The 1,153,433-nt window shown below is 31.7% G+C and overlaps 15 protein-coding genes and 2 long non-coding RNA genes across 46 annotated transcripts; 10 read left to right on the forward strand and 7 right to left on the reverse strand.

Annotated features, from left to right (window-relative positions):
• The first annotated feature begins 214 nt into the window (after positions 1–214).
• Positions 215–182,094, forward strand: LOC142330833 (vesicular glutamate transporter 1-like). Of its 3 annotated transcripts, none has more exons than XM_075376289.1 (11): positions 215–436; positions 9,405–9,482; positions 16,715–16,883; positions 64,246–64,479; positions 67,259–67,433; positions 67,784–67,914; positions 69,819–69,942; positions 70,222–70,355; positions 74,558–74,700; positions 168,101–168,221; positions 171,899–173,924. In XM_075376289.1, the coding sequence occupies exons 2-11, from the start codon at positions 9,418–9,420 to the stop codon at positions 172,115–172,117; spliced, it is 1,515 nt and encodes a 504-aa protein (XP_075232404.1). In that variant the 5' UTR covers positions 215–436; positions 9,405–9,417; the 3' UTR covers positions 172,118–173,924. The 3 variants fall into 3 exon arrangements, with proteins under 3 accessions (XP_075232404.1, XP_075232405.1, XP_075232403.1); XM_075376290.1 differs by lacking the exons at positions 215–436; positions 171,899–173,924 and adding exons at positions 1,636–1,756; positions 181,983–182,094; XM_075376288.1 differs by lacking the exon at positions 215–436 and adding an exon at positions 1,637–1,756 and having other exon boundaries at positions 171,899–173,926.
• On the forward strand, positions 182,004–299,626 carry LOC142330832 (uncharacterized). 11 transcript variants are annotated; one of them, XM_075376276.1, is made up of 15 exons: positions 182,004–182,094; positions 216,627–216,736; positions 222,311–222,462; positions 225,699–225,756; positions 226,919–227,249; positions 228,561–228,831; positions 231,840–231,900; positions 237,859–238,083; positions 239,910–240,173; positions 250,850–251,140; positions 261,160–261,519; positions 275,313–275,488; positions 282,119–282,269; positions 293,045–293,092; positions 297,503–299,626. In XM_075376276.1, the coding sequence occupies exons 1-15, from the start codon at positions 182,019–182,021 to the stop codon at positions 297,545–297,547; spliced, it is 2,619 nt and encodes an 872-aa protein (XP_075232391.1). In that variant the 5' UTR covers positions 182,004–182,018; the 3' UTR covers positions 297,548–299,626. The 11 variants fall into 11 exon arrangements, with proteins under 11 accessions (XP_075232391.1, XP_075232398.1, XP_075232399.1 ...); XM_075376283.1 differs by having other exon boundaries at positions 282,119–282,276; positions 297,503–297,617; XM_075376278.1 differs by lacking the exon at positions 182,004–182,094 and adding an exon at positions 212,420–212,518.
• Positions 299,627–308,999: 9,373 nt separating this feature from the next.
• LOC142331175 (protein argonaute-2-like) lies at positions 309,000–480,383 on the forward strand. 6 transcript variants are annotated; one of them, XM_075376889.1, is made up of 24 exons: positions 309,009–309,122; positions 311,321–311,466; positions 326,511–326,540; positions 347,415–347,536; positions 355,490–355,694; positions 360,992–361,089; positions 364,766–364,997; positions 381,780–381,962; positions 389,639–389,834; positions 394,600–394,705; positions 399,891–400,087; positions 410,831–410,967; positions 413,003–413,228; positions 414,648–414,804; positions 422,247–422,366; positions 424,312–424,431; positions 435,154–435,269; positions 440,660–440,850; positions 453,989–454,148; positions 455,527–455,617; positions 463,523–463,717; positions 475,004–475,240; positions 477,250–477,434; positions 479,926–480,383. In XM_075376889.1, exons 3-24 carry the CDS (start codon positions 326,525–326,527, stop codon positions 480,014–480,016), a joined length of 3,381 nt encoding a protein of 1,126 aa, XP_075233004.1. In that variant the 5' UTR covers positions 309,009–309,122; positions 311,321–311,466; positions 326,511–326,524; the 3' UTR covers positions 480,017–480,383. The 6 variants fall into 6 exon arrangements, with proteins under 6 accessions (XP_075233003.1, XP_075233004.1, XP_075233006.1 ...); XM_075376888.1 differs by lacking the exon at positions 311,321–311,466 and having other exon boundaries at positions 309,000–309,122; XM_075376886.1 differs by lacking the exons at positions 309,009–309,122; positions 311,321–311,466; positions 347,415–347,536 and adding exons at positions 309,676–309,710; positions 316,890–316,983.
• Positions 477,941–514,201, reverse strand: LOC142331176 (protein-lysine N-methyltransferase SMYD4-like). Of its 5 annotated transcripts, none has more exons than XM_075376895.1 (6): positions 513,778–514,198; positions 512,781–512,925; positions 488,794–489,193; positions 488,455–488,656; positions 480,503–480,719; positions 477,941–478,300 (listed from the first exon to the last, which is right to left on the reverse strand). In XM_075376895.1, the coding sequence occupies exons 1-3, from the start codon at positions 514,085–514,087 to the stop codon at positions 489,145–489,147; spliced, it is 504 nt and encodes a 167-aa protein (XP_075233010.1). In that variant the 5' UTR covers positions 514,088–514,198; the 3' UTR covers positions 477,941–478,300; positions 480,503–480,719; positions 488,455–488,656; positions 488,794–489,144. The 5 variants fall into 5 exon arrangements, with proteins under 5 accessions (XP_075233010.1, XP_075233009.1, XP_075233008.1 ...); XM_075376894.1 differs by having other exon boundaries at positions 488,765–489,193; XM_075376893.1 differs by having other exon boundaries at positions 488,455–489,193.
• On the forward strand, positions 498,903–509,146 carry LOC142331177 (uncharacterized). The gene is made up of 4 exons (XM_075376898.1): positions 498,903–499,043; positions 502,532–502,625; positions 506,642–506,865; positions 508,692–509,146. Exons 3-4 carry the CDS (start codon positions 506,785–506,787, stop codon positions 508,989–508,991), a joined length of 381 nt encoding a protein of 126 aa, XP_075233013.1. The 5' UTR covers positions 498,903–499,043; positions 502,532–502,625; positions 506,642–506,784; the 3' UTR covers positions 508,992–509,146.
• A 3,044-nt stretch (positions 514,202–517,245) lies between the features above and the next one.
• LOC142331210 (uncharacterized) lies at positions 517,246–581,092 on the reverse strand. 2 transcript variants are annotated; one of them, XR_012757921.1, is made up of 3 exons: positions 580,960–581,092; positions 520,123–520,312; positions 517,246–517,609 (listed from the first exon to the last, which is right to left on the reverse strand). It is a non-coding gene; the product is annotated as an uncharacterized LOC142331210 (long non-coding RNA). The 2 variants fall into 2 exon arrangements; XR_012757922.1 differs by lacking the exon at positions 580,960–581,092 and adding an exon at positions 526,935–526,949.
• A 1,794-nt stretch (positions 581,093–582,886) lies between these two features.
• On the forward strand, positions 582,887–717,484 carry LOC142331163 (ras-related protein Rab-3-like). Of its 5 annotated transcripts, XR_012757905.1 has the most exons (8): positions 582,887–583,292; positions 613,878–613,966; positions 701,424–701,491; positions 708,591–708,780; positions 709,860–709,926; positions 712,970–713,141; positions 715,460–715,610; positions 717,177–717,484. XR_012757905.1 is itself a non-coding variant. In XM_075376872.1 (7 exons), exons 5-7 carry the CDS (start codon positions 709,868–709,870, stop codon positions 717,201–717,203), a joined length of 258 nt encoding a protein of 85 aa, XP_075232987.1. In that variant the 5' UTR covers positions 582,924–583,292; positions 613,878–613,966; positions 701,424–701,491; positions 708,591–708,780; positions 709,860–709,867; the 3' UTR covers positions 717,204–717,484. The 5 variants fall into 5 exon arrangements, 1 of the variants encoding a protein (XP_075232987.1); XR_012757906.1 differs by lacking the exon at positions 613,878–613,966; XM_075376872.1 differs by lacking the exon at positions 715,460–715,610 and having other exon boundaries at positions 582,924–583,292.
• Positions 717,485–772,526: 55,042 nt separating this feature from the next.
• Positions 772,527–779,560, forward strand: LOC142331625 (uncharacterized). Its single transcript, XM_075377653.1, has 2 exons — positions 772,527–772,762; positions 779,110–779,560. Exons 1-2 carry the CDS (start codon positions 772,742–772,744, stop codon positions 779,515–779,517), a joined length of 429 nt encoding a protein of 142 aa, XP_075233768.1. The 5' UTR covers positions 772,527–772,741; the 3' UTR covers positions 779,518–779,560.
• LOC142331282 (uncharacterized) lies at positions 774,676–778,824 on the reverse strand. Its single transcript, XR_012757950.1, has 2 exons — positions 778,556–778,824; positions 774,676–775,209 (listed from the first exon to the last, which is right to left on the reverse strand). It is a non-coding gene; the product is annotated as an uncharacterized LOC142331282 (long non-coding RNA).
• Positions 779,561–819,964: 40,404 nt separating the features above from the next.
• On the reverse strand, positions 819,965–958,027 carry LOC142331791 (Golgi-associated PDZ and coiled-coil motif-containing protein-like). 3 transcript variants are annotated; one of them, XM_075377904.1, is made up of 10 exons: positions 957,924–958,027; positions 950,648–950,775; positions 858,240–858,441; positions 855,220–855,376; positions 853,280–853,502; positions 850,751–850,867; positions 846,290–846,411; positions 842,129–842,260; positions 838,175–838,835; positions 819,965–822,428 (listed from the first exon to the last, which is right to left on the reverse strand). In XM_075377904.1, the coding sequence occupies exons 1-10, from the start codon at positions 958,009–958,011 to the stop codon at positions 822,369–822,371; spliced, it is 1,890 nt and encodes a 629-aa protein (XP_075234019.1). In that variant the 5' UTR covers positions 958,012–958,027; the 3' UTR covers positions 819,965–822,368. The 3 variants fall into 3 exon arrangements, with proteins under 3 accessions (XP_075234019.1, XP_075234021.1, XP_075234020.1); XM_075377906.1 differs by having other exon boundaries at positions 957,919–958,010; XM_075377905.1 differs by lacking the exon at positions 819,965–822,428 and having other exon boundaries at positions 838,124–838,835.
• On the forward strand, positions 870,295–916,708 carry LOC142331790 (uncharacterized). Its single transcript, XM_075377903.1, has 9 exons — positions 870,295–870,687; positions 888,929–889,090; positions 890,053–890,190; positions 893,106–893,267; positions 902,963–903,196; positions 904,042–904,207; positions 907,487–907,685; positions 911,534–911,732; positions 915,349–916,708. Exons 1-9 carry the CDS (start codon positions 870,442–870,444, stop codon positions 916,636–916,638), a joined length of 2,796 nt encoding a protein of 931 aa, XP_075234018.1. The 5' UTR covers positions 870,295–870,441; the 3' UTR covers positions 916,639–916,708.
• Positions 922,568–924,937, forward strand: LOC142330822 (venom serine carboxypeptidase-like). The gene has a single exon (XM_075376256.1). The coding sequence runs from the start codon at positions 922,607–922,609 to the stop codon at positions 924,026–924,028; it is 1,422 nt and encodes a 473-aa protein (XP_075232371.1). The 5' UTR covers positions 922,568–922,606; the 3' UTR covers positions 924,029–924,937.
• Positions 925,070–926,704, forward strand: LOC142330821 (venom serine carboxypeptidase-like). The gene has a single exon (XM_075376255.1). The coding sequence runs from the start codon at positions 925,215–925,217 to the stop codon at positions 926,634–926,636; it is 1,422 nt and encodes a 473-aa protein (XP_075232370.1). The 5' UTR covers positions 925,070–925,214; the 3' UTR covers positions 926,637–926,704.
• On the reverse strand, positions 929,875–933,317 carry LOC142331792 (venom serine carboxypeptidase-like). Its single transcript, XM_075377907.1, has one exon. It carries the CDS (start codon positions 933,117–933,119, stop codon positions 931,662–931,664), a length of 1,458 nt encoding a protein of 485 aa, XP_075234022.1. The 5' UTR covers positions 933,120–933,317; the 3' UTR covers positions 929,875–931,661.
• A 5,323-nt stretch (positions 958,028–963,350) lies between the features above and the next one.
• hd (humpty dumpty) lies at positions 963,351–986,008 on the forward strand. 2 transcript variants are annotated; one of them, XM_075377274.1, is made up of 8 exons: positions 963,351–963,896; positions 966,566–966,827; positions 972,556–972,754; positions 974,631–974,773; positions 976,221–976,455; positions 981,536–981,686; positions 984,414–985,091; positions 985,622–986,008. In XM_075377274.1, the coding sequence occupies exons 2-8, from the start codon at positions 966,586–966,588 to the stop codon at positions 985,858–985,860; spliced, it is 1,887 nt and encodes a 628-aa protein (XP_075233389.1). In that variant the 5' UTR covers positions 963,351–963,896; positions 966,566–966,585; the 3' UTR covers positions 985,861–986,008. The 2 variants fall into 2 exon arrangements, with proteins under 2 accessions (XP_075233389.1, XP_075233388.1); XM_075377273.1 differs by lacking the exon at positions 963,351–963,896 and adding an exon at positions 963,907–964,298.
• A 5,312-nt stretch (positions 986,009–991,320) lies between these two features.
• Positions 991,321–1,007,932, reverse strand: LOC142331199 (uncharacterized). The gene is made up of 3 exons (XM_075376935.1): positions 1,007,802–1,007,932; positions 997,609–997,918; positions 991,321–993,303 (listed from the first exon to the last, which is right to left on the reverse strand). The coding sequence occupies exons 1-3, from the start codon at positions 1,007,820–1,007,822 to the stop codon at positions 991,616–991,618; spliced, it is 2,019 nt and encodes a 672-aa protein (XP_075233050.1). The 5' UTR covers positions 1,007,823–1,007,932; the 3' UTR covers positions 991,321–991,615.
• A 44,095-nt stretch (positions 1,007,933–1,052,027) lies between these two features.
• Positions 1,052,028–1,055,605, reverse strand: LOC142331200 (uncharacterized). The gene is made up of 2 exons (XM_075376936.1): positions 1,055,138–1,055,605; positions 1,052,028–1,053,302 (listed from the first exon to the last, which is right to left on the reverse strand). The coding sequence occupies exons 1-2, from the start codon at positions 1,055,518–1,055,520 to the stop codon at positions 1,052,105–1,052,107; spliced, it is 1,581 nt and encodes a 526-aa protein (XP_075233051.1). The 5' UTR covers positions 1,055,521–1,055,605; the 3' UTR covers positions 1,052,028–1,052,104.
• Between the last annotated feature and the right edge of the window lie 97,828 nt (positions 1,055,606–1,153,433).

Raw genomic sequence — 1,153,433 nt, forward strand, 5'->3', positions numbered from 1 at the left:
AACATTTCTTAGTGATACTTAATTACGTCAGTAATATCATACTATAAATAATATTGTTATAAAAATGACACTTCAAAAGATATAAAAATCGTTAAGACATTAATTGTATTTGAAATAAAATTTAAGGTTGTGTTAAACCAATATTACCTAAATAAGTGAATGAAAAGATTTTACGTTTTTTTATTTTGTAAATCGTCGGGATATTTTTGTTTTTGCGTATGTAGATTAGGTTATGTGTAAGTACAAAGAATCAAATAGGTGTGTTATTTATTATCATCCAGTTTTTTCTTTTTAAGTATTGAGAAACTGTAATCATATTATCTCTTACACTAAAAATGAAAACGTTGTTGGTTTAGTGGAAAGAGTCGGCAAAGCATTCGCTACACTTTGACAGCTGAGTGCAACAGTTTGTGTGATCAGCAGCTCGTTCAAAACGGTAAGTTTGTTTACATTGTCTGGAATTACTAATGCATTAACAGGTGATTCGTGTGCTGTGGTAGAGTTAATTAGATACACCGATTTGATGGTCTAGGTTTAAGTAACGTAGATAAAATACTTTTTCTTTAGTCATGTGTAGTGCAGGCCTCGTTTGTTACTTATGATAACGTTTTGAAATAACCAATCATTAGAAATATTATCTAACGATTACAAACATAAGATGATATCGACGTTAATGCAGTTTTATTCCCGATCCACCGTCTTGGTTTTTGTATTTTAAATTAAAGAAACAGTGTTACTTGTTTCTTAACGTAAATTTATAAAATGCCATTAATAATTTAACATATGTTAACTTCGTTGTATATTGATCTGTACTGTTCAGATTTCAGCGGTGTAGTTATTCAGTTGGATGTCTGATTTTTTTTTTTTAGTCGTAATAACATATTTTGACCCATGTATTAAAATATCATTGATGAATGAATATTTACTATCTTTAACTTTGGCAACCTTTAACTTTGGTTTTTGTAAAATCATTTGTATGTCCCAGCATTTGATACCCTAGTCATATATGATTGATCATACAGTAGTGTATTATAGTAAATAGTTGATCAGTTTGACAGATTGTGATAATTTTTTTTTTAATAGTCTAATAACTTGCTTTAAAAAAATAAGTAAAATTGTGTTCCAAAAGCTCCTTTTCAGAGCTTGGTTTGCTGCTGTTCTCCATATGGATCTGTTTGGAGCCGTTTGAGTTCACTTTTTCATAAGGAGAGCTTAATATGGACATCCTTCATTGTTTAATTTTTCAGTCTTTGCCTTTCTATATATCACTTCCCTGTGGTGAAACCATGATGTAATCAGTAAAATTGTTTTATTTTTTCATGGGTACTAATCTTTTGTTTGTCATAAAAAAAATTAAATATACTATAGGTCAATTTAAAAAGATGTGATTAATTCTGAACATTCTGATGAACAATAATTCTATGTATACATATTGCAGATATTTACATCTATAATTTATTTGTGTTTCATGTTGCATTATATTGTTTACTTTGCTGTTAAACATTACAGGTTTTAAACACTACAGAATAATTTTAATTCAATAAGTTCTATTTTTTTGCAATCATAAATTTTATTATTTTTAGGTTTATTAATAAAAGTAGAAATGATACTTAAATCAACAAATTTTTTTTATGTTAAATATTTTGACGTTGCCAACAAAACTTAAGTTTCAGTGCTAGCAATCAGTAATGGAGCAGAAACTAGAAGCAATATGTGCGAGTTGATTTATTGATATTCTAATGATTAATGATTTTAGGTGAGATTAAATGTAAAGATATTTGAGAAAATATATTCCATTAATGGATTAATGTAAAGATGTTTCCAAACGTATTCCATATGTCTGAGTAATCATTGAATTAGTGTATTTATTAATGATAAAATGATCTGAACTCTCAAATTTATTAATTTTTTTAGAAGTGTAAAGGAATTGTTTTTGTGCATACTTTCAGATCTATATGAAAAACAGCATAACTGGAAAATAGATATAATTTTTTTTGGAGAAATGTGAGGAATAAAGAGGTTTCTATTTTTATTTATATATATTAATAAATTTTCTATGTATAATTGTCTTAACAGCCAAAATTCTGAATCTTTCATAATTACTTGAGTAATGCTTGCCTAAAATTTGTTGCCCTTAATATGTTTTTGCATTATATTTATTTTTAAAGTTTTTTTAAAGGATGTTTTCCATATTAATTCCATATTGGAATATAGATGGGCATAGATTAAATATTTCATTTTGATAACATCTTAGTCTTTGAGGTTGTTTATTATGTAAAACTGAGTAATATATTTTAACTTTTCATATATTATTAATATGAGTGTATCATTTTTAAGTGTGAAGGGTGAATTCATAATAATGCCTAAATACTTTTAATATTTACTCTTTCTGGTGAGGGACATGGGCAAGTCCCACCTCGGTCTGAGTAATTTGCTGGTCTGATTAGACCTATGTAGTTTGGTGAGTGGATTTTAATACTGTTACAATGGCTTGCTGTAGTGATTGGTTGTCTACTATTTGGAGAAGATGATATATATATATATATATATATATATATATATATATTTTATTTTTATTGTTAGTGTGTGAGAGTTTTTTATTGAGAGTGTGCTGGTCAAGCCATGAATTGACAACTGTGAGTCCTAATTCGGCTAAATGTGTTACATTTGCGCAGGAAGAGACAATAAATATTCTGTCTGTTCAGTATCATTGGCAAAAGAATTAATACTACAACCATTTATATTTAGTTTTAATAAACCATTCTTGTAGATTTAGAATAGAATTGGTGAAAGAACTGTACTGTAAGGTAGCACAAATTAAGTTAGTGTTTTTTTTTTCTGGTTTTCCATTAAGGTTTTGATTTGGGATCTATTTTTTTTTTTTTTAAATAACTCAAAAAGTTTCAATGTTATGCTATGAAAAATGCATAATTTCTTTCAAAAGTTTTATATGAGGAATAGCATGCCACGTCTAAATTCACTGCTAAAAGTTCTATTATGTGATCTTTAACTTAGTTGTTATAGTTTTTACAGCCTTTAGCTCAGTGATAACCTCCCCGGTGCTTCTCTACTGAAAACCAAATTGGTTAATAATTTGGTATTAATTCATATTTTTTATATATCTATTTTGATATAATCTTATTTATATGAAGTTTTATTATTTTTTTCTATGATTTTAGATAAATTATACCTTGTAGGATGATCATTTTTAGGAATTTTTTGATTGCCAGATTTAAGTAATGGAATTAAATCAGAATTTTAAAATTAGTTTGTTGTTGACCTACTTCTAAGTATTGTTTATTATTAATGCTTAGAAAGGTCCGATAGGGCTGCATAGTGAAAGGTCTGATATTTTTTAAACAAACATTTATTTTATCAGTACCAGGAGATGAGTTATTTTTTTTGAAGTATTAATTATTTTAATTAGTTGGCTGCATAAAAACAAATTGCAGGTTTCACGTTTGAGTCCATAAAATTAGAATATTGTGAGTTGTCTAAAATATTATTTAATAGTTTTTCTGCACACTTCTTTCCTACTTGTGCATATTGAGTATTTTTAGTCAATATCTGTATTTGTAAACAAGTTGTATAGAACCGGTATGGTCTGCTTGTCAGTAGTTTGTTTTACAGAAATGTAACTTATGTTATTTCAGTTCTATTGCTTACAAGAATATTCAATAAAGGGAGGAAGATTAAATCTACAAAATTGAGTGCGGGTTTATAAGCCGCAGTATTAGATTTTTTTTTTTAGTCGGGTGAATCCTCAGTAAACTAATTTTACCCTTCTGCTACAATTAATTGACTGTAAAAAAACTTAACATTGATTAACTTCCTTCAACATTCATTTTCCCTAGATATGACTTTATTCTCGTGTTCTTATTTGTAAGAAAAAAAATTATTTTTTGCTTTATTCTAATATACCTTGGATATGTATCTAAATATATTTTAATAAAGTAGATGAGTGGTTGAATAAAAGATGTAAAAGTGCCAGAACTTTGCATAAATTGAACCCTAGATCTGCTGATCAAGAAGAAGTCAGTATGTTATTTTTATACTTAATAGGTGTAATAATGTAGAATTTGTGCATTACCTACACTCATTTCTAAAATTATACAGATTTTCTCGCATCAAATATTAACAGCGCATCAAATATAGAGGGGGGGAGCCCCCCTCTATATCTAATATTTAAATGTGCATTGGGAATAAATCTTCATGAATTTACTCTGTAATAAAGGTGTAATGATTTATTCTTCATAACAAAAGAAAACTATTATAATATACTGCGTACTTCTAAATTAGTTATACAAAATTAATCTTTAATAATGAAAAAAGTAAATAACTTACAGACATGTTTGATACAACACTGAATTCAGTATATCTTCAAGTTTAATTTATAAATCTTCAACATGGCAGATATCCCATATGTAAACAATTTCCTGCCAAAACGTATGAAGCATGTTTTGATCTATTGGCAGCTGTTTGTGTATTCCCTCTCATTAAAGCCCAACAGGGCTATGAACAGGAGGGGTAGCGACTGGAACGTCACTAGGCTTCCCCTGCAGGGTTGGGATGTTTGTGTATTCCAGTGTCGCAGATCTTTAACATTTCCTGGTAGTGGAGGAACAAACACTCTGTCTGTAATGTAAACCCATACAGAGATGTTCATTGGAATTAAATCGGGCGATTCTGGTGGAAATCCAAGTCGGCACTTTGCTATTGAGATATGCAATAACTGCATGATGATAATGTGGTGGCACGCCATCTTCTGGAAAATGAATTTTGTACTCCTATCCTGTTATAATTGTGGCATTAGATAATGTTCAAGCATGCCCAAGTACAATATGCCAGTTACGGTTGACTTACGGCAAAATAGAAAGGACCATACCGACTAAGCCTCCACCCCTAGACTTGCTCCCCCCTTCTGAAACTGCTCATGTTACATTACTTTAGAAGGGGGGGGGGGCTACGCCATCAGGCGCAGTATCCGGAGTATCCACTGCTTCATTGCATCAAGATGATCCCCACGTGCCCGGGGGACCCTCCAGGCACTCGGCCGCGGGCCTGTCCGGCCCCGCACTCTCCGACGTATCCTTCCCCATACGGGACTCTTCTTCTGCTCTCAGTTTCGCCGTCAACTTCCTAGCAAAATTTTACACGGCTTTCCAGCCGTCCACTCAATTAATTAGACCTCACTGAGTGTCTTCGAGCTGGAACGTGGTCTCTCGTCCAAGTGCATTAAACATTACCTTGCGATCTCTTATAAGCCTTGGACACCGGAAAAATACGTGCAGTGGAGTTTCCTCAATCCCGCACTCCGGACAGCTGTCAGTGCAATCTAGATTAATTCAGAAAAGATAAAATTAAAGCCCCCTTGGCCTGCTAGGAACTGTGTAATAAGGCTGTATCCCAGCGAGCCATGGAACCTCCCACACCGTGCTGATGAGCCGGTGCGCCCACCGGCCCTTCGTGTATCGGTCATATCTTCGATGATTGAATGGCAACTCTTCCCATTCAATCATCAGCTCGTCCTTGATTTCCTGGGTTTTTTTCTCCTTTTCAGGTGGTGGCAAAGTCCTCTGTTTCATGAGTTTCTTCCGCATAAGTATCTGCAGATCTATCGGCATGCGCCCAGCCAGGACTTCTGCGGCTTCCCTGGATACTGTTCGATATGTTGATATCATTCTCAAACGGCATCTTTGGTGAATAGACTCCAGCTTGCCTCTGTATATTCCGTATTTCACTACTCCTCCTCAGAGCTTCACACCGTACAATAACGTGGAGTATGCAACTCCCACAAGCAATCTTCTGCGCTACTGAACTGGTCCGCCGGTGTTTGGAAGGAGGCCGGCGGTAAGGCTTAGCGTCCTATCCGCTTTCTCAGATGCTTCGATGGTAGTACAGGCAATTTGTCATCAAAATAGGCTGTATTTGAAATCCATATTGATGTTTTTTCCATATGTTAGGGGTGATGAGGGAAGCTTAACTCGAGATTTTTAACATCCTCCTCCCATAGACTTTTGAAAAACTAAAAACGTTTTTGAAATGAGTTTTTCTCTGAATCTATGCATTTTACAGAAAAGTTTTGCAAACAAAAAATGTAGAGGACATTCTCCTCTACAATTAATGTCTTTGAAGTTATGCAGTATAATTTGAAATTGAAATACTAGGTGGCGCTAAAGTTATAAAAACGTGTTTTTTTTTCGGTTTTTTTCACCGGAAAAAATTGTTTTTCGTCTGTATTGGAAAAGTTGTTATTCTCAAAAAAACAGACAACTTTTATTCAAACAATTTTCTTGTACGACTTAGCATTCCAGAATTATAGCGGTACAATGGGTCCTATTGTTACTGTAGCCGGGGAGATCGGCATTGTTCAGCGACTAGACCGGTTTCGAACACGTGCCCGATTCACAACATTTTCACACTTTCACAGGCTACAGCTCCAAAACGGTAAGTCGTAAGACATTAATTGTAGAGGAGATAGAGCTTTGTGACACTACTTCCTCTTTATCGCTACTTCAGGGGTCCACCAGTGGATGGGTGGCCCCGCTGTCGTATCACTGCGGGAGTTAAAAAAACGTCCTTGAGGCAGCCCGCCATACGGGAAGCCATGTCCTTTGCTGTAGTAGCTCCTTGTATATCCCGTAAGTCGAGAGACTCGGCCAGGGTCTCCGGGTCAAGGTCCGTAGTACTCCGCCCGCAAAACGTACGCGGTCCGCCTCGAACAGGATCAACATCAGACATTGTTATTGTGATATCCTGGTGGTCGTTACCTGTGAACTTCTCAGAGACCCACCGGTCCGGGATCCGCACAGCTAATTCCGTCGAAGCAAATGACAGGTCCTCGACGGATCCCATCAGGCCCCTCCTGAATGTTTATGCTCCTCCTCTGTTGAGGTAGACCATGTCCAGCCCTGCAGCAATGTTCGTGACCAACCTGCCGTGCGCGTCCGTCCTCACAGATCTCCACATAACCGATCAGGTGTTAAAATTGCTGGCCAAAAGTGCTGGCTGGCGTGTGTGGAGATCCCTCGACAGTTTGGCCAGCATTTCCTTGTATCGTTCTATGTGAATGTTGGGCGAGATATAGCACGAATAGTGATACATCCCAACCCCGTAGGGGGAAGACACAAGATACACCCCGCCAACTCTTTCTCTCATATCCGACCCCCCCAATGGATTTCCTGCACTGGCAGGGGCTTGCACAACCAAATTGCGGGGTACATACGGCTAGGGGAAAAGCACAATATCCCCGCCCGCCTCCGAGACGCGCCGCGTCAGCATATCGCGTGCCAACGACGAGTGATTTATATTAAGTTGGGCCATCTTCATCAACATACCGAGGATTGACCAGACCTCCTAGTCTCCTTGGGGCATGTGGCACCACCGTTGCGGTGTCCTTCTACATTACAAGATAGACATTTTGCTGGTGTCTTGCAATCAGCCGCCCGGTTGCCTTCTCCGCCACAGTAGAAGCAGGCCTCCGCCCTACCCTCACCTCTACAATCCTTTGCTATATGTCCAGCCACCAAACATCGGTAGCATCGTCGAGGAAGGTCGACGACGTCCACCCTGCAGAAGACCAGTTCTGTGCGAATTCTACCCATGTTAGTGAGAAGACAAGTGGCGCCGGGAGTCGGCAGGTTGCTACAGTAGTCTGTCCGAAACCTGGTCTTATGTTCACCTTCAGGTTGCCTGGCATTTCTTGCCCGGCCGTCACCGCCAGTCCTTGTACAATCTCCGAGGCTTGAATGGTGCTCTCGAAAGCCCTTATTCTGAGAACGACTGATTTATTCTTTGTGTGGACGCTTCCTTCTTTAACCGTCGATGATGTGGGTTTTTTTAATGCACCAATAGTATCATTGTCTTCTCTCATCTTAACTTACGTCCTGCCCCCACCCTTCCTGATGGGAAGAATTTGTGTGGTCGCCGGGACAACCACTTCTGACCTGCCGTTTTAAATAATTCTGTGTACAATGTATTTGTTTTTACCATAAGTATCTCCGTTTTGTGAGTATCCTGTGTTAGCTCAGCGCTGCTCCTCACAGCAGGCAGTCTACTCATTGGAGCATGAAACCGGCATCCGGTCCTCCTGCCCTTATATTCTAAAATTTTTCGGGTGAATGCCACTCTATCTTGTCCATATAATTCGGTCTGCTGCTGTCTGAAACAGCCTCCGTTATTGTTCTTAATGTTCTGGAAAATATCGATAAGAGCCTGAGCTAAGTCGGTTCCATTGTTAGAATCCACATATGCGATGTGGGAGTTGTTTGCGATAGGTGCCACACCCTCTGCATCACCAATCAATCTGGCCTACACTGTGGCTAACAACACAGTCCTGGGTTTATTCAGAAGCCAGGCCATCGGTGGGTGCCACCTGGCCACCAGGGTCTGGAGCTTGTATCAGTTGTAATTTTTAGGGTTTAAATGACAATCGATTATGCAATATCCTTCATACTTAATGCTAGGAGTATTCAGTTATATGCTGGCGCGTCCCGTTGATTTACTTGAACCTATGAATGATTGTCTGCCGCACTTATTAGATTGCTCTTTCAGAAATTGAAGGTCTATCCTGACCTAGCATCCTATTGATACAACACCTGTTTCAATGAAATGATTGTTCGGTGCAATAACAGACTGTCAATTAGAAGGTTGCTTGCGATATTTAGTGATGAATTGTCTCTGAATAGTAGTAGATCTGGATTTATGAAAATATAATCAACACTGAGCATGCTCTGCACTGGTATATGACTCCATGATGACTGATGGAATTATTCATTCACATGTGTCATCTAGTGAGAAATTTAGGAACTAATGGTGTTAAGTGGGAATGAAACTTGAAGATATACTGTATTCATTGATGTATCAAACAATTCTATAAGTTATTTAATTTTTTCATTATTAAAGGTTAATTTTGCATAATTAATTTATAAATACTCTGTACAAGTATACTATACTGTATGGTAGCATGCTAGCCTCTTGTTGGCTTCTTTTAAGGTTGGAAGTTAAATTTCTTTAAGGATGTGAATATCTGATAAAGGGCCTATTATCTTATCTATGTTATTTTCTTTAATAAAATAATAAAAAAATAAAAGAAAACTTATTTACAAAATTAAGTTTTTTCTGGTGATAAAAAAAGAAGAATTTCTAAAACTAATCTTGCAATTATAATCTTCTAATATGTGTATTATGAATTCTCAGTTATATAATGTTTTTAAAGGAAGAGAAAAGTTCTTCATTAAAGACTAAAACAGGACCAAATAAGTTATTGTATTTTATGATATTATAGTACATTATAATTTGAAGAAATATAATTGTAAGTGCATTCCTGTTAAGCATTAATTGCATTAAGCGTAATTGTTTTATACTTGTTTTATTATATTTAAAAAATGTTGTGTGTGTAACAGGACCAAAAGAACCATGGAACCAGAATCAGAAATAATAGAAGATAGTGGTGATAATAAGTCAGCTGTTGAGTATGCAAGGTTAGGTATTTTTAATTCCTTTTAAAAAATAAAATTTTATGTTTTTTGACTGACAGAATTAATTTTTCTTATTTTGCTACATAGGTTATTTTATTGAGAGAAGAATTGCCTATAGTTTAAGTTATGTAAAGATTTATGTAAAAGGTAGCTAATGTAAGAAACCTTGTAAGTTTGTTGATCAAATTTGGTTGTCTGTTAGTACAGAAGTGTATCGGCATATCGATTTTTTGATTATATTTTTAAAGTATTGTCTGTTTTGAATTTGCTGCCTATATACATGATGTAAACAGATGTCATTTGTGTAGCTCATTATTTCAATCGGTAGTTTGCTATTAACAACAAAAGTTTAATCATTTTGTTAGTTAATATTCTATTTTTAATGAGCGGTATAATTTGCTATCCTGTCGAGTGTGAAGTACAAGGAGTAATATAGTTTTTGATTACAAAAAAAAATTCTCCGGCTGAAATTCACAGACAAATTTATGACTTTTAGAGGCTGAATATTAGAGTGACGCTAAAGCAAGGTGGTAGTGTGATTCATTTCAAGAAGGGCAAAGGAACTTTCACACTGAAGAACAACATAGTGGCCAGGTGTTGATGATAACGGCTGATTTGATTGAAAAAGTCGATGAAAAAATTTGATAAAATCGGAGCTTCACCATGACACATTTGTCTGATGTTTTCTAATATTCATGATCTTTGATTTTTTAAGTTTTGACTGAAAAATTGAGCCATAAAAAATCGGGTGCCGAAGATGTTAACCGACACACATGGAAAAACTTCTTGCTATATTGCATGAATTTTTGCGGTGTTATGAAAATGAAAGTGATGATTGTTTGATCACATTGTTACCGGAAATGAAACTTAGATTTCTTATTTAAACATAGACAAAGCAGCAGTCGATCTTCTAGATCGAAAAAGTTCAACAAGGCAAAGAAACTTTGGCCATTATTTTTTTGGGGACAAAAAGAGTAGTGTCTTGCTTGTTGAGTTTAGAGTGATTGCAGAACTACTGTTAATGCATATATATATACTGCAAAACATTAAAATATCTTAGAAGAGCTATATAATAAACAACGATGTAGGATGCTATTCTGCAGGATTTTGTTTTTGAATGACAATACTTGGTCACATATGGCAAATCAGATGGTGAGGCAATACCCTAACTTAGCTCCCAGTGATGGTTTTCTTTTCCTTCATCCTAAAGTGGATTGCTTCACACCTGTTTGACAATGATACGATCTGAAAAGTGGCCTTACTACATGGTTTAAGTCGTGGCAGTGGAATTTCTTAAAGACGGAATGGAGAAGCTAGTGAAATGCTACGAAAAATGTTGAAGTTGAAGGTAGTTTGAGAAAAGTAGTAAATAAGTATAGGTTTTATGCATAAGCCATAAAATTTGTTCATATTTTTAAGTTTTGTTTTTATTTCATAGTGAAACAATGTTTACTGGTCAGTCAGTTGAATACTTTGAATGGAAACATTAATTGGCCATCGAAATCTTCATACTCAAGTGCATTATTTTTGGGGAGGTTATTTAAAAGTAAACTAGTGGAGGGATTGATAAACAGAATTACTGAGGAAATTAAAACCGTAAATAACAGATTTTTGGAATGTGTTTCATAATTAAAAAAACTGGAGTTAAGTTGTCAACAATGGAGTATATTTTTTAATGTTATTTTTTTAAAACAAGCTAATAAAATAAACCATATTAATTATACTTTTTTTTTATACTTATCACTTTTTAACTTATCCTGCAATTTTTACTTGTGGTTTACTACACACAACTACATACACACGCACGCGCGCGCGTCAGGCATATCCAGAAAGCAAATACAGTTCTGTTATTAAAAAATATGCATAACTTTCAACTGAATAATTGTATTATTACATGGAAGAGCATGGTCTTAAAACTAGTTTTTTTACATAATATCCACCATTATTAAGGTTCTTTTAATATCTTGTAATCAATTTTTTCATTTCTTCATCAAAGAACTCTATCTCTTGGCAAGAAGGCAGTCCTAACAAAACCCCTTTTTTATTTCAGAAAACAGTGCATGTGATTTTTCATGTTAAATGGTGATTTTGAACTTCTATCTTTTCAGAGATGTTTTGTGTCGCCATTCCGTGAAATCTTGTTCTTTGGATTCTGCGGTGATGTGAGAAGCCCAAATAAATCACCAGTCATTATTTGGCTCATAAAATTTCTTAAAGGTTATGGAATTATTCCCAGCTACTCGGCGTAAATGATATTTCAACGATTTAACGGCAGCTTCCCACAGCCCGCCAAAATGTGGTGAGTGGGGAGGTATGAAATGCCATTGACAAGATTCAATCGTTGACCAAGTTGACAGTTCGTTGCCCTTTAGTTTGATAAAATTGTATAACTCCTTTAATTCGTTATGGGCACCGATAAAACTAGAACCGTTATCGCTATAGATATTGGCGCATTTGCCTCTACGAGACATGAAACGACGAAGTGCAGCTATGAAAGCCTCGGTAGTTAAAGCACTGACTAATTCTAGATTAATTGCTCGGGTGACAAGGCACACGAAAACTGCTACGTAAGCCTTAATTTTCGTTTTAGAGTAACGTTTCCGTGTTTTAATGTAGAGGGGATCAGCGTAGTCCACATCAGCATTAAGGAAGGCTCGACATGGGCGAAGTCGAGTAGGCGGTAAATTTCCCATTAATTGAGTGTGATAAGTTGAGTTCAACTTAAAACATGTAATGCATTTATGCAGGACAAGCTTGATTAGACGTCTTATATTTGGAATCCAGTATTTCGTACGAATTGATGCAATCAACAATTGTGGACCTGCGTGAAGTAGTCTGAGATGTTCATGTTCTATGATTAAGCGAGTAAGATGATGTTTAGGTGGCAATATTATTTGATGTTTAGCAGAGAATGGAAGTTCTGATTGCTGAAGGCGTCCTCCCACTCTCAATAAGTTGTTCTTGTCAATAAAGGGATATAAATTTCAAATTTTTGTTTTAAATGGTAATGATTTTCCATTAGACAAAGTTAAAATTTCTGTATTGTAACTTAACCGCTGTGCTAATTGAATCCAGTTATTTAAAGCATTTTCTAACTCGGATGGAGATAACAGTAGATTAGGGGTTAAATTTTTAAATGATTTTCTACAGTTATTTATAAATCTTAAACAATACGCAATAACTCGTTGCAGACGGGATAATTTTGAAAATTTTGAAATAAAATCATTATCTTGTGTAGTAGTCATTAAACTGACTTGTTTACGTTCAGGAATTTCTTGCTGCTCAAGTGATACTTTCGGCACAATTGGCCAGTTCAGTTCATTACTTAGAAGCCAATCTGCACCACACCACCAAAGTGAGTTGCTAATGAGATCTTTAGGCATGACGCCTCTTGAAAGTAGGTCTGCAGGATTGCAGTTTCCAGAAACGTGATACCAGTCTTCAATAGATTTATTTTGTTGAATTATACTTACTCTATTAGCTACAAACGTTTTCCAAGTTGATGAACATTTTTTGATCTAGAAAAGAACTACACTGGAATCTGTCCATGGGTAAATATTGTTAAATTCAATGGAAATTGTTTCTATAATTTTTTTATTAAACGAGAAAGTAGAAGAGCTCCACAGAGCTCTAAACGCGGCAGTGATATTTGCTTTAAATGTGCCACCTTAGATTTTGCAGTTCAACAGTTTAACAGTAACCTTTCTTGATTCGTCAATACACCGAATGTAAACGCAAGCACCATAGGCTCTTTCGGAGGCATCTGAAAAGTCATGGAGTTGGATATTGATAGATTTTTCATGTGATAAAACCAATCTATCACTGACAGTAAATATTCTTCCACGATTCTTCCAATTGTTCTGGTAGTAGATCATCCCAGCCAAGGTTTGCTTGCCAAATGCGTTGCATAAATATTTTACAAACTATAATGGTGGGTGCCAACAATCCTAAAGGATCAAAAATTGATGAAATGATTGCTAAAACGTTTCTTTTAGTAAATTTCTTGTTGTTGGATAAATTTTCGATTCTGAATTCACTAAATATTTGAAATTGATCGTTAGACGGTTGCCAAAATAAACCTAAAGCCTTTACGGTGTCGCTACAATTAAAATTTAAAGAATGAGGCGTCACCCGAAATTCTGGTGGAATAATTTCTAAAAGTTTACTTGAGTTAATTGACCATTTTCTTAACGGAAAACCTCCCGACTCCAATAGTGCTTGAAGGTCTCTTTGAAGAGAAATGGCTTGATGTAAGTCTTCTGCTCCAGATATACAATCATCAATGTAAAAATCACGCTGAAGAATCTTTGCGGCTTGAGGATACTTGTCGGCTTCTTCAAAGGCAAGTTGCCTTAAACATCTGGTCGCTAAAAACGGCGCTGATGCAATCCCATACGTGACAGTAGTTAATTGATACTCACGCACAGGTTCATTGCTAGATTTTCTCCACATAATGCGCTGAAGGTTGTAGTCACCAGGATCTATCCTTATTTGGCGATACATTTTGCTAATATCGGCTATAAATGCGATTTTGTGTGTACGAAACCGTAACATGATAGCGCATAAATCTTGTTGAATCGTAGGACCGACTCTCAGTAGGTCATTTAATGAAATGTTGCTAGTTTTCGAAGATGCGTTAAAAACCACCCGAGTTTTGGTTGAGGTGCTTAAGGTTTTAAAAACGGCATGATGCGGCAAATAGTAACATGATTCATTTTTGTTAGGTGGTTCGGCTAATTTCATATGACCTTAAGAAACATGATTCATATTCGTCAAGAAACTTATGATAATCTTTCTTTAATTGATTGTCACGGTTCAGTTTTTTCTCTAAGAAATTTAGTCTTGATTGAGCTGTAGTTTTTGACTCACCGAGAGCCGAAGGTTCTTTAATTAGCGGTAACTTTACAATAAAGCGGCCAGTTTCATCTCGTAAGGTATTTTCAACAAAATGTTTTTCGCAGACCAAATCTCTGACCAAATAGGTCCGCTGACTTCCTCTATCTGCCAAAATCTCTGCATTTGTTGATCTAGTGATTCTCTTTGTAAAGCAATAAATTGTAATTAGTTGAACTAGACTTATTTGAACCGGGTGAATATTCACCGCTAATATTCGGGTGAATATTCATCCTAATTCGGTATTTTGAAGGACGGGAAAGCTTTCTTCACGAGTAAGTTGCTCCATACGTAGGATTTTCATAAATACTTGAACACCTAACAATAGGTCGATTTTTTGTGGTTTGTTAAAAGTTGGGTCAGCAAGATTAAGATTTGGTGGTATATTCCATAGGTTAAAATCAATTTTAGATGAGGGCTAATTAGTAGTTACTTTTGGTAAAATATTGCAATTTAAATTTATAGCAAAATTAGAATGAAATGATTCTATATGAATAAATACACTATATTTAGATTCTGAGGCAAGTCTGTTAAATGATTGAATTAGGACTGTTTTTTTAAAACTCTTTAATTTTAATTGTTGCATTAGTTGTTCTGTTGCTAACTAAAACTAACTTGAGAGCTACTGTCAATAAGTGCTCGACAAACTTGTAGGTTACCAGACTCACAGTCCAGCAAATAAATTAAATAGTAGGTAAGGAAAGTTTGACATCATAGGAATGAGATTAATGATAGATTAGGAGACGGAACGACTTAGCTGCTAAATATTACGTAAACATCACGTACCAGACAAATTAACAGGCGACAAGAACTGCTACAGTAGACATCCAAACTGGCGCCGACCTTCTGCAAGTGATTTCAAACTGATTGATAATGAATAAAATGCGTTATATTGTCATTGTTTAACGTTATAATACACTGAAATATTAATTTTAAACTGTTCACAATTACGCGATCAAAATATTAAATGTCCGTATCCGGCCCGGAGGACCAAAATGTTTGACTAAATATGGATGTTTCACAATTCGAATAGCGTGAAATAAATAAAGAAACAAATGCTCATAATTCAGTCAAGAATCATATTTATTAAAACAATGAGTGGACTGTAAAAAATTAAAATACGAATTTATACATGTTCATAAAGAGACTTGCGTGAAAGAAAATAAGTTACGTAAAAAATACAACAAATGAGAAATAAAATTGTTAATGATGCCGCTAGACGGGCGAGTTGCGTACACAACTGATATTGTGTGACGACTGACGGTCCAGCAGTCTTGCCCACTACTTGAGTGATGTATGAGCGCAAACAAATATTTCATGCAGAACTCTGTGATAATTCAATGAACTCAGTACACAGTGAAGAAATTTTAAGCTGTAGACTTTCTTTAATCATTTCATCCACTTGCATAACCAAATTTTTACTCATGACGGAATGCTTACCCTTTTGTTCATTATGCACATTACTCCACTCCTTATGAACTTCTGCTTCCACTTTCTAAAATTTTTAGCATTTTCACTATAAAGTTCATTAATTTATCGATGAATATAAACTGGTTTGACATTTCTTCCGTTAAAAAACAGATATTTGCTCTAATTTCACAAAAAGCAGGATCCTTGATGGACTTGAACATTTTAAACAATATTTAATCAAGTGTAAAAAATGTCACTGTAGTTGTAATGGCATTGTCTGTCAAAAGCCAATGAATGAGATAACATTACATGCATGTTCAGAGCTGCAATTGCAGTCCTGAGGCGATGGTAGAAGGAAAAGTACTTACTTTCCAGATACACCTTGTGTTATAAAGAGAATGTAAAGTAGAAGATAATGTATAACAAAATTACAATTATAACATGAATAATAAATAGTTTTATGAATAATTAAAAAATTAATTGGATAATAAGAAATTGTAATAAGAGTTTTTTTGTAATAAACAATACTTATATATAATATGCTACGTATTTTATATAATAAAGTAAAGCCAACATCATGCATGTAAACTACTCTGAAAGTTGTTTAACTGTGTTATGTTTATTAAACGTGGCTTCCACCAATGGAATATTATCATTTAATTATCATTTAATTTTCAATACGTTACACTTTGAGATATTCATTGTTGTTGAACTATTAGGTTATAGAAGTATCATCTTATTAAAGATCTCAAAATTAGGGATAAGGATTTATAATTTTTTTATTTAAATGCATAATAACAATGTATGTACATTGTTACGTGTACATGGTTTTGTATCTTTTATTGTACATTTTTGTACAACTAATCTATTATTATTATTACTACTATTATCATAATCATGTAAACTAACCTGTTTTATTTTTTCTTGTTTAGGGATGTACCAAAAGAATCAATTGTTTGGTTACCTCGCAGGTATTTGGTTGCTATCCTTGGATTTCTTGGTTTTGCTAATATTTATGCTCTAAGGGTAAATCTTAGTGTCGCTATTATTGCTATGACCAGTAATCAGACAGTTATAACTCTCAACAGTACTACAGTAATTGTAAGTAGATCATTTTATTTTATGTCTGTTTTTTGGTATCGATAAAACTGGAACTATTTATTTTTTAACAACAGAACAGAAATGATCTTCAATTCTTCTAATATGTACATGACATAATTATTAAAATAACTGAACTTAATTAAAATATGTTACGTTAAACATTCATTCAATTAATAAAAATGTTTTGAAAAAGGATTTTTAGAACTATTTTTTTTAGAACATTATTTTACAATTTTGACTGACTATTGTTATTAGTGCTATTATTCAGTGATAAATGAAGGTTATTTATAAATTAACATCCAGTTGAGTGATAAAATTAAACAAAATAAATTGAAAAAGATTTACTATATACAAAAATTATGTAACATATTATCTGTTGACATAGTTCTTGCTCAAATTCAAGAACTTATTATATCGTAACATTAGCTTGTCTTTTCCCCCTTTAAATAACAGTACTCTCAAAGTACCATCCATGAGTTCATCATTGGTTTTTGAAATGTTGAGTAACCAACCAATTCCTCAATTTTGTAAACAGTTGAAAATCAGGTGGTGCCAAATCAGGGCTGTAAGGGGGATACTTTTTAGTTCACTATTAGTAACAATATGAGGCCATGTGGTCATGTAAAAAAGTGATTCTCTTCAATAGCATCCCTTACTATTTATACTATGTTGTTATCCTAAACTTTGTCAGTGTTTTACAATAAACATTTGCAATTATTGTTGTTCCTGACTTCATGAAATTTGTCCATAAAATTTCTTTATGGTCCTAAAATATGGTTGCCATCATTTTTTTGTTTGAATTTTTGGGCTCGTTTGGTGAGTGTGTGTGCATCCATTGTTTGGATTATTCTTTTTTGTTAATAATGAACTGAATCCATGAATCATTATCCTCAGTAGCAATATTGTTAAGAAATTTGCATCCTTTTTCTGGTGCCATTGAAGATAACACTGTCTTTCTTTTCATTTTACCTGTTGTACACAGTTCTTACAAAAACTCAATCTGTCTGGAACAATTCTGCAAATAGTGGACCTTGAAACCTGAGTAACATTTTCACTTATTTCAGTAATTGTTAAGCGGCATTTGTCATGAACAGCATCTTTAATTTTTTCAAGTTCATCTCTCACAATTGAATGCCACCCTCTTCCTTCCTTGTGCATGTTAGTTTGCTCTTCCCTGAATTTCTACTACATACATAAAATGCTACTACATATCTCTCGTGGCATGAGCTGCAAAAGTGCTGTTATATTTCATCATGTACTGCTTGAGTGGTACAGAACAAAATGGTGACAGATTGTCTGCGAGACAGTATTTAAGTTTAGCTGATGTCTGCTGTGCATGTATATTACTAATATTACTATGGACACCAGTTTGTTTATAACAACCAACTGGAGGTTAATTTACAAATAGCCTATGTAAATTCTGAATTTTATGGCTTTTCTGAAAACTAAAGTTACAAAGAAATGAAGATTACATTATTTATTTCATTTCCATTTATCAAGCCCAACAACAGTTTATTTTGAATTTCTTATGTGGTAAGGTGACTGGTATACTTGGTGGACTACTATAGCTAATAAATCCTGTATTGGCTTTCATGGTTATATGTGTGTTGATCCTTGATATTGCTTACTGTTTTTCCATTCACTAGTGTCATGGATCATTTTGTTAATGGATCTTATCTCTAACTTAATTTAATTTTTCAATTCTATGGAATTTCATCACTGACATCACATCTTTTATACATCACCATCTCGCTGAAAGTTGGTCTCTCTAGGATCTTGCAGAGGACAAATACTTACATTTCAATCATTGATTGTTGGTTGAGATTCATTCCAAGGAAAAGCATATACTTTTTATAATTAGACTATTTTCACCCTTATAATGCTTGGAGAATACTGTTCATGATAACCAGAGTAATAGGTGGTTATTTTTACATTTAGAAAAATGGAAGCTGTGTGATATAATATCTTGTAATAGATAAACATGAGTAATAATAGGAAAAAAAGAATTATTACTCTAAGTACTTTCTGATTTATCAGTTTTTATCTTTGACGAATAAATTTAAGTGTTTCATTAAAAAAATTTATATTATAAAAATATTTTATAAGTAATAAAATATTAATGTTGTATTATTAAAAAATGCAGTAATTGGAAGAAATAAGAATTTAAATAAATTTTCTTTCCTTAATGACTTAAAAAAAAGGAAGTTACTAATATTCACAAAAAATTATTATATTCAGACTAGGTAACTTGATAATAAATAAGTAGTATAGAAATCTGAGGTTTTGCGTCAGGCCAACCAGTCCTGAGCACGAGCTACTGACGCAAAACCTCAGGTTTTTTTTACGAGTGACCCCTCTTTCTAGTTAAATTTTCACCATGAAAGAGTGTATTTACTACAAAAAGAACAGCAAAACACCACTTTGTCTCCTTCAATAAATCAATACATTAAAGTTGATGCAAAACCTCAGGTTTTTTTTTTTTACAAGAGTGACCCCCTCTTTCTAGTTAAATGTTCACCATGATAGAGTGTAGTAAGCAAAATTCTGTTTCCTTCATAAAATGATACTCATTAATTACAAAAGAATAAAAATAACTGACGTCAGTGGGGGATCCCCAATCTTTTACATGTCTATAACACATGATTAGTAAATGATGTCAATTGGGAATCGTCTCTCTCATCAGCTGTCAATCATTAATTACAAAAAAATAAAAATAGATAGATAAAAAATAATAATAAAAATAAATAATTAAATATTTTATGAAATAATAAAAATAAAATAAATTAATTATGAAGGTTGTTTTATTACTTTGCTGGTTAACGGTGAGTAAACCACTATATTTTCATATATTAATAAACAATACGTGATTGCATTGGGTTTAAAATTCTCTGTTTTTATAATCTGAATATATGTATTGTGAATCAGTCATTTTATAATATGATTGTTTAAATTCCACACACATCTTGTACATCAACATTCGATCCCCCCCTAAAACCTCATATGGATAACAGTTTTAATTTATGAATACTTTACTATTTTTAACATTACATGAATCAAATTTTGACACGTTCTTTGTAGCTTTATTTAATCTATCGGTTTGAAAGTCTACAATAACATATCAAGGTTTGTCTATCTGCGATGATGTTTTTTACGTTCCAGATTATAGATTTTGTTTGTGGGACTGTTGGATTCTGATGAAGTTCCTAACTTCTAAATGGTATACGCAACTCTTCATGTTTTTCTCTCAATTTAGCCAATTCCAATTGATATTGACTCGACACCTTTAAGTATGGTACAAGCCATGCAATATCTGTTATTTCTAGTTTAGATTTATGATCTGAAACTGTGGCCAGTATTGCGTTCACATCATCTCTAGTACCTTCCATTAATAATTCTTGTCTGTTTATAATTATTTTTTTACAGTCTTCAGTGAAACCCAACAACATTGATAATGGTATGTATAAAGAAGTAAAGGCACCGTCATCGTCCATATTAATTTTATTTATACTATTAACCCACCCGGCTTGTTCCAACAATAGAATTTGAATTATTTTTGATTGAAATCACATTTTTCATAATAGAGGTCACCCCTACGTTTCTCGTGCTGGCCACCTTGTGCCCTTTTATTTTATAAACTATCTCATCGAATAGAAAGGCACCCGCAAAATTAACTAATTCTGATTGTGATTTTTTATTGTTTTCACATACAAGTTTCCCACAAATACGTAGACATCTATCACCCGGAACTGTATACTATCGGGTTGATTTATTCTTATTATAATCTTATCACCTGTTTTAAACTTATTTTCAAGTGGGGTGTGTTTATATATTTGTTTATATGTTAACGAATCATCTGTAGATGTGACTTTTTTAACATTTAAATAATTCATCTTTCAATCTATATAATAAAAATTATTTTTTTATTTCAATAATTTATTGGTAGTTTTTAATTTTCTCCCAACAATTCAAATCCTAGAGATTTTAATTTGTTAATGCTTTCCTCTTGTCAATTTATAAGTTTTTTTAACAACCAAAAACTCATCATCACATATATATGGCATTTCTAATAAAAAGAAAAAAAATCAAATTGTAATAATTTATTTACATTCTCTCAATACCAACGACATGCTTACTCGTTCGCTATGTAAATTTAATATGATCTTTTTCATCAGTCAATTTTATTATTAAATTGTTAATTTCTTTTTCATCTATTGGTACAAATGTAATATAAAATGAACATTCTTCAATCATATCACCAGGATCGACACTCAGTGGGAAATCATATAAAATGCTATCTTGTTTCTCGTTTTCATGTCCACCCAAAATAATATTACATTTTACACGTATTATATTTACAGGAGCGATATTTATTATTCGATCTGAATGATGTGTTAGATTTGGTTTGAGAATTCTCTACCCATAACCCAAGAGACTGCCAATACTTGAATCTTTATCTGAAAAATCTATCCACACAGTGCTTTTAACTTCACATTGTAACGTATTGGTGTTTGCTCGCAAGGTGATGGATTTTTTAATTTTTTTCATTTCGTTTTGTATATATTCACCAATATCTTCAATTTCATAACTACCCGTTAGTATTGTTATGTAATATTTTCTTTTTAAATTCATTATTATTTTCATCTTTTTTAACATCCTGGTCGAATGCATAACAATTTATTATATTTGTTCTCTTTAACATTTGGAATAGTGTTGGCTGTCATCAACCATTTTAATTCCAATTCATATTGGTCTTTTGAAAGCTCGATTGGTGGAAAAAATGATTTTTTAATCAACGAATTGTTTCCGTCAATCGATAACAAACACGACATATCCAAAACAAAAAAATCAAAATCAAGAATATATAATTTATTCTGATAAAAATTCTAAACACAATCGACCACAAATTACATCATCATATGCCTATATCTGTTATAATTGTGTTACATTAGATTTTCCAAAATAATTCATCAACTCTGGAGGTGGGTGGATGTTTCCTATACTATCAAAATGATTGACATTTTTATCAATTTTTCTAAAGCAAACCCAATGTGTACCACGACCTTTTGAAGTGTCGAAATTGATTATAGCACGTTCATTTTTTCTAATTTTTTTTGGTAAAGCGTCCAACATAAAAACACCTTTAAATTATGGAATTTTCAATTGTGTTGCATACTCAATCAATTCGTATTCATATAAAGCATGCCTCAGTATTGAATGGATTATTTTTTTCCTTTTAATCTACTCCTGTTTTCTTTAATTTTAATCTACCACCAAATTTAGACTTTAATTTCATCGTGTTTGTTACAGCATAGGCAGCTGCTCTTTCAGTCAAACTACTATCTAGGGCAATTACACGTTCCCAAGCTCGTTCAGAAAGTGCTTTATCAGCTTGTGATCTGGTTCTAGTGTGTGAGTATTTTTAATAGGCTATATCATGCATTTTACATGCATCATCCAATTTAACGCCTTTATCACCACGTTTTAATCTTTTATCTAATTTCGTGCCAGGTCCATAATAATTATAACCTGGTATTTTTGCTTCAATTGGTAATAAATCTATAGCTTTATTCACCACAGAACCAATAATTCCACATCCTCTTTTTTTCACCATATCGCTATATAAAAAACTTTAAATTTCAATTTTAATAAATTATTGATTAATTACTGTTGATATAGTTTTTTCATTTTCATGAATCATTTCGGTTACCATATATTCAATCTCTTGCATTTTATTCTCTGCATGTCTTGATGGTCATTTTTAAGAGATCTTCACTAACGAAACCATGTAGCTCTTCATCTATATATGTATAGATTTTTGTTTGAAGCAATTCAATCGCATCTTTCATAAACTTTTTAGTTTCTTCACCTATCTAAATATTTTATCATCTATATGTTTTTGTATGTACTTATCAAACTTGTGCAATCTTTCAAGACTGACAAAGTGTTCTTCGAGAATGGTTATGTATTCGTTAAACATATGTCTAGTACTTCTCAAATTCAGTGCATCTATATCAGTGATTGCATCACATATGTTACAAATCTATGATGATTTATATGAAAATTTTCATCTGGTGTGAGTGAAAAACCTATCCCTGGTGGGCCTCATTTTCCACAACCTTTGTTACCTAATTTTAATCGTGACATTTCTCTATATAAAAAAATAAAAAATTAATATTAAAAAATCTATTCATATTCAACGTCTTTCAATTCTTTAATTATGGATATGATTTCGTTTGAAACGCTCTTGTTTCCAGCATAATATTCACCCACAAGTGTATACAATCTATCTGTCAACTCGTTTGGATTATCCCAATATAAATATACTGGATTGTATTTAAACTGAGCATGTAACAACCCAGAACCACTAAAAGACATGGATGGTGTTTTATATGGGGAGATTGGGTTAACAGGTTTTTTTGAAGGGAACAGCTTTCTAATCACTTCATTATATTTAAAAGACTTATTCGTTTTTACTGTATCATGTTGCACCATCAAATGGGCACCAGTATGTTTTATCATTTCACTATAAGTTCGCATATCTGCTCTGTGAACTTTCTTCAAGTCTGGATTTTTATAAACTAACTCTAAAAGACCTGGTGTGGCTGGATAAATGTAATCCCCAAAATGAATTTTATCATTCATAAATTCAATTTTAATGTCGCCCAATGTGCAAGTATCTGTATTTTTATTACACATACATCATACACATGATCTAGAGATACTCTTGGACCTGTTTTTAACATTTCCAAATATGGTTTAATTATTTAAGTTGTAGTTTTGTCAATTCAATTTGTATTTTTTATATATTCTAGGTTCTTCATCTTGAGTTTGTTTAGCGTGTAGTGGTAATGTTGTTGTTTATTCAGATAACAATGTTGAAGAGGCTATATCTTCTTCATAATCATCATCATCATCTTGTTCCAACAAACTCTGTTCACACTTATCTTGATGTCTTTCTAAATGAGGTAACAAGCTATCACTCAGTTCACATCCTACTCTATATCAATTTCTCCATCGGTTAGAGGTGGAGGAGGTGGTTTTGGTTTATCTATTTTTTCTTTAATTTCATTTATAGGATTTATTATCGGTTTGAAGCGTTTAGCAAATGAAGCTTCTTCTTCATCTAAAAACATTATAAAGGCTGCATGTGTATGTTTAAAATCTTTATTAAGCTTATCGATTTCAATCATTTATTTCTCCTTCATTGTTCTAAGAAGAAAAAATAAAATTCAAAACGATTATTTTATTAGTAATATTAAACACAACATTTAACGTTATGTTACAACGTTAAACGTTACTTTCAACAATGATGAATTTTCGATACTGTTTCTATATCGACCTTTATTTTTATCGTTCTCTTTATCGATAACTAGAAAACTATATTGGTTTGTGTTCCAAACTTGTTCACACATCGATTTAAAATCATCAAAAGACATGTCAACGTTTATATGATCATCGTAAATGTATTTTAAATTTAAACTCTTCTCTGAATAAAATTAAAAAACTACAATTGTCATGTATGAGTTGTGGTATTTTAGTATATGTTAGTAGATAGAGATGACTGCCTCTGGCACAGCAGGCAATCAGAGAGCAGCATTCTGATCACGTGACCTAAGCCATGCCCACTCACTCTAGATAGAAATTATGCAGCCTTTCACAAGCAAAATTAGTAGTACGGAAATAGGGGTACTGTCGCCATTTGTGACGTTATCCATGACGGGACGCGACCGACTGACGCCTTAAACCAATCGGCTGCGGTGACTCCCTGATGTAATGAGTGAAAAATGTTCTGCGTAAGCTGTGAATTTTAACATCACTTCAGTCTGCACACACATACACACACACACACACACACACACACGCGCGCGGACACATCGATTTAAAATCATCAAAAGACATGTCAACGTTTATATGATCATCGTAAATGTATTTTAAATTTAAACTCTTCTCTGAATAAAATTAAAAAACTACAATTGTCATGTATGAGTTGTGGTATTTTAGTATATGTTAGTAGCTTCCCAAATCAGCTGATTTGGAAGTCGAGAGTTCCAGCGTTCAAGTCCTAGTAAAGCCAGCTATTTTTACACGGACTTGAATACTAGATCGTGGATACCGGTGTTCTTTGGTGGTTGGGTTTCAATTAACCACACATCTCAGGTATGGTCGAACTGAGAATGTACAAGACTACACTTCATTTACATTCATGCATATCATCCTCATTCATCCTCTGAAGTATTATCTAAACGGTAGTTACCGGAGGCTAAACAGAAAAGAAAGAAGAAGTATATGTTAGTAGATAGAGATGACTGCCTCTGGCACAGCAGGCAATCAGAGAGCAGCATTCTGATCACGTGACCTAAGCCATGCCCACTCACTCTAGATAGAAATTATGCAGCCTTTCACAAGCAAAATTAGTAGTACGGAAATAGGGGTACTGTCGCCATTTGTGACGTCATCCATGACGGGACGCGACCGACTGACGCCTTAAACCAATCGGCTGCGGTGACTCCCTGATGTAATGAGTGAAAAATGTTCTGCGTAAGCTGTGAATTTTAACATCACTTCAGTCTGTACACACACACACACACACGCGCGCGCGCGCGCGCACACACACACACACATATACACAAGAGTGAATAAAAAAAATTAGACGCGTACCTCGAGAATGATCCTGGTCGTCCAGGCGATGGCGTCAGGAGGCGTTACCGCGAAGGAGAGAGGTTCTCGTCGTGAATCGTGCACCGGGAGGTGGTGGCGGCGGTGTCTGATGCGCGTGTGTTTGCGTGCGTGCGTCAGCGGAGTGATGCAGAGGTGTTTACTGTGCGAGATGCGGCGCTCGACTGAAGAATTGTGGGACCAACGTGGTCTAAAGTTGTCCGTTTGACCAATCGCAGCGTTGGAATTCGAATCGGCGCATGCGCACTAGTCGTTAGTGCGTACGTGCGAACTGGATCGTCGTCTCTAATAAGAGCGGATGCGATAAAGAAATTTTTTTATAATTATCAGGTCACTAATACAAAAGTGACTTGAGTTGTTGTAACCGGTTAAATCCGGTTGTGTAAAATAAAAAAAGTTATGAAATGAATTTATGTGTTGGAACACTCTCCTCATCATTCGCAAGTGCAACAGATGGTGAATCTGACGTCGGATTACACCGCAGGCCTTGGAACCTTCATCCAGTAATGCCGATCGACTAAATTTTATTTCTAAAAAATAGTTTTACATTACTGTATGGGGGTTTGGAGTGTTGTTGCATTTCCACACCACCTTAGAGGTAGCAACCGAGGTGCGTTGAGATTTTTTTTAGAGTGATATCTCCCCAGTAGGCCTACAAAACACTCGACTATATATATATCTTATGAAACGTCTTCATGATACTTCTTTACAAGACCGGGATGTTATGAACGACAAATGCAGATGATGAGTAATGATAAACTTATACAAGAAAGAACATCTATGTGAAACAAAAAAAAATCCCAAGATAACTCTCTAATTTATGTATGCGAAACTTGCCTTCTTGTGTAAGTTTATCACTACTCATCATCTGCGTTTGTCGTTTATAACATCACGCTCTTGTAAAGAAGTAATGTTTCGCATACATAAACGTAATATTGCAAGCATATGTCTACCGCACCACTTTCTTCTATTTTGAAAATTCTTAAAAAATTTGTTAAACACTCTCCTCACTATTTGTGACAAAATTGATAGTGGATAAATCCAATATCATATCATGTCACGGGCCTTGGAACCATTGCATACAGTAAACGTAAATAAATATAGTTTTTTTTAAAAAAACAATAGTTAGTTACAATTTAGTGTATGGGGGTTTAAAGTGTTTTTTGTTTTGTGTATGTGTGTAATTTTGTGTTGATTGTGTAATGTAGTCTTGTGTAGTCTTGTGTATTGTAGTCCTTAAAAGGACTTATTTAAACATCGTAGAAATAAAAAAATTCGTTGACGGTTTTCTTTATCCTCTTCTTTGCGTTTCGTATTCTTGTATAAAATAAAATAAAGAGAAGCGATGTGACGTCCTTTCATATATCGATTGGTTTTAACGTAATCGAATTCTGAATTTTCATTTGTATCGTACGCCACCAACAGCGGTTGGGTATCATCGTCACAACCATCGGTAGAACAATCTACCTCATCACGACCTCTGAAGAAAAGTCCTCCGTCCGTCGCTACATTAGCTGTTACTCTTCTTCTTTCGTTTGCAGCATACACGTTTACAGCGAGTACGTTATTTTTTCGATGCGACGTATTGAGATTTTTTAACACGGACGCATTCAACTTCATATTCGACGAACGATTTAATTTGAACGCCTTTACGTTACCGTCGTCACCGTAGAATCCAGAAAACAGTACTTCTTTGCTGTGAATAAGTGCGATAGCTTGTTCACCGCATTCAAATTCGCAATAATATTTTCGTCCATATCCAAAATCATCATCATTGAAAACCACTCTTATGGTCAAGTTATCACCGTTTTTATCGAAATCATGTTCAGATAAATCGACAATATATACGTAACTGTATTTTAATTTAAAACACATAGGCGTCAGATGATGGTCACCGACGCGCACACATACATCTTCTTCACTAAACTGATTCATGTTTACACCTCGAACGTTTCTCAACGAATAAACTGCTTCACTCAGTTACACGTTATTTATAAGCTCCTCCCCACCATCACAACTACCACACCCTGCTATCAACGAATCAGAATGTCACAACCTCCCCTTTACAATTCGAAAAAATTCATCTGGTAGGTATGGTGATATCCTGACAAGTGCATTTTGTATGATTTGAAGCTACAATTTTTCTATGATACATTTTCAAAGTGTTATTAATAAACTGTTCTGTTATGTTAATTTCGACTATCACTTTTTCGATACCATTAACATCTGGTTGGCATACGAATTCAGGACTCTGATGACAACAGCCCGAACCTATATCACAACGATGTAGAACGACATAAACCGGTCTGAAAATAAATCTTTGAGAATTTAAATCTTTCGAAAGACTCATTACCGGTACGGATCTTTGTTGCGGTATTTTACACCGAAAAGCTAACGTTTGCATATACGTTTCGTAGAATAACGAATTGAGACACTCTACAGTAATTATAATGTAACACAAAATCTGTACACACAATAAAATATTCATTTTCCCCATGTTCAACCGTTCACGCCGAATGCTTAAGCACAAATAAACTTATTGTCGTTACCAGACGACTAAGACGCTCCTCGCGAGAAGTTTTAAAAACAGAACTAAATCCGTTTTTTGTTAAACACTCTCTTCACCATTTGCAACATAATCCGATAGTAGATAAATCTATTACCAGATCGTGTCGCGGGCCTTGGAACCACTGCATTCAATAAAAGTAACTAAATATCGTTTTCTATCTTGTTTTCTTTAAAAGAAAACATTTTTAAAAAACAATAGTTAATTACAGTTTTTATTGAATGGGGGTTTAAAGTGTTTTTTGTTTTGTGTATGTATGTGTAATTTTGTGTTGTTTGTTTAATGTGTTGTTGTCCAGAAAAGGACAGTTTAAATAGCTACCTTTTAATCATTATTCGAATGCTACATCGAAAGCTTTACCAATTAGTCCTTTATATACGAGTTTTAATTTCATATATACCATTTTTTCTAATTCATCCTCATTAAGCGTTTTGGTAAAACGTCTTGGTAAATAAACGTTAAATGGTTGTTCTTCTTCACCATCTCGTAAACGACATACTATGCTCTTCCCATTACGTGTAGCGATTTTCCTTAACCATACAATTTCATAAGGTTTACCGATAGTGAGATCACCAACGCTTTTTGTTTCGAAGTTGGTAGCAACAAGTCGCTTATTCAATTGATGAATAAAATCTTTTCTGTTGCCGTCAGTCATGATGATGTTGTTTCTCCAAGAGTTAGCTTTAGAATGAGACTAGGGCGATTATAAATGGCTATTTATACCCACGCATCTGCTTATCAACACCCGCAATCGGTATTCCAAGAATCGACAATTAATATTTATTTTAATTGCTTAACAACATCTGGTTGAGCCAATTATTTTTTCTTATCAAAGCCATAAATTATTTTTATTCTTACAGTCAGATAAATAATTCCACGAATCGTATTTATTTTAAGTTCTTATCTACTAATCACATCCGGTCGAGCCAATTATTTCTTATCAACGCTATAAATAATTTTTTATTGTTATCGTCACGATAATTAATTCCACGAATTGAGCCAATTATTTTTTTATCAAAGCCATAAATTATTCTTATCGTCACGATAAATAATTCCAAGAATCGTATTTATTTTAGTTCTTATCTACTATCCACATCCGGTTGAGCCAATTATTTCTTATCAACGCTATATATATTTTTTTTATTGTTATCGTCACGATAAATAATTCCACGAATTGTATCTATTTTAATTTCTTATCTACTACCCACATCCGGTCGTCAATAATTTTTTTTTCTTATCAACGCGACAAATAATTAAAAATAATTTTTTTTCTTTCCAATTAACCGCATACGAACAAGTTTGAAATTTCTTATCTAGAACTTGTATTCGATCATGCCAATTAAAAATTATATTTTCCTTATAAAACAGTAATCACAAATCAACAAACCTTATTACCACCACAAAAAAAATACATTTGTTCGAGTTGCGTTTCCACACCACCCAAGAGGTAGCAACTACAGCGCGTTGAGATTTTTTTTTTATGCGAGTGATATCTCTCCCCAATAGGCCTACAAACACTCGTGCAAAATTTTACAAACTTATTTTAATATCCTCGTTGAACTCGTCAACGTCACCGTTGGCGAGTTTTTTCTTTCCATAATAAGTTAATTTCATCGAATGATTTTTTACAACGTTCAATTCATCGTCGGTAAATCTGTTTGTATACGTCTTTGGTAATAAGGTTTGAAAGCTGTCCGGTTCATCCGATTCGCTGTCGAACAATATTACGCAAATACGGAGTTCGCCGTATTGATTAAATATTTTTCTCATTTCCAACAGTACGTAGCTCACACCGATATCAAGATCGGTCAACCTCTTGAACGGTATCTTCTTTAGAAAACAATATTCATCGTTGAAAACGTTAATAAATGCTACGGTGTCCATCTTAACATTCGCAGTGCTCACACTCGAATGGCAATTGCAAGTGTGATTTACCTTCTTAGAGATAGAGTTCGTTACTATCGATAACTGTACAGGCGAACGGACTTTCCCATAACACTTCGTATTTATTTGCACGTACCATAGCGTCCATTCTTTTCACGTTTTCAATAATCAATTCGCACGAACATAAGTATTCTGGTAGACCACGACCGCAATAGTCGAATTTCTTACAATCGAAAGCATGTATTTCATCATTAACATCGTAGTGGGTGGTAAGCATCATAAAACAATATTTGCAAATATACGATGCAATAAACCTCAATTCGTTACCCGAATTGGTGAAAGACCTCTCCATCATCATTATACTTTACCCCTCCTTATTATAATGAATGTGATGTCTACACATACCGTCTACAGTATCTATTTTTAAACTGTTTAAATATTCTTGGAAACCTTCGTGAAGTTCAGCGTAAGTAGCGTCGTAATTGAAAACCACTCTAACCGTATTGAAACGGTGTATGTCTGCGGTAATACTTGTTGCGTGAGGAAACGCAGCAATTGTAAGTTTCATAAGATGACGCAACGTTCTTACGCGGTGATTCAGAAAAAATCTAATCGTCCACACCGTTGCGGCTATGTCAACGTCCATCGCTAAACTGCGGATGGAATTACACATCGGAAGGTCTTTTAAGGGGGAAAAAAATAGGTTTACTGTAAAACACTCTCCTCACCATTTGTAACACAATTGATAGTGGATAAATCCAATATCATATCGCGTCACGGGTCTTGGAACCACTACATTCAATAAATGTAAATAAATATCGTTTTTATTTAAATTAAGAAAACAATAATTAGTTACAATTTATTGTATGGGGGTTTAAAGTGTTTTTTGTTTTGTCTACGCGTGTAATTTTGTGTTGTTTGTGTAATGTGTTGTCCTGAAAAGGACAGTTTGGGAAAGACGGAGAGGTGACTAGTTGAAATAGATTTTTATATAGCCAGTCACCGCTTGTCTACACATCCCACATGGAAGGTTGTGTTGTATTAAATACCGTACACAATCTATGCAGAATGTGTGACCGCACGGTAGTATCGTTGCTCCTACATGTGCAATCAGACATATTTTACATCGCAGTGTACTGGTCAAATCTTCATCCTGTATAACACCTTGTTCTACTGCACATTTCACATTTCTTAATGCCTCACTAAGCGATTCTAAAAAGGGTACATCTGCACCCTTCACACTTGAGATACTGCGCACCAAGTTTCTAATACTGGTAAACACTCTTGCTTTAGCAAGTTCGAATGATGTCGATGTGCTCTCACCCATGTTCGTCTGATGTGCAGCTGTGTTGTGAAATGAATGTTGTAGTGAGCAGAGCGACAAATATATATACCTTATCAGTGCTATGGACCCTGTACTTCCTGTTATTTCCCGCTTGTTATTTTAAATTAAAAAAAAACGGTTACGTTTCCACACCACCCACGAGGTAGCAACCGTGGCGCGTTGAGATTTTTTTTACATGAGTGAAATCTCTCTCCAATAGGCCTACTGTAAAACACTCGAATCTTTTTTTATATTTTTATTTTTATTTTTTGTAAATGTTTGCAAGTGATTCAGTGCAAGCATAAATAATATTCCTGGCATAAAATTAAGATGGAAGGCAATAACTATAATTGAGATCTCTAACCAAAGATGTTGATTCATCAACATCTTGCAGCAGACTGAGCTCTACAGCGGTATTCGACGTGGAACAACATGTTCAAACGAAAGCGGTACGTTTTCCTTGATGCAGTTTTGACAATGAGTTGAGTGGTGATGCACATCCATCCTTTCGTTACACCAACAACATTTTACACGCAATTCGTTGAAGGAATAGTAATAACCGTTTTTTGCCAATTCCTCATTGTTTTCCGCGTTTGTCTTTGCAAACGATCGCAATCTATCGGCTTCTCTCACCAGATCCAACGGCTTTTTACACATCTTCAACCACTCCATGTAGAAACAACCGGTTTGTAACGCACATTTTCCACTCTCCTTGTCCGTGTGGTACGGACAATTTACGATATAATTTGAATTCGGTTTCGGTGCGCCGTCCGGTATCTGACGATCATCGGTATGAAACCATCGCAAAAATTCCACTTTCTCCAGCCCTTTGGTGTGTATTGTGGCAAACTGCGAACATAACGCCTTCATGATATCGTCGTTTTATACGACTTCGCCGTAATTCCAATCGATTTTGTGAAAATTCCTCTCCAACCATCCGACCATCCGTTTGTATTTAGATGTCAACTCAGACTTTGGGTACGGTGATCGAAAGTGAAGAATCATATAGTTTCTATCACCGACAACAGCAAGTTCTTTAACTATAAACTCACCTCGTTTGCCGAGAAAGCCGTGATAGTCGATAACTCCTTCCATGACGATCGCTCATCCGTGTATGAGGATGGTGATATGTAACCACCGATGATGTCTATGAAATCACAATGTTGGTGGGGGATATCCCTTCGTTCCCCTTATCCGCCTTCTTTTTGTCCTTCTTCTTCTGCTTCTTTTTGGTCTTGGTCTTTGTGATCGTGTGTTCAACTGAAGAAGGTTTATCATAAGATTTTTTACGCGGATTTCTCCTTTTGCGGATCTTCGTTGGTTTCGATTTAACCTCCTTCTCAGTCGGTTTCGTAACTTCAGGATGGTGATCGATGTTATGCAAAGAATCGTTCATGAATAGAAACGATTGAACGTCGTCTGGCGAATAAACACCACTTCCTTCCATGACGGATGCTCAACAACTACTGACTTGTGTACGCAGTCGGATTAAGCCTTTTTATACTTTCAAAGTAGAAGTGGTGGGGGTTACCCCCTCCACCTCTTCTTCTTCCTCGTTTAGAGGACCATCATAGTCATCATCACCAAGTGCATTGTAACGTTATGTTAGGTATTGAGATTTTGGTAGCGTTTACCTTTGGTAACACTGTTGTCCTCGCTGAAGGTAATGATGCCGTTACATTCACTATGTTTTTCCTCTTCAATGCGGTTTTGTCGATGTTTACCTTTGGTAATACTGTTGTCTTCGCTGAAGGTAACGATGTAGTGATGTTGCTAACTACGTCAGCAGACAGGTTTTTTGAAGATGATGGTGGTGATACGGTTGCGTTGTAAAAAATGGACAACACCTCCACAGACGATGAATTACACCATACTAACGGTATGTTAACCGGTGATTGTGTAGTAAAAGTCACTCTACACCGTATCGGTTTGATCGTTGTACAAGATTCATGCGAAAAGTCGCCCAGTAACAGTGTTACGATTATTCCAACTGCAATACCCGTTTTAAATATTCTAAATGTTATCAACCATTTCGTAAACCGTCGCCACGTAGCTAATATTTGCTTTTTACCTTCCTCTCCCCGTCCACCACCTATTTGATCGATCTCAAATACCACCGGCATTACATACGTTTTTTCACTATTCCACGGAGCGGAGTGTACGTGACGATGCTATCATGTATAATGAGACAGTAGGCAGTCGTGTATGCCGGTATATTGTTTTTAGTATCGAAATCGATACGTACATCTACTGTTCCTGTTTTAAGCGATTCGCTCTGACGGGAACAGTCGATAACTATTAACGGTACACTGTTCTTGAAATCCGCCAAACTGTAAGCGGGACATTCGTCCTGCGGTTTGTTATAATAACCGGACCGAAAGCTGGCGAACATTTCATACATCATATTCACATCTCCCTGTAGATTGTCGTACGGATAGTACTGCGAATTCAAATACAGACGAACGTTTACCAACTCGCACATATCGAAGTGCGTCAATGATTTTGTAGCTTTATCCTTTCTGTCGGTCTGTAAACCGAATATCACGTATCTCGGTCTCTCCGTTTGCGCACATGTTTTTACCGTCCATGAATGTATGTTTGTTTGTGGTAGAGCCGGATATTCGTGGATTGGCCATGTACGAAAAGCAATCGCTAACGGTCTATCTCGTTCTACTACCTTCAACAAATGCAATCGCATCGTATCGGCAACGTGAACATACGGAATTTTCCACGCTATCTTAGTCACTTTCAACTTGGAATCAGGCGCCTCTTTGGAAGACACTGATGCGTTCACGTCGCTGGAAGATCTAAGCAAAACCAATTCTTGTTTGACGTTCGATATTATGTATCTGTAGTTTTCGGCGAAACCCATCAGCATACGCAGCGGTACGTAGAAGCAAAATCTTCCCGTGTTTTCTTCCAAATCGAACTTATCCGACGCTTTGAACTTCCACTCGAAATTTTCCAAAATATTTTCTTCGCTTTTACGCAACGAAAGAATATTCTTTATCGTTGTCGTTATTCCTAGCTTTTATACGCGACACATTTCCGTGCCGTTTATCTCGTGTCGTATCTCTTCGAAGAGAAACGGTATCGCGTTGTTTGTTAACCACGATTCCGTTGCCTTTTTATCGCCTGCTTTAGTGGTTAACGCACCTTCAACCATCAAAAGTGTACACATCTTGTTGGTGTATCGGAATCCGGATTTCATCGTTGTTGTTGTAAGTCGACGAAGCGTACGGTAGATGGGTATGATATTCGTACTGTGTGATCGTGTTATCGAACGAAACACTTTCACCGACGTCCGACATATTCGCTCCTGCCATTACGGTTCACCAAAACTGTAAAACCAAATTTTCGAAGAAACAACACGTTACGCGATGTTAACGCTTTGGTGTTTGCACGTCGACTGATCGGTTTGCGCGTCGTTTCGCTACTAGTACCAACGCTGTTGTATATTAACCCCATTTATTGGCTTTCCTTTTACTTCGTTTTCCTTTGTAAATGCAATCTCACCGTAACGGTTTCACCGCGAAAATTAATCGGTTTTCCGTCTTGATCGGTAAACTTTATAGCGATATCGTCTAAGCTCTTCGTATTCACCGGTAGATAGATTATATTCTTCGGCGATTCGATTATTTTGAAACTAGGCGGTACGCTTAGCGTGAATTCGTGCAACACGTGTCCCTCTGATCCGTTCGTATAGGAGCCTCGTATAAGGTTGCATTTGACCCGTACGGTGTTCACGTTGTTAATGGCAACTGGCTTCGATGACTCGTGCCATATATTCGCCGTCAGATTAGTTTTCTCGAACCCCAACTACGGTGCTAAACTATCCGTTGATGTCAAATCGATGGCAGCGCTGCATTTAAGTTCGTATTTTAACGTGTTGTTATTCGGACGCATAAGTAAATCTATTTTGCTTTTTTCTTGAGTTCATCGCTCAAGCGTTTGGCGATATCATCCGCTTCGTACGACCCGGTCGCTAGTGTCAGCTTAATCGGTTTTTGAGGTTTCTTTGTTACAACAGTAAATGTGTTGTTGATTCCCTCTTCGACATTTGGAATCGAGTTGTATGTGGTTAAGTTTATCAACGCCAATTCCCAATCGCCATCAGACAAATCCAGTTGCGGAAAGAATGTAGCGTGTAAGAACGACGTATTTCCACTTATGCAGAACATGTTTACCTGTAGGCTGACGAATCACGACTGAGAAATTCAAGACATAAATGACCGCAGATAACCGTGTTTATACTCTGTCTGGCGTTATAATTGAAATTTATAATCAAATCGAGTGGAAAATAACGCATCAATTCGTTAGGTGGACGCAGATTACCGAAACTATCGAAATAGTCCACCGTCCGTCCACGTTTTCTATAACATACCCAGTGTGTTCCATGACCAGTACTGCGGTCAAGATTAACTATCGCAGTTTCGTTAATCTTCGGTTGTCTAGGTAATGCGTCCAACATGAAGACCCCTCGAAAATCGGTTATATTTATTCTTCTTGCGTACCACATTAGTTCTATGTTCGATAGCGGTCGCACTGGTATTCCCTTTATTGGAGACGACGACGACATTTTTTTTTACCGCCCATCCTCGATCCGGTCAAAGGGTAGGGCTTAAGGTATAATCCCCGCCATGCAGTGCCCGCTTTTCGTTTCATCATTTCGACAAGGCGTTTTATATTATTCCTTTTTGATCGTCTTCTTCGTCTTCGTACTCTTCCACCGCCGAACTTTGCTTTTATCTTCATCGCCTTGTAACCGCCAATGCCGTAGCCTTTTCCGCGATACTCGAGTCCTTAGCTTTAACTCTTTCCCAAGCGCTATCGGCTAATTTACGATCTGCTACCGCTCTTCTTTCGTTATCGGTGTACGTTGCGTATGCGATATCGTGTTCTTTACAAGCGGCGTCCAACTTGTTTACACCGGGATCGCCTGTCTTTAATCGTTTTTTTAAATTCGTTCCCGGTCCGCAGTACTGATATCCCGGAATATGTAACTCTATCGGTAATAAATCGACCCCTTTGTTTACGACCGTACCCACCACCTTTTTGACACCTTTTAATGCTTTATCACCGATATAGGATCCTAACGCTCCTGCAACTCCTGCTGTTAGAGTTGTTAACAGTCCACCGCCTCGTTTAAGACTGGCTATTCGTTTAGATCTTCTCACCTTACCCTTTTGAACGGGAGAACATTTTGACCTCCTCACTCTTGCCATGTCGGATAGACAATGAACTTGTTTACGACATTCTACCATCTTACATTGGATCCATGTTCGGCAATCGTACCATATTTTTATTCACATCATCCGAGACCGGGGGACGTATCATATTTTTATTCACATCCTCATTCTTCAATGTCTTATCAGTGATCGGAGGACGCACCATATTTTTTGTCACATCCTCGTCCTCCGAGACCGGGGGACGTATCATATTTTTATTCATATCGTCATTCTTCATTGTCTTATCAGCGATTGGAGGACGCACCATATTTTTTGTCGAATCCTCGTTCTCCTTTGTATCTTTACTATTTAGATCTGTGTTTGCAGAATCGCTTTGGTGATGATTGTCAGCGGTTAATATACGCATAAGTGATATTTGATTTAAGTTTCTGTTAGCGTTGTCGTTAATGTTTAATAGAAATTTGTAAAACTTAAATAGTGTGTCATCGATATAACCCTTATTCTTAATAAGTAATTTTTGTATATGTAATTGCATATTGTCCACGTAGGACTTTGTAGCGAGATCGGTGCTACTTTTAGGCATGCCAGCGTTAGTGATAACAGATTTTCTAGCGTCAATTATTTGCTTTTCATCGAAAAGTTTTTTCGTAAATAGTTGACAGTAACGACGTCCGTCTTTTCGACAGGATCACCGACTCTACATATTCGCTTATTTTGGATATCCACAACACCGTTTTTAATCGTTAAAATCTCATTTGTCTCTTTGTCTACGTATGACTTTGTAGTGAGTTCCGTGCTATTAATTGGTGCACCAGCATTTGCGATAACGCACCCTCTCGCGTTAATTGTCTCATTTGTACCGAAAAGGTTTTTCCGTAAATAGTCGACAGTTACGGCGTCTGTTTTTACAATTGGATCGGCGATATCGCACAATCGCCTCTTTGAAAAGGAGAGTGCGTTGTTGTCTATCGGTGAAACCGTCGGTAAGTATTTATTATTCAACTCGCTTTGCTTTACGAACATTTTCTTAACGTGACCGATTGTTGCACCATCATCATCTTCAACAGGCGGACCGACGTTGCACAAACGTCTTTTTTTGATATCGAAATCTCCATCGGCGGTTTTGTCAAACGTTTCGACAATCCGACTTGGTGGTGGTTGGGCGGTTGCACTCCCAACGCGAGAACGTCCGAATTTGTCGATACTCATCTTCAGACTGTTTAAAATAAAAGATTCCCTGTACTACCTTCCTTTATGTATCCGCCTTCTTGCAGTTCTTCTAGGATTGAAACTATTTCGTTATTATGACCGGTATGACTCGCACGTTTCGAAGCCAATATAAGTCGCAGTCTATCGCACAGTTCATTCGGATCGTCCCAGTAAACGTAATCCGGTCTAACCGTTTTTTTCGCTCTCATCAACAGACCCGATCCGGTTATTGGACTTTCGTCGTCATGACCGCTTTCCGACGAAGGATGCGTACGAGGAAACAGTCTTTTGATAATATTCTTGTACTTTAACGATCGACTGGAAATTATGCGACCGGTATTTTGACTTTTATGCGCCTCAGTAGTTTCTAATATTTTCTTATAGTTATTTAAATCTTTGGTTGTATAATCTACAGGTTGGTTCAAAAAAATCAATTGATATAAACCTTTGGAACTGCTATACGTCTTGTTGTCGATAACTATTTTATTTCCTTTGAACTGGAGTGGTTTTGTTCCGATCATCCATTGATCGTCAATGTTTTTAACTCCGTAGACGTTGTCTATTTTTTTACCTTTATCCGTTACGGTAAGATCCAAGAAATGTTTTGTACGAAACCCCATCGTTTTCGGTGTCGACGGGTCTACAGGTTTCACGAACTGCTTTTCCGACGTCAGTGTTTTAAAGAGTCTTCTCATAACTGTCGGTGTCTCTTCCACCATCTCCTCCTTTTCAACCACTCCATTTGCATTCTCTTCTTGTTCTTTTTTAACATCGTACTTTTGTTTAAACGATTGATTAAGTTCTCGGAGCGGTTCGACAATAGGCTTAAATTGCTTTTCAATAACTTGTTCCGATTCTGTTATTCCTTGCGTAATAGCGCGATGTTTCCGTTTAATCGAATCTCGTATTCTATCGATTTCCATTACCAACTTCGTAGACGACGACGACGAGGATGGCATATCGACCTCGTTCTTGTTCGACATCGTGGTTACGAATGATCGGAAAACAGTCGATCACATCACCATCCTAGTTCCACCGATCTAAAGAACACAGCATTTTTTTGGTTCTGCGTAGGAAACGTATAACATCGATTAACGAAACATTCATTCTCACCGGACGACGATTGGTATTGCACAATTCGGGGTAATATCGTGTCACACCCTGATCGATAGACGGTATCATTAGTTTCGTGCTTGTGCCTTTAAAGACAACAGCCCTTTTTACATTTCCAACCCACAGCGGAATATCCAAAACCGTTGAGTGATCGTGTTGTGGTACCTTTGTCAAGTACCGTGTGGAAAGTCGTCTGATCGGATGACGGTCACCTTCCGAATGTAAATGCAACAGATAGCTATTCAACAACCAAAATTCGTCCGGTTTCGCTCCTGCATATTCGGACCATTTTCGCAGCAGATCTTCGTTTTGGATTTCAAACAGTTCACGCCGTTCGTTGTACGTCAATCCGATCGAATCGGCGTATAATCGCAACGTAGGTAGCGCTTCGTTTAGAAACTCACCAGAAAAGAGCGTCTGCGCCCTGTTGTTCACGATGTCGAACGGTCATCCTCGTCGTCTGATCGGTAATGTTTCCGGTACGTCGTCGGTAAATTGAACTCCGTAAGCCGTGTCCACAAAACATTTTCTACCGTATGATAACGCTAAGCGGTACAACGTTTTTGGCGACCTGATCGGAATAGTTCGGTCCGTGATCACTATACAGCATCTCGCTCCTTCTAGACGACTACCGTATTCCAACATGTGCATGTAAACGTTTGTGTAGTCCATAGATGCATGCCGGTTTCGAAGTTCCAATAAAGGCTTTTTGTACACGAGCGGAGAGGGTCTAAATCTTGAAAAAAAGTTCCATCCGTGTCGAATTGTGGTGTTGAACTTGTTTTTATCGTATATCACCAGTTTGATTGGCATCTCGTATTTGTCACATTCTTTTAAAAATTTTAAATATATACGCTTATTGAAAATCTTACCTTCGCTAGTAATCATCAACAGAACGACCAACGGATAGTCACGATTCATTCTTTTTACATGTCGCCAGCATCGTCGGTCTTTATTTTCACAGTAGTTCACTTTACGACAGACGTAGTTACCGCAAAACTTCTGACGGTCGCTAAAATATTTGGAACACAAGTTGTTTTGCGGTTTTTGTCTAAATCGTATGGCGTTAGCGTACGGTGTTCCGTCCTCGTAGGTGTGTATGCTTGCCATTGTTACCGACTATCAACTGATCTCTTTTACAAAAACATCAAAGCCTACTCTATATCGTCCACCGTCGATATCGCTCTCCTTATCCACAACCAAAAATCCATGAGGTTTTCTTCATGCAACACCACACAGACTTTTAAACCGATCGAATTTCATATCGGTATTTACATGATCTTGATATATGTGACGTAAGTTGAGATCGTCTTGTTTGAATATAAGAAGGAGATTTGCGTTGTCCCGTACAAGGTGCTTCCCGGCACTGGAATATGTCTGAGTCAAATAAAAGCTATCGATGTTGTTGTGTCGTCCCATCGCAAAGTACTTGCGAATATTATGTTGCTTTTCGCAAGCTACATCGTCGAAAATCATTATCGACTTCGGTTCCGCTTCGTCGGGTGCCATCACATGATCGTTTTCTGAGTATGTAAAAAAGCCGATCTCCGGGACACCAGTCATGACTTGTTCTAAAAACTTATATTTCGGTTGGTACAGCGATTTAGAAAACACGTAAATATTTCTGAATCGTAAACCGTCCGGTAAGAACAGCAAGTTGAATAGGACATTTGTTTTTCCGCAATTAGACGGTCCGCAGATAATATATCTGATTGTATTCGGTAGAAGAGGACCATGACGAGTCCTTTTTCCCTCTCTACACCCGGCTCCTGTATATTCGTCGAAGTTTTCTAGCGTAATATTACCGACCTGTTGACGTTCCAACTTCATGTTTATGACTGATCGATTCACTACACCAAATCCGCCTTATGTATCCAACTGTTGTGTTTTCCATCGATCCCTTGCCACTTTCCAAATAGCCTATCGCCTTTTCTTCGTAAGACTTTCTCGACTAAATACACATTATTTGTAACGTTAGTTTTAGTGAGCTCTTCAGCGTAAAATTTACCACTCACCACCTCACCGTGAACATCGATCAACGTGTAAGTACATGGACGCGTATTATCATGTACCTTATGTACGGTAAATATTTCATTCGTCCAATTCGGTAGATATCCTTTGGCGAATGTCTTTTTAAATTTGCTTATACGCACTCGATCGCCGACATTGTATTTCGGTAAAGTAGGTTTTCGATAGAGTACCGTATTTAACCGCTGTAAAACAGCGGCTTGGTTTCGCCTTTTTACATCTTTCGGTTTCATTCCGATAGTGCGGTGACTGGTGTTGTTGTATTTTGCGATCAATTTCGGTAGTAATTCTAACCGCCTGTAGGTTCCTTGTTCGGTAAATTTTCTCCACATTATCGTTTTCAGTGTTCGATTAAATCGTTCGACTATCGACGCTTTTTTATCCGAATGTGTGGAATAGTGATTTATATTGTACGACTGTAATAGTCGTTTAACCGACGGATTGTAGAACTCTTTACCCAAATCGGTTTGAAAATGTCGCATCTTGTGTTTATCCAATATGGGTTTGAGGGCTTTAGCGATCTCCGTACCGGTTTTGGTTTTAATCGGTACGGCAAATGCTAGTTTAGAAAAACAATTTATCATCGTCAGTATGTAACGATAACCTTTGTTCGATTTAGCATACGGTATCATCTCAACAAGGTCAGCTTGATATAGGTCTGAAATACCTTTAAGTTCAACGCGTGGCCATAACGGCGTATAAATCTTTTTGTTGTTTCTAGTAACCCTGTAAAATGTATGGACTCTATCATAAAAAGAACGTTCCATTATGATTGAGTGTTAACGCAAAAATGAATAAAGTTTCGAATAATATTTTTTTATCTCTTAAAAAATTAACTTGTTTTATTTTCCAATTATTTTTTATCTGAATGCAAGTTCCGAAAATAAAATTTATACAAAGAGTTGACTTTATAACCGCGATTAAATTATCGTATGCAATTTATTTTATTTTCCAATTATTTTTTATCTGAATGCAACTTCCGCTGATAAGTTATTTAAAATTTAATTTATTTAATAATTATTTCTTTAAATTTAGTTTATTTTTATAATTTTATTTATTGTTATGTACAATAATTATTTCTTTATTATGAAATGCATTACGTCTCTCTCTTGTTGATAATAATTATATTTATTTGTTATAAGAAGTTTTATCAAAACCGCATAGTTGTTATCGCTCACACTGCCGTTAAAATTGTATTTTAATAAAATTAATTGGTAACCGGGTACTTTTTATCGCTGACACTGCAATTAAAAACAGTACATAAACTAAATTGATTAGATTGCAATTTACTTAATATTTCTTTTTTGTATAAAATTAATTGGTAACCGCGTATTTGTTATCGCTGACACTGCAATTAAAAAACAGTACATAAACTAAATTGATAAGATTGCAGTTTACTTAATATTTCTTTTTGTATATATATAAGTATCATTCTGCATTCAACGTTTCAAATGTCATCATTTCGTATTCAGCAAGTGTTCAGAATGACATATTATACAGTTCAACACGAGATTGATGAATTAGTGATCTTTTCGGGATGATTAATGAGCTTTTCGGGACCTAATGGAGATAAAGGACCGAATACTCAGAAATATGTATCGGAGGTCGAACACGCGGCGACTGATTTATCAAATACTATATTGAGGGCAAGAAGACGGGCAATGCTTTTAGCCGCTCGTTTTGATGCACCGCCTCCACCGTCATCACCATCTAACCATCATCAACAAGAGGTTGCATAATCCGATGGGTCCGCGACCGATTTCAATCCCAACATCGACGACGATGAGAACAACAATAACAACAATGATGACCAACCACCGTCATCGCAATTACCGGATAATGAATTACACATTATTCAGGAAATTGTCGATGTTGAAAGTGATAACAATGAACATAGTACCAATCACCGTGTTCAACGTGGTCATCAATGTCGTCGTCGACGTATTCGGGTATGTCGTCGTCCCGAGATCACAGACGTGGATAGTAGTTCAACACCACGACCACGACGACTTCATTGTAGTACTCTAAACAGAGTTCTGCAGCAGGTCGTCAACGCTAATTCAAGCCAGTCGGATGAGGTCGATGATGGTAACCCAACAACCGACAGATGTCCGATCCGTTTAACAGAATCGGTTACTGTTGAGTTGTTGGGTTGCGGTCATCGATACTGCGAGGACTGTGTAAGAAAATTAGGAAGATATCGCAGGAATTGTCCCGTCTGTCGACGAGATATGTTGGGATACCATCGGATTAGAGAGGGAGACGACGACAGTAATTGATGTAAGTAATTATAATTTTTTTTTAAAGAAAAGTCATTTATATTATTTCATATTTTTTACATATAATTTTTTTGTGGAAAAAAGTGATTTATATAATTAGATACATACTTTGTCATATTTTTTACAAATAATTTTTTCTCACTTAAAATAAAAAGTCATTTATATTATTAGATATATACTTTATTTCATATTTTTTTACATTAAATTTTTTTTGAAAAAAGTGATTTTTGTAATTAGATATATACTTTGTCCTAATTTTTTTTACAAATAATTTTTTTTTGTTTTTAATAAAAGAAAGGCAATATATATCCGCATGATAAAAAAAATTAACAATAGTCATGGTCCTGAGCTACTAGGTTTACGGTTCTTGGACTACAATAGTCATGACCGTGGGCTATGAGCACTTCGTTTACGGTTCTTGGTCCCTTTTGCTGAGTTTTGTCGTCATTGTTGGGTGGGATTTTACGTTTCTTTTTGTTTATACTGTAATGTCCGTATGGAACTGTACTGATTGTATTTTCTAATATGTAACGTTTATCGTCGTAAGGTGAAAGTGATTTCTTTGACTTGTTAATAGAAAATATATTGTGCAAAGTGCTTATGATTCCGTACGCGCTTGTATACGTTAAGGAATCATAAAAAAAACTTTTTTTGTACAGATTGTCTCTAAGATCCTTTGCAATGGATACTCCAGGAATACCCTTTGCAACGTTCTTCTCCTTGTCGAATTCGAGAATGCTATACATCTTAGCACGAAGTCCGACAAATTCACGAATAGCTTTTCCCTTCATCTCGTCTTTGAAATTACAAAGTCGTTTCTTATTACTATTACTAAAACATACGTGATCGTAATACATAACGTACATAACAAACATAACGTAATCTGAAGTATCGAACCGATCGATATCGTGAAGAATATCGTCGTAAACGTTATCGGTCACGATATGATACATCAGACTGTCCGTATCGGTCATTAGAAGATTTATATTATGACCGTACTTTTTTACCATGTAGTCATAGTGGAATTCGTACATGATCATTTTGCTAATGTCCAATACGGTAAATCCAAAGTAGATCGGACGATTGAGAAATATCTCAGTTTTCTTCAGACTTACCCTGACGACATCCTTTTTATAGATGTACCAAGATTTAACTCTCGGTTTTGCAATCACCTTATCCAATTTACGTTCGTTAGTAACCAGTTGGAAGTCTATCCTGTTTCGTACGTTTTCCAAGGACTTGCCGTACACCGCGTTGTTCATCAATTTAAAAAAGTCCTTTTCAAAACTGTTTCGTGCTTTTGCACGCTTTTCAGTATTGAAGTCGATGTACGTTTTCAACCAAGGCGACTGGGAGAATTCCAGAACTCTGTGAACGTTTTTCACTTTCAGTCCTAGTCGAGTATACAACTTTAGGTTTCTGTAATGTAAAACGTATTTTTGTTTGTCGTACAATGTTGTCATTAATTTCTTTACGGGACATCTCTTTTGTCCTTCAAATAGGGGGACAACATATCATCGGTTGGTACTAACTGTTCTGGTGCGAGAGGGTAATCCTTGTGACGATCGTGCAATTCTTTCGGATACTCAAGATACACTTCCAAGATGTAGCCCTTTTCGCCACGATCGTCATAGCTGTTAATATCGAGATTGTCAATTTCTTCAGTACTCAATCACCTAAAATTATTGTGTGGTAAGGGCTCAACCATGGCTGTTCCGTAAAGGTTGTTGCAATCGTAATATTGACCCCGGATGGGTCATACTGATCTGGAATTTTTGGATTGTTTGCCTTGGCGTGTCTGGTTGAAATCATAGGTACATCGCCTCGTGTACCTCTTTCGACAAACAGATGCATATCTATGTCGGTCAACAGTTCCAATTTTTGTCGGGTAAATTTTAACATGGCATTCTACGTGAAATGGTGGAGTAAAAGTGACAGGGGTCCAAACCGTAATATTGCATATACGTACTTCGGAAATTTTCAAAGACGTCTGCCAACAATAATACGTCTCTAAGAAGATAAAGATCGTAGTAATCGCCTAACGTATTGCAGTCAAACGTTTCCCACACGTTTCGAGCGTGGACGTAATCATCGTCCGTTATGTTCTCTCTTCTTAGCGTACTTTAGAATGCCATCTGCGGTGGAAGTTGGGTTTCGAAAAATCTGTTTATATGGGTCATGTACTCGTACGGGTAAACGCCTTTACGGATTAAACAATCTCTTTTCTCGGGTAGCGGGTAACAGTTTGTGAGACGTTTAAATACGGTGTCTTTGTCCTGACAATCTTTTACTAGATTTTCCACAAGTTTTTCGAGCGACGACGAAAGAAATTGTAAGAGTCCAAGAACCTCAACGGACCGACGGACAGTGACTGTAATCGCTCGGACGTGTTGGCGATAGTGTTTATTTTTACATCGTCCTTATATTTTCCCAAAGCTTGAACTATATGATGGCTATCGTATCCGCGGAGGTTATGAAAAAATGCTGGAATATGCTCGGTGCGCTTACAATTTAAATTGCACTCGTTATGACATGCACCGAGAAACCGTCCTGTGGCATGCGAGTTATGACGTACACGGTCATCGGTCAACTCACAATGACAAAGAAAACACTCGGTAGCTCTTTGAAATGTTTCAGTGTCTTCGGGAGTCATCATCGGTTTTTCGGTAATCATAATTTTGTGCAATCTATCGGCGTGACCGAGCAATTCATCCAGCATCTTTTCAACGATATTTTCACCATCGGTTCTCGCTCGGTAGACTACAGGACCTTCACAAATCTCCCCTTCCTCGTCAACGATTACATAGGCGTAACCGGACAGAAGATGATGGGCTACCTTATCGGTAAAACTAGTGTTTGGTTTAGAGGTGGCAGTGTCCATCGGATGTACAAATGATTCAAAGTCTGCATACACCGTATACGGAACGTGTAGTGTGGACGATTAGTCCCTAAACTTCATCACGCATTCCTTTTCTTTAGCGGGATCGGGTACTCTTATCTTTTGGGCACCGTGTCGCTTACACTCCATCAAATGTTGGTTTAGGTTTTGTGTAGCGACATGTGGGTCTGATGAACTGAAACGGTGCAGACAATACGGACAATATTGACTGCTGCATCGACTCTTTGTTAGACCCGAAAGGAGACGAGATAGCCCGTTCATACCAGGTTTGGTATTTATAAGGCAATAATGGAATTTATCTCTTGTCTCCCCTGCAAGCAGCAATAGGTGTATGGAGTGAATACGATCGCGGTTTTCGGTAACACGCACCGGGTACACGCGATCGTTATCTTCCTCATAGCCGTAGACATTGATGCTCATTGTGGGGTTCAACACCTCGAAGCGATCAATGTCTTTTACCTTTACTGGATATGATATCCCGTTCATGTTAATTTCATGTTCGTACCTTGCATACCAAACCGTTCTTTGGTGTTTGCCAGGTTGATTGTAGAGGTATGCTAGTACGGACCATAGGAAACATTTTTCATCATGCGGATTTTTTACATTAACTATTGCCTTTCTTTTTACAAGTTTTTTGGGTGTTTTTATAAATGAACTGGAGGCGCCATATAACGGACGGTAACGGATAATGTTTAAATCAATATAAATTATTTTACCGATTACCCACCCGCTGCCGTTGTTGATGAATTTCGTTAGTGTCTCTATAATTTTCTCCACAGATTCTATCCACGATTCTTCAACAACGTCCGTGTTATCGTCCAAATTTATCACCGTTCTAGTTTTTCTATGCAAGTATAAATTGGTGAATGTTGTTTCTACCTCGTCTTCGAGATGTGTCTGTTTCATCAACTCAACATTTACAGCAACGTACCTGTAGATACAGAATAATTTTAGTACATATTGACTATTTAAAAAAATAAAAACAGTACATTTACAACAAAATATTAACGTTTTTTTTAATTACCATTTTATGTTGCCATCAAAGCGTCTGCTCTCTTCCTTCAAACGATTCAGGATGTTGGTCTGATACCGCAAAAAGGTAGAATGAAGGTATAATTCCTCAAAGTCAGACAGGTCCCATCGAAGACGGATGACGTTGTTATTTATTGCATGGATAACTACCGGTGATACCAATTTTTTTTTGTAATATCTGAAACAAATTAAAATAACATATCGTAACATTGTTTTTTTGTTTGTTTCATTGAATGACAGAAGAAGAAGACATTTTTTTCATTATATATATTATTTATTTTAATTGTTTAAAAGTATTTTTTATTGTATTTATTTTAAATGTTTAAAAGTATTTTTTTTTAATTTATAAAGTATTTTTTTATCGTATTTATTTTTTTAAATTTAATTAAATAATTTATTTGATTTGATTGAACGTTATTTGATAATACCATACTGTTCCATTAGTATTTATTTTTTAAATTAATTAAAGTAAAACTTACCTTGCTAATTAAGATGAAAATATAATGATCTCTCTGCGATCGATGTATTCACTTTTAATAACAGACTGCAAATGATGAAATCAAATATTCTCTCTGCGATCGATGTATTCACTTTCAATAACAGATTGCGAATGATGAAATCACACAAATTTTTTCACTTATATACAATCACAACTGGATTTAACCGGTTACAACAACTCAAGACACTTTTGTATTAGTGACCCGATAATTATTAAAAAAAACATTTTCCTTATCGCATCCGCTCTTATTAGAGACGACGATCCAGTTCGCACGTACGCACTAACGGCTAGTGCGCATGCGCCGATTCGAATTCCAACGCTGCGATTGGTCAAACGGACAACTTTAGACCACGTCGGTCCCACAATTCTTCAGTCGAGCGCCGCATCTCGCACAGTAAACATCCTGCGTCACTCCGCTGACGCACGCACGCACGCACGCAAACACACGCGCAGTAGACACCGCCGCCACCGCCTCCCGGTGCACGATCTACGACGAGAACCTCTCTCCTTCGCGGTAACGCCTCCTGACGCCATCGCCTGGAAGACCAGGATCATCCTTGAGGTACGTCTAATTTTTTTTTATTCACTCTTGTGTATATATATGTTGTGTGTGTGTGTGAGAGCGCGCGCGCGCGCGTGTGTGTATGTGTGTGTGTGTGTGTGTGTACAGACTGAAGTGACGTTAAAATTCACAGCTTACGTAGAACATTTTTCACTCATTACATCAGGGAGTCACCGCAGCCGATTGGTTTAAGGCGTCAGTCGGTCTCGTCCCGTCATGACCGGGTTCGTATCCTCTAGCCGACAGAATTTTTTTCACTTTAAATATTATTTATTTAATTCAAACCAACCGCCACACAACAGTGCTACCAACCTTTGAAATATTACTTCAATATATAACACTGCCAACACAAATTAAATCAAGTTGGCAACACTGACGGGCTGTTGACACAAAATAAATCAAGTTTGCAACACTGACTGGCTACTGTCGCCAATGACGTCACAATCCAAGATGGCCGACCACCGCCATTTTGAATTAATGACGTCAGTAGTGACGTTTCCAAGATGGCGGCCGTCCGTTATCTTGGATGACGTCACAAATGCCGACTGTACCCCTATTTCCGTACTATTAAATTTCCCATATTTGGCACTTTTTCGCGAGCGTTATTAATGATTCTTTATTGTATATCTTACTGAACAACATTTGCAAATAAAATATATTCATCGTTTTTTATAAATAAACATTATATTCGTTGTTAATGTTTGTTGATGTCCCCAATCTTGCGCAGCAAATGTGCATTTATTATGTAGCCTGTCAATGACGTCAGGGAATTCTTCACATTCATTTTAATAATAATTGTCTTTTTTTATTCAATGAAAAATAGATATTAACAATAGCTTTGTCCTTTGATCACTATTAAATGTATATATAATATTATGCAGTACTTTATTTATTTATTATATAAAAGTAATGTATGGTAAACGTGCGTGTTTAGATAATAATTGCGCAACCGCTAAAAAGCGATCTAGATTAGCTATCTGTGACGCGAATTCTTTTACAATTTTAGAAAAGGCGTTTAAAAAAAGTTTAATATTTTTAAACAGTAAAAGAAACTGCGTTTTTATTATTTTAAAATCGCACGTAACAACGAACGCTGTAAAATATAATCTATTGGAATGTACGTATGAAAAAAGTCGGGGCGACCAAATCGATTGTCAAGACACTGCTTTTAAAATTAAAAATACAGCCATATATAATTGTAATGATTTAGATCAAGTTATAGACGAAGCGCGTGAAAAACTATTAGCCGAAGAATCCGAATTTTAAGGTAAAGGCAGCGGTTTGTCTTTAACCAGTATTGACGGTTTAATGTTGCGTATAAACAAATTTAAACCATTACGCGGTTCTTCATATGTAGATTTACCCGCTAAAATAAAAAACAACGAAAGTCTGTGATTAATGTTAAAAATGATGATGTTTACTGCTTTAGAAAGGGCTATGTTTTCTAAACATGTAACCAGTAATAATCCACAACACTTGATAAACGTTATACTGTTGATTTAGAAAGTAAATATGACTGAAGCATGTTAACGTTTCCACTCGAGCTAAAAGTTATTAAAAAATTTGAATCTGTCAACAATCTTTCTATAAATGTATATACGCTGATAGATTATGATGAAGTTGACCTTTAAAAGCTTGCGTAATTGAAATACCAAACCATTTTGATTTATTATATTTAAAGAATAATGATAATTCACACTATTGCTATATAAACGGTTTTTCACGACTAGTTAGGTTTCAATTAACGAAAACCACTCACGTAATAGATGTATGCAAACGTTGTTTTACATTCTATTATTAAAATAGAAACAGCGAACATAGAATGAAAACTCATTTAAAACGGTGTATTCACAATGAACCGGCACATATAAAAACACCAAAACCGGGTAAAATATAATGAAATTTAAAAGCTACGAAAATCAATTTCCAATGCCTGTTGTAGCATACACTGATTTTGAATGCATATTGAATCCTACGCCTTATCATCCAACGTATACAAAATCATATAGTTATACAATCCATGTGCACGAACCGATGAGTTTGTATTTCACGAATCAGTTTTCGATAAAATAAAACAATTCCTCTTGCAAGAACCTGTACTTTATAGAGGCGAAAAAGCGATTAAAAATTTCATAAGTGCTCTATTCTATCTCGCGAATCAAGTTGCAGATGAAATTATACACGTTGCAATGACACCTCTTTCCGTCGATGAACAAAGAAAATTCGACAACGCTAACCGATGTGAAATGTGTCATGTGAGATTCGTGTTGGATTGTGAAAAAATTCGCGATCATTGTCACTTTACCGGTCGTTATCGAGCCGCGTTATGCAGTAGCTGCAATTTACGTAGACAAGCACAAATATGATACCAATATTCATTCACAATGTAACCGGTTACGATTCGCATTTAATTATAAGACAGCTGGATTACAATAGAGGGGATATAAACATCGTACCTAAAATCACCGAAAAATATACAATGTTTATGAAAATGATGTCTGATGTTTTAAGCGTAAAATTCGTAGACACTTTTCAATTTATGGTCTCGAGTTTGGAAAAATTAGCGTCCAATTTACCAAAACAATCAGTTAATCACGTCAGACAACACTTTACAGTAGTTGATTTACCAATGGTCACAAAAAAGGGCGTGTACCCTTATTAATATACTAACTGACTCATGGTCGAAATTGGATGAAACTCAATTACCAGCGAAAGAAATATTTATAGTTCATTAACTGATTCACATATTACCGACGATGAATATAAACACGCTAAAATACTTTGGGAACACTAAATGTAAAAGGTTGGGCGAATATAGCAATATATATTTAAACTGCGATGTGCTGTTGGCTGACGTTTTTGAGAATTTCAGGTCGTTATGTCTATAAGAATACCGCCTTGATGCTGCACATTATATTTCAGCACCCGGTTTAGCTTTCGACGCCATGCTATATAAAACCGGCATTGAATTGGAACTGTTCACAGACGTCGACATGTACATGTTTATCGAATCAGGCATCAGAGGCGGCATATCGACGTGTATAAAAAAACACGCTGTGGCAAACAATAAATACATCGAAAACTACAACGCCAACGCCCCCAGTAAATATATAGCTTACGTTGACGCCAATAACTTATATGGGTTCAGTATGAGTCAGCCTTTACCATATGGCAACTTTAAATGGTAGGATAAAGATCATTTTAATAAAATTCTAGATTCTATAATGAATAATCCTCACGATGCATATATAGGCTATATATTCGAAGTCGTCGTAACGTATCCGATACGTTTACATGACCGTCATAACGATTTGTCATTTTTACCCGTTTCGATAGCACCGCCCGGTTCAAATTGCAAAAACTTATTGACCACTCGACGATAAAACAAACTACGTCTGCCACTATGTAGTGCTCAAGCAGGCTATAGCAAACGGGTTAATTGTAAAACAAGTGTACAATATATTGCCCTTCAATCAGAAAGCGTGGCTCAAGAGCTATATAGATTTGAATACCGATAACCGCAAGAAAGCCGCAAACGATTTCGAGAAAGACTTTTTCAAACCGATGAACAATTCCGTGTTCGGTAAAAGTATGGAAAACGTGAGAAGCTATAAGAATTTTAAACTGTTGGTCGATGAAATCAAAAACTGTTAATCGCGAAATCCACCTTTATAGACAGGGTAATATTCAAAGAAGTAGTATAGAAACCTCACCTCCTGGTGTAATCACCCCCCACCACTTTACAGTAGGAGTTGAGGTTTCTATTCACGAGCGCTGATTGGTCGAGAGCTTCAGGCCTCTTTCACGACATCGACCGCCACGTACCAGTTAAATTCTCACCAGCAAAGCGACTGTTTACTAAAAAAATCCAAAAATGAAAAAAAGGGGCGTATCTCGAAAACGGTGCATCCTAGCCCAATTCTAACGCGATTTTGAAAGGCTAAGACGAAAGGGTACTTTCTAATTTTTTGAATCGATTGGCACTAGTTTCATCCGGCCTAGTCCACCCGTTCTCGAGTTACGCCCTTTTCACAATATTTTTTGAAATTGATGCTGAAATAAAATGAAAATGTGTTTTTTACCACGCGGTTAACAGTTTTAATCACTTTTAAATTAATTTTAAAATTCGGACATCATTACTTTTAGCGATAGCGGGATCTTTTCTTCAATAATCGATTTCAATAAACTGACGCAGAACCTGCGTAACTTATTTTAAATATATTAAAGAAGATTGAGCCAGTATACGAGTAAATTATTCATTACATTAAAAAAGATTCTGCCGAATTTTAAAAATAGGGCTAACTTGGAAACAGTGCGTTCTTGGCCATTTTTAACGCGATTTTGAAAGGCCTAATCGAAAGGGTACTTTCCAATTTTTTTGAATCGATTGGCACTAGTTTCATCCACCCAAGTCCAGCCGTTCTCGAGATATGCCCTTTTCACAACATTTTTTGAAATTGATGCTGAAATAAAATGAAAATGTGCTCAGTTAACAGGTTTAATCACTTTTAAAATTAATTAAAAAAATCGTATAACGTTTAACGTAACGTATAAACATAACGTTTAATGTAACGTATAAACATAACGCTTAACGTAACGTATAAACATAACGTATAACGTTTACCGTAACGTATAACGTTTAACGTTACGTATAATGTTACGATAAACGTTACGTTCAATAATGATGAATTTATCGAAGTTGTTTCTATTTCGACCTTTATTTTATCCTTTTCTTTGGTACAAATACGGGGTTTTAATGTACCAAAATTATATCATGATGGAGGGAAACGATTTAAAAATTGGTTTCGTAATAAAGATGGAATTAATTGAATTTTACAAGAAAAAGCCGATGCCCACATACGATCCTCGGCTTTTTATGATGTTAAAGGTGATGATAAAGTTGAAATAACTAAAATTATTACCAATACAAGAATCATTACTCTCAACAAGTCAGCCCAAATTCGAGCCGACAAAATATCCTATATATACTGAATTTAAAGGCTACAAATCTATTAGAATCCCAACAAAATTATGTAGAGATGATGGGAAACAATTTTTCATTGATGTGAAAATAAACAAGCCGAAAACTTTGGCTACTCGGAATTCCGATGGGGCAAACACTACAATTAGAAATTTAAAAGTTTTGCGTTAAAAAAATTTTATACTGGAATGGGATTTTCCAACAAGTTCACTAGACGAATATAATTAAATGTGTTTATTATTTTTAACTGCAACTTCACTATATACATATTAAAACCTTGTGGTATATTGAAATTGTACTTGTTTTTATTCATCTCGTTACTTAATTTCGGGTAATTTGTAATGTAGTTAATAAAAATCAATTCTGGTTTGTAGATGAATATTTTAAACTTTTCAATTTGTCGAAAATATTAGACACTTTTACAGATCATATATTAGAATTAATAAAATAATTTGGTAGGCTGAATTCACTCCCTCAAAATAATTCATATAAACTCATTTCAAAGGGTATAAATCCAATAGATTTAGTAATTTCTGGTACTTATTTTGGAATAAAGAACCTAAAAAATTGATAGAGTATTTTGATACAAAATCCATTATATTTAGCAATTTCTAATATTTAAATTTTTCAAATATTAAACATTTTTAAAATTTATATTTATTGTTGTTAAAAAATTAAGTGAAGCCGATGCTTACATACGAGCCTCGGCTTTTTAGTGTTAAACGTGATGATAAAGTTGAAATAACTAAAATTAATACCAATACAAGTATTATTATTCTCAAAAATTAGTCCACTCGAATTCGAGCTGACAAAATATCCTATATTCAAAGGGTACAGATCCATTAGAATCGCTGGAAAACTGCAAAGGTGGTATGCCTACCCAAACCTGTGTAAAGTCTGCTTTTTCTCCAGAATTACAGGCCGATTTCCTTATTACCAGTGTTGTCAAAGCTATTTGAAAGGATTTTCCAGGAGAGACTTAGGCGACATTTGGGAAAAGGAGTACAGCGTGAGCAATTTGGGTTCAGGGAGGGCCACTCGACGACCCTCCAACTGGTTAAAATAATCGACAATCTTGTCGGAGGCCTAAGTAGAAAAGCGGTAACTGCAACCGTTTTTCTAGATGTGGCTAAAGCTTTTGACAAAGTTTGGCATAGGAGCTTGCTGTATGAACTCGTACATACGACGATTGATATGTCAGATGGATACGGTCTTATTTACTAGACCGACAATTTGTTGTACGCGTAGGGGGAACAATCTCCTTTACCAGAGACGTAGCCGCTGGAGTCCCCAAGGAGAAGTGCTTTCGTCGTTCATGTACACGGCCTACGTCAATGATATGCCGCTGTCGGAAGGAGTCAAAACAGCTCTATACGCAGACATCATGGCATATTATTATGAATCCGGAAGTGTAGATTACGCGATCGAGAGACTCCAACGGTAACTGGATCTATTAAAGCCGTGGCTCGATATCTGGAGAATCAAGGTCAACGGTGAAAAATCGGTGGCAGTGATGTTCACATACAAGACACGTGCTCCAGCCAGGCAGCTGGAAATCTCAGGAGAGAAAATCCCCTTTGGGAAAACAGTCAAGTACCTGGGAGTAGTCCTGGACAGACGGATTACCTTAGGAGAACATGTTAGTTAAATATGTGACCCAAAGAGCAAAGGCCGTCAGGGTCTCACTATACCCAGTACTGAACAGTGCCAGCCCATATCCACTGGCAACGAAATTGCTCATTTTTCGGCTATACATCTGGCCAATTCTAACATATGCTTACCCGGCACGGGGAGCTTTGTTGAACTCCACGCTTCAAAAGAAATTAGAAGCCGTCCAAAACAGCGTTGTGGACGATATTTGGAGCACCGTGGTTCGTCAGAAACGTCACTTTTCGCTACGATGCGGGAGTACACACCGTATCCGAGGTGGGAGTGGCGCAGGTACGCAGACTGTTCGGGAGAGCGGCCGTGTCCGAACACGCCTATCTCCGGGACATCTGCCGAGAGGACCGTACTCAACAGGGTATAAGAAAATGCCGTATTAAACGAACCACCGTGAAGAGGCGGTACGAGAGTCAAAAAATACAAACCAGGCTTAGGAGCCTAACCCACCGGGTAGGTCAAGTGGTGAACGCGTCTTCCCAAATCAGCTGATTTGGAAGTCGAGAGTTCCAGCGTTCAAGTCCTAGTAAAGCCAGTTATTTTTACATGGTTTTGAATACCAAATCCTGGATACCGGTGTTCTTTAGCGGTTGGGTTTCAATTAACCACACATCTCAGGAACGGTCGAACTGAGAATGTACAAGACTACACTTCATTTACACTCATACATGTCATCCTCTGAAGTATTATCTAAACGGTAGTTACCGGAGGCTAAACAGGAAAAAGAAGAAGGCTTAGGAGCCTCTATATCGTGTAACCTATAAATGGAAACCGCACAAAACTTCCGGCCGCGAAAGTGACCGTTTTCGCAATTAAATTTTGTTAAAACTATAAAAAGCTAGACATCACCCCACACCGTACCACGAAGAGACCACAATTTCATTTAGTCAGCATATACGACTTCCTCCGGAGAATGGGGCGCATTTCTCGATAGGGACATTTTTCAGCTTTGGTAGGCGCACTCCTGCTAGCCCATAGGAGCTGGTACCGAAAATACTTCAGCGGATGGACTGAAGAGGAATCACGCCGGGATTACTAGGCTCAAAAGCTTAGTCTATCACGGTCAGAACCAATAAATAAATTACACCATGGTCCATACGGATAGGAACGCAAATTACTAAATCTGTCCATAAATAAAACTTAAAATTTATTACCGCCACTAAATAACCGATGAAATCCGCCCGATAATAGAAAGATACAGCAGCAAGGGACATTGTCCAGGCTCTTTGATCTGTAGGGAGAAATATTGAAACTCCTGCTATTCTTGCATTCCGTTCCGTTCAGGGGTAAATTTACCACTTGTGTGAGAGTGATGTCTTACACGAGTCCCAACAATCTCATCTCCACATATAACACATTTAGTATGTTTTTCAAAACTTTTTTGATCTTTTTCAGTCATAATACACTTTATTAGTTGATAATTCCTTTTTGAAATACCCGTATTTTTCATATAAATCAGTGAGAAACTTTTCAACTACCTTATCATCATCTATTGTAGCTCTGTATAATTTTGAATCTACAACACATCGATTTTCATGTAGTATAACATAACAATATCCATATGGTTTATGAGTGTGTGTTTTTGTAGTAGTACTGGTGGCTGGTTCAGGATTCGTAATATTATTTGGAATGATAAACGATTCGAAATCTGCGTATATAACAAATGGCACACGTAAAGTTGAAGAATACTCTTTAAACGATACTATATCTGCCCCCTTCAAGTTAAATATCTGCAATCTGTATCTATCACCGAACATTGAGTTCAGTGCTCTGGATATCTCAAACCTCCTCACACAAATACCATCTCCATCGTTAGTAGTAGGAGACTTCAATACCCACCATGTTTCTTGGGGCTCGACTTTCTGCTCCATTCGGGGAAATATAGTACATAATGTGAGGCAGGACTTGGACCTTTGTTTGCTGAATAATGGATCTCATACATTCATTTCTTTATCATCTGGTACCGTGTCTAACATCGATCTCTCCATATGCTCACCGAATTTACTCCCTCATTTTGATTGGTCTGTTTGTGATGACTTTCATGGCAGTGACCACAAACCAATTGTTATTGGTTTCGGTGTGGACCACGAGATTCGGAGAAGGCCACGGGGATGGATTGTTGGAAAGGCAGATTGGGATGGATATCACACAGCCTTCCAATCGCAGTATAACGTCGGTGCGAACATCCTTGAGCAACTTTCCTCTTTTACGTCCATAATACTTGAAACTGCCAGCAGATATATCCCACAAACATCGGGTAATCCTACACGTCCTTCCGTTCCGTGGTGAAACGGTGATTGCAAATGTGCTATTAAGAATCGACGGCGGGCACTACGCAAATTCAATAATAGACCTACAACTGAACATCTAAATTTGTACCGCAGGACTAGAGCGGTATGTCGTCGGGTCTTCTTGAACGCTAAGAGAAATTTATGGACGAAGTATGTGACCACCATCTCACGTACTACTCGCACGTCTACTGTGTGGAAAAAAATCCATGCAATTTTCAGTTCGCCAGGGCAGTCTATTCTCGGTCTCATCGATGAAGGAGAGCTCCTTACATCATCTTCGGCTGTAGCAAATACTTTAGCAAAATCTTTCCGCTCGGTGTCTCTCACTTCATCATATAGTAACGACTTTCAGAGATACAAAGCACAGATGGAAATGTTGGCGTTAAATATTGGTGTTTCGGTTAGTGAATTGAACACTCCATTCTTTAAAGAACAGATTCTTTAAAGAACTGTTGCACGCTCTTAAGAACTCACGTGACACTTCCCCTGGACCAGACAACGTTCACCTTTGTATGCTTTCACACCTTCCTAACTCAGCACTGCAGCATCTTTTGAGTATTTACAATGGTTTATTCTCCGAACAAGCCTTTCCGCCCGGCTGGTCAGAAGCGTTTGTTATACCAGTACTAAAGCCTGGTAAGGACAAAACCGATCCCTCAAGCTACCGCCCTATTTTTTTAACAAGCGTGTTGTGTAAAGTAATGGAGAGAATGGTAAACCGCAGGCTTGCATGGTACTTGGAGAAACATGGCTTTCTTTCTTCGTAACAGTGTGGTTTCCGACAAGGGAGATCTTCCATTGACCATTTGGTGTCAATGGAGACAGCCATACAAACCGCCTTCCTGAACCGCCAACACCTCGTTTCTATCTTCTTCGATATAAAAAAGGCGTACGACACGGCCTGGGGAAGTGGCATTCTTGACACCCTTAGGAGGTGGGGAATCATTGGCAATATGCTTGCTTTTATCCGGGGGTTCTTAAATCACCGAACGTTTCGTGTTCGTGTAGACGATTCACTTTCAGACAGTGTCGTGTCGGAAAATGGTGTACCTCAAGGTAGTGTATTAAATGCCACCTTGTTTTCTGTGGCCATAAACAGCATTGCCAATTGTGTACAGGCTCCTGTCTCTTGTTCTCTTTTCGTTGATGATTTTGTTATTTACGTTGCGAGCCGCTCCACACCCACTGCGGAGAGACTGATACAGAACACTATATTTCGCCTTGAAGCTTGGTCAAGAACTACTGGTTTCACATTTTCACCCGACAAGACGAAATGTGTAGTCTTTTCTTGGCTACGGAACCCTGATCCGCGGGTTTTTCTGGGCAGAGAGCTTGTTGCTGTCTCTCCTTACGTTAATAAGTTTTTAGGTTTGCTTTTTGATAGCCGTCTTACCTGGGTCTAAAATATACAGGAATTGAGGACAAAATGTTTTAAACTTTTAGATATGATGCGGGTCCTTAGTAACACCAACTGGGGGGCCGATCGGTCATGTATGTTACGTTTTTACTACTCCCTTGTTCGTTCCCGTTTGGATTATGGTTGTGTCGCCTATTCTTCAGCTCGTCAAACCGTGCTTAAAATGCTGGACGGTGAGCATCATGCTTTTCTTCGGCTTGCCACAGGTGCGTTTAGATCGAGCCCTATCGCAAGCTTACTTGTAGACAGTGGCGAGCCATCACTTTGGGATAGACGAGACCAGCTTTTGTTGTCTTATTTTGCCCGTCTCAGCGGACAACCGAATCACCCAGCTTTTGACCCAGTTCTTAAGAATCCTAATTTGAGGAAGTATGAGGACCGTCCACGTTTTACTGCGCCTGTGGGTGTCCGTATACGACGTCTGCTGCAGCATATGAATGTTGACACTCCCTCGTTCTTTCCATCATGTCCGTGCTCGAACCCCCCCGTGGAGAATAAACCATGTAAATTTTACGTTTGATCTTACAACGTACGATAAACGTTCCACGCCACCTATTGTTTTCCGGCAGATGTTTCAGTTTCTCCTCACCAAGTCGAACCCGGTGATATACACTGATGGGTCGAAGCATGACGGTAACGTTGGTTGTGCTTTTGTTATCAATGAACAGACTTATATATTTGGCCTATCCGGTGTTACGAGTTTGTCCACCGCGGAACTACTCGCTGTGGATAGGGCTCTAACTATCGTTGGCCCTAAATATAGGAGCGTTCTTATTTGCAGTGACTCGTACAGTGCTCTCCAGGCGTTGAAAACCTTTATTCCAAACATCCTGTCGTCGTTGACATTTATGATAAAATCGCTGAGTTAGATAAACGCAACAGGGAGGTAGGTTTTTGCTGGATCCCTAGCCACGTTGGAATTCTAGGTAACGAAAGAGCAGATTCTGCTGCCAAGGAAGCGTATATTCAACCTCCTTTCACCACCCGAGTTACTACCTTTGATTTTATCAATCATATAAAACAATCACTGCGAGCAAGGTGGCAAAGTGACTGGACGGCTACCGCCGAAATAAACTCCGACGGATTAAGGATTCAGTGTTGCCATGAGGCTCCTCTTGCAGAAACTCTCGTCGTGAGGAAGTGGTCCTCTGCCGGTTACGCTTGGGATATACGAGGGTCACACACGAATTCCTAATGTCAGAAGACCCACCCCTGTGCACACGATGCAACTGCCGCGTGAATGTGCACCACATTCTCGTGGACTGCATATGTTATGCGGCGTTGCGTCGTCAGTTTAATATACCCAGAGACATCCGTGATATCTTGTGCAACTATAGCGGGATTTTGAAACGGATGTTTCTCTTTTTGCATAGTACCGGGTTACTGCAGAGGATTTAATATGCTCATATATGTTTTTCTGTTAGGAGAGTTTTTTTAATAATTTTAACCTTTATTTTCAATTTGATTTTTTGGTTCTTGTATTTAATTTTACTATCCGGGGAGGGGATTTTTGCACAACCCATCGGAGTTAGGTAAGTTTTATATACTTTCTTTAATCTATTATTTTACCTTTTATATTTTATCAACTTTGTCTGTGGTATTAGTTTTGAGTTTTATTTTGCCTTCTTAGCTTGTTTTAGTAAATTTTATTATATGATTGGTATTACGTTTACGCCTTGTATCATTTATTATTTCGGAGTTATTTTACCCTTTTACTAATAACTACCGGAAGATGATAACGCCCAGGCGTTTTTCGCCCACGAACAAAAAAAAAAAAAAAATACCACGTCTACAGTTCTCTCCTTTACTAATTCATTCGTTTGGCATTCTAATTCTCTGAACCTTTCCTTGCTTACAATCATCAATATGTTATGCAAGCTTTTCTTTCGCTTTGCTTACACTAGTCCAAGATTTAAGACAATACAAACAATAGGGACAATATTCACATTTTTTATGACTTATTATTTCCACTCAACATTCTTGATAAACCATTATGTGTGTTTGTCATATTTATTAGAGTATAATGGGAGCAAATTAATTTAACATCAGTTAATAATAACAATCAAACAACGATTTTTCGATTATTTACACGTTTTAAATATACATTACTAGAATTAAATGATTCTTTATCATCTTCAATATCATAACACAACACATTTACACCAATATTTGGGGTTTGAGCTTCAAATTTAACAATGTGTTTAACAAAAACGGGATATTCTATTCCTTTCATGTTTAAATGATTTTCAAATTGTTTATAGAATGAAACACGATAATTACGATTACTGTTAGGAAATAGATGTGTTAGAATAGACCATAAAAACCTTTTTGATTATCATTTTGTATATTTATTATAGCGCGTTTATTTAATAAAGCTTTTGGTGCTGGTAAATATGTACTGTTACCCCCATAAAGTGGATTGAATTCTGATATTGAAAGATCCAATCTTAGTATTTTATTCATAACCCAATCACTTCCCATTTGAATAAATCTTTCAAAAGATTGGTTAATTATTTCATAGGCTTCTAAATACTGTTCATTCAAGACGCTTGGATTTTCACATACATTTAAGGCAAATCGAGTGCTGCTGTGTAAATTAACTTCACAAAAATCACATTTATCAGCCACGCATTTTTGTAATTCAACAACAACGAAGATATAATATTTAATATTGTCTCCTTTATATTTTTCAACTTGTAATCTCATTATAGCGTTAAACACCCTATCTTTCACACCCATTAAAAATTCATAAATAACTACAAAATTTTTATCGCTAACATTCCACGAGTGTTTTATTAAAAAACCAGCTAACGCTTGTTTTGTATCTGGTATTTGAATATGTAACGTAAATTTAGAAACAGATATATTTTTATTTAGTTTGTGTTTCAATTCAAAATAATGTTCTGTTAAATCACCAAAAGCACTATCAACAGACAATTTATTTTCCACGAAACGTTTTTTTTTTCAATTTGTTTGACTTATAAAGAGTTTTTCAACAAATAAATAAATCTTTATTATATTCACAAATTAATTGTATAGTAAATGGATTAGAAGTGTATTTTTTTTAATAATTGTTCAATATCATCATTTATATTATCTCAAAATGTAATTAAATCGTACTTGTCACACAGATTTTTATAACAAAATACTATTTTACTATCATTATCAATTCGTTTGAATGTCATGATTTTTGCATTCTTATTATAATTTAAATAATTTTAATAATCGTGTGTTATTGATGTTAACATTCACTCTATATATGTAGACATGTGAAAGATTTTGGATTCTTCATGATGTCATTTACTAATTTTAAATAATCATGTGTTAACATTTACTACACACATGTAAAAGAATGGGGATTCCCAATTGACATCATTTACTAATCATGTGTTACAGACATGTCCCCATTGACGTCAGTTATTTTTATTCTTATGTAATTAATGAGGATTGTTTTATGAAGGAAACAGAATTGTGCTTACTACACTCTATCATGGTGAAAATTTAACTAGAAAGAGGGTGTCACTCTCGTTAAAAAAAACCTGAGGTTTTGCGTCAGTCTTTAATGTATTGATTTATTGAAGGAGACAGAGTCATGTTTTGCTGTGCTTTTTGTAGTAAATACACTCTTTCATGGTGAAAATCTAACTAGAAAGAGGGGGGGTCACTCTTGTAAAAAAAAAAACCTGAGGTTTTGCGTCAGGGGCTCGTGCTCAGGACTGGTTGGCCTGACACAAAACCTCAGGTTTCTATACTACTATAATATAAAACAAAGAACGCATGGTTAATTTCTCTAGCTCAAAAATGTAATATGTAGGAAAGTACTGAAACATTCCAGTTGCTGTTTGTGAATAGCTGCTGCATTTCAGTGACTGCAGAAAGATTTGTCAGTATTTAAAATTACAAATCTTTGTGTTCTGGATTTAATGTTAGTTCTTAGGCCTTAATGTACCACAGTAAAATACTAAAATAAGAAAAACAGTGATTTCCTATTCTACAAACTAGCCAAACTACAAATGGACATCTTAATTAAATAGTTTTCTTCCAGTTTGGTAGCATTTAAAGAATGCAAATGGTTATTTTATTTGCTACCTAATTTTTTTTGTTTGTTTTCTTCTTTTTAGATCATATCACAGCTCCTGTTCATCAGATTTCAGTTAATGTTGTATTATTAAAAAAAAAACAGGTAGTACATATCTTTATTTAATTATCCTAGAAAATATAAAAACATTAAAGCTGTATCTGTTTTCAACTATATTTTGTTATATATAGAATGATTCCTAATAGCCCAAACTTACTCATTGAAAATATTCTGTTGGAAATGTTTTCCAATATTCCTCAGCAAACAGTACTACAAAGCAATACTGGATTCATAAGTAGATTTGAGGTGATGAAACAGGATGCTTAGTGTATATGTATGTATATATTTTGCTAAAATCGATCCTTTCGAGAATGGGTAGATCGGATTAATATAATATGTATATATATGAGTCATGTTTTTAAAGTAAGTACCGTTTTGGAGTTAAAAAAAACGAGTACACTATTCTTAACAATTTTATTTTTACGTGAAAGCCTGTACTTTAATCTACTTTTCTACATAATTGCCATCAATATTTAGGCACTTGTATTGTGAAACCAGCTTTTGAACACCGTCGTCATAGAAGTCTGCCGCTTGATTTAATAACCACTGCAACACGGTTGCTTTGACACCATCATTGTCGTCATGGTGCTTTGATTTCGGTGTAATGTAAGCCACCCATGTTTCGTCGTCTGTAACAATTTGGCATAAAAAATCATCACCCTTTACATAGTATCGCCCAAGAAAAGTCAACACACTGCCTAAACGTGTGTTTCGTGTCAGCCATTTTGGTACCCAATGTGAGCACAACTTAAGATAATTTAAGCGTTCGGTCACAATTTCATAGACAGTACTTCTCGAAACCTGAGGAAACCCTTCAGATAGTGAAGAAATCATAAAACGTCTGTTCTCTCATGTTTTTGTCAACTTTCTGTACCAAATCTTCAGTAATGTCAGAAGGTCGTCCATTTCATTCCTCATCATAAACATTCTGGTGGCCATCTTTAAAAACTCTAACCCACTTCTGTACCTTTCCATCGCTCATAATGTTTTCTCCATACACTTCACTGACCTGATGAATTTGAGACTCTTTCATGCCTTTAGCACTAAGAAAGTGAATGGCACTACGTATTTCACAGCCGGCAGGATTCTCGATCAGCAGAGGCATTTTAAATACTTACAAACAAACGTAAACACAGTCGAATATTTCTGTAATAGTGTCTGTGGCTTGCCAACAGATGCAGGTACACAGTGCGCATGTGTGGAATACCGTAGCAGTGGCAGAATTTCAGAATGGGACTATGTTTCTTTTCTTGAGGATTTCATAAAATGCCCAAATAATTGCTGAACTTCTTGTTGGATGAAAGTGGTTCTCTCTTTAATCTGAATCTAAAAGTGATATACTTTAAGGAAGTTTAATTGAATTGTAAAATAATTTTTCAGTCAGTTACTGTATACCTTTTTTTAATATGAAAGTTTTAAAGATTCCAGTAAACAGTGTGTGTGATTTAAAATTGTTTCATTTAGATTGTGGATTTACATGTTTAAAAGTATGTTTTTGTTTTTATTTGTGTACAAGATCTTCATCAAGAAATCTTGTTTTTAATATCAGAGAAATTAAATATTTGAATTTATAAATTATATATTATCCTAAATCAGCATATTATTTTTTATAGGAGCCTGATTTTTCATGGGATCGAAAAACACAAGGTTTGGTGCTTAGCTCATTCTTCTATGGTTATATAGCTACACAAATTCTTGGAGGCTGGTTAGCTTGCTATTATGGTGGAAAATGGTTGTTTGGTTTTGGTGTTGCTGCAACTGCTATTGTCACATTGTTAACTCCTCTTCTTGCTAAACTTAGCGTTTATCTTCTTATAGTAGCAAGAGTTATTGAAGGATTATTTGAGGTTTGTTGTTTACATTATATAATTTATTTAATAAAATTAAAATAATTGTACTGAAAGATCATTTAATTTAAAAAATTAGTATTTCATATTGAGCTTTTAAAAATTGTGAATTATTGTCTCTGCTGTATAAATCTAAGAACTGTTATAACAAATAAAATAAATACAAATTTCAAATAATTAAAATTTTGTTTACGTATTATATTTTATTTGCAAACAGTAAATTTTCATTGAAATATTGGTGTTTTCTCTGATAATCTTTATAAAAATCAAATTTTGCTACAATACATACCTTGGATCTTTGTGGTTGTATTAAAAAGCTATTTTGATAATGAAAAGCTATATTTATAATGCTTTCTAGGGTAATCAATGATACGGATTTTTAAGTACGATTCTGTAGCTGTAATTAAAAAATAAGCATTAATTAATTGGCCTAGCTGAAATTTAAACACATGAGTGATGGGGATATTAAATCAAAGTCTAAACTGTGTAAATATTAAAAATACCAATTTTAATATTAACAAGATGTCAAATATTTAAAATATTCAGATACCTTTAATATCTCTAATATTCAGATCATTATTTATAGACTTGTATATTGAATTTTGTTTTTAATTTGATTTTATTTTTTAGAGCTGTGGGTGGTTGACAGGTGCTGAATAATCATTAGTTATTCTCGTACTAGCACATCAACCCATTCCTTACATATTTTATTCATTGTATATACTTTTATGTGAAGAAAATTCCTAAATTTATTAATTTAGGAAAGCAATGCACAATGAACTTTTACTTATCAAACTGGAGTGTAAGCCTGATGATGTATTTACAAAAAAAATACGTTAGTATAAAAATAAAGCAAAGGCTTTTAAAAAAAAAAAAAAAGAAAAAAGTTACTGCACAAAATGTCCACATGATTATTGAATATTTATTTACTTTAATTTTAGATCTTTGTAATTTACTTTTTCATTTATGGTTTATAGTTTATGGTTACATTAAACTGCATAAAGAGCCATTAGAATTTGATATAGCAGGAAAATCGCATTTGGCAATACCAACATCCTAATTTACATCATTACCAGTTATACAAAATTACCCAAATTACAAAAACAATTGCCTGTTCCATTCCTGATTTTTTGAGGCTTTTCCAATCTTGTGGATGGTTTTTTAAATTTTTTTTTAATGAATGGAGGAAAGAAAAGATTTTTCCCAAATTTAATGATATAGGTTTAGATTTTAAGTAAAGGTTTAGATTTTAGATTTTGAATGTTATTTTGTTTTCCAGTCTTTGTCTAATTATTTACCATAGCTCTTTATTTATATCCAGTTAATTGTAACCAAATAAAAAAAGAAAACTATTAATATTAATATAACTATTGTACTATAATATTATTATAACTATTAACTATTATATAATAAAAAAGAAAAATCTAAAATTAAAGTAAAAATAAAAAACAATATTTAGAAATCATTAATCATTGAGTATTCAGTAATCATTGAGATGAAAATATATATTCTTTGAATACTAGCCTTTTTTATATTTGTAAATACAGTGTAAGGTTTAAATTGCAGTTTGATCAGTTAGTATTTCTTATGTGTTAGTATATATGTTGAATAAAATATGTCAGGAATGAGTTGATGTGCTAGTATGTAGATAAAAAAACAAATTTTCCCAGCATTTGCTTAAAAGGATAAGGGAAATTTGAGAAAGCTCTGATCAGAGTAGTATCACTAAACACAAAGTTAGTAATGATAAAAGGAAAAGTGATTATACGAACTAGTAATGTTTACAAGAATTTGAAAACATTAATTTCAAAGTATACAACTAGAAACTAATAATTTTACTATCTGCTTAAATTTAAATTATTAAACATTACCATTTACTTACAATATTCTCCCTTCTTCTGTTCCATTAATTATTTTTCTGTACACATTTATCCTAAATCGTGTCTTTCAAGCCTCTCCTATCCCTCTTGTCAGTCATCTTTATATACATTGAACTTTTTTAATCTTTTATTCCGGTGGAAATTTTTTGACCGCTATTTTAATCATTCTATTAATTTTTTCAAACGTTTTCTTCTTTTTACTTTTTCTACCTTTATCTTTTTCTTTAGTTTGATTGTTTTTATCTTACCCAAGTCCTGGGCAAGATGTGGCTATTCCAATCAGAGGTAGTATGTCTGTGGATTCATTTTAATTTTTATTTATTTTTTATTTTTGGTTGATCAATTTCACAGAAGCTCTGAAGCTTGTAACTGGAATATGGAATTTTGTTGTAGCATTTTAAAAATTCCATGCCTGACTGGGATTTGAACACTGAACCTCCAGATGAAAGGCAGAGATGCTGCTGCCACTCTGCCATGAAAATTGACCCCTTGATTGATTGTCTACATTTTTTTTATTGAATTCAGGGTGGTTGGTGACTTTGTTTTTGGATATTCCTGGGAATATGTTTCCAATCTGTGTTACACAAAAAGTCAAAGATGCCTGTCAGTTGCAGTTAGGCCTTGTACTCCTAAAATTTAATCTCCTTCTACTCTTCTAGCTGCTACTCTTTTTTCATGTACTCGGTTTAATTTTATTTTTTGCTGCCTGTACTCTTACTTCTTATGTTTCCCTGTCATGGTTACATCTACTGATTTTTTTTCTATTAAAATTATTGGTTTGACAGGACAGCATCTTAATGTGTGTGTTTTTTTTTTAATCAACCAAACTGATTATATTTTATTTGTAAAAATGGACTGTTCAAATTTTAGTTTTAAAACTTATTTTTAAAATTTTACAGGGTGTTACTTATCCAGCAATGCTTGGTGTTTGGAGTCGCTGGGCACCACCTGCAGAACGCAGTCGTTTAGTGACTATAGTATTCTCTGGAAGTTATTTTGGAACAGTAGCTGCATTACCACTGTCTGGAGCTTTAGCAGAAAATCAAGGATGGTCTGCTGTTTTTTATATATTTGGTATGTTACTTGTTCTGATTAATTATTTTTGTTATATTCATGAAACAATATTTTGTATCTATTTGTTTTAAGACTTGTTTATAAATTTTCAACCACTTTTAAACCCCTGTTTGAAAATTTTGGATTTTTTTCACTGCGGCTTTATGTGTCAAATTTAATCTTTTAAGACTTCATGAAATATCCTTTTGGGACAGCGTACAGAGAAATTCATAGTTACATGTTAGAATTTATAATGCATGTTGTTGATAATTATATAGGAAACCTATCAATTTAATTTTTAATTTATACATGTTTGCTAGTTGGAATGTTGAATACACATCGTAAGTTGATTATTGTTTTTTTTTTTTTAGGCATTCTTGCTTTGATGTGGGGAATTGTTTGGCATTTTGTCGTAAGTGAGACACCTCGTACTGATAAAAATATCTCGGAAGCTGAGAGAGATTATATAGAGGATGCGATTGGACCCACTTTTATAAACACTGTATGATTCTTTTTATTATTTATTTTTCTGTTGTTGAAATATGAAAGAATTAAGTACGCCTGCTTACATTTAGTTTGTTTTTATTCCTTGTTGAATAGAAACATACAGTATACATAATATACATTATTTCTCAGTAGAAAAGAGTACATTAATTTTTTTTTCACTATCTGCCCTAGTCTTTCTTGTGGTTTTATGTATGTTATATACAGGGTGATTCAAAGAAACGGGAAATTTTGAAAGTTGTGTTGGTAGCCGTGGGCGATTGGTACCACTTGATAAGTGTCGCCAGCCTCTCTAACCTAACCTGCCATTTAGTTGTCATAGATCCTTGGAGTGGTGTGCAACGTGCATTTGCTATCAAAGCGTTTTACAAAAACAATGACAGTGTGGAGGGAGCGCGTAGAGAATTTCGCCGTCATTTTAATCTGGGACGGCACGACCGTGTTCCATCAGCACATGCAATTAAAACATGAATATCTAATTTTGAGGAAACTGGTTCGGCAATGAAAAAGAAACCTCCAGGCCATGAGTGAACCATCCGTACACCACAGAATGTTCAAGCTTTACAAGATGCTGTCACACAAAGTCCACACCGGTCAATTCGTCATCTCTCAGCATCTTTACAATCGCATAGTCAAGTGTTTGAAGAATGTTAGTGAAGGACTTGCAATACCATCCATACAAGTTGCGGATCGTCTAGGAACTGAAACTGAACGATGCAGTTGTGCGAGCACAATTCTGTAATGTAATGCTTCAGAAGATAAATGATAACGAAGAGTTTGTTCACGAACTGTGGATGTCAGACGAAGCGCATTTCCACCTCAGTGGATTTGTTAACGAGCAAAATTTCAGATACTGGGCACAAGAAAATCCTACACAGCTACACCAGCGTCTGTTGCACAGCCAGAAAGTGACCGTGTGGTGTGCTATGTCATCTTACGGTGTTATAGGCCCTTATTTTTTTGAGGATGACAACGGTCTTGCGATTACAGTGACGTCGGCTCTTTACGTAGCCGTGCTTGAAACTTTTGTTGTGGAACAACAAAAGAGATTTCCACCAATTCTTAACACAGCCTGGTTTCAACGAGACGAAGCAACGTCACATACTGCACGAATATCGATGGCAGCTGTATGCCGATTGTTTGGACAACGTGTCATTTCATGAAATGGTGACATTAGATGGCCTCCCAGATCGCCTGATCTCTCAGCTTGCGATTACTTGTGCTCGTTACAAATATTGTTTTATTTATATTTACAATTAAATAAATATATAAAGCATATAAAAACTAAGGTCTGTTTCTTAAACTTAGTAACATCATGACATCTTTAAATATAAAAAATTAGTAACATTAATGTAAAAATTATGTAATTAATAAAGTAATTAGTTTATTGCTTTTATTTATTTATAAAAACACTTCGCACATAATTATTTATAACAGAATTGTTAATACATTAAAGAAAGAAAGAAAAAAAAATTAAATATAATTTAAGATGCCAAGAGAAGTGTAAAATAGACTTATTTATGTTTAAAATTATTTTTATAGAGTCGACATGTAAAAGATTTTAATTTTTGTTGGAAATTACTCCTGATTATATTCAGAGAAAAAATTGCTGGTGGTTGTTAGATTTGTTTAAAGTTAGTTCAGGTCACCCTTGTATGTTTTAAAAACACTTTAACATTTTGTAAACTTAATTTTTTAAGCAATATTACACTTATAAAAAATAAAACTACAGTTTTGAAATTTTACAGATATTTAAAAAAAATGTGTATAAGTAAGTATAAATATCATTTTGGAATATGATATGTATTAATATATTTGGATTAGATTAACTTTTTAAAGGGTTGATAAGTATTAATGAAAAATAATTAATGTCTTTTTCTTTATGTATTTTATGACTTGCAGAAAGTTGATATTCCATGGCGCAGAATGTTAGTTTCAGCACCTGTATGGGCCATTATTGCTGCACACTTTAGTGAAAATTGGGGGTTTTACACCTTACTTACTGAATTACCTACTTTTATGAATGGTAAATTTACTTTATTAATATTATGTTGGATTCTATTTTTAGATTGCATTTGTAATGATTTTTTTGGTTGTAAGTTTTAAGAATTTTTAATAGCGAGTAATATAACTTATCGATAATGCTACAAAAGTTTATGTTATTAAATATTTCTCTTATGAACAGGAGTGAAATATTTTTTTTTACTTCCTGTACTTTGGTTGTAAATAAATAATAAATGTAATTAATGGATAAATAAATAAACATTTGTTTATTAAATTTGTATTATTTTCTATTATGTTTCAGATAGATTTCATTTTAACATGCACGACGCAGGACTATTATCGGCTTTACCTTATTTAGTTATGGGTATTGTTGTACAGTCTAGTGGTTTTTTAGCCGATTGGCTAAGGGCAAGCGGTCATTTATCCACCATGCAGGTATATTCTCTGTTAATATAAACATTTTATGACTGTTACTACTTTTGAACAAACTTAATCTACCGAATGACTTGATCCTTAAAATATTATTGACGTTAAATGAGAAGTATTCAAGCAAACACAGACATATTCATCATACCACATTTTTCAGGGGAAGTGAAAAATTAATTTTCTGTAAAGAGTGGGCTTATTATTAACTTGCTATCAGTTTTTTTTTAATGAAAAATAAATAGTTAAACCACTGCATATGTATATTTCAAATCATAAACTATTTATTAATTAAATATTTTACTTTAAAATATGGTCATGTTTGGGTTTTGCTTGGTACGAATGGACTTGTCAGTTTTTGTTTGGGTGGTTTTAGGAGATGTTTGACTTTGATTGAACATGGAAGACATTACAGAAACCAATTTTATTTTATTATTGTAAAAAAAAAAATCAAATGTTTTTACATACAATTATAAGATAAACAAAGTAGTATTAACAGTTAAATGATACGTTTATACATTTCATTAAATATGATATCATAGTCATCTCCCAAACAATCACAAAGTTGCTGTTCTTTTTTGTCATATTCAGATCTTGTCATTCTGCCATTTATATTAGCATACCTTAACAGTTGTTCTTCATTTCTCCAACACTCGGGAGACAGATGCTCAGAAAATTATTAGCATCCTTTTTTTTTTGCTGCTTCGATGCCACGATCAAATTTTACAAGTATAAATTAAAAGCAAAACACTTTACTGGAGTCCAATCACAATTCAGTAGGGTCGGCTCATTTGACTGTTCATTTACATCTTAAAATTTGAAACAGTAATGATTGAACCACAACTGAAGTTTTATTTCCAGTTTAACAATCCTAATGCAAAACATTTTTTAAGTTATTAATATTATTAAGATTTTTGAAAATACTAGATAATGATTTTGTATTTAATAAGTGCCAATCCATTCCTAGTTTTTTTACTCGTTCAAAATCACTGTAAAAGCTGTAGTACTCCCCTGGTTTAATGATTGTTGGTTTCTTTCTTAATCTTTTTCCAGTTCTCCCAAATATTCAATCTATTGGTAGGAAACGTTGCCCTCACCTAGGGAAATATATTATGTCATTGATGAATGATTAAATCGTACCGTGTAATGCATCGAGGAATGAAAAACTATATTATTGTGTTCTAAATGCTGCAACTATCACACAAAATGTGTGCATGGTTTTTGTTAGATACATAATTTTTCAGATAATGTAATAAAGCAGATGAAACTTCAGTTGGGCCGCTACCACCCAGTTCCTCAGTCCATATATATAAGAAAGGTTCTTTTCCTTTTAAGCCGATTACATGTAAACTGTAAAACCCAATCTGTCTCACCTACTGTGCTTGTTGAATAGGAGATTTGGGCAAAGGCTGCACTTGCTGCATATCCAAACATAAAATGAATGTTGTATTTCATTCGTAATTTTAGTGTATCAATTTATAGAATCCTGAGCTGAGGCATGCTTCTTATGAATTCTCTTCTCCAGTGTGAAATTAAGTTTTTCTTTTTTGTTTCCAGTTTCTATTTGCCGAATAAGGAGTGTGCTCAAACTACCTATGTCAGACACTGGACTTTTAAACATTGTATTGAATTCATTACAGAAAATTTTTTGAAACATAGATCTAGAAGTCTTTAATTGAATATAAACTGTATCGTTATATGCTTTCCATAATTTAGTAATTATTATCATTTCACTACACACGTGACATAATTTTTTTTTCTGTTATAATGGCTTTCAGAGCTTTTAAGGTTCTTACTTCTCAATGAATTTTCTAATCGATTCTTTTTTGGGAACTGACCGGTGACTGACTCTGTCCCCTTCTCTGCATTCCTGTATTCCTTCCCCAGATTTTACTAACTTACATATATTATAAAGACTGTGTTTTATTCAGACTTAAATGCATAAAATATTTTTTACAAATAAGAATGAATTCACCAGATTTTGATGGAAATGAATAACTAATATGAAAAGCATGAGGTTTTTTCATACATCATCATTTGTATATGATCTATGTTGCTTGACATTTATTATTTGATATCCATCATAGACACAAACTCTAAAACTTAAAACAATGCTGCAAACACTTCAATAATACGAGAGAATGATCGTCATCAGGAATAATTTCAGAATTGAAATATTAATTAATGAATTTGGAGGACTCTGAATCTGAAAGTCTATCTTATTCTATACTATGAGAAATCTTATAGATTAGTATAATAAATTATGTTGTTTTAGATCCATGACCCTCAAAAAGTAAAAAAAAAAAAAAAAAAAAAAAAAAAATATGAATATTTCACGACCCTCCCCCCAACTGCAATCCACTTTCCAATGAAAAAAAAAAAAATGTGCTTTCTAATAACATAGTATCAAGGCGACTGATGATATGGCTGCCAGTATTCATGATCAGATAATCCAGCAAGTGAGTTCAAATGAATTTTTTAGTATTCAATGTGTTTACAGAATAATGAGTATATGTTGGTGTTGGCTTACTTAGCTGATGTATTTTTGCATCAGCTAATAGCATTTTTGCACAGTTTGGATAGCATGATGCATTGGCATGAGCTAAAAATTCATTTTGTGGAGTATTTCTTGGAAGATAAAAATGCTTTCTCAAAGAGATGGGTACTGAATCCATTTGGTGAAAACATTGTTTTATAGCTGCTTACTTAACAATTAACGCTTAAAACCAGCTCATTGAAATGCCTGCCGATAAAATGTTACAACTGCAATTCACATCTGAAGATTTAGATATGTTTTGACTTGTTTGAAGTGAATATGGAAATTAGTCACAGAAGCATTGAAAATATTAATTCCTTTTGCCACATCTTACCTCTGTGAAAAGGATTTTTTGTTTACGGTTGTGCTAAAAACTAAATATATTAATCACCTTTTACCACTTGAAAAATATTTGTTTTTGTTTCTAACATAGATCCATACAAATGGAGAAACTTTTAATTGAAAAGCAAATGCAACCATCTCATTAATTTATTTTCTTTACGTGTGTATTTATTAATGTAATTAAAATATTTATAATAAATGATTTTTTCTCATAAAATGATTTCATTATTGTTTATGTGCAAAGTTATAGGCTAATTTTGTGATCTCCCTTTTCATATCACTGCGATCTCCAGGTTGAGAAATGCGGGTTTTGAAATATTAAATGTTGCATTCTACCAGTGGGTCATTAGATTTAGATTTATTTATGTTATCAAAATATTTTTTGTGGAATTAAATTTTTATTATAGCCAAAAATTCTGAGTGAAGTTTTTCAAAATATCTTTCTGATAAAAATTACAATTATATTTTTTGTGCTTAAACTATTATTAATTCCATATATTGTGTTTAGCTTGTGAAATTTTTCAGGAAGTTCTTAGGGTTGTTTTTAGTGGCTTAGTAACATTTTATCTGGGTCCTTCATCAAGTCAGGAGTCATGTGTTCATTAGTATTAAGTGGTAGATAAAACATCATTACAGATTTGTTTGAGTCTTTGTATTGCACAATGCAGGCACTGAAATTTTGTAAGAGGTGCACATACACATGAAAAAGATTATATATATCTTTATAAAAAAAGCTATTTTTTAATTTTTATAAATAATTTTATTTTTATAAAAAAAGGTAATTTTTTAATATGGTATACATATTTTTTATAAAAAAACTTCAGAATTTTACAATGGATTGTATTCTTGTTTAATTATATCTTAGTATGCCTTGGGGCTAATAAAAATTGTGACTGGGTAAAGTAAGTCTGAGTCTCAGATCGCTAGTGGGACTATCATCAAATTTTTAGCAAGTTAAGAATTTTTAACTAGTTGAAGATTGTTCATCTCAACAGATTGATATTGAGCTGTTGTTTTCTGTGTTCTGGGTTTAGTATGGTCTCTTTGGGAACTTACTTTCCTTTCAAGTGGCTAATAAGCCTGCAACTGAATTAGTTTTTTTTTTTTTACTTAAGTTAGTAGTCCTAATCACTCTCACAACATTACAGTATTGAGCTTTCAAAATAAAATGTATTTTCTTTTACTGAAGTTAGTGCAGTCTGAAATTGTGCTTATTAAATCCTACTAATTATAATGTTTTGTGGAATTATTCCATGTAAAAGAAACCCGATAAATTATTGTACTTTTTTTTATTCTTGTTAAATATTTTAATAATTTTTTTTTATTGTTTTTTTAGGTTAGAAAACTGTTTACTTGTTCTGGATTTGTAAGTCAGATGATATTTTTATTAGCTGCTTCACATTCCAGTTCTCCAGCTGCTGTTGTTGCTACATTAACTGTGGCTGTTGGATTTGGAGGTTTTGCTTGGTCTGGATTTAGGTATGTAATTAAATGTAGTATTAATATCGTGAACCACCAAAATAAATTGTTTTTTCCAAATATCTGTCTAAACTATATTCAGTGTTTGCCATCATCAGAGAACTAGTTACTAAAATCATTAAAGTATTTTTTATAAAAATCTTTTATTATTTAAGTTATTTTTAATTTTTGAAATAATTAAAAAAAAAAATTAATGTGTTTAGTTTACTACTTATTTTACCTATGGGTAATGTAATATATATAAAAAAAGTTTAGTATTTTTGTTGATTATTTTCTTATATTTAATATTTGTTTGGAGAAAAGATATTTATTAAAGACAGTCAAATAATATTTAAAGTTACTGCCTTATAACAAGTTTTTTTTTTATACACTTTTATTTAATTCACTCTTCTTGTCTATGGTGGAATTAATTTATATTTAATACCCGGTTACATAGTAATACAGTGTAGAGACATTGTGTTGACGCTACTCTGTAGAGATGCTGAGGTAACCGTACGCAGTCAGATATACAATTACAAAAACTTTAAACTAAAACTTAGAAACAAAAATAATGATATCATCCAATACAGTCACTTAAGTATTCATCAGTGTGAAATAATCTTAATGAAAGTTCATTCTTCTTATATAACCTTTTCTATCATTTTTTAAAAATAATTCCTTGATACTATACTATTGACATCATGGAACTTTTCTGATAACTTGAATGCACTTCACCAATCAACCAAAACAGTTTTATTTTTAAAAGGAAGTTTATTAAAATAATATACATATCAGTGTATTTATGATTCTTTTTATCAATTTCTTTCTCAATTATATATTATCAATAATTGAATGGATTTATATTTCTTATTAGATAAATTACGAGTATTTATGTAGTTTTACTGTAGCGACTCAAAGATTCTAATGTATACTTTTCAAATCAATTAAGTTATATTTTATATTTTTATTTTATTTTTTAAGAATTTCTCTATTTTGTTATGTTTAGTTTTTAATTGTTTGATTTGTATTAGCTGACCCCAATTCAGTTAAACCATTGCTAACAGTACTTTAATAAATTCCATTCATAATGGTAAATAAATTTTTAACAGTAAAAATGTTGCATAGTGTAGATAATTTGAAAATAAAAGTATATTTTATTTTATTTATTTGAAATTTCACAATCCCTTATGAAATGTTGATCAATGTTAATACCTAAACAGTTGGTATAACATTTTTTTGAACAGATTCATTGCCGAGAACATCATTAAAATCAGTAGGAATACAGTCATAATGATTACCAAAAATTAAACATACAGTTTTACTTACAATTACAGCTAACTTATTAGAATCTAACCACTTACTTTTAACTTACCTTTAACACAGTAAGTTGTTTTTCCAATTTATTATAAACTTGAAACCAAGAATTTCCATAACATCTTGTAACTGTGTCATCAGAATAAGATAAAATTCTGCAATCAGGATTTTATAGTTCAAATATGTCATCAGTATAAATAGTAAATAATAAAGGCCCAAGAATGGTTCCCTGAGGAACACCAGTATCCAAATATAGTTTACTTTTTATTCTATTAATTTTAATATACATGGGTGTTCTGAAACATTTTTGACCTTGACCATAGATTGCAGCACTAGCCACATGTTGGTACAACTGTTAGAAGGAGCCATGTGAAATTTCAAGTCATTCCAACCAGCACTTAGCTGAAGGCAGCTGTCTGAATTTGTTGCAGTACATTTGTTATTAGAAATGGAGAAAATAGAGTATTGTGCAGTGATAAAATTCTTCATAAAAGAAGGTTTGATGCCAATCAAAATTCATTCAAGGATCATAAATGTGTATGGACTGTTCCTCAATTTCTACTGAGAAGAAATGGGCAGCCAAGTTTAAACGTGGCTGTGAAACCATCCAAGATGATTTACCTGAAGGATGTCTGAAAAGTGCAACCACACTGGAAATCATCAAAAAAGTGCACCACAATGTGATTTTGGAAATTGCAATGACTGTAGGGATTTCAAAGAATGTGTTGATTATATTTTGCACATGAAAAAGCTTTGTCCAAGATGGGTGCTGAGTGTGCTCATTACGGATAAAAATACACTCGCATGATACTCTGAACAGTGCTTGGCGTGTTTTATGAAAAACAAGAGTAATTTTCTGAGTGAATACGTCATGAAACATGAATTCAGCATTACACACCAGAATCGAAACAACAATCCATGCAGTAGACAGAAACTGGTTCTTCAGCTCCAAGGTGAAGGTGAAAGTGAAGATGGTGCCATCATCAGGAAAGGTTATAGCATCAGTTTTTTGTGATGAAAAAGGAATTCTATTAATCGACTATCTTGACAAAAGTAAAATAATAACTGGGGAATACTATTCTAACCATTTAATGAAACTGGATGCAAAAATTCAAGAAAACAGATCTGGCTTGCAGAAGAAAAATTCATCTTCCATCAGGACAATGCATTTGCCCACAATAGTGTCTCAGCAATTGGAAAATTGAAGGATTTGCACTATGAAGTGCCAGAATATCCACCCTATTCTCTAGATTTTGCTTTCTCTGACTTCCATCAGTAGTATAGAAACCTCGGGTTCAAACACACCCCCAGCATGAACCACTGTGCTTGAACCCAATGTTTTTTTCACGAGAGCAACCCCTTCTTTCTAATTAAATTTTCACCACAAAACAGTGTATCTACTACAAAAAGCACAGCAAAAGACGACTCTGTCTCCTTCAATAAATCAATACATTAAATAAATTAAAGATTGTGCTTGGACCCGAAGTTTTTTTTTCACGAGAGCGACTCCCTCTTTCTAGGTAAATTTTCACCACAAACGTAAGCACAATTCTGTATTAGAAAAAAAATAAAAATAGGTAGATAAAAAATAATAATAATAAAAATAAACAAATAATTTAAAAGTTCATGAAATAATAATAAAAATAAAATAAACTAATTATGAAGGTTTTTTTATTACTTTGCCGGTTAAACCACTAGTAAACCACTATATTTTCATATATTAATAAACAATATGCGATTGTATTGGGTTTAAAATTCTCTTCAACTTCAATATTAATTTTCAAATCAATAACACCCATTTTTATTGATCCACCTTGTGAACAATCACTCTCATGTAAGGGATATTTGTTTTTATAATCTGAATATGGGTATGGTGAATCAGTTAGTGTATAATATGATCGTTTAAACTCCACAAACATCTTGTACATCAACATTCGAACCCCCTCTAAATCCTCATATGGGTAGCAGGTTGAATTTTTGAATACTTTAATATTTTTAACATTAAACAAATCAATTTCTGATGCGTTCTTTGTAGCTTTATTTAATCTTTCGGTTTGAAAGTCTACAATAACATATCGAGGTTTGTCTATTTGTGATGATTTTTTTACGTTCCACATCATAGATTTTGTTTGTGGGACTGTTGGATTCTGATGAAGTTCCTAACTTCTAAATGGTATACTCTTCATGTTTTTCTCTCAATTTAGCCAATTCCAATTGATATTGAATCGACATCTTTAATTATTGTACAAGCCATGGAATATCTGTTATTTTTAGTTTAGATTTATGATCTGAAACTGTGGCCAGTATTGCGTTCACATCATCTCTAGTACCTTCCAATAATAATTCTTGTCTGTTTATAATTATTTTTTTACAGTCTTCAGTGAAACCTAATAACATTGATAATGGTATGTATAAAGTAAAGGCCCATCATCATCCATATTAATTTTATTTGCACCATTAACCTGAAATCACATTTTAAATGAATTGTGAACTGTGAGTATTATCACTGTGTGAGCTGGGTTTGAACTGAATGATTATGAATATCTATCTATAAACTAGTTTCTAGATTTTTTTTTAAATTCCGAGTTTCAAGGGTAAAAATGAACTTTTGAATATTTTTTTTTGAAACCATGTTATTTTGTTAATTTCTCAGTAACAGATGAAGAAATCAACCTGATTTTTGTAGAGTGTAATCTTCATGGCAATAAACCAATGTCTAGATTTTTGAAATTCGATCTTGAAAGGGAATGAAGAGTAGTTCGGAAATGGGGGTACGGCCGCCGGAAATGAGTCATCCAAGATGGCGACCGTCTGCCATCTTGCAAAATGGCGGAAAAGATGGCGACCAAGATGGCGGTGGTCGGCCATCTTGGATTGTGACGTCGGTGGCGTCGTAGCCCGCAGTCTTTCCGACCTGTTTTTTAAGACTCCTCGAGGATGATCCTGGTCGTCGAGGCGACGATGACAAGGTTCTCGTCGAAGATCGTGCACCGGGAGGCGGCCCGGGTCGTCGTAGTCGTTGCACCAGTAGGCGTCGCACCCCGCTCGAGGTCTTCGTTGTGGCTCTTGCACCGGGAGGTGGTGTGAAAAAAAATTTAGACGTACCTCGAGGATGATCCTGGTTGTCCAGGCGGCGGCCGCCGCGAAGGAGAGAGAAGTTCTCGTCGTAGATCGTGCACCGGGAGGTGGTCGCTTGAGGTCTCTGTTGTGGCTCGTGCACCAGGAGGTGGTGTCAGTATGAATAAAAAAAAATTTAGACGTACCTGGAGGATGATCCTGGTCGTCCAGGCGATGGCGTCGGGAGGCGTCACCGCTCGAGAGGTTGTCGTCGTTGATCGTGCACCGGGAGGCGGTGTCTGCTGCGCGTGTGTTTGCGTGCGTGCGTCAGTGGAGCGACGTAGAGAGAGATGTTTACCGTGCGGGATGCGGCGCTCGACTGACGAACCGTCCGCCCTACGCGTGACGTTTTTCCTTATGAGCAGGAAAGCAGAAATAAATTGTTATTTTTTCCAGAAAACAGCTGCCTATCAACTGCACGAACATGTTTTGACATCCTTATCACCCTCACATCCGCTCGACTCCGATTAAAACAAAAATAATCTTTTCCTTATAAAACAGGAAAACACCTGCTTATATATTGTCTATACATCCGCTCAATTTTTAACAACTATTTTTCCTTATACATATTATCGGTTCACACTTACACACACATATGTGTGTGTGTGTGTGTGTGTGTGTGTGTGTGTGTAGGCAGTTGTAGAGAATTATATACATTACTGTACCCATACAGTAATGTAGGTTTAGAGTGTTGTTGCATTAACACACCACCCAAGAGGTAGTAACCGTGGCGCGTTGAGATTTTTTTAGAGTGAAATCTCTCCCCTGTAGGCCTACAAAACACTCACATACGCACTCACTATAAAACACATTTACAAAAGTATATGATTTAAAAATTACTCCGAACAAAAATAATGAGACTTTTATTCTGTGTATAAAAATGTATGTAAATAAAAAATAAATGGTTGCATTTCCACACCGCCCAGGAGGTAACAACCGCGGCGCATTGAGATTTTTTTAACGAGTGATCTCTCCCCTTGAGGTCTACAAAACACTCGACTATATATCTTAAGAAACGTCTTCATGATACTTCTTTACAAGACCGGGATGTTATGAACGACAAATGCAGACGATGAGTAATGATCAACTTGCACAAGAAAGCACATCTATGTGAAACAAAAAATCCCATTTAATAAAGGTAACTCTCTAATTTATGTATGCGATACCCGCCTTCTTGTGCAAGTTTATCATTACTCATCATCTGCGGTTGTCGTTTATAACATCACGCTCTTTTAAAGAAGTAAAGAAATAATGTTTCGCATACATAAACGTAATATTGCAAACTTGCATACATATGTCTAATTTGAACGCCTTTACGTTACCATCGTCACCGTAGAATCCGGAAAATAGCACTTCTTTACTGTCAATAAGTGCAACAGCTTTATCACCGCATTCAAATTCGCAATAATATTTTCGTCTTCACCCGAAATCGCCATCATTGAAAATTATCTTCACCAATAGGTTATCGCTGATTTATCGAAATCGTGTTCAGTTAAGTCGACAACATATGCGTAACTGTGTTTTAATTTAAAACACATAGGCGTCAGACGTTAATCACAAACACGTACGCGCACATCTTCTTCACTAAATGGAATCATGATGTTAACACCTCGAGTGTCTCCCAAAGAATAAACTACTTCACCCGGTTACACTGTATTTATATGCTACTCCCCACCACACCTACCACGTCCTACTCTCTACCAATCAGAACGACACAGTCTCCCCACCCAACGATGAGGGAAAATCATCTGATATCCTGACAACAGCTTTCTGAAACATTTTCAAAAAATAGAACAATGTATGAAACACTCTCCTCACCATTTGCAACATAATTTGATAGTAGATAAATCTATTACCACATCATATTGCGGGCCTTGAAACCTGCATTCAAAAAATGTAATTAAATATCATTTTCTTTCTTGTTTTCTTTAAAAGAAAACATTAAAAAAAACAATAGTTAGTTACAGCTTTTATAGAATGGAAGTTTAAAGTGTTATTTGTTTTGTGCATGTATGTGTAATTTTGTGTTTGTTTAATGTGTTGTTGTCCTGAACAGGACAGTTTAAATAGCTACCTGTTAATCATTATTCGAATGCTACATCAAAAGCTTTACCAATGAGTCCTTTAAATATGAGTTTTAATTTCATAGATACCATTGTTTCTAATTCATCCTCATTAAGCGTTACGGTAAAACGTCTTGGTAAATATACTTTAAATGGTTGTTCTTCTTTGCCATCTCGTAAACGACATACAAATATGCTCTTCCCATAACGTGTAGCGAATTTCCTTAACCATAGAATTTCATAAGGTTTACCGATAGTGAGATCACCAACGCTTTTGTTTCGAAGTTTGTAGCAATAAGTCGCGTATTCAATTTATGAACATTTTTTCTGTTATTGCCAATCATGATGATGTTTCTATTACAAGAGCTGCTGTTAGAATTATTCTAGCACGGATACGAGTGGCTATTTATACTCCCGGTTCATCCGCTTGTCAACGAACAAGTAGAAGATCGTTATTAATAAATCGTTATTGTTTTCCTTATGATAATGCTAAATTACGACACAATCATGTTTTGACCTGCTTATCTATTGCATACACATCCGTTCAAGTTTTAACAACTATATTTTCCCTATAAACAGGAAAACAGAAATAAATTGTTATTTTTCCCTTTAAAACAGGAAACGCCTATCACCAATCACACCCGCTCAAGTTTTAACAACTATTTTCTTATAAACAGGAAACTCTGCTTATCAACCGCATGAACATGTTTTGACATCCCTATCAACAATCACATCCGCTAGACTCCGATTAAAACGAAAAAATAACCTTTTCCTTATAAAACAGGAAAACACAATCAACCCACCACATCCTACCAATTTTTGTAAATAGTGAAGTTTAACGTACACTTCCACTTCAAAAATGGATCTGTTATCAGATGAAGAATTTGTAGTGTACGTAATTGAGAGCGATACACTTGAAAACTTTCTCCTAATATTGATGAAGTATATGATTATTTTGAATCAGTACGTAATACATATATGTACCAAATCTTTTAAGAAAAAAAAATTATTGAATATGATAAAATATATAAACCTTTACGAAAATAACAATCCTTTTATCCAAAAAATCGGTCCTGTTCAGGACCACCTTAAACTAAATGTATCTGTGTTAAACACTCTCCTCACCATTTGTAACACAATTGATAGTGGATAAATCCAATATCATATCGTGCCACGGGCCTTAGAACCACTACATTTCAATAAGTGCAATAAAATATTGTTTTAAAACAATAATTAGTTACAACTTATTGTATGGAGGTTTACAGTGTTTCTGTTTTGTGTATTTGTGTGCAGTGTGTGTTAAGTGTTGTCGTTAAAAGGACTAGTTACACATTACATGTCCACTACGATCACGTATTCTGCCAATCCACCAAATGTATAATTATCTAATGCCATCGACAAGTCAAATACACCGTCTTCTTCTTCAATATTCGGATAAGACCAAACACAAACGACATAAAACTTATGCGGTACCAACGCACTATATCGTTTTAAAAATTGATACGTTTGATCTTTCTTTATGGTGCTTTCATCCGAATAATAGTAAATTTCTCTACTATGCGTTAGAATAGTATTAAGAGTTGTTTGCCAGCCCAATGCTTGTAACGACTGAACACCAGTTATATATTCCCGTACTTTTCTTTCCTTGATAGACATAACAAACGCTAGTAGTGAACACTGTAAGGTCTGACAAGTGAATGAAAGTTACAATTTCCACACCACCTATGAGGTATGTAACATGGCGCGTTGAGATTTTTTTTAACGAGTAATATCTCTCCCCGAAACGCCTATAAACACTCAACGTATAGTTTTACAATCTTACTTTTAAATCTTCAGTGAAGCCGTCTTCTTTCATTCAGTAATAAGTTATTTTCATCGGATGATATCTTACAACGGTCATTTCGTCAGCGGTAAATCTATTTGTATATTTCGGTGGTAAATAGATTCGAAAGCAACCAAGTTCATTCGCTTCGGTGTCGTACATTATAGCGCAAATACGATACTCATATAAAGGTGTAAATACCTTTCTCATATCCAACAATACGTAGTCTACTCCAATAGGAAGATCGGACAACTTTTTCCACGGTATTTTCTTGAGAAAACAATCTTCATCGTTGAAAGCGTTAACAAATGATATGGCATCCATCATCACACCCGCAGAGCTTACACTCAAATGATTGGTTAACTATGGTTCCGTGTAGATATTTATATCCCCTCCACACCCCTCAGCAATTTTGCAAAGTAAACGGATTTTCCCATAACACTTCGTATTTATTTGCATGTACTATAGCGTACATTCTTTTTACGTTTTCAATAATCAAATCGCAGGAACACTAGTATTCTGGTAGTCCACGTCCGCAATAGTCTAATTTCTTACAATCGATAGCTTGTGTTTTATCATCACCATCACCACAGTGAACAGAATGAGTGACAAGCATCATAAAACAATATTTACAAATATACGATGCAATAAACTTCAATTCGTTAACCGAATCGGTAAAAGTCTTCTTTATCGCTAATACAAATCCGATAATTTTTTACAGAAAAACAATATCTCTTTGTAATCGTTCAAGTTACGATTGGTCTTTGCGATTCTTTCGTTAAGTTTTTTTTTGTCAAAAATATGTATATATCACACTCGCTCACCACAATCCAATCAATCATATCTCAGTTCATTTTCAATATCTTGAATGTGTGTTTTGTACGGTATTCCTAAAAGTACAGTACTTGATAATCTCAGTTTCTGCAATTATTGAAATCGGAAATCGAACCGTTAGTATATCCTTTAAATGCGGCAGATTTGTTATCGGACTAGTCGGTAAGAAAGTCACCATCCATGTGGACACTTCCATCGTTAAGGCTTGAATGATTGTCTACTGCTTTGTGGTTTTATATTATACCTTACCCCTTACTCCAACCACTATAACGAATATAATGTCTACACATTACGTCTACGGTATCAATTTTTAAACTGTGTAAATATTCTTTTAATCCGTTGTAAAGTTCAGCGTAAGTAGCATCGTAATTAAAACCACTCTAATGGTATTGAAGCGGTGTACGTCTGTGGTTATACCTATTGCGTGTGGAAACGCAGCGGTTGTAATTTTCACAAGATGACTCAACGTTCTTACGCGTCGATTCGGAAAAAATCTAATCGTCCACACCGATGCGGCTATATCAACATCCATCGCTACATCGGGAGGTCTTTAAATCTGGTTACGTTTCCACACCACCCACGAGGTAGTAACCGTGGCCCGTTGAATTTTTTTTTACATGAGTGAAATCTCTCTCCAATAGGCCTACTGTAAACCCACGGGGTTGGTCTAGTGGTTAACGCGTCTTCCCAAATCAGCTGATTTGGAAGTCGAGAGTTACAGCGTTCAAGTCCTAGTAAAGCCAGTTATTTTTACACGGATTTGAATACTAGATCGTGGATACCGGTGTTCTTTGGTGGTTGGGTTTCAATTAACCACACATCTCAGGAATGGTCGAACTGAGAATGTACAAGACTACACTTCATTTACACTCATACATATCATCCTCATTCATCCTCTGAAGAATTATCTAAACGGTAGTTACCGGAGGCTAAACAGTAAAAAGAAGAAGAAGGCCTACTGTAAAACACTAGAATCTTTTTTTATATTTTTTCATTTTAAAATTTTTTTTTGCAAGCATAAATAATATTCCTGGCATAAAACCAAGATTGAAGGTTATTACTATAATTGAGATCTCTAACCAAAGATGTTGATTCATCAACATCTTGCAGCAGACTGAGCTCTACAGCGGTTTTCGATATGGAACATGTTCAAACGAAAGCGGTACGTTTTCCGTGATGCAGTCTTGACAACGAGTTGAATGGTGATGCACATCCATCCTTTCGTTACAGCAACAACATTTTACACACAATTCGTTAAAGGAATAGTAATAACTGTTTTTTGCCAATTTCTCTTTGCTTTCTACGTTTGTGTTCACAAACGAACGCAATCGATCGGCTTCCCTAACAAGATCCAACGGCATTTTACACAACTTCAACCACTCCATGTAGAAATAACCAGAATGTAGCGCACATTTTCCAACTCGCCTTGTGCGCGGTGTGGTACGGACAATTTACGATAAAGTTTAATTTCGGTTTCGATGCGTCGTCCGGTATCTGACGGACATCGTTATGAAACCGACGCAAAAATTCCCCTTTCTCCAGCCCTTTGATGTATATCGTGGCAAATTGCGAACATAACGCCTTCATGATATCGTCGTTGTATACGACTTCGCCGTAATTCCAAACGATTTTGTGAAAATTCCTCTCCAACCATCCGGCCATCCGTTTGTATTTAGATGACATCTCGGACTTTGGGTACGTGATCGAAAATGAAAAATCATATTGCATTCATTACCGACAACAGCAAGTGCCTTAACTATAAACTCACTTCGTTTGCACGATGAACGCTCAATCGTGAATGAAGTCTCCGTGATGTGCAACCACCGACGGTGTCTACGAAATCACAATGTTGGTGGTGGGGGATACCTCTCCGTTCTCCTTCCCCTTATCCACCTTTTTGTTCTTCTTTTTCTTGGTCTTTGTGATCGTTTGTTCAACTGAAGAAGCTTTATCATAAGATTTTTACGCGAATTTCTCCTTTTGCCGATTTTCGTTGGTTTCGATTTCACCACCTTCTCAGCCGACTTTGTAACTTCTGGTTGGTTTTTCAGGTTATGTAAAGTTTCTTCCATGAATAGAAAGGATTGAGTGTCGTCTGTCGAATAAGAACCTCCTCCTTCCATGACGGATGGTCAACAACTACTGGTTTGTATGCACGCAGTCGGATTACGCCTTTTTATACTATCAAAGTAGATGTGGTGGGGGTAACCCCCTCAACAGTTTCTTCTTTTAAAAATCCATCATAGTCATCATCATCATTATGTACATGTGACGTTATGTTAGGTAATGAGATATTGGTGTTAGTAGCGTTTACTATTGGTAACACTGTTGCCTTCGGTGATGGCAATGTTGACGTAACGTTCACTTTGGTTTTCTTCAATGCGATTTTGTCGTGTAACGTTACGTTAGATAATGAGAATCTCGTATTAGCAACATGATCCTTTGGTAACCCCTTGCTTTCTCTGAAGGTAGTGATGTAGTGATGTAGCTAACAGTATCAGTAGACTTGTTTTTTTGACGATGATGATACGGAAGTGTTGTAAAAAATGGACAACGCTTCCACGGACGATGAATTACACCATATTAACGGTACCGACGACTGTGACGAAGAAAAAATAATTTTACATCTTATCGGTTTCATATTCGGAAATGGTACCGGGTAGATGTTAAATAATACTGACAAAGGTAATCCGATTAATAAGCCTGTTTTAAAAACTCCCAATGTTACCAACCACCTCTTAAACGACCACCACCACAACCATCGTGATGTTGAACGTTCATCGTTCCCACCTCCCTTTTTTCATCATCAAATGTAACCGTTTCCGTCATTACACAACCTTTTTCACTATTCCCGTAAGCGGAGTGTAGTAACGATGCTATCATGTATAATGAGACAGTAGACGGTCGTGTGGGCGGGTATTTTGGGTTGTTTTTGGTTTCGAAATCGATACGCACATCTACTGTTCCTGTTTTAAGCAATTCGTTCTGACGGGAACAGTCGATAACTATTAATGGTACACTGGCTTTGAAATCTGCCAAATTGTAAGCGGGACACTTGTTCTCCGGTTTGTTGCAATATCCGGACCGAAAGCTGGCGAACATTCCATACATCATATTCACATCACCCTGTAGACTGTCGTACGGATAGTATTGCGAATTCAAATACAGACGAACGTTTACCAATTCGCACATATCGAAGACCGTCAGTGATTATGTAGCTTTATCTTTTCTGTCCGTCTGTAAACCGAATATCACGTATCTCGGTTTCTCCGTTTGCGCACACGTCTTTACCGTCCATGAATGTATGTTTGTTTGTGGTAGTGCCGGATATTCGTGGATTGGCCATGTACGAAAAGCTATCGCTAACGGTCTATCTCGTTCTACTAATTTCAATAACTCCAATCGCATCGTATCGGCAACATGAACATATAAAATTTTCCTCGCTACCTTAGTCACTCTCAGCTTGGAATTGGGTGCTTCTTTGGAAGATATTTTTACGTTACCGTCGTTGGAAGATCTAATTCTTGTTTGACGTTCAATATTATGTGATGTCGTCTTCGGCGAAACTCATCAGCATACGCAGCGGTATGTAGAAGCAAAATCTTCCCGTGTGTTCTTCCACATCGAATTTATCCGACGCTTTGAACTTCCACCGAAGTTTTCCAAAATATTTTCTTCGCTTTTACGCAACGATAAGATGTTTTTTATCGTTGTCGTTATTCCTAACTTTTGTACACGACACATCTCCGTTTCGTTTATCTCGTAACGTATCTCCTCGAAGAGAAACGGTATCGCGTTGTTTGTTTACCACGATTCTGTTGCCTTGTTATCGCCTGCCTTAGTAGTTAGCTTCCCTTCGACCATCAAATAGCTTTTATGCGGTAACGTGTACACATCCTGTTGGTTTATCGGTATACAAGTCGACGAAGCGTACGGTAGATGAGTGTGATATTCGTACTGGGTGATGGTGTTGTCGAAAGAAACACTCACCGACGTTTAACATATTCACTCCTGCCATTACGGTTCACCAAAACTGTAAAACCAAGTTTTCGAAGAAACAACACGTTACGCGATGTTAACGCTTTGGTGTTTACACGTCGACTGATTGGTGTGCGTGTCGTTTCGCTACTACTACTACCACCGCTATTGTATATTAACCCCATCGGTTGGTTTTCCTTTATAAATACAATCTCACCGTTACAGTTTCACTGCGGAAATTATCAGTTTTCCGTCCTGATCAGTAAACTTTATAGCGATCTCGTCTCTAAGTTCTTTGTATTCACCGGTAGATATATTATATTCTTCGGCGAATCGATTGTTTTGAAACCAGGCGGAACGCTTAGCGTAAATTCGTGCAATACGTATCCTGATCCGTTCGTGTAGGAGCCTCGTATATGGTTGCATTCGACCCGTACGGTATCACGTTGTTAAAGGCAACCGGCTTTCATGACTCGTGCCATATATCCGCCGCTTTATTAGATTTTTCAAACCCCCAACAACGGTGCCAGACTATCTTTTGACGTCAGATCCATCACAGCGTTGCATTTAAGTTCGTATTTTAACGTGTTGTTATTCGGACGCATAAGTAAATCTATTTTGCTTTTTTCTTTGAGTTCATCGCTCAAGCGTTTGGCGATATCATCCACTTCGTACGACCCGGTCGCTAGTGTCAGCTTAATCGGTTTTTGAGGTTTCTTTGTTACAACAGTAAATGTGTTGTTGATTCCCTCTTCGACATTTGGAATCGAGTTGTATGTGGTTAAGTTTATCAACGCCAATTCCCAATCGCCATCAGACAAATCCAGTTGCGGAAAGAATGTAGCGTGTAAGAACGACGTATTTCCACTTATGCAGAACATGTTTACCTGTAGGCTGACGAATCACGACTGAGAAATTCAAGACATAAATGTCCGCAGGTAACCGTGTTTACACCCTGCTTTTATAATTGAATTTTATAATCGTTCGGATGGAAAATAATACATCATATTTAATTTACATCCTCCTTCGTCGTATCTGTGATTGATAGACGAACCTCATTCTTAGTCAGATCCTCCTTCCCCTTATCTTCAATGCGTCTTTCTAGATCTGTGTTCGGTTGGTCTTTTTGTAACTCCACTTTAACATTGTCTAAAACATGTTTTCCATTTTCGTCAGATTGTTGTTTGCTTGGCACCCTGACTGTCTAAAAGTTGCATAAAGGCGTCTCGATCATCATTATGATAATTCGGATAATTAGAAAATCATCCTCTAAATATTGCATTATAAATCTGTAAAATCTGAACAGACATTCCACAACGTAATCCTTTGTAGTTAGATCTGATGACTCTACTAGTATTCTAGCGTTGGTAACAACACTTCGTTTGACATCTACCATTCCATCTTTCCTAAACAAACACCTATCATCGATCTATTTTTTATGCGAAACTCCCTTTGATCAACATGCCACCTTGTGACAAGATCCTTTGCTCTTATCGCCTCTCCAGAATTTATCAGGACGCTTCCTTTCATATCAATAATATTTTTTTCACCTAACAAGTTGTTATGTAAATAATTGAGGTTGACGGCATCGCTTTTTTCGATAGGTTCACCATCACACAAACGCTTATTTGAAAAGGAAAGTTCGTTGTTGTTGTTGATCGAAGGTACGGATCGATTTACCAAATCGCTTTGTTTTACGTAAATCTTGTTCGCAAAACGGAAAGTAGTAGCATCATCATTCTCTATCGAACATCCTACGTTGCAAAACCTCCGTTTTCTAATATTGTAATTTCCATCGGTGGTTTTATCAAACGTTTCGATAACCCACGTAGGTGGTGATCTGTTACCGTTCGCTCCTCCACGAAAACGTCCGAACTTGTCGATACTCATCTTTAGACTGATTAAAATAAAATGTTTCCTCTACCCTCCTTTATTTATCCACTTTCTTGCAATTCTTCTACAATGGACACGATTTCGTTATGATGACCAGTATGACCTGCACGCTTAGAGGCTACTAATAGACGAAGTCTATCGCAAAGTTCGTTCGGATCGTCCCAGTACACGTAATCTGGTTTTAGTGTTTTCTTCGCCCTCATAAGTAGTCCTGAACCGGTTATAGGGCTTTCTTTTTCTTGACTACCTAGTCGTCTTGGGTGGGGAAACAACTCTAATAATATTATTGTACTTGAATGATCTACTGGACATTACACGTTCAGTATTTTGCCTTTTATGCGCCTCAGTAGTTTTTATTTTTTTTTATAATTATCCAAGTCTCTAATAGTATAGCCTTTGGGTTCCTTCAAAAATATCAGTTGGAATAAGCCTTCGGATTCGTTATACGATTTCTCACCGATTACAATATTATTTCCTTTAAACACAACATTGTGGTTTCCAATCGTCCATTGGTCATTTATATTTTTTACACCGTATACGTTGTCAATTTGCCTATTTCTATCCGTTACGATTAGATCCAAATAATCTTTTGCACGTTCACCAGATGATGATGGGTGTGTAGGTTTAATGAATCGATGTTTTGGTGTTTTAAAAAGTGCTCATAACTGTTGGTGTAGATATTCCACCCTCATCCTCTTTCTCCTCCTCCTTTATTTCTGCTTCTTGTATTTCATTTTTCTTTTAATTAAATGTTTCCTTAAGCTCCCGTAATAGTTCGACAATCCGTTTAAAGTGCTTTTTTAGCACTTGATCAGTTTCCATTATTCCTTGCGTAATAGCGCGATTGTTTCTTTTAATCGAATCTCGTATTCTATCGATTTCTATTACTAACTTCGCAGACGACGTCGACGACGTCGATTAATCGACCTCATTCATGTTTGACATCGTGGTTACGAATGATCGGAAAACAGTCGATCACTATCCTAATTCGACCGATCTAAAGAACATTGCATGTTTTTTGGTTCTGCGTAAGAAACGTACAACATCGATTAACGAAACATTCATTCTCACCGGACGGCGATTGGTAATGCACAATTCGCGTTAATATTGCGTCACACCCTGATCAATAGACGGTATCAACAGTTTTGTGTTTTTGTCTTTAAAGACGACAGTTGTTTTTTACATTTCCAACCCACAGTGGAATATCCACAACCATTGAGTGATCACGTTGTGGGACCTTTGTCAAGTACCGTGTGGAAAGTCGTCTGATCGGATGACGGTCATCTTCCGAATGTAAAAAGATAGCTATTCAACAACCAAAATTCGTCCAATTTCGCGCCTGCATATTCGCACCATTTTCTCAGTAAATCTTCGTTTTGGATTTCAAACAGTTAGCGTCGTTCGTTGTACCTCAATCCGAACACATCGGCGTATAATCGCAATGTAGGTAGCGCTTCGTTTAGAAACTCACCGAAAAGAGCGCCTGAGCCCTGTTGTGCACGATGTCGAACAGTAATCGTCTTCGTCTTATCGGTAATGTTTCCGGTACTTCGTCGGTAAATTGTATTCATTAAGCCGTGTCCACAAAACATTTTCTAGCGTATGTTAACGCTAAGCGGTACAACGTCTTGGACGATCTTATCGGAATAGTTCGTTCCGTGATCACTATACAGCATCTCGCTCCTTCTAGACGACTACCGTATTCCAACATGTGCATGTAAACTTTTGTGTAGTCCATAGATGCATGATGGTTTCGAAGTTCCAATAAAGGCTTTTTGTACACGAGCCGAGGGGGTCTAAATCTTGAAATAAAGTTCCATCCGTGTCGGACCGTTGTGTTGAACATGTTTTTATCTTAGATCACCAGTTCGATAGGCATCTCGTACTTGTCGCACTCTTCTAAAAATTTTAACCATATACGCTTATTGAAAATCTTACCTTCGCTAGTAATCAACAAAACGACCAATGGATAGTCACGATTCATTCTTTTTACATGTCGCCAACATCGTCGGTCTTTATTTTCACAGTAATTCACTTTACGACAAATGTAGTTGCCGCAAAACCTCTGACGGCCGCTAAAATATTTGGAACACAAGTTGTTTTGTGGTTTGTTGTTTTATGTTTTTATCGCGTTAGCGTACGGTATACCGTCCTCGTGGGTGTGTATGCTTGCCATTGTTACCGGCTATCTACTGATCTCTTTTACAAAAACATCGAAGCCTACTCTATACCGTCCACCGTTGATATCGCTCTCCTTATCTATAACCAAAATGCCGTGTCGTTTCTCCATGCAACACCGCACAGACGTTTAAACCGATCGAATATCATATCGGTATTTACATGATCTTGATTTATGTGACGTACGTTGAGATCGTCTTGTTTGAATATAAGAAGGAGATTTGCGTTGTCCCGTACAAGGTGCTTCCTGGCACTGGAATATGTCTGTGTCAAATAATAGCTATCGAATTTTTTATGTCGTCCCATCGCAAAGTACTTGCGAATATTATGTTGCTTTTCGCAAGCTACATCGTCAAAAATCATTGTCGAATTCGGTTCCGCTTCGTCAGGTGCCATCACATGATCCTTTTCAGAATAGGCAAAATAGCCGATCTCTGGAACACCGGTCATGACATGTTATAGAAATTTGTATTTTGGTTGGTACAGCTATTTGGAAAACACGTAAATATTTTTGAATCTTAATCGGTCGGGGAAGAACAGCAAGTTGAATAGAACATTTATTTTTCCGCAATTAGACGGTCCACAGATAATAGATCTAATTGTATTCGGCAGAAGAGGACCATGACGAGTCCTTTTTCCATCTCCACACACGGCTCCTGTATATTCGTCAAAGTTTTCAAGCGTAATATTACCAGCCTGTTGACATTCCAACCTCATGTTTATGACTGATCAGTTCACCGCACCAAATCCGCCTTTTGTATCCAACTGTTGTGTTTTCCACCAAACCCTTGCCACTTTACAAATAGCTTATCGCCTTTTCTTCGTAAGACTTTCTCGACTAAATATACATTATTTGTAACGTTGGTTTTAGCGAGCTCTTCGCCGTAAAATTTACTGCTCACCACCTCACCATGGATATCAATCAGCGTGTAAGTACACGGTTGCGTATTATCGTGTACCTTATGTACGTTAAATATTTTGTTCGACCAATTCGGTAAATATTTTTTGGCGAATGTCTTTTTAAATTTTCTTATATGCACTCGATTGCCGACATTGTATTTCGGTAAAGTAGGCTTTCAATAGAGTACTGTGTTCAATCGCTGTAAAACAGCAGCTTGGTTTCGTTTATTTACATCTTTCGGTTTCATTCCGATTGTGGGTGTTGTTATATTTCGCGATCAACTTCGGTAGTAATTCTAACCACTTGTAAGTATCTTTTCGGTAAATTTTCTCCACATCATCGTTTTCAGTGTTCGATTAAATCGTTCGACTATCGACGCTTTTTTATCCGAATGTGTAGAATAGTGATTTATATTTCACGAATGTAATAGTCGTTTAACCGACGGATTGTAAAACTTTCCCCAAATCGGTTTTAACATAACGCATCTTGTGTTTATCCAATATGGGTTTGAGAGCCTTAGCGATCTCCGTACTGGTTTTGTTTTTAACCTGAATGGCGAATGCTAGTTTAGAAAAACAATTTATCATCGTCAGTATATAACGATAAACGTTGTTCGATGTAGCATATGGTATCATCTCTACCATATCACTTTGATATAAATCGTTAATTCTCTTCAACTCAACGCTTTTGCGGGGTAGTTTCGTCGTGCCTGACGATGGAGCTCTTTAGCTATTGACGCCTTGACGTTCATTGTTGCACTGACCGTATTTTGTGTGTTTGATTAGGAAGAGAAGAAAAAGGATCTTTATTTCTTTGTTTTACCTGCATGTAGAAGTAAACGTTATATATAGCATTCACTGTTAACACTTCATTGGGACAGCATGGAAAACGAATATTATGAATTATTACTCAAATATCTGCACGGCAATACCAGAGAATTTAATGTACTATTTCTCAGGCATTTGATTAGGAGCTATGTAGGGTATTTTTAATTAAGAAAAATAACACAAAATATAATACGAAAATTTAATTTATTTTTTTTTATATTACAAAAAAAAATTATTTTATATTAAAAAAATTCTTTTTATTTTATATTACATACATAATTTTTTTAGTTATAATAATACATAATGGTTTTTTAAAATAAAAGAAAGGGAATATATATCCGCATGATAAAAAAAATTAACAATAGTCATGGTCGTGGGCTACTAGGGTTTCGTTTACGGTTCTTGGACTACAATAGTCATGACCGTGGGATATGAGCACGGTTCTTGGTCTCTTTTCGGGAGTGTTGTCGTAATTGTTGGGTGGGAGTTTAAGTTACTTTTTTTATACTAAATGCCCGTATGGAACTGTGTTGATTTTATTTTCTAATATGTACCGTTTATCGTCGTAAAGCGAAAGTTATTTTTTTGTCTTGTTAATAGAAAATATATTGTGTAAAGTGATTATGATTCCGTACGCGCTTGTGTACGTAACGGAATCATTAAAAAGACTTTGTACAGATCGTGTCTAAGATCCTTTGCAATGGATACTTTAAGAATACCCTTTGCAACATTCTTCTCCTTCTTGTTGAAATCGAGAATGCTATACATCTTGGCTTGAAGTCCTACAAATTCGCGAATAGCTTTTCCATTCATCTCGTGTTTAATTTACCAAGTCGCTTCTTAAAAGTATTACTAAAACCTACGTGATCGCGAGGGTAATCTGAAGTATTAAACCGATCGATATCGTGAAGAATATCGTTGTAAACGTTATCGGTCACGATATGATACATCAGACTTTTTGTATCGGTTAGAAGATTTATATTATGACCGTACTTTTCCACCATGTAGTCATAGTGGATTTCGTACAGGATCATTTTGCTAATGTCTAATACGGTAAATCCGATGTAGATCGGACGATTGAGGAATATCTCCGTTTTCTTCAGACTTACCCCGACGACATCCTTGTTATAGATGTACCAAGCCTTAACTCTCGGCTTCGCAATCACCTTATCCAGTTTACGTTCGTTAGTGATCAGTTGGAAGTTTATTCTGTTTCTTACGTTTTCCAAGGATTTGCCCTACACCGCGTTGTTCATCAACTTAAAAATTTCCTTTTCAAAACTGTTTCGTCCTTGTGCACGCTTTTAAGTATTGAAGTCGATGTACGGTTTCAACCAAGACGACTGGGAGAATTCCAGAACTCTGTGATCGTTTTTCACTTTCAGTCCTAGTCGAGTGTACAACTTTAGGTTTCTGTAATGTAAAACGTATCGTTCCTTGTCGTACAATGTTGTCATTAATTTTGTTACGGGACATATCTATGTCCTGCAAATAGGGAGATAACATATCATCGGTTGGTACTAATCGTTCTGGTGCCAGAGGCTAATCCTTATGACGATCGTGCAATTCTTGTGGATACTCAAGATCCACTTCCAAGATGTAGCTTTTTTCACCACGATCGTCAACGCTGTTAATATCGAGATTATCAATCTCTTCAGTACTCAACCACCTAAAATTAACGGTGGTAAGGTCTCAACCATGGCTGTCCCGTAAAGGTTGTTGCAATCGTAATATTGAACACATGACGTGGGGTTCGGATGGGTCATGCTGATCTGGAATGTTTGGATTGTTCGCCTTGGCGTATCTGTTTGAAATTATGGCTACACCGCCTCGTGTAGCTTTTTCTACAAACATGCATATTTATGTCGGTCAAAAGTTACAATCTTTTACGGGTAATTTTTAACATGGCATTCTACGAGAAATGGGGGGTGGAGTAAAGTGACAGGGGTCCAAACCGTAATATTGCATAGACGTACTTCGGAAATTTTCAAACACCTCTGCCAACAGTAATACGTCGCTAAGAAGGTAACGATCGTTGTAATCGCCTAACGTATTGCAGTCAAACGGTTCCCACACGTTTTCAGCGTGGACGTAATCATCGTCCGTTATGTTCTCTTTTCTTAGCGTACTGTAGAATGCCGTCAGCGGTGGAAGTTGGGTTTCGAAAAACTTGTTTATATGGGCTATGTTTTTGTACAGGTAAACGCCTTTACGGATTAAAAAATCTCTTTTCTCGGGTTGCGGGTAACGGTGTGAGACGTTTCAATACGGTGTTTTTGTCCTGACAATCTTTTACTAAATTTTTTACAAGTTTTTCGAGGGACGACAAAAGAAATTGTAACCAGTCCAAGAACCTTAATTTACCGACGGACAGTGACTGTAATGCTCGGACGTGTTGGTGATACAGTTTATTTTCACATCGTCTTTATATTTTCCCAAAGCTTGAACTATCTGATGGCTATCGTAACCGCGGAGGTTATGAAAAAATACCGGTATATGCTCGGTGAGCTTACAATTTAAATTGCACTCGTTATGACATGCACCAAGAAACCGTCCTGTGGTATGCGAGCAATGACGTACACGATTGTCGTTCAACTCACAATGACAAAGAAAACACTCGGTTGCCCTGTTGAATGTTTCAGTGTCTTCAGGAGTCATCGGTTTCTCGGTAATCATAATTTTGTGCAATCTATCTGCGTGTAAGAGCAATTCATCCAGCATCTTTTTAACAATATTTTTCCATCGGTTCTCGCTCGGTAGACTACAGGACCTTCGCAAATATGCCCTTCCTCATCAACGATTACATAGGCGTAACCGGACGGAAGATGATGGGCTACCTTATCGGTAAAACTAGTGTTGGGCTTAGGAGTGACCGAGTTGGGTTCTAGACCACCGGGTTGGTCTAGTGGTGAACGCGTCTTCCCAAATCAGCTGATTTGGAAGTCGAGAGTTCTAGCGTTCAAGTCCTAGTAAAGCCAGCTATTTTTACACTCACTTGAATACTAGATTGTGAATACCGGTGTTCTTTGGTAGTTGGGTTTCAATTAACTCCCATCTCAGGAATGGTCGAACTGAGAATGTAAAGACTACACTTCATTTAGACTCACACATATCATCCTCATTCATCCTCTGAAGTATTATCTAAAAGGTAGATAGTTTCCTGTTTAGCCTCTGGCTAAACAGTAACTGTTCAGCCAGAGGCTAAACAGGAAAAATAAAGGAAAAGAAAGAAAAAGTGTCCTTCGGATGTAGAAATGATTCAAAGTCTGCATGTACCATTTATGGAACGCGTAGTGTGGACGACTAGTCCCTAAAGTTCATCATTCATCTCTTTTCTTTAGCGGGATTGGGTACTTTTATCCGTTGTGCAACGTGTCGCTTACACTCGATTAAATGTTGGTTTTAGGTTTTTGTGTAGCGACAAGTGGGTCTGATGAACTAAAATGGTACAAACAGTAAGGGCAATATTGGCTGCTACAGCGATGTTTCATTGACCTGAAAGGTGTTGAGATAGCTCATTTTTACCTGTTTTGGTATTTATAAGCCAATAATGGAATTTATCTCTCGTCTTCCCTGCAAGCAGCAATAGGTGTATGCAGTGGGTACGATCGTGGTTTTCGGTAACACGTACCGGGTACACACGATCGTTTTCTTCGAATTTGGCAAATTGCGAACATAACGCCTTCATGATATCGTCGTTGTATACGACTTCGCCGTAATTCCAAACGATTTTGTGAAAATTCCTCTCCAACCATCCGGCCATCCGTTTGTATTTAGATGACATCTCGGACTATGGGTACGTGATCGAAAATGAAAAATCATATTGCATTCATTACCGACAACAGCAAGTGATTTAACTATAAACTCACTTCGTTTGCACGATGAACGCTCAATCGTGAATGAAGTCTCCGTGATGTGCAACCACCGACGGTGTCTACGAAATCACAATGTTGGTAGTGGGGGATACCTCTCCGTTCTCCTTCCCCTTATCCACCTTTTTGTTCTTCTTTTTCTTGGTCTTTGTGATCGTTTGTTCAATTGAAGAAGCTTTATCATAAGATTTTTACGCGAATTTCTCCTTTTGCCGATTTTCGTTGGTTTCGATTTCACCACCTTCTCAGCCGACTTTGTAACTTCTGGTTGGTTTTTCAGGTTATGTATAGTTTCTTCCATGAATAGAAAGGATTGAGTGTCGTCTGTCGAATAAGAACCTCCTCCTTCCATGACGGATGGTCAACAACTACTGGTTTGTATGCACGCAGTCGGATTACGCCTTTTTATACTATCAAAGTAGATGTGGTGGGGGTAACCCCCTCAACAGTTTCTTCTTTTAAAAATCCATCATAGTCATCATCATCATTATGTACATGTGACGTTATGTTAGGTAATGAGATATTGGTGTTAGTAGCGTTTACTATTGGTAACACTGTTGCCTTCGGTGATGGCAATGTTGACGTAACGTTCACTTTGGTTTTCTTCAATGCGATTTTGTCGTGTAACGTTACGTTAGGTAATGAGAATCTCGTATTAGCAACATGAACCTTTGGTAACCCCTTGCTTTCTCTGAAGGTAGTGATGTAGTGATGTAGCTAACAGTATCAGTAGACTTGTTTTTTTGACGATGATGATACGGAAGTGTTGTAAAAAATGGACAACGCTTCCTTGGACGATGAATTACACCATATTAACGGTACCGACGACTGTGACGAAGAAAAAATAATTTTACATCTTATCGGTTTCATATTCGGAAATGGTACCGGGTAGATGTTAAATAATACTGACAAAGGTAATCCGATTAATAAGCCTGTTTTAAAAACTCCCAATGTTACCAACCACCTCTTAAACGACCACCACCACAACCATCGTGATGTTGAACGTTCATCGTTCCCACCTCCCTTTTTTCATCATCAAATGTAACCGTTTCCGTCATTACACAACCTTTTTCACTATTCCCGTAAGCGGAGTGTAGTAACGATGCTATCATGTATAATGAGACAGTAGACGGTCGTGTGGGCGGGTATTTTGGGTTGTTTTTGGTTTCGAAATCGATACGCACATCTACTGTTCCTGTTTTAAGCAATTCGTTCTGACGGGAACAGTCGATAACTATTAATGGTACACTGGCTTTGAAATCTGCCAAATTGTAAGCGGGACACTTGTTCTCCGGTTTGTTGCAATATCCGGACCGAAAGCTGGCGAACATTCCATACATCATATTCACATCACCCTGTAGACTGTCGTACGGATAGTATTGCGAATTCAAATACAGACGAACGTTTACCAATTCGCACATATCGAAGACCGTCAGTGATTATGTAGCTTTATCTTTTCTGTCCGTCTGTAAACCGAATATCACGTATCTCGGTTTCTCCGTTTGCGCACACGTCTTTACCGTCCATGAATGTATGTTTGTTTGTGGTAGTGCCGGATATTCGTGGATTGGCCATGTACGAAAAGCTATCGCTAACGGTCTATCTCGTTCTACTAATTTCAATAACTCCAATCGCATCGTATCGGCAACATGAACATATAAAATTTTCCTCGCTACCTTAGTCACTCTCAGCTTGGAATTGGGTGCTTCTTTGGAAGATATTTTTACGTTACCGTCGTTGGAAGATCTAATTCTTGTTTGACGTTCAATATTATGTGATGTCGTCTTCGGCGAAACTCATCAGCATACGCAGCGGTATGTAGAAGCAAAATCTTCCCGTGTGTTCTTCCACATCGAATTTATCCGACGCTTTGAACTTCCACCGAAGTTTTCCAAAATATTTTCTTCGCTTTTACGCAACGATAAGATGTTTTTTATCGTTGTCGTTATTCCTAACTTTTGTACACGACACATCTCCGTTTCGTTTATCTCGTAACGTATCTCCTCGAAGAGAAACGGTATCGCGTTGTTTGTTTACCACGATTCTGTTGCCTTGTTATCGCCTGCCTTAGTAGTTAGCTTCCCTTCGACCATCAAATAGCTTTTATGCGGTAACGTGTACACATCCTGTTGGTTTATCGGTATACAAGTCGACGAAGCGTACGGTAGATGAGTGTGATATTCGTACTGGGTGATGGTGTTGTCGAAAGAAACACTCACCGACGTTTAACATATTCACTCCTGCCATTACGGTTCACCAAAACTGTAAAACCAAGTTTTCGAAGAAACAACACGTTACGCGATGTTAACGCTTTGGTGTTTACACGTCGACTGATTGGTGTGCGTGTCGTTTCGCTACTACTACTACCACCGCTATTGTATATTAACCCCATCGGTTGGTTTTCCTTTATAAATACAATCTCACCGTTACAGTTTCACTGCGGAAATTATCAGTTTTCCGTCCTGATCAGTAAACTTTATAGCGATCTCGTCTCTAAGTTCTTTGTATTCACCGGTAGATATATTATATTCTTCGGCGAATCGATTGTTTTGAAACCAGGCGGAACGCTTAGCGTAAATTCGTGCAATACGTATCCTGATCCGTTCGTGTAGGAGCCTCGTATATGGTTGCATTCGACCCGTACGGTATCACGTTGTTAAAGGCAACCGGCTTTCATGACTCGTGCCATATATCCGCCGCTTTATTAGATTTTTCAAACCCCCAACAACGGTGCCAGACTATCTTTTGACGTCAGATCCATCACAGCGTTGCATTTAAGTTCGTATTTTAACGTGTTGTTATTCGGACGCATAAGTAAATCTATTTTGCTTTTTTCTTTGAGTTCATCGCTCAAGCGTTTGGCGATATCATCCACTTCGTACGACCCGGTCGCTAGTGTCAGCTTAATCGGTTTTTGAGGTTTCTTTGTTACAACAGTAAATGTGTTGTTGATTCCCTCTTCGACATTTGGAATCGAGTTGTATGTGGTTAAGTTTATCAACGCCAATTCCCAATCGCCATCAGACAAATCCAGTTGCGGAAAGAATGTAGCGTGTAAGAACGACGTATTTCCACTTATGCAGAACATGTTTACCTGTAGGCTGACGAATCACGACTGAGAAATTCAAGACATAAATGTCCGCAGGTAACCGTGTTTACACCCTGCTTTTATAATTGAATTTTATAATCGTTCGGATGGAAAATAATACATCATATTTAATTTACATCCTCCTTCGTCGTATCTGTGATTGATAGACGAACCTCATTCTTAGTCAGATCCTCCTTCCCCTTATCTTCAATGCGTCTTTCTAGATCTGTGTTCGGTTGGTCTTTTTGTAACTCCACTTTAACATTGTCTAAAACATGTTTTCCATTTTCGTCAGATTGTTGTTTGCTTGGCACCCTGACTGTCTAAAAGTTGCATAAAGGCGTCTCGATCATCATTATGATAATTCGGATAATTAGAAAATCATCCTCTAAATATTGCATTATAAATCTGTAAAATCTGAACAGACATTCCACAACGTAATCCTTTGTAGTTAGATCTGATGACTCTACTAGTATTCTAGCGTTGGTAACAACACTTCGTTTGACATCTACCATTCCATCTTTCCTAAACAAACACCTATCATCGATCTATTTTTTATGCGAAACTCCCTTTGATCAACATGCCACCTTGTGACAAGATCCTTTGCTCTTATCGCCTCTCCAGAATTTATCAGGACGCTTCCTTTCATATCAATAATATTTTTTTCACCTAACAAGTTGTTATGTAAATAATTGAGGTTGACGGCATCGCTTTTTTCGATAGGTTCACCATCACACAAACGCTTATTTGAAAAGGAAAGTTCGTTGTTGTTGTTGATCGAAGGTACGGATCGATTTACCAAATCGCTTTGTTTTACGTAAATCTTGTTCGCAAAACGGAAAGTAGTAGCATCATCATTCTCTATCGAACATCCTACGTTGCAAAACCTCCGTTTTCTAATATTGTAATTTCCATCGGTGGTTTTATCAAACGTTTCGATAACCCACGTAGGTGGTGATCTGTTACCGTTCGCTCCTCCACGAAAACGTCCGAACTTGTCGATACTCATCTTTAGACTGATTAAAATAAAATGTTTCCTCTACCCTCCTTTATTTATCCACTTTCTTGCAATTCTTCTACAATGGACACGATTTCGTTATGATGACCAGTATGACCTGCACGCTTAGAGGCTACTAATAGACGAAGTCTATCGCAAAGTTCGTTCGGATCGTCCCAGTACACGTAATCTGGTTTTAGTGTTTTCTTCGCCCTCATAAGTAGTCCTGAACCGGTTATAGGGCTTTCTTTTTCTTGACTACCTAGTCGTCTTGGGTGGGGAAACAACTCTAATAATATTATTGTACTTGAATGATCTACTGGACATTACACGTTCAGTATTTTGCCTTTTATGCGCCTCAGTAGTTTTTATTTTTTTTTATAATTATCCAAGTCTCTAATAGTATAGCCTTTGGGTTCCTTCAAAAATATCAGTTGGAATAAGCCTTCGGATTCGTTATACGATTTCTCACCGATTACAATATTATTTCCTTTAAACACAACATTGTGGTTTCCAATCGTCCATTGGTCATTTATATTTTTTACACCGTATACGTTGTCAATTTGCCTATTTCTATCCGTTACGATTAGATCCAAATAATCTTTTGCACGTTCACCAGATGATGATGGGTGTGTAGGTTTAATGAATCGATGTTTTGGTGTTTTAAAAAGTGCTCATAACTGTTGGTGTAGATATTCCACCCTCATCCTCTTTCTCCTCCTCCTTTATTTCTGCTTCTTGTATTTCATTTTTCTTTTAATTAAATGTTTCCTTAAGCTCCCGTAATAGTTCGACAATCCGTTTAAAGTGCTTTTTTAGCACTTGATCAGTTTCCATTATTCCTTGCGTAATAGCGCGATTGTTTCTTTTAATCGAATCTCGTATTCTATCGATTTCTATTACTAACTTCGCAGACGACGTCGACGACGTCGATTAATCGACCTCATTCATGTTTGACATCGTGGTTACGAATGATCGGAAAACAGTCGATCACTATCCTAATTCGACCGATCTAAAGAACATTGCATGTTTTTTGGTTCTGCGTAAGAAACGTACAACATCGATTAACGAAACATTCATTCTCACCGGACGGCGATTGGTAATGCACAATTCGCGTTAATATTGCGTCACACCCTGATCAATAGACGGTATCAACAGTTTTGTGTTTTTGTCTTTAAAGACGACAGTTGTTTTTTACATTTCCAACCCACAGTGGAATATCCACAACCATTGAGTGATCACGTTGTGGGACCTTTGTCAAGTACCGTGTGGAAAGTCGTCTGATCGGATGACGGTCATCTTCCGAATGTAAAAAGATAGCTATTCAACAACCAAAATTCGTCCAATTTCGCGCCTGCATATTCGCACCATTTTCTCAGTAAATCTTCGTTTTGGATTTCAAACAGTTAGCGTCGTTCGTTGTACCTCAATCCGAACACATCGGCGTATAATCGCAATGTAGGTAGCGCTTCGTTTAGAAACTCACCGAAAAGAGCGCCTGAGCCCTGTTGTGCACGATGTCGAACAGTAATCGTCTTCGTCTTATCGGTAATGTTTCCGGTACTTCGTCGGTAAATTGTATTCATTAAGCCGTGTCCACAAAACATTTTCTAGCGTATGTTAACGCTAAGCGGTACAACGTCTTGGACGATCTTATCGGAATAGTTCGTTCCGTGATCACTATACAGCATCTCGCTCCTTCTAGACGACTACCGTATTCCAACATGTGCATGTAAACTTTTGTGTAGTCCATAGATGCATGATGGTTTCGAAGTTCCAATAAAGGCTTTTTGTACACGAGCCGAGGGGGTCTAAATCTTGAAATAAAGTTCCATCCGTGTCGGACCGTTGTGTTGAACATGTTTTTATCTTAGATCACCAGTTCGATAGGCATCTCGTACTTGTCGCACTCTTCTAAAAATTTTAACCATATACGCTTATTGAAAATCTTACCTTCGCTAGTAATCAACAAAACGACCAATGGATAGTCACGATTCATTCTTTTTACATGTCGCCAACATCGTCGGTCTTTATTTTCACAGTAATTCACTTTACGACAAATGTAGTTGCCGCAAAACCTCTGACGGCCGCTAAAATATTTGGAACACAAGTTGTTTTGTGGTTTGTTGTTTTATGTTTTTATCGCGTTAGCGTACGGTATACCGTCCTCGTGGGTGTGTATGCTTGCCATTGTTACCGGCTATCTACTGATCTCTTTTACAAAAACATCGAAGCCTACTCTATACCGTCCACCGTTGATATCGCTCTCCTTATCTATAACCAAAATGCCGTGTCGTTTCTCCATGCAACACCGCACAGACGTTTAAACCGATCGAATATCATATCGGTATTTACATGATCTTGATTTATGTGACGTACGTTGAGATCGTCTTGTTTGAATATAAGAAGGAGATTTGCGTTGTCCCGTACAAGGTGCTTCCTGGCACTGGAATATGTCTGTGTCAAATAATAGCTATCGAATTTTTTATGTCGTCCCATCGCAAAGTACTTGCGAATATTATGTTGCTTTTCGCAAGCTACATCGTCAAAAATCATTGTCGAATTCGGTTCCGCTTCGTCAGGTGCCATCACATGATCCTTTTCAGAATAGGCAAAATAGCCGATCTCTGGAACACCGGTCATGACATGTTATAGAAATTTGTATTTTGGTTGGTACAGCTATTTGGAAAACACGTAAATATTTTTGAATCTTAATCGGTCGGGGAAGAACAGCAAGTTGAATAGAACATTTATTTTTCCGCAATTAGACGGTCCACAGATAATAGATCTAATTGTATTCGGCAGAAGAGGACCATGACGAGTCCTTTTTCCATCTCCACACACGGCTCCTGTATATTCGTCAAAGTTTTCAAGCGTAATATTACCAGCCTGTTGACATTCCAACCTCATGTTTATGACTGATCAGTTCACCGCACCAAATCCGCCTTTTGTATCCAACTGTTGTGTTTTCCACCAAACCCTTGCCACTTTACAAATAGCTTATCGCCTTTTCTTCGTAAGACTTTCTCGACTAAATATACATTATTTGTAACGTTGGTTTTAGCGAGCTCTTCGCCGTAAAATTTACTGCTCACCACCTCACCATGGATATCAATCAGCGTGTAAGTACACGGTTGCGTATTATCGTGTACCTTATGTACGTTAAATATTTTGTTCGACCAATTCGGTAAATATTTTTTGGCGAATGTCTTTTTAAATTTTCTTATATGCACTCGATTGCCGACATTGTATTTCGGTAAAGTAGGCTTTCAATAGAGTACTGTGTTCAATCGCTGTAAAACAGCAGCTTGGTTTCGTTTATTTACATCTTTCGGTTTCATTCCGATTGTGGGTGTTGTTATATTTCGCGATCAACTTCGGTAGTAATTCTAACCACTTGTAAGTATCTTTTCGGTAAATTTTCTCCACATCATCGTTTTCAGTGTTCGATTAAATCGTTCGACTATCGACGCTTTTTTATCCGAATGTGTAGAATAGTGATTTATATTTCACGAATGTAATAGTCGTTTAACCGACGGATTGTAAAACTTTCCCCAAATCGGTTTTAACATAACGCATCTTGTGTTTATCCAATATGGGTTTGAGAGCCTTAGCGATCTCCGTACTGGTTTTGTTTTTAACCTGAATGGCGAATGCTAGTTTAGAAAAACAATTTATCATCGTCAGTATATAACGATAAACGTTGTTCGATGTAGCATATGGTATCATCTCTACCATATCACTTTGATATAAATCGTTAATTCTCTTCAACTCAACGCTTTTGCGGGGTAGTTTCGTCGTGCCTGACGATGGAGCTCTTTAGCTATTGACGCCTTGACGTTCATTGTTGCACTGACCGTATTTTGTGTGTTTGATTAGGAAGAGAAGAAAAAGGATCTTTATTTCTTTGTTTTACCTGCATGTAGAAGTAAACGTTATATATAGCATTCACTGTTAACACTTCATTGGGACAGCATGGAAAACGAATATTATGAATTATTACTCAAATATCTGCACGGCAATACCAGAGAATTTAATGTACTATTTCTCAGGCATTTGATTAGGAGCTATGTAGGGTATTTTTAATTAAGAAAAATAACACAAAATATAATACGAAAATTTAATTTATTTTTTTTTATATTACAAAAAAAAATTATTTTATATTAAAAAAATTCTTTTTATTTTATATTACATACATAATTTTTTTAGTTATAATAATACATAATGGTTTTTTAAAATAAAAGAAAGGGAATATATATCCGCATGATAAAAAAAATTAACAATAGTCATGGTCGTGGGCTACTAGGGTTTCGTTTACGGTTCTTGGACTACAATAGTCATGACCGTGGGATATGAGCACGGTTCTTGGTCTCTTTTCGGGAGTGTTGTCGTAATTGTTGGGTGGGAGTTTAAGTTACTTTTTTTATACTAAATGCCCGTATGGAACTGTGTTGATTTTATTTTCTAATATGTACCGTTTATCGTCGTAAAGCGAAAGTTATTTTTTTGTCTTGTTAATAGAAAATATATTGTGTAAAGTGATTATGATTCCGTACGCGCTTGTGTACGTAACGGAATCATTAAAAAGACTTTGTACAGATCGTGTCTAAGATCCTTTGCAATGGATACTTTAAGAATACCCTTTGCAACATTCTTCTCCTTCTTGTTGAAATCGAGAATGCTATACATCTTGGCTTGAAGTCCTACAAATTCGCGAATAGCTTTTCCATTCATCTCGTGTTTAATTTACCAAGTCGCTTCTTAAAAGTATTACTAAAACCTACGTGATCGCGAGGGTAATCTGAAGTATTAAACCGATCGATATCGTGAAGAATATCGTTGTAAACGTTATCGGTCACGATATGATACATCAGACTTTTTGTATCGGTTAGAAGATTTATATTATGACCGTACTTTTCCACCATGTAGTCATAGTGGATTTCGTACAGGATCATTTTGCTAATGTCTAATACGGTAAATCCGATGTAGATCGGACGATTGAGGAATATCTCCGTTTTCTTCAGACTTACCCCGACGACATCCTTGTTATAGATGTACCAAGCCTTAACTCTCGGCTTCGCAATCACCTTATCCAGTTTACGTTCGTTAGTGATCAGTTGGAAGTTTATTCTGTTTCTTACGTTTTCCAAGGATTTGCCCTACACCGCGTTGTTCATCAACTTAAAAATTTCCTTTTCAAAACTGTTTCGTCCTTGTGCACGCTTTTAAGTATTGAAGTCGATGTACGGTTTCAACCAAGACGACTGGGAGAATTCCAGAACTCTGTGATCGTTTTTCACTTTCAGTCCTAGTCGAGTGTACAACTTTAGGTTTCTGTAATGTAAAACGTATCGTTCCTTGTCGTACAATGTTGTCATTAATTTTGTTACGGGACATATCTATGTCCTGCAAATAGGGAGATAACATATCATCGGTTGGTACTAATCGTTCTGGTGCCAGAGGCTAATCCTTATGACGATCGTGCAATTCTTGTGGATACTCAAGATCCACTTCCAAGATGTAGCTTTTTTCACCACGATCGTCAACGCTGTTAATATCGAGATTATCAATCTCTTCAGTACTCAACCACCTAAAATTAACGGTGGTAAGGTCTCAACCATGGCTGTCCCGTAAAGGTTGTTGCAATCGTAATATTGAACACATGACGTGGGGTTCGGATGGGTCATGCTGATCTGGAATGTTTGGATTGTTCGCCTTGGCGTATCTGTTTGAAATTATGGCTACACCGCCTCGTGTAGCTTTTTCTACAAACATGCATATTTATGTCGGTCAAAAGTTACAATCTTTTACGGGTAATTTTTAACATGGCATTCTACGAGAAATGGGGGGTGGAGTAAAGTGACAGGGGTCCAAACCGTAATATTGCATAGACGTACTTCGGAAATTTTCAAACACCTCTGCCAACAGTAATACGTCGCTAAGAAGGTAACGATCGTTGTAATCGCCTAACGTATTGCAGTCAAACGGTTCCCACACGTTTTCAGCGTGGACGTAATCATCGTCCGTTATGTTCTCTTTTCTTAGCGTACTGTAGAATGCCGTCAGCGGTGGAAGTTGGGTTTCGAAAAACTTGTTTATATGGGCTATGTTTTTGTACAGGTAAACGCCTTTACGGATTAAAAAATCTCTTTTCTCGGGTTGCGGGTAACGGTGTGAGACGTTTCAATACGGTGTTTTTGTCCTGACAATCTTTTACTAAATTTTTTACAAGTTTTTCGAGGGACGACAAAAGAAATTGTAACCAGTCCAAGAACCTTAATTTACCGACGGACAGTGACTGTAATGCTCGGACGTGTTGGTGATACAGTTTATTTTCACATCGTCTTTATATTTTCCCAAAGCTTGAACTATCTGATGGCTATCGTAACCGCGGAGGTTATGAAAAAATACCGGTATATGCTCGGTGAGCTTACAATTTAAATTGCACTCGTTATGACATGCACCAAGAAACCGTCCTGTGGTATGCGAGCAATGACGTACACGATTGTCGTTCAACTCACAATGACAAAGAAAACACTCGGTTGCCCTGTTGAATGTTTCAGTGTCTTCAGGAGTCATCGGTTTCTCGGTAATCATAATTTTGTGCAATCTATCTGCGTGTAAGAGCAATTCATCCAGCATCTTTTTAACAATATTTTTCCATCGGTTCTCGCTCGGTAGACTACAGGACCTTCGCAAATATGCCCTTCCTCATCAACGATTACATAGGCGTAACCGGACGGAAGATGATGGGCTACCTTATCGGTAAAACTAGTGTTGGGCTTAGGAGTGACCGAGTTGGGTTCTAGACCACCGGGTTGGTCTAGTGGTGAACGCGTCTTCCCAAATCAGCTGATTTGGAAGTCGAGAGTTCTAGCGTTCAAGTCCTAGTAAAGCCAGCTATTTTTACACTCACTTGAATACTAGATTGTGAATACCGGTGTTCTTTGGTAGTTGGGTTTCAATTAACTCCCATCTCAGGAATGGTCGAACTGAGAATGTAAAGACTACACTTCATTTAGACTCACACATATCATCCTCATTCATCCTCTGAAGTATTATCTAAAAGGTAGATAGTTTCCTGTTTAGCCTCTGGCTAAACAGTAACTGTTCAGCCAGAGGCTAAACAGGAAAAATAAAGGAAAAGAAAGAAAAAGTGTCCTTCGGATGTAGAAATGATTCAAAGTCTGCATGTACCATTTATGGAACGCGTAGTGTGGACGACTAGTCCCTAAAGTTCATCATTCATCTCTTTTCTTTAGCGGGATTGGGTACTTTTATCCGTTGTGCAACGTGTCGCTTACACTCGATTAAATGTTGGTTTTAGGTTTTTGTGTAGCGACAAGTGGGTCTGATGAACTAAAATGGTACAAACAGTAAGGGCAATATTGGCTGCTACAGCGATGTTTCATTGACCTGAAAGGTGTTGAGATAGCTCATTTTTACCTGTTTTGGTATTTATAAGCCAATAATGGAATTTATCTCTCGTCTTCCCTGCAAGCAGCAATAGGTGTATGCAGTGGGTACGATCGTGGTTTTCGGTAACACGTACCGGGTACACACGATCGTTTTCTTCGAATTTGGCAAATTGCGAACATAACGCCTTCATGATATCGTCGTTGTATACGACTTCGCCGTAATTCCAAACGATTTTGTGAAAATTCCTCTCCAACCATCCGGCCATCCGTTTGTATTTAGATGACATCTCGGACTATGGGTACGTGATCGAAAATGAAAAATCATATTGCATTCATTACCGACAACAGCAAGTGATTTAACTATAAACTCACTTCGTTTGCACGATGAACGCTCAATCGTGAATGAAGTCTCCGTGATGTGCAACCACCGACGGTGTCTACGAAATCACAATGTTGGTAGTGGGGGATACCTCTCCGTTCTCCTTCCCCTTATCCACCTTTTTGTTCTTCTTTTTCTTGGTCTTTGTGATCGTTTGTTCAATTGAAGAAGCTTTATCATAAGATTTTTACGCGAATTTCTCCTTTTGCCGATTTTCGTTGGTTTCGATTTCACCACCTTCTCAGCCGACTTTGTAACTTCTGGTTGGTTTTTCAGGTTATGTATAGTTTCTTCCATGAATAGAAAGGATTGAGTGTCGTCTGTCGAATAAGAACCTCCTCCTTCCATGACGGATGGTCAACAACTACTGGTTTGTATGCACGCAGTCGGATTACGCCTTTTTATACTATCAAAGTAGATGTGGTGGGGGTAACCCCCTCAACAGTTTCTTCTTTTAAAAATCCATCATAGTCATCATCATCATTATGTACATGTGACGTTATGTTAGGTAATGAGATATTGGTGTTAGTAGCGTTTACTATTGGTAACACTGTTGCCTTCGGTGATGGCAATGTTGACGTAACGTTCACTTTGGTTTTCTTCAATGCGATTTTGTCGTGTAACGTTACGTTAGGTAATGAGAATCTCGTATTAGCAACATGAACCTTTGGTAACCCCTTGCTTTCTCTGAAGGTAGTGATGTAGTGATGTAGCTAACAGTATCAGTAGACTTGTTTTTTTGACGATGATGATACGGAAGTGTTGTAAAAAATGGACAACGCTTCCTTGGACGATGAATTACACCATATTAACGGTACCGACGACTGTGACGAAGAAAAAATAATTTTACATCTTATCGGTTTCATATTCGGAAATGGTACCGGGTAGATGTTAAATAATACTGACAAAGGTAATCCGATTAATAAGCCTGTTTTAAAAACTCCCAATGTTACCAACCACCTCTTAAACGACCACCACCACAACCATCGTGATGTTGAACGTTCATCGTTCCCACCTCCCTTTTTTCATCATCAAATGTAACCGTTTCCGTCATTACACAACCTTTTTCACTATTCCCGTAAGCGGAGTGTAGTAACGATGCTATCATGTATAATGAGACAGTAGACGGTCGTGTGGGCGGGTATTTTGGGTTGTTTTTGGTTTCGAAATCGATACGCACATCTACTGTTCCTGTTTTAAGCAATTCGTTCTGACGGGAACAGTCGATAACTATTAATGGTACACTGGCTTTGAAATCTGCCAAATTGTAAGCGGGACACTTGTTCTCCGGTTTGTTGCAATATCCGGACCGAAAGCTGGCGAACATTCCATACATCATATTCACATCACCCTGTAGACTGTCGTACGGATAGTATTGCGAATTCAAATACAGACGAACGTTTACCAATTCGCACATATCGAAGACCGTCAGTGATTATGTAGCTTTATCTTTTCTGTCCGTCTGTAAACCGAATATCACGTATCTCGGTTTCTCCGTTTGCGCACACGTCTTTACCGTCCATGAATGTATGTTTGTTTGTGGTAGTGCCGGATATTCGTGGATTGGCCATGTACGAAAAGCTATCGCTAACGGTCTATCTCGTTCTACTAATTTCAATAACTCCAATCGCATCGTATCGGCAACATGAACATATAAAATTTTCCTCGCTACCTTAGTCACTCTCAGCTTGGAATTGGGTGCTTCTTTGGAAGATATTTTTACGTTACCGTCGTTGGAAGATCTAATTCTTGTTTGACGTTCAATATTATGTGATGTCGTCTTCGGCGAAACTCATCAGCATACGCAGCGGTATGTAGAAGCAAAATCTTCCCGTGTGTTCTTCCACATCGAATTTATCCGACGCTTTGAACTTCCACCGAAGTTTTCCAAAATATTTTCTTCGCTTTTACGCAACGATAAGATGTTTTTTATCGTTGTCGTTATTCCTAACTTTTGTACACGACACATCTCCGTTTCGTTTATCTCGTAACGTATCTCCTCGAAGAGAAACGGTATCGCGTTGTTTGTTTACCACGATTCTGTTGCCTTGTTATCGCCTGCCTTAGTAGTTAGCTTCCCTTCGACCATCAAATAGCTTTTATGCGGTAACGTGTACACATCCTGTTGGTTTATCGGTATACAAGTCGACGAAGCGTACGGTAGATGAGTGTGATATTCGTACTGGGTGATGGTGTTGTCGAAAGAAACACTCACCGACGTTTAACATATTCACTCCTGCCATTACGGTTCACCAAAACTGTAAAACCAAGTTTTCGAAGAAACAACACGTTACGCGATGTTAACGCTTTGGTGTTTACACGTCGACTGATTGGTGTGCGTGTCGTTTCGCTACTACTACTACCACCGCTATTGTATATTAACCCCATCGGTTGGTTTTCCTTTATAAATACAATCTCACCGTTACAGTTTCACTGCGGAAATTATCAGTTTTCCGTCCTGATCAGTAAACTTTATAGCGATCTCGTCTCTAAGTTCTTTGTATTCACCGGTAGATATATTATATTCTTCGGCGAATCGATTGTTTTGAAACCAGGCGGAACGCTTAGCGTAAATTCGTGCAATACGTATCCTGATCCGTTCGTGTAGGAGCCTCGTATATGGTTGCATTCGACCCGTACGGTATCACGTTGTTAAAGGCAACCGGCTTTCATGACTCGTGCCATATATCCGCCGCTTTATTAGATTTTTCAAACCCCCAACAACGGTGCCAGACTATCTTTTGACGTCAGATCCATCACAGCGTTGCATTTAAGTTCGTATTTTAACGTGTTGTTATTCGGACGCATAAGTAAATCTATTTTGCTTTTTTCTTTGAGTTCATCGCTCAAGCGTTTGGCGATATCATCCACTTCGTACGACCCGGTCGCTAGTGTCAGCTTAATCGGTTTTTGAGGTTTCTTTGTTACAACAGTAAATGTGTTGTTGATTCCCTCTTCGACATTTGGAATCGAGTTGTATGTGGTTAAGTTTATCAACGCCAATTCCCAATCGCCATCAGACAAATCCAGTTGCGGAAAGAATGTAGCGTGTAAGAACGACGTATTTCCACTTATGCAGAACATGTTTACCTGTAGGCTGACGAATCACGACTGAGAAATTCAAGACATAAATGTCCGCAGGTAACCGTGTTTACACCCTGCTTTTATAATTGAATTTTATAATCGTTCGGATGGAAAATAATACATCATATTTAATTTACATCCTCCTTCGTCGTATCTGTGATTGATAGACGAACCTCATTCTTAGTCAGATCCTCCTTCCCCTTATCTTCAATGCGTCTTTCTAGATCTGTGTTCGGTTGGTCTTTTTGTAACTCCACTTTAACATTGTCTAAAACATGTTTTCCATTTTCGTCAGATTGTTGTTTGCTTGGCACCCTGACTGTCTAAAAGTTGCATAAAGGCGTCTCGATCATCATTATGATAATTCGGATAATTAGAAAATCATCCTCTAAATATTGCATTATAAATCTGTAAAATCTGAACAGACATTCCACAACGTAATCCTTTGTAGTTAGATCTGATGACTCTACTAGTATTCTAGCGTTGGTAACAACACTTCGTTTGACATCTACCATTCCATCTTTCCTAAACAAACACCTATCATCGATCTATTTTTTATGCGAAACTCCCTTTGATCAACATGCCACCTTGTGACAAGATCCTTTGCTCTTATCGCCTCTCCAGAATTTATCAGGACGCTTCCTTTCATATCAATAATATTTTTTTCACCTAACAAGTTGTTATGTAAATAATTGAGGTTGACGGCATCGCTTTTTTCGATAGGTTCACCATCACACAAACGCTTATTTGAAAAGGAAAGTTCGTTGTTGTTGTTGATCGAAGGTACGGATCGATTTACCAAATCGCTTTGTTTTACGTAAATCTTGTTCGCAAAACGGAAAGTAGTAGCATCATCATTCTCTATCGAACATCCTACGTTGCAAAACCTCCGTTTTCTAATATTGTAATTTCCATCGGTGGTTTTATCAAACGTTTCGATAACCCACGTAGGTGGTGATCTGTTACCGTTCGCTCCTCCACGAAAACGTCCGAACTTGTCGATACTCATCTTTAGACTGATTAAAATAAAATGTTTCCTCTACCCTCCTTTATTTATCCACTTTCTTGCAATTCTTCTACAATGGACACGATTTCGTTATGATGACCAGTATGACCTGCACGCTTAGAGGCTACTAATAGACGAAGTCTATCGCAAAGTTCGTTCGGATCGTCCCAGTACACGTAATCTGGTTTTAGTGTTTTCTTCGCCCTCATAAGTAGTCCTGAACCGGTTATAGGGCTTTCTTTTTCTTGACTACCTAGTCGTCTTGGGTGGGGAAACAACTCTAATAATATTATTGTACTTGAATGATCTACTGGACATTACACGTTCAGTATTTTGCCTTTTATGCGCCTCAGTAGTTTTTATTTTTTTTTATAATTATCCAAGTCTCTAATAGTATAGCCTTTGGGTTCCTTCAAAAATATCAGTTGGAATAAGCCTTCGGATTCGTTATACGATTTCTCACCGATTACAATATTATTTCCTTTAAACACAACATTGTGGTTTCCAATCGTCCATTGGTCATTTATATTTTTTACACCGTATACGTTGTCAATTTGCCTATTTCTATCCGTTACGATTAGATCCAAATAATCTTTTGCACGTTCACCAGATGATGATGGGTGTGTAGGTTTAATGAATCGATGTTTTGGTGTTTTAAAAAGTGCTCATAACTGTTGGTGTAGATATTCCACCCTCATCCTCTTTCTCCTCCTCCTTTATTTCTGCTTCTTGTATTTCATTTTTCTTTTAATTAAATGTTTCCTTAAGCTCCCGTAATAGTTCGACAATCCGTTTAAAGTGCTTTTTTAGCACTTGATCAGTTTCCATTATTCCTTGCGTAATAGCGCGATTGTTTCTTTTAATCGAATCTCGTATTCTATCGATTTCTATTACTAACTTCGCAGACGACGTCGACGACGTCGATTAATCGACCTCATTCATGTTTGACATCGTGGTTACGAATGATCGGAAAACAGTCGATCACTATCCTAATTCGACCGATCTAAAGAACATTGCATGTTTTTTGGTTCTGCGTAAGAAACGTACAACATCGATTAACGAAACATTCATTCTCACCGGACGGCGATTGGTAATGCACAATTCGCGTTAATATTGCGTCACACCCTGATCAATAGACGGTATCAACAGTTTTGTGTTTTTGTCTTTAAAGACGACAGTTGTTTTTTACATTTCCAACCCACAGTGGAATATCCACAACCATTGAGTGATCACGTTGTGGGACCTTTGTCAAGTACCGTGTGGAAAGTCGTCTGATCGGATGACGGTCATCTTCCGAATGTAAAAAGATAGCTATTCAACAACCAAAATTCGTCCAATTTCGCGCCTGCATATTCGCACCATTTTCTCAGTAAATCTTCGTTTTGGATTTCAAACAGTTAGCGTCGTTCGTTGTACCTCAATCCGAACACATCGGCGTATAATCGCAATGTAGGTAGCGCTTCGTTTAGAAACTCACCGAAAAGAGCGCCTGAGCCCTGTTGTGCACGATGTCGAACAGTAATCGTCTTCGTCTTATCGGTAATGTTTCCGGTACTTCGTCGGTAAATTGTATTCATTAAGCCGTGTCCACAAAACATTTTCTAGCGTATGTTAACGCTAAGCGGTACAACGTCTTGGACGATCTTATCGGAATAGTTCGTTCCGTGATCACTATACAGCATCTCGCTCCTTCTAGACGACTACCGTATTCCAACATGTGCATGTAAACTTTTGTGTAGTCCATAGATGCATGATGGTTTCGAAGTTCCAATAAAGGCTTTTTGTACACGAGCCGAGGGGGTCTAAATCTTGAAATAAAGTTCCATCCGTGTCGGACCGTTGTGTTGAACATGTTTTTATCTTAGATCACCAGTTCGATAGGCATCTCGTACTTGTCGCACTCTTCTAAAAATTTTAACCATATACGCTTATTGAAAATCTTACCTTCGCTAGTAATCAACAAAACGACCAATGGATAGTCACGATTCATTCTTTTTACATGTCGCCAACATCGTCGGTCTTTATTTTCACAGTAATTCACTTTACGACAAATGTAGTTGCCGCAAAACCTCTGACGGCCGCTAAAATATTTGGAACACAAGTTGTTTTGTGGTTTGTTGTTTTATGTTTTTATCGCGTTAGCGTACGGTATACCGTCCTCGTGGGTGTGTATGCTTGCCATTGTTACCGGCTATCTACTGATCTCTTTTACAAAAACATCGAAGCCTACTCTATACCGTCCACCGTTGATATCGCTCTCCTTATCTATAACCAAAATGCCGTGTCGTTTCTCCATGCAACACCGCACAGACGTTTAAACCGATCGAATATCATATCGGTATTTACATGATCTTGATTTATGTGACGTACGTTGAGATCGTCTTGTTTGAATATAAGAAGGAGATTTGCGTTGTCCCGTACAAGGTGCTTCCTGGCACTGGAATATGTCTGTGTCAAATAATAGCTATCGAATTTTTTATGTCGTCCCATCGCAAAGTACTTGCGAATATTATGTTGCTTTTCGCAAGCTACATCGTCAAAAATCATTGTCGAATTCGGTTCCGCTTCGTCAGGTGCCATCACATGATCCTTTTCAGAATAGGCAAAATAGCCGATCTCTGGAACACCGGTCATGACATGTTATAGAAATTTGTATTTTGGTTGGTACAGCTATTTGGAAAACACGTAAATATTTTTGAATCTTAATCGGTCGGGGAAGAACAGCAAGTTGAATAGAACATTTATTTTTCCGCAATTAGACGGTCCACAGATAATAGATCTAATTGTATTCGGCAGAAGAGGACCATGACGAGTCCTTTTTCCATCTCCACACATTCAAGCGTAATATTACCAGCCTGTTGACATTCCAACCTCATGTTTATGACTGATCAGTTCACCGCACCAAATCCGCCTTTTGTATCCAACTGTTGTGTTTTCCATCAAACCCTTGCCACTTTACAAATAGCTTATCGCCTTTTCTTCGTAAGACTTTCTCGACTAAATATACATTATTTGTAACGTTGGTTTTAGCGAGCTCTTCACCGTAAAATTTACTGCTCACCACCTCACCATGGATATCAATCAGCGTGTAAGTACACGGTTGCGTATTATCGTGTACCTTATGTACGTTAAATATTTTGTTCGACCAATTCGGTAAATATTTTTTGGCGAATGTCTTTTTAAATTTTCTTATATGCACTCGATTGCCGACATTGTATTTCGGTAAAGTAGGCTTTCAATAGAGTACTGTGTTCAATCGCTGTAAAACAGCAGCTTGGTTTCGTTTATTTACATCTTTCGGTTTCATTCCGATTGTGGGTGTTGTTATATTTCGCGATCAACTTCGGTAGTAATTCTAACCACTTGTAAGTATCTTTTCGGTAAATTTTCTCCACATCATCGTTTTCAGTGTTCGATTAAATCGTTCGACTATCGACGCTTTTTTATCCGAATGTGTAGAATAGTGATTTATATTTCACGAATGTAATAGTCGTTTAACCGACGGATTGTAAAACTTTCCCCAAATCGGTTTTAACATAACGCATCTTGTGTTTATCCAATATGGGTTTGAGAGCCTTAGCGATCTCCGTACTGGTTTTGTTTTTAACCTGAATGGCGAATGCTAGTTTAGAAAAACAATTTATCATCGTCAGTATATAACGATAAACGTTGTTCGATGTAGCATATGGTATCATCTCTACCATATCACTTTGATATAAATCGTTAATTCTCTTCAACTCAACGCTTTTGCGGGGTAGTTTCGTCGTGCCTGACGATGGAGCTCTTTAGCTATTGACGCCTTGACGTTCATTGTTGCACTGACCGTATTTTGTGTGTTTGATTAGGAAGAGAAGAAAAAGGATCTTTATTTCTTTGTTTTACCTGCATGTAGAAGTAAACGTTATATATAGCATTCACTGTTAACACTTCATTGGGACAGCATGGAAAACGAATATTATGAATTATTACTCAAATATCTGCACGGCAATACCAGAGAATTTAATGTACTATTTCTCAGGCATTTGATTAGGAGCTATGTAGGGTATTTTTAATTAAGAAAAATAACACAAAATATAATACGAAAATTTAATTTATTTTTTTTTATATTACAAAAAAAAATTATTTTATATTAAAAAAATTCTTTTTATTTTATATTACATACATAATTTTTTTAGTTATAATAATACATAATGGTTTTTTAAAATAAAAGAAAGGGAATATATATCCGCATGATAAAAAAAATTAACAATAGTCATGGTCGTGGGCTACTAGGGTTTCGTTTACGGTTCTTGGACTACAATAGTCATGACCGTGGGATATGAGCACGGTTCTTGGTCTCTTTTCGGGAGTGTTGTCGTAATTGTTGGGTGGGAGTTTAAGTTACTTTTTTTATACTAAATGCCCGTATGGAACTGTGTTGATTTTATTTTCTAATATGTACCGTTTATCGTCGTAAAGCGAAAGTTATTTTTTTGTCTTGTTAATAGAAAATATATTGTGTAAAGTGATTATGATTCCGTACGCGCTTGTGTACGTAACGGAATCATTAAAAAGACTTTGTACAGATCGTGTCTAAGATCCTTTGCAATGGATACTTTAAGAATACCCTTTGCAACATTCTTCTCCTTCTTGTTGAAATCGAGAATGCTATACATCTTGGCTTGAAGTCCTACAAATTCGCGAATAGCTTTTCCATTCATCTCGTGTTTAATTTACCAAGTCGCTTCTTAAAAGTATTACTAAAACCTACGTGATCGCGAGGGTAATCTGAAGTATTAAACCGATCGATATCGTGAAGAATATCGTTGTAAACGTTATCGGTCACGATATGATACATCAGACTTTTTGTATCGGTTAGAAGATTTATATTATGACCGTACTTTTCCACCATGTAGTCATAGTGGATTTCGTACAGGATCATTTTGCTAATGTCTAATACGGTAAATCCGATGTAGATCGGACGATTGAGGAATATCTCCGTTTTCTTCAGACTTACCCCGACGACATCCTTGTTATAGATGTACCAAGCCTTAACTCTCGGCTTCGCAATCACCTTATCCAGTTTACGTTCGTTAGTGATCAGTTGGAAGTTTATTCTGTTTCTTACGTTTTCCAAGGATTTGCCCTACACCGCGTTGTTCATCAACTTAAAAATTTCCTTTTCAAAACTGTTTCGTCCTTGTGCACGCTTTTAAGTATTGAAGTCGATGTACGGTTTCAACCAAGACGACTGGGAGAATTCCAGAACTCTGTGATCGTTTTTCACTTTCAGTCCTAGTCGAGTGTACAACTTTAGGTTTCTGTAATGTAAAACGTATCGTTCCTTGTCGTACAATGTTGTCATTAATTTTGTTACGGGACATATCTATGTCCTGCAAATAGGGAGATAACATATCATCGGTTGGTACTAATCGTTCTGGTGCCAGAGGCTAATCCTTATGACGATCGTGCAATTCTTGTGGATACTCAAGATCCACTTCCAAGATGTAGCTTTTTTCACCACGATCGTCAACGCTGTTAATATCGAGATTATCAATCTCTTCAGTACTCAACCACCTAAAATTAACGGTGGTAAGGTCTCAACCATGGCTGTCCCGTAAAGGTTGTTGCAATCGTAATATTGAACACATGACGTGGGGTTCGGATGGGTCATGCTGATCTGGAATGTTTGGATTGTTCGCCTTGGCGTATCTGTTTGAAATTATGGCTACACCGCCTCGTGTAGCTTTTTCTACAAACATGCATATTTATGTCGGTCAAAAGTTACAATCTTTTACGGGTAATTTTTAACATGGCATTCTACGAGAAATGGGGGGTGGAGTAAAGTGACAGGGGTCCAAACCGTAATATTGCATAGACGTACTTCGGAAATTTTCAAAGACCTCTGCCAACAGTAATACGTCGCTAAGAAGGTAACGATCGTTGTAATCGCCTAACGTATTGCAGTCAAACGGTTCCCACACGTTTTCAGCGTGGACGTAATCATCGTCCGTTATGTTCTCTTTTCTTAGCGTACTGTAGAATGCCGTCAGCGGTGGAAGTTGGGTTTCGAAAAACTTGTTTATATGGGCTATGTTTTTGTACAGGTAAACGCCTTTACGGATTAAAAAATCTCTTTTCTCGGGTTGCGGGTAACGGTGTGAGACGTTTCAATACGGTGTTTTTGTCCTGACAATCTTTTACTAAATTTTTTACAAGTTTTTCGAGGGACGACAAAAGAAATTGTAACCAGTCCAAGAACCTTAATTTACCGACGGACAGTGACTGTAATGCTCGGACGTGTTGGTGATACAGTTTATTTTCACATCGTCTTTATATTTTCCCAAAGCTTGAACTATCTGATGGCTATCGTAACCGCGGAGGTTATGAAAAAATACCGGTATATGCTCGGTGAGCTTACAATTTAAATTGCACTCGTTATGACATGCACCAAGAAACCGTCCTGTGGTATGCGAGCAATGACGTACACGATTGTCGTTCAACTCACAATGACAAAGAAAACACTCGGTTGCCCTGTTGAATGTTTCAGTGTCTTCAGGAGTCATCGGTTTCTCGGTAATCATAATTTTGTGCAATCTATCTGCGTGTAAGAGCAATTCATCCAGCATCTTTTTAACAATATTTTTCCATCGGTTCTCGCTCGGTAGACTACAGGACCTTCGCAAATATGCCCTTCCTCATCAACGATTACATAGGCGTAACCGGACGGAAGATGATGGGCTACCTTATCGGTAAAACTAGTGTTGGGCTTAGGAGTGACCGAGTTGGGTTCTAGACCACCGGGTTGGTCTAGTGGTGAACGCGTCTTCCCAAATCAGCTGATTTGGAAGTCGAGAGTTCTAGCGTTCAAGTCCTAGTAAAGCCAGCTATTTTTACACTCACTTGAATACTAGATTGTGAATACCGGTGTTCTTTGGTAGTTGGGTTTCAATTAACTCCCATCTCAGGAATGGTCGAACTGAGAATGTAAAGACTACACTTCATTTAGACTCACACATATCATCCTCATTCATCCTCTGAAGTATTATCTAAAAGGTAGATAGTTTCCTGTTTAGCCTCTGGCTAAACAGTAACTGTTCAGCCAGAGGCTAAACAGGAAAAATAAAGGAAAAGAAAGAAAAAGTGTCCTTCGGATGTAGAAATGATTCAAAGTCTGCATGTACCATTTATGGAACGCGTAGTGTGGACGACTAGTCCCTAAAGTTCATCATTCATCTCTTTTCTTTAGCGGGATTGGGTACTTTTATCCGTTGTGCAACGTGTCGCTTACACTCGATTAAATGTTGGTTTTAGGTTTTTGTGTAGCGACAAGTGGGTCTGATGAACTAAAATGGTACAAACAGTAAAGGCAATATTGGCTGCTACAGCGATGTTTCATTGACCTGAAAGGTGTTGAGATAGCTCATTTTTACCTGTTTTGGTATTTATAAGCCAATAATGGAATTTATCTCTCGTCTTCCCTGCAAGCAGCAATAGGTGTATGCAGTGGGTACGATCGTGGTTTTCGGTAACACGTACCGGGTACACACGATCGTTTTCTTCGAATTTGGCAAATTGCGAACATAACGCCTTCATGATATCGTCGTTGTATACGACTTCGCCGTAATTCCAAACGATTTTGTGAAAATTCCTCTCCAACCATCCGGCCATCCGTTTGTATTTAGATGACATCTCGGACTTTGGGTACGTGATCGAAAATGAAAAATCATATTGCATTCATTACCGACAACAGCAAGTGATTTAACTATAAACTCACTTCGTTTGCACGATGAACGCTCAATCGTGAATGAAGTCTCCGTGATGTGCAACCACCGACGGTGTCTACGAAATCACAATGTTGGTAGTGGGGGATACCTCTCCGTTCTCCTTCCCCTTATCCACCTTTTTGTTCTTCTTTTTCTTGGTCTTTGTGATCGTTTGTTCAACTGAAGAAGCTTTATCATAAGATTTGTACGCGAATTTCTCCTTTTGCCGATTTTCGTTGGTTTCGATTTCACCACCTTCTCAGCCGACTTTGTAACTTCTGGTTGGTTTTTCAGGTTATGTATAGTTTCTTCCATGAATAGAAAGGATTGAGTGTCGTCTGTCGAATAAGAACCTCCTCCTTCCATGACGGATGGTCAACAACTACTGGTTTGTATGCACGCAGTCGGATTACGCCTTTTTATACTATCAAAGTAGATGTGGTGGGGGTAACCCCCTCAACAGTTTCTTCTTTTAAAAATCCATCATAGTCATCATCATCATTATGTACATGTGACGTTATGTTAGGTAATGAGATATTGGTGTTAGTAGCGTTTACTATTGGTAACACTGATGCCTTCGGTGATGGCAATGTTGACGTAACGTTCACTTTGGTTTTCTTCAATGCGATTTTGTCGTGTAACGTTACGTTAGGTAATGAGAATCTCGTATTAGCAACATGAACCTTTGGTAACCCCTTGCTTTCTCTGAAGGTAGTGATGTAGTGATGTAGCTAACAGTATCAGTAGACTTGTTTTTTTGACGATGATGATACGGAAGTGTTGTAAAAAATGGACAACGCTTCCTTGGACGATGAATTACACCATATTAACGGTACCGACGACTGTGACGAAGAAAAAATAATTTTACATCTTATCGGTTTCATATTCGGAAATGGTACCGGGTAGATGTTAAATAATACTGACAAAGGTAATCCGATTAATAAGCCTGTTTTAAAAACTCCCAATGTTACCAACCACCTCTTAAACGACCACCACCACAACCATCGTGATGTTGAACGTTCATCGTTCCCACCTCCCTTTTTTCATCATCAAATGTAACCGTTTCCGTCATTACACAACCTTTTTCACTATTCCCGTAAGCGGAGTGTAGTAACGATGCTATCATGTATAATGAGACAGTAGACGGTCGTGTGGGCGGGTATTTTGGGTTGTTTTTGGTTTCGAAATCGATACGCACATCTACTGTTCCTGTTTTAAGCAATTCGTTCTGACGGGAACAGTCGATAACTATTAATGGTACACTGGCTTTGAAATCTGCCAAATTGTAAGCGGGACACTTGTTCTCCGGTTTGTTGCAATATCCGGACCGAAAGCTGGCGAACATTCCATACATCATATTCACATCACCCTGTAGACTGTCGTACGGATAGTATTGCGAATTCAAATACAGACGAACGTTTACCAATTCGCACATATCGAAGACCGTCAGTGATTATGTAGCTTTATCTTTTCTGTCCGTCTGTAAACCGAATATCACGTATCTCGGTTTCTCCGTTTGCGCACACGTCTTTACCGTCCATGAATGTATGTTTGTTTGTGGTAGTGCCGGATATTCGTGGATTGGCCATGTACGAAAAGCTATCGCTAACGGTCTATCTCGTTCTACTAATTTCAATAACTCCAATCGCATCGTATCGGCAACATGAACATATAAAATTTTCCTCGCTACCTTAGTCACTCTCAGCTTGGAATTGGGTGCTTCTTTGGAAGATATTTTTACGTTACCGTCGTTGGAAGATCTAATTCTTGTTTGACGTTCAATATTATGTGATGTCGTCTTCGGCGAAACTCATCAGCATACGCAGCGGTATGTAGAAGCAAAATCTTCCCGTGTGTTCTTCCACATCGAATTTATCCGACGCTTTGAACTTCCACCGAAGTTTTCCAAAATATTTTCTTCGCTTTTACGCAACGATAAGATGTTTTTTATCGTTGTCGTTATTCCTAACTTTTGTACACGACACATCTCCGTTTCGTTTATCTCGTAACGTATCTCCTCGAAGAGAAACGGTATCGCGTTGTTTGTTTACCACGATTCTGTTGCCTTGTTATCGCCTGCCTTAGTAGTTAGCTTCCCTTCGACCATCAAATAGCTTTTATGCGGTAACGTGTACACATCCTGTTGGTTTATCGGTATACAAGTCGACGAAGCGTACGGTAGATGAGTGTGATATTCGTACTGGGTGATGGTGTTGTCGAAAGAAACACTCACCGACGTTTAACATATTCACTCCTGCCATTACGGTTCACCAAAACTGTAAAACCAAGTTTTCGAAGAAACAACACGTTACGCGATGTTAACGCTTTGGTGTTTACACGTCGACTGATTGGTGTGCGTGTCGTTTCGCTACTACTACTACCACCGCTATTGTATATTAACCCCATCGGTTGGTTTTCCTTTATAAATACAATCTCACCGTTACAGTTTCACTGCGGAAATTATCAGTTTTCCGTCCTGATCAGTAAACTTTATAGCGATCTCGTCTCTAAGTTCTTTGTATTCACCGGTAGATATATTATATTCTTCGGCGAATCGATTGTTTTGAAACCAGGCGGAACGCTTAGCGTAAATTCGTGCAATACGTATCCTGATCCGTTCGTGTAGGAGCCTCGTATATGGTTGCATTCGACCCGTACGGTATCACGTTGTTAAAGGCAACCGGCTTTCATGACTCGTGCCATATATCCGCCGCTTTATTAGATTTTTCAAACCCCCAACAACGGTGCCAGACTATCTTTTGACGTCAGATCCATCACAGCGTTGCATTTAAGTTCGTATTTTAACGTGTTGTTATTCGGACGCATAAGTAAATCTATTTTGCTTTTTTCTTTGAGTTCATCGCTCAAGCGTTTGGCGATATCATCCACTTCGTACGACCCGGTCGCTAGTGTCAGCTTAATCGGTTTTTGAGGTTTCTTTGTTACAACAGTAAATGTGTTGTTGATTCCCTCTTCGACATTTGGAATCGAGTTGTATGTGGTTAAGTTTATCAACGCCAATTCCCAATCGCCATCAGACAAATCCAGTTGCGGAAAGAATGTAGCGTGTAAGAACGACGTATTTCCACTTATGCAGAACATGTTTACCTGTAGGCTGACGAATCACGACTGAGAAATTCAAGACATAAATGTCCGCAGGTAACCGTGTTTACACCCTGCTTTTATAATTGAATTTTATAATCGTTCGGATGGAAAATAATACATCATATTTAATTTACATCCTCCTTCGTCGTATCTGTGATTGATAGACGAACCTCATTCTTAGTCAGATCCTCCTTCCCCTTATCTTCAATGCGTCTTTCTAGATCTGTGTTCGGTTGGTCTTTTTGTAACTCCACTTTAACATTGTCTAAAACATGTTTTCCATTTTCGTCAGATTGTTGTTTGCTTGGCACCCTGACTGTCTAAAAGTTGCATAAAGGCGTCTCGATCATCATTATGATAATTCGGATAATTAGAAAATCATCCTCTAAATATTGCATTATAAATCTGTAAAATCTGAACAGACATTCCACAACGTAATCCTTTGTAGTTAGATCTGATGACTCTACTAGTATTCTAGCGTTGGTAACAACACTTCGTTTGACATCTACCATTCCATCTTTCCTAAACAAACACCTATCATCGATCTATTTTTTATGCGAAACTCCCTTTGATCAACATGCCACCTTGTGACAAGATCCTTTGCTCTTATCGCCTCTCCAGAATTTATCAGGACGCTTCCTTTCATATCAATAATATTTTTTTCACCTAACAAGTTGTTATGTAAATAATTGAGGTTGACGGCATCGCTTTTTTCGATAGGTTCACCATCACACAAACGCTTATTTGAAAAGGAAAGTTCGTTGTTGTTGTTGATCGAAGGTACGGATCGATTTACCAAATCGCTTTGTTTTACGTAAATCTTGTTCGCAAAACGGAAAGTAGTAGCATCATCATTCTCTATCGAACATCCTACGTTGCAAAACCTCCGTTTTCTAATATTGTAATTTCCATCGGTGGTTTTATCAAACGTTTCGATAACCCACGTAGGTGGTGATCTGTTACCGTTCGCTCCTCCACGAAAACGTCCGAACTTGTCGATACTCATCTTTAGACTGATTAAAATAAAATGTTTCCTCTACCCTCCTTTATTTATCCACTTTCTTGCAATTCTTCTACAATGGACACGATTTCGTTATGATGACCAGTATGACCTGCACGCTTAGAGGCTACTAATAGACGAAGTCTATCGCAAAGTTCGTTCGGATCGTCCCAGTACACGTAATCTGGTTTTAGTGTTTTCTTCGCCCTCATAAGTAGTCCTGAACCGGTTATAGGGCTTTCTTTTTCTTGACTACCTAGTCGTCTTGGGTGGGGAAACAACTCTAATAATATTATTGTACTTGAATGATCTACTGGACATTACACGTTCAGTATTTTGCCTTTTATGCGCCTCAGTAGTTTTTATTTTTTTTTATAATTATCCAAGTCTCTAATAGTATAGCCTTTGGGTTCCTTCAAAAATATCAGTTGGAATAAGCCTTCGGATTCGTTATACGATTTCTCACCGATTACAATATTATTTCCTTTAAACACAACATTGTGGTTTCCAATCGTCCATTGGTCATTTATATTTTTTACACCGTATACGTTGTCAATTTGCCTATTTCTATTCGTTACGATTAGATCCAAATAATCTTTTGCACGTTCACCAGATGATGATGGGTGTGTAGGTTTAATGAATCGATGTTTTGGTGTTTTAAAAAGTGCTCATAACTGTTGGTGTAGATATTCCACCCTCATCCTCTTTCTCCTCCTCCTTTATTTCTGCTTCTTGTATTTCATTTTTCTTTTAATTAAATGTTTCCTTAAGCTCCCGTAATAGTTCGACAATCCGTTTAAAGTGCTTTTTTAGCACTTGATCAGTTTCCATTATTCCTTGCGTAATAGCGCGATTGTTTCTTTTAATCGAATCTCGTATTCTATCGATTTCTATTACTAACTTCGCAGACGACGTCGACGACGTTGATTAATCGACCTCATTCATGTTTGACATCGTGGTTACGAATGATCGGAAAACAGTCGATCACTATCCTAATTCGACCGATCTAAAGAACATTGCATGTTTTTTGGTTCTGCGTAAGAAACGTACAACATCGATTAACGAAACATTCATTCTCACCGGACGGCGATTGGTAATGCACAATTCGCGTTAATATTGCGTCACACCCTGATCAATAGACGGTATCAACAGTTTTGTGTTTTTGTCTTTAAAGACGACAGTTGTTTTTTACATTTCCAACCCACAGTGGAATATCCACAACCATTGAGTGATCACGTTGTGGGACCTTTGTCAAGTACCGTGTGGAAAGTCGTCTGATCGGATGACGGTCATCTTCCGAATGTAAAAAGATAGCTATTCAACAACCAAAATTCGTCCAATTTCGCGCCTGCATATTCGCACCATTTTCTCAGTAAATCTTCGTTTTGGATTTCAAACAGTTAGCGTCGTTCGTTGTACCTCAATCCGAACACATCGGCGTATAATCGCAATGTAGGTAGCGCTTCGTTTAGAAACTCACCGAAAAGAGCGCCTGAGCCCTGTTGTGCACGATGTCGAACAGTAATCGTCTTCGTCTTATCGGTAATGTTTCCGGTACTTCGTCGGTAAATTGTATTCATTAAGCCGTGTCCACAAAACATTTTCTAGCGTATGTTAACGCTAAGCGGTACAACGTCTTGGACGATCTTATCGGAATAGTTCGTTCCGTGATCACTATACAGCATCTCGCTCCTTCTAGACGACTACCGTATTCCAACATGTGCATGTAAACTTTTGTGTAGTCCATAGATGCATGATGGTTTCGAAGTTCCAATAAAGGCTTTTTGTACACGAGCCGAGGGGGTCTAAATCTTGAAATAAAGTTCCATCCGTGTCGGACCGTTGTGTTGAACATGTTTTTATCTTAGATCACCAGTTCGATAGGCATCTCGTACTTGTCGCACTCTTCTAAAAATTTTAACCATATACGCTTATTGAAAATCTTACCTTCGCTAGTAATCAACAAAACGACCAATGGATAGTCACGATTCATTCTTTTTACATGTCGCCAACATCGTCGGTCTTTATTTTCACAGTAATTCACTTTACGACAAATGTAGTTGCCGCAAAACCTCTGACGGCCGCTAAAATATTTGGAACACAAGTTGTTTTGTGGTTTGTTGTTTTATGTTTTTATCGCGTTAGCGTACGGTATACCGTCCTCGTGGGTGTGTATGCTTGCCATTGTTACCGGCTATCTACTGATCTCTTTTACAAAAACATCGAAGCCTACTCTATACCGTCCACCGTTGATATCGCTCTCCTTATCTATAACCAAAATGCCGTGTCGTTTCTCCATGCAACACCGCACAGACGTTTAAACCGATCGAATATCATATCGGTATTTACATGATCTTGATTTATGTGACGTACGTTGAGATCGTCTTGTTTGAATATAAGAAGGAGATTTGCGTTGTCCCGTACAAGGTGCTTCCTGGCACTGGAATATGTCTGTGTCAAATAATAGCTATCGAATTTTTTATGTCGTCCCATCGCAAAGTACTTGCGAATATTATGTTGCTTTTCGCAAGCTACATCGTCAAAAATCATTGTCGAATTCGGTTCCGCTTCGTCAGGTGCCATCACATGATCCTTTTCAGAATAGGCAAAATAGCCGATCTCTGGAACACCGGTCATGACATGTTATAGAAATTTGTATTTTGGTTGGTACAGCTATTTGGAAAACACGTAAATATTTTTGAATCTTAATCGGTCGGGGAAGAACAGCAAGTTGAATAGAACATTTATTTTTCCGCAATTAGACGGTCCACAGATAATAGATCTAATTGTATTCGGCAGAAGAGGACCATGACGAGTCCTTTTTCCATCTCCACACACGGCTCCTGTATATTCGTCAAAGTTTTCAAGCGTAATATTACCAGCCTGTTGACATTCCAACCTCATGTTTATGACTGATCAGTTCACCGCACCAAATCCGCCTTTTGTATCCAACTGTTGTGTTTTCCATCAAACCCTTGCCACTTTACAAATAGCTTATCGCCTTTTCTTCGTAAGACTTTCTCGACTAAATATACATTATTTGTAACGTTGGTTTTAGCGAGCTCTTCACCGTAAAATTTACTGCTCACCACCTCACCATGGATATCAATCAGCGTGTAAGTACACGGTTGCGTATTATCGTGTACCTTATGTACGTTAAATATTTTGTTCGACCAATTCGGTAAATATTTTTTGGCGAATGTCTTTTTAAATTTTCTTATATGCACTCGATTGCCGACATTGTATTTCGGTAAAGTAGGCTTTCAATAGAGTACTGTGTTCAATCGCTGTAAAACAGCAGCTTGGTTTCGTTTATTTACATCTTTCGGTTTCATTCCGATTGTGGGTGTTGTTATATTTCGCGATCAACTTCGGTAGTAATTCTAACCACTTGTAAGTATCTTTTCGGTAAATTTTCTCCACATCATCGTTTTCAGTGTTCGATTAAATCGTTCGACTATCGACGCTTTTTTATCCGAATGTGTAGAATAGTGATTTATATTTCACGAATGTAATAGTCGTTTAACCGACGGATTGTAAAACTTTCCCCAAATCGGTTTTAACATAACGCATCTTGTGTTTATCCAATATGGGTTTGAGAGCCTTAGCGATCTCCGTACTGGTTTTGTTTTTAACCTGAATGGCGAATGCTAGTTTAGAAAAACAATTTATCATCGTCAGTATATAACGATAAACGTTGTTCGATGTAGCATATGGTATCATCTCTACCATATCACTTTGATATAAATCGTTAATTCTCTTCAACTCAACGCTTTTGTGGGGTAGTTTCGTCGTGCCTGACGATGGAGCTCTTTACTGTTTTACTCTTTCACTGTTAACACTTCATTGGGACAACATGGAAAACGAATATTATGAATTATTACTCAAATATCTGCACGGCAATACCAGAGAATTTAATGTACTATTTCTCAGGCATTTGATTAGGAGCTATGTAGGGTATTTTTAATTAAGAAAAATAACACAAAATATAATACGAAAATTTAATTTATTTTTTTTTATATTACAAAAAAAAATTATTTTATATTAAAAAAATTGTTTTTATTTTATATTACATACATAATTTTTTTAGTTATAATAATACATAATGGTTTTTTAAAATAAAAGAAAGGGAATATATATCCGCATGATAAAAAAAATTAACAATAGTCATGGTCGTGGGCTACTAGGGTTTCGTTTACGGTTCTTGGACTACAATAGTCATGACCGTGGGATATGAGCACGGTTCTTGGTCTCTTTTCGGGAGTGTTGTCGTAATTGTTGGGTGGGAGTTTAAGTTACTTTTTTTATACTAAATGCCCGTATGGAACTGTGTTGATTTTATTTTCTAATATGTACCGTTTATCGTCGTAAAGCGAAAGTTATTTTTTTGTCTTGTTAATAGAAAATATATTGTGTAAAGTGATTATGATTCCGTACGCGCTTGTGTACGTAACGGAATCATTAAAAAGACTTTGTACAGATCGTGTCTAAGATCCTTTGCAATGGATACTTTAAGAATACCCTTTGCAACATTCTTCTCCTTCTTGTTGAAATCGAGAATGCTATACATCTTGGCTTGAAGTCCTACAAATTCGCGAATAGCTTTTCCATTCATCTCGTGTTTAATTTACCAAGTCGCTTCTTAAAAGTATTACTAAAACCTACGTGATCGCGAGGGTAATCTGAAGTATTAAACCGATCGATATCGTGAAGAATATCGTTGTAAACGTTATCGGTCACGATATGATACATCAGACTTTTTGTATCGGTTAGAAGATTTATATTATGACTGTACTTTTCCACCATGTAGTCATAGTGGATTTCGTACAGGATCATTTTGCTAATGTCTAATACGGTAAATCCGATGTAGATCGGACGATTGAGGAATATCTCCGTTTTCTTCAGACTTACCCCGATGACATCCTTGTTATAGATGTACCAAGCCTTAACTCTCGGCTTCGCAATCACCTTATCCAGTTTACGTTCGTTAGTGATCAGTTGGAAGTTTATTCTGTTTCTTACGTTTTCCAAGGATTTGCCCTACACCGCGTTGTTCATCAACTTAAAAATTTCCTTTTCAAAACTGTTTCGTCCTTGTGCACGCTTTTAAGTATTGAAGTCGATGTACGGTTTCAACCAAGACGACTGGGAGAATTCCAGAACTCTGTGATCGTTTTTCACTTTCAGTCCTAGTCGAGTGTACAACTTTAGGTTTCTGTAATGTAAAACGTATCGTTCCTTGTCGTACAATGTTGTCATTAATTTTGTTACGGGACATATCTATGTCCTGCAAATAGGGAGATAACATATCATCGGTTGGTACTAATCGTTCTGGTGCCAGAGGCTAATCCTTATGACGATCGTGCAATTCTTGTGGATACTCAAGATCCACTTCCAAGATGTAGCTTTTTTCACCACGATCGTCAACGCTGTTAATATCGAGATTATCAATCTCTTCAGTACTCAACCACCTAAAATTAACGGTGGTAAGGTCTCAACCATGGCTGTCCCGTAAAGGTTGTTGCAATCGTAATATTGAACACATGACGTGGGGTTCGGATGGGTCATGCTGATCTGGAATGTTTGGATTGTTCGCCTTGGCGTATCTGTTTGAAATTATGGCTACACCGCCTCGTGTAGCTTTTTCTACAAACATGCATATTTATGTCGGTCAAAAGTTACAATCTTTTACGGGTAATTTTTAACATGGCATTCTACGAGAAATGGGGGGTGGAGTAAAGTGACAGGGGTCCAAACCGTAATATTGCATAGACGTACTTCGGAAATTTTCAAACACCTCTGCCAACAGTAATACGTCGCTAAGAAGGTAACGATCGTTGTAATCGCCTAACGTATTGCAGTCAAACGGTTCCCACACGTTTTCAGCGTGGACGTAATCATCGTCCGTTATGTTCTCTTTTCTTAGCGTACTGTAGAATGCCGTCAGCGGTGGAAGTTGGGTTTCGAAAAACTTGTTTATATGGGCTATGTTTTTGTACAGGTAAACGCCTTTACGGATTAAAAAATCTCTTTTCTCGGGTTGCGGGTAACGGTGTGAGACGTTTCAATACGGTGTTTTTGTCCTGACAATCTTTTACTAAATTTTTTACAAGTTTTTCGAGGGACGACAAAAGAAATTGTAACCAGTCCAAGAACCTTAATTTACCGACGGACAGTGACTGTAATGCTCGGACGTGTTGGTGATACAGTTTATTTTCACATCGTCTTTATATTTTCCCAAAGCTTGAACTATCTGATGGCTATCGTAACCGCGGAGGTTATGAAAAAATACCGGTATATGCTCGGTGAGCTTACAATTTAAATTGCACTCGTTATGACATGCACCAAGAAACCGTCCTGTGGTATGCGAGCAATGACGTACACGATTGTCGTTCAACTCACAATGACAAAGAAAACACTCGGTTGCCCTGTTGAATGTTTCAGTGTCTTCAGGAGTCATCGGTTTCTCGGTAATCATAATTTTGTGCAATCTATCTGCGTGTAAGAGCAATTCATCCAGCATCTTTTTAACAATATTTTTCCATCGGTTCTCGCTCGGTAGACTACAGGACCTTCGCAAATATGCCCTTCCTCATCAACGATTACATAGGCGTAACCGGACGGAAGATGATGGGCTACCTTATCGGTAAAACTAGTGTTGGGCTTAGGAGTGACCGAGTTGGGTTCTAGACCACCGGGTTGGTCTAGTGGTGAACGCGTCTTCCCAAATCAGCTGATTTGGAAGTCGAGAGTTCTAGCGTTCAAGTCCTAGTAAAGCCAGCTATTTTTACACTCACTTGAATACTAGATTGTGAATACCGGTGTTCTTTGGTAGTTGGGTTTCAATTAACTCCCATCTCAGGAATGGTCGAACTGAGAATGTAAAGACTACACTTCATTTAGACTCACACATATCATCCTCATTCATCCTCTGAAGTATTATCTAAAAGGTAGATAGTTTCCTGTTTAGCCTCTGGCTAAACAGTAACTGTTCAGCCAGAGGCTAAACAGGAAAAATAAAGGAAAAGAAAGAAAAAGTGTCCTTCGGATGTAGAAATGATTCAAAGTCTGCATGTACCATTTATGGAACGCGTAGTGTGGACGACTAGTCCCTAAAGTTCATCATTCATCTCTTTTCTTTAGCGGGATTGGGTACTTTTATCCGTTGTGCAACGTGTCGCTTACACTCGATTAAATGTTGGTTTTAGGTTTTTGTGTAGCGACAAGTGGGTCTGATGAACTAAAATGGTACAAACAGTAAGGGCAATATTGGCTGCTACAGCGATGTTTCATTGACCTGAAAGGTGTTGAGATAGCTCATTTTTACCTGTTTTGGTATTTATAAGCCAATAATGGAATTTATCTCTCGTCTTCCCTGCAAGCAGCAATAGGTGTATGCAGTGGGTACGATCGTGGTTTTCGGTAACACGTACCGGGTACACACGATCGTTTTCTTCGAATTTGGCAAATTGCGAACATAACGCCTTCATGATATCGTCGTTGTATACGACTTCGCCGTAATTCCAAACGATTTTGTGAAAATTCCTCTCCAACCATCCGGCCATCCGTTTGTATTTAGATGACATCTCGGACTATGGGTACGTGATCGAAAATGAAAAATCATATTGCATTCATTACCGACAACAGCAAGTGATTTAACTATAAACTCACTTCGTTTGCACGATGAACGCTCAATCGTGAATGAAGTCTCCGTGATGTGCAACCACCGACGGTGTCTACGAAATCACAATGTTGGTAGTGGGGGATACCTCTCCGTTCTCCTTCCCCTTATCCACCTTTTTGTTCTTCTTTTTCTTGGTCTTTGTGATCGTTTGTTCAATTGAAGAAGCTTTATCATAAGATTTTTACGCGAATTTCTCCTTTTGCCGATTTTCGTTGGTTTCGATTTCACCACCTTCTCAGCCGACTTTGTAACTTCTGGTTGGTTTTTCAGGTTATGTATAGTTTCTTCCATGAATAGAAAGGATTGAGTGTCGTCTGTCGAATAAGAACCTCCTCCTTCCATGACGGATGGTCAACAACTACTGGTTTGTATGCACGCAGTCGGATTACGCCTTTTTATACTATCAAAGTAGATGTGGTGGGGGTAACCCCCTCAACAGTTTCTTCTTTTAAAAATCCATCATAGTCATCATCATCATTATGTACATGTGACGTTATGTTAGGTAATGAGATATTGGTGTTAGTAGCGTTTACTATTGGTAACACTGTTGCCTTCGGTGATGGCAATGTTGACGTAACGTTCACTTTGGTTTTCTTCAATGCGATTTTGTCGTGTAACGTTACGTTAGGTAATGAGAATCTCGTATTAGCAACATGAACCTTTGGTAACCCCTTGCTTTCTCTGAAGGTAGTGATGTAGTGATGTAGCTAACAGTATCAGTAGACTTGTTTTTTTGACGATGATGATACGGAAGTGTTGTAAAAAATGGACAACGCTTCCTTGGACGATGAATTACACCATATTAACGGTACCGACGACTGTGACGAAGAAAAAATAATTTTACATCTTATCGGTTTCATATTCGGAAATGGTACCGGGTAGATGTTAAATAATACTGACAAAGGTAATCCGATTAATAAGCCTGTTTTAAAAACTCCCAATGTTACCAACCACCTCTTAAACGACCACCACCACAACCATCGTGATGTTGAACGTTCATCGTTCCCACCTCCCTTTTTTCATCATCAAATGTAACCGTTTCCGTCATTACACAACCTTTTTCACTATTCCCGTAAGCGGAGTGTAGTAACGATGCTATCATGTATAATGAGACAGTAGACGGTCGTGTGGGCGGGTATTTTGGGTTGTTTTTGGTTTCGAAATCGATACGCACATCTACTGTTCCTGTTTTAAGCAATTCGTTCTGACGGGAACAGTCGATAACTATTAATGGTACACTGGCTTTGAAATCTGCCAAATTGTAAGCGGGACACTTGTTCTCCGGTTTGTTGCAATATCCGGACCGAAAGCTGGCGAACATTCCATACATCATATTCACATCACCCTGTAGACTGTCGTACGGATAGTATTGCGAATTCAAATACAGACGAACGTTTACCAATTCGCACATATCGAAGACCGTCAGTGATTATGTAGCTTTATCTTTTCTGTCCGTCTGTAAACCGAATATCACGTATCTCGGTTTCTCCGTTTGCGCACACGTCTTTACCGTCCATGAATGTATGTTTGTTTGTGGTAGTGCCGGATATTCGTGGATTGGCCATGTACGAAAAGCTATCGCTAACGGTCTATCTCGTTCTACTAATTTCAATAACTCCAATCGCATCGTATCGGCAACATGAACATATAAAATTTTCCTCGCTACCTTAGTCACTCTCAGCTTGGAATTGGGTGCTTCTTTGGAAGATATTTTTACGTTACCGTCGTTGGAAGATCTAATTCTTGTTTGACGTTCAATATTATGTGATGTCGTCTTCGGCGAAACTCATCAGCATACGCAGCGGTATGTAGAAGCAAAATCTTCCCGTGTGTTCTTCCACATCGAATTTATCCGACGCTTTGAACTTCCACCGAAGTTTTCCAAAATATTTTCTTCGCTTTTACGCAACGATAAGATGTTTTTTATCGTTGTCGTTATTCCTAACTTTTGTACACGACACATCTCCGTTTCGTTTATCTCGTAACGTATCTCCTCGAAGAGAAACGGTATCGCGTTGTTTGTTTACCACGATTCTGTTGCCTTGTTATCGCCTGCCTTAGTAGTTAGCTTCCCTTCGACCATCAAATAGCTTTTATGCGGTAACGTGTACACATCCTGTTGGTTTATCGGTATACAAGTCGACGAAGCGTACGGTAGATGAGTGTGATATTCGTACTGGGTGATGGTGTTGTCGAAAGAAACACTCACCGACGTTTAACATATTCACTCCTGCCATTACGGTTCACCAAAACTGTAAAACCAAGTTTTCGAAGAAACAACACGTTACGCGATGTTAACGCTTTGGTGTTTACACGTCGACTGATTGGTGTGCGTGTCGTTTCGCTACTACTACTACCACCGCTATTGTATATTAACCCCATCGGTTGGTTTTCCTTTATAAATACAATCTCACCGTTACAGTTTCACTGCGGAAATTATCAGTTTTCCGTCCTGATCAGTAAACTTTATAGCGATCTCGTCTCTAAGTTCTTTGTATTCACCGGTAGATATATTATATTCTTCGGCGAATCGATTGTTTTGAAACCAGGCGGAACGCTTAGCGTAAATTCGTGCAATACGTATCCTGATCCGTTCGTGTAGGAGCCTCGTATATGGTTGCATTCGACCCGTACGGTATCACGTTGTTAAAGGCAACCGGCTTTCATGACTCGTGCCATATATCCGCCGCTTTATTAGATTTTTCAAACCCCCAACAACGGTGCCAGACTATCTTTTGACGTCAGATCCATCACAGCGTTGCATTTAAGTTCGTATTTTAACGTGTTGTTATTCGGACGCATAAGTAAATCTATTTTGCTTTTTTCTTTGAGTTCATCGCTCAAGCGTTTGGCGATATCATCCACTTCGTACGACCCGGTCGCTAGTGTCAGCTTAATCGGTTTTTGAGGTTTCTTTGTTACAACAGTAAATGTGTTGTTGATTCCCTCTTCGACATTTGGAATCGAGTTGTATGTGGTTAAGTTTATCAACGCCAATTCCCAATCGCCATCAGACAAATCCAGTTGCGGAAAGAATGTAGCGTGTAAGAACGACGTATTTCCACTTATGCAGAACATGTTTACCTGTAGGCTGACGAATCACGACTGAGAAATTCAAGACATAAATGTCCGCAGGTAACCGTGTTTACACCCTGCTTTTATAATTGAATTTTATAATCGTTCGGATGGAAAATAATACATCATATTTAATTTACATCCTCCTTCGTCGTATCTGTGATTGATAGACGAACCTCATTCTTAGTCAGATCCTCCTTCCCCTTATCTTCAATGCGTCTTTCTAGATCTGTGTTCGGTTGGTCTTTTTGTAACTCCACTTTAACATTGTCTAAAACATGTTTTCCATTTTCGTCAGATTGTTGTTTGCTTGGCACCCTGACTGTCTAAAAGTTGCATAAAGGCGTCTCGATCATCATTATGATAATTCGGATAATTAGAAAATCATCCTCTAAATATTGCATTATAAATCTGTAAAATCTGAACAGACATTCCACAACGTAATCCTTTGTAGTTAGATCTGATGACTCTACTAGTATTCTAGCGTTGGTAACAACACTTCGTTTGACATCTACCATTCCATCTTTCCTAAACAAACACCTATCATCGATCTATTTTTTATGCGAAACTCCCTTTGATCAACATGCCACCTTGTGACAAGATCCTTTGCTCTTATCGCCTCTCCAGAATTTATCAGGACGCTTCCTTTCATATCAATAATATTTTTTTCACCTAACAAGTTGTTATGTAAATAATTGAGGTTGACGGCATCGCTTTTTTCGATAGGTTCACCATCACACAAACGCTTATTTGAAAAGGAAAGTTCGTTGTTGTTGTTGATCGAAGGTACGGATCGATTTACCAAATCGCTTTGTTTTACGTAAATCTTGTTCGCAAAACGGAAAGTAGTAGCATCATCATTCTCTATCGAACATCCTACGTTGCAAAACCTCCGTTTTCTAATATTGTAATTTCCATCGGTGGTTTTATCAAACGTTTCGATAACCCACGTAGGTGGTGATCTGTTACCGTTCGCTCCTCCACGAAAACGTCCGAACTTGTCGATACTCATCTTTAGACTGATTAAAATAAAATGTTTCCTCTACCCTCCTTTATTTATCCACTTTCTTGCAATTCTTCTACAATGGACACGATTTCGTTATGATGACCAGTATGACCTGCACGCTTAGAGGCTACTAATAGACGAAGTCTATCGCAAAGTTCGTTCGGATCGTCCCAGTACACGTAATCTGGTTTTAGTGTTTTCTTCGCCCTCATAAGTAGTCCTGAACCGGTTATAGGGCTTTCTTTTTCTTGACTACCTAGTCGTCTTGGGTGGGGAAACAACTCTAATAATATTATTGTACTTGAATGATCTACTGGACATTACACGTTCAGTATTTTGCCTTTTATGCGCCTCAGTAGTTTTTATTTTTTTTTATAATTATCCAAGTCTCTAATAGTATAGCCTTTGGGTTCCTTCAAAAATATCAGTTGGAATAAGCCTTCGGATTCGTTATACGATTTCTCACCGATTACAATATTATTTCCTTTAAACACAACATTGTGGTTTCCAATCGTCCATTGGTCATTTATATTTTTTACACCGTATACGTTGTCAATTTGCCTATTTCTATCCGTTACGATTAGATCCAAATAATCTTTTGCACGTTCACCAGATGATGATGGGTGTGTAGGTTTAATGAATCGATGTTTTGGTGTTTTAAAAAGTGCTCATAACTGTTGGTGTAGATATTCCACCCTCATCCTCTTTCTCCTCCTCCTTTATTTCTGCTTCTTGTATTTCATTTTTCTTTTAATTAAATGTTTCCTTAAGCTCCCGTAATAGTTCGACAATCCGTTTAAAGTGCTTTTTTAGCACTTGATCAGTTTCCATTATTCCTTGCGTAATAGCGCGATTGTTTCTTTTAATCGAATCTCGTATTCTATCGATTTCTATTACTAACTTCGCAGACGACGTCGACGACGTCGATTAATCGACCTCATTCATGTTTGACATCGTGGTTACGAATGATCGGAAAACAGTCGATCACTATCCTAATTCGACCGATCTAAAGAACATTGCATGTTTTTTGGTTCTGCGTAAGAAACGTACAACATCGATTAACGAAACATTCATTCTCACCGGACGGCGATTGGTAATGCACAATTCGCGTTAATATTGCGTCACACCCTGATCAATAGACGGTATCAACAGTTTTGTGTTTTTGTCTTTAAAGACGACAGTTGTTTTTTACATTTCCAACCCACAGTGGAATATCCACAACCATTGAGTGATCACGTTGTGGGACCTTTGTCAAGTACCGTGTGGAAAGTCGTCTGATCGGATGACGGTCATCTTCCGAATGTAAAAAGATAGCTATTCAACAACCAAAATTCGTCCAATTTCGCGCCTGCATATTCGCACCATTTTCTCAGTAAATCTTCGTTTTGGATTTCAAACAGTTAGCGTCGTTCGTTGTACCTCAATCCGAACACATCGGCGTATAATCGCAATGTAGGTAGCGCTTCGTTTAGAAACTCACCGAAAAGAGCGCCTGAGCCCTGTTGTGCACGATGTCGAACAGTAATCGTCTTCGTCTTATCGGTAATGTTTCCGGTACTTCGTCGGTAAATTGTATTCATTAAGCCGTGTCCACAAAACATTTTCTAGCGTATGTTAACGCTAAGCGGTACAACGTCTTGGACGATCTTATCGGAATAGTTCGTTCCGTGATCACTATACAGCATCTCGCTCCTTCTAGACGACTACCGTATTCCAACATGTGCATGTAAACTTTTGTGTAGTCCATAGATGCATGATGGTTTCGAAGTTCCAATAAAGGCTTTTTGTACACGAGCCGAGGGGGTCTAAATCTTGAAATAAAGTTCCATCCGTGTCGGACCGTTGTGTTGAACATGTTTTTATCTTAGATCACCAGTTCGATAGGCATCTCGTACTTGTCGCACTCTTCTAAAAATTTTAACCATATACGCTTATTGAAAATCTTACCTTCGCTAGTAATCAACAAAACGACCAATGGATAGTCACGATTCATTCTTTTTACATGTCGCCAACATCGTCGGTCTTTATTTTCACAGTAATTCACTTTACGACAAATGTAGTTGCCGCAAAACCTCTGACGGCCGCTAAAATATTTGGAACACAAGTTGTTTTGTGGTTTGTTGTTTTATGTTTTTATCGCGTTAGCGTACGGTATACCGTCCTCGTGGGTGTGTATGCTTGCCATTGTTACCGGCTATCTACTGATCTCTTTTACAAAAACATCGAAGCCTACTCTATACCGTCCACCGTTGATATCGCTCTCCTTATCTATAACCAAAATGCCGTGTCGTTTCTCCATGCAACACCGCACAGACGTTTAAACCGATCGAATATCATATCGGTATTTACATGATCTTGATTTATGTGACGTACGTTGAGATCGTCTTGTTTGAATATAAGAAGGAGATTTGCGTTGTCCCGTACAAGGTGCTTCCTGGCACTGGAATATGTCTGTGTCAAATAATAGCTATCGAATTTTTTATGTCGTCCCATCGCAAAGTACTTGCGAATATTATGTTGCTTTTCGCAAGCTACATCGTCAAAAATCATTGTCGAATTCGGTTCCGCTTCGTCAGGTGCCATCACATGATCCTTTTCAGAATAGGCAAAATAGCCGATCTCTGGAACACCGGTCATGACATGTTATAGAAATTTGTATTTTGGTTGGTACAGCTATTTGGAAAACACGTAAATATTTTTGAATCTTAATCGGTCGGGGAAGAACAGCAAGTTGAATAGAACATTTATTTTTCCGCAATTAGACGGTCCACAGATAATAGATCTAATTGTATTCGGCAGAAGAGGACCATGACGAGTCCTTTTTCCATCTCCACACATTCAAGCGTAATATTACCAGCCTGTTGACATTCCAACCTCATGTTTATGACTGATCAGTTCACCGCACCAAATCCGCCTTTTGTATCCAACTGTTGTGTTTTCCATCAAACCCTTGCCACTTTACAAATAGCTTATCGCCTTTTCTTCGTAAGACTTTCTCGACTAAATATACATTATTTGTAACGTTGGTTTTAGCGAGCTCTTCACCGTAAAATTTACTGCTCACCACCTCACCATGGATATCAATCAGCGTGTAAGTACACGGTTGCGTATTATCGTGTACCTTATGTACGTTAAATATTTTGTTCGACCAATTCGGTAAATATTTTTTGGCGAATGTCTTTTTAAATTTTCTTATATGCACTCGATTGCCGACATTGTATTTCGGTAAAGTAGGCTTTCAATAGAGTACTGTGTTCAATCGCTGTAAAACAGCAGCTTGGTTTCGTTTATTTACATCTTTCGGTTTCATTCCGATTGTGGGTGTTGTTATATTTCGCGATCAACTTCGGTAGTAATTCTAACCACTTGTAAGTATCTTTTCGGTAAATTTTCTCCACATCATCGTTTTCAGTGTTCGATTAAATCGTTCGACTATCGACGCTTTTTTATCCGAATGTGTAGAATAGTGATTTATATTTCACGAATGTAATAGTCGTTTAACCGACGGATTGTAAAACTTTCCCCAAATCGGTTTTAACATAACGCATCTTGTGTTTATCCAATATGGGTTTGAGAGCCTTAGCGATCTCCGTACTGGTTTTGTTTTTAACCTGAATGGCGAATGCTAGTTTAGAAAAACAATTTATCATCGTCAGTATATAACGATAAACGTTGTTCGATGTAGCATATGGTATCATCTCTACCATATCACTTTGATATAAATCGTTAATTCTCTTCAACTCAACGCTTTTGCGGGGTAGTTTCGTCGTGCCTGACGATGGAGCTCTTTAGCTATTGACGCCTTGACGTTCATTGTTGCACTGACCGTATTTTGTGTGTTTGATTAGGAAGAGAAGAAAAAGGATCTTTATTTCTTTGTTTTACCTGCATGTAGAAGTAAACGTTATATATAGCATTCACTGTTAACACTTCATTGGGACAGCATGGAAAACGAATATTATGAATTATTACTCAAATATCTGCACGGCAATACCAGAGAATTTAATGTACTATTTCTCAGGCATTTGATTAGGAGCTATGTAGGGTATTTTTAATTAAGAAAAATAACACAAAATATAATACGAAAATTTAATTTATTTTTTTTTATATTACAAAAAAAAATTATTTTATATTAAAAAAATTCTTTTTATTTTATATTACATACATAATTTTTTTAGTTATAATAATACATAATGGTTTTTTAAAATAAAAGAAAGGGAATATATATCCGCATGATAAAAAAAATTAACAATAGTCATGGTCGTGGGCTACTAGGGTTTCGTTTACGGTTCTTGGACTACAATAGTCATGACCGTGGGATATGAGCACGGTTCTTGGTCTCTTTTCGGGAGTGTTGTCGTAATTGTTGGGTGGGAGTTTAAGTTACTTTTTTTATACTAAATGCCCGTATGGAACTGTGTTGATTTTATTTTCTAATATGTACCGTTTATCGTCGTAAAGCGAAAGTTATTTTTTTGTCTTGTTAATAGAAAATATATTGTGTAAAGTGATTATGATTCCGTACGCGCTTGTGTACGTAACGGAATCATTAAAAAGACTTTGTACAGATCGTGTCTAAGATCCTTTGCAATGGATACTTTAAGAATACCCTTTGCAACATTCTTCTCCTTCTTGTTGAAATCGAGAATGCTATACATCTTGGCTTGAAGTCCTACAAATTCGCGAATAGCTTTTCCATTCATCTCGTGTTTAATTTACCAAGTCGCTTCTTAAAAGTATTACTAAAACCTACGTGATCGCGAGGGTAATCTGAAGTATTAAACCGATCGATATCGTGAAGAATATCGTTGTAAACGTTATCGGTCACGATATGATACATCAGACTTTTTGTATCGGTTAGAAGATTTATATTATGACCGTACTTTTCCACCATGTAGTCATAGTGGATTTCGTACAGGATCATTTTGCTAATGTCTAATACGGTAAATCCGATGTAGATCGGACGATTGAGGAATATCTCCGTTTTCTTCAGACTTACCCCGACGACATCCTTGTTATAGATGTACCAAGCCTTAACTCTCGGCTTCGCAATCACCTTATCCAGTTTACGTTCGTTAGTGATCAGTTGGAAGTTTATTCTGTTTCTTACGTTTTCCAAGGATTTGCCCTACACCGCGTTGTTCATCAACTTAAAAATTTCCTTTTCAAAACTGTTTCGTCCTTGTGCACGCTTTTAAGTATTGAAGTCGATGTACGGTTTCAACCAAGACGACTGGGAGAATTCCAGAACTCTGTGATCGTTTTTCACTTTCAGTCCTAGTCGAGTGTACAACTTTAGGTTTCTGTAATGTAAAACGTATCGTTCCTTGTCGTACAATGTTGTCATTAATTTTGTTACGGGACATATCTATGTCCTGCAAATAGGGAGATAACATATCATCGGTTGGTACTAATCGTTCTGGTGCCAGAGGCTAATCCTTATGACGATCGTGCAATTCTTGTGGATACTCAAGATCCACTTCCAAGATGTAGCTTTTTTCACCACGATCGTCAACGCTGTTAATATCGAGATTATCAATCTCTTCAGTACTCAACCACCTAAAATTAACGGTGGTAAGGTCTCAACCATGGCTGTCCCGTAAAGGTTGTTGCAATCGTAATATTGAACACATGACGTGGGGTTCGGATGGGTCATGCTGATCTGGAATGTTTGGATTGTTCGCCTTGGCGTATCTGTTTGAAATTATGGCTACACCGCCTCGTGTAGCTTTTTCTACAAACATGCATATTTATGTCGGTCAAAAGTTACAATCTTTTACGGGTAATTTTTAACATGGCATTCTACGAGAAATGGGGGGTGGAGTAAAGTGACAGGGGTCCAAACCGTAATATTGCATAGACGTACTTCGGAAATTTTCAAAGACCTCTGCCAACAGTAATACGTCGCTAAGAAGGTAACGATCGTTGTAATCGCCTAACGTATTGCAGTCAAACGGTTCCCACACGTTTTCAGCGTGGACGTAATCATCGTCCGTTATGTTCTCTTTTCTTAGCGTACTGTAGAATGCCGTCAGCGGTGGAAGTTGGGTTTCGAAAAACTTGTTTATATGGGCTATGTTTTTGTACAGGTAAACGCCTTTACGGATTAAAAAATCTCTTTTCTCGGGTTGCGGGTAACGGTGTGAGACGTTTCAATACGGTGTTTTTGTCCTGACAATCTTTTACTAAATTTTTTACAAGTTTTTCGAGGGACGACAAAAGAAATTGTAACCAGTCCAAGAACCTTAATTTACCGACGGACAGTGACTGTAATGCTCGGACGTGTTGGTGATACAGTTTATTTTCACATCGTCTTTATATTTTCCCAAAGCTTGAACTATCTGATGGCTATCGTAACCGCGGAGGTTATGAAAAAATACCGGTATATGCTCGGTGAGCTTACAATTTAAATTGCACTCGTTATGACATGCACCAAGAAACCGTCCTGTGGTATGCGAGCAATGACGTACACGATTGTCGTTCAACTCACAATGACAAAGAAAACACTCGGTTGCCCTGTTGAATGTTTCAGTGTCTTCAGGAGTCATCGGTTTCTCGGTAATCATAATTTTGTGCAATCTATCTGCGTGTAAGAGCAATTCATCCAGCATCTTTTTAACAATATTTTTCCATCGGTTCTCGCTCGGTAGACTACAGGACCTTCGCAAATATGCCCTTCCTCATCAACGATTACATAGGCGTAACCGGACGGAAGATGATGGGCTACCTTATCGGTAAAACTAGTGTTGGGCTTAGGAGTGACCGAGTTGGGTTCTAGACCACCGGGTTGGTCTAGTGGTGAACGCGTCTTCCCAAATCAGCTGATTTGGAAGTCGAGAGTTCTAGCGTTCAAGTCCTAGTAAAGCCAGCTATTTTTACACTCACTTGAATACTAGATTGTGAATACCGGTGTTCTTTGGTAGTTGGGTTTCAATTAACTCCCATCTCAGGAATGGTCGAACTGAGAATGTAAAGACTACACTTCATTTAGACTCACACATATCATCCTCATTCATCCTCTGAAGTATTATCTAAAAGGTAGATAGTTTCCTGTTTAGCCTCTGGCTAAACAGTAACTGTTCAGCCAGAGGCTAAACAGGAAAAATAAAGGAAAAGAAAGAAAAAGTGTCCTTCGGATGTAGAAATGATTCAAAGTCTGCATGTACCATTTATGGAACGCGTAGTGTGGACGACTAGTCCCTAAAGTTCATCATTCATCTCTTTTCTTTAGCGGGATTGGGTACTTTTATCCGTTGTGCAACGTGTCGCTTACACTCGATTAAATGTTGGTTTTAGGTTTTTGTGTAGCGACAAGTGGGTCTGATGAACTAAAATGGTACAAACAGTAAAGGCAATATTGGCTGCTACAGCGATGTTTCATTGACCTGAAAGGTGTTGAGATAGCTCATTTTTACCTGTTTTGGTATTTATAAGCCAATAATGGAATTTATCTCTCGTCTTCCCTGCAAGCAGCAATAGGTGTATGCAGTGGGTACGATCGTGGTTTTCGGTAACACGTACCGGGTACACACGATCGTTTTCTTCGAATTTGGCAAATTGCGAACATAACGCCTTCATGATATCGTCGTTGTATACGACTTCGCCGTAATTCCAAACGATTTTGTGAAAATTCCTCTCCAACCATCCGGCCATCCGTTTGTATTTAGATGACATCTCGGACTTTGGGTACGTGATCGAAAATGAAAAATCATATTGCATTCATTACCGACAACAGCAAGTGATTTAACTATAAACTCACTTCGTTTGCACGATGAACGCTCAATCGTGAATGAAGTCTCCGTGATGTGCAACCACCGACGGTGTCTACGAAATCACAATGTTGGTAGTGGGGGATACCTCTCCGTTCTCCTTCCCCTTATCCACCTTTTTGTTCTTCTTTTTCTTGGTCTTTGTGATCGTTTGTTCAACTGAAGAAGCTTTATCATAAGATTTGTACGCGAATTTCTCCTTTTGCCGATTTTCGTTGGTTTCGATTTCACCACCTTCTCAGCCGACTTTGTAACTTCTGGTTGGTTTTTCAGGTTATGTATAGTTTCTTCCATGAATAGAAAGGATTGAGTGTCGTCTGTCGAATAAGAACCTCCTCCTTCCATGACGGATGGTCAACAACTACTGGTTTGTATGCACGCAGTCGGATTACGCCTTTTTATACTATCAAAGTAGATGTGGTGGGGGTAACCCCCTCAACAGTTTCTTCTTTTAAAAATCCATCATAGTCATCATCATCATTATGTACATGTGACGTTATGTTAGGTAATGAGATATTGGTGTTAGTAGCGTTTACTATTGGTAACACTGATGCCTTCGGTGATGGCAATGTTGACGTAACGTTCACTTTGGTTTTCTTCAATGCGATTTTGTCGTGTAACGTTACGTTAGGTAATGAGAATCTCGTATTAGCAACATGAACCTTTGGTAACCCCTTGCTTTCTCTGAAGGTAGTGATGTAGTGATGTAGCTAACAGTATCAGTAGACTTGTTTTTTTGACGATGATGATACGGAAGTGTTGTAAAAAATGGACAACGCTTCCTTGGACGATGAATTACACCATATTAACGGTACCGACGACTGTGACGAAGAAAAAATAATTTTACATCTTATCGGTTTCATATTCGGAAATGGTACCGGGTAGATGTTAAATAATACTGACAAAGGTAATCCGATTAATAAGCCTGTTTTAAAAACTCCCAATGTTACCAACCACCTCTTAAACGACCACCACCACAACCATCGTGATGTTGAACGTTCATCGTTCCCACCTCCCTTTTTTCATCATCAAATGTAACCGTTTCCGTCATTACACAACCTTTTTCACTATTCCCGTAAGCGGAGTGTAGTAACGATGCTATCATGTATAATGAGACAGTAGACGGTCGTGTGGGCGGGTATTTTGGGTTGTTTTTGGTTTCGAAATCGATACGCACATCTACTGTTCCTGTTTTAAGCAATTCGTTCTGACGGGAACAGTCGATAACTATTAATGGTACACTGGCTTTGAAATCTGCCAAATTGTAAGCGGGACACTTGTTCTCCGGTTTGTTGCAATATCCGGACCGAAAGCTGGCGAACATTCCATACATCATATTCACATCACCCTGTAGACTGTCGTACGGATAGTATTGCGAATTCAAATACAGACGAACGTTTACCAATTCGCACATATCGAAGACCGTCAGTGATTATGTAGCTTTATCTTTTCTGTCCGTCTGTAAACCGAATATCACGTATCTCGGTTTCTCCGTTTGCGCACACGTCTTTACCGTCCATGAATGTATGTTTGTTTGTGGTAGTGCCGGATATTCGTGGATTGGCCATGTACGAAAAGCTATCGCTAACGGTCTATCTCGTTCTACTAATTTCAATAACTCCAATCGCATCGTATCGGCAACATGAACATATAAAATTTTCCTCGCTACCTTAGTCACTCTCAGCTTGGAATTGGGTGCTTCTTTGGAAGATATTTTTACGTTACCGTCGTTGGAAGATCTAATTCTTGTTTGACGTTCAATATTATGTGATGTCGTCTTCGGCGAAACTCATCAGCATACGCAGCGGTATGTAGAAGCAAAATCTTCCCGTGTGTTCTTCCACATCGAATTTATCCGACGCTTTGAACTTCCACCGAAGTTTTCCAAAATATTTTCTTCGCTTTTACGCAACGATAAGATGTTTTTTATCGTTGTCGTTATTCCTAACTTTTGTACACGACACATCTCCGTTTCGTTTATCTCGTAACGTATCTCCTCGAAGAGAAACGGTATCGCGTTGTTTGTTTACCACGATTCTGTTGCCTTGTTATCGCCTGCCTTAGTAGTTAGCTTCCCTTCGACCATCAAATAGCTTTTATGCGGTAACGTGTACACATCCTGTTGGTTTATCGGTATACAAGTCGACGAAGCGTACGGTAGATGAGTGTGATATTCGTACTGGGTGATGGTGTTGTCGAAAGAAACACTCACCGACGTTTAACATATTCACTCCTGCCATTACGGTTCACCAAAACTGTAAAACCAAGTTTTCGAAGAAACAACACGTTACGCGATGTTAACGCTTTGGTGTTTACACGTCGACTGATTGGTGTGCGTGTCGTTTCGCTACTACTACTACCACCGCTATTGTATATTAACCCCATCGGTTGGTTTTCCTTTATAAATACAATCTCACCGTTACAGTTTCACTGCGGAAATTATCAGTTTTCCGTCCTGATCAGTAAACTTTATAGCGATCTCGTCTCTAAGTTCTTTGTATTCACCGGTAGATATATTATATTCTTCGGCGAATCGATTGTTTTGAAACCAGGCGGAACGCTTAGCGTAAATTCGTGCAATACGTATCCTGATCCGTTCGTGTAGGAGCCTCGTATATGGTTGCATTCGACCCGTACGGTATCACGTTGTTAAAGGCAACCGGCTTTCATGACTCGTGCCATATATCCGCCGCTTTATTAGATTTTTCAAACCCCCAACAACGGTGCCAGACTATCTTTTGACGTCAGATCCATCACAGCGTTGCATTTAAGTTCGTATTTTAACGTGTTGTTATTCGGACGCATAAGTAAATCTATTTTGCTTTTTTCTTTGAGTTCATCGCTCAAGCGTTTGGCGATATCATCCACTTCGTACGACCCGGTCGCTAGTGTCAGCTTAATCGGTTTTTGAGGTTTCTTTGTTACAACAGTAAATGTGTTGTTGATTCCCTCTTCGACATTTGGAATCGAGTTGTATGTGGTTAAGTTTATCAACGCCAATTCCCAATCGCCATCAGACAAATCCAGTTGCGGAAAGAATGTAGCGTGTAAGAACGACGTATTTCCACTTATGCAGAACATGTTTACCTGTAGGCTGACGAATCACGACTGAGAAATTCAAGACATAAATGTCCGCAGGTAACCGTGTTTACACCCTGCTTTTATAATTGAATTTTATAATCGTTCGGATGGAAAATAATACATCATATTTAATTTACATCCTCCTTCGTCGTATCTGTGATTGATAGACGAACCTCATTCTTAGTCAGATCCTCCTTCCCCTTATCTTCAATGCGTCTTTCTAGATCTGTGTTCGGTTGGTCTTTTTGTAACTCCACTTTAACATTGTCTAAAACATGTTTTCCATTTTCGTCAGATTGTTGTTTGCTTGGCACCCTGACTGTCTAAAAGTTGCATAAAGGCGTCTCGATCATCATTATGATAATTCGGATAATTAGAAAATCATCCTCTAAATATTGCATTATAAATCTGTAAAATCTGAACAGACATTCCACAACGTAATCCTTTGTAGTTAGATCTGATGACTCTACTAGTATTCTAGCGTTGGTAACAACACTTCGTTTGACATCTACCATTCCATCTTTCCTAAACAAACACCTATCATCGATCTATTTTTTATGCGAAACTCCCTTTGATCAACATGCCACCTTGTGACAAGATCCTTTGCTCTTATCGCCTCTCCAGAATTTATCAGGACGCTTCCTTTCATATCAATAATATTTTTTTCACCTAACAAGTTGTTATGTAAATAATTGAGGTTGACGGCATCGCTTTTTTCGATAGGTTCACCATCACACAAACGCTTATTTGAAAAGGAAAGTTCGTTGTTGTTGTTGATCGAAGGTACGGATCGATTTACCAAATCGCTTTGTTTTACGTAAATCTTGTTCGCAAAACGGAAAGTAGTAGCATCATCATTCTCTATCGAACATCCTACGTTGCAAAACCTCCGTTTTCTAATATTGTAATTTCCATCGGTGGTTTTATCAAACGTTTCGATAACCCACGTAGGTGGTGATCTGTTACCGTTCGCTCCTCCACGAAAACGTCCGAACTTGTCGATACTCATCTTTAGACTGATTAAAATAAAATGTTTCCTCTACCCTCCTTTATTTATCCACTTTCTTGCAATTCTTCTACAATGGACACGATTTCGTTATGATGACCAGTATGACCTGCACGCTTAGAGGCTACTAATAGACGAAGTCTATCGCAAAGTTCGTTCGGATCGTCCCAGTACACGTAATCTGGTTTTAGTGTTTTCTTCGCCCTCATAAGTAGTCCTGAACCGGTTATAGGGCTTTCTTTTTCTTGACTACCTAGTCGTCTTGGGTGGGGAAACAACTCTAATAATATTATTGTACTTGAATGATCTACTGGACATTACACGTTCAGTATTTTGCCTTTTATGCGCCTCAGTAGTTTTTATTTTTTTTTATAATTATCCAAGTCTCTAATAGTATAGCCTTTGGGTTCCTTCAAAAATATCAGTTGGAATAAGCCTTCGGATTCGTTATACGATTTCTCACCGATTACAATATTATTTCCTTTAAACACAACATTGTGGTTTCCAATCGTCCATTGGTCATTTATATTTTTTACACCGTATACGTTGTCAATTTGCCTATTTCTATTCGTTACGATTAGATCCAAATAATCTTTTGCACGTTCACCAGATGATGATGGGTGTGTAGGTTTAATGAATCGATGTTTTGGTGTTTTAAAAAGTGCTCATAACTGTTGGTGTAGATATTCCACCCTCATCCTCTTTCTCCTCCTCCTTTATTTCTGCTTCTTGTATTTCATTTTTCTTTTAATTAAATGTTTCCTTAAGCTCCCGTAATAGTTCGACAATCCGTTTAAAGTGCTTTTTTAGCACTTGATCAGTTTCCATTATTCCTTGCGTAATAGCGCGATTGTTTCTTTTAATCGAATCTCGTATTCTATCGATTTCTATTACTAACTTCGCAGACGACGTCGACGACGTTGATTAATCGACCTCATTCATGTTTGACATCGTGGTTACGAATGATCGGAAAACAGTCGATCACTATCCTAATTCGACCGATCTAAAGAACATTGCATGTTTTTTGGTTCTGCGTAAGAAACGTACAACATCGATTAACGAAACATTCATTCTCACCGGACGGCGATTGGTAATGCACAATTCGCGTTAATATTGCGTCACACCCTGATCAATAGACGGTATCAACAGTTTTGTGTTTTTGTCTTTAAAGACGACAGTTGTTTTTTACATTTCCAACCCACAGTGGAATATCCACAACCATTGAGTGATCACGTTGTGGGACCTTTGTCAAGTACCGTGTGGAAAGTCGTCTGATCGGATGACGGTCATCTTCCGAATGTAAAAAGATAGCTATTCAACAACCAAAATTCGTCCAATTTCGCGCCTGCATATTCGCACCATTTTCTCAGTAAATCTTCGTTTTGGATTTCAAACAGTTAGCGTCGTTCGTTGTACCTCAATCCGAACACATCGGCGTATAATCGCAATGTAGGTAGCGCTTCGTTTAGAAACTCACCGAAAAGAGCGCCTGAGCCCTGTTGTGCACGATGTCGAACAGTAATCGTCTTCGTCTTATCGGTAATGTTTCCGGTACTTCGTCGGTAAATTGTATTCATTAAGCCGTGTCCACAAAACATTTTCTAGCGTATGTTAACGCTAAGCGGTACAACGTCTTGGACGATCTTATCGGAATAGTTCGTTCCGTGATCACTATACAGCATCTCGCTCCTTCTAGACGACTACCGTATTCCAACATGTGCATGTAAACTTTTGTGTAGTCCATAGATGCATGATGGTTTCGAAGTTCCAATAAAGGCTTTTTGTACACGAGCCGAGGGGGTCTAAATCTTGAAATAAAGTTCCATCCGTGTCGGACCGTTGTGTTGAACATGTTTTTATCTTAGATCACCAGTTCGATAGGCATCTCGTACTTGTCGCACTCTTCTAAAAATTTTAACCATATACGCTTATTGAAAATCTTACCTTCGCTAGTAATCAACAAAACGACCAATGGATAGTCACGATTCATTCTTTTTACATGTCGCCAACATCGTCGGTCTTTATTTTCACAGTAATTCACTTTACGACAAATGTAGTTGCCGCAAAACCTCTGACGGCCGCTAAAATATTTGGAACACAAGTTGTTTTGTGGTTTGTTGTTTTATGTTTTTATCGCGTTAGCGTACGGTATACCGTCCTCGTGGGTGTGTATGCTTGCCATTGTTACCGGCTATCTACTGATCTCTTTTACAAAAACATCGAAGCCTACTCTATACCGTCCACCGTTGATATCGCTCTCCTTATCTATAACCAAAATGCCGTGTCGTTTCTCCATGCAACACCGCACAGACGTTTAAACCGATCGAATATCATATCGGTATTTACATGATCTTGATTTATGTGACGTACGTTGAGATCGTCTTGTTTGAATATAAGAAGGAGATTTGCGTTGTCCCGTACAAGGTGCTTCCTGGCACTGGAATATGTCTGTGTCAAATAATAGCTATCGAATTTTTTATGTCGTCCCATCGCAAAGTACTTGCGAATATTATGTTGCTTTTCGCAAGCTACATCGTCAAAAATCATTGTCGAATTCGGTTCCGCTTCGTCAGGTGCCATCACATGATCCTTTTCAGAATAGGCAAAATAGCCGATCTCTGGAACACCGGTCATGACATGTTATAGAAATTTGTATTTTGGTTGGTACAGCTATTTGGAAAACACGTAAATATTTTTGAATCTTAATCGGTCGGGGAAGAACAGCAAGTTGAATAGAACATTTATTTTTCCGCAATTAGACGGTCCACAGATAATAGATCTAATTGTATTCGGCAGAAGAGGACCATGACGAGTCCTTTTTCCATCTCCACACATTCAAGCGTAATATTACCAGCCTGTTGACATTCCAACCTCATGTTTATGACTGATCAGTTCACCGCACCAAATCCGCCTTTTGTATCCAACTGTTGTGTTTTCCATCAAACCCTTGCCACTTTACAAATAGCTTATCGCCTTTTCTTCGTAAGACTTTCTCGACTAAATATACATTATTTGTAACGTTGGTTTTAGCGAGCTCTTCACCGTAAAATTTACTGCTCACCACCTCACCATGGATATCAATCAGCGTGTAAGTACACGGTTGCGTATTATCGTGTACCTTATGTACGTTAAATATTTTGTTCGACCAATTCGGTAAATATTTTTTGGCGAATGTCTTTTTAAATTTTCTTATATGCACTCGATTGCCGACATTGTATTTCGGTAAAGTAGGCTTTCAATAGAGTACTGTGTTCAATCGCTGTAAAACAGCAGCTTGGTTTCGTTTATTTACATCTTTCGGTTTCATTCCGATTGTGGGTGTTGTTATATTTCGCGATCAACTTCGGTAGTAATTCTAACCACTTGTAAGTATCTTTTCGGTAAATTTTCTCCACATCATCGTTTTCAGTGTTCGATTAAATCGTTCGACTATCGACGCTTTTTTATCCGAATGTGTAGAATAGTGATTTATATTTCACGAATGTAATAGTCGTTTAACCGACGGATTGTAAAACTTTCCCCAAATCGGTTTTAACATAACGCATCTTGTGTTTATCCAATATGGGTTTGAGAGCCTTAGCGATCTCCGTACTGGTTTTGTTTTTAACCTGAATGGCGAATGCTAGTTTAGAAAAACAATTTATCATCGTCAGTATATAACGATAAACGTTGTTCGATGTAGCATATGGTATCATCTCTACCATATCACTTTGATATAAATCGTTAATTCTCTTCAACTCAACGCTTTTGTGGGGTAGTTTCGTCGTGCCTGACGATGGAGCTCTTTACTGTTTTACTCTTTCACTGTTAACACTTCATTGGGACAACATGGAAAACGAATATTATGAATTATTACTCAAATATCTGCACGGCAATACCAGAGAATTTAATGTACTATTTCTCAGGCATTTGATTAGGAGCTATGTAGGGTATTTTTAATTAAGAAAAATAACACAAAATATAATACGAAAATTTAATTTATTTTTTTTTATATTACAAAAAAAAATTATTTTATATTAAAAAAATTGTTTTTATTTTATATTACATACATAATTTTTTTAGTTATAATAATACATAATGGTTTTTTAAAATAAAAGAAAGGGAATATATATCCGCATGATAAAAAAAATTAACAATAGTCATGGTCGTGGGCTACTAGGGTTTCGTTTACGGTTCTTGGACTACAATAGTCATGACCGTGGGATATGAGCACGGTTCTTGGTCTCTTTTCGGGAGTGTTGTCGTAATTGTTGGGTGGGAGTTTAAGTTACTTTTTTTATACTAAATGCCCGTATGGAACTGTGTTGATTTTATTTTCTAATATGTACCGTTTATCGTCGTAAAGCGAAAGTTATTTTTTTGTCTTGTTAATAGAAAATATATTGTGTAAAGTGATTATGATTCCGTACGCGCTTGTGTACGTAACGGAATCATTAAAAAGACTTTGTACAGATCGTGTCTAAGATCCTTTGCAATGGATACTTTAAGAATACCCTTTGCAACATTCTTCTCCTTCTTGTTGAAATCGAGAATGCTATACATCTTGGCTTGAAGTCCTACAAATTCGCGAATAGCTTTTCCATTCATCTCGTGTTTAATTTACCAAGTCGCTTCTTAAAAGTATTACTAAAACCTACGTGATCGCGAGGGTAATCTGAAGTATTAAACCGATCGATATCGTGAAGAATATCGTTGTAAACGTTATCGGTCACGATATGATACATCAGACTTTTTGTATCGGTTAGAAGATTTATATTATGACTGTACTTTTCCACCATGTAGTCATAGTGGATTTCGTACAGGATCATTTTGCTAATGTCTAATACGGTAAATCCGATGTAGATCGGACGATTGAGGAATATCTCCGTTTTCTTCAGACTTACCCCGATGACATCCTTGTTATAGATGTACCAAGCCTTAACTCTCGGCTTCGCAATCACCTTATCCAGTTTACGTTCGTTAGTGATCAGTTGGAAGTTTATTCTGTTTCTTACGTTTTCCAAGGATTTGCCCTACACCTAGCTTTTTTCACCACGATCGTCAACGCTGTTAATATCGAGATTATCAATCTCTTCAGTACTCAACCACCTAAAATTAACGGTGGTAAGGTCTCAACCATGGCTGTCCCGTAAAGGTTGTTGTAATCGTAATATTGAACACATGACGTGGGGTTCGGATGGGTCATGCTGATCTGGAATGTTTGGATTGTTCGCCTTGGCGTATCTGTTTGAAATTATGGCTACACCGCCTCGTGTAGCTTTTTCTACAAACATGCATATTTATGTCGGTCAAAAGTTACAATCTTTTACGGGTAATTTTTAACATGGCATTCTACGAGAAATGGGGGGTGGAGTAAAGTGACAGGGGTCCAAACCGTAATATTGCATAGACGTACTTCGGAAATTTTCAAAGACCTCTGCCAACAGTAATACGTCGCTAAGAAGGTAACGATCGTTGTAATCGCCTAACGTATTGCAGTCAAACGGTTCCCACACGTTTTCAGCGTGGACGTAATCATCGTCCGTTATGTTCTCTTTTCTTAGCGTACTGTAGAATGCCGTCAGCGGTGGAAGTTGGGTTTCGAAAAACTTGTTTATATGGGCTATGTTTTTGTACAGGTAAACGCCTTTACGGATTAATCAATCTCTTTTCTCGGGTTGCGGGTAACAGTGTGAGACGTTTCAATACGGTGTTTTTGTCCTGACAATCTTTTACTAAATTTTTTACAAGTTTTTCAAGGGACGACAAAAGAAATTGTAACCAGTCCAAGAACCTTAATTTACCGACGGACAGTGACTGTAATGCTCGGACGTGTTGGTGATACAGTTTATTTTCACATCGTCTTTATATTTTCCCAAAGCTTGAACTATCTGATGGCTATCGTAACCGCGGAGGTTATGAAAAAATACCGGTATATGCTCGGTGAGCTTACAATTTAAATTGCACTCGTTATGACATGCACCAAGAAACCGTCCTGTGGTATGCGAGCAATGACGTACACGATTGTCGTTCAACTCACAATGACAAAGAAAACACTCGGTTGCCCTGTTGAATGTTTCAGTGTCTTCAGGAGTCATCGGTTTCTCGGTAATCATAATTTTGTGCAATCTATCTGCGTGTAAGAGCAATTCATCCAGCATCTTTTTAACAATATTTTTCCATCGGTTCTCGCTCGGTAGACTACAGGACCTTCGCAAATATGCCCTTCCTCATCAACGATTACATAGGCGTAACCGGACGGAAGATGATGGGCTACCTTATCGGTAAAACTAGTGTTGGGCTTAGGAGTGACCGAGTTGGGTTCTAGACCACCGGGTTGGTCTAGTGGTGAACGCGTCTTCCCAAATCAGCTGATTTGGAAGTCGAGAGTTCTAGCGTTCAAGTCCTAGTAAAGCCAGCTATTTTTACACTCACTTGAATACTAGATTGTGAATACCGGTGTTCTTTGGTAGTTGGGTTTCAATTAACTCCCATCTCAGGAATGGTCGAACTGAGAATGTAAAGACTACACTTCATTTAGACTCACACATATCATCCTCATTCATCCTCTGAAGTATTATCTAAAAGGTAGATAGTTTCCTGTTTAGCCTCTGGCTAAACAGTAACTGTTCAGCCAGAGGCTAAACAGGAAAAATAAAGGAAAAGAAAGAAACAGTGTCCTTCGGATGTAGAAATGATTCAAAGTCTGCATGTACCATTTATGGAACGCGTAGTGTGGACGACTAGTCCCTAAAGTTCATCATTCATCTCTTTTCTTTAGCGGGATTGGGTACTTTTATCCGTTGTGCAACGTGTCGCTTACACTCGATTAAATGTTGGTTTTAGGGTTTTGTGTAGCGACAAGTGGGTCTGATGAACTAAAATGGTACAAACAGTAAGGGCAATATTGGCTGCTACAGCGATGTTTCATTGACCTGAAAGGTGTTGAGATAGCTCATTTTTACCTGTTTTGGTATTTATAAGCCAATAATGGAATTTATCTCTCGTCTTCCCTGCAAGCAGCAATAGGTGTATGCAGTGGGTACGATCGTGGTTTTCGGTAACACGTACCGGGTACACACGAGCGTTTTCTTCCTCATAGCCGTAGACATTGATGCTTATTGTGGGGTTCAACACCTGGAAGCGATCAATGTCTTTTACTTTTACTGGATATGATATGTAGGTCATGTTAATTTCATGTTCGTACTTTGCATACCAAACCTGTCGTTGGTGTTTGCCAGGTTGATTGTAGCGGTATGCTAGTACGGACCATAGGAAACATTTTTCATCATGTGGATTTTTTACATTAATTATTGCCTCTCTTCTTACAAGTTTTTTTGGTGTAGCAAGGAATGTGCTAGAGGCACCCTGCAGCGGGCGGTAACGAATATAATATTTAAATCTATCTAAATTGTTTTACTCATTACCCACCCGCTGCCGTTGTTGATAAATTGGTCAGTGTCTATGATCTTTTCCACAGATTGTATCTACGATTCTTCAACAACGTCGGTGTTATCGTCCAAATTTATAACGGTTCTAGTCTTTCCGTGCAAATATAGATTAGTGAATGTCGTCTCTACTCCTCTTCGAGACGTGTCTGCTTCATCAATTCAACGTTTTCAGCAACGTACCTGTAGAAATAGAATAATTTTAGTACATATTCACTACTTTTTTTTATAACTGAAAAAACGGATTAAGATAAAAACAGTACATTTACAAAAAAATATTAACGTTTTTCAAAAATACATAAAACATGTATAATTACCATTTTATGTTGCCGTCGAAACGTCTGCCTTCTTCCTTCAAACAGTTCAGGATGTTCTTCTGATACCGCTGAAGGGTTGAATGGAGATACATTTCCTCAAAGCCAGACAAATCCCATCGAAGATGGATGACATTGTTTATTGCACGGATAACTACCAGTGATGCTATTCTAGATGATAACGTCTAAAACAATTGAAAATAACATATAGTAACATTGTTTTTTAAATTTATATAGTAATTATCTTATTTATTTGTATTTATTTTTTTAAATTTATTTAAATTATTTATTTTATTTGTTTGAGTCATTTAATCATACCATAGTCATACTAAAAAACAATAAGTTATATTCAAAATTACCTAGTTGCTTAAGGTGACGAAGAAACTTCACTTAATAGTTTTTTAACTTTAAAATAATACTGTGTTCTCTGATCACAAGTCCGTAAATGAATGAAACAATTTTTCAAAGGGGAGGTATATATATATATTGTATCAACTGTTCGTGTCAGTCGCACGGGAACTCTCACACCATCATCGTTGGTTGTAATTCTCTGCAGCTGCCTACACACACACACACACACACACACACACACACACATATATATATATACACACACAGACAGACACACACACACACATGATCGCGCAGTAGTATGTGTTTGTGAACCGATAATATGTATAAGGAAAAATAGTTGTTAAACTTTGAGCGCATGTGTGGGCAATAAATAAGCAGGTCGAAACATGTTCGTGTGGTTGATAAGCAGAATCAACCGCACTGTGATTGGTCGGTAGAGTGTGACGCTTTCGCCTCTACTACTGTAACGGACGTTCAATATAGGACGCTCATCCTTAAGCCATGTTTTTCAGCTGTTCTTCAGTCCCGCACCACCCCTCGCACTGTCAACAACCCGCGCCGCTACGTCAACGCACACACACGAACACACGAGCCACGTCCGGGTTCTGGAGAGGCGGTTGACGCCTCCCGATGCAACGGCCACGGCGACCAGGATCATCCTGGAGGTACGTCTAAATTTTTATTCACACACACACACACACAAACACACCCGCACTCGCACGCACACCCGCACCCACACGCGCGCACACACACACACACACACACACACACACACACACACATAATATAATTCATTTTTCACAACTATATATTTGTATTAAATTATTGAAATATATTTCAGCTGTTCAACAGTACTACCAACCTTTGAAATATTACTTTAATAATTTAATACAAAAAATATAACCAGGTTGGCAACACTGGCACAAAATAATCCAAGTTGGCAACACTGCCGGGCTACGGCGCCACAAAATCAAGGTAACTGTGGTCGGCCATTTCGTACGTACATTTTTTTATACACAGAAAACGAAACTTTTGTTACTTTGTTCGGAGTAATTTTTATAGTATCCAACTTAATTTTTAAATCATTTACTTATGTATAAGGAAAAATAGTTGTTAAAAATTGAGCGGATGTGTAGACAATAGATAAGCAGGTGTTTTTCTGTTTTATAAGGAAAAGATTATTATTTTTGTTTTAATCGGAGTCGGGCGGAACTGAGGGGTGATAAGGATGTCAAAACATGCTCGTGTAGTTGATAGGCAGCTGTTTTCTGTAAAAAATAACAATTTATTTCTGTTTCCTGTTCATAAGGAAAAAAAGAGTCACGCGTAGGCTGGATGGTTTGTCAGTCGAGCGGCGCATCCCGCACGGTAAACATCTCTTTACGTCGATCCGCTGACGCACGCACGCAAACACACGCGCAGCAGACACCGCCTCCTGGTGCACGATCTACGACAAGAACCTCTCTCTCTTTCGCGGCGGCCGCCGCCTGGACGACCAGGATCATCCTCTAGGTACGTCTTAATTTTTTTTCCACACCACCTCCCGGTGCACCAGCCACAACGAAGACCTCGAGCGGGGCGGGAACGCCTTCTGGTGCAACGACTACGACGACTCGGGCCGCCTCCCGGTGCACGATCTATGACGAGAACCTTGTCATCGTCGCCTCGACGACCAGGATCATCCTCGAGGAACGTCTTAATAAACAGGTTGGAAAGACTGCGGCTACGGTGCCACCGACGTCACAATCCATGATGGCCGACCACTGCCATTTTTTCCGCTTTTTCCGAAGATGGCGGACGGCCACTATCTTGGATGACGTCATTTATGGCGGCCGTAACCCCATTTCCGTACTACTATGAAGAAACGTTAATAAATCCTGAACAATGATTGTAAATTTTCCCTGTCCCGACTATAGTAAATGAGATGTTCAGTAGATTTGGGCCCCCAAATACTCATCAGAAAAATATTTAAAAACCTTTTTCAGGTTTTTTTTAATTGCGATTTTTTTTAAGGAGTGCGAATTTATACAGTGCTGTGGCACAACCACTGCCGCCGTTACAGTATATGTGTGGCTCTGGCTGCATCTGCCTACAGTTACTTGACTGACAAACATAAAATTAAAAGTTCGGCCGCTGCAGGAATCACAAGTAACTATATGATGTGGGTGAAGTTGTGACAGGGAGCTAGTAAAAAATATATATCAGAAAGTAATTAATTTTTACAATTTAAAATTATAAAAATATTAACAGTTTTATATCAGCATAATAAGGGTTGGGGAGATCCACCTCACCCTGGTTAGTCTTGTCCCAAACCTAACATTATTGTTTTACTTTTTCTGTTTTTATTTTATATTTGCTTAAAAAGATTACTTTTCATTTAATTTGTAAATACCTCTTTGTAATACAGTTTTTCTAGGCGGTATAAATTTCCTTTGAGCGCTTGGGTTTTGCTTTAGTTTAGTTCTTCTGAAAGTTTCTTAAACTAACTTTCTTCTTGTTTCCACCAGAATTTAATCGAGCATCTAGTCTCTTTTCATTTTTCTCTTTTTTTGTAACTTTTATGAATTTAATTTCTTCAGTGAAGTGTAAAAAGTTTTCTTTTTTGTCACCTTCTATGTCTCTTAATTTGTTATTATAGATACGTAATACATTTTATACATAACAACCTTTACCATTTTTTCATAACTTCTTGTTTTGTAACAGTTGCCTAATACTAACAATAGTACGTAAGAAATAGATGTAGATTCGCTTCTGTCCATTGTATTTCATCTAAATAAATAATATTTTAATTTATGCACCTTAAAAAGTCAGTATTAGGTTTCAAAATTTTTGGATTGCTAAATTTATAAATTATGCACTCATATTTATTTAATTAAATATTTGAGAATTTTATATATTTTATTTTTGTGAATGCGTTACTTTTGCCAGAAATGTACTTGTTTATTTTGTGTAAATAATGATATCCATTTCTATTAAACTGGATGTGACACAGGAAATTAAATTAATTTTTTTTGCAGTAGAAACATCATCGCTTTATTTTTTCTGAAATAATACTAATTAGGTAAACTTGAATTTTCTGCAGATTCATTTAATGAATTCTTAAATAGTTATCTATATTTATTAATGCCTTTAAAATTTTTGTTTATTTATTTATTTATCAATCTTATCTTCACATATCGATATCAATATTAATGCATATATAACAGTTATATTTACATATTAATTTGGCTTTTATAAACGCTGTTTTTTTTTATTTATTTATTTTTTTTTAAGTTTAAGATACGATATGAATTCATAAACCATTAAGTCAGTCAAGCGTGATCTGGATTACTACTTATTTCTTTCTGAGTGAAAGGAAGTTGTTCTCCCATTCCGCTATCAGAATTTGCTGTAACTTATTATTTTGAATATTACAAAATATTTATTTTGCTTATTAAAGTAAAAGATTGTTCATAAATTTGTTACTGGATAACATATATATGATGAGAAAAAATCACTGTTACCTTTGTTAGTTAGAGAAGGAAAAACTACATTCTACACAATTTATCAATTAAATGGTTATTGACAGATTTATAGGAGCAGTACAACTATATTCTTTTAGAAGAGGAAGAAGGAAGAAGGAAGATGTAATTGAACATTCACAGTAACTAGAAACACATTCTAAAATAACAACAAAAATGATAAGGATTTTAAAGTATTTTTTAAATAATAATATGTTATTTTCTAATTTTGATAATTTATTATAGTGAGAGAATATGATATTAAAATAATATTAAAAAATCTGATATGGTCACCATATGACTTCCTTATACGCCTATTAAATTACATATACACATTTACTTAAAGTGAAAAGTACATAAAATTTTATTACACTAATAACTTCTCATGTTTTTTCATATATATATTTTTTTATTGTTATTACTGAATTATTATTTGTTGCAAAACTTTTTTTACAATCGGAGGTTAATAATTATTAATAAATCAATGTTTATTTAAATTTTAAAAAAAAGTTAAAAAAAGGAGATGAAGTTGGATTCGAACCAATGTGCCTTCCTCTTGTAAGATTCAATATTTCACTAATTAAAATTTTATTTGGCTACCAAATAGTCAAATGAAAATAAGAACCAATGAAAACAAGTACCGCTTATTGTACATCATTGAAAAGCTCTCAGTGAGGGCTTATTACTGCAGTTAAGAAAAAGTCTAAAATCCAAATTTTTTCGATTTTGGGCTTTTTTTTTATACTTTTGGTTCAGTCGATTGCAATCAAAAGGGGAAGTGCACAACTACATGTTACAACAGTCCTAAATCCAAAATTTCAACATCCTATGGCTAATCGTTTATGAGTTATGCAAGATGTACATATGTATGTATGTATGTATGTACGTACAGATGTCACAGTGAAACTAGTCAAAATGGATATTTCCATTGAAATTTTTTGAAAACCGAAATTTTTCCAGATCACAATACTTTCTTTACTTCGTACAAGGAAGTAAAAATTGGAATAATAAAGATAAAATACAATAATCCAGTGAACATTTATACAGATGAAGGAAGAATAAGTAAGAAGGTAATATCCTCTTTTATTGCTGATCCTGACAGAAAACATGATAACAGATGATTAAAAAATAGAAAAAAATATAAAAACTATAAAATACCGATGATTAAGGAAGTGTCTAATAGACAAAAGCAGATATTATACAATAAGATGGAGTTAGAATTAAAGAATGTGTTTGTTTTAGGGCAGGTATCTGATGATAGAGTTTTATAGAAAAAAAGAGATTTAAAAGTCTCTTTATAACAGGAATGCTACCTACTGCCTTTATTCAATTTTATTTTATTATTTTTGTATGTAATTTTAGAAAGGATTCTTGATTAATAAAATTAATTATTTAAATCAGCTCATCGATTTAAATTATATTCTACTTCATCTGAAAATTTTATTGTATTTAATGGCGCGTGTGAATTTTTAGATTTTTTAATTTAAATAAAATGAACTGTTTAGATCACATGTGTCTTAAGGAATCAAGTTCTCAACGAACAGGAGTTAGTAGGCATCAGAACAAACTGATGCCTACCCAAATGCATGTATCAAAATTTGTAAAAAACGAGTCACAAGGTTTTCAAGTGAAGAAATCACAGACTTGCTAGTAGATAACATTTTACATGCATCCCTATTATTTAAATAATTACAATTAAAAAATTGTTATTTATGAAAAGTGTGGCTGTATTTATTGAAAGATAGAAAAAACTTCATTAAATAAATAAAATCATAAATTTGGATTGAACTGAAATCAGATAGTTCAGTACAGTTACCTGTTAATAAAAATAAAAAAAAATAGACGAGTATTATTGAAACGGTACTATACTTTTGAAAATAGGATGAAGGAACCCCATTTGATAACATCATTATAAAATGCAAAAATAATTATTTTTTAGAAAAAAATTAATCACTGAAGTGTACATTAATTTTAATGTAATTTAGAGGAAATGATTGTAGTGGTCGAATGTTGCTGTGTATGCAGAGCTATAACTTTTCAGTTTTTCAAAGCATATGCATAATATAAAAACCAGAAGCATTGTTTAAGAATTATTTTGTCATTATGTTTAGTTACATTTAAAATAAAAAATTGTTTATTTAACTGTTACATTCATTCTGTGATAGGTGATAAGAGTTTAATTTGATTAACAGAATAAGAAAATTAGGAAAATAGTACTATAATCACAATCATCATATAGTTCAGTGCTGCTATCTGGTGAATAAAAGTTAAAAGTAGACTAATTGCTACTAAAGGAGGAGTTAACATTTTTGTGAATTTAACTTTTTTTTTTTGTTTATTTAGAGATGGAATTTTTGTCTTTAAAATTATTTTCACATCAGTAAAATACATACTTACACTAGGGATAAAATTTTAATGAGCTTCATTATTGAAAAAGCGATAATCCCTTCAACAGAGAAATTTCATTAGCATTCTTCTTCTGTTCTTAGTTTGAGCCAGCTAGTGCTGCTCTCTAGTTTTCAATTAGCATTGGCTTGCGAGCCAGTTCATATGTTCATTCAAGTTAAGAATCCCATCTGGTGCGGTCATGTATTTCTTCGTCTAATGTGACTTATGTGGTTTAGTTATCTGTATGTTATTTAGTATCTTTTACAAATTAAATTCAACTATCCTAGAAGAATATTGTTTCATTCGTTCTTCAACAATCAATACAGCCCATCCTAGCTCTAAAAATTTAACATTGCATTTGTGGTCCACCGGCCAGGATTTTGTTATATTTATAAACAGCGTTAAATAGCATTACTTAATTTTTCATAGGAACTGTGAATGTTAATCCTTATTGGACAGTGTATATTCAGGAGTACGAGGGCATTAATATAAAATGTGTAAAATTCAATACATTTTGAATAACTTGTAACATTCAGGACACACATAAGATTATAACAATAGTTGTTATACGCAAATTACCAAACAGTGAATCTTCAATAATAATAAGTTATAATGGTTCAGTCTTCAATAATAATTTTTGTGAACTTCAATGTGTTAGAACTATACTGAGTTACATACGTGCACTCACAGTTGCAAGCAAGCAGTCACAAGCAAGGTCAATGTCAGCAGATAATGTCATATCGAGTATACATTAGAACAACAACTTTATCAACAAGCCTACTCAGAACATAATCATCACGCATACTTATCAACTTAACTTCCGATATCGAAAACAATTTAATAATATTATTTTATAATAACTTAATTATCAATTTACTTAATTTTATTTATTTAATTTCTTATCAATTTATTTAATATCTGTATCAATACTGTAGTTTAAGTAAAAATGGAATTCAAAGATCTAATTAAGAAATGGGGTGTGAAAAACTACAGCAAAATTAAGAAACTTCATTGATAATTTTAATTCCAAATTAGACGATTATGATCTGTTCACTATCAAATTAATAACCTGTTAGAATACAAAAAAACGTGTTTTGAAGTTTAGTGTGAAATAGAATTGCACAAAGATGCACAGATAAAGACTTAGAGGATAGACACATATACGATAATATTTTTGATAAACTTAAAATAAAACATAAAAAACTAGAAAATCCTTTCAAAAAGTCAGATGTAATTGATTCAAATAAAATAATTAACAAACCCAATCGAATTACGTTAAAATCTATACAAATACGCCCTTTCATGGTGATGTGAGAGTTTGGCATAAGTTTTTTGACCTTTTTAGTAGTTTAGTCCATAACCGCAAGGGATTATCTGATGTTGAAAGATTTTACTACCTTACAAATTTCTTAAGGGGTAATGCACTATATGTAATAAAAAATTATCAGTGAAATCTAAAAGTTATGAAACCGCAATAAAATTACTTGAAGTTGGGTATGACAACAAACAGCTAATTGCAGCTAAACATGCTATAGAAATTATTAATCTAAAATCATTAAAAAAGGAAAATTCTGAAAATTTATCCAAATTCATAGATCAAATTAATTCAAATATTAATGCATTAAAGAATCTAAATATTAATCATTTAGAATTTATTACAATAAAATTAATTTAAATTTAAATACTTTAAAAGACTGGGAAGAAACATTAGGAGATAATGAATTCCCGAAGTTAGAACAACTTATTTCTTTCTTAGAATCTAAGCATAAGTTACTTGAATCCACCAACATAATTCAAGGTAGTGAAAAAGCACAGCCATCTAATGTATGCTTTAGCGGCAAAAGATACGATTCTTCCAAACCTAGTTCCAATAAAACTGCATTTTATGTAAATAATTCTAATAATTTTATGTGTGCATTATGTAAAACTAGCAACCAATTGTATCAGTGTGATAAATTTTTAAAATTATTAATAAAAGGAAAAAATTTGTATTTCAGGAAAAATTGTGTCTTAATTGTGTAAGTAAACAGCATATCATAAAAGATTGCCCAAGCAATTGTAAATGTAAAAAATGCTCACAAAAGCATCATTCACTGATTCATTTAGATAAAACACTGCAAGAGGCAGCAAATAAATCTATCAAGCCGAATCAAGCTCCTCCAACTAATAGTTCATTTTGTACCTTAAAATCAGAACCTAACAAATCTGTTTTACTTGCAACAACTGTAGTTAATGTCAAGGATAAACAAGGTAATTTCATTCAAGCCAGGGTTTTACTTGATTCTGCTTCGATGATTTCATTTTGTACTGAAGGGTTTGCTGCTAAACTTGGGCTTCAAACTGAACCTGTCTTAATGCCGATATCAGGTATTAGTAATATTGTTACTGAGTATAAATTAAGTGTTAATTTAAATATTAATTCTAGGTATGAAAATTTTAACTTGAAATGTCATTTACTGCCATTGATTACAGGTTTGTTACCGAATGATTTTGTAGATGTAACTGACTGGGAAATTCCTTGTAACCTTTTCTTGCCGATCCTAATTTTAATGTCCCTGGACAAGTGGATGTGCTTCTAGGTGCTCAATATTATATTTCCTTGCTTAAGCCTGTCCAGTTAAATCATAATTCTAATCATACTATACTTCAAGAAACTCATCTTGGTTTCATAGTCTCTGGTCAAATCCTACTAAACCTATTAAATAAACAAATAATTCAGATTCAATAGCACTTTTTGTCAGTAATGAACAGCTTTCCTAAATGATCATTTACCAACTAAAGAGGAATCTTTCTGCGGAAAACATTTTGCTGAAAATACCTTTTGTGATGACCAAGGCAGATTTGTTGTATCTCTTCCTCATAAGGAAAACTGTACATTAGAAGATTCATATGAGAACGCATGGTTATCCAATCAGCCTATTGTTTTTGTGATCCCGCCAGATTCGCTCAAGGAAGAGAAGCCTAGCAAAACTAATGTGTTTTCAGCTGCTCTTAAAATAACAGAAACTGCAGAACTTTCAAAGCAATTTTCTTTGTTTGTATGAACATTAAACATATTTTCATATTGTCATTGTTTCATTTAAAATTATAAAAAAATAAAAATAATCGTATATTGTCAGATCTTTCACCGGAAGAAATCAATTCCACGAAAATTCTTATTCGTCAAACTCAAGAATTGTATTTTGTCAAGAAATTAATGGACTTAAAGAAAAATACGGCTGTATCGAAGAAAAGCAAATTAGTTTCTCTTAACCCATTTTCAGATCAAAATAGTGGTATTGTTCGTATTGGAGGTAATTTAAATTTTTCAAATTTGTCTTTAAATGTTAAACATCCTGTAATTTTAAGTCCTCATAGTTATCTTATTCAGTTGATTATTTTGTATGAACATTTAAGATTATTGCATGGAGGATTACAATTAATTCATTCGTCACTTAGACAGAAATATTGGATTGTCAATTCTAAAATCATAATTCGTTCTGTTGATAAGTGTGACATGTTTTTGTTTTAGAGCTCATCCTCAGAGTCAGTTACTTGGACAACTGCCAAAGGAAAGGTCACAATTTCCAGACCATTCCAGTCAACTGGTGTTGACTATGCAAGTCCAATACTTATCCATCATTGTAGGCGGTGTACTCGATCTACTAATCCTGTGACTATTAAAGCTTACATTGCATTGTTTGTATGTCTCAGCACGAAGGCAGTACACCTTGAACTTGTGACTGATTTATCTACAGAAAGTTTTAAGCTGCTCTACGAAGATTTGTAGGACGCCGAGGATTGCCTTCTCATATTGTTTCGGATAATGGAAAAAATTTCTGTGGTGCAAATCGTTATCTTCAAGAAATGTATGACTTTCTTAAAATCGATAATGCCAATTCCAAAATTAAATCTTTCTGTACCTCAAACAGCATAAGGTGGTCTTTAATTCCTCTGTACTCTCCTAGTTGGGGTGGTTTGTGGGAAGCTGCTGTGAAGAGCATGAAATTTCACCTATGAAGAGTCATGGGAAATTCTGTTTTAGATTACAAAGAGTTATCCACTTTATTAATTCAGATAGAAGCATGCTTAAACTCCAGACCATTATACTTACTATTAACCGATTCCTTTGATCCAGCTCTACTTACTCCTACACATTTTTTAACCTTTGCTCCGTTAACTTCTTTACCTAATCCTGATTTCTCAGGCATTAATATATATAGACTTACTAGGTGGCAGCTTATACAAAAAATATTGAAAGACTTGGGAAAGATGGTCAAATGACTATTTACATTCCTTGCAGCAGAGGAATAAATGTAAGATCTCCAGTAATAACATTTGTGTTGGCAATGTAGCTATAGTGAAAGAAAGTAATCTCCCTCCACTAATGTGGAAAAATTGTTAAGGTATATCCAGGTGATGATGGACTAGTTAGAGTAGCTGATGTATAAACTAACAACACAATTGTAAAAAGAAATATTAATAGATTAATTATTATTCCAAATTCAGATGTTTGTGACCTAAATGATTCTGAATGTAATGATGAAATTTCTTTAACTTTTATTTTCATGTATTTGTTAATTTTTTTGTAGTTTTTTGCCGTTGGCAATATTGGAATTAGTACTTAAAGTAGCTTCAAATTCTTGTGTACTTTCAAGATTTTTATGTTGATTATTTTCATATATTACATTTTCATTTTGCATATTACTTTTGTATTTTAGAATTATAATTATGTAATTATAATTGGTGGGCGGTATGTTCCGTTCCTAGTTTGAGCCAGCTAGTGCTGCTCTCTAGTTTTCTATTAGTGTTGGCCTGCAAGCCAGTTCATATGTTCATTCGAGTTAAGAATCCCATCTGGGGTGTGGTCATGTATTTCTTTGTCTAATGTGTCTTATGTGGTTTAGTTTTCTAGTATGTAATTTAGTATCTTTTACAAATTAAATTCAACTATCCTAGAAGAATATTGTTTCATTCGTTCATCAACAATCAATACAGTCCATCCTAGCTCTAAAAACTTAACATCCTATAACACTGAAGATTATGCGTATCTTACTACTTTGCCAATAGCTTATATTTCTCACTGTTTTGTTATTTTAAGGAATGTCTAAGTATTGTATAAAAATGTTAAAAATTATGTTTTGTCAAAATAAAGAGATCCATTGCGGTAATTCACAATCTAGATAAATGTTTAATATAAATCTTATTTTGTTTCAGTGTAAATCCATTAGATATTGCTCCACAGTATGCTAGTGTTCTCATGGGATTATCAAATACTGTAGCCACAATACCTGGAATGTTGAGTCCTTTATTAACTGGTTATTTAATTAAAGAAAAGGTATTTATGAATTCTCTTTTTTTTAATCTATGTACAAAATCAAGACACCACCACTGTTTAGTAACATTACTCCTAAATATTATATCTTCCTAGCAATTTTTCCATTTTCTCATTAAAGTGGAACAATCCTCATACATATGTATTAGAGATATAAAGTCTTTATAGCGATACATTCAATTCTAGGCTAAACTTTTCATTTTGTGGATTTTTTTTATCTCAGAATGTATTGTAAGAAATATATGTACTTCCCAAAGCAGAACAGAAGTGACAGTGTGACAGAATGAAAATTAAGCCTGCAGAAAGATTTTCGCTCTATAAACAAAAATTACAGCTACAAATAAATTGCCCGCTGTGTAAATGAAAAATGATTCGGAACAATTTTTTTGTAAATAGTGGAAAAATTTAACAATAGTGAATTTTCAAACTCATTTATTTATTTACCTAGTTATGCATACATGTTTTTTGACTTTAATTTATGTATTCATCTTGTTTCTTTTGGATGTGTATTTAACATATGAAATAATTCTTAAATTTTAACAGTTACACACATACAAAGAAACTTATTTCTTAAGACAGGAGAGCATCATACAGGGTATGTGAACTTCTTTTGTTTTGCTTTTGTCATATACAATCTAAAGTATATATACTTTTACATATCAGCGCTGCTTTTTTATTACACTTATTGTGTGCTATAGAGATGTGTTTTTTTGGTAACCAGTTATTACTTCAATTGAATTGTGACAATTAAAGCTCTTCATGAAAAAGGTAAGTTTAAGAAATTGCATGTCTGAAAAGATTTTTCATTGAGTAAAATATCGTAATTTATTTTACCTTAATTCCAACACTCAACATTGTCATTTATGACTTCATTCATCAGATTTCTTACAAACTCATCGTTTTCTTTTCAGAGTTTGATTTTAAAGCTATGATTGTAAAATTATATCTTTCTAGCAAAAGAATTGTCTTTAAACAATGGCATTCCTGCTTTGTTTGTACTAGAGATACAATAGTTTTTTCTTCTGTGTATAGAATAATCTTTGAAAAAAATCTGATGTGGACATCACATGACTTCCTTGTACACCTATTTAAATTACATATAAACATTTCTTTAAAATGAAAAGTACATAAAATTTTATTTCATTAATAATGTCTGATATTTTTTCATTTTTATTTTTTTTATTGAATTATTATTTATTTTACAAATTTTTTTTACAATCAGAGGTTAATAATTATTAATAAATCAATATATTTAAATTAAAAAAAAAGGAGATGAAGTTAGATTCAAACCAATGTGCCTTCCCCTTATAAGATCTAAATATTTCATTTGGCTACAACTCTGGAACCAATGAAAACAAGCACCACTTATGATATATTGTTGAAAAGCTTTCAATGAGGGCTTATTACGGCAGTTAAGAAAAAGTCCAAAGTCCAAATTTTTTTGGTTTATGACCTTTTTTTGGACACTTGATTCAGTCGATTGCAGTAAAAAGGGGAGGTGCACAACTAGATATTACAACAGTCCTACGGTTAAAATTTTAACATCCTATGGCTAAAAATTTTTCAGTTATGGGAGATACGTACGTATATACAGACGTCATGCCAAAACTAATCAAAATGGATTCAGGAATGGTCAAAATGCATATTTCTATTGAAATCTGAAAACCAAAATTTTTCCTGATCACAATACTTCCTTTACTGCATACAAGGAAGTAAAAATTATGGGAGTTAGTAAGAATAAAATAAAATGTTCACTGAAAATAACAATTTAAAACTTATAAACTAATTATTTCTGAAAATATTTATTCAAGATTTTCAGGCTTTGGTGGTTTAAATTTTATATAATAATAAATTTTATGAGCACAGTGGTCAGTATCTTAATGAATTATCTGAATTTAAAAAAAAAAAAATAAATGAGGGATATCTAAAGTAAAGATCGCTGGGAAATTTCTCTTCTTAAGGTTGGCAAATCTGTGTTGTTCATGGCCATGTCAGTAATGTACACACTGCATTGTTGTCTGTAAGTTGTGTTGTAGTATCTTTGATTACGTGAGTTATTACATTATAAAATTTATAGGAAAATCAATGTTGCTGCCGACTGAAATACATGAAGTCATATGTACATTAAACCACCAAAACATTAAGCCGGCTGAAATTCATAGGCAGTTGGTTGCTGTGTACAGTGATTATGTAATGAATGAAAGAAACGTGGAAAAATGATGTGAAAGATTTAGAAATAACAGAATCAATGTGCACGATGAAGAACATTTGGGGAGGCCTTCGATAATCACCGAGGACTTGTTGAAATGTGTCATTGATGAAATCAGAAAAGATCGTTGCTCAACAATTTCCAACCTGGGCCTTCTTTTTCCTGATGTTTCAAAAGCTGTTGTTATTGGTTTCATTGTTCATGACCATATAGGCTTCAGAAAGATTTGTGCGCTTTGGGTGCCGTACATCTTAACAGAACTTCACAAAAAAAATCCGAATGAGATTTGCTTTGGAATTTTTGATGCGCTACACAGAAAAAGGTGATGAGTTCTTTAATTCAGTCGTTATGGCAATGAAATGTGGATATCGTATTAAATGTCAGAGAGAAAATGGCAGTCAAGTGAATGGTTTCATCTTCAATCACCAACCTAACAGACATAGGTCAGGCTGCAGCCATTTGGACATAAACTGATGGCCAGTCTTTTGGGATTGGTTTGACTTGCTGCTGATTGAATTCATGCCATGTGGAACGACTGTAAATGCAGAAGTCTACTGCGGAACTTTATGTAAGTTATGGTGCGCCATTCAAAATCGGCGATATGGGTGGCTGACCGATGGCGTTGTCTTGCTGCACGATATTGTGCGTTCACATGTTGTGGGTTCGACATGTGATTTAGTGAGAAAATTTGGATGGGAAATTTATGATCACCCACCATATAGTCTGGACTTAGCTCCTTTTGATTACCATTTTTTGGGAAATTGAAAGAATTTTTGAGTGGTAAGCAATTGGTGGGTGATGATGAACTTAAAAGTGCTGTTAATCAGTGGCTAAATGGACTGATGGCAGAAGAATATGACGGGGGTATATTGAAGTTGGTGTATGGCTACAATAAATGTCTTAATTCATGTGGCGATTATATAGAGAAGTTGTATTAGGTATGTAGTTTATGAGAAATAAAAAATATTTATATAGTTTTCAGAATAAATTATTTTACAATGAAACGGTTTTTACTTTAGAGATAACCTCTCATTCTATATATATATTTTTTTTATTAAAATTAATCTTTTTAAGGTTCATATTATTTCTCTGTCCTGATAAATTCTATTAATATAAAATATTGTAATGAACATTTCACATGTGCATGGTTTATTTTACTATGGTTTACTTTTATTGTTAATTTTTTAATATCTTTATTTAATGTGAATTTTAACAAAATGAAGTCTGTCATGACTGAGGATGCAGGACCCCATGAAATGACTATCTTGATAAAATTTAGATAATATATGTCTTATCTCAATATTCAGTACTAGGTGTTTATATTAACAGAATTTTTTATATTTTTTTTAAGATATATGTATATATATATATATATCTTAAAAAATGGTTTAATATGTATGTTTTATGTAAAATGTGCTGCGTGAAAAATAAAATATAATGTTTTAAAGTTTGAATTCATTTTTAAATATAGACAGCAGAGGAGTGGCAGACAGTATTTCATATATCAGCTGTTGTTTATGTTGCTGGTGCTATAATCTATGCTGTTTTTGCATCTGGTAGAAAACAACCATGGGCATCAGTGGATCAGGAACCTAATTTACTCTCAACTGACGAACAGTCGCACACATCTACTGAAGATTTATTACCAGTGTCAAATCCTCAACATTATCAGTCTGCTTCTTCACGTTAATTTATTTTAATTATATTAAAAACTAATCAAAATATTATATTTATTTATATAAATTCTATAATGGTATTAAAGTACGTGGTTATCCAGAGAGTAGTACTTTTATGTACAACACATGTCCATTTCAAAGGCCTATCCACATTCATTTACTAATTGTTGTTGTTTACAAAGTTACTTGTTGGGTTAGTTCCATATTGATTTTTAACACTTTTTTGTGAACTAGGGCTTATCTAAGCCTTTTACTGATAGAAAACCAAGCTTTATTCATCTATTGTATTTTTGATGTTTTTTTATTATTTAAGACTTTTTTTAGAAATAAAAGTCTTGTCAGAAGTCTTGTTTTTAGTCATGCAGTAACAACTATTTACAACTACAAAAGAAATTACAAGAAAATTTGAAATATTTTTGTTCTTGTCATTTAATAGGTTAAAGCAGACAGTATAGAGAATATTGCTAGAGAGTGTAATGATTCTATTAGTAAACAATATCTTTAAAAGAGTTTTAAATTATAAAAATTTATAATCCCCCACAACATGAGGTGCAAGGTATTCAAGTGTAGGGCTTGGAAAATATGTATCTTCAGTTTAATATTACTGTGTTTTTAACATCTTTTCAATAATTGCTTCAATCTTTGGTATCTAAAAAGATTTAAACCATGAATTAAATTAATCATAAAATTATCGGCTAAAATTTTAAATTAAAGATAACAAAATATCTTCATCTAGTGAAGTACTAGTGAAGTCAAAATATGATTTTTCAATAATAAAAATGTACTTCTAAAATATAACAAAATTTAATCTATAAAAAAAATTAAATATATTAATTTATTATTGTACAAATTACATAATTACAAAATTGTATCGGAATAGTCATTTATACATTTTAAAGAAATGTAGAACATCATAAAAATAAAAATGTAGTTGTTTATTTCTTGACTATCCTGGGTTTTAGGATTTCTGTTTTAATATTTATTTACTTACCTTTTGTAAGACAACATAATATCTGTTATAGAAAATAAACTTTAGTTGTAATTATCTTCTTCAGTATCAGAATTAAACCATTGAAATTATTTTTTAGTATATGTAAATTTCTTTATTAATAAAAAAAAAAATCCAATCCAGATTCCTCAGAATTCAGCATTTCATTTATTTTGAATTTAATTTAATAAATAAATTTTTATTACAGTATATTAACAACAGGCTTGTGAATGATGTAATTAATTATTATGCAGATGTAAAAAAAATTCACTAAGGCCAAACAAAACCAAGTAAGATCCATAGATAGCCAAAATTTTACCAAACTTTTAAGCAGTTAGAAAGATCAGATCAGAAAAAGTTAAGTATGTATGCTAAAAGAAAAAAAAAACAAAAAAAGAGATAACTGTGCTTACCAAATATTCCTGAAGCATAGTACAGGGTTTACTGTGTGACAAGGAGTCTAAAGTGTTAGCAACAGACACAAGTGCTTTGTGTACTACCACAGTGGATGTGAATACATATTAAGCAGAGGCTGTGTTCCCTGACTGATCTAATACATTGAACTCCCCTTCCACTGAGTTGGACTTGACTGAAACCTTTGGCAGTAAAACCATCTGCAGCAATGTGTTTTGTGATTACGTTGTTACCAAAGAAAAACTTGTCTGAAGAATTGTACCATATGAAATGTGTGATGGAAAAAATACAGTTTTTTTATTATATTAAATCTTTTTCTTGAGAATTTCAATTTATTTAAAGAATTCTTATAGGAATTATGCATGAAAATCACCTGTTTTTGTAATTATAATTTCAACATTTTAAAATTTGGCCGACTGAAAAAAAAATTGTAATTAGATTTATTTTAGTTTTCATTTTTTAATTATCTTTTCTGATCGCATAGGATCACTATGTCAATTTGATGGGACTGTTTGGGCCATGCGGTCCTCACAGTACTTTTTCATACTTTCCGACTTTGTGCCCTTTCTAGTGTTGAAAATGTTTGGGTTGTGAGTTTTATCTTGTGAGTATAAAGCAAGTGTTTTGGTTTTTGATTTTCTTGTTTAATTTTAACTATCTGTGGTGTTGTTTACTGTAAGGCCAATTTCCTTTAGATGTTCTCTTATTTTTCTGATCCATCTGCATGCTATCTTTGTGTTTTTTGAGTCCAAATTGTTCTGTACTACCTGTTTCAGAAACAGCATTCTCATCTAATCTTGTATTCTCATGATATGTTCAAAGTATCCTAGTCTCCTCTTACACATGGTATCAGTGATGGGTTCTAAATCTTTGTACACGACTTTGTTGGACACAATCCACCACTGCCCGTCTTTCTGGTGCTTTTATTGATGCGGGTTCTTCCAGTTTTTCTTTTGATTTTCTGGAGTCTGTTCTGTCTTTGTTTGTTCAGGTGCAAGATTGTTTCTGCTGCATAGGTGGCTTCTGGTTTTAAAACTCTGTTGTAGTATGTTATTTTTCCATGTATTGATAGACTTTTTCATTGTAAGTGTGCCAGGTTAATTTTTGAGCATCGGCTAGTTTGTTTCTTCTTATTTGGATCGAGGTTTTTTCTTTTAGGTTGTTTGTTATTATTTCTCTTAGGTATCTAAATTGGGTTACAATTTTAATTTTATTTCCGTTTATGTTTACTTCTTTTAATCATATTGGTTTTCAGGACATAATTTCTGTCTTCGATGATATTTTGAGGCCAATTTTATTTGCAATTTGTCATTTAAGAATGTCGTTAATGAATTTAAGAATGTCATGCAATTTACCATTAGTTGTCATTTAAGGATTATAAAATATTTTTTCTGAGCACTTTTAATATGGCATATTTCTACAACAAAATTGCTGTTTTAGTTCTTCGTAAAAATAGGAAACTTTTTGCGTTGAACTATGTACTTTAAAAGTAGTGTTGTTCTAAGAACAATCTTCTTACTATCATTTCATTAAGAAATTATGTAATATCATAATAGCACTGTTTTAACAAATAGTTCAAAAATGTAAGAAGACCAAAAAATAGAGTTTGCTGGAGATCCTAGCTTATGAAAGTTACACTCACTCACTGGTGGCAAGTATTGTGTCTATAAAAATTTCCTTAGCAAGAGGAAAAGATAGACTGTTGTTGTTCTTGCATTTGGTTGTGTCCGTTTCCATGTCAGCAGTTTTGTCTCATAAATAAGATACTGGCAGACCTAGGACTTAGATTACTGTCACTGGAGTAGGTATTTAATTACTCGATTTTATTGTAAAAATTGATTACATTTCATTCAATAATTAGCAAAGTTATTGACTGTTCTTCTAAATGGTTGCAAAAAATAAATATTTCCTTGGTAAAAATATACATGGAACAAAACCAACTGGTAACTCGTGCTGAACCAATCTTTAACAAGAGCCTGTTTAATGACCATTGTGCATAAAAGTACAACCCAATTGTGCATAATTGGGTTGTACTTTTTGGATTGATTACATTAAATGTATATTTATTGTCTTATTGTATCAGTATTATCAGTATTTTAATGATTCTTTAGATTTATGTATTGTGGACCACACTATTTATGTATTAAAATATACATTAATTTTAAAGTGTAGTATACCCTTGACTATCTGAATATTTAATTACTGCTGTAAGACTGCTGCTCTGTTTGTTGTACTATTAATCAATAAATTACAATTTTTCTTTACATCAAGAGTTAAATACATGGATATCTCTTTATGTCAAGTTTAATTTAGTCTAAACTTACCAGAAAACTACTTGTTATATTGAACAGTAACTGTCTGTTTAGATGAACTCATATGACAGTATATTGTCAGGTTTACATGGTGTAAAAATTAAATCATTTAACAATTTTTTTAGCACTTCAGCTTCATTGATGTAGTGTGAAATACTGCTTGCAGGTGAGCTGGACACCTACTTAATCTTTTTACTTTGCTATAATTTACAGTATTATTAACCAACCACATAATAAGTTTTATCATTGTCATCTTCGTCATCTGGTGTCTGCCTGGTAGCAGGTCTGTTACACCGCCAGTATCTCCATCCATTTCTCTCTCAAGCATTATTCTTCATTCCCTTGTAGTTTCAAGACTTTGCCTCATTATTAATTTCATCCTTCTTGCTCACTTCCTTTCTCATTCTACTGACCCTTCTGATGTCTAGATATCAGTAACTCTAACTAATTTCCTAACCGGTTTCCTTTTATTTTGTGTACTTATTGCATATGGGCTTTTTCTTCTTTAATCCTGCTCATTATTTTCTCATTCCTCACTCTCCATCTATCTTACTTTCTTCATACTTTTCCATATTCACATCTCAAAAGCCTCAATCCAGTCCCTCTCCTTCTCCCTCATCGTCCATGTTTCACTTCCATACTACAAGACACTCCATACATAGCATTTGGCTAACCCAACCGCTTCCTTAACTCTTAATTCCAGACTTCTACTACATTGTAATTACCTCTGCTCAGTGAAGACTTTCTTTCTCATTGCTATTCTTTCTTTTATTTTCATTGTGCTTTTCCAGTCTTCTGTCATCATAGTCCCCAAATATCTGTAATTTAAAAATTTTTCCTAATTTCTTTCACTTGTCCTTATCACTAAATCCTCTGTGTTGTTTACTTCCATTACTTAACTTTTTCCTATCAATTATTTTCACTCTGTACTCTTTTATTCCTTCTTCTAGGACTGTTAACAACCTTTGAAGCGCTTGTTTGCCATCAGCTACAGTAGATGGTATACATTTATTTTCTACATTTAATGACATTTATGTTTTAATTATCGCAAGATTATTTAAACTATTGAGTCATGAGAATTTTCTTTATGCTTGTTTACTTAAATGATTTTATACCAAAATTATTCAATGAGATTGACCATGTTTAGACCAACTTTAGAATAAAAACATACCTTGATAAATTTAGTAAAACTTCTCAGTGAATGTAATAACTTTCACTTGTAAAACAATATTATCAACTTCTGGCAAATTTCTTATCAATTTAACATTAAATATCGTTTTAGCACTGATGATATTGTTGCGTAACTATAAATCTCTTTATAATGATGGAATTTATCAGCTACATGTAACAATTTTCTGTTCCACAAATTTCAGCGAAAAAAGTTAATCTTTTTTATTTTGTGTTCGGTTGACCATAGTAGTAAACCTACTACAATATTTGACCATTAGTAAACTAACTTTTATTTACCATGCTATGTAATTATTCTAGAGCTTATCAGAATTTATATTACACACTGAAAACAGAACATTATTGCATCAAACTGAATTGTTTCAAACATAAAAAAGAATTCTTTGACGTTCTGAGCATCATTCAATTTCCTGGTCTCCTGGAGGCCAACCGTAAACACCTAAAAGTGAAATTTACATGCCAGTAATGATACATCTTTGCTTTGAATACTTTACTGACTTGACTGACTTGTGATTTTGAAGATTAATTCACTTTATAATATAATTTAAAAACAATCGGATAGATTTTATTCTCTAATCGATTTTCTTAATCTTTTCAACTGTATTTCATAACTGAAATATGTTGTTAGAAAAACTGAAATAAGTACTTTTTTATCTCTTTTTTAATCACACTAGACCTTATGCTTGTGTGAAGTACACAAAAAATTCTAAGAACAGATTAGAATCACCTACTTAACTGCATAACTAATCTTTTTTGTTTTCGTGTCAGATTGTGACATTTCATGATTGATGTTTTTTCAGTTGTTTTTCATGTTAAAATTAATAGCTGTCTAAGTCAGGAATGGTTTTCGATATTTTATTTTCCTAATGTGTACGTTCAATTAGTGAACAATAAGGAACCTCCCCATGATCTAGTAAGATGAGGATGATATGTATAACATGTAAATGAGATGTGTCTTATACAGACTCAGGCCGACCATTCCTGAGACATGTGGTTAATTGAACCCCAATCACCAAAGTAAATTGGTATCCACTGTCTATATTAATTTTCGTATAAAAGTAACTAGTTTATAATAACTTTTACTAGGATTTGACCTTCAGAACCTTTGACTTTGAAAATTAGTTGTTAAATAACTGATTTGCTATGAGTTAACCACTAGACCAACCTGGTGCGTTCACTTTGATAAGCTAAGAAAATGTATGTTGTAATGAAAAATAATTTTTATGTCAAAAGTAGAGTATGTTTTCAAATAAAAATGTAAAATATCTGGTTTCAGTTAGAGAAGTGTACAATAACTCACAAGAAAATAAATATTGTGTGATGATGAGTAGATCAGCAGCTTGAAGTAAATATTATTATGTGTGGTTGTTTCAATTCTTCTTCCGCTCTTCAGTATTATTTAAAATATATTTTATTTGTAAAGTAGCAGGACCTTTTTTTTGTTACTTTCAGGTAGTTGAAAGAAGAATAGTGTCGTTATAATTGTGACTAATTACGATTTTAATTTTAGATGTATGTTTTTGTAGTTAAATCCAATTTTAATCAAACCCAATTTTTACTTCCACATTATGAGACTATTAATTATAAAATAATGAAATATTTAAAAATAGAATCCAGTCTTATTGTAAAAATAAACAGAGTAAAAATTCTTTTCCCTAGTGTATATAAAATCATTCATTGTAGATGGATTTTAGTGTACATTGTTCTATATATTTAATAGAGCTGATATAATAATTTATTTTTTAATCAGTCTTTGTTAGTATTCTGTTCAGTTAATTAAGGGTACACTAGACTTAAGCCACAAAAGAATTGGCTCTAAGGTTATAGTTGTTATTTCTATGTAGTTAGGTGATTTTAGAATCTGTGATGTTGATTTTAAGCTTTAATTGGTTGTAATATGTTTAAATTATACAGAGTGGGGCAGAAACAGTTAGACAATTTAAAACTTGAAAATGAACACTTTAATTGCAAACGAAATACTAAATACGTACACCATTATAAAGAACAAGAACAAGCATTTAGTTTTCATCTCACATTTTAAAGATAACATCATACAAGTGATCACCATTAGCGGTAAGGAATATCTCTGCACATTGTCTGATATCACCCATGACTTTCCTCAGCCAATCCACTGGAATTGCATGAATTTCTGTACCTGTATAGTGCGAGGTCGATTGGTATAAAACCTTCTCTTTAAAATGGCCCCATAGGAAAAATTGCATACTGTTAAATCAGGTTGGCGGGGAGGCCATACAATGTCTCAAAAATGAGAGATAACATGTTGGGGAAACATTTTTTGGATGACTGCCATGGAATTTTGTGCTGTGCGGGTGGTAGCACCATCCTGTTGGAACCACACCAGGCGAGTGTCAACACAATACTGACGAAGTTCATTGTGGAGAAATGTTTACAAAAGCACAGCATATTGATCTGATGTGACTTTAACAGACTGACCATTAGCATTCTCAAAAAGTATGTCCCAATTAGTTCAAATACACTAACACCACACCACACTGTTCCTTTTTCTCTGTACAGTGGCTTCTCATGCAGCGTGCTTGGGTTCTTTGTGGCCCAATATCTGAAGTTCTACTTGTTAATGTGTCTATTTAGATGAAAATGTGCTTTATCGAACATTAGCAGATAATCTAGTAATTGGAGTGTTTTTTCAAATAGTTGCAGCAATTGCCTGCAAAAGTCTCTGTGATGATTCAAATCATGCAAATTGAGTTGTTTCTTTACTTGCATTTTATAGGATGGGATATCTTCATGTAGGATGTGTCTGATGGTTCTATAGGTTAAGTGTAAAGTGGTTCAATAGTGATGAGTGGAACACTGAGGACTATGCTGAAATGATTCTGCCACCTCAGTACATTTTACAATGTTTGCATAGTTCGAGGGCGACCAGGTGGCTTCTTGTTGACAATGGATGCGTTAGAATTGACTGAACCAATTGTTTGTTGTATGGGAACCTTACTGTTCCTTCTGATTCAAAATGTTGTTGAAAAACTCATTTGATTACAGTAGTGGAAACATTACTTTTGAGGAATGCTTCTGCTGCAAAAGCACGATGCTTTTCCGATCACTGCTGCATAATGAATGAAGACTTTATATGACTTTAATCTATTTGTTTCCCCCGTTAAATACACAGATGTCAGCATGGCACGACTTTTACGTCTAATTATTTCTGCTCCCCTTAGTATATTTTTTATATTGTATGTTTTAGTTATATATATTAATTATATCTAGTCTCTAAATAAGTAGATATGTTAAACTGTTTTATATTATTTTATTCTTTTATATTACTATTATATGTTATATTATTTTATTCTTGCTATTTTATTTGACTTTTATAAAATGTTTACAGTGTTCTTCAGTGTTACTATATATATATATATATATATATATAGACAATATTAAGAAAAACAAATGAGAGCTTAAATAAAATGTTATTTACTAATTATCTTTTTTAAAAGTATTTTTTAATGTTCAAATAATTATATGTTAAAAAAAATATTTATTTATGTAATAATATGAAAAAAAAATCAAAACATTATAGAAACTGTTACCATATCAGGTAGGTATTATGTTATATGAATTATCAAAGTAAAATATTTTTATATTGTATATTATCTTCTAACTTGTTAATCCATTCTGTATGGAAAAAATGGTACACTGTTGGGATTAGTGTTGTGTGGATATGGATTATGGCAGCATATCACATAAAATGTAAAATCATATTTGTATTTTATGTTGTAAGTAGCTGTAAAGTGTAAAATGCTATACATATTTATAATACTAAAGATATAATATATATATATATATATATATATATATCAATCACAGTTCTGACTTCAGTAATAATGTTAATTGTATTGTGCATTTATTAATTTTCTTAAAGAAGAATCCTTATTGCTGATATACTGTCAAACCTTCAAAACCTGAAATTTAAGGGAATAATTGTCTTTTTTGAATTATTGAAATTTTGATCTTGAAAATTTGCATTACTGTATACTGATATATGAGAGTAATTTGTTAGTTAAGAATCATTTTGTCATAAATTGATAGCAGTTTATTGTAAAAGCAAGTCTGAGATGAAAAGACTCGTTTTTACAATAAAAATATGCCCTAAAAATAGTAAAAGGTTTTTACATTTATATCTAAACATTTTGAAATTGGGAGACGAGCTTGATGATTTCCTTCTTGAAGAACACTACCTCCTATTCTGTAAATAATTTGTTAATTTGGTAGATATCATCACCAAGTCTGATGTCAGATCTGGATGGTATATTGGTGGTCCAATACATCCTACTAAAACTTTTCTTCTGTTAAAATGTTTAAATTGTTCTGTCATGTTTTAAACAAAAAGAGGATATATGTTAATATAGAGGAGAATCACCCTTTAATGTGCAGGTACATATCAGTAATTCTATATAGCAGCATTTCTCAACAGGGTCACAACTTCCAAAGAGGTCGTGAAAGTTAGCTTACAACTTTATACATAAACAATAATGAAATCATTTTATGAGAAAAAATAATTTGTTATAACATGTTACTTACATTTATAAGTACACATGTAAAGAAAATAAATTACTGAGATGGTTATGTTTGTTTTTCACTTCTCCATGTGCGGATCTATGTTAGAAACACACAAAATCAGATTGTTTTCAAGTGATAAAAGACAATTCCTATATTTAGTTTTTAGCCCAACCATGGACAAAAAACCCTTTTCACAGAGTAAGATGTGGCAAAAGAGATTAATATTTTCAATACATCTGTGATTAAATTTCCATATTCAGTTCTAAGAGCAAACCAAAATGTATTTAAATTTTCAGATGTGAATAGTTGTTGTAACATTTTGTTGGCAGACATTTCGATGAGCTGGTCATGAATCTTAATCAGTACCTTAGCAGTTACAGCAACATATTCACTAAATGGATTCAGTACCCAACTCTTTGAGAAATCATTTTTATCTTCCAGGAAATACTCCGTCAACTGAAGTTTTAGCTCCTGCAAATGCACCTTCATGCTGACCAAATTGTGGTGAATAATAGAGTCTTCTTTATCCAAGTTCTTCTCAATGTTATCAGAAGTAAGTGGAAATAATAAAAAATTTTGCTTTTAAGGTGAATAATCAAGATATCATCAAGCTTCTTAATGAAAACATGAACTTTTGTCTGTCATTGATAAAATGTTTTTATTATATCCTTGTAAATTCATATTCAAGTCTTGTAAATGCCAAGCTAAATAAGCCAACAGCAATAAATAGTTATTATTATCTAAAAATATTGAGAATGATGTTTGTTTATCCTGAAAAAATATTATTAATCCACCTCACAATTCCAATAACCGGCTTGATAACCATCTGACTTCTGTATGGAAAAGAAGAGATTTTTTCTTTTCGCCCATTTCATTTAAGTGAAGCAGTTTAAGAAACAGCTGCAAGTAAATAGTTGTAACTAGGTTTTATTGGTTTGTGGTTGGTGGAGGGGTCACTAAATATTCATTATATATATGTTTTTCTGTTTGGAGATCGTGGAGCTAAAAAGGTTGAGAAACACTAATACATAGCATGCCGTAACCTTTTTAAGGCGTTAGGTACCTTTCTACATTGATAGTTTTATGTTAAATAATTTGTTCATTGTGTTCAAAATAGCTTAACAGAGGTTTTCAATTCTTCATTATTGACAGATGGGCATCCAGATCTTGTTTCATTATACTTGTCTGTTTCTAACACCGTTTCTGGACATTTGCCTTTTTCTTCACATTTCCATATACTTCATTATAAGCTGTCAATGAATTTCAGCCAGGCCAAAGTTTTTACTTTTCAAAAATGAATTCATGACAATCAGATGATTGATTGAGACAATTCAATTGAAAAATAACATCAGACATACTCAGAAACTTGGAGGCTAGTTGACAGCTTCATAGACAAGTTAAGAAGATATGTTCCTGACCAGGTTACATTCCAAAATGTCAACCTTAGTTGTTAATATTTATGCATTTTCATTTTTAAGGTGATCCCTTGTAGTATTGTTCCTAAAGTTTAATTTTTAATGAAATGAGGTAGTGCAGTATAATTCTTATGTAGTCCTTTGTTCACTGTATATGTCTGTATTTATTATTCTTATGCTTAGTTATTGAGCCGTTCATTAATTACTCATATACTGAAATATAAAAAAAAAATAGATTTAAAATACAGTAGTAAAATAAAAAGACCAGCCAGTGTTATAAGTTGTGTATTTTACTATATTGAATATTCAAGACTATGGAGAGAGATACAGATTAATCAAACAAAGCACTGGATAAGACCTGAACTGAATTGAACTTATAACCATTTTGTAAGACTATTTGTAATCTTCCTATTATTGTTTGCCTATTATTATTACTATTAATTTTTGAGTAGAATTAAGTGACAGTTCCATATAAATTAAATTAGTTACTTATTTTTATAATACAAGTATATAAAGAGGTTTTATCTATGAGAGAAGTAAAAATAAAAATCAAGGTTTTTGAGTTTAAAAAATTCATGTTACTAAGCTTTGACTGCATTATCAAAAACTAAGCAGGGTAAGCAGTAAATATTATTCATAAATCTAAACAGTTAGATTTTTAATATATGCATGTAATTTGTAAGGATTAAATGCAAAATTATGTACAAGGGACGTTCAGTAATTAACTAGACAAATTGAGGTAAAGAAAAAATGATTTATTCAATGACAATAAAACTAATCCTAGTTTTCAACACAGTCTTTTGCAACATTTAGACACTTGTCCCACTGTTCTGTGAGCTTTCTGATTCCTGCAATGTAGAAGTCTTTAGCTTGCTGTTTAAACCATTTGTGTACTGCCTTTTTCACCGCTTTGTTGTCGTCGTACTTCTTGCTGCGTATTAAGTCTTTGAGAAGGCCGAACAAATGAAAATCAGATGGGGGTGAGATCTGGGCTGTAAGGAGGATGTGGCAACATCTCCCATTCCAACTTCTCAAGCGTTTCTTCTGTTCTCTGAGCATTGTGGCGATGCATGTAGTCATGCAAGAGAATCACACCTTTTGAGAAGCACTTAATGTTTTTGCCTTATTGCGAGCCTCACTTTCTGTTTGAGCATGTTAGAATAGTACTTAGTATGTTGTTCTTCTAAATAATCACTAAAAATTGGGCCTTGCAAGTCCCAGAAGACCGTCAACATCACTTTACTGGCTGACACGTGAGTTTTGAATTTTTTTTTGTAGGCGAATCCAGATGTTTCCACTCAAGACTTTGATGTTTGGATTCAGGCTTGAAATGGTATTTCCATGTTTCATCATAGGTTATTATGTGATCTAGAAAGTCATTACTTTCCGCTTAAAACCATTCTTTGAGAACAGAACAAATGCAAATCCAGTTGCCTTTTGGGCTTGAGTCAACTGCCTTGGAACCCATTTCGATCATGTTTTGTGATAATTCAGCACATCATGATTGTGGTTAGTGTGGTTCCAACACTAATATTATACAAACTAGCAGTTTGGGAAATTTTGACTCTCCTTTATTTACAAATAAGATCATTTATGCAATTTTGCATGGTAGTCGAAACTTCAACTGGTCTTCCAGAGTGTTAGAGATCAGTTACACTTGTTCTGACTGAATTAAACCGTTGCACCCACTTATACAAGGTACTGCCATTTAAACCCTTTTCACCATACTGTTTCAACATTCTTGAGTAAGTTTCCATCGGTTTCACACCTGATAGCAAAAATCTTATCGTTAAATGTTGCTTTTCCAGTGTACATGTTTCAAGTAGAACTGATGTTCTGAAATCAAAAAAAGAGGTTATGTTTAGATTAATTATGATCGAACAGCTGATTAAATGTGTCTACAAGATTGCCAACTTGACCCTGAAAAAGTTTCATTGTAATTGAATAAACTGTTTTCTCTACTGTTGTCTTGTTAATTATTGAATGTCCCTCTTTCTAGTAGGTTATGTGAAAGTTATGGAAAGTTTATATTCAGAATAGCATTTTAATTTTAATTAACGTATTGCTTAGCATTATGTTTAAATTATTTAAAAAGAAAATAAATTATATTATTAAAAATGTATTAGACATTACTGGATATCTCTTTTAATGTAATATATCTGGAATGTCTTGCATTTTGGATATAACAGGTTGTAAAATAAGGATAGTGTCGATGATTTGTTTTTAAACTGGATTCTGTAGATCATTAATCGTGAATATCTTTAAATGGGTTCACTGCATCTTGTCATTTTTTTTATGTAGAGAATTGTTACAGGAGGCTAGGGAGAGTTGCATAATAATCACTTGCTTAAATGTTATCTAATCTGATACAGATGAGTTGGAAATGACTTGAAAGTCCAACTGGTAATCAAGGAGCTTCATAAAACTAAATAATTTTTCCCAGTGGTAACTTCTCTGGATAGATTAATGTTGTAAACTTTATGGCTGTTACCGATATATTTTAAGTAATTTAAAGATATCCATCGGATGGTTGTGTGTAAATATGCATGTGGGATATGTAAGTATATATTGACTGCTAAATTTCACTATTTAATTTCAGTGATCTATGGGAACCATAGATCATAGGTCTTTATTAAATATAGGGTTTTTTTTTGTCTGTGTCTGTAGGATTGAGAAAAAAACAGTTTGATGATAATTTTTAAATCATCAAAGATGGTTTAACCATTTCAGATCTGGTTTATGTACTACAGATTCACCACAAAGTATGTGGGTAACTTGATTTCTAATAAAAACACCTTAGAAAATGCTTGAATTTGCCTGAAGAGTTATTTGTCCTTGCTTTGGTTCAGAATGATATGTTGTTTTTTAATCCATTTAGTAACCAGTTGGTATAGTATTCATTCTCATTTATGTACCATTATTTATTCTTATATTTTAATGTAATGATTTGTTATGTATTATTATAATAAATTTAACATTTTTTGTTAGATTTTACTGTTTATATATATAAATTTTATATAAAATTATAGTTTATATATATATTTTATAATTATGTTTACCTGTTAATTTTTTATGGTTAGAAGTTATATATATTTATATTTTAGTTGTTGAAATTGCTATCTTTAGATAAATGTTATATTTGTAGCTTCTTTCAGTTTAACTTTTTTTCAAATTCTGTGATAATAAGATTCAATTATCAATTAAAATTTAAGCAAAAAACTGCCGCTTCAGGATACTTAAATCCATAGATGGATTATTTAGAAATGGGAAATAGGTTTAGTTAAAAAAATGATTTCACATAAATTAAGTATATATAATTATAAGGTTAATCATGTGCCATACATCTTGGTGATTGTAACACCAACATTTTTAATATCAATCTTCTAATTTTAACCTTATGTGTTATGTAATATGAAAAAAAATTACTTTTTATTAATTGAACTAAATTTAAAAATGGTTTTAAGTAAGTTTGATTACATTTTGATAGAACTTCATAAATTTTTGTTGGAATGTTTGTGAAATATTTTCAGTTGATAGAACGGTAAAATTAAATGCTGTGAAGAATGGTAACTAGACTTGCCTCTTGCTGATTGTAAAACATATTTTTACATTTATTTTTGATTCTAATTAGCGTGTTTAATATTGCTATTTGGTTCCTTCATAATTAAGTTAATACTTAGTTTATATTAATTCTGTCCTATCTTGAGTCACTGGCTTAATTTTCATTCAATGTTGTCTTCCTCAAGTTAATATTATATTTACTTAACTATATGTAGTTATTAAGAAAAAAAAATGTTTAGAGTTTATTCATGATATATTTGCTGTAAAATGCCTATGTAAAGAAACTGTTAAGGGCAGGTTGTTAACTTGCTACAGAATTTATTGATGTCCTCTTCCTTTTTTCATGTTGGTAGGAGGCGGAGTCTGGAGTCTGTACTTTAAATCCAAAATGGCAGCTTCCAACTCGGCTCTATTTTGGAGTAAACTCCATTTAAAGATTTCCAAATAGTGCAATTATTTGTATATTATAATATTCACATTCACATCAGTGGTAGTAGTTTAATGGTGAACGTTCCAGTTTCATAATCAAGAGATCTTAGGTTCGAGTCTTTGTATCATTTTTAAAATTTTTACTTCTGTTTACATATACACTAACGCATGATGTTTTTATTATATAATGTTTAGAATAACAATAATATTTATAAGAACCTGGAAAAAAAACTGTTATGAACTATTGTTTCATGTTTTGAATTATTATTTTAAATGAATGTAATAATCATTTACCCAAAAATCTTTATGAACATATAGAAGTAAGAGTCATACTGAGAATGAAGGATTAAAAAATAGAAAACAAACAAATTTTGTATTGTAAAACTATGAAAAATTAAAGTAAATTTATTTATTTTAATAAATAATGCCTATTACAATCTGTAGGTTGATAATGATAAAAAACATGAATTATAAATTTTTTCAGATTGTAACAGCAATCTGAAATTTAAAATAACTGATTTATTTTAATTTTTTCAAGCTTTAATAAACAAAATTTATTTTTTAGATTAATAATTGTTACATTCCGATAAAATAATAATCAGCAAATATGAAATTCATAGTTTTACCCCGATTCTTATAAATATTAATAATATTTTAAATACTTAATAATAAAATGGACAGAAGAAATAAAACCGGTGCATCCCTGGAAAGTGAAGGAGATATGGAAAAGAAGAAAAAAATATTGGCATGGTCCTAGTAGGCTGCTTCAAAATAAAAAAAAAATTTGCATTAGTTTATATGTAAGAAAAGAATGTAAGTTAAAAAAAAGGGATACTTGAATTCTCTATTATGAGACTGGAACACCTGCCATTCGGCTATTGCGCTGCTTTGACTACCGATATACAAATAAGCTACTTGAACCACTTGAAAATCTTTAAATAAAGTTTACTCCAAAATGGAGAAAAGTTGGTAGCTGCCATTTTGGATTTAAGTAGGGACCCCCTTCCTAGGACTATAATGGTCTACAAAACTATTGTAAACTGTCCTTGCGAGCTGCATTTACCAGAGATGGTAGATTTCATGTGACAAATGTTTCAGTATTTACTTGTTCAAGCTAGTTTAATGATTTTTTTTTCTAGAATTGCTTTTATAATTGTTGTTGTGTTAATAATACAGTATTGTGGTATGCATATGCGAAGTGGTACGGATGGTTAGGGCTAGTCTTCCCTTGCTGTAAGTTGATAGTTTGAAATCTGGTCAGACTAGTTATATCTTAATATCAATTGCTCCTCAATTCTGTCACCTATTTACATTCTGTTGTTAGGTTTTAATTAATATAACACTTCCTGGTCTAGAAATCTAAATGAAATAAGGTAGAGGATACACACACACCCATTTATACAAATAGCCAATGATTTTTCATTTATACAAATATTGGGGGCATACAAGCCCCAATTCAAGAAAGGAGACTTCTGGAATAGCAATTTATTAGAAATTATGGTTATAATTTCCATTTGACTATGCTGACATGTTTGTTAGAAGGATCTACTTTTTCTTAAAATGTTATATTGTTATACATATTATAGCATCTGTATTAGTAAATAACAGTATTTTATATATATATATATATATATATATATATATATATACGTACATAATGTAGTAGAATATATATATATATATATATATATATATATATATATATATATATATATATATATATATATATATACGTACATAATGTAGTAGAATATTATTTTTTTCAATCAGAGATTTTTTAGTTATTTTGAAAATGTATTTCGTTTAATAATCTATCTGTAACTGGTAATTTTGCAGCAGACACTAGTAGTATAGAAATTATAACAGAGACAAAAACTAATAGGTATTTATTCTACAGCAAGTATAAAAAACATTTTTTCATTTTCTTACATCATCTATGAGACCTGACAATAAAGTTTTTAAATTTACTGTGATAAAATTTCTACATAAAAGTATGTAGTATATCATCTTGGTTCCTTCAGAGCAATCTCACTAGGCAGCTATGCACTGATAACATGGAGCATCCTTCAAAACATCTTTGAAACTGATTTTGTGGAATTGCCTTAAGTATTATACTGCTTGTGTTATCATTAATATGAGAATTCATTCTTTTCAGTGTTTCCTTTATCTTTGAAGCAAAGAAAAACCACACCAAACCAGTTCTAGAGACTAGGGAGAATTTTCTAACACAGTGGTTTATTTTCCTGATAAAAACACCTTCACAGATAATGCTGTGTGAGCAGGTATGTTGTCATGATAAAAGATCCACGAATTGCTGATGAAAAGTCTGTTGCCTTTTCATGTAGCCTTTTATACAGTTTCACATAGTAGACCTGATTAGTGAATCAGGCCGTGCGTGACTGCTTCTCCAGTCAGTACGAATTCATAGTGAACAATCCTTTTAATATACAAAAAATTCATTATATTTTTTCGTCTACTGTTTTGCATTGACAAAACGTTTTTGGGTGAGGAGACTTGATCTTTCATTCTGAGCTTTGTCATTTCATTTCAAAGTTGTAACAGTATACCCATGACTTATAACTGAACACACTACATTGAAAATGTCAATTTATCTCTCCAAAAGATCTCAGCAATTTTAAATCTGCTCATCAATGAGCTATTTCAGTACAATTTTTGCACATACTCATTTATGATTTTCCTAATTGTTTTCTTATCGATGATGATCAATTGCTCTGTTTTGCTGCTAACAGTTTGTTAATGATTTTCATTCTTAATTAGGCAAACTTTTACTATATTTTCATCACTTTTGTCTGTTGGTCGTCATGGCGCAACCTCTTGTCATTGGCAATACTTTCTTTTCCCTCAGAAAACAGTTTTACTCATTTGTAAACTGATTTTTTTCTTCATGACATTATCTCCATAAACTTTTATTAAGATATCCATAATTCACTTTCACTTCTACGAAGTTTGATGAAAAATTTATTTGGATTAAACTGTATTTGAATATGAAATCAAATATAAAAATATTAACTCTTAAAATTCTGTTGTATCCTACTAAGGTAAACATAACTTAAATAGTAAGATGGAGTGGTAAGATTTTATTTATTTTTGGAGTAGTAAGTAGGTTTTTATTTTTATCCCTTAAGGGTAAGAAATTGCAATTTTATAAATTTTTCATTGAAACATTTCAACCCTCCTGCTAATCAAGAAGAACTGAAAAATAACTTCCTGCAAGTATAAATGTATTCATACCTCATCAATTTTATGTTAATGGTCTCAAGTGCCTGTATTTTTAATGTGGTTTTATTTTCGTAGAATTTTAATCAGTGTTTTGGTTGTGATATAGGTTTTAGTTACTTGTAATTATTATGTTTTAATACTATTATTTTGGTATGTTTTAATACCGTGTTTCTTTTTTTTGCAATTAAATATATTTATTTTGTTTTTCTATTGCTGTTTGTAATGTACATAAAAGATGTTGTAAATGCATTATGTTTATTGTTGATCAAATAACAGAAAATTTCTTCACAACTTTAGACATAGTTCCCATTTTGTATCGCATGAAAAATGTCAAGCTTTTAATTTCAAAATAAATTTTTATTTTTTTATTTCCAATTCAAACATAGCTCTTAAAATATTTAAAAGCACATTCCTAGTTTGTTTACATTAGGTGGTTCTCTGTTGTAAGAACATTTCTTAATATTATTGCAATTTTTTCACTGAATATAAACTTAGAAGCAAGAATTAAGAAAAAAATTGAATATACAATAATGGATGATATCCATTAAATTATAATATCTTAAAATAATGAAGGATTTGAAATATGAAAGATTGTCGACTTAACAAAATTGTTGTATGTGAGGTGGCATTTAATTTTTTAAAAATAAAATTTTAAAAAATGAAATTTTTAATTACGAATTGCGATTTGAAATAAGTTGACTTTTCATAATTTTTTTAAAAACTTTCAGTATTCAGATTTGAATTTTTGAATTGTGACACTTGTAAGTCTTGCTTTTTGTCTTTTAAGTTTTTAAAGCAGAAAAACTTGGAAAAAATATCAAAAAAGGGTGCAAAATAAAGTAGCAAAGTTCCATAATGTTTTGAAACTTGGCCTCTTATTCCTTATAGTAAATATTATATTTTTATATGGTGGTGTATATTTTTTTAGTTGCATGCTTAAAATTTGTATTTGAATATAAACTAAGTAAAGCGAAATATTCAAAATTATATTTTACTGTTTCATATTGTGAAGTTATAGTATACATAAATTCTTAAATACATGTTATTCATATATATACTCTTGAAGTTTTTGTTATATTTATGTTAGTGTTTGTTATATTTATGCCATCTTTTTAATTGGTACAGTTTGTTACATGAATAAATGGCAAAACTTCAGAAAGTGATTTAGGGTATTGAGTTAAGCAAATACAAGTTCCCTTATACATGTGTTTTAAAGAAATTTAATTTTTTACTTGTCTACCTTTTTCATTTTTTAAACTGAATTTCATATCTCAGGAATAAATTTAAATTATAAAATTCAATGCACATATTTAATCAGATTTTCTCTGTTAAATAAAAAATGTTGTAATTTTATATTTTCAAAATTCAAAAAGAAAAATTATTTACTTTAATTTAACTTAATTACTTACTTAATTTACTTAAAGGATTACTTTAATTTTTTTTCAAAGAAAGAAAATCAAACTCAACATTTATACTGATTTTTTTCTGATTTTAAGATTAGCCTGTAAACCTATTGTAATGATTTACATCATAATTTGAGCTCGTATTTAAAAGAGAAAATTGATATTATTTAGAATAACGTTTTTCACATCTCTTCTTGTAAAATATTAACTGTAGTGATGTTAACATAATTTCTGTTAAAGTTGAAGCAGTTTATAATGCATTGTTTTATGACTAAAAGGAATACATTTATTTGTTGCTTTAGCTATCTGCCCCAGTCTTTGCATCTGAGGTACAAGAAGGTCAAGTCAAGAGTAATATTTGTGTTAACAGTAATGTTCATTATACAGATAGTATTTGTGGTGACAGAATGAAGGTGCTACACCTTTAGGGTTGATAACATCTGAATTTCAGTTGGCTTTGCTAACTAATATCCAACTGGAGGTGAAAGGAGAATATCATACTGTTATGAGTTAGAGGAGAAGACAACAGGTAATCATTTCATTCCTCACTTACTGTAGTGTGGTATGGGATTTTGTTATTCTTTGGAATGGCCTTGTCATTTTCAGGAGTGATTCATTTACTGGAACATGAGATTAATTTATTGAAGAGATTGTCAGGTTAAATATATATGTACAATTTTAATAGAATATTTGAAACTTCTTGACGAATGAATTTTAGTTAAAAAACAGTAGATAAATAGGAAATAAATATTTTTGTTCTAACAATTTCAGGAACTTTTTTCTGCTCATTTTAAAATTCCATATAACTTTTCCAAAGTTGTGCTGTTCATTTCTGTTTGTATATATGCTTTTTAAATGATGTAATTTTAGCAATTGTCTAAAAAAACAGCCATTAATAATAATTAGAAGGATTGATTCAAATTTCATTACCTAGCTTTTGGTTCCTGTTTTGTTTTAAAAAGAAAATTATTAATGTTAAAATATGATTCTCCTTTTTCATTTTAACATAATTTTGTATCTAATGAACAGTTCCTTCACCTTTCATTTTTATCTTTACACTATAAATTTCAGTGTCAGTTATTATCAATTAACTTATCACGTGTAACTTTTAAACACTCACAGTAGACAATAATAAGGCCTCTCAAAACAATTCTGGCACTCAGCTTGTTATTAATATTTATCAACATTGAATTGATTTGAGCACCATCTTTGGTTGAATTTTTAAACTATTTCTCTTAGAGTTTATGGATTTTATGTTTGCATATAGAATTATTATATAATTAGGCTAAAGCATTATGCTTGTGAACATACAAAAATAAAAAAAAGAATACAATACAGTTTCAAAAAAGAAACTTTTGGTTCATTAAGAAGTCGGCGAGCATTTTGTCCAAACTGATATGCTGCTACTCGATTTCCTTGGCTTCGATATATTCCTTTATGAAATGGTAGCTTTTGCCAGTGTGTTTGATGTTGGATTTACATGCTTTAGTTTTCACTAGATCAATGGTGCCTTTATTATCCACAGATTTGGTGTAGATACAAATGATAGATTCATTTCGCTGAGATGACTACATAGCCGTTTGGCTTCTTTGCATGACTCAGTTAGAGCCATGTACTCAGCTTCACATGAAGATATTGCAACAGTTTTTTGTTTCCTTGTAGCCAAGGTATGGCTGTTACTTGAAAAACATATCCTTAAAGATAGACCTGTCTGTTTTGTCGTTTCCCCAGTCTCCATCACAGTAACTGAAAATCTGCACTTGATAAAATTCTAATTGCATAGTCTTAGATCCTTGTAAATAATGAAATACTCATTTGAAAGCACTCACACACTTCTTGGTATGATTTTGGTTGAACCTACTTAGTGCACATGCTGAATAACAGACGTCAGGCTTGGCTACTTGGCTGATATATAACATGGATCCTACTTCACTTGGTAGGAAAATTCTTCTTTACTGGATGATTTCTCTTTACTAGGTTATTTCTTTTCTGTTTTTCTGGACAAGTCAGATTTAGACCTACTTCCAATGGTGTGTTTATTAGATTGTATTCATGCATCTTGAATTTTCTTAGTTTTCTGTTGTAATTTTCTTGATTCATGAACAATTTTCCATTTTCTCTGGAGTAAATCTCGAGGTAAATTTTTTGCTTCCAAATTTTTGCTTAATATTTTTATTTTAAAACTAATTTGTAATATTATGTTCTAACTTTTTTATTAAGTCTGTATCAAATTTCATAAGATTACTGTATAATTTCAACTGCATAAGATTACTGTATATTTCTGATATATATATTTTGCAAATTATTTTCTTTACCATCATGTCCCTTTAGACATCATGTCCAGGTGTTAATAGATCAAATTAAATGCAGATTGTGAACCTGGATTTAACTATGTTTCTTCACTATTACTTCTTGAACACATTCTCCAACTCTTCTCTTTTTCAGGTCTTTCTTTATACAATAACCATCTTTCTCTTGTTTTTTCTTTATATCTTTGTCCAATTATATTTAGGTTAAAAGTTTCCTTTGTGTATTTTCTCCTCAGTATTCATACTATTTTTTTAATGACTATTCAGTCAATTTGTCAGACTTACCTCGAGGATTTAAAGGTGATTCTTCAAACTTATTAAAAGTAAGGTAATCTTGGACACCGTTTCTTATTGTTATTACTTGTTTGACACTTTGTCTTTAAATCGGGCAGTTATGGAAAATGACTTGGCTATAAGGCAATTAGAGAATGAAGCAATAATGTGATTTTCTTGACAGCTTCTTTCAGGTTCTTTGTTTTTATACCCATCATGGGTTTCATATAAATTTTAAAGGGAAAAACTTTGACAAAAAGTGGCTTATTATTGCTCAATGATTTCAAACCAACTTCCTTTTTCAAACTGGATGTAACTACTCCAGGTTGAAGTCCTACTTTGAAGGTAGAATTTAAAGGGTGGTTGTTGGTTCAATGGATTGCTCAAGCAATTCTTTTGAACCAATCTATGAATCTGAAGTGTTTTACATTATTTCCTCCCAAAAGCTCATAAAGACCTCTTGATGAAGATATTCCTCCATTTCTTATAAAAAAAATTGATGAATTTATATCAAGTCCTATCACCTCATTAATAAACATTTCATTTAAAATAGAAGTTTTTTAAGATTACTTAAAATTAATAAAATTATTCCAACTTTTAAAAAGAAAAATGTTCAATTAAAATTGAACTATTATTGCCCCATATCAATTTTGTCATCAATTTCTAGAATCTTTGAAAGCGCAGCAATTGGAGTAGTTAATCACCTTTAGGATAATAAACTATTGCCTGATAGCTAGTTTGGTTTTCGTAAAAATAGAAATACCATTGGAGCAATTAATAAATGTATATCTTGCATTGTTGGTGCTTTGAGCAGATCTTGGAGTGCTGTAGATGTATTCTGTGATCTCACCAGGCTTTTGATTGTATGAACCATTCTCTCCTGATTCGGAAGCTCAAGTGTTGAGATACAACCCATTTTAGCGCTGAAGCATTGAAGTCCTATCTGCAAAGGGTGGTTGTTGGTTCAATGAATTACTCAACCTAGTTCAGTAAGGTTGTTGATGGAATTACACAGTTCAATTTTAGGACCATTTCTCTTACTTATTTATATTAATGACCCGCTATACTCAGTTCTGAAGGCTCAGCCAATTAATTTTGCCAATGACACTATGATTTGTATAACTGCGACAGCATATTTAGATGTGGTTGAATATTTAAGTACGGTTCTAAAGATCATAAAAAAATGATTTAATTGTGATGGTTTGGTGAATAACTTAAAACATGTTTAATAAATTTTCATTTAAATCATTACGGTCGTAGGAATCTTTATGCATTTCCAGTAGATCTGGATTTGACACCAGTAAAATTCTCTTCCTCAGTATTGTTGTAGGTGAAGGACCTATGGGGAAAGATCATTCAGCCCAACTTATAAAAATATTGAATAAAGCTTATATTGTAATTCTATTTTTGACTCGCTATTTGAGTATTAGCTCTGTTAAAGGACATTATTGTTGTGTGCATTCATTGTTGATCTATGAAGTAATTTTTTGGGGTTCACCCATGGATAGTCAGAAAGTATTCAGAATACAAAAAAAAAAGGATTCTTCATATCATTAATCATGTCCATCTGTGATGTTTATGCAAGCTCAGCCAGTATGAGGTACTTGGTTTTTCATAATTTTTCTGCATAAAATGATTGTGTCTTGAAATATTTTTTTTTATTCTTTTGTTATACTTATGTCATATTGCCTCAGTTCTTTGGAACCTAAGGTATTATGCGACAACAGAAATTTAATAAATAAATATTTATCTTCCCCCTGATTAGATGTAATATTAGAATAGGTGAATTTTTTGACTTCTGAGAATGATTAAAAATTCACTTGGTCTCTTATGTAGTATCTACTTATATATTTAAGTATACATACTCTGTCTTTCATCTGGAGGTACTGGGTTTTAATCCCTATCAAGCTTGGCATTTTCATATGCTACAAAACCCATCTATCATTAAGAAACTATAATCGGTGTCAACCTATTGTTTTTAATTTCATATACTTACAAATTCTCTTTCAATAATTTTTACATTTAACTGTTAAATATTAGTGTTATTTGTAATTTTGCAGAAAGTGGAATTATTTGTAAAATCTGAGTTATTTGTATAAGCCAGACTGATTTTAAAAAAAAATTAATGATAGTATAAATTCTAACTGCATACATTTTCCATCCATGTTATGAACATATATTCTAAATCTTTGGAATAAGCTCATAAGTGTGTTAAAAAATATAAGAATGAAAGTGTTAAATAGGTAAGTATAGCTTAAGCTTGCTGTTGAGAAACCAAAAAGAAATTAAATGGAATCCAAATTTATGAGGAAAGGTTAAAAATCTGAAATTTTTCTGCATTTAATATTTTTATGTCTCAAAATGTTGGGTGATTATATTTTAAGGAAAAATTAAAATACAAGAAATTGTTTTTATTGTGTTTTTATAAGAGTACAGAAAAAATGTATAATTTTTTAATTTAGTGTTCTTTATCTTTTATGCTTTATTTATTAATTTATTTAAGAAAGATTGATATGACTTTGATAAAATTTCAATTAATAATGACTTCATTATTACTAGAAACTTTGGTGCATTGATTGTGAATTGTAAATGTCTTGGAATTTGTTAATGAATTATTTATTATTGGAAGCTTTAAGGCTTACTCTTGGGAACTTGGGGAATATGATGCATGGAATTTGTAGACTCTGAAAGGTGCTTAGCCTGATCAGGATTTGAACCAGAAACATCTTATGTAAAAGGCAGAAATGCTATATTTTGGTGAAGGAGATTTAAAATTCAACAAAAAATATGTTTTTCATGAAAATTTTTAACCGTTAACAATTTTTTTTCATTGTGAAAAGACTAAGTTATAATGTGAGATAATTATATTTATGAAATATAAGTAATTTAATTTAATAATATTTCAGTTTCATTATCTTTATCAAAGATATTATACCAGCTGCATTAAGTCTAGCTTAGAACCTTGTATCTCATCTACACAAATTCATTGAAACATTTTGGACACTAAGAAACTGGTAATTAAAAAAAAATTTGTCAATTACTCATGACATGAGACATGTACTACATGTAACTTAAAAAATATGCCACAAGAGAAGATATTTAAAAAAAATTTTAATTGTGCCAGTAAGGTTTCAGTTTGACATAATCATTATTGACAGTGTTTGAACTATTTGTCCGAACATTTAATTTATTGGTGGCCAGTTAGTTTAGTAGTTATCATCTGTTTTAGTAGTAGTAGGCATCTGTTGCCTGTACATGGTCTGTGTTTAATTCCTGATAAGGATTTCACTTTTTTTTGTCATACTATTCCATCTGTCTCATCTTCCTTCTTAAAAAACATGCACACCATTTCCAAGATAATAATGAAGTAAATGTTTTTAATTCAGGCAAATTTTTCACAGTATCTCAGTTTTAAACTATTTTATTTTCATGTGTTGTGTTAATTTTCTGATTTGATATTACTCTATTACATGAAGAGATTACAGATGAGATAAGAGAATATATCTGTTCTATTTACCTGGAAGTCTGTTAGAAAAGAAATAGACTCTGCAGCTTGAAAAAGTTAATTGATTGTATTCCCACCTTAAGTCATCATTCAACGTTTACTTTTTTATAGTATCATGACTCAGCTTGAAAGTTATCCTTTAAATTCATCAATTAATGTTATTACCTATTTGTACTGATGTCGGCTCCATCCAAAAAATTCATTTTTCCATGCGTACTTTAGAACTGTACTTGTCAGCTCATTCCTTCATTAATAGATCCATAACCATTGATAATTGTAATAATAATAATTAGTTTTTTACTGAATTTTTCTAATAATTTGAAACATAATTTTTATGAATGATTTACTGTTCAGATTCCTACTTTAATTTACTTTACAACTTAACTTTTTAAGACTGAATTTTTCAATGTAAAAACTACTCGTGTAATATATATTAACCAAAGGGTTGGTTTAGTGGTAAACCATCATAAATCAGCTGATTTTGAAGTTGAAAGTTCTCAGATTCAATTCTTAATAAAGGTTTATAATTCTTAATAAAGGCTTTTATACACATATGAATACTAGATCTTGGATACCGGTGTTATTTGGTGGTTGGGTTTCAATTAACTGCATGTCTCGGGAATGGTCGGTCTGAGTTTCTTCATGACTACATGTTTACCAGTGCAGTTACATTACACTGATAAGTGGCTAATGACTTTAATTGTTGATGTGACTACAAGTAAAAAAAAATTATACAGAGCTTTGTAAACTTTCTTGTGTCAAATAAAAATTAAAAAAAAAAAATGATGCCACTACTAAATTTTTGTGGAATTTTGTTTTCTAAACTGTTAATTTTTCATCAAGTACTTTTTTAGTCTATAAGGAGGTTATCTATAAAGGGGGTTTATGTATCCCCCTTTATTCTCCACAAGTTGATATAGAATTTATTAAAACGCATATTCGAGATTTACCATTTCAGGACCCAAACTCCAACATTTAATGGTAATATACCATAAAGATTTTGGTAAACCTTATGCGTAAAAAGTCAGAATAGAAGGTAAAATTTTAATTTATTGAATAAAAGATATTTTGTTATGGGTCTCAGGAATAAAAAACAGTTTTTTTAAAATGCTGAAACTGAAATCCTTTGCTCTTGAAGGCTGAAACTTTATTGACATATTCAAAAATATTTGAATATATCTCTCTTGATTGGCATTTTCTTCTCAAGTACCATTTCTATACAATAATATAAACTTCGATTTCGTAAGATGGACTATGTGATATAGCAGTTCTTTGTGTAATGAACATTTTACAGATAATTTATCATTAATATGTAACTTTCTAGAGATTGATGTACTGTGTATAAATAGATTTATTTATTTATAAATTGAATGTACATTAAGAAAAAAATTATTTTTAATAACCTCATAATAATTATGGCGGTTGCAATTACCATTAATTTTTTAAACAAATTATATAATTTTGTGTACCATGTTGAATATGTGTGTGTAGTTTATTTGATTGTTTGTTGATGCCAAATCTTTCTTTATTCTGCTATTAATCTTACCTGCTATTATCGATTGAAGAGTAAATATTAAAATTAATTAAAATATTATATATACACAATATGTATATTATATATACATATATATTATATGTACAATATGTAGTGTTCAAAAGATATATGAAAACAAATAAAAAAATTTAAAAAATGTTGTAAAAGAACCTTCTTAGTTGTGGGTTTGAAATTTCTTACTTTATTTATGATTTTATTTTTATTTATTTTACTGTGACTATTCCTTTTTTCCTTTATTGTTGATTTATACTTTTAACATTGTTTTATTCAGATTTTTCTTTATTTTCCAACAAGAAAAAGTTAAAATTTAATTGTATTGTAAAATTTTAAATAATTCTGGTTTGTCAGAGTGAAAAATTATTCTTTACATAGGAAGTATAGAATGTAACAAACTAGACAAAAGTTAGCAAACTTTCTCAATAATTCAGGTGAGAAAATGAAACTTTTTAGTTTATATGCAAAATTACGACCAAAAGACTATCAGTGTGGATCATTTATCATTGCCGTGATGTAGAAACAAATTTTTCATTTTTATGTTGAAAAAGAAAGCATTTAATACAATCACAGACATTTTTTTTTTATTGATTTTCAGACCTTTTATTTTTTACAAAAATCACTGTTAAATTAAAAAAAAATTCCCTTTAGATATCAATAAGAGCTAAGAATATTTTAAGAACTAATATTTTAGAAGTATCTGTATTTAACTATCTAGGGTGTACCTTGAATTATACAAAAGAAATAGCTATAATTATGCATGTTTCAGTCTTATGTGGAACTATACATATTAACCTGAAGGAAAAAGTCCATGTGAGAATGCATTGTTCAAATTTTGTAAGACAATAACTATTTGTCTTAACTTACAGTAGCAAGGTCTGGCTGATAGGTTTATTACAAGGGAGAAATGTAGATTGCAAATGGCTGAAATCAGATCCTTTCGGTGCATTTAATTAGATACACTCTAAAATAAGGAAGTGGTACAGAAATAGCAATCCCAGTTTAAATTGGTAGAATAAAAAGTTCCAGAGAATGGAGAGAACATTTAAGGTAGTCCCACTACAAAGGAAAAAAATAACACTAAAAAGATAAGATCTGGACAAGAACAGGCAGTTTAACTATTCACAAAAAGAAGATAAAGAAGTAGAAGAAAAATGATTCAATGATAATTTTATATACCGTTTCAGTTATTTATGAAGTATTACTGAGTGGATTAAAAAAAGTGAAAATTAATATTAAACTCAGAAATAGAAAAAGTACCTGGCTAGGGAGCACTAAGGGGGTATAAAAATTATACAATATACATTTATAATAATTATACTGTAACATGATAACTGTATGTTACACCATTGACTGCATTTACATCAGTATACTTGCCTTCACTAAACTTCAACTGTCGAGTGCTATCTTTTATTTTCAGATTCATGATGTATATTTTGATTTCATTTATATAAGAACAAACAAAAAAAGTTTTGTGAAATCAGTTGTTGATTGTTTTTACTTTTTAAATCTACACTCTGACTTGATATCTGTCTAGGACCAATTAAAAAGATGAATTGTTGCAGTGATAGCGATACAACAGCATTGTTAACATGGCAACAACTCAATCAGGTCGGAATTAGTCATTTTCCAAGCGTGGTTCATTGTATCATATAATAAAAGATTATGCCTAAAGAGAAGTAGGAGTAAAAATAAATTTATACTAGTAGGAATTCTCGTTTAATTGGGCTGGCAATTGGGCATTTGAACAGGCATGTTTTTTACACTTTTAATGTAGTATTAGAAATTCTATCTGTTAATGGAAAAGATCTTATATTTTTTACTTTTTAATGCATTACATGCCGATGAATGTGGTTAAAATCATGCAGGTCAGATTTTGCTTCACTGTCATTGAAAATTATTACCCATTAAAACTGAATTGATTGTGGTCTTATTCATTTAGTTATGAATGTTTATTAAATGACTGAATCATAACATTTAGGTGACTTCTTGATACTACAAAGTCGTTCCCAAAAATGGTATAACATTTAACAATCATTGTATACCAAGTTTACTACAGAAGATTCGGTAAAAAGTTATTTCCCATTACCTAAGCCGTACCATATTGTAATATATTAGCATGCCAAGCTATAAAAATATAAGTGTTAATGCAGACCAATAAGCAACACCTTCACTTCATAAGAGCCTTACTGTAGGGTATGATGCATAACTTTCAGGAAAGCAATTTGTCTAGTGCCACTTGTATATCGGGTACTTTACATGATACAAAATCATAAGAAAGACAGACAAATGTTGTTAAATCGAGTTAAATTAACTATTCTACAAATTTTAATCGGTTTTAAATATAATTTGAATTGTCAATCTTAAGATTAGAAAGAGATTGAGCTATTAATATAATGAGTGCTCTGCAGTTAATTAAAGTATTGTTAAAGATCTTACTGCAGGTATTGCAATTATTAAAAGATTCGTAACATTAACAATGCTGTTAATTGTAACTTCATTGAAGAAGCTGTCTCATAATTAGGTTTGCAAAAATATTTTAGAATTACAGATTTGAATGATTTTTAGTAATTTTTAACATTTCACAAAAAGTGTCATATTTTGTCATCTTGATTAATGAATTTTGTCACTCGATAAACTTTACTTTCTGTTGAAATTCTCTTGAGTAGTGTCCAGCCAAAATAATTTATAAATCTGATGGAGGGATTATTTTATTTGTCGAATATTTAACCGAGAAGAATCATTATGTTGCATTATAAAAAAAACAGAAAACAAAGAAAAAAGTTTCTTAAGGAAATGCAGGAGTAGTACAATCGCTAACTAGTAAAAAAAAAAATGTCTAATCTACAGATAAAAAAATTAACAATTAGTTAATGAACAATTAACAATCTAATCGAAAAATTCTTTTGCACTGTCAATGCATAATTTTGTTTAAGTTACATATACAGTCTCTGCAGTAATAATATGTCTAATAAAATCCCTCTCCAATAGCTATCATTAGACCGATAACTTTTAAAATGCCAATTTTGCATGCAATTTGTAAATATTTTTTGATAGCCAGTTAATGATTTATTGAAATGGTGCAAAAGTGTTTTTGGAAGATGGTGTTTTTTTTTTTTTTACTGATCTGTAATTATTTCACACATCATAATTATGTTTAATAAAAATAGGCAAACTTTAAGCTTTTTTCTGTCTTCATGAATCATTAACATAAAGCATTAACATCGACTACTGGAAATATGTTTCACTACTGTACAAAAAATTCCTTACTTGTTTCACATTCCCTAATCACAATTTATGTATTCATCATATTCCACGGTTTGCATTTAGTTTATTTCTTTTGAGGCACATGTATGTTTCTCAAATGGCCAACATCTTTTAATCGGGACTATTTGCATTTTCCTGGATCTAGCTTGCTATATTGTCGTTAGATAGCACCTATGGCTATAAAGAAAAAGAATATAGATCGGTCCACAATTTTGATGACGGGTTTTTTTGAGTAATGATGTTATCAAATATTGCCAATCTCAAATATTATATAAAAATAGAAAAATAATGTAACAGTTGTAAATATGTAATATGCATGTATATGTTGTAATATGTTGGTTTTTGGAAGTCATTCAAATAAACAAGTATGGACCGTACAAGTAGCACCATAAAAAAGGATGGGGCGTGGGTTTGTTTGTTTGATGTATATACTCACATTTTTATTTTAGCTGCTATTGGCGGGCAGCGTACGAACGATTCATTCATTTGAACGATGTATATACTTCTTTTTACAAACTATCTATTTAAATTTATATTTGCGTTTTGGGGATAAAAGAAGGAAACCTGTGGGGTTAGAGCTGTCTTAAAAAATCACAATAACAGCTAAAAAGTCTCAAGATTTTGAAGCTTTTCGTCGTAAAAGTTTTGTTGTTGTTAATGCGCTAAATTCATGAACGTTATTTAGTTACAGTTGGCAAAAAAATTTAACAAAATCACCGGTAATGAAACCTAAACCTGGTTAACATTTTCGCGACGAGTCGTAGGCCCGCCTTTTTTTTAGTATCGAATAAAAACAAGTTTTACTTACTTCCACCACATACAATCGCATTAATAAAACTCTTAACGTATATCTTTCTAATACCAGTTATATCGACATTACATTTATTTTTACGATAAAAGTCTGAATAAAATTATTTTGGTATCTCATAAACGTAATAATGTAAAAAATTCAGATCTTACAGACTCTAGAATATTATCATTTTTAATATCATTTACACGGTAAAATACCAATATATAATGGGGTGTTAATCCGCCACCATACTCGTATATACCGTGCGACGTACTGCCAGATTGTTCAGTATAACTACCGTACGGTATATTAATGCTACGAGCTGTATCGACTTTTGGAGAATTAATTTGAACTACACTTGTAAAAGACCTAAAAGATACACCGCTAATGTACTTATTTTTATTACCTAAATGTAAAACAGATTTATCACGTCTGAAAGGAGGGTAACTTTTTAACCAAAATACTGGCGGTCTATATTCACAGGTAATCGGTAAGTTTTATTGTCCGTTATTAAATCCAAATAAACAAACGTCTTTCGTTATTTCACATATCTTGCCCCGAGAGTTTATCATAATGCGCGTAATAAAAATGTAATCGATTACCAAATGAACAAGGTATTTCTGAACAATCGATCGACGATCCGGTAACTTTTTCACCGTTCCATTCGTAATCGTAATTCGGATTTTTTAAATTTATCATTGGATTATCGGCTGCCCGCCTGCATTTTACATTAGTACCTCGATATTTGTTAGTTAAACCGAACGCGGTGTGCGCACATATCATAAACGTTTCATTATTAGCCGGTCGAACAGGTACAGAATTAGCGGTAAAACTTAACCGAAATCCGATAGGAGTACAAACTGTAACAACTCTTTAGCTTCTGCAGCTATCGGTAAATTTGTAAATTCTACGTTTGATAAATACCACGGTACAATATCTACCGGTACATATTCTAATGGAGTAGTACCTTTCTTTGTTTTTCCTATTTAGCCTCCGGTAATTACTCTTTAGATAATACTTCAGAGGATGATATGTATGAGTGTAAATGAAGTGTAGTCTTGTACATTCTCAGTTCGACCGTTCCTGAGATGCGTGTTTAATCGAAACCCGACCACCAAAGAACACCGGTATCCACGATCTAATATCTAAATCCGTGTAAAAATAACCGACTTTACTCGGACTTGAACGCTGGAACTCTCGATTTAGAAATCGGCTGATTTAGGAAGACGCGTTCACCACTGGACCAACCCCGTGGGTAATGGAGTAGTACCTAAATCTAATTTAACGTAAGTAAATATTAGCCGGTACTATTCTTCTTGTTCTTGATTTGTGAAAGAAACTGTTTCTTTTTTTTGTTTCTTCGTTGCAGAATTAATTAAATTTCTTATATCAGACGTCGGTACTTTAGCGTAAACAAAACGTTTTTGTCGATTAGTCTCAGCGATTTTAATAATGCACTGTGTTAAAGGAATACGGATACTTTGTAAAATTTTACTCGCTTTTTTTTGAGGATTTTGAGGTCACAGTGTACCACTTTAGTCGAGTCAGGTTCTTCTTCTTCTTTTTTTTCTCGTTCGCTTCCCAGTATTTCTTCATTCTCTCAGATCTTGCTTTTTTAAGTTCTTCTGAACGAATCCTCGTTGTTGTTTTCTTTTCTTTAATTTTAATTCTGGAGTTTGCTTCTTTTAGTATTTTTATACTGTCAGTTTGGTTTCGTAAATCTTCTACTGTGATTTCTAGTTCTTGCATTTCTTATTTAATTTCGGTTATCCAGGTCGATGTTTTGGACATTTTCCAGTATTTCTCGGTCGGTTTCCTAACGAGCCTGTTCGGTTCTGTTCTTATTATGCGTCCGATATATATTTACTCCCTTTATATATCATTATATACGTACTAGCGATCGACAAAGCCAGCCGGTTACTTGCGGGCGGCAGAGATGCTTCCTTCCTCCGTGCTCGAGCATTGTCGGAACACCTAACGGACGCCCGAAGCATCGAGGCGTAATGTTGAACAACGACCGTAACCAACACTGTGGAGATCGAAACGCTACGTGAAATAAATTACTATTTTAAAGGTCAGTCGCTGGCGCGCGCGTCACATCTCCTGTCAAAGCAAACTATTAACTTTGCAAGCGACTAACTTTGTAAAAATTATTTATTTATTTAAATTACATATTTATAATTCGTTAGCTACGTAACTGCAGATATAGCGAGATGGAGACGTGGAGATAGGAAGCAAACAAATGATTTCCATTTTAATGCGTCTATCTACTAAAAATATGAAAACAGATGATAATGTAGATGCGTACTAAATCTTACCGAGGCGTTTAATGTTTAAACTTTTCTTTCCGAATATCGTCCATTTTCAGCACGAATAACAGCGTACAATCCTTTTCCTCAGCGATTCACAAACTAAATGAAATTACTGAGGTAAAACGGGAGCCGGCAACGTTGTTTGATTCAACACCATTCTCCACTCCATATTAATTTTGAGGCGGCGATTGGGTTTTCAAAGGGCTGTTTTTAATAAGCTCGGTTTTTTGTCGTTCCAAATGACATTTGTAAGCCGTTAAGACATTATTTTGTATCGCCTTTTACATTTAAGTTTTACGACGCGTGGACATTTATCGAGTCCGGACAGCGTCTCAAAACCCGAACGGTCCGACCGAAATTCGGACGCGTGGCAGGAGTAACCGAAAATCGACTTTTACTTTTATAAATTTGGGGTCGTAAAATATTGATAATTGTTGAAAAGGGGATAAATTATGTTTGCCTGTTAGTATCGGTATTTATTTACTTTAATAACTTGGGGTCGGCCAGACCAAAAATATTCAAATTTGGCGCGATGACTTCTACGTGCAGAGTACGGCTATTATGTAGTCAATATCTTAAAGAGTTGGGGAATTTAGAAGCGAATCTCAGGTCGCGTGTCAGGAAGTTTAACGTAGCTGTTGTTGATTTTTATCTTTCTTTATTTTTTCTGTTACGTTATCGTCATGTACTGTGACTTACCTAATAGTGCATGCAACTTTTGAACCGGCTTAATTTGTAGCTTTCCGATATCTGACGTTAGAAGGGTGAAGAATAAAACGTCAGTTTTGTTGTTGTTTTTTGTATTTTTTCTTACCGTAATAAACTTTAATTTGTTGTAGTTGTCATCGTATAACCGATTTAATTTTATTAGAGCAGAATAAGAAAATTAATCGTCTTTTAAGGTCGTAAGGCGATTGTTTATTATTTTTATTTTGAATTTTATATGACATTTATTTAACAATACAGATCGTTACCGGATGATTATGCGCTTGTAAAGGCAATAAATCTGTTTTTGAAATCGATAAATTTATTTATTTCATCTGACTAATATTCATGCGGTAAGTTTTTTCATCGTTTATTTATATTTAATTATTATATTCGCATCTATTATTTTTAACTTACACTTTAAGTTTTAATTTTAGATACCGATTGAATGTCAATGTAAATGGAATTTGACTGATTGCCTAATCAAAGAGCTACTTGCCAATTTTGATTTTATTTGCACAATGCATTCGATGGCATCTTAATCCAATTACCTACCATCTCACCGACTTTTACAAAAACATCGTCGTCGTGCGATTACTCTACAGATTTTTATTTTATCTTTTTCAATGCCGTAAGATAATCTTCTCTTATTGCGTTATACAGTTAACCGTTTTTATAAATTAAGTAAAGTTAACGATCGATGTTATTCGTTAATAAATTTCTCTTTAAATAAATAAGTAAAACAAAAATACGTGTGTATTTAAAATTTATTAATATTTGTAATAATTTTTTTATTTGTGGCCGCATTACGATATCGTTATAATTTTTTTTCATTTTATCTGCAGTTATGTAAATTTTGATCGTACATATCATATTTAAAAAATTGTTTATTTCTGTTTTTCCATTCGTACGCAGTTATCGGTTTGAAGGCTTCTTTGAAATCGACTATCGTCCAAAGCCTAAATATGTTGTAGATGTGTACTATCCTGTGGCCAAAATTATGCAGGATTAAATTATAAGTCAATTCTACTTTTGTCATAAGCATGCATTACTGCGTATTATTATTATTATTAATAATTAAAAAAAATAACAAATAATAAATAGTATTATTTAAGCCGCTTTGAATTATCTACAAGTACTGATAACAACGGCACCTCAATAATGTGACCTATCTTGTAGTACATTGTAATTGTATTGATCAAAGTGAAAACTCCAAAAAATTATTTTCGTTTAAAGAATGTAATGAAATTACTAAATATTAAATGACTTGCGTTCAAAATGTAACCGTATAAAAATCGGATTAAAAAAAATCTATTTAATACTGACGCCTGTGTTAGACTTATCAGAGTTAAGCAATTTATTGACAAAAATAATCGGTTTGATATTTTAATAACGTAGAAATGGTTTTATAAAGAATGAAATAGAAGTAAATTACTCGTAGTTTTGAATAATAATGTCAGGTTGAATTTCAATTATTTAGGATGTTATCCTTCTTTTGATCGGTATAAAATAGGATTTCTTAGACTTTTGGATAGCGGTTCCCTTTAACTTCTAACAATTAGTTGCGCTCTCTTATCTTCACTTATTTATTTATGCAAATCTATTGTACATATTTTACTACAAAGTGAGCTTTCAAATTACATTGTTGTACTTATGAATTTCATTCGTTTAATCGAACGTGTTCAAGAGTTCAAAACGAAGACGCCGCGATACATTTCCTTCAGGAACCTGATATTTTACGTAATCCGAGGAGTGTGATCGTGCTCATGAATGATTTTAAGGTCGTGGATACGAGATCGGTGTACTCGTCCAAAAATAGACTGCAGACAATATAAACGATTAAGAAGCGATATGTTTATAAAGGTTCTAAACTTCCTTTCAGTAACATTATACGTAAAACTGAAAATTTTTGCGCGGAGGAGTTAAACCACAATACTAGGGTAGACCGGGCGAAGTGCTTACGCGAAGTTTGTGCCCGTAATGTTGCAAACGATGAGAATTTAATTGGCGGTCGAGGGTTAAGGTCAAAATAGACGAAACTTATTTTCCCGTACGAAATACAAAGACGGGCGTGTTCTTCCACAACAGCGGGACTCTGGGGGGTATTGTAAAGAGACTAAGGACTGTTTAATGGTTACAGTGGAAAATAGGAGCGCTGAAAGTTTAATTCCGGTAATAAGGCAAAGAGTACGACCGGTTACAACTACAATTTCAGATGAATAGCGCGGTGCGCTTATAGGGGCATTCAAAATTTACCAGAATTACCAAAATTATAAAATTTTAATCGTAAAACTGTAAACCGGACATATAACTTCTTAGACTCGCAAGCAGGGGTCCATACTCAGACGATTGAAAGCACGCGAAGACCTGCAAAGCGGAGAAAATAAGGTAGAATGCGGGACAACAAAGCGCTGTCGGTCGGCTATTTGATGGTGTTTATGTGGCGAAAGGCAGTAGCGTTCATGATCTGTTCTACCAAATACCGGGTGATTCAAAAACGGCTTCAAAATTTTAAAAACATATTGAAATTTATTTAGATAACTTACAGATTCGGTTGAGATCTCATGTCTAACAAAACACATCAACTTTTGACTCGCGTAGTTCATTAGTGCCGAATTCGGCCACCAGGGCTGTAATCAGTGTTGTTAAAAATGGATACATTTACTGGTGCGGAACGTGCTCGCTGTGTGTTTTGGTTTCACGATTTGCAGTAAGCAACTGCAGTTCAAAGTAATTTTCGTAGAGTACAGTAGGGAGCCTCCTAGTAGGCGTCAAACCTTCGTCGAGACAGGTTCTTCTTCTTCGGTGGCGGCTCTTCTTCAGTAGGCATTGTCAACTGCAGCACCCGCTATTTCCACTCGATATTATCGATAACATTTAATATATATAACGAGTCCTTTTTTCTTTAATTCTTTCTTTATACTTGTACAATATATAATTCTTAAGCTTAATGTCAATAGCCATCCCCCGGATTATGAAAAAGATACAAAAATCTTTCTATGGAACTGTGCGCTTCACAGTTTCGGCGGCGTGGTATTTTGCTGTTGTGCGTATGCGCCCATAGGAAGCTGCGAGGGAGAGAGAGAGCACTGTCGCTACCGCAGTGCCGACCCTGGCGTACTGGTAGAAAGTAGTTTTTTTTTTTTTACTCCGCACGTGTAAAAAACTCCTTGTTCGTTCCCTTTTCTAGTTTAGTCGATGGAAGGAATATGAAAGCGGTTTAGTTGTTTTTCAGTAGTGATCAGAAGATGGTGGAAAGCAAGGGCTCTTTGATTGCAAAATCTCTCCAAAAGCACGTTGGAAGGGCGAAAGAGAAGGTAATTAGTAAAAACTAATTATGCATTTGTTTCTGTGTACATAGAAATCTAAATTAAGTTTCGTTGGACTACAGTGTTTTTAAACGGACATTTTATTAAGTTATCTAATAATACTAAAAAATATTATCTGTATTGACATTTTATTATTTATTCGGTTAAACCGTGTACCGTATTCTTGAATGTGATAAAGTGTAGAATTAGATTATTATCCTGCTTCCAGCTATTCTGTTTGATTAATTTTTTTCGGTTCTTTTATTTTACATAAAACTTTAACAATATTTTTATTTTTTGAGATCTTTTTGTGATGTAGTCCATGACAATGTTGAAAAGCAAGGGGCTCAGAGCGGATCCTGCTGGACTCCTACCTTGACCTCAAAACTATCGCTTGTACTCGCTGGTGATACCACTCGTGTTGTTACGTTATTAAACATATCTTGTATGATACTGATGTATTTCTCTGGTATCAGTTGGGTTCTTAGTGCTTGCCGTATGAGCTTGCATGTTATTCGGTCGAAAGCCTTACCCAAGTCGATGAAGATAAGGTGGTGTTTTTTTTTCAGGACTTTATATTTGTCCATCAGTATTCTTTTGCAGTGTAAGGCGTCCGTGGTTCCCACTCTTGTTTGTAAAACCAGTGCGTAGTAAAACCGCACTGGTTTGTGGTTATGGTGGAAAGTTTCTTTAGCTTACCGATAAAATTCTGCTGAAATTTCATCCGGACCGGTGGTTTTACCATTTTTCATACCAGAGATAGCTATTTTCACTTCAGATGGTACGATATCCTCGATAGGGCCAAGTATGTAAAGGAGCGGTACGGGCGGCTCTTGTGGGAACTCCTCATTCAGAAGATGTTGGAAATATTCTTGCCATCTGTTGTTAATTTTATCGTCCGAAGTAATAAGTTTGCTGAAGCATCATTGATTTACTTATTTTGTTTGAAATCCTGCTTTTGTAACGTTGTTTGGCTATTTTGAATATTTCCTTATCTGTTTCTGCATTTTCTAGTCGGGTGATCAGAGTCTTGCTGGCCGAGTCTTTGGCGATGGCAAAGGCTTGTTTAACAGCTTTTTTTTTTGCAATGTTATAAGCATCTTTATCCGTCGCTTTTGTTTCTAGCCATACCTTAAAGCTGTTTTTCTTTTCTCCGAGCTTTTGTTTGACATCATCGGACCACCAGCTGGCATCTTTTTCGGTATTTAATTTCGCTTTAGATACGCCGAGTTCTTCCTTGGCGATCCTTGATTCGGGATGATTTAATTCGGGTGTGGAGCTCGTTCCATGTTGTGTCAGAATCTCGGGTTATCACGACGTCAGTGAGATAATCTTCGACTCTTTTTACGGACCGATCACCCTCCGATATTTTCAAGTCGTACCGTTTAATTCGAGGATAGGGTTTAGCTTTGCGTTTTGTGTTCCGATTGGGCTGTCGCTGACAGGCTACGAGGATTCGATGTTGGCTGGTCAGAGGCTCTTCTGGGGTGACTTTACAGTCCTTAAACAACGTGCGCATCAAACAGTCACTCAAGAAAAAGTCTATCTGAGTCCATAAATACTGTCTAAATATTAAATACATAATACAGATAAAAAAATAATTCTCGCCTCTTTATTAAAGATGCCGATTCTTAAAGATCTCAATTCTTTATTAAAAAATTCTTGGCATTAGTGAAAAAAAAAATAAATCGGAGAATACCAAGAGAAGAACTATGCAGACGATACATTGAAGAGAAAAAATGAGAGAAATTTAAGGTGGTTGTCTAGAATAATAAATCAAGAAATGGCTTTAGGAACTGATGCTTGACGTATAAAGAGAACGGTAACAACGTATATAGATCGATTTACAGGCACTCTTAAAAAACGCACGTTATTCATATCCGTACGTACTAGATGTTTACCATTCCTCTTGGAAAATCAGTTATTATTATTTACACTAAAATCATTCAGACCTCTCCTCCAAATATTCGTGCTTTGATATAATAAATCAAGTTATTTTCTCAAACCTTCTTAAAAAAATAAGATCTCAGCTACCTTAATTCGACTGATATATCAATATTTCATTGATATATCAATACCTCTTTAATAATAGTGCAATTTTTATAGTATAAAAATAATAATTTTTATACTATAATAGTGCAGTGCTGTTAACAATAACATTTAGAAACAATAACCTTCTAGAAATATTGTATCTGTAATTTTTATATTTGAATATTAATAGTTCATGTTATTTTAATGAATTAAAATTGAAATTAAGTTGTGTTTTATAATACTAAATCGATCCGTTAATAAAGCCAGTAAAATATGTTATCAGAAGAAATGGAGCTTATATTTGATTCAAAGTATATTTTTCATATCAGTTTTTATTAAAATTTATATTTCATCAAGCAAGTCACACATAGAAATATCTAGGATAGATTTATTTGTAGGTTGCATATTTATTTTTAAAGAAAGTGTTGGATAATATTTAGTTTAAAACTATTCACCTTATAAAAATGTCACTGTAAGGTGAAACAGTGCTTTCTGAAAAACAGAGTGTAAATTTAGAAAAGTTGTATTTGATGACTCTAAAAACAGTATAAAACTACAATTCATTATAGTAAATGGAGTAGACCAGAAAAATAATTTTATTTTTTAGTTCTGATGTAGGTGTTTATTCGGTTATAATAGTCTCATATTTCAGAATCAGCAAATAACTTTATTTTATTTATTTATATAGACGCATAAAGTGTGTATTTGTTACCTTGAATGAAGTTTCATACTACTATATTCAGTGCAATGTTTTTACAATGAACACGGTTTGATTGATGTAGTTCTATTTCGTCATTAAGCCAAAAGGGTCTTTAGGTCAGTCAGTCATTTAGCGTTTAGTGAATTGTTGTGATCGTGGTATGTTGTACTGGTTTGATAGGTAGTAATTCAGTTCTTATTTTTATTTTATTATCTCGTTAAATAAATTGTGAATTATTTCTTCATTTATTTGTCAGAAACAGATATTTTTTTTACAACAATAATTTTTTTATATTAAAGTATATTTTTTTTAATAAATCGATTACGGTATTGCAGAAATATATTTATCAGCTTAAATACATTAAAATTTTTATAGTTAATATATTTTTTTTAATGTTTTAGTTATTCTTAGGTTTTGATGAACCCTAATGAGGAGTTTTTTCATCTGTTCATCTAACTGAGAATTATAGGTGAATCGCTCAATGCAAATTAAAAATTTGGTACGCCTGTGTAGGTCCATACAGAAAAAGTAGAATTACAAAATTGTTATTTTTTGAAAATACAAATACACAAAAAAGTTAATATTTGAAACTACTGAATGTCGAATCAAATGAAGATAGGTGGCATCTTCTGATTATGCGTATGTTAAAAATTATACAGTAAATTGTAATTTCCAAGGTCGCAGAGTCAGATTAAAAACCTAAATAAAAAACTTAAATCTGAAAAAATGTTTCCTTAATGCTATCAATGACTGTTATCCAACACAATTTCTAATTATAAATTTAAATGAGATTTATTTCGATTTCTTTTTTCTCTTTACTTACTGTCCTTTTTATTTTTGGATCTTTTATATATTATGAAGTTCTATATTATTTTTATTGATAAATTTATTGATTAGTTCCAAAAAATTTCAGCTCTTGTTTAAGGGACAATAAAAATCACCAAAATTACTGTTAATTTTAATTATAAGGATACACAGCATTGTGCCGGTAAACAATTTTTAAATACAATTTTTTTCTCAGTAATAGTGCATTTTCTTGCTCTTGAATCTAAAAATAATCAGTCTTTTAATGAATCTAAAAATTTTTAATTAATTTTGTAATACAAGCTGTACGCCTGTACGCATATCATAATTTTATACTTACATGACAGCTCAAAAATGAGTTAAAATGATTTAAATTACGTTTAGATTCTTCCAACAATGATTCTACTAAAATTAATTTCAAGAATGAAAAATTCATGTATTTTGAGTATTTTTGGTTAAATAATATTTAGAAAAAAATCAGTTTTCAACAAGTAATTATTTTTAAAATAATGCATTCATAGAAAATTTTAGTTGTAAAATTTTTTTAATATTACAGAACCACTGTTGACAATCTAACAAAATTTATATTTATTTTCGTTTATTTTTAAGTTTTCTATAAATCAGCTTATGGTAGGGGATTAGGATAATTAAGTAGTAGGCACTGGCTATGCATAGTAGTGGTTATAGATTATACTAGCATCTAGATCATCTGGTCTTAGGTACAGTTCCTGGCAAAGGTTTAGCAGAGATTCAGTCACTTCCTTTATCTTCTTTTAAATAATAAATATAAATAAAAAGGTTTTTGAATTCAGTTAATAATGGTGAAAAAGGAAACCTTAATGTAATAGATGATTATATGACAAAGTTGTAATAAACGTCTCATCCTTTATTTACTGAAATGGACATTTAAAGAAAGGTACTAACACTTGCAAAAGCAAGTAGGTTTATGTATACATGTAAATTTTTTCTTCGATATGTTATTACACAAAAATTTCAAATTTGACAATAATTGTTTAATTTTTTTATATTTTTATTTTCATATTTACACTTCAATTCTTTAAATTATGATGTATGTTATTAAGAGATTCAGCATGAAAAATGATCTTGTTTAATAATTAATTATGTATTAATGTAAATTTTAAATCAATAATATTTTTCTATTTTTACTTGGCTAATTTACAAGTGAACAATTTGACTGACCTTTGTCTTTTAGAAGGTTAATAAAACATGTATATGTAATATTGAACACACAATCAATTAAAAATCCACTTAAAAAAATTGACTAAAATTTGATTATTTGTCTGGTTAAAAAAAATAAGAAATATTGGAAATAGCAATGTTTTCTGGAAGTAAATTCATTAACCGGTTCAGTAGTGGCAGAAGAAAAATTAATTGTTTAATTACTCCAGTTGTGTTGCACTGAAATGGATGCCACTAAATCTTGAAAACACGTGCATTTACTGTTCTATTTTTTCTATAGAGTTTTAAAATTAAGAAAAAGTAAAAAAAAAAAATGAGTAGCGGCCTTCCATTTATAATATAATGAACTTACACTATTAATACCAAAAATTATCTCACCCAAAAGTTTTTTTTTTGAGAAAGTAGATCTTGTTCATAGGATAAATAGAATAGATTTTCATGGTAACAAAAATAGCTATGCTTTTTTATCTACTTCTTATGTCATTAAAATTTTCGAGACAAGGAATATAAATAATGCAAAACTGTTTTTAAATTGATTGTAATGTATGCTCTAAGATAAATATAATGCATGCTCTAAGATATTGTGCTAAGATAAATATTCTTCTTTATGGAGAATTCAATCACCTTTTTTTTATAACAGGTTATTATTGTAAAGTGAGCAGGAAAGAAACTATTGGTAAAAATTAATAATCGGTGAAGTTATTTGATGGGCATTTTCAATTATTTTGTACCGCAATTAATTAATCAATCAATTGCTTTTTTTTTAAACGGCGATGTAAGATAAGCTTCAGTAGTATTGAATTTTATTTTGGTTAAATAAATCGGTATTAAAATTTATTATATCTCAATGGTCAATCTTGTAAGCCCTCAAACACATAAAGGTTAAACATAATAATGAGATGTTATTATAATGATCTGGAAAACTTCCAGGGGTAACCGGTAATATATATATTTATGGTTACACGAGATTTATTTTACACATAGAATTCTCCATTATCAGTACGTATGTTTCTTTAATATTAAATAGCGATAGAAAAGTTTATTGATTTGTATAGACCAAATTCATACAGATATACGCGCACAGACTTATTTTTTATTGATAAAATATCTGTTTAATTATAGATATCAGAACTTTAATTTATTTTGAATTCATCTTTGTTGTATGTAAATATTAAATTTATCTGTTGATATGGTAACAGTGTAAGTACGTATGTTAAATGTTATAACCGAAAAGGTTGTAGGTGATCTGAAATTAGTCAACGATCTCTCCTGAAATCGGTAGAGCCATTCTCAAGATAAGAATTATCCCATTTCAGACTTAATAAAGAAAATGAGGAATGAAGAGGTTTTGATATCGCCTTCTTTACTGAGAGAAGCTTACTGTTATACACCAGCATGCTGAACCCATCAAAGTGCAGGAGATTTTAAGTCCTGCACGTGAAACTTTCACCCTGTTCAGGGAAATAGTCGTAAACCAAACATCATTACCTCAGAGAAAGGAATGAATCTTGTACTTTGGATACTTTATGTATCACAGACATAAGAAAGATTGAAACATATTGTGAAAAGCATTTTCCCTAATAGGACTGGCACGAGAGCTTGTTATTTATGAGAATGACTCATTTTTTGGAAGTAATGTGTGACTCATGTCAGGTTAACTTGTAACTGAATTCCACTTAACATAAATACATATTTATGATACTTTTTTTTTTCTATCTATATAAATTTGTAGTTAATTGAAGTTAATGGTATGAGTAATATTCTTTTGTTACTATTCACATCTATGCATCACACATTATTTTGGTGGGTCAAGTAAAATTTTTCTCACTTCAAGAACTTAAACATGTAATCCTGGGATCAATCTTTTGAAACTGTCGGTTTTATTTTGCAAAACAATTTAGAATACGCTAGATATGAGCTGATATTGACAATAGTCACTTTTTTGAAAAATATAAAGCTTCATTAATTGTGCAGTTCATAGAGTATAATTAATGACTGGCTCATCACTTGAATGGTACACTTAAATTTCCGTCTTCAGTATCTGTTATAATTGATACTGAAGACTGAAATTTTACAAAATTGACAGATCAGATGGTTAAATGTTCAGACTAAAAGGGATTAAAATTACTGATATTTATAAATGATAGTTATTTCGTTATTTTTTGTTCATAAAATAATCTTATTACATGAACTTGTACAGTTTTATTTTTAACTCTCTGGATTGTTCTTGATGTTATATATAAAACTTATCACTTTTCATAACTAATAGTACTTTTCATTTCAGAGAAAATGTGTGATGAAATTCGTCTTGTGAGATATGACCTAGGTGAAACTCCCTGGGGTTTTCGAATCACTGGTGGAAGAGATTTTGGAACTCCTCTTCTTGTTGTAAAGGTAATTAGAAAAAAAAATTATTTTAAAGTACAATTTTATTATTAAGTATAATTTATTATCAAAAATTTATTTATTTTAAAACTGTAGATATAGTATTTATTGCTATTGCAGTAGAATGGTCTAAATGTTATATTTTGGAAATTCATTCATAAAAATAGGTTTGATTTCAGTTTCAATCCTGTAAAAATGTGTGTAATGTGTGCATTTTTATTAAGGTACGCAAGTAAAATTACTATTTATTGTATTTTATTTTGGCAGCTCTTCTATTCAAACCATAATTTGAAATTATGCAATGAAAATTAAATGTTTTTTGAACAGACTTAAAAAAACAAGGATGTTTGCAATTCAATTATATAAATGCATTCTTTTATTAGAGAGTTTTTTATTATTAATTCTTTTATTATAGAATGTTCAAAAACTAACTATACACCTGTCAAGCACTGATACAACAACTTAACGTAGTACAACACATAACATCAACTTACCTTATAGAAGTTTGTTGGAACGGTCCCTGTGAATATCTATCCAAACATATTTGCATCACTTTCTTCTTATTCTCAAAGACTCTCACAAGTTATTCTGTGGAGTGTTTTTGGTGAAATTGTGAACAGCAGTTTGAAGTTCCTGAAGGCTGTGGGGATTTCCTAGGTAATTACGTTTTGCATAACACCGGAAGTAAAAATCTGCCGGGCTTAAGTTCAGAGAATGAGCTGGGTCCAAGCCCTAAAAATGATTCAATGAATTTGGTTTTTGGTTTTCAGTCAGATTTAATGGTCTGCCTGACTATGTAAAGTTTTGTAGCCTTGTTGAATTCAAGCATTATAATTTCATTCTTGGTTAGCTCTCCCATGAACTACTGAATGATTTCACAATAACAAGCTGAATTTATTGTTTCTGTGAAGGATATGGGTTGACTACTCTTCTCCTTCTTTCTTTCTTTTTTCCTGTTTAGCCTCTGGTAACTACCGTTTAGATAATTCTTCAGAGGATGAATGAGGATGATATGTATGAGTGTAAATGAAGTGTAGTCTTGTACATTCTCAGTTCGACCATTCCTGAGATGTGTGGTTAATTGAAACCCAACCACCAAAGAACACTGGTATCCACAATCTAGTATTCAAATCTGTGTAAAAATAACTGGCTTTACTAGGACTTGAACGCTGGAACTCTCGACTTCCAAATCAGCTGATTTGGGAAGACGCGTTAACCACTAGACCAACCTGGCATTTGACTACTCTTCTCCTGGATATTGCAATCCACACATCAATCTTCTAGTTATGTACAGGAATTTCATGTATTGCATATGTGCTGTTGGTAAACATAAATGTGAGTTCTGTGCATGCAGATACCTTGGTAAATGGAACCATGCCTCATTGGTATAGAAAATGCAGCCCAAAATATCATCAGAATTCTCTGCTAGAAACTGTTGAAATCGTTCACAGTACTGGATTCATTTTCCACAGTCAACGGCCAGTAACTTTCTTTTGAACCGCTTTCATTTTATATGGAATGAGACTGAGTTTCTTACAAATTGCCTGGAGTGCAGTTGCGATAGTGCAGTTGCTAGTGAACATTAGCACTCCAGTTGCCTGGAGTGCTAGTGTTCTTCTCAGGCCAACTTTTAAACACTTTTTGGGACGACCTGCACAGTAGCTGTTATGGCTTTCAGTTTTTCTTCATTGAGTGCTGATGGTTTACTACTGTGTTCATTGTTCATTACTGATCCTGCGGCACTAAATTTCTTGATTAGTGCTGCTACACTTTTTTGATTAGAAACTGTTTACCTAGAAATCTAATGGAAAGGTATTTCACTGTAGGTGTGTACTCATTATCCTCATGGAAGACTTATTCAATGAGGAATATTTCCTGTTGTAAGTTAACACCGTTTGGAACACACACAGAAAGATATGGTCTCAATTTTTTGAAGACGTAAGGTTTTTTATGAGCATAATGAGCAATAAAAAATCAGACATACCTTCTCACCTTAAAATGCCACACCTGTCACCATCCTGACAGGCTCTTGTAAGCAAACTAAGGCTGTCCTTAAGTTGCTCAGCCGGAAAATAATGCAGAAAATTAATTCCTCACAAGAATTTATTTTTTATTTCACATAAAATACTTTTCATCCATCCCCAGATGCAAAAATCTAAAGGTTATTAGATCAGGCAATCTTGGTGGCCAGGAATGTGGACCTCCTCGACCGATCCGTTTCTCAGGGAAATTGTGACTTAAGTGGTGGAAACAGCACAAGAGAAGTGACAAGGCACGCCATCGTCCTGGAAGTATTCTTTGCGTCTCAGCGCTACAGGAACATCTTGAAGAAAGTGCAAGTAGATCTCAACATTTAATCGGCCAAGTAATATGAATAGTCAAACAGCTGATTGTGAAAAAGCCAGCGGCATACATTGACGCTAAATCGGTTTTAAAAATTCCTTCCATCTTTTATGAAGATTTATTTCCGGCCATGTATGCTCATTGCGTAAGTTGTTGGTGCCATAACGAGTGAAATTGGTCCCTTCCGTAAACAAACATACTTATAGAGTTGCCAGTTTGTATTACAGCAGTTGCAGAACTCCAAGCGAAACGGACCGTCTCGTAGGTGAAGATGTTGAACTGGCTCCTTATGATAAGGATAAAGCTTGTTTTGTTTAAGTGTGCTGCAAACCATTGAATGCGAGACTCCGATCAGCTTAGAAAGACATCGTGTACTGACGAAAAATGTTATATAGTGTATATATATACACTACATAACACACTCAGACACATTTACACTCAACATTTACAATCAATAATATGTACAGCTCAGAATACATACACCACAGCTATGCCGGCCTCAGACAACAGGAACGCGTCCCGCGGGAGCCGTTGGTGACGACAATGCCGAGGCATCCCCGCCACCTGCCCCCGAAGGCTGGCGCTCATCGCTGCCCTCAACCGACATCTCCGTTGTTAGCCTCGCGGTCCTCCTCCATCAGTTTCTGTTGTAGCATCCTTTTAAACCACCGGGCACACGCAGTAAATCCCTCACCGGAAGAGAGCATCACCCGCATAACTTCCCCCGGCGAGTTCAAATCGTCACGTGATATTTCCTGTCTCTATCTGGGGCACACAAAGAAGGTTTGCTCTACCGTATCCACTTCATCACAATACTGGCACAGTTCTGTGCGCCTCTTTCCGATCCTGCAGAGGTAGATCCCGAACGATCCATGACCCAACAACCACTGAGCCATCGAAAAGTCCACCTCTCCATGCAGTCTATTGACCCAAACCCCACCTCTGGGATCAAGGTGTAGGTCTAGTGCCCCTCCTTCGCAATCCGCCACCTCTTCTGCCAGTCGCCAGTAAGAGGGCCCTCGCCTCCTCTCTACCATCTGTGGTATCTATCTCTTCTTTCTTTGGCCAGCAGTCCAACGGTGGCATACCAGCCACCACTTATGAGGCATCCAATGATACCGTCCGGTAGAGCCGCGCAACTCTTATCGCCAGCCTCCTATATATGCAATTCAATCCCCGGACATTTCTCAACCTATCCAAAGGCCTCCCACCATGCCGGTGCCGCATACATAATCATCGATACCACGGTAGACGCCAGCATTCTGCGCTTAATTGTCTTAGGACCCCCGGCATTGGCCATAAGCCTGAGAAATTTTTTCCGCCTTCATGGCCACTTGCTGCACTTGAAGTGAGAAACCCCTTGACCTACGGAGCCACACTTCCAAGTATTTTGCCGCTTCCTTTGGGGCGATCATTTCTCCATCGACTTGGATAGCAAAAGGTGGTATTCGCCGCCTCCCCGTCATTGCTATAATTTCAGTTTTTTTAGCTGACAGTTGCAGCCCCTGCGTCTGAAGCCATGATTTGATCTTCTCAACGGTCCTCGTAGCTATCCGTAAGTAGAAACTAAGAGATACTAACTGCCGTTCTCCGTGGCGCGAGTGGTAGCGTCTGGTGTCGGCCTGTATCCGGAGGTCCCGGGTTCGAATCCCGGTCAGGCATGGCATTTTCACACACGCTACAAATCATTCATCTCATCCTCTGAAGCAATGTCTAACGGTGGACTCTGAGGTTAAAAAAAAAGATACTAACTTTGTTAGAAATGAATTAATAGTTGAAAGAATAGTAATATTCATAAGAACGTTCGTTCGAGAGACTTAGTAGACTATTCATTGATAATCAGTTTCTTTTTTATTTTATAATTAATTTTGTGTCTTATATGATGTTGCTGTGATGAAGTTTTTATGACAGTTTCTCTTGGTCCATAGTTCCTTGTTTTCATCCGTTGAATAGTGTATCTACCCGTTCCACAATATATTATCATGTAACGATCAGAATAAATTACAGAAGTCACGCCGAAACCAGAAAACTGGATTCAAGGATGATCAGAATTGATATATTGAAATATGAAAACCGAAATGTTTCGCGATCACAATTCTTCCTTTACTTCGTACAAGGAAGTAAAAACTGAAAGAAAATTAATAAAAAAATTTTTCTTAGCTCACGCTCAGTAGCCGTTTCTTTATAACTTTTTTTCATTCCTTTTATTTTCTTTTAAATGTAGGTTTTTTGTTTTTGCAGCTCTTGTAATTTTTTGTAGGCTAATTAATATATTTTAAAAATAAATATTTTTTTTTAAACAAAAAGTAAAATTAAAAAAAAAGTCCTAAAAATATGAATGATATGATTCTTTAGCTATTTTTATAATAATTAATTGTAGATCAAATTGACATTCTTAGAGCTTCCTCATTTTTTCATCAGCTTATTTATTATTTTTTCAAAAAACTCAGTAATAATAGTAATAGTAGTCAGTAAAAAGTATTTTTCTGAAAAAAAGATTTTATGGGTTATTTTGAAGGAAAATTATATAATTTACAATGTTTTACAAAAAAAAAAAAATAAATAAATAAATGATTTTTCTAATCACAAGTTGTTACAAAGATAATTTTTAGTGATTTACTTGAATTTTAGTTAATTTCAGTTACAACAGAAGATTTATATTTAAAGTAAATTATTACGAATTTTATTATTAATAATTTATTATTTTTTTAATATGTGTGATGTTTGTATTTTGATGATAATTTATATCTCTTCTGTGATTTTTATAACATCATTATTTATTATTACCTTCTTTGCAGATGATATCGCTGTACATGACATAGATTAGAAGATAATTACTTAATAGGATTAGAGAATTCTGCATTAAAAATTTTAAAAAGTCATTATAAGATGAAGTGTAACTAACTTTTATTACGGGGAAAAATAATTGGAGTATTCTTTGATCATAATTGATATCCTTCTCTAGTTAGATGATAAATTTTCATGGAAGCTGAAATGATATTCTGTTGTTTGAATAATATTAATTGATCACTAAGCTTCTCATTATTATTAAATATTTATTTTGGCTGTGTACATCCATGTCTAAAATATATTTCACTGAAATAAAATTAATTAAAAAATAATTTTTTGCTTTGTTGAAATTCAATCTTACTTACTACATTTTATGACCTCTACTTTTTCTTATTGAGCATAAATAGAACATAAAATTTGGAAAATTATTTTAAGTAATTTAATTTCTAGGTAGTAGGAGGAAGTATAGCTGAATTAGCTGGTGTACAAGTTGGTGATCTTGTAAGGGGAATTAATTATGTTCCTACAAATGAATTTACACATTTAGATGCGCAGCGGGCAATCCTAGAATCTGGTGATACACTCATATTGAATTTATTAAAGTAAGTACTGTCAGTTTTTGTTTTGAACTAAAAAAAAGTGGTCTAATATGTAGTTGTTTAAAAATTTTATGTATTATTATTATTGTATTGAAGTAATCATTTTATTTCTACTTTATCTTTGTCTAGTTTTCTTAACGTGAGATTTTTGTTGTTGATCATTAGTCAGTTTAATGAAATCCAAACCTGCCTGAGCCCCAAATGATAGAGAGAAGAACTAATTCTTCATGGCAATTTTCTCACATAGACAACTTCCACTGCAATTTATTAACTTTAAATTTATTGTATTATATAATATATATATATAAATGTATATAAAAAAAAGTTTGACTTTATTATAATAAAAAATATGGCACATTTTATCTATGACTGCTGTCAAACTCATTCTACCAAGCCATCTTAACTGATGTTTCATGTAGCATAAGTAGATTCGATTAATCAGGAACTATAAAAGTTTGCTAAGAATAAGTTTTCTTATAAGCTATACCATTGCTTTTGTTGCTTGTGATTCTTCAATGTCAGCCTGAACAAAATATGTGTTGCAGATATAATGTGATAAATAGCTGGAGGAGAAACGGAATGATCAAAGGAAGCTTATTGATAGGCTTTAATGCATAAATTACAATTGTTTTATATTATGATTTAGGAATTGTACTTCATTAAAATTTTTATTGAAACAATTCCGATAATATTTTAATGCAGAATTTGAAAGATGGTACAACACAAATTATTTTAAGATGAAAGCTATGCTTTTCTTATATCGGAGGTAGCTTTCACTCCAAGTGATGCTCTTCAGAAACTAGTCTAAAGAAACTTAATCCAGTGAAAGCTAGCTCAGATGTCGGTAAAGTTTGTATAATTTCACCTGAAAATAAAATTAACTTTAGTCAATTTAAAGAAATTGTCAATTTTTAAGTGGTACATTATGGATATCATAAATTTGAACTTTGAATGGAATCTTCAACACTTAATTCTAAGCAACATTTATGTTACTTGGTTTATATATTTGAAATTCTGGGTTGATGGAGTAAATGAAACATCGTTTTGATTCTCAAAATGTTCAATGGCAAACTTATTTTGCATTAAGGTAAATTCTGCAATTGTGAGATGTACGAGTATGTCTGTGATTAAAGATTTGTAGTTCTTTTCTATAATCTTTAAATTACCTTTTTACAGTCATCATTCTATAAAGGAACAAATGGACAATTATATCTCCTGGATAACGCTTTAGATTTCTCTTTAAAACTTTCAACACTTTAATTTTTCTAATGAAAAACTTTCTGTTGAAAGTTTTCATTAGAAAAATTTCAACAGTTTTCATTAAACTGAGTTATGAGGATGTTTGTACCTTAGCACCATCATTGCACTTTGATACAAGATTTTGTAATTTAAGTATCTTACAAGGAAGCTGGCTGAAATAAATTCCAGTTGCTTTCTTTTTTCCTAACATCTTGGTCGCTCTGTAATACATACCTGAGCAGAACTGAAATTTCTGTATAAATATTTTGTTACAATTTTACTTACACTATGCAGATATAATAAAATATGTAGTTTACATAAACAAGGTAGGCAAAATAGCGTAAGATATCACAATTTAATAGTGAAAATGATTCCACAGCACTATCTATAAATAATTCATTAATGAAGTAAAAGTTATCCAGAGCAACTGACGTTGCATATCAAGCTAAAATTTACTGGGGACTATATATCTAACTGTAAGCAGTAGTGAATTAAACATTCTTATTAACATGAATATCCTTATTATTTTCAAATGACATCTTGAATTGCCAACTCTGTGGCCATGCTTCTCTCTTAAACTAGTCATAATCAGTCGGAAACACTAGACTCAATCGGAAAAATTCTAATTTATTTTGACATATACCAAGGAAAAGGAAAAAAGCGCAGGTAGGGGGCTGCATTGGATCCATGGCCACATGTCTTTTGGACATAGAATGTAAAGATTGACTGTTGGATGTGTGTTAGAAATAAGTAATCATGTAGAATTTAGGTGTAGAGAATTTATTTATTTTAAACATGTTGCTTGGGTTTCATTTATTGCTTATAGCTTCTCTTATGTTCAGTCTCTGACATTATGGGCTGTTTGATTCCTTTTGACTCATTCTTTTTTTTTGTACATGTTTGCAGTTTGCTTGAACCTTCAAACTTATATAGAGACATTTTGAATATTTTCACAGCCTTCTCAACTGCAAGTATCACACACCTGATCAACACACCCGATCAAGTTTTCTCACAAATATTTCAGATATCGATAGATCTCATATAGATGAAAAGAATGACAACTTGCAGTACGTGCTATTGAAACCAACTGATGTTAAAGTTTTTCCATATGAAAAAACCATTAGTAATACAAAAAAGCCTTTGGTAAACCATAACCCACTCTATTCGACCACATCCACTCTATTCGAGTGGATGTGGTTATGGTTTACCATAACTCATAACTCGCTCCATAACTCATAAAAATATATTTTATTTAAATTGTTTTCATTAAGTCTCTGTAGAAAGAAAGTCTGTATTTCCTGATCATGTCTGACAGTTTGTCTACCTTCCAGAAAGTTCTTAATTTTTTCCTAGTTTCCAACCATCTTCTGCTTTTCTAGATCCTAGTAATTTCCTTTCTAAGGAAGATTTGTTTATTTCTCCCTGGTGTAAGGTTGTGCACAGCATGTAGACCTTGGGTCTTACCTGTGGTGGAAGGCCTTGTTTTCCCCATCCTTGAGATTCTTTTCTTGTTTTTATATATTCTTGGTTATTCTATAGGCTTTTGTGAGATGTATGGTTATGATATTTTTGTTTTCTTTATTTGGCTCAAGGGCTTTATTACTTCTCCAAGTACTTGAAGCTGTTAGCTCTCCTGAATTTACTATACCTTGGCTATATATGTTTGTGTACAGTTTTTTTTGTTTGCTATGAATTCTGTTTTTGCAGACAGTATTCATGTAGGCCCTTTTATCAGCCATTTCACACATACACACACAACACACCCATGCACACATGCATACACACACACACACACACACACACACACACACACACACACACACAGAGAGAGAGAGAGAGAGAGAGAGAGAGAGAGAGAGAGAGAGAGAGAAAAAGTAAATCTTACTTAATATTATATTATTATATGTAATATTATATATGTAAGGATTATGCATCAACTTTTAAGTCTGTGCACATAACACTTGTAAGTTTTATAATTTAATTAATTGTATGTTTTATAGGGGTGGAGAATATGAACTGCTTGAACCTGAGCCTGTACCACTACTACCAGTGCCAACTGTATGTTTGATAAACAGATTTTTTTTACCATATTAAAAATGTATTATAAAGATAGTGTTAATTATTCATTTGAAAATATTGTTATTTAAATTTTTTTTTAAATATCAAGTGCATATAATTATACTTAATATTATTATATTAGTTAATATACTTATTACTTAATATTATTATTATAATTTAAGTGTTCATTTTTTGTCAATTGTTTAATGCTATCGAGGACCATAAGATAATTTGTTATTTACTGAGATGTACTCAGTAACTTAATCATAATACAAGCATATCATACACAGTGGTTTATGTATTATCCTACTGTATAAAGGAAAGTGAGGAGTGAAACGGTTACCTGGTAACTGGTCCCTTCAAAATTTTAATTATTTGTCAATTTTTCATGTCTTTTTTTATATTTAAATCTACTTTTTAAAAACAATGCCTTACATAAAGTACAATAAATATCATCAAATTTACAGCATTTTTTTGAGGGAAATCATAATAGATATTAAAAAGAATGGTAAGAAACAAATCACAGTTCTAAATTATTTATGGAAAATAAATTTTACTTATAATTTTTACATGTATTTTATTATCTTAATAAAATAAGTTTGGTAGATTAGTCAAAATTAGTTCTTTACAAAATTTTTAATCAGATGACCACAATTTGTATTTGGTTTTGAAACATTTATAAAACTTATAACATATTTAAGTGATTAAAAAAAATTGGTGCCTTGAGCAGCAAATGGGTAGCGTAATGCTATTTAATAACTCTTCATAGTAAAAATTGCCATAAAGTTATTTATATATTAAAAAGCACTACTTGCCTTATATTGTCTAACTTTTAATTTTAAAATAAATCTATTTTTTATATATTTTCAAGATTTTTTTTTACAGTGAAAAGAAGGATGATGAAATAGTCATGATTGATTTTACTTTTTTTCAGAATGACAGATTAAGCAAAAAAAAAGATAACTTGACTATGCAGTATATATTCATTCTGTATTACACTAGTTTATTCTTATATTATGTTAAGTAATTTATTTCATTTATATGCTTAATAAAAAATTTGTAAAAGCACACATTTTTAGTTAATAAATCTAATATCCTTTAATTAAAACAAAGAATTTATTTTTAAAACAAAACCAACAGTTTCTTTTTTCATGTTTATTAGATACCTGTTATCGATATACAGTCACCGGAAGATAAAGAAGTTGAGGAAATTGGACAACAAGAAATTTCTGAAGAATTAGAATTATCATTTTTAGTACATCTTGATCGTTCCGGAAGAATTTCAGCCGTTGAAGAAATTCCAACCCCACACTCAACACCACGTTCTACTCCTCGAACTAGGACTTCATCAGCTGGAAGTGAAAAAAGAAGGAAATCTTCCTCTTCAACACATTCTGAGAAAATTTCTGATCAAGAAACTGCCAGTAAACCAAAAATTTCATTAACATTGAATGATAATGGACCGATTAACATTCAACCACCAAGTTATGAAGGTAAGTTATGACATTAAGCACTTACAATGATGAAAGTAAGATTTTCTTAAAACTGTGTGCATTGCTAGATTATCGTTTTAAGTTCTCTAAAATAATTTTTTTTTTTGTCATGCAAACTTAGTATATTGACCCCTGTGGGAAAGTTGTAATTACTGTTTTAAGATTCTAACTGGTAGCGAACATTAAATTAGTCTTATGTGGTTTTAATGTATTGCTGGTAGTGATTTATTGCTAAAAGCTGAATTTCCCGTTCTATGCACGGGTAAATACTGACTTTGTAATCACTATATAGCTCTGCCTTTTTGAGCTCAAGAAAACATTCATTTCTCTTTAACTTTTTAAAAATACTCATTTTTAGCAGTTTTCCACTCTTTTAGCTCTTGTTTGTTATTTGTGGATGTTTCCTTGAAACTAACTTCATGCGTACTACCTGCTAATTCTATTATGATTATGTAGCATGTTCCTGTTTAAAATTAATAATTATTGCCAAAATATGCTTGTGTGCTTATAGTTTAATCATGCATATGCATTTTTTCTTGCTCATATGCCGCTAACTCTGCTTTTCGCATGTGTAGTTTGGATTTTCTGTACTTTCATTTGTTTCATAATTCAATTTAATGTCATCAGATGGGATTAACTGTTTCTATTTGCTTCACTAGGAAAGATGTAGCCTACTTGCTATACCTGCAAGCAAATGCAAAAACGTTTCACAATCTTTCTCAATCTCAAAACATATAATTGTTATTGAACTGTTAATTTTGGTTCTCAGTACCTTAAAACATTAAATAATCCTTCAAAGATAAAATAAATACATTTTTTTGATCGCTAAATACAAATAAAGTGCTGTACAAATATAAAGAGCAAATAAAATATAGATTATTCTAATTGAAATAGATTGGAAAACAAATTTGCACTCAAAAACAATTTATAAAAATTTTAATTAAAATATAAAACTAGGGGGCCATATCAATCGGTTAAGAACCGTTCAATAGATTCAAGGAAGAAGTAAATTTAATAAAAATAGTGTATAAATAAAATAAACAAATGAAAAAAGAAGAAATAATAATAAAAAATGTGACAAATAAACAGTACTTGTGAAACAATTAAAATGAGTATTTTTAGCATAAAATAGAAAAAAAAAAGTTGTCTTTGTCAGTCTCAATTGAAAGTGTAAATTTACTTGAAAACGACTAACCATTGAAACCTTCAATTCAAACTGCCCACCGTGACTTAATTCATGCCTCTTTTGCAGTTGAGAATCCAATTATATAATATTTAAAATAAATTAAACCTAATTTTATTTATTTTTAGATGCTACTAAAAATATGTCTGGAAGTAAAAAAGATAGTTCTAAACAACAAGAAGTCTCTCTTCATGAAGAAATGAGAATGGAAACATCACTTAAAACGATAACGACTGAGATTAAAGAAAGGACAGAAGAGGAATTTATAATGGGTATACGAGAAGGGATAGTTGAACGTGCACGTAAGGAAAATCGGCAGTTAACTGAAGAAGAAATAGCTGAAATGATGGCCGGTGAAGCAGAGGTACTTGAAGGAAAGACAGGAAAAGAAGTTATAGGGTAAGCGACTATAAATTGTTTTGTAAAGTTCTGTTTATTTTGTTATTTATTTTATTTTAGGTGAAATCGCATATTGCAGTTCGTATCTCAAATTAAAAATTACTAATGGTAAATTTATTTTCTCCAAAGTTATAGATCTTGTTTGTTTTAAATTAGAAAATACAAAATACAACTTATCACACAGTATTTTAGACTTACAAATACGCTACTTGTTATCAATAAGTTATTAAAAAGAGAACTTGATCTGTAGCAATAGTAGTAGTAATAATAATAATAATAATAATGGTATACTGATAAACGACAATGATAATGTAATAGACGGCTTAACTTGTCGTTGTAATAAGCTTTTGTTTTATCGGTACGAACAATATTACTGTAAGGTAACTGGAGAATCATTAATTTTATTTGTAAACTAATTTATCAAATGAAATATAAAACCAATGTGTGCAGTTCTCTCTGCAGCTCAGGCCCCCGAATAATATATGTTATGTGTTTGTTTTCTGTTGCTTGTAAACTATTATATCTCAGTGAAATATGTTATTAAAATAATACATACAAATATCTGTAAAATACATAAATTGTTTCATGCAGGAATAGACAGAATTTCAGGACATGTTCTACAAATGAAAATAAAAATAAAAAAAAATTCATACACATATGCGTCTGAAAACACTTTGTTTTCAAGTTATAGCTTGTGAAAAATCATCCTCGTACTTTCTGTTTCACGGGTAAATTGAAGTCATACTGAAATTTTTTAAACTTAATTTAAGTTTCCATAACTTTTCCTGGAAAATATGACCACCCCTCAAGTTTTACCATTATAATGAAACTACTTATTAGACTTCAGACTCATTGACAATAATAAAAATAACAAGCACAGACCTAGTTCCTATTTAACCTAATTTATGTTTTTGTTAGTATGTGTTATGTCGAACAGGATAATTGTAATAATTTTACCTACAGCTGTTGTTTAATTTAACAATATTAAATATGTAGATATCATACTAAAGTATTGATAATTTTAATTATCCTCATGTATGTAGATAGTGAGGTAAAAGAGAGGATGTGGCCATCCTCCCCCACATGTGAATTTACCATACTCTAAATATTATATGTGCGATAGCTTTTCTAATATTATGCAAGTATAAAATCTTGTCATATGTTGTACAGTCGACTCTCGATAATCCGATATTCTTTAGTTGGATAACTCCAGTAAACCGACTCTTTTCTTCCAAATGCTGAGGCAATTACACAATTTATGACTTGTAAAAAAACGGGGTAAAAATATAAAAATTTGTAAAAGATGTCAGTGGTAAAAGCGATCGGAAAACATTCAAATCTGGCGTTCACCGTACGCTTGGTTTTTCCAGGAACATTCCAAACATACTCTTCTTTCTGGCGAAATCATCTAAGAAAAAGCTAGTCTTTTATATAATGAATCGGTGAAGAAAGAAGATTTCCGCGCAAGTGACGGACGGTTTGACAAATTCAAGAAGCGCTATTGAATCCGTTTGCTAACCACCACAGGTGAGAAACTTTCTTGTGATTTTGCTGCCGTTGAGCCATATAAAGAAAACTTTGTAAAGACAGTCCAAGAGTTGGGTCTTGGTCCTGACCAGATTTATAATTCCGATAAAAGCGGGTTATTTTGGAGGCTGCTTCCAAAAAAATATTCGTCCATTGTGCTGAAAAGAGCGCTTCAAGTCGAAAAACAATAAATTAAATATCGAGAAACAAAATTACGTTTGTGTCTTGTTCAAACGCGAGTGGTACCCGTAAATGTGAATTTCTTATCAAAAAATCCTTGGGCTTTTAAAAACGTAAGACTTCCTGTAAAATACAAAAATCTACGTCGAGCGTAGATGACAAGGGAAGTATTTTTTTGAATAGTTTAACGAGAAGTTCGTGTCATCAGTAAAAAAATTTCTTAAACAAAGACGGTTACCAGAAAAAAATCATTGTTATTTTTAGATAACTGTACGGAGAACCCTGATGAGGAAGACTTAGAAAGTAAAGATGGGTTTATCCGTGTCTTATTTGTTTCACTGAATGTTAGGCTATCATTCAACCGTTCGATAAAAATGCGATCCAGATGATTAAAACAAATTTCAAAAAGAGTCTATCGTATAGTGTAATGAGAAAATCGGAAAATACGCCTATTTTAAAATGTTTAAAAGAAATAAATCTTAAAGACGTCGTGTTTGATCGTGTACAAGCACAGTAAAAGAAACCGCCCAAAGTAATAGTGCGCTTTTGGAATAACTTGTACTTGTGGCCAACTCATCCTCTATTAGATTTATACGAAAAATGGAAAAAATAAAAAACAGTGGAAAATGAACAATGAAAAAATACCGACGACATCCGAAAATTTGATTTCAGTCCTGATGCTGAATAAACGACATAAGGAGTCACCAGCTCAACTAGGCAATCAGAAGGACTGACACAAGACTACTTAAGTAAACGGCTGACCGGAATCGAAGATGAAAATTATCAATTGATGACCGACCGGGAGATAATTGAAGATGCGCTAGATCAGGACGAAGACCATGACGACAGTGAAAATGTGTGACACCTTCGTCATCGATCAGTACCGTAGGTCATGAAAGTGCTCCGAGCGGGTTAACGTGTTTATCCAGTGGACTTAAGAAAATGAAATGGCAGCTGTCGATATTTTAACATTAAGATGCTTGTGGGAAAATAATTTTAAACAGTCCATTAAACGAAAATAACGAAAGACTATCGACCAGTATTTTCTGTTAAGTAGTTAATTGTATTGTTATTTTCTTAATAAATTTCATCGGTTATTCAAATTGATAAATGCATATGAATGTACGTAACGTTTTCTGTTGGTTATTCCATGGAAATTAGGGTAATTCCAGTAATCCGACAAATTCCGGTAATCTAACACCAGGGCTGCCCGATACGTATCGGGTTATCGAGAGCCTACTGAATAAATATTTCAGTATAATTTATAAAAAATTAATTAACACTAATTGTTTATTTTTCAGAGTGAACTTTCAGAAATTTATGCCAAAATGTGATTTTATCAAAGATTCTGAAGTTTTTAAGGTAACGGGTAATATCTTTCTAAATATACAAAATATTACTTTTAATTATTTCACAAATTTAAAAATCTTATTTGGACTATAAAATTGTAATTATGTATATAGGCTACTTTACTAAAACCATTTATTTAACAATTATTTTTGGTTTGCCGGTTAGCATGTCTTTAAAAATTAAATTATTCTGCTGTTATCACAATTCTTATTTATCGGTGAATCTAATATTTAATAATAATATTCTATACTATTTGAAACGTTGGTTTTTATTCTAATTTTAAGAAAAATTATTTATATCGCATTTTTTATACGATATGAAGAAAAATAAAACTTATATTAAATGACTGAAGTTTATGTAATCAAATGTTTTGTTTGGAAACGATTTGAACGTTTGCTAAATCTTGAAAATTAATTTATAAAAAGGGCAATTATTGTAATAAAATATATATTATTTATATGTACTTTCCCGGTTGCATTTTGTTGGGATCAGGTATTAAATAAAACTTTGTCTTTCCTTCTAAAACTGCCTTCTCTCTGCTTTTTTTTTGTAGATGCTGCCTTGAATCTTTTCCATGTTACATATGCCCTTCTCGTCTTAAATTTAAATTTTAAGAAACGGCTTGCTTCGATAAGAAGGTACTTTAAACATTAGCTTGTCTATATAACCTTTGTTTAGAATAATAGTTCCCAAACGGTCCAACAGGGAGGGTCACTATCCCATTAAACCTTGATAAAGAACAGGTTGCTTCACTGGATCAACACCAGAAGGTGGCAGCATATAAAAATAAGACTTGGACAGAGGTTGAAAAAATTCCTTCGGTAATTAAAGAAAGATGGGAAGATAAATACAGTGCTTTTGATCAGGGTTGTTTACCGAACCATCTCTTCTTGTCCTGCTCGCAGAAGTTTTCTTCAAGAATAGTATTCCGTATTTACAATTAATTCTATACATGCCACTACTATTGAATTTATCTTGTGATATATTTTTATTAAGATTAAATATTTTATTAAATTATGTACAGTTTAAAATACATAGTACAACTTTCATTATTGCAGACATTATTTCATTTGTATTTTTATTAATGAAGTTATAAACAATATATTTGTTAGGTTTATGTTTTTGATTTTTTTTAAAATGTTATTATTGAAGTACCTATTTATTTTTTATCTTTTAAATATATTTTTATTTACGCTTCTATAAAAATTGCAACAAAAGTAAAATTTGTAGAATGAATTGCAAATGATTGTAAACAAATATATGTAGGAAAAGAATAGGTCCTTTAAACGAAGATTATTGGAACATTTAAGAGCAAACCAAGAATTAAAGAAAGAATTTTAAAAATGTTGCCGATTACACTGGGGAACAAAAAATAATTTTTTTTTGTTTCAGGAAGAAAAATATGTGATTGTGATAGTATTTTTTCTCCTGAATTCAAATATGATGTAGGTTTTCCCCATCACACAAGGTTTCCGAGAGACAGGAATTTATAATGTCAAACATTTTAATATTTTCTGCATTCTTAACTACACAATATCCAAACATTTGACTCACCTAAAAAGTAAGAAATGACGATTTTCTGCTATATTTCGCCTGTGGATATTTCCTAACCGGCCAGCATAACAGGATTCCATTTGGCTTGATACCTTTTTTCCATTGCTGAAATTTCCTGATGAAAGTGTAGCCCGTGTTCATCGGTCACAGGAAGTGTACTTTTAAGGACAAATTACAATCCTAATTTTTACAAGGTATTATAAGACGGTTGACTATATCACGGTAATTTTCTGCCTTTCGATTTCCCAAAAAACTCTGAATAACATTTTTGAATGCTTGCCAAGCTGCTTTCTCTAGTGGATTCAATAGTTCCTCTAAACTTTTCATCGCGCATTAGCGATCGTATTTGTGGACCCACAAATATTCGTTCTTTAATTTTTGAACCGCTAATTTTGGGAAACGTCTGTTTTAAGTAAATGAAACCAGGAGTATAGTCCATGGACTTGACGAAATTCTTCATTAATCCTAGTTGATATGTATCGGAGGTAGATACACATTTTTTAGGATTACACAACGGGTCGTATTTCACATTTTTCTGTTCAGGAATGAGTGATTCGCGTTTAGGCCACTGTTTTCTAATGAAATGATTTTTTCTGTCCCTACTATTCCATTCACACAAAAAACGACAGTGCTTTGTGTAACCAAGAATAAGTGCAATTATCTTCAAATCGCACAAATATACCATTCATATAATGCATATTGAGGCTTTTCGAATATAAATTCAGTTTACATATGTTTGTTTCACGCTAGCAGAGCGAGCCACAGGTACTGATAGGATTTTATTTCCATTATGCAGAAACACAGTTCTTAAACTAACTTTAGAGGAATCGATGAACAAGCGCCATTCTGTTGGGTTATGTTGATTACAAAATGTCTCCATAAGAGAAGAAATGTCATTACAAACCACTAAGCCATTTTCTTTAGAAAAATAGTCTTTAAATTGAGAATGATGATTACGATAAGTACATATTTTTGTATTCTCTTGAAGAAGGTTCCATCCTTTTAGCCGGGAAGCAAGCATTTCAGACTGATTTTTGACTAAATTTAAATCTCTTATGAGATCGTTAAAATTTTCTTGTGTCAGAAATATATTTTATCAAACTCATATTCAGAATATATATTAGTAACGTGAAAATAAATATTTTAGTAAAAAAGTAATAGAAAGGAAAAACGAAAAAGGGTGAAGGGAAAGAGGGGAAAAAGTGAAGATGGGATGGGGTTAAGAAGTGATGAGGGAAAGAGGGAAAAAGAGAAACGTTAAATTTTGTGATGTTCAGTTTTTTAATGTTTTACTAAACTTTCATTTATGTGCATTTAATCTATATATATATATATATATATATATATATATATATATATATATATACTTAAATCTAGCTACGTGCGACATGCTACGTGTTACGTGCAAGCCCTGGGATGTCGATATTGTGTGTCAGGCTGTGCCTGGGTTCACGGCCCGGGTTAAATTTGTGGGAGGCGGTTGACTGGGAGAGCCCAGGCAGGATCAATGATCCGGGGCATGCCCAACCGTCTCTCCGCCTTCACCTTGTGACATCATGACTGGCACAGTTTAGGTTTATGGACAAATTACCATCCACACCTAACGTGGCAGAGGGTCCACGTAAAAATCCTCTTTCTGCAGAGCCTTTGTCTTCACAACCGAAGCGAAGGAAGAGTGTTGAATTCAGCGGTAAGGAAGAGATCATAGAATTAGAACAGAAGAAAAAGGAAACAGTTTAAATCGAAGAACATTGGTTCAGTACCGAAATATTTGGTTATCCAGAGGAAAGACAGTGATTTACGAAAACTAGCCCTTTCGTGATAGCTGATAACATAACGGAAGATGCTGGAGGACCAGTAAAGGAGACGCGAAAAACTGCAATAGGATTGTTTGTAGAAACTGTCAACGACGTCCAATCTCTGCGATTGCTAAAAGACAAGAAAATCGGAGTCATGGACATCGAGGTATCTCCTCATAGTACTTTGAACACCTCAAAGGGCGTTGTAGTGTGCAGGGATTTGTTAAACTGTACAGAAGAGATTGTAGATGAACAGGATAATCAGGGTGTTGTTGCGTGCCGTCGCTTAAACATGCGTCGGAATGGGAAAGTTCAACCCTCCGCAACACATGTGCTTACTTTCAACAAATCAAAGTGTCCAGAGAAGATTTTCACAGGTTGTATGTGCGTCCGTTTATCCCAACACCCTTGCGTTGCGTTGGGTGCCAGCGATTCGGACATACGGCGGCAAGGTACACAAGAAAACAGATATGCGTGTGTGGTGAGCCGTTACTCTCAGATGACCCGTGCAAGGATCAGGGACGTGTCTGCGTCAACTGCCATGGAAACCATTCTGCAAGGTCTAGAAATTGTCCTACTTACAAACAGGAAGTAACTATCCAAGAGATTAAGACAGCTCGAAAGTGAACTACTTTGATGCAAGAAAGATTGTACTTGCCAGGACACCAAAAACAGCTTCGTATGCGCAAGTTGCGACTACTGCAGCTCCTACAGCCTCTATAAAATCACAGGATGTGCTTGCAGAATTGGCACCAGTCTTAGCTACGATGATCGAACGTATCATCGAGGACAAAATGAAGAGCCGTTCATCAAGAGAAAAAAGTCCGAAGCATATGCAGAAGAAAGTAGAAAGATCTATTGAAAGTAGCTGTGTTAAGCTATTGAAAGCCAAAATCTGTTTCTACAATTAAAGCAGTAACTGAAAAGAAAACCGAACCAACTAAAGTAAAGGTAAAGGAAGTAAAACCCCCACCGAGGAATCTGCGAAAATAGAAGTTATGATTCTGGAAAAGGAAGATTTTAAAAAATCGTTAGTTGGACTACCGAAAACAGAGACCGTTAGCGGAAAAGGAGAGACAATCGACCGTCCCACAAACTTTAGCTGTAAGTGCATCCAGTGTGGATTGCGATGTACTTTTGTCTGCGCCAGAGGAGCGGTGTCATCCGACGCTGGAAGCAGGAGATCCTCCGAGACTTATGGCGGGGGAACTGAAGACTCCATCTCGGAGGACTCGGACATAATGGATGTCAACATCGTGGCCTTTCGGAGGACGGAAAAAAGGACTAAAAAAGGATGGCCGAAAGGATAAAATTAAAGGAAAATTGATTCTATATTTCTATGGATAATTTATAGATATGTATTTTTTAAATAATTTTTAGATGTCTTTTTTGATGTGAGACATTAAGTGACAAGAGCCCTTTACACTCGTGTCATAACTTATGTATAATTATATATCGATGTTTTATACATATTTTCGAATGATGATTATAATGGAGTTTTTACTAAATGTAAAATTTGAATTGATCGACAACGTTTCGAAAGAAATGGTTTCTTGTTTTAAGCGGCAAGGACAATTTACACCCTTGCCATTTTGTGTTATTTTGGGTTTTAGTCCTATGATGAGTTAGTGTTTTAGATGATTCTTATCGACAAGACAAGTCAATTGACTATGTTGCTAATGTTTTAATACAGGGAAGCAATAGTATATTATTCTTTTTTGTTGTGGAAGGGGCTAATGACCTAATGACCATAGTAGTCGATGTCCTTAAACTTAAAAAAATAAATAAATAAAAAAATATAATAATAAAAACTTGATTATTTGAAAAAAAAATGTTGAAATATTTTGTAAAAATATATTTAGAATTACAAATAATTGTTTTAATAGCTCACTTAATTGTAAATAATATTTAGTTTTCTTGGATTGTGATAACAGTTAGCTTTTACATGAAATGATGCTGCATTATCTAATGCAGTATTTTTTACTGATGATGAATCTGTGGATTTCAAATATTATTATATAAACATGTGAATTTATATTAAGCTGGCTATTTTGGTGTTTTCATAGGTGATTTTTATTAACAGTGTAATCATTAACTTGCAGATGTAATAAATCCAAAAGGTAATCTCATTTTCCAGTTTGCTAAATTAAGAGAATTGTTTTATTAATAATCTTTTTTTGCGTAGGGATATTTATGTAGTCAATATCATGTGAGATTATCGGTTAGCCTATAGCAGTTTTGGTTTACCGTCTCAGTTAGTTAATATCATATAAGTTCCTGTAGAACAAACTACCTTCCTAATTGATTATAGCAACTCAATAGTTAGAAATTTTATTGCCTCTTACTATAATCTATAATTAAAGAAAATAACAGGAAAGTATCTTAATAAAGTTTTGTTTGTACTGGAAATAACCCTCTTTCTTGTGCTCTCATGGTGAACATTTTTAAATTCTATTTACTTAGAGGAAAAAATAGAATATTACTCAAATACAAATATTTATTTTATGTACTATAGTAAATAATGTAAATATGTACATATTATAAATAGATTTTGATCGATTGTATCTTTGAATCTGCATGTTGTATATACACTGTATGTATTTAATGTAATTCACAGGTACTACAAGAAGAACAAACAAAAAAAGAAACTTCAGAAGAAAAACAATTAGAAAAAGATCCATTAAAAAGATTCTCTAAGTTTCTTGTCAAACCGAACACGACTAAACCGATTCCAAAACCCAAACCGATTCATCCTGAACCTATGCCATGGCAACAGAGACTTAATTCATCTAATGTTCCTGAAAGTGTGATTTCCAATACAGCAGTTGCAAGTTCTGAGAAGGTACTGAACAAACACAAAATTATCAGTTTTTAATTAACATTTTGTTTTTTATTTTTTTACGTTACATCTAGACACTGCAGGATTTTAATTTTGCTATTGTGTTTGTCAATAGGTATTATTTAATGGGTGCAACTCGCAGCATGAAAAACTATAATGACAAAATATATACTAGGCATAATGGAGATAAATTTGAGATAAAATTAGATGAATTCTACTAGGCATAAGTTAATTCTATGCTAAAATTTAAAATAATAACATTTTTTATTTCTTTTATTGATACTATGTATTGAAACTTGGCAAAAATTATTGTGTCCCAAATTTTATTTCAATTAACATGAAATTGTATTTTTAGGGTTAGTTTTTATCTCATCCAATATATAAAATCTTAATCTTTTATACTTAGTTACAATATTTCTTTTTACCTACCAAGAAACAGATATAAACTATTAGATTAAATTTATCATTCATTAGTTTTATTCCTTTTTTGTTATGTTTGTTACTTACATACATAGTAATCTGTATAACCAATTATAGTTTGACTGTTCTCTTTTCTTCTATTCCTAGCAGAAAATTATAGCACTAATTCAACTCTTAAAAACCTAAATATGCCGGTAACATTGGTACTTAGGTTCAATTAAAAATAACTATACCTCCAGTTGAAGTTAAACCCGGTCACCTTATTAAGAGTAGCAGTCCATTGACCTAGTTTCTATTTCTTTTACAATATTAAGAAAATATTTCTAGTTCTCAGGGTAAAGTAATCTATCTCTTTTTAAAATATTAATTTTTGTCGAGTTGTAATTGAATCTCAAAAACTGCTTGTTATAAGACTTCTCTTTTTTAACAATTTTAGATGACTTTATTTCATTTAAAACATTAAGTTATTTATATTTAAAAAAATAAGCTGTATAATCTTTACTTAATTTTGGTTTGTGTTTAACCCCCACAATGGACCCAATTACACTGATGAAAAAAAGTAGGCGCATTCTTGGTGGGCTGTATAGAACAGCATTTTTGCTCTTTTCTGGCAGTTTGTTTCCTGTTGAGAGGTTATTTTTGTGTAAAGCTTTAATAATAAATATTGACTCTTTATCAATATGTTGCATCAGAGTTAGTGTATTTTCTCAATATTTGTAATGCACTCTACAGGGAAACATATTTTACTTCTTATATTTCAGTCATATAATAAATCATCTTATATCATAATCATATATTTTGTCATGATATTTGTAATAAAAAATATAAATTTTTTATTCAATAAACTGAATTAATTTATAAAATTAGAGCTATTTATAAAATCAGGTTTTGTTTATTGTTTTTAAATAATTATTCATTTATTTGCTAGAGATTGATGTTGCGAAATCATGGTTAGTTTTTATGTGTTATTTTACATACAGTATCTGTTTCCAATTGATGGTGGTTTTTAGATTTTACTTTTATCTTTAATTAAATATTAAATATTTTTGCAGTATTTAATTTTGTAAACCGATATTTTTTTTATCCTTTTTTGAAATAAATATTTTTTTAAATATCTTAAATATTATTTATTTTCTAAGTAATTTATGAATGAAGCCATTACTTGATGAAAATCCATCATAACAAAATAAAATAAACAAAATATGTTATTAGATCTTAACAAAGTTTACTTAAAAAATGACAGCAGCTGTTTTGGTACATAGTACCTTCCTAAACCAAAATACTAAAGCTGAAGCTTGTGATTTTTTAATTAAATTTTGTGAAAATCTAATAACATATTTTATTTATTTTCTTTTATTTATTTTTTTATCTTGTTCTGCATTTTTAAAGTTAAATAATTTTAATAACAGACAAATGAAGTTCGCAAAGCAAGTTTGAAAACTGAACAAGAAAGTATTACTACTAAGACAGAGGCACATGTTGAAAAGAAGGAAGTGCAGAGTTATGTTATGACATCTGTACAGGAATCTAATGATAATTTAACATTAACATATGAAGGAAGGAGCCAAAAAGAAGAATATAATGAAGTGACAGGAATTAGAGAAGATGAAATAGAAGGAGATGGTAAAGTAGAAAATGGCGAAACAGAAGAAGAATTGGAGACTATCAATTGGGTAAACTTGATTGATTTAAATTTTTCTTTAATTTGAAGAATAGGGTAATTAACAGATTATTAAAATTGTGGTTTCATATTGTAATTTTGTAATTCCATGCATTTGTGTAAAAAAAAAAATTAATGCATTTAATGTAGTAAAGTACTTGTACATACATCCTTTTTTGTTGTATGGGTGATTTAAAAGAAAAAGGAGTTTATTTTTTATATCCATTGGCATGAATAACATATCAATAATCAAAGCAGTCTTTTCTTTTGATCTTGCATAATTAATTTTGTTTCATACTTTGTTGCTACTAATTCAAATATTAAATTTTTTTTTTCTCATTTGACTTGCATGAAAAAAATTGGTACTGTTGAATGAAAAACTTAAAATAAGTTATTAAATAAAAATAATGTTTTAAGAGAATATCTTAAGATTTACTATATTGAGTTAATTTGTACCAGTTAATTTTTATCAGTTGATGTGTATAGCAACCCAATTTCTTCTAATATTGCCTTCGAAAACAATTTCTAAAAAACACTACTTTTTGTTGAATAAAATTAAAATAGGGATTTAAAAACAACGAGAAAAATTATTTAAAAAATTCCATTAGATTTTTTTCTTCTTTCCTTTAAAGTTATTCTTATTTTTAATTTCTAATATATACTAATTTTAATATTTGTGTTCCTAAAGTGTATGTTGCAATCTGTTCAACTACTGAACAATAAGCAACCTCCTTGTGGCCCAGTCAGATGAGGGTGATATGTGTGATGTGTAAATGAGATGTAGTCTTATACAGACTCAGGCTGACCATTCCTGAGGGCACTGGTATTTACTGCCTAGTATTCAGATCCATATAAAACCAACTAACATTTACTAGGATTTGAACCTCAAAACCTTTGATTTTGAAAATCAGCTGTTAAACAAATGATTTTGCAATGTTGAGTTTACCATTAGACCAGACTGGTGGTATAATTTTAAGTAAATTTAATTTTACTCGTTTTATTGATCAATTAATTTTATTTTTATTTTTAGTAATTTTATTAATTCTGCATTGGAAGATTATTTTCGCTATCTAACAGATAATTTTCAATACTTTTTCTGATAAAATCCATTTTGATGAATTAATTTTTAATTTTATAAAATAGTAAATAAAATAGTTAATTTATATAAATGTAAAAAAAAAAAAAAAACATTAGAAAAAAATCGTAACAAGTATGAGGTATATTTGATTAACTAAATGACTGCTGCAATGAAACAGGTCAGTGAAGTATTTTGAGGTATTTTATGAAGTATTTTTTTTTAATTTAAGTTTATTAGCCTAACAATTAAATAAAATATTACAATTTTTAAGGGATTAGGGGTAGGTATCATAATTAATGTCTCATTGCATCAAAATTGTTGTAAAATTAAAGAATTTGAACACAGCAAAACATTTATACGTCTTTTACCTGTAGCTTCATTTAAAATCATCTCAAATTGTACTAATCTGTTAAAATGCATTACAAGTTGAATATGAGAAAGTAGATGACTTTCTGAGTCTTCTTAAGACTTTTCAAAGAAACAGAAACAGTGTGAATACACAGTAAAATTGTTCTCATTAAAGTAAGTGAATGGGTTAGTAATACCAATTTTCTGAGTCCTCATTTAACATGTACAAATAAAGTGAACTTAAATAATTTCAATTAATGCCTTAAGCACTGAAGAAGTTAGAGGAAGAAGAAGTTAGATATTGAAGAAGCACGGAGAAATCATGGGCCTGGTCTCCGCAAGGTGGGCAGATGATCTCTTCTGCAGCGTGGATATTAAAATAGGTATCCCTGACCTGTGACAGGGTCACAAGGCGATAATGGTCCTAGACTTAAAACAGGACAAGAAAAGCGTGTTTGCCAGGAGAGTATGTGATGATGTCCCAAGATTAGGAAATATGCTTAATGAGGGAAAGTTGGTCCCAGGCAGTGTTCTGAGAGATGCATCGGAAACTGAGATTCAACTTGGAAGACCAAAAGAGGGTGCCAGTGTGGGTGAAACTTTTGTGATCATCATAAATTTGGACATGGAAGATGCCCAGGTTACTAGGAATATTCTGGATGGAATTTTGAAGATAGAGGATTTAGTCAAAAACCCAATCCCTGTGAGCAGAACAGGGCCAAGGTTAGGCGGCTATTAGAATACTTGGCTAGGAGATATGGCAAGGGAAGATCACTCCATATAGCCAAGGAAGAGAGAGTTACACGGATACCAGATAAGGCTGAAGTGACTCCAAAAAAGATGATTATAAACAAAGAAGGATTATCTTATGCTCAACTCTTAAGAGAAGTCAAGGCCGAAGGAGGGGCTTTAACCTAGAATAAAAGATGAGGTTGGTTAGGCTAAGGCCTTATCAGAGCACATTCAGAAGACCCTCCAGGGGGTAAAAAAATCTCTGGTGGTAAGCTAGATAAATAGGCTGCAGAGCATTAAGAAATTTGGAATATGAAGCCAGTAAAGATGAAGTGTTGAGAACAGTCAGGGAGGTCCTTCCACCGGAAGAACAGGCAGAGGTTAAGGTTACCTCCCTTAGACCGGCCTTTGGACAGTAGTAAAATGCAACTGTCACCCTACCTAGGAGATCAGTTAACTACTTGGTGGAGGAAGAATCCGCATAGGGTGGCCGTCCTGTCGGGTGCTACTAAGAGAGGAAGACCCCAGATGTTTCCGGTGTTTCCGGAGCGGGACACAGAGCTTTGACTTGCACCGGGCCTGACAAGCCAAACTTGTGCTTTTCGTATGGGAAGCCTGGACACAGAAGAGAGCAGTGTGTTGAAGTAGCACGCTGTGCATCATGTGGTTTTGAGTGCCACCGAGACACGAGTTTTCCGACCACAAAATGAAATATCTTCTGTTTCATGCTAACAGGTCCAGGGACGCCATGGTCATCTGTTGGGCGATTGGCCAGAGAGAAGCAGTGGATGTTATCCTCGTCTTGGAACCCAATGTGGAGGCGGTCGGGAGACCAAGTTGGCTAGTGGATCAGGCTTCAGGAGCTGCGATCGGTCTCCCGATAATAGACACCATGTTGAAAAGGCCAGTACCGCTTTGAAGCAGTCGCAGGATTCGTGGCAGGGGTCCTGCAAACCAAAGTCCGGGAAGAGAGGAACTGATGGATGCTTCCAGGTGGATCTTCTAGTGAGCACCGCAATACAAAGTTCTCAGATTGAGGCGGAAGAACATGACCGGAAGGTCGGAGGGTGAAAGACAGCTTTCTGCGGAGCCGTCGTTCGTCCACGCGCTTCTGTGGATGGGCGACAGTGATGAAGCACGGAGACTCTGGATCCCTCTGGCTCAAAGGCACCTCCCGGGGAAGTGCAATGCTTAATTGTGAACCCGACTCCGGGAGAGGAGGATCGGTGAAATCCTCCTCCCGAAGTCGGTTGGGCGCAGGCACACATACGGTCTCTTAATAATGTCTAGCGGAACCTGTTAGCGAGTCCGACACTCCGTCCATTGATGGGGTTCCTCAGACTCTTCGGAAACGATTATAAAAAAAATTATTGCCTTAAAAATTTACATTCTAATTTGGACTGATTTTATTTACTTTATCGCATATTTGCTTTACTATTATTTCATAATTTATAGGTTTTTTCACAATTAATCTGTTCAGTTTATGATGTTACGCTGATCAAGATTTTCCTTGAAGTTTAATTTCCTCGAGGTGGTGAATATTAATAATCGCTCTCCAATAAACCAACTTCTGTGCTAAGATAGTTTTCTTTTCTTGGGTATAACACATACCCAAGAAGATTTGTAATCCATTCAGTTTTGAGTTAATGGAACTAACATTGTTTAAGAACATGTACACAGTACATATATATTGTCGTGTGTTTGTGACTCGATCAGGATATTAACAATTAAAAGTGTTTATATAAATACAATTTATTAGTTTAAGAATATAGAAAACAAGACAAATCAATATAATGATGACAATAAAAATATAAAAATAATAAACGGAAATAAATAACGATAAATAATAATAATTATCTTTGTTACTATTTTAGACTGACTTGTTAAGAGTTCACTGTTGTACAGATTCGCAACTGGTTTTTCTTCATTTCCTTTTTCCAAATCAGCAGCAATACTATTTCTGAGACCTCATATACGGTACACTCACATATGAGGTCCTCATTATGGTACACTCTTCCGTTAGATGCTTGACTGTAAGTGCTTTCTTACAAACACCGCACGTCGGTTTATCTTCGCCGGTTAACAAATATGAATTTGTTATTTTCGTGTGACCGATTCTAAGTCTGGTCACTGCCACTTTGTTCTCGGCGAGTCAGCTTCACGTCGCTCTTCCATTTATATGGAGAAGTTTTAACTGAATTTAGTTCGGTATTTAATCTTCTTCACTCATTACTCGACCGGTTTCTTATTGTATTAGTTAGACAATTTTTAACATCTGCCACTCGTACAGAAATTATATCCAGGTGTTATATCACAGACTGTTCGCTTTCTGACAGCTTCGTCTGCACTTCCGTTCCCTGCAATACCAGCATGCCCTGGAGTCCATACAAATACACATCGCTGTTCCCGTTGATTTAAAACGTTCAAAATGGACATGATGTTCGCAATAAGGACGTCCTTAATGTTAGGATGAAAAAACAGAACTTGAGAGTCTACTAAATTTCAGAACTGAAATAAATTACTCGTACAATGTAACTTTCAAAACAGAAGAACTTATGAAAGCGTTGGAGAAAGCCGGCAATGCGGCTACTGGTCTGCGTGAAATTCTTAATCGTGATCAGGCAGCTGAATACTACTGCAAAAAAACATAGATTATTAGAACTATATAATCAGATATGGCGGGATGGAGTGTACCCGCAGCAGTGGAAAAAAACACTTATTGTTCCAGTTCCAAAGAAAGATAGAAATCTAACAGATCCCAATAGTTACCGTCCTATTTTTTTGACGTGGGTTACGGCAAAAAGTTTTGAAATAACGATAAATAATCGACTCGTTTGGAGCAGGTTTCTGACAATACCACTCTACTACTGATCAAATGATTATCTTAGAGAACATCATATATAACAGCTTCATCACAATAAAACATTGTGTCGGAGTCTGCTTTGATCTACAGTAGGCAGTCGTGGAATGTGATTGCCTTCATACAGGCATACATGCCAGCAACGCTACAGCTATGATGTACAAATTGCAACAAGCGATAAACCCCCTCAATGAAGTTTCGAGGAATAATGGTTTCAAATTTTCACCAGAGAAAACGTGCTGTGTGCATTTCTGTACGAAGAGAATTCCTCATCGAAGCCCTGTTTTTACCGTCGATGACCATCGTTTACTATACAAGGACAATGTACGATTTTTAGGTCTATATCTGGATAAATCCATTACATGGGCAGGACTTGAGTGATAGAAGCAAAAAATCCCTAAACATTATAAAATGTTTATCCATCATCGATTGGAGCTCAGGTAAAGAAATACTACTGAGACTGTATAAAGCATTGGTTCGATTGAAATCCGACTACGGATGTATTGTATATTCATCAGCTAGAAAGTCGCATTTACGAAAGTTAGACGTAATACATAACAGCGGAATAAGATTTCCCACAGGCGCTTTCCGTACAACTCCTGCGACTAATCTAATTTCGAAAGCCGGAATAATGCCACTACATTGTAAAAGAGAGATCCTATTGCTAAGATATGCGGGAAATATATGGGCCTTTCATACTCATATAAATAATAAAATATTCAACAGTCATTCTATGGCTGCATTAAACGAACGTCGTGGTGCTACCTATTCCGGATCAGCCGGAATATGGTATTACGAATCGATAAGAAGATTTAAATACGCTCTTCCGGACACATTAGCAATTTTTACAAGAGAAATACCGCCACGGATTTTACCGGTGGTAAATACAGGATCGGATCTCTTCTGTGGAAAAATAAAAGAGAAACCAGCAGTAATCATCCAACAGGAATTTTTATCGACCGTAAGCAGTTACGAAGAATACATTAAAACTTACAGACGGTTCTAAAACCGAACACAGTGCTTGATGCTCCATATATGTAAATGGAGAAGCCCATTTTGGAAAGCCGGTAGGCGGGGAGGCACGTTTGAGTAACCAGACACTCCTCTGGGTAGCGCTATACCTACCGGTTGGACTGACCTGGAGGAGTAGAGCAAAAAAAGGATCGTACAGTTCCTTTTACTGCAAATAGCTTTCCTGCTTACAATAAACCACCCTCACAATTTACGAATGGATTTAATACTGTCATTTTTCATTATCGTCTATCAATAAGTAACCGAACAACTTCTTGCGTTCACCCTTGTCCACACTGGATCGGTTGTGACGTCACTTCACACGTTGTTACTGCACGGTGACTGAATATCGGGTCGAACATACCTCGCAGCACTAGGTTAAACTCGGTTATTAGTGACTTTATCCCTTGTCCGAGCAGTTTTATATACTCTGACCTGCTGAACCGGCTAGAATTATCGTTCGCGCCTTCACATTTTCCCATAAATTCCTACTCTAGTTCAGTAATGCTTCTCATCGAGCAAGGCTGTTGGAAGAATGTAATTGACTATATTACAAAGAACGATTGTTAAACGGACCTGTTGGACCGATAACAAAGTTCCTTTTAGTACCCTTCTGGATTCTTTAATTGTCATTTTCTTCTTAATCGGAAGGTATCCGTTTTTTTCAGGTACATTATACCGGTCTTGTAACAGTATGTATATTTTATGATGGATAAAAACTGAAAGGAAAAAATAATAGTTCTGTAACATTTTTTTGCACGTCTAACTTTTTAATGTAAATTTTGTATCCAGTTAGATAGTAATAAATACTTTTGCATGAATTTATTAAAACTGTTTCAGAAAAATCTTGTGCTGTTATTTTGTTTATTAGGTTGTGATATTTCCTTTTCATTTATACATTTATCTCAAGTAATGCAGTTTTTTGATACTATTAAGTTAAATCTACATATGTACATAATAATGTTTGTCTGTTATAATCTTATTATACTTTTCCTACGTAATGAGTTGTTGATTTCGTTATATTTATTTATTTTTTGCTTGATTAATTAATTCTCCACAGAAGCTTTGAATTGAAGCTTGTACATGGGAATGTGGAAATGAATTTTGTAGTTTTTTGTTAACTTTCTTCAGTTTAGCTGTTTTCTTTGGTCTGTTGTATTTTCTTCGTTTTTAATGATGTTCTAGTAAGTATTATTATTATTTTTTTATTGTAAATTTGAAATGAATACCGTGTCGGTTAAAGTAAAAAAATGATTATTTAAAATAATATGTACAATGTTAATTATTAGTTTCTTCTTAATTTGATGCTTGAATGTACTAATGGATGAGCCGGCTCATTCCATTCATTTGTTGCTTCAAGCGTTTTATCGCCTATACTTTGTTATAGTTCTCTTAACAGAATTAGCTTTGTTATCAAAGTTAAAAAATCAATCTTAATAATCAAAAGTTAACTTTATAATGAAGTTTTCATTTTGAAAATTACTTTTTTGAAGTGAAAATGGTCTGGAGGGTTCTTATTTCAAAAAGCAGTTATGAAAATTATTGTAATGGTGTTTTTATGATTTTTATCATAAGTGCAAGGGATATTCCGTTCATTGACAACTATCTGCGTTGATGGTCCGCCGACTACTAACTCTTCGCTTGCTAGTACAATGGAGGGAGATCCTCATTATGATGGGGGATCATTAAGGTGATACCCACCTCTAGTATTATAGTAATGAAACATAATACTCTCTGGTGATGATCTTTCCTTTTTCCAGATACTCTATGAACACCACGCACCACGCAAAAATCGTAAAAAACTATAGCCATAACCTATTCTGCAGGTGGAATTGTTTTCACTTTCTTTGCCACACTTTTACCTGCCCCACCCACTGTTTTGCGTCTGGCATGTAATGATGAATTTATGTTTTATCTGTTGGTATAAAATGTTGAAGAAACTCAGCTGAATTGTATTTAAATAAGTTTCAACACCTTAATTCTTCTTAATTAAAATAATAATTAACAGTCGGTCTACTGTTAACAAACGCGGCTCCCATCAATCGGAAAGCTTTCTTCTATATCTAAAACACTTAGTAAAATAGGAACATGGTCTATCAAGATGTTTGCAATGTCAACAACCTGTCAATTTACCTTAGTTGGTTATCATTTAATACGGAACTGTGGATTTTTATGATGGTTTTGTCAGTTGTGGTTTTTGGGTGTACTGAGAAGTCATCAATTTGAACTAGTGTACAACCATGTTTAAATTCTACAGCCTACTTTTTTACTGTTGAAATCAAAGGGAAATAATCCTTTAAAATAGAATCCAACTCGTTTCTTTTGTCCGTCGGGGTTAAACCTTTTAAAACAAAATTGTTTATAACAGCTTGAACTACAGTTTTATGTATTTTTCAGAAAATTCAAACCCCGTTTGCTTTACGTGATCGTCACAAACAAACTATAAATGGACGCGTCTGAAACTTCGTAATGCCATCTAAACGATTACACTTGACAAATATCATAATCATTTGGTCGTACTTGCGCCAACTCTGTGTCAGGCTGAGAACAAACGACCAACTTTTTTAGTAAATCTTACCAACTTGAGAACGTCTTCATGGCATTTAACTTCCCGCACTGTAAAATAAAAATTAAAAAAGTCAGAATAAACCTAATAAAACAAATTGTATTAATTTAGTGATTGATAAACTGATAAAATTCATCCCCTTTTAAAAATCTTGAAATATAATTATTTAAAAGCGGCTATAATTTGTGTCATACCTAAATGGTTGTTGGTTCCCTCACCTAAGAAAGAAGTCGCTTTAAAAATGACTTAGTCATTCTAAAAAATAACATGAAACCTACACTAACTAGGGAAAGCAAGAGGAAAATGGTTTCCTGTTGCTTTCTTCACAAAGCCGAATATACGAGGTGTGTGAGAAAAGTAATGAGATTGGTAACACTGCTAGCGATCTGGCAACGCTGTGTCTACCGGGCTGTACTAGACCGGTTTGTTCATCCCTTCCACATGCTCAATACAAGTTTCAACCCCGTTCAGCCAACGCATTATTTTTGATAGCGCCATCAGTAAAGTTGTGTTACGAAAATGGAGCATCGGAATTTAGAGCGACATTGTGCGATCAACTTTTGTGTTAAACTTGGGGAATCCGCGAGTGTAACCTTTGAAAAGTTGAAACAGGCCTATGAGGAATATTGCTTATCAAGAGCGCAAGTTTTCCGCCGGCACAAATCATTTTTGGAAGGCCGAGAACACGTTGAACATCAACTTCGCACAGGGAGACCTTCGACTTCAGAATCTGACGAAAACGTTGAGCGTGTGAGGGTTCTTGTGAGATCCGACCGTCGTTTAACAATAAGGATGATGAGTGAACGGTTAAATTTAAACGCTTTCACCGAACATAAAATTTCGACAGACGATTTGGACATGCGATAGGTAAATCGGTGCCGAAAAACCTCACAACGGAACAGAAGGACAATCGAAGAAACGTGTGCGTGGATCTTCTTGAGAGGAGTGATAATGACCAGAATTCTTCAAACGTGTGATCACAGGTGATGAATCCTGGATATTTGATACGATTCTGTAACAAAGCGAAGAGTGGCACAGTCCGTCATCTCCTCGACCGAAAAAATGTCGATGAGCAAATCAAAGATCAAAACCGTGCTGATTTGCTTTTTTGACAGTAGGGGTATCGTGCATAAAGGATTTGTTCCTCCAGGACAAACTGTGAACCAAATGTTTTACAAAGGTTTCCTTGAAAGGCTCAGGAAAAGAGTAATTCGCGTGAGACTAGACATTGCAGACAAGTGGATGCTTCATCATGACAATGGCCCGTGTCACACGGCCATTTCCATCAGGGAATTTTTTTATCTCAAAACGCATTCCTACGGTTCCTCAACCCTCCTATTCACCTGATTTGAGTCCTTGTGACTTTTTCCTTTTTCCGAAATTGAAACGTGTCCTAAAAGGACGTCATTTTGGAACTCTGGAGAACATTTAAAAGACTGTGACCGACCGGTTAAAAGCCCTACCAGTTGAAGAAGCCTTCCAGCGCTGCTACCAAGAGTGGGAACGACTCCGTTGGTTTATAGCTGCCCAAGGGAACTACTTTGAAGGGGATAATATTGTTGTTTGAAAAAATAAATCTTTGGTAAGTAAAAAGTCAGTCTCATTACTTTTCTCACACGCCTCGTACGTAACGTGGCCAATCAAAATGCGAGTATATTCACCCTTGTAGGTGAATAAGTACAGGAACTGATTGTATTTATCGCCGTATAGAATAGCTATTATTTAGATAAAAAAATAACTAATTCCTTAAGTTGAAAAAAGATGGTTGCATTTTTTTTGTTTTTATTCATAACGGCACTATGATAGTGGAAGAGATGTGAATGGTGGGAGAGAGTAAAAGGTTCACAGAAAAAACAAAACAAAGGTCGGCGTGTTAGTAGATATCACTGTTTTTTTCTCAACACTTTATCTTTGCCATAGAAGAAAGTGTAAAATTTAATTTAATTATTTTATTTGCTTGAGGTGAATCAAGTTTAAATCAAATGTTCCTTTGAGTTACCTTTGGTTTATCTATGAACAAAACGTTTGGTTTGTTTACTATAAAATGAACGATTATTCTTTTTAGATATAAATTAATGGTTTTTATAATTTCAGAAACAGGTAAAAAAAGAAAAGCAAAAAGAGTCTGAAGAAAAATCATCTCGAAGGGGTTCTGAAGAAAAGTCATCCCTTAAAAGAAGTTCATTATCTGAAGAAGGAAGACGTTCAAAAAATAAAAAAGTGGCATTTGTTGGATTAGAATTTAAAGCGGATATTGAAAAGCAGTTGGCAGAGATCCAAAATGAACTGCTTACTTTACAGCGGCTACCGATTGAAATTCAAAATCATCTTTTAATTGTACAGCGATCATTACAAGATATTGTAGCACAACGAAGCCAAACGCAGGTCGGCTGCCGATAAATATTTCTATTAGTTAAAACTACTTTTATAACCTTATTGGCTTTTATTCTGTGAATGTTTAGTAATTTAATTATAATTTTAAGATAACTATTATTTCTTCTAACTTCAGAAATTTACAGAATATGTAAATGTTACGTAATAATTTTAATAAATATGATTTAATATTTATTTTTTTATTTATTTCTTAAATTTATTTGTTTGTTTTCATCGTACAATAATTTTAATTTTTGGAATAATAGATTTATTCACCACAATAAAAAAAAATTTCAGACGATATTGCTATAAAAAATTTACTTTTATTGAAACCTTTTATGATAAATTTATTATTGAAATGAATGAATTTTTGTGTTAACTTAAAATATTTATTGAATTCTTTTTTTAAGTAAGAGAATTACAAATTATCAAAGAAGATTTTCTGTTATATCACGTTTTTAATGGTTTGTTAATAAAAGATAATTTGTCCATTATTAGATCACAACTACTTTTTATTCCATCAATTAGTCATTTCTTACATTTAAATTATTCACATGTAAATTAAAGTGTTTTGCTTTTATGCTGTAGTTGACAAAAGGAGTGTTACTCTTCCCCTGAATGGTTTTGTTATAAATCAGGTGGTTTGTAAAAATTGGTAGAAAATATACAAATTTTACTTATAATTTTTATATTTGGAAACATTGAAATATTAGTTTTTCTTTGAGAATTTATGAATAGCATGGTGCTTTTAAAAGGGTTTTTCAATAATGAAACAGACAAATGATTGTAGAAAAATTATTACTTATTCAATAACAACTCATTCAATATTTTTAACATAATCTCCGTCTATATTTAGATACTTGTCCCATCATTCTGTGAACTTAATTTATCCATCGCTGTCAAACTTGGAGTCATGTTAAAACTCTTTAAGAAGACTGAACAAAAATCTGATTCTGTGAGATGAATGCGACAAGACCTCCTAATCCAGATTTTGAGTAGCTTACTATGTATTTTAAGGGGTATGGGAGTGGGCGTTATCTTGCAGAAGAACTACACTTTTTAAAGAGAATTAGGATATTGCAGGTTTCACTTTATTTTCTATAACGTCACAATATTACTTTCTATGGATTGTATTCTGTTCTCCCAAATAATTACAATAAATTTGGCCTTTATAGTCCTAAGAACTGTTAGCATCACTTTACCGGCTGACGTATAATCTTGAATTTTTTCCTGGTAAGTGAATTTAGACGTTTCCATCCCATAATCTGACATATGGATTCCGGCACAAAATTATGAATACAGGCTTTATCGCAAGTTATTTTGCCATCTATTAAAGCATTACCTTCCGCTAACATTTTTGTTTAAGTTCCATACAAATGTGAATTCATGTGTCTGTGATTTTGGGTCAACCGTCTCAGAACCCAGCTTGAACACGTTTTTTGGTAATTCAGCTTATCACGGGTAATGGAATGGACAGTGCCAATATTCGCACTACAAATTCCAGCAATTTTCCAAATTTTTATGTGCCTGTCCTTGCAAATAAGATCATCATTTTTAAATGTGATTTGGCAAAGCTTCTGTCGAAATGTCCACTGAATTTCAATCTACTTTGTAGAATGAAGAATTTTTAATCTATTTATAAAAATTTTCATGATTAATACACTTTTAACCTTACTGTTTTAACATCCGCAAGTGGATTTGATTCCGATTTAAATCTTCAAAAAATATAAATCTTATCCCAACATTCTGTACTTTTACAGTACACATCTCCAGTGGAACCAACATTTGAAATAAACAAAAGAGGTTATAATAATGGGAACTTTTTTCAAACGGCTAGCATTTTGTTTGTCAGGGATACCAGTTTGAACCTCTGGCGATTTAAGTTGAGTAGTTTTTTGCTGTTGACTTTTGTCTCTTTAATTATTAACTGATCCTCATATAATCAAGGTTATATTTATTGCAGTTTTTATCCATTGCTGATCTTTCATGATGTATTTTATGATTATCAAGTAATTCTTTTTAAGTTGAAATAGTCATTTTTAATACTATCCCCAAAACAGGGCATCGGTATAATGCAATAAAATGTAGACTTAATTACAAAATCTTAAACAGTGAAAAAAAAATTACATTACACAGCTTTTAAGCCTAGTAAAAATTTCCTTAGTTTATTTCTTTAATGTGGACTGCTTATATTATTATCAAACAAATGGAATTGTACATTTGCTGACCAATAATTGTATTTTTCCTCTGGTCTCTTTCAAATCCTTTGAGAATACTTATCACTGATTATACAATTTTCTTTCTTTTGGAGTTATATAACAACAAAAATGTTAAAAACTGATTAGATACACCGAAATGGGTTTACATCTTTGTCTAATCTATTCAAAGGGATTCACCCGTACAGAAGTACCTTTGTTGTGACTAATACTTTTTTTTAAGTTTATTCTTATTTAGCTTTTATTTGTATTTAGCATTTTCTTGTCAAAATATTTGCTTCATATCAAAGGGTGTTCCACAAAGAATGTAAGATTTAAAATTTTAACAAAATTATTAGTTATTAAATACAAATACTTAAATTTTAATGTGAAATGTAATTTGAAATTAATCATGAAACTCTGTTTCTGACAAATGTTGTCCCATGACACCGCTACGACACTCTTCCTCTTTTGTTGAAATTCTTGATGATTGATCTCTCTGTATAATTGTAACTCAATTTTGCTAATACTTCAAATCTTGCACTTGAGCCTAGGAAGTGTTTGTGGTTTGTTAAAATAACATAAACATTCAAAGAAATAAGTCAACGGTATCAAATCACAAGATCTTGAGGTCAGTTTAATCACCACTGGATGGAATGAGGCAGAGAGGAAATTTTTCTCACAATAAATTAATCTTTTCTGTGTAGCGCAACAGCTTGCGCTGACCTCCTAAAACCAGATGTGATTTTTTTTAGGCTATTGAGACAGCAAAAACTTATGTTGTGTAACTAACTGCTTCTCATTAGTCATTCAAAGGTTCTCTAAACTTTGAATACAAAAATTTTGTTTGTTGATGAATCTGTTGATTTGAAAATTTCTCATACCTCATTGCTAAAGGTGATTTTCTTTGAAAAATTGCCACTCGCTATTTGGTTTTCAAATACCCAATTCACAAATTTTTGATGGTTTATGGAATCACTTGGAAACTCCCAAGAGTTTTTGATGGAGTCTCTTGCCTTAAATTCGTATGTCAGTTGAATCATGTATGTGTGCAAATGCAGATTTTTTGGAATTGCTGCATGGTGTTTCTTGGAATGGCCAGTTTACTGTGACCTCCATTAATATTTTCTCTCATGTCAGCAATGTTTTCAACTGACTGACTAGCCTGAGAATAATTGGGTGATGTAATGCTTACAATTGAACCTGTTGATCTCAATTTTTAATTTCTCAATTTCTTGAAATTGTATCTGATCAGGTTCATTTTGCTGACCAAAAATTCCACATAGTTTGCAGTCTCCAAGTAACCTTCTCTACACTTATAATGAATTTTCACTATAACAATGCGTTGTTCTTTCCTGTAATGCATCATAACAATTGATCGCAACACAAAGAGATGTAAAATGAAGTTGGAATACTGCCAACCTAATAGAGTGATAACGGTTCACATTTTAAATCCTACATTCTACATGGGACACTCGGTAGTTCATTTTCCTTCTTATTTTATATTTAGAGTCAAATAGCTTATTCTGTGTTCTTTGTTCTAAAAGATAAAAGATGTGTCAGTAAATCATTGAAAATGATATGATACAAATTATAATTCTTATTGATTTATCATTTCATAATTCATATTTGTGAAGTTGTAAGCTTCCAGGCTGGTAGCCTACCCAACGGTTTGGCCTAATGGTTAAGTCGTCATCGCAAATCAGCTGATTTTGAAGTCGAGAGTTCTAAGGCTCAAATCCTAATAAAGGCAGTTACTTTTATACAGATTTGAATACTAGATTGTGGACACCGGTGTTCTTTGTTGTTTTCATTTAACCACACATCTCAGGAATGATTGACCTGAGACTGTACAAGACTACACTTCATCTACATTCTTACATACCATCCTCATTTATCCTCTGAAGTAATACTTTACGGTGGTTCTGGAGGCTAAACAGAAAAAAAAGTGGTAGGCTGTAGCCTATCTAATTACATTTCATAAATTAAAATACAAAATATAATAATAGTAAATATAAATTTTTCTTGTAAAAAAACAATCTAAATTACAACTCTGCATTTTAAATTCAAAATTGACAAGTTATTTTGCAATATTACAGTAAATCTTTTTTAATAATTACCTTAATTTTTTGTCAAATATTTATTGTTTAACATTTAAATACATTTCTAATCTACTATAATACCTAATACCTTCATAAGAAGGATTCTTTTATAAAGAGCAAATCTGTGGATTGTAATTTTAATTCATTCTTTTTTCTTATAATATAATTATGCTGTAGATTTGGAATTTACATTTTTATGATCATGAAAAAATTTACAAAACTTTATGCAAATGTAATGCTTTAAGTCTAATACTTTAAATATTTATAAAAAAACTTATAGAATCTTTAATAAGGTTTTGCCTGAATGAATTTTTTTGATTTCTTAACAATTTTATTTTTATAAGTTTCTTTTAGAATTTAAAAATAGCAAATGCCTCTTTTGTATTATCCATTGAATAATAATTTATTTGATATAAGAAAAGAAATAACTGTAATAAACAGTCATTCTAGTCTTAGCATCTGTACTTTTTTTTAATTTTCATTATTATTTTTCATTGAGAGCAGTCTTAAAAATATCACTTGGCCAAGAATCCTTGCATAGAGGTAAGGATGTATGTAACCTTACAATTAAGGATACTTGTCTTAAAAAATTACTCATTAAAATTGAAATATATAAAAACAGTCAAAGTAAATTTACAGTTAAATGAAACTGAAGTATTTATTTTAATTTCAAAGTGAATTTATGTAAATAAGTATGAAAATGATTTGAAGTTAAAATTTCTATACTCATCTCAGATCATACTACTTATTCAGATCATAATACTGTTTAAATTTACAGCCATACATTTGAGTATTTAGCCCTTTGGGCTGGTCAAATGGTTAATTCTCCTTCATAAATCAGCTGTTTAGCAGCTGATTTTTGAAGTCGAAGGTTCTGAGGTTCAAATCCTATAAAAGCTATTTGGTTTTATATGGATTTGAATACTAGACATTGGTTACCGGTATACTTTGGTGGTTGGGGTTTAATTAACCACATGTCTCAGGAGTGGTTGGCTGATCTATACAAGATAACATCTCATTTATATGTCATACATATCATCCTCACCTCATTGGGCTGTTGTGCACATTAGGAAGATAAAATAAATAAATATATTATTTATTTAATATTTAATTACTAAGAAAATCTGCTTAGTTGTTTTGTTTATTATTCTGCTTTATTTTAATGTGATTATTTTATTACTACTTTGCAACTGAGTAGAGATTATTTATTCTTAAGGTTCACTGTCATTCTCTAATTATATCATATGATATTTTATGTCTTCCCATTACATTCTATGTCCCATATTTTATTATACTCTTAAATCAGTTTGTAGGCATAATGAAAGATATGAATACACAACAATAGTTTTAAAATATTTATTTAAAAAGATATCTATAACAACCCTAGAATAGAACTGGGAATAAAATTCTTGAACAAGTGGTTTTATTTCTAGGAAGTCTTTTTTAAAATCCTACTGCTTACTGTTTATTGTGCTACATACATATCCTGTGTGCTAGTATAATGTTACAGCTTTTTTTCAAAGTATACTGAAATTAGGTAATTGTTAATTAATTATTGAAAATTATTAATATAAACTGAAGTATTGAGAATTGTTAACTCTCTTAGTCTCCTAGATGATAGGTAATCACAGTATAAATATAAAAACTGTCAGTTACCTGTATTTATAAATTTATCTAATAATGTTATTTTTTTATTAGATGTTTTTGTCTGTATTTATCACAAACTACAATGCTTGTAAGTTTTTTGTCAATTATGAAAAAGGTCAAAATGATAAATAAAACTTAAATAATTACTAATGCTTAGTTAATAATTTTTGTAAAGTTGTAATATCAGCAGTATGAGTAGTGGTATGAGCATCAGCTCATTTTAAAGTACTTTTAGATTTTTTCTTATACTGTTACATACTTTTAATTTTACTTTTTTGTGAATAAATGCTAAGATACCTTTAGTAGTAACATAAGTTACTAGTACCATATGTATTCATATGTATGAATACATACATATCAATACATAATTGCTAATAGATTTTCTCTATATTAAAACGCATCTAATGATTTTTAAATTCATTTTTAATTGTATTCACCTATCTTTGCTTCAGTTTTTAAACAAAATTTTATTTACCGTATGCATCTTTTTAATGGGACATCAGGTAATAAATCTTTTGCTAAACTTTTCTGACCTAAACTGCAGAGACGTGAAAAACCAGCACATCCAGCATATCATTACTGCTAGAGGTGGATAACAATTTTTAAAAAAATAAAATAAGACGAGACAAAAATACACCATTCGAATGCGGTTTTTGAGCATTCGAATACTGTTTACAAATGTGCTGCCTGTAGGCTGAACGATTGGCTGGCGCTGCTACTGAGCCACCAACATTACTGTGGCCCATTACTGAGAACCAAGTAGAGAGATAAGAAATTCGGCAGAGTTGAAACTCCATCTTCAGTTGCCATAGAAAAAATGTCCGCCTTCGAAAATTTCATCAAAACAAAATCATTGATTTCAAATCTAGAAATCATTGATTAGAAATCAGCTATCCCCGGGGTGAGGCTGTTTAATGTTGTTCAATCATGGGAAAATCATCTTTCTCATTATCCACCAGTTTTCCTTAACCTAAATCCTTTTCACATTATTTTCAGTTGTGTGAGTTTAGATCAGATATGTTGAGGCTATAGATACATTGATTGTACAAAATAAGTTTAATTACTCAAATGCCTACCAGGCCTGGTACAAATATCTTCTGAAATTTAATACTATACTAAAATAAGATGTGAAGGTGGTAAATATTACCACAATATCGGCTTAGTCTGTTTAGCTAATCAGGCTGTAGTCAATGGTGCAACTGTCTCTTAGTGGAATGGTGGCTCAACTTATGAGGTCATCTGGGAACTCTTTTTTCCTATCCTGGAGTTGTTGCAAAAAGGCTAGACTCATGATCAGGATGGTTGTAAAATAAACACGACTCTCCTCTTCTTCATATTATATACACGTCTATCTATCCGTAATTCCATTTTGATGTTGGAAATAACAAATCTGAAATATTTTCAACACTGAAGATAATTTTGATTGTGACTATGAAGACTGTAATGACTATGAAGATGAATCTTGTGGAGATTATTTAAACGGAATATCTTCAACCTGTTTCTTTGAAACATTAAGATATACGAGCAAATGGCTATAATAAATAAACGATATCTATTCATTGATATGAATAGAAATAAAAATCTATTGCATTTTGTCAGTGCATTCGTGAATATACAGTTTAAAAATATTTCCCATTCTAGGAACTGCTTGAATGCTCAGTGAATATGGAACATTTGATAGTACATAATTAATTTTGTTGTACGTAACATTAAACTGATAATTTAAAAGTAATTTTTTTTAATGAATTCCAAAATTACTGGTAATTAACTATAAATAGTATGCAATATATAAATGTTAATTATGCATAATATTTGATATTTCATGATATTACTTTATAAAGCTGATGATTAACAGAAGTGTATTTGACAGAATTTGTCAAATACATCTGTTAATCATATAATTATAGATTTTACTTTTACTCATATAATTAATAAATTGATTATTATAACTATTGCTTATACTATTTTTATCTGGTTTTATATTATACTTGAAATATAATTGTCACCAAAAAATAAAATAAAAAAAGCTGAGAATTTAAATGCTGATGTTTCAGGATTAACAGTCATTGTTTTATTAACTGAACAAAATTTTTAAATTTAATAAATTAATTTTTAGAATACTGTGTTTTATGTGTAAATAAAATACCAGTAGTGTTTGTTTTGAAACAAATTTATATTACTTTTAATAAAAGATTCATTTTTAGTTTTTACAATTACTGTTATTATTCATAAAAAAATAATAATATTATTTTGAGTAAATATTACCATGTTATACTAAAAAAAAGTAACAATCCTGTATGATGGATGATTTGTATTGAAGTAAATATTTCATTACTTAATTTGAAGTATTTTATATTCATCTGTGTTACCGTAATTAATAAATGATTCTGATCAAAAATTATGCAGCTGTTTACAAATTTACAATAATCTTTGTATTTTATAAATATACTGAAGTATTTATTTAAATTATAATATCATTTAATTATTTCCTACTTTTTAAAATCAATAGTTAATTTTTTATATCAACAACCATTACAAAGTAGTTATAGTTTGAAATATTCACTTCATTACCTATAATATAAGAATGAAAATATTATTATTATTATTAGTATTAATTTACATATATTTACAATAATTCTTTTGTTATTTATCTATAAGCGTTTTCATTTTGTAGCTGAATTTACTTATCTTTTGTTTTATTTTCTGCACGTAAAGTTATATTTTCATATGTTAGATTAGTTTTTGTTTATAGTAATAACACATTAATTTCATTGTTTTAAAAACCCTCTTAACATAACTTTTAAAACCAGATTTTAACACAGTAATATGGAAAACACTTTTATAATTAATATTGCTTCATCACCTTTTATCCTATGTCTGATTCAGTTCACTACGTGCTGTTTTCACTCATGGTCATGTCTTTTATTTTAGTCATAATCAATGAATCATGTTACATTTATTTTCACAAGTTTGTATCTAATTTCAGAGCACCTGTCATCATTTATGAAAGCTGCCAACTATTTTATTTGTTGTTTTTTATTTATTTTTCTTTTTAGTGTTGATCTGCCATCTCTTTATATCTTTCTGTTTCTTTTTCTCTATCGATCTTCTCAGTAGTAAATGCATTCTTATAGCACATGTCATGATTAATAAAACAAATAAGGTAGAGATTAAATAGTTGTTTCTTATTTCAAGGTTTATTGAAATGCCTGCCGCATTTCAAATAAATGTACTTTTAATTTGATGAAAATTATTCTTTTATTAATCAGACTTCAATTAGGAATATTATTTTTCCTTCTGTAATTATTTCTAGAATTAAAGTAAAGAAATTATTCCTTTTACCTACACAATGTTCTTTAACTTCAATTTTTCTGTTAATTACATTTATTCAGTAGTTTATCTTGACTGCTACTTTATCGCTACTCTTTCATAAGATGCTTTGGATAAAACAAAAATAAAATACTGATTGGCAGATCTTTGAAAACAGAATCCCTTTCTGGACTTTGATGTAATATTTCATTTACAATTTTTGTCCTGTTTTGTTTTGGTTAGAATAAATCATTATGTTTCTAATATTATTCAGAAATTATTCATTCATAATGTAATTAGTTCTGCAGCGTAAGATCAGTGTTAGTAGTCATGTAACCGTTGTTTTGTTTGATTTATTTTGTGGCTCTTATAAACTAATTGACTAATTGCATTGGTTATGTTTATACTTTTCTTTAGACATTTGGTAAATAGTTTTACTATTCTGTCCATTCTCTTTTGTTCATCTTCATATTTTATTAATTTATAATTGTTAGTTATTTGGATTTTATTATTGTTATTGTTTATTTTTATCTTTTTTAGAAGGACAAGACAAGTTTTAATTTTCTTTTTTTTTTCTTTTTTTTTTTTTTATAAAAAAATTGTTTAAAAAATTGTGGCTTAAAAAACAGGTAATCTTTAAAAACCTTGAAAAATAATTTAATTTTTGGTTATACAAATTTACCTGGTAGGGGTTAAGTAGAAATATTAAATATTTTTTCAGATTTTTTTTGGTAGTGTAATGTAAAATTTATACTGATTGTTTATTCTCTCTTTTTAGAGTCCTGTCAATGGTATTGAGAGTATAAAATATAATGAAATAAGTGCTGATGACTCTGAAGATTGTAAAAAAGAAAGAGTTGTAAATGATAATAATTCAGAAGAAAATCACAAAGAATCTGATGATAAAGATATACTTACAATAAAAGAAGTAAACGATAGTGAAGTTAGTTCTGAAGAGCATGTGACAATAAAAAATAATGTAAGCGTTGAAGAATGTAGAACTACTACCAAATCTGAAATAGTAGCTGAAGAAACTGCGAATAAAGCAGTTGGTGACAATACTGAGAAAAAAGAAAGTACCATAATAAAATATGACACTGAAGAAGAATCAAAAAAGGATCTTCCACATGGACAAGAGGTTCAGTTAATTTAATTTAAGTAATTTAATGTTATTTTTAATTATTAATTAAAATTCTAATTATACTTAGGATAATTCCACCAGTCTTTTATTTTCAGTAGAAGGAAATTAGAAAAACTACATATACAGAATTTGTTCTTATAGTTTAAAGGGAGATGCATTACAGCTCTTAATTACACAGTATTCCTGCTTTTTCTCGTTTTGAAATGTCAGTGTCACATTTTAAATTATTAACTCTGTATACTACATTCACTATAAGAGCGATCCAATATACCAGCTTGTTCCGTGGATAAATATTGGATGATTCTTCATTGCAGTCACATAGAAGATGCTACTCAAATGTTCCAAAATTTTAATATTAATAAATTAATATTAAATTAAATATTTTATATGTATATCTCATATATTACATTAATTATTGTAATATGAACTGTTTGTATTGTAATTGTGTTTCCCTACATAGTATAACCTGGACTTCTGCTAGTTAGTCGGTCAAGTGGAGTTATGTAGATCAGTGATTTTATATTTTGTGACTTTGTAATGGTGTGTTTATGTTTCTTTGTAATTCTATGGTGAAGTAAAAGCGAGAGCCATTACAGAGCAACAGATTTGACTAGTTGGCTGTAGAAAATTATCAGACTCTTAAGCAAGCATTTGGGAAACATGCTTTAGGCTAAATACAAGTGTAAATTGGTCCAATATTTTAAAAACAGACTATAGTTTGTGAGCATTCTGCACATTCTTTATTTTAAAACATGCCTCAAACTGTAACAGAAGTGTTTAAAACTATTCTAAAAGACTAAAGGAGGACAATCCACATTATTTGTGAGATTGCAGGTTTATCGTGAGGTGCTTTCAGCGAATTCTTTCATGGAGCTCAACACGCAGCAAATTGGCACAAAATTTGCTTACGTATTACTTTGTGTGTAAATTTTTGTTGCCTATTTACTACTAATAGGCAGTTATCCCACATCTTCCCAACTCATTAGACCCTATGTGATTTCTTTCTCTTTCTGAAGATGAAATTAAAGCCTAAGTCTTGATAAGAGATGACTTCCAGAAGCGTTTCCATTCATGAAAACAATGGTGGAATCATGTTATATATACAGAAGGAGACACTTTCAGGAGGATATAGGAGAGTAATTTTTCTGATTTTTTACCAGCTAATTTTAGGAACTTCTGGATTACTTTTTGTTTAAAAATATTGCTTGTGACTAAGCAAAGTCCTGTAGCCGTAAAGATATAAATTAGGTATTACAGAATTTAGAAATATAAAATATGTATGTATCTTTTATGTATTTTAAGAAACATAAAGCTTGCAGTTTTTAAGTAGTATTAAGATCAATAAGGCATTAAAGTTTTACTGTAAAAATGTATTTTTCAAATGTTCATTTAGATAAGTCTACTGCTAACAGTACTGTTAAGACCTTTCACCTAAACATAGTACATAACAAACAAAAATGTGGAATTCAAAAAACTGCTCTATGAAACCCCCAAGCACTGCATGTTTAACAGAAATTTAAACTTCTCTAATTATAATTTGAGAGGGAATTACTGCAAAACAAGTTGTAAAGGTGGAGAAATGTATTAACAGTTTAGTTTAGAATCTCCATTATTTATATTTTATATTAATGATATGGTTAAGATGGTAGATATTCTTCCAGTAACATCCTTCTTTATACAAATGATGCAATAATTTCAATACAAGGTCAAATCATACACAGCAATTAAACCAATGGTTCTGTGGTTAGATAATGATTCAAAGCAAAGATAAAACAAGTTATTTGTTATTTAATAATAAGCAGATAAATATATATTATATTAATAATATAACAATGTATCTAATACTAATATTGTTTAGTCCAGATATTTATTTGGACTAAACAATATTAGACTTCATACACTTAACATGTTAACTTCATACATGTTAGACTTAACATGTTAACTTCATACATGTTAGACTTAACATGTTAGACTTCATACACTTAACATGTACATACAGTAAATTACATGTATTTTTCAATAATGTAATACAAATTAAGTTAAAATGTGAAACATATAATGATCATTATAACTTATGAAAATATATTCTTTAAATATAACTGAACAATATATTTTATTGACTACTAAATATGAACCAGCAAGGTTAATAGACAAAATAAATACACCTAACCAAGGTATGGCACCAAGGCGGTTTTTATTTGAATATATTTTTGGTACTCCAACTCCAGATATTGAATGTTCTATATTTCAATACTTTAATTTATATTTAATACCAGAAAAAGTAATTTTTGGAGATTCAGACATTATTGAACATTGGAATTGGGCTCGCAACAATTCATATTATTATATCATTTTAATTTATTCATATTTAATTTATCTTTTTTTGGAATGTTAGAAGCTTGAAAAAGGTTGGTAGGCTAGAAAATTTAATAAGGGAAATGGGTAGGATGAAGGTGGATATAGTAGGAATTAGTGAGGTTCGGTGGGAAGAGGAAGGCGACTTTTGGACAGGTAATTTTAGAGTAATTAACTCAGCGTCAAATAATGGGCAGGCAGGAGTAGGTTTTGTGATGAACAAGAAGATAGGGAGGAGAGTGGAGTATTTCAAGACGCATAGCGATAGAATTATTGTGATAAGGATAAAATCAAAACCTAAACCGACAATGATTGTTAATGTCTATATGCCTACAAGCGCCCATGATGATGATGAGGTAGAGTGTGTATACGAAGAGATTGATGAAGCAATTAAACATGTAAAAGGAGATGAAAATTTAATAATAGTTGGAGATTGAAATGCAAGCATTGGAAAAGGCAAGGAAGTAAATATAGTGGGTGAATACGGGCTGGGCAAAAGGAATGAAAGAGGGGACCAACTTATAGAGTTTTGCACGAAGTATAATTTAGTAATTGCCAACACCCAATTTAAAAATCATAATAGAAGAATATACACTTGGAATAAGCCAGGCGATACTGCAAGGTATCAGATAGATTATATCATGGTTAAGCAAGGATTTAGAAATCAACTCGTTGACTGCAAAACTTACCCTGGAGCAGACATTGATAGCGACCATAATTTGGTGATAATGAAATGTAGATTGGGGTTTAAAAACCTGAAGAAAAGGTGTCAGATGAATCGGTGGAATTTAGAGAAGCTTGAGGAAGAGGAGGTAAAGAAGATTTTTGAGGAGGACATCGCAAGAGGTCTGAGTAAAAAAGATAGGCAGAAAATGTATAAGAAGAATGGGAGAATGTTAAAAAGGAAATTCTTAAATCAGCAGAAGCAAACTTAGGCGGAATAAAGAGAACTAGTAGAAAACCTTGGGTTTCAGACGATATATTGCAGCTGATGGATGAACGTAGAAAATATAAGAATGCTAGTGATGAAGAAAGTAAAAGGAACTATCGGCAATTAAGAAATGCTATAAACAGGAAGTGCAAACTGGCGAAAGAAGAGTGGATTAAAGAAAAGTGTTCAGAAGTGGAAAGAGAAATGAACATTGGTAAAATAGACGGAGCATACAGGAAAGTTAAGGAAAATTTTGGGGTACATAAATTAAAATCTAATAATGTGTTAAACAAAGATGGTACACCAATATATAATACGAAAGGTAAAGTCGATAGATGGGTGGAATATATTGAAGAGTTATACGGAGGAAATGAATTAGAATATGGTGTTATAGAGGAAGAAGAGGAAGTTGAGGAGGATGAAATGGGAGAAACAATACTGAGATCTGAATTTAAGAGAGCATTAAAAGATTTAAATGGCAGAAAGGCTCCTGGAATAGACGGAATACCTGTAGAATTACTGCGCAGTGCAGGTGAGGAAGCGATTGATAGATTATACAAACCGGTGTGTAATATTTATGAAAAAGGGGAATTTCCGTCAGACTTCAAAAAAAGTGTTATAGTAATGATACCACAGAAAGCAGGGGCAGATAAATGTAAAGAATACAGAACAATTAGTTTAACTAGTCATGCATCAAAAATCTTAACTAGAATTCTATACAGAAGGATTGGGAGGAGAGTGGAAGAAGTGTTAGGAGAAGACCAATTTGGTTTCAGGAAAAGTATAGGGACAAGGGAAGCAATTTTAGGCCTCAGATTAATAGTAGAAGGAAGATTAAAGAAAAACAAACCAACATACTTGGTGTTTATAGACCTAGAAAAGGCATTCGATAACGGAGACTGGAATAAAATGTTCAGCATTTTTAAAAAATTAGGGTTCAAATACAGAGATAGAAGAACAATTGCTAACATGTATAGGAACCAAACAGCAACAGTAATAATTGAAGAACCTAAGAAAGAAGCTGTAATAAGAAATGGAGTCCGTCAAGGATGTTCCCTATCTCCGTTACTTTTTAATCTTTACATGGAACTAGCAGTTAATGATGTTAAAGAACAATTTAGATTCGGAGTAACAGTACAAGGTGAAAAGATAAAGATGCTATGATTTGCTGATGATATAGTAATTCTAGCTGAGAGTAAAAAGGATCTAGAAGAAACAATGAACGGCATAGATGAGTCCTACGCAAGAACTATCGCATGAAAATAAACAAGAACAAAACAAAAGTAATGAAATGTAGTAGAAATAACAAAGATGGACCACTGAATGTAAAAATAGGAGGAGAAAAGATTATGGAGGTAGAAGAATTTTGTTATTTGGGAAGTAGAATTACTAAAGATGGACAAAGCAGGAGCGATATAAAATGCTGAATAGCACAAGCTAAACGAGCCTTCAGTAAGAAATATAATTTGTTTACATCAAAAATTAATTTAATTGAGGAAAAGATTTTTGAAAGTGTATGTTCGGAGGGTCGCTTTATATGGAAGTGAAACTTGGACAATCGGAGTATCTGAGAAGGAAAGATTAGAAGCTTTTGAAGTGTGGTGCTATAGGAGAATGTTAAAAATCAGACGGGTGGATAAAGTGACAAATGAGGAGGTATTTCGGCAAATAGATGAAGAAAGAAGCATTTGGAAAAATATAGTTAAAAGAAGAGACAGACTTATAGGCCACATACTAAGGCATCCTGGAATAGTTGCTTTAATATTGGAAGGACAGGTAGAAGGGAAAAATTGTGTAGGCAGGCCACGTTTGGAATATGTAAAACAAATTGTTAGGGATGTAGGATGTAGAGGGTATACTGAAATGAAACGACTGGCACTAGATAGAGAATCTTGGAGAGCTGCATCAAACCAGTCAAATGACTGAAGACAAAAAAAAAATTTATCTTTATTAATATTATTATCATCAAAGAGCAATCTATACAGAGAGGTACTTTTCATTACCTTTAATTTAATTGTGAAATAATTTAATTATGATATTATAAAACTTTACATTATTTCAACTATCATATCCAAGTGTTTTTTTGGTATTGTAGAAATAATATTAATAAACTAATGTATAGCAATGCAGGACCAGTGACACCATCAAAGGGATATTTTAAATTAACTCTCCTTTCTACAGTATTAATTTATGCCATCGTAATTATTGCCATGTCAGACATTGTAAAACAGAAACAAATATTTCTTGTTATAGTCACATTAAACAGTAACTCAAAACAAATTAATAGTAACTTACTGGGACAGATTTTCTTGCATGAAACAGAAAGGAACTCAAATCAAAATGAAACCAGGTGTATTGAGAATACACTTAATACAAGGTCACTCAGACAAGGTCATTTCCTTCAAACATTCCATGTTATAATGTTACACCTATTTCAGAATTAAAAACATGGTCTAAATAAAGGGAATAGTTTAGAATTTAAACATTTTGATCAAGATAGGAAAGATCAATTCCAGAGAAGATATTTAGAAATGTTAATGTTGATTCATTGATTTATACATTTAAATTGTCTAATCTGGGTAGTGAGCACAATCATGTATTTGATACTGACAGAAATGCAAAAGGTGGCTGAAATGAATTTATCAAATTTTATTAGTTTAAGAAAAAACTACTATGGAAATTTTAAATGTATTCTATTCATTAACAATAAAGAAAATAATATTTTATCTGTTAAAACTTAATTTAAAGCATATCAGTGTTTTAAGGCATAACAAGTTGTGGCTATGAAATATTTATGAATGATAAATGACAGGAGTATCAATATAGGTCTGCTTATTTTTTAGATAACAATAAAGAAAAAAACATTCTTTTGGAGATTCAATGTGGGTAAAAGAAAACAGTTATAATGAATTAACAATAAGGTCAATAATTAATGATAAAAGACAATTAAGGTTAGAAATTGATCTGAACAGGTATAATCCTGATCTAGAAATAACATTTATTTATGATTTGAGTGAAAGCTATCATTTGTACTGGTACACCAAATAATCATTTGTTAAAATCCGATTTATCACATTCATTGTATGGGTCACAGATCCATGATCTAACAACAAATATACTAATGAATACTACAAGATTTTGTCAGGTTATTTCAGTATTCAACAAAGATTTATAATAGTTTTATTGAAACTATTTTAAATGACTATGAAAAAGTAAAGGAGATGTTCACATCAATGTAAGATTTAAAATTTGAAATAGGCATTGTGTTTGAAGATATAATGTTATTCAAACACAGCTTGAATTGTAATTTAATGATTTTCAGGAAAAATATTGAACATTAAATCAATCCTACATGGGAGTTTAAAGGAGTTAAATATTAAAACAACAGCTTCAAAACCAATGCTTTATTTTGAAACAAATAACACTATTAGATGAAAAATGGATGAAGTTAAAACAAACAAAGCAGTTGTTAATAATACCAAAAAAAATATATACAAGATGGTAGATTTAAATTTATAAAGAATATTTACCCATTTATTAAGCAGTGTAACGTACTCAAGAAATTGAGAATAATAAATAAAAATTATGATTTTGAAACTGGCAATAATACACATCAAGTTGATTATAGAAAATGCAAAGTTATTTAGATCTAAAAGAAAATGTTCATTTTAATAAAGGTTATTTTATTTCAAATATCAGTAAGAATATAAATCCAAATGCATCATTAGATATCAGAGATGAGAATTGATCATCTAATTTGAGTAGATATTTAATAACAAAAAAAGGTTACGCTGTTATTTGTGATAAAAATAACTAGTGAAATGAATTATACAGAATCTCTTTGGGAGAGTTATAGTGGTTTATCTGATAATAATTATCAATGAAAAAGATAAGTTGAATTATAAAAATAATATAGTAGAAAGATCAGGCTAGGTTTATAAATTTATAAGATTTATTTAGATTTATTAATCATTTGTACTACATGTTTAATGTTAATACTCAAATAGATTTCTCAATAGCATAAGCAGAATAAATAAACAAACCATCATCAATACACAAACTGGAATCATTAATAAAACTATTAGCTCAATATTTTGATTGGTTTAAAAACCACAGGCCGAGTGACTACGTCAATCATTTTATTCTCTTTGGACCAGATGTAATAAAATTAGTTACTGAAGATGTCCAGTTGCAGTTTGATGAACATAAACAATTTCTTAATGCTATTGGCAATTCTCAGCTGCTATTGGCAACTATGATGCAACTGAAAGTCATCCCATTGAAATAAATGCTATCAAAGGATTTCTTAATATAATTGTAACATTTATTACAGGACCTAATGGTTTTGTAATAATTCAGGCTACTAGAAATATTTAAGAAAGCTTCCACCAGTTTGTTTGTTCGTTAAAATATCATTGACATCTATAAGTAACATAAAAGAAGAAGAATTTTTTCAAATATCATCTTATTACACTTCAGTTCAGTTCACTCAAGAATCGCCTACCTGATTGTCAATTCTTTCAGTGCCTCTAAAACTTATACGTCAGATGAATACAAAAACAAGTATGATTGTGATCATGTTAGAAATTCATTGACAATATTAACAGAACATTAAATAATTGTAGACTTTAGATTAGAGTTAATGATTAATGGTAAACAATTAAATTGCCAAAAATGATCAAAGAATCTTTAATAATATATAGGTAGCAACAATTTTATAATAAAACTTATAATCTGTCATTATAAATATTATTATATTTCAGTATAAACTGCATTATGATTCTGATGTGTGTAAAATAAAATTGAAAAGTTGGTGTTTTAGTGAATTTGGAGTTTACTAGGTAGTGAAAATAATGAATCTATTGATGATTTCTTGTTTATAAATAATACCATGGTTCAATCTATCCATTGTGATTCCTCATGGCAAGCAGAAATCTGAAACCCAGGTTCAACAACTTGATCAGCTACCACCTTTTAGAGTGATTCCTTACCGAACATTCTCTTCTTGTGCAGTAGATTCATGGCGGTTCAATTATAATTTGTCATGGCTGCTTGCTATGACAAATTATAATACCTAACCTAAACCTTGAGTAAGACTTACCTTATGCTTTATATGTCTTGCTAACAAAGTTATTCATCTGTAATTAGTATATGACTTGACTTCAGTAATTTATCACAACCTTTAAAAGATTAATAACAATTAGGGGTACCCCTTACCCAAATTTTTCTCACAACGGTTCCAACTTCCATTGAGACAAAAATATCGTTCATAATTTATTCATCTTTTAAATTGAGAATCTCTATCATCAGGACACTGTTTCACTAAATGTCCATGCAAATCATTACCTGAACTCAGTTATCAAAAAATTCCAATCAACTGCTTAGGTCATTTGCAACTATTTCAAAATATCATGCAATCTATTTACAGCAATGCTATTTATCACATAACCTTTCTGTTGGAGATTTAGGGTTGATCACCAATGAGAATACTTCGCCATGCATTGGAAGTAAAACATACATCCAGATTGTGCAAATTATCCACAACTACAGTTATCCTATCACGTTATCCACATTGTGCAAGTAACACTGTCAGTTTCTGATAACCTAGTAAGGTTTTTGATTTAGATACTTTAATGGCCAATTTTGAAGACTTGTGCATAAATTGTTTATTACCAATTTCTAATGATTAAGTTTATTCTTTACATACTTTATTGTTATTACAATTTCATTTAATTTATATTTTATAATATGATTGATTTGATAATTATATTCTATTGCTATTATAATTTCCTTGATTTGTTTTCTCAAAAATATGATTATTGATATGTTCATAAATTTTGTATCATTGTATATTTTAAGCTGCATATTCATATTAACTAATTATAATATCATGTTCATATTGCTCTTACACTCTTAGACAGTCTACAGACTAGTTAGTACACTACATATATGCACACATGTATACAACATATACATACATATGCACAACATTGTATACATAAACATTATTTACAAACAGTTCATCAGTGGCATGAGTTGCATATCAGCCACTGGATATACCTTCACTCTGATGGACCCACGAACAACACACTAGAAGAAATCCTAAATTTATAAGATTCTAGTACAATTAATGTGCACTTAATCATTCAGTGATGTGAGTTACATGCCGGCCACGGGATATACCTTCACTCCAATGGACCCACGAACAACACACTAGAAGAAATTCTAGATCTGTGTGATTTTAGGTACAACAGATTATTTTATTCATTTATTATCTAGGTGCAATACGACACTAGAGATTATTTATTCAGTCATTCAATTGAGATTTTTTACACATTAAGAAGATATACATTGTGCTTTATGAGTATTATGCATTATATAATTACATAATTATTATTCTACTATATGTGAAATGAGTATGAATACAATTTTAAGCCAAGTATAGATTCAACAATTTAATTGTAAATTATATTTAACCTATATGCACATTTAAACTTTGTTTATTGTTCTTTAATAAGGCATAATCTATGCAGCACTGTATATTATATTACTGCATTACATTTATAATACATTCATTTACAATTATATTGTTATTATATAATATACTGATATTTTCATATTATTACTATAACATTTCATTACAATATAAAAAAATAATCATATCATTTTTGGCGGGCAGTATGTTCAGACTCATGTATCATTTCCTCTTTATTATTTTATAAATAAGGAAACTAAATACCTTCTTATTCATGTAAAGTATATAAGTTGTTACAATTCAGTTGGCCTTGTTAACATCTGATATTTTATATTAATAATGTAACAATGTATTTAATTCTAAATTTAGTTCAAATTTACACTTAATACAGTTAACATGTACATATAGTAAATAAATATATCTTCAACAATGTAATACAAATTAAATTAAAATTTGAAACATATAATGATCATTACAACTTATGAAAATATATTCTTTCAACATAACTGAACACTGTATTTTATTTACTACTAAATATGAACCAGCAAGGTTAATAGACAAAATAAATACACCTAACCAAGGTATGGCACCAAGGCAGTTTTTATTCAAACAATATAATAATAAAAGTTTTGAATGAAGAGTTTTAAGTATGAGACAGAGTAATTATATATAAGATAACAGGCTTGAACCCTTTTTAATTCGACTAACATAAGACTTTTTTTAAGATTTTTTTTGTTGGATATGATAATTTAACCCATTTGAAGTAATTTCCAAAAAAACATTAATTCACCTCTCGACAACTTTAAAAAAAAAGGTTTTTGTGTAAATTGTATTATTTTTCATTTCAATTATACCCTGCAATGTAAGCTTTTATTATCTTTTAGTAATGGGTTTACTATATAAACTTGTTAATTATTTGAAAATACAATAATTTTTCAGTACAGTTAATACAAATACTAATTGCTTAAAAGATAACAGAGTTCAGTTATTGATGTTAATTGTTCCACAAATAAAATTGCCGGTTAAAAATTTTATGAAAACTCTTTGTTTTGCAATTGTGAAGGTACTGATGTAGTTCTTTGAGTTAAATTATTAATCATTAAGTGCATACTCAATTGGAGTAAGTTAATTATAAGGAGAGAACACTGTTTAAACAACTGTTAGCAACAACAAGGTATTACTCATTTTAAATATTTCTCTGTTATGAAAGTAGTAGGTTATGTGATGAAACACTAATTAGTTTGCATTATAAATATATCAACTGATCGAGAATACATTTATTTTGCATTTGTACAGTAATTTAAAATATTCAGTTCAATTGAAAGTAATATTTACAATTTTTTGACTTCTCAAACATGCAGACTATTATATTTATTCAGATATTTTACAGATTATATTACATTTACTGCTCTTAACTTACACAGGATGAGATGTACTAACTTTTCCCTTATTCCAAATCTATCTGAAATCTGAATGCACTGATTTTCTGGGCTGTTCGCTGTACCCCTTCTGCTAAACCAATGATAATAAGTAGCTTTTTAACTCCTGAATACTTAAATTTATTCACAACAGTGGCATCTCTCTATCTTTTTTGCGGTTTCCATTTTGTTGAATGATCAACTGTACTTTTCACTTGTCCTATTACCTCTTCTGCTTCACTTTGTAAAGACACACATATCTTCATAAATCCTCCACCGCCTCTATACCTATTTTTACTATGACCAAGCACTTCATTACACATCCTTTGTACTTTGGAAAAAAGTTTCATAAAATTTTCAACAGGCAATTTTATTTGTGGGACAATTTACATCAATAATTGAACTCTGGTATCTTTTAAGCAATTAGTATCTGTATTAATTGTATTGAAAAATTAATGTATTTTTGAATAATTAACAGGTTTACATAGTAAATTGATTATTAAAATATTATAACAGCTTATATTATAGGGTATAATTGAAATGAAAAATAATATATGCATAATTCATGTTAAAAAACTTTAAAATGATTTTTTTTTAAAGTTATCAAGAGGTGATTTTTTTGTTTTTGAAATTACTTCTGAAGGGTTGAACTATCATACCTAACAAAAAAATCAGGGTTCTTATGTCTGTCAAACTAAAAAGTAGTTCAAGTCCTCTGTGATAAATGAGATAATATATCAATAAAACAAGTGAAAAAGCTAATCAACAATATCAAAACAAAAGTTCTTTCAATATGTTTTTTGTATTCTTTACATTTCAGCAGATGTCATGGCATAATCTTTATTTTCATCTCAATTAGGGAAAAGACTTGGTCAATGCCCTTCTTTTTACATTTGAAACAAACTATACCAATCTTACTATCTTGTAATAAATATTCAACTTTTTCACATCAGAAACAACACTTTTGATCATTTTGTATAAAAAATTTTGACAAAGAAATTCTGTTGATTAACCTTCAATTTTCCTTGTTTTTTAATCTGTACACTAGATTTTGATATCATTGCTGTAACCACATCTCTTTTATCTCTGTTTGTATATCGAAGTTCATAATTTAGACATTTCTTTTGTAATTTCGCCCTTGTTTTCTCTGCTATAGGTAAATAATGGCAAGTACGTAAATATTATCAAAATCTTTGGGTAGAGTTTGCAGCAATCGAGCACATAAATCATTTTCATCAACTGGATTACCAAGTAACGACAGTTTTGTCTGTATATTATCAAACTTTGCCAAATTAATCTGCACATCACCTACTGATTCCCAATGGATATTATGAAATTGATGTTGAAATAAAAATATATTTTCAGTAGGCTGAATATCATAATTTTCATTCAATTTATTTCAGACATCTTTTGGAGTATCACATGCAGCTCCACAAAGTAATAGTTTCATACGAGAGTTTTAATAATATGTTTCTTTGCTATTACATTTGCCTTTTTCCACGTTTTAAATTTATTTTCATAATTTTTAGAACCTGGTCCAGGTGTAATAAATTTATCACAAACTAGATCAAAAACTGCATCACGTTCTAAAATAGTTTTAATAATAATTTTTGATTTTGCCCAATTTCCTTCACCAATAAATGAGCTTCTCTAATTATCATCATCATCATCATAATAGATGTATTGTTTAAAAACTGCGATCTGCTACCATGTTAGAGGTCCGTAGTTAATATAAGCTATAATGTTATAATAAAACTTTCAATGATAAAACATCTAATTAGTTATGCTGTACTTTATTAACCACAGAGAATATATATCTGAATAAATCATGTGTGAATTACCAATCCATTTTTGATAGTTATTTAATGTGTGTAACTTATATAAATATGAATACTTACTTATATATCTATGACGGAAGAAAGTACAGAGAAGAGGAAATCTGCATTCTCCTCTATCGTGTCTAAAATGCTACACATTTCCATAAGGAGTGTTAAAGGAGTTGGAGCTTGAATAGGCAAAATTTTCCCTTCCTCAAGGTATTACGAACGGTGAATAGAGGAACTTTTAGTTCCAGGCTGGTTTTATGGAACTTTGCCAATCACAGTTTCTTGTACTGCATCATCAGTCCATGATTTTCCCTATCAGGGCAAATCAACAACATTACTTGCCTCTTTAAATTTGCAAAATAATCTTCCCATAGCACTGTGTAATATTGGTTGGGTTTGGGATGATGTCAATTAAACTCATTACTAATATCACAGTGTAAATAACCTTCACGGTCACACAACAGGATGATTTCCACATGTTTCTCTTGTGACAGCATCATTACCTCTAACCCGACAAAATGAAACAGAAATATTAGAATTTCACCTATTGTGGGTGCAGGACTTTCAAACACTTTGTAGATTAAATATATAAAAAGTTGTTTTTAAGGAGATTAATTTTTGTATGAAAATATTTATCCCAAGATTGTGCATTAAAGCAAGAGTGATTTTTTTGAAAACCTATAACATACACCCTATGTATGTCTTACAGTAATTTTTTTTTTAAGCAGATTATCTTTAATATTAACATATATATGATGGTATTAATGAATTTTTATGATTTTCAGGGTGTTGAAGTCTGTGAATCAGCATGTAAAGTGGCACTTCCGTTGACTCCACAGTTACGTCCATTGGTATTACCTGGTGGCCGTAAATGGGTGCAGCCGAGGGATGCATATACTGAAGAATATATTGCTGAAACATTAATTTCACAATCTGAAGTCCTTGTTGGCACTACAATTGGGTAATCAAATCCTGAATTACGTTTTAATAATAAATATTTGTAATTGGTATCTTTCTGTTTTGTGATTTATTAATATTGATCAGAACTGAACAATTTTTTTTGTTCATATTGAACAAAATTGTTAAATATTCTTCCAAAAGAAATTAGATTACCTTATGTTATTGAAAGACTGTTTCCAAGAAGTTAGTGTGTCACTGTTTATGTATATGAATGAATAATCTAGGGTCTGAACCTTTCAGTATTCTGGAAGATTACAAACAACTAGTTTAAATCTTCGTTAGATGTAATATTTTGTCCTATGTCAAATATTTTGTTAATTTCAGTTTTGCTTGTTGTTTATCCATGTCATTTAGATGGGTTTGTTCTTTGCACAACAGTAATAATAATGTCTTTTCCTGATCATAATTAGGTATCACATTTAGAGACAGTGACAGAAAATGCCTTAAAAATGCCCAAATGTGGAACTAATTGAAATAAATTAAGTTTTCAAAAATAAAATAAAAAAAACATTGTTCAGGTGATCCTCAGATACTATATATAGTGTGTGTATATGTTGTGTTTTATGAATCCATTTATTTTGTAAATCTTTCGGATAAATACGAGTAATTTTGATAATTTCTTTTTTGGTTGGATATGTTGCAATAAAAATCTACTATCATTTAAATAAATAAAATTATAGTCTTCTAGAAATGGTATAGCAGCTGAGATAAGATCTGGCAGAGGTGAAGCTTTGTCATGACCCTTAATGTGTTTCCAGGATTGACAGAACAGAATGCCTTCTATACTTTGAAAATTGCTAGTAAAAATTTCTACCTCTAAAAGCTGTAGAGAATGGTTGTAAGTTGTTTGATAACCACTTTTTAATAAAACATTGAAGACCTTTTACCAGTATGAAATCTCAAACAGGTCAGATGCTCTGATACTTGCCTTCTTTTTTCATTTTGTTTGAGGATGTGTAGAATGACCTTTTGATATCTGGTTTCCTTTTTGATATTTTTGATAGTGATTTAGTTGAAGTTGATTTGACAGATTTTTTAGCACATTTTTCATCCTGAACTGATGTTGATAAATGAATGTTAAAACACTTTATCTTCAGGTAGAAATATTTGAGCACCCAATTGTAATTTGGTTAAAGAATTCAATCACCCATGAATCCGATGAAGCTACATCTTCATTGGATGTCTTTAAGCATCTTTTCAGTATCCTCAGATATTGTTTTCTTTTGTGGCTGAATTTTACTTTTGTTTAGGTATTAAAAATTTAGTGGGGGAAATGGTGAGGGGTCTCGCAGACATCCTTGTAACAACAGAGCCTAATAGATTTACAGCGGCCACAAGCGTTTGGTGTTCAGATATGATAGGCGACGTCGCCATCCAGAATCTTAGCGGCAGGTGGGGCTAGCAGTTGTTTTATACAAAAGATGGTGCAGTAGCAGTAGAGTTACCAGAAGTCTTGTTGATTGGGGCCAACGTCAGCCAAAACTGTGAATTTCACGAGTTCGAGGTGTTTATGGGGAGACTACAAGACATCATAGCCGAATTGCCCAAGAAGACAATCTTGATGGGTGACTTGAATTGTAAAACTGCAGTTGCTGGCAGTTCTTATACGATCAGAAGAGGCAAAGTCCTTTTGAAGCTTATGATGAACGGTTTTTATTATCTAAATGAGGCACCAACTTATCACCAACTCACCAACTTATGAGGCAAGAGGGCATACTTTGGTTCTGGACTTGACCACTTTGGACGGTAGGTGGAATCACATCAGATGTAGTTGGAGGGTTCTTCAGGATGAGACTGCAAGCGATCATTTCGCCACGCTTCTTGAAATCGAGGAACCACAGCTTCGGACGGTTGCTTCGCAGAAGCCACCGAGGTTGATGCAGAAACAAGTGGCAACAGTGGTCTCAAACGTGGCAAGACAAATCGGTGCCAAGAGGAGATTATCACTGGAGATCTTCCAGGATCTGATAGTTCATGAGATCTGGCAGATCCCACAGAGCAATTAACACATTTCACCCGGTATATTGGTGGACGGAGGGAATTGCGCAGATGAGGCGGGAACTTCAGTGTTTACGACGCCGAAAGCAGCGGTTAAGAATAGGTCGATTACGAAGAAGCCGCGAGAAGATATGTCGCTGCAAGACGTTCATTGAATTTTGAGATCAAACAATTGAAGATAAACAAATTGCGAGAATTCTGCGGTGAGCTTGACTGTGATCCATGGGGGCGGGCCTATCAGATCGCCATGCCTACCTGTACTCACGGAGGATACTGCAAGACGACAAATAACTAGACTATTCCCTCGGGAAGATAGCGGTGCTTCAGAATATATTGAGTGTGACCGAAAGCGCTTCAGGACGAGGTAATCGCGGCCATCCTCAAACTGAAAGACAAAAAGATTCCTGGGCCTGATGGCATACCGGACGCAGTGATTAAGGGATTAGTCAAAAACGTCTCATGGGAAATAACAAACATTGTCAACTATGGAATTGAGAATAGGTGTTTTCCAGAGTGCTAGAAAAATTCACGATTGGTGTTCCTCCCCAAACAAGGTGGTGACGAACCAGAGTACCGGCGCCTTATGCCTAATAAACAATATGGGCAAGGCCGTGAGAGGATACTTGCGTCCTGTGTGATAGAGGAGCTTAATGCGGTTGTGGGCATCCATGCGAATCATATGGCTTTTGGCGAGGTCGGTCCACAGTGAAGGCAATACGGAAGGTGGTGACTTGGGCTGCCCCTGAGAGACAGGGGACCTGGCGGACTAGAAAAATGCCAATGTTAATTCTGTTAGACGTGCGCAATGCGTTTGGATCACTAACATGGGATTCCATCATGGCTGCCCTTGCAGCAAAAGGGATTAGCGCTTATCTCAGGAGACAGATCGCCGAATACTTGTACGACAGGTGGATTGTTGCGGACACCCAGAGCGGAAGGCTAAGATTTCAGATCTTTGGAGGCATACCGCAGGGGTCGGTTTTGAGGCCCTTGCTCTGACTTCCAGTGCATGATAGTGTGCTCAGTCTACCCTTACCGATGGAAACTGAAACTGTGGCGTACGCCGATGATCTCGCCATCCTGGTCAGCGGCAAAAAGGAGGCTGAGCTACAACAAAGAGGTAACGCGGCTTTAGATACAGTTGGCGATTGTATGCGGAGGCATGTATTAGAGCTGTCTCCACAAAAAAAGCGTTTATATCACATTAACGGGAAGAAGGTCAATTGGCAGAATAAATCTCATGGTGAGGGGGACAGCCATTGCAAAGCAGAAATGAGGTTAAGTACCTGGGCGTACATATTGACAAAGCATGCAAGTTCAGTCAACACATAGTAGAGAGCTGCTCAAACGCAGAGAAGACCTTGAAGTCATTGAATATGTTGATCACTAACCAGGCGGCCCCACGGGCATCCAAACGTAGGCTAATAATGTCGTCTATTACTTCCGTTCTGCTATATGCTGCCCCGGTTTGGGATGCAGCAGTGAGAGTCAGAAGGAACCAGGTACATCTGCAGAGCTTTAATCGGCGCACGTTGTTGGTTGTCATAGCAGGATATAGAACAATGTCATACAGTTCGGCGTGTGTGTTGGCCTCAGTTTTGCCAATCGATCTTCAGATTAGGGAGTGTGAGCTTCGTTATGAGAGCATGGGGAAGAACGAGGTAGAGGCAAATGTGGGGGAAGCATGGCGAGAAAGGTGGACGACAGGAAATGACGCTACTTGGACTAAGAGATTAATTACTGATTTAGATACTTGGACGAAAAGAAGACACGAGGAGATGAACTTCTTTATTACACAAATGCTTTCCGGGTACGGGACGTTCGAATATTACCTCAACAGATTTGGTAGACGTGATTCTTCCTGTTGCATGTTTTGCAGCGGGGAGAACACAGTAGCGCACATCATATTTTAATGTGAAGTATGGCACTTATGGCGAATCCAAGCCAAGGGTATTGAAAGATTAAGACCTGAGAACCTGGTGTCCTTTATGCTGGCCTCAGAGGATAACTGGAGGGCTTTTGACACGTTTTCAATGAAAATGTTACGCGCTAAGGACGCTGAGGGGAGACGTCGTGGTTTTTAGTGTAGGAAAGGGCGGACAGTCCCATACGCGAGGGTCGGCATGCCCAGATGTGCCGGTTCCGGTGAACGGGTGGGGACTCCAAAGGAGGTTACTAGGACTGGGAAATAAAAGACCGAGACCCGGCCGCTGGATGGAGTTCTGGGAACAACATAGTCAGGCCTAGTTCCCTTCCCCCGGCGGTTAAAGGTTGGCACGATTTAAGACCGAGGCCCGGTCCCCGGGGGGGGGGGGACGACATAGTCGGGCCTGGTTGCCCCCTCGTGGGGATTGGAGGCAGGCAAAAAGAGAAAAGATCCAACCGGGGGGGGGGGCCGAACTGCCGGTGGGTGGAGAGGACCCCTTAGAGTTTAAGAATGCTTCCTTCCCTTGGATGAGTTTTACTTAACTGTATGTCCAGCTCATAAGAGTAGGGGGAAAAAAGGGTATTAAAAATTAGATTAAACTGTCAGTGGCCTTTATTGGTTTTGATATCAAAGATATCTTGTGGTAAATTAAATGTGGCACTACATTAAAGCAAAATTGAACCACATTGTTACCCTTAAGTAACGTCACTTAATGAAATAGTCTGTTCTGGGCTCTTGCCAATATCTCATTGACCAAGATGCAGTCAATACCAGCAACTCTTCACTAGACAGCAGAATACTGTCAAGTAAACAACCAGGAAGACCCATGATAAAAGTTACTGAGCTTACAAAACCAGACTGGCTAACAGAATTGAAGGTACTCGCTTAACTTAATGTGTGTTAGTCAAGTCACCTATTGTTGTGTGGTTAGTCCATGAAGCATAAGACTCATTAATAACCACCAATGAAAAATCAATTTTATGAATGAATGGTCTTGTCATACATCTTTTCTTGTGTTAAATCCCACTTAGACTTTTTAATGTTGTATAAAATCATTAATCCCGTATTTGTAAATAATAGAGCCAAATATCTGAGGAAAGACTGTGGTGGCTGCATTTTTCTGTGCAAGATTTGAGCAAGTTTCAGGGGAAGAGTATTTCAGTAATTGACATAATCTATACGGTATAATAATTAGTTCCTTACTATGGCATATTTCTGTTTCATTAGTTATACTGACAATTACCTCAGATCAAGTAATCCCTTTGATAACTATTCATTACAGATACAGATAGAATCACACAGATACAATCATGGTATTAAGTATCAGCTGGCAATAAATTATATGTGACATATGTATGAGGGCAAGTCAAAAAGTAAATGAAATTCAAAAAATCAATATATTTATTTGTACTTACATAAATGATACATGCATTATTTTTCAACATAATCCCCTCCTACTTCTATGCACTTAGTCCGTCTTATAATGAGCTTTTGAATTCCTTCTTGAGGAAAGTTTTCAGTCTGGTGTGCAGAAAATTTTTCACTGCTTCTATAGCTTCTTCATCAGATTCATAATGATTACTCACAACTATTCTTTTAATGGACCAAAAAGATGAAAATTGTTTGCAGCCCGGTATGGACTATATGGAGGATGGTCCAGCAGCTCAAAACCGAGATCTTGAAGGCAAAGGACTGTTTTTTTTATTGTATGAGGTTGAGCGTTATCCTGAAGCAAACTCATGCCTTTACAAAGTTTACCATGTCTTTTGGATTTGATTTTCTGCTTCATTAAACGTAATAGCTCACAGTAGTTGTCACTGTTTCCTAATTCTTTAGGTATGAAGTAAATAAAAAGTGAACCTTCTATAGCCCAGAATATCGTCATAGTCTCCTTTCCAGTAGACATCTGAGTTTTTAACTTTTTTGCTGTGGGAGATAAACTTTGTCACTTACTCTTGGGTTGAAAGTGATGGACCCATGTTTCATCAACAGTTATTATTTATTTAAGAAATGACTCCCTTTCATCTTTGTAATGTTTCAAAAGCTTCTGGGAAATTTTCAAACAATCTCTTTGTGGATACAGGTCAATTGATGTGGAACCCAGTGAGCAAAGCCTTTTTGAAAGTTTAAAGAATCATGGATGAAAGTTTAAAGAATCATGTTACTCTTTGAAGTGAAGGCCTACTTTTCATCACAGAGAGAAATCCTACCGCTTTTAGTGATCAATCCATTTGTAGATCTTGCTCCCACTCAAACAACTCTCTTAGAATTGCTACTGCAGAGGAAATGTATCACTGCTCCCATTTCTTCCTTGGTGCAATCAGACAAAGGAACACTCATTTTAAACAGATTTTTAGAGACAATTACAAATAGCTAACAATGAAACAGTACTTCCAATGAACAGCTGAAAGGGTTATGAGTTATAGCAGAACAATCATTGCTGACATACATATGATTGGGAGGGTAATCAAAATTTCCCTTTACTTTTTTACTTACCCTTATATAATGTGCTATTGACAAATGTGCAATTGTTACTTTTAGTCAGGATTTGTTTGGAAGCACGAGTTGACACAGCCTACTTAATGTGATGTAGAATTAACTGCAGATGATTCAGTATTAAGCATTCCATGGGTTAAAGTTTTTAGTTATTTATCAATAAAAACAATTTTAGGTATTTTAATACATTCAGTTCTCTTCTTCTTCCAGAGTAAATTTCTGTAAATATATACCACCAAAATTTGATACTTCTAATTCTGCAGTTTATAAGTACATAAATGAAATTGAAGAAAGAACAAAAAAAGGTGTATCTGAAAGGCCAGAGAAAGTTTATGGTTTAGATGAATTTTATCATCCTCCTGTAAGTGGTGAGAAAATAATTTTAAAGTCTTTATTTTAATTTTATTAATCATATTCAATGATTACACATTCATATTTAATAAGCAGTCACCAGAATTAGATGAACAACATTCAAGTCTACATATTGGTTATTTTCACTGTTTTCAATAGAAAAGTTGTAGATCTTTACTGCTCAGAAGCATTATTGACAGTCATTTGGAAGGTTTATGTAAATTAAAAAGATACTTTTAATATGAATTATGTAAATCATCTTCAAAAGTTTAATACAATTTCATGAAAGTTGGGAATATACTTGCTTATAGTAAATATATTATTTCAGAAAAAATTGAAATATGTTTGTCTACAGTATAAATAAGATGCTTTTTTAAGTTACCTGAAGGCTATTGCCCTTAAAAGATATTTTTTAATGTCTACTTTACAAACATTATAAATAAAATATAAAATTGAGTTTTTGGAAGACATGAGTACATAAATTTAAATTAATAAATCAAATAAAATAATAAACATAAACAAAAATTTGCATAGAGAAGTTGCTCAAAAGTGTTTTATAAAAAATAAAAATTAAAGTGTAAACACACACTGTGGTAGTTAAATATACATTATATTATATTACTCATATACATTATATTCTTTTACCTAGTATAAAAAATCATGTATATGAGTAACACCACACACTTTACTTCTGAAAATGCTGTGTAAGTATTTCAAAAGATGACTGAAAGCAAACCTTTATTGTTTTCTGAATGTATAACTTATCATAAAATAATTTTGTTTACATTATGAATTATTGTATTTATGTTATTTGTTATTATTTAACATCCATATTTTAAGTTTTTTTTTTAAATTATATTTACAGTATGTTCAACAGATACATTTGAAATATTTATATTGTAAGAAACCATTTTAATACTATAGTTTATATAAATTAATTCATATTCATTATATGCATATATTGTAAATGTATGATGTACTAGCATCCCGTCACAGTCAATATATTTTTATTTTATATTTTTTGTCAAGTAGCCAAAGGCAGGAGCAGCCAGTTGTGTTGCACATGCAGTAACAATGGCCGTAGCTGTGCTGATTTAGCTGGTGCACTGTACACATCATCGCACCCAAAAAAAAATGGTTTTAAGATATTTATCTGAAGAGTATTTTTAAGACCAAATCTACTGAATATCTCGTTACGTATAGTTGGAAATTGGGAAAATTTGCAAACATGTTCAAAATTATTTTATCTTTTTTTACTCCTTTCAAGATTGAATTTCAGAAAATCTTGAAATTAGTTTTTAGATATTCAAAGGAAGATTACATACACCAAAAATCAAATTGATATCTTCATTTGCTACCAAGAAATCAGAAAATAGTACACAAACAAATTATAACAAATTTTGTTTATTACCAGTTGTTGGATTGGTCTATCTTCCCACGAAGTGCTTGCATACCTCATCACTCTAGTCTCATACAGAATCTCCATGGGAAGCCCATTATTATTAAACAGAAATTTTTAAAATTTATTTAATATTATTTTATTTAACGTAAATTTAATTCTATTATTTTTGCAATACTATACATTCGATTGATTTGAACATTCAGTTCAAACCCAGTTCACACAATGATATAGACTTACAGTTCATTAACTCAATTCATTAAAATCTGTGCTTCAACCGGCCCCGGAGATGAAATATATCTAAAAACCTTCTCAGTTATGCGAAGAAACATGGCTAAAAATTTGGTTGCGATTGATAGAGTAGTTTTTTGTTTATCCTGAACAAACAAAAAACCCACTTCCCCTTTACGTAATAGTATAGATTTAATATTTATCTCATACTTTATCTATTATTTTCGAAATAGAATCAGGTTCTGTTTTGGAATTTATGAGTGATCAGAATGGAATTCTAGGTTTTTGGAAGGATTGATTTAATCTAAAATGATAATTTAATTATTTATTATTAAAATGTCTCTCTTGTGATTTATTATGATTTAACTATTTTCAGATATTTGATGTTAATAAAAACTAATATTTCAGCAATTGTATAAGTGCCCACTTTATTAAAGAATTGGAGGATTGTCTCTCACTTTCAATTGAAATAAGTATAAAAAGTGCACCAAAAAATGTGTATATGTAATTTAATAGGAGTGTAAGGAAATAATATGGTGCCCACAACACTTTTTTTTTAGTTTTTTAACTATAAGCATATCACTGTTTTTGTAATATCAAAAACATGATTTCAAATGAATATCACTGTTTTTTGTAATGATTTGAATGGTGTGTTATTGCATTTTTTTGTTTCATCACAGCAACTCACCACCAAAATTGAAAGAAGGCATTTATTTCTGTGGTCTTTTGTAAGGATTAAATAATTTACTATCTAATTAGATGAGCTATCATAAAAAATAAATGCAATGCTTGTACAGTAATACAGCATTCATATAAAGAATTAATTTTATTTATTTATTTTTGAAGCAGGCTAACTTGTTAGTGATTAACAAAAAGCAACTTTTATTTCAACTCAGGTCCTTAAAATAATGTCCTTAAAATTTACATAACAATATTTATCTTTGCATTGATGATAAAGGAAATAAAATTCTATTGTTGTTATTATTTTTAGTTTTAGGATAATTGACTACTGTGGCCATTAGCCCTTTTTTACATAAAAAAAATCTGATGTGGACACTACATGACTTCCTTGTACTCTGATTAAATTACATATACACAGTTTTTTAAAATGAGATGTACATAAAATTTTATTTCATTAATAAATTCCTTTTTTTTAAAATTCTTTTATTGTTAATATTAAATTATTATTTATCGTAAAAAAAATTACAATCAGAGGTTAATAATTATTAATAAATCAATATATTTAAATTGAAAAAAAGTTAAAAAAAAAGATGAAGTCTAATTTTAACCGTTGTGCCTTCCGCTTGTAAGATCCAAATATTTCATTAATTAAAATTTTATTTGGCTATAACAATGGAACCAATGAAAATAATTTTATGATATAAATTCCTTCTCTTCGTTTGTGAAGACAAATGCTCTCCAGAAAGAGGGTTTTTACGTTCACCCTATGCCACGGAAGTTGTGGAAGTAGAATGTTCCATACTCTTAGTTTGCCAGTCAATATGTCACAAGGTGCGAGCGGAGAGCGATTGGACGTGCCCCGGATCATTGATCTTGCCTGTGTCCCCCCTCCAGCCAGCCACCTCTTACATATTAAACCAGGACCGGGGAGGCAGGTACTGCCTGATCCACGATACCGATATCCCAGGGCTCTCACGTTGTAGTAAGGGCTCAGATTCCCTTATCCATGAAACAATCCCTGCCAAGGGTCGAAGAGGGACTGAGTTACACTGGTCGTCGCAAGTCTTCGGCAGAGTAAGCTCACAGCAGCCCACTCCCAACCCGGCTTCATAAACGGGAAGAGGAATGAGCACTTCCTGTCCGCACTCTGCCCAGCATCGGCAAAAACAGATCACGGGACCGCCAATCCCGAATTTCATAGGCAGCAACTGAGCAAAGCCATTGCCTCGTTGGCCAACATAAGTAAAGGTACCGAAGCACCATGTCATTACCCGCCCCGAACATGTGCATAGATGTTATTGCACGGACGTGTGGTTGGGTTTGTCCGGGGCATTATATTACCCACCGGGTTGGTCTAGTGGTTAACGCGTTTTCCCAAATCAGCTGATTTGGAAGTCGAGAGTTACAGCGTTCAAGTCCTAGTAAAGCCAGTTATTTTTACACGGACTTGAATACTAGATCGTGGATACCGGTGTTCTTTGGTGGTTGAGTTTCAATTAACCACACATCTCAGGAATGGTCGAACTGAGAATGTACAAGACTACACTTCATTTACACTCATACATATCATCCTCATCCATCCTCTGAAGAATTATCTAAACGGTAGTTACCGGAGGCTAAATAGGAAAAAGAAAGGGGCATTATATTGTTTCGTAAATCACGGTTATACCCGGTAGTAAAGAAACCCTTATTCACAGTCGGCCAAAGAAGCAAGGCACGGGATAAAAACTTTTGCGTAGGTGATAAAATTTACATATCATACAGTTTCATAATTTCCAGACGTATTTAGCAATCGCATCATGGTATGCATCAGAGCGCAAGGGTCATCATCTACCAAGTTCGGAGATTATATACTTTCTCATCAATGCGCATGTATCCAAAATTACGGTCTTCTTAATTGGCAGGAAGAGGCAAACTTGAAGGCCAATAGTCTTGAGCGACCTGTGAAGTGAGTGTGGAATCTCTCCTAGTGCGCCGATGACGGTGGGCACTGTTATAACTTGTTCCTGATTCCAGATCTCCCTGACTTGATCTACCAAACTCCTGTATTTTAACAGTTTCTCAGCATGCTTCTTCTGGATGTTATAGGCCAGTGGTGTATTCATGTCGATGATCCAGGTAATGTTTTCCTGTTTTTTAGTAACAACGATATCTGGACGATTGTTGGCCACTGTCTTATCCATGAAGACCTTACGATCGTAATAAATCTTATAGCGGTCATTCTGCAATGCGGACGGAGAATCATACCTGTAATAAGGGACGGACACATGAAGAGGTGCCAAGACCAAGGTCAGTCTTTAGTGTAGGATGCGAGCCACGTTATTGAGGTGATGTGTATTCTTTCGGGGCTAGGATCTGGTTGCTGCTAATCACATGTTCCACGCATTCACTTGTACTCACACGATCGGCAGTTGTCTACGAGCACGGTTGGGTCTTTGACTATGCGCCTCCGTAATTGAGCGTGCTGATTAACGAATCCTGAATTGCGAATGCAAATCACTCAGTTTCAACGAACAATTTGGCGTCCTTCAGCTATTCAAAGGAGGCAGCACAATTAATTCCTTCCTCCAACACGGAGGCGGCAAATCTTCCGTGAAGCTCACTCGCCCACCATGCATTCATCTTCTGTTTCTTACTGGGGACCTCGTTCAGGGGGGCATAGTCGGTGTCGCTAAGGCGGAGTGGGGTTAGACCTTCATATCTCCTCACCTCCTCCCATTGAGGCACGCTGCATGTACTACCACCTCTGTACCTAGCCCTTTACCGGAGGTCACCTTCAAAGGTCTTAAGACATATTCCATCTTGCTTCAGTCAGGATGCCATCGCTGTGAATGCCACGCGCGACATTCCCATCGGTGTCAGATGCTTATACAAATCCTACTATTAACACAAGATTTAAAACAAGACCTTACCGATTGAGCTGATTTGCGAAACAGAGAGAACACTGTGTACTACCAACTGTTCCTTGCAACCCCTGTTGCACTTTCGACAGCCCTTCTGCTCTTTCGCGATAATCTGGTGCCGTTTTAGATGGTCAGAAATTTTAGCGCACAGGATAGATATAAAAATTTTACAGATTGTTGGGAGGCAGATAAAGATCGGTATTTTGCAGGGTCGGCTGTAACTGGAACAGTTTTGGGAATCAGGTAGATCACTCTCCGGTGAAATATTTGGGCATAAGACTCATATTCTGTAATTTTGCCGAGTAAAACTAAGCGAGTCGCCCATGTACGGCTGAGAAGTGCTTGAACCAAACGTTCTGCACTCCATTGATCCCGGGTGCCTTCCAATTGTGGGATCGTGTAACAGACCGGATTACATCAGCAGGAGTCACAATAATGTCAACCATAGATGGTATCCAGTTTACTCTTCTCTACTCATGATTCATCCACTATGCCTCACCACGATGTCGTAACGAGCTCGACCAGATTGAAGATCAGTAGTCCAAAACGCCTGTTTTGAAAGGAGCTGCCGAAGACTGGCATTGCTGCTCAGCTGCTGTTTGCAGCCTCTTATAGAACTAGCACTAGTTGGTTTTGAACACATGATTTTGTTCACGTCGCCCATTACTTACTTTGTAAAGCTTGCGCATCTTACAGGATGGATATTACCGCAAGGCGTTTCTTCAATAAATTTAGGATTTCAGAAATTGAGTTGTTTTCCGGGCTCCTATGGGCATTGACAATGGTCTCCGCAGCAGATCGCACTTTCTGACTGGGGTTTTGAGTTGCCATAAATGGGGTCAGACGACCAATTTCTCTCCGCAGCTTGTTGACTTTCCTGTCAAACGAAATTCGGCATCTTATGTCTGTCTCGTTTCATAGCTCCGCCTGTTAGCATTCAATAGCAAATAAGTCGCCGGTTATTTGCTACCGTCACAGTGAGAGCACTGATGCAAATCAGATCATGAAGGCCTTGGATTGTTGCCACGTGTTTAACTTTGCTAGCTAACAACTGATTGATGTGATCGATAATGATTTTCGTGTCGCTTTTTGCCGACAGTTTAGGGTCCCTGATCGTAATGTCGGATTCATTCAATCATAGCGTACCGAATTTTCCGCAAATAGGTCAGCCGTAGGATTGGAGGAACTGGTGCTTCTTCCACCGCGCTATCATCAGAAGATGAGCTGGAGAGCAAACCGAGCTCCCTCGAAACCTCCAATTTGAACGCTCTGACAATATTCCCGGGCACCAAATGCGATGTAAAAACGGACCTGCGTTTGTTCAGAATGTTTTGGACCTTTTACCGTGCAGCTCAGGGAAGCACTCACCCATGATGCGGTGCAGTTCAACGCTGTGTGGTCTCATTTCTATTAGTTGAAGGTAGGAGTGGTAAAGGAAGGTATTTATTTCCGTTGTCCATTTAAACCGCATCCTACCCCGGGATGTAGGGACGGGCTCCTGCAACTCAGGTACAACGTTGCTTGCAGCAACGGATGGTCCAGGCTGCTGCTCACCAAGCGACTGAAGAGAGAGGCAGCTGGCTGCTCTCTTCTCCAGAAGGAGTCCGTCGTCTTAGTGTGCCAGATACAAACTCGTTAACTAGCACACACGAGGCTTTGCTTCTAGTGATTAAAGTAAGCTACATATGACAGATGAGCTGCTAACACACCTGCCGATTACTTTTTTTGGTCCGCAAAACTTCCCACCTACCCAGAAAATCTGCCGAGCATCCCCCTATCTGCCATCTGGGGATGCGTCGGATGAGGGAAAGGTAACCCAGCACGGATTATAATTATTATGTTTCTGCAAAACACGCTCAGGCTTGTTTTTGGGCGTAGATGGTGATTCTTCGATCTCAAATGGAAACGTGTTAATAGGGAGAGGTGTACTACAGTCAAGGTTCCACTATCTCTTACCAAAAGTAATAATAAATTTACTAATTATGAATCCTTGAAAAATCAAGAAAAACCCGATAATGACGAATCAATTAATCTGCACTGGATGATTGTCGGAAATAAAGGGAAAATGTTTTCTGCCAGAAGTGCTGGTCATTCCAAGTTTGTTGATTCTTTAGTTGGAATCTCTAAGAAAAATAATAAGAATTCAATCAGATGTGGTAGTTTGAAAACCAAAACTAATTTGGTCTCTTCTCATACTGAGAAGAAAAAAATCCCTTTCGGCACACCGGAAGACAGAGAGGTTGATTTCACTGCTGCTAATCAGGGAATAAAAAATATTTCCACCTTACAGTGGTTTCTTCTTTTTAAAGAAAAACGGAGATTTTGGGTCGTTATATTTTATGTATAGATTTGAAAAAGTGACTGGCGCAAAATGACGGCAGTTATCGTGTCCAAAAGAAAGTGAAAGATATATATATATATATATATATATATATATAAACTCTTGAACTGACGGTGGTTTTGGTGGCTGGGGGATGTGAAACGCGAAGATATGTCGAAATTTCCCGGAAGTCGGCTCAAAAAACCCATTAAAATAGGTAGCTTTCTTATGAAATCTACCTAAAAGTCCAATATTGCCACAAAATTTAATACTACCGAAACCGTCGATGATGTGAAGGAACTGTTAGATCTGAACCTCGAACATATAAAATACAACAAATTGAGAACTCAATATTCCTCTTACAATTCTTTCCACAGTGAGGTTTACAGCAAAGTCAGTAATAAAAAAAAATAATATTGATATTTGGCCAGAAGGTATTCTAATTTCCCCGTCTTTTGGGGCCTTGAAAACTGATAAGTCTACAATTCACCAGCGAAGAATGGTACTATTGGGACTAATGACAAAGCTCTTGCTATTATATCAAAATGTTCGTGGCCTTCGTACTAAGGATGCCGAGGTTTACGCAACTTTTTTTGATTCTAATTATGATTTTTATTGCACTGACTTAGATTTGGCTTTCTGAAGTCCACAGTAACGTAGATATCTTTCCGGAGTCATATAATGTATTTCGGTCTGACAGAGACTATGAATATTCCGTTCTTGACCGTGGAGGATCTTCAATTACTGTTAAAAACACCAATTGTGTTATATATAAGGATCTGGAGATGACTTCTGAGTCAGTTTGGATCGAGGTACCACGAACTGCGTTCAAAAGCCTGTTAATTGGTGTTCGTTATTTTCTTAAATCTGTGCACCCATCTGCTTTGGAGCTATATTTTGGTATCTTTAATTCTACGAATAAATATTTTGAAATATGATGTAATAATAACTCGTGATTTCAATATCTCCTGTATGGTCTGGCATGATCATGTGTTTGTTTCCGTTTGTAATTACTCTTCTAAACTTTTAGAACCTGGGATTTTATAACCATTATTCTGTACAGGAAACTAACGTAGATCTTGCTATGACTAATGTAGCTGTTTCTACTCTTTCTTCGAATGTGTTGTGTACGCTGATAAGCTGCATCCTCCTTTCTGGATGACCATAAATGACTTTTCGCTTATTCATGCTAATGCTATGAATAATCCCATGTATAATTTTAGAAAGGGAACTTTGAAGCTTTCTTTAAGGTCGTGACCAGTGCTGATTGGGCCAATTTTCTTCTGGGCCACAACCTTGATGAGGCTGTGATGAGTTTCCAGCATGTGATCAGCGAGGCTATCGCCAATAATATTCCTGTTACTCGCCGTCGATCTGCTAGGTTTCCGTCGTAGTTTTCAGTTAATCTTATTCAATTGTTAAAAAGAAAAATCTAGTACATCGACGATTTAAGAGAACGAGACTTGCTTCTGACTACCACACCCTCTCAGAGCTACGGAAGAATGTTTTATTGTTACTTTCAAGAGATAATTCTACCATGCTAAGTTCACTGAAAACGATCTAACGGTTAAGCCTTCAAGTTTTAGGAAGTATGTCTCTAAACATAGATTTATTGCCTCATTATGTAACTGGAGCTTGAAATCAAGTATTTTCCCCAACCTATGGAAGAATGCGATCGTTACTCCCATTCTCAAGCCTGGTATTACCTTATTACTAATTTCTGTCCTATTTCCTTCCTTACCTCTTTTTCTAAAAATATTGAAACAATCCTGTCCTTTCATACATTTCCTAATATCCAACATAAGATCGCCGTTTCTCAACATGGAATCATGCAATACCGTTCCACTACCTCAAACCTTATTTTTTTCTAGATCATTAATTTTTTCTAAATCGGTCTTACTCTTGAGTCAAGATCAGATGGAGGCTATCTGTTTCGAATTTAAAAAAAAAAAAAATATTTGCTAAAATTCCGCATTACCTGCTCTTAAGGAAGTTTCTCGGATTTGAATTTTGTGAGCATCTTAAGTGGATTTCTTCATAATTGAGTAACAGAGCAGTTAGGTATGCTAGATATACTTCCCATCGAAAATTCTCTGCAAAATCTGGAGTTCCACAGAGTTCAAACCTTGGTCCTTTACTGTTTTAACTTTTTGTCAACGACATTGCTTAATTCATCTCTGTTGGACTGAGTATATATCTTGAGCTTAAAATTTTTCTATATATCAGAAACAGAAATGATCACCTTCTTTTGTAACACAATATTAACCCTGTTTTTCTTTGGGCTATTAGAATTCATATGCCATTAATTTTTTCAAAGATAAAACATAGGAGAACAGAATATGTTTATTGTTGCCGACTTTAAAAACACAATAAATTCTCTTCCTAACAGTACGGTAGACTGTGTCACCGATCTAGGAATACTTTCTGACTCTGAACTGTATTTTTCTAAACATGCAGATAAGATGTGAGCAGAGAGAAGTGAAATGGATTGCAAAACCTTTTTGTTAATCCTCCAACTTGCGTCTTACTTTTCAAGTCACTTGTTCGTAGCCATTCGAACATGTTTTGTAACATCTGTATTTTTTGTGCGATATACAAGGCTATATGTACTCTTCTATTGTACAATAAAATAAAAAAATAAATAAAAACTACTATTACTACTGTAATAACTAGGGAAAGCGCTGTCCCCTGACTGCCTCTATTGCCCTGTTGTACGGAACAATGCCAAGCACACCTTATTCAAATGTGCAGATAGAGGGGCACTACATGCAAATCTCTGAGCACTGCGCTCCCATAACGTGGTTCCGATGATTTTCTGGAATCTGAGCAGCTGAGAGAGTGTGGCCCGATTCCTCGGGGGCATTCTCAAGGCCAAGAAAGGCAACCTGAATAATCCTGAGCCAGGTGAAAACTAGGTAGTGGCCTTTTTAGGCAAGGATAGGAAAACTCGGCCTGAAGAAATGTGTAAAACGGTTCCGTCCTGAGTCCTGGTAGAAAGGGTTGTGTTTTTAGCTGGTAGTCTACGGATGGTGGTTTGATAAGATTCAATGGGAGCTTGGCAGTCAGTGCATAAATGCATATCTACCTCCCAAAAAAAATTATTATTACAGCAAACAAAAGAATGATCTTTTTTGTTGTTTATCAAAAGATGAAAGGTGATTAAAAAAAAACAGTGAACATCATTGAAAATTTCTACTCTCATTTTGGTAACGTTTTAACTTTTTGTTTTGTTTGATTCTTTCCTTTTATAGATTGATAAGCGGCATTTTTATGCAGCCCAGCTGGCTCAAAAGAAACATGTAAGTACATTAATATTATTAAATTTTGAAATGCAGTGATACAAATGTATTAATTCATATGGAAATATAAAAAAATTGGTAACTGCTTAGAGATATGTAGCAGGAGTGGTGGTCTTGGTATGACCCTTATGAATCTTTTAACAAAGTCACCCCAAAAGCTCATAATTAATTGTAGATCACACATACACAAATGTAATGAAATGATCTCTATCTTTATATAAAGAGTATAATTAATGACTATTGCTATCACAAATTAGCTCTATTATCATCCCCTATTTAATAAGATCTCATTAACCCAGGTTCAATATATTAAACCTCCTAAGATACTTAATTATATGTGACATATAATATTTGATTGAAAACTAAGCAGTTTTCTCTTGTATTAGGTTTTAATATTACTGGAGTGTTCATCATTCTTGAAAACACATGTACACAACCAAGTTTCAGAAGAATACATTTCAGATATAAAATTTATCACAAATTAAAAGTTAAAATTACACTATACCACAAAATATTGATTAAGACTTTTTTGAAGTCGCCTATTTTTAACATCCTAGCAGAAATCTTTATATAATAATGAGAACGAACACATTCATTGACAAACAACAAACATGATGGTGAAAGATTGTCTTAGTGTAGATTTTTTATATTCTGAAAGACAAAACTAATTTATTTGAATACAGTTCAACAAAGTGCATTGTAAGTTAAACTTCCTGCCTGGACATAAACACAAGATTCATAATGCTCAACTCATGATAAAAACAAAAAATGCAGAAACAATGACAGGCGCATTCATTAACAATTCCAAGACAGATTTCTTAGAACTATGAATCACAGACTGCTGAATATATCACGCTACCTGATTGTAAGTAACTTAATACTATTAAGCAATTAATGTGCATTAATACTTTATAACACATTTATTGATTCACTTGAACAAAATGAAAATTAATGAACTAAAAACCAAAACAAAAAAAAAATACTAATGTAACTGAAGAGGGTAGTAAATGCCATCAATGTTTTGTCGATCATAATGTAAAATGTGCATACAAATACATACAGATGGCAATGCAAAATCTAATAAGCCTCTTTTTTTAAAATGAAAAACCTACTAAAATTACAACACAGGATAAAACTAATAATAGTGGCATATATATAAAATTAATTTTGAATATTGTAAAGAAATATACCAAGGTAAAACTATTACCTTGGTATATTGGTTGGTTAGGTAAAAACTTACAGGCTTTTTGCAGATAAAAAATATGCTAGCCAGTCCATCTAACCAGAACCTGGATGCTTGGAGCTCAGGTCAGTCCTGGAAAATTCCAGAGTCAACTCAGGGGCTCCTGGGGCCAAAGGCCCTACTTGTGACCGCAGAGCTCGCTTCACTTGCCATTCCCAATTTTCCAGAGGAACCGGCTCCCTGGATACCCACACAACTTGCTTTGGTTGCCTATCCCACCTAACCTGAGGGCTCCACCCCCTGGACACATGCACTGTACATTATCCTCATAGTTGTGAGAATAATACTGATAAATAATAATTATACTATTCAAGCTTTATAAAAATCTGAAAAAGAAACTAAATTACAAAAGATAGAATAATAATAACTATTGTAACTAAAGTATGCACACCTTTGATGATGAAAAATTCACAACTTATTTCTTTGCCACAGTGGCAGAAATATAATAATGAAGTAAAAGTAATAAGTGTTTTTTCCTTAATGAAAATCTTCAATTCACAACTTCACCCTCCTTGGGGTGAAGAAATGATGAATATTTTTAATATCTTAACCTTCAAGGGTGCTAAGAACCTTGATTGATGGTTTAAAACCTTCTGTGGGATAACATGGATATTTCCTGCAAATTTGAAAATAATCGACAACTTTTTATATATTTCTGAATAATTGTGATCTGTTAGATCGAAAGTGTACCTGATGCATGCAAAAGTACCTACTAACAAAGTACTGCAAAGTGTATCTTCAACCTACTAACAAATACCCAGTTTGAATTTTGAAAATCCGATGATTGTTTGCAGAGATATTATAAGAGGACCCCCCATTGCACCTCCCAAACAATGCGCTAGGGACCGTTCATTACCAGTTGATGGTGATGATTGGTCTAGCCTTCCAGAAGTTGCTCGCATATCTCACCACTCTAGCTTCACATGCAGTCCCCACAGGAACCCCATTATTGTTAAAACAGACATATTTTTAATTACTTCCTTGTATGAAATAAAGGAAGTATGTGATCATGAAAAATTTTGGTTTTCAGATTTCAACACTAATATACATTTTCAGCATCCCTGAATCCATTTTTAATAGTTTTGGCGTAACGTCTGTATGTACATATGTGCGTTCATATGTATCTCGCATAACTCAAAAATGATTAACCATAGGATGTTGAAATTTTGGATTTAGGACTGTTGTAACATCTAGTTGTGCACCACCCCAAATCAAAAAAAAATTGAATTTTGGTTCGAATTCGACTTCATTTCCTTTTTTTTAACCTAAATATATTGATAATATATAATAATAATAATAATAATAATCAATTATAATAATTATTAACCTGTGATTGTAAAAAAAAATTATAATAAATAATAATTCAGTAATAACAATTAAAAAAATATTTTTAAAAAATCAGAAGTTATTAGTGAAATAAAGTTTTATGTACTTTTAAAAATCTGTATATGTAATTTAAAAGGCGTACAAGGAAGTCATATGATGTTCACATCAGATTTTTTATTTAACGTAAATTTAATTCTATTATTTTAGTAACATTATTGATTTGATTGATCTGAATCATTCTGTCAAACCCAGCTCACACAGTGATAGAGACTCACAGTTCATAGTTGATTAAAGTTTGTGCTTTAGTAAGGGCAAATCTCCACTACTATGTAATATACTTTTTATCGAGATGAAATATGTTTAAAACCCTCAGTTATGCGAAGAAACATGAGTAAAAATTTGGTTGCAATTGATTGATTAGTTTTTTGTTTATCACAAACAAACAAAAACCCTCTTCCTTTTTTTATGTACTAGTATAGATTCCCGAGGTGTGTGAGAAAAGTAATGAGATTTGTAACACTGCGAGCGATCTGGTAACGCTGTGTCTACCGGTCTGTGCCAGGCCGGTTTGTTCATCCCTTCCACATGCTCAGTACGAGTGTCAACTCCGTTCAGACAACTCATTATTTTTGACAGCGCCATCAGTGAAGTTGTGTGTTACGAAAATGGAGCATCGTAATTTAGAGCGACGTTGTGCAATCAAGTTTTGTGTTAAACTTGGGGAATCCGCGAGTATGACTTTGAAAAGTAGAAACAGGCCTATGGGGAACATTGCTTATCAAGAACGCAAGTTTTCCGCTGGCACAAATCATTTTTGGAACGCCAAGAACACGTTGAAGATCAACCTCGCTCAGGGAGACCTTCAACTTCAAAATCTGACGAAAACGTTGAGCGTATGAGGGTTCTTGTGAGATTATAGCGTCGTTTAACAATAAGGATGATGAGTGGAACAGTTAAATTTAAACATTTTCACCGTACATAAAATATTGACAGACGATTTCGACATCCAAAAGGTTTGTGCGAAATTGGTGCCGAAAAACCTCACAACGGATGGGGACAATCGAAGAAACGTGTGCGTTGATCTTCTTGAGAGGACTGACAGTGACCAGGAATTCTTCAATCGTGTGATCACAGATGATGAATCCTGGATATTTGAGTAAGATTCTGTAACAAAGTGAAGAGTGGCACACTCCGTCATCTCCTCGACCGAAAAAATGTCGAATGAGCAAATCAAAGATCAAAACCATGCTGATTTGCTTTTTTGGCAGTAGGGGTATCGTGCATAAAGGATTTGTTCCTCCAGGACAAACCGTCAACCAAGTGTTTTACAAAGGTATCCTTGAAAGTCTCAGGAAAAGAGTGATTCGCGTGAGACCAGACATTGCAGACAAGCGGATGCTTTAACGTGACAACGGCCTCGTGCCACACGGCCATTTCCATCAGGGAATATTTGACCTCAAAACGCATTCCTACGGTTCCTCAACCACCCTATTCACCTGATTTGAGTCAAACGTGTCTTAAAAGGACGTCATTTTGGAACTCTGGAGAACATTCCAAAGTCTGTGACCGACCAGTTAAAAGCCCTACCAGTTGAAGCCTTCCAGCGCTGCTACCAAGAGTGGGAACGACTCCGCCGGTGTATAGCTGCGCAAGGGAACTACTTTGAAGGGGAGATAATATTGTTGTTTGAAAAAAATAAAAACTTTGGTAAGTAAAAAGTCAGTCTCATTACTTTTCTCACACAACTCGTAGAAGACAGGTTCTACTGTATGTATATATTATATATATATATATATAATTTTTATGAACAGTATCTTTAACTGCTACTTCTCCTGTTGCAGGTTGATAATCTATTTTCACAGTCTACTGGACCTACTCATAATTAAAATTTACTACCATTGGATTTTGTTTGTTTTTAAAATTCTTATTTAGTGAGATATAAAGGATTGAACAATTTGTTTATTTTTCTTTTCTTTTTGATGTGGTATATAATTAATTAATAAGAAACATTTTTTTTAAAAACAATATTCTATTAAAAATATTTAAGACCTAAATCAAGAAAGAATTGCTGGGTGTACATTTTCAACTTTTAAATAATTACCAAAAATGTTTATTTTAAGTGAACCTAAACAAATTTATTGTGTTATGAAAGATTTTCACTATGTCAAATCTATTTTTGTTGGTAGAATTTATAACTGAATAATATTGTTAGGTGTTGTCAAAAAACATATTGAATTTGACTTTCTTACAATTTACTTCAAATTCTGTGTTAAGTCTTTTTAACATTAGTGTAGTAAGTTGGATTGGTTGTATTTAAATTTTTTTTTTTGTATTGATTTCTTTGTAGTAATTAGCAAATGTACCTCTTACATTTTTGTTTAGTTTCTTTTACATTCTAAAAGATGAGTGAATGTAAAATGAGTTCATTTTACAGTCTAAAAACTGAACTGTATACCTGATTCAAGTTTTACAGTTTATGCCCTATTCTTTATTAAATGTCTGTAATATGTTGTACTATTCATATCTGTGGTCTGATTACTTATATTTAAGAGTAGGAGTGAGTCAATGAACAAGATATTTGTTGTATTAATTTGTGAATGCCAAGTAATAGTACTGAGTTTTTTCATATGATTCAGTATGAGGCGTGTTTTTAAAGTTAGGTCTGTTTTGAATTTCTTACCAGATACACAATGTAAACAGATGGCACTTGTGTAGCTCAGTTATTTCTATCAATAGTAAGCAGTTTGGTCATTTTGTTTAGTTGTTTATATTCATCAATTTATAATTTGTGATCCTCCAAGTGTGAAGTCCGAGGAGTAATCTGATTTTTATGACAAATAAAATTCTACAATTGAAATTCACAGGAAAATTTGTTACATTTAGGGGCTGAATATTATGTCTGATGATAAAGTTACACAGTGGTGCTGTTTTATTTCAAGAAAGGTGAATGAATGTTCATAATGAAGGACATGGCAGTATTTGACAACAGATGATTTGATTGAAAAAGTTGATGAAAAAATTCAAGAAGGTCAGGGCTTCACCATGTCACAATAGTCTGTGTTATTTCATGATCTCTGTTTTATGAAGTTTTGAGTGATAAATTAGGCTATAAAAAATTGTTACCAGATGGATGCAGAAGGTGTTATGTAAAGAAAAACATCTTGCTGCAGCACATCACATCTTGTTGTGATGTTATGAAAATGGAGGTGATGGATTGTGTGATCACAGTGTTACCTGAGATGAAACATGGATTTCTTATTTCAAGGTCAAGACAAAGCAGACAATGAATGCGATGATGACATTCGTCTTCTCCTAGACCAAAGAAGTTCAAATAAGAATGTTCAGTAAAAAAGCTTATAGCTAAAGTTTTTTGGAATAAAAAGGGTGCCTTGCTTATCAAATTTAGTGATCGTGGAACTACTGTGAATAGCGATGTGTATTGCAAAACGTTAAAAAATTGCAGAAGAGCTATAAAAAACAAACAGCATGGGATGCTATCCCACTCGATTTTGTTTTTATGACAATGCTCGGCTACAAATGGCAAATCAGACAGTCAGTGAATGGAATAATTTTTTTGTAAAATCATCAGTCATCCACCCTGTAGATTTGACTTAGTGCCAAGTGATTATTTTCATTTTCTTTACCTTAAACAGTAGCTTTAATCACAAAGGTTTGATGATGATGACAAATTGAAAAATGACATTACTGCATGGTTTAAGTCACTAGCAATAGCATTTCTTGAAGAGAGAATGATGAAGAATGTGAAATGCTGTGAAAAATGTGTTGAAGTTGAAGACAGCTATGAAAAGAAGTAATAAATAAATGTAGTTTTTACGCATAAGTAATAATGTTTGTTAATTTGTTTCAATTTTGTTTTTATTTGATAAGTGAAAAACACACCAGTAATGTTTTGTTTACTGAATTTTGTTAGTGAGTAATAGAAATTAAAAAAAACTCTTTTTTTATTTATTTTTTTTGTTTTCCTATTATACATTGTAATCTGTTCAACTAGTGAACAATAAGCACCACCCCCCCCCCCCCCCCCACCAATTGGCCTAAGAGATGAGGATGATATGTATGACATATAAGTGAGATGGAGTCTTGTACAGACTCAGGCTGATCATTCCTGAGATGTGTGGTTAATTGAACCCCAACCACCAAAGTACACCGGTCTCCAGTACCTAGTATTCAAATCTATATAAAAACAACTAGCTTTAACTAAGATTTGTACCTCAGACTCCTCGACTAAAAATTAGCTGTTAAACAACTGATTTGCGATGACAAGTTAACTACTAGCCAGCTCGGTGGGCCAGTAGACACTGAAAAAAAATTTAATGTAACAGAAAGTAACAATATTTAAATCACCTTAACTACTATTTCACCTAACTGTCAGCTTTTAAAGCAAATAATTTGTAGATTACTAATTCGAAGTGTAAGAAATCAGTATTACAAAAAAATTACTTTTTCTTGCTTTTTCACAAAGAACAAAAAAATAAAAAAATAGTTACATTAACAAACCAACCAAACATTGCTTACAAATAAAAAACAAGATAAAATAACTTTCAGAATAAAGAAAAAAAAATACTTATACATTATAAAAAATTACTTTGGCTGCATAAACTAACAGAAAGCAGCTTCAAGAAAGGGTATGAAGAGCATAAAAAAGTATTTCATATTGGTTATTTTTATCTGTTGCAGGTAAAAGTTATTTACCTTTTACAGCACAAATACAATAAAAACTGTTTACAGTTATTTATCTGCCTCAGTAAAGTTAAAAATAACCTAGATTTTTTTGTATAAATAATCAAATTTTAAACTCATTTTACGATTATGAAATAAAACGCTAATAACATACACACAGTTTAGATCCATTATTATTTTTGATCATATCTTGGAAGTTGATCAAAAATTATTAAAAATTTTTGATTTAAACAAAAAACTTGAACAGTACTTTTCATGTATGTAAGTATGTAAATTTTACAAAATTCTTCTTCATTGTCACTGACTACTAAATATTTACAAAGTACAATATTCTGATGTAATGTAATGTTTAAATACTGCTGTTCCTTTTTAAGATTCAATAATTATTATTCAAACATTATTTTGTGAAATAAATTTGTAAATCTTTAATATATCATAAAATTCATATTTATGAACTAACATTATTAAAGAAAAATTTTGAAATGATTGATTATTTTAGAATATTATTTGAAACTGTTTACTATGGTGGAACACTAAGATCATAATTAAAATGATAATGAAGAAATGTTTAATACTACTAATAATTTAAAATTATACATATCGTTGCATCAATTATCTTCAGTTAACAAAATTAAATATGATATTTATACAGTAGTTTTGTCAACTCCTGTTTAAATATCAGATGATATTTAAACAGATAGCTGGATTAATCTTGTCAGATGAATCCAGCTACAGAGTTATAAATTGACCTAAACAGGATCTAGGCAGGGTAATCCAATTAGTCTTATCTTCATCATTGATCAAATGGTATATGCATTTGTATGGTTTGGCTCACCTAAGCTGTCAGAGTATATTGACTGCTGAGCTGGATTTCATACTGATAGTCTTTCATTATGGTGAAATTTGATCAACCATATTTTCGTGTACTGTGATTCAGTGAATTTCTAGCATGCATGTTTACTTCTATTCTCAGTAACCACAATACTTTTAATTGTTTCATAACCATGTAGAAATAGCAGTCGATGAATGAACTGATGTAGTAACAAAGAAAGCTTGTGCTTGACCAAGTTTCTTGGAGTATTTCACCCTGTCTCATTATACAAGCTTAGTAAAGTTTTGGCTTAAGACAGTTTGAACAAAAGGCTTGTAATTATTGATAAAAGACTATGATAAAAAAGTTACTTGGTTGTAACTATAGAGAAATATCATGTATATACTATATAATAACTTAGTAAAGTTAATTCTTTTGTTATTGTATTTGTCCAAATCTTCCTCTGTATTAATTAAATCAAAGACAAAAGTAAAACTTAGCTTTCCACCAACAGTACAGAATCTAACAATATCTTATCTTTGATTTTCCAATTTTTACATTAAAAGCGCTTTCAAGGGTTTCCTCATCGTCAGTTAATCAAAAGTTTTATATTATTTAATTTTTTTTAAAAAGTACTCATTAAATTTAAAATTAAAACATTAAAGATTGTCACATATTGTAAAATATGTAGTCAAAAATTAAAATAAATATTCCGGTGGCCAGCCACACATATAGAACTGTACTCTACAGTACAGTATTGTAATCTGAGGGTAGCTTGTATGTTGATCTAACGTCCTGTAAGTTAAGGAGTACGTGGTTGTGCAAAGGTGCTTCAAGTGCTGTCGTTTTGGCCACAGGGCCAAATTCTGTAAGTATGAGTCGGTCTGCGCGCATTGTGGCGAGGAAGGTCACAAGCGCGACGACTGTCCGCAGAAAGCCGAGGCTCCATCGTGCATCAACTGTAAAAGGTTGCGCAGAGTGCAAATATTCGGTCAACAGTAAGGACTGTGGCTGTTACTTACGTGCGGTAAAATTGTATTTCAATTCCTTGGATAGTTAGTATCCTTATTTGAAGCTTGGTGTTTATTGTGGCAGAATTAGATGAATTGGTTTTGTGAGTCTCAGAGTTGTTTTCGCAACGCCCATCACAAGTTGGGTGATCTACCAGGTCATTTGCTGTCTGTTCAGTCATCATAATCCACTTCCTCTCCGATGCAGAGGGCTGTAGATTTTATCTTTTACCATGCCAAATAGCTTTCTTAGCAACAGTCAGGTGACGACTGTGGGCTTCTAGCGTGTTTAGACTCTGTTCGCAGAGTTGCTTCCGCATCGAACCAGAGTGGATCTATCCTTTATCTTCGTTAGTCTCAGTCTTCGACTGAGTTGCCGTACATGTTGATTGTGGGACCTGGTAGAGTTTCAGTTTTCCCCTGCGGTTTTTACCGCTGTTGTTTTACTTGACTAGCTTACTGCTCCTCTAACCTGTGTTGGCGTTGTGGGTACTTTGTCCTGTTTAGGATCTCGGGCAGCTAGGGCTCCGTCCAGGCAGTTAAATTGGCCAGAGGTGTAGGGCGTGCTAGGCATCGTGCCTCGGTTAGATTAGCTAAGTTTCAATGGAGGTCGTGCCTGGGTGAGTTCACTTTCCCGAGTGTGATTACTAACTTTAGCATGGCGATTGGTCGAATTGGAGTGCACACTTATGTGGATAATAAGTTTAAATGTTGGTTGCGGTCAACCTAGTGCTAATCCAAGCGGTCCTCAAAGTTGGAGCTGAAGTGGGAGACTAAGAGGTTATACTCAGCTCCCGAACGGACCAGACCTGAGGTTCTCTGGGACATTAGTTCTTTTATGCTGGATGCACTCCAATTGCTTAATTTAAGGGTATTCCATCGTGGCAATTAAGGCTGAATTTTGCTGTGTTTGATATGCTGTCGTGGCATAACTTGTTTGCATTCGTTTGTAATGTGGGTGCTTACGGTTTTTAGGGCTTATTTTGTAGTGATAGGCGCGGGGTCTTCAATCTTCCACGTGTAGGCTTTTAGTTTAGTTACTGAGGGCTAGGTGGTAGAGTTAAGTGTCTGATGTCTTCTGTGAAGACAAAACTTGACTGGGGCGAAATTACCGATGTAGATGTCTCTCAGGACATCTGCATCAGTGGCATCTCACAAGGCCGGACTGAACGTTGTGGAATGCGGTCAGTTTGGAGGCAAAAAGATGACCTCCGATTAAGCCACTCTTGGCTAGGAACGGAGGGCGAGATGTAGCGACCAGACAAGCTAGGAGGAGGGGGATTGAGATGTGGAGGGCGAAACCAGTCCCAAAGGCGCCTCCTCACGAAATCGAGGGTGGTGAAGGACGGTGATGTGGTTGTCGGGCCTAAGCTGGAGATCTCGGGGGGGAGCCTTTTGTAGAAAGGTCTGGCTCTGGGACTGATGGTTTGGGGAGGATCGAGGAGATGCGGTCCGCATGGACTAAATTCTCCTCAAAGAAGGAGTCTCGGATTTCGGTGGAAGCTCGGCAGGTAGTTGACTTATCTGTCGAGTGTAATTTGATGGTTGCTGAGCTGGGTTTAAAGTGTGAAAGCCTACAGGGCGCCAACTGGGCCCTTGATACAGTTGTGTCAAGGCTCTCGGGCAGGGTTGACAAAGTGGTGGAGGGAGTCAAGTGTTTCAAGCCGATGACGGGTGAAGCTCTTGGCGAACTTCACAAAATTATTTTTGAACGGGTAGAAGAGAATGTTATGAAGCCTATCTCCTTTGCCGCGGTAACTGCCGCTCCTGGGTCTAAGCGGCTTAGCCCACTGCTGCCAGTCCAGGCTCCGGCTACAAAAATTAAGAGGGCCACTGTCAAGGTGGTCCCGATCACACCTGATTCGGGGGCTTCGTCACCAATGACTGAGCTAACCCTGAAAAAGGTCCTGGAGTCGAGAAAAGAAAAGTTCCAAATATCCCAGGTTAAGAAAACAAGGGACAATGGCGTTGTGCTGGAGGTTGTAAACGAGCAGCAGGCGAAACGGCTGCTAGAGGCCGACGTTCTTAAGAAGAACGGGCTGAATGCTCAGTTACTGGCCGAGCGGAGGCCGCAAATATTGGTCTATGATTTGCCGAGGGCAACGAGGGTAGAGAAGCCCAAAATCCTCAGGGCCATACACAACCAAAATCGTGTGTTGGATATGCCTGTCGATTACTTTCTCAAGGGGATTAGAGCAGTCCCGCAGTTGGGGCGGAAAGAGGCCGCAAAGAGCCACTGGATAATTGAGACACTGCCAAAGATCCAGCAGGTCTTGGTGGCCGGTGGTCGGCTGTTCCTTGGGTGGACCTCTTGCAGGGTTGTCGACCATATAAAAGTACCCCGGTGCTTTAAATGTCAGGGCTTTGGTCACATCTCTCCCGCTGTAGAGGGAGAGCTGTATTAGGGCAGCTAATTGCCCTAATAAGACCGCACCTGCGAAGTGCGCTCCCTGTACCTTGGTGAAAGGCTTTATTGCCGGATACCGGGTTGGAGGTGGGCAATGAAGATCGCAAGACATAGCTCGGGCAAAGATCGTTAATAATACGGCGTATGGCGATACCTGAATTGGGGGAAGCTTTCGAGGACGGTCGTCACCATATCGAACGCTTGTCCCTGGGGCAGTTAAACCTGCATTATTCCCAGGCGGCCACCAATGAAGCCATGAGGATCCTTGAGGAGTACAACCTCGAGGTTCTCTTGGTCCAGGAGCCATACAAAGTCGGGGATAGGGTGGGCGGCTTCCACGGAGTTGATGTTATTCACTCTCGTGGGAGACGGCCGCTCTCTGCGATCGTGGTCGGCTCGGTCTCGTTGGGTGTCTTTTGCATACCCCAGTTTTATGATGAGCAATTCACTGTCGTGTAAGTCACGAGGAGTACGCTCGATGTCGTACTATTGTCGGGATACTTCCAGCTGGGATGGAGTATCGACGACTTGCTGGGGAAGTTGGTTCACTCATAGGCTTATAACCTGTGAGAATGCTTACGGAGGCGGTCCAAGAGCTCCAGATTCAGGTCGCTATAAACTAAGGGACCTGGATAAGGACAGGCTGCGGCTGCATTACAGGGGTTGGAATGGCGCATGGAGCACAGGAAGGAGATGGAATTGATGGCTGAACAACTCGGCCGGGTCATAAAGACTGTTTGCGATAGGGTCTACGGAGGCCCTTGGGTAGTAGCCAGCCAATGATCTGCGAGTGCCTGGAGTCGTCATGACCTCCGCTTACGGGGAGCCGTCTGTTAGACGCAGACGAAAACCCGGGAAATAGTGGTGGTCCTCTGACCTGAGCGTGCTGCGCGCTAGAGTTAGGTCTGCTAGGAGAAGATACCAGCGTCGCCTCCAAACTGCGATTATAATTGACGACGTGCGCGCTGAGGGTCTGCGGATCTACCGGCGCGCCCGTAATGAGTACGTTCATGCTATCAATTTTGGCAAGACTATGTGCGAGTAGCAACGCAGCCCCTGGCAGCTTGCTAAGTCATGTTACCGGCCAAAGCCATTGCACGTGCTGTCGAGTGTTCGATGCAGGTTTGGTGGTCGGGACCACACTTTAACATTTCTGGCGACCTACCAGGCGTTCATGGATAATCTGTTTCCAGATGCTCCGGAGGGTGAAGCAGAAATCGGCGTCAGGGTGGGTGAGACACCATTCCCTGGCGTACGGGGTATGGATCTCGTAGATATAGATAGAGTAGTTTCTCGAATGGCACTGAGAAAGGCACCAGGGATTGATTAGCTTGACCTGGACATATTTTATCATCTACTGCCTGTCATAAGAGCCGCTTAGCAAACTGTTTTGAGGTGCCTTAGCTGGGGTTGCTTTCAGACTCGTTGGAAGGTGGCTTTGGTGAGGCTGCTCTTAAAATCAGGAAAGGATCTGAGTGAGGTCAGCAGTTATCGACCCATCAGCCTCTTACCGGTAATCGGCGAGTTGCTTGAAAGGCTGGTTGTGGAACGGCTCTGGGAAAACATTGATATGAACTCATTTCTAAATCAAGGCCAATACGGCTTCATGAAAGTGGTTGGCACCGAGTATTGCATCTTAAATGTTCTTGCCGAGGTGGAAAGCGCCAACTGTAAATATGAGGCAGCATTTCCTTCCTTGTGTTGGAGTTCTGTTCTCTATGAGTTGGAACGCCGCAATGTTACCGTAGCCCTGTAGGCCGTGGTACGTGACTATTTGTCTAACCGTAAGGCTCTATTTAAGGATGCGCATCTAGTTGTGGAAAAATCAGTCACCAGGGGAAGCCCGCAGGGTTCCTTTCTCGGTCCCTTGCTGTGGAACCTGGTATTCGACGGATTTCTGGGATTGACATTCCCAGAAGAGGTCACCACCCAGGCTTTCGCCGATGACTGTCTCCTGTTAGTTCATGGTAATTCACGACCACAGCTAAAAAACCGGGCGCAAGCGGCTTTTTTCAACCACAGAGGCTGGATGGACATTCAAAATTTAAAGATTTCTGTGCCCAAGACGAAGTGTATGCTTCTCAAGGGTGCAGACAAATTATCATACAGTTGTAACACCAATATTTAGTATAAGGGCTATGTAATCAGCCCTTATACTAAATATTCCTATGCAAGAACTACCCCATGAAAATAAACAAGAACAAAATGAAAGTAATGAAATGTAGTAGAAATAATGTAGATCGACTGCTGATTATACAAATAGGACGAGAAAAGACTTCGGAGGTAGAAGAATTTTGTTATTTGGGAAGTAGCGATATAAAATGCCAAATTGCACAAGCGAAACTAGCATTCAGTCAGAAATATCATTTGCTTACATCAAAAATTTATTTAAACGTCAGGAAAACAGTTTTGTTTTGTTTATCAAAAGGTGATTAAAAAAACATTGAACATCATTGAAGATTTCTACTCTAATTTTGGTAATGATCTAACTTTTTATTTTGTTTAATTTTTCCTACAGTTTAATATGTGGCATTTTTATGCAACCCAGCTGGCTCAAAACAAACATGTAAGTACACTAATATTATTAAATTTTGATATGCAATGATACAAATGTATTAATTCAAATGGAAATATAAAAAAAATTGGTAACTATTTAGAGATATGTAGCAAGGTTCTTGGTATGACCCTTATGAACCTTTTAACAGAAGTCATGCTATTTATTTCTCAAAAGTCACCACATAAGCTCATAATTATTTTCCATTTTTCCATTTTTAATGACATGTACAATATTGTTCATATCATAAACTAAATGTATTAATGCTTTTTTGCAATTATTTAATCAGCTACTGATGCACAAACATTTATTGTCCATCTACTCACTGTACTTCGATGAACAGTTTCATCAGTATAGATGACAATGAATGTCACTAGCATCCATTTTTTCTGTAGTTGAAAATTCAATTATGCTTATTGTCTTATATATGTTGATATAGCAGGCTTACCTGACTTCATAACAATGGTGATTAACAGAAACTGGGAGGGCATGGGCCAAGAAGTTTTTAAGTCAGTAGTAGAGGAATAAAACAAGATGGCAGCACCTGTCGCTGTCTGTAACATTTAGTTCTCTTGTTCCAATGAGTATTACATTTTGTTTGCCCTTTGTAACAAAATAATCCTTCCCAAAAATATGCCCAATCCATTTATAAGGTTATCAGAAAACACAAACATAAATATTAACATCATCACAGCACAGACCTCAATCAAACACACCCATAACAGAAGAACTTATTTCAAAATGGACACACAACATTGTTTTAAGATAAAATTACTTTTCATTCAAAAAAAAATTATTACACAATCTGATGACCTTCTTATGGGTTTCTCTGATTCAGCAACCTGGTAGAAATCCTGTACAACTTCGTAGAACAAACTTCCTGACAAATTTAACCTTGTATCTAAACATGAATATATGCACAAATATAAACTTCTTAATCTCAGTCACAAAAACAAACTTTCAAAATTTACTTAGAAACACAATAATGACACGATACTTTAATTCACACCTCAAACTACCTAACCACACAAACTATCTACAGAGACTGTTCACTGCTCTTTAATTGTTGCACAGTAAAAGATAATTTAGACCATTAGGTGAAGTCAGTTGGTCAAAAATGTACAAGCTATTTTAGTATTTCTAGTGTGACCTAATATCATTATTTTAGATTTGTTTTCGGTATTAAAAACACATTACATATGTTTTATTATGTTAAAAAACATTGTCAGTAGAGCCGGATTTTGAAGTACCTTTTAAAACTTATTTTTTATTGATAAATAATTGACAAAATATTCCTGAAATTTGATAAACATAAATATAGAATTCCCTTTTTCTCTTATCCTACATATTTTACAATGTTTTTTTGTCGAAAATTATGGAGCTCATCAAAATTGAGTATATCAACAAATATATGGCGTAAAACATGTTTTACAAAATTATAAAGATGAAATTCTACTCATTTTTTAACCACATTATAACGCCTATTCGAAAAACCCGCTGAAATAATGGTTGTCATAAATGTAATAACATTACAATAATAGTGTGCTAGCTGCCAACACACAAACGATTGTTACCTACGTGTACCCTTCTTTTTTTATGGGTGAAAAGTATTTTAGACTTTTTAATAAACTAATCTACATCATATTTTAAATAGGTTTGCTTAGTTTTAAAAGTATCTCTTAAGTGATTTTTTCTTTTCTTTTAAGAGAAAAAAACATGTTGAATATATAAAAATATTATATAAAGTAAATTTAATGTTTACGTTTCACATTAGCTGAATGAATAAATAAAAATATTCTACTTATTTTCATATCGAATTTGAGGAAAAGTTTTCAAACTGATTTTTTTTTTTTGGTTAATATTATTTAGAGGTTCGTTCACTGCCACAATTTGCTATTCGCAAACCAATTCACCTGTGGTGTTTTATTATACTGTTACGTTGCATAGTGAAGTTAATTTATTTTTGTTGAACGTATAAGTAAGTAATTTTTTTTAAAGATTAATATTTCTAGTCTTAAATTCCATATCGATTCTTGAAACATTCCGTAACAATACATATGTTATTTTTAAAAATTTCAAATTGTGTTTTGTGTTGCTTTTGGATATCATTTATGCAATTTATTTTTTGCCTATAATTAATTTACTTATGTGTTAATATGATTATTTCATTTATGTGGTAGAATAATTAGTTGGTTATGTGTAAGTTCCTACAATTTCTAGTTACTATCGTCCCCAGCTCTAAATAGTAGTTACCTATTATTGTGCAATAGTAATTTTCAAGAAATACATTTTAAACAACATATATTTACGTCGTAGTTGTTGGGATGATTTTAAAAATATAAAGTTGTTTTTAGTTATATATTTATAATTCGATTTGTCTTAAAAAACTGGATTGTTCTTTAGTATTTATATGAGTCTTAAATTTTTAATTTGTGTATGGCCCTTTGAATTTATGGTCACCTCAGCCCTTCCCCCCCTGAATTTATGAGTTTTCGATATTCATTAATTTTCTCAAAAAATTAGACCTGTTACATGATACGGTGTAGATGCCAGCAATATTTACACAGTGAGTATTTAAAGTTATTTACTTAATTTCCAGTAATTACTAAATTAATTTATTTGTCTTAAACAGTACTACAAAGAATGTAATAAAATTAATTATGAGTACTGTGTGGATATTGCTTTGTAACTTATAAGAGTATTAACTCGCATCTTACTCAAAACTAAGTTTTCAAGCATATGGATCATTCCATGTCAAATCAACAAGCCCCACAACTTGACCATCAACAATTTAAACAAAATTCGCAGGATTGATCATGTCTATAAATTATTTTATTATATATCAAAAAAAATTTTTTTCAGTTTTTTCAGTCCCTGTTTGTTGTGCGGGACCCCATAAAAAATTGCTAAAAGGAAGCTTCAGGTAATGACAAAAAATAATTTTTTAGCCCCTATAAGAGTTAGAAAGCCCAATTTATTGATTTTAAAGCTATTTGAATGGGCTTTTATGTGATGTATCACTTGGCAAGATTTTGTGACGTTAATAGTTCAAGGTAACCAAAAGATTTATTTGACCTTGAATATATCCAAAAGTGTTATTTTTTAAATTTGAAAAATAAAATTTTGCTTCCTAATGTGTTGTACATGTGGTAAACATATCATAATGGGATTGCAATATGATCATGGTGAAATAAAATAATGTACCTACTCGCGGATCTTTTTTGGGAATTCCCCCCCAAAAAAAGAAATTTATTTTTTAACCCCATGTATTTTTAATAGCTAATAAGAATTAGGTGAAAATATGCATATTTCAAAATAGCAGAAAATATTGATATTAACAGTAACCAGGTTGGAGAAATAACGCACCAACATGCTCTTTTATACTGGTTATTTTAAGCATTCTCCATATTAACATATTTTACATATTAAAAATATAAGTATTATTGTTTATAATTATAGATATAAATTATAAATATAGTCAACCAAACTTAATCTACACTTACTTTGATCGCTAACCTCAACTAACTAACAGTAATGTTTTGATTATTTAAATATTAAAAAAATAATTGCAATAATTATCAGATTTATTAAAAATGTTTTTTTCTTTCATTTTCCTGTTTAGCCTCTGGTAATTACTGTTCAGACAATACTTAAGAGGATGGTATGTATGAGTGTAGTCTTGTACAGTCTCAATTCGACCATTCCCGAGATGTGTGGTTAATTGAAACCCAACCACCAAAGAACACCTGTATCCACGATTTAGTATTCAAATCTGTGTAAAAGTAACTGACTACTAGGACTTGAATGCATTAACCAAACTTAACCTACACTTGTTTCGGGTGATGATAACGCGTAGGTGTTTTTCGCCCTCAAAAAAAAAAACATGCTTCACTCGCTAACCTTGACCAATTGACAGTAATATTTTGATTATTTAAATAATAAATAATTGCAATAATTACTGAATTTATTATTTAAATATTTAAAACATTACTTTTCACTAACCTTACTAATTAAGATTAGTGAGCATAGTGAGTGTTGATTAAATTTGTTAGTTTATATTTATAAAATAAATATAAATGGTTATAAGAATGGTAATATAAAGGGTTATATCTGTGGTTATTGGGTTATTTCTCCAACCGGGTTATTGCTAATATCAACATTTCTTTCTATTTTCAGTTATCTCCAGGTGAAAAACTTGCAAACTTTTGGGGGAGAGAAATGAAAAAGTACAAATTTTAAAATTAAAATTTTTTATTGCCAGCTAATTCTTATTGGATATTAAAAATACATTGATTTTTGCCCGATTGGTTAAAAATAAAAAGGTAAGCGTTTTTTTATGGAGGAAATTCCAAAAAAGGATCTGTATTCACCACTTAACTGCAGTTCATATAGCTTCCAAAGATATTTAACAGAAGAATTATATAGTGTACACTTCTTTTTACAACTTTTGGTTGGCTTTGTCCACATCTTGCTTTGAAAGGTTATAAACTCTTCCTGTTGGATTTACCCTGAGATCTACTTTTGAAATAACATCACTATTATGTACATTAAGAACCTTGAAGTCTGGGTATTGGAAGGAAGGTGAAGGTCCATTTGGATGTAAGAATTTCATCTTCACTGTTTGATTTTCCTCATTTTAGTCTAGAACAAACCCCAACCACCATGTCCATCATATCTGTAGATCAAGAACCCACCCATATCTGTGAATTCAAGATCACCCTCAATATTTTTTGATTAGTTAGAAAATGAAAACACCTTGCACCTGATTCTTGTTCAGTGGAACAAAAGAGTGGGGTTTGGTATAGTTCTTGCCGTCATTGCTCTACTCTTCAAAGCCTCTTCTCCTTTATGCTGTTCATTTGTACTGCAGTGGAAATGTGTTGACTCAGTATAGTCATGGTCATTGTAGGTCATTTGAAGACTTGCTCTAGCTGCATGTCTTTTAACAGTCACTCCCACAGCATTAAATGCACTTTTACCATAGATGTGGCAAAACAATCCCACTATCCTTTGATCCCAAAATCTTGATTCATGGTAACATAGGTTGAAAAAATTGAGGCTGTTTTTTTTACTGATAGGCAGCACCATCACTGTAGTAATAGATTAGGCTTTGTTTTGTGGTAAAATGTGACTGCATTAAACCAATTAAATATTTCTGAAAAAGATGCATTGCTATTGAGTCATGTGTGAGGTAGTCAGAAATTATGACAAGAGGTGAATGGATCAATGTTTATGTTGTTGATCTTGGAAATAGATTTTGAAGGGGTGAACTGTTGCTTGTGCATTGTTCCGGTGGAAACCTTTGGCTACATCGTGGGGAATGAATGAATAGTTCTCAGCAAAGTCGCAGATTACAAGATATCACCTTTCAAAGATTGCTTCAGATGGGCGAGGTAACACTGGACTGTTGACTAGCAAGAAATGAATGTTGAAGTTTCGGAAGTTTTACAAAAAGTATACTGATGAATTCTTCAGTAGGTTTGACTAATGTCTCAAGAGATGTACTTTTTTCAGTTTTGTATTTGCTGTTTTGGAGGTGATGTTTTCAATGCAGTTGAGCTCGAAAGCTTCCTCAATCCTTTCCTTGGCTTCTTCAAACCCAGGACAATCATAGCAATTTTTTTATGGCTTTTAGTTTTTGTTGCAGTTTAGTCTGATACTCCAAAGTATCAGACTTTTAGGGATTGTTGTCAATATTTGCATCTTGATTCTCTTATGTGTATTAAATTTTCCTTCATTTGGTTCATAATTCCATGGTCAGAGGAGAGAGGAATAGCATGTTGTTCAGAATCTGACTACATGTTCAATATTTTGCTTTTGAACACTACTGCTGCTTTCTTAAGCTTTTTATGAGGGTATTTTCTCTTGCATAGTCTTTTTTTCTGAATAGCTGATTGATTTAAAATGAAACTTTTGTTCAGAGCATTTACAGCTTCATCTTTTTCTGGGGAATACAATGGATCTAATTGTTGAAATTCTTTATCAGAAGTAGATTCTTCATCATTATTTTTTGCAGATGCCTCTAGTAGTTTGTGGCAAGTATCACAAATCTTGTAACCTTGTTTAAGAAAAGTAAATGTTTGCACGAAGTTCTTTCTTACACTTCTCAGGTTTTTCTTACAGGAATTATAAAGTCCATTTATAAAGTCAAGTCATAACTTGACTTTTTAAATGGATTGCAACAGTACATTTTACTTGAAGCTGTAGAAATTAATGGTTCTATGCTGGTCACTGTATTCTGGTCCAAGGCTGTGATGAATTAATAATAAAATTCCAAACCTGTAGATGAAGGTAAAACCTGTAGCTGTTAACAAAGAGTGACAAAAAAATCTGAAAAGAATATTTTTTTGTATCACTTTATATGTATATATATATGATCAATCCTCAATCCTCTTGGGGAGTACACCACTGAACCTTCTGTTCCAAGTGCTGATCCAGACTAACTATTATTTTACTTGTGAGACATGTACATTCTTTAGCTGGCACTAGGAGTGCATGTCATAATATGCTACTCTTCTGCCTCACGTGACCTGTCTGGATGACTGAAAGGGGAGGGTTTTCATTGATTGAATCTCAATTAGCAATTGCCACATAGGGGAACAATGGAATATTCTGCTGTACCTAATTATTACAAAATTGTTTTTTAACATGATCCCATTACAATCCCATTATGAAAACTTTACCACATGCACAACTCATTAGGAAGCAAAAAATATATTTTTTCAAATTTTAAAATAATACACTTGGATATATTCATGGTTAAATAATGTTTGGATGACTTTAAACTATTAATGCCACAAAACCTTGCTAAGTGACATATATGAAAATCCATCCCAAGAGCTTTAAAATGACCCCAAAATGAGCTCTATATATCTTATAGGATGTGAGACATTTATTGTTACCCAAACCTTGAAATTGTTGTTATGGGGTCCTACACATAAAACTGAGTGACTGAAAAATCTGGAAAAAAATATTTTTTTAGATTACTTCATGGGTAGAGCCAAACCTGTAAATTGTATTTAAATTACTGGGCATGAATCTGTAAAGTGCATTTATTTTTGTTGATTTGATGTGTAATGACCCTTATGCTTCATATTTAACCATAATAGTTGTTACGTTTAAAATTTTTAGCTTTTTTCATTTTAATTGGCTAATACCAGTTTGTTTGATATAAATCTTAATGTAATCTTTACTTCATATTTTTTTTTTAAGTTTTACTGGCAACTTTATTGAGAATTTCTTTTAAGTCTTGGCACAGATATGGTAGTAAGGTAGAATAGAATGTAATGTGAAAAAAAACTGTTTCATATCGACCGATAAATAAAAAGCTTATAAGACTTTATTTTATAAAAAAATGACTGCAATAGGAAGATAAAAAAGTAGATGTGATTTTAAGTTGTTTCATGTATCTATCTTGGTGCTCAGTTAATCCTCTTGGCATGATTGCTATTATTGGAAAATAATCATTATTATGAAAATTTGGAAAATTTCTATTATTTGAATGATTCAAAATGCTGTATTTTTCTTTTAAATGTCATTTAGCATTTGATACTGTTTTGATTTCACAGCCAAAATATTTTTTTTTTTAATAATATATTTTATTTTTATATTTTAATTTAAATTTTCGTTACTGAACATTGTGTGATATCAATATAACATAACCAAACAACCTAACACCACTTGCTTTGCTCGCTAAATTAGTGTAATTAACCTTAATAATAATTTGGGTGTGAAATTCTGAAAATTTACCTAGCATTGATAATGTTTATAAAATTTTGATTATCTTGATTTTGTTTGGCTGCTGTAGAGCAAAATTAACTGAGATAATATTTTGAAATATATATCCCCTTTTGAAAATCTGATTTTTAACATTTTTTTTTTTTTTTTATAAAAAAAGTTCATGTTTTATCTTTATTTTTATTAATCTCCTGTTTAAAAATTGCTTGTTTAACAGCGATGGTGTTTTAAATTGATTGTAATTAGATTACTGCTCAATCTTAAAAGGAGTTGAAGGTAAAATTCTAAAAGTGTTTTTTTTTGCATTAGTATCATTGATACTAAACAACGCATTAGTATCATTTGATACTAAGATTAGTATCATATCTGAATCCAAGAAAACAAAAAATCAGATTGTATGGGTGTATGTATTTGGTAATTGTGAGCAATTACTAGATTATCTTCACTTTTTTCACACTTCAATATATCATAGTAGATGTGTTTAGGATCAGGAAAACAGCAAAATCTAAATGTGAGAAAGGAGGTTTGTACAGCGGATGCTGTGCGATATCTACGTCGTGTTTTTCGGTTCTCCAGTCAATTAGCTATACCGGTTTTGTGAGTTAGGTGACATGTTCAGATAGTCAAGGTCAGAGTATTGTGGAGAGAGGAATAAACCATAAATTAATCCTAATAGTTGTCAAGAGTCAGACTCTGAGTTAGGAGTTAGCCCTAATCTGAAGATAGCTGATGATGCTCTTTGTAAGGGATTATACGTCATATATATGACTAATACACAGAACGTGTCTAGTCGCCTCTCTTTCTCACTCCTCTCCCACCCCATTCCCTCCACTTCTCACAACCGTTATCCCCTGCCCACTCACCATTCCCTCCCACTATAACCTCCCACCCTTCCTATACATCCATATATCATATCTATCCAATTCTGTTTAAACATAAATTCAGCCAAGTACTCTCTATGAGATGGTGTTAAGTATTACCGTATTTTTAGTTTATCCCTTACCGCCTTCCACTAAAGTGTAACTTTAACTGCAACCTTAACCTCTCTCTACAGAATGAATTAGCGTCTTCCCTCCACTTCTCACAACCGTTATCCCCTGCCCACTCACCATTCCCTCCCACTATAACCTCCCACCCTTCCTATACATCCATATATCATATCTATCCAATTCTGTTTAAACATAAATTCAGCCAAGTACTCTCTATGAGATGGTGTTAAGTATTGCCGTATTTTTAGTTTATCCCTTACCGCCTTCCACTAAAGTGTAACTTTAACTGCAACCTTAACCTCTCTCTACAGAATGAATTAGCGTCTGATCAGATAGATCTTGATAGCTAATTGACTAATACTGATGATGCAGTGTGTCAGTACTGCGGTGTGGACTTTGATCTTGCAGTGGTCACACCTGCTTTCCGTCATTTAGATCTTGTGATTTCTGATCATAATCATATCTACTATGGTATAACAAAGTATGAACAAAATGTAAGTCGGTCAAGTAATTGCTTAGAATTACCATATGCTTGATTACTCTCGTTTTGTTAATAAATATAAAGTATTTAAAATATGTACATAATGTTGAACTTTTCAAAAAAAAATTTTCATTTATATAAAATAGTTTGTCAAAAAATTTTACTTAATGTAACAAAATTAAAAAAAATCTGGAATAAAAATGTAGAATTTAAATAATTTTATAGAAAATATTTGTTTGTAAAGTGCTGAATACATTGTAATGCTTAAAATAGTAATTATTTCAAATAATGAAATTTAATGTCAAGCTTATAGTTTTGAAATTTCAGGATTTTGGCAATACTTGGCACATTTTATTGTTTCATAAAAATAATCTCTATATTACATATATATACATTTAAAAAAAATAAATATTTATCAATAAAATTATTGATAAATCACATACGAATCACGTGGTTGTTGTTTTATAGCTATTTAAGGTTTAAGTATATAAACTAAATTGGTTGCAGCTTAAATCTTTTTTACCATTAATTCTCTTAGGCCTATATCTACAGAGCTCAGAAACTCAGAAATTTGTCCATCTAATTTTCATCACGATTCATTATTGATCTATGAACCAATAAAAATTATTCATGCAAGTACTTATTTATACTTATATTTTCATTTGTAAGATATCGCATAGTAATATATAGAAAGTAATATTATAGTATAAAGTAATGTGGATGTGATTGGAAAGTTTTAGGACCATCTTTGTAATTTAAAAATTACAGTACTTATAGGTTATAGTGATAATCTTCAAAGTAGTTCCCTACTGACTGAACACATTGACTCCAATGGTGTTTCCACTTTTGCATACATTCCTGGAAATCTTTTTTTCTTAAGGTTGTTAAGAACCGTTTTTGTATTTGCCCAGATATCTTCAGTTGAGTCAGTTGATTCTCTTTCTGAAAAAAATTTCAATTTTGAGGGTATGGAAGCACTGGAATTTGGCCAGAAATTCGGCAATCAAGATTGAATGATGAGCCAGGTAGTTTGTCAAGTTGAGTGCAGGCCTTTTCTTTTTGTAGAATTGAAGAAATCCACCTGCATTGCCCTCACCAATCAACTTTGTCTTGCATTTTTGGTTGTGCTGAATTTTGAGCTTTCCATTGCGATGATTGTGCTTCTATTTCTGGGTCATACCCATAAACCCATGATTTGTCGCCTGCAATAATTACTTTATTTAACAAATAGTGGTCAACTTCATCCCAGTCTGTGTTTCTGCTGATTCTACAACAATTTTGGTAGGAATTTTGCAGACATACGATGTGTGTTCAAATCTTCAGTTAAAATTGACTGAACCAAATAGAAACTTAATTTCAGTTCATCAGCCATCTCCCTAATTGTAAGTTTACAATCAGAGTGCACTAAATCGCTAACTTGCACGCTATTTTTGTTTGTTTTTGAAGTGGAAGGCCAACCTGCAGGGGTCTTATGACTGATTTGTGACCATCTCTGAATCTGATGAATCAGATAAAAAAACATTTAACCAGCCTCAACTTCTTTCTTTCTTTCTTTTTCCTGTTTAGCCCCCGGTAACTTAGTTACCGGAGGGTAACTACCGGAGGCTAATCAGTTTAGATGATTCTTCAGAGGATGAAAATGAGGATGATATGTATGAGTATAAATGAAGTGTAGTCTTGTACATTCTCAGTTCGACCATTTGTGAGATGTGTGGTTAATTGAAACCCAACTGCCAAAGAACATTGGTATCCACGATCTAGTATTCAAATCCGTGTAAAAATAACTGGCTTTACTAGGACTTAAACGCTGTAACTCTCGACTTCCAAATCAGCTGATTTGGGAAGACGCATTAACCACTAGACCAACCCGGTGTGTTTGACCAGCCTCAACTATTTATTCTGAAAGCTACTTTTCATCCATTTTGGGAATCAGTAATCCGCCAAGAACCAAAAACACGTCTTCACTTGCCGGAATGCCATTCTCGACTGAATAAACATAATGCAGTGATCTTTTCAGGATGTTTCAAGGAAAAACAAGTTTCCCTTTTCCACACCCACGAATAAACCTACCCGCTCCTATTGAGCAATGGCAGCATCTGTCTTAAAACTTTCCAATCACACCTTGTATATAGCAGGTAATAAAATGTAGTTGTATAATAGAGTAATATATAGCATGTAATAAAGCAAGCTCTGGTCTAGTGGTTAACTTATCATTGCAAAGCAGCTGATTTTGAAGTCGAGAATTCTAAGGTTCAAATCCTAGTAAAGGCAGTTAGTTACTTTTATATGGATTTGAATACTAGATCATTGATACCAGTGTTCTTTGGTGGTTTGGTTTCAATTAACCACACATCTCGGGAATGGTTGACCTGAGACTACCTTTCATTTATGAAGGACATATCCTCATTTATTTTCTGCAGTACCTTTGCCTTTTGGAGGCTAAATAGAAAAAAGATAGGTAATAAAGTAACTTATAGCAATATATATTACATCCTCGTATGCATTTCAGTAATATAATATAATAGCTGATGATTAAAGCTAGACTTTGAAGTTGCATTTATTTCATGTTCAATGATTTGAAGAAACTGAGGTACTCAGACTGAAATTCCTCTTGGGTTCTATTAGCTATAAAAGAATTTAGAATTTCATATAGACTATTTTATATTTATATATTTATATATATATATATATATATATATTTATATTTAATAGGTCAACCCCAAGTTCAGAATAATTGAAATTGGATGACTTACCTTATTTCATTACATAAACGGAAGCGCTTTCGCGAACTTGATTCTCATCATCAGCTGAATTTTATATATATATATTTCAAAAAACATCATAAATTCTGCAATCCATGATATCATACCACTTATTCACTTATAATTTTATGTTAAAAATATTTTTAAACTAATTCAATTTTATTTAAACTTATAATACTTAAAAAGAATATACAAAAATTAAAAATTGTAATCAAAACAAGATGTAAAATATAAAAAATTGTTTAAAATTATAAAGATTAATTTTAATTAAAATGTGAACAATATGACGTCAATATAAACAAATAAAATTAAAATTAAAATAAAGATATATAAAAATTAAATATAAAAAAAAAAAATATTAACACTTTAAAATAAAAAAAAAACATAAGTAAAGTAAAATTGTCTGCTAGCCATTTCACTGAATTTACTTTACTAACCCTTATAAACGGTTTTTTATTTGTTTATATTGTTGTCTATATTGGTTTATATTGTTGTTGCTCACATATGTAAAAAAAATTACATTTTAATTTGAACTTAACTTTAATTAATTAATCTCTATAATTTTAAACAGTTTTTTTATATTTTATGTCTTGTTTTGATTATAGTATTAAATTTTTAGTTTAAATAAAAGCTTGTAAAGAATGATAAGTTAAATTTAATTTAAACATTTTTAATAAAATTTAATTAGTTTTAAGCATAAAATTATAAGTGAATAAGTGGTATGGTATCATGGATGCAAGTTTGATGTTTTTTTAAAATATACGAGGTCTGTAAATATAGTAATGAGATTAGGTTTTTGGCAGCCAAAGTGGCAACACTGTAAAGTTACTAATAAACATATGGTAATATGAACAGCTGATTTATATTACTAATGTTTTTAGTCTATTGTTGCCATGTGATTCATAAAGAAACTTTTTGTGAAATAAGGTTTGTTTTGCGTTACAAAAATGAGGGATACTAATTATGAATAATGTGCAATCCAAGTTTTGTGTTAAATCTGTTAGAATGCTACTGAAACTTTTTCAAAATTGAAAAGGGCACATGGAGATGATGCTCCGTCAAGAGCCCAAGTTTTTATGTGGTTTAAAGCATTTTCAAATTGCCAGGAATCAGTTACATCCCAAAAAAGCAAAAATGAGCAAATCAGAAATCAAAACCATGCTAATTTGTTTCTTCAATAGTAATGGCATTGCCCATAAGCAGTTTTTGCCTACAGGACAGACTAAATCTGTAATTTCTCAGTAATGTTTACTGAGAAATTCTTGAAAGACTGGAAAAGAGTTGCCCATGTGAGACCAGCCATCAAAGACAACTGGATGCTGCATCCAGTCAATGCACCTTGTTATACTGCACTCTCAATTAATGAGTTTTTGGCAAAGAAAAACATTCCTGTAGTTCCTCAACCACCTTATTCACCAGACTTGAGTCTCTGTGATTTTCCTGTTCCCTACTTTAAAAAAACACCTCAAAGGACACATTTTGGAACAGTAGAAAACATGAAAAAAAAATGTAATTGACCATCTGAATGATATTTTACTATCTGAGTTCCAACACTGCTATGAAGAGTGGGAAAACCGTTTGAAGTGTTGCGTGGCTTCCCAAGGGAACTATTTCAAAAGTGATTGAGTCTACATATAATTGGATTGCAAATAAAAAATTTTTGTGAACCAGTCTCATTACTTTATTTACAGACCTTGTAAATATAAAAACTCCCTTTTGCCATGCCGGAAGGTGGAGGCTGATTTCACCAGTGCTAAGTAGGGGGATAAAAAAGATTTCCATCTTAAACGATGATTCACTTTCACATTCTCCTTTCCCATAACATCTCTCTCAGGTGATATATGCTCTCACTCTCTCTCTCTCTCTCTCTCTCTCGTGCACGCACACACACTCGCTCTCTCTCATGCACGCACACACACACACAACTCTCTCTCTCTCTCTCTCTCTCTCTCTCTCTCTCTCTCTCTCTCGTGCACGCATGCACACACACACTCTCTCTCGTGCATGCATGCACACACACACACACACACTCTCTCTCTCTCTCTCTCTCTCTCTCTCTCTCTCTCGTGCACGCATGCACACACACACTCTCTCTCGTGCATGCATGCACACACACACACACACACTCACACACTCTCTCTCTCTCTCTCTCTCGTACACACACACACACTCTCTCTCTCTCTCGTGCACGCACACACACACACTCTCTCTCTCTCTCTCTCTCTCTCTCTCTCTCTCACACTCACTCTCTTTCTCTCTCTCACTCCCGCTTACTTTTATCCTTCTCCATATTGTGGTTTACATACAATATTTTTCTTTTACATATTTTTTATGGTTACATAAAATGTGGATTTTTATGGCTACATAATATACGTTTTATAAACAAAATACATTATGTGATTTATTTTATTGCTTCCTAAAATGCCAAAATTGTTAGAAACATGAAAATAAACTAAAAAAAATCCAGTGGTGTACTGGAAGTTGAAGGTAGATTTCACCAGTGCCAAGTAGGGGATAAAAAAGATTTCTATCTTAAAGTTAAAAAAACTTTGTTTACTCCATGTGACAATGGCTGCATGTAAAAAAAGTTTCACATGTTTACATATGACAAGCCCCATCTTAACAATTGCAGCAATATTTTGGTCCTATAAAAAATTGTTTCAGACAAAAGTTTTACGTAATTTTAGAGGATTATGACCATTTTAAACAAATTTGATACTGTACCTAATAAGGGAGGTATGATTTTTTTTTTGTCTTTAAAACACCATTTTTCCACCTCCTGGGCCAATGGTTGGTGATAGCAAAAAACTTTATATACTAATAGTACTAACGTTAGTACTAATAGTACTAACTTTAAACGAATTTAATATTTTACTTAAATATCAAATAAGAAAGTAAGTGATAGACTACTTTATATATATGTATAAATTTTTTTTTTAAGACAATTTTTTAATAACTATTCTCCTCTGTACCAATAAATTTATATTTAATAGATCAACCCCTAGTACAGAATAATTGAAATAGGATGACTCTTTAATAAGAAAGTAAGCGATATTTTGTTTTTTTTTTTTTTAAAAACCTTCCCATTTCCACCTTCATAGTCTGATTTTGCCCATTAATGAACTTGACCAAGATTCTGGTCATTATATTTTATGTTCAATTTGAAAGTGATTAGCGCAAAATTATGGCAGTTATTGTGTCCACAAGAAAGTGAAATAATATATATATATATATATATATATATATATATATATATATATAAACTTTTGAACTGAGGTGGTTTTGGGGTCTGGGGATGTGAATTGCGAAGATATTGAAATTTTCTAAAAATTGAATCATGGTATCCATTACAGTAGGTTTCTTTCTTATGAAATATAATATTTCTACCTAATATAATGCAGCTGATGATGCGAATCAAATTGATGGAAGTGCTTCTGCTAATGTAATGAAATAGGTAAGAGTCAGCCTATTTCAATTATTCTGTACTAGGGGTTGATCTATTAAATATAAATTTATTGGTACAGAGGAGAATGGTTATTAAAAAATTGTCTTTAAAAAAATTATAAATATATATATAAGTAGTCTATATGAAATTGTTTAATAAATAATAGAACCTCTTTAATAAATAGTAGAAAGACAAGAAATCCATTTAATAGCTTCGTGTATATAAAACATGAAATTGTATTTTCTGATGATTTCTGTGAAATTCTCAATATAGAACAAATACACTGAAACAACATGCAATTTCTCTTTGATCTAATGACATTTGAAGTTTTTGTTCTAGTGTTGGGTGTGTAAATATGTATGTAAAAGATATTGTATGTGAATGATGACTGCATCAGCTACTAGCACCAAATCTGCAGGAACTATAACTTGCATAAAGATTTTGTTTCTGCAGCAAGTTAACTTGTAAAGAACGTTTTGCTAATTCTTCATTCTTTCCTTTTATGTTAATTTGATTTTGGTGTAGACTGGAGGTACGCTAAGGTTTATGATTCTTATTGAGATACATTGCCAAAAGTTACAGTGAACTTATCAGTTGAACATGGCTATTTGCCCTCGATAAACTATAAATAGATGAATTGAAGAGGATTATAATGAAAGAGGATTTGCAGTCTTAATTCAATTTGGTATTATGATTCCCTAGGTTAAGTAACAAAATTGGGGAGATAATTTTATAATTTAGGAAAATTGTATGGATGTTTTTAATGGGAATTTCTCCACAGATGTTCTAGCTTAATATACTTATTTATTATTATAGAGTTCAAATAGTTATTAACTTGAGGTAGTTGAAAGTTACAGTCACCATTGATACGTTATATAAAGTAACTATATATACTCTTATATTAAATCAAATACAGAATTGAGGCTGAGAAACTTCCTTCTTTGAGAAATTAGCCTATGAAAATTGAATTTTGTTTATTTGCATTTGATAACTTTGGCTACAAAGCGTACATGAATATATTACATGAACATATTGTGTAGATAAATAGAGCTTTGATTTGTAGGCCAGAATGTACTGAACACAATGCAGTTTATTGAAAAGCCTAGGACAACCCAGTGCAAAGGAATTTAGAAAATTGTACATGCCTGTTAACACGAAAAACACCATGGGCATAAAACAAAACTGGCCGCCATTTTTGAATTGGATAAAAATAAAAATTAAAAAAAATTAGTTTTGCACTACCAAAACATTAGGGAATGCAACCTACAAAATAACTAATTTTTTCTGAGATGGTTTGGCAACCATTGGTGGACTACTTAAAATGGAAACTTTTGTTGTGCAATCTTTCAAACTTCTGTGATGCAAGACATTGTATTAAATGGAGGAAAATGTAATAATTGCTAGGTGCGAGGTCAGGAATGTATGGTGGATGTTTGAAAGTTTCCCAGATATCTCTGAACTTTACCTTCATATATAATATTTGGTCCATAAAAGTTACAAATATGTTTTTGGATTTCAGCAGGATGTCTGAAATTGTTGCAAAAAGATAATTTCAAAAAATGATATACTTAAAAAACTGGTAATATTTTAAGTAAATTTTGAATTTATTTTTATTTATACTTAGCATTAAAAAATCATTTCTGCATTCTACATTTATGTAATCTAAGTAGGTTTGTGACATTTTTGGATTATCCAAACTTTGATTCACTGGTTAATTTGAATTTATTAATATTAAGTTGGTAATATAATATAAAGGGTCATTGAAAAAGGTTGGAGCAATTTAAAGAAAATTATATTCCAGAAACTACTAGATATGATCAAATGAGTTTTTTTTTTTAAATTCACCAACTCCAAGTTTTTTTTTTAATGCTTTAGAATATTTCAATATGAGCTTTGTTGGTCGCTCTGCTGACAACCAGCTTATAAGTGACCTCTGCTCAGGTCTGCTGGACCATCGCAGGTATAATTGTGGCAATAGCAGCGGTGATCTGTATCTTAAATATTGTACAGCCCTGATTTTTTATTGTAGATGTTTTTAATGTATCCCCGTAGAAAAAAATCTAGTGTCAAATCTGGGCTTCTCAAAGGCCAGAGCATAGGACCAGCTTTACTGTTCCAACGATTAAGGAATTATTCATTGAGAGCAAGTCGATTGCCTAGGCTGTATAAGGGGACACACACCATCTTCTTGAGACGTTACAGCAATGTTATTTGCTTGTTCAATTTGGCAGCTTAGGGAAAATGTACAACTGTAGCATGTCTAAATAAATATTCCCCGTGATAGTGCTCAAAAAAAAATATTGGGCCAATCACACAATTGGAGATCAAACCACACCACATGTTTATTTTTGGAGAACTCAATAATTTCATTGGGTTGCTGAGATCCCCATATCCTACAATTATACCAGTTGACACAACCATTGACATGGAAAGTCGCTTCATCTGTTAACATAACAAGTTTTAAAAATGTTGTCACCATCAATGTTACTAGTATCAATGTTACTAGTGAATTCAACACATTTAGAATGTTGTGTCGGTTTAATTTGATGTTTATGCTGAATTTTGTAAGCGTGAAGGCATAAACACTTGTGCAACATACTTTGAATAGTTATATTTGTATATCCTAACTGTGAACTTTACTTAGAAATTGATTTTTAGGAGTTCTTAGACAACTTTAGCATATATGCTCAACTGCTTTGTCACTTGTTTTGGTTCATCCGGGTCGTCTGATGTTTGCAAGAGGGGAATCATTGCCATAAAAAAGTTCATTGAACAGTTAACTGATTTATACTTCACTAACCACAAAACGCAGTGTAATTTTTGCTGAACTCTTGCCATTACACTGGTTGACAGTGGCGCAAAGGCATTGTGCAGTTGTGCGCATCAGCTGAAGCAGTTCCAATTAATACTTATCTCAGTTTTATAGTGAGATAATGGTGTTTTGGTTTCTATTGCTGCAACTTTTTCAATGACCTCTATTAATCCTGTATTGTATTAATAAATATTGTTGTAATTAGATGACAGGTCTCATATAAACTTCGGGTAAGATTTATTTAAACAGTTTTTTTATATTGTATTCAGCAAAGTCCTATACTAAATAGAAATTGATTTTTGCCCGTAGGAAATTTCATTGAAAGTCTGTATTATGAGATCATGTAGTAAATTAGTGATTTCATGTGCGTTTCTGCCAAAGACCTTATGAATAATCAGCTTGCTTGATATTTAAACTAGAATTGGAATCCATAAAATTTCTTAAAATGATAAAATGTACTGCATGATAAAATTAACATTAAACCTGGACTTTTATTGGCACAGCAGTGTGATAATGTCCAGTTTACAGCATGACTGAAATTCAGGAAAACTGAACTAACAGCTGAAGCAGATGAAATAATATACCTGTTTTAGGTTTTTCCTCTCATCATAGTATTTAATAATGATTATGATATTTCTACCTTCGCTATGAATGTATAGTTTCTTTGTTTATGGTCTTAACTGTGGCAAAAAAAAAAATATTAAAAGGCAGTAAGGTAGACAGTAAAATAACAAATTTATTAGTGATTACTGAAGATTCTATCAATAAATATGCTTAATATACTTTACAGCTGTAATAGATGCTTGTAACCTGTCTGTACTAGTATGGCTTGTATGACTTTACACGTCTTTTGAGTTAAGATGGCGGTTTAAAAGTTTTTTCCATGCTGTTGTCATGAACATACAAGCAGTGAAAGAATTGTGCAAATATGTAAAAACTAAAAAAAAAAAAAGCTTTTGAGTTCTAGGCTTACCACACTGGACAAACATGAACAAACTAGTGCTTCTGTCGATTGGTGGATCTATTGGCTAGCCTTTGTGTAAACTTGATCTTTACATAATTTAAATAGTTATATAAATAGTTGTAATGATCATAAGAACTTATAATAATTTTATCATTAACGCTTTTTTTTTGTTTCAGAACTTGAATAAATTATGGGAAAGAAGAAGGGTAAGAAAACTTGTTCAATTTAAAGAAACTAATATTTTTTTCATTTGTTGTAAATTTAATCTTGGAGTAGTTTTGAACCAGAATATTTTCACATTGATTATTCTTATATGTGATTAGACATTCTCTCCATTTTGTTTGTAATTTAAGCTGTCTCTCATAACGGTACAGCTTATCACTATGTATCACTTAATTAATTTATGTACGGTTACAGTTTATTGTTCATTAATCATTGCAGAAGTTGATGTTTATTATTTTATTTCTATTAATTTAATTACAGTTAAGCAGGGGAAAAATAGAAATCATAAAATGTTATAACAGAAACAAACCTTAAAAAGATCATAGGATTAAAAGAAAATTTATATTATAAAAAACTGTGTTATCCGATTAGATGAATCCAACAACGCAGTTGAAACTGAAGAAAGCTCATTATACTTTCCCCCTTTAATGTATAATATACATCCCCTTGAATTTTTTTTGTATATGGGTGACCCATGAAGAAACTGAGAATTCTTTGGGGCGTGCTCTGCTAATGAAAATAATGAAAAAAGTTCATATAAACGTAGGTCTGGAAACGCTTTGTGTTTGAGTTATGGCTAGCGAAAGATTTTGCCTGAATTTCAGATTTTCTAGTAAAAAGAAGCCCTACTGTAATTTTTGGGACCCAAATTAAGGAGTTAAGTTGATGGCTATGTAATTTGAGTTGTTTTATATATTTCCCAGCTCAAATTTGAGCTGGGTTTTTTTAAATGATAAAAACGGTCATAAAACCTTTTTTATCATATATTATTTAGAACCCTTTTGTTACAGGTAACAGAACTGCAACTTCAGTAGTTTTTAAGATATCTGATGTAAAACACAAAATTAGGTGTAAAAAATTTTTTTGGTTTGTAGTACAATAGCTTTGTTATGGTTTCCCACAGGCAGGAAAGATTTCATAAAATTTCATTTTTGTTACTAAATTAAATAATGATAGTTATTAATAAAGTATTTTTTAAGTAATACCAAAATATATTTGATATACTTTCCCTGCATTGGAAAGTTGCCACTTACCCCAATGCTCAGCATATAGCAACTACATGCATCAAGCAGCCATTAACATGCCTTGTTCTTATTTAGCTTCCTTAATTATTTTTTTTTATATTAAAGGAGAAATGTTTCAAATTGCAATTCATTTTTTGAGTGATGAAATTTTAACAAAGAGTTACCCTTAAAAAATGTTAAGTTAACTTTTTATGGAATTTCTCTCAAACCACCGTGAAGTTTTTTTTTGTATTTTAAGTAATTAATTGCTTTTAAATGGCATCTAAAAAGACTGTTTTACGACCTGTGGTTAGATACAAACTTTCACCCAAAATTCAGTCGGTTGCGAAGAGGTAGAGATGTGTACCGTGCTTTTTTGTGATGTGTGTAAAAAACCTTTTGGATTGGAAGATATGGGCCGAAAGGCAGTGCTTTCCTTTACTTTGTACAGTAAAGGAAAGCAGCATAATAAAATAATAATTAAGGTAAGGAATTCTTAGTCTTCACTGAAAATGTTTTTATCTTCCGGTGGTACTTCAACTCAGCGAACTAAAACTTTATCAACAGTTGTGAGAACAGTGGTTGTGTTATATATCTGTTTTTGGCTGGATCTTCTGGTCAGAGTAATAGCAATTCAGCAGCAAATGATACATTTGAAACCTCGACTTCATTTACGCAATATGACAACACTACTTATTTTTGATATAAAAATGATGTTTTCTAAGGCAGAGATTATGTGGGTTGTCATTGTTGTAAAGAATAAGTTATTATGTTCATGTGAAGATATTGGTGCAACTTTTTAAATTATATTTTCTGGTAGTTGTATAGCATCAGAATTCCAGCTTAGAGCTATTAAAATGCTCTTATGTCATCATTGTTGGCCTTGCACCATTGATGATATTCTATAAAATCAGTTGTATTCTTGTGTTAATTATGCGGTATAGTTTTTGATGAAGCATTAAATAAAATTGTTCATAGGGGTCTAATGGACTTATTGGTGTAATTTTTTGATTCAAAAACGAATTGCGAACTATATTTTTGAGAAAGTCCACGGCTCAACATCTTTTCAATGGTTTCGTAGATGGTATCTTTCCTCTATATAAAAACAAAATATTACAAATATCTATAGATGGACCAAATGTGAATTTAAGCTTTTTAAAAATGTTAAGCGATCAGGTGATAGAGGAATGCACTAAAGGAAAGCATTTGGTGAGTATTGGTGTTTGCGGTTTGCATATTGTAAATTGAGCCATGAAAACAGGGATTGAATCTGAATCTGTCTGTGGAATATTCGTACCATTTTAAGAGATTTTTACTTCTTGTTTAATGATAGCCTGGCTCAGTATGCTGAATTTACCTCAATATTGTTTAAAATGTTGCAATATTTAAACCAAATTTATTATTTCAAGACTAGACGGTTTAGATAATGTGAAATGCTTAGAACGAGCCTTGCTAATTTTGAATGAAGTAAAGAAATTTATTGACAAATCAGAGAAACTTCAATATAAGTCGTACACCATTGTTTTTGAGCATTGTGAAGACGAATTCCTAAAATGTAAATTGGCATTTTACAAATTGATTCTGCCCGAGTGTGATTTTTTTTTTAAGGCAGTTTCAGAGCCCAGATCCTCTTGCTTCTTATTTATTTTTTTCATATCTTAATGATCTATTAAAAATGTAATGTAACACTTCCTCAAAATTATTTTTTGGTTTATCTTACTGACTATTAAAGAAAATTGATCTTTGATTTCAAACTACTAAATATCTGAAAGAATTAAAAACAACAGAAGGTGATGAATTGAGGTTTCATAAAGAGTGCCAAACTTTATTAGTTAACTCGTCTCAAAGCTTGTTGAACGAAGTCCTTATTTTTAAAGTTGAAGGGTCTATCGTAATTAGATCCAGCTGTGATCCTTCATGAGTGAACTTTGTTGTGACAAAAGTGTTTGTCGATAGCTTTATATAAAGATAATAGACATACTGAAAACGTAGCTACTCTTTGCTGTGCATGGATGCTCAAGGAACTCTGATCAGCGCATTCAAAATATTTTCACCAGATTATCGAAGACGATGATAGCAAAGAATTGAAAGATAAGAAAGATGAAGTTGGATATCATCTGTTTAGCAAAATATTCAAAATATGTGGACCTGTGGGAAATGGTAAAACAGTGTCTAATTTTTTCACTTGGAAACGCCACAGCAAAGAGCTTTTTCATTAACAAATTCTTGTTGTAAAGAATTGCGTGAAGAGAATAATTTATCAATGAAGAAAAGCTTTTGTGCGATTGTAGATTCTGGGGGGCAAGGAGAATTTTTTCATTACCAAAAAAATGCTCACTGCAATGAGAAGCTTTAGAAGATGGTGTGAAGAATGTCTTGTAGAAAAATGAAAAAAATTATCTCAAGAACAGAATAGAGAACCCTGAAAAGGGAAATGCATGCAGGAATTAAAAACTGAAGAAAGAAAGGAAAAGGTTGAGAGCTACAATCTTGGCAGAAGAACTTTTAGCTGCAGAAATTAAACTTTTAGAAAAGGGGCAAACCATTAGGATATTGAAGAAATGTTGCCCTGTTTTTATATGTACATAATAATATGTATATCGGAACTCAGTATTATTTTTTTTTTTAATTTTTTGGTATAAGTTAGAATAATAATGACAAAATATTTTTCAAATAAATGTTCTTAACGTTTATTTTCTGTAACGTTTATTTTCTGTATAAAATAAGTTGTTTTGTTGTAAGTTTCCTTATTTGTATTACTTTTAGTCACAGTGATTTTAGTTTTTCTTTAAGTTGTGATCATACATATATTCTTTGTTAAATTGAAATCTATTTTTTTTTGTTTACTTCGTAAAATAATGTAATATAGGCTGGTTTTTGTAAAAAAATTTTAATTAATCTTAGGTGCGAGCCAGTTACTTTTAAAAATTTCTTTGGTTTATTTTGAATTAGTTTTTATTTCTTATCTGTGTTACTTTTAGTTACAGTGATGTTCATTTCATTTTTATGCAAGATTAAATATAGTTTTTTTTTTCAATGTAATTTACTGGAACAGTTTATAAAAAAAAAATCATTAAAAACTAAAATTCAAAAAGGAATGTAATAATAAATAATAAAAAAGGCGTGAATTGGACAGCAATGGGTATGGTACAGGCTGCAAAATCATAAAATATGTATATATTTTGCAGAGTAAATTGCATTAGCATAACATGAGAGACGGGAAATTTTTACTAAATTGGTCAGGAAAAATGAATGTTAAAATTTGGTATGAACCCTGTTTCTTAAATGATCAATAAATGTGGAAGATTTAGTAACAAAACTTGTAGAGAATTTAATTCTGAGAAAATTAATGTAAATACAGCCAATAAAAAGTAAATGATAACTTTTAAAAATCTGTTTTTTATTGAAGCAAAACAGACAAAAAATAGGCAGAATCGTATCCTCCTTTACCTATAAACATTATTCTTATATAGCAAAACAAAATAATAAAATACATGAAATGATAAATAGTAACAAAATAACAAACCTCAAGTTACAATTGTTTGAAATTACCCTTCTTCACAATGTCCACAGCAATCTGCCAGATGTAAAATATTTCTGGTGGCTTTCTGTATCATCTCAGGATTGTTCGTATAAATTCAATAGCATTTTGTATTTTTGAGTAACCCTTGGTAACTCTTTGTTTATACTGTTGTTTTCATATGGCCTCAGATGAAATCTAGTGGCGTCAGGTGATTGTAGGGGCCAGTCAATTGGTTCACCATCTCCAATCCAGTTGAAGAAATTAACATTCAAGTGATTTGTATAGCTAGTAAAGAAAAATGTGTTGCATCACCGTGCTGGAAAATCATTTGCAATCTAGTTTGTAAAGGTACATCTATGAAAGCCAGCCAATTATTTTTGAAAAAATCTATGCATCTCCTGTAAGATTTTCATTGGAAACAAATGGTCCCAGAATTTTGTCATAAATAATTTGCCTCGCCAAACATTAATGTGAAACCTATGTTGGAAACTAGTTTCCACAGTACTATGTGGATTGTTTTCGCTCCATAAATGACTATTTTTAGAATTGAAGACTCAGTTTCTTGTAAAAATGGCTTCATCAGTAAGTACAATTGAATTTACCTTATTAGGGTAATCTGTTGACTACAAATTTTTAACCTTCTGCAGGTGGAAAGGATAAAGATTTTCTTTCCGTAGGGTGCACCACAGTTTGTTTTTTGACATAACTGTGTGTCAAGAAATTTGCCTTATACTAGTTCCTTAGCTACACTGAATATGCTGCATCTTATGATGATTTACTTGCGTTCAACAGAAAATGAACACATTGAAAATGACCCTTTTATTTGTGAATGTTGATACACCAAAGAAAAAGTTATCAAATTTGGAATCCCCTCCCAAGAAATCTCTCCTGATATTCATGTCGAGCAGCTTCAGAAGTTCTCTTACAAAATCCATAAACAAAAATTATATTGGCATATTCCTTGTTAGAAAATTTAAACGACATCTTTACGCTATGGTATGATGAGTGCAACACTTATAAACACTAATCAGGACAACAGATTCATATGTTCACAATTTTCATTGTTGACCAGCTGTTAGTAATTCCAACCTAAAAAAAAAAAAAAAAAAAAAAAAAAATTTCTAGAGTAGCATACATTTCAGTTTAGTTTTTTTTTTTTACATAATTATCATGTTTTCTGTGTAATTATTGAATTATTGTATAATATACAATTAATTATATATTGTATATTTTAGCTAATATATAATATTAGCTAATATTGTTTTATAAATTTTGTATTTCTTTTAAAATTATTATCAGTTATTAGCATTTTTGTTTTAAAACAGAACTTTTTATCAGGTTCAGAAAGAATAATAATGATTTTTTGACTGTTTTTCATCTGTTTTGCTTCAATAAAAAAAAAAACAATTTTTAAAACTTTTTATTGGCTTTATTTACATTAATTTTCTCAGAATTAAATTCTTTACAAGTTTTGTGGAGAATTTAATATATAATTTGATTGTCACAGTTAATATTCAGGTGAGCAACATAAAACCGAACACGTAACATGTAACCACTGCAGAATATATAGGTTATGTTAGAATTAAATTTTATGAATGATACAGATAAATTAAATGAGAAAAACATAATATGTAATTTAAATGTTACATTTATTTACCTAAGTGTTACAAAAGATGTTCAAAATGATTACCTTGGGCATCGATGCACTTTTGTGCTCGACTGATCTTATTGAGTTGTCTGAAACAAAACATCGTTGCATTGATTTCTCATTGAATGTTCACCTTCAGTTCATCAATATTGTGGGAATTAGATGCTTAACTCTCCTTTAAGTAGCCCCAAAGGAAAAAATCACAAGTAGACAACTCTGGGGAACGTGGAGGCCACTGTCCTTTGCTGACAGCTCATTCATTTGTGAAAGCTACATAAACGCGATTCAGTGAAATATTTTATGTGTGACACGTTGCTCTGTCTTGTTGAAAGAAGTTGTATTCTTTTTCATTATCAGTTAATCACGTGTAGAATTCTTTGAAAATTGTGAGTTAAACTTGTGTATTAACAGTCTGGTCAAAAAATATTGGTCCCACTATTTGTTTACTGGAAACTGAACACCAAACACCAATTTTCTCATCGGTAAGTGGATACACGAATATCTAGTGAGGATTCCTCGCCGTCCAATACTTGGTGTTCTGTGAATTAACATGGGTGGATAAATTGAAACCACGTCTTGTCTGATGTGAAACATGACATTGGGTCTCTGTGTCCATCAATAATGCTTTCAAGAAGCCGGTTGGAATATCTATCTCCTTCAGTTCGAACTGAAGGAGATACGTGGTACGTATTCTATTTCAATTCATGAAGAATTTTATGACAAAATGTGTATTTAACCAGATTGTTGGGATAACTTGTATAGTGATTTTTTTTTTGAACTGGCTGTAATGCTTTCAATATCGGCAATGGCCTGTGGAGTCCTAACAGAAGGTTGCCTATTTTGTTTTGCATTTGAAACCGAACCTGTTGTATGCCACTTTAACTAAATTGTGTATGCTACTTTTCGCTGGGATACAGGAAATTTTTCAATGAATACTTTACGTGATTCTTTAAACGATCCAGAACAAATACTGTCCTCAACTATAGCTTTCCTCTCCTGGATTAATAAGGCAGTTTACACAAACACAACTTTTCTTTCTTTCTTTTTTTCTTTTTCCTGTTTAGCCTCCGGTAACTACCGTTTAGATAATTCTTCAGAGGATGAATGAGGATGATATGTATGAGTGTGAATGAAGTGTAGTCAGTTTTGTACATTCTCAGTTCGACCATACCTGAGATGTGTGGTTAATTGAAACCCAACCACCAAAGAACACCGGTATCCACGATCTAGTATTCAAGTCCGTGTAAAAATAGCTGGCTTTACTAGGACTTGAACGCTGTAACTCTCGACTTCCAAATCAGCTGATTTGGGAAGACGTGTTAACCACTAGACCAACCCAGTGGGTTTACACAAACACAACTGCACTCGCAATACTGCACTGCGACAAAATGTATACTGCATTGATACATAACCACCTGACAAAATGGCAGCAACAATTAGTAGTAACATATACATCCACTAGTCGCGCTAGTTGTGCAAGAGTCATAAAAAGTGTTGGGTAGTGTTTCATTATGGATTTGGACCATTTATGTTGCTCACTCTGTGTAACAACATTTACTGTGAAATTTATTTATTTGTTGTGCTTTATTGAGATTCTTAAACTGGGTATTTTTTAAAAACACATTACTGTTATAAAGTACAGTTTTCTTTAATACAAGGGACAAGTACAAGGATTGCTCAGAGAGTTCTCAGCCTGACAAAGAAAACAAGATTTTTCAGAAATATTTTCTTGGGAAAGGGGTCACCAGAAAATTAAAAAATAATATTCTATGAGTAGGAGTGTGGAATGTTAGAAGTCTAAAAAAGGTTGGTAGGTTAAAAAATTTAAAGAGGGAATTCGATAGCTTAAATGTAGATGTAGGAATTCATGAGGTTTGATGGGAAGAGGAAAATTACTTATGATCAGGTGATTTTATAGTATAATTAACTCAGCTTTAAATAAAGGGCAGGCAGAATTAGGTTTCATAATGAACAAGAAGATAGGGAAAAGAGTAGAGTATTTTAAAATGCATAGCGATAGAATCATTGTAATAAGGATAAAATAAAAATCTAAGCCAACAACGATTGTTAACGTCTATATGCCTACAAGTGCCCATGATGATGATGAGGTAGATTGTGTATATGAAGAAATTGATGAAGCAATTAAAAGGAAAATAAAAAAAATAAAAATTTAATAATAGTTTGAGATTGGAATGCAAGCATTGGAAAAGGCAAGGGCTGGGCAAAAGGAATGAAAGAAGGGATCAACTTACAGAGTTTCAAAGTATAATGTAATAATTGCCAACACCCAGTTTAAAAATCATAGAAGAATATGCACATGGAATAAGTCAGGTGATACTGCAAGGTATCAGATAGATTATATCACGATTAAGCAAAGATGTAGAAATCAACTCACCGACTGTAAAGCTTACCCTGGAGCAGACATTGATAGCGACCATAATTTAGTGATAATGAAATGTAGATTGGAGAACCAAGATTGCAGATTCAAAAACCTGAAGATAAGGTGTCTCGGTGGAATTTAGAGTAGTTTTAGGAAGAAGAAGTAAAGAAGATTTTTGAGCAGAACATCGCAAGAGGTCTGAGTAAAAAAGGATAAGGTAGAAAATGAATGGGAGAATGTTAAATAGGAAATTCTTAAATCAGCAGAAGTGAACTTAGGCAGAACAAAGAGAACTGGTAGAAATCCTTGGTTATCAGAGGATATGTTGCAGCTGTTGGATGAACGTAGAAAGTATAAGAATGCTAGTGATGAAGAAAGTAACAGGAAATATCGACAATTGAGAAATACTATAAACAAGAAGTGCAAACTAGCGAAAGAAGAGTGGATTAAAGAAAAGTGTTCAGAAGGGAAAAGAGAAAGTGATCATTGGTAAAATAGATGGCGCATACAGGAAAGTTTTGTGGTATGTAAATTAAAATTAATAATGTATTAAAAAAAGATGGTACACCGATTTATAATATGAAAGGAAAGGTCGATAGGTGGGTGGAATATTTTGAAGAGTTAAATAGAAGAAATGAATTAGAAAATTGTGTTGTAGAAGAGGAAGTTAAAGAGGATGTAAGGGGAGAAACAATACTGAGATCTGAATTTAAGAGAGCATTAAAAGATTTGAGTGGCAAAAAGTCTCCTGGAATAGATGGAATACCTGTAGAAAACAAACCCAAAATACTTGGAATTTGTAGACTTTGAAAGGGCATTTGATAACGTAGACTGGAATAAAAAGTTCAGCATTTTAAAAAAAATTAGTGTTTAAGTACAGAGATAGAAGAACATTTACAGGAACCGAACAGCAGCAGTAATAATTGAAGAACATAAGAAAGAAGCTGTATTAAAAAAGGGAGTTTGACAAGGATGTTTCCTATCCCGAAAATCTTTACATAGAACTAGCAGTTAATGATGTTAATGAACAATTTAGATCCGGAGTAACAGTGCAAGGTAAAAAGATAAAGATGCTAAGATTTGCTGAAGATATGGAAATTCTAGCTGAGAATAAAAAAGATTTAGAAGTAATGGAGCAGCAAGGCTGAAATCCTACGCAAGAACTACCGCATGAAAGTAAACAAGAACAGAATGAAAGTAATGAAATGTAGAAATAATGTAGATGGACTACTGAATATAAAAATTGAAAGAGAAAAGATTATGGAGATAGAAGAATTGTGTTATTTAAGAAGTAGGATTACTAAAGATGGACAAAGCAGGAGTGATATAAAATTGTGAATAGTGCAGGCGAAATGAGGTTTCAGTCAGAAATATAATTTGTTTACATCAAAAATTAATTAAAACATCAGGAAAACATTTATGAAAGTATATGTTTGGAGGACAATTTTATATGGAAGTGAAACTTGGATGATTGGAGTACCTGAGAAGAAAACATTAGAAGCTTTTGAAATGCAGTGCTATAGGAGAATGTTTAAAATCAGATGGGTGGATAAAGTGATAAATGAAGGGCAAATTGATGAAGAAAGAAGCATTTGGAAAAATATAGTTAAAAGAAGAAAATTTTGGATTGCCTATCATTTCTCCCACTACCACTGATTTGGTCGCCCTAAACCATAAGACTGCCACAAATGGCTACTGAGCCTCAAAACATTTTAGTGACCAGTGTTCTAGCTAGCTCCTAGAGCTAACCCAAAAGCGTAAGCGGAATAAGCGTGGTACCATACACCACTCGCTTGTGTGTCACTGCCCACTTGTCATATATATCACTAAAATGGGTAGGCGTACCACATCAACTACTAAAACATATATAACTGTCAATAATTAAATCTACCTTGTCAAAGACAGCAATTTGTTGCCATGCCTAGGCCGTTGAATGCCAGCAATTACCTATCCACCATTAAAGCGCTTCGGACCTTAATCTGGCTGGTAGCCAGCCATATATCTCTAAGATTCCTACAACAGTGCGGTAGGAGTCTTCTTCCTTAGACAATCTACTGATGTCGGTTGAACAAAGCAACCGCAAGGAACTCCCACACGGCCCGACAATGCAGCTCTCGCCACTTCGATTTTCCGCTTGTGAGTGGCTGATTTTCCCCTTGACCTCTTCAGGGGGCTTGATGTTCCACAGTGGCCTGAGTTCTGGCCCCCCCAAGAGCTGGGGAGTCGAACATCATGTGTTCGTTTGATTGGACCTCCCTGCAGACGCACAGTTCATCAGCTGCCAGGCAGAACCAAAACAAATATTGATTTAAATTTACGTGGTTGGAGAGCACTTTGGCTCCTGTTGCCCTTAAAACAAAGGAGAGGCATACCATTCCCCCAAATCCTGTATAAATCTATACAAGGACCTTCTCTTAGTCGTGGCATGCCATTCTTGCTGCCATGCTTCCATCACAAGGCTGTAAAGCCTTCTCCGCATGTGGGAGATGGGCAACTGTTTGAAATTTAGAACCAGTGCATCGAGATCACTGTTTCATGCTGGTACAGGCCTGGCTCAAAACTGCATTCCAAATATCTCTGCCTCCCTGCCTCTTCTCAATCCCCACATGTTCAACCAAATGTTCACCACTAAATCGATTGGGAGAGCCTTTCGCACACCAGTGGTAGCCTTGTAGGAGGTTGTTTTAAAAACACCAGTGCATACAGTTAAGACTGGGGGCACTCCTTAAATTTCGATTAAGTGGTTGATATCTTTCCAACTTCTGCGGCCAAATGAATGGTGCATAAGAGGTCATGCTTTTGAAGACTCCTCTGTACACCATACTAAATATACTAAATATTGGTGTTACAACTGTATGATAATTTGTCTGCACCCTTGAGAAGCATAAACTTCTTCTTGGGCACAGAAATCTTTAAATTTTGAATATCCATCTAGCTCTCTGTGGTTGACAAAGTCTCCTGCGCTCAGTCTTCTAGCTGAAGTCGTGAGTTTCCATGAACTAACAGGAGACAGTCATCAGCGATAGCCTGGGCCATGACCCCTTTTGGGAATGTCAGTCCTAGAAATCCATTGAATGCCAAGTTCCATAGCAGGGAACCGAGAACGAAACCCTGCAGGCTTCCCCTGGTAACAAATTTTTCCACAACTAAGGGAACATTCTTAAACAGAGCCGTGCGATCAGACAAGTAGTCATGTACTATGGCCTGCAGGGCTATGGGAACATTGCGGTGTTTCAACTCATAGAGGACAGAACTCCAACACAAGGAAGGAAATGCTGCTTCTATATCTATAAAAATTGCCAAAATTTATTTACAGTCTGCGCTTTCCACCTTGGTAAGAGCATTTAAGATGCAATCCTCGGTGCCAACCCCTTTCATGAAGCCATACTGGTCACGATTTAGAAAAGAGTTCATATCGATGTTTTCCCAGAGCCATTCCACAACCAGCCTTTCAAGCAACTTGCCAATTACTGGCAAGAGACTGATAGGTCGATAACTTCACTTGGATTATTTCCTGATTTTAAGAGTGCCTTCACCAAAGTCACCTTTCAAGAAGTCTGAAACCAATTCCAGCTTAGGCACCCTGAGAACACAACCTGCCAAGCAGCTCTCTTAGGTAGCAGATAATAGAAAATATCTGGGTTAAGTTGGTCAATCTATCACTTTGATATTGGAGGGACAGGTAGAAGGAAAAAATTGTACAGGCAGGCAACGTTTGGAATATGTAAAGTAAATTGTTAGGGATGTAGAATGTAGGGGGTATATTGAAGTGAAACGACTAGATAGGGAATTTTGGAGAGCTGCATCAAACCGTCAAATGACTGAAGACAAAAAAAAGAAAAAAAGGCCCTTCCACATTTTTTTTAATGGAAATCTTTTTTCACTCCATTTTTTTACATTATGTTGATAATTATGAAACAATTTATATATCGTTAGTGTTAAAAACAACGTTCTGTTTAAAATCATCTTTTTTTTTTTCATAAAATTAAAATAGTTTTTAAAAAATGCTGTTTTGAAACCAATAATCAGAAAAATTACTAAAAAGAGTTTAACAGGTAAAACCCATGTTATTGTTATTAATGATTTAGTTTACTTTGTTGAGTTAAGCTCATTAAGGAGTTTTCAGGCCCAGAATTTGACAATCACAATTCACACTTTCTTGATCTTTTACTAATTTTATGTTTCTCCCATGCTAAAATTTAAAACTAATATTGTTACTTTAATAGTAACTACTAATTGTTCTCTAAGATTCTGTTGTTTGTTTAAAAGCTTTACTCTGGCAAAAAAAAAGAAAGAAAATTTTAGACTAAAAATCCTAATTACTTCCATCTTGTAGAATATTTCTGTATCAAATTTTTATTATTTGATTTTACATATTTTTTTTTTTCTGTAAAGAAGAAAAAACAAGTTTCTCCTTATTCTTCATCTTTTTATTTTTCATCCAGTGTTTTATGAGGTATAATTTTAAATAAGCTTTTTCATTTATTATACGTAATAAAGTGGTTTATAAAATGAAAGAAAGTTCTGCTAAGCCTTGAAAAAATATTTGCTATGGGAAAAAATGTGTTTCCAGTAAGGTCAAAGTGTTTGTGTGTAATTTGTGCTAAATTTGTAATAACTTATACAGTATAGGAGATGTGGGCTGTGTCAAAACTATTTGGGCTAGGGAAAAAAATTTCTATGAAGCTTGGTGAAAGTAAAACTTTTATTCTGATTGATACATTGTAATAAATTATTATATAGGTCACATAGGGAATGGTTATACATGCTACTCTATGGTAAAAAAAATTCAGAGAAACTGCTCCAGTATTTGGCTGAGTGGGTTAAGACCGTAGTAAAATCTCTATCTGAGCAGCATCATAAAATACAGTATGTACATATACCGTACTATAAGTCAGTAGGGAATTAGGAAAGAATGATTTTGAGAACTGGAAAATATGTACTGTGGTAATTGGCTTTTTTTAAAAGACTCATTTTATTTTAATAAATAAGTTATCAAAATATATAATACAAATTCTTTAGATTTAAATGTGCTGCTTATTGAAATATATTTTTTCTGTCTAAATTTTTCTTTTCTTTTGACATTTGATATTTGACCAAAAGTTTTTGCTATTGAAATTGTGCGTTGAAATTGTATTTGAACAAATATGGTATTGTTTTGCCTTCACGGTAGAATGTTAAAAATTCTAAAAAAAATACTGGGTGTACAAAAAATATTATCAGTTTTAAAACTATTTAATTTCTCTTATCTTTGACTTTACAGTTACGAATTAAATAAAATGAACGATAAATCATTTTTCTCAGTTTTTCATACATGTGTTCCATGTGAGCCTCTTTTGTCACATAGCACAATTTAACCGATAGGAGAATGTCCTGTACTTTAACCGGTATGTCTGGACAATGGAAGCAACAGCCACTTCAATTCTGTACCTCAGATTGGTAGATTAGTAGATAGCAGAGGTACATGCACAAGATCGTAAATTCCAAAGGAAAAAATCAAATGAGGTGTGATCGGATGATCTAGGAGATTGTTGCAAACAAGTTCTGTCATCAGGTATATGCTGACCAATTCATTGGTCAGGGAAAATGTCATTCAACCAATTCTGTGAGAGGTTAAGCCAGTGAAGAGGCACACTATCTTGTTGCCAAATAAAGTTCTTTGGGTACATCTTGGAGTCGACCAAACATTCATGTGTTACTGTATATCCATATAAGCAACTACTACTCTGTGAAAAAAAATTTCCCACAAATTTGACATCAGGATATTGCAAAGAAAACATTTAATTTTGGAAAGTACCTTTTGCATTGTAAGAGTTCATTAAGATTTCTGAGCCTCCAAATAAGAACGTTGTGAGGGTTAATTTTTCCACCAAGATGATATGTTGACTCATGACAACACGATACAATCTAGAAAGTTATCATCATGCTGCAACATTTTGATTGGATTAAGGTTTAATTTTTGTAACATTTAGAAGTGCAATATATGGTCTTTTTTCAAACTACCGTTGCTTTGTCCAAAAGGTATAACAAACAAAACACTTATATATTTTTTTTTATTCACCTGATTTCATTTTACTACAATCGTAGCTCCTGAACTGTTGTTGTAGTATAACTTAATGATGCCTTGCTTTTTAAAATTAAAGACAAGAAATTTCCATGCTTAGTAATATTTTTTAGATTTTGCTATTCTATGTGTTAATTATTGTGTTTAATATAAATACCACTTAGTTTTATATTTGTATACTTACATTAATTAGGATGAGGTTATTGAGTGAAGGTTATGTTTGGTAGGTATGTTGATAAAAACCCCCACCGGGTTGGTCTAGTGGTGAATGGGTCTTTCCCAAATCAGCTGATTTGTAGTCGGGAGTTCCAGGATTCAAGTCCTAATAAAGTCAGTTATTTCTACACTGATTTGAATACTAGATCGTGGATACCAGTGTTCTTTGGTGGTTGGGTTTCGATTAACCTCATATCTCATGAATGGTTGAACTGAAACTGTACAAGACTACATTTTATTTACACTCATACATATCATCCTCATTCATTCTCTGAAGTATTATCTGAATGGTAATTACTAGAGGCTAAAAGGAAAAAGAAAGGAAGGTATGTTGATAAAACCCATTGGGTTTGTCTAGTGGTGAACGCATCTTCCCAAATCAGCCGATCTGGAAGTCGAGAGTTCTAACTTTCAAGTCCTAGTAAAGACAGTTACTTTTATTTTTTTTTTGTCTTCAGTCATTTGACTGGTTTGATGCAGCTCTCCAAGATTCCCTATCTAGCGCTAGTCGTTTCATTTCAGTATACCCTCTACATCCTACATCCCCAACAATTTGTTTTACATACTCCAAACGTGGCCTGCCTACACAATTTTTTCCTTCTACCTGTCCTTCCAATATTAAAGCGACTATTCCAGGATGCCTTAGTATGTGGCCTATAAGTCTGTCTCTTCTTTTAACTATATTTTTCCAAATGCTTCTTTCTTCATCTATTTGCCGAAATACCTCCTCATTTGTCACTTTATCCACCAGTCTGATTTTTAACATTCTCCTATAGCACCACACTTCAAAAGCTTCTAATCTTTCCTTCTCAGATACTCCGATTGTCCAAGTTTCACTTCCATATAAAGAATTGAGAGGAGAGTGGAAGAAGTGTTAGGAGAAGACCAATTCGGTTTCAGGAAAAGTATAGGGACAAGGGAATAATCATAATTTAAACCTACACTTGCTGCACTCGCTAACCTCTTCTAATTCACATTATAAATTATATACAATCTATTCCTAACAAAAGAAAACTGAATACAATAATTAATGTTAAAGTGCTTCCCGCAGTTGACTTTATAGTATCAAAAAAAATTATGGTAGCTTGCTGATTTTTGAAAGGTCAGATTTTGTTTAATGCTGTATTTTTAATCAAATTAAACTTTTATAATTAATTAAAATAAGATAGTTTTACTAATGATAAAAAAAATTAAATTGTTTTAAATGTTACCAACCACCTTGTGATATTTTCTGGATGACTACTTAGCTATAGAAAAATTAATTTAAAATCTTTTTTTTTTATGTAGTCAGTTCTTGTGGTTTGTTTGACATCTGGCTAAGTTTTGGTTCAGTTAAAAAGGTTACAGTTTTCGCAATTACTGAAGTACATGTATATCAATTATGTTAATATATGCAGGTAACATTTGATACTAAACCTAGGGTAAACCACATAAATATTTAAATGACAAAAATATTTCTTAAAAACTATAACCTATTTTTTTCTAAGTAAGAAATATGTCATTCTCTTTTTATGTTGTTCATTATTTAGAAATGTTTGAATCTATGAAGACCACTTGATTTATTTTGGACGCTGTCATAACTTTCATGTAACTTGCAGATTTTTTTATTTTCTGCCTGATTAATGTTTGAACACATGTACTGCTGGTTGGATTCACTTTTGCTGGATAGTCATATAGGATAGTTATTATTATTTTAAGTGTAATTGTAATATTTTTGCATTATTAATAGGCATCTAAAAAAATTAGCAAAAAATGTTTTTGTAGTAATTTCTTATGCACAGTTAATGTGTAATATAGAATCATGTCAACCTCATCCATGTATTTATTACAATGGTTTTTTTTTTTGAAGAGAACTCATAAAAGTGAAGTGTTAACAAAAAAATGAATTTTGTTATAAATACAACATAAAAATAACTAAAAAGATGGGAGGAATAAATGCAACTAAGTCAACTGTCTCAAACTAAAGTTTAAGTTAATACTTTAAGTTTATAATGCATTAAAAGAATAAAAAAAAAAAACTTACAAAAATGTTCTGTATTGCAAATGTTTTTCTTACGTATTCACTAGTTGTTCCAACACTAGATGGTATATTAAGAATATTAACTACTAGTTCTTGGGTTAACAATATTTTTTAGACTATATTAATTCAATTTTTATATTTAATTTTCTTTTTGTTTTTTAAACTTGTGCAGTATTAATTCCTGTTTATTTGTGCCAACAAGTTGCAGTCATCTTCGGGATTGCCTTAATGTTTGATTCAACTTTTTTCCTGTTGTAAAAAAAATAACATTAATTATTAAGAATGAGAGGAATTGCAAAGAAAAATGGTGAATTTTTTTTGTTATTAAAATGTAGCTTCAAATTTCAGCAAGTGTGTGTGTGTATGTGTGTATGTATGTGTGTGCGTCCGCGCGCGCGCGCGCGCGCGCGTGGGTGAGTGTAGCATAGTAGTGTAGCATTGAGTATGGTAAGTGGGTATGGCAGTTTTTTGTGACTATTGGAAGTTATTCATCACAAACTGTCATTCTACCTTTCATAAGCAGTACTACTAAACTTTTAACTACTTGTAAAATGTGGTTTATTGTAGCAATTACAATGTAGACTTATTTGTAATGTTAGCGCATGGGTCAATCCATCTGAGTGACCCCAAGGGTGGTTACTGAGCAATTCAGAAATAATTGAAACTTACCCACTTGTTTCCTACTGTCTCAGGACCTTAAAACTAATAACTTTTAGTTTTTTATTTAAGCAGTTTGCCTGTGGCAGCCGTTTTTGTTACGGTGCGCACATCTATTTTTGTGATAGTAAGGGTTTTCAGAAAAAAATCATAACTAAAAAACTATTGGTCTTGGAAGGATGAAAAAAAAAGCATTTCATATTTTCTGAAGGTAAAAGATTGGTCCAGCAGTTTATTTACCTATCACGCTTCTTTCTATGAGAAAATTACCAATAAAGTTAAACATGAAAAATGGTGTAATTTCACTTTTGGTAATTTTTTCAAGAGGCAGTTGTGGCATGCATACAAAGTTTGAATTATTTTTTACATGTAGGTATATGTTAGTAGTTTTACCATAAATAATATTAATGGTGATTTACTTACCCTTAACGGTTTTAGGGAAACCGTTAAGGGTAAGTAAATCACCTTAAAGGAAGATTTCACAACCACTGAATTATGGGTAGTTTTCGATGTATTCTCAAAAACAAGCTCTGGTGTTTCATTGTATGACATCTCAATCATTGGTCCAACAGTACAATCAAATCTTGTCAGTATTGTATCAAGATTCAGATATTGAAAAAAATGTATCATCAGATTAACGTCCAATCAGCTAAACAAAATCTACAACTAATCTTTTGGAGAGACCAGCCAGAAGAACCTATTGAAACATTTAATTGTAACAAACACATTTAAATTGTTGACAATAACGTATGGCACTGCTAGTGCTCCTTACCTAGCAACAAGAACTCTAAAACAGCTAGCATTGGATGAAGAATCCTTTCCAGTCGCATCCAAGGTAGTCATAGAGGATTTCTGGGTGGACGATGTTATGACTGGAGCCAAGACAATAAAAGGAGCAAAACAACTATGGCGTGATTTAAATGATCTGCTTCATCGAGGTGGTCTTCATCTTAGAAAGTGGAGCACTAACAATCCAGACATTCTATCTGACGTTCCGTTAGAAGATGTGGCTAAGGGTTGCATTGAGATTGATCAAGACACTACGATTAAGACACTGGGTCTTATGTGGAATCCAAGACAAGATGTATTCCAATATTCTTTTTGTAAAGAAAACACAGCTGTAAAAACAACTAAACGCATTATTTTGTTGGCAATCGAAAGGAATTTTGATCTCCTTATAATTATAGGTTCAGTAATTTTGACTGCGAAATTAATCGTGCAAAAATGGTGGTCCTATTCACTAGGATGGGATGAATTACTTAGAGTGGACTCAGTTTCAAGAGTCACTGCATATGCTATCAAATATTTAAGTCCAAAGGGCCATAGTCTAAACAGAACAGTGTTCTGAAGTTAGAGATACATATATTCGCAGATGCTCAGAATCTGCTTATGGTGCCTGTATATATCTCAAGTGTATTGACATTGATGTATCATCACTGTTAATTTAGTCACGTCAAAATCTTGTGTCGCACCATTAAAGAAAATTTCATTATCCAGTTGTGTGGTACTTTGTTGTTATCTGAACTATGCAAATCAGCTATTAATGCATTACATCTTCAAATTGATTCAGTTTCATATTATACTGATTCGACTATAACATTAGCATGGACTAAAGTCCTCATTGGACAATATTTGTTGCTAACAGGGTATCTAAGATACAAACTTAACAGTGACATCACGTGGAAGCATTTGAAGAGTCAAAACAATCTTGCTGACTATCTGTCGATGGGCTTAATGCCAGATAAGATTACAAAGATGGACTTATGTTGGTAGGGGCCTTCATTTTTGTATAGGTCACAGCAATCTCCAGACGAGCCAGTTACTCTACCAATTGACAATCAAATTCCAAAGCGTCATCATACAGTGTAAATATGTGTTACAGCTAAAAACCAAATGATCAATTTAAATAATTTTTCTAGTTTTACAAGGGCTCAACGTGTAATGAGTTACTGTTTACATTTTATTAATAACTCTCAAGCAAAAAATTTGCGCTTTTGCAGTCCATTATCAGCTTCTGAACTTCGACTAGCAGAGCATGCTTTGGTGAAGATTGTGCAAAGGGAATCATTTCCAAGTGAGCTTAACGATTTGCAGCTAGAAAAACCACTAATCAAAATCAGCAAACTCATTTCTCTAAGTCAATTCTTAGACAAAAACGAGTTGGTGGAAGATTACAGCACTCAGATTTAACTCCAGATCAAATTCACCCCATCATCTTACCAAAGAGTCATTCATACATTTACTAATTTGATTGCCAGACATCTTCACATCAAAGTGCTTCATGCAGGGCCACAGTTATTGTTAAACATTATTTGTCAAAAATATTGGCCGATCAATGGCAGGAGTTTAGCTAGTAAAATCTTCTGTCGATCCATCATATGCTTCAGGGTAAATCCAAAACTTCAGACACAAATTATAGGTGATATACCAAGATCAAGAGTTCAAACACCACCTCGTCCTTTCTATATTGTGGGTTTAGACTATTTTGGTCCATTTCATGTTAAATTAACCAAACGAAGAGGAGCTACACCAGTAAAATGTTATATTGCACTTTTCAGTTGCTTTAGTTTTGAACTAGTAGAAGATCTTACTGCAGATTCTTTCTTGGCAGCACCACAAAGATTTATCTCAAGACAGGGCTAATTTTTATTTCAAGACAGGGATTTTTCATGAGCTAATTTGCTGATGATTTTGTTGAGTAGAAATACTGTCCACGGTATAAGAACTCTGTTCTTTAGGACCCATGTTTTTCACAGACAGTGGGTATTTAGATAGTCAGGACACTACAGACATTCATAATTTTTATTGAATCGCCTCTGTATTCAGAACAAACACTTGAGTGTAATTTCAAGACAACAAGTATTTTGAGATTGCTTTGATGCTAAAGCCGACCTAGAAATTATCAAATACATTATGATTTTACAATTGTTATGTGATAGTGCAGCAGAATCAAAATCAAGAGAAAGCTAAGACAAGTTATATGGATTGTGGTGATACTTGTTTGTTAACTACACTGAAACAGGTGGAAATTATTTCCAGCACTTGGGTAAAATTATTTTTATACTCTGTAAGTCCCATAAATAAACTATTCAGATGAACAGTGGCTCATCTTTTTAGGTTGAATTTTCTACACATTTTAAAGTTAAAACACCCAACATTTTTTCTTTTCATTGTATGGATTTCTTTAACACATTCGCCTAAGAATTTTCCTATTTGATGACCAGTTAAAGTTTTTGGGACTAGCCAGAAAATGAACTATTAATCCTGGTATTCTTTTTTTTCTATCCATATTTATACATCTTACCGTATAGAACTCTGTATTAATCTGTCTTCTCTATATAACCAGGTAAGAAGCAGCCCGAGCAACAGTATGCTCCAGAGGAGCAGGGTCCATCCCAACACCCTGCATATCGACAGCCTGCTCAGCAACAGCATCCATCATTAACTACATCAGCCTCATCTCCAGAAGTAAATATTTTTAAAACTGTTGATTTTACTTATTAACCTTACCTATCAAATTATCTTGGATTATTTTCATATTTTGTATGGTATAAAAGCATAAAATTAATATTTCTTTTTACCAAAAATGATCAGCTTGTTTGGGATTTCAATTAGTGTTATTTATCATTGTAGTTTTTTTTACACTAGCAAAAGTTAGCATAGAATACAATATTTATATGCAAAATTTTAATTATATGCATTTTTATACACACAAAGACTGGTAGGAATGGACCAGATCTTTTTTCTCAAAAAATATTTGAATGAAGGTGCAGTAAAATGCATTTGAGTGCAGTACATGTGTGTGTTTTTGTCAATCTCGCAGAGCATGTTAGTTGTTTTTAGCAATTGCTGTCATCATAAAGTCAGCCTTACAAGAGCTTGTTGCATTTTTATTTTATGCATAATGACAGAACAACAGTGTTTCTGCATTAAGCAAAAGCATGGTTTTATTTCTACTGTTGCTGAGTTTTCCATCACGAATATGTTCCAGAAGGCTGAACTGTCCATGAATAGTAATATACTATCTTGAGGTCTAGGTCATCTTTGTGAGGCAGCTTGGCACAATAAAACTGACCTGCGAGAATGATGTGGATGATAGCTACATCATGAAAACATAACATTTAAATCACTAGAGTCATCCCTTGTGATTTGAGTTTCTTCCCTGAGCTGCTATTGCTGAAAGGGTCCCAATTTGGTCCATGTAAGATGAAAACACAGGAAGTAGCCATTCTAAAAGAGAACTATCATGAAAATTGTTCAAGCAATGGAAAAACATCAGAGTTATAATATTGTGGTATTGCAAGGGAATTTCTTCAATAGGATTGAAAGCTCTTAGGTTATTTACCAATGATGTTCAGATTAATCTGGGCTATTAATTTTTAATAAATGTAAAATACACTTATGATAGTAAAAAATACTTTATTTCTTGATGTAATCCACCATCTACATTTATACATTCATCTCAGCAATTCACTAGTGCCTGGATACTCGCAGTGTAAAAAGATTTGTCAAAACCAAACCAAGATAGGATTGACTGCTTCTCCTGATCATTACTGTTGAAATGCTGGCCACCCAGGAACAATTTCTAGACCCTGAACAGGTGAAAATCACTGGGAGCAAGGTCTGAACTGTATAAAGGGTGTGGCAATAACTCCCAGCCAAGATTTTGTAGTGTGCATGTCATATGGTGGGCTGTATGCGGTTGTGCATTCTCCTGCAAAAACAAAATGCCTTTAGTGATTGCACCAGTCCATTTTTTTGTAAGGCCATTATACACGTTTTGAAGAACTTTGTAGTAGTACTTGCTGTTAATATTCACTCCACAGGATAGAAAATCGATGTGAATGATGCCATTTTTATTCCAAAAATCTGAGGCTATAATTTTGGTGGCTCCAAACCACCTTGACCGGGATTGACACTCAATGATGTTCAGCCTTCTCTCAAACGTTTGCATCTCTGAGATGTTTTAATGCGACTAAGTCTCATCACCGTACTGTGCTAGGAGTTGTGAATAAATCTCACCTGGTTTTATGTGTATATTCTCGAGAAATTTCATTACAATGCGCTCTTCCACATAACCATTCATGACATTGGAAACCCTGTTCTTTATGACTAGACTGTTGCTGTTAACGTTGCTTTATGCAACACCATGTAGTAATAGCTGACATTTGTACCTTATGTGTACAACCAACAGAATGGGCAGGAATCTCCATTACACTGTAGTCTAATGAAAGTCCTGGATTGATGTGAACATCCCTTGCATTTATTTCATGGCATACAGTCAGATACATTTTTTATCTATATACAATCTTATGAAGAAACCAAGATAATTTCAAATTGCAATCTACTTGTGAAAATTAAAGTCATGGCTATTGAAAAATTTTACCATTTTCTACCAAGTAAATATGTTATGCTGAAATTCTCAGGACAAAAATGTTGGATTAAAATTTGATGGTTATATGTTTTATGATGTGGGTCTTAGAACTGTGCAACGGTTTCTTAGAAAATTGTTGTAAAGCTCCAAAAAAACTAGAGTAAAAAAATGGTTTTAGATTTTATGTATTACTTTGCCAAATTGACAATAACAAAACTAATTTATAAAATATTAATAAAGAAAATAGAATTTGAGATTTTAAACTTTCTACAAGCGCTGATTAAGGCGCTATTCAATCTAGAATTATTTTAGTGGTTCTCTGTATTTGTACAAACTATTACTATTAGTAAACTTTTAAAATAAAAAAATTATGACTATATAATTTATAATTTTGATGGATGGATTTTCATGTCTTAAAAAATGTTATCAGTGACATCTTAAAACATTCTTTACTTACAAAGTGATGTAGTAGTTACATTATATGAGGCCATATGAATGTGGTATGTTTATGCAACAACCATCTATATGTGTTATAGTTATAGGTTATTATTGCTTTTATAAAGATTGTAGTTTTTATGTATACTGCATTTTGTAAATCTGTTTTGTATTTATAATCTTTCATCACATTTTTATTAAAATTTTTGATAGTTTGAAGCAGTGTTATTCTACTTATGTTTCTCAGGTAATAAATAAACTTTGTGGTTAAATAGTAGGCCAAAAAAAAATATGAACAATTGTGAACAGTACCTTCACTATTTTCTAACCTATATAATAATATTGTATAACAAAGGTCTATATTTATGATCTTATTTGTATTATAGAAGCTCTTCTTCAACTAAGGTAAAAATATATATATATATATATGTATGAGGTCTGTAAATAAAGAATGCAACTAGTTTTTCTTGGCAGCAAAAGTCGCAAGACTGTAAAATTACTAGTAAACATAGGGTTATACGAACAGCTGATTTATATTATTAGGTATTAATATTTTTAGTCTATTGTTGCCATGTGAGGTGTAAACAAACTTTTTGTGAAACGAGTTGTGCATTACAAAAATGAGTGATACTAATTATGAGCAATGTTATGCAATCAATTTTTGTGTTAAATTCTGTGAGAATGCTGCTGAAACTTTTACAAAATTGAAAAGGGTATATTGAGGTGATGCTCTTGTCACGAGCCTAAGTTTTTAGGTGGTTTAAAGATTTTCAAATGGCCAAGAATCAGCAGTTGCGGACGATCCATGCTCTGGAAGACCTTTTAACGAGAAAAAGTTATGACAGTGTTGAGCAAATCAAGACTTGATACGGTATGACTGACGATTAACTGTCAAGTGATTACAGAACAATTGAATTTTAACCGTATCACAGTCCTTCAAATTTTGACAAACAAATTGGACATGAAATAAGTTTGTGCAAAATTGGCTCCAAAACACTTGACTGTTGAACAAAAAAAACAACAGGGTGGAAGTGTGCTGCAATATTCTAGGGCAAATTGAAACTGATCCTGATTTTCTAAAAAATGTTGTTACTGTGATGAATGTTGGATGTTTGAGTACGACCCAGAAACAAATCGCCAGAGCAAGGAATGGCACACTTCAAACTCACCACATCCCAAGAAAGCAAAAATGAGCAAATGGAAAATCCATGCTAATTTGTTTCTTCGATAGTAATGGCATTGTCCATAAGAAGTTTTTGCTTAAAGGACAGTCTGTAAATCAATATGTGTTTAACCAAGAAATTCTCGAAAGACTGTGGAAAAGAGTTGCCTGTGTGAGACCAGCCATCAAAGACAACTGGATGGTGCATCGTGTCGATCCACCTTTTTACATGCTGCAGTCTCAAATATTTTCTGTTCCTGACTAAAAAAGCACCTCAAAGACACCCTTTTGGAACAGTAGAAAACAAAAAAAAATGTAACTGATCATCTGAAGGATATTCTGGTTTTTGAGTTCCAACACTGCTGTGAAGAGTGGGAAAACCATTTGAAGTGTTGTGTGGCATCAAAAGGGAACTACTTCGAAGGTGATAGAGTCCATATATAATTGGATTGTAAATGAAAATTTGAACCAATCTCATTACTTTATTTACAGACCTCATGTATATATATTTTAAATTCTACTAACATAAACCACTAGTACAGAAAATTAAGATAAGACATTTGTTATTTTAGTTTTGTCATAAAGTATTTTCAGGTGATCTGGCATCATCAGTCAAGATTGAATTCATTTTTTTAAAATTGCACATATTTTGTTATTAAAATTAAACCATTTGCTTGGTGTAATTTGTTGGTTGCAGTGCTGTGCAATATAACAAAATCTAACTAATAATTATGTGAATACTGCTTTCTGCTTGCTGTTTTTAATAAGAATGTCTTGCTCAAACACTGGTGGTTTATAAAATTGAAATTCTGTTTATATATATACTTTATAAAAAATATAAAATACTTTATATAAAATATTTAATTATTGATTTTTATTAATTTGCAGTATTTCTAAATTCGAGTATATCAGAAATAGTGTTTACTTGTCTATTAGATGTTTTCCCATATTAGATAAACCAAATTTTTTATTATTTTCATAATCTATAAATCTAGTTTTAGCCCAAAAAATCTAGTTTAAAAGATTTATTTATTTTTCCTATAATAATATCATCACCATCATTACATTTAATTTTATAAATTTCACACAGATTGTTTATTTTTCTATTACAGTTTTGTTTTTTAAATACTTTATTTATTAGGTATGTATGTATGCTGGTGTAAATATTTCTTTATTGTAAATTTTAGTAATGTTTTTGATGATATTAATGTTGTTTTGATAGTTTTTTTTTAATAAATATTATCAGTAGTATCATATCAGTTTTCTATTTCTATGTGTTTTATGATTGCCCTTATTTAATTTTTTTTACATTTTATGTCTACTGGATTGCTCTATATATATATATATATATATATATATATATATATATATATATATATATATATGTATAGCATATATAATATAGCAATATATAGGAATGTTAATTTTATGAGAGCAAGGGTGATTTGATTTTTTATGAATTGTTATATTATTATTATTGGTTGTAGGCTTTCTAAAGGGTGATTCAAAGAAACGGGAAATTTTGAAAGTTGTGTTGGTAGCCGTGGGCGATTGGTACCACTTGATAAGTGGCGCCAGCCTCTCTAACCTAACCTGCCATTTAGTTGTCATGGATCCTTGGAGTGGTACACAACGTGCATTTGCTATCAAAGCATTTTACAAAAACAATGACAGTGTAGAGGGTGCGCGTAGATAATTTCGCCGTCATTTTAATCTGGGACGGCACGACCGTGTTCCATCAGCACATGCAATTAAAACATGGATGTCTAATTTTGAGGAAACCGGTTCGGCAATGAAAAAGAAACCTCCAGGCCGTGAGCGAACCGTCCGTACACCACGGAATGTTCAAGATTTACAAGATGCTATCACACGAAGTCCACATCGGTCAATCCGTCGTCTCTCAGCATCTTTACAATTGCATAGTTCAATGTTCGAAGAATGTTAGTGAAGGACTTGCAATTCCATCCGTACAAGTTGCATATCATCCAGGAACTGAAACTGAACGATGCAATTGTGCGAGGACAATTCTGTAATGTAATGCTTCAGAAGATAAATGATAACGAAGAGTTTGTTCACGAACTGTGGATGTCAGACGAAGCGCATTTCCACCTTAGTGGATTTGTTAACGAGCAAAATTTCAGATACTGGGCACAAGAAAATCCTACGCAGCTACACCAGCGTCCGTTGCACAGCCGGGAAGTGACCGGGTGGTGTGCTATGTCATCTTACGGTGTTATGGCCCTTATTTTTTTGAGGATGACAACGGTCTTGCGATTACAGTGACGTCGGCTCGTTACGTAGCCGTGCTTGAAACCTTTGTTGTGGAACAACAAAAGAGATTTCCACAGATTCTTAACACAGCCTGGTTTCAACAAGACGGAGCAACGTCACGTACTGCTCGAATATCGATGGCAGCTGTACGCCGATTGTTTGGACAACATGTCATTTCACAAAACGGTGACATTAGATGGTCTCCCAGATCGCCTGATCTCTCAGCTTGCGATTACTTTTTGTAGGGTCACCTTAAAAGCAAAGTGTTCCACAGTAGACCTGCAACAACAGAAGAACTGAAGCCAAAGATCCGAGAAGCAATTGCGGAAATTTCAGTCGAGATGTTACGTCAAACCATGAACAGTTTAACGAAGAGACTTCGTGAGTGTTTACGTAGAAGAGGTCACCTGGAAAATGTCATCTTTAAAAAATAAACTAAAATATATGTATCCTAAAATGGCAACATTTGTACAATTACATGAAATAAAATTCATTTTCTAAAAAAAAATTTTCATTAACGTTATTATTTTTTTTAATTTCCAGTTTCTTTGAAATACCTGTATAAGGGACATTCATCCGATTGCGATGAAACTTTGATGAATTGTTGTGCACATACCCGCAAAGGTTGCTGAATTAGTTTGAATCTGCTAGATGGCGCTGGGATTGAGATATTTAAAAAAATTATGCTTGCGGTCTGATTTGTCTCGTTCAGAATATATATTAGTGAACCTGCTAGATGGCGCTGGGGTTGAGATATTTAAAAAAATTGTACGTATGGCCTGATTTGATTCATTCAGAATATATATTAGTTAAGTGGAAAAAAATATTTTTGCAAAAATGGACCTATTAGGTGGTGCTGGGGTTGAGATATTTGGAAAAATTGCATTTATGGTCCTATTTGGCTCGTATTTAGAATATATATTATCTACATGAAAAAAAAAAAACTTTTGAAAAACGATAATACTCTGTAGGTAGCGCCAATGTCGAGATATTTATGAAAGAAACAAACAAATATACAAACAGACTTTCTTCTTCTATATACATTCAAATCTAGCAATGGCGAAGCATTGCCGAGTCTATAATTATATATGTTTGTCTAGAAAAATGAATGTTTGTCTTTTATGCATTACTATACCATTCATCTGATTGCGATGAAACCGGTGAGTTGCTGTGCGCATACCCACAAAGGTTTCTGAATTAGTTTGGACCCGCTAGGTGGCGCTGGGTTTGAGATATTTGGAAAAATTTTATTTATGGTCCGATTGGGCTCATATTCAGAATGTATATTATTTATGTGAAAAGAAACATTTCTGTGAAAAATGTAAAATGTGAAACTTGGAGAAAAAGGAAAGTGAAGAAGGGAAAAAGGGAAAATGTGAAGAAGGGAAAAAGGAAAAGGTTAAATTTTGTGAAGTTCTGTAACGTTTAATTTTTTAATGTTTCATCAAATTTTCATTTGTGTTCATTTAATTTATATATATACTCATATCTAGCGATGGCGAATCATTACCAGGTCAGTTAGTTATTGATAATTATTGATTATTTATAATTTTGATCCTAGAAGTTGATGGTTCTTTATTTCTGAGATAGAAGGCATTTCTGAATATGCATTACTTGAAAATTGTTTTTAAAACTTCATCCGATCGCATAAAGTATAACCACTTCATATAGAAAATCATTATAATATTTAAAAATATGATTATCATTAAGGATTTTTTTTGTTAAAAGGAAACATTTTTGTGGGGTTTATTTTTATAAATTTTGTACTTTTGACTTTTTATTCTTCTACCCGATTTGACTAAAGCGGTTTTCAAAACTATGTTCATAAAAAATATAATTACAGCGCTTAACAACATAAGTGAATACTTTGTTTTTCTTTACTATGTTATATACTACAGCTTAATAACTACTAAAAATATACGGTTTACTATTTTTATGCGATATAAATAAACTAATATTTCTAAATATTCTAACATTTTGTCAGAATTGATTTTATATACTTAAATTCATAAAATTATGCAAACTCAATAAATACATTGATGTATTTATATATTAATTATATTTATGTATTTATATATTTTTCCATTTTATTTATTTTATTGACATTAAAAACACTCGGTTGTTCCTGTAGCAAAATTGTAGATCTTCTTTATTTTATTGCTTTTACTTTTAATTTCAGCTTCAAGAGGGAAGAGGCCGTGGAGGTGGAAGAGGCAGAGAACGAGGTTATGGTAGAGGGCGAGGCAGAGGGAGAGGAGCTGGACCTGAAGCTGAAATGGAGCCGGCTCAAGGTGCAGCAGCTTCTATTTATTCACACCCAGCTAGTGGCGACGGTGATAGTTACCGTTCTGGGTGGAAGACATCACAAGATTTTCCTTCGCTAGGTAATGTGGGATTTACAAGGTTATAAAGGGGTTATCTGATGACTTGAAAAAAATTAAACTATTCATTGTATTTATTCCATATTAATAGTTAAAGATAATAGTTGAAATAATTCAGCATATTGAGAACAATCTGCTTAGTGTATTATAAATTGTGACTATATTATACATATAGAATGTCGTGGGAGGATTCTGCTAAGCTTCATAGGTGTTCTCTTATTAAAATAATGATAAAAGTTCATATAAACATGGGTCTGAAAATGCTTTGTTAGCGAGTCACTATGGCTAGTGAAAGATTTTGTCTCGATTACTGCTCCTCCCTGAAATGAAGCCCTATCGAAATTCAGGGAAGGTAAATTAAAGGGTGAAGTTTGTGGTTTTTGAACCAAAAAATTTTAAAAAGGGTCCTGGAACTGTATTGCCATTATTTTCTATTAAATAGGGTGTAATAAACAAAAAAAATTGAGTTGAAAAACAGTTTTTTTTTAGCTTTGGCATAAAATATTTTTGTTAAATTGACAATAAACAGTAAAAATGATTGGTTAAATTGATAGAGAATTTAATTCTGAGAAAATTGATGTAAATTATCTACCAGCAATATCTCACAACAGCAATTTAGTTGTAATTTCATGTGAAACAATAAAATTAATCATTCTTTAATTATTAGTGCATTAATATTCCCACTAGGGGCACTGTTAAGATGCACAATATTAGTATTCTGTGTTTAATCTCCCAGAGAGCAAAACTCTACAAACAGAATTTTCTAACATTGTTGTGGTTATGATTCAGAAAATTACTTCATTGTGTGCTATATTTTTATTGAGAAGTCAATTTTTAGTATAAAATCTATTTAATTTATGAACTGTGCATTTGTGATTTATGCGTATTTAAGTAGTTCATTAAACGCTTTTTAAAAGCTGTTGATAATAATTAGTAAATGATTTGTTCTGTAGTGAAAGAGAAATGCTGTATAAGTTTACAAATCAGTGATATGACATTAATTCCATTTATTTTTTGTAACAGCAATACTACATGAACTGTTGATGAATATCGTTGCAGATTTCAATTGAAACACTCCTTAACAGCAAGTATTTACAGATACTCTCTGGCACCTAAGGGAAAGTGGAATATCTAATGTAACATATAAACTGAAAGCAAATTTGAAGGAGCAGATTTTACGTATGAGTGAAGTCCAACTACTAGCACTTGTAGATTGTCTGTATGTTTGGTATTCCATGCAACAGTATATGGAGTACATAACACAATGCAGATATCCATATCATCCTCAATCAGTTCAATGTCTTGAAGAAGGTGATTACAGTCTGTGGTTGAATTATTGTCAGTGTTACCACAAAACAATGTGCTTCCATAGTGATGGAAGCACATTTTTAAATAATATCAGTGGATATTATTTACAGAAGAAGGCAACATTTGTGCACAAGGTGGGATGAACAGTATATGAAACAAACATTTTTGAAAACATGGCAGTCCTCGTGAAACCATTGAAATTAATTTCCAGCACCATTTTTCAATAAATGTCTGGTGTGGGAGAATAGGTTCATGTTCTTATGAAACCTTGCATTTTTGATGGTGGACTCACAGGTAGTGGTTACCTGAACCATTTAGAATGAGCTGTCAATACTTCTAGGGAATATTCCATTTAGTACAAGAACTCCATATTTACGTAACTCCATATTTTCATATTTATGTATTTACATCTGCTGCTGGATTAGTTGAGATTGACCTCGCCAACTAGATCGCTTGATATGAATCCCTTTGATTTCTTTTTTGTGAAGATAAATACATCACAAAAAGAAAAGTGTTAGTGCATGTGCAAAAAAGCAGAAAATGCAAATGAACTTTTACAAAGAATTGCACGTGGACCATTGAAGAAGTCAAACACAATCTAAAAATGCTATCTGATCTGCAAGTTGCCATGCTGAAATTTGTTTTTAGGTTGATGGCAGATATTTTGAACATTTGATGTAATGGAAGTGTTAAGACTCAGATTTTTTAAATGAGGTTATTTGAGTTATTTAATTTTTAAATGAAGGTTTCTCACATTTTTCTTACTCCTTTTTAAATCTCTCACTTTTTGTTTTTCTTTAAATCTCACTTTTTTTTGTTACTCCTTTTTAAATGAATTTTTAACTATGGTGTAACGTTTTCGTTGGGTAATCTAGTATCTGCCATCAGAGACTCAACATGTATTTAACAGTTATGTATAACAATGTTACATATATGAAGCATAAGTTTGAATATTATAATAAAAATAATTTGGGATATAATAAAAAAAAAGACTTTTATTTATTTCAATGAACCTGTGAATAAAATAATACTTAGAATAATTTAAACCCAAACGAGGTATTAAACCAAGGCAGCATATTATTTGACAGTAAGAATAATTTTATGTTATTTTAGTTTTAAGAAGTTCAGTTTTCAATTTTATCCAGCATTAAAACAAAGGATCTAGAGAAGTTAATTTTTAACTTCAGAGGGCTGTTAGTTTTAGTCTAAAATTGCAATTGAGTATTTTTCATATAGGTACAGATTGTTTTGCATTAAAGAATACATTATTTTCTTGCACTATTGTTTATTTTTTATTGACTTTATTTACATAAATTTTCTCAGAATTACATTCTCAATTAAGTTTTATTGACAATTAGGTTTATTTATTTATTGACAATTTAACAAAGTTAAATTAAAAAAAAGTTAAGTTATGACAAAGCTAAAAAGTTGTGTTATTCAACTCAATTTATTTTGCTTTTTTACACCCAGTTTTATAGAAAATAATGAGGTACAGTTCTGGGACCCATTTTTAAAAATCTTACAGGTTAAAAACCATAAGAAACCACTATATTTGCTCCTCAATTTCCCAGAATTTCAGTAGAGCTTCAATTCAGCAGAGAAGCAGAAATTGGGGTGAAATCTTCCCATGCATTTTAGGATGGGTGTTTATGTGAATGTTTTTTTCATTCTAATGAGAGAAGTATACCTAGCAGAATATTACCAGGACATATATATATATATATTTTATAATCAAAATCCAACTTGGAACAACCCAAGTACTGAATTATAAAGTAAATGAAATGACATCTTATTTTTTATTTTCTTTATTCCAATAGCACTTTCCCATGATCCCGCATCATCAGTTGTATATAAATTATATAAAATTACATATTAAACAACAATTTTTTTAGATAAAAATTACTATCATATATACAAAACATGAGTCAATTAAATAAAATAACAACATATTTAAATAAGATGTCAATTAAAAATTAAAATTAAATTTAAAAATAAAATAATTATAAAATTTATACCTTGTAACCTAGCCAGCTAATGCTACATTACTGAATGGATGTGAAATTATTTATATACATTCTGATTATATCTATTTTTATCTAAAAACATGCTACCATCTGTTGCTGCTTTTAGAAGTGTCATCTTCATATTCTATCCAAAAGTTGATAAACTTGAAAATTCTTTTGTACTTATATATATAAAATGTTTCCAAAATGTCCTAACTTTTACTATTGTTATTTTAATTAAATTTCTTAATTTGGAAGAAAATAAAAGCTAATGATCAAACATGAATTGAAAATTTATAAGGATATAAGATAACCATAACCAATATCTTTTCTTTTGGTTCCTGGTGTTTTTTGAAGGTTTTTAGATTGTGATGAGATAAATGTTAAACAAATGGTTAGTTTGAAGTTGAGATTCTGATTTGGTCTGGTTCTTGTGTGAAACTAAGAAAAAGAAAAATCTGCTAGAGAAATTTGTACTGCAGAGAATGATTACAATAAAGATGATAAGGTGGATTACAAGCATGGATATAATTTTGTATCCTTATAGTCCATATAGTTTTCATGATGATGCAAAACTCACATACCCTCATTCAGTACCCTTACATCCTAGCAATTATGTAAGGCTGAGTACATCAGTTATACGTTTATAAGTTTTTGATATGTTCTATGACTTCCAGCCATAACATTATCCATAGTTTTTTTAATTGAACTTTATTTTACATCAATTCAAAATTTAGCAACGTTAAATGCCATCAGTTATCGTATTGTTTTAGCTTACTGGGTATTTTTCTTTTTCTTGTTTAGCCTTCGGTAATTACCATTCAGATAATACTTCAAAGGATGAATGAGTATGATATGTATGAGTGTAAATGAAGTGTAGTCTTGTACAGTCTCAGTTCGACCATTCCTGAGATGTGTGGTTAATTGAAATCCAACCACCAAAGAACATCATTATCCATGATCTAGTATTCATATCCGTGAAAAAATAACTGACTTTATTAGGACTTAAACGCTGGAACTCTCGACTTCCAAATCAGCTGATTTGGGGAAGACGCATTCACCACTAGACCAACCCAGTGGGTTAGCTTACTGGGTATTGTAACAAGTTTTCTTTACTCTAAATTAAATAACTAGGTTACTGATGTTAAAGTATCATGGTGTTGATTGACAAGTTAAAGATTAAGATGTGCATTAATTGTTATAATTACATAGTTACTATGTACAATATATAAAAATCCAAATTATTCTGATTTAAAATTGAACATGTTTAAATACAAAAACATAAAACTATCATTTAACAGTACTTTAATTTTTTATGTTCAAACAAAACAAGTATTAGTTATAATTGCTTGGGTTTTACCATAGATAAAAAAAAATATATTTTATTACTTTTTTTCTTGCAATGGTGATGAATTTACAAAATTTCATTTTTTTTCCGTCTGTTTCTTTAATTTATGTGGAAAATTTAATCTAGGGTGGCATCTGTTTGATGTGGGTTTCAGGCTACATTACCCACCAGGTTGGCCTAGTGGTAAACGCGTCTTTCCAAATCAGCTGATTTGGAAGTCAAGACTTCCAGTGTTCAAGTCCTAGTAAAGTCAGTTATTTTTACACGGATATGAATACTAGATCATGGATAATGATGTTCTTTGGTGGTTGGATTTCAATTAACCACACATCTCAGGAATGGTCGAACTGAGACTGTACAAGACTACACTTCATTTACACTCATACATATCATACTCATTCATCCTTTGAAGTATTATCTAAATGGTAATTACCAGATGCTAAACAGGAAAAAGAAAGGGTTTCAGGCTACATAATTCAACATGATGTTCATTCTTAAAAAAGTAAATGTTTGTACTGATCCTGATCTCACCTGTTGAATTATATATATTCTAATGTATTTTATTAATTTTAGTTTTAAAAATATAAAATTATTTGTATTGACAGTATTACAGTATATGTAATATTTTATGTTAAATTTAGGAAAAAGACCTGAATCACATCATGGTCCAGCCAGTATGCAGCATGGTGGTACTTCTCAGTTTGATTTTCCATCGTTATCACAGTCATCATCTTCTGAAGTAATTATATTACAATTTAAAACTGAACTAAGCAAATAAATAATTTTTAATATTTTTACAACTCTAATTACTCTTTTGTTGAATACATAGATGCCAAACTCAGTTTTTTGTGCAATTTAAAGTGGATAATAAAATATGAGACTTGATTTTTTTCTTTTTGATCTAACGACTGTGCAGCCTAATATGATGCCATCTTTAATTTTGCTCTTTCTGCTTCCTCTTTTTGTGTCAGATTTTGTTACAACACTTCAGTAACTTATAGTAAGCTTCAGCAGGCTTTTGAGAATGAAGTTATGTCGAAGTACAAGTTTTATTGTTGGTGTAAGGTGTTTTCTGAAGGCAGAACCGATGTTTAAATCGGTTCCAGCATAATCCTTAATTGTTCCATCATAATGGAAGACACCTAATGTCATTGACAAACAATGACATAACCAAGGTCTGTGAACCAGTATGATAGAGTAGATCGGAAAATGAAGATGATTTTCTGAGATCTGAACTTGATGAATCTGGAATTTTTTTTCCTGGTACTAACAGAAGAACTGGGAATGAGAAAAATTGTTCCCAAAAATCTGTGCAGTCACAACGCAGAGAAATAACGGTGCAGGTCTGTTAAATGAATGGGATTGAATACAGAATTGCTGATAATGAGAGTTGTTTTTTCCAGTTTATGATCCAGAAATTTTACAGCTTGCAGGTGGTTTTCATAGAGACCAAAGAAAGCATGCATATTTAGTCAGATGTGAAATGCTTGTGTGCTTCTTTAGTTTCAAATGCATTGTTCATAAAGAATGGGGTACCTTCTGCAGAGATCAATAAGAAAATGAATCCATTGTGTTCATCTAAACATTGATGACAATTACAAACTTCATCACAGTATTGCATTATCTGTATGGAAGTTATTTTATGTCCAAAGATATTTCACAGCTGCCACAGACTCTGTGTTTTCCTGTCTGTTCAATGTGATTTACTTAAAAACCAAATCGGCTTTGATAAAATACAATTTTGTTTCTAAAACAGTCTCAAGTGTTGGCTATAAAAATATCAACCATAAATTTGTGCATAAGATTTTTTTAAAATTTGAGCTGGTTCAGTTCATTTTCTTACGAGTTCCACCTTGATATAAAGTTTCATAATTCAGTTTTTATTTCTTAGCTTTTATGAAATTTTTCATGATTTTTATATCTGCACAGCTAATAAAGATTACAAAGAAGAAAGGTGCATTGCATGTAAAAGTTATCAAATAGTTGTGTATTATTAATGATTATATACTTTTAAAAGAAATCATAAATTGCATAAAATTTTTATATTCTTATTGCAAATTATTAAGTTGACACTGTCAAGGTGCCGCTATAGAAGTACTTGTGTGGGAGGGACTTCATATCTATTTATAAGTTACTTGAATGTATAAAACAAAACATAGAAAAACAAAAAAGTAGTCAAATTGATATAGTTCTCTATGCTATGTCATTAAAAAAATGATTGTTGTACCGTAATTTTTTTTATGTCCTTTTTGCCTGAAAATTTACACGAAGTCTGGATACAAAGTCATATTTTCTGCTACATATTAGTTAAGAAGTTCCTGTAGATCATTAAACTCAGTGCAGGTAATCATTGATGTTTATCTTTAGCATTTTTAACAAATGACTGGTCTGTTCAAAATATGCTTAATTTTGGATGTCACTATATTAAAGAAATGCTGAAATAATAGTTGTAAAATTAGTATTATGTATATACAAAATTTTTTATTATACTGTTCCAAGGTTTCTTACATTATGAGTACAATCTAGGAATGTTTCACTCTTATTAATTTCTATTGTGTATGATCATATGCGAGTATTTTAACTGTATTGCTTTTGGTTTCTACTTAAAGAAGTGCTTATGAAATCAGTGATACATACTTCAGTTGCAATGTTTTATATACAGTGTCCGTAAAATAATAGTGTGATTTTAAATGGTTATAGCTTCAGAACAAAGCATTGTAGATAGATGACTATATGCTAAATGAAAGAGAAACACTCCAAGATTATGTGTGCGAAAGCTAGTGCATGTGCATTGTGTTTGCAGTACATGAAAGAGCACGTGCACATTAGTCATCATGTTTATATACAGAGGAAGGCCCAGTGTGTGTTGTGGCTTGCTATGTGTGATTCAGTTAGGTGTAAATACAATTGTGTGTTCAATGACCTGCTTCTTCGCATGAAAATAACATTGGGAATGGGACAAATAACTCAAACTGGCAGGCTGCTGAAGCAAACTTGTCTCTGAAGATCATTGAAGGAGTGCGAACAAGTTCTTGGTAAGCCTGAAGAAATCTGTGCAGAAGTGGTTCTAGACAGTTAGGGATTCCTAAAACATCATCCAAGCAACTAAATGAAACTTTTTGGTTGTTTTTGGGTTAGTACATCAGCTTAATGTTCATTCATTGGGTACTGAACTTCCACCTGGTGTTAATTGAAAATTAGCGTGACAGTGAAAAAGTGAATGTGGTGTGCTATTGTATAAGAAGAGTTATTGCCCCCCTTTTTTTTACTGAAAAAACAATAATGGGAAACATCTTCCTGGATATATTAGAAAGGTCCAGTGTCCCATATTATATGCCTATACATATATGCAGCGTTCCAAATTCGCAGCATTCCATTTTCTAGTTAGACGGAGCTCTTCCCACATTTTGCCGCAATCGTGCAGGGTTTTCTTAATGTAACATTTCCTTAGTGCTGACAAAAAGGGTGGATCGACTGGCTCCAAGAGTCTCCAGATCTTACTCGCATGGATTTCTATTTTTGGGGTTGTTTAAAAACACGTGTATACCATTCAAGATCAAAATGTGGATCATTTAAAAAAAATCACTGAAGCTGTTTCTTCTATGATGCTGGATGTTCTCCGTCATGTATGGCAAGAGACTAATATCATCTTAGATGTCTGCAGGGCAACCATGAGTGCACACATTGAAATCTACAGGTAAGAAACGTATGGTGTTTCTTTCATTTAACATATAGTTCATCTCTCTACGCTTGGTTCTAAAGCTGTAACCATTTAAAACCCCATTATTATTTTACAGACACTGCATTATTGTTGTCTTGAACATTGTTTTTGATACCAGATATGCATTTTCACACAATTTTAGGTAAAAATTGAGATGCATGAAAAATGCCAGATCCTTGCTGGAAATTAAACTCATAACCAGATGATCTGGAAGCTAGTGTGTGAACTCTGTGCATCAATTGGCCAACCAGATGCATGTTCACAGTTCTAATATTTTGCTATTTATTACATAAAACTTATTTTATTTTAAGATTAGGAACTAGCTCTGACTGTTCAGTAACAAATATGAAAGTACTCCAGAAAAATGTTGGTGTTCTAATATTATACGATAAAGCGGGTATTATTGCGATTCCGTATTAAATTTAGTTTTTTAATATTTAAAAATATCTTCTATGTTGAAGAATGTAATCACAGATTTCCATTCATAATGGAACCATCAGTTGCTACTCGGGGATATAGTTATCATTTTGTGCTAGCCGTACAGTGTGGGATATGTATTGACTGCGAATATCTTTGCTTCTAAGAATTACAAAAATGAATAAATGAATATGCTACTTGCATTATTTTTAATATAAGTGCTGTTTTTTTGGCTTTTATAATGCTTAATTTTTATTTAGTCTTTTTTCTTGTTCAGTATTTTCAAGGTCAAGGAGCAGATGCCTCTAGAGGTAAAGAGCGTGGCAGAGGTATAGGTAGGGGTAGAGCAAAAGACAGATATGCAGATACAGGAGCAGTTGGTATCCAACATCCGCTATCAGATGAACCTTCCCGAGAAGAAGCTTCATCTGGATTCCGCGGACGTGGCGGTCCAAAAAGGCAACGTGGTGCACATTCTAGTGGAATACCTCCTGATTATAGTTCACAAGGTAATTTTTGGAAAGTAGTACTCTGCCTACCAGTAGTATACTGTGTATTACCGATTTTAGTATTTGTTTACATTTCAGTAGAAGTAGTGAAATATCATTTTTTTCCCAGTTTCATTCAGCTCACTCATTGTAAAAGTATTGTAAAAGAAATAATTTTAATATTAAATCTTTAACAAAATATGTTTTGTTGAGTCATGGCTTTAAGCAGTATCTATGAACTAATATTAAAAAAAAACAATAATTATATTTATGGCGCAGTTATAAACTTTATTTTAATAAAAATAAAAAAGTTTTTTTTAAACAATTTCTTCTTTCTTTTCAATCGCTTCTTTCATCATTGCACAGGCTTCTTTATGCCTTCAGAGAAAAGTTTTTTTTTTTTTTTTTTTTTGTTAAGCAACAAGTCGCACATGCACAAAATCTTTGTAACAAAAAACCAAATTAAATTTTATTATAAAACAGTTTTAACAACTTAATTCATAATGTTTTCAATTGATTTTTGCAACTTTTGTTCTCTTCCCAGTGTCAGCTCATTACTGCTGGCATTTTATTTTATTTTTTTTGTTTTAATTTGGTAGTCATGAAGTCAAGTTTTGTAATCAAGATTGAAGACAAAGTGGATTTGAATTTTGTCTGTTGATGTATGAGGGTTATTTTTTTTTCAAGGTCCGATCGGTCACGAAATTAAAACCACAGTGAAAATAAAAAATCTTTTATTTGTAACAAGTACTTACATAGTTACACCATTTCTCTACATAGTTGCTACTGATTTAGACATTTGTCATAGCATGGTGTACCATCTTTCCAATACCCTCGTCATAGACTGGAGCCGCCTGTGTTTTCAGCCATGTTTCTATGCTGATCTGCAGCTCAGTGTCTGTGCCAAAATGTTGTCCTCCTAGCCAGCGTTTCATGTGAGCAAAGAGGTGAAAATCGGATGAAAATTTACAGAAATTGTGAACCGATGAATTTCTCAAATCGCGTCATCCACTCGCTCAACGAGATCATCGGTTGACACTCGCTTCCTTCCCTGACCGCCTGCATCATGAACATCGGTACGTCCTGCTTTAAAGTTCCTGCACCATTATCGCACTTTGCCGTCACTCATTGAAGTTTCACCGTACACATTACTTATTCGTCTATGAAATTTCAGCTGCATTACACCTCTCAGCCTGAAGAAATTGAATTACCGCATGCACTTCACACTTGGCTGGAGATGCTATTGTTGTAGACATGTTTACGTGCTAGCTGTGTGTTCAGAACTAAACGAAGTGATGCGGCGTGATTGAAGGCCATACTAGAGCCGCTGCACAACACATGCGCAAAGGTTCATCTGATTTTTGCGCGAGTTTTTATTTCGCGACCGATCGGATCTTAAAAAAAAAAATAACCCTCGTAGTATATTGTTATTGCTGGTTTTTTGTGTTTCTTTTATTTTCTCATAGACTTTGTACCTGTGTATTTAATTCTGTTTATTTTATTTTTAATATTTACTTAACAAGCTTAAAAAATTTTTCCTGATTTATTCTTCATCAGATATGAATTAAGTGAAAGTTTCTGTGGTGGTCACAGAGTGAATTTTTTCCGCATAACTTAATAAAAAAAATTATATTTCTTCAGAAACAATTTCAGATACCATTTAATTTTTTGGTTGACTTCATTGCTTAGTATTGTACTCTTACCGTTCAGTGATGATCCCTGATATTTAAACTATTTTCATGTAGAAATTCAAGAACATTAGCTTAAAAACTAAGGTATGAAATGTTACATCTTTTTGCATACCAGACAAGTCTTTGCTGGTGCTTTATTAGTCACAATTCTTTTCTTCACGATTGGTTTCTTCTTTTTTCACCTTTGTGAAAAAATATACTATAGAATCAGCTTCATTGAAAAAAAAACTCGCTTCATCGTTAGTTATAAAAATAAAAAATGGTTAAATTTTTTAATTCAATAAATGGAAGAAAGTTATTGAATTATACAAGTTTATCATCGGGAATATATATATGATGAATAATCTCCAAGTAGTATATGGTAAATGATAAACTTAACCGGATTAGAACCCAGAACCTTTAATATAAAAGACAAAGGATGCTAAAATCTGTTATAGACTGGCCTTTTGTAATTCATTCCTTATTCCTCAAGAGGAATATTTTCAAATGTCATCAGTTTTTTCTTCTAAAATAGTGAATTTTAAAAATTATGAAAAAATAAGAATTATTTGTATAAAATAGGCTATTTTATATAATTAACACAGCTATCTACTCGATGCAGTAATAATTCTACAGTAATTATAAGAAAAGAACTGTTTGTATAGAATAAGAAACTTTTTTATTTTATATTCATTGTTTAACATGGAGTCATTGATAGGCATTATGTTAGGTAAAGCGCCAGCTTCCGTGATGCAAGTGATAGCATCTCGGCCTTTCATCCAGAGGTCCTGGGTTTTAATCCTGGTCAGGCATGGCATTTTCACACAATACAAATCATTCATCTCATCCTCCGAAGCAATACTTTATGAAAGTCTCTGAGGTTAAAGTGCTGGGAATAAAATATTAAAAAAAAGATTTTGTTATGCATTAGCATAATGTATCTTTAAATCTTGAAGGTTTACATGATTTATTACATACTAATATTTATAACATAGTTATGCTATTAATGTAAGTATAATATAATTTTCATTTGTGTTGTGAATTTATTTTTATTCTAACTTTGTATACAATTTTATTACATACTGTAATATTAACTTTGTTAGATAAATAAGGAAAAATGTGTTATTTTGGGAATATGTGGTTTACTGTGTTTTATTTATTATTTTATTCTTTTGTACAACCAAGTCTTAATTTATTAAAGCTGTAATTTTATGATAGTACGGAATGAGGATAATCATCGAGATGTTTTTCCTGATAAGTTAATGATCTTTTACTAGTTACTACAGCCATATTTTCTTAATCCAATGGCTCCCTTTTTTGTAATCCATCTGTTTTTTTTTATTTATTTTAATTAAAATGCATTGAAAATTTTATTTTATTAACAGTATCAATATAAAACAATAAATTTTCAATGTACTTTTAATTTGCAATTTATTTATTTATTTTTATGATTTTCAGTTTAATTTAAAAATAAATTTTATTTATCATCATTATTTCAACCTCCATCTGTGTAAATTTTATATTTAAAATTTTCAGTCCCAATAATGAGTAAAATTAACTGATTTTGAACTATGTTACTTCGATGATATTCTCTTGTTTTAAACTTCAACATGAGTGAGTTAGACACACTAGTTACGTGATTAGTGTTATACTTCTGAGTGATTGCATGCTTTTAACATTTCTTTTTTGTTGTACACAAAAAAATAGCAACTCTTCAAAATAAGACTGCAGTTCTCCCAACATATTTTACCTAAAATTATCATCCTTAACTTAGGTTATATGCTCATGTAGTGTGTTATGGAACAGCTGTTTGGAGAGTAAAAAAAATAAGTAATGCATATACTGTCATTATGAAACTTGGCTTAATTCAGTTGAGGAAAAATTGAAGTGTTGCGCTTGGGCTACAAGCTATCTCAAGCAATGAACCTTTTCAAACTATAAGTATGGTATCTAACAGCTATCATATGTGTTAAGTGATCCCTGTTATCATGTTTGTGGCTATTCAGAGATTATTCTGTTATTTTCACCCGACAAGGTGGTTTGGCTATGTTATAAAAATGCTATAAAACTTTTTTAAGTGATGGTTGGTCTTTTAGAATTGAAATGCGTTTAGCCATCAAGATACCAAATCAGTTATGTTGTGATATTATAGGATACTTGCTAGGAGATCAATGTCAGACAGATTCAAACCAAGTAAACCTTTTTTAAACAATCTGTATCTTGTATAAAAAATGGTGCTGACAAGTGCCGGGCTTCTGTCTTGATATAAATACATTAAAACCATTTAAAAGAAATGAAGTACACTATTAAAAGCCTGGAGTTTTATTATGAAAAGTTACCGCATTGTTGGACTACTGCCAGTCCGTATATCTTATCGAAGCCTGTGTGTCGTACATGGAATGTTTTTAAAGTAAGGTCTGTCTCTATTATATAAGCATAAAAGCGACATAACTGCCTTCAACTTCAACATATTTTTCATAATATTTCGTTAGCTTTTTCATTCCTTCTTCAATAAATTCTGCCGCCAGTGACTAAATATCACGCATAATGTTTTTCAAACAATTATCATTGTCAAACCTTTATGATGCAAGCCAGGTGAAAATTTTAGATTTTAAGGTGAAGAAAATAATTGCTTTGAGGTTTGTAAAGTGGATGATTGAAGATTTTGCAGTGAAATATTTTTTTTTTTTCGTGTGGGTCTGTTACCATCTTCAACACCCATCCGGCACATAGTTTTTTATAGCTTAATTTTTCAGTCAAAACTTTATAAATCAAAGATTGTGAAAACATCAAAGGTGAAGCTCCTGTTTTCTTGAATTTTTTTCAACTTTTTCAGTCAAATCAACTACTATATCCTTCATCGTGAATTTTCATTCGCCCTTCTTGAAATAAACTGTGTCATTTTCTTACTTTAGCATCGCTCATAATGTTCAGTCCGTAACTTCACAAATTTTTGTTGGTGAATTACAGCCGCAGAATTGTTTTTTATCGTTACAAAATCTGGTTGCTTCTTAAACTTCACACTTGGTGACATCACAACTTGTAGCTCTCATTAAAATTGTGTGAATAGAAACATTTAGCGACCAACAAAATGACTAATAAATTATTGTTACCAATAACAACAATTTGATTGTTAGAAATAACTGAGGTGCACAGGGAGCAAATTCAAAACAGTTTTTACTTTAAAACAAGCATCATGTATTGATTTTTTAAGTTTTTGGATTAGTTATATTTTATCTTATTTATTATTTATAGTTTGATTGTAGTTAGATATTGACATGTTTTGAAAGATTTTCAGTTAAAAAAATCACTTTGTGTGATTTATTATCAGTATTTATACAATAAAATATTGCATGTTTTTCACAGCTGAAAAACATTTCATATTTATAAGTGTTTCATTTATTTATAATTCTTTCATTTCAGAATAGTATCTAATGTTTTTAGTGTAGTAATTCCAGGAGGAAGTCTTCAATATAAGTTAAAAATTATTTTATTGTTTTGATTAACTATTACGTGGTTGAACTGAACAAAGATGCCAAAGTGAAAAACTGGAGACTTATAATAATTTTTTTTGGGATATTTGGAATTACTTCAACAGTACACATAATCTTCATTCTTTCGTTCAGAATTTATGTTTTAATTTTAACCAGGCTTGACAAAATTAAAGTTGTACTCGCTAATCCTCTTAAACTTGAAACCCCTGCATTCTAAACTAACTTAAATTCTGATTTTTCCCTTGTAACCATTGGTAAATAGTTAGTCTGGATTTCATAGTACCATTATATTTTGTTACAGGTAGATTTTATTTCTGAAATAAACTAATAATATGTAAAAAAAATACTACCTTTTAAATGGGTCAACAAATTAAGCATAAATTACCTTATTCTCATGGATTTTTCTAAATAATCAAGAAGAATCTTTGGCTCTTGCTAACTAATGGAATCCTTTATAAAAAAAAAAGCTGACAGCACAGTTGTAGGACTTTCTCACCATGCATTTTTTTTCTGAGCATGGCTCACACGTAACTTAATTTAAAATATTATTTTATTTAAGTATAATATTTTTGTTTATTTAATTCAATGATTCTAACTAAGTGTGCGTGCAAACCATATTTTATTCACGCAGGTGCAGGTGTGGCAGTACTAGCGGCCACTTTAAATACTTTTTTACACTGAATTTAATTGTTAATTCTACCGCTCATCTGTGATGTTACAGCATAAAATACTACTACAGCAGCTGTACGTCAGTGCTACACTAGCACTCCTTGTGGTGATAGGGGATAGTAATGACACTAACCCACTTAGCCACTAGTTTATTTAGAGCATTTTTTGTGGTGGAGGTGCGATTTTGCAACATTCTTTTGGAAATATATTTTTTAATTGTCAACAAACGTGCCTAAGAAAAATAAGACCTTAATTAGGTAAAATCTCTGACATACTGAGGATGATCTTGCTCTATAGCTTCACCCCCTTGATCTTTTAAGTTGAAAATTTAATAGCATCAATGCCCCTGTATAGAAGTAGTCTGCTGAAGTTTGGTCAAAATCGTTTGAGTAGTTCTGGAGATATAGGGTGATTTAGGGCGTGACACCAAACGCATGTGCGTGCATACACATACACGCACACACACACACGTGTATGAACATACATTCTAACACTAACATTAGGAAAATTTCCATCCAGTTTTTTGGATTCCTTTGGTGTCAAAATGTAAAGATCCAGTGAAAACCGCATATGCCCAAATTGGACCGATTACCATACTTTTCTTCCTATAGCTCTGCTGTAGCACTAGGCAGAAAGGTAAAAATATACTTTTGGGATTTCCTGCAAAGCATTCTCAAAAAAGGTGTAATTCTAAAAAGATTAACTACTAAATAAAAGGATCTGATAATATGTCTCTGGACTGAGGCTATAGAAATGGAACTAGTGGAAAGCATTGTAATTTGTTGAGAGAAGATTGTGATCAGACAAGATCATTCAGTTTGGATTATTGGTTCATGTTATACATCTATTTTTGAGCCTATTGCTGGGTTTTTGTTATACTTAACTGGCATTAGTTATTTATTGTTGCAAGGGTGGGGTGAAAAGTTCTAGGTCTCACACAAAGATGGTGTTAGTATGCGTAATTTCTCGATGGTGTTGCATGATTCCATTCTTCATTAGTTTACTATGAGTTTCAAGTCACTGCATCGCTAATGTAGTACTTACAGTTCGTCAAGAGTGGAGAATTAGGGCATTTTTTTGGAAAATGGAAAAATAAAATTCATGCAGCGAGTGATAAAAGTGCAAACAAAATAAAGAAGAGCTTGACTAAACATTGGGAGATTCTTCTCCATCAAATACAGCAGTTTAATTAAACGCTCCATCACAGATTTAAAATGGGTCAAACCTGCACTAGCTATGAACCATGCAGTGGATGACCTTCTGAAGTAGTGACTGCAACAGAATTGATAGAAAAATTATGCAATATTTTTTTGGCAGTGAATGAGGTTGCAGAGTCTGTAGACATGTCAACAGAATGCAAGCTCAGCATTTTACACACAACATTTGGGCATGAACATTTATGCTATAGATGGGTGCTGCATATGCCCACACCAGACAAAAAACATCTCAAGTGTGTCAAGCTCTTTTGGTGCAACCCAAAGAAATTTTTAGATCGATTTTTGACTGTTGATGAGACTACACTTCTAAGAGAACAGCAGTCAAAACAATAAGTTGAAAAAGGTCAACCTGCTTCAATAAAAAGCAAAAACACTTTTTGTGCAAAAAAGTTACGGCAACTGTTTTTTGGAATGCATGTGGATTAATTTTCATTGATTATTTAAAAAAGGATAAAACAATAAATGATGAATATTATGTGATCCTATTGCAGTATTTCAGCAATGAAATTAAGGAAAAACAACCTCATTCAGCAAAGAAAGTGCTTTTCCATTAAAACAGTGCTCCAGCTCGCATTTCAATCATTGCAATGACAAAGATCAATGAATTATGTTTTAAATTGTTCTAATATCCTCCATATTCACCTGATCTGGCTGCCAGATACTATTGCTTCTTTTCTAACCTAAAAAATGCTCTGGAGGGAAGAGATTTTTGATCATTAATGAAGTTATTGTCGCCTTAGACAGTTATTTTTAAGCTGGTGTAAGTGCTCTTGTGGAACGCTGAACTAAGTGTATAGAACTTAATGGTGACTATGTTGAAAATAGATTAAAATGTACCCAGAAAATTGTCTTATCCAGGCTCAGAACTTTTCACCCTACCCGTGTGTGTAGTGGAAAAATAATTATCCAAATTTAAAAAAAATTGATATTGTTAAACTTTGGTTCCCCCACCCACAATATTGCCCCCAAAGTATTTCTTTTGGGCCATTTTCACTATTGCATGCATGTACCAAATGTGCTTAAAATAAAGTAAAATCATGTTTTCAAAATTTTGAAAAAATCCCAAAAAGACTATCCCACTCCTTGGAGATATTGACCCCAAATTTTTACCAACAAATTTAACTTGTAAATATACAAGTTTGTGCCAATTTCATTAAAACTGGTTTATCTAGTCATTGTTATTAAGCTTCAAACATGCCAACACATACATATGTATGTACAAACAAAATCCCTATTTAATTTTGTTTATTGGGATCCCTCTTTCTTTTTCCTGTTTAGCCTCTGGTAACTACCGTTTAGATAATACTTCAGAGGATGAATGAGGATGATATGTATGAGTGTGAATGAAGTGTAATGTTCTACATTCTCAGTTCGACCATACCTGAGATGTGTGGTTAATTGAAACCCAACCACCAAAGAACACCGGTATCCACGATCTAGTATTCAAGTGCGTGTAAAAATATTGGGATCCCTAGATCATAAAAACTACACACCATTTTTTGACTGATTACCATACTTTCTTTCTTGCAACATAGCTCTAGAGCTGTGATGCCAGAAAAGTAAAATGGAACAATGAGCAAACATAAAATTTTTTTATATTTTTTTTGCTTGGAAAAAGTACTACAGGAACATTTGAGTTATAAAACGAAGCATATGGTGATGAAGCTATGGCTTGCTTGTTACGTGGCGGTTAGACATTATTAGAAAACTGTAAGAGAGGGGAAGCCAAGTAACTAACTGCAATTATGAAAGCATTGAATACGTGCGTGAATTGCTGCTGTTATTCCAAGACATCCTGATACATCATTTATAGAACTGAATTCATCCATGCGACCACATTTTCTTAAAACCAGAGATTGATTTCTGTTTCACAATAATGTAATGCAGCTCATGTGGCCAACATTGTTTGGCAGTTTTGTTAGTCAAGATTGGTTGAAGTCATGATGTCCATGAAGGGGAGCGGTACAAGTTGATAGAAGACAGTGTTACAGGTTTCAAAGTTTTGGAATTGCCCTTTAGAAGTGCTTTCAAACAGACTTCTCTAGGGCTGTAGGTGATATTTATATCTGATCTAAATGTTGAACTGCTTTAAACTCTTGTTGAAGGGAGACTACGTAGAAGCTTTAAAGCGAATGAATTTTTTCCAATGGTTTTTTTTTGTTGTTTTTATAGCTTTAGTCCTGGAATTTTGTATAGTTAGACTATATTTTTTTAATAATCTAATAGCTACAAAAATTTAACAAAAGCATCATATAAAGGACAAAATGTCATTTTCTAATAATAGTTAGTACTTGCCGTTCGGATAGATTACACAAAATACATATTAATTTGCAAAATGTTTCCTTGATGATAAATAAAGAAGGAAACTTTGAAACTAAGTATTTACCTAAGAGTTCATAATTAAGCTATATTATGTTTTAAGTCTACAACTTAAGCATTGTCATTTAACATATTTGATTTATATATCTTTGTTTTTAAATACCACAGATCGAATAACTAAATGATTAAAAAACTAAATGAACTATAAAGATAGCTTTCTAAATTTTTGATAAGTAATAACCTGGCCGACATTCTCGCCCAGAATAATATAGTATCTAATTTGTTTTAAGAAAAACTATATAATGTGATCTCAAAACTTCAGTGCTGCTGTAGAAATTAAGTAGATAGCAAAATGTTTATTTTAAAAAGGGCAGACCCAATGTATGAGAGATCTCTGAAAGAATTTGTTAGCAATTTGTTACACAGCTGCCATAAGCACATTAAAAAAGAAAAATCATTTAAAAAAAAAATTTGGTAGTTATTGCGCCTCAACTTTTTCTGCGATTACTTTTGTTCTAATGAGCACTTAACCTCCTATTATTTCCATAGTGTTTTATGTATTTTCTTAATATTATTTACTTCCATAATATTTTGTAATTTTAATTTCCTCACATCAATTTTTTTTGGAAGAATCTGGAGTAAACCTTTTTTCCATTTGCATTTTTTATCGAGAATTAAGTTTTTACTTGAATTATTAAGTGGTTGTAAAAAGACATCATTTCTACGGTAAGTTTTTATCATATTCTGTATTTTTGTTAGTAGTTTTTCATTAATCGTATTAATTTTTTTTATAGCTTAGAATTATGACATTGTGATTATTTGTTCTGTTTTTAATGTGATATAAACTAATAACAAAATATATACTCCTGATGAATATTTTTATAATCATAGTAAGTGGACTAATTTTTTAAAAGTAAATGTAAAAGGCATTCTTTACTTAATAAAAGACAGTAGGTTATTGTTTTATATTCGTTTATTGTTTTTGATGTTGCCCACCCTTTGTAAGATGGTCAAATGCATGCACACACACACACACACACACAACAAAGAAAGAATAAGTAGCTTTAATAAGACGATAAAAATTGAAGCTGTGAAAGAATATTGTAGCTTGACAACGTCAGTTAACCTTGTGAATGCTGTATACAAAATGGCTTCTGGAGAGTTGAAAACCAATACTTATCATTCCACCTTAGAAAAACTTATTGGTTCATATATAAACAATATGAAGGAAACAGCAGGCTATATATGATTGAGTATATTATATCTGTCAATGATGAGATGAATGAAAACAAATACTATAAAAATATCAGAAGGCTGTAAATGCAAGCAGTGACAGGGAATTTAGAGAACAAGAAATAACGACAATCTTGTAGAAAATGAATCTCAGAAAAGCATCAGGATAAGATGGTCACCAAGTACAATCCTACTGAATCTTTACAAAGTTACTTATATTTATTACGGTGTTCATAATAAATGCCTTAAAGTTGTCGTTTCCCAAAACAATGGAAAAGAGCCAGAGTTGTACCAATCATAAAGCCTGGAAAAGAGGCTGTTACAGAAGTCTCAAAATTTTGTGGTGTTAATTGGTTAAGTGCAGGAGGGAAAGTAATAAAAACCTCTTATAGATAAAATAATGCATCCTCTATTATTATAAGAGATAATGAAAATCCTATGGTTTCACTCCTCAAAAAAGCATAACAGTTGCGGTTATTAATGTTAAGAATTCATTAAATCTGGTCTTATGGAAAGGAATAAAGTTGAAAGTTGAAAGTGATAGAAATTGGTCTTAATTCCAAATAACACGGCAATCTCTCAGGAGATGATTCTATAAGAAAAAAAGTTCATATAAACTTAGGCCAGAAAACTGTTCGTTAATGAGTTTCAGCTCACGAAACAATCAGCCCTGCTTTCTGGTTTGTGAAATTAAACTATACTAAAATTCTTGGGGTAAAAATCAATAAGTAAATTTGGTGCTTTCTGGCTTTTGATCTAAGAAATTGCATAAAAGTAGCCCCAGACCTGTATCTCACTTAGGTTTTAAGAAAATGAGTGTAAAACAAAAACAAGTTTGTTGGAATATACCTTTTTATAGGTTAGGAACAAAATAACTTTGTTAATTTACCAACAAACAAATAAAAATTTGTAGTTAATTATGCAGAGAATGTAAATTCAATTAAAATGTCCGATAAATAAATGTATTTAATCTTTTTAGAAGCTACTTTGGTAAACAAATAACTGTATTGAGTATGAATAAATTTATTTAGAAAGAACAGTAAGTAAAGGATGTCCTCAGGGATCCTGCCCTGGGCAGGGTTTTGGAATATTTACTACAATTCACTACTTTATTTAGTGAGAAATTCAAAAGTATTTACAGTTGCAGATGTTTTAATAATTCTGACATCACAATATTTGTGGCAGAAAACTTTGCAAATATAGAAATGTAAAATTGCAACCTGGGCAAAAAACAATAAAGTAAGTTTTAATAAACAAAAGTCTTTAACAAAAACTTTAGTTTTATTAATATGTAGAAGAAACATGTCATAAGAAATAAGTATATATCTGAACAATTGAAAACTGGCTCAAGTTATTAATCTTAAATATTTAGGAATAATAATTTATTGCAAATTATTATTTGAAGTGAATATAGAGTATGTAACAGCAATGAGCATGCAGTAATTAACATTTTATCAAAATCAACAAAACTATTTTTGGGTCTCAAAGGTGAAATGCTGAAAACAAGTTACAGTAGAAGTAGCTTATAAAGAGGTAGTTTGTAACAAGAATCCGGTTGTAACAAGCAAAAATTAAAAAAAGATTGGTTGGTTTATTTTATTAATGTAAAGTTTGTTTTAAACGAGCTGATAATGAAGTTAGAAGTCTGTTATGAATATAAAATTTGTTCTCTGAGTAATTAAAAACACAAGTGATTTTAAAATACAAGTACAGACATTAAATGTTAATTGTTAGTACTGTACGTTTATAATATTGAATGCTATAATGGTGTTATTAAATTATTAGGGAGGCAATGACCTCTTCAAAGTAAGTGAAAGTGGGTAATAAGAAATAATCCAGATACAGTAGTAAGCAACATACAGTTTTGAACTGGCTATTTCTTGATTCTGGGAATTTCCACTTCTGCACTATTCTGAAGTTCATACAGGTAGTATGACAATGGGAAGTATGAGTAATTTTGCAGTCTAATACAGAGAGTTTATTCTTAACATGGTTTGTTGCTACTTTGTTCAGTATATTCATGTGTTTTAACTTTGGTTGAAGTCTGTGTATATTCTGTGAGTTTCTTGTGATGGTTTTTGACAAACTTTTATGCACAGAAGTAATTTCTGGTGTTTTCCATGTGCAAAAAATTAAAAATTATTAAGCGATTAGAAAACAGCTGATATAATTTTGATATGTGTTGGACTTTCCATTTTCTCTCTCTCAATGATTTGGAAGAGCCGTGATAAATTTTGATAAGGATAGCTTTTGAAAAAATCAGCCTCAGGTTAAGAAGATAAGACTGAGAAAATAATTTGAACAAAGCTCTTATAAGTGGTTTAATGCAAAGAGAATTAAAAAACATTCTCGTTAGTAGACCCATTTTGAAAATTAAGGCAGAAAAATTTGCTGACCAGCTAGGATACAAAGAGTTTTTTTTGTAGTGGTAGTTGGTTGAATCGATATGAAATTGTTATTTGCAAAAATTAGCAGTGAAAAGACAGTGTAGATAATTCTGATATTAGCAGTGGAGTGGGTTGTAAATGGCCACTTATAAAATTGGATTATGAATGGGAAAATATATTTAATGCTGATGATGAAGGGACTTATTTTATAAATTAACACCGGACTAAACATTTAAATCTAAAGGAGACAAATGTTTATGTGAATTGCATTCAGAAGTAAAGCTTTACTGTTCTGTGTTTAAATGTGACTAGAACAGAAAAAAGAAAACAATTGATCATTGGAAAATCAAGAGATCCCTGTTTTAAGAATGTCAAAAAACTTCCTTCTGGTTAAGTACTTAGTTAAGTCAATACAATTTTTGAAGCTGAAATTCAGAATTGGGATTGCAAACAGAAAAAAAAAGTTTTACTACTAATTGATAACACTGTTGCAAAGCTGCCACCGGCAATTCAAGGCCTATCCTCAGTAAACATCTGTTCGATTGAGATGTTTACTGATATTACAATTACTTGACTGCGTAGAAGGAAAATAAAGATTTTATCGAAATGTTTTAGTTGCCATCAGATTAATCAGCAGAGGATGGGTAATTGTATCTTCAGTTACAATCATAGTTGTTTCAAAAAATCCAATCTTGCTACAGTTGTAATTTTTTGCAATTCTCCGACCGTCGATTCCAAAAAAAGTATTTTAACTGGACTAATGTGGATGATTATGTCTATGCTGACAATAATGTGTTAATTACTGTAAGTCCAGCAGATAAAGAAAAAAATATTGAAGTGAAACAAGGCAAGTTAGCAAAACTGAAAGTGAAAATAAAGATGACTCTATGACTAAGAATCCAGTTATTTCCACTGTGCAGTTCAATATAGTTTAGAATTGCGTACAAAATTTTGTGAAAAAATATGTTGGTAATAAATTTATAAAAAGATTAAATAGTTAAAAAAGTTGTTTTGATGATTTTGGGTATAAAAATAAAAAGTAAGCAAGCAACTAAAGACAATTTTTTTTAAGTTATATTAAAAATATATTAGCCTATATAGTATTGTGTATACTGATCATACGTTATAAGCTGTTAAGGTTACAGTGTTTGAAAATTACCTCTCGCTAACAAGCATCCGGGTTAACGAACACATACTGCCAGGGCCTTGAATCTTGTTAACAGACTTTCACTGTTTAAAGGTATAATTTTACAATTGTTAAATTACACCCTTAAAGCAAGTAATGAATCTTATGGAACACCAGTTTGGGTGGAGGTTCTGTAAATGAGTTAAATTAACAAAGTTCAAATACTAATTAACATAAAATTTCAAAGACATTTAGGATTATTTAATTCGAAGCATTATGCATCTTTACAGGTTAAACGCCAATAATAATTAAAATATAAGAGATGTCTAACGTATATTAAAAAAATTAAAAAGAAAAGGATGCAGGAGCCATATAAAGTTGATTTGGAAACAAGGCTAGACCAGCAGACATAATTTTAAATAAAGAAGTAGATGAGAGTGAAAAGTGCTCAGTAGAAGTATACGCAGGCAGTAGTAAAACTGCAAGTGGTGTTGGTAAAAGACAGAGATGTTTTGAGGCGTATTGGACGGGAGGCCAAGGTTCACATTGGACTGTAGCAAGCAAGCAAGCAGGTAATGACTCGTGAACAATATGAATTCTGTGCAGATGCATCTTTAAACACTTATGTAATGCTGTGCGAGCACTACCAATGGAGAGATCTGACTGGTTAGATAGGTGTACATAATTCTTGGGACTAATATGCAGCTTGCACATTGATCAACTTTTCTGGTGTAGCATTTTCAGTCAACCACTTTTGGCTACTTCTGGCATATTCCCTGTCTCTTGGACCTTGTACAGCTGCTTGATGGAGGACTTGTTTGGTGCATCCGCATCGTACTTTTCTGTGAAGGCATTTTGAATCTGCATATAACTGGCACATGTTAATATATATTGGGAGACAATGAATATTCTTTGCTGTATCATGTAAACCCATTTTTCTTCAATTTAACCTGCAATGAAAGAAGGGAAAATTCTTCCATAAGTTTGTGTCACTTTTTGAACACTGTAGAATAGTATTGCTAGTGAATGTTAACATAATTTTTATTATAAATAAAAAAAATTAGTAGCATCATTTTTTTTTTATTAAGCTAATTTTGTTATATGCATGTAGATTATTTTGGCAAGTTCTGCCATTTTCAAATTGATCCTTTTTGTGTTCATATGCATATTCAAGTATTTAACACTTGATATTTTGAGAATTTAAAACAAATTAACCTGATTATTGAGTAAGTAAAATATATTTAATACTAAGTATTATTAAAATAAGTGTATATAATGTATACAAATGGCTGTTTTAAATTTGTGTGTAAAAATTATATTTTAAATTATGGGATAGGAAACATTTAAGAATTGCATTGTAGTAAGAATTACAGTATATAAAGCATATTTAAACTAGTATAGTTTCAAAAAAAAAGAAAAAAAAATGTATTGTAATGAAACGTGTGGATAAATAAAATTTATACATTACAAGTTTTTCCAAAATTTGTATTTTTGACAGTTGTTATTTGAAGGTTAAAGGAATCTGCTTACTTACTGTAAAACTATGGCATGCACTACCACATCTTTGTTCAGAATTCAGAAATTTTATACGCTATAAAACTATAAAAAGAATATAGATTTATAAAAAATTTTTTAAATATAGACAAACTAACAATGAAATCAACGCAAAATACAAAATAAAGAAACGTAAAAAATAAGGAAAACAGGCACACAAACTATCTGTTATCATCATCCATACAAATATAAACAGATTACTGCGTTAGCAAACTGATTCTGATATCTATTAAGAAAATTTAACAAATAATTTCACAAACATTTTAAGAAACTGACAGAACGTAGTCCCCAGTTTACAGCAGTGTAAATATCTGCCTTTAACAGAAATGAGGATATGACTACTTCACAACTAGTAATATAAAGAACAGTATCATTCAAGACAAGAATTTTATTTAAAATTCTGAGAATGAAATATTATATCTTTGTTCAGAATTAAGAAATTAAAAAAAAAGGCCAGCAAGCGGTTAGTAGTAATTTTCCTTTATAGCATCATTGGAGAATCGTTTTCTGATACGTAAATTTTGAATAATTTAACTTTTCATTCACAGTCTATTTTTGTTTTCATCTGAAGGTTAAAAAATGAAGGTCGTAGAATATGATGTTATATCGACCAGTACATCTGTGCAGCAAGATTGTGTTTTGCCGATCGATTTTGTCATTATATAAAGGATTTAAATGATTACTACCAATAACATTGATGATGCTACTTTAATAGCTTTCTGTTTGTAGTACTGAACTTAAAAACATTAAAGAAACTTATCACTTTGTTAGCTATTGGCTTCTGAGGCCCCTGATTTGACAGCACATGGGTACTGCTGTCATTCCTCTTTGTAATAGATGATTAAAATGTGCATATTTAGTATTCAGGACCTGTAGATTGGCATCGCTATTTAGAGAAAATATGTTTAGAAAGTTGCAGAAGTGTTTGTGCTAAGTATAAAAATTAACTTTCTGATGTTATTGTGAAGGAAGTAAACGTAATTGTTTAATTCTTAACTTGTATATATTTTAGTAACTAAAATTAGTTATAACAATAAATATTTTTAAGATTTCTTTTTTTGTTTCAATAAAAACCTTTCTTAATCTTTTATTTTATTTGTTTAAATATTTTAACTTTTTTTTTTTTGATATTAGTTAAAATTGAACAGCAATCCCGATCACCATCTGTAGTTTCACATTCTTCTTCACAAAGTAGTATCTCTGAACAAGCTAAGAGAACACCATCTGATAAGCAAACACCTCCCCCACAGGCTAGTGGATTTAGTATGCAGTCACAGAGAGTTAGTTCTCAACAGAAGCCACTGGAAAAAGATATTAGTAAGTTGTTTTGGTATCTATATATGTTGTTTTGTTATCAGAAGTTAATGAATATGGAAATCACAATTTTTGTCTGTCATTGAATTGCTTATTAAAAACAGTTTTGTAATTTTACTTGCGCACATTATTACTTCAATTTTCGTACTAAATTTTTGTGTTTTCACTAAGCAATGAAATGAAGCTTAATCATAGTATTAAATAGTAATCATAATATTGAATATGATTTAAAACATTTAATATGTTTTTTAAATGCATGTGCACGTACACAAACAATCAATCACTCACTCACTCTTTCTCACACACACACACACACACACACACACACTCTCACACTCACACTCACACTCACACTCACTCACTCCACTATCTCACTCACTCACATTCGTTTATTTTGTGCGTTTTGTAATTGCTAAAAACAACTTACTAACACCAAAATAACGAGCGTAATATAAGTTTGCTAAATTATATATTAGTAACTGTTTGATGTGTAGGCGTCTGGGTTATGGTTAAATCACAAGGTATTTTTCACAGATATGTTAACAGTTTTTGAAAATAATACTGTACATTCAATTTTTATGTATCTGTATGATAACAATCATACTTACCAAGAAAATCCTGGAGATTCTTGTGGTCTATTTAACTTGATGCATACCAATTTTAAAATTAAAAAAAAAATGTAAGCTTGAATTTTTTAATGTTTTACAAAAAAATTTTAGCACAGATTTAGAAAACTCCCCCAATTTAAATTTGAGGAAAACACATTTATAAAATACACTATTTGTGAACAAAATAAAAAAATGGATCTCTTATATGCATTATTTACAGATCTACGCAGTTCAACTGTTCAACATTTATGTTTAGGAAAATACTCTGCATGGAGCCCCTTGTTATATATGTAGTGCATTACAACTATGTCTGAGGTATTCCTTTTTTCCTTTAACAGTACATACACAGCATCTTCATTACTTTCTTGTAGGAAGTTTTTTTAAACCTGGAGAGTCTTGTGGTTGATCTGGAATATTTTTCAACTGGAACCATTTCTTTGATATCTCTTTGACAATGTCTACAATGTACGCAAACCTGGATTTAATTTTTTGTCCCTCTGCAGATTTATTATGTTTCTTATATAAAATATAAGAATTGAGGACTGTTCTTCCCATGATAAAAACAACTTCCAGCAGTGTAGGGTTCTCCTTTCGTCGAGGTAATAACATGTCAGATGTGTCAAATCTACCCATAAATTGATTATATTTGTGGACAATTTTAACTTTGTTTACAGTTTCTTCTTGCCTGTAACTAAATCTAATTCATATTTTAAATTTACTCATTTTCAGGGATTGTATCACTAGATGGTTTATATTCACTTAAACTATTGTCAAATAAATTTCCAATTTCTTGGTTGTTAAGACCAGAATGTGGTAGAGCCATATTACAAATTATGCACAAAATAAATTAAAACTATGATTAGTGAATCTGTATTATGCAAAATTAAAAAATAACCATTTGAGTAAATTCACATAAAATGATGAATTATCAAAATAAATATTAGAATGAAACTATTATTTTCGCGTGTATATTCGACAACATAACCTGAAATGGTAAATTAGATGTTGAATATTGTTAAAATGTGTGTAGTCTAACCCCATATTCGATTTATCGATTGTATCAAATTAGTTATTCTTTTAGCTTTGTAAAGTATACATATACACTATCTGTTGGTGAAAATAACGACTATGTATTAGTTAGAAAGTAGTAACAGCATGTTAGTATTGTACACATTTTCATAAGCACCGTAGGTAACAATGTATCACGTTACTTTACGCTTACAAGGGTTAAGGTATTCAAATCTACTGATTCATCATCAGTTATAAAATAATCCTCAGATAATATATTACCATTGTTACCATTGTTATGTAGTTGTCATGACCAACTAATTACAAATAATGACTTAATAAGCTACAGCTTAAGTCAAATGTGTGATAATTGATATGTTGCTAATAATTTTTGTTCAAAATTTACCTGTTATTCATAAGCAGGTTTTCGTAAATAAATAATTTTTTCAACATTTATTAAAGCTCATTGTTATTTACTTATTTCTAATATTTCTACATTTTTTTATTATATGTCAGTATATAATTAGGTGCAGCTACTTTTAAAAATCATCAGTTTTTGTAACTGAAAAAAATTCTAAAAACTTACTACTTTTAGCAATGTATATTATTTTCAATTATTGTAATTATTATAAACTCTATAAATATTATTAATGTCATTTCCTTAATGATTAAAATATTTAAAGAAAATGTTTATCAGAGATAAGAAATTATATTACATTATTGCATGTATTAACATTATATTGCATTAAAAATGTGGTTAAGAATGACTAATAATGTTGTCTGTGTATCTTTCCACAGTATTGTTTTAAATACCGTGGTACCTTGAGATACGAATGTCCTAACATACGAATGTTTTGAGATTCAACATGAAATATTCTAAAATTTATACCTCGACATACAACGAAAAATTTGAGATACGAATTTGCGATGTGCGGTAATTGCATAGGTAATCCCTGGATGGCAGAGCGTTCGCTCAGCTTTTCCCCCGTCGCTTCTGCCCGCTATGTCGCTCTGTTTGGTTGTTGAGACCACAGTCCTCTGCATGGCCGCCACGACGTGTTATTTGCTTTGTTTGTGCCTGTTTATCGTGTCATTTTGGATAGTATGTATACTGTACTCTGCTTATTTTGTTATTTTAACCATGGATCCCAAAGTTAAAGACAAAACTGGTGAAAAGAAAAAGCCTAAGAAAATGATGTCGCTGGAAGCGAAACATGAAATTATTGCAAAGCATGAGCGTGGCGTTCGTATCTGGCAAATGAGTATGACCGCAATCCTTCTGCAATATCCATTATCATCAAGCAGAAGGAAGCGATAAAGAAGCTGCAGTCTTCCAAAGGCATCACCATTATTTCAAAGCTATAAATTAATATACATGATGAGATGGAACAGCTACTTTTATTATGGATTAAGGAGAAGCAATTGGCAGGTGACTCTGTTTCTGAAGCGATTATTTGTGAGAAGGCTGGCGCCATCTTCCAAGACCTCAAGTGTGATGTAACCGAGACGGATGGAGAATCATCGCAAGGCGGTGAGGGGTTCAAAGTGGCTGGTTTGACAATTTTAAGAAACGAAGTGGCATTCATTCAGTTATTCGTCATGGAGAAGCATCTAGTGCAGATATTAAGGGGCTGAAAATTTCATTAAGGTTTTTGAAAAAGTCATTAGTGAAGAAGGATACCTACCGCAACAAGTGTTCAATTGTGACGAAACAGGGTTATTTTGGAAAAAAATGCCTAGGCGCATGTTTATCACGGCTAAAGAAAAGAGTCTACCTGGCCACAAGGCTATGAAAGATAGGCTAACGCTATTGGGGACTTCAAAATAAAACCGTTGCTGGTATACTACTCGGAAAACCCAAGGGCCTTCAAAGCTTATAAAGTTATGAAAGAAAAATTACAAGTTCTATGGCATGCAAACAGTAAAGCATGGGTGACCCGTCAGTTTTTTATTGAGTGGATGAACATAGTTTTTGGGCCTTCAGTGAAAAAATACTTAATATATAATGGTCTACCACTTAAGTGTGTCCTTCTGTTGGATAATGCTCCCGCTCACCCTCCTGGCCTTGAGGATGACCTTTTAGATGAATTTAAATTTATCAAAATTGTCTATCTGCCACCCAATACAACGTCTACCCTTCAGCTCATGGATCAACAAGTTATCTCCAATTTTAAGAAACTTTTCACGAAGCATCTTTTCAAGCGTTGCTTCGAAGTTACCAAAAATACGAACCTAACATTGAGGGAGTTTTGGAAGAATCATTACAACATTGTGATCTGTCTTAAGCTTATAGATATTGCCTGGCAAGGTGTTTCCAAAAGAACATTGAACTCAGCTTGGAGAAAATTATGGCCAGATGTTGTTTTAAAACGAGAGGGATTCGAACCTATTGAGGAGGAGATCGTATCCATTGGTCACTCCTTGGGCCTAGAGGTAGACGAGGCAGATGTTGCTGATCTCATTGAGGAGTATGCTGAAGAACTCACGACGGAGGAGCTGAAAGAGTTACAGAAGATTTCCCACTCGGGGGTAATGATGGAACTCAGCAGTGAGGAAGAGGTTGAGCCAGAGAAGAAACTTACTTCACGTGAAATTAGTGATATCCTTGGCAAGTGGCAAGAAGTGTCTGATTTTGTGGAAAAAAGACATCCAGAGAAATTGTCTACGGAGAGAGTGAGTGCCTTATTTGATGATAGGTGTCTCACATTCTTTCGTAACATTTTAAAAAGAAGGCAGAAACAGACCTCTCTTGATCGTTACCTTGTGAAGGTCTCGCGCAGTGAAAGTCAGGAAAGTGAGGCCAAAAAGGCCCGACGTTAAAGTGATAATTAATAAACATTGTGTGTTATTAATATATTAATTAATAAACATTATGTGTGTTATTACTCGTTTATTTATAAACAAATTGTGTATATTATATATAATTTAACTGTGTTTTGGGTTAGTTTCATATCGCTAGAACGCATTAATATATATTACATAATTTTAAATGGGAAAAATTGCTTTGAGATACGATTTTTTTGCCATACGATGATGATCACAGAACGAATTAAATTCGTATCTCAAGGTACCACGGTATATATAAATATATAAATGATAAAATCCTTAAAGAAAGCTTAAAAGGGTAACTATTCTCTTTTCTGTCATATTGCGTTATCCTTGTTTTATTCATGTTTGTTTTAAAACTGAATTTCTTTCAAAGCAATAAGTCTATTTTTATTTATTTATTTTAATTTTTAGTTTCTACTAAAATGTCATTGAATCTTTTACTTTTAATCCTTGAGGGATTTATTCTGTGGTCTCGCTTAGGTCTTTTAATTCCAGTATTATGTTTTCAGGTTTAAGATAAATGGTTATTTATCCTTCACATTTTTTGTAAAAGAAATTATTTTGATCCCGATTACATGATTATTGTATAAATAACTTTCTCAATAATCCATGCCAATTTTCCCTTTGTTATTATTAAATCTTTCTTATATCTATAAAGGTCACAGGAGGTAATTAATACTTTTTTTAAGCTTGCTTTCTATGTATAATTAAATTAGCCTCTATTGATCCCATTTTATTTCTCAAATTAGACTAATCTATATACCTTCTACCACTTGTTCTCTCTTATAGTTAATTTATGTTGTGAATAAGATGTTGAACATGTTCTATGGCAGTTTTACATTTATCTTCTGATTTCTTAAGTATCTTTAATTTTATACTGGAAGAGGTTCACCTCGACCAAGTAGGTGCTTGGCTTGTATAGCCGTTGAACAGAAAACAGTATCTAGCAGCCTCCCATCGCATCAAGGGGTCCGCTTACTTTTCAGTTCTCTCTAGTAGAGTTAGGTCTATGGAAATAAATAATGGGAAATAAGAAAATGAATGTACTGGAATGGCAGAACAAGACAACAGAATCTCTGAAGGCTCCCACCTGCAGTTCTTCAGGAGATTGTTGGAATCTTTACTTAGATGAAAACAGCACATTACTGATGAACAAGTTTGCACTGTAAACATTTTGTGTAAATCTTTTTTCTCCATAAATCAAGAAACTGTGCAAAAATGGGCATAGGGTTTCTAATTGAAACAATTTCAAACATCCAAGAATCGCATGTAGAAGTATCCAATCCCTTATTGCTTTTTACTTGGCCTGGCCATTGCACAAGCTTGTGACGTCACGAGCAGACTGTGTATTACTACTCGGCCTGAAAATATCAACTCTGCATATCAAATTGAAGTATTACTTATTGTATTGTACACGGTAATAACTATCATATTTACATTTACTAATTATAAACAATACATAATTAATTCTTTTATAACCTTTATTTGTACTAAATTATTAATTTTTAATAATAAACAAAACTTACTTGAATTTTCTTCATGCATCTAATTCAAACTTCTAGCAAGTTCACCATCCTTGCTAAACGAATCACTATCACTTTCATTTTCCCTTCCACTATCGGAGTCTACAGATATAATGTAATGCTCTGTCATTTCATCTATCAGTGGTTCCAGGATTTTTCATACTCTTTTTCAGTATTTTTTACTTTTTCAAAATAGGGTTTCCAGTCATTTTCATTCATGGAATTAATTTATCCGTAGTTAATTTTTCAACATTTGTGAGAGAAAATGCTGTGTTATGACTTGCCATATGTCTTTTTACAGCTGACCATACCATCTCGATCGGATTCAAATCAGGTTGTTGGGAGTCTAAGTTATTAACATGTACAATATGACAATAAGTAATATTTTGATTTGATACAAGGAGTTGATGTTTTCAGGCCGAGTGGTAACACTCTGCCTGAAAACAAGAAGATGACTGTTAAACAGTCATCTTTATTAATCGCCAGATGAAGTCCTTCAACAATACCATAAGACCACGACTTCGTCGAACAATGCAAACTTAAAACGTACGTTTCATCCAAATAAACAATTTTCATTGTCATATTCAGTAAATTTGAAGTTTTCTTAACTTTAATGTGGAAATTTTTTTATCCCCTACTTGGCACCAATGAAATCTACCTCCATATCTTCCGGCATGCTCAAAAGGTTTTTTTCCATGGAAGTTCACTTTGCTTTTTTAAGTCAACTTTGAATCTGTGCTACTTAATCCATCCTTTGTAATTTTACTACCTAATCAATAAAATTCTGTAACTTTTTTATTCTTTATTCCCCCCAATTTTATTATTTAATTCTTTGTTATCTTCCTTTCCATCATACTTTATTTTATTAATTAGTTTAATTTATTTGTTTTAGCTTTATTTTTAACCTGAAATTTCTCCTCTAGCAATAAATCCATGTCTGATCCAGTAATCTGTTAACACTTAGTTAAGAGAAATTCAAGTTTGAGTTTTTAAAACTATTTAAAAATTCTTATCTCGGTTTTATTAATAACGTGCGAACTGTCTTAGTTAGAATTTGATTTTACCACTGTGAAATATTTAATTTTAATGAAATTTAATTTTTAAAAGTGTGAACAAAAAAGGGTGATTGCTTGAAGTTAAAAGAAATAATTCTGTAGTCTCCAAATTTCTGTGAAATTTTACCCATTTAATATTATAATTTCAAATTTACATGTACCTTATTCATGTCATAAAAAATACCATAATTTTTTTAAATATTTTTAGTAAAACCTAGAGTTCCAGTAAGCATAAAAACTGTATTATAATATATATCCGGCGAAACCAGTTCAGCTGAAAAATTCACATCTCCCTTCACCAGTCTGTCTGAGGGTGTGAACCTGTTTAAGTTTATGTTGTGGTTAGTTATGTTAAAAGAAAGTAGTAAGTTTTCATAGATGAAAATTTATTGGTATCTTTATTCTTTTGCATCAGTTTTCTTAAAATATACTTTTGTTTGTTTCAGGTTGTAAGAATTTTTCTGCATGGACCTTTTTCTTTGCACCCTTCTCATTTCCTTATCCCTTATCTGATAAAGTTATTAAAAAGTGGTAAGATCTTTTTGTAATAGACTTATGTTAAGAATGTTTAAGCCTTTATATAAAAAGAGGAACAATGTGTGATAAGGTTTTTTTTTTTTAAGAAAAAATTGTAGATAATTTGTTTGATGTTCTAGGTGATATTACAAAAAAAGTAGACAAATTAAGTGTCATACCTTTGAGAAAGAGTCGGGGGACTAATGTTGTAGGAAAAAAAGGAATTCCTATAAACCTGGAAGTAAATCATCTTGCTCTTAATTTAAAAAAAACTAATATGGTTGCTATTCATTACGATGTGTCGTTTAAGCCAGATAAACCAAAACGATTGTACAGGTAATCCTCTTTTATAATAATTTTACACTGTTTACTTTTAGTAAAATTTACTATAAGGCAGTTGTGTCTTGCCCAAACTTTGCTAACCATTCATACCTAGGCCAGGTGTACCAGTAGTTCAGGAACTTCAGATCTAACATATGCTGTGAGGTGGAGTGCTACAACTCCTTCCTATCAGTTTCTATAACAAGCTAATGCAAAACTCATTCCCATTGAATCTTATTAAAAAATTTATTTCACAAATTTTTTATCAGATGAAATTTTTATATTTAATTATAATATAATTTTATTACAGAGGTTTTATTAAAAGAATTGCAATTCTTACAACAGTAATTTATGGCAAACTGGTGTATGGTGATTATTATGCATTATGTAATATTCTAATATAACAAATTTTATTGAATTGAAGTGATATTTATAATATGAAAAAAGCTTATGCTTATTGTTTTCTGAAAAGGGCTTATGTTACCAGCATGTTCATCTCTTGTCATTTGGGTATCTTTTAGTATAAACAGCTTTTTAAGTGTTTACCTGCTTAACTTTTAAATTATGGTAAAAGAGATAATTTTTCTGAAATTTTTTATGTGTATAAGTGTTATTTTTTGTTTCCATTAATTAATATTGTGGCTTCTGGCTACAATTCAGTTAATGAGAATTAACCACACATCCTGGGCAGTGTGATCCGCTGATATAATATTCATTATAGGGATACAACTGTCTAAAGGTCTGAATTCAGCAAAATACCCAGACACCATAGGAATGTCAAATAATCAACCAACCTTTTGCATACTGTACGCTGCTAGTAATAAAATACAATAAATTTTATGTACTTAGTAGGTACATACTTACAAATGATTGTTTATCCTTTAGGTTTAAAAGTTGTATTCTTGTAGCAAATTTTTCTTAAAATTTACCATGCACTATTTAATTTGTTGTTAAAGTTTAACTGAAGAATTATTTATTTTCTACATATCTTTGTTGTATTTTTAATTTTTAATTTTATCTTTTCAATGTATTTAAAAAAAAAATTTAATCTATATAATGTCAAACGTTTCACTCACTCACTCAGTCACTCAATGTAGCATCTAAATATCTGGGTTACATGGTGACATGCAAACAAGCATATAGTTAGAATTAAAAAAAGCTACATTTTCAAAATTTTTTTATTCCAGAATTGAGATCATCAATGCTATCATAAATTAAGCTTTTATCTTGTACTCTTTCTGTCATTTAACATCACTATATCTTGATTGATACTGGAACCGTAGTTACGTTTGTTGATATTTTATGAACCTTAAGAAATTTAATACAAGTAATTAAGGCTGGCGTGAATAAAAAATATTGATTAGATTCTATTTTTAAGGTTTCAGTTTCTAAATTTAAGAAAATGTTAATTAGAATGAATGGTTTGGTATGGTAAAAACTCCATGCCAGATTGATAACCACAGAGCTGGGTTAAAGCATCCAGAGTATTTACAACCATCTTTTTGCCTCAATATTAATAACTGTACTATTAAAGTAGATATTTATTAACACTATTAACAATACAAGAGGAAGTTAATAAGATGTCTTATTGAACTTGTAGAAAAGGATAATGGATTCTCTTAAACAGCAGTGTTGAAAAGAGTTCCCAGTTGCTGTTATAGAAGTAACATTTAATTAGATTTTTTCTCTGAAGGTGGAAAGGATTCCTTAGTTCAAAATGTTTATGGACTGAATGTTAATATTAACCTTTCTGTGAGAGCTTGTTTGTAACTGGCAGTAAATTACACAGTGCAGCAGCATACAGAATATTGCTATTTATTAAAAATTAGATGTTTGGTTAATTGTGTATCTTTCTTACAGTTACAATCAAAAAATGTATAACATGCTTACCTAGATCTGATTAAACAGTGGGTAAAAATTTGAAGTGTTGTTTTTTTTAAAACAAGTTTTATTAGAAATTCAAATTGTTAAAAAGCATTTAGTAAAATTGTTAGATAGTATGTTGATTTTAGATGTAAGATAGTGACCAGCAGGTTATTACAATTAACTTTAGAAGATGAAAAATTATACAAGAAGATAGAAAAGTCTGAAAATAGCGTCATTTACAAAATTGAGGATAGTTAAACAGTGGAAACAGATGCAGTATTATGCATAAAAAGTTTTACTTTTTACAGAAAGTTTGAAATTTGTGTTCATCATCTTAATTTTTACTTCCTTTTACTAAGTAAAGGAAGTATTGTGATCGCAAAAAATTTCGGTTTTCAGATTTCAACAGAAATATCCATTATGCCCATCCCCTGAATCCATTTTTACTAGATTCAGCGTGATGTCTGTATGTACATATGTATGTATCCCACATAACTCAAAAATGATTAGCCGTAGAATGTTGAAATTTTGGATTTAGGACTCTTGTAATATGTAGTTGTGTACGTCCCCTTGTGATTGCAATTGACTGGACCAAAAGTCCAAAATCCAAAAAATTTTGATTTTGGACTTTTAACTGCAGTAATAAGCCTTCATTGTGAGCTTTTCAACAATATGTCAGGTGGTACTTATTTTCATTGGTTCCAGAGTTGTAGCTAAATGAAATTTTAATTAATGAAATATTTAGATCATACAAGGGGGAAGGCATATCTATTTGAATCCGACTTCATATACAAAATATATTTAAAAAAAATTTAAATTACTGATTTATTAATAATTACACTGATTGATAAAAATTTTTAATGTTTGTCTAAGTGTGATACCATTTCTTGAATTGATTTTTTGCATACATTATAGATCTGTAAATACAATTTTTCTATCGCTCTTAGTTTTAAATAAATTTTGCTTAAAAAAATAAGGGCATCACATAACTATTTGAGTGACATGAAACAAATAAACTAATATAAAATACTGATATGGACACCACAAAAAAATGTGATGCATCATGGTGTTGACCTCAATGCAATTGTGTAACTGTCCACTTTATTAAAGAATTAGAGGATCGTATCTCATGTTCAGAAAAAATAAGTTTAAATGAATTGTAGCAAAAAATATGTATATGTGATTTAATAGGTGTACAAGGTAGTCATGTCGTGTCCACATCAGATTAATTGTCCACGTCAGGAATATGATACATTATTTTCATGAAAAATGTGTCAAGAAAAGCAATGTGTCCCTGTTTTTTGATAGCTACGGTTATTTTTTAGATAACCAAACTTTCAAGAAATGAAACTGATAATTGTGCCGTGAGAATTTTTTCATTACGTTTTGCTTAACTTTTGCTTTATGAAGCCCCTTGTTTGTAGGCTTCTTCAACATTCTTTGCATCGATAACAATGTATAGATTTGACAACTGAACATTTTATGTAAACTTGATTTATTATGGTAGCTTTATTGTCCTACTTTATTTATGCCCTTTTTTTAGGTAAGAAGTTTTTAAACTGACAAAAAGAGCTTTGTTTTTTAATTTAACGATATGGAAATATATTTTTGAACCTCTAGCTAGACAAACGTTTCAAAAGAACAGACTTTTATATAATCCATTAATAATTAATTATCTTGTTATAAATTAAGTAAGTGTGAAAAAAGTGTATATGAGTTAATAAGAAAAATATACTGTAAATATGCAGTGTGTCTGTAAAATAATTGTGGGGTTTCAGACATAGTTTTAGTACAAAGCATAACACGAGACATGACATGTAAAGTGAAATGAAACTTTCCAAGAATCTTAACTATTCAGTAAATTTGGATATAAATTCCTTTGGTTGCCTTTCAAATATCAAGATTATATTCAGCCTCTTGCTGTGTGCACAAAGAACATTTCTGTGTGATGAATGAATTGGCTTCAATGATATGCTGTTTTAATTGTCTAAATTTCATATTTGCAAAAAGAAATTGTTTTTTACATAACCCCACAAATAGAAATCCATAGAAGTAATATATAGTGAAGGCTAAGCTATTATCCTCTCTTCTTGTTTGACTCGTTGCTGAGGAATTCTGCATTAATGTGGCAGAAATGTTGAGGTGTCTTAACTGGGAAAACATTTTTCAGTATTTGGATTAGTGCATATACTTTTAAAGTATTCAGTAAGTTCCCCGTTATAGTTCATTCAGGATAAAAGAGGAGACCAATAGCTCTTTTCTTGACTGATTTCTGTACACTAGACGATAACTTTTGGACTGTTCCATAATGATGTGGAGGTTCAATGCAATCTCGTTAAATATTATCCCTATGTTGTACTCATCGTGAAATATAACCGTTGAAAATAAACTTGTTTAAAAACTCTTTATGAAATATCCAGAATATCTAAAACTAAATTGTTTAATCTTGACCTGGGGATGAATTTAATGTACTATCTGGATTTTATAACCAATAACACAGTTATTTTTATTTAAATATGTAGAATCTTGTTTTTGGGATGGCTGATTACAAAACACCTCTAAATTGATATTTTTGGGGCTTTGCAAATTAATAGTTCCCACACCTTTAACATTCTTTTCAGACATTTAATGGTCATCTTGGACTACTGAAGTAGGATGTCCATTCAATAAGTTGAATATCACATTGGTAAATGTTATTATTATGTGGTTTCTCTTCAATGAATATCTGACAATATTTATGTCAATAACCAGCTGCTCACCCAAACACATTCAGACCTTATTTAGAATTAATCATATCATATTTCAAGGTATTTTAGAATTTAATCACCAGCAAATTGTAAAGATTTCCTTAATTAATGATTTTATTTTATATATATGAATAAAAGATATGCACATGCAATAATTTGTTTCTTAGGCTTATAATGCAAGCATTCCAGAGAAGATACTATCCTAATAATTTTCCTGCTTTTGATGGGAAGAAAAACTTATATTCATGCGGTTACCTTCAGGGAGGACAAGTGGTAAGTTGAAAACTACCCTATACTGAAAGCTTTAATGATCATAAAATATTTAAATTTCATTGTTTTTTTTTTTACTGATTGATGACTAATTAGCTAACAAAAAAAGATTAATTAGGTGTATAAGTGTTTTAGCTTAGAAGAAAGAAAATGGTCTAAAGATACTCTGTTAGAGAAAATGTTTTGCTTGCTTTTGAATACACAATATGCTTCTTCAATTACCTCTCTCGATAAACTCCTTCTTTGCTTCCATCTACATTAAGTTTACGAATCATATTTCCTATCCATTCCTAAAGTTGTTTTATAAGCGTTATCAAAGATAAAAATTATTTTACACCTCGATCTTATGAGTAAAGTTACGTATGCAGGCATACTACACTGGATGTACTCATTTGTATTAGCGTAGTCTATATCCTTAAAGCAGTTTACTAATGCTTCTGAAGGCTTTGAGTAAGTATGTAATCTTATTATATACATGAATATTTATTTTCTTGAATCATTTTTAAAAACACATGTAACATTTCATTAGACATTAATAACTTATCTCCATTTGTATAAGTTTCCGTATAGAATTAGTAACTTCATTTTTCTAAATGCTGCTTTTTACCATTGATATAATTTATTTTATGCTGTACAATATAGATTTGCATCTTGTTTCATATTACAAGCCTGTACAGTATGCCTCATTATAGCTCCAGAAAGTATTCAGAGCTTCAGATATTTTTTGTGTGCATGATGATTAGTTGTATGAGGTATTATAATTCAGCTTTAATGAATGTTTACTGATTGTTGTTAACTACTCAGTGAAATTGTGTGTAGACATCATATTAAATCCTGCAATTTTTCAAATTTATTGAAGAAATTAAAAAAAAAGTCATAAGAATTTATAAGCACCATTTGACATTCTCCATCTTAATTTAAGAAGTTTAATGCTTAAGGGTCAGTACATGCAAAACTGTCCGATATAAAATTTATTTTTTGTCATGGAGGCTTTTGCTATAGAGTTGAAAGCAAAATAATTTTATTTAAAGAATCTTTCATTTCTTTTAAGAGGCTATTTTGTATTAGTGCATCTGCCAGTTTTTCACTTTTTTTGGGTTAATATAACTTTAATCATTTCCTTGTTTTTAGAGTCAGTTTCAAACAAAAATGAGATTACTCTTTATAGTAGATAAAATATTTTATATCCAGAGCATATGTTGGTTTATACTGAAGGAAATAGCTACAAAAATAATTAAAAATTTAATTAATAAAAAATTTCAACTTTGGTATTAAATATCTTTGAGAAAAATTGAGTCTCGTCTTGCAATTTGTTTTTTTTTTGGGAGAAGCTACTTTCTAAAAAAGTGAAACTTGGAAAGAAGCCATATCCTTACTTTTTTTAAGAGCCTTCTATTTTTTTTTTGTGACTGTAAATGTAATTGAAGAGTTATTTTAGTACAAAATTTGTGACATGTTAAAACTATGATCAGAAGCAGTAGTGAATTCTAGTAATATTAATTAACGTATCGTACTAATTGGACCCGCAACAGGAGATCTGGAGTGAAGTTCTCTGATTGTGCAGGTGAAAGGAGTGGAAGTTATTGTTTTCTTCGCTTATACCCTTTGTTTTTCATTTAGCATCATAAGTACAGACTTTGATATAATTATTTTGAATGGTAATGACTTAATGTTTGTAAGCTTGATTGTATATTCATCTAATTTCTGTTGGACATAGAGGTATGAAATAAATTATAAGAGAAATCAAATATCTCTTTTAGTTGTCTCTTGAGACATAACCCCTACTCATACATAAAGAAAAATTATTATCCCGGAGATATTGTAACTGGAAAACTTGTATGTGTCTTCTTCTATTAGAATGTGGCTACTTTATGGCCTTGCTGGTTTGTCTTTAGCCACTGATCTTGTCGTAGGTATTTTATCCATAAAAGAAGCGGTAGAGTTCCACTCTGCTGCTTTAATACCAGAGTGGGGGCAGATATTTCCCCTTTTTTTCTTTTACTAGCTTGTATCATCATTGAAATAAATCATGTTCATATCAGAGTCCACATTTTTCACATCTTCAATGAGATGAATTTGAAAGTTCCAATAAAATCTAAAAAGAATTTTTATATTTTTACAAAATGAAAAAATACGTATTTGAAAATGTTTCATGTTAATTATGAAAGTTGACTTAAACAGTTTTTTATGATATTAAAATGTTGATCGAATTTTAGCAAATGTTGCAACATATTTTTATATAGTACAAATAGCCTTTAAATAAAATTATTCAAAAGTTGTTTGAATTGAACTTGTTTTTTTTTTATTATTATTATGCTTTTACGGCCAACATGGGACCACTTATATCAATTTTAGTTGGATCTTTTCTGAGAAAAGCATGTTATTTTACTCTCCGAGCTGCCCAGTATTTCTTCATCCGTTCAGATCTTGCTTTCTTTTCTTCATCCATAAACACCCTCTTCGTTGTATTTTGTCGTTTGTCTGTCTTTTGTTTAAATCTAATGCTTTTGTCTTTTAGCTTTGTAATTTTTCCAGTTTTATTCTGTAGGTCAGTCAGGGAAATTCCCAATTCTTTCATATCTTCTCTAATTTCTTTGATCCATCCTACTTCTAGCTTTTGGAACCGGAGCTTTTCAATGATATTTCTTGACAGTCTTGATTCCGGTGTCGTTATGAGATGACCAAAGAAAGAGATTCTTTTTTTCCGCATAGTATCAGTAACAGGCTCTATTTCTCGATACACCACCTCATTTGGCACAATCCATCATCGGCCTTCTTTTTGGTGTTTTTTATTGATACACGTTCTGACAATTCTCCTCTCTATTTTCAGAATTTTATCAATTTGGTTTTTCTGAGTGATTTTGAAAAGGGTCTCGCTTCCGTAGGTGACTTCTGGCTGAACTACAGTTTTATAATGTTTAAGTTTTGTTTTAGCAGAAAGACATTTTTTGTTATATGTTGACCAAGTTAATTTTTGGTATTTAATCATTTTATTTGTTCTGTTTTACCATGTTACTTTTTCATTTAAATTATAAGTTATTATTTCCCCTAGATATTTAAATTGTTTTACTATTTTAATTTTCTGATTGTTTACCGTAATGGGCGCTATTAACCAGAGGATCTATGGCCATTAGTTCAGTTTTTTCAAAAGAGACTTTTGTGCTAGGTTTTGAAGGCTCATGATTTGTGTTTTGGCTTCTTGAATATTATTTGTTAAAAGAGCGGGGTCATCTGCAAATCCTAGGCAATTTAGTGCGATGGAGTTTTTCTTAGTACCCATTCTATATTTTTGGAATTTATTTCATACCATTTTCTCATGACAAATTCGAGGGCGCAGTTAAAAAGGAGTGGTGAGAGGCCGTCTCCATGCCTCCATCCAGTTTTTATGTAGAAGGGTTGAGAGAGTTCACCTCTGAATTTCACTCGGGACTGGGTATTGGTTAAAGTTAATTTTATCATGTTTACGAGTTTAGGGTGAAGGCCCAGGTTCCTCAGAATATTCAGCATGGATGGTCGATGTATACAATCAGGCTCTTTTAAAGTCGACGAAGGTGATTATTAGTTGTTTTTTCCGTCTTATATAAGTCCATCATAAGTTTTAAGGATATTATTTGCTCCGGGCAACCTCTCCATGACCTAAATTCCCCTTGGTATTCCCCAAGTTCCAGTTAAGTTGGTCTTTACATCGGTTGTATATGATTCTCAACAGGATTTTGTATGTGCAATCCAGGAGAGATATGTCTCTGTAGTTTTCCAGAATAGTTTTATCCCCTTTTTTATGTAATGGATGAATGAGGGAAGTGTTCTTGTAGTTTTTCTTCGTTCCATATTTTCACAAGGCATAGATGTCGGGAAGTTTTGACTAAGTAAACTGATGAGTGTTTCCAGAGTTCTGCAAAAAGCTGGTCTTCTCCGCTTGCTTTGTAGTTTTTTATTTCATTTAAGGCTGCGAGAACTTCTTGAATTGTTGGTGGGTTGATATTTATCGGTGAAGTTTTAACTGGAGTTTCAGTGTCAATCTCAAAGAGCTCTGGGGGGGGGGTCGTCACAGTTGAGGAGTCTATTGAAGGTTTCTGCCAAAATTTCAGTGTTTTCTTTATTGGTGTGGGCCATATTTCCTTTTTTTCCTCTCAGCATAAGGGTGGCTGGTTCATATCTTTGAAGAGCCTGACCAAAAATTTTATAATGGTCTCGGGAGTTAGTTTTCTTGGAACTTTCTTCTATTTGCTGAATTAAGTTTTTTTGGGCTTGTTGTTTGGTTCCTCGTATAATTTGAACTTGTTTTTATTATATGATATAATAATCAAATTTTAGTGGTACAATATAAATTTAATTTCATCGTATTTTAAAGTTATGCCACTCTTACATTATTTAAGTCTTAAGAAGTTAAATTATTAATGCTTGCCTCTCTTTTGACTTATTTCATTTAACAATGAATATAACCCATTTTAAGCAAAGTAGAATAATTACAGGTTTTTAATAGAAGTAAGAATATGACTTCCCAAGAATCTGCTTGTTCAGGAGATGGGTTACATGAATTCTTTGTCCGAAAAAGGAAAATTGGAAGAATGAGGAGTCTGTTTTTATAACTAAATTTTCAATTAGTTCTGTAGCTATTTCCTTAAGTATCTGCTGAAGTATGCCTTGAATGTAAAATATAATATATTTTATGCAGAATGAGGTTTTTGTTTACACTTAATATATCTAAAAACAAGAAAATAAAAATTTTTGCAGACCTAAATAAATTGCAAAAATGGCAGACACATCTATACAAAACAGCGGCTGTTGTAATACATTTATACAATAGCCGCTGTTTTGTATAGATATTATTAAAGGAAATCTTAAGATTTCCTACCAATTACAGAATTATACCTGATGAGGTATAGTTTTGAACACCTGCTGTAATAAAATGATAATGGGAAATGGAATGAAATAACTGTTTGAATGAGAAAACCCCATAAATTTAAGTATTTAAAATGAATGTTTAACATCATATCAAATAACTTGATATAATAATTTAGAAGTAATGTTTTCTATTTAATTTTTTTTTAGCGTTGCTGATAAATCAGGTTCTTTTTCTCTATTTTCCTTAATTTTTTTACTCAATACTTTAATTTTTGTTTTTTAGTTTTATGTGATTGTTGTCTTTTGCTAAATATTGTAAATATTTGGAGTAACATTTTGGCAGATAAATGGTACTGTAACTGTTAAAAATGAAGAACGAGGTGAAGATAAAGGTATAGAGTATGAAGTGACTATCAAGTTTGCTGCTAAAGTTGACATGTCACCGCTTATATCATATATGAACAGTGGTTCATCGACAAGTCCACCACAAGAAGCGATACAAGCAATAGATATTGTATTACGAAATCCAGCTGCAATGAGGTATATAAATGTTTAGATATATTCTCATTTATTCAATAAAGACTATAAATAAAATTCTTATTCATTAAAACAATTACAAATTAGATTACTTGAAAAGTAATTGAATTTAATTTTACTTTATTTTTAATTTAAGAAAAGTTCAGCATTTTAATTAACACACTTTCTTGTATCTATGTTGGTCTAAGCATACAGAGATATTCTATTTTACCACACCCGTGTATAGTCATTTAAAGTCATTACAAATGACCCTCACCTCCTCAACCACATTCAGACTGTCCATTAAGAGAATTGTTAGTGTATACCCTTGCAGATCGTGTGGCTATATGAAGTTTATGCAAGTGTATTTTTGGCATTTGCTAACAAGGATGTTTAACAGAACATGTTGAACAGTGAGCGTTTTATTATCAATTTTTGAAGCGATTCAATATTTGGTTTACAATTATTTCCTAATGACATAGGGAAAAGAATTGTCAACATGTTATAAACTAAAAAGATCTAGTTTACCAGCCTAGTAGAAACAAATTAAGTGTTAACTTAAAATAGTCAGTTAAGGGGGTGCACCCTTACAAGGTTGCTGCCAATAATGTCAGTGTGACATATGAATGACAAGCAATGTACAGTTAGCTTTCAGAACCCTATCAGGTCATAAACTGTTTACAAAGTACCTGTAGCAATACTGGAACTACTATTTAATGCACTCCCGCATCGGCACCAAGGCATGGCTGCTTGTTACCTTGCTAGGGCACAACCTATCCTCCTACTCGCACATGTATACTTCTGTGAACAGCAAAACTTTTTTTTTTTTTTTAGTGCTGCTTATGTGTTGGTTTTTCCAGTTAAAGTCATGTCTAGCAAAGGGATGTGTGAATCGACTGTTGTTCCATGCAATGTATTCTGAGAACAACCAACAGATTTTTGCTGTAGGACAGACTTAGAATTTACTGTATGTTATGTCTCTAGTGGGTCACCTAGCTCCCATTGATATTGGTGAAACTATTCTGCCGATGATAAATTGGTTGCTGGAACCATGCTTTATACATAATAAAAACAAAGATGTAGAATGTGTGTGGTGGTGGGGGGAGGGAACAATAATGCTACCTTCAACTTCAACAAAGTTGGAATGAAAATTTTTTCTTAAATGTTTAAAGATAAGTACAAGAATATGTTAATGTAATACCTCAAACCTAATATTATCATTTTTTGAAAAATAAATATTTCTTTAAAATGATGGCACAATGATGCTACCTTCAACAAAGTTTGAATGAAATTTTTTTCTTAAACTAAAGATAAGTACAAGAATATGTTAATGTAATACCTCAAACCTAATATTAGCATTTTTTGAAAAATAGATATTTTTTTAAAATGGTCTTGGGAGTAGTTAATCAAATGACAGCATATTCATTCAGTAACATATTATCAGCTCTTATGCAACTTCTGAATTGGTTACAACTTTGTTCCTACAGGTTTGACTGATTTGTGTTCATTTTCTTTAAACATTGTTTTTTTCGGTTATATTAGAATAGCTGTTTGATTTAGAGATCAGCCTTTGTTTTGAATTATTTTTAATAAAAAAAAAAAAGAGAAAGGAAACTATACTATTACTTTTGTAGTCTAGATCTAGGATAACATAGGTACAGTGTGCAGTTTTGAAATAACTGTTTGAGGTTTTCTTTTTCTTTGTAAAAGGATGAAAAATGATGGACTGATTTGAATTTAAAATTTACAGTAGCATATTTTTCTGAGATAGATTTATTTATTAAAAAAATTTATTTGCCATCATGATTGACATATTGAAGTTACTTTAAAATGTTAATAAGTGACAATCACATTTTATTAGCAACAGTCCTGATAAGTTACTTTCAGTAAAACAGTTGCTCATAAACATTATGTTTAGTTTATTCTGTTTGTACAAAGTCTATATTTTAAAGTATAATTTAACATATTTCAACCCATAACATGTCTTCAGAAGTTTGTTTTAAGTAGCATGTTTTTACTATTTAAAAAATTATTTTTCTTGTATGTATTTGAGAATAGTATGTATAAAATATATACTTTTAATTTACTTATAACCATTGTGTTAGAAGAAAGCGTATATGTTAACAATAGATTCTACAGTAGTCCGAGGATGGCTTTAGAGAATTTTTTACCATTGTAACCTGTTTGGTGAGTCATTCATTTCGTTTCTTGGTCTGACAAAACTACAGAGGTTCGGATGAGTGCATGAGACTAAGAAATGATGCAGTAATTTGTTGTAGGCTTTTTGGAATAAGAGTTAAAATACTTTTTTGTAGCCAGGAGGAGAATTAGCCATAGCAAGAAGCACATCAGAATAAGAAATGGTTATAATGATGTACATAATTTTTTAAAACTTAACATCTGACAATAAAAATGACATGTTTGATTTCAATTTTATTAATGTTAGGAGAAAATGGAATCTATATTTTTAATAGCTTTGTATTTAGTGATAATGAAGATGAGAATAAGTTAGAATCTGCATTTAACAAGTTTGTAAGAATTATTTTACCCCAAAGAAAAGTTTAGTATGTAAAATATTATATACGAATTTATTGAAAAATAGAAGGCAAATATAATTTGTTTTTCTACGTAGTTTCCTGTCGTAGAAATACATTTTTCCCAGCGAGAACGGAAGTTTTTATTGCAGCATCGTAGAATGAAACTGGTTGTGTCAGGAGCCAATTGCACATGAATCCCTTCATGCCCTTGTCATCTTCAAATCGTTGTCCTCCTAGAAGTTTCTTCAAGTGGCCCAAACAAATTAAAATCGCAGGGCAATAGGTCCGAGCTGTAAGGAGGATGATCAAGCTGAGTCCATGCATTTCTTTAGTTTTGAGACCGTTAGAGCTGCAGTATGGGGCCTGGCATTGTAATAGAGGAGGATGGCCTCCTGAATTGGTTGGTCTCTGTTGTGACGATATGCAGCCCTCACCTTGTTCAACACTCGCAGTAGTAAGCAGCATTGATTGTGCATCACTCGTGTAAAAATCAACAAGCAAAATGCTATGTCGGTTGAAAAAATCTTACCAGCTGACAGTCGAGTCTTGGTTTTCACTGGAGCTGCCTCCCCTTTCCTCCGCCACTCCATACTGGCTTGTTTTAACTGGGGAGTCTAGTGGTAGACCCATGTTTCATCGCTGGTGATGATCCGACTCAAAAATGCATCACCTTCTTTCGCAAATCTCACTGTAAGCCTCTGACATATTCCCAAAGTCTTAACTTCTGATCTGCAGTCAAAAGGCGAGGGACCCCCATCTGGCACACTTTATGGAACTTATTCCGACTGTTCTGGAATTTCGGATACTCTCACCTGTCGATCGTCTTCAAGAATGTCTCGAACCATGAAAATGTTTTCGTCTGTAAGGCTGGTCCAAGGATGGCGATCATGTTCCTGATTTTCCACTCGTTCTTGTCCTTCCTTGAACTTTTTATGCCAGGCAAACACACAAGTCCTTGACAATGTTTGGTCTCCGAACTGTGCAGTCGATCTCTGGAAAATTTCTGTCACTTGAACTCCTTCACAAGCAAGCAATTTTATAATTATGCATTGCACAGTAGATGGATGTACCTGTTGCTCGGACATCATGAGCGTTACTGATGTATAGATTGGGAATTTGGAATGACTGGCTCTTCCCACACCTAATGATAACATCCAAGCACACTAGAAGCACAGGTTCAGTCCTACCATTCGTAGATGCTCGGTAACAAAAATCCCACTTATATTTGATTTACCCTTGTGTGTGTGTGTGTGTATATATATATATATATATATATATATATATATATATACACAAAATTATGTTTTATTTGATCAAACTAAGTATAGAACAATAAACTAGGATGACACTAATATTTTTGCGAATTTCTTGCATCATTTGCATTAGTTTAAAAAAAAATTTTTACATCAAATTAGATATACATAAATATTATTAAAAAAATATTTTTTATACTAGAATAAAAAACTTTGTTAAAATTCCATTATCAGATTTTTTAAATACAAATTTTTAAAATAATGATTTGAAGTTAAGAATCAAAATGAAACATTATCTTTTATTATATATTATACATTTAAAAAAAAAAAATTAATTTTAAATTAAACAAAAATGAATTATTACATATAGAAATATATATTACGTATAGAAATAGGATGTCAATTAATAATTATTAAAATATGTAACCATTAAAATTTTGGCTAAATTAGACTCATTGCGCTTAATTAAGTTGGTGACTTTATTGGTATTTTATAAATTTTTTATTACGTCGACTGATGATTTTAAAATGCAAGCTTGGATGGATTTATTCAGAGAAGACTGATTGTGGATAATCACAGCATGATTCATTTCTTATCGCACGTTCTTTCTAAAAATAAAATGTTATTGTAGTATGACATCATGCTTGCAAATGGAACAAACTTTTCCCCCAGAAAGCATTATGTTAGTGTGCATGCACGCACTCACACAGACTGAGTAATTCTCAGAAATGGTAGTGGGGTTAGACCGGTGAAACCATCGGAAAGACGCAGTTTGTGTTGGGATTCGTCGCAGTGAATATGAGTGCAGTGACGTTGTTCAAATAACTATTCAGGAGGTTTGCAATTTATGTTTTATTCTGGATACAGGTATGTAAAGGCCTCTCCACAAAAATACTTCATGGATCCATTACAAAATTACTAATCGGTTGACTATTTTATAAAAGAACTATTAAAAATGTTACTTATTATAATGATAAAGTAAATTCAAAATTATAACTAAAATTAATTTCAGATTGGCCAATTCCATCTTAGTTTAAGTATTAATAAGATGATTTGTGAAATTCTGGTATGTACAAGTAGATAACTAATAAAAGTTCTACAAATTTCAAGTAGACTAATTATGGGTGTTCTTAGTCAGATGTGCTTATTATTTATTTTTATAAATAATGCATAATTATTCATTGCTGTTAGTAACATTTTTTGATCTGTTGAGATACTGTAATTGGTTTTTTTTAATAAAACTCAAGAGAGCAATCGTAGGATGTAAACTTATCAAGCAGCATAGTCTTAGTACATCGTTTCGCAAATCCCAACATTAGTAATTTAATTTTTTTTTATATTAAAAGTTTTTTAAAAATTAAATTTTTATTTTTGTAAAAAATTTTAATTTGGTGTAGTGTAGAAGCTTACAAAATGGCGTCCGAACTGGGACCATAAGCTTACAAATTTGAAAATTAAATAAAAAAATATCTGAAGAAGTGCTGGCATCTATTGCAGCTTTTATAATCATTCCATCATTGTACTCTGAAGTTTGATCAGATTAAATCTACTTTTATATTTATATCTGTAGAATCTTTCTAAAATGTCTAAATCCCTATTATTTGTATTCATATTATATTTTTTAATATCCAGTATTTCCTAATATGTTTGAATATTATATATTGAATGTGTATTATTAAGAAGATGGTCAGAAACATTACAGAAACACAGTTTTCAATTTTTATAATACCTAAAATGTTCAGAGGATCTAGTGGTTTTCCTGTATGGTCACAATCATTACATTTTATTTTGAGTGGAATTTATAAAAAAGAATTAATGATTGTGACCACATTTATATAGAAAAGATCACAAGATCTTTCAAAACTTTCTATGAGATGTTTATATCATATATATATAAACGTGTGTGTGTGTGTATGTATATATATATATATATATGATATAAAAGTAAATTTAATTTGATCAACCTTCAAACAGGGTATGAGGATGACACGATTATAAAAGCTGCAACAGATGGCAGCACTTCTTCAGACATTGTTAATGTATAATTCACTATATTTCAACTCTGTATAGTAATGTAGCAGTGGCTAACTAGACCACTTTCTTATTTTGTATTTAAACAATTTATTATTCTTTTATTTATTGTGTTCATATTTATCTTTATGTAATTTTTCATTTTTAATATTTAATTTTAAATAAAAGATTTTTTTTTAAGTATATAATATATAAAAGAATAATGTTCAATTATAACTAAATTTTATTCTTTTATAAAAAATATTTTTTTAAAATTATTTTGTAATATTTATGTATAATATATAATTTGATGTGAATAATTTGAAAAAAATGTAATGCAACTGATGATGTGAGAAATTCGTGAAAACGTTTTTGCATGTATAATGGAATAAGGTAAACTTCATCCTACTTTATTTATTTTTCTGTACTTAGATAGATCAAATAAATGTAATTTTGTATATTAGTACAGAGGAATATGATTCTTAAAAGAATAGACATTAGAAAAGTAATGTATATACATACATGAAAAATGTATTTGACATTAATGTTTTACTTACCAACTTCCAGCAAAGTCCATTGATCAGTTTGTTATATATCTGTAAATTAAAAGCAGAAATGGTTAAAGATATTAGTGATTTGTTTATTGAAGATTTTGTTATGTAACATTTTAAATAATGTTACATGAAGATACCCTAAGTTTTGGTCAGGCTTTAGATGTATGTCGTGCTTCTGAAATCGGTATCTGATAAAACTAAGAAAATAATGCTTCACTTCATACGGAATGAAAATTTTCATCTAAACAAGGGTGCATACCCTTCAGAAATATGGAGAGAGTGCACATTATGACAATCGAAGATTTTCAAGATTTGAAATGAAGTATATTATGATACATGTGGTTCCAATCACAATAATAGTTTCCAGTATTTGGTTTCTTTTAAATATAAAAGAAATCATAATGTTAAAATGTACAGTGCCAGTAACAAACTTTAGTTAATTTTGTTAGTGAATTTGATGATTGTAGTTGTAAAACAAATAATTTATTTTTGTGCATAATGTTTATTGCAAATAAACCACTGATGAGAAAACTACAGTTAGTAATTTACATTGCAAGCAGAATGGTGCATTGGAACCCGCACTTATAAGTGCGGGTTTTGAATTAGAAGCAGGGGTCAAATGCATAAATGCATCTCCACACATTTATTTGAAAATTTAGGATTTCATAGGAAAATTTTAGAACTAGTAACAGTTAATGTGTATGCATTTAATGGCCAAAAATTAAAAACTTAGACAAATTTTATTTATTCTGCCCATATTGTAACTGTAATTGTAAGCTTTATTTTTATATTGTTAATTTCCTTAGCGTGTCATTTTTATGTTTTATCTATTCTTAAGAAACCACTTGATGAATTACCGATGAGATTGCAAAGAATATTATTATAGTACAAAAATGTATTATCATTTAGTTCCTAAAAACCTGGCAAAGATTTATATACATCGCATACAGTGCTCTGTTCTTGTAACTCAAATATGTAATTAGCTTAATATGGTTGTGGATTTTAGTAACTTACCTCTTAAATAAAAGATTACAAACAGATATTACATTGCAGGTTAAGACTATAAAATATTCTACATTATTAAAAATGTTAAAAATAAGTGATTTATTGTTAAATCTGTGTATTCTAAGTTTATTGAGCATTTTTTATGACTTAAATAACATTTTTAAAAATAGCTTTCTAAAATGGGTTCCACTGTTAAGCAAATAAGTCTTTATGTTGCTTGAGAGAGTCCGTATCCTTTCTTAGCATTTCTGATGCGATAAGTTGGATTAGTGTGAAAGATTCTTTTAACTCGTCTATGTTATGAGGTCAGTTTCAATGCTTTAAGTATCCTCATAAGTAATTGCATGGTTATAAATAAGAAAAGCACGAAGGCTTTGGCCTTCACCATTATGATAGGCGACACATTCTGGACAGTATTCTGTTCGATCATCAAACAGTCTATATTATGAGTCATGACATGTGAGATATCACACCATCTTGTTAACTATAATGAGCACAAGTCAACATGGGTGCTGTCTTAGTATCAGGAAGAGAAAAAAATCATCCAGCATAGCTGTATAATGTTCAAATAGTATAGTCAACTGCTCTTCCATTGCCTTGCAAAAGGTACTCTCTGAAAATCCAAAATAAACTCACTCCATATAAACCTGTACCTGTTAACTTCCACCAAATTGTTATTTTCTTGTTATGCACCACCGAATTGTTATTTTCTTGTTATGCAAAGGATATTGATATAATAGAGATTTTCTTTGCTATTTATTTGAAATTCTGTTTATCAGTACATCCACTTAGATGAAAATGGGGCTTATCTTACTCTTCTAAATTGAATAATTGTATAATTACAGTTATGCATTATTAATCTCTAAGAGCTTTGTACAAAATTCCATTCACTGATGTGTGCCTGTACATTCTGTTCGCTCAAGGCACAGCAATTCTTGAACCAATGAGTTTTAAACAGGTGAAAATGTAAATCTATGTGTAACATTCTTCTAACACTCCTATCTGCCTCAAGTATCGATACAGAATGTTAACAAAACATCTTGAACTGTGCTGTAGCGTGGTCACTGAATAAACCAACAATGCAAATACTGTGCTGTTCACTGGCATATAATTCAACACCAGTTTTAAATCGTCCAGTCAATTCTACCATACCTTTTATTAAAAATGGATGCCCAGCACCAAATCCTTATAATCGGATTCAATCTTCATTTTTCTTATCTGAAATAAATTAGATATTGGTAATATGAACATTTTTGGAATTTTAAACATGATCTTAATATTTTAAATATTTTTTTTAAGGATAATAAAACTGTAGCAGTCATTCATTAACACGGTATCTCATTTATTCAGTCTATACAATGTTTTGTATTTTAAAGTATAATTTAATATGCTTGAACCCTAAACACATTTAATTTGTACTTAGAAAAAGTAAAATTTTCAGGTAGTAGATTTTATCTCATCATTTGCTGATGTAAAATACTGAAGAGAGAAAAAAAGTTAAAAAACATGTAAGGGTCATTAAGGGACATTAAGTAAAGAGCATTTAGCTATAAACTAATCAAAATATTTGTTATGTAATACAATAGGTAAATCTTTTTTCTACTGTAGCTAAATTTAATCTGTTATTGTCAGTAGCTTTTTTAATACCATTAATGTAGAAATCCACCTGCTAGGCAGCCATGCAACAGCAGCTTAAATTGAAATCACTGGTTTCCGATTAGAAATTTATGAGTATTTCCTGACTAAACTTTATAAGCAGCACTCAGGTTGTTGCACCTAAGGGTAAGCATTACTGTAGCAGTATGCTAGTATGTAGCCAATTAAGTAATGCTGTGGATTTAATGTAGTTCCTTTTTTGACATCAGCAAATAAGATGTGTTGTTTCTAGCTTCAAAAAAGCTTGGTATTACTTATTTGTACTTTTCTTCACGTTTGGTATTTGATAGAACTTTCTATTTTTACTTGCTTTTCTAACTCACAATGTTTTTCTTTCATGTTTCTCCTTAAATCTTGCATCCTTAATATAACATACTTCCTGACATTGCATATTGGTGAAATTTCACATCATTGATGAAATTTGTGATAATAAAGTAAATGAAATATAAACTTCACTATTTTGTTATTTTATGTAGTAAATGCTTGATTGCAAATCTGTTTGATATTTATAGATATACTAGCAGACCCGGCAATGCTTCGCTATTGCCAGATTTGATATTTTATAGATATACTAGCAGATCCGGCAATGCTTCGCTATTGCCAGATTTGAGTATATATATAAAGGAGCGAGAGAGTTTAAATGAACACAATTGAAAATTTGATAAAAAAAATTAAAAAACTGAATATTATGAAACTTCACAAATTTTACCTTTCGCTTATTTTCCTTCCCCTTTCCAACTTCTCTCTTTCACCCTTCTCCCTCAACCCTCTCCCAGTTTCCTGTTTACCCTTTCCCATTTTTCCCTTTTCTCTTTCCACCTTTCCCCTTGTCCCTGTTTTACCTTTTGCCCGAACGTAAATCGGTCCATTAGTTTTTTGGTCTTTAGCGAACACACATACAAACATGTCTTTTGTGTATATATATATATATATATATATATATATAATAAAAAAGTCTGTTTGTTTCGTAAATATTTAGACACCGGCCCCAGCTAGCGGGTATAATTCTTGCAAAAATATTTTTTTTACATAACTAATGTTCATATTCTGAATATGAACCAAATCGGTCAATTAATATAATTTTTCTAAATATCTCAACCCCAGTGCCATCTAGCGGTTTCATTTTTTGCAGAAATAATTCTTTCCGTGTAAGTAACACGTATTGTGAATATGAGGCAAATCGGACTATAAGTACAATTTTTCTAAATATCTCGACGCCAGTGCCACTTAGCTGGTCCAAACATATTCAGAAACTTTCCCTGGGCATGCATCCAACCATTCCCCAAAGTTTCATTGCTATCGGATGAATGGTTTAGGAAGGCATGAGAGACATACAGACAGACAAACAAACATTCATTTTTATATATGTAGATTATAAATTTCAGTAATGATGTTATCTTTTGAAATCAAAATTAACCTACTAATTAAACTCATGCAAAATATATGATAATAATTTGATTAAAATATGACTAAAAAGTATAAATCAATTTTTAAAAATTTTTGTAATATTTTTATAGTTTTGAGGAAGATGTTATAGCATATTTATAGTCTAGGGAATTGGCTGAGATTAAGACAAAATAGAGAAACCAACTGACTTTATTTTTGGCAGAAGGTCACCTGCATTATTGCTACATACAAACATTATCTATTTTGGATAATTATTTCCTGATAATGTCAGTTGAAATATTAACTAATATTAATAAATATTTGATGCTTTATTGTATGTAAAATAAAAAATTATTTTTCTTGTAGATTTGTTGCTGTTGGGCGTTCATTTTTTACTCCACCTCAGCAAGAACAAATTGTTGATCTTGGAGATGGTTTAGAACTATGGTATGGTTTCTACCAAAGTGCGATTCTTGGCTGGAAGCCATTTCTTAATGTTGATGGTAAGGATAAAGTTTTAGTTCATATAAAAAAATTTCAGCCAGGAATATGTTCAACAGGCTTTGTTGTTATGCGATGTTTACAATCCTCTGCAGTTTTCTTGTTATCCGTTCTCAACCCCTTGCTGTGAAACCTGGTATTCGACGGGTTTTTGGGACTGACATTCCCGGAAGGGGTCACAGTTCAGGCTTTCGCAGATGACTGTCTCCTGTTAGTTTGTAGTAACTCTCGACTGCAGCTAGAAGACAGAGCGCAGTTGGCTTTGTCAGCTGCAGAGGGCTGGATGGACATTCAAAATTTAAGGACTTCTGTGCCCAAAACGAAGTTTATGTTTCTCAAGGGTGCAGACAAATTATACAGTTGTAACCCCTGTATTAAGTATAAAGGCTGTGTAATCAGCTGAGTTCGAGTTCATAAGTAACTAGGTGTTTTGTGTGATGAGAAGTTGCTGTTTAGCAGCCACATTAGGCAAGTTACAGCGGACGTCATCTCTGTATGCACAAGCTTAGGAGGATTGCTCGAAAGGATTACGGGCTGTCGTTTGTACATGGTTTACCTAGGTGTCTTTGAAAGTTTGACTTTATATGCGGCATCTGTTCGGGTGCATAGGTTCGAAAGAAATCTAGCACTGATTTAAAATTTAAGGAGTGCTCAGCGCAGAGTGTTAATTGTATGCACTGGTGTTTTTAAAACAGGCCTTCTATGAGGCTACCACTGTACTGGGAAAAGCTCTCCTAATCGATTTAGTGGTGAAAGTTCATTGTCAGACCGTGTGGGAGTTCCTTGATGAGGTTGCTTTGTTCAACTGAATCAGCAGTTTACCTAAGGGAAAAGACTCCTTCCACGCTGCTGTAGGAAGCTAATCGAGAGATATGGCTGGCTACCAGCCAGATTAAGGCTCCAAGTGCTTTAATGGTGAACAGATATGCTGGCATTCAGCGGCCTAGAATTCGCTGTGGCAGCGAATTGCTGTCTTTGACGAGATAAATTAATTATTGATACTCATATATGTTTCAGTAATTGACGGGATACGCCTACCCATTTTAGTGATATATGACAAGTGGGCGGCGGGACATGCAAGCAAGTGCTTTATGGTACCACGCTTATTCCACTCACACTTTTAGGTTAGCACTGACATTCGGTCTTATGCTTTAGGGTGGCCGAATGGGGTGGTGGTGGGAGAAATGCCAAGCAAACCAATATAATGTTTTGTACAGGAAAAGTCTTTTCCTGTACGTTTTCTTTAACGTACAGGAAAAGGATTTTTTTCTTCAAAAAAATTACTTTTTTCTCATGAAATATAAAATAGTAGACAGTTTATTCCTTATTTAAAAATTTTAAAAAATGTTAATAGATTTTTTAACTAAGCTCTGGATTTCAGAGCTTAGTTAGCTTTCTTCCTTTCCTAAAAAGGAAAGAAAAATCTTGGGAAGTGATTGATTTTTGGGTGTTCTTTCTTTTTGAAGGAAACTAAAAAAAGTAAAAAAAAAATTAAAAAAAAAAGTTTTAAGGAAATAATTTCTCTAGAACTTCTGTTTCAAGTAATTTTTTCTTATAACATTTTTTCATGAAAGACTACCTTAAGAAATCCTTTTTTACTTAAGGAGGATGTAAAAAAAACTCAGTATGTTAAAAGAATTATTATAATGAATAATATTTTTTTTTTAATTCTCTCCTAATTCACTAGACTGAAGACAAATCCTATTTTGTAGAATGTTGTGGACAGCATTCTATTTTCTAATCAGTGGCTCCTATTTATTATATTTTTCTATATTTACTTTTACATACGCTAGGTTTTATTTAAAAAATGACTTAAGTGAGCTGATATTGTATGGGAAACTTAGTTCCATAAACATTTGTAAAAATTCAAAACAACATAGGATCTTTATCCCTTGTAACACATTGCAGGACTTATATTCATTGCTGCTGCAGGAACAGGTAAATATTATTCAGTAATATTTATTTACAGACTCATTCATGTTTACTAAGCATTGTTAGCATCGGCATGCAGTAACAAACAACTTATTTTTTTTTCAGTCGCCCACAAAGGTTTTCCGAAACCAGAAAATCTAATAAAAGTAATTAGGGATCAAAATGCAACTATTGGTGATAGAGTATTTGATAAAGAGTTAGATAATTGGCAAAAGGAGAGTTTACAAAAGTATATTGGTGGTCTGAAAGTGGAATATGAAATACCAAACCAACCTGATTCTAAAAGAACTTACAAAGTTAATAGAGTGTTGGGAAGTAGTATCAATCAGAGGTAATTATCTTTGTTTTTTTTTGTTTACTATAGTAATAAATTCTTCATCTGTACTGACCTTTGTTTTGCTGTCACTTTTTTATTTTCTTTCTAATTTAATGTCTGTTAATGCCTTGTTGTTATTTAATAAGTATTGATGAAATATCTGCAATATTTTAAATGAAGTTGTAGATCTTTAATGAAAGTATTCCAAAATTGGTCCTACAAAGTACAGTCCTTAAGGATTCATAAGGTATTTCGCTGCTGGTTGAAATCTCCTTTTAAACTCAGGTCTTGACTTTCAGTTCTATACATTAACGTAGGTATAGTCTTTATAAAATTTTATTCCGTGATCAATCCCTTTGCACTTATTCTTGCACATAGATATTCTTAAGCCACACATAGATTACAAGGTGAAAAGCTTATTTTGAATTCATGGCTGCAGTCAAAAGTAGCATTTCTACCTGTTTAACCTAAATCTAGAGACTTGCTCGACAGGGTGATTAAATTTTACTGTTTTTTTTAGTTTTTCTTTGTTTCTTTAGATGCTATTTTCTGACAGCCATAATTTTTTATTAACTTTTTTATTTTCAAAGTACGTTCCTGTACAATTAAACTTAGTAAATGAAACCATCCTTTGCAAATAATTTTTAGAATCTTTTTATGACTATTGTCCTTCAAGATATTGTAAAAAATTAATCCCTTTAGTTACTACTTTCTGTTTCCTTACCGCTCCAATAAATATTAAATAAGTGTGGTAAACTATAGCCTACTTAAATCCTAATTAATATTGATGAAAATTAATTAAAATTAATTAATTAATTGATTAAAATTAGCTATTGAAAAAATGATAATTCACAGATTAAGCGTAACAATTTTATTTCAAATACCGGTAAAACTATATTTTGCCTTCAGGTAGTTGTAAATTTACTATCTTAACAAACGACTAACAAGCAGTACAAATTATCTTTATTTGTCTGTATCTGATTAAGATAAATGTTAGATCTAGTTTCTTTATTAATTTAATTTCAACAAATTTGAAGTGCTCTTATTAAGCGCAAATTCTTCCATTTTGCAGTCTGCCTTTCTGCTAATCCATGAAAAATCTAGTTATTAAAAGTAATCACCAACAATATACATTAAATAATATTTTAACGTACAGTGAAATATATCTTCCAATAGCTAACCGATTTGGAAAGTGACTGTAGAATAAAGTTTTAAATGACTGTAAATATCAATCACCCCTGTATATACAGCAAATGACACTATCTATCAGAGTAAAGGGTCACATTTTGCCTCAAACACCAGTTAAGTGTTGATATTTTTAATAAGACTGTCTTCTCTAGATTTTCTTTGGAGGGGATTTCTTAAAATGGTTATGGTTATTAATATGATGATTTATTAATTTTTATTTTTACTTGTTTACTTTTTCTACCTTAGATTTGATTTGGTTGAAAAAGTTGGAGATGCTCAAAGAACTAAGAATATTAGTGTCGGACAGTATCTTCATCAGTATAAAAACTTCAGACTTAGATATCCAAATATGCCTTGTTTACATGTCGGACCATCACAAAGAAACATATTTGTTCCAGTTGAGGTAAAAACTTAAACATTTTTAAGGTAATCTGATAGTTGTATATTTTTTGTCAGTTTAATAGATTGAATTGTATACTTTTAATTTCAATTCAAACATTACAGGGATCTTAGTTAAATAATCATTTTTTGTATCTCAGATATCTTAACAAACATCTACTTATCTATTTTTTTTTAGGTCAACCCTCCAAGCAAGTGACTTATAAAATGTTAAGGTAAATGCGTGTTGATATTTTAATCGTTCTATTAACTTTACTCTATATGGTTTTAAAGATCAAACTATCAGATGGAAAGAATAAAGAATCTAAAAAAAAGCATCATATATTTTAAGTAAATTTGTCATTAAAGCAGATACGATTTGGTTAACCTCAATATCATCAACTTTTTTAAATTCACATACTCCATTACTCGATTAATCAAAATCAGATTCATTATTTAGATATTAGAAAGGACACTATAATAAAATAAAATGCTGCAAATTGAGAGCCAAACGTAAAACTTATACATCTATATATAGAAGTGAAGACAGTAGCTACAAATATCAGTCTTTGTTGTCATGTTATTTATTTCTTATAATTATATAGTTTAATGATTTAACTAACATACATATATATATATATATGAAACACAACTATTTATTGTGTTTCTACTATTTGTTTTATATCTATCTTGTGTTTCAACTATTTGTTGTTATCTACCTATGTAGAACAGAACTGTTTTGAAAAATGGACTGATTTACAACTACAGTAATACATGGTATGCCTGTTCAACATCAGATGGAGGAGGGTAGACAGGAAGCATGGAAGAATATTTGTCATCATGCATAGAGCACACGCACAATTTCCAGAATGATGACTCATCACTAAATTATGATATCAACACTGATAAAGTTGTTGAGATGTAAAGTTCTTTGAAATTAGTCATTTTTCTAGAAATTCGTGTATATTCTGTATACAGTGACAAATGTTCTTTCAGATGCCTTCAAAAACTTCAGCTTTACCTATTAATTATGCGTTTATGTCAAATTGCATTAGACCTCCAATTGAAGACGCACCTGACATTTTGACCCTTTAATATGTAAAAAATTGGGCATCTTAAATTTGAAGGAATGTGGTATATATACATAATAATTCAAAACTGTACGACAATCTCTGGGAACTGATTCTATAGCTAAAAATAGCAAAAAAAGTTCATAAAAACATAGGCCTGAAAATGCTTTGTTAGCAATTTACAGCTAGTGAAAACTTTTGTTTGAATTTCAGTTCCCCCGGGAAATGAAGACTTCCTGAAATTCTGGGAAGGTTAAGGGGCAAATTTAATTGGGTTTTTTTAATGGTTTTTGATCTGAAAATATTAAAAAATGGGTGTCAATACTATACCTCCATTAGTTTTAAAGATATCTGATGTAAAACACAAAAATTGGGGATAAATAACGCGTTTTTGGGTTTAATGGAAGAAAACTTTGTTAAGTGGTTAATTAAGGTATATATTTTTTTCAATTAGAAATGTAGAAAAATTAATTTTGAAAAGTGTGTGTGTATGCACATGCACGCACGAATGCACACGATCTTTAATCTGTGAGATTAGATAAAGCCAAAATTTGAAATTAATTGAATGTATACCACCAGATGGTATTTTTTACATCTTACAGACCTTATTTCTTACGCAGTGAGCATTTGATAAAAGGACTTAAAATGACACTATCAGTTTTTTAAAATCTCTGTTGAAATTAGAGGTAATAAAGAGGAGGAAATAATTAAAAAATATAATATTTCTTAAAACACGAATGTTCAGTTTTTTTATTTTTATTTATTTACCATTTTGGATGTATAAAGTATAATATATAATGAAGTATAAAGACTAGATTATTTAAAAATTTAATTTTTATCATTGGAAATGAATAACTTCTTATAGTATTGAATCCAGAGGTCATTATTGTATGCGAGATGTGGCTATTAAATAATGAGACTAATGGTGTAATAAAATATTTTATTTTAAATTTGTACATATTTAGTTATTATCCCCTTCAATCTACACCCTCTTCTCTATCCCTAAAACGCTTAGTGTGTATTTTCTGTTGTTTGAAACAGTGCTGGAAGGCTTCTGTGAACTCTTTCATGACACGTGCCTATTTTTCTTTCACAGCTTCAACAATTTGAAATGCTCCTTTTAATGTAGACTTGACCTTGGGGAACAGATTAAAGTCACATGGTGTCAGGTGAAGCGAATAAGGTGGAGGATCTAACACTGGTATGTTATACTTGGCTAGAAAGATCTTGACAGACAATGCAGTGTAAGCTGGTGCGTTGTCCTGGTGAAGAACCCATGACTTGTTCTTCCGCAATTCGGATAGTTTTTCTTATTTTTTTCGCGGAGCTGAGCAAGGACGTTGAATAAAGACAAGAATAGTTAACAGACGGTCAGATCGGATAAGAACCAATTTTTTCAATATTTCTATCCGTTTTTGAGTTGGAAGGGAGACAATGTTTTATATGACATTTTACGACACTTATTTGCTCTAATAAAACACTTATGTTATCCAAACAAAGACCATGACCAGACTAATATGTCTACAGAAACTGGAGTGGCAACAATCATAAGAGAAGGCTTTACACTAAACAACTGTCGGTCTTATGAATTTGGTGCATGCGCAATTCTTCTGTAGCAGCATTAGTCTTGTTATTTAATAGCTACACCTCGTATACATTTAACATAAATAAAATAGCAATATGATGGTGTATTAAAAAAAAATCAAGCTTCTGTAATAGATCCCAACCGATACATAGAGAGTTTTTCAACAATTGAAATGTAGCAATCGACAACTTTCAGGAACAGTGGTCTTTATTGCATCTTTCCCATTGTTCATTTAGAGCTAACAACAGTTTGAGAAAACTTGTATACTACTGTTGGTTTTTTAATTAAGTGAAAATGAAAGGTCTTAAAGACCTTGGGGATTAAAATGGGGATGTTGGGGATTAAATTTTGCTTAAATTCCGAAAAATGTTTATTTAAGACAGTTAAAATTTTCAGCAATTATTCAGGGAACTATTTGTAACAAATGAACGTCCTCGGACCTTAGATGACCTTCTATGTCAACAAACGATAACATTGATACAGTTCCTGAAGCTAGCCCCGTAACCGTGATAGACATTACTGAGGAAGCGTAGCATCAGGTAATGCAGTTTTAACTGAAAAACTTTTGCATTTGCTGATCAAGGATCAGATAAAATCACAATAACATCAGTAAAAACCTTCTTCATCATATGCTGATGCCAATAAAACCTTTTGATAAACATTATAGCAATGAGAGTTGGATTTATGGCTGTGATATGGAAATTGAAATGTAATCATCTTAATGGTGGGGAAAGAATCGTCCTGACCCAAAAAAAATAGTTCACATGAGCCCATCAAATGTGAATTGAAAGGCTTGGCCCATTTTGAATTTGTTTCTTGTGGTCAGGCACTAAACAAGGAGTTTTACATGGAAGTTTTATGGTATCATTTGAGGTATGCTGTACCCTAAAAGAAGCCTGAACTGAGCGAAAATCATAGTTGTGCAAGTATGTTACACAATGAAAATATACAAGCTCCACTTCTTATCCATCATCTGGCAAAACTAATAATTAAAACTAGGTAATTGTGCCATGCCTCACCACTTTACTCTATAGATCTCTTTTGTCTAAATTGAACAATCTTGAAAGGATGTTGTTTTGAAACTATAAAATGAGACTGAGGAAAACATGATACAACAGCTGCATGCCATCCAAGAAAGTTAAGTTTCCAAGAAATGTTTAAAAAACAGAAGAAAGATTGAAAGCGAAACATCACCAATAATAGGGACTATTTTGAAGGGGACATAGCTATGTAAAGTGGTAAATAAATTGATAAAAGTTTTATTATGCAAGTTCAATATTTTTTACACATCTCATATTTAATAACAATTCAGCTCCTAAGAAGCGTATAAATATTTGGTTTTGTAATTGTAAACTGGATGAAAAGATTAATGTTACACTCTCTTGCACCAACCACTTTAATATTTTTATTTATATCAGTCATATAACATTTCAGAATGTAGGCTTTTGTATATGGTTACATACAGGATGTTGCCTGATTGCAACATAACTACAGGAAAAATAGATTAATTGTCAGATGGTTATAGTCTGTATCTGTGTATCTAATATGAGAATACGGTTCTATGACAAAACAGAACATATCATATTTACTTAGGTCTAATTTCAATTGATTAAAGAAATGCAGTATTTATTTTTTGACCATTGAAGGGAATAATTAGAGAAATACTTATATAATATACTTATTATTAAATTTTCTAATAAAATTTATTTAGAATTCCCTAAATATTTAATTTAGTATTTAGTCATTTATTTTTTGTCATAATCGCAGAATAGGGGAAGAAACAAAATGTTTATTATTAATTTTATTCTTTAATCATACCTACTGTTTAAGTAATGGGATAAAACACTTCGGTTTTAGTATAAATACCAATAGACTCTGTTTGCTTATAAATCCAAAAAAACACTATGTTATAAATTTAAACACTTTTACCTAATCATCAAAAGAATTGTCATAGAATGTTGTAGGTTGAAAAAACTTAACCGTAAGTAAAATTACAAAATTTAAATACTATCAAGCACTAAAAGAGTTTTTAAAATATTTGATCGGTTTTTGAAAAAAATAATACAATAAAATATAGCAGGTAGCTTTCTTAAAATCCTATAAGAAAGATTATGGATTAATAATTACACTAAGCCATTATACGAATTTGAATATGCTTTTCCAAGAAATGAAAAAAAACTACCTGTGATCACATTACAGATTCTCAATTTTAATTTTTAAATTTTCATTTCGTCTTCATAACATAGACAATTGTCAGCATATTAAGTCTAGCCAAAGGAAATCTACTTGTGGCATTTTCACAATTTTTATACCATCGTATTCTATCAACAATTCTGCATAATTAAAACCCACATTTATTAAAATAGGTTGGTAATGAACAAAGTGATTAATAAATATTTGAATAAAGATGTAGCAGTATTGAATATTTTCAGCAATAAGTCTGGCCAAAGATTATTTATTTACAATTTTTATACTGTCGTATTCTATTAACAATTATGCATAATTAAAACCCACATTTATTTATTTGTTATTTAATGACTGCAGATTTGGTTCGCCACATCTTCAGATTTTTTATATTTTAAGTTAGATCTTTGCGTTATAATAAAAAAACAATCTAAAAATAATCATCAGAAGTGAGGAATTATTACAAAAAAACTTCAATTATATAGTTAATAGAAATATTGTTTTTTATAGAATAACTTTTATCAGATTCAGTGAAATGATACTACTGATGATATTTTGTGACCTCAGACCATTAATTTAGTATTTATACAGAAATTAACTAAAATGTCAAAATAAAAATAATGGGTATTTGTTCTCCCCTATTCTGCCATTATGCGATAAATATGAATGATTAAATACAAAATTAATAAATAAATTACTTTACTTTAATAATAAATAGATAATCTGATATTACTTGTTCTTTACTTTATTTAAATGCACGTTTTGTGTCAGGAATTCTAAATAAATTTCACTAGAAAATTTAATTATATTATATGAGTATTATTCCAATTATTCCCTTCAATAGTCAAAAAATAAATAATGTATTTTCTTTAATCAATTGAAATTAGACCAATTTAAATATATGTTCTGCTCTTTTGCCATTCTGTTTTGTCAAGTTCTCTTCTGTTTGGTCATGGAGAATACTATAATGCCAGATATCAGGTGATAGTTTGCATGTAGCTGTGTGATGATGTTTACTTAGGTAGCATAAGAAGTTTCAAATTTAGTATTGTAAATATGTAAGGATGCAAGCAAATAAATATTCATTTTTATGTTTGACTGTTTTTCCAATTGTGAAGCCAGTTTAATTGTAAATGTTAAGAGTTCTAATTTAAAAGTGTTTAAAATTTAAAATAATAACATTTAGAATAGGTAAACAAGCATCAGATAATTAAAATATATAAGAGAAAAACAAATATTTACGTACAAAAGATTGGTGTTATTTATTATATTTTTTCAAAATTGGCATTATAAAAAAAAATTAATTAACATTACAAAAAAATTGGTCCCATTATAGCAAAGTAAGTCACAGAAGTTCAGATGAATAAACTTCAACTCTGTAAGTTGTGCACCTATACCTTCATGTTAATCCCCAAAAAATTGATATAGGTTGACAAAAAAAATAAGTTAGACTTTTGCCATTTTCGTCTTTTGTCATTTTTTTGTCTTGTGGCAGCACGGGTTGTGTTGTCTTCACGCTTCCCCAGCAGCAATTCTGTACGACATTCAGTACATGTGTAGTGTCATCAATATGGGATGTCCTCTAGAGGTTTCGTCCAGCATAGAATATCCAGAAATGGAGGAACAAATGTGAGTGCCAAACTTTATGCTGGGTTTCCCTTTATGGGGCTTGTAATGATGGATCCATGTTTTGTCACCAGTGTCTAAGTGTCTAAGAAGATGTCCCATTCGTTACCATAGCGATCCAAATCTTTTTGGCAGATGTCCAAGCGTGTTTGTTTATGCAACTGTTTGAGTTGTTTTTTGGGACTCATCTTGCACAGACTTTATGAAACCCAATTCTGTTGTGGATGATTTCGTAGGCAGAACCGTGACTAATTTGCAAACGATGTGCCGCTTCATCAATAGTTACTCGTCTGTCAAAGAAAACCATGTCACATGCACATTCAATGTTTTCCTCATTTGTGGTGGTAAACGATCGTGTCTGGCTCCTTTGTCGTAACACTTGTGCGACCATTTTTTAATTTTTCAATCCATTCGTAAACACTTCGTTGTGGCAACACACTGTTCCCATACTGTACCAAAAGTTTTAGATGAATTTTGGCCCCTGATACACCTTCCGACCCAAAAAACAGATCACTGAATGTTGCTCTTCTTTGGTGCAAATAGAAAGCAGAGCAGCCATGGTTAACGGCAGGCAGCATCAAACCTGTACAGACATAACAGCAATTAAACCATGCATGCGTCATCTACGCAACACGACAGTACTACCAATATAAACAAAAATATAAGTAAATTGTGGATAGTAATTGACTTATCCTCGTATGTAACAAAATGTTCAAAAATCTTGCAAAAATATTTGTTACTTATTAATTGCACATTATGTGACCAACATTTAGAGAAGATTAAATCTGCTAATTGTATGTCAGGCTCATCATGACCATAAATATTACTGTTTCCTTGGTGGGTTTTCCAATTCAGAATTTAAATAAAACTTTAAAATTTTTCAGTTTACCTTAAATAAATATATATGAAATCATGCTTTTATATTTACTTTAATTAGATATAAAAACTTGATTTTCATGTTTCTTTTGTTATTTAAAAAAGAATTGTGTTTTTTCCTTTTAGTTATGTACGATTGCTAAAGGTCAGGCTTTAGCAAAAAAACTTAATGAAAAACAAACAGCGTCAATGGTTCGAAGTGCTGCACAACCCGCAGATGTACGAAAAAGAAAGATTCTGGAAGCTGTGAGTATATGATTATGTTGTAATTGATCTGCTAAGACAAAAACAATTATAGTTTTTTTTAATCTTGATTTATATATTTTCTCATTTTTATTTAGAGATAATTTCTAAATATTTTGTAAAATAGATTGTTTAGAGAATTAGCAGTTAAAGTAAATATCTACTTAAATTAAATTTTTTTTATTTTCATTCATATATAATTGAAAATTGAAGCTAAAATTATATATCAATCATTTAATATGAAAATTGTTTCTTGAACAGTCGCTGTCACAGAATGAAATTGCATTCTTGCTATTGTGAAGGAATATTCTTCATTCTAACTTGCTCCAACGACTAGACTAAAGACTAGCCTTCAGTACAGTAATATGTTAAGGTAGTAATGAGTGAATGTTGATTTCTGTCTTTGAGATTAAATTCTTGTAAGAAGAGATTTCATATAAACATACGGTGATCGCTGCAAGCCTAATCATATTGCTATTCCAGAGCACGAAATAGTTTATTAAAAGACATCGGTTCATAAAGCAGATCGATTTTTCCATTACAGGCTTTAGCTCCAACCTGCTGAAACCATGTGGAATTATCATCAGGTAATAGTTTAATTTATTGATCAGTACTAACTGACTTATACGTCTTTATACTATTCTGAAGTCACATTCCCATTTTTGAAAAACTCTGGCCTTATAATTCCATTACAATTTTGATGTGAAAGTGGATTTCATCAATGTCCAAAGATTTTTGAGGGAAGTTTTATTTTTATCACCTTTTACTAAGATTTTATTTAGCAAAAATAAAACTTCCATTACCACTGAATTTTAACAGATGAAATTTGTCAAATCTTAAGTTAATACTCTTGATGCTTAATGGTGGTTTGTTCAACAATTTCTGGCATTCAGATATTTTTTATTAGACCTAGATGCTTTGTAATCGACCCTGAATATGTGGTTTAAAAATATTCAGCCCATGCTCTTAAATGTAAACAATAGAACCTGGATCAAGATTATGAAATTTCTTGTGTAGTCATATCAATGTTTTTATTTGTACTTTGATGCATTCCTGACTGACACATCATTGTGACTAAATAGAATCAGCTGGGGAACAGACCACAGTCCTGACATTAACAGCTTTGCTGTGAACAGTTCAAAATTATCTGTTTTCATATGATATCCTTTACATTTTAACAAAGTAAAGATTATTAATCTTAAATGGTATTAAAAAAGAAGTTCAGCTTTTAATATAATAGACAAAAATTATAATAGAAAAAAAAAATAATAGACAGAAATTTTAAAAGAGGCGGAAAGTAGAGGCTCAAATAGTGTAATCTTTACTGAGAAAAATTTGTTTGTCCATTTCTTAGTTCAAGGAAAATATTTTTTAAAGAATTTTCATATAGCTGCAGTCTTTTTATGTAGTTTTCTACCTGGTAGAATCTGTGGATATATACTGGATGTAACTATTCACCGGCAAAAGGATAAAAATTATGAAAATTGAGAGGATATACAAAATACTTATGTCATGGAAGTTTTATCATGTTACCTTGGGCCGCTGACAAACCTTACATTAATATCTGCAGATAGTGGACAATAGTACATCCTAACTGAATTTGATTTAGGATTGTTGTGTAGTACCGTAACTATTATTTTTTTAAAGTTTATTTACCTGTTGCAGCCTTACACATCGCAATGAAGACTAATATCTGGAAAGTTGTTTATAATTTCTATCCTGTTTTCATACACTTTTTTATAAAGAGAATGTAAAATTTGTTTTGATGGGTCAGATGTGTTAAACATTTTTTCAACATGTTTAATCCATTATAAGGATGAAAATCAAAATGATCATTCATCATATTTTCATTGAATATAAGGAAAAGTTGCAAAAATGCAACTGAATTATCTTTATATGTATAAAATAGTATTTTAGTTATAATAATAATTTAATATTATTTTTACAGATTAGAATGGCTGACTTCAATTCTGACCCGTGTGTTAGAGATTTCGGCATCAGTGTCGCAGATCGTTTTACACCTGTATCTGGAAGGATTTTAAATCCTCCTGTTTTGCTGTATGATAAGGTAAAATATTTTTCTGTATGAAGAACTATTCAGTTGTATAAAGTCTGTAAATAAGTAATGAGATTAGTTTTTTTTTGTAGCCAAAGTGGCAACACTGTAAAGTTACTAATAAACGTATGGTTATATGAACAGCTGATTTATATTAGATATTAATATTTTTAGTCTATTGTTGCCACATGAGACGTAAACAAATTTTTGGTGAAACGAGTTTTTGTTGTGCGTTACAAAAATGAGTGATATTAATTAAGAGCAATGTTGTGCAATCAAGATTTGTGTAAAACTCTGTGTTAATACTACTGAAACTTTTCAAAATTAAAAAGGGCTTATAGTCAATAGCTTTGTCACAAGCCCAAGTTTTTAGGTGGTTAAAGCATTTTCAGATGGCTGGTAGTCAGTTGCAGATGATCCATGCTCTGGAAGACCATTAATGTCAAAAAGTGAGACAATTTTGAGCTAATCAGAGACTTGATATGGTACAATTGGCAATTAACTGTCAGAATGATTGTAGAACAATTAAATTTGAACCATACCACAGTCAATCAAATTTTGACAAATGAATTTAACATGAAAAAATTTATGCACAATTGGTCCCAAAACACCTCACTGTTGAACAGAAAAATAACAGGGTGGAAGTGTGGTGCAATCTTCTAAGGCGAATATAAACTGATTCTGATTTTATAAAAAATGTTATTACTGGTGATGAATCTTGAATATTTGAGTACGGACCAGAAACAAAACGCCAGAGCAAGGAGTGGCATACTTCAAATTCACCACCTACAGCAAAAATGAGCAAATCAGATATCAAAACCATGCTAATTTGTTTCTTTGATAGTAATGATATTGTCCATAAGGAGTTTTTGCCTACAGGAGAGTCTGTACCGAGTAAATACTGACAAGTGAAAGACTGCAGAAAGACTTGCCTGCATCAGACCACCCGCCATCAAAGACAACTGGATGCTGCAAAATGACAGTGCACCTTGTCACATTGCACTTTCAATGTTTTTGGCAAAGAAAAACATTCCTGTAGTTTCTCAACCACCTTATTCACCTGACTTGAGTCCCTGCGATTTTTTCCTGTTCCTAACTTCAAAAAACCACCTTAAAGGACACCAGTTTAAAATTGTAAAATGCATAAAAAAAAGGAACTGACCATCTGAAGGATATTCCGGTTTCTTAATTCCAACAGTCCTATGAATAGTGGGAAAACTGTTTGAAACATTGCATGATTTCTCAAGGGAACTATTTCAAAGGTGATAGTCCATGTATAATTGGATTGTAAATAAAACATTTTTCTGAACCAGTCTCTACTTTATTTACAGACCTCTTATGTAGATTGTTAGGAATTGCTGTTAATTTAATTTTTTTGTTATTTTGAGTCATTTGAAAGAGTGTACATATTGTGATTTGCCTCTAGAAACCTGAATATGAGAAATCTGTTGACATTCTCATATTACATATTCTTTGAATTGTAACATTTAAAAAATATAATAGTTATGATAGATATGGGATCCTGTAGATTACCTCTCTTACTTTCGATATATTCTCTATACTCTACTATCTTCCTACTATCCCATCTACTTAACAATATGCAGTGTATCAGTTCTAAACAAAGGTCATTAAAAATCACAACAGATTTCACATATTTATTTATTAAAATCTTTATTCATTATAGTTGTCGATGTTTATTTTGAGTTTGCTCATACATCAAGTTGAACATTAAAGAAAATGCTTCCTTTGGAATCACATTAGTTCGCTTGTCATAGTTTTCTGTATTGATAAGATATCCTTATATTTCTCATCTCTTTCATCACAGTCTTTATTTTTGGAAAAAAGTTAGCCAGTTCTTGGGCAACAGATTCATCTTTTTACCGAAACAAGGAAATAGAAATTAAAGAATGAGCCAGAACTTTGTCAAGCAGAAGAAACAAGAACCTTTTCTATGAGCTATGGTCTGATGTCTAATTTAGATAATCATATCGTATTATCACTTACACCATTTACTGTTTCCAGTTGACTCATACATGAGGTGCTAACTTTCATTACCTGTTTTGGTTCAGTTTAAAAGATTTCTTTTGTCATTGACCATCCGGCATTTAACATGTTGGTTTTTGTTTCGGCATTAAAAATCAACAAAATGTGTATACTTTGTACTCTTTTTCACGCCTTGTAAAATATTTGTTCTGTTTGTCTTTTGACTCTTGCCATTTCTTCTAACATCTAAACACCAGTTTTATCTACCGCCAAAAAATTTTGAATTTGATTGTCGATTTTAAATGGTTCTAAGAATGGTGAGAGACTGAACAAGGCTGTCTTCTAACACAAGAATAGCTTGTCTGGTCTCTTGCCCTTCTAGCGTATGAAATTTAAAATGTTTCTGTGATTGTTTTCCCCTAAATTTTACAGAAAAATTTAATTATTCGTACATCAGTTATTCTACTTTAAACCTAACACAAACAAAAGTTGAACATTATCATGATTGTAAATCGACTATGTCAACTGAATAGATTAAAACTTGCTTAATGTACAAAAAAATATTCTCTAATTAGTATATTAGATTTTGATAGGTTAATCTATTGCTTATATTTTGATATAATACTATTGTTACATTTGACTAATCTAGATCTTGGACATTATTAAGAATTTTATTTAATGTTAATTCTTATTTTAACTTATCAAACATCTATCTTTTTTCATGTAACTTCCTGTTATTCACCAGTCTTTTTTCTAGAGCAATTTGTAAAGAAAAAATTGTTTTATTTGTGTAATGTTAAAGTTTTACTCTATGGTTGTACTGTTTGTTACTGCTAAATAACTTGAATGGTGATTATTTAAATACAGTTTTGCCCAGTTGATTTTTTAATCTCTTGGTAGCTGAGTGGTTAGAGATACTCATATGAATGCCTGTTTTTAACTAGCATTTGAGTCTCGGAAACATTTTTCTTTGTTTTCTCTCTAGTTCATTATTTTATTTTTTCACTTACAATTTTTTTCAGCGTATTTTTCTTATTTAATTTTTGGATGATTATTTTCCTAATTGATACACTAGGCCTTATTTATATATTAAAAAAATTTTATTTTGTCTTCCTTGACAGGATAAAAAGCACTTTCAGCCACCCTAAACCATGAAATTAATTATTAGTTGTATTTTTTCTTCCTTCTGTTTTAATATTTACTTATTTAAACATTACATATTTTTATTTCTAGTGATTCTTTCTTATTTTTTTTTAAATTTCTTCAGTTTGTAGTTTTTAGGTTATAAATTTTAACTTGTTTAAAAAGACTTTACATTAGTGACCAGTAGTTGTTTCCTATGCACTCTACATTAAGTGCCTTTTTGATAAGCAGAAATTGTTGAAATATTTTATTTGTTTTTAGAGATTGCTTCTTTCATATTAAAAAATTATCAATTACTAATAAAATTTGTGTAAAGAATCTTCCTACAAATGTTTTATGTTCACGAAAATGAGGATTATTTGTAATGAAGATACTATTGTAAGAAGTAAAATTGGGTTCTGCGGTCAGGACTAATAATGTGACAAGGCTGTTGAGTAATATTACAAACTTCAATCTTTTAGATCTTACCAGAGATGAAAATGTTAACCAGTAAAAGTAGAATGGATGATACTTTTGACAATATCAATGAAACCGAACAGATTATGCCAGATATTAAGAGGAATTGGTTCTATAAAATTATCAGAGAGTTGCATGCGTTGATTGACAATTCTGATTTAATTATTAGTAATTTAAGGGTGAGGTTTCAGTGCTAGGAGATGATTTAGCACTGATTGGAAAAGAAAATTTTAAATTAAAAGTTTTTTATTTTTTTTTGTCTTCAGTCATTTGACTGGTTTGATGCAGCTCTCCAAGATTCCCTATCTAGTGCTAGTCGTTTCATTTCAGTATACCCTCTACATCCTACATCCCCAACAATTTGTTTTACATACTCCAAACGTGGCCTGCCTACACAATTTTTTCCTTCTACCTGTCCTTCTAATATTAAAGCAACTATTCCAGGATGCCTTAGTATGTGGCCTATAAGTCTGTCTCTTCTTTTAACTATATTTTTCCAAATGCTTCTTTCTTCATCTATTTGCCGCAATACCTCTTCATTTGTCACTTTATCCACCCATCTGATTTTTAACATTCTCCTATAGCACCACATTTCAAAAGCTTCTAATCTTTTCTTCTCAGATACTCCGATCGTCCAAGTTTCACTTCCATATAAAGCGACACTCCAAACATACACTTTCAAAAATCTTTTCCTGACATTTAAATTAATTTTTGATGTAAACAAATTATATTTCTTACTGAAGGCTAGTTTAGCTTGTGCTATTCGGCATTTTATATCGCTCCTGCTTCGTCCATCTTTAGTAATTTTACTTCCCAAATAACAAAATTCTTCTACCTCCATAATCTTTTCTCCTCCTATTTTCACATTCAGCGGTCCATCTTTGTTATTTCTACTACATTTCATTACTTTTGTTTTCTTCTTGTTTATTTTCATGAGATAGTTCTTGCGTAGGACTTCATCTATGCCGTTCATTGTTTCTTCTAAATCCTTTTTACTCTCGGCTAGAATTACTATATCATCAGCAAATCGTAGCATCTTTATCTTTTCACCTTGTACTGTTACTCCGAATCTAAATTGTTCTTTAACATCATTAACTGCTAGTTCCATGTAAAGATTAAAAAGTAACGGAGATAGGGAACATCCTTGTCGGACTCCCTTTCTTATTAGGGCTTCTTTCTTATGTTCTTCAATTGTTATTGTTGCTGTTTGGTTCCTGTACATGTTAGCAATTGTTCTTCTATCTCTGTATTTGAACCCTAATTTTTTTAAAATGCTGAACATTTTATTCCAGTCTACGTTATCGAAAGCCTTTTCTAGGTCTATAAACGCCAAGTATGTTGGTTTGTTTTTCCAGTTTGCACTTCCTGTTTATAGCATTTCTTAATTTCCGATAGTTCCTTTTACTTTCTTCATCACTAGCATTCTTATATTTTCTACGTTCATCCATCAGCTGCAATATATCGTCTGAAACCCAAGGTTTTCTACCGGTTCTCTTTATTCCACCTAAGTTTGCTTCTGCTGATTTAAGAATTTCCTTTTTAACATTCTCCCATTCTTCTTCTACATTTTCTACCTTATCTTTTTTACTCAGACCTCTTGCGATGTCCTCCTCAAAAATCTTCTTTGCCTCCTCTTCCTCAAGCTTCTCTAAATTCCACCGATTCATCTGACACCTTTTCTTCAGGTTTTTAAACCCCAATCTACATTTCATTATCACCAAATTATGATCGCTATCAATGTCTGCTCCAGGGTAATTTTTGCAGTCAACGAGTTGATTTCTAAATCTTTGCTTAACCATGATATAATCTATCTGATACCTTCCAGTATCGCCTGGCTTTTTCCAAGTGTATATTCTTCTATTATGATTTTTAAATTGGGTGTTGGCAATTACTAAATTATACTTTGTGCAAAATTCTATAAGTGGGTCCCCTCTTTCATTCCTTTTGCCCAGCCCGTATTCACCCACTATATTTCCTTCCTTGCCTTTTCCAATGCTTGCATTCCAATCTCCAACTATTATTAAATTTTCATCTCCTTTTACGTGTTTAATTGCTTCATCAATCTCTTCGTATACACACTCTACCTCATCATCATCATGGGCGCTTGTAGGCATATAGACGTTAACAATCGTTGTCGGTTTAGGTTTTGATTTTATCCTTATTACAATGATTCTATCGCTATGCGTTTTGAAATACTCCACTCTCCTCCCTATCTTCTTGTTCATCACGAAACCTACTCCTGCCTGCCCATTATTTGACGCTGAGTTAATTACTCTAAAATCACCTGACCAAAAGTCGCCTTCCTCTTCCCACCGAACCTCACTAATTCCTACTATATCCACATTTGTCCTACCCATTTCCCTTTTTAAATTTTCTAGCCTACCAACCTTTTTCAAGCTTCTAACATTCCACGCTCCGACTCGTAGAATGTTATTTTTTAATTTTCTGGTGACCCCTTCCTTAGTAGTCCCCACCCGGAGATCCGAACGGGGGACTATTTTACCTCCGGAATATTTTACCAAGGAAGGCGCCTCCATTATTGCTATGTGAAAATGCAGAGAGCCACATTTTCTTGGAAAAAAAGCAGCTGTCGTTTTCCATTGCTTTCAGCTGCGCAGTACTCAGAGGACTGAGTGATGTTGATACGGCCGTTTAAGTCGTCCTGACTCACGCCCCTAACAACTACTGAAAGAGCTGCTGCCCTCTTTCAGGAATCATTCCTTAGTCTGGCTCTCAACAGATACCTCTCCGATATGGTTGCACCTTCGGTCCAGCTACTCTGTATCCCTGAGCACTCAAGCCCCCTCACCAACGGCAAGGTCTCATGATTCATAGAGGAGGAAATTAAAAAATTAAAAGTAACATTCTTAAACAAAATGCTATTGCTAAAAATGTACGATTTTTACTGTAGATATCAAACATAGTTAAAAAAATCCATCTCTTTATTCATCATCGATGAATTGAATGAATCCAAGTTGTACTCAAATGCTGACAACTCTAGTTCCTCCTTTAATAATGTTTATGTAGAGACTGGTTTTAGTTTTAAATTGGGAACTATGATAATAATCCAGTCTTGGATAATAGCTCTACTTCCAGGTTTACAGATGTCAGAAAGAGGAAAAATGTTGAGTCAGTGAAAATGGTTGAAAAGAAATTTAATTCAAGGAAGAATGTAGATGAAAAGTGAAGAAGGTTAAAATCTGTGAAAGCAAAAATGAAAGATTTGTTTATAACTCGCTTCGACCACCTGCAGGTGGTCAAATTATCTCTTCTAATGTTATAGAATCTTTTGAATTCCTAAAACTAAAATCATTGGATTGTACTAAGCAAGATCAAATATGAGGATATAATTCCTTTCACATTTCATCTGCTGATCCTGGGAAATGTCCTGAAGTGTTCTTTTAGCTCTTGTATGGTTCTGTAAAGCAATATTCAGTGTGTGTTGAAAGACTGCCAGCAGAGGATAGCCTGTGGATTGACCCCAAATCAATAATTTGGGGTAATGATAACTTTATCAGAATGTTAAGTGTACCGTATGGTTATATACTGTCAATATGAGGTAATTAAATTTACTGAAACGTGGTTAAGTGATGAATTTAATAGTTGCAATTACTTTTCCAGATGTTACATTGTTTTTAGAGCTGCCCTGTAATTTGTTAATGCGGAAGTGCAGTCCTGGTAGTGGGTAAAAGGAAGTTAACATGCTTCAGAACACAGATTGGAGTCTGTAGAGGGGTTTGTTTTCCCCAATCTAATGTGTTGATTTTCCAATCTAGTTGCTATTGTTATTTCTAACCAACAATAAAGCAGCATCTGCTGTATTGTAAGCAAAGCTGGAGGAACCTTGGATTGATCAAGTGATCATAGGTCGCCGCTTTGGGAGTATCGGTAGTTGCTCTTTGCTGTACAAATCTCTAGCCCAGAGAAACTTCAAATTTTCATCAATAATGTGGAATAGAGAAAGAGCTTACACACACAGCTGATTTCATTGAGAGAATATAACAGAAATTTATCGCTTAGATGGAGAAAAAATTCCCCGATCAATTATTGAACTGTCAACCTTAATAAAATGTCAGATGTTTTATGATATTGTTTTCGAAAAATATTGAAAGGTGAGAGTATCATTCTTATTATGGTTGTTGGCCTGAAAGTACAAGTGCTAGAAATTGTAAGTATAAATTTAGAATTGTAGGCAACTGCACATCTGTTGTCAGATGTCTCAGAATAACTATTGTTAATAAGTATGACATGGTGGAACCTTATTGTAATTTAGCTGTTAAATACTTTATAAATTTTATTCTGTACGTCGGACAACATACAAAAGCATCAAACTGTTTCTACTGCCTTAATTGTTTACTTTCTCACACTGGAGAGTTGCTTTCTGTCTGTGCTGCAGATGGATTGGATGGCTTGGGTTTAAAAAATAATAATTTTTTTAAATACATGGGCATCATCTTTAAGATCTTTAGCCCTCATCACATTGTTTAAAAGTAAAGAAAAATCACCACTAGGATTGTCAGATAAAAGGGTGTATAGGGCCCTGACATTTGAATAAAACACAAAATTAAACATAATATTTAATAAAACTAAGTAAGTTACATTAATTGTCAGAAAAAAAATCTTACACTCAGGTGTAAAGGATCTTTACAAAAATGAACTGCAGTCAAACATAACATAAATATTTTGCTGAAGGCTTACTATAAACAGGTTAGAAATCTGCTGGTATGAAGGTTATTGTTGTTTCTTCTTTACAGTTTTCCAAATCAGCTGTAATATCATTTCTTAATCTCTACCTCTTTTCTGAAGTTTTCATGCATTGTACACTCTTCAAGTAGATGCTTCACATACAATACACATCGGTCTTTCTTTGTCAGTAAGCATATATGAATGCTGAATATTTTATTTGTAGTGACTGATACTCTGTCTTGTCAGTGCCATTGTACCTGATGCCATCGGTTTCATATCGATTTTCAACATAAAAGTAATTTTGATTACATTCAATTTGGTGTTTAATCTTCTCCATTCTTTGTTCCAAGTGTTTGTGATGATATTGGTTAGGCAATTTTTGACATCTGCTACATGAATAGGGATTATATCTGAATTTTGAACTATTTTATGCCATCTAGTTATGTGCTTTCATTTCCTGAAATATCAGCAAGTCACATTATTGCCTAGCTGTACTTGAATTTAATGTATAACAGCTGTTTTACTGCCCTGGATGTGAAACTTAGATTGTATATTTCAGAGAGAGAGAGAGTTTAGCTACATAAGGATATTATTATTATTATTATCTTATTTAAATCTTCATAATTCAGACATTATTAAATGGGTTCAGCTCTTATCACCATACATGTATACTACATTTGCTTGATAAATGGAACTTTGGTCAACAATAATATGTGAATGTCGGTGCATTATTGGTGATGCATTTGCAGTTGTTTTTATGTGATAACATTTCACCAAAAGGCTTTCTTTTTACCCCGTTCTCATCAAATCTAAGACTTATTATTCGTCAAAGCTGTGAGGGTAGCTATTGATAATTTTTTTATAAAAGTGTGTCCTGTGAGGAAATTTATATACTTTAGGAGCATTATAAGTTAAAATAAAAAATGCTTGTAAATACAGGTACAAAAATTTTTTATTTTCCAGTTATTTTTTGTTGCCCAAAGAATTTCTCAAGTTTACCATAAATTGAAATCGTCATATTGCGTTATTGTAATCGCTACTCATAGAACAAATGCTTTTTAAGAGTGTAATATTTTAATTGAAGGATTTCAAAATGTTGGATCTCGCACTATATCCATTATTTTCTGATAAAATTTTTAAAATATTAATAAATATTAATTAAAAATATTAAAATATTTTTAAAAAATATAACTTATAAATATTCATTTTTTTAATATTATTCAATTTAATGAACTGTTTGTCAACTAACTAATAAGTCCTGAAACTGCATCATGACCGTTGGCAGAATAGTGGGAGAATTTGATCTCTTATTACTATTTTCATTTATAAGTATATATTTCAGCCTTACTTCATATCATTGTGTATAATTATGAATTGTAGTGTTAATATAAATTCTGATGAATGTTTATTGTTGAAATAAGAATCAACACTATTCATAAATTCAGCATTACTGTCTTAACCAGTGCTGTCAGGTAGTTACATTCATTTTTTTTTTTTTTTTTTTTTTCATAGCGCTAAGTCAAATTCTATTCAGCATTTGCAAACTTTGTGTTTTTACATTCTAAAAAAAAAAAAGTGATCAATATATGGTTATAATAACATGTATAGAGAAAAAAGATTGTTGTGACATCTACACCTTTAATTTTCTTTATTAAAAATATTCTCAATGGTAGGTTCAACCTGTTAAAAGAAATATAAAATTATGAGAAGTAATAGTATTGAAAAAAATTATAAATATATGAATGTTTGTGAACAGCATGTCTTACTTAACAAAAGGGTATGAAGAACATGGTCGGCATGTTATGCCACTTATGCGTTATCTGTATAAATAAAAATCAGACCCGAATCAGAAAATTGACAAAAATTTGAAATCAAAACCTTTTTTACTTAAACAACAAAATTATTAAACATGCATGTTTTTAGCTATTTATAGACCACATTATTTTGTAGTGCATAGTGTTACTATGCATAATAAATGATGCTGTGACAAAAATGTACTCTTGATTTAGAATAGTGTTTAATATACTCTATTTTTCAGGGTACTTTAAATATCTTAAGAACTTTCAACCCGACGATGTTGATACAAGAAATTTCTATTTTCTAAGTTTAATTTGCAGGAACTGCATAACTTTCTCTTGCACGTGATTCAGTCATAGACTTAGAATAATACTACTACATAAAGGATTACACTGTAAAACATTTTAAATAACATGCATCTAATTTTAATGTGATGTGGAGGTTTAGATAAACTTGTGCATAAAATTTTTCTCAGAGTTGTAAAGAATCAATTAATTAGTTCATCGATCCAAAAGCTTTAAGTGAAAATCCATACATAGTCATTCTGATTTATATACAATGCCATTCACTGAGTAGATTAATTTTAATTTACCCAATTTTTTTTTAAGTAAGAAATATATTGTTTTAAGTGAAATGTTAATGAAATTATATATTTTTCATTGTGAACAGGAAGAAAAAAGACCATTAAAAGGAGTCTGGAGAGCTGGAAAATTTTTGAAAGGCACTTCTTTAAGAAATTGGTGTATTTTGAATTTGGATTTTAGAACAAGAGAAGATTCTTTAATGTAAGCGTATTTGTAATCTTTTTAAGTCAGTGTTTCCCAAAATTTGTAAACACAATTTCATAATTTTATTTCCATTTCAGTTTGTCATGAAATATATACAGTTATTACAATTTTATTTCTATTTTCAATTCATTGTTGTTCAGTTACATTTTCTTTCTGATCTAAAGTGGGTTTTATTTATTTTTACCTATTCCGTGGTAAAATTTGTCAAATTGTAGCAATTTGACATTGGGCACTTTCGTAAAATCTGGATTCAGCAAGGGCGCCAAGAATCAAAAATGTTTGGGAAACCTTGTTTTAAATTATTCATTTTGTTTTATATGATTTTTATCGAGTTAATATTTCAAGTAGATAAGACCTTTGTTTTAACAAATATGTAATATAATTTTTTTTGTAAAACTGTACTGTTTATTCGCTATACTTAATATAAATTCATTATAAAACTGAATATTCAGTTAACAGCTAATCCATTTGGAAAGTATTACTTACTCACTCACTCACTCACTGACTTACTTGCTTACTTACAGTTAAAAGATGTACTTATAAACTTAATATACTCTTACTTTAACTGCAGGTTATAAGTTTCTATTTGTAAATTTTTGAACTGAAAGAAACTGATGAAGATCTTTTAATGGTAGTGTATTTAATCAGAATTAATACTATGACCTGATTTTATTGATAATGTAATTTTAATAAGTTTAACCGTTTAATTTGATTATTAAATATTTTTCTTATAATTATTTTTATCACGACATTAAACATGTTTTTGCAAGTGAGTAATTGTCTTGTTCTTTGCTGCCCAGCTAGAATTTTAAAGGATCTGCCCATTATTTTTAACCAAAAAGAATCATGGTATATTTGTATGGTTATTTTTCACATTGGATTCTGATGGATGTGGATGGTCTTGTAAAATGTTCAGTTGCCATAAATATTAAAAATATTTCAGTGCAAATAGGTAAGTAATGGGCTGGATGTCATAAAAGTTTCAAAAGATAAGTGATATTTTACTTATGTTCAAGATAAGCTGATCGGTGTTTATACTGAGAGATATATAAAAGCCCTGTTTGTGATGTAATAAAATTCATTTTAATGACTTTTGGCATTTAGATCGTTGCAGTACTGTGGTAACTCAGAATTACTGAGTACCACATCATGTTGGAAACAAAGCATTTACTAAATTAGTTTGACACACCCATGATTGTGTACTACTTTATCTAACAACAAAAGTAGTTTTTTAATGAATTATGTAATTAATAATATTGATAGTGGATAAGTTAATTTTATTTATTAATTAAAAATAATATATGTTTGGGTTATAATCAGACACTCAGCGCTGCCTATGGGCAGCTTTAGTATTAAGAACATTCTGTATACGATCAAACAGAGTTCGACAGTGAAAGAGGAAGCATGCACGCCAGTTACGGCCTCTGCATCATAATAATATAGTTTAATATTGTTAATCTTATAAATATAGTATATTTAGTTATCAATCAGTGTGTAATTATTTTATGTATACTACAGTCCATTATTCTGCTACAACGTACAGCCCGTTATCAATATAATTTATACAACAATGAGCATAGGAAATAATGTTACATACATGTATATCTGTTTACAAGTAAATTATTTAATATATTTTAAAATGAAAAGACTAAATTGGAATATGAGGCTACATGCATATGAAAATTGCATAAGTGATTAGGTCGTTCTGTTACTTTCTGCCTGCATAATTAATTTTATAGAAAATATCTCACAGAATTTCATTGTTATTCATAGTTTTCAATAAAATCATGTATTTTATGTTACGTAAGTTTTCTATGTAATAATTTTATTACTAACTTCATGTTTTGTAACCTAAAATTAAATTAAACTAAATTACTACATGACGTGGCCTTATTATATAAACTTAAACGCTTTGTAATTTAAAAGTTACATAATGTTCGATATAAATTCAAATAACAGATAACACGATGCTGTAGAAGTTGTGATAGGATTAAATGTAGAAGAAAATTGAAAGCAGCGTTTGATTTTTGGATTTACATAGCTTTGAATTAAAGCCATTTGAGTTAAAATCCTATCTGTTTCCGTTTTCAAAATATCACTAAAATTTTTTATTGTATTTTATCACTTAAAGTTGGGCAAACAAACGGACATGTGCGTATGATTTTAATTTTATTACTTTTAAATCTGATACAGAGGGTTTATAAAATGTTGGGCTGGGTATATTTTTCAGATTCTACTTGTAAAAATAAACCAAAAAAAAAATATATTCTTAGCAAAAATGGCATTTTTTCTTTCACTCCTTTCCCTGTCTGCCATTTTGTTATTTTTGTATAAAAATTTTATTTCTCAAGTTCGGATAGACAAAATCACATTAATATTTGGTAAATGTTTTGGTAATGAAGTTTTAAAATTAGCAAAAAATCAGGTCTTATTTTTATTTTTTCAACCGTTGTATCTCCATAAATATTAGTTTTATCAAAATGTATGTTATTTGTTCAAATTTTATTATTTTGTTCAAAATTTTGAACAAAATTACATTTTATTTTTTTAAATCTGTTAACAAATAGCCAAGTTATAGCAGAAAATTGTTGCAATTTTGTGTCCATTTTCATATCCTTTACATTCAATTCAGTTAAATATCATTGTTTTTATTTATTGTTAGTTCTGGTATTGTAAATTATTATCAAATTAAGTAATAATTCTCGCAATAAAATTTAATTTAAAATGATAGTAAAACAGCTAATTTTAATTTTTACTTTTGAATAATTTTTCACAATGACTATTACTGCTGACGATCATGTCAATAATGTTAAAACGCATGCACATTATTTAAAAATAAAACCATATAATTTTAAAGTAATTTAAACTCGTTGTTTACTTGTGAGTGTTTTGTTTAAAATTCAGTGTTTTGTTGGTTTATTTTTTAAGTTGCGTTGTTTTATCATCATGGAGTTTGAATATCCTTTTATGGAAATGTGTGACATGCATTTAATGTATGGTTTAGCAAACTGCAACAGGGCAGAAGCAAAAAAACTATATGAAAACAGGTTTCCTTATAGACGTTTGGACATCTCTTATAACTTTTAACAATAGTTAACTGTTTATTTAAAAAAAAATTACACCTAATGTTCTACAATAATTAACATAAGATTATACAGAGAGTTGTTTTATTTTTATAATTATTAGATCTAATATTGTGAGAAAATTATTACTTAATTTGATACTAATTTACAATAGCAAAATTAACAATAAATAAAAACAATATTTAATCGAATTGAACGTAAAGTGGAGGACATGAAAATAGATAGAAAATTACATCATTTTCTGCCATACTCTGCTATTTATTAACTGATTTTTAAAAATTAAATGTCATTTTGTTCAAAATAAAGGGTTTAATATTTTAGCAAACATGCATTTTGATAAAATTAATATTTATGAAGCTATAATGGATTGAAAAATAAACATGGCTGCCATGAGTAAGATGTTTCATCCAGCAGATTTATTTTGTACTTTCTCCAATAATTTTCTGTGGACCGATTCATTAGAATCCGAGAGAGTATGTGCAGAAATACAAATTGAAAGGTTGGAACAACAGGTCATAAAAGTGTGCTAATGAGTGTTAATAGATTGATTTTTATTGTGGGTAGTTCTTCATATAAAAGACAACATTAAATTGCCATTCAAATTGACTAACATAAACAACATTTCATTCAAGTTTGTATTGGATATCAAAATTTTAATCACAGTCAGTGTTTAGCAAACAGCAACAGCAATCTTTTCATGCCCTTATTGTTTCATTTAATTGAGTGAATTGTAACATCAGTATTTTGTTCCGTGAGCAAAAATAAAAATGTTGCTAAGTTTTGCCACAACATTACTAATCCATCATTATTTGACAAGCATGATAGCATTTATGTTATTCAGAAATGTATTATTCCTAAACTACATATTTTACAAGGGAATATAAATCATTTGTTTTGGAATGTTTGGTTCTTCTTGTAAGTTGTGAAAAGGCTTTGGTGTATCTGTCTTAAGTTAAAGCTCATTCCGTAATTATAAGGAAGACGTTTTTGAAGGAAATGCCTTCAGAGTATTACTGAATGAGGCCGATAAACGTTTTGCTGTGGAGATCTATGGTGACTTTGGGCCTTTGAGATTGTTGTATGTTTCAGCAGTCAAAGCAATATACAGAATTATGAGCAGTTTCTTTTGTACAAAGAAAGTTTCTTCTACAGATACTAAAGAGCTAGATAAGCACATAAACAAACTACACAAAGCATTTGAAGCTACAGATGTCTTGAAATCCTTAAAAATCTACATAGTTCTAGATCACTACTAATAAAACTTTATTTATTAGTAAGATAAATTAGTTATTATATTTGTTGTCATATTGACAATAATTACTTATATAATTCATATTAATACAAAGATTTTACAGTAATACAATCGGTCCAGTCATATTTGCATATCCATTCGCTATTCCAACTGCAAGTGATAAAATGCGAAAAAAAGGTTTTTGTGATATTTTGAAAAAGGGAACCGGTAGGATTTTAATTCAAACTGAATTTGAGCTATGCAAATGCTCGATTGAAATGCTGCTTTCTGTTTTTTTCTCCATTTTAGTTAAACAGCTTCTACAACACTGTGAACAAATTAGTTATGAAAATTCTATTCTTGAATATGTAGAAATATCTACATAATTGATTTCTTTTATGTTATGGTGTAAAATTTGTTTTAATTGCCTTTTATATAAAGTAATTGTCAATTTTTTTTTTTTGTTAAAAATACTGTAAGATTTATAATATAAAAAAAATTATTTTATCAAAATATGAATTACGTAAATAAATATTGAAATAATTTTAGTATTAACTCTATTTTGATTTCATCCTTTTTTAAATGAGAATTTTTGTAACGCTATATTGTAGCTTGATATATTGCCATAATATAAAATTGCTGGTATTATTAATAAATATGTGGTTAGTGAATGGATTTTTAAATTATAAATATGAATCATGAAAAATTAAAAAACAATACTCATTAAAGAGTAATCAGGAGCAACATCTACTACAATGTGGTCTGCTTTTCATCAGTTTTCTGACTTGCAAAACATTTCTGAGGTTTGACTCTGAAAAGAAACGCCATTATCTGAGATTTTGACTCTTCTGACCTGGCCCTCAGTGAAGTGTTGGTGCTAACTCAACTTACAGTTTTAGCACCAGTGTGATTCCTCCTATCGCTTTACTTCAAGCTCTACACAGAATATCCTTGAGAGTTTTAGTAAAGAAAACCTTACCATTATCAAAATTTAAATTTCTAATCATTAATTTATTGACTTAATTTTTAAAGTAATCAAGGGTAAATGTTGATCTTTGACTTGTACTTCACAGGAAATTTGCTCGTGAAATGGAAAAAATAGGAAGGGAAGTTGGAGTTTCCATTCATCCTCAACCAAATATAAAACATTTGGTGAGAAAACCTTCTGCGAGGAAAGAAGAAATTGTTAAAGAACTAGAAGTCTATAAAGAATTTGGAGCGGAATTGGTAGTAGTTGTTATTCCTGATAATGGAGAAACTTACGGTAATAAATGATATTTTTATGTAAATACAAAAATATATTAAAAAAAAGAATCATGTTTACTTTTTCTATGCTATGCAGTAGTATTGATTAGTGTGCAACCATTAGCTGCTAAATCGCAAGTGAATAACATTTTAATAGCTTTTATTTAATAACAGCTTTTCAAAAGTCTTATGGTAAATTAAGAGACAGTTATTGTTTAATCTGTTAAACAACAATAATTTTGACCGATAAGTAAAAAAATAAATTATAAATATTTATCATATTTTATAATATGGTTTCCTTTAATTATATTTTATGCCACCAGAATTCACCATATTATCTTCATTATACTGTTGACATTCTAACAGTCATGACTGTATTCTCATTTTAATTTTTGATATATAATAATATTTTTAATCTCCTGATGATGGTTTGAAAAAATCTGAAAGATCTTGAGAAAATAAATCTTTTTGCTAAGGTGATTAAAAAAATTGTTTATTATTTAAATATATCAGCAGAAACCATGTATAAGAAATCTAAAAAAAACGTTTCTTGGATGGAGTGAATAATTTGAGTTTGGTAGTTAAGTTTTAAGATGTTCAGAAGTAAAAAAGACAATAAGGTGAATGATGTGTTCCATTTGTAGGTAGTGCCAAATATTTTTATTATTTCAGTTACAGGAAAGTGTTTTTCAAATTTTCTTTGTTATTTCTGTTGTACATTATTTTCCTTTGATACAGATATGAATGATGTTATGTATTGTACATTTCTGATGATTCCTGGTGTTAGTCGGTTCATATTGAATCATCAGGATAAATCTTTCAATTTCAGCATATTCTTTCAATAACCAGACCTAATGATTCTGTGTAACAGTATTTGGTCAGTGGGTGGCATAATGTTAATCTCCTATACAATTTTTTACATGTTGCATCTATTTCTAGCAGCTGTATCACAGGGTTAAGATTGATCTGAATGTTTTATTATTTCTTGAGATATTTGTAAGTTGTCTTTAATTGTAATTGCTTAAATAAAGCCATTATTACCTTTTACTCTTGGTCTAGCTGTGTTCTGGTGGTCTCAAATAGCTACTGATAGTCAGTATGAAAAATATAATTGAGGGTATAGAGAACTGTTTCAAGAGCTGTCTTGACTGGGTTAATGCCAGGCAAAACCACAAGAAATCACCTTGAAAATGCTCTGTTTAATATCAGTTTCATCAGTCATCACTTTTTGTGAAGAAGAAATTCTGGGATTTCCAAGTGGACATAGCTGTTGGTAGAAGTTTGATAACTAGGAGAGTTTAACTGGTGGGTACACCAGTTAAACAAAAAGTAAAGTAAAGAAAGGTAAAGTTATTTACAAAAAGGGGAAGTTCTGTCAGACTTCAAAAGAGTGTTACTGTCATGATACCTAAGAAAGCTGGAGCAGATAAATGTGAAGAATACAAAAAAGTTAACTTAACTGCTTGTGCATCATAAATCTTAACTAGAATTCTGTACAGAAGAATTGAGAGGAGAGTGGAAGAAGTGTGTTAGGAGAAGACTAATTTGGTTTCAGAAAACGTATAGGGACAAGGGAAGCAATTTTAGTGCTTAGATTAATAGTAGGAAAATTAAAGAAAAAAACTGACATAAATGGCATTTATAGACTTAGAAAAGACATTTGATAATGTAGACTGGAGAAAATGTTAAGCACTTCAAAAATTTTAGGGTTCAAGTATAGAGATAGAACAATCGCTAACATTTACAGGAACCAAATTGCAACAGTAATAATCATAGAGCATAAGAAAGAAGCGGTAATAAAAATAGGGAGTCTGACAAGGATGTTCCCTATCCTGTTACTTTTTAATCTTTACATAGAACTAGCAGTTAATGATGTTAAATAACAATTTAGATCTGGAGTAACAGTGCAAGATGAAAAGATAAAAATGCTAAGATTTGCTGATAATATAATAATTCTAGCCGAGAGAAAAAAGATTTAGAAGAAACAATGATTGGCATGGATGAACTCATATGCAAGAACTACTGCATGAAAATAAACAAGAACAAAATGAAAGTAATGAAATGTAGTAGAAATAAAGTAGATGGACCACTGAGGATAAAAATAGGATGTGAAAAGACTATGGAGGTAGAAGGATTTTGTTATTTAGGAAGTAGAATTACTAAAGATGGATGAAATAGGAACAATATAAAATGCCAAATTTCACATGTGTAATGAGCTTTCAGTCAGAAATTAATTTAAACATCAGGAAAACATTTTTAAAAGTGTATGTTTGAAGCTTAGCTTTATATGGAAGTGAAACTTGGATGATCGGAGATCCGAGAAGAAAAGAAAAGGTGTTGCGGCAGATTGATGAAGAAAGAAGCATGTGGAAAAATATAGTTAAGCTGTAGGCGCTTTGATATTGCAGGGACAGGTAGACGAGAAAAATTGTTTAGGCAGGCAACATTTGGAATATGTAAAACAAAGTTTTAGGGATGTAGGATGTAGGGGGTATACTGAAATGAAACAACTGACACTCTAGATAGGGAATCTTGGAGAACTGTATCAAACCAGTCGAATGACTGAAGATAAAAAACTAGGAGATTATTTTTATAGTATGTCAAATAGCCTGTAATGGAATGGAATCAAATGGTTGGAGCTAGCCTATAAAGCCAATGTTTAGATTTCTTAGCGTCTTTTTGGCTTGTTCCAGAATTATCTTATCCATAATCATTGTCCTTACATCTCTGTATGTTCTGTTGCATTTATTTTTTATTGTGTGCTTGGATGTTGAGAGTTGCTGTCAGATGTAATGACGGAGTAATGATTTTTGTAGAATGTTGGTAAGTATGTAAAATCATACTGCAATTTGCCAGATTCTGCATCATGCTTTTACCTAATGAATTTTGATACTTGTAAATAAAATGTATATGTTTACTACTAATATATGTGGGTACTTGCAGTTAGTTGGCTGGCTATGTTATCATTACTGATGAAGATGTAATTACCAATAATTGTGAATTTTATCTGACCGTGGCACCTTTCAATTGCTAGTCTACTTTACAGTTCTCTTAAGTTTCTTATGTTGCTGATTTCTGGTTTTATTTGTTTGTATTGTACAACCGTAATATTTGTTCTGTCAAAAATCCATTTATTGCATAATAGCTTTTCTCTTTTATAAATTTCAACAGATATTTTTGAAATTGTTAATAAAATCAATGTTTTAGAAGTTTATTATATATTTTAGCAGCAGTTCTGTGCAGTGGAAATGAAAATTCATCTCTACGGCAGTTGTGATTTCCCGATAAAGTTATAAATTTAGGTGGATTGGACTTGAAAAAAAATTGTAATTATATAAATAAATACTAGGAAATGTTAGTATATTTAATGTCTACAGCTGGATTTTTCACGAATGTCATGGATGGACACGAAAAATCTTTCTTTGTATTCTGACTGTTTGTGGTTGAACTCCAAAAAATTACTTGCATTAACAATGAATATACATAACTGTAATACATCAGATAAGGAGATAATACTTAAATAGCGGGACAAAGATAAAATTACAAATTAAGCCTTAGTCATTCTCTTTAATTTGGGCTGTAATGATACTTTCACATCAGTCAATCACCAACAGCAACATTTCTCAACCTGAGAATCACTATTATATGAAAGGGATCATGGAATTTGCCTAAAACTACATGTAAGCAATAATGAAACCATTTTATGAGAAAAAAGTTCATTTATTATAAACGTTACTATTATTTACACGTATACTTATAAGTTCGCATTTAAAACAAATTAATTAGATGGTTGTGTTTGTTTTTCACTTAACAGTTTCTTCGTACGTGGATCTATGTGAGAAACACACAAAAGGAAATTGTTTTCAAGTGATAAAAGACGATCCCTTTATTTAGTTTTAGCGCAACCATAGACAAAAAACTTTTTTCATATAGGTAAGACATGGCCAAAAGGGATTAATATTTTTAATGCTTCTGTGACTAAATTTCCATAATCACTTTGACCAGCAAGCCAAAATGTATCTAAATTTTCAGATGTGAATTGTAGTTGTAACATTTTATCGGCAGACATTTCAATGAGCTGGTGGTGAATCCCAACTGATAACTTAGCAGCTGCAACGTTTTCACTAAATAGATTCAGTACCCTTTTTGAAAATACATTTTTATCTTTCAGGAAATACTCCGCCAAATGAATTTTTAGTTCATGCAAATGCATCTTCTTGGTATCTGTGATGAATAATAGTGTCTTTGTCTCAATATAATCGAGTGAGTTGAAATATAACAAAATGTTTGCTTTGAAGGTGAATAATCCAGATATTAAGCTTCCTAATTAAAGCATGAACTTTGTCAGTAAAATGTTTTATCATGTCCTTGTAAATTCACATTTAAGTTGTTTAAATGCAAAAAATACATCAGCTATGTAAGCCAACAGCAACTTAAACTGATATCTAAAACCATTGAGAATGGGGTGTGTTTATCCTGGAAAAATAATTCATTTTGCAATTCCAAGAACCGGGTTAACACTTCCCTCTATGATAACCATCTGAATTCTGTATGGAAAAGAAGGAACTTTTTTCTTTTCGCCCATTTCATCACATAGTTTAGCCTATTCTGTTGTGATCAACTTTTAACAAAACTAACCATTTTTACCACTTTACAGAGAATCTGTTTGAGATTTTCCACATATTTATATACTTCCTTGTACGAAAAATCCTGGTTTTCAGATTTCAATGAAAATATTCATTTTGACCATCTCTGAATCATTTTGAAACAGTATCAGCATGATATCTGTATATACGTACATGTGAATATATGTATGTATGTATCTCGCATAACTCAAAACGATTAGCCATAGAATATTGAAATTTTGTATTTGGGACTGTTGTAACATCTAGTTATGCACATCCCCTTTTGATTGCAATCAACTAGGCCAAAAATGTGTATGCAGGATGTTTCAGTTTTGTAACATAAGGATTTTGGACTTTTCTTAACTGCAGTAATGAATAAACCCTTGTTGAGAAATTTTCAACAATATATCTACCATAAGTGGTGGTTATGTTCATTCATTTCAGTTATAGCCAGATAAAATTTTAATTAATGAAATATTTGGATCTTACAAGGTGGGAAGGCACATCGGTTCGAATCAGATTTCGTATACTTATTTTATTTTTAATTTAAATATATTGATGTTTTAATAATTATTAACCTCTGACTATAAAAAAAAATAGAAAAAAAATATGACGTTATTAATGAAATAAAATTTTATATACTTTTCATTTTAATTAAAAATTTATACAGTTAAAGGTTAATAATTATTAATAAATCAATATATTTAAATTAAAAAAAATATATGCATGAGGTCTGTAAATTGGGTAATGAGACTGGTTCAGAAAAATTCTTTATTTACAATCCAATTATACATTATCACCTTCGAAATAGTTCCCTTGGGAAGCCACTCAATGCTTCAAATGGTTTTCCCACTTGTCACAGCAGTGTTGGATCTCAGAAACTGGAATTTTTTTCAGATGGTCAGTTATGTTTTTTTTTTTAATGTTTTCCACTGTTCCAAAATGGTGTCCTTTGAGGTGTTTTTTTTTTAATTCAGTAACAGGAAAAGGTCGGCCTCAATTCAGGTGAATAAGGTGGTTGAGGAACTACAGGAATGTTTTTCTTTGTCAAAAACTCGTTAATTGAGATTGCAGTATGACAAGGTGCATTTTTATAATCCAGTTGTTTTTGATGGCTGGTCTCACGTGAAGAATTCTTTTCTGCAATCTTTTAAGAATTTCTCTGTAAACATATTGATTTACAGTTTGTCCTGTAGACAAACACTACAAAAGTCTCTGATTTGCTCAACATTGTCGTTGCTTTTTGATGTTAACAGTCTTCCAGAGTGTGGTCGTCTGCAACTCCTTCCCAGCCATATGAAAATGCATTAAACCACTTATAAACTTGGGCTTGTGACAGAGCATCATCTCCATACGCCCTTTTCAATTTTGAAAAAGTTTCAGTAGCACTCACAGAGTTTAATACAAAACTGAATTGCACAATGTTGCTTATAATTAGTATCAATCATTTTTGTAATGTACAACAAAAACTCGTTTCACGAAAAGTTTGTTAACGTCTCACGTGGCAACAATAGACTAAAAATATTAATACCTAATATAAATCAGCTGTTCATATAAACATATGTTTACTAGTAACTTTACAGTGTTGCCATTTTGGCTGCCAAAAAAAAATCTCATTATATACAGACCTCATATATGAAGTCAGATTTTAACTGATGTGTCCATGGTAGCAGATTCGACACATTCTCACTTACACCGCAAAACTACTTGAGCAACGTGAAACAAAATTAATATAAAATGTTTAAGGAAATTTTTAGGGCCATTTTTATTGGGAATAAGTGAATATTGCATGTTAGTATTTTGTGATGAAGACTCATAAACAGTGAACTATTCACACACGCAATATGGTTCAAATCGGTGTTTCTAAGCCCCGTGCCTTCCCCTTGTTAGCTGCAGTAATATGGATCTTAGACTACAGTAATGTGGTGCCTTATACTGATTAGATACATTTATTTTATTTTTAAATTTATTTAAAGAATAATAGAGGGACTCTAACCTAATATTTCACATAAGATTGTTGAATTAATAATTGTATAAATATTTGGTTTATAAAAATGAATATTTTAGCCATTTTTTTTTATTTGTCCACTTTATTAAAGAATTGGAGGATCGTATTTCACTTTTAAATAAAATAAGTTATAATGAAGTGCAGCCAAAAATGTGTATATGTAATTTAATTGGTATATAAAGAAGTCATGTGGTGTTCACATCATTTTTTTGTGGCAAGAACATATCTGTGAAGGAAGCAGAGTATGTCCATTCCGTCCTTGGTGTAAGATGATTTTTTAATTTTTTCAGAAATCCACTATTCTTTTCAGTTATCGCCTTTGCTCCATTACTACATAACTGCAATAGATTTTATCCAATCTATGTTATAATTTTTAGTAGCTTCTTAAAAAAAATCTAAAAGTCATTGGCCTGTTGAATGACAATGTACTGATTTTCAAAATAACATATTTTCTTTGATTGATCTGTCCCTATCACCTTCATATCTCCCAAAACGTAAGAAATGAGAAATGTTTGCCACATCCGTTAATTCATCAAATAGAATATTAAAAAATTCACCTGAATTCACTTGCTGAATTATCTGTTTGCAAACAATGCAATATCAAATTCGCTTTGATATTGCGTTGTTAGAAAGTGGAATTTTTTTATTCTTCCATGCCCATTAAAACATTGACCATATCAACTGCAGCAGGCAAAATGAAGTTTTCTGTGATTGAATTGGATTTACACCTTAGCTTACTTAACCCTTTAAACCCTAGGTGCCGATATATTTTCGCTGAAGTATTCTGTTAAACCCCACGGTGATGTTACATCATTGCCATTAGTTGTATCAAAAATACCAGGTGATGATATATTGTCTCCGAGGTATTTTTGCTTTAAAAGTGATTATTTTTATATTTTTTTGAAAATAGTTCATGTTTGTTAAATGAAGTATTTATTAAGGAGGTGGTAGGATTTGTTATAAATTTAGGACATTTTTCTTTTATAAGAAATGGAAGGAGGGAGGAATATCATCATTGTCAAGAGTTCTTTATGAGCTTTGCGGGAAATAATGTTAATAATTCAGATTCTTAGATCAGTTTGAAAGAAGCCAGCAGTTAGTTTTTTCTAATTTGAAAGAAACCATAATGTAAGATCATGATTAATTTTAGCTTATAGATTTTTGCAATCAGATGTAAAAAAGGCATTAAATATTTGCAAATTCTCATTAACAGGTTTAATGAACAACAAGAGTTGAGAAATTCCATCATTTTTTCCAAGTAGGATGGTTATGTCCTTCACAGTGCTTCAGGCAGCTTTCTGCAACTGTGCAGACCATAATATAACTTTTTAGCATTACAGATACACTTTAAAATTTGTTTATATAACTCTACCTAATTTATGAAGAAAGATTTTCAGATTATTTTCATAATTATAGGGTTTTCTTTTTTTATTACGAGAGAGATGGATTGCAGTCATGACACAACCTTTATCACCTTTTAGCGATGTATGTTTTTTATGGAATAAGAGAAAAAGCGATAGTAAAATATTTAAATTTTGTTAAAAAGCTACAAAATAAAATATTAAACATCACTTGTTTTCTTTAAATTAAATAATAAGTCTCATTCTGGAAGTATGAATTAATGCATGTAATATTATTTTTTTTAAATACTTATTTTATAAAATTTACCTGTTACAACTTTTATCCTGAAGATTTGAACCAATATAAAGTTTTATTTTAAGTAGTAGTGCTGTGTGGTCTGAATTACTGCTCTTGATTGTTTCAATTTCACAATTAGATGGGTCAAAACCGAGTATAAAATTATACCTTGCATAAATAGAGTGAATCCTCTATGAATCATGAGACCTTGCCGTTGGTGAGGGGGCTTGAGTGCTCAGGGATACAGAGTAGCTGGACCGAAGGTGCAACCATATCGAAGAGGTATCTGTTGAGAGCCAGACTAAGGAATGATTCCTGAAAGAGGGCAGCAGCTCTTTCAGTAGTTGTTAGGGGCGTGAGTCAGGACGACTTAAACGGCCGTATCAACATCACTCAGTCCTCTGAGTACTGCGCAGCTGAAAGCAATGGAAAACTACAGCTGCTTTTTTTCCAAGAAAATGTGGCTCTCTGCATTTTCACATAGCAATAATGGAGGCGCATTCCTTGGTAAAATATTCCGGAGGTAAAATAGTTCCCCCGTTCGGATCTCCGGGTGGGGACTACTAAGGAAGGGGTCACCAGAAAATTAAAAAATAACATTCTACGAGTCGGAGCGTGGAATGTTAGAAGCTTAAAAAAGGTTGGTAGGCTAGAAAATTTAAAAAAGGAAATGGGTAGGACAAATGTGGATATAGTAGGAATTAGTGAGGTTCGGTGGGAAGGGGAAGGTGACTTTTGGTCAGGTGATTTTAGAGTAATTAACTCAGCGTCAAATAATGGGCAGGCAGGAGTAGGTTTCGTGATGAACAAGAAGATAGGGAGGAGAGTGGAGTATTTCAAAACGCATAGCGATAGAATCATTGTAATAAGGATAAAATCAAAACCTAAACCGACAACGATTGTTAACGTCTATATGCCTACAAGCGCCCATGATGATGATGATGATGATGATGATGAGGTAGAGTGTGTATATGAAGAGATGGATGAAGCAATTAAACACGTAAAAGGAGATGAAAATTTAATAATAGTTGGAGATTGGAATGCAAGCATTGGAGAAGGCAAGGAAGGAAATATAGTGGGTGAATACGGGCTGGGCAAAAGGAATGAAAGAGGGGACCAACTTACAGAGTTTTGCACGAAGTATAATTTAATAATTGCCAACACCCAATTTAAAAATCATAATAGAAGAATATACACTTGGAAAAAGCCAGGCGATACTGCAAGGTATCAGATAGATTATATCATGGTTAAGCAAAGATTTAGAAATCAACTCGTTGACTGCAAAACTTACCCTGGAGCAGACATTGATAGCGACCATAATTTGGTGATAATGAAATGTAGATTGGGGTTTAAAAACCTGAAGAAAAGGTGTCAGATGAATCGGTGGAATTTAGAGAAGCTTGAGGAAGAGGAGGTAAAGAAGATTTTTGAGGAGGACATCGCAAGAGGATGGATGAACGTAGAAAATATAAGAATGCTAGTGATGAAGAAAGTAAAAGGAACTATCGGCAATTAAGAAATGCTATAAACAGGAAGTGCAAACTGGCGAAAGAAGAGTGGATTAAAGAAAAGTGTTCAGAAGTGGAAAGAGAAATGAACATTGGTAAAATAGACGGAGCATACAGGAAAGCTAAGGAAAATTTTGGGGTACATAAATTAAAATCTAATAATGTGTTAAACAAAGATGGTACACCAATATATAATACGAAAGGTAAAGTCGATAGATGGGTGGAATATATTGAAGAGTTATACGGAGGAAATGAATTAGAAAATGGTGTTATAGAGGAAGAAGAGGAAGTTGAGGAGGATGAAATGGGAGAAACAATACTGAGATCTGAATTTAAGAGAGCATTAAAAGATTTAAATGGCAGAAAGGCTCCTGGAATAGACGGAATACCTGTAGAATTACTGCGCAGTGCTGGTGAGGAAGCGATTGATAGATTATACAAACTGGTGTGTAATATTTATGAAAATGGGGAATTTCCATCAGACTTCAAAAAAGTGTTATAGTTATGATACCAAAGAAAGCAGGGGCAGATAAATGTGAAGAATACAGAACAATTAGTTTAACTAGTCATGCATCAAAAATCTTAACTAGAATTTTATACAGAAGAATTGAGAGGAGAGTGGAAGAAGTGTTAGGAGAAGACCAATTTGGTTTCAGGAAAAGTATAGGGACAAGGGAAGCAATTTTAGGCCTCAGATTAATAGTAGAAGGAAGATTAAAGAAAAACAAACCAACATACTTGGCGTTTATAGACCTAGAAAAGGCTTTCGATAACGTAGACTGGAATAAAATGTTCAGCATTTTAAAAAAAATAGGGTTCAAATACAGAGATAGAAGAACAATTGCTAACATGTACAGGAACCAAACAGCAACAATAACAATTGAAGAACATAAGAAAGAAGCCCTAATAAGAAAGGGAGTCCGACAAGGATGTTCCCTATCGCCGTTACTTTTTAATCTTTACATGGAACTAGCAGTTAATGATGTTAAAGAACAATTTAGATTCGGAGTAACAGTACAAGGTGAAAAGATAAAGATGCTACGATTTGCTGATGATATAGTAATTCTAGCCGAGAGTAAAAAGGATTTAGAAGAAACAATGAACGCATAGATGATGAAGTCCTACGCAAGAACTATCGCATGAAAATAAACAAGAAAAAAACAAAAGTAATGAAATGTAGTAGAAATAACAAAGATGGACCACTGAATGTGAAAATAGGAGGAGAAAAGATTATGGAGGTAGAAGAATTGTGTTATTTAAGAAGTAGGATAACTAAAGATGGACAAAGCAGGAGTGATATAAAATGGCGAATAGTGCAGGCGAAATGAGGTTTCAGTCAGAAATATAATTTGTTTACATCAAAAATTAATTTAAACATCAGGAAAACATTTTTGAAAGTGTATGTTTGGAGTGTCGCTTTATATGGAAGTGAAACTTGGACGATCGGAGTATCTGAGCAGAAAAGATTAGAAGCTTTTGAAATGTGGTGCTGTAGGAGAATGTTAAAAATCAGATGGGTGGATAAAGTGACAAATGAAGAGGTATTGCGGCAAATAGATGAAGAAAGTAGCATTTGGAAAAATATAGTTAAAAGAAGAGACAGACTTATAGGCCACATACTAAGGCATCCTGGAATAGTCGCTTTAATATTGGAAGGACAGGTAGAAGGGAAAAATTGTGTAGGCAGGCCACGTTTGGAGTATGTAAAACAAATTGTTGGGGATGTAGGATGTAGAGGGTATACTGAAATGAAACGACTAGCACTAGATAGGGAATCTTGGAGAGCTGCATCAAACCAGTCAAATGACTGAAGACAAAAAAAAAAAATAGAGTGGTGCTTGATCCTAGTCATATAATTTAAGTGAACCCAGTAAGCATCTGTTACATCCACATGTAAAAATTCAGCACAAGTTGGATTGCATTTTGAATTTGTAATCTTTACCTAAATAATATGTTATGAAGGATACTTAATTTTGCACAACTATAGGAAGAAATCTAGTTTTTAAAAATATATCTAAGTTTTTTTTTCATTATCAGGAGTCCCACAGGTAAACTATATAAATTTGTTTTACAATAATACTGTAATATTTAAAGACAGACTCATACAATACCCTTTAAAATTGCCAATCTTTGTGGCTGAGTGGTAGTGTCTTGGCCTTTCATCTGGAAGAACCAGGTTCAAATTTTGGTCAGGCGTGGTATTTTTGATATGTTATAAATATTCCAGTTCCCAGGCACAAGTTTCAAACTTATGTGGCAAAATCAAGCCAAAAAAAATATTCCTTGTAACATTAGCGCCCTTTCTCATCTGCATACAAGTTCCACCCCACCCCTTTTCTTATAAAATAACTTGCTTTGTGATGTATAAAAGACTATATCTTCCTTGGACCAGTGTTCAGTTAAACATATCGCATCTGGTAATTCATGTAATTGTAAAAGGAATATATTGAATTCATATTAGTTTAAATCAACTCGCCGTATTATTTTCAAACTATAAACTTCATGTTTGAGACCAGGAGAACCAGAAATGGATGCAGCCCCATCTAGTTTCAGTTTTTTCACTAAATTATCTTCTAGTTTTTTAAGGTTATTAATTAAACAAATTTTACATGCATAAGGTGATAAGAATCTCAGAAAAGATGATGAAGTAGAGACCAGCGCTCTTGGAGATGAATCATCACTCACTGACAGATAATCAGAAGAGCAAATATCTTCACTCAGTGTTATGTACATTATTTTTAGTGGTAGAACAGTTTCAAAAGGATAAGTTCAAAGAAGATGTCGATGAAACTGTCGAGCAATAAATGAGTAAATTTTTGTCTAAGAAATTCTTTCCTTTTGAAATTTATATGAAATCCATGACGAGTTTGAAAACAGCAGTATAGAGCAAGTAGCTCACAAGAAAACTCATGTTTTAGTACTCATACAGCAGCTGTTGTATAGCTCCATTAATCTCTCAATTTAAAGATTAAACTACCCAGTTTAAAGATAAACATCAAACAAGTCATGTGCTGAAATGTCACTTTCAAATCTACGAGATGTCTGGCCACAGAATTATCTCCTCTAAAGTTCATCATATACCTTGATTTTCTATATATTTGAAAGTGTACAAATCCTTAACATTAAGAAACTGTTGAAGTAAGAGTTTAGTTAGTTCCCTTTTTTTTTTTACTATTTGTGCTATTTGCTGTTCATTTGAACTCTGTACCTATGTATATAGTAATAAAATATGCTGTGTCAACCAATTTAAATATCATACGAATAAGCTTGTGGTTTACATTAACTTGTACATGATTGAAGACATATTATATATTGAAATGAATAATTATTATGATTATTTATATTAAATGCTACTCATATATTTCATTTTATTTTTAGGTCGGGTGAAACAGGCTGCTGAGTTAGTTGTTGGAATCCTCACACAATGTGTTAAAGCTAAAACTATATACAGGCTAAGTGTTGCAACAGTTTCAAATATATTATTGAAAGTAAATTCAAAATTAAACGGGGTCAATCATACAATTGGAGGTCCTGAAAAGTAAGTTTATTCTGAAGTATTTTAATTAGCGTTTAGAAATTATAATATGTAATTAATATTTGTATCTGATGGTGTTTATATTCATTATTTAAATGTTTAATAAGGAAGTATTTGAATATTTAATAAGCGCATAACAAAAGTACTTTGACAATTTTTTTCCTGCTATCGACTGCTCGGCTATCAAGAAGGGCTTTTGACTTCAAAAACATGAATATTGGTCACCGATTAGGATGTCCATGTTACCAGTGTACGTTTTCATTGGTGTTTTACTGATGATATTGTAATTTGGCTTGTTAGAGTCTACATAAAACTTAAATTTCTGTGGCAACTTATTTAATCCTTCGGAGACGTAGGATCAAGCATTTTGTTGAAGTTACCGATTAACATGTTTACTGCTCTGTCTAATTTGTGGCATGGTGTTTAATGTATCTCATTCCTTTGACTACATACAGGCAGAATCCATAATTCTTTTATCGTTAAAGGTTAGCACTCAAAAAATAAGTACACACTGTATTAACTTATATATAAGTAAATATATATATATTTTAAATTAGAAATCAAGAAATAAGTTGTTACAGTGCAGTATATGTGAATGTAATATATATTTATAATTTTAAGTTAGAAATTAAGATTATTTAATTTAATGAGATATTTATTTGTTTGCATTTAATGCTTTTGTTATTCAGGAATTCTCTGGTATTTTCTATATGTTTAATATAAAGTCTATTAAAATTAGACTGGTATGAGTAAAAATAAAAGTTACTTTAGTATATTTCAAAGTAATTACAAATACTATATTGGTTGTTTTTATTATTTCCATCACCACCACCATAAATATTACTCATCTTTGACCATTTGACCAGAAAATATTTATCGGCTTTTTTTTTGTTGGAGAAAGTCTTATCAGTGTATAAACCCGTACTGCATTTTCTTATATTGCAATGACTTATCTGGCCTAAATTATACCATTATTTTCTTCAGAAAATAGAGATTGGATCAAATAGTATTTTAGAGAGTGTACAAAGAAGCAGTAACAAAATAATTTATATTTAAATAAAAAAGATTTATAAAAACTGTATTACTGTTGTATTTTGTAGAGTAAAATATACCCATTATAACAGCAAAAACATTTTCATAGCAAACCACAATACTTCTCTCCATTCTTTGAATAATATTACCAGTTAGGGTAAGTTAGATTAATCTAGAGAAGCCTACATACTCCTTCAAATTGCAAATCTACTTGTTGGGCAGACGCTCAAAACCAACACAACAGATTGTATTTTATGAAAATCTGCTTAAAGCGCTATTTCAGTTGTTAGTTTATGTATATTCGATCTAACTAATGACAAATGAATATTTTGATTGCTTTTTTGTTTAGGCCGATGGTTTTGAAAAGACCTGTTATGATAGTAGGTGCTGATGTTACTCATCCTTCACCTGATCAAAATCATATTCCTTCTGTTGCAGCAGTGAGTATATATATTATATTTATATGTATGATGTAGTAAAGAAAATCACCAAAAACAATTATATAAACATTTAATAAACTCCTAAGAGTTTAACTTTTGGGACTCTCCTGCATCGTCAGTTTGTGATTAATATTATGATTATATGAAAAATGATTAAATAAATAGATTATTAAATGTTTATATAACTGTGTTTGGTGTTTTGGTGGTGATCTTTACAACTATATCATATTAAGGTCAATTAACACGGTGATAACTATAATAATAAAATATTTGACAATTCAAAAAATAATGTTTGTGTAAATTGTTGATCTGTTGAGTACATATTTTTTAAAGCGAGAGAAAGTAACCTGTTCTTTCTTTTATCCATTTATTTATAAAACATAAAAAAACAGCTTCTTGTTGACATAATGGAACAGGGGTTTACTTTAACCACATATACATTTTTAATGTTATTACCATAATAATTTTTAGTACTCCTCTATGAATAATGAGACCTTGCCGATGTGGAGGGGGCTTGAGTGCTCAGTGATACAGAGTAGCTGGACTGAAGATGCAACCATATTGGAGAGGTTGCATCTCTCCATTCCTAAGTTGAGAGCCAGACTAAGGAATGATTCCTGAAAGAGGGCAGCAGCTCTTTTTCAGTATTTGTTAAGGCCGTAGGTCAGGACGACTTAAACGGCCATATTAACATCACTTAATCCTCTGAGTACTGCGCAGCTGAAAGCAATGGAAAACTACAGCTGCTTTTTTTTTTTTTTTTAAATGTAGCTGCATTTTTATATAATGAAGTTGGAAGCACCTTCCTTGGTAAAATATTCTGGAGGTATACTAGTCCCCTGTTCGGATCTCCAGGTGGGGACTACTAAGTAAGGAATCACCAGAAAATTAAAAAATAACATTCTACGAGTCAGAGCATGAAATGTTAGAAGTCTGAAAAAGGTTGGTAGGTTAGAAAATTTAAAGAGGGAAATGGGTAAGATAAATGTAGATGTAGTAGGAATTAACGAGGTTCGGTAAGAAGAGGTAAATGACTTTTGGTCAGGTGATTTTAGAGTAATTAACTCGGCTTCAAATAATGGCAGGCAGGAGTAGGTTTTGTAATGAACAAGAAGAGAGTAGAGTGTTTCAAAATGCATAGCGATAGAATCATTGTAATAAGGATGAAATCAAATTATGATTTCATTAGTTTAGACATTAGTAATCGTCATAGACGATTTTTAATGTCTATATGCCTGCAAGGCCCATGATGAGGAGGTAGAGTGTGTATACGAAGAAATTGACAAAGCAATTAAACACATAAAAGGGGATGAAAATTTAATAATAGTTGGAGATTGGAATCCAAGCATTGGAAAAGGTAAGGAAGGAAATATAGTGGGTGAATAAGGGCTGAGCAAAACGAATGAAAGAGGAGACTGACTTATAGAGTTTTGCATGAAGTATAATTTAGTAATTATAACACCAACACCCAGTTTAAAAATCATAATAGAAGAATATACACATACAAAAAGCCTAGTGATACTGCAAGGTATCAAATAGATTACATCATGGTTAAGAAAAGATTTAGAAATCAACTCGTCGACTGCAAAGCTTACCCTGGTGCAGACATTAATAGCGACCATAATTTAGTGATAATGATATGTAGATTGGGATTTAAAAACCTGAAGAAAAGGTGTCAGACGAATCTGTGAAATTTAGAGAAGCTTGAGGAAGAGGAGGTGAAGAAGATTTTTGTGGAGAACATCGCAAGAGGTCTGAGTAAAAAATATAAGGTAGAAAATGTAGAAGAGTGTGACAATGTTAAAATGGAAATTCTTAAATCAGCAGAAGCAAACTTAGGCAGATCAAAGAGAATGGTAGAAAACCTTGAATTTCAGACGATATATTGCAGCTAGCTGATGGATGAACGTGGAGAATATAAGAATGCTAATGATGAAGAAAGTAAAAGGCACTATCGACAGTTAAGAAATACTATAAATAGGAAGTGCAAACTAGCGAAAGAAGAGTGGATTAAAGAAAACTGTTGAGAAGTGGAAAGAGAAATGAGCATTGGTAAAATAGACAGAGCGTACAGGAAAGTTAAGGAAAATTTTGGGATACATAAATTAAAATCTAATACGTGTTAAACAAAGATGGTACACCGATTTATAACACAAAAGGCAAAGTGAATAGGTGGGTGGAATATATTGACGAAATTATACGGAGGATATGAACTAGAAAATGGTGTTATAGAGGAAGAAGAGGATGAAAGAAGATAAACAATACTGAGATCTGAATTTAAGAGGGCATTAAAAGATTTGAATGCCAGAAAGGCTCCTGGAATAGACGGAATACCTGTAGAATTACTGCGCAGTGCAGGTAAGGAAGCGATTGATAGATTATACAAACTGGTGTGTAATTTTTATAAAAACAGGAAGTTCCATCGGAGACTTCAAAATGAGTGTTATAGTCATGATACTAAAGAAAGCAGGAGCAGGTAAATGTGAAGAATACAGAACAATTAGCTTAACTAGCCATGCATCAAAATTCTTAACTAGAATTTTGTACAGAAGAATTTGAGAGGAGAGTGAAAGAAGTGTTAGGAGCAGACCAATTTGGTTTCAGGAAAAATATAGGGACAAGGCAAGCAATTTTAGGGCTCAGATTAATAGTGAAGGAAGATTAAAGAAGAACAAACCAACGCTCTTGGCATTTGTAGATATAGAAAATGCACTTGATAATGTAGACTGGAATAAAATGTTCAGCATTTTAAAAATATTAGGGTTCAGATACAGAGATAGAAGAATGACTGCTAACATTTACAGGAACCAAACAGTAACAGTAATAATTGAAGAACATAAGAAAGAAGCTGTAAAAAGAATGGGAGTCTGACAAGGATGTTCCTTATCTCCATTACTTTTTAATGTTAACATAGAACTAGCAGTTAATTGATGTTAAAGAACAATTTATATCTGGAGTAACAGTATAAGGTGAAAAGGTAAAGATGCTACATTTGCTGAGGATAATAATTCTAGCTGAGAGTAAAAAGGATTTAGAAGAAACAATGAACGGCATAGATGATGAAGTCCTACGCAAGAACTATCGCATGAAAATAAACAAGAAAAAAACAAAAGTAATGAAATGTAGTAGAAATAACAAAGATGGACCACTGAATGTGAAAATAGGAGGAGAAAAGATTATGGAGGTAGAAGAATTGTGTTATTTAAGAAGTAGGATAACTAAAGATGGACAAAGCAGGAGTGATATAAAATGGCGAATAGTGCAGGCGAAATGAGGTTTCAGTCGGAAATATAATTTGTTTACATCAAAAATTAATTTAAACATCAGGAAAACATTTTTGAAAGTGTATGTTTGGAGTGTCGCTTTATATGGAAGTGAAACTTGGACGATCGGAGTATCTGAGAAGAAAAGATTAGAAGCTTTTGAAATGTGGTGCCACAGGAAAATGAAAAATCAGATGGGTGGGATAAAGTGACAAATGAAGAGGTGTTGCGGCAAATCTATGAAGAAAGAAGCATTTGGAAAATTCAGTTAAAAGAAGAGATAGACTTATACGCCATATATTAAGGCATCCTGGAATAGTTGCTTTAATATTGGAAGGACAGGTAGAAGGAAAAAATTGTGCAGGCAGGCAACATTTGGAATGTGTAAAACAAATTGTTAGGGATGTAGGATGTAGGGGGTATACCGAAATGAAATGACTAGCACTAGATAGGGAATCTTGGAGAGCTGCATCAAACCAGTCAAATGACTGAAGACAAAAAAAAACTTATAGTAGTTTATGAATTTGCTATTTCCTAATAACCAAATTGTACAATCAGCTGACAGTTACAAACCAGCCATGTACTGTTCAAGTTTGTTTACATGCATTTGAAGCATTACTTTGATTAGTCTTTAATCATATTGATATTTATTATTTTGAAGTGAAATACTTGATTGTAGACATAATAGCATGTTTTTTATTTTTCACTTCTTAGTTCTGGAACTTAACTTAGCATAAGGAACTGAAAATGGGAGTAATATCATATAAATTGAACAAGGAATTTAACCGTTTCAAACATAGGGGTTTTGTGCTTCATCATCTGAATTTCAGCTCCCATCCACAGGCACCTAAAATTATATTGGTTGTGTTACTTGTCTGCTGATGAGTTTGAAATGTTGTAACAAACTTGCTTCATCGTAATAAAAAAATCATATGTGGTCTCATTTTACATTCCAAACAGTATTGTAAAATAAGAATAAGTCTGTATCATCTTTAAAATAAAGAACTTTTGGAAAGTTTACACTATCAGTTTTAAAATTAAAATGTAAAGACATATTGAATCAAAATTCTGTAATAGTAATTATGTACTGGAAAATTTGATTGTATATTTTTTCATATAACTTAAAAAATTCTAAAATTTTTAATCACTATTGGAACAGTCTCACTATGCTTGTCAAAAATAAAAGATCCTATATCAATATTAGACTGAATTCATGTTTAGGCCACTACTTTGTAGTCATCGATTAAAAGTTTTTTGTTTTACCATGTAAGCGTGTACAATTTATCAGCAAACAACACTTGATAATGATACGGAAATATATATTTAGAAAGTAGCTTTCTGTTTAGGGTAGGGAAGGTATGTTTTAATGATATTAGGTAAAAAGTGTTTCATAGAAAACAATAGCAAAGCTCAACAATGATTTAGTTACATGGTCAGTATACGCTGAATCTTATATATTTTTTGGCTGCTGATTCCAAATATGAAGGCAGAATTGTCCTGTCAGCCTTAGATTTTTTTAAATAAGCCTTCCTATTTTCCAGCAAGTACATGTGCATTAATAGTGCAAGTATATAGTATGTTGTTTATATATTGCAGCAGTTAAGTTGCTAAATAAATCATAATGTATTTAAGTTGATAAATCACCATGAAAAATAAGTATTGTTATTTACACAGTAATTAAAATGATTCATATCACTTTTTCTTGGAAATGTAATTAAGTCGCCCATTAACCACATGTAGTGTAGCATATATGAACTTTGTTTTATTGAGATGTGATACTGTAAACAGTATTAATGCAGTTAACATTAATGTTAATGCTGTTGCATTAATCATCCAAACAGTTACTGCTACATTTGTAGTGAGGCAACATTAAACTCTGAGAATAACTATTATGCACTGATAAAAAAATTGTATGAATTATTTTTTTAATTTAAATAGATGATCAGGATAAGTACTAGCCTTCTCATTTATTGAGAATGATTATGAAGCTGCAGTTCATGTTTAACACTGTGTTAACCGGTCAGGTGAATGAATCTCATCACATGACATTTTCATTTCCAACGGCTTGAGAGAACCAAAGGATCACTTATAGACTGCTATTTTTGTAACAAAAATATCAGGGATGACAGCTAAGACTAGACACATTAAATATCCCCTCTGCTATAAGACCAGTGCCCTACAGTAGACAGTTTCCAATTCCAGTACCACCAAACATTGTAATTAGACGAAGATGAAGTTGTTTATGTTGAAGGTTGTGCATATTTATCAGGTGATTAATAAAACACTTTTTAGAAACAAACCCAGACTTTAAAAAGTAGAAATATTGAGCCACACTTAATTAATCAGACAGAACTAAATGATCTTGTTCATGATCTAAATTTAGCCAAGAATCAAGCAGAAATTCTCTCATGACTTGAAAGGGTAACTATTACAGTTATTAAAATACGCGCTTTCCATGACAGAAATGTGAATTTGAATGTTTCTTTTTCTAGTAAGAGGACTTTGTTTACTGTAATGATGTGAAATCTACTAGACAGTTTGGACATATGCACCATCCAGATGAATAGCATCTTATAGACTCCTCAAAAAGTAGTTTGTAAGCAGTTCTTCATATTGAAAATAATATTCCATTGACCCCTTTAGCTCATTCAGTTCATGTTAAGTCATATGAAAATATGAATTTGGATGTGATTCAGTGTGAGAAACATTTGTTGTAGAGACCTGAAAGTGATAGTATTGTTACTTGGTTTACTAAATTTTGTTGCTTTTCGTGCAAGTGAGAGAGCAGGAATAGGAAAAGCACTATGTTAAAAAAAATATCCTAAAAGAGAAACATTGACTGGAGGAGAGAAGAACATTATGAGCCTGCACTAGTAAAACCTTCCGCCACTACACGTTAGGCTAGGTTTAATGAAAAATTTTGTTAAAGCAATGAATTGTAATGGGATTGGATTTCACTTTCTAAAAAACAAGTTCCCCAATATAAGTAATGCTAAAATAATTGAAATATTTGTTGGACCACAAAGAAGAAAACTAATGGATGATATTGAATTTGAAGACAGTTTGAATGAGTATGAGGTTGCTGTGTGGAAGTCTTTTAGGAAGGTTATTAACAACTTCCTTAGAAATCATAAGCAAATAACTACAACTGATATTCTTAAAACTATAAAACGATATATGTGACTAAAGATTCATTTCTTAAATTCTCATCTGGATTTTTTCCTACCTATCTTGGCGCCGTGAATGATGAATAAGGAGAATGCTTTTTATCAGGAAATATCCACCAAGGAAAATCAAACCCAGAATGCTCACTACTTCTAGAATCTAAAGAGGGACTGATACATGTAGCAAAATACATCAGAAAATTCAAAAGAAGCAGATTTTAGGCATGTAGAAATTGCATGTATAATATTGTATACAGTCACATTGCTTTTTTCGTACAATAAAAAGTGGTAATTACCAAAACACTATGCCTGATATAGAATGAAACCACATACATATTTGAAATCAGTATCAAAAATATAATAAGATTTAGCTATTAACTTTCTTGTACCAAACAAAAAATTAAATTTTGTTGTCCAGTGTAACAGAATTTATAAAGAGGAATAATTTAAAATAATAATTTCGTTATTTTTTCTAAATGAATAATTTTGAAAAAATTAATTAAATCTGTTGTTAATTCTTGAAGTCTATATAGACTATATAGGTGATAAATTACCCACCTTACTTGCTTATATTATAGTTTATGGGGATGATAAAATGCGAGGTATACAAGCAAAATGTTGACTGTTCGTTTGCATTCTTATTGCTGCTGCTTTCATCAAGGAACACAAAGATATTAACCACCGTGTTGATATCAGTGTAGAACTCTGTAAATTAATACAGTACTTTATTAAATTAATAGATGTAAGTAAAAGTATTTTAACTTTTAAAGGTCTAAATTTATTGTAATAAAATTAGATGTTTTAATTTTTACAAAAAAAAACATTTTTCTGTTTTGTTTTTAATAATAAAGATTTATTTTTTATTCATAAACTTTATTTCATCAGTTTTCTCTGAATTAAATTAACTTCAATTTTTGATAATAAAATTTACACATTTCATTTAACAAAGTTATTTTACTTCAAACCTAAAGCAAAAAAAATGCGATTTGCTTCCCTGAATTTTTCTGTTTTACATTTAATATGAAAACAACAGGAGATACAGTTCTGGGTCCTGTTTTATTCATTTTTTCAAATCAAAAACATGGGAAAACATCAAGTTTACCCTTATAACGTCTTCAAATTTCAGTATGACCTCATTTTACCAGGGGAATGAAGTCCAGGTGAATAATTTCGCCAGCCATAACTTTATAACAAAATGTTTTTGGGCATATGTTTGTGTGAACTAATTCCTTATATCAAGCTGTAGAATCAGTTTCAAAATTATTTCTCTTCCCTCCTGAATCACTCTGTACATAATATTTATATAAAAAACACATTTTACGAGTCTAAAGATAAAAAAACATATTTTACTTAGTTGTTTTGTTGGAAGTTATTATTAAGCCGATAAAAGTATTTAGAAATTATATATTTTCCTGAAAATATATACAGTTTGTTTTTTGCTTGTGTTGTTATTAGTAAAATAACTTTTATTCTTTTAGGTTGCAGCCAGTCATGATCCTAAAGCTTTTCAATATAATATGTTGTGGCGTCTTCAGCCTGCTAGAAAAGAAATAATTGAAGACTTGGAGAACATCATGAGGAAGCAATTACTTTTTTTCTTAAAAAGAACTAACCATAAACCTGAAAAGATATTCTTTTATAGAGATGGTGTTAGCGAAGGGCAATTTTCACAGGTAGCCAATCTCCTTAAAAACATTTTTGTATAATGTGCATTTTGTTTGGCAAGACATGCATTTTTAATAGTCATAGTTTTTACCTGTGATCAGTACAAATTAACTATAGATAATAAATCTATTTTAATCGACTCTTATCAGAAAATCTCATTTGCCTTACCCTGACTGTGAGCAGGAATAATAAGGATCATGATTTTTCAACCATTATAAAGCAAACCCAATTTTTGAAGTATAAAAACTTCTTTATTTATGTGCGACTATATAGTGCAGAAAAATCTCACAAAAATATTCATTTGATTTATATTAGAGTTCCTTTTTGGAAGCTTTTGCTTAATTAAATGTGTCTACTTGTTTGTTTAGTCTATTAAGGATATTCTTCTAGTAAGAAAATATGCCTAATTCCATTGTTTTATCATATCTTTATAAAATTAAAATTTTATAATCTACTTTTATGTAATTCTTTAAATGTGTACTGTATAACACTGGTTTATTCCGTTTTTAAAAGAGAAGATACCTAATGAATGTTTTATAAAGTACCATCTTTTATGCTAAAATGCTGTTATCATGTCACGTTCCTGAGTTACCTTAGTTTAAAAACCCTATTATGTCATTTTTTTATGCATAATAGAAACATGTTATCTTGTATGACCAAGAGTGTAAGTAATTTCAGAATATAAAACCCTCATCATTGTAAGATATCATCCCAACCACAATTCAACTGAGTCATCCTAGAATAATATTTATCTCTTTCAGTACTCCTAACACTTCTGATTGTTAAATTTTGTGAGTTGTTAGCTTTCCAGTTAATGAATTACAGTTTATTTCATAAATTGATTAAATGTCAAAATAGTATAGGCTTATATTTACATAATGAGCTGGCAAACATATTTGTGTAAAAAATTTTGTTGTATCTGGTGAGTTTACTACAAAGAATTAGCAAAGGCCAATTTTGAAATTGATGAAACTGATTAGGAGCTTTAGTTCGGTTGTTCGCCGGGAGCCCTGCGTATAATGTGTATTAGGTGTTATGTTAAGCGCAAGTGATGGTTACAAGGGAAGGCTATACCTATGGTTTCGGCACAAACTAACAAATCGACAAACAACTGCTACTTATATTTAATAAATTTCACCGGGTTTTCTTCAAAAAAATAATGTTCCATCACAAAAATAAAAGTCCAATTGCTCGTGGAAATATTTTACATATTCCAGAGGCCCCAACTTCCTGGCAGGAGATTTCAGATTCTTAAGAAAATTGTTCTGAAAATACTGCAGCGGCACATCAGGAGAGTGTGATTTCACACCAGAAAAATCAGAGTGAACTGCATCTCATTTCATGAGTGGAACTCAGCAATTTGGTTTGAATTTTTCAAAACAACAAGCAGAACTTCTAGATCAACATTTAAAGGTGTGGAATTTATTGACTACCAAAATTTCATATTTTAGAAAAAAAGAAATAATGACTTTAATTATTTTGTTGTAAAGATCTGTTGTGTCTGATCTGGGTATCACTTACAATGCTGATATCGGTGGTGGTTATTCATTGATGTATTAAAAACCAGTTTAAAAGCAATGCTACTGCATAATACAAACAAGAATCCTATACAGCAGCATTAACTGTTAAAATAAAAGAGACATGGATGTGTCATTTTATATATATATATATATATATACACACACACACACACACACACACACACACACACATATATGTGGTCTGTAAATAAAGTAATAAGACTAGTTTTCTTTTTTGGCAACCAAAATGACAACACTGTAAAGTTACTAATAAACATATGGTTATTTGAACAGCTAATTTATATTAGGTATTAATAATTTTACTCTATTGTTGCCAAGTGAGATGTAAACAAACGTTTCGTGAAACGAGTTTTTGTTTTGTGTTACAAAAAGAGTGATATTAATTATAAGCAACATTTTTGCAATCAAGTTTTGTGTTAAACTCTGTGAGAATGACACTGAAACTTTTTCAAAATTGAAAAGGGCGTATGGGGATGACGCTCTGTCATGAGCCCAGGTTTATAGGTGGTTTAAAGCATTTTCAGATGGCTGGGAATCGGTTACATCCCAAAAAAAAAAAAAAGAGCAAATAAAAACCATGCTAATTTGCTTCTTCGGTATTAATGGCATTGTCCATAAGGAAGTATTTCCTGCAGGACAGATTGTTGATCAATATGTTTACCGATAAATTTTTTTGTGAAAAAGAGTTGTTCATGTGAGATCAGCCATCAAAGACAACTGGATGCTGTATCATGACAATGCACCTTGTCACACTGCATTCTCAATTAATGAGTTTTTGGCAAAGAAAAATATTCCTGTAGTTCCTCAACCACCTTATTCACCTGAATTGAGGCCCTGTGACTTTTTCTGTTCCCAATTCTACAAAAAACATTTCAAAGGACACCACTTTTGGAACAGTAGAAAATATTAAAAAAAGTGTAACCAACCATCTGAAAAAATTCTGGTTTCTGAGTTGCAACACTGCTATGAAGAGTGGAAAAACCATTTGAAGCGTTGCGTGCCTTCCCAAGGGAACTATTTCAAAGGTGATAATGTATAATTGGATTGTAAGTAAAAGGTTTTTCTGAACCAGTCTCATTACTTTATTTACAGGCCTTGTATGAAAGTATGAGAGTGAGTTACGATGCTTACTTATAAAGCATCTGTGGCTACCTCAAAGTTATTGGTCTTCTTCTTGGTCTGCAAGATGGCTTTACTAAATACAGCTGTTTCTTTTGATGGGACAGTTATTTTACAAGTGAATATTTTGTGGTTAAAATTAGTGCCCTAAAAGAGATGATTGGTATCTGCATGAAAGTCATTTAAGGGTGTAATCCATGGTTTTCTTTGAAATTAAACAGAAAATAGTGATCTTTTATTGCAGAATTTTTGTTGAACTATTTAAATTCAGATTGCCAGATGTCATTACTGCGAGTGGTGTACAAGGGAATGCTTCCAACAGAATATATTGCAAATGGAGAGCAGTATTACCAAGATAGATGGGATGGAATGAATTGATGAATGACTAGGTGGATTTTACAAAGAGGAAGATCCTACTTTACTCAAAAGTTAGAAGTAAATTATTATTTCACAGACTCCAGTTATTAAAACATATCATTATCGTTCTGTTATAGTTACATTCTACAGAATTTTTTAAAAATTTAATTAACAAAATTAAACATAAGTTGAAAATATATATATTTATTTTTCATCTTTTATGATGCATAGGATCGCTTCAGTCAGTCCATTATCTATGTCTCATTGAAGGGACTGTTCGGGCCTTGCGATCCTTACAGTACTTTTTCTTACATTCTGATCTCCATGCCCTTTCTGGTGTTGAAAATGTGCTGAGAGTTTCTTGAGTGTGAAGCGAGTATTTTTATACTTGATTTTTTTTGTTTAATTTTATCTTGCCCATAGTGCTCTGGTGTATTCAGCTCCACTTATTTCTCTGATCCATATGCATTCTGTCTTCTTGTTTTTCGAGTCGAGATTGTTGCTATACCAGCTGTTTCAGAAGTCTCAAATCTTGCATCCTGATTGTGTGTCTAAAGAATCCTAGCCTTCTCTTACGCGTAGTGTGAGTGATGAGGGTTGTAACTTTTTGTACACGACTTTGTTGAGCACAATCCACACTGCACTTCACATTTTTCTGGTACTTTTTATTGATGCAGGTTCTTCCATTCTTTCAATTTACTGGAGCCTGTTTGTCTTTAATTATTCACTCAGATGGAAGAGTGTTTCTGCTTTGCTTGATTTTATAACTGTATTGTAGTATCTTCTTATTGCATTTAGTAAAGATATATCTAATATCTTTACTGTAGATGTACCAGGTTAATTTTTGTGCTTTAGCTAATTTGTTTGTTCTTGTTTTAATTGAGATTTTTCCTTTTAGGTGGTTTGTTATTATTCTGAGGTACTTAAATTTGGTTACTATTTTGATTATTACTGTTTTTTTTTACTTCTTTTAATTGTGTTTGTTTTTGGGGCATAATTTCTGTCTTTTCAAATGATTTTTTTTTAGGCCAATATTATAAGCAATGTTTTGAAGTTCTGATATCAGTGTTTTAGCTTATCATTCCCAGAGCGCAGTTTGAATAGAAGCAATGATCAGTCACCTTGGTACAGTCCCGTTTTAGTTTCAAATGATTCCTAGAGTTTGCCTCCAAATTTCACTTTTGAGATGTGTTTATGAAGGTCAGTTTTATCGTGTTTATTATTAATTTGGGATTTAGTTGGAGTGCATGATTCCAGATTTCTACAAAGATCTGATCTGCTGCTGCTTTGGAATTCTTCATCTCATCCAGTGTTTGGTGTACTTCTCTTATTGTGGGACGGTTCCTTTCTGGTGGTGGTGTATTATTGGGGTGCTGGTGTCAAAGTTTTTTGGTTCTTCGCAACGTAAGAGTTTGTTGAAATATTTAGCTAGGATTTCCGTATTGTCTATATTGTTATGGGCCAGATTATGGTTTTCATCCTTTAATAGGGTTGGGGGTTTGTATTTTTGGAGTTGTTTTTTGAAGGTTTTGTGGTAGCCTCAATTGCTTCTTTTGAATTCTTCTATTGATTTCAGTTTGTCTTTGTGGTTTTGTCTTTTTATTTTTTTGGTAATAGTTCTTGATTAGTTGCATAGGGTCTATTTTTGTTTTAATTTTAGGAGCTTAGTTTTGTTACTTTCTTTGGGAAATGAATTTAATTTTAATTTTGACTACATAATGATCTGAGGCTGTGTTTACTTCTGAGAGGACTTTTACAATGTTGATCTCTTTCTAGTGGTGTTTATCCATGAAGACATGATCTAGTTTCCATTCTCCTTTACTATGTAGTCTGGATGTTTCCAGGTTTTGAGCTTTGAGGTATCCTATTGAAATATATGGATTTTGCAGTTAGGTTGTGGTTTCTGCAGAGATCAGTGAGTCTCAGTCTGTTTTCATTTGTTCTTTTTTGGGTGGCTATTTTCGAATAACATCACAGTATCTTCTTTCTTTGTCTAGTTGAGCGTTGAAGTCTCTGATTATCTGTTTAACATAATTTTTGGGGATATTATTTATGGTCTGGCCAAGTAGGTCTCGGACACCGGTAGTACAAGTAGTATCAGACACCGGTTGACAGAGCTGAATACACCAGCTCTGTCTAATTTATTAGAGGATCTAATAGAGATGGTGACAGAGGAGTGCACACATTCAAGTGTGACTGTTTAATCACCAGAGAAATGCCATACCTTCTGGTGAAACAAGGAGCTGCATCAGTTATGTAGAAAGGTTTAGTCACTGAAAAGGGGCTTCCAGCAAGCTAATAGACATGAAGATGTGGATCACCGCAAATGTGAGCCAAGCAACAGTATATCACGGCCAGAGACTAATACAAGGGAGCAATGGAAGAAACTGAAAGAAGTTATGTGCCAGTGTGGACAAAGATCCCTGGAATAAGAGTTTTCAAATTGTTGCTGACAGATTTGGAATGAGACTCCCAGCATTGTCAGAGGGTCAAGTTCGTGATTGTTTCAAGGATCTGTTTCCAGCAGGAAGAGAACCACATACAGAGGAAATTTCGGCATATGGACTTGAGTTGTTCACCGTGAATGAGCTCTTAGGGGTTGGGAGGAAAATGAAACTTCACAAGAGTGCCAGCCCTGACAGAATACCAGTGGAAGTGGTGAAATTGATGGTGGATCTGCATATTGAATCATGTGCTGATATACCATCGTCATGTGACGAATATATACCAACAGACTGGAAGAGAGCGAGGCTGGTACTGATCCAGAAGCTGGGAGCTGAAGATACGCCTTGATCGTACAGAACTGTATGTTTGATTAACAACTTCTGCAAACTCTTTGAAAGGATGTTGGAAGCTAGGCTCTGGATTAGTTAGAAAACCATGGAGGACTAAGTGAGCACCAACACTGGTTTAGAACTGGGCATTCGACCATCAATGTGGTTGGGGAGGTTATGAAGATAGTGAGAGAAGCAGCGACAGGAACATTGAGAATGCGTAATATAACGGCAGTCATAATGCTAGACGTGAAAAATGCATTCAATTCACTAAGGTGGGATTCTTATTTTTGTGGCACTTCATGTACACAGGATAGAAGGCTATCTAAGAAGAATGATTCAAAAATATTTGCAAGAAGATAGATACCTCATCTGTCAATAAGGAGTGGCAGACAGAGATAGTGGAAACATTTTGAGAGTTCCACAGGACTCTATCCTGGGGCCGCTGCTGTGGTGTGCTTAGTTTACAATAAAATACTAAAGTGTGAGTTCCTGATGGGATTAGTACCAGTCGCATTCGCCAACGACTTAGCCCTTGATAGTGAGGGCCAGGACAGGAAAAGGTGTCCGAAGCAGGAAACGAAGCAATAAGGATGATATTGGCAAAGGTGACAGAAAAGGGACTCCAACTCTCAGAGAACAAATCAAGGGTGGTGTTAATGACTGGCAAGAGACAAATAGAACCGGTAACAATCAAAGTAGGTGATAGCCCAGTACAGCAGGTTGATGAAGCAAAGTATCTGGGGATATGGATCAGTAAGAGACATATGCAGGAAACTAGTAAGGGTGAGCAGAATGGTTAAGAGCCTAAGCGGGCTGTTAACGAACGTGAACAGACTTTGGTCAGCTAAAAGGAAGCTATTTGCACTTGTGGCAAATTCTATGATTCTGTATGGTGCAACAGTTTGGGGGGAGGGCAGTAGTGGTCGAACAATACCACCAAAGTTTACAGGATCTTCAGAGACAGATGGCCCTTAGGGTAGCATCAGCCTATAGCTCTGTGTCCCTGGAAGCTGTACTTGTGATAGTGAGGATCCCTGATACAACAATTGGCCCAGATGCAGATGAGAGTAGTGGAAAGGTGGCAAAGAACACAGCCTGGGGAGGTATGATATCAGAATGGCAAGCATGGTGGGATGTGTCTTCAAAAGGCTGGTGGACACATCGCCCTATTAGAATGGTGAAACCATAGGTCGGGAGGGAATTCGGTTAAGTCAATTATTGGTTGGCCCAATTCCTGACTGGCCACAGGGGATTTAGGGCATACCTGCATGTAGGTATGCCCTATTTTCATTTTCAACAGAAGGCCGAAAATGAAAAATGTTGTATTGCGGGGATACGGATACCTCTGAACGTGTAGAATTTAGATGCCATAGATAGGAAACAGAGACAAGGAGTCCAGAGAAGTGTTGGCCAGCTTACAGGAGACAACATAATCCAAAAAATGTCAATCCGGTCAGCATGTGTGTATGACGATAGCAGGGTTTATCTCTGACATTATATAGCAGGGAGGAGGTGGAGATGGAGGCATGAGGGTGAGTGACTGCCCCTCAAGGAGTCGCTGTCCATCCAGGCTTGCCCAGGTGGGTGATGGTGAGGAAATGGGGGGACTCAATAACCGGGTTTCCCAGGATCCAGGGATCACTGCAGAGGGTTGGGTAAGCAATGAAAAGACCTGAACCAGTGGGGGAGTCAAAAATGGCTGCCTTTCACTAGAGTGGGCAAGTAAAGAGTAAGAAAATACTGAAACTGGTGGGGAAACCAGAAGTGGTGTACCCCATTAGAGTGGGCAAGTAAAAGAAAGAAAAGATCCAACTGGCGGCCCAACCTGTCTTGCTAGACTGGTGGGCGGGTCTTGCTGGTCTTGCTGTCTTGCTGGTGGGCGGTTAGGACCGTTTGAGTTTGACACCCCTGCACTAAATAATAATGCAGAGATTGCTTTGGGATTGTGACTTGTTACGAAGTTTATTATTTTGAGGTGACCAAAAAGCCTGTTCCAAACTGTGGGTTCTTTTCATCACTCCCTTTCCAGGTTTACCTTTAAAGAGCCTATATCTTCAAGATTCCATCGTGTCCTGGGTGGTATTTCTTATTTCTTGCAATCCCATGACGGAAATTTTGTGTTGGTCCGTTACATCAGTTACTTTTAGTTTACCAGTCTGCATGAGTGAGTTTACATTGTGTGCACTGGGTGGAGGTGATTTGCTGTGGTTTGATTTTGAATTTCGTATTCTTGTTCATGTGTACGATGTTACAGCTTATTCCTATGCTTCCAATTGCATGTTATCTTCTAAATGGCAGCCCACTGTATCAGAGAGCTATGAACTCTGGTGTTACTTTGTTCAACCAGTGAAATATTCCTTAAAAAAGACCTTTCATGATTGACTTTCTGGAGGTCATCTGTGGTGGGACTAGGTTCCTGAGTTACAATTCTAGATGTGGTCTAGTGGGGTATGGATACAGATAGTGGGGTGGTTGTGTGAAGTTTGTTTAGATTCAGCTCACCAGATAAATTTCTTCTATTTGTTTCCTGATACATCCAGGCTTGTCTTGTGGAGGCTCGATCTGACTTTTAAAGTTATTTTGGAGAAAAGTTAAAAAGTCCAATTCAAATTGACAATATACGAGGTCTGTAAATAAAGTAATGAGACTGGTTCAGAAAAATGTTTTATTTACAATCCAATTATATATGGATACCTTCAAAATAGTTCCCTTGGCAAGTCATGCAACGCTTCAAACGGTTTTCCCACTCCTCATAGCACTTTTGGAACTGAGAAACCAGAATATCCTTCAAATGATTAGTTACATTTTTTTTTTTTTGTTTTCTACTGTTCCAAAATGGTGTCCTTTGAGGTGTTTTTTTAAAGTCGCGAACAGGAAAACGTCACAGGGACTCAAGTCAGGTGAATAAGGTGGTTGAGGAACTACAGGAATGTTTTTCTTTGCCAAAAACTCATTAATTGAGAGTACAGTGTGACAAGGTGCATTGTCATGATACAGCATCCAGTTGTCTTTGATGGCTGGTCTCATGCGGGCAACTCTTTTCGACATCTTTCAAGGATTTCTCTGTAAACATATTGATTTACGGTCTGTCCTGCAGGCAAAAACTGCTTATGGACAATGTCATTAGTATCGAAGAAACAAATTAGTATGGTTTTGATTTGCTCATTTCTGCTATTTTGGGACATGAGGAGTTTGAAGTGTGTCACTCTCTGCTCTGGCATTTTGTTTCTGGGTTGTACTCAAATATCCAAGATTCATTACCAGCAATAACATTTTTTTTAGAAAATCAGGATCAGTTACAATTTGCCCTTGAAGATTGCGGCACACTTACCCCTGTTGTTTTTCTGTTTAACGGTGAGGTTTTTTGGGACCAATTTTGCATAAACTTTAGTCATGTCCAATTCATTTGTCTAAATTTGATGGACTGTGGTACGGTTCAAATTCAATTGTTCTGCCATCATTCTGACAGTTAATCGCCGGTCTACTGTATCAAGTCTGATTCGCTCAACATGGTCGTCACTTTTTGACGTTAATGGACTTCCAGAGAGTGGATCATCCGCAACTGATTTCCGGCCATCTGAAAATGCTTTAAATCTTCTAAAGACTTGGGCTCGTGACAGAACGTAATCTCCATATACTCTTCAATTTTGAAAAAATTTCAGTAGCATTCTCACCAAGTTTTAACACAAAACTTCATTGCACAATGTTGCATGTAATTAGTATCACTCATTTTTGTAATGCACAACAAAAACTCATTTCACAAAAAGTTTGTTTACATCTCATGTGGCAACAATAAACTAAAATTATTAATATCTAATATAAATCAGCTGTTTACTAGTAACCTACAGTGTTGCCAGTTTGGCTGCCAAAGAAAAAACTAGTCTCATTACTTTATTTACAGACCTCGTATATAATACAACAAAATTTATTCTATTTATAAACTATGCTGCTTTCAAAGGTACTATTATTTAGCAATTTCTGAAGTGCGGTAAAAAAATGTGATAGATGATGAGAAAACTGGACTTATTGAGGATAAACTTCACTTTCAGGGTTTCTGTTCAGAAAAAATATTTCTAATTTGTAGTTCATTGTAATTATTCTCTGTTGTACATTATGATCCAATTAAAAATTTTGTGACCTTAGTATACATACATATATATATATATATATATATATATATATATATATATATATATTTATTTGTGAAGTCAATTCTTTTAAAAATCATATTCCTCTGTACTAACATACAAAATTATATTTATTTGATCAACCTAAGTACAAAACAATAAATAAAGTAGGATGACACTTAACCTTATTCCATGATACATGCAAAAACGTTTTCGTGAATTTCTCGCATCATTAGTTGCATTTCATTTTTTTCAAATTGTTCTCATCAAATTACATATTATACATAAATATTACAAAATAATATAAATTTTGTTGTTCCTTAAAGAATATAACTTTGTTAAAATTTCATTATTTTAGGTTTTTTAAATATAAATGTAAATATAAAATTCAATGATTCAAAGTTAAACATGATTCAAAAATTTAAAATTAAACATTAAAAATCACATTTAGAAATATGACATCAATTAATAAATTTAATTTAATTTTATTAATTGACATCATATTTCTATATATGCAGTTTTTTAATTTTTAACCTTTCATGTTTAATTTAAAATTTTTAATTTTTACTAATTTTTTAAATATATAAAATATAGTGTTTAATTTTAATTCTTAACTTTGAATCATTGAATTTTATATAATTCATACCTAAAAATCTAATAATGAAATTTTAACAAAGTTTTATTCTTTTATAAGAAATAACAAAGTTTTTATTATTTTGTAATATTTATTTATATGTAATTTGAAAAAATGTTATGTAACTGATGCGAGAAATTTGCAGAAACGTTTTTCCGTGTATAATGGAAGAAGGTCATCCTACTTTATTGTTCTGTACTTCGGTTGATCAAATAATGTTAGTTTTGGTTGTTTTTTTCTGAGACTTATAATTCCAGTATTTGATTTCATGTTTTTTTATTGAATTTATTCATTCAGAATTTGTAATTGAATTTAATTCCAGATGTAATCACTTTTTTAACTAAATTGATGTAAATAATAAAATATCAGCTTGTTAAAATAAATCCAAATAATAATTATATTAATAAAATTAATATAAAATAAATGTTAAAAACTAATATTAGGAAACAAAAATAAAAAATGATAAATTACAACTTTGATTGTTAACTGTTCTTTTATATTTTGTTTAATGCATAATTTTAAGAATTGAAGCATTAATGATAAAATGATCACTGATCATTAATGCTGTTATAAATTTGATTATAATTTTGCATTAGTTAACATCATTATCAAGTACTTAAAATTAACTTGTTTTTATTTATATGTTATTGAATGAAGTGAACATTACATTGTAAAAGTTTAATGAGCTGGTTTTTTTAATGAAAATTACATTCTTAAAAATTATTTGTTGTGCTAATAGGTGTTAGGGTCTGAATTACAAGCAATTCGTAGAGCTTGCAAAGGCCTAGAAGAAGGATACGAACCGAAAATAACATTCTTGGTAGTGCAAAAACGACATCACACTCGATTTTTCCCAACTCGTAGAGAAGATGAAGACGGTAAGAATAAAAATGTTCCAGCTGGAACAATTGTAGACACAACTATTACACATCCAACAGAATTTGATTTCTATCTAGTCAGTCATGCTAGTATTCAGGTATGTAAACTGTTTTTTGTATATATAATTATTTCTATTGAATTAGACATCTTTTCTCTTGATTTCAGTTCTTATAATTTTACCCAAAAGGGAACATGGAACATTCAACAAAATACTTAATTTGATTTACATCTTTTCTTTTTTAATAGTCTCCTAAATTTTTTTAATTAAAATGCTTCTAAGCATTTTAATAAAAAGATTAATAATAATAAGATGTCTAAATCAGAGTGGCGACTATGTAGAGAAATAGCGCAACTATGTAAGTACTTGTTACAAATAAAATTTTTTTTAATTTTCTGACCGATCGGACCTTGAAAAAAAATAACCCTCATATTTTTTAAGACTTCTATAAAGAGAGAAAAAAAAATTTCTCCAAATTGATTGTGACGAATGAGGTTTCAAAAGTATTTCTTACTTCTCCCATTATGTCTGCTGTGTTTGTACAGAGTGATCATATGCTTCGTGCAACCAGAGTAGCCTGCATATTAATTTTATCAAAGGATTATTATTACTCTATCAAATGTACAAATTAAATTTTTTCTTGTAACATTTAGAAATGCTTGCTACATGCATTGTTATAAATTGTAAGAACGCAAATTTGAGTATTATTCTCTACTTCACCAATTGAATGGGATTGATTATTTAAGTAGACAAGATCCCAAAGAGAATTGTACGATACAGATCATTGAGTTTGTTCATCAGATGGAGGATAATATAAATTTCATTAATTGATGAAGTTTAGATGTTACTGGCTGTGGAGAAAGTTATATTTCACAGAATCAGGTGACTGCTCATATAAGGAATGCACAGATTCTCAGAACTCCAAATTCTGTTTGACTGTTTATTTAGCCATTGAAGTAAAATCAGATTCATCAGTAAAATAAACATGAAATGCCTAACTACTGGTAGTGCTATAATGATTTTTCCTTGACAAGCTTTTGTTTTGATGCACAAATTACATTGATACAGCTTCACTAGTTTTTCACTTTCTGAACAATTTTATTGAAGATAATCCATTTAGTCAAGAAAGTCTTTGAATTTCTTGTAAAATGTGTACCCGTGATTCAGAATCTTGAAAAAAAATTGTCTGTAAAAAGACATACAGCCTTGAACATTAACATCTGTTTTTGAGAAACAAAATATTAAGTAGCAGTTGAAGGATTTAGATGATTTTGTATCTCTGACAACACAAGAAAATCCCTTCATGTTGTTTGTACACAATTAATTGCTAGTTTAAATAATGATCAATGATATGCAAACACCAGATTTGCATGAAAGACACATTTCATTAATGCCCAGCCAAGTGAGTAATATAGGATATCTCTAAAGTAAAGACCGCTGGGAAATTTCTCTCCTTAAGGTTGGAACCTGTGTCGTTCATGACCACGTTAGTAATGTACACACTGCATTATTGTCTGTAAGTTGTTACATTGTAGTATCTCTGATTATGTGGGATTTATTACGTAATAAAATGAATAGGAAAATCAATGCTGCATAATAATGCACATCCATATGTTGTGGGTCTGACTCATGATTTACTGAGAACATTTAGATGGGAAATTTACAATCACCCACCATATAGTCTGGACTGAGCTCCTTCTGATTACCATTTATTTGGGAAATTGAAAGAATTTTTGAGTGGTAAGCAATTTGCAGGTGACAATGAACTTTAAAATACTGTTAATCAGTGGTTAAATGGACTAGCGGCAGAAGAATACAAGGAGAGTATAAAGCTGGTGTATCGTTACGATAAATTTCATAATTCCATGTAATAATTATATAGATAAAAAAATGTATAAAGTTTTCAGAATAAATTTTTTTACAATGAAATGGCTTTAAATTGGCATAACTGACCTTGGAAAAATGTGACATTTATCCCCAGTTTCTTTTAAGTGTGAATATTGGATTGTAAGAGTTTGCAATAACCTTAATGTATTACTTTTTATCAGTTAATATTTTGTAAGGTGTATTATTTTGTTCATTTAGGTAACTATGTAATTTAATTTTAGGGTACTTCAAGGCCAACAAAGTACCATTTGTTATGGGATGATAATGACATGGTAGAAGATGACTTAGAAGAATTGACCTATTACTTGTGTCATCTATTTTCTCGTTGTACAAGATCTGTATCATATCCTGCTCCAACTTATTACGCACATTTAGCTGCTTTCAGAGCTAGAGTTTACTTAGAGGGGTATGTAATAAGTTTTTCTTTTGTGTACATATCTTTTCATTTAAAATTTTTGAGAAACATGAAAATGAACTGTTAAATAATAAAAAGTTATTTTTATGTACAGCTTAAAAATCTATATGAAATATTTCCAATTTTATTATGACAGAGAATTACCATTGATTGATCTGAGCCAATATGAAGTAAAAATTGCAAATGCTGTGGCTTAGCGTATAAAATTATTAATTAAACAAAATAAAATTTTAAAAAACTGGCTAAAAAAAATTATATCTGCAATTAATTAAAATAGTTTGTTAATGTTGTCGATTGAGAATAGCCAAGAACAGATAGATTTTAGATTATTGAAATTACTAATTTTCTACTTATATTTATTATTTAATCTTTATTTTCTATTTTCTTCTTATTTATTATTTGTGTTTATGTCTTGGATAAATCAATTACTTGCTTTTTTAGTTCAAAATTCCACTTGATTTCAGGAGGAAAAAAAATGGGAAACAAAACTTGTTTTTTAGAATGAGTTTATTTTAAATAATAATTTTTACTCTAAAAAATAAACCTTAAATCAATTATCTAGTACAAAAACAAAAAAAAATTGAATTATTTTTTACATATTTTTAAAACTATACTACAAAATCAGAAAATTACCTGTAACAAACTTAAAGAACATATTTGAATAAGCAGTTGACACTAAAAGTGCAGTATGTTATGGTATGTAGGAACCATTTAGTTTATTCATGCTCTTTCATTAATCGATCAGTTCGGTAGTTATATGTTTAGTAACTCTTCATTATAGTTTATCAAACCATCTAATTTTCAATATCCACGTAGTGTTTCAACATCATACTTTTATTTTTAAGTCCTCTATTTTCCTTTTTGTTTTTCATTACCAAAAAAAAAAAAAACAATGTATCAGCATGAATATTTTAACAGTTAATTACACATTTTTAGATATTTTAAAAAATAAATTATGCGATTCATTATTTCTTCTGAACTATTTCTGCCAAAAGAACAATTTCATCGTAAGATGATGTAGTTCTTAATATCTTTGTTTAAACATCTGGGGTGATGTTTAAACAATGAATTAAATTAATTCATTTATTAAATTTATGAATTAATGAATTAAATTTTTTAAAAATAGCAAAAATAAAAAAATTGCTATTACCGATGTGTTTAAGAAAAATTAGTATGCAAAAAATTATTAATTTATGTTGGGTGAAAATTAAAGGTTATAGACCTGAATAGAATATATATAGTGAATGTAAGATTAAACCTGGGTCATTCATTTAAAGTTGACAAGGGTTTCTTTTTTGACATTTTTGAAATATTTTAAAAAAATGAATATTATAACCTTTTTTAATTTGTTCTCTTCATTTAGTCTTTTCTAATATTTTACTAACAAAATGGACTTAAAATGACTAATGTGAATATAAATATTTATATATATTCCTGATAAAAGTTAAAAAAAACTTGGTTTTTTGAAGTCGTACCATAACTAAATTAAATTTTTCTAGTAAAAACTAATAACCTAAACTAAAAGTTTAGATATTAAATTTTTTCCAAGTCAAATTTTAAAATCCAAGTCTGCTTTTGTTTTATTGCCATATTTCTTTAAAAATGAGTAATAAGTTTTGTAAATCTAAAAAATAAATATGAAATATAACAAACTTATTTGATATATATAGTATAGTTATCCATTGAACTCATGCCCAAACTAATAAATGTAAATGTGAGGACCAGATCATTGTGGCAGCTCTCAGTAATGTCAGTAGTTACGCAAGTACCCTAGTGCAGTAACTTCTGTAACTGTCTGCCATACTCGTATTCAAAATCTGTTTGAAAAATAGCCAAATTTTTTCTCTATTATTCAGGCATTTTAAATGCGGGTGAGAATTTACTGAAGATAATATCAATAAACATCTTTGAAGATGCTGCAAATATTCAATAACAGTTTTTTTTCCATTTTTTTTATATATATATAGTAAAATTAGGCTTTTTTAACAGGCCTCGTATGCAGATCATTCAAGGCTAGCACTGACCTTTAACTTCAGCTTGCAAGTCTACTACATTTTTGTGATTAACATAATCAGGTCAAGCTTATACAGACTTATACATTAACTGCCAATGCAGAATTTTTGTAATATTGAAAAGATAATTTTCGATTCTAATTATCAGGCAAATTTTCAGTTCATCATATTTTGCTTATTTTACTTTTTTATTATTTTATTATTTTATATCTGCCATCAGGAGTTGATAAATACCAATTGACATACAGTCCAAATTGTATATTCGTATAATTACAGTAATTTTACTGACTAAGTAATACATTTAAAGGATTAAAGTCCTTTTAATGAAGGGCTTTCATTCAGTTTAACTTAAACTTTGTTCAAAACTTACTTTCTATATAACGTTTGTGGTATATTTAAGAAACAATTTGAGAACATTTAAAATATTATGTATTGTAACAAAAAATTTCTTTTGCTTATATGTTTAATAGTTCAAGAACTTCACAAAATCTAGTACATGAACAAGAAATGAGAGAGATACGTTCGGTTATAACTGATGGTTCACCGATGTTCTTCATTTAAATCTAAATCAGTTTATATAATAAGTTTATCATGATATGAATGTAATTATTTTTATATTTATAATTACAGAAAATTAAGACTAAATGTATTTGTATGCTGTATAATTACGGTTATTTGAAGTTAAGGAATGCTTTACAAATTGTTTTATGTTACTGATATTTTAAAAAGCAATCTTCATTAATATGTTTTACTTATATATTCATAATATTGGGATGTTTTTGTGTATTTGTTTGCATAGTTAAATTTTACATTTTGTAAAACTGTAAATAAATAATTTTTCATTTATTAGTCTAAGTAGATGACTTACTAAAAATCTAACAACAAAGTGTACTTTTAAAAGAAATATTAAAAGAAAGATTACTTTAAAGATTCTTTGTATATTTTTCCCACACGCAATCCTAAATGTTCAGTTCTGTTAATAAAAATTTTCCTGTGATAAGATTTTAATTTTACATGTCTTTAGTACTAAAGTGTTATCAAATTCACCTGTTAAAAGTTTACTTATAATTCCTTGAGTAGAATAAATACCAAACTGAGCAAGTAATGTCTAACTGTATGTGGATTCCACAATTTATTTATCTGCATCATTTTATTCAAAATGCCAAAAGTCAAACTTTTGACTTTGTGCTTTCATTTATAGTGATTGAGAATATGAACGTGTTTCCACTGGTTTAGGAAATTTATTTCAAAGGTGATTCTAAAGCTGAAAATAAGAAAGTCATATTAAACATATGCCATAAGTGTTTTATTTAAACATAAATTAAGGCTGAAAGATAATCCTGATTTTTGCTCTAGGCCAAATTCTGTTTAAAAAAAAGATTTATTTTAATACTTTTTCACTATAATAATTGTTATCTAAGATAGTCAAAACAAAAATAACTTTTATTAAATCATTGTTTTACAAAACTTTATAACGAATTTTGTACAGAATTAAATTTGAGAAATTTGAATTAAATTGGGAGTAAAAATTGAGATTTGTGAAAAAATAAAGAATTTTTATTGACTTAACGTTGAAGATACGGTTAAAAATTAGTATACTAAATTGAAAGTAATGAATTTTAAAAATTTCCATCGTTAAAATCTATGTACCAATCTCAAAAATATACCTAATGTTCCTTTGAGAGCAGAATTAGTTAAAAATTAGATGGTTGGTTAAACTTATAGTGTGTTTATAAACGTCACTTTTCATCTGATCCTGTAAGCAATATATGGAGTGAGGCCTGGAGGCCTTAGTGAACCGATCCATTTTCTGGTAAACAGACATATAAGGACATAGACATTTATTCTGTAAAAATTCCAGGTAAATTTGCGTATAAAAGCTGTGTTCTTATATGAAATCGCCAATAATTAGAATCTTCTGAAGAATATTTTCATGTCCAAGTCTACAGTGAATGTAATAAAATACATTCAGAAAGTGCACTGGAATTATTCATGTATAATTATAAAACTTTCTTAATTAGTACTTTGTATTTTTATTTCATTGTTTTATAGAAATGGATGTTACAACTGGAATAGTTTATAAAAGGTGTTGAAAATAACTACCTCCAACATCAGTACAACACTGCATTTGTTTCAATTTGTTTTCAAACTCTTTAACTGGCCACTTTGTCTCATATGTATGCCATTATTGCAGTTTTTAGTTTATCAATCATGTGTGGTCTGTTACAGTACACTGCTTATTACACTGTCCCCCATAGAAAGTAATCTAGGGGAGTCGGATCAGGCAAATTGTGCAGGCCACAAACTCCTCAAGTGATTCATTTGCCAAGGATGTTTTGTAAAAGTTATTGACTTTTACACTTTGTGTGCTGTGGCACCAACTTTTAACCAACCGTAACTGATTTCCACTTCTGTTAACCGATTAATGAGGTTTTTTTAAAACAGTACAAATAATTATTACTATTAACTGTATTTTCAGAAAAGATTGTACCCAAAATGCACACTCTACTACTGCTGATCCAGATTCAAATTTTCATTTCGTGTAATTCATATGGTTTAGTTGTCGGCCACAGCGTGGGAGAATAATAATACACTCTTTTGTGCATGATCTGGGTTTCAGTTCTTGAACACACAAGTTTTACTTCTTTTCTTACAGCTTTATATGCAGTAATAAGTCCACTTTCTTGCTGCTGTGCTAACTTATGGATTGACTTTGATGGACTTTCAGCCATAGCATTTGAAATATGAAGCAACTATTATTCAATTAGTTCAGGTGGTCTTTTACTTCAAAAATAATAATTCAAATAGCAGAGTGTGTAAATAGCTGTATGAAAATAAATTTTTGTAAATTTAATTTAATTTACATTAAATTTAATTTAAATTTGAAAATTTAATCAACTAATTGGTCAAAATAATAAAAAAGAATAGAAAATGTTTTGTAATAATTAGCTAATTTGTAAATGAAAGCTGTATTAAATTGCATTCTGACATCACCTCTTTTTCTCTAGCTTGACATTTGTTATTTTAATTGAATGAAGCAAATTTATGAAAAATAGTATCTTTTTTACTGACTTAATTTACATCAATTGAAGCTCAGTATCAAAACTGCCAATCTCCACTTAACCAGTTTTCTGGCAGAAAGCAAAAAACTATAACTATGTAAAAAATTAAATATAATTATGAAAATAATTCTCAGCGATTGATATTATTAAACAGAATTAGTGTGCCTAATGTTAGAAACCTTGTAGATAATTTTATATTAATAAAGCAAGATTGGAGATTGGCGCTTTTGATTCTTAATGTTTGATGTATGGGCTGTTTTGTTTCTGAAATTTTGGATTTAGGTTGTTATATTTTCAAAACACCAATCATCAACATACAAACAGTTCTATTTTTTAAATATGAACATTTTAACTAATTTCTTGACCAAAATAAAAATAATTAAAAATCTACTGTATAAATACTAGCACTTCTTCAACAGGTTCATAACAAATGTCTTGAAAATTTATATTTTCTTCAATTAAATGCTGAATATTTTTTTCAGGAAAAAATTTTGTGTATTACTGCAAATTATGTTTTATCAAACACGTACTTATATCTTTAATTTTCAGATTATTGACAGAAATTCCTGCCAAAATAATATCAGGCTTGCATTCTTATTTTTTGAAACTGTCTGAAAATTACCCATATTAGTTTGATAAAGAGCTTCACCCCTCACCATTACATCAGAAACTTTTGGACTAGGTGCGGGGTCTGTGGTTTCGATTAGTTGGGTTGAGGGAATCATGTTAGGTTGGATTTGAAGATGGCCATTTTGAGGCCTATGTGAAGGAAAAATTTGATTTGTATTTTACTGATTCAAATGTCTACCGAGGCATTTACATCGATGGCATCTCAACAGAGATGTATTCAGTTAGAGGGTCTAAAGACAAACTTCGGTAAAGCCCTTCAGGGCTCAGAATGGAGGGGGTAGTGTGGCAACTGGCAACGTCACAAGGTGGGTGTCTTACCTCTACAGGGTTGGGATGTGAATTGAGTAAAAACCTAGGAATTCTGGCATTTGTTTAGGTTTACAAAAAAATTTAATAAAGAATAATAATGTTAAATGGTGCAAACATAAAGAAAATAGTTTAAAAGAATAAATTTATGAAGTTAAAATTAGAATGATTGTTTGTTTGACAAACAATAACAACAATATTGTCAAGACAATAACACTATATGTCAAAATAAAAATAAAACTGGCCATCAATAATCACAAATTTTATATTAAGTGATAAATCTCGACACATCCAAATAAGATGTTTATTGTTCCAAATAGGATGTTTACATCCAAATCAGCACTAGGTAGTCCTAATGTCAATTTTTCATCTAAATAATGAAAATTAAACTACAGCTAACCTGCTACCTTTTTCTTAAATTTTGTAAATCAGGATGAATGAAACCTCAAGTAATAATAGCAATCAATTGGGGCATGCCTATGTGGATGAAATCTTTTTAAATGCCTGACAAAATGTTTTGGGGTATTTAGAATATAACCTTAAACTTATTATAAAACGAAGACTAAATTTATAACTAAAATTGTAAAATTAAAAATTTTATAGCTAGCATGCTTACCCTGCTGAGTTTCTGTGCTTTCCATTCACTCTCATTTCTTATTCTTTTTAGGCGAAACTAGAGTAACATTTACTGTAATTATAAGTTATATCCTTTAAAAAAAATCTTTTAATGAAATAACTTTAACAAGAATATAACTCAATTACGTGTTAAAAGAAAATACGTAACCTACTAGATCAACAATCAGTTGTCCATACTACTCTGATCGTTTAGTTTGTAGATAGGCAGTTTTGAATCTAAAAGCAGGACATTATAATACATAGTTTTGTTGTTTTGACTGAATTTCAAAGAAAAATTTTGTCAGTTAAAGGCAGTTTTGATTAAAAAGACTCCATTATTAGATTTATCACTAAGAATGGATTAAAACCTGAAAACGGCAAAAAATTGGTGATTGACAGTACTGATACAGAGGTACCCAATTTACTCATGATGAAATTCTATATCAAATTATTACATTTTTATTTATTAATTTGTAATTTAACACTTATTTTAACCAAATCTAAAAAATAGTGATTCAAGTTTTTACATCTCTAAAAAAAAAAAGTGTAGTTCTCTTTATTTTCAGGTCAGTTAAAAATTATACTGATTTGTTACCAAAACTAGTGTTCAGAAGATTTTGGTACTGCATTATATCCGACCAAAAATTTGAGTGAAATCTTTCAGCAGTTGTAACTCGAAGATAAATCATTTCTGGACCTACGTTTTTGTCTTTTTCTTATTTTTAGCTCTAAAAAATTTTTTCCTGCCAAAACTGTTTTCCTTTACTAGTGGAGAAATGTATGTGTTTTATAGTAGATTGAGTTATGATTATTATGGTCCTTTTCTTAATATAGAGTTAGGTATATGTAGGACAGCAGGTAGAGAAGTGGCTAGTGCATAAAGTATTTGTAATTGGACTACTCTGTTAATTATATTTTATATAATTTATTTTACTCACTTAACATGGTATTGATTACGTATAAAAGTAACCTTATCCATATCTGATTGGCAAAAATAAAATATCCGAGTAATACTGTTAATGATAATTTGTATAATTTCATTCAGGTCAAATTGCATTTATTTATTTTTTTTTAGACTTTTTTTTTGTTTGTTATTCTCAGCTTTTACTTTTTATGTACTTTCTACTCTGATTCAATCGGTTAATTGTAAGGTTACTTTTATTGGATTTCAATGCACGTGTTAGTATAGCCCTTTAAGATCTGACTATTTTTTTAAAAAATAAACCTTTCTCCAGTGAATATTATGATAATTAGGTACCAAAATTGTAGGAAAAAATAATTTTAAAAATGTACTCCTCTCCACAACCCATGTAACATACACTCACGATTGTGATGCTCAGGCTTTATTGAGGATCTACCTGATAAAAATGACCATCACGAATGCGATGGTTAGGCATTAACCATTGACTGTATTATTATAAATAGGTAAAATTACACAAATTTTTCTGGTTCAAAAAATGTATTTTTGTATATAAAAAATAATATAAAATTATATTATGTAATATTTTAATAGTATAAAATTACTATAATGGCGATTTTAAAGACAATGTTTACTAACAACGACAATATTACTATTACTAAACAATAACTATTACTGCTATTACTATTGCTATACTATTACAATTTCTATTTCTATTAACATTTTCAGATCATGTGGCCATTAAACTGGCTATATTCGGTGTCAGTTTTAAAGCGCTGTTACAAAATCATTTTATATGGCATCAAGTCGGGTATTTTGTTTTGTATTCACAACGGAATCAGTTTTATTACACAATTTGAACGAGGTTTATACGATGTAAAATGTTTTATATAGACTAGAAAGAATATAACCATTTTTTCGCAGAAATGTGCTTGTGTGTGTGTGTGTGTTTGACTTGTGTATTATAATTGCTATGAGGGTTACGGATTTATTTATTATTTTCAAAAATAGCTTATTATATTAGTAACATATCGATGTATTGTAACACATAATAAATTAAGTTATATGGCCACAAACAAAAAAAAAGAAGGAATTTGTGGCCTTAAATATGTCACTTTTACTTGAGGTCTAAAATATCTTTTCTGACAAAAGATATCAGTAAATATGAAACACATAATTCGTAATGAATAACAGTATACAGTAAAAATTGTTTTTTGTCGATCTGAATAGCCTTTTAAGTGGTGGGAATTTTTATAAAACGTAGTTTTCTGAATCTACTTTCACTTATACTAACATATGTGATTTATGACACTGGTTTTTCATCATATTTTGCCCAATTTTCAACCGATTTGCTTGAAAGTATTATTTTTAAAATCAGCAAACTATGTTTCATAAAGACAAAACAAAAAAAAAATTTCGCTAATAAAAAACACTGTAGAAATGCGCAAAAAAAAAATCCTGCAATTAAATTATCGTAATTTCTGAACTGTTTCAATTTTTTTTTGTTACAGACATAAAAAATATTCAATCGTAACGGTTTTTTTTTTGTCAGAATCTCTTTAATATACTGAAATTTTTTCATTAGAGGGAAGCATAAGAATATGAAGGGAGGTAATCAGATACCAACATATTTTCACGGAGCGCTAATCAACCACGGATCATTGTGATGAAAAAAGGTTAAATACAGTATTACTGAGGAATTATTGACTCTTCATTTTCAATTCTTCATATGAAATGACTTAAAACAGTTGTTTTTCTTAGTGAAACATAGATACACTTTACATTTTTCACATTTTATCTTATTCCTACTATTACAAATTTCGATCCTACATTTTCTAGGTGCATCTATATCATCTACGGCTGGAAAATGGTCATATCCATCACACTGTTTATTATTGCCTGGAATTTTAGCCGGAGGGTTGTTGTAGAATTTAGACTGTTTGATAGGAACCTTTTCTTCACTATCATCTTCACTTAAAACTCTCCTACTTTTCGCAGGTGCTGTCCATAACCATTCAGCAATTGACAAACAAAATGTCAACAGGTCTTTCCTACGTCTTTTTGGAATGTTGTGACTCTTACAATCACGCATGTATAATAACCGTGAATTAGCAGTAGCAAAATCAATAAAATGTGCTATGATGTTCCAGTCTTCAATTTCTTAGTCTTAAACCAGGTACGATAGTATTCAATCAACTGATTTAGAGTGTCAACACCACCCGTACATTGGTTGTACCAATAAATAATGGCAGGACAAGGGACTTCAGTATGTTTATTATCAACCTTAGACCATTGGGATACAGTTCCTTGAGGATGGGCTCCTACACAGTTTGAGGGCATCATTACTTTATTAGTGTCTTGCCATATTACAAGCACTTTTTTCCCATCAGTTGAAGTGTATTCAACATTCTCTCCACGTTTAAGTGGTTTTTCTTGGTTGTTGTCATCACAAAGAGTAACACGGTTTCCAGTTATCGTTCCAGAACCGTGAATTCCAAGAGATGACAATTTATCTAGAAGAGGAACAGATGTAAAATATCTGTCGAAAAAACAAAACTGTTTCTAGGAATGGTTTGTACCAATGTAACTACGACCGATGGACCAAGGCCAAGTTCAGGATTTACTAACCTTGTTGATGCTCCTTGATAAATAAAAAAATCCAACACTAACCCATTGGATGCAGTAATGATAAAATTCTTTAACCCCACCGGTCTAGGTTTATTATTTACATACTGCCTCACAGGACATTTACCAGTAAATGGGATCATCTGTTCATCGATACTGTTAGTTATGTTTTCCCGTGGCAACTGGAGGCAGATATTTCATACAGCATTGATAATAGGTTGCACCTTCCAAAACAAATTTTTTTCATTTTCAGAAGGTGGTTTTGTAGTATCCACCAGACGAAAAGCATTTCTCAATTGAAGGAATCTATCTCTACTAATGTATTCAGTTATACAAGGCATATTATATCCCTTTTGCCTGTACATGCGTAGGTGAGGATACATCCCATAATTAAATTTATTCCAAAAAACTTTTTCAATTCAGTTGAATCTGTATTTATTGACTTGCCTGTTTTTAGAACCGAATACATATTTGTATGTATTGCAGCCTGGACAAAAAATTCTTCATTGAAATAATCAGAAAAATACTGGGAAGGTAATCTTACTTCTTCAGGATTCTGCATGAACAAAAGAGAACCCCAACTATTAGATCCAGTAACAAAATTACACGCAATTTATTGTTGTATAAATTTTAACTATAATTGCATAGCAATACTTATTAAAGTGATTCTTTCAGTAGGCCTATTTACAGTTAGCACTTGCAGTATAAACTCTCTTGTAAGTACTGTACAAGTAGACTTTGTTAAATTAATAAAACGATGCATCTATTAACAGGAGTGAATGTGGATGCAACATTATTGTATACAATTTACATAAAAATAATTAAGTGATATTTATACTTACTGTAATTTTTGAAGGAGCTAAAGGCCCAGGATCTGGGCTTTGCTTTTGGATTAAAACACCCAAAGTTCCATAACTTCTTATCTTCTGCTTTCTTTGCAGTTTTGTTATCAATTTTCTTCTTACTCCTAGATTTTTCTCTAGCTGCATTCTTCCCTTTCTGTTTTATTCCTGTTTTCTTGCATATTACTTTCTTCTGTTTACCCTGAAAATAAAATTAGGATTCCCAAAGATTTTAAATTTCTGCAGAAAGTAAGAGAGAGATTAAAGCAAGCGTAAGCATTTCTTGTGACTGCTATTAACATTATATTACATTTTGTTGTTTTAAGTTGACTTTCTCACCCCGGTCATGACCCGATGTTGAAGGTATATTATTTTCAAATACTAAATCAGAATTATTGATGCTATCATCGACTTTTTGATAAAAATTTGACTGTATATCAATGTAAGGCCCATTTGTGTCAGTAGTGACTTCATCTTGACTTTTCTCAAAACTGACATTGGAAGAAGATATATCTACCAAATTATAGTCACTGTGAGGTTCAACTGAAACATCTTCATTTTCCTCTGAATTGACAGGCTGTATAAAAAATTCTCTGTTAATGAAATTGCACTTGCATCAACGTCAGCCAAACTAATACCATCATCGTCTGGAAGGTCACTCGGATTTGATGAGTCTTTTTGTTAGCATATCTAAAATTTGATGGTCATGGGCCAACTGCAGTCTGTATTTTTTAGACATCTGAAAAAAACAAATTACAAATTATTGTAAATGTTTACTAATGATTGTATTTTTTTTAAAATTAAAAAGAAAACAGTGAACCTGGGTATAATACTAAACGGTACAAAGATAGAAATAAATAACTTTAATTTCAGGATTTTTTTGAAATCATTGCAAATATTATTATAATCATATTGTGTATAATCGGAATACTACTGTGTAAAATTTGTTAAAATTAGCTTTATCAATTAGAAAAAATTCTCACATTTACTACAAAAAAATTATAAAACTTCAATATCTATTTAATGTAAAGCCTAACCATCACCAAAGTGACGGTTTGAAAACAGCGAGCGCGATGTAACCAGTAAAGCTGGACCTTCACATTCATGACACTTGACAGTTTTCCAATGCTCGGACAAATAAAAAATAAATAATTAGATTTGTCTTAAAATCTACTACTATATTATCCTTATCTGAGGATAATTAGATCCAAGCAATTGTTTAAAGCACCAAATTATAAAATTTACGATAGTACTTACTGTAACATGTATGTTGTAAATGTATACAGTAAATTGCATCAATTTACTGCTTCACGTTCAATGGCTGACTACGTTCGCAAGCATGATCAGAACTTCGATCTAGCGACCTCATGTCAAACTACTAACTCTTCTTTAACCCTCATGATCATTGCTGGCCAGTTTAACATTAGTATACAGTTTCTGCCACCTTTTTTTTCATTGAAATGCAGACCATCACGATCGTGATAGTCAGGTCCAAAAGGGATAGTGCTTAACTCATTGGGATTTAATTAAACATTGAATATGTGCAAGTCATCACAAATGTGACTGTTACTTTTACTCATTTTGTTGGTCATCTTAAATTGAATTTTTGCAGATAAAATATTAATAATAGTAACATTCAAAGTATAGAATTAAGTGCTTGTATTGCACGTCAAAGTTTACAATGTACAGGATGGGGATGGATTGCTGGACTAGCGACTAACATCTTGCTACTTAACATTGTCCTGTTGCGGAACAATATTTCCCTCCATTGTAGTATTAACAGTCCCAACACTAGCTCCTGGTGGAACTGCTGTGCATGAGTATGTGTGTAATTTCAAAATTTGGCAAATAGTGAATTTAACAAAATTTAATAGGACAAAGAAATAAGATTTCTGTATATACATTAAGTCCAGTATTGTAACGCAATTTATTATTAAAAAAGATTATACCTAAATTTAAAAGAAAAGGTTTTACAGAGAATTGTGTAGAATTTTTTCAATTGATAATCATTCTGAGGCCAGATCTTTCAGGTATGGCAGTTCACAAATGAACTGCCATACCATTTTTTTTTTGTCAACTACAACCACTGAAAACCAATTTAAAATATACCAAGAGGGTGACCACCCTTACTATAACTAAAATCAGTTTCATAAGAAGTGAAATTATTTTTTGGTTATTTACTTTTTTAATTAAAGATGAAATGTGTAATATATGAAAATTAATACAAAATGTAATTTATAAGCAATATTCATATTACATTATTAATGTTGCACCGTGTGCTGATTTCCTGTAACCTAACACAGGGCACACTGCAGTGGTGCAATGCACATGATTTCTTCCCCATTTCCAAAAGATTTTAGAACTGCAGCTTGTAACACCACTATTAAGGAACGAGGCACGTTTATTCTTAATAACATTACATTGTAGGAATTGATATTTATTAAAAAGTTACTGAAAATACCAAATTTTTACTGTACATAAAACTTAGTGAAGTAGACAACGGTTAATAAATTTTTTACATTAGGCAACTCAAAATACTAATTTTAATTTTAACAGTTAAAAAATTAGTCTTCCTCATCCTCAGATGATTGATCAACACCTCGCCCTTTTGTTTTATTATAATTTTTCCTACAATCATTATTGCAGGCTTTCTGGTTTCTGACTATATCATTGTCATCGTGCATTGTTGACAATAATAGGATTTTTTCCCCCTTCGGTATGTGTGTCACAAGTGTCTTGTCATATTAGAATCAAGAAAATGCTTCAACCAACAGTGCGAGAGGGATCCACGAGAAATTCAGAGGGAATTTACTTTTTGTTTTTTTTTTCAATGTTACTAAAATTGTCAGACCTTGTTGAAGCAAACAGCCAACTCAATATTATTGTTGTGGTATAATATTTTGGTTTGATTTTTCTTTGGGAGTAATCAAATTTTTTACAACAGTTTTGTTTGAAACTTTGTATGGAACGTTTTTTTCCTTACCACCGTATATTTTCAAGTTTAAAGTAAAATGTTTTACAATCGCATAATGCATAAGATGTTATGCCATTCTTGGCTGGTTTTGGTAGCATGTATTGTTCTACTCCAGAGTGATGCATTTTGTCTGTTGTACATATCCACACTGTAGCTACCTTGGCATTTACTAACAAAATTAGAATGATATCCCTAATTGCTGCCAATTGTCTGTTTTTCAATACTTTCTGGTTCTGACATTATCAAAACCAAGGAGCTGCTAAAATTATCCTGCAGGATCATCATTCCAATACCATCACTTTCTCACAGTTCCAAAACATTAGAGTGGTTTCCTTTTTTTTTATTAATATAAAAAATAATGCTCCCATAAAAGGTCATAATTTCAGATTGAGAAGTTTCTTGAATTTTCCTGGTTTACTTTGAGCTTTTTCCTTCACAGTTGTGATGTATATATTTGTGTATGTTATTGATATTGTGAATTATGTCTAGTTATAATTTTTAGGAATGCACAGATAGGTTTAGGGATGTCATGCTGGCCCCTTGGTTCCTGGAAGTGTTTTAAAATTTTTTTTATCTAGCCTACAATTACATAAAACTAAAATTATCTTCATCCATCCCTTCTCCATCATCTTCCATCTTTTCTCATTGCAGCATCTTCTGCAATTGATTGATCAGAATCACTGGGTTGATCATTCTTAATTGATACATTCTTGATACATTCTTAATCGAGGCTCGTAATCAATATCATCTTCTGAATCAATTCTTATACTCTCATATTTTGCATATGGTATTAGAATCACTCAACTGTATGCTCAGGAGCAACATCTGTTCCCAGACTTGCTTTTCATAGACAAGTTACAACACTGTCTTGTGAGGAAAGATGTAGTTAAGCATTTCTGTTGTCATTCATAGCCACAAGTAATAGCCAAGAGATGATGCAGGCAAAAATAATGCAAGTATGGTCCAAACCGCCTGTGTGTGCGATCCAACAAGCATTATTGTGTATCTTTTATGTTTTACCTTAAATAAATTTACAGACTGTTAATAAACTGCCATTACAATGAACTATTGTAATGATATAATGAACTACTAGTACTATTGCAAATTAAAATAATTTCATTTATAGAGTTAACATTTATTAAAAAGCTTAATTTGGTTAATAAGTGGTAGTAAATAATAAAAATTAGAGGCATTATTAAAATGAAAATAATGGTTGTTATTCAAGGCAAAATAATTTATTACAATTATATTACATGAAACAACAAAAGCGACTGAAGACGCTTGTTTAATTAATGCCGTAGTAACTTTAATAAAAATTTTTTTTAAACAAAAATAATGGCTTAACTTTAAAGAACGGTTCATTTTGTATATTAACAGTTAAATTAAAGGCAATTTTTTTAAACATTGGAAATTGTGTATATTTAAGAAGCGGATTTTATGTACATTTGTAAATTGTACAAATAAACCAAATGTGTTAAAATTTCAAATTTGATTAACTGAGATTATGATTGAAATGTCATGCCCCACGTCATATCAAACACTATGGAAGAGCAGAGAGAACAATTATAGTTGAATTATTACAGTTGTTGAAGAATTGTAATAATCAGTAAGTGGAAAGTTCAGCAAAAAATATAAGATATTATACAGCTGTTGGATAACTTTAATAAATACGAGACCAGATTATATGCAACATAAAAAGCTTAAAATATGCAACTTTAAATACTAAAAAAAAATAAATTTTAGTTTTTTTTATTTCAAAATCAGCATACAATTGGTAAGTAGTGTTGTCAAATCGATAAATTTGTTAATTAACAGTTATTTTTAACATTTTGTTAGTTTTTCAAATGTTCAGTAGTTAGATTGTGTCTTCAATCATTGAGGATAGGCTATGTTTTTCTGCTACAATCTTTTTTTTTTTTTTTTTTTTTTTTTTTTTTTTTTTTTTTTTTTTTGGTATTTATTTGTTTATTGGAAACTCAAAATATTTTTATAATTGGAAATGGATTGCCTACATCCACTGAGGTAATTTGGCTGCTGTGTTAGCACTTATTGTTTCTGGCAAAATCTTACCCGTCCCATTAACAAAACTATCAATTGGACACAAAGCCTGGATTATGTCAAAAGTATTTTGAAATTTTTCTTTAAGTTTACACGGGAATACCTCTGGGAATGTGGAGGTTATTTATCAAATTTCATTCATTAACTGAATAAATTCAGGCAACTTCAAACTTTGAGTTTCAAGCTTTTTAATACTTGCAGGTATGTGAGAAAAGTGAGTGCTAATTGTCACAGCTGTTTTTTTATACTAGAGTCGTTAAATGCTTCCTTGGACTGACAAACTGCTGCAGCCTCTGCACTATTGAAGTCATTTACTACACCATTGATGGCCTCGAAATATTCATTGTAAAACAGTATAGCTTCAATCCACATTCCCCATTGAGTAACCACTGGTTTGGAGGTAAAGGCACATTCGGCAGGTCTTCTTTATAGGCCTTATTGCGAGCAGGTGCCTTAAGAAACACTTTCTTTGTTGATGAAGTCTGGTTATTTACATTTCCAAACATGGATCGTACTTCTTCAGAGAGTTTATGTACTCCATCAGCAAAGCATGTCACATGAATCAAATTGGGATGAATACTTAGATGGCTTTGGCTTCCTTGTTCATATAGGGAGCAACACCTGAGAAAAATATATATTCAGGAAATATTTTTTTAATGCCCTCATACACAAATTGCGATCGTAGATTGATTTGTTTTTTCAAGGTCTTTGCAGGCCACCAAATAAGAAGAATGCCCTGAAAATTAAATTCGCAATTAAACGGCCATAACTGTTGGTAGTTCCGTCAGCTGAAATCCAAATAATGCTATCCTTGAGTTCATTGAGTATTTCTCCCAGAACATGTAGGTAAATTGTCGGTGTAATTTTTACGCAATTTTGATTCGAACAATATTTTTGCAGAAAATTTGTGAAGGTAGATTTGTAAGTTTGTGAAGCAGAATATTACTTGCAAGCAATGCTTCACATAAATTCATGCTAAAGTGGTTTTTTTTTTCCTTTGGAAGTGAAATCACTGCTACTTGCTGCTGTTATAAATAGTTGTTGTGGCCTTTCTTTTGCAATTCTGCCATACGAAAACTTGTCTTGACATGCTGGTTATTTGAAACTTATTGTGCACAAAATATTTTTCTCATAAACTCAACAATATAAAACATTTCCGTCTTATGTAAATGTTCCAGGATAGTCAGCTATCCAGGAAGAGACACTTTTTTTTGGGAGGCATGGTACACATTAAATGTTGCACAAATTAAAAAACTAAACTGGTGCAATGAACGCATCAACAATAACATGCGTAATTTAATTGCCTAGCAGGAGGAGTGCAGCAGTAGCTATGCACGATGCAGAACGGTATTATCCGCCCTTGTCCAGCGCGAGTTTGTGTTTTATTTAAGTTCATAATAATATTATCCTCCCAGTACAATAGACATCCACCTGCTAAGATCGATGCGGCTGACAAGTTTGGCCAGCTACAACATAAGATTTCATTTATTAACTAGGAACCCTACTGAAAAATATTGAAAATGTGCATCATCACTAGATTTTAAGGAAAATGTGCAATAACCGCTGAGAATAGGCTTAATATGCAAATGCAAATAATCCGGTCTCTATTAATAAAATTTGTAATGAAATATGATGACACAATACATATGTTGAAGCTGTAACTGGATGAACATTGCAAACCACAAAAAGGATACCAAATGTTTGGTGAAATTTAAAAAATAAATCAATTAAATAAACATTGAATACTCTTGATTAAAGAAGTTTATTTGTCAAATAAAAACTACATATAAATTTAAGTGAATCTTGATTTTAGAAATTTAGAAAACACTTTGACCAGTAGTACTAATAGAGAGATTGTTCTGAACATCTTGCGAAAAAGCAAATAAATTTTATTTTATGAAAGATTTTGTACATATGGGGCAATAAAGAGATAAAAATGGCTGCTCCTGATTTTGAACTGGCTTACTGTACAGAAATTGTTGGACAGTGACCATTTGTTTTTATGGTGTTGAAATTGATATCTACTACATAGAAGAAGAAATAGCATGAGTGTTTTGATGATAGCATGACTTAAATTTATTAAGACTGAATATCATAATTGTTAATTTAAAGATCATTCCAGTCATTAAGAATTCTCAATTCCATTTTAGATCATAAGGTAATGAGAATGAGTAAAATTAAAAATGTTAAATTACTCTTATTTTATAGAAATGTGATAATGTAAAAGTGATTATGTAAAATTGTTGCATAAATCACTTTGATTTTTATGTTTGTAAACAGTTCCTTTTATTATTGTAATATTCAAAACTTAATATTTGAAAGTAGCTGTGGAAAACTTTTTATGTAACTTTCTAATATCTTGTTATATTTTATCATTCTAATTGAATAAAGTTGTATTTATAAATTTGCTTTTGATTTTTTTAATGTTGGTTGTATAATAAAAAAATATTTTAAATATATACATTTTTTGTTCATTTGTGGTTCCAAATCATTTTTTCAGAATTAAATATAAACTAGTTGCGTATATCCACTTTTATTGTGAGAGTATTCAGAATTTTCATCTGAGGTGTGAACTTGAGTCTTTAAAATATATATTTTTTTATAAAATTATTTAGAAATATGATTTTGTGCAGTTTTTAAAACAAAAAAAAAAAAAAAACAAGAAAAGCTGTAATGTAATCTGATTCCACTACTATAATTCAAATTACAATAGTGTAATTTGAATATAATGAAAATGTCATACATTTACAGAGTAAAGAATAAACAAACATTGTCTTTGTATGAGTGAGCTTGTCATGATTCTGCTGAGTCATGAACCGTGCATCAGTGCCGATTCACAATGTGACCATATCAATATACAACACTGTAATCGTTATTCATATAGTCAGCATATAATTAATTTATCATATAGTAACCAAACGTTTAAACAATGTTATGTATTCTCATATGTTATGATCTTTTCATATGATCCCTCTTATGTTCTCATGTTCAATATTTATGTTTCTGCTACTTATTTATTTACTCTGATATTATTTAAGGTTAATATAATGCAATTTTTTAAGTTTATTGGAACATGAATGTAGTGTATTGATAGATTTGTGTTTGTACAACTTTATTATTTTGACACCTTGTCTGATACAGATTCAACTGATAATAATGGACAATTACTGACTTCCCCTCCAAAAAAAGGCTGCAGAGAAACACATTTTAAATGCTTACAAAAGCGAATTATAGAGTAATCCATAGCATTGATTTCGGATGTCGTTAATAAACTGCTAACATAAGTGGATGTTGTGCTTCTTCAGTGTACAACGTGATTCATGAAAAAGAAAAACAGAATCCCACAGATCAATTGAAGAAAATAAAAACAATTCGTAAAAAAGTACATGAATTTTATTTCTTAAGAAACAGTTTAGCCACCTCCCACCTCCTGTGGGAGATAATTCAGTTAAAAAATGTCCCTTATCAATCATGTAAAAAGGAAAGAATTCCAGCCACGTCTTAGAAAAAGAATGATATCAAAATGTGGTTTAGGAGTTATTTTTTGAAGACTTTGAACCTAAGGTCCGATTACTGCAGAGTTTAACATATTAAAAGTAATTTTAATGTGAATAAAATTGATGATTTATCAAGATCTAGTGGCAAAACTGTGCTTCAATTATATCCTTATCATTGTGTACTCAACCCAATTGAGTTAATTTGGGGACAAATCAAAAGGTACGTAGCATCAGAAAATATGGCTTTTAAAATACCTGATGTTAAGATTAAAGCTATCTATAAAACAGGCCAGCAGGAATGGAAAAACCGTACAAAACATGTAATGGATACTATTGAACCAAATTATTGGGAACTGGATATTGTAATAGAAAACAAAATTGAGCCTCCCATTGTACCTTAATACTGACAACACTATGTATTTTTTGCAATCAGATAACAAAAACTGAATTGAATTTACTATTTGTTTATTATCATAGAAATTTAAGGTATTAGTGAAATTTTACTGTTGTGGGACAATTTAAAATTTCATAACTCTTAAAAAGCTCAAGTAAAATGTCTTTATTTAAATTAAAAATATAATAGTGTGTGGTTACTGAGTAATAATGTCGCATAGTTTCTTTTATATGCATCAGCATTTACAGGAGATGCTTGTGAATCTGCTGCCTGAATATTTACATGCGCAGTTTTTACTTGAACTCTATAAGCTAACTGATTAGGATATAAGTTAATATTTTTTATTTAAAAAAAAAAAAATAAAATGATAGTCCCCCTACTGTGAATTGGGGTCTGTAATCTCCAAAGTTTGCAACATTTTTACTGTTTTAGATTTGTTTTTCTTTATGGTCATAATACATTTCATTGTTTTAACATAACTTTAATAATCAGATCTTAACACATTATGGAAACCATCTCTATAATTAGTTTTTATAACTTTTATTGTACATTTGATTTAATTTAAAATGTGTTTCATTCATGGCCATGTTTAAGTCACAATCACCGAATCCATTTATATGTATTTATTTTCACAAGATTTGTAACAAATTTCAGAGCACCTGTCATTTATGGAAATTGCAAACTACTGTTTGTTATTCCTTTGTTGTTCATCTATTATTTATTTATTTATTCATTACTTAAATTTACCAGTGAAAAATTATACGTTACAACTAGTATTTCATAAAAAATATACAAAATGAATTACAGTGACGATGACATGCATAATAAAAAGCTGTATATATGATAGAAAGTAAAAGCATACAAATTGATGCAAGAGTATACATTAATTTCATACATCTTTTTATATATGCGATAAAGATTGCAAACATAAATGTTATAAAAAAATTAAAATCCCAACCAAATATTTACTCTTAACATTAATGGAATAGATAGATACCTTAAAGGGGAAAAAACTTAGAGCTGAGATAGCATCACTTAATAAAAAATATTTGAAAATACAGCAATTGAATGTTTGCTTTTAATTACTGACAATAACTTTTAAGCTTATATTTGGATTCACTTCCTTTTTTGCAAAGTAATGTAATTACCGACTATTCTGTGAGTTTCATTCATAGGAAATTAAGCATTTTTTTTTATGAAAACCATTTTTAAGTGTTTATTATTATATTACAATATATATATATATATGTATATATAAATCTCTTATGCAACACCATAAGTCACTTTTTGTAAACTGAGTTTACCATAGTATCAAAATATGAATTAATATACTCCGCTTAGTTATGAAACAACTCAAATCCATTGCCTAATACCTCAGTTACACATGATGATGCATTTTGTTTATTAATAAATCAACATGTCACTGACTTATGTGGTTTCAGAAATAAACACTAGAATGCAGAACTGTAATCATCTGTGTCTAACCTTTTATTTCTTTATGTTATTGTGGCTTACATTTTCTTGTCGGTTGAAAAGAAAATGGAAAATAATTTATAAACAAAATAGTTATTCAGTATTTTGCATATAAATTGTATTATTAATAAATACAAATTAAATCTGTTATTAGTAAATTATAAAATGAGTGATATTGAAAGTGATTGCAAAGGTAATATTCTTAATTTATCTCAATATGTTAATGATGACAGTGGAAAAATAAAACAGAAAGGTGTTCACAATCCAGGCCCACACAAAGTTAATAAAATTAAAAAAGCTCGGTTAATTGGTGATGATTATGTTAATTTGGATGATTATGTTTTTTTTATGATAATTATGTTAATTAATGTGAAGCACTTTTATGCATGTGATAGTGCATACTGGTTTCTAAAATTACTAAAACTAAATCAAAGCCAGTTTCCAAATTTTATTACAAATATGGTAAATGGTAACAATTGATTTTACCATTTTATTTGTTGCAATGCTTTTCTGTAAAATTTTTAATAAGGTTATTGACAAAAATAACTGTTAATCTCCACGCATCGTATTTCTTTTGTATCATGTTACCATGCATTCGTGCATTTCAAAGTAAAAATGAACAGGATTTACTCCTGCAAAGGCTAATACTTGCTGTTAAAATCACAAAACATTGCGTGAGAACCTGTTTTTTTAACCACCATTAGGTATTGCTTCAGAGGATGAGATGAATGACAATATTTGTAGCTTGTGAAAATGCCATGCCTGACTGGGATTCGAACCCGGGACTTAAAAATGAAATGCCGAGATGCTACCACTCGCTACGGAGGCCAGTTGCATGAGAAACTCGGCTGACAGAAAATATCAGCAACGAGAGCATTCTTCAAATTTCCAATATCATGTCATTGATAAAAATGATGTAAAAATTCAAGTTTGTTGATGGACTTTTATTAGTTTACGTTCTATTTCTGCAGAAAGAATCCAATGTTTACAAAAACTATTTTTACAAGGTGTTTCTCCTCATGATTTAGACGAGGTCAACAAGGAAATAAAAAAAATATATCTGTCGATAGCATATCCACTGTCATGAACCATATTCAATCATTTCCTCTCAAAATTAGTCACTACTCCAGCAAAGAAATCAAATATATTGATGTATCACTTAATGTTAAGGTTATGTTTGAATTATTTAAGAAAAAAATATTCCGAAGTCAAATATTTGTTTTTTATTACAAAACCCTGATTACCACTTTGGTCGTTCACAGATAGATATGTGTGAATGTGAAAGACTGACTTTAAAATTAAAAGATAATAATCTTAATGCTGTAGTGAAACATGTTGCAACTGTTTAGATTTTAGTCCATAAAAGAATTTTATTCTTCTTTGTGTCAGTCTACTGAACTTAGCAAAACTGAAGAAAGCATCTCGTGCTTAACTTTTGACTGCATGCAAAAAATTTCTTTGCCATGTATTCCTATTCAGGAAATGTATTACTTGCATCAAATATCAGCTGTTCCTTTTTCTGTTCATAACACAAAGAATAACAACGCAATGTTCTTTTTGCATCATGAAGGAGAAGCCTGGAAAGGTCCAAATGAAGTATCTTCATTCCTTTATGAGTACATTAACTTTGAGGTTCTAAAGAACATTACTGAATTGCACTTGTACAGTAATAAATGTGCAGGCCAAAATATGAACCATTCAGTTCTTTGGTGTTCTCTTTTTGACAGACGGTGAGCAATTCAAAAAAATTATATTTACAATAATAGAACTCACAGAAGAAAAATAAATTTTTTATCAATAGAGTTTAAACAAAAAAATTATAGATTTAAAAAATTGGTGGCTGTGGTATTTTAAAACAACCAAAAAAGGACTTGTTTAAAATTTCTGATTATCATCAATTTAATTTTGATTCGCAAAAATAGGGAGTTATCAGAGTAGATTTGTGAATGGGTATAATAAAAGTACCTTAAATTAAATTAGATTTCCAGTATAAATATACTAGAAGAACCATCAAACAAAGCTTATGAAGCTTTAAGTATGTGCCATACTTAAAGATAAAATCAATTCTTTACAAAAATACATGCAGTACATGCCAGAAGATAGAAAAAGATTTTTTGATAATACAAAATTGGCCAATAAAAGCAAGAACCGTAAAGAAGAAGATTAATTAAAATAATTGATATACTTTAAATTTATCAAATTTTGTTGTTATGTATCATTCATTTTTGTTTAAAGTAATACTGACTCTTTTGTATCATTAGTTGATCCTGGTTTTTCTTTATAATCATAAAGTTATTTTTTTTAATGTTAACTCTGTAAATCATAATCTAAGAGTTTTGTGCACTTTGGACAATTTAAATACCTTTAATAACAATATGAACTGTAAGTATTAAATAATTAACTGTTATCCAATGATTTTTGTTCTTTAAAAATATGTTACAACTAATGTGTTTATTTTTGAAACTCCATTAATCACCAATATTTAAAATGTTATTAAAACACCAAGGAACAATTTTTTTAATAGGCAAGTACATAGTTAAAAAAGGCTTCTACAATAGATTTTACATGATTTTTTTTTAATACTTTTTAAGAAAAACAGTTTTTGTCTCCTGAAAAATTTGCACTGAATGATGTATGGTGTTTAATTAAACGAAAAAAGTTGTACAGAGTGTTCCATAAGTTTCTATACGTACAATACGTAAAAAAATATATAACTTATATTATTAAATATTTTACATATAAATAACTAACAAAAGAATTTAGCTCGAGTGAAAAAAGATAGTCAAGAAATTAAAATAACGATTCTCTTGAATAATGCAGAGATTTACTCATTGCCATACTTTTCTTAATAAACTGGCAATTTTTTATAGGTCTTAGGAATGAAATAACAAAAATTCCTTTGAAACATTTCACTTCTGCTATAAATTGTAAATTAAGTCTTGAAGAGATTGAATCGAATCTGTTCTGAATCTATTAGAACCCTAATAGGACTGGCACGAGAGCTTGTTATTTATGAGAATGACTCATTTTTTGGAAGTAATGTGTGACTCATGTCAGGTAACTGAATTCCACTTAACATAAATACATATTTATGATACTTTTTTTTTCTATCTATATAAATTTGTAGTTAATTGAAGTTAATGGTATGAGTAATACTCTTTTGTTACTATTCACATCTATGCATCACACATTATTTTGGTGGGTCAAGTAAAATTTTTCTCACTTCAAGAACTTAAACATGTATTCCTGGGATTAATCTTTTGAAACTGTCGGTTTTATTTTGCAAAACAATTTAGAATACGCTAGATATGAGCTGATATTGACAATAGTCACTTTTTGGAAAAATATAAAGCTTCATTAATTGTGCAGTTCATAGAATATAATTAATGACTGGCTCATCACTTGAATGGTACACTTAAATTTCCGTCTTCAGTATCTGTTATAATTGATACTGAAGACTGAAATTTTACAAAATTGACAGATCAGATGGTTAAATGTTCAGACTAAAAGGGATTAAAATTACTGATATTTATAAATGATAGTTATTTCGTTATTTTTTGTTCATAAAATAATCTTATTACAGGAACTTGTACAGTTTTATTTTTAACTCTCTGGATTGTTCTTGATGTTATATATAAAACTTATCACTTTTCATAACTAATAGTACTTTTCATTTCATAGAAAATTTCTTGTGAGATATGACCTAGGTGAAACTCCCTGGGGTTTTCGAATCACTGGTGGAAGAGATTTTGGAACTCCTCTTCTTGTTGTAAAGGTAATTAGAAAATAGAACAATTAAAAAAAAAAATTATTTTAAAGTACAATTTTATTATTAAGTATAATTTATTATCAAAAATTTATTTATTTTAAAACTGTAGATACAGTATTTATTGCTATTGCAGTAGAATGGTCTAAATGTTATATTTTGGAAATTCATTCATAAAAATAGGTTTGATTTCAGTTTCAATCCTGTAAAAATGTGTGCATTTTTATTAAGGTACGCAAGTAAAATTACTATTTATTGTATTTTATTTTGGCAGCTCTTCTATTCAAACCATAATTTGAAATTATGCAATGAAAATTAAATGTTTTTTGAACAGACTTAAAAAAACAAGGATGTTTGCAATTCAATTATATAAATGCATTCTTTTATTAGAGAGTTTTTTATTATTAATTCTTTTATTATAGAATGTTCAAAAACTAACTATACACCTGTCAAGCACTGATACAACAACTTAACGTAGTACAACACATAACATCAACTTACCTTATAGAAGTTTGTTGGAACGGTCCCTGTGAATATCCATCCAAACATATTTGCATGCCTTTCTTCTTATTCTCAAAGACTCTCACAAGTTATTCTGTGGAGTGTTTTTGGTGAAATTGTGAATAGCAGTTTGAAGTTCCTGAAGGCTGTGGGGATTTCCTAGGTAATTACGTTTTGCATAACACCGGAAGTAAAAATCTGCCGGGCTTAAGTTCAGAGAATGAGCTGGGTCCAAGCCCTAAAAATGATTCAATGAATTTGGTTTTTGGTTTTCAGTCAGATTTAATGGTCGCCTGACTATGTAAAGTTTTGTAGCCTTGTTGAATTCAAGCATTATAATTTCATTCTTGGTTAGCTCTCCCATGAACTACTGAATGATTTCACAATAACAAGCTGAATTTATTGTTTCTGTGAAGGATATGGGTTGACTACTCTTCTCCTTCTTTCTTTCTTTTTTCCTGTTTAACCTCTGGTAACTACCGTTTAGATAATTCTTCAGAGGATGAATGAGGATGGTATGTATGAGTGTAAATGAAGTGTAGTCTTGTACATTCTCAGTTCGACCATTCCTGAGATGTGTGGTTAATTGAAACCCAACCACCAAAGAACACTGGTATCCACAATCTAGTATTAAAATCTGTGTAAAAATAACTGGCTTTACTAGGACTTGAACGCTGGAACTCTCGACTTCCAAATCAGCTGATTTGGGAAGACGCGTTAACCACTAGACCAACCTGGCATTTGACTACTCTTCTCCTGGATATTGCAATCCACACATCAATCTTCTAGTTATGTACAGGAATTTCATGTATTGCATATGTGCTGTTGGTAAACATAAATGTGAGTTCTGTGCATGCAGATACCTTGGTAAATGGAACCATGCCTCATTGGTATAGAAAATACAGCCCAAAATATCATCAGAATTCTCTGCTAGAAACTGTTGAAATCGTTCACAGTATTGGATTCATTTTCCACAGTCAACGGCCAGTAACTTTCTTTTGAACCGCTTTCATTTTATATGGAATGAGACTGAGTTTCTTACAAATTGCCTGGAGTGCAGTTGCGATAGTGCAGTTGCTAGTGAACATTAGCACTCCAGTTGCCTGGAGTGCTAGTGTTCTTCTCAGGCCAACTTTTAAACACTTTTTGGGACGACCTGCACAGTAGCTGTTATGGCTTTCAGTTTTTCTTCATTGAGTGCTGATGGTTTACTACTGTGTTCATTGTTCATTACTGATCCTGCGGCACTAAATTTCTTGATTAGTGCTTCTAAACTTTTTTGATTAGAAACTGTTTACCTAGAAATCTAATGGAAAGGTATTTCACTGTAGGTGTGTACTCATTATCCTCATGGAAGGCTTATTCAATGAGGAATATTTCCTGTTGTAAGTTAACACCGTTTAGAACACACACAGAAAGATATGGTCTCAATTTTTTGAAGACGTAAGGTTTTTTATGAGCATAATTAGCAATAAAAAATCAGACATACCTTCTCACCTCAAAACGCCACACCTGTCACCATCCTGACAGGCTCTTGTAATAAAAATAAGGCTGTCCTTAAGTTGCTCAGCTGGAAAATAATGCAGAAAATTAATTCCTCACAAGAATTTATTTTTTATTTCACATAAAATACTTTTCATCCATCCCCAGATGCAAAAATCTAAAGGTTATTAGATCAGGCAATCTTGGTGGCCAGGAATGTGGACCTCCTCGACCGATCCGTTTCTCAGGGAAATTGTGACTTAAGTGGTGGAAACAGCACAAGAGAAGTGACAAGGCACGCCATCGTCCTGGAAGTATTCTTTGCGTCTCAGCGCTACAGGAACATCTTGAAGAAAGTGCAAGTAGATCTCAACATTTAATCGGCCAAGTAATATGAATAGTCAAACAGCTGATTATGAAAAAGCCAGCGGCATACATTGACGCTAAATCGGTTTTAAAAATTCCTTCCATCTTTTATGAAGATTTATTTCCGGCCATGTATGCTCATTGCGTAAGTTGTTGGTGCCATAACGAGTGAAATTGGTCCCTTCCGTAAACAAACATACTTATAGAGTTGCAAGTTTGTATTCCTGCAGTTCCAGAACTCCAAGCGAAACGGACCGTCTCGTAGGTGAAGATGTTGAACTGGCTCCTTATGATAAGGATAAAGCTTGTTTTGTTTAAGTGTGCTGCAAACCATTGAATGCGAGACTCCGATCAGCTTAGAAAGATATCGTGTACTGACGAAAAATGTAATATAGTATATATATATATATACACTACATAACACACTCAGACACATTTACACTCAACATTTACAATCAATAATATGTACAGCTCAGAATACATACACCACAGCTATGCCGGCCTCAGACAACAGGAACGCGTCCCGCGGGAGCCGTTGGTGACGACAATGCCGAGGCATCCCCGCCACCTGCCCCCGAAGGCTGGCGCTCATCGCTGCCCTCAACCGACATCTCCGTTGTTAGCCTCGCGATCCTCCTCCATCAGTTTCTGTTGTAGTATCCTTTTAAACCACCGGGCACACGCAGTTTGCCCGGTCGTGTTGCAAACACGCAGTTTGCAACAAGTCAATTGACTATGTTGCTAATGTTTTAATACAGGGAAGGAATAGTATATTATTCTTTTTTGTTGTGGAAGGGGCTAATGACCATAGTAGTCGATGTCCCTAAACTTAAAAAAAAAAATAAATAAAAAAATATAATAATAAAAACTTGATTATTTGAAAAAAAATGTTGAAATATTTTGTAAAAATATATTTAGAATTACAAATAATTGTTTTAATAGCTCACTTAATTGTAAATAATATTTAGTTTTCTTGGATTGTGATAACAGTTAGCTTTTACATGAAATGATGCTGCATTATCTAATGCAGTATTTTTTACTGATGATGAATCTGTGGATTTCAAATATTATTATATAAACATGTGAATTTATATTAAGCTGGCTATTTTGGTGTTTTCATAGGTGATTTTTATTAACAGTGTAATCATTAACTTGCAGATGTAATAAATCCAAAAGGTAATCTCATTTTCCAGTTTGCTAAATTAAGAGAATTGTATTATTAATAATCTTTTTTTGCGTAGGGATATTTATTTATGTAGTCAATATCATGTGAGATTATCGGTTAGCCTATAGCAGTTTTGGTTTACCGTCTCAGTTAGTTAATATCATATAAGTTCCTGTAGAACAAACTACCTTCCTAATTGATTATAGCAACTCAATAGTTAGAAATTTTATTGCCTCTTACTATAATCTATAATTAAAGAAAATAACAGGAAAGTATCTTAATAAAGTTTTGTTTGTACTGGAAATAACCCTCTTTCTTGTGCTCTCATGGTGAACATTTTAAATTCTATTTACTTAGAGGAAAAAATAGAATATTCCTCAAAAACAAATATTTATTTTATGTACTATAGTAAATATTGTAAATATGTACATATTATAAATAGATTTTGATCGATTGTATCTTTGAATCTGCATGTTGTATATACACTGTATGTATTTAATGTAATTCACAGGTACTACAAGAAGAACAAACAAAAAAAGAAACTTCAGAAGAAAAACAATTAGAAAAAGATCCATTAAAAAGATTCTCTAAGTTTCTTGTCAAACCGAACACGACTAAACCGATTCCAAAACCCAAACCGATTCATCCTGAACTATGCCATGGCAACAGAGACTTAATTCATCTAATGTTCCTGAAAGTGTGATTTCCAATACAGCAGTTGCGAGTTCTGAGAAGGTACTGAACAAACACAAAATTATCAGTTTTTAATTAACATTTTGTTTTTTATTTTTTTACGTTACATATAGACACTGCAGGATTTTAATTTTGCTATTGTGTTTGTCAATAGGTATTATTTAATGGGTGCAACTCGCAGCATGAAAAACTATAATGACAAAATATATACTAGGCATAATGGAGATAAATTTGAGATAAAATTAGATGAATTCTACTAGGCATAAATTCTATGCTAAAATTTAAAATAATAACATTTTTTATTTTTTTATTGATACTATGTATTGAAACTTGGCAAAAATTATTGTGTTCCAAATTTTATTTCAATTAACATGAAATTGTATTTTTAGGAATAGTTTTTATCTCATCCAATATATAAAATCTTAATCTTTTATACTTAGTTGCAATATTTCTTTTTACCTACCAAGAAACAGATATAAACTATTAGATTAAATTTATCATTCATTAGTTTTATTCCTTTTTTGTTATGTTTGTTTCTTACATACATAGTAATCTGTATAACCAATTATAGTTTGACTGTTCTCTTTTCTTCTATTCCTAGCAGAAAATTATGGCACTAATTCAACTCTTAAAAACCTAAATATGCCGGTAACATTGGTACTTAGTTTCAATTAAAAATAACTATACCTCCAGTTGAAGTTAAACCCGGTCACTTTATTAAGAGTAGCAGTCCATTGACCTGGTTTCTATTTCTTTTACAATATTAAGAAAATATTTCTAGTTCTCAGGGTAAAGTAATCTATCTCTTTTTAAAATATTAAATTTTGTCGAGTTGTAATTGAATCTCAAAAACTGCTTGTTATAAGACTTCTTTTTTAACAATTTTAGATGACTTTATTACATTTAAAACATTAAGTTATTTATATCTATATTTAAAAAAATAAGCTGTATAATCTTTACTTAATTTTGGTTTGTGTTTAACACCCACAATGGACCCAATTACACTAATGAAAAAAAGTAGGCGCATTCTTGGTGGGCTGTATAGAACAGCATTTTTGCTCTTTTCTGGCAGTTTGTTTCCTGTTGAGAGGTTATTTTTGTGTAAAGCTTTAATAATAAATATTGACTCTTTATCAATATGTTGCATCAGAGTTAGTGTATTTTCTCAATATTTGTAATGTATTCTACAGGGAAACATATTTTACTTCTTATAATTCAGTCATATAATAAATCATCTTATATCATAATCATATATTTTGTCATGATATTTGTAATAAAAAATATAAATTTTTTATTCAATAAACTGAATTAATTTATAAAATTAGAGCTATTTATAAAATCAGGTTTTGTTTATTGTTTTTAAATAATTATTCATTTATTTGCTAGAGATTGATGTTGCGAAATCATGATTAGTTTTTTATGTGTTATTTTACATACAGTATCTGTTTCCAATTGATGGTGGTTTTTAGATTTTACTTTTATCTTTAATTAAATATTAAATATTTTTGCAGTATTTAATTTTGTAAACCGATATTTTTTTTATCCTTTTTTGAAATAAATATTTTTTTAAATATCTTAAATATTATTTATTTTCTAAGTAATTTATGAATGAAGCCATTACTTGATGAAAATCCATCATAACAAAATAAAATAAACAAAATATGTTATTAGATCTTAACAAAGTTTACTTAAAAAATGACAGCAGCTGTTTTGGTACATAGTACCTTCCTAAACCAAAATACTAAAGCTGAAGCTTGTGATTTTTTAATTAAATTTTGTGAAAATCTAATAACATATTTTATTTATTTTCTTTTATTTATTTTTTTATCTTGTTCTGCATTTTTAAAGTTAAATAATTTTAATAACAGACAAATGAAGTTCGCAAAGCAAGTTTGAAAACTGAACAAGAAAGTATTACTACTAAGACAGAGGCACATGTTGAAAAGAAGGAAGTGCAGAGTTATGTTATGACATCTGTACAGGAATCTAATGATAATTTAACATTAACATATGAAGAAAGGAGCCAAAAAGAAGAATATAATGAAATGACAGGAATTAGAGAAGATGAAATAGAAGGAGATGGTAAAGTAGAAAATGGCGAAACAGAAGAAGAATTGAAGACTATCAATTGGGTAAACTTGATTGATTTAAATTTTTCTTTAATTTGAAGAATAGGGTAATTAACAGATTATTAAAATTGTAGTTTCATATTGTAATTTTGTAATTCCATGCATTTGTGTAAAAAAAAAAATTAATGCATTTAATGTAGTAAAGTACTTGTACATACATCCTTTTTTGTTGTATGGGTGATTTAAAAGAAAAAGGAGTTTATTTTTTATATCCATTGGCATGAATAACATATCAATAATCAAAGCAGTCTTTTCTTTTGATCTTGCATAATTAATTTTGTTTCATACTTTGTTGCTACTAATTCAAATATTTAAATTTTTTTTTCTCATTTGACTTGCATGAAATTAATTGGTACTGTTGAATGAAAAACTTAAAATAAGTTATTAAATAAAAATAATGTTTTAAGAGAATATCTTAAGATTTACTATATTGAGTTAATTTGTACCAGTTAATTTTTATCAGTTGATGTGTATAGCAACCCAATTTCTTCTAATATTGCCTTCGAAAACAATTTCTAAAAAACACTACTTTTTGTTGAATAAAATTAAAATAGGGATTTAAAAACAACAAGAAAAATTATTTAAAAAATTCTATTAGATTTTTTCTTCTTTCCTTTAAAGTTATTCTTATTTTTAATTTCTAATATATACTAATTTTGATATATTTGTGTTCCTAAAGTGTATGTTGCAATCTGTTCAACTACTGAGCAATAAGCAACCTCCTTGTGGCCCAGTCAGATGAGGGTGATATGTGTGATGTGTAAATGAGATGTAGTCTTATACAGACTCAGGCTGACCATTCCTGAGGGTACTGGTATTTACTGCCTAGTATTCAGATCCATATAAAACCAACTAACATTTACTAGGATTTGAACCTCAAAACCTTTGATTTTGAAAATCAGCTGTTAAACAAATGATTTTGCAATGTTGAGTTTACCATTAGACCAGACTGGTGGTATAATTTTAAGTAAATTTAATTTTACTCATTTTATTGATCAATTAATTTTATTTTTATTTTTAGTAATTTTATTAATTCTGCATTGGAATATGAACTATTTTCAGTTTATTTAGTAATTGCATTACAGTTTTTTTTGGTAGATTTCCGCATTAAGTGTTTTCAAAGAAAATGAAGCCAGTTAGTTATTCTTCACCTTTCTTTCTTTTTCCTGTTCAGCCTTCGATAACTACCGTTCAGATAATACTTCAGAGGATGAATGATGATGATATGTATAAATGTAAATGAAGTGTGGTCTTGGCAGTCTCAGGTCGATCATTCTTAACCCATCAGGTTGGTCTAGTAGTGAACACATCTTCCCAAATCAGCTGATTTGGAAGTCGAGAGTTCCAGCGTTCAAGTCCTAGTAAAGTCAGTTATTTTTACATGGATTTGAATACTAGATACTGGTGTATCTAGTATCTACTAGATATGTAGATATGTATCTACTGGTGTAGAGACTTGTAAATACTGGTGTTCTTTGGTGGTTGGGTTTCAATTAACCACACATCTTAGAAATGGTTGAACTGAGACTGTATAAGGCTACACTTCATTTACACTCATACATATCACCCTCATTCATCCTCTGAAGTATTATCTGAAAGGTAATTACCGGAGGCTAAACAGGAAAAAGAAAGTTTTGACAATTTGTGTAAACTTTTATCAGAAATAAATATATGCAAATTTTGCCAAGGCCCTCTAAAAATTATTTGTTGCTGAAGTAAAAACTTTTATGGTTTAGCTATTTTTAGGAACACCAGTAATGTTAATGACGTAAGATGTGCTAATTGGACTGACTATTTCCACTTGTCATCTACTAATGAAGGACCTATTCAAGGTTTGTGTCACAGACTGATGACATATAGTGTAAATACGTACAGGCTCGGCTCATTTAGCCTGTGCTCATATGACAATAAACATATATACCCACCAAAAGCAGTAATGCAGGAAATTAAACCAATATTTGAAGATCTTCCAAATCCAGTCCTGCTGCAAAAGTATCTGAGGGAGTGTTTGGACAATATTATTTAGTCAAGGATACCAAAAAATATGTTTGTATGTAGGAATACTCTGGAATTTGGCGTTAATGAGGCTATGAGCTCCTACAATGCTGGGAATATGACAAAATGTTTAATGTTTGAAAAGGTAGGGTTAAATCCTGGGTAGAACTGTGTCAAAGTTTCCAAACATTTTGATGAAACTTGCATCAGGGAGGCTGATAAGGATATATAAGAAATTAATAAATGCAAAGTCTTAAGCAGAAAAGAAAAAAGCTGGAACACTTTGAGGAGTAGGAGGATTCGGACAACCCATCTTATAGTGCTGGTAGGCACTGACACTTTGTTCATTCTCATGTGGGTCCCCAGTACAATCTTTAAAGTTGATTTCCCAAAAATCTTGTATTTTAATTTTTAGGTACACTTTTCTCAACAACCAGAAATGATATTTGAACAATTCTGTTAACGTTTTAAAAAAAAAACATCTCTTTAACACTACAGAAAGTTAATTTTCAAAGAACACATTACAAAATTTAAAAATTGATAATTTCTCTTTTGAGGCACAGGAAAACCTCAAGTAATTATGGTAAAATTTAAAAAAATGTGAAATAATGATACTAAAGTAAAAAACCAAATCCATAGTGTTGAACAAAACCCTGAAAAAATGAAGTAAAAAAATTCTATACCTTTATCTTCTCTGGTTTTCTGTAAAAGTGCACCAAAACAGACAAAATTAACATTATATGTTTAGGACTGTGCAAATGCCCTTATCTGTCACTAGAATAAAATATTTTCCTGACGTTTGTGTTAAATAACCATTGAAGAATGACTCTTTCTTTTTTTTTTGCTTTTCTTAAAGAGTCTGTTCACTAAACTACTCAGTTGATGAATTCTACAAACACGTAAGAAACTGATGCCATTAAATCTTCAAGTAACTTCACTTTTCTATGATTTGACATAATCACCCATGCAAAAGATGTTTCAATTTGCAAGATAGTATCAATAAGCTTTAAAATGAGACCAACTTTATCACCTTAATAGTTACCAAAGTTATCTTGACCTAGCACTACTTTTTTTTTGAGGATGATATGTATGAGTGTAAGTGTATCTCAGGTTGACCATTCCTGAGATGTGTGGTTAATTGAAACCCAACCACCAAAGAACACCAGTATCCATGATCTAGTATTCAAATTCCGATAAACATAATTGCCTTTACAAGGATTTGAACCTTAGAACTCTCAACTTGAAATCAGGTGATTTGCGAAGATCTGTTCACCATTAGACCAACCCGATAGGTTAACTTGATGGGTCTGACCTACTACTACTGCAAGTAAAAATTTTCCATTTTCTAATAAATTTGAAGGGCTCTAAAAACGAAACAGTTAATGATCGAGATCTGGAATTCAGTATTTTCGCATAACTCTATCAGTAGTTAATTCATACCAATTTTCATGAAAATCCTAGTTGGTCAGGTTGTGGACATTGTTGATTTAACATGGAATGACCCATATAGAACATATTCATTATGTGTTTTTTGTTATTTAATTTGAAATTTAAGTTAGTTTCCAAAAATGTTAACTGCTACAGTTGTATACTAATGATCTCTTAAAATTATTTTAATGTACCATACTGACTTGTATTTATTATTTAAATAACCAATTTCTTTTCTTTGTAGCTAACTTGTGATAATAATTGCATAAGATTTCAGTAAACTAGACATTTGAACATGGCAGTTCAGATAAACTTTATATGTACTGTAATTTAAACATGAATGTTTGAAATTTGTACACATTAATTATTTTTTAAATATAGAATTATGTAAAAAAACAAACTAACCGATCGTACACTTTATAGTATAACGAAGAAGGGTAACCAGATTCAAAAGCTGCATTGATGTTGTCAAGCGCCTTTTGATGTTCTCCAATATGATAAAATACAGCAGACCTGTTAGCTAATACTATTGCCAGTTCCTGTAATGATTCTGTATTAAAATAAAACTCAAATTGTAAATTATTAAAACAATATTAACAGTATAGGTAATCACTATTAACACCTATTGTTAACTGAATGCTACTAACTTAAAAAGTCTTTGCAGTTAAAAATAAGTATACAACTGCATAAGTAATGCAGTTAAAACATCTACAGTCCTGTAAGTAACAACCTGCAACATTAGTGATTATTCACATATCAATATGTAAAAAATATGTTGACTTTACTATTTTCAAACTGGTTCATTTGCATATTAGAAATAGTACAAAAATTAAGATAAACAACTTTCCAAAAAAATTAAAAGAATTTCAACTTTAAGAAAAAGTTTTACAACTTTTTAAAAAAACATTACTAATTGAATAAAAGATGTCAAAAGAGATTGTTATTTCATAATAATTTAAAAAATTATGAAAACCCAGCGGATAGTAGAATTTATTTTGAACATCTGTGTTCACCTCAGGAGAATTTAAAAAATTCAAAATTAATTCTAAGATGACGTACTTTTTTTATTTTATTTAAATCCATAAATTGTAAAATTAAAAATCAAAAGGATGAATCATTGACCACTGTTACACTGAACGACAGTTTACATTAAGCAACTCCTGTAATTATTGTCACATTTAATGATACTTTACTGAAATTAAATAAAAAACACTTAAATTTACTTGAATATTAACAGTGATTTCACTATAATTTTAAAAACTTATAACTAATATAAAATAAAAAATTAAGATTAATTAAAAATTAAAGATAATCTTAATTTTTTTTTCGATAACGATTTTTTTAACGTAAACTGTGAACAAACATAAGTAAAAACAATACACAGAAAGAGCTAAATACTCACCACCATTATCTTGAGGACATTTTAATACTGATTTTGAATATTTGAATAATGCATTACTGTAATCATTAGCTTGAAATGCTTTATTTCCATCACTTTTAAGTTGTTTAGCAACATTTAAATTTTTATCATTGGTTAATTTTGATATTTGATTAGATCTTACAAATGAATTAATACAAACAAATTTAAATTTATCTTCATTATTATTTAACAAAGAGAAGTTATTTAAATCATTTTCTTCAAGTGAACTATATAACTGTAGATGTTGTTTTTTAAAAAATCCACCAATATTATTTTCTAATGTATTCAACATTTTTCTAATGAACACTACTAGTACAAAAATACGAGAGAACCATGTGCTTAGTATACTGTATGTGTATGAAACACTAGCATAGTATATGAAGTTAGATTTATTTTTAGAACATTTACTGTGTCATTGTAGGGATCTATTAATAGATCAGAATGCAACCATTACCAGTCAAGTGCATTTTCAAGATAATATGTAGCTATAATATTTTTTAATTTTTTTTTTTAAATATCTAAAACATCTACATTTATTGATTACAGTCAGTCTGTGTTGTGATCAATCTTCTTGTTCATCTTATCTAATCCTGGGTTCAGGTCCTAAAAAGTATCTGGCTGTTTTCCATTAACAAAAAAAAAAGAAGTTAAATTATGTGTGTATTTGATCTACCATTCTCACCCTAGTGTCAATTATTACTACTGATAGCAGTTATTATTTTTTTTAATTTAGGCAGATACATGTTTAAAATGTGGTCAAAAAGTGTATTGAATATGAACTATTTTCAGTTTATTTAGTAATTGCATTACAGTTTTTTTTGGTAGATTTCCGCATTAAGTGTTTTCAAAGAAAATGAAGCCAGTTAGTTATTCTTCACCTTTCTTTCTTTTTCCTGTTTAGCCTTCGATAACTACCGTTCAGATAATACTTCAGAGGATGAATGATGATGATATGTATAAATGTAAATGAAGTGTGGTCTCGTACATTCTTCACACATTCAGTTATTTTTCACCTTGAAATTGCATACCACACATAAATTTTCTGTTGGTGTAGAGGTTGTGAATGGATGATGTGAGGATTTTTGGAGCTCCAGTAACAATCATTCTGATTATTAACATAACTATTGTATATAGTTATTAACTTAAATGAAACAAAGTCTCTAATGTAAAAAATACATATCCAATACTAACGCTCTCCTGAACAAACTGATTAAACCACTGACAATAGTGAAGCCTAGCAGCATGATCATCTGCAAATATAAAGCTTCTTGGAACAAAAGAAAAGATTTAATTGTTAAATAATTTTCCTCAATAAAAATTCTTTCTTCGTGTTCAAAACCATGTCTTCTTAATAACAAACACAGATAACTATAAATAGCTAACTGTTCACAAAAAATAAATAAAAACTTATATAGGCTGATTATAAAACAACAATACATAATGGTACCAATCTGTTCATAGAAAATTATTGTATTGACTTTTCTAAAAATAATTTGCTTGGGTTGTGTTTTAAAACCAACACCCACTAAATGTTGCTTTCTTTATTATTGATTACAATACTTATCAATAAATAAATAGAAAACTAATAAAAAATGACAAAAAATTTTAAATCCCTCACCAAAAGTCAAAAATTATATTTAATTCTGTTGATCATGCACATACCAATAAGCACTTTCTAAAAATTAAAAACTACTTTATACAATAATTCAGGATAAATATAATTAAACACCACCTTTGATATTACAATCGTCGCAAAACTGGTTCAGGGTCAACAGTGAATTCAACACTTAACAGATTGCAGACACCTGAATATGCCTGAATACAAGGTTGAAAGCATCTTACCATATGGGCCAACTATCAATGTATGCTTAGATTGTTTCGGCAATACTATGAATGAACACAGTCAATAATTCTGGTCATATTTCATATGTAAAAGAACAATTGATTGCATCACCAAGCTGAATGCTCTCTGAATGTTGCATTGTTGCAATGTTACATTGGCCATAGCTCCAAATTTGCTGCCAATTATTAAATGCTCAATGAAATGATTATTCTCTTTTGTTAAGTATGGTTAAATGATAGGAAATTTTACACCGTTTAGTCAGAACATATGAAAGTGCCAACCTAAAATTACTCCAGCCAGTTTCACTGATTATTTCATAATTCATATTTAAACAGGCAAATATATACGTACTCAAATATCTGTTTTACTTAAATTTTAAACCAGCCACTTAAATATACATTAATTTGTTTTAATGATATGTAGCTTTTGCCAGTGCATATTACCTTCTAGCTATTGGATAACCTTAAACTAAAGATGCTTTTACACCTAATTATGCTCATCTACATCTAAAGGCTGGACTGAATCTTCCTAATTCAGCCCATTAACAAATGTTATAAAAAATGAGTTTATAATACAAATTTGATTTATGAGATTAATGAATGATTTCTTTCATTTTGTCACATATTATTGGATAATGTTTTGAATTGAGACAAAAGCATGCTAGTAAATCAATAAAAATTTACTTTTTATTTATCAAGTCAAATAACCGTAACGGTTAATGACGATCTGATATGAGTCACAATATGCTCCTGAAAATGGCACAACTATTCTTAAGAATAACAAACATCATCATATTGATTACAAAATAAATATAAAGGGCTACACTCTCATCTGGCTAAACGCTGAAACAGAAGGGCTGATGGATGATGTTTATTGGTTGCATTCCTGGTAGTTGTTTTTTTAAGGAGGGTGTGCAAAAGCTCTTCTTAAGAAAATTCAGTAATAATTTATTACGTTTTTTTTCTTATAATAATTCAAATTTTGGTAACAGAATAATTTTTTAGTAAAAATTTTCCACATCAACTCCATAAATGTTAATTTGGTTTAAATTATTTCATTAATTTTGTAGGAAAGATATCAGAGAACTATGATGGGTGACGACTCCTTTCTTCATACTAAGCATTAATCTAATCTAGAAAATGACTTAATGACTTTTTTGAGTCACAATGACATGTTCAGAAAATCCACTGATAAATTTCTACTGACCACTACTTTTTCCATAAACAAGATACAGCTCTGTACTTCAGATTTATCAGGATATATTTTTAAAGTATACCCACACATTTTAAAAATGCATTACTTATGAATAATTAACCACAATCACTCTGTATACTGGCAAAAAAAGGAGTTGCATCTGAAAATTAATATCAATATAACACACTCTGCATAACAGCATTTCCCTAACTAAAGATCAAGAGGTAATGTAGGTATTTGAACATGTATAACACAATGGACAAAGATAAGAGAGAAAGATATTAGAAAAGTTTGATAAGAACAGAATAAGAAAAGGAAACTGAGGTCGTAAATTATTGGCAACCAAATGGACCTAGAAAGAGGAGATTTAGGTAATAAAAATAGATAAAAAAGGAAATCTTAAAATAAAACAATTTATAATTTTTTTAAATTATTTTATTCAAATAATAAGGTATTGAAATACATCAACATTTAATTTTAAATAACAATTAATAAAAAACCAGATAAAAGTTTTAAATTGTCCAATAATAATAAATCATACTCTTAAATAAAATTATTTACACAGCATAGCTGCTCTGTTTTGATGATAAAAATTATTAAAATTTTAAAATTCTATTCATTTTACATACTAGTAAGAAAACTATATGAGAAAGTCAGAAAATATATGTAGTATATAAACTGAGATGATCTTGGTTGAGTTTAGAGTTTGATCACTTGTATTAACACTTATCAAGCTCAACCATGTCTTTGTTCTGCAGTAGGAAATTCACATTGGTCCTGTCCAAAAAAAAGAAAGATATGCAATCAGTTATTTGGTTTTCATAGATAAAAAACTTAGTTTGAAATTGTTTATGATCTTAACACAATATTTGTGTAGCATATGTGAAAATGTCATGAATTTTGTTACGATAAAATAAATAAGTTAGACAATGGAAGTGGATCTAAAGAGAGGTTAACTAAGAGTATTGAAACTAGTGTAAGGTTGAAGTTTTTAGAAACTAAATAAATACTTAAAATAAATAAACTATGTCAATAAAAACACTAGTCAACACAAAATTTGTGTCTTAACATGTTACACAACTTTTCTCATTGAAATTTTGGTTCTGATTTCAAATATGCTATTGAAATTGCATTATCATGAAACGGTTTTATGTAAATCATAAATTTGTAAATGTTTTTGTAATACTCATTTTGATCAACTTCTGATTACAATTATGAATAGTTTCTGTATTTTTACTTTTAAACAAAATGCATAAATGCTTAATAAATAAATAAATAAATATATATATATATACACTGTATCATGAGAAGTAGAAACATACAAACATGTCTGTATGATGATATCATACAGATATCTGTTGATGCCTACTTCAGAGCTTAAAATCTTATTCAGTGAAGCTTCACTTGTCTAAACTGTGTTTTGTTTTAACAGAGTTATTACTGTTTTGTTATATTTTCATCAACTCTTTATTTTACAAAAGTGATTTTTCTCATTTTTATTTGCCACAACATGGCTTCTGCAAAAGTTTGTGGATCTTCAAATCAACCAGACAGTTTTTATTACGTCTGTGGTAAATTATGCCTAAATCTCAAAGAAAGACTATTTCTGAATTGATAAAAACAGCTTATAAATTTTATTTTAGTTGTGCACTCGGGGATCAAAATTAAATCTCGACGCCTCATGTTACTTGCATATTGTGCTCAGTAACTCTAACTGAATGTTTCAAGGGGAAACAACAAGCTATGCCGTTTGCTGTACCGATAGTTTGGCATGAACCTAAGTACCACTTCGGTGACTGCTACTTTTGTATGACAGATATATTTGGATTTTCATTCAAAAGTAGAAAGTTCATAAAATATCCAAATTAATTCTCAGTTCTAAAGCCAGTACCACACAAAGAGGAGATACCTGTACCTGTACCACCTTCTGATGAGAAATCTCCTCATTTAATTCAACAACATTAATTTAATCATTTATTTTGCGATTTAAAGTTATTAAAGCACCAAGCTGAACTTCTGGGGTCTAGACTGCAACAGTGGAAAAAACAAAAGTTACTACATTTAGAACACAAACTAAAAGTCTTCAACTTATTTTACTATGAAAAATTCATTACACGTTTGTACTGATGTTGATGGCCTGATGAAACAGCTTGGAATTTAGCATATTCCTGAAGAATGGTGTCTTTTTACTGACTCTTCTAAAATTAGCATGAAAGTAGTTTTGTTGCATAATAGTAACAGCCATTCATTCTATCAGTTCATGTAGTCAACATGAAAGAAACATATGAAACTACGGCATCAATATTAGAAGTAATAAAATACAAAGAGTATATGTGGTAAGTTTGCAGTAAAAGTTGTTGCATTACAGTAGTTCTTAGTTTACAAGGTGGCTTTATGGAATAAAGCCACCTTGTAAACTATATTAGATTTTTAATTTAGATTATTAAATCTACTTTGAAAATTACAATTTTTAAAGTAGAATTTTATATACTGTATAATACATAATAGATTTTAAGTTAACTTTATTTATTCTTTTAGAACGACCACTTCATATATATTTTTTTTAATTTTAAAACTTTTTAGAGCAGCATTAATTTATATATAAAATGATTCAGGAGGAAAAGGAGAAAATTTGGGAACCGATTCTAGATCTTGAAATAAAGAAGATATATTGTTAAAAAGCTCTCAATGAGGGCTTATTACTGCAGTTAGTTCAAAATCCTCATTTTTTGGATTTGGGCTTTTTTGGAGACTTTTAGTCCAGTCAATTGCAATCAAAAGGGGAGATGCACGACTACATGTTACAACAGTCCTAAATCCAAAATTTCAACATCCTACACCTAATCGTTTTTGAGTTATGCGAGATAAATACGTAAGTATTTACAGACATCATGCCAAAACTGGTCAAAATGGATTCAAGGATGGTCAAAATTGAAATTTCCATTGAAATCTGAAAACCAAAATTTTTCGCGATCACATACTTTCTTTACTTTGCACAAGGAAGTAAAAATTTTATTAAACAAAGTTATCAAAATTCATTTCTGATGAGATAAACTTGAAACCTTTTAAAAAATTAAGTCAATGACTAACTTTTAGGTCTTATTTTTATAATTGAATCCGATTGTGAATGGCTAATCTGAAGTAAAATTAGTTCATGGGTTTTGGTCTCTCAGTCACACTTGGCATATTTCACAATACATTTTCACAATATATTTCTACAATCAGGTTCTAAATTTATTTAGTGAATTCATAAAATAATGAATATTAAGACTAAATAAAAAATTACTTACAAGACTTGGTGCATCAAGAGACTTCAAAAAGAACACATAGACTCGACATGAGACTATTAAAGGCCCACCATTAGGATTTAAGGGCCTTACCTGTAGATCATAATGATCTACATGGGTAAGTGTTTTAATAGCATCTGTACTTGACAATAGATGTATTTTATTAGCTGTATTATTTAAAACATCAGCATGCCTGAAACAAAAATATTGAATTAAATAAACTTAGATTTAAAAAAAGAATAAAACAGGTGTTTGTTTATGTCATGGCTTAAATTAAAATATTCCAAAAGATTTCAGTTTTATTACAATTCAAACAAAAGTAAAAGATTATCTTTTTGACATGGTGGTTAAAAGTTTGTTTCCCAATAATAAGAAAATAATCAATAAAACAATAAGAAACAACAACAAATTTACAAGAAAACATTTATTAAAAAAAGGTAAATAAAAAATAAGTTGTTACTACACATTTAATTCATATCAGATGAACTGTTCAAAATGTCATCTTTCTACTTTTATGCATTCATGACAGTTTAGCATATTTTTCCAGTGAAGTTTGATTAAGATGTATAAAATTAATTGTTTTCAATTGATAGCTTGAGATGTTTCAGATCATTTTGATTTGCAGAAAATACTATTTCTGACAATTCCTGAAATAAATGAAAAATTGCAAGGTATCAAATTACATGAAATGGTGCCTATTCAATCATTTCTCATTGCCATTTTCATTCTGAAGCAGCTTATCAAGAAAGTTTCAAAACTGAAGAACATAGTGAGAAGATACTGTATCTTACTGTCAAATGTCAAACACGGAGTTATTTAAAAACTCAGGAATAAGATCTCATAATGTCTCAAGATATGAATTACATGTTATGTTTTCATCAAAGAAAAAAGGTCCCAGACTTTTATGTAATCCCATACTAAACATTAGCTTTAAATTCATTAAATTTCTTCTCCTTAATCAAACGAGGATTTTCATCAAATCAGTAAAAACAATTGCTGTGTAGAAAAATGAGGATCTGCTTCACAAGATTTAATAAACTCCTTACAAAATATAAATCTCCCCTTTACTCAAGGAATTTTGGCCTATAAGACTTCTACTTAAATTCCTTAAGAATACTTGGTAAACTTATTCTAGGTGTTATACAAGTTATACGCAAAATGGTGTAAAATCAATACATATCCAATTTTTAAGGAACCTAATGAACTCTTGAGGCATTTATATTTTTATAAAGTGCTTTGTATTTATTGATTTTGGTGTTTTGATAGGATTAATACCCAAGTTGAGTGGGCATTGAGGAATTAAGGAACCTTCATGTTACCTAAGCTGAGGTTTTAAAAGATTTTATTTGTATCATCAAATGTTTTTAACAGCTTAGTTAGTTGTTTGAAAAATTATAACAATATTTTACAATTGAACTGCAACAAAGTGTTACAAACAATTGAAAAATTGTTTCAGTATAAGAGTACAGAGAGTTCATTTTGATAAACAAAATAAAATTACTTTATTAATGAATTACACAACTAAAAAGAGTGTACATTTGATTTTGTTTTTAAAATATAATTTCTTTTATTGTAGTTAACAATAAAAAAATTTAATTATAAATAGTAGAGTAAAATAATTACGTAGTCAAGGGTTGCTGATTTGAAGAAAACATCTAAAATGAAAAATAAACCTTTTAGTACAAAGTTAGTTTTATTTGCTAATAATTAGAAAGCAAACAGAAATAAATGCTATTGCCACTGCTGTACCACTAACTATTTCCTAAATAGTTTACCTGAAAGTAATTGTTCGGAATTTAGTTAAGTAAAGAAGTGTTAAAAAACTTATTTTCAAGGGTTGTCTAATTTTCCAAAATGTCTTTTTCTCACTCTTGTTAATGATTAGTTGTATTACTATTTATATCTTTAAGTATGTTAAGATGGTATATTAATTATGTTAAATCTATCTAATACATTTAAAGTATTTATTTATGTATTATTATATTTATGTACTTATGTATTACTTATATACTTATTTATGCAGTTGCAATTATTTATGTATTTATTAATTAATAGTTATGTACATCATCAATGAATGTTTGAAAAATAAATGTTATTATTTCTTATCTAATGAAAGCATTTCTGACTTTCTGGTTTGATAGCTCTCAATTTATCTGCAAAAACTGTTTGTTTGCCACCAATAATTTTAAATTTTATATTTAGATTATGGAAATGTTGGCAGGTTAGTTATGGGGAATTAGAAAATATTATATGGAATTCTTCATGAATGGCAGCAGTATGCACTTTTTATTTTTCTACTAACACAAAAGTAAAATTTTTTTCTTGATTGTGTAATTAAAAGCCATTAGTCTAAATAAAGATAGACGAATAAAATGAACAATTACATAGCAAATTTTGTTAAGTGAATACTACCAATTAAAAATTGAAACTTCCCCAACTATTCCAGAATGTTATAGTATTTAAATCTGAATGCATGGCAAATTGACTTATCATGTTTATTAAAATAAATTGAAAAATATGAGAAAATGTTACAACAGTGTAGAATTACTAAAATTTATAAAGAAAGATGTTTATAATTTTTCAACAATTAAAAAAGATGATATGTAATTGCATTAGTGTTGTTAACTACTACTGAAAAATAAGTTTTTTTATTAATATGTTAATTGAAGTTTTCAGAAAGTTAAATATTATCTCTTGTCAAATTTTTAATAAATTCTGGTTTCAACATAATCAAAAATACAACTAATGTAGAAAAAACATACATCATCCAACAATCTTACAACATTGTCACTTTCAAAACCACAAACAAAAGACATAAAATCTGAGTATGATTAGTTTCCAGATTCATATAAGAAATACAAGATTAATAAATAAGAAATTAAATTTGAATAAAAGTTTATTAATCTACAATACAAAAAAAGGGTACTAAAACAGTTGGTGTACACCTACCCAGGAGTATGCAAACACATAAAAAAGTAACAAAAACACTAATACTATCAATTCATAGAAACTGGGCACATACAGTCAAAGATATTAATGACAAACTTACAAGAAAAAAAAACTTTTTTCTTTTAGCAACTAAAACCCAACACCCAGTTACAATTATGTAAGAGAGACAAATTTTTTTAAGATCATGAAAAGTGATAATTAAGTCTGATCATGATTCTATGTTGGAATCTTCTGTATGAAAGATAGAAATGCAACTTAAAGATAGAAATGGGTTTCACAGACTTATCAACAAACAAGCACAGCACAGATCAAATATATTACTCAACCACACACTGTAGTATTTCCTAAATATTTTAAGACTGATGTCATTAATAGCAGCACAACTAGAGACTCAACTACTGCCAGCATATGCAACTCCCTCCAGAAAGTTGAGCGAATTGTATCCTCCCAACACTAAGGCTCCCAAAAGGCGCATTCCTGCTAGGTTGGAAGACTCTAGAAGCGAAAGGACTTCAGGAGAAGGAATGAAATGGAATCATGCCAAGAGAAAGAAGCTCATATGCAGCTAGTCTCCCTTGGCCAGCCCGGTCAAATAATTTCTCGCTGGTCTAAAGGATTGGAATGCAGCAAATAATTCTGTCCATAAATAAAACAAAATAAATACAACCACACTACTTGTAAATAAATAATTACCGCCCGATAAAAGAAAGACACAGCAGCAAGGGAGTTTTGTTCAGGTTCTGCAATTAGTATGGAGATACAAATTCTTCTTCTATCCTTGCATTCCATTCCAACTCAACTAATGAGGGAGCTCAATAATTAATTACGAAAAGATTTACAAAATTTCTGCATAAAGTAATCATTAAAAGTTAAATAATTTTTAAAAAGTGTTACCACATATTATCATGGCGACTAGCAAATCAAGTGTTAATTGAGTGCTGATTCAGGCAACATCCTGAAGTTATATTCTTATAACTTCTGGAAATTAAAACGTATGAAGGTAACTTTACCAACAACGAAAGCCAAATTTAATAAACTGTTTGCCAGCTGCATTATTATTATTGTTCATTAATTTATATAGCAACAACAGGTTAGAAATCTAATAACAGTTATTGATGAATAATAATAATTAATATTTCAATATGAAGAATGCCATATCTGACCAGGACTCAAACATGGAACTGTGGATGAAAGACGAGAGATGCTACCACTCTACCATGAAGGTGATATTTAGTATTTAAAAAAAATAGTTTTCTTCTGTTGGGAAGAATGGCAAATGAGTTGAGTTCAAAAATATGAGAAATACAAATATCAGAATCTAAAAGTTCCCATACATATTTTTCCTTTCAAATTTAAATAACAAAAACAAATATTTATACAAATTGTATATATGTAAGAACAATTTTTATAACATGAAATTATTGTGATTTAAAATGAATATCTGACACTGTGCAGCTTTGTTAGTTACATACATAATTTCAAGGATAATAATTGTTTGTGATTCCACGTAATTTAATCTTAAATAACTGTATGAGCAACTACTACTACTAGTGTTAATATTCTCTTTAAAAAAGTAATTTAAATTGCAAATGATAATTCTTTGTTTTGAAAAAAAAACAGTCTTCAGATCATATAACAAGTACAAGATTAAGAAATAAGAAATGAAATGTGAATAAAAGTTTATTAATCTACAAAACAAAGAAGCGGTACTTTAAAAACTCTACAATTAAATAATGAATAAAGTTCACAGAGAAATGAATATAAATGTACTTAATTTATTAAATTACACCACCTGTAATGTTAATTAACTTCGATAGAGAATGTAACATGTATAACAATGAATCAAAATAGTATTTGTAATTACTGTATAAATCAAAATGTACATTTAATACTGAGCAAATATACACCATCAATAAACATTAAATTAGTGAATAAAGTCAACTGGTTAGAGTTAATAACTTAAACAAAGATTTACAAATGTTGTATTTTAGACGTAGAAGAATGTTTTAATATTACAGAAAAACTAAAGAATATAGAAAAATCAAATCACAATTTTTATTTCTGCCTTTTTCTCTTTAAGTATATTACGAAAACTTGATAATGTATGTAAAATTCCCTTCTCATCTCCCACCTGCAAATTAAGCTCAATGGTGGAACAGCCATCTCTAAGCCCTCAAACATGCATAGTTTTCATTTAGACATTTCCTTACCTTCCTTACCTTCTAGGGTCTATCATTTTCTTCTACTTTAAGGAAATAAATCCTACTTTATTTACTGATAATGATAGCCAGTTTTCATTTGTCATCCTTTGCAGAGTTTATAACTGGCTACTACAATTTAAAGTTCGATGCAATAAAAGTATGTTCAGAGTTGGGAATGAGTTATAGTGTAGTGATTATAATGGTAACGGGGAAAAAATTTATCCACAATTATATATGTTTCAAGAAGACACCAAACAGTCAATATAATTTGAACAAATTTTATATAAGGTAGTGTAACACTAAATATGACAATTATTTTTATTATTATTGATAACAAGTAAAATTATGAACTTGAAGGAAAGATTAAATGCTAAATTTACTTTATTTTGGTATTGTGACTCAAAATATTTAATATGAACTTTAGCAAGTACGATAAAATGAAGGAAAGGTACTCAGGAAGTTTTTTTATTATTTTGGGATAATACAGATGAGAGTAAGAAAGAAGTAATGGAGATTGCCAAGAGAAATGTACTGGCCCAGATGTAGTAGCACATAAAGAGTGCTGATTACTTGAACTGGTAAAATCCTCTGAAAACCAGAGAATGAAATAATAAAGAGAGAATGGCAGGATTAACAAAAGGAAACTACTGTTCCATTGTAGTGGTGGGATGTTGTGAGAGAGCTCATACAAATGCTGAATGTTAGGAAGGTAGATGCATTTTTTAAAGGAGTCAGAAAATCTAATTTTACTTATAAGCTCTTTGACCATTAGGGCTATTGTGCAGCCACAGGGCAGAAAAGGAGTCCCTGGATCGGTCTGCAGGCATCCTGCTAACAGATACCAGAAATTCTCAAACTTACAATCTCAACATCATCAGTAGGAAGAACATAACATAACTATAGAATAGATCATGGAACAGAAGGGTTGATAGATAAAGAAACAAGGTGAGTGGTGACAATAAATAATCTCCCAATCAGGGTAGATCACATTAATTTGTTATCTTGTGTGGACCCACTGGAAAAAAACCATGAAAGAAATGGAGGTAGCTGATAATACAAGATCACAGATGAAATGTGATTTGAAGACCCATGGAAATATCATGAGATGGATGAAATGATATATATATATATATATATATATATATATATATATATATATATATATATATATATATAGAAAAAAAAAGAAGTTGCAAATTGTACTATAACAAAATAATCTAAAAGCCAGCATGCTAACCACTACTCCAACTGATTGGAAATTTATATTAAATAAGTAATACTTGAGAAATTAAATTAATTTAAGTAGATTGCTGCTTTTCTTAAGTCTTTGTTAGTGGTTTAAAATCAAAGAAAAGAAATACATATTAATGTTCAGTAGAATTAGAAAAAGAATTGCAAGTCATTATATTGCAAGAAACAACAATAGTAATAAAGTTGTGTCCTAGTAATAAATGGGTATTGAAAAAAGAAGGACCTGAAAGCGATAAAAACAGCAGAATGACGCTGTCTAACCTCAAAGTAATCGAGAATGGTGCATCTTTATACCTTAGGTATATTATGAATCACAGCAAAAATAAAAAAAGAAAAAAAAACAGAAACAAATATTGTAAATCAGTAAATTAATGCATTTAATTTATGCCTTTAAAAAAAACAATCAATACATACACTGCCTCAATTCAGTACAGCAACATTAGGTTCTTTATATTCTATCAATAAATTTAAAAAAAATAATAATAAAAAGTTTTTAGCTATTTTCTGAACAGATAAACACGTCATAAATAACATGAAAAATTTAAGGAAATTGTTATCGCCAAAAAATAAAATTGTTTGTTAGGTACATTATTTTATTACAATGATAAGATAAATTTGTTTTATATATTACAATACGGTTAATAATAAGAGCTTAACTTAGAATATTATGAATAACAGTTTGATAAATAGAACATAAGTTAAACTTCCATATCAAAGAAAAAAAAATTATGAAAAATATAAAATGCAAAACATAAGATACCACATAAACATTAGCGTAACTGAAAAAACAGCAAAGGTATTACTAAAAGTTACTTTTCTCTTTTACCTAGAAATGTTTCAGGCTCTATTAATACATTTTGATGAGGATTTTAAAAGTACAAAGTACAAAATTATAAAAGATATTCTAAATGTTGCCTACCAGGAAACCTACTAACATTTTGTTAATACACATAAAAAGTAATAAGTTAGAATATATCAACAGAATACAACAAAGTAACAGGAGTGTTTTGTAGCTCCTAAAAAAGATCCAAAAATACTAGTGCAGAGTTAATGAATTACCATCGTCTGTGTTAGCTCATATTTACCAGTAAAATAATATAAAATATTTAAATTCAAATGAATGCATCAAATATAGAAATTTTGATTTTTAAAATCAAATTTTTTTACACATCAACCTGATGTGTAGATTTATCTCATACCATTCATTTAACCTTTGCAACCATCCTAACTTCAAACTTTTATGACTACCTTTTACAAAAGACATATCATCTTCAATGTAGTGTAGTTTCCATCAGAATGGGGCAACAGCTCACACTACCAGAACATTCATGGCAATTGTTCAAGATATGTTTCCAGTCCACAAAATTTCCCAAGGGTAAGATAATCCACAGATGGCACATACTCCATATCTCTCTTTTTCTGTTTCGCCTCTGGACCACCATAAAGTATTACTTCGAGGAAGAATGAGAATGATATGTATGAATATAAATGAAGTGTAGTCTTGTACAGTCTCAGGTCGACCATTCCTGAGATGTATGGTTAATTGAAATTCAACCACCAAAGAACACCGGTATCCATGATCTAGTACTCAAATCCATATAAAAAACTGCCTTTACTAGGACTTGAACCTTAGAACTCTTGACTTTGAAACCAACTGATCTGCAATGATGAGTTCACCACTAGACCAACCTGGTGGGATTGGGGGCATGCTTATCCAGATGAAAGCACTGCATCAATGCATTATGAAAGCATCATTGATCAATAATCAATGATTTTGCATCTCTAAACTTTTAATATATGATCAAAATAAAACTCTTTTTTTCTGTAATAAACAGAAATCAAAGAATAGAAATAGAGTTTATAAAGCAACAACCATGCCATCCCTGAGATTGTGCGGTTGTAAAAGTATAAACTGAATTATACATTGTTTGGCCAGACCTTTACTAGAGGTTTTATTTCTATTAAGAAATGTTTATTATATCTTGCCTTATTTATTTAAATTATGCAAATATCAGTTTATAGTATACTAAATCAATTCAATACGAACATAAAACATGAATAATACATAAAAGTCTAAATTCATTGTTTTACATAATTTTTATAAGGTAATTTACAATTGGTGCTTGATGTATTTTTTCTTAGAAAACGAAATATATTATTTTTTTTTTAATAACAGCTAAATTTTTTAATTAGCTAAATTTTCAATTATAGTTTATTTCATTTTGCTGACTAATGCAAAACATACTATACTTCAACATTTCACTTGCACATAAATGAAAAAAGAATTATTCATTCTATAAATGTAATTATAATTAAATTTTTATAAATATTGTAGTAATCTTGAAAATTATCATACATACAATAATACTAGTAATCTTTCATTATATGATGTAATTCATATATGATGTAATTTAATTCATTATATGATGTAATTTCAGTATATGATGCAAATGTAATTGTTTTTTCCCAATCAGTTATAAAATGCAATGTAAATTACCTGAACAGTAAAGCAAATGCATTATTACATTTTTAGTTATATATGTTGTAGGCAAATTGAAAAAATCAGGTTTATGCAATGCACCTGGCAATTTGTAAATTATAATTTTAATCTAACCAAACTTAATCTATGTTAGCTAACCTTTGTTCTCTAGTTAAGTTAGCAAGCAAAGTGAGTGTAGTTTGGTTAGATTATATTTCTAATTATAAGCAATAATGCAGATATATTATATTTCATTTTCCATTTAGCCGAGCACATTGCAATAAGCCTGATTTTTCAATTTGGCCATTTGGGTTTGTGTACTGGGATGCTCTTAAAACATATACTGTAAGGTTCATCCAATTTTCACAATTCAAACAGGGAATGTGATAGTGCATTGAGGCTAACTATTATATACATTAGGTATGCTGTAGATCAACCAGATCGTGGCTATTTGGAAACCATATCAGATGAGAACCAACCAGACTGATTGCTTTAAAATTTGTAGGATACATTCTTGTTATCCCGAGCAAGGTTTTAAGTCATAGACCAAGACCATAGACTCCTTAGAGGTGTAGTTTTGAAGTAAAAATATTTATTAAAGAAAAAAAAAAGATTAATCCTTTTACTTCATTATTATATTATTTCTGTCACCATCGCAATAGAAATAATATGAATTTTTTTGGCATCAAAGGTACATGAACTTTAGTTTCTTTTTCAGGTTTTTATGAAGTCTGAATACTTTAATTGTTATTTATCAGTATTATTCTCCTAACCATGAGGGTAACGAACAGGGTGGGGATCCAGGAGGATCTGTCCCTTACTAGATGGGAGTGGCGAGCAAGGCAAGCTCTGTAACCCTGGGTTGGCTCCAGGGCTCACTTGGGCTGACCTAGGCCATGGGGGTCTAAGTGGCTCCATCTCTTGGCTAGACTAGTGTTCATATATATAATTAATTTAAAAGTAATATACATATTAATTTGAAATTTAAACTTTTTGTAAAAAATACACTTTACTGAATTGAATAATAAAACATTTCTAAAAAACTAACTTCAGAACATTTTCAGTTATCTTTGTTTTCAATCAAGGATACTGTACTTTATTTGTTGTTTAGTTTATGTGAGGTTTTGCTAACCAAACCCCACAAACATTGACAACAACCTTGATATTCTACACATGCACAAAATTTTACTTCTTAACAGACTTGAACATTAGGAAATATACAAACATATAGCAATTTTTATACTAAATGAACAGATCCATTCTAAATTCAACACACTTTAATAGGGCCTGCCTAATAAAAAAGAAGAAAAGTCAGCAGTAACATCAGTAAAAATTCACGAGCATTTTACCCCATTTATACAGGAAATAGACCCACCTACCATGCTGAGTCCGTATTCTGTTTAGCGTTGACCATGTCTTACGTAGCAAGTCAAAACCCGGCGGCCTTTGAGTAGTACATGGGATTTGGTTATTCTGCTTTGTGGTCCATTCTCGACACCAGGCGTCAGTTAAGTCAAATCCGTCCTCTGTGACACCAATTGCTGTTTTGATAGGTGGCTTTCTAGACCGAAGGCGACCCCGATTGGCATCCTCAATGTCCTCATGTATTGGCAGGTTTTGATTATCCATAATCTTCTTGTGCTCTCTTACAAGAGCGTTCATACGGCGCAGGTTCGGGGGTGGTATGTGGCTCAATACCGAGAGCCATTCCACGGGAGTAGACCTGATAACCCCGGCAATCATTCTCATAGTGTCATTAAGTTGATCATCAATTCTATGAAAATAAGGGCTGTTAAGCAGCCGAGAAGACCAGGCTCCAAGCCGATGTGCGCAAAGTGGAAGCCGATGCTCCCCACGTCATTCCACAGAGCTTATGTATGATGTTGTTTCTCGCTCTCAATTTCCCTACAGCTTTCATTAGGTGCTCCTTAAATGAAAGCGTTCTATCAAGTGTCACCTAGGTATTTCGGTGTGCTATTGTGAAAGAGCCACGTATCCTCAAATAGAATTTTAAGCTCCCTATTAGCAAACTTGTTACTCAGATGGAAGCATGACACCTCTGTTTTACTAGCATTCGGTTGGAGGCGCCATCTCCAGAAGTACCTCCCCAGTTTCTCCAGGTCAGCCATCAGGACCTCCTCCGACTCTTCAAATGATCTACATTTTATTGTTAGCACCCAGTCATCGGCGTAGCCATGCTTTTTTAGATCTCGACTCTGGCATGTCCGCAACATAGAGGCTGAAAAGGAGAGGCGCAAGTACCGACCCTTGTGGCAGGCCATTCTTGAGTTTCCTAGGTGAGCTTATATCGGATCCCATGATAACAGAACATTCTGTCGTTCAACATGTTATTAAGGAGGAGAACTGTTAGTTTGCATGGGATTACACCGAGGAACTTACAAATCATGCCTTCTATCCAGACAGTGTCGTAAGCAGCTGATAAATCAACGAACGCAGCAGAGGTTGTAACATTTCTTTGGAACCCCGCTTCAATGTACGTTGTGAGCGAGAGAACCTGGTCGGTGCAACTTCGTTTTGGCCTAAAACCTGCTTGTTCAATCGGTATAACATCATATATCCTCTGACAGATTCTGTTGTAGATAAGCCTTTCTAGTAATTTACATGTCACTGATAGCAATGCTATAGACCTATAGCTCTTAGGTAAGTTTGCTGGTTTCCCCTGTTTCAAAATGGCTACTACTTTCGATCGCTTGAACTCTCTAGGCACGCTACAGGTCTGCATTATGTCAGTGAAGAATCTGGCCAGCCAAAGTTTTGCGTATTTTCCGCAGTTTAATAAAAATTCCGGATTGATACCATCGAACCCTGGTGCTTTCCCTGGAGCAACACCTTTGAGCGCCGACTCAATCTCTTCAAGCGTAAAAGGGCGAGCATACTCAGTCTCTCCTGCCTTCCTCCTCAAGTTCCTTAGTTCGCGTTTTATCTCAACTGTGTGCGCCCTGTCTCTTGGTGCTCTGGATGTTGCCACTATGTGGGATGCCACGGTGTTTGGGAGACACCTGCTTTTGGTCTCTGAATAGGAGATCCGCTTCCTAATTTTCCTAACAGAGTCCATGCACGACGACTCGAAGCCTGAAAGTTCAGGCTTCCCACCGTTTCCGACCATTTCTGTTGTCTTGCAGCATCGAGGCTATGGAGAAGCTCGTCTGCCACCTCTTAATCGCCCGTCTCGAGGAAGCTTCGGTAGAGAACTTCGCTATTTTGGGACCACCCTGGGATATATTCTCTGCGAAACCCTCTAGGGATGCACTTCTTAGCGGTACTTGTTACCGCTCCAATAAATCTGCTATAGTTTTTGCCTATCGGTGGTTTCCAGCCTAGGCATTTATCCAGATTCCTAGAAAAATTTTCCCAATTAGCCTTTTTGAAGTTCCATCTAGGGCGGGGTACAGAGATCACGAGAGAAATCCGACTACCTGCCTCTATAATAACTGGACGGTGCTGGCTGTGGGGAAAGTTGCAGAGATCTTTTCGGGTGACTAGCAGCGGCTGACTTGTGCTGTCATTCGAGGTGAAACATAGATCCGGGTTATACTCCCGCCTCCAAGCCGCTGATTTAAAAGTAAATCGGTCTTTAGCATCAAAGACAAGACCAAAATTCTCATCCTCAGCCCATCTCACCAGAGCCTCACCGTTCGCATCACAATCCTTATATTTCCATTGCTCTTGGTGGCTATTAAAATCACCAAGTAGACCGCAGGATGAGGTCGTATTTGGATTACCGACGTTGGCTATGATACAGCTGGTGGTTTATAGATATTGGACACTGTTATACCTCCGATTTTAACTACAACATTATGAATCTCTTCATTTTTTCATTTGTAGAACGTCGTAATGTGTGCCATTAAGTTCTTGTTCGACGTAAAGCATCATAGCCACATAAAAAACCTTTTCTAATTCCGTATGCTGTTCTGTTCAATGGCGGCTCGGAGCTAAAATTAGTTGGGGGGTGCTACACAAGAAAATGTTTTGCTGAGCCTTTTCAAGGCCACAGTTAAAGTTTTCTGTAAAATAAAAGAACCGAAAAAATGAATCGATACAATAGCTGGAGGCAGGATGATAATTTGGTTCTACATTTTATCACATTAAAAAATATGGTACACGGTTTGTGACATTGCACTTAAAAACTGTATTCGGTTCAACCGAAAAAATAATATATGTCAATACAGATAATATTTTTAATAAAATGTCCGCTTAAAAACTCTATACTCCAATGTTACTTAATTTAAATTTTTATGTACACAGAAACAAATACATAATTAGTTTTTACTAATTATCTTCTCTTTCGCCCTTCCAGCGTGTTTTTTGAACAGATTTGGCAAAGAGCCTTTTGCTTCCGTCATCTTTTGATCACTACTGAAAAAAAAAACAACTAAACCACTTTTATATTCTTTCCACCGACTAAACTAGAAAAGGGAACGAACAAGGAACGTTCCATACACACACGGAGTAAGAAAAATGTACCTTCCACCAGCACGCCAGGGTCGGCACTGCGGGAGTGACAGTGCCTTTTCCCTCGCAGCCTCGCGTGCAGCTTCCTATGTGCACATTCGCAGAACAGCTAACACCACGCCGTTGGAAATGTGAAGCGCACAGTTCCATACTAAGATTTTAGTAGCTTTTTCATAAACTGGGGGATGGGTAGTGGCATTAAGCTTAAGGATTATATATTGTACAAGTATAAAGAAAGAATTAAAGAAAAAAGGACTCATATTAAATGTTATCGATAATATCAAGTTTAAATATGGGATGCTGCAGTTCCAGTGCCTATACGCGACCCGCCACTGGTTTTGTTGTATCGTCTTCGTCTACATGCCATTCTTCTTCTTCGTCTTCCTCATTAGGTTGCTTTTCTCTTGTTAAAACTTCAATAATATCATCGTCGTTAATAATTTCGTTCTCTCGTCACTGCATATACATTCGTTCACGTCATTCGTATCTAATAACGCTGCACTTTCCATGTTTAGCTCCCTCAAATCGTTTAAAATTTCCAATATCTTCAGGATCAGGATTATACGTCTCATCCGCATCACTACTGCTACACGCGCCATGAATTTCTGTAGACGTTTCCAGCCCTTACTTATTGTCGCGGATAATATTTCATTCCGGCAACGGCTACGTTGTAAACTGCGTCACTAATTTTAATTTTTTAAATTAAATTAGGCAAAGTTACATTAGCGTCTTCTTTTTCTTCTACAATTAAAGATAAAAATCTCTTCCGGTACCGCCTCTTTAATAATTCTATAACCCCTTGATCAAGAGGTCAACGGTGTTACACTAGGCAATAGAAACTGAGCCTTAAAGTTATTTCTGCAAGCTCGTCGTAAGAAAGATGACACAAAGTATCGATCGTCTAGGAATAGCATAGCTTTTTAGGTAAATTTAATTTTCTTATTTGTCGTTTTACTTTAGAAACGAATTCGTGATGAAACCATTCTTTAAATAACGAAGAACTCATCCGTGCATTTTTTTGTGCTGTATAATACACTGGTAACGTCTTTTTATTAATGTTTTTCAGCGCTCTCGGATTTTTAGACTATCCTACTAAAAAAGTGGTAATTTACGAGTACCACTTGCATTACAGCAGGCAGCTATCCGGTCTTTTGATTTCTTATATCCTGGAGCAACGTGTTCATCACGAACGGCCATCGTTTTATTGGGCAGCAACTTATATAAAGTCCCGCCTCATTGACTTTTTTTTCTTCATCTATGAATTCTTTTTTATGAGTTCATAAATTTTTCTGCTGCGGCGTGGTCTGCAGATAATTTTTCACCAAATTTGACCAACAATTTATGTTTTACCAACGATGTAACCATCCTTCACTTGCTGTAAAGTAGTACTGCTGCTGCCAGAACCGTTCGGTGAAACGATTTTTCCATTCAGAATAATAATGGCTTTTTCTTTTAACAGAGGTCCACCGATAGATGTTCCTTTTTCTTGAAGGAACCGCATCCAAAGCGCCTCGTCTAGTAAATCTAAGACAAGTTTATTAAGGTGCACCTCGACTGAAGAGCCACTTGACTGGCCTTGCTGCGTGCAATAAGCTTCGATCTGTTAACGGGTTTTACCAGATCTTTAACCGTTGTTTCACCAACACCTAAACCTAATGCCACTGATTTTACCGATTGACCTTTATCTAATTGTTCTAACGCTTTCAGTTTAATTTCAATCGAAACTACCACACGTTTTCTTTCACAACTCATAACTGCAAGTACAAATAAAAAGTAAACTGTACGGAATTTTAAAGGTTACCTGAAACTAAAAAAATTGCAGCTATCGGTACGTAAGAAACATTACATTATACTGAGTAGACACAAAAATAGACGAAAATAAAAAGGAATCTTAAAAATTACTGTACTGTACTGAATTTAAACTAAAATTTAATGTACGCGTACTAAATAACCTACGCACTGTAAGTCCGTTACTTAAAAGACGGTTATTTTTCGCAATCGCTATAATAACTTTTCACTATATAGACGCCACTTTACATCATACCATTCAAAACTACACCGATGTGATGATTTATGCAAGATTATAACGCAGTTATGTTATCATCATACTGAAAAGGTTTTTAAATAAAACCGCTTAACGCTGTGCTTCCCAAACTTTTCCGAGTCGCGGCGCCCTTTTTCAATTAAAATTTTTCCATGGCGCCCTATCCTAAGTATGACTATTCGTAAGTAAGAAGTAAAAATAAATAAAATTCGTGTATGTTCATTATTTTTTTCTTTATTAACATTAAATTAATAATTAATATAAATGTCTCGGTTCAATTAATTATGAAGCTTTTACAATATTTCGCGGCGCCCTGTGAAGAGACCACGGCTGTCCGGGGCGCCGCGGCGCACAGTTTGGGAATCACTGGGTTAATGTATCGATGTTGTGAAATTAATGCGAGAGTTAACAGCGTAAATTGTCTGTTTATGTTTAGGCTAGCTGAGGAAATATACGAGTCAGACACGATGTCATACAGTAGTGTATAAAGTCTACTTGTGTACCGCATTTTACATTTCATAAAAATGTTTCCTCTGCATGCAGGCCTAATTATTATCCCGCATAACCAATACAGTACTGTACTTGTGTAGGAGCTAATTACATTAAATCATACAAATAAAATTATAAAAAATAAGTTGGAAAATTAATTATTTTATAAAAAATTAGAGGGTCGTTAAACAGCAATTTTAAAGGGTTCGACGGTTAACCCGAAAAGTCGGTTAAACGGGGGACGGATAACAGGGGGACTACTGTATATATCATCTATAACCAAGATGATCTGAGATATAAGTATGAAGGTAGTGAGAAAAATACGTGGAAGTATAATGCAAATATCGCCTAGACATTCATCAGTCAATAATGATATCGTTCCTGGAAATAGTAACTATTATATTTTCTCTTACGTACTGGCTAAACCTTCCGCAAACAAGTCGATCGTGAAAGGTTATTGTGAATGTCGAATTGTCGACCGATCGACAAGTCGACTTTCAGTCGGAAATGAATGTCTGCTGCTTACAAAATCACTAATTTATTTATTTTTTAATTTTAGTATTATGATCTCGGATATGCTGTACACGTATTTTTAATGTATTTAACAAAGTAAATAGGAAGAATGAAAGTTAAAAAAAAATACAACCCCTTACCAGGAATCGAACCAGAGACATATAATCTAAAAGTAGTACGCTAATAATACTGTAATAACTAGCTGACCTTCAATTCTTACTTCTGTTATAGACCCGTACCGATCATTTATACGTTACAGATTTCTCATCCTATCTGTACGGTTGCTGACCGTGGAAGGTGGTCCGGTCCGGATCGATGAATTGCAACTATAAATGCCTCCCGCTGTTAGACATTGGTTTTAAGGTAAGGTAAAAGTCGAAAGGTCAAAGAATGATGTTAAATTTATATTTTATAAATAATTTTTTGCCAACATACATTATAAAAAGAGTTTTATTTCGACATCTTTCAGCCGATTGGCAAATATGATGCGATTCTCAATAACCGATACCTGTTAATCTTTAACAGTAATTGTTCATTTCAACATAACTGTTAGAATCCATACAAACTAATTGTCGTCTTAAATATCTGATAAGTGATTATATTTCATTATAAAAGAAGTCTCTAAGAAAATAAAATTATTTTTAACAATTTCAAAAAAAAAGAGCTACTCTGTAAGCGAGTAGCATAAAAAAGTAGGTGGAATTATTGGTCCCAAGTTTGAAAAATACATGTCAAACGCGACTCAAGCGATGTGATGCGAGCTTTAAAATTCTCATAAACTTTGTTCAGCTCGTCTTCTTTTGACTTTTAAAGAAATAAAAATTTTTACAAAGTTTTCTCTGGTTCTGAAACAATAAAAATATATAATCTAAACTATTAAGTCAGGACAACTAAAAAAAATCCTTGATTGCGCGCTAGTATCGATTGTAAGGCATTCTGCGTTTCCGCCTTCAACCACCGTGTCTTCAGTCATTTGACTGGTTTGATGCAGCTCTCCAAGATTCCCTATCTAGTGCTAGTCGTTTCATTTCAGTATACCCTCTACATCCTACATCCCCAACAATTTGTTTTACATACTCCAAACGTGGCCTGCCTACACAATTTTTCCCTTCTACCTGTCCTTCCAATATTAAAGCGACTATTCCAGGATGCCTTAGTATGTGGCCTATAAGTCTGTCTCTTCTTTTAACTATATTTTTCCAAATGCTACTTTCTTCATCTATTTGCCGCAATACCTCTTCATTTGTCACCATATGTCTCTATTACGGTTAATTACTTAATAACTTCCACGCATTCGTACGCCACTATATCATATAAAAACGCGCAAAAAAGAGCTGCTACTATTATTACTATTACACCAATAAAGCTAGACATTATCATTGTTTACTGTAATTAACGTCAGTATTATGTAGAGTCGAATTAAACTAACAAATCATGCCAGTGAATACCGGCCAGTGTCGGATTTTGATAGCCGGCACGTCCAGTTGGAAAAACCAGCGTCTCTGGCGTCACACCCACCTTCTATTCATCATTGAACCCTCGATTCTTCCGCTGTTCCCGTACTGAAATTTTCAATCTACCGTTTCTTCTCGTGATTCTTCTACGTTTTTTGTGCGTTTATCAAGTTTTTTTATCTTACTAAAGAATTTCTAAGTAGTTTAAAATACTTTGCAATCAAATTATTTTTCTGGGCATTATCATTGCGAATTACTTTAACAAATATCTCCATGTCAAAATTTTTCATTACTTTTTTCAAGATGACTAACCAATCTGTTCGTTTTTTAAATAATTTTTTAAAACTATGTAAACATTATAAATAAGATAAAATGGAACTCATAAATAGTAAGTAAAAAATAAAGTATACAAAAAAAAAAAAGTAAAAAATGAAATTGTGGCGCGCAACATATACAGATGTTCAAAAAGCGCCGCAACCTTATGGCCTCCGTAGCGCGAGTGGTAGCGTCTCGGCCTTTTATCCGGAGGTCCCGGGTTCGAATCCCGGTCAGGCATGCAATTTTTCATACACGCTACAAATCATTCATCTCATCTTCTGAAGAATGCCTAACTGTGGATCCGGAGGTAAAAAAAGCTCTTAAACACGTTGTAACGTTTGCTGAGGAATAGTAGCTACACATCATTCAATTTCATTTAGCAATTCAGGAATGGTGTGAGGATGAGTTTTGCAAGCAGCATCCTTAAGGTATCCCACAAGAAACAGAAAGAAGGGGATAATTCAGGAGACAGAAGGGGCCACAGCCCCTTTGAAATCACTTGTTCATGAAAACACTGATTTAAGAAAGTCATAGTGTTATTGGTTGTATGAGCCGTAACATTGTCTTGCTGAAACCACGTGCACTCTAGCCGGTCTGCAGGTATAGTGCAGACAGACTCAGAGGAGACTCGTACAACTGATGCGGAATTCCGTGCACCAAACAAGTGAATTCTGTGCATCAAGGTGGAAACATGCCTCGTCAGACTAAAACCGATCATCGAGTTCTATCACATCTGGTATTACAGATGACATGAACCGTTGACAGAAAGATACACGTTTTCCAGGTAACAACTCGTGAACAACACGAATTCTGTACGGATGCATCTCTAAACACTTGCGCAATGCCGTGTGGGCATTACCAACGAAGTACAGAGTTAGATACCATATCTGTCAGACTATACTTATCTACCGCCTACCTACCAGATTGGCTACATAGGCGTCACACGTATTTCTTGGGAATAACAGAATATGCAGCTTGCGATCAACCTTTCTGGTGTTAACACTTCGGTCGACCACTTTTGGCTGCATCTGCTACATTCCCTGCCTCTTGAAACTTGTCATACAGTAGCTTGATGGAGAACTTGTTTGGTGCACCCACGCGATAATTTTCTATGAAGGCATTCTGGGTCTGGGCATAACACATCTAATATATTGAGAGACAATGAATATTTTCTGCTGTATTGTGTAATCCATTTTCCTCAATTCAACTTGCTACAAAAGGAAACATTCTTCCATAAGGCTGTGTCATCTTTTGAACACACTGTATATCGTCTGTTTATTCCTACTGAACTGGCTACCCTTGTGGAATACCATATACTATTTTGTGAACCAGCTTCTTTAAAAATGTGAAGATACTGGGGAGACACCGTAGAGCCACATAATTCTGTACTGCATTACACGGAATCTCCCTCTGTTAACACTAACCTTAGTATAGCAAACGTCCCATATACCTGTCTGTGTGTCAACACATGCCTCTGTATCACATTATTTAAGACGTTTCTTAAATAAGAGTTATAGAAGGTTACCCCTTCTATTAAATTGTGTCCATGGCAAGGGGATATCCTTTTTGATCGATTAAAAATCTATCTCGAGGGTTATTCAATCGCTAGGCAGCGTGCATTACGTCGTAATGGACAACGTTTCAACGGTTATTCTCTTTTTGAGATAACTTTACTCTTTCGACTGGGATTGCCCAAAACTACAATGCACAGCTTTTAATCTAGAATTTAATTAACGGATACTTTTTTTTCATAGTAAATATATATATTAGATAACTGAGAAACTTGCTTTATCGAAAATTGCACCGAAACTTTATTGTTGAATAACATACGAGACCTATCTTTCTGTAAAAGTTTTCTATTGTATATGAATACTAAACAGTTATTTATTTGAGCGGTTAGAGTTTCATGCATCTAGGTTTATGCATTTTTTACGGTAAACTTTTATCTTATTTAACTCTACATAAGGGGACGTGTTTAAGCCACGGTGGGCAATCCTAGTAGAGAGTTTGAGTGGTTTGACCTGTTTTTTTTTCATTTACAATAAAGATCTTCTAAAACGATACAACAATAGTTTTAGTCAACAAGAATTTTTATTTTATAGAAACAGAAACAATGGAATGTTTTGTAAAGAATATTTTGTTTATTATTATTATTCATTTGTAATTCATCTTTTATTTCTATTGTTTGGGCTTTTAAAAATTAATTTTCGGTATCTAACAATGATGATTGATTAAAATAAAAATTTTCATAGAGTTTTAGAGGACGTCGGTCAGTTGTGTCCGCCTGAAAAAGAACCAGGTCAATTGCGTCCCTCATAGTAAAAATTTAATTCAAATCCATTTTAAAAAAAAATTTCCTTTTTTTTATACATTAATATCACTTTACTAACATAAATTAATCTCATTCAATTTGGAACTGTCTTGCATTGATTAATATAAGATTGGTTGATTAAGAACAATTATCAAAAGAATAACTCAGTTTTGTAACTCAACTTGTAATTTATTAAGGGACAGTACTAATCAAACAAATTCCACTAAACATTTTATTATAACTGTTTTAGTTACGCTTAAAAAAAACTTCTTTTTGTGGAAATTAAAGAGTTGACAATTTACAACTGGGAGTGTAAAGTAAATGATAATTAATAATTCAGTTGATAATAAATACAGAATTTGCATGTTGACATTAATTAGTTCCTTTTTTGAGCTTAGTGAACTCAAGACAAAAAATAAATCTTGACATCATAGAAGGTGATAAAATGAATTTAAATAAAAGAAAATAAAAGTCTAAAAAGTTAAGTAAAAGTCACCACTGTTATGATGTTACCTATCTTAAAAGTGGTCTGGAACCCCCTTAATATGTAGTCAAATAGTTTATTTAGTCCGCATTATGTCACTTTGTATAATATGTTGTATTTGTTAAAATTAGTGCAATTTTAAATTCCATTCTGTTCCATCATATTTGCAATTACAATAACATTCTATTTGTTAAGTTTCCTGTTACGGTTAATATCTTTGTTCATTAGTTTTGAACCTGTAATACGTGATTTTCAACGTTTGATCCTGATGTTAAATGTAATGTTTTTTAAACAAGTGGTCCTGTTTTAACTTTTTGATATCTTGTCAGCATGTTTGTGATAGATTTATGTTCAACATGTTTATGATGTTTAAGAAATTTTGAATGTTTCTTTACTGTTTAGGCAAAACAAATTTTCATATTTTCTCCTTATCATAAAAAATTATTATTTATTGGTTTTTCAAAATAAAACAGAATAACTTAATAATTTATAAATCATTTAACACAACAGAACAAAAAAAAATTTGGAACTGAGATAAAAGTAGGTGAATTAGAATGTATTTTTATGCTGAATCTTAAAAATGAAATCAGTTTTTCTTCATCACCCTCAGATTTTTAGTTATGACTTTTCAAATATTGAGAAACTTCTTAAATAACACAAGCCTGCAAAATTTGGGTTGTGTAATGTTTTCTTAACATTTTAATGACTGATTTCTATGTATATTTTAGCACTGAATCAGAAAATAACCTTCACTTTTTTCCATCACGTCAGAATTTTTTGCAAATCGCAAATTTCAAAATTTGTAAAATGTTGAAAAATTGTGAAACTGTGATACTATAACATAGACATAAAACGTTTTTTAATAATAAATTCACTTTCTTGGCTTATACTGTCCATTCTTATAACTAAACTGTTGAATGGTCAGAAGAGGTGGGTCAGGAAGTGGTTTGGGTTGATGGCGATGAGATGGTGGGAGGAGCTCGGTTGACAGGTTGTGACAAGACTTAACAACATGTAACATGTTTATTGGCAGCTATCTGCACCACTCATGCACTATGCATCTACTATCAGTGCTGTTTCAACCATCAGTGAGCTCAAATCAAGTTTTTTCCATCCTCCATGATTATAAATGTGTTTTTGTTAACGGAAAACATAGTTTCAGGCCATAAAGCAAATTTCTGTTTTCAAAAAAGCTTCAACAGACTGCAAAAATTCTGCAGATTCTTTTTCTTAATTTGTAGCGAGTTAATGGTGGAAAAAAGATATAAAAAGTTTCTTTCGACAAGTGTACCTCACATAATTCGGAGTGAAAATAAGAGATCAAGACAAAACTTGAGCATCCCATTATGTTTGCTACCCATGTGTTTAAGGACTTAGATGGTGGTCAAAGGGTGAAAAAGAAGTGTTCAGATTTCGAGTTCCAATGGTATGGTAGGAGCCAGAGCCATGAAATCACACCAATGATTTTTACTTCTGTTTGACTGGTGTTCACAGTTTTAATTTGAAGAATAAAAAAAGAATCATCTATCCAAATATGCCATTTGCTTTACACCCGGTTCCTTATGGTCTAGACGTACCAGTGTCAATTCCACCAGAAAATTTACCTGAAATAGATGGTTCCATAACTGATTTAAATTAAGATAACATTGAAGAGTACAAATCTGGAGATAGCTGCACACCATAGCTTTATTCACAGTCTATGTATACATCTGATCAAAGAAAATTCAGAATTGCTTGGTTTGATGCTTAAAGAGAAGAACCTGCTAGCAGTCAGCACCTCGTTTTCCTGATTCACGTACAGAAAAAAGGATTTTCTACCATATGTTTTGGAAGAAGGAAAATTAGTCTTCTGCATTGATATAGTGAACTTTTAATTTATGTAACATTCCTTACAAAAGTAGTGGTTGGAGAGTGTTCATAGATTCATCCAAAAGAAGCTTCAAAGTTATCTTTCCTCACAATGTGAATACGTGTCCGTCAATACCAGTCAAACGTTCTGTCCATTTAAAAGAGGATTACAATGATTTGGAATTCATTTTCAATAAAATTAAATGATTGTGTTTGTGTTAAGGATTACGTGCGACAATCTCAAAATAATATCGATGCTCTTACAACAGCAAGGAGGATACACAAAGTTTCCTTGTTTTATGTGTGAATAGGGTAGCAAAGACAATGAAAATGATTGGATAAGGGAAGATTGGTCAAATAGAACTTCATTAGAACCTGGAACCAAAATTTGCTCTGAAAAGTTTTCATATATCTGAATAGAGTTCTTCTTCAATCTCTGCATATCAAGTTAAGGTTGATGAAGCAATTTGTCAACGCCTTACCAAAAGAAGGTAAATGTTTTAAATATATCTGTGACAAATTTACAGTCCATCAACCGCCAAACTAAGAGAGGGTGTGTTTACTTGTCCTGACATTAGAAAACTTCTTAAAGATGGTAATTTGAGAAACAAATGAAAGTTGCAGATAAAGAAACCTGTGGAGCCTTTAAAGATGTAGTAATCAAGTCTCCGGGCAATAAGAAGAATTTGAACTTCAAATCAATCATTGAAAACTTGCTGTAGAAGTACAAAAATTTAGGATGTTCCATGAGCTTGAAGTTTCACTTCCTGAATTCACTTGTGGACTAGGACTATTTTCCTAAAAAGCTGGGTGTCGTTAGTGAAGCGATGGGTGAGAGATTTCATCAGGACATGAAAGAAATTGAAAGAAGGTATCAAGGAAAGTATTACTACGATGATGGCAGACTATTGCTCGATGTTATACAGGGATGAACCCTACAGGGAACATAGAAGGAAAAGTGCCAAGCAAAGTGTAAGCCATCCAAATAAACTTCGACACATGGAATAGAAATGTAAGTATTTTACATACTTCATTATTAAGGGAGGGTGAATAGAAGGAATAGTGTATACTTCATCATTAACAGTGTGGGTGATGAGGGGGGAATATTTTCCAAAGGCATGAGTTACCTCATAAAAATGAATTAAATAAACAAATAAAAATAAATTAATTTAAAATGAACTATAATAGAAATTAGGCTTATTTTGTGGAAATTTTCATTAGAAACAAAGGGGTCAGTGACTGCCCTACCAACCTCTTCAACCACTCAATTGCTCAACTATAAGAATGCATAGTATAAGCCATAAAAGTGAATATATTACATTAATTTATTATAAAAAAAAAAGTTTTATATCTATTTTCTTGTATCACATTTTCACAATTTGTCAACTTTTTACAAATCTTGAAATTCACGATTTGCAAAAAAGCCAGACGTTATGGGAAAAAAGAAGGTTATTTTCGGATTCAGCGGTAGAAAATACATAAGAATCAATTATTAAAAACTAAAAACATAACTCATCGCTGGCTTGTGTAATAGAATACAAAAATAATTATAATTACAATTAAAATAGGAATTAGTGAGGTTCGGTGGGAAGAGGAAGGCGACTTTTGGTCAGGCGATTTTCGAATAATTAACTCAGCTTCAAATAATTGGTAGGCAGGAGTAGGTTTGATAATGAACAAGAAGGTAGGGAAGAGAGTAGAGTATTTCAAAACGCATAGCGATAGAATCATTGTAATAAGGATAAAATCAAAACCTAAACCGACAACGATTGTTAACGTCTATATGCCTACAAGCGCCCATGATGATGATGATGAGGTACAGTGTGTATACGAAGAGATTGATGAAGCAATTAAACACGTAAAAGGAGATGAAAATTTAATAATAGTTGGAGATTGGAATGCAAGCATTGGAAAAAGCAAGGAAGGAAATATAGTGGGTGAATACGGGCTGGGCAAAAGGAATGAAAGAGGGGACCGACTAATAGAGTTTTGCACAAAGTATAATTAGCAATTGCCAACACCTGATTTAAAAATCATAATAGAAGAATACACACATGGAAAAAGCAAGGTGATACCGGAAGGTATCAGATAGATTATATCACGGTTAAACAAAGATTTAGAAATCGACTCGTCGATTGCAAAACTTACCCTGGAACAGACATTGATAGCGACCGTAAATTAGTTAAAATGAAATGTAGATTGGGGGTTTAAAAACCTGAAGAAAAGGTGTCAGATGATCAGTGGAATTTAGAGAAGCTTGATGAAGACGGCGGTAAAGATTTTTGAGGAGAATATCGCAAGAGGTCTGAGCAAAAAATTTCGGGTAGAAAATGTAGAAGAAGAATGGAAGAATGTTACAAAGGAAATTCTTAAATCGGCAGAAGCGAACTAAGGCGGAACAAAGAGAACTGGTAGAAAACCTTGGATTTCAGACGATATATTGCAGCTGATGGATGAACGTACAAAATATAAGAACGCTAGTGATGATGAAATTAAAAGGAACTATCGACAATTAACAAATACTATAAACAGGAAGTGCAAACTAGCAAAAGAAGAGTGAATTAAAGAAAAGTGTTCAAAAGTGGAAAGAAAAATGAAAATTCATAAAATAGACAGAGCATACAGGAAAGTTTTAGGGTACATCAATTAAAATCTAATAATGTGTTAAACAAAGATGGTACACCGATATATAATACGAAAGGCATAGTCGATAGGTGGGTGGAATATATTGAAGAGTTATATGGACGAAATGAATTATATAGGGAGAAGAAGAAGTCGGGAGAAACAATACTGAGTTCTGAATTTAAGAGAGCATTAAAAGATTTGAATGGCAGAAAGACTCCTAAAACAGATGGAATTGTGAATTACTGCGCAGTGCAGGCGAGGAAGCGATAGATAGATTATAAAAACTGGTGTGTAATATTATCGAAAAAAGGGAAATTCCGTCAGACTTCAAAAAGAGTGTTATAGTTATGATACCAAAGAAAGCAGGAGCAGATAAATTTTAAGAATACAGAACAATTAGTTTAACTAGTCACGCATCAAAAATCTTAACTAGAAATCTATACAGAATTGAGTGGAGAGTGGAAGAAGTGTTAGGAGAAGAGCAATTTGGTTTCAGGAAAAGTACAGGGACAAGGGAAGCAATTTTAGCGCTCAGATTAATAGTGGAAGGAAGATTAAAGAAAAAAATCCAAAATACTTGGCATTTATAGACAAGAAAATGCATTCGATAACGTAGACTGGAATAAAATCTTCAGCATTTTAAAAAAATTAGGGTTCAAATACAGAGATAGAAGAATGATTGCAAACACTTACAGGAACCAAACAGCAACAGTAATAATGGACAGAAGAAAGAAGCCGTAGTAAGAAAGGGAGTCCGACAAAGATGTTCGCTATCCCCGTTACTTTGTAATCTTTACGTGGGACTAGCAGTTAATGATGTTAAAGAACAATTTAGATCCGGAGTAACAGTATAAGGTGAAAAGATAAAGATGCTACAATCTGCTGATGATATACTAATTCTAGCCGAGAGTAAAAAGAATTTAGAAGGAACGATGAACGGCATGGATGAACTCCTACGCAAAAGTCCTGACGATTTAGATGTGATAGCGCGGTGATTCGTGTGTCTGCGTTTAGAGTTTTTCGAGATAGATCGATTTATGTAATAATAAGTGTATTTTGGACAATATTAACGTGTAAAAAAGTACAAAAATTCAATATGTCAGCCTCAGCCCGCGCAAAAGCCAGTCGGAAATATAAATTACGCATATCGTCGGAAAGGTACCGCGCACAGGTACCCCAGTGTCCGGTACTGAGAAAGCTAAACTGTTTCGGGAACGTCGCAAAGCCGACACGGCGCGCTCAGTGAACGACGCCGACGGCGCGAGCACCTCTACCGCTGCTTATTATACGTTATGCTTCTTACTTCTCATATCACACACCGATGTTGAACAAAATTGTCGTCGAATATTAATCGAAATAAATATCGTGTAACATTTAGCGTCTGTTTCATGTTAAAATTCAATTTAGTACGCAATCGATGTCTCCTCGTTTTTGTTTCGATCCGATACACTAAAAGCGACTCGCTGACATACAGACCGACTAATTTATCTGTAGAGTCGGCCAAACGAAGGGACTAAAATTTTCCATCGGAGTCTTTCAGTTTTATTCAAAAGATACGACGGTGGCTCTCCTATCGGTCGGTCTGTAACTCGGAGGAACTTCATCCAAGGTCTGTAATGTTTCACATTAAACCAACAGCCGTACGCCCCGACTCAGCTCCACCCGATTTTTTTTAAAGACTTTATATCTAGGGGTGACTTTATCCCCTTCCTAAAAAAAAATATAAAAAAATTAGATTTTTTTTTCAAAATTTTTCTTTGGATATTTGACGTACATTACGATGATGATAAAATCTAGCATAACTGACGTAACCGGTGAAATTCGTCGCGTCTCACCGCACTTAAAATATTTTTCACGATTTTCAGCTTAGGAATACATCTTATAAGATATTTTTTATAATAATAATTAAATTACATTATAAATATAACTTTAATTTTTGTACTTTTTTACGCGGTACCGTTACGAGAAAATTAAAATGTAAAAAAGAGAAAAAGTATTTAATAAATAAATAATTTACATTTTATGCCAAAGTATAAACTCGGCATTTGGCAAAGTACAAACTTGTTGCAAACTTTCTCGCGACATTTTTATCGGAATAAAAAACATCATATCGCATATATATATATCAGGGAAATTACGAGGGAGCTGGGGAGAAAAAAGTGAATCTGTTAAAATAACGTAGTCCATTATGTCCAAAACAAAAACAAAGAGGTACAATGAAATGTAACGATTGATATTCACATTAATAAATATCATATACATCTTACAATCTTGTTTAATCGGCTGTTATTTAATCCCTCTCAGCTTTCTTGTAAGAATACACTTTTATTACAGTATATTAAAATGATTATACGGCTGTTATAAAAATACTAATAAAAAGAAATTAACTATGAATAATCGTATTAAAAAATTTCTAAAATATTAATCTAAATAAAAAAATTGTTTAATGGATAACCGAATAGTTAAATCGATTTTTAACGTTTATAACTTATTTTAAGATTATTTCTTATTACAGGTAAGAAAAAAGTACCCACCGGGTCGGTCTAGTGGTGAACGCGTCTTCCCAAATCAGCTGATTTGGAAGTCGAGAGTTCCAGCGTTCAAGTCCTAGTAAAGCCAGTTATTTTTACACGGATTTGAATACTAGATCGTGGATACCGGTGTTCTTTGGCGGTCGGGTTTCAAAATTAACCACACATCTCAGGAATAGTCGAACTGAGAATGTACAAGACTTACACTTCCTTTACACTCGTACATATCATCCTCATTCATCCTCTGAAGAATTATCTAAACGGTAGTTACCGGAGGCTAAACAGGAAAAAGAAAGAAAGGTAAGAAAAAAGTACGTAAGACCGGTTTAAAACTTATATATTACAGGTAATAAGTTTTCTTATTAAAGGTTTTTAACATTCGTAATTTATTTTAGTTTTATCGTATAATTACTACAAAATTTAGTTTCATTTTCTCTCTTTTTATAGATCGATTGCTACAAAAATATTGTTACAGTACTAAAATGTTGGTCAACGAAGCAAAGAAGTCGGCTTTAAATGTATCATCAGATGTTATGCGACAAGTATACCGTAATTTCTGACTCGTCAGACACAAAATGTACAGAAAACGTTTTACAACTTTAATCGGCGTGATTATACATTTACACCGATTAAATGTACTTTGCCGCGATTATTAATTACTACTTCTTTGGTTATTATACAGTAATATTTTACAATAAAATTAAAATAAATTACAAACGTTAAAAACTCTTTAACAACTGTAAAAATTAATTTTCTAATTTTATTTAATTTACTCGACCGGTTGTATAAAAAAAAAAAAAAACTGTAACCGGAAGAGAGACATTAAAGCAATGTATCGATCTCTTTTTATAGTAGACAAAACAATGACAGTTGTCCAGTGTAATATTAAAAAAAGTCAAGGTTAAAAGTTTCGTATATCACGTACATGTGTCATACGTTTTAATAAATATATCTGTAGAGAGAAAGAGAGAGGAGTGAGAGCGCTGTTTCTCGACATAAAGGATTTATTACATATAACTAAGAAATCTGTTCTCTTATTTTATTCTTCCCTTTCGGTTTTGTCTATGCGATCTAATTGTGTGTCATTCTGCTTCAATACAAACACACGCACGCGCGTAAGCAAAGCAAATAAAATGTTTAGACAACTGAGTTTAAAGGAAAGGACTATTATAATTATTTTAATACTATACGAATATAATTTTATAAATGTGTCTTGATTAAATCTTTTTAAAAATTTCGCATTTCCAAGCGTACAACGTAGAAGGGATAAAATATTAAAAACCGCTAATTTTAATTAATTTACTCTTATTATTTTTTATTAACAATATTTATTACGTTTAATTGAGGAAACAAAAACAAGCAAAAGTTATCACCTTGCATTACGGTGCAAATGTGTACGTATATCGGGTTACTTGTTTGCAATAACTCGATTGTTTGTCAACGGAGTTTTAAAAATGGGGTATCATTTTGTTCAACATAAAATCCTTAATAAATCTTTTAATAATTAAACATTTTATCAAAGAAATAATTACAGACATTGAAGAATAAATAATTAAAATAGCCTCCGTTTTGGAATTTTTGACGTGACGTTTTCAGAATAATTTATTTTTTAGAATAAAAAATTAAGTTTTCTAAATTTAATTAATGCAGGTTTACCGCTCCTGAAAAATAATTTTTTTGTTGAAAATCACAGAATGGCGTCCAGAAGGCAAACAAGGCAATATAGGACTTGTGTCGACATGAACGTTTTTGCTCCTTTTGGCGCCACTGAATCGGTTCTAGAGTTCGGCGATTACGTCCCCCAGCACCGTACGTATGATCTAATTATAAATATAATAGAGAGCTGTATATTTGTTATTTCAGTAGCCGATAAAAAATGAACTGACCTGTGCTCATAATTAATTTACGAATTTTTATATTCCACTGAATATTTTACATTCAATTTATACCGACGTGAATACATTTTTCAAATAAAATACATTTAACTAATTATAAAATCGATTTTAAAACTAAAAAAATAATAATAATAATAATAATAATAATTAAAAAACCGGTAAAATAATTAATAATGAATCTTAATTCTAATATATTTAAATTATATGTAATGTTTAAAAAATATAATTTGAAGACAAAAATTATTAAAAAAAAAAAACGATATAACAAATAAACCGTTTTTAGAATCATTTACAGAATTGTTGAAAATGAAATAATATAAATAAATATATATATATATATATATATATATTCCGACACATTAGGAAAAAAATAATTACCTACTTTGAAGTAAAATATCAAGGAAATTTTTAAATAAATAGCAAAAAATTAAAATTCTTTACTGTTGAAAAATATAAATAAAAGAAAAAAAACTAACCACAATTCTATTATATTGACGGCATTTTTTTCGTTAGTTCCCGATAACCGCAAAATTGCTGAACCGGAATAAAAAAATTTTACCTTAACTTTTTTATGACACCTGGAAAGTTAACCGCAGTTAAAATCTCATCTATCTCACTACTATGTAAATCGTATAATAAAAAAGCTTATAAATAAAAATGTCGTTGTCTATGTTAATATCGACTTCGTCAGAAAACAATTATGTTTTTTACTAAATTTAATTCATCGTCTATAAAATATTATTTTATATCGATATCATAATATAGGTAAAAATAAATTAATTTAAAATAAAATTATAGGAAATGACGACTGTGACCGTTTACAAATTTACGACTGTACAGAGTAAGACTGAATATTTTTAGTTCCTGAACTAAAAATTTATATCAGGGTAAGCCATACCCGTAATCGGCATAGATTCGACTTTCAATAACGCCTACGTCACAAATAGAAAAAAACTTGTAGGGCTACTAAAATTTAAAATCGCAGGCAACGTAAAATCTACGCAAGAACGTTCTCAAAGACTTGAAATGCAACGCATACGCTCGGCTCAAAATCAAATGCAAGCTTTGAGAAATATATTAAGTTTAAATCGGTTTTTGAGTTCTTGAATAACTTCAACGTCGTTCAGAACGCATTAAAAATTTGAATTCGGGAATCTGAATCTTACCTAACATTTTACTTTATCAGGAAATTTGAACGGCGATAAATCTTGAGATCAACAGCCCACACATAATTACTAAGAAACTATTCCAAATTTTTCAAGTTCTCTACGCATACAAATAAAATTTGAACATGATGAATCTTTTAAAGAAACAGTAATACTTATAAAATATTCTGACGAAGCAGATACGTCCGTGAAAATACTAACACCGAAGAAAAAAAAGTAAATTTGAATACCTTTAACTTCGGAGTCAAGAAATACGAGAAAAAAGTACGGGATGGTGGCTAGCTACTAAAATAATATTACATTTCAGATATATATTTGAATATTTGAGTCGAGCCGATATTTTTCTTTAATATATATATCTCGGTTCAGTTAAACGTATCGCTAATTTTAAAGTTATTTTTGCTGTTGATTTGCAGAAATGGAATTCAGTAACTTTTACAGGCACTTAAATTATGAATTTCTTTTTTCTTTTTCCCTGTTTAGCCTCCGGTAACTACCGTTTAGATAATTCTTCAGATTATGAATGAGGATGATATGCATGAGTGTAAATGAAGTGTAATCTTGTACAATCTCAGTTCGACCGTTCCTGAGATGTGTGGTTAATTGAAACCCAACCGTCAAAGAACACCGGTATCCACGATCTAGTATTCAAATCCGTATATAAGTAACCGCCTTTACCAAGACTTGAACGCTGGAACTCTCGACTTCCACGCCGGTAAGAGTCCGCAGACGACGAAGTCGACGAACTACGTTTACGGTTCTAAACGTGACCTGACCTAAAAGCGAAGTAAAAACGGGGGGAAAAATTAAAAAATAAGCACGAAAACATTATATTTCAGTTCAATTAGATTTATAACAAAGAATACTTTCAAAATGTACCTCGAATTTTGTCAGACAATTTATTTTTTCATTTGACAACCGCCGCGGGACTCGATATGTCATTTTTTTCATTTTTTAAGGTGACTTTACAATCGCGCCGTTATATAGCAGTACTTGATAGTACTAGATAGCGTACAAAAACTTGACAATGTACTGGAAAAAATAAAATTTAAAAGAAAATATACTACAGCTTGTTTTAATAGTAAATGCTGTTACTTTAATGAAAGTACTGAAGGTGAAACAATTTTTATAATTCCAATCGCTTCTTTAAAAAAAAAGTATAAGTTTACGAGAGATTATACAAATTTTATTAAAAAAGGAAAAATACGGTATGAAGTGTAAAAAAAAAAATTGGCCGAGAAAATCAATAAATGTATATTGTTCTAGAAAGGCGATCAATTTTAATAATGAACCCGTTAGATAATAATAGTAATTCGTAAAAATAATAAAAGAATAATCTTAACAAAACGCAGTGATATCCCAAAAAAATTACAATTTTATTGTAAACCGTACGGTAAGAGTCTCGCAGATACCATTTATTCCGCTCAAAAAAGAAAAATTTCTGTAATATAAATAAAACTGTTTTTAACAAAACGATACCGATATCAAAAAAGGTAACACGCTACATTTCTATTATCAAAATCTGTTATTAATTTAGAATTTTGTTTTAAAAAAAGTTAAATATTTGTAATAGACGACAGATATACACAATAGATAACAAACAATGTTTAAGCGTTCTATATAATAAGCAAAAAATAGAACAATTTGTTAGAAAACTCTTACCGGCCCGATTTTATTTATTAAACAACGAATAATACATATCACATTTAGAGAAATTATACAATCAATATCGGTATCGTTTTGTTAAAAACAATTTTATTTATATTTCAGAAATTTTTGTTTTTTTAGGCGGAAGAAATGGTATCTGCGAGACTCTTACCGTACGGTTTATAATTTAATTGTTTTTTTTTCGTATTTTGCTTTTACTCAGGTTTCATTAGAGCTATTTATTTTTGTATTTTGTTGTACAATTTAATATTTTTATTTTGTACTTTTGTAGGCCTACAAAGCTCAAAAGAATATTAGGTTTTTGGAATAGGAAATTAAAAAAAAAAAAACACTTAACCTATATAAACGAGAAAAAAAAATCGTACACACCTCTAATATGAACAGAAATAAACATTTCGTCATAAAAATATTTACTTTAAAACAACAGAAATTTCATTGTCATATGACATTAAAACTCTTACGTAAAATTAATTACGATTAAAATCCTTTACTATCACGAGAACTATGGCTGTCATTTCATCTACATTCGGTATAAAAGGTTGTACGTCACTCAGTTACGACATATTCGTCAAGTGCTGCTCGTGGAGTTTTTCGGCACGATTAATATACTTTTTCCAGCCTCAAACGGTAATATTTTTTTAACGCGTTTAATACCGATTCTTTTACGTCTTTAACCGTAAACCTTTTTACGTTTGATGCCACCTTATCTCTTTCTTTCTTTTTCCTGTTTAGCCTCCGGTAACTACCGTTTAGATAATACTTCAGAGGGTGATATGTATCAGTGTGAATGAAGTGTAGTCTTGTACATTCTCAGTTCGACTGTTCCTGAGATGTGTGGTTAATTGAAACCCGACCGCCAAAGAACACCGGTATCTACGAACTGTTCAAATCCGTATAAAAATAACTGGCTTTACTAGGACTTGAACGCTGGAACTATCGACTTCGAATTTTGTAATCTTGCCGGTTTTTTCCTAGGTCGATAATAAAAACAACTCGTTAACTAGAAAGCTTGTTTGTAAATCTGAATAAAAAACGGAAAACTCTATAGCATGTGAAATATACTGTATTTAATCAGGATTTGAATCAGGGACGTCCCAGGGTCCTGCCGTGAATATCATCGGTTTGGTATTTGCTTCATGTATTCTGGTCGTGCGATCGTCTAAGGTTTTTACCTTCGATATTTACTTACAATATAAATTACCGATTCTGGGAACCTTAAACGGAAAGTCGACCGTTTTTGCTCAAAAATTACTATCGGCTTCTTTCATCTTCGATTTATTTTATATCGCTTTCTTTCGCATTTAGTCGAACCGGTTAATTTTCAATTCATTTTCTAACACAATTTAAAAACGATATTTTTGGCTTACTTGCTTTCTTATTGTCAATGTTTGTGCCCACGCCACCTTACATCCTTTCACCGGTTGAAATTTTACTGTCCAAATAATATATATATATAAAATGAGTGTTTTATTATTTTTTTTATAAAAGTACTGGAGATGGACACTGCATTCTCGTCTCGCTTCTTAACTGTTTTGCAGATTTTCTTTTCGGTCTTTTATTTTAAACCCAAGCTACCTGAGTTTTGTTCAGATTATAAATAATTTTAAATTCTCTATATTTTAACTTTATATTCTTTACAAGTTTTTCAGTCTTCTTCCAAGGAATATTTCCAAATACCTACTTAACAAATTCCATGTACGTTGCTTTACTTATATTTATCCTTCTTTACTAGATAGATTTCAATAATTAAAATCGTCTTTCTCTTTTTTCAAACTAAATAAATTTTCATCAAACATCGCATCGATTGTAAATATTTGACGTCTGCTTTAAGTAAATATAAAGTATAAAATAATAAATATTATCAGAAATGTATACGCGATTTTACGTGAAATAAAAATCATCGCTGAAACAATCATTATCAAGATAATAAGGTGTGAAGTAGTTTCCGGTTGCTTTATCGAATAGAAAAAAAAGCCTTTACCTGCAGTCCTCAGACTCAGACTTTTCGTGTTGTGGCACTTACCACGCTACATGTTCCCCCTTCCGTTATAACTTATCCGAATCGACCTCTAGTAGAGGGAAAAGTCGGTTTTCAAGCGTATCGAGACACGTTGTTCCCACAAAAGTGTTCTCTAAGAAAAAAATATTGACCGTACACCTTTTCCCCCGAAACCGCACAAAAAATATAACTTTGGAAGAGTCTCTCTCATGCTGTCCAAATTCACGCGGCATCTTTCCGTACCCCGTCATTCTAATATCGATCGTAGCGGTTCACCTTCCCGCTTAAATGAAAAGTAGCATCGTCATTAAACACTAAGCGCGTTACAAAATAGTCATCTTCTTCCTCAGCCTTATTAAGGACGAATTCACAAAATTCGGTGTTTTTGGTGTCACCTCCATAAAGAGATTGCGCTAACCGAATCCTGTACGGTTTCGTAAGCAAACGACACACAAAACAAACCGGATAGACTTTCTGAGAACGTTTACTTTTCTACCGGCACGGCGAGTTTATTTTCGGGGGCTGCTTGAGAAAGTCAGACGGATTCGTTCCATATATTGGTCTGACACACGGAGTAGTCCGCTTGATTTCCCTTACGTAGACAACCCGTGTCTTTAAATCGTCTATACGAGCCTAATTCTCTTAGCGGAAGGACGTTCAGCGCCGTACTCGCTATGGAAATCACACCGAACAGTAAATACGAACTCACGCTGTGCGAGAACAAGCGTGATTTCTGTCGTGAAGTCGCCATTTTTTCTAACGTTGAAGCGAACGAAGTTCTGGAGCTACCCGGCGGCAACCTCGTGAAATTCGAGAGTTCCCGCTTTCTAACGGTACTTTGCTCGATCAAAACGGACTAAAAGCTAAATAGTTATGAAATTTCAAAATCGGATGATCTTTTAGAAACACGCACATTATTTAACAGAAACTGTACTTACGTAAGAAGATATTAGAGTTATAGAAGCATCATATGTAAAGTTATGTTTGGAGTATGCGTAAGTACGGATGAAACACCGAGACTAAGAAAAAAAAAAGAAAAGGGCAGCAGCTCTTTCAGTAGTTGTTAGGGGCGTGAGTCAGGACGACTTAAACGTCCATATCAACATCACTCAGTCCTCTGAGTACTGCGCAGCTGAAAGCAATGGGAAACTACAGCCGCTTTTTTTCCAAGAAAATGTAACTTTCTGCATTTTCATGTGCAATGATGGAGGCGCCTTCCTTAATAAAATATTCCGGAGGTAAACTAGTCCCCCGTTCGGATCTCCGGGTGGGGACTACTAAGGAAAAGGTCACCAGAAAATTAAAAAATAACATTCTATGAGTCGGAGCTTGGAATGTTAGAAGTTTAAAAAAGGTTGGTAGGCTAGAGAATTTAAAAAGGGAAATGGATAGGGTAAACGTGGATATAGTAGGAATTAGTGAGGTTCGGTGGGATGAGGAAGGCGACTTTAGGTCAGGTGATTTTGGAATAATTAACTCAAAACTTAAAAAGGATAAAATCAAAACTTAAACCGACAACGATTGTTAACGTCTATATGCCTACAAGCGCCCATGATGATGATGATGAGGTACAGTGTGTATACGAAGAGATTGATGAAGCAATTAAACACGTAAAAGGAGATGAAAATTTAATAATAGTTGGAGATTGGAATGCAAGCATTGGAAAAAGCAAGGAAGGAAATATAATGGGTGAATACGGGCTGGGCAAAAGGAATGAAAGAGGGGACCGACTAATAGAGTTTTGCACAAAGTATAATTTAGTAATTGCCAACACCCAATTTAAAAATCATAATAGAAGAATATACACTTGGAAAAATCCAGGCGATACTGCAAGGTATCAGATAGATTATATCATGGTTAAGCAAAGATTTAGGAATCAACTCGTTGACTGCAAAACATACCCGGGAGCAGACAATGATAGCGACCATAGTATGGTGTTAATGAAATGTAGATTGGGGTTTAAAAACCTGAAGAAAAGGTGTCAGATGAATCGGTGGAATTTAGAGAAGCTTGAGGAAGAGGAGGTAAAGAAGATTTTGAGGAGGACATCGCAAGAGGTCTGAGTAAAAAAGATAAGGTAGAAAATGTAGAAGAAGAATGGGAGAATGTTAAAAGGGAAATTCTTAAATCAGCAGAAGCAAACTTAGGCGGAATAAAGAGAACTGGTAGAAAACCTTGGGTTTCAGACGATATATTGCAGCTGATGGATGAACGTAGAAAATATAAGAATGCTAGTGATGAAGAAAGTAAAAGGAACTATCGGCAATTAAGAAATGCTATTCACAGGAAGTGCAAACTGGCGAAAGAAGAGTGGATTAAAGAAAAGTGTTCAGAAGTGGAAAGAGAAATGAACATTGGTAAAATAGACGGAGCATACAGGAAAGTTAAGGAAAATTTTGGGGTACATAAATTAAAATCTAATAATGTGTTAAACAAAGATGGTACACCAATATATAATACAAAAGGTAAAATCGATAGATGGGTGGAATATATTGAAGAGTTATACGGAGGAAATGAATTAGAAAATGGTGTTATAGAGGAAGAAGAGGAAGTTGAGGAGGATGAAATGGGAGAAACAATACTGAGATCTGAATTTAAGAGAGCATTAAACGATTTAAATGGCAGAAAGGCTCCTGGAATAGACGGAATAGCTGTAGAATTACTGCGCAGTGCAGGTGAGGAAGCGATTGATAGATTATACAAACTGGTGTGTAATATTTATGATTCATGATACCAAAGAAAACAGGGGCAGATAAATGTGAAGAATACAGAACAATTAGTTTAACTAGTCATGCATCAAAAATCTTAACTAGAATTCTATACAGAAGAATTGAGAGGAGAGTGGAAGAAGTGTTAGGAGAAGACCAATTTGGTTTCAGGAAAAGTATAGGGACAAGGGAAGCAATTTTAGGCCTCAGATTAATAGTAGAAGGAAGATTAAAGAAAAACAAACCATTATACTTGGGGTTTATAGACCTAGAAAAGGCATTCGATAACGTAGACTGGAATAAAATGTTCAGCATTTAAAAAAAAATTAGGGTTCAAATACAGAGATAGAAGAACAATTGCTAACATGTACAGGAACCAAACAGCAACAATAACAATTGAAGAACATAAGAAAGAAGCCCTAATAAGAAAGGGAGTCCGACAAGGATGTTCCCTATCGCCGTTACTTTTTAATCTTTACATGGAACTAGCAGTTAATGATGTTAAAGAACAATTTAGATTCGGTGTAACAGCACAAGGTGAAAAGATAAAGATGCTACGATTTGCTGATGATATAGTAATTCTAGCCGACAGTAAAAAGGATTTAGAAGAAACAATGAACGGCATAGATGGAGTCCTCCGCACGAACTATTGCGTGAAAATAAACAAGAACAAAACAAAAGTAATGAAATGTAGTAGAAATAACAAAGATGGACCACTGAATGTGAAAATAGGAGTAGAATAGATTATGGAGGTAGAAGAATTTTGTTATTTGGGAAGTAGAATTACTAAAAATGGACGAAGCAGGAGAGATATAAAATGCCGAATAGCACAAGCGAAACGAGCCTTCAGTAAGAAATATAATTTGTTTACATCAAAAATTAATTTAAATGTCAGGAAAAGTTTTTTGAGAGTATATGTTTGGAGTGTCGCTTATATGGAAGTGAAGCTTGGACGATCGGAGTATCTGAGAAGAAAAGATTAGAAGCTTTTGAAATGCGAATGTTAAAAATCAGATGGGTTGATAAAGTGACAAATGAAGAGGTATTGCGGCAAATAGATGAAGAAAGAAGCGTTTGGAAAAATTTAGCCAAAAGAAGAGACAGACTTATAGGCCACATACTAAGGCATCCTGGAATAGTCGCTTTAATATTGGAAGGACAGGTAGAAGGAAAAAATTGTGTAGGCAGGCCACGTTTGGAATATGTAAAACAATTGTTAGGGATGTAGGATGTAGAGGGTATACTGAAATGAAGCGACTAGCGCTAGATAGGGAATCTTGGAGAGCTGCATCAAACCAGTCAAATGACTGAAGACAAAAAAAAAACAATTAAAATTACTACATTTATTTTGCAGACATTTACTTTTATCTTTTTTTTTTTTCTTACTTTCCTTTTGTGTTCGGTGAAGTCTTCTCTTTTTATTATCCAGAAGTAGTCACTCTTCATAAATTCACCCCATCTGCCTCGTCACCCAAGTTTAAAGTTCAATAACGCACCAAATGGTAATGAATAGCGAGATATGAAAAGGCGATTGCTTCTTTTTATTGCTTTAAATATTATGTATCGCCTTTCTTATTTTGATTACATTGTTACTGGATTAATCTCTGATGGCGTTGATTGGTAAATGAATAGCGAGATACGGAAAGGCGATTGCTTCCATTGTTCTCCCCATTGTAAATGTATTGGGTGGATGTACATTTAAAAACAAATTTAAACATGGTTCTCTATTGCCAATCACCGTTAGATATATTGTATGCGGCCCATCTAATTGTGGTAGAACAAATGTAGTTTTTAATCTTTCAGTTCAAGAAAACGGTGTTCGTTTTCAAAACTTGTACATTTTCTCAAAATCGCTTCATCAACCTCTCTATAGAATGTTGTCATATTTAACGATGATGAATCCTGAAACGGGCTATTATGAATATACTGAAAACGATCAAGTCCCTCAACCAGAGGCGATTGAACCGCATTCAAAAATGATTTTTGATGATGTAATAGAGAGAAACAAAATAACATCGGTGCTTATTTTGCACGGGGACGTCGTAATAAAATTGATTGTTTTTATCTAACACAAACATATACCAAAATACCAAAACAACTCGTACGTGACAATTGCAATTTTTTAATTTTATTCAAACAAGACAATTTAAATTTAAAACACATTTACGATGATCATGTAAACGTCGACATGTCTTTTGATGATTATAAGTCGATGTGCGATCAAGTTTGAAATACAAACCGATATAATTTTCTAGCCATCGACAAAAAAAGGGTAAAAATAAAGGTCGATATGGAAACAATATCGATAAATTCATCATTATTGAACGTAACGTTTAACATAACGTATAACGTAATGTTTAACATTCTAACGTAACGTATAAGTTAATAAAATGATCGTTTTTAAGTTCCTTTTTTGTCTTTATAGAGCAATGAAAAAGGGAGAAACAAATGATTGAAATTGATAAACTTAATAAAAATTTTAAACATAAACATGCAGCCTTTATAACGGGTTTGGCCGAAGAAGAAGCTTTATAATATAACGTAACGTACAATGACAACAGATATCAAGCCGATGATAATGTTGTAATTTGTGGTCGATTGTGTTTGAAATTTTTATCGGAATAAATTGTACATTTTAATTTTTATTTTTCTCATTTTAGACATGTCGTGTTTATTGTCGATCGATGGAAACGATTCGTCGATTAAAAAAACTTTTTTTTTCCTCCGATAGAACTTTCAAAAGGCCAATACGAATCGGGCTTAAAACGTGTTGACATTAACAATTGTTGACGACACGGGCTTAAGACGTGTTGGCCGTCGATGACGGCCAACACGATTCCAAATGTTGAAGAAAACAAAAATAATAAATTGTGTTTTGCGTTCGACAAGGACGTTAAAGAAGATGAAAATAACAATTATGAATTTACAAAGAAAAATTACATAATACCGACGGGTAGTTATGAAATTGAAGATGTCGGTGAATATATACAAAATGAAATGAAGAAAATTAAAAAATCAATCGCGTTAAAGGCGAATACCAATACGTTACAATGTGAAATTAAAAGCACCGTGTGGATAGATTTTTCAGAACAGATTCAAGTATTGGCAATCTATTGGGCTATGGGGCGAGAATTTGCAAACCAAATCAAACACATCATTCAGATCGAATAATAAATATCGCTTCTGTAAATGTAATACGTGTAAAATGTAATATTATTTCGGGCGGATATAAAAACGAGAAACAAGATTGCATTTTGTATGATTTCCCACCGAGTGTCGATCTGGTAAAACGATTGAAAAATGTCCATTTTATATTACACTCGTACCGGTAGATGAAAAAGAAATTACCAACTTGATAATAAAATTGACCGATGAAAACGATCAGTTGTTAAATTTACGCGGCGAACGAGTAAGCATGTCGTTGGTATTGAGAGAATGCGAATAAGTTGTTGCAATTTGATTTTTATTTTATTTTTATTAGAAATGCCATATAAAAGTGACTGTGATGACGATGTTAAAAGAGGAAAGCATTAAGAAATTAAAATCTCTAGGATTTGAAATTGTCGGTGGAAAATTAAAAAGCACCAATAAGTTGTTGAAATGAAAAATAATTTATTTTTATATAGAGATGAATTATTTAAAGTCGCGTCTACTGACGAATCGTTAACATATAAACACACCCCGTTCGAAAACAACTTTAAAACGGATGATAAAATTATAATAATAATAAATCAACCGGAGGAGTATACCGTTCCGGGCTACAGTTGTCTACGTATTCGTGGGAAACTTGTTGGTGAAAACAATAAAAAAATCAACAACACCAGAATTGGTTAATTTTGGCGGGGCCTTTCTATTCGATGAGATTGTTTACAAAATAACGGTCAAGAGGTAGCCGTGACCTCTATTATGAAAAATGTAATTTGAATGACAAACAATTCGATTCAATTGTTACTGGTTCAAATAAAATTAATATAGACGGCGATGGGGCGTTTTAATAATTATAAAACAACAGGCAAGAATTGTTATTGAAACGAACTAGTGATGATGTAAACGCTATACTGACCACGGTTTCAGATCATAAATCTAGACTAGAAATAACAGATGTTGCATGGCTTGTACCGTATTTAAAAGGTATCGCGTCAATATCGGTTGGAATTGGCCAAATTGAGAGAAAAAAATGACGAATTGCGCATACCGTTTTGCAGTTAGGAAATTCATCAGAATCCAATAGTGCCACAGACAAAATCTACGGTTTGGAATGTAAAAACATCATCACAATTGGACAAATCTAGATCGTTATTGTAGACTTTCAAACCGATAGATTTTAAAGCTACTAAAAACGCATCGGAATTTGATTCGTGCAACGTTAAAAATATTAAAGTATTTATAAATTCAAACTGTTATCCGTACGAAGATTTAGAGGGAAATTAATATTGAAGTCGAAGAGAATTTTAAACCAAATACAATCGCGTATTGTTTATTAATATATGAAAATGTAGCGGCTTACTCGCCGTTAACCGGCAAAGTAATAAAACAACCTTCATAAGTAGAAATTATTTTATTTGTTATTTTTAATGTAATGAATAATTTACTCGTATACGGGATCGATCTTCTTTAATGTATTGAATAACTTACTCGGGTTCTGGATCGATCTTTTAACGTGTTGATTTATCGAAGAAAACAGAGTCGTGTTTTGGTGTGCTTTTTGTAGTAGATAGACGCTTTCGCGGTGAAAATTTAACTGGAAAGTGGCGGTGCTCTCCGTGAAAAAAAACCTCAGGTTCTAGATCAGTGACTTGTGCTCAGAACTGGTCGGCCAGATCCAAAGGCTGAGGTTTCTATACTACTACAATCGCTGTGAAAACATGTTTTATATTAAAATTAATTGAAGTATATTAGTTCATTCCTAGTCGAGAACATTTGCGGAGATGTATGCGTTATCAAAACAGCTTTTTAATACTCGTACGACAGATCAATAACAGAAAGTAAAATTAAAAATTGTAGATACAGTTTTTTGCTCTTTTAGTCCTTTAAACAAATAACCGCTCTCCTAATAATAACAACATGACTTCCTTGTACGCCTATTAAATTACATTTACACAAGAAAAGTACATAAAATTTTATTTCATTAAAAACTGCTGATATTTTTTCACTTTGTTGTTTCTTTTTTATTATTATTATTATTCATCGTAATTTTTTTTTAATAAATCAATATATTTAAATAAAAAAAGAAAGGTTAAAAAAAGGAGATGAAGTCTGATTCGAATCGATGTGCCTACGCCTAAAATCCAAATATTTCATTAATTAAAATTTTACTTGACTATAACTACGGAACCGATGAAATAAGTACCGCTTATTACATATCGTTGAAATGCTCTCGATGAGGGCTTATAACTGCGGTTAAGAAAAAGTCAAAATACAAATTTGCCTGGATTTTGGGCTTTTTTGGACACTTTTGGTTTAGTCGATTGCAACCAAAAGGAAAGGTGCACAATTTATGTTTGAACAGTCGTATATAGAAAATTTCAACATACTACGGCTAATCGTTTTTGAGTTATACGAGAAATGTTCGTGCAGACGTCACGCTGAAACTAGTCAAAATGGATATTTCCGTTGAAATCTGAAAAGCGAAATTTCTCGCGATTACAATACTTCCTTTGCTTTATAAAAGGAAGTAACAACAAACGCTCCAAAAATAATCTTAAAAACAAAATTTAAATAAAAAAAAAAAATGTGTTTCTAGACTGATTTTAGAATAAAAGAAATCAGATAAATAACTTTTGTCGTTCTAGGATATTCTAATAAAAATATTTCCGTAGTATCTCAGCGTTTTTCCGTTGGTCTCGTGTTCGATCCCGGTAGGCGTGACATTTTTTCATGCGCTAAGAATTTTCATTTCCATATTCTCTCTTACAAGTTGCAAAAGCTTCTGTGGTGAATTAATCGGACCTTTTCTGTTTTCCTCCCGCAATGTTTTTTTTTAACTTACGTATTACGTATTAGTAATCGCTCAAACAAGAGAAATTATAAATATAATCTAACCAAACTTAACCGACGCTCGCTAGTCAAGGTTAGCGAGCGTACGTTAAGTTTGGTTAGATTATAATTATAAGCCCACCGAGTTGGTCTAGTGGTGAACGCGTCTTCCCAAATCAGCTGATTTGGAAGTTGAGAGTTCCAGCACTCAATTTCTTGTAAAGTCAGTTATTTTTACACAGTTGAGTACTAGATCGTGGACACCGGTGTTCTTTGGCGGTCGGGTTTCAATTAACCGCACATCTCAGGAACGATCGAACTGAGACTGTAAAAGACTACACTTCATTTACACTCATTACACTCATACATATCATCCTCTGAAGTATTATCTGAAAGGTAATTATCGGAGGCTAATCAGGAAAAAGAAAGAAAAGATTATAATTATAAGCGATAATGCTTATAATGTACCTCTCTCGGGTACATTTGGAAGATCAACGTTTGAATAAAATCGACACAGACTAATTACAGGCAGCGACACCAATGTCTAGTAATGCTGTACCAAATAATCAGACATGACCGATTACTAATACGTAATACGTAACGCAAAAAAACCGTTGAGGGGAAAACAGAAAAGGCCCCCGATCGGTTCATCATAAACAAAAAGTAAATGCGGTTTTAAAATATGTAAACTCACTTAAACCTTCGACTCGCTCGACGATAAAATTCTATTAATGTTTGCACAATATTCTATATTTCCGCTAGGACTTTTAGCACCGAGTCTTCCTGAACGCAAAGGAACGCAAGATGTATATCCCTCTATTAATCGCAAAACACGGTCAATAGTCTCTTGTTGCCGAGCCTTTCTTGATATAGGGCGGCTATTTGTTTATTAAAGTCGGTTACATATCGGTTTTGTTTACGGACGGAGTTGTGGATCGCGTTCCCATCCCTACAGGTATTAAATCGTATACGGGCTCAAATTAATTAGTTGTAATCGCACAAAATTCACGATAGACGACGGAAAGCAAAAATAATACTGGACAATGTCGTTTAATCGGTGATTAATAACCGGCTAGATACGGAATTATATGAACGCGAACAGTGTGGACGTGTTGTACTAGTACAACGAGGCCGACTATATTGATATCGTTTAAATACAAAACGACTTGATACATTAATAACTTCAATATTACTGCTAGATTAATTAATTAATAACTATTCTCTATTCTTGACGGTTAAAGGAAGAGTACCGAAAATTCTTTTGAGCGGTTTTTTTGGTTTTCAGATTTTGAGTAATTTATATAAAATTTATAAATTTAATTAAACATTCCGATTCTGCCCGACAGTAGAAATTCAATAAGTTTATTTTTTATGTCGAATGTGATGTAGGCGGTAAATAAATTTATTTTTATCGGTGTAATAATGCGTTATATAAGTAAGGTCATTATAAAATGAAAACAGATATGTTTAAAATCCTCCTCTATGAATCATGAGACCTTGCCGTTGGTGAGGGGGCTTGAGTGCTCAGGGATACAGAGTAGCTGGACCGAAGGTGCAACCATATCGGAGAGGTATCTGTTGAGAGCCAGACTAAGGAATGATTCCTGAAAGAAGGCAGCAGCTCTTTCAGTAGTTGTTAGGGGCGTGAGTCAGGACGACTTAAACGGCCGTATCAACATCACTCAGTCCTCTGAGTACTGCGCAGCTGAAAGCAATGGAAAACTACAGCTGCTTTTTTTCCAAGAAAATGTGGCTCTCTGCATTTTCACATAACAATAATGGAGGCGCCTTCCTTGGTAAAATATTCCGGAGGTAAAATAGTCCCCCGTTCGGATCTCCGGGTGGGGACTACTAAGGAAGGGGTCACCAGAAAATTAAAAAAACGACTACCACTAGATAGGGAATCTTGGAGAGCTGCATCAAACCAGTCAAATGACTGAAGACAAAAAAAAAATGTTTAAAATTCATATTAATTATTTAAATGTATTAATACGTAATAATCCTAAGGTAAATTTATTAAATACTAGAAGACACGACGCTGCTTCGCTATTGCTAGATTTGAGAATATTTATAGCTTAAATGAACATAATTAAAAGTTTGATAAAACATTAAGGAACTTCACAAAATTTAACCTTTTCCTTTCCCCTTCTTCCCTTTTTTCCCGCGCGTAAATCGGTCCAGTAGTTTTTTAGTCTATAGCGGACATATGAACATTGCCTTACATATATATATATATATATATAGAAAAAGAAAGTCTGTTTGTATATTTGTTTCGTAAATATCACGACACCGGCGCCACCTAGCGGGTATAGTTTTTGAATAAAGTTTTCTTTTCACGTAACTAATGTATATTTTGAATATGAGCCAGATCGGTCCAAAAATACAATTTTTCTAAATATCTCAACCACAGTTTCACGCTATCGGATGAACGGTTTAGGAAGGCATAAGAAACACACAGACAGACAAACATTCATTTTTATATATATAGATAAAAGCCTTTTCTCGTACGCCGAAATATTGCGTCGAATTATATTAAGAGTTTCGTTGTATATTCTTATTTTTACTTCCTTGTAGGAACTAAAGAAAGTATTGTGATCGCGAAAAATTTCAGTTTGCAGATTTCAACGGAAATGTCCATTTTGACTATCCTTAAATCCAGGTTGCCTAGTTTCGACGTGACGTCTGTACGTACGTATGTATATATGTATAAACGTATATCGCATAACTCGAAAACGATTAGCGGTAGTATGTTGAAATTTTGGATGTAGGATTGTTGTAAAATCTAGCTGTGCACCTCCCCTTTTCACTGCAATCGACTTAACCAAAAGTATCCAAAAAAACCTAAAATCCAAGGAAATTTTGGATTTTAGACTTTTTCTTAACCGTAGTAATAAGGTTTTATCGAGAGCTTTTCAACGATATATCATAAGTGGTATTTGTTTACAACGGTTTCAGAGTTATGGCCAAATGAAATCTTAATTAAAGAAATATTTGGATCTATAAGGGGAAGGCACATCGGTTCGAGTCAGACTTCATCTCCTTTTATTTTTTTTAACTTTTTTTAAAATTAAATATATTGATTTATTTATTAACTCCTGATTTTAAAAAAATTACAATAAATAAATTATTCAATAATAACAATAAAAAAAATCTTAAGTTATTAGTGAAATAGAATTTTATGCACTTTTAAAAACGCGTATGTGTAATTTAATAGGCATTATTACATATGTGAATGTATAATCAAATCTCCCAAAATAAAAAAATTGTTAAGGTTTCGACGAGAGTTTGCCGTCGGTTGAAAACATCAAAAAATCGAAAATAAAAATTCAACAATTTATTTATTTATAGTTCTTCAAAAAGATATCGTTCTAATTAAAAAAGTACAGATATGTATAAAAGACGAGATAATAATTTTTACGCCTTAAATCGAAAATGCAAAAACTTTTGCCGGCCCGATTTCATACTTTAAACGACTTCATAAATCGTAATAATTAATGATCCGTAAGCGAGTGTTCTACTTCCTGACTTGTTTTTAAAAGGTGATAATTCACAATGCAAATCATACGAGCCATCATTCTCTAGTTCTAAATCCTAATTAGTCATTTATAAGAAGTTGTACGGTATAAAATAATTTGATGCAATTCGGAAGTATCATGCAAAATAATGTGCATCTTATTTTATATATTTTTTTCGAATTTTTCTTGAAAATATACTTAACATTTTTATCTCTTAATTTTTAACGATGTTTAAAGTTAATGAAAAAAATTTTGATTATTATTTTTAATTCATGACAGTATCAAATGATTCAATCGTTGAAAATAATTAATCGGATAAAAAAAATATATTAACGGTTCGTAATTTTCTTTGTTTCAAAAATTAATTCAATTCCAGAAAAAAAAAGTTGTATAATTTGAAAATAGCACAACAAAACGTAAATTTCGTACACAAAATTGAAATATAATTAATAATTAATATTTATTCAGTAAGTTAACATTTTCCAAGCTAATTAATACACAATTAGAGGCGGTACTGGAAGTTATGATACTTTAGAGTGAAGGTGACATTAGAAATGATTTCATCACTTTGAATTTTCAAAATATCAAGGAACCGTTTTATTAAAGGTAAAAATACATACGATTAATATTATGTGACATTTTAACCGTTAGGAATATATGATAAACGTATAAATAGAAACCTACAAATGATAATTAGTTCGCATAATAAGGTGTGTAATATTCACTTTAAATTGTCACATCGACCCGTACTGCCCCTGATATTGATGTTTTTATTGAAATCAGAAATTGATTATTGTTCTTTATAGAATTTTTTCCCCGTAACGGACAAAGTTGAACTTACTGTTGAGATCGCAGTGCATTTACGTAGAACAATAAATGATAATGGTAAGCGTAAAATATTGAAGTTTCGTTCAAATTCGTTCTTAAAAGTACGAAATCGGGCCGGCAAGAGTTTTTGCATTTTCGATTTTTAATGTTTTCAATTTACGGCATAACAATTATTATGTCGCCTTTTATACATAACTGTACATTTTTAATTAGGAGAATATCTTTTTGAAGTGCTATAATTAAATAAATTGTTGAATTTGGATTTTCGATGTTTTCAATCGACAACAAACTCTCATCGAAACCTTAACAATTTTATTGTTTTGGGAGTTTTGATATCATCTGTATTTTGTTTTTTGTGCATTCGTTAAATCGAAACTGTTTTTATTTTTATGTTTATAATAATTCCGGTATCTGTCGTGCGTTTGCTAATAACCTTTCGTCGATTGTATTCAGTTATCTAATAAAAAAGCAAATTTGTTGTAAAACTAAAACGTAAACGTTTTTGGAATTTCGTGGCCAACTTTTTTTTTGCTATAAATGAATCATTAGCTTTAATCCAATTTTGATCGTGCTAGTATGATCGTCCTTCTTCATTGACTGCCCGTGATGAAATATTGCACTTAACTTTATATTTTTTCCCGAATAGTTTGTAAGCATCATTAGACGCTATCTTATTCCTTTAGTTTCAGTTATTTTGCGTAAACATACTCCGTCATTTTCGAATAATTTTGTTTAAGTGATCAACAGTTTTCCTAAAGAATGAATTTCCATTCTACGTATTAAATCTGTTTCCATATTCAGCAAAGCTATCTTCGACATGCGTTTTTTTCACTAAAATTATGAATTAAATCTTGGAGACTTAAACTGTTATTTTTCTTTAAACTCTTCCTTTAAAAAGTAATATGAAAAATAACACGGTCACAGCTGATATATCGATTTGGGTAATAATATTATACTGTATATTAATTGTAATTGTTATTATCGTATTGTATATTGAAATATTTATAGGAAAAAACACCTGTGCCTGATAATCAAACCCACGGTGTTTTATTTGTGGATGGGGGAGTATGTTACCGTAAACTCCTGACGCACTGCATTCCATAAGCCACGTGTGCTTCTTATCACTTAATATTTAGAAATCTACCGATGCAGCTGCATCCAAAGTGTACAGAATAATTATTCAGTTCTGAATAGACTCTCATCGAGTAAAGTTCTGTTGCAGTACTCGTTCGATGCGCTTCATCGTCTGTTTAACTTATCATTAACATATACGCAAAATTATGTGGAAAGTTAATTATTTTAGTTGAACTATACCGATTGTAATAATGTTAATTATAAAAATAAAGTTCACGTTTAATTTATTAATCTTTAATTGTAAAGTGTTTTACGATAAATTCGAATTCAATAAGTTATTAATGAAATAAAATTTTATGTACTTTTCAATTTTTAAAAATGCGTATATGTAATTTAATAGTCGAACAAGGAAGTCATGTAGTGCCCGCATCGGTTTTTCTTTAACGGTTTACATCACAAGAACAATTTACCCGACTTTAATAAATAAACTATTAAAATAAATATAATCTTCACCTTTAAATTTCAGCATGTAAAATAACGCAGCTTTTCGTTAGGAAATTATTTATTCAACGACTAAAACTATACCGTAAAAACATTGAGGCTATAAAATACTACCGCAATTACGTTTAAAGTTCAAGCTTCCACGATAATGGAGATACCTGGATAAATTTCTAATTAAAATCATTCTTTCGGTTTAATTAAAATATTGGTAAAAGAATTGTTCAGATCACGTCAGTGGTTGTCGAGTTAAATGGATCACCTGCACACGCGCGCGCGCACACACACACATACATATATACACATGGTTTATTACCCGTTTAATAAACTTATTGTACATCAAACATAAAAACAGGTTTTTTACCCTAATTTATTTGTTTTCACCACAGATATCTAAAAAAAACTGCAAATACGGTTCTAGGACATATTTTATTCCATTTTTTAGGTTAAAAATCATAACAAATCTGTAATTCTACTCCTTAATTAACGTCCTAAAAATTTCAGTACGACCTCATTTCACCGGGTAGCTGAAATCCGAGCAAGCTTTTACTAGTCGTAACTCGAAAACTAAGCATTTTAAGTCATGTTTGTATGAACTTTATCCATTATTTTCACGACTTGAATATGTTATGAAAGTTACGGAAGAAGAACTTCGTGATACACCTGTATATATATATATATATATATGTTTAAATGTTTTCAGCTCCAAATACCAGTTCATTTTCTTCATAATAATAATAATCAATTTTAATTACTAATATAGTGTCCCAAAAGTCGCTTGACGGTGAAATATTTATATTTTATGTCATATGACGAATGTCGTTTAAAAAATTACATATTTGTTAGGTTGGTGACACACTACTTATATTGTTTTCATTTTCCCATGCGATTAAGTAGTTCACTGTTCATGTTTACCAGTGTAGATCTGTAAATTAACCACGAAATATAAACTAACTTACGTTTTTCTCCTAAAATGGTGGAAGACCATAGCGATGAAGTCGTTCAGCAATTAGGAGAAAAATTTCCTCAAACTCCAGCCATATCCAGAAAATGAAGAAGTGTTAAACAGAAACATTTGTACAAAAGATTGATACAAATGTAAAAAAACGCTGTAAAAATGTGTTGAAGTACGAGTACATGGGGAACATTTTGAGCAATTCTTGTATGGTTTTTAAAAAATGTATAAAAGATTTTATTATCTATAAAAAATTGTCGATTTAAAAGCACAAGTATTGATTCAGCTTTTAAAATACTGTAATTCTCGGTCAAGCGACTTTAGGGACAGTATATATTTTTTCTTAATCAGGGTAAGAAACGGAAATACGTACAAGTAATATTTTATTTTTAAAAATCATCCCCTGTTCTTAGTTAAGAAAAAATATTTTACAGAAAAAAACAGAGAAAAGATTAAAGAAATGATTAAAGATAAAGATGATTTAACATTGTGTCATCTCTATAGCCAAATAACGACAGCTGTCCAGTATATTACTCATAACAAGTCAAGGTTGATGTTTTGTATCTCATGTAACAAGTGTTCATACGTTTTAATATATATATATATATATATATTTGTGCAGAGAGAGAGAGACAGATGTTAGTGAGTAAGCAGACTGTGATTTAACGATTTATTATAAATAACTAACAAATCTGTTCACTTCTTTTATTCCTCTTTTGTTTTTTTGTCTATGCGATCTAAGTGTGCGTCCATTACGTTTGAATACATACATACACACACACACACACACACGCGCGCATAGTAAAGCAAATAAAATGTTTACACTGCATGGAAAGAAGTATCTCTTTAATTTTAATTAAATATTTTTTCTTTTATTAAAATAGGAATGCAAGTTAATTTAATTTGAATTAGAATTTTTATTTTTAAATATAACCTTTACTTAAAATAAATTTAATTAACTTTTTTTAAATTATTTTCTATAACATATCAATTACTTAGCTTTGAAATTAGTGCATTCAACGCTGGTTTACAAAGTGGTCACGTACAAGACTTTTTGTTATATAGTTTTTCTATACATTATCACTTCTTGAAATCTTTACATATAATAGCGTTTGTTTTGACTATTATCCGTTTTAATAAAACTTTATTTTTTCTAGCACAAGTAGCAGTGTAATTATAAAATGAATTTTAGACTATACATCATAGTTTTGTAATTGCTCATGAACTCTCTTTAATATATATACATAACTTTTGTACGAACAAATATAACAAAACAATTTCAATAAAAAAAAAAACCTTTTTTCAAGCATACTAGGGAATATAGAATGAGAAATGAAACGGTTCCCTGTATTCACAAAACACGTTTTATATATTGATATACCGATTCAAAGAGTTTAATTAATAACGTTCGCCAAATGGTTTGTTTAATTAATAAACATCATTACTTTCAGACTCCGGACGGTGGACGGGGGATTGGGACAGGCCACCACTTGGTCGCTGGACGAACTAATGTATTGTTATTAAAAAATTGTGATTGATTTAAGCCGATAATTAGTAATTAAAATTTTTAGTTTAACCTTTTATTTATATTATTTGTATATCCTGTCTGTATATAGGGTTTTTTCATTTTCAACGCAAAAAGTAAAATTTCTATAAAATAAAAAATACGTCTAATATCAACCAATCGTGTTCTATTTCGAAGCTTACAATGTTACATTATGTCCAAAAATCAATATCAATCGTATGGCCTCCACGGCTTTGCATGACATAACCAAAGTCTATATCAAAATTTTGCATAATTCGTTCACTAAATCAGATTGAATTCCATAAATAATAAAACGAATATTTGCTTTGAAATCATCAAATGTTAGTGGTTTTTGCTATAGACTTGCTACAAAACAACCCCCACAAAAATAACTCTAAAGTAGTCAAATCAATGCTTCATATATAAAAGTAATCTGACCGAATTTGGTCAAAATCGGTCCAGTAGTTTTGGAGATATAAAGTAATTTAGGGGCCGACCCCAAACACATCCGAAAAATTTACATCCAGCTTTTTGGTTTATTCGGTTCCTTAGGTATCAAAACGTCAAGATCCAGTGAAAACCGCGTATTCCCAAATCGGACCGATTACAATACTTTCTCTTCTATACCTATAGCGCTATCTAAACGGGAAAGTAAAAATGGAGATGTATATGATTTGTTAGATTTCTTTGAAAAAACAATATCATAGATTTTCCTGACGGTGTGGTAGCATCTCTGCCTTTCACCTACAGGTTCCGGGTTTTAATTAAGCGCTAAGTTTTTTTAACACAGTGTTTGTCAGTCAGATCTTGTGATAACGGCCTTAAAAGCGGTGTAAACGCTTCCTGCTGGCGCGTTAAAATATCGACTTTTTTGAAATATAAATTTTCCTTTGTTATTTATTAATTAGCTTTTATCTCGATTAATTTTGAATTATTACTCTTCCATTTTATATGAGAATAAAGTTAACGCGTCAAATTAAAACAGATAAACACGCAGGGTCAGCCCTAGCGTTTTTGCCGCCGTAGGCAAACCCCAAAAATTCCGCCCCCAAGCTTAAAAAAAATTAAAAATTAAAAAAACAGACTTATAAAAAAAAACCATGTTAGCCAGAAAAATGGCATATAACTGAATTAAGACAATAATACTAATACGATTTACGGAAAATTGTTTTATCGAGAAAAAAAATTACTTTTTTAACGAGTTAACAACTAAAACTAGTACCTACTATTTTCAGAGATAATTTAAATATACTTTTTAAAAAATAAACAAAACTACTAATAAATAGTAAATAACATTATTGTCTAGATAAAAGTAATCGAAATATATTTTTATGAGTTGTGTTTATTTTTTTACTAAAAAATAAATTTTGCCGCCGAAGGCAGTCGCCTACCTTGCCTAACGTGAAAAAATAACATTTTACCGTTTATCGAAAAACAAACAGAATTTTTCCAAACATAGTTTACAGAAATATACGAAGAAAAAAACAACTTTTTTCAGAACTTTGATACGTTTGCTAACGTAGTGGTATTACAAATATTGCAATTGAAAATAACTCATTGTTTGAAAATCTACTTAGATATACGCTGTCACTAATTTGAGTATAGATTAAATTGTAGTCTCTGTTCTACATTTCACTGTATCACCGACTTGGACGTGCATAAATCAACAAACAAAAACACAAAACAGAATAAACCTTTGTAACCATTCTCGTGGAAACTGAATTCTTACATAAAGTTACCGACCCGCCGTGCAAATCCTAACTTTAAACTTTAAATATGAAAAAGTTTGTACGATCCACTTAATAAGAAATAGCATTGCTAATTGCATAAATATTATTCCCATTAATAGTAACATTTCTGTAGTACATTATGTAAAATGTTTGGACCGTCTAATTAAGTAGCAAATTTTCATGAGACGACTAAACCGATTTCATTACAGCGAGTCAAATCACACTGTGTTTCTTTCAAGCGTTTTAATGAAATGCTAACCTTGCATCATCGTTATCATTTATTACGTTTATGAATGAATACCCTATCTAAAATAAAATACTATGTTTTGTGATTATTTGAAAAAGTAAAAAAAAAATACTAAAATGTACAATTTTATTTTATTTATTGTAAATATATTATTTACGCTATATTTTTAAAAAAATTCAGATTAAGTTTAAAACGATATGTTTAATGATAAATTAATAAAATATTTTTTTATAGTAGTAAATGTTTTAATAAATAAAAAAGTTGTTCAATAGCCGATGATAAATATGATAATTAGTAAAAATGTATCGATATACGCTGAAAGAGGACTATTTTGTAAAGAGGAATTTTAGAGGTAATAATTTTTTCGTTTCATTTTTTTTAGTAGCTGGACACATAAGAGATTTGTCAGTCGGTGACTAATGCGACGATGTTGTGGGGGTGAGAGAGGGGTTACAAAGGCAGGTGGCTTCCTTCGCTGTGATTGGCTACCGTAGGCCAGTACTACATCACGCGATACAATTTAAATACAACCGTGTAACGGTCAATATTGCTATGCGGGAAACATTGTTAGTAGTCCTATTTCTTATGTAGACATTCGGTATAATTAAATTAAATTAAGATTAGTCTATTATTTTATACTAATAACATTTTATAAAAATTATAATTAATCTCCTTTAATTTTAATAAACATATTAAAAATATTACGATAGTTTATCCGTTTTGTAAAGTAAAATTTTAATATTAAATAATAACAGATAAATTTTTCCGGTTTTATTTACAATACGACCTCGTAATATCCTACACGTATATTTTAAGGAATATGAGGTTGATGAAATTAATGAGATATTTAAAAATTAAGCCAAATTCTTAAACTATATCTTACTACATTAAACTATATCGACTGGTCGGCCAGTTTTTAATACGATAGAATGTTATAAACTAATTTATAAAATGAAATAAAGCATTAAAGGATAAAAAAAGTAATCGGTAAAACTTGTAATTAACTCGATTAAATTTAAGGTTCTAATACATAGAAGTAAGACGGCCAGATAAATACAACATTGCGTTAGACGCTATAAAAAACCTACATTCCTACATTTATGTAATCCTTTTATGTTTATAACTACAAAAAATATAATGTTATTTAATACTTCAACAAGCATCGAGACAACTAAATAGTGTGCCGACTGACCTCGTTAGGTGGGATCTTTCGTCCGGAAGGTCAGGGTTCGAATCTCAGGCGCGGTTGGAATTTTTAATTTAATTTAATATAATGTATATTATAGAATCGTTGAATTATTTATCAAAATATGAGTTTATATTGTAGCGTGTAAAGCATGTGTTTATTGAAGGCTGTTCTAACGCTCTACGATTAGTCTGTCGGCGAGAAACCGGCGACAGAAGGGCGGTGTTGTCTCCATAATAAAGCGGCTACCAACGGTTAATAATCGTCGCATATTATGTTTGTTAATTCTTCTTATATATATTAATATCTAATACGTTTTTTTATTTGAATCGACAATATACCGACATCCAGTTCATTTACTTTTATTTTTAAATTTTAATAAAACGTATAAAAAAGCCAATTCTGACCGGAATTCGAACCCGGTAGTACCTAGTACTACATTTTAACTACAGTAAAAAAAATTTTTTTTTTTTTTTTTTTTTTTTTACTGTTTACGCTCGTAAATACAAGTAATAACATTATAATTTATCACTCTGCTAACATTTAAATATTTTAAAATGTGAGATTTAATATTTCACTAGCGAATAAAATGAAATACAAAATACTGTAAAAATTTAGTAAGAAAACGTATACTTATTTAGAGAACACAATTATAAAAGTAAGAGTAAGAGTAAATGTAACATCACAGTCAGTATCATCACCCCTTGTCTTAAACAGTAGTCTACCTCAGACAGCGCGAGAATTCTCTCGCTCATGCTCTCACTCTCTCTTTGGTGCGTGTGGGTGCCCGCAAATTTTGAGGGGTCGAAAGATCATTTAATTCCTTACTAAAAATGCACTGCAGCAATAATTTCGTTATCGGACCTTCAGCATATTTATACCGATCATAGTTCTGTTAAATATTATAAGGAATAAATATAGCCAAATCAAACTTAATTTTAATCTGACATATTTTTTATGAACCGTGTACCGATTGTTTGAAATTATTTCATAAAATAAAAAAAATTATATTTCTCACTGCGACAGGAGAGCAATCCCATCTAGATATTTCTAAACGTTCAAGTTCATCGACGCATTGAATTTATAAACTTTATTCAAACTTTTAGTTAAGAAAATATCTTCCCGTAAATGATGTTTTTAAAAACAATAAAAAATATAAACTATAGATTTTATATTTTAATTTATGTAATTATATATACATATACCTACACAAAATGATATAGGAAGAAAGTGAAAAAACTTGGGAACCGATTCCAGAGCTTGAAATTAAGAAGTTCTACAAACTTATGTCCGAAAACAATTTGTTATAGAGTTACGGCTGGCGAATTCGCTAAGGAGAATTAGGAAGAAGCAGTTTCACGTAACTACCCTTTTGAAAACGGAAATGAAGTTCAGTCGTACAAATGACAACTTTACTTCTTTCACCGCAGGGAAGGGTGTATATACCTGTACAACAATTCCAGCCGCGGAGTAATTCGTTGGTTGTGTATACATTAAATAACTGCCGGGTAACCAAGTATCTTACTTGAAATTTACATTGAATTAATCATTCATTATATTGTTGCAATAGTTTCATACTTTTAATTAAGTTCACATTTTTAATTGTATATTAAATATGCTGCCTAGCTAGAACAGACGTAGAACTTACTAATGTTATTTCTTCAACATTTTAAAGGAAATTAAGATTCATAGATTAATAATTTTAACAATAATTAAGTTCGTTCATTAACAATTAAGAAAAAAATGACAGATGTTTACATTTAAACAAGCGGACAAATGAATCGTACTTTATTTATGACTAATCATGTCTCTGATAAATATAACAATAAAAAATAATACAATTTATTATTTTTTAATTTCTGAAATTAAAAAAATGATAATAATAAAAAATTTATAAAAGACAATTTTATAAGATGCCAAAAAAATCATATACACCGGGCCCCATAAAATATTATTGGAGGAGACAATCATTAATTTTTAAAGTTTAATTCACTTTTAATAAAATGCCTACAAAGATTTTATGACTTCCAAATTACTTTCCTGTAATCTTTATTTTTATGAAGGAACAGCCTGAGAGTGTAAATGCAGAAAAACGATTTTGTGAGCGGAACAGTCGAGGAATCGATAATTATTTAAATTAACGGGTTGGCCAATTAGCTTTATTTTTGTTACGAGTTAATAATTAATAAATGAATAAAATACAATGAAAAAATTTCAGCCTATAACTAGCCCAAATATAAAACAGAATAATAGCATTTCCTGAATGATGCTGAGGAAACACGTACGACGGAGAGAGTAGTAGCGTCAATGGAAAGTTCTGGGTTTATTCCCAGCAAGATTTGGTATTTCTCATATCCTACAAATCTCGAATGAAGGAGAATGAAGGAGTGATAAGTTAAATGTTAGCACATTACGCCATTATTTACCATCGGCTGTGAAATTACATAACTAATAACTTCGTTATAAATACAAACTTGTTTAAATCTGAGTCTTGGTTAAACAAGCGATTTTTTTTTCAGCATTTTAATAATTATTTTTCTCTCAGATTTCTCACCGCGTTTAAGTCACATAATGTTTGAGGTATGGAGATCCGAATATTAGACAATTTAATAAACATTAATCTCAGATTATGTTTAATTTGAATTATAATTAATTTCTGAATTTTGTTGCAAGAAGATCTCTCTGATAATTCGAGTACTTAAATCAAGCAATGATTAATGTAAATTTTACGGATAAATAAAATATGTAGGTCCGGTTAATCAGGAGATCGGAATGTTTAAGATCAGTGATCATTTTACTAACTGTATTATACAAATTAAAAAATTACCATAAACAAAAACGTTATTTAAGATTTATCAAAGTTCTCTTAGATTTGTCATCGCTTTTAAGTCGCAAAATGTTTGAGATATGGAGGTCCAAATAATCGACGTTTTAATAAACATTAATCTCAGATTATATTTAATTTGAATCACAAATTATTTCTGAATTTTGTTACAAGAAAATCTCTCTGATAATTCGAGTACTTAAATCAAGCAATGATTTATGTAAATTTTACGGATAAATAAAATATGTAGGTCCGGTTAATCAGGAGATCGGATGTATAAGATCAGTGATCATTTTACTAACTGTATTATACAAATTAAAAAATTACCATAAACAAAAACGTTATTTAAGATTTATCAAAGTTCTCTTAGATTTGTCATCGCTTTTAAGTCGCAAAATGTTTGAGATATGGAGGTCCAAATAATCGACGTTTTAATAAACATTAATCTCAGATTATATTTAATTTGAATCACAAATTATTTCTGAATTTTGTTACAAGAAAATCTCTCTGATAATTCGAGTACTTAAATCAAGCAATGATTTATGTAAATTTTACGGATAAATAAAATATGTAGGTCCGGTTAATCAGGAGATCGGATGTATAAGATCAGTGATCATTTTACTAACTGTATTATACAAATTAAAAAATTACCATAAACAAAAACGTTATTTAAGATTTATCAAAGTTCTCTTAGATTTGTCATCGCTTTTAAGTCGCAAAATGTTTGAGATATGGAGGTCCAAATAATCGACGTTTTAATAAACATTAATCTCAGATTATATTTAATTTGAATCACAAATTATTTCTGAATTTTGTTACAAGAAAATCTCTCTGATAATTCGAGTACTTAAATCAAGCAATGATTTATGTAAATTTTACGGATAAATAAAATATGTAGGTCCGGTTAATCAGGAGATCGGATATATAAGATCAGTGATCATTTTACTAACTGTATTATACAAATTAAAAAATTACCATAAACAAAAACGTTATTTAAGATTTATCAAAGTTCTCTTAGATTTGTCATCGCTTTTAAGTCGCAAAATGTTTGAGATATGGAGGTCCAAATAATCGACGTTTTAATAAACATTAATCTCAGATTATATTTAATTTGAATCACAAATTATTTCTGAATTTTGTTACAAGAAAATCTCTCTGATAATTCGAGTACTTAAATCAAGCAATGATTTATGTAAATTTTACGGATAAATAAAATATGTAGGTCCGGTTAATCAGGAGATCGGATATATAAGATCAGTGATCATTTTACTAACTGTATTATACAAATTAAAAAATTACCATATACAAAAACGTTATTTAAGATTTATCAAAGTTCTCTTAGATTTGTCATCGCTTTTAAGTCGCAAAATGTTTGAGATATGGAGGTCCAAATAATCGACGTTTTAATAAACATTAATCTCAGATTATATTTAATTTGAATCACAAATTATTTCTGAATTTTGTTACAAGAAAATCTCTCTGATAATTCGAGTACTTAAATCAAGCAATGATTTATGTAAATTTTACGGATAAATAAAATATGTAGGTCCGGTTAATCAACAGATCGGATATATAAGATCAGTGATCATTTTACTAACTGTATTATACAAATTAAAAAATTAACATAAACAAAAAAGTTATTAAGTATGATTTTTTTAAACTTTTTAACACTACTACATAAACGACAAAATCATTAATAGTACAACCATATTGTTGAATGAGAATTTAAGACTGACTTTTTTTTTTTTTTTCATCTTCCTTACTGGTTGCAAGATTTATTATGTAAAGGTATTGAATAAGTCAAACGCAACGGAGTAAAATAAGAGATGCCGATTTTGGCGGGTGAAGAGTCAACAGGGAAAAAAAAAATCAGTATAAATGGCAACATAGCATTTGTCAATCACAAAATGTTAGAATTGTTTCATATACAAGCTCCCTCCCTATTAAGAATAGTATTCTGTGTATAGTAACCGAAGCGCGCGCGCACAATTTTAATTATATATAAATACTGAAATATACTGTTCTATATAAATATAATTTTTTTTTCTCACTCAAAATTTGTTATAGCAAAACCTTTGTAATTACAAAAATTAAATCAGATAAAATTTTCAAATTTTTGAGAGAGAGCACTATTTAAAAAATACACTATTCAAAAAATATCACTATTTACAAATATTCACTATTTCCTTCGCTATTTAAAAATATTTTCTTGAGTGACAGAACAATGATAAGTTCGTCAAACTACCTATCCTCTTAAATCTATTCATTTATGAATATTTAACGACACGAATGAGATCGGTGAACAAACGGTAAGCTACTTGGGAATCGAACTAAGGAGCTCCAGTAAATCAGAGTATATTTTTGATAACGATACCGATGCAAATTTTTTCTTGCGTAGCACGTTTCATTCTCGTTACCCGACTTAAAACTTGTTAATATATCTAAAATGAAATATTAAATTCGATACTTAAAAACTCTCTTTTTCCTCGTGAAATACATTTTGCTTATATGAGACAGTTAATTTGATACACAATATATTTTACTTTCCTTCTTAATTAATGGTCGAATAACCTAATATATAACGTGATTCGTTTTATTTATTTTTTCGACACAGTTTCACTGCTATTTAGATACATTATTAAGATAAATAATTATTAATTTATTTCGTAAAAATAAACAAGTGTAAACTGGATTCTAACATTTTTAATTAATAAATATTTTTAAAATGGAATATTGAGTAGATACTAATTTAGTAAATACAATGACAGTAATTGTGTGTAAATAACGAACAGAATAAAGACGGTTTATCGGGTGTTACATCGCACTCAATAATCTCAAAGGGGAGGTTTAATAAAATATTTTGTGTATGTGTTTATGTGAAATTTTATTTAAGGTGTATTTACATTATACTGAAGTGCTTTCTTGTTCAGTAATTCTAATCTTTATACGAAAGAATTTTTGTTAAAAATATTGCTTAATTTACTCGTATTTTATTTGAATAATATAAACAAAGAATAAAATAACTGCAAATAATTGTTTAAAAAATTCTAATATTAGAAAAGCAAATAAAACTTACCTTAATCAGTAATAAGGAATATACCAATAGAGATGTACAATGGATGCGTTGATTACGTTAGGTTAAAGAACACTGTTGGCTAGAGGCTTTAAAGGTACGGTGAATTGAGTAATTATGTCCGACAGTTTCCCGCCAATAATGCAAGACTAAACAACTGCCTGTATTTCTTTAGTTTACCATCATGACGTTTGTCTTCCTCCCCCCCCCCCGCTACGCTAACGACCATCGCCCGTAAGACACAACAACCACACTTTTAAACAACAAAATTATTCCATCTAAAATTTAGTTCGCAAACTGCTTCTTTCACCCTCAATTTTTTTAACTAGACCATCCATTATGCGTTGTCTAATACTAAATTACTGTTGTTATTTTTAAAATTTATTATCAATCTTGCGGAACTTATATTAATGAGAATAAATTTTCACTTACACTATAAATGTACGTATTACTCTAACAGCCAACCAGACACAAAGGGGTTATAATGAGATTTTCACTTATTATTTAATTACACCTAATTATCAGTTTATATAAGTAATCAAATACATGTAAATACGGACCCTCACCCACGCGTACATTTTTTATTATTAACTATTACTGTATTTGTCTAAATATGAAATCAGGGATTAAAAAAAAATAGTATTATTTTTTTTAGATGTAACGTGACCTCTACAATATTAGAGAGGTAGTTGCTTACCTGCTAGACTAAATGTTCCGGATTCGTTACTCGGTTAGGATCTGGAAAATTTATAATAGCGCATTCTCTAATTACTTTAATAGTTATCAGCTCAAAAAGAAAAATAACAAAGCCACATCTGTTATGACAGATTATAAAAACTACAAATGGTACGTAAAGAGGTAATGATTAGTATTATATCTAAATTTCAAAGTTATCATATCTAGCCGATTTCGGTACTTTACTGTTAAGCCCGTCTGCAATATCAAAATCAAATGGATATTGTACACCCACAGATCTATTTATTAATACACTTTATTACACGTGTAAATCCTAATTTAATTTTATTTAGATCTTTTAAAATATATTTCGTCGTTCTTAAATAATACTTGGCTCTCGATGAATGAAACAATCCAAAAAATAAACTGAAAGTTCATTAAATAATATGGAATTAGATTTAGTCGGATTTCGGATTTTGTAATCTATTTTGTCATCTCCGTAACAGAAAAACCGAATGATATACTGAGGGTTTTGGGTCCGATTCTTGGCTTGAACGATAGCTGACATGTTTAATGTTTTTCTGGGTATTATCAATTAAAAAAAACGTTACCCTTAGGCTGAAAATCTAAGAGTATTTCTCAGCTTGGCGAAAGTTCGTAGCGTATTATGCTTATCCGGCTATCAGTTTTATTCATCACATTAAGACCGTGTAAATGAAAATAAAAAAAGTTAAAAAAATTCAATAAAGTCGAATTCGAACCGATGTGCCTTCCCCTTGTAAGATCCAAATATTTCATTAATTAAAATTTATTTTGGCTATAATTCTGGAACCGATGAAAATAAATATCACTTATGACATATCGTTGAAAATCTCTCATCGAGGGCTTATTACTGCAGTTAAGAAAAATTTTTAAATTCAAATTTTTTTGGACTTTATTGGTTCAGTCGATTGCAATCAAAAGGAGAGGTGCACAACTAGATGTTACAACAGTCCTAAATCCAAAATTTCAACATCCTATGGCTAATCGTATTTGATTTATGCGAGATACATACATATGTACGTACAGACGTCACGCCGAACTAGTCAAAACGGATATTTCTGTTGAAATTTGAAAACAGGAATTTTTCGTGATCACAATACTTTCTTTATTTCGTACAAGGAAGTAAAAAAGCCTAACAATTTAAATAAAAAGATGGCTTCTTAACAAAGATAGAGTGAAAAAAAAAAATTACTAACTGATAACTTTGCTCATAATTTTGATTGTGAGAGGGAGTGTACGAAGAAATGGCACAAGATAGCGTTAGTTGCTATGAGTGCATTCGACCTCTCCTCCTTCGACTTGGTTCGTCAAAACAACTGGTGTGTCAAACTATTTGCTACGTTGATAAAAAATTATATTTGATTATAATATTATTAGCTCCTTTCATTATATACGGCGATTATAGTGAAAATAAACAAAACTTATATAGCATATTATGTGATATTTTCTTTCTGATAACTTATTAATCTAATGTAAGTGTTATTTACGATTAACGTTGTCAAATACAGTAATAATATGTATTTCTTTACGATATGTAGTACCGTGTTTAAACCCGTATCAAATTTTGTTTACTATCAAATTTTATGTGAATCTAAACGACGAATTCTACATGTAACTAGGTAAGTTCTTTGAATAACAGTATTTTGTATTAAGAAAAATATTACGCTATTAAATATTGCGATTAAGTACAAGTATTAGCAGGAATTATGGTAGTTTAATGAACTAAACGTTTTATTTTTGCTCGATTTGTAAGGCTTTAAAAAATAATTTTTTTTAACTTAGCCAAACATATTTTTATTCCTGTTATTTTAATTTAAATTAAATAAAATTTATTATAGATTATTTTATAAAAACGATTTGCTTTCAAAAAAGTACCGATAACTAGAAGACGGTTGCGGATTCTTTGGTAGACTAAACTTTTTATTTCTATTTATATGTGCTCTAATAATTGCTGCTTATTAATTATTTCGTGTATCAATATTTATTGAAGTTCTAATCTAACTTTTTTAAAAGTTACGTTTCTGTTAATAACGAAATCTTTTGCCTGTCTGCATTTCGTGATTAATAAATTAGGTATCTATTTTAGAAAGGTATCGTTCAGTACGAAATAGTTTACAAATTTTTGGCACTTTTTTTAACTTATATTAATGTATTCTGCAGATCAAAACGGTCGGATTTTATTTTAGACGGTCAGATTTATTATTAATTTTTTTATTCGACAAAAAATTTTAGCCGATATTTTTGTTGTGATTTCTTTTTATTAATCGTGATAACTTACGATGTACAATATAATAAATGAAAGCGACTTTTAAAATTAACCTGTATGTATTAGCTGAAGAACATCGCCAACGGTACATGAACGGGTAATGGTAAGGCTTTCAGTTATTTAATTTTATCTAATATTCAATTTATATATATATAATTTCAACAGCACATGATATCGTGATGATTGCACGTATACATAAAAGCACATTCGCCTGCGTGTTTTTATAATCCTTTTTACTTCCTTCCACGAAGTAAAGTATTGAGATCGCAAAAAATTTCGGTTTTCAGATTTCAACGGAAATATCCATTTTGAACATCCCTGAATCCATTTTGATAGTTTCGGCGTGACGTCTGTACAAATACGTACCTACGTATTACGACTCAAAAACGATTATGTACGACTCAAAACGTAGCATGTTGATACAGGACTGTTGTAAAATCTAGTTGTGCACCTTCCTTTTTGACTGCAATCGACTGAACCAAAAGTATTCAACAAAGTCCAAAATCCAAAAACATTTTGATTTTGGACTTTTTCTTAACTGCAGTAATAAGCCCTCAACGATATATCGTAAGAGATTTTCAACTGTAATAATCATAAGGAATACTTATTTTCAGTGGTTCCATAGTTATAGCCAAATAAAATTTTAATTAATGAAATATTTGGAGCTTATAAAGGAAGGATTGAATAGGAGGCTAAAGGAATAGGTTTGAATAAGACTTCATCTCCTTTTGTTTAAAAATTTTTTTTTTTTAATTATAATTATTTTTTTAATAATTATTAACCCGTGATTGTAAAAAAAAAATACAATAAATAATTATTCAATAATAAAAAAAAATCACAAGTTATTACTGAAATAAAATTTTAAGTACTTTTAAAAATGTGTATGTGTAATTTAATAGGCACCATTACACATGTGTATATGTAACAGATTTGGTGAAACATCTGATTTCTTAATACTAATTGAAAATTATAATTTAGAATCGTATTATTTTTGGATTTTCTATTTCAATTTCTGTTTAATTTTATTTAATTATTCTGAATTTCCGTTTAATTTTATCTACATTAAAGTTAACTACAGCGACTGAAAAATAGACTCTCACAAGAACAACATAGAAACTGAAGCATACATGCCCGATCTTTAATAAATTGCAAAATATTTTCTTATATTTTAGTTCATTACTCCTCTGATACTGTCAGACAATATTCTCTCTTAGTCGGAGTCGATCATTTCGTTTATTTGTTTTTTGTTGCCGATCATTTAATCGCTCTTTGGTTTGATATAATTCTTCTGATCTTAATTTGCGTATACGTTCTCTAGTTTTCAAATTTTTTCCATTTTTATTCATCATCCGATTTTTTAAAATTATGTAGAACTCCATTTCTTTCCGTTTCCAAATACCTCTCAGATACGCAGTATAAAGCTATTCCCGTACTGAAATATCACCCGGTATATAGAAAAGAACATGTCCTGAATGATCGACTGATTCATTAACGTCCAGTAAAAGTACTGAAAAACGGATGAAATTTTGAATTTTGTTCTTCTTACGGTGTTCCATTTCAGTAAAATGAATTTCTTTAAATTCCCAGTATATAGAGTTAAAACGGAGTAACAATGAAACTTAGTATTTTTTTTTTTTATTTTTAGTAACAAATGAAGATATCAACTTGGTCTTTGGCGTATGTAATTCTCATTTAAATATTTAAAAACAAGTTTCTTCATTTTTTGAAAATCAGCCATAAAAGTAATAAGAAAAGTAAAAAAAGCATATTTGAGCAATCCTTGCAAATTTTCCCCCTTTCCGACTATATTAAACGAGATACGTATTCGCTAGATTGGGGCTTACAAAATACTCTTTCAGATATATATCGAAAAAACAGTTTCGGGATTTTTTAAGGGGTGCAACGGCTTACAATATATACGAAATTTTTTCTAAAATATTTGTTTTATAAAGATTGATTATTGAAATTGATAGATTAATTTGTACGGGTGTTTAATAATGTTACTTTCTTTATCATTAAATTCAATATTAGCAGTGTTGAGTAAGTCCGCTCAAAACTTATGTTCCCAATTAATTGCATTATTACGAATTATATTGTTATTATGTTTTGTATTTTCATTCATTACACCGCTATTCATAACAGATAACAATCTCTTGTTCATCTAATTAACAAATGATTGTTAAATATATATTTAATTAACATATGTTCCTGAAGATGGAAACAATATTTACCGAAAGTGCTAGAATATAATCTCGACTAATAATTGTTGTTAAGCGGAAATGATAATTTATAGAAACCTTTTATAAACTAATATAATATGCTTAATACTAATATATAATATTAGTAATATAATTACTAATTAATATGCCGACTATTTTGAAACCCGCATTCTTCAGCTCGTTTAAAGTTTCGGGTCCTGTGCTGACCAAACTGTTGCTGGGAAGAAATTACAAAACACTGATATTTCTTACAAATTGTGTAGGCTTTTTTTCAAATTAAATAAAATTAAATTAAAATTATCATCGGTGGCTAATCGATTCTTTTCGACTACGATTAAAGAAGACTGTATAAACTGTATCAACTGTATAAATGAAGGACACAAAGAACGATCTAATTTTGTCTGACATATTTCGGAAATAAAAATTAAGATAGTTCCATCATTATAACGAGCATAGTTACTCGATAATTGTCCGATTCCCGGCAAGTTCTGACATTTTTTCATTTATCATTTTATCTTAATGATAAATGATAATTATATCATATATTTAATCTTCATCGTTAAATATATAGCTTCTAGGAAGTTTTTAGTAGTATAATAAAAATAATTTAAACATATTTTTCACTCGTATTCCAGTTCATGCGGTGAACGTGTTGTTTACTACTTCTTTGACCTTGCGCCAAAGTGCAAATGATGTTTTGCGTTTTTAGTAGTACGTAAGTCCCAAGCAACCTTTCAATCTCTCCCTGTTTCTGTCTGTCAGTGGGTGTGAGTGAAATATTTTTAATAAATTACATCCTAGCAGTTTTTTTTTTGTCTTCAGTCATTTGACTGGTTTGATGCAGCTCTCCAAGATTCCCTATCTAGTGCTAGTCGTTTCATTTCAGTATACCCTCTACATCCTACATCCCTAACAATTTGTTTTACATATTCCAAACGTGGCCTGCCTACATAATTTTTTCCTTCAACCTGCTCTTCCAATATTAAAGCGACTATTCCAGGATGCCTTAGTATGTGGCCTATAAGTCTGTCTCTTCTTTTAACTATATTTTTCCAAACGCTTCTTTCTTCATCTATTTGCCGCAATACCTCTTCATTTGTCATTTTATCCGCCCGTCTGATTTTTATCATTCTCCTATAGCACCGCATTTCAAAAGCTTCTAATCTTTTCTTCTCAGATACTCCGATCGTCCAAGCTTCACTTCCATATAAAGCGACACTCCAAACGTATACTTTCAGAAATTTTTTCCTGACATTTAAATTCATTTTTGATGTAAACAAATTATATTTCTTACTGAAGGCTCGTTTCGCTTGTGCTATTCGGCATTTTATATCGCTCCTGCTTCGTCCATCTTTAGTAATTCTACTTTCCAAATAACAAAATTCTTCTACCTCCATAATCTTTTCTCCTCCTATTTTCACATTCAGCGGTCCACTTTGTTATTTCTACTACATTTCATTACTTTTGTATTGTCCTTGTTTATTTTCATGCGATAGTTCTTGCGTAGGACTTCATCTATGCCGTATATTGTTTCTTCTAAATCCTTTTTACTCTCGGCTAGAATTACTATATCATCAGCAAATCGTAGCATCTTTATCTTTTCACCTTGTACTGTTACTCCGAATCTAAATTGTTCTAGCAGTAAACATAATTATTTATAAAAAATTTAATTTTCTACTTACCGGTTTATGTATTCCTCGACGTTGTTTACATTCGCAGGATGCGAATATTTTTTTGGAAATACATTGAGTAAATTGAAATACATAATAGAAAGCATTACTAGTTAAATTATAAAAATTTTAGCGAGGTATGTTTATCGCCTAGTAACTTGATAAACGTAATACAAAATTATATGCAGCTATTATTCTTTGATGTTAATTTTGAATATTTTTTTAATTTAATTTCAACAAAAACTTATATATATATATATATATATATATATATATTATTTACACATTTATATACATATTTTATATATATATAATTTCTTCACGAAAGTGAAGATAAAAGAAAATCGAAATTTCAGTGAAAAAATAGTAATCATTTTTACAGTATAACACACACACACACACACACACACACACACACACACACACATATTATTATTATTATTATTATTTTATTTTTAATAGTTATTATTTTCAAAAGTATTATAGTAAATCATTTTTATGATGTTAAAGTAGTTTGCACATTATTTGAATTTCGTAATCTTTATTAAATATTTTATAATTTATCATTATAAATTATAATCTTGATAACAAAAAATAAATTAAAAATAATTTGATACATGTTATTACTTTACTTGTTTGATGGTGTCGGCATGTCAAGCGTAATCACAAATAATGTCGTACATTACAAATAACGATGCGTCAGCAGTTTGTACGTGATTCGCAATACTGTATTTATTATTTTGTTACGGCTCTAAAATGGTTACTGATGTAAGAAATATTTATTTTCTTTGTGTTATTGGTTTACTACTTTAAACAGCGTTTTTCAACCTTTCAGTATTTGCGACCCAAATTTCAATCATAATTTTCATCGCCCCTCTCATACAATAAATATGTATTTTGAGTATTTTGACATGAAAGCTACACACGACCTTAATTACAAACCTTACAAATTGCCAAGAATAAGTAAGTTTACTGATATTTGCCGACTCCGATCCGCCCGCTGCATTGACAAAACCAGAATCGATGCCTCTCTGTTGCTCTCAGTCATACGTCCGCCATATTGGATATTTTCGCGACTTCGCGATAAGTTCCGATTCGTCTCGAAAATTCTGGAACGTCTGCGCAAACGTGTATAAATGCTGCACCTCGTTCGATTCCAGCCGGTCTCGGTCGAGTCGATCCTTATATCGCTATTCGAATCTATCGTGAATGCGTATGTTGTAATTTGCGAATTAATTGCGATTAACGATATAAAATATTCACGGCGGTAAATTTATACAGAATCACGGATAAATTTTTAAGCGGGTGTAAGCGAGCATTAGACGATATTGAAGCATCAACAGGTGCACAGAGGAGGGTGGTTCTGAAAATAAAATCAAAAAATATTCTCAAGAAATCTTAAATTTTGGATTTACTAGTACTGAAGTAAATAAAAAAGAAAAGCCGTGCGTGTCATTTGCTCAAATGGTTTTCAGCAGTTAGCATGACACCTAATAAACTTAAACGACATTTGGAAACGCTTCATAGCGAGTACGGTAACAAACCCCGAGAATTATTCGGATTAAAATTAAAATCATGAAAGACAATATCGTTGTAAAAAATACCTTGTGAAAAAAAGCCGTACTTGCCTCTTACAAAGTTTCATGTAAAGCCTCACACCATCGGTGAAAACTTACAATCGCAGTCCATACCTCTATCAAATTACTCTGTTGCCCGTCGAATCGGCGATGTAGCTGAAGATGTACAGCATCAGCTTTTCGGGAAGTCGCGTGACTAAACGTTTTTCAATTCAGCTTGATGAGACAACAGATAGCAATAAATAGCAGAAAGTATTTCGTTGACTATGTTGCGATTTTGTGATGGTATGTCAACGGTAGAAGAACACCTTTAATGCAAACCGATAGAACTCGAAGCAACAGCGCTCGCATTATTTGCTATTTTAAATGATATTATAAACGAGGCAAACGTAGAGTAGAAAAATTGCGTCGGAATATGCACCGATGGTGCTCCTTCAGTGTCTCTAAGATTCCAAAGCACTTACGAAACAAAATCTCCACAGCGTGTCTGGATATATTGAATGATCCGCAGAGAAGCTCTGGTTTCCAAAGAAATGATTCGCGGTCTGAATATTGTGTATTGTGCTAACCCCTAAAATCAAGAATCTTTTCTGCACTTCGTAAAGACACGGTCGCAGTACATTCACAGCGTTACTATCTCATTGCGGGTCGATATGTTTATCACACGGGAAATTTTTTCAACGTGTTTATGAATTAAGAGATAAAATCACTATTTTTGTAGAAGAGGAAAACCGACCGGAAGCCGAGAAGTTTCGAGATGGTTTATTTACGATGGAACTGACCTACTCGGTCGATATATTTGAGAAATTAAATACCTTGAATCTTCAGTTCCACGGAGGAAATACACATATGTTTGGTACGAGTGATAAATTTAATGTTTTTGTAGAAAATTGGAATAGCGGAGCAGAAATTTAAAGTAAAAAGATCTAGAAATATTTGTAAATGCGAATGAACGTGTTAAAACTTACAGGGCCGAAGAAAAAAATTTAAAAGTTGTTTTTTTAACCGTTGAAAATCATTTAGCGGTGCCGACAAAGAATTTTAAAAAGTTTTTCTTGCTGATGAAAACTCGATAGCAAGTTACGAGTAGCTTAGGTTTCCGTTCCAAAATACTACCTAAGGGCTTTCAAATGCCGAAGAAATCTTCATAGTCTTCGTAGAAAGTGGCGTAAGCAAAAGACAATCTATTAAAAATCGCTGTTTGAATTTTGTTAGGGGTAGATGGATTTTGTACAAAAAACAAGAGCGTTTCGTGTACGGTTACCGTTTTCAACATCCTACCTTAGCGAAACCGGATTTTCTGCGGTGGCTGCTTTGAAGGCAAAATATAAATCTCGGCTAAATATAGAAAAAGAATATAGAAAAAAGAAGAGTGTTTGTTTCGAATATTAAACCTTCCTTTAAAAAACTCTGCCAGACGGGCCCAAGGGAGTCGCTAATAATTATTAAACTAGTTATAAATGTATTATATCAGTGTAAATGTATATTTTATTATTTATTATGTAAGAATGTATTTTATTTTGCTTTCCTTTCGGCAAATTAATACATTTTTTTAATAATATTTTCTTTTCGATATGCTCGCGCTCTTATTTAATGTTATCAGGCCCCCCTACGAAGCGCGCTCCACAGCTTGAGAAACAATGCAATAAACCGCTTCCGTTTCGAAATGCAAGTTAGGTCAACGGTTAAAAATTCGTTGTTGTATTATGTTCGGGATAAGGGCTATCCTAGCTGCTGTTTGTAGCAGTGAGTTTTACTGCAACGTGTGCGATTGCATTAGTGCAGTAATATACCGGGTGAGTCGATTTGTTACTCCTTACCGGTATTTTTTTAATACGTTATTGTCTATCGCGGTTTGTCAGCATCGATATAACCTAAAATATAGCTGCCGTGTAATTAATTAATAAATAACCTCGATTCAGTCGGTGCGAAACGAAAACATCAGATAAAAAATGAATTATTTTTACAGTATTTATTGTTATTTACTTTTATTAGGCTATTAACTCAAATTACAAGATAATGGTTATTGATTGTACTGAAAAGCGGCCTATGAACAACAGACCGCTTTTTCACATATTAATATCGATTAACCAAAACGATCTTAAAAGTAATTCAATCATTTGGACTTAATATTGTAAGTCCAAATCTTTTACGTAATGTACACAACGGAAATGTTACTATTAATGAGAATAATATTCACGTAATTAGCAATTTTTGTCTTCCTGAGCGGTGGATCGCGCAAATTTTATCCGTATTTTAAGTTAGGATTTGTTTGGTGCGGTTCGTAACTTTACGTAATAATTCAGTTTCCACGAGGAGGTTTAAAAAGGTTTATTCTATTTTGTGTTCTTTATATTTTGTTATTAATGCACGTCTAATTTGCTACATTCAGTAGAACGTAGAGAAGATACTATAAACTAATTTATTTACTCTCAAACCTGTAAAACTGTATACCTATGTTTCAAGCGATAAGACTAATTTTTAACGATATCACTAAGTAAGCGATCGTATAAAATTCATGAAAAAATGTTTTTCTGAGTATTTTTGTAAAAAATGTTTGGAAAAATTTATTCTGTTCTCTGATAAATTATAAAATTAATATTTTTATCTGAGATAATTTAAAGTAATGATTTATTTTCATGGAAAAATAAATAATAATAATAATAATAATAATAATGGTTAAAAATTAATCTGGATAAAAACAAATTAATAAATAACAAAAGAAAATTGATATTTTAACATGCCAACGAAATTATAAACACCACTTCCCTATGTACGTTATCTGACTGAGGAACACGGTTAAAAAAAAATGACTTAGGACCTATGATTAAAAAAGAATTTCCTAAATACATTTTTTATTCTGATAAATTTATTAAACTGAAATGGCAGATGTGCTCCTCTGCGGATAAAAAAAAACTGTCTAGCGTTTGTGTGGATTCCCATAGATTTACAATAAAAGTTGAATTTTATTCAGACAGATTCCAGTTCAATTCTCTATTCTTGGCGATAAATAAATTACTTTTTAAATTACGAATAATGTATTATAGATTTCATTAGTATCAGCGGTTCGGTAGCGAATCTAGCTGCAGGACATGATGTCATCGATGTAATATTTATATAAAAAATTTAATATTTATATTATCGTTCGATAATTTTTTGGCGTATTTCTCACAATGTGATCGTTTAAGATTTCAGAGTCGATTTTCGGTTGACGTTCATCGTTTATCGGGTTTATCATTTGGGTAATATATTTGCAAGGTTTCTTTGCGTTACCTTATACGTTCAGAGATTTATTATTAAAATACTCAATTTTTTATTTTGAAATTACATTATTCGAAATAAATGTATTTTTTATAGTTCTTTTTCATTCTGATATTAAACGGTTGTTTAATTTTTTTGGTAAACCTACTGTCTTTCTTTCCTGTGCGTGGGGTTGTCCATTTTTAAGCGGTTGCTTTTTACGGGATATCATAAATGTATAAGCGTAATCTCTTATGTATTCTGTCAGTGTGGTAGTGAAAGTTTTCACCGAGTCGGCTATATTATCCGAGTTATTAGAATAAATGCTGATCTATATTTCTTGTTCTAAATTTTCATAATTAAGTTTAGTTACGTTAGTGATGGTCGAATTACTTTTAAGCTTGTTTGGTTTGTCGACATTAGTATGCACTGAAGTGGAAAAGCGATCTGTTTTTTTCGTTTTCAAAACGGTATTTATGTTGTTACTTTTAAGGAAAATACGGTCGATACATGTAATATTTTCAATTTGAACCGTATTGTGTTTATTTATCTAGGATTTAAAACCATTTATATGTAAGGCGGTTAAATATTCATTTGTCGGTTTATTGTCGTCTAAAATATTTATATTCATATCTTGAACAAGAATTTTTATTTATAAATAAATACGACGTGTGACAGTGGTTTTACTAGTAAGTTTTATAAAAGGGATAAGCTAAATCAAAGACGGTTATATTCAGTTTGTTGAATTGACTAGCGTATTATTAACAACCGAAATGGAATTGGAATGGTGGGGGAGAGGTGAAATAGAAAAGAGAGGGAATTTCGTGAGTATATATATATATGGTTTTAAAGGAGAAGCGACGATGATGTAGTCTCACGTAAAGATGTGTACAAATTAATAGTTATTTTTTATTTTTTAATAAATGTAAGAATTTTGAAGTTTATTTAAACCAAAATATTTCAAAATGTGGCAGATTTTAACTACGCATTTAAACGAAACAAAATGTTAACAGCAATAAATATTTACTACTATTCAAATGCAAACCTTAATCGTTGGAATCTAAATAAATTTAAATAAAATTAATTATTAATTAGCTTTAAAAATAACTAATTTATTGCTTTATTGATTTTTTTTTCTATTTCGTTTATTTTTCTAAAATATTTAATTCTTTTGTTTTGTAATTTTGAACATATTGTTTCGTTTAATACCGATTAAAATCTATCGCATTTTCAAATATTTTTTTTAATAAACTTCCAAATTCTTTTGTTTGCGTTATGTTTCTGTGCAGTTTATTCGTACTGTTTTACTCGAAATCAAATTCTCTACAGATTTTGTTTAAAACCTTAATGTGTTTATCCCCGTTTAACAATGTTATTTTAAACCAAACGTAAAATAGTGTGTTTTTTTTTCAACTACAATCTTTTGTTTTATTACACCAAATTTCTCAAAAACACAGTTTCTCAAAAAATACAATTCTAAGACCTACGTTTTTCAATTTTTCAGGTCAGATTTCATATAAAACTACAACTTCTCCCTTAATTTGGATGCCAGTATTACAGTCTAGCTTAATTTTAGGAATGGAATGGAATGCAAAGTTGGCAGGAGTCTATTACTCCCTACTTTATCGCAGAACCTGGACAGAGTCCCTTGCTGCTGGATCATTCTAATCGGGCTTGTTTTTTTTTTTAAAAGGTTATTTTTTTTAATCTCGGATCTAATTTTTCAAGTTTTGTCTATTATTATTTTAGTGAATTTAAGACGGATTTAATTGCATTCCAATCCGTTGTTAAACCAGCGTTATCGAACCCATTTCACGGGCCGACCGCGGAAGGCTAGGCTTATAAAGCCTGTCCTTCCGACGTAATTCCCCTTCAGACCGTCCACTGAAGTCCTTTCGGTGCTAACTCTTTAATAGGCTAGCAGGAATACGCCACAACGGGGCACTAGCTATAAGGAGGGAGCAATGCGTCCCCTTTTCCGGAGGAGTCGCAATTGCTGGGTTATTTTGTCTTATTGTAAGTTTTGAAATAGGAGAGGTTGTGTAGAAGCTCTTCATCCGCTTCTGGTATGGCTGCCCTTCAGGACGCATCTCTGCTGGGCTCTGTTCCGGACTCCAGTCCGTGATGTTGAGGCGAGTGGTTGGTCTTCCTTCTTCTACTTCCGAAGACCTCTTCGTTCTGCCCTTAATTTTATTTAAGGAAGGCACAGAAAGCAGGGCGAAATCTTTCGCCAACCGACATTCGTTAACGAAGCGTTTCCGAACATATATTAGTATAAATTTTATTTTCACCGGTATTTCACGTCCTAAATATTTGTTATATACTTGGTGAATCACTCTGTATTAAACAGATAACCGATATGTGGAATGCTAGAACCACGTTGAATGTTTTCCTTTAAATACAATATTCTGGAAGTGTATTTTTCTTAATTTGAGACCGGTAAGCCGAGTTGTTTTGTGCCTACAGTGTTAGAACAAGTCCTGAAAGTTTGTTATATTTTTCGTGAATATCTGTACATTCCTGTCTTTTTAATTTCTCTAACGTTTATTTTCTTCTGCTACTTTTTCGATTAAATTTCGTGATATCTCAAAAAGTAAAGAAAATTCAATTTCAATCCCACACTCACCGTGTAACCGAAACTAGAACCGTAATTTTCTTCGAAAATTCTGTAAATACTTTTTTTAACAAAAATTAGTCGTTCATAAAGATTGCAGAAAAAAATTAGCTATATGGATTAACAGATTTAAAAAATCCAAAACTCAGTTTTCGATCCTTCGATTAGCATCTTTTCTCATCGTAAAATTTTAAAAGTCGATTGTTCTGACTCCTTTATTTTTTCTAAATGTATTTAACACTTGAATTAATAATTAAGAGCATTCTGTACCTACCCGTTCAGAAAAAGAAAACACGTCAGACGGACTTTTTAATATTATGATGGAGATATTAAAATATTTCCAAACTTTTTTAACCGATTTGGGTGAAATAAAATTGATTTTGCAATGAAATTATCGGGTTATTAGATTTGATTTCTAAATTGTATTAAATTTATCTTGAAATTATTAATTTACTATCAAACTTAACAAAGTTTGCGAATAATTTTCGTTAGATATAATGAAAAAAATCAAAATTTTAAAAAGAAAGTTTAACAATATAGATTTTAAAAAATGTATTTTTGAGAACCGCAGAGTTGAACATTTATAAAACTAAAAGAGGCTTCACAAAAAAAGAGCTAAGAAACAACCTTAAAGTATCACATAAATGAAAGAAAGCCACCGGTTTAAACATTTTTTTTAAAGTTTAGAAGAAACTAAAAACCAAAGGAGACAAAGTACAAAAGAAAACTTAAAACAGCCGATCCGACTATAATGTAAACGAAAACTAAAATAAGTAAAAGAAACATAAAACCAGAAACGGCAGAACGATAACGATAGCGGAAGGCTGGGATTAAGTGACATTCGAGGCTTAACGCAGGTACCGAGTCGACCGGTTGATCGAGTTCGAAACCGGGGCACACCAAGTTAAAGTATTATTCATTTATTTAATTCTACCGCTCACCTGTGTCGTCAAAACATAGCAGAAGACTAAAACAGAATTTTTTGGAGGTTGGTGTGGATTTTTGAAAAAAAATTTTTTTTTTTTAAATATTATTTTTTAATCGTTAACAATTATTTTTAACAATCATATGACCTTAATTAGGCGAAAACTCCAGATACTGAAAGTGACCTAGCTCTACAGCCGCGACTCCTACGGAGCACAGTTGAAAGTCCATTGTCAGCTAAATATTAGTTGATATTTTGTGCGGACTCGGCATGCTGATATGTTTGACGCGATGAATAAGGCGACAGGAAACATTTCAGTCCTCACATTTCTTAGTAAATGCGGCACGGAATGTTTGTTATTCTTGAGGATGACTCTACCAGTTTTAGAAGTAACTCGTGATTCATGTCAGGTCATCTAAAAAATTTATGCTTTTATGGAATTTAATCGTACATACGAATGCGTAATCATATTTGCTGTACAATGTTACATCAAATATTATTGGAAACGTCAACGATCGATATTTTATGAAACAACATGGCATTTACAATCGGTATTAGTAATATTTATTAAATTAAGAAAAACTGACTACGTATGTTTTGAAAATTCAGTTGTGATGAATACAAAGATTTTTTCAAAAATGTAATTTTCGGTCGTTCAGTAAAGTTTTAAAAATTTTATATATATACTCAGCATCAGGAATTCTAAATATAATATTCCACGCAATGTAACATCTTTTACATTAAATACGGGCAGTACATGTCTACCGATGAAGTACATATCTTCTAATTTAAAAAAATTTAACATTTTTTGGTTTTTATAAATTTTTGAGTATTTACCGTCCTGAAGAGTATTTTCTGTAAAATACACATAAATACTTTTTAGTATCTGTAAATACTTAAAAAGGAAGCGAATAATAGCTTTTTTCTTCTTTTAATTACTACAAAAATTTTAACAGATCGATCTAAAAAGTAGAATCAAGTGCTGAGCGTTGTAAAATGGATGAGTCATGCGTAATCGCAAATTTACATAGAGCGTAGATCCTTTCGGCGCTAGCAGATATAAAGAATATCTTTGCTTCAAACAAAATCGGTTGAATATCTATGTAATCGGTTTCTGTCTGAGGTAAATAAAGGAAAGGGTGAAGGATTAAATTGTTATCAGAAGATGAAAATATTTCTTGATCCGGGGTTTCAAAGCGGCATCAGCAAAGATTGTGGCTTACATAGAACTGTCGTCTGTAAAACAGTCGACTATGTTCTGCAAAGGTTAACGGAAAAAGCTCCCGATCGGATCCATTTTCCGCGAACTGCCGCTGAAATCGACGCGAAACAAAAATAGAATACGCTGTTCAAAATGCCTTGTATAATCGTTCTAATTGATTTCACCGACGTAAAAATAAAAAGTCCGACTAACTATTTATCAAGTTTTTGGTTTATTTTTTGATAGCCGCCTTACTTTGGTCAAACACATGAAAGAATTAAAAACAAAATGTTCCAAACTTTTAGATATGCCGCGAGTTCTTAGCAACACTAATTGGGGAGCCGATCGGTCATGTACGATACGTTTTTATTATTCCTTATTTCGGTATCCTTTATATTACGGTTGTGTCGCCTACTCTTCAGCGCGTCATACCGTGTTTAAAATGCCGGATGCTGTACCTCATGCTTTCCTTCGGCTTGCCAAAAATGCATTTAGATCCAGCCCTGTCGCAAGCTTACTTGCTGACTGTGGTGAGCTATCACTTTGGGATAAACGGGACCAGCTTTTGGTTTCTTATTTTTCCTGCCTCAAGAACAGCCAAATCACCCGGCTTTTGACACGATTCTTTGGGAATCAACCTTACAAATTTTACGTTTGACCTTACGATTTACAATAAACAATCAACACCACCTAACGTCTTCCAGCAAACGTTTCATTATATGCTCTCCAAGATAAACCCTGACGCAATAGCTATACTGTGAATATCATTAACCCTAAGTACCGAATTATCCTTATTTGTAGCGAGTCGTGAAGTGAGTGCACTCCAAACTTTAGAAAATGTTTACTCTAAACATCCCTTGGTCGTTGAAATCTATAACGCAATCGGTGAGTCGAACCATCGCAACAAACAAAGAAGTTTCTGTTGGGATTCCTTGGTACGTGGGAATGAACGTGCAGATTCCGCTACTAAAGACGCATGCAATTAACCTCCCTTTACCACTCGTGCTGCTGCTTCTGACTTTATTAATTGTATAAAACAGTCTCTTCGAGCAAAGCGGCAAGGAGACTGGACGGCTACCGTTGGTAACTAACTCCGGCACATTAAGGATTCTGTGTTGCCATAGGACTCTGCAGAAAAATCGTCCTGAGGAAGTGGTCCTCTGCCGATTGCGGATAGGACATACGAGAGTTTCTCACGGTTATCTGATATCAGCAGTAAACGCACCGATATGCATACGATGCAACTGCCTCATGACTGTGCGCCAGATCCTTGTGGATTATATCCGTTATGCGACCTTGCGTCGTAAATTTAAATCGCCCAGGAACATTCGTCGAATCCCGGGTAACGATAAAGAAGTTGTGGACCGGGTATTTTTATTACTTAGAAGTTTGGTATATTAGATACCTTTTAATACTGTTACGAATTTCGTTAAAAATTTTATTTTTTTGTTATCCGAGAAGGAGCCTTTTACAATCCTCTTTGTTTGTTAAATTTATTATTTTTATTTTTGGTTTATATATATATATATATATGAGTTGTTCTTTTTTTATATTATTTACCTTTAAATTTTATCCCGGATAGTAGTTTAAATTAATTTTTTAGTAAAAAAAAAATAAATGCTGATAAGTTTGGAGTATATCAATGACCAAAGAAGTTTTATAATAACCATTTTAAAACGGTTACTTTTTAATTAAAAAAAAAAAAGAGTTAAAATAGTTTGAAATGTGATAATTAGGATACATTTTTGTTGTTAGCGTACAACTTTTTTTCTAGATAAAGTAAATCATGTAGAATATCAAATCATAATAGTAGAGTGATGATTTTCTGCCTTCGACACCGAAATAATTTTTTTTTTTTTTAATTTATCCGTTATAATCTAAAATATATATTTTAAATACATTCACTTGTGTATATATACAGTATTTGGATATAAAATTAATGAACATAATATTAATTTTTTTTTGGCTAAAGTAGATTAATTTTTACTAAAAGAAATTAAAATTCAGTATTTAATGTATTGTAATATATTTCGTATGATGCAGACTGGATTTATTTTCCCGAAAGTAGAGAAGAAATAAAAGAAGCACAAGAAAAGGAATTAACTTATTTTAAAATCCATACGCTTATAAGGAGAGTGTACAATTTATACTCGTGCAAATTCATGAAATTTTGAAATTGACGTTCTGTGTTAGGGTTATTGTTGTAATTTTAATCAAAAAGAAATAACCCGTGTCATATTTCGCTTCGGTGACACATTTTGAAATATTCCGTTCACGGACGCAAATTGGAAAAACTAGTGCATCAACTTCATTACTTATAAAATAAAATAACTTTGAAAAAAGTTAAAACATTAAATTCATTTAAAGTAAAAAGGTATGGTAATCGAATATTTAATGTTTTTAAATATTTCTGCTTGGAGAGTAAAAATATAAAGTGAATGCGCATCCAGAGAGAAAACGAATTTCTCATACAAACAGACGCCCTTTAACATTAGAGTATGCGATTCATTTACATAAGTCATTTAGTAAAATAATGACAGCCAAATTATATTCGTAATTCCTAATTCGTTCTGAGTTACGGGACGATACGATGTCACGTAGTTATATAATTACCAAAAGGTAAAATATTTCATTATACAATAGCAATATTTTGAGAACATTATATTTTCCTGCACGATCTCATTTATATGCTGGCAGGGGCGAAAATCTTATAAAAATCAATTACTTTTATAGATATTATACATTAGATGGTAGGATACATAGATATTCATACACATCTTTTTAAAATTCATCAGTGTAATAAAAGAAAAATTTTGTAGCTACGAAGAACTGCCACGGTTTACGTTGAAAAATGTATTAATTATTTGTTTTGATTATTCCAATTTGTATTGAGAATGTAATTGTTTTACATCAATACACCTTCCCGAGTAAACGATGTAATTAGCTGCTTACTGTCGTCATAAAAGAATATGCTATTGTATTTAGTCGATCTATTGAACCTCCTCTGTACAACGATCAACAAATTTCTGACAATGTTTTCTAGCATTTATATAATTCATATTATTTACTCAATTTTTTTAAAAACTGTACATAATTCAATATATTAAATTTTTTAACATATATTTCTTTCTAGAAGTTTATAATTTTAAATATTCATACTGTCATATACTTTTGCTGAAATTGTTATCGGATATATTTATTTGAATTAATAGTGTAAACTGATAAGGCATTAATCCGCTTTGGGAGATAGTGTCTGCTAATAATCTTGAGTTAATATTGAACTAGAATTATGGCCTTTGCGCTGAGATCCAGGGCGTTTTTTCAACTCTGTTGGCTTAACTTTATTAATAATAAGCACGTCACAGAAGTATGCGGTAGTTATTATTCGTTGATTTTTTTAGATGATCGACAAAAAACGAGGTGTTTGCATACCAAAAGATTGTCATCATGATTTCTTCTTCCGATGTTCGGTTTCGGAAATTTTTGCCCCGTGAATTCTTACGCTTTTACTTTATGCTGTCTTCTTGATTCCCGTTCATAATGATGAATTCATGTCTCGTCACACGTTAGACTGCAGTGCAAAAAACAGCTGTACTGTTGTTTCAGTTCCGTGCTCGTGCGAAGTCTTGTCTCCTTATGACATACACAGCACAGAAATAAGGAAATAAGGACTGTCAAAGTTTGGATGACAATGAAGTAAGTATATTATTCAGATTACTCTAGTCACGGTAACATGTGTTATATGCACAAATGAAGCGCATTCACTCATTACTTTACTTGCATTTATAGATCGTGCAAAAACAATCAAACCAACTTATAAAACCTTTCGGATGAAGTTTTGTATTATATAATTTTCATCGGATTACATGTGATGTTATCCATGATAATTAAAAGTGAGAGTTATACGTCGAACAATTTCTTTAAATACAGAGAAAGAAGATATTTTGCCTGAATTTTTTTTACATAATTTCTCCCTCCTTCTCTCTCTCTCAACCATGTTTTGCCACTTTCCATCCTCTATTATATGACATTATAAATGGTATCATTTCACATGTATCAATAGCCACAGGTATTGATAATTTTTTGTTAGGAAGTTACATGGGATATGATTTAATAGTCTATTAAATCAACATGGTCTGTTAATTTAATGTTTAATTTTATGTGTTTTTTTATATTGTATTCACAATGTTTCACTAAACTAAGTTTATCCTTTTTTGAGTATACACAGAACTGAGATTGTTTATAATAGTACTTGTGACTTTTTCTATGATGTGGCTAGCTAATATTACCTGTATATCACTGTAAAAGAGATTTTGGTCTTTATTGTTCATTGTTTGATACTACATCCTGTTTGCCTAATGTAGAACTTTAAACTGTTGCTATAGCTTGGTTTATATTTATTACAGAGGAACTGCAGTAATATATTATAGAAAATTATATATTTTAGTTAAACTGTGCTAAATTCTGTATGGGATGGCTGGTTTCTTTAGTCAAATCTATACTATTAGTGTTCTGTAACGTAAAATACATAGTAAAACTGTAAAAAGTCAGTAGTTCTGTCTAACTGAAATTTAGAATCAGTATTTTAATTAAAATATTTACAGATAACTTTTTGAGTAAACGATTAAATAGGCTATATATAATATTAGATAATATAATAAATGATTGTAAAAATATCTGAAGATATTGGAAATAAATTCATTATTATTTTATTTTTGTTATATTTTTATTATTATTATTATTATTATTATTATTATTATTAATAACTTTTTGGATAAAAAATTAAAGCTTAAATTAAAATAAGCATAATTTAAAACTTAAATTTGTAACAACATTTTCAACATCCAATTCTTTTAAACTTACAAAGGAGGATTTTTGAACTTACTCGCAGATATATTTTAAACAGGAAAAAATTTAAGCAAATGTAGTCTGAAATAAATGTTATATAAAAAAATCTTTTGAAATTTTGTTTGGAGTTCTTCTTTTTGATCATAGTAAAAAATTGACGATGAAATAAATGTCAAATAATACAGCTAGTCATTAATGTTAAAAAAATAATTTTACAAAAATGTTTAAAATTAAAAGACCAGTAAAACATTTATCGGTCTTTTATAATATACTTACTTCTATGGGAGTAGTGTTTCCATCTTTCACTTGTAAAGTTCTAGATTATGTTAGTCAGTCCGTACCTGAGGAGAATAATCCAGTGTTATCTCTCCAAAAGGTCAGCAGTGGGTAATATCGTCAAAGGAGAGGTACAGATCAGAATGAGCTGCGGTGTTCCACAGGGCTTAGTGATGGGATCAATACTATCAAAGAAATTATTGATTGATCAATAATGACTGATATTCACTGATGATTTGGAACTTGTTGATGTAACAGTCAATGGGGGCAGTGATGTAAACTAGGAAGAAGGTGGTAAATATTATTGTCTCATGCCTGCCGGAAGTTGGGCTTCAGTTTTCGCCCAAGAAGATCTGAATGTCATATTCTCGTTGGCATACGCTTACCCCAATTTCATTTAGTCAGTACCACAGTAGTCCACCCTACCCCTGCAGTGAACGGGTGTGGATAGATAAGAATGCCAAGTTTCAGAGATATGTAACAGAAGTGTCGGTTAAGACTGAAAAACTGTAGCTGTCATCGGTCAGATAATGACCAATATCGGGATCGCAGGACATCGAAACAGAGGGTCTTGTCTCAGGTGGTGCTCTCACAGGTTTTGTACAGAACACCAGTCTCATTGATCACACTGAATAGGAGGATAGCCCCTCCTATGAAACGGTTGGAAGTTATTAACTCCAGTTGCTGTGGAAAACTTTTAAGTGCTCATTGTATTTCTTTTTTGAAGCTGCATTCTGTTTCACTAACAGCTAATTGAGCTTTGAGAAAAGCTCAATGTATGATTAATAAAAAGTAGTCATATGTATTAAATAACACTAACCGGTCAACAAAATCTAATTTTTTGTTTTTAAATGAGAGAGTGAATCAGTTCATGACTGATTCTTATAGTACATTTTATGTTGATTTCAGATATGTTAATACATTTTTTCTATCGGGCTCAGTTTTTTCGTAATCAAAATTTCTTTTGAAACAAAAGGTGTATGGTGAACATAGTATGACAATAAATTACATGCATATTGTGCTTATCTAAAATCTATTTCTTTTGGATTTTTACTGTAATTTGCTGTAGGTAGATCCCTCTTTAGATTCAAACAATTGTCCGCTAACATTTTTTGTTTCCATTTTCCCTGGTATCGTGTTTCAATTGTAGATATCAACTGGTGAAAGTGTTCTCATTGTTCATACTGATAAAAAAAAATCCAGTTTATCAATGGAAAAAATCTAAATGGGAATGTAAGAAATGGATTTTGAGTGACATGCTACAGCCAAGTTCTTCGTAGCTTTGAAGGAGTTCACTCACAAGTTCTCTGTAGTTACTGATCTTATGATTTCCAAGGAAGTTGTTTACCACATTTTGAAATTATTTCCATGCAGTAACCTCCACCAAGTCATTCAAACACCAGATCACTCATTAGTTTTCTTAAATGTACCTTTCTTTATTTTATCATCGCTTATATTAGGGAATTTGTTTTGTAGAAACTGAAACCCTGCATCATTATGATCCATTGCTTTAACAAAATTTTTGAATAAACCTAGCTTAATATGTAGTGACGGAAGATGAAATTTTTCTGGTTTTACTAATGCCTGACTAACAATATTCTTCCTACAGTCAGTACCTCTCTCTTTGGCTTATAATACTCTTTTATGTAATGGGTTTTCCTATCCCTGCTATCCCACTTGCACAAAAAGCTACAGAACTTAGTGTATCTAAGTAAAACTGCTATTGCTTTCAGATCTTCACAAATATGCCATAAATATTTCTCATACTGAATCCTGCTCAATAGAAGTTTCGTATTTTCACAAGACTCCTTTATGTGAGCAGCATATGCTAATGGTATTGATAGGTATTTATTTCCAATGTGAAGTAGAACAGCTTAGTTTTAAGCTGTGATGAGTCAATAAAAAGCTGTCATTCGTCAGGATGGTGCATATCTCCCAAAGCTTCCAGTAAAGAGTCCACATCATTATATTCAGTGTATTAAGTTTGCATACTGAGAGAAGAAATGTTCAAATTCTGACCGTTTGTCATGGAAAGCAGTTATTTTAGTGTTTGGTTGTAAAAGATGCCATTAATTCAGTCTTGATGCCAATATTTCTGCTTGATTCTTTGATAAATTAAGATTACGAACCAGATCATTTAATTCTAACCGATTAATTAAATGGGACTCGGTAAATCTATTTTCTAAAAAGTTTGGAACTCTTTCTTCATCGCCTAATAAGCCAGCACAAGATCTAAGTTTCATGATTCTGGTGGTACTGGAATTGGAAGCTCTTGGCTATATGGCACTGGCCGCATGGCAGAGGGAATTACAGGGTATTTAACAGTACATCTAGTTTTAGCTGCTATTCCAGATATCTTTATTACACAAAAATAACAGTCTGTGGTGTGATCCTTCGGTTCTCTCCAAACCATTGGAATGCAAATGGCATGTGACGAGATCCATTTAGCCAACCGGTCCACAATGTTACCAAAGGAAGCACAGCAAATATGAGGAGCCCAAGATTTATCTGATCAACTAATTTACATCCAAAGTACAGTTCATACAACTTTTTTATCAGTGAAGTTATATTTCTTTCCGAGACTTCAACATTACCTCACCACAGAGTAGCAGAAATTGTTTGGATGATTAATGCAACTACAAGGCATTATTATATTATATAATAATAAATTATAATAAATAATATTGTTTAAAAATTAACACTTTATAAACGCACTAGTTTAATAAACATACACTCTGGTGAACAAAATATACCTGCAAATTCAAAAGCAATTATACATGCAAGTAGCTGCATGTTACACACGAGAACTCTCATTTGAATGAGAATTAAAAATATTTTTCTAGTCTGTATGACAATTTACAAGTAAATATAAAATAACTAATGAGCAGATATGTTTATTGTAAGATGAAAATAGGAAAATGAGTCACATTCTTGTTCATTTAATTTAGTGTGTAAATAATAAACATAACTAATGTCCAACAAATCAATGTGACAACAATTAAGGTACTGCAATACTACAGATAACCCGATATTGTATAATTTATGGAAACAAAAAAAAAGAAATAAAATAATAATTTTTATTATTATTATAAATGTTCGTATCTCTAATGCTGGGAAAAGACCTCAGCCGGCTCAAGCAAGGTATGGTAACGATGAATTGAATCTAATATCGCATGGCCCGACCGGCAGATATCAGGAGTCCCCGATTCTATAGATCTTTCAGCGACCCGGATCGGTAGAAATATACTTCCTTACCGATGCGGACATGTTTCCGAAATTACGGACTTGTGCGCGGTGGGATAGAGGTTAGGTGGAACGTCTAGGATTTCCAGTGACTCTTGCAGAGTGTTGGATATTTCACTTAGCGCACCGAAAATTACGGGCACCATTTTCACTGTACTCTGACCCTAGATCTCATTTACCAAGTCTCTGTACTTGGAAATCTTTTCGATATATTCCTTTTCATGTTGGAGACCGATGTTGTGAGCTTTACTTCTTCGTTACCACAACAATTTCAGGGCGATTATGCTCCACCGGTCTATGCGATGATAATAAATTTTATAGTGATCATTCTCCGTTTATCTATGCTTCTATCAGTCAATTTTCTTTTAAACTTTCAATTTAGCGATATAAAGTCACATTATATTACAAAAACATTCTAATAAGTATATCTGTACCAACCAATCAGGTTGTTCTGGTGGTGAACGCGTCTTCCCAAATCAGCCGATTTGGAAGTCGAGAGTTACAGCGTTCAAGTCCTAGTAAAGTCAATTATATTTACACGGATTTGAATACTAGATCTTCGATACCGGTGTTCTCTGGCGGTCGGGTTTCAATTAACCACACATTTCAGGAACGGTCGAACTGAGACTGTACAAAACTACACTTCATTTACACTCATACATATCATCCTCTGAAGTATTATCTGAAAGGTAAATCACCGGAGGCTAAACAGGAAAAAGAAAGAAGTATATCTGTACCGATTCGGGTTTAAACTTACGTCAGCCGTGAGCTCAAATGCTACTATACAGTGAAATTTATTACTTATTTCTATAGATGTTGAACTTTTTTCTAATTTTTAGAACTTAGCTTTTTTCAATCGACGTTAAGACTTTTCTACATAATGTACTTCTACATAATGTAGCTCGCATTAATATAAAGATTGAGAATTATTCTTGAGTTGATCGTAGACCGCTTACTTTCTTCGGATCGGTTTTCTTTTCAGCTCCAGAGTGTACGAGCAAATCATACTGCTATGAAATTTACCGAGTTAAAAATTTAATAATAATACTGAATTTATATATTCCAGCTCCTAAATATTAATTATTAGGTAAATTTTTTCCTCGTCGCCTGAAAAAAAAGGATAGCAAAGACCGTTTAAAAATAAAATATTCACGGGCATAAATTTTTCTATTATATTAAAGAAAGCGTATTTTTGAGTCCCTGAAAATATAAATTTTAGTAACGGTAATAAAAACCAAATTTGTTAGAAAGTGTTACCTTCTTTATTTTCAAGGAAAATAGTTTTGTTATGTGTCCGCATAATTTATTTATCGGTTGTCCTTAGTACGTAGTTTATTTAGAAAACATATTTGCAGCTCGCGTTAGCGTTTACTTAATGATATTTACAGAATTATTACAAGTGTCTTCTAATAAATAAGCTTACTCTTCTTAATTAAAAACAAATTAATACTTTTTAAGAACTTTGTTTTTATTACAATTTTTTGTATTTCCCCGGTACAAGCTGCTTATATCAACCGGTTGGCTAGATCACGTGTTCAACGTTTTATGTCATCTGACTACATACTTATACTTGCAACAACAGATATAATAGTTCAGACGATTTTAATTCTGAAGTAATGCAGCTTGAATGTATAAATTTAATACTTTCAGGTCGCTTGGATATTTTTTTTAGTTTCATAATTATTTTAAGGCAAACTCGATTACCTCTATTTTCGTGGGACGCACAGAAATCCGAAACGATTTTAATATTACACGCGGATAAACGTGGTTAAGTCATTTTTTAAATTATGATACCAAAAAAATAGAAAACTCGAATTAAAAGCCTGTAGAATTTGTAATATGAGGAATTCCCGTACTAGCAATAGAAAGCGACCTGTCACCGACGAAACTTCGAGTAATTTAAATAGTTACAATAAAGGTAATTCTTATCACAAAGAACGATTAAATACCTCTTCCGTAAATCCTGTTTTTTATAAATTAAAAACAAACTTTTATAAATATAGAATTATTTTTTTGACATTTTCAAAACGGCTTACTAAATTACACGACACAGTTTTATAGGGATTACCATCCGATCGTTATTACAACAAAAGTATGCAAAAAATAACGTTTCTAACTTAAATTAAAGAGATTGAAAATAAAAAAACAACACAATTATCTGTAAATAAACGACACAGAAATATCTAATTAAGGTTAACTCTTTTTTCCGCTTTTAAACTTAATAATACGTCTACGAAGACCGTAACCGTAAATCTACAAAATTCAAAACAGGCTTCAAACTGTCCGTTGAAATAAATTTCTTGTAATATGAAGATATATTACCAAAGTCCGAGTTCAACGCGGTAACAAAAATACATTAACGTATGTATTTTACTGTGAAGGTAAAATTTCACGAACAGATAAAAAAACAAAAATTTCGGTGAGAATCACAAATCAAAAAGGTTTATTCTCTGGCCGCTTCATCGCTCTCAAGAATTACGATTTTAGAATGAAATATCTTCATAAAAAATAATTTTTTATTCGCGTCTGGTAAAAATCGTCTGCGCCCGTAGGATCCCACTCTGTTCGTGCAGACAGCCGGCCTTTTGCAGAGACGGCGATGCGATCTATTCATATTTACGACTGTGAGAAGAAATTCTGTGTAAATAACGTATCTTGTACTGAACAGAACTGCTGTCGCGGACGGAAATATCACGACCGATTCGGTCGACGTTATTTAATTCTAGAAAATTGGGAGAGAGCTATGACAGTCGATAATAGAAATTCTGAATAAGTTTTTTTTAGGACCCCGGTGGAAAAAAATTAACTTAATATGCCGATTCGTCGTATTTGCGTAAACAACATGGCAGGTGCTTCTCGGTGAATTCGACTACCGATGTCGTCCCAGTCGGCCTGAAAGATACCTTAGTTATAAGTTCGGAATCCACTCGTATGAAGAAAATGAGGATGTGTCATTAAATTGTATTTCTTAACCCAAATATTTACACCGATACCTATAATCTTTCTCAGTCTACTCGATAAAATATTCATATTTCTACACGTTTACGAAATAATACTGTTGTACAGCTCCTCCTTTGAACATTTCCGACCCTATAGTTGCATCTTATCCTAGGTCTTCTCCGATTTTCGAACTTTTTCGATTTCTTCTCCGGCCAGTCATCACAGAACGATTTTCTAGATAAATCTTACGCCGCTTATTCTCATTCTCAATACCCCGGTACTATTATTTCTAACTGCTTTGTTTATTATCGGATGCGCATTCATCTTCCGAAATATATCAGTTTTTTTATAAATGCTTAAATCGTCTACCCGAATTCAATTCATATTCTTTTATATGTATAATTTATTAGACAGGTTTTTCATAATAACCTTCTGATACTATACTAAACTCTGATAGCTTGCGTCATCAGACGTAATATAGATGAAATGTACGCCTGCTTCTTGTCGGAGAAGAATAAAAATAGCGGTTTTATTTTGTTCGGTGAGAAAAGAATAAAAACACGTGAATGTATCGATTAATAAATATATAATAGTGAAAATAGGTTTTATATTAAGAAAAGTGGTATTAAGAAAAACGGTATCAAAGTGTACCAAAACTACCGGTTATCATGTTAGCGTATGTTTTTTTAGTGAACTAAAAGTCGCGACCTTTCATAAGAAGCTTAACTTTAACAAGTTATATAAATAATCTCTGTCGTTTTCTTGTGTTTCTTACCTCTCTTGTGTTTGAGTTTCTGGCGGAGATTCACTCGACTCCCAAACGGAGAGTCTTGAAAACTTAAATCTACTTTTTTTGTAGACCTTTCTATCGTCTGAAAAGTCGGCTACCGACCGATTCTCTGTCGTTGACAATAGGTAATGAGAAAATTTGATTTTACAGAAAGAAAATTTTCTGAATGGCAGATACGCGTGTATGTGTGTACATATATATATATATGTGTGTGTGTGTGTGTGTGCGCGTAAAAGTGTGTATGTTATAGTAGTATTAGTGGGTATTAGCACACTGGTAATACGATAAGTCGTTCGTAAGAAATTATTACATCGATTGTTAGTATATTTACGGTCGCGTTTATTTATTTCTTATTCCCTTCATGTAAAGCGGTGCATAGAAACCGTGTTAATTTACAATGTAGGTCATTTTAGACGATATTATATTTAATTAGTTTATCGAACAAAAAATTTACATAATTTATTATATACTAAAAATTTAAGCCGCTAAAAAAGAAAAGTCGTTCGACTATCGGTAGAATATTTCTTATCGATTCACAGTGTTTAATCATATGTTGTCTTTATAAAACCGACCGGTCGTATGTTTTGTAGGTTACGATTATCGGCACTGGCTTCGGGCGTGCCGTCGTCATAGGACTGTGGCGTTCTTTCTATAATGCGCGTTAACACGCATCAATACTTTATCACACATCGTATTAAAACGTATAATATTGTTACAAAATACACTTAGGTAAATACGATCGGTAAAAATCATTAATTAATTAGAAGCGTAAATCGTTAATTTTGTTTTTAATTAAGTAAAATGTTGGAAGCCCAGCCGTTACTCGAAACTAGTTTTAATCGATGACATAAAAGGTTTTTACCTTAAACTAAGAAATTCGCTTTTTAGTGACGACATTATCTAGTTTTTTTTTTATTTTCAGTAATTTAAAAAAAATAAAAATAATAAAATAAAGCGGCTTACTTGTTAATTTGACGGCTATAACAAAAAATACTTTCGTAGAAACGTACCCGCAATTCAATCAAATTTTTAAACTCTATGTTTTGTTTATTTATATCTGTTAGCCTTATGGAGATAAAATTTTAATAAATACAATTAGCAATTTTGAATCTATTATCCGACACTTCGATGCAAAAGTTACAACCGAGTTCGATTATATTTTAATCGGATGCAATACGGAATATAATTTCAGCCATCTGAAGAAGAAATCTGCCGTAACAACATTTAACGGTTACTTTTCTATAAATCCGATTTTCTGTTTCCGTTGACATCACAATATTTGAATTAATTAAAGGCTCTTACAATCATAATTTTCAAACTTAGTATATATAAAAAAGAAAATCTTCACGTTTTTAAAAAACTTATGCAGGAAATGTAAACGTAACAGAGGATGTGATACGGTGAGCCGTATTTAAATCAGGATATTAGTCGGTTCGTTATTTTAAAGTTATAATTTTATAAAATACATTAATATAATAAGAGATGCTCAAACTGTGTAACCTTGAACGGTTGTATGTCGACGAACTGTGGACGGGGGTTCCCCTACCTCACTTCACCATCATACTACTTTGGTGCAGAGTTGCCAGACCTACAAACACACGTTGCTAAATAGAAAGCGGTCGGAAAACATTGTTATTATGTCTTCGCTTTACTAAAACAAATATTCAATTGACGCCTCAAAATGCATCTATTAACAAATTTGAATCGACAGCATATCAAAGTTAAATTATTTTTAATTGTTTCTTTAAGTATTTTACATTTTATCTGTTAAATAACTAACAAATATGTTTTATATCGAATGAAAGTTTATTTATAAAAAAATCTCATTTGAAAAATTTATTTAGAAATCATAACATTTACGTACACTTTGATTGTTCACTGAAGCTCTTTACTGTAAACCCTAAAGCGACATTTGTGTGATATGCAAATAGATGTAGTCGACATCAAGAATTAATCGGCCGCTGTACCGCCTGTTAACAAACCTATCATCATTCACTTATGATGTACATTACAGTCGTATATTACATACAAAATGTACCGTGGACCTTTATAATGTACTTTGAAGTACTACTTTAAATCCTACCTGCATAATGTATGCGGTAATTTACATACGAGAACACCAGGTAGCGTATATTTATAATTTTTTCTTTACTGTTATTTATGAATTTTTTTTTAATAATCTGTATTCCTGAGCTGTACAATGGCTCTACATAGTAATTACTTTCAGTAAAAGTATCGATGTTCATTATAAAGCAACCGGTTCCTATTCTAAATAGATAAGAAACTGAACATCTGTTTTCTGGTATACCATCTACTGGGATCGTTCGTTTATTTCCCTGAATATCAAACAAAACCAAAAATTTCTACGTCGAGTATTGCGTAACTTTTGTTACTTCATTTTTTACGTTGACACATTTCCGGATAATTCTATCGTCAAAACTTATTTTACTGGTTCTTTTAATTTTCTGTTAGTCTTTATGTAATTAGTCGACGCCCTCCCCTTTACTTGATAAAGATATCATAATTGATAAGACGTAATGTCAAATAAAGGAAATGGCGTTGACTAAATGTTATATACAGCCTAGCGGCAATTTATAAAAGTACCGGTACAATAAATTTTAACGATGAAGTAATTCCGAAACGCGTCAAAATATGATAAAAGAAATTAATTATTATTATCTTAATAATTAATAAACACAAAATTTAGAATTTTTTTCAAAATACTCATCCCGAAATTTGATATGCTTATAGTACAACCCCTTTTTAACTTTTAAAAAATCTGATGTGGACACCACATAACTTCCTTGTATGCCTTTTAAATTCCATACACGCATTTTTAAAAGTACATAAAAGTTTCCTAGTATTTCATTAATAACTTCTGATTTTTTTTATCGTTATTGAATTACTATTTATAGCAAAAGTTTTTTTACAATCAGAGGTTTATAATTAGTAATAAATCAATATATTTAAATTAAAAAAGTTAAAAAAAAATGAAGTCGGATTCGAATAGATGTGCCTTCCCGTTGTAAGACCAAATATTTCATTAATTAAAATATTATTTGACTGTAACTCTACAGCCGATGAAAATAAATACCGTTTATGATATATCGTTGAAAAGCTCTCGATGAGATCTTATTACTGCATTTAAGAAAAGTCCAAAATCCAATTTGTTCTTTTTTTTATTTTGGGCTTTTTTAGACGCTTCTGTTCCAGTCGATTGCAATCAAAAGAGGAGGTACAAAACTAGATGTTAAAAACAGTCCTAAATCCAAAATTTCAACATTCTACGGCTAATCGTTTTTCAATTATGCGACATATAAAAGTGTGTACGTACAGATATCACGCCGAAATTATTCAAAATAGATCAGGGATTGTCAAAATGGATATTTCCATATTTTCATTGAAATCTGAAAACCGAAATTTTTTTCGATCGCAATACTTTTTAAGAAAGTAAAAATATTTAGTACAATGAAATTTTTCTAATTTGTAAAACAAGTTGTTATCTTTGTTTTTCATTATTAAATTTAAAAGTTCGTCCGATAAGGCCGTTCTCAGGTTTTCTTAAAATTTGGCTAAAAAACTTCTATATACGTGGCACCGATCGTAATTTTTTCAAAATTTGTTGTGAGGTGGGGTATCATGAAAAAACGATTTATTTTTTTTGAAGGCATTTTACAGAAAACAATATTATAGAAAATTTGCTACCCGTAATGCATATATAAATAATCAAGAAAAAAATTCAAAAAACAAACCCCGCCCTAAAAATATTTATTTTATTTTATTTTACTCTATCTCCCTTCGGTTAAAATATTTTTCAAAAATTTTGTTTAAATTTTGTACTTCATGGAGCGAGATAAAGTATAGAAACTCATAAAAATCTTTAAAACCGTTCCAGAAAGAATACTGTAACTTTCAGGATAAGGTATCGGTCAACCGATTTAACTTTTGACGAAAAATAGAATTTTAACTCCTTTTTTGAGGCGCTTCATGGATTGTAACAAATATTTTAAACGGTTAACATCCTTTGTGCGATACATCATTTTAAAGGACACTATAAGACAAGAAAAGAGGTATAAATAAAAATTTAGTATTATGTGTGTTCCGAGATGGCGGTGGGATAAATATTGGATTTTGGAAATTAGTAAATTTAATAAATTCAAATAATAAAATTAAATAAAAAGAAATTAAATTAAAACGAATTAAATTTAATCTATTTAGATTAAATTAGCCCGGTTAAAAATCGGTAGCGTATGAAAAAACGCCATCATACCTAATTGGGATTCGAACCCGGAACCACCAAATTAAATGCGCTACCTACTCAGCCATAGAGGTCGTAAATAATTAATTCATTTATTTTATTTATTAAACTATTATAATTTACGGTTTTTTTTTCAGGATATCTTTGGTGGAACCGTCTGATTTTATAAAAATGGTAACTTTCATTCATTACCGTTTGTAGCCGTCATCTCCAGTCATAATAATAGGTAATTTTTTTACAACTATGTATTACTAACGGTATATTCTATAGATATAATTATTTTCTTATACGATAAATAATAAAGAAACCAAAATTTAAAAAAAATATATAAGGGTCGTCTAATTATTATTAAAGACAAATTTCTCTGAAGCTTAAAAAAATGTTTAATCGATGTGACATTTTGTTCACTTTTCTACTTTAATATACTCGTACTTGTCCCGATCTTTAAATCAGGTTATTTATGACTGTTGCAAAAAAGTCTTTGTCTTGATGTCGGAACCGATTTAGCATATTTCTTTTGACGACGTCATCGCGTTAAATTTCTTACCGCATACCGCCTTCTTTAGGCGGACCAAACAAGTTGAAATCCAATGGTGAAAATTCAAGGTTGGATAAGGGGTGAGATAGTGGTTCCTGATGCACTCTGTTGATGACTTCTTGCACTGTATTAAGTAATTTCAGGCTGAAAACGTTAAAGTAAATTTTTTAATTAAATATTGGGATAATTAAAATAAATAAAATCGGTCGACCTAGCCGTTCAATATGTAATAGCGTTGCAAATGCACTTGGCAGCCTCTTTACTGAGGGCGTTCGGGTCCAGCAGATGACTGGATCAGAACGTTTTGATGACGTATTGAGGACCCTCGAGGATTGTGAGGTGGGCGCGCTATTCACGGGGGGTATGCGTGAGATGTATACCCAGACCCAGACTAGGCGATAGGGAAGGGAAAGTTAACCCTCTTGGGGAGAGTCACAATAGCAACCGGGAGGAATGTCGTGATATCTCAATGATCCAAGAAGGACCCCGTCGGGAGATCAGCTTCAAGCTGCACAAAGGTGGGGGGCTACTCTTCAGCCACGTTTGGGACCGACCGAAGTAACATCTTCTAGGCGGTTACCGATAGCTCTCAAGTGGTTAAAGTACATTTCCAACTTCTAAATTTTTATTTTATTAATATTTAGGATATAAATAATAAAATATTTTAATAGAAAAAATATTTCTCGTGATGTAATTTTATCTTTTTAATTCAGCTTGAAATTTTATTTTACATGAGGTAATACCAAAAAGTAGGCTGACTTTTCCTTTCTTGTTTTCATAATTTATAATTCCAAAATAATTTACAAGATGGCGGATTGTCAATTATGTAGATATGCAACTCTAATAAAATAATTTTGTAAATAACATTTGAAAAAAAAAACAGGATAAAAAATGATTGGGTTATATAAATTTCAAAGAAACAAAAGAAAAACCATTACATCGTAAAAATAAACGCCATATTTAGTGTTAAATTGTGCGTACCTTAAAATCGGCGGTTATATGCTCAAGTTTAGCAATCTAAATTAGTATATATATTTTTTTATTTTACCAATTTAGGAAAAATTTTGAAGAAATTTGTTTTTATTTATAAAGAAAAAATTTGGAATACTATAAAAATGAGTTTATGATCTCAAACTTATAAGATAGCGAACAGTTGACGATAAAAAGTACGTTATTCTGGTTCAGATACATTGTAAAAACATGTAAAATTCCCAAGAGTAAAGAAAGAGTATGATTGGCTGTAATAAAATTCAATAGACCAACAACAATTATAGGAACATATATCTTATATTTTGTGAACTTAAGATTAGATATGATGTACAACCAGGGGGCAGTCGTGGGCTTCAGCTTTAATATTTAGATATTTTTTAAAATTGAGAATAAAGTACATGAAAAAATTATTATTAAAAATATATATTTACCGTAAATAAAAAATACGTAGAAAAACAATTTTAAAATACAATTACACCTAGTAAAAGATAAAAAATAATTTTAGGACGTTAATTCAGAATGGATTTGACAACAAGCTTTGATGCTGATATGTAATATTATATGAAAGTTATAGCTTCAAATTAAAAATTTGATGTTTTTGTCAATTTTTTCACACGCGTGGTGATAGGCCTAAAGAATGATCCTCGAGGAATGGTCTGTAGCAGGGGTCGGCAACCTTTTGAGTCAGAAGAGTCAAAAATAACAATTTACAAAATTTCAAAGTTTTTAAAGAGCCACAAAAGTTTTCGAAAATAGGTTTAATAAAAAACAATTTATAGGTACTTACACTTATAATTATTATTGTAACTAATAATTATTATTTTTAAATAATAAAAGCTATAAAATAGATAAATAATAAAATAGGTAATTTATTAAATATATATTTTAATAAAAACACTTTCGCGGTAATATCCAACAGTAGTACTTTGTTTCTTTTTTGACAATTCTTATCGACTTCAAAAAAGTAGTTAGGTATCTTATTTGGAAAAAAATATGTATAATATGTATTTTAAAAATATAATGCTTATTATGTTACCTATTTGTACTTCGGTTTATTATTATTATTATTATATATATGTACATACATAACTTTGAGAAGATAATTCGCTTCTAACTCTTTTACTTGAAACAACAAACTATACGTCACAGCCAAAGCACTGGTGAAGACGACAAATTGTCTTTCGTCGAAAGCGAATAAACCTACATAGAAACATCTGACGACGGCGTCATTCGAGAGCTTCTGACGGACTGACGACAGTGACGACGCGTGTCACGGGGGAGAGGTGCCGTGAAAAGCGAGTACAAGTGGCAAAGAGATAGAATCGGTGCCTAATCCTCGTTAATCGATTCAGAACGATTTTTAAATGTTTTTTTTTAATAAAATAAATAATATTTGCGTATGGAACTAAAGAGCCGCAGCTTCACATCCATAGAGCACCATGTGGCTCGCGAGCCGCAGGTTGCCGACCCCTGGTCTATATTGGCTGGTTTTCTTCGCGCCCTTGCGGTGTGTAGGTCTACAGAGGGAGTTTAATCGAGGTACTCGATCGCGGTAGGATCGCCGGTGGCTAGGGTTCCGGCCAAGGCATTGGATTGGTTGAAGGTAGGCGCATTGGCATCGTGCCACGGTTATATCGGTATTGTTTGTGATTCGCTTTGGTGGTTCCACTGGTGGGGACAGCCGCGCCGCCGGGATATGTGAACCCGTGCGACCGGGGGCGTCCAGATTTGGTAATCCCACGCAAGATATCATGATGGGGCGGTGCGGGGTTTGTTCTCGGCACCTGTGCGGACCGGAATGCGGTTGCGTTGCCCTTGTTAGGTGACCTAAATTGGTCGATTTAATTGGGTGTAGGGTCTGAATTTCTATGTTGCGTAAAACATAATTTTGATCGGTATGAGTGTAGCACTGATTTAACTTGAAACTTGTTCGTTCACTGATGCATTCACAGTCACGAACGGTGTTGTCAAATCTTTACTAGGCGCGGGGTTCGCGCTTCCGCGGTTTCGGTCGATTAGTTTGAGGGGATCACGTTAGGTTGGATGTGAAAATGTCCGTTTGAGGCCTACGTGAAGGCAAAATTTGATTTGTATTTTACTGATGCAAATGTATGCCGAGGTATTTACATCGGTGGCATCCCGACCGAGGCCTGGTTGATGACTGTGAGATGTAATCAGTTAGAGAGTCTAAAGACGACCTCCGGTAAACCCCCTCACTGCTAGGAACGGTAACGTCACACAGCGGGTGTCTTACCCGTTTGGGGTTGGGATGATGGGTCTAAAGAACGGGAAGCAAAGATTTGTACTTTGACATGAGTTCCCCACTCGGGAGCAATTTATTATCGTGACTCACTTGATACGTAAATAAAATTTTCTGATAAGCAATTTTAATGAGAAACCACGATATTAAAAAAAAAGAAGATGGCCGCTATATCGGTTTAGGCGTACTTTTTGCAATAATTCTGTTGTTTGTCGTCGGATTTTTACAAGTAAGTAAAGTCGTAATTTTATTCGCAAAAAAATGCTTCATAATTTTTATAATATAACACGATTTGATAAATCTAATAATTCCTATGATATTTAAGATTGAAAAATTGAAACGAACGCCATTTTGAAATTTATCAACGAAGAGTAGCGTTATTTTTTTTCCGATTAAAAAATGTTTATTTAAAATAAAGTACAAAGTTTAAAATAATTACTTTAAAATAAAGTAATTATACTTTATTTAAAATAAAGTACCAGTTTTTGGCTTCACCCAAAACTAGTCAAAATCATCGGACTAACACTAACGGATACCAAATCCAAGGTTAAATTCAGGGGAGAAATATCTGATCCATTCGACATCAAAACAGGACTGAGGCAAGGAGATGGACGGGATTAGAACAGATTAAATAACGATAACGTTAAAATAGGAAAAAGGTATCTCAGTAAATCGCCTAGGCTTTGCGGACGATTTAGCCCTACTAGCCCAAAATATAGAAGAGTCCAGACACCAACTGTCAACACTGGAAGAGATTGCAGAAAAAATCGGTCTAAAAAATGGTCTAATAATGACATAGAACTAGTAGAAAACTTTAAATATTTGGGGGAAAACATCACGCACAACCTCCAAGAAAATCCAAACTGGAATGAAAGAATAAATATACTCATCAAAGCCGCAATAAATACGCAAAACATCTATAACAAAAAATGCACGTCCATAAACACAAAAATAAGACATTATAACTCATTTATCCGACCAGATAGCCGGACAGCGGCCGGGACATGGAGATCAAGGAAGATCCCCTTAGTGATTTTCCTGGATGTCCGCAACGCGTTTGAAAATGTAGAAAAAGTGGGACTGCAGATCTTATTCGAGAAAACTAAATTCTTATGTACAAAGACAGATATCACAAGTCTGAAAACAAAATACGGTAAATTCGATAGGGTCCCGTACTTTAAATACCTCAGGGAATTCATCGAACCAACAGGCCTTGAAAAAATCTCACAACAAAATCGTCTCCAAAAAGTCAAAAAAGCACTAGGGTTAGTTCACAACATCTACGACAAAAAATGTATATCAAGACAGACTAAACTCCGGCATTACAACACAGTTATAAAACCAGCAGTCCTTTACGCCGGTGAAACTTTGACGCTTAACAGAAAACATGAACTTGAAGAAATATAAAAAAACTAGAAAGGAAGATCATTCGGAAAATCCTAGGAGCAAAATATACCCGAGACGGTTGCAGACTACAATCGGTCAAAACAACAGAAAAGTATTCAAACATCGAAATTGATATTAAGAAAAGACTAATGGAATTCTACGGTCATCTCAGTAGTCTACCAGAAAATCGATCGATGAAAAGGGTAATAGAATATGTAACCTCGCTCAAGAACACAACACCTTGGATGGACAAACTTCGAAAGGACCTAAAAAACGCCAACATAAGTCCAATAGACATTTTAGAGACACCTTCAGATATAAAGTAAACAAAGGGGAAGTTATATCAGAGCAACCGAAACAAAAACAGTATAGACCACAGCGGTCAGAAGAGCGTAAACAAGCCTTCTCAGAAAGAATGAAAACTTCAAATTGAAGCGACAAGAAGAACCGATAGGAAAGTCGAGTTATTTGCTTAACGGCTTCCATTTAGCGGGAGAATTCGAAAATAATCAGACGTTATTAGTGAAATAAAATTTTCTGTACTTTTAAAAACGTGTATATGTAATTTAATAGGCGTACAAGGAAAACATGTGGTGTCGACATCAATTTTTTTTTATTTGGTTTAATATTCAGTAACAATAATAGATACCGAAGATAAAGAAACGTCAACGTTCTAACTTGCAGTATCATAGCGAATCACGTTTCTAACTTTGCTCAAATTTTTACGATCTTTATATAAGCATAACGCAAGAACGATTCAACCAATCTTCATTAAATTTTTACACGCGCAACTTCAGATATATTTCTAAAGCATAACTAAATTTTAATAAAACTAATCTTGTATTTTTGAAGATTTTTCGAGCCACATATTTTTTTTTTTCACAAGCTTATAAATATATAAGGAAACCCAAATTAAATGAATGTACAAAATGTAAAAAAATTCATTTTCACCCCTCAATCCCACCATGCGAACGAAGTAATACCGTACTTTTTTTTCAAAAAGTCTATTAAAACAATTATTTATCTTTTTTTATTTCCTTTTTAAAAAAAAATGTCAAATTTCTTTAGACATCTTACAGGTATAAAAAAAATAAATAAGTTTTAATAACATAAACGAGCATAGTTTTCTTATTTGATAAAGAATAATGCATATTGTATTACAACACTGGAGTCACGTAGTCGTAAAAAGCTTAGTAGAATCCAAAGGGATTTAAAAAGATTTTACTGAAAGATAACTTCCCCGTGTTTTATTACTTATACTGTCTTTTGTAAATTCCTTGCGACAGTTACGGTAGAATGAAAATTTAAAAATATAAAACGCAAATCTTATTTTTTCTTTAAACGATAATTTTTTTAAAACAAGTTATCAGCGAAAAGTCTAAGACTTTCCCGAAGAAACATTATTATTATTGTTGTTATTATTACGGTTTAATTACATTTTATAAGCGATTAAAAATATTTTAACGTTTATGATTAACCGATATGTTTTAACATTCCTTTAAATCACGTGCAGTGACAGCTCGCGTATAGGGACTGTGGAACTGCAGCACCCGCTATTTCCACTCGATATTATCGATAACATTTAATATATATAACGAGTCGTTTTTTCTTTAGTTCTTTCTTTATACTTGGACAATATATAATCCTTAAGCTTAATGTCAGTAGCCATTCCCCGGTTTAAGAAAAAGATACGAAAATCGTTGTATAGAACTGTGTGCTTCACAGTTCTAGCGGCGTGGTGTTTGGCTGGTTTTGCGCATGTTCACATAAGAAGCTGAACCCAAGGCTGTAAGGAAAAGAGAGCGCTATCACTCCTGTAGTGCCGACCGTGGCGTACTGGTGAAGGTAGTTTTTTTTTTTTTCTCCGTGTGTGAACGGAAGGTTCCTTGTTCGTTCCCTTTTCTAGTTTAGTCGGTGGAAGGAATATGAAAGCGGTTTAGTTGTTTTTTTCAGTAGCGATCAGAAAATAGCGGAAAGCTCTTTGATTTCCAAATCTGTGCAAAAACACGCTGGAAGGCCGAAAAAGAAGGTATCTAGTAAAAACGAATTGCGTATTAGTTTCTGGATACATAGTAATTAAAATTAAACACCCTTGGACTATAGACTTTTTAGCGGAAATTTTATTAAGTTATTATCTAATAATAGACTAATAACCGTAATTATAACCGTATAAATAATAAAATGTTAATACAGATAAAATATTTTAGTAATATTAGATTTTTTTTTGTCTTCAGTCATTTGACTGGTTTGATGCAGCTCTCAAGATTCCCTATCTAGTGATAGTCGTTTCATTTCAGTATACCCTCTACATCCTACATCCCTAACAATTTGTTTTACATATTCCAAACGTGGCCTGCCTACACAATTTGTTCCTTCTACCTGTCCTTCCAATATTAAAGCGACTATTCCAGGATGCCTTAGTATGTGGCCTATAAGTCTGTCTCTTCTTTTAACTATATTTTTCCAAACGCTTCTTTCTTCATCTATTTGCCGCAATACCTATTCATTTATCACTTTATCCGCCCGTCTGATTTTTAACATTCTCCTATAGCACCGCATTTCAAAAGCTTCTAATCTTTTCTTCTCAGATACTCCGATCGTCCAAGTTTCACTTCCATATAAAGCGACACTCCAAACATACACTTTCAAAAATCTTTTCCTGACATTTAAATTAATTTTTGATGTAAACAAATTATATTTCTGACTGAAGGCTCGTTTAGCTTGTGCTATTCGGCATTTTATATCGCTCCTGCTTCGTCCATCTTTAGTAATTCTACTTCCCAAATAACCAAATTCTTCTACCTCCATAATCTTTACTCCTCCTATTTTCACATTCAGCGGTCCATCTTTGTTATTTCTACTACATTTCATTACTTTTGTTTTGTTCTTGTTTATTTTCACGCGATAGTTCTTGCGTAGGACTTCATCTATGCCGTTCATTGTTTCTTCTAAATCCTTTATATTCTCGGCTAGAATTACTATATCATCAGCAAATCGTAGCATCTTTATCTTTTCATCTTGTACCGTTACTCCGAATCTAAATTGTTCTTTAACATCATTAACCGCTAGATCCATGTAAAGATTAAAAAGTAACGGAGACAGGGAACATCCTTGTCGGACTTCTTTTCTTATTACGGCTTCTTTCTTATGTTCTTCGATTGTTACTGTTGCTGTTTGGTTCCGGTACATGTTAGCAATTGTTCTTCTATCTCTGTATTTGAACCGTAATTATTTTTAAAATGCTGAACATTTTATTCCAGTCTATGTTACCGAATGCCTTTTCTAGGTCTATAAATGCCAAGTATGATGGTTTGTTTTTCTTTAATCTTCCTTCCACTATTAATCTGAGGCCTAAAATCCAAATCGGTCTTCTCCTAACGCTTCTTCTACTCTCCTCTCAATTCTTTTGTATAGAATTCTAGTTAAGATTTTTTTTGCGTTACTAGTTAAACTAATTGTTCTGTATTCTTCACAGTAATGTCGTGTTCTTTAAAATATATTTTTATTTTGATCAATTTTTTTTGTTTCCCCGAGTGAGATATATCTTAACAAGTAAATTTTGTACTAAAATGTGACCTAAATTTTTAAGAAAATCTCTCACAGTAGTGTAACACAACTGGTCGCGTCGAGTCAAATCGGTTATCTTTGTTACTTATATTGCATTAACTAAGGGAAGCTGGATATTGACTGATAGAACGGATTACGATAGCAGATTAGCAGGCTTGCCAACCTAATACGATTGAGGAAAATATTAAATTTTGAATATAAAATAGTGTCTCGGGTGATATAGACCCGTCGCGACTAGTTAAGGCTTAAATTATGTACCATTATCTTTAACGTGATAAAGTGTAGAATTAGTTTATTATCCTGCTTCCAGCTTCATTTTTTCCGGTTGTTTTATTAAACAGAAAACTTTAACCGTGGACTTGAAAAGGCATAGAAAATTTTTTTCTGGAATAGCACTTAGCACTTCCACTTATTTTAGCTACGAGCCACCAGTGGTCGTGTGATCATTATTTAGCGACCGATTAAATTAATACACACATATTATGTTAATTGTAATATATAGAAGTCATTCTCATCCGTTTTAGGTCCACAACCACCCTCCCCCCCCAAAAAATAGTAACCCGATGAAACCTAGTTAAAATAAATTTTAAGCTGTTTAGATAAAGACGGGTATTAAAATGCACTTATGAACTATACAAACATGATTTATAGGTTCCAAATTAATGTGTACGTGCTTCTCGTAATTTGGTCTGCTTGCATTATATTCGTTTTGAGAGCGTCGAATTCGAACATACAAAAAATTCAGTTGGCGAAGTACATCACGGAAGATAAAAGAACATAGATGAAAGAAATACGGGGTACTAGTTTGTTAGGTGGGGTGGACAGCCTCAGCAGTGAGAGCCAGCATGCTGAGGTGTACTGGTTTCAATGATCTGCTGAGGACTCCTCGGGTGTGTTTGGTAGGAATAAAAAATATCAAAAGATCCATGGGCCACACCACTGCATTGAGGTATGGTGTAGTGCCATAAAGGACAAAAAATGAAAGAAACCTCAAAAGAGCCACCGGTTAGCCCGACCTGCCATGCCGGTATATTGCCGGTAGTTGGGGAGGGCTAATTAGAGTAACGGACACTACCCTGGGTGGCGTAATACCATCAAGTCGGTCCAGCCCAGGGGAGTAGAGGGGGGAAAAAAAGGATCAGAAACGGAGCTGGCCTCCGTAGGGCGAACGGCAGAGTCTCTGCCTTTCATCTGGAAGTCCCGGGTTCGAATCCCGGTCAGGCATGTCATTTTCACACACGCTACAAATCATTCATCTGATTCTCTGAAACAATACCTAACGGGTTTCCGGAGCTTAAAGACAAAAAATAAAAGGTTCAGAAACGGAAAAAAAGATAAAAAAAGGTTTAGAAAGGAACCCCGGTCCAAAGTTCTAAGGTTAAAATCCTAGTAAAGGCAGTTACTACATATAGTAGTAACTGTAGTATTTGATGTAGTATAACTGTAGTAACGATGTAGATTTGAATACTACATCGTGGATACCTGCGGTTCTTTGGTGATTGGGTTTAACGTCAAAATTTCAAAGCAGTCGGTGAACTACAGAGATTTAAGATTTTTGAACGAACGATTTTTAAAGATTTTAAGATTTTTGGACATTTATAAATATATATACATTTTTTTTTTATATTTGCGTTTTTTTTTTCGTTTGTTTAGCCTCCGGGAATTACCATTCAGGTATTACTTCACAGGATGATATGTATGGGTGTATATTTATGTTTATTTTAATTCTATGTGAATTTACAAAATGCTGTAAAAATGGCTATGAATTTAATTTTAAATGTATTTTTAAAAAAATTTTATTAGTTTAAATGTTTTATTTTCTAGGCTAATTGTATTTTCTGATTTATATATATATATATATATATTATTCCGGGGAATAATAACGCGAAAGCGTTTTTTGCCCTCCAAAAAAAAAAAAATGATTACATTTAGTTAGTTGAAAAACGTTATCTGCCGTGCAACGATTAGGTAAGCAAATGTACTCGTAATAAGACTGTGAGAGCGGTATGGGGAACAAGCAAGTCTAGTACAGTATTAGTTCGGGTATTTCCGCGTCTTTTTGTTGACATTCGTTCGTCGTCTCATGCACTGTTACAAGAATTAACGTGTTTATTCATCAAGTAGCTGTTCGTCTTCAGTTGTTATCTGTTCGGTTGTGTTTAATTACTTTTTTAGCGTATTACTGAATTATCTTTCTATAATTAGTAATTGTTTGTATATTTACATATATTTAATCGTAATTCTTGTTTGAAATTTACGTTCGACTGCTATAAATATATGATATGAAGGTAAGATTAATTTATATGACATGCTAACTAACCGCTAGACAAAAAATTTGTTTCGTGTAATTAAAAAAAGCCGATAATTAATTTTAATTAACCGATTAAGTTATGTAATTCATTTTTAGTTGATTATTTTAAGCGCTATTTGTATCTTTATGATAAAATATTCTCTTATATTTTAAAACATTAACCAAAGTTACCGTTCAAAAGTACATACATATATTAGACACATTAACTGCCGTAATTCTGCGCCATTTTTTTTTTCTTCAAACTGATACGTAAAAAATATAACGAACCAAAATCTCGGTCGAGTTCGTTAATGGACAAAATCAGACCAAGGGGAGCTTTTTCGAAAAAAAACAAAATATCGCTATAACTTTCTTATTATGTAAAATATCGATTTCGTTTAAATACCTATTCTATGGATAAAGCCCTAAAACTTATCTAAATAAAGTGTTTTGATATCACCAACCATCGGCCCACGTAGTGGAAAAAATGGGGTTTCAAAGACAAAAAAAAATCATACATCCCATTAATAGGCACAGAATCGAATCGGTCTAAAAGTCGGCGTTAGTCTTCTAAATATTACCTAAAACTTTTATCTGAAAAAGTTTTGATATGACCAACCCTTATGACAAGGGATGACAAAAATATTGCTGGAATTGTAAGAAGCAAGGGCTTGTATGCGAAACATGTGAAATTTTTTTAACATGCAACCATTGTCGTAATGAGTATTTTTGAAGTTTTTCTAACTTTAAGGTGGAAATCGTTTCTATCTTTTTTTGTATTTTCTAAATAAAGAAAAATGTAATCCTATACCTTTTTTACTCTCCCGTCTAGATAGTTCTATAACTGTACAAGGAAAAGTATTTTAATCGGTCCAATTTGGGTATATCCGGTTTTATCGAATCTTGACGTTTTGACACCTAAGGAACCAAAAAATAAAAAAAACAAAACCACGTGGAAATTATTCAGATGTTAATGTTCTATTAACGTATAAGTGTTCGGTGTTGGTCTCTAAATCACCTTATATTTCCCGAACTACTGGACCGATTTTGACCAAAGTTAGTTAAACTATTTCTATGTATAGGGCATTGATGCCATTAAATTTTCAAATTAAAATATCTGTAGAGCAAGGTCACCCTCAATATCTTGAGATTTTGCCTAATTAAGATCATATTTTTCTTGGGAAAATTTGTTAAAGATTAAAAAATAACAATATCTGCAAAAATACTTTTTTCAAATTTGCACCCCTCTACATAAAATGCTTTTGTTGTCGTCTGTTATGTTGTAATATCACAAATGAGTCGTAGAATTAAATAAATGAATTAATATTTAAAGTGTAAAGTAACTCGGTTCGATTGGGTTTCGAATTCGATCGTCCGGTTGACTCCGTACCTGGTACGTTAAGCCCCGCAGCTATTCCAGCTGCCGACCGTAGAAGCAAAATTTGTTTTTTCTAAGTTGTGAAATTACATTATTTTAGATAGTTCCGACCGTCGCCGCTAGTCCTGCCATATCCACATGAATTAAATACGGTATGTGCGCGCGCTTTAATTAGAATAATTGAATTAAATAAACGAAAAATATTACGTTTAAATAAAATGATAAATATTTTTAATTAAGTAACGTGTGTATGTATATGTAAGTCGTGTATCAGAAATAACCCACTGTTGTCAGGTTTTTTTTTAATATACCACACATATACACATAATTTATAACGGAACCCTATTAAAAATGACAATTTATTCAAGTTATAAAATAAAAAAAATATAACATTTTTAAATAAACAAACGCTAAAATTATATTTATTATAAAATTAGCCGAACCGGCAATGCTTCGCTATTGCTGTGTGTGTGTGTGTGTGTGTGTGTGTGTGTGTGTGTGTGTGTGTGTGTGTGTGTGTGTGTGTGTGTGTGTGTGTGTGTGTGTGTGTGTGTGTGTGTGTGTGTGTGTGTGTGTGTGTGTGTGTTTCTGTGTGCGTGTGTTATGCTACCATTTGTTCCTGATGCGTTCATACTGTTATATGTTTTATAAGTCCGATTCTTTGAGAGAATAAACACGTATAAAATTCACTGGAGCGAATATTTGTCAGATAAATGTATTTCTCTTATTTCATATATATATTACATACACACAAATACACACTCATACTCACAATGCAAAAAAAATAATCCTTGTTCCATGAAATTAAAAGGAAATTTTAAATAATAATGCCCTTTAAACATTAAATAACCAATTTTTTTTATTTGGGCTGAACATAAACCACAAGATAAAATTAATCTTGTTTTAATGAATGAGTATAAAAATTGTAATAAATTTACAAATTAATACCATTAAATGATTAAAAAAAAAAAAAAATTTATGATTAATGTAAAAATATTATTAATTTTTAACAACATAGAATCTGATGTTGACAACACATGATTTTTTGTACGCCTATTAAATTACACTTACACTTTTTTAAAATGTAAATACGTAAAATTTTATCTCATTAATAATTGTAGATATTTTTCTTTTTTTTTTGCTATTGATTTATTATTCATCGTAATTTTTTTTTTTATAATGAAAGGTTAATAATTATTAATAAATTAAAAAAAAAAATAAAAAAATGTAGATGAAAAAGGAGATTTTAACCGATGTGCTTTCCTCTTTCAAATATTTCATTAATTAAAATTTTTTTTGGCTATAACTGGAACAAATGAAAATAAATACCATTTATGATATATCGTTGAAATCCTTTCAATGTGGGCTTATTACTGCAGTTAGAAACTAGATTTTGGTCTTTTTTGGACACTTTTGGTACAGTGGATTGCAATCAAAAGGGGAGGTGCACAACGAGATGTTACAACAGTCCTAAACACAAAATTTTAACGTCCTACGGCTAATATTTTTTGACTTATGCCAAATACTTAAGTACATACGTACGTACAGACGTCACGCCCAAAGTAGTCAAATTGCATTCAGGGATGGTCAAAATGGATATTTCAGTTGAAATCTGAATATCGAAATTTTTCGCGATCACAATACTTTCTTACTTCGTACAAGGAAGTAAAAATGAACTAAAATTAAAACGTGAATTAAGAAACTATTTTTTTTATGCATTTTGAATTATTTATTTATTAACAAAATGGATCACTTTTTACGTTTTTTTTATTTTTTAAGATAAATTCTCTCTAATGATCATCTTATAAGTTTTTTCGGAAATTTTTATTAAATGACTTTTTATTATAATTTTTTTAATTTAAAAATACACAGAATATATGTATAAACCGATCGAAAATATTTTTCATTCTATTTTCCTGGCATAGATCTAAAGGTATACTGCAAGAAGGAAAAGTATGATAATCAGTCAAAAAGGGGTATGGTCTTTTTTTTAATTTCTCGAAGTTTTATGTCTGAGGAATCCCAAAAAAGAAAAGATAAAGTGTTTTGATGGTGGGGGGGGGGAGTAAATTTCGTACTTATGAACGTATGAAAAAATCATACTATTCCATTGATAGTTGCTTTTCAAAAAAGAAAAACGTTTTGAACCCGGATGCCGGTTCAAAATTTGGATGATTTGTTTGCGCTTTAATATGAGGTACATAGAGTAGCAGATCGTTTGGTTTCGCTATTACAAAGAGACGGTTCACTATTGTTTACTAATTTAACTTACTGAATTTGAACCGCAGTTCTGCTATGTCAAACATTAGACGTAATAACAACTTCCTGATACGCGTGCATGATGACTCAATCCGCCACTGTTACCATCTATCTATAAAATGTTTATATTTCATTTATTTATTTATTTTTTTCGATCGATGAAATAATCCACCGCAAAATCTTACAAAGAAACTTCTAAAGCGGGAACGTGAAAATGGAAATTTGTAGCGTATGAAAAATACCGTATCTGGCCGGGATTAGAACCCGGTACTCTGAATGAAAGGCCGAGACGCTACCGCTCAGCTACGGAAATCGAGTAATTAATTTTATTTTTCACTTTTAAGTCGGTTCAGCTATTAATTACGTTTTGATTGTTTTGTTATACATTTACCATAACTAGGCGGGAATTCAACCCACGACTCAGTGTAACAGGGGGAGAAGTTCTTTTCCCGTTGTTGCAATTTTCATTCGTTTTACTTATTTAATTTTAAATATTTAGTGATATGCGATATCAAATTTCTATTCGCGCGCGTGCGATTGTTTTAACGTGCACTTTTGTATTAATAAAAAGTCACCTGATTTGAGGTTTGTCCGAAATGGAACATTAAATAAACGGTAACTATCAGTTCTATTTTATTTATCGTAAATACAGGGTGATTTAGGAAGAAAGGGAAATAATTTGGGAACCGATTCTAGATCTTGAAATAAAGGAAAAAGTTCACGTACAAATATATGTCCGAAAACGCTTCTTTGTAAAGTTACGGCTAGCGTAAATTTCGCTCGGATTTCAGTTCCCCTGTGAAATAAGTCATACTGAAATTTTTAAGGCGTTATATAAGGGGTAAAATTGATGGTTTCTTATGTTTTTTGACCTGTAAAATAGAATTTAAAAAAACCAGTACTATCATCCCTTATTTTCACGATATCCAGCGTAGAACAGAAAAGTTCAGTGACGAAAAACACATTGCACATTGTTGTCAAGGACATTGATTTCTATCGAACGTTCGCCTTCAGTTCATCGATACTGAGGGTTGTAACATTTGATAAGAAGTTTATTAAGTAAGTAATTATATATATATATATATAATTGAATGTTTGTCTGTCTGTGTGTCTCTTAAGCCTTTCTAAACCGTTCATCCGATAGCATGAAAATTTAGGGAACGGTTGGACGCATGCCAGGGAAGGTTTCTGAATTAGTTTGGACCCGCTAGGTAGCGCTTTGGTCGAGATATTTTGAAAAATTGTATTTATGGTCCGATTTGCTTCGTATTCAGAATAGTGTTACTTAAATGGAAAGAATTAACTCCGCAAAAAATGGTCCCGCTAGTTGGCGCCGGGGTTGAGATATTTAGAAAAATTATATTTATGGACCGATTTGGTTCGTATTCAGAATATGAATATTAGTTACGTGAAAATAAATATTTTTGCAAAAACTGTACCCGCTGGGTGGTGCCGGTGTCGACATATTTACGAAACAAACAAATATTCAAATAGACTTTTTTATTCTATATATATATATATATATATATATATATATAAAACGCATGTTCGTATGTGTGTCCGCTAAAGATAAAAAAACCAATGGACCGATTTACGCGCGGGAAAACGGGGAAAACGGGAAAGGCTAAAAAGGAAACTGGGTGAGCGATGATGGAGAAGAGCGAAATAAAATAAAATAAAATAAATTTCTTATAGTAACAAATGCTTTAATAATAAATAAAAAAAAAATAAATAAATGAAAAATAAATAGTTCAAGAGATAATGATAAAATAATACCATAACATAATTTATAAAATTGTATAGTTTATACGTTGACAGAGGACTTTTGCTAAGAGGAATTTTAGAGGTAAATCTTTTTTTATTTAATTTTTTTTTGATGAGGCAAAAGTAAAAACTTCTGTCGATCTAACTAATGCGTCGAGGGTGAGAGTGGGACGGGGTTTTTAACAAACGCAGATGGCTTCCTTCGCTCTGATTGGCTACCGTCAGACAGTACTGAACAAGCGTTGTACAATTCAAATACAACCGTAAACATGTGTACATGTGTGTGTGCGTACGTATGAGTATTGCTGTGCGAGTGACACGTTAATATAGACGTTTTCTTATAAAGACATTTCTTATATAGACGTTCAATATAATTAAATTAAATCAAGATTTGTCGATTATTTTATATTTATTACATTTTATTTAAAATAATAATTAATCTCCCTTAATATTTATAATTTTTTTTTTTAAATATTACGATAAAGTTTATCTGTTTTGTAAAGTAATTTAAAAAAAAAAAGATTCTTATTTAACTTATTAAAAATAAATCCATTAAAATAAAAAAAAATAGATTGTAATAAAATCTTTACGGGAAGGAAACGAAGCTATATAAATATATTACTAGGATGAAAAATTATGATGCAAGTGTTATCGCGCATAAAAAAATATAACAAGACGGTCAGGAACCGCTTTGCTGGCCGTTCCCGTGTTACTAGAGAGCCTCCTAAAATTTTTAAATTTACCATCTGTTAAAAACAATAATTACAATTACTGTTTTTAAGATGCTTTTTTTCTAAACGGCAATTGCAATTATTATTTTTAAACATTGCATATCTTAGGTTAAGCTGAAAGCGGATGATACTCGGTCCGGTCACAGTCTTTCAAACCGATTTTACTTTTAATATTTTATATTTTATACTTTATTTATTTATTTATTTATTATTTTATATTTTATATTTTTACTTTTAATATCTTTTTTTTGTCTTTAGTCATTTGACTGGTTCGATGCAGCTCTCCAAGATTCTCTATTTATTGCCAGTCGTTTCAATTTCTTTTACATATTCCAAACGTCGCCTGCCTGCACAATTTTTCCCATCTACCTTTCCTTCCAATTTTAAAACGACTATTCCAGCAAGCCTTAATGTGGCCTATAAGTCTATCTCTTCTTTTAACTATATTTTCCAAGTATGTCGGTTTGTTTTATCTTCCTTCTACTATTAATCTGAGGCCTAAAATCGCTTCCCTTGTCCCTATAATTTTCTGAAACCAAATTGATCTTCTCCTAACACTTCTTCCATTCTCTTCTGAATTCTTCTGTACAGAATTCTAGTTAAGATTTTTGACGCGCGGCTAGTTAAGCTAATTGTTCTGTGTTCTTCACATTTATCTGCTCCTCCTTTCTTTGGTATCGTGACTACAACACTCTTTTTGAAGTCTGACGTAACTTACCCTTTTTCCTAAATATTACCCACCGGTTTAATATTAACCTATTAAAATGTGCTATTTGAGGAATGTTCAAATTGTACAATTTTAACATAGGTGTGGAACAGAAAAGTCTATTGAAAAAAAAATTGTTTAAAATTTTAATAACAAATCATTTTTATTTGTCTTTTTTTATCCGGTATTGATTTACATGTTATTTAAAACCCTCCAACTAGTAAAAAGATAGACATCGACGACAAAATGTTGTCAATTATATTTTTTCATCGTCAAATGAAAACGCGTAATGAAAATTAATAGATTTCATTTTATATTTAATTATTTTACGCCATTAACATTACATAATTACAATAGCAATGTTATATCTTTGCAAACGGTGATTAATTTAAAAATAAAACCCCATATTAAAAAGCGAATTGAATTATCTTTTTCATCGTGGTACTTTCTTTTCGTTTTACTGGCCTACTGATTCTGAACTAAACTAGTACTTACGGTAATTAATTATGAATGTAATATTAATATTGTAATTTAAATGAACGAATTAAACGCTTTACTTTCTGAATATTTTCTTATTTTTTTATCATATCTATTGCACTTTAAAATACCGGTATGTACTCGATTTTTTTTTTGGATTTTCGGTCCGGAAAATCGTGGCGCGGGGTACTCGAATAAATACGGTATATATTTTTATATTATAATAAAATTAAAAGATAAATACTGTGAATAATAACAAATAAACAGGAAGAGGAAGGTCCGATAAGGTATGACATCAAATAATGGGAAGGGCATTGACTTAACGTTATACAAGGAAACTGGGAGAGGGGTGAGGGAAATCGGTGAAAGGGAAAAGGGGAAGGAGAATAAGTGAAAGGTAAAATTTGTCAAGTTCAGTTTTTTAATTTGTTTTATCAAATTTTCAATTGCGTTCATTTAAACTCTCTCTCTATCAATATATATATATATATATATATCTCTCTCTCTATAAAAGCATTGCCGCTTCTGCTAGTATCAAATAAGTATGAACAGTGGTCACGTACAAGTAATTTGTTATATAGTTTTTTTATATGCTATTGACCTTGAAAACATTACATATAATAGCGTCTGTATTTTTGTTTTGACTACACTGTCAGTTTTAACTGAAATTTCTTTTTTGTTTAGCAAGCGGCAGTGTAATTATAAAGAATTTTACTTTACAGTACGTATTATCTTATATACATAACTCTTGTACGAACAAATACAAAAAAAAATTCAATAAGAAATCCTTTTTTCAGGCTTACTAGGAATTATAGAATGAGAAATGAAATATTTTCCTGTCTTCCCAAAAGACGAATATATATTTTATATATCGATATACCGATTCAAAATGTTTATTACGATCGCCAAATGGATTGTCTAATTATTAAACATCATTACATTCGTAGAAAATGTTACTCTTAATAAGTAATATTAGTTTATAAGATATTTTGCGTACAGTCATTAGAAGAAATAGAAATGATATGTAAAACAAATTAATAAACGAGTTTTGCGCAAAATCCTTTAAATAAAAGAATCACATTAAATCACTCTACAACCCTTCAAATCGTTTATTTAGACTAAATAATTTTCCGTTCACATAAGTTATAAAAAAACTTTTCTCAGGATTACCAGAGGAATTTCCTCTACAAAATAGATGAATCTATCTATCTATGGATAGGAGGTAATATCTATGGACAGCAGTAGCCCCACTACTTCCTATCTTATCAAATCTATTTAGATTATAAGTAACTCAACTCGTTCGTATAAGACAGAACAGTGGAAATATTGCTGAAGTATGAGTACGATTTCCATTTGTCAACTCAAAAAATATAATCAAAATAACAAATTCATTTCTTTATGATAAATTAAACTATCCTTTTTAAATGAATACGATTCATCGTAGAATTGAAGAATACTGCGATAAAAATTAATTTCAATTTGCTCCTTCGAACGAAGGAGACACTTTCTCCTTCGTTCTCGCTCCTGTCCACCGTTTTGTTATTCTTATATCAAAAATTTATCTCAGGTTCGGATAGGCGAATCGCATTAATATTTGTTAAGCATCTTTGTAATGGAGGTTTTACAATATTTCGAAGCGCCCCTATGAAGAGGCCGCAGCATACCGTTTGGGAATCACTGGTCGATAAGGTTTCGGTTATTATCAGTAATACGAAATTGGGAAATTATCTTCGATTAGTTTTCCTTATCGAGAAACAATTATTTCCATTTAGAAAGATTTTCTAGCAGTTTTAGCATTAGTTGCCCTTACATTCGATGCGTATAAAAGAAACTTCTTCTACTAAAATAACAGTTTGTTCAAAATATTATCGTGCTTTATTTTTTCAACCGTGTTTAAATTTCCGTCTGTATTTTGTCCGAACTTGATTCAAAACAGTTCGGTCAATTCTGTATTATTTTAAAAATAGTTTTAAAAAAAATATTTTTTAATAAATCGGACAAAAATTTCAAATCTTGGCCTCACGTAATTATTTCTATCTGTAGCGATATCATTTCTGCTTCTATTTTTATCTTATTTTTATTTAGTCTGAAACAAATAAATTAGACGATCGAATCAATTTTATTAGAATTCCTTTTTTTCATTATAAGAAGACCGTATCGCTGAATCGTAAAATTAGACTGCATGATATAAGATCGGTTACAGTTTATTTTAAATTTTATAGATTAATTTAAATGTGTTAAAGTAGCTTTTTTTTGTTTTAAATGGCAGAGTAGCCTCGGATAAAATATCAGAACGTTTTACTCTTAGAAAAAAACATTAATATAACATTGAAGTATATAATTGTAGATAACTACAAAATACGCTTCCTGCATAAAAGAAAACGATACCGTTCGCCGGTAAAGTAAAAGCTACGAAACCTATGTGAAAAGTATTTCACAGAAACTACGTAAAATGGAGTTGTACAGAACTTGAGGTGAAGTTCCCGGCGATGCGTGAATATTTATTATTACTTGTCACGTACGTTTTTATAAAGGATAAGTCGATAGTTTTCTTTGTCGATTATTTTTAAAACGTAGTTTATTCGTTTCGGGTACAGGGTATACTAAATATTTTTACAAATATTCTTAAAGTTTGGCTTGAAACTATTTTGAACGGGAAAATTACTTAGGAATACAATAATGCTGTGCAACAACGGTAATGAGCGACATTAAAAGATATTTTCAGATCATCTGTGTAGAATATGTTCTATATAATTTCAAAATTGTTTTCTTTCATTAAAAAAAAAATACTAACGACAACCAAATTACCAAAATCGGTGAATCAGGTGATGCGCAAAAGTTGACCGAAGGTTGTTTATTAAATTTATATTCCTAAAGTCAATAAATACATACTTTTAGTAAAATTGAATAAAATAGCTTAAAAGAGATGAACCTCTGACGGCGCCCTCTACAGTTGCATTTAAATTTACAAACATACCAACACCTAAATTTACATTAAGGGAAATAATAATAATAGTAAATTAAATGTAACCGGTACAACGTCTTTGTTTTTGATATTTATTATTAATTTTATTTCCTGTCACACAAATCTGAAACCCGGTGACGCCATTGCCCGCTTCATCGCTATTGTCTAGTAGTTTTAATGCCTAATGATTTGTCAAATTTCCCTATGTAATGAACGTTGTAACCGCAGCAGCCTCCGCGAGTATTAGGATATTTCACCGTCTTTCAGACCGTTCAACGTTAGAGATGCGTTCCAGAACTTTGTTTTGATACCGTTATGACGTATTTAGTTTATCGTTGCTGGTAGTTGCCCAAAACCGAATGCTAATCGACTAAATATAAATATAAAATATTAGTTGTATAAAACGTGAACCTTATACCGAGCGATATGTAAGTACGGAAAGAGCTTTATACAGCGCATCTGAGAGGTATTTGGAAGCAGAAAGAATCGGTGTACTACATAGTTAAAAAAAAAATTCATTACATTGGGTTTTTAATCTTTGTCCGCCATCTTGGATCCGCTGTATTGAATCAAACTTAATTTATTTTTAAATAGGAAGGTGGACGGACATATGACACGTGATATCGATTTAAAATTTGACAAGAAAAACAACGGTGAAACCCATTTTTCTGTTAATGCCTTCCGTTATCGAGTTATAATTATTCAAAGTTGCAACGACGGAAAAATCATGCTAACAATAAAACGAGGTAAAACGCGCTGCACGAATAATTTTATTGTATATTTATAACGCATACAGTAACGATTTTAAACATCGCTATAATAATGAAAATAATAAACGACGATTAATAATTAACAACACGACAAATTAAACCGATTTACTTTAAATATTACAGTATTTATATTGAAATTTTAAATAAATGTTTCCTATCATTACTCGCTAATGAAATACATTTTGAAAGCGTACCGTTCTACAATAAATGTTCAATACGTTTCCCCCTCTGCTGCTTGGCAGTGTGCTAGCCTCAAGTAATATTTCCGTTTATAACTTCTATCATGTCTAGCGGTTCGCGAGCAGATTTGTTAATTATTTTTCTTTTCGATTCGTGAATGTCTGCAGGTGTTGTTTTGTAAACGTTATGTTTCAGGTACCCCTTAAAAAAATAATCCGAGTAGACAGGTCTGGAGGGCCATTCTGCGGCTCGTCTAGTACCTATCCAGCAATTTGGAAATTGCTTATTTAAAATTTACTGTGCCCTTAGATAATAATGAGGTGGTGCCGCGTCTGAAACCGTACGTTATTATTTAATTCTTGTCTGACGTTTTCCGGATATTTGGCAAACTCCTATCGGCTAATAAATTGCAGTTAGCATCTCTTGTAAGATTGTCATCTAAAATAAAAGATCCTACAATACAATGGCCGACGATTCCCGTCCAAACGTTCACTTTCTGAGGGCGGTATGTATGAAGTACCAACATCCATCTGGGATATTATCGCTCTAATATCGACAGTTTTCCTTATTCATATGGCCGTTTAACATAAAAGTCGCTTTATCAATAAATATTATTTAATTTTAGATTTTAGATTTGGAGTAACAGCACAAGGTGAAAAGATAAAGATGCTATAGTAAGATGATATAGTAATTCCTTTTTTTTATTTTAGGGCGAAAAACACTTGCGCGTTATCATCGCCCGGAATCTTTTTTTTTATATAAAAAATAAAAGGATTTAAAACTATTCTAAAAGATGAATAAAACTTACGACTAATATCAGAGGTAAAAACTAATATAAAATCAAGAGTAAATAGAATTTTACAAAGTCCAAGATGGGTGTAAAGGGCCCATTCTTGGATAACTAAAAACCATAAAGGGTCTAATATAAAACTTAAAACTAGGTTAAAAACTAAAATAACAAAATTAACTAAAACTTAAAACTAACACTAATTATATAATTAAAAAGGAGAAATAAAGCGTAAAACTAACATTACTAAAATCTTACGACTAATATCACAGAGTCTTTAAAATATAAAAAAAATAACTATATAAAATTTAACAAATTCCGATAAGGAGTGTAAAAGGCTCCTAATCGGATAAAAAAATCAAAAACTCAGAAAAAAAGAAACTTATTAAAAAAACTCTTACCGCATTAAAAAATATACGCAACGATATTAAATTTTTTGCATTAACCCAGCACTACCAAGAAATAAAAACAACCGGGTTAAAATTTCATTATCATTGCACAAGATACCACGGATGTTTCTGGGTAGATTAAATTTACGACGCAACGCCGCATAACATATGCAGTCCACGAGTATATGGTGCACAGTCATGGGGCAGTTGCATCGTGCGCATAGGGGTGCTTGTCCTCTTATCATCAGGTAATCGTGTGTGATCCTCGTGTGTCCTATCCGCAATCGACAAAGGACTACTTCCTCACGCCGAGTTTTTCTGTATGAGGAGTCCCATGGTAACACAGAATCTTTAATCTGTCGGAGTTTATTATCAACGGTAGCCGTCCAGTCACCTTGCCACCGCGCTCTCAGTGATTGTTTTACACGATTAATAAAATCAGAGGTAGCAATTCGGTTGGTGAAAGGAGGCTGATTACATGCTTCTTTGGCAGCAGAATCTGCACGTTCATTACCTGGAATCCCTACGTGGCTAGGGACCCGGCAAAAACCTAATTCTGTGTTGCGATTATTCAACTCGGCGATTGCGTTATAAATTTCAATGACGATAGGATGTTTAGAATAAAAATTTTTTAAGGCATGGAGAGCGCTACACGAGTCACTGCAAATAAGAATTTTTCTCTATTTAGGGTTAATGATGTTTAGAGCCTTATTTATAGCGTATAGTTCAGCGGTAAACACACTCGTAATACCGGGGAGACCAAACATATAAGTTCTCTCATTGACAACAAAAGCACACCCAATTGTATCGTTTTGTTTAGATCCATCAGTGTATACAACCGCGTCTGGTTTCATCTTGGAGAGAACACACTGAAACATCTGCTGAAAGACGATAGATGGTGTTGATTGTTTATTGTATGTAGTCAGGTCAAAATTAAAATTTATGAGGTTTATTCTCCATGGAGGATATGAGCAAGGGTACATAGGAAAGAATGACGGTGTGTCAACATTTATATGCTGCAGCAGACGCCAGGTACGGACACCTACAGGTGCAGTACGACGTGGATGATCCTCATACTTTCCTAGATTAGGATTTTTAAAGACCGACTCAAGAACCGGGTGATTTGGCTGTCCTCTGAGACGAGCAAAATAAGATAATAAGAGCTGGTCTCGTCTATCCCAAAGTGATGGTTCACCACAGTCTACAAGTAAGCTTGCGACAGGACTTGATCTAAACGCGCCTGTGGCAAGCCGAAGGAAAGCATGATATACACTATCCAGCATTTTAAGCACGGTTTGACGAGCTGAAGAGTAGGCGACACAACCGTAATCTAAACGGGAGCGAACAAAGGAATAGTAAAAACGTATCGTACATGATCTATCGGCTCCCCGGTTGGTGTTAGTAAGGACTCGCATCATATCTAGAAGTTTGGAACATTTTGTTTTCGATTCTTTTAAATGTTTGACCCAAGTAAGACGGCTATCAAAAAATAAACCTAAAAACTTGACGTAAGTAGAGATAGTAATAGTCTCTCCGTTCAGAAAAATTTGCGGAATAGAAGGGTTTCGTAGCCGAGAAAAAACTACACATTTTGTTTTTTCGGGTGAAAATGTGAAACCAGTAATCCTGGACCAAGCTTCAAGGTGAGATATAGTGTTCTGCAGTAGTCTCTCTGCTGTAGGTGCTGAACGGCTTGCGATGTAGATAGCAAAGTCGTCAGCAAATAGAGAGCATGAGACAGGAGCCTGCACACATTTGGTAATATCGTTTATGGCTACAGAAAATAAGGTGGCACTTAATACACTACCTTGGGGCACTCCATTCTCCAAGATGACACTATCTGAGAGCGAATCATCCACACGAACACGAGCCGTTCGGTGATTTAAGAATCCCCGGATAAAAGCAAGCATATTGCCCTTGATTCCCCATTCTTTGAGAGTGTTAAGAATACCACGTCGCCAGGCTGTGTCATACGCCTTTTTTATATCGAAGAAGATAGCGACGAGGTGCTGCCGATTTGGGAAAGCGTTTTGTATGGCTGTTTCTAGTGACAGTAACTGGTCAATAGAAGATCGTCCTTGTCGAAAACCACACTGTTCTCGAGATAGAAAGCCATGTTTCTCCAAGTACCATGTAAGTCTGGGGTTTACCATTCTCTCCATTATTTTACACAAAACGCTTGTTAATGAAATAGGGCGATAGCTTGAGGGGTTCGTCTGGTCTTTACCAGGTTTTAGTACTGGTATAATAAATGCTTCTGACCAGCCGGGTGAGAAGACTTGTTCGGAGAATAAACCGTTGAAAATATTCGAAAGTTGTTGTAGTGCCGAATTAGGAAGGTGTGAAAGCATGGATAGGCGAATGTTGTCCGGTCCAGGGGAAGTGTCCCGTGAATTTTTAAGTGCATGTAACAATTCTTTAAATACGAATGGAGTGTTTAATTCACCAACCGAATCACCAATGTTTAACGATAATACTTCTACTTGTATCTTGTACCGTTGAAAATCGTTATTATATGATGAGGTGAGAGACACCGAGCGGAAAGATTTTGCTAGACTATTTGCCACTTCCGAGGATGATGAAAGGAGTTCTCCTTCATCAATAAGACCAAGAATAAAATGTTTCGGTGATCCGAAAATTGCACGAATTTTCTTCCATACAGTAGACGTGGATGTAGTGTGTGAGATAGTGCTCACGTATTTCGTCCATGAATTCCTCTTAGCGTCCAAGAATACTCGACGGCACACCGCTCTAGCCCTGCGGTATAAATTTGGATGTTCTGTTGTAGGCCTACGATTAAATTTACGTAGTGCCTGCCGTCGATTCCTAATAGCATTTTTGCAATCATCGTTCCACCATGGAACGAAAGTACGTCTAGGATTACCCGATGTTTGTGGGATATATCTGTTGGCATTCTCAAGTATCATGGACGTAAAAGAAGAATATTGGTCGAGGATGTTCGCTCCATCGTCATACTGAGATTGGAATGCTTTATGGTATCCGTTCCAATCTGCCTTTTCAACAATCCATCTCCGTGGCCTTCTTTTAATCTCGCAGTCTACACCGAAACTAATAATAATTGGTCTATGATCACTGCCGTGAAAGTCATCACAAACAGACCAATTAAAATGAGGGAGTACATTCGGTGAGCATATGGAAAGATCAAGGTTAGATACAGTACCAGTTGATAAGGACATGAATGTGTGTGATCCATTATTCAGTAGGCAAAGGTCAAAATCTTGTCTCAATCTGTTTATCATATTTCCTCGAGTGGAACAGAAGGTTGAGCCCCAGGAAATATGATGGGCATTGAAGTCTCCTACTATTAACGATGGAGATGGTATTTGTGTGAGGAGATTTGAGACATCTAAAGCACTGAACTCAGTGTTCGGTAAGAGATACAGATTGCAGATATGCAATTTGAAGGGAATAGAGACCTTTACTGCAATAGCAGGAATGACAGTGGTTAGTTGAATTCTTGTAGCTGACACCCTATTCTTCATGAAAATTGCTACTCCACCACTCTCCCTACTGTCTACTAGGCAGTCGTATCTCTCGCAGAAGTATCCTCTAAGTGTAATTCGGTCATGTTGTAGAAGGTGAGTTTCTTGGAAACACATGATTAGTGGATCATGTGTGCGCGCTAGTACTCTAATATCTTCAATGCGGGACTGAATACCTCTAACATTCCACTGAATAATGTTCATAAGTGTAAAAAATAAATAAAAAAATAAATTTCGGGAATTATATAAAAATTAGTTGTACGTGATTCGGTTTTTCTTTTTTGTATTTTTTATTTTAAAGAACTCCGATGCCCTAGGGTCGGGTGGTTCTTCAACCATATCCTCCAGTATATGAGGTGATGGTGGAGGAGATTTATTTGAATGGGATGCTGTAGTTGACATCCCAGAAGAGATAGTTCTGTGGGTTCCCTTTATGGGAAGCTTATTAGGTGGCTTACTGCCAGCTGTGATAGTCGCTATTCGTGACGGTACGACTTTGGGAATAGGAACTTTCGTATGTATCATACTGTTTGATTCACTAGCTGCGACGGAGGACTTTATATTCATTTTTGTCAGCTCTGAGATAGTGGCTGTAAGTGAAGCTACTTGATCAGATAGCATCTGAACAAGTTTTTTAAGCTCATTGCAGGATCCGCACTGCTGATTATTAGCATTTGTAGGAATTTGTTTAGATGTAGCGGTGGTAAAAGATACGTCTGGTTTAACCAGGTTCCGTGAATTGTTTATCTTTTTATATTCTCTACTTGCAGCCGGAAAAGATAGTTTTTGCTCCGTACAGATTTTGAGAATTGCCTTTTCTTCTTTAAAAGTTGGGCAATCTCGGGAGCGGGCTGTATGTGGACCACTGCAGATTGCGCATTTTTCACTTTCTTCACAGTTAGTGTCATTGTGACCTTCTTTAGCACGTCGAGCACAGATCTCAGTTTTTGTACAAGATGTTGTAGTATGACCAAAACCTTGGCATCTGAAACATCGCCGTGGGTTGGGTATGAATGGTCGTACCCGAACCGAGAGGTAATCTTCTCTGGTGGAACAGGGAGATTGAATGTTAATATAAGAGACGGTGTCGGTTCTTCTGTTCCGTTCTGCCGTTTCATTATACGTTTCACTTCAACAACATCTTGGTGGCAAAGCTCATCAACTATTTCCGAGATATCTATATCTAGAAGGTCTCTACAAAAAATTACACCCCTGCTCGTATTTAAAGTTTTGTGGCTTTCAGCACTTATATTTATACCACCCATATTACGGAGACGTAAGATAGATCGACTCTGTTCATCGTTGAATGTTTCAACCAGAATCGATCCGTCGCGTAATTTCCTGATATTCTTCGGGGAGCCACTTGCACCTGTTATGGTTTTGTTAATTAAGAAAGGTGAAACCTTTTGAAGGGAGCCACCTTCCTGACTATTTCTGAGAATAACGAATCTAATATTTTTATACTTCGATTCTAACAAGTTGTGGTTCTCTTCAGTAGGACTTTTATCCTCGTCAGACAAAGCTGACCGAGGTCTCTTCGCAAGACTTAATTTGGTGGTTTTTGGACCACCAACCATCATAGTGTTTGTTGTTGGAACTGAAATTTTGGTCCCACGAGTACCGGCGAAAAATGGACCACTCCAGCAGAGCGCACGCGTACTGGAGCTAGAGCTAAATACAACTGGGTTCGCCCTGGTGCCTAGAGGACATCGTTCGAGACTCACTACGTAGAGCCATTCACCCATCGGCACGATTTGTTCCCACCTTGGGTTACGGTTGCGTTTCGTAAGATGTCGCAACACCACCGAGTGTAAATGTAAGAAATATCAGTGTAGGTTGTTGTTGTGTAATTGTGTATGTGTGTATGTTGTAATTTATGAAGTGTTCTTGGTGTAGTATATGTGTAAAATGTAAAGTGTTCTGCAGCTCATTGTATAGCGGGAAGGAAAGCTGCGGAGGCTAGGCCCGTGGGGACGCCAACCCCCAAAGTCTTAAAGAATAAGACTCCCCGTCGGGGATATAGTAATTCTAGCCGACAGTAAAAAGGATTTAGAAGAAACAATGAACGGCATAGATGAAGTCCTACGCAAGAACTATCGCATGAAAATAAACAAGAACAAAACAAAAGTAATAAAATGTAGTAGAAATAACAAAGATGGACCACTGAATGTGAAAATAGGAGGAGAAAAGATTACGGAGGTAGAAGAATTTTGTTATTTGGGAAGTAGAATTATTAAAGATGGACGAAGCAGGTGCGATATAAAATGCCGAATAGCACAAGCGAAACGAGCCTTCAGTAAGAAATATAATTTGTTTTTATCAAAAATTAATTTAAATGTCAGGAAAAGATTTTTGAAGGTATATGTTTGGAGCGTCGCTTTATACGGAAGTGAAGGTTGGACGATCGGAGTATCTGAGAAGAAAAGATTAGAAGCTTTTGAAATGCGGTGCTATAGGAGAATGTTAAAAATCAGACGGGTGGATAAAGTGACAAATGAAGAGGTATTGCGGCAAATAGATGAAGAAAGAAGCATTTGGAAAAATATAGTTAAAAGAAGAGACAGACTTATAGGCCACATACTAAGGCATCCTGGAGTAGTCGCTTTAATATTGGAAGGACAGGTAGAAGGAAAAAATTGTGTAGGCAGGCCACGTTTGGAATATGTAAAACAAATTGTTAGGGATGTAGGATGTAGAGGGTATACTGAAATGAAACGACTAGCACTAGATAGGGAATCTTGGAGAGCTGCATCAAACCAGTCAAATGACTGAAGACAAAAAAAAAATATTATTGAATTAGAAAAATTTGTGCCTACGTTTAATTTTTGCATTTTAAAATCGAAATATTCAACTCGGGGATCAAAATCATCTTTCGAAAATTCTCACACCAAGTGTAGCTTTTAAGGGTGAAATTTATTAGTTTTAAGCATTTTTTGAACCCAATAATAACCGATGTCATATCTGGCAACAGCTTCCCGAATCGATGAATGAGGGTCTTCAACAAAGGTCTGCGATACATCTAATGACTTTGCATCATTTGTGACAGTTATTGTTCTACCGGTGCGAGGACGATTCCTTACAGTACCGATTTCTTCAAATCGCTGTACTGTCTTGATCACAATCGATTTACTTACCGGTTCTCTGGTTGAGGACATCTATTATTAAATAAAACACATACTCTTGTAAAGGCCGAATTCTGTCACCGTACCCGTACATCATCAACAGCGTTATTCTTTCGGTTTCACTTAAAAAAGAAGGCGTTGTTATTTGAACATTTAATACTTAAGAAAACTAAATAAACGAACGAGGAAACTAATAATAAAACTTTCACCGAAAAATAAATTTGAACCGTTAGGCCTTCAACTTAATTTTTACTAGCGCTATCAAGTTTTACCGTTACAGGTACGTTAACGTAAAAAGATGAAACTAGGAGTTAATAAGTCGCATTGTTTCAACGTAACGCATTATTGTAAATTAACAGTCTATCGACTCGACTAAATTTTTTGTACATCTTTTAATTAAGTATTTACAGTCGATGTATTTCATTTACGATAAGTAACAAATATCAGCCGATATTAACAGCGGAAGTTAATTTTTATTTAGAAAATAATATCGGATTACACAGCCGTTTAGTTCGTTATCAAGTTTTCAAGTCCGTTATCGTATCCATTATGAATGTAAAACGCAATAAAATTGCATTTTACATGCGGTTCATGCAGCGCGTTTTACCTCGTTTTATTAACACTATTTTTCCGTCATTACGTCTTTTAATGGTTATAACTCGATTATGAAGGCAGAAAAACGGGTTTCACCGTTGTTTTTCTCGTTCAAATTTTAAATAGAAATCACTCGTCAAAAAAAATTAAGTTTGATTCAATACAACCGATCGAAGATGGCGGACAAAAATTAAAAACCCACCAAACTGTAGATTTTTTTTTAACTATGTAGAACCCCATTTCTTTCTACCTCCAAATACCTCTCAGATGTGTAGTATTAAGCTGTTTCCATACTTAAATATTACTCCGTGTGTGTATACCTGGCGTTGTTCGGGGTCATAATTTCTTCGTTGGCCTACCCGGTTTTTTTTTGTAGTTTTTTTATTTTTTACAAAAATTGTGACAAACTTTCCACAAAAGTAAATCTCCTTTTCATTCCTTCTTGTTGAATTTAACCGTTCAAATCAAGCCTGTCTGTTAGCCTGCGATAGTACGGTATGAATGGAAACACGAGGATTTTTGAAAAAAATACATGTAATTTAAACGTTCAAGCGATATTCAGTACAATAAGACGGTCAAAAAGAAAAAATAATTGGATCTCAGATAAAAGTAGGTGAATTTGAAAGTATTTCTTATTCAGAGTCTTAAAATGAAATCAGTTTTTCTTAATCGCCCTCAGATTTTTAGTTAAACCCTATAAAATATCGAGTAACTTGTTAAATAATAGAATACAAAAATAATAACAATCAACGATTGAAATTTCTACCTTTATTTTGCAGACATTTCCGTTATCGTGATTTCTTTTTTCTTATTTTCCTTTTGTCATCCGGCAGTAGTCACTCATCGTAGATTCATCCCGTCTACCTTGATAACTTTGTTCCGTCTGCAATATATCTTGGTAGAATCTTTCTCCTTGTACGTCGCTGATTTCAACCGAGTTTAAAGGGAAAACGTTGAAAAGAGAATTCAAAAAAATGAATTTTCAATGAAATTCTGCAGCCTAAATTTTTGTAGTTCACTGAAAGTATATTTATAAGCCGATCATGATTTTCAGATTTTTTGTTTCCAAGAAAACTAGTAAGGATATCTTAGAATGAGTTCCACGCTACTAGTTCCTTAGGATTCAATTAGCTGTGAAATATATTTTCACGAATTAATTTTCTTATTTGTGACCCGATCAATATTCCCTCTTTTAATTTGGGTTCGTTTTAGCCGAGAGGTTTTTCAAAATTAATATTTAAAGCAGTCTCCAACTTTATCTAATGATTTTACAAAATTCTTCATCAGGCCTAGTTTTACGTGTAGCGGTTGTAAAATAATACGATGTCCTTGGACAAGGGAAATATTGACAAAATTTTCCTTTCCTGGGGGTAAACCGATTTCTTTTTGGACAGTCTTTAACCGCGTAGTGTTTATCTGCAGCTCGACTATCCTACAAACACTAGAAACACATATATTTTGTAAAGTCCCTCTGAAGACCGAGAAGAATCCTTTCAGGTCAGCGATGATTCGCCGTGAGTGTTCATCGTATTAAATAGCTTTAAAAATGTTTATAATACTTTCATATATCATTCATTCTTACAGCATGTACTACCTATATAGAAGAAACCTTATTCGAGTTATGCAACAACAGTGTCTTTAAGCTTCTTTTTGTCGAGTCAGTAATTAAACGCCGATCACGAGTAACATATTCAATGTCCGGTTAAGACGTTAGCCTCGTAACTTCACGGCAGGAACATATTAAACTATCTCTTCTAAAGTATATCGGTAAATTTTCGTTTCGATTTCTATATACTGAAATTTTAATATTCTCGTTTAATAAATTTCATTCTTTAAGGCGTGAACTTAAGAGTTTTGCATGTCGTTTCGATAAATACAAGTCACGAATTAAGTCGCTTAATTCTTCTCGTCTGATGAGATGAGGCTCGGTATTTGATTCTTCTTGAATGTAATTAATATCTTATTGAAGTTGAGGATTCATCGGTCGAGCCTTGTCGGGAATCAGAAATTTCTTTCCAAGAAGTCGGAGCGATCAGAATCGGTAAATCAACACCGTGAAGTACCGGTCTTACAGCCGAACGAACATTTGGGTATGCGGTACTGCTTTTATTGTACGAATTGAAACCGGTAACATTTTTTCAGCAAAACTAACAAACTAAAAGTCATCATAACGGTTAGTAGGCTCTCGCCAAATCATAGGTACGCCAAAAGGAAAATGCTTGCTTCATGTGGAGCCCAGGATTTATCTTGGTCCCCCAAGGGGCAGTCAGAATAATGTTTTTAAGTAATTTTCAGCAGATTCGTTGACCGGTTTTCGTTGACTTTTCGTGGTGAATTCTTCGTAAACGTAACAAAATATATTTGGAGAATTTTTTACAAGACTGATTTTTATTCGTTGTAAAATTCAAAATGTTTTAACGAATGAAAGTAAACTGAAATATTACAGTAATATTTAGTTAATTATAAAAATAATTAAGTTCTAATTATTAATACTTCACCGTGGAGTGCGATAAAACACAGCGTGAAACACATACACACACGACTTAACAAATCTTAATCGATAAAATAATACCAAAAGTTGTTCTGACGTAAAAGTCTTTCACCAAATTTACGGCATCGCTTATGAAACGATCGTTATAGTACGCGTATAATAACACCGCTACCACGACTAAAGAACACAGCAAGTCATACCAAGAGCTGATCTCTTACTGAAGAGAATTTCATCGCGTTGAATTAATTATTACTTGATTCGCTGACATATCTATACATGTATCGCAATATAAATCAGTTGTGAATAAGCTAACGTAAAGACGTTCCAACTTAATTGTATTGTTCGTTCCACGAATGATGAAACAAATAAAGTTAAGGGACTGTATACGTGAACGGGTTGTTTCGGAATACGCATTCAGATTCAGCATATAAAATACTGTACAGAACACTTACTCCGTTTTCAGTTCCAAGTTTTATGTTGACCGGTGTAATTAATGTAGCTGTACAAATATTCTATATACAAATATCTTATGCAGCTATAGAAATATATACATATAATTTTTTAATTTATTTTAATTAATTAATCCTGCCGTGAGCATCGAGAAAGTGCTATAGACAGGCATAGTATGTACGAAGTTACATACAAATATGTACGAAGAGACATACAAATGTACATTATACAAATAACTAATGCAACTATACAGATATAAGTTTTAGAAAATGCAAATATATAACTTTTAGGAGGTTCTACAAATTTCCAAAATGTAATAGTGTTCGAAAATATCCTAGAATATTCCAAAATTTTCCACAATTTTAATTTTTTACAATGCTGTACTCTCACGTAGTAAAAACGTATACTTTTTTCTTATGACTTAACTCTCTTTTTTGTTTTAGCATAATTTTTCCGAAAATGAAATATGTAATTGTGTTTCTGAATATTTCATTTACAATTTGAGGAATTATTTTAATTTAAATATAAAAGCGGGTAATTTTGACTACGCATTGAAAATTCTACAATTTAGTCGTGTTTATTTTATTTCTTCTTTTTTTAAAATCTTTTTTACTTCCTTATATGAGGTAAAGGAAAATATCAACGTAAATATCCATTTTGGCCATCCCGAAATCCATTTTGACTAGTTTCGGCGTGAGGTCTGTACGTACGTACGTACGTATGTATCTCGCATAACTAAAAAGATATTAACCGTAGGATGTCGAAATTTTGGATTAGGACTGTTGTAACATCTAGTTGTGACCTCCCATTTTGATTGCGATCGACTAGACCAAAAGTATCCGAAAAACCAAAATTTAAAAAATTGGGATTTTTTACTTTTTCTTAACTGCAGTAATAAACCCTCATTGAGAGCTTTTCAACGATGTATTATCATAAGTGATACTTATTTTCATTGGTTCCAGAGTGAAATGAAATTTTAATTGATGAAATATTTTATCTTACAAAGGGAAGGTACATCGGTTCGAATCCTACTTCATGTTTTATTTAACTTTTTTTAAATTAATATATGATTTATTAATCAATTAACCTCTCATTGTAAAAAAAAGTTTACAATAAATAATATTCAATAATAATAATAATAATAATAATAAAAGATAAAAAATATCATAAGTTGTTAATGAAATAAAATTTTATGTACTTATCATTTTAAAAAAAAAGTGGATATGTAATTTAGTAGGCGTACAAGGAAGTCATGTGGTGTCCCCATCAGTTTTTTGTTTGACAAAAAAAGATAAGGTTGTCGACTTACTCGTACGTATTGTTGTTTTGCGGTTGAACACACACGCACATGCACGCACACACACACACACACACACACACACACACACACACACACATCTATACATGTATATATATATATATATATATATATATATATATATATATATAACAACGTTTACCTTTACTACTCATGCAATGGCATGGTAACTGTTTTTCATTCATTTTTGAATAATTGATTTCCTTAACATATTTATGACTTGTGGAAATATATCGCGGCTTAGTCCACGCTATGTGGTTGCTTGTGTTTTCCATCGCGTCAATTTTTTTTTATTATGTTTTTTATACAAGTAACTGAAGATAAGTGCAGCCAGCGAGCAGGCACAGTAACTGTGTTGGTTAAGCCGCCCCGCCGTGCATCGTTCCCTCGTTAAAATCCGAAATTAAAAAAAAACTACTGAAAATGGTTTGTAGATATTTTTATCTGAAGAGTATCTAAGTCCAAATCTAGTGAATATCTCGTTTACTATAGTCGAAAATGGGGAAAATTCGCAATTATTGTTAAAGGTGTTTTATTCACTCCTTTCCACGTTGAATTTTGAAAATCTAGAAATTGGTTTTTAGGAATTCACAAGAAACCAAAAATCAACTTCTTATCTTTATTTTTTACAGAGAAATGAAAAAATATCCGGGTTTCAAAAACAAATCAAAAATCTATTTTAACCCTTTAAATTAGGAACGTCAAAAAATCAAGAAATTTGTTTTAGATATTCACTTTATGATTACAGACAAAACCTCAGACCGAAACAAAAAACAAATTTTCAGTTTATTTTTAATATTTTTGCTGGGCGTTGATTATAAATCGGTCACGACATGTTGTTTTCTATATATATTCATATACTATTTTTTTCGACGGGCGTTATCGAAATATTTACATTTTGTTTCAAATAAAAAGAATTCTATTTCAAAGTGTAAATATCGGAAAAATAATGACATCTTCCTCAGCTTTTTCTTGGCTTCTATTTTCATCTGCATCTCGTTATGTTTTAACCTGCAATCACGGAATGTATTGTACTAGCTTGTGAATTAATAATGAACTTAAAAATAGTTTGTGCATTACTAAGAGACGCCGTCTCAGTAATGCACAAACTTAGGATGATTACTCGGAAGGACTACGTGTTGTCTGGCCGTCAAATGTAGATGGTGTACCGAGGTGTATTCGAAAGCACGACCTCTTACACGGCGCCCGTTTGGGCGCATAGGTTGGATATGAATAGAGACTTTTTCAACTTTTAAGGAGCGTCCGGCGCAGAGCCGTGAACTGTATGCACTGGTGTGTATGTTTCACGAACTATTTTAGTTGTATACGAGTATAATGCAGGCAAGTGTTTCCGATCACGACCAGCGCGATGTTGTTAACGCTTTTAAGTTGTTATTAAATTATAACAATTTTCCTAAATCATATAGTTTCCTTTTCACGGTTGTAATTATTATATTTATTCATTTTCAGACTTTATCTGGTTTTTTAAAAGAAAAAAATGAAATATATATTTTAGCAGGTCTTATTTCAAAGTGGAAGTGTTTATTTAGCGTAACGGTGTTTGTGTTCTTCAACTTTTCCGAGTCCGATAGTGATTGAGAGGTGTAAATGTTTTCCTTGTTACGTCTGACTAAACTTGAATCGACGGGGAATAAAAAAAAAAGGAATCGGGTATAGTAAAGTTGAAATCTGTTCTTTTCATTTATTTATTTTTTTTTTTTTAAGGAATAAGTACAGCAATTTTTTTCTTTTGTGTCGTGCTCGCTGGAACGTATTAACAAGTTTATTATTATTATTTTTTTTTATTTGTTAAATTGAAGATCATTTATTACTTTTTTTTTATATATATATATTATATATATATATATATATATATATATATATATATATATATATATTCCTTAGATAAACATTTATTGTAAATTAATACATGCACACATTACTTTTTTAATTTTTTTTTTGAAAATATAAGTATATTTAAGCGTAGAAGAATATGATCATCACTCTTTACATATCTATACTACACAAAATAATCAAATTACACCACAGATGAATCTCTGTAATAACATTTCAAAACTGGTGGGATGTTGAGTTGGACCAGTTGTTTAGTTATAAAGACACTAAATAATATCCATCATTGTTTCTTTGGAGTTTTTTTTTTAGAGATGTGGATAAAGGTTTAATATATATATATATATATATATATATATATATATATATATATATATATATATATGAGAGTGCATATCATTAATCTAATTTAAAGTTCTACAAATTTAATGCAAAAGTGTGAATAATTTGTTAAAATTTTACCTTTTACATTGATTGGTACAATCATATAATAATTCATATATTGGATGGTGCAAAAAAAATTGGTTTGTGTGGAACTACGTTTAGCACGAGATTTGAGCGTGACAACGTCTTGCAAAGATTGACAATAAAGGTCGATATTCATCGACCTTTGATTGTAATGTCGCAAAAAAAAAACTTGTTATCCTTATGAAGTAAACAGATGTTTTTTGCGAAACTGGCGTTGGGCTAGATGAAAATACCAATTAATTAAATTCATCCATGATTTGGATATTTTAAAAAATTATTTGTTTAATCAAACAAATTGAATTGAAGTGATTGTTTAATTAGCTAATGAAACACATTAATATTCCATTTTTCATTTCATTTAATAATAAAAATAATTAATATTAATAGTTTTTGCAAGTTTAAATTGAATGATTTGTTCAAAAATAATTACGAATAATTTGTTATAGAAATAAACTTTAATCAAATCAATGTTGATAAAGTGTCAATTTAAAACGATGAAATTGAAATCATAAATCAAATTCATGAAATTGCTGTTTTTGAAAAGCCCGCCAAAACCCTGCTTGACATGATAGTATATTCCATTGCACGACGGTTAGGCGGTTCAGCTTGTCATTAAAACTTATAAATATTTTTAAAACTCGTGTTAAGTAAATCGAAATTCTGGTTAAAAAACATTAATATTCAATTTCTCAATATTATTTATAGTTTTTGCAAGTTTAACTTAAATAATTGGTTTAAATATAATCATGAATAATTAATTATAGATTTGTGTTGCTGTAATGAATTTTACACCTTTTACCAGGAAATAATTAATAAGCTTACATTCCTTCAGTTAATATACTCGGTATTTGCAAAACAGAAGCAAAGAGAAGAAGGACATATCTTTTTTTTTATTCTCTAACATATTACTTAAGCGTACATAGAAATGAATTTTTAAGACCCATTTACGGTATAGAATAATGTTTCCAAATAATGCACTGGTTCTTCTTAAGATAACAAATATGTCCGCTTTTAAATATTAATTAATAAAGATAAGAGAGATAATTCAACATTAAATTTAAAAGATAAATTTAGAGTCGATTATTGTCTTATCAGTAATCAAAATGATTTAAAAGAAAACTAATTCTTTAGTATCATAAATAACAAAAGGTTATTATCTACGTTACTGTTTTGAAACAGGCATGACTTGAAGCAGGATTTAATATTCCATTTTTACCTTTTTTTTTTTTTTTTATTGAACGTAAAACATAATACAGATTCATAAATTTAACTTGTATGTATTACTGTTTTAAATTTTACTTCCCCGTATGTTATCAGAGAGTGTTGTAATCTATATGACCTAATTCAGTGGTATGAAAAAAAGAAAATTCTATGTAGAACAGTTATAGTATATATAAATTTGATAATGTAAATTCCCAGTTAACCGCTTCCTAAAAATGATCGATCAGATTTTACCGGTAAAAATCTTAATGTAATTTTCACTTGATTTCATTAAGCTTGTTTAATGATCTTTTGCTAAATAGTATTCTTTTTCTCTTCTATTTTGAGGTTCTGTTTCGTTTAGCCATTCTGCGGTCAGTCAGCATTCAGCTAAGAGTTTATTGTTTTCGGCAACATTAGAAGTAACATCACTTTAATTTCACTTATTTTTATAGCGCTATAACCAAAAGCATAGTTTTATGCGATGTAATTAATTTAACTTAACCCGTTTCTTATTTTGCATGTCTGAAAATCTGAGAATGTTTAACGCTAATAAAATTTGGTCTGGTGAATGTACTCTTGTACATTTACTCTCTTGTTTTGTGATGTCATAACATCACAAAACAAGAGAGCAATGAGTAGAAGGCATGTTGTAGTAAACCCCGGGTTGCCGGTCTGCAAGTTATGTCCAAGAATCAATGGACAAAAAAATCATGCCGGTGTAGTTAAGTTCAAGATCATATCCGTGCAAGTCTCCTCCTGTGTACTTAATAGTAGTTCAATAGTTAAGGATATTTTTTGTTTGTATCAGATCTTCGCTTCATCCGGTATTCTATGAGGTTTATTTATATTATTGTGGATAGCGTTAAAGAAATAATAAATTTCACTTTTAGCAAAAGCAGATGTAGATTTTCCTTTTTTTTCCATGTTTTTAATTTTGTTTTTCGTAAATGACATTTTGCTTCCTTTAGTTGTTTTATTTTACATTTAATTTACTTTTCTTGTTAAGATGTAGTTAAAAATGCAATACCTATGCAAAAATTTACTTATTTTATAATAAATTGATAACCGTGCAATTTTTGTAAAATAAACACATTAATTGTCGCAAAGCCACAGACAGAGTTTCTGTTTTACAGTGATTCTTGAGTACCTGAGATAATGATAACTATTGAGGCTCGCATTCTGTATGTTTGAAAAAAATGATTAAAACCTGATTAGGTTTGGGATCAAGATGAGATATGAATCAAAACATAAACAAATAACCGTAAAATAAATAATGAATACATTAAAAGTATTAAAGTCTATATTTAAAGTCTCAGGTCGACCGTTTCTGAGCTGTGTGGTTAATTGAAACCCAATCACCAAAGAACATCAATATCCACGATCTAGCATATTCAAATCCGTATTTAATGGTTCTGTACTGATCAAATTGTTCCTCTGAAAAGATGACACATTATTATTCCCACAAACATTAGTTTCATGAACATAGGGAAGTCCGTGAAGGGCAGAGAACTGATCAACTACATATCCTTTGATCGCGATGTGAAATGCATGTAATCATATAGCGTGGGTGAAGTCACAATGGGGAAGGCTATTTAATTATAAATAATTTACCGTAAGCAGTATTATTGGAAATTTTTTAAGACTACTTTTGTACACGGGTTGCAGAAAATGTAGGATTAAACAAATTAATTGGTGTTATTTAAAAATTCAAAGAAAAGGTAATATTATTTCAACAATAGAATATCTTTTAATTTTATTTTAAATAAAATGCTATCAGTTGCGTATAACTGGACCCATCTCTTTAACATTTTTTTTTTTTTTTTTTTTTTTTACTTTTAAGGCCGCAAAGGACCACTTTAGTCAGAATAATTAAAGTCTTTTTTGCCGATCTTTTGGCCTTAGCTTTTACTTTCTCCCAATATTTAGTCATTCTTAACGATCTTGCTTTACGAACCCCTTCTGATTAAACCTTTTTTGTATAATTAAAAGTTCTTACTTTAAAGTCGGTATTCGGATCTTTAATAACAAATTTTAATTTCTCGGATTTATTAAGTAAATCTTCGGCATGTCTTCTTTAATTTCTTTGATCCATAACGGCGGATTTTTTAAAGACCAAAATCGATTGATAATTCTCTTTAGTAATACTATCCTGCGGTAATCTTAACGAGTGTGCGCAGAAAGAAATTCGCTTCTTTTTCATAGTATCGATTAAGGATTTCAAGTTTTCTTACAGAAATTTGTTAGGCGATAATTCTGCGTTCAACTTTAAGCAAAGGTTCGGTCCTATTTTTCTGATTTAATCTAAATAAAGTCTCGCTCGCGTAAGTAAATACCGGTTTAACCGCAGTTTTGTAACGTCTAATTTTAGTGCTAATCGAGAGCGATTTTTTTGTTACTTGTAGCACTTTAAATAATTTATTAAGTCTTTCGGTCCAATTTTGTTTTTCGTCACGATTACAAGTAATGATCTCTCCAAGCTATTTAAATTTTTCTACAAGTTCTACTTTATTTCCATTAATATTCACAGAATTAATAACGAAAGGATCTATAGCCACCATTTTAGTCTTTTCGTAAGAAATTTTAAGTCCAATTTTATTCGCAAGTTCTTCGTACTTTTTATTTGTATTCTGGCTTCTGCGAAACTATTAGCTAATAAAGCTAAGTCGTCGGCAAATCCTAGGCGATTTAAATTTATGTTATCTCTTTTGTGAATATTTTTTGGATTAATTTTAAACCGTTCGCGCATCAGAAATTCTAGCGCACAATTAAATAATAAAGGCGAAAGTCCGTCGCCTTGTCTCAGTCCGGATTTTATATAAAAAGGTTCGGAAAATTCGCCACGAAACTTCGCTTTAGATTTTGTATTTGTCAATGTTAAACCGATCATATTTACCGATTTAGGATCCGATCCGAGATTTCTCAGAATTTTTAACATCGAAGGTCTATGTATGCAATCGTACGCTTTTTGAAATCAATAAAAGAAATAATCATCTGTTTTTGCTTTCTATTATAAATATCTATAAGTAATAATTTGATCTGGACAACTGCGCCAAGGCCGAAAACCACCTTGGTAATCGCATTGCTCGCTTTCTAGTCGGTCCTTAATTCTATTGTAAATAATTCTAGATTAAAATTTTATACGTACAATCTTTAACTTATTTATATATAAATAGTATATTTAAAATAATTCTGTTATTATTTTATATACATAAATAAATATCAAAATTTATAAAATAAGTAAGAAAAATAAATGAAAATTTTATAAAAATAAAAACCATAAAAATTACGTTGAAATATATATTTTTTTTATCAAGAAAAACACACTATATAACATTATATATTATAGACAATAACAATTCATGTCAACATCAACCAAAGTGAAAGAAAAAAAATAGTTTAAAAATCATAGTGTATATATATATATATATATATAAACTAATGGCGCTATAATTTTTAATGTAAAGGGATGTTAGAATTTTAGAAGAAGAGGAGAAAGATGAAAAGTTTGCTAGCGGTGAAGTAAAAATTTGATAGGACGGGGGTGGTTAGATGTGATAGAAAATCGTACAAGGGATGGCTATATATATATATATATATATATATATAGCCATCCATATACCCATATATAGGTAAAACGGTAAATATGTAGCCGTAAAAAAAGAGAACAAAAAGAATAAATAAATAAATTAAATGTGAGGTAGAAAGGGTAATGACAAAGCTTTCAGCAGCAACTAGTAGACTGCATTGTAATCGTATAACAGGGTTTACCTCCTGATGACGTTACAAGAGTTGCTGACGTCATATGGATACCGAAAATTTTACCCTCCCTTCCTATCATTACTCTCCCCCCATCAGCTAACAACATCGTAAGCAAAACGTTAGTGTAGAAGGTAAACCTTTCTACGCTTTACGTTAAAATTTTATTTTTAAACTTCTTTTTCTTTGACCGTATCGATGGAGTTTTTTTCTAATTCACGTAAAATATATTAGGTCCAATTTTTTATTCATCGTATAGATATATAAATTTAATAAATATTTAAATCGTAAATATAATTCTAAATGTTACATAAACTTAAAAAAAAAACAATACAAAATTTACATAAATAAAAATATTTTTATTTTCTTGAAATTTAAAAAAAAAATTATTTATGAGCATAATTTTACAAAAATAAATGGAATAATTTTTAAATTAACTTTTCCGACTTTGTAGTTAAATTGTAATATTCTGGATAAAAGAAATTTTGGTAATCTGATCATTATTTGCAGTAGTATTTTACTTTTAAACAAAAAGAACTTGGATTTATTAAAACAAAGTAACTTTTCGTTTTACGAAATCGTTTTTTCTCACTTTTATGATCTACGTTTTATATTTATATAGGTGTGTTTAAAAGTGAATATCGGGATTTTAAAGCTATGTAATATTTGTCAATTTTCATGTACATTATTTTTTTTTGTTTTGTTGCTTTTACGACCTCATAGGATTACTTTAGTTCAATTTCTGGGCCAGTCCATTTTCTAATCGATTCTTCTTATTACCGAATCGTGTGAGTCGATTTATTCTTGTTTCTTTCCTTTTTGCCCACATCTTTTTGAGACGTTCTGATCTTTAGCGCCTTTCTTTCTTTCTTTTTCCTGTTTAGCCTCCGGTAACTACCATTTACATAATACTTCAGAGGATGAATGAGGATGATATGTATGAGTGTGAATGAAGTGTAGTATTGTACATTTTCAGTTCGACCGTACCTGAGATGTGTGGTTAATTGAAACCCAACCGCCAAAGAACACCCGTAACTACGATCTAGTATTCAAGTCCGTGTAAAAATAGCTGGCTTTACTAGGACTTGAACGCTGGAACTCTCGACTTCCAAATCAGCTGATTTGGGAAGTCGTGTTCACCCCTAGATCAACCCGGTGGGTCGATCTTTAGCGCCTGTCCTCGTCTGAATACACCCTGTTGGATTTATTTTTGATTTTAGGCTCAAATGTTATCATATTAGTTTTAATTAGTTCGTTGTATTTTTCAGATTTTGTGTTTAGATCTTCTTTGGAGATTCTCAACTCTTCTGTATCTTTTCAGACTTCTTTTATCCATTTCGGATTTGTTGTTCTTTCCCAAGTTAATTATTTGATTTCCAAGTCTAATGTTTTCTGTTCTAAGTAGGTGCCCCAAGAATGAAATTCTTTAGTTTCCTGATTAGCGGGGTTATTATTTTATATACTTCTTCATTTGGGATTATCCTCCACTGTCTTTCTACTGTGCTTTTCTTGTTTATGCGTTTTCTCATTATCTTCCTTTCTATCTTTTCGATCCTTTCTACTTCTCCAATTTTGTACGGTCCGAAGAGAGTTTCGCTGGAGTATTGTATTTCTGGAAGAATTACTGTTTGGTAATGTCCGATTTTAGTTTTTGTCGATAGGCATTTTTTATTGTATATGTTTTGGGTAGTTATTAATGATTTTTTAAATATTTCAGTTCTTTCATGCCAGTTTATTTCTCATTGATGTTATGCGTTACGGTATCTCCTAGTTATTTAAATTTTCCCACTAGTTCCCCTTTGTTTACGTTTACATGGATAATGCGTAGTGGATCCCCGACCATAATTTTAGTTTTTTCGTATGGTATTTTCAAACGTATTTTTTCAGCAAGTTGTTCTAGTATTTCTATTTGGCTACTAGCTTCTTTTACGTTGTTCGAGAGGAGGGCTAGAACGTCTGCAAAACCCAGGAAGTTTACTTTAATTTTTGTTCCGATTTTTATTCTTTTCGGAATTAATTTTCTCCATTCTCTAATTATATATTCCAGCGAGCAGTTAAATAATAATGAGGATAATCCATCTCCCGCATCAATCCCATTTTTACTTCAAATTCATCCGATATATTTCCTCTGAAGTTAACCTTTTGACATTGTATTTTTTAAAGTTAGGCTGATCTTTTTGATTACTTTTGGGTGCAGACCAAAGTTCCTTAGTATAGGGATTCCCTATGTATGCAGTCGTATGCCTTTTTAAAGTTTATAAAGAATATTACCAGTTTGTCTCTCGATTTGTAATAATCGAATATGCGTTATAGGTTTAGTATCTGTTCCGGATCTAAACCCTCCTTGGTATTCCCGTAATTCATTTTATAGTCTGTCTTTTATTCTGTTATAGATTATTCTAGGTAATACTTCATACGTGCAATCTAATAAGGACATCCCTCTGTAATTATCCGGGTTTGTTTTTTCCTTTTTTTGTGGATTGGCTATTGTTCATTTTTCTGGGATTTTTTCATTTTCTCATATTTTTTGGATCGCTCCTTGTAGACTTATTATCGCATTTTTCCATAATTCTGCAGTTAGTTGGTTCACCGTTTGCTGTGTTGTTTTTTAAATCTTTCAAATGCAAATCGGTTCGAATCAGACTTTATTTCAGATTTTTTTTTTTAATTTAAATGTATCGGTTTATAAATAGTTATTAAACTCCGATTGTAAAAGAATTTTTATAATAAATAATAATTCAATAATAGCAATAAAAAATTTTTTTTTTTTAAATATGAAAAAGAATCAGAAGTTATTAATGAAATAAATTTTATGTGCTTTTAAAAATGTGTATATGTAAAATTTAATAGGCATACAAGGAAGTCATGCGGTGTCCACATCAAATTTTTTTATTTATATATTTGTTTCAGTCTAACCGATAATAAATATCGGTATAAAATTTAATAACCTCCTCTTTCGTTTTTTATAAGACTTACAATTATTTAAAGAGTAATCAAGGGACTTTTTCTCTAACCTAATATTTCAGGTAAGATTGTTGAATTAATAATCGTATAAATATTTGATGTTAATAAAAACTAATATTTTAGCAAATTGGAAGATCGTATCTCACTTTCTAATCAATAAGTTTAAATGAAATGCAGCAAAAAATGTGTATATGCAATTTAATGGCATACAAGGAAAAGACATGCGGTGTCCACACTAAAGTTTGTATTATATATATAAAATACTGAATAAAACACTTAATTATTTATTACAGCATCAAAATTAGATATTTTAAACAATATATTTCCACTTACGAACAATTTTTTTTTTTATGTATCTAAGCGCTTTCAGAGTCATTTCTTCATCATCAGAATTATTTAAAACTATTAATCTGTATCCGTGCATATAATGTTATATGTATGATTATAATTAAAATTTAAATAGTTATTTTCATAACAGTTGGTCGTCAATAATTGAAATAAGTTATACGTTAAGTAAAATTAAACGTCATGTCAGTAGGATGTAAATGGGATATGAAATCGAGTATTACCGACCTATTAATTGTTGTATAATTATTTTAATAGAATATCATTATCAAATCTGTATTTGTTGGTTCATTAATTTATTATTATTCAAATATATATGTAATTTCTGCAGTATGCTAGTTTTATGGTAATCGCTAGCGTATTCTAATATTTAAAAAAACATTTATCCAGAGGTCCTTGGTTCAAATCCTGATGAGGCATAACATTTTTCATACGATACATTTCCATAGCTTCCAGCTTATGTGGCGATATCAAAAAAAAAAAGAAATAAGAATGATGGTAGAGCGGTGGTAACACCTTTCTCTATCTTATATCTGGAGGTTCCAGATACCAGCCCGGGTCAGGGATGGCATTATTCACAAACAACAGAATTGACTATCATCCATCATAGTAATTATTATTGAGTTTCAGTGTGATGTGTTGCTGTTTCAATAAGTAAATAAAAAAAATCTGATCTCCTAATATAACATATCGCTATCCAGCCGACCATTAATCAAAATTAAAAATGTTGTATCCTAATATTTTCATTTTTTATATTTATTTTCTATTTTAATAATAAAATTTCTTGTGCGACCATTATTTTTGTGTAATGGATTTTAATATACTTGTAATATATTATCAGTTCGAAAAACGCAAAATTAATTAAATCTAATGTGATACGAACATATATATGATACCCAAAGGTAGGATTATAAGACTGCATTTTAGGTGGGTTTTTATATCACCCCTTAGCTTAGCACCGGAGTTTACCGGTCGCTAGCGGAAAATCCCGATTCGTTAGTACATGTCTCGTGGTGGTCAGGTATATATATATATATATATATATATATATACTTGTTATATTATTATATATCGATATATAAGCGAAATATATACATCGAAGTTTTGGAAAAATTTATAACTTTTTAACCGAATCCGAATTTTCGGAAGAAAATAGCAAATATCTCCAAAAAAAAGTCCTAGTACTCTGAAAAAGTTTTCCGACTTGTCGCTAACCGCCGCTCATTTGAGCACAACTAACTGTCTTTTACTCAGCGTGTGTGACGTAAAAAACTGTCGCCAACCGATCCCAACGAAAATATTGTACGTTTTAAACAGGTTTTTTCCCCTGTTTAGCCTCCGGGTATCACCGTCACGTATTACTTCAGAGGGTAAATGAGGATGATATGTATGAGTGTAAGTGATGTTTAGTCTTGTATAATCTCAGGTCGACCGTTCCTGAGATGTACGGTTAATTGAAACTCGACCGCCAAAGAACACCGGTATCCACGATCTAGTACTCAAATCCGTATAAAATTAATTGCCTTTACTACGGTTTGAACGTTGGAAATCTCGACTTCGAAATCAGCTGATTTGCGAAGACGCGTTTACTACTAGAATAATCCGGCGGGTTATGTTTTAAATACCTATCCAAACCTCATATTTTTCGTTAACTTGTGTATGTGTGTGTTTTGTAGTACTGTAAATTTATACTCATTAAGGTACGACCAGATCCCGTATTTCTTAAAATTTTTATTTTCTCTTATGATGGGAATTACATGAAATATTGTAAACCTTAAAAAACATCCATTCTTAAAAAAATAATTATTTTTACAGTGTGATTATCGGTAACCAAATTAAGTATCTTCAGAACTACTTCTTTTTTTAAAAATATTAATTTACTATAAAATGTTTTAATCGTTAAAAAATCACCTAGTGAAATTTTGTTATAAAATAAATAAAAAAACAATTCATAAATTTTATATTGTTAATGCAATACCTTAGTAAGGTTATTTTATTTAAAAATTCAGTCTGCGTCGGAATGGGTTTGGGGGATGGTGGGAAAGTCCCTGCCTCAAAAAAATAATAAAAGGATATTCATAGTAGAGAATTTTTAAGCTTTATTGAATCTAAATATTAATAAAAACACAGAAAATTACTTTTGGTAGTTATGATCAATTCTAAAAATTATTTGCATAAATTTATTAGATTATTATTAGCCATTACATAAATTTCAGCTCTACAAAAGAAAACACAGATAAGCATACATCGATTACAGTAGTTTAAGCCCTAAAAAACTGTGAGCATCATTTTTTAAATCATCTTTAATATTAACATTTTTTCTACGATTCTCAAGGAGAAAGGAACCGATCAATCCTGTACATCTCTTGCCCACAAAAAATTTATCTATTGTTGCTCGTTCTTTATATAAAAAACAATACGTACAGGTGGAATAATTTATATCATTTGGTCACAGTATTTATAGAAGGTGACCGTTTAAAAAAAGGAAAGCTGTATTAAAAATTAAGAAGAATTCTATATTTTACCAAAATTTCAGGATCCTAGTATGGAATAAGAAAGTACTAAGAAAAGCGGAAAGAAGTACTTTTTTGTGGATAATTGAAACCCAACCACCAAAAAACACCGGTATCCACGATGTAGTATTCAAATCCGTATAAAAGTAACTGCCTTTACTAGGACTTGAACGCTGGAACTCTTGACTTTTGAATCGGCTGAATCGGGAAGACGCGTTTACCACTAGACCAACCCGGCGGGTTACTATCGACACCTGAAGACAACATGTTCAGGGAATTCAGGCTCCGTAACATAGGCACTCGGAATTGAGAGTGATATTTATTCGACGAAAAGCTATTTATTCTAGAAAAGATATTTATTCGACGACAATGTAACTAACCCTACTGTTCAACGTAATCCCAGGTTTGATGAACTTAGGTACTTATCCGGGCTTTGTGAGCGTTCTTATTCCAGTAATAAAGAATTGTTTACACCTTTGTGTTTGAGTCATTCTTGACTCGATGATGTTACGTAAAATCAAAAAAAAAAAAAAACGATACTGTGAGATCTAAAAGCGGAAAGGACAACACCTTCCGACCAGACTTCTGGACAGCTTCCCTGGTCTTTTGAACGGAATCTTTTTTGAAGGCGGCTGTTATCATACAGAAGAATTACCTTCTCAAAGAGAATCTGAACATTTCCTCCTTATTGTAGGTTTTTATTTTTTTCTAGCAATACTCGCTGTTGATTACAATAATACTCGCTGTTGATCGTATATTATTCTTCCGAATAGCAATAAAGTGGGGCCTTTATAGTCCCAAAATACCGTTAGCATCCCTTTACCGGTTCACGCGTAGATTTTGAATATTTTCTAGCGAGCAAACTGAATGTTTCCATTTTTTTTACATTTAGATTCCAGCTAAAAACGATTACTCCAAAATGATTATTAGCTATGGAAACTAAAAAGTATTACCTTCAACTAAATACCGTTAAGTTCTAATGTGAATTCGTATTTCTGTGATTTTGAATCGATTGTCACGGTACGGGGAAGATACCAAAACTATTTACAGTTATAAATTCTTAATACGTAAGCTTAATAGACATACAACCTAACAATATAAAATAAAGTAAAATAATAAAATTAAACAATTATTACATAATCTTGTGAAACTAGGTACTCTAGGGAGTACCTAGACGGTGACCTAGGGGTCACCGTCATTTATTGAATAATCCGGTCAACTGTGGATTTACAAGTGGATTTCAAAATTAATTGCACGATACACCTTTTGCAGTACGAAAATCACAGCTAGTGACAAGATTATACATACATTTTTTAAATTAAATTACGATGAAATCTGTGAACGTTAAAAATATTGAAAATAATGAAACAAAATGGAATGAAGGTGACACGGTAAAATTAATAGAATTGTTTAGAGAAAACCTATATCTATTTGGAATATAAAGTCAGGAATAAAAACAAAAACTCATGCGGTAAAATCAGAAAGAAATGGCAATAACACTAAAGTTGAAAAGAAAACGGGATGTCTGATAGGCAAACTTCAAACAGAAGCTAAGAAATTTATAAATGAATCTGATATAGACGAATTATATCCGTAAAAGATAAAAGTATTCAACTCCATTCTCGGTAAGCTTGTGTGAACGAATGAAAATTAGCAATAAATTAATCGGATTAGAAATAATAAAATAAATTTCCGTTCCGCTAATTACTTATAGTTTTTTTTATTTTTTATTATTATTTCGTTATTTTGGTTCAGTCATTTTCAATAACTAACGATTGTTAAAGAGCCAATATCATATTTTTTCAGGTTAAATCGGGGTAATCTTTCCAGTCTTTAAGTGAAGGCCGCGTTCAGTACATTCGTTTTCGCCTCTGAAGCCAGAATGTTACATAGAGTATTTAACGTAACATAGGTATTGTAAACCTACCTTAAAAAGTAAAAATTTAATTTGTCATTCTTTTCAGGTTGTTGAATTTAGTTTTTTCAGCTACGATTTACGATATGAATTTAATGAATAATAATTACTATTTCAATATCGTGCGATTAAGTTTTCATCGGATCGGGATACGAAAGTAATTAATAAATAACTAAATGAAGCGTTTTCAAGGATCTCAACAGTAAATAATATGAAAAGTATGGTAATAATAAAGACACAAAGAACGGTACTTTGCAAAGAACTTGCCCGCAGCCGATCTGTAGTTAGTTGCTAGATGGCGCTACTGAAAGGAGAAAATACATAAACTGTACTGTAATATCATTAAAATAATACAAAGACACTGTAATAATGAAATAGTAAAATAAAGTACAATTTTTTTTTTAGTACAGTAATTAACTTAACAAAAACATAACTTTTATTTCTACATTAAAGTGAGTCTGAATTTACGCGATTTCATTATACGCGGAAATTTTCCGGAACGTAGCACCCGCGTAAATTGAAGGTGCACTGTGTAATAAAACTATATAATAAATTTTTATAAATAACTAAATATATATATATATATATATATATATATATATATATACGCTTCGCTAAGCGTAGTTAAGTTTGGTTAGATTATATTTATAATCGTATCTATTATTATTTTAATTTATTTATTTTCTCCTTTCAGTAGCGCCATCTAACAACTAACGGATAAATGAATATTTAGCTTTTTTTGTTTTTAACCTCCAGGACCACCGTTAGGTATTACTTCAGAGGATGAGATGAATTAAAATTTTTATACCGTGTGAAAATGCCATCCCTGAACGGGAATCAAACCTGGCACCTCCGAATGAAATACCGAGATGCTACTACTCGCGTTCCTGTTTATGCAGGATCCAACAGTATAAATCGGTGGTACCACTTGTTAAATAACCTTAAAATCAATAAAATCATGAATATCTCAAAATATACCTATCTGATATTCAGCGGAACATCAGTATGTAAAATAGATCTAGAATCGATCATTTTTAGATATAACATATTTTCAAACTGCGGTACCACCTTAAAGTTTAAATAATTATCTTCTTCAATAAATAAGCATTTGAGTCTACTCTTTCTGTTCTATTTTGTTTTATCTAGTTTTTTTTAATCAAAATTGTCTACTTACTTTGGTTAAATGAAATTTTATTTAATATCTTTATCTACGTATCTATATGAAATATCATAAACAATTACAAAATAAATAAATGTAATTTTACAACGTGATATTAATATGCACGGAATAAAACGTGAACGCGTATAGGCGATTGACTTCGTTACTCGCATTAGGAAATTCCCGATTGATATGAGGAGTAAAAATACTCCAAAAAATGCAAAACCTGTAAATTTAATTAAGGAACATATGTCATCCTTCCCGACCAAGATAACTCATTATATTAAGAGAATATCATAATTTAAGTGAAGAATTAAATGTCGTAAGAACGACATTTAATTCTTCCCTTAAATCACGCATACGAATGCGTGATCTATTTCAAAATATCAAATAGATGTTAATTACAAATTTTATCTTAAAATATACAAAGAACAGTTTTAATTAAAATTTTGACGTCCACCAGAAATCGAAATGAAAATCCTCGGTGATGCTGGAAAAACGGCGAATGTGGCTGAAAAACTGGTTCGTGTGGAAATGAAGTTTCTTCTTATGCGATCGAATTACCTGCAAAAAAAATCGAATAATGTTACACAGACTTACACATATTTGTTCGGCGAGCAAAATAAAAAAGTAGATAAAGCTGACAAAACTCGTATAAAAAGTACAGTTATCTCCTATTCAGAACAGTAGAATCCGATTATCCTAACAATTTGTTTTACATATTCCAAACGTGGCCTGCCTACACAATTTTTTCCTTCTACCTGTCCTTCCAATATTAAAGCGACTATTTCAGGATGCCTTAGTATGTGGCCTATAAGTCTGTCTCGTCTTTTAACTATATTTTTCCAAATGCTTCTATCTTCATATATTTGCCGCAATACCACTTCATTTGTCACTTTATCCACCCATCTGATGTTTAACATCCTCCTATAGCACCGCATTTCAAAAGCTTCTAATCGTTTCTTCTCAGATACTTCGGTCGTCCAAGTTTCACTTCCATATAAAGCGATACTCCAAACATACACTTATCTTTTCCTGACATTTAAATTAATTTTTGATGTAAACAAATTATATTTCTTACTGAAGGCTCGTTTCGCTTGTGCTATTCGGCATTTTATATCGCTCCTGCTTCGTCCATCTTTAGTAATTCTACTTCCCAAATAACAAAATTCTTCTACCTCCATAATCTTTTCTCTTCGTATTTTCACATTCAGCGGTCTATCTTCATTATTTCTAGTACATTTCATTACTTTTGTTTTGTTCTTGTTTATTTTCACGCGATAGTTCTTGCGTAGGACTTCATCTATGCCGTTCATTGTTTCTTCTAAATCCTTTTTACTCTCTGCTAGAATTACTATATCATCAGCAAATCGTAGCATCTTTATCTTTTCACCTTTTACTGTTACTCCGAATCTAAATTGTTCTTTAACATCATTAACTGCTAGTTCCATGTAAAGATTAAAATGTAACGGAGATAGGGAACATCCTTGTCTGACTCCCTTTCTTATTACGGCTTCTTTCTTATGTTCTTCAATCGTTACTGTTGCTGTTTGGTTCCTGTATATGTTAGGAATTGTTCTTCTATCTCTGTATTTGAACCCTAATTTTTTTAAAATGCTGAACATTTTATTCCAGTCTACGTTATCGAATGCCTTTTCTAGGTCTATAAACGCCAAGTATGTCGGTTTGTTTTCTTTAATCTTCCTTCTACTATTAATCTGAGGCCTAAAATTGCTTCCTTTGTCCCTATACTTTTCCTGAAACCAAATAGGTCTTCTCCTAACACTTCTTCCACTCTCCTCTCAATTCTTCTGTATAGAATAAAAAGACTAGACTAAAAGAATAAAAAAAAGTGTTAAAAAAACCATTTACTAACTGAAAAATACACATTATTAAATTCTAAATTCATAGCGCTTAAATAATCGTTTTGCGTTTTACTTACACTTAATGCGTTTAATAGTTTTACGATAAACTCGTATATATTTAGTTTTGTAATTACGGGTTAACAGAAATCTTTTTAAAAAATACTTTTAATTAAACTATACTTTAAATACGATTTTCATCGTAATATGTTCGAAAATAGAACGGCACATTCGAATATAATGTTACTTATGGTTAAAAGCGGTGCCGTTTCTGACGGTTTAATGAGGCCGCAATAAATAATTCAACAATATTTTAATGTTAGCGATGATACGATGGAGTTTATAGATAGCACAGCATCGAGGCCAATTTTATTGTTATCATTAAAGGTCTACGCTTTGTAATATAAAATTGTAGTAGTCTTTGTAAATTGTAATTGTAGTCTTTTTCTTTATCGACTCTTGAGCCGTCTAAGCGAGGAAATGTAAAAAAAATTTCTACAATTCGAAGAAATATTTTTGACAAAATCGAATGGTCCTTACAACGTATTCAAGAATAACGTTTAACGAAAGGTTTTCTTCAATATATTTATATTTCATCGATTTGCTGCTTGTAAAAAACATATTTGGAGACGTAGGTCCGTACTGACTTCCTTATGACTGCATGTCTTGTGGCATGCAGTCATAAGACAGAAAAGAGAGTTTTAATTGTCACGTTACACGTGTCATGTTACGCGGTGTGTAACAGGAACTTACAGTTGGATCCTTGTGGCCATCCTTGAAGAGCAATTTCAACACACCGCGTTTCCAACATGCTGGGAAGCGCCCGGCGAACAACAACCTATTGAAAACCCTAGTCGACGGACCAAGAATCAAGTTGCGAACAAGGAGCTCCACCCTGATACCATCATATTCGGGGGCTTTATTCCTAGCCAGGCTACAAATTACTCGACGGACTTCCGGCTCGGTAATTTCTGAAGACAAAATCTCTGAGCGAAAAACTACAACTTCCCTTCGGACACGTCGATGATACGAGGACTCACCGACCTCGGTATCATCTGGAAGTAGATCGTCCATCAGATGAGTGAGGACACGATCTTTATCTATAACGACACCATCTTCGGTCGAGAGAGCCGATAGAAGAATGTCTTTGTTCCGGTTATGACGGAGAACTCGATAAACAACATTCCCCGGGTCCTTATTCCACTGCTTTTGAACAAAAGAGCGCCAGGAATCTCGTTTAGAAGATCTAATCTTATGAAAATCGTCGGTCCTTTTACGACGATAATCCGCAATCAAGTCTGCACGCCGATCAGGATCATCCGCACGTTAATTTTTGCAAAACAGGTGGCGTTAGTGAACGGAAGGAACACTAAAGAAAATTACAGAATTCTGTTGAATAAATTACGTATATATAAATAATCTATTTGCAACGAGTTACTTTTTTAGCTTAGAATTTGGTGTCTGCATGTACTAGTACCAGTACATCACCGATTCGAATCTTTCTTTTCGGACGGCATTCGATCTTGGCTCAGTCGTTTATCTTGGCTTCCATCCGATTTTCCAATTTTTTAAATTATCTTTACTCATACCTATTATCGTAATTCCTTCTTATAAAAAAGGGAAAGAAGTTATATTTCTCTTACTTCCTACGTGCTTTATGGGTTTCTCTTTTACGGTAAAATATATTTTTGTGAAATTTTATTTCGTAATAAAAACAAATTTTTACGTCGAGCAACATCAGGTTCGATCGTAAATAAATGTTCATTTACCCGTATTACGTATTAACGGGACCTTTTGTATTAAGTCGATTCAAAAAGGGCATCTGACCGTAAAAATGTCTCTTGTTTTCTCGTAGAAAAACTTGAGAAAAGCAGCTTAAAATAGCACGAGCGCGCGCGCGCTAGTACAGATATAAACTATTTAAATATAATCAAAATCGTTTCTTGTGAAACTAGCGTGACAAACATCGGAAGTAAGGCATAAACACCGGATACGATCGGGGAGTAGTAAACGCTCGCTGCCTGAAGTGTATGTACACTTAAGCGTTACACCGTACAGATTCTTTCTAATTCGAAAAATTTATTTACGCTGTTTGATACATTTTAGATCGTTAAAGAGAATTAAGGAAAATCAAACTTAAAATGTCCAAGAAACTATCGCCTCTATCCCAAAATTTGTCGGTGAGAAGAAAAATTGTAAAAGACGCTATCGTTTTGAGAAAACGGTCGATAAACTGTAACAAGTACCTTCTGCAGCTTCAGCCACCGTACAAAACTTTTCCGATATTTATGCGAATAGGAAGGAGTGTGTGTAATAAACGTAAACGATAGTAAACTTATAAAAAGGTTTTGAAACGCTTCGGGTTTAAATATACTATCTTTATTTTTTCTCAGTTTCGGGGTGAAGCGCTTCAAAATTTGATGCCCGGTCTGTTGTCGATTCACTTCTTTTCGAAAAAAAAACTGTTTAAGGTGTCGCCTGATCTTAATTGTTTTGTCACGAATAAAGGAGAGTCGTTCATTATTAGTATAAATGTTTTGAGAATTTTTCAGAAATTTCTTGTTTAGTTACATTATAACTATCTTGTAGATTAGGGTATATACTATTTTGATTTGATATTAGTTCGGCTAACGAAGGAGCGTGAGTTGTAATTTTGTTACAGATCGTCATAAAATGCGGTTTTTTAATATTTAGAGGAATTAAAGTTACTTTTTATATATGAAACGTAGGTCTTCTATTTTATTTCGAGTAAAAAGAAAAAGCAGCGACTTAACCGTTTGCTCAGAAGAAACCCGTTAAAAACCTTGGTCGTTGTAGCTCTACAAATTAAAAAGCGAATGAGTAAAGGGAAGAAGTAGTTGTGTTACATATTAATTAATTCGTAAAAATAATAAATATGCGAATTTATATCGATACGGCTGTGTGAATGTTACATTAATCGGTATCGGTACAGAATAAACGAAAACTTTGAAGGCGTTTATCGATAAATATTTTAATTCGTATTTAACGTCTATTTATTAAACGAACAGTTGAGCGGCAGAAAATTCAGGTTTCTCTATTGTAAACTCAAAAGAGTTATACTGTTTCTGTAAAAGTAAATGTTTCGATTTAATTTTTAAAAATATAAGATCTTCTTAGATCGTTTTTTTTGTAGTTTACTAAGACGAAAGTGAAGTATAACAAGATCCTTCCTTGTCGGTCGAAATATTTGACAGATTAAGAAATTAATACTACCGCTGCGCTTAATCTGTGTTTTACTTAAGGATTTAGAATGAATATAAATTATTTCTGTATAAATTAATAACATTTGTAAGTAGAAGTTGCGTTATAAGCAAATCAAACTTTAAATTCGGTTTATTATCGTTATCGCTTACTGTGAAAAACAATTGAAGTTTTTTTTTTTAATTTGTAGTTTGAAAATAGTATCTCAAAATAATCTATCGTCATTATTTCAAAGTAAAATGTGTATCGCTTTACTTCAGATTGACGATTTTCCCGATAGATATTGAAAAATTTACGTTAGTATATATACAGGCCCTTCGTAACCTTCCGTTGTGTACTCGGTTATTCGATAATTGCCGCTTTGTTAATTCTCGTATTTGACTTACGTCGTCGATTACAAGTCGAATACCGGTGTGAGGGTGAAGGTTAAGGAAAGAAAAATTTTACGTAAGAAAATAAATTCCCTACGGATGAAATTAAAATTATTGTCGCTAAAAAATAATTGCCGGTTGTCCTCGGTAACAACGCTTTTTTTGTTCGTTATTCGGTTTTCGACCGATCGATTAAATTAGTATCGATAGTTATGAAAGTACTACGTAAGGTCCGCGTTCTCGTAATTATAATTTTCGTAAATTAATACAGAATTAATCGCGTGTAAAATAATGAAGTTATTAAACTTAATAAAATAAATAATAGAATTATTAAAATTAAAATAAACTTCAAATAAGTTTCGTTTTCCTCCCGCACCCATTTTCCAGTCAGAAGTAGACTTCGTTTGATAGCTGACCTTTAAAATTTAATTGTAAGTGTACAAAATTTTATTCTGACAGAGTTACAAAGATATTGATTTGAAGTCCTTTGTTCTAAACGATGGCTCCCAGAAAGGATGTTTTTTCGGTTCTTAAACGTTGTTAACGGCAACATTACGGAGATAAATATGCGTGTATGTTTTCCAGCGCAAGATTTCTAAGGTAAATGTCTTAAAATTGTACTTTATACGCGATTGTTATTAGGTGTATTATAAATCTGCGTATCTATATCGTGCCGGTGAACATTTTCCGTCTTATTGTCTATGAACACACTTTTTGAGACAGTTTACCCTAGATCTGCGGTTACAATTCGGTTTTAATGTTCATAGGATTTACGGAGTTAAAAGCGATTAACCGCTCGTAAATTTACCTGGATTTATTGAATAGGACAAAAGCTTTCCAAGATTTAGGCGAAATATCCGCGCCAAACGCTTAAACACGTAAAGTGCGCGATCTAAAAACACTTCTCTTTCTGGCATATGTTTACCGTACGGCGATTCCGAGATAACGAGATTACAGATCGTTTCCTGAGGTTTTAAATACTAATAACCTGGTTTCTATAAGATTAATATTTCTGTACGACGATCAGAATTGAGTTTATTTATATAAAAAAATCATACTGCTGGTATTTAATCTATTTAATATAAATAAGACGAATTTTTAGGATTTGTTAGAGCGAGGACGTTTCCGTGAGACAGGGTCACACTATCTAACCGAGTATGGTCATTCCTTACACGAACTTTTGCACTGCGCTTCGTTTAGATTTTATAACAAGAATTCCGCACCGTTTACCCGAGTTACATCATCAGAATTGTTGTAGGCCTTGAACGATAGAAATTTCGTGTAAGTAATAATAAAGTAATAACATTTTATTTAAAAATGCGGGCAGGGATGTAGACGTAAAATTATTTCATAATTAGATAATATTGTTAAAATATAAATTTTTTTAATCCTATTACGAATGTAATAATATAAATGGGACGTTAAAAATATCAAATTTATGTAGTATAAAACGGCCGGCCTCCGTGGCGCGAGTGGTAGCGTCTCGGCCTTTCACTCGGAGGTCCCGGATTCGAATCCCGGTCGGGGATAGTTAAAGTAGTATAGAGTGAAAGTATATAACTTAAGAGAACAAATACGACTTTAAGAAAACAGACATTCTCATTTTCACAGGACGTTGCATTTGAATGTCGGATAATCGTATCGTAAAATAAACCTGTTAATCGGTTTTGGTTTAAAGAGGGTGTCATAATGTAATGGAATATAGAGATAGGTATAATGGGATTACAAACATGTAGAGAAATCTAAGCGTTCAGATGAGCGTTCGTTTATCAACCGGGGTCACAGGCAAAGAGAAAAGAAGAAAGAGTTTATGAAATAGGTTTATCGGAAGTTTTTTTTTCGCTTTGGCGTTGAGAAACTAGATTACGCCTGCAATATCCGACGGTCAAATGGAAGTCATCCGATGCTTTTTTAAAACAAATTGAAGTTAACGCCGGTAAAAATAATCTAATAGAATCTTTAATTAAAAGAGGAAGATTTATTAATATTACAATCGATAAACGACGCGCTTAACAATCGCGAATGAGCAATCGAAATGAACAGTAAATTAGCTGTGACGCCCGATGATAACCCGTAAACACTTCGATAGCGAATATCAGGCGGTGTCAAAAATAATGTTGGAAAGGGCGCTGAAAATATCGACTGGGATCGATACGAGTCTGCTGTACAGGTTGAATGTTCCAAATGCCATTAACATCTTACCGAAATCCGAAAAGATGTTTAAACACGAAAACATAAAGTACACATCGTGGGGCGATAACAAATTAAAAACGGAACGTCGTATTTGAAGTAGACTGCACAAAGATTACTACTGTACGGCGACCGTGTATTTTCCAGAGCAGTTAGGTGGATCGAAGATTTAGCGTAACATACACATTTTATTGTTATTATTATTGTTTTTTTTTTCTTTTTGTCTTCAGTCATTTGACTGGTTTGATGCAGCTCTCCAAGGATTCTCTATCTAGTGCTAGTCGTTTCATTTCAGTATACCCTCTACATCCTACACCCCTACAATTATTATTGTAGATAATTAATTATTACAAACGGTAATTAAATAAGTCGAGTTCATAAAATCTCCTTAAAATTATTTAACAGACAAACGGGTAATTTAGTCTGTTTAATAATTTTGAGTTATTTTCGTAATTTTGTTGTAATTAACTCCTGGATACAATCTTTACCGGTCCCGTGTCCGCATTTTAGCTTTAAAAGCTAAAAGGTTTTTAATATAAATTTAATAAAAGCTAAAAGGAAAAGTTTTAATATCGGAACGTCTAAACGATTTATTATTTTTTATCACTTTCGTAATAGTAATTTGCCTGCCGTCCAGAATCGCTATTTTCCTGTTTAATTCAAAAACTGTTAATACTAATTAAAAAAACCGGTACCGCGGTTTTAATTCGTCAGTGACTACCGACAAATTGAACTCGCGCACAAGGAAAGGACGGGACTTCCATATTTACTTCAATGATCTGTGGGAAAGCTTCTTGCACGCTTCGTATAAAATTACAAAACAATTTTTTTACGGCTGTCAGTGGATTTAACCTTTTTATAAGGATTATTTTGTAAATAATAAAAAAGCAATCCTTTCCTGTTTGATTTACAAACGTCTTGCGTAGTTAAACTAATTGAAAAAGTCGACTTTTTAGACAGTTTTAGTGTTAGTGTTATTATTAATATTCGGGTCGCTATTTTATTCATTCATTGAGAAGTTAATCGTTTGAGTGAACTTTTCGCCGTTATTTACATGTAATGGTAATGGAGGATTTACGATTAATTTGAAGTAGAAAATGAAGAACGGTGAACTATATAATAGCCCCTAGGGAATACAGTTGCATGCAGCCGTGTTACGATTGTCATCGCATCGATTGTCGCAGCGTTCAAAAAACGTACGATACTATTAGCCCGTTGACAGATAGGTTCACCGTAGCGAGTGTCTGGGATATTAGTTTCGTTCTTGCGTCTTGCAAAATCGATGCGATTACTTACGTCGATCGACGTACTAGTTTACGTACTAAGTATCGATATACTTACGTTTACATATACTATGTAAATTGACGTGAACATTATCTGGAACAAAATAATGAAGAATTTGTTTTTATTGGAATCTGGTTTTTCGTTGTAAGCTGGACTTCAGTTATGTATTTTGTTTTCTTTTTCGGGTATAAAAAATGTTGTTATTATATTCATATTTATGTTGCGGTTGTCAAGAAAAATAGTCAGCAGTGTAAGAAATAAAACGTTATTTTAAATTTGGCTATAAATAATTTAATCGTTTTTTTCGCTAAATTATTTTTACATCCTCTACAAACAAAATATTACGAAGTCGGAGCTTTATGTAAGCTTTTACCGACTTACTTCTACCGGATTTTGATAATGTTGTCGGTATGGAACGCCCATAGTCACGTCGATGTTCATTAATTCTGGTATCAAACTTTATTTATCCGTTCAGAAAAATTACCGCTTTTCGATCGTTTTTATTTCTTACGGGTTAGTCAATCTCATTAAAGAAATTTTAGTCCAAGCCTCATGATATCGCGTGTTTTACTCAAAAGGCACTACCTAAAGTAGTGTTTTAGTCGCATAAGATGTAAATAAGACGATTAACTATAAAAATAAATAATAAATCCCATTTAGTTGATGGTACCGTTAAAGGAAACTGTTGCTTTATACATTTAATTTAAGATTAATCTTTAAAGTTTTTATAATAATTAGCAGAAAAATTAAAGGTTACTCTTCTCGAAACAAGTTACGTTTCATTCTTCTATATATATTAATGAAGAATGATTTAAATTTATATATAATAATTTACCGGTAAAGTAGTTAATAGTCGATATAAGAAAATTAAATTGACTGTATATCGGACACTTTCGTGACTAATCGTGTAGGTTTTACCCCGAAGAAAAATATTTCTCTCGCATTTGCGTGATACGGCGATCGATTAGCGTCATTTGTAACACTTTTATATCTCGAATTCGGATGGTACTTAGCAAATTATTTTGTTTTTCTATATCGTTAATCGGTTTAGCGTTTCTTATGTACAGAAATTTACTTTTTCCGTAAGTTTCTCGACTCGATCGCATAAAATTCTTTCTGATTTTAAGTACACAAACATTTTTTCTGAACACAATAGCACGAATCTGTTCTGTTACGTTTAGTATTTTTCCAGATAGCATTTCAGTATTCTTGTATCACTTATCGGCAGATATTGCGTTAACTGTTTTTTTTCGGTTTGCTGTGTATTTGCCTGAGCGGTAATAACAAAATAGTTACAGAACTCTCGTCAGCCATAGTTATATCTGTATCGGACGGGTTTATATGGAATCTATATACACACACACACACACACACACACACACACACACACACACACACACACACACACACAATATTGTAGTTGTGTGGTTAGATGCTTACCGAGTATATGTATAGACTCCGTAAGCATCTAACGTACAGTCATAAACCATATCGACGGTGTCACTTACAGTTACTAGTTATAGCGTCCGAAGCCATATTGGCGATACATCAATCACTATTTTATTAGGTTGTACCTCGCTTGACAAATTTGCGCAACAAGCAGTGTGCCGTGGTGTTTCCGGATAGAGCGCCGAAGGTTTCAAAACTGATCTTCAAATCCATAGTCCCGATTTCAGCGACTTGTTTTGGCGGCAGCAGTCGTCCACATACAGAGGATCTTTTCTCAAAACTCTGCATACGTATAAGCCGGTTAGCTGTCTTCTCTACCGTAATACGACTTCTGGAAGTCCATGAAATTCCTGTACAGTTACTGGTGTCGCCTCTTCCAAGTCATCATACGGTTAGTAAACCAAAATCAGATACACCGTCAGATTCTTCAACCTGTCTGATTCTTCAGACGAGGTCATCGGTTTCTTAAGCCGATTTTTTTTTTGCAAAGCAAACGCGGGTTTTTTTTTGCGATATGGTCTTCACGGTCCATATGTTATTGTGGCTCTGCTTCGTCGATGCCCGCTCATGCGTGCCCCGTTTGTGGAAACCGATCGGTAGTTTTTTCGATTCGAGCATCTTATCAAACACCTTCTGAGCGATCGGCTGAAGGTAGGAATTTCCCAAGTAAATCTGAGTTACCGTTAATCGGGACCGGTGTTCGAGAACGGTAGCCGTGATAGCTTTGGTGTCGTTATCGGCTCTGATCGGAACCGATTTCCGTTTTGCCTTGAATATGACCTTGAAATATTCCGCGAAATCCACGAACATATCTTGCGATACATATTAATCGAACCTAACGTCTTCATTCAGATATATGTTGCTTCGTTTCTGAATATGTAACTGGCATTTGCTGCGGCATCACTGCGGTCGTCTCGCAACGGTAATGTATTTTTTACTGAGCTCTTAATAAATTATTGATCTTAGTCGCTTCTATACGTTCAGTTCGTTACTGATATCACCGAATAGAAAAGCTGCCGCTTTGTTTTGTTAATATGGCGTTAGTTGCTTTCTTGTCGGTGTTGTTTACCGACGAGCCGTTGATGTTCAGAAATTTCACGCGTTCAGTTGACTCTTAGAGGTCCTAATTTAGTTTCTGTTATGTTAAGCGACCGAAGAAAGCGGCGATTTGCTGTGGTTTTGCTTGTAGATTATGGAATCGTTTCTGGTCTCAGCGTAACGTTTTTACATCCCGTCTGTCGAGTAAGGAATTCCGTCAACGGAATTCCGTATTTTATGTATTGTGTATTTATGTTTGCGGTTGTTTTCATACTTTATTCTATAAAAATTCTCTTCGCGTTTCCAATACTTCTATATCCGTATCGGTTTTTCTGATCTTCACGGTTCTGGCCCGTTTTATAAATCGTAAAAATATTTGTTTTTTTCTCCTGTAATTTCTATTTGTAGACAAATTACTTCTTATCTCCTTCAATTTAAATTTTAATTCTTAACACCTTATACCGTTAAGATCGCTTCTTGTACTTATAACTCAAACCGGCAGCTTCAAAAGTTTTTCTACCGCGACTTTTGAATCGTTTAACTTTCTGCAAGGTCGAGTCCCATGTTGTAGCATTTTTATTTTAGATGTCGGATGGTCAGAATAAAAATTTTTTCGTTTGACAAATTGACATTGTGTGTATGTAATTATACGGTCGTTTATATAAATACAAGCCTCTTAATTTTAACATCGCTTAAGATTCACATGTAATGGAAATAGAATTTGTCGTTCTGTTTTAATGCGTATTTTTGCATTTTTTTAACGATTTTCATTCTTTCTCCTCGATAGGATTTTTCTCTACAAAAACCTTTCTCGTCTGAAAAATATTTCTTGTACCGAGACCTTATCGTCCCGATATACCTTAATACACACATGTGAACATTATTTAAAGCGAATTTATAAATACATTTATTTTATGAAACCTTTCGGTGCATTATCAAGAATGTGTACTACGTAAATACCGGTATGTAATGTGTATTCTACATCATTACACGCGTAGGTTTATCTAAATGTTTTTACTTTGTTACATTTAAAGCTATTCACTAACTACCGCAGTGTATATTACCAGCAACGGCAAATATTATTTTAAAAAAAAGTATAAAAACAAATCTATTCAAAATACAATTTTAAATAACTTGCAGAATTAATCACATGTAAAAATGGTTTCGTTCCCCGACTAAATTAAAAAAGTAGTCTCCTAAAGATTATGTTTCACATTTTCTCCTTTAATATTTCTTAATCTGAACTAGTAAAATTAGTTCTGAGCAAGAAATGAAAAATTCTTTCTTCGCTAAAAACGGAAGGAGATGAGGGTCAGAGCCTATTTCAAATGTTGCAACTATCTCGTTGTGTATTTAATAAAAACGATTTCACGTATTTTATTTATTTTCTTATATAATCCCGAGTAAACAAAAAATTGGGAACGCCCTCGATAAATACTTTGCGTCTAAGGATTAAAAATTTTATCTCGTAAGATAGAATCGAAGTTGGGATTACTTCACCCTTTAAGTTTCATTAAAATCATTTCCTCTGTTCGAGCGATAGGAAACGTTATGTCCATTTTCATTAACGGTACAATTTTTTATTAATCGATACGTAATACAGCCGTTTGTTTAAAAATGTTTCCGTTTAATTGCCGACTAATGAGAAAACCGTGTATTTTGGCCGCTACTTAATAGAAAAGTATAATTTGTTTAAATAGATTTCGATAAATAATAACATTATTAGTTATTAATTTTGTCGTTGTTTTATATTAGTAATTAACTATCGTTTATTATAATTTTACATTTTGTAACTGTCGAGTGTCGCCGTACATATTTTCCAATGTTTTTAAAGCTTAAAAACTCGCTCCATAATGATGATAAAATAACAAGGTTATGTTTTATTTTCTGGTTGTTTTTCTGCTTACCTATGCGGTTTCATTACATTATTGAATCGCGTAAAAATTAAAGGAAAACTAAACAAAGAAAAATAATTACGCTTTTAGTGTTCTTTTTAACCCGATTCGACTTTACGCCTTCGTAAAACTTGGACAGATTTTAAAATGTTAATAGTATAATTAAAATTTTCTCATCCCCCGATTTACATTCTTCGGGTCGTTGACCTTTTACCTACCGACGATTATTATAGTGATAGCTGTCTGTCGGTTATATTTACTTCTGATAAAAAAAAAAAACATCTTTATAAGCCGGGTAAGAAAATCTTTTTCATTATTATGATCGCAACAGCAACCGGACTCTTAAGTCATTAGTTGGTAACTGAGATTCTACCTTTCCTAAACAGTAAGTATAGCTATTATTTTAAAAGAATTTAAAAAATAGTTTCATTCTTTCCGTAATAACAGATATTACGAAAAGAATGGAACTATATATAAAAAAAAATACAGTAGGTAACTAATATTTATTTACCGAAGTCATTTTCTCATTCTGTTTATCTAAAAGAACGTATTATTTTATTTTAGAAATAATTCTGATCGAAATAGTTATTGTTCGATAAATGGCCGGATTCTTGATCGCCGTTCCTCTGAACAAACAAAAATAAAATTAGTTGTTAGACGGTTAATAAAACATATTTTAGAATTCTTTTGCGCGTTTCAGACGTACGTAAAGTTCAACACCGATCGATAAACATTCTAGGAGTTACATTGTTTCGTTTTCACTGCGCGAGTTGATTTTTTCTGGCGGTTACTACGGAGTAATACGTCGTCGGAGAACAGCAGACTCTGTCTCTACATAACATTATGTCATTGTTAAAAAACCGCCAAAATTACTACGAGTAATTACGTAGTTTTGTTCCGAGGTGAGGTGAGCGTTTTATAATTACGATAATAACGCTTTGGAAATCAGTCGGAGGTTGAATGTCACGCCGCTTCCTCATCTATTCGTCCGATTCTGCTTATTCCCCTGTTTACTTTATTGTAATCATTGATATATACCGTTTATATATGGATTGCTGGCCGAGAATTTTAAATCTAGTCCTGTACATAGTTTCCCCCGTTCTCTTACGTCGAATCAGACAGCGACCGATCAGGTTTTATTAGAATCCCATTATTTACGAGTATTAATTTTCGTATGGTTTCTAAACTTCCGTTTGTGTAATATATTTAATATATATTGTGTAATATATTAATTAAGAGTGATATTTACTATGAAAGTAATGATGTTTATTAATTAGATAACCGTTTGGCGATCATTATAAACATTTTGAATCGGTATATCAGTATATAAAATATATATTCGTGTTTTGGTGAAGACAGGAAACTATTTAATTTCTCATTCTATATTCCCTATTAAGCCTGAAAAAAGTTTTATTTATTGAAATATTTTTTGTTATTGTTCGTACAAGAGTTATATATATATCTATAAAGGAATTGATGAACAACCATAAAACTTTAACATATATTAATGTATATGTTATAGACTAAAACTCTTTTTATAATTACACTGCCGCTTGTGCATAAAAAAAAAAAATCAGTTAAAAGTAGTTAAAACAAAAAGACAGACGCTATTATATGTAATGCTTTCAAGGACAAGTAATACTATAGAAAAAAACTATACAAATGGTTTGTATGTGACCGCTGTTCACATACAAAATATTAGTCATCATAAAAGTTTTTTTTTCATCAGCCCGTAATGCTCTAAAGAGAGAGAACGAATTAAGTTGTATATAGTTAGGAATCGCTAAAGATAAATCATTAATTTTAAAATTACTCTTTTTCTTTTTTTTTGTAACAGCCTTTGATTGATTAAATTAAAGTTTATGTATTTAAAATAAAGTAAAAAAAGAATTTGAATTATGCTGCTTTTGGATTGCAAGTTTTTTTTTAATATTTTTAATTTTCATAGCGTATTTCCTTCATTAATGCGATATACTGCGGTGAAACAAAGTTTTGTGATGAAATGTTTTAATAAGTAACAAATAAAATTTTATAAATGGATATCAGGCAAAACACGACTTTAATAATGTAAGTAGAATATACGAAATATTTTGATTTTATTTATTTAGAAAATATTTATTACGTAAATGTATGTATTAATTTATTGATTCGTACGATTTCCTCGTACCGACGACACTTAGTCGTGTCACACAGCATCGAGATATACTTTTGATTTATTAAATCGGAAAACAAATGCGATCCACTATTTTGGAATTTGTGAACACTGTTTCCAGTTTATTCCATAATAATTTTTGATGGATTTGTATTTTACTTAAGTAATAGTAACGTTAAGTTTCAAATTATTATATCGACCGAACTAGGATCGGTGATGACATCGAGTTTAATTTCAGATTAGGTTATAACGTATTGATTCAGAATAATAAATTCAGCAACAGTGACGGTATGTTTTTTTTTGTTTTTTTTGACTGGTTTGATGCAGCTCTCCAAGATTCCCTATCTGGTGCTAGTCGTTTCATTTCAGTATACCCACTACAGCCTACGTCCGTAACAATTTGTTTTACATATTCCAAACGTTGCCTGCCTGCACAGTTGTTTCCTTCTACCTGTCCCTCCAATATTAAAGCGATTATTCCAGGATGCCTTAATATGTGGCCTAGAAGTCCGTCTCTTCTTTTAACTATATTTTTCTTTAAATATATTTTTTTTTAAAGCTACGTTCCAAACGTATACTTTCAAAAATCTTTTCCTGACGTTTAAATTAATTTTTGATGTAAGCAAATTATATTTCTGACTGAAAGCTCGTTTCGCCTGCGCTATTCGGCATTTTATATCGCTCTTGCTTCGTCCATCTTTAGTAATTCTACTTCCCAAATAACAAAATTCTTCTACCTCGATAATCTTTTCTCTTCGTATTTTCACATTCAGCGGTCTATCTTCATTATTTCTACTACATTTCATTACTTTCGTTTTGTTTTGTTTATTTTCATGCCGTAGTACTTGCGTAGGACTTCATCTGTGCCGTGATATTATTTGTAGATAAGAATGTTTATTATTATATTATAATTAATTTTTATAAATTTTATTTATATTATTATAATTTTTTATTTTATATTTGTAGATAAAAATATTAACACGAGATAACGAAAGAGTTACACAAAGTGCGAATTCAGTTGATATTAATTTTAGAATCGATAACAAGAACAACCTTAAACCGATTGCCGTTAATCGATCGCCTTCCCAGAACATACATTTTTTCCCTGATCGGCTTAGATTCTTATTTATAAACTATAAAGACGGATGATTACGTATTTTTAATACGAATTTGAATATTCACGATGATGATAATAATAACTTGATAAACGAATTTCTTGCTATTATGCGACTATATAAATTTTAAATTATACGTAAACATATCTACAAGTTTACAAAACAGTCCCGATGACGTAATTCCGTCTACTGTCTGCACCGACCATACTTTCAAGAAGAATTTAAAGTACCTACTTTGAGAGAAATAAATATATGTCAAGAAAGTAATACTACACGTAAACAAAAATCTTTTCCTGACATTTAAATTAATTTTTGATGTAAACAAATTATATTTCTTACTGAAGGCTCGTTTAGCTTGTGCTATTCGGCATTTTATATCGGTCCTGCTTCGTCTTATCTTTAGTAATTCTACTTCCCAAATAACAAAATTCTTCTACCTCCATAATCTTTTCTCCTCCTATTTTCACATTCAGCGGTCCATCTTTGTTATTTCTACTACATTTCATTACTTTTGTTTTGTTCTTGTTTATTTTCACGCGATAGTTCTTGCGTAGGACTTCATCTATGTCGTTCATTGTTTCTTCTAAATCCTTTTTACTCTCGGCTAGAATTACTATATCATCAGCAAATCGTAGCATCTTTATCTTTTCACCTTGTACTGTTACTCCGAATCTAAATTGTTCTTTAACATCATTAACCGCTAGTTCCATGTAAAGATTAAAAAGTAACGGAGATAGGGAACATCCTAGTCGTACTTCCTTTCCTATTACGGCTTCTTTCTTATGTTCTTCAATTGTTACTGTTGCTGTTTGGTTCCTGTACATGTTAGCAATTGTTCTTCTATCTCTGTATTTGAACCCTAATTTTTTTAAAATTATATTTTATATTTAACAAACTGTAATTATACGCGCTATACTTTTTAAATTTCAGTTTTATCACGTTCTCGATTGTTACACGACTGCACAAAAAAGAATGTAATGTATTTAGGGTGTATGTTTGTGCGTATGTGTGTTCCATCTTTGCAGCTCAACGGCCGAACCGATTTAGATGTACGGCTCCACGTTGGAATCCTTTCTTTACCGTGAGCGTCATAGGCTAATGATTCCCATACTGTGCGCCGCGGCCTTTTCACAGCGGCGCCGCGAAATATTTTTAAAGTTTCATAATTAATTGAACGAAGACATTTATTAGTTAATGAAAAAACAAAAAAATTAAATAATGAAGATACACGAGTTTTTTTTATTTTTCTCTTACATACGAGTAGTCATACTTAGGGTAAAGCGCCATGGAAAAACTTTTAATTCATAAAGGACGCCGCGGCTCGGAAAATTTTGGGAACCACTGTCATAGGCTCTCTCACTCTCTCTCTCTCTCTATATATATATATTTTTATAAATATGTATGTAGTAGTATTCACGTGCGATTATTTAAAGAAAAATTTATATATATATATATATATATATATATATATTTTTTTTATATAGTAGTATTCACGTGCGATTATTTAAAGTAATCTGTGGGTTAAAGTACTCAGTATTTCATATAGTTTATTATTTAATTACTAAGTATTTTGTATTAAGTTTGTTACTTCTTATTTTTATCTTAGCGTGATACGTAATGTTTTATAAAATTTTCTGATTATGTGCATTAAAATTTTGGCGGGATATGATGTACTTACCAACAATATGGACCAATGTTGACTGCTAAATATATAAATATTTATATATTTTTTTATATAATGAAGGAGTTTTCTCTAATATTCTCCATTTAGTAGGTGACACGTTAGATTAGCATCAGAAAGTTTTTTGTGTAAAACTTTTCTGCCGCAGGTATTTTTACACTTGTACGTCGAATGAAATTTAATAAAAAAGCATCGGTATTTCAAACGCTAAATTCCAAATCCTCATTGTTACGGATTTTCTTACAGTTATTTGATTTACTTGATTTAACCCGTACTTACCGTTATTTCGCTTCCCAAGCGATGGCGAATTAAAAAATATATATATTCTGGCCTACTTTGACCGGGCAATGGAGTTTATTATTAAATAACTTTAGATCCGACTAATTTTTAAACTCGGTCGACCGATTTCAGTTATTACTTTTATGTGGAAAAAATTACGTCGCCTTTTTCGTGTAATTCGTAGATTATTCTGTTAACTGAGAACTTAACTGTACAACAAAGGTTTTTATACTATCTTTTAACGGTTTCGCCGATCTGAATTCTCACACGGTGGTCTGTTTCTTTCGCGTCTGTAATGTACGCATCTACTTCGTCGAATCAAAATCGTAATGCATTTTAAATCCAAGATGTTTCCAAATAGGCTGCCGCTAGGTGTAGAGAAATAAGTCAAGTTACGTAACGTACTGGAATTTTTCTATTTTATTATTTTCTTATAATGAAGCGTACTAAATTAATCAAACGTTATTTTTACTGAATTCCTAATATATTTTATTTTAATAATTCAAAGGTAATTAGCCAAACCTGTTTTATTACAACGAAATTCAGTTAAGTCATATACCTCGCATATTTTACTTCTTCTTTAGTAATTCTGTATGCGATTGTTTTACAGTTTATTTTATTTCAAAAACGTACCGAAAATTATCTATTAGAGAGCGAAATTACTTTCATATGAACAGGATGACAGATTTAAAACAGAAGCGACCCGGTTCGAACTACAATTATTAGCCTGTCACTTTTAATACCTACGAACTCAAATATTAATTGTTTATTTTACTACCCTCGTCTCTAGGGATGGGCTAAATCGATTGATTTTTATAATAGAGATATTAGTTATGGAACGATATAAATAATCGAATGATTCATTTGAAATGTGAACGTTACTTATTTTTTCCACGAGTACAAACATGGAATAAGATATAATACATCGGTTGAGTAATTTTCATTTAACAAGTTTTGACTGTCTACGGGTTACTGGCGCCGCGATTAATCGCACCCTAAAAATTAATTTCTGCAGATGCTGTGGTTTTATTTGAATTATTATCGCGTTGTCAATCGGTCGCTAATATTTTGGTAACTTAGTTTTTTTTTTTGTTTATATATATCGCGTCAATTCTTACGGTGTTATTTGTCACCGTTTCAGTTAGCGTTAAATAGTAGCGTTTTTCAATTTTGTTATTTTAGTTTTATTAATTCGGTTTACAGAATTTTTCATTTATTTTACTATCGTTGGAATTATTACTTATTAGAATTTACTCGTTTAGAGATTATTCCGTTAAACTTTGGTTTCATAGTTTGATTACTTTTCGTTTATAATTTAGCCGTTAAGAAAGTTTATTTTTTAACTTTTATTTATGAAGTAGAATTATGAAGGGAAATCATCGATCGTTTAAACATAGTTTGCTATAAATGAAGACAACAAAAGTGTTTGTAGTAAAATTTTATACGTCAAGTAGTTGGAAAGTTTTGTCGTGTACAATGCTACCGCAAATTTATTCTCGAACGTCAGAAAAAGTTAAAAATATCTAGATTCAATAAAACATGTTTCAGTAACAACCGATATTTGGTGGACCGATGGCAATAAATCGTTTGTTATATTTTACACGCGGTAACAAACTTCATTCAATTGTACCGGCGACTCGCGAAATGTCAGTAGCTCAAACGGGAGTGACAATCGGCTATATCTTCAAAACTATTTCGAAGAACGGAATATCACCGATAAAATAGTGACAGTAGTTGCAGATAACGGATGTAAAATAAAGAATGCGATTAATGAACATCGCCAAGTATCCCGGCAGAATAGCGTACACGGTTCGGTTAAAAAAAATAATGTTTAAGGGAATCGGTTACAAATGCAAAACGAAACGATCGAGCGATTACATCTTCCGTTTAACTGATTTATAGATATATTTAACGTACGTGAGAAGTCGGTTGAAAATAAAAACAAGCGAATGACGGGTTTATTTTTTATATAAGCAAAATAAGAACCTTTTACATAGACGGCTGTAAATTGTTTAGAATTTCTCTTCGAAAACCTTTGAGTTAGCGTCAATATGTCAAAATATTATTTTGGTTAGTATGGATTAATTTTTATATCGTGTAATTTATAAACATTACAGATCGATTTATGTCGGTTTTGTTTTCCTTTTATTATCAAATAGTCTTGCTGACAAGTAAACAATTATCTTCCCACACATTTTCTTATTTCTTCACTTAATGTTTCTTTTTAATGATGTGTGTGTGTGTGCAAAACAGTTTAACCTTTGGTTTTTTTTGTGAGATTACGGGCATCGACTACTATCGTCATTTAGCCCCGACCGAAATTTTTAGCGTATGAAAAACGCCATACCTGACCGGGATTCAAACCCGGGACCTCCTGAAGATTGATGTGTACATTTTTAAAATTACAATCGGCCTTGAAATTGGAAAGTAATAAAAGTACGGTATATCTATATTGCGATTCTTTGTTTAGCGTAAGTACTCAAAAAATAATTATGTAAATTAATTTTTAGACATTTTTCCTTTAACTTACCTAACCTTAAAAATTTTAATTCGATAAATTTTTGTAACTAAAGTTTTAATTTATCGACTGAATATTTATACGAACAGAAATGAATTTGTTGTTTAAATAGTCCAAATTAATGATGCTATCAAAACTACGTTTTATAGAATTTTACGATGCCGTTCATCGGAATAAAATGGAGTTATAATATTTTATCGTAAAACCAAAAATATAATTTAAAAAAAATTGTTTGTTACATAACGGTCTAGTTAATAATATAATTAAATCGATTCAATTATTTAATAAAATTAAGGTTCTGCTCGCGATTTAAATTTAGCTTTTTATTTCGATCGGATTAAAATATGTGTTTGTGTCGATATATTATTTCTACGTATGAGTAGCTGTGACTAGAGTTATCGACAAAAATTATGAATATTTATGCATATATATATATATATATATATATATACATGGTAATCTATTACCGGAAAGGTGAAATGACATCTCCGCGACGAACATCAGAACGTCTCCGCATCTTGAATTGAAGAACAAAAAGAGACGAAAAGAAAAGCCGGTCGGACAAAAGCCGGTGCCAACGAACGTAGAGCGATTAGGAAGAGGGAATCCGTATCTTAAACCGTCGTCAGGATGTCGGTTAAGAACACAGAATTAATGTTTACGTCCCGTTCTGAATTCATGGATAGAAAATCTTATCTGGTCGGTTGTCGTATTTCAGTTAACGGAATTCGGGATCTTAGGAAAAAAACTTGGCTGCGATACGATAGAAAGACACTTTCGGGAAACTAAATTTAAATAGTTTTTCGATGAAGCCGCCATTTAACATATTACTTGATTTGCGCGCTAAAAATAAACATATTTTATAACTTTACAATTATACTACCTTAATCGCTCGGCTTTCCTTATCGTTAGTGTGAAAAGACCACCACTCCGATCCATATTTAAAAAATAAGTCGTTTCAAATTTTCATATCGTATTTACTTTTTTTTTATCCGACTAAAGAGAGAAGGAAATCTCGTTTGAAATAAAAAATGAAACTAGTTTCTTTAAGTTTTTAAACGACATTCTGAGCAGGTAAACCGTAAAATAAAATCCCTTTGAATGGAGTCAAAATTTCGACATTTGTCGAAATTGTTGATCAGAAATATCGTAAACCGTTCGTTACCGTATCTGTAGTTATATTCTGTGTACGTTTTGATCCTAGATATCTTTTAGTAAAATCCACCGTGCGCTTGTAATCCCCGGCCCGACGGGGATAAAATCGCCCGTAAAAATTATCAAAATGTTAACTACAAAAATTTTATCGAGTTTAAATTTGCCGTATTAACTTTAATGAAAATAAGTCGTGAACAAGAACATACTGAAAACATAGGACCGCGCAAATTATGTGTAACTAACCTTTGCGTACGACTTACATATCGATCACGATTTTGCAGAAAATCATCCTATTTTTTTTTCGGCCCGTTACTTTTTATTTCTAATCGAACCAGAAGTACAGATAAACTCGTAAATTCGTTTACGGTACGGATGTAACCTGTACGGATTTGCATACCGGTATTAAATAAATAAAAAATCAAATTTTTATCTCACAAAGTGTGATACAGCTCTAAGATTTCGTTTAGCGACGTAATTGTAACACCGATAATATAGGTTGTTATGTTTGGAGCGTCGCTTTATATGGAAGTGAAACTTGGACGATCGGAGTATCTGAGAAGAAAAGATTAGAAGCTTTTGAAATGCGGTGCTATAGGATAATGTTAAAAATCAGAGGGGTGGAAAAAGTGACAAATGAAGAGGTATTGCGGCAAATAGATGAAGAAAGAAGCATTTGGAAAAATATAGTTAAAAGAAGAGACAGACTTCAAGGCCACATACTAAGGCATCCTGGAATAGTCGCTTTAATATTGGAAGGACAGGTAGAAGGGAAAAATTGTGTAGGCAGGCCACGTTTGGAGTATGTAAAACAAATTGTTAGGGATGTAGGATGTAGAGGGTATACTGAAATGAAACGACTAGCACTAGATAGGGAATCTTGGAGAGCTGCATCAAACCAGTCAAATGACTGAAGACAAAAAAAAAACATATCATTTCTATTTCTTCTAATTACTGTGATTTATGTAAAATATCTTCCATATTAATATTAATAATTAAGAGTAATATTTTCTATGAAAATAATGAATTATGTTTATTAATAAGATAAATCATTTGGCGGACATAATAAACATTTTGAATCGGTATATCAATATATAAAATATATATTAGTGTTTTGTGAAGATTTTTTTTTTGTTATATTTGTTCGTGCAAGAGTTATGAATATGTATAAAAATATTGACGAAAATACGTATAAAACTGTAAAATTCTTTTTATAATTACACTGCCACTTGTGTTATAAAAAAAAAAAAAAAAAAAAAACACGTTGTATTAAAAAGACAGTAGTCAGAACAAACGCTATTATGTATAGATTCAAGGACAAGTGAAAGTATATAATAAAACTGTGTAACAAAACGTCTTGTACGTGTTGAATGTTCATGTAGATAGCGGGGCGAGGGAAGCAGAGGGGTGATGGATGTAACATTAGTCATCGTGTGTCTTTCTATTTCTCTCTTTAGAGACAAATTAATACTAGAATTAACTTGGTATATAGTTTGCAGTCGTTTAAGATAAATCATTTATTTTTAAATTAATATTTATTTTGTGTTTATTTAAAAATATATTTAATTGATTAAATCAAAATTTATATATTTAAAATAAAATAACAAAAGTATTTGAATTATTTCTTTTAGTTTGTGTGTGCGTGTTTTTTTTTTTTTTTAATACGGTATAGTTTTCATCATTGTATTTCCTTCATTGGTGTGATACCTATTGCAGTGAAACAAATTTTTGTGGTAATGAGAAACCTTCGCGAGCGTGCGCACAACAACTCACTAAAGTTTCACCGCTATCGGATGAACGGTTTAGGAAGGCATAAGAGACATACAGACAAACATTCATTTTTATTTATATAGATAATGTTAAAGGATTAACATTACTGATTGTTCAAATTAATTTATAAATTATAAATTAATTTTGTTTTGCTTTTATTATCCCACTGTTACTGTCAAGTGATAAAATGTTTTTCACACAGATTTTGTTATTTCTTCATATTTAGAAGTGACTTGAAAAAAGTTATAAAGTTTCTATTTAAAGATGCACTCGTGTGTGTGTGTGTGTGTGTGTGTGTGTGTGCGCGCGCGCGCGTGTGTGTGTGTATGTATATATATATATATATATATATATATATATATATATATATATATATATATATATATATGTGTGTGTGTGTGTGTGTGTGTGTGTGTGTGTGTGTGTGTGTGTGTGTGTGTAAAACAGTTAAACTTATGATTTTTTTTTTGTGAGATTACGGGCATCAACTACTATCGTCAATTAACCCTCATGGAAATTTGTAGCGTATGATAAATGCTATATCTGACCGGGATTCAAATCCGGGACCTCTTGAAGATTGATCTATACTTTTTTTAAGATTAAAATCGGGTTTGAAATTGGGAAGATATTAAAAGTAAGTTATATCTATATAGCATTTCTTTGTTTAGCGTAAGAAATACTATTGAAAATATAATTAGGTTAATTAATTTTAAAAAAATTTTCTTTAACTTACCTAACCTTAAAATTCGATAAATTTTTGTAACCAAAGTTTTTAATCTATTGAATAACAATAATGAATTTGTTGTTTAAATAGCCGAAATTAATGATATTATTAAAAATACATTTTACAGAACCGTACGATATTGTTGTTCGTTGGTATAAAATGGAGTTCGTGTAAATTTTTTTATTTTTTTACGGATTTAAAATTTGTAAAACGTTATTTACTTATATAAATTCTTCAATCGCTTTCTTTAATTAGTAAAATAATTACAGTTGTAAAGATAGATAAAAATAACTTTTATATTCGTTCATAATGAAGAGATTAAAAAATTGTTAACCTAACATTAAATATTATTTTGTAATACTAAGGTACTCTAATTAATTTTTATTTTTTTTTATTTTAATCGCCTACAGAATTATTTTCAACAAATAATGAAATAAATATATCGTCTGTAGTTATTTTTTTGTGTAAATAACACTTACATGTAAGTGATTTACGAAATTGCAAACATTAACCTACCGGGTTGGTCTATTAGTTAAACTCGTTATCCTTGTTGACACGATGGTTATTATTAATGCTGAACTGACCATACTGCAAATAAATTGCAAGATCATCATCAAAATTATAAGTTGTTTTCATTTTATTTTTTTTTTGTCTTCATTCAATTGACTGGTTTGATGCAGCTCTCCAAGATTCCCAATCTAGTACCAGTCATTTCATTTCGGTATACCCCCGTATATTCTACATCCCTAACAATTTTTTTTTAATGTATTCCAGGATGCCTTAATATGTAGCCTATAAGTCTGTTTATAGTTAAAATTAAACTATATTTTTCCAAATGCTTCTTTTTTCATCAATTTGCCTCAACATCTCTTCATTTTTCTTTTTATTCACCCATCTGATTTTTAACATTCTTCTATAGCATTTCAAAAGCTTCTAATCTTTTCTTCTCAGGTACTCTGATCGTCCAAGTTTCACTTCCATATGAAGCGACACACCAAACATAGACTTTCAAAAATAATTTCCTGATGTTTAAATTAATTTTTGATGTAAGAAAATTACATTTCTGACTGAAAGCTCGTTTTGCCTGTGCTATTCAGCATTTTATGTCGCTTCTGCTCCGTCTATCTTTAGTAATTCTACTTTCCAAATAACAAAATTCTTCTACTTCATAATCTTTTCTCTTCCTATTTTTATATTCAGCGGTCCATCTACATTATTTCTATTAGATTTCATTACTTGTGTTTTGTTATTGTTTATTTTCACGTGTTAGTTCTTGTGAAGGACTTCATCCGTGCCATTCATTGTTTCTTCTAAATCCTTTTTACTCTCTGTTAGAATTACTGTATCATCAGTAAATCGTAGCATCTTCATCTTTTCACCTTGTACTGTTACTCCAGATCTAAACTGTTCTTTAACATCATTAATTAGTAGTTTTATGTAAAGATTTTTTTTTTAACTAACAAAAAAATATACAGAATGCAAAAGCTGTGTAATTAGTATTGTATGACATGACTGCGTACTCGGGAAAGCCATGCAATATATTTTATTTTGTCGGCTTTTTTTATAATATAAATGTACAAAAAAATTAATTCTAATTAATAGAATTTCATTTATTTGTTTATTTAAAAAATAGGCTGTATTTTATTAATTTTAACGTATGTCTATTAAAAAAAAATAAATTCATAATCTGTCAACTATTAACTTTTGAGTTGATCTAATTTTTTTTTTGTTTTATTAAAAAGAAAAATTGACTCGTAATTGAGCTAAATTTAGTAGTAATAGTCCATGAATTTATTAAGAAATTTACGAATTAATTAAAAACAAATAAAACATTAAATATAATGTTTGTAGTTCTCGATACATTTTTATTTATCCATTGACGTTGTGTATTAATAATTCACATATTAGTTTTACTAACATTATTATTATTATTATTATTAATTATTTTATTGATAACTGAAAATGGTAATCAAAACATGAAATTCTAATAACTTGGAAAATACGTTTTACAAAAGTATTGTTTTTCATACGACCCAAGATGTCGATAATTTATAAAATAAAATTCGAGAATCGACACAAAATATCCGTAGGGAATCATTGAATAATGCAGTATCATCCCACACATCCTGTCAAACAACAGAAGGAGGTCATTCCCAATATTTATTAAAATGAAATGTAAGTAAATAAGAAAACTTTATATTTAATACATAAATCCTTTTAAATAAATTTTTTTCGATATTGTCAACTTTATTAAATTTTTATAATATTATTTATTTGCGACAGTTTTTCCTTAAATTATCAATATAATATTTTTCAAAAACCAAATTTTATCCTGCCGCTATTTTGGGTACATCGTACCAAAGTTTTATTAATATTATTTCCCTTATCTTAAAGAAACCTTTAAAATCTTACAAAGAGTGATACAATTTAAAAAAATTGAGTTACAACCTCTGAGACATCCTCCTGAAGCCTTCCGGTCATACGAATTCGGATAGTAGAGTGCCTGGGTGATCGTGCAGGGACTAAAAATACAATATGGCTTAGATCCGGCCCCTGCATGATAAGAGGGGAGGTTTTTTAAAGTGTGAGAACCCCGCAGTGCCGTCAGTGCGGGCCCGACGTCGGCTGGCAGAGCTTTTTCCTCCCCCTACGGAAAGAAAAACAAAAAACAACCTAAAACGCGTTTTCGACAAATTTTTTTAATTTCTATACCAGGTTAATCAAAACTAAAAATTCATGGACCTATTTTTTTTATGCGCGCGCGCGTTCACTCGAATTATAATTACAAAGGAGTGTTTAATAACTGAATAAAATATTTATAAAATTAAACAATGTATTACATTCATCATTGTTAATTTAATCTCATAGCAACGTACGTTAAATCTTATTAAAATCATTCTGCGTAAGACAACAGTAACAGTAAGATCAAAGAAGAAAGGTGATATAAGAAAAGTAATAATAAAATACGATAAAACATATTAATCGACTAAATTATGTTGAACTATCTTATATATTTACTTCTCATTTTATTATACAAGTTCGCTTCCTTCGCTGTTGCTGTCTCAGTTTACATAGTATTCAGCGCCCCACTACTAAAATACGTAGTGGGTGCGTTGATCTTGAAGAATTTAATTATAACTTTATCAAGATTTAGAAATTAAAATTTTTATAAACATCAAAATTCAAAGTCATCAAAATTACTAAATTTGAAGAGTAAATTTTACAAGAAACATCAAAATTCAACGTATATCGAATACATAAAACAAAATTTCTGTATGACAAAATTTTAATGCGACAAAATTTCTATATGACAAAATTTTAATGCGACAAAATTTCTATATGTAATGAATATAAATTGTGTACAAAATTATTATTTTATTAATGTATAATTATTTTATTTTAATAAAAATTATTTGTAAAAAAAATTGTTTTGAAATTTTATTTAAAAAAAAAAAAATACAAATATTATGCGCGCGCGCCTGTGTATGTGAGTACATAATTTTTTTTTTTCAGACTGATATATATTTAATTTAAAAATATTTAAAAAATCTGATATAAAATAGGCGTACATAACTTCCTTGTACGCCTATTAAATTACATATACACATTTTTTTTTTTAAAAGAAAATTGAAAAGTGCATAAAATTTTATTTCATTAATAATTTCTGATATTTTTTAATTTTTTTTTTATTACTAAATTAATATTTATCGTAATTTTTTTTTACAATCTGAGGTTAATAATAATCATAAATAAATCAATATATTTAAATAAAAAAAGACAAATTCTCGCCGATGTTTCTTCTCCTTATAAGATCAAAATAATTCGATAATTAAAATTTTATTTTGTTCTAACTCTGGAACCGATGAAAAAAGTACCACTTATTATATATCGTTGAAAAGCTTTCAATGAGGGCTTATTACTGCAGTAATAAATTTAAAAGTTTTGGATTTTGAGTTTTTTTTTACCACTTTTGGTTCAGTCGAATGCAATAAAAATGGAGGTGTTTAACTAGATGTTACAACAGTCCTAAATCCAAAATTTCAACATTCTACTGCTAATCGTTTTTGAGTTATGTGAGTTACGTACGAACAGATGACACGCTGAAAGTAGTCAAACTGGATTCACGGATGGTCAAAATAGATATTTCCATTGAAATCTGAAAACCGCGATTACAATATATGTAAAAATCATCTACGATATTTATCGTTTCAGTTATTGATATTTAATTGATTAATAAATTTTAATTGTTTTTTGTTTACAATATTGAACATTTTGTTTCATTTAATATCTTTTTCTTTTTCCGTAATTACCTTTATGATAATAATTTAGAGGATGATGTATGAGTGTAAATGAAGTGTACTGTCTCAGTTCGATCGTTCTTGAGATGTGTGGTTACTTGAAACCCAACAACCAAAAACACCGATATCCATGATCTAGTATTCAAATAAGTGTTAAAAATAACTGACTTTACTAGGACTTGAACGCTGGAACTCTTCCAAATCAGCTGATTTGGGAAGACGCGTTCACCACTAGACCAACCCGGTGGGTTATTAAAACATGACCTGAAAATTTCTTACATTCTTTGTAAATCACTCTGTTATTAAATAGCTATTATTTGAGTGAGTAACGTTTCATATGTGGAAAAAAATTGGTTGTTAATATCACTTGAATTTTGTAAAAACAATTGTTACAAGCATATAATACTTGTATACTTGTAATATTTTTTTCACGTCTTTTCTACGGGTAAACATTTTAGTAAGATTGAGCAATAGATAAAAGTTAAAATTAACAAAACGACCGCAAAAAAAATTGTTACTCTTTAACGTAGGATAATTAGTAAATTAGAATAATTAATGAGCCTGCGGCTGACAATTTTGTATACAGTACAACTTTTTTCGAACTTTTTGTATCTATTTAAACATATATATATATACATAAACTATGGCATTCCCGATAACGTAAGGATTCCACGCGGCGTCATATATCTAAATCGGTTCAGTCGTTGAGCGGCTACGGTGAAAAAACTTACTTACATGTAAACATCCTGAATACATTACACTTCTTTTTAGGCATTCTTTATAAAAAAAATAAACAAAGGAAGTTATATATTTTGTTTAGAGCTTTTTTTTTTATTACTTTTATGAACAATAATTTTAATAACAAAATAAAAATGTCATAGATTAAAAGAGATGTGTCCGTGGTATAAAATAAGGCCCTTTATAATTTTATAAAAGGAATTTTAAAGTTTCAAACTAATCGGAAAATAAATAAATCGATTAGTATAGATAATATGAAAGAAACTATAACGGTTTCATATAATAATTTGTTTTTTTTTTTTTTTTTTGTTAACGTAATTAACTGAAACATCAAAAGTATAAGATTCAGTTAAACTTTTACATTTAAAATGATTTTATAGTTGATGATAAGTGATACAACTCAAAAAAGATAATAAATAAATGGAAAAAAAGAGTTATCAATTAAAGGTCTACTGAAAAGTTCCCGAACATTCTTATTCTTATTTTTTATTATTATTATTGCTGTTTATAATACAGAATATTTCTAAATTAGTTATACAAAAGTAGCGTTTAATACTTTCAAACTTGTTAGATACATCACTCAAAACTTCCACAAGTTTCATCCCCGCGTAACACCATTAGTTCCCGAAGTTCCCACTAGGTGGCACACGCGATATATACAAGAATGGGGGGAGAGGCGGAGCTATCCGATGATGGCATCGGGCACCCTCAAGCTTTGAGAGGACGCGGGGTGAACAAGGGATGTGCGCAACAAACATCTGGAGCTAGTTAGCGTAGGAACGGGGGGCGCAGCTCCCCAGCAGAGGGGAACTTGGCTGTCCAGAAGGGAGGTCAACGTCCCTGAATGAAACTAGGAGGACCTCGATGGTACGCCCGTAGGACTAGGAAAGACAGGGGGGCAGTCGACTGACACGAACCCACCGGGTTGGTCTATTGGTGAACGCGTCTTCCTAAATCAGCTGATTTGGAAGTCGAGAGTTCCAGCGTTCAAGTCCTAGTAAAGTCAGTTATTTTTAACACTTATTTGAATACTAGATCGTGGATACCGGTGTTCTTTGGTGGTGGATTTCAATTAACCACACATCTCAGGAACGGTCGATCTGAGATTGTACAAGACTACACTTCATTTACACTCACGAATATCACCCTCTGAAAAGTAATTACCGGAGGCTAAACAGGAAAAAGAAAAAGTCGACTGACACGACACTCTGACAGCGCTGTGCGTACCTTAATGGTGGAGTAAAAAGGAAAAAAAGGTGGCATGCGCGAATGGGTAAATCAAGTCATCATGCAGTTGTATAACTGTGCAGAGCGTGCTCAGTATTGTTGTAATAGAATAACTATAGATAACTGAATAGAATATTTTTATTTTGAATAGTATTTATAAATTCCCGTAAGAAAGTCACGGTGTTCTATTCCGTAGTCTGAACAAAATGTGTCACTGAGTATACCTTACAGATTTAGAATAGTTGATTGTGTACATGAGCGGGAAATAAATTTCTTTGTGCAATTTATTTCAATACCTCTAAAATCACTTCGGGGCCTCACAGCTTATATGGAACTATGCCCCTAACCCGCTTGTTCTTTTTCTTTTTCTACCACAGGTAAAACGCGTGCTTAAATCCTATTTCCAGTCCCTTCAGATGTTCTATTGATTGGATCGGGCTGATTTTTTGGTTTTATTCTGCTCGAAATCCCCCAGCAGATATCTTCATAAAATATCCATACACTTTCAAAATGATTTTTCTATGAGTAATAACCTTGATAATTTCTTCAATTAAGGAATAAATTACGACTTTTCAGAAAGGACTCAATTTTGGGGTATGCTGATGCTTGATGACATATCTGTGGATTATTCCGAGCAGAATAAAAAAATTCAGCCGGATATATAGTTAGTCCGGACTAACTGGAAATAGGATTTCTGCCCAATTTTTGTGATATATATATATATAAGATTGGTTTAATATTATTTATTTTTTGTAGTTACGATTCATATATATTATACATTAATTTTTTACAACCGTTTATCGTTGTGTACCGTTTAATATTTTCCATTGTGACGTCCTCATTACATCTACGTTATTACTTCATTGTACGAAATAAAGGAATTAATTACGTAGAAGATGTAATGAGAACGTCAGCATGGAAAAAAATTGTAGAAAACGATAAACGGATGTAAAAAATCAATATATAATATAATTATAATTATTATAATATATAATATAATTTTTCGCGATCACATTACTTCGTTCACTTCGTAGAAGGAAGTATTGTGATCGGGAAAAACTTCGATATCAGATTTCAACGGAAATATCCATTTTGAGCATCCCTGAATCCATTTTGACTAGTTTCGGCATTACGTCTGTACGTATGAATCTCGCATAACTAAAAAACGTAGGATAATGAAATTTTGGATTTAGAACTGTTATAACACCAAGTTGTCCACCTTCAAATTTGATTGCAATCGACTGAACCAAAAGTATTCAAACACGTTTTTCTTAACTGCAGTAATAAGCCCTCATTGAGAGCTTTTCAACGATATCTGTAAGCGGTAGTAATTTTCATCGGTTCCAGAGTTATGGCCAAATTGAATTGTAATTAATGAAATATTTGACCTTACAAGGGAAGCCACATCGGCTCGAATGAGACTTTATCTCTTTTTTTAATTTAAATGTATTGATTTATTAATAATTATTAATCTCAGCTTGTAAAAAAAAATTAATAATTCAATAATAATAAAAAAAAATGTATGAAAAAATATCAAAAGTTATTAATAAAAATAAGATTTTATAGTTTTCATTTTAAAAAAAATGTGTGTATGTAATTTAATAGGCGTACAAGGAGGTCATGTGTCCACATCGGATTTTTTACTTACTATGTAACGCATTACAATAAATGAAGGTATTTTAATATACTTTTATTTATTGTTTATCTATATAAATAAAAATGTAAAGATTCAAAATGTTAAATCTCCGAAAGTTCTTCACCGATTGCTTTGAAATTTTGACAGAACGTTGGATTCGATAGGCGCGTGTTTTTATATATCTAAGATGTCACAGCTGTGACATGTAAAATCATGCTTTTTTAGAAAAACAGCGCTATCTGTTGGACGTAAACGCAACACACGCTATACTAAATATTTTTCGATTCCATTTCAGTGTTTACAATATGTGTATCCGCTATAGACTAAAAAACCTCTGGACCGATTAACGCACGGGGAAAAAGGGAAAATCGATAAAACTAAAAGGCAAAAATGTAAAAAGGGAAAAAGGGGAAAATTGAAAAAAATTGAAATGGAAATGGAAAGGTGAAAGGAGAAAAAATAAAACTGAAAAGAGGGTAAAGGAAATAGAAACGGGGGAAGGAAATGAGGAAAAAGGGGGGAATGGGTTAAAGGGAAAGGGAATAAGGTAAATGTGAAAAGGGTAAATGGGGGGAAAGGAACAGGGGAAAAGGGAGAAAGAGTAAAAGAGGAAGTTTAAATTTTGTGAAGTTCCGTATGTTAATTTTGTTACCTTTTATCAAACTTTTAATTGCCCGTGCACATTAATGTCACGTAATGTCACATCAATGTCATGTAATTATGTCAGTAATGATGCACGTGTCAATTTTTTTTTTTTTTGTCTTCAGTCATTTGACTGGTTTGATGCAGCTCTCCAAGATTCCTTATCTAGTGCTAGTCGTTTCATTTCAGTATACCCTCTACATCCTACATCCCTAACAATTTGTTTTACATATTCCAAACGTTGGCCTGCGTACAATTTTTCCCTTCTACCTGTCCTTCCAATATTAAAGCGACTATTCCAGGATGCCTTAGTATGTGGCCTATAAGTCTGTCTCTTCTTTTAACTATATTTTTCCAAATGCTTCTTTCTTCATCTATTTGCTTCAATACCTCTTCATTTGTCACTTTTTCCACCCATCTGATTTTTAACATTCTCCTATAGCACCGCATTTCAAAAGCTTCTAATCTTTTCTTCACAGATACTCCGATCGTCCAAGTTTCACTTCCATATAAAGCGGCACGTATTGACACGTGTATCACTTCACCGCCTTTCGTTCGAATATGAGCCAGAAATAGATTATTCGTCACATGCATTAATTGTCATTTACAATATGGACAAAGAATCCCAACGCTCTCATGCATTTAAATACAAAGGTGAATCGGCCGGTCTTTCCTGCGCATCAAGAAAAGTTTCATTTCCACCATTGAATTCTCCGCCAGAACCATTGAAAACACTACTGGCTGGAGCCACATCTCAATCGAAATTGTTTTTGCGTAAAATTCTTAAATTTAATTCTCGCTTCCAAATGACAAAAATCGTTCAGAACGAGGACGGTCGTAATTTTGAATGAACATTTTAAGATTCAGGGTCAAGTTTATCATCAGATCGGTTCTTTGTTCTCAATGCCTGATGGCGTTCCAAACTTTTTTCAAATCAATTTCACTGGAAATGAGGAGCAACAAATTAACACACGCTGTTAATACAACCACATCGAACAGATGGAGAAGCGAGAAATAGCGGCAACTTTGGAAATGTTTTTGCGTTGGCAATTGCTTCATCAGGCATTGCAACGACATTGCTTAAGAAGGGCGGACTGCGCATTCATCACTCAAGTTGCCATTGAACATTCTCACAAATCCAGACGCAATGTGTAACATAAAGAAGCATTCAGGCGTGTTGAAGTTTTGAGAAAATGCAAAATTATTATCTGGGTTGAACGCAGTATGGCTCACAAGCATTCACTTGAAGCTCTCGATAGAACGCTGAATGATCTCATAGTTCGAGTTGTGATAACTGTACGCGTGATGGCGTCTTCTTGATGGCGTCGATCTTTAGAAAAATATATCTCTTTACAATTTTTTTCTCAGTTAGAAAGTGTTTGTATTAATTTAGCCCCAATATATTTGAGAATCTTCTGAAATAGAAGATTCTAAATTAAGTTTGTTCGTTATGAATTTTTTTTGCTAGTTAGGTTAATACTTTGCTACAAGACTGGGATCCAAGATATATCAGTAATTGTAAGAATCTCAGTCATTGATTTTTCAGGACAAGTAAAACCCTCACTCTGAAAAGAATATAACAAGATCTTGTGGAAAGGGTAAGTTACTCTTAAAACATGATTTGAAGTCAGTTGATTATTGTTTAAGATTTTAAACTGAAGAGAAATTAAATAGGTTTTTATTATGCTCATGTATTGAACTCTGAATAGTTTTGTGTGTGATAGTAATGAGATTATTTATCTTTAATTAGAAATCAATCTGAATTTACTTTAAATCCAATTTCATGAAGATAACAACATAAGCATTTAAAAATGTTATGATTTAAAGAACATTATTTGAAATTAAATTTCTTGGTTTATTATTGAAAATTAATATGTATTTATATATAAGTGAAATGAATGTTTAAAATTTTACTGTTAAATAAAATTTTCATGTTCTTTTTGTTACAAAGTATTTCTAATTTCAGCCAGAGCCTTTTTTTCTTAGAGAAACTTCTATAAAATATTTTCTGAATTGCAGAAATGATAATAACTGAGGACATGAGATTCTTTTCCTGTCAACTATTTAAAGAAGTCTTGGGCAACAATCTTCTGATAATCTTTTCATTTTGATGGTTCCTTAGTATTTTGAACTTCTTATGGAATAGAATCATGGAAAATAAAAATATGTGAAATAGGATAAGGATTTCTGTAGCCAGAACTATATTTTACCCTAACCTGACAATTACCACTTCATGGAGTCCACTTGCATAAGACCATATCAAATAGTCTATTGCAGTCTTTTTTTTTAATCCTAATTCTTCCATCTAGATGTAGCATATGTAAGATGTATTTTCAGCTTTCATTCCGTAATATCAAAATACCATAATTCTGTCTTAAGTTTACCTTATAGATATAAACTTTTGTTTCAAAAGTTAGTTTTCTACAATACTTTTTTTTTGTTTTATGTGTTCCATCATATAAATCTACCTTAAAATTTTGTTAATGAAATGGATAATATAATTGTTATTAAGTGATGAGAATAGTTTATCAAATTTTTCACATAATTCAGGTAGCAGTTCCTCATGTTAATCTTATCATAAATAATTAGGAAGCTGTAATTTTATGTAAGATTCAAATTCAGAAACTTATAACTGAGGTAAACATATAATATTAATTTAATTTTTGGATTCAGTTGGATAATTGTGCAACATCGTGAGTCTCTAAAAACAGTTAATTTCACTGTTAAAAAAGCTAGTTTAAGGATGAACAAGAAGTAACTCACTATTATGCACTGTTATGCCCTCTTTTTCCTTATAAAATATGGCATCTAATTCTTATGAGTAGTGTAAATCTAGACTGAAATTTTGTTATGTAAATTGAAATCAGTCCAAAAGTCTTCTTTGTAATTTTAAGTGTAAATTATTTGTTTTTGCTTATTCAAACTAAAAAATGTAAATTTTAAGGTTCAAATTCTGCAGAAATAAGATAATGTTTTCATTTTGATATTATTTTTAATGTTTTTTATTAATTTAATGTAGTAAGTGATCATTTGATTGCAATAACATTTCTTTTATAGTTTTTTTAAAATAGGCCTTCATATGTACAAAAAAACATCTTTCCAATCACTGAATAATATATTTACTAGAGGTTAATTTATCTCTTCCCACTAATCACTAAAATTTTGTTTGGGTGTAGGTCAAATTATTTTTATTTCACATAATTTTTATTTATGTGATATTGTTATGTTTAGTTACAACTCTACTGTGTTTACTCTTTTAATTTAAAATTTTAATGAAGTATTGGTTAATGTGTAGCATAATATTAGTTTTTATATATTTTCTGTGTTTTATCATTGGTGTTAATTTTTCAGGTCCGAGTTGAAGATAAAAGATACTGGAATATAGTTTTTAAAAGAAATCAGAATTGGTCCCAGTTAGAGTAAGTATTTTTTTGTCTCTTTTATAATTTACTTATTTATAAATGATTATTTATTAATTTGTACTTTTGTTCTAGGTTAACACTTAAATATGCATCAGTATTTTATAAAAGTTTCAATAATAATTTTCACCATCAAGGTAATTTAGAATGATGATTTGACATTGTTCAATCCTTTTTATTCAGATTTTTTTTAAATTTTCTTATATAGTTTAGAATAAAGTGATTTCTGATGCCCATGAGAAGTTTTTTGTGTAGAAAGTTTGATGACTTGGAACAAAAGGAAAAAAATCGACCATAATGCTTTATGTGGAGAAAAACTTTTGAAAAGATGAAGGACAACAAGAAGAATCTTGATTGAACTAAGGAAAAGGTTGGCAGATGAATCATGTTAAATAGCATGTCATATGGATCTGGACTGTGTTAATGGCTCAGATTTATTTAATACCAATATAATAAAAGAAAAATGCTTGGATAGTTTTGAAATGTGGTAATTGTGAAAAATGGAAACAAGCTGCAATGAAGTGGCAACGACTGCTAGTGTAAGTACCCTGTAACGAACAAGGGTTCACCCTAGTCCTGTTTGTGCTTTCTTCAGAGCAGAGGACATAATCAGTGTTTTGTAATTGCTTGGACTTGCACAAACAACCAGCAGTGGTTAGGAGGTGCAAAGAGTGGCAGAAGGACAATCAGGCCTCTGGCTGCCCATATCTCACTGCAAACAGTTATCACATTTGTAGGTTTGCCCAATAAAGTAGTAGATATTAGTATGTAAGTAGATTAGCATAGCTTATCTTATCTTATCTTATTTACTTACGGAAACCCAGACAGGTTAGAAATGAAGTTGTCATGAGGGGAGGGAGAATGTTTCCATCTTCTCTTCCAATGACAAAACCCAAGCCAGTCGGCAGGTACATCTACCGTACATCAAAAAGTAATCTGATTAATATTTTATTAAGACTGGGGGCAGAGCTGGTATCACAATGTGAGCAGTTGAGGTTTCTTGAAGGCCCTTGAAGTGCCTCTGCAGCGGTTTGCAGATGAGTGATTCCAAGGGTAATGAGTTTAAGGCAGTGTTCTCTGCTTTGGCAAATGGATTTGAGCCACTTGCTTAAAGTCAACTACAGTCAAAGAGGTTATAATTAAAGAGGCAGTTTCTGCCCCAGTACCAGTGCTGATGCCTGTGCCTGTTAGGGCAGATCAGAAATGCTCTACGCTGAGGTGCTTAAAGGCAAGCGGGAGGCATATGGATATATGCCATATATCATAATTTATTATGTTTTTCAATACATTGGTATGTTGCTAGTAAGATAAGCTATTTTTGTAAATAATAAATAAATCCGTAACTGTCACAGCAATTATAATACACAAATCACACACACACACACAAGCACATTTCTGAGAAAAAAATGGTCATATTCTTTCTAGTCTAATTAAGACTAAGTCTTATTAAGAATTTGCTCCTCGTAATCATCTCCAACCAGAAAATCTGTTTGTGTTGCCTGTGTTATCTGAACTGCTGGCGAAGAAGGCATCTCAGCCAGAGCGTTTAGGCCCTCATAAATTTTTTTCAGACTCGTGTGTACCTATGTATTTAGTCAGTCCAGGACCAATGTGTTGCTTTAATGCAATCATCATCAGGCCAAGTTGGTATATCAGGCTGCCCAGTGTTTCTGGCAGCTCCTCCTCCTCCTCAGAGGACCTTTGACCTTTTTACCTTTAAGATCCACTTTTTTCACATGTGACAATTTCTGCGCACTGCTACTACTTTGTCTGGACGTACCTTCCAAAGGAAGCGATACCCGGTGTGGCATTGTGTGGTATTGTACTCAGAGGACAACCCCGTTTCCAACAAGTACCCACTCAATGTGCCCTGTGCCTTGTGCTCCAAAAAAATTTTGGAGTGGGTGAGGGCAGGAAGGAAAATGTATTCGACCGAATCTGGGGTCCAAAAATTTGATGGTAGGGTGGGGGCGGGGTTTATGAAACGAATTTATGTCAAGGAATAATGAAAATTGGATGTGTGGTTCAGGAGTTATTACGGAAAAGGAAATCCCCTATAAAATCTCTTCACGTAGGACTTTGAAAGAATTCTCTCCTCTATGTAGAATAATAGAAAAATGTTCAAAGTCCTTGTTTACTACTAATTATACACTTGTAACGTGTCTTATAACTTAGAATATTTCACTTAAAACTGTATATTCTAACCTTGAAATTGCCTTGAAAAACTAATTTTATAATTAGTTGATTACTCACAAAGGTGATAGTAATTACTCACAAAGTGAGTAGAAGTGCTTTATAGCACTTCTACTCACTTTGTTATTACTCCAGTAACACCTCGAGATTACTAAAACACAGTAATACAATAATAACTACTATAAAAAGAAAATATAGCAGTTAAAACACACCAAACTATGAGTTGATTTTGAAACTCGAAAAAACACTTAAAAAACTGTAAGTCCGTATCCAAAACTCTTAAAAACGGTAGTTTGAATCCAAAAAACCAATCCACTTATATATCCGATAACCAAATCCAGAAAAATAACCGAAAAACCAAGCCAATTATGAAAACTCGCGGAGCAGTACACAACATGTCTATACGCTATGATGTCTCCCACTCGACTTATACCAATATACTAATAAATTCCTAATATACTGATAGATTGCTGCACAAAGATAGGGTAAACAATATTACATAATACAGACTTTAATTAACAGACTCCTTTCTGTTTTATCAAGCTCTCTATATTAGTTTTATCTGTATAAACTTTTCTGAGTATCTGGTATTGTAAGAATATTTATATAAATATTTCATTAACAAATCTATATTTTATCATCGTTTGATGAACACTTCACGCTACTGACTGAACTTTGTACAGTTAGTAGTTTCTGATTGATTGCAAAATAATTGTCTTTCTGCTCCTACAAAACTGGATAAAAATACAGTGCAAACAAAAAGTTAACTGTATGCAGTGTAACCTGAAGAATTGCAAGAAATGATTTCCATTTTCTAATAACAATAATAATAATTAAACAATTTAGATTAAACAGATTATCGCAGTGAATGAAGAAAAGACATTAACCAAACTAATCCCCCTCCTAAAAAAAGTAATATCTTTTGATCAATTGGTTGAGAATGTGCAATAATACACAAGGTTTATAGTAACAATAATATGATAAAACAATGATTACTAGAATAAATAAAAAATTCTATCAAATTATGCTTATACCTAATTCACCGTACTAAAAAAGAAAAAAAAATTGAAAAAATAAGTAATATTTTTTCAGGTATAAATGTTTTGAGTATATAAAAGATCACTCATTTTCTCTTATAAAATAAATTCAAAACTTAAAATGAAATTTGAATATTATAACAAATTGTAACAGTTATAAACAGCTGGAAATCCGAATTGTAAGGATGTTATAGCTACTACCACATTTCATTTAACAGAAGATTTTGACATAAAAAATTCATTTGACATGAATATATATCACATTAAATTACACAAAAAATGTGTCCTAACTCCAAAATAATTTTAAAAATAATACATTTGATTAAATATAAATACCAACTTTCTTTAGTGAAATTAAAAAAAAGAAAATACAAAAAATCTGTAAATAAAAACAAACTGCTCTGTGAATAAAACTGGACTGGCTTGAATACTATAGTGTAGCAAAACGATTCATAGCTTGCTCTAGTCTATGGCGTAAAAAATATTTAGTAATTCAAATTGGGAGCATGAATTACTAAGAATTCAGAAAGGACCCCTTAAAAATATATTTCTTTTTACCAGTCTAAACATTTTCTATGCAGAAAAAAACATATACACTGTAAATTGTTAATACAGAAAATTAATTAATAAACTCATAAAGTGACCTGCTTAAAGTGTCATTTTTATCAGTTTCATCCAGTCTGCAACAAGTTAAAAAAGTATTATTAATCTATTTAGAATAATTTAAGTATACTTACTTGAAGCATTTTCAGCCAGATAGGTAACATAGACAATTTGTCATGAGTAACACATTCAAAAACAAGTTTTGTTAAAAACTGTAAAATCTGAAGTTCTTTAGTACTTGCTGATGATATTGATTTTTCATTTTGTTCATAGAAAGAAATGTGCATAATTGACAGTAGATGGTTCTGATGAAAACGCAAATATTGATTCTGCCTGTTAAAAAAGAAACTGGAGAATCGATAAAAAAATTCATACAAATGCAATTACACACATTATTTCACAATGTAAAGATAGTATTTGTATAAAAACGCATGTAAAGTTTCATCAAATCATTTAACAAAGTATCAAATTGTTAACAGATTATCTAACTAAGATTATGTTTCACAAAGGCTAGTTCTATTTGCTTTGATGAACATAAAATATCTTAAAACTAATTTACCGACCTTTTTACACACTCACGTGTAGTTATAATTATCAGTATTATAGAAATGAAATTACATTACATGTTATTACAGTAAAGTGATATTTATAATTAAATACTTATTATAATATTGCAAATAACTTAAACTGTTACTGATTAAAATGTTTAGTAAAATATTCAAAACATTTTAATCTGAAAACAGTGTATATGTCTTACAAGAGATTACGTACAACTACCTTCTACAATGAGATGATTTAGACTGGTGAAGGACCATTGATGGAAAAAATAAAAACTCTTCTTAAAATTGTGGAAAAACACTTTGCTGAGGATATATTTACTAAATTCACATAATGGAAGTCTGTTTGTCAGATGGCAGCAGTAAACTGTAGGTTTATATACATGAAACAGCTGAAATAATATTATCATGCACTAGTATCATTTTGGTACCCATTCCTTAATGTTGTGTCAGCTACATTATTTTCCAAGGATAAACATGTCTTTATTGTACAGACCTATTTCAATATAAACCTTTTAACATGTGACGACAATTTTAAGTAGAAATCTCCACAGAGTTACCAATAAGTCAACACATTTGATATATAAACTTTGCAAGACCAGGAGTGGAAAAAAACCAGCTGAGGCCAAGTTCAAAATTACAGTCACTGGCTACAAAATTCCTTAAGGCATGGTAAAATGTTTATCAGCTTCCCCAAAATATCTTTTAGAAGATTATTTTTCTCACAGATTGGACTGTCAATAGCTACAAAAAATTGAGTTATCTTCCAAGACAACAAAAAAAGCTGACAACACAATTGTAGGACTTTCCCGTCAAGCAGTTTTTTCTGATGCACGGCTTACACACTCAACTTAATTTAAAATAAAATATTTTTTGTTTATTTAATTCAATGATTCTAACTAAAGCACATGTGCATACCATATTTCATTTGCGCAGGTGTGGTGGTACTAGCGGCCACTTATGATGTCACAGCATAGCAGAGGACTACAACAGCTGTACATCAGTGCTACACTAATGCTCCTTGTGTGAGAGGGGGTACTATTGATGCAGTATACCCACTTGGCCATTAGTTTATTTTATCGTTTTTAGGGTGGAGGTGTGATTTTGCAAATATTATTTTTTTATTGTTAACAAATGTGCCTAAGAAAAATAAGACCTTAATTAGGTAAAATCTCTATATACTGCAGGTGACCTGGCTGTACAGTTTCATGGCATCAATATATAGAAGTAATCTGACCAAGTTTCGTAAAATCAAAATTTTAAGAATTGCTAGATTGCTTGATCTCAAGTCTTGAGGCCGCTAAGATTTCTTGATCTTATAACATCAGATCTTTCATTTGTGGTCATTTAAAAAGTAGAACATAAATTTAATTTAAAACATAATTTTAAATGCCATTATATGAATGCCAAATAAGTCAAGTTTACTATTATATAGACTGTTTTCCTCTCCCTTCCACACACACACACACACACAAAACAGAATTCATTGTTCTCCTTAAAAATTATACCACACAAAAAAAAAGAAGGATTTTGTGGTCATAAATACGTCAGTTTTACTTGAGGTCTATAAATATCTTTTCCGACAAATGATATCGGTAAACATGTAACACATAACGATTCGTAATGAATAAGATTATACAGTAAAAATGGTTTTTTTGTCAATCTGAATAGCCTTTTGAGTGGTGGGAATTTTTATAAAACGTAGTTTTCTGAATCTTCTTTCACTAACATATGTTACTAATCTGTGATTTATGACACGGGTTTTTCATCATATTTTGCCCAATTTTCAACCGATTTGCTGGTAAGTATTATTTTTAAAATCAGCAAACTATGTTTCATAAACAAAGCAAAAAAAAAATTTTGCTAATAAAAAACACGGTAGAAATGCGCAAAAAAAATTCTGCAATTAAATTATCGTAATTTTTGTAATGTTTCAATTTTGTTGTTGTTACAGGCTTAAAAAATGTCCAATCATAACGGTTTTTGTTTTGTTAAAATTTATTAAATCTCTTTAATATACAGTAATTTTTTGAAATTTTTTTCACAAGAGGGTAGCATAAGACTATGAAGGGAGGCAATCAGATACCAACATATTTTCGCGGAGCGCTAATCAACCGCGGATCATTGTGATGGGAAAAGGTTAATAAATGAAAATATTCGGAAAAAGTTGAGTATGACCTCAATTAATGATATAAAGAACTATTAATGCTGTTTAAAGTAAATTAATACCCATTATTTGCCTAAAGGATTGTTTTATATATACCTTTAGAGAGAGTGTAGGCAATACAGACTGAGGTTATGTTGGATAGAACAGATCATAAGACTTAACCCTTGAAGAAACAACCAAATTAAATTATGAAACCTCCATACAAATATTCTTATTTGTATGTGAAATGCAGGTTGTTGTGACTTTATAGCACCATTAACAGATTGCGTGAATTGACAGATAGAATGTTACATACTATCAACTGTATTGCATAATAAATTCATGATCTTAACTTCTAGATGCTTGTAGCTTTATATATAATTCAATTGGCCATTTATTTACTGCTTATTTAACTAACTTACTCTTGGTTCTGGTTGCTCTTGTTTGTTCTTGGTTCAGTTCATTGAACGAATGTTTTTTATGTGTAAATAAAAGTATCTATTAATATAGGTATTTTTCTGTTATGTTTGAAAATATTTATGTGAAATTTAAAAAAATTTTAGGCTTTACAGAGTTTGGTGCAATGTCCAGAAGGAGCACATCAGTTAGTGTGGCAATTAAAGCTTTTAATAGCACATGGACTTTCATATGACCCTTCTGAAGCTGATGATTCTTATATTCCACTGTTGTCACCTGATCTAGCATTAGCATTATTACAAAAAGTAAATAGTATTATTGACTCGTGGGAAAATGGTAAGTAATATAAATGTAAGATAGTTTTTACTTTTTTATTATTGCATAAATTTTTCATTAAATTATATCCTAACAGAATATAATTATATATAAGAAATTTTTGCATTTTAAAACGATGCTTTTGTTATATTTTTTGCATGTTTAGTATTCACAGAGATATCTACTTAATCAGAGTGTTTTTTCTTCTTTTTTTTTTTGTTAGTATTATTAATTACCATAATTTTAAAATATTAGAATTATAGAAAGGTATGTTTACTATCTCACTGATATAAAATTAAATATTCTATTGCCATTACAATCTTTTGGTAGATAATAAAGCTATTCTTATTTTTTAAATAGCTATTATAAATTTTTAATTACCTGATCTGATTATTCTCAATTTTTATTTTTGAAAATATTGGGTTAACAAAGAAGAATGCCAGGGTTTTAATTTGTTTTAAAGTCTTCTACTTTTACAACTATTACAGGCTTTGAAGTCACTGACTAAGGTGTATGTGCTGACTTCGCGATTGAAATGTTGCAGCATGAATGTTGCAGCATGAAGGTGATGAATTTCTTGGATGAGTTGACATTTCATCTTAGCGGAAAAGTAAACACTCACATCTGGGATCAGGAAATGAACTCTTACAATGCAAAAGGGATCCCTCCAAAATCAAATGTTTTCTGCGCAATATCTCGACAGCAGATTTACGAGCTGTTCTTTTTTTGTTGAACCAACATTACTCCAGACATGTTATTAAAGTATGGTACAAACTCTCCTAGTGGTTGAATGTGTATCACGTGATTTTTTTTACTCCCTGTATAATTAATGAAATCATTAGTAGGGTGTACAAGATTTACTAATTAGTAAATTTGAACATGATGATAGAATTAGAATTACAAAATAATAAATTTAATTTATATTTAAAAACACATTCAAATTATGGCAAAAAAAAAATAGTTTTTATACTATTTATTTCACCAACTGATTGTAACTGCAGCTGAATAGTTCAGTTTTCATCAGCAACTGAGATGATAAACATATAGGTTTTAATTTTATAACTAATTATTATTAATTATTAATTTTGATTAAATTTTAGAAGAAAAAATGTTTTTAAAAGAAGAGAATTTTGCAAAAGTATTAACATGGGAGAAAAAACAAAAGGAGTAAGTGCAACAAAAAAAATTTGTACATAAACAATATATGCATTTAAACTTTTATAAATAAATTGCAAATGTGTAATTTTTTTTAACTAATCACACTTTTTGCAAGAAATAAGTTGTCTAAGTTGAGTAAATAGCTAATTCTAAACACAGTACACTTTAGTGTATCAATGTAACAACTGTTGGATGTCTGTTAGCTCCCTAGCATGGATATTATATCTGTGCATCCACTACACCCTCTGATAATATGTTAAACTTATCAGAGCGGCAGCGGTTTCTCTTATCATTTAAGCCTTGCAGGAAAGCTTTAGTTTGAAATCCAAAGAGGGATCCTGCTCTTTCTGATGTTGATAATGCTAGACCTGAGATCCTTGACTGCATAGAGTAAATGGTCCCAAATTGGAACATGATAACTATACAAAGATATATATGTACGTATAGGTAACAGTATTAGGTTTCAGAAATGGATTAGTCATATCAGAAACCTACAATGGGTCGTGTAATAGTTCGCTTCTGAAAAAGCAATCTGTTCCTCTACATGATGCTGCTAGATGTAGAAATTATTGACTCCAGTCCCTACATGCTGGGTTTGATTTTATACAGGAATGCCATTTATCTAAATTGATTGATGGTGCAAAATGTAGGAAGATTTATTGTGGCTTATTAATGTCACAGTGGCACTGTGTACTTGTAGATTGTGGTGTAATCAGGCTTAGTGGGATGATAAGCGACAGCAAATTCCTCTAAGGAAAGGTATTAGTCATTTGTTGGTTGTATGCCGAACTATACTTCTTAGGAAATTTGTTAGATGGTGCACTCTTATGCATAAAAACTAACAAATTTTTTTTTTAAAGATGTCTGATGAAGTACACTTAAAGTTATGTGTGATCTTTATGTTGCAGATGTCTCAGAACTGGTTTGCTCTTACAGGCAACACAAACAGATTTTCTGGTTGGAGATGATTACGAGGAGCAAATTCTTAATAAGACTTAGTCTTAATTAGACTAGAAAGAATATGACCATTTTTTTCTCAGAAATGTGCTTGTGCGCGCGTGCGCGTGTGTGTGATTTGTGTATTATAATTGCTATGAGGGTTACGGACTTATTTATTATTTACAAAAATAGCTTATCTTACAAGTAACATACCAATGTATTGAAAAACATAATAAATTATGATATATGGCACACAAAAAAAAGAAGGATTTTGTGGTCATAAATACGTCACTTTTACTTGAGGTCTCTAAATATCTTTTCCGACAAATGATATCGGTAAACATGTAACACATAACGATTCGTAATGAATAAGATTATACAGTAAAAATGGTTTTTTTGTCAATCTGAATAGCCTTTTGAGTGGTGGGAATTTTTATAAAACGTAGTTTCAGAAAACTATGTTTTCACTAACATATCTTCTTTCAATAACATATTGTCACTGTGTGACAACTTTGTACATGTGTGAACGGTTTATCTCAGGAAACTTCCATTGTGTCAGTTTTACTAGTGGTTTATTCTTAATAGTGGTACCTTAAATAAATGAAGTTATTTTTAATTTCATCATTAAAACTAATGTCTGTTCTAATATCAAAGTAATGATAAATTAGTATATATATATTTTTTTTATTTTTTTACTAGACAGCATTTAAATTATGAAAAACAAATAAAAAAACAATTTTTAAAATCAATTTAGATAAGACTTAGTAAACCATTTAAAAAATTAATTTCAACAGATTTTTCCTAGAGATTCTGGTGTTATTTCATTAACCGTTACCAAATTTAACATATCTCACGTAAAAATTAATAACTCATTTATTTCTCTTATAAGGAAACATTTTAATAAAATTTATTTAATGATATTAGAAGAGAACTAATAAATATTAAATCGGATACTTCCAGAATTACCCGATTTAATAAATACCCTGGGTACCCGATGGTCAAAAGCAGTTTCACTTGTCTGTAGAAATACAGATTGAAAATTTTCAAACTTTATTAGTAAATTAAATTTGACTGTTAATCATGCTCATTGAAATTATAATATTAAAGGATATAAAGTAATTTTAGTTACTTAAAATTAACATCTCAAATATGGTAATACAGTTACATTTTCAGATGTACTCTGACTTAAATTTTTTTACTTTGCACAAATATTTTGCTGCTATGTTCTCCATATATGGCTTTATTATATAGTATCAAATCATTTTTTATTACCTTCTTTTGCAGTTGTTCAAAAAGCTACTATATATAAAGCAAATATATATATGTCATGTATAAAGTTTTTCAGTGTTTAAATATATTCAGAAATTAACAACATCTAACAGAATGTTTTATTTTTAAAATTGCTCTCCGTAATCATCCTGATGAAAAACATAATATATCATAAATAACAATACACATCTTAAACGTTAACAAGAATAGATACCAATTAATTATACTATCTTCCTAATATCTCCAAAAAAAAAGGCGTGGAAAGTTTTCAAAAAGATGTTTTAGTTGCTGAAAATGGAATGGATGACACTTGGAGCATTACTGATTTAAGAGGGATCTGTTTGAAGAATAGAGAAAGGAAAGACAGCCTTCAACAAATACTGTGATTTAAATTACTTAAATTTATGTTTATACTTAGTCATATTTATAAATCTCTTCATAGAGTTGTAACAGACGGTTACTTTACTCCTTTTTTTTATGGTGAATTAGAAAAGAATTTTGTAGCGTGTGAAAAATGCCAAGCCGGAACTTTTCAGAAGAAAGACAAAAATACTACCACTACCCAACAGAGAATAAAGTAGTACCACATTTAAGAATTGAAACAATAAAAAAAAGAATAACTAGCTCAAGCTGGCAGTAATAAACTTTGTTGTATGATGTGCAGTTCAACAATTAAAACTAAAAGGTGCGCTCACATTTTCACTTACAGAAATTGCAGCCTGCAAATGGAAAAGTTTCAAAGAAAGTTTTGAGAAGAATTCATATTTTGTATATCGTACTGAATTTCTTATAGTTTAATTATTAAAGTTTCATAATAAATCTTAGAGATTCTGTTTATTTTCAGGGTAACGCAGATAAAAACTTATTCGTGGGATAACGCACAAGTAATACTTGTAGATAATAAATGTGACATGGAAGATGAAAGAGTTATATCATTTGAAAGAGGTAAACAACTTGCAGAACAACTTGGTATTGAATTCTTTGAAACATCAGCAAAAGAAAATGTTAATGTCAAGGTAAGAATACACTAATTTGTTTTCTAACTACAACTATTATATTCAGTTGAAATTATGGTCAAAAAAGTTATATGCTTTTTTATAATAAACTGAATGTATATTTTTTCTAGAAGAAAAGCATATAACTCGCATTATTATTTAGTAAGTCTAATCAAACATTAGTTTAAAAAGTAGATATATGTTACACCCGCAATTTGTGCACCCTAGATAATACATTTTGGTCCAATCAATAAAAAATCAAATCTTAAAAAATTTCCACAATGACATTCTAATGGATTTTGACAAACACATATTTACAGATACAACTATTGTAGATGTTAATTTTTGTATAATAAATTTTAATACTTTAATTGCCGATCTCCGTAGTGGAGTGGTAGTGTCTCAGCTTTTCATGCGGAGGTCCTGGGCTCAAATCCCTGTCAGACATGGCATTTCTCATGCACTACAAATTTCCATTCTCATAGGGCAAAATGGTTAAAGCACCCGATGCCATCATCAAAAAAAAAAAAATTTAATTCTTTTAGTTATAAACTTTATTTACACTGCATTTAAATAAAGTGTTAAGTTTTACACTGTGTTTTGATCAAGGAATCGTATTTAGATGTCACTGATGATGTCATTCCTTTATCTCAGTTTATTGTAAACGGTTGTTATGTTATTCAGTTACAAGTTATCTAAATACAGTCAATTGCTAGTCTTCATAGTGGAAACACGTGCTATTTTTTCCACTATGTGTTGCGGATTGTGTTTTAACTGGTTTCTTGGTTTTTTTTAATGGATACTTGAGTTGGTTATTGTGGTTTGGAATATATTGGATGACTATAAAATTTTAAAGAGTTAGGATATGGATTTAGTTTTATTTTTACGATTTCCTATAGACTGGTGTTTAAGAAGTTTTGGAATATCAAATTTTTTGATTGCTTACTGATGTTTGTGGTGATTAAATAGGTGTTAGTGATTTAGTGACGCACTGGGAAGTAACTATATCTGTAGTGGGGTTATTAATATTAAGACTTGAGAATTATATTAACTTTTTTGCCTCCATGTATCGAGAATGGGAGTGATGATGTGGACAGTTTTTATCGATATGCATTTCAATGTTTCTTCATCATTGTTCATTATATTATAATAAATAGATATTGTTTATAATTTGAAAACACGTGTGTTTATTTAAGTAGAGATATAACAATTGGCAAAGAGAATGAGATACAACAGGAAGGTGAGTGAAGCGAACTCTGATCAGGTACTTACTGATAAAACTGTTATTTATAATTTTTTTAATGTAATATTATGTAGACTACAGGCAGAAAATTCTACAAATCCATTTTTTTGTTTTTTTCTTTCATTTTATTTATGGAATTCATTACCATCTAATGGTAAAACAATGAAGGGATAAAACTTTTTAAATCACAAGATTTGCAATTTTTTAAAGTTAGTATACAGGGAAAACCTTATGTCTATTCTGAACAAAGGAAGATCCTTTACAGGCCCATATGCCTTTCTTACAAAAACCATTATCATTTTCATATCAATTATTCTAAACCTATCAGATTCAGGTGAACCACTTAATTTTTCTCTTTTCCAATTTATTTTCCCTTTCCCAGTCTCACAGTGTTGAATATGAAAACAGTTTTTATACTGGAGTTTAAAACATTTTCAGTAAAAAGTCCCATAAATGATATTGTTTTGTTTGCCTCCTTTTTTGCTTTAGATTCATTGTACATATAGATTGTTGAATCTTCTCTTTATGCTGAATAAAAAACACTGATTGAATACCCGCAATTGTCGGCTATAAAATATTTCTACAACCGGTAGAACAGGCAAAAGATGATTCTGTATATGGAAAGAGTTTTAGTGTGAAACCTTTGATGTTGGAGGATAGCGTGCAGGTCGCACAATCACAAATTGGTTAATTTGATAGTTGAGGGTTGTAAGTTACGGTAGCCAGTTGTGATTGGAAGAGCCGGTTGTATATTGTGTAAATACACTGATGGAAATGTCTGCCGACGCATTTGCATCGGTGGCCTCCTGAAAGACGCCAGACTGATGACTGTGTTGAGTTATCAAGTTTAAGAGGGTCTAAAAGATGATGACCTTCAGTAAAGCAACTTCTGGCTAGAAATGGAGGGGGTGGTATGTTAACCAGGATCATCAGGTAGGTGTCTTCCCCTTTGAGGGCTAGGATGTTGAAAGTACATAATATTGCCAATGCACCATTTCAACAATGATACTGTTAATTCCATAAGATGTCTTCTTAATAGACAAATAGACAAATAATAGTGTACTTCACCAAAGCCTCTATTGAACCATTTTTTCAGGTTAGGTATCGATTGTTTGGTGCGTTTTGCAACCCCTACTTCATTCCACCTAACCTGCCAGCGTTCTAGAAGTCTGTCTTGCCTACATCCTACATCCATCGGCAGCTGCAAAACGTTTGCTTCAAAACTTCATTTATGAATGAGTCATAAGGTGAAATTATCTAAATTAACAAAAAAATCTCAGTATCACTCCACATAAATTTAGGTCTGCTTTATGAATGCATTGCCTGAATTAAACGTGTAAGAGAACTCAAAATTCAGTGTTTAAAACATTTTTATAGGTTAACAAGTGACAGCATAATATTTACAGTAACAGCTTTTGGGATGCAGATGAAATATGTGTACTTAAATTTTACTGAATCTTGGTAATGTCTAAATTCGATTAGTAGTTTACTCCTCAGAGTGTACAATTCTTGTGATGTTGGATCACCATTCGTAAAATTTTGTTTGATTTGCTACCGGATCATTCCTGTCTAGTCAAATAGTAAGCACTTTAATGAAGGATGGTGAGCCTTTCCCTCTCTGGTCGAGTCTGACCAATAATGATTTACATGCATCATAAAGGGACAATCTTAGCATCTTCTGTGTGATTTTGTTTTTATTTTCAGTCTTAATTCCACAAATTCCCATTTAATTTAGTTTTATGATTATTCAAGCTTGGGGAATGTTTGTTCTTTCCTTAGTATGAAACTACATGCTACATTTACTGTTCATTAGTATATTTACTTAGGTGATTAGTTATAATAAAAACAGACAATAAGCGTGTAGTATTATTACAGAATTTCTGCAATAAAGATACTTCTTTATAAGGTGAAGTGATTTACATTGATGGATTTAACCAGAGCAGTTACATTAGATGTTCCTTTATGGCCTATTTTCTCAGATACAGATTTTATGTATTTGTCTTACCGGTGCAAGCATGCAATAATTGGAGACATGTCATCTTCTATCTTTCAAAAAGATATATATACTGTAGTTTGAAATAAGCTCTACTTGAGAACATTGATACAAACGTATATCTAAAAAACATTTTGTTATCGAGTTACAGCTAGTGAAAGATTTTTCCTGTATTTCAGTTTTCCTGGTGAAATGAGTTCATACTGAAACTTTCTGGCGTTAAACCGGATGGTTTTGTATGACTTTTAACCTCAAAAATCAAATAAAATTGATCACAGAACTGCATCTCCTGCAGTATTCATAATATCCAACATAAAACAGAAAAAATAGCTCTATATACATGCATGTATCTTCTTAGAGCCATCTCTTAACCTAAGTTGACCGTCGTAAATTATTCTTAATTTTAGGCGGCTGCTGTAAATAAATAAATGGAGAACTTAAATCTTCTGTCGTTAAAACTTTTCTGAAATATATTGACGGAGAAAAATATGTTGCTGTTAAAATATCTTAACAAATTTTAATATAACTTTTCAAGAAATTTGAAGGAAACTTATTGGAAAACAGTTATTTACTTTAGTTCTTGAAGTACCGTTATTCAAATATCAGTTTGATAAACATAATTGGTTTGTTATAAATGTTATGTGTGTGTGTATAATTGTGTGTTGTTTCTTACACAATTATTTATTTTTTAGTATAATTTAGTACAATTCAGTATAATTATTTATTTTATTTACTTATACATCTGTTATTCTGCATCTACTTTTATTATAACTTATGTTGTGTTCATGAATTAGCTTTAACTCAACGGTTTTATTTACAGGAATATCAAGCATGCCATTATTGTTAACCGCTAATCTGCTGAAGAATTCAACTTTACCTACAGTACCTGTATTAGCACCACCAAACAGTCAATAATTATAAATATTTTTAATGAAACTTAGTTGTTCAAAGGTTTTTATTGTAAATTCGAATAATGCATTTAGTGACAGAAAGTGTAAAACAATTTTGAATGTAATTATAACATTGATAATGATGTACTTATATAATTGTACTCAGATACATGATGGTATCTGAGTGCAATTATATAATTTTTTAAATGATTTTGCTGTGTTTATATATATATATATATATATATATATATATAAAACACACACACACACACTTACTTTTCTTGTATATTTTAAACATTTAATATTTTTAAGCAGAAGTGTTTCTGTCAGAAAAGAATATGTATAAAATTTATCTTAAGTTAAAATTTATTTTTCATATCATGATAAAGACAGATTACTTGTGTTAATAATTCATATTTATTTTAAACTATTTCAGTGACATGTTGTAGAGGTTATGATAATGATAAAGTTATTAAACGGTAAATGTTATCTACGTACGATTTATTTTCTTCTATGGAGATTTACATAATGCTTGTAATGTATATATCGCATGTATGTTGTATAATAAATTATGCTCGCTTAATCTTTATTATAATTATTGAAACTAACCTGATAAAAATATTTTTAAAGTTATATTTGTTCGACGCAAGAGCTAGGACCGTTGCACTTTTACTTTACTTAGAAAGCTGTACAAAAATTTTCAATATATTTCTCAATTAAATATATTGTGTTACAACAGAAAATTAAGGCGGTACTATATACCAATACCTTTGTGTACTGATAGATACAAAGAATAGATTTTTTAGCGGTCCTGATTTCAGGGCTTAAAAACTGATGCGCATCAATTTCATTTGTGCGATTCATCTGGAAAGGGTCATTATCAGGTATTATTATTTTCTCATCAGATTTCCTACCAAAATGTGAAAGTATTTAGGGTTATTTACCAGTCAGTGGCTTTGTTCTCTTTTGACTTACATGTGATTCTGCATTACTGAATCTTTATAGACAAGAAAAAAAAAACCATTCCTACTGCACCTTTTGTTTAATACCTCTATGTGGACAAGGATGTTATGGACACCTGCAGCAGATGAGCAACAAAAAAATTATTTATTTAATTTTTTGTTGGCAATCCACTTTTGCATAAAACTTCAGTTACTTCAGGCTTATGGATATTCTCCAAAGGAAGAAGATTTGGCTAGAAATATATATATTTAACTTTGGAGTAATAAACAACGGTGCAATGCAATTTTTTCTCTAAGATCACTCTTGCAGAAATATGATGTTTTGGAGTCTACTAAGCACTCTGATAAAGTCCGATAAAATTTTATCAGATTTACTAAAAATTGTAAGGTCCAAAAGAATTTCTATGACTTTCGTGCTAAGAGCTTTTGCAAATTCGAAATATCAAAGTTTTTGCCCCACCATCATGGGTTACTGTCAATATATTTGGAAATTGTTTTATGGCTTTTGGGTATTATAAGAAAATCTTTGAATTTAAGAAATGAAAACAGTTTTAGAACTGCACGCTCTTTGTACAGGAAAAATTGTTAAAAATGTTAGCTTTGCTTATCTAGCTTTTGCTCTATATTAAGCTAATTCAGAGACTGCCACTGGATTGTTCCAGTTCTGCTTCTAGACAAGGCACTAGGTGTTCGAATTAGGTTTTAAAAGATCTTTGCTTAATTAAATGAACACAAACAATTAAAATCACGCATGCTGTTCTTACTTGTTGTAAAAAAATATTACCTTTCAAAACCCAATTTGAAACAGTGGTAGCAACCCAACATTCAGAAGTCCCAGCATCAATTTGTAAAGAAACGGAGTTCCACCCCTCAGTCATAACTTGAATCTATTAAATTCTGCTAAAGTTTAACTCGCTGTATAATTTTTCCAGTCAGTTCTTCATTTGTGCAAACAGTTGGGTGGCTGCAAACTATCTAGATTACAACTGATCTGGCCAACAATTTTGAGAGTTTTAAGGTAGATCTCGCAGAAATGTTTGTACTAGTTCTCTCTCTATTACCTCGCGCATTCAAATACTGTTTGGGAGGATTAGGTAGAGTAGAGGACTCAAAGCTTGAATTATAGAATTTATTAAATACCACATATTACAACCGCATAATTTAAGCACGTGTATAATCATAGGGAGCAATAAAATTATTTTTTTTCATTGCTAATCCTCTGTTAAAATTTGTGTATATTATATTCCAACATTTAAAAAAAATGTTTGGAACTATATCAGTCAATTTTTTTCTTTTGTTTACTTTTGCGTATAAAAAAAGGTTTTTACAGTTTTTGTGATTGGTTTCTGTTTTTATAAAACAATTACAAGAAACTGAGCTGTCTGAGTATTCTCATCATAACCATAATTTTCTATTTTCTTTTTACCCAAAGAGTTAACGCTGTCATATAACTGTGCTATGCTGTCATATATGGTCAAATCTTTATATAATGAAATCGAGAATCCCAGGAAAAATTTGTTAAATAGAGGTTTTCATTAGAGGTAATAAGAATTCCATCTAATTTTTTTATGAATGTTTTATCTCGTTTTATAATGAATTAAAATTGAATACAGTTATTTTTCTTAATAGCGCTATAGAAAAAAAATGTAACTGTAGTTTTTATGTCATGCATTACATATTAATTATACATTCTGTATAAAATGCATGTATCTCAGGTAAGACTTACCTCGTACTTAGAATGATTGAATTACGATTATGATTGAATTAGAATGATTACTTAGATTGATACCTCGTACTCAATAAAACTTACCTCGTACTTGGAATGATTGTAGGCTATTCTTAAAAGCTTCTTATACACTGTTGTAGGTTGCCTTGCAACCACCTTGACCGATGAAAGCATTGCAAAAATCCACAATGCGGATATAAAAGATTGACGGTTGAAGATACAAGAGTTTGCAAAAAATCAGTAGACCGTACTCGCATCTTACACGAGCATTTGGATATAGATAGCTATCGGCACAATAGGTGCCGCGTTTTTAACGGTTGATCAGAAACGCAGACAAATGAACATTTCTCAGCAGTGTTTGGACATGTTCAACCGTAACTCGACTGAATTTTTGCAATGTTTCATTACTGCTGATGAAAAGCGGATTCATTATTACTGCTCTGAGACAAAGCAACAGTCTAAACAGTGGGTCGAAACCGATGGAAGGCTCCAAAGAAGGCAAAAAGTATTGGACCTGCGGGAAAGTCGTTGCCACTGTTTTTTGGGATGTTCATGGTGTAATGTCATTGACTACTTGGAAAAAGAAAAAAAACAATCACCGGAGAATATTATGCATCATTGTTGAAGCGATTGAAGGCCATTAAAAGACCAAACGTTCACATTTAGGCGAGAAAAGTACTTTTTTACCTTGACAATGAACCTGCGATCACATTTTCTGTTGTTGCTGCTAAAATTCACAAACTGCGCTTCAAATTGCTTCCACATGCACCACATTTAGCTCAGAGTGATTATTTCCCGTTCCTGAATCTGAAGAAATGGCTTGGTGGGTGAAGATTTGCCTCAAATTACAAAGTCATAGCCGAGACAGATGCCTAGTTTGCAGAGCTTGAGAAATTGTATTTTATGAAGGAATAAATAAGCTGGAAAAACGATGGACTAAGTTTATTACTTTAAAAGGTGACTATGTTGAAAAATAAAAAAAATTTGGTAAGAAATTTTGTTATTTTCCTTAGGTCGCAAACATTCTGAACTGCTCTCATATGTATGCACTGAACAATAGAGAGATTATGCGGTAAATGTTTTCTAAGTATTTTTTTTGTTATGTCTATGTAATGTAGACAAATGTCTCGTTTAGATAAACGAATAAAGGTTTGCACAGTAATGTTAGTGCTCTGCATTAGTTAATGGATTTCAGGAAATTCCGCTACTTTAATACGTAGGCAGACAGTAACTGCAGAACAGATGTTTAAATTTTTAGTTATGATTTTATTGTTAATGGCTTACAAGAGAATCTTGGAAATTTTTGCTTTACCATTTCAGTAAAAATAACTTGTCATTCTTGACTATTGTCAAGAATACTTTGTGTTTGTATACATTTATAATTTCAGTGCAGAAATTAAAAGAATAACTATCTTAAACTCACAGAGATGTCCAAAATATTAAATTTAGTGTCGCTGTTAAAAAACATTTCATAAAAGTTACTGATGTTACTACATACTGTATCATGTTAATATGCAGTATGTCACCATTTTGTTATATAGAGGTATGAATACGTTAAATAGAGGTAAATTTATACTTAGTCTTATTAAAATGTCACAGTGCAGAAAAACAATTTGTAATATCAAAGTTCGTTATATATAGAGGTTCAAATGTATTTCAAGTTTTATCCTTAGGTGGTAAATCAGTTTTGGTGGGCTCCCCCTCCCCTCAAAATTAACACAGCTTGATAAGGTAATCAGGTTCAAGAATGCCAAGACATGTATGCCTAGAAGTTTTTGGTTTTTCATTTCTCAAAAAAAAAACTTGAGTTGCCAGTACCACCTGAGAATGTCATATCCCTAATTTGTAATTCCTTTTAGTTTCAAGCGGTGTTAAACAAAACAGATTCGTATGTTATTTATTTTCCAAGGCCTCCTTTATTGTTTGATATATTTTGTATCTTAAAAAATAATTAGGGTATTAGGCCTCTCACTAACCAGTGATTTGATTCTAAGTCTGTTATTTTGTTCTCATTTTACCTTACATCTTAAATGTTCAATTCCTATAATTTTTTCACTAGATTCACTCCGTTGATGCAAAAACAGTTTTGGAGTAGTGCAACCTCAAGATAAGAGTGCAATTCAGGTTAGCTATGGTTCTATGAATTTTGAGACGAGTGAACTGAAAAGGTATACTTTTTCACAAATATGATTTCCACTAAGTACCAAACAAATATATGCATGGAATATGCTCCTTGCAGAAATCATACCACCCTAATTTCTAATCGGTTTTGATCATGGTGAACAAGAACAATGTAATTTAATTTAATGGCAATTTAATCTTTTCCATTATGCATCTATTTTTAAATTTAAGTATTACAGGGGGCTGCACCGCCTAATAATTATGAACTAATTGAGATTTTCATCTTCCCCTTTCATGCAGTGGATTGAGTGATGTATTAAGATTATTTTTCAAGGTTCTTTTATGTTTAATAATAATTTTGTAGAGCAAAATTCCAACGTGACCAGTGGTTCCAAGAATTCTTGGATAAATCCAATAAAATTCTTCCAATTTTTCATTCTTCAAAGCTTCCTTCTATGTTCATAAGAAACCCTTACTCAATGAATTTATGTTTGACACCTTTTCTTATTTTATAGATTTATCCTGATGCTTAATAACAAATTGGAAAGTGAAAATTATTTGATGTTTTTTTTGTAGTATCTTCATATTATTTTTTAAAATCATTTTAATTACTTTATGGCATTATTGTTTAAACTGCAGTTAGAACATTGCTCAGTCAAGTTTATATAAACGGACCATACCTTGGATAACTAAACGCTCAGGTAATACAGTTTGGCCCCATTAATTCTGGTTTAAAAATAAATCTATGCTTAACATTTCCACAACTTATACTTATATTTTAAAATATTCTATTAGGCCAATAAAATAGCATTTTTAAGAAAATCATATATATATATAGTTAATAGAGTATGACATTTAAGTGAATATTTGAAAGTAAAAGTAAAAATTACTCTAAATAAAAGTAACAAAAATTTATTATTTTACATTAAATAACTTTATAAATCATTTTAAACGTTGAAAGAAGTCCTTTATGACCTTGTTCTGCCATTATTCCATGCTTCTATGCTGCAACATTACGCAGCCACCATAGTGTCAATGAAGAATCTTACTCCTTTTAATGGCTTTTTCAGTTGACCCTCAATAGTTTGTAGATTACTGCAAGCCATAAAAGAGGTTTTGATGACTTTCTGACTCGCTCAGTTTCTTGTTGATGTTGAGCTAATGTATTATCCCGACTTTAAACTGTCATTCATCGGTTTTGACAGCTTCCCAAAATTCTGGCAGTTATTAAAGTATATCTTTTACATTTAAAACATTGAAAAGAGCATGAATATTCCCACTAACCGACTTAATTTTATCTGACAAAATTATCCATCATGAATGATTTATATAGCAGATTATCTCACACATTCAAAAAAAAAGATCTTCATAAAACCATTTTGTAAATCCATCTGTACACTTTTTTTTAGTATACTTCAGGGGAAGCTAGTTAATGTTTTTAAAAGGCTTCATCAATGAGAACAAACTTACTAAACCCCAATTTATTTGAACGGTAAGCGTGATGGTTAAACCTCTTTTTGCTTCACTGTAGCCAAGAGCTAACTTTTCTTCTTTAAAAACACAGTTTTGATGATAGTATTTTGTAATTTAAACCGGTTTCATCACATTTGAAAACCTTTATTGAAATTTCAAGATTTCAGCATCAAAATTTCATAATTTTGTAGTGTTTTCACTGACAAAATCTTACTAATTGTCTAGGACTTCAGTCGATCAAGCCAACCCTGATTAAATGTAAATTTCTCTTCTCCCATATTTAAAAATTCCAAAGCATCGGCATAGAATCGGGCCTGATAGCGAGCCACTTTATTTCAAATTTGGTTTAACAGCAAAAGTAGAATTTACATTTTTTCACATTTGTTTGTTTGATGGCTCTATTTTGTGTATCACTTACTTACTTACCAACCTTTGCAAAATCGATCTTTCAATTTCTGTTCCGAGTTGGATCCAAAGCCTCTTCAATTGTCCCCAGTCCAACAATGATGAAATAAATAGCCTCTAATTTTTCTTCTGTAGTAATCGACTTGTTTTATAAACTTCCAAGTCTCTATGGAGACAAAAGTTTCTGTAGAGAACTAGCAAATCACACTTGACAGTAACCGATATGACAGTAATCAATATGACAGTAACCGGTCCTTTACTATCTACTCTCGTTCTGATTACAGTAAAGAATTATTTTAATTACAATGTGTTTATTACACTCAGCTGGATAATCGGTATTCTTCTATATCTGTTTTTATTTAAATAAATTAGCATACACTGATGAATCGATTCATTATTATTTATTGAAAGATAACAAGTTTTAATTTGTGGCAGTTCTTGTTTATTTCTCGCCATCTTTTAAAAATATGTTGACTTGCACAAAAGTGATGCTAGACTAAATACTATATATTTCTGTTTCCTTTCAAAACTGTCCCAAAAAAACTAAAAGAGCGTTTTTGCAAACCGATTCATAATAATGAAATAATTTACGGGTCTTGAAAACGACCATATGTTTTAAGACTTAACTCTCATTATGTAATTTTTTTTCTGTTATTTTCATAACATACAATGAAATTAAAAATGAATAGTAATTGTGTAATAAACATTTTAATATTTTATTTTTGGAACACTATTTTTTACATTTTACAACATTATCAATAATAAATAAATAACAATAAATATATTAAAGCATACATGATATTCAATTATCAGTATAATTAATTTTTAAGGTCACCACACCAACCATCTCAACAAAATAAACAGAAACTCATAATTAAATCTTAAATAAATATAACCAGTAATATTACATATTTTCATCAAATTCATGCAATAATAGCATTATTATCAAACTTGATAACTAATATTTTACTTAAGTCCAATCATGTTTATGTATTATAGTAAAAATATCACAATTACGAGGGTTTTTTTTCAAGGTCCGATCGGTCACGAAATTAAAAACACAATGAAAATAAAAAAATTTTTTATTTGTAACAAGTACTTACATAGTTACGCTATTTCTCTACATAGTCGCCACTCCGATTTAGACATTTGTCGTAGCGTGGTACCAACTTTCCAATACCCTCGTCATAGAGTGGAGCCGCCTGTGTTTTCAGCCATGTTTATACGCTGGTCTGCTCGATGTCTGTGCCAAAATGTTGTCCTCCTAGCCGGCGTTTCATGAGAGCAAAGAGGTGAAAATCTGATGGAGCAGTGTCCGGGCTGTATGCTGGGTGATCAAACACTTCTCAACGAAAACGCTGCAGGAGTTTGTTTGCTACAGCTGCAGTGTGCGGCCAAGCATTGTCATGGAGAAAGACAATGCCTGATGACAACATTCCTCTCCGCTTATGCTGAATCGCCCTTCGTAGACGTTGAGGAGTCACGCAGTATGAGGCTGCAGTGATGGTCATGCTACGATTCATGAATTCCACCAAGAAAACTCCATTCAGGTCCCAGAACACAGTAGCCATATACTTTCTGTTGGAGACAGTTCGCTTGAACTTCTTTAATTTTCTGGGAGAATGAGAATGCGAATACATACACTGTTTGGATTGTTCTTTTGTTTCTTCAGTTTCGAAATGGACCCGTGTCTCGTCGCCTGTGAAAATTTTGTTCAAAAAATCTTCTCCTTCATTGTGGTAGCGCTGGAGAAACGTTAGGGAGGTGTCCATTCACATTGTTTTGTGATTGTCGGACAGCATCTTGGGAACCCATCTCACACACAGTTTGCGGTACTGAAGTTTCTCACTCTAACAACGGTGTAGAGAGCCGACCTTGAAATTTCAGGAAACGAATCACTCAATACAGAAATTGTAAACTGACGATTTTCTCGAATTGCCACATCCACTCGCTCAATGAGAACATCGGTTGACAGTCGCTTCCTTCCCTGACCGCCTGCATCATGAAAATCTGTACGTCCTGCTTTAAAGTTCCTGCACCATTGTCGCACTTTGCCGTAACTCATTGAAGTTTCACCGTACACATTACTTATTCGTCTATGAATTTCAGCTGCATTACATCCCTCAGCCTAAAGAAATCGAATTACCGCACGAACTTCACACTTGACAGGAGATGCTATTCTTGTAGACATGTTTACGTGCCAGCTGCGTGTTCAGAACTAATCGAAGTGAAGCGGCGTGATTGAAGGCCATACTAGAGACGCTGCGCAACACATACGCCCAAAGGTTCATCCGATTTTTGTGCGGGTTATTATTTCGCGACCAATCAGACCTTGAAAAAAAATAACCCTTGTAACTTCTACATTACTTTAAACTGCCCCCTTTTACTAATAGCCTACATATATCTACTTGAAAATATTTACATCATTATAAATTAATTAATATTCGAAAAATATCAATTTACAATTTAATTTTTTTTGTTAATACTATTATTATATAAAAACTTATGAAAATAATTGTGACTATATATTAATTAATTATAGCACGATGAACTGCCAACAGCAATTAAAGATAAAAAAATAGAAATTATTATGAAAACTACTAAAATCCAAAAATGAGTTTGAAAAATATTACTTACAGAGGCAGTCAAATCAGCGTGACAAAACAATTAAGTTTATTTACAGAGGAGTTTCGACAATATAATTTTTACATTAAATAACGATTCTTAAATTATAATTAACAAAATTCAATAAAAATTATTGTTTAATAGCAATTCAAACATTATATATTATAGTATCACATTTAAATCTACTAAATTTTTGGTTTGAACCCATCCAAGCATGTTATTATTTTACATACTACAATTTTGAGATCCACAAGCAGCTGTAAACAAGCCTGTACTTGCTAAGGCATTGGCCTGTAGTTGCTTTAATTGCTAAAAGTAAATTAACAAATATATCTGTCACTTTTTGAAGAAAAAATCTAAAATCAGCTGTCATAAAACTCAAATAGCATTTACATAAATACAGTAAAACAGTACTTATCAAAATGTAAAAAATTATGCGATTCCAGCATTCATAAATTATCACAAAATTACTTTCTTTATTTAATAATAAAATAAATTCTGTTGCAAAAGAAAAAAAGAGCAAATATTCAAATTTGTTATCCAACAAAACCGCTATTAAGTGGGTTCTCAGTTTTGTACCTTTACAGTACAGCTAAACAAAAAAGTGAAGGACTCTCAAAAAATCTTCTCTCTCATCAACTCTCAAAAACAGCAACAAATTATTAGAATAACAAACATCAGTTGTACCACTGTGAACCAACCTATAATTAATTACATTCTGTTCACCCACATGAAATTTGAATGTCCCTCGGAAAACATTTGAAGCGGGTCTTTCTGTGGTCACATATCAATGAGACAGTGCTACTTTGGTCATGTAAATACTAAGTACCAATATATCCAGAAAAGGATAAGGCGGTGGATATTTCATCTGGTGAACAGAGAGCAATTATAGGAGTTAGTTCACAAGGTACAACACTGTTTTTGTTGATCGATTGCACCGTGTCATAATATTAGAATAAATAATATCAGATCAGATTATTCTTATTCTTAAGAGCACATATTTTTTAATTACAAATATTGAAGGTAAAATAAATGTAAACCGCATCTGAAGGTAATAATATAAACTACATCCTTTACAACTAACCGATTGTTCAATCACACCTGGAACGTCCAGGCAGAGCATCCTGGAAACAGAAGGGTGTGAAGTAAGGATGAAATGGTAATAGCAGAGACATTTAATAAATAGGTTCTCGCATAGACTGAATGCGAGAAGCTGAATATAACTGTAATTTAAGGTGTTTGTATTTTTTAATAGCTGATATTTTTAATAATGTTAATGTAATTATTGTAGACTGGATTATTTGTAACGCTCAAGCTCTCATGGCAATTGTTCTTTAACATAGGACTGTGATGGAAAACCAGTAAAAAGGGTAGCTGTATCAAGCCCTAATTCTTTGAATTAGATACGAATGCTTGATGTTCTGAACCAAGGATGTAAATTACAGCATTATAATGCTATAATTCTCTTTATTTTTGTTAAAAATTCTACCATGCAAAAATATGTACCCCAGTCACACTTATACTGTTTAACTTGATGCAGATCACTCTTGAGGTAGAGGTGTAAAATTCATAAATTTGATAAATTCATTTATATAATGGTATCTGACATGACACGACTCACAAGTCGCTTCTGAAAACAATGCAGCCAACTTAAGAATAACAAGTTCTCATGCTAGGCTTATAAGGAAAAGTAAAGACTGGAAATAAATGGTTTCCCTTCCCTTTACCGAACCGACTATACGATTGCAAATCGACATAAGAAGCCCACCAATAAGCAGATAATATTCATCCGTGTAAAAGCTTCATATAGTGAACATTATTACTTTCAGAGAAAACAGTTCTGACCGTTACATTTAGTATCTGAGGTATTTTAGATGTATTGCAACTACAGTAAAATCTGGGGCAGATATAACAGCAAATTAATGTGGCCGTTGCAAAACAAGGCGATATAATATTGCTGTTTTAAACCGATTTTACCTATTTATTTAAAAAATGCTCCCCAGACTGGGATATATTGTTAATGGAACTCGACAACAGAATAATGCTGGTCACTTTTGAGGAGTCATCGGACGATAAAATGTAACCGATTCAGCAAAATAACATCCGAGTGTTAATATTTTATATTCATAGAAATACACATTTTTGTAATTTTTTTTCCGAGCAGTTAGTGAACAAATACTGAAGTAAAAAAAAATAATAAATAAATAAACATCCATAGTTGTAATCTCTGTCCTTCATAGGTTTTACAGATTATTTTATTAATCTCAGTTTGATATGAAAGGATGGTAAAATAATTTTTCTAGATTTACTAAAGTCTCATTAATTTTTTTTTTCAGTTATACTTCAATTGAGAAGTATAATGGAAAATATTATTCTTGATTATATTATGTTATCCACGATTGCAGAAAACCAAATACTTGCTAAGGATGTTAGGTTTTAAAAACAAACTTACTGTAGAGGAGGTTAGAAAGAAAATGTTAATTTCTTCTCCCTTCTAATGCATAATAAACAGCTATTACTGCTCTTAAAATATTAGGTAAAACATGTTTAACAAATATACAATATTCTACATTAACATTACAGGAGATTGCACACTAACTTTACATTACCTAACCTTTTAGTGTGTGAACAACACTCCAATTACAATATCAATTGTAAACATCAAAAGTCATCAAAACTAATATACTGCTTCTATATGAACCAGCAATAAACATTTAACTCAATAAGATCTGGGTAGGGGTCAAGTTGAGTTGATATTTTAAAAAATTAAGCTCCTGTTATTTTATTTAAAGCTACCGGTAGAGAAGAAAGGTGGGTAAAATATCTTGGGCTCTTGGTTAATGACCCTCTCCTTTGACAAGCCAAGATTAGTAAACTTTGATTTAATCAAAGCTGGACTACTAGGTACTAGTTATGGGATATAACTTTAGTTTATGCTATAATAACATCATATATTAATTTATAATATATTAATTATTATTTTTGTATAAAATAATATATAATTAATATGTATTAATAACATCTTATAATAATTTTATCTTATATAATAAAGATAAATTATGAGAAATAACTCATTCCTTTTGTTTGTGAAATATTAGATGATGTTTAAAATTATTTATAAATTACAATATTTTTTTTTTACACAAAAAGTGGTAAAAGTATTTCTGACTACTAGAGAGGAAGCACCTGTATGTATCCTAAACATTTTTCCTGGGCACAAAACAAAGTATTGTTATCAATGCCATGCCCAGACACAATATTTGTTTACTATGTAAGAAAATATTAAAAATTAAATTAACAATAAAATTACCTCCACTATTCTACTCGGTACTCAAATATTTGAAGATAAACAGATGGCCCTGAGAAATCTTAAAAGATTAGGTAACATGTCTCATTGTTCTCCAACATACTTCGCATGACAGCCTGTAATTTAAACTTGCAATGCAATGCCACATAAATACAATCCTCAAGGATGTGGTGAATCGCAGCAAGCATAAACAGATGCATCTGAGCCTATTATGCTCTATTTACAAATGGCAAATAATAACCTCCTCTCGCTGATAATTTCTGCATGAGAGCTCCACAGTAACAGAGTTTCTTAACTGAATAAAGTTTATTTATTATTTATTACTGGAATGGTAGCATGAATCACCCTCTTGTTGATAACGAAGATGAATAACCCTCTCATTAATAACCAGATTGTTAACGCAATTTGTGAAAAGAGGCTGGAAAAAAGCTTCTTTTGAGTGCTCATTGCCTGAAATTACAATATGGCTTGGGATCCAACAGAAGCTCACAGTTGTCTTTTGTTGAGGCATTTGAGAAATAATTCCTTGAATCTCACTTATAACAGGGTGTCTGGAGTACATGTCACTCACTAATAAGTGACATGTGCTGTTGAATCGCATAACTCAACTCTTTTACATCATAACATTGATTCACGGATATTAATTAAGAACACAATTAGTCATATTTCAAGTATATTCTTTATTAATGATTACATGTTTTATGTGTAATATTTGTAGATATTACTGTTCATGTCAGTGTAGTTCTTATCTAAAGAATAACTGAATACAATAATACATATTAAACATAGCTAAAGATAAATAGCTGGGTAACCATACCAGCAACATAACAAACTTGTTTATATCTATAGAAAAGAAGAGTAAGCATCTTAATATTGAAAATAAAGAGGAAAGGAAAACATTCAGGACTGACCATACTGCCCGCCAAACAATCTTACAATGATTTTTTTCTCAATTGTACTACTATCAAAATTTGCAAGTGATAACAATTGAAATAATATATTTGTACATATATTTATCAATATAATAAAAATTTACCAAGTGCATACTACCACAATATCATAATGGAAATCAATTCCTAAATTCATGTTTAGACCAAATTGCAAACTCTCACAAATACTATGTAAAAGTTATGTAATTATATAATAAATCATAAGTTTAAAACATATAAATTGCAATTACATTCAATTATTTAATTATACAATGAGTCATAAAGTTACAGTCAATTGTAAATAAATCATAAAACTCATATATAAATCAGTTTATATAATTTATCTTAATCGGTATGTACCCTAGCATTGCACGAATGTAGGATTTCTTTATTATGTTGTTCGTGATGCCTTACGTGTTAAGATGTATTTATTGGCCAGGACAATCTGATGCCAATGAAAATTAGTATACATTTTCTAGGGTAGGCTAAACCTATAGATTGGTTGTATCTACAATCACAAAGATCTACTATTTTTTTAGTAATGTTGTTTGTGGAGCCTTATGCGTCGAGGTGTATCCATCGCCCAGAGAAATCATGGTGCCAACGGAGATTGTACCTAGAATCACATAACTCTAGGATTTCTTTGACAGTGTTGTTCGTGGGGCCTTCAAGATGTACAAAAGCTTGGGACTCTAACCTCAAGCAAATGTTGAGTACCATCTTGGTGCCTCAATACAACCAAAGTATTCTTTAGCCTGTGTAGGAAATATGTTTGCATTGTATTTTGTATGTATGTTTATGATGTATGTATTTGTATCTGTATGTCGTACAGCAGTCTATATTATATAAGAGTATGGAAGCAATATGAAAATGAAGATTACAATTGCATCATTAGAAGTATGCGTTTTAAAATATACATTAATACAATATTTAAAAAAAATATCAATAAACATATATTGAGTACAAACAAATGAAATTACATGATAATACAGAACCATAAATACCAAATCTAATAAAATATTGTTTCAACTATCATATGAACTTCAAAAAATAGGTTATTACGTACTATCATTTAATTCAATCTCTTATGATTGGTAACAAAGATAAGAAGTAGACCTTTAGACCACAACTGTTACAAACTTGTCAGGAACCCAATAAATCTGGGTATCATTTCAGAGAATTCTTCACGATTAATATCAAATGTCTAACACAAAGGTTAGGAGAAGTAAAACACGATTGATGTATACAATACATCAATGGGTCAAATGAAACATAAGTAAACATTCCATAAAAGAGTATTTTAACGATAGTGATTCTGTAATTGTGTTATTTATTTAAATCGAAAGTGTAGGACGGAAGTAGAAACTGGCTTCTGCTGGTACAATGGTGGGTGTATTGTTGAAGACAAGATTGTCTGTCCTATTAAGCAATAATTGAATCTTTAATTGCACTCTTCCATGAATCATAAAATGGGAATGGATGTGATGTACAATTTAATCAAAGCCTCAAACTCTGCCCGCCATAATGAATCATTGTACAGTTAATCAAAGCCTCAGACCTCTTTCTGTCATAACGAATTATTAGTTTATTAAGACTATTACATAAGCAGAAAATGTTGATAAGGAATTACTTGAGAAAGGTGGTAGCTGACCAGTCTGTAAATTTACCAAGTGAAACAACAGAAATAAAGATAATGTGCTGTAAAAGACATTGAACCTCTATCAATTCCTCTAGTGATAATATGTCTCCTGTAACCGAAATGCAGTTTCAATATTGCATTATATACTATTTTTAACATTATCCTTTTACGATAAATCACAATCTTATTTGGTATCAATATAATACAAATGTCAGAAGAATTTCTATCTATTTATTTGTCATGAATAAATATATTTAAATAATTAAATGGAATCAAATCATAAATACAAATAAAAACTGAAATTAGAAAACAGATCATTAGTCAATTGTAAGAATTAAATTCAGCTGTACTATACAGATAAACTGATAATTGCTTCAAACCTTGATGTCAGATCTTTAATTATAAATTTTATTAATGCATTCATTGACCTGCCAGTGAAATAAACGCTGTTCTTAGTCCATCGTCAAATTCATTCAGTTTCATGATGTGATGTTTTTATACATTTCCTAAGTAAAAATCTGTTTTGTAATGATCCTGTATATGCTTAATAAGTTAAATTTTATCACAGATTTTAATTTAAGCTCAGATATTGCAGGTAGTTTCAAATTTGATACGTCAGCAGTTTACTTATAAGTTGAATATATAGTCAAGGTACATATTTAACATTACATAACCTTTAACATTATTAAACATTAAATTATTATTTTTAAGATGATTTAATTTTATCTTTTTTATGTAATTTATAGGTTGTATTTTGTTTACCCTTTTTGGTAAATTGACTATTTTATTACTGATATTTAATTTCATATCTTGGTAATTGTTATAGTGACTCAAAACCTTAAGTTAGTAATATACATCAATAACAATATAAATACAATAAGTCCCATAAATCAAAATAATAGTAATTAAATATAAAATTAATTAAAATAATTTACTTAAAGATGTAAAGATAGCCATTGTTACAAACCAATTCCCATGCATAGACAGCAATGTTATCAATTGCTCTTACTGTATTATTGAAGTTTTAAATGATATGACTTTAAGTACAATCTGAAATTAAAGAGTGTCACAATAAATCTTCCCATATAGGTTGGCTGGAGGACCAGAAATGAAAGATGTTGAATCACATAACCCAACTTTTTTACATCATAACACTGATTCACGAATATTAATTAAGAACACAATTAGTCATATTTTGAGTATATTCTTTATTAATGATTACATGTTTTATATAATATTTGTAGATGTTACTGTTCATGTCAGTGTAGTTCCTCATCTGAAGAATAACTGAATACAATAATACATATTAAATGTAGCTAAAGGGCAGATCAGTGAATGCATTGATCAATGCAAAAGTAAAATCAGTTACATGATCCTTTGGTTCACGTCAAGCCATAGGTACACCAAATGGCAAAGCCTTCCATATACTTTCCAGCCATCCTCTTAAATATACAGAACAATTAGTGCATACTATATAAGGAGCCCATGCTGTATCCTGATCAATTTTACACTGAAAATACAAATGATATGCTTTTTTAATTAAAGGTGGAATGTTTTTTCAATTTAATTTTACAGTAAACTCACCACGTACATAAAAAAAGACATCCACATCATTTACACAATTTTGAGTCATTATGACACTGCACTGTTAACAAATTTAAGACAGCAATAAGACTGAACAAAATTAATTCATTCCTAAATCCAATGCTTAATACAAACAATACAACAGTGCTTTCAGCTACATATTTTACCAGCACAGACTTATTAATCTTGTCCATGACGGCTCACTTTTCAGTATTAGATATGTATGATGTCATAATATGTGATTATTATATGATTTAATTCTTTTTGGCTTAAAAATTATGTCAACAAAGTTAAACAATAAAAAATGAGCTAACAAAATACACTATAGGAGCTTAAAATGCTAACTACACGTTGAAAAATGAAAAAAATCTTTTAATTAAAATTTAAATTTTTTTCAAAAATTGTAGGTGATATATAAAAATTCTGAGTTCATATCCATTGTAATATCAAAAAACAGATTAAAATCATGTATCACAAGTTAGGAAACAAAAATTGTGTTTATCAGTGTAATTGGATGATAGCAATTTGTTTTTTTTTTCAGTAGAAATGATTGTTGTTCTATACTCTTCTCATATTTTGTATACTAATAGGAATAGGTGAGTCAAAAACAGAAATACAATATGTTGCTATATATTTCATTTCTTAATAAAATAATGATTAATATAAAATTTTTGAGAAAATAAATTTTCTTTGCTAACATTACAAATAATTAAAATATCTGCCAATTGTATATATCATTGTAAAAAGTGCTGTCCAAAATATCCAAAAAAATAATAAAAAAGTTCAGTGAAAGTAGGGTAAAAAGATTGGTCGGTTAGAAAATTTAAAGAGGGAAATAGGTAGGTTGAATGTAGTTGGAATACGGATTAGCGAGGTTCGGTGAGAAGAGGAAAACACCTTTTGTAGGTGATTTTGGAGTAATTAACTCAGCCTCAAATAAAGGGCAGGCAAAATTAGGCTTCACAATGAACAAGAAGATAGAAAATAGGGAGTAGAGCATTTCAGAAAGCTTAGCGATACAATCATTGTAATCAGGATAAAATCAAAACCTAATCCGACAACAATTGTTAATGTCTATGTGCCTACAAGTAAGTGCCCATTATGATGAGATTCAGTGTGTATACGAATGAAAGAGGGGAACAACTTATTGAGATTTACAGGAAGTATAATTTAGTAATTGCCAATACCCAGTTTAAAAATCATAACAGAATACATACACGGGAAAAGCCTGGTAGTACTGCAAGTTATCAGATAGATTATATCATGGTAAAACAAAGATTTAGAAATCAACTTGACGATTGCAAAGCATATCCAGGAGCTGACATTGATAGTGACCATAATTTAGTGATGATGAAATGTAGATTGGGGTTTAAAAACCAGAAGAAAAGGTGTCAAATGAATCGGTGGAATTTAGAGATTCTTGAGGAAGAGCAGATAAAGAAGAATTTTGAGGAGGACATTGCAAGACGTCTGAGTAAAACTGATATGGTAGAAAATGTAGAAGAAGAATGGGAGAATGTTAAAAAGGAAATTCTTAAATCAGCAGAAGTGAACTTAAGTGGAACAAAGAGAACTGATAGAAAACCTTGGTTATCGGAGGATATATTGCAGTTGATGGATGAACGTAGAAAATATAAGAATGCCGGTGATGAAGAACGTATTTAACTTTATAAAATTTGCTTTTGAAAACTTCAGAATTGAAATTAAAAAAAAGTTTTATTTTTGTAACAATATACAATTAAAATGTTTTTATGTAAATACCAATTTTAAGTAATGTTATAAGAAACTAATTACAAATAATGAAAAATCTATAACATTATCAGAAATTGTCCGTAACCAGCGTGGCATTGCATAGTATGATTTTAAAAACTTGTTGAAATTAAGAATTTGAATATTTGAAATAATGAACTGAATACAGATAAATGCACTGAATTGTAGATATTACTTTTTGTGTATTGCCAGTAATTAATAAATAACTTTCTTGTATGTGTATAAATCGTCGTAATAAGTTTTGCCATACCAGTGGTACATTAATTACTACTAAATCTCCAAGAAGGAATGTTACACATATGTTAAATAATAATAATAATAATCTTAATTCCACAGAATAAATAGATTATAAGTGAAAATAAAATTATTTACAGTTAAAAAATTCTTAATACATAAGCTTAGTAGACATACAACTAAACAATATAAAATAAAAAAGTAAAATAATAAAAGTAAACAATTATCACATAATCTTGTGGAACTAGATAACCCCTATAGTAATAACTCTATTGGAGGTTACTATCCAAATATTTTCGGTGAGTAAAATAATAAACTAATCAATTGTTGAATAATTGTCAAGTCTGGATTTCAAAATTAATTACACGATACAAGTATTGCAGTACTAAAATTTCAGCTAGTGACAAGATTATATATACATAAAAGAATACAGTGATAAAATTGAAAATGAAATTAATCCTAGATAAAATTTAAAGAAAAAGAAAGAAAATAAAAATATGAAACTTTTAGTCATCAATTCCACCCAGAATGGCAGGCCAACCAATTAATAGAACTCTCTACATCTTCAATCGACAACAACCAATCATAAATTGATGGTGAAAACCTTTTACTCTTCTATGGATTTAAATTCCCTTGGTAAGTGATTAAATATTTTTAGACCTAAGAAAGAACATTAAATAACTCTCAATTCTTGTCGTAGGAGGAACTACATTATCTGCTTGTCGCGAAGGATTCGTAACCAAAGTACCAAGAATCCTATACTGTTTACAGCCTTCATAATACGTCATTGGTAGGTATTCTATAGAAATAAGATATACTATAGATAAATTACAAGGAGCATGTATACATAAAGTTGGAAACTCTAATTTGCTCATGTTTATACACTATATACATGCATGTTCACAGGTATATACATCACATCAACACAGGTAAAATATTTTTAACTAGGTTTCATCGAGTTGTGGTTGGGGGGTTGCAAAATATTCATTATATATTTTTTTTTTTTTTTTTTTTTTTTTTTTTTAACTTTTTGGAGGTTGTGGAGCTAAAAAAGTAGAGAATCATTGGTTTAAATGATTTAAATGGCCAATAATAACTCATTAGCAACTTCTAAAACGAAAATAAAGAGCATTTTTTAGTGACCATGTCAAAGCAAAATCTATTAGAAAATACATTTATTAGAAGGTAAATTATATGAAAAATTTTCTAAACCCACAAACTGGAACAAAGTATTCACTCTATAAATTAAACAACAGAATACTCCAATAAATTTGAATGTGGTATAAACAGGATACAGCTGGATTCATCAGATGGTAGTTGTGCAAATGATAAACAGACGTTTGTGTTCTAGTATTTATTCCAATAAATATAGATTAATAAACCATTTCATCTAATTTGTATTTAATAATACATTATACACATCACATTTGAAGTGCATAGATATACTACTTCATGGATAAAAAAGGAACTGTGCAGGCATTTGGCTGGATAGATCAAGGGAAACCATGGTAAAACTTTGATAAAAAAATTTAAAAAAATATAATAATAATAATAATAAACAATAATAAGAGTAACATAAAATAATAATAATAGCAACATCACACAATTTACAGTTAATTATACATATATAGTTATATATTTTCAGCACCGTAACTTAATTCCATTTTTCTAATATATACTACACTGATAAAAAGGGAATTCTTACAGCATTTAGCTGGATAGATCAAGGGAAACCACGGTAAAATTTTGATCAGAGCAGCACCATAGTTTATTATAAAGATTTTATATCAATCTGACAATAATTTGAGTTCATTTTTCTATTAAACAACAGAAATATACATAAAACAGTAATACATTAACAACTAACAGTTGAGGATTAAGGCAATCAAATACACAAAAAATAATTATTTAAGTATTTAATAATATTTTATTGTTTAAAATATAAGGAAATTTATTTAAGCCACGAAAAGGAAAACTAATTGTTCTGGCATTTACCCTACTGGACCAAGGGAAACCATGGTAAAACCTTGGTCAGAAGAGCTTACAATATTTTATGTCTGTAATATGCTGCAGTATTAAAGGCATATATATAATAAAAGAAATTTATTGGTGATACATTCATTGTATATTATTTATACATTTAATTAGCTTTTAAACAATAAAATTTGATGAATTTTAATCGTTACTTCTTGAATATCATACACTCTTTAAAACTTGTAACAAAAAAATTAAATTTTAAGATGAAACATTTTTTTATTAAATGTTTCATCAAACATTGCCGAAACATTGTTGAAAACATTGTTGAAAAATTGAAACATTGTTCAAAAAATCAATAAATAAAATACAATATTTTATTTATTGTATTTTATGACAGCCTAACATACTACACACAAACTCAAGGATTTAAATGACAGATGAAAGGATACTAGGTCTTGGCAAGAATCGAACTAGGAATCACAAAAGAAAAAATAACAAAAATCTAATTTAAAAAAAAAGAAAATTTACTTTTTATCAAACATTAATATCACTTTACTAATATAAATTAATCTCATTCAATTTGGAACTGTCTTGGACTGATTAATATAAGATTGGTTGAGTAAGAACAATTATCAGAAGAATAACTCGGTTTTGTAACTCAACTTGTAATTTATTAAGAGACAGTACAGATCAAACAAATTCTACTAAACATTTTATTATAACCGTTTTAGTTACACTTAAAAAACTTGTTTTTGTGAAAAATAAAGAGTTGAAAATTTACAACTGGTAGTGTAAAATAAATGTTAATTAATAATTCTGTTGATGATAAATACAGAATTTGCATGTTGACATTAATTAGTTCCTTTTTTGAGCTTAGTGAACTGAAAACAAAAAATAAATCTTTGACATCATAGAATGTAATAAAATGAATTTAAATAAAAGAAAATAAAAGTCTAAAAAGTTAAATAAAGTCATCACTGTTATGATGTTACCTATCTTAAAAGTGGTCTGGAAACCCCTTAATATGTAGTCAAATAGTTTATTTAGTCCGCATGATGTCAATTTGTATATGTTGCATTTGTCAAATTTAGTGCAATTTTAAATTCCATTCTGTTCCATCATATTTACAATTACAATAACATGCTATATGTTAAGTTTCCTGTTATGGTTAATATCTTTCTTCATTAGTTTTGAACCTGTAACAGGTGATTTACAAAGTTTGATCCTGAAATTAATTGTAATGGTTTTTAAACAAGAAACTTGGGCATCCCACTATGTTTGCTACCCACGGGTTTGAGGACTTAGATGGTGTTCAAAGAGTGAACTAGAAGCATTCATATTTCGAGTTCCAATGGTATGGTAAGAGCCATGAAATCACACCAATGATTGTTACTTCTGTTCGCTTGGTGTTCACAGCTTTAATTTGAAGAATAAAAAAAAATCATCTATCCAAATTTGCCATTTGCTTTACACCCAGTTCCTTATGGTCTAGACGTACCAGTGCCAATTCCACCAGAAAATTAACCTGAAATAGATGGTTCCATAAGTGATTTAAATGAAGATAACATTGAGGAGTACAAACCTGGAGATAGCTGCGCACCAGAGCTTTATTCACAGTCTGAACTAAACGATTTAGTTTGAGACTTATATCTGATCAAAGAAAATTCAGAATTCCTTGGTTTGATGCTAAAAGAGAAGAACATGCTAGCAGTCAGCACCTTGTTTTCCTGGTTCATGTACAGAAAAAAGGATTTTCTGCTATATTTTTTGGAAGAAGGAGAATTAATCTTTTGCACTGATGTAGTGAACTTTTAATTGATTTAACATTCCATACAAAAGTACTAATTGGAGAGTGTTCATAGATTCATCCAAAAGAAGCTTCAAAGTTATCTTTCCTCACAATGAGAATACGTCTGTCAATACCAGTCGGATATTCTAAAAGAGGATATCTAAAAGAGGATTACAATAATTTGGAATTCATTCTCAATAAAATTAAATAATTTATGTGTGTGTTAAGAATTATGTGCGGCATTCTCAAAATAATATCGATGCTCTTACAACAGCAAGGAGGATACACAAAGTTTCCTTGTTTTATGTGTGAATGGGGTAGCAAAGACAGAGAAAATTGTTAGATAAGGAAAGATTGATCAAATAGAGCTTTATTAGAAACTGGGGAACCAAAAATGTGCTCTGAAAAGTTCTCATATACCTGAATTAATTAACAATAATTAACAATATTTAATTAACAATAATTAACAATATTTAATTAACAATAATTAACAATATTAAAAATATTTAACAATATTGTTAAATAATTAACAATATTAACAAAAATATTATTAACAATAATTAATAATATATGGCGAAAGAAAAATTAATTTTACATAATATAAAACTAAGTATTATAATCTTAATGAATAATTTCTCCACAATATTTCCAAATAAGAATTAAAAATATTACAATATATTTAATAATGAAACAAAACATGATTCAAAATCATACATTATTATGTTTTTCATTTTACTTGAAACATTGATTTTCTGTATTCATTTTATAATTATTTACTAATAATTTTATATTAAAATAATTTCCTAATGATTTTCCATATGATTATATTAGGTCATCAGGAATGAAGCTGTATAAAAATTGAAGCAAATAGAAGAGTTAAAATAACAGAAATACAGATGATAAGAATTATATATTAATTAGTTATTTACAATATCTAATCACTAAAACTGTTATACATCCTGATGCTCCTGGTTTCTTGTACATAGAACAAGAAACCAGGAGTTTTATAGAAAAAAAACACTTTATTGAAATTCTTGATGGTACTTTACCAGACTCATCTTACACAGCCAACACAGGTCTCATGTCTTTTGCATACACAACATAGTTACTGTGATTGTACATTTCAGTTCTTGCTCCTTGTTCAAGTCTCTCTATACTCAATCAAATTTCGATTTTTCAAAATCGGTTCATTTTCTCTACCAGCACTGTAACTTTACACTCTGTATAGTCATTTGCTATGTTTCTTCCACCCTAAACACTATCGTATGCACTTTTGCTATTTCATATCAGCTTTGTTTTCTCTAAAATTTTCCTTACTTTTGGTTACATCCGTTTCCTTTAATTATTGTCATTCCTATACTTCAGTAATCGATCTTCCTTAGCCAGTTTCTGTTGAATGTATTTAACTTGATAACATTCACTGCATCTTTTGTCTTCCACGTTCCTTCTAATAAATTAACTCTATTGACTTTATTATTTCTATTTTTTTAATTTATTTGTTTGGCTTTCTATAGAATATACTTTTGTAATAACTTGTAAACTTGTTCCTACTTAATTTTGCTTTAACTTCACATCATTCTCTTTTAGTTTGACTGTAATTCATTTACTTTTATTGTTTTATGGTTCTTGACGCTTTTAATTTTTAAAAGTTTGTTACTTGACTTCACAGTAATATCGATCAATATAATGATATAGCTATCATAAAATTTAGTTATAAAGTTTATCATCATGAAGTTTATGACTGCCATATGAAATAATTAAATGGATGTTATTGGAAGATTTGGCTCCTTAATTTTTGAACCCGATGATCATACTATCAGATCTTAAATTATAAGTGTTGTACTCCCTCTGTCTTGATGAAATCTGCAAAGATAAATAAATAGTCATTCAAATACTAGCATAAAAAAAAAAGATAAAATAAATAAACCTAAAGGATAATGTATCAATCATTTCACTGAGAAATCAGTCGTGGAGGTCCACATTTCTGGGCACCAAGAACATTTGTTATAACACCTTTAGATTTTTGGATCTAGGGACAGATGAGAAATATATATAAAACAAAATACATTTTCGTGAGGAATTAATTGTTTGCATTATGGATGCTGCTGAGAAACTTAAGGATAGCCCTGAAGTACTACAAAGAGCTACAAAAGCAGTACAGAAGGGAGGTTTTGAATATTTGTTATAAACTGGTAGGTACGATTTACTGTATAAATTGAATTCTAATTTTTCTAAACTTTATTTTATTCTACTTATCTTGCACCATTATGTTCAGAATTACATTCTCTACAAGTTTTATTTAAAGGTTTTACATGTTTATTACCCATTTAACAGTTATTGTAGATCAAACATAATAACGGGTTCTTTACTCTAAATTATTGATTTTCATCGCAGATTTCTTAAAACCTATTGCAGATACTGTTTTGGTAGCTATTTTATTCAATTTTTAAGGTAAAAAACCAAGAGAAATCACTAATTCTGACCTATTATTGTCCTATAAATTTTCAGTACGACCTCTTTCACCGGGATTGCTGAAACCCGAGCGAAATCTTTCATTTACCGTTACTTACAAACGAAGCATTTTAGCCTTGTTTAATAAAATATTTTATTTTTTTAATTTCACAAGCAGAATAGGTTATGAAAATCTCAATTTTTAATTTTTTTTCTGTAGTCTCCGTGAATCACCGAGGGTATTACTTCCGAAATAATGAGTAATACAAATCACACTACTACGATTTGAAAGTTGTAACTCGCGACTACGAAATCAGCTGATTTACAAAGACACGTATAATCCGGTTAGTATAATCTCAATTCAAAGAAAAAAATATATATAACAAAAATATATGTATTTAAAGTTCTATTGCTTTTTAAGTTAACTTTTTAAAACATAAATTTTATACGCAATAACGATTCTACTAAAATAATGAAGTAAATATCTTAGACAAGATTGGTATAGTTTAAAACGTGAAAACTACCGTTAACAATATATTGTTATGATAAACCTTTTTTTCTATTAGAGCTAAACAACATATTAATAGTATACAGAAAGCCTGTTTCAATGAATCCAAATATGTTAAACACATTTTATAAAATAAACATAATTACAGCCCGGATAATTTTATTTATATATTATATTTTTCAACGATTTTTATAAAACCAGCAATCTCAAAAAAAATTATGTATATTTTTACAACAATAAATTAATAAAGGGACATATAAAATTTGAAGATTATCTATTTAAATTAATAATTATCAAGTTGCCTAACTTGACTACAAAGGCGTCATGTGTTGTTAAAAATATTTTGTTACTTTTTGTTTACGTTTTTAATTTCAAAAAATCTATCTCCTGATGAAGGTGAAATGACCCAAAACGCTAGGGATATAATATAAACTGTTGGTAAGGTTAATTTTTATAACAAATTATTTAACCTAACTTGCTACTTTATAAATAAATGTTTTTTCTGATCAAATAAAATTTGAAAAACGAAATAGATGTGTTTAAAGTTCATATTAATTATCAAACGCATGAAATGACGTTAAGGTAAATAAATTAATTATGAAATATTACTACAAAATAGTAACAGTAAAGAAATCGCTACTGAAAATCATTTTGAGCATATACTAATATCTGTACATGTAGAAGTGGATGCAGATAAATCATATAATTGTCTTTTTTTAATTCATTAACAGAACAATATTGTTTCTGTAAAACTAAATCTTTTAATTGTATAAGCTGATGGGTAACTGATTATACAGTTTCCTTTTTCATAAAGTATGCCTCAATAATGATCTGAAAGCACTTTTTTTTATCCTAAAAGGTTATGTTTTTAAAAAGCCCACAAATTGGACTTTACACATTATACGAGAAAATATTTAGGCATAAAAGTAATCAAAAATGATTACAAGCTTAGTGTTTTATAAACATGCTTCAGAGTAAAACTGTTCACTCCATTTTAGTAAACAAAATCAGTTTCATCATCCCACAAGAATTTATCAAGTAAAAACCTGAAGGTTTTGCTTTGACTTGAAAAGCAAGTTTCTTTTCAGATACTGATACCACAGCTACTAAGTTGTTTTATCGGTATAAATAAATGTTTTCCAATATTTCAGAAAACTGAAAATAAAATTTTTTTTATCTTAAAGAATTAAAAATATATTTCAAAAATTGGGAAATGGCTAATTCTTGTAAGACATGTTTGCTAATGGAAATATAAAAATTAAATTACCTTATAAATAATGGTGCACTTGCTGTTATGCTGTCCTTGTCAGTACACTGCACAATAATATTTATCAAGAATAAACATAGCAATATAAGTTTACACTTTCTTTTAGTTATCACGCATTTGAGTATGATATTTTAAGTACGTAATAATATACATCTTACTCTGATCAAGTAGCATTTGGATAGGTAATGCAGAACATACTTTAAGAACTGATTCAGTGTATGAAAAACAGAAAAGTTCATTTATTACCATCAAAAGTTCTATGTATCTATCTATATTAGCTGTCCCATTTTTGTTTTTTTTTTTAAATTATTTCTCAGTAAGTTTTGAGGTATCTTGATAATATTTGATATAGTTATTACATTTTCTGATAAACTAGTAATTGTGTGACAAATAAAGCTTCATTTTGTAATAAATTTAACAATAAATTAAGCTCTAAAAAGAGAGAATAACTACAGTGAAGATTAAATTAAATTATTAAATGGAATCATTGTTTGCAATAGTATTGTATTGTAATTTACATATAAAGTTATGGTAACAATATTTTAAAAGTTACAACCACCACACAATCACCATTTTTTTTGTTGTTTTTGTTTTCTTTTTGTTCACAAAAGTTATTTGAAGGTAAAATGAAAAATAATATATTTGTAAACTTAAAAATTTAATATACTACTAACAACAAAGTAATGTAACATAATAACAGAATGATCTCTGAGAAAAATGTTAGATTTGAAGGTGTAATAAATCATGAAAATATTTTATATGACTGCCGAGAATAGATTGGAACTGACAGATAATGTCAGTGGTAGGTTACATCAACGGCAGCTAGAAGGTTTGTTCATTTTTTTTTGAAATTATGGTGTGATAACAGAAATTTTCCCACCACTGTACCTGTCCTGAACAACATTACACAATGCCAAAAGTTTGGTTTAAAATAAAATTTTTCTTTAATAGTTAATAAGTAAACTGTGATGATTATGTTAATTATGAAGAAGTAATAATGATTTGAAAATTAACATAATCATCTCATATGTTCTATTAAAATGATATTTTTGGGCTTAACTGTTAAAAATTTTATAATGACAAAATGACATCATTTATTAAAATATAATTTTAAACTAAGTTAAGGCAGATTCTACATGCAGATGCAGGTACAGAAATTTTTATTGGATATCAAAGTAAATTATTTACTACCATAATTAACAGGTAAGTTACAAATAAAGATCATGCCTGAAAGTGAATTAATGATTTAAAGGTATTTTCATTCATTTGATGAGCTTGATCTCGTAACACTTATTCAAAAAAAAAAAAAGTGATTTTTATAGTGTTAGAAAATTATAATATTCCAGCAAATTTTGTAAATTCTGCTAAATAATATCGGTGATTATAAATATAATTTATCTTATCCCAAAAAAACTTAAAAATATTTTCCCTTTAAAATTAAGCAGATCGTTTCTCTCGTTGATAGATACATTGAAACCCACCAGGATATGCTGCATCTCTTGGATATCTGAATCTAAAAGACTTGAAGTTAACTTGGAACTTTCGATGTTATCCAAATTAATCGCTTCATTACTAATATCGTATTGATCTTAAAGACAAATAATTTTTGATATAATGTAATTTAATTACATTTATAAACTATGCTGCTGGACACTTAATTGTACGTTGATGTTACCATTTTTCTACATTAATTTTTTAATAGTTTTTACTTATTGTGTTGCACATTTTATATATTATAATAATTAAATTAAAAACTCACTGATTTACCGTTTCCTCTCCAATCTAATTTAATGAAAATGAAGATTTTATTTCTGATTAAATTGTGGGATAAAACTCCTCCATATCAGTACTCCGTCTGAGATTGCTGAAAAAGAAAACTTACCAGTTTAGTTATTATTAAATTATTGCAAATAAATAACAAACACGTCTACAAGTTGTATTAGTATAATTATTTGTTTAATGATATACAGTTCACACAATTAAATCCACAAATAAATTATAAAATTATCTTTATGCTTTATGTTATGAAGAAATTCGGTGAATTAAATTATAAGAAATGTAAATTAATTCATCAATATATCCAAGTCTAGTATATTGTACTTTTTAATATAATAATTTGCCTGGGAAATTGGGAAATAAGTTTCATAAGAAGACAAATATCACTCTGTTAAGGGGATATTAAGAAAGTAGCTATTGCCTCAGTCTAAGAGATAAATCCAGAATTTTATCAAAGACAAAGCTCAAAGATGTAATTGATATTCATGGAATCTATTTGAGGAAAAGGGATTCCAATCGACATAAGAAGTCTAATTCACAATAATAATAATAATTAATATTTATTATTTATATGTCTCTGAAGGTGTCACAACTCAACAGATAACCTGACATGACACATATCTATTCCCAAAAAAACGCTGAGCCAGTCTTAATAAAAACTCAACATCACGAGTTAGGCTTGCTGAGGAAAATGGATATTTTAATTGTTTTTCTGATGCCTTTGCCTCAAAATTATTGCATACCAGCATGAAGCTAACTAAACTATAGCTGATATTCAGCCCTGAAATTGGTCCTTTTACTTTATTCACATTGAATGGTTATATCATGTCATAATAAATGTAATGAAATCAACTTCATATGGTATCACTTGTATCTTGCATGATTTGTATAACACAGAAATCACAGATCAGGAATTTATTATGTAATCACTTGTTCAACCACTTCATTCAGTTTAGTGCTGGTAAAGGAGCAATTGATGAAAGACATGATGATGTCACTGTTTCCAACTTGTAATTCTGTGTTTTGTAATTCATTTTTTATGAGCAAGCATACGGTGAAACTAAAATCTGTAGAGATGATAATCTTATTTTTATACTAATATTATGAGCGACATAATCATGATGCCAGAAAATCAGAGAGAAGTGAGCCATACAGATTCAGATGATATTATTGAATTGAAAAATGTGTCACAACATTTTGGGAACAAAAGAATCTACTAGCAGAAATGATGGAGCTTGGGATTGCAGCCATATCAGAGTCTTATTATGAATTGAAAGATGTTAGACAAATTGAATGGTGAGGCTGCTCTCGATGGCTGATATTTTTCTGAATGAAAATGCATAACCTTATGCTATAAGCCACTCAAAGGCTTTAGTTGTCCGTTCAAGTTGAAGATTTTTATTGTTACTCCTATTATTTGGATACTGGTTGAATACCTTCTCTTTATTAAGATAAAGATTTGTCTATCGGTATAATGAAACTAACAAGGGGCTCAGAAATGGATGGGTGATGGATTTTTAAAATCATTTCTACAAAGGTTGGTTTTGTGGTGCAACAAGTGCCCGAGAGTGGAAATCGAGTAGAAGAAACTCTAGTGCAGATATATTTATAAGATATAGCGATCCAAAAAAAAAATATTTAGACACTGTTTTTTTTTTCTTATCAGAATTCATGTACATGCCATATTTGTCTATACACTGTGACGAATGGACGTTTCACGGTAGCTTTAAATTTTTACTAAAGTAAAACTTACCAGTTTTTATCCATTTGTCCTAAAATTGCATAAGAAGAAATGAACAATTTTTTGTAATTAAGAATTACATTAAACCACATTGAAGTTTAAATATTTAATTTAAACCATGCACACAACTGTTACGGTAATTTTTTTTATTTCTACTTACTTAGGAAGAAATTGCAGTTTGAAAAAAGTTAATAAAATAATTATAGACATTTATATATGTCATTTGCCATAAACAAAGTATTGAATGTGACAAGATATGAGATACAAGTCCCATAAAACGACATTGCCATTGTCAAGAAAAAAGCATTTCACGCCGGGCTTAATAAGGAAAGCAAGTGCTGAAACCCATTGTCTTCTACCCAGAGTAGGCCAAGCCCACTAAAACACAGGAAATCTTTCACCTGTACAAGTGACACCTTCACTCTGTTCAACACTGGGACTGGTCGCGTGTGTAAATCAATATTCTTAATGAAAGTGAAAGCAATTCTATCACTTGCGTCTGTTGTGCTTTATATGCATCACCGCATTGTGATTATGATCGATTATGTAACAATTATTTACAATTTTTACTAAATTGAGTGATGGTAAGTTCAAGGAGAGTATATTTATCGGTCCACAAATCAAAACAATGCTTAAGGATATAACATTTGAGGATAAACTTAGCGAATGTGAATTAGATGCATGGAAGTTCTTCAAAGATGTTGGTGATTTGTTAGGCAACAGAAAATATGAAAACTATGTTTTTTGTTAACAAGCTGTTAAAAAACTACAAACATTTAGCATGTAGGATGTCATTAAAAATTCATTTCCTACACTCTCACTTAAGACTTTATCCTGAAAACTTGGGCTCTGTCACTGATGAGCAGGGAGAGCATTTCTGTCAGGATATTCTGACATGAAGCATCAGTACCAAGGAAGATGGGATGCTAGAATGATTGACAACTATTGTTGGTTTTTATTTAGAGAAACTGATCAAACATTGCACGAGTGAAAACATTTGTCAACATATTTTAAAAGTTCAGTTACAATGATTTAAACATTTAAAAACTGTATTGAATGTATTTCAATTCATCTGTATTTGAATAAACAAATATTTAGCTAATTTAAACAAATTATAAATGAATACACAAATAATAACTTTTTTGAAATATTGTTATCACACTGATTATGCATTTATTGGTAAATAAATCGTATGTATCTAAAAATGCGATATATTACACAAAATTTTATAAGTTTTGAATTCAGCACCCAAACTTTGTTAAAATCACCATATGCAATTCTAGATATACATAATTTTTTTTTTATGTTTTGCTGCGTTTTAAAAATTCTATTTACGGTACTTACATTTATGGTACTTACTTTTTATTCAATCCAGATTTGAAACTACGGTTGATAGTCACTTTAATTAAAATTTTCCTTATCTTCAATAATCATTTTCCACTTTCAATTGCATTTGAGAATCAGTAACCATTTTTTTTGTCACAGCTTCCATGAATTTAAACGTACTCCCGGTATAGCACCTACAACTCAAAATCACTTTCCAAAAAGATTAGTAATGCACTTAACTGTTAATTTTTTTTTTTTTTTTTTTTTTTTTTTTTGCGTAGGAGGAGGAAAAAGCTGTATCAGCCACCGCCTGCGCCCGCAACAGACGGTAGTGTCGGGCTCTCACCGACTAAAAAACCTCCCCCTTAGGGAGGAGGACCCCATTAGGGATTGGGATCGCGGACGCGACTTAACTAACTAATAATAAAATAATATCTACGTTGCACCTGAAAAAACATACACAGCATATACAAAATTTTATCTATTTTCATAAAACTTAATTTACACTGCTTATCTAAGTAATTTTAATGTAAAATTTATGTTAAAACCTGAAAAAAAAACATACACAAAAATAGGCATAAAAAATTCCCTACAGGAAAGTTCCTATCAGGGGACCCTACTGGGACTAGGCACTGGGATCGCGGACCCGACTTAACTAATAATAAAATAATATCTATGTTGCACCTGAAAAAACATACACAGCATATACAAAATTTATATCTATTTTCATAAAACTTAATTTACACTGCTTATCTAAGTAATTTTAATGTAAAATTTATGTTAAAACCTGAAAAAGAAACATACACAAAAATAGGCATAAAAAATTCCCTACAGGAAAGTTCCTATCAGGGGACCCTACTGGGACTAGGCATTGGGATCGCGGACCCGACTTAACTAACTAATAATAAAATAATATCTATGTTGCACCTGAAAAAACATACACAGCATATACAAAATTTTATCTATTTTCATAAAACTTAATTTACACTGCTTATCTAAGTAATTTTAATGAAAAATTTATGTTAAAACCTGAAAAAGAAACACACACAAAAATAAACAAAAAAATTCCCTACAGGAAAGTTCCTATCAGGGGACCCTACTGGGACTAGGCACCTACCGCGATTTTATAAGAATATTATACTATCAACTTTAAAACTACACGACTTATTTTTAACATGAAAATTTATAATATTAAACAATAATAACAAAAGTAAATACCTTTAGTAGAAAATTATCCTACAATAAAAGGGAGTACCACAATGTAAGGAGGGCCACTTACATGGCAGCTCTCCCTTAGAATATTAAATGAACCGTTGAGTTACCTGAAACAAAAGAAAATAAGACAAATTCAATTAGCGGTTGTGAAATTAATATAGTTTTGTTTTAGTTATTAAATTCATTTCATGTATGATAGCACTGAACTTTTGCTAACAAAAATATTTATTAGGAATGATTAGGTGGTCCATTTTTACTCCTATATAAATACTCTAATCCTATATAAATACTCCTATTTTACTCTATATAAATACTTCTAACTCAGGTTAAATATTTAGACATTTTTTACAGAAATAGAATCGCTAGCTGTGTAGGTACACAAGAAAAGACCGACCCTCCTCCAGACTAGATAGATACAAAGAACATTGAATTTTTTACGGACCCTGCATCGTTGGATATCCATTGAGAAATCATTGAAAAACACCCTTTTAATAAATCAAGGTGGAAGAAAATAAAGGAAAAAAGTGGAAGTTAGAAGGTTAGAAAGGAATAATCTACAGAAGATTGCTGAACAAGACAACTCACTCAAAAAATTCTAAGCTCCTTTTAAGGCAGCAAGGATTCCTCTCGTACAAGATCAGAGTACTTTACCAAGAATAAATGCAAAAACATTATTCTGAATTAAGGTTCACTGATGTAGATGGTAACAAATCTATATCGCAACCAGGAATGTGTGTTATATGAACCTACTTGGCCGAGCTAAAATTTTCAGCTAAGAATAATGTTGAATGGTAACAAAAATCGATTCAGGATATACCACTTGATCCTTTTACTAATTTTTATATCATTTTTTTTTTAAATCATACTTAATATTTTTATAGAATGAAATGCATCATTTATTTTCTTATTATTTTTTACAATTTTATATAGGTTTCCACTTGCTTTGATTGCTCTGGTATTTAAAATTCATGAAATATTTATGTACCATCTACTTTGTAAGTATCTACAACAAGTTTTGACAAAGAGGTGCGAGCATGGTTTCATTCAATTTTCAAACCACTGTCAGGCAAGAAATTCATCACGAAAGCAAGCAAAACAATAAAGGACTAAACAGAATTTCCATCTCAAAAAAAAACTTATGAAACTATTTCTAAATTTTCACACAGTATATCTTCTATTAAAATAATATGTTAAATGAAGATATCGCTTTGTTTCATCAATCAAAACCTGCTCTCTATCTATAAACGTAGATAAAATTCATTTTTATTATAATTAAATGTTTGGGGGTATCTAAGTGAAAGTTGACTGACGACAATAATTTGATTCTTATTTCATTTATTTTACACAATGAAATGTCTCAAAATAAATTGCTTTTCATGACTATTCTTTACATTGGCAAATAATTGTTGTCTACAAAAAGAATAATTTAGTTAAATTATATACTGCATTTCAATTTTATTAACAATGATGAAAAAATCAAGTGATGTACTGTTAACTGACAAATACTTAAAATATTATTAGAAAAGTTTAAAATATGAATAACAGTCTTCTTGAAATATAAGCCAACAAATGTACAAGATAATCTTATGAAGTTTCATTGCAGTAACTAACAAAATTTGAATATATATATATATAAAATTTAACATTATATGAAATATAAACCACCTAAACATAGTAGTTAGATTAGTTATACTTACCATTTATTTCCAATAACCGGTTTGTGCAGTATCTTGCACCTTCAGTTTGTATTAAATTATAACTTGTACTTTTTAATTAATTTGTATTTTTTTTGTTTATAAATATTTTCACAACTACATTTATGTTCATAATATCATTTAAAATTTCACAGTAGATAACATTATAATTTATGTTAAAAAAGAGAAATCATTAAAAAGAATAAGTTTTAATGTAATAAAAATAGAATTTAATGCAGATTGAAGATGCAGGGTACTGCGAAAAACAGTCAATGGAAATTAATATGGCAAGTTTAACTTATCTAATTAGTGTGTTTTTGTACTTTATATTTCAAATAAAATATATATATATATATATCAGAACAAATTAGGCATTGACCAGATACTGGCATATTTTGATATGTAACACTACTAAATTTCTTTTCTTTATTATACTTCGTTTCCTTTATTGCATTTATATTGTAATTTGCCACACAAAGTTTCTGTGTTTCACATGACATTTAATGCCAGATCTACATAAAATTATTAAAAAAGTTAGAAATAAAAGTAACTGCAGTATCAAAAGAGAAAGTTACCTATCGATGATGTAAACTGGGGTCTAAAACATTGCCCTGACCCTCTCTTTTTCTGTTTAGCCTCTAGAACCACCATAAGATATTACTTCAGAGGATGATGATATGTATGAATGCAAATTAAGTGTAGTTTTGTTTAGTCTCAGGTCGACCATTCCTGAAATGTGTGGTTAATTGAAACCCTACCTTGAAAGAACACTGATATCTACAATCTAGTATTCAAATCCATTTAAAAGTCTTTACTAGGATTTGAACCTTAGAACTCTCGACTTTGAAATCATTTGACTTGCAATGATGAGTTAACCACTAGACAAGACCGGGTGAGGTAAAGCCCTGACCCTGGCCCCTGGTACAAGGTAAGTGATAGTGGCTGGTTGAAGCCACAGAGTGAGTAGCTCCATTACTTGGTCGCTCTAGCTGAAGCTAAACATTACATAAATGGATGGAGTCTTTTAATAAATACTAGTATTATTGTGAAATATATATGATGTAGTAAAGAATTAGTAGTACCTTAATATTTTACCATTTGGTTACACAGCTTTCATCACCACGGCTAATCCAAGGATCAAATCCATCGAGCAGCTGAAAGAATCAATCGATCTGGTACTCTGAAGGTATAGGACGCAGGATGAAGTGAAAAGTTGATGAGATGTTGAATATAACCTGGTAATCTGTATTATTTCAAGTCTCATTTTTATTTATAGTTTGTAAATTTTTGTAGTGAGGAAGATAAAGTTAATTTCACACTTTGATCTTGATCGCACTTCAATTTCACACTTTATTTACACCAATCACTTATTTCCCCCACAGTTTCAAAATATGTAAAAAATAAAATAATTAACACTAAAAACCAAGGTCAGTTCATGCCTTTTTAATATGCAAGGCAAATATATTACATATATAAATGATTAAATTTTGAAGAAATTTGGATTACTGTTATGCTAGATGAATTTTTCAAATAATTATTCTACTTAGGATTTTACCACAAAAAAATTGTCAATTTTGAAAGTGAGTTAATTTTTTTAATAAAAAAACTAATGAATAAAATGAAATAATTTATTATGGCACCTCTTAGTACAGCTGACCCTGGTTTGAAAAAATTAAACTAACATGTAAGCATGCATCTTCTTTTGGCTGAATGCTGATTGGGCAAAGCAAAGGGGTATTCAAAATTTAAAATATTTCAAATAAAAGAAAAAATAAAATTTTTAAAACTGTAATTAGATATAAATATGCTCTAACCTTCAATTTGATTAACACCTACCAAAAAAAAAATTAAGAAAAAGCTTATGTAATATAATAAATATAAAAAAAAAAATATATATATATATATATAAATAAATATATTTTATATCCTACGTGAACCAGATTTAAAAGCCTACAGTTAATTAAGAAATTGCCTCTATATCTTTACTTATTTTTTTAATTTCTTGAACTTATTTAAATGATTAATTTTGTCAATGAAATGAATAAAATTAAAATAATTTACAAAAAAGGTAATTTTAAAAACCCACTCATTAATATTTCAAATAAAATTTTATAAAACAATTTAAACTAAAAAAAGGAATTTTTATGCGATTAAATTTAAAATTAAAATAAAAATTTAAATTATTAAACTGAATTTTTTTATGAATTTAAATTGAGTTAAGGAGGACTTCAGCCACTGGTAGTGAAGTGATGAGCTGAAAACACAAAGAAACATAATAAACATAGAATAACTAAATATTATGAATTATATGAATAACTATTTCTAACATTAACATATTTATATATCACCCCCCCAATATATAGACACATTTATATACACAGCACCCCCCAACCGAACCCGATGAACGATATCGGGATGATGAAGTACGGTCGCGACGCGGTTGACGCGGCACGAATGCTTTATGTACCCGGCACTTGCGAAAACTATTCATTGCATACAACATAGATATTTACAATGTCAATATGTAATCAAGAATTATAATTAAAAATAATTGTGTATCATATTAGGTAACTGATAAGCTACGATGAGAATAATACACCCGGAACTGTGCAAGAGCACATTGAATCTCCTACCCGTTAAGGAAAACGTTGAAATAATATACCCTGAACTGTCACAGCATATAAGATTTGCTTCGTGTGAAGCAACAATCTAAAATAATACACCCTGAACTGTTTCAGAGCATATCAGATTTGCTAGCTGTTTAGTAACAATCTAAAATAATAGACCCTGATTTGTCAGAGCATATCAGATTTGCTAGTTGTTGAGTAACAATCTAAAATAATACACCCTGATTTGTCAGAGGATATCAGATTTGCTAGTTGTTGAGTAACAATCTAAAATAATACACCCTGATTTGTCAGAGCATATCAGATTTGCTAGCTGTTGAGTAACAATCTAAAATAATATACCCTGATTTGTCAGAGCATATCAGATTTGCTAGTTGTTGAGTAACAATCTAAAATAATACACCCTGATTTGTCAGAGCATATCAGATTTGCTAGTTGTTGAGTAACAATCTAAAATAATACACCCTGATTTGTCAGAGGATATCAGATTTGCTAGCTGTTGTGTAACAATCTAAAATAATATACCCTGATTTGTCAGAGCATATCAGATTTGCTAGTTGTTGAGTAACAATCTAAAATAATACACCCTGATTTGTCAGAGCATATCAGATTTGCTAGCTGTTGAGTAACAATCTAAAATAATACACCCTGATTTGTCAGAGGATATCAGACTTGCTACCTGCTGAGTAACAATCTAAAATAATAAACTCTGATTTGTCAGAGCATATCAGATTTGCTAGCTGTTGAGTAACAATCTAAAATAATATACCCTGATTTGTCAGAGCATATCAGATTTGCTAGCTGTTGAGTAACAATCTAAAATAATACACCCTGATTTGTCAGAGCATATCAGATTTGCTAGCTGTTGAGTAACAATCTAAAATAATACACCCTGATTTGTCAAGAGCATATCAGATTTGCTAGCTGTTGAGTAACAATCTAAAATAATACACCCTGATTTGTCAGAGCATATCAGATTTGCTAGCTGTTGAGTAACAATCTAAAATAATATACCCTGATTTGTCAGAGCATATCAGATTTGCTAGCTGTTGAGTAACAATCTAAAATAATACACCCTGATTTGTCAGAGCATATCAGATTTGCTAGCTGTTGAGTAACAATCTAAAATAATACACCCTGATTTGTCAAGAGCATATCAGATTTGCTAGCTGTTGAGTAACAATCTAAAATAATACACCCTGATTTGTCAGAGCATATCAGATTTGCTAGCTGTTGAGTAACAATCTAAAATAATACACCCTGATTTGTCAGAGCATATCAGGTTTGCTAGTTGTTGAGTAACAATGTAAAATAATACACCTGAACTGTGCCAAAGTATATCTGCAATTTTGCTATCTGTAATATGTGTATTACCTCTAATATGTGTACCTCTAATATGTGTATTTTTACAATTACATAATTTGAAACTGTATTTCTAAAAATGAACCCGAATTAGAAGATTGAACTAGGGAAATATATGAATTAACCAGAAGATTTTTGTTTTATAATTTCAACAGAAAAATGTTATTGATTTGATGAAATATAACTTACGGGATTTTTCTATTATTTTCAATTTTAAAAATAGAAGATTTTTCAAAGAAATCAGTTACTCAGAGAGTTTTTAATCATAATGAATTTACTTTTATTTTCCATTTCTTTTTTTCCCTTTTGCACTTGTGCAGATGTATGCATTACCATCCAGACCTCTTAATTACCCCCTTTAAGATTCTCTTAAGAATGCATTTTCACAGCATAATATGGCCAATCCCAATTGGAATTAAAAAAACAAACATCTATAATCTATATTATTGGAAAAAAGGTAAAGTTACTAATGAATAGCAAATGGAAAAAAGTTGTGATTGATGACAATCCAAGTGAAAAAGGGGGTATTTATTAATGCAAATACTAAATGTAATATTGAAGTTACCTTTATCTGTAGGATTATAGAAAAAAATTAAATCTTATTATTCACTAATCCATAAGGAGGTCTTTTTTCATCAACAATATGAAATATAATTACAATTTAATTCTATATGTGAACAGTGGGAGGTGCAAAATGATTAATAGCAGGTGACAGGTACCGATTAAATTGCAAATTCTAAAAAGAGAATGTGCTCAATTTCAGTTTTACATGGTTTTGGAAAATGGTTTATAAAAAACATACATTTATAGAAAAAAAACTAATAATTTCAGTGGATAACCACCAGGCAAGATATGGCATATACTCTAGAAGACTAAAACCAGGGCTTTGTTTTATGTATATAGTTTGCTCATATGAAAGGTTTAATGTAGTGTATTTTTAGGTTTAACATTCCTGTAAAAATTATCAATGGTAATAGTGATGGGCCTTTTAAATAGAACTAAAATGATTGCTGATGGATATACTGTAATAGTTCCTTGATGGTTCTCTGCAGATGACCAGTATACTTTCAAATACTGTTTGATGGTGTCAAAAATAGAATTATGTAACATTAGATGGTTAGGGTGAGATAGATCTTTTTAAATGAAAACTAAACAATCTGATGATGTGTTATATTCATAAATTTATTTATATGTAGATAATCAAAGGGACATTTTAGAATTATTTTTGTTGTTAAATATGGTTATTTATTTAAGAAATTACTTAGTGTAATTATAATATAAAAGCAAATCCACAAAGAAAGTAAGATGCGAGGCTGTTTTACATAAACAGATCAAATACTATTGAATACTATGAATTAGCAAATCACAAAATTCTGCTTATTTAAAAAATAATATTATAGTAAAAATAATAAATTTACAGAAAACTGCAGAAATTGTATAAACAGCCTGTTAAGTGGTTATATACCTTCTTCCTTAAAATCAATTATATTATAATTTAACCTCTTTGAAGACACAGTTCTAATTTAATACTTGAAAATCGATTTATATTACATTTAAATTTAGATATTCAACTCATATACAGCAGAATGAATGATATACATAAAATACCCATCAACTGAACTTAAATTAGTATAATTAATGTTAGTAAGTTAATGTTAGTAAAACAACTCTTTATGATAAAACAGTTATATTTCTAAGCTACATAAAAAGAACATGCAATTACAAGCTACATAAAAATTCATGAAATTACTAGCTACATAACAAGTACATGCAATTACAAGTTACCTAATTATTTTATGTATATTATTAAAATTACTGTATACGAGCCAACAAAACCATATAAACATAATTGTATATGAAATATACATAGTAAAAACATTTATCTCTCTCCAAAGAGGTTAAAGTTAAATATTTAATTAAAAGGTTAGGAAAATAATGCTTATTAATATTTTTGAAAAAATGTATTATTTACATTACATTAAAAAACCGAGAATTCACATAAAGAACAAAATTACAGTGTACTACTTGTTATTATGAAAATAAATGGAACCTTTACAGTATATGGTCATTTGACTACTTGCTTAAAGGCATGAATATAAACTGGGATTGTATTTTTCTTCCTGTATGAAGTTTTACTAATGGCTATACATAATTAAATAAATTCAGTAAAATAATTGTAACTGAAAAGAAAAACAGAGTAAAAAATTGTAAATGATTTCAATGAAGAAATTATTTGAAATAATTGCCCAACTTTCTGATATAAATGTAGTGACAAGAGAGATGTAGGACATCAATACCTTAACCACCAAAGTACCTAACCTAACAAAGTTAGGAATTACATAAAAAAATATATTAAAGCGTAGACTAAAATTCATTTAGAAGAAAAATGAGTGATTAAAAAAATTATGCCCTTTTTTTCTTTCTACCTACGTCTCCTGTATAATCAGAAAAATAAAAAATTTGCACCCGCTTGAAAATAATTAAAAAATATGATTTAACTTTTTTGATTGTATTACAGTATTCAAAAATTTGTGTGCTGGTTGGCAATTCACTAAAAATGGTAATGGATCAAATGAAAATATTAAAAATGGATTACAACAAGTTTTATTTTTATTAGAATATTCTGTTGGTATTTATTAGTGAACTAAAAAAATTAAAATAAATGTATGCAAAAATAATATAAAAAAAGGATCGGTCGATTACACAACAAAAACAGCTTTACAAAAGATTTCTTTATCGGATTACAATTGAGAGACCCAGAAATGAATGCAGTTAACTACAACTGACGTCCAGGAAAAATTTAGAAACATAGGAAACAAAAATAAATTTTAAATTAACTTTAATAAATAAAAGATAATTTATTATTATTATAAACTCTTGAGAAATAAATGAAGAATATATCTTCAATAATGGAAAATATTTATAGAAGTGATAATTGGCTTTTATTTCTAGAATTTTCTAGAGAATTACAGAAAAAAGAAATTAAACAACGTATGTCTGAAAATGTGTGGATGTCCAATAAGATTTAGTTCAATGATTTTGTATGAAAGAAGATTCTGATTGTTCTAGTGGGGAGATAACACAATTATTATGATCTGAAAAAACTAAAAAGGAATAAGTATATTTTAAATATGATATAAGACTGCAGATTGTTTTTTTCCTAATTCAAAATATAAACTATTCTCTTAATACAGTTTCTAAAAAATACTTCTTGTTTCAGCAATAATAATTAAAGTGTTTGATACATCAAACTATAAAATTTGATAGTTCCTGGGATATATTCATTGTACTAAGGTATTTGTACTTAATTAAAGTAGACAAAGGTAGTGAAGCGCAAGATAAAACATGTCTATTCAGTACAGATAAATTACATTTTCTATTTATACAAATAATATATCCAGATGTAATATAAAAATTAGGCAATTCCTATAAAATTATTGAAAATATTAATACATTTTATAGCATTTTGTTGAATAAAATTCATTTAATTCCTACATAAAATCCATCAGTAATTAATATAAAAATTTTGCTAGTTGATGTATCCATTTCAAAAAAAGATTACATCACCCCTGTTTTTTTTTTAATAAAACAAATTTTGTAAAATGTAATTTTATTATTTATCTATAATAGATATTAAATTAAAAAACAAAATTACAGTAAAAAAGTTCAACAAATAAATTGTAACAACGTGCTTTAGAAAACCACGTTAAATTTTCATTTTCATTAAACTGTAAATTAAGAAAGAAATGTTTAATTTAAAACCGATATATTAAAAAAATAATAAATCTATGTTGCATACAATAAAATAAATGTCCCTCACTTAAAATAATGTCCTAAATTGTGTGGTTTTCTTTTCTAGTAGATTGTTCAATGCTCCACACGAACGACATGCACACAGCAACGTTTACGACGCAACTAAAAGGATACGACGGTCTTTTACTGCGTATGACGTTCAAAAACAACCTAATTACCGTACTGTGTCTCTGATTGGTCAATCATATCTGAGTTGTGTAGTCGCTAGAGACTCAAGCGCTCCCTCATGACGTATCTAAATCCGTACACAGTTAAAACTATAGACAAACAACTATCTTTACACAATAGAGAAAAGAATTGAAAAACAAGTTAATTACTTTGCTGTGTTTCTGATTGGTCAATGGTATTACAGTTGTTTATCGTTCTAATGAATCCCTCCTGACAAAACTTCTTAGTAATTTTCAATACATAATCACTTTAAAATATAAATCCAAATTTAAAATAAAAAGAAGGAACTAATTTCAAACCAATTTTTTTTTTTTTTTTTGCCTTTACCTGTATTAAAATATTATTTTATAAAAACCAATTACGTCATCAGAATTGCCGATGTAGTCCAAAAATTAACGAAGTTTGTTTTAATAGTAATTTACAGAACTGAACTTTTGTTTTTTTCACCGATATTTATTTTTTCTCAGTTAACAAAAAATATTTGGTAATATTATTTTCTCTAAGACAGAATAAGGTATTAATTTGTTAATTAATATCAGTGAAAATTGCTAAATATAAAATGAATTTTGTTATAAATTAATTTCCAGACATAATAATTTTTTATTAAACGGGATATATTAGGGGTCCGGTTTTTGCTAACACCGAAGGTTTTACACAAAAATTCTCCCTATACCTAACTTCAATTAGACGATGCACTCAAATCATCTTTGATTGTGTCTTTAAACGCCGAAAATACTATCCTCGTGCTAACAAAACAAGTGTTGACTGCAACAACGACAGTTTTGTCCTACAATTCAATTTACTTAAAGTCGTCTTGATTTACTTAAAAATCAAGAAACACATTTACAAAGTTAGTAAGTCTCTAATAAAAACAGGGTATGTTTTTAATTTTCTCAACCCCCCTCGACGCAACCCCATCCGCTCTCAGTGGTTCCTGACAGATGATAATATTTTCAAGCGCCCCCGGGGCGCCGTTCGGAAATTGGGAGGGGGTGCGATGGGGTGCCACCGTAATATCTCGGCAACCGCTCGTCCGATTTTTACGATTCAAACGGCGTAAGTATCGGTAGGTCGAGCGCTAACTGTTTAACGAATCTGGTACACACTTGGTCGACCGGATCTTGGTTATCCGGAAATTAATTCGTTTGGCCCTATGTTTTGATTGCGCTCACCCGACGTAAAACGTACCGATCCGATCTTTTGCTAAATACGCTCAAACCTGTGCGCTAGCGAAGCTGTAAACTATAAACGAGACTGAAAAGTGGAAAATAAAAAATATTTAAAAACACCACTGTTAAATTAAACGCACTAAAATATAAAAAATAATTTTAGGACGGTATCTCAGAATGGATTTGACAAGCTTTGACGGTGATATGTGTAATATTATGTGAAAGTCATAGCTTCAAATTCAAAATTTGATGTTTTTGACAATTTTTTCTTACGCGTGATGAATCGCCTAAAGACGGGTTCAAACACGCATAAGAAAAAACTGGCAAAAACATCAAATATTTATTATTTCATTATATAAATATTTATCATTCAAAAAAAATATTTTTACACAAGAGGTAATCAATTTTGGACACCTAATAATCCAATTTCGAGACGCCACCCGCCAGGGCAACCCGTTTGCAAGGTCTAGATGCGCAGGGCGTGCCATAGGCATGCCTCTGCAGCTAGTATAATCGCTAAATTGGGGCGAAGGAAGAGAAAAAGAAATATAATCACCGAATCCTTCTTAAAAAAAAAATGTGTAAATTTATTATACTTCGAAAAAAGCGTGTGCGCGCGCACGCACGCACACATTTTCAGATCAATATTACAGTTCCTGTACAAGATTGAAAAAGCATTTACGCAGTTATAAGTGTTATATACAGAGTGATATTGAAGTACGGAAACAGTTTTATACTGCATACCTGATAGGTCTTTGGAGGGAGAAAGAAATGGGGTTCACCCCGGTTAAAAAAATCTGCTTTATGATGGGTTTTTAATTTTTTCCGCCATATTGAATCAAACTTAACTTTTTAAATAAGAAGGTTTACGTATGATACATGATTTCGGTTTAAAATTTTACAAGAAAAACAGCGGTGAACGCCGTTTTTCTATTAACGCCTTCGTTATCGAGTTTTAAGCATTCAAATTTGGAACGATGGAAAAATCGTGTTAATGAAACGCGATGCATAATTAATTTTATTGCATTTTCCATTCACAATGCAGACAACAGCAAAGTTGTAATATCGGTAATAATAAACAATAACTAATAATTAACAATGAAACTACAAATTATATCAACTGATATTATTTTCAAAATAAAAATTAACTTCCTCTGCTAATATCAGCTGATATTTGTAAAATGAAACAAATCAGCTGGAAATACTTAATTAAAAAATTAATTGTGATGTGGACACTACATGACTTCCTTATACGCCTATTAAATTACATATACACATTTTTTTTAAATGAAAAGTACATCAAATTTCATTTTATTAATAATTTTTTATTTTATTGTTTTTATTGAATTATTATTTGTTGAATAAATGATTAATAAATCAATATATTTAAATTGAAAAAAAAAAAAATAGAAAACAAAGTTTGATTCGAACCTAGGTGCCTTCCCCTTGTAAGATCCAAATATTTCATTAATTAAAATTTTATTTGGCTATAACTCTGGAACCAATAAAAATAACTATGTTTGACTTTTTCTTAATTGCAGTAAGCCCTTATTGAGAGCATTTCAACGATATATAATAAGTGGTGCTTATTTTTATCGGTTCCAGAGTTTCAGCTCAATAAAATTTTAATTAATGAAATATCTGGATCTTACAAGGGGAAGACACATCGGTTCGAATCAGACTTCATCTCCTTTTTTTTAATTTAAATTTATTGATTTATTAATAATTCTCCGATAGTAAAAAAAATTACCGGAAATAATAATTCAATAATAACAATAAAAAAACTATGAAAAAAAGTATTTTATATACTTTAAAAAAAAAAGTAACCGGCTAAAGACACGAACCATGCCACGGCGGGACGCGATCGACTGACGCCCTAGACCAATCGGCTACAGCAACCCCTTAGCGCAATTGATAAAAAATGTTGTATATAAGTTACGTCAGAGAAAAATGAAATATATATAGGTATACTTCAACCATCTTGTGACGTTTTACAAGTACATATATCGTATGTGATTGTGTGTGTGTGTATGAATTAATTTTTTTTGTTGGGCGCCCTGAGAAGCTGTTGCTTGCCAGCGGGTGACTAACGAAAGATAGAAAGCCGCAATTCAGGTAAGATTATTCTTCAACCACAGCGTATCACCAGTCCAACACCGAGCCACGGCTTTTTATCTTTCGCCGGCTACCCAGTGGCAACCAACAGCTTATCAGTAACTGGTAACATGCTGCTTGTCAATGGGTGAAAAGCCTAAGATAAAAATAACAGTTGACTGAACCACGGCTCAGCCAAAGATTGGCGACGTATATTTTATTAAGTAAGATAATATGTTTAAAATGATTGGCAAAAAAATATGAAATCCTTGTCAGGGATTAAAACTAACACCGGATGACGTAGAAGCAACTATCCTAATTTTGTATGGACATTTTTCCTTATTTTAAGCTGTAGAATCAGTTTCCAAATTATTTTTCCTTCTTCCTGAATCATGAATCATTTTGTATATATATATATATATATATATATATATATATATACATATATACATAATATGTATGTATTCATATATATATATATATACGTACACATGAATTATTTTACTTTTTTTACGCGAAAAATATTCACTGAATGATTTCATCAAGTGTTTCATTACAGTTTGGCGTAAATGCATTTACGCATGAATCAAACCTTTTGATAAGGAATCACAGTCCTTTTTTGGAGGACTCGAGTGATACAGGATGTATTTTTAGTCTATTACAAAATAAAGAAATAATTCTATGAATTAATGGAAAGAACAAATGTTATTTCAGTGAAAACGAGCTGCTTGTTAAAATAGTTACGTCATTTTATGAAATAACAAAGGTAATTACTAAAAACTAATCTAATTACGTATTTATTTCTGTGTGCATAGAAATTTAAATTAAGCACCGTTGGACTATAATGTTTTTAAGAGGATATTTTATTAAGTTATTATCTAATAATACTAAAAAATATTATCTGCATTGACATTTTATTATTTATTCGGTTAAACGGAATACGGTTTTTTAAGCACAATGTTCTTAAAAACCCGATAAACCGTAGAATTAGATTATTATCCTGCTTCCAGTTATTCTATTTGATTCATTTTTTCGGTTCTTTTATTTTACAAAAAACTTTAACTTTGGCTTTCAAAAAGCCCAGAAAAAACTTTCTGGAATGGAACCCCCACTAATTTTAGTTACGAGCCCCCACTGTTACTAAAGATTGACTAAACCCTATTTAATCTCTACATAAACTGAGCCTCTAACACCATCTGGTTTAAAGAAATAGAAACGGTTCTAAAAATATTAAACATTTCTAAGGATTTATGTAAAGACAAAGATAAATTTCGAAAACTGATTTGAAAGTCTAAGTTTCCGGTAAAAGAAGGTTATAAACCTGAATAGATGGACCAAAGAAATGTGATATTTAGAAAAGAGAAGTAAAGAAAGAAATCAAAACTTTGAAAATGTGATCCTTAGTCAACAGAAGGAATAGAAAAAAACCGTATTATTTACCTCCCCAATTTAGAGATTTAATTAATTTTTTTAAAACTTTAAAGTAGATACTCTTATCGATTAAAAACTTTTTAATTTTCATTTTCCTTCATGAAACCTCCTTGATGTACTTGTCTCACACTGAAAATATCTGATATGGACACCACATGACTTCCTTGTACGCCTATTAAATTACATATACACATTTGTTTATAATCAGAGGTTGATAATTATTAATAAATCAATATATTTAAATTAAAAAAAAAAGGTTAAAAAAAGAAGATGAATTCGGATTCGAACCGATGCGACTTCCCCTTGTAAGATCCAAATATTTAATTAATTAAAATTCTATTTGGCTATAACTCTGGATCCGATGAAAATAATTCCCACATATGATATATCGTTGAAAAGCTCTCAATAAGGGCGTATTACTCCAATTAAGAAAACTCCAAAATTAAAAAAAAAATTAATTTTGAGCTTTTTTGGTTAGTCGACTGCAATCAAAAGGGAAGATGCACAACTAGATGTTACAACAGCCCTTAATCCAAAATTTCAACATCCTACTCTAATAATTTTTAAGTTATACAAGATACATGCGCGCATACGTCACGCCGAAACTACTAAAAATGGATTCTAGGATGTTGAAAATGGATATTTCAGTTGAAATATGAAAATCGAAATTTTACGCGATCACAATACTTGTTGTATTCCTTTTCTTTGTACAAGGAAGTAAAACGTAGACCGTTTTATAGTAGGTGCATTTTGACAATCTTAATTCTCTATGCCAATAATTTAAAAAATCTTACGTGAGGAATTTTTATAACTTTTACATACTATCGATATATAAATACAACTTTTCATTAGATTATATTATATAAATATTTATTTCAGGTGTATCTAAAACGATATTTATTACCTTGGATAAATAATTTTATATTATAATGTAATGGAAAGAAATTAAACTGTTAATTCTTATGTTTCTAATAAGTGTTAATGGTAAATTCGGTATTTTATTCATCCTTTATTTAGAGTAAAAATAATTAATAAATAAATAAAATAGAGACACAAACACAACCAATAATACTACCGTTTATTTTTCAAAATTTATATATTTTTAATACATTTAAAAGATACCGCCAATAAAATAAGAAATCCCTTTCGGCATGCCGGAAGACGGATGTAGATTTCACCGGTGCTATGTAGGGGATAAAAAAGATTTTCACCTTAACGTTAAGAAAAACTCCAAATTTACTCAATACGTCAACGTTTGCATGTTTAGCATATGACAAGCCCCATCTTCTTACAGTTCCAGCAATATTTTGGTCATCCCTTCTCATAAGGGTTGGTCATATCAAAAATTGTTTCAGACAAAATTTTTAGGTAATGTTTAGAGGACTAACGACCAGTTTAAAACGATTCAATACTGTGCCTATTAAGGGTGGTATGTTTTTTTGTTTGTTTTAGAAACCCCATTTTTTACACCCCCCTGGACCAATGGTTGGTGATATAAAAATGTTTACTTAGATAAGTTTTAGGCCATCCAAAGAATAGTAGAAACATTAAACGAATTCGATGTTTTATTTAATAGGAAACTAATACCGATATTTTGTTTTTTCGAAAAAGCCGCCCCATTTCCATCCCCATCGTCCGATTTTGACCGTTAACAAACTGTGCCGAGATTTTGAATCGTTAATATTTTATATATCAATTTGAAAGTGATTGTCGCAAAGTTACGGCAGTTATCGTGTCCACAAGAAAGTATATATATATATAAACTTTTGAACTGACGATGGTTTTGGGTCTGGGGGATGTGAAACGCGAAGATATATTGACATTTTCCGGAATTCTAATCACGGTACCCCTTACAATAGGTAACTTTCTTACGAAATATACCTAACATTGATTCATCAAGAAAATCACTAATATTATTGGCTCTCTTTGAAATGATGAATATTGACTTAACCTGAAACATTGGAAAAGCGATTAATTCAGTTTCTATGTTATAAAAATAGGGGATGAGATATGGTAGTTGAAATCTTTTGCTTTTTTGCCAAAGTTAGATTTATCGTCAAAACTAATTTTGTAATTATTTTTTCAATCTTTTTCTGACAATAAGTAAAATTTCTAACCGATCTTTATCGATCATCCTTTTGAAAGAATATAAATAATTATTATCTCATTGAAACTTGTCTTTAATAAATAACGCTACTACAAATTTAAAGTTGTGATGTGAAAAAATAATACAAAAAAAATCAATAATAAAAATAATTGTAAAATTTAAAAAAAATCTTTTTCAAAGAATTAAATTCTACGAAACAAAACAATAAATCAAATTAAAAAAGAAAAGGGGTTAAATAAAGAACTAAACATAGTTACGCGGTATTTAAATATTAAATCAACTTTCAAAGAGGTTTAATTTTTAAGTGTATTTTTCATGTCGTAGAAATAGGAGGGATTTAAAGATTAAAAGTCCTCACCGGTTTTACATCGATAAGAAAAGATTTAAATCGGTTATTTAAAATTTAAAGAGCTCTTTAATACCATTAAACAACTTTCAGATACCTTTAATTTGTAAATGTATTTTTATTTCCTTGTACGAAGTAAGGGAAATACTGTTCGAAAAAAATTTCGGTTTTCAGATTTCAACGGAAATATCCATTTTAACCATTCTTGAATCCATTTTTACTAGTTTCAGCGTGACGTCTGTACGTACGTATCTCGCATAACTAAAAAAGGATTAGCCGTAGCACGTTTAAATTTTGGATTTAGAACTGTTGTAAAATCTTGTTGTGCACCTCCCCTTTTAATTGCAATCGACTGAACCAAAAGTGTTCAAAAACCCACAAAATCAGAATTTTTGAGTTTTTCTTAACTGTAGTAATAAGCTCTCCTTGAGAGCTTTTCAACGATATTATAAGCGGTACTTATTTTCAGCGGTTTCAGAGTTATAGCCAAATAAAAGTTTAATTAATGAAATAATTGGATCTTACAAAGGGAAGGGACAGCGGTTCGAGTCCTACATCGTATATATATATATATATATATTTTAAATTTAAATATATTGATTTATTGATAATTATTAACCTCTGATTGTAAAAAAGTTTGTACGATAAATAATAATTCTTTAATAACATTAAAAAAAATAACAGAAGCTATTAATGAAATAAAATTTTATGTACTTTTAAAAATGTGTATATGTAATTTAATAGGGACGATTACATATGTGTATACAGAGTGTTTCTAAAATACTGGGCTGGCTATACTTTTTCGAATTCTACTTGTAAATTTAAACAAAGAATATCCTTAGGAAAATCCAAATATCCTTAGGATTTCTTCTTCATTCTCCCACTATCCGCAATTTTGTTATTGTTATATAAAAATTTATATCTCAAGTTCGGATAGAGGAATCACATTAATATTTGGTAAGCGTATCGGTAATAAAGTTTTACAATTAGCAAAAAATCAGGAATTAAATACCTTCGTAAATTACAAAATGGCGGCCATGTTTATTTTTAAATCCGTTATATCTCCATAAATATATATTTTATCAAAATATATGTTATTTGCTAAAATATTAAGTCTTTTATTTTGAACAAAATGACATTTTATTTTTTTAAATCTGTTAACAAATAGCAGAGTTATGGGAGAAAATCGATGTTGTAATTTTATGTCATAATTATTATGCGAGTAAATTATTACTTAATTTGATACATACTAGAATTAACTATAAATAAAAACAATTAACTGAACCGAACGTAAAGTGGAGGACATGAAAACAGACGCAAAATTACAACATCGATTTTCTCCCATAACTCTGTTATTTTCTATCCATTTAATATAGTAGTACAGTAGTATTGTGTATCAAGCCGAAGAAAGTAAGATCTTCAACACTATGATATCGCATAAAACAGTGACATATTTAGAATCCTTTCTGAAATAATTTCAATAATATTTATCAACTCACAGGAGGGCATGTGCAGATAGCACTATGATTTCCTGCTTCACAATTTGCTGTAGTCGCACAAGCTCCTGTAGAACAAACAGAGGCACAACGATGATTTTGGCAAGACTGAGATGAGCCACAATCGTAATCCGATTCGCATGCACTCGTGCCGGCACCCTTGTAATGGAGAACCGAAATATCCCGGTAGACAAGTACAGGTTGGCACTCCATTCGCTACATTGCACTGCGTGTTAGCACCGCATGGACTTGGATAACATAATTCTTCTAAATAACAAAAGATATGTTCTTATAATTAGAACAGTTTTGATACAAATGTTTATCGATTTGAAATTATTCTATTTTAACGTAAAATTTAGATATACTTATAATGTACAAATTAATAGGGACAAGCTATTTTTTTTCTCTAAATTGTTATGCGATTGCCAGTTATGTTTGAAACTGCCTTAAACTGGTTTTATTTGCCTTCAAGTGTTTTACTTTGACAATAAGAAAGCAGTTTGATTGCTTTTAAAGTGGAAATTGTGATCTTAGCTAAAGCTGTGAGCCTTTGAAAGTGGCATCAGACATAGAGACAGAATGATAGATAGACGGATTAAGAGAGAGACAGACAGTCAGAGGGAGAGAGAGAGAGTGAGAGAGAGAAAGACAGCCAGAATAAGAGAGAAAGAGACAATAAGAGAAAGACAGATGGACAGATAGACAGAGGAAGAGAAAGAGAAAGACAGAAACAGAGAAAGAGATTGAAAGAGAATGAGAGAGAGAGACAGACAGTCTGAGAGACAAAGGGAGAGGGAGAAATAAAGACAGACAGTCTGAGAGACAAAGGGAGAGGGAGAAATAAAGACAGACAGAGAGAGAGAGTGACAAAGGGAGAGGAAGAAATAAAGACAGAGAGAGAGAGAGAGAGTGACAAAGGGAGAGGGAGAGAGAGAGGGGCAGAAAGAAAGGCAGCCAGAAAGAGAGACAAACGGAGAGGGAGAAATAAAGACAGAGAGAGAGTGACAAAGGGAGAGGGAGAGAGAGAGAGACTGACAAAGGGAGAAAGAGAGAAATAATGGGGGAGGTGGAAAGAGTGAGAAAAAGACAGACAGACGAAGAGAGAGAGAGAAAGAATAAGAGATATAGAAAGACTGTGAAGAGAAAAAACAGACAGTTACAGAGACAAAGTTACAGACAAAGACAGACAGTGAGCCAGAGGAAGAGGGAGAAATAATGAGAAATAGAAAGAGTGATTGTGAGAGAGACAAACTACAGATAGAGTGAAACAGAGGGGAAGAGAGAGAGAGAGAGAGAAAGACACAGAGAGAGAGAAATAGAGGGGAAGAGAGAGAGAGAGAAAGACACAGAGGGGAAGAGAGAGACAGAAACAAGGACAGACTTCTTTCTTTAATTTACAGCTTGAATACACTTTCTATAATTAAGGTGACTTAATCATTCAACTGTATCAAGAGTTTGCATAATATTTTGAGTCAATATTAAGAATTATTAGTAGTTATAAGACGTAAATTTATATTTCTTATTAAACCTGTATAGGTAACAGTGCTATATATCCTTCTGTAAATTAATTTTATACTATATAACTTTCAAAATCTAGAGATGACAAAAACCTGTTGTATTATATGTATACAATTAACAGTATATATTCAACGATCTGATTCCCAAAGGCAAAGGTAAGATGTAGTGAAAATTTGTGGAATATCTAATCGGATATAATTAAGATACTGTTATGTATGCTGTAGTAATACTATCAGCAAATTTAACGCTAGCTATTAATGATTGATTGTTATACAATTATATAATACAGAAAAACATATTTCTTGATATTATTTTTTGACTTGAGTAAATCTTGTTTACGTAATTCTGTTTGTGTACCGGCATCCTCAGGTTCCTGACATAATTAGTAGTCATTTTATATGCAGTTTGTCATAGTTTATCAAGTTGTAGTGATACATACATAATGGCCCCCCCTCATCAATATTATAAGATTATTTCACGTAACTAAATGATTACATTTAATGAAGATTATTTTGAAATTTCAGTAGAAAAACTTTAACAATAATAATATTGTTCTTATAGGCAAGTGCAACTCTTATGCGCCATATTAAATTAATCCGGCTACCATCATTCAGAAAATTAATAGACTTCATCCATTAAATTTACTTTCCCGAAAAATAACTTCCTACCCTTAAAGTGCCGATATCTTCATCCTCACTAGTACAACACAAAAAACGCAGAGTACCATTTAATTCATGGAATAACCTTCTGTTAAGAGGTAACAAAGATACTCTTTCCAGAAAATTAGACTTATAAATCCCCTTTTATTCTTATCAATTATATACTAATCATTACCTAAGTTTGTATTCAATTTGTGATGAAACTGAACTATAGTAGCTCTCTCTACCCATCCATGATAATTTTAATTTTTCCATCAAGTTTTGATATAAAATGTCATTAAAATACCCAGAAGTTTTATCGTCAGGATTGAAAATAATTTCTAACCCTACTTTTCCATCTTGTCTTACCATGCCTCTTCTTTCAGTCAATGGCATTCTCTTTTTTTAATTTTCAGATAATCAATCTTTCTGTCGATGGATTAAAATGGATCTCTAATACTTGAAATTATTCCAGATGCTATTAATTGAAAATTTAATTGTTGGTATCTTATGGGTTGTCTGCTCATGGACAGTAAACTAGTAAAACCTATTCAAGTGACAAGTTTTCTGGTGATTTATTTTTTTTGGTGATTATTTTTAGAGTTTTCTTGCTCTTATAACTGCTTTATTACATTTTGCTAAACAATATTTTGACCCTCCTCATTGGCCAGAGTTTCTAACTTTTTACCAATTTGATCTAATTTGGTTAATATATATACTAATGAATCTGTACGATTCCTGTGACAACTTGCAATACAATGCAGCTCCATATGAAATATTTCATTTACACCAAAGTCTCTCCCTGCTTCATTGGTTTTCTCGGTTTTATTAATTTTCTTACCTGGGTTGGCTTTACTGGAGCAAATTTATTTCTCTGCTTTTTTTCCAAGGGCTTATTAAACCCTGACAGGGAATCTTACTCTTTAAGACTTTGGTGGTTGGTGTCCCACTGCTCCTAGCCTTGGCAGATTTTCTTCCTGCAACCCTGAGCTGCTGAACCTTTTACATCATGTACGTACACCGCACCATGAACATTACAGAAATTACAACATATACCCTTACACAGACGCAGAACAACATCTTACACTCACACTCGGTGGTGTTGCGACACCTTACAAAACTTAACCGAAACGCAAGGTGAAAACTATGACGACGATGGGTGGATGCTTGAACGTATTAGAGCAAGGGGTACCAGGGTGAACCCAGTTGTATGTAATCATAGTTCCACGCCCTCTGCAGGAGTGGACCGGTATTTTGCTGGTACTCTTGGGAACCGTATGTCAGTCCCAATTAATAATTCTTCGCTGGATGTTGGTCCACTTGAAAAAACAAACAGATTTCGACCGACATTGTCAGTTGAAAATGGATCGAACAATAAGAAAACCGAGAGATGTAACAGAGAGTGCCAAGTTAACTAGTATCTAATATATATAAATACTGAACATAGTGTAAAAAATACTGAACAAGTAAAAAGGACAATAAATACTGAAACTGCAAAAAACATTTTCTGATAATGAAATTTTCAATTCAGTTTTTTATTAATTTAGAATATGTGAAGTAATTTTTAAATTTTTTTAATAGTACTTGTTGCAGTTCATAATGCCATAGAGGTTGAAAATTATTTATTGCTCAGACAAATTATTATAGGCTAAAAATACATTTTCAGTATATTATCTATTAATTAATATCTGATTTTACCTCTTAAAAATTACAATTTTTTTAAAAATAGAACCAGTTTCCAACTGGCTACTTTGTGAATACAGCTGTTATAACCTCACGTGTAGTTAAGAAAGTTTATGTTAGATTGATTTTTTTTTGTGAATTCAGTGCGTGTATATTGAGTTTAAAACAAATTAAATTATTATTTAAAATAAGGTTTTAGTCGAATAGTGATAAAACATAAAAGTCATAAAGTATTCCAAAAAGGAAAGTATTCCTTAAAGACGTAAAGTAAGACATAAAAGTATTATAAGTAATAGTAAAGATGAAAATTACTGAGGTTGAAAATGCCGTATTTGAACAACTAAGATGAAACTGTATATGTTAGTAGTTTTACCACAAATAATTTTAATGGTGGTATACTTACCCCTAAATTTTTATTCTCTGAGATCTCAGTAAATGATGAAGTTTCACTGCAGATTAATCTTAAAATAAAAATCAATGAACTTAAAATAAATGATTTAAACGCTGTGAAGGTAGAAGAATGGATGGAATTTTATACGGGTCATGTAAGTATTTATTATTATTGAATATTGTAACAAACAGGATTTGCCTCTTGTTAATTTTATTACTGTGTGTGTGTATATATATATATATATATATATATATATATATATAAATATGAAGTCAGTCTATGAAGAAATACCTAGAAGAAAGAAAATTCTGCTCAGTGGCCTCTTAAATATCCAACAGACTTTTGACAAGGTCTGGTTGCCTGCTCTCTCTATAGATTAAAATAAAAATTTCCTCAATCTACCTTGTCTTACAAAATTATCTTGAGATATTTCTCACAGATCAGATATTCTGATAAGTTATGAAGATTCTTCTACATCAGGTTGGGTGTTCAGGCTCAGTAGTGGGTCCTGTGTTGTATTCAATATTCACTGCAGACCTTCCAATCCTGGAAAATTGCTTGTTGCCTCATTCACCGATGACACAGCTATCCTTGCCATTGATGAAGACCTTGGACTAGTCTCGAGGGTTTGCAATCAACATTAGATCTGTGCATGACTAAACAGATGTTTTATCGTGTTACGGTTTATTTACTTAAACACAAGTGTATGAGGTGTACCTCTTCCAGGTGAAGTATATCTACTTGCTGTAATTAAAAGTAAAAAAATGAATGCAACAAAGTAAAGATGTTTATGATTTTTTGTATAATTTATAAAATAAAAATAAATTGTATCTGTAATTCGCTTAGCACATATAGGACAGCCACTGTTAAATTATTATTAGGTGACTTTAAATGCCAGGTTTTGCTAAATATTATCAAAATATATTTTCTACTCACCTTACAGATTTTTCTACAAATTGTAATTTTTTAAATCAAATAATTTGTTAAAACTCTCGTGGTAATTCTCATGAGTTTGTTTTTTCTAATCTCACTGACATTAGTGTTAATATTGGTTATGGTGAAATTTTTTATCATGATAAATATCGTTTACCTTAGAGATAATGTTACCTAAGATTTTGAATTTTAATTTATACCTCATTAATTCTTACCAGATATAAAAATATTAATTTTGTAACATTCAACATTTACTAAATGAGAATTTGATTGTAAATAATATTTAGTTTTTATATTTCCACATAATATTGAAGTTTGCGCATGAAACATAGAAATTGAATTTGGTAGCAGATGAAAAATGCAATGCCTGACTGGGACTTGATATTAATCACAGATATAGAAATTTTTGGTTAGGAATTGCAACTACATATTAATAATATTGTTGATAGTCATGCACCAAAAATACTTATAAAAAATGTAATTTTTGAAGCAGTTCTCTAGTGAGAATTATCACAAATATTAATAAGAAAAACTTCCATAACTACAAAAACAATATAGATCTACCTTATTATTAACAATTATGTAAGAAAACATATGTAATACTTAGTCATAAAATTTATTTTTTCATTATACTGTTAAAGTTGAGGAATCTTTATCTAATGATTACAAAGATTTTTTAAAATATGCTAATAAAAATTATGATAGATCTTCTATTTTAGTATAAAGAATATTTTAATAGTTGATAGTTCTTAATATCAGAGTTGTAAGTTTTTAATTTTTTTTTTGTTTGTGAAAAGGACTAATGACTAAAGTCGATACTCAAAACCCACAAGAAAAAAAATATTTCCGAAATAAATAATCTTTATTAGAGTGATGTACTCACTCTTATAAATAATAAGAAATAAAAAATAGAGGTATCTAATCTACAATAAATATGTTATTTGAAATTGACAACTGTACAATATTTAACAGAAGTAATATGTTGAACAAACAACTTACGCCGAGTACAATGTATTTTTTTATTACATTTTTCTAATCTTCTAAGATTGCTGCTGTTTGCAACAATGCTATCTTCTGGCAAAAGAACTGATAATAATTAGCTGAAAAGGTTTTTGAGAGAAAAAGATAGATAAATTTAAATTCACAAATTTTTATTTAATAATTTGAAATTCTATTTAAAATATATATATTTTTACAGTCTTTGATACATGGTAATTATCCTTATCTCATATACCTTATGTTAATAAGGTATACCTATTATACCTTATGTCATTTTAGATATAATCTGCATTAAACTGTTGTGGTTTATGTCATTTACTCTTCAGTTTAATATTTAATTCAATCATTTCATAATTTTGTTCTTTTTCATCAGTTTTATTTGCATATTGACTTTGCATGACTCCTGAACTTGATGTTTTGTTGGTTTTACTGTTTTTTGAAGAGCTTTCATTATATGTAAAGATAATTTTTGATGGCCATAGCTTAGTATTGATAGCATGAAGTATTCGTTTTTTACATATAAATATAATAAATATCAGTACACCTTGGAGTAAATTAAAGAAAAATATGGCTTGCCATAGCAGATCTAAGCTGGGTAAAATTAATTTTAATGGTTGTGATGCCCAAGGTATACCCATAACCAACAGCAGCTTTAAATATAAATTGAACCTGAAACAGATAATTATTTACTTATTTAATCATCAATAAATGTGTATAAACAGTTGCATTTATGAGTAATTTAAGTATCATAAAATATGTAACAGTTAATTATTCTTAGGAATCTAAAATCCAAATCAAACTAACTTGAGAAACTAAAGGATGAAGTGATTTCCCAATGTTTCGTTGAATGGAATATGCTGTTTGCTATCAGTATCCCAAACCACTGAAATGCAGGTGATATTTAGTTATACGAATGACTCTGATTTTTTTCATTAGAAGGACTGGTGCTTCTTGTACTCAGGTGATTTACAGCATCAGAAGACTGGGACAGCTCATATAAAGCAAAAGGTTAATATACCTCCATCCTTTATAAAAAAAATATTATATACATTGCTTTATCTCTGTATAGTTGTTACACAGAGTGATCAACTCAAGTTGGCCAAAGTAGGGATCTCAGAAACTGTAAGTTTTATGAGAAACTTTAAATGAGAAACCTCCCCAGATTTTTCCCTTCATTAAAAATACAATATTACCATTTTTGAAATCATTGTCCTTTTTCCAGTATGGTGGTAAACCATATTATTTCTAATGTAAACCCCATGTTTTTATTGCATTTTTGGATGGAAATATTATTTTAAAACATTTTTATTCTTTGGTATTTTTCTCTAAATGCAGCTGTTACAGAGCTATGGGCTGACAATAATAAACTAATAAATGCAATTTTAATGGTAAATAATTATCAGATGTTTTTTGCACTGTTGAAAGATTTCTCGAATTTAACAGTACAATCACTGATGGTTAGTGTTGCCCTTATTCAATGGTTGTTTGAATTGTCAAGAAATTAATAAATACTTTATTGGTATAAAGTATTGTACATCATTATATGTCAAAAGAAAATGCATTGATTGCCACAGAAGGACACAATAAAGTGAGATTTTCCATAAACTGCTAGTGCGCCGTTATCAATAATCAAATTTTGGCTTTGGTTTTCTACGCTCTCGAGCGTCAATTGTTGGAAAACTTTCTACTGCCACCTATTAATGACTTGTCTTCAGATTGTTGAATGCAAATGTATTTCCAACAAGACTGAGCTCCAGCACACAACTACGGTGAGGTTAAAGAGGTTTTAAAAGTTTATTTCCAAAATAATTGCTTGGCCAGTGAGAAGTCCAGACCTTTTTTCATTAGATTACATTCTCTGAGGATATGTGAAAGACCAATTGTACACATCTCTGTATACTTCAGTGGAAGAAATAACAGCTAAGGTGGTCAAAATTTTTTACTATATTTATTACAACACATTTTCTAAAGCTGATAACGATGTTTTCAGGAGGGGAACTGCCTGCATTTTTACTAATGGTGGCAGGCAATTTTGAAAATTTGTTATAACTGACACTGCAATTCTGTTGTAATTCTTCCTTCATAATAGATAAAACTAAAACGACACTGGTTCAAGGTAAAATTCTTTTAATCTTACTTTACTTTATTTTCAACTTTACTTAATTTATGAACTTTGAGAATAATGTTTAACAACCAGGTACATGCATTAGGTTTTCAATTAAAATAATATAGGTAGATGGCCGCCATATTTAATTTTACAATTGTCAGCCCATTGCCCCATAACAGCTGTGTTCAGAGAAAATATCCAAGAATTAAAATGTCTTGAAGTAATATTTTCTAGGCAGACGTAGAATAAAAATATGGGGTAAAATTGATAAAATGAGATTGGCAGCCATATTGGAAATTAATTAAAAAAATAATAATAATACTGTATTTTTAATTTAAGGAAAAATCTAGGGTAGATTCCCCTTTTAAAGTTTCTCATAAAAAATGTAACCCCAATGATGGCCGTGTTGAGTTGATCGTTCTGTATGATAGAAAGCATATGTACCTTTTTATAAAAATATAAATATAAAAATAAATTTGAGCTAATTAAAAAGCAATGAGAATTTCAGAATTATATATCTAAACTGGGAGAACTGATTCAATACAACAGATAAAAATGAACATTCTTTATCCAACCATGGTAAGCAAGAGTTTTCAAAATTTGCCTTTATTATGCACAGCTAATATGAAACATTTTAGTATATTTTAAATTAATGATTTATGTGCACTAATAATGTAGATAAATTCCATGTAAATTTTATTTATATAATAAAGTTTTATTTTTTTCTAACCATAGCACAATCAATAAGATACCATAATTTTCAAGTACAGTACGCATGTTTTTCTGTAATCAGAGAATTAAAAACAATAAAACTGTTAAAATTGATAGTTTTAATTTGTATCTTCAAACTGAAACTGATGTAAATTATTATTTTAGATAAATTATTATTAAATTAATTATCAACTTCTGTTTGTTAGTCAATTTTCCTTTATAATAATACTGACAGATATGAAAACATATTTTCATAATTCGTAGTTTACCTTTATCAAATTTTTTTAATAGTTTCATATATTTTCTGCAAGAATGTATTTATATACATATTATATTTACACCTATTTATTGTATTTCACCCCAGATTTCTCAAAAACTACCTTCTACACACAACAATGATGCACTGACTAATCATCAAATCCTGTTATCCTGAAAGTAAAAAACCTAGTAGGATTAGAAATTCATTTGCAGAATTGATAATGAAAATTATAACCTTGGATGGAAGATGAGAAAAAAAATCTGTTTTGATGAGTAGATCAGGGTAGTTTACTATCTTATCAGGATCTCAAAGAGCCAGCTTATGCTTCGTAGCAGTTTGTATTTATTGTTTCTCAACATTATTTTCATCAAAATGTAATTTTTCCTTTTTGTTATATTGAGAGTGGTTTTGTTTTCTTATAGCCAGCATGCTGATTTAAAGTCAGTCTGTTTCTGTTTAGAGAAGTATTGAAGGTGAGAAATAAGTCGTTTTAAGTGTTTATGATATCAACATGACAAGTTGAAATTAGTATTAAATAAATTTAGTTTGTTTTAATTCTCTTCTGTGTAGGGGATCTCCCTGGAATTATATAGATCACTGTTTCTTAAACTGTGTTCCACGCAACCCTGGGGTCCCGTGAAACTTACTTGCTTTTTTTCTTAACATTCAAAACAAAACTATAAAAATTAACCCCCCCCCCTGAAATTAAAAAATAGAATCCCAAATAACCATCGCTTCCACTAGTTTATGTAGTACGATTTTTTGTGTAACATCACGCCAAAATCCTGTCTTCACATCAGGCATTTAGGCGTGCATGGTTGCCTGCATTATTGTGGACATTATTTAAATATGGTAATTTACACAGTAATCTTTAAAATCCATAGATGTATCCATAAATATATTAACGTGTTCACGCAAGTATGTATACATTAACTTACCCATCTGTGATTTTAATATGCGATCATTAGCATGGTTGTGAAAATAAATGAATAAAACCATAAGCACTGCATAAACAATCACAATATCGTCTTTGCATTTGACACAACCTCAAAATGAAAACACTATTGCCAACAATGGAGTTCAGATAATGTTTTCATTGATAAAGTATAGTTAGTGTAACAGAGCTAAAGATGATGAAATGATTTCATTTTCTGTCAATAAATAGTTTTCATCCAAGATAATTACGAATTTAATTAATGCCATCTGTCATAAGTCCAGTCAAATTCAATTGCATTTATAACAAAATAAATGAAATAGTCACTTGTCGATGTGTCATATTTTTTTATTTTAAATGTTTACTTATTGATAAACTTTATTGATTTTGTCTTTGAAGTTTTAAAACCCATAAATTCTATTAATAATGTGTTTGTGTTTTATATTCCGCTGTTAATCATATTATCGATGTTAGTAACCATATAAACTTTATTCTGTTTTAAAAGGTAGCTGCCACACAATTTTTTGCTTTAAAATCATTTTCAAAATTTTGTTACAGGATGGAAAGGAGGTCACTCTCAAGCGTTTTACTGTAGAACTTGACTCTTCTACTTCGGGCTCAACAACTAAGTCTTTTGCTAAAGATAATGTTGATTATAACGAGAGTGCTATAAATAAAATGACCTCAAAAGAAGTTACGCCAGTTATTGCTTCTACAAGCAATCAATCCAGAGCAGTTACTAAAAAGCTCAGGAAGTATGATGTAAGTTATGTCTTTAGGATTCATGGCAATCCTCAGTGTGTTATATGCAGCAAGTTCTCCCAAATAGCTCCAGCTAAAATGCGTCGGCATTTGAAATCTGTTAATAGCGAATTAAAAGAAAAAGATGTTGAATTCTTTATTGAAAAAAGTGAAAAACTAAAAATTAAAAAGTTTTATGGCCCAAATTACGAAAATGGTAAATGAGAAAGCAACTGAGGCTTCTTAGTCAGCTATCAGATAGCTCAACGCGGTGAAGCTTTCTCAATTGCGGAAAATCTTATTAAGCTTTCCGCTATGGAGATAGTAAAATGTATGTCAGATGATAAATCAACAAAAGAAATTGCTAAGATCCCAATCTTGAATGACAGTAGGTCAGCGCATCAGAGATTTAGCAGCCATTTTAAAGAATGAACTGACTTTTCATCTGAAATCATGCAAATTTTCATTACAAATGGATGAATCTACCGACATAGCTGGACTCGCAGTTTTAATTGTAATCGTTAGATATGAGCACAAAAATGCATTATTGGGGGATCTTCTGTTCTGTAAATTTCTACCATATATACTACGGAGTGGAAATATTTGATCTCCTCAAATTCTTTTCTTGAAGCAAATACCATGGGACAACTGTATTTGATATCTGTACCTATGGAGTAAAAGGCCATGAGTGGCATCATTAATGGGGCTGTACAGCTTATTAAAAATATCGCCACAACTGTTCTAGTAGCCACTGCATGATCCATATTGTAAAAATATTCCACACTTGTTGCAAAAGAGCGCAGTTGTAAAAAAATTGTCTCCCAGTTATAGAATTGCTTTTGATGAGGTCAAAATGATTAATTTCATAAAATCTTGGCTACTAAATAATTGTTTATTCAAAATACTATGTGAGGATGGGGAAGTGTACATTCATCTCTTCTTTTACATACTAAAATTCGATGGTTATCTCGAGGAAAGATACTAACCCATATTTTTGAGCTAAAAGTGCTTGCCTTTTTTTAGACCACAATTTTGAATAGAAAAATCAATTATTTGATAGAAATAGGCTGTTTAAAATTGCCTATTTAAGCGATATTTTTACAAAAATTGATGAACTTAATTTAATCCTTCAGGGAAAACAAGTAAATGAATTTACTACCCACGAAAAGATTCTTTCTTTTAAAAAAAAGATTGAATTTTGGACAATTTGTGTGAGCTCCAATGATTTTTATTGCTTCCCAACAATAAAACGTTTTTCAGAAGAAGGTGTTCAAATAGAAAAAACATATATTGAAGAAATTATTCAGAACCTGAAAGGTTTGAGTGAAGCCTTAAGTATTTTTCAAATGAACAACAGATTAAATATCAAAATTCATTGTGGTTTATTGTCAATGCAAAACCTTCAACAACTATGTTAGCAGAAGAATACAAAACTTTTATTGAAATGACCTCTGATTCAATGTTGCAAGAAAAATTTTAATTAATGATATTAATGGAATTCTGGTGCAGTTGATACTCAAAGATGTATCACCTCATTTGTCAAAAAAGGCATGTTGCCACTTTTACCATTTACAATTGCATATGTGTGCAAAACAAGGTTCTCAGCTTATGTGTCGACAAAAAATAAATATCGTCACAGAATGAATGCCAAACCTGACATGAGAATTGAACTTTCATTTATAAAACCTAATATTAAGTATATCTGTGATAATAAAATGCAGTACCACTCATTTCATTAAAATTCAAATTCTGTTTAAATAACTAGTTTTAAGATATTTTAAGAATTTTTGGATTAATGTTAAAATTATTATTTGAAGCAAATAAGTATTGTTCAAAATAATTTTCTCATTGTTACAAATAATCCATTGATAAAAAATTGCATTAAAACCGTACTATTGAAGCAAACCAGGGGTTCCACAAAAAAGGTGGGCATTAAAAAGGGTTCCACTTATAAAAAAGTTTAACAAACTCTGATATATAGATAATAAAAAATGAATTTCTGCAGAACACATGTTTATCAAAAATTATTTGTCTTCCAGTACAATTTGACTGAAGGTCTTTGTATTGAATATATTTCAAATTTAATTCTGTATTAAGTTAAAACAAAATATTTAAATTAAAAGTATAACTATACAATTAGATGTGTGTAAGATTATAATGTAAAACACACCAACTTTTCACAAAAAAAAATTTTCAACCAAAATCTACTCTTGTATCACGTACAGTAAAGAAACTAATCATGTAGAGTAGAGAAAGTTATGAGACTATTACAGATACATTCATAGAATTTCTATTATACAGAAGAACAACACATTTCTATTACTTTCATAACAACACAAGAAAAAATATTTAAAAACTTGTTAATTTTAATTTATGTAATTTTATCAGAAAAATACATTTTTATTTTTATGTATAATACAAATTTATTCAGATGTAGCTATCATAGATTCATTGATCTATTCTTCACAATCTCTGCCAACAAAACATTACCACTCTTGCTCCATCTCTTGTATGTCTGTATACAAACATCTTTAGCAGCTTTTAAACCATTCTGATTATTATTTTTTTATTATAAAGTCACACTTTCTTAAAATTAAGCCAATCAAATTTACATACCTTTCTTTCTCGGTTTTATTGTAATTTCTTGCGCATTCATCAGTTTCCGGTTTTAGTACACGTTTAGTTATTTTATTATGTACATAAAGTTCTATTGCTGTAGCTATAAACAGCACTAAATTTGATAAGAATAATATTATTGTTACAGTGTTATATATGATAAGATATTTAACCTTTGCTGAAATTGTAAACATAGATATGAGATTATATCAATATTAAACATAAATCATCAAATAAAAAAATAAAACTCTTATTCTGATCGGTACATAATAATAGATTATGTAGGTTACATTAGGAATGAGTAGATAAGTACTCTGCTGATAAAAAACACTGCCCCAGCATTAGACCCAATTAATCAAGGTAAAGCATAAAACCTTGATTAGGGCAGAATCACCAGAATCCGTAATTAATCGTAAGACAAAAAAATAGAAGTCATAGATTCCATATTAATTATTTAAAGTATAAACCCATGAAATGAAGTTAAGGTAAATACATGAAGATACTAAATATAAGAAATGAATAAAAAATAATTTACAATTCAGGTTTTAATGAAAATTATATGGGCAGAAGACTAGAAAGAAGAATTCTGAGCTTCTTGAACTGAAACAAAAATGAGCATTTAAAAAATTATTTTGACGTAATCCCTTTAATGTTTGTTAAGCAGAAATAATAGACAGAAGAGTTATCTTTGGGTTACCTCCAAATCAAAGTGATAGCAATTGGCATGTGCCATTTTTTCATTCAGTGAGAAGTCTAGAACAGCATAAACAACATACGTGGAGCCAGGCCCTTGTTTGGTATTCGACTTTACACTCAAAATAAAGTTCATAACACTTTTTTACTAATGGAGTAATAAGGTTTAACCTTTGGGACTGAGTGTCACTTCTCCACATACATAACAAAAATTGTTAGGATGATTTAAACAAACTAGGCATTTTGTAACTAATGACTAATTAAAAGAAATAAAGTTGTAAATATGTAAAACACAATAATTCAGACACACAAAGCACTGACAATGGCGTGTTTACTGGTTCGCTACTATCTCACAACTGGCATCGTTCTGATGAATGTGTGCTACACTAGATTATATTTGCACATGTCTATACATCTGAACCTGCACAACAGTAGTAACACTACCCTTTGAGTTAGTTCATTTGGTTCCATCTTATTTACAATGCTCTAGGAGCTTATACTTAACAATGGACAAATGGACGAAAAAACATTTTAAAATATTTAAAAAAATTAAAATAACAAAAAAACTGTGGGTGATGGAAAAATTCTGAATATCATTGCAGATTTCAATATTTCCACTAAGTTCAGAGAGCAAAGAGGGATTTCTGGTGATCCTTTGTGCACGAACAGGAGAATAAGGATCTCTGGGGAGTTGTGTATATGGTCTTGGAACACAAACGACAAAAGGATGTTCTTCTGTCCGCTCTCTCAACCCGGCTCGATGTAATTTCAGACAGTCTGAAATTTTGCACAGACTATTTGATAATTTACTGCCTGATGATGATACTGTAATAGGTGAGACCACATACTATCAGCAAATGAGGCATGATGTTGCTCAGTTTTGTGAGGGTGCATTCCCCTTGGAGATTACTGAGGCCGAGGTATGAGAAGCTATCTGTAGTCTAGATAGAGGTAAAGCTCTTGGCTTTGATGTGATAATGGCGGAGCTCCTTGTTCATTCAGTAGAGTTAAGTGTGAGAAGTATCACACGGGTTATTAATAAATTCTTGTTTGGAGGATACTTCCCGCTGCATTGGAAGAAGGGGATTATGAAATTATTGTTTAAAGGTGGCAAAAGGATCCTGCTGTTAGTTCGTTATGCAGACCCTTGACATTACTGCTGGTTATTGGTAAGGTCTTTGAAAAGGTTCTGCACCTTCGTATAAATGAGAGGTTGACGTTTATTGATGGTTTATTAATGGATAATCAGTATAGGTTTTGTCCCTGAAAGGGTACTGAGGATACCATACTTCATGTGATGAGTGTGGTATCTTCCAGTTGGGGGGAATATGTCATAGGAATTTTCCTGGACGTTTCTGGGGCATTTAATAACCTGTGATAGCCTTCTGCTATATACTAATTACAGAAGAGAGATTGTACTGTAAGAGAATTGCAGGTTATGCAAAGTTACTTCAGTCATTGGGATGTGCTACTTCGTGAGGGCAGCCATAAAGTTGGGTAGTCACTGTCCAAGGATTGTCTGCTGGGCAGTGTGTTGGGTCCTTTATTGGGTTGATGGAGTTTGATTCACTTCTGCGGGTGAGGTTACTCCCAGCACGTGTCACATCGTGGCTTATGCTGACAATGGGTTCCTGCTGGTCGAAGGAGGTTCATGGAGAGAGGTTGAATTCCAAGCCAGTCAAGCATGCAGGATACTCAAGCTATGGGGCCATCAATATAAGATGACATTTAGTCCAGAGAAGACCATGATGACGCTCCTAAAAGGCCGTTTGACTGTGAGTCGGCGAGTCCATGTATCGATGTCAGGCCAACATATTAAATACGTTCAGTTTCAAAAGTACCTCGGGGTGTTTCTTATGAGAAATTGCATTTTAAGAAGTACCTTCAATACGTTGCAGGGATAGCCTGTAATGTCTTCTTCGAAATTCGACGTGTGGTCAATCCTGATTGGGGTCTTAATTTTAAGACTATGAGTATCTTGTACAAGGGCATCTGCAAGACAATTATGCAGTATGTGGCACCTGCTTGGGCAGATAGGCTAAAATTAAAATGCTATTGGAATATTTTGTTACAATGCCTTATATTGCTAACAGTAATGGATGGTTACCGTATAATTTCACAGGCGTGAAACCGATAGATTTGATTGCATTTGAGAAGCAACAGCATTATTCTGCTAAGAAGTCAGGTGAATTGACTTTGGAGAAAATAAAGAAGATAGAACAGGATGGTGCCGCCCTGTGGTAGGTCAGATGGGATGAGAGAGTGTGTGGGCGTTATACGCATGATATTTTCCCTAATGTTGTTGATTTGGTGGATGCCTCTTGGGTAAACCTGAACAAGTATGCGATGCGATTTCTTACAGGGCATGGTGCTTTTTGGGGTAGATGTCAGAAATTCGGCCTGGTGGAATCTGGTATGCTTCCGCAATGTGGATTATTGGATGTGACATATGAATGCGCTAGGCACGACTTAATGCACATGGAGACCATCTGTCGGCTTGATATTATCAGTTCGACACTTGATCTGCATGTTAATTGGAAAAGCTGAGCCGAATGGATATTCAGTTCCTTCAATCTTAGAAAGTCATTCAGTCTTGTTTGAGACTTGGCAAAATGTGTTTTGTTTGGTGTTTATGTTAGTAGTACACCAATGGGAATGTCCCTTGTGCCATTCGCATCGGGGGCATCCCAGCTGAGACTAGACTGAAAGATGTCATTGCTGAGGTATTGAAGATGACCTCCAGTAAAACCCATAAGGGCTAGGTACAGAGAGGGTGGTGTGGCGACCGAAACCATCACATGGAGGGTGTCTTCTATGGGGTCAGAATGTATGGGACACAAAAATTCTTTTATCACTAATGGGAAGACTATGCAGTCAGCATTGTTATGTTTCCTTGAAAAGTGCAATGCAGTGTTTCATTCATATTAAAGCTAGATGGTTACAATTCATCTGGTGAATAAGTTTTTGAATCGCTAACATGGTATTTTCCCAATTCTTTTAAATAACTAAATTCAGATACAGATACAGCTGTGTCATTTGCGAAGAAGGTAATATTGATTGGTTTAAGAATTTGAAGCAAATCATTAATAAACAATAAGAAAAGCAAGGAACTGAGGACACTTCCCTTTGGCATTCCATATTCTGAATTATGTATTCTTAATAAAAGATGCAATTTCAACTATCTTTTTTTTTAATTGGTAGGTATGATTTTAAACTACTGTAAGAAGCTACTCTGATACCTTAACTACTAAGTTTTTATCAGTAAAAAATATGGAATTAAATGGAGTGCTTTAGAGATACCACTGAAAAATTAAAACAGATAAATATGACGGCCATTCAACAAGACACTAGGTCAAATTACTAGGTCAGTAGTTAAGTTAGTGGTAATCAGTTAATCAAGTTTATTTCTATAAATGTAATTCATATGATTCTAAATTTAAGATTAATTAAATTTATTATGTTGAGGTGGATGTTGGCAAAACTAATAGAATTTTTTTATTTTATAATATTAACGTAGGAAATATATTTTTTAAATACGATACTAATGATATAAACTGACAGGCAATTAATAAGAGGATTATGTATGTAAATTCTCAGCTTAAAAATTATCTTTTAAAGAACAATTTAGATTCGGAGTAACAGTACAAGGTGAAAAGATACAAAATGCTACGATTTGCTGATGATATAGTAATTCTAGCCGAGAGTGAAAAGGATTTAGAAGAAACAATGAACGGCATAGATGAAGTCCTATGCAAGAACTATCGCATGAAAATAAGCAAGAACAAAACAAAAGTAATGAAATATAGTAGAAATAACCACTGAATCTGAAAATAGGAGGAGAAAAGATTATGGAGGTAGAAGAATTTTGTTATTTGGGAAGTAGAATTACTAAAGATGGACGAAGCAGGAGCGATATAAAATGCCGAATAGCACAAGCGAAACGAGCCTTCAGTAAGAAATATAATTTGTTTACATCAAAAATTAATTTAAATGTCAGGAAAAGATTTTTGAAAGTATATGTTTGGAGTGTCGCTTTATATGGAAGTGAAACTTGGACGATCGGAGTATCTGAGAAGAAAAGATTAGAAGCTTTTGAAATGCGGTGCTATAGGAGGATGTTAAAAATCAGATGAGTGGATAAAGTGACAAATGAAGAGGTATTGGGCAAATAGATGAAGAAAGAAGCGTTTGGAAAAATACAGTTAAAAGAAGAGACACACTTATAGGCCACATACTAAGGCATCCTGGAATAGTCGCTTTAATATTGGAAGGACAGGTAGAAGGAAACAATTGTGTAGGCAGGCCACATTTGGAATATGTAAAACAAATTGTTAGGGATGTAGGATGTAGAGGGTATACTGAAATGAAACGACTAGCACTAGATAGGGAATCTTGGAGACCTGCATCAAACCAGTCAAATGACTGAAGACAAAAAAAAAACCACTAGACCAGCTCTGTCTACATATCTAAATGAATGAAATTTTTTTGCTTCTTTATTCTAATCATAAACAAAGTTCTTTCAAACTAATAAGACTTCATTTTTGTCAATCACTATTAAAAAAAAAGTAAAAAATTCAGAATGTGAAAAACTACCCCCCACCATTTTTGAAAAATTTATGCTGTGCCAATCCGCAACTATTAATCAAAATACAGCTCAATACATGTACCTTCCACTGGAAGATGTATATAATTTAATTTTTAACATCATTAACTGCTAGTTCCATGTAAAGATTAAAAAGTAACGGAGATAGGGAACATCCTTGTCGGACTCCCTTTCTTATTACGGCTTCTTTCTTATGTTCTTCAATTATTACTGTTGCTGTTTGGTTCTTGTACATGTTAGTAACTGTTCTTCTATCTCTGTATTTGAACCCTAATTTTTTTAAAATGCTGAACATTTTATTCCAGTCTACGTTATCGAATGCCTTTTCTAGGTCTATAAACGCCAAGTATGTTGGTTTGTTTTTCTTTAATCTTCCTTCTACTATTAATCTGAGGCCTAAAATTGCTTCCCTTGTACCTATACTTTTCCTGAAACCAAATTGGTTTTCTCCTCACACTTCTTCAACTCTCCTCTCAATTCAAAAGACAAAAAAAAAGTAGACCGAGCTGGTCTAGTGGTTAAAATTATTATATAATAGCATTTCTAATATATATATATCTAGAGCTCAAAAGAAGGAATAGTAATCCTCATATTCAAAGAAGTTCAAGACGTAAAATTGCTTTCTATCTTTTCCCATTTTCATATCAGATGTTTAAATTATTATAGAATTATTTTTTTTGATCTCAGATACACAAAAGATAACATTTAACAGATAGTATTAAGATATTGTTCCTACATTTAATGATAGATTTATGACATTCTATAATTAATAATTAAAAAATTGATGTTAGAAACATATAAAACAATAATTTTCTAGGAAAAAATATTAGCCGTTTAAAAGACTGAGAGGATTTAGCCAATCCTTTTTTATACCAGTATATATACTTTATATATATATAATATATATATATATATAAAGTTTAAATGTTAACATATCCTTTGTTTATATTTATGAATGTGTAATCTTTTTTTGAAAGAATAGTAACTTATTGTTTCCACTTCTATAAAAAAACTGGACAGTAAAAGTTTTTTCCTACTACTTAACTCAATACTTCGCGTACAAGAAAAGGTCTTATTATGCTCCCCGCTCCATTTCTACTAAATTATCTATCCATTTAAAAAATTTTCCAATCAATTTATTTAAAATACAACTAAAAGATTTTATCTTACAGAAACAATATTACTCTGTTGATGAATTTTTAAATAATACTAATTTAAAAATTGAAAAAACTCTGAATTTTCTGCAACTGTTAAACTTGCACATACACACATGCTGAAATAACTTTCATTAATGCCTTTTGACTGTGAATTATTTGTTAGTTATCTTTTGTATTTAATATCTTCATATATTTTCCAAAACATAATTTCATGGGTTTATATTGTATGTAAATACATAATATGGACTTTAATAACATCTATTTTTTATCTTGTAATTAATTATGCATTCTCTGATGCTACTCCAAAAGGTTTTATTTATAATCTATGTAATATATTATTTATTATAATTATCATTATAATTAAAATATTAGCGGAAGATGTGGGGAGATGAGATGTATAAGGAAGTGGAAGACCACAAGACTCCTTGTTTTTTTATAAATTTATTATCTGTCGTAAGCAGCATGTTTGAAAAATTAATATATGTATATTTTATCAAACTTGTTAATCACAGTATGTAATTAAAGTTAGAGTAGGCCAGTCAAAGTGTAAAATAAATCTCTTTTATCCAAACAACACAATTAAAATTAAGTATGATAGAAAACAGCAACAATTATTTTAAGTACATCACCTACATCTTGATTTATAAATATAACATTCCAACATAAATTATAATTCATTAATAATTATCTTATACTTTGTACATTAAAATATATACTACTTTGATATGATTTGTTAGGTGGCATACTTCAAATTTTCCAATTTTCCAACAAAAGTTTTTTTTTTTGATAAATCATTTTATAGGTACTAAAAAAAAAAATCAAAAAACTTTGGGATAAAATGGTGGTCATTTTATTTTTTCACAGCTAGATTCAAAGGTAATCTTAAACAGTTGTTAAACAATGAAATATTAAAAAAATAAAATTTAGTAAATGATTTTACCTCAAAATGATCTATTTTTTTATATGGGTTAACTATTTGGATCTCCTGAATGCTACTTTTGAAACTAGCTGTAAAAATATTAGAAGACTGCTCTTTTGATTTGTAATCTAAAGTTTTTTACATTATTTTTTTTTCAATTCTCTTTAAAATGCTGCATCGCAGTCTTCCACTTTTCATTTCAAAATCTTCAATGGCTCTCCATGAGGGCTTCAGTTGAGTAAGTCATCTCTTATGTCATAATTTTTATTCTCAGATATTTTCTCTTTAATGCAGTGATTCAGGAGTATACTAGTTACTAGTTGTACTTGTCGATAACATAAACATCATTAGTTGAACCTAAGTCCATGGAGTTGTAATTTTAATCTTTGTTTCATTGTATTTTTATATTCCATTGGTTTGGATAACTTTAAAAACTGTAAGATTTTTTGTCTTAACAGTTTTACAACACTATAAATGAGATCCAAATTTTGTGCTGATTCTGTTCTAATAAATAAATGCAAAAAATGCAACACTGAAAAAATAAATTGTTTTATTTCAATTTATGAAAATTAGTTTAATGAAATCAACAAATTATTTTTCATTAAAATCTATAAAAATAAATATTATTACTTCAGACTATACAATAAAATTTTTGACAAAATGATCTTTTAATACAATTTAGAAAAATAATTAGTTTAATATCAACAAATAATTCAGTTACTATACCAATTAAAATTTATGAAATAGATTCACAACCATCAATTAAAATGTAAGCAAGGCTGTCTGTTCTATAAATGTTTTATACAATATTAGTTGACAGGTACAATGTTTTATAGTTTGATAGGTACAAATGGAGATCAGGTATATCTACTGAACAGTTGCGTTTAGTGAAAAATGTGCAAGAATTAGAATCTATTTTGAGTCATGGGTGGAATTAAATATCAAAAATGTTATAAAAATTGGGGCTTTCCATTTATAAAATGAAGTTGGTCGCCATATTCTAAAAATGATGAAGATTTAAAAAATGTCAATAGGGTATTTATAAGGCTTTGAAAGATAGATGAAAAGTTCCAGATTTAAATTTCTTTGAAGATTTTCCTGTATATGAGATTTTGATGGTGGTACACATAAAATGAATACTGTGTATAACACTACTATACATACCGCATATATTAAATATTATTTGTTGAAATATTGATAAAAAAAATAGAATCAGTTATAGTTACCGATCGTATAACGTATAATACACAATATCCCCGGGAGAGTCCATGCGTAGGCTGAATATTTTAAGAATTTTTTCCTCTGCTGGTCTTTATTCAGACTAAGGTAGGGCTGAGAATAACCACTAAAGACATAAAAAAGATATGTTTTAGAATTCTTGAAAATTAATCGAGTAAACTTATTAAAGTTATTTCAAAAATTTCTATAAACAAAGTGTGACTATATTTTTACATACAGATTATTAGACATAGCAGTCATAACAACTTATATCTGAATATATAAAGTATTTATATGAATACTTAAAAACCACTTATTCAAAATTAAATTCAAATCAAATACTTTTGTTGTTTAACAATTATAAAATCATAGTAGTAACAAAAAATTTATATAAATAAACAAAACAGAATGACAAAAATATAAGGTGGGTGTACGAAAAATAGTTTTTCACTATTATATTACTAGGATAATTTGGAAAGTTTTTGGTCTGACACAAAGATGGCGCTGTAACGTAAAAATGACTATGGTTAAGTATTTTCACAGGATGCGAAAAATCATTACCGACAAAGAAATTGTCACAAAATCCAATGTCATATTAAATTATTACTGACTGAAGGTATGCAATAAGTAGGTCGGTCTATCAAGACCGACCTACTTCACCACATTTTACACAATGTTTTGGATATGAATACATTGGTATTCAATGTGTACCAGATTTGATAACAGTCTACCAAAAACACATTCTACTTCTCGAGGATGTTATGATAAATACTTATTTAAACAGGATTATTATGAATTTCTTCAGTTTTATAACGGTAGATAAAACATGAAATTAATAACACGCCAGAGACCAAACGCATTCCATTCAATGGGTGGCAGAGTAAATGAAAGGATGTCAAAGAGTGTGAAAACGGTTCCATCTGCAGGAAGAGTCATGGTCACACACATGGTGTTAATACGCCAATTATAAACACCAATGACCTATATTTCAAAATGCTTCCACATATATCTTTGAATATGGCTCCAGCGATTAGTTCCTCTTCGCAAACGTGAATTGGATGGTTCACTAGACAAAGATTCACTTCAAATGATAAGACCAAAACTGAGATAACCGCTTGATTTGTGGAGTTTGACAAATCGCATTACACTAACTGTAATAAAAAGTTGGAAAGAGATTACTCTACATGTATTAAATTGCAAGATGACTACATTAAAAATTTTGAAAATTTTTAAAAAATTTACTTGTCATTTACTTGTCAGGATGAAAACTTACAGTTCATGTATTGTGTTCTTCAAATTAATACCATATTTTTATTTTTAAATAGAAATTAATATCTCAGTATACACTGAAGTAAAAAAATTATACACATTCATGCAAAAAGATTCTCATGAACATAGTAATTTTAAATTATAAAATGTCAAAATGGCAGCTACTTTAATTTTTTAAATGATAACATCTCTCAAACTGTGTCAGTAAAAAATGAGACATTTTACTGAGAACAAAATGACATCTAATTATTCAAGTATAATATTAAATAATCAAATAATGATAGAAAATATTTAAGTCTGAAGAAATATTTTGGTCAAATTTCATCTCCTTCATTAAAAATCTTGTAAGTGAATTTTGATAATCTTAAAATTATTAAGATTGGTAGCGTCTCGGCCTTTCACCCAGAGGTCCTGTGTTCGAATCCCGGTCAGGCATGGCATTTTTCACACACGCTACAAATCATTCATCTCATCCTCTGAAGCAATGCTTAACTGTGGACTCGGAGGTTAAAAAAAAAAAAAAGTTATTAAGATTAAAAAATTAACAATTTTTAGAATGAAAAAAATAGTACTTAAATTTTACTAAATTTTCATCAGAAATGTGACCAAAATGGAGCATGGATGTCACCAATGGGTACAGGAGATGCCTAAAAAAGGAGAAAATTATTAGATGAGTTTCCATCCATTTAAAAAATGAATTCAATAAAATTGTAATGTGACAATTACAATGGTTCACTACTAATTAATTATTTTAATTTTGAATAATTAGGGAGATATATTATTACCTGAAAACTAGCCAGATGTCAAAGCATGTAACATTTAACCAGAAAAAATTTGCTAACATACCATACACTCGTGGGTATCCTGAAAAGAAAGAAATAGAAATGGTACTGTAAGTTATTATTAATAGATTTGAAAGTATATCCTGTTAACTATAAAATCTACTTATTTTATATAAAATTAAAATACATGTTCATTTTAGATGATAAAGATGAAATCTGTTTCATGGAAAAATGACTATTATTATATATTATCTGATTTTACTATTATATTATTATTTAAATAACTAATTTGTTTCATATTTAACAAGTTTCAAAATCTGACTGTATTCCATCAGTGAAAATGATATCCCACTTATATTTCACTGTAGAATATAAATCCTTTAACTTTTCTGAAATTATATCCGTACCCAAAAAAGATAATAAATTTATCTTCACAATATTTAGAAAATGCAGAACAGATAACCATAACTACGGTACATCTAATCACCCATCAGCAGGAAAATGAAGCTTTTTCTTGTATATGTTACATCGTCATCCGCAATTGTGGGTCAGTGTAATAAAATACAGAATACGATCACACCTAATGACAAAAAATACAATATTACTTCCTTGTACGAAGTAAAGGAAGTATTGTGATTGCAAAATATTTTGGTTTTCAGATTTCAACAGAAATATACATTTTGACTATCCCTGAGTCCATTTTGAGTAGTTTTGGCATGACATCTGTAAGTAAGTATATATCTTGCATAACTCAAAAACGATTAGCCGTAGGATGTTGAAATTTTGGATTTAGGGCTGTTGTAACATCTAGTTGTGCACCTTCCTTTTTGATTGCAATCGTCTGAACCAAAAGTGTCCAAAAAGCCCAAAATCCAAAAACAAAATTGGATTTTGGACTTTTTCTTAACTGCGATATTAAACCCTCATTGAGAGCTTTTCAACAATATATCAAAAGTGGTACGTATTTTCATTAGTTCCAGAGTTATAGTCCAATTAAACTTTAATTAATGAAATATTTGGATCTTAAAAGGGGAAGGCACATCGGTTCAAATCAGACTTCATCTTTTTTTTTTAAATTTAACTATATTGATTTATTAATAATTATTAACCTCTGATTGTAAAACATTTTTACGATAAATAATAATTCAATAATAACAATAAAAACAAATATATGATAAAATTTAATGAAATAAAATTTTATGTACTTTTAAAAATGTGTATATGTAATTTAATAGGCATACAAGGAAGTCATACGGTGCCCACATAAGATTTTTTCATTAAATTTAGGGCAGCAGTACAACTACCAACATTTTCAAAAAAGAAGTTATGGTGTTGCTTTCAAAACAACAAACAAAATATGAAAGATCATAAAGAATTCTAATAGAAAACACTGACAAGTACAAACCAAGATTTCATAAATTAGACTGAAGTGATTTCATTAAATATTACATTGGACAGAATAGATGCAAATTTACCCACAAAGAACGAACTATTCACTACGACACAATCAAATTTTGCAGATTAACTCATCCAAAGAGAATAAATATGTACTCTTAAAATGACATGAATAACAATATGCAAATTTTACAGATAATATATAATAATGAAAAGTTTTAACATACTTGAACATTCAATGAAATTTACAAACATAGAAAATTTGCCAAAGATATATTAAATTTATTCATAGAATGTGTTATTCAAAAGAGCTTTCCTAAAGCTCTTCAGACAGAAACGTGTGCTTTTTAAAAGAAAAAATTCAGTTAATTTGAAATCGAGTTATTCAACATTTAATAATTTTAAAGTGTTTTGTCATGCTCTCAACAAAAGAAAATTCATGGGTTTTACGCCTAATGCAATATTTGTTAATCAAAATATTGGGACAATACATTTTTTGAGGTAGTAATTTTGCTTTTATATTTGAATTTAATTAGGTAAGTTTTAGAGTTTTATGGTGAAATTTTTACAATATAGAACCTTTTTTTTACATTAGAAACAGTTGGATATACAAGGGCTATTTTTAAATTAACCTCCGTTCGAATAATAAGGAAAACAATTTTTTACGTACAAAAGTTATATACATATATACTAAATGACACGTTTAGCTGAGTTTGGCGCAGTTTTTATAATTTATTTAAAACAACACATTTATTTTTACAACAGTAATACTTATTCTAAAATATTGTTATAAAAACTGTGCCACGCTTTTAACTAAATATTTTCATTATTACTTTTAATTTTACAATTTAATAATTATTACATTTATTTATTTTTTATTTATTAGATATTTATATAATTTATTTTGTACTTTTCAGTGCATTTTTATATCTGTTCATATATTATATTTTTTTGTTTAAAATTCTCAATTTGATTTAATTCTTATTTTTTACTTTTTAGAGGTTTTTTCTAATTTGTATCCTTTTTTATTAATGTTAATATTAATATTAGTTAAATAAAAGCTTTTTTAAAAAATAATTTTTTATATGTAATCAAATATATTTTTGTAATTTTTTTTGTATTTTATTTTATCACTTAACATCCTCTCAAGTTCATACAAATCTTTAGTTATTATTTCTTTGGATTTATCTGAATCCAGTCATATGAATTCATCTGATTAAAACTACACATCAAACAAAAAAAAAAAAAAAAAAACAATTGAAGGTCCCAAACTCTTTCCTTGATTCAACTTCTATTTTTATTTCACTGGATCACCTCAATTTCAGAACTTTTTGTCTTCAGACTACAATGCATATCCACGTTGCAATATTTTATAATTAATAGCTGATCACATAAAGATACATATTTAAATCATATTGTTATAAAATATAAAAATATTCCTTACAGCTTATTTAAAAAAAAATTCTTTCACATTAGCGCTTTTTCGTTGCACACCACTTCATCAGAGGTATTAAAACGTTATAAAAGATTTAGAATTTAAAAAAAAGGATGTTACTCCTTAACTGGATTGTTAATTGTCAATTGTTAATCAGATTTATCTGACTAAGAAGAACATCCTACTTTTTTGAAATATTAAATTTAAAAAAATAATAATCAGTAAGTGATATCTTTGTTTTATTTATTATTGATAATAATCATTTTATAGTTCTAGGATGCTAAACTACAAATCCATTAATTATATTCTATATGTAAAATCACTTCAAATAAATGAAGTATTAGATATAATAAAATGTATATAAAAATAGACTTACCAACATATATAGAGATCTCTTTTTTGTCATAATAAAAAAGTATAGATTGAGTAAGAAACATGACGTACATTAATATAAAACTTGCGACTTGACTTAATACATTTTTACCAAGAATGTTACTATTTAAATCAGGTGTAATGCAATATAATACAAACGTTATTAAAAGAAACGGTAGCGATATAATTGCACCAATCAAATCAGGATAGACATCTTTACTATAATAAATGAAATCAGTACATAAAATTAATACAACCTTTTTAGCTGTTTCATGCCATTCTAAACAACCATAGTCCGTATTAAATGTATTTGTTTGGTAAACGATCAAATTTCCATTCATATCTACATAATATTGCTCAGGTTCTATGTGGTATATTCCAGTGACACAATCAAATTCTATCGGGTATTCAATAATTCTGAATTTATTTAAATCTAATACAGATTCATTTAATGTATGATTCTGTATGTCGATAAGATTAAATTGCGTTTCACTGTTTATACATATATTTTCTTTGTTCATTGAATAACCATCTTGGCAGCATTTTCTTACGCAATAATTTTCTGTGCAAATACAATATCTCATTTCATCACCGTCACTAAACGTCTGATTTGATGGATATGATACACCATTTGATAGGTCGAATATGATACTTCCATTTTCACTTATAACTGGGTTTTTTAATACAGTACTTTTCCATTTTTTACAACGTAATTTATTTTCACAATTAATAATTTCTATTAAAATAATTAGTAATAATAATTTATATGTAATTGATAAAATCATTTTCAATTTAGTTTAAATGTATACTTCTAATTACAAGAAGCTCTTGAATCTTTAACTTAAGATAAATTAATTAACTTACAATAGTATTAATGGATGATTTATTAATACATCTAGTCACAGACTCGCTTGTATAATGTTAACTCGGTAATGGAAGTGGTTTTCCTTTATAGCAATTTTATCTTTTTTTTAGGTTTACTCTAAATTATTTCTTTTATTTTAGGTAATTAATGAAATTTTAAAATTAATATCACTAATTTATTAAACAAAGTAAATTTTGTTGGTTTCATTTCTTTTTTTAAGGTTTATAATATAGAAACAAAATAAAAGTCATTTTTTATTTTGTACGCTTTTATAAATAATAAAATCCTTTACTAAAATTTAGGAGAAAATATTGAACTAAAATTAAAATATTAAACTATTCATTGTTTGTCCTCTTTTCACATGTTCTGCAGCTGTATCTAAATATGAAGATAATTATGATGAATGGCTGAACTATAATGCGCACTGGAATGTAACAGGAGAACAAACTGTCACAAAAAGCAACAGGTAGTACCTTGTAGTTTCAATTCTCTACTATTAATATTCCAACAGTTTTTGTACGATCTCTTCTCACTTTCAGTCAGTTGCCATTGTTATGGAGCGTCTAATATGTCTGTTATGTTTGCCTGCTATGTTAACACATCTAAAACAATGTGGATTTTTAACAAAGGAAAAAGTTGACATTCTTTGTCATCTAAAAGCTGTTTATGGTAATGAGACTGTAGTTGAAATACTATGAGCAGATGGGTAATAAAATTTTATACACAGAATCTGGTAAAGCAAACACTAATGGTGAACCTCGAAGTGTTCAACCATTTTCTGAAATCAATGAGAAGCTTTTGGCTTGACCACAACCACTGAGTGAAACTGCCGAGGTTCAGTTTCTTGGGAAATATGAACCTTTTCATACTCACCTGATTTGGTATCCTACGATTTTACTTCTTTCTACAACTAAAAAGCAATATTAATGGTATTTATTTTTTCAAGGATGATCAATTGAAGGATGTGACAAGATCGTGGATCAAGGAATTCCATTCCTTTCCATTCCATCATTGTTCATTGATGGAATGAGAAAACCATTGGGAGAAATGTGTAGCTTTATTTGACGATTATATGAAAAAATAAAAGTAAATTTTTTATATCTAATAAAATGTACTTTTTTACTGTAATTATTTCATTTCATTTGTCAGTTATGAACGACCGTGCACTACATTTCAGCCACTTGTACCTAAAAGGAATTGAAAATTCTATGATAGCAATTCAAAAAATTATTTGCTAGATGGATTGAACCATCTAACTTGAAGTATAGATAAAACTGTTTCATTATGCTCTCAGACACCCTTAACATCGCTGCTTATCTAGATAGAATTCCCATTAAAATATATTTTTTCCCATTGAGTAAAATTTCTGGGCGTTTTATTAGATGGTACGTTCTCTTGGGATTATCTAATCGATTTACTTTGCAATAAAATCAAACCATTCTGTTTAGCTTTGAAGTGTCTCAATAAAACACTAAGCGTACCATCATCATTATTTAATTATGATGGTAAGTGTATATATATTTTTGAATGACATATAATATCATCTTTTGGAATATTCAGTGTGCATTTTCAAGATATACAAGGTGCTATCCAAAAGGAATTTTACCATAAAAATAAAATAGCTTACCATAACTTATAATTTCCACTGTCTCCTTCAAAGCAATCCTCTTGGGCATTGATACAGTGATCACAGCGTTTTTCCCATGATTCCATGCATCCCTGGAAGTCTGCAGATGTAAGTGTTCGAAACACTGCGTTCCTTCTTGAATCTCAATTGTGTTAAAACGACGGCCTTTCAACGGCAAGGTCAGGCGAATAGAGTGGGTAGGGAAACACTACCGTCTTTTTGGAAGCCAAGAAATTCCGAACGGCTTGCGATATGTGCGCGGGCGCGTTGTCATGGTACAGAACCCAGCTGTTGTTACCCCACAGATCTGAACGTTTGCGCCTAATGCTTTCACGTAACCGGTTCAAAACTTCACAATAGAACATCCCGTTAACAGTTTGACCAAGAGGAACAAATTCCTTATGGATAATGCCTTCCATGACGAAAAAAACAATCATCATGGACTTCACGTTGCTGCGAACTTGGCGTGCTTTTTTTGGCCGCGGTGAACTTGGCAACTTCCACTGAGACGACTGCTATTTAGTTTCAGGTCATACTCGTATACCCATATCTCATCATCGGTTATGATGTTGGAGATGAAGTTAGGGTCATCTCTTGCTGAATTTTTCAATTCGCTACAGACAGCTACGCGATTTTGTTTTTGGTCGCTGTTCAACAGTCTCGGTACAAATTTTTCCAGCGATGCGTCTCATGCTCAAATTGTCCGACAAGATGCGTTGCACGGACCCATATGACATTTGTACGATTGCACAAACATCATGGATTGTTTGTCTACGACCTTTAACAATAGCCTCTCGCACTTTCGCGATGTTTTCCGGTGTTGCGCTTGTTGATGGTCTTCCTGAATGCTCACCGTCATCGACTGTCATTCGTCCATCTTTGAATCGTTTGTACCACAAAAAAGTTTTACTTTTACTCATAGCATTTTCACCAAATGCTTCCACTAGCATGGGATGGGTTTCTGCACCGGTTTTTTTAAGCGTGAAGCAAAATTTGATGCAGGTTCTTTGCTCTTTGAAATCTGCCATTTAGAACTTCGCCGAAGCAGTAAAACACAACCGCATGAAAGTCAACAATGCAGCCTCTCACCGTCACAGCTGTTGGAACACTGATTCACAAAGAGTACTTTTAGCCACATGTAGCGGCAGCAGGTTGTACCAGCTTTGGTTAGCGCGCAAAATTCAAATTCCCCGAACTTTTGGGTACCACCTTGTATTTCATCAGTTTTTATTAATTTACTATTATTATTATTATTTATTATTAATAATTTTTATTTCATTTAGTGGAGGAAATAAAACCAGGTTAAAAATTATCGACATTAAATTTTTTGCCCATTTTGGTGACCTGAATCAGTTCTTCAAGTTCGGCAAATACGTCCCAGAACACTATGTATATCTGTAAACGTATCTATCTAATGCGTTTATATTAGCACTGGATTGTATCAAATATCTAAAAATTATACATCTTCATCATTAGTTTTAACAGAGTACGGCAACCCTTAAATAATTTTTTAACAGTTAAACATAGAATAAAGAAATTTAGCAAAATACTGCTTCCTTGAAATGATCTATTTTTTAATAGGCGACCATCGTACCACCAAGCACTCAGCAGGAGGCAAAGGAGGCTACTCAAAAGCCACTTAAGCTTTGTTTGAAATGGATCAATATTATTTTTATTCGAAATATTGAAAAAGAATATATTAAATTTCTCTGATTCTTGATTGAGATAAAAAATTGTAAAATTTGTTTAAAATAAATCTATTTAATCTGTTTATTCCCAAAATTTGCATTCACATTTGATAACTGCTCATTTAGTTTTAGATTTATTTTATTTAGTTTTTTTAGGATTAAATGTTAAATTATCATAATATAATCTCTTAGTATTATGAATAAGTTTAACATAAATTTCTTCGTAATTTTTTGAGTAATTTTGTACTTATCAGATAAATAATATTTAGGAATTTCACAGAGATTCCTCCGGAAAGAGCTAGATTTTACAATTCCTTATGAAATCCATGCATTTGCCTTTAAATTTTTAAACAGTTTCATTTTTACTAAAGACCAAACTAAAAAGAAAGTCTGAAAAACATTAGGAAGATCTTTAGATTTTTCGTGAAAGTTAATTTTGTTATTATTTTGCTAATTTGTTTCAAACGATAAGGTTCGCAAATTTATAATCGAATCTTTATCGATAGCTCTTTTAAAATAATAAAAGTTGTAATTATCTCAACACATGTTTTCATTTATAAATGCTGCTGTTGCAATTTGAGTCTGGTCTGAAAGACCAGTTGGTTGTGGACTGTACGCAAGGGTCTATGGATCTAGAAGACCGTAATCTGTAAGAATTGATCAACAATTAATTTTTGATAAATTTATAAAAATATTGTTATTATAAATGGCAGAGATTCTTGTGATTCTAGTTTTCTGAGAAAAATAAACGTTTAGTCCTGCCGATTCAAAACAAAGTAATAATTTATTTGTCAAAAAAATACAATTGTCTACAAGGTTTGCATTAAAATCCCCACGTACAATGACATTCAATTTGATTTACAGGAATTTAAAAAATTTACCGTAGTTTTTTTGTAGAAATGTTTCAATAGAATCAGAAGAAGTTCTATAATCACCATCATATCAATTTTAGATTTGGGTATTGAATCGGACAACATTCAAAAGTAATTTCTTCTTCGAATGTACGGTAACTTTCAACTTCATTAAAAAATGTTCTAACAAAATCTGAGGCTATCCTATTTTTATGTGAAGTTCTACAAAAGCTTTGAAATTATTTAGCTCTGAAATAGTTCTCTATTAGCCAGAGTTCTGGAAAACATGTAAAATTTAGAAGACTCACTGAAAATAAATATTTCAATTTCAATTTTGTTTCTTAGGCCTTGAAAATTTATACAGGAAATGTTGGTGTTAATGCGATTAAAATTTTTCAGGAAGGAGAAATCAGAGTTAATAATTTCATTATGATTAAGACTTTGACTTTGACTGCAAATGTCGTGTATTAATACAAGTATTATTAAAATCGATTGTATTTTTACGTAAAGAATTGTTAATGTTAATTATATTAAAGGAAATCGGAATACTCTCATGAGCGTTATGTGAAACATTTAAGAGGGAAGTCGTTTCGAAAACAGAAGTAGAATCCTGCCTATCATTTATAAAACACTGTAACAATTCCGGTATAACGGACCTGAGTAACGGATTCCTGCCAGTTAAAAAGAAAGTGTAGAAAATATAATAATGGAAGGAATCCAGAAAAGGGTTAAAATAAACCCTTTTAGTAAAGGTAACAGGTCCGTTTAACAATCGTCCTTTCTAATACTGCGCGCTGACACACCTAAACAGATTTTGTCCGCGAGGAGAATTACCGGATTCAAGTTAGGAATCCATAGGAATGAAAGGGCTCAGTCGATCGTTCTCACGCTCAACTGTATTCTGGTCCTGCAGGTAAAGAAGGTAGGAGTATAAATACTCCGGGTAAGACAACAATCAGTCTAAGCGAGACGTTATCGTGTCAGTCTGCGAGAAGAGTTCGAAATCAGTTCTGCGAGTACGAGAGAGAGCTACGATGGAGGAGTTATTATGCGAGTTTGAAACGAGAGTATTCTGCTTGGAGGTCAGTGAAGGTTCGATGCAACTAAAGTGACGCTACGAGTAATTCCAGTACGCGAAACAAGAAATGGTTCGGTGAGTTACTGTTAGACGATAAGTGAAAGAAATAATGTACTAAATTTCATTCATAAATTGTTTGGGTAGTTTTATTTGTGAACAGGAAAGGTATCTGAAGTAAAAGAACTTTATTCTTGTCTGATCTATTGCACCGTTGTTAATACAAAACTAGTGGTTAAAAGTGTTAAGAGTAGCAGTCATGCTAATGTCTTTTCTCAATGGGACTGGATTATATTTAATTACCTGTGAATATTTATAATACAATAAAGTAATACAGTTCAGTAATCATCAGGAAATCCTGACGATTACTTTTAAGTTCTGTTTCGTATGTAATCGCTGTTTATTTCTTTTATTATTATTATTGATTTGTCTTGTTTTTCTTATGTTTTTAAACCAATAAATTATAATTATAGATAAACATTGTAAAATGTCATCTCTCAATATCCTGATCGAACCGCAGACACGCCACAATACTCTTCCTCCGAATTCATACGGCCCGTAATAACCACATTTAAATCCATAAAGGAACAACACGACATACAGCCGGAAGTGTAGATCCGTTTATAACAAACACCGTTGTACACCGATTTCCCGATGTTCACTGCAACAGGAAGCAGCGCCGGCAGCTAATCGATACCATTCGTATCACCGATATCACAATGTGGTTTTCCAGTGTAAAGTACTTAGATAGAGGCAGACAATTATCGGAAGATAATAATAATAAATTGATTACTCAAATTACAAAGGGATACGTAACGGTTATGGATAACTTTAAAGATAAATGTCAAAGCTATTGCTTGTATGTAGATTAGAAAGCCGGAAATTGCAGTTTTATCATTTGGAGATCCGAAATCCTATTATTTTTTCTTTAAAGATTTGTGAATTTCATTACTTACCGGTTGTATTCCATATACTTTTATACACATACATCGTACAGTAGACCAGAAACAATATTATTTTTTTGAATTTTTCTAAAAATGAACAGATCAAATAAAGCCAGTCAGTGCCTTGATCGTAAATTCTGTATGTTAAACTATCACTTAAATTTATTCGATAATATTAAATTACCATCGTTTTCATTACTCTGTTTTGATAGAACAGGAAATGTTTATTAGAAAACTTTTTTTTTTGTAGGTCTGAAATAAATTTTCAAATAATTTTTTTTATTTTTCATTTAAGAAACATTAACTCTTTTCATATAATCCTTTTAAAATAAATTGTTACGACGGTTTTCCTTAAACTTATTACTTATTTAAATATTTACGGGAAGTTTCACGATGATCGGTTGAGTAGTTTCTGCGTGAAAGCGTAACAAACAAACAAACTCGCATTCGCATTTATAATATTAGTAAGGTTTATACTTCAGTAGATTAGATTTTTTATTTTATTTCAAACGATATTGTTTTTACTTAGACCTACCTCGCATTCATTAAGAACTTGGCTAACGATAAGCATCCACGGATCGGAAGAAAGATCAGCGTTATGAAGTTTAGCCAAGATAGGAGATCGAGCAAAATACGTAACTGTAGTACAGGATACTGTCTGAGGATAAAATTCCGCTGTGCCGATAAGCAAACGGTATTTCAGACCGTGTATTTCAGACTCCGTGCGTAAGCACGGAGTGTCGGACTCCCGCTGATGGTATTATCCGATCACTATCAGCAGACTACCGAATAAAACCACCCCCCTTTCTACCAGGACTCGACCCGGAACCGTTTAACACATTACTTCCGGTCGGGAACACATTACTATCATATCTTGTTTCAGTTATATTTCAGACACACGGTTTAATCTTTTTTTTTCTAACCGGTTAAGTTAAATATCCTCTTTGCGTTGACTTTTAAGAAATGTTTCGTTTCCTAGTTTTTAGTCTGTAATTTAGCTATTTTCTGAAATTTTCTTATTTTTATACACAGATTGTCTATTCAGTAGAATAAGAGATTACATTTCATTTAGAAAAGATTCACAGCATTAATTTGAAGGTCGTTTAATTATTAAAGAGACAAATGACAGTCGAAAAATGATTATTTATTCAATGTCATTAAATCTAACGCTAATTTTCAAATAATCCCCGGCTATTTTTAAATAGTTTATTCATAATTCAGTAAGCTTTCTTATTCCAGTAACAAAAGATTACTCAATTCGGTGTCCGAGCCATTCTTGATAATAAAAACGCTTTGAGAGGGCCATAAATCCTAACCCCCGCAGGGGAAGACACCCGCTTTGTGACGATTCCGGTCGTCACCCCCCTCGTTCCTAGGCCTGTAAGGGCCATACAAAAAAAAGTGATGAAGCGAGATCGGGTCATTAAGGTGGATGTAGAACTAGCTCCCAACTTTTGAATAGTTTACAGTGTTTTTTGAGCGGTATGGGACGGGCGTTATCGAGCAGAATTACTACTTTTGAAGAGAAGCAGGACGCATCCTTCTTATTTCACTTTATTTTTTTTTTAGCGTTTTGCAAGAGCTCTCGCTGTTTATTGTAGTTATTTCAAATATTTGATATAAATTGTGCCTTTAGAGTCGCAAAATTCCGTTAGCATCACTTTATCGACTGACAAGTGGATTTTGAGATTTTCCTGGTGGGCGTACTCGGATGTTTCCATCGCTCAAAATAATGAATCAAGTTTCATCACAAGTCGCTATGAAATTTAAAAAAGCATTACCTTCCGCTAAGACTGTTATTTAAGTTCCGTGCAAATGCGAATTCGGGTGTCTTTGTGTACATTGTTTCGGAAATCTTTTACTATGATTCAGCGTATAATAAAATAATAGATAATGGAATGGACAGTATCGATACTCGCATTACGAAGTTCACCGATTTCCCATACGTCTGTCCTCGCGATTAAGATTATTAATGCGATTTTGCAAAGAGTCAATGGAAACTTCAACTACGATGAAAATCAGTGACACTTAATCTGCCCGATTTAAATTGTTCAATCCATTTATAATAATTTGAGCGGTCAATACGCTTTTCAGTGTACTATTTTATCATCCGCAGGTGAATTTCGGCCGGTTTTACACCTTCAGAAAATAAAACTTTTATCACAAGGTACACGTCGCAGCATTTTAAAAATAAAAGAGGTTACAGTGATGAACATTTTTTCCAATAGCTGTTTCTACGTCAGTGGTACCGACTTGAACGTCAGACAGATTGTGTTTATTTTATTAAATAAGTTTTCCTATGTTGTCATTTGTCTCTTTTTAACACTATTCAAGAAAAAAACTTTTTTCGTGTATCTGGAATAGTACATGGTGATTTTAACTAATTTTGGAGTGCTGAATTCAAAAGCTGTGTATCAAAATTTGTGTAATAAGTCACGTTTTTTTAAATACACACGATTTATTTACCGGTAAATGGATGACTGTGAAATCGATATTTAAAAAAATTATTACTTACGTGTATTCATTTAAAATACGATTAAGTCAACTAAATTTTTATTTATTCAAACACATAAATTGAAAAAATCGGTGCACGGTAATCCAGTGTCGACAGAATCTTTTTCTTTGCCGATGAATTTGATTAATCCAGAGAACCGGTTTTCGTTTTACCCAATCTCTCAGTCTCTTCAAAAGGCGTACATTTTTTTATAGCCTTAATTATTTTTGTTATTTTGGCTTACACGAGGCCTTCACAGAAATGATTTTAAATAGAATAAATGTAATTCATCAATGTTCATAATTTATTACAGTAATAAGCCTTTAATATAATTATATAAATATTTATAATTATTATTACTATCGACATCATCAAATTATAGTGTATATATTATACGATTAATTAATATGCTATTTATTAAAATAAATAATATTTAATTATAACATTTTTTTATTTGTTTAATAATAAATAATAAGCTATGATATATTATCATAGTAGAAATAATAATTAATATTTATGCCTAGTAATCTACCGATTCAGTTCGGACTATTCGCCCTCCGGGTTCTGAGACCTTATTCGAGTACTCCATCGAAAATTTGGCGGAGGACATCTTTCGGGAAATTTCGATTGAAATAACGGGGGCCCTCCAAAGGGAGTCGAAGTTTAAAAATGGCATATTTAACGCCAAAGACATATAAAAATAATACGTGCCCGTGTATGTTTGTAAAGGGGCTCGAATTCTATCGATTCAGGCAACTTTAATAAGAGAGACCTGAATGATAGCGAGGGAGAGAGAAAAAAATACGCCCGTCTGAATCGGTAGATTACTCCATTACCCTTTCTTAAAACAAAGCAATTTTGACCGATTAAAAAGGTTTTTAATTTAATATATTTTCTAGATATAAAACAATACAAAATAATCTTACGCGGTTCATAAATAAAAAATTTTTTTCTTAATTTATCTTTTATTAATTCTGCCACAGAAACTAAACTTTTAATTAAAAGTTATTTATAAAAATATCATGGATTATATAAAACATAACATTTATGGCTAATTAAATTTGTAAATGCATTGAAATAATGATCATTTACATTAAAAAAAAATAAAATAAAACTATTATTAAATAAAAATTATACGCAATTTAATTTTAGGATAGACATATTGAAAATGAAGTATCAAATTTCCACAAAGAATACGTACAATTTTAAATGATTTTAACGCATTTGTGGATTACCTTTAATTATTATTTTTTAAGCTCTTTAATAAAAAAGATAAATTTTAGGGAAAACTAAAGAAAAAAAGAGCTTGTTTTTAAAGTTCTGATTTCAAAGGACTTTAATTAGGTCGATTATAGTTTTAGAAATCTGAAATCGATTGTTTCACGCTTAGAAACATTAATAATTACAATGTTTTACATGAATTTGCTAATTTTAAAATCACTTAATTTTTTGCTTTTTCAGTTTTTACAATTCTTATGAAGATTTTTAATGTCTGCAAAACTACAATTTTTAGAAATACAGGATACTGTTATCTTATAATAAATTGAAATTACAATGAAAAGTTTTTTAATTTACATTTTAAAAACTCATTATTAAATAAAAGATGTCGTGTGAAAGAGGTTTAATTTCTCTTAAACAAAGAGTAAATAAGATTGTTTGCACACATAACAGCCGTTTGCCTGAACAAAGTCTGGCAGCAAGTTTAAGTCCCTAGTTTAAATCCAATATGGCATCTTCCAACTTGGTTTAATTTCCCAGTAAAATCCATTTAAAAATTTTTGAGTGATTTAAGTAGCACATTTGCGTATCTACAATCACAGCAGCTGCAGCACGTTCCAGTTTCATTATCGAGGACTCTCGCGCTCGAGAGTATTCGTATCGATATTTTAACTTTGATTTTTTCCTCAGATATACAGTAATACAGATAATTTTTTATTGTACGGTATCTATAATAATATCTAATAGAATATGGAAAAACAATTTACTAGTATTTATTAAAAATTTCAGCGAACACAGACTTTATGTTACTCCTGAAGGGTCCGAAGAAGGAGATTAAAAGATAGTGAAGTCAGGTCGTTCTCTTACGAACTACGACAGTAGTATTGATCGGCATAGGTAAAGACTATGCTGCCGTCCTAATGAAAGTGAAGTCGAATGTCAATCTTCCAAGCACGACATCGGTGCTTGGAAAGGAAAGAGCAGCAGAAAACCTTCATGGCAGCGATCTTGAAAAGAAGTGACGACGGTTGAGGGATTTGGTGGTAGATACCTCAGATGAGATTATTTGATGGAATTATTACGAATGCTGTTGAAGAGGACAAGATGAGTTGCACTGTTGTTTCCAAGAGGCTTGCTTTCGGCTTAATGATGCAAGCTATCGTTTGCGTTTTTGAGAAGGCGGCAAGGGTACTCATTAAGACCTCGCGATTAAAGGTCGGATGGGTATCATGTCGAGTTGAATGGAAAATAAGAAAACAGATGTAGGGCCACTGGCCATATCGCGGCCTGCGATATGCAGTGGGCCCGGTAGAAAGGTGCTTTGCTTTAACTGCGGCGAGGCTGCACAATTGGCCTCGGCATGTAAACAGTAGGCAAGTGTTTCAGTGCTATGGTTCTGGCAGAGAACCATAGGAAGGGCAATCAAAAATGTACGAGAAGGCAAGGAGGCGGTGTTGGAGCATCGCAGAATGAGGATATCAAAAATTAATTTCAACCACTGCGCGTCCGCACAAGAATTGATCCAGAACGTCAGGGAGCTTTCCTGTGACGTTGCGGTCTTGTCGGAGTTCTACAGAGATCTAGATACCCTCGCGTGGATTTCAGACCGGTCGGGGAGAGCGGCCATTTGGTCTTGTGGAGGCAGTCATTTTAGTGAGGTGTACATTAATCGGGGCTTTGTGCGGTGCAAGGTTTCCTAGTTGTATGTGTACAACCCGGAAAGTTGCTACTTTTCTCCCAACGCCAATATTGTGGATTTTAAGACCGGGATGTTGACACTGGGCAGAGATGCTGCGAATCGACACTCCATTGCAATAATAGGGTATTTTAATGTACGGGCAGTAGAGTGGGTATCAGGACTTACCGAGAGGGCACGATAATACTGGAAGTGATGACATCCTTGGGTCTAATGCTCCCACATCAAGGCACGTAATATAGATTCGTGAGGGGGCGGTGGTGGGTCAGTTGTCGACCTAACGATGCCGCGGTCCGACAAGGGACCGTTTGACGGGTAAGTGATGGATACACGCACAGCTACTGTCAGGTTATGTTTTGGTCCATTTCCCCGGTAGTGCCGGTGACCAATAGAAATATAATTGTTCAGTGGTGGTCTGCCAAAAAAACTGGATATAACCTATACCTTCGCAATGCGAAGTGTTAGGTACAAAGAGCTACGACTCGGATCAGCGATGCCTGCGACGCAGCTTCGCTCAGGCGGGTTCCACGATACGGTCATGCACCGGTATATTGGTGAAATGATGAGCTCACTGTTTTAAGGGCTCTGGAGACTAGTTTACCGTAGCAATGTGGAGAATACTAGGCTAACAAGGGAAATCCAATTCAAGGCGGCAAGACGACTACTGAAGAAAACTATTAAAGATAATAAAAGGAAATGTTGGCGGGAATTATTGAAGGAAGTTGAAGACGACCCTTGGAGCAGTCCTTATCGCAGAATATTTAAGCGACTATTCAAGTCCGCCAACTGAGGCCTCTATTTTTTATGTTTAGCCTCAGGAACCACCGTAAGGTATTACTTCAGAGAATGATATGTATGATTGTAAATGAAGTGTAGTCTTGTACAGGTCGACCGTTCCTGAGATGTGTCGTTAACTGAAACCCAACCACCAAACGGAGCTTCTTCTCTCTCAGGAAGAAAGAGGAGGGAATCTCTGATAGTCGGAGTGGGTGGACAACAGATAATGTCCAAGCCTGCAATTAAGTATATCGGTGTTTGGCTCGATACTGTCTAAGCTTCGAGCCTCAGGTCGAGAGAGGCAGGGAGTCTGACTTGGTTATCTTGCTGACTAATACCAAATATCGGCGGCCATATTATGGAAAGAAGATTACTGGTGGGCCTTATTCAGTCCATGTTGCAGTATGGAGCACCGGTCTGGGCTCAGGCCCTTAAAGCAAAGTCAAGGGCAACAAGGATGGCATCAGTAAGTGTGCCATACGTGTAGTTTGCGTGAACAGGACAATATCGGAGGCGGTAGCCTTAGTTTTGGCGTGTTTTTTCCCGATTTACCTGATGGCTGACGAACTTATGTCCAGATATGAGCGCCGAACAGACTTAGTGGTGGCCCTTCATGGTAAAGGGGATTTGAGGAAGACAAGTATCTAGGTATGAGAGCAGCGTTGGGACGTGGCTCAGTAGAGGTCGATTATACCTTCACCCAGTTTTTAACAGGGCACGGGGGATTTAGAACCTACTTATATAAATTCGGCCAATACCATTCCACGCTGTACCATAGGTATCTGGACCTGTAAAAGGATATGTTTCAAGTTTTCTTCTTGTACGCTAGATTTCACGAAGAAAGAGACACGTTAACACAACAACTATGCGTTAGGCGTCTTACTCCAGCTAGGATGGGGCATTGCTTCCTGAGGACCAAGGGAATGTAGGGCCTCGTTACTGAATTTGCAAATCTAATTAAGGTTCACTAGCAGAGGCGTGGAAGATAGAAGAAAAGTCTAACGAAGATAGGGAACAAGGACAGCCAACATACTGAGGTATGGCGCCCATTGCTGATTAGTCACGCTGGACTCCATGAAGTGCTTATCAATTATTGATGTTAACATCTGGCGATGAGGTAAGAATTAGGGTGCTTACAAAGGGCTATTTGTGATAAATGTTGGTTTCTGGACCGGGAATGTTAGAGGTACGTTTAACTGGATTGGAGATGCATGGTGGTATTGCATTTGTTTGGAACAGTGATATTTGAGATATGTTAACTGAACTGGAGCCGCACGGAGAGATGGATGATAGGGTGCGAGTCTATTATATTATATTTTTGCAGGAGTATTATTTTCATTTAAATTGTAAGATATGTGTGGATGAGTGAAAGGGTACCTGCATCCCTCTGAATTAATACCTAACGGTAGTTCCAGGGGGTAGGAATATTGCACGTCTGGTGGTACGGGTTGCCAGATGTCTTATAAGATTCCCCTCCTACATAAAGCTAATTTATGTTCTAGTGTAGGGGTTAAAAAAAATTGTTATATATTTGAAAATCCCCATTTGACCCTAATTTTATATGTTCCAAAATACCTTTAGGTTAATTATTCTAATATTTGAATAAAATAATAATCAACAAACATAAAATTCTGGTGAAACTATGAAAAATGAATCTAACTAGTTTTTATTTTTAACCATTTTATGTATCTCAGTTAGCAGGTACATTTGGTAAAAACATGAGATAAAGAGTGTAAAAAGAACGATGAAGCTATACTTAGAAGCCATGAATCTCATCAGGTTGAAAATAGAGAAAATTGGATTCATTGTTGATTTTAAAACTTGTCCTTTTTTAATTAATTAATGTAAACTAATTGTTAATAAAAATGACTAGGCCAGTTCTTAGGTGTTAATGTAAAAGACAGGAGTCTTCAATCTTTTTCCACTATTTCTTACCTGAATTACCTCAAAGACTGCAATTCAGTACAAAAAATATTTTAACAGGATATTTAAATATATAATGTGCTCTTATAGGCCTATACCACCATCCCCAAGCTAAAAGGGAGTACTCAATATACACTAATTTCTGACGATTTTCTAAATTCTTTTACAATAATCTTATTTCAATCCTTTCTTATTCAATAATGTATTGACTAACAGTTATCCTGTTTACTTAAAAAGTTATACAGTTAAACATTTTATTTGTGAAGAAACCTGAGACATGCCTATTTGGCATAGGAAATTCTTATATATACACTAAATTCAGTTTACTACTGCAGTTTATTTATTAAAAGCTTTTATTTATTAAAAGCTTAATGAATGAAATTAAATAAGACTGTTTTATATTTTAATTCTTTGAACTTATTTTATAAATACACGAAGAGTATTTAGTAAAATAGAATTTTTTTTTTGAGGTCACAACCCACAAAAACCTTTGAGTTGGACCATTGGTTGAAAACTCATGGTGTAAGAAGGCCTTCAAAACATAATGGAAGAATGATGAATTGATGCTGCACAGATGTCAACTTTTAGATAAACATTTCTATTCTGTGTATCGTGAAGCTACTGATAAAATTTAACTGATATATCTGCTGTAGTTATGACTTCTATAATTGGTTTAAAGCATAGGCAGCTGTAGATCTGGAAGACATCTATACGATTATCAAAGGATTAAGTGTGCTTCTTGTTTTAATTTTATGCTTTGTTTTTGATAGGAGCATCATCTGTACTGGTGTTTTCCCTGATATCTGGAAGACTACAGCCATATCTTCAGTGTTAAAAGAAGACTTAATGATATAACTGACTGCAGAACTCTTTCTATTATTGTTATCCCCAAGGTCTTTGAGAAAATCCTCCTAAAGAATTTGTATGATTCTATTTGAGATCAAATTATACCTCACCAACATGGGTTTGTGAAATATAAATCAATTATCATAAACCTTAATAAAATCTTGGTTATCTTGTAATAACTGTGGAAAGAAGAGGTCAGTCACATTATCACCATTTATGTAGATTTTACAAAGGCATTTGGTACAGTTCCACATGGAATTTTGTCACATAAATTAAACACTCTTGGTACTTCAGACTCCATCCTAATGTGGATCAATACTTGTTTCTCTGAAAGAAATTTTTAGGTAAGGTAGCTTGAAAATTGTCTGAAGAATTTTTAGTACTAAATCTGCATAATATGCAGGGTAACTAGTACTACAGATTTAGGTGAAGAATTCTCTAGGGTTATATCAGAATGCATTCTATCAAAAAAAAAAAAAAACACATAGAAATCTGGCACCAATTCAATATGTAAGTTGAAATTTTCAGTACGACAGTATATGCATTTGCCTTTTGTATTGCAATTGTTAGATCTGTTCTAGAGCATTGCTCTACATTTTGCAACTATGACAAGCTTAACACCTAGTTTGAAGAATGTACATAACTACAGAATCTGTCTGATTGTTGAATACAACTGCCACTTCAAATGAAATAGTGCAGAATATTTTTAATAGAAATTTACATTGTTTAAAATAATTCTTTGAAATAAAAATAAATTAATAAATCATAAATTACATGTTTTTTATTTAACTATTATTATTTTTGGATTTTTATCAGTTTTAAATAAATTGACTAATTTTTTATGTTATGTGAAGAAATTTAATAAAATTCAGTGCAATATATAAAGATTAAGGTTGTTTTATTGTATATGTCTTTTCTACCATGGTCACTGGTTGTAAGTGGGAGGAATTGCAAAGAGTAAACTAGTGTAAAAACCCTAATAACAATAATTTAAAAAAAAATCCACTATAAGATCTAAGAATATCTGTATATTATTTGATAATAAAATGCTTTCTGTCTTCCTTTTGTTGAATCAGGTAATCTTGTAAATTTTCTTCATTAATGTATGTGACATGTATAAATATTTAAAATTAATTTTTAATCATATTTCCCACCAAGTGAGATATCCAGGATCTCATTCTAATTATGAGAACCAAAACCCCTTCCAGCCAGTCCTTAGCAAGTCACACAACCCCTTATTAATACCTGAAAGTTAGCCAGTCGTTTTTATTATAATTATTAGACATTAATTAATTAACTGAGAATGAACAAACTTAAATTTACTCATAAATCACAAGTTTTTTAACTTTTCCCTGATGAGGATGTGTGGATTCAAAGTCAGACTTTTCTCTCAATTTATACACTATAAAATGTATTACTATAGTATTAATTAAATTTTACTCTAAAACTTTGTTTCTGAAATTTTAATATTATAAAATATAATTATATTATTAAAAATAATATAAACAAAAATTCCAGTAACTATAATCTCTTTAGTTACAAATCCACATAAAAAAAATCATAGGACTGTAATTTGAGTAGGTCTGCACTAGATTAAATCCAGGATTTAGATGTTTGGATGTACCACTGTCAAAAGTACAATAATTTAAAGTTTTAATATTGAAAACTCTTTTCACACTTAATTAACAAAGTTCTACAGTATTACAACTATAAGCTTAGAAGTAATATGACAGTTATTTACAATACTGACAACACCTCCAATTGTGTATATTTATGTTGAAGTATAATTTATTTTTACAGTTTTTATTATTCCAACAATTAATTACAATTACTTTTCATCAATCTATTTAGTGTTAAGCTAACTGTTATGCAGCTCTTACATGTGCTTTAAAAAACACAGTTAAAAAAGTAATATTCTGTTAGAAAATATAACAATCAATCATTGTTTATAAACCATTTTGTTATACAAAACATAATTAGAGATGGTACTGGTATTATAAATAAGTGCTTGTAACTTGTATAGCATCTCATAGTACAAGTTGTAACAGTAATCTAAAAATAACTCATAAATTATAAATATAAACAATTATTTTCGTAAATTGTATTACTCTTGTCTAACAATGACAGTGAGTAAAGAAGGTATAATGGCATTTTAAGTAAACTAGTATATCTGCTTATTAAAAATGATAAAAAAATAGAATTTGACAAGAAAAATGATACACAATCCTTCTTAAAGAAAAATGTATGAATTACTACAACCAATTAATAGAACAAGAGATAAATATTAAAAAACACGACTGCCAAAAAAAAAAAAAAAATTGCTCTTTAATATAGAGAATAATTACTACTATAGAAAAATTAAACAGCATGCAGATGACAATTTTGGAAATAATTTTTTTCAATTTTTAAAATTTATTTAAACATAATTTTATATATACCAGGTGTGTAAATATGAAACCAGCATTTTTGTTTAGAAAATACACGTTTATTGAATGAAAATGATAAAAAATATTTTATTTGAAATAATGTCCATCACTAGCTACACATTTTTCTCATCTCTCTGACAATTTTCCATGCCAAAAAAATTGTTGCTCTTTGAAGGCATCGAGCCATTTTTGTACATTTTCATAAGAAGTGAAGTGCTGTTAAGCAAGTGCATGTCCCATCGATGCAAATAAATAGTAATCGGATGGAGCCAAGTCTGTTGAGTAAGCCGCATGCAAAAGTATTTCCTAACTGAACGTCTCAATCATTTCCTTGACCGGTTCTGCTGTTTGTGAGGTGCATTATCATGAAGCCTTTTTTGATATTCTGATTATTTTTCATGCAATGCTTGATTCAAATCGATCATTTGCTGTTGGTAGTGTTCAGTATTAACAGTTTCACCAGGTTTTAGCTGCCAGGTATATAGCTGCATAATATATCACACCCTTCTGATCTCACCAAACACAGAATATTGTCTTCTTTCCACAGCGATTTGGCCTTGAAATTGATGTCGATGGTTCGCCTGGATCTTTTATGCTTAGGATTATCGAAATATATCCACTTTTCATCACCTGTCACAATTTGATGGAGAAATGACTTTCTTTTGTACCTGGTGAGCAGCATTTCGTAAGTGGTTTTTAGGCTTTCTTGCTGTCTTTCATTCAGTTCATGTGGAACCCATTTTTCCATCTTCTGGATCTTTCCCATGACTTTCAAATGTATGGAGACGGCTTCTCGTGTTACATTTAATTGATCTTTGAGTTGTTGCAATTGAGCGTCATCCTCATCCAACAATGCTTGCAATTTGCTGTTTTCAAACTTTTTCAGTGATATTCCACATTCTTCGTTTTTCACATCAAAATCGCCACTTCTGAATTTTTTTTAAACCATGCATAGTACTATGGTTTACCAACAGCATGCTCACTGTAAGCTTTGACAAGCATTCGATACGATTCTACAGCAGTTTTCTTTAAATGGTAACAGAAAATCAATGCTGTTTGCAAATTGTACTTTGTAGGTACAAAACTTGACATGTTCAACGCTAATTAAAACTATGCTGTTGTAAGAAAATTGTAATGTTGTGAGTTGAAAATCTTTGTCAGCTGTCAAAGAAAGAAAATGGCACCAATGAGACAGTTTGATAGTAACTACATTAACAGCTAGGGACATCTATGGGCAAATTCCAGTTTCATATTTACACATTTATATAAATAAAACCTATGATACTCCTGGTAACATAAGGATTCCAACGCAAGGTCATAGTAAATAAGTTCAGCCATTGAGCTGCTATGGTGGAACAAACATATGTACATACACCCTAAATACATTACACTCCTTTTTGGGCAGCTGCATAAAAATATAACCCAATGGGAATTTACAAATACAGTTAAAATATCTTTTTTTTTAAAACAGCTGTCTGAGACAAATACACTTTTACTTTCTCATTAAAAATAAAGGTTCACAACACTGATTTTTTCAACAAATCTTAAATATATTCAAAATTAAAAAAAAAAATTATCACATTACAATTTTTTTTAATTAGTTAGGTTCTTGTGATAATAATAATTATTTCAATAAATTTTTAACTGTAATTATATATGTAAATCAACATTTAATAAGATTTGATATGAATAATAAATATATAATATAATTTAATGATATGTTAAAAAGCTGTTGTAATTGTTATTCATAATTTATTGATAAATATAAAATTTACTATATTTTTTAAATAACTAATGAAAAACAAATAACAGAAAATAAGAGATTGGATAAATAACACACAAATATAAAAGGATCTAAAGATGTAAAGGAGGGAATAATATTATGATAAGAAAATGTCAAGTGTAAGGAAGGAGGTAAATATAAAAGAAAAAACAGAGAGAATGATTTTAAGTAAGATGGTAAGAATAAATTGGGAATAACAGAGAGAAAATAAATGCATCTGATGGCAAGAAAGTAAATTGATATGCCTAATCTATATCCACAGTCTGTGACTAACTGTATAATATTAAATTCAGACATCTTTAAATAAAATATAAATAAGTAGTTACATTAAAAAAAAAAAAAAATTAAACACTTATGTATTTACTGGCATTTACTTTACTGATCTTCTAATCTAATAACATAATCAATGACTTAATCAGATAAACTTCTCTTTTGCATTCTATTTAAAAGCACTATCATTTCTGTATGTTAATAAGAGATATCCTAAATCTTTTTAGATAATCAAGAACCTACCTCGGGAACTCTTTTGATGGTCTGAGTACAAAATAAATGTAAAAATATTTCACTTGCACAGCAATATCTCTTGGTCTTTTAATTGATTAATATAATAAATATTCAACACTAGATGACCTACATAAAGCACTTTTAAAGTTCTTGTACTAAGAGAGTACAAGCTTAAATTATTAATAATTTCATTATTTTTAATTACAAAATTCTGAACAAAACAAAATAAAAACAAGGTTATTTTAAAGTTAAATAAAATCAGTTTTATTTAAGAAGTCTTGTTATTTATTAAATGTATTTAGCATTTTTATAGAATTAAGACATACCACCGATACTAATTCAAGAAATTCATTATTTCAAGGTAATATGAAAAACATACTGATTATTTTAAGAAAGAATATAAACAAACATACATCATATTAACTAACAAAAAAAAAAATAATAGAATTCTAATTAACTTGTTTCAATCTGGAAAGAGAAGAGGGGGAATGAGAATAATTTTTCAATATTTTTATACTACTACCAATAATAATCTTTAACAGATTGCCAGTAAACTTCTCACCAAATTATATCCAAGAAGACAAAGCAGTCTGGGTCCTAAAGTGATCGCCTCTACTTTTTCTCTTCAAAAGATTTGTGTAAGTTTATACCAAGAATCACATACCAAGTTTTGAGTTTATAAAAACTCACTATCAGTTTTGGTAAAAACCAAGTTTTCACCAACATCCAAGATAGTGGTAATGGGTAAAATGTAAAAACACTCCATTCCTTGTAAGGTTTTTATAAATATTTATCAGCCCCGTGTATAGAGATCATCCAATCAAATTTTATGATTTAACATTCATCTGTTTTAGAAATTAGGCAAAATACATAACACATGCATACATAATTGCCCTAAGTTTCCCCTCCATTTCTGGACTCAAGAAAGATGAAAACATTGAGAAAAATGAAAAAAATAAAGAGGTAATCGGTACAAAACGTTTTTACCTTTCACAATATTTATTCTTATACTTTTCTATACTATAACAGCTAACATGGTGGTTAGCACCCGATATTATAAAGTTTCTGGAGAAATGCAAAAATAATAATAATAATCATGTGTACCATACACAAAACAAAAATAAACAAATGGGTGTTAAAATAGAACAGAAAAAAATTAATTCTAACTGGATTTATATAAAAAAATGTTACAAAATAGTTTAATCTGACTCTGTATAATCTGTCAGATGTAAAATGTTAGCATAACAGGTATACCAATTAAACTCTGTACTTGGACTGGTGTCCACAATATAAAAAAAGTGTTTTTATTTTTTTTATAAATAAAGGTAAATTAATTTTTATGTGCAGTGTCGTTATTTTTTTATTTCTTGTAAACAGTTCTTGAACATTTTTTTAATTATGTTTACTTCAATAATCCCTTAGCAAAACTCATTATTTATAAACCCAAGTATTACAACTTAGTTATAATTTTGAGATTTTAAAATATAATGCCCAACAGTATAAAATTATTATAAAATGAAAATTTTTTTATTAAAAATGAACATGCAACATGTAATTTATAAAGAATGATGAGATGTAGAAAACTGGAATAATGTTTCAACTAATAGGAGTGTTTCTAACTCAAAAATTATTCAATACTCAAGCCAGGTCTACTCAAGAAGCAACAAAGAATCCTCCATTTAAAATAGTAAACTTATTTCCTTTATGAACTCTAATCTATAGTAGTATTGCAGTTTTAAAGTTTGACAATCGGTCTAGCCCAGGAACAATATAAACATGCATAAGGGGCAGTGTTGTTAATTAAATCCCAACAATTATATCAATAAATAAAAATGTTGTTAATTAAATCCCAACAATTATATCAATAAATAAAAACAGCATACTACTATGTAATTCTATTAGCATTTATAGCTCAGTTAATGTCTATTCAGTATTATATGATATATACTTATTTATACGCTAGAAAATTAAATTTTTATACTCCTAGGTAATATAAATAAAGTATCACAATGATTAGAAATGCTAGATTTTATTTTATTTTTTTTGTTTTGATTTAATAAGTTGAAAAAATTCTGATGTTGACGTCTATTTTTCATATTACTGGGATTGTTGAACCATAAAATCACAAAATTTGGTGTGGGTGTTGTGCTATTGGAAAAACAAATATGGTGGAGTAGTTACCCTTTAACCAGCAACTACTTTGACTCAGGTTTAATTTGGTGAACTTTTACTGGTACAATTTTAATGATGATACGAAGTAATATTAAAAAAAGAATGTAAATGCTTAGGATTTTAAGGTCTGGATGTTAACGAAGAGGTAAGTTTATTTTAATTTTTCACGCGATAGTCAGTGTATGATTAAGGAATGTGTATGATTAAAGGAAAATTTACAATTTTCCTTTTAAGAAATAATCATCTTCATTACCATTACAAACAATATTATAATTTTGAAAACACCTTGGAGAAGAGATGAGGTTAAATACAGCTGTAAAGGTTTTATGAATTTATTGCTAGTGCTTTTTTCACTTATCACTATATTTTATTAAAACATAAAAATAAAATCTTCTTGTTAAGAATATAAAAACCTAAAATAATCGATTTAAGGAAAAAGTTTTGAAAAGGTTAAAAGGATTTTTGACAATAAGAATATTGACTGAACTGAGGAAAGTGTTTTATGTAGTCTGTTTTCTTATAGAACTTAATCAAAAATTAGAAAATGAAGTACATGAAGTAGTTTTAAAATGTGGTTATAGAAAAGTGAGGAAGTAATAAAAAGAAGAATAAAAGAGTAGCAGAATTTGAAGAAGATATGTAAGAAAAAAACATCTTATAACATCTATATATACTACATCTATATCATATACAGATTTCATTGAAGAACTACGGAGGAGAAAGGTGGAAAAAAGGAGATGAAGATATAAGTGCTTGGGATGAAGAAAAATGGAAGATGCTCAGCTGAAACCTGTTGAAAGACAGATTCACCAAAGAATTGGCCAAAAGACTAGAAAAAAACTGCCCCTTGTGGTAATTTGTTTATTAGAAAAAAACTTTTTAGGTTTTTCCTAATAAATACTATTTTTAACATTCAAAAACAGTTTTTAAATATAAATGAATATGATTATAATAATTGTATTTTATAAAATTGTATATAGATTTTTTTTTCTTTCTTCATGAACAATAATTATATAAAAATGAAATAAAAAATTACCACAGACAAATCTAATTAAATTATTACATACACATTATGAAATATTTTATACATATAATAAATAAACTCTAATGTAACTACATTAACACAATATACTTTATGTAATAAAGAATAAATTTATATAAATTTTTATTACCATCAAATCGTATTATTTATATATACATTTATTTTTACAACATGTAAGACAATAAACAATTTTATTACTGTAAATGTTTACGACATAATTAATATTTCTGTTACAAAACTCACAGACACAAAAATTATTGCTTACTTAATTATTAACAAAAACATATTGTGACCAGCACATAATTTAATAATTTTTTTTACTCCAAGTAAAAAAAAGAAAAATAAACCTTTAAAACAAAATAACTGTTAATATCTTGAATTTTATTGTACATCATTATAAACTGAATCTTTAGTACTGATTTTACTTTCTAATTATAAAAATACTAATCATACGATAGCATGAATGTTAAATTCCATAAATAAAAGGATCATAGGCGACCTGACATGAGATTTATATCACTCCTGTAAAACTGGCAAAGCTATTCCTTAATAATAGATAACAAGGATCACATGTAACACTTACTAAGGAAATTGAGAATTGAAGTGGTTTCCTTATTTCCTTCTCTTCTTCATCCAAGTCAAATATCAGCATATAAAGGCCCATTGTATTGTAGGAGATTTTTATTTCAACAATCAAAACCTTCACTCTACTCACCACAGGGCCTAGTTGTATAATAAACATCATTACATCTAAGAGAAAGCAACAGTGACCAGTGCCTTTATTTAAGTACTATCATATCATAGCTATATGAAGACTGGGACAGTAAGTGCAAAAACAAATTAAAGCACTACTTTCTACTGTGAAAAAAATACATTTTATGTTTCCTCAACTTAGCAGGGGAAACAAAAGCCAAATATACAATTAACATTACATGCATAAATTTATTTTACAGTAGCCAACTCTGGAATCAAATCTTCAGTATATATATAAAATGTAAAAATATTCAAATTCAAAATTAACAATTCATATGGTAAGTACATCTTATTTATATTAGTATCTCATGAAAAATTACTATTAAATCTACTCAACAGATTTCTGGAAAGATAACATGCGAGCAGTACGAATCAATAAATATTAACAATCTAAATAGTGCTTATATAAAAGATAAATGAATTCTTGAACTTTCTTACAATTTCTAACTTTATTGAACTGATAGAACTAAATGTATTGTATTGATCCCATAATCAATCCTTGTATCGTACAATTTTAGATACAACTGTACCATTAGTTGACAACTCTAAATTTTTTGAGAGCTGGCTATGAGGCAATATTGAAAGTTCATTTCTAGTGCTTGTTTATTCCTTGTAAACTGTATTCTCTCCAGTCAATACAGCACACACCCAGTAACCTTCAGATTTTCTTACTGCGTAAATTATTGTATCACTATGATAAAACTTAAGTCTTTATTTAAGTTGATAAATCTTAATTTTAAGTTTCTTTAATACTATTACATGTACGAAGTTTAAGTGAGAACAAAATTTTATACTGTGGGTATTTCTCATGTAACACCTTCATATTCCACATATTAGAATTCCCTTCAGATCTTATAACCGATGTACCAGTATATAACTACATGACTCATACTGATCAGTTTATCCTCTGAGGGTATGAACTGCGCTCAAATTTCCCATTTATTGTCTAGTTATGACTTAAGGAAGAACAAATCAGAGAGGTCAAGCTGAATGTTTTGTAGTCGTTAGAAATTATAACATATTACCGTAAAGGATTTAATGAAAATATTCCTAAAGAAAACTTAAGTCTGTTCATAAATGAATATAGTTTTGTGAGGGAAAAACAACTCTTTCATGATGAAAATAACTTTACAGTAATGTGCTGTGCCCATTCTTTAGATTACAATATGTTAATGAATTTGAGTGAGATATCCAGTGCCTTATAAAATAAAGTTAACTCCTAAAATTTTCTGAAGGATTTATTTCATGATTTCTACACAATTGATTTTTCCTTCTGTTAATTACTTACTATCTTTCTTCTACTGAGAACATTATGGACATTCCTAAATCTTATAAGCTTGTCTACCGATGGACTCAGTTTCTAGTCTAGGGTTACAAAAAAACCAAACTAGCGATGGCAAAACATGTTAAATAAATCCAGTCTACTACAACGGTGATATTAAACAATTTTCTGCAGCTATAAATTTACAAGTTATGTGAATTATTTTTTTAATTTTTAAAAGCTACGCAACGGATTTGTACTAATTAGCTTTTGGAAGGTCTGATAATTCTATTTTATATTTTTTCTTTGTTCTGGTCAGCAAAACAAAGATTTATTTTATTCGTGAAACCTCTCTACACATTAACACGATTCTGCAACTAATAAAAAACAAAATTACTAAACAATCTACAATTAAAACCAAAGTAATTTAACAATTATTAATTTATTTGATACATTTATATTATTTATTTCATTATGTATACAATTACTTATAGAATATACAACTTAAAGATATTAATAATAATTGAACTAATATAAATCTATTTCAAATTAAAAAAATATATATTGAAAACAGGAGCAACATACTGAATTGATCTTTTATAAAAATATGATTTATTTAATATATTAAAAGTAATAATCGTTTACAAATCATCAACATTATTTTACAAATCTCTAAAAGGAACTTTGGTACATTTTCAGTGTTAATATAGATGTGGAAAAGAAAAACTGGCCCTACAAACAAAAAAGAGAATAAAATAAATTATTGGATAATGATAAATAAAAAATTCTCACCAAATGTTTTAATTTAAAAAAAAATAATTTATATATGCATATATATTTCAAATAAGGTAAATTACTTTTTAAGAGATTGAGAAAATTAATATTTTAGATTAAATAATAAGACAATATAAAAATACAAATACTACTGTCATTTGCAGCTTTATATTCTTAATCCCAACAAGTTTTCTTACACGAAGAAGCATGCCAATGAATCAGTGAATTTTTACTTCACTGAGACTGGATGTTAAAAAAAATATTAAAATACTGGTTTAAAGTGGTTTGGTTGGCTGCATGTCATTTTTTTTATATAATAGTATCATCCAATATAATATGGACAATACTTTATACTTATAAAGATTTATTTATTTATTCTAAGTAACACAGGCTAAAACCTAACTATTTTTTTTTTGACAGAAGAATTTTGTAGCATGTGAAAATGTCGTACTTAACCACAACATACCTAGAACCTTATGGATGAAAGTGAAGTATATTACCAGTTTGTCAAGGAAACTAGCTCTGAACAACTTAACAATCAATTAAAATTCAGTCAAGTCCATTTTTTCATACATTTTTTTAGCAGCACTATTTATTTTTTATCCTAATTTAATTCATAATTTGAAATAAATTTATGATTACGGTTAAAAACAAAAAGTATATTGTTGCTTCAATCAAAGAAAAACTGAAATAATTAAGACAAGATGGATAATAAATAAATAAAAAATTCAGCCAAATCAAATGTTATTAAGTTTATACTATTAAACATATAAAATTAAAAGCTAAATTAATTCTTAATTTGACAAAAACTTACAATCGATTAAAATCTAAATGAAAAAAACAGTAAAATTAGCGAAATATTATGAATGAACCAATTTTCCTTAAATTCATCCAGCAACTAGAGAAAAGGAACCTACTTTTAGGAACAATTTTGCTAAAATCAAAACTTGTAGGAAAATGAAGAAGCCAAATTCCAGCTGATGAGATAAGCACGTAACTATATTTACGATGATATTAATTTTTTGGTGTATGAAAAGAAGAGATGCTATACTCAAGACACAGAGATTGGCTGAGTATACTAAAATCAAAATTTTTTAATGTATTGGTATATTTACATATAACTACATACATGACCTGGAAAGGGAAAACAGACTCTTGTGGGAAGCTACAATTTGTGCAAAATGAGTTACACATCAAAAAAGTTGATTTTTTTGTTTTTAGTTGAATTAGATTCCTTAATTCATTCTCTATATCTCAGACTAAGCAATTAGTTTAATAATTAATCCAGAAAAAAGGGTAAACTGAACTTTTCTAAATCTATATCATTACTTGAATAAGGGACCCGTTGTTGTTACAGGAACTTAGCATTAAGACGAGAGGTTCCTTTTATACACAAGATGGCTGCTAAGAATAACTTTCTGAATAACTATTTCTATTTTTAAAAAAATTTTAATATTATACAGAAGAAAATTCTTCAAAGTTAAAATTAAATTAACAAAAACTGTTTCAAGTTAAAATATTACTTGAAAAGCATGTTAATAATTTTTGGTGCCAATAGATCAGCTAAACTCAGTCTGACACAGCAGACTGATGTTTCGTTTTGTTGGTTAGCTGACTGCGGTACAGTTTTGATACTAAAGCTGTTCAATAGTTTTTTTATTTTTGGGATTAAAAGATGAGTAAAAAGAGGACTTTAAAAATTGTAAATGAATTGTGGTGTGTATAAGAGCAATTTTTTTATTCCATGAATTGTTAGTGGTTTCTTGAGGTCTACTTTGGTTTAATCTCTTTGATGCATACCTTAAAACTTGCATGTGGGTGAAAAAATAATGTATATACATACTGATAATTGTATCAACAAAAAAAAAAAAATATCTATTAGCATACCTTGCTTGGAGTGTGTACCTGGAAAAAATTAAAAAAATGTTTTGTCCTTCATGCCGGTGGGACATACCAAATTTTCATGCGACTGGGTATTTGGATTACTCAAGAGGAAATTCAGATTATTATATGCGACATCCATAAATGAATTGATGGATTTTATTGATAAGTCAACACTCTGGTATGGTGTATCTGTGGGGAATGAAAAAGGAGATGTTTGATAAAATTTTTGATCGGCAAGGATGTTTTAGCAAAAACAAATAGCATAATGTGCCAAACATGATCAAATATTTGCATTTTGAATTTAATAATCAGTGGAAAGGCAGATTTTATTTTGTAAGAAATCCAGCAATTCTATAGAAGTTCTGCATACAATTACACAGATAATGTCCTAAATGACATAACAAAAGAAATGGTTCCACCAAGGCTGAGTTTGAGTGCAGAAAATTTACACCAACGTATAAGAGAATTCTGTAAAGAAAAATTTAAAGCTGTATTAAGTTCTGCTGTAGAGCAAGAGGTGGGTAAAACTAATGAATTTGTAGAGAAAACATCTAGCCACCCAAAATGAAGAAGAATGACAAAGAGCTCTTGATTACATTTAATATATTCATAATTTTATATAGTTATTAATTACTAAAAGTAACTGTGAGAATGAATTACATAAAGTATTAATCAATTTAGCCAATAATAATTACAAGTGCTCATTTATTACATTAATCTTAATTTTTCGTAAATAAAAACTGAAAAAATAACTGTGAAAAGTGATAAATGGTATTACTTTTAAAAAAGATTACAAAAAGTAACAGCAGTAATATTAATAATAACTAAAATTAGATAAAGAATCCTGCAGAGAAGTATTTGAAGATAAGAGTAAACTTCATTAATTTTGCATGCGTTTTTCTCAAAACACCATTTTTGAGAATGCTGAATTTAAAGATAACTTTTTTATTCTTTAAGCTACATAGATGAATTTTGTATCACACTTTATTGTCTTAAAAATTAAAAAAAAACTAGTTTTATTTCAACAAATGAGGTCCTTTTTCCCTTTCCAGGTAACACATATACATATAAATAAAACTGGAATAATAACTATACATGTATAAATATATACGTTATACAGTTATACACATTATAACTGGAATAATGTGGGGAAAAAGGTGAATAAAACATATATATATATATATTTTAATTTTTTTTAAAAGATATTTTATTAATTCTGCTTACCTAGATACAAATCAGTCCACATTATTCAAGTTAAATCGAGGTTTAGAATATCTGTATAATTTATATGATGGTGTGGGCTTAACTATCACATAATACTTCTCTTTCACGGGTAGAATTCATTTTTATTTTCATTGTTATGAAAATATAGGAAAGTAACTTGGATCAAGTATTTTTGTACCATTATTATATACACTATTTAGAGGCTGGTTCAAACATAATTTCTTTAGGTTTTGTTATTTTTTACAGCCAAAAAAAACAAAGCAATATTTCAATTAAAGGCTTTTCATAAATTCAAAAATCTAAAAATACAAATTCAGAAAGGTCTTTGAAATTCCCATACATACCTTTGGGGGGGGGGGGGATTTTCCAAAAAAAAGTTGCATCATTATTATTTATTCCTGATGCCAGTCACTTATGGCAGAATAATTTGGATTTGTCTAGTTTTTGTGAAATTATGTTTCAATAGAAAAAATTGTAAATTGTAATTTAATTTTTTTACTTGTCATGTAAAATATACATTGAAAATATACATGTTCAAACATATATATTTTAGAGAGGAGGCATTTGTTTTTTTTTTTTTTTTACAATCTGCAAGGAAAAGACTTCCTTACAGAAATTTTTAACTATGTGCAGAATTATTTTATGTCATTATAGATGAAGTAGACTTAATAAAATTTCCATATTTTTGAAATGAAATAAAAATGTATTCTAAAATGAGATGATCTATTGAGGTTATCCTGCTCTCAAAGAATAAAGAGGAAATCATAAGAAACCATAACAAAATAAAAAGCATAGATTGAAAAGAAAGAGAGAAGACCAATATGAGAAAATATCCAGCAAATAATCAAACATGTCCATGGCTGTTCTTATGAAAACATGAGGAATAAGGCACAAAAACAATCCATATGGATAATTAACTAAAAAACCATCAGCAGGTTTTTTATATTATTTTTTGAATGATATTAAATAATCACATAAACACATAACTAAAAATTGAATACATACTAATTTTTTATACATATGTTTAGGTGGTAATCATTTAGTCAATAGCATTTAGGAACAAATTTTTTTTAATATTTACACATAGTGCTGCTTTTTTTATATTGCAGAAAATATCAGAGTTCAGTTTAATACCGCTTCACCCCGTAAAATTTTAACGACAGGCAAAGGATTAATAAACCCTGAGCTTGACCAGATAGTTCTAGTATCAGGGGAAAACAAATTCATTGCAGAATTTATTTGTAACAGCCAACTGAAAATCATCGATCTAAACGTGATACTACCCTGGATGGAACTAGAGCATTCTGAGGATAAAAACCTGTATAATGCTCCAGAGAAGGATGGAGGAGTTAGCTGCAGCTCTACCTATGAATCTGTCTAAGAACTTTGTTTCTTATCCTTTATCTTATATTAATACGAATAATCTTTCTTTTCTGTTTAGCCTGCGGAACCAGTGCAGAGATATTATTTCAGAGCATGAATGAGGATGATATGTATGAATATAAATGAAGCGATAGTCTTGTACAGTTTCAGGTCGACCGTTCCTGAGATGTGTGGTTAATTGAAACCCAACCACCAAAGAATACCAGTATCCACAATCTGGTATTCAAATCCGTATAAAAGTAACAGAATCTTAGAACTTTCAACTACGAATAGTCTAACCGGAACCAAAGAACTTAACATGCAAATTCATAAGTAATGCAAAGCAACTTTTCAAAATCAATTACGTATACCTATTTTAATTTAAAAATCAATCCGAATATTATTACAATAAGCCAAACAACAAAGCAGCAGTTTCTCTTGCCCAGTAAAAAAAAAACCACGGCAATGTGGTTTTTTCAGATTGCAAGAATCAGCACTTTTAAATGGTTGAAATGCAATTAGGAGTAAGGTTAATTCTTTTGGAATTAAACCTCTTTGTATATATATAAACACAAATAAAAAAAATTACAGTCGCATAAAAAATCATTTAAAAATTTAGTGTTCAATAATTACAATTATATTTTTACACATTGCAACCAAACATTTGCAGTTAATTTGTGTATTATTAATTGTTAAACTAAAGTACACAGATTCAATAACCGGTAAGAAATTATATTTTTATGACAAGAATGATCTTTTAACAAGAGACGATTTAAAAAAATGTTATTTAACATCGGTTAACACTATTTTAAACTTATTTTTGTTGTTCTGCATAGAACATAAAAATAACATAAGAGTCTTAATGTTTATCTTATTACTTATTATTTGTAAGTGATCAGATTTACAAAATATTTATTAGCAATTAAAATCGTTATATATTTATACATGATCTTACCGTATATATTATATATAAAATCACAAACACTATAAAAATTCTAAACCAGATTATAATATACCATTAAAATAAATACAGATATGGCAAAAATGAAAAGATAATAAAGTAATGATAATTAAATACAAAAACACTGACAAATAAAAATAATTCAAAAGCTACCTCATTTAATTAACTGTAATTCTACATAAATTCTAACTAATCTCATTTCTTTGTAGTCAATTAAATTACATTTATTAAAATCATTCAAACAGTAATAATAATATTTATATTTATTAACATTAGAATCGATAAACTTAAAAATATAATTTAATTATTAACTATAATAAAAATACAGCAGCAGAATTTGATTCTTCTTTTTTAATTCTAAATATGGATTATATACATGTTTAAATATATATATATTCCATTAAAGCAGATAATTCTGCTATTTTATGAAAAAACTGATCATCTTGTTAAAATACGAAATTTCTTCATTTTTATGTAATAATAAATTACTTGATATAACTCTAGTGTCCATCTTTTCAAGAAACATTAACAAAAAACAAATTTAGAAACATTAAGATTTCAAGAAACATTAATGCTTCAAAAAATGAAGCATTATAAACAGCAGACAGAAGAGTTTAAAATAGTTCAATTTAGTTTAACATTAAGTAAGTGAAAATTATATACTCCAATGAAATCATTTTCTATGATGTATTGAATTTCATATTTTAACAGTAAACACACACATACACACACACATATATATATAAAATTGTATGATTACGTATATGCATGAAATATATACAAAATCACAAGAGCATTATTATATTAATAGCAGTGGCAAAGATCAGAATACATTTTTAAAGATAAGCTCATAAGATTTGAAATTTCTACACAGTAATTATTATACTATAGTTGCTCAAATGAAAAAAAAATCAATCATTCAAAAACTAACATAATGTGTATTACAGTTCTCCCTCTCCTTAAAATTACTACATTAGCGATGCATAAAAATAACTATATGAGGGAGACCAACCTTGTTTGCTAACTTTTAATACAAAAATACTATACCTAAAAACATTATAAAAAGAATTATATCTTATATCTAAAATACATGTATGATTTTTAATCAAGGAATCATAATTTTATATTATGAATAAAATAAATATGTTAGGTTAGAATTATCTTATTTATTAAACAAATTTTAAAAATATACATAACTAAACTGCAGAAATGATTAACAAAACTGAACACAGTAGGTAAATAAAGATAATGCGACAGTACATTACTTAATACTTGCAATTATATAAACTACAAAAACAATTTTGTACAATAATAATTAAAATATCTCTCGATTAAAAAGATCATTATTTTTACACCGAGTTTTACAGGATATGTAAAACGCAGTCTGACTGGGATTTTAATCCAGAAATTTTCTGGATTAAAGGAGATGAATTATTAATTTTAACCAGATATAAATGCTTTTATCAGTGTAAATTGAACAACAAAATTAAATTACTGGCATCGCCTCAGGAATATTTGACCAGAGATTATTCTAAATCAACAGTTGAACCTGTTTTTTTAACCTATTTTTTAACTTATTCAGAGAATAAGTTAAGAAATATAATTAAGTTAAGGAATATAGTTAAGAATACTATAATTTAGATAATATTTTCATTAGTTTACCTTAAAGAAGTAAAGAATAGACGTATGAGGGAAAGTCAGAAAGTAAAGAAAAATGTGTGCTTTCTTGTTTAGGATACTGGCAGTGATAAGTTCATTGTTTCATCTCTCTAATAATTTTTACCCCATCGCCTACTTCACAAAGGAAATATACTGACCACAAAGCAGGCTTCACAATAGCAGGGATTGTGTTTGAGCAATAAGCTGATAGATTTTAAATACAGCTGGAAGTTTCTGTGCAATTAACTGTGGTTAACTACAATTGGCGAGGTCATTAGGATGGTAGACAGGGCGGCTCTTCTGGTACCTGGCGTACCAGGTATACCTGCGGCCATTGAACTGATAAGGGGCTGGATGACGAGGAAGGGGCTTCACCTGTCATATGAAAAGAAAAAGAAATTAGCAATGACAGGAAGAAGAATTGCAAGTATCCCAGTCTGAGTCGAAGATCATCTAGTATAGTCATTGAAGGGGGTGAATGAAATACCTCGGCATCTGGTTTGACCATAGATCATTCACACCCCTTGATAAGGAAATCTGCAAGAAGGCTGAAGCAGGTTGCTCGGTAATGCATTGGGATCACGTGCCTGTAAGAGGAAATTATATATGCATGTGATCAACAGCATTTTACAGTATGGGGTTAAGGTGTAGAGTCGACCGCTAGAAGTGAATCGTAATAAGCGCATGGTGGAGGAGATACATAGGTGATTTTGGTGGTTCTGGGGGTTCCGCCTCCATGAAATTTGGCTAAAATGCGAGTTATGGTGCAGGTAGAAGAGCCCAAGAACACAGCCTATGAGAACATGTATAAAGAGTGGCAAGCCAGATGGGAATCAACAAATAAGGGAATCAACAAATAAGGGAATCAACGAATAAGGGATTCTGGACCCTCTATTTAATCAGGGAGATTGTACCATGGGTTGCGAGGAATTTCAGAGAACTAAACTTCTGGCTAACCCAATTCTTCATGAACTGACACAGGACCTTTAGATCTTATCTGCACAGCAGGAATAAGACCGAGGATGCAAACTGTCCATATTGTGAGGGACATGACACTCCAGAATATGTGGTATTCATATCCAGAAGAGAGGTGCGATTGTGAAGAGACAATAGGGTCAATACTATTATTCAGTGTATGCTTTCCAGAGCACGAGAATTCGAGGTAGCCTCAAAATACATCACTAGGGTATTACAATTGAAGGATTGGAAGCGAGGGGTGATGGACAGCCCCCTGTGGAGCTGTCGTCTGTCTGGGCTTGCTTGGATGTGCGATGGTGAGGAAGCATGGGGACTTTTACCTCCCCTAAGAAAAAACACCATAGTCCTGGTGGGGGGCCCCCTACGGGTTCCCTGCTAGAGACATGGACAAAAGACCAAGTCCCGGCAGCCTGGATGGGGATGTTGGGCATAGCCGAGCCCAGTGTTGCTGCCTGGGTGGTTAGAGGCGATGGCAACTCCCAGAGTTGTGTTTATGCTTAAATGCACGTCCAGCTTTGGGAGGCTGGGTAAAAAAATCAGTTACAATTGAAATGCCTACCTGAATTAATATTATTACAATTCAATAAAAATTAATATTGACATAGTTGATTGAATGATTATGGATTGAAATGTGACTGTAAAGCTATGCATATAGGACAGATGGTGTGCAAAATTTAAAACAAGATTTAATGAATGTATATCATAGAAATACAAGAGAAAGGATTCAAATTATATAACACAATTGATAGAAAACAACCCATTCCCAATGAAGTGATAAAATTCATGAAAATATTATGCAGAAAAAGGATAAAATTTAATTAAAATATTCTGGAAAAAATGGAAATATTCAAGCTAAATTTAAAAGGACAAGAGATAATTAATGAATAAATAAACACTCAATCCGATTTAATATTTAAAATTGTTAAAATAAAGAATCAAAAGGATTAGTTCAAAGAAATTGTGTAACCATTAGAGCAAGAGGGGTAAAGCAGAAGACGCCATGACAATAGGGATGGGGAGTGGGAAGAACATTGCTATTTATTTGGCTATTCCAACTCAGGAAGACTCAGTGCTAAACAGTAGTTTTGAGAATGGAGTAATGCATCAACTACAAATGTTAGAGTGACAATGCTAGGAAGGGCAGAAAATAATACTCAAATCAATTATGATAATTCTAGCAGAAAATACTGTGAGCATTTTAAATGATTTTGTTGATCAACAGGTAAAAAAAAATAAAAAGTATGAATGAATTTATAATTCTAAGTTTTGCATTTTAAATTGCGTATGAATCATAAAACGTTCAAGAAGTCTGTGGTTGTTGATTTCTGCACGAGTTGTCTGGTGCTTACAAACAATAACTATTGAAAAGAGCAAAGTAATTCTAATGAAGAAAATGTATCACTGCTCAGATTTTTCCCAAGGTGAGGATCATAAATTATTCTGATATTTCAATAAAAAATCATCATAACTAAAACTAGAAACAATGCACAAAATAAACAAACCATCAAAAGCATACTAGCAAAAAAGAACTACATGAAGTAAAAAAATAACATATAAGAAATTAAGAGATATTCTTAAAATATCTGTATGGAGGAGGGTAGTGATTTATGGCAGTAAAATATGAACTGAATGGAAGCTACAAAAACACAGATTTTGTCAGTCTTTTGAAATGTGGAGTAACAGAATAATGTAACTAGATGGGTTAATAAAAAAAAAAAATAAAGAGATGTTTTTAGGATGAATTGAAGAGAGAAGTTTATAATAAAATTTTAATAAAAGACAAGAAAGTAGGCTATACATTAAGGTATTCAGGGCAGGTGAATTCAATTATAGAAAAAAGTGTAGAGGATAAAAAAGACACAATGGAAGATTAATAAAAAACATGAAAAAATAACTGAAAATAAAAGAGATAAGTTTGGGCAAAACATATGGGAATGGACAGGTGTACTGACCTACTCAATGAATGATGACAGAAAATAAAAATTCATATTAAAATAATACTTTGAGCATAAAACATACTCTGAAATAAAATGGATATTAACAGGTTTGTGTTACCGCCTTTTACACTAGAAAACAAAAAAATCCCTTTGCTAACTTAACCTCACACCAATTATTCATATAAATTGGTTCATCGGATTAATATTCATATATATATATTATTTAGAAAAAATCCTCAGATTGTTAAGAAGAACTGTACACCTAAGACTGGCTTATTTGCATTTTGACTGAAAATCACATAATGATTTGTTTCTAGTCTGATTTAAATTTAGGCCACACAAGATTAAAAAAGAACTAAATAAATAAATATAAAATTAAAAAACACATTAAAGTATTTTTAACTGATGGATTTGTTATCTAAAGCAGACCTGATTTTTGTCATACAATTTCACAATAAAAACAAATAAATGTATTTATTTATAATAAGGTTAATCTACAAAGCTACATAATATGATGATTGGCTGAAATGTAACACAACAAAATGTCAAAGCAACAGGTGTGTTGACAATGTCCTCTCATTTTTTATCTGTCAAAACGTGAGCTGTATATGGTGACTATGTGAAAAAATAAATGTACATCTTTTTTTAGCCTTAAAACTATACTTTTATGCCATATTTGTTTCATTTTTGAATTATGAATGACTTTGCTTTGCATCACAATTCAGCCACGCCTCATACTTTACCGCTGCCATAATATTTAAAAATATATAAAACATACCATTTGTATCAAATTAAAAAATATCTATGACTATCAGTTTCAGCTAAATTAATATATCTATGACACCAAAATTAGAATTAAATCAGGCAAGATTAAGAAATAAACGGGTAAATGTTAATTTATATAATATGCTGCTATTATTATTTATATAACATGCTGGAAAGACATCATTCCATTAAGACATCATAGGAACAAAGAAACTAGGTAAAATGCTTTGTAAGCATAAAATATAAAACCTATGAGGTGTTCAAGGCAAAACCAGCAAAATGACTAAAATTAAATAAAGTGTGATTAAAACAAAAAGTGGTAAACAATTCAATAAAGTCACAGTAGCAGTGGTTGACTTGATTAACCAAAGGTCTTAAGTTTGATTACAAGCAATCAATAAGCAATTTTCATGAGTTCTAGTCATTAACACTTTCAACTTTAACCAGATATTTGCGGGCCAGAACTTGGGCATATTCTGATTTTTTTTGTAAAAAATCAAAACATATCATGGTTTTATTATTTCAAAAGAATTTATTTTGTAACATAAGAAGCTGTATTATAACATAATAGATAATACAGCTTCATAATACATAATACAGCTTCTGATGTGATTTTGTATGGTACATTTACCGCACAAAAATCAATAAAAGAAAAAATAACCTAAAATAATTTGTAAAATTGTATTGTCATAGTTAATCAATAATGGCACATAGCACTGGTGCCTACGTTATGTGCTGTTGTAATGTATTCTGATGGTTCCTTATTCTATGTTACACTACACTTTCATTCATTATTCCTTTTTTTTATCAGATATTTTTCGGTAGCAGCATATAATTTACTGTGTGAGAAATTTTGTGATGTATAAATGATTTCTCCTTTGGAGAATATTATTTTAATAATTAATAAATCAAAAACCTGGAAAGAGATAAACTTACCTTACAAAGAAATGTTGGGGGAAAAAATGTTGAAACAACTGAGAAAAACGAAATAAAAATGCACCAAAAATTTGAACCAGTACCTCCCCTCTAAAAGAACAGAGTTGACACACTGTGTACCAAAAACTTTAAAATAACAAACAACTTTACTGTTGCAAAATGGGGCGTTTGACAATGCTGTATATTCACACAGCATTGTCAAACGCTAGCACACAGCAACAGATAAACTGTATTATTTATGTTATGACAATTGCACTGGATAGTGTTAAAACAATTTCTTACTGTGAAATAACTAAGCTGCTGAAATTGCCTAGATGGTATGGAAAATTATTGTTGCCAGTTTGTAAAGAAATGAAGATGTGCACCGATTCCTTTTATTTGTCTCTAAAATGAATGGAATAATAATAAAAAAAGGATATTCTTAACTGTATGAGCCTAGAATTACAAATTTCCACTTTTTATGATTCTCTATTGTTACTTTTGTTGTATTATATAAGATTGTGAGACTAATAGAAACCTATCGCATGAGTTAATATCACTTAAATTTCTTTTTAGCTTTAACTGTAATTAACATGTACAAAATTTATAAAATATACAATAACATATAGCAACCATTAATGTGATTCATTCTGATGTGGTATAAGCTTTTACTTTTAGTATGATACAACATCTAATACGCTACATCTAAGTATATTTATATATTCTTTTAATTTGAATTATAATGCACTTCAGCTTGGTCATCTATATAATAATAATAATAATAATGTATATACATATATATATATATATATTACTGTAAAAATTGGTAACATTCTTGTATAAATAAGTGGTAATAATTACTGACAATTTGCAGACAATTAATCAACAAACACTACAAATCTTCAAAAAATAATAAATTTCTAGTCCTACAGCAATAGTGAATTCTTTAGAAATAAGCAAATAAAAAAGGTTAAAAAGATAAATTAAAAAATGCTTTTATTTGCTAACCATCTTTATTTAGCATTTACAATTTTGATTTCAAGTCCAGAATCATGATTAGCACTGATTTGAATCAATGAAGATAAACTGCCTTAATGTGCATGGTACTTATAATAAAACCATGTAATTAAAAAAAACTGTATTTATCAATAAATTTTGATGTGCCTCGAAAGAAGAGACTGTTTCTTTGTTTTATGGTTAACTTTGATTCTAATATGAATAGAAGGTTTGCATTACTGAGTTAAAAAGAAAAATGAGAATATAGCATCACTCACAGAGTGATTGCAATATCATTATAATGTAGTCTTCAATTACTAATTAATATTAATACTTATTATTCTAATAATAAGAATAATACTTAGTCAAATTTTCTCCATATTTTCCATCAGTCCAATGTTCTGGGAAACTAAAGTATGTCTTAAACTTTATGAATACAGTTTTTTTATCAGAAGGAGCCTCATAATACTGATCAAATTTCACAATAGTTTTCAGTTTTTTTCACACAAAGCAGTTAATTTACTTAATAATTTTTAACTTTTATCGTTCTATCATTGCAAATGGTATTTTTCAGATAAAAAATATTTCAGATGCTGCTATTTCGTTTATTCTGACATTTTTTTTATAGTAAACATTAATTACTATAATAAAACCATTTACAGAATACAATTTTTTTTTAAAAACTGGCTTACTTTGGTCCTAGTAGACAATACCTCAAAATTTCAAATATTCAGTGCATAATTAAAAATCCTGAATTTGCACATTTAATTATAAAGAATAGAAATAAAAGTACACCTTGCTTTTTAGAAATTTAATTAACAAAGAAATGTTCATACTTCATTTATTAATTGGGTAGGGACTGCTTAAAAATGTTTCAAGTGATTATAATAGGCGTTCATCAACTGTGCACTTGCTTAATCCCCTTTTACCTGCTGGGTTCACCTGTAAAGAAAAACACAAACAGTGGACAAGCCTACCACTGGTCATGCCAAAAAATCCAAGCCTTTTTGGTAAAGGCCTTCTACTGGTCACCTTTGCCAAAAAGTACCAACAAAATCATACATACTTTGCTAAATTGCAACTTAAAATCCTTATAGGTGAAAATTCCTTGCCTTTCATTAGCTCATATAAAAAAAAACTACTGCTATTTTACAAAAATAATGTGGACTTTATTCAATAAGGATAAAATTTATTTAAATTATTCATTAGATGGTAAAATTTATTTAAATTGTTCATTAGATGGTTTGAAATTTTTCAAACAGTTATTTACTTTGCATATAATAGTAAATGGGCATTATGTGCCCTTAGCTTTCTTCATCTTGCCAGATAAACTTGCAAAAACTTACCAAGATATATTTCAACTACTTGAGTTAGATTCCAAATATGTAGTAGTTGACTTCACAAAGAATACTTACAACTCGCTGTTATCACTTTGGCCTGTGATTCAATTAATTAGTTTAGTTTTCATCCTAACCCGAGATAATATGTAGGAGAGGTTTAGTAACAGTGTACACAACAGCTGAAAGTGAAGTGGGAGACATGGTTGATATGCTTGGTTTATCATTTTTGCAACTTTTTGAAGTACACAATTGGGTTACCAATCTTCTCAAGGTTAACTACAAGATGAAAGATTTAAAAGACATTCAGATTATTTGATTGATATGTAAATATCAGAAAGTATAGAGTTTACACCAATGACGTATGTGCCAATTTCAGAACAAGTTTAGAGAGAAAATGAACTGCTGCCAATTTTTTCGCTCATGATTCAATGGAAGGTTTTACAAAATCCATTCATATTTAAATAATTTTGTAAATATTCTTTTAAAATTTTAAACAAACACTTAAATCAAATTGAAAAGTGTAAACAAATCTGTAAGAATTAAGTATCCTATAACCAGACATCGAAATGACTTCTTAAAAAACAAAATTAGTAAATATCATGAAATAGGCAGTCTGTAGTATATGAAATGTTTAGGGTACTTTAATAGATAATAATTTTAAAAGTATGATTTCAATCTTCATTTTTATAAGTAGAACTATATTCATTTTATTGTATCTTATAATCTGAATAATACATTTGTGTTAAATTTTAACTCGGGTAAACTGTGCACTGTTCTTCTGTAATAAAATGTTCTGTAGGGTGCAGTGCACTATTTATATGTCTTTTATACCCAGGTACTTGGTGCGCAGCTTGGGGCCACTGATTACAATATAGGACTATTGATGTAGCAGAACAATGATTAAATTTGTCACAAAATTTAAATTTGGGAGGGAAATAAAATGTGCAAACCTTGATAAGGCAGATTTTTCCCTAGAAAACTTTACTTTTGTTTTATTGCTGAACCGATTCATTATAAATACGTGAACGGGCACCATAATTATAAATTAAGAAATAACGAAAGTACATTATATTATATTATATTATAAAAGATATTTATATTAACTAAGTAAAAATTAAATAAAATAATAACAAAATAAGTTTAAATATACAAATTTGCAAGATTTGTTGGTGGCACTCATACTTATTTGTCCTAGTGGAAAAAAATTACACGGAATGTTATATGAAAGCCATCAACCGCGGAAACCAAAACAGGACGTATATTCTTCAGATCATTTATGGAAAAACATATTTGTCATGTGCAATAAGTAAATATGAAAAGTTGAATATAAAATTCAACTTCGCAGATAGTTGCCAAGAATATCTAATCAATTTTTACAGTAACATAATTTACATAAATATAAAACATTTTCTTGTAACATTATAATTACAATAATAAAAACTGTATTTTAATGATACTGAGAAAAAAAAGGAACAATATAAATAATATTATCCAGTATAAATAAATGAATATTTAAATATAGCATATGATAATCATTAAATAATAAATGGAATTACTTATATCGATCAATCATTTAAATTTCATCACTCAAGATATGAAATATAAATTTACATTAAATATATATTATTAATTTTATACAGGTGTACCAAAACTGGCATCACCTAAACCATCAACTAAACTAACCGCTTCAGTTTCTGGATGAAAAAGTTGTTGACTGGAATCTCTTTGTTCAATCCATCTCGTTTCAAATCTTTTATTACAATCTTTTTCAGCATTAACATTAACAGCTGGTTGATGTATTTTCAGTAACACCTTCTTATCATTTTCTTCATCATCAGTGTCATGTTTAAAATCTGTATTATTGATTTTAATATTATCATTATTGATAATTTTAATGTTATTATCATTAGCATCATCGTTATCATTATTATCAATAACTTTTAACTGGATTCTATTTAATGATTGCATCGATTTAATATCATCATCATCATCATCAACATCAACATCAACATCAACATCATCATCATCATCATCATCATTTGCATCTTTAGATTCCTCTTCAGTACCATCACTCCATACACCACTTGGTGTAAAGGACCTAAAGATTTTCTGTAATGTAGTAACACCGAAATGTCTAGGACTTAATAAGTGTGTCGGCTGCTGTTGCAACTGTTGTTGATTAGATGGAACAATATTAGTTAGTTTATTTTCATTCTTCTGAGATAAATGTGGAGGTACTGGCAGTGGCAATGTTGTTTCTATTTTAGTACTAGTATCGTTATTATTAACAACAACTTGTGGATGGGCAGATGGGCTGCTTGGATAACTGCATTCCGAACCGTCTCTGTATGAAAAAAGTTTTATAAAAAATTAAATGATTATTAATTTTAAAACAAAAAGGTATTTATATTAGTACCATAGTTTATGATCCTTAAAAATGTTAAATTATATTGGCATAGTGGGTTTCTGAGATAAGAGTTTGAGGATAAGCCAGACATTAACATGTTCAGCCCAGCACAAGGAAACAAGTGTATTCTCCGATTTTGAGCCGTATTTCTATAAAAAATACCTGCATGATCTATTAACACATCACCAGTCACGATGAAAAAATTTTTATTAAAAAAAGTAATAAATTATTAAAACTAGGCTTGTCTTCTGTCTATACAGTGTGATCGCTTTCCATTTGATAATTATTTTTTTAGGCCATCATCTAATCAGCACGATTGAAATAATATTTTATATATATTGCATTAATTTTTTTTTAATACAAAAGAAACGATGATAAACTTTAAATAATCACAAGAGATACATAAATGGTGAGCACAAAATGAGCATTTTGAAAGAAAAAGTTGGCACAACATAAACAAACCCAAGCCAGCCACCTGAGCTTGAATAATATTAAGAAAATATCTTACATATTTCATACGTATCAGTCCCTTGCCAGAGTTCAGTATGATGCATTAACAAGTCATACTGAACTAGCGTTCAACATATTAATGTCTGCTCAGTACTACCTCTCAACTACCATTGTTGTCAAATTCTAATTAACAAATCAACAGAACATTTTGGACAGTGATTTACAGATGTAAGATTGGATTCTCCACTACATGAACAAAATGTGCAAATGGCTATTGAAGACAGCATCAAAAAATTTGGGTAAGATATCTTGAAGACATGAAATATTACAAGAATCAATTGATCTATCAATCCTTACAAAAGTAAATGACGTTAGCTCTTATTTAGTATCTTATATATACATATATTAGTGTTGTATTCCTAAAACAGGATAAGATTAAAACAGATTACCTTTAATTTTGCTGTTTAGAATTTCTTAACATGTTAATGTACACAATGAAATTATGACACTGATATTGAAAATATAATTTTCAGTTCAATAATGGAAATAACCTTAAAAGTTACTGTTTGCCAACTATTAAAAATCAAGTTTTTCAGAAACATCATTGTTCAAAAGCACTATTTGACCGAGTAGAGTAAGTTCCTATTTTAATTTGACCATTTGGCATCATTTCATCTATTTATGACAAAGTTAGGACCATGTACATTTTCCAAATTTTGTTACATTTCGCAGCATTATCAGACAATAATTATTATCAGAACATGTATGTGTAATGATGTACTGCAATATGTTGTTTTGAAAAAGAAACTGCCACATGATCTCCCTTTTACTCCTGATGTCTCTCGTCATTTCCAATCCGCCTCTATGCAGCAATGCATTTGATATTTCACTCTATCCATTTTATTGGACTTTTAAGCCTAACATTTGTTTTGACACTGTTCTCAAAATAAGTCTGTCTCAACAGTGGGGCTACTGCATACTCCTGTTACTTTATTAATAATGTATAGATCTGTTTGTTTTTACTACACAGACTCTTTTTTACAAAAAAATTAAAAATATACAAAAATATATTTTAAAAGTTACAAGGAGATGTAGTGTAAGAACTTCTTATTCAATTATCAGTCAGTGATGTCATTCTTATTAAAAAGAGTGCTTACACTAGAGCAACTCTTTTTAGATAGAATCGTCAGATTCTAACAATGAAGAAGAAAAATCTGGTGATCAACATGATTACACATTTTGTAATACCTTAATTTCTGAAAAAAAAATTATGTTCAATACTGTTTTTTAAAAAAAAAGTTAATTAAAAATTCTGACCACCTTAAAAATTAAAAAGTAAAATAGTAGATAAAATTTTAATATAACAAATACCAAAGTTTATTATTAAAGAATTTTAAGTACGGTAATATTCTAGTAATTTTAACAGATTGATCCATCTTGAAAATTTCAAATGAGAAATGACAAAACTGTATAAAAAATACTTAACCTTTCTGTGAGGTTATAATTTAAATAGTTGCTGTAGGTCATGACTTAGGTTAAATGTTGTGTTAGGAAAAATAAATTAGTATTATTAGATTTGGCTCTCTATTCAAAATTTGTACGCTGTGATCAAAAACATGTTTCTTTATTTATAGTAAAACAAAGTAAAATTGATCTAATTTAACTCTAGTGATACCATAAAGTGTTCTTATTACACAGATTAAAAACTTGTTTATTTTGTGTGTTTAACATAACTGCACATATACAAAATAAAACTTCAATATTTAAAAAAAAAATTGTAAAAACAGATTACTCTAATAGTTAGCCAAACCTATTCAAGAAAGTATATTAAAATAAGGAAACAACCTGAATTCAACTTTTAAAAATAAAACAACTGCAAGGAAAATTAAAAAAAATAGAATTAGTATACCCTCAGGCAAGTATTGCTTATGAAAAAAAGCAGCATTACAAAGCTCACAATTTTCTGAAAAATATTTTGATCTGAATGGGTTAAACTTATAATTAGATGTTAATTAACAATATATTATATACTTTAATGAAAAAATTTTAAAATGAAACTAGCTTCAAAAATGTGAATTTCTGAAACAAGTAATTTAATATATTTGTATTATGTCCAGCTACTCAGGCTCATAAACACAAAACATCTGACTGAAAAATTGAGGTATGACAAGACTAGAACAGAGGCATAAAGATAATCAAAAACTTATAAATTATAATGATGGATTACAAATGATTGGTGTAATGATTTTTTTATGGGTTGATTATCTATCTATTAATTAATGCTTGATAATTGATAAACTGATTGTTGGACTGATGACTGCTTAGATGATTGATTGATTGAAGTTTTACTGATCGATTGATTTATAAATATATGACTGGTTAATGCCATGATGGACTGATGACCGATTCTGTGATCGACTGAATGAATGAATGATTATTGGATTGGATGATTTATTGTATTATTGACAGATTCATGATTTACTGATGTCTGAATTATTGATTGATTATTTAATAATAGTCAACATTAGAGAGAAAAAAAAGCTAATAATCAATTAAGTCATTCCATTTAATGAGATTAAACTAATTTTGATACCAAATAGTGATAAAGCAAATCAAATTCACGCTTAAAATATCAGATTTCTTATCGTACCACAAAAAAATTACTGCCTATTGATTAATTACAAAAAAAGATATGCACTAAGAAAAAGTTGTATAAAAGTATGTAAACATTTGATAAAAAAATATTTATAAATTAAAAAAAATAAAAAGATTCATTATACCTAACAGAAGAATCAGGTGTTCTAGGTGCAGTAGGTGTTGGTGTAGCAAGACAATCTTTTCTGTTTTCAGGGAATCCATTGGTTACTCGATAAAATTCTACACCATCAGATGTATCCTCGAAGAAACCATACCTAGAAAAAATTTTATATTTTACAATAATATACGGTAAAAATTAAAAAAAATTAAAACTCAAGACTTGTTTAAGAAAATCTTTAAAAATTTATTTTCATGGTAGCAAAGCAGGCATATTAATGAGAAGAAATGATTGATAAATGAAGCTCTGGGCAAAAAATTATGGAAGAACTTAAATGATTTGTTTAGATCATGAAAAAAAAAATGAAAAACAGAAAGAGGAACTAGTTAAAAGATGAATATTGTCAAGAAAGTATAAAGAGAAGAAAAAGGCAAGGTAAATAGAATACAAGATTTAAAAAATAAAAGGATTACATAACAACAAACTCCATAATTCATTACTCAAAGCATGATTCACAACTTACTTAAATTAAATGTATATGTAAGATAACATGCGATAAGCTAACAGGATTAATGATAAAAATGTTACAATAGAAGATGTAAGAAAATGTGGGATAAGATCAGTTTGGTTAAAAACAAGAACTGTAGATTACAAAAATAAACAATTCAAGATTATATAGGAAACAATATTATAAGTAAACAGATATACACATGGAACAATTATATCCCTGATCGATATTATTACTCACTATTGGAATCAATGGTACTGGTTAGAATGTTTAACTTCATCAGCTATGTAAATTTCAACCTTTACTTGATTAACACAATCAAGAGTTAAATTGTTGTGGTTTGGTTCATTTTCTAACTTTAAAAATACAACAAACAACAGTGAGTGATTAAATTATATAAAATTACAGAAAAGTTTTATACTTTTACATATATACAATGAAATACAATGTACAATACAATATATATACAATGAAAGGGACAAGATTTGGGAATGTCTGATGTTCCTGAAGATTGTGATGAGTGAACTAAAAGCTACTCCAAATATAGAGCTTTCTCAGGCAATCACTTTGTTGTATCAGCAATATAAACAATGTATCAAAGCAGATGGGGACTATATTGAATGATGACAGTAATAAGAACTTTTTATTTATTGTCTGTGTTTTTTAATGACCTCAGTCCTGGAATTAATAGACATAATGTGCATTTGCAAAACTGACAGAGGAAAACTATTTGATTGAGTGGAGTGGACTGCTAAAAATATTTAAATATACAGAAATTGACTGAAAACACTGAAGGATTGAGAATTGAGGAAAAATAAGTACTTCTTCCTCTGACGATAAAAAAAATATCCCAGTTAATGAAAGTAAAAATCTGAAAACTTTTATTGATATATCAAACAAAGAAGTGTTTTCCTGTGGAAGTTTCCACAGGGAAACACTTATAAATGAACTTATTCAAAGAACTGGACACTTATTCAATGAACTGGACATATCTCTACAGTATGCATATTGGGTAATTTGAGGCCTAGGATAGAACAAATATAATAAGCTTGAGCACCCAAAAGAATTGTGTAATAAGGATGTTCAATAAAATAGCCAAACCATGAGGATCATGCAAAGGATGTTGGGATCATCAGTATGATCAGTATAATAGTAAGCTATTATTAGTTGGTCCTGTCAATGGCAAGAGAAGGTTCAACAATCTTCTAAAACTATACCACAAGGTAGATTGAAATTGATAAAGAGAAAGTAATAATACCCAATATTCTCAAAGCTGTTTGTCTCAAAGAGTACACAACCAAACTACAAGCTAGCAGAAATCTTACTAAGTTTGATGTAATTTACTTATAATAAAGTATTTATCAAGATGTAACCTAAGAATTTTAATTCTGTACTTTCCACCTTCTAATGTAATTATTGAATTTTGAAGTAATATTCAACAGTTGCTACAAAAAGAGATGACACATAAATTGCAAAATCACTGGACATACGTATTGGAAATACGTGATAGGTGCTTTTAATCCACTCATTTTATAATTCTGTTTACTGCTAAAGCAAGTAAAGATGCATGTTTTTAAGTGTAACTTTAAACGGAAAGGCATTGCATTCATTACCTTGCAATATACTGTTTTCTACAATAATTTAGAAATTTTGGTTTCAGCATACTGCCATCTATATTCTACTGCTTCAAGGTGTTCAGTATACTTCCTCACCGTGCCATGTCATATGCCTTCAAGTAAAGACAATAACAAGACAATGATGTTTGTATTAAAAGCATCTTCATATTAACTAAATCTATTGCATCCTACTCAAAATTAAAGCAAAAGGGCTTACGCTTCAATGGTATAAGTCATTATTTATTTATTTCAATTTTATGTCCATTTTCGTGATTTGAGTCTGTTACTACTTTTACAGAGTTATGCCTGAATAACAATAGTTGTAGAAAAAAAAATTAAAATTTTACAGTATTGTAATTTATATGCTGCAGTTTAATTTTCCACAGATGATTTCCAAGACAAGAATGAAAGTAAATAAAATTGAAACAATTTTCCATTCAAATATTTTTTGTTGAAACTTGTCTAAAGAGTTTCCTTCCAAGTAATAAATAAGATCTAGAAACTGGAAAAATAACAACACTTCAAACTTGTAAGTAACAAAATTATATACTATATATATATATATATATATATACAAATATTTGTATTAAGATATATGCAGTATGCAGAAGTTTGTGACTTACAGTGGCTGTACAGACTGTTCAGAAGTACACAGAAAATGAAACTGATTCCAGAAGACTAGAAAAAAGGAATAATCCCCATATTTAAAAAAGGGGACAAGATTTTATGTAGTAATTACAAAGGTATTACACTACTTCCACACACAGCTAAGTTGTCTGAAAGGGTATTGGAATACCACTTCAGAAAGAAGACTGAGGGGGGTTGGAAGAGGGTCAGATAGGATTCATACATGGTAGGTCCACTATAAATGCAATATTTGCATTGAGACAAGCGAGTGAGAAATCAATTATAATAGGAAATTGGTAATGGTGTTCCTTGACACAGGCATGAGAGCACATATAGGGAAGTCGGGTGGCAGGTGCTAGAAGAAAAAATGTTGATAGAGTGGACATCCAGATGGTTAAAATTACACAAAGGGAGCAAGAATTGCATCAGTACAAGGTTGGGAAATTCAGATTGGTTTGAAATAGAGAATGGATTGATACAAGGAAGTGTGATATCACCACTTTTGTTTACAATACCTATGGATGGAATTTTCAAGAAAGTTAAAAAGGAAATAGCAAAAGGAATGAGCAACTTGTTATTTGTAGACCTGGTTATATGGAGAAGGATCCAAAAGGGATATATAGTGTGCAATAAATGTGTGGAGTGTTTCAAAATTCAAAAATGTGGTATGCAGTGTTAAGAAAAGAAAAGTGACTATGCAAGACAGGAAAAAGGGTAATTCAATGGACATAACTATGAACGACAGAAAAATACAAAAGGTAAAATTGTTTACTTGTCTTGCTAAAATTGTTAACAGTTTTATCTGAGGATGGGAGAATGGTTAAAGAAATAAGCACAAGAGTACAGAAGGCAAGTGGATTTTATCAGTGTAAAAAGTCTGGTTTGGAACAAGGACCTTTGCAATATAAGAATTATGTATAAAGCCTATTTTGTGCCGATTCCTACCTATGCGACAGAAACCTACAAAGGTAGCAGAAAGGTGGAGGGTTGAGGACAGGCAGAAGAAATGAAATTCAAGAAGCATGCTAGAGAAGACAATAAGGGACAGAGTAAGGAGCAGTATGATTAGAGAGGAACTGAAATCAGGAAGCCCTTACTGAGCTGATTGGAAGATCAAAGCTGAGGTAGTTTGGACATATTGAAAGGATGGGTGAGGAAAGATTACCAAGCAGGATGATGCATGCAGAGGAAACAGGTAGAAGACCAAGGGTTAGACCAAGAATGAATTGAATAAATACGGTGATGAAGAAAGTGGGCAAGAGAGGAGATGTGGTGAGAGTAATGAAAGAGAGATGGTTCATGGACCAAGGCAGATGGAGAAATTTTGTAAAGTCCAACCCAAGGAAACTGTAAATGATGATGAATAGGATATATATAAATAAACATATACAAAATTTAAACGACTTGGTAAAATAAAATAAAATGCGTTGTTTACCTGAGATTGTTGAAATCATGATCTTCTTCACTATCATCCCCACCACTGGCTAAGTACTGAACTTTTAATGTAACATTACCTATCTGACTACTCAATAAATTTACTGCTTCCTGATGGCTGGCCTGGGTAAAAAAATCATAATAGAAGAACATGTAATACAAAAATATAAATGTGAACATTATTTAGTGACAGTTATTAGAGCATATTTATTATGGTTAGTTATTATATTTATTAACCCATTTGAATCATATGATGTCCAGAGGTCGGTCGTCATGCAATTTTTTGGCACATAAGTCATATATGACAACCTTGGGTTGCAATGCTGCAGTGCTCCATATACATGCATATATTTCAGTTTGTAGCTTATAGATGGCATTGTAATTTTCGTAAATCCCCCTTTCAAGGCTTGCTGCTTCATATCGAAATAAAATAATCTTTGTTCGTATTTTTTTGATGACCTCAGTAGCCATCATCGCAGAGAAAAGATGATGAGGAAGAATTGACAAAGTGTTTAGAAAGCGTTGTAAACAGTAATGATGGATGTAGTGATTTTTCTGATGATGAATTTAAAGTTTGAAGAAAGTTGTAGTGATAGTTTTAGTGAATCTAGTAAGGAAAGCGATGATAATAATGATGACACACCAGGCCCTTCTAAACGTGTACGTACTGGGATGCAGAAAAAACAAAGTGATTGGAATTGGACAAAAACTCAAAATAACCCCATTATATATTTTTTTTACCAAACATAGTGGCACTTATGAAGATATACTGTATAAGTTGAGTCAGATCCAACTTCAGAACTTCAAATTATTTTGGAATATATGGAACCTAATGCATATGCTACAAAGCAAATGAACAATCTAGTTAAGAAAAAGTTGAAAGGTGACCATAAATGGTTTCAAACTACTGCAGATGAAATTAGAGCTTATTTTGTTTTAGTAATTTTGATGTCACAGGTGCAAAAATTGCGTTTCCAATTGTATTGGAGTAAAAATAGATGCACTGACACACCTATACTTCGCGAAACAATAAGCAGAGAGATTCAAGCTAATTTCACATTTTTTGCATTTCACTACTGACAACAATGAAAATGATAAACTAAAAAATATTAGGCCAATCATAACATTTTTCTATAACATTTTCTGATTGTATTTCCATTCTCAGAACATAGTTTGGATGAAAGTCTAATGAAATTCAGAGGTTGCCTCTTATTTGTGCAATGTAATAGATCTAAACGATCAAAATTTGGAATAAAATTTTACAAAATTGGTGAATCTAGTTCAGGCTATTGTTTATATTTCAAAATTTATGGAGGTGATGATGTGACAAATCCTACTCTTCCCGCCAGAAGAGCAGCAAGATCGACATGTGTCAACCATTGTTAGACCGAGATCACCCATTGTTTTTAGATAATTGGTATTCTTCCCCAGATTTATAAAGAAGGCTAACAGAGAAAAACAAATGTAATTGGAACTGTGAGACATAATAAAAAAGATATGCCTCCTGATATCAGAAAGAGAAAATTGAAAAGGGGGAACATGAAATATGAAGTGCGAACAATATCTTATGTGTGAAGTGGAGGGACAACAAGGATGTTTATATTTTCTCTCTTCTCCACACAAATCAGCTGACATCACAGCAACAGGGAAGCTGAGAAGAAAACGAGGTCAGACACCAAGAGGGGAGATCAAGGAACCTAAATGTACCCTTGAGTGTCAGAAGGGGATGGGAGGTGTTGATTTACAGAACCAGATTACAGCTCTGTTTCCATCATGCGACACACAGTGAAGGGGTATAGAAAAAATTTTTTTATCTTTCCTTTACTGTGTATTACAAGATAACTGGAAAAAAGACAAATTACTCTGACTTCAAAATTAATATTGCACAGCAGCTGCTGAAAACTGTGCAGTTGCCAGAGTACTCGGTTCAAGGGTGACCTTCAGCTGGCACCAGTCCCATGAGACTGCAGGCAAAAGCGTGGGCCAACTTTCCAGTTCATATTCCATCTTCAGAAAAGAAAAAAGTGACAAAATGGTGTGTTATATGCTATGTTAGGGGAAAAAGAAGTCAAAACTGTATGACAGTGAAAAAATGTGGTGTTGCTCTTCATATAGAAGAATGTTTTGAGCTGTACCACAGTCAACAAACATACTAGGCATCAGCAATGGTATTTCATTATTTCAGTAACATGCATGCAAATTTTCAGTGAAAAATCTGTTGTGTTCCCCAACATACTGCCAGGATCTCTAAGTCAGCTGTGTAGACATTAAAATACGACATCATTGGGTTAAGCATGTATTATTACTTACAAACAATAAAACATAATCGTACATAAAATGTTATCATATTCTTGTGTTAATACAAAATTTTATTTATATATATTAAAAAAAATACCTACAATATAAATGTCTCATCTAAAATAATAAATAAAGAGAAAACCTAATCATAACTTCATGTTAAAAGTTAACCTGAACTTAATTAAGTAACTGTTGAACTGAAATTGCATAAAGTGTCCCATATCTTTATCTACTATATCTGCGAAGATATCACATTAAAATGTCTATTTCAAAAACGGCAATAGTACAGTACATCTCAAATACATAAGATCTCACACAGAAAAATAGATCTCTCAATAGCTAAATTTTTCATTTTGGAAGTTAAAATTTCTGTTTTGTTTGACGGTTAAGATGTTACTTAAGAATTCTCATACTTTATGAACAAAATGTATAACTAATCATTTACAAAATTCAAAGTTTACATTAAATATTTAACACAAAAAAAAAACTATAATGCATGTAAAGTTTAATATACTTACACTTTAATAAATAAATGGTAAAATAGTATTTTTATTGGGAGGGCATATTTCTAGTAGAAAAATTTATCATGATATAACAGCAATACAAATTTATTAATACAATATCACTTTCTACATATTTATCATTTTTATAATAAATGTCATAAAAGTCACTTTGTAATTTTATTATAAAGTTGTGTTACTCTTCGTAATTAACAATAAGATTAAAAATAAGTCATTTAAATTTATTGAAGAATTAGGAAAATTATTAACTAATACTAGCATTTTGTGTGCTAATACTGGTTTAATAGCAGCACTTAAATCACATTTTCCATCTATTTATTAAAACAATTTTTCAAGAGTTAAGTTTTGAATAAAATAATAATGCGGCAATATGGTAGAATATAGAACACTAACTTAGTCAAAAAAGATAGTGAAACTAAAAAAATGTGAAAAATAATGTTTGGGTTATGAAAGGAAATCCTGAAATATTCACTAACAAGGTGTGATTTATTATAATTTATTATGCGAAACAGATTGAAAATAGACAGGACTTTACTTAGCTTGCTTTCTTAATACAGAAAATAAAATAAAATACCAATTATAAAATTACGGAAAAATGAAAATGTAAATATTTAGAGCACAAAATTTTAAAAAGTTTTCATAGGAAATTAAAAAAAACATGATAATCAATAAATAAAAGTACTGCTACAGGTTACAGCAAAATTATACAATTATTTTGGTATAGATTCAGCATATTATAATTAATATTTTATAGTTGTAACATATCCTGTTCAGTGGACAGTGATACTGACAAAGCTCAGCTGATTAAAAAAATAAAAAAACAGGACTGCTTCCTTCTGGTCGATATTGGAACTCAGATGTTTAATGTACACAAGATATAGAAGAGACTGTTCGGATTATTAAATAATCATATAATAAAATAAGAGAAGTCACATCAAAATAGCTTTTTTGATTTTAACAGTAAACAAGATTCTTAAATCTTCAGACAGAAGTCCATAGCACAAGAGCAAATCTTTTATAATAAATAAAACACACAAAAACTTATTCTGTATTCGCTCCAGGTTAAAAATTTAGTTGTTAAAATATGATTGCAGTTGATTACTCCAGCAGACTACAAGTAAGTGCTTTATATAAATATAATTCAGCACTCACACACAGAAAGACGAACTCAGTGTCAATCATAAAGACTGACTAATTAAATTAAATTTATTATTATGGTCAGAAAAACTTAATGAAATTTAGATGGATAATAAAGAACCGAAATTAAGAACACGAAAAAAAACTACACCAAATCACCTGATATGATTTGATAGCTGTGGTAATCAGTGATTTATACGACAGATATGTTAAAAACAAATGGGAAAAAGTGTACAACTTAATCTTATAACAAGAAAAATTAGAATGGTAATTTATATAATATCAAGCCATTCAGGTTTTACTAATTTAATAATACAAGTTAAGTTATACAGAGTACGAAATGTAATGAAAAAATAAGAATGTACAAAAAAACTAACATTTGAAAACATTGAAGTTAATTAATAATATTTAAGACTGAAAGACAACAATAAACCAAAATTACAATTCAAAAAGGAATTAAACCGATCATCAAATAACTAATTACTGATGGAGTCAAATATCATTACCTGTCTCAGATCAATTCCATTGACACTTAAAATAGCATCACCGACATACAGTTGATTTGTATTTCCACCTGGTTCTAATTCTGATATTAATATAGGTACACCATGTTCTCTACCACCCTAAAAAAATATATAAAGTTAATTTATGTTGTTAAATATAAACAGAATAAACAATTTAAAACCATCAATACTACATCCAACTGTATATTATGTGTCATAGAAAGAAACAGTTACACGTCACTCCTGAAACGAGCAAGTCATTTTCAAGAAAACAGCATCTTATAATAGACACACTATTATCAAGAATTCTTATACATAAAACTCTACTAATATTTAGGATTTGTATAAACACACAAACTGAGAAATTTAACACACTATTTCTTTGATTTTCACGTATTGATTAATATGTAGTTAATAATATTTATGTGAACACTGATGAAAATTTTCAACAGTAAATGACTTTCTAGATTGTACACTTGCAAAAGAAAAAAATCTGATGTGGACACCATATGACTTATTTGTAGCCCTATAAAATTACATATACACATTTATTGCTGCACTTCATTTAAACTTAGTTTATTTGAAAGTGAGATGTGATCCTCCAATTCTTTAATAAAGTGGACAGTTACACAACTGCTGAAATATTAGTTTTTATTAACATCAAATATTTATACAATTATTATTTCAACTTGAGTAATGAACTAAAAGATAAGAATTTTTTGCAATTTATTAAAGATTGGGCAAGTATACCTCAGTGTCTATGTTGTTCTTGTGAGGGTCTATTTTTCACTCACTCTGTAGTTAACTTTAATGCAGATAAAATTAAACTAAAAAATCCAAAAAATAATACGATTCTAAATTATAACTTTCAATTAACATTAAATAATCAAATGTTTCACCCAATTTATTACATATACACATATGTAATAATGCCTGTAGTTGCTCCAGCGAATCTACGGGGCTTGTGACATCATGTGCTGACATCTCATTACATTATTGTTTTCCATAACATTACTTTTATGTCTAATTATTATTTTTATTTCATTTTTTGACTTACAAACAATATGGACACCCAAACAATAGATTTATGTTGTGTGTTCAATTCTTTCCACTTGAGCTGATTACATGTACAAAAATGCTTAATGACTCAATCTTGTAAACAATAACAATTCCTTAACCAATGATTAATGCTCTGATTGGTATTATGTACAGGCCTATAAAAATTTATCCATGCAGTTAGAAATTATGTCTTTTGTCATGATTATATTTATATCTGTCATTCATAGTACATGATGTATGTATAAAGAAATAAACTTTTGCCCAGTTTATATGTGTTCAGTGAAGGAATTTGGATAGAATTTTTATGCGGTCATATTATTTTATAATTACTCATTGTTTTTCGCAAATGTTTTGTAATATATTAATTTTTGTTTGTGTATTATTAGTGCAGTTTTTTTACGGCAGAATTTATATCCATAGTTAAGAAAAAATTTAGGAGTCAATCATGTAAAATTATCAATAATGTTTACGTTCTAATGAAAAAAGAAGCTCTAAAAGTAAGTAAATTAACTGACGACAAACATATAATTGGCATTCAAAAATGCGAAGAAAGAATTGTAGCTGCTTGTGGGATATCAAGAACACAGGTTAAAAAACTCAGAAGAGAAAAAAAGACATTCTTCAATCAACATCCCAGTTGTGTTCTTTCATCATGGAGAAAAAGTATAAAATGTTCAAAACCTGTCAGTGGACTGGACAATTTTGATTTAGGTGTAGTTAAAAGAATACTTAATGAACTTCATTCAAAAAAGAATAAATTATCTACTTTAAAAAAAAAAGGAAAGAACTTCAATCATCTATTGATTTTAAAGGCAGTGAATCAACTTTAGCTGTTGTTTTGAGAGTTAGGTTTCAAATGGCATAAAACTGAAAATAACAGAAAACTTTTAACTGAGAAATCCGATATCAGGAGTAAGAGAATTGAATATTTGCAGGCAATGGCTAAGTACAGACAATGCAATGCTAATCGTTTATTTGGATGAAACGTACGTTTTAAGTTCGCATTGTTCGACAAAGTCATGGGTCTGATGGTATTGTTGAGGGACTTCATGTGCTGATTAATAAAGGTGACTGTTTAATAATAATTCATGCTGGAGGAGAAACCGGTTTTATTCCAAACGTATTACTAACTTGGAAAGCCAGTTCGAAAAGTAGCGACTCTCACTGAACACATTTTTTCCTTACTCTTGATCTATGTTTCTCTGTTTTGGGTTTTGTGCGAGAGAGAGAGAGAGAGAGAGAGAGAGAGAGAGAGAGAGAGAGAAATAATTAAACTCCTATACTAACATGTTTTTCTAAACTTAGTATTCATACTATCATTTATAATTAAAATAATTTTTTTCCAATGTTTTCCTTTCCATCAAAAAATACACAGCCTCTACTTTAACAAAACAACAATTCCTAACTGTCATGATAATGTAAATAAAGAAATAATTCAGGTGAAGTTGAAAAAAAACTAATATGTATAATTACAGTAATCGATATGCCAAGTCCTTGATGTGGATGCCTAGTTAATTGTACTGTTCTTATTGTACCAACAGCAGAAGGAGGTGGTACACGATTGTCACGTTGCCTAACTGCTCTCATTACAGTCTTTTGACGTTGTACTAGTATTTCAGCTTCTAACTGACTCCATAAACGATCTCTAGCTTCTCCAGTCATATCAGATCTACCCAACAACTGTAGCTGCTGAATTCTGAAAAGAATGATTGTAACAATAATATTAAACAAATTCAAAAAAGAGAAAACAAATTTAAAAGCATTAAAAAGTCTCTAAAAGTTGCGTTAGCTATAATGAATCTTTCTACTTTTACATCAAATTAAACACACTACAGAAAAATCATCTGTTAAAAAGTAACAACAATCTTACCGACTATTTTAGGTAGTAACTGAACAAAAATTAATTATAATAATCTCATATCAGATTATCCGCATATTATGCTAAAATTGTATCTCACTCTTTTCCTGATGTCTGTGGACAAAATGGTATTTGGTTCATGCATAAAATCAGTACAGATACCTTATTTTCTAACTGTTCTACTGATTAACTCCTTTTACAACAATTACCTGAGCATCAACAGAAAGGAACAGCTAAATTAATTACTGTTATGCTGTTTGTATACTAAACTAAATAAATTTATTTTTTAGTTTAATATATAAAATTTATTAATTATGGATTTTAGTAAGTATAAATAAAAAAAAAAAAAAAAAAAAGGTAAAAATATTTCTTTGAAGGATGTTATGAATTTCTAAAAAGAAAAAATCAAGTTTTATACTACATTAATTGATCCATATCAGTTATTGGCTCCTTTAAGAGAGAAGCACAAATAGAGATTAAAGAATGCACAAAAAAATTTTCTAGCTAGTAAGTAATAAATCACACATGAAGGGGGGGGGGGGGAGAGCACACATAAAGGAACCCATGAAAGCAGAAAGAAAAACAAAACGTGTAAATTCATCTCTCAAAAGATATGCAAATAGAAAAAAACAGTTTTATAATCTCAAAAAACAAAAGAAAAAGGTAAAATTAAAATTAATGAATATAAATTGAAAATAATTTTAAGCAAAACTACAGAAAACTGAACTAAAATTCTGGTAGCAGTCAAACAGCTTTTATTAATTTAAACAATTTTATCTGTTTCAATCATATCACCACCTGGAATTCTATCAAAGCTATTGATAGCTTAAACTTTGCCATAATGTCTCATAACATATAATCAATGATAACATAATGAACCCCTATATGAAAATTACCTAGCAACATGATGGTGGAAACACAAAAATCAAGAGAACTTTGAAGATATCTGTGACACATACAGACAACTTCCATGGCAATACAATGTTTTTTAAAGTTTTGTAGTTTTAACAACAGCCAGCAACATTTCTTTCAACACCTATTTCAGAGAGTATATACGAAACTGGATTTAAATTATATGCATAACCACGTTGTGTTTAATAATAACTACTGGAAAAACCAGACTGTAAAGAATATTATGGTTCTGTTATTAGTTTCATTCTATCATTGATGAAGCTTCGATATTTCATCTGGATGGTTATGTAAACTGTCAAAATAGCTGAATACAAAGCAGTGAAAATTAAACAAGTTATTCACATACAACTCAGTATTTGGTGTGTTATCACTCGCTTAATCAATCAGAACAGTGATTCTTTTTTTTTAGTGATTTCAATATGACCTTGTCTTTTCAGCTACAATGAATACTCATATTATTTGATTAAAATTGGATTTATTATTTAATAAATAATAATAATACGTTTATTATTCATTGAAAATCAGTTGATTTTAGTTTCATCTAAATCATTATAACTTAATCTTTTTATCCAAACATTAAAAACTTAAATCTTTTTAAAAAATGAAAATTTCAGAAAATATTTTCAAAAAATTTACTTCTTACCTTCCTGCCAATTCTTTATCTAAATAACGAGCAGCTAATCTAGCACCACAAACTTCAGCTTGAAGTCCGACTAGAGTATTACGAAGCGAATCATTTTCCATTTCAAGCTGTGATTTCCAATTTTCCAAAGACATCACTAAATTATCAATATTATTACCTAAAAAAGGAGAATATGTCATTAAAAAAAAATTTAATTATAAACCATCAAATTTTATTTTCAAACATCAAGTTAATATTATGTTAATGTATGTCAAATGCTGAAAAATCCTTTTGAATTTAAAAAGATAGAAGCCTTTGAAAAAATCATCAGAAAACAAAATAAATAATTCCATATAATAATAAACTTATCTTCAGATTTCTTTTAATACAGTCTTCAAAAAATATAACAGAATAAGTAAGAGCCTTAACTGCTACTTTTATCTGTTCTGTTAAAAGTTTCATAAACAGATTCAGACCTAAACATAATAGTTTTATTGTTTCGAGTTTCTTGGTTATTTAATGGTAAAAAAAACAGAATTTTAACTTTTATAGAATCAATCCTTACATATCTGACCAGTGGTGGCTCGCGTATAGGCTGTAACAGCCCCTATCTCCACCTGATATTATTGATAACATTTTTTAATGAATCCTTTTTTCTTTAATTCTTTCTTTATGCTTGTACAATATATAATCCTTAAGCTTAATTTCAGTAGCCAACCCCCAGTTTATGAAAAATATATAAACATCTTTGTATAGAACTGTGCACTTCAGAGTTCCAGCAGCGTGGTATTTGGCTGTTGTGCACATGCACACACAGGATTCTGTATGTGAGGCTGCTGGTGAAAAGTAGTTTTATTTTACTCTCTGTGTGTGTGTGTGTATATGTGTGTATGGAACGTTCCTTGTTCGTTCCCTTTTCTAGTTTAGTCAGTGGAAGGAATATGAAAGCGGTTTAGTTGTTTTTTTCACTAGTGTTCAGAAGATGGCGGGAAGCAAGGGCTTTTGATTGCCAAATCTGTCCAAAAACACACTGAAAGGGTAAAAGAGAAGATAATTAGTAAAAACTAATTATGTATTTATTTGTTTCTGTGTACATAGAAATTTAAATTAAGCACCATTGGATTATAGTATTTGTAAGCGGACACTTTATTAATTAAGTTATTATCTAATAATACTAAAAAATATTATCTGTATGGGAATTTTATTATTTATTTGGTTAAACTGAATATGGTTTTTCTGTGCACCATATTCTTGAAAGTGATAAGTGTAGAATTAGATTATTACTATCCTGTTTCCAGCTATTCTATTTGATTTTTTTTAGTTTCTATTATTTTACAGTAAACTTTATCCACGGCCTTATAAAAAGCCCCAAAAAAATTTTTCTGGAGCAGAACCCCATTAATTTTAGCTATGATCCGCCACTGTATTTGACTAACATCCATTCTGAATCTTGTGTCCTGTAACATAACTGGTAGAGAATTAATAATCACATTTTTCATAATATGACTAGAAAAGTTATGTTCTTGTGTAAACTACATATAAAGTGCATTACTTTCATTTTAATTTTTTACTTTTTCCAAGTGTGCTTTCTTCTAAAAAGAAAGTCTGCACAATAATCGCCATTTGTATGTGTTTTTATCCAAACACATACTGAAGGCAAGCTAACTTTATATTAATTAGATATAATTTTATTACATTTAATTAATATCTAATTTATATCTAATTAATTTTATTATTTTGAACTCAATATTTCTCTTTACTGCTTTTAGATATCTTTTTCATTTTAAAAAGTAGTATCTAAAAGTAAAATTTATTGAACTCTAATATAATACCTTTATAATGTTATTTTATTTATTTTATTTTAAATAATTAATATTGGCTTTAATCATATTATTACTTCCCTGTACGAAATAAAGCGTCTGTATGTACATACATATATATCTCGCATAACTCAAAAATGATTAGTCGTAGTATGTTGAAATTTTGGATTTAGGACTGCTGCAATATCTAGTTGTGCACTTACACTTTTGATTGCAATTGACTGAACTAAAAAACCCCAAAATCAAAAACAAAAATTCGATTTTGGAATTTTTCTTAACTGCAGTAATAAGCACTCATTGAGAGCTTTTCAATGATATATCATAAGTGGTACTTATTTTCATTGGTTCCAGAGTTACAGCCAAATGAAATTTTAATTAATGAAATATTTGGATCAGAGAAGGGTAAGGCACATCAGTTCGAATCAGACTTCATTTCTTTTTTTTTTTTAACCTTTCTTTTCTTAATTTAAATATATTGATTTATTAATAATATTAACCTCTGCCTGTAAAAAAAAAATATAATAAATAATAATTCAATAATAACAATAAAAAGAAAAATATGAAAAATTATCAGAGGTTATTAATGAAATAAGATTTTATGTACTTTTCATTTTAAAAAATGTGCATATGAAATTTAATAGGAACAGACAAGGAAGTCGTGTGATATCTAATCAGATTTTTAAAATTTTATAATTAGAATAATTAGATGTGTATTTTGTGATTCTAGCTGATCATAGTTTCTCTAAATCCATCCAGGCATATGTTAGGGCAGTTTTTTTATTTATTCAAGGAGTAGCATAATATCTACCCATTCCTGACGTGATCTATTATTATTACATAATGATCACAACAAAAGATTTATTTATTTACACATTCAATATCAATGAAGTTGCATACAAATTTTCCTCCATTAAATTATGGCTCAGTATGGTACATCAAATGTACAAATAAGTGCTTCTTTATAACTATTACACAATAAAATCAAATGTATTCGTAAAACCATATTCAGTTTGAGAGCATAATCCTGTCACAGTTTTTTTATCAAAGTTTGTTGCAGCTCCTGAACTCTTCAGATGATGGAGATGGATCATTTTAATTCCGGATAAATAAGCTTTTGGTGTATGCAAATTTTCAAAAGTTTCCTTGCTTGGGCTTAACTAATATAAGTTTATAAAAACCATGATAAATATTTAAAAAAAAAAAAATTACAATGTATCTTACCAGATACAACTGCCTTATGAGTAGGTGATCTTTCAATCAACCCTTTTTGTAATTTATTTTGTATTGATAAACCATCATCACCAGGCAATTGTTGTAATTGCGTTGTATGTAACTGAACTAATACAGCATGTAGCTCTTCACCTAAAGCTTGATTTCTAGTTTTTGTTTCTACTAATTCTGTTCTCATATGTACAAGTTCAGCCTAAAAAAAAACACAAAAAAACAATTAAAAATTATTCACACAAATTATTTGTCCAAAACCTCTTCAAGTATGCAACTTTTGATTTAAAAAATTAACTAAAGAAAGGAAAACAATATTATCATGAAGTGAATAAATATTTGTTTTTGATAGTCTTAACATCAAGAAGATGATAAATAATACGCAGATATCATCACAAACCTCAGTAATGTTTACAGTGACTGCACTTGAAAAATAATCCATTAATTTTTAATTTGGTAAACTCAAAACTTAAACTGTGGTTGTGCAACATGGTTGCACAACCACATAAAATGAACCAATCACTGAATGTCCAAATGAGATAAGATTTTTAGTTGCTGAAAAAGTTCACTACATTGTTTTTGAAAGATCATAAAAAAATATAAAAATTTCTGTCAATGTAAACTTTTTACCTGAATGGGTGCATTCACATCTTTGCTTGCACGGAGTTTGGATTTGATAAAGATTAAATAAAAAAAAAAAATTATACATTTTTTTAAATTCACAATTTACATTGATGTTTTATTTTGCATATTGGCAAACTGCTCTATTTACTTTGTTAAAGATTTTTTCATATAACCAAAATGTTCACGACCATGATGTTAAGTGTTCTATATTCTTTCAGGCAAGTAGAAAACTGTACAAAAAACTACTTTAGCACTTCTTTGTAAATTACATTAGTGGTTTTCCCTTCATAATGACCAAATAATGCTCATAACTGTACTAGTAAATTGGTATATGACAATTTAAAGAAATAATCGTAGATGGGTAAATGCCAATTTTTCAAAGATGAAAAAAAAATTATTTGAAAAATAATTTTGTACAAATGCTTAATTCCTTACACTTTTTTGAATCGGCACCTGTTTCTACAAAATTAATTTTGTAGAAGCAAACTTTGTTGAAAAATTATAGTTTTATTGCGTGCTAATTTTACTTATTGTCTTTACATTACTGCATCATTATTATTTTATCAAGTAATTATTCTTCATAATATAATTGATCGTAAATTCTTCTTTTGTTACTAACTTGTACGAAGTAAAGGAAGTATTGTGATCGTGAAAAATATCGGTTCCACGATATTTTCAATATCTATTTTGACCATCCCTGAATCCATTTTGATTAGTTTTTACAACTGTATCTTACATAATGATTAGATTAGCCATTGAATGTTGAAATTTTGGATTTAGGACTGTTGTAATATCTAGTTGTGCGCCACCCCTTTTGATTGCAATTGACTGGCCAAAAAAGTCCAAAATCCCCAAAAATTTGGATTTTGGAGTTTTTCTTAACTGCAGTTATACGCCCTCATCGAAAGCTTTTCAACTAAATATCATAAGTAGTACTTATTTTCATTGGTTCCAGGGTCATAGCCAAATAAAATTTTAATTAATGAAATATTTGAATCTTACACGGGGAAGGCACATCAGTTCAAATCCAACTTCATCTCCTTCTTTTTTTTCATTTAAATATATTGATTTATTAATTTATTAACCTCCGATTGTAAAAAAATTACAATAAATAATAATTCAACAATAGCAGTAAAAAAAAAAGAAAATATCAGAAGTTATTAATGAAATAGCATTTTATGTACTTTTCATTTTAAAAAAACTGTATATCCAATTTAATAGGCATAAAAGGAAGTCATGAGGTGCCTACATCAGATTTTTTAATTTTTATTCAACTGCCCAAAAAGGAGTGAAATTTATTTAGTGTTTGTATATATGTATATTTGTTCCATTGTAGCAGCTCAATAGCTGAACCAATTTAGATGTATGACCCCACATTAGAATCCTTACGTTACCTATAATTATATATATATGTGTGTTTAAATAAATTTAAAAAATTTGTAAAAAAAAGAAGAAATTACACTATATACAAAATTATCATCCGCATGCTCTTCAATTATCTTATATTACAGAGCAATGCTTTTTTTTTTGGCAGTCGTGTTTTTTAATTTTTAATATTTATCTCTTGTTTACTTAGTGGTGCTGCTCTGATCGACATTTTTCTTGATTCATACAGATAAATGTGGGGACAGTTCCTTTTTTATCTATAGAATTTATGATTTTATTTATGGAATCTATGATTTGAGTTACTTATTTTTTTAAACAAAAATTTGGAAAAAATAAAATTTAATGTTCATGAAACTACTACAGTCATCGCTGCTATCAGAAAACATGGTTTTCTTCTGCCTCTCTTTTTATAATAAAAATAATTACCTTATATTTCAATATATGTTCTAACCATAATGATAAATTACAATGAAAGATATTTGAAGCAGATTTTTTTACTGTTTAATAAAAGTAACTCCCTCTATGAATCATGAGACTTTGCCAATGGTGAGGGGCTTGAGTGCTCGGTATACAGAGTAGCTGGACCAAAGGTGCAACGAAATCGGAGAGGTATCTGTTGAGAGTCAAACTAAGGAATGATTCCTTAAAGAGAGCAGCAGCTCTTTCAGTAATTGTTAAAGGCGTAGGTCAGGAGGTCTTAAATGGCTATATCAACATCACTCAGTCTTCTGAGTAATGCGCAGCCAAAAAGCAATGGAAAATTACAGCTGGTTTTTTACCAAGAAAATGTAACTCTCTGCATTTTCATATAACAAAGATTGCGCCTTCCGTGGTAAAATATTCTGGAGGTAAACTAATCCCCCGTTTGGATCTCCAGGTGGGGACTACTAAGGAAGGGGTCACCAAAAAATGTAAAAAAAATACTCTACGAATCAGAGCATGGAATGTTACAAGTCTAAAAAAGGTTGGTAGGTTAGCAAATTTAAAGAGGGGTATGGATAGGTTAAATGTAGATGTAGTAGGAATTTGCGAGGATCAATGGGAACAGGAAAACGACTTTTGGTCAGGTGATTTTCGTAATGAACAAGAAGATAGGGAAGAGAATAGAATATTTCAAAATGCATAGCGACAGAATCATTGTAATAAGGATAAAATCAAAACCTAAGCACAATGATTGTTAATGTCTATATGCTTACAAGTGCTCTTGATGATGAGGTAGAATATGTATAGGAAAAAATTGATAAAGCAATTAAACACATAAAAGGGGATGAAAATTTAATAATAGCTGGAGATTGAAATACAAGCATTGGAAAAGGCAAGGAAGGAAATATAGTGGAATACGGGCTGGGCCAGAGGAATGAAAGAGGGGACCGACTTACAGAGTTTTGCACGAAGTATAATTTAGTAACTGCCAACACCCAGTTTAAAAATCATAATAGAAGAATATAGACATGGAAAAATCCAGGTGATACTGCAAGGTATCAGAAAAGGAAATTCTTAAACCAGTAGAAGCGATTTTAGGCGAAACAAACAAAACTGGTAGAAAACCTTGGATATCAGAGGATATATTGCAGCTGATGATCAATGTAGAAAATATAAGAAAGCTAGTGATGAAAAAAGTAAATGGAAGGAACTATTAACAATTAAGAAATACTATAAACAGGAAGTGCAAACTAGCAAAAGAAGAGTGAATTAAAGAAAAGTGTTCAGAAATGGAAAGAAAAGTGATCAATGGTAAAACAGACAGAGCATACAGGAAAGTTAAGAAAAATGTTGAGGCACATAAATTAAAATCTAATATGTATTAAACAAAGATGGTACACCGATTTATAATATGAAAGGAAAGGTCGATAAGTGGGTGGAATATATTGAAGAGTTATACAGAGAAAATGAATTAGAAACTGGTGTTATAGAGGAAGAAGAGGAAGTCAAAGAGAATGAAAGGAGAGAAACAATACTGAGACCTGAATTTAAGAGAGCATTAAAAAATTTGAATGGCAGAAAGGTTCCTGGCATAGATGGAATACTTGCAGAATTACTGTGCAGTTCAGTAAGGAAGCGATATATAGATAAAGCGATATATAAACTGGTGTGTAATATTTACGAAAAAGGGGAAGTTTCATCAAACATCAAAAAGAGTATTATAATCATGATACCAAAGAAAGCAGGAGCAGATAAATGTGAACAATACAGAACAGTAAGCTTAACTACTCGTGCATCACAAATCTTAAGTAGAATTCGGTACAGAAGAATTGAGAGGAGAGTGGAAGAAGTGTTACAAGAGGACTAATTTTGTTTCAGGAAAAGTATAGGAATAAGGGAAGCAAGTTTAGCATTTGGGTTAATAGTAGAAGGAAGGTTAAAGAAAAACAAGCCAACACACTTGGCATTTATAGACCTGGAAAAGGCATTCGATAACGTAGACTGGAATAAAATGTTCAGAGCAGTTAATGATGTTAAAGAACAATTTAGATCCAAAGTAACAGTGCAAGGTGAAAAGATAAAAATGCTATGATTTTCTGATGATATAGTAATTCTAACTGAGAGTAAAAAAGATTTAGAAGAAACAATGAATTGCATGGATGAAGTCCTACGCAAGAACTACTGCAACAAAATGAAAGTAATGCAATGTACTTGAAATAATGTAAATGAACCACTAAATATAAAAATAGGAGGAGAAAAGATTACAGAGGTAGAGGAATTTTGTTATTTGGGAAATAGAATTAAAGATGGACAAAGCAGGAGCGATATAAAATGTCAAATAGCGCAAGCAAAATGAGCCTTCAGTCAGAAATATAATTAGTTTACATCAAAGATTAATTTAAACGTCAGGAAAACATAATTGAAAGTATATGTTTGGAGCGTAGCTTTATATGGAAGTGAAATTTGGACGATTGGAGTACCTGAAAAGAAAGGTTTAGAAGATTTTGAAACGTGGTGCTATAGAAGAATGTTAAAAATCACATGGGTGGATAAAATGACAAATGAAAAGGCGTTGTAGCAAATTGATGAAAAAGAGCATTTGGAAAGATATAGTTAAAAGAAGAGACAGACTCATAGGCCAGATATTAAGGCATCCTGAAATAGTCACTTTAATATTGGAGGGACAGGTAAAAGGGAAAAATTGTGCAGGCAAGTAACGTTTGGAATATGTAAAACAAATTGTTAGGGATGTAGGATGTAGGGCGTAAACTGAAATGAAATGACTAGGGAATCTTGGAGAGTTGCATCAAACCAGTCAAGTGACTGAAGGCAAAAAAAAAATAAAAAATAAAAGTAATTTATAATTCTCTAATTAAATTTTTTCATATTCATAAAGTAATCTTCCTTCCATATATCTTTAACACAGTGAATGTGCAAATAAATTTTTAAATTAAAATAAAATATATTGTTTGTAAGAAATTATCAATAATATTACTTTTATGAGTTATGAAAATATTTACAAAAATTACATGATTATTTCATAAATCAATAACTGAAACAATTAATTTTAAAAAGTATTTAAAATAAATTTAGATTCAGTTACTGTGAATTCTATACAAAAATAATTTTGTATAGAGAGTAAAAAAAAAATTTTTTTTTTTTTGTCTTCAGTCATTTGACTGGTTTGATGCAGCTCTCCAACATTTCCTATCTAGTGCTAGTCGTTTCATTTCAGTATACCCCCTACATCCTACATCCCTAACAATTTGTTTTACATATTCCAAACGTGGCCTGCTTACACAATTTTTTCCTTCTACCTGTCCTTCCAATATTAAAGCGACTATTCCAGGATGCCTTAGTATGTTGCCTATAAATCTGTCTCTTCTTTTAATTATATTTTTCCAAATGCTTCTTTCTTCATCTATTTGCCGCAATACCTCTTCATTTGTCACTTTATCCACCCATCTGATTTTTAACATTCTCCTATAGCACCACATTTCAAAAGCTTCTAATCTTTTCTTCTCAGATACTCCGATTGTCCAAGTTTCATTTCCATATAAAGCGACACTCCAAACATACACTTTCAAAAATCTTTTCCTGACATTTAAATGTTAGGAAATCTCATTGTAAGAGATAGTGAAAAAAAAGTGGCAAAGTTATATAAAACTATTAATTATGGCTTTAAATATTGATTTTATAGCCTAAAATATTTGTAATTTTCAAGAGAAATATGTCAAATTGCTCTTCATCTATATCCCACAAATAAAACAGATTACATAGCCATTTGAAACAAAAAATCTAATCAGTAATCAATAGAAAATATTATTCACTATCTTATTCTCTACAGCCACATAGAGCTAGAAAATTCCACTGTACGATTTAGAAATAAGTCACTAAATAAATAAATCACTGTACTGTACGATTTAGTTTTAATATATGAAACCACGATATTTGTGTCTTTCATATCAGAGAGTTTGTAATGATGAAACTTTATAATTTAATAATTATGACATGATTTAATATGAAGGTACATTTTACCAGGGATTTTTTTTTTTTAATTTTATTTATAATTTTTTTTCTACCATCACACAATGTATTGGCTGTAGGAATGCATCTGTTAATTTAAAGCAATGGTAGAAAATGGTAGCAATGGTAGATTTGTTCACCTCAATACAAGGTTTCCCTTGAATTATTTCTCTTTTAAAAGTACCATTACTATCATAATGATCTAGACAAACTGACATAAGCTTTAAAATTTACTTCTAAAAACGACATAGCCGTATGAAAGAATAAAAAAAAATCAATAATGATAAATCACTCATTATTAATGCTGTATTCTGGCCTTTTTAAATTTTTTATGAAATATATTCTCTTTTGAAAACTCTTTAGGCTAAGGGCAAAGATGGTTAATTCTGCAATATTTCTGAATAATCATAATATTAATATATAAATTTTTTTTGTAGGCATTACAATTATCTTTTAAATAGTGAAGACTATTAAAAGATAACACACACATTATATTTTAATAGTGAGTTTGGAGAAGTCCAACATCACTTTTATTATGTATAAGATAAAAAAAAAAAAAAAAAATTAACATCAGTAATATTTAATAATATTTATCAACTGCACACAACCGCAGATCCTTGAATTTTTTATAATGTAGTAATAATGTCATGAGAAAAATGCTATTACACAATAGGCCTCTTGTAACTAAAATCTACATTATATATTTACAGAATTAGTGTGTGTATGTTGTAATATATGGATCATGAGTGTTTATAATTATATAGAAAAAGGAAACATCAGACTTAATCAACTAGTGAATCAAACTGTTACTAATTAAAAAGATGAATAATAAGACAGATAGTAAAGAAAACAAAATAATAAATTCTCATTATACAGGAAACAATGATAATATTAGTACACAAAATGACATCACCATGACTAAAACAAAAGTACACATACTGCACATATTTGATGTTAATTACTTACATTAATATTTAACTGCATTTTGTATGTGTTATATACATACATACAATCAATATATCCAAATTTCAAAGCAGTATATCAAAATTTCTTTAAAATTAGCTGAATTATTCACCATACCCTCTAACTATCAGTTATGTATCACAAGGAGAGAAGTCTTCCTTCATAATTCTTGTTTTTCATGGATATCACTAATTTAATTTTAAAAAGCCACAAACCATAGGAATTTACAATGACTTCATGAAACTTATTTTTTATGGTATTAAAGTATAAGTTTCACATATTTCTCAATTATTTAAGTGTAATTAAAGATATATGTTACAAAAATACTATTTACAAAACTTTTTCTATATATTTAATTAAATTTCATTCAATGACATTCATAGTTCAGCAAAAGTGCATTAACATAAAACTGCGAGAATAATAATTCAGATAAAATATTGCTCTAAAAAAAGAAAACAATGACACAATGCTACACTCATGGATGTGTGTGTCTGCGACATCTATTTTGCTTAAATATCCCTGGAATAGTAACTGGCATATGTTGGTCATCTGTGGTACTATTAGATTTTTATGAAAATTGGACAACAGGGTGGAGAATCGCCTCTTCCTAAAACTATCTCAATAAGGTTTATTTTGGTAAAAAATATGCTGGAATTCTTTTACAGATTACTGAAATTAATGTAATTTTTTAACTTCCTTTATTTCTCTTCTATTTTCCAAATTGAGAAAATTAATCAAAAGATTCTAATTTTTTGAAATTCTTAAGTAAAGATATGCATGAAGAATGGCACAATCATTCTTTAAGGTAAAGGGAATGGAGGGAGTAATCTTTAAAAATATTCATTCTGAATATTTTTATAAGGACATTTATTTTAAATTAGAGGAAGGAGTGGTTTGGTCATCTTAAAGTCGAAACAGGTTCAACTTATGAAAATTTCATCAGATGATATTTTTTAAATACTGTTAGTAACAATATTAAAAATATTTGCTTAATATGACTCTCCTTCACTCACCATTTCCCAAATAAAACACAATTGTTCTGGGTTTTAACTTTTTTGAAAGATTAAAAAGAAATACAAGTGTTATTTATGTAACGGTATAGAAATCCCTCTAAAATCCAAAGAATGGGAGATGATAATTAAATTTTTTTTCTTTATTTTTTGTCAAATAACTTCTTTTCCCACACAATCATTTTTATTACTGTTTAAATGCAATATTAAATAACTCCTCCAAAAGGAGATGGGATTAAACATAGCCAGACTTGTTTTACAATTACACTGTCAGTTTTTGTTTTTAAATGTCGATCATACACAAATTAAATTACTCAGAATTTCTCTTGTTATCAATTCTAGTCTACAATCAGAGGTTTTCTTTCCAAATGTTTAAAGTATTTTCAAAGTTGCTTCAAATTTTATTTCCTTCAGAAGAAAATTATGCCTTTGCAAGGTAATCTTAACCTGATAGGTTCACTAAGATCAATCTGATATGTGAACTAACCAAGACACGAAAACAGACCTGCATCACTATCGATCTTAATCTATGCAGTGTAATAATTTTTCTTTACTTTTATGCAAGAAATTCAAGGTTATGTCCTCACCGGTGGAGACTTACACTTAAGACATTTTGGAGTTCTCAAGGTGTAATGCCAGCTCATCTGCAAAAGCAAGGTGATAATATGAGTTCTATAGATATTTTCGGTTAAATTCACATTAAATGCCCAAGTCTAGAGGAGTATTTTTTCGCCACAACAATGCCAGACCTCATACAGCTCAATTAATCCAGGAGAGTCAACGAATAATGTAAGCAAGGTGATTTCTTTAACATTTGCCTTACAATCCTGACTTATCTTGTAGCGACTACACCTATCGACTAAACACTCAATTGAGCACCAAACATTTTGAGATGAAGAAGATATCGAACATATAGCCACGATGACTAAAAACGGGTACTTTAGGCACAGATGAAAAAGAAAACAATGGATAAATGAATCAAAGTTGAATGAGACCAGGTTGAAGAATAAAAAAGTGTAACAAGTATAGTAAATATAACAGTATAGTGCATTTTTAACAGCTGATCTATTTTTACTAAATTCTTCTTATATCACAAATATAAGCATTAGTAATAACTTACAAAATAAAATGAGCCGATTTTCATAAAGGAGTGATATCTTCTCTGTCTTTCACTTGAAGGGTTCTGAGTTTGAATCTCAGCCTGGTTCAGAATATTTTACTGTTATAAATTAAATATTTTACTGTCGCGCAAAAATACTTTCGGTTTTCTGTGGTGAATTATCCATTAACTAAAGAAAAATTAATAAAATTACACAAGATTAATGGAAATAAAATATCAATTACAGCACACTAACAATGAATGAATTATATTCATCGAGTCTAGCTTAAGTTATAAAAGAGCATTATCTAGTTCGCATACCATATAATGTAATAACTGTTATTAATAATAATAAATTAATAATTAAGGCTGTAATGCAGTTTAAAAAAAATAATTATGCCTCTATTTGGTGTAAATTAAAAACTGTTATTAAATTTATTGCTTCCTTTATAGCCAACAAAACAGTTTATTATACTATTGATAACCCTTCTTTCTTCTGTACCCACTCATCTACAATGAATTCTACGACCTTCTGTTGCTAAGCCTCCCCACCGAAATATTATAAACTAATTGTTCTTATTCAATGAAAACAGCCTGAAGATTAATGTAACTTGAATATAAATAAATAAATAAATAAAAAGAAGCACTACATAACTCATCTCCCGAAATAATATGAACGTACTTGTATATAAAAAAACCAATAGAAATGATTACAACGGCTGTATATAAAACAGTAACAATGAATACAGATGCAAAACACATCACTCATAATTCATTCTGAAGGAAGCACACGCTGTGAAAATCAAGAGGAAAATCGTAACAAAAATAGAGTTAATAATGTACAGAGTTCTTCTAAATCAAAAAATCAATTAAAATCATTTCTTAAAATGATTTTAAGAAAAATAAATCATTTTCAAACTACTTGTAATAAATAAATTTAAAAAAAATGAGATAACTACAACAGCATTTTTTTGGAGTGGGGGTGCGATTTTGCAAAATAAAATTTTTTAATAGCTAACATATGTGCCTAAGAAAAATAACACGTTAATTAGGCGAAATCTCGAGATACTTAGGGAAATCTTGCTGTACAGCCTCACCCCTTGTCCTTAAATTTGAAAATTTAATGGCATCAATTCCCCATATATAGAAGTAATCTGACCCAGTTTGGTCAAAATCGGTCCAATAGTTCTGGAGACACCGAATACACACACACACACACACACACACAGAGAGAGAGAGAGAGAGAGAGAGAGAGAGAGAGAGAGAGAGAGAGAGAGAGAGAGAGAGAGAGAGAGAGAGAGACGTACATCCGGAAAATTTCCACCCAGTTTTTTGGGTTCCTTAGGTGTCAAAACGTCAAGATCCGGTGAAAAGCGCATATGCCCAAATTGAACCATATAACAGAGATGTAGTCCTGCATAATCTTTTGACCAATCTATATAAACAAGCGGTATGTTAGCGTCGTATTAATAGGTTACTGAAAGTGATGAATCTTCAAAAAGGTAAAAATTCTAATGTATCATATGATACTTTGATTATACTCGTACTTATACTTTGTATGAGGGAGATAGGTCATCTCTACGGATAATTTGAGTCTACATTTCCATAAGATAACGATAAAGGTGACCAACAAAGTCTATTAAAAAACTGTTCTTTTCTTCTTTCATGAAACACAAAGATACTATCGTATTAAAGCCAGATGCAAACATTCAGCTAAAAATAATAAAAATGCTGAAACGCATTTACTTAATACAACCACTTTAAATGAATCTAACGGAAAATAATCACAGAAAGCAAAAATCACGATTAATTAAAAATTACTGTACAAATTTAATTGAAAATAAATAATATTAATTATAAAATATTACTTTTATAAAAATAAAATTGATAACGACGATTTATTTATAACTTGGTTGCGGTAAATACACGAGCACTTTAACATATGAAATTCGACGGATAATACAAGTCTACAATGCTATCGGTGTTAGAAATATCTGTACGTTTTGGTAATTCGTATAATACCAAGAATAGATTACGAATTGATTCTGGAAGATTGGAGTCGTCTTCAAATTGACCGAGGTACCCTTTAGATAACGTTGTATAAACGAGTGAAGACGGATGGAGAAACAAACATCCGATTCTAGACAGAACTCAACTTCTTGTGTTCACACAAAATCTGTATGTGAAAATAATACAAGTAAACTGAAATAAACGATTTACGGATTGTTACAAACAATATTATGATAAGACGAAAGAAAGTCACTTTATAATAAACATATCAGTGTTCAAATATATATATATATATATACAAAATAAAGAACGAAAATGAGATAAAAGAGAGGGATAAGGAGTAATATGAAAATAAGAAGGATGGATATATTAAGTAATGAATGACAAGAAAATAACAGAGAGAGATAGAACGTGAAGAGGGGAAGAGAAAAGACCCCAAGCATGAATAACAAAAATGAAAACAACAAAAAACCACACACAGGCGGCCAGCTGGCTAAACCTATATCACTAGTTCATCGGTCAGTCCATAACTGAAGCGCGAGCTGTACACAGTGTTTACTGAATAAGGACGAACGTCCTAATGCATTTTTACAGTGAAAAACGTATAAAAAGAAACAATAGTATTTATTTCTTTTTTAAATTATAGTATTTTAAATAATTTATGTTAAAAAGTAATCGACATTCCGAAATGTTGAAAGAACGTAAAAGCGATAATATCAAACACGTTTATTTTAATTTTAAAACGTATAACGATAATTATTATTATTGTTGTCGCGATAAAATAACATTAGTATTTACAATTCTGAGTTTATTAATATCAGGTCAAACAGTTTCATCCGAACCGATACTACCATCAACGGGGGCTGGTGCGACAGGCACGTGGAGTATGCGACCTATTACACATCAGGTATGCGCATATTTAAATAACCTTTTCTTTTAAATAGTTTTTTTACATTTAAGAAGAGCCGCATCGTATAATATCCTTATAAATATTAAGTTCATAATAAACGGTTCATTAAAACAAAAATCTTACGAATGCAGCACAAGGTTTTATTTTTTTTTAAATTCCTAAACCATTTATCATAACCGGCATTGTTCCGCCTTCCTTTTTCAGATTTAAAATTATATCACTTTACAATTGAATTTACTATTTCCTACAGAATATTTAATACGACTTATTTCGCATTTATAAAAGTCTTAAAAGGTTTTGTAAAATATTAAAAACTTAAATAGAACAATACATATATATATATATATATATATATATATACATAATTTATCAAAAATAAATACAATTTACATTTTAAATGACATCAACTGCTCAGGCTGATGAAAGAATAAAAACTGCTAGGAGTAAATTTTATATTATCTAACTTCCATGAGACATGGAAACCATAAAATTTTAAGATACAGTTTACCATCGAACCATATATATTTTTTCTTAAAAATATAATTCCACGGACTTATATTTTGTTCTACTATTAAATGCAAATTTTACACAAAAAATCTAGGACATATACACACTACAATGGACTTCCATGTGGAGAAACATATTTCTTTTTACAAAATAAATCGAGTATTTGAAATACATGAATAACAAAAATAAATTAAATTTTTAACAATCTGAACACAAAAATATGCATTATTTTTGTAGAATGTGCAATTATTATCCGACTGGTTTGAATTTAATTCATAATCAACTATTATAAACAGCACAGATAGCACTAAAGAGAATCCAAGGCCAAATATATATAATTTGGGCCAGTTCCTTTCCCTTCTTAATATGACAAGCCAGAATAAAATTTGTTAGTATTTTATGACTTTAGTTTACAATGCAAATCACATTCAAAGACTGGCACATTCTTAAGGTATGAAATTTTCTTCTTCTAACTATAACTTTCTCTGTTCGTTTAAACTTGTAAAATACCTTTTAAGAGCTCACAATTTTCTTTATTTTACATTATGTGACCAAAATACTGTAATTTGTTACATTTAATAGTATTAATTATTTCTAATTCTCATCATTCTTTATAGTATTTTATTGTCTGTTACTTGTGCTATACATTATATGCAACACAGTCACATTTAAAGTATAACACCTTTTTGTTGTTATTCTGACAGTGGCCATGATTTTAATACTACGAATCATTAATTAACCGGATTTGGAGCAGGAGGAAATTTTTAAAGATAATAGATATGTTTTTTAAAAGATAATAGATATGTTTTTTAAATTTTGTTTAAAGTGTAAAACGGCAGAAAAAAATCTGGAACTTTTCTCTGAGTTACAAAACTAAATTGCCAAAACTAGACGTTTTGCTTTTTTAAATATATCTTATAAGATTTCAATTCCACCCCATCAGATCAAGCTGTGTGAATTAGTACGGTGTACGGTTCATGTAAATAGTATGAATGGACAACCTTTTTTGTACTAGTACAATTATATTTTTCCAAGCGTAAAATAGTAAATGGATTTTTAAAAATATTTACAAATCTGTAGCTTCGATGAACTTATGTTTTCAAAATTCTATTTTTTTTGTAGTATCATTAATAGCGTTCAATAATAGCGATTGAAAAATCCAATAAGAAATGAAAGGGCTTTCGTATGATGCTGAATTAATGGAAACACAGTAAAATTAAAACCGGCCGACTAGAAGATACGAGTAAATTTTATTAAATTAAAATAAAAGAAATTCTGCAGTTACATAAATAATTTATACATAATAGCTTAATGAAATTTAAGAAAACGACGATAATCTGTGATATATCTACTGACAGTTTCAAGTGGTTATTCTCCTTGAAATAACAGGCTACTGTTCTCTGGCATTCATTGCATCCACCCACTCGTGGTATCTCCACCAAATGGTATTTCATAAAACTCTCTTGTACATTTCTTCACAGAATATATCAAATCTAATTCTGTTTTTTTATCTTAGCAACATTCTACTCTTTCTTAAAAAGATATATTACTTACTGTTTCTTTTTTATACAGATAAAATCTGAAATACTTATGATTTTCTTTTTCCAAAATAAACTAAATATTTTAAGATAATGACATTCCAGAATTCTTTTCCTGACTTGTAAATTATCTTAATTTTTCTTTTGGAATGTTTCTTACCGGTATCATTTTATATTTCTTTGCGCCACTGTAATCAGACCACCGATGCAATTCTGTCCAGTATTTAATTAGTTTGGTTTAATCATCATTTTGTACAAGTAAAATGCAGAAAATCATATAAAGGAAGAACTCCTTGGGGATTATTTAAAAATTTTATATTACAAAAGCAAGATTTAATGTAGTTTTTCTATTAAATTAATACGAATAAATAAGATACTAAAAATTGTATTTAAAAAAAAAAAGAATTTTAGTACTAATGAAGAGTTATGCTACATTGCTAACTCTGGTTTTAATAAACTGGAAAACCAGATTATATTTTAAATCCATAATCAGATGGTGATTTCTTCAGTGGCTAAACAATCATCAAAAGACACTAAAGAAAATATATATAAAAGAAAATAAATAACAAAAGATTAATTAACCAACAGACAGTAGAAATAAAAAACTGTTTAACAAGTATTTTTAAATACTGTTATACATTAAGAATCAAAAATGCAAACAAATTTTATTGTTACAGACAATGTAAATATAATGCACAAGTTTAGTTTAAAAGCATCAAAACCAACAAAACCTCCAACCCACGAAACAATGTTATTTTATCACTTTATAAACTTTCATAAATAAATAAATAATAGTACCACCTATTTGTCGATTAATTATCTGTTGTTTTTTTTCCATATATTTAATTATTTTCTCAAATGCACTCTTTCCTCATTGTCTACTGTTGATGACCGTCTACTAATTGAAATAGTCTCTTGTTTTAGTTTTAAGGTAACATTTTCGTAAATAATTATGTTTTCCAAAGCACAGAACAACTGAAGGTAACTCAATTTAAATAATTTACAATTTTTAGTTTTAATTATGGAAGAAGCTAGAGAACCCATGATTTTGGGTTACACAGTGTAAAACAAGAAAATAATGTACTGCTTCTTGGGGAAAACCAGTCTATTGTATTTAATGTCTCCTATCAGTAGTAGAAAAATTATTTAAAGTATCTAAAGAGATGTGTCTCAAATCTGCTGCTAAAGCAGCTTTTTTAAGCCCAAGAAATGATGGTGATTTCACATTTTCTAATAATACTAGATTATATTGGAGAAGGGCTTTCATGTACTCAGGCTAGTTGGGCATACAAAAATTACAATTAATAACATCAAACAAAGACATGATAATATATGAAATCTTATTAATTTATATCTCGGCTGCTATTCACAAAACATTTTTACTGAAAAATAAAATAATATTCATTTGGGAGACACCGATGAATTTTCTCCTTATGAATGTAACTAAAAATGACCGTAGCTTAATAATTAATTATCACATTAAATAAGCAAAAAAAATTACAAAATCTCCTTACACACATTACTGAAAAGTTTATTCAACTCATACCTTGCACATTTCTCCAGTCTCCAATAAAATAGAACAGTTCAGAGAACAATTTTTTTTTTAATCTGGCTTTCAGTTTAACAGAATAAAAAAATTAAAATAATAAATAAACTATCCAAAACAAAAAAAGTAAATATATAAATTAGTAGTCAGTAAAAACTGAAATGTGCACTTTCATTTTTAAAAAGAGATAAAAAAGCAAGTATAAATGATTCACAAGGAGTTTTCAATTAAAAACTAAATCAGTGTTAAATATAAAATGTTCAACATCACCGAGGAATCTTAAAGTAACAAACATGTATAAATGTATTAACACACACAAAAATAAAATAAGAAGAGTGAAAGTCCTAGGTTTGATTCACAGTTTATATCTGGCATCCTTTCATTAAAAAAAAATCCCTATTCACAAATTAATGTATTAAATAAAACTAGGCAAAAATAATTAATAATAAATTGGTATAATAAATAATTTTAATTGGTATTATAAAATTATAAATCTCCAGTCATGACTACTTGTATAATATTATTAATCTGTAGATACTACAACTAATGTAAATATTTATTTAAATATATACACATATCTTACTAGAGTGTAAGATATGCAGACAATTAAAATCTTGACATATTGAATATTTAGAAAAATAATACTTGCATCTGTATTTACTGCTTTACACACATGAACACAAGGAGTACGGGAGACTAGATGGTATATATAAATAAATATTCTATTCGATCGATACATAATAATAATAATTTATTAGATAGGTGATGTTAGGAGTGATTTGCATGGAATTTCTCCGCTACCACCCTATTTGGTCGCCCTAAAGCATAAGACCGAATGTCTGTGCCACAAACAGCTACTGAGCCTAGAATCAGTTTAGCGACCAGTGTCCTAACTAGCTCCTAGAGCTAACCTAACTGCGCGAGCTAACTAAGCATGATGTCATACACCACTTGCTTTGTGTCTGGCCATTAGCCAATTAAAGCTTGGAGCTTTAATTGGCTAATGGCCAGCCATAACTCTTGGGTAGCTTCCCACAGCAGCGAGGTAGGAGTCTTTCCCTTAAATAAACTACTGATGCCGGTTGAACAAAGCAACAGCATCAAGGAACACCCACACGTGAGCCGCATTGACTCGCTGCTTATGAGTGGTCAATTTTTCCCTTGACCTCTAAGTTCCAGGATGGCTTGAGTTCTGGCCCCCCAAGAGCTGGGCAGTCGAACATCATATGTTCGTTCGACTGAACCTCCCCACAGATGTACAGCTCATCAGCTGCCACGTGGAAATCGAAAAAATATTGGTTCGAGTACATGTGGTTGGAGAGAACCTGGGCACCCCTTGACCTTAAAAACGAAGGGAGAGGCATAACCCCCAAGTCCTGTATAAATCTATACAAGGACCTTCCCTCAGTTGTGGAGTGCCATTCTTGCTGCCATGCATCCATCGCGAGGCTGTAAAGCCTCCTCCTCAGGCGGGTGATGGGCAACTGAATGAAATTTAGAACCGGTGCATTGTGATCACCATTCCGCTCCGATGCAAGCCCGACTCGAAACCGCATCATAAATACTTCGACCTCCCTGCCTTTTCGCAACTTCCACATGGCCGCCCAAACTTTCACCACTAAATCGATTGCGAAAACCTTTCCTAATACAGTGATAGCCTGGTAGGAGGTTGGTTTAAAAACACCAGTGCATACTATTAATGCTCTGCACTGGGCACTCCAATTCTGAATAAGTGCTTGATTTCTGTCCAATCTGTGCGCCCAAAAGGACGCAGCATAAGAGGCCATACTTTCGAAGATATCTCGGTACACCATGTAAAAATGACGTCCCGACAGCCCGCAATCATCCTTAGCTTGCATCACAGAGACGGCGCTCGCCGTTACTTGCCTAATGTGGTTGCTGCACGGCAATTCTCATCAAACAAAACACTTAAGTGCTTATAAACTCTAATTCGGCTGATCACACAGCCTTTATACCTAATGTGGGGGTTACGACTGTACGATAATTTGTGTGCACCCTTGAGAAGCATAAACTTCGTCTTGGGCACAGAAATCTTTAAATTTTGAATATCCATCCAACCCTCCGCGGTCGACAAAGCCGCCTGCGCCCGGTCTTCTAGCTGTGGTCGTGAATTACCACTAACGAAAAGGAGACAATCATCGGCGAAAGCCTAGGCCGTGACCCCTTCTGGGAATGCGAGTCCTAGAAATTAGTCAAATACCAGGTTCCACAGCAGGGGACCGAGAACGGAACCCTGCGGGCTTCCCCTGGTGACGGACTTTTCCACAGCCAGGTGCGCAACTCTAAACAGGGCCGTACGGTTAGACAATAGTCACGCACTACGGCCTGCAGGGCTACGGGAACATTGCGGCGTTCCAACTCATAGAGGACAGAACTCAACTCAAGGAAGAGGCAATCCTCGGTGCCAACCCTTTTCGTGAAACCATACTGGCCTCGATTTGGAAAACAGTTCACCTCAATGCTTTCGCAGAGCCTTTCAAGCAACTTGCCGATTACCAGCAAGAGGCTGATGGGTCGATAACTTCCCACTCACTACGATGCTTTCCTGGTTTTAAGAGCACCCTCACCAAAGCCACTTTCCAACAAGTCGCGAAGCTGCTCCAGCTTAGGCACCCCGAGAACAGCCTGCCAAGCGGCTCTCTTATGACAGGCAGCAGATGAAATAATATATCCGGGTCAAGTTGGTCAATCCCTGGTACTTTTTCAGTGCCATTCGAGAAACCACTGGGTCTATGTCAACGGAATCCCCAGCCCGTACACGAGGGAAGGGCATAGCCTCCGCCCTAACGCCGACCCTTCGGAGCAGTTGAAAACAAGAGTATCCAGGAACGCCTGGTAAGTCGCCACAGATGTTAAAGTGTGTTCACGACCACCAAACCCGCATCGAACACTCGACAGCACGTGCAATGGCTTTGGCCGGTAACATGACTTCGCGAGCTGCCAGGGGCTGCGCTGCAACTCGCCCATGGAGTCTTGCCAAAACTTGAGATTGACTTCCTTGATGGCATGAACGTACTCATTACCGGTGCGCCGGTTTATCGGCAAACCTTCTTTCCGCCCCAACTGCCGGACCATCCTGGTTCCCTTGAGGAAGTCCTCAGCAGCCATATCCAATGCTGGATTTTGGCTGTGTATCGCCTTGAGGATTTCGGGCTCCTCTGCCCTCGTTGCCCTTGGCAAATCGTACACCAATATTTGTGGCCTTCATTTGGCCAGCAACTGAGCCTTCAGCCCGTTCTTTTTCAGAACGTCGGCCTCCAGCAGCCGCTTCACCTGATGCTCGTTTGACCTCCAGGACCACTCCATGGTCCCTTGTTTTTGTGACCAGGGAGATCTGGAATCTTTCTCTTCGCGGGTCCAGGACCGTTTTCAGGGTCAGCTCCGTCACCGCAGACGAAGCCCCCGGACCAGGCGTTACTGGGACCACCTAGACGATGGTATATATAGCTAAATATTCTATTCGATCGATACTTAATAATAATTAATTAGATAGGTGACATTAGGAGTGGGTGGATCTGCTACTCCAAAAATAAAATAAGTATTAAAGAACTGCTCCAGAATTTGCCTAAATTCTAAAACCTTTAACAGAACAGCATCACAAAACTACACAATTAGTTATAAAATAAAATTAAAAAAAATAGTTACAGGAGATACCAACTATTTAATACACACAGACTCGAAACAACAGTACATTAAATACATGAAAATACAAAATAAATAAAGTATTTTTAAAATAAACAAAATTTAGAATGTGTATGTTCAATGGACTGCAAAAAATTTTCAGCTTTTTTTCCTATTTAAAAACTCATTGACAAAGTAATATTGTGTCTGGATATGAAAATCTTTTAATTTTAAAGAATAAACAAGTATTGCATTTTTTGAGTGACTCCCCCCCCCCCCCAAAACAAGAGTTGATATTATATTTCAGAAGAAATATACATAAACGTAATAAATATTTAATAATGATTAGCATTTTGTAGTGTACATAAGAAAGCAACAGTGTGGTTAGATATTGTTGTAAATGAAACGATTTGATCGTCCAGTCGAAATTTGTCTTCTAACAAAACACCCAAATATTTTTAATTATGAACTGATAAATTCCATAAAGTATGTACTAGTAGGTCAAATCTGTGTACTTTAGTGCATGGAGTCAAATTTTATTTAAGTTGTTTTTTTTTTAATTTAATAAATTTTATTTTACTTTTTTCTTTTTTTTTAAATGACTTCTTTAACCTAAACTGAAAGAATAATTTTGTTATCCTTAACATACTACAAAACTGTTTCAAATAAATATTATGATATAGCCAGCTATATTATTTAAGAAAATAATGAATAGTTTTAATATTTAAATTGTTTTATGACAGTAACAGTTTCATAATACATTATTGAGTGCAATCAGAATAAAAATTAAAAATTGCTATAGAACATTTTTCATAATTTAATTTCTTGTATAATTCTATCATTTTGGTAGTAAATTAACTCATTTTGGTAGTAATTAAGATACGAGTATTCTTAAAAACATGTTTTTATTATCATTTTTCTCATAAAATTTTACAAAAAAATTACATGATCCATTTAAAAAGAAATGCAATATACAAGATAGTGGATAGACCATCTAGTTACATTCAGTTTAGTAATATAGAGTCACTTTCAGACTTTTCAGATAATACATGAATATAAAACTTGCACGTGCACACGTAATTTACACACAAACACATTCTTATGATGTTACAATGACAAACTGTAATTTATTACGTTAAATGCTTAAAATGAATTAAATAATGTTTCATGAAAACTTATTTTGTGTTTTGTTACAAAATCACAGTTTCATCTTTACATAATATAAATGCTTATAAAATAATAAACATTACTCCAACAAGATAATCTTGAGTCATATCCAATATGGAACATCAAAATTTAAAATGTATTGTTTTAAATCTTTTAATAAATAAATAAATAAATAAATAAATAAATATATATATATATACTTTTTTTTACAACTGTTTAAAAACAAAACAATCTATATACTAACAAACTATGTCACTCAGTCATCTCGGTCAACTGATGCACATATAAATCAGGCATATACCAACATATCAGTATTCCTATAAATGGAAATGCTTTTTGGAAAAAAATCTATCAGAGGAAAAAGTAAAAAGTCAGGACTATCTGCTTGTATTACAGCCCAATACTTAACAGAAAACAAACAACTAGGAAAAAAAATTTCATGAACATAAAAAAAATCATATTTTAAAGATGAGTTTTACTATAAATTCCAAAGTGTTCACAGTTAAAAAAAATTGCAACTACATTTCCTTTCCCATTAATTTTGTACACTGTAATTAACAGTTAATAAATCTCTAATTTTGAAATATAACTGAATCAATTACTAAGTAAAAATATTATCAAAATGAGTCTCACTCAGAATATAATATGTACTGGTCTAGAAAGATATCACTTGGTGGCTAACAACACCTAGTCAAGAAATTTTATATTTTAATAAATGTCCCTTTTGGGACATTTTTACTACCAATGTATATTTACAAAGAAGAGAAAATGAATTTTCATTTCACTAATCATTAATAAATATGTACTTTTTTAAAGCATGCTCCTTGTAAACATAAAAAAGCATAGAATAAATGAAAACATCTAAAGCTAATTTTTAAAAAAATATGCATATTCTACAAAATGAAAACCTCACAGACAAGATAAAATGTTAGTACTGCTATGTTGCTGACATCAAATTCCTCCTACAAAACAGCAACATAGGACAGCATTATAGATTCCTCACTTTCATTGATGAATGACATCCAACTTACACTTTACAACAGAATGTGAATATAGAAAAAAACCTTCCTAAAGCTCATCATAAAATGTTAGACCAAAGCACATTAGTTACAAAAATTACATAATGTACATCAATAAAATAAAAATTCATATACAATTGCCATCATCTTTAGAAAAAAATATACACATTGCAATAAACCCCACGACACAAATTAAATGACCCTAAATATTATGAGGGTCATTTTAATAATTGGATAAATGACTGCAGAAAAATTATTTATTCAATGATAATGGAAATTGAAATATGTTGTTCTTACAAATAACTGCAATAAATTGAGCCTTTATAGTCCCAAAATATCAAAAGCATCATATAACCAGTTGACATATAAGCTTTCTCCCGGTGAGCTAACTCTGATATTTCCTTTCCATACTCCGATATTAAGATTCCACTTCAAAATGATGAATGCAAGTTATATCACAAATTATTATGTAATCTAAAAAACCTATCTTCCACTAAAAACTGTTGTTTATGTTCCAGACAAATGTGAATCTGGATGTCTGTAATTTTGATTAATGTTTTAAAACTGAACACATTTTGCAGTAATTCAGTTAAATTAATTCAGTCTTCGTGAACAAGATCATTAACACAATTTTGGAAAGTATCAGCTGAAACTACCACCAGTCTTCTGCTATAATGAATATTGTTGACACTTGTTATGCCAACTTAAACCATTCAATCCACTTATAAAAATGTTTAATTCCCTTTTCTCCAGATCGTTTTAAAATCTGCAAGTGAATTTTTGCCAATTTTACACCTCCTTCAGAAAATAAAAATCATATCGCAGTATGCCGTTTTTCCATGATATACATTTCAAGCAGAACCGACATTTTTAAATAAACAAAAGAGGTGTCAATAATACAAATTATTTTTGAATAGCGTTTTTTTTTCTGTTAGGGATGCAAGCTTGAACCTCAACAGTTTCAAATTATTCTATTAACCAGTATTTCCATTGCTGCCATTTGTCTCTTTCAATATAGTGAAAATTTTACACAAACTAGATGCATATTCACTCATAGAGATACAAAGAACAAATTAACAACTACACACATCAGAATGAACTTTAAATAATTAAACCATAGCCAAAAATAATCTTATTGTATTAACAATATTATACACACACTTTCAGGATTGCTGAGGAGCTACTTCCTCTATACTATCCCCTGTATTTTTTCTTGTATTTTAAAAATATTTTCTAAGGGTATCCAAGAGAAAAACAATAAAAAATAAGTTCTTTTAAAACGGAGGATTAAGTACTTAAAAATTTAAAGAGAAAATGCCAACATACAGCAATAGAATTGACTGAAAATAATCCATAACATCAGAAGTAGATGAATGAAGAGTGAAGGAGAGATCACTAATCTAGCAAGGTTTGGCAATAAGAAATCCTCTCTACCACATCTATCCTGCCTCAAGTGACAGCAGCTGTCAATTTTAAATATGAAATTTTATGGAAAATCATTAAACCTAATAGTAATGAATCTTAGCACAAAATTTCATAAAAACTGAAAATTATGTTTGTATGTGAGTGTAGCAGAAACTTGCTAACAAGAAAACCGCCAAAAAAGATTAAGTTAAAACAGGGCCTCATTTAGCTTGAACAATTAAAAATTTGAGAAAGATTTGAATAATCTGATGGATGCTTTGGAGAGAATGGTTTTAAGATAAAGAGGATAAGGAATAGATGAGTAATACATTAAGGCAAAGAGAAAGTCAAGAAGATTGAAGAGTGCAAAGACTTACCTACCGATATCTAAATTGCAGAACACTGCAAAACTAAAATTTAATACAGGGATGTATGAATTAGAAGGCCTTGGTATACCTGATAAGACTCTACCTTACATTCAAATTGGAACTGTGTAAAGACACCAGAAAAAAGTTGTACAAATGTAGCAGAGCTACTTCCATAACACCACACAAAAAATATAGGAATTCTGAGGGTTCCCGTATTTCTAGTACAGAATCCAATGGGCATCTAACTAAAACACACAGAACATTCCAGGAATAAAGGAATCTGGGGGATAAAGGAAAGGAGTTATAAATGAGAAACTGGTCTACTCATACAGGGATGATAACTAAATCTAATCTACAACATCAAAGTACATCTAGGTAATGAATGCAAATCTTCCTTACAATTCCTCAGGAGAATGAGGTACTTCGGCCCAGAATATGAGCGATTCAATAATAATCAATAATTTTCCTTTGAGCAGCTAAAATACATGCTAGAACAAATCGCATTTTTCTGATATTACAGAGCCATCTAAGAATAGGATCATATAATCGAGGAAAATCCTTTCCATCTTCAAAGTTCTTTGCCATTTAGAACTTTAATGATACGATAAACGTACAAAAAATATAATACATAATTACTAATGTCAAGGAACTTTCTTTGCAGTAAAACACCTCACAGCGGTAATGTTTGTTTAAATGGCAATACCGCTAACAATAAGGACATGGAATAACCAAACAGAGAATTTAGAACATGACTTAAAGGTCAGAAACCTTTTGGATAAGAACCATTGATGCATATTTGTAACACTACCAACAAAATTAAACCAATAACAACAATAAATAAATATTTTTATATTCAGATTAATGAATTTATTAATTGCGTACAGTAAAAAATGAGGATAAAATAAATAACAAAAACAGACACATTTTAGTTAAACTTGTACATATAAATTGTATGTTAATCTAACATAATTATGTATAATAAATAACACAAAACTAATATTTTTTCAGTTTAAATAATAGAAAAAAAATAACTGTGTAATAATTCAATCACTTAATTGTATTATAGAAAAAGCACTCAACGGTCAGTTAAAAGTAGAAACGGGAATAAAATATAATGATTAGGGTCATTCATATTTGTTTTAAGATTATCATTCATAAATAGATAAAAAGCATAAATTGAGATCAATGTATTAACTGACCCTCATTAAATCATTAATAAAGTATTATATATTTATAACAGATCTACATATTTTTATATTGAAATAAAGAACAGGCTTTCATAAAAAAAATGTTTAATTCCGGGCTTATATTTCCTTTTATATACATACTAAGTTGTAATATATAATAAATAGTACATATATAACTGTTTAATTGTAAAACAGTTGTAATAAGAAACGCTTATAATTAGTAACATAATATCAGTAATAAATATTAGATAAAAACAAACTCACAAACTGTAATAGCAACTAAAGTGTAAATTGTTACCCATTTGCAAATTCCTGTGTTGATTTTTTTGAACTGTTTAATTGCCCTACCTGAGTGAGACTTCTACCTCAGTATATTTCGTATCAAATTTAGATTTTTAGTTAGTTGTTTATACAAACTAAGCGTCTTACCTGAGCTTTTTACAAGTAGCCTATTATTAAATCAGAAGTAAAATAATCGAATATTGTTCAAATTCAGTGGCCTACGGTAAAGGTAAATAGAAACATATTCCAAATAACTCCACTGCGCTCACATCATTTGATATATCTACCTTTACACCAGCGGATCCTACCATTTTGACTTACAGAGCCCTTTTTAGAATCAATTTCTACAGCTGAACTCCCTTAGGCTTACCTAACTGTATGTCTTACAAGATCTAAGACATAATAACTTGCGCTATAATAATCTAGAGTTAATGGCAGTAGAATGATCAAGTCAACAGCTAGAGAAAGCATAAAATAAAATGTTCTGTTCAGAATGTTATTTCTACTTTTTGTTTATTATTGCTCAATTTCATTCAATTTTTATTTATTTTATTTCCCTCGAGTGGCCATAGAGCCCCTGGAAAGTAAACGCAAAGCCAGGGCTCTGCAGAGCACAGGTTGGGAAACACAGCTCTATATTACTGTACCCGCTTAAGAAACTTTCAATACATTAGATTCGTCAATAAACATCAATAATAGTACATAATCAGTACACATAATTGAAATTATAATCTTAACAAAAGCCATATCGGAATGAAATTAATTCACATATGGAAAATAATACTTTCAATCAGACCTCCTCCACTCCTAGTCTTCTACAATGGGTTCTCCCACTTCTACTCTCCTGACGGTACAAATCATAGTACACTATTAGGAACATGCAAACAAATACTATAACACATATCATGTCAATAATAAGACTAATGTTTGTAAGAGACCAACATTAAATGTGCAATCAATGTTAAGTATAAGATGTTAGTGTGGGTTAGTAAAAGGTTAAATTCTATAAATTATTTTATTTCAGGAATTTAAAGAAAAGGTATCTACATTTACTTAAAATCAATCATAAAACTTAAATTACACAGTTGATATAACAAAAATCTGATTACATCAGGCTGCCTAAAACGATTGCAAAAGAGGCAGTTGGTGCAAATAATAAAATAATTACTGAGTAACAAACATGTCTTTATTATAAGTTGATGTGCAAATTTTATCATGATGGAAAATTTAAAGGGTGTGAACTAAAAGGACAAGATAAGTCTCGATTACTTAAATAACTATGAAAATAGAATATGAATTTTTTCATGCTGTTAAGTGTTGTCAATTGAACTCCAAGCACCAAACTCCTTTAACCAAATGAGCATTCAAATCCAACACCTTAAATATAATCGCACCAAATTTGTACACAAAACTCTTTTCATAAACTCTGTGTAAGTGTATGTTTGTGTGGTGCGTGCATGTGCATCAACCTGAAAACTAGATTGACATAAATCTGCCATGCCGTACAAAGACTAGATGGCACTAGATCAAAAGTGATGGAGCAAGAAGACTAGTTGTTTTCTGTTCAAAAACGCATGCACAAACCAGTGATAGATATATTAGCATCATAAAATGATATATTAGTCAAAAAATTAAAAAATGTGATGAAAGAGTTAGCTAAAAAAAAATTGTCTTGAGAAGCAGTGCTGTAAATTTACTGAGATAGAAGATGTTAAAGCTCCATCTGAAAAATTTCCCTTTTATTATTTATACTTAGGGATCCAATCTGTAAATCAACTAAATTCGATTCTAAAACTATCGTTTTGTCTTACAACGAACAAACAATAAAAATGGTGCTATGATTATTATAATTAAATGATTATAATAGAAAATAAATTTATAAACATATACGGATAAGTCTATAAGACTATACTATATTAAAGTCTCACTTAAATGTACCTGTTTTAAAATTTTGAATAACCTAAATTCAACAAAGTGAATTTGAATAAAAATTGTTTACCATACAGTTTCCTGTTACAGTTCTCGTAAAAATAAAGCTGTTCTGGGAATATGGTACAGTTATTCTAACTAGTAAGACTTTAGCCGAAATGTAAGTGTAATTTTGATACTGATCTTAAATTGAATCATTGAAAAACACAACTCAAATTTCAAAGTATTTTGACACGACTGCCTAAAAAGGAGTATATGTTCATGATATAGGTATGTTCATTTGTTCTACTGTAGCAGCTCAATGGTCTTACCAATTTAGATAAATGACCCCACATTGGAATTCTTACATTAGGGGGAGTGTTATAGGTTATATAAATATACCAGGTGATATTTAAGTATAAAGAGGTTTATCTGAGAAATATTTGGAGGCAGATGAAGTGGGGTTCTACATAGTTAAAAAACAAATCTGCATTATGGTGAGTTTTTAATTTTTGTTACCATCTTGAATAATACTTAATTATAAATAGGAAGGTGGGAAATATGATACAAATTCCAATTAAAAATTTTTATATTTAATATTTTTTTTTTTTTTTTTTAATAGGAAGGTGGAAATATGATACAAATTTCAATTTAAAATTTTACAAGAAAAACAATAGTGAAAACCGTTTTTCTGTTAATACCTACATTATCAAGTTACAAGCATTCAAAGTTGCAATAATGGAAAAATCGTGTTAATAAAATGAATTAAAACATGGTGCATGGAGAATTTTATTGCATTTTACATTCATAATGTATATAATAATGAACTTTAAACAGTGCTATGATATTGATAATAATGAACAATAACTAATAATTAACAACACAAAAAAAAATTAACGGCTATATTAACTAATATTATTTACTTTAAATATTACAATATTTATTTTAAAATTTTAAATAAATGTTTTTGATTGTAAATTACTAATGATATAAATTTTGAAATCATACAATTCTGCAATAAATCTTTAAAATGCTTCCCCTCTACAGCTTGGCAGTGAGCTAACCTCAAGTCATATCTGTTTATAACTTGTTGTATTACATCTGGTGGTACACAAGCAGATTTGTCAATTATTCTTGTTTTCAATTTGTCAATGTCAGCAGGTTTTGTTTTCTAAACACCACATTTCGATACCCCCAAAAAAAGTAATCCAGAGGAGACAGGTCTGGGAATCTGAGAGGCCACTCTATGGCTCCTTTATGACCTATCCCATGATTTGGAAATTGTTCATTTAAAATTTGACATGCCCTTAGATAATATTGAGGTGGTGCATTTCTTTCTGAAATCATACATTATTATTTAATTAAACATTTTCATTCAACATTTTCTGGAATATTTGGTAAAATCCTACCAGCTAACAAGTTGGAGTAAGCATCTCCTGTAAAATTTATATCTAAAATAAATAATATAATGACTGATGATTCCCATCCAAACGTTCACTTTCTGAGGGTGTATATGAGCTTACAACATCCATCTGGGATTATTATGACTCCAATATCAACGGTTTTGCTTATTCACGTGGCCATTTAATGTAAATGTCACTTCATCAGGAAATATTATTGAACAAGAAAAATTTGCGTCTACGCATAATTTTTGCATTATAATATCACAATACTCAACTTGACTGTCAAAATCTTCTTCCGAAAGTTCTTGCACCAGGTGTTGCTTATAAAGTGAAATTTATTTGTGTTAAGAATATTTTGAACTGAAAAATAATTGATGTCATGTTGGACAATAGCTCTCTAGATTGATGAATGAGGGTTTTCAACAAAGGTCTGCAATATGATTAATGACTTTGCATCAGTTGTGACAGTTCTTAGTCTACTGGTGCAAGGACGATTCTTTACATTACTGGTTTCTTAAAATCGCTGTACTGGGTAGATCACAGTCTATTTAGTTATTGGTTCTCTGTTTGGAAATTTATTATTAAATAAATTACATATCTCTTGTAAAGGTATTGATTAATTCCATACTCAATTCCAAAACTTGTTGACACACCCTCTCACATTCTGTCAGTTGCCATTATTATAGAGTCGAGTACACATATTATGTCAACTTGTCTAAAACAAAGTGCAGCAATTGAATTTTTCACACTGGAAAAAGACAACATTAATAACACTCATCTTCTGGTTGCCACTTATAGTGATGAAACCATTGATCCAAGTACTGTGAATAGGTGGGGCAATAAAATTTCATTCATTAGAAGCTGGTAAAGCAAATATTGAGGATGAACCTCACAGTGGTCAACCGGTTTCTGTGACTATGAGAAGCGCCAAAAGTGAATGGATGAACCGATTAAAAATGAGCATTATATCAAACAACACATCTCCACCAAGATAGGCAGGCGTATCGAAAGAACAATAGGAAACATTATTGTACTCCTGAATTACTGCAAAACTTGTTCACAGTGGGTATAACCACTGAGGCTATTGTGAAGTTGAAATTTGGACCTATTCCATATTCATCAGATTTGGTGCTCTGTGAATTTTACTTTTTTATGAAAATAAAGAGAGATATTAAGAGTACTCATTTCACCACAGATGATGTGAACTGAAGATTACATTGAGGTTGCAGATCAAGGAAAGACCCCAGCATTCTTTAGTGAGGAATGAGAAGACTGATTCACATCGGAAGAAGTATATAGATGAAAATGGTACGAAGGAGAAAAATAAATCTAAGTTTCTGTAGTAATAAAATGCAACTTCTATGGCAAATTTGTTTTATTTGGATATTGTTTTTCATTAGCAAGATATGAGCTAATATGCATTACATCTCAGCCGACTCTCGTAGTTAATTAACCGTTGTTTGATTCTTTGTTTTATTTTTAAATATCTGTTTGCACACAAATTCAATTCAACTGTGCTGAACATTTGAATGAGTGTAACAGGATTTAATGAGTAAATAAATAAAACCTTTCATTTAGGTGTCTGATCTACATTATCTACTTCGGTTTAACCCTTTGCGATATATACTAACAATTGCTATGGGTCCTGAATAAGGCAACAAACCACTCTAACTTCTCTTACCGCTTACAAGCTCAGTTCTTATATGGATTGAATGCATGCTTAATCAATTTTCTACCTTTAATTATCCCTGAAATTTTTTCTCCGGATACATACCAAAAAAGGGATCAGCTAGTCATGCAACCCTGAAGAGGTAATCGCTCTAGTAATAGTCTTTTAGAAGAAACCTAATACTGGACTGCTTCCTATTTATTTATACCACAAATGATCCAAATGAGGAATATCATATATAAAGTCCAGCCTCCTATTACTTCTGTAATATAATCTAACCAAAAAATACTATTATTCTTTCAATTTTATGCATAATTAATTTTATGACTCATTTATATGTAAATCCACAAAAGCTGTTAATATATGATGAACTTCAAACTTCACAATAGTGAATGAAAATCTAAAATTCATCTTTCAAACCGGTCATTTATTTTCTCAACACGCAACTGAATTTATGAGAGTTCCCTATGTTATTTGAAAAATAATAAAATTACTCCAAAATATTCTAATAAAATAAGCAGTAGCATTAAATTATAACAAGATTTGATTTAATATACGTACTAAATATTAACAGAATTTTTATTATTTTCTTTTACAGACTAATAGTATGTTACCTACAACAGTATATGAACAGATACAAAACTTGAAATACAGTTGGGAGTCTGTGATTGATCAAATGACAAGAAAAATCGAAATGCTTGAATCGAAAATTGCTAGAATGGATACAGCAAATCAATTAAGACTAGAAAAACTAACAGAGGTAATTAGTATTTTAATGAAAACATTAATTGTGATTTGAGTAACATAAAAAAAAAATTACACTATATCACATGTTCTTAAAACCAATATGTTATTATCTATATAAATAAATCAGACTATCTGGGTGTGTGTACTGATGTTTGCTTAAAACTACTGGACTGAACTTTGCTTAAATTTCTAGGCTTTTATGAATAAGTCAGTTGATCTAAATAATTTTTACAACCGTGTATTTAACTATGATGATGATGTTAGTATAAATTTATCCAGACAACTAGGTAGGTATATTTTCTTTTTCTGTTTAGCCCTCATAACCGCCATAAGGTATTACGTCAGAGAATGAATGGAGATGATATGTATGAATGTAAAATGAAGTGTAGTCTTATACAGTCTCAGGTCGACCATTCCTGAAAAGTGTGTAAAACACACTAAGCACACTGGTATTATCCAGACAACACCATTATTGAGTGAGCAGTGAAGTCTACAGAGAACTTCTCATATTTTATATCATAAATCTAAAGTAGTAAATTTTTATTAACCGGCTGTATCATGCTCTAAGAAAAATAACTGATTTATTTTAGTGTTCAACCCTATCACTTCTACAAACACGTACATAATTTCATTATTAGATGTCAGCTGCTTATTATTAATTAATTTATTTACTTATCTATCTGTCATTATAATTTATTTGAAGTACTTCTACATTATTACTTATATTTTTATTACTGTTAGGTATCAAATAGTTATCACCACTTGATAAAAATATAGTGTTTTGGTAATAAGCTTTACCTGAATGACAATTTGGATTCATTTCCAAAGTAATAATTATTTCAATCTATTAATTTTACAGATTCTACATAATTTTATCAAAAACATTATATTTATGATTATTTATATATGTCCTTTATATATTTATTATGAATATGACTTAATGGACTTAACATAATAAAAAATCCTTATTTTCAGGCAGTAAATTCAAGGGAGATAAAGGAGGAACTTTCAACTGAACAATTATCAAGAAAGCTGGATTTCAGTTACGAAAAAATAAATCATAAATTAAACTATATGGAAACAAGATTGGATGCAACTCTCAACAAAATGCAGGTTAAGTCAGTATTAATTTATTATACAACATTCATATAAAACAAAAAAACTGATTATAAATTATATGAACAGGCAATCTTGAAATTAATGTGTTTGCCAATATATAATCTATGGAAATCAATTATAAGGGACTATTAAAATATAAACTCGTTTCAAAAACTGGATATTAAAGAAAACATTATTAACAAAATTAGCATATTTTGAATCCATATAAAAATCAAGAGTTTTTAGAAAAAAGATAGAACCATGAATATGAATTGTTTATGCAGAAAAATTGATAAAATGATTTATGAGGCATGTACCACACTATACATGATGCATGTTCCCCCTGACTGCCTACATTAGTCAAACTCTCACAGAAAATTAATATTATGAGTAACAGAACAATTTAAACAAATTTATCTGGGAAGAACTACAATAAAATTATAAAAGTACTACTACGTAGTTAAAGAAGCTATTAAGAACTTCAAAAAATTAAATGATTAAAAATTGATAAATGGCAGTCGTTCAAAATCTTTATTGTAAAACTTCTTATAAAACACATACTTCAAAGAAAAATTTAATTTTTAATATTCAGAAAATGATATATCTCACTTATAATAGACAATAACTGAAAGATAATTTTTTATAAAATTTTTGTTGTCATGTCAACACACATGTGCGCACGCACACACACACACACACACACACACAAATAGCTGCCATGTAACGATGAGCTTGGATGATCAACCCGCACGTTACTGCTAGACTGTTGTTCTCTGAAACATTGGCATGATTACTCATATATTAGTAGCATGTTGTTTACGAAGCAACGTATTTTCATTTGTTAACAGTATTCAGAAAGTGACAATGTTTCAAATACAAAACTATTATTTTTATTTTATTTTTGTTTCTCTTTTGGTTTTCATGTATATAAAGTTCAGTTTTGTGGTTCTACCTCTCGGTATGGTTCTTTTGGCATGTGTGGTGTATTCTGTTAAATAGTGAATTAATTAATCTACAATACAATATTTCCTAGAAAGTTTTTATAGTGGTTCATGATTCAAATTTTTCAAGTAGTTTGTTCGCATGTCAAATAATTATGCTGAATTTAAGAATACTGTGAAAGGTAAAAAACGTCTAAGACAGGTGCATGAAACAGTAAACAGTGTGTATGATTTCATGAAGGAAGAATTTTTAGCTGTAGTAAAATTAAAAAAATGACAAGCACTTAATTGCTATACAGAAGTGTGAAGAGAGAACCGCAGATGCCTGTGGCATTTCCAGAACTAAGCCTAAGAAAAGAAAAAATAGAACTTCTTCAATCCGAGACTTAGAATCCATAATGTTCGTTCCGTCACGCCGATAAAGAAATGTTCTAGATCAGTTACTGAATTAGATGATTTTAATAAAGGTGTGGTTAGATGAAATGAGAATGAATTTTACTCAAAGATAGGGGAGCTACCAACAGTTAACAAACTCAGTAAAGAATTGAAAATTAAAATTAATTTTAGCTGAAATGAAACTAGTTTAAGAAGAATTTTGGAAGAATTAGATAGTGGCTTAAAACAGAAAAAAAAATGAAAATTCTAGTTGAAAAACATGATATTATGCAAAAAAGGATTTTTTCATATTTGCAGGCAATCAGTGATTTCAGAAATTGTAACCAGGCAATTGTATAATTAGATGAATTCTTATGTTTTATAATCTCATTCAATGGTAAAATCATGGGCTGACAGCAAGGGTGCAGGACTCCATTTATCAATAAATAAAGGTGAACGCTTTATTTATTACGCCAGAGGTGAAACTGGCTTTATTCCAAACGCAATGTTAACTTGGACAGCCAAATCAAAAAGTGGTGATTACCATCATAGCATGAATACTAAAAATTATTTGAAATGGACTGAAGAAAAATTAGTTCCTAACCTTCCTCCTGAGTCTGTAGTAGTTATTGACAATGCTCGTATCATAATAGTCTTTCCAAAAAACTTCCAGTGTCATCAAGCAAGAAACAAGACATGATTGTTTTGCTACAAAAACATCGTATTCCATTTTCATCTCAAATGCTTAAACCGAAATTGTATTAATTAAGTTGAACAAAAGTAACAGAAAACTATACAGATGTGATGAATTGTAAAGAAACAGGCATCAAGTTCTGCGGCTTCCACCTTACCATCCTGATTTTAATCCAATCGAGATGGTATGGTCAGAGGTAAAACACAACATTCAAGATGTCAGAAGTGCAGAAACTGTGTGAAAATAAAATGAATTTGATGAGCGACAAACATTAGAAGAAACCTTACTGTGAAAAGATTCAAAAAATCAAAGTTGAATATTGGAGTCAAGAATCATTAATAGATTCTCTGACAGAATCTTTCATTGTCTTTTTATGCAGAGATAGTGACAATTACACTGAAGATGACAGTGAGGAAAGCGTTCTAGCTGAGGAATTAAATGGATAATTCATTTTCCAGTAAATAATTAAAGTTACAGAAATAACCACCTATTGCAACATTTACAAAGTAATTATTAATAGATAATGTTTTGTCAACTGTTATTACATTTTACAATGTACAGTACAGAATTAGCCAACTGAATTTCATTTCAAAATTGTTGCATTCATTTGTTAAAAATAGAACAATTATTTGGTAAGGGGATTACTAAGAGTGAGGAACATGTTTTTTAATCATCACAACTCCAAGCTTGCTGTTACTTGTAGGCAACTGTACATACATTTATTATACATATATATAATAAATGGTATTCATTTTTTTAAATTTCTACATTATGTTCCTATTAGGATATAGTTTTCTTCTTTTTTTTTTAAACAAAGAGTTAAGCACAGTAAAACTTATAGTAACTTTAATGTTTAAATGTTTATACATTAATAAAGAGACAATTAAGCAAGCTTCTACACATTTGTACTTATTTTGCAGAATACTCTTGATAGTGGAATTGGTCGTATTGAATCTCGTCAAACTGAACTCGATAATGGGCTTACAGAGATAAGTCAATCGGTTGAAGAAATAAAATCATTAACAATACAAATGGAAGATAAACATAATAGTACACAAAAATCAGTTCAACAACATTTACAGGTAAGTTAATACATATTGAAATACTATTTTCCTTAGCTTTGATATAAAATAATGAATATAGAATAATTATGGATTTTAATAACAATAAAAAGGAATAACAAAATATTTAACAATTTCTAAATTATTCTTATTCAAACTATAAGTATTCACCAAATATTGACATAAATTAGTTTAAATTGAAATATTCATTACAGAAAATGTTTGTCAAAAAATAAATTAATTAGAATGCTACAGCTTGTCTATTCTGCAATGACCTCAAAACAACTCTCACCAAACAATTGTCTGATTTTTTTTTTTACAGTCTAAAGTTTTTATAGAAATTTCAGTGACATAACCTAACCATTGCTAAGTCTTTATTCTAAATGTACTTCAGTATTTTTAATTCAATATTAAGTTTCAAATATCCTCGGAAAAATTTATTTGGAAAAAACCAGTAAATCATCATTTTTAATTAATGATTTACACTAACTAATAAACAAATACTAATTCAATAGTTACAAAAGACCTTTATTTTATGTTGTGGGTATTCCTGCATGTTATCTTCAAAAAATGAACTTTCATTTCATTTATTTTTTATGAAATTTCTTTTTATAGAGATATTCTTTCTCTAATTTTAAAAAAAACAACTCAATATTCCTATTCTATGAGAAAATTTAAACAAAAAAATTATCAACAATAATGATAACACAAACCGTCGTGCCTTATTTAGTGTTTTGTTATTACCCTTTTAAATGGCCAAGACCAAAGTTTGAAATATTTTAGGTAGATTTCATAAGAAAGCTACCTATTGTAATGGGTACAATGATTCGACTTCTGGAAAATTTTGACACATCTTTGTGTTTCACATCCCCAGACCCCGAAACCACTGTCAGGTCAAAAGTTTATATACACATTTATATTTATATTAATCCAATCAAACCTAAGTACAGAATAATAATTATTATTCTTGTACTTATTACTTATTATTCTTGTGCCTAAGTACAGAATAATATAATTTGTATAGTGGAGAGGAATATGATTCTTGAAAGGATCGATTTTAGAAAAAAAATATATATATATATATTTATTTCACTTTCCTGTGGATAAGATAACTGCTGTAATTTTGCGCCAATCACTTTCAAATTGATACACAAAATATAACGACCCAAAATCCCAGTCAAGTTCGTTGATGGGCAAAATCGAACCATGGGGATGGAAATGGGGGGGACTTTTTAAAAAAAAAAATATTGCTATAACTTTCTTGTTAAGTAAAATATTGAATTCATTTAAAGTTCCTACTATTCTTTGGATAAAGGCCTAAAACTTATCTAAGTAAAGTTTTTTGATATCACCAACCATTATTGGTCTTGGGGTGGAAAAAATGGGGTTTTGAATACAAAAAAAAAAATCATTCCTCCCTTAACAGTATCAAATCTGTTTAAAGTGGTCGTTATTTCTCTAAACATTACCTAAAAATTTTGTCTGAAACAATTTTTGATATGACTAACCCTTATGGTAAGAGAAGACCAAAATATTGCTGGAATTAAAAGAAACTGGGGCTTATCATTGTATGCTAAACATATGAAATTTTTTCCACATGCAACCATTGTCATACTGAATAAATTTTGAAGTTCTTTTTAACTTTAAGGTGGAATCTATTTTATCTCCTATATGCACTGGTGAAACCTACCTTCACCTTCTGGCATGCCGAAAGGGATTTTTTTAAGTCTCTAATTTAATATGTGTAGCCTACTGAGGACTATGCGAAGCAATATTACTTTCATTTCTATTTCTTCTGGATACTTTCTTTCCTGGTCAATCTAATAGTTCATGCTTTCTCTCCTCTTGGTAACCCTAACAATCTGTATCAATTCTACAAACATGATTTTATTTTGTACTATTTCTTCAGATGTTTTCATTTCTTTTAGGTCTTTTTGAACCACTGAGATTTAATTTATTTCAGTTTTTTTTTATGATTGAAGGTTTGTTTATTGAGCCTGTTACCATTCGTTTTCATACACTGGTAGAAGAATTAGCTCTTCTTTTTCTGATGATATCAGAAATCATTTTCTCATTTCATTTTATTTGTAAAGATATTTCTTGCTTCTGAATTTGTATTTGTTTTCAACTATTTTTTTTAATTGGTCCTAGGATTTTTCTTATAATTTTCCTTTCCTTATCTTATTGCATTTATTTCACCTGATTTCAAAGTGAAGATGAATTATAATGAATTTAGGCCTTCTGGTTTTATTGTCATATTGTAATGCCTTAATTGAGGTGTTCGGTTTGCTGTAAATATCTTTTATTAATTTGAAGCTAACTCCATTTTTATTGTTCCTGTTTGACTAACTTATTTATCTAAAGCATTGAATTTTGAATTATTTTTCACAGCTTTCCAAATTTCATATTTAGAGACTTAGGAGAATCTTAGACATTTGTAATGAATACGGTCTTTTTGAAGGAAATATTTAGCTTTACTATTTCTTTTAGGTTACTTGTTCTACTGCCGTTTGAAATTCTTCAAGAAAACCGCAACATTGTCGGCAATGGCTAAACAGTCAATTCCAATTCCTTTGAACTTCAGACCTAATTTTTTCCGCTGATGAGTTCCAATTTGTTTTAACTTTTTTCACATTCTATTACTTTTTGTAAGATACAGTTAAAACAAGTTTATGTTTAATTAACATAAGAAAAATTTTAATACTACTGTTATCTAATAAACAGTAAAAATAAAATTTATTGGTTTTAACAGTATCAAAATGCATTTATTAACCCATTGTTAATAAATTAACCTAACATTAACATTAAACAATCAACAGTAAGAAGGTTTATGATTTTTAATGTAGTTTCTTTCATAAATCACTCTGTCATGATCAACAGAACAAGCATTTAAATATTAGTTATAAAATGCATAATTAAGCACACCCACATTATGCATTTTATAACTTCTTCAAAGTTTCAGAACATTTTATTTTACTTTGCAACTCTTAAATCCTAACATTAAATTATTATATAATTATTCATTTGTTTTCACTCACACCTGATATTATTCTTTCTATAAATGGCTTAAAATTTCATCTAATCATAACAATTTCTTTTTGTTCTCTAAATTAATATACATTAACAACAGTTTTAAATACAACTTTGAATTATCATTTCCATTAATGACAAAATTTTTTAACACGTTTTTTACTTCCTATAACAGTGTATAATTCACGTCTAAAAAACATTTTCCTTAAGTACAATATTTTATTACATTTTTTAATCATTTTTCTATTCTTTTTTTATTGCTTTGTTTTCCAATCTTTAACAAATATTTTCTACAGTTTATGGTTATCTTGGACACCTTTTATTACACCTTCTACAAGTTTTATATGGCAATACATAATATGTTTCAGTTCTTTTCTTTGTGCGATATGCACTCAATCTATCATAAAAAATGTTGATATGCTCAAAAATCTTCAAGTATTTCAACTGTTTGTTATACTTATTATTACATACATTCTCAAGATTCACCTAGCTTCATAAAGTATTCTTTCACTCAAATTTGCCCCATATAAACACTTAATTCCTTTCTTATCTTAGTTTACATCTGTTCTGATTTAGTCAATCCTCTGCTAGCAAACCCGTAAACCTGATGCTCACACCATCTTCATAAAGTTCAAGCCCCCCCCCATATTAATTATTGATTCGTTCAACAAGATTTGTATATTGCAATCTTATATATTAGAGATTTTATCCATTGGGCAACATATTTTTGGCTTTCTGGATGCAGACCCACAAGCAGAAATAAACTCATTAAATCAACTTGACGTGTATTTTATTCCATAAAAATTCATTAGAAGTCTATCTATTCTGTCTGGTTCAAAGATTCTTTTATTAACTGAAAAGCAACAAACATATTTTATTCTCACAGTTTGCTTGCTTTAACTCCTAATATTAGTGCGATTTTAAACAGTTAAAGACTGTTCTCTATTACGTTTTTATTTAACAATTTATCATTCCCTTTAGCATAGCCTCTTTCATATTGTACAGTTTGGATATGTAACAAGATAACAAAAACTTTTTTTTTAAATTTATCAATTTATTTGAAAATATATTAAAACTTTATTAAATATAGCGATTAAAATTATTTCTGGGTCTTCGTTTTGTTTTGTTACATTTAGTGCCGTATTTCTGATTCGCCCATAAATTTTCTTTATATTTATTACTCCTATTCATATGGACATTTTCCGCATTTATCTTTCAACTCTATACTTGTTTATATATGTTTCGATTTAAGTTTAAAATTAATTTAATTAAATCAAAGTATATAGTTTTCTTAAAAATTAATCCATACACCAACAAAATAATGAAAAGTTAGAAGACCTTGAAAGAAAAATAGTAAGAAGATCTAATAAAGTGATTACAGATTTTTACAATTTATCCACACTGCTAAGCTGTAAATAGTGCTAACAAGATTGCTCTGTTTCTTAATCTGTAACTGAAATTTATGTTAGTCTAAGGCAATATGCAACTATTACAAATTAAGAATACGTGGTGTAAATTTGACAGCCTTTATTTATCAAATGTATGAGAATGATGGTAAGAATTCAAAATAAATTCCTTAGGAATCTAAAAACAAAATTTTAATATGAACTACTCTTTAATTTTCTCGACTTAAGTCTTAAGCCAGTTTTATCTGAAGTTCAATTTTTAATCTTATTGATCATTAAATGGCTTGTTCTTAATAATAAATTTCATATTCTAGAATTTATCAGTTTGGTAAATCCCTATTTATAAATGCTCGAATACAAAAATATATATATGAATATATAAAAAATATATAAAATAAAATAATATATATATATATATATATATATATATATATATAATTGAAATTAATCTTTTTAAGATTCCTCTGTACTGTAAAATTTTAAATTCTACTAACATAAAACTCCTAGGTACAGACTATTGAGATGACATCTCTTAATTTTATTATGATAATACTTACTTTATCATGATTGAATTTATTTTATTAAAATGCACATCGAAATAAAAATATTTAAAATGTATAACTAAAATAAAACCATGCACATGTTGTAATGTTCATCACAGTACTTAATATTATAATGAAATTTATGTATTCATATTATATATATAATTACTCGTGTTTCATTTTTTAGGGACACTCATTATAATTCATACTTCCATTAGTAGTCTAAATTCTGTAATTTTTCCTTTTTCTGGCACTTCCTTTTAAATGTAAAGTAGAACGTTGCTAGTGTAAGAATTTTTATTTTTTAATTAGCTCTAGTTACTCTGTATAACATTTAATATGATTAATAAATATAAAATTAACTCTGAATGAAAATCCCATTTTTTCTTCTCATTTGTTGTATCTGGTAAAAATTTATCGGTTTTTTTTCTTTACCTAGTTTATTTCATATTAAAAAATCAGGAAAATAAATAACATGACATATATAAATTCTGTTGATTTAATTTTTAAATCTATTGTTAATCTATTTGACTTGTCTACAAAATCATTTTTAGTCACCCATATTTTCTTATTTTTATTACTAACATCATCGTTAAATATACTCATTGTTTGTTTTAATACTGATAATGTTTTGAATGTTTTTTGTTTAAAAAATGTTTGGTTTTCCCTTTTTTTACACTGAACTCAGTTTTATATTAGGTAGATTTAAAAAAAAACTACCTTCGTAATGCGTACCATGATTTGACTTCCAGAAAATTTTGACATATCTTCGTGTTTCATATCCCCCAGACCTCAAAACCACTGTCAAAACTTTATATATAGTGTTTCTAAAATGGTGGCTAATTATAATTTTTCAGATTCTACTTGTAAAACCAAACAAAAATATCCTAGGAAAAATGGCAATTTCTCCTTCATTCTTTCCCTGTCCCGCCATTTGGTTATTGTTATATAAAAATTATTATCTACGTTCGGATAGATCAATCACATCAATATTTGATAAGCGTCTTGGTAATAAAGTTTTAAAATTAACAACAAATCAGGACTTAAATACCTTCGCAAATGACAAAATGGTGCCCATGTTCATTTTTCAATCCGTTATATCTCCATTAATATTAGTTTTATTAAAATTTATGATATTTGCTAAAATATTAAGCCTTTTATTTTGAACAAAATGAATTTAATATTTTTGATTTGATAATAAATAGTTGAGTTATGGAAGAAAATTGATGTTGTAATATTGTGTCATAATTATTACTTCTATTATTGTCAGAAAATTATAACTTAATCTGATACTACTTTACAATACTAGAATTACGAATAAATAAAAACAATTAATATTTCATTAAATTGAACGTAAAGTTGAGGATATGAAAACAGACACATAATTACATCAATTTTCTGCCATAACTTGACTATTTGTTAACTAACTTTCAAAAGTAAAATGTCTTTTTGTTCAAAATAAAAGGCTTAATATTTTAGCTAATAACATAAATTCTGATAAAACTAATATTTATGGAGATATAACGGATTGAAAAAAAATATGGCCACCACTTTGTAATTTGCAAAGGTATTTTAAGTCCTGATTTTTTCTAATTTTAAAACTTTATTACCAAGACGCTTACCAAATATTAATGTGATTCGTTTATCTGAACTTGAGATATAACTTTTTATATAAAAGTAACAAAATGGCGGATAGGAGAAGAACGAAGGAGAAACTGCTGGTTTTCCTAAGGATATTTTTTGTATATATATATTTCACTTTCTTGTAGACAAAGTAACCACCGTAATTTTGAACCAATCACTTTCAAATTGATATATAAAATATAACGATCCAAAATCCCGGTCGAGTTCATTAATGAGCAAAATTAGATCATGGTGGTGGAAATGGGGGGGGCTTTTAAAAAAAAAACAAAATATAGCTTAACTTTATTAAGTAAAATATCAAATTTGTTTAAAGTTCTTACTATCCTTTGGACAAGGGCCTAAAACTTATCCATGTAAAGTTTTTGATATCACCAACCAACCATTGGCCCAGAGGGTGGAAAAATGGGGTTTCAAAGACAAAAAAAAATCATACCTCCCTTAATAGGTACAATATCAAATTGGTTTAAAGTCATTATTTCTATATTACCTAAAACCTTTTTCTGAAACAATTTTTGATATGACCAACCCTTATGACAAAGGATGACCAAAATGTTGCTGGAATTGTAAGAAGACGGGGCTTGTCGTTGTATGCTAAACGTATGAAACTTTCTTCCCATGCAACCAATGTCGTATTGAGTAAATTTGAAGTTTTTCTTAACTTTAAGGTGGAAATCTTTTTTATCCTCTAGTTAGCACCATTGAAATCTACCTACGCCTTCAAGCATGCCAAAAGGGATTTTTTTTACATTAAAAAGGCTTTTCAAGGATTTACTAAGAACATTTGTATTCACTAAATAAATAATATTACAAAAATTTTTAAAAACTTGCTTTATACTTTTTAGTCATACTTCAATCAAATTATGGAGTTTAATTAGTCTGTTAATTTGGATTTCAAAAGATAACATCATATATTGAAATTTCTAATATATTTATAAAATATCTAACAAAATTTCAATCAAACATTTACTATACAAAGTAACAAAATAGTGAAGTTTTTATATATATGATTTTTATATTTAGTATATATTATATATATATATATATATATATATATACACACACATATGAGTGATGACAAAATGTCAACTCCTGTACTAAGTTTTTGTCATTTTTTATGTTAAATGGCTATCGAATTTGTCATCTATGACCCCAAAAACTCCACATAGCTGTTTTACAGATTTTGCAATTTTTTAGTAATACCCTTAATTTAACCCCATACAGGGGGATGTTTGCAAAGGTAATGGTTGAATATTGTATTGTCACCTGACCTTAGTAACTGTGCAAAATTTCATCAATAGAAAATGTCAGGAAGTACATTAAATTAAGGATGCAAGATTTGATGACAAACATGAAAAAAAAAACATTGTATGTTAAAGAAATGCAAGTAAAATATGTTACCATTACCAAATAATTTAAATTATACCCAAATACCTAATGACAATTTGGATGTAAGAGGAGTCAAAATAAATCCATTAGTCACTTTAATTCTCACCTTTCCACTATGAAATTATTTACATTCTTTAGCACGTATTTCAGATCAAAGTGCAATCCCCTGCATTTCCTAGGGACCAAGCACCAATCGATACTATGAGTTTGCGAGTATGTATACAAATATATACTACCTACACACAGTACATTAGTATTTCAAACACTTTAATCTGCTGTTTTCATATCACAATCTATGTCATCGGCTACAAAGCTTAAAATAATCTTATATAAAGTGAAGTTAAAATTTCAGTTTTTCAGATTATTTACACACTGTTATAGCATGGATCTATCATGACAGCAAGGAACCACGCTATAAAATGATAGCATAAAAATTGTAATTTTAACTTTGATTGTAGTTGATGTAGTTAATAATGTACTTAAAAGGCTGCCAAATGTACTACTACTACTATAAGCTTAGTTATTTGATGCACTCTATCTTGATTATATTTTAATAGTTGAAAAATACTTAAAAGAATAATTCTAAATATTATATACAAACATAATCGGTTTCTTCTCACATTAACTATTATGTATCTTAAAAATTATCTATAACAGAAAAGGTGAATAATGATCAATTTATATTTAATAACTGAACTGTAATTTACAATTTAAATTTTAACATCTAAAACACACATTGGTCACTAGTTTAACAGATCAATAAATAGCAAACAAAAAACCAAGTATAATAAAAGCAAAATGACATAGCATCAATTAAAAAGGATAAATAAAAATAATCACTTTTTTTAATAGTGCAACAGTTAAAATAAATTATGCTTACAATTTTCCTAATACAAAATTCGTAAGACACATGCCGAAGAATTTAATATATTGGAACAAAAATTGAAAATTTACACAAGAATAAAAACCAATAGCAATGAATTGTAAGAAGAAAGAAATATATACAGAATATATGCTTATTATAAAAGTGATATGAACATAGAAAAACTAATATAATCTCCTTTAGTAGACTGTAGTGTCACAAATGAAAAGATGGGTCATATGTCAGTCGGGCTTGGAATTCTTTATTCACTGCTAAATTTTAATGTATATTCCCATTCACAAACTGAGCTTACATGGTAAATTAATATTTAAAATATGTAATAAAAATACAAAGCAGAAGAATCTGCTTTACCTACATGTGTAAAATGCACCCCTTACAACCCAAAGGTTCTGTAAGTAAGATCTATAGAATCTCCATGAATTGGATCCTGAAAAACGAAAGGTTATGAGGTAATGGTTGAATTAAGATAGTCATTGTCACTGATCATTGGTAGCATTTATCATTTGGAAGCTAATTCAGTAACTGTGGTTTAATCAAGTAGCTTCCGTAGAATACCAAAGTTAAACAACACCAGTTTCAGAGGTGGTCGTTTTTTAACTATATGTTACTGACATTTAGTAAATAGGAACTGTGTAAAAGACCACAAAAGTTGCTGAAGATATAAAAAAGCAATCCTTGTTGTCCTAATCTATGTAAAAGTTCAAATCTAATGTAAAATAAAAAGTATTCAAATATCTGTTATGTTTTTAAATAAAAATAAGTTTGCTACATTTTTATAATTTTTTTTTAATAAACTAAAGATTAAATTTTTTTGTTCAATAACAGACCATAATGTCAGAATCAATCAGTCGTGAACAACTGGAAAAATTAAGAGGCACCGTACAAAATATTGATAGTAAACTAAACGACAACAATTATTCAATAATCGCAAATCACAGATCAGTAATCACAAATCAAAACCAAAATGATGCGAGTGGACAATCTAGTACGGATGTAGAAAAGATTATACAAGCATTAAAAACAGAAGTCGATCGTGAAAGTCATAGGGTTGAAAACAAAGTAAGTAAAGCAGTATGTGTAAATAAAATAATGTTTACAATACACAATACTGACAGATGTTTCAAAAGACACTTAATAATAATTCCTGTATTTTTAAAAAGTATATTCAAATATTCTTTTAAAAATTTCATAATAGGTGATAAATGATTTCCTTTAAAATGGATACAGATTTTTACCAGTTTTACGACATTCATATCACGTTTTGCAACATTTTCTCAGTAATATTTGATATCTTACTTTCAGTATTACTTTCCATTTTGTCTTATGTATGATAAAACTACAACTATCTCATCACAGATGATATATAATCTAAAAATTTTGGTAGTCAGTTTTCATCAATAATGTAAACACGATTCATTTTCAACAAAAGAGTGAAACCTAAAATAATGTGAATTTTTTTTGGTCCTATTTTCAAATTCATGAAAAGCACAGAAACAGTAAAAGCGAACATTAAAAATGTAGGCTTTTACAGATCTACCAAATAATCCTGAAAGCAGCTATTAAAAGTCCCAAGTACAAGAAGAATTTTTATCAAAAACATTTTTTTGGGAGCAAGTGTTTTAACTTGCTCACATTGTAAAAAACCTCCAAAGTTAACAGTGATGGTCAGCTTGAGTCCTTTTAATTCTGTACATTCCACAGTTAAGAAATCTGTAGTATCAAATATAACTATTCAATCCATTAAATATGTTGTTAAAAATTTGTACAAGAAAGAAAGATATAATCACAGAAAATGGTCATAAAGTGACCAACAATGCTTTGATAAAAGATTTATTAAGAATATTTTATATTTCATTCAATACAATTCTCTGAAACAAATTTAAGTTTTTTTTCTTTGCCTACAGATAAGCAACATGTATAATGAGTTATGGAGAAGAATAATGTCGTTAGAAGTGGCAGCAAGGAGTGTTATAGTACTGGGGAATACAACACGAAGGCAATTACAAGATGATCTTAAAACATTTTTACAAACGGAAAAACAATGTTTAAACGAGCCAAATTCACAAGAAAGTAAATAATCCTTTGATCTATTTATGCATTATTATTATTATTATTGTTATTGTTATTAACGAAAAATAATAAAATGGCAGAAAAAATTATATCATGTATGGTTCTTGGTCATCAGAACCTTATAGATAGAAAGCCGTAAACAAAATAAATAAACAAAAAAATAAATTAAAATATTTTTAATTACACGAATAGAAAATTTACTTTATAATTTTTTTAATTGACCATCAAACTGTAATATGGAACTGTATATCCAAACTCACAATCTTTAAGATAATCACCTTCAAGATAAAAATAATAATAAAAGTTTCAACTAAAAGTTGGAAAAATTAAATTTTTATTGATGGTGAATTAAGAACAGTCAGTCTCTTTCAAAGGTATTTGTGATGAAATAAAATCTCGAGTAAAATTTTCATTGATTTAGTATAATATTTTTCAGAGTAGAGAACACCTTACATCAGTACTAGTTATTGTCTGTATATGAAGAAATATTAAAAAATTAGTAACAATGAATTTGTATCCCTAATTTCTTAAAAGTATCCATGCACCAACAACAAGGACCCGTGCGTAAATTGTTACAGTATGAAAAAACTGAGCCATCATAAAAAGTAGAAGCATAATTTCCAACAGTCGTGATTGTAATAATTTAATAATCACCACTTTCATGATGCAAATAATTTGATGACAAGAGTTGTCATCAAATTATTTGACAACTCTATAAGCTGAATGTAATCACAGAAATTTTTTTAAGATATATTTTGTGATTTATAACATGTCAGAGAGTTGCAATCTATTAATAATATCAGAATGCAGACAATCGTTTTCTATTGTAATTCCCTCCAGAGCTCTTTAAGCAACTTGAATATATTTCATAACAAATATGTTAAAATAATCATTATTCATTAATTAGAAATGGGTCCTGAAAAAGTTTTGAAATCAAACACGAACAACAGCTTCTTAAAAAAAAATTGTATCTTACAATAGGGATAACCTCTTTAAACCCCACTTCATTTTTGACCACTCAGAAATGGAGGGGCAATGTCAAAGAGGTATAGCTAAGATTTGGGTTCAGACAATCCTGGTGCACCTGATGAAGTTGGTAGTTTGTAAATTTTGTTAAAATATTAATTTATTCATATTTACACAATAATAATTATTTTATTATTATTATTATTGTTTAAAGAATAATCCAATGTTCCTTAATGAATCAGTTCTTATCTATTACCTGATAGAAAACCTCAGTAATCAAAATTAAAAAAAAAAATCAGTTTTATTTAAAAAATAATAAATTTTACTTTTTTCCCTCAAAATCTACTAAAAATACATCCCCTACAAGTAAATTACAAAAAATTTAATAGCAAGACGGGACAGAAATCCTGCTATTTTAAGTTTTAATGAAAATAAAAAAATTATTTAATTATTTTTGAAATTTTTCACAAATATCCATTTTCAGTATTTAAATAAAAAAATACATTTTTGCCAAAAACAGTAAAATTTTTGTTACAGCTCAATGTGTAAAAAGATTTCCACAAAAAATGTTATTTCACTCTTTTTTTTATTTATTGTCTTTTATATACATTAAAATGCATCTTAATGAGCCTACATTAGAAAAGACAGCTTACCAGTTTAAATTATTTTTTAACACTTACCGATCAAATAAATGGAAACCATTTTCTTTAATCAAAAACAAACAGGCAATCATCTATTGGTAAATATTTTAAGTGAATATAATTGACAGTTAGGATGCAGCTTTTTTGTGTAAATTAAAATTTACAGATTTGAATTAAGTCTGATTAAAATAAATTCCTACCACAAGTTTAATTAAAATATGCTTTGCCATTCGCAGGCAAATTAAAACAGGGATAACTGAGATAATGGGGAGGGACAGCAAACTGAAATTACAAAATTTTTCCTTGGTTTATAGTAAATGAAAAGTTCAACAACTTGCAGACAAATCTATCGCTATTGGTTATTTTATATATAATTATACACTTTATTTCCTCTGAAAATCTCTGTATAGAAATAACAAAATAAGATTTAAGTCTGCTTTCTAAATCTTTCACAGCAATTGCATACCTAACTCTGTATATAATTTAGTCAAGAGGCCCACAAATATTATTCCACAAAAAAAAAAATAAGACAAAATCTTTATTTAAATCTTACTAAAAGGCCTAACATTGGAGTAATTATAAAAATGTACGCTAAATAATTTTTGTTTTTATAAAATCTTTCTAAGTTTTATAAGTACTGTGATAAAGACTCACTCAAATTGGCCCAGTGATGCCTTGAGTTTAAAATCAACATTAGTTATTTAAATTTTTTATAACAAATTTGTAAATAAAACCACACAGCATAAAATACCTTTTTTTAAAAATAGATTTAGACTTTAATATAGGCAAGCAGGCTTTACAAAGCATAGGAAAATCAGCCAAGCATTAAAACCTTTAATAAACCCTGAATGAGAAATGGAATTCCCCATTTATATCTATAGGAAGAGTCACCTTCCTGCCAATTAAGCTGTCATTTGATTGGCAACTGCTTTTTCAGCCTGGGAAATCCATTACCCAGATGTGTAGGTGTTGATATGATTTTCATGATCTGTGCAGGTAGGAGGGAATCTAGAAAGCAAAAGGGTGAGGATGATAAAGCTGTAGGGAGATCATGAACTTTTTTGGAGTTCAGGAGTTCTTTTTGAGTTTTGCAGTTCATTAACTTACATTATAATTGAACATATACGTAAGATGTTGCAGTAAATAATTTACCTGATACGGCCTAGTGAAATATTCTGAACATGAGACTACTATAAATTTTACTGTTGATCATAAAAAATTCTTTAAAATCTTTAATTCTAAGCCCTAGGACAGTGTTTTGTCTTATAACTGTGCAGTAAAAGCATGTTTAACCTTGCATAACAAACTGAAGAGCAAAAAAGCTGCACTGATTTCACTAAGAAATGTTTGACGACTATCTCAACAGTCCAACATCCTTACCGCGTGCTCAGTTTTCCTGCATTTTAAATAATCACATATCATACAGGCTTGAAAAGGATTAAAAATCTAAAACAATAAAAACAAAAATTACTGTGATTTTGACAATTGAATGTCGAAGCTATTGTAAATAATTTACTTTTTGTTTCATCATATTTCTTTTATTCAACTTTATTTGATTTTTATTCCAAAATAGAACCTTACTTAGAAAAATGTTCCTCAAATAAAATGTATATAAATAAAATAACAATCCATGATTTAATAATAAAAAATTATTTTGATTTTTTGTTATCAGGTTACATAGAAGTACTTATGGAAGCTTTAGCGAACTCAGTTCAAGAATTAACAAGAAAAGTGGATACAAATTTTCAGATGGTGTTAACAACTCAGAGTCTTTTCATGGAGAATTGTCATAGATTGCAGGTCGAAGAAACACAATTAGAATTCAAGCTGTCACTAGTTTTAGAGAAAATTCTCATCACAATAACAAATAAGTAAGTTCAAATCTGTATAAATATTTATCAACATAAATTTTACTACCATTTCATATCTCTTTATTATAATCCAGAACAATTTCAACATCTTAACTTCTGTAAAATTAATTTTAAACAACTGCCCTTAGCATTGTCTATCTTCTGTAGTATACATATAGATATAGATAACATATAGGTAACATATACATATAGATGTCTCTTGATGTTCTTTCTTTGTATTCCTTTTCTTAATCAAGGCAAAGTATTTTTATTGTTTGTTTTTTTTTTTTTTTGAGAACAATGATTTTTTTTAAATGGATAGTTTTTTGTAGGCCCTTCCTATATTTTTTAAGTAAATAACAAATAAAAATATTTTTTTAAACAAACTTCAAAATTGACCAATTTAAAAAAAAAATCACTAGAAGTTAAAAAAATTACATTTTTTAAATTTCATCTTTTGAAAGTCCCCACAAATTAAAAAATCTGAATTTTAAGAACGAAAAAATTTTTGATTTTCAATTTTTAATATTTTTTTTAAAGTTAATCACTAGTTTAGATAATTTTTTTCCATATTGAATAGATTATTAAACTAATAATTAAGTAGTCTGGATAATTATAGTTATTTCTCCTTTTTGACACTTCATTCAACATAGATATTTTATTGTTCTTTGCAGTTGTTACATGTGATTTGTTGCAGTACTTGAAGTTAACTTTTGAATTGTATTTTTTTTTTCTTTCAACCCCCTTATTTTTATACAGTTCCTAATATCTGTAATTATATAAGTTTCAGTTTGAGTACAGTTATAAATACATTTCCAATCGTAAATATTTTTTAAAGACAATAAAGAAGCCAGAAAATTTAAATATATGTAATTAAATAAGATTAGACAATATTATCAAAGAATAGATTGTTAGCTGTAATAGCTCAATTTGTCTTTAAATGATTTATACTGTAAAATAGAAAGCCTAAAAAATTGGGAATGAAGAATATAGAAAGGTACTTCTTTGAAAATATTAAAAGCTCTGTTAAAATAAACAAAGGTTTAGGAAACAAATTGAATAAATGCTACACATGACTCTTGCTTCTTTATAACAGTTAAGATTTGAGTATTTTAATGATTTTTTCAAAATGGGAATTTTAAGAATATTATTTCATAAAACATGAATCTGTAAGAAAATTAAAACTGTTTGCTGATTAAGTGGTTTGACCAAGATCGCAAATAAATAGTCAGAAATTAAGAGTAAAAAAAATAATAGTTAGAAAATAAAAAATAAATAAATTCTTCATCCTATAGAAAAAAATAATTTTGTAGAGATATTATCTAGATTGATGCAAGTATAAATTTTTTAACAGCCCTGTAGAAAGGTATGAAAATAATAAATATGGGCGAAACTAAATTAATATAAATAAACAACAAAGAGGGTTTAGCGGTAAGGGCAAGCGAAAGATGAATAGAACAAATAAAAAAATACAGCTAACTGGGGACTATGGTGAGAGGGCAGCAATTGCATAATGGAATTAAAAGAAAAAATAGTGCTAACAAAGAAATAGTGATTTACTGCTCACAAGAAGAGGAAATTACTATGCAGTAAAAGTTTGGATATAGAGTAAAGGAATGCTATTTATAGAGTGTCTTGTTGAATGGTAGTAAAATGTGGACGATGAAGAAAACAGAGAGGAGGGATTGGATTAAGGATTTTGAGATGCAGATATGAAAAAGGATGGAGAAAGTAAGATTGATGGATAAAGTGAAGAATGAGAAATTATGAAACAGAATTAATCACTTATGTGGGAATTTCAAAATAAAAAAGGTAAACTGATTAGGAGGGCGTGCAGTTAAAGGAAGTGGAATCTTGACGACCTGATTGGAGAGGTCAGCAGATGGAGGAAGGAGATAGGTAAAAAAAAAAGTTAATAGATGAAGTGAAGATTGGAAACTAAAAGATAAAGAAACAGAAGGCTTCAGACAAGGATGGATGGAAACAGTAATGGTGAAAGGGACCTGTGCTCAAGTAAAACACCATAGATTATGATGATGAACTAAAAATTTAAATACTAATTGAAAAAAAATCATACAGGAATGCTATGTGCAAAGGGAAAAAATAAAATATGTAGCCAATTAATGTTTTTAAATTAGAGATTTTTATGATAATTTTTTGATAATTAACTAAAGGTTCTATAATAACTGAAACAGTAGTAACATTCAGAAAATTTAAGGCAATAAAAGAAAAGTAAAATGCCAATACCCCAAACTATGTTTAATAGATTGGTTCCAATAAACATCACCAAAGCAAAACAATTAGTGGGCAGTCTCACCAAATTCTTTTTTTATTTATCAGTGGCTAATCAACAATAACTATGACTAATGACTGTAGAAGTCAGCTTGGCTTAAATCTTATTAAATGAAAAAAAATTAATGATTAAAAAGTCACACATAAAAAAATATAGCAAAGGAATGAGAAAAACACATGAATGGTACTTCCAGATCTTTCCAAGGGCTGAACACAAATAATTAATTACTTTTTAATGTTTTGTTAAAAATTATTATATTTAATAAAATATAACTGTCTTAATAAAAATAATAAAATAGCTCTTTTTTGAGCTATTTAAAAATTTAACCATAATTAATTTCTACATATTTTTTTATCAGCAATAAATATTGTTTTTTAAATGTTATCATTACGTTCATATATTATATATTATTGTTGATTAAATATTAAACTCAGTATCTCATCAATCAAGATATTTTAAGCAAAAATTACTTTTGAAAGTGCGCTTACAAAGTGAGAAGTATATGTTCTTTAAAATTAGTTAAAAGTAAATTAATTTTGCACATAAATGAAATGAATAATATTTTAAACCATATATTTCATTTGGTTTAATTATCATTTTTCAGTTAAATTTTTATAGCTACTTTAAAAAACTTATTTCAAATAATTATTCCACTACTCTCAATCTCATATTACTCTTAAAGCATCTTTAAAAGAAAACAACAGTTATGCAAATTTATAGCAGTTAAGTTGTTACGTCTGTAAAAGATTAAAAGTTCACAAAAGACTAATTCAAACCCCATGACAAGATTCATGGCTAGAGATTGATTTCCTCAGATGGAAATTGCACAATAAATTAAAATTAGACTGAAGTGTCTATGTAAAGCATTAATTAAATTGGTTGACACAAATTTACCAAGAGTTACAAAACTAGGTAAACATATATAAATATATCTATATTCCTTCAACTTGTCCAATTCTCATAAAAATTTAATATCAATGCATATATTCATAAATCACAACACCAGATATAATGAATGATTATGTGTTCATCCATTCCAAACATATTAATAGAATAGATGCTGACACACTCTCATTTAAGCATATATATGTGTGTGCTCACACATGCACGCACACAAACACACACACAAAATCAGTCTGGTTTTTTTTTCATTTTTGGACTGAAGGACATTAACTATTGAGCAATGCAGAACTCAAATAATTTTAAAATGATTTGTAAAGAAATTTTAATACTTAAACCTTTAAGATGCTGATTAAAAGAGCAATAAAGAGATTAAAGATGATAAAATGATTAAAGAGTGATTATAAGAGAGGTAGGATGGGACTAAAAGAGCAAATACATCCTCGGTGTAATTTGGTACAGAATTGCCGGTGGACTGACTCAGAATACTTTTTCTTTCTGGTGGTCAGATAATAAGCTTAATGCAACCATTAAGCTTACCTGCTAATCAGGTAGATCAAGAGGTTTAATAATTAATTAATCTTCCTTAAAAAATTCTTTGAATATTACCTATTTAAATTACTTTTCTTTTCTTGAAATCATATTCATTCAGTTTTTTTTAAAATACTTTTTACAGAACAATGAGAGTTGATAATCGATTAGTTGAAGTAATGGAAATGATCAAATCGCATCAAAGTCAAGTAATGCGAAATTTAGGACATACAACAAATATGGTAGTAGCATTAACAGAAGAAACGAATCAAGATACAAAACATTTTGAAACAGCATTATTAGAATTGTCTGAAAGGAATGAAATTGTCGCACTCAGTATTCAGGTTAGTAGATTTATTTTGTATAAAAACTAATATTAATAAATGATATCAGTAAACACACTTATATTTTGTTAATTTTTAAAAACTTTAACCTTATTTAAAAATAAACTTTATTTAAACTTATTTAAAAATTTATTTTTTGTTAATTTTGAGGCCGTATTAAACTTATCCATCCAATCTTCACAAATACATTTCTTAAGCGCAACTTAAATAATGATAAAGTACACAGTAAAGCTATAAAAGAAGTAATTCCAGTATAAGGTATATGGGTAAGACTACCAATACTGTTCCTTAAGGTTTCCTTTAGTTTCACGATAGCTTCATTTTACTTAAAATAGAAATCAGGGAAAAAAGTTTTACTAGATATAAATAAAAAAACTTTTTATAAAAGATGTAAATAAAAAAAGTGTTTCTGGACATAACTTATAACAACATTTTTGCTTAAATTGCAATTTAATATTGAATTATATAAGCTTCAAAAAAATTGTACCGGTTGAAGAAAATTTAAATTAGTTTTAATGATTTATTTGTGATAAATTTACTTGACATCATGGTAAAAAATTTATATTATTTTAGGGCCTTTTCTGTCTTCCCCCACAATGGTTTTTTTTTTTATGTTAGATATTATGTATTAGTAACTGCTTGTGTTTAAACTAATTGGTCATGTTTAATGTTTGGTTACCAAGTACAACACTGTACAATATTACTAGATACTGGTGTCATTGCCTGTAATCAGTCTATGTCTACTTATTCCGCTGTGAAGATGTCGTTTCATTTAGTTATGAAAATTGATTCAAAGGAGAAAGGCGTTGAAGTGAAAGCTCTCTAATCTTGACTAGTGAGCGCAGCGAATACAAGTTAGATTTGGTTTGATTATATTTATAATTTTTCTGCAAATATCTTCAAATACCCACTGATTTGGAAAAAAACAATTGAAAAAAAAAGTGGCTGTCGAATTCCAAAAACAGCCACTTCCAGCACAAATTATTGGTTACTTAAAAAGTATCCTGTAGAGCTTTAGTATTGCATTACTTTACCTTTAGAGATGAGATACTAATATCTAATATGTAATTTAAAAAAAACCATTGTGGAAGCAAAACAGAAAAGACCCTTATCTTAGTACATTGAACATCATTGATTTTTATGAAACATCATATCATCGTTCCACTTCATTTTCAAAAACATAATTTGTTTCAATTTTTTGCTATGCAAAATTATACAACCAAAAGAGTTCAAACGAATAATAATAATTATTAGAAAAACAGACTTAGAAGAACTGTTAGAAGAACGGACTTAGAAGAACTAAAAGAGACTTAGAAGAACAGTTTCAGAGAAATGTGCATTTCTTACTCAAACCAAATTATCGGTTAAATACTTGCATAGTATTAATTTTCAAAATGTTATAAATATAAATAATTTTAAGAACTGCATTAAATCTTTATTAAAATTCTTATTATCTGATCTTTTATTTTAGTCTTTGATGAGAAAAAATAATTAGTTGTAGTCAATGTTTTTTTATGTTTACTATATTATTTATATTTTTGGGTTTATTACATCATTTTTAGTCAGATTTTCTCCCAATACAGGCTTTAACAAATTATACAGTTGGCCCTGAAGTTGTAATTGCTAGTTGTAAAATTTATTACAATGTTATAATTTTTACATCAGTATAAGGTAGAAAATAAAAATATTTTTTGTGTAAATTATTTTCTATCAAAATCAAATTGGAGTAATAATTTTTTCATTGGAATAAATAAATAAGGTATTGCTGAATAATAACAAATTAAATGTCTATTTATTAATTTACTTATATGCAACAACAAAGGCTGAAGCACTATAAGAGCTCTGAAGGATGATAATGGATTTTTTAGTGTAAAAAATTATATGCCTGATTGAGGCACGTATGAAACTCAGAATCTCCATATGAAAGTCAGAGATACTGCCACACTGCCATAGAGAAAGGCAAAATATAGTCACACAGTAGATATAGAATTATTTTATGGTGCATTTTCATCATGTTCTAATTTACAAAAAGTTTTTTTTAAATTTCAAAAAGTACATATAAAGAAAAAAATTAAAGATAAAAATAAGTTATATAGCCAAGCTTTTAAATCACTAGGATATATTGACAATTTTAAGTTTGCATACAAAATAAATTATTTATTACATAATTTCTGATGCCTCAAAAAAAAAATGAAGATATTCATGATCATAGTACAAGGGATAAGCACAAAGCAGTGCTTATCCCTTAATTTAGCTGTCATAAATGGCAGCTAAATTAATAAAAAAAAACCTTCTAAAAAGTGATTTTAAAGATGAAAAATTACCTAATCACTTAAGACATTTTTAATTGATAATGGATTCTACCAGATTAATAAATGCCACTTATAAAATTATGTTTTCTATATTAGATTCAATCTTATGGATTTAATATAATTAACACAATTACTAACTGATGTCTTATGCACACGACATTATATTACAGTAGCAATATTGCACATTAAGTGTAAGTTTTTATTTTTTGCATCTACTGTCTGCATTGTTATTTTTTACTTTTTCTATGTATTTGGTTTCAAAAGCTATTAATACTCTTCTACCTGTTAACCACAATAATTTCGTAATGGTAAAGATGTAATATTAATTTAGTCAAAAAGCTAAATAAAATTTTTTTAAAGTAAGCGGAAAGCCAATTTTAGTAATAATGATGTAAATAATTTGAAATAAGTCAGTAAATTTCCAACTTATTAGATAAAATTTATTTTCATTTACTTATAAACTCTCAAGCCCACCTGCTAAATTAATGAAGAAAAATATTAAACTCACTAAAACAAGCATATAAAATAAACGTAATAAAAACATGAAGCGGATGACCACAAGAATTATAAAGAAATATTTAGATGATCAAATAATTTTTTTCTCATGTGTTGTGAATGCAGCAGTAAATTATATTCTTTCAACCTGATGTTTCCTACAATGCCTGGAACATTTAAGCAAGACAAAACAAGATGGAAGAGTGAAATGATAACAAAAGTGAAAATTTAATAATCTAAACAATGAGATGTAACTGGTCTTTAAATCATTAATAATTATATAAGTCTGTAAAAAATGTATAAACCAAATGAAACAAAGTAGAAATAATGAAGAATGCATGTTTTCTATAATTACTTTCCCTCCTTGTTTGGTTGCAGCCATTTCTAATATCCAGAGAAAATAATTCTTAAACTGCTATTTAAAAACACTGTAATTCATCTTATCAGGAAAGATAAGAAAGAATTGGCTTAGTAAAAATTTGTAACCTAATAGATATTATTTACTCGAGCGACTCAGCAGTTATATATCTTATCTTCCTGACAAGAGAAGTTAAGGCTCACCTTATCGACACATTGTATACCTTTGGTAATGAAGTAGTAGCTCTACCTGCATTGCCTCAATATTTTTCATAAGAATAGAACATTTAGTTAAAGGAATGATGAAAATGTATTTGTTTATTTATTTATTCTACTTTTTAGTGCGGTTTAAAATTGAAAAAGAAAATTACCTCACTTTACTATTTCATTTAACTATTTAATAATTTTTAAAACTATTGTCCATAAATATATTTTTTTTTCTTTTTTAACAGGAATTACAAGAAAATATACAGATGTTAACAAACTTAACAAGTATTAAACTGAATAATGAAATCGAAGACTGGTTTAATAAATCATTGGATACAGATTACGAAGAGAACAGTAACCAACACAACAATAAAAATACTGAAAAATCAACAACTGTACTACTGAGCCCAACCTCAACCACAACTGCTACAGTAACACAGGCACAAAATAATGATAAAATCACATCAAAAAATAACTTTAACAATACTAAAAGTACAGATTCAGATGTAATAAAAATATATACAGATGATGTAAACAGTAACAATAATAATGAAAATATAATAAATTTAAATGATATTAACAATAAAAATGACATGGAAAATATTTCAAAAGCTAAAAAAATATCTATAATATTTTCTAATAGGAATTATGACGGTGAAAATATGAAAATGCTTTTAAAAGATTTATTAAATCAAGGAAATCAGTCGTTAAATGTCGATGCAATAATTTTAAACACAGAAAGTGAAGAAAATGAAGGTAACAATACAACCTTATTAGATACGCAAGATGAACCGCTGAAAACTGAACAATTTCATTCAAAATTGCAAAATGATTCATTAACAGATATTCATAAAAATAAAATGGACATGTCTGATACGGTAAAGTTAAATTTAAAAAATACAACTACGATGATCGATGAATTAAAAATTAATGAAACTAGCAAAATATTAAATAACAATACAAAAACACCGAGTTTAACACAAGTTATAAAAAACAGATTAGATACATATAAAACCCAAAAATATAAAATTTATAATTCATACAATAACAACACCTCTTCCATAAGCAATAACACTAATAATGACAGTAAACATTCAATAAAACCAAAACTACTGTCACAAAGCGGTGAAAATAATAGTTTAAAAAAGTTATTAGAAAATTTCAAAAGAAGAAAATTATTTAATTTATCACCAAAATTCTCAAATACTTTATCGACACAACTATCACCAGCAGCATCATCATCATCATCACAAAGTGAAGATATTTTTACAATAAGTGACAAAAATGATACATCAACATCAGATTTTTTAAAACAATCTCAATTCAGTTTTGAAAAAATCAGTGAAGAAGATCCATCTTCAAAAATAAGTCAATCAACATCAAAAATCAATAATAATGATATGACTAACCCTGATGAAAAATTACCAAATTTATATGATTTTAATTCAAAATATTTTAACATGGATACATCTGTTTCATCAAATATACACGAAATGGAGACAAAAGATCAATTGACAGATTATGATGAAAAATAATTATAATATTCTTAATTGAATCTATGTAAATAGATCTTTATATTTAAATATAACTGACACAAAAATACAATTACATAGTTATCATTAAAAATACCACTGTTTATTTTTTATTACTTTTACTTTCCTGCCTAGCACTACAGCAGAGCTATAGCTAAAGAAGGGAACTATGGTAATCAATCCAATTTGGGCATATGCAGTTTTTACCGGATCTTTATATTTTGATATCTAAGGTACCCAAAAAACTGGATGGAAATTTTCCAGATGTTCGTATATACGTGTGTTTGATATTAGGTGTTGCACCCTTAATCACATTATATTTCCAGAGCTACTTGACCGATTTTGACCAAACTTGGACAGATTAGATTACTTCTATACATGGGGAACTGATGCCATTAAATTTTCAACTTAAAAGGTCACAGGGGTAAGGCTGTAGAAGAAGGTCACCCTCAATATCTCGAGATTTCACCTAATTAAGGTCCCTAATTTTTCTTAGGCACATTTGTTAACAATTAAAAAATAATATTTTCAAAAACCTTTTTGCAAAATCGGACCCCCACCCCAAAAAAATGCTCTAAATCAACTAGTGGCTAATCGGGTATAGTGTGTTATTAGTAACCCCTCGCACCAAAAGGAACACGCTAGTGTAGCACTGACAAACGGCTGCTGTAGTCATCTTCTATGTTGTAATGTCACAGGTGAGCAATAGAATTAAATAACTGAATAACATTTAAAGTGCAAAAAAGCTTTTAAAGTGGCTGCTAGTACCACCACATCCGTGCGAATGAAATATGGTATTCGCGCATGCTTTAGTTAGAATCATTGAATTAAATAAACAAAAAATATTATTCTAAAATAAAATTATAAATATTTAAATTAAGTTGTGCATCAAAAGAAAGCTGTGTGACAGGAAAGTCTTACAACTGTGTAATCAGCTTTTTTTCATAATAGCTGAATTTAACGAAAGAACAGATCTCTTTATCTCAAATAAATAATATATAATATATGTTATATAATACATATATAACATATACATCATAATACAACATATAATATATATATATATATATATATATATATATATAAATATAAATATAAATAAAACTATATGTACTTAAAATGCATATAGTTTCATTTACTTAATCGATGAAACTTCACTACCTAAATCTGACTAAAATGTGTAACTTTTACAGCTTCCACTTAAATCAGAATGGTCTTTAACAAGATGATCAATTATCCCAATCCTTCAAGGAGGTAGGCCAATTTTTCTCCTTCCACCCATCCTCTTTTCTTACTATTAAACTCTTTTGTCATAAACATGTAAAATTAATGTAATTGGCTATTACATTAGTCCAATATGCAGACTACTGATTCTGGTAATTTGTATGAGCAGCCATGGGGATATTTGATACCCCTCCAGGAATGAAAGTTAAACAACTAAACATGTAATGTTTTTAAAACTATAATATTTGACAATGAATACAATATATTATGTTTCCTAATTTTAATACATAATAACTACCAAAACAGGCCAGTCAGTTTAGGAGGAGATTTTAATCCAAACAAGGAATTGAAAATCTAACTCTTCCACAAAATGTGAACAGTTTTGACAAACAGCCAAGCACTATCCTATTTAGTTAATCTATTATTATATTTGCAGTTTATATCCTGAGTTAGAAAAAGCCAAATTTTACATCTTTTTTAACGAACTTCCAATTGAATCTGACAAAGGAGAAACAAAACTGAGGAAAACAATTTTTCAAAACTTTTAGGAGCCGATTGAAATTTCCCTACTGTTTATAAAATAATAAATTTTATTATTTTTATTTCTTAGCACTGAATATGAAAATAATATCAGACTATTTATAAAAGAACATGGTAAATATTACTGTTTTACTGGCATTTTCTCAAATTTTACAATATTAAGTTCATAATTTTTGAAGCGATAAAGATTTAAAATTTTGAACATCATATTTGAAAATTTAGAGTTTACACTGTTTTTATACTCTCACAGTTTTAAATTCAGTAAATTGCACTTAATAATGAGATTGTTATTATTATAATAATTCATATTGAAGAGATCCCAATAAAATAATTCTGGCTAAATGCTGTATTCTATTTTGTATCCAAGCGATTGTGAAAAACTCAACTGGTGACCAAGGTGCCTATCAGGTAACACTAGGCACCCTACTGATCATCTAATACTTAAGTAAGAATGAGTTATGAATGTTTCACAAATGAAATTGTAAGGATTTCAGTAAGTCTATAATGTGAAGAGCTTACACATTTTCTTTTAAATTTTAAGTGTATACATTCATACACTTCAATACTCTGATCAAATGACTGTAGCCATTGTCTTTCTCAGGAATATCAGAATAATGGATTATTGAAAGATGTAAACTTGAAATAACCAAATCAAAAAATCCATTAGTAACATTAAATCTATCATTATCTGTCCGAGTTAAAGTTTTTAATCCATCAGCACTTTAAATTAAAATATACCATGCATATGAAGGACTTTTCTATGTAGAACCATCTACTAATTTTTAAAAATTTGCAATTCTTCGTTAAAATATGCTTCTATTTAGATATTTTCATTTAAAAGATTACATTTATATAATAATTCAGTTCAGAATACTAATTTAATCAAGGTATTTTCTTGTTAATTTCTAACAACTGTTTTGATCAGTTTTTAAGTGTACACAAACTAAGTTTCAAAAAGGTAATGTTTTGAATTAAAAGCGGGTTTAAACTATTAAATCCACTCAGTTTTATTTAGCTATTTATGTTGTTATGAAAACATATCTCAACTGCTACTTTTGTTCATTTATCTAAAAAATAAACATAAATAAATGTACTCTTTTTAAAACAAAATAGGTTATGTTTTTAAGTTTTACGAGTGATGCACTACAAATATTACTTAACAGAAAAATATAACGCTAAAATTTGTACAAAAAAGGAAATAGTTGCATACATCCTTTATTTACAAATTTTTTTTATTCAACAGTAAACAAAATAAAAAACAAGGACATGCTTTAACTTGGTTTTTTGGCCCTTTACCTATCTGTGTGCTTCTGAAATAGTTATGGTTAAACATGTTTTTTGATTCAGACTATGACTGAATTTACTATGCAGTAAAATTCCTTCTCGTTAGATGGGATGACAAATTTATATTGAATTTTCATGAAATTTTAATCTCAAAATGGCAGCTGCTATTTTTCACAGATAGAAACAGTGAAGCAAGTTTTTGTTCCCAATCCATCAACTAGGAAATTTTCACCAGGTTTCATCTTGCTTGCATACTCTTATTTTTTACTACATCTTTAGACCTAATCAGGTCTGAGATCATTATTCTAACACTGCACAACATCTAACATTTTTTAGTATATTACTATAATTAGATCTTAAAAAGAATGATACATCTTATGAAGATAAGTTCTCTTGAATACTTTACTTATTAAAAAAAAAGAAGTTAATACAATATTTTTTTAATAAAAAATAAAAATGTACGGATATAATGGAAGTATCTCCTTGAGAGTCATCACTCACTTATGTTTAATATTCTTGAAAACTGTGCTTATAAAATTGCTAAGACAGTAAGATTATTTTTGTCATTTGCTAAATCTTTCACAGTCAGTTATAAGTGAGAATTTTGTTTTAACTTTATTATAATTTTAAATTCAATACTTAAAATTTTAATGAACAATTCAATGTATTAAATTGAATACAAAATGAACGAGATTTACTGTTTGTATAACTATTAGTATATAAGAATAATTTGGCAGAGATGTTAAAAACGTTTCAACCCTAAAAACATCTACTGGCAACTTGTATTTATAATTTGGGCTACATTTTAATGGGAGACATATATTTTTCATTATATAGCAAATATTTTTTACGTTTTTTTTGCAAATCCGCAATTTACAAAGGTGTGCAAAATTTTTGCTTTATACGTATAATTTTCAAGTTGGAAGTGTACAAATTATATTGTCAATTGTCATGTGTTCATGGCTCGACCAGAATATTGAAAAACTAATGAACTAAAAATGTCTTACAAAAATCAATTTCTATAAACACACAGAAAATAAAATAATTAATAATAATAATACTGATGATGATGACTGATGAATAACTGACAGTTGATTATTATTGATTGAGTGATCATCAGTCAGTTGGTCAGTCAACCAATTGATTCTTGATTGACTGACCAACCGACAACAATGATTATAATAACAGTGAATATATAACATACAAAATAGTAATTCAAAGGACAAGATTCGTTTAAACACAGTTAAATTATAAAAACCAGAATACAGTCTAATTTACTAAAAATGTTATAATGGCCAGTAAAACCCGATATTACATTAACAGAAAGATAACATTAGAAAAGCCTAAAGTTCATAGAATTTAATTCTCTGGACATATTATTACTTTTACTTTTATAATTGAACTACACTACACTTATGAATAAATATAATATTGTCACTTTCACTACTGTTTGCCAGTATAACTCGCTGAACAACTTCCTGTATTCAACCACTGTCCACACTGGAACGCTTATGGCGTACTCTTCACTGGCTGTACTACACACTTGCTGATATCGCCATCACAACTACATCTAACATGGCCTTGCAGAACTACTCGCTTAGCTACTAACTGTTCCTGCTGGTCCAGGCACTATTTATATCCTTTGGTCTGCATAACCAGTACCCGCCACATCCCTTAACTGTTTAAGCGTAATAATTTTCATCATCCACGGCCTTATGTTTTTCCATAAATTCTTATTCCTGTCTGGTAACCCTTCTGATCAGACAACAGCTGTTGAAGGTGCCATTGGCTGGATTACAAAGAACAAATTGTTAAACAGACCTGTTAGCCTAAGAAAGGAATCTCTTAATTCCTTCTGATTTTTCTAATTATATTTTTCTCATTCTTTCTTGTTAATAGGTGAAATCTGTTACCCTGGTCTCTGATCCTATTACTTTATTCTTTCTACAGGAACTTTCATATTTCTTTATATAATTGTCTGATTACTTTATCTAAAACAAAACCTAATACGTTTTTTTAATTCATATTACCTTTTGTAGTTTTAACTAGCAGAGATATCTAGTCATCGACTACTAAATACGCTCAGTATAATTCTAAAAATATGTACAAATAAATGGGAACTGGTTTACTGGTGGTACAGTAATTGACATTTTGTCTCAGTTTAAAATTGTTTAACATGCCAGTAAACTATTCTTGAGTTGTGTTATGTATAATGAAACTATTTGGTTATAGAGGTATGCAAATTGTTGAACTTTCCAAAAATCCATTCACCATTGTACTGACTAAAAGTGTACAGATGCCAAAAATTTAAACAAAATTTCAATAAACAATTTCTTTTGTATTTTATTACTCTTTCACCACCGCCCCCTCCAAGGTTTCTAGAGGATTAGGAGGGGATTTAATAGAATTTTTATGAAAGGATCCCCTACCTGAAACAAACCTACGAAAAAAAATGTGGAATGGAAATTTTTAGCATGTGAAAAAATGCCAAGCCTGTCAGAGATATGAACCAGAAACTTGGATAAGACAAAGACAACATTCTACCATGGAGGTCAGTGGAGGAATCGATACAAAACTGTAAAGTAAGGAATTAGGTTAGGCAGATAAGAAAAAATAAATTTTAATTTAAAATTTCTAACATTTAGTTACAGATAAAAACAGTAATTTCATTTTATTTAAAAGTGGTATATTATAAAAATCAAATTAATTAAAACTAATTATTTTAATAAAACAAAAAAAAAATTATCAAACGAAAAAAATTATCTTACTGTGCGTAACAATAATTTGAACTTTCATTAAAGCATAAAATAACAGAAAAAAACCAAAGAAACTATCTCTACAGTGCTGATTAAAATTATCTCAACACAATTCTTAAACCAATATATTTTATAAATACTCAGTTTTAGATTAAAAAAGTATAAAAATGTTAACATTAATAAGTTATAGTAATTTATTTATAATAACTTATGTAAATTATGTGTACAGTGATAGTGTCTATTTTAAAAATATTGGCGATTTAATAACAGAATTTAATAACAGTGATAACAATGTTGGTGATCCACTATATTTAACACCGTTAATCGAAACCGGAAGAATAAAAGAAGCACAAAAGTTATCGCAAGTGAAACCATTTATTAAAAATGTAGTAAGTTATTCAGGTTTTTTAACAGTGAATAAACAATTTGAATCAAATTTATTTTTTTGGTTTTTTCCAAGTACTGAAACAGACTGGAATACATCACCGGTTGCAATATGGTTACAAGGAGGACCAGGTGGTACATCACTTTATGGATTATTTATCGAAATCGGACCATACAGCATAGAAAATAAGGATACGGTATTGTTACGTAAATATTCATGGACACGTAAATGTAATATAATATTTATTGATAGTCCAGTTGGAACTAGTTATAGCTTTACAAAATCCATATATGGTTATGCAAAAAATGAAACGGCAGTCGCTAAAGATCTTTACACAGCGATGGTACAATTTTTTCAATTATTTCCTAATTTACAATCTAATCCGTTTTATATAACCGGTGAATCATACGCTGGAAAATACATACCTGCACTCGGTTACGCCATACATAAATATAACCCGATATCACAGATAAAAATTAATCTACAAGGCTTATTTATCGGTAATGGTCTAACTGATCCTGTAAACATGATACCAAAATACAGTGAACAGTTATACGCATTAGGTTTTATCGATTATAATGAAAGAATAGAATTTAATAAATACGAACAATCTGTTGTAAAAGCTATTGAAAATGAAGACTGGGACACCGCAACACTGTTATACACACAATTAATAATCGGATATTCATTTTTTCCATATCCGACAAAATATAAAAACATAACAGGACTAGACAATTATTACAATTTTGTTAATGAAAATTCAGCGAAATGGTATCCTTATCATAATAGATTTATTCTCAGCAATTTTTTTCGTCATGCAGTTCATATCGGTAATTCAGTGCACGATAACACAAAAATGACAGAAATATCACTGAAAGATGATATAGCAAAATCTGTAATCAGGTGGGTAGAAGAATTAGTTGAAAGTTATCGAATTATGTTTTACAATGGACAATTAGATATAATATGTGCTTATCCATTAACAGAAAACTTTCTACGCAAGATGGAATGGAGCGGAGCAAAACAGTACAGAGCAGCTAAACGTAAAATATGGAAAGTCGGAAATAAAGTAGCTGGCTATATTAAAACTTCTGGCAAATTATCTGATGTGCTGGTAAGAAATTCGGGACACATGGTGCCAACAGATCAACCAAAATGGACCTTCGAGTTATTTAATAGTTTTATATACAATGCATCTTTATAATTATTACGTATAAATTATGTAATTAAAATAATAAGTAAAAGAATATACGCTTCTAAAGATTTTCTGTAAGTTAAGTATACCACTGTGTTAATCAAACCTACCAGATGAAATGTAGCTGAAGCAGCCGACAGTAAACACCATGGTAATAACAACATATTATATTTTTTTATTTTATTTAAAACTTTATCGATATTGTATGTATAACATTTTATACTCCCGATAAAATAATAAAAAATCTGTAATTATCCAAACAGAAATAATATTAATTAGAGACATTAACCATTTTTTCAACACTTAATTAACTTTTTAATACTTTTATAACCTTTTGTAAATGTAAAAAATATGTTAAGATGAAATATAAGTTTTATGTTTTCATGAAAAATTTCTTTATCTTTTAAAGATTAGCATCCATATATTATTTTAGAGTTTACTTATTTCAAATTAGGTCCAAATCGCTTAATTTTGGTTAATGAAGGCTTTCCATTACCGGTGAATTCTACTTCTATGCAGATTACACTTGAAACTTGTTAAGAAGTAACTTGTGTATTTTCAAAGGTAGATATCTAATCAGATAGCCGGAAAGTTTCATTGTACTGGACATTTTGCAGTTGTGGAGATCTAAAGTTATAAAGTTATATAAATACAATAATTGTGTTAGTAAGCGGTATGTTTCACAGTATTCTTTTTATAAGTATAAATTTGCATATTTTAATATTCAATTGTTAATATTCACTACTAATCTGCAAGGCAGATATAAATCATGATGCTTACAAAAACATTTTTAATATACCTAAGCGATATGGAGTCTGTGAAAAATTAAAAACGCATTTAAAATAAATATCTAATCATTTTCTAAAATGAGTTTCGAAATAACTTTTTTTTTTAAATCCAAAATTCAATAATAATACAACAGTGGAAAATATAATTATAAAATTGAGAAATAACCGGCTTTTTACTTGAACACAGATAAAAAAATATCTGTTACAGTGAATTAAATGTTTAAAAAAAAAATTATCAAACAAATAAAGATATGCAATACATTAGCAGTTAAAGTTCATTCTAATTAGTATCATGACTATTATTTATGTTATCTACATAAAAAAATAATTTTGAAAAATCTTTATGTAGCAAGTAATATGATGATGTTTCATACTATTAGTTTGTAGACTTCAACCGGTGTGACAAAATGTTCCAATTACATTTGATATTATTAAAAATATTACTAGTGGTAGTTAAATTATCACAATCTTATACTCTTTTAAATAATAATGACTATACATTAAAATTACGTGGTAATTCGTATAATATACAAGATGCAGGTGATCCATTATTTCTATCACCGTTAATCGAATCCGGACGAATTCAAGAAGCACAACAATTATCAAGAGTTAAACCGTTAGCCGGTGATGTAATAAGTTATTCAGGTTTTTTAACAGTGAATAAAGAGTTTGATTCGAATTTATTTTTCTGGTTTTTTCCGAGCGAAACGGATTGGAATAAGTCACCGGTCGCAATATGGTTGCAAGGAGGACCGGGTTACTCTGGATTATACGGATTATTTAATGAGCTCGGTCCGTTTACAATAGGTAAAAAAACAATTAAATTGCGTAAATATTCGTGGCATCGTAAAAGTAATTTGATATTTATTGACAGTCCGGTCGGAAGCGGCTATAGTTTTACAAAATCTTTAAGCGGTTATGCGAGAAATCAAACGGCAGTGGGTAAAGATCTTTATACAGCGATGGTACAATTTTTTCAATTGTTTCCTAATTTACAATCTAATCCGTTTTACATAACCGGTGAATCATATGCCGGAAAATATATACCGGCACTCGGTTACGCCATACATAAATACAACCCGACATCACAGATAAAAATTAATTTACAAGGATTATTTATCGGGAACGGTCTAACAGATCCTGTAAACATGATACCGAAATACAGCGAACAGTTATACGCATTAGGTTTTATCGATTATAATGAAAGAATAGAATTTAATAAACACGAACAATCTATCGTAAAAGCTATTGAAAATGAAGATTGGGACACCGCAACAGTGTTATACACACAACTAATAATCGGATATTCATTTTTTCCATACCCGACGCTATTCAATAACGTGACTGGAATAGAAAGCTACTATAATTTTGTTAATGAAAATTCAGCGAAATGGTTACCGTTTGAAAATGATTTCGTAGTGAGTAATTATTTTCGTCGTTTAATACACGTTGGAAATTTGACAAGAGACAGCGGTTCATTGACAGAAAAATTATTTAAAAGTGACATTACAAAATCTGTAATACATTTAGTCGAAGAATTAATAGAACGTTACCGAATAATGTTTTATAACGGACAACTAGACATAATATGTGCTTATCCATTAACAGAAAACTTTTTACGTAAAATGAAATGGAGCGGTTCGGCCAACTATAAAACAAGCAAACGTCATATCTGGAAAGTAGGAAATGATATTGCAGGTTACGTAAAAGAGGCGGGTAAATTGTCTGATGTTTTAGTTAGAAATGCCGGTCACATGGTGCCGACGGATCAACCAAAGTGGGCGTTTGAATTATTTAATAAATTTATTTATAAAATTCCTTTGTATTAATAAAAAATACGTTGATTTTATTCTCTTTAACAACAACAGATTTTAAGGAAATAAATGAATTTATAGCATTTTTTATTTGTTTTTACTTATTTAATCAAAGAAACAATATTTTAACATCCTTAACTTGTTTACAAAGTATAGAAAGAAATAGGCACAACTTCATGGGGTAAGTTTGGCTAAATCATCAGCTTTAAAAAAAATACTGCACATTTAGAAAACTGTAAGTAGAATTTTCATACATTATTTTCAAACTAACTGTAATAAGAAAACCGGCATTGCATTAAAACAATATTCTGACTAACCTAACCGTAGCGGTTTCTATGTTTAATTTTTTTGCGACCTGCCTATAAATAACTATGGTGATCAATAAATACTACTACACCCGTATACTTATTTAATTCAAAGATTATATGATAATCTTTTTTGATTTAGGATAATAACTAATAACAATTATCTTTAATTTTGTTACACTTATTTGTAGAAAAAATGTTTTTACACAGTGCTACATTTTGAGTGAATAACAAGAATTTAATTCTAATTCTGGTTTGACAAAAGAACTATTTTTTAAAACAGTTAATTCAGAAAATGCTTACTAGGTAAGTTGCTGTAAATAAGTAATCCAAGGCTAGATTATATAGTTTTTTATATTAGGACTACTATTATTTTTTTTTAAATTCTAATTAAGTTTTTAATCACATGTTTATTCAAATTTTCACAACTCATAGTTTTTCTTTGTGACCTTTTCACTAGTAGGTCACAGCTAAAATACAGATACCACTGTGTGGTGTTTTGGTTTTATATATACACATGAAATATATGGAAATCTAAAATGCAATATTATAGATTAGGCTCCTTCAAAATGTAAAATTAAGTTTTCAGGATTAAAAAAATGGATTTCAAAACATTGTTTGGTAATGACAAAATACAAATGTAGCAGATAATTAAAGAAACAGAATGTCTAAAATTTCTATGTGTAATTTATGATTGTGAAATCTTTGTTAAAAAAAAAACAAATACCTATTTATTAAAAAATGTATATATGTAACACAGATGATAAGAAAAACCGCTCATTATGCTTCTATTTGTTGTTTTTAACAGATAAAAAACACAAAAAATATGTTCCTAGCAATTTATCGGTATAAACAATTATTAAAAAAATACACCTGAAAAAACTGGTCTAAAAAGCAAAAAACGTTTAAGTTCAACTTTTAGAAGTTGTAAGACTAGCTTACTAGTAGCTTGTAGATGCTGATGAGAATAAATAAAATTACTTTTACAGTGACTTCAAAAGCCAAAATTAAAAGAACTGAAAATATATTATTTTTAGGCCATTTTTTTTAATAGTTAACTAAATCTTACTAATCTTTTTGTTAATTTTACTTATTTATTGTTTTAATTTCTTTATTACTAATTTAAAAATATTAGCAAGGCTACTAAGACATTGCAGGTGTATGAAAATATCCTATTTGCAAGAAATAATAAACTTCATAAACATGCACATATCCCCCACATGCATTTTTATAAAAAAATAATAAATGGAATGGAGAAAAAATATAAAAACATTGTTGCAATTTGTGAATTCACGTTCTCCAGGGCAGATGTAAGTGTATTATATTTAGACTGCAGTTTCCAAACTAATTTTCTTGAATTTTTCCATAAAAATACTATGAATATCATTACGACTATTATTTAAATTTTGACAACCCAATATTTTTAATAATGATGATGAACAAAAAAGAAAAATATATTCAAATCATCTTAGTAAAATATGTTTTTCTTTTAAAAAAAATCTTTTACTAAATCAAGAAAAAAATTACAATAGGACAATCTGTGAAACTTTATGTACGCATAAAATCATCAAATTCGATCTACATAGTGTAGGGTAAGGCTCTAAAATATACATTAAAAAACACAAACTATTCTTATTTAATTACAATCTTTTTTTTGAAGCCTACAAAAAAATAGTATTAAGTTGATTGATGAGATTTTAAATAATACAAATTAGAAAACCTATCCTTTATATATATATATATAACATTCAGAAATTTAGTGTAGTACATACATTTTTTTTTATTACAATCTTGGATAAGCTTCCACACATATTTTTTTAATAACATACAAGGTCAACGGAAAACATTTAAAAATAATATTAAAATTATTTTATTTATTATAATCAATTCATCATTTCAAAAGTTTATAGTTTTAAATAATTTAGAAAGATATCAGAAAAATATTTTTGCAGAATACTGACAATAGGAAAAACAAAAAGGAAGAGAATTAAAGCCTTTGAAATGCAGTGTTACATGTGAATCTTAAAAGTTACGTGGGTTTTAAGATGAATAAATAAGTTGAGAAATCTGTGACAGAACTACAATGAAATGAATCAGAATGATAAGCTACATATTAACAATATGAAATATTCTGATCGTCCAAATATCAAACCGTCAAATGGTGGTCAAAAAAAAAATTAAAACCACTTTTTATCATTCATTTGCATTTTGTGATACTATTATGGCAAGGTTTTCCCAGTTTTATTTCATTCTTCAGACTCCAAACATCAAATTAGTTCTTTCGACACCAACGGTTAGCAAAAGGATTCCGTGGTAAACTTAACCATTTATCTGATCTTTATAATTATATATTGGTCTGTATTACATATTATGTATTATATTTTATTATAACAAATAATTATAACTATTTATTTAATTGTGACTGAATGCACTTATAAGTTATATTACTTGTCAAAATATTTAAAAATACTGTAAAATATCATACCATGTAAGTAGTAAAAGAAAAATATTGATGTACTACAGGCGCCTCATGAAGAAATGATAATTTCAGAATGCGTTCTCAACAACAAAATGTCATATAAAGAAGTCTGGAAACTGTTATTTTTTGCTTTCAGGTAACAAGAATTTCATCCTGATAAAAAATGTTTCACTGGTAAAAATGAAACTGAATTGAAATTCTTATAACAAAAATTAGACTGTTTCATGAGACTTTTGATATGAAAAATACTTTTAAAAACAAATCTCAAAACTATTTCCAGTATAGTTTCTAAGAAAATTATTGTAATACCAAAATTATTCAAAGTATACTTTTTTCATTCATACATCTGTATTTACTTTGTTAAATTGTTAATAAACAAAACAAGCATTTGTAAAAAAAAAATTATAGACAATTTAATTGAGAAAACTGATATAAAGTCAAACTGAAAACAAATAAAAGCTTAAGAATTTTAACTTTTATTTTAAACAAACAAAGTCAAAATATGGCAGACAAATATTACAATTTTAAATCAAACCAAAAATATTTTTGATAATGTAAAAACAATAGTTAGAATGAAATTAAAAAGTTAAAATAAATGTTTAAAAATTTACAAACTTACAATAATATAAATTGTTCAAAATGTACTCGGTCGCTCCTACACAACTCTATGCTCGATCAAAAATTCGGTGGCTCTTGTGTTTAAATATGAATTTTTTTTATACAAATTTAGCACCACTGTAAATTTTCATCACTAATTCTTCTATAGTATTAAATTTTTATTCATGTACTTATACTTACATATATGGATAAAATAAAATATGTATAACCCCGTACATAACAGTCCAGTGATGTTAAGTCAGGAAACCTTACAACTAATTAAGTGGCTTCCAATCTGTTTTCCTTAAGTTGAAAAAAAAAAAAATTAGATATAAAACTATAAGAAATAGCCACAAAATGTGAATTATTACATATGACCAAAAATAATATTATAAGAAACAAGTACTGGATTTGTATGAAGTAAGAAGTGCTTCAAGAAAGCCTTTGAAGAACCTAAGAAGAACTTGTGAAAGTTTCATACAGCATGTTCAACATGTAAGTATCTTAACCAGATGACTATTTCTGCAAAGGCACTGCCAATATTTCAGACTGTTATGTTAAAGCAGCAATAAGATGAAACTAATAAAATGTTCTGCATTATTAAAAAATAGCGATTTAGAAGACAGAACAACACAATTTTATACCAGATGAATCAGGGCCTCTGCTGGAACTGTGTGCTAGAACAGAATAAACATTTCCGCAGGAAATTTATGCAACAGTTACATAAAACAAGAAAAGGAAAAAAATAAGTCCAATTTAATGATTATTCATGTTTATGCACAACCGTTAAATTAAAATATTTGTAATTTAATTTCATCTAAAGTCAAGCCTCCAACAAGTTGATTGAAGAAATATTAGGCACTTGATTTAAACCTGCCCATTTTTTACCATGAAGAAAACAATCAAGTTGTTACAGTGGAATCACTGTATTAGAAAATTATATCAGATAACATAAATATAAAAAAAGATTATTAATAAAAAATAATATACTAGATATACAGCTTAAATAAATAGTTACTTAAATACACTGATATTATGTTTTAACAGATAATTTATTTTCTGCTAACATATATTTATATTATAATAATAGTAAACAAAAATTAACAATAATTCAAAAAAAAATCTAATAAAATAACAAAATTTATACAACAATAAAGGAATATTCTGAAATTATAAAGCAAAATACAAAAAACTCTCCAACTAAAAAATTATGATCTTTTTCGACTAACAGCACACTTTCCACTGTATACAATATAAATAAAACTTTAAATAAAAATAAAAAAACAAAAACATATTCACATCATAATGTACAATATTTCATTGGTTATTAAGACTCATCTTCACTATAAAATAATAATGTTAATTACAATAAAAGAAACAATCAACATTTATGAGTAATCTGTAAACGACACATTAATCCCTAATGATAAAATAATAAATTAACTAGAATACATTTAAAGAGAAATACATATTTCTTGATTCATAATCACATCTAATTAGGTTAGCCCTAATTGCTTTGAACTGGTATTTAATTTTGTTTTATAAGTAAAACAGTAAAATAATTAAAAAGGAAAAATGAGTGATGCTCTAGTTACACAGAAATGTAGAAGATAATTATAAAATAATTGTAACATTATAAAAAAAAAGTGAACACACAATTTATAAAGAATAATCGCTGTCAGATAAATTGGCATTAAAAATAAATTTATTAAATAATACATGGCCCGATAAAGGTTGATCGGTTGGTACTAAATGGCCGGCATTTCTAACAAGTACTTCTGTTAAATTACCAGCGATTTTGAAATAACCGGCTACATTATTTCCAACGTTCCAAATTTGTCTCTTAGCATTAGAATATTCATGAGAACCTTTCCATTTCATATTTTTTAGAAAATTTTCAGTCAACGGATATGCGCAAATAATATCTAATTGTCCATTATAAAAGACGATACGATAATGATCTAATAATTCAATAACCCACGATATGACAGATTTTAAAATATCTTCTTTCAAAATTAATGCCACTTTCTGTGATTTATTGTAAGTTTTATTTCCGACATGTACAGATCGTCTGAATAAATCACTATTAACAAAATTAATGTGATCATTGGTCCATTTACCGGACTTTTCATCGACATAATTATAATGTTCTTTGATTCCGGTAAGATTACCAAATAATGAACCTTCTGGATAATAATGATATCCTAAAATTAATTTACCGAAGAGATCTGTAGCTTCGCTCCAATTTTGTCTTTTAATGTTATCGGTAATCTTCTTTTCATAATCGTGAAAAACTCTTAAATCATTAAAATCAACTAAACCTAATTCATAAATATAATCGCCATATTTTAACATATTAACAGGATCAGTTAAACCGTTACCGATGAGAAGACCTTTTAAATTTATTTTAAAATCATTATTTTCTAACAGATTATATTTATGAATAGTATAACCGAGAGCCGGTACATATTTACCAGCGTAAGATTCACCAGTAATAAAAAATTCATTATTTTTTAAAACTGGAAATAATGAAAAAAATTGTTTGATAGCGTTATATAATTGTTCACCAATAATAGTCTGATTTTTAACATAACCATCATCTGATTCGGTGAAACTAAACCCAGTACCGACAGGATTATCAATAAAAATAATATTTGAATTTTTATGCCAAGAATGATACCGTTTATGTAATTTTTTATTTTCTAAAATATACGGTCCGTTTTCCACAAATAAACCAAATAACGAAGATGCACCAGGACCACCTTGTAACCAAACAGTGACCGGTGACTTCTGCCAATTTTGTTCACTTTTAAAAAACCAAAAAAATATATTTGAATTAAATTCTTTATTAACTGTTAAATAACCACTATAACTATGAATACTTTTTAAAAATGGTTTAACTGTTGCTTTTTTCTTTGCTTCTTCAATTTTGCCAGATTCGATTAACGGCGTAAGAAAAAGTGGTGTTCCAGGTCCATCGTTGCGATTTCCATCATTTACGTTATTAAATTGATCATCATTATCAATAAAATTATGAAGACTTTTATCCGAACACAAAACAATATTAATGTTAATCAAAGATAAAGATAAAATAATAAGTACAACAGACATTGTCATCTTCAATACAGTTTATAAAATTAATTACAATTTTAATACACCACAACAAAACTTATGTTCTAGAATTCAGTAACCAATAAGAAAAATTACAACTATATATAAATAATGTAAATCAATCAATTCATCAACACATAACAAAATACTGTTAACAACTAATTATTCCAGCACGTAAACCACTTCTTAATAAATAAATTTAAGTAGTAGTCACAAATATATATTGTAATAAAACATTACTGTTATTATTATTAATAATACTAAAACAGTCTGGTTTGAATAACAGTTATAAACCTCTTAAGTATTATCATATCACAAACCTATTCACAAAAAAAAAATTACAAGTAGAGCTTAAGGATTTTTCACATCAATAAAAAATAATTTACAAAATAAAAAAAAATTTACATTTCTAATTAAAAAAGAAAGATAAATGATGCAATACTACACTTAAAATTATTAGAACATGAAGGAATATTTAATCTTTTTAAAAAAAAAAAATCTTGTTTTAAAAGAGTGAGAAACTCTTAAAACTCTTTAACACACAGTTAAGTACATCACACATAGTTATATTATCTATCACCACAGACGGAAAAAAAAATTAGAACAGATACACAAGAATACAGATTTGAATTATGCAGATATAAATTTTGTGTTGAGAAAAAAGTAAAAATAAAAAAGAGGATGGAAGTGAAGATAAGATAAATAAAACTACTTTATTTATCAATGTAGAAAAAAAGCAATCTTATTTTCATGAGAATGGAAATCCCTACTTCACAAGATTCCAACTTACAAATATTTAAAAAAAATTGAAGTTTAACATTATACTGAAAAATTTGCTTTACATTATAACTAGGCATTAACAAAAAAATTGAATTATTAAGCTGACTACCTCATTTTTTGTGAATTTATCGATACAAATGGCATAATTAATTTTTAACTGAACTTCTAGGATGAATTAACCTTGAATGTAACTATGCTAAATCTCAGTAAAACTTTACATAATGTGCAAACGGATATCAAACAGGATGAGATGGATTTACACGTAGCATGAAGTACAATGTTTTTTAACATGAAAATCATATGACTGATACTGATAATTTCTATTTATACAAATGTAAAATTTTTAAATGCAAGCTTAAATTCAGTGTTTTACATCCTTATTAAATTATATTTTTTAAGTACTTCAATCGAATAAACTAACTGGAAGATATGCTTCCACTAATAGTTTTGTATCATTATTTTGTTATAAGCTTACCTAGTTTACCTGGTAAACTAAGTAAAACTATTTACATTTTACCAGTTTTCTTTAAATAGCAGATCTTAGTTATTAGTTTCAAGTTTTTTTTTGCAAAATTTTTTATAAGAAAATTGTTTCAAATAATATTTTCTTTAATCCTTGTTAATCTAAAATGCTACCAAAATTTATTCAGAGCATGTAATTACAAATAACTTTTCCTACAAAATAAGTGAAGGATAGGATTTGTAATTTCAAAAATAGTTTTTATAAAAGCAGTTTAAAAATCTACCAGTTTTAATTTCATCAATTGAAATTATTTGCTAAAATGTAGGTAAAAAGAAAAATTGTTAATAGAAGGTCAGAACCACTGATGTATGCATCTTCAAGGTGAAAAAAGAAAACACATTTATTATATCTGTGGGATTTTTTTTTTATGAGAATACACCCTAAGCATGTAAATAAGCAAGTGAATTTTTAAAAAAAATTTGTTTAATTTTTTGCACAATTACTTGTTTTGGTTAATGGCAATTTTTTCAAAAGAGAAGGCATTTTACAGATAAATATTTCCAGTGAAGACATAACAGTGATAAAATTTCAATTGCATAAATTTACATGACTAGTTAAGTTAAATCAGCAACTTTCATAAAAAAATTATGCTATTTACGCATAATCCCATAAAATAAAAAACACAAAAAACAAGATAATGGGTACAAATTGAAATAAACAACGGCATTCGGATTTGTCTGAATGGCTTCACAGCTTTCAATTTGGTTTTCCCTGCAGCGTATTTGTATGGAATGGGAAGATAACATGAAAATAAAAAGCAAACAGTAATTTCACAAACCTAACTTTAATTATATATATACATGGTAATTAAATACAGTTAAATTTAATATACATTAATTAAATTAATTACTTATATTAATATACAGTATTTAAACAGTGCTTGTTACGCAACATTACATCATCAATGCCTTCCAGTATTTTTGAATACAGATTTTTTGAATAATTTAATGATAAAATTATTTTTGGAAATTTAATATTTTCCATTTACGTACACATTATACATGTTGCATTGTTTTTGTGTGTGTGGGTGTGCAGGCATAGCAGAAGACACAAGACTGTGATTATAGAGTGTATGTAGTATCTTTCTAATAAATGTTACCTAACACATTATATGTTATACTAGCAATAAAACCTGTTGCAAAAAAAATTACAATAAGCGCTAAAATACATAGTATTGTATTTTGCCCATATTCTACACAATAAATGCTACTTTCTTTGATAAAAAATGCTGCATAACATGCACGATGCTACTCCTAAAGTATTTTTTAATTTCAGTCTTAAAATAATACTTCCCATATCTGAAAATGTTTTGCATACTGTTATTTCTTAATATACGTTCCTTACATTACTCATTAACTTACAATTTTAACTTTTACCTGCATTCTAATAAGTTACAATTTAGTTATATTGGAAAATTTCTTTATACAACATTTTCTGTAAAATTTTATCCGAATCCGAAAGTAACTTGCCTTGTTCTGCCCTGCGAATGAGTTGAATTTTTACATCATCGAATCTTCTTACTTTGACAAAGGAACATACAGAGCAGTCCATGCCCAAACACCGGTTTGGGAAGATAAATTCCTACTTTTTTCATTGTTTGACTTTGCAAAATATTTTACCATTCCGAATGCAAGTTTTAACATTTAAAAAAATTAACATTTTTTTTAATATAAAGCAAAGGTTGTATCAGTAGGTGCAAGATTGGTTATGGGAATGAAAACAATTTCACCTGACAACAAGCCGGTTTATTACTTCTGCAATAATGAAATTTGGTTTTAGTTCTTTGTTCCGTATTAAGATTTCTCAAAAGCATGATGACAGCTCAACTTTAATTTCAGTTTGTGAGCAGGCATTCCTGGAGTTTGCACAATTAGAAATTATACTGGATAATACTCTTCAGTATTTTCTTCACTATCAGAATAAATGGAATTGAAACTTAAATATGTGCTCCTTCTAAAAGATTTACAATATTCTCATTTTAAGTTCTCTACATCTTTTTGGAACAAAGAATGGCTTTTTTAGCAATTGCAAAACAATCAGTAACTTTTAAGTTGTCACCAAATATTTCTTTGGCTATATCTTTGTCCAATAAAATACAGGAAGATGTTTCTATAATTTCCTCCGGCAAACCATCACTTGTTTCATGGTCACCATTTCTAGGCTGCAACAGCCACTTGCTGAAAGTGGGATAATCTAAGCGAACATTATTTAAGTCCTACAATTTTAAATTTTCCCTGTATTTGATGGAATTTAATGTTCACTTCAACTGTTTTTCTTCTGTCACCATATTTGACAACAGGAATAGTTGCCTAAAATCACCTCCAGCTAAAATTACTTTACCCCAGGTTTATGATTTTCATGTTAATAAATCAAGTTATGGTTTTTCAATAATTAAAGCAGAACTAGAAGGCAGTGTAGCTTCATCAAAAATTGTGGCTTTACTTGATTGATTAAGAGAGTTGAACTTAATATTTGAAGTGGAGGTTTCAATTAAAAGTCATAGTAATTTGAACTGAAATATGTTTTTCCACCTTCAAGTAGATTAGCAGCAATTCCCGTTGCAACAGGTAAAGCAATAGTTTGTTCTCCACAAAGAGTACTAAGAAAGATTTTAAATAAGTAAGTTTTTCCATGCCACACACAATTGAGGAAAAACATCTCTGTGGAAGTTCTTGATTGGTGGTTACTGATGTAATAGTTTCAAATGCAACTTTTGGTTCTGGATTTAGTATATTAATAATTTTGAAAGCTTTTTGTTTTTCTTAAGTGGTATCAAAATAAGTTTTTGGAGTTTCTGAAATATTACACAATGACATTAAAAGATTGTTGTATTTATTGCACAAACTGTTGGTTATTTTTAGTTAAGCTGTTGGTTAATTTATTTCAGCTTTAAGTTTTGGCAATACTCACAATATTGTGTATTGCCATTTTTGTGTCTATTTGCAAAATCTTCTTGAAAAATGGTATTTATATTTTTCAAACAGTTATGTTGCAAAAATAAGAATGTATGTGAATAAATTTCTTAGTTGTCGCAGCATGCTACAACTACTGTTTTATCTAAGATCTTTTCCCAAATTTTATCATTTTTTGCTAAACCCCTTTGCACTGCTGATTCTTGAAAACTATAGAACATCATTGACTTCTTAGATCTTCAAAACCCGTAGCTTCAAATACATAGAGCAGCAGTAGCCTTAAGAAATACTTTTGAAGATCAGAGCCAAGGTTGGCTGAATACATTCTTCCTAAAACATTACCCCCACCATGTTTTCAAGGATGTCATTCCCTTTTTACTGATCAAATACAAAATACTTTGGCGTTTCACTATATTAAATGGATTATACATCTTTAGTGTTCACATTAACTTGAACCATGCTTTAGGCATTGTGTCTCTTTGAACACTTAAATTATTGCACTGGGATCTTTGTTTAAATTATACAGATGGAAAACAATGTTTTGCTCATCAGAAAGATGAACTGGTAATCTAACAATGCATGCAACTGCTGATGCACGTCATACCCAAATATGTGCCACATTGTTTCTGGTGCACTTATGTACCTGGAATCAATGTGACTTTGTTACTTCATCATACCTCATGTCTATTTCAGTTATGGATATTGCACTATCAAGTCCTTTGTATACATATTTGAAAAGGTACTTGATGCTTTTCACACTTGCAGAGATCTTAACATTAATTTGGCAGTTATATCTTAGCAAGAAATACGGATTATAAAATAAAACCCAGCTGTTTTCAACCTGCAGTTGAGATTTTACCATTGTTCCTTCAACAATATAAAGGATAATGACTTAGGAAATCCCTTAGTACACTTACTATCTTTCATAACAGGTGAATTAGGATTGCTTTCACCACATGACCCATGAACCATCTGTTTTGCAACTCCATGTAAAGCAGGCAATTTCTCTGGGTTTGGAAGTTCTCCCGATACAATTTCATCTATTTTCTCTGGTAATTTTAGTTTATTTTCTTTTAGAATTAAAAGGATGTGGGATGTGGGCTCATCAGTGCTTTCAGTTTTAGTTGGAAGACTCTTGCTACTAAATCAAGATAATGTTCTACTGATGGGTTATTCAAATTTTCTGAAATTTCTCCCCATTTTGGATTACACATCACGTAACAAATAGATCACACTAACCGTAATTTCTAATTATTGCTATTGCATCTTGATAGAGCTGAATCATATTTTGTGAGCTACTTTGAAACGATGATGGCAAAATAAGAGCTTTTCCAAAAAGTAAATCATTGTTCTCAGCATTCTGAATTTCATCCATAAGACCCTTGTACTTTTTGATCCTAAGGTGAGATTGATTCTGTCTTATATAATTCAATCTATTAGTCTCAATTTTTATGTATGCTATGCATCAACAAAGTATTGATGTGCAAGTTCTCCTGCACTCAAAGACTGGTTGAATTCATCATGAATTGAAAGAGGGTACTGATAATACTGTATCTAGGTGACTCTTAATCCTGGATTTCCAGTCTGTTTATGTAATTTTAAAATAGTACTCGGTCTGTGCTACAGTGGGATAGCAATTTCCCAGTTCTAATCCTCATTTAGGAATAAAAGAGAGTACACCAAAGGCTCTAAATTTGAGTCAAGAATGTTGATTCTTTCTGTTTTTCTGGTTTTGGTGCTTGCATTTGCACAGCAATGAATCAGCAAGTCACGGTGGACAGATGGTTCACCATCTATATTTTCAATTATAATGGCAAACTCATTTGATGATATGGTGATGAATTTTATCTCCTGTTATCATTATTGCAACCTTGAATGACATATCTGATTAAGAACACGACATTGAATATCTACCTGTTTAATTTTCATCATTTATGTCTTTTAGAACTTTATAGCTGATAATATTTTCATTATTTTTATATCGGCTTCATTTTACTTTGCTGCAATTTTTGATTAATTCATAACAATTCGACTTTTTTTTTTTTTTGGATGGTGAAGAATCAAACTACTATGAGGGAATTCAAGTCACAAAAGATGTATCCGAATCATCAAGATGTAAGACATCATAATGTCCCCTATGTTGATGGCCTGAGAATCTTAAATTACCCACTGCAGTGTCATTCCTGACTGTTGAGTAAATTTCTAAATTCTTATTAAAAATTCAAAACTGAAATTTTAGGGAAACATCTTCATGTTACTGGCATATTCACCATTTGTGCACGTAAGACTTAAATAGTGTTTCCTAGAATAAAAAGTGAATATCATTTCAGTTGTTAACTACCTGACCCACTGGGTTGGTCTAGTGGTGAATGCATCTTCCCAAATCAGCTGATTTGGAAGTCAAGAGTTCCAGCATTCAAGTCCTAATAAAGGCAGTTACTTTTATACGGATTTGAATACTAGATCGTGGATACCGGTGTTCTTTGGTGGTTGGGTTTCAATTAACCACACATCTCAGGAATGGTTGAACTGAGACTGTACAAGACTATACCTCATTTACACTTATACATATCATCTTCCTCTAATACCTAAACGGTAATTCCCGGTGGCTAAACAGGAAATAGGAAGAAAAAGTTAACTACTTCATTAATAATTAGAGATCGCAATTCATCATAGCAGGATTGAGTATTATACAGAAAAAACTAAACACACCTGAATATACAATTTCCACTGTCAGCAATTGATCATATAATTGGTGGAGTCATAATATGTCTGCCTACAATGTAAAAAATACAAAAAGCAGCCTGAATAAAATAAAAAACAAAAAAAAATCATTAAATATTAATAAATCATTAAACAAAAAAACAATAAAACATCAATGCAGAGCAAACAATAAATGATATGTGTATCAATAAATTCTACGTATGATATATCACATATCCAGCTCATTTATATACTTATATACTTAAGTGCTACTTTAAATACTGTACATTATAAAAATATATGCTGTTAAAAAGCTTCAAAATGTTTAGCAAGAAACTGATATACAACTCGACTGATGGCTGAAACAGCACTGTACAACTGCAGCTGCTGTTGCAAACACGGATGGTGTGGTAAGACTGTACAATGCCTCCACAATTCAGCTAAATTACTCCATGTTAATTCATAGTGCAAACAGTTCTTCAAACTTTTAAAAAACTGATGAAGAACAAGGAATTTACATTTTGACATCACTCTGTGTTGCGAAATCAATTGGAAAAGGTCCAAATCAATATCTTTTACTGTAAACACTTAGTAAGTTTTAAAAGCGTTCTAAAAACTTTCCAAGGAAATGGAACTTTTAGATTTTCTAGTAATACTACTCAAGAAGAGCTTTCAAATTATAATAAAACCTTTAAACTGTTCCAGTAGAACCGTAGAAATAGAGGTTATCTTAGACAACTATTATTATTATTGATACTATACATACATATATTATTACACAATATTTAGTATTTACTTTTTTATATTTTCATAAGTTTTGTTGTAAATATTATTTCAAACTTTTAATACTTAAAACTATTTAATGCTCAAAACCAATACTAATAAACACCATATTTCTAAAAATTACATCAGTGCTTTAGAAACAAAAAAAAAAAATGTATAAATTCATTGTAATATAGTTATCTGGAGCTTCTTTCCTTAGCGCAGGGTTTTATCCATTTTATGAGTGCATTCCTTACAGTAGTTTGTTTTTCTTTATAATTATCTTTGTCTTATAAATATCTATTCAATTCTTGTATATATTAGGGTTATGAGATTATTGCACGTGGAAATAAATAATATAATTGAAAAATTATCACATTAAAAACAATTCTAGAAGATACAAACATATTTAAGAAAAATACAGACAAATTACATTTAGAACCACCAAGAAAAAGCATCAAAAAAATAAATTTTTTTATTAAATAATAAATAATTAAAAAATTTATCTGTTTTTTGTTAAATGAAATACCAAACAAAATTCAGTCTATTTTCTTAATTTTATTTGTGGCCGATATGTATAACCCTCTGTTAATATAGGACACAATTTCTGTTAAGCTTTACTCCTCCAGAGATAAATTTCATCTAAAACCATCCTCAAAGTTGTTTAACAATTTTCAGTAAAAACAATTATAAAGAACAATTCAAATTGGCTCAGCTGCTCGTAAGTTAACCAAACATCTAACCAACATTTTTAAGCAAACATTAGTACTTAACAACTTACATTCAGACTTATACAATGTATTATATATATATATAAAAAAAAACTCGAAGTGCTGTTTGTAAAACAGAAACATTACTTACATTCCAATCATTGTTTTCTTTTTTAAACAAACAACTAGAGTTTACTGAATAAATAAAACTAAAATTCTAAACAATTCATGTATGTGTGAATACAACAGAAAGTAATGTAAAATGCATTATTAAACCAGTTACAACTATGATTCAAAAAACCCTCAGTAGCAAGTCACCAGCAATGGGAATTGTTTTATACATATATTATATATATTTTTTTTTAAACAATTTTTTTTAGATTCTAACATAGTTATTTTTTTGTATTAGTAAGTTTTAATTTTTTTAAAGGTTAATTTTATTTTATATTTTGTAGTTTCATTTTTCTTTAAAATAAGATTACACCTAAAAAAATATCTTCCTGTATAGAGATTCTGCTTAGAAAAAATGCAAACATATGAAGAAACTTACCATCTTTATTAAAATTAGAAAAGGAAAGTAGAAAAATTATATAATTTAGACTGTTACATGTCGTAATATAAAGTTAAATCAATTATACATTATGTATTACTTTTTTTTACTGCATCTTAATAAAAATTACAAGAGGAATGTAAATAAACTTGAAGATTACAACTGAGCATGAACTATGGTTCTTTGGAATGGAGGAATATGTATGATAGTAATTAACCCAAGTTTTCCAACTAATATTCTTGAATTTGTACTAATAAGCTACATTAGTAATATAATCAAATATTCAAAAATCAAATATCGAAATAATCAAATATTAAGCAATGAGGAAAAAAAAAAATTAAAAATTACTTTTGAAATTGTCTTCTACACAGTTTAATTTTTTTATACGGACAAGATCAAATTGTAAACCACCTCCTTCTACTGAAGTTTGTTAAAAAAAAAGGAGAAAAAAAAGAAAATGTTTGTCACAGTAGACAAATGTGAATTTGGAACACAGAAATCTTATAAGTGTACATTCACTCAATACCAATTACACTACATAAGAAGATGACTATCAATATTTTCAAAAATAATTATCATAATTTATATATAAAAAAGTAGTGCATCAAACAATAATGATTACAAAGTCTAAAAACAATAAATTAAAAACTTTTTGAAAATGAATAAAACAAGAAAAACCAAAGATAAGTCATAATTTAAAAATAAATTAATATTTTACATAACATAACCTATTATAGCCTCAAAAAAAGATAAGATATAAATACATTCTATAATGAAAAAATAAAGTAATGACCTTTAAAGTGCTGTTTGTAAATGTTTATTATACAAATAACCCTCTTTCAAATTGCACTGTAATTATTTTTCTAGAGGGCCTCTATCAAAGTTAATTACGTTCTTCTATCTTCAGTGGAATTATTGGTGGCATTGAATTTAATAGCAACTACCTCAATAAGATCAAGCAAGTTCTTTAGTACTTATTTGAACAATTCATTAGATCTATATTTGTTTGAAATTTATTGCCTAAATTTTATACAAGTAAAACTTGCACGGCATGATTAATGTCTTATATGTGAAGCTTATTCCTACTACGCAGTTTAAAAAATCTAATTCTGTTATGTGTAATGCAAGTTTTCTTTAAATGCAATGTGGATGAATATACATCTACTTTATCTACGTGGTATTCTGCGAAATCAATGAAGTTTAATTCATATACTTCTGGGTTGCTATCCTCTCTAATAATAAAAAATCTAGGAAATGCTTTTAAGGTCCAAGATTCGGTGGAAGGATAATTCATTTCCCCATGGTTAAGGAGGGGAACAATGATATATATATATATATATATATATATACGAACAAGTAACATTATATGTAAGTGGTTAATGAATAAAGGGACCGAGTTACAGTATAAGTAGTTCCTCCCATTAAAATATTTGAGCACATATTTATTTATGTTGACATTGAACAGTGATCTACAAAATTCAGAATTTTCAATTAATCATGAAGTTCATTAGAAATCAGTGAAATGAAAATGGGGAAAAGATTACAAAATAAACATGAAAACATTATATTTCAGTTCAATTAGATTTTTAATAAAGAATATTTTCAAAAAACACCTCGAATTTAGTTAGACAATGTTTTTTTTCTTTCATCTGATGAATTGCAAGACTTGAATATGTTAATTTTTCTTCAAAAAGGTGGGTTTATGAATCATGCTGCTAGATAGCAGTACTTCATAGTACTAGGTAGCATACAAAAACTTGATAATATTCTTGAAATAATAAAATTTAAAAGAAAATAAACTACAGCTGGGGAAGAAGGGCAAACGCCCTAGAGAGTCACTGGGTTTTAGAGACCTCGCCTAAGATCCAGCAGGTCTTGGTGGTCGGTGGATGTCTGTTTCTTGGGAGGACCTCATATAGGGTTGTGGACTATATAGAAGTCGCCCAATGCTTCAAGTGTTAGAGCTTTGTTCACACCTCTCTCTGCTGCAGAGCACAGTCAAAAATGTGTGGTCACTGCGCTCTTCCGGGGCACAGGGCAGCCAATTGCCCTGGCAAAGTCTTTGCCTGCCAAGTGCACCGCCTGTAACTTGGTGAACAGCAGCGATGCTGGACACTGTGTCGAGGGTAAGTAGTGTAGGGTGTATGAGATTGCTTAGGCAAGAGCTGTAAAAAATACAGCTTATGGTAACATCTGAACTGGGGGAAGCCTTTGAGGACAGACTCCACCATGTCGAACGCTTGCGCCTGGGGCAGTTAAACCTGCATCATTCCCAAGCGGCCACCAATGAAGCCATGAGGCGCCTTGAGGAGTACAACCTAGAGGTCCTCTTGGTCCAGGAGCCGTACACAATCGGGGATAGGGTGGTCGGGTTCCACAGGGTGGATGTTATTCATTCTCATGGGAGACGACCACTATCCGCAATTATGGCTGCCTCAGATTCATTGGGTGTCTTCTGGATGCCCCATTGGTCTGATGAGCAATTCACTGTCGTGCAAATCACGAGGGGTACGCTCGATGTTGTAATGGTGTCTGGATACTTCCAGCTTGGATGGAGTATCGATGACTTGTTGACAAAGTTGGGCAGGATTCTGGATGGTCTCCTGGACATCAGAGCACTGGTTGATCTGGATGCTAACGCCAAGTCTCCCACCTGGGGTTCGCCACTCACTGACCCCAAAGGCGCTGACCTCAAACAGTTCACTGAAGCCAGGGACATCTACTTCATTAACAACACAGAACTGCCAACTTTCTTTTCCAAATTGGGGGAAAGTTACATCGATGTCACTTTGGTGACGAGCGACTTGCTACGAAGTACAAGTAAATGGACTGTCTGGCCTGGAGCCAGTGTGAATTATCATAGGATTATAACCTGAAATCATTTACGGAGGCAGTCTAAAAGCTCTAGATTTGGATCCCATAACCTAAGGGGCCTGTATCCGGCCAGGCTGCGGCGCGAGTGCGCAGCTGCCTTGCAGGGGTTGGAATGGCGCATGAAGCACAAATAGCAGGAGAAATTGATGGCTGAACAGTTCGGCCAGGCCATCAAGACTAGCTGCGATAGGGTCTTATGGCATCCCCGGCCAACTGACGGAACCTTAGGTAGTGGCCAGTCCACTGATCAGTGCCTGGAGCCATCATGACCGCTGCTTCCAGGTAGCAGTCTGTTAAATGCAGGCAAAAAATAGAATTTTTCAATTTTTTTTTTGGATAAAGTGATGGTCCTCTGACCTAAACGTGCTGCAAGCAAGAGTTAGGTCCACTAGAAGATACCAGCGTCGCCCCATAACAGGAATTATTGTTGATGGCGTGCGGGCTGAGGGGCTGCGGATCTACCGGCGCGCCTGTAATGTGTATGTTTATGCCATCAAGGAAGCCAGACTCAAGGTATGGCAAAACTCCATGCGCGAGTTGCAGCACAACTCCTCACAGCTCGCAAAATGCCACTTGCAGCATCTTCAAAATTTAAGGAGTGCCCAGCGCAGAGCCTTAATTGTATGCACTGGTGTTTTTTAAAACAACCTCCTACGAGGCTACCACTGTATACAGGTCTGTATATAGCTGATGTCAGTTAGATACAAGCAAGGAGATGCGTTAGAAGAAGCAATAACTGAGAAAATCGGCAAGTATAGTAATATCTTGAGAGAACTAGCTAATTTTCAATTATGCTGAGTGCACTGTGGTGCCACTTTTCTTCGCCTCTCGAGGAGCAATTCCAATTACTACAATACATCACTATACACTTGCCACATCGCCAAATATTTATAAAACAATATCAATGATATGCCTTAGATCATCACTTGACATTGTTCTTAAATATACTGAACATCCATTATTATAAATTTAATTCTCAATTTAAATCCACCCTAATGTTTTGTTTTTTGGGATTCACAGATTTTTGTTTTGGGACGTATATTTTACGGTTGCACTCAATTCACATCCCTTGATATCTGATAAGAGTCCTACTCAATAAGAGGATCAGATACGGGTTTAATTCACATTGGCAGAATAGCCTGGAGCTTAAAGGTGTTTTAAGTGTTTCATTTGACCAGCCTACTGGAAGATTAACCCAGAAAGAAGGATATCCTCGCTTCATTATTTTAAGATGTGTTAATTACATTTATAAGAGGTATAATAATAGTAGAATAACTTCTTTTAAGAAGAAGAAATTTCATAAATACCCACTGACTGTTTAAACCATTCTTTACATTTAAAATACAGTTATAACTTTCTGGATGTAAACAGAAAATAAAAATAACAAATCATCAATAAAACCGTATAAGACTGATTGAAATGAATCAACATATTTGAAATACTAGAAAGAATTCATTAAATTCATCTGCTACTCGAATAGGAAATGAGATAACAGAAGTCGAGTCGTTCTGTTTTTTCATAAAGTTATCTCGCTTGTTTTATTTCCAAATTCGCTTCCATTTTTGATAACTGCCCACAAAATATTACATTTGTTATTTGAATTACATATTAAATTATCATATATTCTAGCAATAAAAATAACTTTAGAAAAGTTGTTTGTAATTTTTCAAATTATTCGGAAAAATTACACTTGACATTTCCAAGGCCTAAAAAGTTATATTTTTAATTTCATAAGAAAAAAATTAGCTGCAATTGTAAGCAGAATTTTAATGTAAATTATTTGATATTTTAATTAATTTACATAAAATTAAAAATAATTACTTTGGGTTGAAGAAGTTTATCTACTATAAGTAAATAATTAATATTTTTGAAAAGATTTTCCCAGTGCATTCCACAATATTGCATGATGAAAAGTAAAATGGTACAGAAAACCTCTACTACCTCATAAAACATAAACTTTCAGCCTTTAGAACATATTAATACAGACTATATAATATTCCACTTTTACAAAAATTTTTTTTTAAATTAACACTACACACAGTACAACATTTAGCTAAGGCAAACAGTTAAAACACAACACTAACAGATCAACTCCTACATAAACCTCAGAATCAAAAATAAAGGATAAGACCATTTGATCGGTTTGAAAAATACAAACATTCTAAATGAACACAATTTAAACAATACAAACTCTTGGAATGTATCATCAACAAACAAAAATACTTTCAAAATCCAGTTCAAATACTAACATCTGAAGAAAATTAACTTAAAGAGTGAAAGCTAGTTAAGTCTTGAGTAAAATTTCACGTTTTGTCACATTAAAATAATAAATACTTAAATAAATTAAAAAATTTTAAACAAAAAGTATTCCTGTACTTTAAAAATAAAGACTGCAGAACAATAATGAAGTTAAACAATATTGAAATATATTTTCACAAGTACAACTTTTTAGTACAAAGATAAAAAAAAGAAAAATGGATCTTTTCAATTTCTCATATCTGAAGTTTCCCTTAATCTCAAACACAAATATAGAAATGTTAAATGAATAAAAAACGTTCTCTTCAAACGCATATCGGAAACTTTAAAAAGCCAATGAAAAAGTTGAGGATTAACATAATACTTTTTATTTTTTTGTTATTACTGGTTTTATTTATTTATTTTTTTTTTTTTACAAATGGACTTCCACAATTGACCATAGCAATAATATAATAATTTTAAGAAATGTATAATAAATTATCAAAGGAAGTTATTAAACAAATATATTATTTTAACCAATATTTTTTCTAACAAATGGAATTTAATTAATCTTAAACAACAAAATTAGTTATTACTATTATACTCAACAATTAATAAACTTAAAATAAATCAAATTAATCATATCTCAGCCTTTCAATCCATGAAAATTAAACAAAAAAATTGCAAATAAATCATTCATTGCCTCAACTTCATTAATTTTTCTAACATTATAATCTACCGCGCATTTAGAATAATTTCTAATACTTTTCAAACGGTCAACACACAACCATGGAGTAGATCATTGTAGATCATAGAGTACAACATAATTCTTTCATATTATCCATCCTGACTATATTTTGGTTGTTTAAAAAATACACAACCTTATCATAAAAAAATTATTTATATATATATATGACAATTGCATTCCTATGCATGATGGTTTTGCCCACCTTATTGGTGATGGATGATGCATTTTTCAGGACACAATTCCATACTTTCCTCTCAAACAGAATTTTGTAATTTTTTAAGCATCACCAAATAATATTCTTTGTTCAATCTGTCCTTTTTCAATGGTGACCTACCCCTTGATGTGGGAGAAACACACCAACATGGACTTCAACAGTACAACCATGACATTCACACAATTTTCAAGTGTAGCAAAGTTAGGGGTTTCCACTGCACAATTTTTTGTTTTGTGGTCAAACTGAGAGTACCAGGTTGTAACCCACAACTACTGTCAGGAACACCTGCTTATTTGCAGAAAGACTGATTGCAACTAAAATCCACAACTACTTGTATTCATTCATCAAGGATTGAGTCTTATCTATATAGATCTTTTGTATGCACAATTCTTTAAGGTTAAAATTAGCAGACTAAAAATGTCTTGATTCATTTGCGATTAATAGCCATTAATCATACACTTAATCAGCCATCAAATTATATAAAATGTCTCGTACTCTGCCCGTATTTGCCTTCATAATTTTTGTTCTTGGCTTTCCACTTTTGGAGTAATAGTTCATATCTGCTCAATACTATTAACCGAATTAATTCTTCTGTATCTTTGAATCTTTTCTGCCATTAAGGTTCTTTATGATCAGGAATTAAAATCGTCAATCATCATACATTAAATAATGAAAAGATAGATATGATAGACCGCCTACTGAATATAACAAGATACAGAATGTTCCAGTATTTGTCGGAAAGAACAAGAAATACCACGGGGAAAAAGCTTAATTGGTACAGTGTCACAAAATAGATTAAGTAAAAAAGAGAAATGCTTATTAAAACTCATATAAATACATGGAAATGATAATTACAGTAAATAAGTAATGAAAATAAAAAATAAATAAAATTAGTTCAGAATTACATTTTAAAGATTTTAATTTAACATAGAAATCTGGTTAATACAAGTTTTATCACTTGACAAAAGTGAATGAATATTTTTACTTATCTGAAAATAAATAACTATTAGGTTTTTATTTTAAAATTTAACAAGGTACTGTATAGCATTCTACAATTCTTAAGTAATTAAAATCAATAAAATTCATATTTTCTAAATACCAGATAATAATAACTTGATACTCTACTAATGTAACGTGAAACTCATTCCAACTTACTGAAGAAGCTGTAAGAGATAACATTATATTTTACATAAAAATACACGGGTATAACAATATTATCAACTGACTGCTAAAGTAGTTGGTCGTCCATATACAAATTTCATTGTGTACATCAATAACCATAAAACTAACTCTAATGTAAACTTGCGAAGACTACCTTTGATGTTTTTAATAGAATTGATACTTTTCATCAATTAGAATTCAGAAATTCTAAGGCCCACTTTCATATAAAAATATACACCCTCCTACCCAAGAAAGAGGGCGGTTCCCACCACCACCTGCATATTTTATGCAGCCTTGTATCGCAAATTTAAATTATAAAATAACATACGCTTCTTAACATTTATAGACAATGACAAGAAAGTTTTAGATCAAGTATTGTTATTACTATGGAGTATCAATATATTTCATAACTTTAATATTAGTCACGTGACAGCAATGATCAATTTTTAAATTAATTCTTGTATCTGTGTTGTATGTTCTATTCTATACAGTTAACGCATTTTATTATTTTAATTTAATTGTTATAGTTTAAATTTTCAGAGCTTTAATTTTTTATTATCTGTGAAGTGGCACTTTGCACAGGTTTATTTAAATTCTATTTCATTAAGTTTGCATTTTTTTTTTAAAAAGAAATATTTTTAAGATTTTGACTGCGTTAATAGTTTTAAGTGAATTTTTACAGTTATTTACCTGTGATATTATTTCTAAGTTTTTGTATTTAATATTTTAGTTTTATTTTTTTTTTTATTTCAATATATTTGTTGTGGATGATGATAACGTGAAAGTGTTTTTTGCTCTCCAAAAACAAGGTCCCATCACCCTCCTTCACAAACCTAAGTTAGATAAATATATTTTCAATATTGATAAAATTGACAATTCTAGCATAATAAATACTAAACAAGAGATACCACAACTGCGTAAAATAAATAAATATGGAATGCTGCTTGAACAGTGCTGAAAATGGTTACATTCAGTAGTTTCACACATTCTTAGATGTGACAGCAGTTTTAAGAGTTTTAATTGACATTTTCAAAAAAAAACTAAAGTTCTACAATATGCAAATCATGAATGATTTCTTAATTTATTACGATATCTTTTTTAATTAATTGTGATAAAATTATATATGGTATAAAGGGCATAACTATTTATTAAAAAAATTGAATTGAATGAATTCTTAGAAAAATAATGGTAATAAAATAATGAAAAAGCAGATGATATGAAAATATTTAAAAAATATACAGCAAGAAATGTGAATGTAAATAATAAGTAATGTGCAATTGTGAGTAGAATTAAACAATTATTAAGAGTAGAAACATTTAAGGCAAACATAGTTTTTAAATCACAAAGTTAAAAATATCTTACCTCTATTTTAGCACTATTTTGAAAAATTGTCTGTGCTTTGTGTGTAAGCTGCGCAAAACAAGAACTTAGGGTTGCCATCTTTTGGCGAGCACTATACACCATTTCTGGTTCATCGCTATCAAGATCTCCTAGGAAATACAAAAAATAAATACAATAAAACTATATTTTATAATTAGAATAAATAAGAATTTTAATCACCTATTAACATCAGGATAATGTATGAAGTAAACTAAATAATTGATTAGTTTCAAATATCAAGAAATTACAAAACAAATAAAATTAACTCTTTTTGAAATAAGGAAAGCAGCAGAATTTTGAGAATATTGTGAACACTGAGGAATTCAGAAGAATGAGGAAGTAACAAGAAGTAACATATGTGGCAGACAATTTTCCCTTGCTTGCAGATTTAAATTCTGTAACAGATAAATGTTGATTCTGTAAATAACAATTTTTTGATATAATTATTATTCGTGTGTTGTTCAATTCATTTCTATATTATATTCAGTATAGTGGCAGTTAAGTATACAAAATATTAACAAGTTTCAATGCCTTTGTATTGAAGGAAAAATAATAAGGTACTACTGCGACCCATGAATAATTTCATGTAAAATTTTCTAATTCTCCATTATATGCTAGTCCACATTTTTGTACCCTGAACATAAAATCTGAATATACTAGAGGTGTTACACAAGTAATTCTAAAACTAGTTGTGTTTTAGAAAACAAACATGCAGAGACAAGACTAAAAACAACCACGATAAATTTCAGAAATTTGAGTAAGGTACATGTTATAGTTTGAGATAGTATATATGCACTTAATTTAAATTTTGATAGAAAATGGAAGTTTGTGATCAATTTATTATTCATTGTGAAGCAGATCCTAATTTCTAGGCTCTGTGAAATGGTCTGATGAACCAAGCTTTAAATTGAATTGCCTACTAAACCATCACAACTGCGTTGATTAATCTGACAAAAATTCTCATGCAATTATAAAGAACTTAATATAAACAGAGTTCAATATCTGTTATCAAACCAGAAAAAAAAACAGGGTTGGGATCTTACTTTATAGATGAAAGTGTAACTCATGAAACTATCTTGATATATAGTTCTCCAACGGTTAAATAATACTACACTTGACAATGGCTGTTTCTATATCTGGCAGCAAGATGGGCATCTCCTTTCTAAGCTCTTCAAGTCTATGACTATCTTAAAATCTTTTTTTGAATGAATAGTAGGTCAAGGATAACTGAATAGCCACAAAATTTATGTGATTTGTCATTTTTCATTCCAAGGTATCGGCAAACAAGGTAAATTTCATTAAAATTAAATGAGATGAACTGCTTCAAACTATTGATTTTGTAAAATTACATTATAAAATAACAAACTAGTTGGAACAAAATTTTGTTATCAGTAGTTAAGCATTACCAAGAATGCATAAGGGCAGGACACCACTGCTTTGAACAATTCCTCTTTGTGCCTTAAAGATGGAACCTTAGTAAACAGAGGCAATCCGAAAAACAAAAATATGATAAAATAACTTTCTCATGTTACTCTAAGTTTCTATATAATGATGTCCAAAGGTTGATTTTCTAATGTTGTGAAAAGCTTCTGCGAGTGAATGTCCTGTGTGCCTAATGCGATATTTAATGCTGTCACTGCAGTTTAATTTTAAAATCCTGGGTTTCTGTGAAACAACTGTCACATTGATAGATACCTCAGTAAAATACAAATTAATCTAGTGACTGGGTTAAATATCACCATCTGCTAGCTGGTCAAATGCAAAATCGCTAACAGACAAAAAGGAAAAGTACAAACACATACATACAGTACTGAAATTAAACCAACAAACAAATTTTTGTCAACAAACTGCTCCATATACACAAGCCTCTAAAAAAATTTCATCAAAACAGTTTCTCCAGTCAAAAGATATTCACCTTCTAACACAACATACATACATACTTGTGTATAAATATTAACCCCCCAATTTTTTTTGTTTTTTTGGGACCCTGGTCATGAAATATCAAGAAAGGAAAAACCCATACCACATTTTTTATTGATTACCATACTTTCCTTCTTACAGCACAGCTCTAATTATAATTCCAGGAAAGTAAAACCGGTTTGTTAAACTGAGATTCTTGAACTTCATTCCAGATAAATTACACACAGCACAGGTTTACTGGTAATTTTGAGCTATTATTGGCCAAACTTCATTTCTTTTCACACTGAATTACTAGACGAATGACGGTTAAAATAACAAAATGCATTAAATAAAATTTCACAAAACCAAAATAATATTAAAAAGTTCTTCAATAATCATTTGGGTCATTGTCCATATCAACATCAGTGGCAATGCCAGATATCTTATGCCACCTTGTCAATGTAGATAGATATAAGGTAAGTTCAGAAAGAACTTTTAAAACCACAATCTTCATAAAGATAATTTTGGTTCTTATCTTGTGAGTACTCAAAATGTCGCGATACAAACATGCCACATATTTCCTGTGAAGCATACAACAATACTAAAGTTGCTTATTTCATATCATAAATGTTGCAGTAAAAAAATTTCAACTGATTAGGGCACAAATATCAAATTTTGCAGTTTGCTAAAAAATCACCTCAGAGACATTAACACTGCTTGAATTTAAGCATATGGAGAATCTGCAATGAAAGAAAACAGTAGTTTACTATTGGCATAAGCATTTTAGTAATCGTGGTATTAGTGCTAAAGATGACATTCATAATGAGCAACCATCTACTTCAACAAATTAAGAAAATATTGGGCAAGTTGAAAATGTAGATGAATTGATAAAAGAAAATTGTAAAGGAAACAGTATCAATTGATACTATTTTAATATTAGCCAGAAGTAGCCATTGAACTCTCAATAATGATCCGAATCAAAAATCATCACCTTAATCATCAAATCGTTAAAAAAATGTTACCTGCAGATCAGGAATATGTTTGCATGACATGCAAGAGACTTCATCACTATAGCTGATCAAAATCAGAATTTTCTGGACAAGACCACAATAAAATAATGAAACGTATTGTTTTTTTGTATGATCCAGTCAAAACTGCCAGTCAGAATGGAAATCAACATAATCACGGTTACAAAATTTTGTTCAATTAGGAGCACAGGAAAACTTGTGCTTAAAGTTTTTTTTGTTTAATTTACAGGGCACTGTACTCTATGAATTCATTTCTGATAGCTAGGATATGTATGTTGATATCTTTCATAGTTTTACAGAATCCCATAAGAAAGTACTCTCTCCTAAAAAATGTTAAACAAACAATCAGATTCTTTTGCATAACATAACAACTCTGGAGCATCCACTTTACTTTCACGACCTAGCACTTGCTGATTTTTACTTTGTTTTCTAGCTTGAAAAATGCTCTTAAGGGGAAAATACACAAGAATGCCACGATAGCCAATACAATGAAATAACAGAGAATGACATCTCAAAACAGGTTCCAGGAATGATTCCAAAATACAAGTATAGTGTTGGCAAAACTGCATAGCTGATGAAAGAAACTATTTTGAGGGAAATGTACTAACTGCTTTTTATTTACACAGTTTTTGAAAAATAAACTAATTCTGGGAACTTTTTGTACCTACCCTGTACAACTGATAATGTGAAATAGATATGATAGCCCTTATCATTTGCCACATGATCTCCTTATTCCTAGTCAGTGGATCAAATGTACTTTCTGATAATTAGTTGTTATTTTTTCTTGTTTAAATTATCATTTACTTAAATATGAAAAGAAAAAATTTACCTAATAACTCACAATCATTGTAATTTAACTGTTTAGTTAAAGGTATAGTAACTCTTGATAGATGAGAATGCTAATGTTATTAATGTACATCAATCATTAAACTTAACTTATTAACTAATAGATGTGAATAAACACACTATTAAGTTTTATCATTATAAAATTCTTTTAGATAAACACAAAATGTATATGCTCCACAAATTTAAAATTCATACAAAAAAAAATCAGAATTACTAAAATATGAAAATAATGAGCAACCTTATTTTTATTTTTCAATAGAAACTGTTTTCCTACCGTATACATGTTTGTATTTTAACACACAACATTAACACAGAGTATGTAATTAAAATAAAAATAAGAAAAAAATTTTTATTTTTATTTTACTGCATCCTTGTTCAGGATAAGAGAATAGGCTGAACACTTTAGGTTTAATTCTAACAGTTTAAAGTCAACAATAACAATCTTCTTAGAATTAAATCATCGGTTCTTTTTCGGAATCAGACAGGCACTTCCTTTCAATTTGTTGAAATTCATCATCCTCTTCCTTAAGTTCCAACATCATTATTGCTTATAATGCTGGAGAACAAAAAAAGAGTTTTTTGTCTCAGGAAGAAAAATATGTGATTCTTTCTCCTGAATTTAAATATGATATCGGTCTTTCCCCATAACACAAGTTTTCCAAGAGACAGGCATTTATAATTTCAAACATTTTAATACTTTCTGCATTGTTAACTATACAATATTCAAACGTTTGACTCGCCTACAAAGTAAATGACGATTTTCTGCTACATTTCACCTGTGAAGCATCCCTCTTGATGGTCCAATAATAATCGGCCAGCATATTAGGATTCCATTTGCGTTGATACCTCTTTTCCATGGCTGAAATCTCCTGATGAAAGTGTTCTCCGAGCTCATCACTCATGTGGATTTAATAGTTTTTCAAACTTTTCAATCATGCATTAATGATCGATTTGTCGACCTACAAATATTCCTTCTTTAATTTTTGCATTACTAATTTTAGGAAATTTCTGTTTTAAGTACACGAAACCATGATTACTGTCCATGGCCTTGACGAAATTCTTCATTAATCTTAATTTGATATGTAACAGAGGCAGATACACATTTTTAGGATTAAACAATGTGTCATGTTTCACATTTTTATGTTCAGGAATGAGGGATTTGTGTTTAGGCCATTCTTTTCTAGTGAAATGGTTTTTTCTGTGCCAACTATCCCATTCACACAAAAACAACAGTACTCTGTGTAACCAAGCTGCAGATCAAGAATAAGTGCAATTACCTTCAAATCACCACAAATATTCCATTCATACATTGCATATTGATGCTTTTCCAATATAAATTTAAGATTTTCATATGTTTCTTTCATACTAACAGAATAAGCCACAAGTACTGATGGCAATTTATTACAATTATGCAGAAGCACAACTTTTAAACTAAATTAACAGAAATCAATGAACAAGTGCCATTCTGTTGGGTTATGTTCACTAAAAAGTGTTGCCATAAGAGAAGAAATGTCATTACAAAACAATACGCCATTTTCTTCAGAAAAATAGTCTTTAAATTCAGAATGACGATTACAATAAGTACATAGCTTTATATTCTTTTGAAGAAGATTCCATCCTTTTAGCTGGGATTCAAGCATTTCAGACAGTTTTTAGGATAACTTTAAATCTCGTGTGAGATCATTAAGATTTTCTTGAGTTCGTAAATAGGGCTCAGATGAACTGCTTTCTTCAAAATTTTTATTACCAGAATGTTTTTTTTCTTCCTTACTTCCATCAGACTCTTTTCATCTGTCACATGTTCTGGAGGCTTTGTTATGGGCAATTCTTCGCAGTGTGGAACTGGTCTCATAGCAGATTGAAAGTTAGGGTACACCACTGAAAGTTGTGATTTTGACATAATCCCTTTAATGTTTGTTAGGTGGAAATAATAGTCAGAAGAGTGATCTTTGGGTTCTTCCAAATCATAGGGATAGCAAATGGCAAGTGGCGTGTGCCATTTTTCCATGCAGTGATTAGCCTAGAATACAATAAAACACAGATATGAGGGGCCCAGGTCCTTGCTTGGTCCCCAACTTTACACCCAAAATAAAGTTCATAACACTTTTTTACTAATGGATTAAGGTTTTGCCTTTGGGACTTGAGCATCACTTCACCACATACATAACAAAAATCGTTAGGATGATTTAGCCAAACTCTTGGTGTTTTTTAACGACTAATTAAAAGAAATAAAATCATAAATATGTCATACACAACAATTCATACACACAAAGCACTCACAATAACATATTTACTGGTTCACTACTATCTCACAACTGGCTTAATTCTGATGAATGTGTGCTACATTAGGTCACATTTGTACATGTTTATACATGTCTGAATCTGCACAACAGTAGCAACGCTACCCTGAATTAGCTCATTTGGTTCTATCATATTTACAATGCTCTAGGAGCTTTTACTTGACAATGGACAAAAAAAGTTTTAAAATATTTAAAAAAATCAAAATAACAAAAAACCTGTGGGTGATGGAGAAATTCCAAATATATATTTGGAAACAGGATAAAAAACTGCATTAAGTACACCTACTGGTACTAGTAAGACAAAAATCATGTTGACCAGTGTAACCTAACAACTTAATCTACACTCACTTCACTCGCTAACTCTGACTAGCAAGCAACCTTGACTATGCTTGATGAGCAGAGGTTAAGTCTGGTTAGATTATATTTATAATCTCTCTGCAAATACCTCCAAATTTGGAAGAAAAAAATACCTTACCGAAAAAGTCCCATCCAATTGATTAAGTATCTTTGTTGTTGATGGATCTTTTTCTGTGAATTTATCATTTTCTTTCTATTTCTCCCACATATTTTTAATTAAGATTTCAAGAACAAGTTATTTTACATGTATTAAATTAAAAAAAATTTTTTAATTGGCTGTCGGATTTCGAAAAGTATCAAATCATCTTGTTTAACTATTAGGTAATTACATTGATAATTACTGTTTATATCAAATTTAAAAAAAAAAAAAACAAATTAACTAGTTCAGCAAATAGCAATTGCTCTCTCACAGCATTGTCAAACAATCACATTAAATTCTCTTAAGATAAACCCTAGCTGTATATAACTAATGCTTAACCTTGATTATTGCGAATAACCGAATAAATTTCTGGAATAGACCGAATACGAATCTAATCATAATTTATAAGGAAAATGTTTCATACTTTACACAACAAAAAACGACAATCATTTTACAATAAAGATTATTCAAACGTATTTTTATAAATCAAACAACGTACAAATTATAAAACTAAAAACAAAAGTTTACAGAGCCGGTAATTAAAATTCGCACGCAATTCCAGGTATAACAGGAAAATAGATAACGTATTAGCTACTAACCTGATAAGAATTTTATTCAATCAATACAACATTGCAAATAATTAATATTATAAACTAAACAAATAACTCCAACTTAATATCTGACCTTACCGATTAGAAGATCTAAATCCACAAATGCTTTGTCAAACTCTTTTTCTAAAATATCTAACCAACGAAAACTGACTGCCGTTACAGCCATGTTTAATATTGTCAAAACAGATTTGCCAGGCCTTTTAGATTAAATTTCCACTAGGTTTAGTTGACAGCTCATTCGATCTGAATATAGTACTTGCCAATCAAAGTTATTAACTTTAACAAAATTAGCTAAAATCCTCATGTTCATTCTCTAGTACACTTGAGTGAAAATGCAGCAAGAAATATACGGTTAATACCAGTTAGGGATTATATATATATATATATATATTTATGCTTTTTTATAAGTATCCAGACAAAAGATATAAACATCTTGCACAAATACAAGATTAACATCCAATCTCTCAGCGATCTTTCCAAATAATTTTAAAGGGATGAGATTTTATTTACCATTTACGTTCGTAATTAAAAATTTCTAAATAATTTGGCAACCTTCATCTAGCAGATGTCGCATACGGTTCTGTAGTGAACTATTTTGTAGTCTAAGAGTTCTAATTTAAATTTCTTTTGTAACATAATACAGAAGTTTTTTTATTGGCTCTTGTGTCAGGGCTAAAGATAATAAAATTATAAATAATTATAATAAACCAATTTCAATTAAAAAAAAACTTCAGGGAGTATGAAGATTAATTTCTTCTTTAAATCTGGGTCTTTGAAGTCGGCGCCAAACTACAGACGATTTTCAAGCCCTGTAACGACTAAACAGCCAGTAAAAATTAAAAAAAATATTTGAATATTTTGAAATAATTTTCAAGAACTGACTTTGTTTTTATGTTGTTTTTTTTAAATAGGGGAACTCAACAAAAACTATCCTTCTTTATAAAAAAAAACCGTTGTTAAGAATTGCAGAAGGCAAAAAAGATTGCTTACTGATAAAAGTAAGCAGTGCAGACACATAAGTTATTGCTACACCGAGCCCAGGCTAGGAAATATAATACTTTTACAATCCGTGCGGGAATATATCTTTACAAGTTTTTGGAATTTTCATGAGAAAGTTTTTTAAACTTAGACTGCATATCATCAAATTATTACAATTCAATATGAAATGATAACAGAAGATTAAAATACTTTAAATCGTTCATGTGGTAATTTCATTTTTTGTTTTTTACTGATATTATAAAATCTGTTCTACTGATATCTTAGGGAAGAAACTTTACGGAATTAAGAAATAATTTTCTTAATTCCGTAATTTTCTTAATTCTGAGGTGTACCTCAGGGATCGGCCCAAGGACCGTCCTCCGAGGCACACCCCTGACCAGGTTCCGTTACCAGTCCCCCTGCACCCTGCACTCGATCCTGCGTGCCTCAAGGAAAGATCAGATAATACACCGTAAGTACTTGGGTACCCTGTGATCTTCCAGTGCCTGCATTATGGCGACGTGAGAAATAGAGTTAAATGCATTTCTCACGTCTAGAGTAATGAGAGCGCAAATACTCCGCCGACTGCCTCTCATGATTCCCCTGGCCACCTCGAGCACAGCGACCACGGCGTCGAGGACGGACCTTCTCCTGCAAAAGCCGTACTGGCTCGCAGAGAGCCCACCCCCCTCCACCAGTGCCATGGATATTCTATACTGGAGCATGCGCTCCAGCACCTTGGCCATTCCGTCTATCATAGCCAGCGGCCGGTAAGAGCAAGGGAGCGCCAGATCCGTTCCCAGATTTGGCATAAGTACCAGCCGCTGGCGCTTCCATTTCTCGGGAAAGATGCACTCTCGAAGGCACACGTTATACACTCCAGGAAGGCCTCCGGCTGTACCCGAACCGCCATCTTGACAACCAAATTTGGCAACCCGTCTTAGCCGGAGGCATATTGATTTGCTTGGCATTTCTCCCACCACCACCCCATTCGGTTGCCCTAATTCGGGTAAGACCGAATGTCTGTGCCACAAACGGCTATTGAGCCTCGGACAGTTTAACAACCAGTATCCTAAATAACTTCTAGAGCTTACCTAACAACGTGAGCGGACTAAGCACGGTGCCATACACCACCGGCTTCCGTGTCACAACCTCTCACTTGTCGTATATTTGCTAAAATGGGTAGGCGCACCCCGTCAACGACTAAAAATATATATGACATCCATAAATTTTAATTTATTTCGTCTAGACAGCAATTCGCTGCCACGCCTAGAACGCTGAATGCCAACAAGTACCTGTCCACATATTAAAGCGCTTGGAGCCTTAATTGGCTGGCGGTCAACCATATATATCTCTAGATAAACTTCCCGCAGCAGTGCAATAGGAGTGTTTTCCCTTAGGTAAATACACTATTGATGTCGGTTGAACAAAGCAACCGCGTCAAGGAACTCCCACATAGCCCAACAGTGCGGCTCTCGCCAAACTGACTCGCTGCTTGTGAGTGGCCAATTTTCCCCTTGACCACTAAGTTCCGGGGTGGCCCGGTCTCTGGCCCCCCCAAAAGCAGGGCAGTCAAACATCAGGTGTTCATTTTACTGGACCTCTCCGTATTCGCAGAGCTCATCAGCTGCCTGCCAGGCGGAACCGAAACAGATATTGGTTTAATTTAACATGGTTGGTAAGCAGCTGGGCATCTTTTTCTGTTAAAAACGAGCTCAAGGCATATCATCCTCCCAGATCTTGTATAAATTTATACAAGGATCTTCCCTTAGTCATGGTGTGCCATTCCAGCTGCCATGCATCCATCGCGAGGCTCTGCAGCCTCTTCCGCAGGCGGGAGATGGGTAACTGAACGAAATTTATCCGAAGGCATTGTTGGTTAACTGGCTTTTCTCCCGCCACTACCCCATTCGGTCGCCCTAGAGCATAGACCAAATGTCAGTGCCAAGAAACGGCTACTGTTCCTCTAAAAACTGTTTAGCGACCCAATTCCTAAAAGCTCCTAGTGAGCTACCTATTACCGAGAGCGGATTAAGCAGGGTACTATTCACCACCCGCTTATGTGTCCCAGCCGCTCACTTGTCAAAACTAAAACTAAATCGGGGAGCATATGCACAGCCGGAGGCATATGTGATGTTGCCTCCAGAAGTTCATCTTGGGTTGAGAGAGGCGGGTTGCCCTCATCGCTCCCGTCATCAGTAGTTGATCCCTCGCCGCCAGGAAAGACCTCTTCTATTATTTTTCAGACCTCCTGAGGACCTTGCGTTACTGTAACTCGGGGCCTTAGGGCTCTTCTTACCAGTAGAGTAAATGGCCTACCACACAGGTCATTTCTATTTCTGCAATGAGTTGCTTCCAGGACGTTTTCTTTGCATCTTGAATACTTCTGACGAGGTCCTTGCAATTCAAATATTCGGTCATATAAATGTCCCTGAGGACTGGGAGACGCGACCTCATCACACGCCTCCTCACACTGGAACACGCCTCTCTCTTTTTGGATATCTCAGCGGTCCACCAATAAACCGGCGGAAGAACCCTTCCGGCAATATATCCATGGTTAACACAGAGCCCGCCGCTTCAAGTGAGCTCACAAGTTGAGGTACTTTATCTTCTATCGTATATACTTCCCGTATTCCACTGAAGTCAAGCTCTTCTACAAAAGCACCAGGGTCAAGCTGTTGCTCCAGCTTGAACATCAATGAGTACCTGCAGTGTGTGTATTGGGCTCAGAAAATTTGTACTTTACCAGGGACCTTACTAAGTGATTTGATGAACAACAAAATCATTGGTCCTCTCCTTTTTATTCAATTATTAATAACAGCTATCATTTACCTGGATATGCTGCAACACTAATATGCTATACACTGGATATGCTATATAACCTGGATATGCTATACCTCAACTAAATGATTGCAACCTAGGATGAGTTTATAGCAGGATGGCACATCAACATGTTGGTGATCACTAGTTTGAGATTTTCTGAATGAATCATTTCATGGGAGATGGTCTGGTCGCCATGGTCCCACTCCCTGGCCACCACGATCACCCGACATACCTCCGTTATATGTTTTCCTCTGGAGTTATGTTAAGGACAGAGTCTATGCAACACCTGTACTAATTTTGTACCTAAAAGAAGAAGAATAACTGAAGCTGTTGCTAGTATTACTCAAGAAATGTCAACCAACACATGGCATAAAATTGTTTAACGGTTGGACATTCTACAAGTAACAAACAACGCACATGTTGAAGTTTATTGACATTTTATGACAAAACTTAAAAATTTTTTTTTTGTTTGCCACAAACCGCACAGCTGTAACTAGCTTTTTTTAATAAATGTTTGTAATCAACTTTATGACCACATTGTGTATTAGTGTTCTATTCACCTTTTGCAATCAGGTTTATAATAGGAAATAAGTTCCAAAGTTAAAAAGTGAAGTAGGATCTGAAAGATTTTTTAAATGTTAGCTTGTTCTTAAAGGTTTGAATTACAAGCTAATAACTTCTAAAAAAAAGGGTGCTTGACATTAAAAAGATAAAACCTCATATGAGAGAAATACAAAAGTAAAACCTCAAATTACAAAAGTCTTCTTTAATTGAGGTGGTTGCATTTAAAAACTGTTGAAGTAATTAAAAAAAGTATATTTATATATTTGATTTATACTGGTTTGTTCGTTAAATATATTGTTTTTTGTTAAAGTAAGCTAATTTTAAGGTTCATATTTTTCAGTGAAGTTTTGATTTTTACATATTATAAAATTTGTTAATGTCTTTCAAGTGTGGGCTTGCATGTTTTGGGTGTATAACTTAATTTGAAATAGTCGATTTTATCATGCAGGAACTGTATTAAAGATGATTGCTATCTATTTTACCGAAAAGCGAATGAAGAGAATTTTTTTTGGGAAGGAAGATCTCTTAATATTGAGAAAATCAATTTCCCAATCGTAAATTTGTTGATACACATATCAATCAAATAAATAATCTCAATCGTAAAAAACATCTGTGAAGCTTTAAAAGGAGAATTGATAACATTATTTTTGTGGAGGTTTGCTCAAAGGTAAAAGTTGCTCTTGTGGAAAAAATTTACATTCTCTTTTTAGTAGTTATATTACATCCGATTCTCAGCACAGACAATTTAGCTTGATGTCTTCTATATGATACTTTATAACGTGAACAATTTCAAAAGATTTTGTAATATTTTTAAGATTTACGAACAATAATTATTAGTAATAAGAACGATTCTAATTAAATAATTAATTCTATTTACTGCAATTGAAATCCAAATTATTGTTATTATACTGTCACTATGAATCAACGAAACCAATAAATATAGGTTTTTCAATTCTTCTTGTTCTTAAAGTTCCACACTGATTTCTACATAATTGGTGAGGGGTTTTTTATGGCGTAAAATACAATTACTTGTTTAATACTGAAGCATACTCCAGCATCTCAGAATGAGTGGCTGAGAACTAAATAAAACCATTATACGCTTGCGCGACTATAATCGTGATGGTAGGGATATGTATTTTACTCAAGTCAGAAACCAAAAGAACGGTCATTTTCGCAACACAAGCAGAAATTTACGGACAGTTGCAGAAAATGTATATAGAGATCAGGGTTTAAAATACAAAATCAGAACACATACTGCATCGGTTTAAAACATGGTTTTATCCTAATCATACGCTTACCTCTGCGGTAGAGCAGTTTCATTTTATTTACTTCTACCAGTCATTTAGTTACCCTTATTTATGCTTCAAATTTTACCATTGCCAATATATGGGTCCCCTATCACTTAAGTAGGGATCACTGAAGTTCCGTTAAAAACAACTTTTGAATACTCTAATAAAGTTTTAATATAGACGATTATCGATATATAGAATGTCGTGTTGTTGAGTTGGTTGTGAGTCGAACACCAAAAACGTTTAGGAGTGCTTCTTGTTTATTGTAAATCATCTTTACAACTTTTTTAAAAATAAAATTAAAGAAGGTTGCTTTAATGAACTATGTGAATGTACGAGAAAGTTTAATTTTTCGGTAGTTTTTTTTTTGTGAAAAATAACATTTTGAGGTTATCTTGTATGTTTACTATGTTTGTTTACTTAACGATATTTAATTATTTATGTTAAATTTATTATATATTTTTGAAAAATATTGAAACACGTTAACAACGTAATGCTATATATTTTACTCAAAAGTGAATGAGTACATTTTTTTTGGAAAACTTAATATTGAGAAAACCCCTTTCACAACCCCTAAATGTATTAACACGTCAATCCAGTAAATACTCTCAATTATAAAAAAAAACCCCAAAAAAACCATTGTATCAAGCTTTAATTCGAAAGTGGATATCATTATTTTTTATGTTTCTTTTTCAAGCAGAGATATAGATACATCTAATTTAGTTTTATGATGTAACTATTACATATATTCAAGAACTAATTAAAATAAATAAAATACTGCTATATAATTTAAGATTTGGTGAGTTACTTTTTATTTGGAATCTGTACATATTAACTTGCAATTGTTATTTGCTTTGCATCAAAAAAAATATTATAAGGTTTTACTTGTATTTTAAATGACATTTTCTGTTAGTGTTTTCTCTGCAAATCCATTTTATTAAAGCTATAATTAGGTTTTTTTATCATTGAGTAACTTTGTGTATTCATTGGTATCTCTATTTTACATTATATATTTGTTCCATTTATACTTTCCTATAATTAATGAATATTTTAAATTTGTCATTGCTGCATTCATTTAGTGTTTAGTGTTTTAATGTAATAAAAATTAAAACTAAAAATTCCAGAGATTTCAGGTAAGTATACTATTCTAACCATAGAATTTTCTATGTGCAATCATTACAAAACTGAAACTAGTAAAAGTATTTTCTCACAAGACTAATTTGTTATGGCTTGATATAATCTTAATATTTTGCTTTATTGTGTCAAGCATCATACTTTACTAAATGACATGTTTACTTGACACTGTTGTTTAAATGGAGATGACTTGAACTATTGTTATTTTTTAAAAAATTGCATTTCACACTCAGCGAAAAAGAAAAAAAAATTTGGGAAAAAGAAATGAAATGTTTGTATTTGTAATCGTATATTGTTTAATATTTCCATGTGTATTTTATTTTTTATCATTATCATGCATTATGTCATTCTGTTTTAACACGTCGGTATTTATAAATTAAATTTCGACAATTAATTGTGATTAATCACTGATTATAATGCTCTGATTCATACATAAGTCTTTTACTTTACATTTAAACCTCTGTAATCTATATTTTTATACTTACGATAACTGAATAAAATGCTTTCATTGTGAATAGTAGTTATAAATTACCATAAGAAAGTCATAGTGTATGCTACTCCATCTAAATATGTCATTGAGTATATATGGAAAAATTTTAGAAGAGGGGTAAATGTGAATAATATGCATTATAATGCAAAACCTTGTAGAGATTTTTAAGCTGATTTTCAGTACTTCATTCGTACAGAAGTTTTTCATATTTATTGTAATAAAGAGATATTTTCAAAAAGCCTTTAGCTATTGATTATCTTGAAATTTACCCATTCATTTGTTTTGTATTATTGAGATTTGTTTATCTTTTTAAATGCAGGAGTAAAATAATGAAAACACATCTCATGAAACATGGAACAGTAAACCTGATAATACAGAAAATGTTCTAGATGACACTTCTAGTGTATGCTTTTATTTAAAAACATGTTTGTTTATTATAAAATTTACATCCTATTTAATGCATCTATAATTCTGACTCCCTTTTTTTATTTGATATATTTAATTTAAGTGTGCAAATTTTGTTTGAAACTTAAATATCATGGTAAACTTTACCATATAATTCATTATTACAGCTTTTTCTTAGTATTATGACCTTAGATACGCTTTACATATGTATACCTTAATAAGGATGAAATGATTAAGCTGAAAAAAATTCCAGGGAGATAAGGTATTTAATGCTTAACTACAAATGTTTAAGAGAAACATCTCCATTCAGTATTTTTTTTACTTGTACGCTAATTAACAATATTCTTGTTTATTATAGCTTACTTCTAAAATTAAAAAAAAGGTGAATCCCAATGGTTCAGTAAAATCATTTCACTACTGTTTGTTTATACTTTTGTTTTTTTGTCTGTAACTTGTTGACTTTATAGATTAATACAAATACAGTTTTTACCATACTGTGATTTCTTAGAAGATTTACATGTTAAAATAAAAAATATTCAAATTTAACATTTTATTTGTAGCCTTTTTTATAGGAGCTGTTTTCTATTCAATATTAACACAGTTTAGGATCACGATTCCTCTTTCAGTGATCATTCTCCCCTGCATCTATATGTATATGGGGGGAATTCAGGATATATATATATATATATATATATATATATAAGTTTAATTTAAAGCTGAGAGTTCCTATGGTGATTTAAAAATGCAAGTGTAATGTTTTATTAGGCTTAATTTTTTTTGCCTTATGTAGTCAATAACAGTAATTATGGCTTATTAGGCATTTTTCTGATTTATTTATTTTGAATAAGTCTTGTTTTTACCAAAATATTGTTAGCATTTACATCTTACATTATCCACAATTTTATTGATGTTAGTAAATTCAATCTTATCTAACATGCTGTACTTATGTGAGACACTAAAAAGTTTTAAAATTAATTTTATTGAAATATCATATTTTTCCTTTTTTTTAATTTGTTTTTTTTTTTAATAAATTTTAGAAAAATAAAGTAAAATAAAAATGTCTAATTTATTATCACCTAAACGAGAACAGTGTAAAACAAATCAATTAGACCCAAAAACACCACCACAATGGAAAAGACCTAATGAAGTTATGAGACTTCATAAAATTCGTATGAAGCATAAGGCTCTCCAAGCTCGTATGAGTAAAACACAATCACCATATAATCAAGCATCTCAGTTAAATGCATCAATAGATTCAGCAATTGGAAAAGAAAGTGAAAAGAGGAAAAATCCTTTCAGGTAAGCCTAATGGATAAATATACTATTATTTTTTAGGTTTTTACTTTGTTTGAAAATGATAAAAACACATCTCTCTCTCTCTCTCTCTCTATATATATATATATATATATTTATTTATTTAAATTAAACTTTTTGTAGTCCAAATCTGCTCTGTATGTAAATTTTAGCCAGTCATATAATATAATATTTTTTCAGCCATCCACAAATTTAACCTACCAGATAATAATATAGATAAAGTTATTAAAAGTGCAATAATAGATTCAGAATATAATATCACTAAAATTGATTGAACTAATGAAGAAAAAGGTAAAATAAAAATTGATATAAGTAATAAAATTTAAATTTAAAAACAAAATTGATAACAAAAACTTTATTTATCATGAAAACTTAATAATGAATGAGAGTAAAGTATATAAGCTAAAAAATAAATTAAAAAAAAAATGTATAATAATAAAACCCTATAAGAGAGGAACTCCCGTTATTATTTCTGTTGATGAATATCATGATTCAATAAATGAATACATAAATAAAAATGATTTTTCAAAAATCAATGACCCTACCAAAAAATTTCTAAGAATTATGAAAGAATTCATAGTTTAATACAAAGAAATATTTAATTATAGTTATAAAGAAAAGTACTGTAGTAGATTATACTCATATAAACCTTATACCCTAAAACTTAAGGTCTTCCTAAGTTGCATAAGGAAAGTATCCCTATGAGACAATTAATCAATTTAAAAACAGCTCCCAGTTATATAATTACTAAAATTATTGATAAAATAATTAGATCAAAATTTAATTTGGAATACAAGTACAATATAAAAAATGGGTATGAGTTGATTGATGAATAAAATATTAATAATAAAACAAGAATGATAAGATTCGATGTATCAATTTCATTAATACAAAACAAATTAATAAATATAGTGAGGACAAAAATTTATAAAAAAATATTATAATAATAATTAGAAATATTTGTAAACAAAATTATTTTGATTTAAAATAGTACCTGTTATACATTAGAAAACACTGTACCTATGTGTTTTCCGTTAATGTGGTATGTCGATTTTTCTGTGGAAATGTCAGAAATTTATCTACAAGAATTTGAAAGTAATGTAGTCTATAGTATAAATCATGTGCATAAACTTTTATTATGGGTTAGATATGTAGATGATATTTTAGTCTTATATGAACAAAGTGCAAATAACGAACATGAAATAATTTTAAATAAATTAAATTCTTATCATGAAACATAGGACATAACAGGAAAATAAAATATTTAGACGTAAATATTAAAATAAATGAAAATAAATATATTGGAGTAGATAAAAACCTCCCTCAAATGAAATTATTAAAAACAAAAATTCCAACCATCCTTGGTCTCAAAAAATTAATATTTTTAAAAACATGATAAATAGAGCAATAAAATACACAAATAATAAACAAGAATTGTATAACTAAATAAATAATATAAAGAATATAGCCATAAAAAATGGATATGATACTTCATTGTCGATAATTAAATATAATTCCAAATACTTTAATAAAATAAACATTACTACATTAAAACCCATAAATGAAAGTGAAAACAATGTAAAATATTTATGTAATAAATTACTCCTACACAAATAAAATTATAGAAAACTTGATTAAAGCATAATAAATATAAATCTGATAATCATATAATAAAACATTTAAAATATTATAATAATAATAATAAATATTATAATATTAAATAAATATTATAAAGAAAAGTACCGTAGTAGATTATATGTAAAAAATAAATATGATTCTTCTGGTATTTATAAAATAAAATGCAATAATTGTGAAAAAAATATATATTGGAAAAACAAATAGGTCTTTTAAAGATAGATTTAATCAACGTTTCAGATCATTTAAAAATAACAAAATAGGTTTCTCAAATGTAGCAGACCATTTATTAATTAACAAACACAATGTAACTAGTTGGAAAGTAATTTAAAAATAATTGAAAAAGTAAATATTGAACACGTAAATAATAATAAAAAATTAGAAATGTTAGAAAAATCTTATATATATACATAAATATAAATGTAAATTCAGCCTCATGAATCTGCAGACAGAGTTTGATGGGGATATTCTTATAAATATTATTTAAACCGGTAATATATTGATAAGAATATTAGTAAATCAATTAATCAGTACAGAACTGTATTAATGTACAGATAATACAGATAACATGTTAAAAAAAATGTTTAATTAATATTTTAAATTTAATAAAAAATCTTATTGACTGAGCAAATATTTGTTCTATAAATTTTAATATATAATATTTTATTTTTAATGTGTAAATGTAAAAAGAGAAAAAAATTGCCCATTTGGCCCAGCTTCTCCATTTTACACGGAGATCCAATACCGATCTGAGATCAAGCTGACTGATGGTCTCCGTACACATCAGCTCATACTTTGAACATTCATAAGGTAAACATCATCCAGTTGTTCACACTGAGGACAGATGCCAGAATCAACTAGGTCAAATTTCTGGAGTCTGTTCCTGAAAGCGCCATGGCCGGAAGGAAATTGCATCACATATTTATTAGGGTGTACCCAAGAGGCGTCCTGCAAACCAGTAACATTTGGAAAGAGATCATGTGTTTAATGCTCACCCTCTGTCTCATCCCACCTTTTTCTTTTCTATGTAGCCTCTGAAACCACGTAAGGTATTACTTCAGAAGATGATATGTATAAATGTAAATTAAGTGTAGTCTTGTACAGTCTCAGGTTGACCATTCCTGAGATGTGTGGTTAATTGAAACCCAACCACCAAAGAATACCAGTATTCATGATGTAGTATTAAAAATCCATCTAAAAGTAACTGCCTTTACTAGGATTTGAACCTTAGAATTCTCGACTTAGAAATCAGCTGATTTGTGGTGACGAGTTCACTACTAGACAATTGTTCAATCTCTTGAATTTTATCTGAAGTCAGCTCACCAGTAATGTTGTATAGTAAAGTAATGTATTACTGTAATGTTATTTATTTTTAATCTTTTTTGGATCGTATGAAGCCAAATTTTTATGAATTGAGTTTCCAGTAATCTGAATACAAGTAGAATTCAAAATAAAGTTAAGTCAAAATCAAATTAAAAATTCATATTACAATGTGTTATAATCATGTAAAATAAAACAATACATTCATTACTCTACAGACAATAAGAATGGATTAAAAAAAAATGCTACTATATGAAAATGAATTATTCATATTCTAGTACTGTATTGACATTCAGGCTGGTCTCTTCTTTAATGACAGGATATATTTAAAATATATAATAAATAAGAATTCGGGTTATAAACCTCCAGCTACATAAAATATTTTCTGTTAGGGCAGTCTTGATTAGCTTTATATCTAAGCATGTGTCTGGGGGTAGCACGAGATGAAATTTTATTATCACAGATCATAAAATATCGTGTTAGGATAATTAAGACAGTAGAGGAACAATTCAACTAGTTTGATAGTATACATACTTTATCAGAAATTACCATGTGTATGCCGGAAATGTACAGAAGATCTAGTAAAATGATACCACATATATTTTTACTTTTCAAATTCAAAATATTTTAACATTTTGAACATTTTCAAGTATCTTGAATTAAAAAAAACTTAAGGGCTCATTGAATGGAGAACATACAGACTTGTCAAGTCTTACTTGCTAACATCATTTGAGATTAATCTAATGTGCTGCTTAATAAATAGTTTCACTGTATTTAAATACCATTTCTAAGCTATCCAGAAATAATTTTAAATGGAAATGTTTTAATTCATAAATGAATGTAACTGTAGTACTGGTACATTTTAGAATTTTAGAGTAATGTGCAATGTCAATACACAGGGAGAAAAAGAGTACAATTTCAGTCTAGTGTTCAAAGAGGGTAATAGGATGTAGGTATATAGAGTTGGGAGGCAGACTTTAAAATAGTGCCTAGGAGTAGCAACATCTTCAAAGCCGGCCCATAAGTACAAATCTGTTAATCAATGGATGAGATAGTGATGGTTTTTATATTTTAAATAAAACAATTTATCCATTGTTATGCATATTCAATTTTTTTGTATTGCAAATAAATTTTCAAATTTCAAAATATTCTACTGTATCATGCTAGTACAGTAATTTTTATATGTTGTATATATCTCTATTTGGTATTTGTTGTACCAAAAAAGTACAAAAGTAACCTAATGCTACTTTAAGGACTTTTTATTTTCAGTTGATAAAATACTAATCTGTTTTTAAATCTGATTTTATAGAGTAGTGTATAAGCGAGTGATAACATCTTGGCCTTTCATCCAGAGGTCCTGGGTTCAAAAAAAAAAAAATGGTTACAGTAATGTATCAACTTAAATAGAAATACATATACTTATCAATAACTGTTTGTTAAATTAGAAGCTTTTATTTATATCAATGAAGGTGAGAGTCTTGCTGATATCCATAATCTTGGAGTAAGAGCGGTTATTATGATGACTGGAAAAGCAATTGTGTAAAAAATTATATGCTCAAGATATTTCTTATTACTATACCTAGATTTACCTTTATTATTTTACAGTAATCCGAATTTTTATTTATCTGAGGGACCCATGGTCCCCATTAACTAAAAATTAGTGATACTTAACTATATAATTTAAAATAAAGCATTCAAAAGGCTCAGATAAAGTGAACCATTTGAAAAATATTAACAGGTTTGTTTGCTTTGGGTTATGCTGGCCCAAAAATTATAACTTTTATGTTAGATTTTGAATTATATTTTACTGTTAAAAATAAAAAAATATGAAACTACATGGCAATTATTCTCTACAAATAGTGGGATATTGATAACAAGAAAAATTCATGATAAATCCTGTTATGCTTTAGAAATAAACAAACAAATAGAAAAGGATAACTTCTCAGTAACATCTGTACTGGCAGTCTCCATGGTTGTACTCTTATTGTTGCTTGTTATCAACTTTAACTGATTACTTTTTCTTTCTTGTTTTTTTTTTTTTTTGAATGAGTTGCTTAGTTTATCATGCAAAACAGTTTACGATTCAATCAAATGCTTCCATATGCCACTCAATTCTGGGGACGGGAGAGGATTTTTCTTAATGAAATCTGGGTCTTCCTGTGGAGGCTGTTTGGTATCTTGAAGGTTAATAGTTTGTTTAAGTGTATATTTAAGCTGGTCAGTGCATAGTAATTGGCTATTAAAGACTCATCATTTAGATTGGCTTGTTCATCTCATCTCATTGTCCCTCTGTAAAATCATCTCTTTCCTTTTGCTTTATACCTTTCTCCTCTGGTTGTGTGCTGTGTGGGAAAGATATGAGGAACCTGTAGAGTTTCTTCATCCTTGATGTTTGTGTGCTGTTGCAGGGGCTTTTTATCTATGGACTTATTGCAGAAAATTTTCACATAATTTGCTGTACCCAAAGCTTGACATACTTATCAGATAAAACATTATGCCTCTTATACACACAGTATGTCTCTACATACTATGATTGTAGCCATATGAATCAGGTTTAAAAACAAATGAGGATGAAAAGAACAAGGTTGAAGTATATATATATATAGTAAACCATATTTTCTCATTATTAGGTTTATCTTATTTAACAAGAATAATAATATTCTTGTCAAATAATAACTTTCTTTGTTTATAAACGAATGATGGTTAAAAGAACAAGGTTGAAAATCTTATTTATTTAAAATGTTAATTTCAATTTCAGAAAATCTGATGTGACGGAAGAAAGTAGTGCAATTAAAAGAGTAAAACCATTCATTGACGAAGATGAGACAAATAATTCATCGGTGTTTAAATTTTTAAGGTACAATGAAAGTAATTCACAAGAAAAGAGTAATAATGTTAAATTGATGACATTTAAAAATATTTTTAATAAGCCCTCAGGAAGTGTTGATAATGTAAAGGTTTGTATTTAAATTTTACAAAAAGCAGTTATTTTCAAAATATTTACTTTCTTAGGTTATTTTTTCTGAAAATAATTTGTTGGTTTATTCTTTTAATAAAAAATTGTTATTTGACTAAGTATTTTATTTTAGCTAATTTTAAAATTTTGATCATTTCATTATATTTTATCAACATATAACTGAAGAAACTTTTTAATTGTGATACAAGCATTCTTTTAAAAATTAGCAAACTAACAGTCTTGTTAGTGAAATAAGTAAGTGAAGCACTTTTAAGCGTTTAATAATTTACCAGATGTGGAAGGATTTTTTTATTAGTTACGTTGTGAAATTACAAAGGATATACAAACTAAGTAAAAAATCTAAATGTTAACTGGAATAAGCAAGGAGAGCTTTTATGCAAAAAAGATGTTTGGTAGTTTCAAATATAGAGCTAAGAATAAGAAAAATATTTTTGAATTTATTTGTGTGGAATATAGTGATTTAATGAAATGAAACATGGGTAGAAGCAAAAAAAAAAAAGGTAATGAATAGAATCTTATGAAATGTGTATTGCATGAAGGTGTTGAAAGTTAGTTGGAGAAAGAAAAAATTAGATAAAATAAATAAAACAGAAAAAGAATTTTGTTCCTGACATCTAGCTATAATTAATTTCATAATAGAGATACATAGAAAAAACTGTTGATGAAGAGAAAGATTATAAAATATATTAATCAATTGAAAGTGTAAGATGCAGTAATTTTGTTGAGGTTAAGAACAAAAAAAAAAAAATAAATAAATAAAATGGAGAGTAGTATCAAACAAACCTATCAAAACCAACTGATGTTTCAAAAACAAATTATGGTTTTATTGGTATTTATTCCTAGTAGACTTGTATTTACTAGTAATATAACCAAGGTATACACACCAATACCTTGGTATTGATGTATAAATTATTTGCTCAATTGTAATATTCAATTGATGAAGTTCCTAGATTCTTACAGGTCATGATTGCAATGTCAGTGTATTCATTAATGTATCAACAATTTTTCAATGTTCTATATTTAATTTTAATGCTTTATAATTTATTTACTTATAATTTAGTTATTTTGGTTTTATTAAAAAATCTTGCATGTCTATACATTATTCCATTAATTGACACAGTATACTATTTATTACTGGCATATTCTTATAAATAAACATTTGACAGTAAGTTCCTTTAATAAAACAATTAGCATGTTATAACATTGCAAAACAGTAATATAAAAGAAAAACATGTGTAGATGTAGCTAAACTGATTAATCACAAAATATAATGTGCAAACTATATAATACCATAACCACAACAAACTATTATGGAATGTAAAAGAGTAACACTAATCAAAAAGAAGTCACATATAGCAGGTCTGTACTTTCTTGAAAATTGTTTGCACTCTAACATAAATCATTAAGGAGTAAAACTGCATAATGCAATCTATTCTATTATATAAAGAAGAAGTGGGTTTTTGTTTGTTTGGGATATAGAAAAAAACTACTTGATCAATCGCAACCAGATTTTTACCCATGTTTCTTGTCATAACTGAGAAGGTTTTTAGATATATTTCATCTCAAAAATTTCAAAGAACCAACCAGGGGTCCAGGGATAAAGCCCTCTGGGTAGATGGAATGGCAACAACCGAAGTGAGCTCTGACAGCGTCCAAGGTGCTGTTTCTCTCCAACATGGGAACGGCAAGTGAAGTGAGCTCTGTGGCCCCAGGAGGCTCTGAGGAGCCCCTTACTTGATTTCTGGTCTGCCTGGGCCGGCTAATTTATTAATATGTATACTTTTTAATTTTAAAATTATTTGTTTCCATAAGTATTATTATAATTATTTTTTAATTTTAATTTCACTATATTATAGGAAGAATCTGATGATAAAGTAAAGGGATCTAAAGATATTCCTGTTGATTGGAGATTAAGGACAAGAATGCGGTTTATGTCACTTAAACCTTTCGCTTGGAATTCAAAACTGAAAACATGTGAAGAAGCTTCTGGGACTACGGCGTATGTATAAAATATTATTTTACAGATGGTGTAAAATATCATCACAAGTTTTAAATGTGTAACAAAAAATTACCTTCCCAGAGACTTTGGTTTTTCTATAATGATAATTTTAATGATTACTGATACAAGTTGATATTAAAAGTTCACTTAAATAAAACCTTGTCATTTTTTATCCTGACTTAGAATTGCTTTATTGAGATCTACTAGTCTGTAAAAAAGCAAGTCTGCAAAGTATTGGATCTACTAGTCTGATAATTTGGGACAAATTCTATTCCCTGTTTGTTTATTCTTAGTAAGAATGTGTTGGAACATATATTAAGACTTCATGTAATTGTATTTTTTTACATATAAAAATTGTCATTTTTAAAAATGGAAGAACCATTCTCAAGAAATGGAATCAACTTGTAACAGATGTCCAAGGAACAGTGAGGTGTGAAGTGATTTCCTGTTGCCTTCTACCTTGAGTAAAATGTATTATTAAAAGTCAAAATATATATTCATTGAAATGCAGATGAAATTCAATCCCAAAATCAACATCTCCACTTTTATGACTTGCTTCATAGATTTAGGAACAACTATATAGTGGAGCTAAGTATCATTATTATCTGAGAAAAATAGAATTATAAAACTGTACTGGGATTTGGATTAATGTAAAGTTATAAACTATAGAATGTGTTTCTATTATGAAAGGATTATTATAGCAGTAATGTTAAAGAAAAGGAAATAAATAATTTCACTTATTTAATTTTAACAATAAAATTTTAAATAAACTGAAAATTGTGTTGTACCTTGAGCAAATCAGGTATATTTATTTCAAGTGTTGAACATTTAAAAAAAAATATTTACTTAATGGAGGATGTACTAAGTGCTACAGCTGTCTCAGCCATTTTCCACATTGTTTTCTCCAAGCCTTGTTATTGGAAACAGTTTCTTATTCAAATTCAATTTATCCTCAGCCTTTCTAACAAAAACACTCCATAATGTTCTGGGTCTTCTTCTACTCCATTATTTGAGGTTGCTATTACTAAATTTGCTTAGATAGTCTTTCTTTCTTCCCATCTTCAAAGATACTCCTATAAAGAAAATCGTTTCATTTCAGCAAAATGTACTGCTGTTGAAAATATTTCCATTTTTCCACTAATGTGATTATTCTGTAAAATTTGTTGTTGTTTAAAATATTTATTTTCAATATTTTTAACAATAAATTTTTAAAAAGGGGTTGAAGATAAAATAAAACACTGGCTTAGGAGTCTATTGGGTGAAGTTGAACCACTTCTTGTAAAACCTGAAATTTAAACCTGAATGTAGTAGAAGTCTTACAGTGTAATAAGAGTTATAATTACTGGAAATGAGTAAAAGTTAGTCATTAAGTAATGTTTATTGTGAACATTTTTTTTATTGTAAAAGAATTTTATTATTGTTTTTTTATTAAAAATTTTAATTACAGTTTTGTGAGGTGTTTGGATACTACTTCAAATAATGAAAATTATTCATTAGATACGAGTGCTAATGCTCAATTTCATCAATGTTGCCTTGTTTGGCAGCATCCTGTACTGCCATGGGTTGAACTGTATCCACGTCATGTGCATAAACAAAATAATGCAGCTTCTACATTCGCTGTGCAAAATATTCGCGATTCTATGCATACAGCATGGACTGAAAGTTTTCGTTCTGCATTTCAGGTAAGAAAGCATTTAAAAAATAATAAATGCTTTGTTTAGATGTTGAGAAGCATACCAATTTCTTCCCTTGTATTTTAGAAAACAAAGAGTCATCTTTACATCATATTCTCTGGGTTTATAATGTTGAAATCAGAGAGTCTACTGATTGTGAAAGTCTATAACTTTTTTTTTTAAAGCAAGAAATGTGAAACTGCTTATTAGTTATTGACAGGTGTTGAAGTAAATGATCAAAATGCTATGAGAATGAAAATTAGTCAGCTACTTGTATAAGGTCATGATAATGTATATGATTTCATTCTAATGGTAGTTTCTAATTATCGGTAATTGATGTATGCAGTTGACACAGAATTTTGAAAGAAAAAATAATTCACTCAGTTTTGCACCTTGCTTTGAACTTTCTTGTAATTTCTTAATGTATTCTTTGTGAAATTGAATCAGACTATTTGAATTATTGGAAATTATGGTCATGTAGGATGCTGATTTCATGCACTGATAACACTGTCACTCTGCTCTTCAAATTCAACAACTCATTTAAAAAAAAAAGCAGATGAAGTCCGATTTGAACTGATGTGCCTTCCCCTTATAAGATCCAAATATTTTATTAATTAAAATTTCATCTGGCTATAACTCTGGAACAAATAAAAATAAGTACCACTTATGATATGTAGTTGAAAATCTCTCAATGAGGGCTTATTACTGCAGTTAAGAAAAAGTTCAAAATCCAGTTTTGTTTTGGATTTTGCGCTTTTTTGGACACTTTTGGTTCAATCAACTGCAATCAAAAGGGGAGGGGCACAACTAGTTGTTATAACAGTCCTAAATCCAAAATTTCAACATCCTACAGCTAATTGTTTTTGAGTTATGCGAGATACATGCATACGCAGATATGTATGTACTTACAAACGTCATACTGAAACTAGTCAAAATGGTTTCAGGGATGGTTAAAATGGATATTTCCGTTGAAATCTGGAAACTGAAATTTTTTACAATCACAATGGTTTCTTTACTTTGTACAAGGAAGTAAAAATGGATCATCCCCTTACAACTTAGACTTCCTGTCAAATAATTTAAATTCTGTTTTACATACGAAGAGGTTCTTTCCAGTCACAATTTTTTGATGCAGATGATGTAAAAGTGAAAAAAAAAATACTAAATAACTGACCATTGACCCAATTCACTACTGACTTCACTATTTGGTTTTGGTTTGACCCTGTTGAAAAATGTTATTGGGTTTCTCCAGTGGTGTATTATTATTATTAACTGTATATAATAATTTTGATTTTTTTACACATGATTTTTTTATGATTTTTTTAAAACACTTTTTTATTTTCATTTGAAATGCACATTTGATATATAATCCTGTTGATGAAGTTTTTAGGCTTATTTACAATCTATTGATTGACTGTTTCTTGTTTTTTTATTTCCTAAAATTTTACTTGTTTCTGTAGCTAATGACAAAGAAGCTTGTTCATATACACTTCACTGTAATCGTGTTCATTTTAACAGAGTTGATAATTTTTCTTTCATCCAGATTTAGGTTTTAAATGTTTTTACAATATTCTTTTTCAAATTCTTTGAATGGTCGATTGAGAAATTGAGATACATTACATTTGTATGACTATCTCACCCTCTTAACTTACAGACTTAAAAATAAAATCACATACACTTTTAAATATGTACAAAATCTAGACAGTGAGTAAGGAATTTTTAATGACACATGAAAGTGACATAATATGAGCCCAAAGTGCATAAGTCTTTTAAGAGATTTATTGAATATACACTTGTAACTTTGTAATAGATTATTCTACTCTATAAATAACATTTTGAGATATGGATCCAATAGTGGCCATATCTCTCTACTACCTCTTGACCAAATGTAATGAAAATTAAATGGTATCAATGACCTATATTCAGAAATCATTGTACAAAATTTTGTAAAAATCAGTTAATCTATTTATGAGATATCAAGCAAAATGATATGGGATGAAATATAACAAAAAAATTACATTAGACTTATTATCTCTCACCAGTGAATGAAATTTGTTAGGAAAAATTTGCTAATTGCCATTCTGAAATTATCTGATTGGTACAAGTATGTGGTTTTAAGTCTAGAAATTGTAAAAAAGGTGTGGTTTTTGCTGTCACACTCTCTCTTTATGGGAATTTAAATAAGATCAAATATCATTGGAAAGTATCTTAGCTATCTAAGGGGCATTTTTTTATTTAAAAAAAATTGCTTAGCCTTTGAGTAAAATTTAAGATATGAATCTGTGAAATCCGTATTGCCTTGCTTCCTTGAACAGAATTAAATGTCATAAGTGCCCCTTATACTGAAATTGTTTTCAAAATGGGTTCTGTTCAGTGTGGAGGTATCAAGCAAAAATGAGATGTATGTGTGCAAGTACACACACACATTACTTCTGGAAATTCCTTCTGGAATTTTTCATTACCAAAGATTTGTTTTTTGGTTATAGAAACATCAAACTCTGCAAAAACTCAAGACATGCAAAATTTTAACAGTACTTTCCCTTATATAGCATACTGTACAGCTACTCAGTATAATTATGACTAGAAAAGTAAAAACATTGAAAATAAAAAAAGAATTTAATATCTTCCTCGGTTAATAATTTTATTAATGTTATCATGTAGCAAATTGTAATAGTTTAATAATATTGAAAATATTACAATAAAATAAAACATTGCAATCATGAAAATATTATAATAATAAATAATATAAATATTGAAAATTACTTTTCATTAAAACAGATGTTGTAATTAACAAGTTCATTATTGTAAATATAAATAAAAACTAATATCCAGTTTGTCTTTTGCTATTACAAAGTGAATACATTGATCAGTGTAAATACATTTTGCTGTACAAGTTAATTATTTTTTTATTTTATTTTTTACCGTTATTTTATTCACCATGGCAGGTAATGTGTATCATATTTAGACTAACTTAGAAATGGCTGATTTGCACTTAATGTGTGGTCTCACATATTGCAATACCCTGGAGGCAAGATGGCTATATCAGGAACACTTTTCCAATCAAGTGTTACATTCTTACACAATGTCTTCATCCATTCATAGACAGTTCAGACACACAAGAAGCTTAAAACCTGAAATATATGGTAAATCAGAATGACCATGTTCAATAAGGACACTTGTTCAATAAGGACACTCTAATTCAAAGAGTGTGTTAGATGAAATATCTAACTATCCTGGAAAAAATACTAGAGAACTGGCCTTGGGGTTCGACGTTAGTAATGCAACAGTTTGGAAAGTTTTATATTTGCAGCAACTCTATGCCTATCACCCTTAGCGAGTACAAGGTGTTTTATTTTGAGATTATACTCACCATGTTTGACTATGCCAATGGTTCATCTTAAAATGTACTAATCCAGATTTTTTGAATGATATTTTCTTTATTATGAAGGCAAATTTACAAGATCAACCATTCCTAATATCCACAACATGCAGATGTGGTCAATTGAAAACCCTCATGCCAATTCAGGGAACAGTTATAAATATCAGTTTTCTGTAAATGTTTGGGCTGGTATTCTGAATGAGCATTTATTCGTCTGTTTTTTTACCTAAAACACTCAATGGTGAAAGATATGATGTACATTTCTTGATGGCTGATCTTCCATTTTTATTCGATGATTTGCCACTAAACATCTAAACAAATTGTGGGTCATGCTAGATGGAGTTCCAGCTCATTACAGATTATAAGTTTGAGATCACCTAAATGAAGCATATCCAAACAGATGGATTATAATATGCAGGCCTATAATATGGCCTGCAAGGTCACTCAATTTCAATCCTCTTGACATTTTTCTTTTTTGGGGGCCATTTAGACACTTGTATACAACACCCCTTTGAATACCACAGAAGAATTGCGCACAAGAATTCTAAATGGTACTGAGAGGATTCATCAGATACTTGGCATTTTTCCGGCAGTCAATGCAAAAATGCCTGGATGCATGATCAGGCCACTGTTTCAACAACTGTTGTAGTTTCTTTTATTAACGTTTTATTATCTGATATAATAATATATTGTTGGTAAATAAATTTTAATTGAGAAAAAACTGTTTGCTAATGATTGCCTATACATTAAATGAATAATGTGTAACGCAAATTATTTTTCAGTATTAATATTATTTATTATTATACTATTTTTATGATTTCAATAGTATTTTATTTTATTGCATTATTTTCGATATTATTAAATTATTGTAATCTGTTACATAATAACATTAACTATAATGTTACAGTATCAACTATAATAATAAATTATAGTGTTTTTAATCTACAGTTAGAGTCACTTCAAGAATTTTTGACATAATCTTGTTATTTATGAAAAGATTTGAATAAATAAGGTGTCATTTTCTTTATATAAAATGCTTAACTTTTTTTCTAATTACATAACATTTATATAAATCAGCAGTTGCAAAGATATTAAAAATTAAAATGTTTACATGACTACCATTTTAAAATGGATGAGAAATTAGGTTTGTTGTTTTTATACAAGTAAAACTCTCGGTACGTAGCAGTATATGACATTTCAGCCTGATACAGTTAACCATTTCTGAGAAATACATTTTTATTTTAAAAATACAAAATGGTGGTTAGCCGGTAAACTAAGCATTTCCAAACATATACTGATATAAAGTTTTTTCTTTATTTTGATATGGGGGACCGCCCCGTAATTCTTAAAATGGTTTTTATGAACACCATTATAACCTTTTATAAACAGACTTAGAATTACAAAATGTTATCTTTTGCGATTTCTTTTTTTTTATAATGAATAAAATTTATTCAGTAAATTGTTACCAATTTTATTACTAAAAGAGTTTTTTTTTTGTATTGTTGGTTACACATGATGTTACACTCCTTGTGAATGTGTTGTAAAAATAAAATAAATTAACAGTTTATTATGATTTATTTGTTATGAAGAATTGTAAAGTTGATAATTGTTTAGCATAAAAAAATTTAATGATTTAATTCAAAATATAATATCTGATTTGGTATAAAAAAATCATTGTTACAAAATGTTGATTAATTATATTTGTTAAAACAGTTGGTTCGAGCACAACAGTGTCCATACTTTTATATTTTAGCAAATACATTCACGTGTTTATTTAGAGCTGCTGGTGTCAGTGGACATAGTGAAATACATGCTCTAATAACTCCAACAACAAGTGGTTTCCGTAAAATACTTAAAGATGAAGGTATAATTAGTTTTAGTTATTGTATTAAATAGTTTTGTATGATCTTAATCATAATTGATTAAGATCATAAAAAAAAAAAATTGTTATAAAATTGTTATAAAAGTTGTTATAAAAAAAATCATTAATCTAGTATCAGATTTATTTTATACCATTATCTGTGAAAGAAAAAATCTGTAATTTCTTTTCTAAAACTAAGTTATCACATAATGATAATATTTTAAATAGGTAGAGAGTACCAAAAATATAATTTTTCAGTGTTATTTTATTTTAAGGCAATATTATCTTAATAGTGTATGAATCCAGTTATTGTCTACCTGTTACGTTATTCAATGCCAGGCTTATTACAGCCGAGACAGTTTCAGTGACTTAACAAGTGTTCAGAATAAATGAGCTCATAATAAATTTTAATTAATTTTATATTTTCAAGTGCCTGGTTTGGCTTTTTGAGCTAAAACTCGGTAGGTACAGACAATTCCACAGACATGGAACTGACATGGAGGTGTGTTTCCACAGATATGGAGGTGTGTTTGAAATTGTGACTCATGACCTCAGCAAAGAAGTGGTCTGCATAATTTTTTCCTCATGAAATGTGCATGTTTAATTTTATACTTTTTTAAAATGCTAAAAGAATTTATTCAAATGTTATTTTCAATGTAAAAAGATTGAATGAAAATAATTAATTACAAATCAAAAACGAAAATCAGGAAAGAGGTTTTTATTACTTAAAATAAAACTGGTAATAAAATATGATATAAAAATTTAATAAAACCTATAAACAACTCTCCTGAAATTCAGTAGAATTCTATCTTAAACGTGTCTACAGCAGAGGAATAAATTCTTTTCAACAGTATAAACAACATTAATGTAGACTCATTTTAATTAAGAGCATTCACCTTGTATAGCTTTAATAATGAATCAGTATTTTTATTTTTGGTTAATAACTGTGTAGTGAAAACTTTTATTTTAAAATTGATTGTTTCCTTAGTGGAGAAGCATCTGCATAGAAAATACTGTGAACTGAAAGAATTTATGGTGTGCTGTATCAATCAGTGTGGCTTTATCATTAAGAAAATATCCCGTTTCACAATAATGTGCTTCCTTATACTGCTCAAAACACATATAAATTTATGTCAGAGTGATTCTTACTTAAAAAACATAACCTCTTTGTAAAGTATAAAAATTCATTTGGTATGTATGAAATTCCTGTCTTGTACTTTAAAGCAATCATTCATGCTATTATTGACCCTCTGACAGATTTTATTAATTCAGTGGTATAATATTCCCCATTTGATTTCGATTGTTATCTCTTTCCATAAGGAAAATCAGTAAAAAAGTATAATTCCCTCATTCCAGGTTATAGAAGGCTTTTTGTCTTTCTTTCTGTTATTATTTGTCACTGATCTTTCTTAATACCTAAGATCATATATACATTTAATACCTTTATTTGGATAGAACTTGTGTGGTCAATTTAACATTGATATTTTTGCAGAGAGTATCCTATATACTAGTAACAATAGTATTTTTGTTTACCGTAATATGAACTCCATATTTAAATTACATGATTCTCCATGGGTGATCAAACTGATTTCATCCAAAACAAAATTAAATCATTGAGGTCGTGTATTCCCTAAGGAATTAATAGTGATTCCAAAATATAATTTATCATCATCTGGTGTTCTGTCTGGCAGCAATTCTTCTTCATCTTTTTGCTGTTTTCAATCTTCAAATCATCTATTATCTTCATTATTCTTCTTCCTTAGTTCCTTTCTGTTTCTACTGACCCTTCTTATGCAGTTATCAAGATTCCACTTCCTCCAACCCCATGTCCTGATTGGTTTTCTTTTCTTTTGTGTACTTCCCACATAAGTGGTCCTTTTTATTATTTAATCCTACTCATTACTTTCTCATTTCTCATTATATATAGCCATTTTACTCTCTTCACACTCCTCTATATCCTCATCTCAAAAGCCTTAATTCAATTCCTGTCCTTCTTCCTCATCATGCATGCTTCACTCCTATACTAGCATTTCGCTAATATCTTTCTTAACTCTAAATTTAGACTTTTTTTTACATAGTAATTTCCTCTCTTACTGAAGTCTTCATTTGCTGTTGCTATTCTTCCGTTTATTTGCATTGTTTTATTCCAGTCTTCTGACACCATAGTTCCAAAATATTTTTAATTTTTTTAAAGTGCGTGTGCATCTTGTGTGTGTGTGTGTGTGTGTGTGTGTGTGTGTGTGTGTGTGTGTGTGTGTGCGCACAATCAATTAGAATTAGCATATCATCAACAAACCTTACCCATTTTATGTTTCATCTTCCTATACTTATTCCTCTTCTCTTTCTTTTAATATGATCCTTTTCATATCTTCATTGTAAATGTTGATCAGTGTTGGTGAGAGGTAGAAGAGTTTTTGCCTATCACTTCAATTTAGACTCATCCAGTCAGTTATATTGTTGCTTTATTGTTGTTGTTGTTTGTCACGAATAATTGTTCAATTTAATTAATCTTCTGTTTTCCATTCTCTTTCATAATTTTCTTTTATTTCATTATTAAATTCTTTCTTTAAATCTATGAAGCAGCTTGATGGCAATCTTTAGTAGCTTGATGGCATCTCTAGATCCTTTCCCTTTCTGGAAGTCAAATAATCCCTCTACTTATAGCATTCTCTTTCATTATTCTTCAAAGTATAATTATAAAAACTATTTAATAACATTTTTATGTTGCAGATATTGAATTTACCATGCCATTAAAAGACGATAATAGTAGAAGATCATTTGAAAGTCAAACTGATACCGGTTACAACACGATAGATTCAGCTACAGATACCCTCATAAACACTGAAAATACCATAGAAGAGTTATTAAATAATAAAAATAAAAAGGATAGTAGTAATGAAAATAAAGAGAAAGATGATGACGATGATGATGATGATGATGATGATGAAGTAGAGGATGATGAAGAATGGTTACATAGTATGGGAGTACATGAAGATGAAATTAAACGTATAAGTAGTTCACAAAGTGAAATTGAATTCGGTAAAGAGAAAAAAGTTGATAAAACCCCAGAATCATTAGTTTTAGTTGAAGGAGTTGAAGCACAAGTGTTGTTTAATTTTCTCATTAACTGTAAATCAAATATTGCAACAACTGGTCCACTAACTGGTATACCGCCGACGATAATAGCACCAGTAGCATTTCATGGTGCGATTTTACACCCTTTAAAAGTTAGACAGAGTATTGTTAATGTCGGTTCAGAACAGTACCATTCAATGGAAATAAGAGGTCCTATATTACCTCATGTTGTTCATTCTTTATCAAATATATTAAAACAATCATCAAATACATATTCATTAACATTTGCTTCGATTGAATCGACTTCAGCGTTTACTTTGATGCATAATAAAAGTAAGTACTTACTTCTTGTCTTGTTATTATACTATACTGTATATAATTTAACTACAAAAATTTTAATTGAATTCAGAAATCTGAAAGTTTTTCAATTTCATCCTCATAAACCCAATACAACACTAATTCCACATACTAATTAAAATCAACATTGCAATGATGTTAATATATTACAAATACATTATCTTTGCAAAGATTATTTATTCGTAAAAACTAACCTAATCTATAAACCCCTTTATCTATTTCCATTAAACCAGATTGAAGTACTTTAGTATAACAGTTTAGTCTGAAAATATGTCTAAAATGGATTTTAGTCCAAATGGATTTAAATCTAATATGGAGTTCAGTGTAAAATGGATATTGAAAATTCTGTTAGAAATTTTTTTAAATTAAAATAAAATCTGTTTTATGTATATTTTTATTGATTTGTATAATGCTTACTGTAGATGTGTTATTATTGGAACATTAAATACATGAAATGTTTGTTGATTTTTTTCTTAACTAATATTTTTTATTTTGTATTATTTCAGGATATTCATCTCAGAAAACTGATGACAAGAAAGAAACAGCAGAATCAAATCAAAATTCTAATATAAAAAATAATGTAAATAGCTGTAACAGTAGCAGTATAACTGCCTTTGGACAAGTAAATCTTAGCGATTGTGGTTTACCACCATCATTATTAAAAAATTTCTGTAAAGGTGATCCTGAAGCAGTTCAGTCATTTGACAGCCTGAAATATTCTGATAATTTATTTACTTGGCTATAATTTAGTTATTTTTATTTCTTTTTATTTTATATTTTTATTATTGACTAATCAATCATTTTACAAACATAGTTTGAAAATTAACCAACATTACTTGTAACTTGTAAGTGTAATAAAATATTTATTTTCATATAAAATGTACATTTTACAAATAAATACATTTTTTACAACTGTTTGATTTTTTATTTATCAATCTATGTAAATAAAAATGTAAATGTTCATTTGTTAAAAAATTTAAACCTCTGAAAAGTTCTTCACTGATTGCTTTAAAATTGACGTTGTATTCAAATATGCGTGTGTTTTTATATACCTACTGTTTAGTAGAGTTGATGTAAGTTTATCAATAATAATTTATTAATTTTCAATTTAAATATTTTCATAATTAGAGACATAATAAAGGAAATACAACAAAAAACAAAATTCCCTATAATGAATGCAAATTCAAAACTGAGATGTGGTAATTTAAAACAGAATATATTGTTACCAAATACTATTACATGCATTATATGTGGCTCCTCAAATTGCAGAAAAACAAATGTAATTTTTAATTGTTTCATTCAACCAAACCGATTACGTTTTAAAAATGTGTACATTTTTTCAAAATCTTTACCAATCTCTGTATAGAACATTATTGGAATTGATGATGTTAAATCCAGAACTCGACTACTATGAATATACTGAAAACGATCAAATTATATCACCAGATGAGGCCAAATCGCATTCAATAATGATTTTTGATGATGTAATTAAAGAAAAATGAAGAAATATCTGTGAATATTTTGCTATAGGCCATCATAACGATATCGATTGTTTTTATTTGGCGCAAAACAGTTGATATGTGATAATTGCAATTTTTTAATTTTATTCAGACAAGATGAGTTCAAGTCCTAGTAAAGGCAGTTATTTTTATACGGATTTCAATACTAGGTCATGGATACTGGTGTTTTTTCGTGGTTGGGTTTCAATAAACCACTCATCTCTGAGACTGTACAAGACTACACTTTACTTACACTCATACATATCCTCATTTATCCTCTGAATTAATACCTGAATGGTAATTCCTGGATGCTAAAACAGGACAAAGAAGACAAAATGAATTAAATTTACAACACATTTATAAAGAATACATAAATGTATATGCCATTATATTTTTCTAGTTATTGATAAAGATTCAGTTAAAAATAAGGGTCGTTATTTTTAATAGGGTTTCAATAAATTTTTAATCATTGATTAAACACTACTCATCGCTACACCAATACATACATTTTTATTTTAACATTAATTAACTAATAGTTTTCATATTAAATTTTAGGTAGATTTAATAAGAAAGCTACCTATTGTAATACGTACCACGATTCGACTTCAGGAATATTTTGACATATCTTCGCGTTTCACATCCCCCAAACCCCAAAACCACCACCAGCTCAAAAGTTTATGTATATATTTATATATATATCAATATATATATATATATATATATATATATATTTCACTTTCTTGTACACACGATAACTGGCGTAAATTTGTCCCGATCACTTTTAAATTGTTCCTTAAAAATAACTCGTCCCAAATGCTCAGTCGAGTTTGTAAATGGCCAAAATCGAACCATGGGGGTGGAAATGGGTGGGCTTTCTCGAAAAAAACAAAATATCGCTATAACTTTCTTATTAAGTAAGATATCAAATTCCTTTTAAGTTTCTACTACTCTTTAGATAATGGCCTAAAACTTAGGTAAGTAAAGTTTTTTGATATCACCAACTATTGGCCAAGCGGTGGGAAAAATGGGGTTTTGAAGACAAAAAAAAATCATACCTCCCTTAATAAGGACAGTATCAAATCGGTTTAAAGTGGTTGTTAGTCCCTTTACCTAAAACGGTTGTCTGAAACAATTTTTCATATGACCAACCCTTACCGCAAGGGATGACTGAAATGTTGCTGGAATTGTAAGAAGATGGCGGCTTGTTGTATGCTAAACATGTGAAACTTCTTTTCACATGCAACCATTGTCATATTGAGTAAATTTGAAGTTTTTCTTAACTTTAAGGGGGGACATCTGTTTTATCCCTTACATAGCATCGGTGAAATCTACCTCCACCTTCTGGCGTGCCGAAAGTTTTTTTTAATTACAATGATGTTTAAGAAAGAGCAGTACATCATTTAGCAGTAGTGGTTTAATGCATGCACAATTAAATAATAATGCAATTTATCAATATTGGGGCGATCCAAACAAATTGGTAGATGGATTGTACACTTTAATTTGTGAATATGATGCTGGAAACATGGCTATTTCAAATGAAATTATATCCATAATTAACAACTGAAAGAAGTTGAATTTGAATAAGTATTTGCTTTTAATTTTTAATTTTTATGTTATAGAAATGTCACGTTTAAAATTAGACGCTAGAAAAATTAAAAAAAGATTTATTAGGACCCACCAGTGATTGATTTTTTGATGACTGATGATGGGGATTATTATGTGAAAAAATCATAGATTGTGTAATGTATCTGATCCAATTAATGACGGTGACCCTATTAATTTTCATCGGATTAAAAGTATATTTAACGAATATACATCTAGTCTCGGTGAACAATTTGTCGGTCACGAAAGATTAAATCAAACTATATAGATGTTGTTAAAAAATAACATATAAAAGAAATAACAGACACGATTTATGATATATAAACTATAATGGTAACGTTTTAGCACTCGATAAAAGATTAAGAAAATTAGAAAAAAAATTTAATAGATTATATCAAATTGTTATCATAATCGATCAGAGAACACGAATCAGTATGATAAAAGTTGACGGGATTCTAGAAAAATTTAAATTAATAATGATATAATTTAAAAAAAATTAATTTATTTCATTTATTTTCATAGGCTGGCAGCCAATGAAAGATGCTGCAAAAATAATTTGTTTCATCAATAATAAATTTATTGTAATTTGTTCCTTTATACAAAATATTTTGGTGGTGAATATCTTCACCACCTAAATTTGATTGTTTAGAAACTGCAAAATAATCTGTTTCATCAATAAATTTATTGTTTTCGTTTTTATATACAACATTTTGGTCCCGCAAATTTGCGTGGTCGAAATCTTATTTTTACTTCCTTGTACGAAGTATTGTGATGGCAAAAAATTTCGGTTTTCAGATTTAAACGAAAATATCCATTTTGACCATCCCTGAATCCATTTTGACTAGTTTCAGCATAACGTCTATACGTATGTATCTCGCATAACTCAAAAACGATTAGCCGCAGGTTGCTGAAATTTTGGATTTAACACTGTTGTGCACACCTACCTTTTTGATTGCAATTGAAGTTACAATTAAAATTTTAATAATGAAATATTTGGATCTTAAAGGGGAAGGCACATCGGTTCGATTCAGATTTCATCTCCTTTTGTTTTTTAACTTTTATTATTTTTAATTTAAATATATTGATTTAATAATTATTAACCCGCGATTGTAAAAAAAGTTTTACAATAAATAATTAAAAAAAATTATTACTGAAATAAAATTTTATGTTCTTTTAAAAATGTGTAAATGTAATTTAATAGTCATTACATATGTGTATATGTAATATATTTGGGGAAAAATCTGATATATTGTAATATTATAATTTAGAGTAGTATTATTTTTGGAATTTTTTTTATAAAAAAAATTTGTTTGAGGTAGATATTTAAAATTTTTTTTTCAAATCCCCCAAAAAACATAATAGTTCTATTAAACAGTTCTGAATGTTATCAAATTTTAATGAGATCATGCTTGAATACCAACCGTTGCATTCTAAAATTATTCTAATTACTGAAAATATTTAAAAATTTTCTTTATATTATTTTAATTTGTATAGGTTTTTGTTAGTATGAAACCTTTCTTTTTATCATAGATTGTATTAGTTTTGCAGATTGTTCTTTTACATTTTCAACTGTACGCAGAGAGCACCGTTGATCGTTTTCTTCTTTATCATTCAGTCTTATTTCATTATTTCCCGTTTGCATACAGCCCATAAATATTTACAATAGAATTGAGATCGCGTGAGTTTTCTGGCCGGTTAAACAAATGAATATTTTTTTCTTTCGTGAACTCTTTTTTTTAAAGGTTTTTTTTTTTTTTTTAAGATAATAGGGAGTGAGATTTTGGTGGAAGATGTAATTTTTCGTTTCTCACAAGATTCAGAACTTTGTTTTTCTAAATCACTGTACAAGTTTCTATATACGAGGGTTATTTTTTTTCAAGGTCCGATCGGTCGCGAAATAAAAACCCGCGCAAAAATCGGATGAACCTTTGCGCATATGTGTTGCGCAGCATCTCTAGTATGGCCTTCAATCACGCCGCGTCACTTCGTTTAGTTCTGAACACGCAGCTAGCACGTAAATATGCCTACAACAAAAAGCATCTCCCGCCAAGTGTGAAGTGCATACGGTAATCGATTTCTTCAGGCTGAGGGGTGTAATGCAGCTGAAATTCATCGACGAATAAGTAATGTGTACGGTGAAACTTCAATCAGTGACCGCAAAGTGCGACAGTGGTGCAGGAACTTTAAAGCAGGACGTGCAGATGTTCATGATGCAGGCGGTCAGGGAAGGAAGCGAGTGTCAACCTATGATCTTGTTGAGCGAGTGGATGAGGCGATTCGAGAAAATCGATGGTTCACAATTTCTGTATTGAGCGATTCGTTTCCTGAAATTTCAAGGTCAGCTCTCTACACCGTTGTGGGTGAGAGACTTCATTTGAACAAACCACAGTTACAGGTCAATATTGCAGTAAAATTGATCAATTCAAAATTAGAGGGTAAGTAATAAATAATGGTAATAATTTAATACACAAAAGAGGGCTATCCTACAAAAGGGAGTCTAAAAAGCTGATTAGTACATGAGTCTAAATACTCAGTGCATTAGTTACTGAATTCTGGAAAAAATTATGAACACAGAATAAGTGTAAAAAATTTATCTGAAATATCATTTAGTAAAATCTACATAGGTAATAAAAATAGGTGTATGTTTTTCAACAGATTAGTTTACATACAAAGGATTATGATATAGAATTTATCCACTGTTCCATTATGTATATGATATATGATAATTAATATGATATATTAACATCAAATTTTTAGAAAATATTTTGACAATTTTTCCTAATATCAAAGCCAGGGGTGAAATATAAATAAAATTTATCCTGGAAAATTTTCTATAAAGTGGTACGCCTAACTCATGAAGTAACCCTTCTTTGCAGAGCGCTTATTGGTGAATGTTTCCTTGAGACTAGTAGAATTCACTAACATCAATTCATTATTTAAGATAGAAATTAAAAGTATTTAATCCCCGATTTAGAAAAAAATAATTTATCTCATTCTGTTAATAACAGTGTATTATATACATTGTCTCCGTTCATAGGGGAATGATTGTGTGAGGGTAAATATGTATCTAAAATCAGAATAACATAATTTATTTATATATTTTTATATTTACATAATTTTTTACATACAAAATATTCATTAGCAAGATCATAATACTTATTATAATAAAACAGGTATTACATACAAGTAAATAATTAATACAAATGCTGAACACAATGAAAACTTATAAAAATGAACACAATTTTCAAAGGTCAATATTTTTTTAAACACAAGTACAATATATTGTAATAACTGTAACAATATCAAAGCAAATAACAAAGTAATTTTAACAATTCCGACAATGAACAGAATAGATATCACATTTTCAAGAATATAAACTAAAATAATTTTGTTTATAATTTAGTTTACTTTTGTATCAAATATATACCCAAATTTTTCACTATCAGGTGGTAAGTAAGTATGCAACAGAAAGTCAGAGATCTTTGATCCTCCAGTAATTGAACTTTTTGTCTGTGTTAGTGCGTTAGCATTGTATGAGTGGCTACTTCCTTTAATTCCGAAACCATTTCTGTTTATAGAAGGTAACTGGGGTACAGATCCAGCAACAGATTGGAACGGTGCTACTTTTGGAAGATGATCACCGGTAGCGATAAATCCTTCGTCATTCTTCGAAGTATATTGTACTGTACGTGATAATCCATCTCCACCAAGAAATGTAAATGAACCGGCAACATTACCTTTTGTATCCGATGTTTCTTGTTTACTACTTGAATCGGTTTGATAAGAATATGCATAAGATGCATCTCCATTTCCTTCATTTTGGGACGATTGTGATGGTAGTGGTGACTGATATGAAGGATAACCATTACTTGTTGGGGATTCAGGAAAATAAGTTTTTGCTGCTGCCTGAGATGGTGCGGATCCAGGAGATACATTAGCCACAAATCCTGTTGCAGATCCGGCTTGATAATCTACAAGTCTTCTGACTCCATCATCTTTAGTAATGAATGAATAACTACCTTTTACATTACCGTTAGCATCTCCTGATTCTGTTCTTGAGTGATCATCAGCCTGGAACGAGAAAGAGTAAGATCCATCTGGAGCGATGGGAGAAGCTGAAGAAATTGCAGGGCCACTAGGAATACTAGAAGGTACATAACTCGGTTGAGGTAATTGTGGAGATGGTGGAAAAGATTTTGTAAGAGAAGGAGACCCTGATGGGGCAAGTGGAGAAGGAGGAGTAGGTAAATGAGCACCAGTCGCAATAAAACCTGTTTGAGAACCTGCAGAGTAATCGACGGTTTTTCGTTCACCATCCTTTGCTATGAATGAAAAACTTCCTTGAACATTTCCATTCACATCACTTGATTCTTTCCTAGATTGATCTGATGTTTCATAACCAAATGAATATGAAGCATCTGATGGTCCGGATACATCATAACTAGATGAAGGAGCTGTTGGTACATAAGCGGCTGATGGTTTTATTATTGGTGTTTGAATACCGGTTTTAGTAAATGCTTTTGAACTATCAGATGAAATTTTTTTCACAACGAATCCTGTATTATCTCCAGCTGCATAATCAACTTTCTGTTGTGTTCCTGTAGGATCAACGTATGAATATGTTCCCTGAACATTTCCTTGAGCATCAGAAGATTCATCTCGACTTTGACCATCAACTGAATAACTAAAAGAATATGTTGCATCACCAGTGGACCCATCATCACCTGGAATTGTTCCTGATGGCGAATAACCTGGTGATGATATTGGATAAACAGGTACATTAGCTTGTCCAGCACCAGGACTAGCAGGTACTGGTTGTCCTGGATATTGAGTGCCATCAACATTAGCCAGAAATCCAGTCGCTGAGCCAGCACTATACTGTACATTATGTTGACCATCATCACCTGTATACTGATACGAACCTACAATGTTGAGATTAGCATCACTAGTTTCATGACGCTGATAACTACCTGTATCAAAACTAAAACTGTATGATGAATCTCCTGGAGCCCCATTATCAGGTGTTGTTGGAGCTAAACCATTAGCAATACCAAATGACTTTGCTAAGTTCACTGATGGCAACGGTCCTGAAAATAAAAAAAAACAAAATAATTAAACATTTTTAAATTAAAATTAACAGTTTATTCATAAATTTCATCAATTAAACATTTTATAAAAAAAATTAATTAAATTTATCACTTAATCTAAAGTTTTTACTCCAAATGAAGAACATAATTTGAGAGATAAACATCCTATTTTAGAAACAATACATGAAGAATTAAATATGGATAATATCATTCTTAATCATGTTTACCTTTACCTGGCTATGTAGTTAACCTATTTCATTTCAATAATTATAGATATATAACACAATACTGAAATGCAGAATGAATTTAACATAATCAGTCAAAAATGTTCTACAAATCAGCTACTGTTTAAAAACAGTCTGAGATTCATTAGTTGAGAATATATTACGAAAAAAAAAAGTATTTTCTAAAAAAAACTTCTGTATTTTAATAAAATTTTAGAAAATGATGTATTGATGATATTTCCTAAAAAGCTATTTTAATATATTCAAGTTTATGTAAAGTGCAGGAAGCACTAAAGAAGAGTTTCAGTAAAAGTTATGAGAAAATGATAATTAATTTGTAAATGTAAAATGATTAATTAATTTTTGGGAAAAATTTGGTTATATGATTTAATTACTACTAATTATCTCTATCAAACTTTGGCATAAAAATACAGTTATACAGCTGATGGTCACAGGGAGATTATAATTTTGTATTTTTGTTTGATGTCATAACTGTAACATCAGTATGTAACCTGGCAAATAAATGTATTCCCAAAAATTGTGTAACCATTTCCAAGAATAACAAGCATTCTATAAAAGCTTCAATAAAACAAACTGAGAAATTAAGTGATTTCCTTTACCTTCTTTGTTGAGCCAAATAAATTGTTGTATATCAGCTTACAAAGTCCATTGAAATGCAGGTGAGATTTAGCTCTATTCAGTAATTCCTTCATTATGTTACAACTTCATTTCATATATAATAAAAATTCATTACTTGCAGAGAAAGCAATTATGATTGGTGTCACTTATACCTTAGCTGCTTGAGCTCTACACAGGTATATGGACTACAACAGTTGTGTGAAGCAACAGATTAATTTATATCTCTTTCTATAGGTTATAGTAAACGCATTTTATAAAAAAAGGACAATATAACTACACTGTTACAAAATCTGATTCAATAGAAATCAATTAAAAAATACCAAAAGTCACCTAATTTTTTAAAATTTAAAGATAATGAATGGATAAATAACATATTCATTTACTGAATCTATCTGAAGTTAATTACATCAAGATCAATTGGTTATAATGTTTTTTTAAAGCCAGAATCCAATAACAGAATGGCAACTAGGAATTTGTATTAAAGAAATAATATCATTAAAATGTAACTGGTCATTACTTTTGTTAATATTTTTAAATGTACAGGAGGCTTCTGTTAATCTCCTGTATGAGATACCCTCTGTCACTGAACAAATGTTAATGATAGGTAGAAAAATAAATAATGATTAAAGTTTAGATTTTAAGATATAAAGGAATGGTAGTTTTTGTAACAAAATTTTGTAAAAAGAATTAAAGTGGCAGGCTTTGTATTATTAAATCAAAGATTTAATTTGGTGAAATAAAATCTAAAACAAAAGAAATATTGTTTTCAAGCTGATAAATGAGGATTTAGAATTTACCAGGAATACTAATATTAAAAGATTTATGTAAAATAAAAAAGAATAAACTGAATTTATTTAATCAAATTTTTATAAGAAAATGTTTATGTGGTCAGTGAGAAGTAAATAAAAACATGGTGTGTAATGAAATGTGTTTTTAATTGAAATGAAACCGGTTTAAAAGTACTCTGATTTTTGTTTTTAATTAGTGATATACCAATTGATAGATCATAGAGAGTTGTTTTATTATCTTGACTTGTTAGTGAATTAAAGTGTTTTTAATAATGTCAGGCTTATTAAAATGCTGTATTCTTTTTTAATGTTTGGCCTCTGGGACCACCATATGATATTATTTCAGAGGATGAATGAGGATGATATGTATGGATGTAAATGAAGTGCAGTCTTGTACAGTCTCAGGTTGACCATTATTGAGATGTATGGTTAATTGAAACCCAACCACCAAAGAACACTGGTATCTAGGATCTAGTATTAAACTCCATATAAAAGTATCTGCTTTTTCTAGGATTTGAATGTTGGTACTCTCTCGACTTCAAAATCAGTTGATTTGCAATGATGAGTTCACCACTAGACCAACCCGGTGGGTTTAAAATGCTGTACTGATGATACCAAACTGTTAGTAGTAAGTATATATATATAATAAAATATAATTAATTTTATTAAATTAACTTCAAAGGCCTTAAGAAAATATAACCATTAATTTCAAAATGAACTTTTTAAAATTTTATAATTTAAAACTGGTTTTATCTTTCATCATGATATTCAGTGAGTTAATGAATATTTAAATTTTTTGTTTTTGAGGTTGGTTACAAAATCCTATAAGAAGAGAATACTTATTTCTAAACTATAAAACTAATTTTTAATAAAGTATTAATGTTTTAATGAAAATCTTATTGCCAACTGTATCTACAAAAAAATTTGTTTAAATAAAATCTTTCTTTTCCATTAATTTTATTTTCATAAAATAAATAACTCCTGATTATAATAATATGTAGTAAATTGATTTAAGATGATTACAAATGCTAAAGCTTTTTAACTACGTGTCTTATTCTAAATTAAATTGAAGGTATTTTTACAAAGAGAAAGTTTATCTTAAATAAGTCTTTACATTGTTTAATGAAATATTTCTTTAAAGATATATACATTCAAAGGTTGGTAGCAAAATTCTTAATTAACTTGTAAATTAAAAATACCTCATCAGATGAGACAGATAGCTTTTTATTAGTTAATTAGTTATCACATTTGAAATAATATTATTTTAAAAAATTTGTGTGATCTGATAGTCAATATTTGAAGTTTCACAGCTTGTTGTTGGTATTATAAATAGCCTAATATTTGTTATTTGTGTGCATTTTTAATTTAAATTATATCAAAATCATCCATGTAACTTTTAATTAAAAAAACCCAGTACACGAAGCCCCAAGACTTGAAAGTGAGAGTACAATATTTGAAATCTACTATATGTAAATGCTTGATTCAAACCTAGGACATTTTGGATGAAAGGAAGACATGCCTCCTACTCTGTGAAGAAGGTTGATACTATTTGTGTTTACTGCAGAGATTTCTATTATTATTTTGGATAACAATTAATTTAAATTTATAATAATTAGCATCAATAAAATTATTATTTATCAAACTCCATTCAAATTTTTATTTTTTGTTGAACAGCACATATTATGTGCTGACACATAATAATTTAAAATTATTGGACAATCTACTTTCAAATTAGTAGTTATTTTTCTTTTTCTTTTGAAGTAAATTATTCATTAATACAATTAGCTTATAACTTAATTTGTGAAAGTAAATTGTTAAATACTTAAATAACTTTATTTTATATAAATTAATTTTTATTTTATAATTTGAAATTTCCATAATATTTTATAAAGTGTGATGTTAATAGAAAAAATTCAAAGGGGGAAACGAAATAAAATTTAGTAGTATCACAGAAACATTAAGTACAGAAATATATTTCAAGTATCCATTGAAATTCCTTAACTGTTTTGTTTATCTGGAAAGTTAAGTCATATTTTGAAACTAAAAGTAATTATTACACAGGAAATTTATGGCAAAAATTTTATGTTAAGAAAAATGTTATATTAAGTAATCCAGTTAACTTTACGACAATAAAAAAGTTAGGAGAACTTTTATGTCATTCATACAGTCATCATCATTGTAATCTGGTGTTCTGCCTGGTGGCAGTCCCTTACGCCTCTGCTGTTTCCATCTAGTTCTGTCTCAAGCCTTCTCCTTTGTTCCTTTGTAATTTCCAGTCTTTGTCTTATATTCTAACATTATTAGTCTTTTTCTTAGCTTCTTTTCTCCTTCTACTAACTCTTTCAGTACAGTTATCAAGATTCCACTTCCCTGAACCACCTGTCCTAACTAGTTTCCTTTTCTTTTGTGTACTTCTCACATAAGTACTTTTTCTTCTTTAGTCCTGTTAATTACTTCCTCATCACTTTATTCATCCATTTTACTTTCTGAATCCTTTTCACCTCAAAAGACTCAATCGAGTCCTAAGATTAAAAAGAATACTTTTTAATGAAAACGTTTTGCGTGTGTGTTCTAGTAGGAGACAAATTCTTTTAAATGTATAATATATACTTGTACAAGGTTATTTGGTGAAAATATTCAAATCAAGCTATTACCAGTGGGTATAGAAGAAGCTGGTGGTAGATTAGGCAAAAATCCACTGACACCAGATGTATATTGTAGTCCTTTCTTTTGCCCATCGGTACCAATATAAGCAAAATTACCAGTAACTTCATTGGCACCAGATGCTGATTGAAATGCTGAGCTACCATCTCCGGTATCATATCCGTACTTATAACCGCCATCTTTTTTGAGCAATAAGTATTGTGCACGTCGACCTGCTGGGATTTCTGGTATATGTTTCCATCCTTGACCACCATACACTGATATTGTCCATAAATGTAATATCAGAATCTGCAGTAGAAACTGTAAAAAAACAAATTTAGTATAAATTTTAATCAAAAAATAAAACTAAATTTCTTTTAACTTAATTTAAAAAATTGATTTATAAACTGGATTTTTTACTAAAAGTATTTTAAAGTAGTAAAACAATTTTTTTAAAGTAAGTTATATGACTATTTTTATAGCCAATGTGATTCAAGGCGTAAGTATTTCTACATTTTATTGTCACTTTCAATCGCTGTAGATGGACAAAGATGACTGTTTAACAAGTTGGTTAAAACTATAGTGTGCTAAATTTATTTTAAATTACTCATTTGATTAGTATCATAGACTAACAGTTAAAAAAATACAGTTAACTTTGTTAATACGATTTCATTATCAGTTTTCAGCATACAAATAATGAAAGGTGAAAGAAAAAATAAATAAAAAAGAGAGCGTGTGCAAACTGGGAGAAAATTGTTTATTCACTAGCAATAAGGTGATTATCCATTTGTTGTCACCCTAGTTTTTTATGATGATAAATTATATATATATATATATATAGAGAGAGAGAGAGTGAGAGAGAAATAATATATATAAATAAATAAACTGATTTTATGTTGTAATTCAATAAAATTCTCCTATTGTTTTAATAATGGCTGTGCATTGTCACATTAATATGTTCAAGTTGAAGATCTGAGATTTGGTATGATTATTTGCAAAGTTAAGATCCTTTTGAGACATTTAACGGTTTTATTTTTATTTTTCTGTTTGCTCTTTTAATTATTCTTCCTTAAAAATTGTATTTAATATTTTTTATTATTCCCATAAGATCATCATGAAAATTCAAATTCAAATTCTTTATTTTCACTAAATTTCACTGTACAATTATTATACATTATTCTGTAACAAAGAATATTCATAAATAAAAATATACAATATAATGCTAAAAATTTACAATTTAAATACAAAAAAACAACGTTTAGTCATGCACATTAATGAAAAACAGTGACTAGATACTTCATGAATTATGAAAATTGTGTTGAAGCACCTTCAGAACGATTCAAAGAGCAGGTAAATGGCAGTTAAAAAGAATACATTGATAAAGTGAGTATTACTCCATAATTTATTGAAAGATTCAGTTCCTGACCATCACACAATATACTTGCTGCATTCCTAAATTCAACTCAAGCCTGCCACAAGAAATCTTTAACATCTTCATTATCAAATAGAAGAAGCCAAACTTTAAGCTCCTTCAAATTAGTTAAACTTTCAGTGTAAATGGGCAGCCCATGGAAAACGCTTGATGTGTTGTATGTAAAAAATCTTTTATAAGCCTCAAAATTTGCTTGTGACACAACTACCATATTCCTTGATTGCAACCTGTCCAAATAAACAGGGTAATTTGCAATCATCTGTCCTCCCCTAATGAAGAAAATACACACAATGTGGAGAATGAAAAGATGCCTCAGTGGAAGTATCCCTAGGTCTTTAAACAGAGGAAAAGTATGTTCAGATCTCCCCACTCTACAGATCTACCTAATTACTTTCTTTTCAGCTATAACAATCGGTTTTATTGTTGAAAAACCAGTACCACCCCAGACCCTTACGCCATACTGCAATTTACTATTTACCAAAGCGTAATATATTAATTTCAAATCAGAAACAGGGCAAATAAAGTAAAAAATAAATAAATATAGAAAAACACTATTTTTTTTTTTCAACTTTTGCTATTTGTTCCTCTTTGAGTTCTTTTTTATAGAATTACATTCTTAAAATTTATATCCAAATTAAAAACAAATAAATAAAAATAATATAGAAGTCGTTCATCTGAGAACTGAATGTCAGACATTTATCAAGAAAGGTTTTATCGATAAACTACAAACACTCAAAAGGTCGGTCATATGGCCCATCAAAGAAGACACGATATGGTTTATACATGAACATAGAGAAGATATCGGATACAATAAGAAAAAGAAGAATCATCTTCTACGGTTATTTTCGAAGAATGAACCCTAACAGACTAGCAAACATTTTACTTACACATTTAAAAATCAAAAAAACCAATAACAACGGGATTAGAGAAACCGAAAGAGATATGGAAGAATTGAAAATAACACAAAAAGACATCAAAGAACGTTCACCACTGAGAAAGAAATTATAAAACATCCAGTTTTAAGTAGGAAAAACAAAAACAACAGAAGTATATCATCTGGATATAAGAAAGAAAAGAGAGTACTTTTTCGGAATTTCACTGCCAAAAAAAAATATTAATTATAATTTGTATGTTTAACATTAGTGAGACAGGTTAGCGAATGAAGTAAGCGTAAGTTATATTTGGTTAGGTTATGTTATATATTTAAGATTCGTCAATACACGGAATCATACGTATATCAACATAACATAACCAAACGTAACCTACGTTCGCTTCGCTAGATAACCTCGTCAAATTATCGTTAAATAAACAAATTATAAACACTAAATATATGCTAAAGTAAAATGATTGGTAAAAAAAACAAAAAAAACTGACGACACAATTGTAATACTTTCCCCCCACGCTGCTTTTTTCTGATGCACGGCTTCTTTTTTTCCTGTTTAGCCGGTAACTACCGGTTAGATAATTCTTCAGAGGATGAATGAGGATGATATGTATGGTGTAAATGAAGTGTAGTCTTGTACATTCTCAGTTCGACCGTTCCTGAGATGTGTGGTTAATTGAAACCCAACCACCAAAGAACACCGGTATCCACGATCTAGTATTCAAATCAGTGTAAAAATAACTGGCTTTACTAGGACTTGAACGCTGTAACTCTCGACTTCCAAATCAGCTGATTTGGGAAGACGCGTTAACCACTAGACCAACCCGGTGGGTTCTGATGCACGGCTTACAAGCACATACCCACACAACTTAATTGAAAATATTTACCAGTTTATTTAAATATAATATTTTTTGTTTATTTAATTCAATGATTCTAACTAAAGCGCGCGCGCATGCCGTATTTCATTCGCGCGGGTGTGGTGGTACTAGCGGCCACTTTAAATATTATTCATTTATTTAATTCTACCGCTCACCTGTGACGTCACAACTTAGCGGACGACTACAGCAGCTGCACGTCAGTGCTACAATAGCGCTCTTTGTGGTGGAAGGAGGTACTAATGACACACTATACCCAGTTAACCACTAGTTTATTTAGAGCATTTTTTTTGGGGTGGGGTGCCATTTTGTAAAAAAAAAATTTTAGATCATTTTAATCGTTAAATACTGAGGGTGACCTTGCTCTACAGCTTCACCCCCTTGATCTTTTAAGTTGAAAATTTAATGACATCAATGCTTTAATAAAGAAGTAATCTGACCAAAATCGGTCGAGTAGTTCTGAAGATGTATAATAAGGTAACTTAGGATGCGACACCGAACACACACATACGAATATTAACATCCGAAAAATTTCCATCCAGTTTTTTGGTTTCCTTAGGTGTCAAAACGTCAAGATCCGGTGAAAACCGTTTATGTCCAAATTAGACCGATTACCATACTTTACTTTTTAGAACTATAGCGCTAGACGGGAAAGTAAAATGTGAAAAACTTTGGCTGTGAAATTCCGAAACAGAACCGAAAAAAAACATCGGGAAATGATGAAGGAGATGTGGAAGAAAAAGATACTGAAAAGTGAATTAGTTGAAATATCGTAGTCTGTAGTGGCTAAAACAGGTCTGGCTAAATTAATGTCTAATTCTAATTAAATAGTTTTTTATTTTCGGAAGTCTAGTGTATAGGGTAGATTAAGATTAAATTTAAGCAGGAATTACCATGAAATGAAAAATCATTAATTTACAGCATTTAATATAATAATAAAACTTAAGTTGTTGAATAAAAACTTTATATCGTGTCGCAACAATTATTAAAATTACTAATGACTGTATTAGTACTGACTAGTAATAAATTTTTCAACCCTTAATTTTTATCGAATTCGCGACTTTTAGTGTTATCAAAGAGGACGCTACAAAATTAAAAAAAATTGTTTTTTATTATAAAAAGTTTAAGTAACGTCAAAAACGATAAATTAATCGATGATCATTTATTTACGTTATTATTGCTGATAATGCTGGCATCCTTTAGCAGATTGATTTTGGGAAACGATATCCTACCGATTAAGCCAAGAAAATCATAGGGAAAAATAAATGAAGGAAGAAAAAATTGTTTAACATTCAGATGTATCCCGTAATGTTTTATATTGATTAAAGAATATTTTGAAACAATGGTTATATACAATTTTATTTAATTTAATTTAATTTTAAAATATAAAAAATGACAAGTTATTATCTGTAGTATAGTTACGTAGTTACATGTTTGTATTTTTCTGTATACGGAAAATAAGAAATATTTAAAATTTAAAATTATGTTCTAATTACGTAACGGTATTTGAAACTTAAGAATTGACACGCACAAAGGCACACGCGCGTAAAAATTAACTAACGTGATTATTTTATAATAAAAAAATGTTAAATTTCCATAAAAGGAAACTAAAACATTTTTTAACAGTTTATACACACCTGAAAAATAATGAAAAAAACCAATAACCACCTAGAGGATTTTCAAATGATTAATCATTAACAAACAGAAGACATCATACACTGACATCATACAAGACATCATACGAAACTAAAATAGGAAACTTGATATTATGTATCATTTTCAAGGTCGTTTAGTGTGTAATCTGCTGGCGAGATAATATTGCAAAATTACAACAATGTAAAAAAAAATGTTGATTTGTTATACAGTATAATAGTTTGTATAATGTACTGTAATTAATCTATTTATTTTAACACGACACGTATTATTATATTGCCATTCAAATTACATTTTATTTTTTACTCCAAATTAAGAATAATTAATATTTAATTCAAAATTATTCTTTTTAATAATGGTTGAAACAAAAATTTCCGAATAAATTTTTCTTTTTAATAATCAACTAGGAAAAAAGGCGGGCCTACGGTCCGCTGCGAAATTTATGTTTTATTAAACATGATTTTGTTGAATGTTTTTGCTAATTTAACTAAATAATGTTCCTGAATTTATCGTACTAACAACAATAAAAATTTTTTTAACGAAAAGCTTCAAAATCCTGAATATTTTTAGCTGTTTCTTAAGTTGTGATTTTTTAACACAGCTCTAACCCCAATGTTTTCCTTTCTTATCCTCAAAAAACAAATATAATTTTAGATAAATCGTTCTTATAAAGAAATATAAATCAATCGTTCGAACGAATGAATCGTCCGTGCTTACGCGCAGCCGCCTGGTCCACCACCATTGGTCCGGTCTCCGCCAATAGCAGCTAAAATTAAAATGAAAGCACATACAATATACAAACACACATACCTACGCACCAATTTTTTTTGTGAGAAGAAATTTATGACTGGTTTCATGCTATTTTCTGTACTCCTTGAACTAATTTTGTAATAATTGAATCGCATTTTTAACAATTTACTTCTAGGTCTACCTAAAGGTTGTTTGCTTTTTATAATGAGATTATAACATAAAAGTAAATATCGGCTTCTACTTCCCGTCAGGCAGGAATTTATCAACGGTACAAAAAATTACTTTCATTATCATAAATTAGCAGCTGTTGCAGGTTGCCCGGTAGAATAAAATCGAATATGAACGAATTAATTGGGCTTTCTTTAGTTTAAGTCGATTATTAACGTTCAACAAAACTATTTACTGTTCTAAGGAAACAAATTGTAGTTATTTAATTGTGTAAAGAAAACAAAAATTACTTTTTTAAATATTTTGCTAAAACGTATATTAAAAAAAGGTGATAGCACAGTTGCAGGACTTTCCCGCGGATTTTTTCTGATGCACGGCTTAAATACACATACACGCAACTTAATTAAAAATATTTATAATTTTATTTAAATATAATATTTTTTGTACAGCTGTACGTCAGTGCTACACTAGCTTTTCATGTGGTGACAGAAGGTACTATTGACGCAGTACACCCACTAAGGCACTAATTTTGAGCATTTTTTGGGATGGGGATGCGATTTTGAATTTTTTTTGTTGTAAATATTATTTTTTAATTGTTAACAAATGTGCCTAACAAAAATAAGAGCTTAATTAGACGAAATCTCGAGATACCGATGGTGACCTTACTCTACAGCCTCACCCCCCTGACCTTTTAAGTTGAAAATTTAACGGCATCAATGCCTCATATATAAAGGTAAACCGATCATGTTTGGTCAAAATCGGTTCAGTAGTTCTGAAGATATAAAGTGATTTAGAGTGCGACACCGAACACACACGTACAGACGAACATTAACATCCGAAAAATTTCCATCCGGTTTTTTTGGGTTGCTTTGACGTCAAATCGTCAAGATTTAGTGAAAACAGCATATGCCCAAATTGGACAGATTACAATACGTTTCCTATTTACGTCTGCTAGCGCTAGACGGTAAAGTAAACGTAATGTAAAAGTATTCAAAAACGAAGCGAAATTCCATACTTTTTTCTTATTTTTTTATTGAAATTTTTTACCAAAATCTTTCCCAGCGAGTAAATTACAATAGATTTTCCTAACAGAAGGATCTCCGACTAATAATGGGTCTGATTATAAAAATGTTTCTTAAGTCTTGGTATTTTAAAATAATTTTATAACGTTATTTATTTTTTCTCACAAACTGTTTAAACTTTTAATTATTTCTTAAAACAATTCTGCTCAAACGGATAATAAAGGTTTAATGAAAATACAACGCCAAAACGGGACAAGTTTTCTGTTTGGAATTTTAAAATTTTCCTTAATTTTTTTTACAATTTTTCTAAGCTTTGGTTTATTTTTTTTGTTAACTTGAAAGTGGTTTTACTAAAATTCATCCCTAGCTAGTTAATAAAATAATTATCCTTCCACAAAAATTCTCCACTTAATGTTTTGTAAAACATTTTTACAAAAGATTATTGAAACCTTTATAAGCCTAATTATTATCATATTGCTTTATTATAAATTTTATGAATAGAATTTTAAGATTTTTTTCAGTTAATCAGAAAACAGTGATAAATATAAATGGGTACATTTTTAGGTAAATTTTTTACAGAAATATATATTATCTTTCAGATATTAATATATATATATCTCAGAGATATATTTATTGTAAAGCCCTTCTGCACGTAATAATTTATTTACTCGGATAATAGTTAATAACAAAATTTTCGATTTAAATTGCTAATCTCCGTGGCAAAATGTTAGTGTATCTGCCATTCATTCGGAAGGTTCTAATGTTGAATGAAGGCCACGTTCGTATTTTTCATATTCCACGAAATTTATCTCAAATCTCAATATGTATATTATTAGATATGAATAACTGTATCTATTCAAGTGAATCTTTAATCAGATAAATTGTTATCAGATAGTTGTTATCTGGGTGTTGTGTATTTGCAATCGTTAATAAATAAATTTCTTTTAAAAGTTTCAAACATATTGATATAGAAGTTGAATTTTTTTTTAATTTATAAATTAAGTTTTTAATACTTAATACTCATACAAACAGAAATCTTTAAAAATTATAAAATACATTTTGCATGTAAAATGTGTTAAAAATGCGGATTTTTTTAATAAAAAAAACATTTGGTAGATCGATAATTAAATCTACAATGCCTTATTTTTTTATCGGTATTTTTTCACTTAGAATTTTAAGTATGTAATATTTATTAGTCTTACTCTGATGTATCAAATTTTGAGACGAAGTTAATAACATTTTTTAAATCGGTTTAGAAGATTAGAATAATCTTAACAAATCGCATCCTAGCAGAACAAATTAATTTATAAAAATGAATAAAAACATTTTTTTACATACTGCAGTTTCTTTTCCAAGATCACTGTTTTCAGAAAGAGTACTTTCTGAAAAATCATTTTTGCTTCTTCAGAATAGATTTTTTTTTAATATAATAAATTAAGTAAAATATTTTACAATAAAATAAAAATACTTTCACATACAGTAAGAAAAAGAATTAGTTTCTACAGTCATATCTTCAGAATGAATAAAAACAGATTTGTAAAACAAATTTTCGAATTCTTCAATTCAAGAAAACCAAAAAGTAAACGCTTTTAAACGTTCAGAAAGATCTAGGAGAACGAAATATATCAGAAAAAATCATTAAAAACAGAAAAAACTGAGGAAATTAGTGAAACTGAAAACCAAAGAATCTAGAAGAAACCGAAGTCAAAACGTGGAGAAAACATCAAGACAGTATAAAAGAAAGCCATGTCCGAAAGAATGAAAGCTTCCTGATAAAGAAAAGAAAAGAGAGAACGCATAACTGATTTAACGTACCTATAAGATGGGTGGTACGGAAATTTAAATTAATTAAAAATTTATTTTAATTTTAAAATTTAGATGATTATTACATCAGTAATACGTGAACATTCATCTCGACGATTTAAACAGTTATTTTTAAATAACGATTTAATTCATTTATTATTTTAAAAATCCATTCTGAAGAAACAGAAATCTTTTCGAAAATACTAAACGGAGATTCACAAAAAAATAAACAGCAATATCAGAAACAATAATAAAAATCAATCCATCGGGTTGGTATATTGGTGAACTCATTGTCGCAAATCAGCTGATTTTGAAGTAGAGAGTTCTAAGTTTCAAATCCTAATAAAGGCAGTTCCTTTAATTCGGATTTGAATACTAGACCGTGGATACCGGTGTTCTTTGGTGATTGGGTTTCAATTAACTACACGTCTCCGGAATGGTCAGCCTGAGTTTGTTCAAGACGACATATTAACGGTACAATAACGCAGCTACTGATGAGTCGCAAATGATTTTAATTGTTGATGCGATTATAAATAAAAATATTAAAAAAAAAAAATTAATTAATTTGTTCGATAAAATCTGAAAGAATAAATACAGATAAACGTTTCATTATTAAGAAGGGTCAAATATTTTAAATTAAAAATGACTAACAATTAAAATCGTTTAAAAGGATCCAAAACCCCTTAAAAGATTAGTTAATAAACCTGTTTATCTTTGAACTTCAAAGATTTAAAAATTTAAAAATTTAATAAATAACTAAAAAAAATTATTTATTCATTAAAATTCTGAAAATATGTTTATAATATTTATATAGAATAATTTTTAAAAAATCAACAGTTGTTTAGCAATTGATTTTCGAAGTCGAAGGCTTTGAGGTTCAAATCCTACGAAACGTTACTTGCCCTTTTTATACGGATTTGAATACTAGACACTGGTTACCCATGTATTTTTGGTGGTTGAGGTTCCAATTAACCACACGTCTCAGGAATGATCAGCCTGAGTTTACAAGAGTACACCTCATTTACATGTCATACATATCCTAATCTCATCGGGTCCGTGGGAGGTTGCTAAAAAATAAATATTTTTTAGTAATGATTATTAAACAAAAGACTTCACTATTTTAACAAATTGCAACCTACATATTATGAAAATAAAGAATAAAAGAAACAAATTATAACGTCTTTGTTCAGTTTAATTTCTATTTCATTTAATAATTATTTAATTTATATATATTTTAACTGATATAAAAAAAAAATTATATATATTTGTATAATTACGATCTTGGAAAATGCTTTTATTTTCATATTAACGAGAAATAAATGGAATAGATGAAATGATAAATGAAAAATGTTACAAAAAAATAGTCTTTCCGAGAGTTGAATCAGACACTATACTGATGTAAAAATCACTATGCCAACTACTAAACTTACAAGTCTTCAGTTAAACGATTGATTATAAGTAAAGTAAGATAAATTATGATTTTACAAATTTATGTAACAATGTTACAAAAATTTTAAACTAATAACATAGAAAAAAATATAATAACATTTTTGTTATAAATGAAGTTTATGAAATAGGATTATAAAATTATTATAGAATATAATACATTATTACTGACCAAGTTCTTCGGATGGGCCATGTTAATTGTTGATAAACCTTGCCCAGCACTGTCTGTGCAAACACTAACTTTCTGTACTCTACTTGTATTGTTATTTATATAAATGTAACGAACATAGGTTTATATGGTAGATTTTTTAAACTAAGAAGTTTTTTTTATTAATAATTTTTAATAGTGGGGAGAGTAATTGTTTTTTCAGCGAAATAGGGAGGGGAAGATGCTATTACTAATATGATTTTTTTCTCTAATGATTCCAGATCAAACGGATGTTCTACGAGGATATCGAGTGTTTACTTATGTTATGTTAAGCATGATTGGTAGGGGAAAATTTATGCATGATTCTCGTATGAAGAAAAAGCAAGAGAGAGAGAGATAGAGAGAGAATGAGAGATAAAAATGAGATTAAGGGAGAGGGAGTATATAGTGGTCAAGGAAAAGGGAGGGAGAGAAATATACCTTATTTGTTGCGTGTATTATATTTAATTTATATGTTATAGCGGATGATGTTTTGTGATATTGAAATTGCATTATTTTTTTTTACTTATTATTCAAGGTTCACAACAACAAGAACAACGGGACGATTAGCGGTTGTAAGATTAAAATTAATACCACTTCATCTTTCTCTATTCATCTGACTAATAAATTAATCCATTATACCAATTACATTGCTAATACTTTTATTATTTTTTTAAATTTCTTATAAGTTCTTTTATTCTCTTTTAAGTAGATAAATTTGAAACTGTCAACAGCTGGCGCCAGCGCTGAACTAAATTCATTTAACGATTACTATTATTTAACGTTGGGAACCCTCGTATAATCACATAAAAAAATTTACCCGTATTAGATAAAAAAATTCCTCGAAACCGTTATTTCTCAAAATCCATTGAGAGAAGGGGATTGATAAAATTTACTTCATTAACGATCTAGGATAGCTGTAATTTTTAAGCGAAAGATTATTAGGTAGATTTCATGTAACGGGTAACATGATTCGGCTTCCCGAAAGTTTCGACATATCTTCGCGTTTCACGTCCCCCAGACCCCAAAACAACCGTCACTTCAGAAGTATATAGATATATATTTCACTTTCTTATGAACACGATACTGCCGTAATTTTGCACCAATATTTTCAAGTCGATACATAAAATATAATGACCTAAAATCTCGGTCGAGTTTGTTAATTGGAAAAATCCTAACATGGGGATGGAAACGGGGGGCTTTTTCGAAAAAATAAAATATCGCTTTAACTTTCTTATTAAGTAAAATATCGAACTCGTTTAAAGTTCCTATATTTTTTGGATAAGAGCCTAAAACGTATCTAAGTAAAGTTTTTTGATATCAACAACTATTGGCCCAGAGGGTGGAAAAAATGGGGTTTTGAAGACAAAAAAATCATACCTCCCTTAATAGGCACAGCATCGAATCGGTTTAAAGTGGTCGTTAGTTCTCTAATCATTACCTAAAACCTTTAACTGAAACAATTTTTACCTTTAGCCTTTAACCTTTAACCTTTAGCAAGGGATGACCAAAATATTGTTGGAATTGCAAGAAGATTGCAAGAAGGCTTGTCGTATGCTAAATATGTGAAAATGTTTTCACATGCAACCATTGTCGTCTTGAGTAAATTGAAGTTTTTCTTACCTTTAAGGTGGAAATCTTTTTTATCTCCTACTTAGCACCGGTGAAATCTACCTCCGCCTTTTAGCCTGCCGAAAGGGATTTTGTAATTAAGAAAATTATTTAGGTATATTGTATAAAAAAAACAAAAAATCAAATTTAGCCATTCAGTCGTGTCGGATTCTTGTTGATTCCAAAGGCGTTGATGTTTTTGCCGTTAGAATTTTCCTGGCCATTTTACGGATGGTTTGCCATTGCCTTCCCGATGTAGTTAATTGAAACCTAACCACCGAAGAACACCGGTATCCACAGTCTGATATTCAAATCCATATAAAAGCAATTCCATATAAAAGTTTAATTTACAAGAACCTTAGAATTCTAGACTTCGAAAATCAGCTGATTTTCCGATGACAGTTTATCCGCTAGACTACCCCGGCGGGTTAATATGTACTCGTATTTTGTATATACTCATATATTATGTATCGGGTGTTCGATGACAACTTTCAAATGACTTTTTTAAAGTTAAACATAGAAAAATAAAATTTAACAAATGATGTTAACTTGAAACACTTGATTTTTTAGTTTGATTCTGCCAATCTCCAAGCACCCAGATAAAAACTCAAAAGTTTTAAACGTAAAAATTAATGTAAATTTTAATTCCAAAAAAATTTATAGGTCATTTAAAAATAAAAATTTTGACGTAAAAAATTCATGCTACAATAACCCTAACAAATAAGACAGCCATTTATTTTATTTCATACATAATTTTAAAAGTGGTTTACAAACTACACTTCAATAATTTTTCAACAGTGAAACACTAAAAAAAATAAAATTTAATAAATACTTGTATCTCAAAGCTACCTATTTCGAGGTATTAGATCACTACTTGAGGTGTACTGTAGGCATTTTTTGTAACTATCTATAAAAAATATATTAAATGGACACCATTTTGGTTATCATAACCCGAACATTTTTTACGTGAAAATTTTACACAAGCTTTTTCAAAATTCCGCAGTGAGGTTTTCATCTCCAGATACTACTGACCATGAATTAAAATACTACCCCTAGTCCGATTTTCACAAATACTTTATGGTATTTGATTTTTCAAATTTTATTGATTATGAGTTCACCCTTTCCTAACGCTAAACACACAACACACACACACATATATATATATACTACATATGTATACATACATACATACAAACACGCACGCACGCACGCGCACAATAATGCCATTTTATATGAGGTGCAACAATAAAGTAATGAGACTGATTTTTCTTTGCAAGATGTGGCAACCCTGCAGCTTGCCTAGGCACAGCATCTTTGACCTTGGTCTATAAGCTACTTCTAGTCCAGGCGGCACTTTGATGCAACTGCTCAGTCGTGAGTTGTGCTGTAATAAGTGAACACGTGTTTGTGTCTCTCGTCACAGAAATGAAATCGCAAAATATTGCGCAACGGTATGCCATTTCTTTTTGCCTTAAATCGGGTGAAAACGCGACGTCAACTTACGGTAAGCTTCAGAAGGCTTTTGGAGAGGAGGTTATGTCAAGAGCTCAAGTTTTTCGGTGGCATAAAATTTTTAGTGAAGGCAGAACGAATGTTGAAGATGAAGACCGCAGTGCATGACCATCAACCTCACGGACAGATGTCAACTTGACCAGGGTGTGTGAAATCGTACGATCTGATCGAAGATTATACGTGAAAATGACTTGTGCAAAAATGGTCCCCAAAAATCTCACACAACAACAGCGAGAAACACGGAAAAATGTGGCAGCCGGTCTGTTAGAGCAAACGGAAATCGATCCAGATTTGTTGACCCGTGTTATCACTGGTGATGAAGGTTGGTTTTTTCAATACGATCCAGAGACAAAACGCCAAAGTTCGCAATGCTCAAAGGGATCACCCAGACCAAAAAAAGCTCGCATGTCAAAGTCAAAAGTGAAATGCATGCTTGTGTGCTTCTTCGATTCCAAGGGAATTGTTCATAAAGAGTGGGTGCCTCCTGGACAAACAGTTAACCGATATTTCTACAAAGAAATTTTAGAAAGACTTCGTAAACGAGTTCTTCGTGTCCGTGCCGACATTGCTGATAATTGGATTCTGCATCACCATAATGCGCCATCCCATACTGCTCTGTCAGTACAGTAATTTTTAACCTCAAAACAAATTTCAGTACTACCACAGCCACCTTATTCACCAGATATCGCTCCGTACGACTTTTTTCTATTTCCAAGAGTCAAAATGGCGGTCAAGGGACACCATTTTCAAACAACACAAGATGTCCACAAAGCTGTGACGAGGGTCTTGGAGGATATTACAGAAGATGAGTTCCAGAAATGTTACCGTCAATGGCAGAAGCGCTGGAATAAGTGTGTGCAATCAGAGGGGAACTACTTAGAAGGAGACAACACTAAACATGACTAAAACGTAAGCAACATTTTTTTTTCACATCAGTCTCATTACTTTATTGTCGCACCTCGTATGTATAATAATATTTTTTAACATTTTTTGTATTTTTGGACTCAGAAAACACTAAATATTTGGAAAATAAAATACCTTTAAAATGACACCCAATCCATTATCAGAAAATTAGGTAGATATAAAATTTATTTCAATGCTATTTTAATTCTAAATCTCTCTATTGTTCTAAGATTGGATGTTGAAAATTTACGCACTAATATTAGACTGGAAATATTTATAAGCAGATTTTTCTCAGACTATTTGGAATACCGATGTCTTCCATGAAAATAAAAATGACATAGTTGACTGCAGAATAGCCAAAAATTTCATTTAAGCGACACACCGAATTATTTAATAACCTGTATTTCAATAGAAAAAGGTTTCCTAAGATTTCTTTTTTGGAGTGGGGGTAATTAATAATAACGTTTTATTGTAAAATTATTATTATACGTTTAAATAAAAAAAAGAAGTAAAAAATATAAAAGAGGTCGATATTATTTTCTATTTTCTTTTCTCCTCCAAAATCACCTTCGAAAAACTTTTTTTTATTCTTTACGTTTACTATATTAAATAGAGGAAAATAAAACAAATTCTACTGAAAAATTTACAACCAATAAATGGTCACCTAAGAATTTTTTTTGGTGGTGGGGGTGAATTATGATGAAATTTTATTGTAATATCTCTCCAATAAAAAAGGATAATACGTTTGTTTGTTGTATGTACTCACATCTTTATTTTGGCTGTTATTGGCACAGAGCGGACCATGTGGTGCGCCGGGCGGCTGTGCGCAGCCAACTCGCTCCCGCTTCCTGTGCTCTTTATTTTGAATGAAGCTCTTCATGTGTTACAAAAATCACAATTAAAGAAATAGTAAAATTTGACAGGCGTTGTCAATTAATTTACAGATTATTTTATTTAATTTATAAGCGTAGATTATGTTTATTTATATATTATATTTGTATTTTTATTATTTATTACTAGCAGACCCGTCAATGCTTAAATATTCCTAGATTTGAGTATACATATATACTATATAAATTAAATGAACACAATTGAAAGATTGATAAAACATTAACAAAATGAACTTACGGAACTTCACAAAATTTAACCTTTCCCTTTTTCCCATTTCCCTTCCTCCTTCCCTCTCAACATTCCCTTTCCGCTTTACTTTCCCCATTTTCATTCTAACATATTTCCTTTCCTTTTTCCATTTCCCATTCCCCTTCCCCGTTTCCCCAGTTTCCTTTCATGCCCCATCTCTCTCTAATTTCTCTTTCCTCCTTTTCTTTTTATCCTTTTCCCTTTCCATATCCTTTTCCCGTTTTTTCTTTTCCTCGTTTTCCCCTTCTTTCTTTTTTAATTTTCCCCTTCTACCCTTTTTACCTTCTTTCTTTTTACATTTTTCGATTTTTCCCTTTCTTTCTTTTTCCCCGCGCCTAAATCGGTGTAGTAGTTTTTTAGTCTATAGCGGATACACGTATCGGAAATATTGAAATGGAATCGCAAATTATTTAGTGTAGCGTGTGCTGCTGCTTTTACGTCAAACAGATAGCGCTGTTTTTCAAAAAAGCATGTTTTTACCTGTCACAGGTGTGACATCTTAGGTATATAAAAACACGCGCGTATTCGAATGCAACGTTGTGTCAAAATTTCAAAGCAATCGAACTTTAAATGCAAAAACTTTCGGAGATTTAGATTTTGAACAAACGAACATTTACATTTTATTTATATAGATTATTTATTAATTTAATTTATTATTTTATTTATACTATATGAATTAGAATTTTTTAGGTAATTATTATTTATTTACTTATAATTACTTCCTGGTACAAAGTATTGTGATCGCAAAAATTTCGGTTTCCAGATTTCAATCGGATATCCATTGTGACCATCTCTGAATCTATTTTGACTAGTTTCGGCCTGACGCCTGTACGTAGATATATATGTATGCTTGTACGTACGTATGTATGTACATATTTCGTAAAACTCAACAACGATTAGCCGTAGGATGTTGAAAGTTTGGATTTGGGACTGTTGTAACATCTAGTTGTGCACCTCCCCTTTCGATTGCAATCGACTGAACCTAAAGTGTCCTAAAAAGCCCAAAACCCCCAAAAAAAACAAAATGGATTTTTGAATTTTTCTTAACTGCAGTAATAAGCCCTCATTGAAAGCCTTTCAACGATATGTTTTACGCGGTAGTTATTTTCATTGGTTTTAGAGTTATAGCCAAATAAAAGTTTAATTAATAAAATATTTGGTTTTTAAAGGGAGAAGGAACGTCGGTTCGAATCAGACTTCATCTTCTTTTTTTAATTTTTTTTTTAATTTAAATATATCGATTTATTAATTATTAACCCCTCATTGTAATAAAAACTTTTACGATAAATAATAATTCAATAAAAAAAAATAAAAAATATCACAAGTTTTTAATGAAATAAAATTTTACGTACTTTTCATTAAAAAAAAAATAATAATAACAATAATGTGTAAATATAATTTAATAGGCGTACAACAAATTCATGTGTTGTCCTTATCAGATTTTTTATTATTAATAAATCAAAGGTTAACAATTCGAGTTAATTATTAATATAATTATTATTCAAACTTATTAATTAAAAAAAGAAATTATTAATTAATATTTGGCGGTAAGAAAAGGGATTCTTTATTTAACGAATTATTTAAAAGTACGTTACAACGGACTGTGCGAAAGAAAGAGGGTGAGCACAGGGAGCGAGAGAGACTCGGCTGCGAGCAGCCACCCGGCGTACCATGTGGTCCGCTCTGCGCCAATAGCAGCAGTTTAAGGAGTTGCAGCTGTCTCGGTAACTAACACAACCTCACACGAACACAAACAAGGCTAAATGAAGAAGACGGCGCAGGGTCTCCCAAGCCAACTCCCTATTATCAATATTTCGTTGTAAAAATTTTTATTATTAGTTCGCTAAATTCAAGAACGTTATTCAATTACGATTGACAAAAACATTTAACACAATCATGTATAATGAAATATAAACCATATAACATTTTCGCGGCGGGCTGGAACGCACCTTTTTTCTAGTTACTATTAAAAGTTTATTGTTTAAGTTTTTAATAATATAAAAAGTTTAAATAAACTAAAAAAGGTTTTAAAAATTGAAAAAATCGATATATTATTAACCTTTGATCGGTTCTTCCTTCAATATTTCCCCCAACGTATCTTTTTTGGGTTACTAGCACTGCTACTGTGCCTAGGAAGGCTTAAAAAATATGCAATAAATAGATAAGATAATTTTCCTCGATTTTTGGGGAAGGAAAAACTTTGGGGGAAACTTAATTAAAAATGGTAAGATAAGCATGCTACGATTTGCTGATGATATAGTAATTCTAGCCGAGAGTAAAAAGGATTTAGAAGAAACAATGAACGGCATAGATTAAGTCCTACGCAAGAACTATCGCGTGAAAATAAACAAGAAGAAAACAAAAGTAATGAAATGTAGTAGAAATAACAAAGATGGACCACTGAATGTGAAAATAGGAGGAGAAAAGATTATGGAGGTAGAAGAATTTTGTTATTTGGGAAGTAGAATTACTAAAGATGGACGAAGCAGGAGCGATATAAAATGTCTTATAGCACAAGCTAAACGAGCCTTCAGAAAGAAATATAATCTGTTTACATCAAAAATTAATTTAAATGTCAGGAAAAGATTTTTGAAAGTGTATGTTTGGAGTGTCGCTTTATATGGAAGTGAAACTTGGACGATCTGAGAAGAAAAGATTAGAAGCTTTTGAAATGCGGTGCTATAGGAGAATGTTAAAAATCAGAGGGGTGGATAAAGTGACAAATGAAGAAGTATTGCGGCAAATAGATGAAGAAAGAAGCATTTGGAAAAATATAGTTAAAAGAAGAGACAGACTTATAGGCCACATACTAAGGCATCCTGGAATAGTCGCTTTAATATTGGAAGGACAGGTAGAAGAGAAAAATTGTGTAGGCAGGCCACGTTTGGAATATGTAAAACAAATTGTTAGGGATGTAGGATGTAGAGGGTATACTGAAATGAAACGACTAGCACTAGATAGGGAATCTTGGAGAGCTGCATTAAACCAGTCAAATGACTGATGACAGAAAGAAAAAAAAAAGATAAGCATGTACGCATGTAAAAGCTTAATATAAAATGAGGTTATGTTTACAAAATTTTGAAAAAATTGACCTTATAAACTATCTATCCCACCCCCTGGAGATATTGATTCCCAAAATTTTACCAAAAATATACACCAGTATCTGGGCCACATTTCATAAAAATCGGTTTATCCAGTCAAAAGATATTACGTTTCAAACGTACCGACACAAGTACATACGAACATTACCTCCCATTTTTTTTTTGTTTTTTTGTTTTTGAGGTTGCTGGGTCATGAAATGTCAAGAAATGAAAAAAAATCGATACCCTTTTTTTGATAGATTACCATACTTTCCTTCTCGTAACATAACTCTAGAACTACGATGGAAGAAAGTAAAAATTATCGATTCATCTATTGAAGAATAAGAATTGAATATATACAAAAAAACTTATCGGTCGTATTGAGGACATGTTTTTGGCTAAATTTTAAAAAGTCTGTCAAATAGGTTAAATAATACATATTTAAAAAAAAAAATTGATTAAATTTGAATTTGTATAAAATAACTTTCAAAAAATTACGTATGAACTTAGTTTTATAAAATTTTTAATTGTTTCAATTAGTAAACGATTAATAGTTTTATTAATGGATTATTTTTTTTTTAGATGATTTGAAGCTTAAGAACTCTCTTGGTAAGCGTTTATTATGAATTAACGATAAACTTCGGTAAATTTAAATAATAAAAATCGAACATAATCTTATCTTATATCTTTCATCATTTATTATTAAACAATCCAATTTCATTTTATTTTTGAACTGTGTTCCAAACATTGAAGAAAAACAATAAAGTACTCATTTTTTATTACTTTTATCCTAAAAATTAATAAGTTAGTTTGAGGGTGTAAAGCATTGAAGACATTGTATATTTTTTATTAAATTAAATTTCATTTTTTTGGATCAACAGTTTTATATATATATGTCAGAAATGTTTGTTTCTAAAGTTTAAAATACAGGCAAGTTTATACATATAAATATTACCTATCTATTTAAATACCGATCTATTTAAGAGTAAATCAAAAGATTTCATTTTACAGAAAAAATACTACATTGTAAATGAGTTTTTTTTAATAATATCTACTAATTAGGTAAGATTGAAGTTTCTATATACTCATTTAATATGTACTTGACGTTAATATTTATTCAAATATTAGTTAACGCCTCCATAATTACTATTTTATTCCGTACTGTTTTTATTTTATTTGTTACCTTCATATATCTGTATTTGCATCACTATTTTTCTTAATTATGTTTCATATGTTAAAAGAAGGATTAAAAGTAGAGTAAAAGAGAATTTGAACTATTACTGATAATCAGAGAAATCGGTTGCAGCCCAGTTTTTGAAGACCGACTGATTTTTGAAGACTCAAAATTACTTATAAACAAAATTAGTTTATTACAACGAGAGTTTTACAAAATTTACGTAATAATTAGAAATGAAACAGGTTTAAAGTAAGTAATAATATGATAAAGTAAGTTTTACTTTATCATATTATTGCAGAAACATAACTATTGGATATCGATATGGGAGTAGATTATTAAAAATCTTTTTGCGAACGTTTTCGGTTGTAAGAACATTAAACGAATATTTCTGACTGATTTAAAGTTCATGTTGGTTTTCAGCTTAAAATTTATCTTTCTTAAGATCAATTTTTACCTTATCCATCGCTACATAAGGAGTTACAAGGCTATAAGGAACCGTACATAAAATTATATGTACGTTCTGACGATGAACGGGTAACTTCGAAAACGCTCAGTTTTATTTTACATAAATAATAAATTAATCTCGTATATGAAAGGGGTTTTTAAAATTGAGCGCAAAAAAATTGACTGATTGCGGGAGCAACGCTGATTTATTAAACATTTTTCAGACGTCATTTATTTTCAGTAATTTATGACAAATCATCATGGAGTGCTACACGCATCAGCTGCGTTTATAAATCATACAAATTTATTTATAGAAATATGGAATCGGTTAAAGTTAAGTATCGTGCACTTCACGTTCTTCACGATATTTATGATGTGCATAATCGATCAAATAAAAGCACAATTCATCGTTTGGTTAAAAAATTCGAAGAGAATATTTCTTTACATGATGTTGAAACACCGATTCACAAAAGAAATGCAACGAATCAAGAGAATATTCCTGTTATTAGTGCGAGTGTTAATGAAAATAGAAATTTGTCGGTTTTACAAGAATTGGACCTTTCTTCAACAACATCATGGCGAATTTTGAGTCTACACTCATATTAGATTCAATTAACTTAAGAATTAAAGTTAGATGAATCCAACACCATTCTTGAGACCATTCTTTGAGTGGACGGTTTGCTGATTGGACTCTAGAGCGGCTCGAAACGGATCCTAATTTTCATCAAAAAATAATTTTTCAGTTGAGGCTTATTTTTGGCTGATGACTTTCTAAACAAGCAATATTGCCGTATTAGTGCGATTCAAAAACAAATGATTCAAAAACGACCGTTATATCTAAAAAAAAATCAGTTTGGTGGCATCACTGGGCCACTTATTTTTTCGGAGTGAGCAAGGGAATGCTGTTATAGTAAATGGTGAATGCTATCGATCTATGATGATTTGTGATATTTTGTTCACAAATTTTGAAAATTTGGCAATGATTTGAATGAGAAGTGGTTAACATGCGATAGTTTTTGCGTAGGACTTCATCTATGCCGTTCATTGTTTCTTCTAAATCCCTTTTACTCTCGGCTAGAATTACTATATCATTAGCAAATCGTAGCATCTTTATCTTTTCACCTTGTACTGTTACTCCGAATCTCAATTGTTCTTTAACATCATTAACTGCTAGTTCCATGTAAAGATTAAAAAGTAACGGAGATAGGGAACATCCTTGTCGGACTCCCTTTCTTATTAGGGCTTCTTTCTTATGTTCTTCAATTGTTACTGTTGCTGTTCGGTTCCTGTACATGTTAGCAATTGTTCTTCTATCTCTGTATTTGAACCCTAATTTTTTTAAAATGCTGAACATTTTACTCCAGTCTACGTTATCGAATGCCTTTTCTAGGTCTATAAACGCCAAGTATGTTAGTTTGTTTTTCTTTAATCTTTCATCTACTATTAATCTGAGGCCTAAAATTGCTTCCCTTGTCCCTATACTTTTCCTGAAACCAAATATAATATGTAATATACATATATATATATATATATATAGTATGTCCCACAAAGAGGTGTACCAATTTGATTTAGTATCACTCGCCTATTCCATCACCGATTCTACTGAAAATTTATATACCTTTTAACGAACGTTCTAAAAATGTTCTGTGAAAATTTCAACCTTGTAGAATTTATAGAAACAAAATGATGGCTTTCAAATAAAAACGTCAATCTCAGATAAACCACATTTTTTATTCATTTCAAAATAGCTGGTAAATATGATTAAAAAAAGATGATAATTAGAACTAGAATAATTAAAAACAGTTCTATAATTATTTATGGTTCTTTTTTAACTTTTTTTATTCAATTTAAATAGTGGTTTAACAATATATCATCTTGTTTAATCACCAAGATATTGTGATAAATATAAACTGTTAAAATTATATAAAATATATGACCGTAATCGATTGACGCATGTATATTATTTTTAAAAAAATTGTAACAAAAAATAATAAAAATGCGTGTACGTGCAAATGAAAGCGTGCGCGCGCGCGTGTGTGTATGTTAACGGTAGTAATATTAGTAATAATAATTGTAGGTTATGTATGTATAAAATTCCACATAATTTCACTTATATAATAATATCAGGTATCGCGCTGTAGTATGCTTCGGTTACCGTATTGAGAAGAAGATCCAGTTAGCCTAGCTTGTCTATCAATCCGTAACAAATAAATCGTATTTTTTTCATATTATTTCAAGTTTATTTTTTTTACATTATTATTAAGATTTCCTATTAATTAATTTATCATCATTACTGTTATTTTTGTTTTTCCTTTTACTTGATTTGAATTACTAATTATTATTATATTTATAATGGGCTTAAAAACATAATAATAAATCATTTTAATTTCAAAATTATAGGTTATGTACGCCTACCTATAGATTATAATTATGTAGGGAGATGTAATAAATCGTTACCGTCATTCATTGTATTCTTTGTTACTGGAATCGAAGATATTTCAACGTTAGATTTTAACTGAAATTTTTATAAGATTGTAGAATTCCATATTAGATGTATTAAAGTATCTGATCGTACAAGAAACTGTGAAATCCCACACGGTTTAGTTCCGGAAAAAACAGCCAGGATGCGGTACGGTATGTGTGTGTCGCGTTCGCGTCCTGATCGAAGGAAAAGAAAAAGACGAAGAATTATTTTAAGACTTATTACGAAATGCCATCATCAACCGTATCACATATTACAATGTAATAATCGAGAAATTAATTGAACAAAGGCAAGGGATAAGGATATTGCCCGTAGGACAGGGAAACATCCCTTTTTTCATTATTTTAGGTACTGCCGATATTCAGCGGTGACTATAACGACAAGGACCAAGGACACTTTTTTGTCTTCTTGGTCCTATCAAATTTTTCATTGATAGATGTGTGTCTGAAAGAAAATGATTAAATATTTAAATATATTTAGTTGATAGACTTCATTATGTGATAGCTGTCACATCGCGTACTCGTACAACCTAATACTAACGTCTTCAAACCGATTTATTTTTCCCCCCCAAAAAAGAAAAATTACATCGGAAGACAACAACAGAAGATTGACAAAAAATTTAACAAACGTCCCATGGGAACAGAGAAGAGATCTGCACTCTCCGCTAAGACGCACTTTTCATGCCTCAAGGAGTTTTAAGGTTAGCGGTTGTAAATAATTACGAATAAAAAACACGGAAAGTAAGGTAAAAAAAGGAATAAAGAAGCGAAGAAGCAGGAAGACAGTATCACAAAAGAAGAGATAGTGCAGTCCAGACCATTAGATGAAGAAGGAAATCTTCAAAATTGAGATTCCTCTTCTTAAAATATTAATAGGTAGGCGATAGCCTCCAGCCATTCTCTCCGGAAAGGGAGTACACTACATCCTCCACAAAACTGGGGTCCAACAGACGCATTCCTGCTAGACCGATAGGTAGTAACACCGAGAAAGGTCTTTTGAGGACGGACTGAAGAGGAATCCTGCCGAGAGCAGGCAAAAAATTATTACATTTCTTCCAAGAAAAAACCTCAATTAGTACTTAATCATACTTTCTTTTGCCTGTTTAGCCTCCGGTAATTACTGTTTAGATAATACTTCAGAGGATGATTGAGGATGATATGTATGAGTGTAAATGAAGTACAGTCTCAGTTCAACCGTTCCTGAGATGTGTGGTTAATTGAAACCCAACCACCAAAGAACACCGTTATCTATGATCTAGTATTCAAATCCGTATAAAAGTAACTGCCTTTATTAGGACTTGAATGCTGGAACTCTCGACTTCCAAATCAGCCGATTTGGTAAGACGCGTTCACCACTAGACCAACCCGGTGGGTTACTAAAAAAAAGTATCCTAACTCCTGACACCTGAATATTAAAGCACTTTAACCACCCAAATTCCCAATGAACAGCACAAATTAAGAGTTTTAAAATTATTAAAATGTAATAATCTAGTTTTATAACTTATTTTCTTTAGAAGTAATCGTCGATAAATAATATCAATAAGTAATTTAAATTTATTGTAGCAGAAAATGAAAGTACGCTTCAAGCTTAAGTCATACCAGAAATTCGTAATATTTTTTCCATGATTTACAAAACATCTGGTTTCTATAAGTTGGAACATAATTTAATTTCGGCAGCCAAATCCTTAAGTTTTTAAATACACATTTTCTTAAAGGACTGGTTGATTAAAAGGGCGTGACAAAATAATCAGTAAAATAATATTTTAGAATTAAATTTTATCAGAATTCTTAAATCTATATTATCTCTGAGTTACAGGAAAATATTTAAAACAATTTTTACATCCTTGTATGAAGTAAAGGAAGTATTATAGCCGCGAAAAATTTCGGTTTTTAGATTTCAACGGAAATATCCATTTTGACCATCCCTGAATCAACCCATTTTGACTAGTTTCGGCGTGACGTTTGTACGTACGTACGTATATATGTATCTCGCATAACTAAAAAACGAATAGCCGTAGAATGTTGAAATTTTGGATTTAGGACTATGTATCATGTAATTGTGTACCTCCCTTTTTGTGCAATAGACTTGACCAAAAATGTCTAAAAAACCCCAAAATACAAAATACTTAGATTTTTTAATTTTTTGTTAACTACGGTAATAAGCCCTCATTGAGAGCTTTTCAACTATATATCATAAGTGGTATTTATTTTCATCGGTTCCAGAGTTACAACCAAATAAAATTTTAATTAATGAATTATTTGGATTTTAGGAGAAGGCACATCGGTTTGGATCCGATTTCATCTCCTTTTTTTAACTTTTATTTTAATTTAAATATATTGATTTATTAATAATTATTAATCACTGATGGTAAAAAAAAGTATAATAAGTAATAATTCAATAATAACAACAAAGAAAAAGTATGAAAAACATCATAAGTTATTAGTGAAATAAGATTTCATGTACTTTTAAAAATGTGTATATGTAATTTAATAGGCGTAAAGGAAGTTATGTGGTGTCCACATCTAATTTTTATTAAAAAAAATTAAAATTTAATTATTATCGCTATATATATATATATATATATATATTTTTTTTTTATGAGTAATACATCATATATGCTTGAAGATTGTGCATGGAAGTATGAAATGGAATATTTTTGGCATATAAAAAAGTCATGCCTGACCGGGATTCAAAGCCGGAACCCCCAGATGTAAGGCCATGACGCTACACTGTGCCACGGAGATTGGCAACTTATGCTGTATTTGTAGCATTTTCGTATCGTTATCACTTCAAAGGCTGAAATAGGTAGAAATCAGTCAATTTTTTAATTCTTGTCTCATTGAATTACAATATGTTGTGTATATATATATATATTAAAAAAAAAGACAGTGCAACTAGTAAAAAAATTATATTTTGGAGCGAGAGTAAAAAATGTAATATAGATAACTCGTGCTTGTTTGATCTAGTGGTTAATGCGTCTTCTCAAATCAGCTGATTTGGAAGTAGAGAGTTCCAGCGTTCAAGCCCTAGTAAAGTTAGTTATTTTTAAACGATTTGAATACTATATCGTGGATACCGGTGTTGTTTGGTGGTTGGTTTTCAATTAACCACACATCTCAGGAATGGTAGAACTGAGACTGTACAAGACTACACTCGTACTTATCATCCTCATTCATCCTCTTATTATTATCTGAAAGGTAATTACCGGAGGCTAAACAGGAAAAAGAAAGTAAAGAAACTCGTGCAGGTTACTGCGTGGTTGAACTGGCAGTGTTTATAGTTTTTGTATAAGGTTTTGAAGTATTGCCTACAAATAGAATACATTAATTTGAGGCTAATATCACTTAAAATATAAATAGATCGAGAAATTTTTTAAACATTGCAATTTTGTTGCTAGATATTACTGTGTTTTAACCATTAAAGAGGTGGTATGGTGGAGGGAATTATTAATAAAAATAAATTATTTTAAAAATCGAATATTTGTTAAAATATCGTAATTTTTGTAGAAATAAAATCCATTGAGGTTGTAATTACAATCTTATCATGTAAACTAAATTAAAGAAAATGAGAGGGGGAGGGTGAAGAATCCCTTTATTTATTAAATCCCTTTATTTTGTAGCGAATGAAATGTTTTAAATAGCCGGGAATTTATTTTAAAGTAAAATTATTTTAATTGTTTCAAACATAAATTACGTAGATATTGTAATAGATGACATCGTAGAATGACAAAGATCAAACGTAAGTAATGAATGGTGTACTTCGTATTATGCTGTACGTTTAAGTAGAACAATAATAAATTTTTTAATTACAATTAGTACACTATTGTAATCTTCTTACCTACTTGTTTGTTTACAAATTATTACAACGAAAGCGGAAAAGAGTTGTAGTACTTTACTGTATATACCTTATTGTCACATTAAAAAAAAACTCTGATGTGGACAACACATGACTTCCTTGTACGCCTATTAAATTGCATTTACACATTTTTTAAAATGAAAAGTTCTTACATTTTTTCATTAATAACTTCTGGTATCTTTTCATTTTTTTTTGTCATTTTTGAATTATTATTCATCGTAAAATTATTTTTACAGTGAGATTTATTAATAACTATTAAATTATTAATAAATCAATATATTTAAATTTAAAAAAAAGGAGTTAAATCTGATTCGAACCGACGTGCCTTCCTCTAAGATCCAAATATTTCATTAATTAAAATTTTATTTGGCTATAACTCTGGAACAAATGAAAATAAGTACCACTTATGATATATCGTTGAAAATCTCACAATGAGGGCTTATTACTACACTTAAAAAATAAGTCCAGAATTCAAATTTATGGATTTTTGGCATTTTTGGACACGTTTGATTTAGTCGATTGCTATCAAAAAGGGAAGGTGAACAACTAGATGTTACAACAGTCCTAAATCCAAAATTTCAACATCCTACGTCCAATCGTTTTTGAGTTATGCGAGATACGTACGAACATACTTAAGTACACACGTCACGTCGTAACTAGTCAAAATGGACTCAGTGATGGTCAAAATGGATATTTCCTTTGACATCTGAAAACTGAAATTTTTCGCGATCACAGTACTTCCTTTACTTCGTCATACAAGGAAGTAAAAATGCTGAACTAACCCTATTAAGTGTTTGAACAATTAAAAAAATATTACTTTTAATAAAGATCAGAAAAAAATTATACTGAATTATTTTTAATTAAAACATAATGAAATGTAACAATATTTTATTGTTCAGACACTAAATATTTTTAAACACTAAAATATCTGATGTGGACACCATATGACTTCCTTGTACGCATATTAAATTACATATACACATTTTTTTATATAAAAAACGCATAACATTTTATTTCTTTAAAAACCTCTGATATTTTTTCTATATTTTTTTTATTGTTACTATTAAATAATTTTTTTATTGTAAATTTTTTTACAGTCAGAGGTTTATAATAATTATTAATAAATAAATTTTTTTTTGTCTTCAGTCATTTGACTGGTTTGATGAAGCTCTCCAAGATTCCCTATCTAGTGCTAGTCGTTTCATTTCAGTATACCCTCTACATCCTACATCCCTAACAATTTGTTTTACATATTCCAAACGTGGCCTGCCTACACAATTTTTCCCTTATACCTGTCCTTCCAATATTAAAGTGACTATTCCAGGATGCCTTAGTATGTGGCCTATAAGTCTGTCTCTTCTTTTAACCATATTTTTCCAAATGCTTCTTTCTTCATCTATTTGCCGCAATACCTCTTCATTTGTCAGTTTATCCACCCGTCTGATTTTTAACATTCTCCTATAGCACCGCATTTCAAAAGCTTCTAATATTTTCTTCTCAGATACCCCGATTGTCAAAGTTTCACTTCCATATAAAGCGACACTCCAAACATACACTTTTAAAAATCTTTTCCTGACATTTAAATTAATTTTTGATGTAAACAAATTATATTTCTTACTGAAGGCTCGTTTAGCTTGTGCTATTCGGCATTTTATATCGCTCCTGCTTCGTCCATCTTTAGTAATTCTACTTCCCAAATAACAAAATTCTTCTATTTCCATAATCTTTTCTCCTCCTATTTTCACATTCAGCGGTCCATCTTTGTTATTTCTACTACATTTCATTACTTTTGTTTTGTTCTTGTTTATTTTCATGCGATAGTTCTTGCGTAGGACTTCATCTATGCCGTTCATTGTTTCTTCTAAATCCTTTTTACTCTCGGCTAGAATTACTATATCATCAGCAAATCGTAGCATCTTTATCTTTTCACCTTGTACTGTTGCTCCGAATCTAAATTGTTCTTTAACATCATTAACTGCTAGTTCCATGTAAAGATTAAAAAGTAACGGATATAGGGAACATCCTTGTCGGACTCCCTTTCTTATTACGGCTTCTTTCTTATGTTCTTCAATTGTTACTGTTGCTGTTCGGTTCCTGTACATGTTAGCAATTGTTCTTCTATCTCTGTATTTGAACCCTAATTTTTTTAAAATGCTGAACATTTTATTCCAGTTTACGTTATCGAATGCCTTTTCTAGGTCTATGGTCTAATAAATCAATATATTTAAATAAAAAAAGTAAATGAAGTCGAATTCGAACCGATGTGCCTTCCCCTAAGATCCAAATATTTCATTAATCTCTAAAATTTTATTTGGCTATAATTATGGAACCAATGAAAATAAGTACCATTTATGATATACCGTTGATAAGCTCTTAACGAGGGATTATTACTGCAGTTAAGAAAATGTTATGTTTTTTTGACAATTTTGGTTCAGCCGACTGCAATAAAAAAGGAGGTGCACAACTAGATGTTACAACAATCCTAAATTCAAAATTTCAACATCCTACGGCTAATCGTTTTTAAGTTATGCGAGATACATACACATATGTCTACACGTACGTACGTTCGTATAGACATCATGCCGAAACTAGTCAAAATAGACGTTTTCTTTGAAACATGAAAACCGAATTTTTTCACGATCACAGCACTTCCTTTATTTCGTATAAGGAAGTAAAAATCAACATACAAATTAAAAGATAAAAAAAAAAAAATGCTCAAGAATGCTTTACAAAGAAATAAAAACCTATAAAATTGTCACAACATATTATATTTCTGCTAGATTATCATAATAGGTTTGGGTTTATTTTTTGTCCTTTCTTGAATTGTCACTGTAAAATTTGTAGTTGACGCGTTTCGGAGTATCTCCATTCTCATAATTACTTTTTAGCACCGAGTCTTTCGGAGTTGGGATAGTCGAATAAATACCATGTTAAGCTCCTCATATTCCCCATCCCTGCTATCATGGCCTCAGAAGGTCACGGCCTAATCAGTAGGATTAGTTTCAAGAAATTTTTATAATCGTCAAAAAGGGAGGGACAAAGAAGAAGAAGCCATGACAATAGGATTGGGAAGTGGGAGGAGTTTAACATAGCTATTTATTTGACGATCCTAACTCAGAAAGACTCATAGATTTTTATCTATGAGTCTTTTTATCTATGAGTAGCAAATTTTAAAAATGGACGTACGCCGAAACGCGTCAACTACAAATGTTTACAATGCTAGGAAGAGCATAAAATAACACTCCATAAATGAAAATCTGTAATCAGGCGAGTATTTCGATTGTTAAACAATCGTAATCAATTGATATAATGAAATTAATTAAAAATGTATTGTATAAATAAATAAACAATAAGTAACATTACAACGTTAAAAACTAAAATACGAACAGCCCAAGCTAAAAGAAAAACTTTAGCTAACGATATTACCAATTAAAATTTTGATACCCGTTATATAAGAACAATAAACATTATTTATTACCTTAAACAAAAGATAAAGAGATATTTATAAGTTTGAACGGTGACAGACATAAGTATAAATTCTGTCAGGAATGTAAAAGGGTAAAATATATACAAATGCTTTTGGGTATATTAAAATCTGGATGAACAAGGAAGATAAAGAGCGATATAAATTTGGTAACGCTATAAATAAAATATTTCATGTTATCTTAAAGTATAACATGATTAAAATCATCTAATGTAAAATTTCATCAACATGTTATTTTAGCCGATGGTACCTTTTTGTTTATCCAAGACTATTTTATCAATTATATAAGTACGTTTACAAAAGCGGAAAATACTTTCAATTAATACTTGCTCTTTTACTGTTTAAAGCCAAAGCGAGTTACGAAAATGTGTGACTACTTTGTGATAATCAATTATAATCTATCACAGTGGATTTAGATTTTGAATGCAGCGCGCATCTCTCAGTTAAATCTGTTTTCCCGATATTATAAGTTCGCGGGTGTATTTGGGACAATCATGGTACAGGAAAAAGGTAAATATCGGTTTGCGCGATGTCTATTCTGCTACCACAATAAACGAAGCGAGTAATTGGTTGCAATCGTTCTTTGGATTACATTTCTTAACAGTCTGATATTTCTTATTACTGGTCTTCCTTATGACGAATACTGTATCATACGTTTAATGTGGATTCTGATCAAATTTTTTTCTTCTTTTTTTTTAAAGCGGGGTCCTACAGCTGTCTCCACATCACCCCTTTTCGATCTCCATACTTTCCTATCCATCCAGTTCCCCTGAACCATTCTTCTCTCTTCTATTGTCTTCTGCACTCCTTCTTCCCGCATCTTTCTGGGTCTATTTCTCTTCCTTCTTGCTGCAGAACGGTAATCTAACACCCTTTTTGGGCACCTCTGCTCATTCATTCGTTGAACACATCCATACCAAACTAATAATTTTTCTTAGTTATTTAATAATACGTATATATATTTCATATCTGAGACGTGTAGGTATGTTACTAGTAGATATAAATAGGAAGCGTTCCATCATTTGTCTGAATTAATTAGTGGAAATCGTGGTGAAGTATTGATAACAGCAGCATTACAGAATACACATTTAATTATGGAATAAAAATTTGAAAAGGCTTAAGTCCATATTGATAATTTAAAATGTAAATACATGAAATAGTAGTAAGTTAAATACGTCAAGATATTAAATATATAAAATAATTAATTGTTCAAAAGGCGTAAATGAAAATGTAAAGAAAAGTATAGAAACAAATGGAGACAACAGTGGTGCCAGAGACCTACCAACAGGCAGATGATGATGATGAAATGAAAATATTTGACCACCTATTTACATACATGTTAAACGGAAAAGTTTGTATTTTGTAATTAGTATTATTTAAAAACTCATTTAAAAATTAATGTAAAATCCTTTCAAAGAAAATTTTATTTTATTTTAAATAAATTGGTGAAAATTTTTTTTAAAATGATTCGATAATTTATTGAAATAAAAGGTAACGGAAGCTTAATATAAACCGACATATTGTGTTGAATTACATTAAAACATTTCTTTTATCTGATTTGTTACAGATGGTTATTGTTACTTTCTTAAAATATGACTATTTAGATTTCTTTTTTTTTTGTCTTCAGTCATTTGACTGGTTTGATGCAGCTCTCCAAGATTCCCTATCTAGTGCTAGTCGTTTCATTTCAGTATACCCTCTACATCCTACATCCCTAACAATTTGTTTTACATATTCCAAACGTGGCCTGCCAACACAATTTTTTCCTTCTACCTGTCCTTCCAATATTAAAGCGACTATTCCAGGATGCCTTAGTATGTTGCCTATAAATCTGTCTCTTCTTTTAATTATATTTTTCCAAATGCTTCTTTCTTCATCTATTTGCCGCAATACCTCTTCATTTGTCGCTTTATCCATCCATTTGATTTTTAACATTCTCCTATAGCACCGCATTTCAAAAGCTTCTAATCTTTTCTTCTCAGATACTCCGATCGTCCAAGTTTCACTTCCATATAAAGCGACACTCCAAACATACACTTTCAAAAATCTTTTCCTGACATTTAAATTAATTTTTGATGTAAACAAATTATATTTCTTACTGAAGGCTCGTTTAGCTTGTGCTATTCGGCATTTTATATCGCTCCTGCTTCGTCCATCTTTAGTAATTCTACTTCCCAAATAACAAAATTCTTCTACCTCCGTAATCTTTTCTCCTCCTATTTTCACATTCAGCGGTCCATCTTTGTTATTTCTACTACACTTCATTACTTTTGTTTTGTTCTTATTTATTTTCATGCGATAGTTCTTGCGTAGGACTTCATCTATGCCGTTCATTGTTTCTTCTAAATATTTAGATTACACATATATAATTATAAACACAATGACTAAATTATACAATAGTAACACAATTTTAATTAGTTTACATTTTAAAATATCGATCTACTTTATTCATATTTATGGACGCTAAATAATGATCTGACAACTATCTTGTATCTTGAAAACTCTTTTTGACTTTATGAGGCGAGCCTCATGAGGTGATATACGGACTACGTATGTCGTATTCTACCCATTATAACTATTTATAAAAATAAATAAATAAATAAGATTTGTAAACTTTCTATCACATCATTTCTACATGCATAATTTTATCGATATTTTTTAATGATATTTGAGCACATTCGGTTAAATCTCACGAATTAGGGATCTAATCTTGACTTTGAAATCATGGATAGTTTCGGATTATTGGTATACCTTATTTTTCACGTAACTCGAAAGAATGAGCGGTGTAAAATCACACGATTGCGGGAGATCATAGTTTCGTAAAAGAATTCTGGATTTGAAATTTAATCAAAATAAGGCTATTGTTTCGTTAGCTAAATGTACGGAATATTGTACTAAATTTCTCCAAATATTCTTAAAACTAAACGTCTTCCAAATCTATGTCGATCAATACCGATCACAAATTTCATTTATCATTATCTGATAACGTTCAGTATAAGCGTTGCATTATAAGCGCTCATCCTTATTAAAAAATAAAGTAGGGCACAATAACGCCTCCAGTCCTTAGATCTCACCAAACAGTATAATGCTAAGGATGAATTACCAGCTCATGTACTTCTTTTTTCCCCAGATGTGACAATACTGCTTGTACAGAGCAAGCCAAAAGATCTTAAATTTGAAAACATATTAAGGAGGGAAATTTATTTTTTTGCCGTCGGGAATGTGTGTTGGAAACGGGTGACTTTGTGGTAGAAGAGTAGCACACGACAGCCAAGCAATTTCCCACCTTTTTGATGGCAATGGTGTGTAAGCTGTAAGCGGGAAAACATGCGTTTCTTCCAGGCTCAACGTGCGTTCATCGTTGAAAGTTGCTTTAAATCGTAGTCATTTTTAAAATGTCAGGAATACTTTAGCGTAGCTTTTCCTGAATTGTGGGTGCCTAATAAATCAACGATTTTACGCGTTGTCGTTCGTTTTAGAGAAATGGATAAATGTAAACGGTTCGGCCGATCTACGGTTTTAAGTAATGGGTCCTTGGAAAGTATCCGCGTATCCTTGCTATGTTGATCAAGAAAATCGATGCGAAAACTGTGTCAACAAGCCGTAATGTCTTACGGGAGTGTTCGCAAAGCCACAAAGAAGCTGAAACATCGTCTGTATCGCATTTTTGTTGTGCATGTGTTTCGAGAACCTGATAAGGGAAAACACTACATTTTATTCGCAGCAGCGTTTGGGCGATGAATTATGTTTTCTACTCTAATGAAGCACGATTTGATTTAAGTGGCTACGTGGATTGCCAGAAGGACAGATACTGGATTTCAGAAAACCGTCACATCTTTCATGAGATCCCGTTACATTTACAGATGATTGAAGTTTGGTGTGCGATTTCGCGGAAAATAATTGTAAGCCCATCCTTTTTCACGGAAACGATAACAGCTGAACGTTACCAGGACATCATGCCACTGTTAAAGTCTGATGAACGAGGTGGCTGGCTGCAATAATACGGTGCAACGGCACATACAGCGAATAGCACAATGATAATGTTGCGTAAGTTCTTCGGGGAACACATCATTTCTCGTTGACTGTGGCCACCTAAATCGCCAGATTTAACTCCCTCTGACTTTTTTCTTAGGGGACATCCTGAAGGATAATGTCTATAAGAACAACCCTCACACAATAGACCGACTCAACCGCAACATTGAAAACGAAATATCCCGCAAAAGTGCAGCGATCATCCGAAAAGTAGACACGCTAACATGAAGAAACGCGTTGTAGCAGAAGATGAAGGACATTTTCAACATTCATTATGAGAAAAATAAATAAATATAAATATCATTTTTGTTCACCTAAAAAATAGAGTAGAGTTTATTATGTTAAGAAAGATTTTTAAAAAAAACGTATTATTGGGTTACGTATGTTTTGGCTCATTCTGGATAAAAAATCAGAATAATAATAAAAATAAACAGACTAAAACAATAATATTTTAAGATGAAAATTGGTTTCGTCGCTGAATGATTTTCTTGCAAAAATGTCAATTAATTATTACAACAATTATATTAACAGTAAAAAGTCAGTAATTATCGCTGAAATTATGTTTTTTAATTTATTTATTTAAAAAAAAAATGCCATACCTGACCGGGATTCGAACCCGGGACCTCCAGGCCGAGACGCTACCACTCGCGCCATGGAGGTCGGCAATTATTTATATAATCAAAACATATCTGTTAATTAGTCGAAGTTAGCGAGCGAAGCGTGGGTAGGTCAAGTTTGGTTAGATTAATAAATGTTTAATAAATTCAGTAATCGTTAAATTACTCGAGTTTAGATCGAAGCGAGCGTAGGTTAAGTTTGGTTGATTATATTTATAATATATATTTATTATTATAAGCAATAATGCTTATATTTTTAGTATGTAAAATATGTTAATATGGAAAATGTTTAAAATTACTGGTGTGTTATTTTTCCAAACGGGTTATTGTTAATATAAATATTTCCTGCTATTTTTAAACATGCATTTTTCCACCTAATTCCTATTGGATATTAAAAATAATCAATTTTTAGCCCATCGGTTAAAATTTAATTTTTTGTACGAATTGTTTTGTTTTGTGTGTTTTTGTTATTGTTTCTTTTTTTTCTTTTTTGAAGAAAGCATGTTTTTAAAAAGTAAATTTTTTTTTGTATTTACATTTTATCTTTGATTAATTTTTTCAACGTCATATTTTTCCGGATTTGATGGTCACTTGAGTTTTTTTTTGTCTAAAAACCCCAAAGTAATTTTTTACTTTCATGACCGTATTCTAAATAGTACCATTTAAAAAAAAAAAAAAATCATTAAAAGTAAATATGGTATTTAAAATCGCAGAAAAGCCGTACAGAATAGATTAACTGTTTTTATTCATATCATATAAATCATGTACATAATACTTTGTGGAATGAAAACTTTTTTTATTTATTTTTTATTAAGAGAATAAGATGAATTGTGACAATAATTTTACAGCGATGCGTCTCAATTATTGTTAATAAATAATACAATGTCAATTAAAAAAAAAGAAAGAGGTAAGTTCATAAATAAATAGAAAGATGTTCGATAATCCATACGGCTGAACTCCAGTATTTACGACCTTGTTGTATCTTGTAATTTATTATTCATCTAAAACTCATCGCGTTATTACAATATAATTATACTGTCACTTACGAATTTTGAATATAAAATAGTAACGCTGTATAACATATATATTTAAACCGATTTTAAATCGTTAATCTAATTTGTATGACCTTAACGTTATTGCAATATAAATAAATAAATATATATTAATCGTGCTAAAAATAAATATTTTATTCTGATCGATACATAATAATAAATATAATGTATCCAAAAAAAAAAATTACAATGAAATTGTAAACCGTACAGTAAGAATCTCGTAGATATGATTCTTCCTTTTTCCTGAGGGCGTTCGGGTCCAGCACATGTCTGGATCAGGACAATTTGATGACGCATTGAAGACCCTCGAGTTTTGTGAGGTGGGCGCGCGATTCAAGGGTGTATGCGTGGAATGCATACTCGGACCCGGACTAAGTGATACGGAATGGAAGGGTAGCTCTCTTGGGGAGAGTTACCATAGCAACCGGGAGGGATGTCGTGATGTCTTAATGATCCAAGAGGGACCCCGTCGGGAGATCAGCTTCAAGCAGCACAAAGGTAGGGCTAGTCTTCAGCCACGTCACTTGGGACAGACCGAAGTATCGCTCTCTAGGCGGTTACCGGTTGCTCTCAAGTGGTAAAAAAAAAACAAAAAAATAATAAAAAATATATCATTCTTCCGCTCAAAAAACAAAAATTTCTGCAGTATTAATAAAACTGTTTTTAACAAAACGATACTGATATCAAAAAAGGAACACACTACATTTCTATTATCAAAATCTTTTATTAATTTAGAATTTAAAAGAAAAATACATTTTAAATAGACAACAGATATACAATAATAGATAATAAACAATGTTTAAGCGTTCCATATAAGAAAAAAAAATTGTTATCCAACTCTTACCGACCCGATTTCATTTATTAAACAACGAATAATCATAAGAATTGTATTATTTATGTACATATTTATTACAAATAAATGAAATCGGGCCGGTAAGAGTTTTGTAACAAATTTTTATTCTCTTTGCCTATTATATGGAACGCATAAACATTGTTTATTATCTATTATTGTATATCTTTTGTCTATTACATATATTTAACATGTATTTTATTTAAAGAAAATTCTAAATTAATAACAGATTTTGATATTAGAAATGTAGTGTTTTACTTTTTTTTCTTATTTGATATCAGTATCGTTTTATTAAAAACAGTTTTATTTATATTACAGAAAGTTTTGTCTTTTGAGCGAAGAAATGATATCTTTCCTTTTTCCTGTTTAGCCTCCAGGAATTACCGTTCAGGTATTACTTCAGAGGATGAATGATGATGAATGTAAATGAAATGTAGTCTTGTATAGTCTCGGTACGACCATTCCTGAGATATTAATGTTAATATTCCTGAGAGGGTTAATTGAAACCCAACCACCAAAGAACACCGGTATCCGCGATCTAGTATTCAAATCCGTGTAAAAATCTGCGATACTCTTACCGTACAGTTTACAATTTCATTGTAATTTTTTTTTATATCACTGAGTTTTGTTAGATTATTCTTTTATTTTTTTTTGAATTACTGATTGGTATTATTTTCTTTTTTAAAGAATAGATGGGAATTAAAAAAATAGTTTCATCTTTAGCACTTTCATTTACATAAGAGCATTTACTATTAAAACAAGTTGTAGTATATTTTCTTTTAAATGTTATTATTTCAAATACATCATCAAGTTTTTGTACGCTACCTAGTACGATCAAGTACTGCTATCTAGCGGTGCGATTCGTAGTCACCGTAAAAAATGAATAAAATGACATATTCAAGTCCCGCGGTTCATTAAATGGAAAAAAACGTCTTACAAAATTCGAGGTATTTTTTATTACTAATCGAACTGAAATATAATTTTTTCACGCTTATTTATTTTTTTCCCATTTTCATTTCACTGATAGGTTAGGTCACGTTTAGAAATATAAACGTAGTTCGTTGACTTCGTCGCCTCTTACCGAAGTTCTAACGAACTCCGCGCTAGGTCACGCCAGAAATGGGTATATATGCTATTCCATAGTTAGAAAAAAATGACTGCCCTAGAATTTGCTTGGATCGATCAAGGGAAACTGTAGTAAAACTCTGACCACATTAGCATAAAGAAAAATTTATAATTAATTACAAATTAAAAAGTAGCGTAAACAAAGTGTATATTAATTGAGGACTGGAAAAGAAAAAAACATCTATATAATAAAAAAAGAAGATTTTTAATAAGACATAACTTAATAAATTTGTTATTTTCCGTATAAAAATTAAAATAAATATATAGAATAAAACTTAATTTGTTAAAAATAAATGTAAGAAAAAAAATTTCATTAATGGATACAATCATTCGAACATGAACATTTTCAGAAAAGGCAAAACTTTCCTTACGTTTTTGCTATGAAAGGAATCATGTGCTACAGTAAATTATGTGACCGTAAAAAATATTAAAATTAATTTTAATAAAGTCACGCACGTAGCGCGCAGAGGCTAAGGGGGCTCCTCGATATTGGACAATTATTGGACATCATTCAAACAATATAACATGAAAACAGTATGATACTTGTTGATGAAATAACTATTTTTTTTCGCAGTAATTGACATGAAATCGATGTGCTAAAAAAAAGCAGTGAGTTTACCAGATGCGACATAAAAAAAACGACTTATAAGCTTGTATGGAACTAGATTTATTGAGCGTCATACAAGTAATGATGTGTTGGTCGAATTATTTGAACGTATTTGCGTGAGTCTAGACAAAATATCACAAGAGTGAAAAGCAATCGCATCGCCTAAAGCTTATGCTTTTCTCGCAGCAATAAAAAAAGTGATTTTATTTTTTCATGATTGGTTTGTGAAAAAATTCTTAATGTTACACTACTATTGTCAGTACTACTTCACAACAAGACTATTGATTTGAATAACGCTATTCAACTTGTCAAATCAACACAATCATTATTGCAAGAAATGAGAGATGACGCAGAAAATATTTTTGTAATTGCCCAAAAATTGTCGCGCAAGATTTTTGAAGTTGATATAAAAACTCTGCGAATAAACAATAAGCAAGGACGTAGAGAAAATCAAATACTATCGAGTATAAAACCAGAAGGTTTTATTCCCTGTATCGATCCATTGAAGGAGCATTTGGAAAGTAAATTCAATGACAATACTATCTTCTTAAAAAAATTTTAGGTTCTTTTGCCAGGTTCAGCCAGTCCTGGAAAAGTGGATAATATATCGTATTTATTCGAGTACCCCCCGCACTTTTTTTTTCTTGGAATTGGAGAGAAAAAATAAGGGTGCGGGGCTTACTTGAAACATAGCCTTTAACCAGGATAATCTATGTAGAGTAAACGTTTTCTTAGAAGTACCTAAATTCAATCACATAAATATAGTTTACATTAGGCTTTCGTTTATCAATACCGGATGCCGCTTATACAGAATACATCCTTAATTATTAACATCCTGTTCATATTATCGATAGGAACGAAGTTAAGGTATTTTTATAAAACCATTCATTCTGTATAGGCTGCATCCGGTTCTAATGACACTACACTTACAGTATCGGTTACCCATCGTCGTCTTGTCTATTCGCCATAGTCATTGTACTGTTTGTATATGTGGACGGTTATGTTCATTATATCTGTTTAGTTTATCTTGTAAAGTTTAATACGATGATTTATTTTAATTACGGCATTAAAATGAGTACAAAAGGACAGCGTCTACGATCTTTTACAGTAAATGAAAAACTGCGCGTTATAGAAGAAGCTGAAAAAATTGGAAATCGGGCGGTAGGGAGAAAATTTGACGTGGATGAAAGCTGCATTCGAAACTGGCGTAAGAAGAAAAAACTACTGGTGAAAGGCACTGGTAATAAAAGGGCTTTTCGTGGCTTAAATCCAAAATACACAGACATAGAAAAGAAATTGTATGACTTTGTTATGGAAAAAAGGAAATGCGGTTATGCTGTCACGATAGAAATGTGTCAAACATATGCTCGTGAAATCGCTAAATCGTTGAATAAAGTTGATTTTAAAGCAAGCCGTGGATGGATAACACGATTTTTTGCACGAAATGATTGGTCAATAAGACGAAAAACGATCATTTCTCAACGACTTCCAGACGCTTATGAACAAAAAATATTACATTTTCAAATCTTAGAAAATATAAAGACTATTTGCCTTCTCAACTAGGAAACGCTGATCAACCCACGTATATTTTGAAATGCTAATTGACAAAACCGTGAACAAAAAATGTGAAAAAAGTGTTACGATTCGCATTGGTGGAATGAAAAACAAAGGTGTAGTGTTATGCTTTGCATTACAAAATTACCTCCGTAGATTGTTTTTAAAAGAAAAACTCTTCCTACCGTACAGATATATGGAGTTATTATCAGAGCACAGGAATCAGGTTGGATGGACGAAACCTTAATTTTAGATCGGATCAGGTGTGTATGGCAAAAGCGTTCAGGAGATTTACTTATTAAAAAAAATACCGGTATGCAGGTAATGGATAGTTATCGGGAGCATACGACTGATAAAGTGAAAGACATTTTAAAAAAGGGTTCGACAGACCAAGTAATAATTCCAGGAGGATTGACATCTCTATTGCAACTACTAGATGTCTGCATTAATAAACCGTTCAAATCTGCATTAAAACAACTGTACAGTAAATGGTTGGCCGATTTCTTTTTCATGCCTACAGGAAGAATCAAACGCCCAGATTTTAACCGGGTTTGTGTTAGGATAAAAGAATATATATATATTAAATAACACAATTGAAAGTTTGATAAGCATTAACAAAACTTCACAAAAATTAACCTTTTCCTTTTCCCATTTTCATTTTACCATATTCACATTCCTTCTTCATTTCAACCATACATTTACCCCATCCCCTTTCCCCCTTTCCTTCCCGTTTCTCCTTCCATTATTTCTCTTTACCAATTCCTCTTACCCCCTTATTTTTTCTCCTTTCCCTTATTCATTTTTCTTTTTCCCTTTTTTTAATTTTCTCATTTTCCCCTTCGTCCCTTTTACCTTTTCTGATTTTTCTCTTTCTCCCTTTTCCCCCGCGCGTAAATCAGTCCAGTCGTTTTTTAGTCTACAGCGGACATACATATCCGAAACATTGAAATGGAATGGTAAAATATTTTATATAGCGTGTGTTGCTTATACGTCCAACAGATAGCGCTGTTTTTCTTAAAAAAAAAACATGTTTTTACCAGTCACAGGTGTGAAATTTTAGATGTATAAATAGTAGGTATATAAAACCACGTGCGTATTCGAATGCAATGTTGCGTCATAATTTCAAAGCAATCGGTGAAGAACTTTCGGAGATTTGAGATTTCGAACATCGATTTGAATGAGCCTTCATCTCCTTTTTTTTTTAACTTTTTTGTTTTTAATTTAAATATATCGATTTATTAATAATTATTAACCCCTGATTGTAAAATCATTTCTACGATAAATAATAATTAAATTAAAAAAAAATCAGAATTTATTAATGAAATAAAATTTTATGTACTTTTCATTGTAAAAAAAATTATGTGCGTAATTTAATAGGCGTACAAGGAAGTCACGTGGTGCGCAGATCAGATTTTTATTTTATCAGATAATGAGAATACATATTAACGTTATGTAATACTAGAAGAGATGAGGAAAATATATGATGCGTTATTAACGGGTAAGAAATTATGTTACCTAACTCGTGATCGAATCTATACCGGATAATAATCAACAAAATTAAGAATAAAAAACACTAATATATAAACAAAATTAGTACGCCTCCAGGAAATTATATTTATTAACCCCGTATCGTTGGAAATTATGCATCTACCGGTTAAAAAAAAAAAAAAACAACAATATAAATATTAAAAATAAATATGAAATCTCTATGTAAGCATTTTCTTTTTTTTAAATATAAAATACATTGATTTTAACGCAGATAACATCTTTAATTTTATTTTTGATATTATTTTTAAATAAAAGTATCAAAATTATTCGAACAAGTTTAGTTAATTAAAAAAACAAGGTCATTATTATTATTACCACTAAAAAAAAGTCATGTAACCTTTTTTAATATCATGCATCTTGTATAATAATTTAAGTATTATATTTACATTAAAAAATGAAACACCCATTAATTAATAATACTGCTATTTTCATATTGTTACATTTTATTATTTAAGTTGTAATATTAATTATAAAAAGTTATATAACGTATAAAGAAGATCCAATTAAAACAAAACGTAACGTATAATTTAAAAATTCTTTTTATAGAAGAGATATTTAAATATGTTTCATGTAAATTGTTTATATTGTAATAGCATTATATAGGACTAATATATTTATAAATACATATAAATAATTTAAATTGCATAAAGAAACGACGGTTACTTTTCTTTTTCAAGGTCGTTTGTAAACAAAAAAAAAAGTAATTCTAAATGTAGAGTAGCCATTACTATCGGCAACATTATAATGAATGTAAGTTGTTACGAAGATGGTAGACCTATATAGATTTATAAGGAACAAAATGTATTCAGTGAGATATTCATTTTTTCTTTTTACGAAATAAAAGTAATTAGTTATATTCTAAAGAAAACATTAATAAGTTATAATCTTTATTAATATCCCGTTGATTTTAATAATAATATTATTTATTAATGCTAGAAAAAAAAGCGAACCTTTAGCCCTCAGGGAAAATATTACCTGATTTATGTTCCATCAGACATGATTTTGTTTCTGCCAACTGTAATAACGTAACGTTTATGAATTTAGCGTTCTAATAACAACAAAATATTTTACAACGAAAAGCTTAAAAATTGTAAACATTTTTAGCAGTTTCTTGAGTTGTGATTTTTTTTTTACCACAGCTCTAACCTCAATATTTTCCTTTTTTACTCCAAAACATAAGTATAATTTTAGATAATTCGTTTGTATAAAGAAGTATAAATCGTTCGAACAAATGAATCGTTCGGGCTCTGCGTGTAACCGCCTGGAGGACCACTGGTCCGCTCTGCGCCAGTAGCAACTAAAATTAAAATCTGATGTAGACACCACATAACTTCCTTGTACGCCTATTAAATTACATCTATATACACAATTTTAAAAGCACATAAAATGTTATTTCACTAATAACTTATGTTTGTTTCTTTATTTTTTTTTATAGTTATTATTGAATTATTTATTTATTGTAAAAATATTTTTACGATCAGCGGTTAATAATTATTAATAAACCAATATATTTAAATTAAAAAAAAGGAAAATGTAAAGAGGAGAAAAAGGAATAAAATGTTGCTAAACAAAATAAGAATAAAAACATTAAAAACATTAAGAGATGATAAATATAAAAAGGAAGAAAGCGTTAACACCAAGGAAAGAATAAAAAGATTAAGAGAGGATGATGAAAGTAAAGGGAGAGAAAATTTGAAAACTAGTAACATATACACAAATTAAGATCAGAAGAATTATATCAAGTCAAAGAGAGATTAAATGATTGGCAACAAAAAACAAATAGACGAAATGATGATCAACTCCGACTTAGGGAGAATATTGTCCGAAAATATCAGACCAGGTCAACTAAAAGATAAGAATTTTTTGCAATTTATTAAACATCGGACATGTATGCCTCAGTGTATATGTTGTTCTTGTGGGGGTCTTATTTTTCAGTCACTCTGTAGTTAACTTTAATGTAGATAAAATTAAATTAGAAAATCCAAAAATAATACGATTCTAAATTATAATTTTCAATTAATATTAAATAAATAGATGTTTCACCAAATCTATTACATATGTAATAATGCCTATTAAATTACATACACACATTCTTATTTTAATCTCAGGAACCACCGTTAGGTATTACTTTAGAGGATGAGATGAATGACAAGTATTGTAGCGTGTGAAAATATATTGCCTGACCCGGATTCGAACCCGGGACCTCCAATGAAAGGCTGAGACGCTAACAATCTCTCCACGTAGGCCGGCTGTACGTAACATTTTATTCACTATAACTAATTTTATTCTTATAACTTCTTCTTTTTCATTTTTCTTCTTTATTGTTGTTATTTGAACTATTTATTGTAACATTTTTTTACAATCACGGGTTCGCAGTTATTAATAAATCAATATATTATTTAAAAAAAAAAAAATTAGGAGATGAAGTCTGATTCAAACCTTTGCGTCCCCCTTTAAGATCCAAATATTTCATTAATTAAATTTTTATTTGGCTATAACTCTGGAACCGATGAAAATAAGTACCACTGATGATATATCGGTGAAAAACACTCAATGAAAGCTTATTATTGCAATTAAGAAAATGTCCAAAATCCATTCGATTGCAATCAAAAGAGGAGGTGCACACTAGACGTTACAACAGTCCTAAATACAAGATTTCAACATGCTACGGCTAATAGTTTTTGAGTTATGCGAGATACATATGCGCATACATATGTAAGTACAGAGATCACTCTGAAACTGGTCAAAATGGATATTCAGGGATAGTCAAAATGGCTATTTCCGTTGAAATTTGAAAACCAAAATTTTTCACGATCACAATACTTCTTTTGCTTAATACAAGGAAGAAAAAAGAGAAAAAAGTTTTCAAAGAAAATTGATACTGAACGTAAAAACTAAAAATACATTTTTTTATTCGAGGCATCCTATTTTAAATAAAATCATTGTAATTTAAAACTAAATCTTTTCCTTATAATTTTATGAGCATGTCATTTAAATTATAAAATATTGTACTGGTGTAGTAAACCTTCATAGTTATGACTTATGATGTATACTAATATTTATATAACGAAATAATAAAGTAAATTTACTCAACAACTTACATTAGATTAAAATCCCTTCTGAATTAATATTTTTTACAGGTAATGAAGAACAGAGAAAGCGATTAGTTGATATTTGATTCATTATTTGTATAATTTGTGTTGTATATAGTAGCAGTAATACAGAATACATTAGTGACTCATTGCGACGACTAAAAAAACAAATAATAATCCTAGAACATACGCTCTGATGGCAAAAAAGTAACCTGAAATACACGTATTCTAACAACATAATATTAATTTCACATTTTTAATGAAGTGACTGACTGGGACGATAATCCAGAATTATATAGTATATTTGATGCAATTTATCTAGTCAAAACCCAGAGATAGCTGAATTCCTTGTTCGTGAAGAGACAAGCACATTTAGTGACATTACATCTCAGGTTCATCAGATAAAAATTAGTGTTGTTAGATACATTAAATAACAAACGGTAATTGGGAGATAGAATCAAAAAATTATTAACATTAAAATTTTCTAGTTAATAACATTATGTTTCAATCTACCTAGCAATACGCATATGGTACGATAAGTGTTAAATCATTGTTCTACCTTGATCCTTACATGTTTAATTATTAATTATATGTTCTGATTAAAATAGAAGGATAGATTTCAAACCCGACCAAGCATAAAGTTTGTGCAGTAATTCAATTATTTTATATGAAAGGAGAATCTACTACCGAAATTGTTTGTTATAGTGAAAAAGTTATACTTTCTAAAATAGTTTTAATTCATGTTGTAATGATGATGAAAAAAAATCATAATCATCATGAGAAGTTTTTAGGTGTGCTGCTGTTACACTTAAAAACCTCTTCAATATGTGTAGATTTCTGATGACTCTACGGTACAAGCCGTTTTGAATCTCTTCACACTACTGAATAATATGCGCACACATTTCCATAAGATTAGCAGGTCTTAACAAGAAAAGTTTTTCATTTAAATATCCCCATAAAAAAAGCCAAATGGATTTAAATCCAGGCTCAAAGGTGGCCATAAGAAACCTCCATTGTGGCTGCTTGGATAGCGATTTGAAATTATGCAATCATCAAAAACTGAATTTAAAAAATCCAACACAACATTAGTGGTGTGAGGGATTACACCATCTGGTAAAAACATTGAGTATCTGCAGGAAAGTCAGTTGCAAGCAGTTTGAATAGAAAATCATTCCTTAACATATCCAAATAGCATTGAGAATTAACTTTATTATCGTAAAACATTGGCTCTATCAATCTGTGACTGGATGAAGCTGCCCAAAAGATTACTTTAGGCCTATTTTGTTATTTTTCATGCAAGATTTGTCGGGCTGCTGTCACCCAAAAGTAGACATTTTGCTTGTTAACAGTCCCATCAATATGAAAATATATCTTGTCTGAAAACCATGTGTTGAACAGAACATCATTTTTCCCTTTCAACCACTGTGCAATTCCAATCTGTTTTTCTTATTAACTTATGTGGAATAATCAATTTGTGCAAAAACAGCTTGAAATCACTATGTAACATTCTTTGTACTGTACAACAAGATATTCCCATTCTTGTGAAGCTTGCTGGTAGCCTTTCGTGGACTACGTTGCATGGCAACTAGAATTTCTTCGATATTTTCCAGAGAATGAACGGGAGCTGCTTTAGGCTGTTTCTCTTCTTTTATACTACCTTCTTCATCAAATTTACAGTATAAATGAAGAATGGTGTTTCTTGCTGGATTCCATCCAGTGTTAAAATGAGCTCAAAATTGTCGCTGCGTCACTGTAATGCTTTTTGATTCAGTATTTAGTGCGCTGTAAATTAGACAAATGACCGTAATCAGCCGTAGCTCAGCAATAACTAATGTGTTGTGGAATCAAAAGTGAATACAAAGACTAGGCGACATGACCGGTATTTCCAAGAAATAGGGACTATGCATGCACAATATGAAACACCAGGAAAAGAATATTTATTTATAATCGACTTTATAAATGTGTCAACTTATCGTGCACCATTCTTTATAATCAGTCTTAGTGACTTACCATTGAATGGCAAAAGATATTCAAAAGAAGAAGAATGACTACTAGTGTGGTCAGTAGATTAAATATGGGAGAACTAATTGATGTATGGGTGGATTTGTTCCCTGCAATGGGTTCTCCACACCCTCTTTCAGAACAATCAAGTATATCCTTCTTTTTAAACTGAAAGAATATATTCTTATCACACAATCTTTCTGATGATGATTAGGTTCAAGTTTTAATATAGTTAAATAAGCAGATGAAAAATTTCTATGAATCAACACAGACTCACTAAATATACACAGATCTAAAGAAACAATGTTGAAAAATAAAGAAATATACATTTAAAAAATGTTATGAATTATTCCAAAATAAAATACTTAAAACAAATTGTATGGTCTTTGTATATTTTACATTCTGAATATCTTATAATCCATAAAATCATTAGATACTCGTATTTATTTAATACATAGTAAAACTTACAGTGTTAGATTAGACAGATAGGTCTTTATTTCTGCTACATATTCAAAAATCTAAGTTAGTTTCTTAAAAACATGTAATTTAGAATTTTATAACTGCAGCCATTACATAAAGAAAGTATGCGCTAACAGGGACAAATTCTGCATGTCGGGTTTTACAGATTTTGATGTTTCATTGATTTTAGTAATTTGGATAAAATTATTTCTATATATAAGGTTTTGATGCCATTTAATTTTGGTATCACATGTCAAAATTTTATTGAAAGGGTAGATAAATTTTTTCATATAAATTAATACTCACTTAGGTAACTAAGATACTTTCTGATTGTGTTTGGTCCTATTTTAACATTCATAAAGAGGTGGGACCTTCATTGTCATTTCCGGATTCAAAGCCACATTCTTGTGCTGATTAGATGACTCCATCACACTAATATATCACTTTGGTTATATATTTGGGAAAATTCATTCAGGAGTGAGCAAAAACCCTAATTTTTTGCTTTTTTCCATCAGTTTCAGTTTTTTTGTTGTTGATATTTTCGATCTGAATAATCAATTTTTTTGAAACATTTATGATGACTTCTGATTAGGTCATTGATGCCATTTAATTAGTAAATAAACTACTTCTCTCCCTTTTCAGAAAAACATGACATCTCAATAGAATAAATACCCGGTTTTAACTTTTTCTGGATTTGCTGAGAAAGTTATACATCTCTTTGTCAGTTTTCTTATACAAGACAAAGTAGAAATTAAATAACAATAATTCCAGATCTGAGAATGATTTTATTTTTAAAAAAATTTCCAAAATTTGATAAGAAGATTTATAATTAATTATTTCAAAAAGTTTTATAAAAGTCTTTTTAAGTCGTATTTCATATGAAGGAATATTTACATTTTATTTGTCAAAACAAGATACGATACAATTACAATTTCATTTAAATTAAATCATATAGAAAAATTTTGTAAATTGTACATTTATAAAGATTTACATAATAGGATAATGTACGAAGAACTAACAGAACGGAATTAAGTATTGAGTAATTGAACTAGTAAGTAGTTAAAAAACGTTAAAAATCTTTAACTAAAAACTTGTTTTTAAGTTAATATATCCTGAAAAAAAATTAAGTAACAGAGAGGAACCCTGCTGGTTTTACCTTACACATACTGGACATAAAAGTGAAACAATAAAAGTGTAAGAGATCAAGGTCAAACATATAATAAGCCTACATTAGAAGAATATATGCAAACAATTAGAGTAGTAGTTTCATCTATCATTATCAGATTAAAGCAATTGATAATGATAAAAAGAAACTCCTTTTTCCATAAAAAAAAAAATTAAACGATCAATAAAATATTAAAAAGAGATTTTTATGACCTTGAGAACATCCATAAAAATAACTTAGCATAATAGGAATTCCTTGGCAGATGTTCCATTATTCATATGTGCTTAATCTCTGTATAAAAACATAAAATACATAATAAGTCAAGTAAATCAGTCCAGTTACATTTTACGCAATATACAACACTTATATATAATTCAGATGTGTTACATTTATAAATAGGAATAAATATATAAAATTAAACTTTAGTTATAGTTTTGTTTCTTTATAAATAAAGATTAATCACTACATTAAATTAGTAAAAAAAAAGAAAAGAAAGATTAATAAAGATTTAAAGGAAAAAAAATTGTTGCAAAAATAAAAAAAATTCACAATGTTAAAAAAAAGTTTGTAGTGACAATAGAAGTGCACAACTTCGTAGTGACATCACTATGACACCTGTGTTTATAATCTGATAAATATCTATGCAATACAATACCTATTGCATCTGTAACTGTATCAATTGCATCACACAAAACTTGCACATGTGTAAAGTACTTGTATTGTTCACATTGTGAAATAACAGTATGTTCTAACAATATATATTTTTTAAAGAAAAAAATTTAAAAATATTTAATTAATTTGCAATTAATCAGGTATATATTTATAGTCTATTTATTCTAGAAGTGAATGTCTAGTCTTAAAATAGGATGTAGATGTAATAGTAACAAATTATTCATCCCAATTTGTGGAAGTATTAGAATACCATAAACTTTAAACTAAGCTGAAGTTTATTTTTATGAGTACCGATGAGCTATCATTTATTATAAATGAACAAGTAATACTACAAGTAATACTGAACAAGTAATACTACGCATATGATACATTGTTCGTATTGATACACTGCTTAGTTTAAACGCATTAGAGATAAATACTTTTTGATTGAAGTACCTGTCGGGTAAAGCTAGGTATCCTAATTTTCATTACAAAAAATACTTTCTAGATAAATTGAAAAATATAATCATCAAAATCAATCCATTTGAATGGAAAAGCTTGAACAGATGAGTATATTAAAAAAAAAAATAAATAATAAAATTCTTCTTTTATTGAAGTCTGTAAAAAACTTCAAGCTTTGTTAAAAATAATGTAGTTATCAAGAGGCAACAAAGAGCACTGAATAACTTCCCTGGTGAAGTCGGGTAAGTTAATATGTTAGTAAAGAATTATGTAAAAAAAAGTTATTCTATCTTTAAGAAAACTTTTAAGATGTGAGTGGTGACTGTATTTCCCTCACACCCCACCACTTTTATCGGTAGTAACCAGAATTAAATTGTATCAATGAGCCATATTCAGAAGTCATACAAAATTTAATAAATATCGGTTTATCTTGGTTAAAGATATCAAGAAAAATGATAACTGATGAAAAAAAAATACAGCTTATTATCGCCTAACCATGAATGAAATTGCCAAATATAAATATATATATATATATATATATATATATAATGGTAATAAAATGATCTAATTAATACAATATGACTTTTTAGTCCAGAAACAACAAAAAAAGGTTTTTTCATCTTCTCCCCCTTTATGAAGGGCTCAAACAGGACCTAATATCATCATAAAGTATTTTAGTTACTTGAAGGGTATTAAATTATGTGAAAACTTTACTTATCGTTTTAGTAAAATTTTGAAATATAGGACCCATATGGTCTTACCTTACAGCCTCTTAGATCAACTGTAACCAAAACAGAATGGCATCAGTGCCCTGTCTACAGAAATCAACATGTCAAGTTTATTTCAAATTGATCGAATGTATATTATTTCTGCTACAATGAATAAGCTAATGATTATGTGAGTCAAATCACTTCTGAAAACAGTCATTTCTAGCATCCCATATTCTGGCTAACTAAGGAAAATGAAGAGTAAAACAGTCTTGTTATCTTCTTTACTCCACTGAATATTACTGCATATCAAGATCCCAAGTTTGCCAAAATACACAATATATTTTGCAATATAAGTGGTCATCTTTATTCTGTTCACTACAGTGACTGGCTTTAAATCATTACTTTCAAAAAAATCAAAATCTGATTAGTACCTATCTCTTCTACTTTAGATGCTTTAATGTATGACATCTATAAAAATACTGGAATAGATTATGTAAAACTACGAATTAATCTATTCCTTTCTTTTGTGAAACGATAGATAATTACATAATCCATATTCAAGGAAATTATATCAGAAAGTAATGAATAAACAATTTTTTTAATATTATATACACAATATTTATTATTATGATTAGAAAATTCATAAAAATTCTACTTAAAAGAGTAAAAATACAACTTGCTTCTATGTACAAGAAAATTAATAAAACCTTAAATAATAAAATTTTATTTTTAAAATAAAAATAATGAATAAATAATACCGGAAATACCTTTAAATTTGAATTTATAAAATTTTAAACATTAAAAAATTTAAAAAAATGTCTATATCCTTTAGAATAAAACAAGTGAAATAGAAAGTCCAGAGTCCAAATATTAATTTTACTGTGTAATTTTTACTGTAAGAATAGACATATATAAATATATATTTATTCATATCAAAATTATAATAATGTACATTTATTTTATTCTACGTTATTGGTATTCACAGAATATAACACATTTATTATAATTTTTAAATAAATGTATTTACATTTATTAATTTCATATAATTTAACTTAATGATGTATAATATTTTATAAGGTAACAATTAGATCACTTATCAATATATTTTTTGATTACTAATTCTTTGATTAGTACAATTATTATAAAAATACTTCTTAATACCTATCATAAATTTAAAGATATCGATATAGATAAAGTTACATAACATATGTCATTAATATAGATAATATTTTATATTATAGAAAATAAAAATAAAAATATATATTTTTTGTTGTTGAGATCTATTTTATTAAAAAAAAAGTTATTTGAAAAAAAAACTTAAATAAACCTTATCGATCAGCATGACAAATGTAATAAAACATTTTTTTGAAAAAAACAAACTTTACCACCCACTTTCTAAACATTCATGTATAATTATGGTTCCAGTAGATTTTTTTATAGCTTTTCTGAAGGTCCTTCGTTATTAATATTGCTAGTGGAGTATTATGTAGGAGCTACAAAATAATTCTAAAAAAGATCATCTGGAAGTATAGTTCCATGTATTTTCTAATTAAATTAGTTTTAAATTTTTTTTATCACCCTCATTAAGTAACTTCATAAAAAATATAGTATATAAAAGAATAAGAATTGATCATTGAAGTATGAAGTGCCTTGAATGGAAATTCTATAAATTCAAATAAATTATTTGTTTACTGCTTTAGCAGACATAAAACTGAATTGTTTAATCCAAGGTTTTTCATTTATTTTGTATTAAAAAAAAATTTCATCACATTTGTTTGATATTATCTGCTAAAGAGTAAGACAATAAATCTTCGGTGGTAATAATAATAGACACTGTAGCTGGATCAGTTAGTGCAGTGATATATTCTCACATCAACTAGGATAAATTATCTCCCTTTAATAAATTTCTTAAACAGAATTTATAAAAGAAAAATTATATATTGGGGGTATTTAATGCATATCACATCTCTTTTTTATTAATTTTGATGTAAATATGTAAATACAAAACATCCTGATCTAATTTTTAAATTAAAATTGAACATTCGTGAGGAGGTTTAGAGGGTGCATTTCTATAACTACAGCTTCCTGGAACAATGATGAAAAAACACTGGGATAAATATCTTTTAGAAAAAAATTATTTTTTATATTTTCAAAATTTTTAATGATACAATGGTTAGTTATTTTTACTATAAAATGGCAAAGTAAATATAGTTCTTTCACTTCATGCATGAAACTGTCATCTGTATAATTTATTATTTTATGTAAAATACTGTTAGGTATTTTCAGAATTTAACCCGCTGGGTTAGTCTAATGATTAAACTTGTCATCGCAAAATCAGCTGATTTTTGAAGTTCATCTCTGAAGAACTTCATTTTTGAAGTTTTGAAGTTCATCTCTGGGTTCTAAGGTTTGAACCCTTGTAAAAGCAGTTGCTTTTATATGGACTTGAATGCTAATCTATAAATACCCGGTGTTCTCTGATAGTTGGGTTTCAATTAACCACACATCACAGTAGTGGTCGAACACGAGTCTGTTCCAGAACACATGTTTACCAGTACATTTACACTTACATTGCACTACATCTGCAGCTATGTCAGGCCTGACATGCTGGCAGCAGTAACTTTTTATTCTGTTTAGCCTCTGGAACCACTGTAAGGTATTACTTTAGAGAATAAATGAGGATAACATGTACGAGTGTATATGAAGTGAAGTCCTGTACAGTCTCAGGTCGACCATTCCTGAGGTGGATAGTTAATTCAAACTCAACGACCAAAGAACAACACTAACCACGATCTTGTATTCAAATTTGTATAAAAGTAACCGTCTTTACTAGGATTTGAACCTTATAACTCTCGACTTCGAAATCAGTTGATTTGCGATGATGAATTCACCACTAGACCAAGTAGGTAGCAGTAACTGCATTTGACTACACACACACACACATACCCACACTCCCCACATAGACCCCCAGATCCAGCAGTAACTGGAAAACTGGTTGGAGAAATATTTATATTTCAGAATCTATGGACAGCATCATCTCAGGAAAATAATCTACTAATAAATTATTTCCTGTTTTTCCAAAAATTTATTTTCTCAATACAAGTAATAATTTTCATGGAGTATAAGTAGTTTTATTTTATTTATAAAGTAACTTTGCTATTATTTATCTTCTACAAAATTATAGATTACGAGGAAAACAAATACTAATGTAAATAATAGGGATGAAATTTAGCTAGGCAACTTCTAATTATAATCTGTAAAATCATTTTTGAAGGAGTAACTTTTAAATAGTTGAACTACATATTTCTTCTTTAAAACAAAATAAAATTATGATTGCTTCACTGATTATCTCCATCCATAGATCTCATCATCCTTGAGGCTGGTGTGAATCTTATACTAGGAACAGCTACATTCTAAAAAAAAGGCTATCAGAACCAGTCTCTTCAAGCTGATCTAAAATTTGCCAGCTTACATATATCTTACATACTTACATCAAGTTACATTCATCAATACATGTGTGTAGTAAAATCATTAGATGTGAACTTATAAAATTTTAATAAAATAATAAGTTTATTAATCAGAAAAGCTATCATATTGCTGATCACCACTGGTTATCCATTAAGTTTTTATTCTGCTGGCTTTTTTGGTTGAACCTTTACTAGTATTCTGATAGGTATACTGCTGCATTTCTGGCTGGTCAATTTCCTACTGATTAATATAGAAAGTTTCATTAAGATACACACATATACAAACAGTTTCAGCCTTGATTCAATTCCAGGGGCAAGGAGGCAAGTTCTTTTTCATTCCCTTAATTTTTCTTTATTTTATCTGACAGCTACTAATTTAAAACTTCAAATTAAAATTCCAATTACCAACATACTGGTTGAGTTTTTTCTATTAAAAAAAATGTATGTACATAATTTATTCTTATGTACATATAAAAGTAATGGAATACAAAAAAAAGATCTTATAACCTTTCACAATCTGAGAAATTAGAATATTTAAAACTATATAAAATGTATAGAAAACTATGTCAAATGGAGAAAAAATATGTAACCATAATATTTATTATTAATTAATTATATGTTTGATTGGTACATACAATTTTAGACATTACTAATTAATTACTAAAATAATGTTTTTAAACATTTCTTCCCTTGTAAAATTCTATTAAAATCTATTTCACTGCCATCCTGTTACAATCTAATACTTCTCAAAAATTTTGCAGAGTCCTGGAGATTGAAGAGTATGAAGTAGTGACAAACAGGCGAGCAATGGCCAATGTCATGTTTAATAAACCAAATCTCATAAATCATCAAAATGCAGTTTTATGTGTGCTGTGACTAATGGACACAATATTTAATGCTTTAATGCTACTAAACGTTTAAAAAATCAGAGTAAAGAATTGCTTGATTTTAATTCTAAAATATCTAGAAAAAAAATTAAGCAAACATATTTCTTTAAGAATTCAGTCTTAATTTATCTTTTTTTTATTTAAAAAAAAAGAAAATTAAATATACTTACTTTAACAATAATTGTCGATTTATTTTCTCCAACAACTGGAGTAGTTCTTCTGACTATTGTCTTGATTTAGAATGTAATATGAAATTTAGATCATTTTCATAAATAGGTTTAAATTTTGGTTTATCACCGGTAGTGATGACTTTAACAGCAATCACCTTCTTTCCCTTCTGTGGAGATGAGGATGAAGTGATTCCAGATCCAATGCTTGGGCGGGTGAGGGTATTCTTGATCCGAAAGGAAGGATGTCCAGGGATTGCACATGTGCCCTCACTGCTACCCCGGACGGAATCCCTAAAAAATTCTTCTCACTAGGTGAAAATTTATGATCTCGTGTGAATGAATGATTATCATTTTGATTGTTGTTGTTGTTATTATGATTATGATTGTTATTGTTATTATTATTATTATTATTATTAACATTTTCCCTATTTTTTTCATAGATATGATCTCTAAAAATTGTTGGATATTCCCTATCTCGATCTCTACCAGTAGGAAATTCCCTTTCACGATCTCGGCCGGAAGAATACTCTCTTTCTCTATCCCTAACTGAAGGAAATTCACGATCTCTATCTCTACCAACAGGGAAATTTTGATTCGTTTTACCTTTTTTAAACTGATTACCAAAATCATAATTATTTATATTTGAATCACCGCCTAATGGTAAAAGGGCAAAAGGTGTACGTAAGAAATCATCTTCTAATGTTAAATAACTTGGTGCGATCGGTGAGTTCGATCCACCACCTGGTGGTTTTTTAACTATTGATGGATCGTCCTCAGGGAATGCCGATAATGGTGGTAAAAAGTCATCAAATGTATCTTTAAGAAGGGATGGTGGTGGAGTTGAAGACGGTATCGGAGTAGGCGGTGGGGTAGGACTAGGTGTTGGCAGTTCTGTTGATGTTGACTGAGGTGGGCTGTATTGTGGATTACCGTTACCGGCCGATGCAAACTCATACAAAGGAGTATTCAGAAAATCATCAGGTCTTTCACTAACAACTTCTTCTTGTTGTTTCTCAGGTTCTTGTAAATTTGGTTCAGGTTTACCAAATAATGCTTCGTCTAAATTAGCCGATGCAGGTAAAGGACGTGTTGTTTCTTTAGGTACACTTGTCGGATTAGCTGTTTCTATATCGGGTGGAGTGTACGGGAATGCTCCTCCACCTCCGGTTGGTCCGCTTGGAGCAATACCTTTGTTACCTCCTATTACTTTATATCCTATATTTGGTCCTGCTATATACTGAACAGTCCTTTGAACACCTTTATCATCCAGATATGTATAAGAACCACGAACATTTCCGGCAGCATCACTTACTTCAGTTCTTCTTTGATCAGGACCGGTTGCAGTAAACCTGTAATAAAATTACTTAAGTTAATGAGATAAATACAAAATAAAGAAGTTTACAAATTTTTTTAATACGAAAATATTTGGCAGAAGTAATGTTAACTATCAAACTGATTTCTTGTAATTATTTAATTACTCTAATAAAAACTAACTTGTCAGTCGTAAAATACTTTAGTATTTTACACTTTGATGACTATTTTATAACTTTTGTAAGTTCATACTCAAACTGGATGATATAATCTAACTTATATACTATCTATTTCCTTTTTGAGATATTTGCCATTATGGACAACATATCATCATATTAGATTTTGATCTTCTTTTCAGACATTTTATAAGGTAAGCACAAGCTGAAAATGTATCAGTCACTAGGTTGCCTAAGGGTAAGGAAATAAAAAGATAAAAGAAATAATACTTCTGATCAGATGGTTTATTACTTTGACCAGGACAAACAGGTTTGGTAGTAAAGAGCCGTTTACTAAGATCAAAGCATGAAGAGATATTGATGGTTTTACATAATGCTAAAAATATAAAGCAATCTTGTACATATCGACCCTCAAACAAACTAAAGAGGCCTACAAACCTGGAAATTTACCTAAACTTTTACCAAACTACAAATTAAAAAAAAATCCCTGCCGGCATGCCGGAATGTTGAGATAGATTTCACCGGTGCTAAATAGGGGATAAAAAAGATTTCCACTTTAAAGTTAAGAAAAACTTCACATTTACTCAATACGACAACGGTTGCATGTGAAAAAAAGTTTCACATGTTTAGCATATGACAAGCCCCATCTTACAATTTCAGCAACATTTTGGCCATTCCTTGCCGTAAGGGTTGGTCATATCAAAAATCATTTCAGACAAAGTTTTAGGTAATGTTTAGAGGACTAATGACCACTTTAAACTATTTTGAAGCTGTGCCCATTAAGGGAGGTATGATTTTTTGTCTTTGTAACCCATTTTTCCACCTCCTGGGCTAATGGTTGGTGATATCAAAAAACTTTACTTAGATAAGTTTTAGGCCTCAACGAATTTGATATTTAACTTAATAAGAAAGTTATAGTGATATTTTGTTTTTTCGAAAAAGACCCTCCATTTCTACCCTGATTGTCCGATTTTGACCCTTAACAAACTCGACTGAGATTTTGGGAAGAGTTATTTTTAAGGAACAATTTGAAACTGATAGACACAAAATTATGGCAGTTATCGTGTTCACAAGAAAGTGAAATATGTTTATATATATATATATATATATATATATGTAAACATTTGAGCTGACGGTGGTTTTGGGGTCTGAGGGATGTGAAATGCAAAGATATGTCAAAATTTTCTGGAAGTCGAATCATTGTACCCATTACAATAGGTAGCTTTCTTATGAAATCAGTAATGTAGTTCATGTAGTCTTTTTATTCTTTATCTGTTCTTCTGCACCTACTTTCACTTTTTTCTCATTACATGTTTTTTGCTTACCTCTACTGTTGAGGTTAATCCCACTCTTTCTGACGGTAACATTTTTAATCCCTTTCCTTTATGTTTTCCCAACACTCTTTTTAAGTAAATGATTTCTAAGTCCGTTAATCTGTTTATTTCTTTCAGTCTGTATTTCAGTTTCATATAGAAGCATTGTAGATACTGTGATTGATTGATTGAGTGAGGTGCTATCAGAATTATCTTAGCTACTTAAGAGGCATTAAATTATGTGAAAAAATTTATCTACTTAAATGCATATCTTGCTACTATCTCGACTAATGTGACCTAAATTTTATGACATTAATTTTGTGACCAAAATTTTTATTAGTATAACAATAATATGAAAAAAAAAAAATTAAAAATTTTTCAAACCTATATGATCCATCTGTACCACGTTGAATGGAAGTTTTCCCTCGCAATGGCCCAGTTTGTTTATTAGCAGGAGGTCCTCTATAAAAAAGACCAGTGTATGGAGTTGAATCAGGGTATAATGTTTTTACATGGAATCCAGTTCTAGGTCCGGCTTCATATTGAACATTATGCCTTTCTCCGACATCATCAACGTAAGTATAAGAACCGGTAACTTCAGCTTTAGAATCTTGTACTTCCTTTTTTGTAAACGTTGGTGTTTGAAATGAATATTCAAAACTAGGATCTTCATTTGGATCGTGATACCCGTCATATGTTGGCATATAATTTGGTGAATCGGGCGATACAGGTGGAGTATATGGTATTCTAACTTGTGATAAATCCATTTTTCTTGCTATCGTATCACCTCTTGCACGAAAACCTCTTTGTCCTGCCGTATATGTTGTTTGTATTAATCTGTTTGTACCAGGCTCTCTTTGACCGAACCTGAAATCATAAAATTAAAAAATCAGTTATGAAAATCATTATTTAAAGTTATCATAACATGTGCAATAATACAATTAAATTCACTCTCAGATTATTGCTATCATGTCATCATGTCAACAGAAATAGAATGAAGTGAATAAATAATTCCTTTTTCTTTAATAAATATCTGTAAAACAATTAATATTCTCATAACCATGAGGATAATGAATGCATCAGGGAACCAGGGGGTCCACCCCCTGGTTAGGTTGTCAGGCGAGCAAAGCAAGCTCTGACTGTCCAGTACTTTTATAAAATCAACAATATTACGGAAAAAAATTTTTGCAAAAATTTCTACTATCCTTTACAACACTTTTACCAACTTCCTGTTAATTTATTTTATTAAAATATAACATAAAATATTGTTAAACATGTAGTTCAGTGTGAAAATAAATTTCCAAACTATACTAAAAACCAAAATAGTTAGTTTTTTAAACGGTCAACATATCGAAACTGATTATTAGAAAGAAATTGAAAAAAATACTTAAATATTAGACAAAACTATTTTTAAATATGCTTAAATGAAAATTTGTCATATAATCTTTTAACAAAGTTAAGAAATATTGAGATTACACAACTGTGATACAGGATAATTGTTTTTGTGATAATTTACAATAAGTTACATATTTTCCTTGAACAGACTGAAATTCTCAATAAAAATGAAGAAAAGAAAAAAGATTTCTTATAAACAAATAAATTTTTTCAATCGAATGAAAAATGATATCTTTTTACGTTTAATATGTAATTATACATAGAATTAGACATTTGGAATAAAAATTATATTATAAACCTTTAGAAAAAAAAACCAAAAGAGGTACTGAAAATCAAAAACTAATTGTTGAAGCAGGAAAGAGAGTATCTTGAAAGTATTAAGCTTATGAAAAGAGTAAAAAGAAAATCAGAACAGTATTATTAACACAAAGAAGTTTATACATTGTGCATAAATACACACTGTACATAATTTACAATTAAAAACTTCAATTCTTCCATGCCAACAATATCAATATCAGTAAAATGGTTAATATTGATCGATAGTAATGTAACATTTATAAGATATATGTCAATTTCTTTCCAGTAAGATAAATAACTATGTTAACTGAATCTATTTGAATAAAAAAATGAAATATTGATTCGGATTAAACTTAATTTTACCTTCCAGTAACAGAATTATCAGCGGTGGCTCCTGAAACATGAAAATGAGCACCTTCATCGCCTGTGTTATAACCAAATCTGTAACTTCCATCTGGATTACGATCTATATAATCTGTTGATGCTGGAGGTGGAGCATTTGGACCAGGCGGTGATGGAGATGGTGGCTTTCTCTGTGCTTTAACACTTATTGCCATAAGTAATGCCTGAAAATTAAAGTAATATTAAAATTTCTATTTAATAACATTTGCTTTTTATTAAATTCTAGAAAAAAGGCGTTCATGAATTTAGTGTACTAACGACAAAAACTTTTATAATCAAAAGATTCAAAATAATTTTAAAAAAAATTGCGACAGCAATGAAAAAATAATAAAAGGAATTGGAATTAATTCGCTTTATTTTTTCAACACAAAATATCAAATTTTCCTCAAAAAAAAAAATAAAGCAAACAAATGCAGTTTGCTACTTTGTTGCATTTTGTCAAAATAAAAATGTGAGCACATACAGCAAACAAACCAACACATCATGCTTCTTCATCTGGTTAATTTCTAGAATTTAAAAGTCTCTAAAATATAAGTATGATCTTGTCCCAAAAACTGTTTTTATGGATCAAAAATTGAACCGAGGAATTTGATTTTTTGTTGATTTTTTACTTCAGTAAAAGGAGAAGGATTTTAAATTCAACCGCAATGCGCTTTATTTTTTAAATATATGTCTAAGGTTTTTCTATTCTTAGAATATTTAACAAAACTTTATGGAGAAAGTTTCAGTTCTGAATCCCAGCAAGTTTTTCAGATAAAACTGAAATTGTCCAAATAGATAAACTCAATATATCATCTTACTTAATCAAAGATTGTTTCTCGTAACATTATTATATATAACTTGCTGACATTAAGATAACTAAAATATTCTTGAGTAAAACTTCAACAAAATTAGTTGAAAACGTCTTATAAGACAAAGAAAATAATATATATGTTTGAATTTCAAATAAGCCTTAATTCACACTTGGTAGTAGGTTATTTATTTTGTATTTCTTCATTCTTTTATTTTTTTGTGAAATAATTGTTTTTCATCCTTTGTATTTGTTACGGGTGGCTTTTTTATTTCCTTGTATAAAATAAAGGAAGTATTTTGATCGCGAAAAAATTCGGTTTTCAGATTTCAACGGAAATATCCATTTTGACTAGTTTCGTCATGATGTCTGTACATATGTATCTCACATGACTCAAAAACGATTAGCCGTAGGATGTTGAAATTTTGGATTTAGAATTGTTGTAACATCTAGTTGTACACCTTCCCTTTTGATTGCAATCGACTAAACCAAAAATGCCCAAAAATGCTCAAAAAATTTGGATTTCGGACTTTTTCTTAAGTGTAGTAATAAGCCCTCATTGAGAGCTTTTGAACGATTTATCATAAGTGGTACTTATTTTCATTGGTTCCAGAGTTATAGCCAAATGAAGTTTTAATTAATTAAATATTTGGATCTTATAAAGGGAAGTCACATCTGTTTGAATCAGCGTCACCTCCTTTTTTTAACATTTTTTTTTGTAATTTAAATATATTGATTTATTAACAATTATTAACCTCCGATTGTAAAAAATAAATTACTATAAACAATAATTCAATAACAAGACAAATGAAAAAATATTAGAAGTTATTAATGAAATAAAATTTTATGTAATTTTCACTTTAAAAAAATGTCTATACGTAATTTAATAGGCGTACAAGGAAGTCATATGATGTCTACATCAATTTTTTTTTATATTTTAAAACATATAAATCACACCAAGGTTTTCCCATTTACGACAGATATTCTTAAAACATCGAAAAATATATCCGGAATCTTTATCTTCCGTTATTTGCTCGTAGCAATAAAAAGCGTGTGAATACAGACAACATGTGTGGTCATCAGGATGGTGTTAAAATTAACTGGCGTAGGTTTGTAGTATCAACACGTTTAATCTGAATTAACAATGCCAATACATTTTCGTTAGTAGAATTAATAATCGACTTTTCTAAATCTTAAGTTCGGTAACTTGCTTAAGCAATTTGTCAAATTTTGCAACATCGACAGCGTTAAGATTTGTTCATTGTCATACTCCTTTTTTCCATTAATAATAATATTCGTTTTTCATAATGGAATATTATAACCCAAATAACATAGTAGCGTGAAGAAATTACGTTAAAAGTTATTCAAATTTGAGAAATATATTTGAGCCTACACAAAATTGGGAGGTACATCCTCTACAGTAAAGTATAAAATAATTAGTAATCAGTTAAAACATTTTAGTACTTTATTATTATTATTTTTTTTAAATCTCCGATCTAAACTAAACTAAACTAAATTGTTTATTATTTTAAAAATAATATTTTAGTTATCATTTTAGTATAAAAAACGTCTATTTTTAAATTGCAGGCAGTTATAAACCGAAAAATTGTTGTAAATAATATTTTTTTTTTTGTCTTCAGTCATTTGACTGGTTTGATGCAGCTCTCCAAGATTCCCTATCTAGTGCCAGTCATTTCACCTCAGTATACCTTCTACATCCTACATCCCTAACAATTTGTTTTACATATTCCAAACGAGGCCTGCCTACACAATTTTTTAATTGTGTAGGCAGGCCTACACAAAATTATTATTAATCGGCGGAACAGAGATCCGCCGATCTCTGTGGCGGAGTGGTAGCGCCTCGGATTTTCATCCGAAGGTCCCGGGTTCGAATCCAGTCAGGTATATGACATTTTTCATACGCTAAAAAATTCCATTTCCATATCCTACGTACAAGATTTAGGCTTATGTGACGATATCATCAAGCAAAAATTTAATAAATACGTAAATAAAAATACGTTTCTTAAAAATAAAATCATTTTAAAAAAACGCATTTAAAATTTAAAGAACAAAACTGAAATAGTATTTTATATTTTTTCTTTTTACAGATAAGTTTTTTTTATTTTTAAACCACAGTTTATTTTATATTTTTATTTTGTTTAGAGTATGAACAGGCTTAAAAAAATGCTGAGGGTATGAAAAAAGCCAATTTCAAGAAAAAAGCAAATCCCACTTGACTTATGCATGCATATACACAAAGATATATCTTAGGGGTCCGCCTGGATGCTTACTTCGCCAAGATAGGCATCGATCCCCGGTTAGATTAGATATTCACTTTTAAGATGAGAATAGATGTGTGGAGAACTCGGCGATGGAACAGCGGTGTGGGAGGATTTAGACATTGACCACGCTTCCGAAAGTGGTTTCCGGCAAAGAGAGATAGGGTATGTTTTTATTAGAGGATTATGTGTATCTGTTTCTTGATTTATATGTAAATCAAGAGAACTTTGAGTAAATTGAATTGTAGGACAAAATTGTCTTTGTTGCGATCAACATTTTGTTTTCTTGGTATAATGATAGTATTTTTGGTATTTGATCTGAGTGTGTAGTCTAATTGAAGTTAGATGTAGGAAGAGTTTTTGTGTCAAAAATTCAGTGTTAGAGGAAGGCGCGGGGATAGCTCTTCCACGAATCGATTAATTTGATGGTTGTAAGTTACGGTTGCTGGTCGTGGTTGGAAGAGGCCGTATTAAGGGGATAGTAGGTTATGTAAATACATTGATGGAAATGTTTGCTGAAGCATTTGCTTCGGTGGAATCCTAATAAGAGTTTAAAAGGCGACCTTCGGTAAAGCCATCAGAGCTAGAAACGCAGGAGGTGGTGTGACGACTGAAATTGTCACAAGGCGGGTGTCTCCTACTACCGGAATCAGGATATTAGCAGTTAAAAGTCATTTTCCTAACTATTAAAATATTGAGAAATGGCATCCTGACCCCCACAGGGGAAGACACCAGCCTTGTGCGATCCCGGTTGCCATACCACCTTCTTCCCTTCCTAGCCCTGATAGGTTTTACCGGAGGTCATCTTCTAGACCCTGAATACATGATTATATATTTCAGTCATCAGTACGGCCTCTCAGGATGGCATTATGCAAATGCCTCGAAATGCATTCCCAAACTGGTCCCTCGCCACCCAGGCTACTTGCTTTTTTCCTGTTTAGCCTCCGGGAATCACCGTCAGGTATTACTTCAGAGGATGAATGAGAATGATATGTATGAGTGTAAGTGAAGTGTAGTCTGGTACAGTCTCAGGTCGGCTATTTATGAGATGTATGGTTAATTGAAACCCAACCACCATAGAACACCGGTATCCACGATCTTGTATTCAAATCCGTATAGTAAATGCCTTTACTAGGATTTGAACGTTGGAACTGTAGATTTCGAAGTAAGCTGATTTGCGAAGACGCGTTTACCACTAGACCAACCCGGTGGGTTTGCCATCCTGGCTACTATTCTACACTAAACGCACTCTGTAGTCGTTTGAAGCGCCAAAAACCTTAAAAATTTTTCAACATTGCGCCACTCATCTGTAATCTTCCAGTTAACCTGCAGATCCAGACTTTGAACCTTTTTTTGGTGTACAGAGAATATGTGTTTCAATAATGTGTGACTGTGTTTGCTTGCTTATACTTGCCTGTGCACGATACATTTTATGGTTTATTGAATAACAGAGTAAACAGATAATAGGGAATTGTTTGAGAAAATTAGTAATGCAGACTTGCAATATAAAATATATAGATGACAAATTTAAAAGGTAATTTTAAAAATAAATCAATTTGTCAGGAGATACTTTACAGCTAGCGAGAAAATTGCTTATTAATGTTAATTAATTATATCAATTCAAGGAATGAAGGTTATAAAATTGAAATAGAACTAGAAACGGAAATGACCCCGTATAAAAACAGATGAAAAATTTGTTTGGACAAATTTCCTCGCTCTACATTTAATCCCAACTCCTTTCAAAACGTTTTTAAATTTATAATATTGCGTTAAACAGAAAATAAACGTATCATCAAATTGTAACAGGGTCAGATTAGAAGTCACGATTAAAAATTCCCGTACAGGTTAAATTTTCATACAGGTCGTTTAATATTAACCCTCGTGTAAAGAATTAAAAAGAAACAAGAATAAGTATTATAAACGTTTACACTTTACAATAATTTCCCATGAAATAGCAACCGAGTAACATTTCACGGTAATTTTAATTTGTTTATCTTGTGAATATATGTAGAAATATCTAAAACATACATATTCTTATTAATTATTACCGTCTCGGTCATGATTTTATCGAAGAAGATAGGATTTATGAAATAAGATGAAACTGACTTTCACCGGGAATCGAATCCAAATTCAGCTGATTCGGTAGCCAAGATGCTAATCGCTCAGCAACTGGTCAAACACTATCGTATTTAAATTAAACGTAATTATTTTTTCTTAATAAATCATCTACGTAAATAAAAATGTAAGTGTTCGTTTGTTCAAAATCTTAAATCTCCGAAAGTTCTTCACCGATCGCTTTGAAATTTGTACCCAAGTTGTATTCGAATACGCGCGTGTTTTTATATAACTACTATTTGCATACCTAAGATGTCACACCTGCGACAGGTAAAAACATGTTTTTTTAAAAAAAAACAGCGCTATCTGTTGGACGTAAAAGTAACACACGCTATATTAAATATTTTACGATTCCATTTCAATGTTTCCCATATGTGTGTCCGCTACAGACTAAAAAACTATTGAACCGATTTACGCCCGGGGAAAAAGGGAGAAAGAAAAAAAATCGGAAAAGGGAAATAGGGAAAAATCGAAAAAGGTAAAAGGGAAGAAGGGGAAAATGAAAAATACCCGGGGGAAAAGGAAAAAGGGAAAAAGGAAATGGGAAAGGAATAAAAAGAAAAAGGGAAGATAAAACGAGGAAGTGGAAAGTGGATGAGGGAAGAGAATGGGGAAGGAAAGAAAGAAAATGTGGAAAGAGAAAGGGAAAATAAAAATTGGGAGAAGGGAAAAAGGAAGAAAGGATAAAAGGGAAAGGTTAAATTTTGTGAAATTCCGTAATGTTCATTTTGTTAATGTTTTATCAAATTTTCTATTGTGTTCATTTAATCTATATATGTACTCAAATCTAGCAATAGCGAAGCATTGCCGGATCTGCTAGTTAAGAAATATAATTTTATTTATTTTTTTTCAATAAGATTTAAGTTTTAATAGTCGGGATAAAATACTAGTAGAATATACTTCGTATGAATTGCAGACAAAGGATATTATAAAACAAATATTTAATTATTATTTTTTTATTATTTTCTCTATTAAAAAATAATAATAAAGATCTTCTGTCGTGTTTATCATATATTATAGTTATTTAAGCGCTAATTTCATAAAAATATTTATGTTTATAAATTATTAACTTGTTCACACTTGGCATGTGGTAAAAATAAAACTAACTTATTTATGCACACGCCATTATTTTTTCCAATATTAAATCAACTTACGTATAAAATTTATTAACATTTTTAATTAGTTTAAAATATTGATTTTAAATATATGACTCGAATAACATAATTTTTAAAATTTAAATATTTTAAACATATTTATTCATAATAACCCATTTATATATAAGATTATTTTTTTATATATAAATGTAAAATAAAATTGTTTATAATAACATTAAATAATTTTAACGAACAATTACAGTAGATGATTACACAAAAATAAAATTAAAATTCTATGACATGCAATTTACCAATTTGTTTATTGAAAATAATAAATATAGTATGAAAATACGCATAGAGCGAAGTAAATTAAAAAAAAATCTGATGTGGACACCACACGACTTCCTTGTACGCTCATTAAATTACATATACACATTTAAAAAAAAAATGAAAAGTACATAAAATTTTATTTCATTAATAACTTCTGATATTTTTCAAATGTTTTTTTTTCATTGTTGTTGAATTGTTTATCGTGAAATTTTTTTAAAGGTTAATAATTTTGTTACTAATAAATAAATATATGTAAATTAAAAAAAAAGGAGGTGAAGTCTGATTCGAACCGCCTGTCTGATTGCCTTCCCCTTGTAAGATCCAAATATTTCTTCAATTAAAATTTTATTTGGCTATAAACTCTAGAACTAATGAAAGTACCGCTCATGAAATATAATTGAAAAGCTCTTAATGAGGGGGCTTATTACTGCAGTTAAGGTCCAAAATCTATATTTTTTTGGATTTTGAGCTTTTTTGGACACTTTTGGTCCAGTCGACTGCAATCAAAAGGGGGGAGGTGCACAATTAGATGTTACAATAGTCCTTAATCAAAAAATTTAACATCCTACGGCTAATCGTTTTTGAGTTTTGCGAGATACGTACGTACGTACATATGTCACGCCGAAACTAATCAAAATGGATTCAAGGATAGTCAAAATGGATATTTCCGTTGAAATCTGAAAACCGAAATCTTTCGCGATCATAATACCTCCTTTACTTCGTACAAGGAAGTAGAAACACAATTAGATTTTATTCGAATATGCATTTAGTTTGGTTATTAGTTCAATCTATTTCAAATATAATTGATCAGATGTTGAAAAAATGTTAAAGGACTGTAAATGGGTTTGAATATATCATATACTTTTAGTTTTGAAAATTGTATGAATAACCTTTATATTTTTTAAAGAATTCTACATTAAAAAGGTTTGATAAAAAAAAATATTTAATCTTTTTTTATAGATTTGCGATTTATTTAATGTTCTGCTGTGTTGTTAGCGGTTATAAGTTATCTGACACATAATACGAATCACTTCTGAAAATAGCTAATCATCTTCAGGAATTATAAGTATATATAGAAGACATTTTATAGGAAAAGTGGAGTAAAATGTTCCTTATCCTCTTCTTCGTAAAACGAAGAAAATGTTGTAACAAAACATGTTTCACCAACAAACAGGAAAATGGAAAAATTTCAGACATGTTTTGCGTGGAAAGATGGATAAAAAATAAGAATAATGATAAAATAAAGAAATGTTAAATCAAGAAACTGACCGTTGAAATTTACAAGGGTCATACAATAATTAAAGAGACAAAAGCGTTAAAACTACTTCATAGAATGAACTAAAACGGTATGACGTTAAGTTGACATCCCTTTCGTAGAAAATATCAGCTGATTGTAAAGAATTTATACGTTTATAACCTATTTTGGTTACTTCACCACGTGTCACCGATTTTCATCGTAGCGGAAGACCACCGCATACAAATTTAGGAAAGTGAGGATATTTGTAATATGAGTATTGGTACTGCTTATTCCATCCATTATCTATGATAAAGCTGAATTACCGCAAAAAATGTTCAAGGTGGGTTCCGAGACATTCGAGTTAAAATCAGGAAGACATTCATAATTGTATGACATTTAAATAACGATTTTTAGCGGAAGATCGCGTAAAACTTGTGATGAAACATGGATTCATCATACTAAGACAGAATCCAAACATATGGAATGGAAACCTCGAGTTTACCCGAAAGGAAAAAATTCAAATCATACGCGTCGGTTGGTAAAGTGATGCTAACGATATTTTGGACTATAAATATAAAATTTATTGCGATTATCTGAAAAAAAAAAACAATGTACCATCAACACCCAGTACTACTGTGATGTGTTAGAAATTAGGAGGAAGGGTCCTGGTTCTCTCTCAAAAGGCGTAATTCTTTTCAGTAAAACCCACCTCTATACTGCTCAAAAGACACTGTAAATATTCAAAAGTGAGTTCAGAAGATGTCACATTCAACTTAGTTTCCCGATCTCGGACCATCAGATTCATTGTTTTATGGTTCTTTCAAAGAGATTTTTATTTTGCCAAACTAAGTTTGGCAAAATAAGCGAGTCAAGAACCCGATATAAGAATATCGTTCAGACAGCAACGTGAACATCTCTTTACTTCTGAAATAAAAAAGCTTATCCTGAGTGTTCAAAAAGTAACGCAAGCTTATAGAAGAAAAGAAAATCATCTACAAGAAAAGAAGGAAACATCCTTCTTTTCTTGATTGAGAAAAATGAGGAAAAACGGGTTATACAATGCAACAGAGAATATTTATTGTCTCACAGTAATATGCCAGTTATGCCCAGATCCAGAATGCACAGAAAAATACGGTGTGGGTGCACCTAACAAGTCCTCCATCAAGCGGCTGTACGACAAGTTCCAAGAGACAGATTCCCTGTCTCAGACAGGGAATCAGATTCCCTGTAGCAGATGCATCTCGATTCCCCCCCGAAAGGAGAAGATCCCGCCTCGTAGCGTGTCCGGACGCTACACCACCCCCTCCGTTCCTAGCCAGCAGTGGCTTTAACGGAGGACATCTTCTCGCCCTTAAACTGATTGCGCACCACAGCTTTCAGTTCAGGCCCCGCAGAGATGCCACCGATGCAGATGCCCCAAGGGACATCTACATCGGTAAAATTCACGCCGAGATAGTTTTAAGTTTATTCCTTCAGAAGAAGACAACAGACACCTGCAGCTACCACGTCGCCCTCAGGAATTAAGTTAGAAGCCTAACCGCGGAATGAAGACCCCGCGCCAAGTTCTAACTATAACGAGCAACTTTTGAATGTCTCAGATCCGAGAAACTACCACTATAACAAAACTTTCCCGCTAAAAGTTGTTAACACAGCGAAATTTGGTCCTAGTTCCCTTAAAGAACCCCGCTTAATAACTCAAAATGAGTGCAAAACTATCTGACTCCGCTTGGGTCTGCCCGGGAGAGGAGAATGAACGCCTACTCCCACACAGCTCCATCGCGGAGTCCCGCGTGACATTCACCATCTTTCGTAACCGCCGTCGAAACGCCACTGCCTACCACCAAAGCAGTACCCAGCCACGTCGTGAGTACCGGTGTTCTTTGGTGGTTGGGTTTCAATTAACCACACATCTCATCTGTACAAGACTACAATTCATCCTCTGAAGTAATAACATTACGATGATTCTGAAGGCTAAATAGAAAAATATTTCTATAGAGAAAAAACTGTACTCCATTAAGCGAGAATGGCGTTCATTATCGATCTTTTAGATGAACTTCTAACGACTATGCTACGCTGAACTATAACTGAGCTGAGCATGTAACGCAAGGTTATTGCATAATTTTTTCCTAATGCTAAATTTATTTTTCTTATAAAATATAAAATTATTATAATTTAAAGAATATTCTCTGGCACGTTACCTGTCGTAAATTAGACATTAATCACTCACTATTAATAATTATTTTCAAAATAAAATTTAAATTAATTTTACAGAAATAATAAATTTTAAACGTAATACCGATTCTGTAAGTACGTAACAAGGTTAAAGTTAATACTCATATAAACACATTAAAAAGATATTACGCAAACAAGGCTTATGTACTTTCTTTGGCAAAAAGTAGCAATAATTTAATATAATTTTAATATCATAAATAATGATGCTCTATATATTTCATAAATTACCATATTAAATAAGTATATAATACGGTAAAACTCGTTTATAAAAATATTTTTTTTTTATTTAAAAAAATTCCGTTACATCGATAATGAAGTAATGGAATAAACATGTAGTTTGCATGTAATATACCGTATAAACATTTATAACATTAATAAAACATGTCGGCGTACTTTTTACGGTTTACAAAAAACGAAGTAAATGTAATCGGGTGTAGATCTTTGTAAAAGGATATCAATACATGATTTTAGATCATTATCACGCTAAGTCTTTATTAGATATATAAATTATTAATAAAAAGTTTTATTTATTTTGGTATAAGTTGTTTTTAACCAAAATTTGAATTTATCATTCATATTTTACCACAAAATATGTTTTCTTTCTATATAGATTGAATCCTGGAAGTGTTTAAATAAAAAGCTACTTATGGAAATTATAATGAAATCTATTGTTTAATTTATGGGTCTGAGCTCTTCATAACTGAATGTAGTTTAAAACAGGTTGAAATTGCGTTCTGAAAGTAATGAAAAAAAAAAATTCACACAAAAATTGTATATATCAAACATTTTTTTCTTTTTTCATTTATATATCTACGAAAATTATAATAATTGCATAACCATAATTATTTTATCTTTACAACTTATAAGTTTTAATAATTATTAAAAAAAAAAATATTACTACATCTATATTCAGTTAAAAATTCACGAAATAACATTGATAAATCTGATGATTCTACATTATCAATTCCCATTGATAATCTAGAATGAAAATTAAATATTTAAAATTAAATTGAATTATAGGGAAAGAATCTTCTTTCATTTATAAATATATTTATAAAAATATATAAAAGTTATAGAGGAAAAGAAATTTAGTCACATTTTTTAAAATTCTGAAAAAGAACTTTTTTCTTATAAAATCAATAACAATTGTTTAAAAATTTATGTTTGTATTTAATAGTTATATATTAATAAATAATGTTTTCTAAAAATATGAATCCAAACAAAGGTTACATCAAATACAGAATAAATATTTTCTTTATTTTGATACAAGATTTACAACATAAAAAGGAATTAAATTGCAAAATTAACACGTTTTTCCATTTGACAGATTGTAAATAATGAAACAATATGTTATGAAATGAAAAAAAAATCCCTTTCGGCACGCCGGAAGGCGGAGATAGATATCACCGGTGTTAAGTAGGGGATAAAAAAAATTCCACCTTAAAGTTAAGAAAAACTTCAAATTTATTCAATACGACATGTGAAAAAAGTTTCACATGTTTAGCATATAAGCCCTATCTTACAATTCCAGCAAACGTTTGGTTATCCCTTGCCGTAAGGGTTAGTCATATCAAAAATTGTTTTAGACAAAAGTTTTAGGTAACTAACGACCACCTTAAACCGATTCAATACTGTACCTATGAAGGGAAGTATGATTTTTTTTTGTCTTCGAAACCCCATTTTTTCCACCTTCTGGGCCAATGTTTAGCGATATCAAAAAACATTTCTTATATACGTTTTATGCCCTTATCCAAAGAATAGTAGGAACTATAAACGAATTCGATATTTTGTTTAATAAAAAGGTTATAGCGATATTTTTGCTTTTTTCAAAAAAGCCACCCCATTTCCACCCCCATGGTCCTATTTTTGTCATTAACAAACTCAACCGAGATTTTGGGTCGAGTTATTTTTAGGGCACAATTTGAAAGTGATTGGCGCAAAATTACGGCATTTATCTTGTTCACAAGAATGTGAAAAATATATATATATATATATAAACTTTTGAAATGACGCCGGTTTTGGAGTCTGGAGATGTGAAACACAAAGATATGTCGAAATTTCCCGGAAGTCGAATCATGGTACTCATTACAATAGGTAGCTTTCTTATGAAATCTACATAAAAATTAAATAGGTTTGAAAAATATTATGATTGATATAGTACATTTTAGTAACATATTAAAGTATAAACATAAAATTACAAATTAGAAAAATATTGAAAAAATAATATTCGTTAAATATGTAATATACATACTTATCCGGCCTTATACAAACTTATCCGGCCTGTAAATAATACAATATGATTTTTACTTCCCTGATATCATACTTTTTGAAATATACTGCAAAGAGTAAATTATAGTAATCAGTCAAAAGAGAGGAAATGAACTTTTTTTTCATTTTTCGACATTTCATGACACAGGGACCTCAAAAAAAAAAAAATTGAAGGTAATGTTCGTACGTGCGTATGTACGTGAGCACGTTTGAAGCTTAATAACGTTTGATTGGATAAACCGATTTTTATGAAATGTGGTCAATAGCGGTGTATATGAGGCAATTTGTTGGTAAAATTTTCGGGGTCAATATCTCCATTTGGTGGGAGGAATTTTTTGGGGGTCAATTTTTTAAAATTTTGCAAACGTACACCACTTTATATTAAGCTTAGTACTTGCGTGCATCCTTATCGTATCATTTTTTTTTTTAATTTGCCCCAAAATTCCACGTTCCTCAAAAATTTAAATAAAGCTATATTTAACTTTTATTTGTTAATTGAAAAATTTTTAACCGTTTTTTTTTTATGTCATCTTAGACCAAAGAAGTTCTTTGGGGACAATATTGATAGTGGGGAGCCGATTAAAATTTAAAAATGTAAACTTTTTTTAATTTTCAAAACTTTCTTGGTTTATTTAAATTTTTAATATTATGAAAAGTTTAAATAATAAACATTTAGTTATAATATTACAATAAATTTCATCATCATTCACCCCCCATCACCAAAAAAAGAAATCTTAGGTAACTTTTAAATTGGTTGTATGATTTTTAGTTTCTTCCATTTAACACAGTAAGCGTAGAAAAATCAAAAAATGTTCTTGGCAGGTGATTTTGGAGGTTGGGGATCAGAAAAAATAAAAATATTGATTTTATGAATTTTTAAAAATTTTGGTTTAAATAAACATGTAATAATAAATTTACAATAAAACTTTATTATAAAAGTAATTTTTTACTTTTGCAGTATTTTTGACGGGATAAATTATAAATATATAGGCAGACATAAATTATAACATCAAGGTTTAATTAATTTGGTGATATGTTTAGAAAATAAAAATTATAGGCGAAGACAAAGATTGAGATGCATAAATCAATTAATGGATAATTTAGGATGTATTTTGTCGTATTCTTTTTGGAAAAATTTAAATGATCTGAGGTACACGTTGTATTAGTCAGAGTTGATTTCACTGAAAGTAATAATGGTCATTATTCAGACAGCCCTATGGTGAAATGAATGAAGGTAACACAATTTTAGGAACGTATATCACCTGAATTTTAATGAGTTTGATATTATAATGACATGAAAATGCTATAGTCGACTCAATGAAGAAGGTAATGAAAAACAATTTCATTCCTCAGTCTCGGTGTTGTATGCTATTTTCGTAATAGATACTCCATTTCTGTGAGTAATTTTGTCTCTTGTCGATTCAGCTACAAGCATAACAGTTGGTATCTAATATCATACGTGGTATATTGTAGGTAAATTTGTAATATTGATGATCTTAAGAAAAGATCTTTGTTATTACTATATGCAGTAAAATTAGAAAGGAACTGATTGTCATCTAGATAAGAAATGTGGAAATAAGAGAGCACATATTACAATATTAATTTTAAAACTTGATTTCTAATAACGAATGTAGAATTTTCATTGTTTTCAAATGAAGGTGTTTCTAGCATACGTCTACAAATTATTATACGTTTTTGTACTTTTACATAAAAAAAGGAAGTTATTTTAGAAAAAAAAGAACGATCGATATACTAATTAAAATTCAAGAGGATATAATTATCATTGAAAAATCTGTCGTCATAAATAATGAGGTTATGAAATTAGATTTTCGCTATAGAAATAATTCAAACCAGTATATACTGATTAGTAGAAACTTTAAAACAGTTATTCTAGCTATATTTGCCGGGAAAATAAGAAAACTAATAAAAATTAATTATTTTTTTTATTATTGTGGTGTTATCAAAATTTATTTCCTAATTTCCTTGATCATTCTAAGAAAATAATCCATGTAGTAGTATTTTTTATTAATTTTTGATATATTATTTATACTGATCCAAACAAAATATATATATATATATATATACATATTTAATTAAAAAATGAAATCATAGATTAGAAAATCTCAACGTCATGTATTTAAAGACGATTCCTGTTGGAAATGTTCGTTACGGTAGATTTATTAAATCTACCGTATCTCTAATAAATCTAATTTAATCAATTTTATTATTATAAATTATAATAATATAAAACTATAATTATAATTTGTTATATCATTGTAATTATTAACAATAAAAGTTCAATTAATTATTTATTCACTTCATGACTGATTTAATAAGAAAAATAATAAACTCAATGTCGCATTTCTATTTTCCTTCTTTTTTTTTTTAACTAAACTTATTTTCATCATTAAAATATCACAAAATATTAAAAAAAATAAAATAAAAATCATACAAATATTCTTTATTCCTGAATAAAAAAAAAAATACGACTAGAATAAAAATAATTTACTTTTATTGATTTTTTTTTAATGATTTTGATTAGTATTTTTAAACCAACATAAACAAATTATGCATTAAACGTGTTTTATATGAGTATACATTTTTTTTTTTAATTTTCCAAATATTTTTTTTCTTTTGGTTGATTAATTTACGATAAACCTGAAGCTTAAAGATAGGAAATAGAGAATTGAAATCTTTTAGTGAATAAAAAATGACCATACCAAACCGATATTCAAACCCAAGACCTAAAGAATAAAAGACTGATACGCTACTGATACACTTCGGAAAGTACAGACACACTATTATATTAAACTAGTATACACACAAACACATATGGGAAAGTATTGTTAGAGGTAAGAAAATTTTCCCTCCGGATTAAACATTTTTTTAAAGATTCGATTTCGTTGTGTTTTAAAGATTAAATCACATGGCGAAGTGGAATTTATTAAGATAATACTTACTACATTTGAAAGAAAACGTAACATTACAATTCTGTTCCTGCATGACTTTCAGAATAAAAAAAAAAAAAAAAAAACAATATTGGAAAAAATATCTTAAAAATTTTGAGAAAAAATTTAATAAAATAAAACTCGTTTTAAATAATACTATATTTTTCAATTGTTTTTTATATTTCAAGTTATTTAAATCAATTGGTGCCAAGAATTACCAACAATTTCTTTTTTCTGTTTAACCTCTGGTCTACTGTTAAGTATTGCTTCAGAGGATGAGGTGAATGATTTGTAGCGTGTGTCAAAATGCCATGTCTGACCGGGATTCGAACCCGGGACAAAAAATTACTAATTCCTAAATTCATGGCCGGCGGCTTAAAAAATTCAAAATTAAAAAAAAAATATATATAAATATTTTTTTAAGTTTTTTCATTTTTCCTATGTTTTTATTAAAACTGAATAACATACAATAGCGTAAAAAAAAAGCTGCCGTATATATTTAATAATATTTTCCTAACGTGTACGTTGTAAGTTGTTCAACTAATGAATCATAAGCAACCACCCACGACCAAATAAGATGAGGATGATATGTATGACGTGTAAATAAGGTGTGGTCTTCTACACTCAGGCCAACCATTCCTAAGATTTGTGGTTAATTGAACTCCGATCACCAAACTACACCGGTATCCGCTATCTAGTTTTAAAATCCGTTTTCAAAGCAACTAATTTTTACTAGGATTTGAACTTCAGTACCTTCGACTTCAAAAATCAGCTGTTAAACAACCGATTTAACCAGTAGACCAACTCGGTTGGCTTATTATATATATGAGAAAAAACTGTTAGAATAATGTTAGAAAATATTAAAGCGTGTACTAGTATGTAATTGATGAAACGAATAAGAAAAAAAAAAAAATAGAGTAATAAAAACGAACCTAAAACAAACCGCTACCGAATGTGAGCAAAGGCTCACTGGAATTCCAGAATATATGTTATTTTTTTTAACTTAATTTTTTCCAAGTTTTCTTGAATTTTTTTATGAAAACACTTTCAATAATAGAATGACATTAGACTTTAAATGTATGTATGTATATTATTTAGAGAGAGAGAGAGAGAGAGAGAGAGAGAGAGAGAGAGAGAGAGAGAGAGAGAGAGAGAGAGAGAGAGAGAGAGAGAGAGAGAGAGAGAGAGAGAGAGAGAGAGAGAGAGAGAGAGAGAGAGAGAGAGAGAGAGAGAGAGAGAGAGAGAGAGAGAGAGAGAGAGAGAGAGAGAGAGAGAGAGAGAGAGAGAGAGAGAGAGAGAGAGAGAGAGAGAGAGAGAGAGAGAGAGAGAGAGAGAGAGAGAGAGAGAGAGAGAGAGAGAATGTGAGAAAGAGAGATAACATCTGCGACCTTCTTACATAACAGACATGACTAACTTTATACTATGACGACCAGTTGTAATTTTAACAATTTATAAATTTACATTCTCATACTTTAATTTTAATGATCACAAATTGAAGACTTTTCCTGAGGATGGTCAAATAACCGAAAGTGCTAGAAAAGAGAAAGCGGACGAATTATTAGTGAGGTTGAATTTCATTTTATTTACATATAAATAATATTATATACCCACTGTGCCATGCTTAAAATACTTAAAACACACACACACACACACACATATATATATTATAAGAACCCCAATGATGGGAAATAAAAATATTTTCAAATATGTAAAACAATGTAATTCTCAATTTAAAAAAATTCCACTAAAATTATCTGAAAAAACTTACATGATTATCACATGATATTTATCTACAAAATAAAAAAAAAACTATTAACATCTGTTAATTTTGTAAAGAATACAGAAGGAATTAATTGACTTAAAAAAAACATTCTGTCGCGGTAAGTGGATCAAAAGGGCGAATTTCTAGTTTTAGTTAAGACAAAAAAGAAGGTTTTACTGCTGTAATAATTTTTGAAAATAGTATTGTTTTCGGTGTTTTTTTTGTATTCCATATTAACTTAATACCATATGTTCAAAAGATTAAAACTTCAAAACTGATTTTTTAGACATCAACCCCTTTTCTTCATACCAGATCGCATTTTAGATTATTGCAAAACTAAAGTACTATAACGAAATTAGCTTCTATTTTTATGTAATTGTGTTTTTTTTACCGACTTTTCCAAGAAAAGTACGGTATTAGTTGAGTCGTATGTGAAAGCGGGGATGAAAATGAATTTTCTTTACGTTTTGTGGTATGAGTAGTACGAAAATATCATTCACTTAAATTGGGGTTTTCTTATATTTAAATAGACACAGGTCTATGTATAAAATTTTGTGGCTCGAAAATCTTCAAAACTACGTAATCAATTTCATTGAAATTTAGATATGCTGTAGTAATCTATCTGAAGTTATGCGTGAGAAAATTTTATGAAGATTGATCGAGTCGTTTTTGAGTTACGCTCAATTTAAGGACGAAAAAAGGATTAGTTATCTGACACCGCTGAATCAAATCGTGCACACAAATTGTTTCATGAAAACTGCAGCCCCATTTAAGTATAAATTAGATACGCTAGATCGCAGCACATATAGTTTTATTGAAAGTACATTTTACCAAAATTTTTTCTAAAATATTTTCACTACTATTTTTTATTTTAATTATCAAGGTAATAATTCTGCGTTTTTTTGTTTGTATTATTGTTGTTATAATTTAAAAAAATAATGTTTATTATACAATACATTTAAAAAGTAGCTGCAGTTTTAATGAAAGCTTAAGTGCATAATTTAATTCATTCGTGGTGACAGATGATGGAGAAAATCCAAATAAAATAACGAAAAGTCAGTCTTTTTTACCCTAATTCCGGTTCCTGTGAACCGATTTGCTTGAAAATCAATAGAATTCTATTCCTAATAGATTTACATCATTTCACTTAAGTTTCGTCAAAATCGGTTAAGATTTTGGACGAAAAATCTTACACATATGTAAAATATAATAATATATTATTAATATGACCGGGCATCGTAGATTGACTGAAAACAAAAGTCTTCTTTATAAGAAAAAAAAAATTACGAAAATAACAGAGATCACTGAAACATTCAATCAACGAGCATCAATAAGTACGTATAATACAGTTTCTTCTATACGTAACCATTCCCAATTACCTGCTGATTTACTATGATGTATTGTAACACTAGAAATATTGAAATCAAGTTTTTAAATGTAACTAAGGAATTAAAAATGAATTTTATAGTCACATTTCAAAAACTTTTGAAATTTTTTGAATAGAATTTTATACTCTGATTCGAACTTTGAAACGCAATATGTACGTCGAGCAATGGAAACCCATTACAACAGCCAGTTATTCCCGTTGTTATTTATATAAAATTACAAAAAAGGGGAACTTTTGTTAAACTCATAACAAGAAAAACACGATAGGAAAAACAACTTTCAGAAAAACGTAGAAGAATAAAAAGGCATTATTTTTAAAAATTGGCCTTTTTTGTAAATAGACAGTATTTTTCAAAATACATAAAAAGTGTAAACACACCTGTTTAACCACATAATCGCTACATCTAGGAAAATATTAAAGTAAATTAATTAGATAATTAATAAAACGGTAAATAAAACAAAATATCATTCGGTTAAAATAAATTAAAGATGTTATTACATAAACAAAATAAATAACAATAATAAAAAAAGAAAGCCGGTCGCCGTAGCGGACTGGTAACGTTTCGGCCTTTCATACGGAGGTCCTGGATTCGAATCCCGATCACGTATGGTATTTTTCATACGCTACAGTCACATTATCATGTATAAGCTTTTTTGTAAGTTTCAGTGGATTCATCATTCAATAAATAAATATTAGTAACTCAAGCTACCGGTAACATTTATATTCTTCGTACACCAACTCACAACATCAATAAACAAAAAAATAATAAATTTCTAAATATTTAAAAAAAAATTCAAAAATGGTTTCTAAAAATTATATATTTATTTTTTTATATGAATTTGTGTGTGTGTGTGTGTGTGTGTGTGTGTGTGTGTGTGTGGGCGCGCGTAATAGTAAATAGAATTAAAAAATTGGTAGTTTCAAAAAAAATATTACAACAAATACTAAAAAAAATCTAACTTAAATATCTTAAATATTCAAAATCAAATAATATTGTTCTAAACCATCAGTATAAAAAGCAGCTATTCATTTTATAAATACAATATATAAAATAATTAAATAAAAAAAAAAAAATTTTTTAGAAAACTAATACGGGAATTGTTTATTTAATTGGGAAATATCTTGATTCTCTCTTTGGAAATCTTCTCCAATAAGAGAGACTAACTCAATAAACTCCAATTTAGAGTATTTTATATATATATATATCACGTAAGTTTCAATTAACGGAACGTCTGAGAACCGATTAGTCAGATATTGGAAAAGTATAAATATAGGTCATAGAACTATAAAAGGGTTTGCAGTTTACTGTATGAGGTTAAAATAAAAATAAATTACATTTTATCAAATTTTAGTTGTAGACATCCCGCTGAGCTTTTCTTAATCGAATTAATTAAAAATTTACTCTACAAATCTATTAAATCACGATTTGTATGTACACACACACACACACACACACACACACACACACACACACACACACATATATATATATATATATATATAAACTTTTATATAAACTTTTAAATTGGGGATTTACTAAGTTAGTGTATATATATATATATATATATATATATATATATATATACTAGCGGACCCGAGAGACGTTGTCCTGACGCGGCATTATTCTGTAATAAATGCACACACATAAATATAAGTAACTTAATTAAGTTAAAATTAGCAGGAATGTGTTCTAAATTTTATTAAAATCATTATTAGTATGATATTATCAGTTTGTGATTGTTGTATTATTGTAATTGGTCTATTGATTAATTATGTGTAGTATGGTTAATATTTATTTTCACTAAATATTGAGATGTCCGATGAAAATTAAATTAAAAAATCGAAACGTCGTAAAATTAATAATTAGTGTAATTAATAAATTTTCATCCACATACTACTAATTTTCACTTAACATCATTCTAAAAAAGTACCTCATATTTTTTTTTTTTATTTAATATTTTTAATGTTTCATAACCATGTAACAGCTTAATTAATCAATTAATAAAAAAATTAAAGCACTGTAAAAAAGCAACGAAGTTAAAATTTTAGTAGAAATTTTTATCATTTTTCTCATTCTTTATTTTAACATCTATTTTACCAAATTTTAGATAATTGTAAATTAAAAATAATTTTAGAAAACTTTTTATAAAATTAATCAGCTAAAACATTATAAATTCAATTTTTTAAATATACTTTAAGTAACTTATATTTTAATTTTATAAATGTTATAATTTATTTTACAAACTTAAATTTAATTTTCAACGAGCCGTTCAATACTTCATACGTTGCATAGAATCAAATGAGAACTGACAATTTAAATTTGTAGGTTAATTTGATTGTTATTGAATGCACGTGTATATATCATAAAATTAATGAAAAATCATGTAAAATACTCACTTCAATACTGCACCTTACAAATTTGCACAATGTACATTTTTTAATTAAACTTAATTAAATTAACTCAATATACTCGTATATTTTTTCCCTAATGATATAAACTGAATTTAATTAAACTCAATAAAATTAATATAAATACAACAAATAAAAAAAATTCATCCTAAAATTATTGTAAATGTTATGTAATACCTCAAGAGTTAGGTTCATATCCAATAAAAAAGAAATAAGATGATATAAATTTAGATTTCAATGCAATTATAACTATTTAGTTGATGTGGAATATTGCATTATAGCAGGGAAACAAGATAATAGAAACAAAAACAAAAAGAAAAATCGTACAATCTTTTGAAAGATTCTTACAAAAGAATGTTAAAAATGAAGAATTTATAAAATTTTAAATGTTAAACTCAAGATCTTTACATTTTGAAAAAAGAGAAAGGAAAAATATAATAAATTTAAATTATGGAAAGGAAAGATATTTATAAACAGACCAACTTAGTTAGTGGATCGTGTATTAAAACATTAAGACTAGTTTTAGTTAATTTTTGTAGTGGAGAGATATGCAGAAGACAAATATTGGAATACTAAAACAAATAATTTAAGAAAAGTAAATCGGTTAAAATTAAAAAATTAATATAGAATAAAAAGGGGTGGAGTATAACGTCAAACCAGTCGACTTACCGATTACTATAAAAAAAAGAAAAAAGAAAAAGCAACCAATGTAATTAATTTGTAGAATTAACACTACTTTCACATGATGACCTTGAATTTGGATTAGACAACAATATTATTTTATTAGTATTAATTTTTATTTTACTATTGTGTACGTTGCAATCAGTTCAATTACTAAATAATAAACAACCCCTCTCCCGCACGGCTCAATGAGATGAGGTTATATGTATGACATGTAAATGAGGTGTAGTCTTCTACATAATCAAGTCGACCATTCGTTATACGTGTGGATAATTCAACCCCAACAGTACACCAGTATCACCGTTTAGTATTCAAATCCGTATAAAAACAACTAACTTTTACAAGGATTTGAACTTTAGAACCTTAAAAAATTAGCTGTTCAAAAACTGATTTGCGACGACGAGTTAACCACTAGACCAGTCCGGTCGGCAGTATTCATTTGAGGTAGTTTAATTTATATATATATTTATATATAAATATAAAAAAAAATTTTACATTAAGATAAATCGATCAATTAGAAGAATCGATTTTCAACTAATTTTAGTAAAAAATATTTATAAAAAAACTTACCGGCAAAACAATAATTTTAACCCAAAACATCTCCATATAGCACCACAACAATTAAAAAAAAAACAACAAAAATCAATAAACACATATAACACAAACAAAGAACACAAATATAATGCCGTTAAACTGCCTCGGGTTAAACTATTTTATACAAGGACTACAAACAAATACGATGATGTAGGGGGAACGAATTTCCCTACTACAAAATACTATCGGATGTAGTATACAATCTCCTACTACTTCCATCCCGACATTTTTTTAAAGAGGGAAATAACTATCAAGAGAGAGGGAAAACTAAGACCGTATAGCGTTAGAAAAAGAAGGGTATAGATCGTGTTGTTTGTTGTAAATAAAATAAAATGCAATGAATGAATCCCGTTTCCATTAATATTATTATAATAATAATAATTAAAATAATACGAAGAAGGTTTTGTACTTACTATTATTATTATAGTACTCACATAAAACAATGGCTAAATTAAAAATCATTACAAACTAAGAAGGCCTACAAGTAGTAAATATGTTGAGTGGTAAACAGTTTTTAAGGTCTTGATCACTAAAGTGTAAAGATATCACGGTACGATATTTTCCTAATAATTTAGTTGAAATATAAAAGAATAAGCTTTACGTTAACAATTATTAATCATGTTATTTTTATTTTTTTTTAATTTCGTGTCTTCTTTTAACTGATTTGCATTATACTAAATTTTAGCTTGTTTGTTCAAATCGTTTCCAATACAACGTAAAATTTAAAATTCAACATAAATATCCTTCAATAATATTTTATTTTAATGTACATATCCTTTTTATTTTAATATTAACATCAATATTTCCGATTAATATATCATATTTATTTCCTTCCCGTATCCTTTTTTTTTTTTAATTTGTTTAATAAAATTAATACAACTTTTAAATAAAGGAAATTATAAAAAAAAAAATAACCAAAGGAACACTTCCTTAAAAAATATATCGATAATAGAAAAACAATGACAATGAACTTCCTTAAATTAGAATAAAAAAAATATTTGGAAAAACTAATTGACAAAATTTTTACTTTGTAGGATTTTTGAGAGATTAATATTTTGGATCGTATAATATTTAAAGTGACAAATGGAAACTATTTAATATTAATAATTGTAACTGTATAACGTTCAATTGGCAAACTGTAACATAAAAATATCAGCTACTCTAAAAGCATTTCCAATATCAACGTATTTTATTTATTTAAACATTTTGGCTACGGTTTAAACGTCTACCATGGAAGAAGACCGCGTTGGAATAAAATTTTCTTTGAGGTCTAAAACCATCCGAAATTCATGTTAAAACTGTACGATAAAAGGTATACTAACCGCGTAAATGTTACAAATTGATTGAACAGTTTAAATCGGACAAAAAAAGTTTCACCGATTTTCATTGTAGCGAAAGAGATGAGTGGAAGTTTCGATTGATGCTTTATAAAATCGCATTACAAATTATTGGAGAGGACAGACGCATAACGTTTAGAAATTTTTGAAATTTGTTTTATGAGCATCGGTAATGTCCATTCAATTACGTGTGATAAGCTGAATTAGTAAAAAAAAAAATTGTTCGAGGTGGGTTGCGAGGTGGTCGGCCTAATTCACATTCTTAAGGAACTTAAATAACAATTTTTAGCGGAAGTTTTTGCTTTTTTAGATCTCATAATAACTAATGATGAAACTTGGATACATCATTTTGAGCCGGGATTAAAACATCCAGAGTATGGAATGGAAATATCCGAGTCCGTCCGAAAGGAAAAAATCAGGTGGGGCTGTGTCGGGGCGCACGGCCGTTGATAACGTGAAAGGTTACAGACTTCAGATGAAATCACTCCGAGCTACAGACCGACAAACTTATCTGTAAGTTAAATAGGAGAGCCACTATCTTATTTTTTATTAATAAAACTGAAAGCCTCCGATGAAAAATTTTAGTTCTTCATTTGGATAACTCTACATATAAATCGATCGGTCTGTATGCTGCGAGTCACTTTTAGTGTATCAGATTGAAATAAAATCGAAGCATTGACTGCGTACTAAATTTAATTTTAATATAAAACAAACACTAGTGTTGGTACGTGATATTTATTTCGACTAATATTCGTCGACAATTTTTTTCAACATCGGTCTGCGATATGAGAAGTAAGAGACATAAGGCATAATAAGCAGCGGTACAGGTGGTCGCAGCGTCGGCGTCGTTCACTGAACGCGCCGCGCCAGATTTGCGACGCTCCCTAAACAGTGTCGCTCGCTCGGCACCAGACATTGGGGTACCTACGCGTGGCCCATAACCTCCCCTTTCCAAAGATATGCAAATCTATATTTCCGGCTGGTTTTGGCGCGGGCTGAGGCTGATAGATTGAATTTTTATACTTTTTACACGTTTTCTTTTAATTTTTTACTCATAAATATCGTCTAAAATACACTTATTACTATTTAAATCGATCTATCTCGACAAACACTAACATAAACACACGATTCACCGCGCTATCACACGTAAGTCGTGGTCTACACTGAATGGAAAAGAGCGACAGCGCCAGTTTTGGGCGATCTGTGCTGTGCCCCTCGCCACCAACCCGCTCGCCACTGATGCAAACTCAAAGTCGTATCGGCGAACTGACATGTAAGTTATGAAATTACACCGTATTTACATCTCTGAGACTAATAGTTATGGAGTTATTAAGACAGGACGATATAGACCTTTTCGTTACGTTACCCGTATGTTTCGGTGCGATTTTAAAGACGTTCCGCGTGAAAATTCAAAATGTATGCGTCAGCCGGTAAAGCGATGCTAACAGTGTTTTAGAAATTAAAGACCAAATTTATCGCGATTATTTGCAAGAACAACGCACGATCAACAGTGAATCTATTTTGACGTGATAGATATTTTGACAAGATGCTACGATTTGCTGATGATATAGTAATTCTAGCCGAGAGTAAAAAGGATTTAGAAGAAACAATGAACGGCATAGATGAAGTCCTACGCAAGAACTATCGCGTGAAAATAAACAAGAACAAAACAAAAGTAATGAAATGTAGTAGAAATAACAAAGATGGACCACTGAATGTGAAAATAGGAGGAGAAAAGATTATGGAGGTAGAAGAATTTTGTTATTTGGGAAGTAGAATTACTAAAGATGGACGAAGCAGGAGCGATATAAAATGCCGAATAGCACAAGCTAAACGAGCCTTCAGTAAGAAATATAAGTTGTTTACATCAAAAATTAATTTAAATGTCAGGAAAAGATTTTTGAAAGTGTATGTTTGGAGTGTCGCTTTATATGGAAGTGAAACTTGGACGATCGGAGTATCTGAGAAGAAAATATTAGAAGCTTTTGAAATGCGGTGCTATAGGAGAATGTTAAAAATCAGATAGGTGGATAAAGTGACAAATGAAGAGGTATTGCGGCAAATAAATGAAGAAAGAAGCATTTGGAAAAATATAGTTAAAAGAAGAGACAGACTTATAGGCCACATACTAAGGCGTCCTGGAATTGTCGCTTTAATATTGGAAGGACAGGTAGAAGGGAAAAATTGTGTAGGCAGGCTACGTTTGGAATATGTAAAACAAATTGTTAGGGATGCAGGATGTAGAGGGTATACTGAAATGAAACGACTAGCACTAGATAGGGAATCTTGGAGAGCTGCATCAAACCAGTCAAATGACTGAAGACAAAAAAAAAGAGATGGAACCCTGAAAGGAGTTTTGAAGTGAAACCCTCAATAAAAAGGAATTGTCTCGGTTCTCTGTCAAAAGGCGTAATCCTTCTATATGATACTTTGTCGGTCCCCATTCCGCTGAAAAGACCCGGAAAGCTATTCAACAGTCGGATCGGGAGGTTTTACCACATCTACCTCACAGTGCCGATCTCGCACATTAGATATTTTTTTGATCCTTTCAAAGAGATTTTACGTAGCATAGAGTTCGGAAACAATGAGAAGGTAAAGAATTTGGTACAAGAACATCTTAGACACCGAGATGAACAATCTTTTACTATTGGAATAAGAAAGCTCACGGACAGATGGAACAAGCGCATAAATGTAGCGGGAATTATATTGAACGTAGCGTTAGTTTTATTGTTATAGTATAGATTAATAATTTTTCTGCAGTCATTTGTCTCTAATTACTGAAAAATCCTCTAAAATTATAAAATACTTGTAAATTTGAAACATATGGTTTTTTTTAGTTCACATTGAATTTTTTTACCCACGATATATATAGTGGCTTATAGGAAGTCAAAAGATATAGATTGGTAAAATTTTCAAATAACTTAAACAATAGTTTTCTTGTTTTTGGTCGACTAAAGACCACGTGTAACAGCTGTTTCTTGGTTTTGTTTTCTTTAATCTTATGCAAATATCAGTGTTGTTGAATTATTTTGAAATGTTCTTTTTTCCAAACTTCTGTCCATGTTTTTTCTGTTTTTGGTTTGGGTTTCCCCTCGTATTCTGTAATTTGTATTATATTTCTTGTTTTTTTTCTGTCTTTTAAGTTGTATTTTAATCTTTGTGTTTTAGTTCTATCTGTTTATAAGTTTCGTGTTTAAATTTAAATTTAACAATTGTTATTTTCTAAGCAGTGATTAAATATTTTTTTTTTAGTTTCTCTGACTGTCCTATAAATATTAATTTTCTCTTAGTTATTATATTTATATACTTTCTTTTATTTTGATAAATTTCCTTACTTGAATTTAATTTATATTTTTCATAATTTTGTTTCTGTTAGAGGATTTTAAAAAAAATCTTAAAATTTTTTATATTCAAATTTCGCCAAGACATTTCAATAAGTACAAATATTCTCATTGTATTACTGTTTTATAGTGTCTAATTTCTTAGAGATATTGATTCTTTTAGGAAGATGTTTAAAACTATCTTTAATGAAGACTGTAGCTATTTGCGTTTTTCTTTCTCTTCCTTAGATCAATTATTTTTCTAAAAGGTTTGGTAATTTCGTCTAAATATATACATTTTTTTCATTTTTATTGATTGTTTCAGTTCCTAATTTATTTAATTTATAGAAAAGTTATTTTTTTTTTGTCTTCAGTCATTTGACTGGTTTGATGCAGCTCTCCGACATTCCGTATCTAGAACTAGTTGTTTCATTTCGGTATACCCGCTACATCCGAAATCCCTAGCAATTTGTTTTACATATTCCAAACTTGGCCTGCCTACACAATTTTTTCCTTCTACCTGTCTTTCCAATATTAAAGCGACTATTCCAGGATGCCTTAGTATGTGGCCTATAAGTCTGTCTCTTCTTTTAACTATATTTTTCCAAATGCTTCTTTCTTCATCTATTTGCCGCAATACCTCTTCGTTTGTCACTTTATCCACCCATCTGATTTTTAACATTCTCCATAATCTTTTCTCCTCCTATTTTCACATTCAGTGGTCTTTGTTATTTCTACTACATTTCATTACTTTTGTTTTCTTCTTGTTTATTTTCACGCGATAGTTCTTGCGTAGGACTTCATCTATGCCGTTCATTGTTTCTTCTAAATCCTTTTTACTCTCGGCTAGAATTACTATATCATCAGCAAATCGTAGCGTCTTTATCTTTTCACTTTACACTGTTACTTCGGATCAAAATTGTTCTTTAACATCATTAACTGCTAGTTCTATGTTAAAATTAAAAAGTAACGGCGATAGGGAACATCCTTTGTGGACTCCCTTTTTTATCACTGCTTCTTTCTTATGTTCTTGATTATTACTGTTGCTGTTTGGTTCCTGTACATGTTAGCAATTGTTCTTCTATCTCTGTATTTGAACCCTAATTTTTTTTAAATGCTGAACATTTTATTCCAGTCTACGTTATCGAATGCTTTTTCTAGGTCTATAAACGCCAAGTATGTCGGTTTGTTTTTCTTTAATTTTCCTTCTACTATTAATCTGAGGCCTAAAATTGCTTCCCTTGTCCCTATACTTTTCCTGAAACCAAATTGGTCTTCTCCTAACACTTCCTCCACTCTCCTCTAAATTCTTCTGTATAGAATTCTAGTTAAGATTTTTGATGCATGACTAGTTAAACAAATTGTTCTGTATTCTTCACATTTACCTGCCCCCGCTTTCTTTGGTATCATGAATATAACACTTTTTTTGAAGTCTGACGGAAATTCCCCTTTTTCATAAATATTACACACCAGTTTGTATAATCTATCAATCGCTTCGTCACCTCCACTGCGCAGTAATTCTACAGGTATTCCGTCTATTCCAGGAGCCTTTCTGCCATTTAAATCTTTTAATGCTCTCTTAAATTCAGATCTCAGTATTGTTTCTCCCATTTCATCCTCCTCAACTTCCTCTTCTTCCTCTATAACACCATTTTCTAATTCATTTCCTCCGTATAAGAAAAGTTATAATATATAATATATCTATACTATTATATAAAGAGGAAGATGGTTTTTGTTTGTTCGGGATAAACAAAAAAACGATCCGATCAATCGTTAACAAATTTTTACCCACGTTTCTTAGAATAACTAAGAAAGTTTTTAAATATATTCATCTCGAAAAATTTCGAATATACATATAGTAGTGGAGATTTTCAGTTTGAAGTACAAACTTTAATGACTTGTGTACTGCGAGTGCTATCACTATGTGAGCTGGGTTTTTAACTGAATGATTATGAATTTATAAACCAATTCTAGACTTTTTGAGATTTCGAGTATGAAGGGTTAAATTGATTTTTGAATTTTTTTGAAACCCTTTCTCGGTCTAAATGAAAAAAATCAAAATGATTTTTTGTGAGTGTAAATCTTCATGTCAATATACCAATTTCTAGATTTTTGAAATTCGACCTTGAAATGGGATGAAGAAAGGTAAAAAAATATTTTTATCAACGATTGTAAATTTTCCTAATTCCAACTATAGTAAACGAGATATTCAGTAGATTTGGGCTCGCAAGTACTTTTCAGACAAATATTTAAAAACCATTTTTGGGATTTTTTTTAAATTCTGAATTTTATAAGGGGTGCGAAGATGTACGGCGCTGTGGCTCAACCAACACAGCCACTACCACCGTTTTTGTATTTGTGACTGGCTTCACCTGCGTCCGGTTATTTGACTAAAAAACATAAAATAAAAATATTGACCGCTACGGGAAACGCAAGTAACCATGTAGCGCGGGCGAAGCTGGGACAGATAGGTAGACCATATGTCGTGATTAATAATAATCAACGCCCAAAAAAAAAAACGACCGAGATTGATAAAAATATGTATGCTCGTTCTACTTACCATATAAGCATGCACACTAAGAAAGGAGTTTTTGAAATTCCAAGTTTAAAGGGTTAAAATGGTGTAACAATGAAATTTATTTATTTATTTATTTTGATAACAAAGAAAGATATCAGCTTGAATTTTGGTGTAATCTTCAAGTGAATATCTAAAAATTTATTCATCAATTTTTTGAAATTCCGAGTTCATAGGGTTGAAATGGATTGTTTAATTATTTTTTAACCCCACTATTTTCTTACCTCTCGGTAAAAAATGAAGATATCATCCTGATTTTTGGTGTTGTAATCTTCATTAAAATATCTAAAAACCAATTTCTAAATTTTTAGGTAGATTTCATAAGAAAGATGTCTATTGTAATGGGTACCATGATTCGACTTCCGGAAAATTTCGGCAAATATTCGCGTTTCACATCCCCCAGACCCCAAAACCACCGTCAGTTCAAATGCTTATGTATATATATATATATATTTCACTTTCTTGAGGAAACTATAACAGCCGTAATTTTGCGCCAATCACTTTCAAATTGATAGATAAAATATAACGACCTCGGCTAAATATAACTTAAATATATAAAATCTCGGTCGAGTTTGTTAATGGACAAAATCGGACCATGGGGAATTGAAAATGGTGGGGGGGTGGCTTTTTCGAAAAAAACAAAATATCGCTGTAACCTTCTTTTTAAATGAAATATCGAAATTCGTTTAAAGTTCCTACTATTCTTTGGATAAGGGCCTAAAACTTATTTAAGTAAAGTTTTTTGATATCACCAACCATTGGCCCAGGGGTGGAAAAAATTGGGTTTCGAAGACAAAAAAAAAATCATACTTCCCTTCATAGGAACATTATTGAATCGGTTTAAAGTGGTCGTTAGTCCTCTAAACATAAAAACTTTTGTTTGAAAAGATATTTTATATGACCAACCCTTACGGCAAGGGATGACCAAAATGTTGCTGGAATTGTAAGAAGATGGGGCTTGTCATATGCTAAACATGTGAAACTTTTTTTAATATACAATCATTATCGTATTCAGTAAATCCGAAGTTTTTCTTAACTTTAAGGTGGAAATCTTTTTTATCCCCTACTTAGCTAAGGTGAAATAGACCTTCGCCTTCGTTTTCCGGCGTAAATAAACGTACCTCCGCCTTCCGGGTGCCGAAAGGGATTTTTTATTTAATATTTACCTTCTCTTAAAAAAAAAGACTATATATACCGTATATATAGTTATATCTTGTTTCAGAAAAGGAGTTGGGAGATTTTTCAATTATATTTTCTACATCAAAAATTCTTTTGCCCGTCTCACACCAATGATCTACGGTAACAAAATAATTTTTTAATTTAAAAAAAAAGATTTTGTTTCAATTTATTTTAAATGTAAATCCACGTCGTGAGTTATCCATTGCGTTTAAAATGTAAAAATCTTAATTTTTTGTTATACTCTAGTATTTGGGGGGAAAAATTTGCCAAAGATTTTCACCCCTTCCTAGAAAATTACAAATTTATTTTTAAAATTGTGGCTATATCTTTGTATCTTTTAAACGATTTTAAAAAGTCCTTTTTTAAATCTATTATCACCATTTTGGGATTATTTTCTTAAAAATTGGTTTTACCGAATACTTCCCCTTGAGTACGGGAGCCCGCAAATTTTTTTTTTTTAACAATTCATATTTTTAATGCTCAAAAAATATTTTGTTAAACAATAAAGTTACTAAAATAAATTAATACCCTTTCCCTGATGGGAGAGCTCCCAAATTTTTTTTAATGATCCAAATTTGTTCTTAAATTTAATTAAAATCAATTTTAGTGAATATTTTAATCATTAAAATATTTTAATCATTTTTTTCAAAAATGAACTGCCTGCTTTTTTTATCCAAGGAGAAGCTTGTATATACCCGTTCCTGACGTTATCTGAAATGTATACTATTTTGCACCGTACAGTATAATAAATTTATTTATTTTAAAAAAAAAGTTAAAACATTTTACAAGTAGTATATTTATATTTGGTTGTATTAAATTCCAATCCATGTCTAATTTGAATTGAAAATAATTTGAAATTTAGATAGGATGGTATTTACATTCGTTTGGTTAAACATACGGTTTTTAACAATACAGTTAAATATAAAACTTCATTTTATATTTATATCATTATATATATATATTCTGATTTTATGTTTTATTGGAATAAAATATTTTTTTTCATGCGGGTAGCGTTTTTTGTAGGTCATATTTTAAATAAAAATAGAAGTACACCATGTAAAGAAATAAAAAAATAAACACAAGTGACTTTAAAAAATGGCACTAAAAAATAAAAAAATTACTTTTTGCATTCTACTTTTGACATTAAATTTGCGGTTAGTAAATTATTAGTAGTTGTTTTTAATTTGTCAGGGCGAATTTTGTTTTTTTTTAGTCGAGTGTAAACTGGAAAATGGAAGGAAATATAGTAAAGTTAAAAAAATTTAAAAAATATAAAACTACACGCCATGACATGATTGGGAATCTGTAAAGAGCTGAACTTATCGGTGTAAAAATATATACTGGATGTAACTTAAAGTGTTTTATTTCCTTTTTCTCTCACACGCTCTCTCTCTCTCTCTCTCTCTCTCTCTCTCTGCGCGCGCCCGCCCACACATACACATGTTATTAGTTAGCATTTAAAATCGGTACCTCGTAAGAAACCATAAGAGACCATAAATAAATTTGACTCATGTTAATCACGTGAAGAGAGGTCTCCGACGATACCCCTCATTAAAGGGTGCAAAGGTTCAAAACCTTATATATAAAAAAAGCACTGGTATAGGTGGTCCAAATAAAGTTTAATAGTTTTAATTTACTTTAATATTAAGTTGTAATAAAGTATTCAATCGAATAAATTTTCATAATACATTTTATTTATTACTACGACCTCGGATATGCTACAACGTATTTTAACAAATCGAGGAAAATAAGATTAGTGAGATGAATGGTGAAAGGATAATGACCTTACTGGGAATCAAAATCGAGACCAGCTAATATTGATTTTAGCATTTAGTGTAAAATGATAAATTTTTACTATTTTTTACACTATCGGTAATTTCATACTATCTTTTAATTTTTATACCATTGTACATTACTTAAAATTATTTTCAGCTATTTTAGAGGCACTGGTTGGAAATAATTTATAAAATTTTGCAATAAAAGAGAAATTTTTCCTAAATCGGTCTAAAAAATCCGCTTTAAAATTGAATATAAGTACAAAGATGCGAGCGATGTTTACATAATTTTCGTAAAAAATGTGAAGAAAGTTACACTCGGAACTATTTATATATCTGTTTAGAAAAACTGACTATATGAAAGGAACTTCCGTATCTGGTAATTCAAATATTATTTGTAATACTAGTTGCACTATTAAAGTTTTCAAATTCGCACAAATTAAACTTTATATTAAGTTTTATTATGCATTTACAGACACTACTATATAACAAATCTTTCAACCGATTGTATATTCCGAGATTATACCCAAAAATTCGGAGTAACAGTACAAGGTGAAAAGATAAAGAGGCTACGATTTTGCTGATGATATAGTAATTCTAGCCGAGAGTAAAAAGGATTTAGAAGAAACAATGAACGGCATAGATGAAGTCCTACGCAAGAACTATCGCGTGAAAATAAACAAGAACAAAACAAAAGTTATGAAATGTATTAGAAATAACAAAGATGGACCGCTGAATGTGAAAAGAGGAGGAGAAAAGATTATGGAGGTAGAAGAATTTTGTTATTTGGGAAGTAGAATTACTAAAGATGGACGAAGCAGGAGCGATATAAAATGCCGAATAGCACAAGCTAAACGAGCCTTCAGTAAGAAATATATGTTTACATCAAAAATTAATTTAATTGTCAGGAAAAGATTTTTGAAAGTGTATGTTTGGAGTGTCGCTTTATATGGAAGTGAAACTTGGACGATCGGAGTATCTGAGAAGAAAAGATAAGAAGCTTTTGAAATGCGGTGCTATAGGAGAATGTTAAAAATCAGATGGGTGGATAAAGTGACAAATGAAGAGGTATTGCGGCAAATAAATGAAGAAAGAAGCATTTGGAAAAATATAGTTAAAAGAAGAGACAGACTTATAGGCCACATACTAAGGCGTCCTGGAATAGTCGCTTTAATATTGGAAGGACAGGTAGAAGAGAAAAATTGTGTAGGCAGGCCACGTTTGGAATATGTAAAACAAATTGTTAGGGATTTAGGATGTAGAGGGTATACTGAAATGAAACGACTAGCACTAGATAGGGAATCTCGGAGAGCTGCATCAAACCAGTCAAATGACTGAAGACAAAAAAAAAATACCCAAATTTAAACTATAATTAATTTGTAGAGACCAGTGTTTATTAATTATCTGAAATACATAACATTAAGTCTTTCTGGTATAAAATAAATTCGGTTGTAAGTACGTCCTACGTCGTTTATGATCGTAGAGAATATTAGGAAATCTTTACATTAAATTGGTATTTTAAACATTAAACTTACTGGGCAACCATCACGTAAAAACAGACCTTTGGTTATTAGATCCCGAAATTCTTTCCGTAGATCAAAGGGGGTCAGTACTAAAAAAAAACAATAAACCTAAAATGTATTTTACTAAAAAAAATGATTAATTAACTGAAATTGAATAAACAAACAGAAATAAAATATTTTATGTAAAATAAAACAACCCCGAATCTTTTACCGTAATTGTTAATCAAGTTATCAAATTTTAGATGTGACAAGACCGATACAATCGTATAGAAGAATAGGAAAAAAGATCAAATTTCGAAATGAAATCGTAAACATTACCGAAAAAATAAATTAAGTAAGAGAAATTAAGTCTAAAAATAATAAAAATAAATGAACGGTGTCTTGATATTCTGTCGCCTACGTATGACCATTGTTAGTTTTATATTAAATTGGAAAACTGAATTATAGTACGATATTATTGGATACATCTATCATTATGGAATCATCTCTGTATCACATAGCAAACACAACAATCGTATATGTGTATGTATATATATATATATATATGAATAGAATTGGATAAAGTCCCAGATTTACTTCATGCTCTGTTGATTTACAGTAGATTATTGTATGTTGATAATAAAAATAATAATAGTCATAATAAAAAGAGTTCAATAAACTGAAAACTATTCACATCTTTATTAGAGTATACAAAAAAATTCAAACATTCATCATTGTCGAATAAAAGTAATGTAATGTACTACTTGTACGACATACCCTTGGCAATGAATACGTGTGGCCTGGTCAATCGATTTATTTAACACGTTTATTATTACTCCCAAGTTTTTTATTAAGATATTAATGGTATATTTCGTTTTTAATCTTACTCATTTGTTCCATCTATCTACAGTTTATAAAGACATAACTTTATTAATGTGAAAAATTTTCATTATTTTTGAAACAAATGGAATGTATTACTTTACAGATTTTATACTAAGTGTCCATTAAAGGCGAGACCAAACTCTAGGAAGTGATTCTACTTAACATACTAAAGGAAAAATATCCAGTGAACGTAGGTCCGGAAAGGCATATTTTCTGTCGGTTCGCGATTTTTTGTTTTTGAGAACAAAATTATTTTTTAAGAACGGTTGGAAATAACGCCACAAAATTTTGTAGTTTATTTTAAACTAACACTTTTTAATAGGAAAAAAATAACGATACTCTTCGTTAACAAATTTCAAAATGGCGGTCGTTTCAATTTTTCAATCTTAAATATCTTAGGAATTATTAGATTTATCAAATTGTGTTGTATTATAAAAAATATGAATAATTTCTTTGTGAACAAAACACCTTAGTCTTAAAAATCCGACGACAAACAACAGAATTATTGCTAAAAGTAGGCCTAAACCGATATGGCGGCCATCTTGTTTTTTATTATCGTAGTGAAAATTTGATTTAGTTATCAAGTGAGTTAAGAAAAAAAAAACAAACAAGATGGCCGCCATATAGGTTTAGGCCTACTTTTAGCAATAAAAGTAGTTGTTTGTCGTCGGATTTTTACGACTAAGCTATTTTGTTCACAAAAAAATTTTTCATATTTTTTATAATACAACATAATTTGATAAATCTAATAATTCCTAAGATATTTAAGATTGAAAAATTGAAACGACCGCCATTTTGAAATTTGTTAACGAACAGTATCGTTATTTTTTTCCTATTAAAAAGTGTTAGTTTAAAATAAACTACAAAATTTTGTGGCGTTATCTCCAACCGTTCTTGAAAAATAATTTTGTTCTCAAAAACAAAAAATCGCGAACCGACAGAAAATATGCCTTTTCGGACCTACGTTCACTGGATATTTTTTCTTTAGTATGTTAAGTAGAATCACTTCCTAGAGTTTGGTGTCATCTTACTGGGGACTCTCATGAGATGTAAGTAAATTAACATATTTTTTTTTTGTCTTCAGTCATTTGACTGGTTTGATGCAGCTCTCCAAGATTGCCTATCTAATGCTAGTCCCTTCATTTCGGTATACCCCCTACATCCTACATCCCTAACAATTTGTTTTACATATTCCAAACGTGGCTTACCTACACAATTTTTTCCTTCTACCTGTCCCTCTAATATTAAAGCGACTATTCCAGGATGACTTAATATGTGGCCTCTTCTTTTAGCTATATTTTTCCGAATGCTTCTTTCTTCATGTATTTGCCGCAACACCTCTTCATTTGTCACTTTATCCACCCATCTGATTTTTAACATTCTCCTATAGCATCACATTTCAAAAGCTTCTAATTTTTTATTCTCAGATACTCCGATCGTCTACGTTTCACTTCCATATAAAGCGACACTCCAAACATATACTTTAAAAAATCTTTTCCTGACGTTTAAATTAATTTTTGATGTAAACAAATTATATTTCTGACTGAAGGCTCGTTTAGCTTGTGCTATTCGGCATTTTATATCGCTCCTGCTTCGTCCATCTTTAGTAATTCTACTTCTCAAACAACAAAATTTTTCTACCTCCATAATCTTTTCTCTTCCTATTTTCACATTCAGTGGTCCATCTTTGTTATTTCTACTACATTTCATTACTTTCGTTTAAAATTAACATATATTATTATATTTAAATTAACATATATTGCATGCAATACTCTAGACAGAGGAAGTTATAATATAATGTCCATATTAATGAAAAAATAATTTTCATTATGTTTTTATTGCGGTTTATTTTTACTTTCCTAGCATTATAGCTGTAAGCTATAAGCTCTTTCCTAGCATAAGCTACAAGAAGAAAGCGTGGTAATCAGTTAAAAAAGGGAGTATAGGTTTTTTTTTAACATTTCTCGAAGTTTCATCACCCAATGACAACAAAAAAAGTTGAGGTGGTGTAATATTCGTACGTACGTACCTATGTACGGGTGTTGGCGTGTTTGAAGCTTAATTATTTTTAACTGGATATACCGATTTTGATAAAGTTTTGTACAAAGATTCATGTACATGGAGCAACTTTTTAGCTAAACTTTTGGGATCAATATTCCCAGCGGGTAGGGTAGTTGGTTTTTGGGTAAGTTTTCTCTAAATTTTGCAAATATATCCCTGCTTTAAAGCTCAGTATATCTTACCATTTTTAAGACGTTTTTGCTCCAAAATTACCCTTCACCAAAAATTAATAAAGCTAACTTTTTATTTAGTGAATATTTTTTAACCGAATTTTTCTTTATAACTTTCTGGGCAAAGTAATAATGCAGATGACCCAAAAAAAATATTTTGTGATTAATATTAGGGGAGTGAGATCCGATTGATTTTTTAATTTTTTTTTAAAGAAACGTTTTGGTTTATTTAAACTTTTAGTAATAATATTACAGTAAAATTTCATCATTCATCCCCCACCATCCAAAAAACGAAATTTTAGTTAACGTTTTATTGGTTGTACAGTTTTCAGTGTAAACTTTTTAGTTTCTTCCATTTAACGTAGTAATTGTAGAAAAGTCAAAAAATTCTTGGAAGGTAATTTTAGAGGTGGGAGAGCAGAAAAATAAATATTTCTAATTTTTTAAACTTTTTTTTTTGGTTTACTTAAACATAAAATGATAATTTTACAATAAAAATTCATCATAAATTACTCCCACCCCAAAAAATAAATCTTAGTTAACTTTCCACGTATCATTTTTCCGCTATATCATATTAAACAATCGATGCCAGCAAAGTATTACAATTTTGTTGTCAGCTTTTTTTACTTTCTTGGTTATTTAGTTTTAATGTAAATATACAGCATAATAAATAATGGAAAGTATACAAATTGGGTCAAATTGTATATGTCCGGGATTTTTGAAGATCTTGATTTTTGGTATCTTCTATGATACCTTATCTTTATGATTTTTTTTTAACCAAAAAAACAATTTTAGCATTGAAATTTCCGAATCCATGAATGAATTTATGCTGGCCTGTTACTTCCTTGATATCTCCAGACCAGCTGAACCGATTTGGATTGAAATTTAAGATTTACATACAGGAGTCATTGATTCCATTTAATTTTGGTCACAATCTGTCTAGGGGGGGGGAGATATGGACCTTATGGGTCCACTGGATTATCTGATTTTATGAAATTTTTTACGACCTCTGATTTTAATCTTGGTGGGTTGGACATTTGATTTTAGTTAAAACATAATCAAGTGGGGTCACCGTGGGTTCCGTATCTCAAAAAAATTTACTCAGGAGTAGAATAATTTTCCTTAAACGTATTCTCTTACTTTAATGTTTTACTTATTTTTTTCCCCAACGTACCTTTTCCAAATTAGCAGGAAAAATTATGCAACACTATTTATGCAATCTTTCCAGTTTTTTTAAATTAAATTTTTCAATATTCCTTTTTAATTTAATTTTTATTTAAAATAAGAAATGACTTACATTAAACTCTGACCGTATGAAAGAGAAATCGTATGATACATAAAACGAGTAACTTCTGTTTTGATATAAATAACGATAGACTTTTAACACAGTTGTACAGAGTATAAGCTAATGTTCTCTAATATGAGGTAATATTAATTATTTATTTTTACCAGAAAATTTCCTATTATTTTTTGTTTGAATTTTCACGATATGTTTAATATAAATTAAACAGCATATCGATATTTAATGATTAGAAAATATGAAATAGGTTGGATAACTGATTATTTTTTACTAATTGGCACTGTTTTATTAAACGAGTTTTATTACGTTATAAAAGTATTATTATCTTTAATTTTTTTACTTAAAATATGAATAGACCAAACAAAAAGCTTTTTAAAACATGCTTTTCTTTTGTTTTCAAGAAAATTACTTTTAAAAATCTGATGTGGACACTACATGACATCCTTGCACACCTATTAAATTACATATACATATTTTTTGCTGCACTTCATTTAAACTTATTTCATTTGGAAGTGAGATACGATCCTCCAATTCTTTAATAAAGTGGACAGTTACATAATTGCTGAAATATTCGTTTTTATTAACATCAAATATTTATACAATTATTAATTCAACAATCTTACATGAAATATTAGGATAGAGTAAAAGTATTACTCGTATTACTAGATCAGTATTATTCGTATCTTCCTGAGTTGCTGATTAACAAAAGTTTTAGATTTCTGGTGTGTAGTATAAAGAAAAGTTAATAATAATTAAACTATTCCGTTTAGTGAACTCCTGTATACTGGTTACATATGATAATTTCCACCTTACGGTGTAAAATATTGGTATTTATTATTGGATTATTTGGTGAATAATCAAAAATGAAAAAGAAACAATCATACAGGAAAAAGAAAGATAACATGAACAAAGATATCTCAAAAAACGACAAGAAGATTAATATGAAGGGGAAGAATAAAAAAAAAATTAAGAGAAGATGATAAATATAAAGAGGAAGAAAACGTTAAGATCAAGGAAAGAATAAAAAGATTAAGAAAGAATAGAAGAATTAAGATCAAGATGAATATAAAGAGAGAGAAAATTTGAAAGCTACAGAACGTGTACGCAAATTAAGATCAGCAGAATTATATCAAACCAAAGAGCCATTAAATGATCGGTAACAAAAAACAAATAGACGAAATGATGATCATTTCCGACGTAGGGAGAATATTGTCCGACAATATCAAAGGAGTAATGAACTAAAAGATAAGAATTTTTTGCAATTATTAAAAATCGGGCATGTATGTCTCAGTGTATATGTTGTTCTTATGAGGGTCTATTTTTCAGTCACTCTATAGTTAACTTTAATGTAGATAAAGAAAGAAACGTAAAAATTTACATCTCAATAAAAATAAGAAAAGGGAAGCTGAAAAATCAGGTAAAAAGAATTCTTCCGAACCATAGCTACGACTCTATACAAATATTTATTAATAATAGATATTTATTAATTTTTTATTGTAAATTTTCCAACTAATTTTCTTGAAATTTATGCTCTCAAAATTACATAATTAAAAAAATTATGGAAATCGATCCCTTTGGTAAAGAATAAAATTCAAAATACCTATAAGAAATATCATACATAATAACTCAAGTCAAACTGAAAACTTCCTTCTCTCTTTTTTTAAATTTAGTAAGAATTCAGTGTTACAGCATCATACAATCATGTTTAAAAATATCTCAAATTACAAAATCTCGAGTTCATAGAATACAAATATAATAGAGAATAGAGTGTCATTCTTATTTATAACAACATATAATAAAGTTTTAAAAGTAATTCTACAAGCGAGACGAGCGGTTTTATTTCTTAGCCAATGAGCGTAGTGTAGTTTTTCCTAAATCTACCGTGAGCGAGACTAAGTGACTAAACTATATTTTTTAATCAAGAGGGACCGCGTATTTGTGAACATTTCAACTGAGAAATAGCAGATATTGTTAACATTTCTATCGTACAAATTACTATGTCTAGTTTAAATAAATATATTTTGAACGATATCTTATAAATATGTTACGTCTTTTTGCGTTATTCCATACAAATTCTGCAACCGGAAAATCGAAATGATTGACACAAATTTAAATGAATAAAACCTTTGAATTAAACGGTACTTTAAATTACTTTTGTTTGGAACTAACATACAACATTCTAATAAAACCTATCAGGCCAATTAATATTTACAGATGTTTCTTCTGTAAATATCTGTAAAAATTACTCATATGTTAACTTACGAAGATAGTGATACCAAAAATAACTGTAATTTCTAATTAATGACTCGAGTACAGTGCACAGATTTAAAGGAATTAAACGCTTAAATAAATTCAGACTTTATAAATAAATTGGAAACTTTAGGTTACGACAAATTACTGCTTACGAAGAAAATTAGGTCGAACATTAAAGTATACCGGCAAAGAATTATTGATGTGTAAAGAAAACATCACCTAACGAGCGGGATCTGACGTAGAATATAACTAACACTAAGTGATGTAGTAGGAAGTCTACTAACGTGGATATAACAATACACAATAAACCAAACCATCCGATAAGCCAAAAATATATGTCGGCCAATAGTTAGTTAATAGATCACTGAAATTACCAATAACCCGCGCAAATTTTGAATTTGAACTTAAATACGTAAAATACATAGCGATATTTAATGGTTATTGTGCAGACATAGTATACAAACTACGCACAAAATAAAAATAAAATCGGATAATCAATTACGTATAAATAAATATACACAATTAAATTCGCAGAATAAGGGACAAAAAATATATGCTGTAGATTTCTACCGAATTCTACAGAGCCTGAAACTTATAAAATCACAAATTTATTTAAAAAAAAAAAAAGAATTGGTACAGAAATATAATATAAAACTGGTAACAATCAAGAAATGAAAATTAACACAAATATTTATCAGAAAGATAAGTACACGATTCTGTTGTATACCAAATTACTTCGAATCATGTCATACTACATACGAGGTGTGTGAGAAAAGTAATGAGATTGGTAACACTACGAGCGATCTGGTAACGCTGTGTCTACCGGTCTGCGCTAGACCGGTTTGTTCATCCCTTACACATGTTCAGTACGAGTTTCAACTCCCTTCAGCCAACACATTATTTTTGACAGCGCCATCAGTGAAGTTGTGTTTTTGTTATGCGTTACGAAAATGAGCATCGGAATTTAGAGTGACATTGTACAATCAAGTTATGTGTTAAACTTGGGGAATCCGCGAGTGTGACCTTTGAAAAGTTGAAAAAGCCTATGGGGAACATTGCTTATCAAGAGTACAAGTTTTCCGCTGGCACAAATCATTTTTGGAAGGCCGAGAACACGTTGAATATCAACCTACATCAGGGAGACTGATCAAAATCTGACGAAAACGTTGAGCGTGTAAGGGTTCTTGTGAGATCAGACCGTCGTTTAACAATAAGGATGATGAGTGAACGGTTAAATTTAAACACTTTCACCGTACATCAAATTTTGACAGACGATTTGGGCATGCGATAGGTTTGTGCCGAAAAACCTCACAACGGAACAGAAGGACAATCGAAGAAACGTGTGCGTTGATCTTCTTGAGAGGATTGACGACGACCAAGAATTCTTCAATCGTGTGATCACAGGTGCTGAATCCTGGATATTTGAGTACGATCCTGAAACAAAGCGGCAAAGCGAAGAGCGTCACACTCTGTCATCTCCTCGACCGAAAAAATGTCGAATGAGCAAATGAAAGAACAAAACCCTGCTGATTTGCATTTTTGACAGAAGGGGTATAGTGCGTAAAGAATTTCTTCCTCTAAGACAAACTGCCAATCAAGTGTTTTACAAAGGTGTCCTTGAAAGGCTCAGGAAAAGAGTGATTCACGTGAGACCAGACATTGCAGACAAGTGGATGCTACATCGTGACAATGCTCCGTGTCACACGGCCATTTCCATCAGGAAATTTTTGACCTCAAAACGCATTCCTACGGTTCCACAACCCCCCTTTTCACCTGATTTGAGTCCTTGTGACTTTTCCTTTTCCCGAAATTGGAACGTGTCTTAAAAGGACGTCATTTTGGAACTCTGGAAAACATTCAAAAGACTGTGACCGACCAGTTAAAAGCTCTACCAGTTGAAGCCTTCCAGCGCTTCTACAGGAGTAGGAACAACGACTCCGTCGGTGTATAGCTGCCCAAGGGAATTGCTTTGAAGGGGATAATATTGTTGTTTGAAAAAAATAAAAACTTTGGTAAGTAAAAAGTCAGTCTCATTACTTTTCTCACGCACAAATGTCGGCCAAATAACAAATTTAAAAAATAGGCTCGAACAATATATATCTACCAGAAAAATCAAATTATGCGCGACTTGTTTTGAACACTGGACATGAATATTATGTAATCGATAAAACAATGAAGGTAATAAAAGCTTGTAATAAAGGCTACAATATGAATGCGTGGAAAAGTAAACAAATATATAAAAACAAAAAATCACTCTGTTCAAAACTCGTAAATGAACAAATAGATTTTGAATCTGATAACATTTTTTCTGAATTTACAATAAAATAAAAGAATTAATAGAATTTTAATCGGTTCAGGCCTAAATTTAGATCGGATAACACGGCAATTTTGCGTGTTCTTTGTAAATAAATACTCTAATATGTAACAGTACGATGCGATGTGGTTTTTGTGGGTAAGAATAACGAATTGTGGTACGGTTAATTTTCATTCCTTGACGATGCTGATACACTGATGCGGCGAAACAAGTAAGAAAAAAGTATTTTTAGTAAAAAATCAAAAATAAAATCCGGCAAAGGGTGGAAAACAATTTCCCGGCTTAGCTCTTGACAGATTTTTTATTTCAAATACTAAATACGGTTTTTAATATTAATGTCTTTAATATTACTTAAAATAGATTTATCAATTATAAAATACAAAATGAGAAAATATTTTCGAAATGGATTTCTTTAATAAATTTTAAAATCTTGATCCCGTTTTATTTCTTTTGCTTGCTGGGGGACCCACAATCCTTAAAATTAACATCCCGTTGTATGATTACTTTATAAATACATTTTAATTAAATTTTTTGCTTTAATATAAAACTACCTGCAGAGACGTGCCATAGGGTGGCTCGATATGTGGAGAATCAGGGTCAACGGTGAAAAATCGGTGGCCGTGATGTTCACATACAAGACACGCAAACCGGCCAGGGAGCTGGAAATCTCAGGGGAGAAAATCCCTTTTGAGAAAACGGTTAAGTACCTGGGGGTGGTCTTGGACAGGCGGCTTACCTTCGGCGAACATGTTAATTATGCGACCCGGAGGGCTAAGGCCGCCAGAGCCTCACTATACCTAGTGCTGAACAGTGCCAGCCCGTACCCACTGGCAACTAAGTTACTTATTTTTCGGCTGTACGTACTGCCGATTCTGACATATGCTTACCCGGCATGGGGGGCAGTGTTGAGCTCCTCGCTTCAAAAGAAGATCGAAGCCGTCCAAAACATTGCGTTGAGGACGATATTTGGAGTTCAGTGTTTCGTCAGGAACGCCACTCTCCGATCCGACGCGAGATTGCAATTCGTGTCCGAGGTGGGGGTGGCGCAGGCGCGCAGACTGTTCGGGAGAGCGGCTGTGTCCAAACACAGTCATCTTCGGGACATCTGCCGAGAGGACCCAACCCCGACAGTTGTAAGGAAGCGGCCTCACGCCGTACTGGACGAACCACCGTGATGGTGCGGTGCGGGAGCCGACAATCGACAAACCAGGCTTAGGGGCCTCCATATCGCATGAGCCACAAACGGAAAAACGCGTCAGAAACGTTTCCGGGGTCGCGAGTGAATGGTTTTCAAATGTAAACTGTACAAGTCAACGAGTTATACGGTCTCAGGGCAACAAAATGCAGTAAGTTGTTTTTTTTTTCAGACACAACTTCCGCTCTGCAAACGTGGAACTCTGCCACAACAATATTGAGGCTAAGAGCAAAAACGCCGTTTTTTTTTCGTGCGTGTGTATTGTTTCTCTTTTTTTAGAAACGTGAGAGACGTGGGTGTGGAGCGACTCGTCGTGCCGTCTTGGTCTTTGGCTAAGCACTCGCCGAAATAGAGAGAGAAACGCCCTTCCTTTAATCCCGCCATCCTAAAATAGAAAGAAAATATAAATTCCTTTTTTTTTCTTCTTTTTTTTCGTGTGTGTGTTCTGTTTCTTTTGTAGCAGATACTCACAGCCACCACAATAAACAAATGGTTTCTTCACTGCGGCCACGCGGTCCCCCCAAACCCTTCCCGGACACACGTGTGTCTGGAGATTAATATTATGATGTGTAGCAAAGAACCTGCTTCTTGCTTCTTCTATAAAGGCGATCGCCGCCCTATAACCGCGATCGCGAATAGGTATCATCAAAAATTGTAAGTTCCCTATTCCCTTTCCTTTCAAGAAAGAAGAAGAGGGAACGAGCCCGGCAAACACCAGTCCAGCAGCCACCTGCCCGGCGGCCACTGACTGAACAGAAGAACGAAGAAAGAAGAAACCTGCTCTTTTCCCCGTTCAGCCCTTCGGGGCCACGGGAATTTCAAGGTTAATGGCATGTAACTTCGGTTACTGCCAATTCTCGGAAAGTGCAGGCCAAAGAAAAACGAAGAGGTCATCGGAAGGAGAAGATGAAGAAGATAGAAGACCGTCTAAGCGACCCAGCGTCCCGGACGGGAGCCCGGGAGGAGCCCAGCAGAGATGCGTCCTGAAGGGCAGCCACCAAAGAAGTGGATGAAGAGCTTCTACTTAACCTTTTTCCTACATAACTTACAATTAAATCAAATTAAATCAGCAATTGCGACTTCCTCCGGAGAAGGGGGCGCATTGCTCCCTCCAAATAACCAATGCCCCTTTGTGGCTTGTTCCTGTTAGCCAATAAAGCGTTAGCACCGAAAGGAATTCAGTGGACGGACTGAAGGGGAATCACGTCGGGAGCACGGGTTTTTAAAAAGCCTAGCCTCCTGCGGACTGACCCAGAATTGGGTGTGATAACACTGGACATGAACGGACACGGAACGCTATACAAAATCCGTCCATAAAACTAAAAGGAACCATTAAAATCATACCCGACATTAAAATAAACCCGTAAACACGCCCGAATAATAGATAGATACAGCAGCAAGGGACATTGTCCAGGCTCTGCGTTTTCGAAGGGAGAAATGAAACTCCCGCCATCTTTGCGTTCCGTGCCATAGGCATGCCCTCCCCAGCTAGGCCCTCTGAGCGGGTTGCCTTAGCGGGCGGTGCCTCGGAATGGAATTATTAGGTGTCAAAAATTGATTACTTCTTGTGTAAAATTGGTTTTTTTTTTTTTAATGATGAAAATTGATATAACGAGAGTTAAATTAGAAATTGATATTAACGAATCGGGATTTTCTGCTAGTGATTATTATATTCCGGTGTCTGCTTTTTGGTTATAATTCGTTATTTTATGAAGAAAAACAATCAAATACATAAATAAATATATTATTGATATATATTTCTTATAGTACTCGATAACTACTTGTATATTCGATAACTACATAAATAAAAATGTAAATGTTCGTTTGTTCAAAATCTTAAATCTCCAAAAGTTCTTCACCGATTGCTTTGAAATTTTGACACAACGTTGCATTCGAATACGCGCGTTTTTATTAAAAAAATTTTTTTTTGTTGTTTGTGAGCGAAAAACGCCTGGGCGTTATCATCGCCCGATATTTATTAGTAAAAGGGTAAAATAACTCCGAAATAATAAACTATACAAGGTGTAAACGTAATATTAATCATTTAATAAAAATTTACTAAAACAAACCAAGAAGGCAAAATAAAACTCAAAACTAACACCGCAGACAAAGTTGATAAAATAAAAAAGTTAAAATAATAGATTAAAGAAAGTATATAAAACTTACCTAACTCCGATGGGTTGCGCAAAAATCCCCTCCCCGATAGTAAAATTAAATACATAGAACCAAAAAATCAAATTGAAAATAAAGGTTAAAATTATTAAAAAAACTCTTCTTACAGAAAAACATACATGAGCATATCAAATCCTTTGCAGTAACCCGGTACTATGCAAAAAGAGAAACATCCGTTCCAAAATCCCGCTATTATTGCACAAGATATCACGGATGTCTCTGGGTATATTAAACTGACGACGCAACGCCGCATAACATATGCAGTCCACGAGAATGTGGTGCACAGTCATGCGGCAGTTGCATCGTGTTCACAGGGGTGGGTCTTCTCCTGACATTAGGTATTCGTGTTTTTATATACCTACTATTTATATATCTAAGATGTCACACCTGTGACAGGTAAAAACAAGTTTTTTTTTAAAAACAGCGCTATCTGTTGGATGTAGAAGCAACACACGCTATACTAAATATTTTACGATTCCATTTCAATGTTTCCGATATGTATGTCCGCTCTAGACTAAAAAACTATTGAACCGATTTACGGGCGGGGGAAAAGGGAGAAAGGGAAAATCGAAAAAAGATAAAAGGGAAGAAGAAGAAAATGTAAAAAAGAAAAAAGGGGAAAACGGGAAAAGGAAATGGATAGGGGAAAGGAGAAAAAAGAAAGGGGGAAAGAGGAAGGGGATAGTGAAATAAGGAAATATGGGAAAGAGTTCATTTGCAGGCTTGATGTTATCGGGTCGACCTTTGATTTACGAGAAAACTGGAAAAACCAGGCCGTGTGGAGGGTTAGTAGAGGAGTTTATAAAGTTTTTGGTTTTGGAGAGAATTGCTGAGGGCGTTTAGGATATACTGAGTTCCGTTTGGGCTTTTCCTCCTTTTATGATTTTAATTTAACTGTTTCTGATTTTTTTTCGTTGTTAGTTATTTTTCCCTTAATTGTTTGTTGGTGCTACACGTGCACGTTTATTTTTCGTTTGTGGGGTTTATGTGGTGTTGCGTGGGTCGTTGTTTGGTTTTTATAATTTTGGGCTTTTTGTCTCACGTTGTATATTTCGTTACCTCGGTCAAATCCGTTTTTAGGGGTTTGTTTTGCGCGTAAGGTGATTTATCGGTTTAAGACATAGATGGAAATATCGTTGCGGCATTTGCATCGGTGGCATCCTGACAGAAAGCGCGCTAATGACTGAAACATATTCATCGGTTTGAGGGTCTGAAGATGACCTCCGATAAAGCGCATCAGGGCTATTTACAAAGAGGTTGGGGTGGCGACCGGAATCGTCACATGGCATACATATTTCTCGCATCAGGAAAAATTCCACGCGTGATAACGGCCATCGGGTGATTCAGACCACCTAACCTGCCGTAAATAGAAACCTTGGTCATCTGTTTCTTTCATGCGCCAGAGGTAAGTCGGCCTACTTTCTTGGCATCATAAAGCAACACGGATATCAACGGGCTTATTACCAGAAATAACAAGGATCGTCTCTCGAGAAACAATCGGTCCTGTAGGCACCGATCACAGATAAGAGTAGGAGACGCAGGACTCTCAACAAAATACCCCTATTACATCCAGTTTACTTTAAAAACTGTTTATCATAGCTCTTTTTTGTATTGTTTATAATTTACTGTTTATTTTCTCTTTCGAAAAATATAGTATAATTTTACAGGTAACCGTAAAATAAAAGAACAATATATTTTTAAAAAACGTAGTAATAATAATAATAACCACAAAATAACTTTAAACGTTATATTATTTTAAACAATAACATTATATATTACAGACTCATCTCGATACTTCTCTATACCTGGTAATTTAAAACACATCCTTAAATTCAACTAGACAACTACAATATCTTCAGGAAGCTATACAGCCTTGACCTAGGCGTAAAACCACACACACATATACCAGCACATTCATTCAAACAAATATGCTATATATACAAACACGTACAGCGAGTGGATCAGTGAACTCTTTCACGGTCGCAGCGTGTCTATCCCTTGTAATCAAAAGTTCTTTTGCAAGTTAAAACGTACATACTGCGTAACATTTAACGTGTACTAACAGATATGCGTGGATATATATATATATATATATATATATATATATATATTCGCCTTTAAATTATTCTTCTTTTTTTTTTTACTCATTAGGATACCTGAATTTCAGTTTTGTGTTAGTTTCTCTAATTTTAGGAACATAAAACAAGGAATACTGATGTTTACTAAGTACTAGTTGTTACCCGCGACTTTTTTTTGCAAAGATTTTTAATTAACTAGAATGCTTAAAAAAGAAATTGATTTTTTTTTTTTTTTAAATACGTATTCAAAATTTGCATCTACAATCACATAGTTGCCACGATTACTGTCATAGGACATTATAGAGAATTCATCACACAGATTAATTACATGATGAAATATTTACTTGCGCACCTGAGTACACAGTATTTGAGTGCCAAACAATGAATATGATAGCGCCCGTAACAGATGTGCTCCATCGCCTACAAGTGGTAAAAATTTGCGAGATAACGTCACACCTTTGACTTTTTAATTTGTATTATGGATTAGTTTAGAAGAAAAAGAAGCCAAAATAAAAGATCAAATAATTTTTTTAGGGAATACTAGTACGTACGTACGAGAGGTTATCTCTAAAATAAAGACCGTTTCATTGCAAAAAAATTTATTCTGAAAACTATAAATATTTTTTATTTCTCTTAAACTACAGACTTTTTACTATTGCTCTATATAATCGCCACATGAATTAAGACATTTATCGTAGCGATATACCAGTTTCAGTATACCCTCGTCGTATTCTTCTGCCGCTAGTCCGTTTAGTTAGATTAACAGCATTTTTAAGTTCATCGTCACCCGCGAATTACTTACCGCTGAAAACTTCTTTCAATTTCTCGAACGAATGGTAATCAGATGGATCTAAGTCCGGACTATATGGTGGGTGATCGTAAATTTCTCAACCAAATTTTCTCAGTAAAGCAGATGCCAGACCCGCAACATGTGGACGTGCATTATCGTGCAACAGGACGACGCCGTCGGTCAGCCGCCCACGTCGCAGATTTTAAATGGCGCGCCGTAACTTGGGGTTTCGCAGTGAGCTTCTCCATTTATAGTCGTTCAACGCGTCATGAAATTAATCAGCAGTATGCCAAACCGATCCCAAAAGACTGTGGCCATCAGTTTACGTCCAAATGGTTGTGATTTGACCTTTGTCGGGCTGGTTGGTGATTGAAGATGACGTCATTCACTTGACTGCCGTTTTCTCTCTAGCGTGTAATAGGAAATCAGTGTTTCATCGCCGGTAAAAATTTAATTAAGGAAACTCATCACCTTTTACTCTGTAGCGCATCAAAAATTCCAAAGCAGATCCCGTTCGGATCTTTTTGTGAAGTTGCGTTATGTGCGGCACCCGAGGTACACAAACCTTTCTGAAGCCTAAATGGTTATGAACAATGCGACCGATAATAGCTCTTGAAACATCAGGAAAAAGAAAAGACAGGTAGGAAATCGTTGAGCGATGATCTTTTCTGATATAAAATCGACGCGTTTCAACAAGTCCTCGGTGATTATCGAGGGCCTCCTGACATTTTTTCATCGTGTACATTAATTCTCTTATTTCTAAACGTTTCGCACCATTTTCAAACGTTTCTTTTATTCATTACATTATTACCGTACACAGCAACCGACTGCCTGTGAATTTCAGCCGGCTTAACGTTTTGAAGGTTTAAAAAACGTATGACTCCACGTATTTAACAGTCGGCGGCAACATCGATTTTCCTATTCATTTTATAACATAATTCATACGTAATCAAATATACTACAACGCGATAACTTACAGACAGCAATGCAGTAATGTAATGTACACATTACATTGCATGGCCGTGAATGACAGAGGGGTACTTACGTATTAACGCCACCGCAGCTACGGCTTTATTTAAAAACAAAGTAGTCAATCGGATTTCGGTGGAAAATGAAGTCTTTTTATTAATTTTAGTATTTATTAAAATTAATAAAAAGTTCTTTATATTGGTTCTTTATATTTATTTATTTATAAATATAATTTAACCAAACTTAACCTACGCTCGCTCGCTAACCTTGACTAATTAAGACCGTAATTTTTTGAGTATTTATTTAATAAATTCTTCAGTGATTATTGCAATTATTTATTATTTAAATAATCAAAACACCCCTGTTAATTAGTTAAGGTTAGCGAGCGAAGCGAGCTTAGGTTAAATTTGATTAAATTATATTTATAAAATAAATAAATATAAATAACCATTTATTAAAATTAATAAAGAGACTGTTTTGAATCAATGTTAAACTCTACATCGGCCCATTTTCCACCGAAATCCGATTGACTACTTTGTTTTTAAATAAAGCTGTAACTGCGGTGGCGTTAATACGTAAGTACCGACAGAGGTTTGCTTAAGGAAAGGATTTAAGGAAAGAAATTTCCCAGCAGTCTTTACTTTAGAGATATCCCTCATAGTTAACAGACTTATCTTATGTAATAGAAACTTCTTCATTAGAAGAATAGAATAGAAAATTCTCCATTTCACCGTTAAAAGTAACAATCCGTCGTAGATTTCTCCCTCTCATTCTCTCCTTTTGTTTTCTCTTTAATTAGTCCATATAGCAATAAATTAATTTTTTATGTCTGGAGAGATTGTCAAGCAACACTATTATTAAAACAGCGAAAGAGAGAGGAAGGGGAAAGTACAGATATTATAAATTACTATCTGAGAGACTATTATGGATGACATTATACGTTGTACACAATAGAATAGCAGCCTCCCGTTTCTTTTCGAGAAAAAAAACAATGTTCTTTTAAGGTAGATTAATTATTTTAGCAAGAATAAATATTTGGAGCAAAAATGATAAAGTTAAAAGTTTTATTAGTATAAGGAAATTAAAAGTTGAGAGAGGGGAGACGTACGCAATTGGATGGTTCAAATTCCTTTTGAAAAAATCTGATCTGGACACCACATGACTTCCTTGTACGCTTATAAATTACATATATACATTTTTAAAAGTACATAAAATTTTATTTCATTAATAACTTTAATAATTATTAATAAATCAATATATTTAAATTTAAAAAAAAGGAGATTAAGTCTGATTCGAACCGATGTCTTCTCCTTAAAGATCCAAATATTTCATTAATTAAAATTTCGTTTGGCTATAACTCTGGAATCAAGAATGAAAATAAGTATCGCTTATGATATATCGTTGAAAAACTCTCAATGATGGGTTATTAGTGCAGTTAAAAAAAGTCCAAAATCCAAATTTTGGGCTTTTTTGGACACTTTTGCTCCAGTCGACTGCAATCAAAAGGAAAGGTGAACAACTAGATGTTACAACAGTCCTAAATATAAAATTTCAACATTTTACGGCTAATCGTTTTTGAGTTATACGAGATACATATGTACGTACAGACATCACGCCGAAACTAGTTATCAAAATGGATTCAGGGATGGTCAAAATGGATATTTCCGTTGAAATCTGAAAACCGAAAATTTTCGCGATCACAATACTTCCTTTACTTCGTACAAGGAAGTAAAAAGTAAAAAATAACTTTAAGCCCCGTATTATATAATTTTTCTCCGGCTAAGATGAAACATTGCATTGGATGAGCCATAAAACCATAAGGTGATCATAAAACTTTGATATTTTTTTATTTCAAATTAAAAGAATAACTTTTATTAAAATTTAGTCGGTAGTTTATTTAATAACATTTAATTAAAACTTAAGTTATTATAAGTTCTGAACATTTAGTGGTATCCTGAAAAGATTGCAATTTCTATTAAACCACGTAACTCAAGTACATTATTTACCAGACAACAACCAAATATTTAAAAAAAATTACCCCCATTACAAGAGAACTAACCTGCGGATGAACAATTTGAAATATTCACGCAACCATAATATGTTTGAACGTATTCATCAAATCGAATTTTTCATTACGCACGACGTAACATACCCGTATCAATTTGTACTTGGTGTACCGAGGCGTCTTCGAGAGTATGATCGCATACGCGGCGCCGGTTTGGGCGCATAGGTTGGAAAGGAGCACTACTTCAAAATTTAAGGAGTGCCCAGCGCAGAGCCATGATTGTATGCACTGGTGTATTTAAAACAACCTCCTACGAGGCTACTACTGTATTGGGAAAGGCTCTCCCAATCGATTTAGTGGTGAAAATTCGGGCAGTCATGTGGAAGTTGCGTAGAGGTCGGGAGGCCGAGGCATTTGGGATGCGGTTTCGAGCCGGGCCAGAACCGGATCGGAACGGTGATCACAATGCACCGGAGCAAAATTTCGTCCAGTTGCCCATCTCCCGTCTGCGGAAAAGGCTTCAAAGCCTCGCGATGGAGGCATGGCAGCTTGAATGGCACACCACGACTAAGGGTAGATCCTTGTATAATTTTATACAGGATTTGGGGGGATGGTATGCCTCGAGTTCTTTCTTAAGGGCGTCGGGTGCCCAGGTGCTCACCAACCATGTGAATCTAAACCAATATCTGTTTCGGTTTCGCCTGGTGGCTGATGAGTTGTGTGTCTGCGGGGAGGTCCAGTCAAATGTACATATGATGTACGACTGCCCGGCCCTTGGGGGGGCCAGAGACCGTGCCACCCTGGAACTTAGAGGTCAGGGGGAAACCTGGCCGCTCACAAGCGGCGAGGCAGTGTGGCGAGAGCCGCACTGTCGGACCGTGTGGGAGTTCCTCGATGAGGTTGCTATGTTCAACCGTCATCGGTAACTTTAAGGGATTAAATGTAATTGCATTTAGACTCCTAAAGCTTTGCTGCTGGAAACCAATTTACCTTGGTAATAGGGCTGGCCATCAGCCAAATCAGCTCCAAGCGCTGTTAAATGGTGGACAGGTACTAGCTGGCATACAGCGACCGAGGCGTGGCAGCCAAAATTGCTGTCTTTTATTTTATAGACTTAATAGTTTTAAATTGTTACAAGGGGTGCGCCTCCCCGATCTAGTTTATGTTGACAAGTGAGCGATTGGGACACTTCAGCGGGTGCTGTATGGCGCCCTGCTTGATTCGCTCACGCACGTTAGGTAGCTCATTAGGAGCTGTTAGGATTTGGGTCGCTAAACCGTTACGAGGCACAGTAGCCGTTCTTGGCACGGAACATTTGGTCTATGCTCTAGGGCGACCGAATGGGGTGGTGGTGGGAGAAATGCCAGTTAACCAAATACCCGTATCAACTACGGTAACTTTGACACAAATTTATTCTTAAAGTTTTTAAAAATTTTATACGAATGAGTCACTTAATATTTTACTCTTCAAACAGCCCCACAATTAAACACTGGATGTTGTAAGATCCGGTAATCTCGCATGCAAAGGAATGTCGCCGTGTCTGAGGATAAATATGGTCTAGAAATAAACATTTAACTACATTTATCAATCACCCATCAGTGTAATCGTTTGCTGTATCCTGTTGAAACCGCGAGTCAGGTTTGTTTTCAGACTTCTCTGCTATTTAAGGAGACAAAATTCCTTCAATTATTCAGATATATCATTCGATACAACGTTTACATTTTGTTTTTTCAAAAACATATAGATCGATTATTTCAAACGTAGCAATTTTATACCGTACTTTAGTATTATACAATAATTCTTGATGCATAAAATTAAGTTTGTTTGTCACTCGATAACGAAAATTTAATTTATTCACATATCCATATCAGTAGAAATGCGATTTATCATTCATTAACATATCGTTATTGACGTGTTGCTAATATTTGTACGATTTAAAAGTTGGCAGCAAATAGTCGTTCGATTAATTCGATCAGGGGGTATTTAATACTTGAAATACTTGAATTTTATGAATATTTGTGTAAATTGTTATGTAACTGGTTCAAATATGATGTTTTTCAAGGTCAAGTGCAACTGAATGACGATGAAGAGACCGTTAGGAATTCATAGCATGGCAGATCTTGCGGTATCGTATTTTCAGATGTATGTACATTTCTTTGTTCACCGGAGACTACTGTTTCATCGTTGTACCAGTTTCTTTAAAACTTGAGCCAGACTTTATTGGCACGAGCTAACTAATTGTATCGCATAATTCCGAAGGTTGTTGGTGTAATGAGATAACTGTTGTGCAATCATAAAATTGTCATTTATATTTGCAGATTACTTTAGTAGCAAACCAAAGCTGTTAACCCAGCCAACATTTCATCACAATTATGTACTATAGAAAGAAGAATCTATTTTTCCCAATATTATTATTCATAACCCAATTTTTTGAAAAAAAAAATAACGATAATTATAAATGTCCATTTCAATGGCCCACCGTTACAAAACATTATTTCACAACAGAAAGAGGTAAATTAATTTGTTGCTTTACAGTATCCATCCCCGGTTTTTCTTACAGTTGTAAAGCACATCAGATGTAACAGCTTGAGTTGCTCTCTTAGAGTTTTGTTGTTCACTAAACAAATAATATAAAAAAAGAAACGTAATGAAAGTATCACTTGCATTTTGGTGGATTTAATTGTTTGTATGCAACCGTATATTTGGCTAATACAAGAGATAAATATTAAAAATTAAAAAAATACGACAGCCGATAAAAAACATTGCTCTTTTTGTACTAATTTGGTTCCATCGTGATTTTGTGTTATACTAGCCCGTATGAATTTTGAAAATCAAACGATTATTTGCAGAGATACTGCAAAAGCACCCCATTGCACCTCCCAAAACAGCACCCTAACGGCGCACCATTTATTACTGATTGATGGTGATTGGTCTAGCCTTGCACGAGGTCCTCGCATCAACTACAGTGGTGAACTCTAGCCTCACACGCAGTCCCCCACGGGAAGCCCAAACTTATTAAACAGAATTTTTTTAAATTCATTTAATATTATTTTATTTAACATAAATTTAATTCTATTATTTTTGTAATATTAATCATTCGAATCATTCAGTTCAAACCCAGCTCACACAGTGATAGAGGCTCACAATTTACAGTTCATTAACCCACCGGGTTGGTCAAGTGGTTAAAATCGTCATCCCAAATCAGCTGATTTCGAAGTCGAGAATTGTATGGTTCAAATCCTAATACAGTAACTTTTATACGGATTTGAATACGAGATCGTGGATACCGGAGTTCTTTGGTGGTTGGGTTTTCAATTAACCATAGATATCAGGAATAGGTGACCTGAGACTGTACAAGACCTCATTTCATTTACATTCATACTAATCATCCTCTGAAGTAATACCTTACGATGGTTCCGGAAGCTAAACAGAAAAAGAGAGAGAGAGAGAGTTCACAGTTTATTAAAGTTTGTGCTTCAACCGGCAAATCTCCACTACTTTACATATATATATATATATATATATATATAGTCTATGAAACTTCCTGCAATGTAAGGATTCCAGTGCGGGGTCATACATCTAAATCGGTTCAGCCGTTGAGCTGCTACGGTGGAACAAAAATTCATTCATACACCCTAAATACGTTACACTCCTTTTTGGGCAGTCGTGTAAAAAAAGCAACGTGAAACGACTGCGTCATCACTTTTCTTAGTTAATTTGGTGATATTTCATTTTCATTTATTTTCGTGGCGACTTCTGATTTGAGTAACAATCATTACTAGTATTAATAGATAAAACAATTCGTTATTTAAAAGTATTTCAGAACAAAAAATTTTTCTAAACTGAAATGCTCAAGTAGGTTGGTCTGGGACAATAATATTTTATTTCAGAGTAATATAATCAGAGTTATCTAATCAGACTGTTTTTCGTTATTTTAGACAATGAATACGAGTAACGTATAACAGTTGATTCGACTGGAGAGTAATTTTAATAGTTTAAACATTTCAATAGGTTTCAACCGGTATAATCTGGCACCTCCTTCTTATCAGAATTGAAATAATGCAAAACGTTATGCCACTTTCATTTACAAATATCTAATCATATAATAATAAATAATAAAATATAATAAATGTAATCTAATACGTTTAAAACTTAAATATTATTCTTAATAGAATAAATAAAAAAACAAAATAAACAGTAAGAGTAATAATGAAAACTGATGCTGTGGGAAAATTTTACGAAAATAAAATTATAATATTAAAAAAACTTAAGATATCAATTAACCCAAGGATGTGGTTCCGTTAGAAGTTACGCCCATCAATAAGTACACTTATATTGTTTACAGTACATACATTACATCTATTAGTAATTAAATACCAAATAAAAATATTTTATTCCAATAAAACATAAAATCAGAATATATATATAATGATATAAATATAAAATGAAGTTTTATATTTAACTGTATTGTTAAAAACCGTATGTTTAACCAAACCAATGTAAATACCATCCTAACTAAATTTCAAATTATTTTCAATTCAAATTAAACATGGATTGGAATTTAATACAACCAAATATAAATACACTACTTGTAAAATGTTTTAACTTTTTTTTTTAAATAAATAAATTTATTATACTGTACGGTGCAAAATAGTATTCATTTTAGATAACGTCAGGAACGTGTGTATACATGCTTCTCCTTGGATAAAAAAAGCAGGCAGTTCATATTTAAAAGAAAAACATATCTGGCTTTTAATGATTAAAATATTCACTAAAACTGATTTTAATTAAATTTAAGAACAAATTTGGATCATTTAAAAAAAATTTGGGAGCTCCCGTCAGGGAAAGGGTATTAATTTATTTTAATAACTTTATTGTTTAACAAAATATTTCTTGAGCATTAAAAATATGAATTGTTAAAAAAAAATAATTTGCGGGCTCCCGTACTCAAGGGGAAGTATTCGGTAAAACCAATTTTTAAGAAAATAATCCCAAAATGGTGATATTAGATTTAAAAAAATAACTTTTTAAAATCGTTTAAAAAATACAAAGATATAGCCACAATTTAAAAAAAAAATTGTCTTTGGCTAATTTTTTCCCCAAAATACTAGAGTATAACAAAAAATTAAGATTTTTACATTTTAAACGCAATAGATAACTTACGACGTGGATTTAAATTTAAAATAAATTAAAACAAAATCTTTTTTTTATTAAATAATTATTTTGTTACCGTAGATCATTGGAATGAGACGGGCAAAAGAATTTTCGATGTAGAAAATATAATTGAAAAAATCTCCCATCAACTCCTTTTCTGAAGCAAGATATAACTTAATATTAATATGACTTAAGAAAAGTCATTTTTTTAAGAGAAGGTAAATATTAAATAAAAAATCCCTTTCGGCACGCCGGAAGGCGGAGGTACGTTTATTTACGCCGGAAGACGAAGGTCTATTTCACCGCAGCTAAGTAGGGGATGAAAAAGATTTCCATCTTAAAGTTAAGAAAAACTTCAGATTTACTCAATACGATAATGATTGTATGTGAAAAAAAGTTTCACATTTTTAGCATACGACAAGCCCTATCTTCTTACAATTCCAGCAACATTTTGGTCATCCCTTGCCGTAAGGGTTGATCATATCAAAAATAGTTTCAGAAAAGGCTTTTAGGTAATGTTTAGAAGACTAACGATCACTTTAAACCGATTCGATACTGTGCCTATTAAGGGAGTTATGATTTTTTTTGTCTACAAAACCCCATTTTTGAACCCCCTGGGCTAATGGTTGATGACATCATAAAGCTTTACTTAAATAAGTTTTAGGCCCTTTTCCAAAAAAACGGTAAGAACTTTAAACGAATTCGATATTTTATTAATGAGAAAGTTCTATCGATATTTTGTTTTTTTGAAAAAGCCCCCCATTTCCACTCCCATGGTCAGATTTTTCCCACTAACGAACTCAACCGAGATTTTGGATTGCTATATTTTATGTATCAATTTGAAAATTATTGACACAAAATTACGGCAGTTGTCGTGCCCACAAGAAAGTGAAATATATATATGTATATAAACTTTTGAACTGACGGTGGTTTTCGGGTCTGGGGGATATGAAAAGCGAAGATATGTCGATATTTTCCGCAAGTCAAATCATGGTACCCATTACAATAGTTAGCTTTATTATGAAATCTACCTAAAATGTTTCTTAATTTGCGGTCTTCATAACTTCATAAAAAAAATTTCAACTTTTGTAAAAAAAGGTTTTTGCTAAAGTTCCAAATAAAGATTTGAGATTCTATTTCGGCCAAAACACCCCCTCCTTTTTTTCAATATTTTCAAAAATGTAATATATCTTTCCCCTCGAATGTAGTATCTGCGTACCAAGTGTGAAGAAAATCTGTCAACGATTTCACAGTTACAAAGCCAACATACGAGTACGTAAGTATATAGTCACAAACGTCTGTCTGCCGAAAATGTAACTGTACCGGTAAATTTGTAGTTTTGAACAAACTGAGGCCGATTATTCCTGAGACGTGTGATTAATTGAAACCCGATCACCAAAGAACACCGGTAACCACCACCTGGTATTCAAATTCGAATAAAAACAACTACCTTTAGTAGGATTTGAACCTCAGAACTTGGACTTCGAAATCAGTTGATTTTTGACGAGTTTACCACTAGAACAATCCGGCGGAGTATTAAAAACTTGTGGTCAATTATTTCACACATTATTTTTTAAAACCCTATAATATATATATATATATATATATATATATATAAAACAGGATTTCAAATATATATATATATATATATTTGAAATCCTGTTTTCTATTATTTTTATTTTGACTATAAATTTGTCTGAACTTCAAACACAACTTGAAAAAAAAGATGGAATCTACTATACGCCATTTTTTCAGTCGGCATGGCAACTCGAAAGACCGAAACGAGTTGTTTAATATTTGTTTTACGAAAATCGGTTCAGAAGTAAAATAATAAATAAATATCTTACATTAGAATCAAATAATAAAATTTCTTTTCGTTGTCAAATAAAATTAATAATTAATCTTGGAAGTATTCTAAAATTAAAAAAAAAATATAGGTTGATTTAATAAAATTTCGTTTTAGAACAAGACTTCTTTTTGTGTACATAAATTCCCATTAAAACCCGTAGGTTTCTATTTAAAAGAAAAAAAAAAAATTTTTAACCAGATGACCTTGGAGGCGTGCATCAAATTTAATATTAATTCTTTATACTTCCCCCTTCAAAATAAAAATAAGTTTTATTTCTTAAAATATATTTTACGAAGAAATATTTCAATCTACTCAAAACGTATATAAAAAAAATGTTTAATAATTTTATTGGTTTTATTAAAAAATAAAATTTAATATCCTTTATTTTGTTTTTTTTTTCTATAATTAATAATATAACATAAATTGAGCCACAAAGACCAACCAGTTTAAAGCAAAAAACAGACCTAAAAATATAAAATATTTCTATGGATCTGTGTAAAGACAGTGATAAATTTAGAAAAGCGATTCGAGAATTTAAGTTTTCAGAGAGAAAGAAAAAGTAGGGTGTAAACCTGAATAGATGGACGGAAAAATGGTGACAACAATAGAATTCTTTTTTTGTCTTCAAACCAGTCATTTGACTGGTTTGATGCAGCTCTCCAAGATTCCCTATCTAGTACTAGTCGTTTCATTTCAGTATACCCTCTGCATCCTACATCCCTAACAATTTGTTATACATATTCCAAACGTGGCCTGCCTACACAATTTTTTCCTTCTACCTGTCCTTCCAATATTAAAGCGACTATTCCAGGATGCCTTAGTATGTGGCCTATAAGTCTGTCTCTTCTTTTAACTATATTTTTCCAAATGCTTCTTTCTTCATCTATTTGCCGCAACACCTCTTCATTTGTCACTTTATCCACCCATCTGATTTTTAATATTATCCTATAGCACCGCATTTCAAAAGCTTCTAATCTTTTCTTCTCGGAATAGAATAAAAGAATTAAAACATTTTGAAAAACGAAAAAGAAATCAAAACTATTCAAACGTAGTGGTCGGAACGAAAAGAAAAAAAAATATAACATTATTCGTAAAAAATAACGGAAAGAAAAATTTCATTAATAAATTGCACAGTATTTAAAAAAAAAATGTTGCATAAACAAAATCCTTTATTATGAAATTTCATAAGAAGAAAAAAAAATTGTTAGATATCATCAAAAAATATGAATAGAAGAAATAATATATAATTACATATCAATTAGGCTATTATTTCTTAAATATTAATTATAAATACGTATTGTAAAAAAAAAATAGTAAAGGATATGGTATTTAAAAAAAAGAACTGACAATACATTTTTTGTATTGTTTTCTATTAAAGATTTAAAAAATTAAAAACTCAACAAAAGAACTATCGTTTTTTTCTTTGTATATTATAATAGTATTGCAAAACTATTATTAAAATTGAAATTATTATTAAGTTTTAACGAAGGAAATAAGTGAAATTGCAAAATTAAAAGGATTTAATGCGATGTATAATTTATCTATTATCTATCTACCGTAGTTTTGAATGGAAAAATGATCGTTAATGAAAGTACTCTCGTCTGTTTTATAAATATACATACATTTATTTATTTGTATGTGTGTGTGCGTAGACAATGTTATCTATTATTAAAATTGACTATATTTCACAGATAGCCAAGTGTTAATCGTATGCCATTTATTGTTTAACCGTAATGTGTAGTAGTAATATACATATTAAACGTACAATTTAGAAAGGAAATAAGAAATTTTTATCAGCTGTCTCTCATCTCTATTAATCATACAGTAGTAAATAAAATATAAACAACTCATCCCTCTATCCTTTTAAATTTAATTTAAAAAGAAAAAAAAACGTCCGTCATGATAAAAACAGGTCAGGGATTATCTCACAGGGTCTATCTCTCTCACTCTCTCTCTTTCCCTGCCGCTTTTTCACTCGTCTAACCGAATACAACAAAATTTAACTACCGACTAACATACAACATACGTATACTACAAAAATCCTACTGCTAAATAACGCTTGAGAACTGATATTAATTAAGCGCATTTATTAATTCATTATAACATAGGCTACAAACAAACGGCCTTCTTTTCATTATTAAATATACCTTCATTGTTTGTGTGTGTTTGCTTATGTATACACATACCTATGTTCTTCACCTGTATTAAATTACAATTTGTGTTATTGTTGTTACATGATACAACTATATATATATATATAGCTAAAAATAAAAAAAATTTATCACGGTCATTTTAACGATAATTGCAATTACATTACAATTTATGATACTATCAACACACAAAATCCTAAATTACTGTTATTATCTTATTAATGCTTAGTATTGTTATTATTAATTTAACCTTTTTTTTTGTTTTTTATTATTATTATTATTATTATTACTTTTCGTAAATTTAAAGTTGAACAGATCTTCTAAAATAGAGGATGGTAAGTTTTCCTAATAATAAACTTATTCAAAGTTTAATCAAGGTTATATTTTTTCGAAAGTTTTTTTAATTTGTAATCATATTTCATGTTATATATAAAATAATAATGTGTAAGTGAATAATGGAATACGATAAAAAATAAAATGTCTTAATGAGCTGCTAGTACTTGGTTTATCATCATTATTGAATATTTATTAATCCTACGTTTGTATTCCCTTTTAAATTATATTATTTCTTAAAGCTTCCTCAATAAGTTTTCAAATGTCAAAAACTGATTATCAGATCTCCATAACGTATTCCTCTATTTATTAAAAAAAAATTTACCTCTATCAAACAAGAAAGCAGAACCGTGTTCGTTTAGTTCAACACCCAATGCATTTTCTGCTTACGAGAAAAAGCCTCATTACGCTTCAGTTACCATTTGTAATAAATAACCGAACCGTTTAAAAGATTTTTCCACAAATTTATTTAACATAATTACTTACTATTTGAATACCCTTCCTGTAAATTAAAAAAAAAACAAAAACAAAATCTACTGTGGACACCACATGACATCATTGTACGCCTGTTAAATTACATAAAAACATTTTTTTCTACACTTAATTTAAACTTAATTCATTTGAAAGTGAGATACAATCCTCCAATTCTTTAATAAAGTGGACAGTTATACAATCGCTAAAATATTCGTTTTTATTAACATCAAATATTTATACAATCATTAATTTAACAATCTTACATGAAATATTAGGATAGAGTAAAATATTCAGTTTTTATTAGTGGATTATCTGATGAATAATCAAAAATGAAAAAGAAACAATAATACAGGAAAAAGAAAGATAACGTGAAGATATATATCTTAAAAAAAGAGAAAAAAAATGCTAAAACCTAAGAAAGAATAAAAATATTAACAGGAGATGATAAATATAAAGAGGAAGAAAACGTTAACACCAAGGAAAGAATAAAAAGATTATGAGAGGATGATGAACGTAAAGGGAGAGAAAATTTGAAAACTAGTAACATATACACAAATTAAGATCAGAAGAATTATATCGAGTCAAAGAGAGATTAAATGATTGGCAACAAAAAACAAATAGACGAAATGATGATCAACTCCGACTTAGGGAGAATATTGTCCGACAATATCAGACGAGTAATCAACTAAAGGATAACAATTTTTTGCAAATTATTAAAGATCGGGCATGTATGTCTCAGTGTATATGTTTTTCTTGTAAGTGTCTATTTTTCAGTCACTCTGTAGTTAACTTTAATGTAAATAAGATTAAACGGGAAATCCAGAATAATTAAATAAAATTAACCAGAAATTAAACTGGAAAATCCAAAAATAATACGATTCTAAATTATAATTTTCAATTAATATTAATTAATCAGATGTTTCACCAATATATATATATATATATATATATACACACATTTGTAATAATGCCTATTAAATTACATTTATACATTTTTAAAAGTACATAAAATATTATTTCACTAATAACTAATAATAACTTTTTTTATTGCTATTATTGAATAATTATTTATTGTAAAACATTTTTAACAATCACTGGTTAATTAATTATAAATAAATCATAATTATAAATAAATAAAAAAGTTAAAAAAATAAATTAAAAAAAAAGGAGATGAAGTTTGATTTGAAAGGAAGGGGGCACTAACTGTTTGGAGGGAGCAATGCGCCCTCCAAACAGCGAGTGCCCCGTTGTGGCGTATTCCTGCTAGCCTATGAAGCGTTAGCACCGAAAGGACTTCAGTGGACGGTCTGAAGGGGAATTACGTCGGAAGGACAGGTTTCAAAAGCCTACCCTTCCGCGGTCGGACCATAAAATGGGTTCGAGAACGCTGGTAAAAACGGATTGGCGTGCTATTAAATCCGTCCTTAAAATTTAAAACTTAAAATCTAGACCCGTTAATAAAAATAAACCCTTAAAAACACGCCCGATTCTAGAATCATCCAGCAGCAAGAGACACTGTCCAGGTTCTGGGATTTTTAGGGAGGATTTGTCAAACTCCCGCCAACTTTGCATTCCATTCCGATTTGAACCGATGTGCCTTACCTTATAAGATCCAAATATTTCATTAATTAAAATTTTATTTGGCTATAACTCTTGAACCAATGAAAATAACTACCACTTATGATGTATCGTTGAAAAGCTCTCAAGGAAGGCTTATTACTGCAGTTAAGAAAAAGTCCAAATTTTGTTTTGGATTTTAGCTTTTTTGGACACTTTTGGTTCAGTCGATTGCAATCAAAAGGGGAGGTGCACAACTAGCTGTTACAACAGTCCTAAAACCAAACTTTCAACTCCTACGGCTAATCGTTTTTGAGTTATACGAGATACGTACGTACGTACATACCTGTGTATGTACAGGCGTCACGCCGAAACTAGTCAAAATGGATTCAGGGATGGTCAAAATGTATATTTCCGTTGAAATTTGAAAACCGAAATTTTTCGCGATCAAAATATTTTCTTTACTCGTACAAGAAAGTTAAAAAAATATATATAAAATAATATTAATTATTATTAAATAATAATTATTATTAAAACTATTAACGCCAAACGCTCTAGAAAAGGAAGCGCTAAAAGAGCGGACGGAGAAATTAGCGTTAGCGTTCAACTTAACACGAAATTTATATAATAAAAAATCACTTTTGCATAATGCTAAATTTTTCTTGTTACTACCGTGAAATTTATGTTTTGCTAGCAACACATAAATATTAAGGATGAAAAATAATTTTTTAGATGTATCATTTGTTAATTATTAATAAATATAAACACGATAAAATGTATATAATGCAAAAAAAGTCATGCAAATTTTATCTCGTCATGCAATGCATCACGAGATAAAAAAAAAATCAGCAGTGAACTGAAAAAAGTAGAGAACTAAATAAAACCAATCAACTAACAAATAGCAAAAAATAAATAAATAAAAACTGAATTAAAGGATCGAGAATAAATCTTATTTAATTAGAAAAAATTAGAATAAAAATCCATTTTAACTGGCTGGGATATATTACAATAAGAAAATAGATTAAAACAGTGCTGAAAGAGTTAGTAAAAGATCCAAAACAGATACGAAGAAAAAAAGTAAAACTAACGAAGATTTAAATAAAAAGCTGACAACACAGTTGAAGGACTTTCCCGTCACGCGGTTCTTTCTGATGCACGGCTTACACACACAACTTAATTTATTTAAATATAATATTTTTTTATTTAATTCAATGATTCTAACTAAAGCGCGCGCGCGCATACCGTATTTCATTCGGGCAAGTGTGGCGGTACTCTCTTTTCCTGTTTAGCCTCCGGTAACTACCGTTTAGATAATACTTCAGAGGATGAATGAGGATGATATGTATGAGTGTAAATGAAGTGTAGTCTTGTACATTCTCAGTTCGACTATTCCTGAGATGTGTGGTTAATTGAAACCCCACCACCAAAGAACACCGGTATCCACGATCTAGTATTCAAATCCGTGTAAAAATAACTGGCTTCACTTGGACTTGAACGCTGGAACTCTCGGCTTTCCAAATCAGCTGATTTGGGAAGACGCGTTCACCACTAGACCAACCGGGTGGGTCAAGTGTAGCGGTACTAGCGGCCACTTTAAGTACTCTTTTACACATTATTTATTTAATTGTATCGCTCACTTTTGACGGTGACAACATAGCAGCAGCCCAACGGGCTGGTTTAGTGGTGAAGTCGTCATTACAAATCAGCTAATTTCGAAGTCGAGAGTCCTAAGGTTCAAATCCTAGTAAAGGCAGTTACTTTTATACGGATTTGAATACTACATCGTGGATACCGGTGTTCTTGGCTGGTTGGATTACAATTAACCACAAATTTCAGAAATGGTTGACCTGACGACTGTATAAGACTACACTTCATTTACATTCATATGAAGAAACAAGTAACGGCATAGATGAAGTCCTACGCAAGAACCATCGCATAAAAATAAACAAGAACAAAACAAAACTAATGAAATGTAGTAGAAATAACAAAGATGGACCACTGAATGTGAAAATAGGAGGAGAAAAGATTATGGAGGTAGAAGAATTTTATTATTTGGGAAGTAGAATTACTAAAGATGGACGAAGCAGGAGCGATATAAAATGCCGAATAGCACAAGCTAAACGAGCCTTCAGTAAGAAATATAATTTGCTTACATCAAAAATTAATTTAAATGTCAGGAAAAGATTTTTGAAAGTATATGTTTGGAGTGTCGCTTTATACGGAAGTGAAACTTGGACGATCGGAGTATCTGAGAAGAAAAGATTAGAAGCTTTTGAAAGGTGGTGCTATAGGAGAATGTTAAAAATCAGACGGGTGGATAAAGTGACAAATGAAGAGGTATTGCGGAAAATAGATGAAGAACGAAGCATTTGGAAAAATATAGTTAAAAGAAGAGACAGACTTATAGGCCACATACTAAGGCATCTTGGAATAGTCGCTTTAATATTGGAAGGACAGGTAGAAGGAAAAAATTGTGTAGGCAGGCCACGTTTGGAATATGTAAAACAAATTGTTAGGAATGTCGGATGTAGAGGTTATACTGAAATGAAACGACTAGCACTAGATAGGGAATCTTGGAGAGCTGCATCAAACCAGTCAAATGACTGACGACAAAAAAAAAATTCATATATATCATTCTTATTCATCCTCTAAAGTAATACCTTACGGTGATTCCGCAGGCTGAACACAAAAAGAGAGACAGAGAGAGACGACATCAGCAGCTGTACGTCAGTGCGACATCAGCGCTCTTTATGGTAAAAGGAGGTACTAATGATGCAGTGTACCCACTTAGTCACTAGTTTATTTACAGAATTTTTTGATGCGAGGATGTGATTTTGAAAATTATTTTTTACAAATATTATTATTTTTGAATTGTTTACAAATGTACCAAAGAAAGATTTCGGCAAAATTTCGAGATACTGAGGGTGCTCTTGCTTTACAGCCTCATCCCCTGTATCTTTTAAGTTAAATATTTAATGGCATCAATGCTCAATTCGTAGAAGTAATTTAACTAAGTTTGGTCAAAATCGGTCGAGCAGTTCTGAAAATATAAGGGGATTTAGAGAGCGACACCGAACATACAAATGTACATTAGAATATCGGGAAAATTTCCATCCGGTTTTTGGGTTCCTTAGTCAAAACGTAAAGATATCCGCTGAAAACCGCATACGCTCAAATTGGACCGGTTACTATACTTTACCTTCTAAAGCTATACCTCTGCTACAGCGCTAGACGGGAAAATAAAAGAAGAAATGGGAGCTATTAAGAAATCATTAGTACAGCTGGATGTAGAAGAGAATGAAGACAAACAAGGAGCAAGGGACTATATATGGTGATAATAAATGCGAATCCTCGGTACTACGACTAAAAAGGGTTGTACGCGATCTGACTGAGAAATAAATCACTTTACAAGACCGTTGGATTTTTAAGAATAGCAAGATTTCATACAAACAACCAGTATAGCGGTAGTACATTTATTATAAAGCCAAAAGTAATGTTTGCATTGTATTATCAAGCTCACCAAAATGTAGATAAAAGAGTGAGAATTTAAAACCGAATTGCTGAAGATTGAACACTGTTGAGAAATTTAATATTTTACGATAAAACGTAAATTAAATTAAATCGTGTATTTACGTTAGCAAAGTTTATATTTTTACCATATTTTTACAAAAATGTTCAAAGCGTGCACCTTGCGCAGCGATGCACTTTTGTGCTCGAATAATCATGTTGTCAGTCACCCCCGACACAAAACGTTGTTGTCAAGAACCTCATCCTTCAAATAGTCCCAAAAGAACAGAGTTTACTTTTAAGTTTGTCACCCGGTGTTTAGCTTTACAAGTGACATTTTCATTCTGTTCAGTTAAAGAACTGGCTGTATAATGAGCATCATTACTTTCAAAGAAAGTAAACCTCATGGTTCTTGTACTTTAGATGATTTACATGTAACATAGTTATTATTATAAAGACTACGGTAGATAAACAACATATTAATGTGTCTGTTAGAAGGCACACTAATCAAATTATCATGACAAAACGAAAAAAAATTATCAAATTAACACGTATATAATTATTTTGCTATTATTATAAAATTATATTTTTACAGATATTTTATATATATATATATATATGTATAAAACACTAAGAATAACCATAATTTTCAATGTATTCTTACGTAAAACAAATTATCTCTTATAATAGTTATAATTCAGTAGGATACAAGAATAAAAACAGAAATATAAATTAATCGATGGTGTGAAAGGTTGCGGTTTAATGGGACAGAAGGTCGAAAGATATAAATGTAGTAGTTATAGGTAACGCCTTCCCACGTACTAAAACCCACACGCACACAAACACACATTGAAAGCAGACACAACCCTTAGCTATAAAAACAAGAACAGGTCTTATCATCTTCTAGTTATTACGGATGTGACTGTAAAATGGAATAAATAAATAAAACATACTATTGAATAATAAGAATAAATAAAATATAAAATACATTTATGTATTACGTATGTAAAACAATGTTGTACAGGACAAAAGAAGATCTCTGTATTCATATTACAAATACCGTATCGTAGAATAACAAGCCAAGTTCAGTTTTTCTTTAAAGATTAAATACCTGTACGAGGAAGCACATACACACCCATCTATGCTAAATACATATAATGTCATGTACAATGTTTTGCAAGATTATTCTATGAAATTCTTCGTTACTTTTATTTTTTACTGAATTATTTATCTGTTTCTCATAATATAGTATTTATTTATAAACCATTTCTTTATATATATATATATATATATATATATTGTTATTATAATATTTAATTTTATTTATTGTGAAATAATCGTATAGTATCGTGTAATCGTATCAACTAGCGTTTTTTTTTTGTTTTTTTTTTGTCTTCAGTCATTTGACTGGTTTGATGCAACTCTCCAAGATTCCCTATCTAGTGCTAGTCGTTTCATTTCAGTATACCCTCTACATCCTACATCCCTAACAATTTGTTTTACATATTCCAAACGTGGCCTGCCTACACAATTTTTTCCTTCTACTTGTCCTTCCAATATTAAAGCGACTATTCCAGGATGCCTTAGTATGTGGCTTATAAGTCTGTCTCTTCTTTTAACTATATTTTTCCAAATGCTTCTTTCTTCATCTATTTGCCGCAATACCTCTTCATTTGTCACTTTATCCACCCGTCTGATTTTTAACATTCTCCTATAGCACCGCATTTCAAAAGCTTCTAATCTTTTCTTCTCAGATACTCCGATCGTCCAAGTTTCACTTCCATATAAAGCGACACTCCAAACATACACTTTCAAAAATCTTTTCCTGACATTTAAATTAATTTTTGATGTAAGAAAATTATATTTCTTACTGAAGGCTCGTTTTGCTTGTGCTATTCGGCATTTTATATAGCTCCTGCTTCGTCCATCTTTAGTAATTCTACTTCCCAAATAACAAAATTCTTCTACCTCCATAATCTTTTCTCCTCCTATTTTCACATCCAGCGGTCCATCTTTGTTATTTCTATTACATTTCATTACTTTTGTTTTGTTCTTGTTTATTTTCATGCGATAGTTCTTGCGTAGGACTTCATCTATGCCGTTCATTGTTTCTTCTAAATCCTTTTTATTCTCGGCTAGAATTACTATATTATCAGCAAATCGTAGCATCTTTATCCTTTCACTTTGTACCAATGAATGTGAAAATAGGAGGAGAAAAGATTATGGAGGTAGAAGAATTTTGTTATTTGGGAAGTAGAATTACTAAAGATGGACGAAGCAGGAGCTATATAAAATGCCGAATAGCACAAGCGAAACGAGCCTTCAGTAAGAAATATAATTTGTTAACATCAAAAATTAATTTAAACGTCAGGAAAAGATTTTTGAAAGTGTATGTTTGGAGTGTCGCTTTATATGGAAGTGAAACTTGGACGATCGGAGTATCTGAGAAAAAAAGATTAGAAGCTTCTGAAATGCGGTGCTATAGGAGAATGTTAAAAATCAGACGGGTGGATAAAGTGACAAATGAAGAGGTATTGCGGCAAATAGATGAAGAAAGAAGCATTTGGAAAAATATAGTTAAAAGAAGAGACAGACTTGTAGGCCACATACTAAGGCATCCTGGAATAGACGCTTTAATATTGGAAGGGCATGTAGAAGGAACAAATTGTGTAGGCAGGCCACGTTTGGAATATGTAAAACAAATTGTTACGGATGTAGGATGTAGGGGGTATACTGAAATGAAACGACGAGCACTAGATAGGGAATCTTGGAGAGCTGCATCAAACCAGTCAAATGACTGAAGACGAAAAAAAAGAAAGTATTTTTTCTAATTGTAACTAAATAACTTTCATGAATTTAGCGTACTAACAACAACCAAAACTTTTACAACGGAAAGCTTCAAAATTCTGAACATTTTTAGCTGTTTTTCGAATTATGGTTTTTTAACACAGCTTTAACCTCACAGCATTTTTATCCCCAAAACAAAAATATAATATTAGATAAATTGTTCTTATCAAGAAGTATAAATCGTTCGTGCGCTACGCGCAGCCGTCCGGTGCATCATCATCGGTTCGCTCTACGCCAACAGCAGCTAAAATAAAAAGTGAGCACTCATATACAAGCAAACCAACGTACCACGTGTTTTTTATTGGAGAGAAAACTCAAAACTAAAAAACTGTTTTTTTTTTATTTACTTTTTATAGTGTTTTTTTTTTTTTTTTATTAGATTTATTATTTTTAAAAGTTTATTTTATTTTTTATAATTTTTGTTAAAATATAATTCAGCTGAGAAAAAGTAAATATGAAAAATAAGCAATTCAAAAAAAAACTTAAAAAAGAAAAATACGCCTTGATAAAATAATTTATTTTTGCTTGATGAATTAATTCACTACATAAACTTTGTAAAGCTTTTACGTAGGAATAATGGAAATTGAATTTTTAGCGTTTAAAAATGACATGGCAGAAAGGGATTTAAACTCGGGACCGACGGATAAATTGCCGATTCGTTACCAGTCCGCCACGGACATCAATTAAAAATTAATGTAGAGAAACGACACAAAAAAATTACAACCGAATGTAACGTATGTTTATTTGGAACGCTGTAATACTCATACAAAGTTCTTCAGGAAATTTCTGCCGTACATTTTTAGGAGTATTTTTCACCAAAAATAATGAAAAAAATGTATACTGTATAAATCTAAAACTGTGTTTGTGTTCCAATTATAGCTAGGGAAAGATTTCTCCCAAATTTCTGCTCTAAATATCAATTAATAGTCTGCAAAAAATTTATAAACTAAAATTAAATACTTAGAAAAATTAATAGTTAATCAATCTTACATGAAAAAAGCTGACGATACAGATGTAGAACTTATCGGTCCGCGGCTAAGTTTCAGGAAGTCCTACAACTATGGGTTGTTTCTGATGCACGGCTTACACACACATACACGACTTAATTTAAATTAATTATAATTTTATTTAAATATATTATTTTTTCGTTGTTTTAATTCAATGATTCTAACTAAAGTGCGATCGCATACCGTGTTTAATTCAGACGGGTGTGGCAGTACTGATGGCGACGGTCGGCACTAATTAAACTAACGTAATTTCACAACTTAAATAGAACAAATTACTTTTGTACGGTCGGCTGACTGGTGTATACGCGAAGCTTAACGCACCAGGTACCGAGTCGACCGGGCGATCGAGTTCGAGACCCGGCCAGTTACTTATTAAAAGCTTTTATTTAACTCGCTTTAGGAATAATCAAATCTTGCAACTGCCATATCTTTTGATCTATCGTATGAAAATCAATGAAATTTGGTACACGTATGTAACTGGGATGTGTAAAAATAAATATTTTTACTTTTTTTTAGTAAAAAAAAAAAAAAAATACAAAAAAATTACAAAAATACATTTGATTACATATTAAAGATTATTTTTAAAAAAGCTTTTATTTAACTAATGTTAATATTAACATTAATAAAAAAGGAAACAAATTAGATAAACCCTCTAAAAAGTCAAAAATAAGAATTAAATCAAATTGAAAATTTTAAACAAAAAAAATATAATATATTAACAAATATAAAAATGCACTGAAAAGTAAAAAATAAATTATATAAATATCTAATAGTTATAAAATAAAATAAATTGTTATAAAATTGTTATAAAATTAAAAAGAATGGGAATTGAATAGCATAAATTTTTAAGTTTGGTATAATTTACTTTGTTAAACTGTTAAAAACCGAATAAGACGTAAACTAAATTTAATTATGAGAAAATTAATGTAAGTAAAGTCAATAAAAACAGAATAAAATTAAAAATCACAACTTCCTTATAAGCATATTAAATTACATATATTTTATATATATTTATATTTTTTATTACATGTTTTTTTTTTATTACTGAATTATTATTTATTGTAATTTTTTTTACAATCGGAGGTTAATAATTATGAATAAATCAATAAATTTAAATTAAAGAAAAAACTAAATAAAGGAGATGAAGTCGAATTCGAACCGATGTGCCTTCTCCTTTTAAGGTCCAACTATTTCATTAATTAATATTTTATTGGGCTATAACTCTGGAATCAATGAAAATAAGTACCACTTATTAAATATCGTTGAAAAGCTCTCAATGAAGGCTTGCAGTTACGAAAAAGTCTAAAATCCAAATTTTTCTGATTTTGGACTTTTTTAGACACTTTTGGTCCAATCGATTGCAATCAAAAGAGGAGGTGCACAATTAGATGTTACAACAATCCTAAATCCAAAATTTCATCTTTCTACATCTAATCGTTTTTGAGTTATGCGAGATACGTACATATGTCACCCCGAAACTAGTAAAAATGGATTCAGGGATGGTAAAAATGGATATTTCCGTAGAAATCTGAAAAACTAAATTTTTCACTATTACAATACTTCCTTGTACGAAGTAAATCCATTTTTAATGAAAAATTTCGAAATTCTTACACTACAAATGAGTAAAAATTAATTTTTATTATATAGTAATTAATTTATCTCTTTTTAGTACATTCAAATATTCCACTTGGATAATATAATATTTATTTTAAAAATAAGACAGAATAATAACAGGAGACTTCATGTACACAATAAAAAAGAATCATCATAATCAGCGGTCAGTTTGGTGATAAAAAATATAATTTTAGAATAAATTATTTAAAACTTTTAATATTTTCCTGGCATTGGTTATTTATTCTTATACACTGGAAAATAATAATTGTACATTAAGAATGTTACCTCACTTTTCTTTTTTGGGATGTTTAAATAAAATTAAAAAAAATTGTAAGAATTCAACATAGCACGCATATCTATATATATAAAAATGAATGTTTGTCTGTCTGTATGTCTCTTATGCCTTCCTAAACCCTTCATCCGATAGCGATGAAACTTTGGGGAATGTTTGGACGCATGCCAGGGAAGGTTTCTGAATTAGTTTGGACCCGCTAGGTGGCGCTGACGTCGAGATATTTCGAAAAATTATATTTATGGTCCGATTTGCCTCATATTCAGAATACATGTTACTTACACGGAAAGAATTATCTCTGAAAAAAAAACTGCTAGATGGCGTTGGGGTTGAGATATTTAGAAAAAATATATTTATGGACCGATTTTGTTGATATTCAAAATATGAATATTAGTTACGTGAAAAGAAATATGTTTGCAAAACCTATACCCGCTAGGTGGGGCCGGTGTCGAGATATTTACGAAACAAACAAATATACGAACAGGCTTTTTTATTCTATATATATATATATATATATATATATATATATATATATATATATATATATATATATATAAAAGGCATGTTCGTATGTGTGTCCGCTAAAGACAAAAAACTAATGGACCCATTTACACGCGGGCAAAAGGGAAAAAGGGGAAAAGGTGGAAAGAGAAAAGGGGAAAACGGGAAAGGGTAAAAAGGAAACTGGGAGAGGGTTGAGGGAGAAGAGTGAAAGGGAGAAGTTGGAAAGGGAAAAGGGGAAGGAGAATAAGTGAAAGGTAAAATTTGTGAAGTTCAGTTTTTTAATCAAATTTTCAATTGTGTTCATTTAAACTCTCTCTCTCTCTCTCACACACACTCTCTCTCTCTCTCTCTCTCTCTCTATATATATATATATATATACCAATAACGAAGCATTGCCGGGTCTGCTAGTTTAATATAAAACAGCAGCTTTAATGTAAAGTGAGGTAATATTTACAAGATCTTGAAAAAATTAACCTCAAAAAACTATGTACCCCATCCCCTGGAAATATTACTTGATTTACAAATATTGGAAAGATTACAAATATTATTTGTTGGTAAAAAGTTTTACCAACAAATTGTCCCATATACACGAGTCTCTGTAAATAATTTCATCAAAATCGGTTCATCCCAGTCAAAAATGTTTAAACTTCACCTAAGTACCCTACGACATTACCCCCCTTCAATTTTTTTTTGTTTTCCGGGGTTGCTGGATCATGAAACGTCGAGGAATGTAAAAATAACGTTACCCCATTTTTTACTACCGGTTACCATACTTTCCTTCTTGCAGCAAAGTAAAGATTATAAATATTAAAGGTGGTTGTAAATATTTAAAAATTAGATTTATTAACGATTCGTTTTAATAAAATACAGATAGAACATACAACTAAACATATATGGGTGTGTGTATATATATGTAGAAAAACAACTACTTGTTTGTAATTCAGATTAATTAATCGCGCCTGAACAATTATGTATCGTCACTAAGTCCTGATAAGGAAACCAACACAGACGAACTAGCATCACGTAACATTTTTTTAAATTTTATTTAACCTAACCCTGTCTATTAAAAGAATCTAGTAAGAGACGTTACTAGAATACCTTGTCTAACAATGTAATTAATTTTTATAAAGCCGCTAACTTTTTTTTAAGGTCACTGAGAAAGCGTCCCCGTAATCATATTTATATTATGGACTGACTATACAATAATATGGAATTAAGAAAATAATAAAATTATTACTTTAGTAATAAATTATTACTGAAGTATATAGCAAGTATAACTACTAGTACTAATATAGTCTGTACAGTTTATTACTTTAGTTAAAAGTAAATTATACAACTAAAAGGGAATAAACCGGAAATGTATTACATAGAATATTTTTACAAAGAAAAAATACCACCGCAATGAAACAGCTGAACTTTTCCAGCATATGCATAAATCATACTTAAATCTTTCGTCAGTGATCAATTAAAAATTAATATTTAATTTACGCCCTTTACTAACTTATATTTTTATCGATAAGTCATTGTTCCGTAATAAATTTATAAAACAAGGAATGCAATAATACAAATCAAACTAAATTTTTTTTGCGGTAAAATACACTTTGTCGAAGCTGAAAATTGAAATTAATGAATCCATTAATACAAAATGGTGACCGCTTGTCTACCTAAACCGAAATGTGTATCTTAATACAATTATTATAAAAGCATTACATTTATTCTATATAAAACTACATTAAGTTCCACCGCAGCAGAGATAAACCACAATTTATATTTCCCAACGTTATTCTTTATTCACATCTAAAATATACTTTTTTGTATGGAAATTATAGAATTAAACAAATTAAAAGATATATTTCTTTTCAGAAATGTAAGTAAAAACGATAAACTAAAATTCCACCCCGGTGTTGATTAAATTACAACGATTTTGTGTTATACTTTAATCCAGGTGTACAAATGTTGTTACACAAAATCTATAACAAACAATAGGTTGTGATAAAATACAAAAGAAAACTAATGAGGTTTAAAGAATATTGGTAAGATGACGAAACACATTCCTACGTTAACATATTGGCGTAGAATTAGATTTTTAATTTTAACTAGAGATTATATATCTTGATTCAGATACAAATTGTTGATATGAAACGTTATTTTAATTTGCAAAGTGATTGAATCAAGTATATTATTAAAAAAAAAACAAATTTATTTCTCTCAAGGAGAAATTCAAAAGAAACCAGCAGTGATCATCCAACAGGAATTTTTAGCAACCGTCAGTACTTACGAAGAACATATTAGAATTTATACTGACGGTTCTAAAACCGAACATGGTGTTTGATGCTCAATATATGTAAATGGAGAAGCCCACTTTTGGAAACTGCCAGATGTGGCCAGTGTCTACACGGCAGAACTCACTGCAATTCAGCAAGCTCTTCGCTACACTGAACACTATTGCGAAGAGAGAGTGCTAATATGTTCCGATTCTTTAAGTGCACTTGTCGCAATTCGGAACAAGAACATTAAGGATGTCCTAATTGCAAACATCCTGTCCATTTTATACGTTCTAAAACAACGAGGACAGCGATGCGTATTTGTATGGACTCCGGGGCATGCTGGTATTACAGGTAATGAAATCGCAGACGAAGCTGCCAGAAAGGCAACAGTCTGCGATGATTTGGATGCATTTCCTGTAAGAGTGGCAGATGTTAAAAACCGTCTAACAAATATAGTAAAAAACAAATGGAATGCTGAATGGAGGAGTTTAAATACAAAATTAAACTCAGTAAAAACGTCTCCTTATAAATGGAAAAGCGACTTTAAGTTGACTCGCCGTGAACAAGTAGCGGTGACCAGACTTAAAATCGGTCACACGCGATTAACAAATTTATCTCTGTTAACCGGCGAAGTGAGACCAATGTGCGGTGTTTGTAATAAAACACTGACAATCAAGCATCTAATAGAAGAGTGTACCATATATGAGGATCTCAGAAAGAGGTTCCGTCTTAGAAATAATATTAGTGCTGATCTGGATAATGGAAATGAAGAAAATTTAGTTGCATTTTTACACGCCAGTGGACTTCTTAAAAGTCTATAAAATGAAAGTTTAAAGCTGTGCTAAAAGAATCTCTAAGCGGTAGTTTTATATATATATAAAGAAAGAAATGGTATTGATAAGTTGAAATCTTAATTTCATGGTCTTTTGAGAACCTTATCTCAAATTTTAATATCGGGGCCCTTTACACCCCGTAAGTGTTTGTGATTGTCCTTGTCTTTTATGTCTTAATGTTTATTGTGAAGTTTTGGGTTTTTAAATAAAATGTAAGGGCCCTTTACACCCTTACATATGACGATCCTGATGGAAATAATAATTTATTTTAAAGAATGTGACGAGGGCTAATGACCTTAGCAGTCTATGCCCATAAAATTTCAGTTAAAAAAAAAAAAAAAAAAAAAAAAAAATTTATCAACTTTTAGAAATAATTTGTAAAAAATGAAATTAATAAATTAGTTTGTACGGAATACTAACAAAAATTGTTTTTATTTCCTTGTAGGAAGTGAAGGAAGATTATGATCGCGAAAAATTTCGGTTTTCAGATTTCAACGGAAATACCCATTTTCACCATCCCTGAATCCATTTTGACTAGTTTCGGTGTGACGTCTGTACGTACATATCGCATAAATCAAAACCGATTAGCCGTAGGATGTAGAAATTTTGGATATACAACTGTTGTAACATCTGGTCGTGCATCTCCCCTTTTGATTGCGATCTGCTTGATTAAATATATTCAAATTTTTCTTAACTGCAGTAATAAGTCCTCATCGAAAGCTTTTCAGCGTTATATTATAACGTACCATTTATGATATAACGTTGAAAAGCTGCAATCGAGTTCACCAAAAATCTCCAAAAGAACCCAAAATTAAAAAATGTGGACTTTTTGTTAACTACAGTAATAAGCCCTTATTGAGAGCTTTTCAATGAAATACCGTAAGTGGTACTTATTTTCATTAGTTCCAGAGTTATCGTCAAATAAAATTTTAATTAATAAAGTATTTGGATCTTACAAGGGAAAGACACATCCATTCGAATGCGACTTCATCTCCTTTTTTTAACTTTTTTTTTAAATTCAAATATATTGATTTATTAACCTCTGATTGTATAAAAAAAAAAATGGAAAAAATAGAAGTTATTAACAAAATAAAATTTTATCTACTTTTCATTAAAAAAAAAGTATATATATAATTTAATAGGCGTACAAGGAATTCATGTGATGTCCACATCAGATTATTTTAATATAATTTTAAAAATGCTGACCTCCGTGGCGAAGAGGTAGCGTTCCGGCCTTTCATCAGAGGTCCCGGGTTCGAATACCAGTAAGGCATGATATTTTATAAGCGCTACAAAAATTCCATTTCCATATTCCCCACTATAATTCTTAGTGAATTAATTCATCAAACGAAAAAAAGATTTAATAATTATTTTCCAAAATCTACAGAATATGAACGGTAATGTAAAAAATATAAGGAGTTAAGATTTTACTAATATTTTATTCAATATTTTGACAAAGCGCATTGTATTACAGGTTTAAACCAATATTTTTATTTAGCGCTCCCTCTGTTATTTTGTACTTCAAAAAAATCATACGCGTAAAAAAATTATATGAAAACAATCTTTGAAACTTTTTTTAACAAATTAAAATTTAAAAAAGTGTCACAAAGATATAATAATGCCGACCTAAGTGGCGGAGGGATAGAGTTTCTGCTGGCTTTCATCCGGTTTGTTCTGGGCTTAGAATCCCGGTCAGGCTTGAAATTTTTCATACACTACAAAATTCAAGCATCATAAAGTAACTGTACTGAGACGTTTTTGCTTTGAGATAATTAAATAATAAAGTTGATTTTTAAAACTAAATATTTCAAACAAAATAGAAAACGAACTACAATAAATTTAATTTGCAAATAATAAAATACATCGGAATGAATCTTTTGATAAATATTTTTAAACGTATACCCAATTTCAGTAGCAAGATAAAAATAAATCCTTAAAACAATTAGGACATCCCCTTTGAAACGTAAGGTCATTGGTGGCTTAACAAATACCTAAGTCTACATTCAGAGTGATTCACGTACTGTTTATCGGCGCTTTCTGAGCTCATTTTACTAGCGATAATAATGTAAAACGTTCATATAAACAGGGGTCTGGAGACGCTCCGTTAGCAAGTTACGGTTACTGAAAGATTTCGTCCTGATTCCTGGGCTAAGATTGGAATAAAACCATACTGAAATTTTAAGAACCGAAATTAAGGGATAAACTTGATGGTTTCTTGTAGTTTTTGATCTCAAAAATTAAATAAAACAGGTAACAGAACTAAATCTCAGTGCTTCTTAAATAATATCCTTAGTAAAAGAGAAATATTTCTTGTCCAAAAACACGTTTTTTTACGTAACAAAATTAAAAAACTTACTAAATGACTAATAATCAGAACTTATAGAGAATTTAATTTTTTTGAGAAAAATGTAAAATAGTCCAATAGAATTCAAGAAATTTGATTTTATTACTAAAAACTAAAGTATGAAAACTTTTAAATGTTATCAATTACAGAAAATGAAGTTAACGTACGATTGATACAATGTTAAAAAAATCTGATGTGAACAAAACATGACTTCCATGTACGCCGATTAAATTACTTTACACATTTTTTTAAAAAGAAAAGTACATAAAATTTTATTTCATTAATAACTTCTGATTTTTTTAATATCTTTTTTAAAATTATTATTGAATTATTTATTGTAAATATTTTTACAATCAGAGGTTAACAATTATTAATAATCCAATATATTTAAATTTAAAAAAAAGTTAAAAAAAAGAAGGAAATTTTTGAATTTCCCAAATTTTTGAATTTTGGGTTCTTTTCGATATTTTTGGCGAACTCGATTGCAGTCAAAAGGGAAGGTGCACAACTAGATGTTACAACAGTCCTAAATCCAAAATTTCAATATTCTACAGCTAATCGTTTTTGAATTATGCGAGATACATACGTATGTATATTGGTCACGCCGAGACTAGTCAAAATGGATATTTCCGTTGAAATCTGAAAGCCGAAATTTTTCGCGACTACAATACTTCCATTACTTCGTACAAGGAAGCTAAAATAAACATATAATTGATACATTTAATAAAGTTTAAAAAAAATTCTTAAAAATGTATCCTTCTACTTTAATACATTTGGCTGCACGGTTTCGGATTGCAAGCGTTGCTCTCCGCAATTCAACACGACTTTCCTTAATTGGTGCGGTGGCATCTGAAATACGAGCGAACAACTCTTCACGCGTATGAACTTTTCTCTTGTACACAATACTTTGTTCTCAACCCAACACGCAAAAATCTGAATGTGTTAGATCAGGTGATCTTGGTGGCCCAGGAGTGTGGCCCACCGCGGCAAATCTACCGCTCTGAAAATTACTCATTCAAGTATGCCGATACGAGACATGAGAAATCGGGAGGTGCACCATCTTGCTGAAAGTAGAAACGATATCTTGAGTTCTAATAGCAGCGGAAAGTATTTCTTAAGGAATTCCAAGTAAATATAGGAATTTAGATGTCCTAGGAGAATGAATAGTCCAATTAGCTGACGGTAAACTGGACCGTACCACACATTGACGCTAAATCGGTGTTGGAAATTACGTTATATTGACGTATGTGGATGACTTCTGCCCAAGTCTGTTCGTTGGGAAGGTTATTGATGCTGCCCCGAATAAACTAATCCTTGTCAGTAAGTAAAAATAACTTGTGAAATCGGCAGTTCATATTCAACAGTTGCAAGGATGCGAACAAAGAGCAGGATGTCTTGATTGAAGATTTTGTGTACGTTGATTATGGTAAGGTTACATCTTGCTGTTACGAAGTATCTTTCCCACCACAGATTACGAAACTCGGAACCGCCGGAAAAGAAGTCGTATACAAACATCCTGTCTAAAAATCGGCATGATGGGCAGAATGGTCGCGGTGAATGGTAATGGTAGGAATATAAAAGCTGACAACACAGTTTCCCGTTACGCGACTTTTTTTCTTATGAGCGGCTTATACATACAACGTAATTTAAAATATTTATCATTTTATTTAAATATAATATTTTTTGTTTATTTAATTCGATTATTCTAACTAAAGCGCGCGCGCATACCGTATTTCTTTCGCGCGAGTGTGGGGTACTAGCGGCCACTTTAAACACATACACTTTAAACATTATTAATTTATTTAATTCTACCGCTCATCTGTGAACATAGCAGACGTCTATAGCATGAATATTACTAGATCGTGGATACCGGTGTTCTTTCTAGGTTCAATTAACCACACATCTCACGAATGGTCGACCTGAAACTGTAAAAGACTACAACTTCATTTACATTCATACATATTCTCATTCATTATTTGAAGTAATAACTTACGGTGATTCCAAAGACTAAATAAAAAAATAAAGGAAGACGATTACAGCAGCTGTACGTCAGTGCTACAGTAGCGCTGCTTGTGGTGAAAGGGGATACTAATGATGCAGTATAGTCACTTAGATACTAGTTATTTTTTGTGATGGGGATGCGATTTTGCAAAAATATTTTTTTCAAATGTAATTTTTTAATTGTTAACAAATGTGCTTAAGAAAAATAACACCTTAAGTGGGTGAAATCTAGAGATACTGAGGGGGACCTTTTTCTACAGCCTCACCCCTTCACCTTTTAAGTTGAAAATTTATTGGTATCAATGGCCCATATACCGAAATAATCTGACCAAGTTTGGTCAAAATCGGTCCAATAGTTCTGGAGATATAAGGTGATTTAGAGTGTGATACCGAACACACACAAATCCGGATAATTTCCATCAGCTTTTTGGGTGTTTTAGGTTCCTAAGGTGTCAAAACATAAAAATCCAGTGAAAACCACATATGCCCAAATCGGACCGATTACAATATTTATCCTTCTAAAGCTGTAGCTCTGCTATAGCGCTAGATGGGAAAGTAATAATCGATGTTCATCTGACTTCTTAATGTTTTACAATTCAATTCTGTCTCTTCATCTCATTTCATTTTCACTTAGTATGACTGAAAGAGGTAAAAATACACTTGGTTTAAACGCTTGCTAAATCTACTTATAAAAACTGCTTTGAAGGAAATGGCGTAAGCAAAGTATAGCTAGAAGAAAAAAAGAATACTCCATAATTTTCTTTCATGCATCTCCTTATATTAAGGAGATGATTTGGGGAGCAAGACATCCAACTCCGTAGTTACAAAGCCTCTAATACGGCTTTAAATCGTGTTATTTGTAAAAAATATTTTTTTTAACACTTCAATATTTTATTTGTTAACTAAACGTATGTACAAATGTAAACAAAATGACCAAATATATATATACATGACCCGCCTGTTATCATTTAATTTAAGGAAAAAGAAATATAAACCTACCAGTACAACTAGTATCTGGCGCCAGAAAAATTCATTAAGATTCTTCTTGTATTTGGAATGTAGTATACAGATAATACATTAATCTATAGGATTAAATTTACCCAGAAAGGTTGGGTATCTTCCTTTTAAAGTGTTACCAGAAGAGGGGAGGGGTTCAAGGACAGAATCATAAGAAATACATTTTTAAAAATACATCATTATAAACCAAAATTAATTACACAGTAACATTTTTTACAAAAAATATAAAAAAATAGCTTATCTTTTAAATAATATCAAAATATGCATTATTTTTTGGACATCAAAACATTAAAATCCTCCTTGAAATATTTATTAAAAGATGCTATGTTAACTAATTATGGTATTCTTTTAACAGAATTTTTTTGTTTATTATAAAATAAAAAAAAAAAAAAACATTAAATTTTATAATATCATCATAAAGATAATACATTATTAAAATTAACATGGTTTTATGTGATGTATAAAAGTGCTGTGTATTTATATACACATCCTAGAAAGGATAAGTAAAAGAAAAAAGTTAACAGACCACAAAACACATGACATAAACTACATAGATATATATAGTATGTATATTCACGCGATTATCATGTTTAAATTTAATATGTATAACTGGTTTGAAAGTCTTATATTTAAAGCAAGAATTATGACCTTGAAATTTTTTTTAAAAATTATTTCATTACAATTTATAGTAATAAAAATATAAAATTTAATAATAAATTTAGTTTTTAATTAAAAAAAATACCTTTGTAATGAAGAAAGAACAAAAATAACAGTTTTTATGGTCAAATTTATTATACTAACATAATAGTTTAGCGAATACTTCTCTGAATTAAATTTATGGTAAACCTTTTTCTTTAATAGACTATAAATATTTCAGTTCTATTTAGTTTAATAACAAATAATAAACATTTTCAAATGATGGATAAAGTTATTTAAATTAGAATTATATTATTATTTTTATTATTTTCACCTCTATTTCTACTTGCTGAACTAAGCTGCTAAGAGCATGAGCGTCTATTAGTGATTTTAACCAAACAAAATGAAACATTTATTTTCAATAAATAATCTACTTATGAAATTATGATGTTCAAAAATTCGTATTTCTTTTACTCATTAGTATATTTTGATAAAGAAATTTAATTTTGATTTTTATTTTTCAAAATTTTAAAATAAATAAAAAAATAATATTTAACCAAATACTAAATGCATTTCTTAAACATTTTAAGTATAGTGTGTTTTACAACATCGACATCTGTAAGACCACTTAGTTATTGCATCATTGTTAATAATAACATTAGTAATTCTTTATCATAATGAATATTTTCTATATATATGGAAAGGTTAACGCATCATAAATCAAATAAAAGTATAAAAATAAAAACGTATATGACCTAATAGTCAATGAAAAATAGTGTACAGCCAACAAGAGATTTAATTTAAGGGCTAAGGAAAAAAATTATATGTTTGTAACCAGATGCTGAATTAATCATTAATCAAAGGGCATTTCTTTATTCAGTGTCACCTTAAAACCTTTTAAAAATAATTTACATGATATTCACTTTTCAGGGAGGTAGTAAATTGTGAGCACAAAGTGGTTTACATGTAGTAAGGATATATTTTTTTACATATAACCTACGACTGGTAAATAATACATCCTTATTTCATATATTATATCTACACTTAGGAAGAAATTCATAAAAATTGGTTATATTCCTTTCCATAAATAATAATAATCATAAAAATATAAAGCCGAAATAATCATGACGTTATGTAGAAGCAAAACAACCCAAAATTTTCAATTTTAACATAATTCTAATAGCCTTTTTTATAATAATACATATATAAATGTTCTAAATTACTTTCCTAAAACATTAAGCTGTACCATACCACAGGTAAGAAACATAAAGGTATATTTTCAAAACTGTTTTGAAAATACATCTTTAATAATTAAATACCTTTAAATAATTAAATAAATTTTTTACTATTACCAATGCATAATAGTACATCATATAGATCATGTCAGGAACAGGTAGAAATGCTGCTTCACAGTAGATTACCTTGAGCATTTGCCTGGATAGATGAAGGGAAACCATGATAAAACCTTGATCTGAGCAGCATCACAAAATACACAATTAGTTATAAAATTACAAAAAATTGACATGACTAAAGCCAATATTTTATACTTAAAATATAAACAAATAGCATTAAGGTAAATAAATAGATGAAAATACTAAATGTAAAAAATAATTTACAGTTCTAAAGGTGTTAATATATTTATGTAGCCACATATTACACAAAATTCTGTTGTTTTTTTTTTAATTTTAAATTATTATTATTATTTAGAAATTCATTAACAGAGTAATTTTATTTCTAAAAACAAAGTTCTTTAATTTTATTTAAAATAAGTTGGAAGATTTTAAAAAGGTCACCGAAGCATAAAAATTTCTTTTCTTATTACCTGAAGATTGCACATTCGTATGTATAAAAAGGATATTAACATTTTTAATTTTTCAAATTGTTAGTCTACATGATTCATACTTATGAGTGCCAACAATGATCTAACAGCTTTTTTCTTTTTAAAAAAAATTTGTTTTGACTATTTAGGAAACCCCAAGGAATGATATTATACTTCAAATGGAAAAGTGCATAAACAATAAATTTTACTAAGGTGCTTCATAGCAAATCAGTACGGTTTGATTTTGTTGCAAACAAAATCAATTTGATCATCCTAAGAGAATTTGTTATCCAATAAAACCAGAAATTTCACTTTATGGGAGCAGAAAACTATCATAATTAATGAGAACTTAATTTATTCATGTAATTATCAATGTTACATCAACCTGAAGCACGATGCGAAAACAGTTTATCCATATTTAAAGTTAAATAAATACAATCGATTCACTGAATAATCGTTTCATATGTTAATGCAGAATTTTCAGTTCCATTTAAATAATAATTATCTTCAGATATATATACAGTTGTGTCAACTACAAAGAGAGCAACAATGAATGGTTCAAAATTTTGATCCTGGTCATTAATAAGCAATAAGAAAAGCAAAGAACCATAGGTACTTCCCTGAGGCACGTCAAATTTTACATCTTGAAATAAGAATGTATATTTTCAAATTTAAAATTATCAAAAGATAAAAATATAACTGCTTGTTTGTGAACCTTAACCAGTTCTAAGCAGTTACATGTATTTTTTCTCACATCTGTGATAATGATACAAAATAACCATATCATTCATCTATGATGATCTGTAATAACGCTTCATTTAGAAAAAAAAGAAGAAAAAATCAAGTCAATTGGTAAAATATTGAGAAATTTTGTAAAAACTGCATTAATATGGGATAAAATTATTAAAGTTAGGATGGACTTTAATGAAACTTTTTTAAAGTAATTACATTGGTATTTCCAGTGACTTATTTCACGATTGGCCAAGAACATTTATAAATTAAATATTTTTAATAAAATCAAATCCCCTTGAGATTTAACAATCCCTTAATAATATCCCACGCTCATAATCTGATGTTTTGCCTGGCAGCAGGTGCCTTATGACATGACTGTCGCCATTCATTTTCATTCCAAGCGTTCTCCTTCATCCTCTTGTAATTTCTTCACCTCATATATTAATCTCACCCTTCTTCTTAATTGCTTCTTTTTCTGATGCAGTTTTCTAGGTTCCAGTTTATTTTTTTTTACATGTTGCACAAGTACTTTTTCTTCTTTAATCTTGTTCATTATTTCCTCATTCCTCACTTTATCTGTCCATCTTACTTCCTCATGTCCAAATTTCAAAAATCTCTTCCTTTTCCTTATCTGGACGTAGCACTTGGTTACCAACCTCTTCCTTAACTATAAATCTTCAGTTTTATTACATAGTTACTTTGTTTTCCTACTGAAGGCTTCCTTTGCCATCACTATCCTTTGTTATATCCATTATGCTCTTAAGGTCTCTGTCACCATAGTGTCCTGATATTTGTAATTTTTTACTTTTTCTAATATTCTTTCACTTGGCCTTACCAATAACTAAATCCTCTTTGTTTTTACTTTCATTAGTTATGTATTTCTTATACATTTTCATTCTATGCTTCTTCAATCCTTCTTCCAGGGCTGTTAATAATCTTTAAAGTGTGTGTGTCCTATCTGCTAGAATTACTATATCTTCAGCAAACAATATGCATCTTATTCTTCGTCTTCCTATATTTGTTTCATTTTCTCTTTTTTCTAACTTCTTATCATAGTGTCATTGTAAATGTTGATTCCATTATTTGACTTGAAAAAAAAATTAATATTTGAAAGATAGGTTAAACCAGTGGTTCCCAAACTTTTCCAAGTCATGGCACCCTTTTCCAATTAAAATTTTTCCATGGCGCCCTACCCTAAGTAAAAGTATGACTACTCATAAATAACAGATAAAAATAAATTAAACTTGTGTATCTTCATTATTATTTTACTTTATTAACATTAAATTAATAATTATAAATGTTTTGGTTCAATTAATTATGAAGCTTTTACATAATTTCATGGCACCCCTGTGAAGAAGCTGTGGCTCCCTGGGGTGCCATGGCGCAGAGTTTGGGATCACTACAATGACAAATCTGTATATGAGGAGGCCGTGGCTCCCCGGGGTGCTGTGGTGCACAGTTTGCGAATCACTATAATGATAAATATGTGTAATTATCATAAATACCTTAAAATAGTTTTAAAATATTTGAATTCAAGGGAGCAAACATAAAAAGAGATAACAAAATCTGGGATGGAGGGATTTATTTTTTACAAATGTACATTATTAAAAGAAAAATGTTATGTACTTATATTGTTATATATGATTAACAATAGTTATGTAAGTTAATAATTATGTAAGTATCGTAGGTAGACAGATACTTGTAGGTAGGCTAGTTGTAGGTAGACAAATACTTTACATAAATACTTGGATACGTTAACAGATAATAATTAAATTATTACAGTGTCATCCTATTCTATCTAATAACAATTATAGTAAGGTCATTACAGTTACGTACTAACTCCATACTTGTATCTGGATATATGTGGATCAAGAAAGTTACACGTTAAATTATACTGACATTGTTACAAATATAATTCAAACAATATGTTAATGTTACAAGTAGTTTTCTTCAATATTTTATTCATAATTTACACTTCTACTTCATTAAATAAAACTACATTAATTCATTTTTAATGTGTTTGTTAATTATAACAGAAAAAGGTTTATCAGCTTTGTTGAAAATAATAAAACATATTACTGAGTATGTAGGTTAGATTAATTAATGCAATTTATACACTATAAATAAAATTTTATTTTAACGTTCCCATTCCCAATTATGTACATATAGATATATATATATCAATTTTAATGAAAATGATTAAAAAATTAAATCACTCATAATTTAAACCTATTTCAGGAACTGAACCAAGGACACTTTTCATATCACTCAGTATTTTTATAGAATGAGCTACTTCAAGCAGCCACATAACTTAGAGAAATAAGTAGACTGAAATTCAAATCATAAAAATTATAATTCAGCAAGTAATTATTAAAATTAAAAAAAAAACAGATATGAAAGTCAGAAATATTTAATATTTTAATTATTACTGAATTATAGTAAAATAAATTTGTAGCTCTGTAATAAAGTTTCTGAAATAACCAGTATGTATGGAAATATTTTTATTTATATAATGACGAATAAGAATAATGTGAACATAACAATTTTTTAAATATAAACTTTTGAAATAAGTCTGAATCAAGTTGTATGATAAAAATGTTATAATCTTCAACGTTTTAAAAAAAAACATTTTAAATATTTTCAGTAATCTTTGTTGACCATCCTTGGTGACTGATGCTGCTGTTTTCATGTAATGTAAACTGATGTTACAACTAATAATTTTTTTTTAATTACATATAATTTAAGTATGACATTTATGAAGTGAAAATTTATTCAGTTTAAACTGTCTATTTATTTAGTGCATCACTGATAGATTTTTTCTTAGTTTTAATGTTTATATGTTTCATAATAACCATCATTCTTAAGAAGTTCATTTTTTGTGTTTTTTTTTTTTATTTAGCTTTTTTATGGGTGAAAAACACTTCATCGCTGGGTGTTATCATCGCTCGAACACGATGTATATGTTTTAAAAAACTAAATTCTAAAAATTCAAAATTAAATAAAAATGTCCGGAAAACAAAACTTTTTTGTGAAGATGCAGAATATCAAGGTTGTGTATTAATGATTTGTGTCACTGAAGTGGCTAGAAAATGATAAGTTTGCCTTTAAATATTCATTGTATCTTTAGTTGAACAGAATCCCATTTGACCCATGTACTATGAGTATGATATTTGTTAAATACAATCCTTTAGGTGGCACACTGTGAAGTTACATATTATCCTTTAGATTGTGTGCAATTAGTTGCTTGTTTGTGGCAATCGAATAAAGCAAACAAGTTTTTACATTTTCTAAAAAATGAATAAAATAAGTATGAAATGTTATAGTACTTCGTTTTAAAAGGTTTAACCCCGATAGACATACAAGGGTTAAGATTCCACTTCAAAGAATTCTTCACCTTTATTTCAGATAGTGAAAAAGTGGGCTGCTGAATATAAATGTTCTGATGAAATCATAACAAAAATCCACATTGCTGTAATAAATGTCTGCAGGTACTCAAGCTTACTGACATTACAAAAATTTTGATAGATTTTGTCCATTACATTTTACACTGCTTTAGGTATGAAAGGCTTTCATTCTATGGGGAGCTGCATTTGATAACAGTTAACCAAAAATGATTTGTCTGGATACTTCAAGATTGTTTAGATTCATTTATACATGCATGATTCCACACGGCTGCTTCTACATTTTATTACAAGAGATGAAATAAGAATTTACCATTACAATCCAGAGACTAACAGTGGGAAAGAGCAGGTGAAAGTGCACCAAAGAAAGGGTAAATGCTTCCATCTACAGGAAAAGTTTTGGTTAACTTTTTGGTTTTTGGGATTTTTATGGTATGGTGATCATAGTTTACTGAAAAAGGCAGGACCATCACAGAGGAGTATTATGCTTGAATAGCTGAATTTGAAAGCATTAAAACTTGAGGTAGAGATCCGACAGTGGCAGCTTGTAGCTAACGTTAGTGGGGGTGCTCCTCCAGAAAATCTTTTTCTAGGCCTTTTCATGGCCATGGTTAAAGTTTTCTGTAAAATAAGAGAACTAAAAAAAAAAAAAAAAAATGAATCAAATAGAATAACTGGAAGCAGGATAATAATCTAACACTTAGGATAATATTCTACACTTTATCACATTAAAGAATATGGTACACAACTTAAAAACTCTATTTGAGTTAACTGAATAAATAATAAAATATCAATACAGATATTTTTTAGTATTATTAGCTAATAACTTAATAAAATGTCCGCTTAAACATAATATTCCAGTGGTGGTTAATTAAAATTTTTATGTGCGCAGAAACAAATAAGTAATTAGTTTTTATTAATTACCTTCTCTTTCACCCTTCCAGTGTCTTTTTGGACAAATTTGGCAATCAAAGAGCGCTTGCTTTCTGCCATCTTCTGATCACTACTGAAAAAACAACTAAACCACTTTTGTATTGCTTCCACCGACTAAACTAGAAAAGGAAATTAATGCGGAGGAAAAAACTACCTTGCACCAGCACACTGAGTTGGCACTGTGAGAGTGACAGTGCTCTCTCTCTCCCCCTTACAGCCTCATGTGCAGCTTCTTATGTGCGCATGTGCATGACAGCCAAACACCAAGCTGCTGACTGTGAAGCGCACAGTTCCATACAAAGATTTTCCATCTTTTTCATACACCGGGGGGTGGCTACTGACATTAAGCTTAAGGATTGTATTTTTACAAGTATAAAGTAAGAATTAAATTGAAAAGGACTCATTACATTAAATGTTATCGATAATATAAAGTGGAAGTAGGGGGTGCTGAAATTCCACAGTGCCTCTATGTGATATGCCACTAGGTTCTGAAATAGCTAATACAGAGCTTTCAGAAAGTTGCTGTGCACTGGAATTATGGAAGTATAAAGATGAAACGTTCTTAAATATTATTTAGTATTTTTATTTCATTATTTTATTTATTTTTTTTTTTTTGTCTTCAGTCATTTGACTGGTTTGATGCAGCTCTCCAAGATTCCCTATCTAGTGCTAGTCGTTTCATTTCAGTATACCCTCTACATCCTACATCCCCAACAATTTGTTTTACATACTCCAAACGTGGCCTGCCTACACAATTTTTCCCTTCTACCTGTCCTTCCAATATTAAAGAGACTATTCCAGGATGCCTTAGTATGTGGCCTATAAGTCTGTTTCTTCTTTTAACTATATTTTTCCAAATGCTACTTTCTTCATCTATTTGCCGCAATACCTCTTCATTTGTCACTTTATCCACCCATCTGATTTTTAACATTCTCCTATAGCACCACATTTCAAAAGCTTCTAATCTTTTCTTCTCAGATACTCCGATTGTCCAAGTTTCACTTCCATATAAAGCGACACTCCAAACATACACTTTCAAAAATCTTTTCCTGACATTTAAATTCATTTTTGATGTAAACAAATTATATTTCTTACTGAAGGCTCGTTTAGCTTGTGCTATTCGGCATTTTATATCGCTCCTGCTTCGTCCATCTTTAGTAATTTTACTTCCCAAATAACAAAATTCTTCTACCTCCATAATCTTTTCTCCTCCTATTTTCACATTCAGTGGTCCATCTTTGTTATTTCTACTACATTTCATTACTTTTGTTTTGTTCTTGTTTATTTTCATGCGATAGTTTTTGCGTAGGACTTCATCTATGCCGTTCATTGTTTCTTCTAAATCCTTTTTACTCTCGGCTAGAATTACTATATCATCAGCAAATCGTAGCATCTTTATCTTTTCACCTTGTACTGTTACTCCGAATCTAAATTGTTCTTTAACATCATTAACTGCTAGTTCCATGTAAAGATTAAAAAGTAACGGAGATAGGGAACATCCTTGTCGGACTCCCTTTCTTATTAGGGCTTCTTTCTTATGTTCTTCAATTGTTATTGTTGCTGTTTGGTTCCTGTACATGTTAGTAATCGTTCTTCTATCTCTGTATTTGAACCTAACTTTTTATAATGCTGAACATTTTATTCCAGTCTACGTTATCGAAAGCCTTTTCTAGGTCTATAAACGCCAAGTATGTTGGTTTGTTTTTCTTTAATCTTCCTTCTACTATTAATCTGAGGCCTAAAATTGCTTCCCTTGTCCCTATACTTTTCCTGAAACCAAATTGGTCTTCTCCTAACACTTCTTCCACTCTCCTCTCAATTCTTCTGTATAAAATTCTAGTTAAGATTTTTGATGCATGACTAGTTAAACTAATTGTTCTGTATTCTTCAAATTTATCTGCCCCTGCTTTCTTTGGTATCATAACTATAACACTTTTTTTGAAGTCTGATGGAAATTCCCCATTTTCATAAATATTACACACCAGTTTGTATAATCTATCAATCGCTTCCTCACCTGCACTGCGCAGTAATTCTACAGGTATTCCGTCTATTCCAGGAGCCTTTCTGCCATTTAAATCTTTTAATGCTCTCTTAAATTCAGATCTCAGTATTGTTTCTCCCATTTCATCCTCCTCAACTTCCTCTTCTTCCTCTATAACACCATTTTCTAATTCATTTCCTCCGTATAACTCTTCAATATATTCCACCCATCTATCGACTTTACCTTTTGTATTATATATTGGTGTACCATCTTTGTTTAACACATTATTAGATTTTAATTTATGTACCCCAAAATTTTCCTTAACTTTCCTGTATGCTCCGTCTATTTTACCAATGTTCATTTCTCTTTCCACTTCTGAACACTTTTCTTTAATCCACTCTTCTTTCACCAGTTTGCACTTCCTGTTTATAGCATTTCTTAATTGCCGATAGTTCCTTTTACTTTCTTCATCACTAGCATTCTTATATTTTCTACGTTCATCCATCAGTTGCAATATATCGTCTGAAACCCAAGGTTTTCTACCAGTTCTCTTTATTCCGCCTAAGTTTGCTTCTGCTGATTTAAGAATTTCCTTTTTAACATTCTCCCATTCTTCTTCTACATTTTCTACCTTATCTTTTTTACTCAGACCTCTTGCGATGTCCTCCTCAAAAATCTTCTTTACCTCCTCTTCCTCAAGCTTCTCTAAATTCCACCGATTCATCTGACACCTTTTCTTCAGGTTTTTAAACCCCAATCTACATTTCATTATCACCAAATTATGGTCGCTATCAATGTCTGCTCCAGGGTAAGTTTTGCAGTCAACGAGTTGATTTCTAAATCTTTGCTTAACCATGATATAATCTATCTGATACCTTGCAGTATCGCCTGGCTTTTTCCAAGTGTATATTCTTCTATTATGATTTTTAAATTGGGTGTTGGCAATTACTAAATTATACTTCGTGCAAAAATCTATAAGTCGGTCCCCTCTTTCATTCCTTTTGCCCAGCCCGTATTCACCCACTATATTTCCTTCCTTGCCTTTTCCAATGCTTGCATTCCAATCTCCAACTATTATTAAATTTTCATCTCCTTTTACGTGTTTAATTGCTTCATCAATCTCTTCGTATATACACTCTACCTCATCATCATCATGGGCGCTTGTAGGCATATAAACGTTAACAATCGTTGTCGGTTTAGGTTTTGATTTTATCCTTATTACAATGATTCTATCGCTATGCGTTTTGAAATACTCCACTCTCCTCCCTATCTTCTTGTTCATCACGAAACCTACTCCTGCCTGCCCATTATTTGACGCTGAGTTAATTACTCTAAAATCACCTGACCAAAAGTCGCCTTCCTCTTCCCACCGAACCTCACTAATTCCTACTATATCCACATTCACCCTATCCATTTCCCTTTTTAAATTTTCTAGCCTACCAACCTTTTTTAAGCTTCTAACATTCCACGCTCCGACTCGTAGAATGTTATTTTTTAATTTTCTGGTGACCCCTTCCTTAGTAGTCCCCACCCGGAGATCCGAACGGGGGACTATTTTACCTCCGGAATATTTTACCAAGGAAGGCGCCTCCATTATTGTTATGTGAAAATGCAGAGCCACATTTTCTTGGAAAAAAAAAGCAGCTGTAGTTTTCCATTGCTTTCAGCTGCGCAGTACTCAGAGGACTGAGTGATGTTGATACGGCCGTTTAAGTCGTCCTGACTCACGCCCCTAACAACTACTGAAAGAGCTGCTGCCCTCTTTCAGGAATCATTCCTTAGTCTGGCTCTCAACAGATACCTCTCCGATATGGTTGCACCTTCGGTCCAGCTACTCTGTATCCCTGAGCACTCAAGCCCCCTCACCAACGGCAAGGTCTCATGATTCATAGAGGAGGCATTATTTTATAGAAACGGATATTACAATAACTGGAATGTCTCATATGTATGCCGATGTTGTGGTTTTTAGTTTGTCAATCATGTGTTGTTTGTTGAAATACACTGCAGGCCACAAACCGCTTGAAATGATTTGTTCACTAAAGAAATTTTGTAAAAAAGGTCATTGACCTGTTATCGGTGTGCGCTGTGGCGCCATGTTGTTGGATCAACTATGATTGATTTCCACTTCTGTTAACTGACTAATGAAGTTTGTTAAATCAGCATAATAATGACCACTAATAACTGTATTTTAAAAAAGTTATTGGACCCACAATACGCGTTCTACTCACACTGGCACAGACTCAAATTTTCTCTTTGTGTTTATTTATGGGGGTTAGTTGTTGACCACAGGTGGGTCTTTTGTAAATTAATAAACCCTCCTAGATGAAACTGTGCTTCTTGTATAAAAAACATAATGATGAGGATACCTATGAAATTTTGATCAATAAAACTTTTAAACCATTGTCAATAATTTAGTCTTTTGGCACGATTTGTAGGTTTCAGTATTTGTATAAACATTACTTTGTAGGGTAAAAGTTTCAGTTCTTTTCTTTTAGCTTTATGTTCAGAAACGAGTTCAATATCTTGCTGCTATGCTAACATACGCATTGACTTTTATGGACTCTAGGTCATAACACTGATCAAGCAGCCTCTGTCTGTTTAGTTTAGGTGGTCTTCCATATCGATTAGCGTCTTCAGAGCCTGTTGTCCGAAATGTTTTGATAAGAGTTTGAACTACATTGCAATGAGGAGTAGGAGTAGTTCGAAACTTTTCAGAAAACTTATGCTTCAATAAGTCCGTATACTTGTCACATTCATGAAAGATGTGTTCAATGGGAAAAATGTGTTCCTCTACCGACAGAATGATTGTTTCTCACAGCTATTGATTCTGAAAGATGAAGTGAAACAAAGCACATTAAATCACAGTTCAACAACTGACGTCTTAGTTCATTACTGTGGAATGCCCAACAAACCCACAGGGCAACCAACCTAATGCTGAAAACACAGAATGCACCACACAATTTTAAAGCATACTACACAACGCATTTTCGAACACATTGTACATTGGATTTTACATTACATCATTGGATTGTATTTTACAACAATTTTACATAACTAACGTGAAAAACTTGACTTATCAAAAAATTTAACCAATATATTTATGAGATATTTCAGTGAAGCCACAGTGATTAAACAAAATGTAACACTAAGTTATAATTGTCTAAAATAATTTCAAATTTCTCAGTTCAATCCATTAGAGCAGTTACAAAAGTAGCATTATATGTTTCAATCATGTACAGTGCGTACAAAGAAAATAAAAGCTTGCTTGCACGAGGCAAACAGCTGTTATGCAGGGCATTATATTACTCTCGTAGAATTAGGCTCATTCAAATCTGCAATACAGTATGTTTAACTATTTTCATAAATAAAATTTAAAATTCTTTCCACATTTGGAATTTATAATATTTCTTACTCTATACAGTACAAAATCAAATAGTTTTATTCTTGTATTAATAAATTATAATTTACAATGTATTTAGGAATTAATATCTAATGTACTCATTGTGGGAGATATTTAGTAATAATTAAGTAAATATAAACCACATTTCAACTTTTTTTTACATAAAAAGTTACAGTATATTTATGTGTATTGTTAATTTTAACAATACTAAGAGCATTGATAAAATGAGAGAACTTCCCTTAACAAAATTTATTAAAAAATCTTGAAAAAAGAAAAGAAAAAATTTGCAAGCATACAAATTCAGAACCCTTACAACAGTAGTTTTTTCTACTTAAATTTTTTATCTGAAAAAACTTTTTTATGCCTTGAAGTGTTTACATTTATTTAAATACATTTTGTGTCCATGAAATAAATCTTCAGAATTTTTTTTTGCTTGATGAATTAATTCACCACAAAAGCTTTGTGAAGCTTGTATATAGGAATATGGAAATGTAATTTTATAGCATAGGAAAAACATCATGCCTGTCTGAGATTCAAATCTGGGACCCTACCATGTCGCAAACCATTTTGCCATTGAGATTGGCGATGTTTTGATGAAGTGAAATCTGTTAAGAATTCATGGAAGTGAGAATACAATCAACAACTGTGCTATGCAAACCAAATATGTTGCAATCATCTTTGATACAACTTTACTAAAGTCTTTCCTTAACATTTGGGTTTGTTGAAAGTCATTTTGACTACAAATTTTATTATTACAGGGATAAAATAATAAATAGTTTGTTAAAAAATTTAAATATGGAGAAATACTTTTAAAAAAATATATTTTACTAATAAAGGTAAAGGTAATAATCATAGGATACACAAAAAAATTTGATATGTAGAGAGAATCTCTATCTCTACATATTCTGGCTGAGTTGTGACTGTGATTATATTATTTACAGTGTTTTAATTTTTATTTTTATTTTAAGTTATGAGGGATGACTGAAATATAACGCACCATAGAACATAACAAGAGAACAAAATGTTACACAAACAGGTAACTACTACCCTCTTGCAGTTTGATTCCCTTATAACTAACATTCCAAAACTCATTGATTCAGCCCTCTCACTTTTTGTCATTTGCTATTGTTATAGTGTTGAATATATCTAGTACATGAATGTTTCTAAAACAGTGTGCAGAGATTGAATTTTTATCAGCAGAAAAAGTGAATGCTGTGATGATGAAACTATTGAACGAAGTACTGTGAATAGATGGACAATAAAATTTTTTACATCAGAAGCTGGTAAAGTGAATACTGAGGATAAATCTCACAGTGGTCTAGTAAAAAAAAACAAAAGTAATGTGAACAAATTCTGAAACATTATCCAATACAGGATATGTTTTTTTATTTCAAAACTCAGGTACAAGACAAAACTCGAGTGCTTCATTACGATCAGAAGAAAAACTGTTGAGCATGGAGTACCATCTGTGGTTTACCGTAATAAAAAAAATTCATAATGCAATCCTCTGCAAATAAATTTTTCTTGACTGTGTTCTGGGATTCCAAACATGTGTATGTGATCGACTACTTGGAAGGTGAGTAATCTGTAAATTCTGTGAAATACATAAAGATGTTATAATACCTTAGGAGATGTGTGTATCATGTTTGACAATCCATGGAGCTGATAGTTCTATACTTAGTTACACATCTCAGGTGCAACCGCCAAAGCTTTTGTGAAATTGAAATTTTTACCTGTTCTACATACTTCATTACTCATCACATTTGGTGTCTGGTGATTTTTACTACTTTTTGCAATTATAGAGAGTATTTCATGTACAGCAGATGATGAACTGGAGGTCAGAGCGAGGTTGTCGATAAAAGAAAGACCACCAGTATTCTTCAGTCAGGGAAAATAAAGTTATTCACCATAGGGAGAAATGTGTAGCTAAA

The sequence above is a fragment of the Lycorma delicatula genome, chromosome 10 (genome assembly GCF_047948215.1).
Source record: "Lycorma delicatula isolate Av1 chromosome 10, ASM4794821v1, whole genome shotgun sequence".
Taxonomy (NCBI): Eukaryota; Metazoa; Arthropoda; class Insecta; order Hemiptera; family Fulgoridae; genus Lycorma; species Lycorma delicatula.

Excerpts from the sequence above, each read along its gene's own strand:
- LOC142331792 (XM_075377907.1), bottom strand. The coding sequence starts at position 933,119 with ATGACAATGTCTGTTGTACTTATTATTTTATCTTTATCTTTGATTAAC.
- LOC142331200 (XM_075376936.1), bottom strand. The coding sequence starts at position 1,055,520 with ATGGATTTATCACAAGTTAGAATACCATATACTCCACCTGTATCGCCC. Across the intron at positions 1,053,303-1,055,137 it reads GGTACAGATGGATCATATAG|GTTTACTGCAACCGGTCCTG; the intron begins GTTTGAAAAATT and ends ATTTTATTACAG.
- LOC142331791 (XM_075377904.1), bottom strand. The coding sequence starts at position 958,011 with ATGGCTGTAACGGCAGTCAGTTTTCGTTGGTTAGATATTTTAGAAAAA. Across the intron at positions 853,503-855,219 it reads GATAAAGAATTGGCAGGAAG|AATTCAGCAGCTACAGTTGT; the intron begins GTAAGAAGTAAA and ends CATTCTTTTCAG. Across the intron at positions 846,412-850,750 it reads ATGGAATTGATCTGAGACAG|GCCAGCCATCAGGAAGCAGT; the intron begins GTAATGATATTT and ends TTTTTTACCCAG.
- LOC142331790 (XM_075377903.1), top strand. The coding sequence starts at position 870,442 with ATGTTAAAAAGTAATCGACATTCCGAAATGTTGAAAGAACGTAAAAGC. Across the intron at positions 907,686-911,533 it reads CTCATCACAATAACAAATAA|AACAATGAGAGTTGATAATC; the intron begins GTAAGTTCAAAT and ends TACTTTTTACAG. Across the intron at positions 911,733-915,348 it reads TTGTCGCACTCAGTATTCAG|GAATTACAAGAAAATATACA; the intron begins GTTAGTAGATTT and ends CTTTTTTAACAG.
- LOC142330833 (XM_075376288.1), top strand. Across the intron at positions 67,434-67,783 it reads TGCTGTTTTTTATATATTTG|GCATTCTTGCTTTGATGTGG; the intron begins GTATGTTACTTG and ends TTTTTTTTTTAG. Across the intron at positions 74,701-168,100 it reads TTTGCTTGGTCTGGATTTAG|TGTAAATCCATTAGATATTG; the intron begins GTATGTAATTAA and ends ATTTTGTTTCAG.
- LOC142331176 (XM_075376892.1), bottom strand. The coding sequence starts at position 514,087 with ATGTTGAATACATTAGAAAATAATATTGGTGGATTTTTTAAAAAACAA. Across the intron at positions 512,926-513,777 it reads ATGTCCTCAAGATAATGGTG|AATCATTACAGGAACTGGCA; the intron begins GTGAGTATTTAG and ends ATTTTAATACAG. Across the intron at positions 506,163-512,780 it reads TACTATAAAGTGTACGATCG|CAAACTGGAAAATGAGATTA; the intron begins GTTAGTTTGTTT and ends CTCTTAATTTAG.
- LOC142331199 (XM_075376935.1), bottom strand. The coding sequence starts at position 1,007,822 with ATGGCCCATCCGAAGAACTTG. Across the intron at positions 997,919-1,007,801 it reads TGGCCCATCCGAAGAACTTG|TTTCTACTGCAGATTCTGAT; the intron begins GTCAGTAATAAT and ends GTTTTTTTACAG. Across the intron at positions 993,304-997,608 it reads AGCTTCTTCTATACCCACTG|GACCGTTGCCATCAGTGAAC; the intron begins GTAATAGCTTGA and ends TTTTATTTTCAG.
- LOC142330821 (XM_075376255.1), top strand. The coding sequence starts at position 925,215 with ATGTTCCAATTACATTTGATATTATTAAAAATATTACTAGTGGTAGTT.
- LOC142331625 (XM_075377653.1), top strand. The coding sequence starts at position 772,742 with ATGGAATTTTATACGGGTCAT. Across the intron at positions 772,763-779,109 it reads TGGAATTTTATACGGGTCAT|GATGGAAAGGAGGTCACTCT; the intron begins GTAAGTATTTAT and ends ATTTTGTTACAG.
- LOC142331177 (XM_075376898.1), top strand. The coding sequence starts at position 506,785 with ATGCCATGGCAACAGAGACTTAATTCATCTAATGTTCCTGAAAGTGTG. Across the intron at positions 506,866-508,691 it reads CAGTTGCGAGTTCTGAGAAG|ACAAATGAAGTTCGCAAAGC; the intron begins GTACTGAACAAA and ends TTTTAATAACAG.
- LOC142330832 (XM_075376276.1), top strand. The coding sequence starts at position 182,019 with ATGCACCTTCATGCTGACCAAATTGTGGTGAATAATAGAGTCTTCTTT. Across the intron at positions 261,520-275,312 it reads ATCTTCCACATGGACAAGAG|GGTGTTGAAGTCTGTGAATC; the intron begins GTTCAGTTAATT and ends TATGATTTTCAG. Across the intron at positions 282,270-293,044 it reads ATGAATTTTATCATCCTCCT|ATTGATAAGCGGCATTTTTA; the intron begins GTAAGTGGTGAG and ends TTCCTTTTATAG.
- LOC142331163 (XM_075376872.1), top strand. The coding sequence starts at position 709,868 with ATGTTTTTAAAAGAAGAGAATTTTGCAAAAGTATTAACATGGGAGAAA. Across the intron at positions 709,927-712,969 it reads TGGGAGAAAAAACAAAAGGA|GGTAACGCAGATAAAAACTT; the intron begins GTAAGTGCAACA and ends GTTTATTTTCAG. Across the intron at positions 713,142-717,176 it reads AAGAAAATGTTAATGTCAAG|GAATATCAAGCATGCCATTA; the intron begins GTAAGAATACAC and ends TTTTATTTACAG.
- LOC142330822 (XM_075376256.1), top strand. The coding sequence starts at position 922,607 with ATGTTAACATTAATAAGTTATAGTAATTTATTTATAATAACTTATGTA.
- LOC142331175 (XM_075376885.1), top strand. The coding sequence starts at position 343,694 with ATGAGAGGAATTGCAAAGAAAAATG. Across the intron at positions 343,719-347,414 it reads AGGAATTGCAAAGAAAAATG|GTAAGAAGCAGCCCGAGCAA; the intron begins GTGAATTTTTTT and ends CTATATAACCAG. Across the intron at positions 424,432-435,153 it reads CTGTTTTGCTGTATGATAAG|GAAGAAAAAAGACCATTAAA; the intron begins GTAAAATATTTT and ends CATTGTGAACAG.
- hd (XM_075377274.1), top strand. The coding sequence starts at position 966,586 with ATGTCTAATTTATTATCACCTAAACGAGAACAGTGTAAAACAAATCAA. Across the intron at positions 966,828-972,555 it reads AAGAGGAAAAATCCTTTCAG|AAAATCTGATGTGACGGAAG; the intron begins GTAAGCCTAATG and ends TTTCAATTTCAG. Across the intron at positions 976,456-981,535 it reads GTTTTCGTTCTGCATTTCAG|TTGGTTCGAGCACAACAGTG; the intron begins GTAAGAAAGCAT and ends TTGTTAAAACAG.